The following is a 1,153,433-nucleotide window of genomic DNA, read 5'->3' as shown; positions in this document are numbered from 1 at the left end:
TGAATCATGCTGTGATGCATCATTTGGGGTTATTTCAGTGGTAAGGTATAGCCCATAATACAGCGTTTCTGAGTAGTTGGTGGTAAACTGTAGAATTGTTTTACTGAAGATAACAGACAGCAGCTGATAACATACTTATCCTAGATGGGATTTACTGAAGGAGAAAAATCTTGTAAATAAGAATCAATATTTCAAGCAATAAACTATAACTTTTAATAGACTACAAATAAAGCAGTAGTTAGGTGATCTCAACAGGATATTTCTGCTATAAAGTTATAATGAAGTTACATTTTAAGTTACAAACTGAGTTGGAGATAGAAGCCTTAAATGTTCAGGTTTTCTCCAGGAGGAATAACTAAGTTCTGCTTTTTCTTATTTCATTAAACTTTTGGTTTTCAGGAGATGGCAAGACATCGTGGATTGGAGCCAGAAAAGCTACATCTCAGTGTGAATCTGAAAAATAACTGGTACTGGATTTGTGTGACTGTTGTGGTTTAACCCCAGCTAGCAATTAAACATCATGCAGCACTCGCTCGCTATCCGTGGCCCCACTGCGAGATGAATTGCGGTAAGAATAGATAATAATTGGAATAAAGTAGAATATAATAATAATCATCACAATAATGAAATAGAGAGACATGTTACTCTCATTTCTCTGTATCCAGGACTGGCTCTGTGAATAGATGTAAATCATTCCTCTAGAGTATTGTTATATTTTGAGGGGTTACAGTCACACCCTCCTCCCCTCCACCAATGAAATGTTAATTTCCTATCTGAATCACATACCTGTCAGTTCTCATAAGCAGGCTGAATGCATTCTGCAATGTGCTTGCCAGTGATTTCATGCTACACAAAAAACATTGCAGCATGAGTTGAATATTAACACAGAAGTTCTTGGGTTTGAGGACTCTCTTCTCTTAAGCAAGATGATAGGCTTTCAAGGTTTGCTAACAAAGAAGTGAACTGTATGTTATTAACTTTTATCTGAGAATGTTTTAAATACAGTATTTCTTATTTATTAATTTTGATGCATAACGTAATTACCCACTATAAAAATAACGCTTCAAAAGTTCTTCAGAGTGAGCAGCAGCAGAGAGTTACTTTCTAAGGAAAAAATCTAATTTATTAAAATCTGTAGTTTTAGAACTATTCAGGAATTGTGTGATATCACAAATACTCTCTGCCCTCCTGAGAGTATTGTGTAAGAGAGATTCATTATAGTTTTTGGTGAAAAGGCCATCTGTTTATATTTTCTTCAAACAGTGTATGTCCTCATTCTGTATTTGGAGAGAGCAATTTTCTTCTTCCTGTCTTTTTAGTGCATAACGCTATTTCTAGCCTGGTATTTATCCTGGTAGACGGAAGGATGTGCATGAATGTAAGAAAAAGATAAAATGTCTTTTCTCACTCATATCCATTGGCTGATCACCTTCATACCCAATGCATCTCCATACCTGTGCAGCACGTGTTGGCACTGGATGAATAACTTGGCCAAAGAGGTTAATGCAGAGGTGGTTGTAACATGGAGCTGGAAGTTGCATAGTAGTTAGTCAAGTTAAATCAAATGCTTACTTTGGTCTAGACTGGTAATTATTTGAATCAGTGTGCTTTGTTTCTGACATCAGTCATTTGTATTATTTCACTAAACTGAACCAATAGGAATTCTTGAAAGGGAATGGGATTGATCTGAATGACAGGAAGAGAGCATTTACCATATTGTTTATCAGCCACTCGGATTCAATATTCAGAACCAAAATAAAGTCATGACGATTCAAGCTCCCCAAGCTTATCTATGAAGAGAAAATCAGGCCCTAGTTCTGCTCTTCATTTCAGCAGAGCTTTCTGGTACAGTTCTTGTATCGAGGACACCATCTTTCAGGGAATGCTGAGCCACCCTGTGACATCCTTTTGGCTTGTTAAGTACAGTGAATCAGAGATTGAACAGGAGTCCATAAAACTGCCTTGCACAGCATATTAAATGTAACCATTTTGCCAAACCCAAGGAGATGCTTTGGTTGATGCTTGGTCTGTTCATCAGCAGCTGCTGTGAAGTATGTCATAGGTTCAAGGTGTAGTGCAGACTGCATCTATCCTGTGTATTACTACAGTCTTAAAGCCGCTTTTAAACCCAATTTTTCTTCATGTTGGAATTGAAGTGAAAGCTTCAGCTAGGATTTCTTGAATGGGTGCATAAGCACATGCCTTCCCCAGCCGTGGAACACAGCTGGGGGGTTCCAGCTCTGTGTGCACATGCTCGAGGTATTTTTTGGTGGGTGGACTTTTGGTCTCTACTAGCTGTCTGGATATAGGTCGTGTCTATATACAAAATGAATATGTAGGGTGGGCTGAATGAGTATACTCAGAGGGTAGGTCACGTAATGTTGGTCAGAAACAGCCACTATAGAGAAGATTTTCATTAAAAATAATAAAATTATTGTATTTCAGTGATTGCTGCATTTAGCATTATTATAGTTGTATAAATATAGTTTTGATATCTTTCTTCCTCCTGTCAACCTGTGATATTTTCATTCTGGATAGTCTGGGATAACTGATCAGAGTAAGATTGTGTTCTCGCCTCCCATGAAAATGTAGTCTTAAAGGAGAAAGAAGGTTTTGATTTTAACTTCACTTGCTGGCTGTGGTCTTTGTTAGTGAAGTCGATCCTATTAGTGTTTTTCAGTCCAGCTTAAGCACAACAGAGAAGTGAGTAAAAGCAAATTGAGAATGTACAATGAATTTTTCCTATCATGCAGGATTTTTTGAGATTGAGTTGGCCGGTGATGTTTTGTCACCATAAAATCTAGGGACAAAAGAGGTAAAAGGCTATAAAAGTAATTCCTGGCCAAAGTGTGTTTTTGGTGATTGCCCAAATACATACTCTTCAGAGGGCATGGAGGTGAACGTGATTGAGTCACTCCACCAGCAATTCCTGTTGGACACTGGTAGAAGAAGCTGTTGTTGAAGATATCCTTTCTTACCCCTTCTTACCCCTTGAAGAAGTATTTTAGATGAGACGTGAAGATGTTCATAACAGTTCTAAATCAATACATGTTGCCTCCTGAATGGGATCATGCTTTACTCCTTACTGTTTACAACTCTAAATTTAGACTATGAATGAGTTCTTCAGGTGAAAACGCGAATTTTAAGGTGTAGACACAGGGTGGTTTTTTTGACATCAGTGAACAATTAAAAGGTTTTCAAAGCAGTAAATATATTGTTTTCTTTATAGTAAGAAGTAGAAAAGAGATAAGCAATTTCATTATAATTTCTAAGCATTACTTCATGTGGATGAACATGGCATGACTTCATTTGAATATCTGAATGTTAATTGCATTGACATTGTTTTTAAAGCAATTAACTTATCAGCTGTTTTTGACTAAGGCTGATCAACTGCAGTAGTGTGCCATGAAACTATAGAGCTATATTCACAGGATGATGGTCAGATTGCTCTCTATTAAAAAAGACAGTAGGCATTTATTGATGAATATTAATTTTAATTAGTACATATTTGTTGAGGATTAATTCAGCAATCATCCTTAATAATATTTGATATTGCCTATAAGCTGTTTGTATATATACACATCACTGTATGTTGGCAGAAGGTTTTAATAGGGAAATAAATTTATGGTTGAAGTATTGGTTTTAAAGAATAATCTACTATTTACCCATTAGGGAAAGTTGTTAGTTTATCTTAATACACTAAAAATCTAATTTTCTTTTTAAAAAATATTAATTATTCCTCCTAGCCAAAAAGACTACATCATTAACCCCAAAGGACTGGCAATAACCAAAAATAATGCAAAAGCTCTACTAAGTTCAATTAATTTGTTGTAGCAGCCTAATTTTGTCATGCTTTGCTAGACAGTGTATTGTAAGTAATTCTGATGATCTCCAATTGAGTTGGGCAAACAAGGCTGCACACTAAAGCAAAAATGGAATTGTCTTGATAATTACAAAAACCATTGGCCTGTTTGCGATTTGTGATAAATGGGTTAATTAGCTACTTTTTTATTACAACTTGACTTTCAGTGCAGTTGAACAATGGTAATTTATTTTGCTGTGTAAACAAATATAGTCCAATTCTATGGTTCCGATTTGTTCGAATAAAAATCTTTAGAGCTACTTGGTTTAGTATCAGGTAAGTATGGCTGTGGGTGTAGATTTTGTTATTTGTACTTGGTTTACATGATTTAAGGAACTTGGTTTAAAGTTAGTAATTTTTCAGTGTTTGTCTAACAGTAAAGCAAGGTTTGTCTCATTTCAAAGGGACCATCAAAATCATCCTTAAGAAAAAAGAGATGCTTGTTTGATGTCTTTTAAATAGATAGCATGGACATTGTGAGAAGGAGTTTCTAGGAACATGGTTTACTAGGATTTTTATTTCACCCACCACACTGTGGTGGGTGAAAAGTTTTAGCTGAGCAGTATTTATGACAAATGATCTAAAATGATAAGTCAGGTAAGCTCCTATGTTAATTTTGTTGTTGTTGAGCTTGAGCTGCTTTACATAGCTTTGAAGCAGATCCTACAATAAGAACGTAGTCATTTGAGCTCAGAGGAAGGTACTGCATTGATGCAGAGTGCTGCTGCACCATCAGCTGCTTCCCTCGGTTCTGCTTAGGGAAAATGTTTAGCTCTATCTTCGAGAAACAAAAAAGCTTTAGACTGCAAAACGTTTACAACAGATTTCTTCTTCCTTTTCCAGTTGTAACTGGACCATACTCTGAAGCATTTAGGAACATATGACACATCATCAGTGCAAAATCTAGGAAAATTATTGTAAATAAAATTAGTGTAATATTTCAATTTGGTGAAATCTCCATTGCTTAGCTGAGATAAAAAGTTGTACTAATTTTGCCATAATCAAATGATGTCTTTTTAATGTTTTCCTTTTCAGTTTTGACTGTTATCTTCCCGTTCACATTTCCTGCTCTGTTTTATCTGACTTACTGGTGTGATCCATTCCATTGTCTGTCATGTCTTTCTTCAACAAAATCATCCTAATCATTGTTTTCTCCTTTCACTCTTTTCCTGACTCTGAAATTCATTGGCATGTAACAATAGGCTTGATTGCTGTTTTGTTTCAGAGACAGGAAAATTGAAGATTGAATGTTTTTGAGTACACTTTAAAATGATAAAGTTGTAGTTACAGAACTTTTTTCCCTTGTTTTTGTGCTTGATCTGTCTTATGGTCATTTGTGCAAACTGCCAAAGTATTTTCAGCAGTCTTAGTATACAGCTCTTCCTCTGACTCAAATGATTTGATATATAAAATTGATTAATTCAAATTATCATTTATTAGGAGTCTAATAATTAATCATTCTGTTTATGTCATCTTGCATTTGCCAATACATGATTTTGATCAGTCATGTTGCTTAGTATTTGTTTAACTGTATCAGGCCATTACGAATGTCATATGAATTCTAACTTGTGCACTTGGAGTCATTGTAATCATTGTTCAGCAATGAATGGTGATCCCGGTCTTAGCAAAAGGGTTTGAAAGCTGAAATAATTGTGTCTTCTCTGCAACTTAATTTTGATGTGGAAACAAACAGTCTGACATAATTTTTCATGTTGGAAGTTTCGAATTGCTCACTCTAAGATTATGCTTTTGATGATTTTATCAGGGTTTTTTTTTTTTGTTTGATTTTGTTGCTGTTTTTTTAATAGTAGGTCACATCAATATGACAATCTAAAGTAACAGAAAATGGAAAGCAAAAAGAAAACATCAGCAGTGTCTGTTTGTTTTACAGGAAAGTCAAATCATTGTTTCTTCCCCAGATTCTTTTTGTCAGTGTGTGAGGTTATGTTTTCATATATTTGTTTTGATTCAGCACAGTTCCGTTGAACGACAGCCAGCATGGGAAATGGTCCTCCACAGCAGAAAGTGAATTTACTTTCTGTAACAATCTCTTGGCTCACATATAACCTGCTGGATGTGCACGGTTGTATTTTACTTCTGTATTGGACTGAGACAGTCCCTCGTATGAGCAGGTATTTTTATCATGGAAAAACTTCTTGAGCAAGTCAGAAAATCAAGATAAAGAGTCTGCCTGATAGATCCCCATCACAAGACTGGGGAATCAGGGATCAGAAGGGATGGCATAGCATATGTGGACCACCTGTTTTAGAAGTAATCTGATTAGGGCCTGTGCTCTTGGTATACATCATATATTGAGGAGCAATGGATGGGCTTCTTGGAGAACAGCTGCCTTTTAAATTAATCTGTTTGTTGTATACATATAAATAAGATGCTCACTTATTTGATGTGACCAGTCTTTCTTTCCTTGGGAAGCAGGCTTCTGAAACCAAGGAGAAACGGCATTTCAGGTATTTCTCCTCTTTCTATACAGTCACATACTTTTTTACAGTGATAATATTTTTAGAACATTTATAGGAGTCAGTGTAAAGTTTGTTATAAAGTTCAGAGTTGAAAGCATTTAATTTCCTCAAAGGTTAGCTTGTTTCAGTTTCGTATATATATATCTTGTAACATACGAGTATAGTATGTCTGAAATAAGTTTGCATGTATGTCTGTAAACAAATGATGTGCCTTTTAGGGCAGGAACAGACTAACATCCTTTCTCCTGTTTGAATATAAATATTGAAATGGATTTATTGGCTAATTTGGCCTGCTACCAAATACTATCTAAAAAACTTCTGTACTCGTTAGGAAGTAATTGGCATTTTGGATATATCGGATAAGGAGAAAATGTTAGAAGATACTCTCCAGTGTTGAACAGAGAATAGTTATAAATGCAAGTCTAGATAAATGAATTTTTAAATCTTCTGTATTCTAGGAAATGAGCAGGATTGGGACATTTTCTTCCTACTGTTTCTTGTCACTAGCGTTCTTTTATAAAAAAAGTCATAAAAACATCACTGAACTGTTTTGAAAGTTCCTTCTGTGCTCCTAATGAAATGTAGTCTTCTATACTTCGTCCCTCTTTCAGGTGGGGATCACCGGGCATACATTAATGAGGACTCAAATACTCCCATTTGTATATATCTGAAACCTCTCTTTAGTCATGGTAAAAGCAAAGTTCTCATCTTGATCATATGGAATCATAGAATGGTTTGGGTTGGAAAGGACCCTAAGATCATCTAGTTCCAGCTTCTTTGCCATAGGCAGGGACACCACACATTAAACCATGTCACCCAGGACTCCGTCCAGCCTGGCCTTGGACACTGCCAGGAATGGAGCATTCACAACGTCCTTGGGCAACCTGTTCCAGCGATTCACCACCCTCACAGTAAAGAACTTCTTCCTTATATCTAACCTAAACTTCCCCTGTTTAAGTTTGGACCTGTTACCCCTTGTCCTGTCACCGTAGTCCCTAATGAAGAGGCGTTTACAGTTGTGTCTGAAACAACAGTCCCAGCTTTTACATAGAATCATAGAATGGTTGGGGTTGGAAAGGACCTTAAGATTATTTTAAGCGCCCTGCCATGGGCAGGGACGCCTCACACTAGACCGTGTCTCCTAAGGCTCTGTCCAGCCTGGCCTTGAACACTGCCAGGGATGGAACATTTACCACTTCTTTAGGCAACCTATGCTGGTGCCTCACCACCCTAAAAGTAATAGTCTACATAGTAATATTTGGTTTAGAGAAAGCTTTACATTTAGAAGGAATTTATTAGCAAAGCAACATTTGAACAACAAAATTGAATACCTGGATTATTGCTTAAAATTTCAACCACAGCAGAATTCCAGAACAGAAAACTCAAATATATAGCACTGTTTGCGTATAAGCTAAAAACTTCCAGAGTATCTGCACAGGATTAGATAAAAGCTCTAGGCATTTAGTATCTTTTCTGCAGCAGTGGTCCACAGTAGGTGCTAGTGGAAGCCTGTAAGAACAGAGTAAGCATATTTCATACTACTTCTAGGTACTCCTCCAAGTATCAGGTATTTGTGGCTTAGGGAGTTCTGAACTTATATTTACTTAGCATCCTGGTGCTAAGACTGGCAATACTAGTAATCAGTCAGTAAACCAATAGACATATCTTCTCATGCAGAGAGAGGTTGGGTAAATCTCCATCCTTGGAGATACTCACAGGTCTGAACAAACGGAACTAACTTGAGAGCATGTGCATATCTCTCACCCTTGCACCGACTCATGTGTTTGTCAGAATGTCACAGAACTGATCCAGGACCAACATAGCCTTTTTTTATTCCATATTAGTTTTCCTGGATTAATGAATTGAATCAGCTCACAAAGGAAGAGCTGAAGGTCTGTTAGTAATGAGGGAAAAAAAAATTCCAGTGCAACCTGTTCTGATCCTTACCTTATTTCATTGAGCTGTACCTTAAGAAGTCAGGTAAGATTAAGTCTCTGTTTCTGATTCTTACTTGTAACTGACCTATTGAGCTTCCTCTCTCCGGCTTGTGATCCATTTGCCTTGGAAGAGGGACTGTTTCTCAGTGGATGTTAAGTGCGGTACAGTAGGGCCTGGAAGCATACAGCTAGTGTAAATTACTGATTTCAGCAGTAAGTGTAGAAAATGTAGCCTTATACTTGCAGTCAACATAAAATAAAATCACCATGCTATGTCTTTTTTTTTTTTTTTTGAGAATCGCATTTGAGATAATTAGAAAGAAATACATAACCTCTCCCCCCTTCCAAAACCTGTGTATTCATTAAGTTTAATAGCATTTTTGAAAGTGATAGTTTTTCCAGATACTCTGATTCAGTAAGAAATCTAATTACTTTTTTCTCCATTACAACTTGGGAAGGATTATTCAAATATTTTATAGTCCTAAATGCACAGAGCACTTTTTAATCCTATTGTTTGTAGATTGTCATTCTCCTGCCTTCTTTCTGCTTCCAGTTTCCCATTAGGCACTACAGGCACATTCTGGTAATCTCAAAATCCAGGAATGTGCTATCTGGCAATCAATGTCTGCCCCATCTATTTACTTTTCACTCCTTGCATATTTTAAAATAAAAGAAGTAGACTCACAATCTATCCTCTAGCACAGTACAAACTATGATTTAAAAACCTATATATAATTGGTATCTGTCCTTGTAGTCCTGAGCTTGTCAATGCCATCTCTTCTCTTGATCCTTTATCTGCCTTCTCATAACTCCCAAGGATTCACCTGTTTGCTTTCAGACAGACATGCCACCCTGAAGAAGGCATTAACTGAGTAAAATAAGATTCCAATCTCTTAGCTAAAAGGGAGAAGGGTATGAGCATATCAGGCATAACAGCCTAAATGACAGCTCTTAAAGTTCTGTGTAACATACTAAAGTGAAGGTGCCATGCATTTGCAAAAGCAGTAAGATTCCATTTACTGCTTACTCGCAGACCTTTCAAAGAAAGCTAAGGTTCCATTCAGAGCACTGGTCTTTGCAAGTTGAAAACTAGTTCTTACCATGTCTTGTGTAGCTCTGTAGCCTGTTTGTATGCAGTCATTTTGTTATGTGGCAGTAGCAGTGAATTCAGGACAGTCCTTTTGTCAAATGTCCGCAAGAATCATAAGACGAGTTCTGCTTCTCAGAATTTTCTTAACCTCTGTGCAATTGTTGCCTTTAATTTTTAATAGAAGACTTGAATTGTGTGGGTACATAAACATTTATGTTTATGCACTATGTACATAAATTACATGTAATGTGGTATATGAAAACATTGCAAGACTGTTATTTTTTTTCTTTAGAGAGAATGAGAAAGTGCTGTAGGCTGTCAATGGTACCAGTAGATCCTGCTCATGTGGCAGAATATCTTCCTCTGCAGTAAAATTCACTGGTTTGGGTTGTTACCAGTTCTACCAAATGACTCTTCTTACTGTCATTAGCACTGCTGAACTATACTTTGCAGAACATGCTTTGACTGGTATTTATGTGAAATAATAAGGAAGAAGAGGTTCCAGACAAATACTTTGCATTTTTCAAGCTTCTGTAAAGAAACAGGGAGGTGGGCTGTGTAATACCTACACTGCTCCATTTCTCATTAACTGGTTTGTGCTTGAGAAATCAGAAGTGTGTTTTTGCTGTTCGGAGTCATTTGCTGTCACCGTGGAACTAATTTTCAAGCAATAAGTGCCTTTCTTTGTTTGAAAGGGGCATTTGCTTTGCAGCACCATGTGACTACTTCTATTTGTCACACAATTGGGATTAACTGAAGCCTTTTTTTCACCATCGTATCCTACTATATCATTATATATAATTTCTGCTTCTGAGGTTTTCACATGTTCTGCTATAGAAGTTAAGCAAATCAAATTAAGGACATCAATCCTCATTTCCTAGCAGCCTTTGAAATTTGTTGGGAGTGGGCTAAATGCCACTTGAGCCATTCTGATTTGCTTCTGTATTTCTGAACTCCACTGTTCCTAAAGTGAAATGATCTGGGAGTTAATAGGGCTGCACTTTTTACATTTCCACCATACATCAGCTGCCCTTCCTAGCATGGCATGTCAGAAATTAACTGATTTCTATCTGTGCTTCTGAAAATAAGTGTTTTAAGCCCAGTGTGTAGTTCTGACTTTTTTCGTTGTATGTGAACTCCAGCCTCTCCTATTCCTTGACTAATAAACCAGCCTGGTTTTCTAGTTCAACAGATTGGTTTCACAAGTACATTGCCAGGTGAGAAGCATTCACAAGTAGCTTTGCTGACAGGTGAAAAGGCTGCCAGAGCAGATTTTAGAAATGGAGAGCTTTTGCCACCTGTATTATTGGAAACTGAAGAAGCTAACAGACTGGTTAGTTGACTTGTTACAAGGCCTTCTGATTGCCCTCTGCCACACACACTTTGCATGATGATTTATCTACCAACAGGGATGAGGTCTCCAAATAGACTTACACCTGGCATGTACCACTTACAAAAATTCACAACAGTTGCTGTCAAGTAAGCACCAGGAATGTTTTTGTTTATTTAATGTCTTGTTATGAGGCATGAATCAGTCAAACACCCATAGTTAAATGTATGGTAATAGTGTGACTTGTTTAATGTTCTGTGAACACTGCACATTCAAAGAAGAATCTTGTTTGCTGGGGAATTGATTCTTGAAAACAGGGATCACTTTTCCTGGGTCAGAAGAACTTTTGTTTGTCACAGTGTGGATGTATTAGTTCTAGCTTTTTTAGGGAATTCAGGTTAGTGGAACTCTTTTGCACTTTCTTTTGCACTTACTACAAAGATGGTATGTAAAGCAACTTTTGCCTAAGTGTTCCATGAGATTGTTGAAGCCCAGAAATTCATGAAAGCTTTTCATTTCAGTGGAGTTGAGTTTGGTAACAATACGGTATTTTATTTTCCCATCAGGTTAAGCAACTCTTACAGTTGTACTACTAAATATCCTGCACACAGTGGTAAAAGAAGGGATTAATGTTAGTCACTTATTCTGCTCTACTTAGCATAATTCATTATCTATCAGAAATACAATATTTGCAGTATTTTATGTTGTGACCAGGTGTCTGTTGCGCTTTTTCTCATTGCTTATGTGGGCTACAAAAAGATGGGGAGAAATGTATAATAAGACTGTGTTTAAATTACTCTATACCATAAGGGTAGGTAGTTTTATATGCTATAAAGTGTAGCTTGCTATCTTTCACAGAATTTCTGATGGGAAAATTAGGTTACCTCAATAAAACCATCAACTAAAATCATGCAGTGTGAATCAAATTCTTTGGTAGTTGTGAAGATGGCAATATGAGAAGGTTCCAGGGATGTCAGTGGCCTCATATTTGAGGTATATTGCTAGTATATTGGTGTCATGAAGAATAGAAAGAGCTAGGTTTTCTATTTTTTTCTCATTTTTCCATTTAAATGAGAAGTGCAAATAATGCTGTAATGCTGTCATACATTTTTCTATCTCAGTTGCTTTAAGGACATGTGTCTGACTATCAAAACCTGTCTACATCTTTCATTAAGAAAAGAAAAATTGGTTCATAGGAGGCAAGCATCTGGCCTAGAATTTCTTGCTATTAGGAAATAGTTAATAGATGGGATTACTGCTTTATTTCCTTCAGTGTCACTATTTTTTTAAAGCTAGTTAAACTCACCCATTTGTTGTTCTTTCTTCCCGAGCGTTTCTGTATGATCACAGAGTTTTGAAGCTGTCCCTGTTAGACTTTAATTTTTTATTTTCCAGTAGGCTGTAGGGCATTGTAGACTGGCGTGATATTAATGGGCCTAATTGAGATGAAGTTTAATGGTTTTTCTCACACACTTCATCATTAGGCCAGTGGCACATTTTATTGTCATCTTTTCTCTGTGGTTGTTGTGTTAGCTGGTCCTAATTATAATTAAATGTTTCAAGGCTAGGCAGAAAAAGCACTTAATTTTTTTTTTTCCTCCTGCCTCAGTCCTTTTTAGGGTTTGCTTGTTTTTAACTCCTCCTTTTTCCCCCACCGTTATATAAGGGGTTTATTCCCATCCTCCTTACCACAATCTGGAACAATATATTTCTATTTACAAACTGTTTTCATTCATCCAGTTCATGGCTAAGCCAATTTGCACATAGCTCATAAAATCTCTTTAATCATATTTGGCCAATGTTTAAAGCATACTTTCGGCAACCACATGAATGAGTGTCGTAAATATATCTCATGGACACTTCTAGCTTCTTAAACCCCCTTATATTAAGGAAGGAGTACTTCTTTCATTTCTGAAATGGTCAATCATATCTATAGTGATCTTTAAGACACGGTAACAAAAAATTTTCCTGATTTATCCCCATGCTACCACGATTACTTGTGTAATAATATAGCTCTACAAGTTCTACCTCCTGATGAGTAAATTTACTTTTTAAACCTGCAACTGAATGCATCTTGTGCAGTCAGTCCTCTTTTTCTTGCAATTATGTTGTTTTTGTAGTTGAATGGTTCAGTAAAAAAATGTGAGGTGTCTGTTTCACAGTAATGAAGTTAGTTTTCTGGTGATTATTGTAATATGAGAAAGGTGCCTTGAGAGAGCAGCTACTGAACACATGAGAAGTGATGGGTTTCTTGGGATCCGTACTTTTAAAGCATTACTGATGTATAGTCATTAGCAGTTCTTTAGTTTACTTCAGTTCTTATTTTAGTTCTGTTCTACAAACTGGACATTTATTGTGGACATAATGCAATTCTGCCTTTAAAGCAGATTACTTAAATGTATTAAAAAAGGAAAAAGTCCAGTGACAGATTATATATCATCATTTAATGAAAACATGAGTAAAGGCTTAGCTGTGCCAGTGAGGCATAATGGTTATACTTGGAGTAGTCTAGAAGAAATAAATAAAACTACCACTTTAACTTGCAGTGAGTATTAGTCAGGTCTGTCATTCTGCTCATCACTTGGACCTGCTGCAACAGCCAGACTTTGGAATGTAACAGAAAGTGTTAAAAGATGAAGAATACAGTCAGGAAAATGCTACTGTGTTTCAATACTACAATGTATTTTTGTGTATTTCCTGTATTTTATAGTTCTAAGACAAAATATGATGACAAAAATACTTCAATCAAATTCTTAAAGAGGCCACATGATCATACCCCTTTATATCCTCTAAGCACATTTATTGGTGCTACCCTGTGTACAAAGACAGTAAAAATACCTCCAAAGCAAAGCAGCTTTCTCCAGGTTCTAACTCAAGTACTGTTAGTTTACATTCTACAGTTTATTTGCTAATGCTTAAGTTTAGTTCCCCAGCTATACTGACCTTTGATAGATCCTTCCTCTGATGATAATAGTGATGATAGTGGCAATAATAATTTAGGTAAGGGTTTATGCTTAAGAGTATTTCAGTGGAGGCAAGGCTACGTGTGAATAGTATACAGCTATCAATACTTTTGCTGTTCCTCAAAGCGATTCTAAGTTCATTGTCTCTTTTCTTTATTCCTTTCTGTTTCTGTGTTAACAGCCTACATAGACGTGGCAAATTATGCTGCGTGAGCAAATGCGATAACGCAGTTCTCTTTCTTTTACCTGTTTTCCTGGCATCCAGATGGATTACTGAGAGTTTAATTTAGGCAATACAGTGAAAACTGGAAGTGAAAGTAGTATTGGAGAGCAAATCTCCTGAAACAGGAGGTGTCACTTCTGACGGGTGTTCTTAGCTCAGATCTACACTGTAAGCAATGATGCGGTTTTCTTGCACATTTCTTCAAAAGATCAGCAGGAATTTCTGGGAAACATGGCTGGAACACAATACTTTATTACAAATATGTTAAATGTAAAATAAATAGAAGTTAGCTTTCTGGAGTAAATTTTAACAATCAGATTAGATGGGGGCATCTTTAGAATATAAAGATGTCTTTTGAATTTGGGATTTTCCACAAATTTAACTTTGATTTTACCTCGCCTCTGTGCTTTGTTTGCAGTTGCTGTGTACATACTAAATCTGTATATGGTGCATTCCATATTTTGGAAATGCAGATACACTTGCCTTGGAACTTGGTTTCGCAGAGGAAGGTATTGAGGTCTCAGTATCTGTCATGGTTGGTCTTTTGCAGTGCCATCTGGTGTCAATTAGAGGAATATAAAATTCCTTGTATTCTAAGTGTTCAAGCTGAAAAAGAAACATAAGAGCATGAAAAAATACAACTGAAGTTCAGTGTAAAACCAGCCTAAATTTTATGTGTTAGACACACCTTTTTTTAAGAAAGGAGGATTTAAAAGTAGAATCATGGGAATTTATCATTTGTTACCCTTTTGAAGTCTTTGTGGTTAGTCCTGTTTTGTGTCACTCATTAGGAAATAATCTGGGATACGCAGTTTGTGGAAGTCAGAAGACATTTTGGATTTCATTGGTAACTTGGCCTGCAAATAGCTTCATGGCACTGTAGTAAGTAGCTTTGGTTTCTACCTTCCATAAAACAAAATATTCTACCTGAAAGACTGAGAAAAAAATTTATTACTTTCTATCTTTACTTTAAAATATTAATTAAAACCTAAAACATTATTTTGCCATCTTCGATATGTTGTGTATTTATGGACTTCAGCACTAATATCATCTAGGATTTCTACCTGGAGAGTCTCTTCCTATTTTTTTGTGCTCTCAGAGGAATTTCTTGTTTTGAAGTTAATAAAACCTCAACCAAACTACATAGTTTTTTTGCTGACAATGGAGGTTATGGTTTTGCTTTATTCTGAATCTAACAGATGGTATTTTAGAGGACAAAAAGGACTTGCTGCCTGTGCAAAAACTTGATCTCGGTACAACTTTCACTTGTGGTTACTGTTAAAACTTACTAAGCAGAGTATTCTAATTGAACTGATTGACCCAATCCTTTGTCTCTTTCAATTTATCTTTAATGCATCCATCAGCCTGTGCCTTAGAAAATGTCTAATTCAGAAATGCTAGCACTTGGAAGACATCTACCTGGATTCCTAATACTTTTAAGATTGTGATTGAGGTAATTGGATTAACTTAAAATGGTCATTCTTTTTGATCAGTCATAAACTTAAAAATAGCACCAAAGAGTAAGACCATTTTCAGGGGTTAAGCGTCAGTATTGACTGTTTCATTTTGCTTCTCTGGGTTCAATCAGAAGTTTATCCATCAAAGTCATCTTCCAGTCTTGCTTCTATGTAGAGTTCTTAACTGTGTGACTTGATTTGATGTAAAGGTGTAGGTGCTTGTTCATTTAGATTGGATTCAGAATTCATGAAAAGCAAGATGGAAAAAGGCTATGCTTCTGTCAGGCTCAGTGTAATAGTGATGATGATAATAAATTCACCTGCTGGGCTCCTAGCTAGAGTTTAGTTGGGCTTTGTGCTTTAAGTTCTGCAGTCTGCGCTTACAAAAACATAGACACCTTGAAAAGCAGGTAGGAACAGTTGCTTACTCCCATTGGAATAAATACAGGCTCACCATGAAAGTTCAGTAGGAATAAGAAAAAATGCTGTCTGTGTTTTCAGTCTCTTTAAAACTTGACCCTTCCCTTTATCTATTTTTTTTCTTCTGTATTGAGAAAAATCTCTTTAAGTATTATAAGATCTGGGAATTTGGGAAATGTTAACTTTCAGCCTATATCTCACCTTTTTTGTAATCTAAGGATGCAGCAAGAGGAAAAATACAGTAGAACCAGTTATCTAACTGTAATCACATGTAATTATGCATTTCGTGTAGTTAAACATTTCATTTTAGCTTTTATTGTTTCTTGTCAACAGATTGCTGCTTTTTGCCATCTGCGGGTTGCCAACAGATGGCAGCAAAGGATTGAAAAGGAACTTTGGTTTATTTTGTTTGAACAAATAATTATCTACCAAGGAGCAATCAAATATCACTGAAGGCATGTTTTCTTCATCTCAGCAATAAAAGATAAATTTTTAAAGATGCTTTTTAGTGATCAGACAACACAAGAAAAATAAAACTTGTGATTATTTTTCAAGGTTGTTTTTAAGCTCATCTATCTTAATGTGTGTGTTTCAGACTGAAATTCTTTCTAATATGATACATTAAGGAACACTGTCATTCTGTCATCAGCATGCACAAGCAATGAATCACACTCTTTGGGGTTTTTTTCACTAAAATCTGTATTTCAGATAAGCTTATGGCACATGACAGTTTCCATGGAATTTCCTCACACGAAGGCCCAGATTCACAATCACTCCGGCAGCTTGGCTTCCTGCAATGAAGATCCCACCATTATTTTCCCATTCTGCATGGATGCTCAGGAAAGGGATTTCCAGTATAGACTATGTTTTAGTGGAGAGCCACAGGAGTAGTTGAGAAGAAAAAAACAAAAGATATACATATGGAATCCTGTTGCTCTCCAGAACTTAGGTGCCTACCACCTGTCATAGAATTACCTTTACTGTCTGTCCAGCCTTTGGCAATAGACTTAAGGCAGCACAAGTAACCAGTGCCTGAAATTGTAGGTGGCTTCCAGTTCTGACAGCATTGCTTCAGGTCAGTTGAACTGTGTAACTCATAAACTTCCTAGCTTGGTGATAGTACCACGCTGGTTTGGTGGTACTCCTTCCAAATAAAAGCCACGGTTTATGTAAAATAATGTGTTGGTCCATGTGACAGTTTAAATTTAGATTAGGACTTTTGGACAGCCAGGGATAACCGCAACGCTGGGACATATTTTATGTTGTCCCATAGCCCATGGAAGGCTATGCTTTGCTTTCAGAATACAGGGTTAGGTGGTGGTGGTTTCAACTGGGTCTTATGTGATTGCCAACTTCAGTCTGTTTTGGGCTGGTGGATTTACTGCTTTGCTTTTTTTCTTTAATCATTCTCTTTCTTTTTTATCTTTTATTTATTTTTTATTTTTTAATCTCTCTGTTCCCAGTGCCTAACTGCTTTTTCAATCGCTGGTCTTTTCATGCTGCCTCTTTGCTTTCCCTCATCACATACTGCTGCTCTCCTGTTTCTGCTGTGTCTTTGTTGCACTTCCACTGGCAATATTAGAATAATGATGTAATTACATCTTTAGTTCCCTTTCACATCCTTACAGCTGCCAGCTCCCAAGAGCAGCAGGTCTTGCAAAGAACCAGCAAATCATGGTGCTTACTACCTTTTGCTCTGCCTTGGTGCGGTATACCAGTAAAACTGGTATTGGATCTGCTGAGGTACCAGTTAAAACAAATTCCCAGGAAGGGAGTGGTTCAATTTAAATTGGCTATGGGCACACATATTTAAATATTCTACTTCCTGGGAGAATGCCCAAGGCACAATTTTAAAGGCTACTCTCTCACTGGTAGAAGAAACGTATTCCTGAGGTGAGAAACGGGGTACAAAAGTACTGAGAATATATATATTTGTATGACAGAATTCAGTTCTTGTCTATTCCAGAGTTCATTTCTGTGTTTTATCAAGTAGTTGCTTCACTACCCCAATTGGCTATGATTTAGGAACCAAAGTGTAAGAGTTAGACATGTGATGTCACTGAGGAGCTGGGCATTAGAGCAGTGTATTACACAAACCTGACTGAAATACATATACGGTATAACATCTGTATTATAAGAAATCTTTTGCAGGTTTGCTTTATAGCTATGAGAATTTTAGCTTGTATGTCTTCCATGTGTAGATAGTTTTCTACTCAGTTCAATAGAGACCTGAAAGACTCTTGTATATTTTAATAATTTTCCTTGGTATGCATTTCCCAGTAGCCAGTATAGGACCAGGATAATTGGTTCTAATCTGAATGTTAACATTGACATTAGTATTCTGCTTGGCAGGAAATGAGGACTAATGACTAAAACCTTGATAAATAGAATAAATTGATAGAAGTCATATTTAATTTGCTTACTCGCTATGTACTATAGTGAAATATTTATTTCAGTCTGCATTTGTACCATTATGTCTGCAAATTGCTCTTTTTGTTTTGTTATACACCGCATCTTGCTTTGGAAGGGCGCATCATCTGAAAGTTTTGTTGATGTCTAAGCAGGTATGTTTTAAAATACTACGATTATTAACTGTGGTATTTCAGTCTTGCTACTTTGAACATGGTTCTTGTTCAGAACCGCAAGAGACGTTAAACAGAGCTGATACTGTAGAAGAGGGAGGGGGTGGGAACTTTCCAGTTGAGTTTGCAAAACAGTGAGTCAGTGAGAGTTGATATAATTCCATCATTTGTGAGAAAGACATGCCATAAATACACTTAGGAAAAAGTTCTGACTGTACTGGGCTAATGATTTGCCACTACACGAGGTCACTACCTAGACAGCTGCCAATAGTGCTGTCCTAGATGGAGGGTTCCAAGAGTAAGAAATAGGAGATATTGCACAAAATGTGTTTGAGAGGCCATATCTAATAGTGAACTACCAAAAATGATGGTGGTTCATCTTGAAAGTGTACTTCAACCTTCATCCTTTCTGCTTGAAAATACTATGTTGAATACTGATGTAAACTTTAATGAGTTCTAATGAAATGAGGGGGAGCAGGAGAAGGGAAAAGAAACAGGACAGCCTCGGTGTGCTGGGTGGGGGGGAAGCTGCATTTGAATTTCAAACATCCCCAATGGCTCTACTCAGCAGAAATGATCTGCATCTCCTTTGTGTAAGTAATATCTCAGCAAGCCTTGGAACAAATCCTCACACCCTACTGACTTTTAATACTTAGCAGAAAATGAGTTGCTGAATAAAAGATGCGACAAGTTAAAAGGGTCTTTTCATTGGGAGTCAAAATAAATGCTGCAGAGAGTTGGTGCTTTTGCTGTCAGGAGCAGGTGAATTACGTTTCCACTCTCATTCCCTCTCATGCAACTGCTTACAGCTTCTCTAACACATACCTGGGGATCTCTCTTCATGTGAAACTTAATCCGTTTATGTGGAGGACAGTTAAGAGACTCGTCTGCTGCTCATTAAGGAATGTAAAAGGAAGCCCAGGATAAAGATCCTGTTTTAAAACAGTGCCCAGGAGAGAGAAGAAGGGAGGCAGGGGATTGGATTGTGAGTATTAGAACAGGTTTAGCTGTCATTATTTTTTATTAAGCATTGAGAAGTCTGAGGAGACCTTCTAATAGTGAAGATTCAATTCTCTATATGGTTTAGGGGCCGAGAGACAGGATTAGTTTTAAAACGCTGAAGTGAAGAAGAGCTGCATCATATTTCAAAAAGGGTGGAAAAGATACAAAAAGGGAGGCTGTGAGAGACGGTGAAGTCTTGATTCCTGCCCTGTCCCTCCTCTAAGCAATCATTAACTGAAAGCACCAGAAAGGCTCTAATAATTTTATAAGGGTAGATCTAGACGCGAGTTGAGCTGTGCTCAACTGGCAGCGTGCGCAGAGCTCACCTCATCGGAAAAATGCTGGTAAGGGCTCTAGAAAATTCCTTGGAGAAAATGAGTTTGAGAAACCAGTATCTCACAGAAAACAGCTTGTAAACCTTGATGACAAGTTAGAAGAGTTTCCATGGCAGGTTGGCAGCCTTATGCCATTGAATTATTGCATGAAAAGAATGCATTCTTTCATTCCTGTAGTAACCTGCAAGCACTCCTTCTAAACAGGGGTTTTTTCTATTATGTCAAATTCTTATTTTCATAATCCTAAATGCCAATGTTAGAAGTCTCTTGTGACACATACGAAGGAAGCAAAAGAACTAACACTTTTAATACTAAAAATTACCTTGTGTCTGTGGTATGTTGCCATAATGCTCCAGCTCGCTCTATCGCTGGTGGTAAATGTGACTCTTACAGACAGCTTTTTGTCCCTGGAATCCAGAACAGCTCAGTCTTAGATTAGATAGCACTGGTAGCACTTTTCTGGCTAATGGAGAAAAAAAACCCACATCACCTCCACCAACCCCACCAGCCCCTCATGCTTTATTCAAATTGAATTTGGAAAAAATTTATACTAGTAGAAGAAAATGCAATAAAATCTTGTCTTCCCCAAAAATGTAATTCCTGCAGAACTATTGTTTCACTTTGCTTAAAGAAAAAGAAAGGAAAACCCCCTAAAAAGCAAAACTGAAAACAGAACAAAAAATCATCAATACATAAAAATAACCCCACAACAAACCCAAATAGTGACAAAAACCACCCCAGAGGCTGAAATCCAGATGTATGTTATGAAATACAGATCAGCGTTTATGTTCCATCCAGTAGACACTGGAACCTGTGGTACCCACACTGCATGGTTGATCAGTGAATGTATCTCTAGTATGTTAAAAAGGCTTTGGATATGCATGAGCTTAACCCTGTCATCACAGATTATCCTCTGTTATTTCACATGTGATTTCGTATCTTGTGGTTTACCTTGAACATTGGAGAAAGGAGAACATTCACAGAGAACCCAGAGTCAGAACTATTGTTGAGGCAAATTCACATCCTAATTGATTAGAAGAAGGATTTAGACCCGGTGTTTAACAGTAGAATTAGGAAGAGTCATGTCAACAGCAGAGGGTTTCAGCACACAACACCTGCAGGTTTCTTAACATTGCAGGCTCATCCTCAACGCCTTGCACTGTGACTTCCCTCCCCTGCCACAACCTGCTGCAGGTTAATGAACAACTTCATTTTTTGTTCCGTTCTTCTTTTCCCGGGGTCTTTCTCTTGAAATAATTGTCTGTAAAGTAACAAAGTTTGGTACCAGATAGCAACAATAGCAGAAACTTTCTAGGAAGTAATTAGCTCAGTAGATATTTTTTTTTTCCTTTTCTTCTTGAAAAGGCTGTTTCATTTTTAGAGGAGAATTCACAGATCCAGTTTTGTAGTGGGTAGCAATTCTGAAATAATGTAATAGTTCAGAGATATGTTTCAATTGACCCATGTACAAGAAAAACGAGTGTGAATTCTAGCATCTATTGAAAAGCCATGGACATACAAAGTAGAGAGAGATAATATGGTTGCCATAGACACAATTTCATAGTCTCTTTTCTGTTTACTGCACTGATAACTCCCTTATTGAAACCCAGGGAGAAAAAAACCCCTGTGGATGTTCTCAGCAGCCTGTTGTCCTTGCTATCATAACAGGACTGTTTTCAGAGATCTTCAAACCACTAATTACCACAAAGAGATTGTCCCACAGAGCTCCAGTTAAATATTGCATATACAAGAATATGTTCAAGATCAATGTGTAATTATGATATGCCTAGAAAGATTTCATAGTCAAATTTAGTAAAAACAGATGGACTTGCTACGTACGGCTAGTAGAGAATTAAAGTTAGTAGGAAAATTTCTCTAGATACTCAACAAGAACATAAGATCCCGTATTCTTCCTATCAGGAAGACAGCATGCTAATTCGTCTGAAGTCTGCTGCTTTCTTCTTTTGTACATAATACCTAAAATGTCAGTAAGTGTTGATACATATGTGCATGTAGGATAGAGAAATCTAGAGAAGCTTTTCTCACAGTTTTACATGTTATTCTCTAGAAAAATTCTCCATCAAATCACTTGAAAGATATCATCTGTTCTTATGCTATTTGGATGTCATCACAATACCCACTAAGCCCTTGAAAATTCTGTTTATTCAGATAGATAAAGAGATTTTTATATTATCAAAGCGAAGACTTTGTTTTGTCTAATATAAAAGAAAAAAAAAAGACCATTTGTTTTAAACCTTTGGTAACTGGGAGATTGTAAGGATATTGCTTGAGAAAATCTTGACAACCCAACATGTAGGGATTTAATAGGTAACTCCATTAACACCAGCAGGAGTAGTTCAGCTAATCTCTGACATTGCAACTAGACTGCTGACAAGCTCAGCTGTTCCTTTGGATCAGGGAATTGTGGCAACTGAAAATGTGATACTCACGTAGTTGAAAGATGGTGTCTGAAGAACAGAGTCAGACAGGATTTCTTCATTAACCTTAAAGAGCTCTTGCTATTCATTAGGCAACTTGCTCTCAAGACCATGAGAGAATTGTCACTTGTATCTTTTAATCAAAAGTGTACGTATCATATGGAATTGCGTTTTTTCTGTTTCCTTATGGAGTTTCTGTACAAAAGCAAAATACAGGCAGTTTGGATTCTTTGTTAAGAATATATTTTATCCTACATTTTAAAGAGATTGACTAGAATCAATAGGCTTTTTATTGTTCTAATCAATTTAGCATACCGTGTCCTGAGCAGTAGTGGTGGCAACATTTGTATATAAGATGAGACACTCATCTCAGCTGTTCAGTTAATTACTGCACAGGACTACAGGCCGCCTGCTTTTTGTTCTGACCTCTAAAAGGCTGTTGTAGAATAGAGGTGGTCAAAGCAGGAAACTCTCATAATATAGAAATCAAATGTGAATGCTTCAAAATAAGGACATAGAAATTGATTGGGTTCCAGTCCCTCTCTGAACTATGGTTAAAATAATTACCCAATTAAAAATGCATAATAGATATATGATACAAGATAGCAAGTAGATAAAAGGAAGATATTAAGTGGTTATGAATTTAAGCCATCGGTCTTTGCCATGACTTCAGTAGCAGGACTCCATTGTGTGCCTGGATCATCAGTACTAGTCTTGTGGTCGCTTTTTCTATGTACCTTGAATAAAGAATCTGAATGAAGAAATGACACTGGAAGAGCACCTTGTGTGGCCAAGGGAAGGTGTGTGTCTTGAGTGGACGACCAAGAATACCCAGGTATAAAAAAGATAAACCAAAGCTAGATACAGACTACTTTAGCTCAGAAGCCTGTTCAGTAAACTACTGTATGGACAAGTGAGTGTATGCCATATTTGCTCAGGAATACATGGCATCGCAGATATGCAGTTTGTGCGAGAATTACAGAGCACAGAAGAGTTTTTTCTGCTCCTGCTGTTTGAAGTCTATCTTGAAGTGCATCAAACTTTCTGCCTGTCTGAAATGTTCTTCCATAGTAGCAAAATGAAAAATACTACTTTTGAACTTCATCTGTATATTTTATAATTTTGGAGAAGTCTGTAAGATTGTTTTGCTTACAAACAACTGTGACCTTTTTATTCTTTTGAAAGTGTTCCTGGCTAATGAGAGGCATTTGTTGTTACCAGTCTCATCTCCTATGCAAACTAGATTGTTCTGATGGGATTCTGTTGGGTTTATGCTTTTAAGGAATGAGCTTGGAGGAACAGACAAGAGAAATGAAACTAAGAATTAGTTGGTTTTTAGAGATACATTCAGGACAGTGTTTCTTCTGCAAGGCCCAATTAAAATAAGAAATGGTTTTTGCCCCTGTTGCTTTCTTCCTTTTGTTCCTTAATCACATTCTTTCTTTTAAGGTGGCAGTTATAATTATAGGGATGTCAATATAGAAACCTCTACAAAAATGGAGTCCTGGAATTGGAGGGAATGCAGAAAATGTCATATTACAGGTTGTCTGTGCCAATTTTAGTATATTTTCATTTTCTTTCCGATATTATTTTGGGTAAGTTGCTTGAAGGTTATAAAACCATTAAATCTTTAATCTAAAATTGTGATTATCTAGGAGTATAATAGTAGGAAATTATTCTCTCTCAGTAGAACTAAATGAATATGTGAATTGCTATTTAAGTAAAAAATGTGTCAAAGATATGCTGTAATGTATAAGGTAGTACTTTTGGTGTTTAGGATAAGTATGTACACTGTGTATGTCTTTTTATGTCTACTCTTTATGAGGCAATAATAAACCTTTATCTAAGTACAGATTAGTACCCTCCTCCATTAGTCATATCTAAGCTTTTACTTTATTTTTTTCTTCTGTTGTCTTTACCACTGCAATTAAATGTGGAGCTGTACTGTGATGTTCCATTTGGGTTTTAATTGGTTTTATTATCTATTGTGCAGGACTTAATCAATTCTATTGGATGTTATCTGCAGGTGCCTACGTTAAGGGCATATTAGATTGATTTTTCATTTTTCACATCAAACCAACTGCATACATATAGTTGTCGCTGTGTTTGCTATTGACAGCAGGGTTATTTACAGGCACTCAGTCAAAATGTAACATATATCAGGACAATTACAAACTCCATGGTATAGATTTATTACACACCAAATAAGAAAATAGTAACTTGAGGAAGCTGACTACCCAAGATGAAGGATTCTGAGGGGGTGAAGAGCTTGGGAAAAGCATTCTGCATTGATGTAAGAGTTCTCTGATTGCGGGTGAATGGCTGCCAAGATACTGTGGTGTTGAGTGAGGTACAATGCTGCCTCCCTGTTAGGAGTATTATTATGCATGTGGGTATTTGATTGTGTCAAACTGCAGGTCAACATATTATCCTTTGTGTTGAAAATTTTATAAACCCTGTAAAACCAGGTTTTATAAATTCCAAAGGTAGGGGACTTGGGAGGTAGATGAAGAAAAAGTATATGCATACTAATAATAATTTCAAATTCACTAGGGCATTTTCACTGCCTACCAAAAAACAAATAATCAGGCAATTCATCTTAATTGTGTGGAAAGACAGAAGAGGTAAACCTGAAAAGGCAGACATATCTGTAGACAATCCTAACATCAAATGTAATCCTGTCATCATTCCCTGTATTTTGTCCTCTAGAGCACTGTCTCACAGTTCTGTATACCTATATTTTCGCTTCAGGAACTGCTGATTCAGGTGCAGTAGTCTGTCTGAATAGAGTTTTTTGGGGAGACAGGGTTTTGCTTACATTTTGGAAGTGGCCAGACTTGAAAACTACTCTTGTGTCTGGTTTTAGTATAACAAGTTTTAAAGGGTCTATTTTAAATCTTGCTGCCTAGTTGCTCTTCCCCAAGAGAGCAGTATTCTGTGCAACATGGATAATTTTTTCTTTCATGGTAATTGTTTATTAAGGCTTCCAAGGTAATCACAGAAATCAGAGATTCTTTCTGCAGTCTTTTTCTGATGCTGTGATCTACACAGGGAGTTAGGTATCATCAGGTCTGATTTTTTCTTTCCCCCTGTCGTATAGTAGAGGTTAATAAAAATCTACAGCCCAATTCTGCACCCATTTTTTTTTCTTTTTTTTTTTTTTCTAGTTGGTGAACACAGTGGATTGATTAGAGTCACACAACCATTTCGGAGTGTAGCTGTGTTCTGACTGAAGAAAGAGGCTGTAATCAAGCAGCCTGTCAGTGGACACTGAAACAAAGTGCTGCAAACAATCCTGTATTTGTGTCACATCTTCTTTCTAGGTCTAGCGCTGCTCTTTTAAACCATGAAATCTTCTTTTCTCTTGCTTTAAGTTCTTACCAATCTGTGGAGAGGTTTAGAATGGAGACCCTCACTATGTGTCACCTGTCCCTGCCCTTACTTTAATTCTGACCCATAAGGTCTCAGTCACTCCTCATCCATCTCCAGGCAGAGCTCTGTGCACCTCAGGTGGTCATTGACATAGAGGGTGACACCCTCCTCATCTCCCTGTCTGTCCGTCCTAAAAAGCCTGTATCCTTCCATTCCAACACTCCAGTCATAGGAGCCATGCCACCACATCTCTGTGATGCCAACAAGATCCTAGCTCTGCAGGTGTGTGTACATGTCTAACTCCTCACTTATTCTTCACGCTACGTGTGTTTGCGTAGAGGCATTTAAGTTGGGTGCCTGATGAAGCCAACTTGCTGGCTGAAGTGGCTGGAATTCCTTTGTGCTACTCTTCAGGTGTTGACTTGTGATCCCTCTCCAGGCTCTGGGCATCTCCTGTTGGCACTGGCATCAAACTGGTAGGACTGGGATGGATTGAGGTTCCCCTTTCCCGGCAGGTATACTTTAGGAGTCCAGCAAGGGTTTTTAGTTCTTTGTGATATTTTGGACGCCAGAGACTTTCCTTAGGAGATAGTCACTATTGCCTATGAATCTATGAAAGTAATTTTCCTTTGTCTTTGAAAACACATCTGCACAGTCTGGCCCATGTACTGAATTGCTGGCACACTATAAATAGGTTTTACCTTGCATCTTTTAGAGATGCACTATTTCTACCCCGTCTCTTTGTAAAAGTGCTGAAAAGAAATCTGTTTTAAGCTCCACTCAGTTAGAAAGATCGATGTTGGAGACATTTTCCTGTCATAGAGAAGCCACTAGTCTCTGCTTGCTGTATACCCTTGAATAGTGTTAAGTATTGGGTTGCATCAGTATAATGCATTACTCTTTCTGATAAAAAAAGCAGTTCATTTCATTGCTTAAACTGAATTTGAATAACATGGTTGAAATCAATAGTAGCTTCTTATCCATGTAAAGATAATTTATCTTTTTGAAGCTCTTTAAATGCAATGAGGATTTGATTGTGTTTCCTTCCATTGTTCAGCTTAATACATTAACATAGTAAAATTAAATGTTGCTTGGAAAATGACTGTAACATCCAGTGGTTTTCACTTTTACAACACTTCTTTGTGGTCTGTTTTAGCAGATTAGATGTAAATGAAGATAAGAGCTGCTGCTTTGAAATGGGCAATATAGCAAGCACATTTCTTTGTGATATACAGAAATCAGCCACTTCTGTGGTCTCTGGTCATCCTACAGTATGCACCTCACATTCCAGCATTATTGTTCTTCTTACTCTCAAATGCTAGTCAGATACATCTGTGTCTGTCTTATCTGAAACTTCAAGTGCGGGACTGGAGATGCAGATTATCTTCTATATTTCAAAAATAGATGTATACGTACATATGTACACACCCCCCTTAATTTAGCATTGACCCAGAAATACACAGTTCACTGCATAAGTGTGTTAAAAGCATGAAGCAGAAGTAACCTGGGAGATAGGTGAGAGAACGGGTTTTCAGATTGTCTTTTCTCTATGATGATATGGTAAAAAACAGCTTCAGCTTGCGTGTGATGTGTGCCATCCTCTTCCCACTGACATTAGTTCCTGATAAGATGTAATGAAGTACAGAACAAGGATCTGCCTTGTAACATTGCTGAGAGGCAGCTTTTCTTTTATCCTGTTTCTTTTAGTATTCAAGTTGTTCTACAGATTTTTAACTGTTAAAGAAAATCCCACATCTTCTTTTGTTTTAAGGTTTGAATTTTCATTTAATTTCTGTGTGTGTATACTAAACAGCAACGTTTGGTGTTGTCTATTAGTCAGACCAGAGGGTAAAGATCTTTGAATTTTGCAGGGGATCATCTCCAATAGACAGCTGCCAATGTTAATCCATTAGCAATTTCCCAAAAGAGTGCTATTTATTTCAATTTACTGTGATCTGTTAACTGTCACCTCAAACATTTTCATTTGCTTTTGCTCTCCATTTATCTCAATCAGTCAGTTGGTCATTAAACTTAAATAAAACCTCCTGTGATCAGATGTAGAGCCCTGTCTATCTGCACTACAACTACTCTGTATTGTGTATCACTTCATGTTTGAAAAATTATACAGTCTTCATAATAAGAGGGTGAAAATGTTGTTTTAACATATTGTTAAATATGTTTTAGTCTGGAATTGAAGGGGAGAGCAAGTCTTTTCTATGCCATACACACTGAAACTTTTATCCAAAGATTTTCTATTTTTATCTACTACTAATAAATTTTACATTACCTTTCATCCTGCTGCAGGTGACAAAATTTATCACATACACTCTGACGGAGCCTATGGCTGATAAAGTGGTCTTGTTACTGAAATGATGATAGCTGATCACCATTACCTTGCATGAGTTCTGTCAGGTGAGTCATACAATTACCGGCTGGCCTGTGAAAATACTGCCCTGTTCCATTGCAGAACAAACATTTGGAACCAGCATAGCAGGACATAATTTATGCATAGAAGACAGAACTTCAGAACTTCCTGTAAAATATATTTGTTTAAGTGCAGAAAGTGTTAGTGAACAAGTAAATAGGAAAAAAGAACCTGAAATTACTTGCTCACTGGGTACTGTTCAAGGATATGGCAACTCGATGGAGATGAGGTGGGCCCAGCTCTCTGTTCCCAAGTGCAGCCAGTAGCAAGGCTGGACACGTATTTGCAGTAGGTGCACACACACATGGCTTTCCAAACAGCTTCACAGAGAAGATACAAATAGTATCAAAAGCCTCATCTTGTTCCCTTCTCTGGCTGATCAGACTGAAAGGCTGTTAGTAGGAATATGATATTTTATTTTTTTATATATATATATATGTGTGTATGTATCTATGTGGTGTGCATCTCTGCAGTTGCTGGCATTAGTTAGGACAGCTTTGGCCAGCGTCAGTATCCCTGGTCTCCCCAGCTGCTGGCATCTGGGCATATGAGCCCCCAAGGCTCACAACCCCGCTCCAGTTGCTAGTACAGAGCCAACTGGTCATTAGGGAAAAATTCCTGTACAACTGAGCAAGCTAAAACTGAGCTTTCAAGCTGGCCAAGAGGAGTTTAAATGAAGGCTGACAAGCCTGATGCCTGCGGCCTTAGAAAGTTGGCACAAAGCCTGTGGCCAGTAACTAGCAATAGCAATACTATACTTAGTGGGCTGCAGGACTGCACAGTATAATATGTACAGGCAAGGTAAGTTGAGCATTACGTCTCAAGATTATAAAATAAAGCCTGTTCTGTTCGAAGTGGAAGATTTGGCCCAGAAGCATACAATTCAGTTTAGTAGTTTGGGTTAAGCATATTCAAACATGTATTGAATTTGGCACCATAATTTGACGACAGATGTCACTAAAAACATATGCCATGCAACGTATTGCAAACGTGCTCGATAAGGTAGCATATTTGTAATAGTGTGGTTTAGCAGTATGGCTTATTTGGTCTTTAGAAGCAACCAGAAATCAGCCGGTCCCATTGCAGCTCCTTTTTTAAGCTTACATTGCGAATCCAGTGTGACCTACACAAAACAGTTTGCTGGATAATGATGATGATGAGCTTTGCTATAAACAGGAAAAAGCAGTAGTTCTGAGGGTTTTTATAATGTTTATCAGTAGGAAAACAGAAGTAGCAATCGCTTTTGATTGCCCAATAATTTTATTATTCAAAAGATGGAATTTACAGGAAGCAGCTGCAGTTGTAACTGAACCAGCTCTTTTAATGTGTTCCTGGGGTTTTTTTTTTTTTTTGTTTTTTTGGTTTTTTTTTTTTCCTGTATTATATTATCTAATGGCAATAAGCTGCCGGCTTCAATCAAATTTTCAAGTACAGTAAGAGTTAGATTTATTAAGCCCTGTAATGAATACTCCAGTACTCTCACTGAAAAAGACCTTTGTGTATTTGATGATTCTGAATTGTCTATAGAAATCCCATTCCTTACATTAAATCAACTTTCATTCTTTGTTCTCCCAGTGCACAAGAATGTTAAGATTCATAATGTATTTCTGTTTGGTTTTTCTCCCTTTGTAGTTTTTCCACCCGTCTGTATTTTACTTGGTGTGTAAGAAAATGCAGCCCCACAATGAGCATGCACACTGAATTAATTACCTGCTTTCCATAAATACAAATAAATGACAGCAATAGCAAAATGAAAAGCAGAAAGGGGAGGAATAGCTACTGTCACACCTATAGTGTTAATGTTCCTAGTATTAAGAAATGTTTTAAGAGATACTATAGTTCCTGTACTGCTGAAAGATGTCCACTGTCAGTGATGCTACTCTTCATGTGACAAGGTCCCACACTTCAGGCTTGTCCCTAAGGGTCACACTGAACCTAAATCAGATGAAAGGTTTCCTTTAAGCAACAGATCATCTTTGAAAGACTGCGAACAGCTGTTTAGCTAACACGACTAATAGAATATAACTAACTCATCACAAGTGACCATAGTTGTCGGTACACCACAAATTCCCCTCAGCACTTCTGAGATTGTGTTGAATGTAACTTGGCCTGTTCAACAGTGAAGAAACAAGGTGCCAGTTAATGTGCATGTTCATAATTCTTTGCCAATATGACAGTTCTTGTCCAACATTGGGCAACAGCAAGTGCTGCTGTGATCAGGGATGACTTTGTTAGAGAAGCAGAATGTGGTGGAGCTGTCTTGTTTATTGCAGAATAAGACAGAGTTTACTGTTATTGCTACCATGCATTTCAGAGATTTTTGGTAACAGTCCTGATTTGCTGGCCTTGTCTTGGTGAAAATCCCACTTGAAACAATCTTAATTCACAGCTGGCAATAAATTATGGAAAACTGCAATGGAACCTGTTGGAGACCAAGCATATACTAAATTTGCAGCTTAAATATAACAGATGGGAAGACAAATATATTAATTTGCTTATCTTGAGATAGTTGTGTGTTTGTTTAAAAATAAGGGTTTATAGTTTACAGAGCTTAAAATCTTTTGTGATGGTATTTTTGTGGAATGTGAGGAAGGTAACAGCATCATGTTGTTCTTCAACCATCATATCTACGTTCCCCATTAATACTGAATAGGACTCCAGAGAGATATATCTGTGCTTTTTGTTAATCCGGACAGGCAGTTATAAAACACTGTTGTAATTAAATTTCTCTTTTCATTTGAACAGTGGTATTAAACAAATATTTTCCTTTGGAGAAAAGTAACAATTTGATGGTAATTGCTTCTACCTATTCCTCAGCATTGTCAAATAACCTATTGTAAAAGCTACTTAATATTTCCAGGGGAATGCCATATATTGCATAACTTATTTCCTTTGCTGGTTATTTTATTTGATGGTTAAATGGTAATTGGAACGAAAGGAATAAAGAAGCACTCGTGGGTTGGGAACCACTCGAGGGATTGAGAATCTAAAACAGAACAATGATTTAACACTTTTTCTTTTGTTAGGCTTTTTCTTTTCATCTGCGAATTACATGCAAGTAGGAGAGATTATCGGCAGAAAAATAAAGGGAGAATGCAGAACTCATTTAGATCAAACTCACTGTGCCTAATAAGCACACAGAAAAGCTACAAACTGTCTAATCTTTACAGTTTGTTCTTAGACTTCATAGATATTGTAGAATTCACAAAGTCATTCTGAGAAAGGAAATCGGCCTGATAAAAATGAGAAAACACAAAGCCAAAGCTTCAGCATCATACCCAGAGATATGTGGCTTTTAGTTACTGTGGAGGGGGCATTCAGTAGAAAAAGCAGGAAAGGAGAGAAAGAGCCATCCACAGCAGAGATTTCCTGGAATGAAAAATGTGCTTGGGTTGTTACTTTATTGAATTTTGCTACTGTAGGACATATTAAAGGACAAATCTCTCAAGCATCCATCCAAAATGTAGAAGGTATTTGCATGTGAAAAACGGCTATAAATATATGTTCATATTCAAATTCCCAGTATCAGGAGAGCTTATGAGCTATGTAAAAGTCAGTAGAGCTGATTACTTACAAACATTTCTCTATGTATATGTGTATATAATTTTGTAATGTGTGGCTGGGCAGTAGGCAGGAAGGTCTTGTTTATCTTGTCCTGCCTGCTAGGTTTTGAGTCAAGGAAGGTGTGTTCAGGGGAGAAACTAGTTCTTTCCTGAAAACAGCCAACCATATTCAGCTTGAAGTATTTTTCTGGAGTACAGGATATAATTAGCAGGGAGACACAGAGTAAGTTGTATTTAGGAATTCAAGACCCCTGTGAGGATTAGGCAGTTCCACCTCAAGACTCTGGGCATCCTGGAACCTGTAGAGAGCCTCTGAGCCACGAGTTACAGAATTATGAATCAAATGTGTGTGGAGAGATGCTCAGCTGTGCATGTGCCTGTCTTTGAAGGGAAGATGAAGTTGTCAATGCCATGTTAATCTGTCTGATTGTTAGCACAAGCTGTGAAGCAACCAATGCCACTAGGCTTTTTTGAGGTGCAAAGTGGGATTTTTGCCTATATTTCTGTCACAAATTGAGTCTGTCCTCCTTGCTGAATAAATGCTTGTTTGTGAAACCAAACCAGCTGTGCTGAAGAAATAGACTACTGAACTTCCAATTTATCATAAACCCTAATGCATTAACCACGTATTTCGCTTATGAAAAAAACCCCACATTTCCAGATACTTAGTGGTTAATTATTTTATTTATTATTTTTGCCTAAAAGATACAGGTAACATTCATAAAAACATACTGTTTCACAGTAAAAAGTGTAGATATTGTACTCTATAACATATTTGAAGTGTATTCTATCTTTATTTCAGTGTTGTGGAAAAGAATAACCCTGCCTTTTTTTGTGTGAGTGTGATTTTTCTATTAACTGATTTCTGTCAATTTGACAAATGAGTGAAATTTTGTTGGGCTAGTTTTGCATCTTTCTGACCAATGAAAGATGTGACTGGTTTGCTTTGTCCACCTTTTCTTCTAGTCAATATGGATTTGCGCAGTACCTGATTTCTGTTCTTATTTCTGACTGTCATATAAATATTCCCAGAGGCAGGCACTCTTCTAGGGTAGTTGGTTCTTCAGACAAAGTGTTTCAAGAACTGGAGCTATTCCCAGGGCTGGTTTTTGGGGTTGTTTTTTTGGGGTGTGTGGGTTTATGGAGAGCAGTCATCATTCTTTCTTTATAAAGCTCTGCTTTATAAAAATAAAAAGCAAAGCAAAACAATCCCTCCCCTTTTCCATTTAAAAAAACAGAGGAAGAAACAGCTCTAACTGGCCTGTTTTATTTGATATGATGAACTGAAGGAGCTGTAGGCTGCCTCACTCCGCGATCTTGTAGGACCAGCTTCATTTCTGGACAGATTAATCTTCAGTTTCTATAGAACCTACCTCTGTGTGGGAAATAGCCAACTCTGGTGATCCGCAGTGGCTTTGTCACAGATCTTCTGGCATCATCTTTCCAAAGTGTCAGCTTCTGTCCTGGCACATGACCAGACTAATTCACAGTGTGTACGTAAGAATCCCACTGCTGCTCAGAATGGGAAGTCAGAGTTTCTGAAATGCAATAGTATTCACAAAACACAGGAGCCCACATTTTGATATGCAAATATGTCTAGTAAGCCAGGATTCCGTTTTATTTCTTCTTTGATATGGAAAGTTGCTTTTAGCTTAAACGATACTACTTATTTATTCCTCCTTCCCTCCCCCCCCCCACCCTCCAATTTCTGAATGCTTGAGTGCATCACAGAGAAGACGTTTTCGCTTCAGTGTAATAGGAGACATAGTTCAAACTGGGCTGTTACTGGCCTGCACGCAAATCTCCAAGTTATTCTTTGCACTTTTTTTGTGCAAAGAAAAATTATATCTGTTGGAGCATTTTTTCTCTTCCATTAAAAAAGTACATGTGCAAATACTTTTAAGGATTTCAATGAAGTATAGTTAGACTTAAATTGAAATGTTGCTATTGTATTTTGCCTTCTCTATTCACCTTTTAATTAGATAGAAGTGTGTACACATTTAATCATACCTTATTTCAGGAAGAGCGTTTTCCAGAGATTTTTTTCTTATCATTTCTGTCACTTTAAAGCCTGTAAGTCCATCACGTATTTAGAATACTTAACTTACTTTTCTGTCTTTTAGCGTCCTAGTAATGTAACTAAATATCCAGCAGATGTGGATTTGCACCTTAAGGTGAATAAGAATACAGAGCCAGAAGGTTAAGAGCCAGGAACATTATCCTGTGTGCTTGGATTTCACTTGCTCATGCAGTGAACTCATATAGCTTTCATCGCCTGCTTGTACTTTTCAGTCTCATAGTTGTGACTTCATTAGCAAGGTTTTTTTCCTTTAGAGCTTTACCGTGCTGTGTGGTTTTTACCAATGATTATATAGACTGCTGTACCTCGTACAAATAAATACCGAAGTCCTAAGAATATAGGTTAGCAATTAAAGAATTAAAAGTGTGGTTTACAGTTTTCTTTTAAGTCTTTCTCCCAGAATCTCTGAAAGCTTTTTTGTACTACAGCCAAATTTGGAATGGCTCAATCACTCGTTATAAGTAACAAGTACGAAATTTGAAAATGGAAAAACTCTGAATAAACTGCAGTAGGTCAGACTGGTTGTACCTAGAACCATAATGCAGATAACTGTGTGACCACGACTTCCTCATCCTGGAGCAAACAAAGATTTGGTCAGACCTTCTTTCTGAAGCAGGAGGGAGGATGAGGAGAAGATTTACAGAAGTTGGTATATGAAGTTCTGTGCCCTTGGAAATTAATAGCTTGGGGTTTTTTTCCAATATTTTTCAAAGTAATTGTAATTGGTGTTTGGAACAGTATTTTGTCTGTCCAATAGATTAGGTCATTCTTGGTCTCTTTTACAGTGTTAGCCATACCCTCACAGCTGGTAATATGGTCCAAAAAAGGATCAGGTTATTAGGTAGAAGTTGTAGATACTGAAACCTCTACAGCAACTCTAAATGCAGTTTGCGTTTTCACTTTGTTCCCTTGGTGCAACAGCCCCATCATGCATGTGTTAGGAATCACATCAGTTACTGATGTGATGCGTATGCTCCCACAGAGCCCATGAATGGGGGAGTTCAGCTTCCTTTGCATCGCAGTTCACATGCACCAAACCTGCCGTGTGACCTGACCTAACGTATCAGGAGTCAGAACAATCAAGGAATTTCTGAAAAACTGCTGTACTACTCTCAGCCAATATAATAGTATAGATGCAGTCATATCCTTGTGGATGTCTTGTATAACAATGCGCGTGGTCAGGGGAGACTGAATTTATATGCGACACAATATTCTCTTTCTATCCCAGCAAACTCTGCAAACTTTACCTAAAAGCTGCCTGCTTCTTGTTTGGTGAGAGGGGGGTCCATCTGGGTTCACACCCTTCTTTAGATGAGGCCAAGCCTTTTATATTTCATGAATTTTTCTAGATTTTGGAAACTTTTTAGTGGATGTGGGTGAATTTCCAGGGGAGGGTTGTGGAAAGAGTTTGGTTTGTGAAATAATCAGTTCTTTTCTGCAATGATATTTTATTTGCCTAGGTGGGATGGGATGTGTTCTTGTTTTGAAGTTTTACAACTCATTCATTAAGAAATGATTAAAAATCTGTAAAACTGGAAGATTCTCTGCTCTAGAAATAGGTATTGTGCCCTAACAGAATTAAAGATTTTCATATAACTACTTATAAATGTGTTGCAAATATTTTTTAGCCTTCGTAAATACAGCATCTAAAAGTTGGATTATATTAAATTACCCTCCATTTTCCAATAAAGCTGTTGTAGTCGTGCAGCTGAAATTTTCTTTTTAGGCTTGTTTTTTTCTGCAGATATTTCTTCAGCTGTTCTATCTATTCATTAAAGGATAGCGTGAGCAAGAATTTTGGCTGCTGTACCTGGAGGCAGGAGCAAGAACTGGGATTCAGAATTGACCAGACAGGAAGGAAGACGGGAATTGTCTTTGATGGAAGCAGAAATCAAGATAGGCAGTGGTTCAGACTGGAGCTAAAGCAACAATACAACACTGAATACTGCTTGGCCTCAGGGCCCGTACCTACTACAAAGGTTCCCCTGCAGGAGACCTGACTCACCCTCTGAACACAAGTCTATGCTGTTCACTGCACGTCATTGAAGGTAATAGTACATATATATGTAAAACCTTTCAGTGGTAAGGAATTATGTGTCTACCACAGCAGGAAATCTTTGCATTGGAAGGAGAAAGCTCTTTTAAAAAATAAATACTTAAGAAATTGTGTTGCTTCAAAATTAGGATACTTACTTGTGTACTTCAGAAGTAGGATAATGGCAGCATTGGACATGGCTTTGAGTCTGATCCTGAGGGAAGGCAGGCACCAAGTGTACAGGAGTTGTCAGGAGTCAGCACAGGTCAAAATACAGAGACTTGATTTATCTTGATTTACCTGGTTTTTTAAACACACTTGAGTGGTGATCCCACCTATTGCTAACTAGGTTAAATAAGGCTAGAGGACAGTAATAGGAATGTGACCTTACCCACTTAATCAAAGGAGAAGGTAAACTAGCATATCCTTCCAAAATGTAACACATTTAAGTTTAAGGTGCTGAAAGATGTCCAGCAGCAGAGGGGGATTCTCAGTCTGTTGCAACTCATGTAATTATATGCCCAGAGGGCATATGTGCTGCAGGCACTAATAGAAGAGGTTCATTCTCTGGAGGAGAGAGTGGCTGAGGCAGAACAGCTAGGAAATAAAAAAAACCTCTTTACCGGTATGTCGTGGATATGAAGATACAGTGTGTGAAGAATTTGTATCTTCTAATAAAAAATCCTCAATTGTCAATTTTATGTTTCTCCTGGCCCAGGACTCTTCTAGGCAGAGATGGCAGTTCTCTTCACTGTCTTATAACATTCAGTTGTCTGAACTGAGCTGGTGTTTCCCTCTTTTGCAGGGTTCACAAGAACTGAGTTTGTGCCCTCCTTTGCATTAAGAGATTAGCAGAAAGATTTGGGTACAGATTCTGAATTAGGTGATTAAATTAGCAGTGTGAGAATGAACTGAAATTAAAGAACAAGAGTAGCTCCTGAAATCTAATAGTTTTGCCAGGCTTGAGCTGGAAACTGAATTTTGACTTTGTAGCTGAAGTTGCTTTGAGATAAAAGTCTTCCAATCTTCTGTTAAGTAAATTGGCCCACTGAAATCTTGCTGTCAAAGTCCTTCCCCTCCTCTACCAAGAATGTGTGATAAATGTTTTAAGTAAAGGGTTTCAAATGATTTTTGCAAAGTCTCATAAATGTTCCATATGTCACTTTCTCTAAAATTATAATCTATTATCTCACTCAAGTGGAATAATAATGCATTGAAAAAACTAAATTTATCCCAGGTGCTCCAGCAGGTTGATTCTTCATTATGTGTTAATCATTAATGGCAATTTTCCATGGAGCATCTGTCAGTTCTAGTGAGCAGAGCTTCCAGAAATTGTATCTTAATTTTAAGCATAGACACTAACAGAAGATAGAGGTTTGGTTGGGGGGTTTTGTTGGGGTTTTGTGGTTTTGGGTTTTTTTTTTTTTTTTTTTTTTTTTGTTTTGGTTTTTTTGGGTTTTTTTTGTTTCTTGGTGTTTTTTTCTTTGGTTTTTTTTGTTTTTTAAATCAGTACTTCCTGTATATAAAGTAGCTGGGCATAGATACTATTGCAAGCAACAGCACAAAATATTTTTATTTATACAACAGCAAAAGAATAATTTTTAAGGTCTAACTTAGTGGAATGTTTTCATTTCTGAAGTACTGAGTCTTCACTACAGTATGGGTAAGGCAATGACAATTATCAGCTGAGATACTGATATATCTCAGTATATATGATGATACACATCATATATATGTTGTATGTTGATATATATACGCACATATGTATATGTATCAACGTATATGCTGATACACATTAGTAATAATACTATAGAGTATTAAGGTCTAGGATTAGAATGAAGTTCAATTAGTGTTGTGGAATTTCACTGTGCCACTTTGCTATGACGTGGTAGAAGTCTGTATTTCAGTTCTGTGTCAAGGAAAAAGAACTGGTGAAAAAAAATCAAAGTAGGATAAAAGTTAAAATTGTCTTCAGTTTTTTGGAGGTGGGCTATTCAGCACCATCCACGCTGTAGGTTCAAGTGAACCTGGTTAAGGTGACTGCATGTATGTCTTTACTTTGTTCCGTGAATTTAAATTGACAGTTACATTTTATTTCATAAATACACAAATGGATAATAGTAAGTTACAACAGTTTTGAGAACATAAAAATAATTGAGGTTTGCTATGTTTCTGAGTCCCTTTGGGTTCTGTATTGGGCTATATCTAAATTGTGACCCATTCAAGTTCCTTTTTCTCTCACAGATGAGTGTGTCTTTGGCTGTGTCTTAATTCCACCTCATTTAAGAAGATTTGAGTGTGCAAGGTAGGAGGAAACAGTCACTCAGTTTGCCCTGATCCCTATAGTTCTGTATAGTTGTGTGGCCAAAATCAAAGCTGGTCAAGGAATAATCTTTGTGAGTGTGTCAGCACGCCCTCTGCTTTCCTTGGGATGAAAGTTCATGCTACAGGATTAGTATGTATCTGAATGTTTTTTCTGTAGTGAAAAAGTATAATCCAAGAATGTGTTAGCAAAAAAATATATCTTATTTTCATTATATTATTAAAAATGCTATACCTGTATTAAACAATGACAATATAATAGATAGATGTATGCCTATTAAAGCTGTGTTTTAAATTATATCCAACCCAATTATCCAGGTAAGGAACAAAAGGAATTCAGGATTATAATTTCAATGTTGTGTTAACTGCTTTCCAAATATGTGGAAACAAACACATTTTCCTGATGGTCTTCAATGGGCAAAGCAAGTAGCAGATTGGAATTACAGATCTAAGAGAGGTGGGGAGCAATGTGGTATGACCAGTTGTATTGATAGGAAACATCAAGTCAGTGGTTACTGTCTACAAGTGAAGCTTAGTTGGTTTTTCTTTTTTTCCCACCTTTCAAAGCTGAGTCATTGAATAGACAAAGGTGAGGGCACCCGTAGATGAGCAGTTAAAGTGGTAGCACTGACGAGAGCTCACATCTGTCAGAGATTTAAGGAAGAGAGAATAAGCAGTTATAGGCAGTAGCATTTCTGTCTCAGTTCTTTTGCAGAATAAATTATAAGTGAAGAACAATAAAACAATTGAAAAATTAAAATACATCCAAAAATTATAAAAATATGTGTCAAGTTTTTTTTCCTGGGGAATCTAGCACATATTTTTATAAAAACGTGCATAAAAGAAAATAAAAAAGGTTTTAGAAGTGACTTGAAGAGGCTCCTGATGAAAAGAGTATAATGATGTTACTTGACAAAAATTAGCATTCAGTTCTTAATTGTGTCACTGAATCATGTTTTATTTTCCAGTACTACATTTCTTACACTTCTTTCATGTTCAATATCAGCTTCTGCTGAGAACTGTTTATATTGTAGAATTTATAAGCAAGCTTTGCTGCTTAAATGGCCCAAATAATCAAGAAAGTGATTATATAAAACACGTTAAAGATGATGGGGAGAAAAAGCAGAATATAATGTTCTCTGTTTGTAAACTTCTATGTGTTCATTTTAATGATAAATGTGTATTTGGGTTGAAATGTGATTCAACCTGTGACAAATGTCAGCATTTTCTTCATACATGACCAATTTCTCTTGAAAGTCAGTAAAGCAGTGTAATTTAATACTTTTGTCTTGTGAAATCTTTTTTTCACATGAATGCAATCCAGACTAGAGAATTAGAGATAGAAAAGAAAATGGGCATCCGGATTACACGTGTTCAGTTTTCATAGTGTCTGAATAGAGGAATAAGGTCTTTGCATTACCAGATTAAAAAAAACCTTACGATATTCAAATATATGTTGTGAAACCCAACACAAAATTTTCTGAAGGCATCCGTGACAAAAAGATCAGTTCTCTTTTTCCTATTTGCAATGTTATTAAATGTGTATCATTTTATCCTGTTGAGAAGACAGAAGCCAGTTTGTTCCTAAGTTCTGAGGGTTTGTATTTGATACTCACATTAATCATTGGTTTTGAGTTTTCACAGTCTGGTTGAAAAGAATTTGTTAGCTATCTAGAGTGTGTATTTATACAAAGAAAAGATTCTGTTTCTAGTTCTTGCAGTTTTGTGATGCTTCCTGGGAACTGGGCAAAGAAGCCATATAACCAAAGAGAATGGACTGTAGGAATATAGAAATTACCAAGATGAGCTGTTTGGGACAGATCACAGAACAATCATAACTCAGATAATGAAGCTATGTTTTAATTCAGATTTCCAAGAGTGGCTATGGGGATTTCTAGCATAGCGTCTGATTGTGGGGAGTACTATGCAATCGGGCTTCTGATTCCTGTTTTAGTAAGCTTTTACAGGAAAAATGCTGGGAGATCTTACAATTTGTACCTCAGCTTGGTGGTTAAGGTGGAAATGCTGAATATAATGTTAGGATTAATAGGAGAGGCTATAATGGTAAGAATTATGCATGTGCATGTGGCAGCGGTGGGGAGTCTGGAAGAAATTGTTTTTGCTGTCAAATCCTAGTTCAGAATTTAGTACCTCACAGGACTTGAGAGCTTTAGGAAGAGTTCTGCTTATAATGTGAAACTAATGGTCTCTGATGGCTTGATAGGTTTTTTTATTATTTTGTCAGCAATTTTAAAAACATTGTAGTAAAGTCTTATGTCCAGCATTAAAACTACAAAGGTCCAGTAGTAAGAAGGGCATGGTACGATTGTGATAGTGGTTGCTTGGTCTTAAGCTTTCTTTTAAAGCAAAGTTCAAGCTTGTGACATTATTGTATTTATAAATTAAGAAATACACTGTACAGGTGCAAATAACAGCCTTGCTTAAGAACTGGACAGGTATTTAAAGAACACTTAGGCTGATTCTCTGTTGAGGAGAAGGTGCTTATATAGAGAGAAAACTTAGTATTTCTGAGATAGCAGACAGTAGCTTATACAGTTACTCTGAAATGTTGACAAACTTTCAAGGCAGTGTTTGTATTTATCTGTAGACTGGAAACTAATTAAAAGTAAGAAAAATAAACATGGAAAAAGTTAACCCTTTGAACTAAAAATGGTGTTGTCACAGTTACTATGAATTTACTGCTTTACAAACGGTACAGTAGAAAAATGCACTGCAGTGTTTCCTGTAAGCTCTACTGCTGTGTGCTCATGGAGGGGGAATGCTGCAATGGTAATGGGCTTTGTGCAGGGACTCCAAATGTGTCAACAAACTTGCAACTAGTCATGTTGCTTTGCTTAGCTATGCTGGCTGAGTTACAATTTTTTAATCCTAAGTTCTAAAATGCTTAATAATGTATGGTTTTATTTGCATAAGTGTACCTGACTAGAAAATGTCATCAGCTCTTTTGCATTCTGAAGTCATTAGATCTGTAATGCAGAATAAAGTAAACCATTTTTTAATCGCGTGCTAAAGAACAAAAGGAATAAGACTCATGTTAAAAAAAACCTAAACCAAGCTAACAAAAACCCTAACAACCAAATACCAAAGTCAGAAATGTTTTTGGCTATGTCTTTGTGCAGAATACATGAATCTTGAGAAAGGAGCCTGCCATCTTCCATTGACGTCATGCCCTAAAGCAGTGTATGTTCAAAATACTTTATATTACAGGAGTTTTATGTATACACAGTTCTTTCTTAGATTAAGCAGCTTAATGGTATATTACCTGAGAATGTTTCTCAGGTTTGAGACACACAACGTGTTTATGTATGTTTCAGTATTTCAAAGATCTTTTGGGTTCTCATATGAACTATATACTTTTGAAGTGTTTTCCCATATACTTTTTGGTATTTCAACAATGGCCATTTCTTAAGAAATTTCCTGTCAAAATTTGAAGATGTCAGATATTTGTTTAAATAATCAAACTAAGAGGAAACCTAAGTATGGTGGGTTGACCCTGTCTGGACACCAAAGCTTCTCTATCACTACCCATCCTCAGCTGGACAGGAGAGAAAAAGAATAATAGAAAGCTTGTGGGTCGAGATAAGAACAGGGTCCCTGTTCTTCACCAATTGCTGCATGGGCAAAAGACACTTGACTTGTGGAAAACTAATTTACTACCAATCAAATCAGGGCAGGATAATCAGAAATAAAAACTAAATCTTAGAACGCCTTCCCCCAACCTCTCCCTTCTTCCCGGGCTTGGCTTCACTCCCAAATTCTACATCCTCTGGGCAAGTGGTGCAGGGGGATGAGGAATAGGGTTGTGGTCACTTCATCACATGCTGTCTCTGCCACTCCTTCCTCCTCAAGGGATGATTCTTCACATTCTTCCCCTGTTCCAGCTCAAGCATGTGGTCCCTCCCACTGGAGAAAGTTCTCCATGAACTTCTCCAACATGAGTCCTTCCCACAGGTTGCAGTTCTACATGAACTGATCCAGCGTGGGTCCCTTACTGTTCCTTCAGGAACAGTCTCCTCCAGCATGGATCCCCCATGGGGTCACCAGTCCTGTATCGAACCTGCTGCAGCATGGGCTCCTCTCTCCACAGGGCAACTTTTCTGCCTTCTTAAATACATTATCCCAGAGGTATTGCCATCGTCACTGATGGCCTTGGCCTTGGCCAGCGGTGGGTCCATCCTGGAGCCAGCTGGCATTGGCTCTATCAGATACAGGGGAAGCTTCTAGCAGTTTCTCACAGAAGCCACCCCTGTAGCCCCCCCTGCTACTAAACCCTTGCCACGCAAACCCAACGCACAAAGGAAGGGGACTATCTCTCATGAAAGACATTTTCTTTTGCCAGTGCTGTTTTTAGCCCAATTTGAGAGCTTCTATTCCATTTCTGTCTTTACTGATGAAGTAATTTTATTTTACAATGTTGTGGACAGTAGTGTTTGAGTCTATAGATGCGTACTCTCTTGAGTTCTTGTTTAGAAAAACCTGATTCCTTTGAGAATGTGGTCTAAAATAGAATTAATAGGCTGAAGTCTTGTTGAAACTGCTGTGTTCTTCTTCCATGAGGATTTGCAGGGAAGCTGCAATGACTTTAGAAGCAGCAGTGCTTTTTTTTTCTCCATTTACCATATAGTATCTAGATACAGTTGCTAATGATTTTGTGTGTGTCAAAGACTCTATTTCAGGGTTTCTTTTAATGTTTAACCTTGCTTTTTGAAAAGTACATGATTATCCTTGGCTCATTTTCAACCCGACTGTATTACTCTTGCATAATAATTAATTATTTCCATTCTGACATTTGGTTGGTGTTTGCAGGTTGCCGTTTGATAGTCTTTAGTGTATATACCCATTTTAAGTATCATATAATGTGACAGTGATAATGGGTTCTGAACAGGAGTAAGTGGTGGCAATCCATTTTGAAAGATTTATAGCACAATGGGAGATGATCTCTTCTAATCATGGAGTACCACACTCCAAATAATTTTGTTCACCAGGGGTGACTATTTATTTTCAGTCTTGCAGTGTCTGGAGCTATTTATCATTGTTAAAATGTTTCCATCATAGCATTGGTCTCCTGCTGTTGATCCGACAGGCCAGATTGAAGACCCCCTGTATTTTTTGCATTTAAAGTAAATTCAATAGGAAAGCTTGAGAGAGGATTTTGTAGTCTTCTATGAAAAATTGTATGTAAGTAGACCATATCCTTGTAAAAAGTAATCTTCAAAATTAAAGATACTTGAGCCTTTAAGACCTATAAAAGCAGTTTTAAAGCTATAGAATTGCAGAATGTGTGTACCTCCTTGATGTACTTGAAATCACTCTTTGATGTTTTTAAAATAAAACCATCAAAATCTCAGCCTCTGTTATAGAGCATTATCTGCTATCTCAGCAGTTTGTTATATAGTGTAAATCAATGTATTTTTACCCATCAGTAGATCATTCTGCACTCAGTGCTCCGAGGTTTCTGAGACCATCTCTTGTCAGTGCTCATGGGAATTGGAGGAAGTTCAAAATACAAAGAGTAGTTCTTAATACAGATGTATCTTCTCCAGGTTGCAAATACATTACCCTTTCTGCATGCAGGAACTTCACCAGGCTGCCCTATGCAGATAGCAAGATACAATATTTTCACATCAGGTTAATGAAATGTGTTTGTCCCAAATACCATGTCATTTGTTCAATCCGACTTTGTAAGGAGACATTTGTATTGCCTGTGTTTCAGAGAAGAACCACCCTCTGTAAAGGTTTGTGTATATAGACACATTACACAACATTGAATTTTACTAGTAGTATAATTTTTTCATGGCGAAACCACTGGTCTGCGTAGTAAGTAATATGTTGAGAATAGGTAATGCAACATTTACTTAGCCACTTGAAATTTTAAAAGGGAAGTCTCTCTTTTTGTAATTAGTAATGTAGTAATCTCAAATTTACACTTCATTGCTAGGGGCGACAGTGTTTTCTTTCACTGCACTGCAGTTGTCCACACACCACTAAGTCTACAAAAGTATTAGTTTTCAAGGAGTTACATGTTGCTTGGCATTTTCTGAAAAACCTCCATTTAGCTCAAATACATTTTATGAATACCTCACTGTAATTTAATGAGCACTTTTTTACACTCAACTTCACTTAATTTAATACTCAATGTCCAATTTAATACTCAAGGCTTTTTAATTCTTCTTTTGTTATTTCTGCCAATAAAGTAAGTAATGTTACCTTTTCATAACACCATTGTCATCCTGTTGCTGAGATGTCGATACTGATTTTCAGGGTCTGCTAGGTTAACTTATCACTGAGAGAAGTCGAATGATGTACTAGCTGACTTGTACGGTATTCAGTGTACCTGAGACTTGGAACAGACTTGGCAAGCAAAGTCCTATTTCAAGCCCTCATCACTATTCAGTTCTGAGGAAGGTATTCTTTCTGAAATGTTGCGAGTAGTTGAACAGATCTTTTAAAAAGGAAGAATTAAAGTAAAAAGCCACCCTCCCTGTTGCTCAGCAGAACTTTGCTCTTTAGTTTCATAATTTAACAATACATTCCAGCATTGTAAGCTTAAAAATTACTTATCTGTCAGCTTAAAAGACTAGATACAACAGTGTTTCTTGCTGTGATCTCTGAAGTCAGCATCCCCTACACTTTTCCTCCACCATCTAACCTAGGAAGCTTGGAGATTCTCATTCCCCATCTGTTCAGACACTGTTTCAGAGGGTTTTATCCATTTTTTCAGTTTCCTTTCTTGCACAATGCATTGGTTCTGTATCATTTCTGAGCCATTTCTATGGTCCTTCATCCAGTCTTTTCACCTAGTCTTAGTTTCCCTCTTAGAAATCACATCCTTTTTACAATGTTACTCTTAGCTCACATTGTAAAATTTTAATAAGTATTTCTAGATTCATTCATTCATGTATTAGTTGAAGCCAGATCCACAGGATATTTTGTGATTGGGAAGCAGGAATAGAAAACAGTCTGCTGGACAGTAATCAAACACTTGCTTTCTTCCCTGTCTGTTCAAATAGGGAGCAAAAAGCAACATACTGCATTTGTCTACTGATCAAATTGTACAATAGTTCCAGCCTGTGAAGCCTCACAATGGTTTGCTCTTAAAAGAGAACCCCTATACCTGTGTCGCAGAATATAGTTTCTGTCATCAGATAGGAATTCATGATCCCTGCCAAGAATACAGGCTATTTTATTTAAGAAAGAGAAACCCAATAAAGAATGAAAACATCCAGAAGTCACAACCATGTTACAACTCTAAAGCAAGAAAGACTTCATATATTTTATATGCTTTTGAATAAAATGTAGTATAGATGATAATACAGTAAACTTGTTTCTGAGCATAGGAAAAAAATTGTAAGGTATTTCCAATAAACATTTAAGTTCCTGAGGTATAAAGCAATATGTTGGACAAGTAGAAGGCTTTTTTATACATCATAAATACAAAATTTAAATGTGATCTACACTTGCAAGCTAGTGTAGCAAGTAGGGCAGGTGGTCAGTAGAGAGAAATAAGTACTGAAGTTTTATTCCTTTAAATAATTAGCTTGTTGGATTAGTTAACTGGATAATAAGTTATAAAATAAGTTCTATATAATAAAATACCTTTAACACTCTCAGCTTTTTATAAAGTAGACCTTGTGAATCCTCAGGAAAACTTCAGGATGTGTCTGGGGACAGAGCCTGGATGCTTATGGTTTTGTCTGTCCTCACTCCACTTCCAGGAGTGAGTTGACACCCTCTGTCCATACAGCTGCCCTTTGGGTCAGACCTTCCCTTGATACTGTTTTACTTCCTCATTCCTAATCCTCCCCCGCACTCCTCCCCATATCTTGTAAAGTTGTGGTTCGTTTCTAAACATTTAAATAACCTCATGCTGTAAGAGCTGACTGATCCAAAGGGAATCAGATCAATAAAGAAAGAATCTTTGAAACAGAAGGAGAACAGAAAAGGCCAGAAAGAAAAATGACTTTAGAAATTACTACCTAACCCAGAATTTGTAAGTCTGGAAAGAGATGCCTAAGAGGGATGTAGAGACAATGATAACAGTAAGGTTGGTATAAAGTAGTGATTAGTGAATTATCCTCTACATCCTCTAATCCAATAGAGGAATCCACTATTGGCCCCACAGGAAGCAGGATAATGTGCTAGATTGATCTTGGTCTCACACAGTGTGATTCTTCTAATGATTTGTTCATTACTTGCTCATTCTCACTCTGTTCATTTGTCTCTGTTTAAAAGTGACAAATGACAACAAAAGATGTAACAACAAACAAATCTTGGAGTGGTATAGGTACAATCAGGGTGTTGGGTTGAGGTTTCTGCAGAAGGAACCTTTTGAAAAGCCACTTTGATGATATCTTCAGAATTGAGAACAGATTATGTCTCAAGATATTTCACTGTAAAGGCTTTCCAAATGGTTATAGCTCATTTCTAATGAATCTTTGGGAGGTTTATTCATGTTAGGACTCTGCTAGAGAGAAGTCCGGCACTTGTAGTTTCTTTGAGAGAAAGAGTGCTTTGCTATCTATCTGTGACATGTTCAGTGCAACAGCCTGTTATCCTAACCACGCTTTCTTCCACTTCAGGCACTGGAATTTCTTCTTTTCGCTGTGACTGCGTTGCACACCCACCTCAACATGCCAGGTGAGTGCTTGCAATGCCATAGAATATCTGTGGAAGGAAGATGATTGTTTGTCTTGGTAATACCATCAGACATATCTTATATCCTTTCTTCAGATTTAGAACTGTGAATTGCTGAGGGATCTAAATGGTACCTCAGCTCTGCTCTTGGCACAGGACAGAGGATATTCAAAATGTACGTGCAGACCTGGTGGTCAGGATCTAGATCTTAGGTTCATGGGATATGTGGGTAGAGAGAGAAGACTGTCCATATGTATAAAGATGTGTAAAATAGTAGTAAAAAAATGTAATGAGTAATAATTCCATTTCCTCTCCATCACATCACAACGTTATAAGCAAGCTACTGTGTGTAGATCATAGTACTGTGCTAGTGTTAGCCATGGATAACCAAGGAAATAACAAATGTGCTTTGTGGCATCCAAGCATAGAAAACAGTGCCATGCAGCAAGAAGCATGTTGCTTAGGGTTGCCTAGCAATAATTCATTATGGCTACTAATAGAATGATAGGTTTGCTCTGAAGAGCATTTAAGAAAGTGAGGTGGGTAGGTGAAGCGGTGTAGAATAACATGGGGAAATCAGGAAGAAAACTAATTTTTATTGAAAGCGACAGGACTAAGCAGAGAAAGCCTGTTGCAGTGGGATGCTGTATAGATAATATGATCACAAGTTTAGCACAGGAGTTTGCCTCAGGGCAATTACTATTCAGTCTAGTTGCGTAGGAATAACTAGCTTTAACCCTAGAATTTAACCTGCTTTACAATGAAAAGTAAAAATGGCTCATTATTCATATTAGCTTAAAAGTAAAGCATTTTGAATGAAGCAATTTTCATCTGTATTATCTAGCTTAAGTGCCCAGTTTACACACAGAAGAGAAATTAGCAATGTATGAACAATTGCTAATTAAGCGTACCTTGTGTATCACCTGAAGTTGGAATAAAGGCTGCATGTACATATGTTCTTACAGAAAATAAAGTGTATGTATAAGCTCACGGAGGTCCTATTCCATCATTCTGTCACAGTTTCATGTTCAACTACATTTATGCCTTGCTTTATGCAACGTGGAGTGCTTGCTGGTTTAAATTGTTTTTATTAAATACCTTCTGTGTTTCTCTGCTGAAGTGATACTGGTACAGGTAAAGTGCTTTGGTATCCTTTGGAATAAAGTATGTTTTATAAACATCAAATGGTAATTAAAGACCATTGGTAATGTAATGGTGACCAATAGCCTTATGGGAGTCTTTTATGTTTGCCTCATTTAAGTTTTTGATTTGTGTTTTTGTTTTGTGTGTTAGAGTCTGAGAACAGGCCTCTGCTGGGGGACTAGTCTGGAACCATACTGGTGGTGGCCACTCTAGAAGTAATGAAAACATACACAGAGTTACAGGCTTCATGGTCGGTTAATTATTGCTTCTGCAGTGTGGCGCTTTTGGTCGGTTTTGTTTGGTTTCTTTGTTTTTCTTACACAAAGGTCACAACAGGATTTTCATTTGATACTGAGAATACTTTAGGAGGGAAATCATAGATAAATGTGGACTGAAGATCCTAAAGTGCTTCAAGAGGTGTTAAAAGAGCTTTGAGTGGTCTTTGCTACATCCAGTAGTTTTTTTAAATCTTCCAAGCTTTTTGTTGTTTCTCTTACCTTTTTTTTCAGTGTATGAGCTAATACAAGTATTTTAAGTTCCTTATCAGTCTAGAGTATAAACTATAATATATATGTAAAATACAATATAATAGTATCTTAAAATTTCCCTCAAATATCTTTATATGTGAATATATTATATATTTATATACAGTGCATGTATTGAAATTCATATATTTGTATAATGGACCATGTATGGAGTGCTACCGTCTACTGGAGAATTTCGGGGTGGATGTAGGCTCTGGCACTTGAAATCTATGTGAACTCTTCAAGAGTTTCTAAAAGACGTAACTTGTAATCATTCCATGTTATCAACACAGGCAGTGCTGTCATTTTAAATTGTGCGTTCAGAGAACACCTTTGTCTGCTGAAACCAAAATAATATTCCATGGATTTTTGGACTGTCCACAGAAAAAAGATCATCTGGCTGTTCAGATTAGCTTTAGTTTACACAATATCATGTAAATGGAGGTCCACAAACAGTCATAGCCAGCCATTTGCATGTTTCTCTTCATCTGCAACTAAATGTCTTGATCTGAACGTGTTAAATTGCTACCTATCTGTTTCAGTTTGCTGGAAGGGAGTGGTGATAGTGTTTGCTGTTTAAGATGGATGGTTCACTTGTTCACAGGAGGAGAAAAAATTTCCAATCATTCTGCACCACTGGAGTCTGGCATGAGCTGCTGAGAGAAAGGAGGATAAATATCATCAGAAAAGAAGGCAGATGTGAGGGTGCTTTCCAGGGTAGAAACATAGTCTTAAAACAGGTGGCTAAAATGCACAAAATGCCAACCTCAAAGTGGTACAACTTAGAGAGTTTACCTTGTTTTAAATAACCATTATAAATATTTTAACACAACTAACAAGTATTTTTTTTTCCAGACCTTTACATACTGAAGGAATTCAGTCATAGCAATCTCAATGTATGCAATTGTTTATTTTCTTCAATCTAGCCATGACTTTTTGACTTGTGGAAAGCTGCATCTGTTTTCTGTGGCTGAAGTTGTTTACTGCAGAAGAGGAAGAAGGAAGCAATAATTTTTATTCTTTTATTAGAGTGCTTAGTACTCTGCTCCTGATAATACATTATCATGAATATTATTGTATAATTCACAAGTTCAGTCCAGGGATTAAATCTTGATCGAAATGGACTGTATTGACATGTATGCAGGAGAAGCATTTTAATTACTTTCTAATACAACTAGAAGCTTCAGGGTTGCCGTTTCCTTTTTCACTATGGGACAGTGCTTTTTTAATCATCTTCCTCCTCCTTCCCCTCGGCTATTTGGAGTTGCCGTTCCACACCCTGACTTAAAATGAAATATTTTACACAGGGTACTGTGTCTCAGCCAAAAGAGGAAAGGCTTACATATGGCATTACTGGCTTCCCAAATAGAACTGATAACATGTGTCTGTCTGGGAGAGAGACAGTCAAACTAACTAAATCTGATTCTGCTGTTTCTTTCCAGTTGTCATTGTTCTAGTGAACGTAGTGTTTGTTGCTTCTTGTATGTCTAAGCCTTCTAGCACATGCTGTTGCTAAGAAACAGTGCTGTTGTAAGTGATCCAGATAAAAGAACAAATTCCTAATAAATTCACTATCAAAAAAAGAGGTGTTATCTGCATGATATCAGGAATTTTGTTTCATGAAATGCACAATCAGATAGCTAGCTTTCAATGTATATGTCCTCGATATAACAGTAGATGATGTCTCTAATGTTAAGTGTTTGGAAGAAGATCCCAACTCAGTGTATTTGAATGATCCTTCCAGTTGAAAACCCATGATACCCTTTAAAGAGCTTATAGCTGTCTGCTGGGGAAACGAAGCTTTGTGTGTAAGTTACAGAACAATAGAACTCTGAATAACTGATTCTTTTCGTTCCCTAGCAGAAGCAAAGTAAAAGAAAACAGGAATAGTCCAGTATGACCTGAACCTTGAAGAGGGTGAGGAAGTTGACATTTAAAAAAGTAAAAATATTTTGGCTCAGGTTTAATGTTTTGATTTTTTTTCTTCCCAAAATTAAAACAAAAACTTTGTGTCATAACAAAATATCGCAGAAAGAAATCAGCACATCATGAAAATACAGGAAATACATCTTCCCAGGTTAATCTCTTTGACAGATTTGTCATTACTTTAAAAAAAAAAAAAGTTATTTGGCATGAAATTAATTTCTAATTAAGCAAGTTATACCTGGAAACATCTTCTGAATAAGGGAGAGGACCTAGTTCTTGGAGACCTTCGGAATGCTCACACTCAAATCTTCAGGTTGTGACTTAGTGTGTGAATGGCAGCAATGCTTTCGGAGCCAAAAATTATGTCAATGATTTCTCCAGAGAACTTGATGGCAGAATTCCATAGTATTTTTCAAAGCATGTATAATAAATTACAATATTCATATATTATGGGGCTTGGAAGTAGGTGATCTTAAGGTCCTTTCCAACCCTAACTGTTCTATGATTAATGGAATTTTGTAGCATTGCTATAAAGTATTTTTGAAAGCTTTTTCGCTTTAATTTCTGTTTGACTTGGAGTGAGCCTGTGCTGCCTGTACTGGAACGGAATAGAGTATGTACAGATGAAGCTAATTAAATACGAGCTGTCACTCTTCATTTTGAAGCCCTGATTTTTTTTTTAGCTTGCTGTCTCAACTTTGATTATTATAATACGTGTGGTAGTTCTTACCCCACGTTACCTGTGAGTGTTACTAATTAGGTGTCAGGATGTCAGTGATTAATGTAAAATCATGAATAAATTACAAATAAAAGCCATACATATGTACAGAGCCATTTAACTAATTAAAATGCTGTGCAGCACGAAGTACACTACTGATAACCACTTCTGACCTTTGAGTTGGAGCTTCATTTGCCTGGAATTTCACTGATTGATTAAGTAGATGATAATAGTCAAGTCAGAGTCACAGCTGTAAAACTCATTTGTCACAACAACACAAAAGACAATTTCTATCTGTCATTATCGAAGAGAGTTAAACAGATTTGATCAACTTTTTAGGCCCACGCCTCTTTGTCATTCAGCATTTACATAACAGGGGAAAATAAGATTAAGATTGTAGTCCAAAATAGTGATTAAGGCTTAATCATGACAAAACCAAACAGATATGAAACCAGAGATAGGTGTGGGGAAAATTGTGCGTTCTTGCCTAAATATGCCTACCTACTGTTTTAAAATTGCTTTTTCATAGGAAGGAGGCTACAGACATCAAATTAAATGTGATATGGACAACTCAACTATAATCATTCCTGATATACCTGAAGTAGAAGGAGAAGTAACTTAGGAAAGAAACTGTCAACAGCGCTTGGGTGGATGTATCTCTGGGCTTCCTTAATGTCCCACAGGGTTTTTGACTTGCACCCAAGTGCAGTGGCTGAAGCTTAGACAAACTGATGATTAATACCTGTGGGTCATAGAATCCAGAGATTCAAATTGCCGCACTACTGTTGCTGGGTAGTACCAGTATCATCTTGTCTACTTAGCTGTTCTGTAACTTTATGGAGCACAGATCTCATGTCTTATTTTTTTGAGGGCTTTTTCGTGAGCTAGTGACTGTTGTTTCACTTTGCCTCATCTATTCTATATCAGAACCATTATGATTTTTTCATCTTGTGAGTTATGTTTTGGATATTTGAAGAAAAGGGGAGATTTTGCTCAGGTGCCTACATAGAGCATTTTGATTTTTCTGTTTCTTTTTGAATGACAGATTAAAAATCGAAAAGGAAGCTAACAACAAAAACAACCCTATCTCCAAACTCGGGAATAAAAAGTGTAATGCTTCCAAACAATATGCACTCTCTCCATACCCCAGCTGCTCTGTAAAATTGGTTTTTGTGTGTTTCAGTTTCTCTGTTTCTACCCACATATCGATTTCCCTGAGCAGATGCAGGGCTCACAGGATCCGTGCCTTATGGCTGCTCTGCCATCCAGACTGCCTGAGCACTACAGTACCTGGGAACCCAGCCCAGAACTTCCAGGCTTCCAGCTCTGCAGCAGTGAAACCCCAAGAGTCCTGGAATCAACCCATAGTTTCAAGGTTTACAGGTTTTCTAATACCAACAGAGCAATGGATGGAGCAATGGCTCCCCAGGCTCTTGGCCTCCTGGTTCGAAAGTGGGAAACTTGGAGAACCACAACTAGTTCAAGGAAATGAAGCACAAGAGCACCTCAGATGGCTATAGCAGTGGGATACCTATCAGCCCTCCCAAGACTGATATTATTACATATCATTAGCGAAAGCCTTGGTAGCAGGAGAGAGTACTGAACATCTTTCCTGAATTCAGTTCCACTCTAGAAGCTTAACAGCTTCTGCAGACCTGTTCTTCAGTGGTTTGCATTTAGTCTCATGGCAGGGGTGCTGTGTAACAGACTGGTTACTGAAGTCCAGGTCCCTATATCGTCTTGGCCAGTCCTGTATCTGGTAGGTGCTACAGCTCCCTTGCAACCCAAATATGGGGAATTGAGGAGGTAGGAGAGGCCTGGTACAGGCTCAGTTAGGAGTCTGTACCTAATCTTGCCAGTATAATTTTATAGAGATGCTTTTTGTCAGATTCATGTGGGATCGACATCCCCTCAGCATACAATCTTTTGGAGAAGAATGGTTCTTTTTCTTAAAACACAGAGCTCTCTGCAACACAAAAACCTTTCCAGTTCCCAGATTCAGGGTTTTCCAAATGTGTGGTCATTCAGCAGAGCTATATAGAGAAATGAAATAAGTAATAGAAAGAAATTGAAATAAATTTTAATTACAGATCTGTCTGAAACTTTAAAGTCCAAGATGAATGGATTTAATTAGCTCAGGACACTTTGGTTTTCCTATAACTCAAATGTGCCAGCTTTACAACAGGCAAGCCCTTAGGCCATCATTTGAAGTGAGTCATCTTTATTTTACAGTGTTTAAACTGGGCATATATTCTGAGGTTTGTGATACTCTGTAAAATCTGACAGATTGTGACTGGAGGCTTTATTTTCATACCTGTAAATAAACAAAGAATTGTTTTACAATATTGCAATAAGTCTATTTTACGATCAGTCGTGAAAAAGCTCAGAGAACCATTTTTGGAACAGGCCGAGTCTCTGCATTATTATGCTTTCAGTTAAGGTAATGAGAATTCAATAGAGTCCTGTCTGAAAGAATATATCCTACCAATGGTGTAAGCGCAATAAGGATCAATTTGATAGGATTTAATTACTCCAGTGCTCGTCTGGTGAAATTATTTTCTTTTAATGTTTATTGTGAAATATGCGTTACAGATCTAGTACATAAGCACAAACCTAGACCTCTTTCAGACTTTTAAATAGAACTACAGCACAGAAGGTGCATCCAGCCCTGTAGAGTGTGGAAACAGACATTCGACGTTACTGGGAACTTTGAGTTCAAGTCATGACTGCTTTGGATCATTTACTTTTTCTTCCTCCAGGTTTATGTCACAGGCTCTTTCCTTTAAGAGGACAGGGCTTGCACCAGATCTTAGTGCTGATGTGAATCTGAAAAATGCATGAAATAAATGAAGACATCAGCCAGGAGCCCATTACATTGCACACTATCGAATGATTCTCAGAAAACTTGAGCTTCCCATTCAGAAATGGTTTTAAGTATCATACTTGTGAGAATACTTGATTTGCTTTATAAAAGGCTGTTCAGAAGAAGAAAAAGACAAGATAAATTGCTAGTTTTATATAGCTGCATAGGTATATTAAAGCAATAGATTCCAGGGTGGTGAAAAATTGTCCTTGCTCTTTGGCTTCTGTCTACATATATTCTTTGAGATCTTGTTTATACTAGGGATTTGCTTCCCTTTCAGTCAAGGACAAACTGCTGTCAGAATAGCTAATCTGTTGTAAATGCCAGCATGTGTAGGGTGGCTGTCTTCTAACATACTGTGGTTTCAGGGAGAAAATACTTGTGCCAGTGCAAGTAGCAAACTTCACCTGCACTAAGACTGGGGTCAGCATGAGGTTCTGAGCTGGGGGAAAATACTGCTGCTTACAGCTGTTTGTCACTGCTCTGTCTCTGCTCTAGAAATGATCCCCTCTGTCCTCCCGCTGAGCTCTGTGGAGTCACAGCACATGTGGTTGTTCCTGGCTGGGACATGCACAGCTGGGACACGGGGGGAAATTCAGAGGAGTGGCAATTCTCCCATGGGAGAGGAGGGAGGGCAGTGAGACACTTGGAGTGGCTTCTAGCCTCAGCTGCAAGTAGGACTGCTTATTTAACCCAGTCTAAAACTGTGTCATACGCATAACCCACCAGCTGATGGCTGCTAGTATGGAGTCCAGCAATATTCTTGCTAATAAATGCTTTTGGACGCAGCAAACCTGTTGTTACTGCTTCCATCAGTATTTTAAAGGAGTCAGAATGAACAACTGAGCAACTAATCTTGGATGATACCACTTCTGTCTGTTTGCAGGGGAGAATGCCCGGCTTCTGAAATGGAGGCTTTCCACATCTCTATTAAGGAGTAACATATTCCAAATTATGAGCTTTCGTAAAAGCTTCCTGTAGAAGAATTCCGTTTGCTGTGTTCATTCTTTTTGGTGTTAATCTGATTCTTTCCTTATTGCCAAAAAATCATGACTAACAGCTTGAAATGCTGGAACCAAAGAACAGATAACTTTGAGGAGGTATAAAATGTTTTAATTCTTCTGGTTCAGATATATAAAACAAGCTTCCCTGGGGGTGTGTTTTTCCTCGTTACCTCATTTATAAGATAACTGAAACTACAGGTGTTCAGCTTTAATAAGGCATTAGTGAACAATTATAGAAGACACTAAAAATAAAGCTGAAGTCTTTGCTTGAAGGAAATGAACAGTGAGTGAAAAAATATGAAACAGCAGAACTGCACAGTCATATAAGGGAGAAGATTTGTTCGAAAGTCAAATTGTTGGATAAAATCTTTAATACATGTAGGAAGGATGTTGTTGAAAGCAGGAAGTTCTATATATTTTTATGTGCAAGATATGAGAAGACACCAATAATATATAAAGGAATAACTGGCGCTAACACTACTGATAAGATCATTTTCTGCTTGTATTAAAAAGTTCTTTAAAATAGTGTAGAGCCAGCTTTCTACTCACAGGTAATGTTGTGTGCCCTTGATTTATGAAATCTCATTTCACTTGCAAACCACTGGCTCTTCTCTGTTTGTACCTGAGCATGGTATAATTCTGCAGACAGCTCGACTAGCAGCATTGCTAAGAGAAAGCAAATGAGATGTATTAAACCTGAAGAATCTGTGACTTTCAAATAACAGTTTTGCTCTTCTATATTTCATTTGTTAGAAGGAGTTCCTCATAAAAATTCGAACATGTCTTAGTCTTGGAAACAATGATCTGTTTTACTAACCTGAACAGAAAAAAATTAGGACAGAGGTTCTAACACACTCTTAATTATAAGAAGATACCTGGTGAAGTGCTTGGCTCCTGTTTGTCTTCATCTGAACTTCCCTTTTACTCTTCACAATTACATCAGACTCCTTCTCGACGTCAATTTTAATGAGAAATGGTGAATTGGACCAATGCTCATCTCTCACATGGAATTCCTGTTAGAATTTGTTTTGTAGTAATATGGAGTTGAGACAGAGGGAAGTGGGAGCTTCAACAGTGTTTAGTGTCACGGGAGTGTAAGTCCTTCTACCTTCCGTGCAACTTGTGCTCTTAAGCCACTAAATATTTTTTAAAGTCATCCATAAATACCATACCTAAGATGCTATACCTCAGTAGGTTATTCATGGGGATATACATAGGTAACGAAGAGAGTTTGAAGTGGCATACTACTTACCTATTTGATGCTCTCAGGCAAAGTTAAGGAGCGTGTAACCAGGCATGAGTTGTGCAAGACGACTGAAACACTTCAGCATACGAACAAGGCTTTAAAAATGCAAGAACGAGTCACTGTGACAAGTCAGTGCACACCATTGTCCAGACTTGTGACTGCAGTCTGCAGCTGTGGAAATACCTCTGCACTGATGCTAACAAAAGGGTCTTTGTGATCATTTAATAATAGAAAGCATTGCAGTTTAGGATGAGCGAACAAGCGCAACAGTTGCTACATTTCTTAGTCATTCCCTAGCAAAATAGAGAAAAAAATGGTTGGTCTTTGTAGATCTGTGAGAACTGATATTAGACATAATACTTGTCTATTCTTACATTGTCCAAAGATTACAGTTACTGTTTAAATTGTAAATTTTGGTGTTGTACTTTCGTTTGTTAGTCTTGCCATGTGTTTTAATGCAGGTAGATGTTTATATCCCTTTACCTATATTTATGTGCATATAAGTAGATGTGTATGTATATAATATATATGTGTTTATACACACACACAGAAATTTCTTTTTCTGATTTTGCAGGAGATGAAAAGGAGGAGATCTTCTTATTACTACAGACTAAGTGGTAAATAAGGCTTTTCCCTTCTTAAAAAATGTTTAAGTCTGGAATTGGGCCACTGCTTTTTACATAAATCTCTTTCAGAGACAGTCAGACTTATAAATATTTGGTGGGTGTACTTGTCTGTTTTTGATAACATAGGAATAACATCGTTCTTTTAACATTGTTAATTCTGTGGAATGAAGTTTTGTATTCTATGGGTTTTGTTTCTTCATTAACATAGAATCTTGGCTATTTCTGTTGCGTGGGAGAAGGATCTTAAACTCATGGCTCTTCACTGAGAAACTGAAACTGTAATTGTGTCTGGCCAATTTATACCTGAATGTATTATTCCATGGGATGTTAATGCTTTAATATGTATTCCTTTCTGGTTTTCCATTCAGTTTTTTGTGAGGTTTGTATCAAATTATTCATATGGTAAAGTTTGCATTACGTATATGCAATTTGTAGTGTGACTACAGTAACAATTCTGACAGATCCCTAAATTCTGGGATTTCTTACTTCTGTGTCTCTGCTTGTTCCAATTAGACCTTACTGTAGCTAATAAAACATATGTGATTTGTTTGTTTATGCCCAAAGACTGAATTTGTTGCTGAATAATACAAAAACATACGCAAGGACAAGTACAGTAAATGGGATTAGGAATGGGTGCATAGCGGTTGTGGAGCAGAGTCAACTGAAAGAGATGTTAAAGCTTTAGCTCTGGCTTTGCCTGCTCAGTGCAGGTGGAAGCATGTTGATGTTAGTACTCTCATGAGTGGAAATTCTCCAGAGGCTGCACAAGAATGTCTCATGTTATTTGATAAAAAATTAGTAACTCACACAGATTTTTACCTTAAATGGAATTAAAAGCCGCAATCTGAACAGCTCACATGTTGATGGGCTCTTTGGCGAGATACAAACATTTGCTTTTCTGCCCTGTGTTCTGCTGGCAGATTCTGAGCAGAAGAGTCTCTGTACAGCTATCTAGAAAAGACAGCAAGTGAATATTCACTTTTCACTTTCAAGTTTGTTAGTCTATGAAAACAAGCTTACAGCACAAATATTTTGCTAGAATCTGTTGTGTGAGATTTCAAGGCAGCTTCTTATTTAGGAAATGGCAAATATAATTCTACCTAGGATCAACAATTTGGATTTCTTTCCCTGACACATTGAATCGTTATTAGTCCATGCGTAATAGCAGTAGTATTCTTTTTTAAAACCTGGCATTTTTCAAGCAGTACAGGTAAGATGAAGGGAAATCCAGATTGTTTAATTAAAAAGTATCAAAATGCTGTAGCCTTATGTTAGTGGATTAGATTTTCTCACAGAAATGTCTTCAGTGGAAATGAATTAATGTGGTCCAGCTCATCGTATAATTGTATTTTGAAAGGGTGTAGAAGTAGAGAAGAATGGAGTCTTGTATCTACCTTGTATAAAAAATTCTGCCTTTGATGTTTCTTTGAGAAACTGCTCTGATTTTTATAACAGCAGTGGGTGCAGAAGTTGCATTTCCTTCATCCCCAACACCTGCTTTTCTCTGGCATCTACAGCGATGTGCAGTGTCGACACAGTTTTGCTCATAAACTTTGACAGATCCAGTATGTAGTCTCTGCCCCTGCAGACAGTCTTCAGCCCTGCTGTCCATGTTGTAGAATTAATGCCACACAGCTCGAAAATTTGCCTTGAACATGTCCTTGTAATATTTGACTGGTCTCTCAGTCATTCACTGTACTTTAAGTGGCCGTAGCGATAGCTCTGAGCAGTATTTATCCACCATATGCATTGAATGCCCACACCAGGACAACTAAGCTTGAAGGATCACCGGTTCAACGCTTTTTATTTTACTGTGAGTTTAATTTTACAGTGGCTATAGTATCAGCCAGGTATCCTCCACGGGGATTGTATTGTTCAGCTGATCAACTAGCAGAAATTAATTGAAAGACTTTGTGCCTGGTTATGGATACAGAGTGATTTACTTGCAATAAGGAATTCAGCAAAGTTCTGGAGCAGCTTCTGCTAATTTAGAAAGGCACTCCGCTAAAGTACCCTCAAGTCTTCCTTCTTTTATACAGCACCTCGTTATACATTTTCACACACAAAAAATCAATGCCTCTGGTTTTAAAAATCCAAACTTATTCTCTGTACTTGAAGAAACTTCAGCTGTTGCATATTCTTTCCAAAACAGCCTAATGAAAAAAACCCCAAACTTTTATGAGATTATTAAGCAAATTATTCATATGAATACATATTAGTCCTGATGAGTGGATTGTTTCGCTAAGAAAACATGATTAAAAACAATGCATATGGGGGACTATCTATTTGTAAGCACTAACTTTAATGCGATATTAATGTTATCTGTAAAGAAAAGGTCAGTGGCTTTTTAGCACTAGTTTTCCTAGAGGAATAAAAGTCCTGCCTTGCACAGTTCAAATACTTAGTTTAAGAGTTTAATATGTAAGTTCTTATTAAGGAGGAAGGGTACCTTCTTAGAGTCTCTTTTCATCGTACTTGGAAAATGTAGTATTTAGGTACTAAAAATGTACCTAATTTAGGTACTAAAAATTTAGTACCTAAATGTAGTATTTAGGTACTAAAAATGGGTCCTTATTGCTAGTAAACTTCTTTGCTCAACAGATGAATTGTATGCTTGTGTATATTAATAATATAGATAATATGCACTAAAGGGGACAAAAAACATTTATGAGCTCCAGCTGTTACACGGAAAAACATAGTGGATACCCAACCCACTGACACCCACTAGATATCCTTTACCTTGTTTAAATAACAACCTGATATTTTTTCTTCCGATACAGGTGACCATGAGGGGAAGGCCTTTTCCTAATAGGTAGCAGATAAACCTAATAGAAATTGCTATTGAATTGCTTTGAGAAACTTGCTTTTCTAACTTTTTTTCTGATATTCTGTAAAACTGATATTTCTCCTATATAATCTTTGTGTCAGTGACCTTACCTTAAACAAACAGAAGCAGCATGTGAAAATATCCATTACATCAAGGCAGCTTTCTACTGCTAGGATGTTTGAGGAATGAAATAAAATTATGATGGATACTTCTGTGTGTCGTGTTAAACTTCTCTACATCAATGAAAGTAAGTTAGGTGATACCTAGTGAAATGTCTATTTTGTTTAAAATAGCTAATTGTTAATTGCTGTTTTCACTGATGAGAAATGATACTTGTTTGAATAGTTCTAGTGTTTTGTGCCAGGAGTGTCTTCTGCTGGTGACTACTTTAATGAAAAGATTTGCCTTCCTTCCTGCCTTTTTTTCTATTGTTTTCTCTGAGAGAAAAAGAAAGAAAACAATCAAAAGGCTGGGGATTTTTTTTAAGGAAGTCCACAGATAGACATTTCACAGTAAAGCAATTTATCCAGGTTATTTTATTATTTGCATATAAGATTGCACTGGTGAGTATGTGTATATGTTTATGCATCTATGTAGGTTTGTATTGTAACATGGATTATAAAGCACTGTGTATAAAGTAGTGGTTGGTGTATCATTGTCAGGGAAGGGAGTTACCCAGAGTAGGTATCCCCTAAGCCATGAAGTTGTATCTGCACTGGTTTAGCCAGTTAAGCCCAAGTGTCTGAGACCTTCTCAAAAGAAAAGTGTTTACTGTGTTGGTTTTGTAACTGGGACTATTTTATGCTTTATTATTTTAGGGGGCAAGCATGCCTCTGATCACATGCCTTGTCTCCCTTCCTGGCTGATTTCCCTTGTCTGTGTTTTGCCTGAGGCTATCCTACCTGAGGTGAGCGTCAGATGTTGAGGTTGCCTTTGAATTTCACCACTGCCATGCATCAGATCACAGAATGCTGATCTACCATGACATGGAAGGCAATTGCTTTCTATCCTGAGTTAAGACAGCTTGTGTATGCTTTGAGCTTTAATTATTTGAGTCATATTGAAGACATTAAGAAGATGAAGCCTGAAGTTTTGTATGCACATGTGGGCAAATGTTTGCAGAATTAGACTCTAATTTCACAAATGAGTTTTGCGGTGAGACTTATGAGACATGCAGAGTTTTATAGACTGAGGGGAAGGTGGAAAAAAGGACAGGTTTTCAAGAACACAAAAGATTAATAGAAACCATATGCAGGACTCCAAGTGATTCAGTGGGGTCTAGACAGTTGCCCTTTCTTTCTGTTTTAATGTCATGTGCAACAATGGCAGAAGCCAAATGTGAGCAGCAAATAAACCCATCTTAACTCATGTCTTCTCTATTTAAAATTTAATCAGTGTTACACCTGAAAGAAGATGGATGTAGAAGAGTGAAAATGTCAAAACCCCCAGCATATCAGCATACTAAACCACGAAGTATGGTATGAAACTCAAATATTTTGTGTATTTTAATTCCTTGATGAAACTGAGTGAAAAGAGTAATGCCAAAATCTCTAGCTATACTATGATGAATACATTTCAGTATTATTTATTCTGTATTCTAGCCTGTCCCTGTATGCTGATATTTTTTACTCCTTATATATATATTTTTTTTTTAACTCAAACATTTCCTCATTTTGTTTCTTTTTATCATTTAACCCCAGGGCCCGACTCCAAAATTGCAAACATCCAGGCCCTGCTCTCACACCTAAGGTACCAGGACAGAAAGCTGGTGCTGGGCATCACCTACGCATGGAAAACACTGGAACATTGCTTTACTGAGCTTATTACTTCCTAAAAGTATCTGCCATTGCTGCTATCTGGCACCAGACTTCGTTACTTTAAGACAATTATTTTAAGAGGAAGACCCAGGGAAAAGAAGGATGGAACAAAGAATGAAGTTGTTTGCTGAACTGCAGCAACTCTAGGTTGTGGCAGGGGAGGGAAGTCACAGTGCAAGGCATTGAGGATGAGCCTGCAATGTTAAGAAACCTGCAGTGAAGTAGTTTGGTGGTGAGTGCTGAAAGCCTCTGCTGTTGATATGACTGTTCTGAATTCTGCTGTTAAGCACTAGGGCTTCCAAGTCCTTCTTCTAAGCAATTAAGGTGTGAATTTGCCTCAACAATAGTCCTCAGACTCTGGGTTCTCTATGATGTTCTCCTTCCTCCCATATTCAAGGTTAACTACAAGACATGAAACCACACATGAAACACAGAGGACAATCTGTGCCTACAAGGCTGAGCTCATGCAAATCCAAAGCACTTTCAACATACCAGACTTAGGTTCACACATCAACCGTGCAGCGTGGGTACCACAGGTTCCAGCGTCTACTGGATGGAACATAAACTCTGACATGCATTTCATAACATACATCTGGATTTCAGCCTCTGGAGAGGTTTTTCTTGATTTTTTTGGATTTCTTGTAGGGTTTTGGGTTTTTTGGGGGGGATTGAGGGATTTTATGTTTGTTTTGGGGGAGGTGTTTGTTTTGGGGGGAATTAAGCAAAATGAAACAGTAGTTCTGTAGGAATTATTTTTTTTTGAGAAGACAAGATTTCATTGTCAGTATTTTCTTCTACTAGTATAGTTTTTTCCTAAATTCAATTTGAATAAAGCATGAGGGGCTGGTTGGGTTGGTGGAGGTGATGTGGGGCTTTTTCCCCATTAGCCAGAAAAGTGCTACTAGTGCTATCTAATCTAAGACTGAGCTGTTCTGGATTCCAGGGACAAAAAGCTGTCTGTAAGAGTCACATTTACCACCAGCAATAGAGCGAGCTGGAGCATTATGGCAACATACCACAGACACAAGGTAATTTTTAGTATTAAAAGTGTTAGTTCTTTTGCTTCCTTCATATGTGTCACAAGAGACTTCTAACATTGGCATTTAGGATTATGAAAATAAGAATTTGACATAATAGAAAAAAACCCTCTTTAGAAGGAGTGCTTGCAGGTTACTACAGGAATGAAAGAATGCATTCTTTTCATGCAATAATTCAATGGCATAAGGCTGCCAACCTGCCATGGAAACTCTTCTAACTTGTCATTAAGGTTTACAAGCTGTTTTCTGTGAGATACTGGTTTCTCAAACTCATTTTCTCCAAGGAATTTTCTAGAGCCCTTACCAGCATTTTTCCCATGAGGTGAGCTCTGCGCACGCTGCCAGTTGAGCACAGCTCAACTCGCGTCTAGATCTACCCTTATAAAATTATTAGAGCCTTTCTGGTGCTTTCAGTTAATGATTGCTTAGAGGAGGGACAGGGCAGGAATCAAGACTTCACCGTCTCTCACAGCCTCCCTTTTTGTATCTTTTCCACCCTTTTTGAAATATGATGCAGCTCTTCTTCACTTCAGCGTTTTAAAACTAATCCTGTCTCTCGGCCCCTAAACCATATAGAGAATTGAATCTTCACTATTAGAAGGTCTCCTCAGACTTCTCAATGCTTAATAAAAAATAATGACAGCTAAACCTGTTCTAATACTCACAATCCAATCCCCTGCCTCCCTTCTTCTCTCTCCTGGGCACTGTTTTAAAACAGGATCTTTATCCTGGGCTTCCTTTTACATTCCTTAATGAGCAGCAGACGAGTCTCTTAACTGTCCTCCACATAAACGGATTAAGTTTCACATGAAGAGAGATCCCCAGGTATGTGTTAGAGAAGCTGTAAGCAGTTGCATGAGAGGGAATGAGAGTGGAAACGTAATTCACCTGCTCCTGACAGCAAAAGCACCAACTCTCTGCAGCATTTATTTTGACTCCCAATGAAAAGACCCTTTTAACTTGTCGCATCTTTTATTCAGCAACTCATTTTCTGCTAAGTATTAAAAGTCAGTAGGGTGTGAGGATTTGTTCCAAGGCTTGCTGAGATATTACTTACACAAAGGAGATGCAGATCATTTCTGCTGAGTAGAGCCATTGGGGATGTTTGAAATTCAAATGCAGCTTCCCCCCACCCAGCACACTGAGGCCATCCCTTTTCCCTTCTCATTGTTGCCTCTCCCATCCTACTGCACTAGCTATTTTTCTGCAACTTTTACTATTTCTAATTTAACATTTAAAAATAATAACTGTGAAAAACATTTGAGATCATTTATGTGAATTCCTGTCCTTCTCTCAAAGAAAATAATGTGTCATTAGAACTCGTTAAAGTTTACATCAGTATTCAACATAGTATTTTCAAACAGAAAGGATGAAGGCTGAAGTACACTTTCAAGATGAACCACCATCATTTTTGGTAGTTCACTATTAGATATGGCCTCTCAAGTACATTTTGTGCAATATCTCCTATTTCTTACTCTTGGAACCCTCCATCTAGGACAGCACTATTGGCAGCTGTCTAGGTAGTGACCTCGTGTAGTGGCAAATCATTAGCCCAGTACAGTCAGAACTTTTTCTAAGTGTATTTATGGCATCTCTTTCTCACAAATGATGGAATTATATCAACTCTCACTGACTCACTGTTTTGCAAACTTAACTGGAAAGTTCCCACCCCCTCCCTCTTCTACAGTATCAGCTCTGTTTAAGGTGAACAAACACCAATGTCTGATGTGGTTCTGAATAAGAACCATGTTCAAAGTAGCAAGATTGAAATACCGTATTTTTAATAATTGTAGTATTATAAAACATACCTGCTTAGACATCAACAAAACTTTCAAGATGTAATGAGGTGCCTTTCCAAAGCAAGATGCGGTGTATAACAAAACAAAAAGAGCAATTTGCAGACATAATGGTACAAATGCAGACTGAAATAAATATTTCACTATAGTACATAGCGAGTAAGCAAATTAAATATGACTTCTATCAATTTATTCTATTTATCAAGGTTTTAGTCATTAGTCCTCATTTCCTGCCAAGCAGAATACTAACGTCAGCATTAATATTCACATTAGAACCAATTATCCTGGTCCTATACTAGTACTGGAAAATGTGTACTAAGGAAAATGATTAAAATCTATGAGTCTTTGTTCTTGAATACTTTATCTTGAAGTCCTGCTTTCACAGAAACTTTCTGGCATGGGTTTTTGTAGTTTCCTGTTGGTATCATGCCAATATCGTCACATGTTCATCAAATAGGGTAAGTGATATTTTCTGCAGACTGGAGAAGTAATATATTGCAATCATATCTCTTACTTTGATGTTTCCACACTATTACAATTATCTTAGCTAATTTAGACTTTTTTTAACAGTGGTGATGAAATGTAAGAGGTAAGGTGAGAAATATTGTTCTTAGTAGTGTCATGAAATTTAAGGTGCAGGAAATTGAAGTAATTATGCCACATTCAGGGAGAAAAATCTTTGAAATGACAGTGAGTTTTCTTTCTGAAAACCTGCATTATGGAGTGTTGGATGCTATCAGAAGGAAACTGTCTCCTTAATTAGCATCAGTTTTTGTATATCTTGCCAGGACTAACAGTTTGTCAGTTGGTAAATAAATATTTGACTCAAATGTAATCAGTGACTTTAGCATTTACCCATTCTATAGCTGTCATAATATTGGGAAATTAGATTTTTCCTAGGCCAGTGCAAGCCTTAATGTTCAATCTGTCACAAAGCTTAGGTAGGTCCTGACACACTTTTAAAGATTTATAGTGTAACAGTGCATTTAGTAATGGTAATAAACTGACTAAATATTATATTTCGCTGTAATGTGCGTTTCCAAGGAGTTAAGTTATTCAGTAACTATGTAAAGAAAACGCATATAGATAGCAAGACATGAGATCTCTGAATTGGTCTCACTTTTAAATCCAATTATGTGCTATATTAACAAATGGCAGTGTTAACTGAAGCAGAGTAGAATAATTCTGCCAAAGTAAATGCTCTAAAAGCTGAACTATTTTCCTTCATATGCTTACAACTTTTTGTATAACTGGTCTAAAGAGCAATGAGACTTTCTGCTCATTGGGTTTGGGAATATAGATTGGTTTTCTTAGGATTTGTAATTGATACAGCTTTTCACTGCAAAGTATTCAGAAATTCAGCTAATTGCAAACAAATATAAAATATTAATAAAATAAGTTTCTCAGTATTATTACTGAGATTTGGAGCTCAACTCTAAGGATGCACCACAAGACAAAGCACCGAACATCTGTGGTAGCTTAAGTATCTGTTGTCCTGCGCATTTGCACTATTACTGTGCTCACGCTGTAGCATGACATTCACTCATTTGGGCTGGAACAATTTCTGGAGGATTGTGGTCCAAACTGCATCAGGGATTTGCTGTGTTTTCTTTTAGAACCTGATCTGGCTCGCATCAAGGCCTAACAGTGTCAGCTAAAGGGGTTGTAACCCATGAAGAAGGCCAAAAATGGAAAGCAAATTATTAAATCACAGTTGTCACTAATCCTCCCTGTTGGGGAGCTCTTTCCTTAGTTAGTGGCAGAAGAATTCTGCCGCAGCCCGAGGAGGACTTTGACGTCTCTGCAATATTGTATGTGTCATGTTAGGTGTCTGTCATTACATAAACTGTCAGTAGTTTCCATAATAACTACTCTAGACTTTTAGGGAATAATCTTTTGGATTTATTTAAAGTCTGTCTTTCTTTAACTGAGATTAGTGATGAAATATACATTTTAAAAAACTTATGCAAGTGAACAGTACTGCTGAAACAAATTTTGCCAAAGGACTAAGTCTGTCAATTCAGAACAAATAAAAATGTCCGGGAAACTACAGAAGATGATCTTCTTTAACAGTCTAAAAGGGTTTTTATTATAATATGGAAAACATTCCTTTTCCCCAGAGCCAAAGTGCCTCTTTCATCTGGGGAAACTATACAAACTTTGTATATTTGTCTATACTTCCTATATCCTTCTTTCTCCTGATGAAATTTCTGGAAAGTTATGCATATTCTTATTAAATGTGTGATCAGACCCTAATAGTTATTTCAGGTAATGGAAAAAGTAGCTGGAAATTGGATTTCTGTATTTTGCAGAATACACAGAAAATGAATTATCCTCTAACTTTTTCTAATCTTGAAGCACTAACCTTTATATTATCTACAGTTCAGGAATGTTCCAAAAAATCTCATTTAGTGAATGAAATTATTTTTGAGATGCTTATTGTCAGTTGCCTTGCTGCTTGCTTGGGCAACTCATGTCAGCTCCACTTTCGATCTATAAAGGCTTCAAAACCACAACTTTGATTTTCCCAAAGGACTTCAGAAGTCTTTTAGAAAAGTTTATGTTTTCTGTTGAAAATAATAATCAGGTAGGTTCTATTAAAAAAAACCAAACCCTTTGAACATATTTGACTCTTCCTGTTTCCCCAGGACAGTATATGATAGGAACTGAAAAGGAGTCCATATATACATGCTGCCTAATGCTACTGAGAAGCCGAGCTTTGCCAATTAAGCTGTCAGTCCAGGAATAGTCCAGGGCCCTAGAATTCACTTCGAAATAAAATAAAATCCTCTTTATCTGTACCAAAAAACTTCAACTATAAATTTTGTCTTGGACATATGAATGAGTAATATTTCACTAATTTTGTTTCAAAGACTTGAAGACAACTGATTTTAAGCAGATCAATATTTTTCTATATAAACCTATAAACTAAGCTAGACTTTTGTTATCAGGAATGGGTACCTAGAGCCTTTGAAAAAATCTCAGATACACTGACAAGACTGGGACTGTCTATCTTACAGAAAGAAAGAATAAGAATGGACACAATAAATAGTTGTGTGCCTAGGTAGATTATTTGTTTAGAGCTTTATTCACCCTTTATAACAAAATAAGGCCTCCAATCAATTTGAAGTATATGGATGGAAGCAATTTTTTTTACCATTCCCACTTAACGTCATGAATTCACTGCTACCCGAAAAAAAACCAGGACTGTTTCTTAAGGTTCAGGAAGGGAAGTTGACACTTACAGGGTAACGATAACGTCTGCATTTCCAATCTTACAACGTGTTCTACGGTATGATTAATCCTGTTATAGAAAAGTATTTTAAAGGAAATTCATTTTCTCACTGCTTCAGTAATGAAAAACTGAGGCAAAGAAAAGTATAGAGACTTCTCTTTAGTGGTTCAGTTTTTCCCTGACTTGACAGTAGTCCCAGGCCCTGAGATGTAGTCTGGTATCTTCTCTATGGATTTGGGAGAAATATGGGCACTCGGCTTCAGAAAACAGCATCTCACCAGTCTTGGCTGGAAGGAACATGTAAGTGGAGCAGTTTAACTTGGAGCAATCTGAACACTGTGAACTTTCCTTGGAGACATCTCTGTTGCCTGGTTTCACAAAAGTAAAATGGATCATTGAGGACTGCTGCTGTGATTGAGCATGGTGGTACTCTGCTCTAAGCTTGGGAAAAAAACACCAAACAAAAAACCACCTTGTTATTACTGCAAATAACAGTAATATGTCCATTTCCACATGTTCTTTTGAGCCCAATATTTTTAAATATACTGTATGCCAGCTGGTCTAAAAGTGGGCGTTTTGTACCTCACTGATGTATTGTCTTTTCTTTTTTCCATCTGGTAAGAAATCATTGATTTTCTTTTTCCCCTTCTTTTATGTATCATTTTAGTTTTTATTTTTCAGTATAATAGCTTCAAAAAATTGAGACATTTTCTTCAGAGTTGTAGTTCACTTGTGTTGTTTTACCATGCTACTCTGTTTATTCAAGAAGTTCAGTAGTAGGGATCAAAATTGTGTAAGATGGAGTTGGAGACAAGAAAAGTAAAGTGCTAAGCAGCCAAGAAAGTCAGCTGAGAATAAGGCATAATAAACTGGGAAAACTTAAGAGTGAGGAAAAAGAAATAAAAAGGGAATTAGAAGAGTTAGTTATGATCAGAGATAACAGTGAGGAAGACAGAGAAGCAAACAAGAGGCAGTCAAACCCTGGCACGGGTAAAGAAAGTATTTAACATCCTTTGTCCAGCAAATATTTGCTGGTGTATTAAGAAGTCCAGAAGATAAAATGCCTAACAAATCTGAATTCTGAAAACATCACGAAGCCACAGAAAAGGAGAACGTGGTCTGGATCAGTGCTGGTAGATTTATACCAGGTTTTTCTGACAAAAAGTTAATCACGGGCTCACTCTTTATTCACTTTTCTCCCTTTTGTGTTAGGAATGGCTAGCAAGAATGTTTTATACTTAAAGATGTTTTTAGAAGGGAGCAAAACCAGTCTTATTTTCTGTTTTGTTTTGCTGATCACAAAGAGTATGTATTAGTGGCAATATTCTCTTCCTGTGAATGGTTACTGTGAACAATTATACACCTAATCATTAATTGTTGTCTTTAAACTGCACTTTAATTAGTATGTTTCACTGATAGTGTAGTTTCCTAGATTTGTTCCTTGATATCAGCAGTGACTGAGTCTTAAATGGCATCTGTAACTAGGACACTTAAACACACCAGGCTCCCACTCTGCTTCCCAAATTGAGCTCTTTGTTTCTCACTGTGCATTAGTACAGGTAGTGACTTATCTCATTTGTTAATGAAGGAGGCTGATAGAGCTTAAGATATTCTCAGCATTTCTCAAGATGATGCTGTAGTTCACTGGAAACAAATGCAGTAATCTGTCAGGAGACCAGACTATCTTGTTTTCATATGCCAGGATCACTATGAGTCATTGCACCTATACATTTATTTATCATTCCCTTTAACATTCCTTTTGTTAAAACAGAAATTAAAACGGATTAACACATGAAGTGCTGTAACTTGAAAGAACACAATCTGCAATGTAGATAGGATTGGAAAGAAATAAAAGGAAATTGGTGTTTGGTGTCTAAACATGCAAGACAAAAAGTTAAGCTGAGCTAGAAAGCTGAGCTTAAACAAACTCAGAACCATGCCCACGGTTACATTTTAAACACGGGATGCAAATTCAGGCTTCCTGTAAAAGAATGAAGTTATACCATTGTGTCTGGAAAGCAGCCAGCAGTATTCTGCACATGCTGAAAGAAGATGAAGTAATCCCTGACTAAGGATTGCAAGAGTTTCTATGAACATTGAACTCTATGTGGGGGGAAAACCAATCAAAACTGAAACTGAATTCAGAGTCAAGGCCACCCTGTCCTCTACTTGGTTTTATTCTATAAGTAGCAATGGATCTGAGAGAAAAAAAAAAGATTTTCATCTATGTTTGGAAGATATCCTGCCTTGAACACTAAAAAGACAGGAAAAAAAAATTGGAATGTACGAAAATGCCCTATACGCCTCTATGAGCTCAACCCCAGAGTGATCGCTATTTATGTGGGGTGTTTTTTAACTCAAATACAGTGTTAAAAACCAGGGAGACAAAACTTGTGGTCTGACTGCTGCTTTAACTACCTAAATCCAAAAATTGTATACCTCCACTGCCAGCAGTGAAGTCCCCTTGATCTCCAAATTGTCAGTCTTAAATCTTACCAATGTCAAAAGCTAGGTGACTCTCTCACTGAAACCTCCAGTTCCCTTTGTCTCTAATACAGAATAAAGTAGCAACATAGCAAATATATTGATAAGAAACTTTTAAAAAAGAATAAAGAACAAAAGGAAACTATTTTTGTCATAATTAAGGAAGAGTGCCAATTAAAACGTTATTCTAGCCAAGGTAAAGATAAATTTGTGCCTTGGGTGTCATATAGTGGCACACAGGAGGGATAGTCACTTGTAAGCATCCACATTGGGTTTTGCACTTTTTCTTTGATATATACATAAACAGGGTGGTTTTTTTCAGCAGTTTCAGGTCTGCAGCAGCAAAGTTTTTTGTATGAGAAAGAATAATGTAAACTTTCTGTTCAACTGTGATTCAGCATTATGATGTTGGGAGGCTGAAATGATGCCAGTTACTGAAAACATCAGTTATTTCAACATGTTTAGCATTTGCCATTGAGTAATTGTTAGCCTGGAATGCTGTTTTATTTACCATGTTTTTCATTTACAGTGCTTAACTTTTTTTTTTCCTATGACACCATGTAAGTGGCATTGATTTTAAGATAACCTGCATATCTACTAGTGAAGACTTCATATTTGCCTGTAACATACCGGTGATGTGAGGAAAATTTTAGTTAAGTTTCTACTACTACTTGCAATGAGAAAGGAAAATTCAGAAATCCAGATTATGCAATGTTACCTAGTCAAAACAAAGTAATAAGTAACAATAGTAAAGAAAATTTAAATATATTTTAGAGTAATTAGAGGAAGTTTGCTACCTCTGTTTGGAACACAGTGTGAACCAAAGTATCTGCACTGAATCATCCTGCAGTTTGTAGACAGTAGTTGAGACTTTAAGATCTGACAATGTTCGAAGCCAAGCGAGTTTTAACTGGTTAGCTACATGAACCTGTTAATCTAAGGTGTAGTTTTATAAAGCAAAAGCTAATCTGTACTAGTTGCCCTGATGTATGCTTTTACTTCACAGGAAACAGCAGAAAATCAATTACTCAAATTAGGTGGTGTATTTGCATATATCACATGAGAATAAAATGCATATTGGGAGTTACAACAGAGTAGTAAGTGCCCCATGTGTCTACATTTTGCATTTTGGCTATTTTTAATGGTTACTGGATATGTAACACTCCCAATTACACTAGGGAATGCCTGGATTATTCATCCTTATGCAGTTCTCTAGTTGTTGGTTCTGTTACATAGATACTTGTGGATTAAGTGATCTTGGTATAGGGTGATGCTCGCATGGGGAATAGGATCTCTTCAACAGAGTTGGTGGCAGCTGTCCTGGTGGTAACAGAAGTCTCTGTTGCAGGGGTACTTGCAATGACATGTTCAGCTCCGCAAACTGTTTCTGTGCTGAATCCTTTTATACAGTTGGCCGGTAGCCCTTCATGACCAATCCAGTACATGCATGAGCTGTAGCTATTGATTACCTTAAATTACAAAAAAACCCCATCTACCTGAGCTGTATACAAAAAGACTGTCTTACCATTTCTGCATCTGCAGAAACACTTTCTGCTGTTTACAGATATATCTAACCTGTGTACCACCTGATCAATTTTGCAGTGGGAAGTTTCTAGCAGGGCCAGAATCTCCACCAATGGTGTTAACTAGCACATCACAGCATGGAAATTTGTGTAGGCCTGGCAGAAGCTGCAGGGGGAAATCTTCATAACTGACAAATTCCCAAATGGAGAACTGCTGCACCTATTAGTCACCTGCTTGATGCTGGAGGTGGTTAGGCATTCAGTGAGCACCTAATTTGGAGGTAATCCACTATCTTACCTGTGCAGGCAACTGGCCCTGGGGATGCTGGGCCAAGAGAGGTATTAGCGGCTTAAGTGCTCTGGGTGTGCTCAGGGTGCAGCCCTTCTACCCACTTACACCGCAGTTACAAGTCTAGGGCAAACTCGAGTTTCATACTTAAATCTCACTGGCAGCTCTGGTTCCATAGCTCTGGGCACAGGTATGCTGAACTCTGGGAATGTGGAGATCATATATATCAATGCAGAAAGTAATTTACAAACTGCTGAACTGTTTTCATTCACTACCTGTGTATCTATTCTCTTCTAACCCATATCATATCAGCAATGCTGTCTTTGGGAAATGATTATATAGAGAAAAGTTGATTGTACTTACAGTAATTATGTGTCCAGTGTCTGTTGTTATTAATTAAAATCATTTTCATAACTCACTATGTATCGTACTGAAAATGTGCAGCTCGGTGTTATCTTAACAAATATCTGTGATAGTGTAAGGTTTTTCAATTCTGATGATGATGTTTGTTAAATTAAAGTTTGTATTTCAGCTTAAAGCTAGTTGGCTCATAGTGACACTGAAGACCAATTACTGTTGGAGTTCCTGTTGTGATGTTTTTAGTTTCTTAGCCGTTGAGAGAGTGAAAAGTAAAAAAGAAGTAATTAGTTTTTTAAGTGTCATAGTCCATTTCTGAGCTTGGTCAGAAACAAGAAAACAAATTAAGTAGGAAGAGATACTAAATTAGGGAGAAGGCACTATTGACATAGAAGTGGGCATAGAGTATTATCTTCTGTGTTTCCGTTGCTAGGCGGTTAGTGGTAGTACAGTACAGTATCACAGCTAGTAGGAGTTTGTGTTCTTTGGTTTTTTTTTATTTTCATTTATTGAATTAAGCCAGTTTGTTTCTACAATAAAAATGATCAATAATAACAGAACCTGATACTGCTATATAACTAGTCTTCACATGCTGTAAATACACAGACATTTCAATTATTACAATATGCTGGCCAAGCAAACATATATTACAGCTTGGAAGATTTCTTTCTTCTGTTATTTTCAAGCACATTTATCAGGCATCTTTAAGCAAGGTGTTATCACTTGTCTGTGGCTTACTGATGAGATTATAGTAATATTCCTGTTTGACAGTTGCTCTGTTGGCCTCGTACGTTATATCCAATTCTGAAGTCAGTTTGGCTTGCCATGCCCGGACCAAGATTGGGCATAGGTTAACTCAAAGTCTTAACTAGCCAACTTACTGCTGTAACGTTATTATCACTAGCATTTGTCTGTCTTTGATATAATAAATCTAGAAATGAATAGTATTCTGATTGTAAATATGGACATATCTGTATCTCTTTTCATGCCTGTAAAGGAAAATACCTCAGTTTCTTTCTTCCTGAAGCCCACACTGCTTTTATCTTATTTATTTCACTTATGGTAACACGTTGCTTGAAAAATTTCAGTGTTACTCATAGCTCTTCCACAAATCCAAAATAAATATTTCTTTCTTCTTTTAGAAGCAGTGGTTTACATCTTTGTTTTCAAAGATTAATAAAGCAGAAAACTTAGCAAGAATGTTTATAAAGCAAAACCACTAGAGCTTGTACGTGACTGAGAAAGGATAGAGTTACAGAGAAAGATTACTGCTTCACCACGGGAAGATAATGTGCTTAATCCTGTGCTCCTGGTCTGCTGCAGTGACTGAAGGTAGAGGTTTTGAACAGGCATACAGAGCCAAAGGCAAAGTGTGACCAAACATCAAACTGCGGAGGTTTAGTCATAGATATTTGTGACCTTTCCTGCAGGCAGCTTTTCTTCTCCTGAACCCGATATCAAGGCCTTAGAGTCTTTCTGCTGACTCTATGTAATAAGTCTTTGTTTTGATAAAGCAGAATCTTATTTCACAGCTTTTCCCTTAAAACCTTGGCTAAAATGATTCCTGGTCTTGTTTGGGGTTTTTTGATGCAACTTAAGGGGAAAGCTGGATGTTATCTGTGAAGCAGGTTTTCTTGTTTGGGCCAGAGTGACACCACCCTAGCTCTGAGAAAACCAGCATTGAGGAGATATTCAGAGCTTCGCTGAACTTCACTTTCTCTCATGTTTGATTCGTCCTGCAGTTTTGGCACTTATTGAGCTTCTAACTGAAAAACAGCTTCATGTGAATAAAATCCAATCTTGTATTCATTCACTGTACAGCTGAAAGTGCAAGCGATCAGCTCAGCCCATCAGTTGGCTTTGCCCTCTATATCTTGTCAGCATCACTGTCTGTCAGAGGGTCACCTCCTAGTCCCTGAGGAGCAAAGTGCCCTGTGTTGGCTCTGCTAGCCTGTCAGTTTTAGTCAGTGGACTCTTTGCAGTAAGTTAAAGAGAATTTGCATAGCTATTCTTGGTCAGGTACTTTTTTTTGTCTTGATTAGGTGAAATTAATGTTTGTTCCTGTGCTCTCACCTGGAGATGTTTTATTCTTCCCAGTGCAAAAGCCGCTGCATATCTCTAAGTGTTTGTAGTCCCTGTTAGTGTTTGAACATTTCTCATTCAGCTAATTTCTTTTGTCCCGTAAGAGACATTGTGCAGCCTCTTGGTACACATGTGGAAAATCAGGGAAATTTAAGAAATTGGTTAAAACCATGCAGGAGGCCATCATAAAGCACGTCTTCCAGATTTCTTGTTTTCATACTTGTGTTCTCAGTTGGTGAATGCTCCTCCCTCCCTTGAATATTTTCTAAGCAAACCTCCTCTAATTTTTTTTCCGCTATTTCTAAAATATCCTTTACTGCATATACAGGAACCCCTTCTGTAACTAAGCTGATGAAGTACATTCTTTTCTGGCTAACAGTTAAGGTCATTTGTATATTTGTTCTGTCCCAGTTGAAACTAATATCCTTTTCCCCCACTACTCTTCTCTCTGGCATCTGTCTTTCCTGGCTGCAATCCTTCTGGATTGTAATTAGGCTTCCAATGGCTTGGCTTAGGGTGTAACTGTAACCAATTTATCATTCTCTTCATCTCCCTCCGGGACGTTCATTGAAACAGTACCTGAATATTTTCCCCTTTATCTACACTTTCTAGTCTATATCAAACATGAAATCTTGACAGATGGAATCCAATCTGTTGCAGTGAGTTAGTGTATTTTTCTTCTTATTGAATTTATTTATTGTACAAAGAAATATGGAAAATTTGTAAAGCTGAATATTTAAAATTTGATATATAGAATGGTTGGGTCGGGCGTTTCTTTTGATTATTTGTTTTGTATCTGACTATCTAGCTTATGTGAGATGAATGAGAAAATGATGTGAGACTTGATTTTGTTGTGATAAGAGGAGGGACAGATCTGATCGTAACAAAAACAGAGGTAATGTGCAGAGCCATAAAGCAGTCACTCATGTTATCTACTAAACACTCTCGCACTGACCAGCAAAGAATGCAAGGAAACATTCTGCCTTCTGCTACTAGAGCCTCTGCCAGCAAATCAGTAAGGTAGTTCCTGAAATACATTCTGCCGTAGAAAAGCATGATAAAAAATTATTTTGCCAAAGTGCTGGGCCAATCAATCAAGTGTTAATGATGGATCACGAAGCCCATTTGTTGACAAATAAAACCTTGTGTGCTGTGCCAGTGAAACCGTGTCACCCGTCTTCCATTGACTGCCTGAAATATAATTTGCTGAAGCAGAAGTTACTGATGGCAGGGGCTAATACTATAGCTAGCCCATCCAATTGAATTTGCAGGTGCATTGTAGACTGAACTCTTAAGGTGCTTGGCCCCACAGAGGATATTAAGGTGTTCCCTAGACCAGAGGTTCTGTGGGGAGGAAAAGGACCAGGACCAAGGATAACACTGGCTCCTTCATTTAGACCTTGCAGCTGGTTTCAGTATTTTTGACCGTGTGATGCAGATACTATGGCTTCAGGCTTAAACAGGAACACTAAATGAAATGTTTTATTCTGGGAGTCAGCAGAGCTGAGCAATTATGTTTACAACCTCAGAGGTTCTCCAGTAGAGATCAGAGCTAGAATTCCTTCTATTGCCATGCCTACAAGCAGGGTTGGGAAGCTTTTGTGGAGAGACCGAGTCAGCTGGCTAGCAGTATGTTCATGTTCTTTGTTGCTCATGAGTAGTTTTTTCCTTTTCCCAGCGCCTAGCTGAAGGGAGCAAGGAATAACTGACTGTCCAAATAACTCTTGAGTGATGCTGTGTGAGATTGCCAGCATAGGAAAGAGAGGAATTGACCAAAGGTTACTGAGGTGTGTGTTCAAGGATCCCTGGCTCTCCACCTGCGTTTACTTGCTAAAGCAGTAATGCTTTATTCATAGAAGTTGAGGAAGGAAATTGTGGTATAAATCCTGTCACTATTTGTTACTTCATATTTTCAACTACTTTGACCCAGTCTACACAGAAGCAAAAGGCTAGGCTCTTGAGGAACTTGAATGTTAAATTGTAAATCACCAAAGAAATAAGCATGGTTACCTCTAGTATCATAGGTGATGACTGGGTGTTCTGGATTGTGGCACTTAGACGTCTGTATAATGACATTCATTTCTTTGTTTTATCACATGGTTTCTGCTGCTGATCTGTTTGTTTTCTGTGCTGTGTTTCACGTAAAAAGCATGGTAGCATAAGCCCTACCACTGAAAGAAATCATATTTCATATTGCCTTCCTGTTCAAAAGGACTGTTGGAATGAAATCTCTCCTGTGAGAGAGATTTCTCAGGAGAATTTTTGAGGTCTCGCATCCCTTAAGTGATGAGAAAACCCTTTGAGTAATGAACTGGAATTTGTTTTAGTGCCCTTGTGCACAAGAATCACAAAAATTATTCGTTAATACGCCCTACTGTTAGGAAAACTAAAAGAGCAATCTTATAGCCCTTGGTATTACTACAGATTTTGAATTCTCTAAGCAAAGAACAGAAGCTACCTTCTCATGGAGAGCTTAGGCGAACATTGAGAGTTTGAGGTTTATGTGCCATATTTTTTAGGTGGCATTTGCAATGTATTTTTGTAAAAGACGCACAACCTTTCTCCTCCACCTCTTTCCCCCTATCCCCTTCCTTAGCTTTGAGACTATTTTGTTAGTACCTATTATGCTATATGCTGTCTGGCTTTAAAATTATTAAGAAAATATGAAACTGAAATTTAAAAGTCCAAATTCTACCAGAAGTGGCAAGTAATTTTTCCTAAGTAATGCATGGCTTCTGCAGTCCAGAAAGCATTTGACTGATTTGTACTGGACTCCCATGAAATATTCTTTTCTTACTTGCAGTGAAGCATGAGAATTTCATTCCAAAAGGTTTGATTTATTCAGCATCGTGTTAGGTGATTGATGTCATATTCTGGCATAAACAAAAATATTGATTATAACTTAAATAGGAAGCCAAAAGCTACAGTTATGAAGATGAGATCCCTTTGTAATACTTTTCACAGGCAGATATAAGTGGTTGCAAGAAGTCCCTGTTGGAGGTACTGATGCTCACCATGCTGGATACTTCAGCATGCTGTTCGCTGTGAAGGACGTTGGGTAATATGTAAGAGTTCACTGACTAGCTGGCTTTTGGAAAAAAAAATCCATGCTTTGTTGTGCATTCAAATGATGCCTTGGGTTTTGGACACAGAAAGACCATCATATGCTGCAGCAGTCTGTGCTCTTCCTAGCAGAGCACAGCCCCTCTCTCTGTCTCTCTCATAATCTCTTATGTTAGAGCAACAGCTCCCCAATCATTTACAGGCTCATAAACACAATCCAGCAGCATCCGTCTGCCCAACAGACCAGGGAAACAGCTTAGAAAGGAAAGCCAAATACAACAATAACTCACAGCAAACAAACAGGCAACTACAACAATCAGATCATGCTGCAGGAGCTGTTCCAACTACCCAGACACTTCATTAGGCATGGAATAACAAAAGAAAATAGACTGGAGTAATCTCATTTAACTCTTAGGCAAATTACCTCTCAATTTTTTTTCCCTCAACTCTTATACAGCCATATTTTCTGCTTGGGGTAAGGAAATGCAACTTATGTCTGGAGACAATGAACTATGTTTTGCAGCCACAGGACTGGGGAGCGAAGAGTTCTTGAGTTCTAGGTTCACTCTTCCATTGATATTTGGGTAATTTTCAAGCTCTGTGTTTTGTTTCTTAATGTAAACTCTGCTCTACACTTTAAATCCATAGTAGAACTATGTGAAAAAGAGAGAATTGTCCTTCACTGTGTATCAGATGGACAAAATGGTTTCTGCCTCTCCTAATATTTTACCTGTGCTTTATGTGACTCATTTGAATAATGCACATCCTTATATTACAAGCCATTTGAAACCAGTCTTGAACCTTGTCCAGAGGGGAATATTACATGGTTGAATCAATTAATGGTTGTACTTTATTTTGCTGATAAGAATTTCAGTTGAAACTACTGAGGTTATTTCAACTGTTATTCTCAGATCTGCAGTGTCCTCTTTGTTTAGTGAAATTTTCCTATTTCATTTAATATATTGGTCTTTAATATTTTTCTTCATTCACTAATACTGTGTTTTGTGTCAGCCTCTTCTTTACAGTTCTGGTTTCAAGTCTTGAAGTCATTTATTGCTGCTGGCCCGAGAGGTCTGTGGCCTGTTCCCTTCTTCTTTCATCTTCCCGTGTACTCAGCTCACACTCATTCCCTGCAAACTTCTCAGACTAAGAGGCTGTTCGGCCCCAAGTTTGTGGTGAGATCTGCCTGGGAACATAAACAGATAATGTCTACAGTCTTGTCGTTATTAAAAAGGATTGCTACTGCTGAACTCAGGACAAGTCTGATCCTTGAAAACCCCTCCTCACATGCTACCTGAGTAGCAGAGGTGACCAAGCTGTTTAGGAGCCTTTTTTAGTTTGTTTTTTTAACTTAGAAGATAAGAGTTTCTTAAGTGAGCCAAACCTGACAAGCACGAGTGCTTAGGTGTACCTAGTACAATGTACCTTAAGAATGCCAAATGCTCAAAATGCCAATAGCTTAGCAGGGTAGAAGTATTTTAAGTCTCCTAAGGGAAAATAACTGATGAAACAAAGACATGAAGTGAGACTGCAATGCTGATGCTTGTACCTATACCATTATATATCATATGTGGAAAATCAAGTCATTATTGAATAGAAACATTGTAAACAACAGATATTCTGAACTTTGGAAAAGGTCACAAACATCTACCTATTTCCAGTAGTTTGTTGAACAGGTGCATGGAATAGTAAATCTGTGAGGTACTTAAAGCAGTACTAAGCCTGTGAGGTACTAAGAGTGATTTTCTTACCTCAGAGGTGGCTTCAGATCTGTGAAAAGCAATTTGGAGCCTAGGACTTTGAAATATCCACTGCTGCAGAGAGACAATCTTTATTAAAGAAAAAATAACAGATATAATATTTAGATCTTCACAGTCAGTAATTAGGATCTTTCTTGCTGGGTAACTGATCTAAACACACTTCCATCATTTAATCAAAGCTGACAAGCTTTATAAATACTGTTGATCAGAGACCACTTTTCCCCAGTATTATGTGAACTGGGATTTTTCCACAAGATATCCCTGTGACACTTTCTGTGTCTTGTTTGTGAAGAGGAACATTCTGCATGCCCTGGTTATTGAATTGACACTCATGGCATTTGATACTGCAAGCAATGGATGATAGTGATGGCACTTCTGGGGGGTTTTAAGGCAGTTTTGGCTGGCACATCACAGCTTCAGCTCTGAACGGTCGTCATGGAGCCAGGTCATTTCAGTGATGGGCATGTCATTAGATAAGTAGATGTTAAGGGAGAAATTGCGCAGCAGAAGGTAACTTCAGTCTCTTTCTGTAGTTCTTGAACATGTAGGAGGTAGGCTTTACAGCAAGTATTTCACATGTGGTGAAACAATAGTATGGTTAATGAATTGTCTAATTTAAACCAAAGTGAGCATCATTGGTACCCAACATTCAGCTGGTAACATCTCTCCATGTGTGGAAATGTAGGATAATTTTTATTAGTTTTGTGATTGGTTGCATTTAAATTAGTAAAATGCTAAAATTCTTCTATGCTGACATCAGTTGCATGTGCAAATGTGAGAGATGTGCTAGGACACTGGGGATTAGTGTGAGTTTTTCTGTTTCGTACCTGTTAATTTGTCAATGTACTGATTTTAAAGTAGGCAACAAAAGTGCATCATTTCAGCTTTAGAAAAAAAGCTATCTACTAAAATGCTCAGTGCTTGTATGTAATAGTTGATTCACTGATCTATCCCTTAAATATGTAGAAGTAGGAGATGTTCTGTACGTTAAGCATATTTATTTATTTGGACAATGTTAACTTACATTCTGTGTAACAGTTAATTGTTGACCTGAATCCTAGTATTCACATCTGGATCATTTCTTGTGAAGATCTCAAAAACTGTGTATGCCTAAGAAACATCCTGTATCAAGGTCATGGAACAGACCATATCAGTGCCAGAGACAAGGGTGCTGACTGATTAAACCATAGCATTTGCCAATACTATAAAAAATTCTTGCATATATGAAAAATTAAACAGATATCTACATTTCCTGAGTTTATTTGATGTATCAGGTGTGAAAGGAAAGGGTATTTTCGTATGAATTGAAGTACTGCGCTCTCCTTCCCTCTGCACACACACAGCTGGATGCCGATGAAGGTGCCCTACCTATGTCCTCTTTAGCATTTTGTCGCTGTGTTTTATTGAGACAGACCCACGTCAAAATGAAGCCCCTGATCAACACCTTTGAGGAGATAGAAGTACTGGTTTACACAAAATGGGAAACCCTCAGCTCAGGAGGAAATCCCATTGGAACCTATTTCCGAGTGCTTTAAGTATTTAGTTTAATTGTCAGAGAACCGATTAATCATTCCCTATTGTTCCCTGCCTAACTTCTGTATCCTATACGGAGCAAAGCTGCCTGTGTTGCTCAGTGTTCAGGTGCTCTGCTGACCGGGTTCTTCTTATCTCTCTCCACAGACCAGTCAAATTCTCTGCAATATAAAAAATGTTTTCTTCATCCTCTCTCCAGCCAGATTTCTGGCTATCATCATTCATGTGAATGAAAGCAATCTTTCTTTTAGTTTTTGGTCTGAAAGCCACTCTGTTCCACTTCAGAGACAAACAATCCCTTACTTTTATTTATCTTCCCAGGTGAAAATCCACTGGCTTTTGACACAGGCACTCTTGCATAAGGCTTTTTTACACCCACTTTTGCAGATGACATTGCGCCTTCCCAGTTTGCAGCACCAAAAACTGTCACACTAGCATGGTTCAGGGTTCCAGGACCCATTAGGGTGCTGCTGTTAAACTGTGATCTTTACAGCATATCCTGCTAATTGCATTTTAGCAGCTAGATGTCTCTCTTTCCTCCATTATTAAAAATAATAGTAGGTGAGCTGCTCTTGCCTTTGGAAAAGACTTGTTGCCCTCCATCATTTGTCCATTTTAGAGGCAAATTTAAGATCTGGATTTAGCTATAAATCTGTAACTCTGAGCACGTGGCTTGATTTTGCACATAGCTGTTTCAGATCGTTGATTGTTTTCCTCTATTAATCTGTTCTGGCCTGAGGCTGACCTATGTTTTCGCTTTTCATGTTCCTCTGTGCTTTCCAAGCAGGATTGCAGATCGAGATGCTTTCTGCCTGTGGCATTTGTCTTTTCTCTTAATCACAGCTGTTTTCCACCTCATGTAATAGTTTGCATTTTGTGATATTTTTTAAGTTAGAAATACTGTCCTGATGCAAGAACTAAAATCTTTGGTGTAAGCGGTGGATTGTGTGTGCGTGTTTCTGTAGAGCGGTTCCTTTGGCATGAACTGCTGCATGTACTGCAGGGCCATCGCTGCTGCTGGGATTAGTGACGTCGAGTGGAATATTTGAAGTCTGGGAAGGGCCTGGGTGTTTTTTGCCACACAGTGGAAATCTCAGGGTTTTTTATTTTAAGATCTTTCTTCTTGCTTATGCTTCTTTTTGCATTTCTTGTGTTACTGTTTTTTTATTCAGAGTGTCCTCAGATGGTTCCTTCAGGTGTGGAATCACTGACAGAAACCAAAGGAAAGGTTCCTGTTTCATTCTGTTCTGTAGCAAAAATGATATGTTTCCTCTCACGTCTTTCTCTAGGCTGTTAACTCTAAGGCCAAAATACCTCCAGCTATTCTAGCCCAGCCAGTCAATGAACACTTCTAATTAATAAAGTACGTGACTATTCTCCCAATCAGAAAATAACACACCACAGATATAAAACTTTTTTAAAAAGATCTCTATTTGTAATTTAAAGTTTTCTCATCAAAATCATTTTCTTCAGAGGGCATTTAAAGGTGGGGCAAGGAAAATTGTACATTGTTATTAAAAGAGAATGATTTTTCAGAGCACAGGAAAACTGAGTACACTGACGTTTGCTGCTGCAGAGACAGTGCTAGAAATAGTATTTTATAAATATCCTGGGGTTTGGCATTTAAAACAATTTTTCAAAAGTTTAGTATAATTAACATCATAATTTTCAAATTCTGAAGGTGTTATAAGGCAAAAATAACTCTAAGAATATATGCGTGCAGTGTAAAGTAGCATTGTAACACCAATGTAAGTAATAGATAAATCAATCAGTACACTTGTTTCATTATAGGTAGTGATATTGGTATGTAGTGTGTCTATATATTGTATTTATACTAGGTCTTTGCTAATAAATGCTATGAAACTTTTAGGATAATACACCCTTTTGATTGTAACATGGTTGTGGGTCTTTAATACCTGTATATAAAGCTACATCCTGAATCTCATTTATTTCATATTTGCATTTGATATTGGGTAGAACAAGCATATGAATTGCTTGTGTCAGGACCAAGACACAACTTCTTAATATAGTTGTATTTTAATTTTAAATATAATTCAGTAGCTGATTAGCTGCTTATGCTCTGAAAAGAAATATTTACACATATATATGACATATTTAATACACAGGAAATATATAAATAATATTTATTATGCAAAATGATTGTGATGCATTTATATGTTTATATTGTGTGTCGCATAAAATGTATTATAGAACATGTATTTATATGAAATATGTGACAGTATAATTTATTAACATATTATTGACGTGAGTACACATATATGCCCATATACTATGTATTGATGCATATATATGAACTTATAAATTTCTTATGCATGCAGTGAAATATTAATGAAAGTATATAGTACTATTGTACATGTTTGCAAATGAATTTCCATTATGCAGTTGAACATTGAGCTTTTCTGAGAATTTCTTCGTATCGTATACGCAGAAGTGGAGGATAAAAAAATAGATGTAGCGTTTCTCAATGTTGAATTATTAGTTTGTCCCAGGAGCTTAGATTTGTAGCTCTAGTTTTATGGTGTTTGAAGTTTGGAGATATATGGCTGTGTGGGCAGATACATGTAATATATTTTGTGTAAAGTCAGCTGTGCTTGTGTCACATTAATGTTCATTTTTGTAAGTGGTTTTCAGCCCTTCATTTGTGTTGTTTAGCAAATAATGTTTAAAAGTAGTCATTTGCTTAAATAACAGTGTTCTAAGTGCATTACGCATTCACAGAAGGAAATTAGCATGTGTTTGGTAAGAAGGTATCAGAATATATTAAGGTCTTACTCATTGTAAGTTTTAACAGTGTTTCTGTGAACACAGCTTTGGGGTCAGGAATGGGAGGGGAGTCAATTTCAACGACAGGGGCGAGTTCTCTGCCTGGACATCCACGGGGACTTGAGTTGCATGGTAACAGCTTATGTTTCTGAGAAGATAACCGCTCTGTCTATGAAGGTTAGGCTCCCAGCATATATGCTGGATGCATGCTGGGCAGCAAACCTTTCTACCTTTGAAAATTTCTTCTCAGTATCTTCTGCCTGCTCTATTGTAACCTACAATAATAACCCATTAATCAAGTGTCACCCTTTCTAATACAGAGAAGTTCTTTTTTATTGCCTTCATTTATAATAATTTAGTTTATACTTTACAATGTTATTGATTTTATGAAATGGCTCATTACATTTACACAAAGCTAAATCATTCAATTAGGTGCTTTAAATTAAGTCATATACATTTTTTTACTAGATTTATTGTTGGATAGAATTAGAAATCGAGCCCTAAGAAATAATTTCTTAAGATAATTCTTAGGAAGAAGAAGACATTCTTACTTATGTTATAGGCTAGCAAAATAATATAAATTGCTCAGTGATTTTTTTAAAAACAATTAAAACCTACATCCCCTCTTGTAAGCCCCTGGGTGTAGCATAAGCAGAGGGAAGTTCACTTGGCTTCCTCTTCATGAACTTGAAGGGGGAAAATCACCATCCAAGGGGGTTTTCTGTATGTTCAGGTAAGTGAAAAAAAGCAGTATTCTGGAAAATGGTCCATCAGTTGGCCCTTCATGTTAAGGCCTAGGCATAGACACTGAAAAGACAGGCAAGCTGGGTCTGTGTAAGACCTTGGCCTCCTTACACCTTCTGTGCTGTCCTGTGAAGGGGTGAAAGCTAGTTTGCTTATTTGAACAGTAACAAATTAGTCCACCCAATTAAAATCTCTATGAATATCAATGCCATTCACAGTTCAGTGTGTTTAAATTTGTAGGTTTTTTTCAGCTTTTCCCCTTTCCTCTCTGGTGGTGCTACTATGGAAGTTTTTATAATATGTGAATTTAAGAAAATGAAACATTTCTTTCACTCTTAAAACTGAAGTGAGGAGGAATACACATTGGAGGAAGACAGCCACATCAGAGGCAAGTGTTCAGAAATGCCTGCGTGAGTTTGGAGCACTGGTCTTGGCATCACTGATCTTAAATAACACAGTGCTTTTCAGCAAAGAAATCTTTGGTTTAGAAGTAGAGAAAAACACATTGTAGTTAAAATTTCAATAACTAAACCAATAATTTGTAATTTGAAAGGTATTTTCCTTTTATTCAGACTTGTCAAACTTTTTTGCAAGGGCAATTCACTTAAAAATTGTATTCATCCTAAATGATCTATGACCAAATCACAGTGATAGAATTTGAAGATGAGGTGACTCATTTTTAGTTAAGATACTACTTTTTCTCCATTAGCTTTTCCAAAACTTTTTTCTTATTCCAAATCTGTTAGCTTTACAATTTTCTTGGCAACAAGTTCCTTTTACACTGTCTGAAGAAAGCAAAAGGATGCAAGTGCTTTGCTTACGTTTGTTCCTAAAGGTGTGTTTTCATTCTCTTTCTCTCTTTGGGAGGGACTCCTTGAGACCATCTCTCTGTTTGTAAGCATTTCTCTGGTGGACAAAAGGAATTGTGAATCTGCAGAGTTAAAGTCTAGTAAAACAGCAGTTCTCCTGGTAATAACATAACAACAGTAACTAAAGATGGATACTGTTGTTAGGATAAACAGTGGGGAAACTGGGATGACTATCGCATGGCTGTGGCAAGAAATGTTTGCCACAGTGAAAGGCAGTGTATGTCCGTTCAAGCCCAGTGGTGGAGATTAGGGCCATTACTGAGTAGGTGTCCGGATTTATTGCACTGCCACCTCCTATTTGCTTTCTACTGCGTTAGCCCTACAAAATATGCATTTTGGTTATATTCCTGTGTAATCCTATTTCTTTTTAAGTTCTTTTTGTCTCATTTTTTCTGTGTTTCCTCTAGTTGCTTTGATTTTTCTTCATGCTAGCTGCAGTTTTAACAATTTGCCTTTTTATTCCCTTTGGAACAGTTTGTCTTGCTGATCTCCCCTCAGCTTCTCTTTGTCAAAGATGACAAGCTTACCATCCTTAATTTTTCTGAATAATTAAAGCCTTGAATCTGGTTACCCTCTGCTGGACTGTCAGGATTTGTAGCTTTAAAAAAATAATAATAATTAGGTGCTCTGAGCTCTTCAAAGTGTTCCAAAGGTTTCCTCTCTCTGGTAATAAAACTGGTTCTTTGTGTTAGCAGGGAATCTATCTATTCATCACATGAAATGGTATTTTTTGTGCACATGCAGTTTCTAGGGGAGATTGTTAATTCTTAAGACATATTAACTGCATGTTTTTTCACTTTGCCTTGATTTTTACTTGCTTCCGGTGTTGTACTTCATATGGCTACCGAAGAACTGCCTCTTTTCCTTCCATTGTCTTATGTTATAAATTATCATTATTTCTGTTTACTGTTCTCCTCTGTTTATTCAACATTACCTAGATGCTCTGGAAAATGTTTTCTTTCCTTTTTAACCTTTCCTTTGCTCTGTGTGTGTGTCTCTTGCCTAATCCTTAGCAAGCTTTTACACTGTGTCACCTTAGAAGCAACTGTTCAATTTCTAATCACATTACTGAATTAAAAAATGACACTTTTTTTTATGATGCTAAAGATTCTTCCCTTCGGTGCTTTTCTTCACAGTGTGATGTCCCGTCACCAGTGCTTGACCCATTTCTGCTACCTGTGGTGCAGTTCCCTTCAGCCTGTCAGCTACAAGAAGACCTTAAACTTGAAACAAGTCCTGCATCCCTGTCCTATTGTCAAATCAACTTTGGGATAGTCATATTGATGCACTTGCTAGGACAGAGCTCCTTGACTGAGAGATCAGCAGAAGTACCATGGACTGTATCCTCTCCTGCTGCTCTGTTTTGACTGAAAATGGCAACACCACATTAACTCCCATGTCACGGTGACACCTGTGGCATTGTGAAGGGCTCTTGGGTGTGTCTGAGGACTTGGTACAGGTGAGTTCGTGCTGCTTTGCTTAAATCTGAACAACATGGACAACACTAAAATAGTAGGCTGGGGACACACTGGGTGGAAATGGCATATAAACCACATCTGAATTAAAGGTATTCTAGTCAATGGAGAATGGGAATTGGATATAGGGATTAAGCAGAGAAGGAAAGAGATCAAAATCACCTTTCTGGCTTTGTTTGTTATTAGCTCACTTCATGCGTACTGTCTGGTTCAAGCAAGCATCTTATCCCATCCTACGCCAGAGGGAAAAGGATAAAGCTCTTTAAATTATTTTGCAGTTTTTCTGAGAAGGTTTTGATTATTTCAACCCCAAAGTCTCTGATATGAATTAGGTTAGAAGTCTCTCACATTGCAATTGCTAGCATCATGCTGTATTGCCACTCTGAAGTTGGATCTTTTCATACTTTTTTGTAGTTGTCATTCTGCTGTATATAAAGTAATTAAATATTTGTTGGTTTAAAGCCTTTAATCTGGGTCTCCCAAGATGCATCTTGAAAGTCTTTACCAGCAAGACAGCAACTTTTTCTCTGTATCCCCCAGTGAATTTGTAATTGTTTATTCAAAAAACAGTGGTTGGAAATCAAGAAACATCTACTAAGAATAACCAAGGAACTGATGATAAGAGTAATCACCTCAGAAATGACAACAGGCAGCCTAATTGAATTGACCATCGAGAGGGAGACTTCAGTCCCTTTGTTGTCCAGGTGAGCTCAGAGGAATCTGAGGAATTTGCAGTGGGTAAAATCCTCTTCTTCCTGCTCTCTACACATGCCCTTTCCTTGTCTGTGCAATTGGAAAAGATCTTTTGACACTGTGTAGTGCATAACATTTTTGTTTCTCAAAAAAAAAAAAAAAAAAAGGAAAAATCTATGGTGAATAGCTTGCTGAGAGGTAGAGAAGAATGGAAAACATTTATGTAGCAAATAAATCACATAGCAAATAAGTAGTTTTGGAACACTGCATTTTGTTTGCCTGTGGGGCATTAATGCCAATCCTAGAGGACAGAACAGAAAGAATAAAATTGAGTTAAATAAAACCAAACTGTTTAGCCTTACAAACTCACCAGCAGCCATCAGTGCCAAGCATTAATTCCTTTCCTGCTGGCAGCAGGAAGGTGGGTGAGACAATACTGTCAGTTACACAAATTAAGTCACTGTGGCAGAAACACAACACAAATAAATAGGAAAAACAATGCAAAGAAAAACAGACTGTTGTTGCTGCATAAACCTTCTTCCAAGCTGGAGGCACAAAAAAAGGAAATGTAATGACTTGGTGCATGTCATCTTGTAGCCTGACAAGCCCTTTCAGAATAGAAAAAGAGTGTAAGATGCCAGGAGAGGTCTCACAACACATTCTGATAGAGAAAACAGGCTTGTGGGTAGCAGAAGAATCCCCTTTCCAGCAGACTGAGAAATGAAAAAGCTGTGCTGAGCCCTGGGAAGCTAGCAGGAACTCTAATCAGGATTAAACTGAAAGAGAGGAAATACATATGATAAGAAAACGCAGGTTTTTTTCACTCACTGTCATTTAACTGCCATAATATTACAGGCCCAACTCCCAAGACCCCTCTTCACAAAGGAAAAATAAAAATCCTTTTTTAACAAAAAGATCTAGAAGTTCCCTCTCATGTAACAACATAGAATCTACTTTTTTTCTTCTATCAGCTTATAAATTTATGGGGGGAAAATATATTTTCCATCAATTTTATCTTTAATCATCACATTTCTATACATTCAAGTTACCTGTTAAATTTAAGTTTGTTTTTTTCAACAGTTTTAGCACTGTCTATCATGATCTCGTTTCTTTGTTATATTCCTAACTTGGCTGTTTTCAGAGAGTTCATTATACGGCTTGAAATAGAGGGTAGAAAGTGGAGGATAGAAATAATATCAAAGGGATTGAGTACATGTCCCACATGTCTCTTCCAACAAGGGACCGAGAAATTACTGTGGCTCAACTGTAATTCTTATAATAATTTAGAAGTCCACGCTTCTATGGTATTCATTATCTCTTCTATTCCTAACTAATTTAATCTAGCTACACTGATTTGAAAGTAATGCATAAAATCTAGTATCCAAAGCAGTCTGGTTGCTTGCTAACTAAAAACGTATGTCAGTAGTCCAAATCAATGTTTCTTCTGTAACCAGCACTCCAGACTGACAGGAGCACCGGGGACTGGGATGTTGCTATGTCCATTAGCTAGACATAGGACTTCGAGAAGAGAGAACATACTAAGAGAATACTGATGTGTGTATCCTCACTGGATAACACTGGGTTTAAGCTTTTTAGTTAGTAGATGTCAAAAAAATTCATGTCACAATAAACAAGTAGCTGATGATACAGACAACAACTTCCTTTGGATGTGTATATTCTGCCTTAATAGCTGCAATTGCACTTGGGCTTATGTGTGCTTGATCCTGTGTGCTTTTGTCTCTGCTCTCCACACAAGCTGTTTGCCTAGCTGGGTCTGAGCCATGTGGTTGGGGCAATCCTCAAACTTGTCAGCTCATCTCATCTCACACATATTTTGTCTTCCATCCACAGCAAACTCTGCACAAGACGGGAGTGATCACAGATTTACTGCATGAATCCCTGCTATGGCACTGCATTAAGGCCAGGATAGATAAGAGTGAGATCTGAGAATATTAACAAGATTGTCAAACTGAGTGGCTTAGAAGGAATGAGCCAGGCCAGTGACTATGTCCTTCTGGAGCAGCAGTAAGTTCACACCATTTCTTTTTTCCACTTACTGTGTTAAAGTTTCCTGAGCCAATGATCCCTTTGCCTGTTTCCCAACTTGTGCTGAACTTGAACAAGGGGGCTGTCAAAAATTCTATTTCCAGTGTGAGCTCAAACTGTGAGCCAAAGTAAGAGTACAGGTATCCCCTTTCGTCTTACTGAGTGCATACTGTAACAGCACTTGCTGTGAGGTGCTGGAGGTGATCACACTTTTTTGAATATGATTAAGTATATCATCTTGTGTCTGCTTCACTGTCATCTCTGAGGACCCTATCTACACAGCACACAGCCCCGAAGTCTAAGAGGTCATAAGGTCTTCCTAGCTGAAAAAGGTCATTATTTTATAATGCCAGTTGGTAGCTGACATCCAAAGTTTATATTTATAGCCGTGCTTTCTTATAAAGTGTTCTTGTCCTACATGTCTAGTTGAAGACAATGAAAGTTCTGGCTTTGAGGATTCCATATTTTAACTAATTAAATTGTTCAGGTCATTAATTTTATTTAAGACAGGCAAATCATTTTTCTAGGAGTTCAGAGGAAGATTTAATTCTTACACACTTAACAATTGGTTCTGGAGAACATTTTTCATGCCATCCCTAAGAAAAGCGTGTTGATATTGCCCTAAATGCAGCAAGAATGTAAGCTGCATAAGAGAAAGGCACAAAAGTATAGCTTTTAATCTGGGACCTAATGCTCCAGGAATTCCCAGACAAATATGTTTGGAATTACGGAGTTTCATCTCTCAATGAACTTTTGAGAATACTGTAGTCTTAGGCTTGCAATTCAATAGCTTCATAGTTACCACATTTCCTTTTAAGTTGACCTTATAGATAACCTTGAAAAAGAGAGATGGCTGTTGCAGAGGCTGATGAACAAGTGACTTGCACAAGCTGCATAGGCAGTTTTGAGAAGTTGAAAAATGAAAATGGGGAGGAGGGAACCTGCAGTGGGAATAGATATCACAAATGGGAGTGTGATACCTTTTGCTATCACATATACTAATCTTGTACAGATTTCTGGGATACCACTGTAGTATTTTAATCTTACTAAGTCGAAATATTCTGCACATTTATTTTTTTTTCCCCCAGACAGGAATTATTTTAGGAATTTACTTTAGTACTTTCCATCAACAACATGCTTATGGAACATGTTCTTTAACCACTATTAGCTTGAGCAGCTGTTTGATTTGCCAGTCCAAATCCTTTGACAGCAAATATTATTCTAACAAATGCTTTGTTTGAATTTTTAATTCTTTTTTATAACTCACTATCTTTGACTCCTGTTATCAAAGATATTAATGGAGTTTATTTAACCGTAGTTTGCCTCATTTACAGAAGAATCCTTTTTTAACTTGTCATACAGTAAACAAGTAAATGAGCATTTAATTTGTAAGCTGCCTGTTTTCATCTAGCTTATCTCATTTGAAGGTGAAGATTTATTATCTTCTGTCATTGTAAATGGATAGAAGGAACAAGTTTAACAATACTCATGAGAAAAATAGGTTCTTACTTGGTTGCATGTATTTAAAGTTACTTGAAGTATAAATCTAAACGGTTGATATTTATTTATGAGAACTGAAACTTAAGTCCATTCCAAGTGCCTTTGTGTTAGGTACCTATATTCTAAGTTTAAATTAGTTGTTAGTGATGCATGGACAAACAGGGACTTCATCAAATACGAAGAGAAGGAAAATTCTATAAATCAAATATTTATATGAATGTATATTTATTGTAAGGACATTTAGAATTCAGAAATTAACAAATAAATTTCTGATTACTTATTCGTATTGTACCAGCATGCAGAAAATAAGGCTATAAGATTCACTTAATATTTTTCTCATAATTTTTCATAAGCTGTCATGACAAATTTCAGGGAAAGCATCCAAATGTTTTAGTATATATTTAAATTGTGGACTATATTAACCTAGATGTGTATAAAATAAGTGGTCTGCTGGTAAGAAAGTTACCTTGTTTCTGTTAATACAAAATAATGACGAATTTCAACTGCAAGCAAATCTGTAATAATAATAATAATTCAATTAAGCTAGTTCCTAGCTTAATCTTTCCCTTAATAAATGCTTTTGGGTTAATAATTACCAATTAGGAAATTAATTAAAAAGCATTGTCTGATATTGAAATGGTCATGATATACTGAATGGAAAAAACCGACCCAAACATGAGAAAATGTATTCCAAATATCACATTTCATTTCACTTACAAAAAGAAAAAAAAAAAGGAATTGGTCTCTAAGAAACTACAAAAGGCTCATGAATACAAGGTTGAAACATGTACTAATATACTGGAACAGAAAAAGAGGCATTCCTTGCCAGTATGTGACAGCTCCGTGAACAAATTTGTGAAGAATGCAGACAGGACCACTGGGGTTTCCTTCCTCTCACATTCGTTTTGCAATGAGCTCTGCCAAAAATCTTGTTTGTTAACTACGAATTAGAAGCCCAGGCTTCTGATCAACATTTTTGTTGATAATTAGTAAATTTAAAGCCTGCAGGAAGTGAGTGGTTCTTTTCATATCAGGATATGATTTATTTGGGCATATTACTATCTCAGATAGCAGGTTACATCCCTGGAGTATGGCGGTACATAATCCCCTGTGAGAATATGCAAGGATTTGCTTTACTAAATAGAGGAGGAGGAAAAAAAGCAGCAGTGGGAGCATATTTCAGAAATGCTTTCTAACCACTGTGAAAAAGCAACAGCCAAACAAACTGCCCCACTGTTATCCAAGAGATGCAGATACCATGCAGTGACTGTAGAAACCAGTTTTCACAGCTGATGCACCTGAAAAATTCTTCAGCTTTATATCATCACATTCACTTGGAAATTTGGTGTTCATTCAAACCATTCTAAATGTTAAGTCATTCTTGGGGTGGCCTCTGATTTAATTTGTGGGCAGGGTGAAAGGGGGTATCCTCTGGTTCTGGAGACGCAAAGGAAATGAATTAATGTCACGGTTATCAAAACTGTGTTACTGTATTTCAGGGTGGGATATATGAATGGTAGCTCAATTTTCGTGGTTTTCTGCTCTTTCTTAAGAAAAAGGAGAATGAGTTTGTGCAGCTAGCTCGTTCTTATCTCTTTGAGGAGAAAGAGTGTGTGTGTATGCGCACACATGCCTGAAATCTGGACAATCAAGCAGTATTCCCTAGTTTTCTATCAGCATGAAGCAGCGCATTATTAGTCTTTTGCAGTTATTGCTGTGAACTTCCTCAAATCTTCCTCAAATTCATAAAATCTTGTTGTTTAGCATCTGCTTGTCAACTTAGTTTAAATGTCTTCCTCTGCTATTTATTTGTCTTACTAATATATATAAAACAGTATTACATGGCACTTTGCATGAAAATTATTTTCACTCAGTGTGGTCTGGTGGTAAGGTTGCAGGTTTTAACAGAGCTGTCTGAAGCAATATTCCCAGGTAGCTCTAAGAACTGCAGTTCCTGGGAATCTGAAATAATAAATGGCACTGTCTTTCCCAAGGGCATTTTAGGAATATTTAGCATGTGAACACATATGAAAAGTACAGTGGGCTGAAAAGAGTACTGAATTGTACTCAGCATTATTGAAAATGAAAGGCAGCAAAGAGGTGTAGAAATGAATGGGCTCCTAGAGGCTTTTTTATGGATTATAGGGGGAGGATGTGTTATAATAAAAGGTAATAAGAGCTTTCCTGCCTCCGATAGACTCTACCTTCAACTAACCTACAGCTCTCAGGAGTCAGTAATCCATGTTGGATAAAGAGACTTTGATGAGCAATTTTATTCTGTTCTGGAATGCACCAGTTTGCACAATGGATTTGCTCGCTTTTGCAGGCAGCCTTCCTGAGAGACAATATTTCTGAAGCTCCACAAAGTGCTTTTTCTGTTTTCATTCTGCAGTTCTTTAATTGGATGAATGGGCTGCAGGGGCCTAGAAGTTGGACTGAGTAAAAGTTGGACTCTGAAAATCCAGCCAAACAAAACATGTCAAGCAGTTTCACATGACACCAGGATACAATGAACATAAAAGGAAAGCCTATTTAAAGAATAGTGCATTAATGTTTTAGTGGTGTTCACTTCCGGCTGGAACATTTTACATGAGTCTTTTTCCCTTATGGGAAAAAGTAATATGCTCCAAGTTAACTAAGTGCAGATCCTTTTCGTAAGAGGTTGAAGGAATAGGCATTGGGAATGCAACAACAGTGGCATACTGAATGCAGAATAGGGGATAAAATGCCATGAGGCTAATTAACATCATGTACTCCCATTGTATTCTCGTAGGGGGAATAGTGGTTTTAAATGATAAATACATAGATTGAGATGTTCTTAACCTAGGCAAGTGGTGCAGTAAAACATTACAAAATTGAGTATGGGAGGTATATTCCAAATAAAGTGCAGAGTGTCCTTTTTCTCCTTTTCACTGGGTTTAGTAACACTGATTTATTCACTGAATAGAAGATGGAAGATGGACTACTTTAGACTTCAAGTATTGCACTTTGTTTTATTGCACGCTATAAAGAATTTTGACTTCTGATGGATTCGTCCTTTCGAATATTTTTCCTTTGGTGCAGTCTGGATGTTCAGCAGTGACAGGAAAAGTCATGCAGATTCTTTTTGAAGGGTCAGAAGAGATAAGTCCTTCAAAAAGCATTGATTTGCAGGATTTTCCCTCACATATGTTATTTGCTCCAGAACATCCTTTATAGGGTACTACCGTAGCAGACACAGTGTTGCAGCCAGTATCTCCCGCTACTTCTGGGAGTTCCTACTTTTCAGGTAGTAGTTAGAGAAATATTTGCAGAGGCATGGCATCTTTTCTTTCCCTATCTCTTATGTCTCAGCTGGCACCCAGAACTTTTCAAGGGGGTCAGGCTGAACCACTAACCTAGGATGAAGTTTTTTTGTAACCCATTATGACTCTTGAGTAATTTATCCTTTTTATTAGATTTTGACAGAGAAATTTTGCACAATGTAAAGAAACAAATAATGATTCTAGATGTATAAGTGCATGTGCTCCAATACAGTACCATCTTCTTTCGAGTTAACAATAGAGAAATATTTATAGAATCAGAAATATTTATACATGGATAAACCTTGTTACGGACAGCAGTATTTGCAACTTTTGCTGGCCACTAATATAATCCTCATAATTGAATCTACTTTTGCACGTCATCTGTGAGGAATTCTGTTCATTGACTGAATATATTCAAATATGTGGTGAAAGAAACTCCCCACTTATGCACAGCAAATGATTGGAAAGTCATGAATGAGGTGGGGAGCCATTCCTTCAGGAGGGCTTGTTAGTGAGCTGAGTCTTTAGAGGGATGCTGAATGTGGCTGCAAAGGGGAAGGAAGGTAGATTTTTTGGGGAGATGCAAGAGATTGTGATGGTGAAGAGACCCATTTTGTGCGCGTCTCAACAACTCAGCAGACAGAAGGACCTGATGGCAGCCGAGTGGCTGTTCTGGTGTGCAGGGCGCTGTCACTCTGGTGAAGGCCGTGTGGCAGAGCAGGGGTTGTGCTGCACGATGGCAGGGGACGTTTCCTGCGCTGTCTGCCCTGAGGCCGGAGATCCGCTGCCTCGGTACCATCCTGTCCCTGCGCCTGCCCCTCAGGACACACACTGGGGCTGGGGATCACCAGAGACCCGCCACTGCCTGGAACCTTCCAGAACATGGAAGCAAGTGCAGCGAGTGAGTGAGTCTGTGCCTGCAGGAGGGCTCTGGGAGAGCCTGACCCGACAGAATGGTGACCTGCTGCACCTGCATGTCACAGCCCTGCCCTGGGCCTTGGTGGGGTCAGTGAGTAACAGGAATAAAAGGGTTGTGATTGCAAGGTCTACAATTTAAAGGTCTGCACATTGCTGACCGAGACAATGTCACTGGACACACAGGGTAGTGATCCTATTTCTCTGTTTTCTCTCCTCCTTTTTTTCTCCTTTTCTCCCTCTACTTTGGATATTGAATAAGAACTTGCCAAGACTTTAGTTCCTCCTGACATAGTTTTAGGGAAGTTTACAATAAAATGAATTGTCGTTTTCAGCCTCTGGAGGACCTCTGGTTTCTCCATTCAGTCTTGTGAAAGATCACCTCCTGAGCGGGACGGGAGGACAGAGATCCATTCTGGAAAAAGGGGAGACCGCTTCAGGGTGAATCTGGGAGTCAGACTGGGAATAGGAACAAGAGAAAAGTCAGAGAACACCTTTAAGGGTAAAATATTTGACAGCTGCTTAGGTAAAACAAGCATGTATATGGGAAAGGCTTGGTAAATGAATCGGCACGGATGAGCTGTGCTGGTGTGAGGAGATGAGAAGACATTGCTGTTTGGATTGCTCATAGTGTTACGGCTGTGTAGGACTTATTTGCCTGGAAAGTTTTGTCCTATTTTGTAATTGGGCAGAGTCCATGTACCACCATGTACCACTAACAGAGCTGAATTTTGTGACACATCCAGGAATAGCAGCAACTGTAGGTCTGAATCCAGTGATACTGAGCTGTGGTTGAAACTTCAAGTGTAGTGCAGATCATGGTTTAAAATACCTGACAGGTTTTGATTTGTCTTCTGTCACTGAAGGAGGGAGAAAGTTAAATGGTCTGTAGTAAAAAGCAATTGAACAAATAAGAATATATTTCTTTTTCTGCTTGGATGCTCACAGTAGCTTTTGGGTATTTCCAAAAATTCATGTTTTGTAGCACAAAAAGTAGCACTATCTATTTAAAAAGCTGCTCATATTTTTATTTACATATGTATATGCCTGTGTATGTGTCTTGCTGATGTGTGAACACACACATGTATTCTAGGTGTAAGTAACCTTGGCTCACCGCTTCTAAAGAGCATGCAAAATATTTCCAACTTTTCCTTCATTTTCTCATTCTTTCAGAAGACTGAAAAAAGGAAGCTGCCATTTTCTGAAGAAGTGGATAAATACACAGAGCAAAAATTACTGAATCTCTTGATTCTTTTCTGTACAACAGCTCTTATCATATGGGGAAAACAATATGTTTAGGGTTGGTAACAGTATTATCCTTTGCATTCAAGAGCACATACCATCTGTCTCAGTCACAGAAAGGTGTATGGTTTGGAGATCATTTCTCAGGGCTTGTAAACAAAGCATATATGACAGAGACAAATGAAAACTTGTGTGTTTTATCGAGTGACGGGGATTTTTAGATTATATTTGACTGAAGGCTGAATACTTGCTTCTGGGGTGTCTGCTTCCTTTTAGCTTTTTTCTGAAAGAAACAGTTGTATGAAGGGTTTGTTTTATCTGTCAGGCTGGAGGTTTTGGTCATTCCTGCTACCACCCCCTTCTTTCCCCTTCTTTTTCTGTGCGGGATGTAATACTTGTTCTCTGAATCATGATAGAACATATTTTGGGAATTCATGGGATTATCACCAGGGCTACTGCTATCAGGCAGAACACATGTACATTTTATTATCTCATCCAACAGGTTTTCATTTTCTATGCATATTGAGTCAGCATAGAGGGGGGAAACACGCTGCCATTACAACTGGCAGAACTCGATAAATATTGTAGCGGTCTTTTCAGTGCAGCAGAAGCTCATTCTGTCATGGTAATTCAAAATCTAAAACTTTCTTATACTCATTATTTCCCGTCTCTTCCTTTCTCTCATCTACCCTTCCCAAATGGACAGTATCCTGACCCTGAGCAGCCTAAGAGGTAGTGCATATTACTAGGCTATGAATTGATTTGATTAGTCTCTGGAATGGAAACGTGCAGCTGCAACTGGTGTCCCCTTTCGGGAAATGTGATCTCCGACAGTCAGTTTGGAAGACAGGCACATTAAGTAAAAATAGCTCTTAAAGAAAGTAGTTACATTAGTTTTCTAATACCCTGAAGAATATCAGTCCCGTAGTTTCGCCATCTACTTGGATTAAATTATAATTTGTTGCCTATATACAGGCCTAGGGTGCGGATCTCTGTTTTGAGTTGCCAAGCACAGTAAAATCTAATGGGGTTTGTGAGAAAAATACAAGAGATGAGACAAGGTTAGCTCATCACAGAAACCATATCCACGTGAAGTTCACTGTGGGATAGTTGTGTGTGTGCTTCTCCTGTGGACATTGAGTGTGACCCCAATCTTCTGCTATGTACCAGCAGGCATCAGAGTTTACATCTTTTTCTCTTCATTTTGGCTTTTCCCTGTTCTCCCTTCCCCAGCAGGGAAAAAAAAAAACAAACCCAAAAGTCAAGTTTTTCTGGCAGAATTCTGTCAGTGGGAGGGCACGTACCCTAAATACAGCTGGTTGCTCACAGATGAGCTTCCTATGTGCTTCTGACCAGGTTGCATCTCCTGCACAACCTGAGGCAGTGTGATGGGCATGGGGCACCATGAGTGAGAACAAGTTGTGCTCTGGCAGGATTACCTACCTACCCATGAGCGTAATTTCCCCTCATGCAATCTGCCTCTGAGAATGTCTTTGGGAGTTTGTTGTATAGACATGGTTTAGTCTTTTAAACATTTCTTTCTGATGTATTTATTAGAGATAATGTAACTCAGTGTAATGATAAGCATGGCTCCTGTGATTATTAACGTATCTGCACATCTGAAATGTAAAGCTTAAAGCTCTTGGTGTGACATGTAGTGCAACTTGTCCAATTCACTTAGTGGTTTTATTCTGCAACAAAAGTGCCTTTTTTCCCCCCCTTTTCCTATTGCAATTTCTTTCCTTTTTAGGTGACTTCTGTGTCTTAGAAGAAATGGTCATACTTTTGTGAGTTTCCTTTGCTGCTTGTTTCCTCTGAATGTATTCCTACAACTATGTAGCCCACTCCTTTTTTGCACGAACTTTTCCTTTGTCTTCCCACTTAATACCTCTGTCACCCACCTCTCAGTCCATCATGTGCTGTTTTCAGCTCTGCTGTCTTTTGGGCTTTTTCCAAGTTAATTCACTTATGACCATTCTTTTTAACAAATCTTCACATTCAAACATCTGCACAAAGAATTTGGGAATTCTGCATGTTCTAGTTATGACAGGGCAGAAGTTAGGTTTGGAGTTTATGTCTCTCCTTGACAAAACTTGGGGAAGGTGTTCTGAAATCTTTCATTGGGTTAGCAGTAATAATTCTGTCTCTGTCTATTTCAAAAGGGAAAAAAGAGCATTTAACTAGTCTGATCATATTTTCACAGTCAGAAACCAGTCCATCTGCAGCAAAGTTAATTGGAAAGACTTTGCAATTTAGGGCAAAACCCCAAAGCAATCATTTCATTGTATTGGAAATGAAGCATTCAGGTGTAAGTTAAGTGGCAGTGGGAATGAGGCACATGGGTAGGGAAGAGCAACTGTGCTCATAATTCAAGGACATTATGGCAACAAGCTGAGAAATCTATTTTTCTAATTAAGCAGAATATTTTAAAAAATAAATAACATACACTTTCTCCTACAGCACCTACCTTTGATGGCTTAATCAATGACAGCACTGTGAGAGCAAGCCTTTATTATCCCTGTTCATGTCTTTCTTGGGCTTACAGTAACAAGACCCAAATTCTAGCTGTATATTCAGGCATTCTAATTGACTCTTCCTGAGCGTGTCCTTGACACATTCACCCTGTGCATTTCTACAAGGTAGGCCTTGAAATGAAATGCAGGGTTTTGAAGATCTAGTTTTTGCCTTGCTTTCCCCCGTGCTGGAACTATTTCTCTTGAATGTACAAGAAGAATTGATCTGATATGGGACAATCAGAAAGTACAAAGTGTTCCTTTTCAGCTGGTTGGACTAGTTCACAGCTCTCTGCCCAGCATACAGCTCTAAGTGTGCAAAGAATCCATTACCCTCCATAACCCTCTAGGTAGTGAAGAACCTGAATTTTTTGTTTTCCAGCTGTGCCATTCTCTGTTTATGTTTTTTCTTTTATGAGCCTCATCATAGGTCTTTAAATATGGGATGTTGTTTGCTAAGAAACCACTCCATTATTCCAGGAGCATATGTTCATGACAAGTACAAGTCATGAACATTTGAATAGTCTCCATCTGGCATGAATTAACATAGTATCATAATAAATGAGAAGTGTTAATACTAAGAAGCTTGTCTGGGAATTCTAGATTTAACCAATATTTATAGTTATATATATATGGAATTTGGTTTTGGTTTTGCTTTGAAGAGCATAGGTAAAAGTGTGATTTACCATACCAGAACTGACTGCGAGCCTTAGGAGGCTTCCAGTACTGTAATTCTTGAGATAACCCGATTATAAAGCAAGTTTCTGTAAAATCCCCAGGTGCTTTTTAGCTCTTAAAAATACTTCCAAGGAAAATAATAAATGAAAAAATAGAATATATTACTTCATGCTATAGTGAAGACAGCAATGCAGGGGTGCCAACTCAGCATTATTTTTTAACATATGTACTTTAAACCCTTCAATGCCCCTTGAGTATATAACATATATCTAGCATCCATACAGCCATATGGAGACACTGCACTCATTTAAATAACAAGTGCACAGTAAAATCATCTTGGCCCCAGAGTGCATGTTGTTTATAAAAGGCAGTTACTCTTACTTCCTAAATTAAACAAAGAAAAGTTTTTTCCTCCAGAACCTTAAGCTGAAACTATTAACCAGTAGAAATTTTGAGACAAAATGAATTCTTACCATAGTATAAGACACTGGTCTTTTCTCACTGCTGTTGTGTATTCTGTAGAGCAGCCAAATATAATTTAAAAAGTCAATGTTCCCACTGCAACTTTGTCTATTTTGAGTATATCTAAGCTTTTACTGTGCATTTCTGCAGTCTTCAGAAAGCTTCCTGTTCTGTTCTCAGTTTTCTTTGATAATCATGCAATATTTTGAATGCAGGGGAAAATAGGCAATATAACACTGTTAGGGAGACTGTACTTATTGCTGTGGTCTTTACTAATATTGATGGATTTAAGAACATTGCAGCCCTGCCATACTTCAGTTAGACAAGACCTTTTCTTCTAGCAAGCTTTCCTTTTCCAGTTATATTCCATTTAAAGTGGAATTCCCCCTGCGATTCAGACCGCACACATTGTTGTGCCATAGGTACACCTTACTGCCTGAAGTGGAATCATTTAAATAAAGAAAATTATTCTGTTTGTTTTAAATCTAAAAGGAAGTGAAAAGGCAAAATTATAACGTAATAATCTTACAATGTTCAGTGTAAAAATGTTCAGAAAAGTATATTAAGATCAGCTTAAGGAGCATTTGTAAGTGATAAAAATGTTGGGCAGGACTTCCAGAAGTGCCAGAAAGATGAAAGCCAAAGACAGAATAGTTTCATCCAGTAACTGGGGAAAAGTTTCCCAAAAATGCAATGAGCAAACAAAAATAACCTTCAGCCCCAAAAGAGCAAAACCAATGTAAGAGGGAAAAAGGGAGTTGGTTTTTTTTTTTTTTTTTTGCTTTTGTTTAACCTTTCTTACTCAGTTCTGCTTTACAACACTTGATAATATCTCAGCTGAAATGTATTCATTCTATATGGCATGGTATTGTCCAGCTGGTAGAAAAAAATTACGAAGTACATGAATTGATCCCAAAAATAGCATTTTGCAATTTCATGTGAATATGCAGATGGTTTATAGAGCAGTCCTGCAGTTCATTGGTGATTCAAGCTATTCACTTTTTTTGTTTTCCCCAGTCATTATCTTTAGTTTTGCTTAAAAAGACAGTTCCAAAATAATCCAAAATCTTTGGGGGTTTTATAATTCTTTGGCAATGAATGTATCCTGGAATAGTTCTGGAATCTAGAACATCTTGTTAGACACAGACAAGATTTACAGCATGTGACCAAAATTAAATGTTGGGTATCTTCACAGCACCAAGGCAGCCTCAGGTGGAGATCTCAGCTGTCAGGATTACTGGAACCCTTCACCAGTGCATTCTCCAGCCCATGTTTTTCTCATACTCTGCTGCAGTGATTTCCCTGAAGTACTCCATGGTGTAGTGCTTGTGAGGAGAGGCACCTTCATTAGGAAACATCACTTTGGATTCCTTTGCACTTGGCTAAATTGTTGTCTATAAAAATCAGAAAATGTGCTGGCATAAGGAGCTGAAGAAATAGAAATACATGGAGCCATGAATTTTCAGCAACTTGTATATTTTGGCTGAACCTCCTGTGAAAGCTAATGGAAGAGAAGTAGATTTTTTCCCTTCCTTTAGACACGAGTATGACACTGTGTTAGAGTCAGTAGCAGGAAAGGGGCAGAGTCTGGCAAATTGCATAATTCAAGTCCTGTTTTTAATAAAGGTCCTAGGAGTTGGCAGTGTGGGAGAAGCAGATGGGTAGTGAGATAGCAGTCTCGGCTGGCTGCCACCCACAAGTAACATACAGCCTCCTTGTTTAGTGTGCCTGGGCGTAATTTTCACTGATATACAAAGTAGTATTTTTAGGAGTGATGTCAGTTCATTGGCTGAACAGCATTGTTTGGCTTGCGGAAATGATTCCCAAAAGCGCTCACTGCTTTTGAGAATGGCATTTTCCTCTTTGCAGAATGTCATTATTCTGCATGGTAATGACTGTTTTGAACGGCAGGTCAGGTAGTCAAATAAATGTGTGGTTGGTGCTTTCTGATTGTTTCTAAAATAGGCAGGCCGATTTCTGCTGAAGGAGAGTGAGTCTGAAGTGTGCCAAGAATCATTCTGATTTGCTAGAGAAATTCCAGTAGCTGTAAGCACAGCCAGGGGAGCCGGGCTAATGTGTGCAGCAAAAATGATCATGTAACATTCACAATGTGGTCGTCTTATCTTTGTGCCTCTGTGCAGCCAGTACAACGAACACGGAGAAGAAGCAAAACTGGCTCCAAGTTGTGACGCAAAAACATAAGCGTAGAAATCGCAAATAATTGTGTTAGTGATGTGAATGCTGCTTCTGTAGGAATGTGTGCAGGGTTTAGTGATGCCAGACAAGAAGAATAGTTCATTTGAGTTATTTTCGCTTTATAGCAATAAGAAATGACAGAGATTTTGAATAAGGATGATTCCTGTTTTTGAAACTCTGTAGACTGAGAAGGCTGCATTACAAAAACCCCTACCCAAATGCTGGCAAGACTCTTTAAATTTCTGAACAATTGAGAAACAGGTTTGTCTGGATTTCCAGTGGAATTACTTTCATAAGTCACTAAAGCAATCTACAAAATTCCATCCATAATTACTGAACACGGTCGGAGTGAGGAGTGATAAGAGGAAAATATGCTGAAAGTTGTTGCGCTCTGACAGTGTATAATGGGCATGTCAGGTAATACAGCTATTCTGTATGGCAAAGTACAATCTTTCATCCTGTGTCAAAAAGCTTCTCTAAAGTGCTTTTCATATTAAAAATGTCAGATATATATCAAGGTTTTTTTCTCAATTTGATGAGGCAGAAAGTGAAGAATGAGTTAGTGATTTGCTAAGATCACTAAGAAATCAAAACCACAATGAGGAGCTCAATTCTACTTTCAGTCCCTTCCTTTACTCTCACGACATTTTAGAAATTTTCAGATAGTTTTAGAAATTGAGGAATGATGCATTTAAAGACACAGGATATTACATTCAAGCCAGTGGGGTTAATTCATTTCAGCATATGCCTGTCATTTTGTGCCACGAAATGCTAAGCCCTCAATTTACAATTCATCTAAATGGATTTGTTCCCAACTTCCCAGTAAATCTATTTTATAAAAAAGTTCTGAGCTCTCAGAAGTATTCTTAACAAGAATCAGGATGAAACCAAGGTATATGGCTTAGTGTGTGGTGTCCCTGCCTGTGACAGAGGGGTTGGAACTAGATGATCATAAGGTCCTTTCCAACCCTAACTAGTCTATGATTCTATATCGGGTTGCACTGTGAAAACTGAAAGCGAAAAAGCCAGTGGTTGAGCTGTCCCAGAGCAGTGCCAGTGATGAGCTCTCTCCCTTTTCTTTTGTTCTGGTTTTGTTTTCTTTTTTGGTGTTATTTTGAGAGTGGTGGTGGTGATAAGAGGCAGTACACTTAAGTGCACTTAAGTGCAAATTAGGTCATCCTCATATCTGGCACAGGGCTGGCACCCCTGAAGTGAGGCTGGGAAACACAATTCCGAATTTGGCAAGTAGAAGTTTTGCTTTCTGCAGTTTTGTAGAATGGCTTACTCATTTCTTACCTTCTTACCAGTCTTTAGTTTTCAAGACATGTTCACATATATCTGCTTCTTTTCATCTCGTAGAGGCTGGCAATTGTAACTAGTCATATTAATCTGTTCAACTGTTAAAAGATAAAAGCAGTTGGTACTTTAGAGCAATAAGGGGTATGATCAAGGGAATTGATACTGACCTTGGTCCTCTTGACAGTTGTTCCCAACCTGTATTTAAATGAAGTTCACTGCTTTTGTTTCATTTCCCTAGCAGTGCTTGTGTGCCTGAAATAATGAATTGTTCAAATAGCAATTTTAACCTAGGTCTTGAAGCGTGAAGTTTGATGACACCTTGGAGTTCATCTAACAGCTTGCTGCTTCCTAGTGGGCTTCCTCTCTCTCATCCTGTAGTCCAGGCACCACTCCTGCTACTGCTATGCCAGCTGCAATACTTGTCACTTTTTTCCTCCTGAATTGTTATTTTGCTGGCAAAAAGCTGAACCACTTTCCTGAGAGGTCAGATGAGCACGTGGCCAGTTCAAGAGAAGCTGGAACAGCAGGATTGTCCGCTTTTGACATCAGCAAGCCCTTTGATCTTCTCAAATGTCTCACAGGGTCCACCACAAGGTGTATTTTGGCCAATGTTGAAAGCTGTTGCCAACAGCAGTCCTGCTGCCTTCTGCCCCAGGTAGCTCATTCCTTCTCATGTGCCAGGCCTGGAGGCCCGGGTATGGTCCCTTCTGAACTGAATAGAGGAACTGATGTGGTTTAACTAATGAGTTTAAAAAAGTAGTTTTGCTGGAGTAGTTCTCCTATCTGTTTCACTGCAAGACTCAACAGTTACTCTGGTGTTCACAGCTCCTGTGTACTTGGAGTTTCTTGCTGACTGAGGGGCAATTACGTGAGATGTTTTCATTGCTACCAGCTTGGCTCTGCTGATGTAGATGTTTGTGGAAGTCTTCTGGAATGTCAAAGCAAAGAAGTGACATTTTTTAAAACTTCTGAGACAAATCTGACCCAGTCAGTTTCAGTTATCTGCCATAATGGTGGGAAGCAGTAAGCTGCAGCTTGGAGACAAGAAACTCTTAAGCAGTTTTGTAGCTGAAGAAAATAAATCATCAAACTACAGACTAAATTAAATTGACCCATTTTAATTTTAAACAGACCTGAGAAAATCTATTGAAAGCTACTGTATTCTGCACTATTAGAAAAATCAAGATCTCCATTTTCTGTTCACTCCTGCATACTCTGCCAGCTAACGAGAAAATTCCCAACTACTATTGCCTACTTATAGAACATACTTACTACTTTTATGCTTTTCTGACCAGTTCTACCAAGTGAATCAATAATACTAATGCAAGAAGTCTGGGATAGTAGAAATCTTGGAAGCTTTTCAGTAAATTAGAGGGTTGCAGTATTTGACTTATATCCAGTTTATTAGGATTTCTTCTATCCAACAGTTAGACACTTAATCTATTTAAGCAGCCCTTTGCTGAAAGCATGTATTTGTAGGAGACAGTAAGAGGTGTATGCGCCATAGTGGTGCCCGTGGCTTCACCTTTTCTCGCAGTAGTAGTAATGTTGTTACTAACTGGCAACCAAAAGAGCTGATGTTGGCAGAAGAGTTTGCAAACTTGACTAAATGGGATTTAACAAATTAGATTGAATTGGGTTACATTGCACTTAATTTTGTTTTGCATTTTAAAAGTTGTCCTGTAGTGATAGTGAGAGGCAATCCACTATTATATTAATGCATTATCATATTAGGATTTCTGAATGTATCTCTTAATTTTATAAAAGCAGGATAACAGCTTGATGGAGTGCAGATTCTGCAGTTGTTACTGATTCAAAAATGCATTTAACTGGCTTTTTTTCAATTCAAGAGGGTAAATTTCATTTATTTATTTTATATATTTAATGTAGAAAACGAAACTATGTGTGCTAAGGCTCTTCGAATCTGTTCAGAAAAAAGTTCAGCTGTATCACAGAAATTCTGTTTTTATAATAAGCCAAATAGTTTTACATTTTAGCAGTGCATTAATTTGTAATTTTACAGGTTTTTGATATAAATCTACTCTTCAGGTTTTCATTAGCTAACTTCTCCCCTCAGTATTCCTTTATTTTGCCCCCCCCCTTTTCCTAGTAAGACCTTATGATGTTCATACGAAAACTGTGTCGAATTGCTTGAACGAGTTGGTTCTGGTTTTATGTGTCAAGTGCAGAAGGTCTGCCCAACAATGTTCCTTCTGCATGGTTCTGTTCACAATGTCTGACAATCACAGTGACAAGTAACCTTCAACAAAAGCATAAAGAGGTTTTAGACTTTAAACAGGTTGTTCTGCTCATTTGCACTTCTATACAGCATTGAATTTGCTCTTTGTGTTACCCTTTGTTGACCTACATACAAATGAAATGAACCTCTATTTGTAAATACCTATTTGATATATTGTAGTTTTCATTGCAAAATGCATAACTGAATCCTTCTTGCAAAGTACAACTTTCACAAGTTGCACTGGAGCATTCCTGCCTCCTTGGTTATCTGTTACTGTGTCCTTTAATATGTGCATTTTGGGTGTGTTTTTCCGGAGAAGACAGAGACCTCTCCTCCCAAGTTGGTCACAGAACTCAGCTGTGTATGGTGCAAAGAAATTGTGCAGGAACTGGTTTGAGATGTAGGGAAAAAAATATTTGAGTTGTCAATAGAGATGTAATGAGCCACCTGAAGCCTTAATGCTCAAACTGCTTACTTTATCAGTCAGGCTTCTAACTGCCAGGAAAATGTTCTTTCAGCTATATTTATGTAGAGAATCCAGATGTCAGTTAGCTAAATCACAGTCATATATTCTCTAGAGAGATTTTAGGTCTTGTTTCTAGTTAAACGACACTGCAGGTGGTAATCAGAATTCAGATCAGATGTCATCTACACCAGAAGTTTTTGTCATCTCGCTCTCCCCCCCATTTTTGTGCATGTTTTTGCATGAGGTGGACAGAGGAAAACATAAAGCTGTGTGATAATACTTGGGTAGCTGCAGTAGAAGAAATTTTACAGTAAGGAAAAAGAAGGAAATGCCAATCACATTTCTTAGAAGTTTTTTTTTTATTTTCTTCATTTGAAGAACTGGCTCAATAACCTGTTTTAATAATTCATACTTTGTGAAATCTAAAGTGAAGAATTAGAAAAATGGTAAGGTATGTGTATAAAATATTTCACATTAGGTTAAATTGTGGAGATTAATTTGTAGTTCTGAATTCTACAGAGAAATAGCAAATTGAATTTTTTCTCTCTGTCCTTCACTGATAGAAGTGTATAGTTATGTACTTTACCTTTAATTTTTTTCTGAAGCCGCCATTACTTTTTGGAACAGATAATGTTTCATGTCATCATAACTAAATCTGAAGATCTCATATGTTTGAAGTCTTCAGGGTTATTCAAAATATGAGCCTGGCTTGATTGGCAATGTTTGGTGGTTTAACAGGTTATAGGTTTTTCATTTCATTAGGTTCTTGGTAGAAGCATCTTTCCTTGTAATTCTTAGTTCTCAATTAAATTTATTCATTAACCAACATTTTATATGAAAACTGATGACCACATGTAGGCAAGAGTAACTGATGAGTAGTTCAGTAAGCTGGAGTCTTGGTATTTGGAAAAAGAGAAAAAAAAAAAAGACAGAAAATTTGATGTACTTATTTCCAAACTTTTAGACCAGTTTTGTTTCTGGTGCACATGTCACATTGAGTGTGAGCCCCGAGCAACAAAAGAACACTTGATTTCAAAAGAAGGAGGCTAAGGGGTGTGCTCATTAGATGCAGTTCATGCATTCCTGGGGAAAAAAAAAAAACCCACAACTTTTTTTTTTTTAAAGGTAGTGCATAATTTAAGGCTGTCCCTTGATGGCAGTAACTTTTGAACTGAAAATTCATATACATTCCACGTGCTTATTTTTCTCTGCAGTTCATGAATAAATGAACTGGTAGCACAACAACAAAATTATAGCTCAGTGTACTGCAGTTTTTGTTGACTGTCAAGCAGATGGTTTATGCCATACTCGTGAGGTGTATAAGCTGTATCAGTGTCTTGGTCACCTGAAGATGAATATTGATAAGCCTCAAATGCTATAGTAGTCAATTTTGGATAATTTTTTTACCAGATCTATTAATTTTTAGGAGAAAGGAAAGATAAGGAACAGTACTGCTGTCTGATTCTGCTCTCTCCTGGATCCTGTTGACATCTTACTACTGTGGGTTATTTTCCATTAATGTAATAGTAGGGCCTCCAGCTGGAATATGTGCTGCTCGTCACAAAGCTTTGAGCCCAGCAGTTCAGCCAGTTTGCAATCCGCTTCACTGTCTACTGCTCTGGTTCACGCTGTGTCAGTTTATCTACAAGGATATTGTAGGAAACAGCATTGGAAGCCTTGCTGGAGTCAAGATATACATCATCACTGCTCTCCCAGCATGCACTGAGCCCATCTCAGGGGAGACAGCTATCGGATTCATTAAGCATGATTTGCCCTTTGTAAATCCATGCTGACTCCTCCCAGTCGTCATCATCATGTTTTTATTTCATTATTTCCACTACTGCAGTGAAAGTGAGTCTTTATTAGAAAAAGTTGAGGCTAGAAAACAAATTAGTTACATGTTGTCTTAATCCCTTAGAGAAGTCATACTTCACTGTAATATAACCTGTATGACTATAGATCTGTGATTTTCAAAATTGTAGGTGTAAGTAAATATGGTCATAAATCTTCACCTTCAAATGATATTTTTAACAAACTTTGTTGTCACATGAAGTATAAATACACGTATTTCCAATAGCTGAAACAAATTGTCACGGTTAGGTACTGTGTTTGTTTCCACAGGTCTAGTTCACGTGGAGATCCCCTTAAAGTATAAAACCACATTTCTGTTTGTGAAGCATCAGGGCTAAAGCAGCAGAGTTGTCAGGGTTTTTTTTCTGGTATTAAAGGAACAAAAAAAGTAGCATTTTCACTGTTGATAAAGGTCATTATTTAAGTACATTAATTGGCCATTTCCACTCTGTTTATTATTAACAGCTTGACAAGTTTAGAATAACTTTTCAGGCTCTGTAACAGTAATTGTTTCTGAGGTTTGCTAATTTATAGTGCCCAATGCATTCATTATTTATTTTCAAGCATGTTTAAAATGCCCCAAGTGGGATAATTCATGCTGCCCAAAATTAATGTGAAAATGTTACAAGACTGAAGATAGCCAGAAGCAAGCTCTTTGACAAGGCCTACAGATCTCGTGTGGGTGTGCAGAATTCAGTACTTCCAAATATTGCTTGGTGCTGCTGCCTTATTAATATAATTGTCTGTATTAAGGGAATCTGTATGCAGGGTTTTTTTCCCCCTCCTAAAGAAATGCTGATTAGTGGTTATTTCATGAGGTTTTGTACTTCTGTCAAATAAACAAAAAGCAATTGTAGTCATATTTCCATACATTGTGACTCAGAAATGCATGAAAATGTTTGTTGTAGTAGGTTGATTGGTAGAGGTAAAAACAAAGTTCTCTCAAAGCCTATGTCTTTTATCTAAAGCAGAAACTATATTTAGAATATACTTAGAGATGTGCTGAGAAAAATGCCTGTAGTAAGCTATGGTAAGGAAAAAAAGGATTTGAATATTTGTAAGTGATTAGTCTAAGCCAATATGCTGTCTAAAGATACAACCACAAGGAATATCAAAGATTGTATCAGGGCTGTGTCAGCAACAAATACTGGAAAAATTGTTGTCAAAACCTGATGATGGTTCTGTGCTAGCAAATGTCTTTTGAAGCCATTGGGGAGAGACTACTCTGTATGATGCAAGGGTGGCTTTTTTTCCACAGCAAAAGGGAGTGTATCCTGCCCTCCCTCATTTGGAGGGGAAAAGATTTCGCTTGTCATGCAGTGACAATAAAAAAGACAAACAGAACCAATGAGGAAAAATGTAATCTTAGGCAGGGTTTATTACTTGGGGGTTTTTTGTTTGTTTTTTCCCCTGCAAATGATTTCCTGTCTTTTGTTCTGCCTTCTTGTATACAGGGACTGTGAAAGGCTTTGCCTTTTCCCCAAGGTGTGTTTTTGGGAAGCAGTACTCATTTCCCATATATACAGTGGTATTCTAGCATCTTTGCTACCTTTTTTGTTTTCCTAATTACACACTTATTTTTTTTTTTAAAGAGTGTTTAATAATTTTTTCCCCACTTAACTTGAAAATTACCCTGAACAGCATTCCTTTCTTTTATGAATCCAACTTTCTTTTCCTTTATGATGTTGTTTATCCTCCTGCAAAGTCCAATTTTCTTCATGAAAAAATGTATTTCAAATTCCAGGTACATTGAAAACTGACATTGATACTTCTCAGCTCCATTATCTTTGTTGGAATAGTCTCTGTCCACATAGGTGGCACTGACAGCATTTTTAAATTTGCTTCTAGAAGTTGAACTATCTTTAGTGTGGCCTCTCAAAACCAGCTAAGATCTCTCCTATTTTCTGTTTCTTTCTGAGGCTGCTAAAATGTGCTTTAATACAAATGTTTTGGGGTTTCTGGTGCAGGCCAAAGTAAGGGACCTGAATGGAAACAGAACAGTGAGTCACTGTTGGTTCAGTTCTGCTGAATACGGAGCTGCTCTGTGTTCACTGCTCTTAGCCCTGGCTACAAAGTGTCTATCCTAGTCATGAATGATGCATTTACATTACTTCTAAGGAAATATGGATTTCTTAAGGAAATTTGATATCAGAATCCCCTACATTGATAACGAGAATAATTTTATATGGTTTTGTATAACCAGGTAAGGATGGCCTGAATCATTTTGCCATGACATTTATAGTTTGTTAATAGGTAACAATGCAAAGTGTTTCAAATTTGCCAATTCATAAATCTCAAATGGCTAATGGGGACAAAAAAAAAAGTGAGGGCTTGCACCAAAAGGGCAAGAAGAATTAATTATCATAATACATAAGATGTACCTATGCAATGACTCTTGTTATTCATAGTGGTTGGATGTTCAAACAGAGCATTCAATGATTGATGTATATACACTTATGTTTTCTTGCTTATTTTGTTACTACAGTCAAGTAGTTCTTTATTATTTCAATTCTGAATTAAGTATATGTATATATAAAACTCATAAGCATCATATTTAGACAGCAGGAGAAAATGACAATGTACCTTAGTTATGCTTTAGAAAGAGCCACTGATTTTCTCTGTTTCATTATATTTAAGTCACAGAGGTGTGTTTTTTTCCTGTGACTGCTGAAAAACAGAAACAGGAAAAAACACACTGTAGTTGTACCTGGACAGATAATGAAGTGTTGCACTGAATTTGAATATTGGCTTATGTTGACTTGTTAGGAGTGCATTAAACACTGTGATCTTGAACTGTAGCCCAGATTTTACTGGCACTTAATGAGGTTGATGGATTCTGGAGAAAACTCAGCTATCGGTCTAGTAATTCCAACTAGTAATAGTTGGAACGCAGGTGAAAATGTATTTTCTAACTAGACTTTAAACACTGTACTTCATCAGGAGATGCCTATATCTTAAGATACCTTAGGAATTTATTTGTCTTAAGATTTATGTTCAAAATTCTTTTGCAACTGTGAAGACATTCCAAAGAATGTAATACAAGCCCACTACAATGCAATACAGACCGTAATTTATCTGTTATCTGGCCTTGCATTGAGTTAAACTAGATGTCATTTGAAAATGGAATTCTTCTTTAAGATCTCAGCAAACCTGTAAAACAATAATGACCCCCAAATCCTCCTAATTCAGACAAACTCAGTTACACAATGGTGCAAAGTATTTATGTATGAAACAAAACACAATAGACATTTCAATCTTAATTGAGATGGTTTAGAAGATTATTTTTTAAAGTGGACCACTTTTTATGGAAAATCAAATGTGGATTTGCAGCACATTATTGTGTGTAAATATGTTTGTTTCAGGAGGTTCATATCATTTCTTCTCACAGGGTAAGAAGTTGCTGAGATAAAATGATATGGTCATGTATCTGATATGGGCACCTCCATATTTTTTTATTGGAAAACCAGAATTTTTAAACTGATAGAATTATGGTAGATGCTGAAGCTCATAAACTACAAATTTGCTTCTTACTTTAGGACTATAGAATATATACCCTGCTATCTGGGAATAGATCCTTGTGTTAAATTCATCAAGCATTCAGGTGTCAAGTCTGGCAACAGGAAAGAAATTCCACTTGGATTGCATATTTTGTCAGCTGCGACATCCTTTTCAAAACCCTAAGTCCAGTCAGAATACAGATGTATCAATGCTGTGCCCCATTCTCACAAACTAGTGTTCAAGAGACTTGCTTTTTTGTCCCTATGTAAACACTCAAAATTCTGTCCAATGTGCATGACTTGAAAACTCCTAAATTACCATAAAATTGAATTTCACCTTTTGCTTAGCTGTTAGTCAATTGATTCACATAGGTTTCAAAATGCAGATAATCAGTTTTCAGGGCTCTGAGAATGCTTCTAGTGCATTGTTTGTCAGTAAACCTGATCCATTTGCAGTATTTGCATAAATGTGTCTCCATTGCTATAATATTCTAAATTATTTTAAAATAATAATCACTTAAACTTTCTCTTAATGAGGTTCCAACAGAACGAGGATATAAAATCCTCTACAGAAATAAGATCTTTCTTCTTCTCTCTGCCTTAAACCTGCTTTTCAGAGGGTTTTAGAGATCTGTCAAGTATGTTTGTGAGGACATACGCATCAGTTTTACCCTGCTTTCTGGAGAGCAATCAGTGCAGATTTTTATCTTTTGATTGTTTCAAATACGTTTCTCTCTCTTTTTCTTTGGGGGAGAAAGGTGATGTACTATTTATTCAAACCTGTTTCATAAAAGTTTTGTGTTTAATATCATCCTAGTATTCCTCAAACACTTCTGTTTCTCTTAAAGCAGTTATCCTCCACCACGGGTATTCCATCTTTCAGATACTGCATTTGGAAACTAGTACCTACCTTCTTTATACGTGTTTGAATTACATGTGTCTAAACTTGCTCAATTCTTTTGTCCTTGAATATCGTTTTTATTAGTTCTTCAAACTCCCTCTGATGGCTTTAATTGCTGGTATTGAAGCAGAGCACAAGCCAAAAATTTACTCTCTAAAACTTGACAAACAAGTTAAACAGATTATGACTTTTGATGGATACTTCTGACATTGTAATTTGGTGATGCAGTCACTATATTTTTGTCTAGCCTCTCTTCCAAACCAGCCAGCCTGAATATTTTGAACTGCCTAAGGACTCATTTTGTCCTACAAATGTTTATGCAAATGTGTTCCGTACAAGTTAACATATTACATAAACTGAGTTTTATTCTCAAGCTTAGCATTTCATTTTATCAGTCTTGTCATTAAAAATAGCCAGTTGCAAATTAGCAGTGCTAGCTGACTCTCTTTAATCAATTTTCTTAGCAATTGTGAGGTTCAGAATTAGTTTCAGAAGCATTTAATAATACCACTGTTACATTTATATGGCATCTCAGGACAATGGAGTTAATCATGACACAGAATCTAAACTGCAGATTGACAGAAATAAATCAGATGAGGGAGAAGAATTCCCACCAATATTATTTCACAAATGGTGGCATCTAATTGCCTTCCGTGTGTTCACCAGGACTGCTCTGAATCTTGTTTCTGAATGATTGATTGCTCAGCTGAGCTGTTAAACTGGATTTGCAGTTTATCTAAGGCTGTTGTGAAGTGAGTAAAGCCTTGAAAATGAGTTGCACAGCATCATACATTACTGTTGGCTGCTGTGTTGGTTAATGCTGCACATCTAGCCCTTTAACGTTATCACAGACATTATAATCTTCTATTACTGCAGGGGAATGGCCTGCTATCAGTAATGTGTTCAGTCCTTGAAAGATTCAATATCAAAAGCCATTTACTTCTGTAGGATTGCAAGTTTGTTCTATGGATTCATATTGCCTTACAAAGGCATACACAAGCTGTTTGGCTGCTGCGTTCAGCTGGAGCACCTTGCGTAGCTACTAGTATACATACGTGTAGCATTTAGGTTTGACGTTCTAAATGCTGTTGGTCCTATATGTAATCTGTGTATGCTTTTGTAGAGTGACATACTGTATCATTTGCTTTTTCCTCTCTGCCTCTACAGCAGTAATAAGCCTGTCTCACCATTATCCAAAGGTCTCCAAGGGCAGGCAGTAAGCTCCTGTACAAGGAGGACAAGGCACATCCCTGGTCTCTGGTTGTATACTCATGCAAAAAAAATACTGGACAGTACTATGGAACCTCGGAGACAAACTAGAGTGATGGGGAAGATTGAAAAGTTTAAGGTTTGGCTCAGAGTGTGCCACTATTCAAACACTGGAGCAGGGACAAAATTTTTTGATGTTTCATGATTGTTCAAGCCAACCAAGAAATTAACTGTATGATATGGTATCTTGCTTTTCAGTCTAGGATTAGTTTGATGAAAAGTAATGCTGTGTTTCAAATGGCTTGGTTTATGCATTTCCCAAGTATGAATGTTTTTGAGTGAAATGTCAACTGAACACAACCCCAGCCAAAGCTCTGAGCTGACATATACAATATATTTGAGTTCAGCTGGTAGGACTAATAAAGAATACTTGTCACCATGTCTTATTTATTCAGAGAGGAAAAATATAAATTTTTTAATGTATCTGTATAATATATAAATATATATTCATGAAGAGAAAGTGTAGTTTTGCAGTAGGAGTCAAATGTTGTCCAGTCTCATGAATTTGCTGTGTCCAACATTTACCTGTTTCTTACAGCTGTTTCTGGCACTTGCTATAGGCTATTCAGAGATCTCCTACTATAGATAAAGTATTATTCAATGTCCTTTTAGGTCACTTTCACAGAACAGCAGCACAATCATGCAGTGTGGACTATATGCACTGGCAGCTTGCCCAGCAACAAAACATTAATTGGGAAGCAGAAATGCAGGTGGGGAATACTGTGGGCACTTATTCATTCTGCATATCAAATGGGAGGTTTTGATTTCAAGAAGGTTTCTTTTTTCCTTGACTGTCTCGGGAGTTTGCTTACTTTAGTTTGATGCCATCTTGTTAAAATATTTTCTGCATAATTCTACATTAAAATTTAAATGACTTTTCTTCCCATAGTCATTGCTTATGGGCATAATTTAAAGCAGCTGATTAATTTCACCGTCTTTTGTACATTAATCAATAATGGACACTAGCAAGATTAATGTTTGTAAAAGAAAAGATAATATAACACTAATAAATCTTTTGTGGGAGTCATGTCTCCCTCAGTTACCAGTACAGAAATGACCAAGTTAAATCTGGTGCATAATAAAGATTGCCTGTTGGTCATGGGGCATAACCCAGCAGTGGTGGGAAGGCAGGTGAGGTCTTTTTGCTGACATTGGGTGGCCCCAGTTCTGCGGCAGAGCTCTGGGCATTCTTTCGTCAGTGTTGTGTTCAGGACATGGTCTTGAAGAATTCACACAGGAATTTTAAAATCTCTGTAGAAATAAAATAACTTCCATTTTTCCATTGGCCTTTTTATTCCCCAAACCACACAAAATCAAATTAAACAAAAGAGAAAAAAGAAAAGCCTTTCTGAAGTAATGTTTTGAGGAACGTGTCCCTCTCCTGTTCCTTTGTCATAATTGACAGGCTGTAGAAACCCATCTCCCAAATGTTTCATGAAGAATGTTTTGCCAGGATGGCTGAGCAGGCTACACAGAAACCAAGTCCCAGCTGACATGTGAATAATGTCCACCCTGAAAAATTTGGAGCTGTAGTGAAAGTGTTGTCTGGTAACAGATGGGGGAGTCCATGCCACAGCAGCTGAGGGAGTTGCAAGAAATGCCATGTGGCTGGATTTTAGTTATTTATTTATTTTCCCAAAGCTTCTCTTTTCCTTCCTTGCCACAGAAACCTATTCCCTCAGCTTTCAAAGTGAGAAGGAAATTTTATTGTCTCCTTAATCTCAAAGTCCTTTTCTACCAGTAGTACCTAGAGAGCAAGGGGACAAGATCTATGCTGAGACACAGCAAAGCAGTTTTCCTTCACTCAAGAGGTTTCACTTGTGAAGTAAAACATCCATCATAAAGGTCATTTTTACTCCAGCGGTTCTGTCTCCCTCCTAAACAGGTAACAATGTCAGCTAAACCCAGCTGCACAGAGCAATTCAGATCCTTCTGGTGAGGTCCTACACTCGTATTGCTCTTTCAGGGGTCACAGAGATTGATCTTTGGCCAGAGATTTCCATATGTAAAAAATGCAGAGTCTGAGGACTATGAAGCTTGATTTTTATCCTTCAGTTTTCCCTTTGTAACATCCCTACAGGCTTTCTTTAGGGGTTATCCTGACAGACACTTAGATTACAAAAAAACAAAGCAAAAAAAGAAGTAAAAAATAGATACTCATGAGAGAATTATGTCTGTAGTGGGGACTCCCCATAGCATATCACAGATTCTCAACTAGCCGTCCTAAAATTAACACCAAAAGGAGATGGGTTTATTCCAAACTGAAACACCAGAAAAAGCCTTAGAAGGTTGAATTTCAGAATTCTAATTCTTCCTGAGCTGGTACATGAAAGTGGGATGAAGCCAGCATGGCAATTTATGAGCTAGAAGGTGAGCTCTTCAGTGTTCCTTGTCGCTTGCCGTAGGGAACTGGGGAAGTGAGTTTCTGGCAAGAAAACATGTTCACTAAAACCAGTATTGGATAGTTCAGGCTAATTCCTGAAAGATGTTTCTCATACGTCAGCAACTCCCGGATTGCTGTGAGGCTGCTCATAATTTGACATAAATAAAATCTCTGTTGTGTTTCTCTAGCAGATTTTTGGGGGGAGGGTAGGGTGGAGTGGGGGTGTTTCCCTAATCCGGGGGTCATTCTCCATTCATAGTCTTCCAAGGAGCTGCTACATGACATCAGGATTGAGCGCTGAACTCAGTGCTTATGAATGTAGGTGGGGGCAATACCAGGGTGGTATGGAAGCTGGTGAGTTTCAAGTGCTTCCTTTGAGTCAGGGTTTCCCGAGCCCGGCCATCTGCTGCTCTTGAGAGAGCTCTCAGAAGTGAGCATACCAAAAGAGACACATGTACCTCCTTGCATACTTTTCATTTACTTTTCATTTACATTAAATAGATGTGTTAACAACAGGTGATTATTTATTTCTGCACTCAGACATGACTGCACTGAAGTGCGTTGCTGGATGGAGACAAGTACAAACTGTAGATTGCCAGTTATATACCGCCAATACTTTTCTTGGGGTGAGAACAAAGTTTTAATTTCGAAGTGCGGCCTGCCAGCAAATGTGAGATTAACTGCTTGAAGTTTCCATTAAATTTAGCAATAAGATTAAGTTGGTTCAAATGAATTATCTAACATCAGTTAAACCACATTAATGCTGGTTTAAGGAAGAGCTTTTAAGCCTTTTGCAAATGGTATTTGGTTGAATTTGTGCGGTTTTATAATTCATTATACATTTTTGTCCACGTTTTTTTTTTTTTCCTTTTGTTGCATAACAAAAATCCTATTGAAATAATTAGTGAATATCCATCATCTGAAAGCTTGTGAACCTCTGGTGCCACTAGAGGCTCTCTCTTAACAGGACTGAAATGTCAGTACATGATTCCTTTTTCACTGATTCACAAAATCAGCAGTGCCTTTGTCTCATTCTGTGCTGTGTAGTAAGCAGCAGATCCTCACACTTCCAACCTGAAAAAGTACTATAACATTTTAGTATGAAGCACTAAGCAGTTGTAACCTTAATTATCGGGAATCTCAAGCTTCATAATGTTAGTCTTGAAATATAAATGAAAAAGAAGCATTAAAATTTATTTATTGGTATTATTTATAGAGTGCAACACAGATTTATGTGTCCAGGGATTTCTTTTCATTTTTAATATATACTTTTAAAACAGGATGAAATTAATAATTAAAAAATTCCTGTGATGTCTAAATTACAAACAATGATATAAAGATGCACCTTATAGCAGCTCATGAGAGAATACAGTTTGAGAATATTTTCGCCATAAATTTGTCTGATAAGGTCAAAGTAATGCTGCTGACAGTAGAATAAGGAAGATAAAGTATTTTGCTGCTTCCAGGCATCTTCATGTTAAGTCAAGTAAAGAATAAGAAGAACAACTCAAAATGTATAAGGAAAAGTAATCAAAAGAAAACCACAGAAAATGTTTTTGTATTATTCGTACATTTGTAATGCACTATGTTAATGAAGGGCTACAGCACATGTAGGTGGTTTGTCATATGAGCTGAGACTGAATTAGGCAGTAGATTTAGTTAAGTCTGGGTCAGGTAAATGCATCTTGTGCAACCTGAAATCACAGTTAGGGTAAAGGTTTAAGTCCTGAGAGTCAATCTTATGATTTATATTCACTTTCATATTTGCATTCAATTTTATTCACTGTGGACAAATCTTAATATTGTGTGTTTTTTTTCCTTAGCCTCCTCAGTAAGAATAGAATTTGGAAGTGAACCTTGTGCTTTTTGATGTGCAAATGCTGATCAGATCTAATGTTCGCTTGCCTCTTGTGAATTGTATATGAACAGGTTTTAAAACCTGCATAAAGATTATATAGACGTATGAATATGTAAAATAATTTACATGGCAGATCTGAATATTCACTCACGTATTCCTAGTTTCTGGACTAGTGTACGTGCTTCATAGCTTAAACGCTTTTCTTCTAGAAATGTAATTTGACATTTTTAGGAACATTCTGCAGAGCACTAACTGCTTTCTCATTGACGTTAATAGCATTGGTTAGCTCAGTATGGAGCTCTGCTGCTGCTTATATGTTTTAGGGCAGGATTGAGATTTCATTTCTTAATTCTTTACAAAGATGTAATGTCAGATTAACCTTAGTCTGTTCATCTGAAAGTACCCTACATACACAGGCTTTTTGGTTTTCTTTAAGCAAATTAATTCTGTCTTGCAGTCTTGTTTCTTGCTTCAGTGTAGCTGTGGCTCTAGGACCCACCAGCATGCCTTTTCTCCAGACAGTTTATGAAATTACTTTGGGAGAGAATGATCTTTTATGGACAGTGTCCTGGTGATCAGGGAGAGTCAGGTGCTGGGGAGTCACTGAGAGCAGAGCACAGGAAACCAAGGATAGTAGGGAGCACAGAACTACAGCCACTCTCGGACATATGGGAGGGGGCAATTAAAGGAGAAGGCAACCCAGATGTTAGGAGCACAGGAAGAAAAGTCCACTCAAAGCGAATTCCCCCAGAACAACAGTAAAACAAAGGATAGAAATAAGACCTTCCTCTTGTTTCTTTGATGGTTAATTGTGTTTTGGTCAATGAGGCTTAAGAAGAGTGTGGGGTTAATACTGTTTAATATGATACCAATAAAACCCAGAAAATGACAATGGTTATTTGTTATTTTGTGCAAAATATTTTTCAGTGTTGGTGGATAGTTTTGCATATTTATTTTTTTTTTAAGATTCAAGTTTGCTAAAAAAATCTACACAGAATTGAAGTTTAATCAGCATTTTAATTGCATTATTCTGTTTTGTTCAGGTAACAGTGAACTAAGGACAGTCTGAGAGAAGAAAAAGGTGGTAATTTGAATACTTTTGTTGCTGTTAAGAAAAGTTTTTGGTCCTCTAATACTATTTCCAAACTCTGATTTATTTACGTGTACCATTTAACACCCGTTTCTTTGACACGTTAGGGATTCCCATCCAGATGCCTCTAAACAAACCCCAAATCATCTGTCCTCTCTACTAGAAGGATGTAGTAGTTGGGGTAACTCCAAAGGCTTTGTGGATGCTCTACAACTCGCTCTTCAGTGAACTTCTGTCAAATGCTTTTATGAATGCCTCTCTAGCTACCAGCAGCTGCCTGGTTTAAATTTATTTTGCAAATTGTACAGAACTAGTTTAAGGAAGGGAATTAAAAAAAAAAAAAAAAAGAGAGAGAGAGAAAGATGGAAATCCGAGGGGAATACTGTCTAGGTCCCCATTGGCAATAATGATAAAAGTTAATGGGAAGAAACATGAAATTTCACTCAGGGATGAGCTCTCTTGTGAACATATCGCTGCCCTATTTCTGGTAGTTCCCATGTTGTATACAACTCCTTGTTTCTGGCTTTGTTCCTACTGTTGAAAAGACAGTGCCAGGAATTAGTCAAGTTTAACTTCCTTTTCTTTTTACCATCGCGCTTTCACTTTAAAATGAGAAATTTCTTTAAATCTTTCTTAGGTTTCTCATACTACCTATGTTAGAGATCCTTGCCCAGTAGCACTTCCAGGTTGTTTACCTGAGCAAGACCTTCTTCCTGCTCAAACACTGAGGAATTTTCATATCCCCTCTGTGTCTGTATGAATAGTTGTTTAGATTATTTTTGTCAAAGCTGCATCCCCTCCCTGATCATATGGACCTCAGATGATAGGTAATAAATCAGAACATTGTTTTTCTTTTTGAAAGTGGAGTGCAGTGTGAAGAAATAATAATTTCAAAGGCTACTGAATCTGTACAAAAGCCTTTTCTCTTATTTTTTAAGGGTGCTTGCAGGGGCATATAGCTCTCACCTGTTACAGAAAATTATTTAAAAGACTATAGAAAACTAATAATGAGAATGTCTCCTTTTGTTAACAATGCAAGATGTTCTCTTTTTACCTTTATAATTATTTGATATAATGTATAAATGAGGGATTTTGTCTCTTCCCTTCCCTCACTCTGTGTAGCCACGCTGCTGACTGTCTTTGGTTCCTGAGAAATAAGCTTCTCAAGCTTCTCTTTTGGCATGTTTTTCAGCAAATACAGCATTTCTGGAGGCATGAGTTGTAGACTGTAAAGAGACTTTTCTTCAAGTTTTTCCCACCACAGAGATTGCTTTTCTTATTGTTACAGTACATTAGATATTTTTCACTTTCAAAATCTATTCATATTTCATTATTTTTGTCTGCATTTCCTCCTGTTTTGTATATACTTTATGCATATTTCAGGGTGTTTTTCATAAGATATGTGAAAATACCTCTACTATTTCCTGCACCTAACTTCAGTATGGCATATCGATTATTGTTTTGGGTGCTTTCAGTTCCTGTTACAGGGACTTATATACAGGCAAGCTGAAGTTAATTTTGTAAGTGAGATTTATGAAAGAGCAGATCTGTTGGATTACTGTAATGGATTGTTAAGAGATTGGACAGATTTTTCTTTTACTGGGGATGATTAAATTCAGTTCTGTGCCTGACATCGTATGTTCACTGCAAGTTGTGGAGTCATTGACTGAAGCCTACTCTGTGTATTGTTACATAGGACTAAGTCTGGAAGATCACAATTGTTCCTTTCAGTCCCAAATATCAGTCAGCTGCTTCTTCAGCCAAAACTGTAACAGTCTTATTAAAAGCTTTTCTCTTTGAAGCTTAAAATTCTACAATAAAACAGTGGTCTCAAAAAATTAAACCATGAGAGAAGTGTAGGATCCAGTCTTTAATATTCAAGCAGTATTTTGTATATCTAAGAGTTACTTCAGGCTGAGTTTAGTTCTCTAGCAATCCCTATGCCAGGGATTGAAGCATGTGGAAGGATCCCAAGGAGTAATCCAGGACTAAAGTGACTTCAGAAGATTACACAGAACAGGTTTATGTAGTGAGAAACAGTTATTGTGAGGTGTGCTACAAAATAAGTACTAAACTGATTACTTATTCTCACTAGGTTCTCTGGAATGCATTTGAAGTTACTTAGTTTGTACTGCTCACTGGTGAAACCCGTGTGGCTGGATTATCAACATCCAGTAACATAAGGCATTAGTAGGGCTTCATTCATTTAAAATGTGTCTCCAGAGAGCAGTTGATGGTCTTAAACTTCCCTGATGTCAGTACTGCTCCGATCAATCTTCTAGGGGGCGGAGGGGAGAAAACTAGTTGCTACCTGGAGCAGGTGCCACTGCTCTCCACCCTTCTTCATTCACATAAAACTTCATTGTTCAGAAAACAATAATTATAATGCAGATTAAATACTCCATGTACATCCCTATCTCTGTTTAGCAGACAGATGTGCAAGCAATATCACAAAGCTTAGTGCAGTTTTTATCCATTTTACACTGCAGGTTTCATACATATCAAATCCTCTCCATTCTTGGCAAGAAACAGAGGGCAGCTTCCTGCCTAGATGTCACTGGAGAAAGATATATGCTGTTTTGCCCTTGACTTTAAAAAATTCTGCAAGCTTTAGGTGAAGTTTTGAGACTCTCAATGTAAAATACATGCAGAAAATTAACTAGTTGGGATTTTGGCTTTGGTGGTGTTGGTTGTTTGGTCTTAATAACCAAGAGTGGAGAGATCAGTTATTGTTTCCCGCAGCAGACTATAGGAGTAACTTGCAGATTGTTGAGAAACTAGTAATAGCTCAAGGTCTCTTAGGTAATAGAAGATTGAATGATACCCTTTTCATTTTGGATTACAGTAATTTATGTAGTGTCAGACCCGACAGCATAGGCTGTCAAACCTGCTATCTCAGGTATTTATCACTTTTTATTTAAGATATAGTCACTGAAGTTGAATGATAAGGTCTTTGTTCTCACATGACTCAGACTGTATGCTAGGATTCCAACTATTTGTCAATGTTTTTAAACTTCTGATTGAGACATTTGTATCTTCATTTAGGCTTATTTTTCCATGAACCATTTTTTCTCAGTTTGATTAAATAGGCTTACTTATGTTCATTAAAATGAGAAACTTTCTAGATGGTTCTCACGGTGATGGAAATAATGGATTAGTATCTTTAAAGACTCTGATATTTTCCCCATCAATTATTGTTTAGGAAAAAAAAAAAAATCTAATTTATTTTACTTGTCATCTTCAATGATTGACAGGCACAAAAAAAAAATCCAAAATATTTTACTTTGTTACGCTATTCCTAATATAGGTCATGTATTGACCAAATATTGTTTGGGGATTTTTTGGTGAGCTGAAATAAATTGTTATGAATATCTTTCATAACTATTTTGTTTAGAAAAATAATGAGCAAAAATTCAGCACAGTGATAGTCCTATGACTTTTCACATTGAGGTATGAATATTAACAGTGCTAAGAATGTGCTCAGCAAAAATAGATGTCTAAGATAGAGAAACTGAAGACCACATGCATGCATCATACTGTTACTGTATGCAGTACAGTTGCTTGTTCAGCCCAACATATCAGCATTTTAAATTTGTCATCTCTAGTACTTGTTTTGCTTATCTTTTTATTTGATATCACAATATAAAGTTCTATTTGCTGAAATAGTCATTACTTAAAAATAACTGCATCACTAAAATAATAGCAACTTTTTTATTCATGTGTGAAAAAGTAAACTCTGCAGTATTGAACTAAGAATGAAAAACGTATGTCATCTGTGTATTGCAATAGAAAATACATTGAAATACAATGAAGTTTGCAAGCAAAGGTTTGCTGCATGTTTTTAGTTAACCTTAGTGGGCAAAATTACATGGCTCTTAATTCTTTGTTTGTAGTAATCAGCAGTCTTACTGGAAGTGTTTGCGGTTCAATAGGGGACCAAACTCACATGAAACTATGTCTACAATGATGAAGTCATCACTGGAATATGTTCTATCAAGGGTGACCAAACTGCTTGTGAAACATCTACCCCATTGGTGGACAAGCTGATACATTTTATCTTCACTGAGAAAAATACCACCTTTAGTTGTAAAGTAAAGAGAATGGCAGTTGCAATATCACATAGAAATTTAAAACATATTTTCTGCTTCACTCACAGTTTAACATTTCAAATAATATTAACAAACCTTATTTAATAAACAAGTATTATCATTAGCACATACCATTTTCATTATGCTTCCATTTAAAAGAAGTCTCGAAGGTACTGGCGCTGTGTCCAACAGCGTGATGGTAGTAAGTAAGCACATTAGAAAACTGTTATTCAGCCTAGTACATTAAGTAATGATATCAGAAGGCAAGAGAGAGAGATTTTGTGTGTTTGTCAACCTCTGACAATTTGAAATCAATAAGAATTTGATAATGTTGAACTATACTCCCGTGTAATTTTCTAGCTGACTTTTCCCCAGCCATACTGCTGTACCCATACTTTCTTTTACTTCTTGGCTGAAAAAAGGCACGCATCATAGGGTATATTGGTACAATTAACAAAAGATAGAATACAGAGTGTGATGAATGTAATTAGAAACAAATTATCTTGTTTATAGCTCACACTGTCCAAACCCAAATATATTTTACTGTCCATCTGGCAAAGCTAGATTCCTTAACATTTCTCGGTGGAGCCTGCCTCATGTGAGGTATAAAATTAAGAGATGGCTTTTTTAAATTAAGGAAGGTCAGTAGTACTATTAAGGAAATAGATGTCATTTATCAGCTTTTGTGATACAAAATGCACCAATTTGTATGAAACAAATGGAAATTTGGATGAAGCAAACAGAAGTTACAGAACTCTATAGCTTCAGAGTTAAAATAGGTAGTAACACATATAAGGAACCATGTGCTGATTCGTATGTTAAACTGTCTTTCTCATGGTTATGTTATGTACCTAGGTGTTTACTTTTTATTATTAGGGGCGTGTTTTGTCAGTGGAGTCCTTTTGAGTGCTTTACATGCCAAGAGTCCTTAATAATGCATGAGACTAAAAAAATACACCACATTGCCACTTTTTGAGAAGAAAGCATCACACGAGACAGGGTGTGCACACTGTTATTTATGGTTATCTAACACTTACATAAAATGTTTTTAAAATATGTATTCAATTTGCATGTATTCCTGACAGAGAAAGAAAAAATAATACCACCTTAAGTACAAAAATAGATACTTTATATTATTATTTTTAGAGCAACTGTTTGTAATCTTTTCAATCTTTGTGCTTTTCTGCTACTCAGGTTAGTCATACAACTGACCTCAGCTAAGTGCAGTAGCACTTTTGAAGGAACTTGCTTAGAGAGTGAAAAGAGCAGAAGGATCTAAGGATATGAATTCCCCTGAAAAGGGAAAGATATTTTAACATTAGAAGTATTTCATAAGAAACATTCTTGCTCCTTCTGATTGTTTATAATTAAAAATTACTTGCTATTCTCACTCTGATGTTCAACTGAAGAGCGGGACACATTTCAAATCATGAGTGTTGCTGACTAGAATGATAAAGTTTGATGATGAGTCTATTTCATGGCAAGGTGATATTAAAAATAAGAGAGTTTGTGGAGGATTAGAGTTCATTCCTTAATTATGTTCCTTCTTGTAGTCCAGGCCAAGCCTTAGATGAAAGCGGACCTGTTACAGTTTATGGAAACTTCTGGCTTGCTCAGCAGTATCTGTGCCAGTCTTGATGAAATGCTAAAGCCATCAGTCTTTGTTTTAGACTGAAAAGGGAGATATAAGATTAAACTTCAGCCTCTTGATTAACAAAATTAATTATGGAAATGAGAATGCAGTGAGCCCATTAAAGGAAACCTTTGCTCTCTATGGAAGCGAGTGCAGTATATGCTCACTTTCTTTGTTGAAATAAAAAATGTTCCCATCTGTTTTGCTGATGTGAGGACAGCTGTAAAGTTCCCCAAAGGGAGAGAGCAGTTACAGAGAACTCAAGTCATGGATCTGTAGGTTTGGTGCCCAGCCGCACTGGTAACTCTGTGAACTTCTGCAAATCAGCCACTGGAAAATAGATTTTGATTATACAGCTTGTAAGATTGTAAGGTCACCGACCTACTTGAAAATTATGGCAATGGTATAGAACACAGTCTACTTTATAAAGAACAACTCTGTAAATCATGATTTTATTTTCTTTTTTAATGTGCTCATTTGTTTGGACTCACTAGTTGGCACACATGTTCTGCTAGGAACATGGAATTAGTTTTCTTCTTTCTTCGTTAGCTGGCAAGAGGGCGCTGAGGTTTGTTAAAACTTAAGAAGCACTGTCTAGTTGTTAAATGAAAGTTTCCAGAAACAAAGAAAAGAAACAAAACAGTTACCTCTGTCACTTACCCAGTAGTTCCTCAACAATCCGCCACATCAAAATTAGTCAGTGATAGTGTGAAGATAGTCACATCATTGTTCTTGTTCAGTCACAACACTGGTTTTGCTGGACGAGTGTCCTTTTCAAAGCTTTGATTAGGTATGTCATTGGTCTAGAAAAGGATTTATACTGCTGAGTTCTTGTGATGAAACTCTGGGATAAAAATATATCTGAAAACTAGTTCTTATTTTGCTATGGAAACTTTTGCTAATCTTTTAAATGTTCTATTACCACACCATTGAATAAATCTGTATTCCTTATATTAGGTATTTCACATAGTGAGGTTCTTAATTTTAGTATCGGTTACTACAGAAATGCAAAAATAATATTTGTTTGAAATTTTACAGCACAAACATGTTCTGTCAGGAGAACTGGCACTCCTAAATATCCTAGTTTGCTCATAGCAGTTTTAAAATTGTCTGTGGGTTCAGTTCAAGTTTATATTATTTATGTGCTTTTTCGTCTTTAGCATACTTTTGTGGACATGATACAGACTGTATTTTAGGAAAGGGCCATTTTCATAGCTACGTATATAAAATGGAGGAGTCATTTCTCATCCTTTCTGTCATGTGGGAACTTGCTACTTGTATACTTTCCAAATTGTATTGACCATTTATTTGTAAAACAGCCTTTTTTCAATGATTACTGATATCTAGTATCCAGTTATGTAAAGTATATATAGTTACCAGAGAAGCATTCAATGACAATTGAAAGTCATAGTACCACAGTGTTTTCTGATTACCTCATGGATCAAAACGAACAGATGACTATTAACTAGGGCATTTCTCTGTATTTTCCAATGAAATGATGCCACTTTGTCTAAGTAGTTGAAAGTTTATTGGAAGAGGGAATTTTTTCTCTCGTCATCCTTTTTGATTCAAAAATAAGGCTTTCTGGCACATCAGGTGGACTTTTTCTGAATATATGCTTTTTTTTTTTTCCTTTACTCTCAGTTGTATTTTGATTAAAATGCTAAATAGGTTATAGTTACATGCAAAGATAACATTTTTAAACCTTGATAATTTGTTTCCTATATGTTATAAGAAAGCAAGAGAGGGACAATTGTAACAGTTAAAGTATTGGGGTAAAACTTTCCTTTTTTTCTAGGGTTTCACTGCAACAACATTTGTTACTGCATATATTTTTCCCTTTTTTCTTCTAACACATAAATTAATATTAGAAACTCTGGCCACCTTTGAAAAATCACTTTTTTCCTCTATGTTTTCCTTGTTATTTGAGACACATGCTAATACCATCTGTTAATGAGTATGGCGATAAACTGCATCTTCTGCTCTTCTTATCGTGATCTGCTTTGAAGATGCTTTCAAGAACTCATTCCTTGATAAACGTTATCAGTCTCAGACCAATTTATTATGAAATTTTGATCAAGGTATATAAGAAAAAAGAAAAATGTCTTGAATAAGGTAGATCCTGTTTAAAATGTATTATTGTATACCCTATGTAAAACTTACATTTAGAAGAATCCTTTACAGCAAAAATGTGACTATTTAACTTGTACTCTAACTGAGGTCATTTCCCCCCCACAGAACTTACCCTTATGAACAGAATATGGGCAGGATAATATTTGTGTCGTCTGGTACGTCAGGACTCGTATATGACTTGTTTGTTAGGTATGTTGTTGGCACAGTGACATGTTGGCACAGTTAATTTTCTATTTGCAGTTAGCACAGAATAATTGGATTACAGAGTTAGCCAAACTCACCTTGGTTACCGCATGCTGATTAAAACTAATTCCGTGCAAGTGAATATTGTGTAAAGTGAACATGACAAAGAAAGTACACATTGTTATTTTTTGTAATCAGGAGTGTTCTTACCTATGCATGAACTTCAGACGTGTTCAACCAAAAGCTCATCCAACCTAAGTCCAAGCAGATGTTGGCCTGCATCTTGAATTTGTCTTATTCATTATGAAAACAGTCCTGCAGTAAGTGCTGCTACCTCTCTCTCCACAAAAATGAACCACTCATTCACAGAGTGGTTCTCTGAATGGCTAAGGTTGGAAGGGATGCCTGCAGGTCATCTTGATCCAATCTCTGCTCAAGATCCCCAAATCTGCCAAGTATGTGCTAAACTCATGTGAATTTAAAACTTGTAACCCACTCCATGGAATCTGTGTTCTTGCTGAAAACAATATATGATAAGAAACTCATTGTTTCTTGAAAGACACTTGACACACTATGAGATCAAGTCCTTAACTACTGTGGTATTCATTAATTTTTTTCTAAGTAGTTACTTTGAAAAGAACTATTTCAGAACAAATATGTCAAGCAAATAAGGTTCTTACTGAGGCCATAGTTTGATGTTTCAGTCATTCATTGTCACTGTTGAATGTCATTTGATATAAAGGCCTTTCTTTTATTGTTCTTTATAAATAAGCTACAATAACACATTTAAGTTAGTGCAGCCATGAAGTAATGCAAGTGAATTTCCATTCAATGCTCTGGGCCTATCAGAATTGGTAATTGTAAAATATGTTTCTGTTTGAGCAGTTCTTGAACGTCTCTGCCTATTATTACAAAAGTTGTTTAGAGAGAGGTCAGATCCTCAGATGGTCTATTCTGGCATATGATCACTCAAGTCAATAAAGATACAGTGATGTATTTGTTAAGGATATGGTTCTCTAAAATGGTAATTTCTGTAGCACTGAAGCAAACAGCATTGAATTTCTGCTGCATGATCTGATGGGAAAATAACATGCAAATAAAACCCAAAGTTCACTACTTAAGTGAATAAAAGGGCTCATTGTTGCCCAAGATTACAGTAATTGCATTGTTCGCAGCAAAATCTTGTATAAGCCAGCAGCAATACAGATGTTTCTGAAACATCATTTCTCTTTTTATTTGATTTTAAATCACTGTCCTAAATTGGTGACTAGCAGACATTTTCTTTCTTTTTTTTTTTTTTTTAAATTAAAAAAAAAAAAAAAAAAATGGTTCTTGGAGATTTCACCTCCTCTTTGGGGATGAAATTGTTTCCTTGACATTTGGCAAAGGCAAGAGATTCACAAGTCTCAGCAACTGTTTTCCTGCTGGAAAAATCTAAGTGAAATGATTAGAACATCTGGCAAACCTCTTAAATAAAACAGTACTTCGAAACAGAACGGATTCAGTGTATCCTAGGACGTTGCATCAGTGACATTAGAACAATTAATATTCAAGACATGCTTAATTATAATTATACTTCACAGATGTTCTACAGGAAAAAGTGGAACGCTCTGTTTTCAGGTTGAGCTCTCATGCAGGCAGATTAATGCAGTGACACTTCATTTTCTTCCTATAAAAAATATTAACAACGACTTTTAAACTATGCTTGAGAATATTAGCAGTAGCAGGCACCTAGCATTTGAAATTATATTAACAATAAATACTGTTTTATCAGCTGCTCTATCAACTGCATTAGACTGAAAAATTTTTCCCATGGTGACATGTTTCTGGCATCTCTTATTGTTCAGGTTTGTCTAATGTAAGGATAGTGGTAAACAAACCAAGGAACTCTATGGCTGAGGCAGGTATTCTGCCACCTTTAGCACAAGTCTGTGCCTTGCTTTTTGCAATCCTCTGTACTAGTCACTTGTCATCAACTAAAATTGAGGCAGTCTGCTGAGTGCTGCTGCTTCAGTGGGTGAATGGTTCCCCATTAATGTAGTCAGTGAAAAAAAAATGAGGTATTAGCATGCTATTAAAAATTAACAATACTTAATGGTGCCTAGAAGGTAAACCAAGGTTGAAAAGGAAACCTTGGGGACATTTCCTAGCCTTCAACACTTGAATTAGCAATTTTAGCAACACTTGACTGAAAAAAAAAATAAAATTGGTATGTATTAAGTGCTTATGAGCTAAGTATAATTTAGCTAAGAATGCAGGATGTATGTCAATTCAGATAGCAGTGAGAAGTCATGATGATTTACTGTAGATCAAACCATGGGTAGTTTCCTATATTATCAAAGACTGCTCAAGGCTTGGGGTCTAAAAGGATTCCCTTAGCTCCTCATTGCCCTGAATAGGCTGTGTGTGTGTTTTTAGAGGAAAGCAGTAGAAGGCAGATACAAAGGCAGAGCAAAAAACAAGTGTGGAGCACAATCTGAGCCGCCAGAGAACGCAGCATTAGGAAAAAAGCCTAATACAGTGGTGTGGTAAGAACCTTGCTGCACAGACCGTGTTGCTCTGAGCAAAGAAATCTTTAGTTTCATATCTCCTTAAGAAGTTACATTTTATGAAATAACAAAATTCTCAAATAACAGAATACTGAGCAATAGCCATTATCAGTTCCTATTTCTAAGAACAAGAAAAAGTCAGAGTCAGTATTTTTTGTTAGCTGCTGAGGTCAAAAGTACAGCTACCACTCTAGATGAAAAAAAACCTGCATGATTTCATGAAGTCACTGGGGAATATTCTGAGTGAGTTGAAATGCAACCTTATCTGAAAATAAAAAGTGTTTTTACAAGAGATCTGCATTTGAGATTTGATTAAGAAAAAAAGAATCATTTACTGCGAATCTATCAAGCTACCGTCTTCCAGCCATGAGCTGCAGTTAACACAATGCTAGCCCGATTTCACTCCTGTTCAACAACCTGTTAATTGTGAACAAACTGTTACGATAATTCATAGTTTATGGGAAAAACTTATGGGCATGTCCATTTCAAATCAAATAGTGAAAAATATTTCTGAGTTCCAAGAAAAGGAGATAAATTATTGAAAACTTCTGCTTCCAGACAACTTGAAAATATGTCCAGTACTACTAATTAAAATTACTCAACTGAGCATCTGAATTTAATTAATCGAATGAGGTTGTGATGGATGTTGTTATTTTGTTCGATATTTCATATCAAATGAAACGTCACATTTTTTTTCTCAACTTGAGAGAAAAATAAATGTTGGATATGTGTATTTAATTAGAAAACACTTGAAAAACACTTTAAATAAACAGGGTGGGGGTTTCCTAAAACTGAATTGTTCACTGCATACAATGCCTTAAATAAATCCTTTAGGTTTAAAAAGCCAAAGAATTAGGAAGGAGGTGTTTCTGCAGATCCGCATGTTCCTTGCTTCGATCCAAAACCTGCTTGCACTACTGTTTATTCTAAGTGGTAACTATTTTCATACAGTTGGTGCTTTGTGCTGCATTCAGCTTGGTTTTGAAATAAAGTAAAATTTACATCAGTACTCAAAGATTTCTTACCAACTTCTGTCTTCATAACTTTTTGTACCTAAGCAAGCCCTAAGATTTATTGGACAGCTGCATCTAATCCATCCCTGGTTGAATGGGGGAAAGAGCAAGTGAGAATGGAGAGAACTATTTCTTCCTTTTAACTTTTATTTCTCTTACCTAGCAGTTATTAAACTATTTTTATGTAGGAAATGTTGTATTATATTATTTAGTTCTGCTGACTCTAGTTTATAGAAAGGCAGTTAAAAGCAGCAGGAGTTTCCACATTCACCTCTCCTCATGCAGTCTTTTGGTGCTTCTCTTTGAATGAAACAGCATGAATTAGGATTTTGTGGCTTTTGGTATGTTTTTCAGATGTTTCTAGCTTCTGTCTCTAATGAATTTTAAGGTCAGAGAACAAAAAAATTGTCATTTTCAGAACTGCTTGGTTTTGAGATGAACTGTTATTAGTATTGCAGTTTTCCATAAGCTATTGTGTGGATTTCAGTCTCGTCAAGCAGATCTCTTCAAGTTACTGCTCAGACTGTCTTGGGAATCAATTTTATATGTGAATCCTGAAAAAGGCCATTCTAAGGAGTGGGTATAGGAGGCTGTGTCAGAGCTTCTATTTCATGTATTGCTGCCATCAAGTTGTGACATGTAAGACAATACTGTCTTAGACAGTAAGCTCTACTTAAGCCTGTGGTTGAGCACTTGGCAGGTGATTTTAGACTGGAGAATCTTAAATTTGATCCAAAAGCTTATCTGGCCTGCTCTTGAGTGATAACAGGAATCAAGGTTAGTGAGTTTTTCTGTGCTCCTGAACCCTTCACCTATAGGTGAAATCAGGGCAGAAACTTCCAAGACTTAATGGATTTTCATATGTGCTTTTTAATACTTATTTCAGTAGTATTTCAATAAAAACTTATTTGCAAAACAAGAAAATAAGACCCCAGACATGCCAAAATTCACATGTGGATTCCTTGTTAGCCATGTATGGTTGTTGACAACTTGTAAAATACAGTAGAGACAGGGTACTATTTATTCTGAAGTTTTCTCAGAACATAAAAGTAGTATTATTTGAGTTCACAATAAAAGGGGAAATAAGCTCTGTATTGTGTTCTGTTGTGAGGTAATTGCGACTAGAGACGTTTTAGCTCAAGGTTTCTATTATGCTTATTAGAAGTCATTTTATTACTTTGCAAGGTTGTAGCCTGTGTCTTTGAGATTCTGTTGCATCACATTCTACACCTCCCCTTATTGGACTATATGACAGGGACAGTAATTAGCACTAAACTCCAAGGCAATTTATTTTCATAAAATTAATAATAATGAAGATAATTTCATTTTTGAAAGCAGCTCTGTGAAAAGTCATCTCAGATCACTGCATGGAGATCTTGATTATACAGTGAAAAGGAGCTATTCACAGGAGGGAGTATTAGCATAGCCACATTCCACTGAAAACACTCTTACTCTTGCCAAGTTTCTCTGCATAAAATCATACGCATGCTGTGTTGATGTTATTAGCTTCCATCGTTCAAGCTGCTGCAGTCCCCTCTGTAAAAATCTATACTAAAGAATCTTTACATGCCAGGGAATATGATCCCTAAACACTTTAAAGTGTGATGCATTTAAAAGAATACAAAACAAAGTATGTCAAAATCCAGAAAAGAAGACTGGGTGAATGACTGTTTGAATTATTTCTGTTTCCTATCAGTGAAAATTGAATTGACTGATGGTAGAAAGAAACACTTAACTGGTTTTATTATATTAACTTTTATTTCAGTTGCTTGTCTTTAAATTCTGTGGTTCCATCATCAAAATCTTGAAATAAGTTAAAGCAGCTTGAGACATTATGGAATCAATGTATAAATTTAAACCCTATTTGACAAATGCTGCTTGTTTTCTTTCAAAACACAGTAATATGTGGCTCACAATGCCATTGCAACATGTAAGAATGAATTACTGTACTAAATTGGTGACTGACAGACCTTTTAGTTCATGAATTTGTGGTGCCTGAATGCCTTCCTGAACAGAACATGCTGGTTCACACATATTTTGTGAGTCTACTTAAAAGCCTGATCTCTGAAACAATCCTCTCATAAGGAAGCAGGGAAGAAGCTTGAGGCTTCTCCATTTATTATTCCTGTGCAGCTAAACTCTACCAGCATCCTCACAGTCCTCATGCTACTCATGTGTTAAAAGATCAAATCTTGGATTTTTTGAAATGTAAAAGAGGGAACTACATAGGGAAGAACAACTACTTACTGGAACCAAAACTGTTGGTTTTGAGAGCTGATTTTCTGAATACACAGTTACTCTCTGGCATGTGCTAAGCCTCTTCTCAGAGGCCTTGCTGTCTCAGTTCTCAGCCAGCTGAGCCAGGGTTTCACTGCACTGTGGTATTTCAAACTGCATCACTTTCCTTCATCCTCCTTCTGTTATATTTTCCTAAGTTTGGAAACCCATAAGTGGTGGAGATGCTAGGGGCCAAGGTACAGGATGTCAAGATTAAGTTACTGGGAATTTTTAGGTTTGCCTTTTGTTTAAGCATAGAGGATGCTATTCACACAAAACGCAGCCAAAGGAAACCAAGACTGCAAAATCAAACCCCAACTTTAGAATTGTTAAAACCGGGGAAGTCTTTTTTCCCTTAAAGGAATTGTGATATACTCTTCAACGTGAGACTTACCATCTTCAGCCCTTCTTGGGAAGCAGTGTCTGAGAGTGAAACAACCCAATGAATGTGCAAGTGGTTTTATACATTAAAAAAAAAATACTTTGATTGTCACAAAGGCTGCAGAATTGTCAATGCATGATGTAGTGGGAAATACTGAGTAGGAGAGGTTAGATTTCAGAACACAGTGTCTTGACTGAGGCTGTTCAGATTGAATTTTATCCAATTCAGAGGTTTGGGAATGATATTTAAATACACTGAAACAGATATTAATGCTGTTTTCCTCATTTTTTTGGCTTACAATTTAAGAATTTGACACTGACTTTCAGTTTGAAGTAAATTAAATCAGTGATTTTAATGTTCCCTGTGCTGTAAATGTAAGTACTTTGAAAAATGGATCCTATTTTAGATTGGGCGTCCTAATTTAAAGGAAGCTTAATTCTTTCTCTGTCTTCTCTCGATGTAGAAAATGAAGATAACAGTACTGCCTCATGATGTAGTTCCTCTTTGTTAAGTGTTTGGCTGCTGTAGTCAGAGGATTTAAAGTGCTGATCAAGAAATGAATTATTTCATATTCCACAAATTAGTTATACAGAGTGAAATGAATGCACATGCCGTAAATATCATCAATGGTATTGACATATTGATGAAAATGACAGGTCAGGTTGAAAGATTGTTGTTGGTCCTGAGTTTTTAATTAATAAAGGTACAAGTTCCGGCATAGAATATTTCCAAAATCCAGAATTTTACAGCCTTTTTTATTCTTTTAATAATTTTTAAAATCCATAATCCTTACAAAGATTAATGAAAGACTGGAAAGGAAAGTCATCATTAAAAATCTTCTAGTGTTTGAAATAGTTTCAGGATGATACAATAAACTTGTTTGTTATTAAATGTGTAAACTCAGTAATTTGCTATCATCTTATAGAAACTGTTTATATATGGCTTATTTTTAAAACTAAGAATTTTAAGAAATATTTTTGTTATTTTGTTTCCTTGACAAGAAAACATACTGAATGTGGTATAGTTACAGTCTTTATAAGAAAACTGTGCATTTTGAGGAATGACAGACTATAAATGTGTTCTGATTTTTTCTCCCCAGATACATTTGGAGAGAGTTTTCACCAGGTTGTTCATGTTATGCTGAATCTGGATGAACCCAATAATGAGAATTAAACTAGCCCTCAAGATATGGAACAAGTATGAGTCAAAGCAAGCAGAATAAAATGGCAAAAAATGCGCAAAAAATTACTCAAGTAAAGTGCTGCTGTAACATAGTTTCCTGTCAAATACAAATCAAACACAAGTTCTTCCTGTTGCTTTGTTTAATATGGCTGCTCACAATGATTACAGAATTACAAAAGGAAAACCATGCTGGAGAATCAAGAGGCTAGAGCAATTCTCTATACATCATCTCCCTCCAGCATTGCAGTGTCGGGGAGCATTTGCTATCAGAAGAGGAAAGAAAGTGTGGAATATTATTATTCTTAAATCTTCTTTCTTTCCTCTGCAGGATTGCCGGATGTCATTGGATCATTGTCTAGCACTTAGTGATATGAGGAAGCCTAGAGCAACTCCGGACTATCACATATGCAGGTGGGATATAATACCCTGCTACTGATGATGGTAGGTTGTGGGAAGATTGAAGCTGCAAGCAAAAAAAAAAAATTGCAAAGTCTATCCAGCTAAACATGTTAGCAGAGGACTGTTTAGCTCCCATTGCTCACATTTTATTCATGCATCCAGAAAAGCTAACGGTCAGGATATGTAGCTGCACATTTGACATGTTTCACATGTTTATTATAAATTTAATGCGACTAAACTTTGTTATATTCTACTTGAGAATGCCTTCAGTATATGTGATTCATTTTGATTACTTGGTACAAAAGTTTCCCGTAATACAACCCCCATTTTTCATTGTCCCAGATTCTCATTTATACAAATTTCTTGTATCATGAATTTTGTACAGATTCCTGACAAGGTCCCCTATGTCACTAAGCTTGTTAAGGTCTGTGCTGCTCCATGTGGTACATCTAAAATCAATTTCAGTCACATTTGACCACTGTGCAGATGGAACATTATTCATGCATTAGACTTTCTAAGTGGGATAGAGCAGAACCTTACATTTATTCATTACAATTGTATCTGCATTTTTGTATTATATATGGTTCGGTAACCTTCTGTAGAAGACCAGAAGATGCCTCTGGAGGCAACACAATGTGCATCAGAACTGATTTATACTGTAACATCTGTCAACTTTTCCCTAGGACCTAGTCGTGCCAGGATATACATGTCATTTTTTCTAATGACTTATCAAAAAGGTAGAGCCTGACTGTGGAAGGAAGTGTACCACGGGAATGAGTCTGATACTACCTTCTGCCATTTTCTAAGGAATCATGTTCAATGGGCATTACGAGCTCAAGGATTTGTAACTTGCACTTTAGTGTGCATTTTACCCATATGGTTAACTTTTTTCCTTAATGAATTTCTGAATATAAGGCATAGAAAGGCTGTTGTAGAATGTGTAAGTGTACATGCAGTGAATCACGAAAATTTTCAGGACTTCATTTTCCTGTCCTATGAATTTTGCTGAAATTTCAAAAATATCCTCAAACCAACACCCATCTCTCTTTCTCTCCCACCCTAGCAAACAGGAAAGCCGGCATAGGACGGCTTAGAATAGCCGAGGTATTTTATAGCACTGATTAGCAAGATGGCTTGAAAACAGATCTCCTGCATCTCATGTGAACGTTTTGCCTGCTTGTATATTGTATCTCGCTGACATTTTGTATAACTACTATTTAGTATGCCAGATGAGTGATAGTTAGATGCTCAGAGGAGTTACCTAAATTATGAAAGATGTAGAACCTCCAATTCCTCTTTCAGTTTTATATCCATTATTCCTTTATTCTATGGTTATTTTGTTTTCTTACTCTTAATTTAACCAGAATTTCCATCCTGACTTCAAAAACCTTTTGTAGCAAACTTCAAATAATAAAGCATCCTTTACTATAAAATGTTCACATTAATCAAAAGACAGGAAGCTGAAAAACAGGTCAGATCCATAACCGTTCCTCTACAAAGAAGCTGCATCTTCACTGTGTTAAAAACATAAACACTGATTTCTTTGTGAAAAGTGTATTTGTATTAAAATAATTAATATTTGCATTATTACGTATCCTTTTTAGAAAAAACAGTCTTTAATACTATATGTGGGGTTCATTGGCATAGACATCTCAGGTCCTTGAACTACTTCAGTCAGTCAGTTTTGTTGTCTGTTAGCATGATGTGAATCTGAGCTTTTTGCCACTGGAGGTCTGATTGTTTTCTGTGCTTGGGGAAATCACTAGCTGCACTGTAGTGGTTATGAATTAAGTGTGTAAATGAGCAGGTATTTTGCTTTTCCTTACAAGAGAGGTTGAAATTATAATTTAGCATACACTAGAGCACTCTTTGTCTGTCCCAAAGAGTCCTATTTGTAAGTAAAGTTACAAACTATAAAATACCATTTTATGATTTCTATTTGGAATTCAAATTACTTTGGTTAATATTAGTTAGACCAAATAACAAATTTCTAAGATTGCATGCATTACATGCATAAACACAAAAGTAAAAAGTAAAATTCAAGTATAACCTAAGTTGTATATAATGTCAGTTGTCTTTACAGATTTTAATTCTGCACCAAGTTTTGTGTCTTTTTGTGATAGTTGGTTTTACTGCTTTTATATTGACTCGGTTTAACAGACTGGCTTATATGTTAGACTGATTTAGGATGTTACATACTTTTTTATTTTTCTATTTAGGTCTCTCTTGTAAGTGAAAATACACTGTGTAATTTGTAGGACATATATTTGTGAGTTAACTACACAAAGCTGTATTTTAAAGATTGAACATAATGTTGAATTATAACATAGTTAAGTGTTTGTAACAGAATGTGAGGTGAAATTGCTGTTCACCTGAGCTATACTGGCTGTTCTGGGGACAGATCATCTTATTGCCTCCTGGCAGTTGGCCATATTCTAAATAATATTCATCAGCTCATGGGAAGAAGTCTGATATGCACCTAATTATCTTAATTAGTGGAGTTATCTAGAATGTGAGGCCTGGCTTCAAACTCTTGCAAAACAGAGCAAATCTAAAAGAAGGAACTGAAAGCTCCCCTTGCAATAGAGAGCATCCAGGACTTGGCACGATCACCTGAAATATGGCAGGGTGAGTGATGGGAACTTGGATAAGCCTTTTTCTCAGGAATTCTCAGTTTTCTGTGCAATTCAATACTGTGGTGCTTAAACACCACCATGGTATCAGTTAACCAACAGTACTGCAAGGAGGTGTATCAGTTTATATATGGTCCCATAGTCTCTGTGATGGAGTTTCCAAAAACACTTACGTAAGAAAATTTGAAGCAGACTTGATCGGATCAACCGAGCTTATTCTCATCCATTCTTTAATGCTTATTCATTTTGGAAAATGTAGCAACATAGGGACATGATGAGATCTCTTATATGATTGTCCTGGTTTCACACAAAATGAAAACCTACATATTACAAGCAAAAAGGAAAATTTAAATTTTGTTCTTTCTAGTATCTTCCATTTACGGTTTTACAAATAACTGACCTATGCAATCTAGTAGTAGATCATTTGGTGGAAACTAGTTTGCAGGCTTGGAGCCAGAGAGCCACAAGTTGCTCAAAGTCTGTGGAAAGAGCATCCATGAATGGTTTTCTAGCTGTGTGTGGGTTTTGTTGTGTTTTGTTTTTGTTTTTTTTGAAATCTATTTGCTATCTCCATTCCTACAAGCATTCAGTTCTTGTCCCTTCTTTTGTGTTGTAATGCACAAAAAAAAGAACATTTAAGAAAACTAAACATTTCAGTATTCTCTCTTGCTATGTCCACAATAGGGATGAATAATGGTGCCACGTTATCCTCAGGTCGGTAGGATCAGAATACTGCATGAAACTGTATCAGAATACACTGACTTACCATTAACTTTCTGTTCCAGTTGTATTGTATGTAAATCTTTGGACCAAAGCTTTGAGTATAATTTTTATTGTTTTGGTCAAAAGAAAAGATTTTTGACTGTAAACATTTCAAAAAACTTATATATGGCTGCAAAGCCAAGTATTCTGTCTGGCATTTGTGAGTTAATGGAAGAACTGCTGTAGCTTTGTAGCTGGATTTCAAAATACAGATTCTGGAAAAGTATATTGCAAATGTAATGTTACCCAAGCCTCTCTTAATGAGAATTTACATAAAGAATGACCCAGTGGAATTGCAGCAGTGTATAGTGTTGCTATTTAGGAGAATGGAATCATGTCTCAAGCTTAGAGCAACTTAAAAGTGAGGATTTGAAGCTTTTGGTCTCAGGGGACAAAGTAAGTGCTTTTCAGTTTCTCAAGCCATTCACTGTTGACTGAAGTAGCCTTCTACAGATAGCTGCTAATAGAAAGACTAAGATTGTTCAAATATGCGTAATATACTGAAAAAATGTAATGCGTTTTATTTTCACTGTGCTTTTCAGTCAGTGAAGAAATAATCAGAAGGTGAATGCATTTTTACAGGACAACTATACATGTGAAAAATAACAGAATATGAAAAGCAACATCTTACACCTGAAACATTCAGGGTTCCTAGGTCATGGCTAACTCAAGCACTAGGTAGGTCTGTTAGCACTTAACCTCCTGAGAGCTTCCTGTCCCTGATGTTAGTCATATTTAACCTGCTATGTCTGCGATCACATGTATAAGCAGACTGGAAGATACACTAGAGAGAACATTCTCCCAGCTATCCAAGGTGCCCGCATGAAGAGATATATTACCACAGAGTCTCTCTATAGACATTAAGGATTGATGCACACATCTGGAGAATGGTAGTGATTTTAGAGGCATCATATTCTGCAAGTCCTTCATGTTTTTGTTGACAGTACACAGAATCTGCAGTTCCTTTTAACTCCACACTTATGTGCTCGAAGTTTGATGCTTAGCTTTAGGTTTAATATTATTTCAACTACTATTACTATTTATTCTCAGCATATAAAACAATTGTTAATTTTTTTAGGAGAAAATAGAAAAATGAAGGGTAGTATAAGATCTAAAGCAATATCTCAGAGTTACTGCCTGGAATCTCTACATGTAAGTTTCCATCTATGTGTTTATATAATGCAAACCATGAAATAGAAATATATGTGTACCAAAAATAAGAAAAAAAAAAATCATTGACAAACTCATCTGGGAGAGAGAGAGTGAGAGATGGATATACACACACCAGACTTCCCAGTGTGGAATTACTTTACTCAGTTAGCAGATTTCACTGGTGCTAATTGCACTGGTCCTGCAATACATTACCATCATTCTTGCTGAGAAAATTCTCCCCAGGCACAGTGAGGGTCAATGTGTGATATTGAGACATTTAATTTATACTTTTGTAGGTTACTTTTATTTTTGTTTGGAAGTGTAATCAGAATTTAAGTTAGTTTTTCTAACTGTTTAAAGGTAGATTTATGAAAATTGCAAGTTCTGTAAAATACAAGACTTGAGCGAAAGGGAGATTTGTTACCTTAGAAAGCTTTGCAAGTCGTAAGTAATTGACCAGTACTCCTCTGAAACAGGTTTATAGGAAAATATACATCCTTCTCCTTATCTAAATGAAAAAAACAGATAGAAATGAAGTGATTTCCTCAGGGCCATAAGCTGCAATTGGAATCAAAATTATTACTGAGTAGTTTGTGATTCCAGCCCGATACCTGGCTGTAACAATACTTACTGGGTCTCCCATGCCTGTCTGTCACTTCTAGAATTACTGGCCCTGGGAGCTATTTCTCCGTGAATGACGACCGTAGTTTACAGCTTCAGCTTACTCAGAAACAAGTTTGGTGCACGAGTTCCCTTTTTTTAACCTGTCCGAAGTTTCACTTCTAAATATGAATTGTGATTGAATGATTTAGTTCAGATTGTTTCTAGTGAAAATGCCGCTACTATAACTCGTTCCATGAAATATTTCCATTTCCGTTGGCAAGTATCAAGTATTTTCTTGTACTTGAGGGAAAAAGAATTCTTCATTTCAATGAATATTACTGCTTCATGCAATTGCATGCTGTAATACCTTTTATTTAGCTGACTTGTAAAGGTTGAAGGGAGGATCAGACTTTCATTTCTTTCTGCTTCTGGTGAGGTTAAAAGTGATGCTTTTACCAAGGCTAAGGGAAAGAGGTTTTGATCCACAGAAATCAGGGTTCTACACCTGGTACCTTTCAATTTGTGGGAGTTCTGCTATCAGCTGAAATGTTAACAGGTTTTCCTGGGGTTCATTGATTCCTGTGACCTGTCTAATCAACCCTTTCCTGAGATGGTTAAGACATGCAAATAGTATGTGGGCCTCATGTCTTCCTCAAGGCTTTCATGCAGAGCCACTTGTGATGGTCAAGAGACCCATTCTGTGCGTGTCTCAACAGCTCAGCAGACAGAAGGACCTGATGGCAGCTGAGTGGCTGTTCTGGTGTGCAGGGCGCTGTCACTCTGGTGAAGGCCGTGTGGCAGAGCAGGGGTTGTGCTGCACGATGGCAGGGGATGTTTCCTGCGCTGTCTGCCCTGAGGCTGGAGATCTGCTGCCCCGGTACCATCCTGTGCCTGCACCTGCCCCTCAGGACACACACTGGGGCTGGGGATCACCAGAGACCCGCCACTGCCTGGAACCTTCCAGAACATGGAAGCAAGTGCAGCGAGTGAGTGAGTCTGTGCCTGCAGGAGGGCTCTGGGAGAGCCTGACCCGACAGAATGGTGACCTGCTGCACCTGCATGTCACAGCCCTGCCCTGGGCCTTGGTGGTGGTCAATGAGTAACAGGAATAAAAGGGCTGCGGCTGCAAGGACCACAGGTCACTGAGCGGGACGATGTCACTGGATCCACAGAGTGGTGATGCTATTTCTCTGTTTTCTCTCCTTTCTTTCCTTTCTCTTTTCCTCCCACTACTTTGGATATTGAATAAGAACTTGTTCCTCCTGACGGTTGTAGGGAAGTTTATAATAAAATGAATTGTTCTGTTTTCAACCTCCCAATGGGTTGTGGTTTCTCTGCCCAGTCTTATGAAAGATCACCTTTCCCTGCACCCACTGGGTGAGTTGGGACACCACTAGAAAGAGATCAAATAAACTGCTTTGGAAACTTAGAGCCTAATTCAGTGACTATTTTCTTTGGGCCATGCAAGAATTGAACTGCTTTGGTGCCTTAATTGTTGCTATATTTGAGAATGTAGAACTTAAAAAAGAGAGTCTGTGAAGATCTCTTGGCACAGCTGAGTTGGACTCACTAGAGCTTGCCTCTGGCAGGAGAAGGTTTATAGCTGCTTCTCAGCATATTTGAAAAAAGATTATTGCTGCTGACGCGCTGCAAAAAGGTAACATTTGTGTGCATCAGTGACTAAATTGCCCTCTATTATACCACATCCCATAAAATGACAAACTTCATCAATAAAAAAATGCAATAAAGAAGGTACTTTGGGATTTGTCTAGCTGTGGGGAACTAAAAGTACTTAATAATGTTGAATAGCTATATCCAGTGGCAGGTGGGAGGAGTTACTGCTTGTTACTGGAAAATTACTGACTGTGGATGACTTTTGGAAAGATTTTCTTGTTTTTAAATATCCCAGGTAAAGAAAGAGGTTCCAAGTGAAGGCTGGTGGTTGCCAGATGACCCTACAGGCTAAGATAGTTGGAAGAGCAAATATACTGAAGAGGTTAATATGGCTCTGAAGTAGCATCTCTCTAGTTCACTGGTAAGTAAATTGCCTTGGTGATCTTGATGAAAGATAACAACTTTAATTAATTTTATTTTTTCAATTTCTATAAAAAGAATGTTATTCTTTATCTTCAGCTGTGACAAAATTTTACCTTTATTTCAGCCTGAGGTAAGAAGGGCACGTAGCAATGTGTGTTCCCGTGACTTCTCTGTTGTCTTCCTTCTAGCAAGAACAAGCACAGGTACAGTTTTGTTTTTAAGTGGCATACCAACAGTACACACCAATACTTCTTTTTAAAGTGTAAATCATATTACAAAATGCAGAAAATGAAAAATACTAAGATTAAATTCTGGTCATCAGTTTCATTTAAAGAGCATCTATAGGTCTTAAGTCTCAATCTTACAAATTATTAGATGTACTCTTTTCACGATTGATTAGACTAATCCTGTTTATTAAAGCTTCTATTCTTATGCCTGTAAAGGTAGTACTATGTGCATAGTAACATCAGGAATTAAAGTTTTCTTAATGCTATATTTTAGCTTGCCACAGTGAAGTAATTTCTTAACTGTAGAATCTGTTTCTCTGAACAAGACCAAGTCCTTACACAATTTTGCTTTCATAGTAGTGTGGTACCCACCTATGGAAAATGACAGGTGTTTGGGAATTTCTTTTGCCTTGCCTTGACATAAAATGATATGAAGAGACATAAAATTAAGGACAAAATAGAGCATTTAAGTTATAGATTCATTTTTTAACAGACATCTTTACTTTAACAATTGACTAAAAGGACATGAACTTGAGAAGATGTAGCCTTGGAGAGGGTAGGCTTCAAGGTACATGTTTTGTACCTTTCGTCTTTATTAAAGCAAATTTAATCTTTTCTTTAATTTTAGCCAAGGTTTACCATCTGTACCAGAGCAGAAGTGTGATGTAAAGTAGAAAAGGCAACAAAAAGGGAAAATTTGGGAACTGAGCAAGATTGAAAAATGGGAAGAGTCCTACATGTATTTGATTTGCTTTTTAGCTCTGGAGGTGATCTGTTCCTTTGCATTTTATATAAGCTGTTTGTAATATTCTGGCCTCAATCAGTGGCCTCAATCTTTAAAACAGAGGTTTGCTTCTTCAGTCAAAGCTGAATTAGTGCTTACTCTGTCCATCATTTTAGGGTTACATTCTCCTCTTTTTTTGGCAGATGTTTCTTTGAACCAAGCAGGATCATCCTACTGTTACTTCTAGCTTTTCTCCTCTGATGTGGGTGTTTTGAAGTTAACAGTGAGTGAGTTACAAATTGACCTACACTTTCAATGAATTGCAAGAATTAGTAAAGTTACATTGTTATGGGGCAGGCATAAAAGCTACCGTTGGAATTAAGATTTGCAGCATTCAACGCTTTTGAGTGTTGAGAATTTTTTAGATGAATTCTGTTTATCTGATCAATGCCTTTGAATTTCAAAGGGAATTATATCTTCATCTAAGCTTGTTTGAAATACTGAAACTTCATGAATGTTAGAATAGATAATTAATAGGAAGAGTCGGCAAGACATTCATTGCTTTCTTACTAGTTGAAAGCTTTGCTTTACCAGTTTCTATTTTACCAGACTTCTACAGATATTAAAAGTTGGGGGTTTTTTTCTGGAAAACACATTTTTTTGATTACACTAATCTCTTGGTATGTTATCAAATCCTCTGCTACTTTCATGGTGATTATTAGCAGTAGGCTTTCTTTTGTATGTCAGATAGATAACTTTCAAATGTGTGACTTTTTAGGTAGCAGACAATGCTTTTCTGGCTGCCTCATGTTGCTTTGAATTAACTTCAAGTTTTAAATCAAGGACCTGAGGAAGGCTGCCCTTACATAAACTAATCACTGATGAAGCTACCATTGATTAACTGTTAGGCTTTCATTGATTGCACGGTTACAGTTCCACAGGAAGATTTCAAACTTTATTTGTGTAGTATTTCTAAATCATAAAAGAGCATTTTGTGTATTGTATGCATTATGGCATGATTGTCAGATGTAAATCAGGAAGAGGGAAGAACTTCTTTTTCTTAAAGTGCCAAGAACTTTTATACGCATTATTCTTGATCTGCTAAAATAAAGGTTTCTTAAGCTAGTCTCTTTAAAAATAAATTAATTAAATAAATAAATAAATAAAATGTAGGTTTATGTTTTCCAGCATTATAATGGGAAGTGATGTTCTCAAAACAGGTCTTCAAACACTTAAAACTTGCAAAGAGTAGAATGACCCACAGTGAGGTTTGGACACAGGAGGAGATGTTTTGCTGTGGAAATGGAAGAGCAGCCCACTTCCTGCACATGCTGGAAGCTGCCTCTGATGCATTTAGTACAGCTCCCAGTTGGGTGTTGCTCTCCTGTGCCATCTGGAAGGCAAGTAGGAGATGCAAATATGTGCAGAGGAGTATGAGAAGACGTGTCCTTTCTGGGTGAGGGTCTCTACAGTTCCTCCTATGAGAAGCAGTCTTTCTGAGTCTCTTACTGTCTATAATGATTTCTTTCATGGATGCCAGCTCACCTTTTTGAACACCTTAGTGTTGCAGAACTGCACTACTGCTGTGATGAGAAGAGCAAGAGGTGACCTTTCATACCATTATTTTTGCAATTATCTAGTCAAGGTTAAGCTAAGGAGAGTCCCCTACTGCTCATATCTCCCATATCTAGGGTACAACTGGCTTTATCTGCACTTTTGAGTGCTGGACGTTATTTTTCTTGGCTATTTAATCCAGTTAATTATTTTGCAGCCTCCCAGCTATATCCTTGACTCTTTGTGAACTTGTGTTCCAACTGAAGGCCAAGATTTTTCTTTTTAGGGGAGCAAAAAATGTTATGTCACTAATGCATGCAGAATGCGTACTAACTACTAACACATGCCCCCTAAAGAATAAGGTTACTATCCCATCTTGGATTTGCAAAACTGAACTTACTTAATGCCACTTCATTTGATTTTTTCTTCACTTTCATTTAAAAAATTCTATTGGCTTTTTGAGAAGGAGATTATTCCCATCCTTTGTCTTGTGGGAGTAAGCAGAGCTCTCCAGTATGTCTGTTCCTTGGAATTAGATGTTATAGATAGACTACCTCATTAGTACACCTTCCTAAGGGGACTCAAATATTTTAAGCTCTGTTCTGTTCTAAACACTGTTCTGTTCTGATCCTGTTCTGCTCTGACAAGTGAGCCTTAAAGCAAGCATAGCTGTGCTGACTGCTTGAATTCTAGCCCTTCACTTCTGCAGGCTTCAACACCATCTTCTTCAGTAGGAGTTGTGTCAGATCTTTCATGATGTAAACTGAACTACAAACTGCCCAGAGAATTGAAGCTGAGCCAGGCTGTAAGTAGTGTGATAGCAGCCTCCTGAAAAATATGGGGTGCTCTTTCCCCCTTCTCCAAATCCACATGTTCTTTCCTTTTTGTGTCATCTTATTCTTTTTCTAGTAATGTCTTGCCCTCATTGAAGTTCCGCCAATGAAGTCATATGTACCAGGAGCTACAAATACTACAATAACTTTTTTAATATTTTTTATTGGCGTCTGCTTTGCCTTCCTGCTTTTGCTTTTCAGAAGGTAGCCTGTTCTCAGAGTGCAGTGACATAGAGCCCTCAGCTGAACCCATACATGTTCCTGAATATAACGGAAAGGATTGTTTGGCAATCTGGATGTGGGGGATGCAGTTTGGATGTATTTCTGAAGTCACTTCAGAAAGAGTAGCTTTGATCAGTATTTGATCATGTTTCTGCTATTTGAGGAGACTGTATTCTACTGTGACTTGCTTTGAAGTATGGTTTTTGTTTTTCCTATGAGGCAGGGACGTACAACCAGTTGTCAGAAAAGCAGTAGAGCTATTTAACAAACGAAAAATCATGTAATTAACAGTATTGTGGTATGGATATCTGAGATCACATTGAGGTTATTTTGGATTTTCAGATTATTTTCGATGGTGATATGGATAGGGACATGCATTCAGTTAGACTGCTATATAATGATAATAAATGTTCATAAATGGTTCATAAATGGTAACGAAATAAGATGGTACAGGTGGATTCATACCAGACAATAATGCAACATTACAGGAGTGAGAAAATACAACCTACAGTTTTTCTTCTAGGAAAAGAAAGAAAAACAGTGAAGTTAGAAGGCAACAAATTCAGGTGTTGGTTTATGGAAGCTAAATAAATAATGAGCAACTCTCAGCTGCATGGATTTTATTATTGAAAGAACAGATTTAATATTATTGGGTTGACTTAAACCCTTTTATTTCATAATTTATGATAGAACTCAATAGTTAATACATATAAAGAAGAGAGTGGCAGAGGTTTATGACTTCTAAAAACACTTAACGTATTTTGGCAAATAGTGTGGAGCAACTATCATTTCAAATAATGAAGATACTTAAATAAGGTAATAGATTATTCCTGTTACCATTTTAATGCCTATATTTTGCTCAGTATAGTTGATACAAAATGACAATTTTATCGTAATCTTCTTCACAAAATTTTAGTGCTGTAATTTGTAGCATAGTTATAAACTTGTGACTGGGATAGAAAATAGATTATAGTATTTTTTGCCTGGAAGAAACTTTTAAAATCAAATAGAAGTGAGCCTGTTTATATGCATATAATTATGATCATATTTTACAATCTTTTCTTTATATGAACGTATTCACTTTGGCAGATTGTTAATTCTGCTTTTAGGGTATGCAATCAAATTTAAAGAAAATGTTTTTACTGAGGCTGTTATAATCTGAATCTGTTACTTGGGGCCAGTGGCTCACTTCTTTTCTTCTCAAAGTAGTTACACTCCAGATCTGAATTGTTAAATAGTACAAGAGATTTCTAAATAGATGAATAATTTTGTTATGAAGATACACGTGGGAGAAAGCTTAAAATTGAGAGACTGTTCTTTGCCATATGCACTTATGGAAGAGAGGCATTAATTTTCTCTCATAAACTGTCTTTGATTTCTTGGATCTAGCAGCTTTAAAACAAAAGTCTGACATAAGCAATAAATACTGCAGTAGTTAATTTTCAGGTTCATAAAATATGTGGGTGGGTAAAGGAAAAATTGGGCAAAAATAAAAAGAGACCTTTGTCTTGAATAACTGAATCCTTGGTTTCACTTAGTTCAAAGTATATTTATAGTACAGTTTACAGCCTTTAACAACAAATGTACTGTACAAGAAAGCATATGGAATTAAGGACTATTGTGTACTTCATATACATGAAGGAAAAGATTTGTGATTGGAAAGGAAATCATCAATGTTATATTCTAAACCATGAATGCTAAACCGAATAACCTGTTATATGTAACAATGCTGAAGTACTTAAGGTATATATTCTTACAGCTCTCAATCTACATAGAGTTCTCAAGCATTCTACAGTACTTTGTGAAGCCAGTTTCAAAGTGATGTCTATTAAAAATAAATGTTAATGTTTCAGGAAAGTGTAGATGTTTAAAGGTGATTCATGGTTTCTTTCTTTTAAATAATGAGAATTGTGTACTGCAGGACAAGTTCAGGAAGTATAAAAGCACTTTACAAAGAAAAGAGATTGAATATGGTGTAAAATATTAAAGCTTTATACTGACAGATCTGTTTTTATTTAAATTTTTATTGAATTTTTTTCTTTGAAGTAACAACAAGAGACACATACTGTTGGCAGATAAACGATGCGGTGCTGAAAGAGTGCTACTTAAGTGCTACTTAACCCTAGAACTGTCAGACGCCATTATTTTCAATGTCAAGGACCTGGAAAGCTTTATGCAATGTATTCTGTTCTTCAAATTAAAATGGTCAAATTTCTGTTCTTTTATACATTTCTATGCCATGGCTACATGTGATATCTAGACTAGCTCAGCAGGGAATGCTGAATTTGGCTCTAGACCTGCTTACAACATGAAGCCAAATTATGCTTCAGGTTATCTTGAAAGCTCAAGCAGCAGTGCCTGAAGCAATGTCGTTGTTCTTCTTTTGCTTCAAGTTTTAGAATATACTGATGTCTGAAGCAGACATTCTGTTGTCCTAATTTATAAATATAACAGTGTAAGAATCTCTCAAGAGCACAATGTGTTATTCTACAAAGGCAAGAATTTGCAATATGTTGAATTCTACTTCTGTAGTTTATATTTACCTGTTAATTAGTTTGAGGACATATTAGTATTTTAAATTAGGGATGATCATTATGTATGTCTCTGATGAACTTGCTATCACAAAAGGCTTGCGCATTGTTCTTTACTAGTATTTTCTTATTTGAATAAAGCATGTAAGTTCCCAGATACCCCAGAAAGACTGGATGGGCCAGTGCCTTTGAGTGATGATAGTGTATATTATCAAAGCAGGTCGCTTTCTTTTCTGCAATGTATAACCTTAAGCAGGAGAAACATTTCTTTACCTTCATACACTAGAAGGAATCTTTCATATATAACTTTTTTATAATTGAGATAAACCCAAGAATTGTTAGTGTCTTGAGGCTTTTAGGTATGAGGCAGGAAAATGTGAATTATGCATATATATCAGGGCTTTACTGTAGTAGTTTTATAGCAGGTAAATTCTAAGCTCCCGTGCTTAAGGGTATGATCTACTTTACTTGACTGCAAGTAAATGGGGAAAGGTTTCCATGTTGCTTGATACTTTGCAGGCCCACTCATCAGGATTTTGCTTGTAATAAAAATATTAGATCAGATCCCTGAATCTGATGCATTACAGCGAGTTTTAATTGGTTGGTAATAGAGAAGGGATTGCACAGCAGAGGCCACATCCCCAGTGTTCATTGCCATATATTCTCTGTTCCCTGTGATACTACGGCTTCATCCATCAATGTCAATCAAACTATGAAAATACAGGGGCTTGTTTTGTTTTGGGGTTGGTTTGGTTTTGGTTGTTTGTTTTTTTTTTCTTTTTAAGGTGGAATATGTATGGCCACATACTTAAAAATTCATTGCAAAAAGTCTGCTGTGGTGGGCTGCAGAGATAGGAGAGAGGCCACCAATATTCTGTTAGTATAAACAAATACTTCAGTACTAGTATTCGTAGGATCATAGAATGGTTTGGGTTGGAAAGGACCTTAAGATTATCTAGGTCCAACCCCCTGCCATGGGCAGGGATGCCTTACACTAGACCATGTCACCCAAGGCTCTGTCCAACCTGACCTTGAACACTGCCAGGGATGGGGCATTTATCACTTATTTGGACAACCTGTTCCAGAGCCTCACCACCCTCCCAGTAAAGAACTTCTTCCTTATATCTAACCTGAACTTCCCTTGTTTAAGTTTAAACCCATCACCCCTTGTCCTATCGCTACAGTCCTTGTTGAAGAGTCCCTCTCTGGCATCGTTGTAGACCTCCTTTCAGATACTGGAAGGCTGCCATGAGGTCTCCATGCTGCTTCTCTTCTCCAGGCTGAACAGCCCCAATTTTCAAGTATATATCATGGCAATATTCGTGAGGTTACTGATATTGAAGTCATTTAGTGTATTCTTGGATGACAGTTATAATTATTCATTGTAGTAATGATTCTCTGTCCCTCATTTCCTTTTCACTTGCAGTAGGCAGGTCTTCCTCTCATGTTTTGAAGGAAGGGGTAAACTCAAAAACAAACACAATGCATTAACCCTAAGTTCTATAATATCTTCTAATTTATCCTTAAATTTATTTGATCAAAATCTCTGCATGAATTCTTGTCAAAAATTCTAACGTGTTCCTTTTATTTGCTCACATCCTTCACTTACCTCACTGTAAGAAAACTCATAATATCAGTGAGATGACGAGAGTGAGTTTTAAGTTCTGCTAGGACTGTGAGAAATCAAGACAGAGCCATGGAAACTGGCACTGGAACAATCCCTGTCAGCTTCATCACCTACTTTAAGCGCAGTGACACGGAGTACTAGTGGCTGAATTCCTTGGTTGCAAACTTAATGGCCGTCAGTGGGCTGTGTTTAATCTGTAAACTATTTTGTAATGAAATATGCTCAGTTAACAAGTGGGATGGGTTGGCACAGAGCACCACCAGTGTATGTGAGCTGTGGAACTTGAGGGACAATGCCCACAAAGAAGTTTTGAATCTGGTGAAAAGAGGCTCCTGCACGAAGTTAATCCCTTCCCATTCTACATACCTGACTTGATGTTTTAAAATAACAAACTGGAAGGGGATATGGGGGGAAGGGGAGAAGTGGTTACTTCAGCCATTTTACTACTTTACTTGAGGTGGGGTCGGGATTTTGTTTGCTGTGTTTTCAAGAGATGGAGCTATCTGATTTGCTCTATGAAGTGGTGAAATGCTGTTGCAAATACTGCAGAGGCAGAGTTGTGGTAGTTGTGTGTTGTGCCTGAACAGCAGGAAGGGAGAAAACAGGTGCTAAACAGCAACGATTAGCATATGTATACCAACTGATGAGGTGTTAAACATTATCTCATGCAGAGGTGTCAAAACCTTGGCCAAAGGATCTGTTATAACCTGTTACATGAAACAATACAGATGATACAAACCACAAAGGGCTTCAAATACCAAATGACCTGGTCAAAATCAGTACAACTCATTTATCAAGATCTGTATTTTCGGGAGATTTGCAGTGTGTGCGTTCAGAACCAATGCATTTCTCAACATGGTTAATCATCAGATAATCTCATGATGGTTTCAAAACAAATGAATGCCTCATTGTGTGCTAGTCCACTGTGACCATAAAATTCGATTTCATATTCTCTTTTGTCACTTGTATCATTTACTGTGTGATATTTTTTTCTTTAAAGATTACTTGCAGTGGAAGCTGGAATGCAAGATTTAGTGATCTTACTTTAAATTGTTGTCATGGTCTGCTGCTTTTCACACACTGAAATTATCAGGTTCTATTAGAGACTGTGCTCTTCTCTTTCATTTTTATGCCATATATTCTTTATGATCATTTAATGAATGCACTTAACACTAATACATGTGAATATGATAGTCATGCATCTTTCATGAATTTTTCCTTTAACTTTTGCTCTCTATTTCATGCCCCAGGCATGGCTTGAACTTTTTTCCTTTCTATTGTCAATATAACCTTCATTGTCTCAATTTTCATTTTGTTGCCTTCATGATAACAGAGAGATTCAGTCCCCAGTAGAAGAGCTTGCTATTTTCAGCTATTAGTATTTACTTGTGTGTAATATCCAAGCTTTTTTTAATTACAATAGGACTAAAAAGTCTATTATTAAAATAAGATACTGCTTTCATTTTTTGTATCTCTTCCTTTCCTTTATTGTTTTGGTAGTTATATGAAAAGTGGTACTATTACCAATTGCCGGTTGCCTGGAAGATGTCTCTGGGCCTTATGATGAGAGCTGTTCTCACAGTTAAACACTATCCCACACTGTATTCAACTCTTCCTCTTCCCAGGACTCATCTGACAGTATACGCTTGGACAAAAGCCATTCTTCTCTCAATTACCCATTTTTTTTACTATTATTATATAGATAAATGTGTGTAAAAGAACCCCGTAATACTGGAATTAAGTTGTGACGGCCTCTTGAAAATAATCAAATGTCTGCATCTGAGGATCAATCTCTAGAATGGTCTTATCCCATCTGATCTTGCCTGGCCTTGCTTGTACCCAAGTACAACCTCCAGGTGTAGGTTCTGGTGTACCTGATGTCTTCTTGTACCATGGTGGCTATGTTGAGAGTTTGATTTCATAGTGTTTTGAAGATGTGGCTGAAGTAGTATAACTTGATGTAGGCTGAAAGATGGAAGAGTCCATGTGAACACTGTGGGATGCTAGCCAACATAACCTACTTTATTAATCAAATGCATTATCAAATGTATTATCAATTACACTCTAATATGATGATAAACTATTACAGTTATGACAGTAGTACGTAAGACTATAAAAAAGCTTAGAACTAGGAATGGTATACGCAGTTCTCTCCCACCCTTAATGGAAAGTACGCATTCTTTACGATTTTTTGTGTATTGTAATCAACACATTGTAAAGAGACTGATTCTGGTGGGTGCTGAGCATGTTCACATTTTGCTGATTTTTAGCACAATGACTGAGTCAATGAGACTTCAATTATTTTTCAGTGACTGATTATTCCTAGTTGGCAAGAGTTCAAGCAGATTTTAAGCATATGATTACCTTTTTCTATTTGGGTTAGCTAAACTGTAGCAAGAAAACATTTAAGGACATAGTCAGGTGTAGTTCTTCAGATCTTGCCAGTCAGTCTTGAGAGTCACAGCTAGTCATCTTAACCTGCACAGGAATTGCAAACGTTATTTGGCTTTACACTGAGTTACAGCCTCAATATGAAGCTCATATCTTAGAACAATGAGTGTATGTTTGGAGAGGAGGATGTGAACCGGTATATGTGTGAACTCCTATTTTTTAATTACTATTATTTTTTTAAAGACTTTGCATTGAACACAAGCCATTCACTGACATGAGATTGCCGCTTTCCTGGCAATCCTTCTCACCAGGTACTGAGAATAACTGAAAGCACGTTGAGTTACAGAACGTCTACTTTATCTAAATAAATTCTTAAAAAATTGTTTCAGAAAAAGACTGTCCTGCAGATTCAAAATTACTTGCCAGCTTCCAATTAATTACATTACATATGAAAATATGGTGAGGTGAGTGATTGTGCTGTACTATGTCATACAGAGGCTACGTGATTTAACTATTAAATCTCATGTGGAAAAGAAAACTGAAAAAAGCAGGGAAGTCATATGCTGCTTTTCTACAATAACTAATTTCCTTTATTTTAGAATAAATGAGTTGCTTGTTGATTCTTCCAGTCTTTGCAGCACTATAAGGGTTAGGATTTTTAAAAAGTAGACAATATTTTAATTGCGTGCTATGTTTCTCTTTTTGTCTAGATTGTTAGTAAATAATGTGGATATAGATCAGGGTTAGCACATTTCCAACCTGGTGTTGAAACCTTCCTTATGAGATGGCGCTGAGTTTTTGGAAAGGGAAAAAGCATGCGCCAGATGGCATTCATTAATGTCCACTCAGATAATATCAGAAGCACTCATTGCCAGTAGGCCTTGAGATATGAAATAATAAATCTTCCTTGTTACAGTGTAATAAAGTGTTAAAATGTTAAATGAGGTCTCAGTTTTAGATGAGATTTAGAATATAGGTAGAAGAGTTGATATGTTTTCTATTCTATGGAATCTTGACTAGTAGATGGTTGCACAAACAGCAGCAAAGTGAAGCTTTGCGGCATCGTACACAGAGTGTTGCAGAAGATTAAATAAAGGTAATTGGCCTTGGCTGTGCTACTAGTGTTTTGGGATCCTTTCCCACATAGTTCCACTCCATAGAGAAGGAGTCTGTAGTTGTGAAGCTCTTAATTCCACTCAAAAGCGGATCTATCAGTAAGAGCTTCTGTAGCACTATTACTGTATCAGTACAAGGTTTAGTATCTAATTTTTCCAATAGCAGGTCATTTTGATCCTACACGTGTTAACCACAAAGTTCATTTTCTCTTTCTAGATTGTGTTAGAGATGCCAGGCAAACTCCCCAACAAATGTAACTGACTAATGCTTAAAATCTGGTGTGAGGGAGTTGAATTTTCATAGCTTAATTAGTGTCAGCAGGTTGCCAATTAATTAATGAAATTCTTTTGTGCTATCTCCAGCTGTATTTAATTAGACTGGGCTTAGAGGAGAGAGCTATTGTCTACATGTAGGGAGATTTGCTCAAAAATTGTGCTTTGCACCTTGTTTTAAAGGCTTTTTTTTTCCTTTCAAATTCCTAATTCTTCACATTCTGCAAAAGAGAACAGTGTGTTCTGTCAGCAAATAAGTGGTTAGCAAGTTATTAGCTTTATGATATGACATGGAAGCATTTTTGGATTACAGTGTTTTAGATAAACCGTTGAAGTTCACCAGGAAAAAAAAAACCCAGTGTGAGTAATTAAAAATGTATTTGTTAAGATCCAAGTTAGATGCTGGCATAATCCAACCTAATGATACAGGATTTTCGAAGAGGAATGTATTAAATTACAACAGGCAAGACCAGATCTTCTATTATTTTGTTGATTTAAAAGACTTTAAAATGTATAATCTAAAACTAATGAGCCATGAGTTAAAATACTCTGCAAACTGAGTCTTGTCAGAAGCATCTGAACATGAAAGTTGTTGGATTTTTAGTGACAGAACTTGTGTCTCACGATCAAGTGAACTTCTGTTATCTCTCCATAGTTCATAGTTGGCTTTCCAGTTGCTCCCAGCACTCCCATATTAAAAGTAGTGATTTATTTTAATTTTGTTTAAAACAGAAAATGTATTTAAAAAGCAAACAAACAAAAACACACACACACAAAAAAATAATCAAACACCCCTCCGCCCCCCTCCAAAACCCATAAGAAAATAAAAGAAAGAAACTTTTAAATCTTGGTAACAAAAGTAACAGTTGTAGGTGATCAGATTCATCTTTCTTTTCCCAATTTTCTAACTCATTGACAAATACAAGCACCAATTATCTTAATTTCTCTCTTTCATACTTAAGTATCCTTTAAGGGTGTTCTAAATCACCATACATGGAAGGGCATTGATAACAGATGTGGAAGGTTTCAGAATGTCAATGGAGAAAAGATTTCAAATATTAGCAAATACCAATGAATCACTGTGTCAAAATTTAGTACTTGAGAGCCATTTTTAAGCAGAAAACTATTTAATTTCATTTTTATTGAAAAGCAATAAAGAAAACAGCTGTGAGTAAAAATACAACTCTATGTTTACAGGAAGTTAAATTTAAGGTGTAGCTTTAATTATTTCCTTTCCCAGACTTAACTGTGCATCACTCCCTCTAAACTGAACTGGAATGGAGGTATTTATCCAGCTGACTGCCTCCAGAAGCAAAACTCAGTTTTGTATTTGACAATCACAACATAAATAGTTTCAGACCAGGATTCAGAAATTACATACAGATTGTCTGGACACAAGTCTGCCTGTGCGTAGTTTATGTGTGCATGGAGAGATAGCAGATTTCTGTTTTCATGCAAACAGAATGTCTCGAAATGGTTTTGCTAAATTGTTTAATTTGTATTTAGGAGAAAATGCCATTCCATTGTAGAATATGCCTTTCCACATTTATGTATCAGTGTTAATCTTTTCAGGATTATGCCAAAACATTATTGTTTAAAAAGTATGCACACGGGTGGGAGAAGCTATTTACTTTCTGTGCTTTTTGTGATAATCTTGTCAGTTCATCATGGAGTTTCTTGGGCATCTCCATCCAGGTGCACTCAAGTTGCAGTCTTTGCAAATTATATACTTACCTTAGTAAAGCCTCTTTCCCTCTGTACCAGCATAATAGCTCCAGCTAACTAGAAAATTCACTCCAGTGATTTTTTAAATTAAAGAATACAAGCATTTAAGATATTATTTATATCTCTTTAGCAGAGAATAGTACTTGAAGGAACACCCTGCCTGACTGAATCCAGTTTCCTGGTAGTGCAGTCAGGCGTAGGAAAGGGATTGTAAAGTAAATTGATCAAGCTACATCTCAAAAGTACTTAGAATCTTTATGTTGACTTTGCTGCTGCAGAATGCTGCTCCAGAACATTACAGCCCAAGGAACTTTAATTTCATTTCAGTTTATACATATACCCATTGACTTTCATTTATCTTGCCACATTCAACAGGATCATTCCAGCTTATGATATCCCACATACCTGCTTCACACTTAGAAACTTAATTTTTAAGTCACATTAATATGCCAGTGAAGTTATTTCCTTCTGTGCTGGAAAGTGTGACAAAGCAATGTGCATAATGACTGAAAGTGATAGGCATGTTTAAATTCCTCCTATTGTAAACTAACACAATTGCTGTCAGAGTTACCTCTCAAGGACGTTAATATACATAGCCCTTAAAAGCTATGGTTTTCAATTAGGTAATAAAATCCTTACTTTTGGGCTTAATTCCAGAGCCATATGTACATACAGGAAAAAAAAATTTTCAGGTAATGTTCTTATTTATACAACATTGGCAGTTCTTCATTTGCAAATTGCGTGGTGATCACAGGTAGGCTGATGCATTTGTGCTGACTACAACTGAATTGATCTTGCTTAGTCCAGCATTTAATTTGGCTTTCTGCTGCAAAGGTATATGAACAGAGTAACGTGCTAATAATGTATCCACTAAATCTATTCTTTATAGTTCAGTGGGGAGGTAGTTGACTATTTTATTGTGGGAAAGACTTATACTTAAAAGTTAAAGGGGCAGTGATAGCTTTTAGGCCTAACATTTAAGGGACTTAGTAAAATCCACCTCTTGACATTTATTTGTTTTACGTTATAACTTTATGTGAACTAGAAATAAAGGATTTTTAACATCTATCTAGAACCACATATATATAGAAAGAACAAAGATCGACTAATCTAGGTACACATTTTCTTTCATTTTCAGATAAAGTCGAATCTGAAAAGCTGTATGGCTTTCTAGAAACCTTGGGTTTTTCTGCAAGTTTTAGAGCAGGATTACTCAGTGATATCTGTGCCTGGCTCTGCCTTTATTACAGTGACTGTGATGTTGCGTTTTCAATCTCAGTAAAGATTTTGGTGGTTGTTTTATCTTTATTATTATGTCATGGAGAGCTATTTAGGTTGCTGTGTCTGGGAATCATGAAAAAAACCTATGTGAATTGGAGGGGAGCCAAACGGGAGTTTTCTGGTTAAAACAGCTTTTTTCTAGACTGAGGTAAAGGCAAAAATCTGTAAAGGACTGGTGGTCATGTGGTGGTTGGAGGCTGTCTGGGATAAAATGATCATAGAATGATAGAATTTTCGGTTCTTGGAGAAGTCAGGAAGAGGGTAATCAAAACCACTACCTTAGACTTCCAGACAACTGACTTTGGCCTGTTTAGGATGCTGGTTGAGAGAGTCCCTCGGGAAAAAATACTGAAGGACAGAGAGGTCCAGGAAGGCTGGACGCTATCCATGAAATCTTCAAGGCACAGGAGCAGGCAGTTGCCATGTGCTGAAAATCAAACTGGCGGGGAAAGAGACCAGCCTGGCTGAACAGGGAGATATTGCTGGAACTTGAGAATCAAAACAGAATCTATCACCTTGGAAGAAGGGACTGTCAGCCTATGAAAGGATGTTGTTAGGTTGTGCTGGGAGGAAATTAGAAAGGAGAAGGCACAGCTGGAACTTAATCTGGCCACATACTGGTGACAACCATGTGCTAAATTGATTTTTTTTTGTGGTAAACTTGCTTCCTCTGCATGTCCTGGATACTTTATGTTCAAAAATATAGATCTGAAAAATTTCTAAGTGCTGCCGGATAACTACTTCTGATTTTTCTGCTTGATTATTAGTGGTTTTCTTCCTTCAAAATCTAAAATCCCCTTCCTAAATGTCACACAACCCAAGACTGTTCTGTCTTTCAGATCTAGACCTGTCACATTTCTATTTTCCTCTTGCTGATGAGATTCAAGCTGTCAGAGCTTGCAAACATACTTATCCAAATGAAAAAGAAACCATATAGAAAGATGGCCTATCGAAGAAAGATCATGAGAATAACACCTTTAATCTGACTAGAAGACCCATGCAAGAGGCATTTTAATTTAATATTAAGGAACTGAACTGTTTCAAACTACAAAAGGTTGCAGTTCTGTCATCTGCACTGGAATAGTATGAAAAAATAACAGTAAAAGTGCTCTACCCTATTTCTAAAATGCTTTTTGGCAAACACAGCAGTCCCGGCTAATGGGACTAAAGCTGTTGAGAGCTATTTGCTCATCGCCTTAGCCAAACCGATTCACCAATTTTCAGTCTACTGTTCAGTTTCTTAATGGAGAAGAAATGGGGGATGAAGTTTCTGTGATTCCCTGCAGACAGGAAGCATTGAACAAGAATGATGCCTTTTTGTTTGAGGCTGTTTCTGGTCAGGATGTTGCTCCACATCATCTAGTTTCTCATTGTCCCCTTGCTTCTCTGTGCTCTTCGGCATCCTACAGTTTTCCTCGCAAAGGTATTCATGTTCTTCATACATCCTTCCTCATTTGTACCTGCACTGCTTCAGTCCCCTGCAGAGATCAGCTTGTCAGCATTACTGTGGCATGGGGGGATTTTTAATGATGCATTTTCACGCGTGAGTGTTTGACGTGATAGTTCTGCTCTTTCAGTGGCTTGCGAATGGAGACGTAACTTTCAGTGGTGCCTTTAGCAAGTTTTGACTGGCAACAGTTTTATAAGATCGAAGAGCTTTAGTAAACAGGTACCTTTTATCTTTTTGGTGTCTGGTCCTCCAGCTTGGAGCAAAAGTGCTGCAGACCCATCTATCTGGAAAAAGGAAGTATGCATTGATGTTAATAGGAGAGTGTCAATCTAAGCATAAACTTTATTATCTTTATGCAGATGAGCACTAAATTGTGTTTAATGAGTCACTAATGTCTCAGTTCTGAAGACCTGCTCATGTGACTCTATATATGCACATATGTGCCTCTGAATCTTGTCAAGAAAAAGAGGGTCATACAATGTATATAACTTGTGATCATCAGAGATGACCCAGATATGTTCTTGTGCACAGACTCCACCTTGCAATGCTGGAGTAAAGGGGTGAAAAATTCAGGGGCTGCACCTTCATGAGCATTTACTTTTGGGGTTTTTTAAATAACCACTTTTGACTTACAAGACAGGTTGCAAAGGTTATTAAAAGAAAATAGTGGCCCTTATTTGTGGCTGCTGACTAAGTAGTTTTTTGTCTATGTATTGAAGTTTCCATTAGTGTCAGATTTTTAAATTTAAATTTTATAGCATGCATAATTTGCTCCTGGGAATTGCAGTCAGTTCATTGTAACAAATAAAATCACAGTGAAATAACTTTGCTTTTTTCGCAGATCACAGATTATTGAATTGATGCTTTAACATGGAAATTTAGCGTTTAAGATGTATGTTATTACTGTCATTTTTGCTCTAAAGAAGCTTCTATAAAAGTACTTTCACTTTAAAACTGCCTAAGTGCTTTACACTACACAGAGTAAGTCAAATCTAACTTTGCACTATTTAAGAGTAGGACAAAAGCTGCCCGTAAATAGACCAGAGAAATGATTTGAAGAAAAATGGAGTAGCTGAGTTTAGAGAAACTTGTGCTTTTGTCTTAATGAGCAGTTTAACTGCCAATTGATCAGTCATTCAGCATTACAGCAAGTGGCCAATGAAATATATAATGGTGCAAGACTGCGCTTTAACAAGACTGAATAAGGAATGCTTAAGGACAGAAAAATAAATACAGAGTAAATTTCTCTCTGTGCTTTCTTTTCAAAGTAATCCCAAAAAGCCATAACAAACATTGAGGCAGCTAATCGGTGGTGGGTTTTATTGTGTGTGGTGACACACTTGCTCATGAATTTCCATTTTGTGCTTTTGTCTTTTGTTTGTTTATTTACTGCTGCAGGATTTTTTACTGTTGGGTTTCAGTCAAATCTGACTGCTCGAGAGTGGTTGCATTTTGAAGGTCTTCAGCTCACAAATCTTTATGTGCTTGCTTAATTTCATACATGTGAGCTCGAGGCAGCTATCTAAATGAATGAAACTGAGAATATTGGTATGTGTTGCAGTATTAATTCCTACATTAACATAAGACTTAACACAGGGGAGAAATTCTATTTTTATCCATTTAAAAATATAAACATTTTAGTTTTCAGAATCTGAGATTCTAATCAAGTGAAAACCAGAGCACATCACTGTCTTGGTTCCCACCAAAAACATGGTATCAAACAGTCCTTTGACCAGTGACATTTGCGAATGAGAAATACTGCTAAAATAAACAGGGTTTTTTCTTCTTTTCTTTGCACGGGGTGTGAAATGTACCATTATGGGCAGCTGTCAGTGTGAACGGGTTAACATTTACCTAATTTATAATGTGTGAAAATAGACACCTAATAGGAGAACTGGAATGGAAAGAGAACAGCCTCAAAAGAGCACAGTTCACGTAATATTTATCCCTCTTCGCTGACTTGGGTCCTCTGGCACTGAATACACTGTTTGGAGGGTTGTTAAATATTTGACTTTTACACTGTGACCTCCTCTTTCAAGTGAGAAGGGAAATAGGAAGGCTCAGCTTGACATCTCTCTGGAGATTAGGTGGAGTAATGGGTAGCACTTACCTTTTTTGATCCCCAAGTTAAGAAAAAACTTCTTTTTCCCTAATAACTTGCAGTGAATGAAATTGCTGTTCTCCACAATGTGGCCTAACGATCCCAGGGAGGCTAAGAGAAAGTCATGGCATACATATAAAAGGAGCTTTTGACAGGAGACAGGTGAGTGACTCTGATGCATCTTCCATTGACAATTTTCATCTTCAGAGATGTTCCAATTTCTGGGTGCTATCTACTTGTTTCTGAGCAAACTATTCAATGGACTTGGAAAGATAAGAGAATCCCTGTATCTCTGTCGTCTTATGTACATTGTACTGTATATGAAGAGCCCAGTTTTCTTTTGCAGCAGGTGCAAATAATGAATTTAATATTCAAGTAGTCTGCAAAAGGTAAAGGGGAGTTTAGCAATTGCAGTTTTAAACAAACTAATTATGATACCATTAACAACTCTCTTCTGCATACACAGCTTTAAAATTAAACTTGATTTTGTACCTCACGGAGCTGTCTCTGGGCTTTGAAAAGAGTAGTAGTTCTGTTATTGATTAAGACTGAATGTGATTAACATTAATTATTGATTAAACTTCCCCATATCTTCATATAGCATCAAAGAGAGATTTATTGATGAGCTCTGAAAGGTCTAGGAACTGTAGTTATTATGCTGTTATTCCTTTTGACTTCAGCTTAAGTAGAGCATTCATGGGATATCTTTATGCATATGGAAATTGAGCATAAAGTCCATCTCCTAAACATTACCAGTTCAAGCACTTTAAATATTCTTGAAATACCTATTTTTATTGAAGCATAAGTTTGTGTTGGATGGGTTTGTTTGGAATTATTTTAGGGGTTGAGAAAGGAGGGAAAAAAAGGAATGTAGGCACTATAGAGATACAGGAGAGGCAGTTTGCCTCTGATTATATGTCTGGAATAGAAAATTCTACAGCATTTCAGGCAGTCTTGTGGCTCTCAGTAATTGGCCTTAACAATATTCTCGCTTGTTTTTTTTAACACCTTCCTCCAAGGATAAAGCACTGGAAAATGCTTTGTCTTTAACAAATCATCATATCACAGCAAAAAAGAACTTAAAATTACTGTATAAAAAAGTAATGCTTGAGTGAGGGCAATACTGTAACATTGATCTTCAGGACTTTTGGGAATCTGATTGTTACATTGGATTGTTAACTAATGAAAGTCTGTTGCAGAATTTGTCTTCAGATAGATTGTCATCACTAGTAGCTTTTCAGAGGAATCGAAACCTTTCCAGATTAATCGATCTACTTATTCATCAACCATCCAATGTGTTCAGTAAATATTCAAATAGTGTCTTCTGAATTAAACAAAGAACAGTAGTTGTGTTAAAACGAAGGTTGATGCAACACTGAGAGAAAGAGGATGTTGCTTTAGAAGGGTGACTGTTCAACCAGTGCTGCTTCAGGCACCTAGCTCCAGATGAGAGTTGCAAATCCACACAAGAGGGAAAGAAACATCCCTTTCCTTACTGTGTCCTGCTGGCTATACTGATTAGGTGAATTTGTGCTGGCATTCATGACTCTTCCCACACTTTGTATAGGAAACTCATTCCCAAATGGGAGCGAACCTACAAAAAGGGATTTTTGGTTGTCATCCAAGTGTGTTAATTTTCCATCTTTTAGATAGAGAAAAAAATCGTAGTTATTTTGAGGTTGGTTGGTTTGTTTTTCCTTCTGGAAAGCTATAGAGATAGAAAAGAAAGAAGGCTATGACTAGCATCAGATAAAGCAGGATGGTTATCATTTTTCAAAGTATCAAGGTGATGAAATACTACTTTGGGAACAAGTGTACCAGAACTGGCAAAACATTATGTACTTGTTAACACCATGAAAGGTCACCATACTCTTGCTACTGCTAAGTTGCAGTATTATTTTAATTGGGCTTTGCCCACTGATCTGCATGCTTGAGTTGCAAAGGGTGCCAGAGAACATGTGGCTTTGACATGAAAACAAACTACCTACAAAACTGGGGATAATCCCAGAGTAGATGCAGAATTTTGTAATAGCTCCTGGACAAACACATTTGGACACTTGACACTGAATATTTGCAATCAGTCATTCCTATGTTTAAAGTCTGTAGAAAACAATGAAAATGTAGGCATGTGTGATTTTGACAAACTAGGTCATTGTGTACGAAACTGAGGCATTCAGAAGGTGAATTATTTGTGTGCTGTATTTTCTCCTATTTTTTACCTCTGCCCCATATAAAGTGACTGATGAGTAGAACTGACATGAAGAAAAATGTTTGCCTTTACTTTGGATTCATCTTTTGGAAATTGAATAGCAACTGCACCTTCACTTCTCCATATCCACATCAGCCCAGGCTGCAGAGAATTCCTTCTTATGTGTGTCCTTCCTTTCTGTTGCACAAAGAAATGCCTTCTATTCCTGGTTTTCTGATCTTTAAGATCATACCGAGTTATTTCAGAAGTAGATGTTAAGCAGGTGTGTCATTGAGCTTGTAGGAACATTTCAAGTAAAAAGTTTGTTTATGAACCTGGTGTTTGTAACAAGAGCAAGGTTCTTTGCGTGACATTTCCAGGCAATTATTTGATAGTTCTGTGCCTGATTTTAACAATTCTCTAAGCAGAACTGTGAGGCAAAAAAAGGGGGCAGAGGGGAGAAGGTCGGGTGGCTTTGGTTTTTTTTTTTTACAGAATTTGGGTTTTTTGTTGTTTTGCAAGTTGCATATAAATAATAATGTTTAATTTCCCAGCCTTTATGACTTTATCCTCCATGTCAGCATTACAGCATGAGCCATATTACTGCACTTGAGTCATTCCCTAATATATTTAGTGAGCATTCTATAGACTGCAGAAATAGATCCTTTAATAGTACTAGCACCCATGTATGTATATATAAAGGGCTAAAAATGAATTATTTTTCCTGATGTGTTTTCATGTACATTTAAACAGAATTGTATACTCTGAAAGTGCCTTAACAGGAAAGAAATTATTGAATATACATCAATGCTGTTTCTGGTTTCTATGTTTCCTGCAGTTTTCCCAAGAAATTATTGAATATACATCAATGCTGTTTCTGGTTTCTATGTTTCCTGCAGTTTTCCCTTGTTAATGTGGGAGGTAGTTTTTGGTTATCTATGTAATTAATGAATAGATGATGTCAAGTAATTTCCTGAGCTGAGACACTCAGAGATACAAATGGAGGATTTCTTAATAATAGGAATTTCTTAAATTAAATAGCCACTGTTTATAAGTAGAAATAGAAGTGCAGATAAGTATGTACAAGATGAAGAGTTCTTTGTTAGGGAATAACTACAAATAATGAGATAACACTATCTGACTTGGCTTAAAGGATTACTGTGTTAGTCTGTGTCCCTCTGAGATACAATTTTTGAGTCTCCTGAGGTAAGCAGTGTTATATCTGATATGGACTCTTTGCAAGAATACCAGTGGTCTTCAGAGAAAACTACTGCATTCAGGAAATAGCATGTTCTGAGTTACAATGTGCAAAGAGTAAAAGCCCTGGCACTCTGGGTAGCTGGAAAAAGCACAAGATCAAATGTATGTGCAAGGTAAGGTAACGCATCGGTTCACTCTTCAAGAGCCTCTATCAGGTTTGTGAGCAGTGCTACGTGCCTACAGGTATTCCAGCAGGGAATGCTGGCATTCTGCAAATCTACAAGCAGTGTGACTGAGATTTAAACAGCAATGTAGAGTATTCTTTCCTAAAAAAACCTCAAGTTAGGTAGAAAGTATGAACATATCAAATATTTTAACTGTTAAAACCTCTAGGGAGTTGATGTTCATAGGCAAGCTTTTTGTGTATCAATGAATGATTATTCGATAAAGGAAAACCAGAATGGACAGGTTTAGCTTGGAGACTTGAAAAATAATTGTATTCCAACCAGTCTCAAGAAGGAACACACAGACTATATTAACAATGGATCATGACAGATTCTGGTACTTAGATGTAACTGTAATGTAAATTACCAGAAGCAGGTTTTGTGATCCTGTACATTTTGTATAGTCATTCACAGCTCATTAAACCTTCACCAGTGCTGTCATTCACTAAATACAAAGGTAGCATGACAGCAGCATAATTAAAGTGTCTAAGTCAGACTGCTGTAGCTAAATTTCTAAACAGTAACTGCTCTACCTGCAACTCATTGTGGTTTTGAGGAATAAGGGTTAGAGCGAATAATGAGTAAGATGTATCCTAGTGGACCCCAGAAGCCTTGGCCTTTTATTGAACTAGTAGTCCTTCCCTCTGTTTAAATCTTTGATGTTGAGGTACTCTAGTCACTAAACAAACTGTGGTCCTGCTGTTCTGCTAATCCTTAGATTAATGTCATAAGCTTAGTATCGTAATCTTGGGATTTTTTTTTTTGGTGGAGTGCTCATTTGGCATTAAATTTAAAAGCAGGTGAGTATAGGTAGACCACTTGGTAACATACAGATAACATTTCTGTGGGCCTGTGCTCAAAATCATGTTGAATTTATATTAAACAACAATTTGACTTATATACCATCTTACATGTCATAACAAGCAACTAATATTTAGATAACTTATTTCGTATCAAAATCTTAATTGAGAAAATGCCTTTATATGTGTAATTGTCTGCTCCTGTCTATGCTGCTTCTCAGCTGCCGACTGGTTTGCTCTGGGGACCCTCACACATTTGACACATACACTCTTCTCTTTCCTTGACCTAAATGAGCATCAGCACTCATGATTTCTTTCTTGGTATCCCTGGCACATTTTCTTGGGAAACAAGAATGAATGACAGGACATCGATCCCTAGTCTAGCTGAGAACTGACCATAGCTCCACATGCTGTAACTTAGAAGATTTAGAGCAGTATTAGCATGGCATTTTCCAAACTATGAGCTTGAGCTTAGTGTCACACTGACGAAACTACATGTATGTTTGACCTCAGAGGAGTCTAACCCAGCTAACTTGGAAAATTTTGGCCTGAATTCTTTTTCACCTGTCTGATAGAAAATACAGATTCATGGATTTAGTGAAACCAGGAGGGCAGCTGCCTGTATTGACTTACCAATGTTGCCTTACCTTCAGCACTCTGAGCACACTATGCTCCTTCACCTCACAGTTTTATACTTGCAATTCATTTTTCAACAAAAAGCAGATAAACAATTTAACTAAGCCAGGGTTTCTGAACATCAAGGCTGTAATAAAGAAATGTACCCAGACACCAAAGCTAGTCACTACAACTCTGATAAACGTAATAGGAACATCTATGCTGTCAATTAATTTACCTCCCCATTCAGTCCTATTTCCTGGTCCCTTGATTGTCTATGTTGCATAAATATTAATTCACCGATGAGCTCTCTTTTAAAACTAATTAGTTTTCTCTCTAAGTTCTCTCAGACACGTGCGGTTCTGGCAATCACTTGCTGCAGGGCCTTCTCCCATTGAGCACTCTGGAGGAGACTGACGTGAATTTGGCTATCCCTTCTTTTGGACAAGGTGGCAAACTTTATACTCTAAGGAAGCTTACATGCTCCAAAGCTATACCACCAGCTACATAAAGCTTACCTATTGTTTTGTTTCAGGTTATAGATACGTTTATTTAGGTGGGCTGCAACACACTTCTTACATCCGATCAATACTCATTAAAAAAATCCAAACCAAAAAAACCCACACACGAAAGGATGGGACCCCATGTTGTGGAGCTCAGAGGAACCCAGGGCCACTCTGCATGGTCAGGGCTGCAGTCTGCGGTTCATTCCCTCAATAGGGACATGATTAGAACTGCAGGTGTAACCAGTTTCTTACTTACAAAGTGAAGACTAAAAATACTTTTTCTATATATAGTTACTAACTTTGACCATTCTTTGGTCACAGCTGAAGTCATGAAGAAGACATGACTTTTGTTGGAAATGTATGTCTCTCTCTTTAGCTTTCTTCCAGTGACCTCCTCTTACTCTGCTTGCAGTAGGTTCTGTGTACGACTAATGTGCAGTGAGTTGTCTCCAGAGTGTCTTTATCTTCCAGGTGTGGCTTTCCTTGATTTTGCACACCATGTTTATCTAATTTAAGCCCCTATACTTGCAGTTTCACTGTCCTTTTCATTTGATCTGAGATAATGCTGCCTTTCAAAAGGACAGTTTTGTTCTCCCATCTAGCATCAGCTCCAGGGCTTCCACAGCCATAGGATAACCTGGAGTGGCTTGGTAGAAAACTAACAAAGCTGAATAAAAATAGTTGGCACCATGAATATTTGAGCTCAGTGGTTACACTAACACCAGAGGCAGCACAAGAGGAAGGGTGGGAGTGTGCACAGGGGTAGCAGTGCCAAATGCAATGTTACACCTTTCACTGGCAGTCCTTAGTATGATCAGCTTAAACTGGTTGTGCAGGCACAGGGTCAGGCTCTTGAAAATGGGACTTAGGTGCTTTTAAAAAAGAAATCCTTATCCCTAATGTATTCCACATCTACTGTGTATTCTTTAGCTCAGCATATGTTATTTGGGATATATGTATCCCAGTATACTTCATCATGTTTGTAACCATCATTTTAAAAAGTGTTTTCAATGCTTGAACAAAACCAGGTACACTGCAGTAGTGTTGCTCTGTGCTTTAGTTCTGCATTTTAGTGCTAATGATAAAACCCCTTTTTCCTAGCTCAAAGCATGTTTTTATACGTGAGAATGTTCTTGTTTTTCATTGCGACTCAATACAGTCTATTGTTTGTATAATTAATGTAATTATTGCTAATTATGTAATTATGGTAAATACATGTAATCAGTGATTCTAATTTGTAATTATAGAATTTTGATGTTTATTTGTGTAAAAGTACTTACAAAACTTGGTGAGGGGAAGAAAAATTGCTCATGTACAGCAGGTAATTTACAAAATTTGTAAGACAGAAATTACCCCATTTTTTTTCCCAGCTACCAAAAGGAAATTAGTTTTCATTAGTTACTAATTGGGTACACAGTTTTATTTTTTTTATAAAAGGTAATAATTACATTACAGAAACCTAAAACTCATTTTCTATCCTCTTATGTTATACCTAAAATGAGTTAGCAAAATATTAGATTAGTAGAGTGTAGGTGCCAAATTTAAGCTGTAATTACAGTAGCCACTTGAAGTGAATTACAGCACAAAAATTTTTGCAAACCCCCCTTCCCCCTGTCCCACTCTACAAAGTGGTTGCTTACAGAGAACTGGCTATTGCTTTCAAACAGACATAAAGCTTCTGCTAGGGAGGGTGTAATTACCCAGTGGAGAAAAAAAAGTCGAATGGAAATCAGCTTCTTACATCTGCATATCACAAAATAGTTCACCTATTACCATATCCTCAGTTCTCTTCCTTTCCCATCCATAGAAACTAGAGGAATTCTTGCAGTCTTAAACCTCTGCCTGGGTCTCTTGAAGTGGAGATCGATAGCTATGGGTTTCAGGCCAATTTTCATTTCTTTTGATTATAGCTTTTGGTTGCTGATATTTATAGCTTCTTATTTCAAGATAATCTATCCTTGTGCTAGGCAAATTGTTTTCATTATTTATTTGGCAACCAAACGGGAAGTTAAAGAAACCAAATCAAATCTATTCTATCTGTGACTTCCATTTCCAAGTAAAATGAACTTCTCCCTTTAGTTGTCTTTTGTGTTATGATTTGCTTTACACAAGAAAAACTGTGATCTTTTACACCTTTTATCTTCAAGAATATTTTATCTTGCAAGAAAAGAGAAGTAAATAAGGAGTTAGATGTAACTGTAAATTCATCATGGTGATGATGCTTGCTCCTAATATCCAAATGAGAAGAGCACCAAATAAGGATGGGGGAGGCACAAGCTCAGATTTCAAATATTAGTCTAACTGGTTAGGCTTTAAAAGAGAATATTCACAACTCTGTGTTGAAGATGTTTCATTTTGCATATTTATATCTTCAAAGAGAGGAAAAAAGCTTCAGCTGTAACTAATGATTAGGGCACTCTACAAAATCTGCACATCTACAGCATTTCTGTGTTTGCAGGGCAGCGTGGATTTGCGTTGGCAGTATCCATACCTTTGTACATACTCCTCATCTCCAATTCTCAACATGCAACTGTGATCTGAACTTAACCATTCATTCCAGAGCGCTTTTATTCTCAAAACAAGCCTTTATGTGGTTTCAGAACCCTCTAAAGATACTTCAGAAAAATCATTCATGCTAGAAAATAATACTTGTTTTCCTGTTTTACTCAAAGTTTTAGACTTGTTTTTATGATTAGATTGTCTTGCAATAAACCATGTCTGCATCAATGGCAGTTATTTTGCCTGATCTGTTTCAGTTAGGAAAATAGTCAAATGCTTTTGTTAAAACATACTTTTCAACATTTCTAAAATTCTGTTTGCATCCATTCCCATCAATTCATTATGTCCACGCCCTAAATATAGAAGAGCAAATGAAAGCATTTTGGGGGAGTATGATTTTACAGATGAGGTCAAAATGTCAGAGCAGCATGTATGCCTGGAGAAGTGGAAACTACTCTGTAACTGCATATTCTAATTGAGATGCAGCCCTTAAATCATAGACTGATTCTTAAAACGAAGTGTAGTTAAATGGAAATATCTGTGTATGGAAAAGGATCTTTCTTTTAAAAAGCAATCTTTTGTTTACTCTTGTGCTATGTATAGGTAAAGTATACATGGATTCCAGAAGAAGCTTGAAAGTTGCCTCGGAAAAAGTTTATGCTGGTCTGCCAGATAGATAAAAACCTCAGGATTTCAGGAAACCTTTTAGCTTCAAACTGTTGGATAATGGGAACATTTCCATGCAAGTATCACTCTAAAGTTGTTCTATTCCTAAATTTTTCCATAAGAGTCCACACAGAGACAGACAGGTCATTGCCATTGAGGGTTCTTTGATCTCATCTGTTTGAGTTCCTGTTACTGCTTTCTAAAGTGCCATATTTCAGATAGAAAAGTTGAGGTTTTATCAGTGGTGTTTCTAGGTCTTGACACATGAAGCCTATAATAATCTGCTTTCTGGAGTGAGCTATAATTTGTCATTTTGCTCCCTACCTTAAGTAGAAGTGGTTTTGATGTGTTTTTAAGTATTTTTAATGCAATGATAAATTACATAAGTGCATCTCTTCGTGACTTCTAGTGATACAGTGCACAGTAGCATATCCATGGTTTAATGAATTTTAAACTTGAAGTGTCTGCTTTGTTTTTTTGATTCTTGTCTTTTAAATTATATCCCTGGTCTTTACCTTGGAGCAGAGTATGCCTTCTGGATTATACATGAGATTTCTTATTACCCACGCAAAGCTTAAAAACCCTCAACCCCATAAACATCTTCATTAAATGATGCCTGGAAGCAATGAGTTCTATGTGTTAATTATGTATTATATTAAAAAATTGGTCTGTTTTAATAATTACTTCCCAGTTTTCATTAACTCTCAGATCATTTATGATCATTTATGATGAGATGGTGCATTTTGATTCATACCCCTCATTATCTTATATACCTCTATCATATCTTTCCTTAAATCAATACATGTAACATGATCTTTTAGAACTTCTTGTTGAAGAACTATGTCATTAGTTTCATTCATTAATTTAAGGTTCATTATTATAATCTAAAAAGTGCTACAAAGTACATAGTCTGAACCAGAGCAGCACTGGGGTAAGCATAGATGTGATTTCAAAATTCTTAGCATCTCAGTTTTTGATTTGACCAATATGGTGGAAAATTTAGTATCTCTAAATACCATAGATCGATCAAATGGCTTTATAATATACTCTCTGTAGATTTTTATAACAAAGTAGTGGAGTTAAGTTGAAAGTGCTGTTGCAACATCTTCAGTCACTGTTTTTCACGCAGATGGATAGTAGTGGTAGTCTTGTTGAAGATCATACCATAATGTTATATCCACATCAGCTGTTGGCAGTCAGTTTTCCTTGATAAACTAAGAACCTGCTTGCACTCAGTTCCATACAAATGTCAGTTTGGAAGAGGTCAAATCATAGAATCATAGAATGGTTAGGGTTGGAAAGGACCTTGAGATCATCTAGATCCAAGAATAAATATCATGAATGTGAAAAGAATTAATGTCTTTTTCTAGTGAGAAGTGATGTGGTTGCTCAAGTGGCATAATGACCTCCAGCCTAGAAGCTGGCTGCTTCTTGAAGATGCTAGCTTTAAACTGGCTCAATACATAGTAACATTCCTAAGAAGTAGTGTGAATACAATTTTTCACTGCTGTTTAAAAGTATAAAGCAAAAGCTTTAATGGTAATTTGTAAAAGCTGTAGATAAATGTCACGATTGATATATTTTAGTTTTTTTGTTTGTTTTTTTTTTAGCAATGATAGGTTATTATACAATATGTCTCCTAATCTGGGAAATTAAGCTTTGATTTAATCCTATAGGTGACCCTAAATCTTGATGCATACACTACCAATAGCATAATCTCACATTTTCCATAATTTGGAATAAAATCTCACAAAACCAATGTCCTCCCCAAACAAAATAAACAAATGTGATTATGTATTAGAGTTCTTGAAAATGGGCACCTCACTAGCAAACCACAAATTTTATGAAAGAAATATGGGTGATAGAAATTCTCTTGATGCAATTTTGAGCCAAAGTTGAACATGTTAGCTAGAAATGTGACATGTGCCCTTATTAGACCTGTGAGTTCTTCAGTATTTTATCAAGCTGCTAAATTCTAGATATCACACTAAACCTTCAAGTACCCAAAAAAATTAGAAAGCCTTGCATAAAGTTCCTGTGAGCATATGGTCCATTCTAAAATTTCAGTTTAAAAGAAGATAATAAAGCATTGTTTGTGTGCTGGATCTGTCCCTAATCAATGACTTGTACAAGGCAAAAGTATAACTTCCCTAGGATTCCCTCTAGAGCAGCCCTAGGTTACTGGTTTAAAGCAGTAGAGATTCTTTTGCTCATTTCTTTGCCCATGCCATACTGATGTGGTCGTGCTCTTTATGAGAACTGGATAAGAACAGCATTACAATCAGAGGGCTTGTATAAAAATCTCATTCTGTTGCATAATAAACACTACGTGCAAGTTGCACACTTTTAACAATTCAGTGGAGCCAGTGAATCATTTCCTGCTCTTACCCAGAATATTATCTCCAGTTCAGTTGTTGCTATGCATTAAGTTCTATATATCATAAAAAGATAATATTTCCTTATACATTCAAGTGAGACAAAAGAAAGAGATGTTCTCATGTTTCAAAACTGACAAAAAAAGGGAAAGGTGATTTTTTCCATCTCCAAAATGAAGGTAGGACATTATTTGACACGGCAAAACACATACTCTGCTGACAGACTGAGCCAGTTGTATACAAATCAGCTGTGGTCACCAACTGCGTTGCACTGGTGATTGCTTCAGGAGCAGTTGGTCATAAGGCCAGTTTTGAAACCACCCTTATTGTGCTCATGAAGCTGCAAGATTGTGAGACAATAAAGCTGCTGTTCTGGAGTTTGCTTTATTATGCCATACTGGGATATATGCTTGTGCACTTCAGCTAGAAGAGAGTTATTCTTAATATCTGGATTTTGTGCACAGAAATAGGATTATTGTTAACAAAATTTGTGTAGTGCTGTGCATTTACGTAACAGTTTACAAACATTGATATGCTGCCTGCCCTGACAAAATGAAGGGAGGAAAATAACTCTTGTTCTTTTCTTTAAAGTGGGTCAGTGCCTCCAGTGCACTAATTACAGAACAGCCTTTGGGTAGAACATTGCTGTAATATTTTGTAGAAATCTTAGTATCTCACATGTCTTATCTACCATCAATATATTGCAATTGTTTCAGGGTGAATGGTAAGTCAAAAAACATTTTTCTTGAACATTTTGCCTTCGTCCTGTTTGGCCCTATCACAAGTTATTGTCACTTACAGTTTTCTTGATGGTTCTGTTTGGATTTCCTTTCTCTGTTACTACGCTTCAGAAATACTCAGGAAATAATACATGGTTTTGAAAAAGATCAAAGCATATATTTTTTCTTTTGGTAATTTTGGATGGGAGCATGATTGTAGCACAATATCAGAGTATGGAGCGTAGTGTGTTAAAGGGTTAGAAACTGGCAAACACAGGCAATATACATCTGTGTTTAAGCCCAAAAGGACAAAATTTGCTAGAAGTTACATTTTTGAAAATATAAGGGATTCCTCTGCAGTCAGCAGAACTACGCTGTTGCAAATTCACAGCGAATGGAGAAGGATTTGTGAGGAAGTCTCTTCCGAGCTGCCGGACCAAACCCATAGAGCTTAGTTTTACCAGCTGTTTCAGCCAGGTTTTTGTGGACTGTCCTTGTGACACCCAAGATGTTTAAGTGTATAATTGCAATGAGGCAGGAAGTGTCTGCTATTTTCAGTATGTTTGTAAAACTAGTGAGAATGTTGTGTGAATAGATTGAAATCCGGCAAGATACGGCAGCTGCTGGGTATCCCTTAACCATGTAGAACCTACTTATCCATGGACAGCTAAATCCTGAACTGAAGGGACTGATGCATATATCCAGAGACTGTTAACCAAGTAAGCATGAAAAATACAATCAAAGGTAAACGGAAGTGAAAAACAGGACCTAGTGAAGCATGTGTTAATCTTGCTGGAGATTTTGCCTTCAGCAATAGCATATTACATGTTGCTTCTAAGGAGTATGAACTACATTGCTCTCAACCTACATATAAATGTGTTCAGAGAGTAATACAGTTACAACCTGGGCAAAAAGGCTGTTAACTTGAAAGCTTATGAACTGAGACCTGTGATTGCTCTCAGACTCCAAGAGACTTAGTCAAGTGGCATATTAGTAATTTATCAGACAGTATTTAATTCTACAGCTTTCAGACCAGAAAACAGTCTAGTGGAGGGAAGAGGAAGGTCAAGTCCAGCCTCTAAAGACAGCAAGAACTTCTGTTTTCCTCTATTCTTCTTTGTAATGGCAGATGAGCAAAAGTCGTTCTTATAAACTAAACGTGCAATGTCGTTTGTGTGGTCAGCAGGGAAAACTGGGAGGAAGAATTTAGTTTCCAGGAAAATATTCTTTTCTTTGTCTCAGACTGATAAAATTGCAAGAGGCTGGAAACAATAAAGAATGAGTGTGATACGCCATTATATTTATGTACTAGGAATAGTAAATTTGAGTTTGAAATGCTTAGTTGTTAGTGTGAAATTATGCAGCTATTAAATGTGTTAATTTGCATAGTTTTTCTCTCATATATGCTTAATTTTGAGCACTTCCTCATCTGTCCATTTACAGAAAATGTGGATTTTGATTACCCTTGAGTCTGAAGGGAGAGATAGTTCTCGTAACGTGTAAACTGCCTAACAAAATCTCTTCTTCCTTCACAAATATGTGAGCAAAACCACAGATGCATTTGTGGATATGGGCTGTGCCTGTCCAGGTGTCTGTGAAAGGCTAAACACCCACAAATCATACCATACATAGCAGGGTGGAAGTAAGACTCTGCATGTCAGGGTGGCATTTGGCAAGATGGAAAGACACTTAAATAAAGCCTGCAGCTTTCAGGTCAAAATGATAGTCTTCTGACAGCATTTTGGATGTGGTCTTACAGAGTGCAATCAAATACCGGTAATTCTGCTTGGTTTTTTTGTCTTACAGATAGGAAAGAAATGTTTCAACTCTGTAACTATTGGTATTATTTGTTCATCTCAAAGGTCACTCTTGCATCACAGCAGTAAAGTGTCTCCCAGACTGAGCCTTGTGGAGCAGATCCAGAGATGCCAGTCCACCTGCAGTATAGCTGTGCTCAGAGGGCAGAGTGCTCAAGCCAGTAAGTCCTAATAAACTCTGACTTTCTAAATGAATTCATTTATGGTACTGCATGAATGGGATGCTTGCTGCCACGTTGGCACAGTGCTGCACAGAGCCATGTCAATCTAAGAGTCCAGGGTAGCACCATTCAGGGAACCCCACAGAACACTTGCCCTGTGCAGCTATGTCCAATAGCACTTCTAGGAAAAATAAATAGAATAAACTTTCAGCTCTGGAAAGTAGAAAGTTTGCTTTTAAATTATATATATTAAGTGAGAGCAATCAGTAGTGCAAAGAAAACAGAGGGAAAGGAAGAAAGCGTTAGGCCCTCTGATACTTTTATTAGCTTCATGGCCTGGCAGTGTTTGGCATGGATGGGAACAGGCTTATCTCTCTGAAATAATCCAAATGCATGTATGCAAATCCTTTACCTGTTCATTGCTCTATACTATAACCAACTTAATGCTATTCTTTGAAACAGACCTTAAAAAAGTCTGTTTATGCATGGACATGATGAATAGTATCACTCGTGTTGTACATAATCAGATTCTTCCCTGGCTTCAGGAAATACCATAATGTATCAAAGTTTGATAGAAAAAAGATACATTTTCATTTTAGCTGAACTTAAATAAAGATTCTATTATGCCTGTCTTTAAACTACAAAAGCACATGTAACAGTACACAGAATCCTTGAAGATAGCTTTTGTCTAGTATTTATGAGTGTTAAAGCATCTCATACTGAGACCGTAACTTAAGAACTTGTACAAGTCAACAGCTGTGACCTCAGTCAAGCAGGCAACTGAGTTTTCAGATAGCAAGCTGTGCCTCATTCTTCTTTGGCCAGAGCTATGTATATTTAATTAGTATCCTCTCACCTTCACGCTATGTGTTTTCCCACTTGACAGTTCCTGGCATCAAAAGAATGTCCTTGAGAAAAAGTCAGGCCTATTGACTCCTAAGCATATTATTTGACTTGATGTTCAAGTAGTCTGAAGAAAGAGCTGGAAATAATGTAAGACACTGCAATGTGGAGCTGTCTTAACTGACAGTGTCAGGTGGGTCGAAGCTATTGAACAGTTCCTATTAAATTAGCTTACCTTCATCTCAGCTAGTTAAAGCTGGCATGCTGACAAATTAGTTGCATTCTGTATATAAAAGAGGAGAGGCAGGATGAGATTCCCATTTTGTAGCTTAGTGACAGTAGATATGTCACATCACAAGGTCAATAACAATCTGTCCATGGAAGAAATGTAAATGTTTGGCTGATGTCAATACATTCTGGATTAGATTGTGAAATATTCATTCCTAGAGCAGATGAGCTCATTTGTGCTAATAAAGACCACTTTATTCCAACCCAGTTAATTACAATGCTTTATATTGTCTGTTTCAAAATCTGATTACAGCTTTTCTTTAGCTTTTCCAATATTAGCTCTTGCGCATTCTATATGCTATTTCTATCCAAAGAGTGTTAATAGAGAAAGTTAACAGACATGCTTGGAATGCGAAAAGGGTTAGGGCTTTATTTATTTATTTTTGCTCATCAGAACAGATGGATTTTACAGTTTTCTTTAGAGGGAGACTCTGAAACTGTCATAAGTTGTGTTTGAAGCTCAAAAAGAAAATATTCAGGTTAGTTGCTTGCTGTAGGTATACATTATCTTGTATTGTGGTTGGTTGCTATAGATGTAGAATATCTCATACAACTAACTCAGATTTTAGGAATAAAAAAAAATGTAAGAGTGTTAAAATGTTTGATCACAGTGTTCTGCACATAACAAGTCTTCATAACTTTCATACCTTCTCAGCAGTATGGTAAATTTTGGGGATACTTTGTTGGTCCTCTCGATGCATTCAGTTCAAAGTCCTTCCTTGCTAGATTTTGATCCTAAATTACTTGCTGCCTAAAAGACTGCACTTCGTCTTTTGGGAGTAATCTCTGGTAAGGACATCATGACCTGTGTTTAAGCGCTTCTGAAGTACACTGCTAATTATGGTGGAGCTACCTAGTAATGTTCTCAGTTAAGTCATGGGTTTGTGCATACCAGAATGAATGTTTTAGATGTTTTGAAACTTAAGCATTTTGATATTTAATTATTGAAATCAGCATTTCAAACAAGTCCATAACTTTTGGAGGGCTGACAAGGTTAATTCTTTATAGTTACCTTTTCATATGATGTTCAATTTTGTGAACAATTTCTGTCTATTCCTCTTCATAATTTTTTTTTAATGAAAATATTTCGGGGCTGTAATTGTGTCCTGGAATATAATATTGAACTTCCTTCTACTGTTTTCAGAATGTCTGTAATCTGTGAAGTTTCATTATCACTGAATTTGTTCTTGCTAAGTCATTCAGGCACAAACCAAAGCTCCAAGGACACTACTTCTGGTCTGAAAAAATGCTATCCTGTACAGGGCTTGTCTGAGTATGGTTGAAGACATTTACTACCCAGTGCTACCACAGTGCTACCGAACTTAAAGCTTTGGTATGTAACTTTTAAAGTTAAAAAATTCTTTTTCAGTATATTTTGAGCATTTAAAAAGCTCCCAGAATTTAAAGCTCATTTTCGTGTGATCATATACATGCAAGCAAAGTCTCATGTGCAAAGGTGCCCTACAATAAGGCACATTCTCTAATTAACATCATGATTTCTCCTATCACATGGCTTAGTGTACTGGTATAACATCTGGCACTTCCACATGCATGTATTGTGCATCCTATTATGCCAGAGGACTAATTTATATGTTACGGTTTAATGAGTGGAGTTGACGTGTCTCTGCATTTCTGTAAACTTAAGCTCCAAATACGGCCTTTGTGCCCTTTCTTCAGGAACTAAGCCAAGTAAACAGCACTCTTTAACATATAAAAGGACTTCCAGGTAATTCTGAATAGGCTCATTAATATGGAAGTGAAATGTCTGAACTGCTGAGCAGTTCATACCTTAAATAGTGAGGAAATATTTCATTGGGTTGTAAATCAGATAATGTGTTATTTAGTTCCTAGGGTTCATCAATGAAAACTCTCATTGTATGACACATTTGCTCTCATGTAAGGAATGCAATATCAGTATTTGTATCCATTTAAAAATGAAAAGAAGCTGAAAAGGCAGTCATATTGCATCAACATCTTACTGGGAAAACGCATGATTCTCATCATAAATAAATTATCTGGAGTGATAAGGGAGCTGGTGTTATATGAACCAACCTATCAGCTTGATGCCTTGGTATATACCTGGAGGCAGAAAAGAAATAAAGTAACTGCTATTCCGTGCTTCAGATTCTGATGAACATATAATAGAATATGGAAATATAAAGATATTAAAATTATAAATTTTTCATCTGGTGTCCTCAGCAAGCTTGTTCTTTTTGCCTTATCCCATCTATCAAACCCATGAGTCTCTTTATTGAGGTTAGTGAGCTGCTGGAATGAGCAAACATAAATTATCCACAGGTAGTGAGGTCTCTAAATGAATGAGCTCTCAGAAAATATTCAGAATACTTGTGTCTTCTGACTTTCAGTTCTTGATGTCCTATTTGTATCTGTCTACCTATTTGTATCAGAAAATATGGAGGACGTTTTGGCAAATGCAGTGGAAATGTGTAGTTTGTGGAATTAGCTGTAGAAACTGATTTTAATCGTGCCTGAGAGAAATCTATTATTGGCATGCAATTTTAATCAGAAATTATATGACATCTGCTACAGAGGTATAAAAGTACATAAATATTTTTGTATTCTCAGTAGAAAAATAAACATTCCTGGAATATCTAGTCTGTATTTTTACTTCTAAAACATCTCCCTACTTTTATCAACAGTTATTATTGACAGATACCACCTATACTTTGTGGCGCTCTCTTGAATCCAATTAACTACACAATCAGGCCCTAAGGTATCTAAAATAACATAACAACCTACACAAATATCACTTTTATTGGTCTGAAAAAGTGTTCATTCTATTGATGTTGGCAAGGAGTTGATTCTTTTTCATGGTGTTCCATGTATTGTTTTATACTGAATCTCAGTTTTAGACTTGTCTCTAGAGAGGAAGCACAGAAACACATGGAAAGAAGCGTAGAACAAATTGCATACTTTCCAGTTGTGAAAATGTTGTTTCATTTGAATGCCTGTTGCAAAGAAGACAGTGTGAACTCTAGCTTCTCAGATGCTATTTGGTGGATTGGGTCCATTACTCCCAGCAAAATCATGTGGATTTTTTGCCTGGGTGCGGATTTTCTTGTCCCTTTCTTTTGTGCTTCATATTTTGTGTTAGTTTTCTCCTCCTGTGGAAAAGTAATTGGAAAGAACTAAGAAAGAGGAGACATCTTTTATGCCATGAGGAAGATGACTACTGTGTTCTTTTTAAAGAATGTTTTATTTGGTTTTGGGTATTTTTGAGACTTTAATCTAGAAATGTAGAAATAGAAGTATCAAATACATATGAAAGTCATGTTAAGAGCATTTTCCTGTGCCTCTGTTTTCAGTATAGCTAGGTAAAGTGAGAAAATAGTTCTATAATTTTTAATTGAAAATAATCCAAATTATTGTGTTACTGAAAGATATTTCTAGCTTAGGTTAGTCTGAAATTCCCTGTTGTGGAGCATAAAAAGAAACCACAAAGTAAGTTTACTGCTTAGCAAAACATTTGATCATATGGTAATTGATTTTGGTTTGTCATAGTTATTTCTGTGCTATTTGAAAAGTGTTATTAGTATTTTATTATTTTAAAAATAATATTTATATAGAAAACACTACTGCCGAGCTCTCTGAAGTTTCACTGGAAACAAATTAGGCTGCTTTCTCAGTTAAAGTTAAGCAGCTAACATGCCTCAGCTCAAAATGAGATGGCAGGTAGTTCAAAGGAGAGAATAAGGACTCTGCTTACTTTATAGTCTGTAATGAAGTTTGAAATCATACAGATATCTCTTGAGGGAATCAGTTTGTAAAGGTAGGGCAACAGTGATAAGAGACTGTCATATGAATGGCAGTTATGATATGACCAGCAGTGGCTGGTAAAATAGATTTTGCATGACATCCTATTTCTGTTGACAGAAGGTATATTGCAGTTGTGTTGTGTGACAGAGGATATGCTGGCCAGAAAACATTGGTTATCCCCATCTGTTTTCAAAATGTTTAGTGAAATCTGTAGCAATGAACCCAAATCTATAACATCTCATCCAAAGAATAGCACATAATAGATCACAATGTTAGTTTTGGCTGAGTCCCAAAAGCCTGGTATGGAGGACAGAACCACCACCTTCTGGCCCAGGAATGAGGGCTGCCAAAAGTCATCTTTATTGCCCCCTCCTTGCTCCGTAAAGTCCCAGTTAATAGTAGACCTGTTATTTCCCTACATTGACCTATACATATGAGGTGAAAAAAACCCCACAGCTTAAAAGTGTGACTTCTTCACTGCTGATTCAAATGAGTTCCTGGAGAGTCATAATCTGTTTGCAGGACTGGGACACTTACCCTGCTCCCAAACTGTCTTCGGCTATATTCATGCACTTCAGCAGCAACAACTCTTAAATCTAAGTTCCCTTGCTAAAGTGTGGATTACTCAGGTTGTAAAAGTTCGCAGTTATTGGACATTTAGTCCATTTAGTATTTAGACATTTAGTGAATGCACTGGGGTATGAGTGGGTACTACTAGGAAGTTGAGAGAGCTTGAAGTTTTGGTGATTACCTTGAGTCATGCAAAGTAAAAAATACCTTGTTCTTGGATGAACAAATTCTGAATATTTAAAACTTCTCTTTCACTTCTCTCCTGCTCTCAGTTTCATGCAGATTTTCTGGTCGCAAGTTTCACTATAACATTTTTATGTATTCAGATGGTGCTACTGCAGTGCTGCTGCTGAGCTTACAAGTTTTCTCAGAAAAGCCATAAAGTGGGGGTAAAATACTAATGGGATGCTTTGACACCGGTCGATCAAATATTTAACCTTTTTCATTTCTTCTTCACATGCTAGTTATTCCAGTAGCTCTATTTTAATTGTTTAGGGCTCAATTCTCACAAAGTGAAGTGGTATACTTGTGACCTACTTTTAGTGCCATCTTAACAGGCGACATGGGAACTGGTGTAACTGTAAGCTGTTTCCAGGTGCTTCTCACTGCTCAGAAGAAAAAATGCTATAATATTCCTTTGATGCATCTGAAGAATTCTTCCATTCATGTGGTTGAATTTTCACACAGCGGTTTCTAATTTTGTCATCAAATAGGTGGAAGGCAAAAGACTGAGAGGAATAGATACCCATTTAGTAAGAAAAAGACATCTCAGGCTTTAAATTGACCCAGAATTTTCAATGGACCAGATCAGCTTTGCATACAGTCTTTTGTAACTGCCCAAAGGCTCATACCCAAGCTAGTTTCCTCCATGATGTCTGCTGTGCTGGTCGTTTATTGTAAACTTACTGGTTGTATTAAGTGATAATAATTAAGGACTATCAATATGAATGCTTATTTAACACAGACAACAAGTAGCAATTCCTGTGGAGAGATGTTGCTGGACACTGCTGTGCCAAATACTTTAAGAAATTGAGTTACTTTTCATTGAGAACTAATTTAATGCATAGGAACACGATGTGCAACACTGGAATGTCTTAACTGTAGTTGTGGACCAACATGTAGTATAAAGGTTACTGGATAATGTAAGAGATTCTAAGCTTCTTCTAACCTAACTTTTGTATCCAACCTACTAGACCGTGTGGTTATTGACAGTGTGAGACTTCATTCTAAATCTAGATGGAAATCACTTGCACCATCTCTACTATGTGAAATGCAGCTGGTAATAAACTGCCAGCTTGCTCACATTTCCGAATGGCCTTATAAATTGCAGAAAATGCTTCATGTGAGGGAACAGTACCACTATATGCTTATCTGAATAGAACTGACAATTATAACAAAATCTGCTGCTCCTTTTTCTATTATATGCTCTTGCAAGACAGAGAAGTGCTTATGTATAGAGTTTTATCTGAGTCTGCTGATAGTACTAAAATCTTTTGGATTCTTGATGGAAATTCAATCTGCTTTTCTCAGAGTTTTCTCCTTAGCTTTATACATGTTCTTTCAGTGGTACTCTTGTAAACCTAGAGATATGGGAAGGTTTTCATTCAGAGTCTTTTCAGACTTCCCCATCTCCTAAGGATTACATAATTATCCTGGAGACAAGAATGGATTGCAAAGAAGGTATTCCTTTTTGTGCCAGTTCTGATATTTATTTTACGGTGTGCATTCATCTACTGATAACTATCCAATGGTGTATACTATAATAACGTATTCTTCTGAATATAAACAGTGGTGCAACTTCTAAAGGTATTAAACAATGGCAGCTTCTTTGAAATGAGTAGGAGTTGCAGGTATTCTATCTCTGCCTACATGATTATATGTGAATTTTATATTCTATTGTGCTGTCTGTGTGGTACCATTATGGTTCAGCAAAACTAAATCTGTAGGGAAAAGAACTAATCAGATAGGAAACTGAAACAGGATATAAATGAGTTCGCTGTGTAGTCAGAGGAGAAATATAAAAATCATTCATCAAGGAAAGGGAGAGAAGTGTGAAATGTATTGCAATTGTTTGTGTTCAAATTAAAGCTAGAACATGGGCCATTCATGAGCAAAACTATAGAACATGAATTCAGTAAAAATTATCTTGGCTAATCATACTTTGCAAATTATATAAAGTCTATTCTGCAGCTTAATTCTGCAGAATTAATCACACTAAATGTTAGGGCTAGAAATAGCAGCTGTCTTGGTTGGGAGTCTAGGCCTCTATCATTAGAAATTAAATTATAGAATCCTATTTGCAAGTGTTGCAAGCTTTATCTTACAATTAATTAGATTTTGCCCCTGACTATTGCTGTCAAACAGCTATCTAAATGCTCTAAAGCCTTACTCCCAGCTTAGGTATGACCAGGCAGAAACTCAGTTCAGAAACACTGAATAATGGCTTCTTAAGAATTTCGCATCCTTCTATTCTCATCTATCCATTTACCAAATATTGGCTTAATAAGACTTTTTTGCCATAAATTTAATGCTCTAAAATCTCTAAGTCGTGAGGTGAGTATAATGTGTCCACTGAAAAACTCAACACATTAAACAAATGAATTGAAGAAAAGAAAAAAGCACTAATTAGTTTTCTTGTATACTTCTACTGTGGACTGGGTGTCATAGTTACAGAACAGCTACAAGTAAGTTTAAATATTTTACTACCTCTAATTCATGATGTTTCATGTTTCATTAAAGTCACTTTTTCTGTCTTGGGAATATACTAAGAGTCATGGTCACTTTAAATTTCTATTCAGGTGGAAATACCTTTCATATATGTTTCATTCTGTAAGTGAACAAGATGCAATTTAATGGCAAGAAAATTCTGACAAGATATACAAAGGAATTTGAAATAATTGCCAAATGTTTCTCAATGAGGTTTCTTTGTATTACTACTTACGCAATAACTCCAAATTCACTTGATAGTTGCCTATTTGAAGATTATAAAATATTTAGCAGGAATATAGCATTCTTTGTCTTAAAAAAACATGATTTATGGAATGTGACAAGGATTTAAGTCTTGTATAAATGCAAACAGAGGTGGTAGTTTATGTTGGAAACTGATGCATCAATGAATGCACGGAATGGGACTGGACTTCAGTGTGCTCACATGTCACAGTTATGAGACTGGTATATTTATCTGGGTTGATCTTCAGTTATTGGAATATAATTGAACAGAATTGTCAGCAGTTTCCACTGCTGGTTACTTACAGCACTGTAATCAGTCAGTTGCACTAACAAGATCTGCATCTAAGAAAAGGGGTGCAGAGATAACAAATATTGAGTGTGTTTTCCAGAAGACAAAGAGTTACAGAATTCAGTGCTTTTCTTGTTGTTAGAAATGGAAGACTGGTATTAGTTTCACTAGGTAAAAGAATGCCATTTTCATCTATAGCTTTTACAGACTTTTTGTTTAAAGTAACATAATGTTTTTCATTCATGATCATCTTTGTTATCTGTCGGGCACAAAACCAAGAGACTGTTGTGTTGTCCAAACATAAATTTTTGAACAATAGTGTCTTCTTATGTACAGTCTCAGATTTACTCTGCTCGGTCCCAGAGGTTTAGCTCTGTTGTCTTTGAATTTGATGACAAAATTAATTATGGCTGCAATTAAAGAAATTCCTGTTGTTCCAATTCTTTCGGTCCTGTATGCTCAATACAATTTGTGTAAGCACTGTGTTTGATGTATTATTGAGGAAACATGGCTGTACTTCAATAAACCCATAGTTTCTAGGATCAACAAAGACTGTGAATGTAAAACAAATACATGCAGCTAAGGATTTGTCCTGTAAAACATCATTAGCATATGTTACAAGGAACATAATTTTTGAAGACCAATATAGATACTTGTGGGCAGGTATATGCAGCAGTCGATAGGAAGGAAAAATTAAACTAAACTGTGCATTAAAACAGTTTTCCAAGTAGTCTATCTGTTGATATAAAGCCAAAGGAATAATTTAATAATTTTTCTTCTAAATGCATTCTTGAATATCCCTAAGAAGGGGACTCTGGTTTTGATACTCACCTTTGATTGTCATCTGATTATCAAAATAGAAGCCAGTTAGACACTCCAGATAAACAGATATTCACCTACTCAGGGCACTAAAAATAAAGTTTTGAGCTTCTTAATTCGCATGGCCTAGGTTTGGGTCCTTTTAAAGAGCTCTTAAACTGATGTTCAGCCAGTCAGAACAATGAAGTAAATATCCTTTTTCATTCATCAGCTCAGATTTTCAAAAGTACTTCAAATTGTTGTTTTTTTTATAATGTATCCAGTTCTGTATGGCAGGCTATTTTCCAGATTCTTCATTTAATATGAAATTTCATGATGAATTTGTTTTGGTGAACCTTGAGAATGTATTTTAGGCAAATTTTATTATTTCAGAAATATTTCCCAATGGCGCATGAGCTTTTCATTGTTCTTGCTAGGGCAGCATGTATCCTGTCCCCACAGTCTCCTAAACACTTCCAGATTTAATCTATTTGTACTGCTACATATGTAGGATTTGCAATTCTTACTATAAAGATCCTGCTTCCAAGTTAGAGGGCTTAGGTTGGTTTTGTGGCAACACATTATCCTGTTAGACTTTGTCCAGTCCCAGTTAAGTTACATATTTTAGATGTTTGAATTAGTGCTTAAAAAGGATAATTTTTCTTCCAATTGCAGCTCTGTTAATAGGACCTTAGGAAATGTTCTTTGATTCCAGCCTTAGTGCTCTTGAAAAGTTCCACTTTTTTTCACTAGAAGCTACTTTCTTACCAGAAGTGAGGTCTTAACAGTTGAAGCCATAATTAAAGCTAGAATTGTGGTCCTATAGGAAGATTTGTTTCACTACCTCATTCATTTTCAGTAAAATGTAAAAGTTAGTAAAGTATTTTAAGTATATTACATGTTATGCCAATTTATATTCGTTTTGTGCCATACTAGTAATGTGATGAAAGGTAACCCAATTTATTATGACAAACTATACAGGGTAATTAAAACCCAGTTCAGATCAAACGTATTGCTACACTAAATCTCCATTTAAAAGTAGAAGTAAATGTTCATAGTGTGTTATTCATAGTGTACCACAGTTCAGAATATACAGTGTTGTGAAAGGAAACCATTTTGAATGGTCTTTCAAAAGATACTATATGATATGAAGCAGTTAAACAGTTAATACAGCAACTCTCAGAGAACTAAAAATTCTTATAAAACCAAAATTGCCAAAACAGTGGATTTTTTTTCTGAGTAGTCCTTTATTTGCTATCTGATTTTTAAAATCCAGCTATCTCCGCTTTGTCACTTTTTAGGGAATTCTGAGTTAGGCACAATCTATTTCCTTGGATGATCCTGTTTATGTACATGTAGAAATAGCTTTTCTCCTTTGCTGTTGTCTGTCACTAGTCTTGTAAGTGAGATGATTAATGCTGTGAAAGCATTCATACAAACTTTCAGTTTCCCAATTAAGAATTTATTTGTTACACTTGATATGTAACCAAAACTCAAATATCAGTTACATGTTGTCAAAATCTTTGTTCTGTAGTTTGTGTCATACAGATTCTGTTGAACTGTTGAACTCATACAGATTAGTTGAACTTCAACTAATGGCTATTATAAATTATTCTTAGTATTTTGGACACTAAGGTGTCAAAAGTGGTCAGGTACTCTAGAAAATTAAAATATTTTCCAGTTTTTCTTGATGATCAAGCTCTTCCCGAAGGACTTTTCTCCCTTAGCTAACTAGGCAAATCAAATGAATTCTGAGGCAGCACATCCCATTTTTCTTCTAACCTGCTGAGCTTCACAGGCTGGCCCAAAGTGTATCTGCAGTATGTAGATACAAGGGAAGGCAAAAATACCACCCTCCCTTTCTCTCCAGTATTAGTAATAAGACTTCTTCTCTTTTCCTCTTCTTAAAGTGACCCACTGAGTTTGAAAGCATATTTAATTTCTTGAATACTGACTGGATTCTAGCCAGACAGTTTATTTGAAGGTTTTGGGTAACCTTTTGCCCGGTCCTTGTTTGCCCCTCCCTATCGATTTGCTAAAAACCCCACTACAAGTGTCTGCATTAAGACAGAGATAAGGCATAAAGCAAGCATGAGAGAGGAAGGTCATATAGAAGACATTGCTCTGTGGAACTGTGATCTGTGAAAGCCAGGGATGTGTGAACTCAAATTTATAGGCTCTCTGCTGAGACATTTCCAGAATATTGCTCATAATAGCACCATACTCCATCAATCACCTTTCTAAGGGCTTGTTCTAACTCACTTTTTTTAAATGAAAAAAAAAATATTTACAACTTTTTATTTGTATTCTTATCATGAATTGAAGCTTCTAAGCACTACTTACAGGGTTTATCTTTTCTTGATTTATTATTTTGTTACTTTTTCTAGTCCAGCTATTGTTCTAAATATTGCTTAGTGTTGAGACATACAGATAGTATTGCAAACAAAAAGCTATATAAAAATACCAACTCCAATGTAACAAACAGCTGAGGGTTTCTTTAAATAGTGCTGTCTGTTCACTCTTAATCAGTCTGTTATTAATACAAATTACAATGTCTTTAAAGCAATCATGTTTTATTTCTGTAGAACTCTACCTTCTTTAAAACAAGATGGACAGTGTTTACATGCTCATTTTTGTTCCATTTCTTGTCCTAAAAAGTAAAATCACACTATTAAGATGGAATTAATGCCTATCTGGCTTTAGCACAGACTTGGAAAAGTCTGCTCTCAAAACAGAAAGATGAAAAATAAATTCTCAGCGTAACTAGGGAATTATAACTAGGGAATCAGGGCACAGAAAGAAGATAGAAATGCTCTCTTATACATGGTTCAGAACAGACTTTCCATCCCTGTCCTGACTGCCCATCTCAGTCTGGGTGATAAACATATGAGTGATACTTCATGTCTTCCCATTCTTTCAGAGTACTTTCTTCTACTCTTTCCATTGACTATCAGCATCCTGAATTCTAGAATAAAATTAATTTTTCTGCTGAATTCAGTGATGTGACTATATCAAGCCCTCTTCAGCTGCAACTCCATTATTGCATAAGTACAATAGGCCTGGGATGTATAAAATTTCCATACTGCAGACTAGATTGCCTTTACAATGATCCAAAAAATTATGGTCCTACCTGCAGCTAATATAAGCAAATAAATAGGTGATGTAAAAAGCTTAAAAGTGCTGTTTGGTACGCAGTTTCTCAAGATAATTAAGAATCGTATCAGCATAAGGGACGATTGGTAGTGCAGTAGGTCACAGTGGCTCTATGATTCCGGCTATAATACTTATTTCCCAGTTTTATTTACACACTGTAGTGACTCATAAAAATTCCCAAACACACATTTCTTCATTCATACCTGGATTTTATTTTTGCAGAGGCTCTTTTAAGGACTGCAGTGGCAGTCAGGTCGGGTGGGAGGGGGGCAGCCTGTGCTCGATGCCAGCCGTTGAAGGGAGCTGCTCCCCTCACATGGCCACTGTGCTTCAGCTCCTGCCCGGGCAACCTTGTGCCTCACTGGTGGCTTCCCAGTGTCCCAGCGAGCGGCTCTGGGGCGGCCCACTGGGAGTCTGGGCTTCTCGCCCTTCGGTGAGGGCATGGCTGCCCTGTGGACCAGTCCTGCTGCTCCCTCTGAGTGTCGCATTTTGAGATAAGGTAAATGTTTGCATTTAATGAGTTATAAATATTATTTTTGTTCGTTTCGAACCACCTCTCCAAGATGTGGTTCCCACATGGAGAATGACTGTGCCTGACTCTATGACGGGAGGTAGGAGCGAGCCCTCAGGGTTGAAAAGGCGGCGGGGATTTGCATGGGGCTAACTGGCCTGTGAAGAGTGAAGGAACAGCTTGTCTGCCCTCATCTCTGTCCACTGTTTATGAAATATAATAAATTTCAAGGGTGGTGAGCCATGGTTTCTACTAAATATGGAAACAAGGGAAAGCACAATTTCAGTGAAAAATACATCAATAAGTAATTCCCTAGGGACCTGCTGTGGTCTGGGGATTAGGTTTGGGATTACTTTCAGAACTCAGCAGAGACTTATTGTGTAATTTTTGGTAAACCATTTAAGCTTGGAATTTAAAATTTTCTATTGAGAAATAACGTTGATAGTTTTCTGTCACATACATTAGCATTTGCAAAGCATGCCGTGTTTTTTCTACATTAAACCTGCTTTACCTGTGGCTGGATTTTCTTCCTTTATATGTTTTTTAAAACCATATCATTTCTTCTCTCATGAAAAACGCTTTCTTATCTTTTAACCATGGAACAGAATTAACTCGTGTGTGTGTGTATTCAAACCAAAAAGATAGCTATATATCTTTTGATTGACTATATGGGAAATGAACCTGCAGAAATAATACAAATGGGTCTTCCAGGAAAAGGGAAGGAGAGGGGAGAAAAGAGGAATTCAGCCAGTTGGTCTTGATTTACCAGTTGCTGATATCACTTCTGTTTAGAAACATCTGGAATGTGTGCCATCAGACAGGACTTTCTGAATAGTGTGGGGGTTTTCTTCTCTCTTTTTTGGTGGCTGTTTCTTAATTCTTTGTTTCTTGGTCATACATTAGGTACGTACATGACCTTCCAGTCATCTTCATCTTCTTCTAACTCAAGAATAGGACATCCATACAAAGCTTGAGTTGTCTTGCCTTCATAGTTGTTCATTTTGAGTATAGTGGGAACCCTTCTGCTGTTACTCACCACTCTCAGTCTAGAATTATGTGCTATTGGATATCCGTTCAGAAACTTGTACCTATTGTGGAGATACCATTTGGTGTAGCTGTAAAACCTTTTGTAAAACCTCCACTAGGTGTGCAGCTTTCTGAGCTGTGCAGCCCTCTATATATATATAAAAAAAAAAAGGTACAGAAGCAGAGGCTGCTGTCAGAATACATTTGTCTGCATCAACTCAACAGACAGTGCTCTTAGGTGCAGAAAATGAAATGGTTTCTTGTTTACCTAAGCTATGTGAATAATTCATTACTATTTTACATATCTTGTCATTGTAAGTCTACAAACGTCGTGGTGGGTGAACTTAAACATGTTTGTGTTGTGCTACTTACTACTAAGTTAACTTCTATGTAACAAGTGCTAGTGTTCACTTTCTGTCTGGGTCTCACCTGTATAGCAGGAAAAGCTTTAATTTATTTCCTAAGCTGAGTGAATAATTCATCAGTATTTTTTGTATGTCTTCTCACTGTCGGTCCACAAACATCATGCTGGAGGAACTTAACATTTGTCTTATGCTATTTACTACTACATTACCCTCCACATATCAGATGTCACTGTTCACTTCTCTGTTGAGTATCAGCTGTCTACCAGGAAATACTTTCAATTTACTGTAGCAATATTGCTGAGCAGCTGGAAAATAATTTTTCTAACATGTGGCAGAACAAATTATTGCACAGGAGGGGGTTAATGGAATTGTCTGCCAGAGGAATAAATAATTGAAGGGACATGGATCTACTTATTAGCTTGAATAGAGGCTTGATGTCCTAAATTATACCTTGTTAGAGGTAGGAAGCCTATGCTTTCTTTCAACAGAAGCTGACTTACGGAAACAGTGTCAGTATACCTGATCTTTTTGTTTGTCACATATATCTTAAGAAGCTGAAAAACGGGATATTGTAGTAATTTTCGCATACAATTAAGATACTATTAATTTTCTCTATGAAAAATTTTCTCTCTTACAGTGACACAACAGTCAGAAGGAATGAGGGTAAGGTGCCGTCTTTCGAAAGCAAAGCTACAGGTTTTTTATGTTGGTCTAGGTAATACTGCTACTAATGACAGGACTCTGAAATTTAAACTTCTTGCTGGGTTCTTTTCGCTATTTTTTTCCATACATAATTTTTTTAATGAAGCTATTTAAGTGATATAGCACATCACGTTGCTGTTTTCACAGTAAACACTTAAAATAAACTACATCTTGCAGTATGAAGTTGTATCACTTTTTCTGGAGGCTTTTGTCAAAATGACAGGGTTACTTAAAATTTTATATCTACCTTTTTTTTTTAACATAAAACCAGATCTTAAGGCTGACCGCTTGGAAGAATACTTCTTAGTCTCTGAACTTGTTGTATGTATTTCATAGTAGTACTTACAAAGATATACTTACATGTTTTCAACTAGGAGGAAGGAAGTATTTTCTTAAAATTAAGGGGCTTTTTAAAAAGAAAAGGGAATGTATTATTTTGCAATCTAGAAGAGCAGATAAAAGGCAAGGTATAGAAATGGCTAAATGTACCTAGAGATTGATTAGGTTATGAAAGGATTATAGGCTAACATTTGGGCAAGAAGGCTGGATGTTCAAGAGTAAAACAAATAGCCCCCTGCAAATACTAGTATGTACCTCTATGCACTTTCAGGCACTAAGAGAATTTTGCCAATTTGCCTCTAAGTAAACTAAAATATAGGTTACAGACTTCCAAATCAGCTTATCTAAAACCCGATCTCAGCTACTGATGATTTTACTGAAGCCTTATGTTCTTCATTCAATCACCTTGGAGTGCTAGCCTAAAGTTAATCCTGGGATTCTGATGCAGGACTGCTCTACAGCAGAATTACCCGTAATTGCCTCAATTCCTGCTGACTGGTTATTTTTGCACCAGTGACTCAAATTAGGCACAGCTGGCCCTAGGAAGCTGGAGTTTAATAACAGCCAATTGTCAGAAACTAGCTGACGGTCAATGTTTTTGTCTCAGATGGGTGAAAGAAACAGTGACAGTTTTCCCCCCTCTCCCTCTCCTGCCTCCAAATAAGTAGGTATCTACTTTCTGAAGCTGAAGAAGCGATAAGTTGAGTAAGCTTCTTCCTGTGGGGAAATGTTCTTTTCCTGCTTTCGAACAGTTGCCATAATATTGAAATGTCTGTGCTAACCACATGAATATTTCATGGGTGTTATCAACAAAGCACTAAAAAGATCTTGTTCATTTTTGTGCATAGGCATTGTACATTGACCCAAGAAACTGAAAAATTAAAATTAGATTTATTCCCAGAGACTTCTTACTAGAGGGGTTGGTCAGCCGGACAGCAATGAAATCTTTGCTTTTGAAATAAGACTGACAGTGGTTGTTCAGGTACTATGCTAGCCCATTCATACAGCTGTTGGATGATTTTACCAAAAACTGGCACTGAAATCCAGAACAGTGAAATAGCAGTTCACAAATCAGCCAGGGAGTCTTACTGCTGAATGGTCAGCTGTCTGTCTGTGGATCTTGTCATCACTTCTCAACAAGCTATGACTTTCATTTTGCATAAAATGATATTTGATGCTCTTTTTCTTAGTAAAGGTGGGAATGTCTTTTGTGGCAAACTGGGCAAGACCACTTTTGTAACAACTTACAGTGAAGAGTACAGCTTTGTCAAAACCAGACTGAAAATATTTTGAGAACTCATCTGCTGAGTAAATCTATGGATTTATGTGTAGTTACAAGGCAGCACTTCATCCTTATTTGGTTCTAATAAAGTGTACAAGGTTTTGCAAAATTCCCTATTTAAATTGCCACTGATATATTGTAACAGAGTGTGCATACTTCTTCCTGCATATGAGAAGCCTAGATGTATTACTATATTGGCTTCAGTGCTCACCTGTCCCATTAATACGAAAGAATCCCTTGAAATTAATTAATGTTGCATTAAAAAAGATCACTGATAGCAAAAGCCAAATTAAAATACCAAAGTTAGCCAAAGTGAAAATGCTGATTTTCATTCAGTATTTTAAAACTATCTTGGAACAGTAACTGTGCATTCAAAAGCATTGTGCAATGCAAACAGGCATATTAAAAATAATGTTAAATATTTGCTACCAGAATATTTAGTGAATCCAATGCTGCTTATGTCTTTCTTCATTATTTTGTAAGAAAGACCTTTAAAAATCACAAATGCCAATGCAGAGACATAATATCAAGACATCCCCAAGGGTAAGTTGAATAAAAATTCCCTTGAGCCTATAAATCTATTTGAAGGTGATAACCTAATCAGTAGTATGCCTGTCAAATCTCAAGGAAAGCGATAAGTAAAACAGTAATTCTATGAAATATGGACTTTTACTTACCTGGTTTGACCTTTCCTCCTGCTCTTTCACCTTTCTGCCCTTCAAGTCTCAAAAAATGGTTGCGTACAAAGAATAATAGAATACAGACTTCTACTTGGTAAGCTGGAGATGTTGAGCACTTCAATACCGCATTGAATCTTTCACCTACTGAGGATCTGTTTGGAAGCCAACATAATAAAATGAGCATAATGTGGTTGTATTCAATTGACCATTTGTCCTTTTGTGAAAAGAAAGGTTCCATGGGACAACAGGCCCTATATGATACTTTGAAGCTAAATTTTGGAAGTAATGTGACCAAAAAGAAGTTAGCTATGGGTATACTGAGCTCTGTACTGCCCTAGTTAGCTACTTTCAACTTTGAAACTAGGTCATTCCTCTGTATTACTCAAGTATTTCTGTGTTGCAATTCAGACAGCAATACTGAGAAACCTGAAGAACTGAGCAATAAACAGTTGAATCAAGGTCAGAACAAGAAGTTAGTTTGTATCAATTCTTTAATCAGTGTTGGTCCAGAACCTCTGGTGACTTGAGTGTATACCAGCTGTCAATGTAAAAGCTTGACCAGTTCCCCTTAATGAGAACCCTTGTTTTTCACAGATATGCTTAATAAACATTCTGATTAAATTCAAAGGCCAATCAAGTGTCCTAAATGATGGAAGGGATGATTAAATTTTGAAATTGCCAAAGTGACTGAGGGATTAAAAAATACCTTCACTCTTGAATGATATGACAGTTTTATACAAAACTGACAAAGAAAATCAAGAAATCGCACACCAAATTAGACACAAACATACTAATCTGAAGGAAAAATGAAAGACTAGATTTTTTTGCATTAATTTGTACTTAGTCAATAAAATAACAAATATTAATGCTTGCATGAGCAGTATTTCACATATAGGAAACAATCATATTCACTTCATTTAAGCTCTCTAATAAATGTCATAGTTTGAACAATGGTACTACGAAGTTCTACAGATTCATTTCGCTATAATCATGCTATTCCTATTCAGCAGGTATAGTCATATAAAGATAAATATACACATAAGCTTTTAGTAACAGGGATGCAATATGAAAACTAAAAAATGGATTAAGAATTTTACTTTTAGCTGTTAGTCTTGATTACAATAAATCCAATATGCCATAAATTATGTCCATGTATGAGTATACGAAGTATTTCTTGAGCTATAAGTAATTAGAAGTCAGGGAAAAAACCAACCAACCGAATAGTTAAAAGTCCCTGAATTTGTTTTTGCATTACAAAATCACAGTGGAGCACGTAGCTCTCGTGAAATCCCATTTTCCCTTCCTGTTATGTATTTCCAGCTGAGCCACAGATTTTGTTTGATTCTTCCACTCCCAGACACAATTTGCCAATAACATATTTAAAACATATAAAGTATTTGGGGAGCAGGACAGGACTATAAACTTCTCAAGTTGTTCTGAAAATTGTAATTTACATTTTAGGTGACAGTTTAATTTGATTCCTTCACTGCATGAGGCTAAAATCCTGCAACTGATGTTCAGCAATCAGCTTTCTTCATATCATTTGTTTCTTCCCTTTTTGGCCGGCTCACAGTGTAATCAAATCCCTGCTAGATCTTGTATGCAAACCCCTTTGGCTATTTCATGTATGTTTTTGTACTGATGAATTTGCTTGCATAGGCTTTTGTCTAAAAACCCTCCCTTGTTTTACTTGCCTAAGTTACTGCTCATCATGCTTGCTTTATTCAAATATAAAGCGTGTAGTGGAAGCTGGCTTCAGATATCTTCCAAGAGACTTAAGAATGCCCTCAGGAGGATTCTGGGAAGTTTTCACAGATTTTTTTCTATGACCTTGTCCAGTGTCTCTTAGAAACTCTCAAGAAATATCTTGGTTTATCTGTGTTTTTCATTATTTGGCAAGGGAAGAGTGAAGAGGGATGTGTATGTATATGTGTTAGGGAATGATGAACGAAAATCTGTATTAGAACAGCACCTGAATTATTTAAAATGTATTTGTAGATGGCTTTCTGGTTTCTGCCTGGATTTTAATAAGGTGTGCTCTACAATGATTTGTTCTTGTTAGGCTTCCTGTTGGACTTTGAAGATACTGGAGAACAGAATAAGATGTTGCAGTGCATTTCAACTTCTAGATGCTTACCTAAACTTGAACTTCCAGTCATATATTTTAATATGTTACTATTTACATGCTTGTAGTGAATGACCTAACTGGTCTACAAAACCTGTTTCCTATTTTGTGCATTATATGAGGCAAGGCAGTCTGTACCTGTTAAAATGGGTCACCGAGGGAGATCACTGGGTGAAGTCTAGGGAAAAAAAATGTTTTTTAACCTTCATCTAGGCTTATTTTTCCCTCTGCATATAACTATTGTTTTTCTTGTTGTAGAGTGCCTCTAGGCCCTAAGACAGATTTCAATATTTAACTATTTTCATTTTTGGTAGGCTTCATTCTGTAAGTGGTGAAATAAACTCTGCTATTTCTATTACAATTTTATTATTGGTAGCTTTCAGTGCATTGGATACTCTGCTTAGTTTGTGGTACCAGTCTTTGGAATACTAAATCGAAATGTATTGTTCACTGGCAGCTCTTCTTTTGTCTGCTGATTTGGATTATTCTTTTTTCAATGCACATAATAATTAGAAAATTTAAGGCTAGAAGAGACCATCTATGTTTGTAGAGTCTGACTTCCTGCTCTGTCTGATTATAGAATTTCACCTATGTCAAATCCCAAACTTCCCTGACTAAGCCCAGCCAGCTCTTTGAAAGGCATCAAAAGTAAGCTTTAAGGTAAATCATAGCTGATAAGTTTTGTAGGAGACAAACATAATGGGTCCTTTAGAATTGCCAGCCTAGGTTGCAATCAGCTGGATACAAACCACATGTGAGGGAAGGAGGGTCCTCAGGGCAGATAAGCTGTTGTGTCTCTGTGTTGGCTTCCTGAGGGTCAGCCTTACTGACCTTTTCCTGACCAACTGAGGACTTACCTCTGTGTCTGACAGGTGTTTATTACTCTATTAGGTAAGAAAAGCAGTATCATCTCTGGCTTTTAGCTTCTCAGAGCACTTTGGCTATGGCTGCTTTCTGTTCACCAAATTACATATACTGCCCATTTACCCCAGCTGTAGCTCTGTATTATTCTTAGTGGAAAAAAATCCATGTATTAACTGATACAGGACTCTGTTGGAGGATCAGATTTTGTTGGAGTAAGGTACTGACTGCATCTTTAACTTTTTTAATTACTTCAGAGGTCTTTAATCAGAAGGCTGAAGTTAAGCTTTTGTTAAAATGTGTTTGTGGCCATGGGAATTCTTTATGTCCAATTTCTTCTATCACACTACATGCTTATTCAAAAATGTCTATTCTAGCCCTCTTTATTAATGTTGTTTACTCACACTCCATATAATTATAATTTAATAAATATGGACTTGTTTTATGTATTTTAACTCTTAGTAAAAAATCCCAGGAGACTAAGCTTAGTTGAGAGAAGTGGATCCCAATGTAGCTTTCAAGAGTTTCCAGACTTGTTTCAGAATTTCAGATGGTTTTCTGTTTCACAGAAAAAGAACAAACTTTTTTTTCTTTCTGACAAAGTGTAACTTGCTATTTTCTCTGAAAGGTACAGCAGGTGAATAGTGCAGCAGTTATGTTAAAAGACCTCATTAGGCAAGAGAATTAAATGTGGCTGGAGCAGAGAGTTCTTTATTTCTGGTGCAGAATTGGACTTCTAGTTGACATATCTTCAAGACGTGCCTTTTCATTTGTCACAAACTAGTCACCAAAAAAACTACAGTATCATTATGGAAGCATACCTATTTCAGAAGTGTGCTGGTTTGGTTTTAAAATGTTAATTTTATGGTTTTTCAAATCTTATTTTGTAGTTTTTCTTCTGCAGTCTTATTCAGCGCCATAATGCTTTTCAGCTTGATTTTCTCTATTTTGTTTCTGTATTTAGGCTGTACTAGAATGAAGCTAAGTTTGTACATGTTTCTAAGATAGCAGATCCACCTGTGATGATGCGTATTGCAAATAAATGGAATTTGGTTGATCTGCTATTATTGCTGTAAGCAGAAGTATCCATAGACACTCATAAAGAAATGACCTTTGGACAGTTCAGATACTTTAATCTAGCTTTAATCTAGCTATTCAACAAGAGACCTTTGTGAACTAAATTTATATATAGAACTCATATAGCTTAACTAACATTTCTAAGGAACTCTCCTGGATTTTATTAAGTTACAGAAAATCCAAATGACATGTGATTATTATACTCTTTGGAGTTATAGATTGGAAAATGCATTTATCAAGTACTTAAGGCCATCTAAGTTGTACACCCATCCAGATGGACGATATTCTTTGTTGCCAGAGGTATAACATAGTAATGGGATTATTGCACTAGCATATTTTGCTTTCTTAAATGCAAGCTCTCTTAGCTGTGATTTCTGATTACCAAAGCTTATTTCATCAGCAGAGGCATTTCCTTAACATTTTACTGCTTTATTTCTTTAATTGCATTTAGGTTTGTAAGGGCAAACCAGATTGTTATTAACTTCCAGGTATAAAAGATGCTTTATGATTTCTAGTAGCTGAATAAAAGCAGGCACTATCGTAGTACATGGTGCAAACAGGCAGCCTAGGTAATCCTTGAGCCCAGAGTTGCACCTCTGCTCTCTTGGAATAAGTAATGTCCTGGGGACTCCCTTTGCCTCCCCAGATAGCTGCATACCTCATGGGTTTGGAAACATAGCAATGAGGCAACCAGAGACTGTCAACAGCCGCCTACTTGAACCACAGTGTTCACTGGGGTAATGTCTCTGAGATTTTTATCTGTGTTTTGTAGGTGCTTAGGAAGAGGTAATCATATGTTATGCTTTTGTGGCATGTTGACTGTGCAACACATTTTGTGAAACCAATAAATTCCTCATTAAAATAATGCAATTGATGCAAAAATAAATGTTTCTGTTGCACAAGTTCATGCAAAACATCTGATTTATTTGTTCGTAGTTTTTGCCACAGACTAGATCTACTGCCTTTACAGTGTTTGGGATTTTCAGTTTTGAAAGTTTTGCAGACATTTTTGTAAAATTTCTAATCTGTTTTGTCTCTCCGTAAGTAGGTTTAGGATTTTGCAGTATCTGTGATATTGGCAGTGCAAAAACAAAATCAAGTGAAATTTAACCATTTCTTCAAATGTGGAACCAAAACCAAAACTGAAAGACTTATGAGAGGAAAATACTTCTGCAAGCTTTTAAGAGACCAAATTTCCAGAGTGCTTCCCAGTGCTTTTAAAATATTAGTTATTATTTTAAACTGGAAAATAAATAAAGCTGTATTATTTATATAAGTACTATCTTAGAAGGAATTTCCTCTGCTCTAGAGTTCCGTACTTCCAAACTCGAAGTCTGGCTTATATGACATATTCTAAAATAAGTGCAAATGGATTCGATATAAAAATAAAAGATTTCCATTTATTTGACATTATGGATTATTTCCACTTGTTTACAAAGCTGTTTGCATCCTGTAACTATGTCGAAAAGTTTTTCAAGACTTTAAAAACCGTAAAAGCACAACCTTTGATCATGTTAGTTTATGTGATTAGGATATTATTCTCTAGGATATTTTTGCACTTTTTTTTACCAGTGAAGGGATGTTAGGAATTCAAGATTTTGCTCAGTGCTTTACAGTTAACATTACCACATTAACATTAATATTCTGGATTTTGAAAGCATATTGAGGTCACTTATTGCCCTGGCTTTTTCTAGGATTTATTTGTCTGCCAGCATCGTGTGGGAGTTGTGCTGGAAGACTTTTGGAATAAGTCAAGCTTGGTTTTTATCACATCTGAAAGCAAAAATTTGAGTTGTTCCTGAAATTGATTGCAAACTAGTTTAATGCCATAATTTTTAGGATACAGGAGGACTTTTAAACTGTAATGTCCTTAATAGTAGGCAATTAATAAGTAGATAAATTGGGAAAGGAAAAATTAGTTCAGTTTTTAACTGATTCACTTTTAGTCATTTTCTATTGGTGTTCCAGAAAAAGCATTAAGAAGGTGAAACCATTTCCTGTAACGCAGGAGAGGATGGGAAGATTCTTAATAAAAATATAAGTGGTTATCAGTGTTTAATTTTTCAGCAAATTTATTAATACACTGAAGGTTTTTAAAGTGCTATTACCAGCATATCCATTGGCAGGATGAGCTGCAGGGTTTTTTAATATTTGTTACTATTGACCAATGCATGAAAAAAACCCAAAACCTATTTGGTTGGTTAGTCTGGATGAGTTAGTGTTCCTCCAGATCAACAAGCTCCTGAACTGCACTGCACAGTTACAGGCAATGAGATTTAACACAAGAAATATAAGTGGATGGCAAGAGGAGGGAGAGAAGGTGTCCATTTCTAGAAGGAGATGTCTCTTTCTAGCAATATTTAAAATTCTGTTTCTCCCAAAGTTTAATGAAAATTTGCTATGAATAGGCAAAAAGTTCATGATTAAATTAATGAAAGAGCTAATTCTGGATTAAGGGAGCAGTTAGTGTTAAGCTCTCACCGTACACTGAAGATTTACTGTTAAATGTCAGTGATGACTGTCAGATGCTGGGAGTCACTTTACGTTTGCTGAGGACCCTTTCACCATCTTTATTACCTTGCAATGGCCTTAATGGCTCATAATACAAATTGGTCCAAGCCCAGATTCTATTCTCATCTGGGAGCTCTAGGGAAAGTTTGTTACAACAAAGCAAGTTACTTTCCTTGTGTATTCCACATTACGACTTCCGTTCTTGTGCCTTCCTTGTACTTAATGAGTGATGAAATGTGATGATAATTGCTGGACTCAGACATTATTCCATGTGTTTGTGTAACTGTTTCCTGAAACCATATTGTCTTTTTACCTTAGTTTTTAAAAGATAATCACTATTAACAAAGGAGTCTTGCTGGAAGTTGATGTTTCTATGATACTCGTATAGTTCAGAGTAGAGTTTGAGCTTCTGTGTTTCTTGATAGTGTAACTTCATCAGGTTGTGAAGCATACCCACAAGATTATTTGTAGCTTAAGTGTTCTTGTGCTTGCAATGCAAAGATAATTTCATCCTTCTTAGTATGGTTTCTCCCTGGTTTCATAAAAGATGAACTTGTCATACTTGTATGTGCCCATTTGTATAATCAGATGGTGGTACCTTCCTTGTTCAGTTTTTCAGCAGCCTGTCTCATCTATGAGTTGTACATCTGTGCAAACGACATTGCACATCTTGCTTCTTGCAGCTTGATATTTCATTGTCAGTTTATAAATTTCACAACATCAAAACTGAAATTACATAGACTGTTTGTTCAGTTTGAGAGACAGTTTCTAAACGCAAGTTGTCAATCTCTTTGTTCAGGTAGGAACAGTCAGTGTAACCAGTCATTTAATTTAGAGATTCACTATACTTTTGAAGATGAGTGAAATTTCTAGGAAAAAATTATTTGAAATAAGAATATACAGCATTGAAAATATTAGCTATTAATGTTTTGATTTAGCCATTTCAGGTTAAGTGTATAGTGGTGTTGGTGATTATATCTTGGACTTTTAATTAAATGTATTTTTATTACAACTCCTCTTTTCAAAAAGGCACCTTGGGTTCAGCTGAAGAAATAGTTAGAAGCGCATTTGTTGAATTAATAGCTTATCTAGTAATTCAGCAGATTGTAGATGAGAGGATATTAACTTTGAGATGTTCGTATATGTCTGTGTAGCATTATACCCATTTCTAGTTCTCATCATCTCATTCATTCTGAATCCAGCTTTTGCTTCAGCCTTTCATCTTCTGTTTGGCTTGCCAAGTAATTGAGTGCAAACTGAATACATTCATCAGAATTATTTAGTTCCATATTGATAGCTTTTACAAAATGTCCAATATTGTGTAAGCCCAGGTCTTTGTGAAGTTGCACTAATACAGAGTATTTTACTTGAAAAAACCTCTGAAAATTATTTTGCATCTTTGTTAATTGAAATGATATTTTTTCCTGCATCACCCTTCTGTATTCAAGAAAAAAATAAGACAAAACATCAGATGTTTGCCACACAGTTGTTTAAAGAAAACAGTTTTGTTGAGGTTTTATCTTTTTGTAAATATAAACAATATGTAAAAATATGTACTTTCTTCTTAAAGTCCTCCTTCTTCAGTGAAGTTTTTGTCTTTAAAAGCTGTATCATCTTAAATAGTTTCCACAGGGAATTATGGATCACTTTCTGTCTTTACATACTGACTTTTGAAGTCTCATCCTCTCCAGAATTTGTAGACTAAAGACAGTTTGGAATCAAATAATCTTTTCCTCTTACCCAAGATTAGACCCTCCGTTAAGACTTTTGCTTGATTTCTTTTCAGTAGGAGCTGAACACTATACCAGTATTTTTCTTACTATTTGATTATTTTTTATTACTATCAATTTTATGCTTCCTGATAAAAACAAAGAGGGCCTGCAGTGCATTAGTGGGAATTTCTCAGGAATGTCTTACTTTGTCACCAAAGGAAATATATGTAGAAAAGTTCTCTGAATTGATGGTGGTTCTCCAGACATGAAAACTTGCTACTTCTGTACTTCTGCACCCCTGTGCCCACTTTTAACCACTTACGGGATTCAACATCCAAACTTCTGATAGCCCGGCCTTGCACCTGATTATCCATATGATCTCAAATTCCTGAACAGTTAGTCTTACTGAACAACATCTCTACTTGTCAAGAAACCTCATTTGTATTTATCAAGTCTTGTGAAGGATACCCATTTGTCATGAAATTTTATGACATTAGATACTCCTTAGAAAAATCTACTATTTTTCCATTTATAAGGATGCCTGTGATTTTGTGAGAGGGAGGAGAAGAAATACACAGAAATAATAGAGGTGATTAATGTTAATTTTCTACATCTATCATTGCATTTCCAGACAGTACTTATAAAATTATCTACTAAAGATGGAGTTATCCATATGCGACCTATTTCTATAACCCCACTGAATAGGAATGAGATTGTGTTCTTACACCCAACAGTGGAAAGTGTGTTTAAAAACCTGTGGGTTTTGATCAAGCTCCAGTTCTTTATTCAGAGATATCAGCTTTCTGTAGAGAAAGCAAACTCCAATATCAGGCCCCAGAAGTTATTCTTGAGTCACTCAAATACTCCTTTTGGTAAAGTTAAAGGTTGTATGTCCTTGGTAAAGCATCCGGTTTTTACAGTGCAAACAATGATAAAGCAAAAGCTGGAATAAATCCAACTACATAACATACAAAATGTCATGGTAGCAAAAAAAAAGTTCCAAACCTTCAGAAGCTCTAGTGCTAATTTGATCCTTTTGTGAAGAATACTTTAATAGGGAGCTTTAGACTGTGACAAATCAAGTGACTGTCTGTTAAACTTCTTTTTTTTTAAGTACTTCATCAAGTGTAACTTAGCATAGATATGGTATCTTTTGAACTGTCATTTATAGAAAAAGAATGAAAACACTTTGTTATTGTAAATTTCTACTCAAAATGCTGCTGATTCTTACCAAATACATGAGCACACAAGGCATCCACTTGGGATAGGGAAGTCTTACCCCCTTTTCTTGACAGAATAAACTGTATCTCAACTGAATCTCAATTGATCGCAGAATGCGGCCAGTTAGTTTAAACAGCAAAATGGTTTCCTCTCTTAGTTGTTTTTTCAGTGTTTCAGAACAAATACAAATACAATAGTGTACAAAGCAGAATAGTTTAAGCTGCTGGGTTTTTTCCAATATGTTTAATTTTGTTTTTTTCTTTAATGCAGCTGTATCTATGGGGGCTTCTCACAGAAGGGTGGTTTAGTTTTTGTTTCAAGCCTGGAAATTTTTTCTCAATAATACATTTTTTTTGATGTATTCATACTCTCTACAGCAAAAGTAAAAAAAGACAGTACCAGATTAAAGCAAACTGGATGTTTTCTATTTACAAACATAATTTACTGTTTGAAGAGTAAGCTGCTTGACTTTAGCTGAAATGAGAATATCCCTTGAACAGTTTTTAATAAAGGAATTTGGAACAAATATGATGTTGGTAGAACACTAATAAAAACAAGACAATGCAGACTGTCCATGATTGTTTCCAGATTCAACAGCAGTTAGCACTTACATGTATTCTGTCTTTAATTACATATCCCAGTAAGAGTGACATGTTTACCAAAGGCAAGTATTTATTTTAGTATGTTTTAGGGTATTCAGTGATTTAAAATGCTTTCTGGAAAAAGGTTTCATTGATGCTTCAGTCAATTCCAGAAAAACAACTGGGGGCTAATGAGAATTGGATACTAAAATACTTCTGAATGCTTAGTTCTTTACTTTATATGGTTATCATCAGAAGTTGCCTCACTAACAAAGTTGTCCACTTTTAACTTGAAACCAGAAGAAATTAGGAACTTGTAATCAAGGCATGCCTAATGGCATAGGTAGGATTGCTGATTTTACTTCAGTAAGCCTCAATAAAATGCCTCAGCTGGTTTTGAGATCCAAGGGAAAAAACAACCTCGTTTAGTAGTTGTAAAGAGAACAATAGATCCCTGAAAAGAGAGTCATTCACTAAGGAATAATCAAATGGGTGCACATTAGTCAAAGTATGGCAAGAATTTACAGCTACAAAACACAGAAGGTTCTTAAGAATTCTTCATGTTATAGTTTAGGACAAACACTGTTATTATCCATACCTCGATTATTTAAAATCTTTGGCTTAAGGCTGGTGTCTTTTACAGTGCACAGTACAGTGGGCATCATCAGAGCAAATCTGCATAATGATGCAAAAAGTAATGTTAGAAACTCAAAACCTGAGGAATGAACAAAGCTTCTTTCCTGAGATTACCACTGTGGGGAGCAAAGGGAGAAGAGGGGAGATATTAAAAAATAATAAAAAAAAACCCCAACAAAACCACCAAAACCAGAAAAGGCATATTTCATACTTCACACAAACAGCATTGGTTAAGTTTCATGAAAATTTCAGGGGCATTGTAAGTGGATTCTCTTTTCCCGCTTATACATATATACATATGTGAAAGCTTGGCTATTATACCACATTAGCTTTGATTTTATAAGCTCCAGAAAAGCTATAGTATTTGCCTCTGTGGTGGTGGCAATGTCTATTAATGTTATCTTTTGTGATTTCATCTTCTCATAATGTCTGAGAGCTCTGCTTTAAGCTAGCAGTCTGTGATTGTGACTGGTAAGATAAAAGTTTCAGTGAGATAGAGAAAGCTCACGCTACTGTGTGTGACAAATTGCAATGACAAGGCTGTGCTGATAGCAGCTTATGATGTGAAATGAAATCACAACCACAATACCATAAAGATGCGTGCTTAGCGCATCTTTACAGAGCTCAAAGTGAAAGAAGGTATGGTCAAAATGTCTAGTAGACACTGTGTTCTTTTTCCGCGCTTCTTTTTATTGCTGGAGATGGCCAGTACTGTTCAATAAAAATATCTCATGCATTTCAGATTTATTTCTTTCTCCTTTGCTGTGTATCTTTATCCCAGCTCCTGTGTGTGTAATGGATACAATCAGCATCAGAAAATTAGCTAAATTCACTACAGAAATATAACATTTGTTGGAGTGTGCAAGGTAGCCATTTGATTTGATTCCTTTGGTTGACTGAATGATCCATTTGAAGAATAGGCAACAGGAAGGAATAAATAACTGAGCAGGTACAGAATGCACTGAATGAAACTTCTGGGGTTTGCATGATTTTCTTTATTCATTACTTTATTTATTAGCTGGTTTTATGGCTGACAAAGTACAATCTGACGATAGAAGCAACTATTTTTGTGAATCTTTTCCAGATATTAAGTATAAAATTCAGTTGCCCAAATATTACAATCTAAAGTCTTTTTGTATTACAGGCATTTAAGACAACTTTGTAGGGCTAGCAAAGGTAGAAGCCACACCAGCATTGTTCTAGCACAGCAGCTGGAGGCTACGTGTGAGCATGCAAAATGGCACAAGGAACCGATAGTTAAGCAACTGAATTATTGAGCAGTGACCTTTATGGCAGCTGAAATCTGTGATTCTAGGAGGGGGAAAAAAAAAATGGTCTCCAGGAGTGACAGGAAACAGCCATTGCAAAACTGAAAATTAGCGGCATTCAAAATTTATTTCATTTTTAATAATCTTAAATATTCTTAAACCCCTAGGGGGAAAAAAGAGTGTCTCCAAATCAGGACACAATTTTGGAGGTGATATCCTTTCAGTACAGAGAGATATGCATTCAGAGAACAGTTGCAAAGACTCTTGAAATCATTTGCTTCCTGATAAGACCTGCTAAATAAATTGCTGTTGAAGAGCTGAGTTTTCACCTTTTGGAATAAATAATTGGATCCATAACCCAGCAGGGGAGAGAAAGAAAGCTAGAAAACTATTTCCAAATCAGTCCCATTCAGGAATAATTTTCATAATTATTATTTCATTAATTTTATTTTATTAATTTTGCTTTAGTGTAGTCTTTTTAGCATTACTGTTTTGGTTACTTACCATTCAAAAGGCAGTTATCAATTGTCTCTTCTGCAGCTGCTGTAGATGGCGGTTGGCTTGCTAAGATTCAGGCATGTTATGCTTCCATTTCAAACCTCTGAGTTTGTCATTGATTTCTTTCCCATCACACTGATTGAGTATACTGTGCAGGTGTTCTGAGTACAAACATAAATCAGTTAAGAAAGTTCTTAAACACTTCATTAAAAAAAGAAAGGGGGGGTGGGAGGAAATTATATGAATTAGAACAGTTTTTTCCCCATGTTATTCTCAGTACCAAATTATTGTAGGACAACTGAAACAATGGAAAATCTTTCCTAATGAAGTGGGGAGGGTGCAAACCAATAATTACTATAGGCAATATTTCTGTTCCTGATTAAAGAGTAATAACTGATAATGGAGCTCGCAAATATTATTTTCTACCAATAGGTGCCAGTATAAGCTAATTAAGCTGAAGTATTTAATGACAGGCTTAAAGCAGACATTAAGAAAATATACTAAGAAACTAAATGCATGTTATTTTAGTGTGTTGGGGTTTTTTATATATATCTATCAGCTTTATTTGTCCTTATCTTAGAAACAGAAAGGTAGTCTTAGAACATTCCAGGGGCAGAAGTGGAGGCGAATTGTTTTTTCAGTCATTTGCAAAGTGGTTTTTACCTTCTTCAAAGGGAATGCTGAAATCAGCTAGCATACGATATAGGCAATGTACTGCATCAGTCTACGTGCGGTCTCTGTGGCTTAAAAATCCTCCAGCACCTGCTGCAGTTGAGCCATTAACTAAGCAAAAAGAGCTGATCTGCATTGGACCTGTTCATGTTTGGCTTCCCAGAGACATGAAGAGTGAACTGAGCAATCCCGATGCTCATTGTATCTCTTCAGAATTTACTCTCTTTGGTACCACAAAACCTTTCTTGTGAGGATTTTGGGTGCTGATGGCAAAGCTTCTTTTTTGTCCCTTTCCTCCTTCTCCTCCCTTTTGTCCAGTACAGCTGAATACACACCTCCCTTGCTTCTCTGTCTAGCTTGTAGATTTTCTTGTAATTCTTGTAATTATTCTCCTCTTTTTTAAAAACAGAAATTAATTAAAGCTCTTGAATAGGAGAATTTGCAGGTGAGAAAAACAGCAGAGGGTGATCCACTACAGCTGAAACTTGCAATTGCAGGTTTCAGCACCTGGGCCTAATTTATAGAGAAGAAGGAAAGAAATATTTGCTTAAGAAAAGAGTGAAGAATGCTGCAGTGTTTCTTTAGCCAGTTTCAAACTCAGCCTCCCCAAAGTGTGGCTACCAGCCTCGTATGTTTCATGAGCAAAACCATGGACAATCACTCTGCGTTTCTTTTTATGCAACTCAGCTCCTAACTTTCTCTCTATTTGTAGATGTCTGTAGCCAGCCATGTAATTTAATCTCATTTCTATTCAGTCTTAATGGAAAGATGACCTTTCAACAGATTAGAATTGATTTGTTTATAAATCTGCTAGTCTTGTGAAAGCTTTGTTCTTACAGACAATGATTTTACTATCATCTGGCCAGCACTGATGCTTATCAGTGCATCAGAGCAGCTGTAAAGCCTTTTAATGTGAGATCTGCATGCTATGGCTTGGTGAGCACCTCCTCATCCATGTTCTCCAATGTCATTGTGAAGCATCCCTCCATCTACTGCATGAAATGCCACAGGGATAGCTCCCTCTCCTGTTATTCCTCTGCTCCCCTCTCATGGTAAGCAAACATGTATGTGCTGAACAAGGCCAGATCAACAGGACAACATCAAAAGGAAGAGCCCCTTGTCCACATCAGCAGTGCTTTTAATCCCAAACTCTAACTTCTTTTCAATTGTTTTATGCTAAACACAGCAGTAGCATGATTGCATTATCTGTATATAGACTTTGTTGCTATTGTAAAAGATTCAGATAGCGTTACTGCTACTTTTTATGGTGCTCACCAGATTGAACCCTTCTTCCATTTTACAGGCTGTCTTTGCTTTCTCAGTGTTGTTCAGGTGGGGATTCTTGTTTGGGGCTTTTTTTAGAGCAATTGACTTGAACCTGTGACAGTAGGCAGTTTTCTGTAGGCTGTTTTCATAAGGATGAAAAGTAATGCACTTCAGGTTTGCTTGGGAACATGGAATTATTTGCCATATGGCTTTTTCAGTGTTGATTGCGAATTTCATATCACATCAGGAGAATTTCATATCATGTCGGGAGCCTTACATCTGAATGCGAGCATACAGACGTTTGTATAGAAAGGCAAATTTTGAGAAATATTAAGACGAAATATACTGAGGAACATCCTGTTGGTGGCAGCAATAACTTACATTTAACTTATGGAAGTTGCAAAGACACACAGCTCCTAAGCAGTCTGTAGTGACTGCATGCAATGATGGGCTTGCTGTGTATTTGAATGCTCTACATTGATTCTTATCTCCTAATAGCTATTTAATCCAGACCTAAAATCACACATTGGTTGTAATACACAGTTAATATTTTGCATAAGCTTGTGAATCTGGACTAAAGAGCAGCGATATGCCATGGATGTTTAAATATCCTGGAAAATGACACTGGTTCTGGTGGTTGGGGGGGGTGTGTGGATGTTATTTTGGTGTTTTTCTTCCCCTAAATACCTTTTTATTTTTGTATTTTCATGTAAGAAGAACTATGATCCAATGCTTGTGTGTTCTTGGGAGTGCAATAACAGAACTTTTGTAGCTTCTTCACTCACAGTTAACGCATTTTTGATACTGATTTTACAGCTGTTTTTCCAGGAAAAAAATGATTTGAATAGTTCCTTGAAACAGTGTCTTTCATAGCGTAGATAGTTTATAATGATCTACGTTGCATGGTAATATACAATGAAATGCATGGGGACACATATTTTAACTGTAATTTGGGTTGCCAACAATAATTGATCACAGAGGCTGGTTTGGGCTGAATATGCACTAAACAATTATTTGAAGTTGAAACAAGATGGGTTTTTTAATGTTAAAACTTCCTTAGCTTTCAGGTTTTGTAATAAGGTATATGATTTTATAAAGCTCAATATGAAATATGTAAATGAAAAATTGAAATGTAAAGGGAAATTACGTCTCCTTATACAGGCATATTGGTTCTGAGTGTGTTTAAAAATGGATAAATCTAGGAGGATCTTCTGAATTCTTTTTTCTTTTAAATTCTTGTTTTCAGCTAAGAGAAATGGTTCCCTTTTTGCAAGGAAAAGAAACTTCATTACCAGCCAAGATGGCTTTTTCTGCATTTATAACATGAAAATATTTTTTCACATGTTGTACTCTGATAGCAAGCATTATGTCAACACCGAGGGCTGTATCTCCTGAAACATAACTGCCAGCTTTCACAGTAAATGCCACTAAATATAATTTGTGTATGTGGACCTGTTCTGGTCGCTCTCTTTGTTTTCCCCTTCCTGTCTTTCTAATGCAGCCCTTTGAGACTGTTTTTCTTGGATGGTGGATCTAGTGGTTTTCAGATGGCATACTATAATTTCTTATCTTAGGTGGCTCTGAGAGAAGGGACCTGGAAGGCTCCTTCCCTCTACAGATTGTGCAACTGTTATCTTTAAAAAATGCTGTCCTTTCTCAAGCAAAGCAAACAGGGGTTGTCTTACTCCATTATTTCATTAAAGTACTTGAAGAAGTCCTCAGAAATGTATACTATTGTATTACATACATATATATCATTGTATATTATACTATAGGGCCATGAGGATGATAAGAGGGCTGGAGCATCTCCCGTATGAAGACAGGCTGAGAAAGTTGGGGCTGTTCAGCCTGGAGAAGAGAAGGCTGCGTGGAGACCTCATAGCAGTCTTCCGGTATGTGAAGGGGGCCTATAAGGATGCTGGGAAGGGACTCTTCATTAGGGACTGTAGTGGTAGGACAAGGGGTAATGGGTTCAAACTTAAACAGAGGAAGTTTAGATTAGATATAAGGAAGAAGTTCTTTACAGTGAGGGTGGTGAAGCGCTGGAATGGGTTGCCCAAGGAAGCTGTGAATGCTCCATCCCTGGTGGTGTTCAAGGCCAGGTTGGACAGAGCCTTGGGGTACATGGTTTAGTGCGAGGTGTCTCTGCCCATGGCAGGGGCGTTGGAACTAAATGATCTTAAGGTCCTTTCCAACCCAAACCATTCTATGATTCTATGATTATACTGTGGTAGAGTAAAATTTCTGAAGTTGTTTGCTTAAGCACTTTGATACACATCTTTTGATGAACACATGGTTGGGGGGGGGGGTGGTGGTGACTGTTTCTGTGCTGCAGCTCTCAGTCTGAGCCAGGCAGTGTGGAGAGTGATGCATAACTTAGCAATGCATTGGTACATCAATGACTCCCAGCAGCAACTGGTTGCGAAGTGTATCTGTCAGGATTCTGTAAGGTACAGATCTGTACTTGGCATAGTACAAAATCAGTCCAGACAGAAAGGACAGACAGAAAGCAGCTGTCCCCAAAATGTTAATGAACTGTCACAGCTATTTTAATTTCAACCATCTGTCCTCAAAAGGAAGTCTTCAGGAGAACTTTGTCTGTGAGAGAAAATTTAGGTAAGTAACACCTGGGTTCTCACTGAGTGGCTTTATCACAATTATTACTTTTTTGGGTAGTAATCCAGAACGTTAACTTCACTATCATGTCATTGAGAAAACTGCAGCCATTCCTGTTGAGTACAGTGTGCTGTGCACAGTTGTATGTGTAGATGTAACTTTATTTCACTTATGGCCCTTCCATTTCTGGTCCTTCCACTTCCGCGAGCAGACCAGCCTCTTTTGTCTCTTTCCCTGCGCTGCCACAGATCATACCAGGTTACTTGTTACAGAGCTAAAGATAAACTTCACCAAAGACTGTGTTTTCATTGGTTCATTGGTTGCCTTGCTGGGGGTTTTGTTCATTTTTATTCCCTCTCTACCACCCCCAATCTCAGATTTAGAGATGACGTTAAGAAAAACACTTCAGTTGCAAGGATGGGGGTGGTTTTTCTTTCTAGTTGCAAAGAAAAAAAGCGTTTTACTGAGATATGCATTTCCAGCATCCCAAGGCTTTTAAAAATGAAGACATTTATTTTTAAAGAATTCCTATTTAATAGAGTAAGTGTGACATCAGTAAATCAAACCAGAAATTTGCCCTCACCCTGTTTTTTTTAAGCTACAGGATAAATATTATGTACACTTTATGCCATGTAAGTTTTGTACACAATCTCCTATATTATTACTTTCCTGAAACAATAAGCGTAGCTTGCAAGACTTTTTTGGACAGTTGCAGAATATATATCCATGATTATCAACTTTCAGGAAGTACTTCCAACACACTGTATGTTATTACTTCATAAATGCAAGTTACTTTGCATCCAGAGGTCCAATACAATGTAATGAATAACATAAACTAGTTTTTTTTATCTGAAGTCACTCTTCCAAGCTTGTAAATGTTTTCTTATCCTAGAATGAAATCTCAAGATGTGAATGCTTGTTACTTCTTTGTCTTTGGTATTCTTTGTTAAATATGAATTTCTGCCTCAGTGAGAAACCATTGTTAATTGTGGTGTTATACTACAGCATATTTTTAAGTGAAGATACTCACAGAGTTACTGTTCGTTTGGTCTGTTGTTTTTGTGTTACTGCACTTTGCAAAAGAGTTCCTTTGCAAAGTAAGTCTTCCACTGTTTTGCAATTGTAGAACTAGAAATTATTTTTTTGTCCTGAGTTAATGATTAAAGGACCTCCCCATCCAGTCTTCAGTTACTGTTTTTCCCTTGATGCTTATTTATAAGCATGAAAATTTAATATATTTGGCTGCACTGAGAAAGGCAAGTACAAAGCACATGCAGGCTGATTTTCTGCATTGTCTATATTCCCAGCCAATTACGTTAGCCAAGATTCATGCCTAAAATAAATAGTTATTTTTATTGTTCTGGATATCTTTTTCAATATATACACTCAATTGTGACAAAATGGTTTGGTTTTCTGTGAATGCGGATTCATAGCTTCCTCACAGCAGGGTAGGCAGGGACATTCTAATTTGCTGGGTTAAAAGCTTTTGCCATTTGAGGAACCAACTAAAATACAGTTGCTCTTTTCTGAGCATTAAGGTGGACGACATAGGCTCCATGATTTTATCTCTGTTTCTGAGCAGTCTTTAGCTAAAAAATATTCTAGAATATTCTCATTGATATGTGCCTAATAGTTTTTTCCTAGGAAGAATTCTTATCACTCATTCTGTTGAACGGAAGACTTGCGTGGTGTGCTGAGGCAACAGGCTTGTATTCATTCATCCTCAGGTCATGATGACATCTAGATTATTTAGCTTGCTTATTTTTCTGTCATGCTTGTTCAACTATAGAAAAGTTAAGGGAAAAGTACGTTTTATGAGGATGGATTTATTTAATGACCTTCAAAGAAGTTACAGGTGCTCATTCTCATAATTTTTTTTTTATGTTCTGCTTTGGATTGTGTCTACATCATCTGCAACATTTGAGACTGTTCTTTCTAGAAGAGAGCTGGTTGTTTTGAGTACCATGTTGCATTCCATAGCTGTGTTCTCCATACTGACTGATTTGAGGTTTCATAGATGAATGATAGTCAAGGTCATCACTAGCATTTAATTGAAATCTCTTAAGATGTTAAATATGTAGTTGGCTTGACAAAGTAGAAATTTTATGTGAAGTCGGATGGTGCTAAACAAGGTAGGAAGGAGGTGCAAGTGTTTGTTTCATGTTTTAAGCTGGAGTTTGGCCTAATTTAAATTCTTAGATTACTAAATGTGTCACAAGATGTTGTGGAAGAATTCTGTAAGAATTCACTGACACTTAATGTTAGAGAGTTTAAGTTGGTAGCTCTTCAGTGTCAGAGCTTTGAACTAATTTGGTTTTGTTCTTCAGCTTACAAAGCACTTTCTTAATTAGATTAGCCTGCCATGGGCTCTCAGCAATTTCAAATGTTAGTGGCAATAAGAACAAATACAAGTAATTAATCCATACATAAAAAAGGAAGGGATAAATGGTCCAGTTACCCTGGCAGGAAAATATCTGCTATAACCTCACAGTCTCACTGCAACTTGTTGCAGCTCATTTATGCAACTATGGGTTATACAAGAGTGTCTACTGAAGGCATGGAAAACTTACTATGGCATATACTTTGAAATCTAGTCTTATTTATAAAACTGCAATACAGTTGCTTATTTTGCACTTACAAGGGATACAAATTTTCTAATTCAGAAATATGAAACCGACCTCAGGAGAACCTTATGTCCTTATTACAAACATTTAAAGTTGGCATCAATATTTATTTCAGTAATGTTGCTTCAAAGTATGGTCTGATGTTTTAATTTTGCATGACATTTGAGAAGCAGCATAGCCCGAGTGATTTTCCATAAATATGTTGACTTTATAATATTTAAGACTTTATTCTTTGGTGAAAGTTAACAGCACTGTTACAGTGGAACATTTATTCCTTTAATTTCACGTAAATTTAAATTTTATGATGTTTGCTTCTCCAAGATTATATAATCCCTTTTTATTGAAAAGAATCACAATTATGCAAATGATGATATCCAAGGAGACAAGCAGCAATTAACTGCAAAATGCAGGCTGTTACTATAAGAGTTTACTCTCAATGAATATAACAGGACCTCCTTTAAAATAAACCTTTATTTAAAGAAATCAATTTGTCATAGTTTCTAAAAGAAAGCATTTCATTCAGACAGAAGTTTCTAGTCTTAGGAGTATGTTCTATAGTAGCTTTGGGTATTCCTTCTTTGTCTCCAAATGCATTATTTGTGTACATGGAGGATGGAAAGAAGAAAGCTTCAGCATCAGCATGGGCCCTACTGGCTTTGCTTCTAAGAAAGCTTGTAAAAGATTTGCCTTTCTACAGGAGGCTATTAATGGAATAAAATAATCAACAGTAAGCATGGAGTTATACAGTCTGATAGTCACCAGTCACGGTTCTGGAAAGGTAAAATAATGCTTAAAAGAAATGTGGGGATTGCTACTAACCTCCTTACAGAAGGTGTTTATTTGGGTCCAGCCATGTATGATGCATTTTGCTTACACTCCAAAGGATGCCATAGTCTCCCATGTGCTTTGGAACACACTTTAAAATATTCACAGATGGCTTGAGAACATACTTAAGAGCTATCTCTCCTTGGATGTCTTCCCTATGCTTGATGGGAGAGTAATGCTGCTCCAGATATGGGCAGGTTCTGAACTGAAAGCAGTTATGAGTATTAAACTTAATTTTGCTTTCCCAGTTTCCTGTATAGTGAACTAAGCAGTGTTGGAGGAGGAGGAAATAGCAGCTGGTTTCTGAGGGGAAAAGTTTTTTCCTCAGTAACTTTGGTACTGTGAACTGTTAAGAAGCCTCAAGGGAGATTATAGAAGGGAACATAGGAGCTGAATGTGGGATTTGAGCCAGTCAGAGAGCAATCAGTGTGTCAAATCACGGTGTAGCACAGCTACAAGAGGAGGCCTCGTACATGAGCTACCAAAATCCTCTCTGCCCCTGCATAAGAGGCAAAATGTGTAATTCCAAACATATTTTCCTTGGCCTTTTTACAGGTAAATGATAGATCTAAACAAAATTTGGGACTAGGACTACATCCTCGATGAAGAAAACCAGATGTACTTCTCCTCCTCCGCTTTTTCTTCCAGGGAATCAGCTGAGGGAGCAGCCTGGGCAAGGATCCATCTGACTTTAAGGAGAGATCTTGCTTCAAACACAGTTGTTACAGTTGTGCACAAGCTCAGAAAGGTCTGATGGCTGCCAAAAGTCTGAAGAGTGTCAATAGATTCTGTTTACTTTAAATCACAAGAACTGTCACGAAGCTTCATAGCTACAGATAATTGCATTTAGTGCCCTTGGGAAAATATTTTTCATTAGTTTTCATTTTTCCCTCAATAAAAGTCAAAGATTAAATAAAAAGCTTCCCCCACCTAAGAAAAGAAAACAGGTTTCAGAATTAGTTTGATAACTGTAAAATAGGGAGACCTTCTGCTCTTCTCAAAACATTTTATAAGTGTGTTAAATCATAGGTGTGGTAAACATTCAGCTATCATATTTTGAAGGTAGGTCAACACTAAGGATAGAGGTATCCTGTGAACTGTATGTTGAATTGCTCCTTGTACATGGCTTTTATCTGTAATAGTAGTCATACAGATATGAGATTGTGTACTGGACAGTTACCTTCCCTGAACATGTTGAACAGAGACAGTGTCAACTTAGAATAACGGAGTTCTATATTTCTGGTTTTATCAGTTAAAGGGGTTTGGGGTTTTTTTTTGTTTGTTTGTTTGTTTTCCCATGCTCTCGGATAACATTAGTGTCTGAAAGGGTTACTGTGCTTTTAGAGATGTCAGACATGTGCCAGTCACGCAGGTGATATGTTTTCCTGATACATGATGTTGTGGTTCAAGTGCAACTATGAGGGCCATACGCATGAATTTCAGAAAGTTGTTGATACTGGAAAAGCGTTGTAATACACTGTGCGCAGGAGCAGGGGAGCATTGGCATTCCAGTGCAGTGTGAATGTAAAGTCGTAGAAAGGTGTTGACCTCTAAGCATTAATTATATTTACGTTCCACCTCCACAATCCAGAACGCTTTGCCCCAGAATTGTTAATACCTGGTGTCTGGCATTAAAAGCATTGCAGCTCTGACAATCTCTGTTAAGTGAGGTGACTAAATGTTGTTGTGAGTATTGCGTATAAGGAGTGGGCTTGACCGTGTCTTAAAAAAGTTACTTTGGAGGTCATGATGACATATAGAGAGGTCAAGGTGGAACAGTTAACTGGACAGATGGTTCTTGCCCACCTAAATGTAGTTTGGAATTGCCTTTCTCAAAAAAAAAAAAAAGAATTTTTCCTGTGAAGTAAATAAACCTGGAAGGCAGGTTAAAAGCTGAATTTCAACAGGCTGGAGCTTACTCTCTTTATGCTTTATTAATAAAAAATCAAACCCCAGGCAGCAAGTGAGTGTTGATGATGCTCACTTTGTAATGCCTGTGCAGCAAAATGAGAAAATCAGCTATCGAGGTACAATATAGGCTGAGGGAACAAAAGCATCTACTTCTGTTATTGCATTGGCTCAAAGTATAATGTTTCAGTTTCTTATTTATTTATTTAAGAAAGAATACAGAGGGCTGAAACCACTTGTAAGTAAATAATAAACTTTGGAGAAATTGACACAATGCACAGAAAAACACTGTTAAAAATAGCTAGTTAAAAATAGAGTTTTTAATGGATATATTCACTTGTTAGGAGTTGTGGTGTAAGTTATCTGTGGACATATATTTTACGTGTTACAACTTCAATAAAAACAAAATGTAACTATAATTTTGATCTCTATACTGATGCAAAGGTACTAGGGAGCAAGAATCTTTAGATACAGTGAATTAGAGAAGAAAAGGTTAACGTTTGTGGAAAGGTTTTAAATTGCACAAGAAATATGTAATACTTGAAAAAGGTATTTATGATTGATGTGCATAGCATTTAGCTAAATACTGTATCAAGATCTTTTTCTAAGAACTCTTTGTACACTTCTCTAATTTCACTCTTTCAGTTTACAATGACATTTGCACTCTTTTTTTCTTATATTCGAGGTAGTACATGAAAAAATAACCCTCAAATGCATATACCCCTAAAACTGTAGCTTGATATACCTCAAAATTTTTGAGGCAGCAGTGAGTGAACTATATTCTATAAGTTGTAGTCACTGCAATAATTCAGTTACATATTGGCTGGTCTGTACTTGCTTCTGAAGTTTCTTCTCCAATATCGAAAAAACCTCTCTCACAGCAAGTTGGTTTTCCACCCAGGTTCAGAGGTTGGTTTCTTTTGAATTCTTCAGAAATAATTAACAGAATAAAAGGGAAAATACAAACTATATAGTAGGAGCCCATATGATTCTGCATCTTGTACAATTGGTGTCACATAACTGAACCGCATTTAATGTATTTAACTTCCTTTGGGTATTTCTGAATCTTTGAGATAGAATAATAATGAAATGGTCAGTGGACTTCTGAAGAGTTTTTTCCACCCACATCTCATGGGTCATTAAGCTAAAATACCATGAAAAAGGGCTGATTTTATTGAGCATCTGTACCAGCAAAACACTCCTCACCAGGAATCCCGAGTAAGAAACCTGTGAAATTTCAAGTCATTTTCTCTCTTCCTCCTTCCCCACTTTAGTATTTCTCAATTTAATGGGGATAAAAAGTAGTTATTGCCAATATTGCACCTCACTAGCTGACACCTGTCATATTTCTGGGAGAGCTTTAGCAGATTTAGTTTAACCTGCTATAGATTCTTATTGAAGTTTCTTCTAGATCTGACATTTCACAGACACTTTTTTCCTTCCAGAATTTCAGTAGTATATGAAACATAACTGGGCTGATTGATATGATAGAATAATCCAAATGGTTTCAAGGGACATGTGTCAAGAAAACCCAAACAAAGAAGAGGAAACAACAAAAAAGTCTCGGTTAAGTAAAAAGAACACTTCAACAATCAAATGAAGCAGGTTTTTCACAAGGGACACGATTTATGAGAAAAGAAAAGCTGAGGAAAAAATCCATATTTGAAGATGCAACATTGATAATAAGTAACTTTTTTTATCTTTGGTGCATTGGCTCCCCTAAAACTTACATGTTTCTGAATCCAAGGAATTTATATATATTGAATTCTATAAATTTGAAGTTCATCCAGCACTTCATATTCTTTTTGAATGTAAAATATTTGCTGGCAACACAGACTCTTGCTTTGAGACCAAGAATGATTTTTACATTTGTTTACAAAGCCTATAGGAAGTTTTTATACCAAAATCTTTATGAAAATATTAGTTTTAAAATAGTAAATTATCCTTGGTTAACTAAGTGAAATAGGTGGTGTTCATATGACACAGACTTTAATGAACAAAGCAGAAGAGAGAAGAGATATCCCTTAGGAAGACTTAGAAAGCACAGACAATCTTCTGAACTAACACAGCAGTATTTTCTGTTCTGTTTGTGCAACAGAAGATTGTGGGGGCTTAGTGGGAGAGACTGAGAAGATTGTACGGAGAGTTACTAGTGACCTTGCTCCAAAACATCTACAGATGATAAAAAGTCCAAAGCTTTGCACGTATGAGCTAAGATGAAATCTCTATTTGACAACTATTCTTTCTTGAAGTAAGAAGTTGTGTTTGGTTTTGGTTTTTTTCCTTTTAGAACTACTAACGCCAAGTTTTATCCCCTAAACCTAGAAGACAGGCACCAAAAACTACAGGAGTTAAATATATCCCTGTATTGAGAACACTCTTGATATTTACTGTAACAAATGTTTCAAGGAATGAGACTGTATAAACAAATAATAAAATGAAATTCCCCCTTTTCTGTATCCTCCCACCCCAAGTGCTGTTAGAGTTAGGCACAGTGAGCTACTTTTATTCTGTACAATAGTACACTCTGATTTGTTTACCAATAAGACAAAATTTACCCTTTTCAAAACACTATAGAACATATATTTGTTTCACTACGTGTGTTATCTAGACAATTATTTTATTTTTACTTTGAAACAACATTTGTTTCAAATATTATGATTATGTTCTCTTAAAAATTGGTTTTTAGAGTTTGAGGTACCAGACATTAACCATTCCCTCCATTTAGCTTATCTGACTCTCCTATTGGTGCAGCTGTGAGGGGGCACCAGACTGTTACTCGTGGCCAAACCCAGCTGCTCAAGATTTGAGAAATGGGAAATTTGAGGTGAAGCCAGTGAGGAGAGGTGCTGTCCTGGACCTTCTTCTCACTAACAAGGAAGGGCTGGAGGGGAACAAAGAAGCTGGAGAATGACTTTTTACAAAGACATGGACAAGGGGTAATGGTTTTAAATGGAAAAAGGGTTGATTAAGATTAGGTATTAGGAAGAAGCTCTTTACTGTGAAGATTGTGAGGCACTGGAACATGTTGCTCAGAGGAGTTGTGGCTGCCCCATCCCTGGCAGTGTTCAAGGCCAGTTTGAATGGGGCTTGAAGCAACCTGCTCTAGTGGAAGGTGTCCCTGCCTGTGGCACAGGGGTTGGAACAAGATGATCTTTAAGGTCCTTTCCAACCCAAACCATTCTGTGATTACATTAAACCCCTCCCTAAACCTGTCAGGCTGGGATTTCTTTCTGAAATCCAGTATTCTTAGATGCTTGTAATTCATTGTTTATAGAACACCCCTAATAAATTCAGCCAAGCAAAAACAAGCCCATGCTGAAGGTAATGGTGCAGATAAGTACTCTGGAAAGCTTAAGCAAAAAGCCTGAATTTAAGAATATATGGTAGATACAAAGTTTTATGAAATTATGAGCTAGGAAAGGGAAAGTCAAAGAGGAGTGCTGAAATAGGAAATAAATAAACCATGAGTATAACCTGAAAATGTTTCAAAGTAAAAAAAAAAAAAAAAGTCAAAGTAAAAGCTTGTATAAATGTAATTTAAAATATTAACTAAAAAATATAGATATAAAGGAATGCCAGTTTAAATCCATATAATTTCTTATTTTGTTCCAGAGAATCTTGGAGACACAGTATTACATCTATGATTCTTGTATCAGTGTCTGAAAGAGAAAATAGGAACTTTTAACATTCTCAGTCATTTCTTTCAGGCTTTTAATCATGGTATAGAAATATAGCTTGTACTGTCTTTGTAGGATCCCTTGTAGATGGCTGGCTGAGTTTCAAGTCCTTTTTCTCTTGGGAAGTCAAGTCTTTTCCAGCTTCCTAGTAATTAAAAAGAAAAAAAACAGACTCCCACTGTGAAGGTATGGCATATCAGCAGGATTTTTATAATGCTGCAACAGAACAATTTCGGAAGTGTTGGAAGGACCAAGAAAAATCAAGTTAGTGCTTTGGTTCTTCATTAAATCATATACTTTAGCTACTGATTGTGTTCTAGTGTGGCTGTCAGTTTGTAACTCTGGAGTTTGAGCCTTTGTATGAGAGTGTGTATGTTTGTGTTAAAGTCCACCTCTTGGAGAACAGCTCGCTTTCTGTATCTTAGCTGTATTTTACTTGAAAAGAAAAATGGTTTTAAGCTTCTCAGTTTTGTTATCTAGTTTATAAGTCAGTTCTCTGTTCTTCAGTCTTCCTTAAAAATATATAAACTAGTTATCCTGAATCTAATAATCAAGTATTTGAGGTATGGCTGTTCAATCTTGAGTTTTCATAATGTAATAGAAAAGGAGGCAAAAGGTCTCTCTGGACAGCAGAAAAACATTCATAATTATGATAACTCAAGAAATACATGCTATGGGTTAATCCTACTGTCACAAATTACTGTAGAGTTGTGAGCCTGAAAGAAAACACAGGCAGTCTTGTGTGTGACTGAAGTCTCCAAAGAGAATGTCACTGTAGTGCTATATACATCGTATTAGATCCGAACTACAGAGGTGGGTGTGAGTTAGAAATACAGCCAGAAAGATATTCAGCTAAGTCTCCACTGCAGTGCCAGTTTATACTGCTGTCTGTAGTAATCACAATTCACAATTTGGACCAGAGGAAAAAAAAAAAATGTTTTCAAAAGAAGCAATAAAAAATCCAGGAAGAATGAATATTCCATCAGGAGAATATAATGAGATGAAGTATTCTATTTAGATTTGTATTGAAATCCTGCTGTGAAAGGAATTGCTGTAAGTTTATGGCATCATGTAGATCTTCATGTTTCTTTAGCTGTGAAGGTGTTCAGGTGTTTAGGGAGGCTTTTGTTCCCAGTTTGCTTTGTTTCTGTGGCATTATTTAACTTCGTCTAAAGAAGTTGGCTGTGATTTGCCAAGGAGTACAACTTGCAGCTGCAGGAATAATTCAGACCACAGAAAATAATTTAAGAAACATGAAAACATTTCTGAAATGGATTTTAGTGTTTTTATATCACGTGTATCCTCCTCTCTCAAACGTTCTTTACTTCATGCCACAGTGCCCAGTGTAAGCTGCTGCTTAAAAGAAAGGAATTTTTCCCTGTCGCAGTTTTGACCCTTGAAACTATGGGACTTACAGATATCAGGTACTGTATATACTGTTTTTGAGACATGGTCTGAAATCAAATAATCTGATTATACAGTGCTCTTTTCCAAAGATTGCCTGAGAAACCCTGTTAACATCTAGTCCAGTATGTTGGGCTAGAAAAGCTTTCTGAAGTAACTCACTTATTTAAAAGTAAACTAAACTAAGAGATACATTTCTTTGGAATGAGAAAGCATAAAGAAACAGGCTAGAATGTCATATATAGTATAGGCAGCTACCTTACATGAAGAGCAAGAAAGATACAGATGGGATAAACAGAGCACAAACGAGTTCTGGTAATTTATTTCATGTTTCTGGCAGCAGGATTTGGACCTTAGTGTTTAAAACAACACCTCTAGTAGAACTCATTTAGAAACAAAAATAAGAAATGGATGAGCATGATAACTGTTAAAGCAATAGATATGTTGTATATGCTGACACATTCACATAAACACATTCAAAGCCCGTGATTGTCTTTTTGTTTTCGAAATTCTGTATGGTGTGTGACCTATTAAGAATTATCAAACAAAAATGAAAAATAAACATTCATTAAGGTAGGAAAATGTGTCTGTTTGGAGATGATGGAAATGCTGCAAGTGAAAAGATTCATAGTGTGAACTGCCTAAGGTCTACCTTTCCCAGTTAAAGTACTGCCTTCATTTTCTCTCCAGAAATAGAGACAGGTGCTTTCTTTTCCCTCTGTATATTTGTGTACAGGCATAATAGCAAAATTTAGAGATTTCAGGATGGTTTCTATTCTCTCTGTTCATTGGTACTTTTTTTCATGTAATAAGGTTTTTGAGACTTTCAAAGTAAGCTGGGAGAAAGTTAGATTCTCTTTTCTGTTTCAAACATACACAATTAATTCAGCAATATCCAAAAGGGGATTTGGATGTTACATGGTGTTTTGGTTTTGGGGTTTGTTGGTGTTGCCTGTGTTGTTCAGGATTTTAATTTTTAGAAGACATTTTCTTTTTATGCTCATAAAGTATTTTCCAAACATGGTGAGAAACAAAGCATTTTGTATTGTTTTCTGTTTCATTAAATCACTGTCCATTAGCCTTTGATAATTGGGCTTTTTCAGTACTGCTCCCGTTTTTTCATTTCAATGCACTTGTAAGAGCATATTGACTAAAAAGGATCATTGGAATGTCTAGACTAAAAAAAAAATCATAAACGCATAAATCATTACTAAGTTACTGATGAACTCCCTATCTTTGCCTGGGAACCTTCTAATGTCTTGGAAATTGCTGGTTTATATCTACTTGTTCTTCTTGCAACATCCTAATTCTTCTGATATTTACTTCTCTGGTGTCTGTCACCCTCCTGAACCTGTAGAAACCCCACCTTTGTGAAGCCTGTATTTTTCTGGGATGAACAAGACAAAGATTTCTAATCCTCACTAATTTAGCATACTGGTTTCCTGATCACCGTGTTCTAGAACAACTTCATTTGACTATATTTTGCAGTGGTATTAATATTTTCTTATTTGTACTCTTTCAGGTGTCTGTATCTTAAAATAGTCTTTTAAATATCCTCAGCTTCATTCCACTGTTCTTCTGGTTTTAAGTTACAAAAATAGAACCTTATCCTATCCAGTTATTCACTTATGGCTGAAATTAATTTTGTTATCCCTTAAGAGAATACATTGAAAATTTTCTAGATCCCCTGTGTTCATTTACCGATATGTGGTAATTGTATCTTCCACATATAGGCGCAGAAAGTTAAGAAATTTAAATTATTTTGAATGGTCATAAAATAATTTCTTGTAGGTCATAAAACATTTTCTTGTAGTATGAAGATGTGTAGTGTACATGATGCCATACAGAAAGTTTTACTGGCACTCGTTTAGGATGCTCACCAGAGCTGACTCGTAAGTTTTGCTGTTTGTGAGTAATGCTCCAATCTCATACACCTGCTACTAGTTTTTGTGCTGTTCCACATCATTGTGCATGCTTTATGGCAGTAGTCTGAGCACAAGATTATGTGCTTTAAACCACAGATTCCTGATGTATGTCATAGATCTAGCTCTGACTGGTTTGGATAAAAATCCACATACTTGGAGCCCTTCTGATAAAAGACCAGTACATACATTTTTTTAAAATAAGGAACAGATTTATTAGTTACTAAGCATTGAAAAACATATGCTAGCTATCATAAACGATAGCAAGAATTCGGTATCAGAATGTACAATGACAAACTCAATATGATAACCACATTATGAAAGATGTATAGTGCCAGCCATTCCATCTTCATTGGAAGAGCTGAGCCAGAAAAGGTCCAAAGATGGTTGGAGGTCAAATGAGAAGTGTGACTTTAATAAAGTCATGATATGAAAAACAAATTCTTGCTTGCTGAATAAAACATCTGCCTTTTATGTTGTGTCTGTGTGGCCGTAGAACATTGCTATTTAAAAATATCTAGCACTCTAAAAAAATTATGAATCCTTTTGTCCTTCCAGGACTTGAGAACTGACTTTCCCTAGGGAACACTTTTAGACCACTTAGGTTTTTGAGGTATTACTCAGTGACTGTGATTAGGTTTACTTTTATCCATTTATTTCAACTTAGTTTTTTACACCCTGGCACAAAAGGTTTGAGAATTCAAATATGAACAGTTATTAGCAACCAGCTGTATGTGCTTTTGCATACATCCATTCTGGAGCAACTAACAGTTAAAAAAATACAGTCATTTCATCCACCACCAAGTAATCCATGTTTAAAAATTTTAGTTAGGTCAGGTATCTTTATGCTCACCCAGCAGCAAAATTCTTGTGAGTTAAATGTGAATGACAATGTTGGTTTTGCTCAGTATCCTTGTGATCATGAAAGTCATCCTCCAGCAGTCTAAAGCTCATTCAGAAAGTCTTATACTGACAGAAATGACGTGGTTTTGCAGGACTCTCTGATTTTACCAAAACATTTTAGCATTTTAGGTTGACTGGCACCATCCGAGGAGCTTTGATGGAAATAGAAGCATCTACTCTTCTGTTCTTCTTTTTTTCTTTCTTTTTTTTTTTTTTTTTTTTTTTGAGAAATAATCTTTACAACTTCCTTGAATGACAGATATGAAAGGGCAAAATCCGATACTTCCTGGGAGGAGGATGGTAAAGGATAACAAAGCAAGAGCAAGAACAGAAAATAAGGGAAAGATGTGGATTTTCTTTCCTACCTATTATCTGACAATTTTTGGTTTACTGTCATACTACATTTGTCTTCTAATAAAACAAGGTACTTTTATGCACAACAGCTGCTGTTTCACAGCGTAAGGAAAAGGGGAATTTGCAGTTTTACATGCCTCAGTGAGAGAGAGAACAACACGGAGAGAGGCAGTCATCTAGTTTCTCTAAAGAGACCATTTATTTGTTGCCTTATAACGACAAACATTCATTTCTTTCTGTCCCTCCCTCTCTTTCTTCCTCCCTCTCCCCCCTTGTCCGTAAAGCTTTGGCATCTAATCCAATTACTTTGTAGTTTGTCTTTTCCATGCCTCAGTTTTTCTTAGAGAATGTTTGAAAGCGTTGGGTTGTGTATTCTCCCTTTGTGGACTGCCTAAAGAGTATCTGTGCCCTCCCTCTTGAGGAGAGTTTCGTGTCAGACACCCCCAATGAATAGCAAAAGTCTGTCTTTGACAGGAATACGTATACTGACCTTCAATTAAGCTGCAGGTTAAGACAATACTGGAAAATCGATAGCTCATTTTCTGTCTTTTGTGCTCAGATTTTGATGTTTACTAAGATAAAGAATGACAACGCTAAAGGCAGGAATCTTTGCGAACATCCATTGATGTTGCCACAGGCTCAAGGGCCGGGTATGGCCTAATCTTTGCAAAGCTTCCAAACACCAATATGTCAATAGATATCAACTGTAGCTTTATACAACATCCACTATCTCTGAATTTTCATCAAGCAGCATTTTCTGTTCTCCTTCAGTCTTCTGACCCAGAGATTCCCAGGGTCACAAGTAATCAAAACTCAGTTCATTGAAGGTTACAGTTACTGCAAGGAAAAACTGTAGCATGAAGACTTACACTGTTTGTATCTAATTTTTAGATTAATGCCCTAACGGATATTCTGCTTTGTCTCAGTTCTTTCAGCATCTATATGGACACACAGAATGGACATTGAACTCCACTTTTCAGCACATACCTATCTGGCACGATAACTGCTACCTCTAGCTAACATTTGCCTAGTTGTACGCACAACAGCAGTAAATTTATAAACCTGTGAGGCCAAAGGTTCAAGGCAGGACCTTTCTTAAAACGGCACAAGATATATAGTCATCCAAAAGATACATAATTTTGCATACAATAGAAGTAAATGTATCTTAATCAACTTCATTTCTTTTTCTTTTGCCAAATTTTGAAATGACAATACCTTTCTTTTAATCCAAATGTCTTTTTTTTCCAATGCAAAAGTATGAAGATTTTTGTGTTTACAAGAAATACTATTTAAATATTATAAGCATCAGTTAAAATGCTTGTAATGGTGAGAAGGGAAGGACATGACCCCAATGAGAACACATTCAGTGCTGAAGCTTCTCCCTGTGCCATGTCAGGAGAGCTCACATGGTGAGGCTGTCTGCCAGGGAGAGATGCAAGGGGGAGATCCAAGGGAGAAAACGATGCAAATCAGAAGGACAGAATAGGAGGGGAGAAAGGCTAATTATCTGTCTCCCTCCAACTCCCTTTCCCAATCTACTGCTGTAATGGCAAACTGACCTTAACTGTAGCTGGAAGTTAGTATAAGTGATACACTGGATTTAGCATAGATGCATTTATGTGGGTAAATAAATAGACAGAGCAAGTCAGGCTTCATTCATATGAAATTAACTATTTGCAAACTTTCAAAATGAAAATTGCTCCTTTTGCTAAATATATTTAAGTTTTGACTTGAAAGATATTGTCATCAGTTCTTACTAAACCTTCGCAAGTTGATAACTCTTAATAAATTATGTTCCAATAAAAAAATCAGACGTAAAATTTAAACTTGGGAGAACAGTTTGCTGTCTTATGCCATATTGTATTAGAAACATGTTTGGCTTTGCCCTGATGTCTGTGTTTGGCCTGCAAATTAAAGATTTGTTAGTATTCCATGTTGACCTGGCTGGATGGAGTGGTATTAACTAGCTTTGACTGGCAGTCTCCTGTCCTTGACGAAAGATCTGGTAATTGTGACGTTAAGACCCTGAAGCAGAGAAGTGTAAAGGTCAGAAAACTTATAATGTCCCTTACAAGCTTGTGGAAGGAGGATTCCTAGGAGATTGCCTGCCTGTTAAGTAAGAGTACAGGGAGAAGTGGAATAGTCATGTGTGAAGGAAGTGAAATGTAGCCATTTTCGTGTATATGAATAAGAAATCTGCTCATTCAGTGTTTTGTGCTGGCTCCCAGAGCACCTTTTATTTTCTTTCACGTTTTTACAGGTTAGCATCTCTTCTTTCTTCAGGTCTATTTTTTGTGAGCCCTGCACATCACGTTCTAAAAAGAATAAAAAAGGGTACAATTCTCCCCAGGCGAGGTTTCTGCCTACCCAATAATTCCACTGACATGCTGCTTTCTGAGGTACTTGCTGTGCATGAGTGCAAGATTTTACAGAGGCAGAATAGCACAGGAGTGCTGGAGGCGTTCTTCTAACAAGCTGTCCAGGTTACTTTCAGATTCTCTATTTTATATGCCTCCTTGATTCAGGAGAAGCCAAATACTGGGATTTCCCTACCACTTCTTTCCATGCAGATTTTAAAGAGAATTTTAAAGCCTAGTTCTTTCCTGAACTTTTTAATTCTTTAGTTTTTAGTAGTAGTAATAATAGCAACATATAATAATACATGGATTATTATATATTATATACCTCTAATATTTGGTGTGGTGATTTGATTCCAATGTACCCAAGTTAATTTCTTATGTGACTGTTTTATTATCTTTTCAAAAACTGAAAATACAGTCTGCTTTTCCATTGATCACAGAAAAGCAAGGAAGCAGAATTTATTATGCTGTTTCCTTCCTTTCCTACAAATCCCACAGTGATAAGTAAAGCAGAAGCATCTTCATGTAGGAATATGAAGCCTGGCTAAAACTTTGTTTTGAGCCTTCTAACTCAATTGCTTTATTTTTACTTTGCATGTTTTCTGACAGTGTCAACAGCTGGTAGAATCTAAATATATTTCTGAAGGGGAAATATAAGCAAGGATCTGTTTTCAATGTAGTTGAGCAACTGCAACTCAGAAAATAATAGTAAAGTCCTGTAAGGACAGCTGTTGAAGCTCTATTTCTTCTTCAGCTCAATGTGATTTTATGAGAAGTTCTACAAAATGTGATTACAGCATTATACAGTGAATTTTGTATGAAACTATCATTACTTCCCTTAGAAGATGATTGAATAGATTAATGCTTTAATTCATCTTTTATATTGAAAGTAGATGAGCAACACAACAGAAATGTGTACTTGAAAATGGAGAAAAATTTGTATGAATTTGAATTTTCTTACTGAGAAGTTTAATGAACCAGAGAAGCAATGATTCACTCAATAAATTGAATAAAACTGTATTTTCCAGAGCTATCACCTGTTATTTCCCTCTTCTGGAGGGGAAAAATTAATCTGGTTTTAAGGGGGTTGATATGGAAGGAAAGGAAAGATAAAGTGCATGCAAAGCTGGCATTGGAACTAACAGTGGATTTATAATGTTCCTATGCAAAAAGTAAACAGGAACCCCCCTGCTCAATAGACATCTACAAATATGATTTTCAATGGAAACCGTTATCTACAAAAATGATAATTTAAGTTCAGTGGAGTTAAGTAGCTAATATAAATCTAAGTCTCTTTTTCTGGTTGTTGTTTATGAGCAGATTTTTATTCTTATTTTTATTTAAACCCAAATGTTAATAGTTTAAAAAAATCAAAGAATTTTGAAAGAATTTTGAACTCCAGAGATCATGAGTTGTTGACTAGGTATTGACTGCTGGAGGTTGGGATTTTGTCGCAAATCAGATAAGTCCCACAGCAGTAAACCCTTCCAGCACAATTACTTTTGTGTGTGGATTTTACTTTCCTTTTGCAAATACTGGTGCATAGTACTTTGAAATTAACTTTGCACAAATGTGCATGCCAATAAGTTAGTCACTCGAATGTTCATGAAAATCAAATGCCCCAGAGGATATGAGCATGGTCTAGGAGAACTGATTTAATAAAATCAGCTGAATATTCAGATATACTGTTTTCCTCAAGAAAATTGTTATACCATGGACAGAACCGTAATACTGACGATTTTGATAAGTACCTCTAACTCTAAAGTGATGTCTATGCCTAAGGGTCTCATGCATTTAATCATAGCCAGCTTACGGCAAATTTTGCAAATTTGCCATTTGCAAAAAAAAAAAAGAGTGGTTGAGAACGGCATAGTTGACATGAAGTAAAACCATCTTAGATGCTCAGAGCTTGAGTGAATGCAGTTACACTCACTCCTCTGTCATCCCAATGCCTTTGGAGTCTGTCAAATGCATCTTTCTCTGTGGTTGAAGTAGCAGTGGTACAATTGCACATGTAGTCTCCAGCCCAGGTTCTGCACTGGATGAAGCTTTGAGAGTTTTTACTTGGTTCTGATCATATCGTCTTAGAAAAACTTACTTTCAAATAATAACCACTTCTGAAGTCCTGTTTCTTTACATTTATCTTCAGGAAGCAAGTGGCTGCCTTAGCTAAACTTTTTGTTGTTGTGCTCACACTTTTGCTCCAGCTGTGGTTTGCAATCCATGCATGTCATACATCTTTCAGCTGTGAGGCCTCCCAGAAAAATCTAACCCAAGTCCTTTTCCTTAAGGATGAAAAGAACTCGTCACTGAAGAGCACATACTTTATTCCCAGATTCTTCTGCTATTTTTTTATATGTAAGGCATTTAACAAAAATAATAAATTTTTGAAAGATTTAGAGAGAGAGAGATATATAGTTTCTCTTAAAAATTATTAGGTTTGTGATGTGAAATTAGTTTTGTGATGGTGAAATCTCAGAGTTAGTTCTGTTACTGGGATTCAAAGCACTAGTCTTTGGCCAGTTCCATGATCCCAGATTAAGCTTAAAATTTTTAGAAATCAGCTTAAGATATCCAGTAAAACATAAAGTTTATGTTTTAATGACACACTGATAGAATGTGGCAGCTGATCTGACAGATCTCAGCAACCCAATCTTGTTGAAGACATCCCTGCTCGTCGCAGGGGGATTGGACTAGATGACCTTTAAAGGTCCTTTCCAACCCAAACTGTTCTATGATTCTATCCCAGTAGTTTTCATTAAATAGGATCCCTTAATGTGCCCAAATAAGAGCTAACAATGACAAATACATGGGATTTGCCAGGACTACTCTGGATGTAAAAAATAATCCTTAGTTATGAACTAGCAGGACATAGAGAGTTATTGCTTATTCTAAAACTGCATTAGATTTTATTTTTCTTCATAGATGTCCCACATTTAAAAAAAGTTTAATTGGAAATCCAAAAGTGAAGAAAGAATCCAGATACCTGCTATATATCTCTCTCTATATATATATTTGGTCTTTAAATATAAGCATAGCTTTGCATTGTGGTTTAAGAAGATTTAGAAGTACAGTTTGAAGGATCCATTCAAATCCCTATATAATTAGTAAGTTTAAATTTAGATAAACATGCATTAAAATTTGGAATTATCATCAACAACTTTTTATTTATGGTCCAGATATTAAATGAGTTCTTCATCTCCACTGAAAGTAACCGTAAGAGCTCTAAATTATGCTGGTATAATATTTCACTGGACTCTATTTTGTCACCCAGCATCTGGAAATTCTTCCAAACCATTGCTATGTTTCCTGTATAGAGCTGAAAGGAAGGACAAAAATATGCAAGTGTTTAATTTATATCCCATTTTCTGTATCACCTTGTATTTGTCCCAAGCAGTTGTGTGGGGATGTAAATAAGGACAAAGGTATGAGCCCTCTATGCTGAACTTGGCCATTATTTTTTAAGGCTTCTGTGAGTTTTTAAATAGAAAGCTTGTAGAGAGCTTCAGTTGTTCAGCCCACATGCAAATGGCTTTTTAACATTGCTCTGAAATAGCAATTGCACAGATAAATGAAAACAGGGTTAAAATGAAATAAAATACATTGTGGATACAATTTGTTCAAAAAACTTTCTAAGTGATACTCAAGATCACGTCCTTTCACAGAAAAACTGTTCTTCAGTGTTTGCCATGCAGATTCACGCTAAACATTTTCAGAAGTGATCACCAGTTTGTCCTGGTACACAAGGTTTTATCTATGGTTTTGATTCATGTGTTGCCATCTAAACTGAGACCAAATTAATGCTGGTGTTCTCTGACCTCTTCAATTACAATGCCAATTATATGCTTTTCCCATTAGAGTGCAACTACCTTCCACGTCTGGAGCAATGAGGCTGTAAACACCTTGGGGTAATCTGGGCAGGGCATGATGTGCCACCATTCAAATACATTTTAACTATGGATTACACAAGACCACACCTTCTTTTATTGAATTCTTGAAAAAGAAAAGGTATTAATTTCTTGATTTTTGTCAAAGAAGCTTCTAAATTCTAGATGATGGGTTAATCTGGTACTGAGAACTGTTGGTTTTGCATTTTGTTATTTGGTGTCTGATACATGTATGGTGTAATAAGTTCAGACATGATAAGAAATGAACCACCTTTTTAAACAGCAGTTGTGTCATTACGGGATGCCTTATGGATTTCATAATCATGCATCATTCTGGACTAGATGATCATTGGTAGGTCTCTTCCAACTGAAATAGGCTATTCTATTCTATTCAAATAGAATACTCTAGATGGCTGGCCTGAATCATGGAAACATTCTTGCCACAATTAAATCTCTTTAAAAAAAGAAGAAAAAATTGGTCACTGCAATTCAAACGTGGTGTTTGCAATTTAGCACATTAAGTGAGAAATTAGTATTGACAAAGATGTATCTGAGAATAAATGGCAGATGTATAAATCATCTTCGAACAAGCACTGATGGCTCTTTTATTTCACTTCACGCTAGGTCATCCATTTAGATTTGATGGTTTTGTGTCTGAGGCATGTTAGCCAATATGGTAGCTGTTACTGTACTCTTTTTAAATCGTAAGCATGTTGTTCTGAGGCTCCTGCCAAAGCAGATTATGAATTCCATTCAGATTGTCTGGGCTTTGTGATTTAATTTTTTTATTTTTTTTTCTTTTAATGTCAACTACAGAAGTGCCAATAAGGCATGATAAATGGTGGCTCATACACGTTTATGGCTAGAAGCGTTTTTAGTGCTGAGCTTTTAACACATACCATCGAAGAGATAGATGAAATAAAAGCAAGTACAGTCTGTTTATCAGAGAGAGTCCAGACATGGGGACAGAAACAGTTACGATTATGAAACCTCTGTGTGAAGAGGGACTAAAAAGAATCCTTCATAACAAATGCAAGAGTAGGTTTAGCAAATATAAGAAACAGTATAGATGAGCTGATTTTGTCTGGATTTTACGCTGAGTGTATGTTTATGAATTACAAGACTTTAATTCTTACTTCTGTGGTTGAAACTATCCTCAATTCTCCTGGAAGAACTAAAACATTAGAAATCAGCCATGTGCTAAAAGGTATAAAGGAACAAACTAGTGCTAGAAATAAAGTATTCATCAGCTGTCCTGTAAGGTGGTTTTGTACATTTTCTGTAATATTTGAATAGTAAATTAACACTGTTTCTGTGAGGTGAAATAGTAATTTTTCTTTGCCTGTACTGTAGGGAAAGGGAGAGCCATAATTCTATGCAGTAGATAGAAAAGTATTGAAGCAATTGTGATCACTAATCTGCTTGCAGTGCTTGAAATTTGGTAGAACGACAGTTAAATGTAGTGCAGAAAGCCCTTCCTTCATGCCTGTAAGGAAATGAAAGTATCGTGGTATGAATTTTCATTGCGTGCCACATTTGCCAGGAGTTTTCCATTGTTTTAACTGTAATAAGGTGACCTGGATTTCCTAGATCTAAGATTTTAGTAGTTCTTTTTACTGAATTCTGATGATCACAGCAAACAGTATTTGCACACTGAGTCCTACCAACTTGCAAGCTTGTGGCCAGCTGACCCAGAACACAAAAGTGTTCCAAACAAAAAATTTTAGTCTGAATGACCTTCTCCTGTATAAAAAACATAAGGATACCTCACACTGAGTTAAAGGCAAATGAAATTATTAGAATTATGTTCTCTATGAATAGCTGTAAAGGGACTGCCTGTATCTAGCAAATGTAACATTTCAATGCAGATATATTTCAAAGCTAGTTACTAAATTCCCTCATGCAAAATAGAAATTAATAAATGGGCCTAAATATTACACTGCACACCTCATCAGAATTGTTCATATGTCTTTTCATCATATTTTATATGGAGGTTAAAAAAGTATCTGTTGAAATTGCAGCTATCAGAGCCTTTGTTTAGCATAATACCACAAGAGCTGTCTTATATTTTTGGTTACTATTACTGATTATAGCTTTGTTATGTATTGTGAAATTTTTCTAAAACGTAAAGGTCAGAAAAGATGAGAAATAGTAAGACTGATAATAAGAAACTTCTTGTCACTGTCAGGAACATCAATATGATTTTACTGATATGGTGACCTGGAAAACAGGGATCATCATGTTGATAAGTTTGCTGCAGATGAGTTTAGGAGGCCCTTATATAGAAAGAGATCTTCCTTAGTATTGCATCTAATTGTTGCAATATGTGTCCTTTAATAGCCCTTACGTCATGCTTTGTTGCTTCACAATGGCGTATGTAAGAACAGGGTAGGACATCATATTCCAGAACTGTTGCTTATAGTGTAACTGAAATTCAGGTGTTCTGGCATTTGTGTTCTCTTTGTGAGTACAGGTTCCTGGTACATACATGAAGTAAAATGATTTAAAATTCATGAGCAATTGTACTTCCAATGATGGCCAATTATTTCATTCACTGTTCACAGAAGATCACTTAGAAATTTCTGAAAAAGGAGAAACAGATTTGTACATTTTTTTCTTGAGCAAAATTTTGCCAGATATGAGAGCATATCTGGTCAAATCCTCACCTCTTAGAAACGTTTCCGAAGTGTCTTCAAAACTATATTTGTTGCTTTATAATAAATTAATTTTTCTTTATTAAAACAATTCTGATTCCTTTATTTTCTTTATCCATTTGTTGAGCTATCCACATATACGATTAGATATTTTAGTGTTTGGATGTTGGGTTACTTTGCTAATTTCCTGTGATAAACTCTCATTCCAGATGGATGAACAGCATCTTTTGAGAAATATAAGTGTATTCTACCAGTGTCACGTATTAGTTTAGTAGTTGTCCTTTAAAGCTTTGATTTTTCTTGGTTCCCTGGAAGGTAGTTGGTGTACTTTTTGAGGATAGTCTCACCATATTGAGCTTATCCTCCATATTTGAGGTTCCTTTCTGTTGTCTTTCTGAAAAGACAAATACAATAATTATTACTAAATTCAGCCTGTATGATGCGGTCTGTTAATCGGTTACTGACAGCAGTATTGCTTACTAGAAGAACTAGCTGTAAGATACCAGCATATTTTCAATGAGAAGACAAGTCATTGAATAGTAACTGAGTCACATTTCTATGAACAGCACATCTGCATGGATATAATGAACATATGCATCTTATTTTTTAGTTGTTTGACTAACGGATTAATCTCTATCCTACCACTTAGAACAAACAAACAAAAAGATCAAGACAAAGACTGCTTTACAAGATAGTGGAAAGCAGCTATCAAGATGTAAGATGTACATGAAATACAAGATGATGATTAAATTTTCTATTTCTTTCATCTCCAGAACATTTTGTACTTTAGGGAAAAACTACAACATAATTACTATATTTTATGTCACTAGGGTATGTTGCTGTACCTGATTTTCCTTAAATATACAATAATGATGTTTTTCTCTGTGTGTGTTTGGGTTTGCATCCAAAAGACAAAGTTGTCTGTAGAGATACCTTATCTGCTGATACAAACTATCTAGCACATGTTTATCCAAGAATTGCATGCAGTGGAAAACATACAGCCATGATATTTGGATGATCAGAAAAATTTCTGCAATTAAAACTGCATTTTTTTATATTCTCAGCAGAAGTAAATCACTGTTAATTATAAACTATATTTATTTCATTTAAGATCGTCTACTTTCAAGCTGAGAATCATTATATTTTTCAGAAAAGGACTTTTACCACTTCTTTAAAAATTAGATTCATATTTTAAACAATTATTTCCTTAGAACTGCTTAGACACGGTCCATTATTCTTGTTGCCAGGATAACCTTTAAGCCACTGATTCCCAAATTCATTGAATTATAGCCCATTATCTACCATCAACACTTCTCAGGCTATCATGGATCCTTATCATAAAACTTTTAATTGAAAATGTTCCAATAGGGATAAGATTTGGAGGCCACCTGTGGAATACTCGGTGAGGTATTAAAAACATAATCTGGTAACTACAGCCCTAAACTAAGAAACTTACAAATAAGAAGCTATTTGGCTAATAATGGGTTTACTTGTAGCTTTGGGGCATTTCTGAAGTGATATGCTAAACTGACTCTCTAAAGCAATTAAATTCACTTCTGAAAAAATTAAGACTCACTCTCCAGCTGTCATGGCATAACCAGAAGGAAATGGCTATCATGGGAAAACTAAACTCCTACTTCTCCTGGGCTTTTCTTCAGTTATACATTGGCATGTCACAAGAAAGACACTTACTGAAATTTATGAAGTTTAATTTATCTTGGTTTTTAATAACACTTTAAAAAAAAATTGCGATTTATTTGTGGAATTGGATTCCAAGCCCCACTGTAAATCATGTACCTGGTCTGTTTTTCTGTGTATGTGTGAATTTGTCAAGTTGTACTTTGACAGATGACATTTGGTTGAGTTCTTTGTCCTAAATTTGCATCTTATTTCTTTTATAAAGGAGTGATCAGGCAAGGTGACACTGTCCAGAGAGAGGGGAGACAGTGCCTTTCCTGGGCAATCAGTGAGCGTTGTCTGGGGAGGTTATGCCAGGCAGAAGAGAGAGACAGGGTCATAACAGCAAGCTGGGCACTCACAAAGGATCTGTAGACTAAGCAGTGCAGGGAACAGATTTCCAGGCCTTGACAGCCTTCTAAATAACCTTCCTTGATCAGCAGGGATTATTAAGTTTTTGCTACTATTCAGAAAGGTGCACAATAGTCTTAAACCAACCTGGAAACACGGATATATCTGGGCACTTGGTTTTAAGTTGCTTTTGTATTTGGACTTGGCTGGAGCTGGACTTCCTTAGCTATCTTGAATATTCTTTATAAAAACATATATTCAAATTTATTTTCTGATAAAATTTTGAGTTAATTGTCTTTTAGTCCTTGTAAGAAGAACAACATGAAACCAAAACTACCCTAGAGGACTGAGTACTTTAGAGTTTGATTTCATATTTTGTGAAGTCATTAACATAGAAGAATGAGTAAAACTGAAATTTTCAGTTATGTCTGTTTTTACGCCACATTCAGGATTTTGTTTAGTTTGTCGGTTTTGTTTGTTTAATGGTGGTAGCCTTCACAGTAGTTCATTGAAAAATATGGTGGTTCTGTGGTTCTTTTATTTTCATTCTGTTTGACTGGATCAATATAAATCATCAAGTTTCAAAATTTCCAGTCAGTGATATTCATACAGAAACAAGCTGAAGTTTTTTGTGTGTGGAGTGTAATCGATCTAAACTATCAATCTCACTTCTAAAATTGGGATCAAAAACTCAGATTAAGAATTCTTCAGTTGATCTACCTGTAATTTGATTAGTACTTCTGGTTCTCAGTTTTGCTCAATTTTTTCTTCAGTTTCCCTTTGCCACCATATATATAGAACAGCATTTTTATAGCCTTCTACAAAGATACTAGACATTGGTTTTATGTAGGTATACATCTGAACAGTGAGCTGCTTTTACATAAGATGATAAGAAAAAAAAAATTAATCTGGTGAGTGCTCACTCGTGTTCATCAGAGAGCATTGAATTTCATTCTTTTTTCTCAGCTTAGAGATGGAGATGGATGGGCTGTTAGCTTGACCATGCTTTGTTTTTGGAAGAGTCTCTTGAATTGCCATTGATCAAGAAAAGGATACTCATTTACTACATCAGAATTCTTTAATACATGGTTTGCTTGTTCTAATCTGTTTTGCTGTGTTATGTTTGTAACTAAGTCTGGGTGTGAAGAATTAGGAGCTCATGAAGCTCATTATGCTTCATTCGATTTGAAAATTAAATTTTGCAATTTGAGAGTTGTAAACACTTTTGGGAAGCGTTGCTTCCTGTAGTGGAAAACAACACATTCCTACTGCGTTGTTAGGAAATAAATTTGTATCATGAATCTTTAATAAGTCATTCAATATGTTGTGCCCTTGGGCTATTGATATACCAGGAATAGTACCTGTATTCTGGAAAAAAATGTGCAATTTAGAAATCTTTTCCTCTTTTCAAGACATGTAACAATTTGAATCTTATTAAGTTTGTAATAAGCCACAGCTATTTTCAGCCTTTTCTTCTTACAATAAAGCTTCTCAAAGACAGATAGCTCTCTGTCAACTAAACTTGGCACGTTTGTTTCAGCAGTATTGAAAAGAGCGCACAATTCTATTAAGTATCACACTTTCCAGTATACATTGCATATATTTTCAGTATCCTTTAGGGTCTTTGGTTGAGTTGTTGTTAAATCAAATCAGACTTTCAAAAGACTAGACACTGGATAGTCTCCTGCCCATGCACCTTCAAGCTATACATAAAGTATTTATTAGAGGAAAGCTGAAAAGAGAAGACCATGCTCTTTTTCCAGAGGTCTAATGTAGAACTTAATATGTTATCTGTGGACTACAATACAATTTCTGCATATCAATACAGTGTAAACTTACAGAGACTCTTCAAAATATGTCTTTTCCTTTGAGAAAAAGCTGTATATTGTGTCTGTTCACGTGCACTCCAACTATGTTATTTAGCAACTGGAATCAATAGATTTAAGAAAGTTAAAGTAAGTGAGGTACTAATTTTTTCAATATCTGGTATATAAACTCAGAGCTGCTATTTTTCCAGAAGTTTTTAAAATATTCATCCTTGGAAATTAGATAATTAAATCTTAGTAATTACTTACATGGAGCTAGAAGAAAAAAGTATGTCCTATTTAAGTAGCCTCTGGCTAAGCTGTCAGGAACCTGGAGTATTCTACTTCAGGAAGTCATTTCACCAGCCTCTTTCTGATTTTTGGTTTGGTTTTTTTTTTTTCCCCTTTTAATTTTAAAAATGGGGGTAGCAGCAATATTCTCCTTTGGTCTTTTCTGAGATTAAAATTCTGCAGATGATAGTAGTTACTGTTAAAATAACTGTAGTAGTTTTATTTATTCCACGGACACTGTTCTTTTCCTAATACTCTGTTAAGAAGAACAAGCAAAGCCATCTCAGCAAAAAGAACAAAACTATGACAGGCAGAAAGATAGGTATCAGTTTATTGTAAACCTTGCAATAATTGTATGGTCTGAAATTCACTGATGAAGGTGGGGCAATCAGCAGTTATTTCCCAGCTGTGGATCATGTATTTTGTCTCATCTATTTTTTTTTTTTTTTTTTTTTTACTTGACTGGCATTATGGAATTCCTCAAATATACTGAGTATATAATCCTAGAGCTGCTATGTGAATATTTCTGAACTCAGAGATAAGAAACATTTTTTATGTCTCATAGAAAAAGAAATGTCACGATTTTAAAATCTATTGAACATAGTTACTTTTCTTAATAAATACAGAGAGCAATTTTTAACTATCAAGGAATCCAGGATCACTTTAAGATAAAATTTTAGAAGTAAAAAAAAAATAAATAATCAAGTAAAGGACAATTTCCTTTGAAAGTAAGTGATTAGGGTGTCTTTGCAGATCTTCCACAGAGCAATAAGAATAGTACCCAGTTGGAACCTTCACTTAGCTTACAAACAACAAATCATTAACTGCAACTTTTCTTCTCTCTAATTTACACATTTTAACTTTAGCACTATGTTTTACTTCAGTTCATGGTCAATAACTCCCATTCGGTTGTAGGATCCTATCACTGATGTAAAGCTTGCTTCTGTTGATCCTCAAAAAGGTTTTTGTGAAGCCCAGTGTAAGAGCAGCAGAAGACTAATAGCTAAATCTCTATAATTATCATTATGATGATTAATTATTCCAGTCTGAAAAGCTGTGCTATAGGGAAAACCAGCCCAACTCTTTACCTGAATAATGAATGAAAGAACCTGAAATTAAATGAAAGAATATGCTTACTCACTATTGTGTGACTGACCAATATACTATCTTTGAATTGCAGTAAATTAATATAGTCAGTATAATTCAATATAATTCTGAGTAAAAATGATCCAAAATAATGTAGGAGAGGAAATGTCAATAGTAATTTCATGCTGTATGGGACAAATTATCTTAAGGAAATTAGTTTTTCAAACTTTTTCCTTGGGATCTTGCTTCTCCTCTCCCTACTTAAGGAATATTAAGGTCTCTGCGGTACAGTGAGTGAAAGTCATTTATGACTGTTCCAATGCTTACTTGAGTTATAAAAAAGAATCAAAATAAGCCGACTGGGAGAAAAATCTTCACTTTCCTTATCAGTACCATATTAATTTTTGGTGTACAAAATATAATGTGCTAACCTTGAGAGAATTTCAACAGAATTATCCTGTTGACTGTACTCTGTTGCTCATGGTAAAAGTTTATCTAACATAATCCGTAAGATCTCTACTGCTGAGGACCCTACAGTTGCTCAGGTTTTCTACAGCCTAGGGTTTCATCGTTATTGTGAGAAATGTTTCCCCCTTCCATCCCCGGTCTGACTGTACCTTTTCTCACTGCAATTTAAAATGCACAAATATGAAAACTAGATTATTTCCTTCCTCTTTACAAGGGCCTCTGAAATTCATAAAGAACTAGGTCTTTCAGCTAAATAGTACCTAACTCTTTTCTGCTACATATTTCTCTTGACCTCTCATCTGTCTCATTGCTCTCCTCCATGTGTCTGTTGGAACACCTCTGAAACGCCTGTTTAAACAGAAATTCTATCCATGCTGTGTAAATAGGGATCACCTCATATATCTTGCAAGTATTAACTCCTGTTTGTAGATCCCAGTATGATATTTGCCTTCAACAATATCATGACATTGACTCATGCTTTGGTCACAATCTAAAACAGTGCCCAGCTTTTGTTCTGAAGAACTTCTGTCTGATCTTTGATTCTTTATTGTGTATTTGCAAAACTGATTAGCCCTATTTTAGTAGCTCCTTCATACATTGAAATTTCATAGAATTGTAGAATGGTTTGGGTTGGAAGGGTCCTTAAAGATCACATGGTTCCAACCGCCTGCCGTGGGCAGTGACACCTTCCACTAGACCAAGTTGCTCCAAGCCCTGTCTAACCTGGCCTTGAACACTGCCAGGGATGGGGCAGCCACAACTTCTCTGCATAACCTGTACCAGTGTTTCACCACCTTCATAGTGAAGAAAATTCTCCTAGTATCTAGTCTAAATCTAATTCTTTCAGCTTAAAGCCACATTTAAGCTGAAAGTCCCTCTCCATATTTCTTGTAGGCCCCCTGAAGGTATAGAAAAACTGCAGTAAGGTCTTCCCAGAGCCTTCTCTTCTCCAGGCTGAACAAGCCCAGCTCTCTCAGCTTGTATCCATAGGAGTGGTGCTCCAGCCTTCTCATCATCTTTGTGGCCCTTCTCTGGACTCGCTCTAACAGGTCCACATTCTTTGTGTTGGGGGCCCATAGCTGACACAATAGTTAGGGTGGTATCTTAGGAGAGTGGAGAAGAAAGTGACAGTCACCTCCCTTGACCTGCTGGCCATGCTCCTTTGGATGCAGCCCAGCATACAGGTGGCTTTCTGGGCTGCGAGGATGCACTGCTGGGTCATGTTGAGCTTCTTGTCCACCAGCCCCCCCAAATCCTTCTCTAATTTGCTTTTAGAAATGTGTGTGTAGGAGTTTGTAAGATTACAAAAGTATATGCGGGATTAATGCATGTTAGTCATTAGTAGCTCTTGATTAAGGCTAAGCACAATGCTAATAAAATCTGGGAAGTTGTTGAGTTTGTGTCTTGCCCTTATTCCAAAAAGATTTTTAAAATGCTCTTTGAAGTAGGACTCTGAAGTTGCATTGTCAGGCTGAATTCAGCAATTAAGGACAGAAGCAGATCCAAGACTCCTTCACAGGAAACTGACTTTTGGTCTCTAATTCTGTGAAAGAAATTGTTGGGTTTGTTTGGGGGGTTTTTTTGTTTTTTGATTGGTTGGTTTTGGTTTTTTTGAACACAGCATGGGAGTTAAGTTTATATTTAATTGTGCAGGTTAGGTTCACATTACAAAGTCTTATTCCATTTGTGCAAGCCAGGTTTGAAGCTAGCAATTGACTATTGTGAGCAGAGAATATGTGCAAGGTATAAACTGCAAAGAAAGAACCCTTGTGAAAGGAAGATGGGCTTGAGTCATTTAAATGGCTATGCCTAGGCATTTCAGCTTCTGACTTCTACCTAGGAGTTCTGTCGGTCTTACGCTAACAAGCTGAAATCTTCGACTGGAAGTGAATGCTTATATTGAGTCATATTAACTTGTGCAGCTATTCAGTATGTAAATTGGGGCAAGTTGCTATGGTAACCTGCTGCATAAAACAGCTATCCTTGCAAGCTGAACAGGCCCGTCTGATGTTGAACCCCATGGTGTTCGGGATCTGCTTTGATCCCAAGGAGCCAGTGTCAGATATGTGGTGAAGAGGACAATACTGCACAGCCATCCTGTTCTGTGTGTAATCAGTCAGCCTTTTTTGTTTGTGCTATGAAACCCACAACCTGCTCTTCCTCTATATGAAAAACACCAGCCACACATTTATTTCTTAAGGATGTTTTTTCTCTTATGCTGAAATTAAGGCAAATGGTAATTTGCCACAATTAACTGTTATCTTCAGTGTTTTGTAATGAGAGAACTCTTCATAGGTTTTTTTTCTAGTGAAGAATAATTTTGTGATTACATTAACTTCTCCATTATTGTCCTTTCATGTTTGTTCAGAAGTTAGCCTACCAGTCATCTTTTTTTTGGATTTGCCTTAGTCTTTTACTGCAATAACAGAAGTCAGTTCCAACTACAGAACTGCGGTTCTATAAAAAATGCATTTTTTTACATATCTGAGGCAGATTGAGCAGACTGCATTAGTATTTGAACATTATACAGCAGGCTCTGGAATGGTTAAAAGCACAGCAATGCTGTTAAAGCACATCATTCACACCTTGCTCTTTAGGAGAAGCCGTGTTTATAGAAAGGCTTAAGGCTTAGATGGAGAGAAGTACCAAATATAAAGTAAGGCAAGCAACCAAACCACCTGATGAATTGGTACAGGGATTACCTTCATGATACTCATTTTTCTTTCCAGTCTGTATGCTTACAGCCTTTACTGTGGAGACAAAGCATTTCTGTGTTTTTCATTGAATTTGCAGTACAACCTGGGGGTTGTTTCCTTTTCAACCAGACAACAAAGTTTTCCTGTTAACTCACCTATAGACTAACCTGATGTCATTTGCAGAGTCCTCCCAACATCCATGTGCCTTTTCTGAAGTGTGTACATTCCTTAAAGTCTCACTGGACAGCACCTCAGTAGGCTTGAAGCGATTTCAATGATCCCTTTAATCTTACTGGGAATACAGGCTTAGAAAGGCCTTCCTCTGGTGAGGCTTTAAATTTATCAAGCCTCTTTTTAAAACAAATGTATTCTTTGCTTTGTTGTGTTTCCCTCCTCTCACTCTCTCCCTACCGCATGAGAAGGCTGCTTCAGAATCTCACCCTTCTGGGAGTAATAAACCAGTTTCTTGTTTGTAGCTTGAATTTCTTCCTTGCGTTAGTGCTGATGTGGCAACACTATCAGGAGCTTTAACAGCTGCTTTTTTTTTTTATCCCCGTGGTTGCTATCACTAATATATTGGTAAATAACAGTTGCTCAGTCAATAAATAAACTTTATTGTGTATTTAAATGGATGCTTAAAGTAATTCTGGAGCCCAGAATGCTAACAAATTTTAGCTTGATTTCCCACCAACGATTTAGCTGGAGTCCTGCAGCTCTGGTGAAAGTAAAATGTGCTTGGAGACTTATGTACAGGCCCATTTGCTTAAGACGGTAAGAGCTAAATTGCTCATTAGGTGTCCTGAACATAGCAGCACCATTTCTTCTTCGTTCCATTCCTACTTCTCCATCACAGGCCTAGTGTCAGTCTTTAGAAGCAATCCACGCCTCTATACAGCATCAAGACAGAGGACTAAAATGTGTAATATAAGAAACATGACAAGAAGATGCCTGTGAAGAACTGTGATTTGCACAAGACAAGGGTGGCTATCAGGGTTGACTGTAGATCTCAGTATTGATACTTTCCTTATTACATGTGTATAACTATCCTTCAAAACCAAAGCTATCTCACTGGACAAAAGTTGAGGACCTGGTATATAATACAATGTATTCTAACTACAGAAGTTTTGACATAAAATTCAAATCACATGACTGAAAGTTTCTATTTTTCCATTGAATTGATGCAAAAAGTGTTTAAAAAGAATTTACTCATTTAATTCATAATAAATTATGAATTAAATTTATAACAACTCTAGAATTAATAGATCTAAGAAGAATATCTTTCAGTTTATGTCTTCAGCAGCTTGAAGACAATGATATATTGTACATATTTCTGATCTTAAAAGGCTCTCTGAAAAATATTTTAGATTACACAGTTCAGTGTAACCATTAATAGAAAGTGATTGTTACCTTAGTTGCCATTGCATGTACTGTTTTTCTAATTTCTGGAAGGGATTATAATATTATGATTCACAGCACTAAGCTGAACATGGCTAAAGGCTGAATGAGTGACAAATGCCTCTGGAAACATTTAGAGTGCGCCATCTTTTTCACAATGACACTTCAAGAAAACAGCTTTGAAAAGAAAAAAGACAAACTTCAGAACATTCACTTTTTGTCAGAAGAAATGGATTACATCTAGTATGGAAAATTTCTCATGTAGTAAAAGAAAAATAAGTTTAATTGTTCTATGACGTTATGTTAGTTAATTAGTTTTATTTCACTGTGTATAACAGTTCATTTATACCTCATCATGTGGCTTTTTTTTACAGTTAATACATTTGATGTTCAAAGAGATGTATTTCTTGTTCAACAAGGGAAGATCTTATAGGTTCATCTAAAATAAGGGAAAATTTGTCAAACTTTTCAATCCCCAAAATTCAAAACTAGCCTGATTTCCCTTTAATTTCAATGAGATGTAATCTTCTGTAGTCATAAGTTAGCAAGTTAGCATCTTTCAGGGTCTAGATTTTAAATGATAACTGAGAATATGAGTCTTCAGGGGCCACAGATACATAGATGGATATAGACATATATAGATAACTGTAGCTATACAGTTTTGTAATCGGGTAAGTTTGGAGTTCAAACACATTTTAAAATACCTGATCCTTGGATTTTCATTATTTTTTCCAGACTGATTAGTGTATAAGTGACTCAGTATCTCAGTAGCATGTGTGAGTGCTGGTTTGCTGCTGATTAATTATTTTCATTTGAAAAGCACTTGCCTTAAGTCTCAACTTCAGGAAAATGGGGAAGGCCTGGTTTGTCAGTGAGGGATTGCAATAGCTTGGAAACCTGGCTAGAGAATTTTCTATGTTTCATTTTTCTAACTGTTCACCTTTATATTTTAGTAGTGAATAGCAATACTCTTTAATTGGATACATTCAAAAGGCAGAAATGAAACTTCAGACCTATATGTATCACCTTAAAGTTCAGTAACTAGTTTGCTTTTGGAAAAATATTTTATCACTTTAATTTAAAAAGAAAATATTCACATGACAGAAAGGGATTGATTAGTCTGATCCTTATAGTTATTAGTAATTAGCACATAACTCAGTAAGATATTTGATGCTATTGACATTAAAAGCTGAAGGATGGCTTCTTTAACTCAGCAATCCAGTCTTTCTCAGCAGATGAAGAGTTGTTTAGAGGGAATATTTCTACAGAGCCTCATAAATATTCAACTCATTTTTTCAGCTACATGTACAACAAGAGTTTTCTGAACTGCTGCATTCTGTAAGCAAGAATATTTTTGAATTAAACCCGAATTATGTTAGACACAGATCTGCCAGTTTTAGCAGGCATCATTCGTATTATGATAGTTACAGCAGGGAAGAAACACGAAAGGCCAGCGTTTCACCCTTATGGGATTGCCTTCATGAAGGACAGCAGAGAGATGAAAGCACACTGATATATTTGCATTAAAAATATATTTAACAATCTGTAGGAAAGAAGCAGGTAAAGAATATTTGAATACTTTTCCAACCTAATATTCATTATTTCCAACTTAAATCTCCAGCATCTGATTAAATAGCACCACTGATTCCATTAAATACGTGTGTGGAATGAACACACATTTTTAACATTAAGTTCCACAAGTAATTTTAATTAGAAAGAAAGCAAACTTTTGTATAGCATAGCAAATTTTATTTTTCTTCCTTTTGTTCTCAGTTGTAATTGCATATGGTTCTGGTAAAAGTTACTGGCTGTCATGTGGAATTTTGGACAAGGAAAATGTAAATAACCTATCTAAAAGCATGAGGCTTAATGTAACTTTTGAATGCAGTTCTTAAGAAAGATCCCGTTAGGGATCTCTTTCTCCCCTTTGTAAAAAGTACTGTGTATGATACTATTAATAACCTATTTTTATTATTGCTTTTTCACAATAGCAGAAAACAGCACTTAAATACTATTTGTTTGAATCAAATTCCACCTCAAAGTTGATGTTTTCTTACTTGTTATTTGTACATCTGAATTTGATTTATTAATAACAAAATAAGCATCTGAGACTTTTTTTTACTGTAAAATGTATACTATATATATATAAAAACCTGTGTATAGCAAACTTTACCTAAAACTTGAACAGTGAAGCATAAGGAGCTAGACTGCACAAAAATGGGAGTACGCTTTTGTCAGCTTATTTTCACCACTGGAATTTGCAGCTGAGCATCGAAGTGAGTATAAGGAGTGAAGCAGGGAGGCATAAGAGTGTTCAGGGATGAAAACTGAAAGAGAAAAAAATGAAATAGGTATAGGAGGTAAATGCTGTAATGTGTATTCTTTCCTTCTGTCCATGCTTAATTATCTTAACAGTAAGGTTTTAACTGTAATCTTTTCATTTTCCTTCATTAAAAAAATAATGGACTTTATTCTGTACTCTGCTACATTAGTTTTGTGTGGGGGTGACTTTAATACAGCTTTTGAAATCAAAAACCTCAATTCAGTATGGATATCACAAAGCACAGTCTGCATCCACCTTGCATGAAATCCTGACCCAGTAAAATCGATGGCAAAATTCCCGTTGACTTCAAAGACGGTTGGATTTCACACCCAATCTCCTCTTTCTTTTTTCTTCAGTCTCTCTGCTTTGGCTAAATGGGATCTCTTTTCCCAGATGGACTTCTTAATGCTACGCACAATGATCATTTCAACTTTCTTTCCTAAAATGGTGACAGCCTTCTAAGGAAAATTCTCTCTTTTCTTCTTTGGTTTCTTTTTATTACAGTACTGACTTCCTCCATTGGAAGGCCAGAGTGCCAGCCCCTGATCTCTTGTCTCAACAGTATTTTGTCTCTTTTTTTTTTGCTCACAGTTTAACAAGGCATGGTTTTCAGAAGGTCACTTTTTAACTACCATTTGGCTGTATATCAAGGGAGCACAAGTTTTAGATCAGAAATGTGTTCCACAATGAATGTTTCTATCCACATACAGTCAATTACACAAACAGCTAAACAGCAATGTATTTTAAACAAATTTCCACCTTACTCATAACCTTGACTCTGCTATGTTTTAATTACATGTAATGTTACCTTCTTTATACTCATTTGAGAAATAAACTAAAAATCTTTCTGTTCATTTACTTTGAAGCATCTGATCAGTAGTGTTGTTTTTGGCATTCCATTTAGAAGCTGAATTGCCCATTCTTGATTAATTATTTTTTTTTCCATGGATAACATCATATTTGCAGGCATGGTTGTTCCTTAATCAACACATAGGAGGATCTATTTACTGCCTATCTAATGTTTTATCTAAATGTTATGCCTTGTCCCTAAGCATTATAAGTGCATACATATTTCTTTAAGGATTACCCCTTTCCTTAAAATAGCTACTGAATAAAGCTAAGGCACTTATTAAGAAACATTGGACCCAATGTACAGACATTTTCTTTGCAGTGGTTGCCGAGTAGTTACAGCTTTTATGTTCTGTAAATCAAGTAAGATCTTTTTATAACTTGTAATATTATGAACTATACTTATGATTATAGTATTAATTGTAGAGAAATGAAGCCCTAAAGTGTTTGGGGGTTTTTAATGTCATCCAAAATAAGAGATTTTCCATAGTCTAAATGGCTCTTGCCAGTTCATCGAAGCTAGTAAGTCTAAAACTTTCACTTTTGTACTGAGCTTTTTTTCCTTCAGAAGTGCACTTATTTAATAGCTTAAGAAAATACATGGGTAACTCAGTAATTTGAATGCATTATGGAAGACTGACTTTAACTACAGTGGGAGTAGATGCTGAACCCTATTATGTAAAACATTCTGGCTACTGTATGGACATGAAGCTCTTAATCATGCTTCCGACGATAGTCACAAGCTCATCATTCTGAAATGCTTCCATTCTGCTAGCTTTTAAACCTCCTTGAGTTACAGAAAAAAAATCTCTTTTACCTCTAATAGCAGCATCTTGGTTTGTCTTTTGGCTCTGCTTGACCTCGATTTGTGGGGTTTTTCCTCATCAATTCGTCTCTTTTTTATTTTCCCCCATTTACTAGCTGTATAGGAAGTGTCTCATCTACTATTATTTTCTCCGTTCATTTTTCCCCTCCCTTCACTTATTTTCAGGCATCTGTATGTCCTTGCCTTCTCATTCATTTATTTCTCTTTTCTACTAATGCAATGAAAGCAATCTGCCAAATGTTTTTTAACATCAATCCTCAAAAATGTTAACCATCACAATTTATAGCCTTTGCAGCTACCCAGTATAAAAATCTGTGCCACAGGCATGATTGTTAAAAATTCAGATACTCTGATGAAATCCAAGTGTAGCCAGACTGTACATAAACCAGTAATGTTCTTAAAACATCACAGATAAGTCAGTATGGTTCTTTAAAGTCATAATTTACTTTTATATTTTAAGGTATAAATGTCCCTGCAGTTATAGTATTTAACTAATTCGCAATTATATTCTGTATGAGATGCCCTTACTGTCTAAATATGTAATTTGACTTTTCAAAAGTTATATCTGTGGTTCATGCCCTAAATACCTATTTTTTCCCATGACGTTGTTTTGTGTTCAACAACTTCGAATGATTAGTATGCTTTAAAAATCATACTTAGTTTTTCATTGACAGCCTACAACTGATGGGCATAGAGAAGAGGGCAGAAGGTTCTGCATCTTTTTTTTTTCTATCTTATTGTAAATAGTATCCTAGTTCAACCGCATCCCTTCAGATTCCCCAAGGCAGGAGTTTGTGTGCACTTCTATGCCAGGTTGTTAAAAAAGGGCTTGGATTGTCTGATATTAGTTGGATATTATAAAGCTGTGATGGAAAGACGGGTATTAATTTCCTACATTTTTTTTCTCTGCCATTATGGGAATACTTTCTGTCAAATCATTTGTAAAACGCAGCCTTCCTTTCGTAGGATTGTCTTCTGATCATAAGTTGTACTGGTGATATATGCTGTTTGGTCCCTCCCTTTGTCAACTATCACCCATTATAATGCCTTTACATCTGTCGCTGAGACATAGAGACATTCTGCAAATGCATGCTAGTTTCTATCAGTATTTGACTCTCTTCATGGTGAAAATGAAAAAGAGCTTTCCTTACACATACTTGGAATTATTTCCTGTATTGCAAATTGTGTCTATTGTCTCTCATCCTATCACTAGGCATCTCCAGAAGTCTGGCTTTATCTTTTCTTTGCCCACCACGCAGTTATAGATAGCAATAAAATCTCCCCTTCACCTTCTTGTCTGAAGGCTGAACATATTCAGCTTACCTGGTGCTCAGGCCCCCTGACGACCTGGTGGCGTATGTTAGACTTGCTCCAGTATGTCTATATCTGTCTTCTACTGGGGAGCCCAAAACAATATACACACACAGCTACCAAATAAGAGGCAGTAATAATGTCCCTCAACTTCCTGGTGGCGCTCTTGCTAAAATAGCCCAGGATGTCTTCAGTTGTCTCTGCCACAAAGACAGGATGCTGCCTCATATTTGACTTGTTCACCAGGACCTCCAGTCTTTTTCTGCAAAGCTGCTTTCTGTTCTGCTGGCCCCAACCAGTGCTGCTGTGTGGGCTTATTCTGCTCCAGATGCTGAACTTGTATTTGCCTTTGCTGAACTTCTTGGGATTTTTGTCAACCCGTTTCTCTAGCTTGTCACGATTATTCTGACGAGCAGCTCAGCCTTCCAGCATATCAGCTTTAGTATGGTATTGTGCACGTTTTCTTTGTATGCACTGTGTCCCCTCTTGCAGGTCATTAATCAACATATTTACCTCTACTGGCCACAGTATTTGATAGCTGAGGAATGACACTACTTACCAGCCACCAACTGGACTTCAGACTCCCAATATCAACCCAAGAGTTGAGCCAACTTTCCATACAATTTATCATCCACTTACCCAGTTCGTATCTTAACAATCTGGATATAAAAATAGTGTGAGTAACAGTGTCAAAGGCCTTGCTAAAATTGTGAGTGTTATTAATTTCAACTGATCTCCCCTTGTCTATAGAGCCTGTTATCTTTTTCATAGGAAGCAATCAAGTTGAGAGGTATAACCTGGTTTTGGGTAGGCTTCCAGAAGAATTTGCTCTATAGCCCTTCTAGGGGCAAAGGTAAAGCTCACCAGCTTGCAAAGAAAGCTGCATCTGTGTTGTCTTTTTGATCAGATGCCTACCACAGCATCAGCTGCGCTGATCCGTTATCTTCCCCCAGAAGCTCTCTCCTGGCCCATCAGCTGCCCTAGGATGAAGCTGTGTCTGTTCTTCCCACTCGTCTGCACAGAAGATGACCCTGTCTCCACACCTTCCTAGCTCTTTCCTGAAAAGCCTCCATCTATTTTTTCAAGTTTGACTTGCATAGGTAGGGTATGATTTTGACTGTTGCATAGGAAAAAACATGGTCTTTGTATTTCATGTTGAGTGTGAGAATGGGAAATACGGGAATCTGTTCTAATAACATTGTCTTGCACTGCATCTGTGTCATCAGCAACTACAAAGAACTGCTCCATAAGCAATACTTTCACTTACAATTTGGGTGCATATAGGAAATAGAAGCAATAAATCTAGGGCTTATAAACAGAGATGTTTTAGAAGATGCTTAGCCTGTGACAGATAAACAGTGTTTGAAGAATGCTTGAATTAGTACGAACTACCCGTACTTCTGTTTATGTTTTCTTTTTATCTTTGAAACCATATATTCTTCTGAACCTGTTGCAGACACATGCAGAATCATCGTTAGCAATGAGCTGAGGCTTCCTGACATTAGCCTCTTTTTTTTCATTTTAACAATTCTCTTAGATTAAAAAAATTGTATCCTCTGGTAAGGGAACAGTAAAGTGTGATGTATTCCTTCACCAGGATTTTCAGCTCTTTTTCTCGTTTTGATTTTTAAAGCTACCTAGTTTATGGGATAGGAGCTGCATACCTACCACAGTCTGAGTAGTAATTAGGATAACACCGTAACAATTTATTAAGTAATGAATGGAATAGCTTACAAGTTTTTACCATGTGATGTTAAGTTCCATATGAAAGTTGAATTCTAGGCAGTGGAAAGGGTTTGTGAGCATTTTGTCCAACGGCTTTTGTTTTTCTACCGCTATGAATAGTTGAATGCATTTGCCCATTTCTGCTTTACTTGTAACATCTGATCCTGTGCAAAGGGATGTGATCAAAAGAAGTTAAGTGGGACTCAAAGGCTGAATAGGACTGTTCAGAAGGATGATTGAGCTGTAGTTGGTAATAACAGTAGAAAGGGAATCTGATATATTCTGACTTAAATATGTTTTGACTGTCATTTAAAGCAAACTAAATTGAAATGATGCTACTTAATATTTACCCATACTTATCCTGGTATGTTTGGTGGTTTGTGAGGGGTGTGTTAGATATTTTAGACCTATTGGTGTGAAATTACTACTAATTGCATTAGAAGTATAAGGTTTATAAATACCTTCATAATAAATTCCATCAAAGTTTGCTTTCTAAAATCATTCTATATGCAGTTGATTGTAGTGTAATCACTGCAGTCTCTCTTTAAAACTAAATTACATTTTCTTAGCTGTAAGAAGTCCACACTAGAAAAATTCTTGGGTAAGAACAAAAATTTAGAGACTTACGATCTCAGAAGAAACACCTCTGAAGTGTATCCGGCACGATGATTAAAGATTTTGAACTCATAAAATTTCAGTATTAGACAATAAAATATTCTAAAATTAGAGAAAAGAGTTTCTAGGAATTCAGACTAGCTAGATTTAACTAGAATGCTGTTTACTTCTATTATGCATGTAGGGAAATATTAAAGAAGTTGACCTTCCGCTACCTAGCATGAAGGCATTTACAACTCTGTTAAATTGAGGATGTGTGTTTCAACTAGTCTGTGTCTTCCTCTGAGACATTTAATTTTGCCAGCAGTTATTTTAGTTGGAAATAAAATGAATTATATCAGTAAACTAGAAACACAAGTTAATGCGTCAGGATTATGAATCATCTTGTTTTCTAATTTTTGAATTTTTAATGGATGGGATCTGCCGTAGCTCTGAAGCATGGCACAGAGCAAGGATTGCAGATAAAAGTATCCTTATAAAAACTGTCCTTAGGCATTTGCCTTATAGATACGTGCATCCATTTTGAAAATTCTTATGCTTTTCTTTTTGAAGATTTACTAGCAATAAATGGAATTGGCCACTATTTTATCTGTTTACCAGTGTTCAGAATCTTTATTTTCTTGCTTTCATAACACATAAAATATGCCATTAAAAAACATTTACTCTTTGGGCTTATTACTAGTTTTTCAGTAGCAGAAAAAAAAAAAAAGTTGCAATTTACATGTATTGTGACTTAAGAATAATGGAACAAACAGAATGAAAAATATTAGCTCTAAGGAAAACTTTTTCTTCTTTTCCTGCAAACATAGTAAAGCATTGGGACAAATTAAGAATTAAACTGTATAATAAAATTCAGATTAGCTTCAGATACTGGTGCACTGCTGTTAGGTGAGAAAATAGTTTTTCCAGTTGTTTAAAGAATAGGATGATACAATTTAAAATCAAAGTACTGACAATCACATTTGGTTACTATCCGGCAGTGAAATTGCAGTTGCCACAATATTTTACAAAACTCTTTGATGTTTTGTGGAAAACTATTTTGATATTAAAATTTTGTATTGATTTCTCAAATTCATATTAGCATTTCAATTTAAAGTCTGTCATGGTGTGAAAATTATGCATAAAACCAACAATGGCTGGAAGGATTAGCAGAGTCAAGTGGAGAGTCTTTCAATGTGCTACATGGACGGGCTTGATAGTCTTCCCCAACATTTCCCTCTTGACCAAAACTATAATCCTCTTCCGGAGTTTGACTCAAGTGAAATGCAAGGAGCTTCAAGTCTCCATCTGGTCTCCTCAGGGAAGGTATTTTTTCTGTTTTATTGTTCCCTCAAAACAGAAAGATGAAGAGGAAGCGAGGAATGAAGAAAAAAATGAGGCAAAATGATTTCAAAGGTCAAACAGAAAAAGAAACTCAAGAATCCTCACGTCAAGCTTTTTGAAGTTAATTGGAAAGTTGGTATGACATCTGCAATAGTCACTCTGACATTTAGAGAAGTTTTTCACTTCTGTGTTAAGTGAGTAAGTTCTGGTTTATTCTTTAACATTCCATATGTCTGTAGTCTGAACGCATTTTGAACAGTGTCATTAATTACTTTTTCTCTTAGATGTTCAGCAGTTATTCAATAAAAGGGTTAAAAAATGGCTTAATACTGAAAATATAGTATCTACATAACGGGCTATATTAGATAGTTTTAAAAACTTTGATAAAACATAGGTGTTAAGCTTTTATACAAAATCAAGTACTTACATTTTTCATAGCTAAATAACATCAGTCAGTCGTGCTGGAGGCTATAGTGTGTGTAGAGTACAACATCAGCTAGATAAAATTTGTCTCTGTTATGTTTTTATCATTATGAAATACATCCTAACTTAGGCTTTTATTAATGTAGATTACCCTAGTGACTTTCATGAATGAAGAGATGTGTTCTGATAGTATTTTGTATCATTTAAGTGAAATATAGGACTTTCAGTGTTAGAGTGTGGAATACTGATTTCTTCTGAATGAAATGACCTTACTACGAAGCATGTGTGCTGCTAATGGAACCTTCCTGATATTAATTTCTGGCTGAAAAATGGGTATTGATTCATCCATTGACCATACTGTACAAAAAAAAGAGAGAGATAATATAGTTTATCCATAGCTTGAGTTCAAATTTCTACTCAGCAATCACATAAGTTCAAAAGTTCAAAAGTAAATTTTAAATTTAAAATATTTGCTACTTATTTTGTTCAATTTACTATTTCCTGTATTTGCAGTTAGGTAGTTGTGTAGACGAACAGAGATACGTTGGGTCAACTTGAAGTAGATCATGGTGCACTGAAAGACACAGATCCATGAGATTAAGGACAGCATTTTCTGCATTTTAACGAGTTCCTTAGGTTTGAATCTGGAATTTGCTAGGAAAGTTCAAAATTAAGAAGATGACATATAAAACATTGTTATGCAGGTAAAAATGAAGTCAGTGCTCTCAAACAGGAGACACTGGAGTGAAGCATGTACTTCCAGAGTAAGTATTTCTGATTTTTCTGATTACCTTTGATTTTGTGATTTTTGGTATCTCGGTTCCTCTGTAAGTTCCCAGGAATCTTGGATTTCTGAAAAGATACGTATTTTCTACTATTAGTTTAGTCTGGTTGTTTTTCATCTTTAGCTTCCAGGAGCTGATTATTAAATCTCTCAGAAGTTTTGTTTCAGAAAAGAAAAATGTATTCCAAGTTGTCTGGTGACAGCCTGGTGAAGATAACACATTATTCTTACATAAATTGACCTTTAGGTATTTCTTTATGTGCCTGGTCTTTTGCAAAAATGTTATTTTACTAAAACTTTTGATGTTTATTCTCTTAAATTGAGTTTAATTACCACATGAATTTTTCATTAAATAGAGGAAACTGTTTCCATTTATCTGTATACATTACCCTCTGTAGCCAATTAACATCCTGACTGTGGGGCTCTAGTTAAGCAAGGGCGTTCTACAGGATCATCCTCTCACATCACACCAAGGTCTTCTGCCTGGATACAACTTCAACAAAAACACACAACAACGTTGTTAAACAAAAGCTAATTATTGAAGGTGAACAATGAGTTGCCTACAGCACACTATGTGCTGAAGTAGTCATTTAGCAAAATGAAATTATGCAGATTTCCAGTGATTATGAAAATAAAATTTAACCAGCATTATGTGATCTCAGACCTCTGAAAATCTGATGCCAATGTAAATATGTGGTTGAACAATTAGGACATTTTCTGAGCGGCTCCTGTAGATCTCATACAGTATATGTTTCAGTTGATAAAATCTATGCATGATTGAATAATACAGTTCCAAACTAGGGAAAAGAAAATTAATTTGCATTTATGGTTTTTTTCCTTTCCCTGTCTCTTTTTGACGTGGGGCTGCCCAAATTCTTAATTTTATTATTTGCTCCACTCTGGCTTCCTCTCAGCAATATTTCTTAAGTGGAAGATAAAACAACATTTAAATAAACCCTTCAAAGTACATGATTCTGCAGATGCTTTTGAGCTGAACTTAATATAGTTATATGCCTTTAATTTTAAGATCACTTATCCCTCAAAGAAATATTTGTTCAAGCTGTGAACTGTTTCCCATCTTCTAATATGCAAACTACCAAAAAAACCATCAGTGGCTAAATCACAAACCTTCTCATGGGCCCCATGTGACTAAAAGCATTAAAGTTTCTTCTTTCTGTAAAAACATCATGAGTATAGTTGCTTGCAACATCTGGATACAAGAAAAGAGATGATATTCTTTTGTCATCTTTTGTCATTTTTGAATGTCTAACCAAAGGGTTTGGGTTTTTTTTACAACACAGCATATAACATTTCATTTTCAGGACTGTCCTGAAGGATAGATTTGTGACAGAGAAGAAGGACACATTGTTGTGAGTTAAAGTGATGTGTATCTGTAGCAGAAGCTAGTGGAAATCTCCAAGGTTTAAATTCTTCATGTATCCAGTTATGTGAGGGAACAATTTGGTTTACTCTATTGCAAGTTTCCACCCTTGAAAAAAGTAGAATAACTATTGCAAATGAGGGCAGAGCTTAGCTTAGTATAAAAGGCACAATCCTATGTAAATATCATAAGCTAATTTTTAGGAAGTTTTATTACTTGATACTGCAATTATAAATAGGTTTCTAAAAATGGCTTGAAGGATACTGTAGTTTTAATCATTTGAACACAGAAGGAAGTCTGCTGTAGTCACCTGGGGCACCAGGAGAAAAACCTCTACTACAAAGTTCTCTCTTTCTTTTGGTATTGTATATCTAATTGTCTATCTAAATTGCAGTACGGACCTCAAAGCTTAGGTTACATTTATTTCCAGTTAATAACATTTGAAGATAAGAGAACATTTTCTCCTCAGTGATCTACAAAAACAAAACTCAGACTGAAATTGTTCTTTTAAAATGAATGCAGTTAAATGAGATTTTGCAAAGGGTAAAGCAACGTATTTATGATAACATATGCAGAACAAATCACTTGCCTGTGATTTAATTGGTACATTCATGAAACGGTTTCCTTCCAACTATTTGTTACACCATTATTTTAGCCTTGTGTCTTAAGGAAACAGTATTTGTGTGATAGCATGCTCTGCCTGGTCTCCCTTGCTCCCTTCAGTAAATGTTGAATCTCTTGGCCAATTTCAACCAGATTTGACAAAGGGACAGAAGTCTCAAAGATAATTAAGTTCCTACAAATTTCATGGCAAGTAGTGTCTAGGGGGTGGAGGACAACTCGCATAAATACTCTACTGAAAAACACTACAATTTCTGGTTTTATCCACCCAGTGCCTTTAGCAGGCACACTGGTATGTAAAGACTATGTGATGTGCTGCAAATAAAATGAGGTGCTCTGTGGGATATAGGCAGAGCTGAATCAAAAGGGAAGGGCCACAGAAAATATTAGTGATGCAAAGATGGGCAATAACTGTTTTACAGTGCACATGAAGAGCAATCTAGGTTGTGTAAGGTCAGGGGGGAGGGTGGGGGAATAATCTACCAAATGGGCTATTTTAATTCTTCCAGTGACTTAAGGTTTGTTAATAATTTTCAGACAATTAGAGTTGGCGTATAAAAGAAAATAGAAAACCTTCTGTTTTCTGAAGGCAGGACTTAGTAGCAGACTGAATGTAATTTCACAGTGATGATGATAAAGCTGTGTTTGAGAAACACAGGAGGCAAAAAGTCCTCAAATATTTGTTTGAATTTAATAGGTTATTTCACTAGTGTGTATCCTTTTTATGCTCAATTAAGAAAAGGATTTTATTTTTTTTTAACATTCTGTAACCTAAACATTGAATGAAGGTAGAACTGAAAGTATAAATTGCAACAATTTGTACCGAAATCTTCATAGCCTGAAGTAGTCGCAACATTTTTAATGCAAATGTTATTAGTGACAAAAGGTAAATTTCAAGAACTCACAAGTCCAGCAGGAACGTGGCCATTTTCCTGAAATCTCATTTTGGAAAGAAACATTTAAATCCTTTAAAAATATTTTTATTCTTTTGTTTTTGAGAGACAATTAGGTAAATGCCATTTCTATAGTTAATACTGAACAGTAAAAATGGGGAATAAATCATTTCAACTGTGTCAAAGAACAGAATAAAATGCTATTCTAAAAGCAATGTTTTGAGAAATTTGAATATATTAATTATTTAATATAATCATAATGTCATTTATACAATCTATCATACATGATGTGTATTTTAATTACCAATGAAATGGTAATGCTAAGACTTGTGCAGTACTACTGTTGTATTAAATTTTATTCAGCAGCATTTATAAGCTTTGATGCATTTAATTTGCAGTATGATTAATAAGATACCAATGAAGAAATTAAAATGCAATGCATCAAAATTGATGTTTATGTTAGTAATCTAGGTTTGTGTTTCACATTTACCAGCAGCAATGAAATAAATATTTCTCAGATGTCCTAGTATAGAATGATTAATTACAAGTATGGAAATGATAAGTAAAGAACTATTATAATTCTAATAAGTCTAATTTGAAAGCAAAGGATTTTTTCTAATTACACTCCATTAAAAAAAATGTATTCTAAAATGTTACAATTTTTGTCCATTAAATGTGTCATTTGGAATTTATTATTAACAGTGTGTTTCTTGAGTGTGTTTTCTCCCAGAAAGAGATGTATGGTAATGATAAGTATATGTGTATTTTCATACTTAGAGAAGGCAAGTAAAACTATACAAAGTTATATTGTCCACTCCAAACAAACAAACAAAACTTTTCTTAAAATAGAAGTAGCTTCTGCAGTGTGTTCACCAAAATGAGTACATGAGAGATTTTTTAATGCAGTTTGAAGTTATATGAACTTTTACAAACAAAATAACTATTGAGACCTACAAGTAGAAGTCCCCAAGTTTTTTTACTTATGTATTAGAATTCATGCCTTGTGTCTCCCTTATTCCTTCCCTTCTATTTGTCAGTATTCAGTGCAGGAAGTGTAACAAAGTTGGATTTGAAATTACAAATGAAGCAAAACAAAACAAGAAAACCCAAGCCTCTGGCTAACTATAAAGAACCAGCTGGGATCGAGATTCAAGATAGAAGTGGCAAAAAAGTGAATAAAACTATTCTAAACCTCTAGGCATTGTGAAAGACAGAACATGAAATGTTTATATAGATAAGGGAGCCCTAATGATAGAACAGAAATTTGATCACTACTGAATTTTATCATGACATTGTCTGGAATAGGAACTGTGGATCAAGAAATACGATAGCCTTTCAGTAGATATGTAGCCTTGCAGAGCTGTCTCCTTCATTAATCAGCAAACAATACACTGCAAAGAGGCAAAAGTGAATTGTGGCATAGTAGCTGAACCTGATACGGTAAATTGCATAGAAGTCTGGGAGTGTCTTCAGAGAGATTCAACTAGGGAAAAAACAGGCAAACTCAGGAAATATATTTCAGTATATAAAACCATAAAAATAGTTCAACGTTGCAGATTTTTTGAACAAATATAAACTGGGCAGAAAGATGTTTGTTCTTTAAACACAGAATGGAGGTAATAGCAACATAGTGAGTGTTTAATGTAAAACAGTATCATTGGTCATAATAAAAGGCATAATAAGAGGATATAAACTGAGCCATAAGTTTCTCACTTCAGTGCTTGCATTGTATCTTTTGAATAGGACTTTCTTCATGTTGTGGTTGAGTCTCACTAAGAGCTAAAATAACAGATTTTTTTTTTTTTTTTTTTTTTTAAGTAAAATCCTGGAATCTGTTATTTGGATTCAAGAATCTGCAGGAAATTGCTTAGGATATCAGTAGAATACATCTGTACACTTCATAGGGCCAAGTCTTATAGATTAACAATTTTTATAATAACAGAGGTTCCTTCAAATGATTTAATGGAGACATCTTAATCATTGAAGCTGCAGTAACCGAATCATTTAAAGATCATGGTTATATTTGTAGCTGAAGAAATATTTATATTCTAGAGCAATGATGAGATGCAGAAATATGTGGGAGCCTATGAACTGTACAGTAATGACAAAAGTTTTGACTAGGGCACCTCTAACTGTTGGTTTCTCATATCCAGTATATATATTAAAAAAAATCATTCATTGCCAATTATCTTTTTTAAATTCTGTTTTAAATTAAAAGACTCACAAATAAACATTTTCTACTCTGGTATGTTATAGTCTATCTCTATCAAGAAAAGTGAATTTACCATGTAACATACTGTTCTGGATTTTGGCAAGATATTGATAAAAATATTTTAAACCTTCAAGGGAAAACATTGAAATCCATACTACAGTTTCAAAATAATTATTAGAATTGCATATATCCTCCCAATGTTCAAATTAAAAGCTTCTATTACAGTTATTACTGTATGTACCTCTTTTTTAATAATCTCAAACTAAAAGGGCAGCAGTCTTCATAAGACTTCTTGCTTTAGAATGCTACATTTGCTTTTCTTTGCTGCATTTTTTAACTTAATAAGGCAAATTGAGCTCCTCTAAGCTCTGAATTGCAAGAAAAAAAATATGCTGAAGTGTAATCTTAGCTGTATCCACGGAAACCAGTTGCTTCACCAGAGAATATTCTGTATTCCATTCAATAGACTTATGTTCCATAACAGAAAAAAAGAAAACTGGTTTGGACTGAATCATTATCCTCAAGAAAGAATAAAGTCTAAGGTTACTGTAAAGGTTTTTGTTGTTTAAAAAATATTCAGTCTAATAGTCCCTTTCATGTGTTTACTCTGGGTATCTAATCAAGGTGTCCCTTGGGCCATCTAGACTGAACATTTTTACTACAGGCGTAAACCAGCTTCTAATATGTAGTGGAGACCATGGAATTCCACATTTGTGCAGCTTTGAGGAAATTTTCTATGAGACTTCATCAGCGTGTTAGTTGGAAACTGCTGGATGGAAGCACTAGTCCTAATTCATAATTTGATAATATTAAGAATTCTTGCTGCTGTTGTTTGGGTGGGTGTCAATGCCTATATTTTAAAGGGTATGATTCAGCAAAAGAATTCACACATTTCTGCAGAGCCTTGATATATATCTGTCTTCTGTATATGGAACAGTGAGGAAAGTGAAAAATATTTTCCATAAATTACTTCCCACTCTGAAAAACTGAAATACCTTGTTAAAAACTGTCTAATATTGTTGTCCTCTTTTCCTGTCTATGTAAGAAAGCACTTGCAAAGTATAATGAAAACTTTCGGAAAGTGTGAAGTGTATTGGTGTCAAGAGGGTGGTAAAGAGGCTGTCTCTGAAGAACCTGAAACTGAAAGTTTCAGAAGGACTTGCTTGTAGGGGAGGGCAACAGTCTGTGTACCCACAGTGCCTGAACTGTTGAAGGGTTGCTTAACTAGCCAACTAAAATTGGCAAGCTCAGAACAGGGCTGAAAAAATTCACCCTTGAATTCATTCAGAATCTTTGGACTTACCCAGTTTTGCCTGACTTTCCCTGATATCTTTGTAAAATGAAAAGAAAAAAAAAAGAAAAAACTCTTCTCCGTACAACTGTAACAATTTCATTTAGCGGTTCCTCTTTTATGTCTTTGTGGAAAAGATAGCACTGAAGAAAAGCAATTACAATACTGAATCGTTTAGAATATTATAAAAACACAAGGCGCAGAGCAAGTAGGAGGACACTGTAGGACAGTTACCCTGACTACTCTGTTAAGATCATGCCCTTCTTTAATTAAATGGTGGTCCTTGCATAAGTGATAAATGGGGCCCAAAGGGTTTTGTGGGATGAAGTAAATTAGAAAATTAGGAGCTAAGAGACTGAGGTTAAGTTTTGGGTTGTTGTTTTTTAAGTGACAAAAAAATCCAGTATCATTTCTGCTGATGAAGTGTTACTTCACTGATATAACCTGATTCAGATTAGTGGGGACTAAAAATGGATGAAATTCAATCCTGTACTGTTTCATACCTTCCAAATATACTGCTATCAATTTAATACCTCGTTCATGCATAGTTCTAATAGCAAACTATATTTCTATAGTTTTCCTCCTCTAAATGTATCACTGAAATATAGACACCCATCTTAGTAAAGCCTTACAGTGCTCTACTACTTTGACTTTCTGAGGCAATCTCTGTGGACAGCTCTCAAAGGAGCCAATAACATTTTAAAGCGTTGCTTTTTGGTGCATGAGTTCAGAAAGACCTGACTGTACTGTGAAATGGGATTTTACAACCCTTTGATGAAGTCTGTTAGTGAATGTTAGTAAAACTCTTAGGATTCATTTTCAGAGGTTTAATAGTGAATAAGCTTGACTAGAGAAACCCTTTAATTTTCAGAACTAAAGAACTAAAAACTAAGGTTATACAACCTGCCTCATACTGAACATTTACAATCAACAGTCACTTCAGAAAACATAAATCCTGACTATGTCTCAATTTGTATTTATGTATGTCATTATACCATCTAGAATAAGGGATTTTTCTATGTTTTAACAGATCTAATGGTATTGCTATCATAGAAATCTAGTTTTTAGTGAATTTAATTAAAAAAATATATAATTAAAAAGTATTTCAAAATAAATTTAGAGAGAATGTTCCAATATTATTGATTGTGTGTTTCAAAAAGGAAATAATTTTAGCATGATTTTCTTTTGATACTTTTGGTCTACATTTGGTTTCAACAGATCAATGCCTCTATTTCAGGCCTCTGTTAATGTTCTCTCTCTGATGTAGTTTAACTTCTTAAGGTTTCTGATGTGGCCACATGTGATGTCTATGAAGGATTCCTTTTGAACATTCTTGTGTCCATTCATTTCAAAGAGAAACAGCAGTAGCATTTGTTTCATCAATTAGAGATTACTATTGACTGAAATCAAGAAAGGTGTTTTTTTAAAAATACATCAAGCATTTGACTTCTTTTAAAATAGTATTACAATTTTCACGCAACTCTTTAACCATGTTATCGTTCCAGTGGCTTTTGTCTGTTCTTATTAACTAAATACTTTTGATTAGTGCCTCTGTGATTTTATACTGAAATAAAATAATTGTTTGATCAGTGTATGAATTAAGCAACTAAAAAGGGCTATTTCTTATAAGAAATGGACAAAGCACTTAAATTTACGGTCTACTTTTCATGCAGTAATCAAACAATTTAGTCAGAATTCAAAGATATGTGTGTCCTGATTCATATCTGCAATCAAATAAGTCAATCTGTTAGCGGTGATATTCAGTATATTTCAGTATCTGAGTGCTATGTGACATCTCTACATTATCAAGGGATACTTACAACTCACAGAAGTTTTTTCCAGCAAATCAAAGTCCTTTAAAAACAATAAAACAAACCATAAATTATTCGAAGTGTCTATGTCAGGATTTGGAGTCAGGACTGGTTTCAGAAGATTTTCATAGTAAAAAGTAGGTGACAGCAGCTTCTTTTTAAGGATTAATGGATAGATTTGCAGGCATAGTAAACCTAAAATAGGGAGCAAACTGAAGTCAAACCTTTTTGATTGCATTTCTTATGTTCTTGAAGGAATGGAATGCACTGTCATGATTTCTTCTGTTTCATCATCATCATGCAGAATTCATTCTGCAGTTCAAGTCAGATAATGACCCCTGTGGATGGTAAGTTTGCATAAAGGAATACTACAGGTTTTCTATAATTACTAAAATGCAGCTTTGAATGTTAAAAAAAAAAAATATATTTCAGGACTTTTTCCAGTTAGGCATCTGTTTAATACCAGCAAAACCAGTCTTTCTTCTGAGAGTGTGTGGTAGCAATGCTTCTGTTACATTCCTGCCCCACAGAATCGAAGCAATCATCCAGCTCTTGCGATGCGATCTGTGACAACACTTGCTTCTTACATCTTTCCTCCTTTTGCGGCACTGAGCCAGCACAGTATTGGTAAGAGGGAGAATCACAAAAGGAAACTGTGTAATACTGTAAAGGGGCAAGTTATGCTTTATTACTTTGCACCTGACTCCAGGAGGGACGTATTCTGTCTTTATAGAAAGGCATGTGGAATGTTTACAGAAATAAAAAGAAGGATTGTGTATAGATTGAGAAAAGCAGAAATAGGAGCTTTGGTTCAGCCAGATACCTGGTAGTGCTACCGAACTGAGAGCTAAGCTGCAGGTGGCATTGCTTGCTGAATCAGTCAGCACTGGATCTCCAGCAAAAGGGATGATGCTTTAAAATCAAAGTTAAGAGTAACTGCAAAGTACTAATGTCACTGCAGTTGGGGATAGCTCCCTATGTTCATTTCACATACGTTTCTAACAACATATCTTGGACCAATAATGATTGTAGTTAGACCAGTATAGTCTAGAGACCGTTTTTGATTTTAAGAACTAAAATGAGAAATGGTTCCAAGTACCAGTTTAGTTGCTGCAATATGTTGTCATGGAAATTTCTTTTCTTGCTGTGTGTTTGCTTTATAAAATCAGTGTAGTTTACATGGGGAAAGAGATCCAATACCAAGGCTGAATGCACCATTCAGACTGTTCCTGAGATTGGCTAGGGTTGTAGTCAGGAGGGAAGGACAAGCAGAAGAGTTTACCTGCAGTGATGCTTCAGTCAGCTTACACCTCTGTGTGGTTTGTGCTGTCATTGTCAAGTTTCCCCACATTACTGCAGTAGGAAGGGGTGTGACCTTAAGAGAAATTCTCTTCAGCTGCAGATGCTTCTTCAGCACATTGCATGGGACAGTGACTTTTGGTAGTGGAGTGATGGAATGACCTCTGCAACTTTTTGCACTGACTGATTTTCATTCCCACTGCTCCAGCACTTTGCCTGAATGTACCAATTGATCTGTGACTGTACAGTGCTGAAGAGCATTTAATTTTCAAAGTTAATAAACTTGGCATTTAAAAAAAAAAAGGAAAAAAAAACCCTAAAATATTTCTGAAACAGGCATTAGTGGTGGTAGAAAGAAAATTGTTACTGCTATGTGGCTGACATTAATTTAATGTGTATTGATTTCAACATATTTTTTCTATTGAGGTATCTCAAGTAGTTTTGTCTATGTCTTTCCCTTTTAAATCATGACAGAGGCTTAATAAAAGCACTAAACTCTCTAAATCTTGGAGATACAGATTCTCAGGGCTGCAAGTACAGAATACAATACTTGATACAGTACTTTGGGAAAGGAGAAGGTTTTATTATTTCTATTTAGCTGAGTATCATAAAAGTGTATCTCACCATAAATCAGAACATGACACCCTCAAAAAATCTGGAAGAGTTAACTTGAAACTCTCAGACAAAGAGGGTATTTTTGTTGTTGCTGGTTTTGGTGGTTGGGTTTTGGTTTAGTATTTTATTTTAATTTTTTTGGAGGGGAGAGTTGATTAGTTTTGTGATTTTTTTATTGAGTAAAGCGGATTTCTCCTCATTGCCACTTGGCTCGTCCAAGGCAGGCTGACATCTGACAGCCAATCCTTCCTGTTACATCCTCTGTAAGTTTCTTTTATTTAGTAAATTATCTAAAAGAATGTGCACAGGTTTAAGCCAATAAAAATGTTTTCAATATGGAGGCAAATGGACATTTATAACAAAGACATACTGAGACAGTTAATAATCTGTAAATGAAATTCAATTTCTAAAAGCTGAAATATCCTTCATGTCACTTAAATTGCCATACTCAAAGGCAATTCGAGAAAGAGAAACATGCCTTTCCTTATGCTACCTTACTTCTGTATTCAGAAATGTTCACTTTTACTTCAAGTTTCCTTCATAACTTTATGCATGAATGTAGAAGTTGCCATTAAAGTTCTGAATTCCCACTCCCAAGGAAGAATTATTGAACACAATGAAGGATGTGTTCTTAAATTATACCCTGAAATATTGAAGGAGTCTGAGAGAGAAGTTAAATTTATTTTTTAATACCATTTCAAAAAACCCACTGTTTATCATGAGTCATTTTCTGGTAAGCCCTAAAGTATGGATATTATACTTTAATATCATTTTCCGTAACATTAAATTTGCAATGGAGAAAGGCACTAGGTCTGATTCATCATTTCATTACGCTGCGCAGATTCAACAGAGTCAATTGGAGTAAGATAAAGGAGAATCTGGTTTCTCTTTTACAATTTTTCCAGTTGGCTTTTTTTTTAAATTATTCCAGAATTTCTTATGTCCTAATTGGAGTGAAATTGTCAAAGCACCAGTTTAAAATGTTGGGGTTTTTCCATTAAAAGGCACCCCAAGTAATCTGGATTCAATGGAAGCGAACTGCAACTGAAAAGCTTCTGATATGGCTTTAGGAAAGATTTTAAAGAAATATGAGTTTGTGATAACTTAGTTGTGATTCAAGAAGCACTGAATGCTTAGATGAGAGAAAGAAAGCTCAAATAGCTCAAAAAAGATTTGCATAAATGCAAAGAATAAACACACATTTGCCTATTGTTGTCCAGTGATTTTATCAGACTGTTGTTTAGGTTTCCCTTCCAGGACATTCCTCTGACTTTGGAAGTCTGTGCTTTCCATGTAAATGAGGCTCAGCATTTTATATATGCTCTCATTTTCAAGTATATTTTGGGTGATGGTGGTTTAAGGACCACTCTCCTTAAAGATAAGTTGCCAATGCTCGGTGACTAGTGCCAACATTAACAGCCTATGCAAATGCTAAACACAAGCTTTTGCTGTCCTATTTATAATTCACTTCAGCAATAGCTGATGATAAAAAAAGTATATCAACTAAAGTTTTGAAGTGACTATTTTGGATCACTTAAGAAATGTGCTGATCTGAAACAAACAAAAAAACCAACACCCCAATAATTCTTTGCTATCTGCTGTCATCCTTTGTTATCCTTTGACTCTGGATAGAAAAACTTAAGTGTCCAGACTTTTATTCCTGAGGCTTACTCAGATCAAGAGTCCTGGGTCACTGCCAGCTTTGCAGCTCCTCAAATTTTATTGCTTGGTTTCCAGAATGGAATCCAACCCCAGTTCAGCTTCTGTCAACTCATGGAAAGATTACAAAATTCAGAGCAGCAACTTCTACATAGAAAATAGGGAGCTGCCTTATCTCAAGGATGTATTCGTAAATCTTGCTTTTGGGAACTTAAGCACAGTGGATTCAGCATCCTCCCCAGTCTGAAGTTCTTCCTGTCAACAAAGTATACTGAGTAGGATCATTCCCATTCTTTCCCCTCCGGAAAGGGATGGAACATTTGGAGAATATCAAACAGGAGGGGAAAAAAATACAACAAACCCAAACCAACAAAAAACCAACACACAAGAGAAGTCTTATTAAGGATTCTGTACTTAAGAATTATTTCTGTTCCCTGGTAAGAGCAGTTGTGCTCTGGCTGACTGATTTTAGTAAATGTTGAGAGACTGCTGTTTTCCAGTCCATCCCACGGTCATTTGTATAAGCAACATACAGTAGCAGTGCAGGAAAGACATAAGGCAGGAGATGGTTATTAAATCTGGAGTTCACATTACAGCTGTTGCTCATAAATTACATACAAACTCCCCAGATTATCACAGCTCGATCCTCAGAAAATAATACAAACCAGAGTTTTGGTGATACTTCATACCTTCCCCTAACTTGAAATCCGAATTACACTCTGAGTAAAGCATAAACAAAGATTACTGGAAGTACAACCTAAATTCTTACCATAGCGGTATGTCACTTTGAAGACTTTTAGAAGCCACTTTTTTTTTTTGTATTACATGAAAGATATAAATAAACAGAAAGTAAATACAGTTGTAAAAACACCAGCCAAAACTCAAAAATATTCTCAGAAAAGAACTCAGAAAAACTGATCATAGTGCTAAGAAACCTTCTTTGTTGGTGCAGTAAATTGGTGATTATATGAGCAGTTCTCATTATTCTTGCTCACTTGACACCTTTTACACTGAACAGTGACAGATGAGAACACCATGCTGAGAGAAGGTACTGGCAATACCGATCATTTATTATATACAATGCATTTACACAAAGAGTACCACACTTATGCATGCTATCTCAGGTGCCATTGAGAAAGACCTGAATACGCATTCTACTCATTACACTCAGTGTAGCTTCACTAAGAACTGCTCTAGAGGTTATTTAGAGAAGATGCCAAGACTAAAGGAAGATAGTATTTGCAATGAGAGATCTGTGGACAGGGAAATGTGAAGGTGGAAATATTGTCTATATTGATACTCAAGAGCATCAGAGAATATGCTGCAGGTCCAACATAAGCGCATGGCCTCAAGGCATGGTAGTCTATGATGTTTCACTGTTGTTTGCTGACTAGCATGTTTGGTTGTCAGGATTTTTTCTAAATGTATGACTTTGTAAAAATTGTTATTATTTTGTTTAACTTCTGTTTGTTGAGCATCTGGGACTATTTATGTGCGCTTTTTTTCATTATAGACTGTACTTTATAAATATCTTCATGTGAATATATTCAGAGCAGTGCCTTGAAACTGTGCTGTATATCGATATACAGATCTTTCTTATGAAATAACTGTGGAGACATTTAATTATGTGCAATAAATAGAAGGTATTTAATAGTCAAGGCTGGCATTGATGTATTGTTAGTGGTTGGTCAAAACTTTTAAACCAGCCTTGATACTAGTTCTGGTGTCCTCAACATAAAAAGGACATGGAGCTGTTGGAGCGAGTCCAGAGGAGGGCCACGAGGATGATAAGAGGGCTGGAGCACCTCCCATATGAAGACAGGCTGAGAAAGTTGGGGCTGTTCAGCCTGGAGAAGAGAAGGCTGCGTGGTGACCTCAGAGCAGCCTTCCAGTATCTGAAGGGGGTCTACAAGGATGCTGGGGAGGGATTCTTCCTTAGGGACTGTAGTGGTAGGACAAGGGGTAATGGGTTCAAACTTAAACAGAGGAAGTTTAGATTAGATATAAGGAAGAAGTTCTTTACAGTGAGGGTGGTGAAGCACTGGAATGGGTTGCCCAGGGAGGTTGTGGATGCTCCATCCCTGGCGGTGTTCAAGGCCAGGTTGGACAGAGCCTTGAGCCACATGGTTTAGGGCAAGGTGTCCCTTCCCATGGCAGGGGGGTTGGAACTAGATGATCTTAAGGTCCTTTCCAACCCTTACGATTCTATGATTCTATGATTCTATAGTACAGAAGAAATGTTGCTGCTTGAGACTATCCCTGGCTAACTTCTTTTTTCCTTTAACGGACTTATTTTATGTGTATATTTTAGACTCTCAAGCTGGAATCTTCCAGATTCCATATATTAAAAATGCTATACAATAATAGCTGCTATCATTTCTGTGCAAATACAACATTTTTTTGTTTCTGCTTACAGAAACTGCCACAGTTCTTTTTAGGCATTTAAAGGCAGAAACTATTTTTATTTAGAAAGACAACCTAATGGAGTCAGGCTGCTGTTCACGAACTGTGTGCTTGTCTCCTGGGGATGATTGCTTATTTTGAAGCAGCAATGGCTATTGTAGGACAGTAGCTGCAAAGTACTGCATGCCACAACCCATAATTTTATCAGCCGGTCAGCATATGCATCCCGCATTCCATTTTTTCCCCTTTTTCTCGTGGTGGAAGTTTAAGCAGTTAAAAGTTTTTAGGGGAGCAACCGAGATCCTAAACTCTGCTTGACAAATAGGCTGGTAATAGCCCGCATCTTAGAGAGGGAAAATTAATGCACCAAGGTCAAATGATATGGATAACAATGCAAAGAAAAATCAGAATAGATGGAAAATAACAATTTCTTGATCTTATTTCTCTTTTTTTGTCTGAGCGTTTAAGAATCTTTTTGTCACACGTACTTGATGCAAGAGAAGGCTGCCTTTTGCATTGCAGAACTTACTGTATTGGTTATTTTAAGAGCTGTGTTCCAAAGCTGCTGACTGCTCTATATGGGATGCAGTTCTGTGGAAACCATTTGGACAGGATAACGTTTTAAGCCAAACAGTCACTCAAAAAGTAAAGTAAGTATTCGTTGGATGTATGCGCATAATTATTCAAGCGCTTGAATAACAGAATGGTTTTAAAAGTTGATTTGGAGCCCAAAGATACATCCTAAGCATTTCTGAATATGAATGTATGACATTGTTGAAATCACCCAACGCAGCAAACAGTCAAAAGGTTACCCTGCGTACAGCCTTATTATAATTTTCTGAGGCTTCCTCATTACTCAACATCAACTGTGATTTTAAGATAGGAGCAAAGCATTGAATTAAATGAAGCTTAAGTACCTTAATTTTAATGCAATCTTCATGCATTTTTATTATTACTGAATTCAGCTCAGTAATCAGACCTGCAACAAAGTATGTGTACCTACTGTTTAAAAAGTGAACCAGAGAAACAAATAAATCAGTATCTCATGCTTTACCAGCAGAATTGTCCATAAGCAAAAGCTTTTTGAAACATTTCTGTAAGGCATCAGCAGAATATCTAATCGCATGCTGAAGGAGCATGTCAGTAGGCCTAGTTAAACCAGCCACCAGGTATCCATAACCAACCACATTCTTTTATTTTCTTCCCTCTTCCCTCTTTATTTTCTTCTCTTTTCCATTTTTGTCTTTTTGCTGTTGCTATTTTTTTTTGGGGGGGGGGGGGAGATCACAAATTCTCTTTCTTATTATTGTGGTAGATAAAAACTAAGCTTTTTAAGATCTTTCCATCTGATATCTTTCCTGTAACATGATGTTTAAAGAAGCTGTTTAAAAAAATTAAATAGGTAGGAAAACATGGCTAATGACATAGTTTGGAGGAGGGTGGTAGGAATATTTTTGCTCTTCTGTATGAGTAGGCATTTCAATTTTCAGTGGGCACTTCTGATCTTTAAAACACAGATCCTAGTTTTAAAGCTTTCCACTTATGATCTAAAATCTATGGGTAAATTAAGTGTGCCTGGTAGGCGCAGGTTTTCATTAGATGCATGCTAAATTTTCAATAATTATTTTGCATGTAACTAATAGTAACCAAAAATATGCATCTGATTCACTGTTACTAATTAAGTAAGATTTGTACTTTAGGATGAGTATTGGAGGAACTTACAACTCAAATTTTTCTTCTCACTTCAGTAAAAGTTAAATCAGACAAGGCAAAACTTCCGCATATCATCTGGAGGTAAGCAAATACTGAAACTCTTTGCACAGGTTTCACTGATTCAACATGTGCTCACTAGTTGCTATTCAAGCTCATCCTGCTGTGCTGATGAATTAACAAACCATAGGAGCTACAGTTATCCTAATTTTCTTCTCTTAGAAATTTAATTTCCTGCCAATGAATATGTGCTAATAGACCCACTTTTTCCCAAAGATGGGAATAACAGCCAACCGCTCTTAATGTATTAATTAATGACCATGTTTTTCAGCATTCAAGAATAGAATCGTGTTCTTTATTACTTTCACACATACAATTTTTACTGAAAATATCTGTCCAATGACAAATTCAACAAATTAATATTGCTCGTATTCTTGCAGTCCTGGAATCTAACCTATTCGAGTACAGGCAACACAACAGTGTATGGGACATTCACCCCTGAACAACACAATGTATAAATACACACTTTTTTCCCCCAGGCACATTAATTGAGCTCTAAAAAGTGAAATAAGTATATCAAATTGTAACTTTACTAAAGCAGTTCAGATGTCCTTAAGTGATTTTAAACATGTTTTCATTTCCTTTTCTGTCTACAGAGTAACTATGTGTGTTTTCTGTTGGAGTAAAAAAATAGATGTAAAACAGAGCTTCTTTTTAAATGCATTTACAAGTGGGTGGGGAGTAGTCTTGTGTTTGGCTTTCAGTTATGGTTTACAAGTCTTAGGTGACTATGGATAGCCTCCCTTTTAAACACATACTTCCACTCCCTTTAAATAGCATTTTTCTTTCAAAGCCACCCCATTAAAACTATTGGTGTTATTTCCTTGTATCTGTGCTCAGCAGAGTGAAAAAGGCTGGCAAAATTTGGCTAAACAGCAATGACATTAATGTTAATATTTGAGTCTTGAAATATTTAGTCTGTAGAACACCAAGTTTTGCCTAAAACTTAAGGGAGTAAACACAAGGGACTTAAAAACCTATAGAAGTCCTACAAATGCTAATGGATGTTTGGCATGCTGCAAGTCGCAGTGTAAACATGATCCTCCTGGCAATATTCTTTAACAGGTGTTGAACATCTGCACAGTTCTTTGGAGCTGCGGATGCTAAGGGACAGCTTTAAAATGGAGCTGTTAATCTCTTATTCTACACCTAGTTTTTCCCAGACTTAGAGCTACTCTGCTGAAGAACAATATTAGAAAACACTCTCAGACAAGGTAGAGATGAGAATCATGAAAAGGTGTTACTGTTCAAATTAGGAGTTTTAACTGTAAGTATACTTATATGATAAATGCATTCTCTGAACACTGACAGTTTAATCACGTGCTGGCATCTTTACATTTGGATAATTTGGGATTCTTAATAAAGATATTCAGGGCATTATCCAGAGATGTTGATGGTTTAAGTATCTTAAAAAAGTAATATTTTAAAAAAAATGGAACTGGGCTCTGATGTAGGATCAGCTAGCAGGAATCTTATACCCCAAAATGATGCTAGTCTGTCTGTAATTCCAACAGTTTTGTCCTAAGTCTGTCTTATAAATTTGGAGTTTGAATTCCCATTGTCATAAGGATGGGTCTTCTCATTCAGAGCTCTTTCCTGATGAGAATTTTTAAGTAGAGAAGTGAAAATTGTTGTTAGAAAAAATTGCTGTGCTCTTTAAAATAATACTTATCTTTTAAATAGTCTAGAGATGAAAAGATAAATTTTTCTTTTTTTATCAGAACACGTGCACCTGTTCAATGGAAAATAGAAGGTGGCAAACTGCTATATTCATCTCTCAAAGCATACTCATCAATATCTCTACTAGGAACATAATCTGAAAAGTAATTCTCTTATTGGGACATTTAGCACTCCCTATTTTATGCATCTCTCTGTCAAGTCTGATTGGAATCAAACCAGTCAAGCAAATTTACTAATTCTAACAAGCAATAGCCTCCGGTTATTCAGTTATCAGAACAGTGCCCTCACTGAGCCCGCTGCAAGGTGGATCAATGCAATTATCATCCACTGACATATGGCAAGGAGCTATGAGTATTTTCACATGAACTAAATTGAATAGGACACAAATCATTGACTTATGTCAAGGAAACCAGAGACAGCACCTGAAATACAGCAATCTTCAGAGGGGGCTGACAGGCGGTGAGTAAGGAAAACAGAACTGCATGTTGTTGATACTATTCTGGACAAAAATCTCTCAACCACAGTGCTTTGTCACCCAAAGCAAGTTAGTATTTGCTCTGCTCACCCAGAGCAAGTAAATACTGCAGTGAGATCTGCTTCATGTGTGTCTTCTTTATTGATGCAAGTATTTGCTTGCTCATTTTCATATTCTTTCCAGAGGGTAAATGCCCTTATTCTGTTTGACAAGTAAGTTGGTTAAATATAATCAGGAATGCTATAACTGCTGCTGGCAGTCTGTATGGAAAAATAGCAAGGATTTCAATAGTCAAAGTGCTTTCCACGCTCTTGCCAGCCTCAGCAATGAAGATAACAGTTTAAAAGGACTGGAAATGGCTCTTTTTCTTTTCTCTTCTTTCTTTCTTTTTTTTTTTTTTTTTTAATCCAAACTTAGACTGTCATTTTATGAAAAAAGTAATGGTGACTTAATTGAATTTGAATACTGGAAATTTATTACAGCTCATTAAGTCCGCATTTGTAGATGAAGAGAAAGTGGTGTTCAGTGGGTTCAGTTCAGACTATTTGGTGCATAAAGAGGTATTGCACCAGCTAACTTCAAGAGCTTTTGGTGCCTAAATCAGAAACTTATCTCCTTAGGCCTCCAATGAAATTCATGATGAGAGAGACAGATTTCTCCAGAGGGAAATTCAGAGTAAAAATTCAACTTAGGTGCTTCAATTTGGATTCCTCCAGAGAATATCCACCTTCCACTGTTAGGTATATTGTGTGTGACCAACTTTCTAACTTAGGCACTATAGGTAGGTGAATGAAAGACCATATGAGTATCTCCTGTATGTCCATGAGGATTTGGAATGGAACAAACATTTTCTTGCTAAATAGTGAATTCTTTGTAAAATACAACTTACCTGTCTTGAAACAGTTCATGGTTATGAATAAAATTCACAAAATTAATTCACAGGTATGCAACAATGATAGAATATATTTGGATGCTATGTTAAATGAATTTGTCACCTTTTTTAAGTAAAAGTTTGAAACAGATTTGTGAGTTACAGATTTGCTCAGATGCATGGTTGCTGAGTCTCATATGAGGTATTGTTTAATTTTTGCAGGACTTCAATAGCTAGTTTAATAAAGTTTAATCTGCAAGCCATTTTCTTTGACCAATATGCTTTTAAATGTAAACCATCGACTGTTCCAAGATGGACACTGAAATAGGGAAGTTAGCACCTGCAGAGCATACAGCAAGAGAAATTTCAGCTTGACAGATGGTTCAAATAAGCTTGATCCAGGTTTCAAGTAGTTGGAATCAGTGTACTGGGAAGAGTAGAGAGAAAAACACCCAATAAAGTAAAGCTCAGAGGTTCCTTTCTTAACTTTTAGCCTAGCAGAACCCTTACTTTCTGACAGTCCAGTTCTTCAGGAAAAATGGAAAACAACAACAAAAAGAAGCTGCCTAAGGATTCACTTTAGTGCTTTTTGAGTTTTCTCCCTTTTGCTTCCCTTGTGGTTGTCAAAACCACCTTGCTCTTTCAGTTACACCAAGCTTGGGCACTCTCTTTCCACAGACCATTTCCTTCTAAATGCCTTTTGGCTTTTACTCAGGTCTCCATCCATCACGGCCTCATTCTGAACACCTTTAAAGAGAGCAGCTCGGATGAAAACTCTGGAGAAACAAAATGGCTTTCAGGCCTTTCATATACTGACTGGACAAGCAAAGAATGGAGAAACAGGCTTAGGAGAGTACCTAATGAGTTTATATTCAACAGAAAACCTCAAATACTCAGCAACCATTCTTATCCAATCTGTCCTTCAGCTGACAGCAAAAAAGATGCCTCAAAACTGTTTCTGCTTCCATTTTTTATGTTTCAGAGGCCATTGTGACCTTAGTAAGAAAGCGCTCTCAAAGACTGCAGGCTCTAAGCTAAGCAATAACTAGCCAGAGTGATACACTCCCACCATGCTCCTGCCAGCTAGTTTGCAGAGTAGGGTTGGTTTAGTGTTTCTCTAACAGTTCTGTTCTAACCTGAAGAATAATTTTTCTGAGAGGCCATACTGAATGTATATTCATTAGCCATATAAAAAGATCTCTAGTGAAATGGAGATTATAGTAACAGAAAATTTGGGCAGCAAATACTTTCAAGAGTTATTAAGAATTAATGAAGTCCACCTATGCCCCTATGCATTTTGCCTCTTATTCCTCTCTGTGGATTTTTTTTGTTGTTGATTATGTTTCACTTGTTTTTTTTTCCTAAACGTGTCTTAAGAAACTTGTAGCACAAAAATTAAAGTATGTACCATATAAGAGATGCTTATTCTGTTTAGATGAATAATGAAATGTGTCTATGGATAGGTTTAACCATATCCACTTCTTATCAAGTCCTGACCTTGTTAGTGATAGCTAATACCTTAGCCAAGAGTTTTCTTTAATAATGGTTGACTTCTTTGTAATTACTTATGTCTTTGCTTCAAGTAAGCTTACAGTATCATAGTGGTGTTTTGCTATATCTTCTATACCTGAATATACCTGTTATTTTGTTTCTATCGATAACACGTTCTACCTTCTGTTTTTCTGCACCTTACTTGTCTTCTCCCATCAGAAAAAAAAAGATTACAGCTTCTGTCTGTTGCAAAGCCTGTGCATTTTTTGTGCTCTCAGGCATAGAACAAATTACTGAATTTAGTAAATTGTGAAATTTCTTGGTCACCCACTTTGAACTCAGAATGGACATCTTCCAATTCCACATCAACATGTACTTAATCAAATAAAAATTCAGTAGACCTCTGTAGATATTTTTTTAAGCGTGAAGGTTAAAAATAATGTTATTCAGAATATTTCTGTGATTTGTAAATCTGTACATACACCCCAAAAAAGAAAAAGAAATGTTAAATCAAGGTTATAGTATTTCTCATTTTTCAGAGTGGAAGAGCCTTTTCTGTGTTTAAGCCTGCTGTACACAGTTTTATCAGTAAGTATTGGGGTTAAAATGAATTTGGATATTGCTGTGTTGCACAGCAGTCGCTGGAGCGCAATTAACTCTCAGCAAGCTAATCTTAGAGAAACAGATTCTTTTTGCTGCCTTATATATAAGAAGCTGTTACCTAAGCATACTGTATAATTAATTTATTTCAAAACTTTTATCATTTTTAATTAGATTGAAAAGTAACAAGGCAAAGAGAGTATCAAGTAGCATCATACTCATACTCAGTATTCATATGTTGTATCAGATAATGATTAAAAAAAATTGTCTTCAAATTCAAATGATTTCAAAAATGACTTTAATAAAGCTTATCAACATTAAGTATTGTAAGAACAGACAAGGTATTCAGGTCAAATCCAAAGAAGAATTGGTAATGACTGATACTCTGATTTATGAAGAACTGAATTTCAGAGTACTTTTACAGTATGGAAGTCCCTGGCTTGGGATTCCATATAATAAGGACTTCTTTTACTGCATTTTTTTCTATCTCTTCCCAAGAAAAATTAATTGTAGGGATTGTGAAAATAATCTTTTAAACTGAATAAAGGAGGAGAGAGGTGTGCGCAAACTTAATATTGTCATACATGGTTTATCTTTATTTTGGGGGTGATCATTTTGGCTGAGCATGGGTGAAGATGTCTTAATGTCTTAAAGAGATTTGCAGTGAAGTATGAACAAGCCTATTTATTTATACGCACTTTCCCCAAGCCCCAGTTCAATGGAGGAGTTTGTCAGCACCACACAGGACGTGTAAAGCTGGTTAGTAAGTTACCTGTCATTGTATGTAATTGAACCTTGGATTCATTGAAAGGTTAATGCACTATAATGCACAGTGTAACCACATGACAAAACAAGGAAGGTTAAATTCTGCCCTTAAATAATATTTTGCAGGTTCCCCACATCCATTCATGTCTTAAATGGCAGAAAGTTACCACGACTCTCTTAAGTATCAGACTTCAAACTGGGTAAAGGTATTGTAAGGACAACAATAGGCCCAGAGAGAAGAAAAACAATTGGCCCAGAGAGCATTCAGCTAAAACCAAGCCTTATCTCTTCTGTTGTACAGAGAAAAACAATTTACAATTGTGAAGCTTCTCTTCCCTCAAGGATCTTTCAGCCTGCTCACTCTAGTCCTGCCCTCAGCTGCTGTTCTGCTATCCATTTATTCTCTCTAGCACCACTTAAAAACAGGTGAACATGGACCAGGAAGCAGAATGCACTGAGAATATGAACCTTTGCTAGAAACTGCAGCTGAGAAAGAAGAGAGGAAAGGGAGTTTAGGAATTCAAGAGTGCTGGAATGCTCTTGCAGCCTTTCCTTCCACTCATATATTTATTTTGCACAGAAGGGAATAGAAAGCAGATTAATGGACAGATTCTGTCCTAGTGATTTTTTCTTTTTGAAGAGACTGGTTCACCACTGGCAAAATATCCTTTCTCCCCCGCCTAGTATTTTTATCTCTACTGTTATTTATTTTTGCAGCATATTGACTTGTCACTTAAATGGAGTGCATTCATTTTTTCCATAAAAATCTCCTTTCCAATGTTTAATCTCTGTTACTGTATTAAGTAAACTATTTTTTAAGAATTAAATTAAAAAACTGAAGTCAAATATTATTTTCAAACCCATAGTTAAGCAAGTATCTACAGCAGGATTAAGCAAATCCATAGATACTACAAAGCAAGTCCTGCAGCTATGAAGCAGTATGTGGTATCCTATCATTTCACTCATATGGAAGAGCCTAAGTCTGGTTAGCCACCAAACAGGACATTCTTAACAAAGTTGTACTGTTTGTGTGCTGGCCTGGCTACTGAGGGCTGTGTTATCTTCATCAACAAAAGTATCAGTAATCCTGATTTTTAAAAGCAGCAGAAATGTTTCCTCCAACAGATGTAAAGGTATATAACTAACTATTATTTCTACATAGATAAGAAATAATTAAATTTGGCGTAGATGTTTTATTCCCTCCCAGTTGTTCTCTAAATAATGCTACAGTGTGCAACGCAGTTGTCTAGGTCAAAAGGAGACAGGAGAGCAGCAATAAAACAGGATAAGGGATATAAAACCAGGAAAAAGGTAGTAAATACAAATTACTATTTAAAAGGTTCATGCAATTTCTAGGGGGGAGAAAAAATGGATCAGGGATATAAATAGTGAATACAGTAAGTAAAAAGGAAATATTTTCAAAATAAGCATTTAGGTTAAAAAAAGCTTTGTAAAACCTGTGTAAAGAATAACAGCTATGCCAGGATTTGAAATAAAGAAGCTATCTCCAGTCCTTGGGTGGTTGTCAGCAATAACTGGGGAGGGTAAAAAGAAACATTACTAAAAGTGTACCGTGTGTAATCATCTAGACTAGGTGACATAAATCCTCGAGTCACAGAACTAACTGTGTAGTTCTGAACCACAGTTAATGTCAAAACTAACAAGAAAACAAGGGTTGAGTAAAAGATTGCAGATGTAAAATTGTCCAAGTACTGGATAAGGTGAAAATCATGACCTGGGAATTACATATTAACCAGATTGATATTGGTTCTATGTAAAATAAAAGAACAATAGAGTTGTGACCTTAAAGATAACTAGTTATTACAATGCTGATTCTTACATTGCATGCTTTGTGGAATTTATCTTTTCAAACTTTCTGTATTTCTCTGTTCTGACTGGATTGCAGACCTGGTCAAAACAGGCAGTCAGTATATTAGGGTCTGGATTTCTCCAGTTTCTTTGTGATTGAAAGCTCTCATTACATGGAACAACAGGATATCTTGCAGATTAAATTTAAAAGTGACTCCCTCATAGAAGGCAAATTTAAGTTGCTAATAGAAAGAAAAGAAAGTACTGGGCTGTTACTGAGCAATTAATATTTGCTGGAGACATACAGAGAATATGCGGAGGCATATCTGTGAAGTCTGCAAATGATGCAACATTTCTGTGGTAAGAAATTATAAGGATTGGATACTAATGCAGAGCAAGGTATGGATTCAGTTGATGACCTGACTGAAGAGGCTGCTCAATAGCAGCCACGCAAATGGAGTATATTCACTGCATCAACCCATTCTCCCTCAGGGAATTCCTCCTTTCTTCTAGTACATCTGGTCTTAAGAATGACCTAAAGCACTTAATTAAATGGTCACAATTGAATACTGATATGCATAATGATATACATTTCAAAATGAAGACCACACACTGTGCTTACAAAGTTGGAGCTCTTGTGTAGAAATACAGTAAGTTAAAAAGGGTTTTAATGGAAATTAATTTCAGAGTTAACATGAGAAACACACCCCAAAGATGAGCAATGTAAAAAAAAAAAAAAAAAAAAGAAAAATTTAGGGAATTAAAAGATTTTGCTTTTTTTCCTGCTGTGCTAAAACTACAGCAATCCAAAAGGAATATTAAAATAATCATTAAAATGAACAAGTGGGATAAAGGAGACTAACAAAATGTATCCAGAATTTGGCATATCAAGCCTTATGGCAAGAAGAGTGCATTATCCAAGAGGAAGTTGAGTTGCTCTGTCTTTAGAAGTGCTTGTGTATGGATGCATTTAAATAGTGTGAGGCACGAAGATCCTTCTGTCCGGACATTTAGCTGAGGTTAGGGAAATTCATTGCCTAATTAGGACACGATTTGCTTGCAGTCTGACACAATGCAAAGATGCAGCTTCCTATCATTCAGAATCTTTGGTGTGAATTGGAGCAGTTTTCCAAGATGTGCATGATTTAATTTGGCTTTTCAGAAGAAATCTTCAGCCTTTGTGAACTGAGGAATTGTTCTAAATCTTCCAGGTAATCTACTGCATCTTCCTGGGGCATTTGGCGACACATTCTTTTTGCTCTAAATACCATCATAACACAAAAATGTAACATTTATTAGTCTCATGCTTCAGACCCTCATTTAGTCATCTGACCAATTGTTTCCTATTGCATAGGAATATTACTTTACCATGACTTGTTGGATTTTTTCTCCTTTCCGAAACACCAGGGGTTTTTTCTTTTCCAAATGAAGATGGGATGACAACCCATGAGTGCTGCAGGGAGGTATTAGAATTGCTGCTCAGCTTGACTGATATACTTCTCCCTTCTGCTCAGGGTAGAGCAAGCCTTTCTTCAGTCTTCTCTTTGAAAAGATAAATATATAAAGCTCCTTAAACCCTGCAACACAAGGCTGATTTTCCAATTTTGGGTTTATTCTTTTCTTCTTCAGTGTGTGGTAGAGCTCACCAGCTGGATCATCTGTGTATCTCACTCAACAAATTTCCTGCCATTGGGGAAGTATTGAGTATCAATGGTCTGCTGGGCTTTTTTTCTATTTTGGCAGTGTGTTTTGGAGGATTTTCTGAGAACTCAGAATTTTTGAGTAATTAAAGTTGCTCTTTGTTAGAGGGAAGTCAAATGATACAGAAGAATATATGATATACAGGTGGTTGACTTCAAAAGCCTGAAAGCCTATCTGAGAACATTTAGCTAGAAGAACCATAGAATCATAGAATAGTTAGGGTTGGAAAGGACCTTAAGATCATCTAGTTCCAACCCCCCTGCCATGGGCAGGGACACCTCGCACTAAACCATGTACCCCAAGGCTCTGTCCAACCTGGCCTTGAACACCCCCAGGCATGGAGCATTCACAGCTTCCTTGGGCAACCCATTCCAGTGCTTCACCACCCTCACTGTAAAGAACTTCTTCCTTATATCTAATCTAAACTTCCTCTGTTTAAGTTTGAAGCCATTACCCCTTGTCCTACCATTACAGTCCCTAATGAAGAGTCCCTTCCCAGCATCCTAATAGGCCCCCTTCAGATACTGGAAGGCTGCTCTGAGGTCTCCACGCAGCCTTCTCTTCTCCAGGCTGAACAGCCCCAACTTCCTCAGCCTGTCTTCATACGGGAGGTGCTCCAGCCCCTTGATCATCCTTGTGGCCCTCCTCTGGACTTGCTCCAACAGCTCCATGTCTTTTTTATGTTGAGGACACCAGAACTGTACGCAGTACTCCAAGTGAGGTCTCACGAGAGCAGAGTAGAGGGGCAGGATCACCTCCTTTGACCTGCTGGTCACACTTACTTTGATGCAGCCCAGGATACGGTTGGCTTTCTGGGCTGCAAGCGCACACTGCCGGCTCATGTTAAGCTTCTCATCAACCAACACCTCCAAGTCCTTCTCCCCAGGGCTGCTCTGAATCTCTTCTCTGCCCAACCTGTAGCAGTGCCTGGGGTTGCCCCGACCCAGGTGTAGGACCTTGCACTTGGCTTGGTTAAACTTCATAAGGTTGGCATCGGCCCACCTCACAAGCGTGTCAAGGTCCCTCTGGATGGCATCCCTTCCCTCCAGCGTATCAACCGAACCACACAGCTTGGTGTCGTCAGCAAACTTGCTGAGGGCGCATCAATCCCACTGTCCATGTCGCCGACAAAGATGTTGAACAGGACCGGTCCCAACACTGATCCCTGAGGGACACCACTCGTTACTGGTTTCCAACTGGACATCGGGCCATTTACCACAACTCTTTGCGTGCGGCCATCGAGCCAGTTCTTTATCCACCGAGTGATCCATCTATCAAATTGATGTCTCCAATTTAGAGACAAGGATGTTGTGCAGGACAGTGTCAAATGGTTTGCGCAAGTCCAGGTAGATGACGTCAGCTGCTCTGCCACTGTCCATCAGTTCCGTGGCCCCATCATAGAGGGCCACCAAACTGTACCTGTGTTTCAGTTAGGTGCCTAATCTACAAAAATTGTCCCAAAGTGATCTGTGGTCAGTGAATGTGTTCTTCAGAGGACAGTCCAGCCCACATACTTCAAGAAGGAATTAATTATTTTCTGATAATTGATGGTGCAATAAACTAATATTTTAGAAGTAGACTATACTCCTTCCTTTCTGGTAACTCAAATGAGGTGAACTGAATGCTACCTACTGGGATATAAAAGCCTTACAACTTTTTTTTCCTAATTGAAATATTACTAACTTCATATTTGGCTACAGACAGGTGTGACAACAGCATTTTTTATTTAGATTCTCTGATTCACTTTTCAGGAACTGTAGAGTTACCATAGCTGTATCATTATATTAGCAATTGCCACATAATTTTGGCCACACATGTAACATAACCATTACAGTAGCTCTATAGTTATTAAATGGGAAAATGAAAATGGGTCTGTTGAGCAGCATCATTACTCATAAATGCTTCCTTTGTTATGTAGTATTATCTACTATATTTTTCTCTTAAAATGAATAACATTTAAATCAAAACAATTATGCCAAATGTAGAAAGTAATTGTACAATATCTATACTCAGATACAAGATTTATAATAGGTAATAAGCACACGATCAAAATACAATTACACATGCAATTTGTTTTGATGTAAATGTTTTTTTTGTGATAAAGATGCTTTAATTCAAGTCTTTTTTTTGATTGGTGGTTTTTTTCAGTTGTTGAGGGGTTTTTGTTTTACGTTTCTGGGGGAAGGTGGGGATTGCTTGTTTTGGTTTTTGATGTCCATTACTATAAGGATAGGCTAAATAGCATTTATGAATTTCAGTCCACCTTTGGTCAGAATTATTTTGTCTCCATAATAAATGAAGCATGAAGTGCTATGTGTCTGCTGCTACAAATTGGAAGACCTAAGCCTCGGTTTTGGCTAATACTCTCACTTATTTGGGGTTTTATTACAAGATACCCATACTGTGGAATCGAACCATCATTAATAGGGAATTGCCCTGCCAGAACTGTGTTAACACTATTCGTATTTGTAACTAATCTGTGCAAGTAGATTTGTCATTAAAACCTGGAGAGTTTCCTCATGTTTTATTTTAAAATACTAAAAAATGTTTTGATTAAATAATCTGATTGAAAGATACATATAAAAATCAATATTACAAAATGGATTTATGTAGTTTTTACTATCATAGCTTGCTTCCTTATAGTGGTGTACTTTCTGTGAACTAGTAGAGTATGAGGTAAGGTTTCTATCCAAGAAGCAGTTAACACCATCATCACACTATATAAGTGTCTGTGCATTCCAAAACATTATGATTTTGCTGCACCTGCGTAATAATTCATTAGCCTTTATTCTGAATTTTTTTACTAACCATTTACTGTTTCATTTTCACTGGGATATCACAAACAAGGGATAAACTGTATGTAACTCTATCAGCTTGTTTTCCTGCACAGCAGAGGTATAGGTTGAGTATGCACTAGTGCTTTTCCATTTTTTCAGGTCTCTCCTGCTATCAGAGTTAAAATAGCTGTACTCCAACTCTAAGCTTGAACTTCCTGTTAAAAAAGTGAAAGTAACTGCTAGGAAGGAAGAACTAACTTACTGGATGTCAGAGGTCCCTTGACAGTGCTAAACTTTAATGGAGGATGAGCTGCCTCTATTTTTCCATGCTGAGATGCCTACCTATTTTGTCTGCTCAGACTGACAGGTCTGAAAATGAATGATTTTTCCTCAGTCATGATGGATACCATTTCTAGACATATTGTAGCATAATGGACAAATAACTTCTCTTAAAGACTTGTCATATAATTTGAAGGAAAAAAAATTGTCCCTCTGAGACAGACATTTCTATCTATATCCTCCGGGAATAGTGAGACCTTAGAGCAGAGTCTAAGGCTAAGAGTTGGTTCAAAATACTATGATGTGATGTGCCCTTATCTTCTTTTACAGATAAGACAGGCAGACTCTTTCTTGTGCAGAAAATCAAAGAGCAGGCTGTAAAATCACAGGAAATAATAAAAAAACACACCCCCTCCCAACTGAAATCTCTCCTTTCCTTTGAAAAATATTTCTTCCAGAAATTCTTCTTTTTTCTCCCGCTATTCCTTGGTGACCCCACTTACCTAAACTGTAATGATCATAGCAGAATCCCAAATGATCCATCGCAATGTGAAAAATAAAACCCTCCATATTTAATTTCAGATATTTGTGTTGTTAGTAAGCTTCCTTGAAAAAAAACCAAAACAACCAACCACTTGCTGGTTAACAATGGCACAGAACTGGACATCACAAAGTCCCCTACACTCCAAAGCATAGCAGAGAGAGATTCAGGGCAAAGAGAGCTTTGTGGATTGGTATATTGATCTTCCACTTTCCCTGAAACCCTTATAATTCCCCAGAGGTTGTTTTGGAAGCAGCTAGTACAAATGTTGTGACACTTACTTAGCATGAAGAGCTTGCAAAGCAGAAGGTGGTGGGAGGTCTGGGGCTGCTGCAAGATGTGGTCAGACAGTGATTTACTTGTAAATTTATATCATCTCATTTGTACAATGTTTTTCTTGTCCCCTGGGGTGAAGGAGGCCACTGTTATCCACCACCTCTCTCCTTCCTTTGCGCACTCCTGGATCTGTCCTTTGTGGACCTTCTGAATAACATAGGTAGAGATGTGCATTCATATTGCAGTGACTCTACAGCCATACCTGCACAACCTCATACCTGCACAAAACATCATGCATGCACTATGACCCTGACAGACAAGCTGGGAGGCAGCTCATTTTGATGAAGAAGATGGCCTATAAACGTGTGATAATAGTTCAGGCTGTGGAGGAACCAGCTCCAGGGCATCAGGTGGGAACTGCACATCTGGGACAGAGAAGAGTTCTCCCAGGAGAAGATGTGGAGCTGAAGGGAATAACTATTCCATTCCATGTGTGGAATAACTAGGAGTAAAGTCATGATTGCATTTGAGAGATACGGTTACCTTAGCTCAGGGGACATCATCAGCAGCGTTTAAAGGAGCAGTACATTTAATCTCTGTTAGCCAGTGACTGATTAGTTTCCTATTATCAACACAAGAGGTCGGATGGCTGCTGTAGAACTTTGTTGGTATCAAAAGGTGGTTTTCCTCCTCAGGTCAATCAGTGCCCAAGAGGAAGAGCTGATTGATGAATATGCATATCTGTGGATTCAAATGCTAAAGGTGCTCATGATGGGCTCTGAGAAGCTGTTCTTTTCCCAGCGCTTCTCATCTACAGTAAAGGTTCTTTCATATGTTCTGAAAGTCCTGCTGTGGCAGGATGTCAGGGGCTGTTACTGTTAGATGACTAGGATGTGTCCAAAATGCCACAGCCCCTAACATTTTGATGCTTTCCATAGAGAAAATGACATCTTAGCAAATAGTTTGGAAAAAGCTAAAGTTAGGCTGAGGGAAGATGTGATACAGGAAGAAAATACTAAAAATTAAAGAAAAAAGATTGGCATCTGTCAAATATCATTAAGTACATCAGATATTAATCATAACAAAGGATGTAATTTATTTTAAATCTGCATAGTAATACACATGGAGAACATTATACTATAAAGCATGTAATCAGTATTTGGGTACACGATGCTTGTGCATGACAATCCATCACTCTACATATTTGCTTTACAAATTACTATGTGGAACTGATTCATTGTTTTTTTGTTCATTAACAAGAGAGTTCTGGTTTTTTCCAAGTCTCTTGAGATTTCAGAATTGCTTATTACTACAGCCTTATCTTTCTGAGAATACAGAAAGATTGCTGTTTGACATGCTTCATTCACTGGCAGTGAGTAGCAGTCACCTTCTGTGGGCGATGAAACAAAGAAGTATCTGCAGCTGGGTGAAATACCCAGGGTGACTTTGGTCTGCAGATCAGGATAGACTGGCATAAAGTTGTGATGAGGGTTTTCATTTGGCAAGTATATTGCATTATCCAACAAAGAAAGTCAACTAAAATTCCAGAAAGACATTTTAAAAGAAACGTGCTTAAAGTTTTTGGGAGTTTTTTATTTTGTTTTGGTCTTTTTTGGTTTGTTGCTTTTGTTTTTTTTTTTTTTTTCTTTTTTCTATGTGGGTTTGTTTTTGTTTTTTAGTTTTGTTTTTTTTTTTTTCTTGATTTTGAAATAACATTTCATCTAGAAAGCTGCCTCAAACGAGCAGAATTTAAGGTTAAAATATACAGCTAAAAACAAAGTTTCATGTGACTCAAAACAACATCTGTTGTTTGTTCTAAGCAAACTAGAAGATTGACCCAGAATTGATTAAAAATTGTAGTCTCTCACCAAGCCAAAAACTAATAACATTTTTTTCACAGATCTAGTGAAGCACTACTTAGCATTATGTATTAAAATATCTGAGTTGTATGTGAAATCGTATTACAAAATCCCTCTTGCCATTTATGAGGAAAAATACTGTTTGCAGCCCCTAAGCACTTAATATATGTCATTTCTCTGCAGGTGATGTGATTTTTCTTTACTGGAAAAGTATCTCTGATGAACAGACTGTAGTTAATCAAATATATTAGTCTAAGTATAGACCTGTTTCTAGTACAGAAGATGTGAGTGGTCCTATCACAGAATACTGTGTTCTGTGTTTGCTTTGACTCACAGGCTTTTACACCTTTTCACAACAAGAAGATAGGAAAGAAGTGATAAAATCATAGTTTTTGCTTCTCTCTCTCGCTATTTGGTCAAAATACCTCTTCATTTCAACGAACTTCTTGCCTAGGAAAAAGGATTTGCGAGCGGACTATACACAGCAGTTTCTAGCCAAGGACCATGATTTCCTAGGATGTATAAATCCTTGAACACTTAGATTTTCCTACAGTATATGTTTTCTACTATGTAAACAGGGATGCAGAAAAGGTGAGGCTAGAAGTTTCAAATTTTACTGAAAATTCAACTGCAGCTGAGTACCTGGAGTGTTGCAAGTGCATGGTAATAGTGGAATTCAAGTACTTCATTTAAATGCTATTTGAAGGCTTAGAAAACTTAGTACTAAATGTCTTTAGAAAGGGATACACTGAGAATTAAAGCTCCTAAATTTCAGTTTATTGTTGCTTCTTAAATTGCAGTGCAATCGCAGTCCACAAATTAAATCATTGACCACAACCCTCATAAAAAGTCAATATTTATGGAAATTACTGCATTCTGGGATCTGAGAAACTGAAGCATTTCTCTATACACAGAAAAGGCAATGACTATTTCTATGGCATACACATCAATATTTTAATAGCACCACTGAGGTAAAGTACCTCAATTATAACTTCAGTGTCTTACAATGAACTGTTAGTAAATCTCTGAAAAATATTTTCATTTTCTTCTTTTTTCATCATAATGCTGGAAAAGACATTCTTACAAATGTAAATGTAAGTACTAAGCTTAAATAAATGTGTTTGTACAATAAATTCTTTTGAGCTTCTAGTAGCTAAAATGAGTTAACAAAAATGCAAACCAATTCTGATGGAGGACAAAAAAACCAACTGACCGTGGTTGCTCTGGTAACAAATTGCCTTTCTCTGTGAGTGTGTGTAGGCATGCATGAATATGAGTTGGATATCTGTATACAGCTCATAGCTAGTTGCATATTTGTACATGTCCATTTACATGTGCATCATTCCCTCTCTGGAATTCCTTCACATGTTATATTAGCCATGGATCGATCTTATTTTTTTCCCCTTTAAATTTCATTAATCATCCTTGTAAATGGAATACTTCCCTTGAGTGACATTTTTATGTTAAAATTATATTGTATTTGATTTGAAAAGCAACCTAATTAAGGTAGGCTTCCTATAAGCTATTTAAGTCTCACCTCCCAGTGGAATCATGGAGCATTTAGAAAAATAATGAATTACATTTTATATAATCTTTATTGCTACTTTTTAAAATGAATAATATATTCAGTTTGGGTTGAAATAACATATCCCTAAGGTACAATTCGTTTCCACAAATTAGATTGGTCCCTCACATACAAGATTATTAAGCATGAAGAAGAAAGTTATTGGGTTCCATGTGCCCTGTAGGAATAGCATTTTTTCCTTCACATCTAAGCTTTAAATGTAGCCTGATTCAAGACAAATCTGGTAAATAGTTAAAAGAATGATGCAGTTGCTTGGTCTTACATATTAACCTTGGTTTTTTAAGTTTTTGTCCCTTTTTTATTTTGAATATATGATTGATATGTACAGCTTGAAGTGAAACACAAAGAGCAGAGATATTACTGTGATTCTCTGCTTTCATGGTTTCTGGGTGTACTTTGAGTTTTCTTTCTAGCTTTACCCATCATTTAATCGATTAAAAAACTCGTTGTGATTCACTCTGATTATCAAAGAGGGGTTGAGTTATAATTTCAAGGAAAAAAAATGTAATTATACCAGTAGTATGAAATGGGGTGAAACGTGTTCAACACAGAATTACTATTAAATAATTTATGAGTCTGATAGTTCCTCTGGAAAAGGCTTGAATAACGTTATGTGATGAATCATGGGAAATTATTTGCAAATGATAGAAGAAAAAGGTTTTTTAAAATCATTGCCTAAGACAGTCATGTGGTTCTCAGTGTGTTCTCTTTATAATTACATTAAATAATCATTTGGTCTTTTGCGTGAAGCTAGAGGTATACATTTGTTCCAAGTCACCTTAATAGATTAAGAAAAACAAATACTACTGCTCAGAGCTAAAAACTCCACTCCAAGTTACATTTTAGAAACACAGTTGTATTTAGTGTTTATACTTAATAAGGAAATTAGTAAAATCAAAATTAGGTCATGCAGTATTACCTGTCATATCTGGTGATTCTATAAAGCATATTAGTTAATGTAGTGAAGACAATAGAGTTATTTTTTTAAGTGGGCTGGTAACTATATCTAAAAGCCACCTTGAACTGGAACTTTAAGCAGACTTGAATGTAAAATGAATATGAAAGTAATGCTGCTTTAACTTTTTTCCCCTGAGAATTTTTCTACCTTTCTAATTATTAAATGTTTATTTAGACTAGTTTTCCCAAGTTATATTGGCCTGTGTTCCGCTAGTACCTGAACTGAATTCAGGTACTGAGTTGAACATCTATTCATCTAATCTTTTCAGTGCTACAAGTAGGTTCACCCTGTCTGTTTTTCACCAGTATAAAAAATGTATTTATTTTAGCTTTTAGATTTCTACTTTTATAGTTAAGATTATCCAAACGAGCACTTCATACAATATCATAATGATCAGAACAGCAGATGTCCCAGAATATTCCAACTGTTCTTGCCGCTGGTAACATTTTGACAAGCCTGATGCAGACAATGGCTAGAATTTTAAACCCAATTTTTATCTAGCCTTACTTAAACTTAGCTTAAATGACACAAATGGTAAGAGCTGGAAAGATTAAACATATGTAAGATCTTATATTGTTCGTGCCATCTAAGCTAGAAAGAAGAGACTTTAAGAGGTAAATGAGTTGTATGAATTAGTGCTATAAGCTCGTTAGAATTTTTAGCTGCTTTACAGATCAGTAGTAATAGATGCTCATATTAGTCTTGGATTTTGTTTAATTTTTTCTTGGAACAAATTATGTTCCTGTAAGGGAAGATATGAACTTGTTAAACTTTCTTCAAATAAAAGATATTCTGATGGTTAGAGAGCTAAAAATGAATTGGGAGGCTAAGGCTCAACTGCTTGCTCCTTTATCTGCACTGTAGACTTCAGAAGATTTAGCTTGGAGGTAGAGGTAGGGATTTCTTTCACAAAGATGGAGGTGTGAGGAGGTCAAACTCCCAGATCTGCCCAAAGAAAGAGATGGACTTCTCTAGTGTTTTGGAGAAGAAAACTTACAGTAGTATCACAGTTCTTCAAATGAAAAATAGTAGAACCAGACAGGGGAGACAAAAAAGGCGAGAAATAGAGTTTTGAGGAAAAGTATTTCACCTTGCGCTGTCCATGGACGCTATGACTTGCATATCAGGGAACCATGTATCTACTCCTTGATAGATAAAAGCATTTTTACCCAGTGGTCAGACCCTAGATATTTACCTATTTAATGCAGTAAAATATTAAACTCAGCCTACAGTATGTGTGCACACATATACTGTAGAACAACAGGATGAATTACACCTCTCTTCTTTCTCTTCTTGAACATGGATTTGCTTTTCCGTTACCTTTATTTAAGGAGAAAAGTAGATAACTTTTTACCATAACTGAGGGGCTGTTTTATTTGATGAGGAAGACCAGATTTTGATTTAAGGAACGGGTGGTTTGTTTTGAGAAAAACTCAATGTGTGAAACAGTGGATCACTCCCAGGAAATTGATGCTGTTCAAGCCAGCCACAGCTGGAGCTAATTTCAGGTATCTCAGGTGTGCAAGGGAAGTGGAGCATGGGAGGGAATTGCTGATGTCGGAGAGAGATGAGGCTGATTGTAGTTGTAGTGGCCTTTATATTTCCCTTTGGCCCAGGAACCTAAGGAAACTTCTCTAGGTGCAGTAGAACTGCAGCGTCAGAAGCCAGGTGTTTCTGCATGAAGCATGTTATGGCGTCTTATATATAGCAAGGCTGTTGTGAACTCTATACAGTTCTGACTCAGTGGGAAACAGAAAGTACTTTAGTGACAGAATATATGTATTTATTACTATGTTTCCAGCCAGATGTTTTTTCATGTGCTGTAGGTGGGTAAAATGTTAAAGCTTTGTGCATTTCTAACATAAATTTGTAATTTAAGAGAGAACATGAGGTCCTGGTACCTCTCCTCTAAATTCTTCCATTTCTGAGGCAGTTTGCTACAGCACTCCAACCCTAATGCTGCTGGAAATTTCTTGATTCCAGGTGAGACAGGTAAGATGTTCAGCCGTGTGGACCAACAGGGGGATAGGTCCATAACTCAGTGTCCAAAGCAGGGATCCTGAACGCCTGGTACTTGCTGGTTAACGTGCACAAGCTTACTTCTCTCTCTCTGTTTACTTGGATTGCTTTTGATAAGAAGGCTCGTTGGCATAACCTTACTGGTTTGTTTGAATTTCATTACTTCGACTTTGCTTCCATGTAGACTCTTTGTAAAGTCATCTTCTTTGGAATTGTTCTGGTTTAAATTATGGGCTATGACTTAAGCAAGGAGTGTTTTTACTAGGTTACTTGTGATATATTGTATAGAGTAATTTGCAAATTTTTTTTTGATGTTTAATTCCTTAGTCTTATAATGCTTTTCTTGTCCAAGATGGGTCATCTGTGGCAAGTGCCTGTTTTCCATTATCACCAACTGTGAATTCAACTTCTATGTTGCTATGTCATGCCAAAATCTCTTTGTACTTTAAAATTGTTAGTGGTGTCATCGCAGATAGGGGAAAGTGAGATGTGCAAAGACAAGACTCTAAGCACTGCTCAAGAAACACTATTGTGTTGAACATAAAATACCATTTATGTGTCAAAGAAGACTTAGCAAAAGAGGAGTGGGAAAATGCAATAATAATTTCCTAGGATAGCAGGAATGAAGGGGCCAAAGGGCCCAAACTTATTCTAGGTGAGAGGTAATAGAACAGTAGTAAAACCCAAAGTCCTAAGAAGGGACATGTTTAGAAATCTGAGACACCATTTCAAAGGAAATTATATACATATTAAGAAGGAAAACTTTATCTTGGAGAAAATCCTCTGCCACACACTTGTACGTGTAATACTTGAAAAAGCCTGGTTATTAAAAGGATGCATTGCATAAATGCAGTGTTGTTAGAGTGAAGGCACTTGAGCCCCTGTTTACCATCACTTAAAGCAATTTCCTGTACTTGATTCTCTGTAAAGTTTTAAATGTCACCCTTTCTCACTGCTTTTATTTCCATCCCTGTCCCTAATGATTCTTCAAGAAACCTGAGAGATGTCCTAGGCTTCTCTGTGTGATTCTTCATCCACACGTATCACATGCTCCTTTCCCACATTGTGTGAGCTCGCTACTGCAGTCCTAGAAGCTAAATAGCCCATTATACTCCAGGGATGTGTCTCATCTTAAAAACTCATTCTGTCCATTCAGTCCAGATTATTTATAATGTGCGAATGGTTGAAGTAGCATAGTAACTTCTTAAATAGTAGCCCTAATCTGTTCCAATTCCAGCATCTAGGTAATGTTCCCTGGCTTTATCACTAACCAAAATTCAGAATTCAGCCAAGCCATATGTTGTTGCTGCACTCAGTGTTTTGCATGAGATGCAATGTGTGAACCTACTCAATAACAATGTCTCACTATGAAGAATAAATGCCAAAGGATGGCTTTTCTTGCAGTCAGCGTGATAGCTGGGGTGATAGGTTGTTTTTCTTCTCTTCTGTAAGATGTCCATGATTCCAGTAGTTTTGTATTTTAATGACAGTGCCTAATGGCCTAATGTTTTTCTTTTAGTCAGTAAATATACTGTACCAATTGCATAAAGCAACAAGCGATATATTGGTTAAAATGTAACATCACCTCCAGAAAAGACGCAAATGGCAAAATATCTATCGCTGTGTCTGAGGCACTAGAAAGGGATTAATTTAGGTTTCCTTTTTGTGGGAAAAGATGTATGTGCTATTGATGGAGTTATGTGCTTACTAGTCTTTTTGTTTATTTGATCATTTTATATTTAAAATTGAGTAATAATGTTTGAAGCAGTGTGTAAAGCAAAAGCTTTATGTCGGAAGTACACAGTAGGAAAGTCTGTCTGCTTTGCAGGCAGTTTGTGTTTTCTTTGTTATCAAGCAGCAGGAATACTGCAAAGCAAAGACCAAGTGAACAATACTAACCCATAAAGACTTGCCTTTGTTATTATAAGGGCCATCATTGGACTAACAATTGTGCGATATTCACCTCATGTGGCAATAAACAGCCTCATTTATCATTATCTTTACAGTTTAAAAATTATGCTGACCAAATCGAAATATGCAAATTATGTTATAGCTAAATAAAGTTTGGCAAAAATCAGTTGGTTCTGAATGTTCATGTGATTTCTACAATTGTCACATGAATTATCACTCTGATATGCAATAATATAACCATTTAAATGAGTTCACCAAGATTTATAGCAAACCTAATCTGTGTTCTACTTGTAATTCATGAAGAGGAACAATCACTTTCACCCTGAGAACAGTGGAAATTTGCATCTGCAAAACTCTGCCTTTTCAAGTTTATTACTCCATTTCGTGTACTCTTTGTGCCTGTAATCTTAAACTGTAGGAGAATAAAATTTAGCAATAATAATATTTAAAATAGTTGTGCTATCTGTCTTGATAGCTATCTGTTTTGAGAGTGTTTCTGAATGAAAGAAAATTAAGAAAGAATATACAGGCTTTGAATTTAATGACTATACTTAACTATATTGGAAATCAGTATAGATTCCAACCCCAAATCTGTGTAATGCCTGTAGTTCCTACATGGCACATTATATAAAGACATAAAAGGCAGTCTGTACTCTCATTTTAGAAGCAAATTGTACCATATAAATTGCATAACAAGCTGTCTAGATGAATGTTCCAGTCTCTCTTAAGTCTGTAAATAAAATGGTGTGTTTCTAGAAGATATGCAAAATGCAGCTGTCACTTTTCTTACGCAATGTTTCTGAGTGGTGCAAGGAAATTTGTCCTAACAGAGTGCTTGAATACCTGAAGCAGAATCAGTGCTTGAAAACTATGTTACGTTCTAAAAGGTTGTTTCAAATGCTATCACCTGTAGAGGTCTCATGCTTGAGATAGAGCTTATGCCTGAATTTGTCAAGCTATACTTAATGTATACTCAGATTGTATCTAATTGATTTTTAATCCACTGGGAAAAGGTCTTGCAAGACCCTGGATGTTTTCTGCCACTTTGCAGAGAGGCAATAATCTCAGTTGGTGTCAATTTTAGTAAAAAATGAATTGGTAGTAAAGCGTTGGATAATTTCACAAGAGCTGAATAGCAATTGTAATTATTTGCCAAAAAAAATCTACTCTTGTGCTTTTACAGACTTTGGTTTGAAATCTGCAACATCACGGAATCCTGTAACAAAGCTGTTTTTGGAATTACTACTATTGTTGGAAAAAAACCTGCCATATTTTATGTCATGATCTGCTTGAGAGAACCTATATATAATTCAGAATCCAGAATAAGAATGTATCTACCTGTGTTCAAAAAGCCCATATCATTGTAGGACAGGTAGCTATATTTCCTATGCATGGAGATGTGAGAGAAGATACAGGGTTTGTTTTGTTTTGTGGTTTTTTTTTTTTTTTTTTTAAGTGGTGGAAAAGAATAATGTAGTGCTTATTACACTCAAAGCTTGAGATGTGGCCCTATCAGCTTTTTGAGAGACAAGACTATGGACCATCTGTCAAGGCAGATCTTCCTTTAATATGTCGTGTATGAGAAATAATATCCAGTGGTATTATAGCTGTTTTTTTAAACCACATATCTGAGATAGATAGAACTGCTACAATTAGTGTATGATTACTTAGAATCATAGAATCATAGAATAGTTAGCATTAGAAAGAACCTTAAGATCATCTAGTTCCAACCCACCTGCCATGGGCAGGGACATGTTACACTAAATCATGTTGCCCAAGGCTCTGTCCAACCTGACCTTGAACACTCTCCCATAGGACCTGACTTTTTGCTGCGTCCTGTCCCAAGTACATCTCTGCAGGCAACTTCCTAGCATGATATGGCCACACTCAGGTAGTTTCCACCTCTCCTCTGTGTTTTAGGTTTATTGAATACCCCTCTTTACCTCTTTGAAGTAAATGTTCAAAAGCAATGCACTGAGTATCAAGGCTAGGGGCTTATCTTGGATAAAGGCGTAGAGCATTGCAGATATCCAAGTATCAGTCCTGTTAATTGTGTCTGAGTATGCCTGGCTGCTGCTCAGCACAGTGCACAATAAAAAATGCAATCACGTGGAATCCATTTTGGTAGGTAATAATACTGCACAGGTTACAGGAATTGCATAACAGCAGACAGTCAACTGTGTGCTCAGGCATGAAGTAATCCTAGCATAGAAAAACATTTATAGTTTTGTGATCTGCACTTTTTTCAAGCAGCAATGTCAATTATCCTGAACATCTTTTCTTTTTTTTCTTTTATCATTTTCAGTGTAAAAATAATTTTGACCTTAACTTCTATTCTTTATGACATTTTATACTTACTGTGTTGTAGTTCAGCTTGCTTTTTGAAAAGCTGAATGTCTTATGAGTGGTTAGCCTCTGGTCTCAGATATTCAGGGGATTCGACATTGCAATACTTACCCTATATAAAATCTAGTTGTGTGTCTATGTATGAATCTCTTTGGCACCCATATAAACAGCTGTCATATAATGCCAGCCTTTTGCAGACCTTGGACAAAGATGAGGAATGTGTGTAGCCATGAGGAACCATGGAGGCTTGAAGCAGCCATCCATATATTTCAGACTGTTGATTGCATGCATGGCAAGTCTGATTTTTGAACAGTGTTTGTGAAGTAACACTCTAAGTTGTCATGATCATAGTTTCAGATACTCAGATGCAAACCTGTTCAGATCTCATTCAGAGGGAGGATAAAAGGTCCCCACTGATAGATAGCCCAGGGGAACTTGCTTTATGCATTTGTAATGACACAAATAAGCTCTGCCTCATCTAGCATGGCATATCATTCATTGAGGGAAGTGCTGGAAGTGATCTGTGACTGCCTTCTGTCGAGCAAAAATGAGTGGGATCCTGATTTATTTCTTCCTATGCTTATTAACAATGAAAGCTGTATATTGACCCTCATTAATCCTGATTGCGAGGTACCAGTGCAAGTCGCAGTATGCTAATGGCATTTCACCTGCCATTCTGCTGTGCATTCCCACTTTCTTTGTTCAAGTCTTTTAGAAAGATGGCATACTAACATACCTGGAAACACCGGTGTTTTTCTTACTGCAGCTCCTGCTTCTACTCACCATATTCATATGGTGAAATGGCTGTAGCTTGATGAACAGACGCAAGCAGGGAAAAGACTTGAGAGGGGGAAGGTGACATATAAAAAATGTCATTAAGAGCAGATTCTCTTGACTTTCTTAAGAAAAACAAACAAAAACCTACCACAGCACTATTGTGATGGTAAATTATTAAGATACTGTATTATCTTAATACATAGCAGCATAAGAGTAAGGCAGCGGAAGCATCAAAATCCAAACAACATAAAATGAAAATCAAAATGTTATTGTGAATCATGAGGCTGTGAAGGGAAAAAAATTACTAGAGAGTCAATGAACTCTGTTACTGTTTGTGCTGCAAGAGCTTTCTCTAATTTCTTGGGCCAACAAACCCTTCTAATTACAGAAGCATTCTTCAACCTTTGATTAGGGTTGGCTAGTCTTTGCTTGCATCTTACTGTATTTCATGAACAGATGAACTGAGAGTTCTTGATTGTGTGACAGTCTTGGACAACTGTTGCTACCAATTTGCATTTAAAAAAAAAAAAAAAAAAGAGAAATCTGAATACAGTTCAGCAACCTCTATTTGTACCCTTCCAGGGCATCAAATATCCTATCACATCCCTTTGGGGAAAGCCTTACATAGCAAAGAGGATAAAGAATGGTGTTTCCCACGTAGCGATCTCATTCCTCTCAGAACTCCACCAGCAGCTATCAGTCAGTCTTCAAAGCCTGGAGCATTGCTTTACTGTGCTGCGTGATCCAAACAGGGATGGCTGTCATCAGTTCTGGAGAGAAACTGAGTATTAGCCAAGAGGAGTCTTCCGGCCACACTGCAAAACTCCAGGTAGAAAGATACATTGACCGTGCACTTCAGCGACGGTTCAGGTAGCATTGCCTTTGTGTTATCTACAGAGAGCCTTACACATTAGTCAACCTTTTTTAACATCCTTTGAGTGCAATCTGTTGCATAAGTTGTAACTATAATGTAGTGATAAATGCATGGTGTGCTTATAACCTCCATCACGTGCAATGACAAGTGCTAAAATGCAGGCCTGATACCTAACGCAGTTACTTGGCAATTTCAGGTAACAAATAAAATCTAATATTCTTAAGCAACCAAGTTGAAGCTCTCAGTGTATATTTCCCAACTTCTGAAGAAAGATAAAGAAAAAAAGGTATGGTAAGGGATTCACTTCTGCTTTACTGTTGTGGTCTTTTACCTCTCTAAAAATGTCCCCTTAAAAAAACCAAAAAACCTGGTTGTCCTAAAGTCTAACATTCAAGCTATTGGAATATGCCAGTTTAATGACTTACCTGGCTCTTCTGCTTTCCTTTGAAAGTATAACAAAAAACATCTCCTCTTTAACTGAAAATCACTCAAAGGGAAAGTCTCAAAACAAGCTTTAGATTAACATGGAAGGAATAAAAGCCATCTCTTTGTTACATTAAAACTTGTTTTTTCACCTTACAAATAAAGAAACTAGTTTAACAGTTGTTGAGATCTAAACTGTGCCGTTGTGTTAGCTTAAATATTATTTTCTTCACACTAATGTGATAGTTGAACTGCATAAGAAAAAATACACTGGTAAAGAGAATCTTTTATAACTTACCTTGATTTTTAGTCTTATCTAGATGAGTTTTGCCATTACTTACACCAGAAAGTCTTAATGATTCATTTGTACAGAATGTTTCAAAAATGGTCTCCTTCATTCAATAAACCTTTTTTCTTCTATTCTTGCAAGGAATTTCAAGCCTGCTGTAAGTCTGAACATATTTAAAGAGTAAGACATTTTCAATTGGTCAATGACACTATATTGTATAGAAAAACAACAGTTTTTCTAAAGCTAGCACTGTTTAAGTAGAACTTGTTAGAAACTTTCCAGCTAAAAGTATTTTTTTTCTTTGGAAAAGTCAATGTATCTATGTGAAACCAATCAGTTGTGTTGTACTTTGATACTGAAAGACTGCTAGGCCCAACATATGCTGAAGGACCCAGAATAGACAAAGACATTTGGGATTTTAACCTGAATGAGGCTAAGTTGAGTCTCAGTGTTCACAGTGAAACTACAGATGACTTGGATCTGTAAAGCAGATCCTAATAGCATTGAGCAGTGCAATCCTGTCAGTAGGGTGTCATATCACCAGGAAAATAATAGTAGCTAATAGGCAACAGTAATTATTTTTTCCTAAATAAATGCCCCTTTTTCAAATTCAATAAAATTAATGTATATCCCTTTTGGAAAGTGTGGTAATAAAATTTTCGGAACTTTAAAATAAAAAGACATATCAAAAGATTATTTTCCAATTTCAGAAAACACATTCCTCGCAAAAATAACCTCAAAAAACATAGGCAAGAGCGCTGAAGAGGCATTCCATAAAGCAGGTGAACATTTCACCTGAAAATCCCAGTTGCTGTGATAATTGTGAGATATGATTACAGACAAAGGCAGGAAAGGAGTCATTTAATGTTATTTCAGTTTTCTAGCTCTGCTTATCAGGATTATCTTGAATTAAAGTAGTCCATCATTTATTGATAACTTTTCTCTTTTTTTCTGATTTAAAAAGAAAACATTTTATGAAAATAATTGGATTATTTTTCTGAGATATGTGGCAGTCTGAGCTCGATGTTTTATCAAAGGGACACCTGGAAACATTTCTAAATGAAGCTTCTATTAGTGTTTTTAGTTTTAAATTGCATTTTTAAGTTAAAATGATTTTTCCTCCATTGTCATTTCTGAGCTGTACTGCAGCATGTCAGACCATGTGAACTTCTGCAGCACAGAAAATAGGGCATCCGAACCTAAAAGCGCAAGTTGATGCCAAAATTATAAATTTCTTCTCAAATATGAAGATAAAATGGATATCAGCTTTGGATGAAATAAGCACCAATCTTTCTTATGTTATTCATGCTGCTTCCCATGGTAAGAGAAATCACCTAATGGAAAAGGCACAGCATTAATAGCCACATTATTTGATTTCAATTTTTAGTTCAGCTAACAACTTAAAGTATGGGTCCAGGTAAGTAACTGTCATGGTTTAAGCCCAGCTGGTAAATCAGGAGAAAAAAGAACTGCTACAGCTGAACCCAGGACAGTAACTGAGTCAGTTTTCCCAGGATAAAAATAGGTATGTCTCGTCTCATAGGAAGGACTGTGAAGACAGTACATTTGACTTCTGAGTCAAGATGACATAACAATTTTTATTCAACTTAGAAATGTAGCTGATAATAAAGAATGGGTAAAAATCTCTTATGCCACTGAAATATGCTATTTGCAGCATACTGCTGTTGGTGCAGAAGTTTGTATTTGTCAATAAGTTTCACTTAAGTACATGTACCTGGTATTAGATTTGTATATATATATGCACTGACATGCTATGTTTATTTTGATTTTTATATACTGTAATTTTACATATACAGGTTATGTACATATACCATTTTGTACTCTGAGTAATAATTTGTGTATGCCTAGATGAAATGACATCTTGTTGCATGATCATATTTCATGTCAGATTAGAAGTTGGTCTAAGTACTTGCTTCCTACTTTTAAACAGCATACTGAGGAGAAGTGCTTTAGGACGCAAATGCATCTGAACCCTTTTGAGAAATAGAAAATTACCAGTACTTGACTTTGCCAGAGCCTTCCCTCAAGAGACAATTCACTTAAATGTGTTGTTCCAGTACCATATTTAAACTTCCTAGATTTAGACCAACTTCCAGAACTCCCAGCACAGTCAGTGGGAAGGCATTTATATAAAAAAAAACCTAAAGCACACACAGGAAAAAAAACCTTCAGAACCACACAACCCCCCCCCACCCAAGCATGATCCAACATATCTACTTAGGAGCAGCCAGATTCCTTGTAATGTAGCTGATCCAAGTTTCCCTCTGGAAGCATTCACTCTCCACTGAGCATTTCAGGAGCCTACATTTCTGAGCTAGGTATTTTCCAGATACCGTTAAGGTTAAAGGTGTCTTTTTCCATTTAGTAAGAAAAGAAAAAGGAGGAAAAAAAATCACAGAAAGACAAAAAACTTAAGGGGGAAAAAAAAAAGACGAAGACACTGAAGACATCTCATAGGTTGTGACAAGATACTGAGTCAGCATGTGTCCTGAAGAGGAGCTGTCAGCAATAACTTTAAATTAAGAAAACAAAAAGGCTTTCAATCTCAATATAATTATATCTTAGAATACTAGTTACAAGAGAGTGGAGAACTTTACATTGATAATGCAGATTTGCTAGGTGAAAAATAATGCAATCTGAGTCAAAGTCCTTCTCCCTGTTGGATTGTATTTCCTGAAAACAGATAATAAAGAAATTCTTCTTAATATGAAAAGACTCAGTGCTATACTAGATTAAATGAAAGGAATCCTCTTGATTTTATGGTTCAGGCATTTGGCTCAGAGTGCAAAAATCTTAACATTTAAACATCTTGGTGAAAACCTGTTGGAAAGGTGCTGTTGGAGCTGCCTTCTCCCTTTTTCCCCCTCCCTGCCCCCCAAGTAAAAGCTTAATTTGCAAAAAAACCCCAACCTAACAACCAAGAACACTCCAGTTAGTTCCTTGCTTTACCTCATTGTTGTGGGGTGGGGTTTTTTTAATGTTCTCGGAGTTTCCTCCATGGACAAGTTATGGGGAGTTTACTTTGCTTGGCATAATTATTTATGAATAATTCAGTTTATAAAATATACGTAAAAGCCATGAGCAATCTCTCGTTTTGCATCTGTAGCAAACTCCCTCATGCTCCTTAAAGAATAAGGGTCCCAATTCATCCCAATGCAATTTTATTGGCTTGCACTTCACTTAGGCTTGATGCACTAGACAACAGCACAGATTTAGCCTGAGTCGTTTTTTATGATATTCCTGAAAAACATTCAGTAACTTCACTGAGGGCAATTATACAGCACCAAAAATGTGTTGCCTGGGAGAGAAAAACAAAATCAGGCAACTGAACTTAAATATCACTGGAAAACATGTTAGTGAAGCCCTCCTCTTTCCAAATGCCCATTTTTGTTGGCACTGAGATACTCTGCAAATGCCCATCATACAGCTCGTCATGACTCAGGATTATGATGTCCCTTCTTTCTTCTGGAAAAATCTGTTTCAATTTTACCTGAGTGTAGTGTAAGTTGATAGTAGTGATATCACACAGAAGTTGATCAATGTGAGTCAAGAGCTAGGCTAAACAGGTCAGTGAACTTCAGATACTGCTGAGAAGGGAACTGTTTAGAGCATTGCAGGTATCAATGGAGATGGTATTACTGCCTTGTAACCTTGGCAAATTAGCATTTGGATTTTGAATAGGTCAGTGCCTGCTATTAGTGCAACAGGGATTTACAGCCTTCAGATTTCATTCTGAAGTTTTCAGACTTCTGCTCTTAAAATCAACAGGCACGCTAAGAGGTGTATTGTAACAAGAATGAACATACGGACTATGTATTAACTTAGCACTTTTATTTCTGGTCTTGAACAGAAAAGAAAATGGTACTTGAGGCTATGGGGATTTGTGTCAGGTGGAATGCTAGTGTCTAGAAAAAGGAAAATATTTGGTTCCCTCAGTCATTTGAAAAAAAAAATCTGAAGAAAATGCCTGAAGGAAGGCTAAAACATCATCTTCTGTTCAGTCTCAAGCAAAGGAAAAATGGGAAATAGCAAGTAGTAAAGTGAAAGTTGGAATAGAAATTTTTTAATTTTAATTTAATTATTATTTTAAACTTATTTTAATCACAAATGTGTATTCTTCATGAAAGCTATAGAAAATACACACCACACTGAAATCCAAAAATGATACAGATGGGTTTTGCCATTATCTGTACAATGGCTGGATAATCAGATGTCTTCTACAAATATGCTTTTACAATATTTTTCTTTTAAATAACACTTATCCACCTCTGCCACAATATGAGAGTTTCTAGGTTACTTCTCCTGTATGCTGACCAAGATCTTGTCTTACTGATTTAATGTTAGGTGGCTATCACTAGATTTTTTTGCAGAAGACAAACCCAGGGAACAGTGATGCAGTAGGGCAGGCTCTTAACTGGCTAAAAGTGCCTTAGGTGGTTCTTAGGGACTACTGTTTATCATTTGCTAAGTATAGTAGGTTTTATATATTATTTATAACATTGTTATGTAGTATAATAGCCTTCTTTCTAAAAGTGCTTCCTCTTTATTAGTGATGACAGTGAGTTTTTAAGTACCTGGATTAACTTTTTAAGCAGGTGTAAAGTTCGGATGCTAATCGTACAATTTGATGTTTGCAAAGCAGGTTAGAGCTCAGGATAGCAAGCAAAACTAATACTTCAGTAATATATAAAGCAATAAGCACAGACACAAACATTCTTCCTAATAATCTTTGTGGATTTAAGGCAAGAAATAAGTTTTTGTTTCTCCATTTTCCAAGCAACTTGATACACGCAGCTAAAAATTATTTATCTATTCCCAAAGGTGAATTATTTTGGTGCTTTTGGTAATTTTATTGAGGCTTTTGATCTGAATCTGACTTCTATCTCTGGGCTTAGAATTCCAGCTTCACGTGGTTTTATACATGGGTTGGGGTTTTATTGCACTTACTAGTGTTACTGGTCAGGTAAGTACACAGATTCACTTAAAAGTGAAAGAAATCATATAATGGTTTGGGTTGGAAGGGACCTTAAAGCTCATCCAGTTCCAACCCCCTCACACAGGGAGGGACACCTTCCACTAGAGCAGTTTGCTCCAAGCCCCATCCAACCTGGCCTTTGAACACTGCCAGGGATGGGGCAGCCACAGCTTCTCTGGGCAACCTGTGCCATTGCCTCACCACTTTCATACATGATAATATGTTAATTCTCTTACTATATTTTACTGCTTCTTCATCTGTACAGCTGCAGTTATTTGGGGGAATCATGTAATTAGGGATAAGATCTCTGAAAAGAGAGACAGGATGATTTTAACATTTCTGCAAAGAGTCCAAACACTGATGATTTCTTTTAAAGCAAATAACCATGGCAATGCCAAAACAATATAAAAACATGCAGTATTTTCTAGTAGTCTATTTTTGCGTTTATTTTTATTTTCAGTAGTGATTACTGGTCCAATTTCATTCTCCTTTTTCAGTGCCTTCCGAGTTGGTACTTGTTTTCAGTCTGCCTGCTAACTATTGCTTCTGCAGAATGTCTTTCTGAATATTTTCAGTATAAATCTGTCTTGAACAAACACTAGAAGTGAAAATGTTCATTTTATCCCAGGATAGAAATTTTTCTCTGTTGGATGCTTTCATTTGACTTACTACCCCCTGAAGTTTTAACACATTTTGACGACTGTTCTAATTCGAATCTCTAAAAAAAAAAGAAACCTTATTTCATTGTGATTGACAGTGGAAACTTTGCATTTCAGAGCTGCAAGTAATTAGCCCATCATTACAGTGTGCTTCAGTTAGATGGCAGAACTTAGTACTGTTTCCTGAGCTACCCAGTCATAAGTGCATGACAACAGTGTGTCATTTGCCAAGGACTGCAAAATGAAAGCTTTCAGTTTAGCATGGTATAAGAAAAAATGAACCTTTACAATAAGCTCTATGTTTTAATGCTGGATCACCTCTGAAACTGCTATCAGACTGTGCTTTGACCACAGCAGGGGAGCATTTGATTAACTACCAACAAGAAAGAATGCAGCAAACAATGAGACATCAAAGATGACAGCTTTCTGACAGCATTTACTGAACAGTGATTAATGAATGACATAAATGAAGAATGTATAACCTCCAGTATATTTAAAGGGCTAATCAAGTATCATGAGGTGAAGTTTAAAAGAGTCATTAATTGGTAAAAATAAAGAGCAGCAACTTAATAATATGATTAAAATTTCACATTTGCTCTGGTTTTAAAAAGATTAGTTGTATAGGGTGACACAACTAATATTCACTAATATTCTTTCGTAATGAAAAGATCTTATTAGATTAGTTTAATTTGGGGGGAAGATTTATGTTTATTTCAATAAGCATTAAAATAACTCTTGAACTATTGGCCATCTTTAATAAAAAACAGTGCTTATTTACTGTCCTTATTTTTTATGGTAGCTACTTACTGTTGAGTTTTCGATGGCAAAACTGAAAAGTATAAGGAAGAGCAGAAATATCGGAAACATCAGTGATCCATAATAAGGTGAGAGGTAGTTAAATATTATTAGCACTTAAGCAGGGGGTTTTTTGTGCCCTTGGTTTATGTCACCTATAATGGTCCAAATATGTAACATATTTCATTGCAATTCGATGCAATGTTCAGACCAGCGGTAATCCTCAAGTTTGCTTATATTTATACTCCCATGCACTGCAAAATCCCATCTGTACTGGCCAAAATGTGATGTTGTGGTCATGATGTGGTCAGAAGCTCAAAGGTGTGGGAAAAGTAAAGCTTGCCAGTTTATGTGCTGCTTTCCTCCTGGCAGTTTCTTGATGCTAGTGCTCCCCTTCCAGCGTGTGTTCCTCACCACTCAACTATATGCTCTGCCATAGGTGAAAATGTGCTCCTCAGGTGGCTTGCTCCTTTCATATTTCATACTGCATAAGCTACATCCAGCTGGAGGGACCTGAGGTCAGTGTTGGAGAGCCTCACACACAGATGTGTGCCTAGAGGAATTCACACTTCTGAATTAGGTACACAAGTTTCTTTTTTTCCAGGGAGGAAGACCAGCTAACACGCTCAGATTGAAGCCGGCATGTTAAGCAGTAGGCTGTGCAATCTACATAAACAATAGGAACAGCTAGGCACTGAGGTTTGTCTCAGTCTTAACCAACTTCTTGGAATTGAACAAGGAGTGTCCACAGTTGGAGCGAGACACACGCAGTACTTCTCACAAAAAGCAGCCTCTAGAAGCCCTCTGCTCCCCTTTGCAATGGCACAAAAATGAGGACAGTTGTCAGGATTAGAAGAGATCAGATTCAGCTTCCTCCTATGCCTACAGGGATTGTTAAATATCTCAGAAGAGTCCTAATTAGTGTGCTATGAAGTATTCTATGGAAGAATGCTCTTAGTCATTCCTGATGTTATTGCACTTGGCATTAAATAATTAAATCTTTGCTGGAGAAAAGATGCAAGGGAAAGGCAGGAGATGGGAGGGGGAGGGAAAGAGAGAGCACATCAACATGACTTTTAAGCATACTGTCTGAGAAACTCAGACTTGTATTCTCATTCCTATAGATACACCAATATTTCACACTACACAGTCACTGAAGAAGGGAACATGGACCTCCTCATCCCAAGTAGCTGCCTATCTACTAGACAAATCAAGTTTTCATCTAGTTAAATGTTAAGGGATTTTTGGAAAACTCACAGAGTGTCACAGAATGTTGTTGCACATGCTCATAGCACTTCTTTCCTGCAGGGAGGGTCAGACACCTTCACTGAGCAGAAATGTGTTACTGTCCCTGAGTTGTTGGACTTGGAAATAAATCCTTTCAGCTAGGCTGCTGAAGAATGCAAGGCTTGTAGGAGGGAGAGATTTGTGTGTGTGATCTTGATGTTTCTGAAGTGAAAGTTTAACATGTGATAAGGCAGATGTATAGCTGAAGTATTTAATTTGATTAGGAAGCTGTAAGAGGTTTGTGTGAGTGCTCCTAAGTTGTTGCTATACAAAATCACTATGCTGGTTTTCTTATTTGGGACATGACAAGAGATGGAAAAGAGCTGCTCTATTTGATGTCAGTCACGTTTGTGACAGAATGACCTATTAGTTCTACTGATACAGCTACTTCAAGCTATACAATTGTAGTATTCGGGGGTGAGGTGTTCTGCTGTGAGGGAGAATTTAATCTGACTTCGATACTGGGTAGTAATATTTTGTGTATGTGCATCTACATCTAAAACATACTAGAAAGATATGTTTGGGAAATGACTTCTTTGGTGGCAATTGTTTAGTTATATCTGGTCTCTCTAGGTGATAGCCTAAGTATATATATTTTTCAGAAACTGCATACTGAGGCTCTGATGAACATGTTCAATAATTGTTTTTTCTGGGCTTTTTGTAATGCAGACAGAGTGTTACCTGAAGTTAATACATTTCTGTGGGGGATTTAATATATAATCTAGTATCATTCCAAGACAGTCAGCTTTCTGCATTTATCAAAAGTTTTGGGGGCTTGAGAAAAGAAGTCTCTTTTCTTGAGACTTTTAACATTGCCTCAGGCAGGAGGAAAACATTTCACTGCTTTTAAACACAGAAAAAGGTAGTTATAATTAGTAATGGTAACTGAAGGCTTTCAAAGACTCTGTTACACTCTGAGAAGGCTTCAAGGGTTAGGGAGAGTAAGGTCACAGTTTTCAGTGTTATGATCCTATTAATACAGAGCACTTAAGCTAATCGGTGCTGTGTTAAGACTAAGTTAACACCAGTGCTCAGAAATGGTGTTGAAGGTTCAATAGGCAGCACTTAAGCATTGATGCGACCTCAGAGCTTCTGCATGGCACGAAAAAGCCTCCTTGGCAGTGGCTGATACACGTGCCTTATTAGGTGCTCTGCCTGCAGGTGCACCATTATGTTCTTGCAGAGAACTTGCTGTACAGCAGCTCTAATAGTGCTGTTTATTGCTAGACATTCAAAGTACCAAATATGCTCTCTTCTACTGAGCTACCTGGCTTTAGTCTGTCTGGAAAGCGAAGTCCATGCTCCTTGCTACTCATACATACAGATCTATATTTGAACATAATAGTGTTCTCGATTTGGTGTACACTCTTCAATCCCTCATTATCTCAAAGGAGGATTCATTTCAGTGATGAAGGAAATTATCTCTTTATATAATTGTATTTTTTTGGTATTCCTGTGACTCAAAGGCACATTATTAGTGCAAAATAGAAAGTTTATGGTTTGATCTAAAGTGACAAAGAAAAGTTATTAAGCTCCTATTCATCTGAATTCTCCCAGAACCTCTGGTGTCTTATGATGATATTCTCTGTCTGCAGCTGTATTGTAGAAGCCAAATGGCACTGCAAAGCTTTCTATTTTGCCCACTCTTCATCTGTGATACTGTGTGAAATTTAGCTACAGTTACATTATGAAGACAGACTTTTCTGCATTGATCTGGAGTAGGTAAAATAGGTAGTTTCCAAACTTGGAGGAAAAAGAATTTAAATGCTCTAGCTCCAGAGGGTGATGCTGATACATTTCAGTCTCAATATTGCAACACTTCTTTAATTTCAGAAGTTTATATTGTGGTAAAAAGGTTATCTTTAACTGAAATTAGCATTTGCCACTCATTGTACTCATCAGTAACATGTTATTACATATCTTTGGGTTTTACTAGTTGTGAGTCTGTTTCATGTCAAGATGTGCGTACAGACACTAATAAGCAGCCTGCAGTGCTATCTGCTCATCAGACCAAGATCACCACCATTCTGCCTGTCTTAAAGGGCTGCTCTTTGACTTGGACATTTCTCCAGGCCCTCACATGTGTTACAGCTTTGTTCTATGTGGGTTGTCTAAGGAAACACCTGTCACAGTAAACATCTGCCATGTGCATGTTTCCTCTGGGAAAGTGGTCTTTTATGTATCCTAATGCTCATACCACCTCCGTTTTGGCACTGTTTTACTGCTGCCTTCTGGCCATGAGGTGAGCAAGAAACTGCATCCTATGCCCATCAGAACTGTGCTTTGCTGTCTGCCTCTTTCTAATTATTTATTGCTCTTTTTTAATTGAACTGCATGATCTTTACACCACTCATTATTCCTGTCACATCATACCTGGACCAATGAGTGAAAAAAATTATGGGAAAAAAGCTTAGAAGAGAATTTGGAAAACATTAAAAAAAAAAAAAGTACAGATTAAACCACTAAACTCAGTTAATAAGCCAGTCACAGACGTAAAGCTCAGCTATGCTGACGTTTGTTATAATCAGGAGATTATTAGAATACAGCAGATTTTAAATGCAATGTCAGTGACTCACTGAGCCATAAAATAGAGTATGTCAAGCCCTGGCCATGCTCTCTGCTTCCACTGCTCACCTCTGTAGTGTGTATGAATCCCAACAGTGGACTCTTGAGCTGGTGGATATAAATCTGCAATTTATACTAGTCCATGGCCTGACTGCTTGGGCCTCTCGGCTCTATTTTCATGTTTCGGTTCTGCAGTAATCTCAGTCCCTTTTTCTCTCCAGGATCTCCAAAATTACGATGCTAGTTTTTCTGCTGGATTTCAAGAGTATATTCCTCTTAGATTTTTCTTCTATGGCTGCACTTGTTCTACTGATGCTTATTTCTGGAAACTCTTTCTAAGAGTGTAGAAATTTAACCTCAGCTAAGAGCTTTTGCTAAAAGTGGCAGGGGTTTGCACAGAGGTGTCTATGTCTTTTCTCTCCTAAATTAGGTGCTATAATCTATGTCTATAAACATAAAGCCACCACATGAGAGAGAAATTAAGCTTGACACTGCATAGAAACTACCAGTTTGTCTTTATTTTATCTGTTTATCCTGCATTAGTAGTTTCATGATATCTTTCAAGAAGGACGATTTTTCTCAGCAAAAGCTATAGGTGTTTGCTAGATAAGTAGTAACACATAAATCACCTTTCCTCTCCTGCAACCACTTCTTTTTCACTGAAAGTTCAAGACTTTGCTTTTTCTACTTGCATAAGCATGAGGAGTTACACCAGCAGAAGTTGGTGTTTATTTACGAAATCTCTAAGTAAACTGATTTTATTTGTTATCTATCTCAAAAATTGCATTCATTCTCACCCCAAAATACTGAAGAACAGACACGTGTGTGCCCAAATAGGCTGTCCAGGATCACCTGTGCTCAATGCAGGACAAAAGACATCAACTATTGAATCGTGTCTCTGAGGTTCCTGCATGGCAACAACAAATTCATTTTTGGACTTCCAGACTCTTTGGAGCCCACAGTTGTTGTGGAGTGAGCCTTTGCTTCTGAATCTTGCTTGCATTAATCTTCATAAATCACAGGCAAGCTTGTTGTCTTGTTGTCTTTTTCCTGTTTAAGACAGACCCATCTATATGATAACAGACTGTTTTCCTGCTGGGCTAACTGGAAAAGGAGCAGGCTATGCGGCATGCTGTAACTCTGATGTGATTTCCCTGCTTGCAGAATGCAAGGTCTTCTGCCAACGCAGTATCTGTGGCCATGGTTGTATCAGAGCATAGGATTTGCGGTTTTGAAGCACATTCCTCATTTTATTGCTGAGTATAGCATCCTCTGTTATCAGTATAGAACATTCTTTTCTAGTCTTGTTCTGCTGCTTCATCTGGTGCGTACATACACCTGTTTCTATTCATACTTCATTCATACCAATCTTCATATTTCTATTACGAGTCTTTCAGAGGAAACTTAAGCAATGTGCTGAGGAGAGCACATTAAATTACATTAACATATTAGCATTGTTAAATGCACTATATGCCAGCCTGAGATACCACTAGTTTTATAGAAATTGCCCTCCAGAATACAGTAACAATGAGCTGTGCTAAATATGTAACTCTTCCTATTGTAGCCTGTAGCAGCTATGTTTCACTTTTCCTTCTGCAGTTGCTGTTTTCCCTCTAAAATCCCAGTTTTATTTTTTGTCTAATGTTTGTCACAATCTAGTGCTGAAGACTTCTGGAAGACATGGAGATGTTTGGGAAACACAGTTATCTAAATGGCAGTTAAAAGGTAATGCATGAGTTCAGCCTTCTGCATTGTTACTTCATTTACCTACAACAGTCTGAAGCTTGCTGTAGTATCTTTAAGGAGCTAAGCTAACTTAATTGCAAAGTCAATGTTAAATGAATTTATAAGTCATGATCACTTTGCACAAGTATCTTCTTCCATGAACTTGAATTATCATGTTAATTCAGCTTCCTCCTAAAGGGTTTTGAGAGTGATAATCTGATTTTGTCATCTAGTTTCACATGTTACAGAGAAACAGAGATGATGAACTGCTGGCCTGGAGGATAAAATCCTTCAAATGCATAACAGTGTTTGAGGAGTGTTAAAATATAGTGAGCTCAATGTTTTCTTTTTTAAAATACGTTCATAATACCTGAAAAATATGCTGAATAGTGAAAAGAGATATGAAGTGATTGCCTTGAGAATAACTTGTAAAGATGACTTGTACTCTTCAATTCATGCTCTATACTGAGCATTCCAAGTTGATTTTGGTGTCAATAAATAATAAGTCTTTGAAATGACTAGAAGTAAAGAAAGTTCTAATCCAAGGAATAAAGAACACTTTTTTACAGAATTCCCTGCACCCCACAGACTTATTCTGGAAGCAGTGTGCAACTACAGTGGATAACCCACTCAAATTCAAATGGGCAATCAGTTGTAAGCTTTTCTGAAAGTCTAAGGGGGCCGATATGCTTCTTAGTTACATGAAGAAGAGAGTATTAAACATTAAAATTCCAGAAGCTTTTCAGTTAACATGGCTGTGATAATAACAGGAGTAAAGTGTCCAGTTCTGCTAGCTGTACACTTCGTAATGTGCACATACAAAGTGACAGAAATTCCAGGAATTTGTGCAACACACTTGGGTGTGTTTTCTGCTGCACTCCTCAGTCATTTCACAGTCTGGGAAGACATAGGAGCCTGGTGTAGTGTCAGACCTCAAGAGAAGCAGATCTGAATGTTTCCTGGGGAATGTCAGGAAGTGGCAGAGAGAAGGTGCATGTAAGAAGGAGTTATCCTATCAAACAGGTTTCTCTTCCAGTGGCACTTGCCCATTTCAGAGCTACCTATTGCTGGAGTGACACCTTTGAAACTCAGAAAAGCCACTGTATGGCTGGGAAGGCTTCCAAATTCAGTCTGAGCATGAGCTCTACTGGAAACTAAGATGATCTCACACAGCATGTGGAAACTGAGCTTTCCAATACTGGCATTCTGAGAGAGGTTACAACACTATGTAGAGTGTCCTCAAGAATATTTGATAGCACAGTGCAGAAATAAGCGTGTCTTCAAACACCAGGTGAGATCTTACAGCATGTGGTGTGTCCGAATTCATATTCTTGGCTGTAAGACGATGGTATGGGGTCAGTGAAACTTCCTTGCATTGTGCAGAGTAGGTTCTTCATGGCATCTTTATTCCATTCTACATGCTGAATAAGCCACCACTGAACAATTTTCTAAAAATTTTGGTAAATTCTCCATCAGCAGTAACTGTGAAATGATCTGATTTTGGTTTTCTTTGATGTCCTAGTCAAGCATGATTTAATTAAAGAAAATCCCTTGGTTTGAGTTGAGCAGGAGGCTCTTAGATACCATAATCATGGTCTTCTCTGGATTTAAAAACTTTGAATCCTGACTCTTAAGCATTCTTAAACATGTTGCCCTTCCATGTCAGTTACCATACAGGTGTTTGTAGGGTTCCAATTTGAAGGGGAGTATATTGTCATCTGGCCAGAGCTTTATGCTAGAAGAAAGCTTGCATTGTGTGGCATGAAGGAAGTTCTCTGTTTCTGGCCTCCTGGACCAGAAACTAAAATGGTTCCTTTTTAAATGTTGTGTTAAGAAAGATTTCCTTCCCTGGTGTTTTAATCTGGTTATACAACAGGGGAGACGGTTGTGCAGATTTTCTCTTCTTTTGTGATGAGGAACACTTTTCTGCATTAATAGTAGAGGAACATGATTCTCTAAGCTTCTATGGGTCAGCCTTATGTTTCTTTTTTCATTTTGATGTTTAAATAAGAATGCCATTTATGTGCAGAATTCTTCTTAGCGATGCCAAAGACTTGCCTACAAAGACCCAGTATCTATTTTCAGATATGTGTATTTTAGATGCCATGCTCTTAATTCTAACTGAGATTCTGTTGCTTTAAAAAAAATGAATAATTCAGTCTACTGCCCTTGTATCTGTCTCTCTCCAAGCCTTTTCTTCATAGTAAAGAGTACTATAAATGATAGCTGAATCTGGTAATTAGACAAGACTTCCCTTTTCTGTCCTGCTTTTTTTGCTGTAATGCATTTTGTCTGTTTACTGGCTTGAGGTCCCTTCCCCCTGTGAGACTTATCTTTTTAATGGCAGTCATTTTTAACGTGCACAATTTTTCTGTAAGCATGACATTCACTATCTCTATAATAACAATCATTTGGCTTATGATTTAAACCATTACAGCAGTGTACCATGCTGTGAGACTCAAATGCTGGCTTCACTTTTATATTGTTTACTTTCCTATCAGCATGTTGACAGTTCATAACTCTTGGCTACTTCCACGTTGACTGCAATTTCTGTAAAGCTTTAGTGGAAATAAAGAACTCCATCAGACAATTGTTTTTCTGGATTACTTGCGTAAGTGTGCTGTAGACCTGGTAAACTCCTAGTAAGATAATGAACTAGATAGAGAGTCATTCTAACATGGCATGAATTTTCTAGTAAAGTGTGGAAAAAGGTGTAGCATCATTTTTTAGAACATATCTTAAGTGAAATGGACAAACATCAATGAAAACCTTTTAACAGCATTAATATGAGCTGGGATATATTAAGTACTAAACTACTATTCCAGCTGTTACCTGACTGATTTTTTTTTATCCTTGCTCCACCCCTCCCCTCTCCCCCATGCGAGGGATGCTTCTTTACTTCAACATTTAGCTGTGATGTTCTTTGAGAGTGAACAAAACAGAAGGACGTGGTTTTTTTTAGACTAGTGGCATTTATTTTGATTATCTAATGAGTTCTACAGACACCTTTCTTCCCTTCCATCATTTTACCTATTTGTCCTGCTCTTTAGTTTTCCCAACTAAATCTCTGTAGCCAGCTCAGCCAGGAACGTGAGAGTGCACTGCAAGGAAAACTCATATTAGTGCAAATGGATTCTGGAAATTTAGCATGAAGAGCTCTTCAATATGAGCAAATTACTAAGGTTTTGTTTTTTAAGAGGTTTATAACTTGGATAAATTGAGTGGAGGTTTTTACAGCTGTTTCTCAAGTCGTATCTCTGCCAAAAGATTCTCAGCCACATTCTGAGTCCCACCCGATTTCAAAGAAAAGATCTAAGGAATTTTTTACATGGAAAGGAATTATTTTTTAAAGATAGCCAACCTGTGGTGTACATACATTTAACTTGTGCAATGTTTTATGAGGCAGACAGCTTCTGGTCTGCATATTTTAATCTTAATGAGACCTGTAAAATACACACTAGTATTCTGGTCTCCTATACATGCAAGTGTAAGTGTTGATGCAGATCAAAAATATGTATTAAAGCTGAAAATTTTTATTGTGCTTATACTAATTTTACTATTCTTTTTTTTTTTCTGTTTGTAATTAGTTTGTTTCTTTTGTAGCAACTGTTTGCAATTAAAATGGAAAATAGAATGAAGGAGAATGTTTTGTCCTAAAGCCGTTCGAAGCTGTCGTAAGCAGTGCAACATCAGAATTTGGTTTAGTGAAAGATAAATTTATTTAGTAAAATCTCATTTTCCAGGCTTTAACACTAATGAGCTGAGGAGTTTTACTTTCAGATACTACTAATGACTTATGAGTATGTTATATGTATAACATACATATGTATACATATGTATGTCATACATATATGTATATGTATATATACATACATGTATATGTGCAATATACATATGCAATATGTATATTGCAAGTAATTGTGCAATTATTATCTAGTTGCAGAATTATACCATGCTTATATTTAAATATATAAATATATTTTTACAAATAATATACATATACATATAAATATATATATATAAAAGCCTTGCTTATATTTAAGCTTCAGGAATTGTGTGATTATACCTTTTCAAGAAAATGTTTTCAGTGTGCTTAGTTGTGCATAAAAAGCTTGAAATGGTGTTTTGAGTATTTATTTAAAGGCTTAAAACCTGGAGAAGTTAGAAATATTTCAAAATGCTTTTTAATAAATTGGTTGGGTAACTAACTGAAAATGTCTGAGTGGGCATGTACCTGTACCGTTTTAGGATAGTATTGCTGGGGCAATGTGGGTGGACTTCATTTGAGTCTGCTTTTTGTTAGATGATCTCTTGTATACCTTGAGGACACCATACCCACTCTTGATGTCTGGAGGTGAAAATGTTTGTTTTCCTTTCTTAACTTACTTATTAGCATTTCAGTGAAGTGGTACAATATAAACTGATGACATCTTTTAAATAATATTTTATACGATTTTACAATTTGGATCATGCTAGTGTAGAAATATTTCTAAACTCTATCTTCCAGTTATCTTGTATTCTAGCATCTGAATTCATATTCCTGTCAAAGTAAGTGGGTGGGAGGAGGATAGGAGAGAAACTATTATTGAAGCATGCTTCTACTTTGAGTTTACCTTTGCTTTTCATCTTGAAATAAGAATTGATGGGCAGAGAATAATTTGTGTTAATGCAGCTGTTAATCAGTTTGAAAGATGACTAACAAGAAGATAGTGCTCTTAGCTGGGGAACAAAGTGTTACAAATATCATTCTGCACATCAAGTTTTCCCAACCCAGCCCCTGAAGCAGACAGTACACTTAGAAGAAAAAAAAAAAAAAGACAGAAAGAAAGAGCATTTGAACCAGTACAGTGTCAATATGCTGGAACAGTCTCCTAAACCTCTTGTCATCTGTGATAAGGACATCAATAATAGTCATTGTCAACCTTCATTAAGCTCAGATCTTCCATTTTTGTGTCCCTCAGGATGTTTTTCATTGATATTTTCCCTGGAAAGAGAAAAGGTCTTATATCAAGTTAATGTATAAAGTCTGATGCCTTTCCTCAAGGCTCTTAGAACAAGAGAAACAAATTATTTTAATTACTTTTTTTCTGTTTTGTGTGGGGTTTTAATTTGTTGGTTTGGTTTTTCTTTTGGGTTTCTCTCAAGTATTTAACCTGTTTCTAGATGCACAAGAGCCCTTGCTTATTAATCTACATAATAAAGCCTAAGAAAATGAGCACTTGCAAACAAATAAAAAGGAAGATGTCAAGACAATTAGATCCATGCTTCGCCCTCTCCAGGAATTTGTCTAAACATCATTGCTGATATTCCTTAGTTTACCTTAGTAGCAGGTTGAGCTACTCGTGACCAGCACCACTTGACTTCTTTATATTTTTTCAGAAAAGACCTCCAGAAATATCAAATTCCTGACTCTGGATTGAGTTTGCAGTATTTCAAGAGTGGGAGATAGGTGGTTTGGAGAATGGATGTCATTGTGTTCAAAAACAACTGACTTAGCTCACTCTTTGTCCTTTATTTAAGAAAGGAAAAGAAATTACTTCTGAATTCATTCAGTCTTGCGCTCTTTTCAGCACTCTCAGCAGTTTTTTTTCAACGTGAGGAGAAATACCATGTCAGAGGAGGCAGGCTCACACATTCAACACTGCTACAGTTAACAAGGAATTGTACCTGAAGTTTGGTTGGTTTTGGTTGGTTTTGGGTTTGTTTAAATGAATTTTGATCAACAGATACGACTTGAAGTTTCGTTAGTGCAGCATTTGCAGAGCTTAGGAAATTTCTTTCTCTGGTATTGCTTGTAAGAGACTCTTCAGGTGATGAATGTACTCATCATCCTTCTTTTGTCAGTGTTACAGGACTTCATTACAGTGTGCAAGCACTTAAAAGGGCAACACCTACTGTGTGAAAGACCTGTGCAGCTTATGAAAGAAGACATCCTATAGTGTCATTATGAGCTGCCAGTGCAATTGTACCTTCAGGCCATTCCCACAACATATCTAATTCTGTTCCCCTCTGACCCCTTTCATGCCAGAAAATGGTAGAATTGTGCAGTTGTGACTTTGAAAAGTGGCAGAGAGCCTGGCACAATAGATACCTTATAATATCATACAACATATTGAGCTAGACCTGTGGAGATTCTGAAAGAGATGAAATTATGCTGATCATCATATGGGAGAGTTAAGTCTTATCTGCAGTCTTAAATCATGGGCGTACATTATTTTTTTTTTCTACTGAAAGCCTCTCTATAAAATGACACGTGAAATGATCATGAAAGCCAGTGCTGGCCCAAAAATGCACCATATTTTAAAAATAGTTCAAGTCCAAGGATTCTGTGTGAGCCTTTCTAACACTGGAGTCTGACCCAAATCCACCAAAGGCACTGCACTCTGTGAAGCAACTTAAATGTCTCTGGCACCTGAAGTAGTGTAATGCTCTAAGAGCTTCTTGCATGTGTGAAGAAATTGGAAAGACAAAATTGTTTTCCAATATGCTTATAATTAACATACAACTTGTGTTTTTCTCTTAGAGTGGACTGCAATTCATGTACGTGACACAGCCCTTCCTAATCCCCAGCATGGATACAGAATCTAAATTCTGAACCATGTGTTGGTGGGAAGGTAGTCACTGCGGCACCCGGTCACATCTTCCAGGTATTGCAGAGAAGGGATGGATTCAAAGGTTTCTGAGAGAAGGAAAAAGCACTGCAGGATCCTGCAAGGTGTATTTTAGGGATGACAACAATGCATGTGAATCTTGAATTTATATGCAGGTAAGCATTTCTTTTCTTCACTACACTCTTACACTTTTCTAAATCCAGATTTAATGCCAGATTTTCTCTTATACAGTTGTGAGGGCATGTAGTCTAGAAAGTCTTGAATTGTCTTACTCCTTTTTCCTCTATCTTCCCCAATTTAAAGCTATAGTTCCTGGAAGAAGGCACAGGAATCCGAAGCAGAATTATGTTCACCTCTTGGCTTTCTGATGTAAGCATAATATTCGGAGTGTTTCCACCATATTAATGTGTAGCTCATAATTGTTAATATTGCCAGTGATTTACTGATGAGCCTCTTAACTTTAAGCAATGCAGTGACTCAATCCCTTTCCCTTTAGCATTAAGAACTAATTTGACAGTTGCTACAGGCAAAGCTGCAAGATGACTCAGATTGTCAAATGTCCTTTGTCCTCACAAACACAAAATCCTCCAGCCAAGTTTCAAATGCAATTCCATTTTATTCTAATTTATTGTTCATTTCTCTTCTTGACATAGCAGCTCCCTAACAAGTCTGAACATCATTATTTAAATGCTTGCTCACAAAGGACTGTTGTCAATCACTGGCACAGAACATCAAGCAGGAAGAATGTCTGATCAAACACATTTTGAAAGGTCTGCCACAACAATAGGGAAAAGCTGAATCAAACTGGGGGGAAGGGAAGGGCTAAACAAGACTTATTCGTATCAAGCAGATGAGATTATTTTAAATAGGCCTAAGACTCTGAAAATCATGTGGAATTAATTCATTTCTAGATACTTTTTAGAGTGCATATTTTTTTAGGCATTAATGATAATGCAAGTGGTGGATAAAATACTGATACCAATGAGCGCAGCAAAAATTAACCATCAGACCATTCAGACCTTCCTGGGGCTGCAAAGAATCTTGGAGACAGCCTGAAAATTACTAAAAATAAAATGAGAAATGATTGCTGTGAGGGTGAATCTTTCCTGGGTCATCTGTAGTAACAGTAATAAGAACATTTTAAATAATCATTTTTTTTTTTCATGCATCCTCTTGAGTCATGATCTTGATTTTATTTATTCTAAAATGCCTACAATAAGAGACCATCTGTGGTTCAGTTTTACAAACAATATGTTTGCTTTTAATTTATTCTAAGATATAATTGTTTTTTACATAATGGATCAAAGCCTCCATCAGTTCAAGTAGTAAACTACACAAAGGAATTGATCAATTTTAAATTCAAAATACCAAATAGATTTTTCATTTTGTGTACCTCAATGAAAGTAATTAGATTCCACCCCCCCCCAATCTGAGTGGAATTTAACAACAGTGTATAGCCTTGAACTTCCCCTGATCTCTGCACTGTAGCTGCATACAAATCAATAACGCACTTCACTTACAAGAGTTTCTGTCCTTGTCAGCTCAAAATTCTGATCACTGAGGGCTGTCATGCTGAAGGTGAGCTTTGCACATCTCTTTGGGTTTGCTTATCTCTCCTGGTGGAGCAGGGAATGGGAGTGGGAGAAAAATAGCAACAGTTATATGATTCTCTGCCAACCCTACTTCACCCCAAATCTTCAGAATAACAGTCTTTCACAAACGGGAAAATGTTGCAATCCCTGAGGAATTTCTGGTGTGATGTTCCTCTGAGGAGCTCTGAGTTGAAGGGTTGGGCAGCAAGAGCAGCTGTCTTTGTGTTTCAGTTGTACTGAACAGGGTTGCTGCTCTGGGCAACAAGCAGGAGGCCAGAAGGAAAAATGGTATACAGTAACCTAATATAGCAATAACTCACATGCATAAAGAGACAATGAAATATGGATAGCATTATTTTTTTCTTTAACTTTTACATATCTCACTGTGAAATTGCCTTTTATGTTACTTTAGTGTAATTAATTCCCTATGTTGGGGTTTTTTGAAGTAAACCAAAAAATCCACCACCTCCATTGTATGAAACTGCAATATTCCTATACAATTGAGATGAGATCCACTATTTGAAACAAGCCCTCTACTCTCCCCTCCTTCAGGATATCCTGAGGCTTGTTGTTTTGGGTTTTTTTCACCATTTGCTTGTTCATTCCCACCCAGTGATCTGGAGCACCCTGTTTTCTGGTAGAAAATGGACATATTGTACAATCCCAGCCATAACAGTTTAATAATAACAACAATCATCATCATCATCATCATCATCGTATTCTGAGAAGCGACCACTAGAGAAAAAGCTTCTGCTAAAAGTGAATTCTTCCTGAGCATGAGAAAAGCTGGGACCCTGAGTCCTGGATTCAGTGGCAGTGTCTGGAACATCCTGCTGTGATTGGAGTTGGAACCAACGCTATAATAAGGCTATTCATGGAGTAAATTACAACATAAATGTGCTACAACCTTTTTAAAGAGTTGGTGGAACATTTGGGGTAGCTTTATCTAGAAACTGGTAGCAGAGTTAACAGCATAGTTAACAGCAAAGAAAGAGATTTGCTGCTTTAGCGGCATTGGAATTCATCCATGATAGAGTTTAGAATAATGAAAGATAATTTTGGGATAGTACTGGGAAAGGTAATGAAGAAATAAACTGCATTCATGCAAGAGTTGAACTCAAACAACTGAATTTACTTCATGGAGGGGGAAAAGCTACCATAGCATCCTCTATAATTTCATTAAGCAGATTAGGTCTTGCTTTTTCTCAGAGTAAGAAAAAAATAAAGTGATTATTCAAAGATACAATCAAAAAAATGAATGCTCTCCAGAATCAAGGGGAGATCTTTGATAAACGTGCAACACAATCGTAGCCTTATAGCATCAACTAAATTTGGGAACAATCTAATCTCATCATCTCAAAGCTGGAACACATTTCATTAGTTTACCTATTACAAAATTTTAGGAAAAAACTTCTATGAAAATATCAATAAAATTAATGGAAGTATAAAATCTGTTCAGGGATAGCTTCAAATTTACACTTCTAGAAAGAGAAAAAATACTAACTGTAGGTTTCTTGTTGCTTTTGTTGATGACTGTTGGTTAACTTTGTAATTCCTTGGAATACTGTAGATCCAATGGTACAAGCATTAAAACGTTTTAAATAAGTTGCATAACTTAACCTGTGCTTGTACTTTACCCATGGAGTATGTTGATTTAATAGCTAGGGTTGTTGGTAGCTTAGGTTCTGTTTTGAAGTGTCTTTTCTCGCCATGTAGAATTGAGTCCTGGCTTCAGAGAACAGAAGCTAAAAAAACAGCAATAAGTACTGTTTGGATTGAATAGAAAATGTAATATATATTAACAGTGGGTAAAATTGAGCAGCATCAGCTGGAAAAGGAACAAAAGAAAATGCCAGTGTTAAGCGATATATTGGTTTGATTTATATTACATGAGAAAATTGCTGATAGATTTATTTTACTGAAAAATTAAGTAACAATCAGTAGAGTTTTTTAAAAAGTTTGGATTGCTTTGGAGTTAACAGGCCATAAAACTGATTCAGTGCTACAAAAGTGGATAACCATTGTTTTATTCTCTTCTCAGTTTTCTTTTGGTGATCACATGAATCGCTACTGTGTCATAAACTAAGGTCTTAAAAGTGAGCTTGAGACAATAAAAAGAAAAGCCTTAAAGTATTTTCCCAGGATTAAAAGATTGTTTGATTTACTTTTAGCTCATCTGAACTTGGTTGTATTGACAAGGTCAATATTTAAGTCATTTTTTCATACCATTATAATAACTGGCTGGGGAGAAATTTCTTTCATTACACCTTGAGCAGAGAATGGATTGAGACGTAAAAGTGAACCTTTTTGTAAAGCAATCATCTCTAAACAGTCATAGATAGCTTCCAGGCTCGGGAAATCCATACAGAAGAACAATTAATGATTCATAACACCACCAAACACATATTTATTGCTGGGGTATTCGTTGTCTGTATTTTTATTTAAATGGGAATCAAAGAGTTCATAAAACTCTTTATAAGCAAAAAAACCTTTAAATGGTGGCTGAAAAAGCTTCTGCACTAGATAAGGTTGTTGAATGGCCTTACAAACTGTGTACTCATATCCTGTAAGTCCAGAATGCTTAGAAAGCATCAAAAATACTGTATGTTCAGTCAAAAGCTTTCTGCAGTAAGTCTAGCCCTTCTTAATAGTAGTAGCTTACCGAAGTGAACACATATTTGTACTGGAAATCCTGTGAAAGTTTAAATATAGAAAAATTATCCAGTATCGTTGACAGTACCCAAGCTGCTATTCCTCCCATTTATCATTCCAATACCCTTTGAAACTCCTGCTGTAGTATGAAAACTAAAAATGGTTTCACTCAGGAGGTTGGGGGCTGCTCTCTGTGTTACCAAGAAACAGAGTCCCATCAAGAGCTAAACCCCTCCAATAATTTCAAAGTAAAAGATTCGGCAAAAGGGTTAATTCTGCTAAAAAACAAGACTCAGCAAATCGTCAGAATAAAATGTAACTGTTAGCATCAAGCACTAAGTGTACTGTTTGCAGAATAAACGGGTTTACTTAGCATATACCCCTCACCTCTTAGAAACTAAGAAGAAAACCCAACAATTCAGTTAAAACCCAACTCTTCCCCTGTCTTGATTCCAGGTACTCAAAAAAAAAAGAAAAACATTCTCTAAACTGACTGACTTTCATCAAGAGCTCTTTCAATGTCACAGAAATAGATTTCATTGGTTTTGACAGCCTGGCTTGATTGTTAAGCTTGTATCAAAAACCTACCAACAGGAAAAAGACTGCTGAGTTGAACATAATGGTCATATTAGGTGTTTTTACTGTGCCTGTCTCTGTGGTGGATGTGATTTCCTACATTTTGACCCCAAGAAGCTTGTACAGCAGCTCATTTAAAGTTTGTATCTCCAAAAGGAAAATAGTGGCAATATGAAAAGCCAAATGATCAACTGCACTTTTATTCTGAGTAGCCCTCTCACAGTCTGAGAGCTCTGTGGGGGAGCAGGAGATGGGAAAGCAGTGTTGCCCTTAAAGCAGAAGTGTTTTTCTAACATAATACACAGGAAGTAGTTCAGTATTCCCACTCTTTGTAAATGACTGGAAGATAATAGGTGCAAAATCTAATGATGTGGGCAGCTCTTCTATATCTCTTTGCTCTTCAAGCTTCCTATGCTTTTGTAGTCTTTTCCTATACACTTAGCATTATGTGGCCTCCTGAGGATCTGTGAATACTACTTCTATAGCAACTTTCATGTCTTCTGAAAATCTTCCCATTTTCTAAAGCAGTTTGGATCTAGAAATACCTGTACTCATTTTATCTTTTTATGGAAATCTGTTAGTTAAGGACTTTGGAATGTGTGTTTAGTCTTTCCAGTTAACTGCATATTCTTGTTTGGTCTAATTTACGACCCTGAGAGGCTCTTCAAGTTGTTTTCTTTCACAGCCATTTACGTATTTCTCAGGTCTTAGCAACAGGAGGAAGGCCTATATTGGTTTGAGAGAAGACACCTGGTTCTCTTGTTGCGTGCCTTCCTTATCTCCACATCCTCTATGCACAGTCTCTATCTCTGTAGCCTCTATACACAGTAGAATTTCAGTTTAAAAATCATTGTAGCAGTGTCTATGTCTAAGCCTCTATATTCAATGAAATACTAATGTAATTTTCTATCAATTATATAGTGAAATACTAATTTAATTCAGTAGCCACTGAGCTAGGATTTTTATACTGGCCACTCTGAAAGTCTGATCCCAGATGGAATGAGCCATTACATATTTCTGTATAATTTTAATTTTCTATGCAGTCATTGAAAAACCCCATAGAAATAGTCTAACACCTCATCTGATGCCATCATCATTTTCCACACTCATATTTTCCAATTCGTAGTCAATCAGCAGTATCTAGGAGAACAAACTTGGGGAAAGAAATATGCCGTCTCCTTCATGTACTTAAAACATTTCCTATTTAAAGCTGAAGAAGGGCACTAGTCCATTCTGTTCCTTCTTCCAGAAAGTCTGGTCAATAGCAAGTTCATAGCTATAGTTAATAAATGTACATAGCCTCTCTGTGCTTGTGGTTCATTTGGTGGTGATGTCCCCATAGTGTGTGATACTGAGAGGTATCTCCGTGGTGGACAGGGAGCACTGGGAACACAGTAACTAACAGACAAAATCCACTTTCGCCTCCTGCTTTTCCCACCCTCATTAAACAATCCTGGTTTGGAAACACAGCAACAAAAACAAAACTATAGCCTCTATGAAATCATATTAACATCTTAAACCTTCACGATATATGCATGTCTGCTGGGTAATGTTTTTACTCGAATGTGCTCAAATTTTTGCCAAGGAAGCAGAACTAAGTTATACTTTTATCCTTAGCCATGACTTTTTGAGAGTGTGACTCAGGCATGGAAGGGAGCTTATGTTTAATATTCCAGTTTGGTAATGATGTGTGCAAATCTGTTCCCTTAGCACCTTTTTAGATTTCTTTTTAAACTTCTCCCCCCCTGGTTCATACAGATTTTAAACTTCTCATGTGGGATGTGGTTCAATTAGTGCAAAGAAATACAGTTAATTATTTAAAAATACTTTTAAAATGCTGATATTTGTTACAAATAACTTGAATTATAAACAGCAAAATTAAGCTTGGTACTAATTTCTCTTGTGTTCCTCCCAGTTGGCAAAAATAGAAAATGGCTAGTCAGCTTTCCCATTGTTTACATAGTTTTGAGTTTTTAATTAACATAATCTGCTTATTGCAATGTAGCTGCTAATTGCAGCCAGTTGAAGGAGAGGGGTACAAATTGCTGTGTTTATGTGGCAGAAGAAGGAGCCAAATAATTAGGGAAACTGTTTCCCATATAGAAAATGATAATATTTTCTTTCTTTACACGGAAACATAAATAAATCTGTGACCAACTGTTTAGACACCATTTAAAAAGCACTGTAGCAAAGCAAAGAACTTCAATACATTCAAATTGGTTCATTTCTCCATCAACTTGCCTGAACACATTTTTCTTTTAATGAAAAGGAAGCTTGTGTTAAAAAGAACTCCGTGCTCAGTTTCTGAGGATTGAGGGGGATGTCTGCAGAGTCCTGCTGATCTTTCTGAAGACCACTCTGCAGTACAGCTCTAACGGTGCAGCAATGCCAAGTCTGGACTTTCAATATCTAAGACTGTTGCTGAGTTTCTGAGTCTTTATAAGCATGAACGTAAGTGTACGTGAGCATTCCAGGGCTATTTTAATGTCTTAATTATTCTCAAATGATGACTGTTCAGTCACGGAGTATTTCTATTTTTTTCCTCCAAACTGGAATGTTTTTAGGAAGGGAAAAAAGTATCAGTGGTTCTGGCAAATATTCAAATGATAGGCCTAGCTCTAACCATGCTTTACTCTTACATATAACTGCGAAAAGAAGCACTCATTTTGAATTTTTCTGCAAACCTAAACAACAGAACCAAACCTAATTACAGAACTGAGTCTTGTCCTGGCCATAAAATCCACTGGGCAAATTTTACTCCTCTTCATGCTTCCACTGCAGCCAGATATGGTAAAGATCATTAAGTATTCTAATTAAGTAAATTAAAAAGGAACAGGAATGGATGCTGACTGGGTTCTCTTCAAACACAGCAAGATTTACTGTATGCTAGAATGAACAATGATTAAACAGGTTTGACTGTATTATTAGGAATCTTTAATTGCAAAAGGAGAAGCAGCTATGTATTTTGTAAAATGTAATCGAAATCATTCTCAGTAGCAAATTAAATATATTCATGAGTAAAAGTTCCAAATATTTTGTCTGTTGACCTTTACCATACACTGTAAAATTTTAGTATTGGTGCTATTGTATAGCTTTAGAAACAACAGTACTGAAATGTGTGGGCCTGATTCTGATTTCCTTATACATAATGTAATTCTTTTGAACTCTGGAAGCAACTCTCGATTGGCAGTGTTGACGGCTAATTGGATTCATGCCTTATGGATCACAGATTGCCCTTGTGCCCTAAATAATACTAATTTCCGAAATTAATAAAAAGGACAATGGTTATTGATCTATTTCAAATTACTCTATGTGCTTTTCTAGGCTTGGCATCTCAGTCATGGAAATGGGTGATCAATTGATGGTGGGATTAAATGGCTCCTTGTAAGTAAGATCTTTTCTTTGAATATTCCAAATCATGGTTACCAATGAAATCTCTGTTCCTTTTATTTTTCTCTAAACTAGTGCCAGATATGTTTCTCATGTTTCCCTAACAGGTACAATTGAAAACATGTTAATTGTCCTAAGGTAGATCTAAACACATTTAGTACATATATAGGGTCACAGTATTATTGTTCTCTCTCCTCTCCCGGTTTCAGAAAAACAAAAACCAAAGAAATCTGAATTTTTAATGTATTTAAGAAGTTAGAATCACATAGATTCAGTGTTCCCAGCACAGACGTTGAAGCTGAGATCAAAATCCAAATTTGTATGTACTGAAGAAGTTAGATCCTACATCTGAGATTGGTGAATAGTATAAACTGTTTGCTAAAAGATGTCCATGATACATTAATAAGAAAGACTGTATCCATGAAATCCTTAAATAGTCTTTTCTAATATCTGATATATCCTAAGACTGTATCCTTGAAATCCTTAAATAGTCTTTTCTAATATCTGATATATCCTTTCTTCAAATGAATTTCACAGACTCAACAAAGCAATATATCAAGTGTGCATGCATGAGCACCAGTTGCGTAGAACAGTCTCCATCTGTGTTTGAGCTGACAAAGGGAATGTCTGCATGATTGGTATGAGCCAACAAATTCATGAGAGGGAAATCAATTAAAGGTTATTAAATACAAAGGCAACTCCTCTAGGTCTGGAAGTCTGATGTGCAAAGTATTGGTGGCTCTGAGAATAATAATTTCATGTTTGGCCTGTTTGTATCTCTGTGACGAGGTCGGCACATGTTAAGGAGTAGCTGAAGTTGTCACACATGAATAAGAGTATACAATTTTAATATGTACTGTCTATTCTTCAGCATGCAATAGGAAGTTGTTGCAAATACTCTCCCACCAAAAAAAGAAGCTTTGAGTTTAGAGTTCTGTTCCATAACCACATATTTAAACTTATTTTCCTTATTTATCCCGGTTTTCTAAAAATAAATTTGGACAGGTGCCACAAAGAAAATATTTAATCAGGACATGGTTTTATACCTTCATAATTCATTCTTTAATTTAAATTCTGGGATGGAAGCAATCTCAAATGAAGCCATATGAGCAACCCAAAATCTGGACTTTTATGTGGTTTTAATATTAGCTATTTTCTCAATGATTTTCCATCTTTTCTTCCCACAGGTTTTTATACCAAGCTTATTAGTCCATCACACTGAAACAAATTCAACACTTCCTTCCTTTTTTGTGTTCAGGTAGTAGCAGTACCAAGAAAAGACTGCAGTGCAAGGTGTAATCTGGGTTCTCTGGCTGCGTTTTCAGAGCTGGCTCCTGCCTGGCATTGTAGCAGCAGAATGATGACATCGCACACAGGATGTAAATGAAGAAAAATAGTTACTGCAGACTTTGGCATTTCTATTCTGCCACACTGAGCCCAAGTGATGTCTACTTTCAGAAAACTTTTCTGCTGTTGTTGGCTACATAGTGGTTGGCATGGTGAAGTTAATAAAGCAGCTGTCATCTGTGACAGAACACTGGTGTTTATAGTAAGATTTAACTCAGTCTGATGCTACAGAAGAATGTCCAGATGAATTGTGTTCAGTAGTTTAGCAGAGGATAATAGATTCGGGGGGGGGGGGGGGGGGGGACGACATAAAAAAAGATCCCAAAATGACCACTAATGCTGTTTTTCAGAAGAGGCCGTTCTCCTATGTACAGGATATGAAGAGAGCTGATAGAGTGCTTTTAGACAGACAATGAAACAACTCTTCAAACATCCTAATGACCTCAGAATACTATCTTGCCCCCCTCTTTCTGGTTCTTTATGATTCTAATCTCTTTTGAGTGAAAATGCTACAATGAAATATATTATCCCTTTTATCGAAATGAGAGAGATAGAACACTTACAAAGCAATTTAAGAAACGCAAGTGAACCTAATCACTCCTAACATCAAAAGAAGTAAAGGGAAAATTCTTTTTTCTCTCCTTTTCCCTGGTAATGAATGTGAATTCTTAGTTTTGGACTCCTTTCACCATTCTGCCTCAATAAATGAGCATAGGCAGGGAATAGATCTTCACATCGCTACACTGCTCCCAGCTTAGTGCTGCCGCTCCTTTATCCTCTGCTCCATTTCTCTAGTGCGTCACCAACTTTTTAAGTGGGTTTGCAACAGTGGTTATCAATTGGTTCAGTTTTTCAGAATAGTTCTTCTGTAACTATGCTGATGAAAAAGTACATGTGAGGAGAAAAAAGAGCTTTCAAGAGCTTGTGTTGTGAGTTGACTCTTGATATACTACCGAATCCCTTAAATTCTGTATCATTTTTTAATGTGTGCATAAATGGGTCATTCAGCTCTTTGCACAATGAATTCTTGGGACCATGACTGCTGTTATGCCCACAGGGTAATTAGTAGCTTAACTATCAACTAGTTAGAGACAGGATAATTTAAGCAGGTCGAAATTTGGACCATGTTGTAAATCAACATGGTTGAATGCCTTATTTAAGCAAAGATAAGGAATGCATAAGATTTTGCTGAAGCAGGCATGGGCTCTGTTTGTTAGTACTGCTAGTGCTAGAACCCTGCTGACTGGTACCCATAAGCAGAAATGGAAAACAAACCCACTGCAGAAGTACAATAATGTGACATCTTCTCCTGGACCTTGTTCCTGTAGAAGGGCTTTTGTTTGCTTTGGTGAGCAAGTGATGGCCACGAGCAGCACCAAACTGCAGATGGTAAGCAGATAAGGTGTTGTATCAATCAGTTTACATTATTTTGCATATATCAGTAACCTGTGGAAATTGGTGCAAAGCACAGTACTGACAATTTAGGGCAGATTAAGCAACACTTTTATAACAGACTATGAACAATCTTTTAGCAGTTTGCTGGCGGGAAGGAAGCTATTTGGAGGGGATGTGCACAACGCATTGTATTTGATTAATTTAAATTGCAAAGGAATCAGCAAATGGAACATCTTTTCCTTTCTTTTTTTTACATCCCAAATCAAGGGAACAATTGAGATGCTGTAATAAGATTTTCTCAAAGCCCAAGGGATAAAGGAAGTGGCTGCTTGATACAGTGACATTTTTGCAATTCAGATGACTTCCAATGATGAATTGGAACATCCAGAAGCACTTATTTTGTTTTATTTTCACTTTTAATATGTCTCTGTAATAAACAAGCTCTGTGAATAAATATTCCTGATGAAACAAACAATGAAATACAGTATGTGCTATTGAGAATGTTCCTCCCCCTGTAGTACAGTAGCTGGGAAATTATGTTACAACCACAGTGACATAGTTCCCCCCGCCATGGAGCATTTTTGCAGTGAGACAAGTTAAAAGTAAGAATAAGATAAAATGTTATTGTAAGGCCATTGATCTTCTGCTACCTATAAGGAGTGAATAGAGGTGTCACAGCTGACAAAGTGCTAAGCTACCCCAGCCTATGCAAAGCTCAGTACAAAACAGTGAAAAGCAGCTGTAGCAGATCTTTTCCCAGCTTAAGGGGGGAGGGAGGAAAGGTGTCCTATAGGACCAATAGGACTATAAAAGCTATCAGGTTCCTAAAAGAAACAAAGTTTGGATGACAGTTGCATGTGCATGCTCTATGAAAATGAAGAAAAATAAAATGAAGTTGCTTTCAAGCATCAGGTCTACTTACCAGTTAATACCAAGGACCCACATTTTATTATCTAGTTACAAAGTCCTAATACTGAGGTTCTGGCATAGAAGCATGCACACTGAAATATCTATAGAGACTCCAGCAATGATGCTGGAATGGTGGAATTCAGAGCTGAGAGATAGGCTGTTGCAGGACCTTCCTACAGAACACTGGTACCAGCATGCCTTGGTGATACTGGACTCTGCTGTTCATCCTACCATCTTCTAACAGACTGGCATATATGAGCCTAATGCTCCTGTGTTAGTACTTAGCGTGATTTGCAGTGCAATTTTGTTTCTATGCTCCTTACTGATAATAATAATAATTGATTCTTTCCTAGTGCAGTTTGTGTTGTTCCTTCTTTATATCCCTTTACCCTTTGTTTTCCTTCCTCTCCCAGACCCCTATAGTGTGAAGATCTTTCTACCATGTGTCTTTGACTGCTGAAGTACAGCATGTCTGTACAGCATCTCAGGGTTCTTTTTCTTTCCTTAACTGCCAAATCATGTGGTAAGTCTATTTGAATCGGTGTTCTTTCTGTTTTGAATAAAGTTTTAAAAGATTTAGTCTGAAGCTTATGTGCAATGCTTGTGCCACATTCAGCATTGACAGCCTTACCAGAGCTAGAAGTAGAGCAATCCACTGATGTAAATAATTTGGAAGTAAACTGACAAATTCTATCTATTTCGATTGCTTTTGTTTTCCTACCCATAAATTGTTCAGGAACTGACTGAATGTTCTCAGAACATGCTTTATTTTCTCTCAGACAGGACTTCTTTGCAAACTCCTCTTTTGACACCTGGTCAAACGACTTGGTACCTTTAGGTATGATTTCAATCAAAAAGTGGAAACTGTTGACTCAACTCTCCACTTCTCTCTTCCAGAGCTATGCTTATGAAGGAGATTCTTGTTGAAGAAAAATGCTGTAAGGCTATCCGTGTGTACTCTCTGTGGAACAAATTCTGCTTTAGGAAGAAGCATTGCAGTGTAATATCATAGAGCATAAAAAGAAATCCTGAAATGTGAAGAGCTTGTTTAGGCCACCCACGCTACCCATTGGAGGCAGAATTAGCCTCCTGCATCATTCTGACACCTTTGTCCAACGCAGGCATCCTTGACATGCGCACCTGGCAGTCTGCTGTGCCATGAGAGCACAGAAGTGTGGTGACAAACCCAAGTGCCTGGCCAGAGCATATAGTGATGGGCACCGAGGCGTTAGATGTATCCTATGAAAGGCTCAGCGAGCAGCCATGGGACTACTGCCCAGGGTGGGATTACCGGCAGTGGCTGTCAGTGATTTTGATTCTGTTATCAAGAGACTGGTCTAATCTAGTCTTAAAACTCTCCAGTGAGAGGGATTTTATATTGCCGCATCAGGCAGTCTATGACAGTACTAAGATCTCTTTTTTGTTACAGAGGTTTTTCTACTGTTCCTCAGTGTATAAACCCCTCAGAGGAATGGTCCCAGCTGCTAGGATTTAGCTGCAGTCCAAGGAAAGTGGACTCTGGCCGAGTGACCACCAAGTAAAATGCTACCTCTGGCACTGGTATTACTAAAGTTTGCCTAAGTTTGTTTTGGTTTATTTTTTTAAAAAACATAGAATATGAGGAAACTGTACACAAGTGTTTATTGTGAGCACAAAATCTATGTATTTCCTTCTACTGTATGTGATCAAATTGTGGGTGAAGGAAAGATAAGCTAGCATCCAATATGCAGAAACACCCTACCCTCTATTTATTAATCTATATGCCAACTAAAGTAAATGGCACTGGCATGTAAAGAGCTTGGAAAAGAAATGTCTCTCCAGAGGTGGCAGTGAGGCCAGCCGAGTGGTTGTTCTCTAGGAAAGGCTTTCTACCAACAGTCCTTCTAACACCTGCTGTGGGGGCTGTGCCACTCACTGGTGGTTCTGTTTTGTATTGAGGAGATTCCCAAGAAAACAAACAGCCAGTGGATTCTGACAACAAGCCAAACATTTTTCCCTCTAATTTCATAGCACTGTTGTGTCTCTATGTAGTTGTTGTGTTTTCTTTGCCTTAGAGAAAATACCTCAAGCTAATGCAGGTGTTTGTTAAAGTTGCCAAGAGATGACTTTTATATATCTTTATTATTATTTATAGGTTACAATTTACCTGATGCATAGAAGCACAATGGTCACATTTCCATTTGCAGCAATATTACTTAAACACAGATGTTAATGTTGGGCTCTTTGGACAGCATCCATTAGAAGGTTCCATCTGAAAGAGAAATACCTGATAAAGATTCTGTGGCTGAGTAGCCATACATGAGGACCTAATAAGGATGTGTTAACTCCTCAGCTGCTTACAAACAGCTTAAATAGAAGGGGTTTACAAACTTTAAGTCTTAGGCTAACAGAATATTTTGTTTAATTTCAATATTTATCCTAGCAGAAAACCTATCATATTGTAATTATACAACATAGTGTTTTTTCTTGTCACGAATATTATAAATATACAAGGAGAACTGTTATTTGTGGGCATGACTCTGGGAAGAACTGATGCTCAAAATCCATATTAGGTTGTTACATCTCTTTGGCAGCTCATTTGAGAAAAACTATTTAGATGTAATTTTTAGGCCATTTTAGGATCCAGAATTTTGTTTCCACGTAAGCCCTTATTTTGTTGGGTGATGAACATATGTAGCCTCTCCCATGAGAAAATGAGGTTTTTTTCTTGTGCCTGTCCTTATTATTAGATGTTAGGTAGGAAACACAGAAGGTACCAGCCAGAGACTGTGCTGAAGTGAAATCCAGTGTGAAACCACCCCCATCATTTTAAAGTATTCAGGATAATTCAAGCCTAAATGTTGCAGTGGAGCAGTAATATCTGTATTATGTTCAGCTTGGGCAGAAGATGTGTTCATAGACTTTTAACTCCAGCAATCCAAGTTTTGCATTTGTGTCCTCTATGTGCTGTTCAGATGCTATGGCTGGGGTTTTTTGGGTTGTTTTTTTGTTTGTTTGTGTGGGGTGTTTTTACCCACATGCTTTCTGGTCAGTGAGATTAAGCAAATTGACACAAATAACAACTAATTAAACAATGTGATTGTAAATTGTTTATCCTTAGATAATAGATTATAAAAAATGAAAATAAATTATGTCAACATGCAGTCTGAATAATAATAAATTATTGTAGCTTTTGGCTGCCAGTAGCCAGCTACCAGCTGAGTCAAGATGCACCTTCATCTCCTGCTTGCTGCCTTTGAACAGCAGTTATGGATTAAGTCTGACAGTGTGAAAATAAATGGGAAAGTGTAGCTGAAGCCAAGCATTTATCAAGTGTGGTTGTACTCTATGCAAGGCAAGTCTGATACAATTTAATAAGATAAAAGAAAACTTAACACTCTCTTCAGGATGTCAAAATATGGATTTATGCCCTGTGCCAGTGCTACTACTGCTAACTTGATGAATTTTAAACTATTTCAGTTTTGGGTTTAGCATCCATAAGCCAGTGGTGCAACACAAATAATTTTCAGATACAGAACTGAATACCCATGCAAATGTATGGCAGAAGTATTCAAAAGTGTCAGTTATCATAAAGTGGAGGGAAGAACCAGAGAAAGCATCAGGATAACAGGTCTTCTCTCTCATTATATTGTGCTTTGTATTCTTCAAATGCTTTGTTTCAAGAAGTTTAGAAATTAAACCTGTGAAAGCAGGGAGAGAGAGACCAACTGAAGAATATTTCCTTTTTTTGTTGCCCTTTTGAAATTGGAGATGTCTGTCTTAGACATTCTCTGTTCTTCACTACATTTAAAATGAGCAAACATCGTATGCCTTCATCAAGAACAAGGTCATTTTTCTGTCAGTCATTTAATAAATATCCTTACTGGTTACCAAAACTGCAACCAAAGTAACATCCTACTTTGTGGGTTTGGTGTCTTTTTGTTGAAGAACCCTGTGAACTTCCACAGCAAAGCACATACGGGCCTGGCTGTTGCCAGCAGCATTTCTCTCCAATGAGAGAAAAATAAAGAATTGCAGGTGGGTTTTGTCCCTCTGTGTAATAAATACGATCAAGATATCAATCATGAGTTAAGGTAACCTTTTGGATTACACAGAAAGAATCCCCATAGTCTTGGAATGGCTATTTATCATTCTTTTCAAAAGTGATTTTGACCCAAATGGATTGTTTTCTTGTGCTACTCTGTCTTTATGCCCTAGTCCATCTTTAACATAGACTAGAGCACTATCTGTTCTTGAGAGTGCATGGACTTTGATAAATGTACTCCAGTCATCACTGCTTTTTCATACTAGCTATCTATTGATTCTTATAATATCAACATTCATGACTTGCATCATTTGTTAGGATTCCTCTGTTTAGTTTTAAAGGCTGTCTACATTGATACACAAACAATTCAGTTCTTTCTCACTAGTTCCTTTCAGCATAACACATGGCACCTTTTATCAATCATACCTGGCGCAGTTCAGGAAGGACATGCCCCAGTTGCTCTGGCTATTCAATGAAGTACCACAGGACTGGGTCCAAAGCTCTTCCAGGGTCAGACCTTTATACTGAGCAGAGTGAAATGGAGTAAGTAGGTAACATTCCTGAACCCAATTTCTAGAATAGGAGGCTATGTTTAATACAGGGAAGTCAGTAAGTACTTTTTGTCAGAGAGGAAAGGAATGGCTTTGCCTTGATCTATTTCAGAGATGATCAAAGAACAGATTAAAAGGCCTGAAAGATCGGTTCAGCCATCGTTCATCTGTGTGCTGTATAACAATGCTGTCATGCTTCCCTCCTGCCTTGCTGTCAAAGAAATGGACAGGTAGCTTAACTTAGACCATCTTTTTTCCCTTGTCTTGATACTTCTTTCCCCACCATCCACATGTTTTCATAACTCCATGCATAAAAGCTAATTGAATTTATCTGGTAGCAAGTGGGTATACACTTGAGGTTAAATCAAATAGATGTTCAAAAATAGATGCAGAACTTCCATTAAATATAAGGTCTGCTTTCTTGATGGGGTGAAGGCTGTTCTTCACACCTACACTGGGATGGAAGTAAGGAGGCAAAGGAACAGGGGAGATTCTTAGTGGAGCAAAATGGACACAGTTTTACTGCATAACTTTTCCTGTAGTCAAAAAACAGCAGTTCAAATCTTATGCAGCAATGAGCAGTCTACTGCTTGGAGATCATCAGAAGCTAGCATTACAGTATTAGAAGGAATAACATTTAGTTGAGGGGATGCACAGCAGTCATACTGTTAATCTGTTTAAGAACAGGGCAACTGAGTAGCTATTCTACATTCAGGCACTGCATCTTCCATTTATTTAATCTGTACTTTGGTTGACTTACTGGCTTATTGGCCTGCTAAAATGCTAGCCCCTTATTAAAATTAATAGAAGATGATTTTTCTGTACTATTTCATATAATAAATTGCCCATTATAAAAGAGTTTTTTTAACACCAACTATTGTGATGATTGCTTCTCTGGAGTTTGATGTATGAGGCATAAGACTATTGCTAAAAACTATTTTAATTAAAGGAAATGAAAATTTTACTACTGTTAAATGCAATTTTTTTTTTTAACTTATAGAAATAGTCCGAATTATTAAGAAATTCGGCCAGGTCTTCCACTTTAGTAAAAGTGCCAATGCATCTTGCTGATGTAAGAACTGATAATCCTCTTTTCTTTGTTATACTTATGCAGATTCTAGACGCATTTATCGTTTCTTCAAACATCTGATTTTAAAAACAAGTTACAAAGGAATGTCATAGGTACTAATTCAGTTGCATTGCAATGAGAGAAAGAAAAATAAACCCGAGGTCTACAATAGAAACTATTTCATGATTTCAACACTCTTTCCCTTTGCATTTATTATTCAGTGGGTTGGGAAAACTCTTCTCCAAAACAGATGCTGATCTTGTTTTCACTTTTGGTGAAGAAATTCCTCCAAACGAAAAACATCTGTAAAAGCCATAAGGATACTAAAGTTGACAAAAAAGTTGAGGTATTAAGTAGTGAATAATGGCACTTCTCCAGAAGAAAAGTGAAGCAAACTAAAATGCTTGACTTGATCAGCGCAGTGTGATAATTTGCCACTAAAGAACAAGCTGAAATGAGGCCTTTATTCCCCCGAATGGAGATGTCCATAGCCGTCATGGTCAGAAGGAAGAAAACCAAAATATGTTCTATTAAAACAGGTTTTTCTTTCCTGTTTGTAACCACATTAAAGGAGTCAAATCTTTCTAATCCAGTTTGGGCTAATCTTTATGAGCTTCATTTTAGTTTAAAGGAGACCCAAGTTTGGTTCACTGTGATTGTAGGCTAAGCACAAAGCTGCGTATGGAGGCAGGCCACAATTTTAAAGAGTAATAGGTTAATTACATATTTTTCTGTCTCAAATTCCTATTTTAAAAGCATATTTCTTTATTGTGTGGGAGTACTATCTATGCTGCCCAAATTTCTTTCTTCTTTCTACACAAGGGTAGAAAAGGCAAAAGTGACTGGGTCTAATACCTCACTTGATCTCTTAATGAAAAATGGATGTCATCAAACTTACACCTCTTCTCATAAAAATATGACAAAAGCTTTTGGTGGGGAACAAGTAAGTTAAAAAGCAGGAAGACCCAGGGGAAAAGTATGAGTTTATGGGGGTCCAGTGACATGTTCACTTGTTAACTTGTGTGAAATAGAGCTGGCACTGTGTTTTCAGGTCACAGATCAGAAACCTGTAACCACCTTAGACAAGCAAGAAAAGTCTTGGACGAGAAAAAGAATTTGATGAACGATGTTGCAATGACTGTGTGTTATGTCCAAGACAGCGAAGGAATGAATGCAGTATGATGTGTAATTCAGAGTAATAGTCAACATTACAGAAGGTGAATGATAAATTGGAACTGCACAGTATGGAGCAGAGAACAGTAGCCAACACTGAACATCATTGTGAAGGCATCAAATATTGTATAAGATAATTACCTGAGCGATTTTCAGGTGAATAGGATGCACTGTTCAACTTATTGGGAAGTAAGTCAGACTGGCAGTTAGACTTTTCTTTTTATTTCAACAATACATGGCTGAACTAGCTCCTCACCATTTTACCGAGTAGTGGGCTATTGTAAGTAAGTCACAGATTACAGCTCAGAAAAGAAAAATACAAATAGTAGGATTTATTTTAAAAAAAAAAAAAGGCAAATAGTCATTTTGCCTATTAAGCAAGAGTCAAACTCTCTGCAATGTAAGGGTAAAATCAATATGTTGTGACTCATAGATGTACAGGCAAAATAAGGGATGATTTGAAGGTGAACTCACTACAAAGATCACTTTATTTTGAACACAGTAAGTAGTCTGGTGGTTTCAGCAACAAAGATGAGAAGTTTATAAAATAGAATAAAGCCCTCAAAAGCCAGAGCTTTTTGTTGGGTCACAACACAAAATTTTTTGAATGAAAAAATGTCAGCCACATATTGGATTTTTCACTGTTCTGGATTTCAGTGCTCTTCCCCATCTCAAACTTGTGTCCTCTGTCAGGAAGAACTGGACTATTAATATTTCCCTTCTGTTTAACTAATAATTAAAGTTATTGTGGTTTCTATTGTCCACTTCACAGGATTCCATGCAAATGAAGGTATGTAACCTGCCTTCTCATGATTAACAAACTGATATTCTGTCTGATTTTTTATTTTTTAAACCACAAAATTCAAACCCAACAACCACATTATGCACAGTTGAGGGAATTTTACTTCAGATTGACTTTAATCTGGTCGCTGGGACTTAAATCCCGTTAACACCTGGTGCTCCACCACATGAAGAAAAGCACAGTAAGCGGGGAAAGTAAGTTCTTATATATAGGGTTTTTAATATTGAAGTACTTCTTAAAATAATAAAGATCTCAAGATAAAGTAGACCAAGTAATGAAGTAAAGATCTTGAGATCCTGAGCTACTCAAAATCATTGAGTTCCATGCTTATTCTTTATTTGAAAGTACTGTCTTCTGTCTATTCCTTTAGGAAGCTCTAGGTCTGAACAATCTGCTTTTAAAGGTAACATTCTAAATTATAATACCAGTTTTATATTTATTTTAAATTATTTCAGCACAGACAAACTGTAACTCCTTGGTCTTGCTTTTGAATGTCTTTGTTAATGAGAATAATATTATTTTAGTAGTGTAGCATACAGGGGCCCTACCCACAGGAATGAGTTGTGCTAGCCAGTCACTGCAATAACCAGAAAGAAAAAGTTGTCTCGAGTTGCATACCAAATACAAGCTAGTTATTGACATGTGCAGAATTTGAAGATGATAAACACCTAAATTCCCCTAATGGGTATACTCTATACACCCACAGTCTTACCTTTGTTAAATTTAGTGTGGGGATAGCAACAATCTTGTAAAATGAGACTAACAGGAAAATTACAAAAGCTACATCTGTTTGGAGTTTGAGTTGGTTTTGTGGGTTTTTTCTGAGGAGATAAAATCTTCTCAAGTGTGTTTGTTCAGCCAAGCGGAAGCCATAAAGAGGGAATGAGCAGCATACAAGCAAAAGTTACTTATTTCTCCCTGAAAAACACTGCAGGGAAAACCCTGAAATGGCCTTGTATATGTTTTTGTAGGTAGGACCTCTAGACTGTGAGGAACAGAACAAGACAAAGAACAAATATGTTTGTCCCTAATTCCAGTAAATAGCTGAACGAGCTAAGATCAGAAGCTAATCAGTGGTGGCACTTGATGTATCAGTAGCTCATGTGAAATGATGAGTTGGAGGAAAGGCCATAAAGGCACGTGACAGGCAGGTTATCTGTGAAGTGACAGAAATGGGTAAAAAAATCAAAAGAAAAGGATACAAAGAGAGGAAAAGAGAAATGCTGTTTGCGAAAGCCTTTCAGATGGCTGTCTGTCAGTAAGGCAAGTCTGTGCTTGCAAAATCTGCAGAAAGATGTTGCAGATATAAGATGAAAGCTGGACTAAACTGTGCAGATGAAATATGGCCCACATGACTACAGAGCTGAGAGGTCCAAGCCCATTTGTTATGCAAGTAAGGAATCCCAGCAAGGAGAATGCAAGTACAGTTCTCCTGGGTCTGCTTAGCTCATGGTCCTGTCTCCAAGAAAGACAAGTTGTAGATTCCTCTGGAAGAAAAGCAATATATTAACAGAAAAAGCAAGGATGGCAATACTGACCACAGAAATAACTTGGGGAGATGCTAGGACATTTGAGGACAGGGAGGGCTGATTAAGAAAGCACAGCTAAGCCAGACTCCTGCTGAATGCCTCTTGCCACCTTGAGTTTGTCACAAGTAAGACTGAAGCTTGAATAAAAAGTCAATAGCTCTTTCTCCCTTATCCCTTTACCAGATCTTCCGAGAGGAAACTGCTACTCTGCTGTTCCCTAAAGAATTGCCTAACAAAGTCAAGAAATGCTAAACTTAGCAAAGATAATGTGTCTGAAAGCTAACGGAAGGGGTGGTGAGGAAATAAATAAATAAATAAACCCGAGAACAACAAGCAAGAGTTTTTCACACACACTGTAAAGAAAGACAGAGAAACCTATTTCCTATCATTGTGGGTCATTCTTCACTGCTTCATCTTGATATGAATAGGTCCCTCAATAGTTAACTTAGCCAAGGGAGGATTCAGATCAATCCTCCTCACTCCAGTCATGCCTTCTTCTAAATCAATAATGGCTGATGAATACCTCTGCCAAGCTCACAACACAGACACAATGGAAATCCTGCTCTTTTAGAAAGTGCCTTTGCAAGCCCTTTGGATAAGGAGTGCTTTACTGCTCCTCTGCTAAATCTCAGCAATGAAGCTGAATTCCTGATGATGCTGCCATTCTGCAGAAGCAGCACTGCACTTGTAACCTGCACCTTTCTGCTCTTTGAGGATTTAGCAAGAGCTGTTTGAATTCATTTGGAAACGAATTCTAACACAAGTTCTGTATAGCTTTCATCTTTAATAAAGTCGGGAGGTTTTTTGAGATACACTCTGCTTTCACAATGCATGGAACTTTTTGTTTTTCAAAATATCTCTGATAATTGAAGACTTTTTTTCTTTTTTTTTTTTTTTAAAGTTTAAAATACTGTAAGCAACACAAGTTATCTGAATTAAAATTGAGTTAGGGGGTTCCTCTGCAAAAACTAGGAAAAACTGAAAAGTTGGAAAGATCAGCTGGAGCTTGCAGTTCACATTCATAAATCAAATCCCTTCATTGCACCAAAGCACTAAAAGGAGAATCACTTTGTTCACTTGAAAGGATGCACTTTTTTGGCAATTCAATGCTTTTTGATGTATATATTCCCAATAAAAACGATACCTGATAATAATCTACAGTAGCATTATCCACAATAAAAGGAAGATATTTACAGGATGCTCTTTCAAAAACTGGCAATAATTAATAATAAATATCTCCTTTCAACAGTACATGAATCTACAACATTAAAATAAAATTGAAGTTACATGTGTATCACTCTAGACTATGCAAACAGACTTGGCAGTTGTAAGTACAGATTTATGGCTGGAAGGATGCATTCTCCTTCAAGCTGTTTGTGCAACGTACTTATCAGAAGAAAGAGATTTCCTGGAGATTTCCTTTAATTAGCTGGAACAAGCCATTAGTAAAACAAGCAACTAAAACCATAAGTATATAAGCTATTAGGCTTCTAGCATAGTTTATAAAAAAAAAAAAAAAAAAATCCTAAAATTCAATAAGGGAGTGAGTGGCCAGGTTCACTAAAGTCTGTGTCTAGAAAGGGAAAAGTTAGCGGTCTGACAGTAAAGATAACGAGAGGAGAGGAAAGACATGATCCATGTTAATGTGGTTTGTGTCCCTCCCTTTTTAAGCTTCTGAAAGACTCCACTTACTCCTGGGGCAATTAGGAGCAATCATCACTGCCAATGATGTATTTGTAGTAAGTCATCAATTTAAGACAATGACATTTCCAAAAATTCAGAATCAGATTAATGTTAAAGTTTGAAATGTAGCTATTCAACTTTGTTTACTGGAGTAGCCACTGCCCAGTGTGATCTGAATATGAATTGAGAGGTGCACTTCCAGGGAATTACATGAGGCAATAGATGTATTTCTTCTATTAACCGTAATGAGAATTGCATGACTCATTCCTCTCACACCAGGCTACAACGTACCCTGCAGTTCTGTACTATGTATATTGACTTGAATAAAGCTTTGTGTAATAAGATTTAAATTGTAATGAGTCATTATGTCAACCTTTTTTGTTGGTATTTTACATAGTAAGTCTACTGCATAGCATGCAGTATGTTACTGCAGAAAATCCTTGCAAGTATGGTAAGTTGGCAGTGGGTAGGTGTAAAAAAATCTTTGCGTGACCATAGTTTCAAAAGGAAGAATTTTGCATGTGTGCTTATTGCAGCCATTATCATCAGTCCGAGATAGATACACTCCTGAATCTGTCACATGTAGATATATGTCCTCATTTGCTTTTAGCAATTTGCTCATTTGCTCAACCCTCATTGAGTTGAGACAGTCTTGTTCATATGGGCTTGTTCATATGGGCTTGAGGTGAACATTGTCAAAGTAATATTTTTCAAGACTGTTTAAACGTTCAGACATGCACACATGCATGCACACACAGAGAGCTGTTTTCTAATAATCCTTTTATCAGCCTGAAGCTGAAATAACTTTCTTTCTTGCAAGGATCTGTTATTGAGAGTTTCTTATTAGTAACTAGATGCTGACATTGATTTCATTAAAAAATAAGCACAGTCCCAAAGAGCTTTTGATTTATTTTTTTTAATTGCACAACATGTAGAGTGTAAACACAGCCTTCTTTGCTCAGAACTGTACTTCTTTAATTGCTTGAATTAAAAGGATTTCTGAATCACCATTTTCTCTCATTTTTCGCTATATACAGGTGGCACGTTATCAAGTTACCTCTGAAACCTCTAAAGCTCACTGAAAGTGATGTGGAAAAATTATTTGTGTTCATTGTAAAGCGTATTCAAAACACACTAAAAAAAACTTTAGTAATGGCTGTTTTCTGCAAAATCAATTGTAGATAAAGTATCTTTTCTTCTGATAATGATTAATTATACAGGACTTTTAAAGAATTAACTATGTCTTGAGGTACTATTTTTTGTCCAGTTACTTTAATAGGCAAACCTTGTTAATCTACACCAAAAGATAAGCCTAGATTATAGTGTCAGGTTTTTAATGACAGGTTGAGAAAACTCTTCATGGAACAAACATGCAGGCTCACAAACACCTTTCTCTACATGATTCTGTATTAATCTACAAAGCACTATTCTCCAACCAGTTTCTAAATTCTGGTGTTTCCTATTTAAATATCTACAGCAACTAAAAGCATGCTTCTCTTGCTCTGCTCACTTCTTGTCTGAGAATTTAGTATCAACAATTAAATGATTTAATACTAAAAGGAAGCAGGATGGGGAAGTGAGAGAAGGACCAGAAGACTGACAAAGAAATGGGAATGATACCTGAAGCTTAAAGCTTCTTGCAGTCCACCGCAGTAGCTCACATTACACTTACTTACACTTGCACTCTTGCTTCTTTCAACTGCTTACAAGGTAGACATCAAAGGCTGTAATTGAAAGCTACAGGACAGGCAAATATCAGCATCTAATAGCTGGTGTCCTTCCCCGCTTTCTCCCCTATTACATATTGCCTGTAAAATGGTGTCAGTGAACAAAAGATCACAGAGCTGGCTTTTTATTTCCCCAACTCATCGTTAGACGTAGCTTTTCTCACCCTCCCAGAAAACTGTTAGGTATTTTAGGATTGGTTTGATTGATAGTCTTTTTTGCTGGCAGCCCCTTCCTGCCCTCGTTAGTACGTGAAAGTCTAATTGTGATGGGCAGCTCTGTCTTGGCAAGCAACTTATGAATTATACGTGAAATGGGACAGCAATCATGGAAAAGCCTAGCACTAGACATCATTAATTCTACTCTTAGTAGGTAAAATTTCTCAGGTGAATGATGTGCTCTGCTTCTTACCTAAAAAGACTCTATTTTTTCCCTAAGCTTTCTGATTGTGGTATCAAGTAAGGTATATAAAAAGTTACTTACAATGAATTAGAAATCAGTGAGAAAAACCAGTGTGAGATTTAGAGAATAATACAGTAGAAAACCAAACAATTAATTTATGCTCAAATCTAGTGACTTAATATCCAACTTGTTAGCTCTGTTGATTTTTTTTTATTGGTATCATAATTCAGGAGTAGGCAGGGAATATATCCATATGTTTTACTTCTCTTGTAGAATTAGCCTAAAGAACTGAACCAAAACATAGGATTGCAGACTCAACTTTTTTTTTCCCCCTGGGAGGATCATAAATTATTTAAAGTTTCTTCATCTTGAGAATGCCCAGATGAATGCACTGAGATATTCAGAGACTAGAACCTAAAAGATTTTACAGATGACTCAGTAATTCTTGCCAAGAACTGAAATAAAAAATCATGCTTTTTTCTTTATGTTCTCTATATAAGTATGAGGAATTAATTTGTCTGTCTTAATTTTCCCCTTTATCAACATATCATTTAAGATAATCACTATTAAACAAAAGGATACAAACATATCCTGAAATGCAAATGTATGTTAGCAGTCCATTTTATTTTCCTTGGAAATACTTTTTCACTTTTTCCACTTGGTTCTCTATACTTTGAAAAAGCACTATTACTTCATGTCTACACTGCTAATTAAGTCTGGCACTCACATTTTTTTCTATTACTACTTTTCTTGATGCTTATTTAAGAACTTTGCAAAGTTGAATACACAAGGTTCCTTTTCAATACTTGTATCGATTTTTCTTTTGTTTTTAACAAAAACAGACAGCAACCTGTACACAACATGGAAAAAAATAACAAGCAGCCAGTGCTCCAACAGCAAAATCAACATTTTTATTCTTTTCCTAATGATCACTATGAGCAAGGCAAGACCCAGCAGTACCCCAGTAGAAAAGGAGCGTTCTTTATTTCTCAAGTATCAATGATATGGTAAAAAATAAAATAAAATGAAAGTAAGTGGGGCTTTTTCCCCCTCTTGAACCTAAAAATGAAGAAATAAATTCAAATGGAACATTTTCAGCTTTTTTATTCTCCTTACTAGGCTTCTCAGCTTACCTGGGTTACTTGAATTCAGGTACCTGACCAGAAATGGGCTGCAAATATGTTAATCCAGCAGAGAATGGAAAATTAATCTTGATTATACATTACCATTGTTGCTATAGTACGGATAGATAGTCAAGATATGGATATGCATCTCAACCCTCTGTGCACAACCTGGCAGGAATACAAAAGAGTGTATCATAGCATTTTGTGTACACACTTCTGAAAGTTCAGTCATGTGTCACACCCTTCTGTGTGAAATCATGTGAAATGGGTCTGGAGGTACCAATATATTTGGATGGAGAGGAAGTAACCAGAAAATAGCTGAAGAGAGGGTAAGTATGTCTGGAGAGATAGTGTTTAAAAGCTTTCCAAGGTCTGGTAAGCTCTGGAGACTGACAGTCTGGCTGAACCTGCAAAAATGGATAAAACACCTGGAGTCTGCTGAATTTGTCCAAAGCCACAAGTACACAGTAGCATCAACAACTGGTCGTATCACTCAGACTACATCCAAGAAGGTAGTGGCTGCTGTGTTCAAAGACAACAATGTTATACGTACAGCCTTGCTCGTCTTCCACACCTACCTAGAAGCTGCTGGTGTCACTGTGGCTCTCCATGTGGCTGTCCTCGCAACTGTGTTCCATCCACCTAGCCATGACTCACCACATGTGATGTATGTATATGAATGAACTGTTTGGGGAATAAGTGGATGTATAGTAATTGATAATAAAAACTGACTTCTACTAACAATACCAACTTGATTCGTAAAAGGTTTTAATAAATATTAGTTTTTATCTATGTTTTCCCCACCTCTATCCCCCTATATAATCCTTGACCATTTTTTCTAGTTGGGAAAGACAAGGAATGAACCACTCTTTGCAAGGTTTGCTATGTGGTTGCAGAGAAGACCCATCTCATTGAAGTAACTTAATTTCCTGAACATATCCATCCATTATTGTCTACCAGCAGTAAACACCTTACTATTTCTTTTTAGTAAGATCTTTATGAGCCTTCAGTTCATATTAAGTTTAAAAGGGTCATATTCTTTGGTGTTTTGACAATGCAAAGGATTCTGATTTGTTGGGGTTTTTTTTATCTTTTTAAATCTTAACTGGAATAAGAAGGCTATACCATCAGTAGATATAATGCATTATCATTAACTTCATGAAGCAATTTCTCTTGTACAATTTTGCTAGTGCAGGCATTCTGGCTTTTAGTTTAATTGAATTTGTTGATAAATCTGTCATGACATGCTTTCTATATATGATCTTTCTACAAAAAAATATTTCTACAGAATAAAATTCACTCCTTGAATAGGATTAGAACAAGGCTTGTACATTGTTTAATCATGTATTGAATTGGTTTCTAATAAGCAGTAGGAATGATTAGATTGGCCCTTTGTTCATTTGACTGTCCCATTAACATTTGCAGAATAGGGGATGAGAAAAACCATGTTGAAGCCACATATTTTAGCAAATGTTTTCATTAAACATTACCAACTTTTTTCATTATTTAAAAAGAATATTCTCATTTAATCAATAAGTGCAGTAAACAAATGCACTATTGCCTGCAGTGTCTTTTGTATTAAAATTTCAGTTTCTACACTTGTCTCCAAGGCCAAGAATGAGCACGACTTTATGTTGCCAATGTGCCGTGTTTCATCAGGTTGTGTCTTAGTATATACATGTTACTTTAGATCTAAGGAAATGTGACAGAAGGCAACAGACTATACTGTGGTGCTGCGATGTCAGCCTGTGCACCAGAAAGATTAGAAAATGCAGTGTTGTAAGCACGTTGACTGGAAAGCAGAAAACCAACATAGTAACATCTAATTTTCTGACAGGAAGTCAAATAATTGGAGCGCACACACTCCTCCATTGCAAAAACACCCTGTTACTACCATGTGAATAATAACGGTTTGCTTTTCCCCTTTGGTTTGGCAGCAAGTGATTATCACCTTCCACAGAACTGAAGCAGACAGTGGGTGCATTGTATATGCAGTGAAAAGGAAATAGTGACTAGGCGCTACTGGATTCAACACATTTTATTACTGCATGTAGCTTTATGGATTTAAAAAGTGGAATCAGTTTTCCCTTTCTGAATTCTGATTGCAGTAATTTTTTTATTTTTTTACTTTTTTAATGAGAATGCTATCGTCTTCCTTTGGCATATTTCTTGATAATAAGACTGCCTTGATTATTACAGTGCTACATTTCATATCTCTTTGACGACAATATAAGATGTTCCCTTTACTTCAGGCTTTCTTGATGTTATCGGACTGAGAAAATTTACTTCAGTAGCCCTAAAAGCCATTCCAGGAATAAGACTTGATCCTGCACTCAATTATCTGTCCACATTCCATCAAACATCTGTAAAGTGGTTAAACAAAATGTAAGGACACCCACACCTTAGATTAGCCAGGAAATGGTATCTGGGAATCGACTTTTTTCTTTCCCCCTAATATAACAAAAAATAAAGCCAGCAAGTCTCTGCATGTATCAAAACCAGGCTCACCTTCATGATCGTCAAACTCTTTTACAAAATTAATCAGCAGTCATTTTGATTTCACTATATTTCACAAAAAATGCAGAGGAGGACTCATCATGGAAGAGGATGCGATACCAGTGTGGTCATGCAGAACAGCGTTGTCCTTCAAAGTTATGAAAGCCAGTCAGTGGGAGAAGGGAAATAAAATTAGGTCATCTTAATTCAAAGCCCTATTTTATTTTCATTGCCATTTCACTTTTGGTAATCATCAGCCTTATCCAACCATCGTACTTGCATCGTATCTTACTTGATAATTATGTTTTTGTAAACAAGCAGAAGTTTACTTTTGGATGTTTTTAACTAGCCAGCTTATCAAACTTTTCAAGTGCACTTTTTTTAATGAAGTATCCATTTGACATTGATTAATTTGGAGAAATACATAATGAGTTACCATAACTTCTTATGTTATCAAATGAAGACCTAAATGTTAAAAAAATGAAAGATGAGACATCTAGCTATGAATTTGGTGACTGTGGCTACTTCATGTATTTATGACGACTTCTAAGAAAGTTTTATCATAGCCTAAAATTAAAATAGAAGACCATCATTTGACAGTAATAGTTCAGCTAGGTATGCCCACTTGCACCTATAAGCACATTAATGCGTATGACAGCACAAGAGGCAGAGAGAGAGAGCATAAGTGCCTAAGTGGAAATAGAGTGAATAACCTTAAGGATTAAAGTGCGTAAAGATCCTTATAGCAAGTGACACAGGCCTGCTGTCAGTTACGGGAAAAATACCTCTGTTCCTTTCATGAAGTAGCTCTCTCTGTGAGGTTTCAAGGACAAAATTAAGAGACAAAATTTGTTAGATTTCTTTTCCATCTAGTTTTTAATATACTGGCATGAAGAAAATCCAGGTTGCAGGGATTTCTGACCTGCAAGCATCTTGCTGGAATCATCTGGTGCATGGTAAACTCCAACACTCCAATCCCTGTTTGGGGTACATATTAATAGGTGATAGACCTGAAATAAAGGCACATGTTAGGAAAGGAGTTCATAAGTTTGTTGGTTTAGCATAGCTTTGGGGGAAGCAAAAAAAAAGCAAACAAGACGATCTAAGCAATATGAACAAATTATTAGCTAGTAGAAGGAAAAATAATATGAGAGAAGAATTTAAAAGAGAAAAAAAGACTGATATTAACCAACTCCTGATGTTTCCTTCACCAGGAGAGGAATTTATGTGGTTGTTCATAAATATTACCAAGGAAACAACTAACATAATAATGGCATTTCTTCCTAGTAGAAGGAATTTGTGGCATGCTTTGCCCCATCCTTGCAAAAACAGACAACTCTTTCTGGACATAAAGAGTAAAACTGTAATATCTGCATTCCAGGAAACTTCAAAAATGATTGTGTGTAGGAGAGGATGGAAACTATTTGATTATTGCCAAAGAGAAGTAACTGCTTGGCTGGAGAAAAAAGAGTTAAAGAAGAAGCAAAGTACACTGTGTGATTAATCAGAGCCACCCAGCTGGACAGGAGCAGGAGAAGAGAAAGATAAGGAACTGGTTATTTTGGGACTGTTTGTGAAACGACGAAGAAAGTTGGAAAAAACAAAACGGTAAACCAGGAACTAAACATGATGTGCTAAAACTAGCTTGGTATAAAAGGTAGAGCAATAGGCTAAAAATATCTTTTGCTGGAATGGTATAAAAGCTAGAGCAATAGGCAATAAGGTGATTTGCTGCATGAAGATGCTCTGAGTCTGTGCTGTTCATATGCCACAATTGTGTTTTAGTAATAGTTTACGTTCTGCTATGGAAAAGTCAATTCTGACTTTGGGACATGAAGCAAATCTTTATCTAAAATCTGGGCTTCTATGTAAGTGCAATGTTACCTCTTTAGAATAGATAACTTCTTTAAATTAGACATCTCAGGAAATGTATTTTATAATAATAATAAAAAAAACTTTAACCATCTTAACCTCTACATTGATGCAGAGCTTATTCTAATCTACCTTTATCTGAAGTGTTAAAATGATAAAAAATGACTCAAAACCTAAAATGAGTTTTTGAGACGCTGCACTACTCCTCCCCACCCCTGCCATCTCCCCAACCATGGATACTAGCGTCCACTAGATCTTTTTGCTTTTAAGACAGAAAGCCAAAACACATAGGAAAAAATGTTTTTCTTTTTCCTACAAATCTAGCCTTTCATTTAATTACAAAAAGACAAACAGCTAAGTTCATGGACTATTCCTACACAAAACTAACCTTTATTGCTATTTACAAACTAAAACTGAATATGATTTAAGTTCTGGATGTTTAACTTACCTGAACATGAGACAAACCTTCAAATTTCAGGTGTGTTACACTGTTTAAGCTACCTTTTGGGACTGCTAGCCAAGGTTTTCAGAAGACGCTTACAGGTCAGAAACTTTATTTTGATGGAAGAAGTAAATGGTTTCATATCCAGTGAGCTGAAATCCAGGAGAGAACAGCAGATGACTTGTATGTCGAGTGTTGGCTCAGGCTCTTCTCATTTATATGCCTATATTTACCAATCTTGACCAGTCTGCATGCTAGACACCAACTTAAATCCAGAGTCTAGAACTCCAAATTTGCAAGCATATGTTTCTCAGTAGTGTTGGCAAGTTGGATGGGAGAGAGTTGAAATATGTTGCCTTCTTGAATGTTCAGGACATGCCTAAGGTGCTGCTGAAGAGTAGCAGGGGGCTAAGTAGGGAAATTCTGGTTGACTTCTAGTTTGATGACACGAAGTTCTTGGGGAGAGTTGCTTTCTATATTTGGCTTGCTATGAAAAATTTTTGGTTGAAGATGCAGCTATATATTTCTGTGAGCTTAGGAAGGGCCAGGGGGAAAGGCATGTGTCCAAAGACAGCTATTTACCACTTCAAGATAAAATATTATTTAACACCACTGTAGCTCTTAAATTTAGTGCAGCTATTGCAATACAATTATTGTAAGTACAAGGAGCTTTATCCAAAAGGATACCTTTGTACACCTTTATCCAAGGCTCTTCAGCCTGGAGAAGAGAAGGCTGCGTGGTGACCTCATAGCAGCCTTCCAGTATCTGAAGGGGGTCTACAAGGATGCTGGGGAGGGACTCTTCATTAGGGACTGTAGTGGTAGGACAAGGGGTAATGGGTTCAAACTTAAACAGAGGAAGTTTAGATTAGATATAAGGAAGAAGTTCTTTACAGTGAGGGTGGTGAAGCACTGGAATGGGTTGCCCAGGGAGGTTGTGGATGCTCCATCCCTGGCGGTGTTCAAGGCCAGGTTGGACAGAGCCTTGAGCCACATGGTTTAGGGCAAGGTGTCCCTGCCCATGGCAGGGGGGTTGGAACTAGATGATCTTAAGGTCCTTCCCAACCCTTACGATTCTATGATTCTAAGAAATTCCATGTAATGCAAAGACAATATGAGGAACAGATTATGAGTTTATAGCAAATTAATCATCTGCTTGCGAATCTGATCTAACCTGAACTGAAAACATACTCCACTGAAACACTTCTTAGCAAATAACCTTCTGAATACTGTTCAAAAAAATGCTTTCCATCATTTTTAATTTTTGTAAAAAAAGATCTTTGTGGCTTGCCCTTCCCTCACACAGATTACAATGAAAACAAGCAAACAAAATACATATATAAATCATGGAGGTCTGCCTGGTTGTTGTTTGCCATGTGATCTCCCTCCTCCCCTTCTTTCATACAGTCTTGGACTGTAGTAAGACTCTTACTCACTTGTTGTATACAAAGATAACTGCAAGAAGGACAGTATGTTTGTTCCCATGATGCCAAATGACTTCATCTACACGACATGGAGACCCAGAATCTCTCAGAGGGCTGCCCTACCTCTTCCATTTAGTCATGGGAACTTAAAATGTAGAATCAGGATTTTAGTTAGGTTATTTTTCAATTTCACTGCACTGAATTGAAGTCTCCTCTATGAGAAGTCTTATGCAGTTCTAAGCATTGCAAGGACTCTGGGATTTTTGCTTTTTTAACATATGTGTCCATCCACAGGAGCTTGTTTTGCCTTTCTTCAGCAGCTGTACAATGGCTTGGTTTCATTTTTGAAAAAGTATAAGATATTATCCAGGCCTCAAGACAAAAGTGTTCAAAGCTGAGGTTTTGATCATCTAAACATCAATACCACTGGCTGCACACAAACTATTCAGAATTCTTTCACAGGATTGGCAGAAAGTGAAGAAAAATATTTTTCATAGTACTGCTGTCAATTAAGCCTCTGGCCTCCCCAAGGCAAGCTCATGCCTTTGGACTTGTCCTCTCTCAAACAAATTTGGTCACTCTCAGTCTGAAACACAAACCAAGAATGTCTTCCATGTGTTGACCTCAGTGATGTGGTTGCACAAATTACGGTTAACATTCTTAACGTAAGATGGTAGGCTGTACTGGAGAAAGCAAAACTTCATGGCAGAGAAATAACTGATTTTTTCCCCCTAGATATAAGGTCCACTTGTCTTGGTTGCTTGTTCTAGCCCTTAAAACAGGGTAAGCATTTTGCCCAGGACAAAGTTAGTAACTGACTCCATTTACTGTCTGGGTAGGCAACAGTCAGGTCTGAGAATGTGCAAGGCCAATCCTAATAATATTTTTTCCAGAACTTCTTCATTAAGTGCAGCATCTCTGCACTTAATGAAAAAATCTGAGAGCTTCAGTGAGTATGATAGATAATAGTCTTAAAGAGATTGTCTTCCTTGTTACTTGATTTCACTTAGCAAAGACAGAGAAATAGGAGCAGAAACATTCCACCTAGCATTTCTTTCTCTCATGTAAGTGGTTCCAATTTCTCAGTTTCTGAAGTAAGGAGATACAAAGTGGAACAAGCTCTGCGAATTTATTATCTAATGTTTCATGCTTGTCCACAGAATGTCACTGTACATCCATTCTTGTTTCCTCCATTAATTTAATGATGTCCATGACACCTTCAGTGCACCAGGTAGCAGAAGCATAATGAAAGCTCTTCTGAACAATTTCACTCACTTATTGTCTCCTGACACATTCGAACAGCCTTATAGCCCAACTAGAGCTCATACTGGTCTTTAAAGTTAATAAGCAAGTAGTCACTGGCATTTTAGTATTCCTATAGAGATATATATTTAGTATCTTATATATATGTATGTATGTGTATATATTTTATACAAATACTGACATTCTTATTAAAAATATTAACACAGTAAGTGCCTGATTGTCGCTGTAGTACCAGCATTAAATTAGGTAGCAAAACCAGAAACTGGAATCTGGTTAATAGCTTCCAAAGCTGACCTTAATTGGCTTATTAGTTGGAGATCAAGAAAACAATTTTATCAGGCATCAGTTTAAGTGAACACTGAATAAGTGAGTTCAAATAACTTTGAGATTCAAATAGTTAGACAAATAACACACAGTCAATAATGTGTGATCATCAACAAATGACAAATACATGAACAATGGAGCAGTATTGCAGTATTATTCTTATAGCTCTACTTAGCTGCAGAGACTTCCTGTGTATCCATCAGATTAATTGTTTATTCCAGTTATTACATTCATTCAAATGTAGAAGAAAGCAAACCATTGATTTACTGCCGTCAAGGAGTACTTAGTGCAGCAGTTTAAACAAAGCATGGCTGTCTCCATATATAATTCATGTTTATTGTAAATTGTAAAGGAGAAGGAAAATGCTACAAGAGTATGTGTAGGCTCATCTATGTAAATTTCTGTTGTTTCCTGAATGTAATAAATACAATGTTTACCTGTAGAAATAATCAAACAGAAATTTCCTGCACTGACTAGTTAATTTCCAGAAGGAGAGACAGTGTTATTAAAAGCATTCTCCAAACACTGATTGCTTCATTCTAAACTAAAGCACATCATTTGGTATTTAAAAGCTGTCTGGATTTGCTTCTTTGTTCTTAATATGCTTGACACATATGCCTCACAAATCTTCAAATGGATCTAAAATGTGTCCTGGATTATTTTTGCTGGGATAGCACTGATTTAGAGAATGCACAATGGTGCAATCTTCCCACCCCGCTTCAGAACCCCGCTTTTCCCTCACTGAGCTTGTTGTAATTCAAATAGTGTTCAGATATAAAAAGGGCATTCAGATCCTGTCACTCTCACAGACCTGACTGCAAAGCTGAGTTACATTTTGGATTTAGGCTAGTAATATACCAGTGGTTATGTCAAGTCTTCTTTAGAATTTTGAACTTGTGGTTCACTCCGTTTCATTAGCTGGTGTTTTCTCCTTTCCCAGCTGTGAGCACCATGTTATAGCAATGAACTCTCTCTCCTTCCTGGAGTCTGTAAAATCTTCACTGGATAGCCCCCGCTTCTTTCTTATCCTAATAAAATGTAGAAAATCACTTGGGCTTTGTTCCTCAATTACGTTTTCACCATGTAACTCTGAATAGGAAAAGTAAAGTTCTAAGTGTACATTTCTAATTAAAATACCATTCCAATTGCTAACCTGAATTCAGAATCCTACTGTGCAGTGGTATATTATGAAATGTATCTGAAGAAAGCAACACAGGGCAATGCAATAGCCCCTTTTTTTCACTGACTTCAGCAAAATAATAGGCCCACAACACCAAGCTACTCAGATCTAGTGTATCAGAGTGAATGAGAGTGTGTCTAAGTCCCTTGAAGGTGTAATAATGATAGTGCTTGTTAAGGTCACCATTTTCATTTCAAACTACAGCTATAAATATATAAATTTGCAACCAAGAAGAACTTGCAATTAGAACAGTGTGGCGGCATGTTTACAGATGCTGTTGTAACAGCTATCTGTATTAAAAATAAAAAACAACAAACGACTCCTGAAGTAAATAACTTCAACTGCCTAAAACACAGAAACCCATTTAAACCATAGAGAACCAGAAATCCTAAATATTATGGATAATGGAAGTGACCATCATCATCCAACCACCAGTGTAGGTAGGCTGTGCGCTTTCAGAGAAATAGTTGCTGTGTTAATTCTTGTCTGTTTCTTTGCCTGCAAGGTCTTTGAAAAATAATAAATCTGATCTTGAAATAAATAAGGTTTGAACTTCTCTTATACTGTATTATAATTCTTAGCAGATTAGACTTGGTAAGACTCTTAGCATTTTAAATCTTAAAATACAGTCTTTAAATAAGCTTGTCTCTGCTGACCTGTCACCTTTAAGTTATTTGCAGAGAACTTTGATTAAGTAGCATTAACTAAGTCTTTTCCTTAAATGATTTGAAAAATGTAACTTTAAATAGGTCATTTTTTTAAAAAAACTTTCTAGAGCTACTTTCCTCAAGTCTCTCCCCTATGGATTGCCTTAATAGGTAAAGGTCTGCATTTGCTAGAGGTTGCAGCCTGGCAACTGGCAACAAAGTCAGGGTGTTCAGTTAGATTCCTACAGAGACCTCAGAGCTTTCATGTGGGACCTCTGTCTCTTCGAAATGATGTTGTATTTTACACGGAAAGCACCTTCCTCACTCCTGCTCCTACAATCACTGAAAATTTTTGAGTTCTGCAGAGCACACTCAAAACTCTCTGCTATCTATCTTATTTAACCAGCAAATGAGGTAGCCCTCCTCAGGTATGGATTGTGCTGAGAGATTTCACATTACTTTTATCATTCTTACCTGCTGCTGAGAACTTCCTGTTTTATCAAAATACATTTATGATTTGCGCTTGGAAAATATTTCTTTTTCTGTATGAACAACCTGAAGCTCCATTTTTGTGTTTTCCACTCATGGTTGGTGTGAATAGCTAGTTGCAGTCTAATAATTACCACAATAATGGTTTTACATGGCTTGTGTTTCCAAAGTTCTTTGACAATCTACAAACACAAAGCATCATATTTACACCCACTATGTGAACTTAAGTAAGTCTGCAAAACTGGCCTGGTCAGCTTGTGAAGCACATCTCTTTTGAGTGTTGTTTTCCAGCATGCCAGAAAAAGCTCAGGAGCAAAGTATCATCTTGCTGTTCTCATATTCTCATTTATGACAGAAGCATTCAAGAAGAAATTTCTCACATTATTTTTGGTTTTTTTTTGTTTTTTTTTTTAATTGCAGAGAAAGCCTGGCTAAGGACTTAAGCTGTTATTTTCAATAGTCAGTTGCTACTGACAGACTTCAGTCACTACTAAGGAGAGCAAATACTTACGGATGTTTTTAAAGTAGTATCTAAAATCAGGCCCCTGCTCCTACAAGAGGTGACCTAGAACTGAAAGGCTTTTGTGGTATTGGTAACTCTCTTAGTCCCAAGATCTCCCGAGAACTACCTGTTAGCAAGGCAAGACTGACTGATACACTATTTGATTTCTCTTACCTTTGAGAACTGTGTGTGTAGCTAGAATTTGCCATTTCAGTTTAAGTGGCTTGTATATGACACTTCATTCTGTTGGATCATGCACTGCGAATTAACCTACAGTAAAAGCAAAGCAACTAGATATATTTATTTACCAATAAAAGCACCCCCCTTCTTGGAATGTTTTCAGCTGACCCTTTTGGTCTTGTTAACTCAAGAAGGGAATGCTACTGAGATTGTTTTAGATGCAATCACTGCTTAAACATGACATTTAGGACTTGCTTAGAGATGAGATGCAGTAAGGCACCTTTTCCAATCAGTGAGCAGTGTCTTACTTTTCTTCCCATGCTTCTTATCCACAGCTTTTCCTAAACACAAGAACCTCTGTAGAGGATACAGCAAATGTTCAGCCTGTAGGAAGTTTGAGCTGTTAAGAAGACTAGCATAGCACTAATAAAATCTAAACACTTATAGTCAAATCTTATTCCTGATGCTGCTAAATGGGAACTTACAGCTTAACATAATAGGCAATTTAGCATACAAATGTGCCCCATAAAAGCAGGATGTTGGCAGTGCAAAACTATAAATGTTAACCTTTGGGCAAGCTGTTACAAATGTGCTACAGGCTCTTGCAATTTTAATGAACTTGTTTGCAGATATGAGGTTTATTTTGCACTAAACACTAGGATACACGCGCACAGTAAGAGGAACACCTTCAGAAATTCGGTCCTGTGGGAGTTAATCATGAAGGTGTGGCCTAACAAATTTGTTAGCTAGCATTTAATTTTTTTTTTTTAATTCTTCCCATTCTGAAGCGATGTCCTACTCACCTGTTATCAGAGATTTATACCAGCAGGCAAGGACAATGGCATTTTTACCCGTAGAAGTGTGACTGAGAAACAATACATAACTCTCCTAACAATGTTAGAGACGATAGGAAGTATTTCATAACTACAAGGGTTTGTGGTCAAGACTTATATCCTGGGAAAGTGCAGATATTCATGACCTTCCAGAGTTTTTATTTCATTATTTTTTGTAAGTTGCTGGAACGGCAGAGGATGTTGGAAATGTGAGAAATCTGTAGCAACTTCAAATTTAAACCAAGGCTAATAGTTATGAAGTAGTAGACACCTATGACTTTTCATTGAAAATAACTTGGGTTGATGAATCAATACCTAAGCATCCTCAAAATCAGACAATCCTGCAGAGCAAAGAAAGAAAGTTGCTCCATTTCAGGAACGTGCTTGCAAACCCGCACATTTTCAGGCAGCTTTGCTTGTCATGAACACAATACTCAGAATCTAGCCTTTATGGCGAGCATGTTTTCAGTCCGTCTCTCACATTGTTTGGCTTTAGTAGGCCACTTCATTCCAATGCAGAATTATTCAGAGCTACTTTTTCAAGCTAAATGTGTGAAAGATGACTCATTAAAAAGATGATATTTCACTCCTATCTGACTTCACTGCCAAATTTTCTTCACCTTACACCCTATGACTACCTCAGCAAAATATCAAGTTTTCAGTTTGCATTCACACTGTTTAATAACGTGATGTCTGCTGAAATACACATAACTAAGCACCTTTTTACTTGCTTATTCCTTCATGTAAAGATAAGGAACTCAGAGAATTTTCCTTTCATTTGGCTATGAGGTTCTTTCTTTTTCCTTGGTTAACAACCTTAACTGCCAACAAAGCATAGATCTGGGTTATAAAGATAATTCATGCAGAGATGAAAAAAGTATTTGTCAGGTATTTCTCTTCTCTCTAACAACTCATTTTATTCCTCATTCTGAATATATGTATCTGGACACACATACCTAACAATCTGAAGACTCATTAAGAAGAAAATGAGTTTTATAATAACTTATATTGTTATAAAGCCTAAAAAAATATACATACGTGTTAAATGGAAAGTTAAAACATGAAAGACAGAGAGAGAAAATGTAGGGATTGTAAAGTCACTGGAAGTTCTCATTTTTAGAGGCACAGCCAGTGAGAAAGGTTTCTCTTATGTTATCCTTCAACATACAGTGTAGTGTACTCAATTCAGATCCAAAAATATCAAAGTATTCTGCTTCACATTTACCTAAATACAAGAGCAGAATAAGTCTTTCATGTAGAGGTCCCCATGAGGACAAGACAACCTGTCTTTATACATCTCTTTCCCAAAACAAATCTATTGAAAATTTGCTGAAGCTCTCATAAGTTTTGTGTTATGATTTTTGCATTTCACAACAAGAAATATGTCATGTTTCCTAATACAAGCAAGCAAACAGTCGGGAGTCATCTTCCATCCCCACCCAAGCAAAACAAAATAATACCCCTCAGAAATGAAACTTCACATTGCTTTAAAAGCATGACTATCTTACAGCAGTTCTGCTTCTAGAGTTCCATTGTTTTGCAGCACTGTTGCCCTCCAAATGAGAAAGGTTGCTTCTTTTGGGGAAAGAACTCATCTGCTAAGACTCTCAGTTGTCCATCTGAGCTTGGGTAATGGGTTAGGAGACCTACACTGGAGGTGGGGAGGTAGAAGTATCTGCTGTGGATATAATTTTTTTTTCCCTCACTTAAAAACACAAGCAAATATAAGTTATTATGCAAATCCTCCTAGTAGTAGAAACAAGCATTGTAATTGTGAGGATTGCAGTATGTCCCATACTGTGATCCTTGCTTTTTACTGCTGGTCTCAATGACAGCACACAAAGCTGAAGTATAGCACAAATAAGAATAAACATCAGTAAACTGAAAATATAGCAATTTCATATTCCTTATCTAGTTATAAAAGAACCTGCTGGCCTATTAATTAGCTAAGAATTAACTTCATTGACTAGCTTTCCTGGAAGCAAGATCAAATAGATTTTAGTGGATCAGTTTGGGTTGATTGGTGTGCACAGACTTATTTTACTAAAAAAAATATTTTTTCTTTTGGGTATAAGTACAGTACAATCAGGAGATAAGAGTGCTTTTCATGTATCTATTCTAAAGGTAGCTTTTGTCAAGCACATTCAGGTAGCAGTAATTTTATCATCTTGGCAGCAAAAGATCTGCAGAGATCCTAAGTACATGCTCAGAGTGTTGCTTTTATAACCACCCTGAGTGTGTCTTTGTGACTGACTTGCTGTCACACTCTCTGGTTACATGTTGGTTATTTCATCTGGAAAGTAGCACAGAAAGTTACTTAAATTGTGAAAATATTCCATTACCTTTAAACAGCCCATTTATTTAAACTAATTATTTTGTATAAAGTAAGACTGCAGAAGACACAGTATTTGTATTATCTTCCTTCCACCTGAGTTATCTGAAAGAAATTTAATAATTAAAAACCAAAAAAAAAATGTGTCTGAAAACTGAAAACCAGAGGTTCATTCATTTAAAAAAATAATTTTAATTAATTTAAAAATTATTTCATAGAAATACGATTAAATTGGATTAATGGAATTACTATTATCATACCCTACTTTGTATGAGTAGCACTTACTTAACCCACACAAGTCTAAAAGATGGAAGATTTTTTGTTTGAATTTTAACAACAGAACTTTGCATGGTCAGTTGCTTCTGTAGCTCTGTCTTATGCCAGCTTACATGCTGTTAAATATATCCTTAACATTAATTTTCTGTAGAAAACAACTAGGAAAATTATTTATATAACGGTAAAAACAAAACCCCTTCAAGTCATTAGTATTGAAAAATATTCATGTTCATTTAAACTTGGCATATGAAATGTACAGTTCAGTGCTTTCCAGTTAGAATTTCTTAGTTAAACTTAATCAAATCTAATGGTCCAAAGGTGATTATCTGTTTTCTTCTAAGTTCAAAAATGTAACAACACTGGTTAAATTAGGAAGAATATTTATTATCTATACAATGGCAGAAAAAGGTAAAGAAAAAGCAATTTATGGTGGAGCCTTCCATGCTGCTTGTATTAGTTTCAGTGAAGGTTAAAACTTTCATCTTAAGCTTCCAGAACTGAGAAAGCTTGTGAATACATGAGACAGAACATGTATGATAACATAGAACTTACACTTCTGGCATTTGATTACCTATATTTATTTAGCAGATGGAGATTCATTTTTTTGTGTTATTCCAGTAATATTATGTTTTATGGCATGAAGAGTTACCCTGAAGTACAGAAGGAAAATCCTTGGGGTTGCATTCTCTTTTTCAAGTTGTTGTCTATTATGCTGTCTTGGGAAAAACTGCTCAGTTGCATTGTGGCTTCACTTACAGCAAAAGACAGAACTAGGACAGGAATATATTTCTCATTGCTCCTATTAGTCTTGCAGAAGATACTCAGTGTCAATAGGGCTTCAAGATAAAACGGAGCATACAGACCCTTGGATGAATGGCATAAGAAGCACAGCTTCTTCAAGCCTTAGTGCCTCTACCTTTTCTGAGTATGATTTGTATGTCAAATAAAACAAACAAAAACAGGTATTTTGCAGACATTTTTTGAAAACATCCCAGTAATAATGGGAAAAAAACATTCCTTTTCATTTTCTGGTTTAGGAAATCCAGCACTTTCTTGTCATATTATAACTGTTACCAATTGAACCACACTTGCCTAAAATGTCAGGAAAATGTGAACCTGAAATACAGCAGCCTATCCTTTGCTCATGTCACTGTAATATTTATGGTTTTGTCCATTTCTCTGTATGTGCCAAAGTTTATTTCTGCCTTTGGCCCCCAGCTTCTCTCATCTTTCTTATCCATTAAACTTGTACATTAAGATTCACAGGGAGATTGAGGATGATGCTTGACTGATCTGTCATTCAGATTTTAAAATTTACAAAATTTTGTTGATCATCTGCAGAGATTTTTTTAAATTTTTGCTCCCTTAGCAGAACAAATTTGGAAAAGCCTTCAAAATATAAAGTGGTTGTCAACTATGTGAGTTCTCCTCATTTACCCCAAACTTCTCCATTCTGCCTCTCACCAAACATAGCCATTTTTTTTTTGCTATTAAAGCAGATTTTGTATTTTTACACCCAAACATAGCAGCTCTTTCACCATCTGATTTTTCTGTTCCACTGGAGTAATCTCTCTTTGTTTTCAGATCATGTTAATGATAAAATTCAGACAGAAAAATCAACTATCATACTGTATACATGCGTGATTTCATACTGAAGTGCAGGAAAAAAGTCCATGCGGCAGACTATAAATGATGTTATCCATTAAATTTGTGATGCCACTTCCTGTATCTTATGTAACATTCAGTGAATTGGCCACTGCCACTGCTGCATAAGATGTAGTTTTCACAGCACCCAGCACCTCACTTTAATCAAGATGCATCACCTTTCAAACCAGAAACATCACCTGATCGAATTAGATACATTAAGAATTGAATCTAATACATGGTATATTAAATCACTTGATGAAATCAATTTGTGATTATAGAATAATGCAATGACATGCTTGTCTGGATTGCCTGCATTTTTAAGGAAGCTTGCTTGTGTGTAGCTTCCTTACTGGAATCTTATATTTAAGAAGGTTTATATCCTTCAGTGAGACTGGCGTAACTGTGTGCCTTTTTAGATCCATGAGAGCATATTCATCTAGATAGGTTCAGGAATACTGGCTAAAAAAAGTAAATTATTTTTTACTGTGTGCCAAAAAACCTCAGTGACTCCTTTTCTAGCGTAACAAGATTTTTTTCCCCAACGTGTTGATAATCTGTTGCCAAGCTTTCCTATCTACTGTTTGGTACCATGCAATCAAGTACATTCATTTTACTCATGCAAAAACCTCTGTGAGATTGCGCTTATCAGAAAAAGTGTTTCTGAATGAGTTTGGCTTCACTTTTATGGTCCTGTTTCAAGACTAGCATCACAGTAGTGATAAATAGAGCCAAGGGTTGTTTGTTACAAACGTTTGCTATCTTGAATGTGTTGCCATCTCATTACAATGTTCCCTCTTCTGCGTGGTCAGGTCCCTTCTTTACACTCTACTGCATTTATGCAGGGAACACTGATATGTCAGGTGGAAGAAAGCAGAGTAAAAGCACACCATTTCTAATACTTTTAAATATTCTCTTTACATTATTTTGAAGAGCAGAAACTGACGTCTTGTATCAAAAATTTAAAACTGTCTGATTTTAGGATTCTCAGGCAAAAATGGTTACGGTGAAAGCCTAGAACTGAGGTAAAAGTTTATGATAGTCTGGGCCATCTGAGCTTTGGGGAGCTGTCAGCCAGCCATCACATACAGACAGTGAAAAGTATGGATTGCCTCAGACTTCCAAAGCAAGTTTGAGGGCACTACAGTACTGTAAGGACTGCCAGACCTAGAAATTTCATATGAAATTTCATAGAAATTTTCATATGAAAAGGTAAAACATGTCTTTTTATTTGTGATATAAATGAACACAACAAATGCTACCTATATAGCTCTATACAGCCTCAATGGAATATTAACAGGTAGATAATCAGGACATACTCTGTATGCAACACTTATTTTAGCTGTACTCTCGATGAGCTATGTGAAGAACTAAAATTATTATCATATATAACAAGTAATGAAATTATAGTTAATTTCTGGAATTCCTTAAATAGATGAAGAAATTACTCTAAAAATAAAGTAAGAGCAAAATTCAGACCTGAAGTGCATCAGCTGTTTGAAGTCTGCCTGGCAGCTGATTAAAAAGTGATGTTACTTAGAGGCAGTTACCACAGCCCCTCATGTTTCATATCACTGACTCCCGGGGTGGTGGGCAGGAGGCACTCTGTGCAAGTTTACAGATGAATGTGAACTGGCTTGACTGCACGGCCTCCATGGCTGCTCTCCCTGCCATCGAGAGGGATCCAAAAGACTGGAAAAAATGAACCGAGAGAAACCTATAAACAACATTCAAGAAGGGCAAATGCAAAGACACATCTTTGGGATGCCATGCAACAGCATTGGGAGAGCATCAACTGGCCAGTAAGCAGCTGTGCAGAAAAGGATCTGGGGGTCCGGGTGGAAAAGCTGAAAATGCTACAGCAGCATGTCCTTGTGACAATGAACACTACCTTCGTACTATGCTGTATTTTTGCAAAATGCTGCATTATGCTGCATATTTGCAAAAACATAAACAGCAGGTCAAGAGAACTGATTATTCTCTTTTACATTTCAATAAGAGATCTAATGTCTGTTTTGTTACCTAGTGAGTGTTTCACAGGGAAGATGGAGCCAGACTTTTCTAAGAGATGCACAAGACTAGTGGCAATGGACATAAACTATAGCAAAAGAAGGTTTTTATTAGAGCTAAGCAAAAGTTTCTTCATGCTGAAGGTGGTCAAACATTGGAACAAGGGCCCAGAGAGACTGTGAAAAATCCGTTATTAGAGATATCTAAAACTTGAAAGAAAGAAGTGCTAAGCAACCTCACCAAAATAAGCCTCACTTTTAAAGGGGTAGACCAGATAATGCCCAAAGGTTCTTTCCAACCTAAAATATTCTATATTTCTGTGGTTCTAGAATCGTGCATCTATAGAGTTAATTTGTTTGCTTGTATCTCCAGCCAGGATTGTCCTACCAGTTAAAGATTTTCCCTGTGTTGTTTGGTTTGTTACGTTGTTTTGTTTGGGTTTTTTTCGGGGGGGGGGGGGGGGGGGGGGGGGGGAGGAGGGGCGGGGTGCTGAGTTTTACTGATGAAACTACCCTTAACATCTATTTCTCAGTTTAAGAATCTTATGCCAGAAACATTCCTCAAAAGACACTGACTGACTGAAATTATTCCATATTACAGATTTCCAAGGAGGGTAATTCATGGCAAATATAACATTTTCCTCATAGTTCCTATAACCCATTTCTTTGAGATCCAAATAAATGCTGTCAGAACAACGAATAAACTGTTCTTCCAGAATGTGAGAAATGCAATCTTTCCACATTATACTATCTCACTCTCTAAGGAGCAAAAAAGGATTTGCTTCAGTAAAGAAAGCACTCTGTTATATGACTTTCTTTTTTGTAGTCTCATATCTTATTTTTCAATGGGTAAACTTTGCAAGTCAGATTTATATTCAAGTCTAAAGTTATGTTTTGTTGCAGTAAAATCAAATGCAGCAATGACAGATTGATCTACAGAAGAACAGGTAGGAATTGAACAGACTTTGTTAATCTTTTTCTCTACTTGATGGCACTCATGTGCCTTTGATACATGAAGAGAACTTTATCTGTGGCATCTAAAGTTAACCTTGAATGGGACTTAGATTTCTAAGCACCAGATACAATTGTTTCTGAGTTAATGGCTTGCACTTTTTTGATAAATTGGAGATTTTGGTAACATCTCCTTGTCATCAGTGCTCTCTGCCCAGCTGAGGAACATTTAATGTGGATCCCCTTCCGAGACATCTCTTCTCACGTTCTATATCTGAGGCAGTGGGATGAACTCCTTTGTGGAAGCGAGGCCTCTAGAACTAAACTTCCAGGCATCTCAGTCCACTATCTAACACATTTTAACAATTTTACCATGCATGGTAAAGAATTTCATCTTCCTGTTGAAATGACTTTATTTCAGTTTAAGGCATAAAAATTAATTGAGCTAAATATAGGGTAGTTTAAGCATGGCATTGAAGTCTAATGATTACAAAAGAAATGGGAGGACCCCATGTTCAAGCAGCCACTGCTCTGTGTATTTTCTATTAAATCGTTTTCTGTAAAATACAAGCTATAGAGCACAGACTGACATGCCTCTGCTACCTCTCTTTAGCTGCCCATCGGAGACCCAAGTATAAAGCTAATCTGAAACTGAGGTCAGAAACTACAAAGTTGACATTACAGGTGTGCCGTAAATATTACTTAACTGTCATCATGCGTACTTATAACTACATAAATTTAGCTAAGTTCAGAATACTATCAAGCACTATCGTCACTACATTTATTGCCTTCTGATTAAAAGGATGTTGTATCTGTTATCTACTTAGGCACTGAAAAATGCAAGTTACATTTTGCTGTCTTACACACAAAGCATACAGCCATGTACATTATTGTGATGGTTGACCAGCCTTTGTCCTGAGAGAAAGTGAATCAAGGTGAAAGAGATGCTATGGGGATGCGGTGGCTAGGAGGGGATATCATCTCCACACCATAGCACTGGTTTGTTTTTTATACTAGATCTGCTTCTTGAAATGCTTAGTCCTGCATGAAAATGCTCAGGAGCAGAACAGAAACGGAAGATGTAAGTCACTGGCTGTTGTCTTTCAGACAGAGTTTTGAAAAAAGCATCTACTGGCTTTAATGCCATTAAAAGAATTTAACAAGTTAATGCAATAAAATTTAATTATCTTGATTTGAGTGTGTCTCTAGTTGTTGCATTTACATGATGAAAGTGCTATAAGGCTCATTATCTTAAATAAACTCCTAATTTTCTACTCACAGTTGCTAAAAGTGTTGTTCCAGAATCAGCAGCACAAAAATGAACATTTCATTCATTTCCGCATGGTTACAAGCCTTCAAGCTTAAAAGCTGTAACCTTCATGCCGTGACTGAAAAGAAATTGTATTTTTGTAAGAGTACAAAACTGCCATTGCTGATAATAGGCCACAGGCTTTGTCCCGAGTTTGCAAGGTGTCAGGACCGAGGCAGGTCAGGCTCTGTCCAAGTTTTACGTGAACTGACCAGAGGTTTGTTTTTTCTTGATTTTGCTGCAATAACAACTTTTCTAAAGATCCAGTGCCTATGCCTAATTTCTACTGGTGCTCGTTGTATGGTACAGCCTTTCTTTTTATATAGATCATAGTAACAGGTAGTTTAGTTATTGTGTACTATGAAATATTTATGACTGCAGCCTAATGATTTTGTGTAGAGGAACATAGGCCTTGTGTGATAGCAGAGGCATTAAAAAGTGAGGACAGCATGCTGTGTAGAAGTGCGTAGGCTTGGGATGACAACCAATAGGCAATTGTTGGCCCTGGACACTCTGTAACATTGTTATATGCAAGCTTCTAAGTTTCTACCCGTTTTTCAGGGGTTACACTCACCCTTCCACTTCTCTTTGTGTGTCCTAATGATAACTTCAGTCTGGTTGGAGGGAGCTGGAGGAGTGGAGTATGGCATTTCATCAGCATTCTAAGTCCTTTGCCCTGAGGAGTATGATGCTGATGTTGAGGGTCTCTTTTTCTTTCTATTATCTTTCTATTCATCTGCTGCCATTTTTAGGTTTTCTAACATGCTTTCACATCTTGCTCTATTTTCATTGACCTGCAGCTGCAAATTACATACAAATTTATCAAATATGGAGTTCTAGCACACATACATATGTTTGTTCTTTTCTACCCTTGAAAACAGTTCTGCCCAGCTCTAGATCTGCCTTTCGCTAACCAACCACCTGATTATACGCATGTTTCCTAACTGCAAAAATCAAGATGAGATTCTTGAACTAGCTAACAGCAGAAAAAATGGATTATCCTCAACTCGCAAAAAAAAACAACCCTAAAACCAAAAAAAACCCCAAGTAATTAGAAATTCTGTTTTACAAACCACAGGATGAAAAAATGTAACAATAAAAAAAAAGAAGTCTGAGTCCTTCAAAGCGTAAGACTGACAGGATAGATGAGAAACCAGATTTTTCTGCTCTCAGATTCCATTGGTGAAACATCGATGTGAGGGTGTTTCATTGTAGCAATTGTAGTCAGTCACTCAGCAGTAAGAAATTGGTCTGAATATCTGACAAAACAAACTTACTATTTTCTAGCCATCCCTAATAGCTTAGGAGATGGCTCTGTGGTTTGCATCAACATTACAGTTCATAAGTCTCTTTCAATAACATGTCTTTTCAGGATGAGGGGTACATATTTGTTTTTTTCTAAACTACCATCACTTACGAATAGTCCTTCCCATGGGACCTGACTGATGGTAAATATTAGTCAAGTGAGTGTCATTTAGTTTATTTTGTCAGAAGGTAGACACATTATTATCTTTGGTGACAGTAGCAAAGTTAAATTTAGTCCATGTTACATTTTTCAACTTCTGTAGGAGGACTGTTAGTCTAAATAAAAACAAGTCTATTTTAAAAGGCAATTGGTTTCTTGTTTTTTTCTCTGTATAGTTCCTTCTTAGTATGCTGAATTATTTCAATTTAAAATTCATGTCATTAACTATTGCACATATTTACCCCACAAATATCACAGAACATGAAGCAGGTCACTGATTAAAAAAAAAAAAAAAAAAAAGAACGTGTGTGTCTGTCAACCAATAAACAAAATAGATTAAATTATACTTACAGAGAATAGATTTTTTTACCATAGTCAGAACTACATTTGATCTTATTCTCCACTCTTTTAACAATCATATGAACCTATAACTTTACTAGAATAAAGGCAGACAAAAAACAGTCTTAAGGCCATAACAATTTAATTTAACATGTTAGACAGTAGCCAGATATCCTCATGCTGTTAACAAAATCATTAATATGCTACATGAACACATGAACAACAAAAATTCCTCATTTATTCTCACTGCACACCAGGAGGATTAATGTCAAATACTTTCCAGCTTCCTGAATAAAAGGTTTCTTGTTTTTGATGTGACAAATGAGAAAAAAATCTCAGCCTAAACTTTTTCATGAGCTGATTATTTTATATTGTGATTTGTATTTTTTTGACAGGCCCAGGTTCCAGGTGCACCAGAGGTAATACCAGTCACCCATCCGTGTTGGCAGAAAGGCAGCAGCAGACTACAAAACTGTACAAAATGCTAATTCTCAATATTCTGTTCCAATCCTCATAAAATTCAGGCTTTCCTTGTTGTAACCTATGAGTTACAATTGTGGCCTGATTCCACTGAAATAAAACTAGGATGAGTGCTAAAAGTTTTTCTGACATGCTTTAGGATATTTCTTTTCTGGTGCAGAGACCTGTGGAAACAACCACTCTTATTGTGGGCTACCAAGTACATGAATGCACATTATCAGGGACTGTGTGATAAAGCATCTGCATCTTGGAGAAGTAAACAGTAATTCTGTTTGCTCTTTCTGTATAAGATAAAATCAGGCCCTCCCTGTCTGGTCTTCAGAAATGTGCAAAGGCAAAGGTACTATTAACATGGTTCTCTTGATTCATCTGGGGGTTTATTAAAAAGCTATTTTCTTAAATTATGCCCAGAGTCTCTAATTTTGTGGAACTGCCTAGGCCTAAGCATGGCATGAGCAATGAAATCTGGAAGAAACAAATTGTGATACAAATTCAAATCATTAGCTCAGGATCAAAACCCATCATTAACTGGTGTATAAGAACTTCCCTCAGCCAGAACTAAATAGCACAGATAGGAAACCCAAAGGAAACCACTGCATATTAAACAAGAGAGCAAATACTTCGATCTTCCAGCCTTACAAACTGTACTCCACAAGAACATTTTTATGCAGAAAGAATCCACATCTAGAGTAAAGGAAATCAATTATTTATGCAGAGGTTTTTTTCAGATCATTTTGCTGTTCTTCAGAAATTGGACTAGAATGGGAAAGGGGAATAATTTTAAGCTAAGGTGTCTTAAGGCTTCTCTGCTAGGAATTCTCAACTTTATTCATTTTGTCTTGCATGCAATACAATTTTGCTTTGTAATAAATCCCCTTTCAGTGTCATCTTCCTTCTTTGGGGAGCCTTTAAGGCAGTTCTAAGGGTCAAATTCTGCATATTCCGAAGGAGGAAAAAAATTATCTAACTGTGAACTTACTAATACCAGGAATAACACCTCTAAAATGAAAAAAAGCTTGCTTTTTTTCTTACTATTGCCAGAGACAAGACTACAACTTTCAATTCAGCTACTGTAGGTAAAATGCTATTTATGAGCTGTGTGCAACCATTTGGAATAATCTTAGCAGTTACAAACAGACGAAAGGACTAGAAGAAAACCGGAAATTTCTTCCTTTCATCCTACCATTCTGAGTTCCAAGTTGACACATGCTAGATTTTTGATGCCTAAATACAGTCATCATACAGCCCAAAGCTGCCTTTAATATTAAGGAATCTAAAAAGCTAACCATAGTGATAATGAAGTCAGCAGCATAGGTGTGACTGATGTAGTGTTCAGGACCTTCAGTAAAGATTTCCAAGACAAATCTTTCTAGGCAATTCCACAAAACATTTGACATGACCTGACCTAATGCTTTGCTTAGGATTTCATCTGCCCACAATCAGTGCAGCTACATTAAGCCCAGACCTTTTGAGTAATCTTAGCTGTTTTTCATTCAGTCAACATCCTATGCTACAGACTGTGTACCGTACAGGCAATCTTGTGTGATTTTACATTCATGCTCTATCCATTATACTGTGATTCTGGATTGTTATGTTTCCCCTGAGCAGCAGTACTGACAGATTTATGAAGCCACCTTTGTTGTCTTTCCCAGTTCAGGAATCAAATTTTAACCAGCACCACAGAAGGAAAATAGAAACACATGCACAAACCAACCTATTTTCCTACCTTCCTGCTGGATTTAAATAGATCATTGGACCAAACTGCTGTGAAGAGCCTTGCTTTTCTTCTAATTATTTTTTCTTGAAGTTATTTAGTGCTTCTGGAAATGCTTTACCTTTCCCAAAGATACCTAGATTCTGGTTTTTAAACCACTAGTACCATAGTGGATGAATCTAATTCTTTCCTCCTTCGCATTTCTGAATAAGACTTTCTGCAGTCACCCTGGTGCTAGTTTGACCATGTGTTCAAGTTAATTTTAGAGCTAAGTCTTTGTATCCTGAAGTTGTAGTTCTAGCTAGCGTGTTTTATGCAGATTTGGAGATGATTTCCTATAAAAAGAAGTACTGCAGAAGGACTGATAGGAAAAGGACTTCAATGGTATTCATGGTACCTTCTCCCATACGAAGTTACTTGATTTATCAAACAAACCTTAAATAGCTTGTACTTTGAAGTATTATTTTCATTATATTATTTCTATTGTATAATATGCTGTTTTCTATCCTCAAATATATTGGCCTGTCAATTAAATAATGGTCTACTTAAATTAGTAATTTGAAATAGATCAGTTACATTTACTAGAGTGTCTATGACAGCTAATTGGATTGTACATGAAATTTATTGACTTGTAGTTAGAATATATTGGTTTGTGTGTAGCAAACTGTTTACACTACGTGTGCCGTCTGCCATGATCAGTAATCATCACATTTAAAACAGATGGGATTGTATATAGAGCATATTGGGTTTTGTATACATGATAATATATTGTAGCAGTTTACATGTTGAAATATATATAATATATATATGAAGTTACAGAACCCTATTAAATAAATGTTCTTTCTATGTCCTCCAGCAACAGATCCTATATGCTTCAAGAAATAATTAAGCTATTAGAAATGTTTATTTATGATTCTATTTATTCTGTTCTCATAGTGTGTCCAAATGAAAGAACTACATCCTACCAGCTGTTAGTGAAATGAAGATACTCATTAGGCTGTATGAATATAACATGAGCACATTTTGCCTTTGACATGTGTATTTACTCATATTAGTATGTCCAAGACAATCTGATCATAGTCACCTAGAAAAGTTGTGAAAGTGTAAGCAATTATTCAGTATGCAATATAGTGGAGAATCAAGGTACTTAATTCAAGACAGGTTTTCAGTTTTCTTTAGTCACAGTAAACGAAATCCATGAAATAAGATCCCATAGGTTTAAATGTGGGATTGCAACAGACCATTGTCCATGGAGGTCCAACTACTCCACAGATCACACTGTGCAAGGTCCTAAACCAGAGGAAGGGAATGAGACTGCAGTAAAAGGGTCAAAAGTTGGAAACCTAGCTTCAGGGAAACATGCAGAGGAGTCATTTGTGGGAAATTTGAGCAGTGCATGGCATAACCCACTTTAAACTACGCTTCAGTATGAGCTAGCTTGAAGAACAAAGGAATTACATCACTTTGGATGCATATTGTATAATGTCTTATTTTAATAACAACTTTAACAACATAAGTAGTTTTATAATAAAACATGAGAAAAAACAAAGCTGAGATTGTCTGAGAAAAAAGTAAATATGTTTTTGATTTTTTTCTATATGTTTAGAGCCATCACAGTAAACTTTGGACAATTTCCGCCCTCAGACCTGTTAATAAAGTGGTCCTCAGTATTGACACATCAATTATTAAAAGTATACTAATCATTACATAGTATGCACTTTTTTTTTATGCTATTCTATATATACTGATGCATGTAAGTTTCAGTTGATTACTTCTGAAAAGCTAGGTATTTATTTGAGTACAAGGGTTATATGTGGCTGATTTCAATTAAGTACTGAGTGCCTTCAAATTTTATGGGGAGCACTGGTGTCCCATTACAACAAATTGATTGAGCCTATATATATATATATATATATACACGTGCTATAACAAGCTCTTAATGAGGAAGTGCCTGCTCATCAGTGCTGCTTGGGACTCTGTACTTTAATACTTTCTCTGGTCTTTATTCTGATGATCTGTTATTCAATACCAAAAACCTTATAAACATCTTCATGCCTCTTCCTTGGATGGGAAAACCTCTTCTCTTCTTGTCGTCTTACTGTTACTATTCTCAGAATCTTGCAAAAAAAAAGAAGTCATTCAGATATTGATATCCAAAGAATGGCTTTCCTGAACAGGTAAGGTGTAAATTGAGTTCTACTCCCCTTATATGTACTCACATGAAGCCTGAGTTAGACCTACTGTATCTAATATCTTCTCAAATGCTAGTATGAGTCATGAAGTGATCGTAGTTATATAAGTTTCACTATTATAATTAAGATGAATATGCACTATACAACATACCTGTTCAATGGGTCAATAACTCTTTATTACATCAAATGATTTATATTATTTTGATAGATTTTTGACTTTGAGGAAGAATATTTTACAATAATATTGCAATGATTGCAAATGTACAAACTACTTCATTTCTCCAGCAGCACGCACTGTACCCTAAAAGTTATCATCTAATTTAGACTGAAGTTAATGGGAACATTATAATTTTATCATAAATAAAATGGGGATCATATCTTAGAAAGATATTTCCAGTATTTTTTATTAGACAGCACTGCTTTCTCATTATTTTACTTTCCATAAAATCAGGCAAAATTTTGAAAGATTTTTTTTGAGGGAAAAAGTCCTTGCTGAGTTTGGCAAACTATCCAGAGATTTTTATGGAAGGGGTGGGGGGTTATGAAAAACTCATGAAAAACCTCAGGGTTCAGTATCTTAACAAGTTAGAAAGACCAAAGACTGTTATATGAAGAAGACTTCATGGTTCACCAACTACATTGGGAATCTCACAGTAAACATCTTCCTCTGTTCTTTATAAATAAACTGTTCAGAAGTATCTCTGGTTATTCTGTTTAATAGCAATAAGCAATGAAGCTGCAAGCTGTTACTTTGACAAAACCATGTTTACCACCCTCTATGGATGAGCAATGTTATAATTAGTACATAAAGATATGCCACAGGTATATATGGAAAAGGTGAGTAAAATTGGATGCATTTGAAGACTTGGATATTCAGTGTCTCTGATTTTGATTGTTTTTTCACTGCTTTCCTGAACACTAGGAATTTTACTAAAGACCTCATCTTTTTAGAAGTTTCAGACAACTTTGTATTACCTCCAAATTCATACTAATTTCCTGTAGAGGGTAGTATGTTAAAGAACCTTCTGAAGACAACAGAGTTTCAAGTCATACAAATGGATTTCCACATTTCAAAAGGTCACTGAACTTAAGAACAGAAAATTGTAAGGGACCAGAGACCAAAGGAGCTTCTACAGCCAATTGTCTTTATAAGAATTCAAGCAAGTTGTAATAGGATACAGGATGGAGGATTTGATTTGAATTTGTTTACTAACAACAATTTCTATAAAATTGTTTTTAACTAATGTTAAATATATTTACATTTAATACACTAAAATAATTTAATCCTGACCTAATAATTTAATTTAGGTCATCAACCTGAAAGCTTAAGATATAGTGCTTCCCCCCGCTCCTTCCTCCCCAGTGTGTGAATATACTTTAGAATAGGTTTATGAACAGAGTAGTAGTGGCTAGCAGAAAAGTAGAAAGCTTTTATCTCACCTAAAATACTTTGAAAAGTTAAGAAGAACATTTTTAAAACAATTCTTAGCATAATTTTGTCTCGTTTTCCACAGAAGTGCTATTTAAGTGTAATTATTTCCATGTTTCCAGAAGCAAAAAGAGGCGGTGGACATTGATGTAAATCCTGCAATTTCTCCCTGGGAGAGTAGCGGGGAGATGACGAGTCTTCAAAGGACAATTTTTGTTTGTGTACGTCCGTTTGCAGAATCCTGGAGCTTTGGAGAGGTGATGATTCCAGGTCAGTAGGAAGCATCTGATACTTAGTATGTAACTAGGTAAATTGAGCTCAAATGCTTCAGCTGGAGCTATTAATTGACAAGTCTACTTGTGAAAATCAAGGGCAATGATAAGCAAACAGAGGATGTCCTGCAGCAGTAGGTCATTCTCTAGGCTATAGACATGACAGTTCTCAAGAAAACAGGAAAATGAAGCAGTGAAGTACACATTCTCCTAGCAGAAACTTTAGGAGATATTGATATTAAACAGAACAGAGATGGAAGGGATCAGCTAGTTCATCCTGCTGACAACTCTGTAATGTTCCTGTTAGGATTAGCATATTGTTTTGCATGGTGTTAAATATTCTCTGCTAGGAGCTGCTTTTTTTTTTTTTCTCTCTCCCCCCCCACCCCCTTCTTTTCTTCTTGTCTTTAAGAGACCACTTAAACTAGAACAGGTCTTAGAATCAGGAAATAGTCTTGTCTGCAGCCTAAATATTCATGTTTCTTAATTTCATCCTATTATGTCTGCTTAGATTATGACACATACTGCTCTGTCAAATAACATGTGTCTTGTTTAACTCCTTCAGATACTGAATACTGCTCTGGTGTCTACCACTGATTGTTTAGTCAGAAATCATTCCTGTTAAGAGTTCTTTTCATACTTAACCTCTTCTCTCACCATTGAATTATTCTGCTGCTGTTGCCTTCTATTACCATCATATCAAATACTCACATGTTCTAAGTGAAATAGAATATCTGAAATTTATCCTTGAAAAAGCAACAGTGGGAGAACAAACTCCTGTGTGAGTTATTTTATGTCAACTGTCTTTTGCTTTAAAAGTTCTCATCAGTCTGCTACAATAAAGCATGAAATAGAAGACATACGTTCCTCTGAAAACATCCCCAAAGGTTCAAACTTAAAGATTCCTACTGTGCCAAATATCAGGCAGTCTGCCAATAAGCTCAATTAGAATTTTTGACTAAATTAAGTAGCGTACAATCAAAGCATATGAATGGAAAAAGCACCCTCCAAAAGAATAGCTTTCCTGTTGGTGTAACAAAATCTTTTCTTCACTGCTCAAAATAAGTCTCAAATTATAGTGATGTTATTTGACTTCAGGAATGCACAGATGTGTTAAGTATTTCATTGGGAATACACTATGGTTAGTTGGACAAGCATAAAGCATACATAATTAATTTCACTCTTGCAGTGCTGCTGCTCTTTAACATGGTATTTGTTACTGTAGCAAAAGCAGCTTACTAGGCACCATGTTTAGCTGACAACATTGAAGGGAATTGTTAGAAAAAGAAAAATCTGTTTTCGTTCCACTCTCAAATTTGCACCTACTTTCAGACCGTATGTCTGCACTTAGTGTTTTAAAGCAGGCACAAGAAGAATGGCAGGTTCCTGCAGAGAAATATGTCACTGGCGATAAACAGCCCCAAAGTCAGTAGAGCAGATAATGCATTGCAGGTCAGAAACTACACCCCTGACAATACTGCACATGCAGGTAATACACCAAATGTCACATCTGAAAGGGGTAATGCTTTTTCTACTGCTACATCCTCAACAAATTGTACTACTTAGCTGAGTTACTTGCTGACATGGAAGCATGAAGGAGTTTTAGGAGGTAGAAAATACAATGAGTGACTGAACAAAATAGACCACCAAATCAAAAAAAATCCAGCAAAATTAACAGCCCAACTCTCATCAGCAATAGAAGCAGAATAGTAAATCATCTTATATTGTAATCGCACCCTATAAAAAAGTAATTGTTCTTTATAGCTCTGTATTAAAAGTTTAAGCCCTCTATACAGAAAGGCATCACACCTAAATAAGGTTAAAAATTGCTTGCTTGTTTCTTTTTAGTCTTGACACATTTTATCCTTATGTGCAGGTTTTTTAACAGCACATTTCTCTTTAATGGATGGAGTTGAATTCATCTATGATGTTGTTCATAATTCTCTACTTACATACATCTTGTCTTGTATCTTTACAGCACTGACATTAACTCATTCTTACCGTACAAAGATGAGCTGGAAATAGTACTGGAAAACCTGCTTAAAATCATACTGGCATTGCTTCTGGCATGAAGTGTTCCTGCATTTTGCTCACATGCTCATTCTTCCAGCCCATGCTTCCTCTTGCTTAGCATCCTCCTGGAGTACTGAGGAAGACCCAGACTATAGTATTAATTCATGGACTTTAATACAAAGCTGCAAAAACCAGTGATGAGCAGAAGTAGCCAATGAAGTTTCTCATCTGGACCAAGTTTTCCCTTATCTTGGGTGAACATATCAGAGATCAAGACCTGAATGCACAAGCATGCATACATACATGAAGCTAACGCAGCAGTCTCTAACCCAGAACAGGGTGGGATGGAAAGAAGCACTGCCAATTAAATAGACCCCCTAAAGTCCCAGGACAGCCTAAGGAATGAATTCTAAATGGTTTTCTTTTGTTGTGCACTCTATGCAGCTTCCAGATTAGCTTCATATAAAGCTGTTAAAATCAGCTGACCATTTTCAAGCGTGAGTATGTTAGAATGTTGAAATATTTTCAGTAGTGGAGGATGGCAGGTCTATTTTCTGTAATGAGTCACTTCTGGATGATCTGAGAGTTTTCCTTTCAGGTCTAGAGCCAAGGAAAAAACTGGTATATTTTTGAATCATCACTTTTCTTAGCCAGCGGGTAATTCTACTGGTGGATTATTGTGCTGAGAGTTTTAAAGATCAGAAAACTTGCCTAACAGAGCAACATGGCAAATGGTCTTCTGTAGCACAATGGAACACAGTTACCGTTGCTTTTTCCTATCCCATAATCAAATGAGCATGAACTCTTGATTTCTCAGCCAAGAAGGGTAACAATTTCAGTAGATTTTGCCAAAAAGTCATGCTATCTATCACAGACAGTTTGAGTGCTGACAGGGATGAATCAGATATGATGACGGCCCAGCAATCCACTATTTTTGGTGGGTTTTCCATTTTTCAAAGTTATCTTTGCAGCACGTTCTAATCAAGATTTGTGAGGATGGTACCAGGAGCTACAGAATGGATAATGATGGACAAGCATGATGAAAGTTGGCAGCAAACCCTTAACTTTGGTTCCTTCTATGGTATGCAACATCATGCTCAATTCTGTAGCCTTGTGGACAATTCTGTAACACCTTCTTGTCCTAGATCTTTAATTTGCAGAACACATAGGAAGGAAATGTCTTCCAAAAGGGAAAGGCACCACATGAACTTCCTGGAACTACTACAATTCTGTATTTTTTTTTTTAATATCTTGAGTAGATGCTCACAGCCGTGATTCAGTCTGTACTGCTGTATCTCCCAGTCTAGCTGGATGCCAGGGTAAGAGACCTATCTTTGGGATAGTGAGTAAATGGAAAGTTTGTTGAAAGAAATAAGAAGCTTCATTTTTCCAAGCTAAGTGAAAAACAATGTTTTATTAAAACCATATTAATGGACTAATAATATTCAGGGACCTCAGGTTTGTCTTTGGTGAGGAACTGAGGAACAACTGAGATACGGCACCATAGATACAAAATCTTAACATGTACCAGAGGAAGAAATAAGCTACATTTCTTACTACAGAGATGTACTCTCAGTGGAAAATGAGGGTTTTATGTTGGGGTGGGTTGACCCTGGTTGGATGCCAGGGGCCCATCAGAGCTGCTCCCCTTCCTCAGGTGGTGTGTCTCGGAGCCAGCTGGCGTTGGCCCTACTGGACATGGGGAGCTTCTCACAGAAGCCACTCCTGTAACACCGTTCGTCTCCCCCTTTCCCCAAAAAATAAAGGACAACCTTGCTACACAAACTGAATATATATGTGCATAAACAACCTACGTTTACCTACAAGACCGTAATGAGGAGGCAAATTTGATCTGGTATATGGAAGGGCTGATTTGTACAGCCAGTAGGTCATTAGTGGAGAGCTGTTGTTTATGCATTCCACTTTAATTACATTAATATTTATTAAGAAATCTGCTACAGTTTAAGGTCATCAGTTATTGTTAAGAAGTCCTTTCACATAGGCAGGACAACTCAATGCAACATGCTACTTGGGCTATCCCTTTTTACCTTTCAGTGTTCATGCATTTTCCACTACCAATAAAGAAATCCTCACATGCCTGTGCAACGACTTATTTAAAGTTACAGAAAACTTGCAAAGCCTGGCATGTCAAGCTCAAATATAAAATACGTGATCTGACAATCCAGATCAAAGTGGCAAACTGTATATATGACAGCTGTCTGTAATAATAGTCTTGTCAAGTGCTGAAATGATGGTTAAATATTGATGCATAGAGCGAGTAAGGACTCACGCTTCCTGACAGACAATGACTTTAAATATTTCCCCTTGTAAGTCCAATTCTGCCTTAATTTACACAGGTTCAGCTCATGTCGACCTTTGAGAAAATATCTGAAATCCTATTTTTCTTGCTCTTAAAAATAGAAATGATAAATATAACCTATAGTAATAGCGTGAAATTTTCCAAAGGAGAAAGGGAATTTTCTGTACGTGGAGCGTGCCCACACTACAGTCTCAGAGCAGCCAAGAATCCAGACAGAACTGGCTCATTACCATCCTTCCAATGCCTTAATCATGCAGCTGTTTCTGACAGAGTAACTCAAAACAGCTAGTTGGATTTCTCTATAGTGCTTAGCAGCCACTGCAGTGAACTGATATCCACTGATCCCTAAATCAAAGAATCTTAAATCCTAATCTATTTCATAGTTTCCAATAGGACATTTCCAGGGTGGGCAATAGCACTTTCTTCCTCTTCCAAAGCATTACAATTGTGAAAATATGCTGTAAGTCAACAGAAACAATGGGTTGATTTGACATGAAATAACATATAGGAGCCCAACTCTTACAAAGCTTGTTCTCCTTTTCTACTTTCATAGGTAAGTATCTGCTACTGCCTACAGTGGGGCCCTCTTTTCTCTAAGCATCTCACGGAGTCTAAAGCATCCTATTAGGACAGTAAGAATTGCAAACCAGATGACAAAACTAAACCCATGTCATCTTAAAGGAAGATTTGTGTCCCTTTCAAAGGAAAATGGATCTCTAAGTTTAACACCACTGCAGCTGACAAGCCTGGAAGCTGAAAAACCACTTGTCAATGACAAAACTGTCTCACATTGTGATATGACACTATTAAATAAATAGAAACTTTTCAATTAAAACTATTAATTTACTGAAAAAAGGAAACACGATACCAGTAATCACTGCCCTGACTAATCATTTCTACCTCAGTTTCAGGTGAACTAAGATGATATCTTCTCCTGTACAGGTTCCAAAACTACTGAGCACCTTATCCTGTCCTATGGCTCCTTTCCAGGTGTCAGGAAATTATTTAGCCAGAGAAAGTGTCCAGCTGTCTGAACTGTTTGTAGCATGATGTGAAACCTGTGAAATGCCTTTCTTTGTTCAGATACAGACTAGGTGATTTCTTTGATAGCAACAGTTCATACTGCTACAAAGAAAAACTTAAGAGGATGAGAAAGATTTGAAACATTCCTGAGTGAGATCTGAAGGGTTTTAGGAGGATAACGACTTCTTTTTCTCGCTGAGGGGAGGCTGTAAGGAAATCTTGCAGGAAGAGATTTGTCATGTATCAGGAAAGGGGATGAAACAGCCAGCTTTTTCCTCTGAAAAAAACTTAGAATGTTTTCTGTCTATAACCCCTCTTGATGATTTTTCCTCCAATACATTGATTCGTACTCTTTTTTCCCCTCCCTGCACAGCTCAAGATGCAAACTTCCTTCACTGAAACAGCCCAGGACTCTGTGTTTGGACCTTATGTGCTGGAACTGCATCCAATCAGATCTCCCTTATGCTGACCAGCACTGTCATTTGTAACTTTTGGACATGCTTCTTGAGCACAACCTGTGTTTCCCTGTCTCAGAAATGGGATATCACCGTTGGATCATCCTCAGCTGTGTGAATGCAGCTGACTTGTCTCAGGTTCCCTACTGGCATTATAACAGTATTTCCCAGAATTCTAAACTTTTGGGCAGTCCTACTTCTAGTCTGTCTCTGAACAGAAACAGTGGGCTGATGCACACTCACGCTTTCCACAGACTTTGCAGGTGGGCTTGGAAAAACAAACAGTCTTCACTTCAGAATTACAACAAATACATCAAGATGAAAAATTTCTTGTCTTATTCCTTCACCCTGCTGTGCTATCTGGAAATATTCTTTGTGTCGCAGTTGATGAGTTAGAGGTTAGTGAGTTTGGAGATAAGGATCCTCCCTTTTTTTTAGTTTTATGTTCTGTTTCTGATTTCTTCCACTTTAAATATCTGGAAAGATGCTTTACGAAAGCAAGACCATATTGCTATGAGAGTCTGATAAGATTCACCAGGTGTCCAAAATCAGATGTCCAGGAGGTGTGTAGTCTTGCATGGTTATTAGCCTATCAGATGCTATTCCTAAAAGGGCAGCAGTGTGCTAAATGCAAGATGTTTTCCAAAGTATCCTAAGTATTTTGACCGAGTACAAAGGTGTGCCTAAGATAATTCAGAACTATTTTGCGCTAAGATATGACCTCAAAATTTTTTTCTTAATTTTTCTATTAGTATTTGTAAAGAGAATACAAATATAAGTACTCTCTTCTGTCCACTGAATCACATGTGATGCAGCTGTAAGTAAACTGCTCTGTAAAAGCAGAATTAAGCTGGATTTGAAGAAAGTGTTGCCTTTGTCCAGATTATTTACTTATTAAACTGTCCTACTGAGAACAAAGTTGTGTCAGTGCACTGTTAATGTTAGTACACCCTCAAAGTTACAAAGAAAACAAGATAGTTGTTTTAAAGCCAGGAAAGTAGGACAGGAATGAACCAGGCAACTCCAATTCAATAGTACATCTTGGATATAGACTTTCACTTGCTTGTACAAAACTTTTTCTTCTAGCCTTCATTTTCTCAGGAGTAGAGATATCACAGAGGATGTATTTGGATGGGTCACTGCTCAGAATGCAGTCTGGCAGACTCATTTGTTCCACTTGGCCTTGCAGCACCATCATGTGGTTACTGTCGGGGAAATAAGATAGCCTATCGCCAAATACCACCTGCCTGCCTTAAGTACAGACGGAATTTGTAAGCAGTCTAGTATTAGATGGAGGAAAGCCTATGTAGAGCAGAGATGGCAATAACAAAGTACTCAGAACGAGGAACACTGTGTGCTTTCTCAAGGTCATTTGGTTTTTTCTCCCTCATTATTAAGTTTAATAATTAATACTATTTGAGCTATTTCTGCTTTCTTTGTGTATATCTCATTTAAGAATGAGATTTAGGTCTTTGTTTAGGCTTTCTGAATGTAAAACCATGGCTGATCTTGACTCCTATATTCTACCTGACTTTAATGCATTAGAACTCTTCTGCTCAATATTCTGACCGTGGAAAAAAAGTGTAACAGCTTGAATTCATGCAGTCCCTCTTCGGGTTTTTTTGGGGGGGAGAAGGGAAGATCTTCCACTGGGGAGAAAAGATGTGGTTTATACATGCTGATTCTCTAAAAATTCTTCAAGTGAATGATTAAGAAGTATGTTTCCAACAGTACTGTTACGCTTATTTTGGTCCCCAAACTAAAATGCTTTAGGCTTCCTAATAAAACTGAAAAGTATGTGATCACTGTATGACTTAAAATATGTAGACATGCTAACTCATGGATTTAGAAAGCCCTTAGAAATGTTAAATTCGATAGGAAAAAAAAAAAGCTAGAATACAAGAGTCTTTTTCTATCAATCAGAGCTGTAGCATTTCCTAAACTATAGCCCCAATTCTGGCAATGGACAATAAACCTTAATTTATCGATTGTGAAGCAAAGCAGTTTCTAGCCTTGAACTTACAGATGCTTCTGTGGGATTGTTTACTCTATCTGGCCTAAATCAGGGAGAATTCCTTCATTTCTAGCAATTTTAATCTAGCTGAGGGAGAGAAGAGTATGCCTGTGCCAGAAGAAGCCTTTGGGCTTATCACATGGCAATTTCTGACAACGACATTGAAGTGAGGTAACTGACCAGTTCAGTATTTACAAGGTATCACACGTACAGCTGTCTTGTATGGGAGGTAGAGAGGGGAAAGCAACTTAGTTTTGTGCCAAAGCACACTACCTCCCTAGAAGCAGCAATGAGAAAGAGACAATGTCAGAATCTGCATATAAAGTCGTGAAGTATGAAATCTGTTAAGCTTTCTAAAAGGCTTTTCATCTAGAAGTACAAATCTCAGCAATCCAGCCAATTTTATTACATGTCTAGATACAAAAAAAACTATGGTCTTGTCAAAGAAGTAATAAAAAAAAATCAGTGGTTAACTTCTGCAGATAATGGTAACATACATTCTTTAGGTCACAGATGTCACAGTGTGGAATTTTAGAGTATATTATCCAAAGTAGCAGTGGCCTATTTTACCTAATAAGCAAGCCTTTTCTTCCTCCTAAGTTAAGAAATTTATTGAAGACATGGTCCAGAATGTATTTCCTCACCCCGTTTCTTTCCAGCTTTTGGGTGCTAAATAGGCTTTATTCCCTATTCCTCTTCCCAAGCTACTATAAAAACTCCTATGTGTAGGCTAACAGTTAAATCAAAATTGGGGGACCGGCAGAACAGGAGGAAAGACATTTAATACAACTTTTATACTTTCTCACTATTAAAAACTCTTGTTCATCTGTCTCTACTTTTTTTTCACATAAAATAAAACTGAACATCCACTTTCCTGCAGAAATAAAATTCTATTTGCAGCAGAGTGCACTCTTCAAAATGCATAGGCTAAAATTTGTTAATATCTGATAATGCAGTAAAATAAAGGAACAGCAAAGTACATTGCTATAGCAGGGTGGTCAACATAATGCAACATTATCGTTCTTTGTGATTCTCAAAACCTGGCTACATTACTTTTGGTATTCCTGGGACAGTTAAATCTTTTTAGGTATCCAGCTTGTCATGCCGCAAAGACTCTGAAGCTGGCTCCTGAATTGTTTTGGTGTTTTACAGACCTTAGAGTTCAGTGAAGCCCTTAAACTAGATGGGATTAATGGCACCATCATTGTGCTATGAAAGAAATTTTTTTCTGTAGTGCTTAAATGCTTGTTGTCCTTTTCCATACTATTTACCCAACTACTGTTCGCTAACAGCAATTTATATGTCCTAACCATGTCTTCGTTTATGCCTACTATGTAGCTAATTGTTTTCAAAGAGCATCCCTACAGCATCATTTTCACCAGACTTCCCCCCTCTCAGGAAGTGTTTTATCCAGAACATTATAACTTGAACTTTAAGGATTTACTGCAGCTCTGGGATATATTCAAGATATTACACCTCCTATGTTAAGAGATACTACAATATGCCTGGATTACCCACAGTCTGATTTGGGAATAAATTATTCTGTGATAAATTCACAGGACTACTCAGTATTCAGTATGACTCCCTGAGGAAAATCTCATAAGTTTTCACGCAGAACGAAGCAATTTTATTTGATTAGGGAACATCAACATTAACACTCAACTTGTCAAAAATTCTGTTATAACAGCTAGTCTGTGGGAGCCTGTATAGTTCAGCTAGAAGTGCCTTAAGTGTTAAGGATATGAATATTACTTAGTAAGAAGGAGATAACAGGTCTCTACCCCTGTGAGTCTGAGTACTTGTTCCTTTTCTAAGAAGATAGACTGAAAGATTGAGTTGAGCAAAAGTCATAGCGGTGCAGGTGGTATAAAACGCTATTGCAAAGAGGAAGATCATGCTTACCCTGTTCACAAGAGTACAATAAACAGCAGTGGATTACTTCATCTTGCAGCAAGACAGACATTACAAAAAGCTTTGTAACAATTCAGATAAGTAATTTTTGGAACACGCTGCCTAGACACAGAGTTGATAACAGCTTACAGGAAAGGGATGGTCCTACTGACTTTTCAAGCTCTTTCAGACAGATTTCTCCATCATTATGTTACTGGTTTTCTGTATTTTTGGTATTTAATGCCAAAAAGTGCCCAAGGTAAGAGGATATTGGAAAATAATTTATATTTATTTCAAATCTTCAGATATCCTTTTCTTTTTCACTTCTTTCATATTTGTCTCCAGACAAAGAATTCAACCATTTTAATAGATAAACAAGGGACCTAACTTCAGTTATGTTTTATGGCTTTGAATTCCACAGATAGTCTTCAGCACAGTCACTGGAATAACACTACTAAACACTTCAGTGATTTTGACAGCTTCCCAGCTATCACTTGCTGTTGCTTTCACAACTGAAAATTAAAGTTGTTATCCATAAAATATGAATGATAAACACAAACCGTAGCCTTCCACAAGTCCTCAGGCTTTTATGGCTTTCTTAGACAACACATGGCACAGTGTACCAATGAGGTGATCAAATTGCTAATTGTCTTTGTTGCTGCTTTACCATTTATCTTTGAACTGCGGAAACAAACCACTGCTGAACAGTACAGGGCTGCTGTCCCAGGGTGAAGGTGCAAGCAGCAGACTGAGAAATCATTATGACCAAATAGGCAAACACTACTTCTCTCTTCTTGATCTCATTGTCTTTCTTTTGCAATTAAGAGTCAGTTGCATTACTTGCAGGATTTTGGCTTGATAAACAAGCAGAACTCAGAATACATGGCAGAACTAATGCTAAAGACAGACTGATGTGATATTTCATGACAGTCAAGTGAAAATTAACCTTACAGGAATGCTGCCATATCTTGCCATTCTTCGTTTAAAGATAACCTTGAAATATTGATTGCCAAATTTTAAATGGAAGAAAAATAGCCACATTTATTTTACTAGGCACCACGCATAATGGATTACAAAACAATCTCTGACTTTATGCAAGACCTTTAAAACATAGAAAATTGGAATACAGATATTTCCTAAAATTCCTAACAACTTATCAGTATTTTTAGTTTCAAATTCAGACTCTCTCTTGGTTTGCTTCTGATAGTACACAAAGTACATCCCTTTCTTAACCATGTTAATGACACATTAGTCCTGTAGACTTTAGTTAAAAGACATGAGTAGCTTCTTGACTGGAAGAGTTGGGGGATGGGGTGGCAGAAATAAAGTTTTTTAGTAAAAAAAATTATGAAAATACAGAACATTTATTTAGAATAGAATGCTTCAACCCTCCACACGTAATCTTTATATAAATAAATAAATATATATAAATACAGATTTGTAGATGGATTTCGTACCCATTAAGATTTCTGCAAGTACTTACACAGATCTGTGTATACCTTTAACCACAGGGCTGTGGTTACACAGGTCTATGTGAAAAAAAGAAAAAAAGAAAAAAAAAAAGAAAAAATTGCAGATACCATTATTTCTACTGGTAAGAGAAAGTACTTTAAATTCATGCTATGCACCACCAAGCTACTCCAAGAAGGAAAGGTGTAACATGAAGCAGGATCCTGAAAGATGGAGAAAGTGTTTGCCTGACTGATGATCTTCTGTTAACTTCCTGAGAGATGAAAGGTTTATTAGTTATTTTGATGCTGCTGAGAATTTGTACTCAGATTTTGTGTCACTGTGAAGACTGAGCTGATATGCCTAAGTGCTATTTCAGGGCACTGTTGCATAAGTTTGATGTTACATTCAATCATGTTTTGGCCACTGCTAACAAGAAAAATCAATAGAAATTCCAAAATATGATTAAAGAATGTCTACCCAGGAAAATGTATTGGTATACTCAAACCAATATAATTATACCACTCTGTGTTAGTACAGGTCTCTAACTTTGGAATTTAGTGGGTTTTCTTTTTCTTTTTTTTTTTTTTTTTCCATATTTTTGGTGGTTTTGGAAAACTGGACCACTTCCAAGGAGACACAAATAACACTCTAAAACGATGCTGTAAATCCTGAAACAATGTGCTTGTACTGAGAGTTATATCACTGCAACCATATCACTAGATTTCCTCATTTCAACATTCCTCATGCTATGCTTAAGCTTATTTAATATCTTATAGTCTACTGTTTTGTTCATAAAGAAGTGGTATAGAGAACAGAGCTGCAGAATCACGTTAGAGAAGATGACTGCAATTGCTATCATGATGAAATACTAGACTAGATCACTGAAGACACTGTAATGTAATGCACTGAAATGCATGTGTGCAGCATATTGCTCTTATATTCCAAAGCACATTTATAGAACTCCACCCCCATATCTTGTATTAATCAATAAATTACAACTTTGCTGAACTATTCTGTCGGCTGTTTGATAATGCTGGATTTCATAGTGTGATGATAATACAATATGTATAAGAAAACACATTTAAACATGCAATCAAACACATTTTAAAAGGCAAATTGTTTAATCTTCTCAGGACTCCAGATGGCACCATCAATTTTTTTATTTTAAAGACTGTAGGGAAGTTACTGTACATGACTGCCAGTTTACTGCAGCTCTTAACATCTTTTGTAAAACTGTTGGAAGAGCAAAGGCTTTCCTGACAGGAATAATATACATATGAAGAAAGAGCAGAAATAAAAGTGAAGAGTTCAGGAAGTTCAGGTTAATTCTCTAGTTGAGACTTTTAGTACCGATCAAATTTATATGAATTGCATTCAGCTGTCATTGAGTTGTCATTGATTTCTTACCAATTTTTTCTCTCATTAATTTTATTACCTTAGATTTTTCTTACTCATTATATAGAGAATATCTCTACAAATGAGAGTGACTAACCTCATATTGGAACTATTAAAGCTTGGAGACATGAAGCAATGCCTTCTATTTGATGGAAAACCATGAAACCCCAGTACTGGTGGGTGCAAACAAACTCAAATCTCACTTATTTTTTCTTTAAAAGGCAAATATTTATTTATTTATCTATCTATCTTTGCCTGCATCTCAAATTATCCTGACTCTAAGAAAGCAATTAAAACAAAAGAAGCAAGTAGAGTCAATGCATTATCTGAATTTAAGATGAAAAGGAATGAAACATATTAGTTAAATGCTTTTAAAACTTCTAAAAGTACTTTTTTTAAGCTGACAGCTACTCAGAGGACAGGTTAGCAATTTCTGGTGTGGGAGACAGTCTATTCATCTCTATTTGGCAGCCTATAGTAAGACTGCCACAGAACAGGGAGACAATTTGTGAGAAGCATCTCCTTCTAGTTTTTGGCTTACACCCTATTCCAAACCCATCTGAGGGGTGTTATTGGCACTACTACCTCTGCATTAAGGAAGAAATCAGTAGCATCTTGCTTCTTGAAAAGGAAACTCAGCAGGAGTCAGGAGATGATGAGAACACATAACCTCTAATTTGGAAATGAAAATCAAATTTAGCACTTAAATGAGGTTGCCAAAGCCTAGTCTGCAGGCTAAACTCTCCAACTGTTTTGATCAGTGTTGTATGGGAAATGAACACATAGTCTGGGATGGGGAAATGAACTGGCAATGGGATGATGCTGAAAATTTTGACAGGCTCAAGGATATTACATTTGATAAGCAGCTGACTGCAATTATTTATTTGTAAGGAAGAGACTGGCACATGTATGTTTGTATGCACACAAAGTACAAAGATAAAGTGACATTTAGAGAAGTTCAAGAACGTTGAACGATTCCCACCAACCTGAAGCCAATGCTGGTCCTCCAAGGCCCATAAGATCTATCTATTAAATGGCGCTTGTCCACCTTTCTATGGAAGGGGCATTAGGACTGTTACTAAAATTAAGAAGATTCAGTAACACACTATTAATGTAGTCTTAATGCCTTCAAAATAATCGTGAAGCCATTTCCAGCATCAAAAAGCATTAGCCATCACTATATTTACTTTTTATATCAGCTACTGGTCTTGACAACAGTAGGCTTTCCTCTAGCCTCTCCAGGCTACAAGAGCCAGATATCTCCCAAGGTTTTTTCTTTTACTATAGAAGTAATCCAAACTACAGGGCCAGCCTAGACAGTACGTGGGAGATCAGGCCTTTATATCCCTTTTAAAATCTGTTTGCCCTTAAGAGGAATAAAAAGTTAGCAATGTAAGAAATTTCTACAAAGCAGAACAGAATTTGAACTCTTCAGGGTGATGATAAATTCCTTTCTTTGAGTGCCTATACCAGCATATCACATGAGTTTTACTTCAGTGCTGTAGAATCAAAGGTCATACATATGTCCCCATCATTCATACCTTAGGGACACCTCCTGGTATCAAGAAGGTCCTTTCAACCCTAACTATTCTAGGATTCTATGACAATTACTTTTCCCAAACTTGTTGTGTAGCTAGCAAGTCAAAGCTGTAAACATTAAACTATTATTTCTATCTAGGTTGCAAGGTTTGAGATTAAAACTGTATGCCTGAAGAACTATTTTGGAGATAGTCTGTCTAGAGATGTGGACTATATGTTAGAAAGCCTTGGTAAATTATGACAAGTAGAAAACACAAGAAAATAGCTGTAAAGTAAGCTGTTTATATTCCAAGTTCATTTAATCTTTAAAGAAAGCAAGTTGAATAAATACAGGCTTGAATTTTTTCTTTCTACAAAAAAGAATTTCTTTATGAAAAAGATCCTGAACTGGCATTTTTGCTTCAACTTGTAATAGGAAAGCAGATCTTTCGTGGCTTTAATCAGAAACATTAGTGCTTGAAGTCTGAACAGCTGTTTACTATTCCACTATCTGATAAAACTTCAGAACCCTAGGGAAACTAATTTAAAAGAAAGACCCAAGATTTAGATAAGCTACTGCAAATCTAAAATTAATCATCCGAAATGGAAACAAGAGAAAATTTCAGTTTACCTGATAAATCACTGTCAGAACAGTAGTGTTATAATTAATGGACAACAATGAATAGAAGACCATAATCCCTTCAAGTCCTTCATAGAATCATGAAATCAACTAGGTTGGGAAAGGCCTTTAAGACCCTCAGGTCCAACCATTACCCCAGGACTGCCAAGTCCACCACTAAACCATGGTACTAAGGGCCTTGTCTACACATTCATAACTTTGATTCATAACTCACTAACAATGGAAGGAAAACAGGTTTCGGGGTAGTTTTATTGAATCATAGAATGGTTTGGATTGGAAGGGACTTTAAAGATCATCTGGTTCCAACCATCCTGCCCCTAGACCAGGTTGCTCCAAGCCCCATCCAACCTGGCCTTGGACACTGCCAGGGATGGAGCAGCCACAGCTTCTCTGGGCAACCCGTGCCAGTGTCTCATCACGCCTGCAGAGAAGAATTTCTTTGTAAAATCTAATCTCAATCTCCCATCTGTCAGGTTAAAGCCATTTCCCCTTGTTCTGTCACTATGTGCCCTTGTAAAAAGTCTCTCTTCAAATTTCTTTTAGGCCCCCTTTAAGTACTGGAAGAGACTGCTATAAGTTCTCCCTGGAGTCTTCTCTTCTCCAGACTGAACAAGCCCAACTTTCTCAGTCTGTATTAAAAGGAGAGGTGCTCCAGACCATTATGTTGTAATGTATGCTACACTAGCAAAAATAGGAACTTTGAAAAATAACCTTTTAAGGGAATCAAATTAAATAGCAAAGAGGAAATAAACATATGTTACCATATTAAAACATGTTTCTATTTCCTTAAAGATCTTAAAAATGTTTTAGCACTCCCTAAAGCTTATTTGACAGAATAAGGCATCCTGTTAAAAATGAAGTGATGATAAAACTTTGGTAGATTAAACATACGCAGTAAGTCAACCAAAGAATTCAAGAAAAAACAAGCAAAAAGAATCAAAGCTAACCATCTTTTTTTTTCCCTGTATATATATATACACACACACATCAAAAGCTGAAAACCTTTCAAAGAGCCTATAATGGCAATACATATACTCTGAGAGAAGCATTCAGAGAAGCCAACACTATTTCAGAGAAGCCAAATTCTTTGCATATGGTCCCTGTGGCAGAAAGACACAATTCTTATTCCAGAACCCTTCTCTTTGGAGGAATCAAATCATAAGCACTAAATGGCATTCATCTAAGACTTCTAAGGCAAGTCAAATAACCAAATTACACTCCACAGTGAATAACCATTCACTTAAAATCACCTTGGCAGCATCTGAGCATTGGGGAGGGGAAAAATATGGTACCAAATTGTAGAAGGATGCCAGGACACATGTGAGAAATAACAAGTTTAGAAATCTGACATCTATAGAAATTGTAAGAAAAAAAATTAATGGACACCTTGACAAAAATAATGTACTTTGAGAGTCAACCCGGCTTCTGTTAAAGGAAATTGCCCCTCACAAACCTAAAAGAATTATCCCAAAAGGTCACCTTTGTGCAGTTAAAGTGATCCAGTTGATAAAATTCTACATGTATTTCTAAATGGCTTTCGACAAATTTCTCCATCAAGGCTTTGAAAGAATCTAAGAAGCTATGGCATAAGAGGGAACGTCATGGATAAATGATGGCTTAAAAGACAGGAAACAAAATGTAGGAATAAATGAACTGCCCTCATGAAGAAGGGAGGTCACTAATGGCATTCTGCAGGGATGTGTACTGTGACTGTTGAACATTCACAAGGTGGAAAAGAGATTGAGCAGTTAGGTAGTTAGGTGATAGAAGTTCAACAAAACAAAGTCATTTGAAGGAGTAATGACAAAAAGCAATTGTAAAGAACTGCAGAAGGATTTTAAGTTAAAGCAGCTAGGCACTAAACCCAGTCAAAACTAAATGAAGAAAAACATGAAGTGATATATGTTTGGAAAGCAGGGAAATCCTAATTTCATATATAAAACAACAGGCTCTGAGCAAGCCAAGTGCAAGGTCCTACACCTGGGTTGGGGCAATCCCAGGCACAGCTACAGGCTGGGCAGAGAAGAGATTCAGAGCAGCACTGCAGAGAAGGACGTGGGGGTGTTGGTTGATGAGAAGCTTAACATGAGCCATTAGTGTGCGCTCGCAGCCCAGAAAGCCAACTGTATCCTGGGCTGCATCAAAAGAAGCGTGACCAGCAGGTCAAAGGAGGTGATCCTGCCCCTCTACTCTGCTCTTGTGAGACCTCACTTGGAGTACTGTGTACAGTTCTGGTGTCCTCAACATAAAAAGGACATGGAGCTGTTGGAGCGAGTCCAGAGGAGGGCCACGAGGATGATAAGAGGGCTGGAGCACCGCCCGTATGAAGACAGGCTGAAAAAGTTGGGGCTGTTCAGCCTGGAGAAGAGAAGGCTGCGTGGAGACCTCATAGCAGCCTTCCAGTATTTGAAGGGGGCCTGTAAGCATGCTGGGGAGGGACTCTTTGTCAGACACTGTAGTGGTAGGACAAGGGGTAATGGGTTCAAACTTACACAGAGGAAGTTTAGATTAAATGTAAGGAAGAAGTTCTTTACAGTGAGAGTGGTGAAGCACTGGAATGGGTTGCCCAAGGAAGCTGTGAATGCTCCATCCCTGGTGGTGTCCAAGGCCAGGCTGGACAGAGCCTTGGGCAACATGGTTTAGCGCGACATGTCCCTGTCCATGGCAGGGGGGTTGGAACTAAATGACCTTAAGGTCCTTTCCAACCCTAACTATTCTATGATTCTATGACTATGATCATTCAGGACCAAGACATTGGGGGTTAATGCATCCAGTTCTGATCCTCTCACCTCAAAGAATATACTAGACCTTGAAAAGCTTCTGGGGAAGGCAGCAAGCATGATGAAAGCTATGAAAAGGCTTCCTTATGAGAAATGATCAAGTAAGTGAAGACTCCTCTGCATCCCTCAGATACAACAGAAATCTGTGAGTGCCATAGAGGAGGTCACTCTGGATCAGTTGGTTTATCACCAGCCCTTCATGTATAAGAACTAGATGGCATGAAATAATCTACCAGGATGCAGGTTCCAACCTACATTAGTCCACCATTAATGTAACGTCATTAGGATGTGAAACTCCTTGCCAAAGAACTGATGCCAAAAGTTTACATGGATTCAGTAAGTCTAGATGAGCTCACGGAAGAGGAATCCTTTTGAATTATGTATTAGCTACATAGAAACTACATCAGGTTTAGTAAGGAGCCAACTAAAAATAGTTGAAACTAGGGAAAGTATTGGTGTCAAACTCAGCTGTTAGAAGAGCCTGTCTTTCTCCAAGCACCCATTTACAGCCACTCTGGAACGTGGAATCCAGGGCTTTATGAACTTCTGACACAATTCAGAACCATCAGTCATATATTGCAGCAAAATAGAGCTCGTGAGATGGTCCCAGAATGGATTTGTCCTTAAAGCAGGACCTAGAAACATTTCTTATCTCCATGGATATACACCCAAGAACACCTGGACATCTTCTCAGACAGACTCCTATGTTGACTGTGCAACACCTTCTGGTTTCTACTGGATGCAATCTTAGTAACTACTGCATCTTAGTTACCTACTTACCTATCCTGGAAGGCTGGGAATCAGGCTGGGAGGGCACATGGCTCATGGCATCTGTCCCTATCTACCCACACTGCCTTTGGGACTAATCTGTAACAGGAATCCTAAATAGAGCCTTAGACCTGACACCAACATAAGAAGATGTAGGAACAAAGGAAACACACACAACAAAATACCAGAGATGCTGTCATCTCCTTTTTGTCTACTAACCACATCATAAAATTCATTATACTTTTACAATAGATATCTCTATTCTATTGTTTTTCTATTGTGTACAGAGATATTATGGGGACTAGCACATGGTAAAAAGAGAATTTCTCTATATTTTAGGGCCTGATAGCAAAGGCTAATGAAAAAGACACATTGTAACAGCCATATCTATTTTTTTTTTTAGCAACAACCTCTTTGCAGAAAGACTGAAAAAGAATGTTAGCAAGTAAGTAAAAGTGCCCTGTAAGTTTTTAGCAACACCTACATGTTGAGTGGGTAGCCTCTTCTGTGAGACTATTTACACTATTTCGAGATCTTTCCTCAGACATATATTGAATAAAATTCATCTTAGGGAAAATATGGCATCTCAGAAGACCCATACTGATCTGAGGCTATAATTTGTCTTTCAAAAGCTCCTCCATCGAGTTTTTCAGCGAAAGGTCTTTCTCATGTGATTTTGAGATTTTATACGACACAGCTCAGCCAAAGTGTTGAGGAAGCTCATAGAACAAAGATATACAATTTGTAACTACTCTACTTCTAGATTATGTATGGTCTATTTACCATTTCAGCTGCTCCGTCAGAAACAATGCAGAATTGCAATGATACACAGCCCCAAGCATGCTGTTCTTGATACTCTGGCTTTCACAGAAGATAACTAAGAAAGGGCATCAGATTGGTATTTCCCTTCCCCCCCCCCATCATTTTTCCAGAAGCTAAAAGAGACATAGCAATGCAGGTTAAGCATTACAATCAGAACAGGACTGGGAAGTGACGAAAGCTCTTTGGTTTTTGTTTTTTTCCCCGAAAAGCAAAGTGACAGGAGTACATGAGGATAGTTTATATTTAAATAATAAAAAGCTAGGAGAGGGCTATTAAGAAAAAATATTTCAGAAAGAAGCCTAATAAAGAAGGCATGGCAGCCTATATAAGAGTAAGATTTTAGCTCTTAGTGCAGCTGTACCCATAACATACTCTTGATTAATTTCCTGTTTTACTGGTTGGCTTACCTTTCCAAGGATGTGACCAAAATATGTTAATTCTTGTTGTGAAATAGTTAAAAACTGAAGACTTTAACAAAATAAAATTCTTAATCATTTTGGGTCATGTTTCTAGTACTTCTACAAATTATTCTTTCATTCTCGCCTGACCTCAAACACCAGAACAATGCCTCTCACTAATGTCTTCTATTTGCAGTGTGAATGTGGAACCCTGAACACTGGTCATGAAAATAACAACTAAATTAAAAACCACTATTGGTAAACTTAGAATTTCAAAACAAGTTTGGTGGGATTTTGTTGTGTTCTTTTTGCTTGGGTGTTTTTTTGAGGGGGTGGTGGTTGTTGTTTTTCCTGCCAGGAATGTTATTCAGAAATTATTGCAGGGAAGTATTTCAAGCTTTCGTCTTCAGAAAAGGAAATCATGATCAGGAAAAACATGAAGAAATAAGGAAATGCTAAGTAGGACATTAAAATTTCACATAGACTATCTCTGTTCATACTTTTATTCAAATCTACTGCATGTGTCGTAATGAAGAGATGTATAAAAGGCTTACCATTAGGATTCATAACATCATAGAATGATTTAGGTTGGAAGGGACCTCTAGAGTGCATCTGGTTCACTCATCTAGCTCACAGCAGGGCTAAGCAGACCAGGTCGCCTGGAGCTGCCCAGCCGAGTCTCAAGTGCCTCTAAGGACAGAGGTTCCAGAACCTCTGTGATCCCCTGTTCCAGAGTCCGGCCACTTACAGGGTAAAATAATTCTTGTATCTAACTGGGATATCCCTTGCTTCCACTTTTGTCCATTGTGCCTCAGCCTATTCCCTGTGCATTCCCAGAAAGGGTCTGGCTCTGCCTCCTCTAGATCTTCCCATCAGATAGCTGCAGACAGCAATAAGACCAGCCCTTTGGCTTCTCTTCCAAATGCTGAAGAAGCTGATAGTTCTGACCCTTCAGAAGACAGAAAAAAGGCCATGATGGCCAAAGAACAATCCATAGGCAGTGTTAAGTGTCACTCCTTCAGGATGATCATGCTATTTACACAGACTGGAATCCTTAATAAGGCTTCGTAACAGAGTCACAGCTTAGCCCAGCTTATAGGGGACAGAATGAAGTCAAAATCGGAAAACAAAGAATTCCTCCAAAGTATCATAGCTACTGTTCACTGTAAATGAACTTTGTGCCTGGAGGATACATCTGTACTCACACACTTGGCCAGAACATGTAACTCAGTTCTAGTGTCCCAGGGGACCCCAAACAGGATGGCGGCTGCCGGGCGGAGCACTGAGCCCAGAGCAGGGCATCCCAGAACACTGCAGAGCTCTCTCAGAGTCTCCCGGACAGCCCTGCTTGCCCCATAGGCACCACTCACCAGCCAGGCAGGTCCCACCACAGGCAGCCACAGACTGACCAACCACAGCTGGCCCTGCAAGCCTTTTATTCCAGGAGCCAGTCAATCAGGAGCTGGCTGGCAACCACCAACCTGCCAATCACAGCCCATGGAAGCTGAGGGCTGTGGAATCTTCTAGAGTCTCTCAGAAGCAACAGAAAGCAGCCGTCTGGTGCTCAGAGAAGAGCAGTGCACCGTGAGCACGGGACGGTGAGCAAATGAGTGAGTAAACAAGTTCAAACTAGATTTAAGTGAAAGGTGATTTACAGGGAGGGTGATCAGGAGCTGGAATAGAGGCTGAGCAAGGCAAGCCCCCAGTAAACTAACCTAATCTGAGCGCTGCTTTACACAGTGGGGTGGACCAGATGGCCTCCAAGTGTCCCTTCTGACTGATCTATACCAGCGTGCATGCATAGATTAAACAATGTCATGTTAATTGGCAGTCTGTACCTGAGCTCAGTGTCCTGGCTGGATGGCTGTGAATAAGGCACAGAGGAGAGGTGGTTGGGATCCAAGCCAAAAGTCTGACCAGCACAGTGCAGGTGTACCTTGATGGGATGATAACAAAATGCTAAAGCAGGTACAACACTTCTTCCTGCTGCTCCTTCAGGTTCAGCATTGCCTGAGCTGACATTGCTGCCACGCATTTAATAACTAACACAGGGGATTTCTCCGAGGATTTGCTATGTCTCCTCGTGAGCCTATTAAGCTCTAAGCAGTGACAGGACCCTTTGACCAGGAATGGCAGATGTGAACTGCAACCACCTGAAGAGCCACCTCTTTTTGTGTGCTCTGAACTCTTGCTAGTTTTGTTCTAGTTCTTTGATAAGGCAATTAATTCCTCTTCACCTGTCAGACACCACTCATCATTTTCTAATATACTTCTAATCACTCCACTTTTGAGTTTATTGCCACTTTATATGTGCCATTACAGAGTGACAGGACCCAGTGAAACTGTGACTGGCGGGTAGATGTAGGCTTTGAAGAGATTTCAGGCTTAGCTACAAAAACCTGCACTGCAGCTACATGAGGAAAGGTTAGAGTATTAGAGTATCAGCTTCTCTGAAAGTCCCAAGACAACTGCTTCTCACCTGTGCATACGCTCCAGTCACTCAAGGACCTGGTTGGTGCTGTGTTTGTTCCTGATAGATGAGCTGTATCGTCAGGTGTCATTGGCTTTTGAGTCTGGAACATCTCATGTTACCCGCTGCTGATCTGACAGATGTTGAATAAGATAGAGGACAGCGTTAGTTCACGTGGGACCTGGCATATGAGAGCTCCCAGTATTAAAAATAGCTGCCCCTCTCAGATCTGAGAGATATAGCAGAAAAGAAATGAGTGAAGACAGGATAATGTCATCCTTATGATTCATGCCATGTTGTGCAGCTGCGACAATTATACTTTATGACTGACTGATAAGGCAAGAAACTGAGATATTTTTCCCCAACAGTGTCAGTGCTTTGTGTTCCTTATATTATACTTAAAAGCAAAACATTTTTAACAAATTTACAAATTATTTCTATTGGGTTTTGAATCCTTCCCAAAACTTTACACAATCAGGATACACCAAACTCATCCTAGAAAGTGGTCCTCTGCCAGGCAGCCATTCCTTCATCCAGACAGAGCTCCTGTGTAGCTCCCAAGTTCAGCCTACACCAGAGATTAGATCAACATTTGCCAAATACAGATCTCAAAATCAAAGCACACAAGGATAGCATACCACTTTAAAACACTCAGTACCTTTGTAATTATTTGTCTAGATGTGTTCTTATAATAAAATACATCACAGATAAAGAAATTATTTATTTTAATGTTCAGCATAAGGCCTGAATATTCTGAAAGGAAAAAGGTCGTGTATAGGGTACTAATAGCAGGGCAACTAACATACTCAAAATACTGCAGACAGGAATAAAGAAGGCTAATCTTCAAAGAAAATATTAATATAAAAAAGCTTTTACTAACTAATACTAAATAGGTTACCTCTTTGACAGGTAGTGAGAGATATGTCAAGTCTCCCTAAAATAATCATAATTTTTAAAAAAGATACATTTTTTCACTGCTGTAAAAGAAGTCTTATTCATTTAGTCGATGATTCGAGACTCATCAAGAGCTAATGAAAATCTTTAGGTCGACTTTACTGGGTTCTGATATCTCGGCTCCTGGAAATGCCAGCCCCCCAGCAAAGCAAAGATAAGGATTTAAGATGTAAATGGGATAATCTATATTTCACTCCAAGGTATGTAAAAAAAGTATGCTGGATAAAGAATGTTCCTAACCTTTTATCTGTAGCATTCTGCCAACTCAATCATTCATCTTTCTGCTACATTTAAAACAAGGAAATGTTTTGTCAGGTAACTCTCAAACTGCAGCAGAAGTTTTATCACAGGTTTGAAATGGAAAGTAATGCTGCTGTTAAAAACTAGTGTTGCTAATGCATAAATCTACTGACATTATTGAGGTTGCCCTTCCAGTGCATTTCAGCATGTTTTACAAGATTTATGATGAATACATATAGATGGAAAAACAGATGAGATTGAATAGAAGATGTGACAAATACATTCTCTCTGCCTCTGCTTTGACCTGTTCACATTAGAATGAAAAAGTACTTGTTTACATATATAGGTATAGATTATATGGTATATCACTTACCATTCACTGAAAATATTTTTAATGAAATCTTTTTTTACATATAATCATGCTCAGAGTTGAGTAGAAAAATATTAATACTTAAGTTACTCTTTCATACACTTTAATTAAATAATATTTTTCAATGTTTTTGGAAAACAGCCAGATAAAATATCTTTATTCCAGAGACACAGCACATAAAGCTAATGGGAATATAGGCAAGTGGAGACATTTTGTTCCTTCAGGACTAAACAAAAGGGGTTCGTAAATCTCATAGCTTGAGCTTGTGGCTTTCCTCTAGGGAAAACACTATTAGAGATGAAAAAAAATCTCTTGCTCTTTACTCTTTTTGTTTCAAAATACAAAGCACATTCAGTTTGAACAGACAGCCACTGAATTCAGTGGAAACAACCCATTCGTTTCAGTAGGAATTGGATCAGGTTTGAGGTCTCAAACTTGCTACTTGATTTAAGCATTAATTTGATATCTCTGGTAATAGGATCATGGGTGAAGGTATGTCTGCCAAATCTAAGATTCCCAAATGGAAGCTCCAATTTCAAATCATGTTTGGAAGCGTACTACTTCCAGGTTTTTGATGTTTAAAAATAGCTGTATGATATATATTGCAGCACACAGGTTACATTAATATAAAAATGTATAAAATATGTTCCTTCAGCATTGGCTTTCAGGTTTACGGAAGCAAAATTCTCCTGTCATAAAGGCTGTTCAAAACTGTTCTAGCAGCTCTTTAGCTTACCAGCCCCAATGCCATCTCAGCCACTGTGAGCAACATGAAGCAACATGCTATTCCTTTTCAGACATTGAGAGACAATATGTATGTTTTCTTGAAGATATCTTCCTCCCCTCCCACCCTGTCTGCCCCCTGAGAAATTTTCATTGATAGTGAAATACTAGTAAACCACTCATGTGTTGAATGGGCAAACTGAAACCAAGAAGGAAGAATTGATTATCTGAAGGATTTAAGACTGGATCACAGACCCAGCAACGAACAGAATCACAAACTCCATTCTCCTAAAGCAGTTCGTTACTTACGTCTTTCTGATGACTACCACTACTTTTACCAATTTGACATTTCTAATAGTTCCTGGGCAGGTCTGTTTGAATACAGGATAATTTAGTGAATAAAATAATCTAAATAAATTGTCAATCTGAACATGTCATACTGCTGCACAGGATTTAGAAGGCTTCTATTTATAAGAACAAGATTTTGCATATGCATTTAGAAATGCAGCACAGCTGCTTTGTTGTTTGTTTTTTTTTTTTCCAAAGAAAACTCTTACTGGTGAATGCAAATATCTTTGGGGAATATGGTATAAATACCACTGTATGAAAAAGAGGGTGCTGGAGTGAAAAATTCCTGAAGCAGTGCCAGAAAACTCATTGACATAAATGGATTGTAATAGGGAGGAAACAAACCCTGGCTGCAGGAGCTGTTTTTAATTAAATGCCTAAGAGCTTCTCATTGCTGTCTTGCCCTTGATGCTGTCACTCACTGGTTCAAAATTTGTCAACTCAGCAATGCTCACTTTCTCACAACCAATGGTAGCATTTTTCACATGTTCTTTGCACAGCTGTTTATTGACCACCGACCTGCAGCTCACCATTAACTGACACATAGTTTGTTTGCACAGGAATAGAGTTTTACCTGCTTCCTTTGAAACATAGGGCACCTGCCCTAACAACTGCTCTTAACATAATCTTTACTTTAGAAGTCTGGTTAAAGGTAACAAAGTGCAGAAACCTAACCTGGATCTTTTTGCCCTTGGTAAGGTGGGTAAAATATTTACATTGATTAAAAATAATAATAAAAATCCCATTTCCTGTTATGAAAATGGAGTAGTTAATATGACTAGAGATTCTTTTTATTACATTGCAAATATTCTATTCACAATATTCAATTTCAGTACAAGTTGCACTATTTGAGGTTCTCTGAATAATTCAGATGCATTCATTTACTCTTGATTAGTGGATCAGGTTCTTCAAAAAGTGAGTATTTATTTTATTTTATGACAAGTAACATTAATAATGTATTACCTTTCTCACAAGCTGCTTTTTAAAGAAAGCAATAAAAGTATGCAGGGAGACAAGACTTCTGAATAGATATTAAGGAACCATGGAGCCACTTAAGCTGTCATTTTGAAAATAGTCTATTATAACTGCTATTTCTCTGGGAGGAAAAATACAATCTTGATAATGCAAAAGGGTGAGTAACCTGGGTTGAACAGATGATGCAATGCCAGAGAATTACAGCACTGCTTACTGCACAGTAAGTGACAGGGAGGAAATCATATTCCATGCCTTCTCTGTGATGAGTATGTGTTTGGAGAACAGCTTTGAGTATTTTTATGAAGTAGTACATGGAATTTCTTTGGATTATCAAATACTGTTTGAAAATTGCAATGGGGAAAAGAAAATAAAATTAATAGGACCAGTAGTAATATTAGTTAGGGCAAATGACAAACCACAGTTGTAAAGTCTGACTGATTTTAAAGCTTACGTTCAAGGGAGAGGAAAAGTTTTTTAAAAATTTGCTTTTGAAGAAACTCTTCTAAAGAGGGGCCATTTCTGCAGACATAGTAAAGAAGAGGTTCCTGGGAGACACGATTAATCTCAGTGAGCTGTGAGCACTGTTAATTGTCCAGATGTCCTTGACAGGCTGCACAAGCACATGAGAAGTGCCCTGCTCAGTGAGACCAGAAGTGCGTCCAGCTCTGTGTTCTCGCTCTGATAGGGACAGCTGGACATGCTGCTTAGAAGGAGCAAGTGAACTTAGTCTATCTCTGGCTGTGCAGGCTCCCCACAAAACTCCGGTGCTCACACTTTTTGTTTTAGCAATATTAGATGTACCAATGTCCATACCTTTTAGTATCTGCTTCTACATCTGTTTTCCATGAATTTGTGTAATCCTCTCTTGACCATGCTGTTGCTATCTCCTTGTACATCCTCCTGTGACAGATATGTAGGTATGTAAGTTAATTGCAACTGATTAAAATGTTGCTATCCCTTGTGTGTAAAATCTTCATGTGTGCTTAACTTTTTTGAAACTAAGATTTTCATTCTAGCCTAAAATATGAAGATGTGTAAAGGACAAGTTTAAAACTCATGATAGAATAATATTTACATCTCTTTAAGGATACAGCTTTTTAGATAGCCCAAAGGGGAGTGTCTGGCAGCATAAGAAGTTGATGTAAAAGTTACCATGTGTATACAAATTTTAGTGCTAATTTCATTCCCTTATGGCATTCAATTCCTAAAACTTCATGATAGCTTTAGAAACCAGGATGCCCTTTGTTGACAATTTCCATATTGACTGCCTGCCTTGAACAGTAAGCATAACTGTTTTGCTTCATTTCACTTGTTGATAATTACATTAAGATTAGGAAGGCATTAAGTTCTTTTGCTAGCTTCATTTCTAGCATCACAGTTAAATTACTCTAGAATGCAAGGTCCCTTAAACAGAAATTGAGAGGTAAATTTGTTTTTATTTTTGCTAAAATCTTCTGTGGCTGAAAGTTTGGTAGTTGTACAGAAAGGAACAAGCTGCTGTAGTATCCAAAGATATTACCCAGACCTTTTCTTACTTTCCAGCTTTTCTTAACTGCACTGGTAAAAACCAAAAGTATGTGATGTAATACTGATTTGTACAAATCATCTTTGTTGCTTCAATGTATACGATTTTCCACAGTAATAGTACTACTTTAACACTTTTTAGGAGTAAAAAGTAATTCTAATACACCATCTACTGCAATAAATAGATGGTTCTCTTTTTTTTAATTTTTAATAAACAAGGTTACAATCACCTTGATTAATTCAGCTTTTTTTTTTATTGAGCAATATAGTTACATTCTACTTATGTCAAACTTCTTAGATCTATGCTGAACAGCTAAAGTCTCTTGAGAGGGTCAGAACTCAATTGAGCACTTCATTTTAAACCCTTTATGCAAACTATCAGTTATAGAATTAATAGTCACAAGCTCTGGCTTTTTAAATTAGTGTTCATAAACTGAGCAAAAATGGGCACATTCCTCTGCAGAAAAATCTGTAAGCCCTTTAGTTAGTACGGCTGCTATAAACTCCATTTAAGAAAATGGCAAATTGAGTTTATAAAGTCTGTATAAAATACAATATATAAATATGTAACTTTATCTTGTGCCTGTACTTCAAGTCAAGAATTGTAATGTAGCTGTATAAAAGAATAATTTTCATACTCCGGATATGAACTTTCTGCACTGAAATCACAAGCAGAACTTTGAATTTACATTTTTTATTATTATATTTTTATGTCACATCTGGTCTGTGAAGGTAACTATGTCTAGCCAACTAAGTTGTAAGAATTTGGGGGAAAATGGAGAAAAAGGTGAATAAGAGGAGTTATTATTTAACTATTTTTTGAGTAGTTAAAAAGGTTTATAATACAAAGACTAAAGTTCAGGAGAAGATGGAGGTGAAATTACTTAAAAATATAAGGAAATACAGAGTACATATTTACATAACAGTTGTCGTGGTTTGAGCCCAGCCGGTAACTCAGAACCACACAGCCGCTCGCTCACTCCCCCCCCCCCTTCTTCCTCCCCCCGCTCCTGGAGGGATGGGGAGGAGAATGGGAAGAATGTAACTCCCACGGGTTGAGATAAGAGCAGTCCCGCAACTAAGGTATAACACAAAACCACTACTGCTACCACCAATGATAATAACAATTAGTGAAATAACAAGGGGAGAGGATACAATTGCTCACCACCCGCCGACCGATACCCAGCCCGACCCGAGCAGTGATCAGGGCCTTCCGGGTAACTCCCCCCGGTTTATATACTGGGCATGACGTGCTGTGGTATGGAATATCCCTTTGGCTAGTTTGGGTCAGGTGTCCTGTCTCTGCTTCCTCCCGGCTTCCCCTCCTCCCTGGCAAAGCATGAGACTGAGAAAGTCCTTGGTTGGAATAAACATTACTTAGCAACAACTAAAAACATCGGTGTTATCAGCGTTGTTCCCAGGCTGAAAGTTAAAAAACACAGCACTGCACCAGCTACTAAGCAGGAGAAAAATGACTGCTATAGCTGAACCCAGGACAACAGTGCATATTTATGCCCAGCTGAACTGAGAACCAAGTAAATGTAACTCTTCTATTACTAATAGTTTCCTTCATACACATCCACATTTTTACTGCCTGTGCACATTCCTCATGTTAAACTTGCATCTCCGGTAATTTATTGTGTAAGAATTGCCTTGGAGAATACTAATAAAGATGCTTTTCAATCAGCCTGAAATCACCATTGCTTGTGCCACAAACTTTCTACCTACCGCTGGCGTTACTACAGCTGGTGTTACTTTAAGTAAGTTGTTTCCAACTACAGGTAACTGTGACCTTCTATAATAGGTGTTTCTGGAAAGTTGAGAGCCTTCCTGGAAAGAAGAAAGTTGCCAAACAAGTCCTAATTCTAGTGCCAGATGCTCTAGCATGTAAGGCAGATGTGATGGGTAAGACAGCTGCTATTAAGTTATAGGGTTTTGGCGGCTCATTCTTGAGCATGTGGAGAACATGCAGTGTTGAAACAGTCCTGCAAGTAATCAATTAATAATTAGTAATAAATTGTCAAAACCAGTGGTGCAGGCTGGAGTAAATTTGTGAAACTTAAGTGAGAAGTGTTTGAAATGTGCGTAGAAGGAGCTGCTATACATTAAATCAATTTACTGGAAAACTAGATTTTAGTATTTTCCCTGTTAGAAATGGCACTGACAGATTTGTGTGACTGTACAATGTGGATAACAGCATTCCAAGAGATTTCCAAGTAAAGGAGACCTGGGGATATCACCTCAATTAGCCCAATATGACCTCCTCACTGAAGTGCTATTTCCATGCATGTGACCTTCCTTTAGCTGTTAAACTGAAGCTGACGGGAAGAAATTTCATTGACATAATTCTTTTCTTGGTTTGTTGCAGCCACAGGTTGTTCAGATGTAAGCAATTGGCAAACAGGTAAACTCATAAAAATAAGACACTGCTTCCCTGTTCAGCAGAATTTTCTCTTTTTATGAAGAGCCAAGACTATTTACCAATTTCTCTGCATAATGGCAATGCTTCTTGCAGAAATTTTTTGTTCTTAATGTTTCTCCTGCACAAAGGAAAACATTATTTAATGTTTTCACTTGGTTCCTCTGTGGTACAGGTGCACATGCCTAAGCACAGTTGGCTCCCTGTTAGCTTTCCAAAAGACTTGTCACAGAAAAGAAAATGATGTGCCAGTGCAGCATTTAGCAAGGGAGTGAAGAAAGGGAAGGGGAAACCCAGCAACTGTACTTACCTTCTTAAATAGATTCAGTCTTACACTATAGGAGCACATTTCTCTGCACGGCTGGCTCTTGTGCTAGTTGAGTGAAACTAGTCACAGGAAACAAAACTATTTGCCAATTTGGCTTTAATGCAAAACCTATTCTTTGTTCTTTTGCATACATCAAATGTCAGCCTCTCTATACACCTCTGGCAGGAAGCTGGCATGAAAGACAAACACAATGCACTGCCAGGTGCATCCTGGCAGGCAAACCATTCTGAAGAGGTTCTGAAGGGCTTGGTGGGAAAAGAGGGGTTGGGCTTGTTTTATTTGATATCTATACTTAGAATATAGAATATATGTAAAAACTAGGTTTGGATTAATTTGATTTTAGCCATCTAAAAGGCAGACATGTAATCCCAATACCCAGCTTAGAGATGCTTTAGACAACTAACTTTGACAAAACACCTCTCTAAAATTAAGGGCAATGTGTCTGTCCTTGGCTACTCTAATTAGAAGTACACAGAATTATTTTTTCCAATATGAAATAGGCAAATATGTATATGTATTTATGTGTTTTTTTCTATTCAGCCTACTGGCTAGATTTACTTTCATTGTAATTGGATTCAAGTCCTCACTTTACTTCAGATGTTCTGTGTAAAGAAAACATTAACATTCCTGAATTTTCATTACATTTCATATATCCCATGAAACATTTATATGCAAATTCACTCAAATTATACAGCATAAATCTTCAATATTAGTGTTTTCTTGGTCCTTTTGCATATTTTAGTAGCATATTTTGAGGGAATTTCAGACAAGCATTTCCAAAACAGTAATAGGCTTCAATAACTGCCTTTTGTAGACTGAAGTGACAGCTTTTGGGTTGCAAAATCTGATCTTTTCTTTAATATTCAGTAGTATTACACTGATAGAAATACATTTATGATTCAATAGGCTGAAATCTGATAAAAAGCATTTAAAAATCCAAGTAGATTGATTGTGTGTAATCATTGCAAGAGAGTGAATTCAGCTAACAAAAGGGCTATCTTACCATGCTTCACTATGAAAATTTTACTTTTATATGGATATAGCTGTGCAGCACATTATTTGCAGCACATAAGCTGCAAATATGACCCTTTAGATTATTTTTCTGCATTTAAAATACTTGTTTAGAATTTCAGAGACTTGTTCTCTTTACCAATTTCCTCAGCATCATTTTTATGAGCCAGTCAGCTCAGACAGTCTAATCTTTTTAGATGTCAAGGTCTTGTATTACATTTCCTATGTTACCAGGCAGGCACAGTGCTAAATGTCTCCACTGCAATTAAATCAAACAAACAAACAAACAGCATCTTGTATCTGCCAAGACAGGCAGCTTTGACTTTGTGCACACCTACATAACACAATGAATATTTTTAGATTGTACATAGTAATTGGTGTGATGCTCAGTGATGACATTTGTCTAGTGTACATAACTTGAGAACAAAATTAAATTGAGAGTGTGTATATTACTATGTAGATTGATTACAGATCTTTATTTTCTGGCTGAACTTTAGTTTATAAACCATTATGGTCCATTCTGGTGTCTCTAGTTGCAATCACTCAAAAGCATTGGCTCTTGCACAGCAAGAATCCCTTTATATTCACTAGAAATTAGCCTATTAGCCTACCTGGTACAGGGGCCTTTTTAAATAGGCCTAAAAGTATTCCACCTATGTCTTCTTTTTCATTACAGGTCTTGATTATGTTGGTTTTAACAGATATTTTTCTGCAAAATAATTTTTTTTTCGCATTTACAAAATGTTATCTAACAAAATTGGCATTGCATTGCAAGTCTGCAGACAACCCAGTGTGTCTCTTAGTGTATCTGTTAGCTGGCAGTCATCCATCTTACCTGCTTGCCTGTGTCTTTATAGTACTTTTCCTAAAGCATTCAAAGTATTAACCTCTCCCCCCACCCGCCCACCCCACTTATAATCACTTCGTTTTTGAGACTGATTTTAGCTTTCCTCTGTTCAATTAGTCTCATGAGAACTATACAGTGGCTTATTGTACTTCCATATACCTGTAAATTGAAGCTAGATCTACATAGCAGAGAAGCAAAGATACATCTTTTATAGAACAGCTGACATTTGGAAAGTTTAGACAAGCTTTTGGGTACAGTCTTTTATCATCTCTGATAACTAAACAACAACTCAAGCTAAGTACAGTTTAAAAGCAATTTCTCTTAGTTTAATCTCATTATGTTAATCAACTCTTTTACTACATATATAACAGCTGCAGTAGCAATGAATAACTTCATTTCAGTGCCTCAGAAAATGTCTTGTTCTTTGCACATCCTACTCATCTGCTCTAGAACACATCACAGCTGGTAGCTTAAATCTATGGGTTGAAGTCTAGTACAGTGCTTCCAGGCACTTTATTTATCTGTCTCTTCGATAGGTGTACAAACTAACTTTCTTTTTTATAAAAACAGACTTCTTAATTCTAGTAGAGAAAAAGCGTAAGAAGAGGTAGCATCAATTCCATAGTTAAAAGCTATCCAGAAAGCCTGGATCTACAGATTTAAGTTCCTGTTTTGAGTTGCTTTGAAATAAATATAAAGACACAGCTTTCAGATCATAAGAGCATTTACTGTGAGAGTTTTAGTTTTAAGCATTAAGTTAGCACCATCAAAAGACCTCTAAATCACTAAAATAATAAAAATAAAAAAGGAAATATATCATTAGTCTTACTGTAGTTATCAGACATGATATATTTTCCTACTGGATCATGATTGCAAGAACCAGGGCAAAAAGACCACATCTTGGAAAAAAAAAATGTGTTATTTGCAAGGGGAGTCCATATGTACCTTCTTAAAACATGATTTTCACCATCACACAAGGGAGGACAACTGTCTTCTAGTCATTGCAGAAAGTGCGTTCTTGCTCATTTCCTTCTTGTACTTGAAACATAGCACTTCCAAGGAGGAGGAGACTAGCTGCTGTTTGATCAAAGTATAGCTCAGTCCTAAGGCCACACCTGCAAGAAACCTGAAGAAAAGGCAAAAATGCCAAATGATCATATGGGCAGCATAGCTCCAAAATTGCCTGCTATTGGTAAACACCTGTTCTTCCTTGAATAAATACATATGTATGTTCTAACAAGCCATTACCTCACCACAAATTACGTAGCAGGAGGGCTCAACATCCATCTTATAGGTAAGAGATGCTTTTTGAACACTGCACCAGCTTTCTCGTAGTGCTGCAGGCCCTTTGGTGAAAGTATTGCACTCTCTAGAGCAACATAGCAAATACCTGGGATTCAAGTATTTTCAGCATAGCTAGAGAAGTGCTCCAGGTATTTCTTGTGCCTGCTGGGAGGAAAGCAAAAATATGACTCCCAGGAAACATTACTTCTACAATCCCTCTGCAGTTTTCACAGTGCCACCAATGCTAAAATTACGCACATCTTCAGATAGTACATATTTCTGCCTTTCTCTATTAGTCTGCTTTATCAGATCTCTGTGAAATTCCAGTTTCATTGCCTCTTGAGGTTGCCCTTCAAAATATTACTGATCCCAGCTTAAGAAGTTACCATCCAAACCAGGGAAATCCATTTTTGATTTTTAATTTGTAGGCTGAATACATTCTTTAGCATAACAACTAATATTTCAACAGTTACTGTCAGTGAAGGAATATACTTTTTCACAGTTTTGATGCCAAAATAAATATTATTTTCCTGCTTGAAAAGGTCCTGCAGATAAGCAAGCTATGCCTGCAAAGCCCTAACTGCATCAAAGAATAAGATATTACTGCCTCAGTGTCAGGACAACGATCAAGAGACTTGCTTTTTAAATATGGACATAAATAATGTAGAAAAGGGTGTAAAATACTGTGTCATTAGTTCCTCATTTGACAGTTATTTCATTATATCACATTCATGGTGAGAGGATAATCCCTTTAGCTCAACAACAACTTATTAACCATGTTCCATCAATGAGAAATAGCTTATTTTCTAACAAAACAAAACCCATAAACACTCCTGCCTCCAGCTCATAATGATTTTCTATAAGTGTATCAGAGGCATTGTAGACAAAGGGAGCTCGGTAGGAAAAGAAGTAACACAGAAATGGAAGATATTTCTGCAAATATAAAGCTAGATTGCTATACACGTTGTGTTTGAATATTTCTGCTGTTTACTAAAAGCCTGCTACTCAGTTGCATGAAGCAACTGCAAATGAATTTAAATTTTCTTGACTTTCTGGCAGTTTGGGGCTTCACAAAGAAAGGAGTATTGGAAAGCTGGAAATGTGAGAATGTAGCTGGTGGAATACTCTTAAATCCCGTATATTTCAGAAACACAAAGAAAACAGGGCAAAGGAGAAAACTGCTTTTGTGGATCTAGTTTATTAATCAGCATTGTAATTAACAAGACCACATGCTGTACAGAAACCTGAAATAGAACTACTGCAGATTTACTGGACTTTAAATGCTGCTGGACTGTAGTATATGATGTCCAACTGCACGATTTTTAAAGTGTGGTTAGGGCTGTTTCAATACACAGACATACATTGCTCACTCTCAGATCCTGTAGTATGCCATAGAGCAGGGAAATTTCCCAGAAATACAAACTCAAATATTTACAAGAAATCATCAATCTCTTTCTTCACTAGGGATAACATAAGTTATACACATTTTTTCTATGTATACCACATAAAATCTTTGCCTTCAACTTTACTTTGTGTCTGCACAAACCAATCTCTTTTATTTATCCCATTAAATTCTGGTAGTAAACTGCATTGCAATCACTTACTTGATAATCATTCATTAAGGATTGGTATTCAAGCTGCAAAAGCAAAACTTGAGCAATCACAGTCAAGGGTTTTCAAGCTTTAAAAACTCCAACTTTAGAAGCTTGAATCAAACAATCTTGAGCTAATCAACTGTTACTGACCAGAAACTATTTAGGACTACTGTCTTTGGCTTGACCATGCTGGAAGCAGGGTGATAATGGTAGCTCAGGGCTGATGGGGTTGCACACTGGATTACAGCTTGCTCAGCAGAGCAAACTCCACTTCTCTTGCAAAAAAACCCAAACAGATCTATACACATTGGGGTCATAGATGTCCAATACAAAGTGGCTGCTCTCCTCCAGCCCTACACCAAGCAAAAAGACCTGGCTGGATTCAAAATCAGATAACTAATGTTATGTCAAGTTAGCTGTTATGCTAACATTCATAAGCCCTCAGGTCCTATTAGCATGGGCTCACTGCCATGATAATTAGCTAAATGACCTGCGTCCCGCCAGCTCACAGCCCAGAGAGAGCAGGTGCTCAGTAGTCTCTGTCTGGCCAAGCAGACATGCCTAATGATTCTTTCTTTAGAATTAAGTTACACTTTATAATACAACAGAGTTCAGGAAAACAGAAACAGCATATTTTACTTCAGACAGTTTGACCTCACTCCTTTCTTTATTTTTATTTTTTAAAATAATTGACTGCTTTCCAGTATGAATGAAGTTCCTTCCTTTCTGCCACCACTACCCGTAACTTTGATGCAATACTCGGAAGTGCAACAAGCATGTGCTGAGTTTGGCGGGGGGGACAGGGAAGGAGAGGAGCGTGGGAATAATCTAGGCTAGACTGTGTGACACATTCCTTTGAAGGCAAAGGTTTTCCTTTATTGTTACACTGTATGAAACAAATCTAATCATGTAACTACCATTTTACTGTATACTGTATATAGGATTGTTTTCTCCACAAATTCACACAAGTAAGATAAAATAAGTTAAATGGCTAAAAAAAAAATTACACAAAAATATACAGTCTATGTACTAGATAAATTATTTATATATATGACAAGATGTGTAAAGAGTCTCTAGTAACGTTATTCCTCTGGATACTGACAAGCCACTCAGAGAAAAATGTTGCTTCAAATGCATGGTTTTATATATTAGATAGGCAATATATAAAAATGAGGGAACCATTTATCTCCTGGTACAACACTTATTTATAATTAATTGTTCTGTATCTCGCTGACACAATTTTAGAATATCACAACACAATTCAATGGATATAACACTTAATACTTCCTACAATCAGATTTATCTTTACAATTCTTTTTGTTTAAGCAAGTTTTTGTGCTGTTTGGTTTTGGTGTTTTGGTTTTTGTTGTTTTGTTTTAAAGAGAAAGGGGGATGGTTAATTGCTACTGTACCTTAGGCAACCTCCCCGCCCCCAACCCCTAAGTATTCAAATGTGAAGTTTGTTGAGGTTTTTTTCCTACCTATTAAAAAAACACTAGTTCTGGTTCCTTCACCTTTTCCTATGAAAATCCTAAGATTTTAGAAATTATATTTTTTGCCAGGAAATTTCAGTTACAACTTTCAGTCAGAACAGAAATGTTACAGGCCAAAAAAATGAGCGTTTTCCAATTCAGCAACCACCTCTGTAAACATTTGCTGTGGCAGCCTTCTGTAATAAAACCTGAAGTCCTCTGCTTACAATACAAAGCATTAGCTGTCAGCATTATTCTAAATTTGCACAATTAATATGGTTGGTAAATCTGTGTAAACTACAGATAAGCTTTTTTCGCGTATCCCTGAAAAGGACTGCCGAATTTCCTCATCGTGATGTCTCCAAAGGAAACAACAAACAGCTTTGTATATATTAGGTATGAATTAATCTGTCACATTTTTAATTGTCCTGGAATCAGAAATGAGTTGTCAGCTATTGTGTGTCAGTACCCAAAGGATTATTATTTTTTTCCAGGATCTACATGCAACTGGAAGCCAGTGTGCCACATCTTTTCTAAATGTTACTGAAAACTACATTAAAAAAAAAAAAAAAAAAAAGGAAAGGAAAAGAAGTACATCATTAGATAATCTGATGTCCATTAATTAAATTCTATCAGTAGGTTAAAAGTGAAGCTTCTTTTGTTTTGCACATAAAATCTAAATGTGGTTTGAAGAGATTTACAGTGGGGACAGCAATATATAAAGCTACTTATACCTGCTGGGCACATAAGAGAAGCTCTTTTAGCATTCATTGGAAACCCTCAACAACTTGAACTTCTGTAAATTTTACAAGCAGCTAATATTACAGCATTTTTACACACAGTTTGTTTATAAATTACAGATTTAAGTTACAATATGAAGCCTACATAGAATTCTATCCATAGGAAATATTCACACACTGTTTTTTCCCCTTCCATACAACTTCGATTGTCTCACTTAATGTGGCAATAAAACTAAAAAGTTACACAGTTTTTTAAAGAAAAAATTTCTTTGTAGGTACATAGTGTAAATGATGGAATGGCTGAACAGCAACAAAATACTAAAAGGTAAAAGTGTTTTTTCACCTAAGAAAGGAACCTACTTTTCATCCACTGTAGATTTTACCAGCTTTTTTCTGCCAGTATTAAATACCCTCAAGTACACAAAACACTGAAAAAAAATCCCTCATCTTTAACAAAACTCATCTTGAGACTTGATCAAATAACCTGATTGGGGTGTGCTTATGATTACATTTATCCAGCTTTCAGTACCTAGACTCTGTCAGTCATTCTCTAATAAGCTAAGCCACAACGACGAGCACTCCTTCATCTACTAGGTTGTGGTGAGGTAACTAATATTCTAGCTAACCTTTCACTGAATACTTACAATAGGTGAATATAGCTAGAAAAAAAACGCCTTATGCATCACAATCTTTTAAACACCAGTAGCTTGCAGCCACGACATCACATCAGCCAAAAAAACTACCCCATTTTCCTACTGTTTTCAGCAGTGCCCAAGTAAATTTCAACTAACAGGAACAGTAGCCAAAGCAAGCTCTGCAAGATGAAAAAAAGAACCCAAAACAAAACAAAATAGAGAGTAATGGCTTGAAAAGCATAATATGTATCATATTGTTGCTTGTATTACTGTAGAAAGGAAAATCTTGGAAATTAAAAAGTTACTTGCATCTTTTTTTTCCAGTTTTAATCTTGCATATCCTATCATTGTCATGTTATTTCACACAGAAAATCCTAGTTGAGAGCTTTCTATTTAATCTATTGCCTTCTTTCAAAGAATAAATACCTGTAGACTGATCCAATAAAAATTAAAATCAAAACCAGTTGTCATGTCTTTAAGTATATTTTCCCTCTTAGTTACATAAAAGATAAATTTTGGTGGAAAGATATACTATCCTTCTTAAGAATTAGATTTTAGGATCTTATTCATTCTATTATGTAAGGTAATCGAATGAGAAATTGGTCACTTGATCTCTATTTCTAAAGCGAATGGAAGATGAAATCTATGAATACACTATAAATTATAACAACAAAGAAAAGCTGAATAAGCTATATTTAGACTATAATATTCCCCAAACTGTACTAAGAAATTGCTTTCAACAGGGAGGAAGAACTACTCACAGATATTTGTACTATATGGCCCATAGAAGAAAACAAACAGAGTTTTGTCTTGTTCTTTTGATAGTTTTGGGGTTGTGGGTTTTCTTCCCCATTTTGTGGATTTTACCAAAAACTATGGTAAATTTCTTTTAACTAAGTCCAAAGGATTTAGCTTTTCAATTTCAAATTTAGGATTCTATATACATAAATATTCACAAGCCTAACAAGTTTGTATGCGCACTAAGAACAGTGTTAGGCTGTGACTACATACAGTCACACTTAAAGCCTGAAATAACAGATTTGCCAGATATGCATTTATAGCTGGTGCTCATGTATAAACGTAGTGCTGCTCCCAGACACCGGTGCCTGGTGGGATGCAGCGAAGTTTGCCAGAGGAATGACTTTGACAGGATCTTCGCTGGCACAAAGTCTTTCGCAGGTGTTGTAGAACTGGGGCCTGGGCCCACCCTGGCCTTTGTCAGTGTCATCCTTTGGAAGGGGCCTCCCAAGAGTGTGTCGTCCCTCGGGCCTGGCTCCTCGGCCCCAGCCTTGCTGGAAGCCAAACGATGGCAAAGAGGTGTTGGACTGCTGATACTGTGTCAACGAAGGTGGCATCCAGCAGTTGTCAGAATGGCCTAGGATGAGACACTCCTGTGTGCAGGTTTCAGAAGCTTCAGCCAGGGCTTTCTGGAGATTTATTTCAATAGCTGGGAGGATGGAAGAAGACAAGACATTATCAGAGTTTCAAAGACTGATGTGCACAGAGAATCAAGGTTAACAAAGCAATCCCTGTTCTACAACAATGGCCATGGTTTGGGAAGAAAACACCTCCAGGTGTACAACTCAAGTAAAGGTTCAGATATTTGCAATCTATTAGTGTTGTCATTTGCTATCATCAGAAAAAAAGTTAATCTTTAATGAACAAACCTTATAACATTCAACTTACAATGACCTTTTCACTTTTAGAAATTTTGTGTAATAAAGCTAAAAGCTTTACAATGATCTAATACCATAATTCTGTATATTTGCATACAACTACTTGAAAAATATAACTATTAAAATTAGTTGGTTTTTTTTTTTTTTATAATGTTCTCTTAAAACTGGAGTTTTTTCATTGCTTTTGTTTGCTTTACGCAAAACAAAATTAATCTGGACACATAGCCAAAGATAATACATTGGCTTCAAAGATGCACTCAAGAGCTTCAAGAATGAAAGACAGCGTAACAGCTATTTTAAAGAGAATTGATTTCTCCATGCATTTGATACTGGAAACCTTGAAAAATCAAAGGGTAATAGCCAAAGATGCTGTAACCTCTGTAGTTTACTAGTAATCGATCCAGACTTCAACAGATGCAAGGTTTGTGCCCTTGAAAAAGGATTATAGAAATTATAATTTGTTCAAAGGCAAAGTAAACCACTAAATCTGAAAGACATAATTTGCAATACATAAACACTCTTGATCATTTTCATTTAAACTGTGGCTTTACAATGTTCATAAATCCAAACTAATAGAATTAAGCTTTTACAAATCATTCCATTAAATAGTTTTCACATTATATGTGTTAATTTTATATTCTCTTGCTGTGTACATAATTTCAATACATCAGGAGTGAAGAAGAGTATCTGTAATGTTTATGTATCATATTTTGTTATGTTATTTTCACAAAACTTTCCAATGAACGATATGTAGGTATTTTTAATATCTGTCTTCATGAAAATAACATTTAAAATTGGATTCTGGCTCATAATCACTGGAGAAGGTATACTGCTAGGAATTACTTATAGCAATACAAGTTCTGAATAGGAATCTCTTCCCCTTTGAGCTTTATGTTTAAACACATGCTGCATTTCTATTTTAATAAATATTTTTCATGTTGAAATCTGTGTAAATCTACAAAGCACAAATACATATTTCCATGTTACATCTCAAATGTATGAAGTTTTTCTTTCAGGCATTGTATTATATAATGCTTCAGTCCAAAACACAGAAAACCTCTTTTTTAAATCTACCACGTTTAAGTAGACAACTGCTTGCTTGTTGTATCATCAATGCTATATTCTTGATTATTTCTCCTTACTGCGTTTTATGAGTATGTGCCAGTTAGAGAAATGATTGTTTATAAGTGCTATTTTGCCCTATTACTGGCATTTTAACATGTCTTCAGTCATGTTGTCTCGGTATTTTCCAGTGTAATCTTGACAAAGATTGGCACCTTGCTGTTGAAATACTAATCCAGTTTTGATGGGCAGCAGGAGACATAAATATGGAAATAATTCAGCAAAAGCAATAGTTCCTGAAAAAAAAAAAGTTACTACTGGTAGATTAGTCAAATCTTTTTGTGTCCTACTATCTGCTATTAGAGACATAAATTTGAGTATATACAAGTCTTGTTAAGCTCTTTAATTATCGATGTTTGCTTCTCTTCTGATCAAGGCAATTCACTGAAATCAGACACAACCTTGACAGAGTGTTGAGGTATCCCCATTTTATACAGAAACTGATCTTTTTTGTATTTATTAAAAAACCATTTTTGATACCCAATACCTCAGTGTTTCTTTTTATCTTGAGGCTTTCTAATCACTCTTAAAATGCTATTAATTCAGTTAAACTGAAAACCATGCAATTATTTATTTGGATACACTTATGCATTTCTAGCTCTTCTCAGTTACAATACTTATATTGTACTATCTCTCTCAGACTTTAGTAAGAGTAAACAAAGCTAAGTCATCAAAAGAAGCATTTGGCAATAGAACCTTAGCATTCAAGCTTTAGACAAGGCAATTGCAGAAACAAAAGGTCACTTATAAAACATTCTCTACACCATCTCGACAGATCAGTGGGACAGTAATTTTGTGCCATGACTACCTGTGGACTTGGAATATGTTACCATGCTAAGAATAAGAACATTGTCAGAATGACAGTCTTGTTTATTCTGTTAATAAAAAGGTTTTTATCTGAGATATAGTTGGGGGGGGGAGGGGGACCCAAACAAAAACCCCCACAAACTTTACAAAAATCCTGCACATAATCATAATTTATGAATGAAAATTACGTTGGTTTTGAGTTAGGGTTTTGTTATATCACAGTCTGCCAACGCAGGATTGTTTAGAAGGTATACCTTCTGCAGCAGTTGCAATCTTTCTTTCAATGTTGGTATTTGGTACATGTAATCTTGATTGTCAGAGTATGTTTTTCATCATTAATAACACGTAAAATATACAGTTCAATGAACATAGTGTGAGGCAGGCACGGTCCCCCATACCTGCATTTAAAGGAACTTTGAAAAATCTCATTGACTGATCTGCTGCAATAAATTGTACCGGCAAGGATAATTGGGATGCTAAACAGTCTGTGTTTGGTATAAAGTAAGAATAAATAAAACCAGCAGTACAAAATACTATGTTTTTAGCACAATGAAGTAAAAATTACTCTTAGAGCATCATTCATCTGTTTTTGAATGAACTTAGAACAAAACGTAGGAAATTTTCTGCATGAATATTCATGAAGCATTATCTTTTTTGCCTGTTCTTCCAGGCCATGAAATGCAGCTTCTTCCTATTGGTCTAATTCATTCTCTATTTTCCTAATGTATTGTAACTCTCCTTCCTCTTCAGTACCTGAAATCCTTCCAAATAGCTACTTGACACTTGCATTGTACTGTCATCTAAACAACATTTATTAAAAATACATTTTTAACAATACCCTGTTTTATCAGAGAAGAAAGCTATATGTCAGCAATGTATTATACTAATGGTGCCAATTTACGATAGAATGCAGCTAATTTCCAAATATTCTGTTACAGACTTAACACATGAAGAGGTCACTGCAATTCAGCACTGTCTGACTTCCCTCCACCACTTGCTGCCCACTCTAAACAAAGGATTCTCCGACCGACTCAGCCAAGCATCCCACAGGACCATCTGAGGAGGAATTCATGTCACACACTGGTGAGTGTGAAGTTCAGTGGTCAAGTGGCCATTTATCAGAGGCTGTGTAAATTGGCCATGGCATTTCCTAGCTGCTACTCTTTAAGCTTCCTTCTATTTTGCATCTTCGCAAGTCATTGCTAACTGTGGGAGAAAATAAAATTTTCTGAGACCTTCTTTCTCATTTGAAAGTAGTAACGTAGGCGATTATTCTGCATAGTCTGGTAAGTACTCAGTGGTAGGGATCATCTATGACTGCCGCTACTAATCAAGTAAAAGAAGGTTCCTTCTTCTGCATATTTTCAGCAGAAATTATGGTTTTCACGACTTTAGTCCAGTGTCTAGTAACATCTTCTCACGTAAGATATAACTTGTTTATAAATGGAAATAGAAGGGTGCATATCCCCCATGTATTATGAATAAACAATACATGCCATCAAACTCTTACCAGTCTACTTTATTTCTTACTTCACTCAGTAATAACCCCTTAATTTTATGTATTATTTTCATACTACATGGAGACTCCTCAACCATGACATACAAGTAATATGAAAGAGAATTTTTAATCCATAGAATAGATCACACTCATGCACATGTGAGTTTACGACTTTGATTCAAACTTCAGATTGTTTTAGGGATGAAACTATTTTTTAAATTGTCTATCTCAGACCTGAGAACATTTTTAAAGAACGTGTCTGTCAGCTCTTATGAAATGTTTAGATCAGAACTGTCAAATATAACTAAAAGCACAATAGTTAAAAGTCTTTCTTCATTGTTCCACAGTCTTTATCATTTATAGTTCAAAGCAGTTTTCAGTAAGAATATTTGCTTTCACTCAAGAAAACGTGGAATTCCAACCTTCCCAGGTAGCTATCCTTCAGTGAAAACAATTATAAAAAAAGAAAAACCATTTGTTATTTTTTCCCTTTTTGTTTTGGTTAGAGACTTTGTGTGGTTATAAAGTCGGCATAGTGTTTTATAGATAGGAAATAAAAATAGCTGTCATCATCTTTGCTTTTGGGGAATGAAAGCTGAAGGACTCTACAATCCTATTCTCCCTCTCAGTCTATAAGGTATGTGGCACAATGCTGCCTACTTTGGCATTTCCAGCTTAAAATTGTTACATTTTTAAAACTATTTCTCAGAAAGAATTCTCAAAGGAAGACAGGCTGCTAGTACGGCTCTGTTATCAGCAGTCTCAGAATGCTGAAAAGTTAGGATCATAGAACCACACTATCATTTAGGTTGGAAAAGACCTTTAAGACCATTGAAGCATATACTTGGTGTATACACAATACACTTTCTTCTATACCCCTATGCCCTCCCCTCCACCCTCAAAAGGGAGACATACTACTAAGACAATATCAAGAGGGCTGGTTCCTTTCTCAGTCTGCATAAAGTCAGCACCTGCATCACAGAATTGCAAAAAGAATTAGGCTGGAAAGGACTTCTTGAAGATGCCTGGTTCAACCTTCTGCTCAAAGCAGGATTATCTTGGTCAAAACAGACAAGGATAGTTTTTCCAAAAGTTTAGGCCAAACTGTCAGAATTGCACATATCCCTTTAAAAATAATCTGAATGCATGTGTTAATGCATTTTTGAGTTGAACAATCAAGAACATGAGCTCCTGAAGAAGCCTTAAAACATCTCCACCTTTATCCACACGTGTAATAATGATCAAAAGACATTTGTAAATGTACTCATTAGCAAAGTACTCAGATTTATTAGAAGTTCAAAAACTGTCAGGCTGTGCTATACTGATGCAAGCTTAGGGGCTTATAAATTGTGCAAAGAAAGTTTCAAAAACAATTTAAAAAAAATATAAGGAAACAACTTAAAATGCAGAATAGAGTGCTTGAATTTTAAAGCCATGTAGTGAAGTCTTAATGAAAAGCCAGTATTGAATTTGACACATTTTGGATGCAAACCATCCAGTGTTACATTTAGAGCACTCTTGTTTCATAATAAAGCAAGCAACAATTAGCAAGCAATTAAGCAAATTGCCCATAATTATGCCATTGCTGAGCTATTTTTCATATTTTCACAACACAGCACATATATGAATACATGGCTTGCAGTGCCAATGCTATTCTGTCAGCATCCAGAAGTGCCTCTCATTTACTGAAGCGTTTCATATTAAACAGCTCCCATCGCACTTTCAGTGCTCTCTGCTCAGCAGGAACCCACCAGAGTGATGAAGACGACAACCTTCTACTACTCATCTCAGCCAACAGTTCCTAAGGAATGGGTCGTGTCCCCCCCATTTTTTGCCCATGTGTATTTACTAAATGTGGTACTAAATCTAAGCAGGAATTCAAGCATAATACAGGGAAATTATAGTCCAGAATTACCCTGGTGACCAAAAGTGGCCACTTGGGTAACATCATTTAGTAGTCTCCACTGTATGAGTAGAACAGAAATTACATTACCAATAAAAAAGGGAAGGGAGAATAGTTGTTAGTGTAAACTGGGTTATTTTAATAAGGTCAGGAGGAAGAAGCTTGAATGTAGACACCCTAAATAACTGCTGCTATAATATACTCAACTTTTTTTGGTTTAATAATAAAATGCCTTTGGGAGAAGTTCCTATGAATATTTTATTTCCTGTATATGTCTCAATAAATTAAAAACCTAAAAGATTTACTTAAGTTCTAGCCTAAGAACCTTTTTATTTCAAGGACAAGTATGACACATCACTTCCTTTAGGTTTCAGCTGTGTGAACAGAGCTTGCCTTGCTTGTGAGAAATCATACTCAGAGGAAGATTGATCCTCCAGAGGTTCTAACTGAGGAATCAACAGGCATGCAGGAACGCACATTTTCATGTGCTACCTAGCCTTGCTAGATTGTACTGTGTATCTTGCAAGAATAAGTTCTGTTTCCGTTCCAGTAAACACAGTTTATATCCTAACAAACAGCCATGTTTTTAATTTGAATTTAATCCTAAAAACTGCCATGAGTAAGGCTTCTTATTATAAAACCCCAGTGGCATGAGGCGTGATTATTTTGCACCTGGCTTCAATTAGTCAAGCAAATGTTATCAAAGACGGCCGGAGAAAGCTGGTGAGGAAGAAGACAGGGAATGGAGGAAGTATCAGGGCAAGAGAGAGCATATGGCAATTCCTGTATAATTAACTATGCTTGTGAAGTGAATCTTTCCTTCACAAATAATAAAATAAACAAAGCACATTAATCTTTCATTAAGTCATCTCTTATTGTTATTCTGACTAGAATTTCAATCTTGTATTAATCAAAACTAAGAAATGGTCTAAAAGCAATGCTCCCATAAAAAGTTCAGTTTCAATAATTGTTGATTTCCACAGGAAGATAATAAAAAACAAAAACAAAACCACAAAACCACCACAAGCTCCCAAACCTCTTTCAACCTCTTCTGTTTCAGCCTAATGAACACATGACAGTGTTGTAGATACGTGGCACTGACCCTTATTGCTTCAACAGTCCAGTTGTATTCATGTTTAATGTCCATGGTTTTTGCTTATTATTGGTAAAAACAAATACGGTAATTGTCAAAGGATACATGTTTCTTGGCCTATGAAGTATATATTGAGTTATGAGTGAGAATTTTAACCATAACTTGTAAAGTATAATGACCATCCAAAACAAGTAGCCTAAAATCTAGTATACTGATTACTATACTGGGTAGTACAACGTGCTTTATTTAATATTTAATTAACTGCTTCACATTTGTACCAAAACTTCTTAATTATTAATACATAGTTCATTATTTAACACAGAATATAAATTCAAATTCAAATCAATTAAACAAGGTGAAACTACATAATGAAAAATGGTTTATCCTCCAGCAATAACCTTTGACCTGGAAACACAGTAAGGAATAAAATTTGCATTTCTCCCCCCATACCCAAGAAGACTATGCATTTTAGGTGACATATAGTAAGCTTTTCTATTGATGTAAAGTTTCTGTAATAAACCAAACATCCTACAAAAATATGCTGGATGAAAAACAGCTTCAACTGTCACTTTCAGCACTTCTCAGAGAGAAGGTGCCTGGAACAGGAAATATTTTCAATATGAGTTTTCAGAAGAACACTGTTAATGCAGCAAACTTCCTCTACTGATGTGTAAAACTTCATTTTAAGCCTCTCAAGATCCAACTCTTATTTGCAGTCAGGGAAACAAGAGTCTATAGCAAGTTGTAGATACCCGGCAATTATCACCCTGGAATGTCTGCTTCTTCAAGTAACGTCTTCATCATACAGCGGCAGGCTCGCTGCAGCCAGCGTCTAAGCACCAAGCAGCTGCTTGCACCGACCCCCTCAGCAGAATTGAGAGCACTGACAACATTTTAGCTTCTCTGGAAAACAAGCTGTTCTTATCAATGCTATCTGTCATAGTGACCAGGAAAACAAGAAGATGTAGTAATGTTAGTGTATCTGCAAGCATTATTAGAGAGTCTGAAGCAGTAAGTAGAACACTGCTTTAATTAAATACTCCAATATGATGATATTTCTAAAGCTTTATTGCTCACACTACTTTTGTGCTTTCTTAAATATCCTTAAACATCACTTGAATTGCGAGATACAGATCCGTGAAGAATAGTATATCTCATACGAACTTCTAGAGATCATTTTTCACTAAGCATTTGAAATTTACTCTTAAACAAGCAAGTGGAAGTCATCCCTTCACATTAGACAAACTACTTTTCTGTGCTTGTAGCTTTTTTGGGAATTAACACCCTTTGGCTATTTCCACCTAAAAAGTTCCTTTTACTCTTTAACTGTCTACACTAAGTGTTACTAGAAAAAAGTTAAAAAAATACCACAACATACAATCAACAAGATAAAAACTGGAATAAAAATAACAGATTATGTATTTTCTTATTATCATAATGAAGGCATATTTTTTTAACTTAAAAAAGTGATCTAGTCAAATGTGTTAAAACAGAATGGGGGCTAATTGACAGAAAAATCATTTAACCAACACAAGGTAACTCTGTAAACTCTGAAATACCATTCATATCTCCTTTTAGGGATCAAATCATTATTCAAATATCTCATTAGGAATATATGTGAGGATCCATTACCACCAATTAAACAGATGTGTATTTGCTTAATTTAATTCCTTTATTTAAACTGGAGTCAGTTCAACATAGTATGGTCTTTCATTTAATTCTGCATGTGGTTTTGCTGAGGAATTTAGGAGCATATTAACACTATTTTAAGAGGCACTGAACATATTAAAAGGATAAAACAAAGTGAGAAAATACATCATAGAAATATGGACATTACTATACTTCCCCATAAAAGCAGGAATAAAAAAAAAACCTATGAAAAAATACATTGAAAGAGCTTGAGGTTTTTGTCTGTACAGAAGGGTTGTTTGTGTGAAACTATAAAATGAGCAGTCTTCAAAATGCAGCTTTGTATAGCAAGTCCATAGAAAAATAAATTAACTTAGTGGTAATTTCTACTGATAATTCGTAACATCTGTTCTCTCTCTTCTTCAAACCTAGCTAAAGTGATTGCTCAGCTTCATTCATATTTGCATTCAAATATCTATTAAGTTTTAAAATGATGAAAATTCTTGCTTACAATATCTACAATGTAAGTATACAGAATACATTATACTCAGTTTTTAACCTTTAAGTTTTAAATAAATTTGAGTGTGTGTGAAGGAGAGGTAGTCTACTGATTTTACTACAAATCACTAAATACCTCGAAAAGGTGAAAATACATAAAAAGAACTAAGAATCACTGAATCTAAATAAATTCATTTGGCTTGGAAACTGCAGAAAATACATTTCTTAAGAATAGGCAGTGCACAGTGTAATCAAAAAATCTTTTGTGGCTCTCTGGCGAGAGAACAAAGATCTGGACTTTGAGATAGGAAAAGGGATGAGCTTCAAAAAGATAAGATAAGAAGGGAACAGAATTTCTAGGTTGAGTAAGGTCAGCAGCATTTACTCTTGATAACACACCTACATGAAAATATTAGTAAACGCTCGTACTACTCTAATAATGAATTCTAACACTTGTGACAATAAGCAGATCAGGCAAGTGATGCTCAGCAGAATGCAGAATACAGACAGGGTGATGCAGGGGACAAGCAGAAGTTCATTTTCAGTTGCTGTGTGTGAGGTATCTCAAACGTAACTCCTTCAAGGAATAGGTGTGGGACAAAAGACAGACAGTTCTGCTTCAAACATCTCTATTTATTCCCTTATTCACTACCACAAGAGTTTCTTGACGTATCCACATGGATACGCCCCAGATGGGGCTCTGTTTTCTTTTTATTGACTTTACAGTAAAAATAAACAAAAGATTGATCTAAAGTAGAGAATTAAGAAATTCTTTTAAATTAAGTAATTGAACAACTGTGGACAATTGTCCGTGGTTCAGACACTTTAACAAAACATTAATTTTCAAAAAGAAACCATAAAAAAGTAAAACACTAAATAAGCTTGTAAACATATCTTTCCCATGATAACTTAAGAATTAGACAATAAAAGATGTTTTGAAATTGTGTTTTCATCAGACATACGCAAGCAGAAATTTAAAGTCAAAGGCCTCTAGAGCAGCAGAGAAAATAAACCCACAACATTCTAAAAATATTCTATGCTTTTTATGCTGTGACTACAATTGCATTTCAAGGGAAAAATAAAAGCATTTTTCTTTATTAGAATATAAACAAAGAATTATTTGGTTTTATTATGAATACCCTGACTTTATTTTGTGAATACTTCTAAATATTCACCTATGCTGATATCTAAGTAACACACTGCTTATTTGAGTGCTGATAGATATTACATTTGATTGGACCATCAACAACATTGTATCTGTTTATTTCAGTTGAATATATAAGCAAAGCTTGCTAAAGTTTTTTCAACAACAAAAAAAAAAAAAAATCCATCAAAAATGTAGTTTTGAAGTTCAACTGTTTTGTGACAGTGTTGATTCAAATGACATTTTGGGGTATGGAAACTAATAGTTTGCATTTCCTCTATTCGTCTTATATTTTTAAAATATAAGAATCCTTAATATTTCAGCATAATGCAGAAATGATATTATGGAAAGGAAATGTCCTCTTTTCTCCAAAGCTTTTCCTCATATTTTCTACTTCACAGTAGATTTCAAGTTCAGATTATGATTCTGAAAACCAGCACTGCTCACATTTCATGTGAGCATCTGCAGCATGGCCTAACACAATCCACAATCATTTCCCTTTTCTAAACTTCCTGCAACTCCCTTACCATTAATACAGAAGAACAAGCCTTTTGCTCCACTTAAAAACTTGAAAATCCAGAACTACGAGTAATTAGGATAACTATTGCAGGGCAAGAGGGCACACTTCTAAATGCCCCTAAAGTGTCCAGTAGCCTGTCAGTTCTGTTGTATTTTTTAGATTCCTTAATGACAACCTACAACCTTGTGGCAGGACAGACGGGAGGAATACAAATTTTACATTTCATCTCTCCACAGGACAAAAACATTCCCTTCCTGCAGCTTTTGTCCTCCCCAAGAGGACACTCTCCTCCATATGGCTGCACCTCAGGCAGGTTTTTCTCTTGGAAAACCCTCTGAACCAGACTCCTTGATGACTAGACAACATTCTCTAACCAATTTTTCACAGCAGTTTTCTGTCTTTACCACTTTGTCAATCTGTCATGGACTACACTCAGTGGAACCACATAGCTACTCATCCCTTTGACAAAGACCCCAAAAAGTGTGAATACATGGAAAAGGCCATGTTTGATTAACAACTTTGTGATTGCTGTAAAAATGAAATTTGAAAGGTAATAATTACATTTGTAATTACTTAGGTCTAAATCTCTTATGTTTCCTACTCCCTCTATTTCTGGGCAGCTGGAGCAATGACTCATTAATAATAATAAAGTCATTTAACCCTGCAGGCACATTACAAGGAGAAAGATGTCATTTGTCACCAATGCAAATAGAACAATCACTGAAGGATACAGGAAGACCACTATTTCATATTTATTGCAAATGATAAAAGGGACATTTTGCAGTCATTCTCACCATGACATCCCAATCTGCTTTTTAATTATCAGCAAACATAAGGGGACAGCATACAACATATGAGGGACTGACTACTAATAATGTATTGTCCTGTGGTGACATTTCCATAATCACTTTAAATCTACCCTATACATATGTACTAGTTAGAGCTTTCAGCTCATGAAATCATACCCCCTAGTAAGGAATGAATTATCCTTTGCAGATTGAGCACACAAAAGAAGCTCTTTCCTAGAGTTTGAGGGTCTGATAGCTTACATAGGTATTGCTATTACTTTAAGTGATAAGGTTTGGCATTCTGTTGCACTTATGGTCGAATATGGTATGACTTAAAATAAGTACATTTGTATTTTTAGGCCAGGAACTTTACAGTTGTAGTTCTCACTGGCAATAATTTAGCCATGGACTTCTCACTATTGTTCTGTACTTTGCCACTACAACAATTCTGTAAGAAGCACTATGCATTAGAGGAAACAAATACCCTTATTCACACAGAACTGAAGTAAGTAATTCAGAATTTACTGGATTTAAAAAAAGAATTACTGATATAACTGCCTGTCTATGAAATAAACTTCAGGGGAAGAGAAAAACTATTCTTTCCTGAAATGATTTATTCAGGAGACATGAAACCTTGAGGAAAAAATATAGACAAAAATTTCTACTATGGTATTAGCATGAAAACAAATGAAAGGAAGTTTCATGTAAAGAAAAGTCACCATAATCTGAGTTTCAACTCTAACAAGATAGAACTTCAAATTCTAATTTGCTTTGCTTTATCATTAGGCATGCAGAAAGACCAGACAATAAATTTAAAAATATGAAATTATAAACTGTTATTGTGCAGGGTAGAAAGGAGGTAAGCAAACCTCCTAAGTCTGTTTATATTTTCCACAGATACTACAATAGACTACATAAAGACATGCTTTAAAAAAAAGTTAAATAAGTAGTGTTAAGAAATAAGACACATCAGGAAAGAGTAAAATGCACAGAGTAAAATGCATATTTTCACTCTTAAGATAGTGACAACACAGAAAAGCTTATACATGGAGTGAAATGTTTTGTCAAATTGAAAAATGGAAATAATATGAACACTACAATTTTCACATCAATTTGAGGTAAAATGTTTTGAATTACAGTCATTTTAATCTTGTTTTATAAAGAAAATTACTTCAAATGGGTGATAATTTAAAACAGCATAATCCAAACTTCATTGTGCTCCAGTCAGGCTTAGAAGTGTGGCTCTGAGTGATTTGGAGCAATCTTTGCACATTAGCTCAGAGCCTCATTCAGAATAGACATTTGAAAGAAGAAAGAGGATATCTGACTAGAGTTTCCATCATTTACCTATGAGTTCAAAACTGCTTATCGTGATGGCTACAATTTCCTAATTTGGCATTTATAGGCATTGCTAGCACCTCTGGAAATTTTGCCACCATTCTGATGAGAAAACAGTTTCATAGTTACTACCTCTTTAAATGTTCAGTTGTGACCAGTTTCTCCACTGAAGTTCTGCTGTTTAACTGGAAGTTTCTCGTATCACTTCACATAACCCTTTTCATACTATTAAGATGGTTTTGGCATCAAGGAGTTTTGCTGACAGGAAATAGATACATATATTACAAACCTTCCCCTTTTCCTTTGCTTAGAGAAAATAAATTCTCTCTCAGAAAATACTCTATTTAGTTTTAGTCCTCAGACTCCCTTGAACAACCTCCAACAAAGACTTTCACATTGGCTTCAATACTCTTTTCTGTTCTCCTAAGTAATTTTCAATTAAAATATAAAAATATTCATATTTAGCTGGTAGCATTAGTAAACTTGTAGTTTCCTGCTGTAAACCAGATGATTCTCTCAGCACTTGGAAAACTGACACATGATAAGAATAATTTAGGTTAGATCAATATTTGACACAACTCTTTACAGAACAGGATTTCTCATAGTATACATAATTTTTAAAAGACGGTTCCCTAAGGAACAGTCATAGCTGTGATTATTCTGGAAGATTTTAAGGTCAATAATATCAGCCAAGAGAATGGGAGTAAGCAACTACTGACAGTAATCTTTACAGGCCATTTCAATAGCTGTCAGGACAGGTTCTGTGACTGCAACAATGAGGGTTATGATGACACTTGAAAACAGGGTATTGTATTAGTATTACAATTATTATTATTACTCATCTATTTTAAGAAACTATTTTGAGCACAGGAAATGTAAAACTGTGGGGGTATAAAGTTAAACTTCATGAAGTATCCAATTGTTCAGGAAATTAAATTTCCTTACTTCAAAAGACAGACATGTTTTAAAATATGAATAAAAAAATGGGTTGATCTTTAAAGTATACTTTTACAAACTTAATTATCTAAACCTCATCTTCTCATAACTGCACTATATGTGTCTATATTAAGGATTCTGAAGAGAGATATATTTGTCAAGCTTCAAATTTCAGAGAGTAGACGTTAAGTTTTGACTCAGCCCTATTTGAATAACAAGATGTCCTGGCATAAAACAATAATTTGTGGTTTTATACATTTAACAGACCATAACTGTCTTTGCGAAAAAAAGTAACGTTTGCTCCTGTTTGATAAGCTTTGGCATGAGCATATCAAGCTAATGAAAACCTAAAATACATTAGTAAATGAGGTTAAATACTAGCACTCAGATTTGTCAAGGAACTTAGCACTTTCTATAATATGTGAGCCTCAATCAGCCATTTATCTATTGTATATGACAGAGGATCCCTTAGAAACAGATTTAAGAAACACTCAGTTTTTAAAAAGTCGCTGAAGCTTAGCATCCAGCTCTTCTGAAAGTCTGTTTCAAACTAGTTAGGAAATCCTGGACATAGCAGGCACACTTTAGAGTTAAGCATATCAGATAAAATCACATCAGTTCTTATTAGGAATGGGAGTTCATACACTACCCTAATCTCTAGTTTATAAGAGCAAATCCACAAAAGCCCATAATTTATGTTTATTTTTTCATAAGCTCTACAGAAAGGATATTTTATGTCTGGGGTAGGTGCTGTTCTGGCAGATATATATAGAAAGCTCTTGCCATGTTTGGCACACAATTTTCTTTTTAAGAAGGTACAAACCTGAGTTTCTGAAGCTGATGGAGTACATTTGACAACCTCCTTTTCTACAGCTGATGTGGACTGAAGGAGGAGTGCATACTTAGTCTGTATTCCAAAAGGTTGCTTTCAAATCTTTCTAGGGTTTTTAAGGGACCATAGGATATAAAAGAACCTAAATGAAAAACTACCAGTCAATTGCTGACTAAGTGTTCACCAGCCTGTTATTGAACCTATTTCATCTATTTATTCCTTAATTCATCCATAGTCTCCTAGAGATGTCATTAATATGCTCAAAGTTAATTTATTAGCCTCTATTGCTTCTATTCAAGCTCATGTTAACAGAATAAATTCATCAAAAATGATCAGACTTGAAAAGGCAGATTTGGATTCTGACAGAGAATAATTTATCATGGCTGGGAAAAAGCCTCCCACCAACTGGGCTGTTGGAATGCTGGAAGATGAAATTGTAATGACTGCAGAACTGCTGCAGAAAAGGACATTGAAGTCTCAAAGGGAAAACAAACAAACAAACAACCCACCCAACCCTAGAGTCTAATTCCCAAAATTTGCAGGTTCCTGACACTGTGTTGTTTTTTTTTTTACTTTCACACTGACAGGTCCTTTCTCTCACCCTCTGTGCTGCCCCGAGGCAGAAGTAATCAGTAAGGCTCTGCTCACCACCATTTGCATACCACAGGGCCTAGAGACACGGAGGGGCATCAACACACAAGCACAAAGAGTGACAGTGGCAAAGCTGTACAAAAACAGTACTGATACTCAGACAGTCACAAACTGTTAACCGACAGATCCAGGCAGCAAAGAGCTTCATTGTAATGCTGCATAATGTTAACACTGATTTATTTTATTTACAACTTGTTGTAATTATCCCTTCTATAACAGTAATTAATAGTTTTTAGGTAATCCACTACTCTAAGTACTATACCACACTTTCTGCATATCTACAGATCATCTGAATTCCAGGAACAGCTGGATGTAACAGCATTTATAATATATTTGAGATGATGTTACAATGTGGAAAAAGTAAATATTTTTTTCTTTTGCCATTATAACTCCATTATATAGTAGAATTGGAAAGCATTGTGATCCTGTCATGAATGTGGTACCACTGTAATTGTAATATGGGTTGTGAAGATTTTAAAGCCTGAAAACACTTGATTAATCACAGCATGATAGTCAATATTCTAGCTGTTATTGTTTCACCCAGTTATTATTTTATCCCAGCTGCAGCATAGGGAGAATTTCCCTTCCCCTATGCTAGAAGCTGCTGTGTACTGGACGAGGCCACTTCCCTAAGAGACTGTTACTCCATTTATTTATCACTTCATGTACTCTTATTCTAACTCTGTATACACCAGAGCCAGTTACCTGCTCCTAGTCTTGTTACACTGAGTAATTACAGAGCCCCAAGACTTCAGTAACTAAATTCTCCCAGGATAGGGGAATGAAAAAACCACCCAACTGGGAGAACTCCAGACCTGCCCAAAAAATACAGAATTCATCAAGCTCTGCCGGGATCTTTTACAGAGGATCTTAAATACAAGGAGAATCATAAATATCAGTGCTCAAATATGTATAAATACGTAGGCTTATCTGGCTGACTCAATCAGAACATACATCCTAGCCCCTTTCCCCTCTTCCTTCTATCATATTTCAGAACCCAGTAGAATTGTGTTTCCAACTTCACTGCTGTCAATATTTCGTATTTCTGATTCAATCTATACGTACTTTATTATATTAATGCCTTGAATCTTAGAAATTCACTAAGGTGAGTATGCCAAGTATCTGATTTGTACATTATGTCACACTTAAGAACCACTACATTGGAAAAAAAAAAATAAAAATCACATTTCCCAGTGAAACACTGAAAAGTTAGGAAGTGCAAATTTTGCAATATTAATTCAGCTCCCTTGTGTAAATGTGTTTTGATGCAAATTTTAATTAAATTATCATATACTATTTTTCTCATAGGACCCTTGGGCCCAATTCAGACAGTAAGTAGTTATTCGATATTTCTCTTTATCAACTCTAATCAGCATGTGGCCATACACCTTTTTAATTAATACTTTCAAAGCCTTGTGCTGAATGCAGATTTATTCATTTCCCTGTGTACTTTTTTGTTGTTTTCACAGCACAATCAAAAACTTCATGAACATGAATACTACCACACTTGCATTATTTTCTTTATTGAGTCCATTTGCATCTGGGAAACTGAGGCATAAAGACATTAAGCAAAATTATGCAGTCTTCATTATTTCTGGGTGGGCAACTTGAGATAGCTTTAACCAGATTTTTGCATGCTTGAGCATTTGATATTATACTAAGCTTTCCAAGCATATCTGCTAGAGTAGTGAATGATGCCCTTGACACTCAAAGATACCTGAAGGGCACAACATACTAGCAAAAATTCAGTTTTCTCTCTCCACTAAAGAGCTGTGTTGTAAGTTTCAAAATGTACAAGAAAAATAGATATATTAATGACTTATCTTGCACTAGTAAATCTAACCAAATACAACATCAGAAAACTAGATACACTTTAAATAGTGATGAAGAGCTCCTTATTTTAATAAACCACTAAAAATCCCAAGATTATATGTGCTTTCATGATTTTATATGGTATCGAAACTTTCCAAAAGATATATCTTAAAATCTATCATTAACTCTAATGTAATAAAATTTAACGATTTCATAAAATTTTACATAGTAAACGAATTTCTAGAAATTCCTCAAAGTGCTTCTCGGAATTAAACTTTAATTCTTTTGTAAAATAGATTGGACTATAGTTACAACTATTCCCACTGTAAAATCTTTATGATTTTGTACATAAATTAAATCTAGATTGGGCCATATGTAATTAAAAATAGACACATACATCAGTATTTCTCAGAACTACTGAGCTATTTTCTTTAACTGATGAGTATGTTGTTTTGAAGATTATTTTTTTCCTGTATGTTTCTGACATGGGTTGTAAGCTTTCCTACTTAAACACTATAGACAGGCTACAGTTTCTATACAGCAAAGTTAAATACTTATTTCCTTAGGGAACGAGCCAAGTAGAAAGACAGCTAATGCAGAAGTAAGTATAAAATACTTTTGATACCAGGAAATCTGCTCTCTTTTTCTAGTTCCAATACAATCATCATCTACGGAAATGTAAATCTTAACAAATTATTATCATACAAATGGCAGAAAGTTCAGAATTAATTCAGAAGGGCTATGTACAGCTATGTACAGTAACACAGAGGTCTATTCTGCAGTCAGCACAATATGCTCAGCTCAATTTGTTATACCCAAGTCAGCTCAGGCATAACTACCATTATGGCTATAGCAACAGGGAGCTCAGGGTAGCAACTCTGCAGCTTTTCTGTGGCTGTGGAGAAGCATTTAAGCTGCATCCATATTACTGCAATTCAACACTCGAATTTCCTTGGATAAACTTACACCCCTTTTCTCTAGAAAGTCTATGTTGCAGATACAGAGGAACTAAGCAGCATACAAAAAATGGGTTAGCGCTTGCCATTTCATGTTAGTATAGATTATATCAATATGATTATGTAACAGAGAGTGTAAATGGGCTTGAGGACAGCTACAAAGGAGGGGAGGAGAGGCAGGGGTATCTAACTCTTATCACATAACAAAAGAGTTTCACAGTTGGCCCCTATTCTTATGTCAACTTGAAGAATCAAAGTTCTGAAGTGTCATATCCTTGTAATGCAGAGAAAAGCAGAAAAATAGCAGATATTACTATCTTTCCTTTCATGAAAAGGGTGGGGGGGAAAGCGGGGAAGCAAGACGTACTCTAAAAGAGTTCTGGTTTATCAGGTTTTAGTGCCAGACTTTTCATTACAAGGTTTCATCTTCACAAGCAACAATTTGCTGGCTACCCCAGAGGTCTGTTCAGAAAACTGTATTTTCTAATCTGAGCCCCAAGTACCCACTAGAAAGGCCATTTGTCCAAAGATTTTTAGATACAATTGGGCTTCAGAAATTCCACAGCCTCACAGTAAGCCTCCTAGATGTAAGCTTCTCTCTTCCTCCCACAAAGAAACCTGTTTCAAAATCTTAACAACTTAAACACAGCTGAAGTTAGAGCTCATAACTTTTGCTGGTCCTGCCAACTAGCCTGAAATGGTAGTGCACACATGTAGACATGCCAAAAAGAGAAAATAAGTATTAAGAAATTGCCTGAAGCACATAGTTTCTAGTACATATTCAAATCAAAGCTAATAATTGCTGTATTCCAATCAAATAATAGAATGTTACAAGAAACTATTGAAAAAGAATATAAATATCTGATGTAGCCTAAGAGCACAAGCAACTGTGAAATGATATATTAAAGGAAAAATAAGCTGTTCTAATAACTGCCTTTCAGTTTGTCCACTGACCCTGTTTGATAGCAGAATCCAACATGTTCATTCACTGCTAACCATGTGATTCATTACTTCTCTGAAATATATACCATCTTCTGTCACCAGTCATGCATGGTTCATTACAGATCCATTTTTCTGACTTATTTTATGGAGAGCTCATCATATTAACAAAAATGGATGAAGGCAAACATTTGGCTTGCTGAAGAGGAGGCACAGAAAAGTTTTGCTTAAATTCAGATTTTAAAATGGTCCCAAAATCTTGAATGGGATTGTGTGAGCTCTTAAGAATGTTACTTTCTGTAAATTATTGGCCTAGGGTTCTTTATCTCCTGAATAATCATCATCTTATATTAGTTATAGCTTTAGCTTTTCCATTAAAAAGAAATAAAGGAACAAAAAAAGACAGGGCACCTAAAATGTATCTAGTATGAGGCAAAAAGTTTCATCAACCGCCTTTAAGGAAAGGCTTGATCTTTTATTTCTTCATACCAAAGTTACGTAGTACACTGAGAAATCTTCATTATATTCTCAACTGACAAGCTTTTATGAACCTGATAATACTAAAATATTATCTTGCTAAATGGTATGCCATTACCATAACATCACATTAAATCCATTGCATTTGCATGTTATTTCCATGCTAAATGATCAATACAAAATTACTGATCATGCTAAATGGCTAGTGAAGTAGATCTTAGCGAACATATCTGATTCCCAGCCAGCCAAATGTGGCCTTTTTCTCATATATTAGACAAAACCCAACAAAAGTCAACTTTTATATCCAAAGACCTCAAACTACTCTTACTTTTCTAAAATCAGGTCAAAATCTTGGATCCTGAAACATATTTGAATTCAAGTGCTTCTGTCCATGAATCCTAGTGACAGTTCATGCCAATCATTGTGTGGAACTTCTGTCACAGAACATGGCGAATAACCCGCAAATTATGTTGGGGTAGAAGCAAAAGGTAAAACAAAAACCCCCCTTGAAAACAGTGTTTTGATTTTGGCATTGTTTTTGGGTTTTTGGGGGTTTTTTTGTTCCAGGTTTATTTTTTGGGGGGTGTTTAGTTGAGAGAGCCAAGATGATTAGCAAAAAGTTGTTTTGCATGTTATCATAATTCTGAGAAGATCAGTAAGGATCACTGGAGATGCTGGTGGCAATGCAAGCAGAATGGATAAAGGAAGAAAAATAAACCCATGGGAAGTGATTGGGATGTTTCCCTTAGCTATATTTTATTGATGCTGTTATGGTAAGTAAGCCTGCAATATGCAGGAGAAAAATTTTTGAGTATTTGGTATTTTATTTAAAGTTAAGCCTTTTCAGACTACTTTCCATAAACCCAGCAGAATTGATAAAGAATTATTTTAAATTCATTTTTATTTCTAAGAAAGGTGAAATGTTATTTGAAGAGGTGATTGATTACAGCATGTATAGCAATACAAAAAGGTTAAGTTCTATGCAGAATGAAAATACTTCTGTTCACAAAAAAAAAAAAAAAATCAATATTTGTCTAATTTATTGCTTGTTTCTTATTATTTCCTTTTCTTTCCCCTGCCTTTGCCCTGCCTCCCTCCCTCCCAAACACCCTATGCGGAGCTGGGGCCTTCTGTTTAGTCAGCAGCCAATTACAACTTCTCAGGCGCAGTTTTTCATCCCAAGGCAATTTGGTAATCTTACACTGATTAATTAAACTGAGGTCTCTAAACAAACTGTTAAAACTCCTATATCCACAGCTTGCATATCTAATCCAGATAACAGGATAAGCAACGTGATTGTCAAAGTTCATGAAGAAATGAAAACAAGAACACTCTGTATTCATTCGTCTTTGTAGAGTTTCTAAACAAAGAATAAGTTGTACTTCTAGGTAGAAAATCTAATCTGCATTTAAATAGAATTTCTCCAAATAATAAACAAAAGCCTGAAGCTACATTTTTACAGCAAGTCTTGCTGCTAGTTCACAGCCTAATCCTCCTATCTCTATTTGTAATCCCTTCTACCCTTGTATATTCATTTCCTTACCAGTTTATCAAGGCATCTTTGCAGCCTGCGCTTACAGTGACAACAGTAACTTTGCACTTCCTCAAGTTTCTTCAAAGCTGAGCCTAAAACTACTAGACCTTTGGGCAGTCAGCAACTCAAGGCAAACTCAGAATCACCTTCCTTAAAACAAGGGAAGTTATTAACCCAAAAAGTGAGAAGAATGACTGATTGAATGGCTGTAATTTGCACATGAAATGGTAAATACAAGCTTCCAGGTTATGGCTATAGCATACGACATGACGTTACCAAAAAGCTCTAATGTATCTGAAGTCCGTGTTCTCAGAGGCCTAAACAGCTGCCCACGCAGATCCTATGGAGAGCCACATATCTCCCATGTGATCCAAAATAACCAGAATGCCACATATCTAATCTAAATCTACCCTCTGTCAGTTTAAAGCCATTACCTTTGTCCTGTCACTACATGCCCCTGTAAAGAGTCCCTCTTCAGATTTTTTGTAGACCCTCTTTAAGTAATGGAAGGTTGCTACAAGGTCTGCCCAGAGCCTTCTCTTCTTCAGGATGAACAAGCCCAACTCTCTCAGCTTCTCTTCATAGGAGAGAAGCTTCCTACAGAAGCCTGCATCCTTGTGTTCAAACACTCCAGTCGTAGGAGCCATCCCACCACATCTCTGTGATGCCAATGAGATCACAGTCCTGCAGGTGTGGGTACATCTCTAATTCCCCATTTATTCCCCATGTTACGTGTGTTTGCATTGAAGCATTTAAGCTGGGCCCCTGATGAAGTCAACTTACTGGCGGGAGTGGCTGGAATTCATTTCTGCTGCTATTTAGGAGCTCTCCTGCTGAGCTGCAACACTTTTCCAGGCTCTGGAATCTCTCACTGGCGCTGGCATAAACTGGTAGGAGTGCGCTGCACTGAGGTTCCCCCTTCCCCAGCAACTTTAGTTTAAAGCCCTTTTCACTGGCTTGGCAAGCCTAGATGTTAAATGCATTACTTCTAAAAACCTTCTGAAATAGAGAAAAGTTCAATTTTCTGATGCTACCTTGCTACTCGAGCAGAGTACTTTATTCTTCTGTTTGAAGGCAATGGATCTGATTCTACCTAAAGCACTCACTTCTCCTACTGCTTTCTCTCTGAAAGTAGTATTTACATATTTCAGTGCAGAAATTAAAAGATAACCCCGCAAAAAGAGGGCTCTGTCCTAAATTTAAAAACAATTTTAAAAGTCATTATTAAATGCAAATGTCTCAGAGGAAAAGGTGGAAGGATAGAATTAGCATTCTAGATGAGATTTACCAAATTCTCAGACATAAAGAAAGCTATTACCAGATGACCAATAACTAATTTAATTCAAAGAGCTCTGTTTTAATAAAGGTCACGTCTGATTAAACAAATGGCCACTTGATTTTGTCTACCTGATTCTCACTTTAGTCCCAAATACTGACAGATCATCAGCACATCATTCTTCAAAATACTTTCTCATTCTACAGCCCAATCAATTTGACCTATAACTCTACTGCATAATTAAATGTTGGTCTAAGCTGGTCTTTTTATTCCTAAAAGAGCCAAGGAGACTTGCCTGCCTTTGAACCAATATAGTTTTCAAGCACAGTGATCATCTTGTTCACAGCACTCAACAAATACAGAATATCTTTAAGTGAAAACAGAGTTATAACTCACAATTCGTGAGACTTTTTTTGGATTTCAAGAAAGAGAGAGATAACTTACGAGTCAGTTCTCCTCCAGACTGTAGCATTTATTTACATTCGGGGAAGAAAAACAACGTTAAGGATTCTCTAAAAGGACTCGATAAGCTCCTTTGGTAAGCAGGGAAAAAAAACAACAACCAATTACTCTCTCAAGGAAACATTCTCTTTATGAAACAAAGCTGTGTGCCAGTAAATGTTTCTTATATTTTAAGTAGGAGACTCTTGCTCTTCAAGGAAGGAGATGGTCACTGCATAAATTGAGTAAGTTTTAAACTGAAGGAGAAAATGGTTCTTGGCAGGAAAGAAACTGAAAAAAACCCCCAACTTTCTACTTTACAACTAATGATTGTAAGTTAAAGAAAGAAAAAGATATGCATAAATCATTCATTATTGATGGATGAATAATATATTTGAGACAAAATAGTAAACTTTGCATCACTAGAATGCCATGTATCCAGAGATAAGAATTGTTTTGCAAATTATATAAAGAATATTCTAGCTATAGAGAGTCTTAATATTTCACCAATCCACTAAAATACATATAGGGATCCAGAGGGAAGACAAAATCCGATGTTAAAGACAATCAAACCACAGCAAGAATAATCAAAACACTATTTTATGTTACTCATACAGTCAAATATTACAAAAAGTGGTATTACAAAAGGTCAGGATTCCTTGTCTAGCTGGCAGATATGGGGATATTACACAGAACTTACTCAAACCTTCTTGTACAATCAGTTTAAAAGCTAGGTACAGGACAAACTTTGGCTCCCCTCACGGGCAACAAGGCACGATGAAATGAAAGAGAAGAAAAACTTCAGGTGTTCCCTCATTTCTTATCTGGTCAAGATTAAACTAGACAGAGAAGTAGCAACCTGCATCTCAACATCCTTAGAGAAGAATATGTAGGGTTAGCATGAGAGCCTGACATCTGCCTCTCTTTCATTATTGTGGAAAATGCCTTTTTACACTACATTTGCTATGTTTTGGCACCAAAGACATCCAATGACACACAAGAATGGTCAGGTCTCTTAAACCTAAGCAACCAGATGACTCTCAGAAAACCAAAACGCCACATTTAGAGAACACTTTATAGAGTTGCATTCACCTGTACCTTTATGGTTTTTGCATATTCAGGATTCATGTTTTTTAGCTTTCTACCTCAATGCACACAGGTAGAAGCTTCTTTCAAACAGGAACTCTTTCCAAATTTTCAGAAAGCTGAGATCCTCATCAACTAGCATTAAAACAATATAGGGAAACTACTAAATAGAACCGAGAACCAGCAATTCAGAGAAATGATGAAACTGTGAGTACAAAAGAGTTTGTCCTATATGTAAAAATGTTTAATTTCTCCAAATTATAACCTCTTAGAAAACAAATTTACCCACGTAATACTCTATTTGAACAATGTTTCTTATAGGTATTTTGTTATTTTTACTGAAAAAAACATAATAGTATCAGTTTCTCCTTAAGGAGTCATACAATACAAATAATGGCATTCATAAAGTCAACTAGAAGTCAAAAGTAAATAAGTGCTGAACTGAAGTAATTAAACCACACAATATAAATGATTAATCCATTAGAGTTCATGGCAAAGGTAAGACACTGATCTTGCATGTACAGTAGAGAATAGATCAAAACCCCCTCTAATTAGATAGAATTAAGTGGTCACCTCTCAGCTGGAAGGAATACAGAATTCAAACTTAGAGGAAAAGCTCATGTTTAAAACAGGAATGAAGCTCTCCCTTCCCTGTGGCTCTGCCACTTTCCCATCCAGTCCCATGCACCGCGATTTGCTCTCTTCCTGTTGCCACATGCCCAGCTGGCCCAGCCACGCTTTGTCCAGCAGAGAACAGCCCCCGAGCCCCTCCTTCAGCTGGAGGAAGGGATTACTACTGAAGATGTAGTGGCAGCTCTCCCCATCCTTACTTCAAGGAACTGAACATGCTGATTTCATACTAAAGTATTGACAGTTCGGCCAGAAGTATGAGATGGAAATAAAAAGATGTAATCTGCAACTACTGGGCCAGTGGCCATTCCAATAAAACAAGTATTTTGCTGTATTGCTTAGAATAGGTATTAGCAAACCTGCATCTCCCCTTCATGCAGTTAAGTTTGTTATAGATTCAAAGATCGGAAGAGAGCATTCTGGAGCCAGGTAACAGAAAAAAGAGCAGGCTATATGAAACAGTACCACTCTGAGACCCATGCCCAAATTATTAGCATATCTCCATGTTAGCATTTTCTTGGCAGAGGGGAATCAGACTTTTAGCTTTACACCATATTTCTGAGCAACACAGCTAAAAATTTACCAGTCACCTCCGATCCCTTCTATTTTTTTTTTTTTTAATTCAGTTTGTTGTTAACACAAATCACACTTCCCCTACAATCTTCCTGGTACACATGTGGATACCATAGCAACTATCGCAATGTACAAATCCTATGCTCATAAAACACACAACTGAGTAATGAAAGGATTGCTATCTGTAAATCCACAGATCTACAATCACCCCTTAACCATGGCTTAATAGTATAAGTAATCGTAGTATGGCTTTTTCTACATAGAAACCTAGCAATAACAACAGAAAAATCAAATATTGCTTTTCCATTTGGGCTGTATCAAGATCTCCAGCATTAAAACTCTCTTAAGAAACTGAGTAATTAATTTCATTACCTCCGATTTTAGTGAATAACTGTCAGGAAGCAGACTTAAAACTTCGATTCTGTTTTAATTTATGTTATTTATGGGCACAAGTGTGGCTTTTAGGTCACTTAAAAGAAAATAAACTGGACTGTGAATGCTAAAAGAAAAGTAGATTTAAAATAGAGGTAGATTTAAGTAGAACAGATACTTAAAAAGTATTTGTTGAAAGCAAACCAATGAACCTGGCAATCAGAGTAAATGCAAGAATGGGAGGAGGAACACAAGGCCAAGGTGGAGAAGAGAGAAGTACTACTCTAATCCCTGGCAGCCCACAACCATCCGTATGCTTGAGTTAGCTGGGATAAACAAGAGCTTACAGTCCTAAAATATCTCTCTGTAGTAACTTATCAGACTCACCTCACATCCTCTTGGTACAGTCTTAGAAAGAGCATACTTAAAAGATTGTGTAATGAATACAAGCTCATTCTTAAAAACATGTACTTCTGGTTTAAGCCAGGTGAAAGAAAATATATAGCAACAAGTTACATTCAGAACTATTCTTGTTTTGCCTGAATTGCCTTTTTACCTCCTTCCAAACTAATTAAAAAATGTTCAGAAGAATGAGATTACCTCAGCTTTCTTACCATGGGCAGGGATTTGTTTCTGGGTTACAGGATTGCAGTGATATTCTTCAGATAATAAAAAAGAAGGCCAGAGATTTGTAAACAATGGAAGAACAGCTTAACCATTTGATCTGTGCTTTCCTAATGGTGGCTATTACAGAGCCTATTTCATAGGTATATTCTGCTTTTCCAGAAATATCAGGGGAGGGGGGGGGGAAAAGAAGTTGTTTGAAAAACATTTCATTTTAACAAAACTTAAGAGTTTCTGAGCATTTATATGCTTAGATCTGTATTCCATAGGCTTCAACAATTCCTGAACAGCTGAAGCCCTGAAGAAGAATCCCTTGGCCATATATTCCCTTTATAAATTCCCAGATGACGCAGTTTACAATACTCCACCAAACTCCTGACTTCCATTTACAAAGCTCAGAAGAGAACTCATAGCCAATACTATGCTATTAAGTTCACCAAAGTATACCTATTTGATTAAGGCTAGTCCTTTATTCTGCATATTTGAACAAATAGAGTAGGAGTAGCTTTCCTTTCTCTTTCTCCTTAGTTCTGCAGTTTTGGGTCTTCAGTGCAAGCTACTGTCATACAATATTTAGCATTAAATGTAACTAAAAAAATTAAGAATATCTTCATAGTAGGAACATATAGAAGTAGATGGAAAAGTACAGAATTAATTTTCAAAGGGCTGGTAAAACTGCATCTGAAATTCCTGAAAGCACAGAACTGCAAAGTGTTCAAATATTCATTTAATTAGTGCTTTCAGAAAATAGAAAAGCCCCTTAAAATTATCTTTTCCTGTTTGAAGTTTTTTAATTTTTTTGCACGTGTTACAGGTTTACTTGTTCAACTTAGCTCATATAAAAACCAGTTGCTGCTTGCAAACATGTATGTATTATACTTTAGCAGAAAATCTACTATGCATTCACTCATAGGCAACAGGCAATTAAAGAAGCAACAACTAAGTGATAGTATTTTATTACTGCAGGGCCAGACTTATGAAAATGATCAAGAATCAATTAATGGTTTTGCTATCATGACAACTGACATTCACTAAAACAGTGATATATAAGTACAAGATAGAACCCAAGTGATAAGAAGTTTAAGATGAACCTGTCTGGACCTGAGCTGTTGCCAAATAGATCTGCCATGCCCTAACCCACTCCTTGACCAACCAGCATGTTCAGCTACATAGGGTACAGCAGCCACAATAAAACAGTCTGCCTTCCTGTTTGCTGCCCATCACACAAAAAATAGCACAAAGCACCAATACAGTGAGCAGTGAGCAAACAAATCAGGTAGCATCCATCATAAAGAGTTACAGGGGATTCACGTGGCACATCAGAGGGACTGCATCAACCAGCAACTGCATGAGTTGTGATTATGATTGCACTGTAGGGAATCACAGTTGTGTTCTCTTGCTAGTGTAGCACTCAGGCATGGACTAAACTGAAATTGGTATAGGGAATGCTGACTCAGAGGTATCCGGCATGAAGTAGCCATGCAAAAGCAGAAAAGCATATTCCTTATGGGATAACGGCAAACCCATCTGTGCTCATTATCTTGAAAACTCTCTTCAATCCTTCCACTTGATCAAAGCATAATAGATCTTTGCAGCATTTTACTTGCTCTATGTTTCTGGGAACTTTGATACCAAAAGTAAAAGGCAAACTTGCACGCACTGTTGTAGACTGAAGAGAATCAAATTGTTTTAAGCAGACTTGAGAACTACCATTAACGAGATGTTGAGATGTTAGTAACAACTTGTTCAGAAAGGATTACATGAACATGTGCACAGCTACATATTCTTTTGCTACTATGTAACTTGTATTTTCAGGGATCCTGAGAAATTCAGAAAGCACTACAGTAACAATACTTGGATGACCAAAAACATATAAAGGTGACCTTGAACTGTGCTTGGCAAAAAATGTGTAAGACACAGTTCAAAATAATGTTAATCTGTTACTGAAGAAAAACATATTGTGATGGATAGTTCACAGATAACCAAGTTATGAGAAAATATATGGTCCACAAGATGAACAGGTTATCAGAGAAAATATAATTTCATGGATATGTCCAGGGAATGGATACATTAGCACATAAAAATTCAAATTACTTAAAAAAAATATAACCAAACAAAAAAATCCCAAACCCCACAAACCAAAATGAAACAAAAGCTCTTTGTGGGAATTAACCCAGTATGGGAATCACACAAATGAAACATAGAGAATCAAAGTTGACCATAACTAATAGCACAAGTGAAACTACATCTCAATTGCATGACTAATACTGCAACAAACCTTTGTGAGCTGTACACATTCTCCTTTTTTCAGAGTTGGGTGAAACAGAATTAATCATGCTGATAGCCTGTACTGCACTGCTTCTTTATATATAAATTATTGTCTTATTACTATTAAAAGGAATTGTACCTTAGGATCTTGTTTAACATTACTTGCATGATATTTGATTGGTCTAGTTATCTTTGAGGACTGGCTGCTAAGACCGGCCGCAACACTACATAATGAGAACACTGGTGAAAATAAGAGCTGTTTTCATTCAAATCATAATACCTTATTATATATTAAAATACATTTGGCAGTGTCAGAGTCTGCCAAACGTAATAATTAGGTGCCATGCTCCTATAAAAACGTAAGCAATATGACAACCATTGATGAAGAAAGAATTGAAGGCTAAGTGAAAAATAATGAATCAATGGAACAGCTAGAGATTCAACAGAGGAATCCCAATTTCCACTCTAAATACACTTCTGATGAAATTTGTTTAAGGTCTCAGATCACTCGTAGATGAGACTTCCCATTTTCTGAATTGCAGAGTTTGGACATTTTGAAAAGATCTAAGTTAGTTCTAATTAATACTATAGCACGGACAGCAAATTCACATGTTTGGCCTGAACTTTAAGACACTCATTGCAATCTCCTTGGAGACATGACATTATGAGAACCCCTCACAGATTAGCTTACATAACAGAAAATAAAACTGAGTTTACCCTTTAGTAAGACAGAGTTCACGGTCTTCAGGTTCTGAAAGTAGAAAGTGGAGCTGAAAAGAGGTCAAATTGCTTTAACATTTAACCAATTTGGATCAGACAGACTGAAGACTATGGTCACAATGAACTAAGTGAAATATAAAGGAAACTTAATTCTCCCATTTTCTTCTATTGAAGAATGGGTTTCTTCTAAAGCACAGTTAATCACAGTGAGGAAATGACATATCATAGTCATGGCACAATTGTGACAGCAGTGCAGTTGCTAATTTATGAACTCTCTGACCACTTGTGATTCTCTTCTGCATGTACCAAATCAAAGCTTGATAGCCAGAGTATTCCAGGTTTGTATATGATTTTGCTTTGATGGCCAGCTTGTGGAGCATATCCTTGTAAGGTATCTATTCTACTTACCATTTTGACACTTCGGGAACCAACATGTTAGGACAACTGAACTAGGTATTATTACATGTCTAATGTTTGGTGGGGTGCCTTTTTGCCTCCTTTTCTGTTTCTTTTCTTTTCTTTGCGTAATTTCAAAACTAATAATAATTGCCTTTCCTAGCAAAAAAAGGCATCAAGAAATACTACCTACAGGAAAAGAATATTTTTTGATTGATTCAGGCCACGCTTTACCTCAATAATGTTTTTATTTTACATCTGCTGTCTAGGAAGCTGCTTACTGAAGAATGGAAAGGGAAGCTGCTTACTGAAGAATGGAAAGGGATGCTGCTGAACACAAGACTTTCTTGAAAAGTTATTTCACACAGATGGATCTATGCAATGGAGGTCTGTTTGCTACTTCATGTACTGGCTAATAAGAAAAGATGTCCCAACTCTTAAACCCAATTCCACTTCAGCTGACCTACAGTTCTACTCACACTCAGGTGGGAAAATGTTCCCACCTGACCCAAAGATTCAAGACAGCATTCCATAAATTCCAAAGCATTATTAATGTGTAGTAATTAGAGTACTTCTGAGAAACTGAACAATAAATGTATTACTGCTGATCTATCCACTCCAATCTGATGAAAATAGGTAGAGGAATTCACACCGTCAAAGAACGTTGTGGCCTGGGAACAACAGTTACATGATCCAAAAGGCTGAATTTCATTGTTAATGAGTATGAGCAGGCAAGTTTCCCACTCAGTAACTTATGTTCCAAGCAGAAGCATCCCAGTTTCTACCTAAGGAAAACAAAAACCATTCTTCAACATGGTGGCAAGCACTTGAAAAAAATTCACTCCAACACAAAAGGTGTAACAATGATCACAAAATTACATCTGGCCTATAGTGAACATGCTGTGAGTTAGATGTCACCTTAATAACCAGGAGGAAGAATAATCATGTTTGTTGAAGATGTAAAATAATTTTGAAGAAACTGAAACTGTTGTGTCTGTATGTGATGGGCTTAAACAATATTTAAGTGGCTATTACTCCACTTTGGAAATCTGTTCTGCTGTGTGTTCTACTGAATTACATCAAGAATAAATTTGGATGAAGTTAAAAGTCCCAGATCCATCAGTTAGAGTGGAACAGAGATCACACTCAAGTCAGAGGAATAAAAAGAATGATTAAATGAGGTCTGTATGCCTTTTGTAAGATGTACGGCTGGAGGTTCTTATGTGAGTCGAGTTCAAAGCCACCTTGTAAGAGCACATTAAAAATAAAATACCACCCAGAAAAGATATGAGAGGGCAGAATTTTTACCCTGAAAGTTTCTGCTTTTCATGGTAAATTACAGATAACGCTCATCAGCAGTACTTAAGCCCACTTCTCGTCTAAGAGCTCGACAGCCAGGAGTGTGGTGACAGTCCAACTTCTTTAAGTGGTAAAGAGTCAGCTTAGAAACACCCAAATGACAGGAAGATAGTCTTAAAGGTACAATGACTGTAGGGACAAATCTCTACATGCAGAAGTCATCTACTGTATATACTGTAATAAAGACAACCCTTCAACACAGAAAAGAAAGTAAATTGTACTTTCTAATCAGACATTGACTTTAGAGATTGATATTTGTAAATTTACACACACCACTACTTACTGCCACTGCATCCAACCCATTATTATATATGTGCACTGATAGAAGAGAAGGTATTCTACCTTTATTAAATACATTTGGTTTGCAATCTTTATTTTTTTTATAGGGGCCTATTTTCTCCTGGTGCCTGCACATCTACGAAGCAAGACCCTCAGACATGGAGTTAGGTTTTATACTTGCAGTGGCAGTACTTGCTGAGATTCTTTAGCAAATACAGTGTCTTTAACAGACATTTAATATTAATTTCATGCCAATATATTTGCTACATAACATACCTGTGAACCACTTGAATGTTTCAAATCTCTCTCCCTCTTTCCACTAACTTGCTTTCTCATTATGGACCTGTAACCTCTTCAAGGATGTAGTATCCTCCTCCCTAACCCACTCCTGTGTCAGCCTCCCATCCACCATATACATGGAGTTCCTCTGCTCTGTGCCCCACTGATGGGAAGAGGAAGGTGTTTGAAGGTGCTGGGGAAAGGAAACAGGATACAGCCAGCCCCAGATCTCCTCAATTTCCATGCCAGGTGTGTTGGGAATTAGGCCAGATTCTGCACCCTGGTATAAAGGAGGCACGAAAACACTGCTGCTACACCTGTGCCTACCACCTCCAGTACAGTTTGGTATCACGTACGTATGGTTGAGCACTCTGAAAGTATCACACACATAAGAACAGCAAACAGAGGATGTTTAAAATTGTGATATAGTGACAGCACTGATATATTATTACCTATCATCATTAGACATTAGAGACAAACTTCAGCCTACTGACTTCCACATGGAAAATCGTGATTTGGCTAATAGTTGGGAAACTCACATCTCTGACTTCTGGTGAAGCAGTGAAATAAAGAGTTTGCTGGCTGAACAGATGCATAATACCATGCATGTCTGTACCCTTATTTTTAGTCAGATGTTAGTATCTGCTGATATACAGTCAACATAATACTAAATCCAAGAATTCTGTACAAATTTATGCAGTATATACTGGTTTATATTTTTAAGGGAAAAATAATTTAAAAATCACTTATTTACACTTTTTCCATCTTCCCCTGAGAAACAGTATGTATTAGCAAACTGCATAGACTTGGGCTTATAGTGAATAGGTATATTTCTAGAAATAAAGAAACCCTGATGATGGGTGACAGATGGTTTCAAGAGCTAGTGCGTATTACTTAGTATGTTTTACTGACAAATGCACAGTCTGAGTGTTTATAACTGAAATTACTGTATCACCTAGCACAGTGACAACTTCATTCTTACTAGTGTGAAATTTTGGGAGTCTATTTAGAATTCAAGTTAAATTGAAATTAATGAAAGATTCCATGTAATTGTAAAGTGGTCAAAACTATCTTATGGATCACAGCATTTAAAACTTCTGATGTCTTTTCAGGGAAAAAAAAGAAACCCCACAACAAACCCAAACCCTGTGTGTTATTACCTTACAGAGATTTGGTGCTTTATCTAAAAATGAAGGTAAAGGGTTTTAAATCACTAGCAACCTGAATTTTTATGATCACAATTCAGAATTTTCAGTGTCCAAGCCATTTCAAACTCAAAAGCAATTTTACTCCTACATTTACCTTCAAAAGAAATTCTACAAAAGTAACTTCAATTTGTAAGCCAGTGTGAAACCTTTATGACTTATGAAGCATGACAGCATTTTAACCCTTCAGTGTGCTAAAGAACTGGTAACTTCTAATACATTATCTGTTTTTGAACCTAAGGTAGGATGTCACCATAACTCCATTTTGGAGAACTAGACCTGTGGAAATAGCATCCTGACTTCTGTTGCTGGGTCCAGGGATCACTTACTTAGTATTTTGCAGAGAAAAGGACAGCAGTATCAAATGAGGATTTGTTTTTCCATTTGCTGTGGACTGACAGCACACACCACCAGCTGTGAAACTGGGGTACGAACTTGATGCAACTAGCATGGAGAAATCTTTCCATATACAGAGAAAGAAGAAAGCTGTACCACTTACCACTCCCTGCCAATCCTAACTTTAACCATGCTCCTTCCCATGCAGCAACCATGCAGCAACTGGTTTTTATAGGAGAAAAACGTAAGAGACGTCATTATTTTATACTTCCCTCATCTTAATTTTGTTTGTGAAAGACTGCACAGAGGTTCAGCACTTCTCGAATTTTTTTTCCACCTCCTGATCCCCTACATATCCCCTCCTGATCCTGATATGTAGGGGGAAAAGACTGTGCAAAAGACTCCCATGTATGGAAATTAAGCTTGTGATCTAGATCTTTTGATGCATTGTTGTGGCACCTAAGTAAGAATGCATACAATATAAATACAGAAGATATGCCCCAATATTAAGCTATTCACTCTTCAACAATAATAAAACATCAAATTATTCATCTGCTATGTTTTTAGATTACTTCACTGTCATTTATAATTTATCGCTAAGTATGAATTGGGGGGGAGTGGAGAGCATAGAGGCTGCAAGTGGAGTACTTTCAAAACAGTTCAATTTGTCACCTTTTTTAAATTCCACGAACTTGAAGGCAATTTCCAAAAGAATTTTCTCCCTTACAAGTTAAATCCTTTTTCTCCTCCTCCTGTTCCACTGCTGTTAACAAAAAGCAGCTCATAAATCAAACTTTAATCAAGCTGAAAATCCCAATTTTATTTCTTTGCTTCCCTAGGGGGTCAGAGCATTTTGCAGAATCTTTTATTTTCTGAACTTCTCCACTTCAGAACTTCTGTTTGCTGCTTGCTTTCTCTCCTAATAAAATTACTTTCATTTAGGATTACCACCCTCCTCTCCTTCCTGACATTGCACTTGCTTCTTCAGCCTCCTGTGATTGAAAGTATTTAAAGCCCTGCAACTTAATTGGAAGAAACATGATTGTAAGGGATTAGCACCCCCTCAATTCAATATACAGAATTATGTTTACACAGCCATGGAGAGATTAATCTGCTATTTCTCTAATTTTTCTGGTGTTTTCCTAGCTTTAGACTTCAAATCTTTATAAACTAACACTAAGACCATATTGAAGCAGGACAAATGACAGAACTACAGGACACTGTCACTAACTATTCATTCTGTGAACAGTGATTATGCTGAATTCACTTCCTAAGCATTCCAGTAATATATGCAATTCTTTTCTCTTTAAAATTCCATGCTATACATTTGGAAAAACAACAGCCTGATGTAATGTTTAACTGACACAGCTGATTTAATGAATCTTGAAATAATTCCTGGATTACTTTCTCTTGGAATGAGACGTGACTTTTCCTTTTAATCCACAGTTAACAGAAAACAAAACATTGATTTTGGACAGATAGGGTCTGCTTTAAAATTTTGACTAGATTATAAACTTTTTACCCCCCATTCTGTATTATTATTTTAAAATACAGTTTACAATGTTAGATTTGAGGTACCACGAAGCCTCTTTAAGGCTTTTTTTACGACTAGAACAGGGGCAAGAATGAATAAAACTTAAGCAAGCTGGCTTTGGATAGCATGATAAGAGAAACTCAACCAGAGTAAGCAAATGAAAGGAATGTTTCCTGTGAGACTACCTTATGAGATTTCCAGAATGACTAAGATTGTCTTTAAGGTGATAAGCCAAGTTTTATACTGCAGTTTAGGGAATCACTTCCCAAGAATGAATAGAATTATGCCTATGGCATTTAGTAGAAATCAATGTTGAAGGACAAGAAAGCCCCACAGCTAACACTTACAAAAATCTTCCTCTTTTGCTTCATTCTGTTACCTAGTTGTTTTCTTTTATTATATGATGGAGATACCTCTGAGCTGCAAGATGTGAATAAAGGAGAAAACTTCAAACAGTGAAACTTCCCAATTCAATCTGCGGTAAACCCGGACATCCCAGATACAGAACTGAATTTATTTTAAACTGAAACTTACTTCACTACCCAACAAAAAAGATGAAAGCCCTACAAGCAAGTAAAGAGAAAGTTTTAGACAGGAGGCACCTTCCTTATTTCTTTTAAACAGGGAGCTATTTTCTTCCAAAATAAAAGTTCTGAGTAAAGCAATCGAACTGATATATCTACAAAAATCTTCCTTAAATCAAAGTCCCATTCCAAGTACATATTTTAATAGCACACAATCCGCAATACAAAGCTGAGGATTGGATTTCATGTCACATGGAATGGCTGGATCTTCAGGACCACATGAAGAAATGAATACTTTTGGAATGGTTTGATTTAAATGCTAGAACTGTATAGAATACTCAAGTGAATATCAAAGTAGAATATAAGCAATACATGTAAACCAAAGCTAAAATCTATGGAAGTGCTACTTGGACCATATGCAGAGCTTTAGATGTGATGTACAGCAGACTGCCTGCCATTCTGTTTCTAAAGGTGTAAAGTCTCTCCAGGTAGCTCCTGTGTTCTACTGAACATGACAAACAGTTGAATATTTTTGGATTTTGCTGACTACCACTTTTCTATTGACGATTAAAAAACTGTGGGTTTTTTGAGCACCACATTAAAAGAAATAAACATTGATAATCAAGAAATCTTCCATGTGATAGCTTTTTTAAGCTGAGATCATCTTGCTAGTATAAGACAAGTAAAAGCCTACAGCAAGGTCACAATCTACATATGTTAACATACCACTAGATTGTGTCACCAGAAACATTTCTTCCGGTGTACAAAAGTCATTGTCATCTATTTGGATGAAAAGTCTTTACACCTGATTTAAGTGGACAAAATGACTTGGTTCAGCCAGTAATATGAATGAAAAACACTGAACTCATTATTAATGCACTTTCTTTTCTTTGTTTTTTTTCCTCACTGTTCAAATAGACTTTCAATAAAGTAACTTCAACTGTGACAAATAATGGATTAATTCTTTGAGGAACTGCTGTTAATCCAGCACTGAATGTCAGGAGTTTACCCTTCTCCAGAAGTTTTAACAGCTTTTATAAAATTTTGTTATACCCTTAATGGGACTTTGGATAAAATTAATTCTCCGAGTAATTATCCATATTAAGTAGTTGACTACCTCTGCTGCAAGTGAAAATGTTGAATACATGTGAGTGTGCTGCATTTTAGGTGTTATCTAGCTATCGAGTCTTCCCGTGAACAAGACTGCACAGTTCAAATGTGATTCAATGAACTGTGTAGATAGTACACTCCATCACTTTCAAAAGTACAGGTAAGAGAATAGGGATTTGCATGAATGTGCTGATGCTTTGGAGAAATGGGGACTACTTTCATGTGTCCTTCACACAGCAGATGGTACGTGAAATCTGTTTCATGGTTGGCAAGCCTTGTAAAGGCTTGTAAAGATTTGTTGCCCACTGCTTTAGCCACAAAATGAAGATAAATACTGACACCAAAAGCACCAAAGAATCAATTGTAATAGCACTACCTCACTTTTTTTTTCTTTCTTAAATTAATACTTGGTGTCCGTTAAATCATGGGCTTTGACATGAGAGAGAGAAATTTTGCACCCAAAGAATGAAACTATGTTTATATTCCTCCGAAGCCATACTTTCCAATAAGAAAGAAAACATAAAAAGTAGAAACATTTACTTACAATATTCAGTGGGATTTAAAACACATACTGCCACAAAACTCTATAGAATGCACAGGTATAAACAATGAAAATACCAGTTATCATAAACCAGTGAATCCAAAGTTTCTCAGCTGAGATCAAATCTTTCAACACCCTTGAACCTCTGACATTCACTAATCTATTTTCTCATGTGCCATCAGTCAGTTTGCAACTTCTTTTTGAAGTCTTTATTTTAGCAGAGTAGAACCTTGAGGCAACACAGTTCTAAACTGTTTACTTATTCTTACCCTCTTTCTAGTGTCTTACAAGTTTCTAATACAAAGCAATAATTTAACTGACAATTCATGACAACTTCTTTGCTATTAATTTGTCAGAGACTTTAATCTTTTAGTATTGCAAGAAATTATTCCAACAGGTCCTAGTGTATCTGTTATTCAGTCAACAAACTGAGGAAATCCTAGAGAAGCAGAATGGAAAAACGTCCTATTACAGAAGCTATGCAGCATAATTTAGTTTTCCAGAATTCTTTTCACATTGGTGGGAGGTTTTAAATCTTTTGGAACATTTTCTCAACATGTTTTCTCATTTTGAAATGGTCCGAAGATCATTTCTAGCATTATGTAAAAACCAGATACAGCAGCTGCTACCTTCTTCCTTCCACCACTGTTTATTTAGATGCAAACTACACACTTTTGTTAACAGTTTGCTCATGTTAGTACTTTCCTTCAAAAATTCATAGATCAGTATAGTCTAGGCTTGATGATTTTTTTACACTTCTTTGACATGCTCTGGCACCTCCATTTTTGGCTCAGTTTCTAATGGCACTAGAATAATGCAAGCAAATAATCTTGATTTTTCACATCTCATGATTCTCAACTATGCTTTCTGTTTCCCAGTATTCTGTCAGACTTGCTGATTCTTTTACAGTCCTCATATTTCTGATGATGTGTTTTCCATTGGCTTCCAGTACTCTGTTGTCTTGATCCACACTTTCTTATTTGGCTCATACAATTTTTTATTGATTTCATTAGATTAAATTTCCTTTTTCTGGTGGAAAGAAACTTTTTTCAGACTCTACTACCAAGACCTTTGAACTGATATAAAAATACACGTTCAGATATATGACAATTCCTTTTAGCCAAGAAAAAAGATCTAAATAACACACACACATTTTGCAGCCTTATCTAATAATAGAAATATTATACATACCAAATACTTCATACAGTACCTGGAGGTGTAAATCCTTGTTCTAGTTCACAAGTTGAACATTGCACATGAAATGGCTTGCAAAGACTCACAAAAGGAGAGCTGAAGGTAGTGAACAGGTTTTTGCATTCTCTTCTGCCGTACACATTTGATTAATTGTCTGAACATTCCCAAGCTCTCTGAAACGACTCAGAAGTGAGTTTTTACACAACTAACTACTGCTGCAGCTGACCAGAACACAGAGGAAAAGGTGAATGGCCAGTTAATGGTCATAATGAAGCAGAAGAACAAAGCTGACAACCTTAATGGCTTCTACATTTACACACTTATCATTTCAACCCCTTATGGTATTTCCATCTATTCAGAGTAGCTGTCAATTAAGAACTCGTTGTTTTAAATATTAAAAATATTTCAGAAAACTCTAATACTGTGCAAGATCCCTGAAGTCTCAGCCAGGATTGAAGGATGCTGGCCATGCAAAATGTTTCAGGTTTGTTGACTACAACAGTTGGTTTATGATTCAGCTAAGGCTTTAAAAGTGGGTAGCAATACCCTATTATTACACATATTATATACAGACATGTATATTAGTCATCAATAATTCTGCTGAAAAAGTTCTTCTTCTGAGAACTTACAACCTTTTGAAAGAGTATTTTTAGCTACTGGTCATACCATCACCAGATATTATCAGCTGCTTTCCAAAAACATCACAGACACTCTAAACCAGATCATATAAACCTCACAAAGTATTTCCGTATGTAATAACGTATTTTCCATACCCTGACCCACACATAAGCAATGATCATCAGACCCAGCTATTAGAGACCAATATTCTGATACTAAAATTCTATAAAAGTTAACTTCAAATAAAAATACTGCAGAATCAAGACAGACATGTCTGCATTCCTCATCATTTTCTCTGATGAAGAAAAAAGCCTCACAAATATCTGAACCCACATATTTTATTGGTTTGTCTCTCATTTGTAACTTTTTTTCCTCCTTGACCTTATTTTCCCAGAGAAGAGACAGAATTTCTTTTGTAACCATCTCTGCTTTTATCATACAAGATTTCCAAGAGTTACATTTTGGAAATTGGGTTTGTGCATCATGGCAGCTCTGGCATGCAAGGAAATCAGCTACATGCTGGATTTTTCCCCCCATTCCTGTCCAAAAGTACACAGCACAATTTCCATCCCATCATTTCAGCTAAGAAGAAAATCTGACAATTTATTACAGTCCTCCTGTGCCAGATAATAGTCCAATTGATGGTATGTGACAGAGCAGCTTAACTTCAAGAGCCAGCGCTTCTTCATATAACTGCTGTCACTTTTGCTTTTTTCAACTTCACCTCAGTAACTGATTTTTTTTCTGTTGCTGCTTTAATTTTGATATGTCTTGTTTCCTCAGGAGGTTGCCAAGAAAGTGAATAAAAAATAGGTTGATAGAAAATACTCTGTATAAGGTGCGTCATCCTCCAGCTAATGCAGCCACAGAGAAGAATAGTGTGCAGAGATTTGCCATGGGTCTGGTGTATACAAACAAATGCTTACAATGCTGAGTTGGAAAACTGATGATCTGTTACACATCTACACTGAGAAATAGATGTTAATCTTGTCCTGTTAATTAGAGCGAGGTCTATATTGCTAGGGTCAGCCTGCTACTGTACCTAGATTTGCCCATGAAAAACTAGTTTGGCTGAGTTACTCTGCAGCCACAACTAAGCATTTACTATGAAGAAATATATTACTATAAATGAGGTAGAAATGAAGAACAGAAGACTAAAGTTTTGAAAGCCTGGGGCCAGTTTAGCACAAGGTACGCACTCCGTTAGAGGTAAAGTGTCTGTACACTCTGCCCTGTCGGTTCAAGATCTTTTATAAATTTTCCAAATTATAAAAAGTATTTATTATTCCTAATACACATATATCTCAGTGTCAAAGAATTCTCCCTCAGAGACTCGCCTTAACCTCAGTATGTAAGAACACTTACACAGGGTCATGCCAAAAGGCCGTTTGCCCCAGCATTACAACTCTGCAAAGACCAGGCCAATAGCTATACTATCCCAGCTTGCCATCATTTGCAGCTCAGGAACTGTCTGAACCAGTGGAGAAGTGATGCTCCTGAGAATTGGAAATGCGCTGCAAATGAGTGTTCATGTTCATTATTATTCTCAAAGAAATCTACATATATACCCATCCCCACACAGTGTTTTAAATGCATAATCACTAATACCTACAGGTTTTTTCCTCTAGCAAAAACTCTCCTTTAGGGATGCCTGCCTCAATTGTAAAAGAAATCAGTGAGAACACCACAACTGATGTAATTATACTTCATAAGTAATGTAGTATTTTTAATTTATCCATTTGTAAAATAAATAATGGCAATAATAATAACAACTAATTGTAGAACACAAAGCACCTCAATCCTTGCCATATCAAGACTGTATTTAACTGGAGACTCTACAGGCATGGCATGAACTGAAAAACTGAGTTACAAGTTAATGCATATACTTGGGCTTTTAACATGCTTAAAGGTATTTACCTTTACAACGGCTTAAGAAGAAAACCGTAGTGATACTCATACATCAGATATTAAGAGTATCTTAGATGTGAACAAAAGTTAATTAACTTCTTTCAAGGTTATACAGGGAGTCATTGCCAGAAACTGAAATGAAGATTTTGAACTATTGGCTGTTTCTTCAAAGGTTGTACAGAATTTTATTTTTACAGCTTGGTTTTTTTTTTAAGAAGCTCTTTTTTAAGGAGAAAACAAGATCTAAAATTCTTCACTGATGCTTGTGTCTTCTTACAAAGTATCAGAATGGCCAGAATGTTTGAATCTCGTGTTATTGAATCATACGGAAATCTATTATTACGCTAGAGCCTTTAATGGCTAACTGCTTTTGAAGAGATCCATGAACCATGCCACGTTCATGCATATTTGAAAGTAGTAACAAGAGCACTTCTTTGCACTACTTAATTTTTTTTTTTTTTTTTTTTGGAACAATAGAAAGGATTTTTATTTTAGATTTATGTATTTTCTTATAATGCTCCCTTGCTACAAGTCTTCTCAAACAAAAATGCATTTAAAGAATCAAACCGTGATTTGCTAACGGTAACACAGAATAAAATGACAATCTGATTGTACTTCAGAGATAATGCTTGCACCTCATCTGCCTTTCCACTTCTCTCTCTTCTCTGCCACTGACAAAGAATAGTTTGGGATAGCTGCTAGGCTACACAAAACTAGTCAATACTTAGTAGCTATTCAGACACTGGAAAATAAAAGGTGAATGTTATGCATTCTAATTATCTGTCCATTATAAGCATCTTCAATCAAAGTTTCTTTTTTTAATTATGTATTTATACACCACTTAACATGGGAATTAAGCTTCACTGTTAAACATACATAAGTGTGAATCATCTTTCAATAGAGCATTTATTAATGCATAATTTTATGCAGTATAGAGAAGAATAACAAAATTCAAAAGCATTATTATTTTTATTGAATCTGAGCCCCTAAGTGTTTGCAAAGTACTCTAAAATTAAAAGCTTTTCAGCCTTAGCTCCTTTAGTAGTCAGTTATTTCACTGGGTTTGCCTGAGAGTTCAACCCAGAAACTACTGAAAGTCAGTGGAAGGGCTTTTGTTGCATTAAATGAACAAAGGGAAAAGCACCAAGCTTACTGGATCAATGAAGTCACATTGCAATCTGTATACACTCGAACAAGAGAAAAGTAGCTAATTCTGTCAACGTGGGTCACTCTTGGATCTTGCTCTGAGGTTCCTGTTCACACTATGCACATGTTAACTCATTCCAAAATCTTTTTTGGACTGGAAATAATAGATCTCCCACCTGGCAAAACCTGGGACAACTCTATGAGCTATTACGGCAGAGGTTGAATCAGGCATCGCTCCTCCCAGCTCAGTCTTCCAAATGATCTTTCAGAACGACCCTCAAACTCCATCTGCATGCTTCATACACCCTAGTGTCCTACTATAAAAACACAGACACAGTTCTCCATGAATCATGAGCATATTACTTAAAAAAGTAATTCCCAAATGATCCATGTAAAAATTGAATGTTTCAGAATTACAACACTGAGCCAGGCTGATGACCTTAAGACGGTGTGCTTCCTAGTATCCCAGCCTTACCAGCGCTACATGTACTCCTGTGAAAATCTCCTTGCCACTTTCCGGAATGTAACAACTTTGTGCTTCTGACTTATGAGTCCTGGAAAATCCTGGTCAGAGTAAGCAAGCTCCCAAGCCTTCATTAAGGTTCTACAATGAGAGCTGAAAAGGTCCTGAGACTCTGGGGGTGTAAGCACTGATGGGGGAAATGCCCCAAGCAAGGCACAGCTGCGAGAGCCTTGTGGACTGCATGCACCAGACTGCAGACTGCCCTACAAAATGGGGGCCATATGGATGTGATTATATCCCCAGTTAAGCAGGCAGAAGATCACTCCCAAAATTGGATTAAAGCAAAGAAAAAACTTCAAAATAAAAACCAACCAACCAAGCACCAATGTAGGCATCGCCACTGATGCACACATAAGAACAGAGCACTGTGGGATTTCTTGCATGCAACCATGTAAACAAAGAAACAACTTTCTCTACTCAATTTTTAAAATTTGAAGACATTGACTTCATCAATCCCCCCTCCCCAGTAAAAATCTTCACCTGTCATTGATAATGGGAAAAGACACTTTTAGCAGTCATAGACACTTTTACACCCAGAGCTTTTTAGCACTAACGAGAGTTTTAGAAACAAGAGTTTCTGGATCAACATCTGTTGTGTCCTGAAAGAGGGGACTAGGTAGTGTTTTGAGGTTTGATCATTCTCTTACAAAGAAGAGATGTAGGACAGAAGGGAGACAGTGCGCATGTGTACAAGCATGCACCACCAGTAGTATTTCCTCCAGTTAATCAAAGTAAAATCATGTTGCTTCCAGACAAGAAAACATAATCCTATTGTTTCATTGCTTACATAACCATTATTCTTCACTTCTCCAAGGATGTACTCATTAAAACATAGTACTTCCACCAAAATTGATAGCCCACTTTCTGACATTATCTAATTGTCAAAGGCATAGTGACCTTCATTAAGAATAACAACATTTCTGAATAGATGGAAAATGCTGGTATTTGAGGAATAATTTCAGACATCTGCTTATTCCTCTCTCAAACATTTCACAGTCTAAACAAGGGTGGGGGTTTTGCTGTCACTATTAAAGATGTGAAACAAAGAAAAAAGGAAATCTTTAGTATATTATAAAATAATCTTTTGTAGATTTTCGATACCCTCTTAATTACAGAAGCACAGGTTACTCAGAGTTAATGGCTCCTTGGCATTTTCATTACTATCAACTACTTCTGAGTAGGCGATAATTTCCCAGTAAATGCTCACTGCTGCCTAAAGCTTGACTGAAAACCTCAACCCATCACAGCACTCTGTCAGATCATGGAGCAACTCTCTATCTCCCAAGGCAACCAGATGATCAATAATCTTCAAGGAGAAAAGTTTTACTCCTAGAACTCCTTGACTGGAGTGTCAAGAGGAATGGCCGGCACAGATCAAAGCAGTCACCCATCTAATCCCAAATCCTGTCTTGAACAGTGACATCTTATAGGAAAAAACCCAAACCTCTTCATTTAGGAGACAAATCTACCCTGTGAAAAGTGTCCCTTTTACCACATGTGCCACAAGACCATTTATGCAAGGAAGCATGAAGATCTGTAATCCTTTCAATAGGCTGACATATTTTTAAATACTAATCATTTCAAGTAGAGTGTTATTTTACTCTTATTAATGTTCAGGATACCATATGGCAATGAGTGATGCAGATTAATCATTAGTCCCAAGAGAAGAACAATCTCCCTGTGCTGGTTTTGAACAGGCCAGCTTTCCAATTCTGTGCCCTTCCTCCTTGGAGAATTTAGAAAATATAAATCTACCCTCTCCACATCTTCCACGATCCCATGTCACAGCTTTACCGCATCTCCTCTCCAAAATTAATTCTCTCCTTTCTATTAGGAGAGCTCAATGAACAAAAATGAGGACTTGACTAAGTTGCTGAAAAATAAACTGGGGATTGTTTCCTTCGGATGTGTACTAGGTTAAACGTTAGGTGAGAACTGGTACTTAGTAGATTTAAGCTGTAGCAGGAAGGAGAAAGAACATGGCAAGCAGTAGGTGGGAGAATAGACCACCAAATAGCTGGAGAGCTGTCCAACCCTTGGAGACCCCTTCCTTAACTGGAGTTATATTTGTACCTTCTGCATGACCTTACCATTTGTTTCTATCAGTTCTCCCCTATAATAAATTTTGACTTCAGAATTGTTTTATGAGGTTCAGAAGGATTCTGCAGTACTCAAATACAACATTTATGGGGAACATGTAAGTATAAAAATAAGGATAAACATATTAGGCCTGTAGTGAGTGAGAGCTATACTGTAAAAATAAAGTTAGAAAAAATTTGAAAGAAGTATGGGCAACGATTTTTATTTGTTTTTAATGGGGGAAAATTAGGGTGATTGAAAAGAAAAACTACAGGTTTCTAGTCACATCCTTGCTCCTTATCTGTCTGAATTTTTGTGTAAGCCCTTTGGCATCACAGCCAATGCTATGTTTTTGTACAGTGCCTGATATGTCTTGGAGGCTATTATTAATAATATATACTCCAGCTAGACTGGCAAACTATTTTTTTTTTTTCACAGTTATAATAACATCTCAGACAAGTTTGATAGACTAAAATATTCACTTAAATGATGCCTCAATTTACCAGAATATATTGCAGGCCAGTGTATGCCATAACTTACATTAATACTTCAAGTTAAGCTTCCTAAAGTAGGAAAGGTATTTAATTAAAACACCAAATCTCACTTACTTCAAGATAACTTGTAAACACTCATTAGGAAGTTTATATCTAAACTAATGTCAGGTGTGGGATTTGCCTCTTGGCTATTATATGCCTCATTAAATACCTGTTCTTCCTCTTGTTGGTGCCAGGTGATTTGGGCCATGTCATAATTAAGGACAATGTTAACAGCTTTACAGGAGACAATTTCAGTGAAGACCCATCATGCTAGACCTGAATAAAGGTGTTCTGTGAACTCAGTAGATACTGTTCTTTACTAAAGATGACAAAATAAACACCCACAGACTGTAATATTATTACAGTATATAGGTATACACTGGCCTTGCTAGATATAGCCAGTTAGCCAACAACATACTGGCCATTTTAGATTTTGAGTATTTTTGTGAGAAAGGAATCATTCTTTAGCATATACCTATACTCCTGAAACCATGGCTTGGACGTGCACAAATTTGTACTACTAAATGGAGTCCTATAAATCACACAGAACTGCATTATTTGCAAATGTAGTTGTTAAACATACGTGATAAAGTGATCCTCATACATGATGCTTTCTGTATGAACATGAGAGAATGTATATGTACATTGATTAACCTAGGAGGGGCTACCCAATGGGAAAATACAGAGATAGAGACAATCCAAAATACAACAGGTAGGGCCAAACCCCAACCTTGGTAGAAATTAATACACGTGTTATGTCCAGAGGAATTAACAAGAAAAAAACAAAGGACACAAAAAGTACTAACTCGAATTAGTTAGAAAGGTTTATGCCTAATGGCACAGGCTGATGTGCCATATGCAGGTTTGGAAAATCACCTGAAGAAACACTGCTCTCAAGGTGTGAATTTGTTCCATAATGACAGTGTAAGATCGGTCACGTTTGTGCACATTTTCGCTGCATGCCAAGCCATTTACTAGGAATGTCATTCCTTTCACAGTGCCTATAGTTTCAACTGGTTAGAATAACCATTACTGTTATTTTAGGAGAAAGCATAGAAAAAACTCATAAACAATAAAATTCCAAAATGAACAAACTAAGGCATTTGGTTTTCCCACGTCCTCATGGGCTTAGGAACAACAGGCAGTCTCACTGACATAGGTGTTAAGCGCATAGATCTTTTGCCATAGAAGCATACCGGTATGAAAGCCAGATGGAGACTGTCACAATGGACTTTTCTTACCCCAAAGTAGAATCCTCTAGAAAAAGGGAATAGCTTTTAGGTCCTTCACTGCTCCTCAGTACTCTGCAGCCTGATTGGAATGATGGTCCTAAGAGAGTTCTCATTAGTAATTGTTCACTAAGTGGTCAGTGTTACCCTTTTGTCACAATGAAAGGAACAGCCTGAGAGATCTATAATAAATGCTTAGGGGTAAATAGTTACAGATCAGTCCTCAAAACTACTTGACCATGAATTTTTGCTGTAGGTAAGAACAAACATGCTGTTGTATACAACTGTTTCCAACCAGTATTTCCAGCTACACTGATCCAGATAGAGTAAATCCGATTGCATAGCACGTAACTATACTATCTACACTCTTTCTTTAGATTATTACATATTTATGCATACTGAAAGTTATCTGAGTAAAGAAAGCATACATTGCTACAGTTTTACTCTGCAAAAAACACTGTAGAAAAAAAAATCTGTCTACATATCAAGCCATTTTTTTTTCTTTACAGCAAAAAGTGATAGGTGCACTGCTTATACAAGTATCATGACAACCACATCAAATAAACTTGATTTTTCATGGAGTAAACTGACAGTGACATTTAATATGGGGAACAGGGGACAGATTTTCAAATCTATGGAAATCTTTGACAGCTTGGATACAGGCTAGGATACCATAGACACGTCAGAGCAGAATAAAATCTAACTTTTTCATAGACAATAGAGAGGATTTTACAACTTACATAGTGATAGGCTTATTCAATTACTTTACTGCAAATATAATCACTGTATTTTCTCAAATCAATCAATAATTCACATTCATCATACCTACCTGCTCTGCTTTAATAGGGGCATTGAACATCCTAGCAGTTCAGCTGCAAGACTTCTCATAGTTTGCCTTTAGAATATGCAAGTCATATGTCTAATGAATTAAGGACAAATATATTGATTTGAATATTATTTAATTTTTTAATTTTTGAGACAAAGAGAGGAGAGCTTTATAAAGCCCCTAAGGGCAATTTCTGCAAGATAATATTAGTTTCTTTACCTCAATCCCTGTAACATAATGGGAGAAATACAGATATTCATACACTGTGATTTCTATTGTGCTGTATGGGAACCAAATTACTCTGAAATCCTAAATGCAAATTAATGCAAATAGTACTGTTTCCCTATGGCACAACATTATTTTGGTGGTATAAAACAAAAAGAAAATCAGCTTTTCATGGAAATCCAATTCAGAAGTGAAACAGAAAGAGAAGCTTATGAATTTCAGAACTTCCTACAGGTTATGCTTTATTCAGGAAGATTTTGAACATTTTAACTAAACATTTCTAGTTCTTCTGTTTCCAAAGATAGGCTCGCTCCTGCATAAGAATCCATGGCTGTCTTGTTTGTTCACAACCAAATTGAAACAGTAAGGCACTTACTAAGGCGTGAACAGCCCCCATTTATCTGAATAAAACATAAACATCCAAATGCAATTTTCACAGATGAAATGTTAATAGGTGAATGGATAGTTTGTTCAAAACAAAAATTAGCTACTGCTATATTACATAACACTGCTAATTGAAGATACATCATCACTGAAAACACCACTATGTTAAAATCTGCCTAACTATAGTTTCAAAGTAACTGCAAAAGGCATGTATGAGGCAGTATAGATTTCAGTTTTGTGACACACAGCTTGTCCCTCAAAAGCTGACACAGGATGTAATTACACAATACATTATCTTCAGAAGTGGTTTAACACACTCAGCGCAGCCCATCGCTCTTGTCGCTCATTTTGCTGGCCCTCCATAGTGCACCAGCACAGGTATTTGCAGGTCTTGGTTAAGCCAAATTAAAACCAACAAACAGCTGAAAAAAATTGGTGGTTTTGTTTGGGGGTTTTGTTTTGTTTTTGTGTGTATGTAGAGTTCATCTGGACCATTTCCAGGGTTCACAAGGAGATGTATCACTACATATGGGGTATGGGAGGCAGGAGGACAGGAGATGGCAGCAAACCTCATGTACAAGTGAGAAGGGCACACAGAAGCAGGGGAACCTTCTCGAACCAGATGTTCTGCTGAAGAAATATGTTGTCTAACTATTCTGAAGCAAATATCTCTGGATTTTGTAGCATAAAATTGTATGAGCAATGATTCTAAGCAATGATAATGATTGTTGATAAGAAAACGGTATAAATAAAGAAACATCCTGAAAACTACGGCAAGATTTTGAAAAAAACCCCACACATTTTTGTGTTCAACATAACACATGTAATAACCCACCATCTTACAGTATCTTCGTCATATTATTATGTTAATTTTTTTGTGGCAATAATGTCAAGAAATATGGTAGACCTTCATACTGAAAACAAAAACAGGTATCTAGATAAGATTCTATATGTCGTTCCAAAATGTTATTAGGATTTGTTTGCATACAGACCCAGAGTTCAAGGTAGGAGATGTAAGTACTGTTAGCATTTTTGCTCCGAGTATTTTACCACACCATTTTTTTCTTTTTTGCGTGTGAAATACCTGGATCCAAAGGAGCTGCAGGAACTTAGGAGCAAGACTTCAGTTTCACTAAAAGCATGGTGGAATAAACCAAGTTTGTAGTCACTGAGTTTCAGAGTGGCAGGATACTGCCAAGGAGCTGACGAGATGGACCCTGCCTCTGAGTAATGACTTTTGACTCCTATAACCTGGTGAGCCAGGTCAAACAGGAAATAAAAAATTCCTTTAGATTAAATATATATATCTAGGACTTGAATTTATTCCTATATGAAATGAATGAAATGCCTATCATTCTTCCAAAATCACAAATAACAAAGTGGATACGATTTTCCTGCTCTATGCAGGAAATTCCACTGTAGATACTTGGACTGTTCTCATGAATCAGGTAATCAAAATGTTCCCATACCATACTCCTAGGCACAGTGCAATATTCTATTTTATTGCATTTGCATGCTCATGTCAGAGGTTTGGCTTTTTCCCAAGGAAAGTAACTCAGATATAGTTTGAATTATTCAGAGAAACAAGTCAGAAAGGCAGCACTCAGTATAGTGCATAAAACCATGGGTATTATAGTTCCACAAAAAGAGAAAGCACTTGAATTACTTGTGTCTAAAATAAGCTCTGAACATACAGAAATAAACTAGCTTTTATTGTTCAACTCTTTCTGTGATGAGTTTCTTTTCCACACAGAGGGAACAAACCTCTAAGAAATTACTTTCCTTGTAAAGACACAGAGGTATATGATAAATGGGCTGCCACAGAACATAAGTTTACCCACGACGTCGGATGTCAGAATGATAACTGATTTTATAGCTAAAGGAAAAGTGGTAGAACTAACCTATCTGAACTATAGTATTAAGTATTTGACACATATAGAAAACTATTAGTTAATCTGCAGAAAGTGGTAGTAAAAGAATTGTAAAGATAGATAAGGAACTGCTTAAAGGGTAGGTAGCAAAGACATTGCAAAAGAAAAAGGAATAAATAGGCTAGAGGCTTCTTATCTAATGTTAATGGCTTCCATAAAAAAGCAGGAGGTTCTGATGGGATTTTCTGGTGGCAGGACGTTGGAAGCCATCAACTCAAAGGGCACTACAATATCAAACATGAAGAACTAGATGACCTTGAGAATGATGGTAGAATGAAATTTAATGCTATTAAGTGTACTAATAACATGAAATGGTAGCCCAGGGGGTAGTTCATAGGAAAAGTTACAAGATGAAAATATCTTTTGAATGTTAATTAACAGGATGACTGTGTCCCAAAATTCCTCCACCCTAGTAACGCCCATACTTCAATTTCCCCACCTCTGTTTTGAAGTATCCCCTTCTTCATTACATTACATTACATAGGTTTGAATAATTACTGAGACATTTCTGACTGGGGGAGAATGGGTCTCTATACAGCTGCCCCAGCTGCTCCTCTCTCTAAGCATTGCTGGTTAACATGACCATGTACTTTGCTTTTCTATCTAAGCATTTCTGGTATTTTTCTATAGATAGTGGGAGGCACTCATGTTCTAGTTTAATGCATGAGGGTCTTATCCATAGGGTTTTCTACAATTCTTGTAAACAGCAATAAAAAAAATAAAAAGAAGTGAAATTACCATGGGTGTAGAGAAGAACTACTAAGGCTGATTGGTGAATGGCGAACTCTAAAACAAAGTAGACTAAAGGATGCTTGCTCCTTTGCCTAGTAAAACAAATTCCAAAATACAAGCACAATTTATTTTAAAAAAGAAATGGATCAGAAGAATAAAAATCATCAAATTAAAAGAATAACGTTGGTACAAAACAAATGCCATGAATAAACTGGCATGTAAATTAGAAAACTTAAGAACTATTAAAGGAATTTGATAGCTCCAAGCAGTCATAAGAATCATTTTTAAGACAGAGCCTGACATAAAAGACATTATGCGATATGGTTGCCAGAAACAGAGGCTGAATTTGTTTACTCAGAAGCGTTCTGTGATCATAACTTTGAATTTGGTGAACTGCTTGTGCCCAAGATATGTGACATACTTTAATCGCAGGGATCTTTCTTGGTGTATATAGCAATATTCATATAAGACATTTACATTAAAATATTTATGTATTCAAGACAGGGTTTAGCCAGAAAGAAACACATTAGATCCTTGCATGAATAATTTTACATAAAAAGCATTTGTCAGTCGCTATTGTTTTATGAAAAAGAAGCATGACCATTTCAATTATACATATATACGCACATACATGTGCCATGTTTGTACACAAAACTGTATTTGAAAAATGTATATACTTGGAAAATGACCACAGACATTTTTTGGTTTTATTCTGGATAATAAAAAAATAAAAGTATTTTTTATTATAACTATGAACACAAACAGTAAAACTTCAATATGCACTAGAAAAGGATGCAAGGCAAACCCTGTATTTTTGGTCAGTGGTTCTTTTTAGAGGCCTTTTCCCCCTCATTTTACATGCATGGTCTCTCTGTTTTAATACTACTAATCACGTTTTTTACTTTTTTCTGTCCAAAGGACAGCTACTGCATATTTCAGAACAGCCTCAGCCTCCAAGGCACTTGTATAACCAGAATGTAATTCTGTATGTACAAAATCAGAACTACAATATTAGGAGTTTTAACTCATACTAAAAACGGAAACAGGAGCAATGTAACATAAATCTCCCTAAAACTCTTTATGCTCTACACCAGCTTAAACCCCACTGCTAAACAGACATACATAGCAAAAAATAATCGGGTTTTACTCTCTGACTAAAAGTTGTGCTAAGCAATAGCTACTTTAAGTCACAAAAACTTTGGAACTATCTCTTAGTGGTGATCCCCATATCTTTTTGCACAAATATCCTTAAGTTACCATATATTATGAGCACATAACATCTCTGCTCTCAAAGCAGTCTTCTGACTTGCTGTTTTGAAAACACCCCAGACATTACAAATTGCATTAATTTTGTGAATGCATCAGTTTAAATCCTCCCAAGTAACAAAGAAGTGCCCCAACGCATACATAAGCAACCCAAACCCCATGTTTTTACTCACAGACTGACTTCCGTGGGTTCAGCCCTTGCAGGATCACAGCTCACCACCCTGTCCCCATTGTGCACAAAGCAGAGACCCTGCCTCACAGGTGAAAACACTCAATACTTCACACCACCTGCTCAAAGGATAGTGACTTTAAACCTTGATTCCTCCCATCAGATTTTACTAGCATGTTGCTAAAAGCCAGATAGAAAGGCAGTGGTGTAACAAACAAAGCCCCTCTCTCCCTGGGGAAGGCAGGCTGCAGGGGAGGCACAATCCCACTGTATTGCCTGATGTGGGATTTGCTTTGATTGTGCTCCTTCGGTCATGTCCTCTTCCTGTAAGAAGCAACTAGCTGAGGAAGAACCCTCAGGATTGAGGGAAAGCCGGCCAGAGCCTCAACGACAGGAGGACATGGGCCCAGCCCAGGGGCTGCTTGCCATGTCTAACACAGCAAGACCTGACCGTGCTCCCGCAACTCACTCAGGCTCATGTATGTGGGTTTTGTTTTAAATTTTTCTAAAAAGCCCCTTGGGAACTCTAAAAGAAGATTTGATGTTTGATGCAACTAATACACATGGATCTGAAATCTAAGAATGTCATGTGTTTTCCTAAGTGGCTGTTCCTGTGAGCTCATTACCCCGAGAACAGATCTCTCAGTGCTATAAGATCAACATAGGAAAGAAAAATAAAAAAGGGAGCTAAATATGTATCGTTCCATACAGAAAATGTTTTAAACAAAGATTCTTAAAAAGATGGCCTCATACTGTTCATGCATAGTTCAAGTATTCCCTTATTATAAGCAAATAATAAATGTTTATTTCTTTGGATGGCTTGTCAGTATATGTGAGTTTGTGATGTTGATGATAAAATAGCAACATAAAGCTTCAGTATATCAGGCCCCTTGTGTTTTAACCCATTTAGTGCTTACAGTTCTATCTCTGTAACTGTAGGCATGAAAAAACGCATAATATTTTTTCCACTTGGTAAGACTACACTGAAAGGATCCTGGTTATGCATGCCCCTCAGGTTACTTTTTTTTCGTCCCCCTCCTCATTTATTTTTGTTTTTAGCAGAATTTAAAATTAAGATTTTTTTTTTAGAGTAGATAAAACAGCCAAGTGCTCACTGATGCTTTTAGGAAAATCCCTCTTTTGAATGCAAAAGCTGTTGCGTTCACGCTATCCATAACAGATCACACAGAAAAGTCTAACAAGCTTCTGTTGAAGCAGTGAGCTTTATTATTATTATTATTCTAGTCAGTCAACTGACAACAGCTCCAACCCAGTTAGAAATCCTTTAAACTGCACTTCAGAAATCACCATCACAATTGCAACTAATTGGCACTTTTGCTGGCAGCCTCAGGAAAAGAAAGAAGCCAGTGACTGAATGGGCTATGGAGAATGAACTCCCCATACTGCCTGTCAGAATCCTCTCCCCAGAACAGGGCTGAAACACCTTCCTAGAGCAGTGGTTTTAGAAAACAAAACAAAACTGGCCCTATCCCTCTCCATCTAGGCTGTACCTGTTTGTAACCGGGAAACATCACTTTCGGGACTGGCAATCAAAAGTGGTTCAGGGAACTTAAGAATCATTTAGGAATGGTTGTTCAAATGTTTTTTAAATGGTTGCTCTTTAAGCATGCCATTGCAGGTTGTCTTCTGTTAGTTTTCTAGCTCCCTATTTAAAAGTAACCAATTGCCTGAGGCTGGATGAAAGAAAGCTGAGTTAGGCCTTGCGCTGTGAAATCAGAGCTGAGAGAAGATTAAAAACCAGAAGGGATGTATTAAAAAAATTTAGAAACGTTTTTCTCATTTTTAATGAAACTATTAAGTCTGTGTGCTGTGCTCTGATTGCATATACATACTTAACCAACTTCCTAGCCCACCTTCTCTGGCACCCGCTTTACAGAGATAACGTGTGCTAAGGCTCCTAACTGAAATTCCACAACTTTTCATAAACTAGTAATTCCATTACTTGTTTTTACTTCTTTTTGATACCTAGTTGTTGTTTAGGACCATAAAAACAACACCTAGGTTTTGTTAGGAGCTTTTTGAGAACTATTTAAGGCAGACCAAGCCTTAACTCCATGTTGAGGCAAAAGCTTGTTCAGGTGTGTGTAACCTGCAGAAATTATGTAAATTACCTAAGAGATTACCCTATTGATTCTTTGATAAAATGGCTTTCCTACTGTGTGGCAATTAAAGGATTGTGGCATTCCTTTCTTGAAAGGCTCGTTATTGCAAGTCAGCCAAATACAAAGATTTAGGTTTGTTCTTCAAGTCCCATTGCACAGCTGGATATACACAATATTCTCCTGTAACTATTGAATTGCTGACATTGTTAGACTTGCTAAGCATATAATTAGCATAAATAAAATCATTCTGCCCAGTAAGTTCAAGGGACACAGACGAAATTGCTACACTTACCTCACATATTAATGGACAAACACCATTTTCCCACTTCGAGCGTGTCTCTTTTTTGCTGAAAGCCTCTCAATGTCAGATGTGCAATAGCTAGAGGATGTCCATGCAGTAAGACTAGGACTTGGGCCTACTGCTTAGAATTCCTTACTATTTCTCCAAATGATGGTTTAATAAGACTAAAGTCTATACACTGAAAAGTTCACCTTATGCTGAACAGGTGGAGAATTGTAGATCAAACACACCATCAGTTCATTGCTTGTGCGCCATTTAAAAAGACATCTTTAGTCTCTATGAAGCAGCTGGCTTTGTCAGACTACTGATCCTAGGCTGTGTTACTGCACAGAAGAGGAGACAATCTGTGCCTGCAAGCTCCCCTCAGGACCAGGACAATAGGTCTGCTGTGCAGTATAGAACAACTTGGATGGTTCCTTGGATCCACCCTACTTGGGGTAGGCAAATGAAATATCTAATTTACTTCTGCAATGAAGATAGTGAAATAGTGAAAGTGAAGTTTGGATATAAAATGCAGTACTTCAGCTGCTGAAAAACTACATTATAATAGCCCAATCTAAAAATGCACTCATTGTTAATGGAGACACCAGAACCGTTAAAAAAACCCCACAACCAAACAACAAAAAACCCCAACAGAGCAATACAAACAAAAAAAAACCCAACCCCAAATGCCTACAATCAACCCAAAACCTTTTGGCATTTCAGGTTACTTATGTAACAGTTGAACTCTTCTGGTTGTTACAGGTTAAAATATTCTTGTCAAGATACAATACACATTGGGTAAATATTATGAGACATATCAGGTTTACGCCAGTTTAGTGTAAACCAGCAAACAATTGATTTTAGGTATTGGGAAAACAAACTTTAAATCATTTTGTTTTTTCCTGACAAAGGAAGCAGTTGCAGCGTTAAATATTTTTTTCTATTTACTGATTTATTGTTCTGCCAAGCTAAGAACATTTGAAGTACTTCTGTACTAAATATATTCAGCTTATCAAAAATCATGTACAGAATGAGAAGTGCCAGAATAAAATTAGCAAGATTTTTTTTTCAATGCAAGTCATAACAAACAGAGCTTTATATTTGGTGCAATGTAATTTTTGCTTTAGAGTCAAAGTATGACCTTTAAAATAAATTGCAGAATTAAAAATTGGAATCCTGTTTTTCTGAGGAAGAATTTAGAAACAATATGTTGTTATGCATATAATTTTAATTAATGGAAGTTACGCCACAACAGTAATTATGTGGCCTACATTTGATTGACACCTGATATTCAAGTGGAAAACAAGTAATTATGTGGGTTTTGGAAAAGAAAGGGGCATAATGGTTTTTTTCAACATGTTAGTCAACTGCAGTAAGGATGTGGAGTATGAGAATTAACACCCACAAGCTTTTTATTTAATAAATCTCTACTATTTCAACTGCCAAATGAAGAAGAGGAAATTACTTAACTACAAAATATTAACATAAATTTTCACCAAATTGACTTCCTAAGGGAAGGTGACGTAATCAGTCTGCAATGGTCTTCATAGCATGACTTTTAGTATACTAGTTAAGACTCCTATGACTAAAATGGTAAAACTGACAGACACGTAACGGAGGCAGGTGATTAAAACATACCATTTTCACTCTCTTGGAGTTATCAGTCAACTAGAGAGAGCTAAACTATACCTGATATCCAGTATATCTGATTTCCACAAATTTCCAGCTATTACAAAAAGCCTTTTGAGATTCTCATTTGCTACAGATTACCTGGAGTAAAAAGTAGTCATAGTTGTAAATTTAGTTTTAGTAGCAGTTGTTTGTAGCTAGTGCTGGGAAGAATTATAGATCCTCTTACAGATTTTTCCAGAAACTTGCTATAGTCATGTCAGATGAGCAAGAAACAAATATTGCTTCATTGTTACTGTTAAAACTCTGGAGTGGAAAGTATAAGACTTTTGTTATATTGAATGACTGAAGCTGAAATTCAGATTATATCATACCATTATGATAGACTAACTTTCATGGGCATTAGCCCTTATGCCAGACAGATATGACAGTCATAATAGTGTACATAGCGACCACGGAATAACCTAACACTGAAATCTTTCAGTCTATAGGACTTGGTTAATTCTCCTACTTTGATTAAACTACCAGCAAAATGTTTGGGGATGCTTGTTTTTCTGTTCTCTCTATATAAGAAGTGCTGATTCCTTAACTCTATCCTTAACTCTAAGATTACTTTTATATTTATTAGAAAATTGGACTGACTCGATCCAGCACTGACTCCATTTCAATTATGAGTGAAACCATAATACTCAAGTATTCCATGGATCGAGCGATACTTGTCCATTTAAAGCCTAAGCCCAGAAAAATACGGAAGTGGAAAACTCACTAGAATATATCTTTCAGCTGGTAGAGTAACCCCCTTTTTGGAAATAAATGTGATCTAACAGACACTTAAAAATGCATTTTAAAAAGGAAGACACTGTACTTGATTTGTATGCCTAATTTGCAGTGCAAAGATAAGAAATCAGCTACTTGTTCTTGACTCATATTTTCAATGAGCTTGTTATTTGCTCTGCTCAGTGTTTGTGCAAGAAAAATTGCTCATTGGAAAGTAAAGTAGAAAAGAACAAAGAAAAACATTTTTAGCTTAATTTTAATTTGTGCATGCTGGGTAAACAGCATGCATTTTCTTGTAAAAATTGTGTTGAAATTGAAGCCATTGAACTAGGGAGTGTTCAGTCTCAGTTTTGCTTGTTTAACCAGTTCTTGATTTCTATGCAAGTGAATCTAATGCAGTATGCTTGGGGATGTTTCTTACTGTATTTCATTACAGCTGCTGAGAATTTAAAACAATTAGCTTTTTATATTTCTCTCTGTTTCTTTTTGTGTAGTGTTCCCTATCATGGGACTGCTTTTAGTATCTTGTAAGTTAAAGCTCATCAAATTTGTATCCTTGTTTGTCAGGCAAAAATTAGCTATGAACTATATGAGCTGAGCTTGAGTTATGTTAGGTACATGTTTCCTGATTTTACAATATGCTTCTGTTCAAAGATCAGCTCACAGATTACCAGTATGCTCTAGAGCTTGAGCAGACACTCGGTTCTGGTTAGTTCATACAAATTTGGACATCAAACACTTCTTACTGTAGGTGTCCTTCTTGTTGCCAAAGTTACTTGAAGAAACTGCCACACTGCATAGTAGGACATGGGTGCTAACTGGTGAGTTATGGTTCTGAAAGAGAAACTGTACAGTGTTCAGTTTATTTGGCACAAATAGAGCGATTTTTAAAATTTTTATAATGCCATTGTAAATCCTGATTGTCTCTGTATTTTGTGACCTTTTTCAATAATTGTTCAGATTTAAACTTACCCCAAAGTGCATGCAACTCCCAGAGACAGGAATTTAATTAGCTTAAAACAAACTCCCCAAATCTCTAGCAAAGTTTCCTCAGCATGTATGAGATTTTTAAACTGTTTTTCAAGCGCAAGGTAGAGTAGGAAAATCTATTTAAAATCCTAAAAGTGGTAAAAAACTGCTGTTTCATTACTCCCAGGAGTGCTACCAGTGTGCTGCAATCATTTCTCAACAAAGCAGTGCTTATTTCAATGTTTTAAGCTTGAGATGATGCAAGACTCCAGTCAGGCATTGAGAGCCTGGATCCATGTAGATTTTCTATTTATAATGAGGACCATAAACAAAAGGACTTTCAAATGCAAAAGTCAAGGTTGGTTGGAACATACCTGGAGCTATTAACTTCTTCAGTAGTTCAAATCAGGATGAGACAATAAATCCAAAAGATTTATAAACAGGTCACCCTCTCTGTCATAGTGTCTTTACAGGATATTGAAAGGGCCTTTGTTTCAGCCTTGCTCTTAGTCTAGCAACTCTGACATTGTTACAAGCTCTATTCGTTCTGCTCTAAGTCCCTAAGATGTTTGTCTGCTGCCTCTCAGGCCTCCACATCTGTCTGCACGTCAGCTCCCTGCTGGTTGTCTCTCATTCTCAATCCTTTCTCCCTTTCCCACCTTATGCCAAAGCAACTTAAGAGTTGGATTAGTTGCCCTCTTAAATTAAGAGGAGATACAGAAGAATTATACACTCTACCCTTCCCAGCAGGTGACCCAGTTTGTAGCCAGCAGCCTAAGACGAACAGTGAGTCTATATCCACACTTTTAGCAAAGAAAATGCAAACAAATAAAACACTTTGAAAAATAAATCAGGCTTGGGCATAATGGGAAAATGATCACAAAATCTCTGGCAGAAAAACTAACACGTGTGAAGATCACACAGAAGAGGAGAAAGGGGGGAAATCCCCAGACAACTAAGACTCTAAAATTTTGATTAAAGTCACTGAAAGCTTATTCTGAGAATTTAAATGTGGCTTAAAAATAGCCAAATTAACCTTTCTCCAGAATGGACTATAGCCCCATTCAGACTCCCGTCTGGCACTCCAACACTGTGCACTTGGCATCACACACACCTGGGACACAAACACAGTATCATAATCTCTGGATAGGAACATGACAGTCTACACAGATACGTTTCATAGAGATATATCTTTCCAGACACTTCAATAGTTCACAGCCTTGGTGCTGATGAGCAGTAAGCTTGTACTTGAATGTCATTCTTGTTTTCTACCGCTTTCTGGATGCACAAAAATATATAGGCAATAAAAATAGCATTTGATGAAAAAGTACGAGTTCTCCAGTTGTAAGCACTTCCTATTTAACTTATGTTAAAGATGTGACAAGACCAGCCTGAGGAATGTTTTTAAAATTGAAAACTCTGTTTCTATCTTATTCAATTTTTGCTCTATCTGCAACAGTTAACAATAAGCAAGTTAACTATGGTGCTCTTTTTGTTACAACCTTTCTTCCTGTAGAAATAAGTTAACTCCCCTTTAATCAGAATGTGCAGTAGACAAATGAAGCCTACAGAATAATACAAGTACTACTTCAAGCCTTCTGAATGTAAAAGAAACTCAAGCTTGCCTGCCAAATAAAAAACCTGTAACCAGTCCTAGGCGGTTTTTTTCCTGCAAAATATAGTGTGTGGGAATGGGGACCTTTCTGACTGCAGAGGCTGCCTTAACGCTAACTCTGCCTTACTGATGGAGAATTGTAGTAGGCACAGCTCTCTGAAGCTCTGGCATAAACACGTTAGTGTAGCCACATCTGCTCCTTTCCTTGATTTGTTAGTTACTAGAGTTGATCCTGCTCTCTGCACAATTCTTTCTTGAAGACCCAAGTGTCCCTCCCCCATAAAAGTTGAAGAGACTATCTAGGACATCTTACATCTTTTATATTTTGCTTCATGTTCTATTTCTTTTAGCTTGGGGGTGGGTTTTAGGTCCTTTTCTTAAAACTGTCATATGGTTAAAATGGAAAGCGTTTTTTTGGAATATAGTTAGTACTTTGCATCTAAACCTCTGTTCTGCATTTTGACAGTAAGCTTGAATCTGGTAATCTAACAGAAGGAAAAAGCAGTCTCAGCAGACATGCTCCAACCTTGTGTTCAACCATATTAAGAATTAATACTTAGTCTTGCCATACAACCCAGCTTTAATAAAGCTACCTAAATCCTCTTGGCTGCTTCTTTGACAGGGCAGCATCAATCAGAGTGCTCAACTTTTGTATTTGCTAATTCAATAGGCAGCCTGACAAGGCTTTCAGATCTGTGTTTATGGGATAATGAGGCTTTTTACATAGTTTCAATTTTTGCTATGTTGACAGAAAAAAAGCATTTTTGAGAATGATGGATTTAAAAATATTTTCATAATAAATGCTTCCTTCATATTGAATGCTTCTGACAGGGCTAACTGTTTGAACTTTCTTTTTAAATGTTTAGTACATCTCCAGGAACCTGGGGTATGGGATATGCCTCCTTTTTGTAACTTCACTAGCCATTCTGGCAGAGGAGAAGGCTTAAACCATCATTAGTTTAGAGTGAATATAAGTCTAAGATTTCAAATGGGAGAACAGGCTTCCTGTGTCTGTCTTCTTGCATTTAATGTAACTTCTACTTCTCTAGACTAACACTGCTACCTTTTTTGGCAGTTTCAATTACATTTTAGTATTGTAAAAGCACAAGCATACATGTTTAGCTGAAGATTTGTGCATCTGAGTGGAAATCTAGTAGATGGTTTAGTGCTGATCTGGTTAAACACACCATCGCCCAAAAGAATTTTGTCTTCAATGTGCCTGCCTACAGCTCTTTGTTAAACCTCGCAGCGCAGCAGAGCAGCTCATCTGTATGTTGCCATGCTTTGGCTCATTGGAAAGGGAGAACTGTACATATGTTAATTTACTGATCTTTTTGAGACATGTTATGAGAGTGAAAGGACTCCGTTATGCTTTGAGCAATTCCAAAGTAGATTTATAAACTGACACATAGAAAGCTAAATGTTGGCAGCAACAAGGCACCGTGGCAGATTCAGACAAGATTCACAGATTCTGACTTGACTACCTTATCCTGTCTTTAATTGATATAATAAAATTTAAGTAAGTAGAACTGGCTCAAATGAATTTGGAATGTGGATTTTGGCAGATAAAATCCAGACTCAAAGTGTCAAGGACAAAATTTGCACTAATTTGACAATGCCAAAATTTTATTTATGACTGGGGAAGATAATTTTCCAAAGAGAGTTCTTTAAATAAGCTTTTTTCCCCACTCTGGAGACTCTACTCTGAGGCCTCTACTTCTGCATCTTTGGAAGCTTTTGTACTATTCTATTTGATTTTTTTGTCTATGGAGTTCTTCTGTTCACTTCTTTTTCAGTACATATTTAATTATGATTGGATCTTGATTGGGAATTTTGACCTCTGAAGTGTTTCAGTTTTAAAAATACCTGTAGTGATCAAAATAGTTCTGATTTAAAACTCATTACCAATTAGTATTTAAAATCAAGAGTCTTTCAAGCCTAACTTCAATCAGCAGTTAGGGACTATGGTAAAACTGTTGACTTTGGGTATCTGTCCCTTATATGAGCACAGATCTACCCATATGTGCATATTGTCCTGAATGCTATTGTACGTTGCTGATGTACAACATCAGCATTGGTCCTAGGATTAGACGATAAGTAAGTATAACATATATGCAGATAATGGACAAATAAGCCATGTTACTAAAATTTGCTTACTTAGCTGTTCTGACTTAATCAAAACTACTCATCTAACAGGTCATATTATGTATCAGCACCACCACCTTTTGACGTATTAGTAATTCTCTAGCAACAGGTATTTTTAACATGCTGTATGAATATGAGTTCAGCTTCATATCTGTCTAGTATCCTCAAGGTAAGCTTCCAACTATAAACTATGCATACTTCAACTGTTTTGTTCACAAAGATGGTTCCCCTGTGACTCTGTACTTTGACACTTAATCCCTAGTAAATATTGTTCTATATAATTTTTTGATGAAACATCATTTCAGAGGCTTTACCCTTTTGTCATCCCTGCAATCAGTTGATGTTTGGGACTGCACAGAACAGCATTTATTAAAAAAAAACAACCACCAAACAAGCAACAGAGTTAGGAATTCTTAAATGACAATGGAAATTGAGTGTGTATGAATATACAGCCTCCTCTCTCATTCTTGATTTTTTTCCCTCACCCCACTGTCAGAGACCTTGTCTCTGCAAACTGATAATTCAGTTGTTTCAAGCTCTGCATCTTTTGACATTTACTAAAGTCCTTTATTGATTCATCTTAGTTAAGTACATTCCTATGTTGACAGCTCTTGATAGTTTATTCTTACCTGTCCAATTGTGGCTGTACAACCCAATCTCTCTCAGTCTTCAAGGAAAGAAATTACCACAAATCAAAGCCCTTAGGTAACAAAACAGAAAACTTGGTGGACAAACTTTGCAAACGGAATCACCTGTTACCTTTCTAAAACAGGTTTTCCTTACTTCCTCAGTTTTGGAACCAACCTGAAAAGCACCCTGAATGGATTTACTATATAATAAGGTTCAGTTGTGTCACTAGCTCTATTTATAAGCTTCACTTGTGGAAGAACTTAAATAAACAGAATAATTTGACACCTTGTTGTTTAAGAGCCATCCTTACTACTTGATCACGTCCTGAATGGTAGTGCTGATGTTGTTAGGGAGTTAGTCTCCTATAATATCCAGGTGAATGTAGATGCCTGTTCACATTAAAAAACATTTTTCATGCAATATAGTGTTGCTCAAAATGTGAGTTTGTCCCCTGCTGCTGCTGAGCCATCCCTTCACATGCTTCTTTTGCCCAGGGGCATGCTGGTTTCTATTCATAAAGGCTTCACATCAGTGTCCCACTGCTGCCTAATTGCAGCTAGGAACTCAAAAGAGCAGTACTGTGGCTTTTTCTAATGGGTTGTGGTTAGAAATTCCCATGCATAATATACTGTGGCAGGATATCAGATTCCCGTCACACACAGAATTCTAGTCAGCCATTTCAGTTGTAATTGTGTTAACAGCAAATTGGCTGCTGCTGAATTCTTTTTGCCCAGTAACAATTTGTAAAACTATCACAGAGTTTTCAAAGTAAAAGAATAATCATATTTTCAATAAATGTGTCTATATTTTTCCCTGCCCTGGAAGTACTGTATGCATTGCCATTTCCAAGCCTCATAATTGATCGAGTTACTGACTCCTGCACTCTCGCCATGACTGTAGGTCAGAGATGGTGACAGTTTTGCAGTCTCGAAAAACCTCAGTGATCTCTGAAGCCCTGTAATGGCAGTAGATTTAGACAAATATTTGCGTTTTTAGCTCCAGTCACTATAGATTTTGTGACTCAGTCATAAAAATAATCATGCAATGCTGAAACCTGACATATGAGCTCTAACTTGTAGAGCTATTAATATTGGGTTATGCATTGTAAAAGAAAGTCAACAAAACATTTTTCACATCGTAAGTATATGACAAAGAACAAATCAGCGTGGAAGCTATTATTATCACACCATTTTGTTGTCAGATCTCTTTCCAAAGAAGGTATTGTCCACCTTATTGACAGAGGGAAGCAATATTGATGACTGCTGGTTATTTAATGCAGTATTGTTAGTTTGTTATGTACGTACACCTCCAAGCACAATAAAGCTTTGATTGTCCTTGAATTACATACAATTGTTAAGTAATCCAAAAAATAGACTACAATAGATGCACAATATTGCTTTATACCAGTCTAACTAGTGTCTTAATACACAGGAGAGATGATGGAAGCAATGAAGATTACATAAATTATTGGAAGTATTTTACATTTGTAAAATTACATGTATTGTAATAACAACACAATATCTTGTTATAACTGAATAAATTAACACTAACAAAGAGCTACACGTTTTTTGTAGTATCAATAAGTAGAGGCTATACCAACATTGTCCTTTTTAAAGAGGCTACCATCATTACATAAAAAACCAGAGCTACAGATAGGTTAATTACAGGCTGTTATGTTAAAAGTTTGTTTAAAGTTTAAAATTTAGAGGATAATCAGACTTAGTAACAATTTTAATATAATCCTAGAGGATCTCCTAAAAATATACATGACCACCAAAGGCATATTTTTCATGTGCTGGAAAGCTTCTGCTTTAAGATAGTTTTCTCTTCTAAGTCCAACAGTTGTTTGCTTATGGCCAAAAAGCATTAGACACACCATATATAGCAGGCAGATCTGATATAATTAACATCCATATAAAATTCACTTAGATAATATTCTTGATATGGCCAGAGCACATCTTGATATGGCCAGATACCAAATCACACCTTAGAAATGCTAAACTCAAAACTTTTTATGATAGTTTACATTGATCTTCTGAAGTTTAACTAGAAAAAGTGTTTGTTCTCAAATTCCATTCCCGAATTTAGATTTGGAAAAGGACTACTTGTAATATTAAGATTCATGTGTGACCTCATTTCCTGTCTTTTAAAGTGAACATGGACTAGAAAACAAGTTTTACTGATTAACTGACTGCTAGGTATGCAGAGAAACTTTATTATGGTTACCTCTGAGATCTACAAATGAAAATATTTAGACTGCACTACGCATATGATAAAACACTGTTAATCGCACAGACAGATCTGGCATTAAAAAAGGAAGGTAGAAGGGCAAAATAAAGCAACTAGAGAGGCTTCTTTAAATCTCCAAGTGCCAGATTTATGGTATATGCAGCATTATTCACTTTTATGCCTATTTTCACATTTCAGTGTCTGAATTTGAATGTACATATGTATCTGTTCTGTGTCCACATCCACTTGTAGTGCCAATAGTCTTCATCTGATACTAAAAGTCCAGAATCTTACCTAGTACAATCGATTTCTAAAAAAAAAGACCTTACTGTTTTAAAAATAATTTTCCTTTTCTACATTTTAACTGCTGAATTCAATATAAACCAACACATTCACAGCCATTTCAAAGGAAGTACTTCTCCATAAAAATTCAGGGTTAAGTGGGACCAGTGGGACCAATCAATAGAAAATATACAGCAGGGATAAAAAAAAAGTTCAGGTCAGATACTTTAAGAGATATAAAATGTCATAGTTAATTTTTCATTCATCTAGACTAGAGAGGGACTACTGAACTATCTACAAATTGAACTAACTTTGATAATGTGACATCAATGCTGCACAACATTATACAAAAGAGTATAGCCACTCCATTATTTACTATCTTACACACAATATCTACTAACTAATATATACATATATACACAGAATCATTAAGCCTTCCAAATTACAATATTGTAGCAGAATAATAACTTTGGGAAATAGAGAAGAAAACGTAAATGGTGGAACCAAAGGATGTATGTGCACATATGCTGTCTGTCTCTCTCACTCTATCATGCCATGTATGTAATGATCCCACAAGCCATGCAAAATTATTTCTATGCTCAGACCAGGTTTCGCCCATTGCAAATCAAATCATTGTTTTCTACAATGTTAAACTTAATCAACTTATTGAAATGAACTTCTGCAAACAGCACTTCCTCTGAACTTTATTCTGCCTACTCAATTGTCAATCTGTTTTCCTCATCTTCAGTTTTCCAAATGACTGTTCTTTAAAAAACAAACAAAAAAGCCCCTTACTTGTTAAAAATCCTTTGAAAGATTTTCTTCTGGTATTGTTTGTCTCAAATATTCACCTTCAGGCTTTTTAAACCCAAATAAAAACAATTTCTAGCCCTTGGTAATGGCTACTCTCACAGTGAAACTGCAAAATCACAGATTTCATGTCCATCAATTTTAAATAAGACATGTCTGTAACAACCTCACAATGCAAAAAATCTGAATACTGCCTACCATTTCTAACTATTAGACAATCTTGTGCCATCTCAGACCCCACGCCAGTGATATTTTCTCCTTTGTTTTTACTGAGACGTTTTTCTAACTTGTCTTGGTGGTAACTATGGTGACAGTGATGTCAACAAAAGAACAGATCAAAATAGATCAGATAAAATAGAAATGATGAGACTCAGAGATGTATGGAGATTTTTGTGATTCTTGGTATGTTAATTTGTATCTAATAATCAATCAATATAGGATTTCACATATAGATATACAAAAATACTGGTACCTAACTGGCAGCCATCAACTTTCTGCAGCCTTGAAAATGAATTCAGGATTGGATTACACACACACACAAAAGCATCAGTCATACTAAGCGCCCATCTGGAAATTAAATGTCAAAGATAAATGCAAGAGAGGGGAAAAAATCAAATGAGAAAGTCAGTGTGCTTACAGGAAGACACAGTCTGTTCTGAACAAAATTACCAAAGAAATGAGATATTTGCTGAATGCCAAATACTTGCTTTGATTTTTTTTTCATAGTATGACCACCCAAGTATCTTTAAAAAATATGATTTTTTTTTGTAAACTCTTATAAAAAAGTTATTTCTGTGACACCTTTCAGAAGAATTCAGTTCAGGAAAACAGTACTCTTTCTTACACTTCCACTTTTACAGTTTACAGATAGCAATTTACTGATACAGAAGGCGAAATATTAATCATTATATCTGTACATGAATATGTTCTTTCCCTTCTGTTTCTTGAGTGGATTCATCCCCTACACATGTGTCTTGTAAGTGATTACCATTAGATGACCAATCGAAAGGGCCACATTATAAAATGCAAAACTTCCATGTGCTTTCATGGTATGTAGCAAATTACCAGATTTATATGTGAAATACTAGCAAGCCCATAGATAAATAGATCTGAAGAGATGGGCAGGAAGATCTATAGCTCCATTTCCTTTAAACTTCAAGGATAAGTAAGGATTCTTTGCTGTATAAGTTATTCTAATGGTTTTCTTCAAATAGACATTTTAAATCTGTGTCTCAACTATTGACAAGCTTCACAATTACATATGTGGAGATATTCAAACTTCTGTTGGAAGAAATCACTAGAGCCAGCACATGGGCGGTTGCACAGAACCTGAGCATTAAGAAGGCTGTTGAAAGAGAAGTTCTGGCAGGTCTTCCCGTGATAATCGAAGGAGTTACCAGCTGCTCCTGCAATGCTTCTCCTGGAAGTTATCACACACAAAGGAGTCGGCGGAAGAACAGTGAGAACAGCTGGTGGCTCCATAGATTCTCACACCCACAGCAGTCGACAAAAGGAAATGTCTGCGTGCATCTTCAGCACTTGAATACAAAGTCTGAAAACTAAACTTAAATCAACCTAGCAGTGAGATTTATGAAAGCTGACTTATTAATACCCTCTGTCACCTGCCGGTATTTTGGTAATGTGAGATCACCTTTCTTACTGAGCTGTTATGAGGAAAGCAACAGTTTGCCTGAGAAACAGGGCTAAAATCAGCTCTCTCAAACACACTTTGTTGCACAGCGTGCACAGACATATGCCTTTATTTTGATGGAGTTCATCAGTTGTTAGGCCACTTCTCATTTGTCTCAAAAGTGAAGCTGTGAAATCTTGAAATATTCACATCAAATTTACTTTTGGGATCTTAATCACATATGTTGCTGGATGCAGGTGGCTGAGTCTACTTTTTTGTATCAGAAGCAGACATGCATGAAACCAAAGTATTAAGAAATATATAGTTATGAAATGATGAATATGCCCTAAACCATTTGTTTATTAGTGTAATCCTTACTTCATCATACAGGAGGTTTTGACAGGATGAACGGTGCTGCTAACAGCACTGCACTAACTTTCATAGTACCTTCCTAAATCTGCAAATCTAAACAAGGTGAAAGTATCACTGAATTTTATCACACACAAACATCAGAGGATACAGCACAATGACTAACCTCAACACTCCCGTATTTAGATTAGGTGCTCATTAATGAGTGATTCAGACACTGTATGCCAGATTTGAAGTTTTGGGAAATAATCCTTTAATCTGCAAAAAGTTCTAGTATTTGACACAAAATCAAGCATTTTGTACCTTATTGATTTGCCCCTCTGCACAGAGCTAAGCCACCTCCTTTTCGTCTTGAGAATTTTTCTCACTTGAGAGAAGATTACTGCAATATTGAACACAGTTCATTCTTTATTTCCTGATGGTAGCTGTGAATCAAATGAAGTTAGCCTTGACCCAGTCTGGCCCTTTTTTTTCCTTAGAGCAGAAACCATTCTTACTATTATGCTTTTTGAACTAGATTTTTGGTAATTCAGTTAATTTCTTGAGGGGGAAGGGTAGAGGGGGGAGAAGGATGACCTGATTTTGAAGAAGAAATACTAAAAAACATAGAAAAGGTATGCAATTTCTCTGAAACTTTTAAGAAGACACTTATAGGTGTTATTGCATACAGGTGAAGTTCAGATTGTTTTTACTTCTAGTGACAACGTAGGAAAGAAATTTGCTAATTAATTAGCAGGAAATATCCTGAGATAGCCATTAGGGAGTAATCTCTATGAAAGCACTACCATAATCAATTAGCAGAGATGCATTGTTAATTAAGTTCAAGCAATGGGAATGGTATATGCTGCAATGCTAGTACTGAATTAATAATTTGTAAATAAGTCTGTGGGTAGAAACTGCAATGTACAATTCAAAGAAGAATCTGCTCTAAAAGCAATTATACAACATATTTACTTTAAATTTGGCATTTAATGACCTTTAACCTAAACTAATTAAACTCAATAATAAGATTAGAAAACACAGTGTCTGCCCAGTATAGAAGCACTTAAAAAATTACCTTTAGAAGTGACCACCCAAAATCATTAATCTGAAGAACATGACCTCTCAGTAGAATGAAATATTTATTCGGTTTCTTCTGCAGAAATGAAAGCACTTTTTAAATTATTTTTACCACATACAGAGAAGTAGTAGAAGTATAAACTTCTCCTTGAAGCACGCAATTCCAGCTTTCGGAAGCATCCCTCTGACTGGTCTATGTTCACTAGGAGTACCCTTTCATAAAAAAAACATTACTGGGGTGGATATTTTATTAAAGTTGCACTGCTCTCAAAGTCTTTCTCCAGGAAAATATAATTTCTAATCTAAGAATTAGATTCTTTCTATGATTCTTTCTTACAGGTACAATAAAGCAGCTAAGAGCAAGGACTGACCTATCACTCCTATAGACATTGGCTTCAATAGCAATATTGCTGGACATCTACTACTTTGGCTTCTCCACAAAGCACTTGCGTAGCTTGCCCTTTCCAGGCTGTAGTTAACACAGCCTTTCCTGTGGCATATAAAAGTACTTATTACTTCTCTTATTCTGCTGGGAAGAACAAGATTTGTCTTGGATTTCTGATGTAAATAAAGATCAAGAATAAAATCTTTTACTTACAAACAGTGTTGTGCTGCTTTTTTAGTGGCATTTCAATTTTCACTATAGATGACCTCCAGAGGTTCTATCCAAGCTGAATGTTTCTGTGGTTCTAGTATCATATTTGCAATATTTCTTCCAGTATTGGAGGATTTTAACATGCTGGTCATAAACTATAATACAGTGATGTGAGAGTAGAGCTATTGGAAAAGGTGCTAGTTTGTTAGTGTGTAAGCATAAAGGAAACCATAAAAAGAATTTTCTGCAACTCTGACTAGTTTTATCTAGAGCCATGTCATCATGGAGAACTTGTAGCTATTATAACATATCCAACGACAGAAATGTAGGTGAATTTTCATATACTGGGTGACTGGTGTGTAAGGAAGCCTGTCATGGTTTAAACCCAGCTGGTAACTCAGTACCATGCAGCTGTTCACTCACCTGCCCCACCCTGCTTTTACCAGTGCATTTTAAAATTAAAGGATAAGTCCTGCCTCAGGGTTTATTTACACTATAGTATGACTGAAATAAATAATCACACATTACTGTCAAGAAAGTTATTATTTAGCCAAATCAAGCTATATAAAAATAAGATTTTCTTACTCTGTAATACTCATGTCTTTTGGGATCACAGAGTAATAATGTGATAAAGCACATCAGTAAGCCAATCTCAAGAGTCAAGACCTACTCTTGGGCCTACACCCAGTTACTCTCCTTGGCTCATGCTTGAGACTTCATGTTTGCTCAGTGAGAACTTCTCAACATCGTTTTCTCTGACTCTGCGAGAAAAAGCTCTTAAAATATGTATTGGTCTCTAGTTCTGTCAGTATGGCACAACTCTCAAACATTTTCTGCATACAAATTTGTAGCTGTCACCACAGTTTTGGCACTGCAGTGTTTGGGTGTCTCCATGTCCCAGTTAGATTTGTAGTGTATGTGACATGCAAACATTCTGTGCAAACACAATAAATCTGATGTGCCCAACATCAGGTTTGCTTTGCATACACAACTTGTCTGTAAGGAAAATGTGCACTTGCTCTGAAAAGCTGATGCTGGGGTGGTGGGTCTTGGCAACTCCTTTGCTCCAGAGGCTTCAGGCCCTGAGCAGAGACCATAGGAACCCAGAATATAAATAAGTTAAATTTTATCTGTGTTTTTATTAATAATCTTGGATTCCTTCAAATTAACCATGAATTAAGTAGGGAAAGAGATTGTCCTAAGGCACTTGCAATTTTTGGCTGACCATCACAGTTTAGCTACCAATATATATAATAATGTGCATTTCCTGAACAGGAACGTAATTATCAATTCACTTATTTCTGGAAGTGGAAGAACCTTCAGCAGTAAATATTAGCCACTACACTACAACTCCACTCATTGCTGAGTGCCTTAGAGGGATGCCAGAATAGGTGGATCCCAGGCTGGATGCTTTTGGCAAGATACTTTTTTCTTCACTTAGTTCATGAGGAGGCAGATGAGCAATTTGACAGGATTAGAACCTAATTTCATTTTAGCTTCTAGTCATCTACTCATTCATTAGTATCTGTCTTCTATCTAATCAGCTGGGTAATATGACAAGTTACAAAATATAACCCAAAATGTGTAGAAATTTTTTAACTAAATTCAGCCTGAGATCCGTTCTCTCTTACATTGCTTTTCAGTATATTCTACATTACGAAGGATATTTAATAGTGGCCCTCAATAGTGAAGAAATGCATACTTACATGTTAATTTTGAAGTTACTTATTCATTTTCATGAAAAATTGTACATACAATATTAGCTATACCTTAGCCAAAGGCATCTATCCTTAGAATACGCCTTATTAACTTCCCAAGGAAATGGGATCCAAAGATATTACCAGAGATGAAGCATCTAGTGATGGAGTCATTTTTCGAAATGCCTGTGATTGAACTGCATTGCTACAGCAGGTATGCAAGAGTGCACGCTGAATGCATCTTCAAAGTGACCCTGTCAAACTCATAGTGGCTGTATCTTCTCTCTCTGAACTTTTGATAAAATGCTTATGATTACACGCTGATTTTGTCAGAAACTCTATCCAGGCATGAACAGTGTATCTACTGGCAGCAAGGTCACAATATAGCAAGTTTCCACCCCACAAAATAACCTACCATTAAGAACTCATTTTTACCAATTTATTGCCAAAGCTCGTGTGGAATGTATCTATAGGTGCTTTCCTTCTATAAACAGCTTAGCAGATGATCTGGTATCCAGTGAATTCTAATGACTCAGAGAAGCTCAAACAAACACTGCATGTATACAGCCTGTGTTCAAAAAGTATCCGGATAGCACACATGGCACTGAAACAGGAAGCGTTTTCATGCATTGTTGGTAGTTCAGTATCTCATGCCTTTAGCATTTTAACTATCCACATTACCACTAACTGCATTTATCTCATAAAAATCACAATGGTGACACACTAACTTCCACATATTTTTATGTCTTCTGCCCACTGATTTGTTGGAATGCAAATACCTGCCATTAACAGGGCATCATCTTGTATTCAAATTTGATACTCCCTGTTAAGCCTAGTTGTTCTTTGGGGTTTGGTTTGTTTTTATTACCTCTTCTGTTTTGTTTTTATTCCGGTTCAAATAGAATAGGAGGAATGGGATAATTTCTTTGTATTAAATAGACTTAGGACAGTGAGAGATATTTTTGAGAGATACTGTATTTTGCTTTGCTTTTGTTCTTGCTCAGAATCTAAGTGCTTATTCTTTCTCCACTTGACTACTTTCCTTTAGCTTCTGTTTCTCTTCTCTTTGGAAAAAAAAAAAAAAAAGAAAAGAAAAAAGTAAAACCAGACTTCTGTCTTATTCTGGTAGTGCTTCAAATTCATCAACAGAAACTACAAGAAAACTGATCACTGCTTGTGAAAGATACAACAATTTCTAAATCACAATAGATTTTCTCTGACCAGATTTTAAGATGATCCCCACCAAAATTCCAATAACTGTATTCTCTAGAATAAGGTTTGTTTCATTTTTCGGTTTGTGTTTGGGTCCCATCATCTGTGTTGCCCCTCACTCCCCAGTTGTATGTCTTCCCCTCTTTTTCTTCATAGTACTTTCCTGATCCATTACCCTATTCATAGTTCTTCATAAAAGTGTAATTACATAAGTGGAATTGTTTGATACGGTTGTCAGGAAATGTATAACGTACTTTTGACAGAACATACTGTAGTCCTGAACTGCTTAAAGCCAGCAAAAAATGCAAGAAAGGATGACAAATAGCTCATTTATTTGTCTGTTGATGGATTTATGGATTTGAATCACACCACAACCATAAGCGTTTACAATCTACAGTAGAAACTAGCCTTTACTTATTGAGGCACAGATGAAAACTCTTACTTGCATTATTTCAAAACTGCACAGTCTATTTTTTTTTTAATGTGCTAAAACAACTGGCAGTTTCTATGAGCCTACTGAATGCTCAAATCTAGAGCTTGCACTTGAACCGTCTACCTTTAAGCTCTGCATCACAGAGCTCTTCAGGCGCAGTTTCACTATTTCTCCACGTGAAGTCAGAAGATTTCATATGAAAAAGGTTGCACAGAACATTATAAGAAACTAGTAAAGAGCGAAGGGAAACACTTAAAGTTGTCATCACATTTTCTATAAACTGCACTTTTCAACCTCTTTTACTTTTTGTCTCTCACTTCTGTTTCCTGAATTTACTATCATTTTAGCAGTGTTTTATTTTCTACAGTCTAAATAGCTATTTCTCCTTGACACAGGCAGTTTTACCTGGCAGGACGTTAGGGGGAAAATCTTTTTAATGAACTCCTTCACCTGTGCTGTATATTATTTAAACTTCTCTCTCCCCAGGGGGGAAAGAGTTGAGTACACTACAGGGTGTCTTTTGGTTTACTACTGAGTTTCTTTTGCATAACAACAGGCAACCAAATACAGTAAGAAAAAAATACTTATGCCATTACTGAGATTTAACAGTGCATTTATGAACAGTCCTATTGCTATTTTAGGAAGAAGGTACAAAGATTTTGTTAAAAATAGAAATCAAAATCATTAGGTAGTAAAGGCAGTGGCACTATCCTTTGACCATTTCAGAGTCCCTCACATCCCAAAGGGGTTGTTGATAAAGTAGCCTAGTGCAACTATTGAACAGAACTGCTACAGCATTTAGCTGTGTAAAGCGAGTAAACTTCTGACAGATGAGTTTCCTTGAGACAACTTTTATGAAATACTTAAGAAACCAATTCTGACTGAGTCACTGCGACCTGAGGAAATATTTAATAAATACTGAGCTTTTTTAAAGTCTTCCCCTTTGGCTCTCCTGTCTTCTCAGAGGAAAATAATTGCTTAAAATTATTTACTTCATAACTTCACAATCCTGCCACAATATACAGTGTAATCACATCAATTGTTTCCTTGTACACTGACTTTGCTACACTACATAAGAGAAAACTTTTCTGTATATTCTGAGTATTACAGATTAACAAAACTATGTTATAATGGTATCTGTCAAGACAGGCCAGATTTGATATAAACATGAATCCTTGCACAGTAATTGACTTGAAGACCTGTTACTGAATTAAAAATCTATTTTATATAACATAGTGTCTGATGTACTAAAATATGACATGGGTGACAGCATCACTAGTGGAACCAACCAAAGTATGTTAAAATAGCTACTTTGTCATTTCAGAAATGTGCCCTGACATATGTCTTGTAGTATTGCCAAGGAATCTTTCTGCCATTTCTTAGCCACCTCCAGCACTGACTTTAAGTGGGAAAGCTTTAATACTGCTGCAGCTGTCAGCCTCATATTTCTGCAATAAGGTCATTCTTGAGTTTTCTCAACCTTGAGACTTTTCAAGGGAAAAGCACCTGATCTGTAAATCTCTAGTGACCTCTTGCTTATCACAGATTTGAGAGTAACACATACCTTTGTTTTAAAATTGAGATTCCCCTAATCATAACAATTGCGAAACATCGCAGTTTGGTTTATAGATTCTGCAAAGAGCTGTTCTCTTTTCATCCCTTGGTTGGAATTACTACTACTTTCGTTCCTTCAAATGGTATGCATTAACTCTGTGTGATCTTTTAGCCTAGTGGTATAGACAATGACAAATACAAGAAACCATACTTCTGTATTGGTCAGAGCTGACCTATCTCTGACCTAAACCAAACAGCAGGCTTCTTATCAGTATGACAGTAACACCATCAGTCTTAATTGATCCTTGGTGTGCCTGCTAAAGAGGGCTTTATAATGCTGCTTTATGCTATGAATTATAGGAACTGCACGGCATCCTTAGTTTACAAAACCCAACCCAACAGCTCTTACCGTTGTGCAAATGGCTGAACCTGCTTAAAGGCTATGTGAGTCAAGTCCAGTGTTCAACTACAAAGCACAAGGATTTTACAGATTCTGCTAACAATCCTGAATATTGTTAGAATTTGCTACATAACTAAGCTTATTAAAAATATTATCAAGGTTGATATTTCAGAGGAGATGTTAGTACTCCATATATATATATATCAGTGTGTGTAATGTGATAGATATTATTTTGTGTAGCTATTACTTTAGTAATATCCTTTCTCATTCTAAAAAACTCATTTAAAGTCTGCCCTGTACGAATTTTTTTGTAGCATTTTGCCTTTTTTAGCTCCTGTCTCCAATTCCATCTGGAGAAGATATGTGACAGTGTTATTAATTAGTAGCCGTACTTTGTGGTATGCTTTTATATTGAATGAAAGATTTGATTTTATTTCTATCTATTCAACTTTCATATTTTGCAGAATATATTTTTTTTTCATTTTAAGCAAACTTGAGTAGAATTTTTCATGCAACTAAATAAAACTTTGGTAACAATCTTAGAATGAACTTTTGCTTATGTAAGTGTTGGTGCCTCTTAAATAGTGGTGTTATAATGGTACGAATCTGATAAACAATAAAATGAACAGAAAATGTCTCAGGTTTTCATGCCACTGACAGTGATAAGTTCATTACTTGAATGTAGTGGTTCAGCTGCCATTTGCCACTTTCCCAACAATATATGTTATTCTGCAGTAGTATCTCAGAAAGCAGTATCCACTGTAATTGCCCTACCCCTGTGTTCGTTTTTTGAAGTGTTATGCTAACTGTGAGAATATTCACAGCTTCTACGGGTTACAGGAGAATATTACTGCATACAAGTATGTTTTAAAGTATTCCACATACTCATCAAATATGACCATTTAAATATCATTATATAAAAAGCATAAGTAAAAACATAGTGCTGACACATTTAGTAACACACAGATAACAGAATACAAAAGAACAGGTATAAGAAAAAATAAAAATAAGCTGAGCTTTCTTCCTATTCTTATGAATATTTTTATATTTCAGAAAACATTTCAGTAATAAAATACCTGAAAGAATGAGGATTTATTAATTTACTTCCCTCCCCCCCCCCCATTTTCTGCCTCAGCTGACACCAGATGTATCTGACTCGGCTTTATATTGATTTTTTGCTTTATGGTAAATTTAATCACACTGAACAAATTGAAAAGCATTTCAACAACCAAGAATTTGTCTGAACGAGAAACATTAAAACTGTTTTCCTGACAAACATTGTCAAGACTCATGGAACTTCCATTTCAGGCTTCAGAACATCCTCCTGTGCATACTTCTAGTATTAACAACAGAGTGTAGCCTTTGATGTAATACTGCACAGGAATTGCAGGATGTTTTTCGTGAGAAGCTTCCAGCAGTCACCCAGCATGCTAGATTTGAGCAGGAGTTAGAAGTCTGCCAGAATTACAACCACGTGAAAAAAGTTTTATAATAAGCAGAACACAGAACAATGTTAATGAGGAGAGAGCACTATCATATGGACTTGAATAATAAATATGAAACCATTTTCCCTTTTACAAGACCTTTTCTCATGCAGGAATTGATAGAGTAATTTCCTCTTGTCATTATCGGAATATAGGGCAAACATGCAAGAATAAAATTTAGAGAAATTATTTGAAAACACAGAATATGAACAAAAAATGTTGATCTGCTGTTCTTTAAATTATTTTTTTGTTTTCAGTGACAATTTTTAAACACTCCAAAACTGACACTTTAAGTTGTACTGAATTTAGAATATATGCCAAAGTAAAGGAGTTTTTTGTATATTTGCATAGTTCAAAAGCAAATTTCTTTTGGTCACGTTTTTCCAGTGCTTATTTTTTGGCTGCCTCTTACCCATAAAAACTTTCAAATTAAAGAGGTGCTTGTTTGACACATTGTCTGCAATAGTGCCTCTGAACACAGTGATTTGCTCATTATTGACTTAGAGTGCAATTTATTCAATGAAGAGACTCTAAGGAAAACTAGGATGCTTCAGGAATAGCATGAAGTATTGACCTTAGACAAACTGGCAATATCAGAATTGAAATAGTACATCTGGAGGCAAGAAGAAAAAAGTCTGGTGCCTCTACGATTTACATATTCTTCCATGTAGCAGTATAAAATAAAGCCTGAATTGCTTCTGCAAAGCAAACCTTCTGGCTATGTGTAAATTTCTGCATAAAATTCTGGTAGCAGATCCTGAGCTGACACAGCCTTCAGACAGAGTAATTTACATCAGCACATGATCTAGCTCTGCTTGGGTTTTTATGCTGCAGTGTGATAGAAAGATCTGGAAGCACATTTCAAGCTACCAGCTTATGAAAACCATTTCCCACACAGCTCGCTGACCACAGGAACATCACTGCATGGTCTGAAATTACTGAGACACATGTTTTGGTGCACAGTGCAAATTTTCACAAGCACAAAAAGACAGGTGAAAGGTAGTACTTTACAAATGATTCCTGAATCCGAAGTAGCAATCTGTGCTGAACAGCAAATCAAATGCCACCACTGCAGGTAAGCAGATGTGGCATCCTTAACAGCAGAGATAGAGCTGGTGCCTGGCATTTCTTTCTGTTTTGTCACTGTGTGCTTTGTAAGGACTGCACATCTTTAGTGCACCCTTTTTATCTTCTTTTCACCATAAGATATTTAAAACGTTTCACATGTGTAAATGTTGTTATGCCCCAAACCAGTTCACTCATGTTCACAGTTGCACTTTTTCAGTGAATAGGAATTGGCCATTTGTGATCTGCATTTATGCATTTGGGATCTCCAGTATCACCACATGCTTATTCTTTCCATGTGTCTGCTCTGTCACTTGTGTCCTTTGGGACACTTGCTCTATAGTTAACCACAACACCATTGCTTTTTCAAAATGTGACTTTTTGGATGTTGTTCTTGCTCTTTATGCTACATTTTCATGTAAACCATCACTGTTTTTTAAAAGCTGATTCAGCAGCAGTTTGGGTTTTGTATAAGCCAAGGAAATAAAAGTAGAATTGCATCACAAAGCCTGAACTCCCCCCCATCCCACACAGAAAACTTTTATCCCATAGTCTACAACTGTCCCTAACCGCTGTGTAGGGCTGGGAAATGCATTGGACCAGAAGGTGCCTTGCTGTGGGAAGAGTCACTTCACACATGCCTTGTTGCCTTGAGCTCCTTTTCCAGCCTTAGAGCTCCTACTGCACATTCCTGCCATAGCAGAGAATTTCTGGAAAAAGAAATAGTGAAATAATATTCTTTAATGAAGTTCTGAAGAAACAAAATGTTGAAAAGTCTGCCTAGTCTGATTGCATTTGTAATAAAATAGGGTTTTGTTCATTGTTCTTGTTACTCCCCTAGATCAGAGTGCATCTTTTTTTCCTGGGGGATGGGCTTTTCTTTCTGTTTTCATTTCTGCATCGGTATTAGTTCTGAAAGAAGATGATTGGTTAGTTTCTATCTAAGGTTAAATGAAAAGTAAATTATTGACTATTTTCTACCTTCGGTCACATGAAAAACACAAGATTTGAGATTACAGATTCATGAGTTTAATTTTAGACTCCAAGTAAGATATTACCAAATCATGTATGGACGATAATAATCAAGATTGCAGAAATTATTATTTGATGTTTAAGGGCATTTTCATTGAAAAGTTGAATTACTTTAATGCAATAATGCTACACTTTAGAGTGAGCTTTATGGATCCAGCTTTATGAATATGTATTACATAGCTGTTTTTCTTTTCTAACTTTATATAAAGTCTCATATGCTAATTCCCACTGCAGAGAATCTCTGATGAGCCCTGAACTTACTTATAAATTATATTCTCATTTATTATGGACTAACCTTAGAACACTTTTCTCAATGATCAAGAAGAAAATTTACTGTATTAAAGGTCGAATCATGTAGAAAAATCCAAATAAAAAGCAGGACACTTGGAATATGCATTGCCATAATGATCCAGAATATGTTTTTCCTGTAAACAATATTAATTTTAATAATGTTCTAACACTAAGATTAGGTGCAAAAATAGTCTAAATAGCCTTTCCTTATGTATATTTTGGGTCATTCTGCTTACAATATTCATATGCAGCAGTTACCTTGTACTCATGTTGGTTTCAATTAAAACTTATAAAGACTAGATCAAATTTCCAGTGGTACGTTTGGGAAATATTAGGTTCAAAATCTGATTGTAAACTGGGATGTTTTGAAGACTGGGGTCACCTAAAAGTTTAATTTGCATATGGTAAAAATGAGATGGATACCGATCTACTCTTACTGCAGTGCCAGCAGATTTTAAGGTAACCTCTCTGATTAGCTAGAAATTGCAACTCTGCCAGCTCTAATGCTATTTCACTGAAAACCACAGAATTGCAGCATGTTGGTCTCACTAAAACAACTTAATCTACTTAACAGCAGAAGTTGATGTTTTACAAGCCGTTTCATTCCTCTCATGTCATGAAGTGTTTTAGAAACATTTTGTTTACACAAAGAGATTCTGTTGTGTACAGATGGTATGATATTCCATGGTAGTTTTTCAAACATGTATGCTGGATTTCATTGAACAGTTCTCAAAGGTATTGGTGAAAAATATCCAGACACTTGATGCAACTTTGAAAAGCTTGAATTTCTACCTATGGACTTTGACATAAGTGAATGCAATGGGATTTTATACAAAGTCATCACAAAACCTGACATAATTATTTGAAATTACTTGCTATAGAATACAATGTAAGATGAAGTACTGTGTTTTGGTTTATTTTTCCTCTCCCATTTTTGTTTATGTGATGAAACTAGAGTGAAAAGAAGATAACACAGCATTGTAATTACTGAATAAAATACTTACACTGCCTACAGGTAGGTGTGATTATTACCCTATAGCTAGCCATAATTTACAGTACTCTATATGCTACTGACTGCTTGGAAAGTTGCTTAGCTTTACACTTTTAGATAATGTCCTAAAGTTGTTAATGGTAGTGCCATGTTTCATTACAACCATTTTCGTTCTATAAGCCATTTCTGTATATGTTCTAGAATTTCTTTTCTTATTTAAACTTTACTAGCTTCTTTGAATGAAACAATGATTTAAGAAAAAGCTAAGCTCATTTAAAAGTATATGCTTTGTATTATTACAAAAATAGAAGCCCTAATTATGAAATAAAAAGGTGAGTGCTCTTAAAGAACAAAATACAGTAAGACAAAAATTCCATAATCGGATGGAAGAAGAAAACACAAGGAATGACAAGATATATATAAAAAAAATAAAAATAGCATGGCTGACTGGTAAAAGCATCTGATGGCTCAGGTAAGATGAGAATGACCTTCAACTAAAAATGTGTGATTAAAAAGTTTGGTGACAATAGTTTTAACTGAGTACAGAAGCTGGAGCAGGGTCAGATTGAGAGGAAAAGAGCTCCAGACAGCCTTAATTAGAATACTGCATAAAACAAAAGAAAACGAAGAGTGGAAGCAGTGTTTCAGGTGTTTGGGTTTTTTAAAGGTTGAGAGGCTTAAGGCTTAATCACATCCTTATTGTCAAGGGAAATAAAAGGAAAGATAAAACAGTGCAAGAAATATAAGGAAATATGATGGGACAAGCAGAACAGTTAGAATAGGAAGTAGATGAGAAACTTGTGCTGCTTTGTAAAGAAGGATGTTTGTGATGGAGAAAAGAATGTCAAACTAACAGGAAGGCATAGATAAACACCTCGTCAGTTTTTTTCCAGAAGAAAGTGACAAGATATTATGCAGTGATATAAAAATAAATGGAAGCAAGGGAAGAATAAAAAGGGAGCACAGATTTGAGAGAATTTTAAAACAAGTCCAAAAAATGTAGGGTGCTACATGCAGGAAAAAGCTGATGGCAGTATTGAATAAGACATCCAATGGAAAAGGAGAAGCAACAATATGCCTCAAAGAATGATGAGTGTTCAATAAAATAGTAAAGAAAAGCTATTTTGGTGCAGAGAAGCACTATAGTAGGGGCGTAGATTAAATGAAAACGTGAGCAAGGAGATACACAGCTCAAAAGAAACTGGTCATTAGCCTGTAAGCTGAAGCATCCAGAAGGAGTGTAGGATATTGCAAGGAGGAAAACAGAGAACCAGGTGGAAATCTGCTGCTGCTAATGGGAAGTGTTGATTGAAGAGTAAATGTCAGTAAGTCAGAACAAGAAAAGGACAGAGAAGCTGTTTGCAATATTGCTCTGGGGAAGAGAAAGCATGTGAAGAGAGCAAACTTGTTGGAAAATAAAGTAAAATTTATTTCAGGTGAAGTGTGTGAACATAACCTGTCCAATACCATGTGATGACTTTTAAACTTTAAAAAAACTAGATCATTGGTTATTTTATTTTTAGAGACCATTCTTACATTTAATATGTTTGGGCAGATAGTAGTACTGAAAAAGATTCTGAAGCCTTGAATTTAAAGGTCTTGAAGAAAGTTCCTTATAAACTTGAAATTTATTGCTTTTTGAAAAAGTAGTCTTTAAAAGTTTTTAGAGAAAAAGAGCTGAAGATTAACTCCTATTTTTTCATGTACTTCTGCCTTACCTATCAGAGTTGCTATAGTACTAAGCAATTAAATATTAGGTGCAGTGTAATGAAAACACTGTGCAATTAAATTGATCCAGTTTGAAAGGAATGTATGACAAAATGACTTTCTACTTCATTCAAATGTATCTTCTTACTAGACACTATGTGATCTCCATGATCTATTCCCTCTGCACGAACAAAGTGTGCACACTGTAAGTAGTAGGGAACAGTTAACTTTTAATCTGTATACAGCATAAAGGATAAAAGACGAGGATAAAATTCTGAATCTGACAAGATCAGAAAACATAAATAGTAAGTAGGGCTGAGCAGGACTAACTGACTGCAATTCTGTTACAAAATCTGAATGCAAAGCCAGATATTTCAGAGGGTTTCCTTATATGATTTGCAAAACACTTACAAATTCATTTAGATTATGTCAGTGTTGCAGATTGACCTGAGGTCTACATCACAACACATCTACCTCCAAACCTCTTACCTGCACTGAAAGTGATTTAAAACCTGACAGGCTCTAACAGTATTTGTACAGGCCCTGCTTCCATCTAAATTAGAAACCATTCTCTTTGCAATGATTTACGGTGAGTCATGAAGGCTAACATTCTTCCAAAGGTAATGGTCTCACTCAATTAACACAGTTGACTAGAAAACGATGAGACAGACTCTCACTATTAGAAAAACAAACACACACATACAGAAACAAAACCCCAACACCCTAAACCCCAAAATGGGATGTATCTGTACACATGATAAAGGAGTGTGACTCCAATGATGATGCTGTGAAGCGATGCGAGAAATATATATTTGTATGAATACAAATGCTTAGAAGTCTATAAAAAGTGGGATTCTTGATATTTGGGATAATACTGAAGTGACAGTCATTTGTACTGCACGTTCTGTTATCTAAACATAGCAGTGTTTGAGGCACTTCCTGCTTCCTTAGAAAAGTAAAAACCCCGTAAATCCAGCAATATGCCTCAGAAGGTGACCCCAGTTAGACAAAGCAGAGTAACATATCACAGTAGAACAAAACATCTTCAAGAAAGTTATTCTCTGCTCTCATTCTGGAGAGAGATGCCAGAAGCACTCCTGTTCATCTATGTTAGCACATTAGAGATAGGTTATTTGTAGGAATTTACTAACATGACAATGCTCAAGAAGGTTAATTGGAATTAACTTAAATGTATGAACTTTGAAGTGGATTAATTACATTATCCTAAAGTCCTTGTGTAGATATTCTTATTTAAAATTAAAATTATCTTAATTTAGTTTCTCTTATTTCACTCCTAAACTAAAGATAAAATGAATTAAGATAATTTCAGAACTCATTTGCATTAATTTTCCTGTGTACACATGTGTAAACAAGCACCGAGATCCTAAAACCTCACTGGATTTTATTAAGCATATCAATAATGCATCGGAACTGTAAGATTGGTTTTCAGACAAAAGCTCTTCATGATGACATTGTTTAGGATGCTCACAGTATCCAGAATAATGGAGACCACAAATGTACTAGCTTTGTAAAGTTTTAAAATCCTTTAGAAACAGAAATTCCTTTAACTGAAAATCCATTTTATGCAATTGTACTAAAAACTGTGTCAGAGCAATAGGAAAATTTTACAAACACCCTGATTTATACATATTTCATCTTTGATATAACAGCATTCTAAAGACAGAAGAAGTTTGCAAAGTACTTCACAGAAAACAACGTATGCTGTGATGGCCATGCTTCTTTAAAGGCCAATGAGCATAAAACACATGAGAGAACATACAATTAAGATCAAATGAATTTTTCAGCAGTCCTGCTGAATGAAGGCAGACTATTTATGGAGGTTGTTCAGCAAATGGATGAAAAAGGAGTTCTAATGAAATCTAAGGATATAACTTGGATATTCTAAATAAAATGCTAGAAACAAGTCTGAATCCAGTGCCACAGGCAGTTTATGTCACATTACTGGCAAAAAGCACAATTGTCTTACAATTGTAATAAAAAGCTCTAAAAAAGCTAAAAAGCTCTAGAAAAAACAAACACATTTAAGGCTATTCAAGCAATAGCCTTAAAATTCTAAGGCTATTGCTTATACCCTTAAAATTCTAAGGCTATTGCTTCCAGTGAAAATTTCTTCTATTTCTTTATTAAATGTGAGGAATACATAGACTGACAAAAGAATATTGACATGAGGGAATTGTTGGAATGTTTGTTGTGGGACAAAATGTTCCAGTGAAAACAACCAGAGACTTTTATAATGCAATAGGTAAATTAAATCTTACTTACTGAATAATGCTACTAACAGAGCAGTGCACTGAATGCCCAGAATCACTATGCAGTAATTAGGAGGCTTTCCACCAATAAAATAATTACAAATTGCATTGTATCTGCCTAATGGCTGAATCTTACTAATTATGGATACATAAATTGAAAGAGATTACTGTATATTTAGTACTATTGTTAGACTGATTAAGAATAATATTTCTTAAATATAAAACCTTTGCTCTGTTAGTTTTTCCTAGAGGAAAGCTGTGACAAATGTGCTTTAAAGATGTCCTTTTTGAATGGAGTTCTTTTATCCTGTGCGAAGAGAAACCTTACTGAATGCTATTCTGAAGAAGGGGTATAAAATACTCTACCAATCCAAACAACAGGTAAGAAACAGGAATCAGGAGAAGCATTTGCTATTTCTAAATATACAACTGGTATCTTGTGATACCTCAGGTAACTAAAAACTTTCTATCTCAGTTTCTCCATTTTCCAACTGAAAATAGTTTTTGTTTGTATATCTTTATGATACATAAAGCTAAAAAGAGAGATAAGAAAATATCATTCAGCTGAATAAGAATGTTATTGCTGTTCGGCTAATTAAAAGTAATGCCTTCAAAACTGGTGTGCTTACCATAGCACTCAGTTCTCTCAAGAAATGGGAGTATGCCTGAAAAAATCAGCAGTCCTTATTGAAAAATGAACTTGTAAAAACGGGTGGAGGTAGATTACCCTGAATTAAATCAGTTTTGAAAAGCATCAGAATGTAATACTTTCCTTTAGATCTCTGTCAGACTAGATGTTCCTTCTGCTATGTTTTGCATCTTCTAACCACACACAATTTGTACTGTAGTTTTGAACTACCATTATTCTTCCTCATCTCAAGCACAGTGCTTTGGCAGAGTATTTGCTGCCTTTTCACCACAATCGGAGCACTTAGAGAATAAAGAATAACATTAGTTCAGATTGCTGCTGGTCTGACTGCAATTATAAAACAGAAGCATGCCTAGTTTGTGTTCATTAAATAGGAAGGTCACAGATATCTTTGAACTGACACTCATTCTTCGAGCGCAAACACATTCTCTTTCATGTCCTTACCCCACTGCTTTCATACTATCCAATGTGAATTTTTTGACACTTCTTAAAATATTATAAAGAGACCTTACTTAAAAATTGGAAAAGTCAACTCATTAAATAACGTATTTGTAGTAAGAACCTTTTATCTTCTACTGAAGGCAAAAACAACAATCTCTCTGAAAATTTTCAATAGACAAACAAACAACCTCTTTGAGTTTAGTGCTTTATGAAGTGACTGATCCTGACTTTCTCAGAAAGGTATTTTCCATATGTCTATATATATATAGAAACACTGCAAAAAAGGAAAGCATTCTAAATCGCGCTTACTAGAAGTTATACCATTTTACATCTTCAGATTTATTACAAATATAAAAAGTATTTTTGCAAGTCATATGGCTTTCTTATTCTTTCCTTTGTTTGTGATGGCTTAATTAAAACCTAAATCCATTTCTGGACAAACCATACACTAACTGATTGTGAACCAGCAGGACCTCTACTAAAGAAAACATGTAATCTGCATATTCAGGTGATGCACTTAATAGACATCTCTGTTAAAAGGTATTAAGTAAATTCCAACTCAGATTATAATTGAGTGGAACCTACCTTTGCTTAAAAAAAGCCCCATTATTCACAGTAAGATCTATCCAACATTAACTGATCATTACATTACTCAGCAGTAAGTACGTGCTATTGGTTCTACCCTGCATGTGCACAGAACAATGCAAAAAACTTGAGATTCCACGATGTAAGCACCAAAAAGTAATCACTAACCTGCAAGTCAAGAGTTCAACAAGAAGGTGAGTTAGGAGCTGTATGATAAGTGAAAATTCTTTCCTTTACAATCCTATCTAAGATATAGCTGTGGCATACCTGCTGCACTCAAAGATATGTATGTGATGTTTGTACATTATCTGAAGTACCTCACACGTCAGAAAGAATACAAAGTTTATCTGCCATTTAAAGCAGAGTATTTGGGCATATCCAGATTGCCTGTAAGTCCTCCACATTCTTTTTAAGTTTACTTTTAGTTTACGGGGTTTTTTTTCCTATTAGTAATGTTTACCTTTTACAGAATAACTAAATCTCAATTCTTTCTTTCATTCCTTTCCATTTAGGTGGAGAATAGACAGACATGTTGAGCTTGTTCTTATTTGAACTTCCTAGTTCAGAACTGCTCAGCCAGGAATGCAAATTACAGCTCCACAGTGATCCTGTAAATTACATCACTCTAATGCTCCTCACACCTGAGTAGTCTCAAAATTTTTGATATCATGATATGCAGAGCCAGAGAAGCACTTTAAATACACTCAGTTCTAATTCAGTAAAGTAAGAAAAGGAAGAAATGTTTCTTGTAAGTGTCTTTTTTGTATCTCACACTGAAACTATTTCTAAAAAGAGCAGAGATTTTTGCTCATTTAAAAATGAGTTATGTGATGATTACCTCAAGGAATATTAAGAGAAACATGAGGATAATTCCATCAAGGCTTTTAAAAATCCTGTATGCAATTTGTCTTTCTTTTCTGAGGGTTAAGAATCTAAACTGCAATGGCAGAAACAACCATTTATCTGCCATTGTTCATTCCCAAGAGTTATTCATAAGCACTGCATTAGTTTTCAGAGAGGGCTAACTACCTCAACTCTTATTCAGAACATGTACTGTCTGCACTGTTCACTGGTTGGGTCATACACAATTTACTCTTTTATGCATTCTCATCTCATTTTTGCTTTCTTATTTAAATGCAGTATTATTTATTGTGATGTAAAAAGAAAACAGCCTCAATCCAAGGTGATTGCTAAGACAAAATAAGTGATAAGTAGCTTTTGTCATTACTGCCTATATACTGTCATTTTCTACATGCTTGTGCCTTGAGTCGAGACACTGAGAGGCTGTTGGGGGTTTTTCCAGGTCTTTATTTCTGAGATAATTCTCAAACTTTGTTTAATTATAGAGATGTCAGTAACACAAAGAAATCTAGGAAATTAAGGACTAGAGTCATAAGCACACTGCAACAGTGTATGAAGTTGGCAGAATGGATTTTAATTGTGATTGTTGTCACTTCTTGCTATTTTTATTTCTCACAAGTGTCCTGGGTTCAGCTATAGCAGTCATTTTTCTCCTTCTTGGTAGCTGGTGCAGTGCTGTGTTTTTGACTTTCAGCCTGGGAACAACACTGGTAACACCGATGTTTTTAGCTGTTGCTAAGTAATGTTGACTGCGATCAAGGACTTTTTCAGCCTCATGCTCTGCCAGGGAGGAGGGGAAGTCGGGAGGAAGCAGAGACAGCACACCTGACCCAAACTGGCCAAAGGGGTATTCCATACCACAGCACGTCATGCCCTCTATATAAACTGGGAGGAGTTACCTGGAAGGCCCAGATCGCTGCTTAGGCCAGGCTGGGTATCGGTCGGTGGGTGGTGAGCAATTGTATTCTCTCCCCTTGTTATTTCCCTTATCATTCTTATTGGTGGTAGCAGTAGTGGTTTTGTATTATACCTAAGTTACTGGACTGTTCTTATCTCAACCTGTGGGAGTTACATTCTTTCGATTCTCCTCCCCATCCCTCTGGGAGCGGGGGGAGGAAGAAGAGGGGGAATGAGCAAGTGGCTGCGTGGTTCCGAGTTACTGGCTGGGCTTAAACCACGACAACAAGTTTCAAAAAAACCCCACTATAAAATTATGAATTATGGTATGTACAGTTTCCCACATGCTGTAGAAATATATCACCTCTGACCAATCAGTAGGAATCATGTGTGCATGCATATATTCCCTCACACTTGAATTTTAGACAGAATACTGTTGAGATTGAAAAAGTCAAGTACCTGAAGAGACAATATGACTGAATTAAGCTTGTGCTCACAACCTCTGAGGCCTCTGTATGTGTGCAATTTATACAGTTCTTCGATTATATGGTTTTGGATGCAGAGTAACTCATAGTTCCTTTTGTTGATGTGTCTTCACTAGTGTGTGGTTTTTTATTTTTATTGCACACTTCAAACTCAGCTCTCGGGACAGATCTGTTCACCTCTTGATAGGAGAATTATTCATCTCTTTACTACCACTTTGTAACATTCATCACTGGGGTATTTACTTTCATGGAGTCTTTGTGACAGGAAATGTGTGACAGACAAGAACTAAAAGAATTAAGGTGGAGAGAAATTAAGATTGAAGGTACTCACAAATTTTTGATGAGCAGTCCGAGGCAGTTAGGACCCAGTAGTTCAGAGTACTTAGAGCACTTTACAACAAAGCTTGTCAGAAAAATTCAACAGGAAAGATTTAGTCTGGAATTTATCGATTAAACAAAATTGTAACATCTACTGAGAAATATACCATTTCAATTATGCAATTAGACCTGGCCAAGGCTTCATGTGTAATTAAAAGAAATAATCAAAAATTAAATTGCAACCTGCTCTCTATCCACTCTTATGAAAGATTATGTAAATCTTCTTTATATTCAAATGCTTTTAATCCTACCTGAGAGAAGTATTCCAGTCTGCACCTTCATGCCACTGATGGTCCATATTGTGCTAACATAACATTGCACTCTACGTCTATGCATTAGAAGAATTCGGTAGCCCTAGCCTCCATGTTGTTAAAGCAGAAACTCAGCAATCATGAAACATATAAATAAATCCAACTCTTTGCTAAACAGAAAGAAAAATAAGTGCAGCATTGGTATGAAGAAAATATTATTAGAATAAGGCAAGGGAAAAAACAATTGTGATTAATGTGTATTCATGTCATCTGCTTTGCGCAATATATTTAAACTCTTAAAAGCAAAGGTATAGAAGAACATGGTTACACTCAGGCAGACTTTAAGAAGGTTTCCAGAATAGATGCTAGTCATTCTATCAAGGTCTGCTTTCTCATTACATACTTCACTTTTGCATTTCTACATGCATGGCAGCCATTCTACTGATTTCTGAAAAGCCTTACTTTTATTCTACTTCATTCAGGGAAGCACTGTATATTATCTGTTAAGGAGGATGATACATAACCTAAGGTATACTGTGTTCACATTGGCCTTAAAGGAGGCATTGCTATAGATATTCCATCCAGTTATGAGAAGGTATGGGGCAAGACAGTCCCTTTCTGGGTCTAGAATTATTTCCCATTAAGCTGCCTAATGACCCTAGGATATTGGTGAGTCCTAATCATTTCTTAATAATGGATATTATGACTCATCCACCCATCCTGCCTTACTTCTCAATGCACCATTGAAAAGGTAGGAAGCCATTTTAGTAACATACCCTAATATATCATAGCAATTTAACTTCTAATAGATTTTATTATTGCTTTTAATTCTTTTTTCTTTCAAGGATATTGATTTTGAAAGTACACTATTCTTGCAATTAGATACAACCGGTTTTTCAGTATGTAATCATTTTTGCTTTGTAACTTTTACAGGAGACAAACTGCCTTAATATAACCTCTGATCTCTCCGAGTCATATACAGATGTTAAAATAACAAGGACATAAATACGATACACAAGTTAGTGAATACAAAACAAGACTATACCTATAATACATTGAAGAATGTAATATGTTATAAAGGCTCTATTTTCTAACTTGTCACCACACTAAAACCTAAAACTGCTACATGCTTGCACACACACAGCACTTACAAAGCACTTAGGTAAAGCAGCCTGAGCTGGGTAACACAAAATGCTTGTGCTTTTTAACTTTTATTTTTTTTTTTATGTTCTCACTAATAGTCTACCCAGAAATGCAGCAGGCATCTCCACTGCAGTCTCAGACATCCATTTCCCCGCAAGCACCTACTCTATCCTCTGTAGAAGTATTCTATAGAGAACATATTTCATGGTCTGCTTCCCTGTGAAAATTTACATAAACCCAGCAAGCTTCTTCAGTTAGAAGGTGGTGCTTTACAAGGCTAGATCACTGTTTGTTCTATCAATAGTACTTGTTTAAGCATTACACTGTGAGCTGCTTCTCCTCCATTAACAATTTTGCTGCTGTTCTGCACATATTAAGCAGCTTCCCTAGTGATGCAGAAACGAGGCATTAAACCATGACAAGAAACATTATTCTAATATTATCACAAAAAATATATTATATTTACTGTTCACAGGGGGAGAATCAGTATTGAGGTTTAGTTCTTTTGGACTAATAAAGTGTTAAAAAGCACATGGAATTTTGTAAGTACCTTTTTCCATAATTCATGCTGATTGCTATACATATAACCTAGTTTAAATTTCTGCTTTATTGTCATAATGTGTGTCACCCCGTCATAGCTCTTTTATTTTTAATTCCAAATTATCTTTTATTTTTGGTGTACTTAGAGCAAGAAATTGATATTTCCTTTAGATAGCAGTAGGGTGCTACCACTCTTTTTTTTTATGATCTACATGAAAACACGGTCATTTTTGTAGTATGGAGTTAGGGTTTAATACACACAGAATTCCCCCTGCGGTGTCCTTCAAACTGTAACTTGTAATTGTCAATGCCAGAGTAAATAGCAACTTCCTGCAAGAGAATATATGAAACTAAGCACAGCTTCTGCTTAGTGCTCCAGAAAAAGTATAGCCATTTCTCACAATTCCATCAAAATTAAGTAGGACTTTAATGACAGAAAGATGTCAGGCATAATTCAGGACCAAGCTGTCTTGTTTGAGACACCTTCAATGTGCACACTAACTCTGTGGTCAACACTGCCCCAAAACCTTTTTTCAACCAACAGTAGAAACTACCATAAAAACTTCCATATTTTGAAGTAATCATGGTCTTTTCCTCTCTGTGATTTAGATTAGCACCTTTTTTGAGAAAGCACAAGAGAAGCCAAGTCACAAAGAGCTATTCAAACCAACCCCAAACACCTTTAGAACAACACAGAAATCACTGTAATTCTAGTCACCAAAAGCTGCCATGAAACAAAGCACCTGCTCCTATGAGTGACCTAAAACCTAATAAGAACAAATTCAGTAATGAGCCATTTGTTCCTCTCTTTAGCCACAGGAACATAGGGACATTAATTTTTCTGTACATATCTTTTTGTGCTTCTAAGAGAAATAATAACTTGTAGTGTATATAGCATTTAAGACACCAAATGCATACCTGCTTTCCTCAGAAACAACAAGCTTCTTCACCAGCACAGGTATATGAAATATTTAAAACTATGAAAGTGTCTTAGACCATTATTGATTTTACCATGTGTAAAGTAGCTGAAGCATTAGACGGCAGACATTCCTAGTCATAAACATTACACGGTATCTCTGTATCTTCAGCAAATACATAATGGTGGTGTTAATGCAGCAGATTATTCACTTTGGAATCAGAGTCCTGGAAGCGTCCTTGCTGTCTGCTTCTACATACTTCAGCTGCAATGACAATCAGAAGGGCAAGGGTACTGCTACTTATTATGATGTAATGCCATGTTAAGCACATACCTGAATAGTCATCTTGATGGAGACATATCCTTGTAATTGGAGTTGCAAATCTGTCCTGTCTGGAACTTTTTGTAGCCCTATTAGACATGAGAGCACCAAGCAAGCTCAGTGGCACTGTGCTCATGAAAAGCAGCCCAAAACAACTTAACTGACCGTATTGCCTGTTTTACACTTAAGCCTTTCCTAATTCTAATGGAAAAAAAAAAAAAAACCACCAAAAACCAAAACCACAACAACAAACAAGAAAACTCACTTAAAAGTGTAATGGCCTTATTTTAAATCACACACTGTATTGGGATTAGAAAATAATTATTATTCCTCGTTTAGGTAAACAGATTATCATGCCACTAATTATTCTCAACAGAATAGAAGAGATGAGAAAATAATCTAAAACTTTTCCTGATGGAACTAAACTCATGACTAGGCTTAATAGGCTCATTATGATTATCAACAACTTTTGCTTCACTAGTTCCAGAAAGAATTGTTGCTAGGATAACATTTGAAACTGACTTTCCATATACAGAAATTCTACAGGCTGCCTACACTATTGCACAAAGATGGAATAATCTACCTGTAGTACTATGGAAAGAAAGTTAATCTAAAAAAAAAAAACCAACCTTATAATTTAATGGTTGCATATACACAATTTGAGACAGGTTAGAGCCATGTGACCTAGGCAAAGACATATCTGGGCAAATCTGAGTAATGGAGAAGGGAAGGGTAACAACGTTCTGAATGCCCCAGCTGGCATGGCAGCTTCATGCAGCTCAACGCTGTTCCACTGAAGGTATCCTTTGCAGCTGGTGTTTCAGCAGCACAAAGCTTTACATCTGCTATGCTATCATTGAAAGGATAAGAAAAAAGGGAGGAAGATTAGATTTTCCATGTGCTCTGTGGGAATTGTGAACTAATTGGCACTTGACTATCCAAATTCTAGGTTTTAATTAGAACTGCACTTGAAACCTGAGGATATTTATAAGTGTTGTCTCACTATAGTGGACTGGATCACCACCAGCAGTAATGTAATATTTGTACTTTTATAGATTTCATTACATGGGAATGTCAGGAGTCAGAAATTATTTATGGACTGCATGACAATTTACAGCTCAGAAAAACTGATATAGATAGCACATAGCTGTGTAAACACGGACTCCATCTATCCTTTTCTGATTGTAAAGTCCTCTTTAGTCTACCTCTGCGGTTTCTTGAACAGAAATTGGAACTTGGTCATATAAATTAATGAAGTACAAGTTCTTACTCACCAGGCGGGTTTTGTTTTCCCAAGAAGCCTACAATACTAATCACAAAACCTAATTAATAACATTGTAATTTCTTGTGGTTTATCATAGTTTTATGTTTATACTTTGCTATTAGGTGTTTTTTTTTAATTATTTGTATTTTCAGAAATTACATTTTAATCTACATTTAAGAGACAAACGAAAAGAAAACAATAGTTTAGGTCCCATTAAGATTTTAATCTTGCAAATAGAATATTGAAATCTATGTAGTTTGTTTATATAAACTATTATTCCATGATGGATCACAACAAAAAGTACAAACTATTAGAGAACTATTTTTTCAGGGTTTGTCCATACACTTTAGTTTAGAATTTATTCTATGTACTGTAAAGTGCTCTGAAAACATTACCACTCTGGTTTTCACTTTTTGCCTAGAAAAAAGGAAATAGTATTTCCCCAGATCCTTGGTTTGCTAAATTGTCCAGTCTATCTTCAAATAAACAAAGGGAAAAGTACTCATTTCTAAAGCCATATAAGTTATTCATATGAAAACAAGGCAATTAAATCAGAGCCTGGAACTAGATAATAATATTCTCAATTAATCCCAATTTCATATTGAAAGTCATCATTTTCGGTAGCATTGATTGCAAAGCTTGTACTTAGGTTTATGACTAGAATACCAGTAATAAAGATGAGCTGTTAAAAGAAATAAAGAGAAAGTAGTAGATATAAGTAACTAAAAGAGCTTTTGGTTAAAGAATAAATATGAATCAAAGCAAAAGAAGAAATTTTAAATGAAGTGAAACTGCCTATTAACAGATGATTTAAATAGTTTGTTTAACTATGGAGTTACCATAGTCATTACATTACATTAGCGTTTCAGTCAAAACCCGTCAGAACAGAATGAATAGTCTGGTCATTGAAGAACTGGACTATAGTAAGGACAATTCCCTGTCCATCATAGAGTTTCTAGATGATAAAGGTCTTTTATTAAGTCTTCTGCACGTGCTTCCAGTTTTAAAATGGAATCTGATCACAACCCACACAAGAAGCTTTATGGAGATAAACTGAATAGTGTTGATCAAGTACTAGGATAAGGTAGGGAAAAAGGTTATGAAGAAAATTGATCAAGCCTTTTCTTGAATAAGTATTTCTTTGAACAATCTAATTCACTGCACTGTGATTACAATAAGGAAAAACACCAATATGACGTTACAAAGATTTCTGCCTTCTCACTGGCTCTGAAATCTGCACATTTGTTTTCCTAAAGATAGAAGCTAAACATATACATCTCAAAACTGTAGAATAGTATATTTAAATTGAGACAGGATAAGCAAGATCAGAGAAAATTTCCCAGTTACTGTTCCCAGTGGACATGACACAGAGAAGCAAATTCAGGAATTGATGATTTTTTACTATTTGATGTTATTTGACCTACAACAGTAACTGTGAAAACTCCTAACAGAAGTTTAGTATTTTTCCCCACACATTCCAGAGCAAACAGTAGCTACTGAACCATAACTCCTTGAAGTCACATATCCAAATCTCATTAGCTAGTCAGCATCAGGCTGTCAATCCTAGAATTGACAGCCTGATACTAACTGCAAATGAGAAGGTTTTATAAGGTACATTATATGTAGTCAAGTGCTGAAAATAGTATGTATTTTCAGCAAAATATGCCAAAATTCACAATGATTATTTCGTTCATTCTGTGGCTTACATTCTGCACCAGAAATGAACTTGAAAGTACAGAACACAAAAGCATCGATTTCCCTAGCATATTAATAGAAAAAGTACTTGTAGAGAGGTTTGTATATGGAGGACAATGAAATGTGAATTATTCAATTCAGTTTTGTAATTTAAGAGTAACCAAAGGTGATTCTAATCCACATTTATATATGCCATAGCATGAATTAACCAGCAGTCTTCCTCATGAGTGGGCAGAACAAGTTAAAGCAACCGGAAACATCATCTGAGTTATGCTTTCTCCAGTAGCCATACTGCCATGCATTTGGCTAGGATCCTTGCCATGTGTCCTGTCTGAGAATAGACTATATGATGTAAAAAAACCAACAAAACCAATCATGCTTGTTCTTTTCCTTTTAATTTAGAAGAACATTGATACTTTTTTAGCTGGAATTATATTTACTCAAATTATAAAAAATAACAGCCGTTTCATTGAATGTATGGGGTTGTTTATGAAAACCAAAACACCCCAAGAAGATCAAAGATTTTGATATTTAAATAACAAACCATTTATTTGAAATAACTTCAAAATGTATCTTCATTCTGGTTTTGAGATTGAAAATTTTCATTTGAAAATGCAACAGCAAAATCCAAAAGTAGTATTTTAATTTAATTTTACAGAGCCAAATTTCCAATGTTTTTAAAAACAGATTTTTAGAAGTTTTATTTAACTAAATAGAAGCTATTTGAACACCTCAAGTCATTTTCTGGCAGGTCTTAACTGGATGAGAAAAATATGAGTTACTGTGACAAATGAACAGCTCATTAGAGTAGCTGACAGCACATGAATAAGGACTGATGCATGTTTCACTTTGTACTATTAATTAAAAAAAGAACTTCCAGGAGTTTTCAATACTGGCTTTGGTGAGGATAATTTTAAAGTAATGTTTAGTATATTAAAATGTGTCAAACATTTAAAAAATATAAATACTTACCACTAGTTGTCTGTCATTAGTTAAGAATAATAAAAAGTAATAAACTGCTTTAGAATAAAAGCCTAACTGATGATTAGACCTCCTTAAAAACAGTCAAGTTGCAAAGAATCCCCTTACTTATCTTCTGTAAAATCCAAGTGAAACCTTTGTGACTGGCAGCTCTAATTACACAGGCCAAATTTATCTTTCTGAACAACCACATGCATTCACGTCTTGCATGCACACATTTTATTAATGAAATACATGTTTAGATCTCTTTTTCCACTGTAAGTCCATTGCTTATTTCCCTGCATAAGAAGCAAACCAACACTGCAGTCTGTGACACGGCAGGAAAGCTGCAGTGAATCCTCAGTCAACAGAGCTCATTTGCCAAGGTCTTAAGAACAGTCTAGTTTGCGGCTAGCTACTTTGTTCCTGTATTATTTTGTTTTGGAGGAATTCTTTTCTGGCTTGTGGCAGGCTTTTATGATAAATCAGATAAGCAAGGCAGAAGTTGGATACATTTACCCCCAAAACTGGGTCAAAAGATAACTCTTAAGAAATGATTAAAAAACCCTACCCCTATGCAAATGCACAATGCATTATCCAGGGCAGGGGGAAATACGGAGTGGCTCTTATCTTGTGTTAAATAAACTAAGCTGGTTAGAGCAGCAACACTGGAATTATTTATTAGGTGGAAATTATTGCCCAGTTGAAAAATAATGTATATTTTAAGTGTTGTGGAGTTTCTCAGAGAGAAGAAAACAGATAAACTCAAAGATATAATGTTTCTGTTTATGTGAATCTGATTACACTGCTCTCAAAATATATCTCACATGCAGGATGGATCATATATGAAGTAAAGTTTTTACCTTCCTATTAAGTAGTATAAAAAGGTCAGGTTGAATTCCCCTGACAACATTCTAAAAATTGCGGCAAGGACTGTGACTTGGACATGCTGGCCAGAAACTGAAAAAGGCTCATTTCAAAATCACTGGGAGATTCGCAGCTATTTATATTAAAAGGTGACTCCAAGGCATGAGCAAATAAGGAAATGCAAGCACATTTCTACTATACATGCTGTAAGCAGATGGGAGAGAATTAATTATCAAAAAGAGTTAAGTGTAAGATAGATTTTTGTTCCTGCAAAGGAACATCACATAAATTACCAGGGCAACACATGAAGATTTCTAGGGTAACATGAAGTTAAAAAAGTGCACTGTTTGGATAAAATTAGGCAGTCTCAGAGTTTAAAATGGTATTTTTCCAAGGTTTATGAGCAATCAGTTGAAGAATGTTGGTGAGCCCGCTTGCCTCCAGTTTCTTCTTAGCCTCTATGGATCACTGCACCTGAGACTTTATCTCCCTTGGGAACTTATTATGCAGTAAATAAGGCTGTAAATTTATAAGGGACTCTGCACCTACTCCACTTGTAGACAGTGTTAATGTGCCATAAAAAACCTCTGTGAGAGTTCACTCTCCCTTTTCAAAAGGGAACAACACTGAGCATAGGGAATCTACATGGGGAACAAGTATGGACCACTGAATGGGATGTAATTTCCCATCTACACTTACTTCCTTGCAAATACAAACTTTTCTATGTAGAAAGAACAGCAGACTTCAATCTATATGTGCCACCGCCCTTCCTGCAGACACTCCTTACCTGTGCTTGGGTTTCCTAAAGACAAAAGCCTCCACTAACCACTGCCACATGTAGCATGATTAGCTTTCACTCTACTGTAGACATCAGAATTGTCCCTCCTTATTAAAGAACCAAAGCAAACATAAATCATTATTGAATATAAGCATAAATAATAAGAATAATTGCAGTGAGGCGCTGGCACAGGTTGCCCAGAAAAGCTGTGGCTGCCCCATCCCACAAAATGTTCAAGGCCAGATTGGAGGGGGCTTGGAGCAACCGGGTCTAGAGGAAGGTGTCCTTGCCCGTGGCAGTGGGTTGGAACTAGATGAGCTTTAAGGTCCCTTCCAACTCAAACCATTCTATGGTTCAGTGACTCTGATTCAAAATAGAAAATATTGCCGTCAGAGCTATATTAAGTTCTGTTTCATTGCCTCGGAAAACACTGTGAATAAACTGCAGTGCCACTCCCAGCAACCTTACATATATTACTGAATATTAATGGCAATAATGATAAATGCACAGATGATTTAAGAGCTAAAGCGCGGAACGGGAACTTAACTGGAGAACTGTCTTTGCTAAGGTTTCTAAGTTCTACTGGTGCTTGAAGCCTATAACAGAAGATTTTAATTCTTTCAAGTAGCAAGTTGAACATTTGCAAGTGTTACAACTTAGCAGACTTCTGTGGTCTTAACCAAAAGCAAATGATTAAGCTAGAAACTGAAAGTAGATATTTAATAGTTAAATTGATTAAAAAAATTAACAAAAACTAATAACTGCTTTTCTTGTGTTGCAGTGAATGGAAAAGGAAAATTTGACTTCGTGGTCGTATCAGAAATTCATAGCCCACAGTATAGCCTGAATAAGTCTTTGAATCTTGCATTCCTTACTCCTGTACAATTCATTTTTTATTAAAGCATCAGCTTGCAAATGCATTATGGAATTCCATTTTCTGTGGTGAGAAAAACAAAAACAAAGCAGCAGTGAGTTCCAAAACCAACAGTGCTTCTATCATTTATGGCTGCAGAGAAATACACACACCACACCCTCCTCCCCCCACCAAAAATATAACAAGTTCAACAAGAACGACTGGAAAAGTATCTAAAGAAAGCCATTCTCAAAATGCAATACTAATACAAAAAAAGAGCCTTGTGATTCTTTCTAGAGTGCCCTTCACTAAATTTCAATACATGGGAACGACAGAAGCTTATAGAGAAAACCAAAAAGGCACAGAAATAAAAAAATAAGGCAGTACCATGTTAGCACTACTCAATCTATACGATTTTATGACTTTAATAGTGATACTTGACATTAAAGGATTTTTTTCCAATATTTCAATATGCTGTACCACTATGAAAACAGAAAATGATAACCCTCTGCACAGTGAAATAGGTACACACACATCTACATGAGCTGAATTATCTGAGGATAATTCAACTCATCACATTATTTGTAGCATTTCTTAAAGCAGGATGTGAATATATTCAGCTGAAGGCTTTCCAATACAATTTGCAAGGAGTTATGAGAATTGGATGTATTTTTCCTTTTATAATATACACTCCATCACTTCTCCAAAGCTATTGCCACTCTGTAATGAATATTTCTGATTATTTATAACAGAGTAAGGGTCAGGGAGCATTAGAAATTGAACTCCGGCAGAACAGAGCTGCATCCCAAGATACAGTGCTACCAGGCAAATCTGAGATTTCTTTCACTCTGTTGTTCATGACCTCAGTCCTGACCCATCTGTAAATGTGAGAGGTAAATATATCTGCTTCCAGCACAGTCCAAGGTCTTTGACAACCAAATATCAAGTAGCTGTATGAGACTGAGTATGTCCATCTGCTGAGCCTGCTTTAAAGCACAATCCATACACCTGTCATCCTGAATTTGAAGAATATTATTCCCCCTCTCCACCAGCCCCAGAATTGATGGAATTTATTTCATCTTTGTTATTTTATGTTAATCATGCCTGTTACTCATCAAAAAATATCAACTAAACTACAGAATTGGTTAAAACGTGTAATAAATTCTGTCAATTGAGGAATCAATTCCAGCAGTAGCTAATAACACATACAACCTACAGTAACATATACTATAATAAATGACCTTACTCCAACATAATGGGATAAGTGCAGTAGTTATATATTTCTCAATATGATGTGGTATCTGTGAGTATTTGCAATAAATTTTTACCTCAGGACCACTTGCAAAAGAAAATTAAGTAGATATTGTTTTGTTTGGGATTGGAAAAAGTACTAAGCCAAAGACCAACAGAAAAACCCTAAGGAAAACCTTGTTGGTGCACTTACACATTTCCTGTGACTTCTGCTTTGCAACTGAGCATTCATAATCTCAGTGGGAACATACAGTCTAACAAAATAATATAGGAGACATTAATAAGAAGAAAATTTGCTATTAAATGATTGGATTCTGTAAAAGCAAAAGAGCAGACAGTTACAGATTATTTTGTAAGAGCTATTTCCCACGGTATTCTGTACAATAGTACAGTGATTTACAATTAGCAAATCCTGATTGTTTTCACTGTCTTGGCTTAAGATAAACATCTGAACTACTTATTTTTTTTCATCAGTACTATTGTGATTAAAGTTAAAAAACCTCTGTGTTTGAGATTTTAAAGAGGTATATTTTAAATTGCTATATTTTCATTCACTTCAGATGGCACTGAAGTTTTCATTCTATGCTACTGGATTTGTGTCTAAAAATATGGTAAATATTTTTTCCAAAATATATTCTTAAAATTTTGAGAAAGTTTTTTGATATAGTATGAATCACAGAAAATACTTGAGAGATCTCTAATGAATATACTATCAACATATATTTCTCATTCCCTATTCTAGTTAACATTTCCCCTTCCTTTTTTTAAAAAAGTCTTTGACAAATGACAAACAGCAGAGTTAATAAAAAGAATTGATATGATAAATGGTAAATATATGTACATCGAAACACACACAGATATACTATTATATATAATATAGTACACATGTATATGCAGCCTATTCTAACAAGCTCCATTTGAAAGAAATTCTTACCCGGTCTGGAAACAAAGACAAAAGCACTAAGATGATGTATCACTCTGTAAAGCGTGTTTGGTGGGGGGAAGCCTAATAATTTCTTCAAATTCATGTAGTCTGCAAAGTTCTATTCTAGTATTAAATGGATTAATGAAAAGCTACTACTATAATCAAAGCTGTAAAACAAACAAAAAGGCTGTTTTGCTCTATAGTCCTGTTCCTTTCTATTCCTGACCACCTCTGTAAGTCCCAATGTACTAATTCTTCACCTGCAATTCTTCTGCTACAGTGACAATGTTCAGAATATCACCCCTACGTAGTTAGATAAAGGGTACCCGGAGTGCCCTACTCAACTGAGATACAAAAACCCCCAACCAAACCACTACAGACTTAAAAAAATAATTTCTGCAGATGTCTTTTGCTATTCAGAGAAAAAGAAAAACTACTTTTTCCCATTCTCAAACATTTGTAAGATAAGCACAATCTGTATTGGAAAAAAGTTTAAGTCAGATAAACATAGTTTTATTTAAATCATTATGAAGACTAGTTTTCTTTGTAGAAATACACAACTGCCAGATATCATATTGAGCCTTCCATATTCCAGATTACGTGATTTTAAAATTACAAGTTCTGAAATCAGTCAGAAGATGTTCCAAGAAACACTGAGTAGTCAAAACACAAGACTGAAATTAGGTCTACAAATAAAAGCCAAATAAAAAGTATTTTGTAACGGTAGACTTGATAAATGCTTTATGAGGAACCTGTAAAATAACCCACAGGACACTCCAGTTGGCTGCAAAAACATACAAACTGAGGCCACACTGTGGCATAGATTCAAGTTTAATATTTACAATTTCTTTTTGTTATCATACATAATAATCTCAGACACCAGGATGTGCAGCAGTCCCAACATCTTCTTGCTAGTCTAGACCTTGACTGGAGAACTTCTAACTCTTTTGATTGAAAGTCTCTTGGCAAAGCTTAGAACTGAGGCAAACTGCTATCTATCCAACTCATTTTGATATTTCTGTAGCCAGGAAAACTTTTCAGCGCTTGGACGTTCAGGTGGTAAACAGCTTTCCATGAGAATTTTGATTTGAAATTATTTGTCTATTTCAAAATTAGTGAAGGCATTCTCATATATATATGAAAATCATGATTCATGCTACAAGCATAGTACACAAGGAAAAGATGAGACTCAGATCATGGGAGTCTTTAGAGATTTATCATCATTCTCAGATCTTGTGAGTTACAAAGTATTAGGAACTAAATCCATAAAATACATGGGTTTTGCCCTGAGCATTTTTAATGGGTTAAAAGACATTTCACAGACAAAAGCAATTAGTGACTAAGTTCAGAAATGGGTAATACCATCTTGATATGGAGCTGAAGATGCCAGAGGGTTCAATTTGAATCTTTTTGATGCTCTGAATTTTAGTTAATGATAAATCTCTTTCTGTGGGAGTTTTGCATCTATCTATGTTCAGACAGCAAAATGATGTCTGCTTCCTCTTCAAACACCCCCTCTCACCCTTCTTTCTAAGCATTACGGATAGTTACTAAGATTAGGAAATATAGTTTTTAAAATGTTAATGATAAGCATGAGAGAAAAGTATATTAATTCTGTGTTAAGGTGCAGAGAATGAACAGCCCCTAGAGAAAGTGAAAAGTCTAAGTATTTGTATATAGACATATATTTAAGCTATGGAATGAAGCATGCAATTTTGTGTTCAAACCTTATCTCTTCATATGTTAAGCCTACCCAGGTAGCCTTTCTAGATTATAAAAAGCAGTCTATTGAAAGAAGATAAACAGTGTAATATTTGCCCTTGTTCTTTCCTACAGTCTCTGAATATTGATGACATTCTTAATGTTATTTTAAAAATAGAAATGTGTATATGTATGCATATAATACACCCTTTTTTTATATACAGTATGTCTTAAAAACATTAAGCTATTAAGAAAAATAATCTGCACACCTTTGAAGAATGTGCATTCAGTTGGTATAAAATTGAGCTATTTGAAACCACTCTTGCCAGCACAAGGCAGCTGTGAGGGAGGAAGGAAGGAAGCTGCTGCATTTGCAGGCATTCCCATTTTGTCCTCAGTTCAGGCTGCATAGCATGCCAAGACTCTTGGCGAACAGGCCTGGAAGGCTACAACTCCAGAACTTACAAAGTAGAAGCCTTCAGAGGTGTCAATGAGGTAAAGCCAGCCCATGCCCTGCATTAAAACAGATGGGTCACTGCCATAGGAGACTCCCTTCTGAAGGGAACAGAAGACTGGAGACAAGCAGACTGGACCCACTTCTTAGGGAAGTCTGCTGCCTTTCTGGGGGCTGGTTAAAGGTGTGAAGAGAAAACTTCCTACCCTGGTATTGCCCACAGATTATTATCCATTACTGACTTTTCAGGTAGGCAGGCACTGAAGTTGCAGCAAGAAGTCCATGGGCAATCAAGAGAGATTTCAGGGCCTTGCGATGACTGGTTAAAGGATCAGGAGCACAGGCAGTGTTCTCTTCTATCCTTCCAGTTGCAATAAATGATGAGGGAAGAAGAAAGAAGAGCCAATACATGGATACCTGGCTCCGAGCCTGGTGTCACCAGCAGAATTTGGGTTTTTTTGATCGTATGCTCTCTATATGCTTCATAATTAGGTATATGTACCTAAGTAGACTGCTAAACTGGGACTTGAGAACGGGAGGAGAAAAGCAGAAAATATTTGTGAGGAGCATATGTCTGAAGACCTCAGAAAAATAATTTGAAGATACTAAACTTTGTTATTGTCAACGAAAATGCCAGTGCCAGTCTCAATCAAGCTTTTAAAATAGTCACTTTCCTTCCAGAATTGCATAGTGAAAGGCAAATAACATTTTGGTTTCCATCTGTAAAAAAATACAAGTACAATAGAGAAAAAGGCAACTTCATACTTCAGGAGCTGGACCTAACTCCAGAAACCAAAATGAACAGTTTCTTTGTAAAAAGGTTAGTGCTTGCAGTGATTATATCCTCTATTGCTGCTATATGAATCTTTGAATATTAAATTATTTTTGCCTATCAGGCCACCCCTTGCAAACAAATTATTAATGAATTATGACTGCAAGTGGATTAGGAAATGACATGCAGGACCTTGCTTCTGCATGGATTATATAGGTATATTCACCAATGCCTTTCATACTACTGTGTTTAGTTTAATGTTCAGATATACAAATATAGTTCACCAAACTATCATTTTTTGGTAAACTGCACTTTGCAGACAGTGCAGAGCAATTTGATGTCTCTCAAGGTGGATAATATCATGAATAATTCATTAAGCTCACTGGAGTTAATGTTGTTGTACTCAAGGTTAAGTATTCCCCCATCTCCATATAAGGAATTACTTGATTGCTTACCTTAAAAATGAACTTTCTTAAAATAAGCCATTGTATAAATAATAGGATATGGCTGACTGCCATAATTTGTAAACTAATCCATCAAGGTACCAGCAAATAACTACATACTGAATAAGCTTATTTTTTTTAAATGTTATAACTCTTTATAACAAACACACCCATGAAATAAAAATATCTTTGTTCTGAAACACTTTTTACTCCTTACAGTACTTCTGCCAATGATAATGTTGATTTTATTTATTAAAGACTATAATAAAAACCAAAAGCGAAATCAAAGAACTATGTCCAGATTGGTCATGAGCTTAATAAAGATTAATAAAACTACCGAGAGTAAAGCAATGTGCTATTTAGTCAAAATCACAAATAAGCTGTAGCATTCAGATTATCCTTAGACAAACTGGGGGGAGAAAAACCCTCTGAGAAACAAGGCCATGGAAACAAGCCAAGTTATTTGGCTGGTGGTCGATTTAATTAAAAGCAGCAGCCAGACAGCTAGCTACATTCAACTGCAGCTAAGTGGTTTCACTGTGTCCTCTACGAGCAAGTCCATCTGCATGGCAAGATCAAATCCTGCAGAACAAAAAGTGCTTTCTGACAAGTGCAGCCTTCACCTTTAGCTAGTAACTCACTGCTCAAACTCCAATTGAACCCATTAGGAAACAAGGGCTATACTGAACCACTTTGAAGGCACCCAGCATCTTAGAGAGAGATATCCTGGCCTCTGCAAGTGATAACACAATGAAGATTATTTGGAAGAAGACATTTCCACTGGACGTTGAAAGAAAATTACTTCAGTATTCAATGGACACTAGTTACTTCACACACTCAGACTCTTCAGAAACTCCCAGTCTGAAGCACATATTAAAAGATCATTTATGGATGTGTTTAATTACTTGACTGGCTATAGAGGCTTGTTCAGACACACAGTTAAGTGGATGATGAAACTCCTGCTTCTCCTGCTGAGAAGAGGCTTTATACGCATGCCTGCACTACAGTATGCTCCATTTCAGAATACTGATGCTCTCCCTAATCACACGGATGGAACAAACATAACTTGATAGCACCACTGAATGTTTATCTATTATTAATGCACTGAAGGTGGTAAACAACTGTAAGAAACTATTTCAGTTTTATTGGATTCTATCAGTATATTTTGAGGGTTGACTCAGTGGTATTTACTTGGTTTCTACCACTACAGTGGCCCTGCCTATTTAGCTGACTTCCAGCTCTCTTATCCCTTGCTTCAAGAAGTGACAACAAATTATTAATTTGTCTGCAGATGACATTTACTGCAGAAAGCAGAAAGCTACACCAAAGAAAATGGTAATATAATAGCTTAAACAAGCCTAAGTGCCAGCTACCAGGTCCTGTCATCAGTAAAATAAATTAGTGAGATTTCTGTTCTCCTGATGAAATAATAGTCCGTGCTATGAAAACTGTACTCATAAAGCAACACTGAACTTCACAAGCCTAGGGAGCTGAAAACATAACCAATCACCAATTATCCTTTATTCACATTTAACAAAGAGTAAATTCCTTGTGGAGAATTGGAGAGAGAATGATTTCCTAATGTTAACAAAGGCACAGGACACATCTCTAACTGGGGAGTTCACAGCATTCAGGAGAAAAAGAAAAGCTATGTAAAAATTTGTTATCATAGGAGATGGAGAATGAATTCTCTAAAAACTGTTAAGCAGCAAAGTCGGGAACTCTTGTGTGTGCTCAGATTCTTTTTTTCTCACAAAACATGCACAGAGCCTGAATGCCATAGAAAGTCTGGAAGAATCTAACTTGAAATTACAGACAGCAGTTCCAGAATTCCAGCAGGCAGACTTAAAAATAGCTAGATACATTTTTTAATCTTAAATCACAAATATAAAGTAATAAACACATATTAATTTAAATCCTTATGTTTGCACCTAACACACAACTGTTGCATGGACACAAAACCCATTAAAAGAGACAACAGGTTTGAATCTCTTGACTTCCATTCAGAGACCTTAACTAGAATTTCTTACAACTAAAACTAATCATCAATGCTGAATGAACAACAGCATTTTCTCATATTAAATAACATGTACATATGTATCTGTGATTTCTACATTATTTCAGGACCATTTTAATTGCAAATATAAGGAGATCGAGTACAGGATCATGTGCTGATCTCTGTGAGCATACGGAAGAAAATTTCACAGCAATTTCACAAGGTACTTGCATGCTGCAGTAAAACTGCACCAACACCAAACCAAGCAAATTAAGATTTACAGGACAAGAGTGGCTATGGGTCCCTGGCAAGCCATATAGCTCTCAACTCCAATTTCCATTGTCACCTTTCCTACTCAGATTGCACAGTAAATGATTTTATAATGCTGACAGTAATGTTGTGTCTAGCTAACATTTGCAGTTGGACACCAAGTTCAGTCAATCACTATTGTCTCTTGCCAAAACCCAGGAAAACATTCTCCATGGCTGTTATTCCAGAAAATTTCTGAACCATTTCAGATGAGCAGGCTTGATGATTTTATTTTTTTTTTTTTAAATTTTCATGAAATGCATCTTTTCCACTTATAAATCTTACATATATAACTTTTTCTTAAAGTTATTTTGGTCTCAGACATCAGTGACAGCATACAGCAATCACACCAGGAAGTTTATGAAGGCAGAGGTGCCATTGCTGGATTAATGTTTCAGAATAATGAGAGTGAGTGATGTCAAACAACAGATTGGCAAAATGAAAAATGTCACCATAGCTTTGAAAAATACATGTGAAGAATTATTTCTTTATTCATTTCTGTTTGTAGGAGTATTCTTAGCTTTTCCTTTTGTTCTACTATTGGTATTGCAGGTTTAATCTTACTTCAAATCTCCATCTCTTCCATAATTTCATCTGAAAATTAATTATTGAGTGTAGACTGGCAGAAAGAGGGGTTTTTTTAAATTAAGGAATTACTTAATATTTGCTTCTAAAACGTCTCTTAAAAATTATTTTTTCACAGCAGCTAGGAAAATTCCAACTCAAATATGTCACCAATCGAAACTGAATAAAGCTCCTTAAAATCTAATAAACTTTTATACTACCTTGATGTAAACATCATTTGAAGTTTGCTAAGAAATTGCTTAGTTACAATAAACAGTTATGACGAATGTTTAAAACTATGAACATGAACAAAATATTTGAGAAAAACATACCTGTTGACCTCTCAAATTCATTTCTGAAAATCCCTGTCATTTTCACTGCTTGACAGCCCTTCCATAAATAACTACCTGACAACTTTCCCATGATGTAACACCATTTTCATACTTTCATAACTCATTTATCAGACTTCAACTTAGTATTACCAGGTTTTACTACATTTGAGATTTTATTAGTGTCTCATAAAGAGAAATGAAAACATATTAAACTGCTTTTAACTTCCCAAGCAAAACCAGTGATTTTTCTCATTTGAGACAGTATGGATAGAGATCTGAAACAGCACCAAGGACAAAACAGCAATGCTATTTTTTTCTTACCTGCCCCATCTTGAAAAAGAAATTTTGTCTTAAGTTATCTTTCATATTGATGAATACCTTATGGGAGGCTATGTATCCTGCCTACAGACTGAGAAGGCAGGAAAGTGTCTAGTCTATTTTCTACTAGAAAAGCCAAGCTATCTCTGTATTACATCAAAAAGCACAGCTAAATGGGCATTTACATTAAAGTAAAAACATAGTACCAAATGTCATTTACTGGAAAAACTTTCATATATCCTTCCATAATACCCTTATTTGTAAATATAGATCAGATATGAAGGACATTGGCTAAATAAAGTTCTTAGAGATGCTGTCAGGATATCATCTGGCCCATTCTTGCAGTCTAGTTTAATTTCTGGAAAATAATTTTGCACTTCCTTGCCTAATCCTGCTGAAAACCATTTCATTTTCACATTATGCAGGATTTATAACTGTTTCTAATATGGCAATACTACACATTCTTTCATTACTGCTTTTTAGCTATCTGGAAGGCTTGTCACAGTCCTGCCTGGTTTTCAGGTACTGTTCTTCATTTAGCATGCGTAGCCCGTTTATCATATTTGTTAGCCACAATGTTGCTATTTCTCTATTAGGTGAAAGAGCTCTCAGATAATACATATGTACTTTCACTACTTTGAATGGAGAATGGAAGTATTTCACTTTTATCAGTACATCTCATTTCTATCAACACATTAATATTTCCTTTAATATAGACTATTAGCTGTATCTAATACCTATCTGTATATAATATCTAATACAGTTTGTGCAGAGACAAAAACTGTGCAGACAGTTTTTAAATTTCTAGTTCTCACAAGATCAAGTTATTCGGTCTGCTTCATGCTGAAATATCCTTTTTAATACCACCTCTCATTTGGCTTAGTATTCCCTGATCGTTAAAGGAAAACAAAACACCCGCCTGAAGAACCTCCAATAACTTAAATCTTCTAAAAGCATTTTGTATTTTCAGAGAAAACACACTGAAAATGCAAAAAGCACAGACTAGAAGGTGATCACTTTCCCCTCCACGTATGAGACATACACATGGTATCTATTGCACTTGCTGCATATTAATACCTCCATATGAATAAATGAAATCTTTGCAATGATGATGCGTTATTCATAAGCACATAATTTATAATATTCTGCAGAGATACTGTGAAAGTTTTTCACGTTGAGGGTCTCTAATCATAGTCTCCCCTTTTCTTCTAATTTCATGGATCTTACAGAACCAGAAGAGGCAGCTTGGGAAATCATCTTTCTCCATGGAGTTTGTGCTGTTTTTTCAAAGTCAGACAATTCCAAGCCTGTCTGTGCCAAAAGCAGCAGAGACCTGAGACTGAGACTCTCAGACTGCTACTGGAGTAAGCCAGGCTGAGAGAAACAGCTGGTATGATCTATCGCTTGGAACAACTATGACTACTGTTAAGTGCTGTTAGAGTATATGCACTATGAAACATTCTGAATGTCTTGATATATTATGCAGTTCTGTAAAATACATTTTTTTCAAGACAATTCAACCTCTGTATGTTCCTTAAAATACATATGCATATACATAAAATTAAGTTTATGTAGAGAAAATTATTTTAATCTGTTAAGTTTAATTTAAATTTATGAAACATATTCTACAGAGATTGAGAAACTATTATACGTTACTAATGCAACAAATTGAAAAGTTGAATAAAGATCAGTTGGAAGAGATGAAAAGTGTTTGGTTTTTCTTATCTTTAATCCATCTGTTATTCTTCAGAAGACAAAATATATTTAATCAAAGATAATGAGACTATTATGGTTTGTTGCAGAGAGAAACTAAACTCAGTAGCTCCACATTGAAATATCCTATTCTGAACTGGCAAAATAGTTACTGAGCTTATATATTAGTGGGGGGTGGGGGAGGAGAGGGGAAAGGGAGGGAAGAGTTCTTTAAAAACAAAAATTAACTTTATTTTAACCTAATATTTTCCTCTTAATTTTGTTACTGGTGTTGTTATTAGAGAGTTGTTACATTGTTAACAAACGTCTCTAACACAAACTTCCTTTTTGTTGCTTTGCACTTGTTACTTTGTGATGTTTCCATTGAGAATGGCAGTTTCAAACATCAACACTTCCTGTGCAAATTTACTGGACAGATTGAATGCAGTGGGGTCAAAAGATTCATCTTCAACACAATTTTTCTACTTTTTTCATCAGTTACTGAACCTGTTTCTCTTCATCTTACGCTGAAAATATAACACTGCATGATTAGATTGGCAAATGAAAAAATATATAATGGATGTTTACAATTTACTACTTTTCAGCTCTTCTATCTTGAAAGCAGTACAGTCTCAAGTGAATCACAACTATCTTATGAGGCAAGCACTGCAAATACATTTCTGATTAACCAACTTTTCCTTCAGGTTTTCAGTATTTTTATTAGGCGTTGCAATGCTTGATTGTTAGTTTATGACTAGACTTACAAATTGCATGATTCAAATTGTTGTCTTGTATTTGTAAATACAGCAAAGGCTGACTCTTTTTCATCTGAAGTTGTTTATGCATTGGCAAGGGTGATTGACAGCAAGATCAAAAAGTAAGGGGTGATGGATCATGCCCTGTTAACCCTGCACAGGAAAAGTTATCTTCATCCCGCATAACCCCATGCAGAAGCCTCCCCTCATTAAGTCTCAGAATATCCAAAAAGGTGTTTTCTTCCCTGTTTTGAAAGAAGTAATGCAAAAAATATCTGCTCCTGAGGTGCATAAATTTTTCATCATTACAGTGTGTGCCAGTATCAGTACTGCATCTGGGACAGAGAGCCCAGCCAGTCTGGATGAGCAGTCTTCATTCATTAGGAAGAGAAAAGGGATTCCAGCTCTTGGCATTTGATGAAAAAAACACTGGGTGACTCTTAGCCTTCCTTGCTGGAAGTGCTCGCCAAGATATTTGAACTAAAGAATCCATTCACTGAATGATGGAGGGTATAAGAGTGCTTTAAAAACTAGAATCTTTGTAACAGATATGTCTCAAATGTTTTGTCATAAAGATTAACAGCTTGCTTACTATTCTCTGGGCTATCTTTTTCCCTCGAGGAAAATGAAAAGAAATTATGAGAGGAATAATATGAAGAAAAATTCACCTAATTCTTAGAAATAAAACCCCAAATTAATGATTTGATTTATGAAAGACTGTTGGGAATCATTGCAGACCTGGAACTGTTGTCACAGAACTGCTAATGTTTGGGCTCCTTAACAGTATGTGATATAATGAAAGGAGGGAGAACATGTACCATGGTATCAGCCTTCCTTCTATGATAATTAAGCCAAAGACAGTATTATGAATATATTCTACCTAGTCTAACCAGATTTACTGCAAAACAGTGTGTAATCTATTAATAGAACTGGGATGTGCTCAGCTTTTGAGCTACAATGCCAACTTTAGGTTCAGCACATTTTTTGAGGGTAAATATTTTAATGGTTTTTACACAAGGGAGGGTAGAGGGGGAATAAAAGATTTATGGAATGGTTTGCGTTGGAAGGGACCTTAAAGCCCATCCAGTTCCAACCCCCTGCCACGGGCAGGGACACCTTCCACTAGAGCAGGTTGCTCCAAGCCCCTGTGTCCAACCTGGCCTTGAACACTGCCAGGGATGGGGCAGCCACAGCTTCTCTGGGCACCCTGTGCCAGTGTTTCACCACCCTCATCAGACAAAAAGGCATAGACAACTTGGCTTTATAACACGTATTTATATCTATACTATTCAGAACAGGCTGTGAAACTATATTGCTAAGTATTAAAATTTTCAGTGACTTTTTGCTATAAATAAACAATATACTGGTTTCAGGAAATACACTTTTAAAATTCCACTAATAAATGGGGAGAGAACTTTTTGGGGCAGTTAGTTCCAAGGATCACCAAAATAAGCAGATGCTGCAACTTGAGATCATCTGAAAGGCGCTGGCCGCAGCCTGTGCTGCCACGCAGCTCCTGCAGACACAGCAGCTCGATGGCACCGTCTCACTCCTGTCTCCTGCTCTCTGCTGCAAAGTGAAATCATGGTGCAAACTTCACATAGCCTTTACATGCGTGTCAGGCTGCCATTACAGATAGCTTTTCTGAGTATACACTCTATACATTATGCAAAGTATTGTAATTATATTTTTATAGCTGCTGGATAGGCATGGATAAGAGTTTCTGCAAGACTGCTTTCCTGTTTGCATAAAGAAAAATATTGTCAAAACTGTATTGTTAAAAATAGTTCAATTATAAAGATCTAGCAAACCAAAGTTCTTGGCTAAACACATATAAACAGGCATTACAATTCAGTACCATAGAGGTTGTTTACAGAATTTATTTTAAAAAGCTGTTAGGGAATTGGGCTTTGAGGTCAGTAAAAAAGCAATGAGCATAACTATAATGAAATGTCTTCCATTTCTTAATTTTTTTTTTCAGACTGGATTTCAATCATCATTTCAATGAAATTCAGTGGCTAAACCTTGTGCAACCACACATTTCTATTTACCCCTTTTTATGGCTGTTTATACTGGGAAAATTATGTCTCACAAAAGAAGCTTGAAAACGTGACTCTGGTGTTTGTTCTGTTAGATATTATCTGTGGACAAAGCTTTGCTTATCTACAGGTCTCCTCTACTCTTCTGATTGCAATCTCATTTCACTTGTCCTCAGGATCTCATGTCTGCTATGACCTCCAGCTTGTTAAATATTCAGCAGAAAGTTTATGGACTTTCCCATAACCTTGATTAAAAGCCTATGGGGAACCTGAATGCTGAAAAATAAGCCCCTTATTTGAAAAGAAACTTGAGTACACTGTACTGATTTCTGATTCACTAATAGTATTTATAATCAGCAGTCACTGGCACAGAGTCAAGGCCAGAAGAAAAAACAATGAATCAAACTTACCTGTTTCATAATTATTGTATTATCATGCCAAATAGGGATTTTATAGTAGAGCTTAATTTAACTAAGTGGAATTTGCAGGAGCAATGCTGAAAGGGAGTGAAATTACACACTGTGAAGAAACTGGCCTTTCAAAGAAAATGGAGAAATAGTATTTACAGAACTACAGAGTTTTATATCTGTCCCCCTTCGAGAAGGAACTCTATCACTATTTTGAAGATTTGAGTTTCTGTGGGTTTGGGTAACTCTGTCCCTTGACCCAAAGGATTGCTGCCATTCTGCTCTCCAGCATGCCAGGCCAGTCTTCAGGCTGGTGGCTTGCCAGTGACTGGGGTATGTTTCCACACCTCAGACCCTGCAGGCACTCAGAAAACACTACAGGAAAACAAGCAGACACCCAAATTGTCCAGGGGCTTTTCAGTATTTTCTTTCTGTTAGAACGATTATAGCACAAAGCCAGATTAAAAGAAGCTCAAAGAAATGTTTGAGTTTCTGCTTTATGTTGAGCATCTTTAGACAGTGATTTTTTAGATAGTACAGGAGACCTCCACCCCCTCAATAATTTAGTTTGTCACCATCTCTATTTCTATTCTTGGTCTTTTGTTCCTCTTTCAATAACGGACAGAGATTGTTTCTTTTATAATTGTCGGGCGATTAAAGACCCATCAGGTAATCTTGTAATATATCCTCCCTGCTTTAGGCTTCAAGAGAATTCGTTCTAAGTGATAGTCCTATTTCTGATCAAGACACGCTTGCTAAATGGAAGACGTCAAATTTTATTGTGCCTTTACAGCTATATCAGTACAAGATGCAGTAATTTTCTTTGTCAGCATTTGGAAATTATCTCAATATGAGAAGAAAAGATAGCATAAAAAGTAAGTAATGTAAAAAATTAAAACTGTGGTTAAGCCTTAAGTAGAGCTACTGCAGGGGGTCCTATACTGTCAAACATAATTCTCCATCATACATCAAAAGATTTGCCACATGATACTAAGATGGTTTCATGAAGACAGAAGACTGTATTATATAATACGCACAGTGGAACAAAAAAAACCCCAAACTAAAACAGCCTTTCACAATAAATCAGATATTTGATATTTTAATAACACCATATTTAATATTACTGTAAGTCTTTTTGATCATAAAAGAATTTTACAGCCATTAATCAGTGCTTTATTTTTAATACTCCCTCAATTATGTAATAACAGGAGGATGAGTAAGATACAAATTCTAACTCTGGCCCAAGGCTAAAGAAGGAAATAAGAGAAATACTAGTACCCTCAGGAAATCCTACTTCTTCATCATATTTGATTGCCATAGATCACAACACTTTCAAAAAATCTATAATAAGCCAGAAAACATATGCTGCCTTTCATTCTTACTATCTTTTATTTAATTATCCTTGAACTGAAGTGACTTTGTACAAAGTTATGTTTGTTATATACAATTGCAAAGATGCATACAGATTATATTAAACTATAATCACACCAACACAGCATCACTTTCTGAGTGGATTATTCATGTGTTGCATTGATTGGGATCCTTGAATAAGATGCAAACCACTAGAGAGGTTTAAACAGCTATATTCTTTCTAAAGTACTCTTTAATTAATGTTGTCTAGAGCACTAATTATGAAAGCTTGTAAAGCCTAAAGCCTGAAAACACTTATGCACCTACTTAACTTTCCTCATTCAGGGTAGACCCACTGAATGCACTGGAACTGCTCAGAGTATGTAATCTAACTCAAGAATGCACATCAGTTGTGGCAGGTTAAAAGCTAAACAGTGAGCACAGCTTTGCACACTTATATCCATGGTGGACTTTAAAGCATTTTGCTCTTTGCTATTTCCAATTACAAGTCTGTCTTCAATGGGCATATCTGTCTTTCCCCAACAAAGCATGGAACTTCTCCCTGATAGTCTCTTTGATAAAGTGTAGAATTAAGCAGAACTGAGCCATGAGTCAGTGGGATATGAGATGCACGCATCAGTATATACGTACGTTTAGATACACACATAATTTGTTCACATTATGAAGGCAGATAAATATTCATATATGTGCATATACACAAGCACATCTCCTACACAGTGAAAAATATTGAAATTACAAGCCAAATTATTGTCTACTGTCAATGGGAAACTCCTAAATCTCTTTAAAAATAGAATACTCACATTTCTAGTTCATTCATTTTAAGACTATAAATCATTTTTATTTTCTTAAACAGCTTTCTATTTGTTTAATTAACATTGCAAACAGAGAAAAGTTTTAAAAGGATTACCAAGCTTCTCATTTCCAAGCAGCCATTCAAGCTTTTATTATTTCCCTCCTCCACTTTGGCTATAAACATTTCCATGTCATTGGAGAGTTCTGACACATACATGCTTTGAAACTGGGACTAACAGCTGCTAATGAAATCTCACTAACATTGCCGTTCTTTTAGAAAAGATTTTTCCTAAATTTCCACACCTTATTTAAAAGAAGAGACCCCGACTCCAGAAAGGAAGTGGGACACTACATGCCTCAATAATATTTCAGTTATATATTCCAGCTTCCTCATATTCTCATCAATCCTTTCTAATTTTTGGTCTGGTTGTACAACCTCTGGAGCACATGTGCCAGTTGGTCAGCCAGTTGGCAAAGATCAAACATGCTTTCTTGTCTCTTCTGCTGGCAGCTCCAACAGCGGCTTTGGAGGCAGTGTTTGGCCAAGTGGACATAAAGGTCCTCTCTGTAGACTTGTTGGAAATATGCAGCTAAGTTCATGGAATCATAGAACTGTTTAGGTTGGAAAAGACCTTAAAGATCATTGAGTCCAACCGTTAACTTAGCACTGCCAAGTCTGCCACTAAACCATGTCCCTACATGCCACATCTACATGTTTCAAATGCCTTCAGGGATGGTGACTCAACCACTTCCCCAGGCAGCCTGTGCCAATGTTTTCCATCATCACATCTCAGTCCCATTCCTCTGACCAGCAAAACTAGATTGTCTGTGTTATCCCAAAGATCACTCACTGACAACCATGCTAGCACCAGCCAGAGGCATTTATCTCTAGAAATATCTCCACTGTGCTCCGCAGTTCTCTTTGTTAGAACCAGGGAAGTGTTGAGGAGCAAGAGGGACACTAGTCTTTAAATAAGGTTCAATAATTGCGGTATCTATTAAAGACTTCAAATGAAAATTGAGAGGCTTCTTATTCAAACCACACTGTGCATCCTATGACTAAATAAGCAAAATATTTTGTAGAAAAATATGATTTGACCTAAAGATCAACTGAATATCATGCAGCATATGCAAAAGACACCAAATTAGGACAACGTAAGAAGTCTTGATTCTGATTTTACTCTCTTTTACATGTTTGGCTTTAAAACCTTAAGAGACTCAAAATGTAAATCATAGGCATACTGATAATAATCATATAAGTCAGGCTTAATATACAACCCCTGTAAACCCTTCCATCTTTGTGAAATGAACTATACCATGAAACTACACCAAACAACTTTAATATGTCAAAAAATAACATTTTTCACATTTAAAAGCACACTGGAAGAATGGCATCTGACTCAGAGAACTGATCTGCAATTCACTAAACACACTGTGTTGTTTATGGAACTATGCTATTAACTAAATAACAGCATACAAAGCAAAGGCATCATTGGTTCAGACTCATACATTCTCCCCTCCCCTGCATCACATTACTTACGCCTATTGCATTAATGCAAGACATCAAGTTCTTTAATGGGAATGTTGTATATGCTCATAGATTTAAGCTACCATAAGATACCATGGTGTAGTAAGTTATACACAGATTTGACTGTTCCCACAGTAAGGTACACTTCTGCCTCCACTTTGGCTTTAGTTAAAGAGGGTTCTCATAGGCAAGCAACCCTGAAACCCACAGAACAGCAGTACAAAGTCCAAGAAGTAACATAATTATATACACTTTATATTATATAAGCCATATAATTGCTAGATCATCTGGGTTGGGGTTTTTTTTGGGGGGAGGGTTCACATAGCTTTTGGGAAATGCTAGGGAATAAAGCCACTCTGTCAGCAGCTGCTGTCAGGTATCACAGTGACAGATCCCTAGTATAAACCTGCAGATGTAGAGAAATACTCTTCACGCTAACGGAAAGACATCAAAAAGTAGTTGCCGCAAGACTTTGAACTTAAATACCTGATTGTACTAAATATGTGCAACTCCTGGAACAGAGTGTAACATTAGGAAATGTTTTTCCTTCCGCTACAGACTTCCTTATCCACATGATCCAAAAGGCACAGAATTTGAGCCTCCAGGACAAACATATGGGTTTTGTAGTTTTAACATGCACCCATGACTTAGCCATAGTGTGTTTTTCTCAATGTATAGCGTGATGATCACTCCCAGTGATATTCTGGCTGTATAGTATATTCTTTAATCCATCTCGCACATTCTGGTTTTCTATAACAAAGGAGTCATTATTAAACATATGATAACATAAGAACTTGTGCTGCTGTTACAACAGTATCAAATCGAAGCCCTTCAACGTTCTTAACAGTTCTAGACAGGATTGCAAACATGTATCATACAATGTGTGATTTGCTTGGAACAGTATCGTGATCCTGTAAGGTGTGTGAAAGGGATTATTGGTGCTATTTAAGGATCATTGAGCCTTTTCTCATCTCACACAGAAATGTTGCATATTTGCAATCCATTTCTGTAGTTGCTTCATGAAGTGCAATAGTAACTAGGAACTGAGAGAATACAAATGAGACATTATCATTTGATCTGCAGCATTTCCTTATAATTCCAAATCTTGCTACAGGAGCTCCCATGCATGCTGAACACTATCATCATTAGATAATTGCTCATTATAAACGAGCACAGGCTAAAGCCAGACATACTGTTCAGCTTTCTGAGCGCATACAAGTTTCAATGTTAAAATGAAAATATAGTATAATTCGAAACAACTTTTAATGATCAAAAGTGCTGGATTTACATCGAGGAGTAGTTTGTTTTTCTGGTGACTGGAAAACATCTGTCTCTGTGGTACTCAGTGACTTGCAGAATCTCAATGTAAAAGGTTATTTGAAACCAATACATTTTTTCCTGAGTTCCAGAACACAGAACTTCAGAGAAACTGGTCTACAGAACACTGCATATTAACTAGATCTTGGGTTGGTAACCTGCTTGTAAGTGATGTGCACTGCATTGCCAGCATGTGGTATCTGCTGGAAGCTTTAAAAACAACCTTGATATTTTCACTTCAGTTTCCAATGGGAAACTGTAGATGCCCATCTTTCAAGACCCCACAAGAGTAAGTTTGTAACACATTCAAAGGTCTGAAGTCAAAGTATGGTATGTCCCTTGGGTGTAGAATCAGTGTTGAGCTACTATTGTTTTGTGTGTCATGGATGAACAATTCAGTCTTCACATTTGTCAGTAAGTCACAGCCCTAACATCTCCCATTAATATAGCCAAGTTTTAGATGTGCTTGTGTGTTAGCAATGGGCTTTTGTCTATTTGCTTTACTGCTGAAAAACTAATATCCTCCACTACCCCAACCACCCTTCATGTCCAACTTCTATGCATTTATTCATAGAAGATGTCATTTCTGCAGATCTATCACTTTATTTATTCATTGCAGTTCACAGTGAAGTTTGGCCATGGTTGTGCCTATTACACTGGTTCCCAGAGTTTCCTAATTTATGTCTTAGCATTCATAATTGCAAATAGTAATTGTAATGATTTACGGATTCATATTTCTTGTTTTTAACCACTCCACAGTTTCACTGTATTTGGAGGCAGAGAGCATCTGTCCCACAAACCTGTGTCATGTATAACTTCTATCCCAATGCCACTATATGGACCCCAAAGTTAGACTAGAAAATGTAGCCATCACCAGCTAGATCAGGACTAACCAAAACCCACTAATCCCGGAGGCCCACTCAGTGGTAGATAAATTATTAGATAAGATCCTGGGTAGGAAACAGGCCCTTGCTGAAAGTTAGTGCTAAGCTTAGTATGTTTGGGGAAAAGTATATCACAACTCTGTCATTTTAATGCTAAATAGGCGACCAAGGTGAAGCACATGAAAAGAATAAAGAAGAGAAAAGCTGCACTGCCTGAGTGAACTGCTCTGTCCATAGTTTCAGAGCTCTTTTTTCTTCTCAGTCATTCATCTGGCTGCTCTATTTAATCAAGGCTGCAAATTGCCTAGTTCAGTCAGGGTTAGTGATTTTTTTTCCAGACAAACCTCGTACAATCAATGCAACATTATTGTTACAGATTATATATCTTACGCATGAAACTAGAATTATTTTCACATCAAATAAACCAGGTCTTTAAGTTCAAGATTCTAAACCAGTAATTTACAAATACATTTTACAACTGAGACTTCTTCTGACATTAGCGGGAGTTACATAAATTTCTGACACACTGGAAATAAAAATGCAAGTTCCATCAAGGACTCCAGAGAAAGCTCTCTTATTCTTACAAACCTTGAAAGAAAAGTGCCATCACACTTCTAGACTGAAGTTCTCTTCTGGAAAAAGGAATTTGTTGAAATAGAACTACATAGTTTGGTTTTTATCTTACTGATTTTACAGTGAGGTCTGCTCAACACAGGGCTGTGCTTTTTTACTGATAGCTTAACACACCTATCCTCTCAGACTGGCTTTATTTTTGTTTTTCTCTCTGCAGTACACGAAATTCTTCCCCGTACACTAAGAGTCAGAGAGACTGTGCATAACCCAAAGGCAAGCTTTGAGCAGATGGATGGCATGCACAGTCCTCAGTGAGAGTTAGGGAGATATTTGAGGAGTTTAGATTTTGCCAGATTTTTCCAGTTGTATCAGTAATCTACCAAATTATATTACTTCTCTTTACAAAATGAAAAAGTCACCCACAGAATCCAACTGAATGCTTGAGATTTTTTTCTTTTTATATCTATGCAGATATATAATCCCTTTCTTGCAGTCCACCTCATGTCATCAGTTAATAGTTTTTAATTTCCCTCCAGGAGAACTCAGACACATGCTGAGCAGGAAAGAAGTGTGTTTATGAGAAAGGATTGTTTCGGAGCAGAATCGTAACAGAAGCTCAGACATGTGTAATGTTCAAATATGTTCTGGAAATACCACTGACAAATGAGTAAAAATAAGCCACTTGTCTTCAAAGGGATTTCTGTTGAGAAAAAAGCTTGTTTATGTTCCTCTATTTGATACTATTGACATCTGAATTAAGATTTTTACTGGAACCACCTTCTACTGCTGAGGGGAAAGAAATTTGCCATATGCATTAAAGCACATCCCTCTACAAGGTGTTATACATGCAACAAAGACAATGATAATTTGAATGAAGTACATATGGAGCAAGCACCTGAGAAAGATTTTGCCTCCATACAAGTATTTTAACAATGGAAGACAACTATGTCTTAGTTAGAGATATACATACTGACACCAGCTTTAAAAAATCTTTTTGTCGTGTATTTCAAAGTATTCACAGCTTCTTTTTTTTTTTTTTTTAATCTCTTTCTTCCTTTACAGAAGCTTAGGTTGAAGGAGGAATGCCATCTTTAACCTTGAGATCCCTGTTCTTGCTGGTTAGTGTCATAAGCTTATTATTTAAAAGCAATTCTTTGTATTTAACATCTCACCTCAGCATGCAAAATGGTTATGGATTAAAGTACATTTCCTAGGGGGAAAGGGATAGAGTGACTGTGAATTAGAAATGCTGGCTGCCTGGCTGGGTCACAGTTTCAATTCCACTCCTGCACCAGAAAAATCTTTCTCTGACCCCCCCATCTACTCTGTTTATGTGCTTATTTCAAAATTGTGCAGTACTAGTCAAAGACTGTTTAGTGCAGAATGTTAGATCCAGTTTCAGTCGCTGTAAATAGTAAGATACAGTTACTTATAGTAACATAAGTATACGCTTAGAGTGTAATAAATTTTTAAAGCATAAATGCAACATAGTACTGTACTACACATCCTGGAGCTTCATCAGTGCTGCAGGTGAGAAACTATCCTCTTTCCTTCCAGTATAGGCAGCTGTCTGGATCTGATTCCTAAGTTCATAGATTGGACTATCTGTAATTCAGCTTGCTAATCATTTGGCTAAAAAGCCAGGATCTTTTCTGACGTACAGTCTATACTAACCAAATAACCTAGAAATCTACTGAGGTAATGCCAGGTCCAGTTGAATAGTACAGTAGGTAACCGGTGTCTGCACATCAGAGGTAATCACACGCACTATCTGCAGTGCTGCCTAGTGTAGGAAGCACTCCACTAGGGCACACAAACTCCCTGGGCTGCAACTCCTGGTGCTTCCACTGGTCAATGACTGTAAGATCACCTTGGAAAAAAAGAAGTAAAAATAACTGACAGAAAGAGCATTAAAACACTATTATTATTTTGTGTCAGCATTTCTTTGAAAGATTCTCAGGGAACATTAAGATGATTGCTGTGGTGGCAGCATTAAAAATACACTGCAACCACAGTATGATGCTACAGAGCATTGTGCTGTGAGAAAAATAGCAGCTCCATCAGAGAGTTAATCATTTCTTTTTTTCATGGCCATGAAACAAGACCAAACCCCCCATTTCACAGAGTTGTTAACCTTCTATCTTGATGAAAATTAGCAGCTACAGTTTCTTTTAAATAAATTCCGAAATTTCTACTGGATAAAACATTCCTCTGTTAGTGTCGAAGAGTTGTGCAGCACAGCTGTTTTTAACAAATTCCTATTTTTACTCTCTGACTTTTGACTATCATTATGTATATGAGTTTCTTCAGCCTGCAAAGCATGTTTTAACAAGAAATATTAATGTCCCTCTACGTATATCATCTTTTCTCCTTATTCAGCAAGAATGGGTATTATACAAAATAGAAAACATCTGCTTACTTGTATGATAATTTCTCTTGAACTCATTAGATTAGAAATACAAAGTTGATAGCAGAGGTTAATGACGAATGTACAAAGCAGAACCACAGTTCTTTGTAAATACGTTTCAAAGGGAAAACAAATGCTAAAATTCAGTATTTGTAAAAAGCACAAAGAATTATGAGGGAGCATTTTATTATGATATTTTTAGTGGCTATATTAACATCTAAAGTTTTTTATTCCTTATAATGATTCACTCCTAACCCAGAGCCAGAATAAGGTCAGGACTTTTCCTTCTTTTCCGTGCTCCTAAATATTTTGCCTCTCTTGGGATCTGTGGTAGTATTGTCTATCAGAGTGTTTAATTTTTATGTCATTGTGTTGACTTATCACAATGTGGACAGTGGTCTCCTTGGCAATTTTCATCATGCGATGTGAATCCTTCTCTTCCTCTCTTTGCTTTCATCTGCTGGGGCTGTGAGTGAAGAGCTCTGATTTGCAAGATGCCTGTCACAGCACGGGCTCTGCCAGAAACAAACACTCCAAGGAAATGCTCCTTAAAGGCCTCACTATACACCCCTTGTCTCTGCTCAAAGACAGAAAATCTCCTACTGCATTAAGATGTAGTGAGTCAGCTTTCTTGTTACAGAGGCAGGCAGTTTCAAATAAACCAAGTGTACTCATTAGATTTATTGAGCAGTTAAGTTAATGTTAGAGCCCTACTAACTATTGTATTAGCTGATATCAATAGCAAAGGAAGTCCTACTAATGTCATGGCTCTTTCCTTGGTGCTTTCTTCCATTGTGCCAGTTAGAGGATGACAGAGAATAACATTTCTAAAGCTGTGACATGTATTTGACAATCTGCTGCATTCTGACACAAATTTAGGGCCAGGAGTCATACAATGATCCAGACACAAACTTCCCCCACAGAAATAGCCCTGCTGTATCAAAAAACTCAGAAGATTTCAGGGGGAAGAAAGCAAAGAAAAAAGAATTGTCCTTTTCCAACTCCAGAATAATTCACAGCATTGCACTCCTGAAATCTTTCTATAGCTTAGCAGATGTAAACAAAATTACAAAGTAAAATTGAGAAGGAAGCACCCTATCATTTTCCCAAAAGTTAAACCTCTTTTAATTCAGAATCTGCCAACAGAAAACTGCACTGTTCAATATCCAAGCTGATTATTTAACTGTTAATATTCTTTAAAACATACAAATCATAATTTAATCATCTAAACTCCTATTTAGCATACAACTCAGACTCCACATACAGACATAATCAAATGCCATTCCCTTCACAGGACATAGCAACGGAAGGTAAAGGACCACCTTTATTTACGGATTTGCTCTGGCATTTTTTTCACAGTGCTGTGAATACTTTCTGGTATTGGAGTGGATCAGAGCAATGCTGATTGATAATGGGGCTGATGAAAAGAAAGATTCTTGTGATCTTCACAAAAAAAGAGAAATAAGGAGCTAATTTTAGAGAGAGATGTACAAGAGCTCCACCCCAGCAGAACCTGTAATCAGTGATATTTGACCCCTAGTGAAAAAAATGAGCATGTGTATAAAGAAAAGCTTTAATATCAGTTCTAATAAGATAGAAACAATTTTTGCTTTTATAGTTTTCTAAGTGCTTTCTCTCACACTCCTATTTCCCTTTATTGCCACTGTTTTTCTTTATATGTACTACTACCGAGGAGGACAGGCAGAGGTTGTCTTTCTTTTTCTAAATAGTTCTTTGGTGTATGATTAGTATGTGACATGAGTAAAGCCTTTCTTGGTAGAGAAACGTTTGCTTTCTTTTAAAGTATTAGGTGAGGGATAGACTTTATAACATCTCATCCTATAGAGGACACATCTTCTGGGACACTGGTTTTGAAACATCAGTCAAGATAAGCAGATAAAAGAACAACTATTGAAATAGTGTTATTGTTCTTCCTGATATTTCAAAGAAACAGTTATTTCGGTTGAGAGGAATTTCAGTACAGTAGACTGTACAGAATCAGCTAGCCATGTCCATATCCTGGAAACAGCATTTGAGCTAGATCGGTGGTTGCTTCCTATTATTATTTAGAGAGAATTAATTTGATGCACCAAGGCTTTAAGTAGAGCTTTAAGCATTGCAGGGACAAGCATCGCAACAGTGCTGCTTGACAGCAAGGCATGTCAGAAAGCAATGCATTTTCAAAGCACAAAGGAGGCAAAAGGGAAGATGCTGTTAATTCCTGCTCCATCTCACTATCCCATCCTATTACCCCATCTAAGCGAAGCTATGCGGGACACAGCAGCGTTATGCACCCTGACAGAAGTAACACAAAAGCATTTGTTAAATACAATCAGCAAGTTCAAGGTACTAACATGCACAGATAGGTGAATATTTGCCAGACAGTACAGGTTAAACTAACTTCTTATTGTGGGAACCTCCATGAGGCTGTTGATCAGTTGGGCGAATCTGCAGACTAAACCAGCATGATGCTGCCCCCGTCCCCATGTTGCCCAGCAGTGTTAGCACCCCTGCTCGTCCACGCATGGCTTCTGCCTTTTCGCCTCATGACGAGTTACCCAATTCACATCATCATTAACAGTGTGACTGAACTTCAGGAATCCAATACAAGACAAGGTGTCTATTTTTATAGGATGAAATGAAAACAAAAAGACCTCACAGGCACTCAGAAGCATTGCTAGTACCGCATGTTATTTGTATAGATCTGCAGTACTTTTATGCAAGTATTACTGATGATTTTTACTGCAATTATACTGTGAGCATTAAATGAGCATAACAGCCACATTGTACTCAGACTCTCACAAACACATAGCAAAATTTCTGTCTGTAATCCAGGGATTTTACCATTTAATTCAAATGGAAACATGGGAATGGATATGTACAAATAACCAAGATAGCATAAGAGCAGGATGAAAATTGTGAGAGGATACATGAGATAGGAGCTATGGGCATTGCTGAAACTAGCAATGTACAGAGTCAGAGTTAACTCTGAAAATGCTTAAGAACAATTAGATTGTCACTTCATTTCAGAACAGAAGTACTGAATCACACAACATTCTGAATAAAACACAAACCATACAAAATCCTGCCACTAACTAGAAAGCAGCAACATTATTTATTGGCATCTAACACAAAGGTGAGAATCTCAACCTCTGATGTAATATAAATCCAACATATCATCATAAATATTTTGCCTTGGCCTCTCCAGCTCAACCCAGACGAATCTATTTTATTTTTCAGAATGTGTCTATAATATCAATGACCAGTAGGTTTCAAGAAAAACTGGTGTTAGGATCAACAGCATGTACCAAGGACACCAGCCCTGCATTCCCCTGAGGCAGAGCCTGTGCAAGGGTTTCTGAGCCTTCCCTTGACCTTACTGCTGCAAAGCCGAGCTTTGAAAAGTAACCAGAAAATAAAAGAATCACAGTGCAGACTATACAACCTCAAAAACCACAGAAAGTGCAGCTTATTAAAAACATGCTGCTTTTCCAAAAGACTAAAAGATATTCAAAGAGTAAAAGCAAAAATATGTCTCTTTTTCAAGAATACATGGATACACACAAGATTTTCAGAACAAAAATTCTAGTTGCTCCTAATGCATACCTCAAGATTGAATCCTATTTCCCTACCAAAAGTCCAGTTAAAAAGGAAAACAGAAGTATGACCATATCTCTACACAAACAAGGACAACGATCACTAGATTTATTGCGTTGATCAGATTTGACTCAGCAAATGTGACTTTGTGTGCACCGTCTACTGGGAATCTTCTTCATTCAATAAATAAAATTCTTCTGTTTAATTTCTAAAACAGATTGGTAGCTGCAGACAGTCATTAAATATATTTCCTGATATATTTTTCATTAATCACAGTGAAATCAAATAATAAATTATGATGCTTCAACTGAAATTATAATCACACAATTTTCCACATGGTTTAAATTGCATAAAACACATAAAAAACTTTTCTTCTTTTCTTCCATATTTCTGTTTTTAAAACAGAAATAGAAGCTAACAAGCAGCTTAATATTTCATGTTGCTGAGATCTCCTCCCAGTGCCACTGATTAGCCTGACTTGAAAAAAAAAAAATAGCATCATCTGCAGTTTCCTATTCTTAAAATAAGAAAAAGTGAGACAAAATAAGAGAGTCTGAGAGAAGAACATAAAATGAATGCATGGCTTGTAAGTAACAGAAATGTCATATGAACTTTATCTTATTGTGTAGGTGGCCTAATAAAAATCAGAAGCAAAGAAAGGCTCATTGTCAAGAACCGGCCACCGCTCCCTGCGATGGGAGTGGAGCGGGGTGACTTTGCCACCCCAGGCTCCCGCTGCTGCCCAGCACTCGTGTCCGGGTCTTCACACTTGTCATGTGCAAACCCGGTGGACAAGATAAGGGATTGCTTTGCTCGCAGAGGTCTGCTTCCCCGTGATAAACTTCTATCTCATCCATAACTAGATTTAAGATAGGTAGGATACACTCATCTTCAAAGCTGTCACCAGAAGGGAACTCTATCAATGACTTCAGCTTTCATATACTCCAGATAAACTTTTCGTTTTAATCTGTGCCCTTTGTGACTTTTCAAGGTATCATAACCATCAAAGTCCTAATACACTCCCGGATACAGGGTGCTCCAAATTAGATTCCATTCACCCAGCTAAACTTCAGGCCCGATTTACTGCAAATATGACAGCTAGTCAGATCTAAAAGGAGTTTGAAAAGGTAGGGGGAAGAAATTTGTGCTCTATCCACCTCTGTCCCACCAGGCTGCTTGCTATAGCAATATATTTTAAAACTTTCATAAACCTCAAACAGAAAAAAATAGGATTATCCATTACCATGTCAGCTTAAGTGATAACATAAATATATATCACAGAACATCTGCCACTAAATCACTGTTTATAGATGTCAGATCTCATTTATTATTAAAAAAAACCCCAAAACAAACACTTTAAAGTCTTCCTTATTATTTCACAAGAGATGACTGATTTCTAAACTGCAAGGTGGAGCTATTCTTTCTAATCTTTTTAGGCAGAGAAACTTCCATTATAAACCTCAGTCAAGAAGAACATTAGATGACATTCACAAACATGTTATTATCGCCTGAATTACTTCATCCCAGTATGTAGTCTAGAAAATCCAAAAGAGATTCCCCATTGATTTTCCCCATCAATTCCCAATGATTTTGCATGAAATTATATAGCGCATTTTAGAAAACTTGCTTTTATCTTACTTGTCTTTGAACAGTAGAAAATACACATTAAGGCATCATATTCTGGTATCAACAACAAATCATAGAATCACAGAATCGCAGAGTACCAACCAGGCTGGAAGGGACCTCAAGGATCATCTGGTCCAACATTTCTTGGCAAAAGCACAGTCTAGACAAGGTGGGCCAGCACCCTGTCCAGCTGAAGCTTGAAAGTATCCAATGTAGGAGAATCCGTGACTTCCCTGGGGAGATTACTCCAATGACTGCTTGTTCTCATTGTGAAACATTTTCCCCTTGTGTCCAAACAAAATCTCCCCAGGAGTAACTTGTGCCCATTATTGCCCCTTGCCTTTTCCTTGTAAAAAGGGAGTCTCTGTCTTCTTTGTAGGTACCTTTTAAATACCAGGACATGGTGATAAGGTCTCCCCTATCTAAAATTTACTTTTAGAAGAAATTCTAGAGAGTGCTCCTTATTCACAGAAAGTATAGGATTTTCAAACGCAGAGTCTGCGTTTGCAGTGCTGTTTGACTGATAGGGTCCAAGCGGTACAATCTTTTTGCTTTTGCACTTTTTCATGTAATTCGCTTTGTCCAGTTTTGCCCCCGTGTGTCAGCTGCCTTAATAACTCTTAAGTCAGGCACTCAGGGATCAAATTACCAAGTCATGGAATTATTTCTGAATATGCAATCTGTATCCTCTTAGGTACAAGTAAAAATCCGCTTGCAAAAGCCACTCATTTGTATCATTGTAAATTCACCTCTCCAGTCTGACCTCTTCCCCCCTCTCCAATCTCCAGTCATCAACAAATCAAGAATATCATAATGTTTTGTTTTATAGCAGTGTCTGTTGGCTTGCTTCACTCTATCTGCTTATGAGTAGAAAGTTATTTTATTTTAGAAACAAATAGCTAAAACATCTGGAAAATCCACACAATTGTCAGCCCTGTGACATTCAATGCCCTCAAACATATGCCATGCAGATATAACGTTGCACTTCTAAAGGAGATGTACTTTAAAATGTGAATGTTGAGCACATCCTGATTTTGATCTCTGCCAGTTCCCCCATCTTTTAAATCAAACAGCCACTTAATGATTGCTGCGGTGGTTTATATATCTGTGATTCATGGGCACGCTCTCAGGAGGTCATCAGAAAGGCTGGCATTTCACAAAGTGGTACAGTACCGTAGTCAGCCATTACACTCTCCCACCTACGTACAAGCTAATTTGATTAAAGGTAGAAGATCAATCAAACTCTATTGCTTCAGAAAGATTAATTACCTCAGCACTTTCTGAATTAATTATTAGTGTTCAGCTGTGGGGATAGAAAAACCCAATACAGTAGAAGTAAAAGGACCCAGTGGGCAGATGTGGTAGACTGGGATGTATTTTAGCCCAAGATTTATTATCTTTAACTAATGACAGTGTCTTCCTTTTTTTACTTAAATTAGACCTAAGTGCTATAGTGTGTTTATAACTCAGCAACAACAGAACTAAAATATTACTGTTACATTTCAACCTTAGTGTGGAACTGAAAGCACACAAGGAATTCAGAAATGAAATGGCCATTTAAAAAAAAAGCCTCCCTATGTGCTGGCAAACACTCCTAGCCCCAGTTTCCAGACAAGGAACAAGATGCATAAAACTTCATAGTTTTACTTTTTCTTGTGCCCCAGCATGAGGGCTGAAGTCCGGCAGCTAGAGCTGTCTTACTGAAGATGTTTAAAGAGTGTATTTCAGCAACTGCAGAGTTTCAGATTATCAGACAAGTCAGCATGGCAAAAACTGCAGCCATTTTCCCCAGGGAGAGCAAGCTCCCTATCTTCAGCTGTCTGCCGTCAGTGTGCAGCACTGACCCTTTCTTCTTCACAACATCAATGAGATTTACAGGACCCTGCAAGCCATCATTAGGGAAAGCCTCTCGTTGTGCCTGTGACAGGCCGGGCTGCCAGCGTGGCTCCCCGCCAGCGCCGGTGATCAGCAGCAGCAGGGCGAAGCTCCCGGTGGGGTGATGCAGCCAGCCTGGTATCCAGCCTGAGACTGGAACTGGAAGCCAAGGGCTAACGCAGCACTGAGACTCAGCAAACACCCTCACTGACAGCTTTTATATTACCAACACAGAAAAGGGACCTCTTGGATTACATACTAGATTTGCTTCTATTACAGAGGGCAATTTATTTACCCTCTCGTAAATTTATCAAGCTTCTTTTTCAAATCAGATAGTAGTCTCATTCCCTGCTTATGTGCTTCCTCACTGATATTGTTTGAAATCCCCAAATTTCTGGCCTTGGCTCATTTATAGACAGCACCAGTTCATTCGCCTGTGAAGCAACCCAGTGTTTCATGCTGGCCCCCATTCTCTGCTCTTACTTGAGAGCAGTCCTAATCCCCAGCCAGCATTTACCTTGCAGTTTAAACAAGCCAATATTAATTCCTTATTCTGTATATATAGGCATTCCATTCCCTTGTTATTAATAATATTTCTTTATGCCTGCTTCTCTCATGAGTTCACCTTCCTTTAATGTGGGAAGCCAACACTATTTGTAATAGGCCAGTTGTGGTATCGTCAGTGTCTTGGGGTTTTTTCCTCTTCCCCCCCCGCCCCCCCCTAGGAGTAACCTAGGATTTTTTCACAATCACATTAGGTACTGGTGATTTATAGTTTATCTTTGTAATACTCAGTTGTTTTTTTTCTTTATGTCATCTTCAGCTGGTGATTTATATACTAGTTACAACCGTTCCTATGAGAAAGACTCTCAACTATTAGATTTCACCCCACTGCTATTACTCCAAATCCTTAACAAAATCCAATTCTTCTGTCATACACACCTCCTCCTCTATTTTCAGTGATGCTTGGCTTTGAGATAGCAGAATATTTCATTGACACATTCCTGCTTTTAATGCCAAAATCATTAATGAAGATAATGATGAAGATATTTCCATTCTTGTATTAATCTGTGTCTTTTCCTTCTTAATTACTCATGCTCCACCTTAATGTCATAATAATAGTTATTAGTTCTTAAATCTATATAGACTAACTATGCATGTATTACCCAATATTAAAAATACATGTCATTGAAGTGAGATAATAGAGCTAATCTAGTACTATTCTTGTGAAGCCCATGATACATTTATAGTTTTATCTTTACATGTATCTATCTTTCTGGTAAATGTTCTCCAGTGGCAAAGCCTGACTGAGTACTTCTTTTTCCTTGACACCTCATCTCTTAGAATTACAGAAAAATAAGGAAAACACTATGAGTTTTGATATCCTGGTAGGAAGATTATCTCCTCTCCTCCACATGAATGCACTGAACTTGCTCTGACTTTTACTTCCATTATCATCATTCTTCATCAGCCTGTCTTTGCTCTCATCAACATCATCCTTATCAAAAATTAAGGCAAGGTGAAAGTGTTCTTTTAATTTTGGAGAAGAAACATACTATCTTTAATCATGAACAGATGTCATCCTTGCTGCAAACCTCCTTCTTATGTGGCCAAATACCATAGATTACAGTCTTAATTCTTCTTAAGACTAATTCTCTTGAAGTCTGATGATCACTTAAAGCCCGCATAAGCTTTGCACCAGCTACTCAGTCCCTTACTTGCTGTCCATAACTAGTGCACCATGTAACAAATAGAACTGGGGAACCGATCTGTTTAAAAATAACTTTTCCCCCCCTTAGATCAGGTTGAACACATCTGAATTCTTCTATCCAGTTCACCCAAGCAGCTCTACAATTGCTTGTGCTGCCACAAAAGAAGGAGTGATTAGGAGATCCAAACAAGCAGCCACAGAAGTCTGTACCAACACCAGCTCAAAGCAACCATGAAACTACAGTGCCTATCAGCTCATCTTTTGGCATTCCTTCCTTAGCTCTACACCTTCTGATGTTCAAGACAACTTTCTTGGCTTATTAGTCACTAATTCATGTTAAATATCCTTATGGACACCCCCTCTCCTTAAGACGCCAGCTTTCTCCTCTTCAAACCCCTGACATCTCAGTGTGATTTGTCTCGTTAACCGGTCCTTTAAGTTTCAACCAGCTTTGTTTATACTTTCATTTTATTTATACAACATAATTACAATTATTTAATTGCAGATTACTTCCAGGGTTTCTGTTTGGTATTTTGATTGATTGATTGGGATTTTTTGTTGTTGTTGGTTTTGCTTCCCCCCAAAGTTGCAATCATATTCCTCTTACTCTGCCCAATTTCTCAGTTGAACTGGGCATATTCCACCTTCTCCAAACAAGTAAGAAAAATAGTTTTATTCTCTAGAGGGGAAAAAAAAAGCCAGATTATTTTGATAAGGCTATAAAACCAAGTGAAGCATGAACATTTGTCATTAATATGTCACATGTATTAAATAACCAAGCATAACATTTACCTTTCAACCCCCTTTGGTCAACATTACTGCTTACAGCCACTACGAATCCTTAGCATAGGGAATTATTGGAGCATCCTTGTTAGCTTGAGCAATTTATGAGCAGAAAATATATGAATACCACATACATTAGTGCTGTTACTTAAGGATAATGTTTCTACAAACCTACATACATTATTATATTAGTATTTACTTAGTGTGACAGTTTATTGGCATCTCTTCCTTATGATGCACCTAACACACTGCACATTATGCTTTTTTTGAGGAGGTAACTAAAGTAAGAGAAGACAAATCATTTTAAATAGCCTATTTCTAATTTTAATTAGTACAGTCAATTAATTTAAAGGTGTGCATAGAAATTGCTCATATTTTTCTAGCCACTATTTTTTTACTGTTATTCTTTCCCCCTTGCTTCAGTTCTATATTGGATATGAATTTGCAAGGCTTCCTCTCACCAATATTTCTCAGCTTTTTTTATTTTCAGTTGTGGTCATCTTTTGCAGTGTTGTGTAATATATGCTTCGCTATTGCTAATAAATGGTACGTTTCCAAAATACAATAATTTCCATTATTAGAGAACCAAAGGAAACCAAAGAACTGTATTCAGGAAAAACAAGAGGGAGACAACACTTGAATATATCCCTGAGTGATGTGGCATCCTGTCGTCAGCTTTCACAAGCTACTTAACATCTCAGTAGGCTCTAGACTTTATTGAAGTTGTTTCATCCCAACTCTATGTCTCCTTGGTAGGCAAAGTTGAACTAAATTACCATCAGATGATTAATCAGGCTTAATGACAATGTTTCAGATTAAGACAGGTCGGATATTAAAGATCTTGAGAGAGAATGAAGGCCATGCTTATTCCGTTATATGAATTCTACTCAGATTATCTGACCACATATTTCTTTCTCTTTTCACATTAACAACATTTTGGTCCATGAAACAACAACAGAAATACTTTGAATATATCATGCCACTCCAAATTAGATGAAAAAAGCAACAATCAAAGATCTTGTGTGACATGGTTTAGTGTGTGGTGTCCCTGCCCATGGCAGGGGGGTTGGAACTAGATGATCTTAAGGTCCTTCCCAACCCTAACTATTCTATGATTCTATAACTAGCAGCACCTTTGTAGAGAAAACTACCAATTCAGAATGGTTTTCACTATTTCACTATTAACTGTGTCATGCATGCACAAGTGAACAAAACGAAGCTCAGGCTGAGTGATCTCATGTATCAGCACGCAAGATATTTTGGTGCCTTACCTACAGAAAGTCACTTTCCAGCAGTATACTGAATAAAAATATGGTGTGGGTCTTCCCCCTCATTTTTTACTTACATGTATAAGAGCATATACCAACATCTATTTATATCTGCTTTTTTTTCTGCCACCAGCTGCTGCCGTTAATATAAGCATAAAACACCAAAAAGGACTGCAAACTGCGCTTTCCACACTGTAAGCATCACGCTGTATTGTGTCAATTAAACTGTTTCAATAAGATACGAGTTAGAACAGCAAAAAATCTTCACATAACATAAATGCTAATTAAACTGTGATGTCGGGTTTAAAACTGAACTGTCAGGTAATTAAGACAGGTGATGAAAGTTTTTTCAACTTCACACTTGAAAAGACATCAGACATCTGCTTATTCTCCAGTGTTATGTGCCAATGATATTCAGATGTCAAAGCTGTATTACTTTTAGGGCAACATTCTAGAAGAGTCATGATCCATAGTTCTTCCGAAATTGCAAAAATTGAGCTCAAAAAGCACTGAGCCTATTTGTAAAAGGCAAGACGGGATCCACACACCTGTTTTAACAACTCCTCATATACCAGGTCCTGTCCCATGCTTTCTGCATGAGAGGACCCAAATGCTGATTTCACATACATCGTGCTCACCTCAGCAAAGCATAAATATCAGAGTTACAGATAACAAAAGAGATCTGGCAAACAAGTTCAGATCATGAGTATGCATAGCAAAAGCAGCAAACGATACATATATAACTTGATATTTTCTTTGTTTGGGGGTATGTCTGTAGCCCTTTAGAGCCTCATTCTGTGAAGAATTCAGTTTGACTGCCTACACTATTCTTAAGGGTATAATACAGCCTTGAATATATAAATACAAACAAAAGCAAACAATGAATAATGTTTTCAATCCAACATGCAAAACCTCTGATGGTTCTTGTCAGCTGTCTATCAACTCAGAAAAAAACCCCCAAAATTCTGGCATTATTTCAGAAACCATAAAATTTTTAAAAGTCTGAAACTGAGGTTCCCCAGTTAATAGCTTATGAACTTAAAGAAAAAGAGAGAATGGACCTCATCCCTGCAGACAAGCCCCTCAAGACTCCAGACTCAGGCAGCACAAGGCAAAGGCAGCAAGGTGATTTTCAATAGCCAGGCTGAATGTGTCAACCAGCTCTGAGTCAGAGGTAATGCTCTCTGTTGGATGCTGTGTTTGTCAGTGCAAAGATGTAACTACCTTCTCACACAGAGCTATTTCAAGTGCATAGGACTTACTAATTCATTCATCATGATACACTAAGGCAGCTGAAATACACCTTTCGGGCCAAGTTTTGCCCAGAACAGATGTATTTTCAAATCACTTATTAAGCTGCTAACAAGCCCTTAGAGGCTTACACACATTCAGGTGTCTCTTTATCAATGGCACAGTTCAATTTAATCCAGATAAAGAGCCCCTGGATAATTAACAGTTAACTAAAGTACAGTGGGGTCTCCAACTGGCTATCACATCATGGTAGAGAAAGCAAAAACCAGCCAGTATCCATAGCTTTAGCATGGTCCTGAGCTCATATTGATTTTGCTTAACTGTTTTCAGTATCATGAGAAGCCAGTGATAACTGCAGAAACAAGATGACAAACTTTTTGGAGATTATTATTACTACATGCCATAGCTGCTCTCAAAAGAGAAATTAAGAAACCCTTGTTTCTGGAGACTGCAGTGTCTTTACAGATCTACTCATCATCCAGAAGTCCTTCCTGTTAAAAGTAACTACAACGCGCAGTAGCGTTGGATAGGGAAACATTAAAAAGCGTAAAGTCCCTCAGCACAGTATTTATGACTGTAAGGGCAACAGTGTTAACCTCATCAGAAAACTCCTGTGTATAGCACAGCAGATCTATAAAAATACCAGGTCATCCATAAACTCTGTACAGCTCCAGAGTGTTTAATTTCCAGCGGTCAGACTTCACATTTTTAGAAATATGGGGCGCCCTTGGCCATATTAAAATCAATGTTTGGTTTTAATAATTGCTGGAAAGAGAAGCCCACTTTTGATACTCCAATGATTTAACAACTGAGATGACCAGAGCTCATCACTTACTGGACTCCGGGTCTGAGTTGCCATCTCCTTCTGTCCGGCTGTTGGGTGAAGCTTGTTCATAGTACTCCTCCTGAGGGAAGCCGAGGGGCAGAGGGTGCGATGTGCTAGCACCGCTCGTGGGTTCGTGGTCTCCAAGCCCACTGTCACTGCAGCTTTCCTGGGAGCCATCTGGTAGGTGAAACGTGACACGGCGCTGAGGCTACAAGGAAGGAAGAAAATTATATGGTTTCCACTACAGTATCAGTAATTGCTTAATGCAACCAATTTAGGAAATGTATTATTTCAGTTATCTGCTGAAGACACATTATCTGGAGTTGTGCACAATTTCAGGCTTTCATGAACAGCAGCCTGCTTTCAAACCCGCTCCACCTGACAGCACTGCTTTCTTCTGGTTTTTAAAAATGTAAGCCCTGATGCAAAATGAAAGACACCTCAAACTAAAGAGATTCTGTCAGACTTCATAAGTCTTTGGATGCCTTTTGTATACTGACTTGGAGATTTCAATCACTTTTTGAGGCTCAATTTATTTCACTGCTCAGTTTACTAGTTTTCAAAAAACATTTTCTTTCCCATTAAAAGCTGCTCCACACTTTTGGGCCTAAAAAATGTGACACACTCCTAATGTTGCTGGATTCTTCTAAGGCAGAAGAAAGAACAAACAATAACAAACCTTATGTACTGAAAACAATTTTAATAAATTTTGCACAGCCATGAAACTAATGACTTAAAAGTAGATTCCACTACTCTCCTTCAGATATCGCATTACGACCCCTTTGATTTCTGTTATACCACAGACCTGTATCTCAACTATAAAAGGCTGGAAGCTGGAAAACAGAGAGCTGAGGAGAGAAAGTGTCACAGCACTGCTGTGGAAGGAAGGGCCAGGTGAAAGGAAGAACCTGATGCCTCAGGGATAGGACAGCATTTTCATCGCCTAAGTGACTCTGTGTGATTTAGGAGTTGAATAACAGAAATGTAAATCTGTTCCAGTATTAAAAGAAAATAGGAAAAAAAAAAAAATAAAAATAAGCAGCTCTCCTGCTCATTTCCATGTGTCTTATTTCTATGTGTTTTGGAAGCATGAAAATTCAAAAAAACCTAAAATAACAATTCAAAATGTTCTTAGCTTGATGTTATTCAAAATTCCATTTGAAAGGCAACACAAAACTTTCCAGTTCCAGAACTCCTGGGATTAGTAAAAACTGGAGATCAGATTTTTTTATGCAATTGTGCAAAAGTAAATATATACTGTGTTTATAATAGAGCAGATGTTGTCAGAGGTCCCTAGATATTTGGTTCCTAAAGGTGATGTATATAACCATCAGTTATATTACATTTTTGCTAAGAAGTGAAGTTCCTCTACTTTTCAAAATCCCTTTTCATCATTGTGACGTTATTACATATGCCCACAGACAGCTGCTGTACAGTGTGGTACAGCCAAGAAAATGGCAAGATCAACTTTACATATGCAATTCCTGACAGATGTGAGTGAAAACCCTTAAAAGCTAGCAGTAAGAAATTCATGGCTTTCCTAGAAAATCTGTTCTAGTGCTTCACCATTGCTAATGGAGAGGTTTTCTCCTAATGTCTAACCTGCCTCTTTCTTGTTACAAAATAAATCACTTCTTCAGTCCCATCCATCATGGTCTGGTTATTCCCACTCATCTTTTTGGCATTTGGCACTTTAGCCTACTTCAGAATAAACAGACCTTATTATTTCAATCTGTTGTGTGCCTTCTGATATCTCTTACTGCTCCCCCCTGCACACACGCTCACACATGCCTGCCTGTGCATGGCTCAAAACTCATTACAGAGCTTCAGCTGAGATCTTTAAAGAGTGGAGTAGAGCAGAAGGATCATTTTACATCTCCTGCAGGCTCCACTACTGCTTTGCCTTTTTCATGGCAGCATAACGCATTTTCCTTGCCAACCACCATAATGCCCAGCTCCTTTTCTAATGGTCTTTAGCTAGTTGTCCCCTTTCTGGTTATTGCCACTGATTGCTGGATTTGAAGTGCAGCACTTTGCATTCATTCTTCCTGCCATTCTGTTTTTCCAGATGATTTCATCTGTTTATCATCAAGTACATTTGCCTTGAAGTTCCTGGTTTCCTGTTTACCAAATCTGCAGATTTTAGACCCTCTCTCATTTGGCACATCTTTAAGAAAAATTGGAATAGATCAAGCCAAGACATCAGCTGAGCTCTGAAAACCTGAATACAGAATGACTTCCCATCCCACAGGATGGAATGGGATAAGACATCCCTCCTATGACTGCAGGAGAAGCCTTACAGCCCACTGGAGAAAAATTCAGATGGTGAAAGATTCCCAGTGAACACCCCCACATCCCTCCATGCATTTGCGATGTCACCAGAAGAATGTTATCTGTCTGTGGCTGCTCCCAGGGCAACCTGGAAGGCTGGCTGGGGCAGTGGCCCTGCTCCTCCATCACCTCTCTGATCCTTTTCCCACCACAAAGATACAAGGAGTGCCTCTGCACAGCCCAAAGAACAGAAGGATCCACAGAAATTACTAGTATGACTTATCCTATTCTACCTTTTCACTGCCAGTTGCCTCTCAGAGCCCTATTCTTATCATCGGTCTCAGTTGACTTTTATGTGAAAAACTAAATAACTAAAGTTTTGTGGAGTTGATCCAGTGAAAATATTCCTGCAATGTTACTGATTTGCTCCCTGCACATAGAACTGCACCAAGCTTGCACAGATGTGTAGCTACAGCATGTAGAAATGGAATATATTACTACTTTGGTCTTTAAATGAGTCTGCTATTCACAGTATCTATGAAAAATCAACTTTCATTGCATGAACTGTTTGTAAAACCTCTGTGTATTTTGTGAGGTTTACATTGCCTTCATGCTGTCTCGTGTTGTGCATGTGCTGTTTGGTACTCATGCTGGGTTGGATTTTCTCATCTCCAAGCTACTAGTGAACCTTAAGAATAAAAAATTCTTAAAATGTTATTAATCCAAGTTTTAGTTTCAGATACCAGTATCAGCTTTTGCAAATGGCTGGGAATACAATGGTTACTATTATGTATGACTGGGATGCACCAAGTGTAAATAAGTGAATGTTTCTTCTCACATTTTGTCATCAAAATACAGCAAAAGTTCTTAACCAGATGACAGTAAAGGAGACCAGAAAGACATCAATCCTTTTTTTAGACTGCCTGGCCCAGTGAGAAAAGCCAAAAAGCCACCTTCCAGAAAACATTCCCAAATTTTAACTAACTCTCACATTCAGTAAAAAAATGCAAATATTTAGTTACATAAATAGAGATGTTATTAGTCCAAAAGATAAAAACCAGACAACGTAAAATAAACCAGCATCAGGTAAAGGCTCATGATTTTAATTTGATAGTGTTCCTGAATATGTCACACCTGATACTGCTGATGACAGAGCTCTTACAGAAGAATTCATCAAGATGAAAAAGCCCCAGCTATTTCTCTGCATGGCAGTGCTGCCATTTTCTTAATTCATGCAGCATCAGACAATAATCTGGAACAAGTAATTCTAATAAAATTTTGCTAAAAGCTGGGACTTATCTTCTGTCACAATTCTTTTGGAAATTTCCTCCTTGAGGCATTTAAATTTCAATTTATAAGATTACAAAATATCCCCAGACTCCAGCTGCTTTCTCTTTATCTCCAAAGGGAGTTTGCACCGATAGTAACAGAATAACAAGGATTATGGTCTGTTTTATTTATTTGACAGACAGTAAGTATATTTTTTCAAAAAGAGAGAAGTCCAAGCAAGCCCATTATGGATTCGTAGTGGATTCTGAAAATGCTGATGTAGGAATTTGTAATACAGACAATTAGACTGATAGGGGAAAATGAAGTGAAAATGTAAGGAAAGACGTACAGTAGTATATAGTTTCTCTGACAAATTCAACAATATTAAATTACTCTTTATTGGTATGAAAAAAAGAATTTTGCTCCCAGAGATGTCACGAGCCCAGACACAAATCCTGTCAGAGGTCTCGTACGGCATCCATTGCATTTTGCAAAGGCAGTCTGTGTCTGGAGGGATCAAATTATCTCAGAAAGCCGCAAACCTTTTACTCTCATTATTGAAATTTATATGAAGACTGATCAAAGCCCCAAACTATTCTGTGTTCAATCTTTCACTACAATAATTAGACTGTGGCAGTGGGAATAATAAAAGATGAGTCTAAGTAAATAGCTTTGGATACACTGAAGGGATGATTTCTGGAATTATACACCAGGGGTTAGCCAATTTATAATCAAAAACGAAAAAAAGGTAATAGAAAAAGCAGCAGATATCAACTGAGGAACATTAAACTATTAACCTTATTATCTTCATTCACTGAAGCAAATTAATATCCTTTTAAAAGGAGATCATAAAGAAAAAACATTACTGTTTAATTTATGTTGAATTAATTATATTATTTAGATGATAATTCTGATTTAAAACAGACCTTATTTAGGATATGCTGTAAGACAGCACAGAAGTAGAAGAACAGGACTACTCCAACAGTTTTTTCTCCACTATTAACAGTCAGTGAATGAAGGAGTAGTAAAAAATATTTTCTTAAGTTGCTATTAATATTTATATCTTAGTTGCTTATTTCTCTCAAATGCCAGGAAAGTATGAAATGCATGCTTTAAATAACCAGACAACTATCTCCAGTAACGATCAGTACTTTCAGTTGTTAAAGAAAATCCTTAATCAAACTATGATTTCCAGTTCAAATCTTTTCATACTCAACTATCACCTTTTGTTCCAAAACAACAATCTTGTGTTCCATATGCTTCACTTGAGACACACAGGACCCAGCTACTATCAATGTAAAGTTCTCAGAATAACACGAAAACAAATTGCCTGAATTTGGAGGATCCAACTACAAATCCAATGGGAAACACTTTGAAACTCAGGAAAGACAAGCCAGCATTTCCATTTTCCCTTTCCCTAGGCTTAGTTATGTACAGCACAGCTATTATGGTCCAAACAGGTTCTACCAATTGTTTCATAAGTCTGTATTTCACATACTTATTGCAGCTCTGTCCCGGAACCAATCAATTTAGGCTAAATGAAATGTATTGCTCAAACTCAATTAAAGCTCCACCAACACTTAACTCCAGATTTGGGATGCCACATGGATTCACCACTGCACTGCTGATTCTGAAGCTTTATAGCCAACGATCCAAAGCGCACAATCACTCACTAATCACTATCTATTTCACCTGAAAAGGGAGGGCTCTCAACCTCGAGGAGTTCCCTTGGACAATGTCCTGGCCCGAGGGGGTTGTCCCCGGCTGCACATTGCTGCTCCAAGGAGGACCGACTCCAGATGGCTGCCCGAGGGGATCCTTTTATACCCAGGTCAGATCTGAGCTGTGGTCAAATGTGGTCACATAGCCCTCCATCGGCTCAGGACTCACCTTCCTGCCCCTGCACCCGCCAGCGCCCCCTGTGTGGGGGGACAAGAGCTGCACATGTGGGAGCTCTCCCAGGCTTCTGCCTGTGGGGGGAAGCTTTGGTGGGCTTTGGTCAGGGCGGCTGTAGCTTCCATAAGCTCAGAACACTAAATATAAAATGTTATTATGCCATCTTGACTACTTTGTATTGAACAAAATACATAAATGTAGCTAATTACCCTTTTCCACTCAAATTTCAGAAGGCCAAGCTCAGTGGACATTAAAATCAGTATTTTCCCTATCTCACGTGAAAAAGAAAGATCCCCAACTACTGCCAATATAGCAACTGCCATCTCATACAGATCAAGCTTGTTGAGCAAGTCCTTCTATTTGCTGAACAAGTTCAGCAGTATCACCTACTGTCTCATCTTTACTGATTGCATCCCTTTCAGCTTCTGATTTGCTATGCTTGTTAAATCAAACAGACCTACTAGTTTTCCAGTTTACCATATTTACCCTTTTAAATATTGACAAAACATTACATTTTCAGCTATATAAAACTTCAGCAAGCCAATGCAATCCTTTTACATTCTTGTTAGAAATTTATCTAGTCCTACTGACTTAATAAGACTAACGTTAATAACTGGTATCTTGCATCCTCACTAATTACTAATGGAAAATACATGACGAGAAAGCTTTGATAACTAACTTTACTTTTCCTCACTGTAATTAACAATCTAACTGTTCCATAGTAGTATGAGATATGCAAGTAGTTCTAGGCTTTCATTTACTACTGATTTAAATAACTCCTCCCACTTCAATTTATTTAGATGCAGGAAGCGTAATCGATTAATTTCAAAAAGGCAAGTAAAAGCTTGGTTGACTGTCCAGACAACTGCAAATTCAATGTGGATGATTATCCTGGACCTATTTGTAGTTTTTCAATGAAAGAAGTACTACCTCCACAACAAAAGAGGGAATAGACAGTGCCTCTTTACCTGCTCAAATGGAAATTACTTAAAATTGACAGATCTTGTAGTTGGATTCACTCACACAAAGAGTTGGCTCTAGTGATGAGAAACAATCTTGCAAGGCTATCTTGTAATTCTACCATGCTCACTTACTCAGGGTGCCTTTTTAGAATTACACTTACATGGCCCCAACAGGCATTTCTTGCAAGCATGTAAAGAAACTGCACCTAACTGATAAGCAAAAAAGTAATCTATTTCAGCTATTGGCTATTACAAAAAAGTAATTCTGTGAAACCCTTTTTCAGGTGGGTAAGCAAATGAAAATTGTTTTAACACCACCTGCTTTAAGAAGCAACTTTTCACTGATGCCATTTTTCACTAAAGTTACTAGAAGCAAAGCCGATACTCCCATCTTTCTCCTGTGGCCCAGTGGTCATGGAACAAACTCACTAGCCAAATCATCGCTGAACAAAAACATTATAAACCTGGAACTTCACAAATTTCTGATTAACAACCTCAATGGGTATTTATTTCCAGACTCTAATCCTCGTACCAAAGCGTATATCTCATATGACATTTCCCAGCAACATTTAACAATTAAATTGTATTTTCTGAGCTTCTTGAAATAACAACAAAGAACTGAAATAAAAAGCAAATAAACCTGCAAATAACATTTAAAGCATGTCAAACATTTTATTTCGCTTTTGAAAGGCAGTTATTGTATGCTAGATGTCAAAATGAAAGCTGAAAGCATGCTTTTTAAAGTTTAATTCATGTTAAGTCTTCAATTTGACATGTGATTAAATAAAAATTACACACGAAAGTTGCACTATGGCTGTGCTGTTGCTAAGGCTGAGAAATAAGAAAGTATCAATTCTGATTTTTTTTAATATGTTCTTCACTTTCCAGGTTATCATCTTTGATGTTATTATCTCGAATGCCTGATTTCTGATAGCAAAGCCATTTTAGTTAAAAGAACATAATCACAAACAATAATAGAGAAACATTTTAGTAATATTTGACATCACTTCTGACTGCTGGCCCAACAGCATGGATCCTTTTTAGCGGAAATATTGATTGGGTATTATTACCATTGCGAATGTTTCTTTTAAAAGCAACACTATTGCTTACCTAGTGTTTTTGTGTCAATACTGAAATAGAGCAGAATTTATACTTCCATACATGTAACATAGCACCCTAGGTCTAATTCCATTCTGTTAATTTACACATTTCACTCGTGTAAATTTACACATAAAACAGATTTCATAGATAAATAGATTTCATCTTTCTTCATGAGTAAGGTATAGATTTATGGAATAATAAATGTTGTTCCAATGAATAACTCTCTGACCTCCAGCCCCTACTTTAGCATCACAGCAGTCAAGGCTAAGCCATTAAGTCCAAGCATGATGAAGTTGTTATAGCTATAGAGACCTGGAAGAAATCTCAAGAACCTGATTCAATTTCCATTTGTGATTTTTTTCTACTCAGTTTTTCATGTAAAGGTCAAATCTTTCTGAAGCAATACACATGCGTATAACTTCACAAGCCATCACAAGTATTCACTTGAAGAAGCTTCAAAATGTGCCTTCATCATTTCTAACTAATAAATGGAGCTATTCTTATCAGCGCTTCCCAGAAAAAGAGTCTTTCATCTAATTTTGGTTCCTTGGGTTGAAAGTGTACTGAAGTCAGAAGAAAAACACAGACACATACTTTTAATAAGACGTACTCAAGGAGTATTCTTAAATACTATGGCACAAGTAGTTGTGTATCACTTCAGCTTTATTTCACCCTGTAAAATAAACCTTGTCTCCACAGAACTTTTTCCTGCAGATGTGGATAGCATATCAGAGTGGAATGACATGGAATAACCTTATGTTTGAAATTGATATATGTAGCTGTTGAATGTGAATTCGTGTTGTTATGGTTAAAAATAAGGTTCGCGAATTAGGGCTGAGAGGAAGTCTGCAGTGTAAGCTTAGAACCTGAAGAGGTTGAGGTAGCTCTTGAATAAAGAGAAATAAATAAATGCAGATTTCCTCAATTTCTTCTAGAAAAAAAAAACAAAACACCACAATATTTTTGGATCCAAAGGTTTCTAAGCTACATTTTCGCCAATTTTTATATCATTCACAGTAGCCCTCAAAAACTGTGGAGACCACTCTTTGCTCCTGCCCCCCGGGGAGCAGCCAGCCCTTGCTACACCATGACATAGTAGAGCAGCAGGTTTCTTGCAATATTTCCCTAAGAAGAAATCACTGTTTCCATAGCTTATACTAGCAGGGTGATAATGAGTAAGTTTTTAGCTGTTATTTACAGTAGAACACATGACATATTCAAAATTACTAAAGTGAGTTGAGCTACATGCTACTAACACATTCTTAAATGGATATCTGAAATATTTATTTGCAAATGGGAAAAATTCTACAAATTGAAGTGCTGTATTGTATCACTGATACTATCCTTCACTCCTACAGAGTGATGTCTCTGCAATTGTCCTTTCAGATAATCAGAATATATAACTGTCTTTCAGAATTCACCACTTGTGTAATTTCAGTAAGGCAAAATATAGAGTCATTAGCCTTCCCTTGTTCCTTAAATCTTTCTGGCTTATTTCCATATTCAGTGCAGCCATTCTTTAGGACTATTAAGATTACTTACTCATCTTTCTTTACAGAGCAAAATATACAATACAAATTACTTAATTAATGCAGCATATGTTAGTTTGCATAAGGAAATCATGCAGTTCTGGGCAAGGGGAACCAAGGGACTCCAGCTGATGCTGGAGGAAAGTTGCTCCCTCTCACAGCAAGCTGAGAGCTGCTGTGTAACACCAAGAGCCCGTGACTGGTGTGCAGCCACCCCCATGCGCCTGCAGCTATCCCGATCCCAATCCAGCCACGACCCACAGCAGCAGGGTTTGTGCTCTGAAAGCACAATGAGAGTGCCACTGTAAGTCAAGGTCTGCTTCTGTGAGGTTCAGGTGTCTGTCACCAGGGACCTGACTTTATAAAGCACAGCCCTGTGACCTTGGGTTGCTTGCCTGACGAAGTTACTGTGGTGAGTGAGAAAACAGGTGAAATCTAGCCATGCACAGTAAGTAGAAACTGAGACAGAAGTTGTTTACTTAGTAACTCAAGGAGTCAAGAGAAAGGTACTAATGCAAAAATACATAAAGCACCAAGGGGAAATAGTAGAGAAGTCAGCAAAAGCGAGGACTAGGCATTTGGAGGGAGCCCCGAAGGCAAGCTCTTCTTCATGGGACTTCCGCTGCATAGCCCACACAGACCACCAAGCGCTTCTGCCAGCAGCATGCGCATACCAGCGTTTTGATTAAAAGCAACTTAGTCCCAGCCACTTATTGTATAAAATCAAAAATAACATTATTGCATTCTCATAAATCATAGAATTATAGAATCAACCAGGTTAGAAAAGACCTTTAAGGTCACCAAGTTCAACTGTTACCCCAGGACTGCCAAGTCCACCACTAAACCGTGTCAATCCCGAGCCCAAGTCCCCGTATCCTTGGAAAGATGCCTGAGTAGAAGTGGCCCAAAGAGCTATCAAATAAAAGGGGCTGGGGTAGGAAGGCCAAAGGCACAGTGAAGGCCAGTTCTGCAACTCCCTGAGTGCATTCAGTGGCCACCTCCATTCGCTCACCTGACACACAGATTAACACTGCTACCATCTTTACTTCAGGTTTATTCAAATTCATGTAAATCTCAGTTAAATCAGAAGTAAATATTATTCTCCATGAGAGCCACGCCAAACTTGCAGCCTCTAAAACTGCAGTACTTCTACAATTCTACATCCAGGAGATCATCAGGAAAGGCAACTACTTGCTTTAGTTGATCGAGAAAAGCATGACAGTGCAGAAACCCCCTGTAACATACAGTCAGACAAGAACAAATGCAAGGCTTTAGGTCTACACTGTATTCTTACTGCTCAGGAGAAGGCAAATTGCTGTAGATATCTGAAAAACAGGGAGGATCTTTGAAATAAACCAGCAGGAAAAATGTGTGTGTGGAAGGGTAATAACATTAATGTCAGAAGAGCTGGCATATATCATGTGGGCAACAGGGAGACACAATGGGCACAGGTATCTTCTGCAGAGGGCTACAGGCACATACACAGACTTGTATTCCTGTATCAGTTACACTATCGAATACCCACGGCAACTTCTCTGGTTGCTCACCCCAAAATCATCGTTATGCATAAAATTTCCTGACTAAAGACTTCAATTTAATCGTACTCCTTAAGATATTTCTTAGTGTTTTTTTTTTTTTTTATTTTCATTGGCATACAGCATCTGTGCTTTGCACAAAACAAAATGCACTTCACACATTTTCCAGGCAAAATGTATAAATATAAACCTGCAGCATTAATTATGTTCTTTCTCCTACTGCTTTTAATTAATTTGACCTTTGGTCCTATTTTTGTCAATTCAGAAGGCATACTGCAATCAGAAGAAAGCTACGGTGTAAGTATTCTATTTTGCAAGTCACCAACTAAATGAGTAAGCAACAGAGGAAAATCTATAGCATGCAATTAGCATTATTCTTTTCATTTATTTTTGTTTTACTTCACAGAAATCATTAATAAATTTTAGTAGGTAAAATTGAAGCTCGGAACCCTCCTTCACCAGGTGGACTATATTCTACCTTGGCACAAAAGAAATTCTTTTGATGCACTGGAAATCTTATTAATAGATTCACCAGAAAACAAGCATGTAAGCTGGCAGAGGCAATTGCAAGAGGTAAAATGAATGTAAATGACAGATGAAAGAAAATTTCCATGCCGTTCAGATCAATATAAACAAAAGTGCTGCTGCAACCACAGCACTGAGATGAAGGGAATTCATCAAACTTGTATTTCAGATTATTCGTCCTGTTCCAAATGCACCCTCTGTGTTCCTGAGCTATGTTCTTCCTTTACCAATTAATACTACATTAAGATGCACTCCTGCAGGGGCTTTTTCCTTATTTTGCCGAAATGAAGTTTTTCAGTGCACTCAAATATGGGAGGGGGGGAGCACAGAGAATAGCTTCTTGCTTCTAAATACTGCCATTTGGAAAGCCTGTAATTGCAGCACTTAATAAATTTCTAAATACTTAAGCCAGAATTAATTATCCCTGCTATTATTGCAGGAGCATGGATCATATATTGGGTATGATGAAGAGAATGTGTGATAGAACATTTTATTGTACTCAGTGCATGCAGTGGGTGTGCAAGGCACTTAAACCATTAGAAGCAACAGGCTTCTCTACTTCAATTATATCTCAGTATGATCAGATATCTACAGAATCAGCTTTGTTCATTTTGTGATTTTTGTTGTTGCCTAATTAAACACTTTCAGGACCCTTCTTTACACCAGGGACTAATCACCACCTAAAAAAGAATCCTGCTTTATTTAAAATTATACTGATTCTTGGTGAAGAATTAGAGGAAGGTAAATGCTTATCGTTAAACAGCTTCCATTTCAACAGACTGAAATGCATTTTCGTTAGTAGCCGGAAACCAAGGCACGTCATGAACTTCAGCAACTGCCTTTAATGGAGTGAATTCTACACTCTCCTGGCAGTTTTATATGGTGCTGAGGAATCAAAAATATATGCAGCTACTCTTACAGCTAATTGCGCACCCTGTTTAAAATTCCCTTTATGCAGAAGCTGGGTAGCCATAGAAATGCTAACTGTAATGTATAAGACATTTAAAGATTTTGAGACACATAACAAAGAAAACACATAAACAGGGTATTTGCAAGGGGGAAATCAAAGCCACAAGGAGATGAAGCTTTACTTCCAGAACACTGGATTCAGACCTTTGTGCAGAACACAAACTAAAGTGACTTTGATCTCATTCTGGTGTGTTGAAAACAAAATAATTTCTTACCAAAAACAATCACTCCCTCTCTGAAAAACCACTGCTTGTCTGAGATTCACTGTAATAATATTAAACTGTTGAGGCAGGCTCACTGTTTGAAAGAAGGCTGGCAGCGCTACTTTGGTTTCTAAGTAGTTTACTGGGAAACCAGAAGGGAAGCAGCAGACTGAAGCACACCAGCTGACTCTTCCCAGAAGTTCAAAAGACTGGGGCTGTGGCGCTGTAGGTAGCTGAAGCACAGACAGAGATATATTTACTAGAGAAATGTACTGTCACATCTCAAATGAACACAATCAGAATCAGCACAGATTTCAGTCAGTGCTCGTGGAGCAAGATGGCAAAATACTAAATGCCATCACGAGCAGCGAAACAAAAGGGATCCAGAGCAACACCTTGTCCCTCTCACCTACATCTCTAGAATTGCCTTTGAGACTCAGAACCATGATACATTCATTTATTTCATAACAGAAACAATGACTAATGCTGAGTCTCTGATGAAAGAGATCAGGCGGCTGTGGAAGTAATTTCCCTAGTTGGGAGGAAATAATTTCGTCTTGTGTTACCTGCCCTTGTGCTGGCTCACCGTAACTCTAGCCAACAAATTCCCTTTCTGTAATTGTTTACATCCCTGCCTCAAAAGATAGACCCCATTTTTTTTCCCCACAGTCAAGGACTATAAATCCACTCTTGGTACAGACTACAGTCGAATTCCCAACTGACTCCCCAGGGACTCTCAGAAGAAAGAGAAGACAAACAACAACTACAAGAAGATGACTCTCCAGCTCCAATCAATAATTTGCCTGTCACTCCACACGCGCATCACCCTTTCGCCATAACTCTGTGAAGTTCCTTATCAGTGATGTACTCTTACACTTGCTAGGTAGACATTAAGCATTTTTGCATCCCGTGGGTTTTGTATTTCAGTAAATCGCCTTTTCCCAGCAACACAAATATACAATAACTGCCACAGACTGACAATACATGTTAGAAAATTTGAAAAACAGCCTATAGCGTAATAGTACTTTGCACATATATATCATTCTTTACTTGAATGGGCTTTAGAAAGATGAATTCCATTTCAGAATAACAGAATAGAAAAGGCAGTTATTAAAATAGTTTACAAATCAACAAACTAAAGCACAAATGGCTATGCCCTCTTGATTCCTGTGACTGAAGGTTAGGCTAAGTCAATGACAGAAACCAAAAATGAAATCAGGAGTCCTAGACTGAGAAAAGGTATTTACATTTGAATAAACTATTACAGACTGCCTGAAATAGGGAATTATGCATGTGCATTTTAAAAGAATAATGCACATAACTACAAGCACATACAGCATCACTTAAAACCATATCGAAGCCAGAAAATACACCACAAACCCAAAAGAAAGTGACTCAATAAAAACTGTTTTCTGACTATTTTGGCCAATACTAGTGGGTATTCATTGAAGTGAGTGCTAATGCAGTCTGTTTCGATGGAGCCATATGGATTAAAAAATGCCATTAGCAACATCATCTAACACTAAACCTCTGTGAGCAAGTGAGAGAACAATAATGATCTTATCTGCTCTAACAAGACTGAAAAACTGGTGACTGCAGAAGATTCATTCTGCCAGATATTCCATCTGTGAGTAACAGACAAGTTCATTAATGGAAATCTTCAAATTAGAGCTGAGAAACCCACGGCTAAGAAAGGACCGCCTTGACAAGCAAAGTTCCTGCTTAAAAGCTCTACAGGTTCATGAGGCTTAAGATTGAGTCATTACCATTATCTGCTTTCACTTTCAAATACGTCTTTTTCTCATTCTGAAGTTGCATTGACAGCAGTGCTCCTGCCAGCATTTGCCACTCGTTCCACAAAAATAGTTTGGGAGGAGCTCTGAGCACAGAGCCTGAAATCTGTCACGTCAACAACTTACCAGCTCTGCAAAACAATGCAGAATTTAGATTAGAAGCATGGGTGTTTCTTTTAGCATTTAAGTCAATCTTGCAATCTGCTCAAACTTTTAAAATGCTTGAAGATAATACCACCATACTCCCAACAGATGCATTACCTACTTCTGGCAGGCTTGATCCAAAGCTCCCTGAAGGACTTTTCCCCCAGCCTTACCTCCCTCCAAATAACTGTTGGGTGAAGTGAATGACAAAAGCTCCAATAACACCCAGATTCATAATCTAAGACATGGTAATAGTGATCAGTTTGAAGATACACAAAGCATTGCTAAATCTTGAGTCCCATTGGCAAAAGCAGACATATCCAGAGAAAAAGGAGACATTATTTAAAATGTAGTTTCCCTTCAAAAAGGAAACATCAGTAGAGCAGTATTCAGTGATTTTCCTACATCAATCTTGTAATTCAACATCAGCACAAGTTGTATCCAAATATCAGAAAAAATAACATATACCTAAAACAACTGTATTTTTCCAGAAGACTCTCTTTAACCAAAGCCCTGCTATAAAACACCATTAGAGAGCTTCTTCAGGAAAGCTAGGAGAGAATTTTCATGAAGCTTCATCATATTAAATGAATGCTGAATTGTTTTATTGTTATTAATTTTTGAAACTCGAACAGAACACCAGAGCTCTGTGTAGCTCCAGGCCCACTCCAAATATTTGTTTCCTTTTAATTTGCAAATTCCAAACCCAGGCAGGAAAGGAGCTGCACTCAGCAGAGGCCAGAGGAGAAGTGAGTAGTATATATCAATAGGGCACCTCGGTAAAAGCCTAATGGGGATCAAACAGAAAAAGCCCACATTTCTAATACCAGCCTAGAGGTAATCAAACAGAAACACAGGCAAATCGAATCAAATCAAAACCAGTCAAAAGGCATTATATCACAAACTAACACATCCATCAGTAAAGGTTTGATTTTGTCCAAGCTTACATCTCTTACAAGCACACTGCTACAGCTCCAGTCACAAATACTCTCAAATAAGCAACTGAAGTATTAAAACATAGCAACACTGAAAGTGGTAACAGCGAAATTACCTTAATAGGCTGTATATTTCGGTTGAATTATTGTATATGCACCCAAACATGCTTCATTTTAAACACCAACCTGTGCACCTTTCTCTTAGCAACAGGCCAGCCAAGAGTACTTGCTGCCTCCCATCTAGGAGTATGGTGGCAAAGAACTAATTCACCCCGCAGCACGTGCATGAAGCTGCTGTGGAGTCATGCTGATGGGTATGATTTACTGAACAGGCTGTTGGAAACTGCATTACCTCTCACACCAGCATTTTCTCATTTACACCGTGTGCTTTTTCCTCTCACCACAAGCAGCACACGCGTTAACCAGTTCTGCATCCAGTTTAAAGCTTCAAGAAACAAAAATACCACCCCCCCTGCCCCAAGAAAGCAAACAGGAAAAAAAAGTTTGATTTGTTTAAAACTTGCTTGTTCTGGGGTAACTTCTGGAAAAATTTACTGACATTGTGGTTAAGTCCAAAACAATAACCAGAATGATCCAGCTAATTTCCAGACAGCTGAAGACATCATGCCCTCAGATTTTTACTGTTTTGTTTATGCAAAATAATTATGTTTTTTCATGTAGTTTGACTTCTAAACTATTTTGAGGAGACTCTTGATAATTCCTGTGAGAAAAAGTAATTAATTTGGTTTTCGGTGACTGAAAAATATTGAAAACCAAACTGATTGTAGACATATTTTCAATCACAGTTGGCAGAGATCTTGTACCTTAATGCAAACATGCAAATGCATTTTCCTTTTTCTCTTTTAAAAGGATCTCCGAACAGGTGAAAGGTCATTTGCGAGAGTTATTTCCCTTTAAACTGCAAAATGCTCAACTCATTAAAAATAGTAAGAATAAAAATCTCACATTCTGCTGTAAATGATGGCTGACCATCACCTCCAAGCTATTGCTTTCTCATAGTCAGAATGCTGCACTACCCAGAGAGGGACGAGGTGCATTCACCTCCCTGCTTCAGCGGTCTTCACGCAAAGGGATGCCATTGTATCAGAAGACTCCAACTAAAATACCTGTGATATTTGTTGCTTGGTAAGAAAGCATTAGGTAAATTTTCTCTCAACTGAGTCTGTTTTGCAGCTGGGAAATCCAGCACAGACTCTACAACGTGCTGCCTTACCTTCCGCCAGTGCTGTGAGTGTTTGCAGAAAAAGCTGAAAACCTCATTGATTTACAGAGGGGAGAGAGGAGCAGACAATTAACTTCAGAAATGGAAAGTTAAAACAGTCATCGTCTCCTCAGTGCAAGTTAACGTCTGACAAAGGTTCCCACTGAGATGCCCGTACCAAAGGCAGAGGGTTCAATTATTGCAGCTTATATTTTAAAGTGTAATGATTTGCATTATCCCAGCTAGCTTAAAACTAGAGTAAAACAATCAATGGTTGTTTTCCCATCCATGAAAATGAAGCATTGGACACGTAGGTTTCTTTGGGTGGTTGGTTGTTTCTCGAGGCTTTCTGTGGGTTTGATTGTTTGTTTGTTTGTTTGTTTTTAATTCTGGAAATTCAGGCAAAATCCAATTTTCTGACCCTAGGAAAATACTAAACAACTGGTCCAAAGCCACTGAATAACAATATTGAGCTTTTGCATGATGCTGAAACAAAACTCTGGAACAGAAGAAATCCTGAAAATCAAAATTCAAAACATGCTGTACCTTGGCTTTACCTCATTCCATTTAAATGATTAAAAAACAAAACAAAAGCAAAAACCAACAACCCAAAACAACAACAAACAAACACCACCCAAACCACTCTTTCCCTACATTTATTCTACACTACTACAACTGTATTGTATTATTCTGTCATCAGAATAAATACAAAGCTTGTTATACTTCAGGTCAATACTCACCTCCCTCTGAAGAGGTGTTCCAGCTGTTGACAGTTAAACACAGATCCAGTGCTTTTAGTCACTACTTTGCCAGTAATATTGTCATAGAATCATAGAATGGTTTGGGTTGGAAGGGACCTCAAAGCTCACCCAGTTCCAAGCCCTTGCCATGGACAGGGACACCTTCCATTAGAGCAGGTTGATCCAAGCCTCTGTGTCCAACCTGGCCTTGAACACTGCCAGGGATGGGGCAGCCACAGCTTCTCTGGCCAACCTGTGCCAGTGTCTCACCACCCTCATAGTGAAGAATTTCTTCCCAATAGCTAAAATCTACCATCTTTCAGTTTAAAGTCATTACCCCTTGTCCTATCACTACATGCCCTTGTAAAAAGTCATATATAAACCCAGTAAATTCCTCCAGACAGATCACACAAAAACCTCCAGTGCTGAAATTGTGGCTATAATCTGGCATATATAGCATATTTGCCACTCAAGCACACTCCCTCACCCTCGGGTTTTTTGCAACAAAGATTGATTCCTTTGTGCACAATAAAAATCCTTCAATGCAGCAGCAGTGCTGCCATAAAACAGAAGGCATGAGGCTTCAGCAGTGCATCAAGAGGGTACTAAGCCCCTCATGGGTCACACAGGAGACCCCAAGTTCCCTCGTTTACAAGACCTGGGTTACAACTGCACATATTTTTAAGTTGTCCATTAAAACCAAGCATATTACCCTGCCTTTTCCTGGAGGAGAAAGGGTGTGAAAGAAGGTGAGTGCATGCCAAGAATGACTGTAGCAGAAAGGAAAAATATGTCAGTCTTAAACAACATGTACATATTTACCTTTTACCAATTAGATTTTTATTAAGAAACCAAATGAGGTTCAGAAATGGGGGTGGGACACAACACATCCTTAATTTATACCTATATATTGTTTAAGTTCAAAGAGACATTTATCTTCCCTGATGAGATAACACAATGGTCCATATCCATGAACAAAATGTATTTTAGACATCCTGTTTCTCTAATGTGTTTTTACTGTGTTTATACTTTTGACACCCCTATAGAATTTTCTGTCAAAACCACAAAGCTGGAAGCAGCCTATATATGCCTGTGTGGATGGAATTACAGTGGGCTTTACAATAGGTGATGAAAACGTAATACTGAATTGTGAAATAGAATGTAGCAGTATTATGCAAAATCCTGCTTTTAAAAATACCATATAACAAAATATCTTTTCTTTAAAGAAGAAAGGAAAGCTTTTAAAGAAGATTGAAAGCATGAGTTACCTCCTAATACAAAGAGTAGACAAATCCGAAAAATAATGACTCCAAAAGTTGTTCAAAGTAGTTAGCTGCTTCTCCTTTTCATTCCTCTGTTACACAAAGGTTGCTTACACTCTGATCCTAAGATCAATGTAATGACCAGTATATTGGCCAGCCATACATCTTAATAAATGAATCTTCATTAAGCAATCTCCTGAATCCTTAAAAAGCTGGTCTGGCACTTGTAAGTGCTAATGAGAGGTCAGCAGTAATTCCACAAATAATAATTTGTGACTGAACTGCAACCTCTCTTTTGCATTCAGTATTTATTATACGCTATGACACAGACCATTGTGAACAAAAGACAACTCATTTCAGACAGTGTTTAAATGGATGATTTGCCTCTGTACAGCATCAAACATTAGACTCCAAAGTTAAGCAGAAATCTTCACATACTGACCTTTGGCAAAGCACAGGAGCTACAGACAGGGGAACAAGCCAGCTGGTGCGACATCTCTACTTGCACAGTAAGAGCATAAAAATAGCACCTGGTGATTCTCAAGAGCTACAGCTAACTCAATAAGACAGACAGAGGAATATTTTAGGGAGAGGCTGACAGCTTAACTTGCTTGAAAAAAGGCTTATTACTCATTTGGGTCCATTACTGCAATCACAGGCATTATTGGCAGCGTACAGGCATGGCAATGCAATAACAGCCTGCTTTCATCCCCTATCCTGTTCACATGCACATTCTCATTATTCCCTCAAATCCTGCTTTTTCAGAATCACTGATCCAGTCTAATCTAGCAAACAAATTTCTTGAGAACTTGGACAAATACATAAAAACCTACAACACATCAAAAAAGCAAAACGCTTCAGAAGTAGAGCAAGAATTATTTTCTCCTCCTTTCTCTCATCTGGTTTTTTTCCCAGTTAAAAAAAAAACCGCAAAAAAAACCAAAAAAAAAAACCACACAACGTTTTTTGTAAAAAGTTACAAAATTACAAGCAAAATTACAAAACCCCACAATAACGTTCCCAAACATGAAGATCAATACAGAGAAGCCTTAGACAGCACACAGTTTATGAAACGGGATACTGTGGTTATTTAAATTGTGCTCAAATCTGTATCAAATCAGCACTCCATTTATTTCTTAAGACTTTAGGGACAAGTCCACTTAAAAGTCTTCTGGAATATTTAACCTTTTGATACAGAGGGAGAATCTTTTATGCTTCTGACAAGATGAGTTCTATTATATAGGCATACAGTGATGAAATTACATGTTTTGGTAGTGAAGTACACATGAGAGACTGCCCATAGATTGAGTGAGATTCAGCAGAAAGCATAACTATATGCGATTTGATTAGCAATCAGGGAAGAGGACATAAAAATGGGTGCTGAAAATCACAGGGAGAGTGAGCACTGTTACAATTAATATTAGAATTGCTTACAAGTGTTTATTGCATGTTACTTGGAGTCCAGACTTTTTGTGTGTTCAGTGCTCAACATCTGCATCAGGCACAGCCCTCTTACCTCTCCCCAAAACTCAACATTTAAGAATGCAGGGAAGGTACAGAGACATACATTTCATCTCCATTATTCGTTATTAAGAGGGATCAACTAGCATTTTCCAGCACTCAGGTATCTCAGTTTGGTATCTTTCAGGAGTCATCCACAGGTAAATCAGGCATTGGAACAGGCTGCCCAGGGAAGTGGTGGAATCACCGTCTCCAGAAGTGTTAAAAAAACATTTAGATGAGGCCCTTAGTGACATGGTTTAGTGGTGGCCCTGGCAGTCCTGGGTTAATAGTTGGACTTGGTGATCTTAAAGGTCTTTTCCAACCTAGTTGATTCTATGATTCTAAAGAAAATTATTACAGGCAGAGGGCAGGAACGAAATAAGCGGAGCAGATGTAGGTACCAGCCTAGGGAAGAAGGACTCAGTGTAACAAGGTTAAGTTTGCAAAAGGAGAGTGTGAAAAAAGCAGCTAAGGGTTTTAGCTTACTGCGGTGAAAGAGAAAAGAGAAAAGAGAAAGGTTTAGTTTGTGATATGCTTGTAGAGAATAAACCTGTAACTAACTCAGGCTTTGTCTTTGCTATGTAGCCTAGTAGCCCAATAAATACACATTGGCATTGCTTGGAACAGGCTGGAGGCTTTGTGCTAAGCTGCAGCGGGTCTCGTCAGGCTTTACCCGGACTTGCTGTGGCCAGGCTAAGGCGTGCTTTGCTTTGCTTGTTTGTTTGCTTATAACAGCACTTCTCAAAGGTGCAATTCTTCCTGTGCTTCTGGTGCAGGGAAGTAGCTATTGTTTTATATATACACATATAATACATGAAACTAATAAATAGCAATACATGCAGCTATTCTAGGCAAAATGAAGTGTCTATGACTGGAGATAAAATGCAACATAGAGGAATAACAGGCATGGGATGACAGAAGGGGCCTTGAAAGTACAGGCATAGGATGATACTAGAGGCCCAAGAGCTATAAAAATCACCTCATTAGTGGTGAATGCACCTCTGGTAGCTGTGTAAAACTAGCTTTAGGGTTAATAAAGAGAACAAAGAACAAGTATTAAACATTGGTAAAAGACACTGTGTATTGTAAATGTGGGCCTAAGCCATCCTATGAAGAAAGAACAGGGTGCAGGACACTTGGCAAGCACATAAAGATGAACTGAAGGGCCAGGAAGAAGAACGCATCAACATCGGCATCACATTTCTGGCAAAGGACTTGAATACTTATGATTGGGGTATTCTCATCTCCCTCCGGAATGAAGCTATTGAGCAGTGAGAGAGTGGAAATGTATTGTAACACCTGAGAAAGGGGCAGATAATAGCAAGGTTGCATATCTTAAATTTAACTGTATATAATTTGAATTGTAAGTGTAAGTACCATTGTAACTTGACTATTAATAGTTCTTTAGAACACTAAGATTTCAATTAGGCTAACAGAAATTCCTGGTTTTGCACAAAACCTGTTTTCTTTTGCCCACAGTAGGATGGTTTTGGCAGGGGTAGGGTTAATTTTCTTCATAGTAGCTGGTATGGGCTAGGTTTTGGGTTTGTGCTGAAAACAGTGTAGACAATACAGGGATGTTTTAGTTACTGCTGAGCAGCGCTTACACAGAGTCAAGGCCTTTCCTGCTTCTCACACCCCACCAGCAAGGAGGCTGGGGTGTACAAGAAGTTGGAAGGGGACACAGCTGGGACAGCTGACCCCCGCTGAGCCCAGGGATATCCCATACCATAGGACATGATGCTCAGCATATGAAGACGAGGAAAGAAGGAAGGGGGCAACATTTGGCGCAATGGCATTTGTCTTCCCATGTAACTGTTACACCATGGAGCCCTGTCTTCCTGGACCTGCCTGACCATGGGAAGTGATTAATGAATTCCTTGCTTTGCTTTGTTTGCATCACAGCTTGTGCTTCACCTGTTAAACTGTTCTTATCTCAACCCATGAGTTTTCTCACTTTTACTCTTCTGATTCTCTCCCCCTGCCCACTGTGGGGCTCAGCTGCCGGCTGGGGTTAAACCACAACAGCCTGCTTCCCAGATTAACTAAAATATTGTGCAATTTGAGATGATAAAATGCAATTTTAAATACTTGTTTAGCATGCAATAACAACAAAACTTCAGCACCTTACTACAATGAATACTCCATAGGCATGTAAACATATTAAAAAAAAAGCAAAAAGCAAATGTCATTGTTCTGATGCTTGTATAAATGTAATTGTATTGAATTAGTACACCAGGACCTTTGACCCTGGTTAATTCTTCATCTCTCATTTTCAAGGTGTACTCTTAACATCTCTCTTAGAAATGCAATGGCTCCCTCACAGCCAATTTGTGCGGTTTATTGTTCAGGACCCGTTCTCCTTCCTCCCTCCCCCCAATTTTGAGAAGCAGCAGTGTGAGTTAGGAAAGATGAAAAGCAGCATGTACTCACTACAAAGATAAGGTCTGAATTCTTAACAGATATTTCAGAAAACTGGAAAATTTTCCTTTTCAAACTGTTCATGAATACTAATTTTCGCAGCTGATAGTCAGAACTCGTAGTGAACAGTTCACTGAAGTTCTAATCATCCCTCCATTTATTCGTTAGAGACTGCTCCAAAACCAATGTCTTGAAATGTAGCACCTGGCCAAAAAAATATAATTAGCTGTGATAAAAAGTGAGTTAAGCCCTTAATCAATAGCCTTTCAAGTTGTCCTGAAAGACTACAGCAAAAGAGGTAGTATAACTAATGAGGTGAAACTACAGCACTGAGGGAGTTCCATCACCAAAGCATTATGTAGCCATCAAGGGGGAATCATTTCAACCTTTTGAGCTATAGGTAAAACCACTTCAGAGCAATCCTGAGTTCATTACTTTTGTTTCTGCAGTAAGTAAATAAGCATTGGTGTCTAGGGTTTTCATTACTTCACATTCTATAATGCTTAACCCCAATACCAAAAAAGTTGAAAATCTACTTGAAAACTTAATTTGCTTTGTGAACAATAGTAGTGTTTGTAGAAAACAGCGGGAGGGTGTGGAGATAACGACAGGGTATAGGATATGGAAAGAACAAAAATCTGCTTCTTTCCCAGCCCATACCCTAATAACTGGCACTCCAGTTCAGCAGGCCCTCATCAGGTCACATCCTCCTCACGCTACTTAAAAATGGACTGGGATGTGATCCACATTTTTGGCTGACACAAGTCTGAACTTGCAGCATGTGCTAATACCCAGTACAGGACAGTTATCTTTCCAAACCCACAAACTTTCTTTTTATTTTAGCTCAAAAATAATCTTCCCACGCTGTTTCTAAATGGTCACTGCAAGAAAATACATGCTATTGGACCTGTCATAAACTATAATGAAAGGGCTGATAGTAAGCTGGAGACAGAAATACAATTAGATATCCATTCTTGACCTGTTATTTCTTTTAATAGCAAAACAAACAAACGAGCATCATCAGAGACACTACTTTTCTGGCATTGTAGCCAGGACTCACCAGGACAACTGTCTGCACATGTGTCCATTCTTTTTTTAGTTCTAATGAATGACCTTCATAAGAGGAAGTGAGGAGAAATTGATCCCCTGTAAATTTCCCCTGTAAATACCAGGAGTGAAATACCACTAAAAGGTGTAACATCCTATCATGCCAGGACCAGTGCCCTAATACTAGTTATATTCCTAGGGGAAATTCAGTAATAATGTGAAACATCTGCGGATCTTCTGTAGCATTATATGAATATGAACATGAATCTAAGCGTAACATCAAGTAAGGACCAACCTGATGAGGGAACCACTGTGCCATCACTTCCTTAATTCCTTTACTCAGTAGTAAACCTGAATGCACACATTTTGGGCACGGACTTTTTATTTCTGTATGCAAACAGAAGATTCTGGATACAAACTTCATTCTAGTATGGGGTCTTTACCTCTTCGCTGCTGTACTTTGCCTGGGGGGTAAGAAACTTGGAGTATTTAACTAAGTGGGTAATCAGACAGAGTAATGAGAAAACTGAGCATCTGAGTAATTCACAAGCTGACATCTGTCTGCAGGAAATAAAGAACAGGTAACTCAGAATAGGAAATTTATAATGATGAAAGCTTGCAGATGAGCAGAAAGGGAGGTGAGATTTGTCAAGTCGATTTGCTCATTAAGCCTAGTCCTGCTAGGTGTGCTCTGGAATGTTCTTTTCCTCAATGTATGCCAAAGCACAACCACCCGCCTTTGCAGGTGCTCAGCACTGTTTGCTTTTCTTTTTGGCAGTTTGTTGTGTGACTAATTTCGGTTTATTTATTGTTTGTGTGAGGGTGGTGGCAAAGTAATAAACTGACTCTTGGGAAATGGTCTGACACAGGCTGAAAGATGCCTACGTGACCCAGCAGGCTCTGTGCCGCAGCAATGCTCACTTGCACATTTCCTCTCTCATCCCCACCCACGTGCACTGGCTGCGACAGTGACAAAGACAGACAGAAAATCAGTCCAAGTACCACTAGCAAAACACACGGATCTCAAAGGGGACATAGTTTGGAAAGAGAAAGCGTTATGACATTAGTTAGGCAAAAATTAAAACACATATGCAGTTTCTGTAGGACTTGATCCAGAGGTTTGATGACCTCAGCCAGCTCTGATCATAGGGATAGAAAACAACACAAACATGGTCCTAGGGATTGCTCATTACAAGTCAGGGGTCTTCCTTCCTTTCTAGAACAGTATCTAAATCTTTTTCTTAAATGATGGCAGCAAATACCCTGTTAAAGTACTCTGGAATAGGAAAACTCTACTTTGTTGCAGCTACTTGGTATGCAATATAAAAAAGGATAAAATCAACTTGGAGCATTCAATTCTGCCTCCAAATAATTGCCAGAATCTATGGGATGCTAATTTGAAAAAAGTTTAGGTAATATTTAGTAGAAATTGTAGATTTTTCTAAAAAATGTAATACCCGAGATGCAAAAATATATTACTATTACTTTCTTTATCATATGTTACTGTGGGGATTTTTTTTTTTTCACTGCCTAAATTTTATACTCTCTTAAAAGCAATTTTCTTTCAGGATTAATTTCAAAAAACTTCACCAACTTTAAAGAATAAATCTTCAGACTGTTCCTTCCTGAAGAGAAATTAGTATTATCCTCATTCAATCTGAAGTATAGCAAGAAGATGACTTAAAACCAAGATGGAAAGCCTCTGGAGGCTTCTACAAACCCAGCTCCTTAAGACAGCAATAGGCAAATATTAAAACCTTTCTGAAGAATACCATTTTTTATGGATTTTGAATTCTGTGATAATGAAGAGGAATATCATTCCTCTTCTGATCAATATTGGGGTGGGTGTTCATCCAAGAAAGAAAATGATGTTTTTGTGATTGTGCTTGTTAACAAAGGGCTCAGAATGGTGGTCACATATGGCTGGTCAAGAGGTCCTTTATTCTTCCAGAGCTGCTCATTCTCATACATGTCACAGAGCTCTCTAGCTGCCACATAACTTTTAAAATTTAGGAATGGATACCGTCAGCCTGCCTTTTTTTTTTTTCTATATATATATCTTCTATATCTTCCACTGAAATATCTGAAATACAGGCAGGTCAAATATTGCTATTCATTAAGCCATTTTCTTCAAGGATGCAGATGTGCAGGATAGAAATATCTATGGGTTCAGCTGAGCAGCAGAAGACAGAATGCAATCCATGCCAACTGTTATTCAAGAAAACACCTGGGCTATGACATAAAAGGTAAATTGTTTAAAAGAAAAAGGGAGATTCATAGAGCCTCTCCTCTAAGAAAGGTGATCACAACACTGAGAACTCAAAACACCACCAATTACTGTTCCGTTTTCAGCAGTCTCCAAGTGCATTTATTCTTGTCACTGCGGCTCGTTAGTGTCCCTGTTAAACAGGAAATTAATTTGAACTATGACAACAGCACCTATAATGGTAATTTCAGTCAAAGAGAAGTGTTGAATCCTGAGCAGACAATACTCAGAATGAGGGGCATCAAATATATTCAGTGCATAACCTCGCATGAATAGTCAGATAATTTTGCTTGAATGAGAAATGAACACTGAAAAACAATATGGGATCTACACAGTGATTGAATTAAAAAGCACAATCAAAGCACTGGAAACATTCATTTCTTCAATGACCCAAGTCCCTCACAGTCATAGGTAATCAGATTATACATGGGCATTATAGACAGATCTGCAGAACAACTGTTCCACAAGCCACCGCACAAAGAGGCCACGGAATACATCCTGATGTCCAATAACCAACTCCACTGCTGCAATTAGAAAAATAAAAAGATAAAATAATGCCCCAAAAGTGTCAAACTATGGTGTGTTGGAGGAAGGTGGAGAAGAGATCAGACATCAAGCCAAAAAGTGAGCCCTGCGATACTCTGAGCTTACACTTCAGCAAACACAAGCTCTTATTCTGGGAGTGATACTGGTATTACCACAGATGGGTGGAAGTTGGCTTTCCAAAGTATTGACCACAAGCTTTTGACAAATCAGACTGGTGTGTGACTACAAAGAGTTCTTTGCACTAAATTCATTACTACTTCTTCATTAATTAATGATTTCTTAGACATTAAATCACATCTAATAGTTTAGCAATGTTAGAGACCAATCGCTAGCACAATGATTATAGCAATAAATTTGCACGCATAAAAGCCTCAAGTACATTGTGAAACGAAGGCAGGAAGACAAACAGTATCAACATTGGCCACCGAAAGGGGAATTTGTTCCTGGGAAAATAAAGCAATATCTCCCAACAAGATAGGGAGACATAAACCCATGTTGTAAGCACTAAGATCAGTGGGTTGTCATCATGGACATAGAGAAGACTGGCTGTTCTGGTCAGTGCTTTGCTCTTACAAATTTTGGCTTTGCCAATTACCTGAATCTTAGAAACTCAGAAAAGACTATGGCCAATAGTAATCTGAACTATTCCTGACTCCAACATCAGATGAAGTGTATGCTAAAGGAGAGTATTTTAACATTGCTTACAACCTATTGAAAGCACAGACATCTGAGTTAACAGAAATCATGGAAAAAGTAAATAGTCCATCTCACTTGAAAATATAGAGAAATCCTAATAAATTACATGCGTTCAAGGTCAAGGATGCTTGAATTGTCTGAGATCTGAAATTTTCAGAGGCACTGCAGAAAACCACTGATGGTTTGTTTTAATACTTTGAATGTTAGCATTTCCTAGACTGTCAGAATGACAGCTGTAGCAAAGGCAATGTATTTGTGTCTGCAGTCCCAGAAGAGTTAGAGTGATAAGGGTAAAGGCACACAGCAGTAAATTTCATGTGTACTCTAAGTATTCGGCTGACTCATCACAGTATGTTCTCCCTTATTACAGGCGAAACCACCACAAAGCAAACAAAACAGTTGAAATACACATCTTGGGACACGCTTAATAAAAGCTACACCTCTCTTAAAGCAGAAGGATGTCTCTAGGCTTGCACAAGACAGAACTGGTAGAAAGGGAACGTTTTAAAGCCAATTAATGTAAGAACTTCAGATTGGGAACTGAAGATTCAGCTTTAAGATACGTAAATGGATATTAGCTAAAGAGATGACTGCGGTGTTTGTGTGTGTATGTGTGTATATACAAATCGTTAGTGGAGTCTGTTTAACATGTGAATCTCACAGTATTATTAAAACTCCAACAGCTAAGTCTTCTTTTTAATGATGAAAAATGAAATAACCCAATTAATCACAGTACCTCTGAATGCAAATATATACTGAGATCAGATTTGCCCAAGACACTCCAGCCTTCCGACATATCTTGGCATACCTTGGCAAAAACAAACAAATGCAACTTTACAGTGCGGTCCAAGTGAAAAATACATAGTTCAGGGTGGTTTGTTACTGTGGGTTTTGCTTCTCTGCAAATCTACAAACAAATCTGGTGGATATAGTCTGGAAAAGGTAAGCTATTATAAAAGAGCAAATGAAATGAAGAGAAAAATAGTATTTCTTGCCCTAGGCATGAAGCAGTGCCCTTGAATTATGTGTTACAATCAATTTTTAAGCTTACACTATAGATAACATCTTTCAGTGATGTCTCATCAAACAAATTAGATCTGACCAGTGAAATACTGAAAGTTAGCTGGAATTGATGAAAATATTCATGCACTTGCTTTACCGAGCCCCCACTGTCTGAAGTATTAACTCCTTTTGAGACCAATTGCTACTTTACTCTAAGCCATGACCCACAGACAACAGAATTTAGCAAAATCTATGTGGATTAGATTACAGTTAAGAAAGAAGTTAAGAAAGAATAGCATTCTGCATTAAGCAAATGCTCTAATTAAAATTTGGAGTGGTAGAACTTGGCTTCTGCTTAGTAGACAACAGTATTTCGGAAAAAGAAAACAATCCCGGCAGAGACACGAGCCAGCATTCGGCAGAGTGAAACCTTAATGGACAGCTGCTGTTGGGCATCCTGTAATTCTGTCAGGTATCACAGAACCAAAAATTCATATAAACCTACAGCAGTTAACCTGAAAAGTTCGATTCGAACATAGTTTATAGGTTAGTATAACGTCTGTTTCAGAATTAAACCCTCACTATTAATCTGACTTGTCAGACTTATAAATACGTTTTAATAAAAGTGTGTTCAATATATAGCGAATCAGAACATCAGAGATTCAAGCTTAGTTCCAGGACTTAAATTGTTTATCTTGTTTCTTTTTCAGAAGAAGGTGTTTAAAGCTACATTCCCACTTATATTTTTAGAAAACCAAAATCTGTCCTGGTGAGGCAGCTGGGAATAGCAAGTGACAGACATTTAGAAAAATTAGGTCAAAACTTACTTAGGAACCTAAATCTTGCCATTTAATTTGTACATCTAATTTGATGTATCTGATTGTATATACCCTGGCTTTCATTTACTTGGAAGTCAGAGTTCCCACTGATAAATCACAGATACATCACTGCTACTCGAACCATTTGTGATACCTCAAAGGTGTAACAAAATGGGATTTTATACTAAGCTGCACTCTTCTTTAGACATGCTTATTGTGTATCTGCCATGTAAACACAGGAGAACATTAACATCCACCTGCAGAATGGGATAAGCCGTATTTATATTAGAAAAGTATTTGAAAGAATAACTTGATATAAAAAGAGTCTGCAGTCAATAACTGTTAATGGTTAATTTGGTGAATCCAAACTAAACAAGTTATAGAAGCCCATGTTTCAAACTGATGGGATAACGGTAATCTACGGTAAGGATAATGAGTAATCTATAGCTTATGTTTTTAAAGGCATGAAACACTCTGATACTGATAATGGGATTTCTCAAAAAGAAAAAAAAAAAAAGGCAATCTAAATTGCACCTTGCCTCCAGGTAAAGTTAAAGCAGTTCTATGCATAAAGTAAATTAAGTTCCAGTGCATCAAAGATGCACAGAAAGAGCAGTTTGATTTTTGCTTTGCTTTGCTATTCAGATTATCTCCCAGGGACTGTTCCCCCATGGATCAAAGGGCGACTGTTTGCTAGCAGCACTGACACGGAAAAATATCTCAGGATATATTTACACCAGAGAGAGCCCAGGTGCAGGCTCTGTGCTCTTCTGAATCTATGCCATTGACCCAGAGAGACGCTGCTCATGCCCAGAGCACAACACCATCTATACCACCAACCATCTGAGACAGCAGAACTTTTCATAATGCTCTGCTAGGATACTTGAAAAGAAGGGCAGCAAAACCAGTGGTGCTTTGGTTTCTTTCCAGACAAGCTGAATGCAAGAGTCTGAGACTTAGGCTGTCCTGAGAACTGAGCAGAGTATAACATTAATGGGTTGGATTTGCACAGACATGGGGTATTTGAAATTACTGCACTGGAGATATCTGTCAGAAACCCAATGTCTCAGCACAAAGACTCCAATCGCCATAATGGTACAGCCACAGTCTGTTTTAATTTCTCACTGAAAGTAATAAACAGACCACATATATACTATCACGTGATATACACCACTAAGCGGTAGCACTAATTGTTTATGTTACAACTAGCGCCGATTAAAAGCGTGCCACAATCTCTTCCCTGCAAAACTCCATCTGACAGAGGCTTTAGTGCAGAACAACGCAATTCCTTTTGATGGAGTGCATTGGCAGTGCCCCAGACCTAGTCAAGCACGGAGCAAACAAGCAGCCTGTAATTTGCTGATGCAGTAATGAAGGCAACCAGAAAGATCCTTACAGATTAACAGGCAATCAGGGAGAGTTTCACTGTATGCTAACTGCTTCTCTGCTGGCAAATGTGGAACACACTTAAGAGTGCTAATAAGGAAAAAAATAGCAAACGTGATGGTTCATGCTTTCCTCACTCAAGTAAGCTTTTCAATCAAACTGAAGAAACATGTTGTATACAATGCTGAAACACAGGATGACATTTTAAAAGGCCTCAATCCCAACTAGCAAATTGAACACTGCATCTGTTAACAAGCACATAGCAGACATTCAGTTGCATACCTAAATGCAGATTAATAGCACATACAGCTGCTAGAAAATATAAGCACAAAGAGGGAGAGACAGAGAAAAGAGAAGCGAATGATTTGTGATGTCTGTGCTTTATTTATGAGGCTGGATTGGCTATGGGACAGGCTTGTTTTCCTGTCAGTGATCATGCAAAATTCACCACCGTTCCTGCATTTTAATATCCAAACTTTCTTCATTTTATCTCCCTGGATATATGTTTTCAGGGATAATCTTGCAGAAAATTTTGGACCATATGCATTTGAATAGAATTATTCAAATGCTAAATGAGGAAGTTGTTTTGTTGCGTGACAGCAAGTAAATAAGGTAGGAAAAACTACTACATCATGCTTTTAACTTTCAGTAATCAGGTTTGTGACACTGATCTTTACATTATCAGCCCAAATGTCAGTCAGACAATTCTTTCCATTGCTTTCCCTAAAAACGAAATATCAAATCCCAAAGACAACAAGTACTCAGAGAAGCCAAACCTGTGTTGTTATTCCATCTGACCTCGGGGAGCCAGAGAATTTTATATATGGGATTTGTCTGAGCTCAACATAAACAGCTTTCAAAGCCCAAAACAATGGAAGGACTCAAACTGAGAGAGGCGTTTATGACCTGACGTGTACAAACATGTCAAGAAATGGCACTTTATCTCCAGTTACCCAATACAAACCACAGAAAGAGGTTTCAGAGATCAGTGGAACTAGTGAAGAATCAGAAAACTGTATCCCAAAATATCTTTATTTTTTCCAAATCAAATAAATATTTCTGTGAATCTAGTTTTTAAAAGAATTTTGCATAAGCAAAATGAGGACAAAATGAAGGTATATAACAATTAAGTTAAAACATTTCAGTTTTCTAACTGAAAAAGTTAATTAATTCACTACATTTTCAATATATTTCCACAACAAAAAGAGGAAACTTTGACCTCTTCAATTTAAAAGTTCTCAAATGTTTGAAAAAACCCCAACAGCTTAAAACATTTATTCAATCTTGATATAATCCTGTGGGAAAACCCGATGGAAATTTATTCCCTGAAATTTCCACATCATAAGACTTTATCAGATATACTAGATAAACCACGGGTCCACCAGTTTCAAACCACCAAACCTCCAAGGCACAGCCAGGAGACGCTCAGCAATCTGGATAGGCTGACAGCCTGTTGGATTGCCTGTGAAAGCAAAGATTACTGCCCAGCACGTACAAGCTGCTCCAATCATTTGTATCGGTCACTGCTAAAAGAACTGGGGTTTCTGAGCATGTCTGGGCTGCTATCAGGGGCTGCCACATGTCAGGCAGCCCCGTCAGATAATTTATTCAGAGACAAATAAATCTGGCATGCCCATGGAAAAAGGAGAGCATACAATAATTGAAGGCTGCTTGTAAAAACATTATTACATGACATGACCTGAAACACAAAAACCAGTTGTTAGTATTAGCTGATTATTACTTGCATGGCCATCTAATTTTTTTATACAAAAGGGTTCATTTCTGATGCTTACATTTAGATATGCAAAAATTTAAAGAAAGACAAGACAAACACTCTTTCCCCAGTTCCCCAGCTGAACTGTTGACCATAATCAGTATTGTCTAGAATGTGGAAATGGTCGAATAATTTGTAATTAGCAGATGAATTTTAAAAGACCGAAAGATTATATTATTGACTTAAAAAATAAAAATCAATTAAATAACAGCATTAAGAATTCAATAAGAAGTGTTTGGGGATTTTCCAGTAACAGCCAGCCCTGATCTTATTCTTATTCACCTTTAACAAATCACCTTGACTTGGGACACTACATTTCAAAATATGAAAATGGTAGGCTAAAAATAGTGATCCAGATTCCATCTAAGACAATATCTGTTGCTTAATGAATGTAAGCATATGCTGAGCTAAACTCACAATCAGACACTATCGAGGTTCATGGGAATACATTGCTGCCAAACCTACATGTCCTTACGAGACTTTCATAGTATGAGACTCAACACACCTGATAAATTTCCTAGTTCAACAAAACTTTTACAGTAGTAATAGTAAAATATTTTCAGTATACCTTTCTGTAGTAGTAGTAGATTTATCTAGAGAATGGACAGGTTTCAAGGGGCCTGTAGTCAGTTTTTACACAATAAAGATGTTCCCCTGCCACCACTTACTCTTCCCTGGCAGACAGTAGCATACAGAGCTCCCCCAAGCCTCTCTGTCCTCAGTGGTATTCACATGGCACTTCACACCATGAACTTAATTCATACTCATGCTTTCCTAGGCAGATAAAAAATGTGATTATTCATAATAAATATAAAAAACAAGACTGATAGTCTCACTGAAACTGTATTTCTATCACTTTTGAAATTTTCAGTGAATGATTTTGTAATCTTATTTCCTTTCCTGGGCAATTTCCTAGTTTTCAAAGCAACTTTCACCTCACTCATACCACCAAAACAATTACAAACAACACCTATATTTTTTTGCCCCATTACACTTATGTTCATTGACCTGACAAAATAACTGACAGTAGAACTAGGTTCCTGTCCCCTATAAGGACCAGAAGTGAATTGAAATAAAATACACATGTCACATCTATTTCTTTATAGTTAGGAATGATGGGACTCAACATCCTCTGAGTAAATCACTGATCTTACTTCTTTCCTAGATTCAATTCCCGTCCCCTCAAGCCAAGTGTCTTTTAGATCAAAAGATCATTAAAATACCCTATAACGTGCATGTACAGTTGCTTCAGGAATAAATTGTCTTTACTCAAAACCACTGAGGATGCTACACAGCTAGAAGAGACTGAGATGCATTCCAGCTCCATCTAACATTATCCCACATGCTATCCCACAACAGACACTGCTACAGGGGCTGCTTTTTCTTGTAAATCCCCTTAAGTTCCTGCATTAAGGAAAGCATAGCAGATGGCTCCAGAATAATGTTAGATTCATGTGAAAAAATGAACTTTTTTATAAATATTGTTAATATCTAGCATGGAGTTTGACATATAATTCATTAACTTGAGCCAGACAGATTGACAACAAAACCTTCCATGCTGAAGTCAGAAAAATGCAGAAGTCTTTATTTTTCCTGCCGTTAAAAATCTGAGGAAAACAGGAGAAAGAAAATTTTAAGAAAAAGGTTAAAGCCAATCTTGCAGAAGTCAAGATAATTTTAGGTTCTGAATTGCAGAAGTATCTGATTAGGCATTATTGTCTCCCATAGTCTGGAGAACAATAGAACTGTGATCACTGTAAATAAATATTTTCCTTTGTATGTTGGTTAAAAGCTGGAAATCAACTGCCAGGCTTACTTTTCCCCTCTGAATTGTGAAATGTTGTGTATGGGTTCAAAGCTCCTAACAATCAAAGGCAGCAATGCAGAGATGACTGCCAATTTCCTGCGTTTGTTACAAAGCAAATATTTTATGACAAAACAGAAAATAATCAAGGCAGTTGTAGGGGAGAAGGAAACATGTTTAATAACATGGGAAAAGCATAGAATATAAAGTGTATCAGAAAATTCATGCACCTACATACATTCTGAGTTTCCCAATGGAAGTCTCTACAAGATTATTTTATTGTAACTGCATTAAGTAAGAGACAGTCACATTTGGTTTCTTTATATGGAGCAACACAAAGCTGATGGGATAACCAGGCACAGTCTAAGGGTGGCTAGATACTTGACCTATGACTCAGCTTGGCTCTAGGTGACTACTGATCCTGAAATTAAGTAGTTTTGTCAGTCAAAATGTAGCACACATTCCCCATTCCCATTGGAAATGTCTTAATATTTCAATATCTCTCCCCAATTGCTGAAGAACTACAGCTCTTCCAATACCTTCTGCTTTCCAGCACAGAACAAGGTAATGTACCATTGTCACTTCCCCCCTTTAAATAAAGAATGAAAGAAGTTGAAAAGAATGTTTGAACATCAACTTTGGTAGCCAAACTGAAGTACATTAAAAGATTTAAAAGATTTCTGTCCAAATTAAAACAAAAAAACAACCAACCACAACCAAAAAAAAAAGGCTTATTCCAGTGCATCACGAGCTTTAGGAGGAAAACCAAAGAATTAAAACCTGTGGATTTCAAAGACTGTAACTCAGACAACCAAAGCTCAGAGTCTAAAGCTCTCCATTTGCAAGCAATACTGTATACTAACAGCAGTGCGAGTGCATCCCTCCCAGGAGAAGGGCAGTAAGCCTCTGCACTATATCTGAATTTAAAAACCAAACTAAACCAAGTCAACACTAGTATTAACCAATCTAAGCTTTCTCCTTCTTCTTTTTAGTGAAAAACCTTGGTCATAAAACAGATAAAATCTCATTCAAGAATAGCTTTCACTATCTACTCAATGCTTGCCTGTCACTGGCAAACTCTTAGGTAAGTTAAATGATATTTAAGTATAATACTAGAAGTAACTTTCTCATGAACACATTTTTAGAATATTAAATAAAAAATGAAAAGTAACAGAGCAGATCTGATTGTTAGGAGAAGAGCACAAAATTCCAAACCAGAATTCACTGAAAGAAAGAGCACAAGGATGGAGTTCAATATTCCACAGCTTGAGAGACAGATGCAAAAGGATTTGGTAGTTGAAAAGTACTTGGTTAATTATTATGGGAGTAAAACTCTTGTTTGTTTGTTTGCAAGTTGCCTAAGCTTTTAATGAATATACATTTACAGGACCCTGTTATTGTCTGCTTTGCCCTTATTTCCACTACCTGAGGCATTTCTGAAAGAAATCTGTGCTGTAAGCAAGCCTTTAATGGACATGTTAATAAAAATTATACAGATGGGTGAGCTAAGGATTTATAAGGAACTCCAACTGCTAAATTTCCTTTGAAGTGTTTGGATTCAGCACATCCGCACTATAAACCCAGAGGTGAAGTGATAAATTTTGTAAATTGAAAACATAGACACACTAAGCTCCCAGTTATTTAAATGGTTGCTCAAGGGACTTCAGGCAGAAATTGATTAGTTTGTGAAAGAAAGTTAGATGACATGGTTACCAAGGATAAGAGGGAATCCGACCATGCTCCACTCCTGGGTTTCTCATCTGCCACAGCGGAAACACACCTTGTGTAACTGCTACAGAGACACAACTGGTCCTGTAGCAGAGCGCTGTTCAGAACCATCCTTCCTCTTAAAACTCTACTCTTTCTTTCCAGTATAAACTGAACTTGCTTTCAATTGCTGTTACAGCTTTGACACTACCAACATTTTGATTTCTCCTTGAACTTCAGAATCAGATGCTTTGTTGATTGTAAATAGCAAACATGAAAGAATAATTATTAATGTAATTATCAAACTTATCATGAATGTCAGAAAACAACAACTCTTCAATACAACATACTTTATAAGATTAAAGCTTCCCAAGAGACCCAGAGACATTTACATGTTTTGATTTGGAAAGGAATATAATACAAATGACAGCAAATCACACCATATATGAACAACTCATTGCTCCTAATGAGAAGGTATTGAAAGAAAGCAAAATTCCAGAATAATAGAGAGAAGGAAGTAGACAAAGCCCTGTCCATCAAAGGTAACTCCTGAAATCCAGGACAAAACACTGTAAAGGTACCTGTCTACACATAATTGACTTTGCTGCTGTAACCTGTGTTCAAAAGACACGACTGTTTTGCTTTGTGGCTTATGAGGACTATGAGTTGATGCATGCCCTTTGTTTCTATCAAAAAAGCCTCCAAGGGGTTACGAGGTATGAAAAAATCAGGAAAAATGATGTTTTGAGGATGAAAAATGAAACCCAAGTGCAGAAGGGAGAGGGAAGGGAATAAGAGGAAGATTTGTCCTGAAAAAGAAAGGAAAAAAAGAAAAATACTGGAGAAAAGTAGAAGAAATAGAAAAAGTGGAAGGGGAATGTAGGAGAAAGGGGCAGGAGGAGAAAAATTGAAGGTAGTAACATATAACATAAACTAATTACTCATGTTTATTTTTCCTAGAATCTCACCACCAAACCAATGACCTCACTTGCTTTATGATATTGGGCTCCAGAAGACCTGTAATTAAGTCCCATTTGACTAAATAACCAAAACTTCCTTTTTTACAAATGGGTACTGCTTTGCCAACATACCTAAGATTAACAGAGACATTGACTGATTACAGTGTATTGCCAGGTCATTATTTCTGCTAGTACAGCATTTTTTAAAATTGCATCTAGATTCGAAGAAACTATTTATAAGCAATTAATGTCCTATTTTACATTAAATATTGTATTAATTCAAGCTGCATGAATATGCAAGGCAATATAATTTGCCATCACTTCTGAAATTCCTTAATAGATAATTTCTGCGAAAGAGGTATTTCAATCATTACTTATTAAATAATATTCACCAATTATTGCCAGAAATAACGTGAAAGCGCTGGCTATTAAAAAATGTATCTTTCTTTGAAGGATATTCCTTATATAGAAGGGCACAGTGAGAAAAAGCTATGCAGCTGATTAAAAAACCACCACATGTGCACACACAGAGAAACACACAAAAAATACACTCATTTGCTAAAATGATTTTTGTTTCTGGTATATCAAAACTTCCTTCAAGCATATTAATTTACAGGTGGTCTAATTTTACCCAGTTTTATGCCAAACCCTCATGTGTATAACCCATTCAAATGCATGTACACACATTTAACCTCAAGGTAGATTGCACTTAAAGCCCTTTTATTTTAAGGTAGGGAAAAGTAACAGTTCAGAAACATAACTCTACAGAGTAATGAAGTAAAAGCTATTGCTCGTATTACTATAATTAAACTACCTTGACTGCCAAAAGTATTTTTTTCCATTTTTATATAGCTTGTAAAGGTTAAAACCAAGAAATACACAATCTTATTTTATTAGTAAAGCTCTAAAGCAATAATTTTTTGAAATAAATCATTTAAGTAAATATATACATGCTAGAAATAGATTTTGTAAGACAGAGAAAAGAGATGGAATACAAGAAAAGGCAGTACAGAAATGAAGTTGTTCCTTATTTAGAGCTCAAAGGAATTACGAAGTCAACCTTTCTGGAGGTAATATGCTTTTATTTACCATTCCTTCCTTTGTGCCTTATAACCACTGTAGCAGCACTCCTCTTAATCACTTTGGTCAATGATTTCCTTGGCTTCTCTGGCTGTACGCTCAGCCAAGAAGAAAAAAGGACTTGCAAAATCCACTCCCAGCAAAAACCGTGAAGCATTTTAATGTAGTAACATGAGTCTGAGCTTGCAGAGTCTTTCATGCTGTAGATACTTGATACAAGGATTATTTTGTCAGGAATGCAGAGAAGCTGATTTTGGAGAAGAGGAAAAAGGTGGACAGTGTGTGAGTGGAGACACATGGTGTAACGGTAGAGGAATCCCATCTGAAAATGACTTAGGATTCTGTTATCACAAGGTTTAAGTACTATAAACTTTGAGGTATAAGATAAAGTATAGATGTTTTGCTCCAACATGAATCTCCATCTGGGCTGTTCACTGACATTAAACAGACATTTCTATTTTACAGGAGACTATGACTGCCTGACAAGAGAGACATGACCTTTCCTTTTCCTCTCTCTTTTCCTCAACAAAAATGGTCTACTTCAAAATGTCATGGAAGTGTAAGAACTTAATCTCAAATCTGTCACAGAACCAATAGATTCATTGCCAATGCAGTATCTTTTTTTTTTCATTCTTAACGTGTGGCAAATAGCAATTCAGCCTTTGCTTTCCTAATTACATCTGCTCTTGAGCTTACTCTCCATAGAAGTACAGAATGAAAATGACAATGAGTTAGATGAACTGTAGATTCCCTTTTTAATTATTTAGGTTATTAAAATAAATTCAACTGTCCACAACAATCCCTCACCTGCATGCAATGAACTATTTTCTATCAAGAAGTATGTGAGGTCATGTTTTGGATGAGACGATTTAATTCATAAAATACCAATTTTTTGCTTTAGAACACACCAAAAAGTAGCACATGCTTCTTGAGAGTGATGCTGAAACCCTTCAGAATCTAGTAGCGTAGTATACAGTCATACTAATACTGAACATAGTAATACATCAGAAATAATACAACACCCAGTTTCCTGCAGGCAGGTATTTGCTGCTGCCCTGGAATAGTGGCATACAGAGTGATTATACATCTGAGCAGAGTTTTCAGACTGGAAGAGGGAGGAAAAAGAATATAGTGCATTCAAGCCTATCCCGCAGTTCTGTATACGAGAGCTTTTCTTCCATATCCTACTTTACAATGAAATACATTCCCCCTAATTCAAATCTTGTGAGTAGATGTGACTGGAAGATAGTGAGTGTAGTTGTCCACTTACCACTCTCAATGACAACCTGTATTTTGCCATGTTTTTAGTTATAGAGCAAAGTTTAATGAATTATACTTGAATTCTCCATGTAAGTGCTCTGGAAAGATCCATCTACTTTTTCTCATGGTTTTGAAATACCTTCTCCTGTAGGATAGAAGCAATTTAAATTCATTTGGGGAAGAAAGTAGACGTATAAAGGATGTATAAAGAACAGATTATTAATTTCATTTTTCCATTCAGCTTTTCTTTTTGCAAATGGTACAATTAAGAAAAGCAGAACTCTTCACTTCCATTTCCCAGAAAGTCTTGATTAAAATATAGCTATAATACATGCTTTTTAATTGACTTTGGAGGATGTAGAAATGTGGTATTATTACAGATATTACCTGTTCAAAAGAGATCAATGGATTATCTAAAATGTTAAGAGTGTAAGTTACAGTGAAGACTCAATCTTACAATGAGCTCGATGTCCTCTGCTTCAACCCAGGTAGCCTTGGTTTCCACTTACTTTAAAAAAGTCAGTACTCCATAAGATTCCATCTCAAATGCATGTAATCTGTTGATTTCTGAGGTAGCATTGAGTTCAAGGACATGACTGTTCAAGCTTGATGTCATTACAGCAACTTTTTTACACCTTTTTACTCAGTAACTTGCAAAATCTGCTTATTTATGAAAGGCAAGTAATTCAATAAAATCAGAAAAAGATATAAGGAATCTTATGTACTTCTTTACATAATTCAATACTATTCTGTTGGAATTTCTTTTCAGGAAAACTCTTCAAAGCTCAGGCTTGGAATCAAACCTCTTCAGAATTGCTCTGACTTTTAGTGGGAGCGAAAAACAAAGATCTTCAAAAAGCCTTTAAGGGAAGAGTTTTGCACTTCATTTTAGGATATAGCCCAGCAGGGACCATATGGCTGGGCATGCTACAGCAAATTGTAAACTAATCACTTATATCCAGCAGGCTGTCAATTATTTGTCAAAAGTCAACCAAGATGCATGGCTGAAGCTTCCCTGATGCAACACTGCGTAGGCTGCATCATGGCTGAAGTTTTCAGGCATGCAGCACTGAAACGTAATTGCACAGGATGTGGGAAAATACATGCGAAAGCATTACAAGGCAGTAAAACATTATTATGCAGTGCAAAACATCCACCTTTTCAAAAAGCCTAGCTTTATTTATGTGCTACCCTGCAAATTCAATTACAGGATTGAAAATTAGCTACAGGTTTTCTGCTTAAAAGTGCTTGTACTCATTTTAGCATAGACTTCTTTCTGTCTCTGTGCCTAAATTATTCCATTAAACACAGGAACACAGTGACAATCTTCTGCAGCTGCAAATTCTGCTCAGTGCTCTCCTAATGTGGACTGGTCAGATTAATACAGCACGTAACTCATGTTCTCTGAAACATCAGTATTTCATTTACCACTAACTTTATGAAAAGATGTCAAAGAAAGAAGAGGCAGCTAACCATAGATATATGCCTGAAAGGGTTAGACAGTGCAGTGGTACTATGTAAGAAGGAAGGGTATCTAGGTTGTCTGGAGAGTGCCTAAAGAAACACCTACAGGTATTATCTCTGAGTACAGTTTTACTTGCATATTTCCATTTAAAAGTTCAAAATCAATGCTTACAGGTGGAATCATTAATCTATTTCTTCTTTCTCCTTCCCAGTATGCTTTGAATATCTTTAGGACTATAGGACTGTTATAATTTCATTTAAACGGTAATGTAAAAGTAGCAAAAGAGGGTTTTTATAATTGTATTACATCAAACTCCAGTTTGTAAAAGAAAATAAGGCAACATCCAGTAAGTTGGATAAAAGTCATATTTCTGTAACTCGCAAGTGGCAATTTACAGCTAAGAATCACCATACTTTGGGAAACCTATGGTGTCACATTTCTATGAGCTCAGATAACGAGATCTCAAACTCTGCAGCCAGTTTCCTCAACCAGATTTATACACTTTCCCTGGTCTGACTGCCCTGTACTACCCAGGAACAGATTTTGCTGCAAAGACCTATTAAACAAGAAAGAGATAACTGTGCTAACGAAGCTGTCATTGTATGTATTATAAACTAAGCTTGTAATGGGATTATTCTTCGGAAAATTTGTTAAAGAAATGAAGTTCGTGGCGCAGCAAGCTTGGAGAAAAATTAATGAATTCACAGATGTTCACCTTAATGAACAACAGATTGAGAATATATTATTAAACTCAAAAGGAAAAGTTTGCATATGTTGTCAAAATTAGATTTTGATCTTTACAAGCATTGTGCTCATGTGAATAATCAATTAATAATTGATTAAAGGCTTCCTCCAAATTTATCGTGTCAGTACAATTTATTATTTATTTAATTCCCCCTGAGAACCCAATAGATCAATGTGCAAACAGGTTCCTCCTGGGTACCTTAATATATAATATCTATCTCTAATAGAAAAAGTCCCATTAAAGTGATTAAGAAGTTGCCATTTTGTTACAGCTAAGCAATAACAAGCTTTGTAGCACAAGAATTCTGTTTCGGAAAGATTTTTTTCACCTTCCCCATGTTTGTGTAAAGTAGCATTTGCATTAGGAATCTTATCTTTCTCTCAGCATGGAAGGAAAGATGTATTTGATCTGCATTAGCCTTGTATCAGTTGCAGTAACCACTTGTCCCACACAGAATGAGAAGGTGGGAAGGCAGGAAGGGAATCATGGTCAGCTCCCAACCCTTAAATAAAAGCCAGGCATCAATCCCCTTGCTCCTGGGAAAAGGCCATCCAATACACAAGGCATTTAGAAAATGTTAAAGTAGTGTCACATAGAACTGCAATTTATGGCATTCTACTTTAAGGAATGAAAGCTAACTACAAATCTATTCCTATAGAGCTACTTTGCATTTAATCCTCAAATAACTTGAAATTCAGGGCTACAAGAAAACCTCTACCAAATGAGGAAAGAATTTGATCATTTCATTGCTTTTCCCTAAACTGCATTCTGGACTTTGGGCCAGTCCTGTATGCAATGCCAGTTTAAATTAACAGCAACAAACATCATGGAGCTTAACGAGCTCCCTGTGGATGGTGGGGAGGCACTTGCTGGATCCCGCCTGCTGACAACGAGCAGTGCCTCAGACAGTAGAAACTGCTGTTATTTCAGTGGATTAACTATTCATATCAGCATCCTGAGTGTTCAACCATTCAGGACAGCAAGACACGGTGAGAAAACATTTTACTATAAATAATTGCATCTTTGTTATTACAAGAAATTGTATCCCTTCTACAACTTTTGCCCTGGCCTATAAAATGAAGGGAGTCTACGACTGACCATGAATCAGGGAAGAAACCACAGAACAAAATCAATACATCAACAACTGGGCAGTGAAATGATGGTGAAAAAGAGTAATGACAATTCAGGCCATTAAAAAGGAGCACAAACTATTTTGCACCTACAGGTTAATGTTACTCCTCTCAGGTTTGTTTCACCTTGGTTACAACATATATCAGATCCTTAAAAATAAACCTTATTGTACTGGGTCCGGTTTAGCAGCCTACCAGGGGGTTAATCCACAACACTTACATTTAATAAACACATTGACAGTTGCTTCAGTAAACTTTTTATCTGTAAAGTCCAGTCATTTAGAGAAAGCATGAAGTAAATACATTAAAATTTTTATTTTTTTTAAGTCTATACAAAAATAACTTACATGCCTTTACCTTACTGCATAAAACTCAACACACAAAACAACCAAGAATACAGCCTAAATACTGTTTTATAACTGAATCAGATTACAGAAGTTGTTTTATGGGAAAAGGCAAGCAAACAAAAAATCCTTACAGACAGATAAGACTGTCTGTAGACAATAGACTACACCAAAGAGATTTCTACCAAATGTAGGCAAATTACAAAGCAAACTGCGCATTCAAAGCTATGAAAAGTCATAAGAAAACTCCCTTTGAAATATTCTTCCACTACCAGCTCCTTTTGGCAGTCACAATATGTAATATTCCTCATTTACTCACAAGAGTTCAAGCCCTGAACTTTAGCATGGAGCACGGAGCAAAGTGCAAAGGAGAGAGCAGTGGAGTCAGTATGATGCTTGGGGTCCCACTCACTTTCTGAGCAGGTGGTCACCCTCTGCAATATAGTAGAAGTTGCAATTTCCAGACAAACACCACCTGCAGCATTTCAGCACATTTAACTCACTATTAGAGGCTTAAATCAAACTGGCAGCAAATTGTACTGGGACAACTAGGGAAATGATCTCCTTAGCAGCCTGCACAAACCCTCTCCTGGAGGATGCTACTCTGCAACCTCACCACAAGATTGACGAACAACCTCTCCTAATGCAGCTCACAGGCCAGCAGGTTAAGAGAAGCAGTTTCTGTTTTCCTCACCCAGTTTGAAGAGAGATGTTTGAGGAGTGCCTGTATCCCACTGCAGCCATCCCCCTCTGCAGGATGTCACCCTCTGCAAGGCAGGTGAACAACTCTGTTATAACAGTTTACTGCAGAGCTTCTCATAAACCGACACTCAAAGAGTTCAGCACTCCTGTTGGGCAAAGGGTTTCTTAACAGCCTTTCTTCTAGTGCTATCTAAATGGTTTTAAAATTTCTTGGTTGGAAAAAAAAAAAAAAAAAAAGAGAGAGAACCAGAAAGTGAAATAAATTTCATGTAGACACTTGCAAATACATGGAATACACAAATAAAATTAGAATATATTGGGTAGGAACTGATTGGCTCTTCAATGTAAATGCAGCCTGTCCCCACAAGAATCTTCATACAATGTAAATGGTATTTTGGGATAAGTTACGTCATCACTGTCACCTCAATAGCTCTCAGGAGTTGTGAAAGATGTTTTCAATTTATAGCACTGTATGTATTAGCAAGCTATAACATAAAGTGAATTTACGCCACCATAAAACCAGCCAAAAGTCTCCACACAAAATCAACACCATCTTGCCAGGACTTAAGTAGCAGAGCTTATTTTCCAAGGGATACAGGAAATAAGGATTTATTTCTATACCAGTTATCTTTCATTTGAATTTCAAATTTTTCAAATTATAATATAAGCCTAAAATAATTTCCAGGTTAACTTTAGATGAGCTGGTTTCTTATACCAGTCATTTAACTGGGAGCTATAGAGGCTTACCCAGACCATTTCACAAAACCATTCCTCATGTATCTCTTCATTTTAAAAAACTCCAGGTAAGGGCATAATTTTACAAACTTTTCATCTTCAAAATAATAATTTCAAACTTGGTAAAAAAAAGCTGTCTTGTTCAGATGCAGAATATTCCAAAACCCAGACAAAAAGAAAATGAGGTAATGTACTTTGAGAGGCTGATAACAGAGCTTGTAACAAAGCATTATATTCCACCTGGCTTTTGCAGACCCTAGAAAATACATTTGGCAAATTCCAATGCATATTAGCTCAGAATGGAAAATACCCAGATACTCTTCAAGATTCAGCAAAACAACTGAAAGATAAGCCCTTCTCAACCATCTGCATTTGGAAATGGTTTAGAATAATTGCAATACATACGGAAACTGGTCATCAGAGAGATTTAATAGCTTTATTAATCCTGTTTGTTTATTGAAAGTCCTTAACCAAATCGAACATTAATGTTATTTTATGCACGACAACCCAACAAACCTAATCCTCAGATGTGCAGCAACTAATTAAAAAGTTGCATGGATGAGAATTGGGTTACCCTTCACTTTGTCAGCAGACTTGCACATCGAAGCATAGATTTCCTGTACTTAGACTGGAAACGATTTAATTACGAAACAGAATGTAATTGCCATGTAAATGCAATTTATTGAAACAAAAGATGCAATTGTAACTATGTAAAAGTGTAAATTTACAGACTACGTAAATATAATCTTTTACTATGAAATTATATGTTTTTGAAATACCATTAAAACAGCAGTGAAATGCTGAAGACATGCAGTAAAACTAAGTAAAAGAAAATTAAAGCTTTCTAACAAAAGCAGTTCCTTTTCTGCAGAATTGGTCATATTTGCCAGAGATACTGCTCTCATACAACTATTCCTATTATCTTTCCTCATTTTAAAATTACTTTGAGGCATAAGAATAAAAAGAATAAAGATGATGAGTATTGAACAGTTGTGTCTAGACAATAGACTCAAGCTGGCCTTTATCTCCTCTTGAGAGACCTCCTGAGATTACGTGATGCAGTGCCTTCTGGTTTTTTCTTTCTGAGAAATGGATGACTGAAGTCAGCAAATAATTTAGACAAACCCCAGCTTCCACAAGCCACGTTAGAAGATTATTTCTCTGATGTTTTATTTTCTTTCTAAGAATGGCTCTACTCATTTTAGGCATTTAAATATAAATAAAATGGGCACTAAGATGAGGGAGGTCATCCCTTTTGCTCCCACGAACTTCAAAGGAAGTTCTATTACCTAAAACTATTAAATAAAATCAAATCAGATTATATTTTCTGGTTTAGAATACTAGGCTTTGTCTTAAACCAGAAGAACAGATGAATTATGGCTGTTCATACCATCATTTACATGAATTAGTACTTCTTTGCTACCTGGAGTATTACTCCTAGATGCCAAAGATGAACGTAGAGATACAGAGACCTGAAAGTGGTTTATGTATTTGCCAAGATTATAATTTCTTTTATTCTCAACATTCAAGAGCAGAAATGTAATGTGCTTGCAAATATTGTTATTCTTTAAAAAATTATGGCTGATATTCATATCCCTAGAAGACAGCTTTCACTTGCTTACAAATAATCTATCTGAAAATACCAAACTAGAGCAGAGTGGGACAAGCGGACTGTTAATAACAAAGGAATTTCTTTATATTCTTTTTCCATTTCTCGTGTTAAAGATTTAAAAACCCACTAAATGTAAATAATAGACAGTTTTGAATTTGCAGTGAAATAGTAATTTAGTAGTGACTAGGAAGTTCCACTCTTTAACAGACACTGAGTGAGGCAGTCTGACCTTGGCATTGTCCACCTGAATCTCAGGTTAGTAATGTAGGACTGCATCATTCCTGGCAGTGGCTTGTGTGCTGCTAAAGGAGGTATTCCCTTGCTACAGCAACTCAGAAATGAACCGCTGCTCCAGCAAGATGTTAGTACAAGGACATAATTAAAGGTCCTACTAACTAGAAGAAAAATCAAAGTCTCCTTACCTGATTAAGTCTCTCTTGCCCTGATTTTTAAGACAAGGCATCCAACTTCTCCAAATTAGAGGCAAGATAAGATTGTCTTGTAAACTTACAGCATAAAATTGTAAGGTGAGCCAAACCAATATTTCTATTAAATCTGCAATTTTGGACTCATCAACACACTTTCTGCCACATCTAATTTGAATGCAAAGTTCTCATTTTCCTAGACACACCTTCCTTGGCCAGTGCTTCTGTCAATCCCACCAGGCCTTTATAATTATATCATTAGTCTAATGCCTGACAGCATCCACAGGCAATAACCAATGTCTTGCAACACAGTAAGGAGCAATCAAGACAGTTCTAGATGTATTCTGGAGAGATCTTTAAATGTCACCTATCCTTTGTTCCAAAACAGGCATTTGTTTCTCCCACGCTTTAAAGGCTGATATGCATAGGCTTTTATAAGAAATCAGACAATATAGTAAATTAAAGGACATAAAAACCATATTAAACGTCTGGTATAAACGCCCCTTTTTAAAATTGAGGAAAAAACCCCAAGAACACAAAACCCAAACCCCAGTAAATCTTGTTTCCAACGAGATGTCAACCCCCACTCCCAATCATTTTATAATTCAACTTCTTGCCATACATGCCAAAACAAAGTTATTTATGCCACTGGAATTTATTTTTTTTCTCCTAAATTAAAAAAATTGAAACGATGTGAGAGCAGTTTTGATTTCTCTGAATCAAAGGGATGATTAAAAATTAAAGCCAAAGTTCCATTTTCCACATTCCTGCGTTAGATACACATGATATGTGACATACGCAAGACTTTGTTTCCTTGTGCGTGCATGCCTCAACAGAAACTAACTCCAAGAAGCCCTTTCCCATCTTTGAAAGTCTTACAGTCACAAGCCCTAGACACAGATCTATTCAGTTACTAAGTAACAATGGAAGGCTCACAAGCAGCATGAAGTACTTCGGGCACTCTGAAGCTGGGTGCCTACACACTTTGTACAGCAGTCCGGTGTGCAGTCAGCAGACTGCAACATCACAGATGAGAAATGAGAAATTTTGAGGGCAATTGAGCACAATGAATTTTCACAGTGGATCAACACAAAGTCATTTAGAATGGGTATTTCTGAAGCACTGATACAATGAACACATTTACAGTGTTCAATGGCCCTGAAAATTCACCCTTTCACCTGTGGCATAGCTACTGCTGTGAGTGAATTCTTAGGCAGGTTTTTTAATGTGTATTTATATGCAGTGTGCATAGATAGATGTGTAGATACACACACATGCATACCTCCGATGTACCAATCCGCTTGTTGGCACATTATGAAAGAAAATACCTATTAGAAAAGCTTCACCAAGCTTTAAAAACCCTGATGATTCTTGAGTCTTTCCAGCTGCAAAGTAAACTCCATGGTAATCGCAAACTTGGCTTAAAGAATACAAAACCCCATAAAACTATGAGCTGCAGAAATCTGATTAGCTTAAAGAGAATGAATGGGATACTGTTATCCTCTTCAGTTTGCTGCACACTTGTGACAAGAATCACAGAATGGTTTGGGTTTGAAAGGACGTTAAAGCTTAACCCATTCCGACCCGCCTGCCATGGACAGGGATACCTTCCACTAGACCATGTTGCTCAAAGCCTCATCCAATCCCAGCTATGGCGAGAGAGAGTTACTGAACACTGTCTTCCAGCTTCCTACAATTTTCCTATCATAGTTTATAGGATAACATACATACTCACTAACAGATTTTTATTTTCCTTTGGGATTTTTATCTTAATCTGGGTTATTAAATAACAAACATCAGATCTGCACTTTTTACTGTACCGCTACTTCAGCTGACTCAGTAACTCATTTGTCAGTGCTGGATATTTTGAAGCAAGCCTGTCTCCGCATTAAAGCCTTGCTTTGGTCAGTAGCTACTTATACATGTAGGCATGGCAGCTAGCAACAGGCGACAGTGTTCCAGCTTTATTCTGCACCATCTCCATGCTTCTCTTCTCAGAGAGTAAGTACTTTAAAGGAACCAACTTGTTTCTACTTCTTGACCAATGCTGGTTATTTCTGAAATAACAATACATGCTTCAGTAATAACAAGTTATTTCCCCTTCCTTTGACTGTTGAATGGATTTGCCAGATACTTCTATGTTAGTACTTCCAGACCAGTCAAATTAACCTCTTGCCTGTTTAAGAGCCTACTGTCAGTACTCTGTGCCTTTAGCACAGCCTGACAAGACAGCTGAGTACAGCAGAACTGGGAGACCCCAAGCCACCATTTAGAGAACACAGAATTTTGGCACGTCTCTTCTGCTGTTTGGAGGAAAGAACTTACTACTTTTTTCTTACACAGAGGCTACACACCAACCACAGGAGTTTCTTTTCACAAGCGAAGCATTGATGAATGCACCACAGTGTCAGTAAAGCTGTTCCAAGAACAGAATAGGTCTATACATTATTACTAAACTATAAGGTTGTAAATGATCATCGTGTCATCATTTTAAGAGTAGGTGAATCCTCATTACCCTACTGTCCTTTCCCTTTTGACTTCACGAGCCATCAGAAGGCTGCTGATGTGTCAAGCAGTAATGACATGAATCTGTGACATCAAAAGGTAACATCTACTAACAAGAAAAGACACCTTACAAAATAGGGACCTAGAAGAAGGATACTTAGCTTGATAGCTACGAGCTTCCAATGCCACTCCTTACTTTTTGTTATACATCTCTAGGTTTACAATACAAACTCTAAGGTATTAACAAAAAATCCTGGTTTTCACATGTTTGGAAAGAGTATCGTGATCCCAGCGGCATGAACGGTGACAGAAAATATTACTTTAATGACCACTAATTCTCTGCAGTTATTTTCAGGAATGGTGGTATTAACCTTTCCTATTACAGAGATTTTCCTTCACTTAGTAGAACCAGGAACAAAGCAGTAAGTAACCCTCCTAAACCTTGTTTCAATTCATAAGGTTGTTGCAGTACCTGCCAAAGGTGGTTTACTGAGGCATCTCCTTATCTGCACAAGCCAGTACATAAAGACCCAAAGGCTCTCAAGAACCAAAGTGTCTTCAGGATATTGATAGGTATTCGCACACTGTGCCCTTGTACAATTAATAGCCTGATGCAAATCCTCAGTGCCAAGATGGAAATTAATCTGGGTGAGACAGGCAAACACAGGCTGTCAGAAGCAATTGCAGTTAGGAATGGGGAGGCAGAACTTCATCTGCAAAGCTGTTAGCTTTTTGACTTTAGAGTTCAACAGCTGAAATACAATAGGGAAGACAGTTGAGGAAATAACAAAGCGCATAGATTTAGATGCTATCATTTGTAGCAAACGCAGCATTCCCTTCCACTGCCACCTCATTCCTGGGAGGATAATTTAAGACAGTTTATTTTTTGAGATTCTTTGAGAGAGTTCTGAGATCTAGACAACCTTCATCAGGGGGTTTCGGGGGTCTTTTTCTCTCATCTTACCCATTGTTTTTTTTCCACAATGGCAAGTATCTGTTAATTTGTACTAGTTTCTGTGCTTGAATAAACAGCGAAATGAATCCTCAAATTAAAAAAGTCTTTTTCTTTTCTTAACTGATTTTGTAGATGATGAATGTATTTTTGACAAGGTTGATGGGATGAAAAAAAACAAAACAGAGAGGAAGCGAATAATTTTGGTTGAAAGCAACCTTTGGAGCCTGCCTAGTCCAACCTCCTGCTCGGAGCATGTCCACCTAGATGTTGCCCTGAGCCATGTCCAACTGGGTCCTCAAAGTCTCCAAGGATGGAGATTCCAGAGCATTTCTGGGAAATTGCTTCCAGTGTTTACCAACCCTCAGAGCGCCTTCATGTTTTCTCTGCTCTAAGACACCTGCAAATTGCAAAAAGATCTCCCCTTCACTTCCTCTTCTCCAAGCTGAAAACACCCAATTCCCTCAGTCTCTCCTTACAAGGCATGTGCACCAGCTATCTTGGTGGCCTCTGCTTAACTTGTTTCAGTAAGGCAATGTCTGTCTTGGAACAGGGAGCTCAAGCCCAGACAGCATTCCAGACATGGTCTCAATAGAGCTGAATAGAGAGCACAATGATTTCCTTGGATCTATGGCTTGCACTCCTGCTAATGCAGCACACTATGTGCTTGGATTATTATACATTCAGTGTTTTGCAATTGAAAGTCTCTTTCCTATTTACAGTACGAAGAAAAAAACATTCAAGTCCAAAATATACTAAGGTCCCAGAGGTCAGGCTTTGGAAACTTCTGTTGTAAAGGTTATTATGTTACAGTGACCTCCCAGGAAGGGCTGACTGAGGAAGAAAATATCAGAATACGACAGAACATACTGTGCAATGCTTTTCAAAGCTCACTCCAATCAGCAACCAAGGACACAACTTCAATAAGTTCTTATAAGTTTACAAATGCTTAAACTACAGATGCTCACAGACCATTAATATCTAGCTTCCAGAATATTGCATTTGGTAGTACATGAACTTTGCAGACTCAAACAGAATTTCTTAACTATATTCAACACAAACAGTAGAAGCAAGTATTTCAGACACTATCATAAAATCAGTAAAAATACAGATTAGTTTAGCTGTCAAGATTCTAACAATCTAGACTGCACTCACTTTAATATTTAATTATGTTCTGAAACTACTACAGAGATGCTGTGCTAAAACTGATACTATCATCTACTAAATTATTGCCCTAATTCTGAACTTATGAATTCACTTTGTTGCAGTTGCCCAGACAAAAAGATGTGAGAAGCTCTGTAAACCCTTTCCCCATACAGTGAGAAACTGGGGTAAAATAGCAGATCCTATATCATCCCTGTCAGCGTAATGAATGTAATCAAGGGACTTGAAGATACAGTTCGTGCTTTTCTGCAGAAACATCTCTTATTCCAAAGAGTGACCCATCAAAGAGACTGGATAAAAAAGTGCTTTTGATTAAGATCATCCTTAGGATGTTTTCTGTACTTCTCAACCAGAGCTCAGAAACTCCAGAATTGTCCTTACAATTTGACAGTTAACTTGTATTTTCATCAGATAATGACAACTTGAAAAGAATTGTTATAATTTTCACTGAGTTTATAAAGGTTGTTTACAAGCAAGCACAAGCACCCATTCTGCTTTGGCATTCTATAGCATATCTGCTTATTACTTGTTCAGGTATTTCTGGCTTGAACTGCTCTTTAGTGGCTTTCCTAATAAACTCGTTTAAAAAAAATACAGGGTATGACTTACTAAGGTTAAATCACCTGAAGAAATTAAACTGAAAAAGAAAGTTGTACCACAGCATACTATATCGTAAGCCTCTCTTAGTCTGATATGGTTAGCCTTCTCCATAGCAAATCTAGTCAAACCTCATGTTGGTCATCTAAACCACTGTGACTGTGATTTCAGTTGCTCAATTGATTTGAATCTTCACATTAAAGGTATCTACAAAATCTTTAGCTACAAACAACACGTGGCACAAGGCTTTATAATGGACTGATGTCCCTGGAAACAAATAGATGCAAGGAGAAAAACCCACTTTAGTCTTTAATTGCAGTTAGCAATTTCTATTTATTAATGCAGCACTCCTTTCCTCTTTCAGACAGCATAGCAGAAATAGTGCCCTGTCCTCTCCAACCATTACGGCTTACGTCACAGTGAGGGGAAATGGGAAAGTTCAGAGAGGGAGCAACAGACAAAAAATTATCCATATTTATATTGCTATAAAAACAGAAGACTATATAAATGCAGTGCAATGCCAGCTAAACTGGTGCAGTTGACAGGTATATGGATTGAAAATATGCTGGCAATTAGAAGCCTTGGCTAAAAAAAAGCAAACACATACAACTTCAAAGCTATGCTACTACTGTCTACACATTTCAGCCATCTCAAAGCTTTGGCATTAGTTCACAGCTGGCAAGTAAGGAGGACCTGCCCTGGCAGGGGATCCTGTGTGGTTTCTCTCCAGCCTAACAACCCCCTTTCTCAGTACTGAAAGGGATCAAATGCCTTTTACTTCAAGGACATGATCTTCAGCAGCAGGCCCAAAGGAAAGGATTAAGCACTCCTATAACAAAGGCAGCAAGTCTGAACAACTCTGGCACCAAAGCAGCTTTCATGGGAAAGGTGCTCTGCATGGGTGAAGCACTCCAGAATCATCTGCTACCTCCTGCTGTTCCTGCTGGATCTGTCCCAATGAGCGAAAGACCTGGCAGAGGCCTGACTGCCTGGTCCCACGCAGAAACCTGAAGGAGCTGCAGCTTCCTATCAGTTGATGTCCTCAACATCTGCAGATTGGAGCCCTGATGGAGAATACTGATATTTATTTTCAGAAGTTCTTACATTTTCTTATTTTTTGAAATAGGCAGGCAGAGGATTGAATGAGGCTTGAGGCTTCCGAGGGCAAGCAAGCAGGTGATTTTGGCAGGACTCGGGGGCATGCTGTACACTGCAAGGTTGAGGTTTTATTTCCTCCTCTGGTAATTTGTCAAACAGATTGCTATAAAGAGTTACAGAATCAAGAAATGTCAGATAAATACAGAAAAGCTTTGAAATCTTTTGTGATAAAGCAAAATTAACAAGTATAGTTACAACAGCTGCATGCACAACTGTGTTTCCAAGGCAACAACTCACAACCCTTACAGCTATAAAAAATCCTATACACCACAGGGGAGTTGTGAAATTAGGGAGACTCCAGCTAAAATAGAATATAGAAAACTGGACTAATGCAGAGAAACAGCAGGAACATTGAAATTATGAAACTCACACTGCTTTTAACAGCTGCAGCCTGAGAGCACCTCGGCCACGTTTTGGCAAAGTCATGGCCTCCAGGTCTGTCACCCTGCTTTCCCTTTGTCTCCAGATCACCCACTCACCACTGCCATGGGAAAAAACCTATTAGCCTAAAATTGGCAGTGCAGTTACTGTCACTCTGGTTATTTGCAGGGTAATGGCATAACCCTGCCCATGGTTTTTGCTGGCTTAAGCAAGTGTCTAGGCTATTAGCAAACCAGTGCACTGGGATAAACTCATACTTCAGAATTGTTTAATGGAAGAAAGAAGAAAGCTCACTGTTCTCCTTTTAATATTACTGTTGTGCTAATGAGACTATAAAATGTAACACTTTAGGATTTAAAAAGCAACATTTGTCTTGCATGAACTCATCTATAAACATATTAAAGTCCTCAAAGCCAACTAGAAGGTTTGCATACAGAAGCTCTCCCAATTTTGAAGGCCTTCAGCTGCCCAATTCTCAGCACCTGGGCAGCCAGAGGGAAGCTGGGCCACGCAGCAACACTGCCTGCCTGCATGGTTCTTGGAATGCTCTGAAAACTTTCTAGTTACAGACGTACCTGCAACTGCAGTAAAAGCTCACTTTGTAGTAGGGGCTCATTTGTAAGCAACACACGTGCCTCTTGGATGCACTGGACTGTGTGTCATGCAACTAGATATGTGTGTGTGAACATCATAAACAGAGAAAAGTAACTTTAGGGAGTTAAAAACACGTAATGAAATGCCATGTATAGGCATTCGGTGCAAATTGCTAATTAAAAAAGACGACAGGCATATATCTTTCCTCCAAAGCATTAGAATTTGCAGTGTGAAGATGAGGAAGGTGCAAAATCAAGTTATGGAACTTGAGAGATATGTAATTACTAGCACCGGTAGTTGGTACACAGATGAAAATATTATGGATAGGTAAATAGGCACTGAACAGCTTTACATACCGGTAAACAGGAATCTCCTTTCCAGTTGTGTGACTCCAAGTCAATAGGACTGAAATCAATAGTTATTTTGTATTTAAAGACAAATAAAAGTACACATTTATTCAATGCTCCTGCAGAACCATTGGCCATGTTTCTACGCCACTGGATCAGCTCTACATTCAATCCCTTCAATTCTTTCCTCTAAATTCAAGACAAGCTCTGTCATGCCTTACTGAGAATTGCAGGATTACAAATATTTGATTTGCATTTTTTTGCACATAGTGAAGTTTCGCGTTTAATCCTAACACTCCCTCCCCTCCACACTGACATATCCCACTGCTCGGTGGTACTCAGGACACACAAACAGTACAACTTCATCCTGGAGCACGTTTCTCCTGTCTTAGTAACATCTCCTGTATAGGTGCTGATCAAAGACTATGTGACAAACTCTATATCCTGATCCTACTTCCTTCTTTCATCAAATGAGTATAAATAAGAGATGACTACAAACACCTCAGCAGACATACCTGGGGAATTTTTAGATCAAGACCATTGTGGGGGTTTTTTCCTTTGTTATTTCTGTGAGTAAAAACAGATTCTGATTGCAAGGGAACACTTTACAAAGGCGGTTTTTGATTGACTAATGTGAGCTGTGACCTCTTCCACAGCTGCTTTCTCTTCACATCCATTTTCATTTTAACAGTGGTATCTGAGCCACATGGAATGATTCATGACTTCAGGAATCATGTCAGTTGCAGAACTCAGGCCAGTGCTTCCAGCCTGCTCAAGCACTCGTGTTTTGATGGTTAAAAGACTTCAGGGGTATATTCACCACTGTATATATGATATATACTTATTCTAGAGCAAAGGCAGGAAAGCAGGACAATGTATATATGTGCTGTGAAAAGAGCTAATTTTTACAGGCTAATGAAGTGACTAGTGAATCTTAATGCTTTATGAAGTATTAATCACTCAGTTCTATTAAAATATTGAAGGTATTACATACTATATCATAACCCCTACACATCAGTGATAAAAAAGCCTATAAAAAGAAATATGAATATAGACTTAATGGAACGTGTGATTTTTTTCCACAGTCTTCACTGTACCCTTTTTTTATGTTTGTTAAAAACGGGACTGAGTTGTGGTTTTGGGGTTGAGTCTGTTGTCCAGTCCTCAGTGTGGCCTCGTCCCCAGACACACTTGGGCCAGCACTCCTGTATTTCCACAGAACCCAGAGCTCAGTCTGATCATACTGAAGCTAAAAAAAAAAAGATCCTTTAATCCTGTGGCAAAGGGCTTGGACCCACTCTTTCCAGGAAATACTGGTGTTCAAGAAAATACAAATGGACTATGAAGCCCCACCTCTCTGCTGTGAGAACAGATTTTGCCTTTCCTACTGAAGGTATTGTTAGCAGCTCAACACAAGGGGAAATATCAATAGGTTCTTGGAGAATCAAAGCAGCCTGTATATAACACTGCTTTGTCTTTGATGATAAAGCTAATTGTTCTCTACTTTCTACAATGCCTCTGGGTCTCCTATAGATTTTCAATACATTATTTTTCAGCCACTTCTACTGGACAATGTAAAGCTTTCTTAGCATTGCAGTCAATAAATGAAAATATAAAAGTCTTTATTTACACTACCAGACAGGGGCTCTAATGCAGCCCTTGTAGTGCAATACATCAACATGTCTATAGCTTTCCTTAGGGTTTATTCTCTCTCTGCCATAACTACAAATGCATCTAAATCAAACCAAACACCTGGAGACTTTCCAGTCATGTTTTCCTATCCCAAATGAGTAGATGTCGCTCTACTTGTCACATACCCAATCTATAGAACACTGAGTAACAGTTTCAAAGTATTAGGGAGAAAAGGAAACAGTCACACTGACATATCCTCCCATTTGTGTGATACAATAATTTGTGCTGTCATTTGTTCTTTTGTATTTACCAAGAAGAAAAGAAAGAACACATTTGTAATTGCCTGTATCCTTCAAATGGAAAGAACCCAACTGGTTCTAAATAAATAGATACAAGCAACAGTAACTACTTGCAAAAATTTTAGAATGAAATAGCCCTGAGCTTTTCCAGCAGCATCTGCACAGATTGAACTAGATTAGATGCTAAATCATTTTCACAATTCAGATACTTGATATTTTATCTGTTTAATAGGCTCCCAATTTCTTCCCTCTTTGCAACCGCAACAGCAATTACAAGTGCAATGAATATTGATATGACATAAAAACAAGCCATTTTTTTCCTCACACTGCTTTTAAATATGTAATAGATATTTAGACACTACTAGTGTTGTGAATAGCACAATTCACAAACACAAATGACTGTGGACAAGAGGTGGCTGAAATGTCAAGCATAACAAGTCACAGACAATAAGGACAGATTCTTAGGATAGAAAAAGACAGACACATGAAAGAGAGGGAGAGATATTACAGGGAAAATTGTTCTCTCAGCATCTGAAAACAAACAACTTCATATCTACCTATGTACCCGATTTCTTTAGGAAAAATCCTGACATACGCAAAAGTGGCAAACAAACATGAGGTTATTTTCAGAGATGGGGACACTGCAATATGCACCACACACCAGCTGTGAATGCAGTTCTCATCTGAAACTCGTAAGGAAAACTTAAGCTGCAAGGACTGTGAAGGTGCTTCCTTTGCTTGTCTACATGGTACATTAATACGTACCTAGAAGTGTGTAGCTTTTCTTAATTTCAGCTAATAATTAGTGTTCTGAGATACATTAGGGATGAAATCAGTTGGGAGACTTGATTTATGTATGTTGTTTCAGGGTAATGAATATAGCCTAGCAGGTACACGCTATAAAATTAAGAAAGAGGGGAACATTAAAAAATACAGTGAAATTGGGGCGAATTTCATGAACATATAGGAGAAACAAACCTTTGTATTTACAAAAACCTGAGTATATTCTCAATTTCAGCTTGTGTTGACCAGTAATTTGACATCCCCAGTAGAATGTCAAATTTTGATGCATGCTTTCAGATAGAATATTTACAACCTGCAGAAATTTCCAGACCATTTTGTGTTTTAAATTGTGTTTCACTTGTAATGTACTTTAATTCAACCTTATCATTGCTACTACTAAGTCATACACATACTTTTATTTATTTATTATGACTGGACATGAAACCAGAAAACAAGAGCCTGAACACTGAGTTACTTTACCACGCCTTTGCAAAGTAAATGTGTTCCATCTGTTTTGGTTTTCTCTACATTGAAAATGTACTTAGTTGTACTCTAAACAGGTGCTGATTATTTCACAGACAAATTAATTAAGTCATCAGAAAAATATCAAAACAAGAATAGGGAAAAGTATCAGATAAAGGAGATGTTCGCTTAGCAACTTATTTACACATCCTCAACAGTTACAAGCAAAAAAAGTACTTTAATTTAGTAATTAAAAAAAAGGTAATTTAATAGACAGACCAACACTTAGGAGATCTCCTAATGGAAACAGAAAAGCTATATAGGAAATTTTCTCAAACATTGTATGGCTCTCTTCTGTTTGGAGTTCTGTCATGCAAAGTGAGTTTGTACTCAAATGGGAGGCATGTCATGGTAGATCAGCATGAATAACTCACTGAGAAAGAAGATGGCCTTGACCATAAGGAAATGGTTACTATCAGTCATGCAGGGTCATCCTTATAGAAAAATTAATGTACTTTTCAAAGCTTTATGGTAACATATATTCATCAGAAGTTGTTTTTTTAAAATCAAAATCACAGTTTTAAAAGCAGACTCATGTGTAATATCTGCGCAGCTTAGCATCCATTAACCTTACAACTGTTTCATTTGTAAAACGTGGAGGAGGATCAATTCCTCTTCCAGAAGTAGCATAATGACATTATCAGATTTATAGTGTTAAAATAAACATGGATGAAAGCAAAACAGCTAAAAAATGTAACTCATTTCTAGCCTACGTCCAACAAAGTGTTTAGAAATTCTCAGGCGACTGATGGCTTTGAGCACCAGGATCCAACCTCCCAGCATATCTTCTATCCATGTGACCACGGCTGCCTTCTATTACCACAACTTTCCAGCATTGCTTTCATATAATTATATCTGTAATATTATGATCATTCTGAGGGCTGTCATGCTCAGATACATTTGCTGTAACCTATTTTGGACAGAAGTCCCTGCAGTTAATTTTTCTAATGTAAGCCTTTGTCTACTTTCCTGAAATTTTGCCAGCCCTGCACCTCAAGATTTCAATTTTCTCCCTGTCAGCAGCACTTCGTTCTCATGATTCACATTCTGGTTAGTGCAATATAAAAGGCACTTCTTACCAGTCATACCTTGTACAATTCAAGTTTTCAAATTGTTTTACTTGGGAATTTTAAGAACTACCAACAATTAATGCATTTGCTGACAAGCAGCACCAGCTAGTAAATAGTGCAGAAAAGCTGAGGTTGGGTCCTAAATAACTGTATTATTTTACTCTCTCTACTGTTTGATGACTGTGATGTCTTGCATCTCATTTTGATTACTGAAATCTAGATTTTCGACATATTCACAAACAGTCCTTATTCTTCACAATATTTTGTTGCTTCCAAATCAGTGGTTGTAGAAAGACACTGTTTTATTGTTACAGCTGAAATCTGTTCAAGGATTTTAATGAATGGTAAATCAGTTTCTTTCCCGTTTTACTTCCCCTGCCACACAAAGGAAGAGCTGCAAACATGCTTGTCTCATACCTTCCCACAGCCCATTTGCTTGCTGCGAGGACAGAAATTGTCCATGATGTCATATATATGCATGCACATATATTTTTAGACACACACCATCTACATATACACATGAATGAAATAATAAAGATAATGTTTCTAAGTAGTCACTGAAGTGATCTCCAGTTGCTCATCCAATAATTTGTTGGGGCAATATCCTGATACATAAAACCATGATTTGTAATGGCTAAAGACAATTTCCTCTCATTAATCTGCTGCAGTTTTTAGCCTATAAGTACTGTCACCTTGTGCCACTTGTGGATCATCTTGTCTTTGATACTTTGACAAAAATCATAATTACTCTCTCCCTGCTGCATTCCCTCCTGTTTGTAGCTGCTGGTGGTTGAATACTCCATGCAAATTCCACATTCTAAAGGCACTTGCTCCATTGGTACTCCATGCCATCCCAGGATTAAAGCCAGTCACAGCTATGTGCCACTTCAAAAGGTTTGAGACATTTCAGAACTACAACTCAGCTCTGGCTGTCAGTCAGTTACAAATGCAATTGCTGAATATGATTCTGCAGCGGGACTCAATTAGGCCTGGAAGATTTACCTGAGAGTTTAAAATTCTGAATTTGTGTTAAAAGTGTGTTCCCATTATCCAAATCAGTTTGTCTGGACACCTCACAAAGTGTACCTTGGGCAGAGTTGTGACATGGATTTTCTAATTGTTTTACAGATGAGAATAAAAAGAAAAAAGTGTTCTGGAAAAAAATTCCTGGATATATACCAATTGCTTCAGCGAAACCATCACTCATCTTTGCATCTCCAAGGATCAACAACATAAAGCTTCTGAATCTCCTCCAGCCACTCAAATGAATCTTGTTGGCAATTCTCCTGCATCCTCCACACCATTCTCTGTGCCTCGAAGTCTACACATTTACATTAAGTTGATTATTTTAGTTTCAGCAGTGCTTTAGCTCTGGGACTATCCTTACATTCAACCCAAAGACTGAGCTTCAGTATTTTGTTTCTCAAAGAATTATGTCTGAATGTTCTTTGTTTTGGGGTTTTCTTTTCTTTTTTTCATCACCTCTACCCGTACTGTGTCTCTCTGATTTACCTCCAGTCATTGTGCAAAGGAGGCTACCTGTACCTTCTCTTCGTCACTCCCATTCTAAATTACAGGCACAAGTATACTCCAGTTCTTAAACACTGATCTATAATCTACATCTTTCCATGCAGTTAAAAAAATTCTGAGTTCTGTTCCTTCAGGAACATGATTTCAAATCCCTGTTCTTTAGAAGCAAACCAATTTCATGTTAGCTTCAATATTGCTTTCAATAATCTCATGGAGCACATATTTACCTTCCTTTAGCACTAACTCTATTCTTCCTGTAATCAAATTGATCCTGTATTTTGAGATACAATTTTTCCACCACTGTTTTCTTTTTACTCTGTTATTGTCAGTAACTTCACTGTATAAATAAAATCATGCCTTGTGCAATGAGATCTGGAAACTCATTGCTAATTGATGCATTATTAATTGCTAAGTCAACTAGTGGCAACAGGGAATCCACCTGCTGTCTCTGGAGGGCCAAAAGGGTTATCAGAGAAGTAGTTTTTTTATCAGCTGCTCTGCTTTCTTTCTGGGAATGCAGTCTACGTTGCTTTCCTGAAAACATGCAAGTGGTGATAGAATACAAAGAGACCCTATGCAATGGCCTCCGTATGCTCTAAGAGAAGCATACTTTAATTAGATTATGTCACTAGAGTTGCTTAGTAATGACTATTGAAGGCACAGAAGAATGCTACAACTATAATTATAGTACCTGACAAACCACCACATTAAGTACCAGATACCTCCGAATTTACCAAGCTTTTCCTTTCCTGTCTTTCTACTGATGCAATATTTAAAATGCTTCACACAGATTCATGCATGTGCAGCATGACAATTGATTGGCACCAAGTGATTTGTTTTCCTGAGTGATGCCAGTATGATCCTCACTCAGTCTCCTATTGATCCTTGAAACAAATATCATCCTGCACTGGTTTCATTAGACAGGCTCCCTCGTTAATTACCGCTCACTCAAATCTTTTGGTGTTTCATTAAGGTGAACAAATTGGAAGAATTAAATAAACAATCCATGTCAGCTGCCACGGTGGTATTCTCATTCCCAGTCTTTAATTCCCCAGAATGCCAATAAGGAAAGGTTGGGTATTTTCCTCGTTTCTTTTTTTTTTTTTTTCAGTATTTCTGATATCAAGTCACAACAAAGTGGTGCAGTGCACAATAGGAATTGACTAAATCAGGTTGGAAAATAGTCTGAAAGACTTGGCTGGCTACATCCCAAATCCTTTTGGACTTTAGGGAGAGTTCTTCTACCTCGCTGCAGACACGTGCAGTTTCACCAGCTCTCTGCAACAAAAGAGAATCCTTTTCCTGGATCAAAAGGAGTTGTTTTTCTCAATTCACAAGGAAAAGAGTGAGGGACTAAACAGCAAAAACAATTTGTATGGAGATTTCCAAAATGAGTGGTATTAAATTGCTCTGATAAAAACATTTCAAAATTGGTTCTGCAGAAAAAAAAAAAGAAAATTACTTTCAAATTTCCTTTACAAATAAATAAGCATTTTTCCTCCTGTGGGGTAAAATCTGGAAACCCGAATAAAAGGAAATAGCAAATTATTTACTTATTCCCTACACTGGGTATAACTGCTTTTGGAAGGCTGCAGAACACTAGACATTGGAATAAGATAACATTCCCTATAGTGAGGAATACCTAATATAAGCTCAAGATTCAAGATGATTAAGAATAGCCAGGGCACTTTTTACTAATGAGTCTTTCACTCTGTGTGTTCTCAGACTTTGAGAAGCATCTAAATCTCCCCAAGCATATTTAGCAGCTTTATCAGGAATAATGTGATGATTCCCACACCTCTTTCCATTTCACTGTCATCCAGTCACAAACAGATGTCCTTACGACCTGCAGTGAACCACTAGAAAACCAGAAAGCAGCAGAATTTAAAGCTGCTAGTTTTTAGAATTTTCCTAAAACCAGAAATATCAGAAAATAATGCAGCTGCTGCTTAAATACCTTTCTTCCTGTTCTTTTCACTTCCTTACCAGCCTGCCCTCCCCAGGACACAACCTTTGCTGAAAGAAAGCCCAAGACCATCCAAAGCTAAGCTGCAATAAATAATGGACCAGGAGGGGATCTGGGCAAAAGTCCACTTTCTTTTTTCAAGATAACCACACTCCATGTAATATTTACACTCAAGAAAGGGAGAGACAATAAACGTAAGATGTAAGCCAGATAGATTTTTGATATTTTACGTGACTATTTTGAACTTATACTTTTGAGGGATGTGGGGCTACTATTTAAAAAAACCCCATCTGTTCATTTTCAGAAGGATACAGCACAAACACCAAGAACTAATGAACACCACTATCATTTGAAAGCTGCAAGAATTAACAGCAATATTAACAAACATTGAAATGAACCAGAGGCCAAAGGAGCCCAACTACAAAATGAGGTTGAAAATACTGATTTGTCATCTTCCCTTCCTCCTCTATCCCCCTTTCACTCTCCTTTCTCTTCAGTTTTCTATCTTCTACTCGTCTTTATCTGAAAGGGACCTATCAGCTATTATGTGGCTGACTGGTAGTGATGAGACTGCCAAAATGTGACAGCCTTATCTACAGCACAGCCCTGCAAATTGCCAACCATTGATCCAGCAGCCTGTGCCAGCTGATCAGTGCAAAGCTGTTTTGATTTCTTTTCTTCTGGGAAAGAAATGAACTTCTCTGCCAGCAGCCACCATCCTGCCAGTGCTATTCCCCAGCCAAACAAAGGGCCTGAAAATTAGAATTTAGTTAGATGAATTAACATGACATCCCTTTCTCCTCATTTCATTTTTGCTGTATTATGGATGTTGCATTCCGTTCTGAAATGCAAGGAAAAACAATACAATTGATTATAATAATTTCCCTTCAGGCTTTATGTACATAAATGTCTTCCAGGTACATAGTTTAGCATTGCCAGATCCCCATAACCTTATATCACAGGAGCTTTTCAAAGCAGTCTTCTTCTATTACTACAATCAAATTTCACTACTGAAGAAATTTCAGCTAGTTATGTCCCATTGTGAGAAGGAATAATATTTTGCTTAGTTTCTTCTCCCCAAATGATGTCCTTGTGGGATCATTAGAAAACCTCTATTTATTTACCTCTTGAAAAAAGAAAAATATGGCTCCTAAAAAGGCAATCTCATGGTTTTGCTTTTACATCTACACTCTATAGCTTATGTACATTTGTCCCACAGACTGGAACAGCTTTCCAGAAATAAAGAACTTGTGTATGCTTCAACATACAGAACAGGGTAGATATACCCAAGAAAGATCAACAATATCACTTTCTTGGCTAATTTACGCAATATGGGGCATTTCATAGCTTCTCTCTGTTTAAGTCTGAAATCTAAATATTCTCTTCATAGGCAGAGGTCCATGGATAGGTTTTTATTTCCTTTTTTAAGTTAATCAGTGACTTTGCTGAATGAAATAATAGCCCACAGGTTGGCAAAGCAGAACTTGCTGACACTGGCATCAGATAAGATTTGTAACTGAGAAGATAGAGTGTCAGTCCTGAAGCTTTGACTCTTGCTTTAATATACAGCAGGATTAAGTGGAAAAAAATCAAATTTAAATGATTTTGTCTCTCTTTACACCAAATTGCCTATCTAAACTGAAAGATTTGTTTTTCTTCTCCTTTTTTTTCCCCTGAAGCATTTCTGTTTCATCCTTCAAAAGTTTTTCATTTTATATCATCATTTCCTTTCTAAAGTATTTCTCAGTTTAGCTAAACTTTCCACAGAGGCATGCTTTTATTGGATTTGATTTTACCTCTGCAGACACTTTCAGATAATTTTCTGTTTTATTCTGAATTCCTGAAATATTTTCTGGAACTTTTGATTGACTCCATTACAACATTTTGTTAAGTCAGAATATTTATCAGCCTACACAGTATGGTGCAATATTAGCAGGGCATTCATTAAGCCCTTCCTGTCTTCACAAATTAGGGTTGAGTGTATCAGGAAACCCACCCCTTCTTTCCATTTGCAAAAGATTTGTTGCCCCTTCACTCAAAATAAAACATTTCATAGTGATGGACATCTTCTGGCTCCAGGCAAGTCTAAATCTGTATAGCCAGTTCAAAAATGTAAGATCAGAAAGGAACTCACACCTCTCATTACATCAGAGAAAGATGTAAAATATGCATCATGGCAGCTGAACTCTTCAGAGGAAACTGGGTTTGTCACACTTTATAACACTTCTTTCCAACTGCTGTGTTACCTTTACTGAACTTCAGTGTATGGCATAAATCAAAGGGGACACAGGCAGTCAGCGGACCACAGGCAACCATTAAGTAACATTAGAACAGCCTTCTGCAAATACAAAGAACTAGGTGAGCCCTGAAGAATATTAAAATGCTTTTTATCTGGATTCCTCTATGTAGATTTGAGTGAGATCTCATCCCTGTCCTTCTGGGAAGAATATATTTAGCATTACTGCACCACAGGTTTTTAATTCCTCTTTTAGATGTTATTCATGCTTCCCCCCTCCTGCCACCCCTTTGAGTTTGAGGTCTTCATTGCACTTGGAAAAACACGTAAAAAGACAAAGATGCTCTACCAATTAAAAACACTTGAAGAATTAAAAAAACATGCAGAAAAAGAATTAATTGCTATAAGATTAGTGCAGTAATTAGCAAGCATAAGTTAATTCATACTGGTAACACGCGAAGGAAATAACTCTATTTCCCCCCAGTTCCCTTCAAAGAGAAGTACAGATTGTAAAATCTGCTGCAACTGTGGAAGTTATATTCCATATTCTTCTTGACCGCTATGTAATGCTAGATGGAAAAAACATCATCCACATCTCAATAAAGCACTTACAAAGGACTTAACTGAAAGCACATGAGTAGCTGAAATTAGAGTGCCTAGTTAACCAAAATTAAGTGGGCATTTAAGTGCTAACTTAGATTAACATAAATTTACAAATTTTCATCTTGGTATCTTCTTCTGCATATTGGAGAAGCATTAGTTTATAGTTCTATGGGAATACCAAGTTTGGAATCACTGCAAACAGTTTTAATTTCTCATTAAGATTTTATTTGCTGACTGCAAATGTGGTGGGGTTTAACTGCAGCCTGTGCTTGAGGGCTCAGGAAGCAGGATAAATTGCAATTATAACAATTTTCTTCCACTTTCTTTCCACTACTTTTTGCACTCATCTCAACCGTGCCAACAAATTTTAACCAGCCAGAAAACTCTTACCAAAATAAAAAGTCACTGAGTGACTACAAGCGATTTGAAAAGCAAAGACTCTGTCAGAACCAGCGGCAGAAAGAAGAGCAACAGAATGCAAGCCAACATTTCCCAAGCTGAAGGTCTAACAGCCTATTGACAAAAGCAGGCAATGCCAATTAACAGCAAATTACATAAACAGATGAATGTGCAGCTCTGAATTCAAGACCGTGTTCATCCACTGCCTACTTACAAAATTAAGATGTGTTGAAAGCCTGGGTCAGGGACTCTCAAAAATCATACATCAAATATGCCATTCTAGGCTGCTGCTTTATTTGGAAAGCCTTGCAAAGCCTTATTATACCAATTATTTAACAAACAACAAGACAATTAGAAAAATAAATTAAAATAATGGTGAGCAAGTTTCAGACATGAGCGAGAATATCATCAATCCATGACTTCAACACAAAGAATTAGAAAAATTATTCCCTTAGTGTGATTTTTAATGCTCTTACACTTCAGAAAAAAATTAATGAGATGAACTAGAAAAAAAAAGGGCTAAGAGAATAGTGCTATAAAATGGAGATGCAACCTGCCATCTTTCTACTTGTTTCAATATCACTCCTGTGATCTCTTGAAGCCTAACAACTCTCATTCTGCATAGTGTATCATAGGAAGCTACTCTAATTTTATGCTACCTCACAGTGTACTTGCAACCTTTATACTCATCACAACTCTAGTTAGGTAAGAAGTCACCAACAAGCTATATAACAGATCATCATACTGTACACTACACCACCATATTATTTGATGTCTCAGAATACTTGACTAAGGCAGAAATGAGATTATTCTCCTGCTATCATACTGAGTCCGGAGCTGGTGCAAAATCCTGAAACTGCTTCTGTTTGGAGCACCAATCCCAACCAGTTCTGTAGCCAGAAAGAGGCAGCAGTCATTAAACTTCATGAACTGTGTTTCCCCAGTAGCACAGGATCAGAAAAACAGAAGCAGAGAAATGATATTTGAGTCATGTGGGCAGAAAAAATGTTTTGGTTCTCCAAAGGTTTCACATCCTGTCCCATTTTAAGAACATACTCGATGTGGAGAAGGACTCCACAGGTCCTTCTTTACACTGGCCTTGACTGTAAACAAAGGGGAAGTCAACTCCTACCTTGTTTTTATTATCTTTAACCATAATATTATTCAGCCTGCAGACACAAGCAACTTCGTGGTTTTCTGTTTCTGCAGTGTCTGTTTTCCTCTTCAGCATCAATACATGTACACGCTCCCTCTGAACACACACACACATACACCCACACAAACACACACACAAATACACAGAAGCCTGCTGGCATTGTGAATTCAATAACAAAAAGAAATTATGAATATCAGATTTTTAACTACTTTAACATTGGCATATCTTTCTCTTTGCTTTCATTGCATCTATGAGCTCCTAGTGAAGCTCTGGGAATAGAGATAACTACAGAGGCTCTCCAATGGGCTCCCAGTGCAGCTCGGTGAAAGCTCAGTGTCCTTGCCTGTGAACCGGACAGAGAAGATAAGTGCACTGAGGTCACGAGCCTGGACTCTTCCTGAAACTGCTGGTGATTCCTTCAGGCTTCAGACGAGCAAGGGCAGGGATCGACAGCAGCTAAATGAAGCACAGGGTTCTGTGTGGGAAAGCCTGTGAGAAACGCATCCTGCTCAAAGTGGTAGCACTGTGCTGCTAAATAAAATGGTGGTTTATTTTCCTTTTACAAGCTTGTAGGAAGGTGAATTGTTACAGGGATCTGACCTCTGCTAGCTGCTGCCCATTCCTAACCCTCATTATCCACTGGAGCACAAAGCCTGCCAAAGCGCTCCCGGGCCACAAGATAACAGCCCTGCCACAGACAGAGACAGCCCTGATTTAACCACACCGTTGGAGAAAGTTCTTGTAAGTCATTATTCTACTGACTGAAAAATGAAGAAAGATGTTCACATTTCAGAAAGATGAATGCACCACCTGTGCTTAAAACACTCACGGTGTGGTCTCTGCTGAGAAAGGTCTGTTTAAGGTACACATCTAATTATCACCCATTCTTACAGATACTATTTTTAGAGAAAAGTTGAATTGGGTATTTCAAGTTTTCCTTCCCCTCGACAGGCTGCTGCCATCCCCACTTCAGTTCTCCAGTTGCTTAGGATTATTTCTCCCAGCACTCTGCATGTACAACCTCCCATCAAGAGCCACTGATGTCTATACTGGTCTATTAATATCACATGGCAGCTTTCACTTTGTTCATCCAGTTTTTCCATGAACTCTTATCACAACATGATGCAATTTTTCAACACTGCCTACTAATTAGTTTACACCCTGAAGCAGGAGCATTAAGAATCTTAGTAAACAATATCTTATGTAATTAATAATTTTATTTACATGCTGTAAATATCTAATCCTTGCCAAATCTAAGCTATTTAATTGATGAGGTTATGTTGTGTTAAATTCACATTTCTTAATGTAGTTTTCCTTCTTCTTCCCGTCTAATACTTGCGATATGAACAAAGGGCACTAACAAGAAATGAGTCAGAAACACTTTTCTAAGAGAAAAACTATGTACGCTCCTTGAAATCAGAACTCAACCTGGACAAGTTCTAGTAACGACATCGTGGGCCGCAGTGTGTGGATTTCAAGCTGTCCAGTGTTTGTATAGTCTCTATTGTAAAGCTGGATCAACTTTATTAGCTAGAACAAGATTATCCACTGGTAAAAGCAGCCTCTTACAAAAATGTTAAATCATGTACCAAACAGCACCTGATAAAACCAGCAGTGACCAAGCTTTACCACAGGAAGATCCTGCAAATAAATCTATTGTCACGGAGAAACAACACCGCACAACACACAAATGAAATGCTGAAATTTTATTTCAATTGCCATATATTTGTTAGACCTGTGCAAAGTCTGCAATTATTCTCTGTATCATTTATTTGTATATGAAGCCCTAGATCAATCCATTATTTAAAAAACACTTAGCTCCAGACTTCTTTATATATTCAACACCTTTCAAATTTTGATGGAGGGAGAGAAAAGGCAAAAAATAAACAGGGTTTGACTCAACTCAGGGGAAGTGTGACACAAATCAATAATGGGGAGGCAAATTAATCTTAAAATTACTGGATTTGACAGTATAATATACACATAAGATTTATTTCCATCTTTTCCTCTGGAATATATTAAGCTTGCAATACTTCTACTTACACTTACCCACGTGGTTGCATTTGTTCCTCTCCAGAGTGAACTACGATTCCCTTTTAGCTAGAAACTGTCTGCAAAGAGGCATGTTTGCTGATTTCCATGAACAATCCTGAAAGATTGTTCAGATGAACATGATAGAAAATTCACCTTTTTGAAGAGGCTGGTATCAAGCACTTACATCAGTAATATCATCTTGGCTGTAATTCAGAATGTCATTTAGACAGATACCCAAATCCCTTTGATATTAAAAGGTAATACCCTACTGAGGTGAACCAAAGTTAGACAAGCCTGGAGTCTGAAGCAGCATAGGACTAATTTATGAGAAGGTTTCTTAACACCAACAGATGAGAAGGAGAGAAAGTTGAAGTACAAATGAAGAACATTCTTAAAACTAGAAGTACAAGAACCAGGATTACAAAGTACATACAGGTATATTCTGTATCCAAAATCAAGCTGCCTTCTCGCAGACCTGTTAGTGTTCCAGAGGTACACAATTCAAAAAGCTCTGAAGTCAGACAATTAAGAAAAAGTAATCTAGACCTGGTATTAAATATATTGCACAGAGAAATAGCATTTTGCATTTTAGCAACTACATTTGCCCTGCTACTCAATGGTTTCATAAGTTACCATTAAATAATGGTAATTATTTGCCATAGCAACTATAACAATATGTAATTTACATATAGTTTTGGGCTGTAACGATAGGTCCATTTCATTAAGCAGCGCAGCTAACATACAATGAAAATGTCTGTACTTTCAATCAAAGAAAAATAATGTGTTTGACAACAGGGAGAGATGGCTATCTGTCCTCATTTTGCAAAAACACTGGTTTTCTCCAAATCAGAGTGTATTTCTGTTATTGATTATATTAAAGCACATCAAAGCATTTAGTTCAGTAGGAAAATACAAAGTTGGTAATTTTGATGGTGGCTTAGAAACAACCAAAACTGAAGGTAGTTTATATAGGAATATTTCAAGACATATGTTCAAAAAAAGCCTTCAGGGTTTTCCAGCCATGTCCATTAGCATGTAGGAAAACTTACACTTATCTATTAATTTCACCACTAGTGGCAAACCTAGAAAAAAAATAGAAAAAACACAACTGGAAAATAAAACAGCCCTGACATTTCACTCTGATCTTTTCCACTTAGCTTCATATATGTCTGATTTTATTCTCCCTGCTCCAGAGAAGCCTCTTAAGAAAAAGGAAAACTATTTTACAATTAACAAACCAGAAAACCTCATCCTGACATTTGCAGGTTTTTTTCCATAGTTACACAAATCTAAGCCTGTCACTACTGGTGGGAGGGCTGGGGGAAAGGGGGGTATGGAAAGCTGCTATCATAGTGCCAGAGCACATCATATGCACTGAGTATTGCAAACTTGAGACAAACCTTTGGATCCACCACAGGTATCCCTTGATGGAAAATGAACAAAAAGAGCAGAAGACATTCAAAAGCCTTAGAGTTAATGAAAACGAAATGAACGATCAAAAGAAGATAAAAGATCTTGAGAGAATGCAGGCAGATTTGATGGAAATAAACAAACAGGTTGGAAAAAGAGAAAGCAAAAAGCCAAAGAAACTCAGCAGTTCAACCTTGGAGATACACGCAGGAAGAGAAACAGCCAGAGTCCTGTGCCCATTTTGGGGACTGACAGCAAAGAAGTGAAATAGCAACCCAAAGACAAAAAGGTGCAACAGATTTACTGAGTATCTTTGATAAATTACTGCAGCTCTCCATGTATTTCAAATTGTTCCATGGTGCTGCTGAGGAAGGACTCACTGGTGTTGCAGAGGAGAAACAATGTGCTCATCCTAGTATTTGCTATTCCTACTGTGAGCCTGCAAACAGGCCTCTTTAGTGTGAACAAAAAAAAAAAGGAAGAACACTTTGCCACCAATGTACCTTTTCATGATGTTAGAAGCTTCTCTGGTGCCACATTCTGTGACAAAGATACAGCATTTTATGCTCCAAACTTGTGGTAGACATTTCACAGTAAAAAAAAAACAAAAACAAAAGAGCAAACCCCATAAGAAACTCAACAGAAGACTGAAAACCAGCTTTCAAGTGTTTGTACAAATTCAAAGCAAAACGAGATGAATTTCAGCAGTTAGAAAGCTATGCTACCCTTTACACATCCAACATAAGTCCATCAGTAAACATACACCAAAAAAGTCTACTGTGTGTACTCTACTGTCTTTTCCAGCTACATGTGAACACAGTCCTACTGAAGACCAAGAAATCTTGCTGCCATCCAAGAATTTAGCTGGGCATTGCATTATTCTAGAATAATGACTGTATTTCACTGGATGACTTCAGCCACTCCTCACTTGCAACCCTTTTCGCCACATTTTGGTAAAAGCTACCTATGATCTGCAAAATACAACTAGTCACGCTCTTAAGGCTATCTGACACAGAACCCAAATCTTATGAGTTATCAGATAGCTCATTGCAAAAATAGTCTCAAAAATGAGTTTATTTATTAATGTCTTCCATCGCACTCAGAACAGTTTTATTTTTGCATATCAATAGTTAACCAGCATTAATAATAGCAGCATTTTCTGAAGTCCTTAGATCAATCTGAAGGGAAATGTCTTCCTAAAGAACCATGCATTTCCACCAGACATTGTAGTATAATGGAGTTAAATTATTTAAATGTAATTACAAATACAAGCAAGGCACTGAAGCCATGTACCAATATTACAAGCTGACGTGGTAACAATATATAATGCATTTCTATGAGGCATGCTATGAATGCTAAGATATTTTTTTTTCTTGTATTTGGAAGAGCTTTTAAACTACTTGGGCCCAGAGAACTTTCATTTTTTAATTCCTTTTTGTAATACTTCAACAGATCTCTTGTACAAATCCAGTTGCAGTGTGCCAACTAGAATACCAGGCTTGATTTAAAGCAAAGAACCAAACAAGAACAGCTACAACAGAAGCCTCAGAAAGAACAAAACCAACAGCAAAACCTACTGCAGAGGAAGCTGAATGACAGACAACTGACAGAGAATCACAGAAATACTTTCACACTCCCCCACTCGGAAACAAGTAAATTATATTTCACATACAAAAGCACCACGATGACATAGTGCAATTGCTTGCAAAGTGAAACTGTAATCCTAATATATCCATTTGACTTCAAATCTATGCTATTATATCCTGTTGAGAACATTTTTCCTTTTAGTACACAGTTTCATACAGGAAAAGTAGGTTGACAAAAACATTTGAAGTATGGTTAGAAAAAAGCAACAGAAAAAGCAAACAAAAAACCAGCAGGCTGACTTTTAGTAGTTATCAGCTAGTAAGTCAAACTCTGGAGCTTGAGGGTAAGTGGCAGAAGGCAAGAAACAGGCTATAATAAAGATGAACACAAAATGGACAACACAGACTAAATAATAAGTACTTTGAGTCTCCTGCCTGTATTGTAATCAACTTTTCCCTTTGTACGGAGTCTGAGTGATCAAATCAAAAGCCACACAGACATTTGGACATTATTTAACTGCAGCCAAACTGTTTTAACATCTCTCTCTCTCTCTAACTCCCTATTCAAGGGAAGCATTAAGACCCACTGCAGTCACAGACCAGCTGGAAGCCTACGCTTTATTTCTGGTATTTTCATTTGGCTCTTGGGCCCCTGAGGAAATCTTTGAAACAAATAGTGCCTCCGTTTCCTCCAGGTGCCTACTGTGCTACAAAGGCTTCCAAATGCCAAAAACCTCAAGTTTAAATTCAAAACCCCCACTGTTTAATATTTTCCTTAGAAATCTGCTTCAAGAAGTGATAACATGACACTCAGAGATTTAAGAGATTGCAGAAGGATTTAGTATATGAATCTTAATCAAAGCTGTAAAGCAAATGCAGGAAAATCTTCCTAAAATATCCAATGCAAATGTTGTGATTTTCAATCCAGTCTTATGATCCCCAAACAAATGAGACTGGTAATATTGGATAAGAAGTTCCCAACTGGAAAAAAGGATAGGTACAATTTATTCATTTGGTTTTTAAAGATTTCTGACATCGCCAGATGGAAGATGCTATACACCTCGCGTAGCACAGTGGCTACTTAAGAATTCCAACAGAAATGTCTGAGAGGGGATCCATCCTGTCACCCCAAAGAAGGAATAAAACAAAATAATCTGTCATCTTTTATCTTAAATGCTGGGTTTCTAGAACAGTATCTTGCTTGAAGGTCAGTTAGCCGTGATTGTTCTTATCCAAATCAAGAAGTAAGCAAACCAAAAGTGTGTCTCCAGAAGTTTTTCGAGGGCCCCCACAGGGAAGCAGCTCCTGCCATTGAGCTGCTGGTCAGGTCCTTCCTTCTCCCTGGAACACCCTCCTATACAGGTGAGCTCTGATCCAGCAGAAGCCAGCAGCCACTCTCCTTCCCAAGGTGCCTGGTGTTCCTCACGGCAGGAGTCTGTCCACGTACCCCTTCTCACATTATCTTATAGGTTCACAGCTTCATGGAAAATTCAAAATGAAGGACTGCTTAGAAGCAAAGTCTTTGCTTCATCAGGATATGCTGGTTTGATGTCTTCTCTTTCCAAAGCCAGCAGATGTCATTGTCTCCTAATCTTGTTTTTCTTATCAGAAGTGATACATTTAAGTCAAAAGCTCTCATTCATAAGCAGAGACAAATTTAGCTTAGCTAGAAATGAGGGAAATTGGCTGATTTGCCACTTCAGTTCTTTCCAGAGGATTCCAGCATGTCTAGGAAGTCTCAGTTCATGCAGACTGCTCTGCAGGCTACCTGCACACATGGCAGTGTTAAAGCTCTCCTTACTTGATTGTCATTCTGTACCTCCTGGCTTCTGGTCCTCACTTGTGTGGGTAGTGCAGGGATGTGTTCCCCAGTGGGGAGCGGTCCCCTTCCGTGCAGCAGCAGCAAAGCATCAGCACTTCAAATGGCAAACAGCCCTTATGCTTTGTAAGTATTGCACTGACTTGATTTCAAAAAGGGAGCTGCAAGATAAATGGTCTGTGTGTGGCAGCTCTTAGCAGAGTCTTCCTCGAGTGATAATGAGATCAAAGCAATTAAGGTTGGGGGGGGGGGGAGGGGGAGTGTGTTCGTGTTTTTAAATCTTTTCTGGTAAGGTAAGAACTTTCTATCCACCTCACAGGTTCAATGAATAAGAATATGGGGCTGCAGAGTCTCTTGTTACAAGAAGAAATGAAACAGAAACGAAAATAGTCATAAATACAGAAAAATCTTTTCTAAAAGTACCAAGTTTTACGTGTCAAACAGGGAGCAAACCTGAGATTTTGCACCCATTCAGTCTGACTTGTCTCCTTATGCAGAGTATGGATTTTTACATGCCAATTTTTCAAACTATTTATGCTTTCAGTCCCACAGAACTCAGCTCACAAAAGCGGTGCCTTTGCTTTTCATCATTAACATGTTCCTACTTCATTTTCTGCAAGAGCATCCATGTTGGTTTTATTTCCTGATTTGAAATACACTTATATTCTCACTCAACAACAAGCACAAAAATACAATACCACATTGCTAAGGGTGCTACAACAGAAAAAGTCAGTCGCAATCATTTACCAGTAACAATACAGTTTTGATTGGAAGTCAAAAAGCTGCAATACCTTGAACGGTGATTCATATACCTGCTTTATACATAATTTTGTCATATTTAACACAAATGAACATTTAGACTTCAATCACACTATGAGCTGCTGCTACAGAAACCAGTTCCATAGTAAAAATATACTCTTCTGCAACTAATGAACAGAAAAGAGGTTTTCTCATTACCACTATACTCATTGTCATTATTTTAAGGAGTTCATTAACATTGTTACATCCTACTGCCTTCCTAGGAGTTCACAATCCAGCAGTTGTTATTAACAGTGCTGCAGTAGGCAGAATTAATATTTTGGAAGTGGTATCATTGTTAAAAATACTCTCCAGAGGACACCTCCATGGAACACGGAGAGCAAAGCATAATGCTACTGGTCTATGCATGGAACTGTAGGATCTGGAGCCTTCCTTGTGAAATTAATATTAGCATGATTTTACTATGAATAAAATCAAACCCCAGAAACCTCGGTTTGGTTTTGTGATTGAGGCACAAAAGTAAGCATAAGGATTTCTAGATTTTAATTCCAAGTTTCTCACTAAATAGATGCTTCTGGATATAGTCAACAGCATTTCACACCAGACAAGATGGAGATTTCACATGTATTTATATTTCACTACAATATCTCAGTGTGAAATTTGTCTCTGTACAGGGAAGCCATGCAGCTTGCTGAGCACCTCAAACTGCACTTTTTCCTAATGTGTCTTTTAAAATGGGTTGCAGATGGTATGCATGAGTGAATTGCCAAATGTTGATATTACAAAATTGTTCACTGAGATTCCTGCTTTACTGTTCTTACATGGTTTTCATACAGAATGTACACATCTTAGGTGGACTTTGCTGCAATTTTGAGAAGAGTCTACCAAAAAGCCTATACAAAATAACATAAAAAATAAGGTTGGAATTGATAATTCCAGCAGATATGCAAACACGGACAAGAGTTCATGAGGTTAAATGATTACATATTCTTTCCATTATTTGGGATAGCACTTACAGGTTCTTAACCTATTGCTATTACAGCGTATTCAAGTAATTTTTCTCTAATAAGTCATCCCCTTAATTTGTCTCCAGTAAAGCAGCAGTGCTGAGAGAAATGCTTCTTCATGAAGTGAGTGTGATTTTTCTCAGAGACATTTATTAATTTTGAGATTTCTATTGTAGTATCTTTTCAGCAAGCGTGTGCATACCATTCTCTCCTATATACAATAGCAACACTGAAGTAAGAATAGCCATAGGATTTGCCTTGAAACACTAGCTTTTATTTCAATTGCAAATTTACCCAGTCAACACAACACCTAAAATGGGCCAACTCACTGGGCTGGCTGGCTGGCTGGCCCACGTTCAGCCTTAGATACCTTCAACGCTAGTTGCAATTAGGTTGCCACATTCTATTCATTGATATCAGAAATTCTATGATAAATGATACAATATCATATTTAATTCTTATATATCTTTCAACACCTGCTTCCATTATCTGAATCTAACACCGACTGTGTGTGTTCCTATTTATTATTGAATGAGATAAAAGACGGAAGCTCTAAACTACTGAAATTAAGAAGTTTAAATTTACATAAGACTGAGATTAGCTGTAGTTTAAGCATTTTAAATGCATACTTGGGAAAAAGATCCTTAACTAAATACAAAGCCTGGTGGAAAAGCTGGAAGAAATGGTATCAGATGCAGAAGGATTCCAAAGGGTTACCTGAAAACAGATCTAGCTATGGGCTTTGATATCTAAGGAAGTAGTTTGTGCTGTGGACCAAAAGCAATATCCTTCCCTTCTCGCTATGAAGACCTGTAATTGTTCAGAAATCATGTAGTACTTTCATCTTTGAGCCTCCCTCAGCTGATCAGATACAATCAAATGCACTAAAGAAAACTAGTCCACAAATGGAGCAAACACCTCTACATCAGAAACCAATCAGTTACCATTAATGCAATTATTCTTCTCATCTATACAAATACTAAGTTATGGATGTTTATAGACATGTAGACTAAAACCTCAAGTTTATGTTAAGTGACTTCATAATGTGGGTGTATGAAAAACCTGAAGTTAATTAGAAGCACCACCTTTCCCTACGCTGCAATTTCATTCAAGTTTGAGATATAGAGAATTAAAACATTTCTAATCTAGTTAAATAGGAGGTTCTTTAGATGTGACACCGTATTTTTGAAAGACCTTAGGTAAAAAGCTAAAACCCCCATCTCTTACACTATCTATGGTCTTGCTATTGTACTTCACCAGCTTCCCAAATGGTTTTCAGCACTTCAGTATATCTATAGGGAATTCAAATTAAATGTGAAATACAGTACCTGATATGGAAGGCTAGTATTTTATACACAAACCCACCAAGCAATAGGTCTCTTGTTGCACAGCATTTTGGAGAAGTTACAATGTGTTAGTAACAGGCAATCGGAAAGAAAAGTATAAAATTGATAGTCTAGAAAATATCCCATGTAAAATATCAAACTATATTTGTAAAAAAGAAAAGTTTCCATATAAAACAATGTCCTATAAACTTCTAGATGAAGGTGAACCTTCACCCGAAGAAAAACTGTTCTGTCAATAATATGCTAGTGTTTGCTGCAGTCAAACAAGCACTTAGAAAGCAACCCTAGTTTACTGCCAATATAGCCCTGGGTTTTTTATCCTAACATTTTATGAAGACAAAAACACCATTTGAATGTCAAAGCTTTTGATTCGGGGAAAGACGATCAAAGGCTCTGGAAACAAATGTGAGTACAATTATTTTTAAATTTGCTTATGCATATCAGTGTGTTTGTGTGTGTATGCATGCATCTCCTCATTCCCAAAATGCAGAATGTCTCTGCCCCTAAAATGTCCCATTCGTATCGCAGGTTTTTTCTCTCCATCATGATCTAAATTCTCCACAACACTGCAATGGGACTCAATAACTCCATCAACAAATGGAGATTATGATGTTCCTTTAGAATTATAATGGATGGGAAAGATAAAATAATTCATATTTTATGATGTGCTCGAAGGCATTCAACTGAGAGGCCTTACAGAAAGTTGAGGTGTTCTTATTTCTCTAATCTTTAAATAGGTAAAGAAAAAATTATGGCTAGGTTAGTTCTTCTTTCACTGGAGAGCTGGAATATTCACATCAGCAGAGATGCCAGAAGCTAACCTTCACTCTTGCTCAAAACACAGAAACAGTTTGTAAGGCCTAAAACTCCCAAATATACTGTTTCCCATTGAAAGAATTACAAAAACACGGAAGGAGCGATATGTACATAGTCTTAAAAAAACCTGAAGACATCAATACTAGCAGACTTGCAGGTTTTGTAGCTGGTTTTCCTTCACTCTGTCAAGGCCACTGGAGTAGAGTACCAGCTCACAGGTACTTCCCTGCTGCTACCGGCCCCACGTACTCAGTGAAATTTGTCTCCCAGGAGCAATAAATTCCAAAGAGCCCATGACGTATACTGATGTGGATTCACCTCAAAGTAAAACAATTCCCTGTACTGCTCTCTTGCTAACTGAAGAGTGGACAAGTGGGCAGATTTTATTCGAAATATGGGATAAACCTTGCTGCTGTGAAGCATTTATTTTGGTACCTCCACAAAACCATTTGTCACAGCAGGAGAGGTGCTAAACCCATTGTGTTAGAAAATAATTTGATTCATGGCGCTTGATATGGAATCATCCTGAGGTGACAAATCAAGCTTTAGGCACTGCATCAAAAGCTGTAAATGGTGAAAAATGTAGTTGGAAGCATGGATTCCATCTTGCTGGGCAGTAATATGAAACAAGTCTCATATTAAGGATATAGTATTGTAGGCGAGAGGCAAGTGTGTTAACTGAGTGACTCCATGCTTTTGACACCAGTCTTTCAACTTAGACATCTTTATTTGAGGAAAGGCAGATAAAAATCACCTCAACATTAAGACTGAAGCAAGCTATGGTTACTGGAAGTCACAGGACACCACCACCTGCTTGCTGTGACTCACATCTGCCATTAGCAACTTCTCTCTCCTTCAGAGAATTCCCTTCACACACCACCACTGACATTCAAGCCAGAATCAACTAACTAGCTCAATTATCCCAATCATTTTAAGCTACTAATGCAATTATGGAAATGTTACTTCTTACTCCAGATCACATCTCAATGTACAAACACAAACTTTCTCTCAGGTTCTTCCACATCCCCACTTGTTCCTTTTCAGAAGCTTCACAAGACTTTTAAAGGAAGCCACTCTTCACAGACCTCCTTTGACTGCATAGCACGTTTCAACTCACACCTGGAATCACTAGGCATGTTTCACCTTTGTCAGCAAGGTTCTTATGAGGGAGTATGAAAATATTTTTCCAAGATGATGATGGGCAGGGTAATTTTTTTTCTACAGTTGCATCAGTTCTATTATGTTTTTTGCTGAAACAGATGTTTTATGACTTTTAATGAATATGATGATCGATTCAAAACTGTATCTGAGGTCATTATTTTACAAGAGGCTGCATACACGAACAATCAGCAGCCATGCATATTCAAGTGTACCTTCACGGATCTCTGAAATCTATTCAATTAATATGGACATGAAAGCTAAACTGATCCTGGAAAACGCTACTGAAACCTTGTGTCAATAGGAACTTGTTCATGGACACACACCATTCAAAAATATGTTTGCTCCTACGTTAACCTTACAATCAGCAACCAGCTAAGGAGAAAGAAATGGAACCAATATTATGCCTATGGACTATCCAATTCCTCTGGAGAAAAGTAAAATTTAAAGATAACAAAAAGTGGCTCTGTGTTTAAAGCAAAATATTAAGCTAAACATCCTTTGCAACAGAGCAGTTTTCCATCATTTTGTTCTTTTCCTTAGATTTTCAATACCAAAACTCTGCTTCAATTTGCTAGAAATTAATTTCTCCTTTAAATACCTGACAGAGCAAGTTACCATAGAAAAGGGTTCCTGGGATTCAATTGTTCTTGAAGACAAAACTCAGCTGACTCCATGCAGAATTCTCTTGACAATGAGGGTACACACAATGCCTTGTCCTCAAGAACAGGACAATTTTCTGGATGACCAAAGCACTACAACAGACTCTGTGCTAAACACAGATTCATTGATCTGGATTCAGGTGGTAAAACCATTTCAACATCTAAGTTGAGCACTTGGTTCAGACTCTAATAGATTCTTTCATACTCTGCCTTCTTTGATCCCAAGTATCCTCCAGCTACTAACCTTGAAGGTAGCACACAGATTAAATTCAGAATGATATACTTAAATAAGTTGCTGTTAGCAATGTGTTATCGTGTGACACTCGAGTCTATGAATTCTTTCAGTTGCCAATGACAGCTCAGTGATAAACTTCCCTCTCAGCCATAACATCCCCCTGATGCACCTTATTTTCTCATTTGCTTTTATGTTTAACAAAGTGTCATACAGATACAAACAAATAAGAATATACTGCATTAAATATTACTCACACTAGCATTTTCTTAACAGACAATGACACACACAAGAGATATATTTGTTTCTTTGAAAAATACAAGGAAATCTCAATGAACCGTCTTGTTCATCTTCAAGCTCAGACCCCTAGAACAGACTGCATACTGAGATACCTTTTCTCCCTGTGTCTCCAGCTCTATAATAATGTATATTTTTTAGAATATAAAGGGGTTTTAAACCCATTTTGCCTGCCTTTCATTTTAAGCAGTCGTTTTCCTCCAGTAACACCCTTATGATCAGAAAGGTTAAAGAATCTGGGGCTTTTTTAAAGCTGGTACAGAGGACCTCACAGAAAGCATGCAAAAGCCCTATTAATTAAAGTAACTACTGCAGAAAAGTGTGTTCTGCTGTCTCAGCATCATCTAGCTGACCCAAAAAAAAAGTTGTTTGTTAAGCCATCTAAGCTCCGTGTAAATTATAACAATAAAAGACTAAGCTGAATTGAATTTAAAACAGAAGTTTAAGCACATTTTTCTTCCCTCTGAAGAAGTCGTGGAAGGAAAAAAAGGATATACAGTTTTGGGAGTAAAGAGAATATCAATATTCGGTAGCTCTTAGCACAGACACATCTAACACACCTAGTACTGTGTGAAGCACTGCAATGAAGGTGCACAGCTCCTAGTTCTTTACTGTTAAGAATAATGCCAGGAATTCTTAAAAAAAAAAAAAAAAAAAAAAAAAAAGAGAGAGAGAGAAAGGAAAAAGGCAATAATAGCATTCTCTGCCAGCAAAAACAAGAAACATCAATAATCAAGACATGTTACATAGTTCAGGGTACAATAAATACTTTCTTTGAACAAATCTGTCAAGCCCACATCAGAGAATTTTATGTAGCACAGAAGAAATACTATATGCACGTAAATGATTTCTTTCAACAGACCATTTATTAAAGCGGGTCAATAATCCCATTTATTGCTTACTGTTCCTCAACCTCTCTAAAGAATTTAAGTGGTTGTCTTAGTGTTCAACACACACATACTGATGCACACCAGATACCTACAAGCACATCAGAAAAAATCAAAATCCACATTCCCTGATAACTCAATTGCCTTAACCAGGAGTTCTCTTTCTCTGTGCTCTGTTTAAATGTAAGCACTCAGAAAAGGCTACATTTTGGTAACAACACAGAATAAGCAGGAATGTACATGCCCCATTTCCAGATGAACCTTAAGGAAGTCGGCTATGCTTCATTTGCCACGCTGTCCAGCCTATGAGATCAAAGTAATATCACACCTTCTCAAAGGTTCTAAGAATATGAGCCTATTACAGCACGGAAAAAATTAGGTATTATAGAGGAAAGTACAACAGAAAAACTCCTGACAAATAAAGCAACTTATAAATGAATCATTCAGCAGTATTCATACTCTGATACCTTCTCCCGGAGACAGCCTTCCCTCCGGAATACTGACAGACACACAATTGCATGAAAAGACAGAGCTTCATAATTTCAAACAGCTCTTATTAAAAGCACGAATAAAAGTAATAAACCTACATAATTTGTAATTTTAATGTTTCCAAAACACATCTATATTTCAATCCTGCCATATTATTACTGCTATGAAATGAATAAGCTATGAGAGGATAGGAGCAGGAGGGATGTTTTCCAGCTGGTACTCCAATAACTCAATAGATATTCCAATATTTTATCTAAGAGCAATAATATTCATCACAGAAACACAGGGTCTAACAGCAAGTTGAGTTTGCAGACCTGGAGAAGCCTTGCCCACTTTACTGCTGGCTACTGCAGATCTACCTTTACCTTCGTGTATCTCAAGCTACACACTGCTGCCCATCTCCTGTGCTAGTTCTGATCATCCAACCCTTTCTTAAGCCTTTTCAACACACTGGGCTAGTAGAAAGGCCCACTAGCTTTAACTCAGTCAGTTAAATATCAGTACATAGGACAGCATTGTAATGAACCCCATTACCCATGTTCTTCTCTCACTGGAAAAAAACATAAAAGCAGCAACGACGTCTTGAACCAGTATTTAAATACTAGAACTAGAGAAGTGAAACTAAAGAGGTTTTACTCTTCAAGCAGCAGCTTAGGCAGGTTCCAAACTAGGTATTTGTTCCTGGAAGCCCTCAGTATTGTGGGGAATCCCATAGTCCAAAAAATAACAAAAATTGAGTATTCTAATTTTAAGTAAATGCACACACTCAGAACCCGATTAAAAAAGAAAAGGGCTTTGCTTCACACACAGGAAATGTGTATGAATCTGAAAATCAAACTCATGCCAAAAAAAATTGGTACCCCAAGAGCTACAAGAAATTATTTAACAAAAAGAAATGAAGTTAATGAATGGCCTGAAAGGACTGACAAGATTTATTTATTTATTTGGCATCAATGCCCAAAGAGCAGCCAAAAAAGGTGGCTGGAAGAAGAGATACATATGTTCTCTTTGACACTGGTTCCAGCCTATTAACAGTACTGAAAACATATGCTGCTGCTCACTCATGCTTATCAAAACACTCTCGTTACACAGTTGCAGTCCTGCAAAAGAAAGAAATCCACAAAGATCTGATTTTACATTAAAAGCCTAATTATGTGGACAAAACTACTTTTGGCAAGTCCTCTGGGCTTCCAGCACTTAAAGAACTGGAACAAACTGACAGCTTCAGAATTCACTATTCCACTCCGAAATATATTACATCCTTCTTCAGCAATAAATACTTTGGGTTTGGTGTTGAGGGTGGGGTAGGTCTTGGGCTTATGTGTCTTCTGGGGGGAGAGGATTTTTTCCGTATTATTTCTCAAAGTATCCTGTTCACTGCCCATTCTATCCACCGTGCTTCATATTACATTTTTCTCTGTCCCCCTCTCCAAGCTAAACTTGGTGATAGAGTACCACACTTACAATTTTTCTACTATTAAATCGATGACTGCCTACAAGTAAGGTGAGAGGACGCTAACCATTGGCTCCTCTCCACCACCATCTTCCTAGTAAATGTGTTACTAAATCAAAAGCCACCCTTAGTCCTCTGAAGCTCTGTGGTAAACTCCTTCACAGTGAATTGCTCCCTTTACTGTGCAGATGTGTATGTATTTACATGTAGCCATGCAGCTATATAGCAATTCAACCTGAATTATCTCACAGAGACAGGAACAAGCTCTTCTTCATACAATCATAGAATCGACTCAGTTGGAAAAGACCTTTAAAATCATCAAGTCCAACCATTACCCCAGCGTTGCCAAGACCACCACTAAAACAATGCACTGAGGGCCTCATCTACACGGTTTTTGAACGCTTCCAGGGACAGTGATTCCATCACTTACCTGGGCAGCCTGTTTCAATGCCTGATCACCTTTCAGTGAAGAAATTTTTCCTACTACCCAATCTAAACCTCCCTTGGAGCAGCTTGAGGCTGATACGTTGTCACTAGGGATGAAATGCATACTTCCTGAGACGAATCTGAAGCTAAATCTTCAGCTGTTAAAAGATTTGTGAATTCAATGGAACTTGCACACAGGATATTCTGAGCTGGAAGCAGAGTGAAACTTATCAAGTCCTAAATAAGCTATGCAGATACAAGCCACATGGAGGAACAAATTTTAGTGCCTAGTCAGGATCTATAGTTTTCCAAATACAGCAAAAAACGTTTAAACATTAACAGCCAGAAATCTGAAACAAATGGCGTTGGATAAACCTCCCTCAACTGTAAATATCTGAACTATTTCCAGATAGGGAACACACTCATTTAATCACTTTAGAAGTACAGATCCCAGTTGCTCCACAACATGTAAGTCCCACCGCAACCTGTGGTTTTGAGGTCAAGTCTTTTGAGTTGGACTTTGCCTCAAGTTCAACAGGACTACTTGGAAGGAGACTGGTGCTCAGCATGAGTAAAAGTAATAGTTCAGACAACATCATTCATTTCACTGGTCAAGATGGAGAAGTTACTTTAACTGCATTAAAATCCAAGGATGGCTTAATTTTCATCCTATCTTTAAATATATATATAATATATACAGCACACTTTTATCAATACTTTGTTATTTACATGACATAATAAAATTAAGCCAATGATATGGACTTTTTCCTAAGACAGCACAATATACCGGGTCAGAATTAAACCACTGCAGTAGCCTAAATATTGTGTAACTGAAACATTTTAACAGGGTCTTGAACAAGATGCTTCTTAAAAAGTTGATGTGTCCTAACTGAAATTTAAGGCCGTAATTACAGTCCCTCTTTCAGCAGGTAGATGGTGACAGACAATACTTCATCCTTTTGACTTGCTATTTTACACAAGATTTCAACATTTAAATGACAGCTGGTGCCCAGCCTCAGGTAGCTAGCTTTCAGTAAAGCATTAAGGCTGCTACTGTCAACGCAGTCACCATCATATAAAATATATTACAGCATTATACACCTAACAAGTTATGCTGGAGCATGCTTTCATGCATTGAAACTGGAATTTTGGCTATTTGATGTTTCAGTAGAAACCAATTCATAAATGTCTAGTTCCATGAAAAAAATGTAAAGGATCTCAATTATTTGCTGTTAAAAAATGTGCTAGAAAGTGTCCAAACTACAAAGAGAAATATTACTGTAAGATTAATATATGACACCCAAATCCATAATATACACCTAGATGAGACAGTCTAGCAGCACTTCATCAGCCAAAGAATTTGCATGTTCTAAATTGCTAAGGCAGGCAGAATGTAATGCCTGATGAGAGCTGACAGGCAAGGGATTAACAAGAATAGAGACAAGTGATCCCACCGTAGGTTTTACCTGCGACTGACACAGGTAGAAGTATTTAATGACTTATTCCAAAGAGATGAGGAGAGTGACAGAGTCCTCCACCTGTCTCACATCAGCTCAGGCACTGTTTGATAGCTCTTGGCACCTGGTAGCATCCTGAATAAATCCTGGATGGGATTGCTGTATTACTCCCACAGAAGCAGGAATTAGTTTTAAGCAGGTGAAATGCGAACTGACTTTACGTTCCCTCACGATGGGATCTTGATAATGAATACGGATGTAAACCCATATACTAACAATACTTTGTATTACATCATTACAGTTCTTTCTCAGGACAATGGAGAAACAATTAAGCAACCTGTTCACAAATATATAACAATCCCTTCACAAGGAGTCCAAGCACTCTGACTTCCTGGTATTATGCTTTCCTTGGAGGATCACCCTCTCATTCCCTTGGCATTCTGTGTGCGTTACTGAATATTCGTTTTGTGATTCATGGGACTACAGCGGTTTTTAGTTTGCCTCTGGATCAGAGATAAAATTTCTGAATAGAGCTTTGTAGCTTGGAGTGTTTAGTTTTCCTGTAACATCATTACTGAGCTAGCTACACACATCCTAGGACATCAATTCCAGATATCCTGCCAAAGATCAGATGAGATCCAAAGGACTGCATTCATTAGCTGCCAAAAAAATGCTGGGGGGAAGGGATAGAAAATTGTCTACATCTGTGGCAGTGGAAAAAAGGAATATAATGTAGTTAAATATGAAAATACAAGCAAATATTTACCCAAGTTAAAAATGAACCTAGCAAACCAAATTTTATTTTCCAAACACAAATAAGCTTCCTGAATATTAGAGAGAACAGAGTTTTGAACAAACTCTTCCAAAAGCACTAAAAGAATATTGTCACTTGATATTTAGGTAACATTTTCATTTGCTTACTTTTGTACTGTGTTCTCGCAGTAGTCTCCCAGGAAGAATGTGAACTGCTTTTCTTGATTGTTCCATTATAGTGCCTGCATATTCTGTATTCTCTACAGATGGAGCTGTATATTAAGAGTTGGGTTTGTACAAACAGCTCAATCAATGTAAGACAAGGATTAATCATCAGATGCCTGATTTCCCATAAATGCTGGGGAGAAAAACAGGGGCTTGCAAGAAGACCCCTGTCAGCCCTCACAGGAGCTGGGTTTTTTTCAGCCTCTTAAGATACTCGGGCCTTCAATAGAGTAGAAAACATTTCATCTTTTTACTGGTCGGCATCAACCTAAGTATCCTGGAAGCAGTATGAAAGGAGCTGGGGCATTAACCTGCTTCCTGGCATTGATTTTACTTACGTTCATTGTGCACGTTATAAACACATACTCCCCTTTTCAAAGCACTCTTATTCTAAAGATGCTTTATTTTACAGCTTCCCGCTCAAAGGAGGCATTTGATTACTGCGTGCATGTCTCTGCTGCTCCTGCAGCTGCTCAATCCATACCGCTCACTGAACGGCAACGGAGATGGATCTGTGCTGTTAGTGCTTCAGAAGGAATTGGGATTACATGAATAGCTGTATATTAAAACAACACACATTAAGATCTTTATCTGTCTGAAGTGTGAATTATTAAAAATACACAAATAGAATGGTTCCCCCCTCCTCACTCCATGTACCTTTGTAAGGTTAATCAGAGACAAGTACCTTCATCAATAACACAATTCCTGGAATTGGAAAGAGAAGCACAACAATGCCGATAAATGCAAAGCAAAGAAGTCAGCTCCTTTTTCTATACTATGTTGCTAGCACATGGTTAACTAATACAATATTATCCTCTTAAAATAATACTTTTGATTTTAAATGCACATATAAAGTTTGAGTGTAAGGTATTTCCAGTAAGAAGAGGCCAGTCTTATTCACTGCTCTTTAGACCATACTTACAATTTGAATTTTTCTCCCAAGTTATTTCAACTTTGTATAAACTCTTCAGAAGTGGCTTTGAAAGTCATTTGTAATAGTGAGAGGGGTACATGAATATAGAAGCTTTAAGTTGTTACTTACTACAACTTTAATGCATAGAGTAGGTCCATCAATACCTTAAACAGTAAATAACAAAACTGGTTTAAAAGAGAACATAAAAGAGCACAGACACAGAATTCATGTTTGTTTGCCTAATGGTTTTCATGCTAGTTAAATAACTGCTTAACATTATGTTTGAAAACTAACAGATACTTTATTTTGATTACAAATTAATCTGTTAAATTTGTTTTATTTAGTACTAAACTCTTAAAACATATAAAAGCATTTGTAAGACGGGCATTATATTAGAAGCAAGAGAGGACTTTCTCTATGAAAAGAAACTGAAATAATACAAAAGATGATGTAGCATTATTTCAATATCAACCAAGTCACAGGAACCTGCTCACCCTTGGAACAGTTTCATGGCTCCCTGTTACTCCTTGCAAGCCCTTTCTGTGCCCTACGTTGACAGAAGTTTACTCCCTCTCCTACAGACCATCAGCTCTGACCAGACAAGCAAGCAAGTACAAAGAGACAGCAATTTCTTTCCCTATTCATTGTAATCCCAGACATCAGTAAGGGTAACTCCAGTGCAGGGCTGCATACTGATACAGGAGTGCCATAAAGCATCACAGGCTTACTTCAAAGCTCATTCTGAGCAACTGGAAGACAATTTAAGGACAGAAAAAATGAGAGGGATCTTTCAGCTATCACAACCATGAGCTAAAATACAAAGGGACTCTGCAAACTGTATATAAGGTTCTCAAAAGCCAGCCAATGCTACCCAAACACAGGGTAGTTTAGACTACATTTCAAAAGAAACTCTGTAGAGCAGAACATCCATCTGAATGACCCTTCACCATGGCTGTATTTCCTCCCGCTCTCCCTCACAGCCAGGTACTTCACTTTGGTCTATGAGCTCAATAAATTTCCTGCTTCAGAAAAAGGATGTAACCGGGAGCTCTGCTAACCACAGAAGGCTACATAATTAAGCTTTAGCTTCCTATTTTACAAATCATCTTTGACAATCCTTAATAGCTACTTAGCAGAATAACAGCATAAATATTACTTTTATAAATAGGAATGATCTATTTAATACCTTTTTCTTTATTAAGGCATTTAATATAATTATAGAGGAAATAAAATTTCCCTAGTTTGAAGCTGTACATGCAGCTTGCACTCTTGAAAAGTTTTCTTCACTTAGACTATGAAATACAGAAGAGACCTGAAGGATCTGCCCTCTGATACCTACAAGCTATGCTCCAGCCACTTGACTTGAGCTGAGCCTTACAGTTTCACAAGGAAGTTTGGACTCCAAAAAAGAAAATCTATGAAGCATTGTCCAAAGCACAAACTCAAGGTGAGATGGAGTCAAAATTGGAAGAAAATGGAAGGAAGTATTTTCCTAGCATGTTGTAAAGCCATAAAAGGGTTAGTGGGATACCTGGGCATGAAAAGGTGCAGTCTGACTCTGGCAGGAGAACAGGGAAGTTTCATTCCCACAAATGTTTCCCTAGGCCTTCAGAGTGTTCTGCACACCTTCATGTCAGCACGAGTACACCAGCTGCCCTGCTGACAGCTGCTCTGAGGATGAGCGGCCACGGGCATGCAGCGACTTTTACATCCCGGCTCCTGAGCTCCTATTTCAGTTACCTGCTCACCGCGATGGACAGGAACCACTTTGTAACTTCACCTGAGGCAAATACGGAGTGGTACATACAGTGCTCCTCCGAGAATCCCCCTCCATTCGGCTCCTGCCACCTCTCGTTTAGCACTTAGGTGAGCAAACTCTTTTACAAGGCTGGCCATTTGCTCAAGGCCTCAGGGCGATTTAGTTTTAGACATTAGTGAAGGAAAAAAGCCTCCTCACTGAGCGGGAACCTTTCCACCTTAGGATCTATAGGCCAATTTAACTAAAAGAATGATGGAAATCTCATAGGAATTACACCTCTGTGAAATAGCTACACAAAAAAAAAGAGTCTCAGGGGGAAAAAAACTCAACTCTACCTATAAAAATACTCTGCAGAGTCCTGAAATATCTATGCATGTTTACATACACATGCACAGATTCACTCCTTAAGTGTCTTGTATAAAGGCAGCAAAATAACTCAATCCTCTATGTATTTTTATGTGGTGAATATGCATTTATTTGTATGATATTCACTGCTCTCAAATGCCCTTGCTCTGAGAAAATTGAAACTTGTATTAATTAAGAAAAGTTCATTAGTTCAACAGATTCATTAACCTTTTTTGGGAAATGTACACTGAGCACCAAATTAATCAGCATCCCAAAATCAAGTCACAATTCATCTCCCAGTATACTATTTTTAAAACATATTTTTCAATATAGATGTGCATAAACCCAGCATACATCATTTTGGGAATACTTATTTCCTACTATAATTCCTCAATGGGCAGCTCTCACATCAAAATACAGTTTTTACCTTACTTAAACAAGCAACCAATTTAAGAAACCACCTGGGATTTCCAATCTGTTTTCAGACATTATTAATTTAGAAGTATTAGGCTGTGCCCTCCTCTGACTCCAGCAGTGCCCACTGAAGAAGTTGTCTTTCCACCAAATTAGCCCAATCCCCACTGATAAACCCCCTCCAGATCCATGTGATTCTTAATCACTTTCAGCCAAATTAGTTCATTTATTTTAAGCTCAGTTTTTACCTATCAGGTCTTCATCAAACAACTTCATTTTACTTGGAAGAGCACACCTGTGGCTGTGACTATGTAAGGCCCATTTTGGTCCAGTTCTTTTTAGCTGTAGATACCTACACCACAGCTATAGCACGTCAAGATGGTCAGGCTGATGATTACTGAGATTGCCCACAAAATCCCTCAGGTATCTTATTTACATTTGTTTATAAAAACTTCAGCAGATGTTAATAGTTCCAACTGACCTTTTTTTATGGCCATTTCAATCTAGCGCATTACTCAAAAGAAAAAGTGAGTAGATTATTTTGACTGAATTCAAATCTCACACGATATTTTACTTGAAATTTTCTCCCAGTCCCCTAGTTAAGGACACAGAGCTTGTGCCAATGATCTGTAATTTGTCATGCATGTGAAGGGCTGACTACACCGTAAAACCTTTGTTCTTCATAAAAAATAAGGCTAACAGCCTGTGGACCTAGACAAGACAAGCCTAATTTAGGATCGATCAAGTCCTTTCAGCGGCAGCATGAACACAGATCTGCCAGGTGCCCTTGCAGCAAAGGCCAAACACATCATCATTTTATCACCACATTCGCTTTAGAGCCCCTCTCATTACTTTACAACTCCTAGTCACTAATTCTTGGCATGATTAAACTAAGAATTAACATCAGTGTAGTTCCCTTTATCACTGCACGCTATATTTTAATACCAGAATATTTCAAAGTGATGTTGCCAGCTGCATGTAGTTTCCAAACAACAGGAAATATATTATCAGTGGGAAAATAAAGTCAGATCGAAAACCACTCACAAGATGAGTATCAGAGAGTTGGCAGCTTGAAATACTTGTTTCACAGAAATCAGCACATTGATATCAAACAAAAGGATCTCAGGAAAAAATTCTCGTCTTGAATCACATGTAACTAACATTTAATTTTCTGTTTCAAATGAGTTTAATTCTGAAGAGATTCTACAAACTTCGGCAAGACTGCATTTTCAGAAGAAACACTAAGTCAAAGTGGTAATTGTAACTGCCTGATCAGCACAAAAAATAACTGACACTTAATGGTATTAGGTTTTAACAGTTAAGAGGTAGACAAGTAAGTAACCGATGCTGTTACATTAGGATGTTTTGTTTGTTTCCTTTTATAATTAGTTTATAAATATCTCTAAATTAGCACCATCATGGTTTCCTTACTCTGGTAGGACTAGACTGGGACAGTCAGAGGTGAATGTCTGTGTCTGGCTTTTTCTTTCTGGAGGACACAAAGACCCAATGGTCCCCAAAAGCCAGAAATACTCCCCAAATGGCCATCTTGATTATTATCACAGCTAACCATTACCTAATTCAGACTTGATTAAAAGGCACTGCACATGCCTCAAAGCTTACATAAAATGTGTGTTAAATACTAGGGATGAATATTCTTAAAGTGGTAAATATTCTCCATAATTTCACAAAGAAACTCGCTATGAGCTGTTTAATCATAATTAAGATTTTCTCGGGTATGGTCATGTCTTGGATCAGAACACAAATCAAACCCAGACCACGTCACTGTCAGTTATTATTGGTACGTGAAGCTGGAAACAGATTTTGCCCAAGTTCACAGATACAGTAATGATGCTCACAGATACACCGACTTCATTAGCACACGAGACATCATTCTATACTTGCCCTGCCACATAAATCTCCTTAGCACAAGCCACATTTGCATTGCTTTCCTGTTCCTCATTTTTGCACAGTTTTTACCCGGTGTTAAACACAGTACACTTTCCAGTGTCATTTGGGTTCTGTTACCCACCACAGATCAAACCACCAAGATGATAATGATAATATGGGGGGTGGGAGGGATTATACATAAAAATATGTGTAATCTTGCCTTTTAAATATCCCTACAGTCTAATCTAACTAGCTCTTCAGAACACAGAGTCTAGGAAACCTCCACTTAATATTCAGAAACTATCATACCTGCAAGAACAAGTATTCCACTCTGAAATTAATCCAGGCTTTCATTTATCCATTAATGTTTACTAACTTCTTTCAGCATATCACTAAATCCTAACTGTCTGGCAAACACTACTAGCTGCATTGGTTAAATTCCATAATCTCATCTATTCCATTAACTACTAGAAAATAATTAGCAATAGTAAAGCCAGTTTAGACTGCTAAAAATAATTCTCTTATCTGCTAGTGAAGAAGGGATTTGGTGAGCAAATTTCATGTAAATACACATTGCTTATTCCCATCTAAAAGCTGGAAAATTAATGGAGATACTATCTAAGAAACTTCAACTATCAAATCTTACTTCATCACATCCATGATAAATTCTGATGCAATACAAAGATACACAGTCGCTTAAAATTTATTATTTTATATTGATTATTGGCTTTTAATCATAAGGTTTGTCTTTATGAGTCTCAAATTTTACAGTGTTAAATTTAACAGCTGTACCAATATGGAGCATAACTCAGAGGCATTTATCTGCCAAACAACTGCCTCAGGGACAAAGAACAGTGTCCTAACTACACACACAGAAATTCAGTGTGGTTAAGAGAAACTAGATGCTTTGCAAGAGTACAAAGAAGTGCACCAGCCAAAGCGTAGTCATAAAGTTCCCAGTCTCTGCAGGCTGGAAATCCAACGACCTGCATGACTCGTTATTGTTACAAACTGCGAAATCGTTCACCTCCACAGATGACCTTCCTAAGACTAGTGACACCATGTTGAAGGTCACCAATGTGACCAAGTTTTTCTGCTAACTGAACATAAATCTCACATCTTCCTCTCTTGCCCCTTTTGCTTATGAGCCTATAGAGTAATGTGTGCAAACTTCCTTCTGTTTTCCTTGGGGAAGTCAAACTCTATTGCATGCACTCTCTTTTAATAGAAATATTGGATACTACATCTCCAGAGAGTCTTGAAAATTTGCAGTTAAATGGAAAGAATACGCTTGACCATAGATCTCAGACTGATGGAGATATACTTCAGGCAAGTAATATAAATAAAATATTAATTCTAAGGTAAGGGGAAAAGTGCCTCCCTAACTCTTCCCTCAATTTTAAAAAACTCAAGATTTTCTTAGCTCAAGAGAAAAATTCCTGCAAGTTTTGATTTTTCATATTAGCAATGGAAGATTTTTAGCAAAAAGAAAAAATATTCTTGTACTGTCAAATTTCTTTAGACATTTACCTCTCTGTCAAAATCTTACAAAATTAGGAGTCACACAATTTTGAAAACACCTCTGAAATGAGGATTCTTACCAATGTAAATGAGGACTGCACACACCCTTACAAAACTAGATAAAAAGCTTAAAGTTTCACTAATGCAAATATACTAAACATAAAACTATAAAACAGCTCATGTGGATGGCTAGATATACCCATCTCCATGCAAATTTTAATTACTAGTCAACATTTAGGAGTGATTTGGTGAGACACATGATTTATATTAGTGCTGTTACAGACCTAAAGCTGATTTCATTGAGGTCATGCTCCAAGGCAAAATTGCACCACATAGCAGTAAGCCAGTATAACAGACAGAGTATTAAATCAATACGGTCTCTCACATCAGCTAATAAATTACAAGTGTGCTATCAGACCATCTGCTGGGAGCAACGCATGATGAGTCGCACTGATCATGCTGATTGACATTCTGGTTTGAACATCTAGTCAGAATTAGTTCACCTTCTTGGCTTCGATAACTACTTCATTCATAACACATATTTACAATGTTGTTCACAGGGCTAGTGGGCAAGAGGAAAGTTCATCCTCATCGTCCCATAATCCTTCGCACTTTGCCTAGGAGAGCCTCCAGTGAATGGAAAAGGTAAGAGCGGCTTTATCTGCAACTGATTACATTAAGCTAACAATTTTATCAAATTGAGTTCATGGCTTGATATTCTTCACACAGTTTCTACAACAAAGAACTAAGCTATCACATCAATGGTAAGTCATGTTGAAACCACAGAACTACGGGGTTTAATGTTTTGTAAGAGGATAGAACTGAAACCTGAAGGAGAGGAGCTATATCCCAGACAGGTTTTATGCTGTGAGAGAAAAAACACAATCCTTAGGACCTCCCCAAAGTCCCACCCATTCACACCAAAACTGTTTGCCAGCCCTTTGCCTTTGTACACCATTGAGTCACACAGTTCTCTGCTCATGGCATATAGGATTATAGACCACTTTGGGCCACACTTCGGGATCTTTTGCACTGCCTATTGTGCACTGATGTTCCTGACATATGCTGTTTATTGTTCTCATTGTAACACTTTGCATTTAACTTTTCACCTAAGCATGGCATAGGACTTAAAAACAGCAGCTGGCTAAGCCTCACAAGAAAACACCCATACAGCAACTAATTATCAACTGATTTTTAATATATACTTTATATACTTAATATTATGTACATGTCACGTATAAGATCACTCTCTCCTTCACTGAACTGCAGCCATTCCCAAAAGGAAGGAAAATGAAGATTGAAGCATGGACAATACTTTTTAACTCAACAAATTACCATTTTCTGATGGAATAAAGGAACAAAACCTGGCATATTGCCAGGACGGTTTCTTTGGGTGCCACAGTCACAGTGAGCTTAGTCACGAGAGCTAGTGATTTAAAAGACAAACTGTAACACAAAAATGTTGTGTTATGGTTAGTCTGATTCATCAAAACCAGCAGAGTTTTGAGAGTATTTTGCATGGGCACCGTTGGAAAGGTTTGCTCATTCACCAGTTTGACCTCAGTTACAACAGGAAGAGTGACCAGCAGAAAAATCTGAAAGTCATGCCTCTCAATCCCAACTATCACATTATTAGGTACATCTACAGTATGAGCTCATTCGAAGCATAAGCATTACAAAGATTAGGGGACAATAACAGTTTTACAGACTTTATATTTAAAATATAATCTTATACTTACTACATGAGTCCTGTGAATCTGTTCACTGAGCTAATTTGACAAATCAAGACACAAATAAATAATTTTCCAAAAACTCAGAGGCAATGTGTTAACAATTCAGAGATTAAATATTTCTGTTTATGATAGCATTGTTCAGTAGAACAGCTACACACAATTCATATGGAATATCATCTGAGCACTCTAACTGAAAGTACATTTCTAAAACCTTTGCTCTTATAAGATTTACAATGTTGATCAACAACCAGGAGATGAAAATACTTGACCATCGACAGAGAAGCACTGCAAGTGACACTGTCGCATCAATGCAAGCAACTCAAGGCATCAAGTTTGTCATTCACATTTACTGTCAGTCAGCAAAAGATTAAAGGTGCAAATCTGGCAGATCTTTGTGCTGTTGTCTATATAAAGCTACTTGAACTTAGTGACAGAAAATAGATTTCTATCACCTGGGTAAGCCTGAGGCAGCTGAAGAGTTCCCTGTGCTGTGGAGGTCACCTAACCATCATTTCACAGCCTAATGCAGATGAAGTGCCACACTACACCAATAAAGCATTAACATCTGTCCACATCTTTCCACAGCCTCTAGGACATAACAGAGAATGCACGAGCATCTAAGGAAATAAAATACTAAAAGTGAACAATATACCATTGAACCTCAGGTGCTTCAAGTGTGGCTCCAATGCTGTAGCCCTACACTGCGCTTGAAGTGCGCTGCTGTAATCAAAGTCTGCATACAAAAGCAGGAAAATGTGAGTGAAAGAGCCTGCCCTTGCTGGGTGACTGCTGGATGGAGATGTAAATGCCGCCCAAGTCCACCTCTGTGGGAACAGAGGCAGTCAAAACTCCTGTCTATGAATTAATTATACCTCTTCACTCTCAGCTTCATAGGTCCAGGACAAACACTTTTGCCCATAGGAACATGTTGGTATGAGACACTCAGATTCAGATATATAATTGTGCTGATCTATAAAGACCTTCCATTTCACAACAGTTAGAGGTCCCATGAAAGTCCTGTCGAGTTTCATGCACAAGGCAGGAAACAGAGAAATCATCTCTTCCACAGGATGTGCCCCACTGGTGAGATCAGAGCCATGCTACGCAGCCCCCCTTGTGCCCCAAGATGTATCTCTGCCAGACCCGAACAGCAAAATGAGCTTTAACAGTAAAGCTGTGACCCAGTGTTGCAGCTCCATCACCTTTATCTTATGGGAGCTTCTTCACTGGGATTGGGGAAGGCAGAGATCGACAAATCTTGTTATGAAAACTTCAGTACTGGAACGGTTCTCACACATAGCATAGGGCAGGGGCCCCCGGCTGCCACTGCATTCATGACCAAATAAATAAAACCACTCTATATAATAATAGTCTTCAGGTAAGCAATGACAGTAACTGGGCAAAAGAGCTCCCCTCAGATACCTGAATTGTACTACACATTAAAAAGAATGCTAATGAGATTAATAAGATACTCCATTTACAAGGCAATGACACCTTTGTTACACAGTGTGCAAAAACACTGCAGAGTGAAAAAAAAAAAACATATGAAGGAAAAGATAACGAGAATGTTTTTTTCCAATACTGAAATGATGTCCTTAACTTTTTAAAGAATAACGATGACAGCATTTTGCTCTACAGAGGGTTGCACAAGGCAGCAAGTAAAATCGGGCAGAAATTGGCAGTAAAATCAAAATTTACAATCCATAACATGCCCATGTCTTGACATAAGAATTGCTTTTAGTGAAAATGTTGTATATTCTCCAACATAGTTTGAAGCCAAGTTGTCCCACAGATGGCATCTACAATGAAAACAAACTCTAGCAAACAGAAGACAACTTCCACATTAGAGCAGAGCACCAGCAGGAAAAAACGAACAAGCAAACATTTCTTGCTAAAAATCATCATAAGAAAACACTGTATGCAAATGCTGCAGAGCTGGTATTATATACGAGGACACTATACCTACCTGCAAATACACCTTCTGCCAAAAATGAAAACAAAGAAAGGGAAAGCTTTCCTCAGTTGGTATGCAGCTCTAGTTCAAGGTGAACTTGAAATCCTAAATTACAGGAACCAAAAAGAGTCACCAAAATTTACTGAGCAAATTAAATATGCTGAAACAATGATACAGCTCTAGAATCTAAAAAGTTAATCTAAGTGTAAGACGCAGGATAGAAAACTGGATTCTCCCGTTTGTCTGAACAAAATCTCCATGTAACTAGTAATTGTTATCCTCCTGCCCCTTGCTAAGGTTTTGGGATCTGAAGGACTTACGTAAATGAGAAGAAAGCTTCATCGCACCATTTAGAAGAAAAACTGCACCACAGAAGTTCTGGGACTGCCTTTATTGAATCAAACTAAAGCATCCAAAACTCTCTTCAGGGCACAGGTTTTAAAGTAAAATACTCTCACAGAACTTAAAAAAAAATTGGAGAACAACCTGTAAGACTCTTGATTACCACAGATCTATCACATAAATTGTACAGCATGTCTTTTTTCTAAGCTGAGGTTCCTATGACTGGAAGATATAGTGAAAAAAACAATCATAATGGATAGAAAAGGATCCTATGCAAAGGTTTACGAATATTGGCTGTTCCTAATATTCATCTGTATGGTGACTTTATATAACTTCTCTTTATTGCATATTCATTTTATCAGTGCAAGTGAAAACTACTGTCTTCAACTGCTGGTAGAGGCTCTTCCTTTTTGCCTCTCCTCCTTCTTAAAATCCATTTTATTCTTGTCTTTCCTATATTGTAAAACTTCAGGCTGCAGTAGTTACATTCTGTGGCATATATGTGGTACTAATGAATCACAGCCTTTCACAACCCAGGTGAAATGAGTCACTGTAATGACACCTTTTTGCTACACTATATTTATTTGCCAGCAGGATCCCAAATGGCAATACTTGCCATAACACAGCTGCTACTGCTGCTATTCTCAGCCCTTACAAGAAAGGGACAAATAAGGGAATTTTATTATTTGTAGTACTCATAGAAGAAAGAACAAGTAGTCTTTCATGACCCAAAGAGTACTAGAAACTGGCTGCCCTGAGAAGGCCAATCTCAAATGCACAGCAATAAAAACACTTACACATGCGTTCACCACAATATACAGCATTGCTCACAGAAAAACTTCATTCCTGAGTAATTCTTAAGTAGGCTGATCTGCAGTCCCCTTATTTGAAGCTGTAATACCGTACTGATTTATTTTTTATACAGCATATATAATAGTCTGTGCGAGTATGAAAGAAAATAAGAATATCCTTGTATTACTGCCTATACAGCATAGTGTAACACAGTGGAAAGATCTGAAATGTCTCCTCTTAAACAAAGGAGGAAAAGGGGTGGAGTAAGAACAATTGAGTTTTGAATTTATGATCTTTGAATTATTTCTATTCTTACATATCATAACATGCCTGCATTAAAGAGGACAGCAGTCACCTGTTCTTCCTGTAATAATAGTCATATAACTTCATCCCTGAATGTTAAACCTTGGAAGCTCAGTCCACATGCTGTTAAAACACGTTGGTACTATTTTCCCCTCTAATTTCAACAGTTTGTATGGAACAATGAGTGTTGCCCAGAAACACGAAAAAATACCGTAAAAGTTGAGTGAATGTCCCATAAAATGCAATTCACATGAATTCAGAAGATCGCTACTCCATCCTTCACACCAGTTCCCCTCCACGCTGGCAAGCAGCAATGTTTGTGTATACAAACTCTCACGGGCAAGTCTCCAAATTCTCCCATCAGCACAAGCATAATTCACAGAAGAGGCACCTGCTTACATGTAGGAAAAAGGCAAAAGTCTTAAAACTCACTCAAGAGAACCAAGGATTTAACTGAGCCTCACAAAGAGGCATAGCTGCTTGCAGCTCCACTGAACCTAGTTACTAAAGATATAGTTTCTGTTTCTTTAGCCTAAGCACCTAAAAGCTTCAGAAGCTGTATCAAGTCCCCTCTTCAAGATGCACGCTTCGCCAAGCAGCACAAACAGCAACACCGACTGAGCTGAATGGCTCAGATTTGATTGTGGTGAAGCAAGCTACCAAAGCAAACAGTTCAGTGCCTCAGAGTTAAACAGAAAACAATAATAGCAAATACCATGGAGGAAACAAAAACTCACTTTCAAACAGCCTCTGAATTGAAAAGGAAGCTAAATTCACTGCCTGAATTATTTACAATTAAATTATTCACAAAGCTCAATTTCTATAACAACATATTTGATCGTGCTGGCTTCACCTCAAATCATTACTTGAAACTACTCAGACTCACCTCAATCAGATGCAATTCACCTCATCACTGGGTGAAGATTTTAATTCAACTTTTCAATAGTGTGTATTCAGCTCAGGGACACGTTGCAAAGCAGTTTTCCCATTTGCTTCTACTATTCATCAGGAGCTGCCTGACATGCGACAGGACTCAACGCCCTTGTTTAGGATGGCTATGCGGGAACAGCAAGCTGCCCACTCTTCTGAATGAAGGTGTCATACAGAAAGAGCACAGCTCTAGTACTATTCCTTCAAATCAACAATTATGAAATAATGGTCCAGGCAGTACTTTCCGTATATATATAAAATAATGACATTGTTCTACAAAATTAATTATCCCATGTATGATTAGCCTGCTTCAAACATCAGATCAACATCCAAAATGTATTTGATTTTAGTTGTCTCCACAGCTTTAGCACATTCAGTTCAATAATTTTCTTTCGGAACAGGTCTTAGCTGAGTTTTTCCTACATGTGCTTTATACCTTGACACCCAAAAGGGCTAAGCAATATCCTATGAATACAACACAGCATGACTTCTAAAATCACGCACAGTTCTTGGCTTTGAAGGTTTAATATGGAAACCTTTAAAACGCTCTATTTGTTTTGAGAAGATTACTTATAATCTTCTATTCAAAACCAAAAACCTTTGCAGAGATTTACTGTAAACATTAAGCATTGATAACATCAACAAGTTTTCATGTTTCTGACAAGTTTCACTTCTGCTGAGAAGAATTTAAATAAACCTCTGGAAAATGTATACAACTGCCTGGAATTCCATTTATACCAGCTTCCTTCTGATGTCAAATTATTATTCCAGTTGCCTTAGCTACATCATGTCAGTATCTCAAACATGGACACCCGTGCGTTATCTCCACATGTAGATTCTAGAAAACTCATTATTTCTCTGTGCATGGAGTATTTATTTTCAGAATGTTGCTCATGCATTGGTGGTGGCTTCACTTATTTCTGTACTTACGGCAGACAGGAGACAGTGAACTCAAATAATTTCTTTGGAAGATGTATACGAAATTGCTCCTACCAGCTGGACGTCTGAAATAGCAGCTTAAGACACATTTCCCTGGTTTTGGCATAGCTGGACAGAGGGGCTGTTAATGGTGTTTCAAAGTTGTCCATTGGTTACACAAAACCAGGCACAGCACTCTTGCCTAATTTACCATTTAAACACACATCTGCTCAAACCTTATCAAGAAGCTGAGGCACAATGAGCGAATTGCAACCAGATGTTTTTCCATGCACAAATTAATAAACAGATGATCTCCTTAATGTCAACATCTTTCTTTTCCGGCTGGGGAAGCGCACCACCCAGCAACTGGAAAGCCAAACCACCACAGAGAGATCCGACTGCAACAAACCATCCAGCTTTGAATAGATTCCCCAAGTCAGGTTAAGTTTATTAAAAGCTTTCAACATTTATCAATCTCCAGGGAAGCAGGACTTTAACACACTGCATTTAAAGGTAAATCACTGGTGTAATAGAGAGGCTTCTTCCTGCAACCTCCCGGGACCAGAAGGCTGGCTCAGACGATGGGCTCCTTTATCATCCTCATGCTAATTGTAGCGCATCTTGAAATGATTAGATCTATTGTTAGAACAGGCCTTGTCAGCAGCTGGGACTTGATGATTAATAGAAATTTCTCTTTAATTCTTTAGGATGTAGAAGCCTAAAGCCACAGTTGAGCCCTGGACCCCAATTATTAGGTGATTAATGAAATTATAATTGCCAGCCTTTGGTTCACATTCATCACTAGTTTTACTATTAATCATTAGAGGTAAAGCATGGGAAAAAGAAAATATGCTACAGATACATGGGAGAAGCATAAATGGGTCAGAAAAATATTCTCCAATGCACCAGGCTGGAGCAAATGTCTATCATTACCAACAACTTAACTGTACTGATGGTTCAAGTGAAGGTCAACCTTGCTAGTAGGAATCATTCTCTGCCTGATAACAACTACCACCTTATCCAGCACTTGAGAAACACACACAGACCACTTGGCCATCAAGATAGAAAAAACAGTTTTTAGCACCCCTGTCAGTTAATGGAACGATCAACCCCAATAACAGGGTTCTCTCCTGATTTTTAAGAATGTTCCTTTTAAAATAATGCAATACAGAGATCACACATAGATTGTGGGTGCCTGTCTCTGTGCATAGGCAGTCCTGCACCACTGGGCATGCTCTGGACATCATCTACCTACACTGTACTGTCAATCAGTTGATAAAGCAGCCAGGTCACTGCTAACGTTTCCCTCTGTTACTGCTCCCCACTGGTGCCTCTGCAATCTTATGGGACACATTTTCCAAGCTTGATTATTTCCCAAAGACAACTCAAAGTGGCCAACACTGTTCCAGCAGTTAGGAATTAAGTTAATAATTCTGTTGTCTATAAAATATACATCTGAAAAAAACATCTAGAACTGCTTTAGCCCCGTAGCACTAACGTCAGGAAAGGTCAGATCCAAGTTTTTCTCTTCCCTTCTCAACTGATCAGATTTTACAAAGAGAATAATTAGTTTTTCACAGATCAAAAAACTGTGCAGGGGAAGGAAATGGAATGCAACTGAAGAGAAAGACTGAGGCCTCTTTAACTCCTTGGGTATGAAATGTTCTTTTCAGATTTAAGGGCCCAAGAGCCATTACCTCCCAAGAGAGGTATGCATGAGGAGGAAGGAAAGCTTCCTCTGCTGCCACAGATCTCTCTGCACCCTCAAGCAGAAAATGGACAGGGAAAGGGACAGGACTTTGTTGTCCTTTCCCGCCATACAGCCTCTGCTCTTGAACGCTGCAATCCATTTGCAAACACTTGCAGTTACATGGTGTAACGTAAATGACTATTTACTTTGCACTGATCTGTATCAGGTGAAAAATCACTGTAATTTAGATCTCGTTTGTTTATATAATAAATGATTTGTTTATACTGAACTTGATGCTTTGCCTCAGCTCCCTGAAAATTCATTAAATAACAAATCACTTGTAAAAACATGCCTAGGTAAGTCAGAAACAGTGGGTCTGCCACATATGCCCTCTCAGTATTAATATCCAAAGCGCACAACCACTTTACTGTGTTTACCAGCACAAAGAATGATTTTTGTGATGACCCATTTTTTAATATATCTGAAGCTCTGATTGTAGGTGCTTTATTTTCAGTTCAAATTTAAGCAAACATTGTTCGACTTGCATCTTGCGAGTTTTAAACCAGGAGGTAGGTAGGGACAGTGATGCCGGTTAATTTTCATAATGCTGAATTTCAGTCTCCTGGGGAAAACGAAAGACCTCACTAATCTTTGATGTAATTTATATGAGCATATGCCAAAGTGTACTAAATTGTGTAAGCAAGGATAATAAATAACTACAGTGCATGACAGAGAAGAAATAAAGCACAGTGGAATTCTAGTGCACTGTTCAATCAGATGGTTGGGTCAGCTAATGCATGAGCTCAAGGCTGAACATCAATCTTGGCAGCTGGTGTGACACCCAGCAACGTGGACAGCAAGCAACTCACAGCTCCTGGGGGGGGGGGGGGGGGGGGCATGAAAACAAAAACATCACTGAAATTTACAGAAATAAGCAACGTTATCAATCACTTTACCCCATTCATGTCCTATAAATCACTAAATATTGTTATGAAATCTCATTGTGAAACTGGATACTAGTATTTCCAGTTTCTATCCGGAAGCTAACAGAAACGTGTAATGTGGGTTACAAATTTGGCAGAAGACTATGCCTATGCCAGACTTCTCCTACTGCAAATTACAACAAAGTTGCTGTTCAATCATTTCTTAATCTGAGAACTACATAGTGGATACAAGAAAGGTTTTGACTTTCTAAACCTGGAATACTGCTAAAAACCAAGTACAGTTTTGTATTTTTTCATTCGGACTTCCATCGGAGAATAAAATATTCTTTTTCTCTCTCCAGTTGTGGTTTAATAATAATTTCACAATGAAGAAACAAAACATCGCCTAAATGCTAGGAAAGATTTTAAAGTTATATTAAGGTTCTGATAATTCATTTCTAGTGGTGAGATGACGTTCTTTGTGCTAATATTTAGTTTAATGATGCGGCATTTTAATGAAGTTCTTTGCTATTAAAGCTCACATATTTTCATACTTTGGAAAAGGTACTGTGTTTCATGTGCTGGCAAACATATTGCAGAAGACTCTCTCAAAAGACTGTGTATATACTCCAGTCTCACAAAAATACACAGCACTCCTTATTTCTTCTACACACACAGCAATTTTACTTATTTTTTATGGAGAGAAATCATACTGATTTTGTTCACAAGAATAGCTGAGCTGGTTTACAGATATCAAAAAATACACTTTACTCTTCAGAAGTAGAAATTACATTGCAGAGGTTAATCATAGATATAAAAATATGATTCTCCATATACTCCTCTCTGGATTCCTTAGCAAATTGGTAAGTGGCTGAATCATTAACCATTTGAGGGCTCTATACACAACATGAGAAATTCCTAGTTGGATAAATTATTTGTGGCTGCTGGTTCATAGTCCAGATCTAACACAGTGTAGTAGGTGCAGGTAGATAAATAGGTGTTTTCATAGAATAAGGTATCAGCTAACTAGGCATGTATTTGGACATACCATAGAAAAATGTACTTGAAAAGAAACCCAAATTCAGTAACTTATGGAATATATTAACTCTAGGGAAACAGTAGCTTTATAATATGTACTGTATTATTTAGAAAGGGTCACATTTATACCGGCTTTAACAAACCCAGGAGGGAAGCTACAGTAGTTGTCTTTGATCTATTGGCCTATATTAAACAGTGATGTGCTGGAGCATTGGGAAATGTCCTAATTTATTCCTGGAAAATATGTATTCATATTGTCAGACAGAACATCCTTTGTACTAGGGTGGTCTATTACATGGGAAGGATAAAATAAGTAAAAGGAAGCAGAGAAGTATGTCATTCATCCACAATTGAACAGAATGGCTGGGTAAATTGCTGAGAAGCAATTCTGGTTGAACTTCTTTGCATCAAGGTATTCATCTCATTTTATCCAACAAAATGCTCTTTCTTCAGCTCAGAAGCAAAGTTAAAAAAAAAAAGGGTGCATAATAAGTAGCTAACTTCAGATCACAGATATTACAAGGGAAAAGAAGATTTCCCAATAGATATTAAAGTCTACACAGGCACAAAGAACAGAACATGAGCTGTCACTCCCGAATCAGCACTCAAGCTTGCACGGCTCCTCCAACAGACTCTTGCGTTTGGGGTCCAAAGGTGCAACAGCAGGAACACCACAGCACAAACATCATATGAATTTCACTGAGGTCTGAGCACATCTGCCTTATATCTAGTGATAGTGTTCTCAACCTTCTTGAATTTTATAGTGCCTCTCCTATACCAGAACTACTCAACCAACGCTATGAAATCCACACTCATTCCAACACATTTAAGAGTTTTGTTAAGAAGTGCTAATTAAAAAAAAAGAAGCCAAACAACCCTGCTCCAAGACTGGCAAAGAGATACACCTCTGTCTCAACCACCACATATGACATCCTTGGCCACTTTTTTCAGAGCACAAATAGCAAATAGAAGAAAATAATCCTTTTCCTTTGCATTTCCTAAAATTGAATTTTCCTTTTCCTCATATGCTCACATTGCATTGCAGCATTACAGTCTGACAATACTTTCTGTAACTGGAATTGTTGCACATCTGTTTCTAATCAGAAGAATTTAATAATATTCCATCAATGGAGGCAGTTTGCATTTATACCATCACATTCATTTTTTTTATAAGAAAGGAGTGTGAATATTCGTTGCTGGCCAGAGTAGCTGTGGACATGAATAGCATCTAACAGCCTCCCTCTGCATACAAAAAGCGTACCTCTTGGTACCAGCTGAAATTCTAATCAGTTCCCTCACAACACAGATATTGTAGGTGTGCTGTGCTAGTCATTTCTGTTATTATAAATGACATTTCAGGAATTGAAAAAATTGTAGCTTGTCAGTTGAGACTTGTAATCGTTATCCATTCAGCTAAAGGATTTAACAGGTCTGCTTGTAAAGGGAGAAAAAATAGATTCTGTCTCGCTAATCTCAGAAAGACACAAGTGGTCCAAATTAACAATTACCTTAGACATTGAGGGAGATTTCTAATAACACTCTATGAGAATGAAAGTTAGTATATTCTGATGAGAATTTAATAACCACCATCAGCCACAGCCTGACCAGAATACGTGCAGCAGTTCAATTACCAAAGAAGCAGCCATGATTCTGGTCCCTCCCCAAAGCACTGTCCTCAAAGTGCCCAGTGACTCCCTTCTCTTCGGGTGTCACACGCATTGGTTGTGCATTTAGTTGAGGCCATTTGACCATGCTGAAGGTTTAAGGGGCACATGAAATCACACAAAAAGATACATATCCTGCAGCAAGTAGAAGCCACATGATAAATTTCCTATAGAAACAAAAGCTGTTTAATGTCCTGTGTAACCCCAGAGGAGTTCCAGCACCTCCTATTGTTATTGCAGTCTTAAATGTAAAGTTATTTTAATATAATCCCTCATAATAACTTCAAATTGCTCCTCAAAATGTAATAAATGAGAAAGATGGTGTAAACTTTCTGATCTTTAACTGTGTACTTATACATGTAATCTGTATAACACGCTTAGAGTGCCATCTCGCACGAAAAGGGAAATTATATTCATAATCTCAAGTACAAGTTACATTATTAAGACTTCAAAATATTTAACAGCCTTTCTAGATGATAGCCTATATTAAAAATAAACATTCAGGAATAGTTCATATAGTACAAGCAAATACCTGAGATAAGCAGTGAAAAAAGATAATAAGGAACATGGTTAATATTAAAGCTGCTGTACTGGCCTGTTGGGGGGGTGGAAAGGGAGGTAACCGCTGTTAACCATAGATCTGAAACAGTAAGTCATCTTCAAAACAAACCAGAGAAGCATAAAGCATTTGCAAGTACCTCCATTCTTAACAATATTACTGAATTATCAAATCCTATCATTCTCTGAGGAGGGTTTCAGCCATTAGAGACAAGCAGAGCATTCTTTCTTCCCCGTGCTCTCCAGTGTTACTCACGCTGCTACAGCCCAGCACTGCAGTCAAAGCAAGTTGAAATCATGCTGTCCACTTAGTCGTAAAATCAGAGCTACCTTTCCTTCACACAAAGCACTTCATACTCTAGTAAGCATTACAAAAAGTATGAAGTGCTCTAGGAAGAATGGCTGTGTAATAAAAGTATAATTGAAATGACTATACTGCTGCCTCATTTCATTACTCACACTGGCCTCTGCTTGTTAAATTTTAAGATCTCTGGGGAAACCAGTGCATAATATAACTACACTCCAGAGTGTCAAAACAACCACTGCTATGATTTTTCTCATGCATGACATCAAGGATCTATTTTAAAGTAAAGATTTTACCATTAAAACAAGCCCTTAAACTTTCACACTTCCCTTTAAATAAAGAACGTAGGCTAGTGATTTTGGAGGAAATTCAGGAATTTTCAGACTTCCAGTTGTCTTTGCCTTTCAGGAATATTCAAGTCTTTTTAGTCTCTTCCATATCCGAACTCATTATAAAAGGAAAAGTTCATCTGGGTTTCTTGAACAAGGATTAGCACAAGAAAACAAAATTTCATCACGAAAGCGACTAACATAAAAAGACTTCAAACAAACACAAGGAGAAAAAAAAAGGGAAGAAAGTTCTAAACCAAAGAATTTCTAAATAATCCTGTAAATTACCTTGGGCTTCATTCAACACTCAGGGACTGCAAATATTTCTGGGTAGCGCACACTAATATCTTCAGGAAATGATACCTGAATACCTCACAGATATACTCCTGCCATGAGGTGCTCTCTTGGGCCACTTCCCAGCTCTTCCCACTCAGTGCCTTGAAGTTGCCTTTTAACTACAGTTTTACTAAAATGCTGAAGATAAGGTTTTTACAGTGTATGATTCTCAATGTTATTATCTTTTCATGTCAAAAAATCAACTTGTCATTGCCCTGACTAGATCTTTCTTATGCCACTGAGGAATTTGTCAACAACCTCCAAAACACCTAAGGATTGGCATATTTGCTCTGCGAGCATTTAAAACTCTCTTCGGACAAAACCATTTTGTATCTAATACACTTTATTCCGTTCTCATATATCTTCTGTAGGGATAATGTGACATTAAAAGGACTGTTGCCACTCTCATAGGTGACAAAGGCTAAATATATCCACATTGTGCCTCCTTGCTAACTTTACCAGCATCCACAGTTAAAATGGAAAGTCCTCAAAACCACAACTAGGATTTGAAATTCCTGCTACCTCATACCCCATTGCAGCAGGTAAGGTCACAACATAATATTTCCTGTGATTTGTTTCTAAGGAAAACTACCACATACACAGCACCGGTGTCGTTTCTTCATTTGGCCTTAGTGTCTCCTTAAAGTTTGCCACAGCCATATGATGTTACCGACAGGAAACACACCATAACACTGATTTTTTCTGAGCTTAATTAGCAGTTATACATTTAGTTCCTTCCACTGCACAGAGAAGCCTTGACTGCTCTGTAGTAATGCCTAGAGGTCAGCAACAGGCCATATAACATACAATATTAATTTTTGCTTTCTGTTCCACTAGCTGACTGCAGCCATGGAAGACTGATCATTTCCAGTATGCTTTTATTTAGAGGCAATTTCTTCTTTTCGTTAGGAAACCGTCACTAACCCTAAAGCAAGCACCACCACAAAGGAACATTTAGAAGAATACTAAAGCAATGATTTAAGCAAATACTTTTTATATCCACCTGCCCTAACCTCATAAAAGCTGACCAAAAGATCAGAACAGGCTTAGAAGTGACAAAATGTGGTTTCCCTTCAGGGTCCTAGACCTGCTATTTTGTTCAGTACAATCCAGCCCCAAGAGTGTGTCTTGAAAGCTCAGCTATTGTCTGCATCATAATAGCCCAACACTGTATCTCAGAGGAAAAAGAGAAAGAGGACACAGATTACAAGGGAGAAGAAACCATCTCTTTGAAAAATTCACCAAGGAGTAGACATGTCTCTTCTTTTGCTCTTTGTTTTACTGTTTCTTCCTTGTAGACATAGAAAGTGAAACATTAAGTTACGACAACTGTTCATCACTTAGTACCCCTCAGTTTATTCTATTATTGACTGGCATAAAAAGAAGTGCATTTTTTAGGCACTGATAAGAGAAGAGGACAGCAGGCTGTCACAGTTAAATTTGGTTACCAGCTCCCTTTCATTCTGTCAGCGAGCGCTGATCATTAGTCCTCGGCCCTCAAAGTGGCAGAACCACCAAATAACAATCAGATCAATGCATAAGGAAATGTGCAATAGATGCCCTGTGTCTCTACACTATGGACAAACCCTGCCTATTCTCCCTATTTTCCCTATAAATTTTAACAATTTAAACCTTGTAGTCTAAAACATATTGGGGAAGTAGAAATCAACAGAACTTTATTACTCTAAGAAAGCAATTCCAAAGAGCCTGAAATATTGTCTCTTTAAGACTTTAGTCTGCATTTTGATGCAATTGTGTAGTGAATTCCTTGGCTGCAGAAGAAAAACAAATGAAGGAGCAATGTGGACTTTCTGTGCACCATTTCCTATAGAATGAAATGAATCCGTTACCTGACTTCCACTTTGCATAAACAGTATTGCTCATTATTTAAGTAAAAAGATTGAGATTTTTATTGTTACCGAATGTAAACTCTTTCTGAACTCTGCAGTTCTGGCAGGTGGATAGACTGTAATGATCAAGATCTCAAGGTCAGAAATATAAAGAACCGAGTAAACCAGTAATTTCACACTGTGTAACAGTCTCCGAGAATACTGGCCCCTGACATCTAATGCCATGAAGGAAAACAACGAACTTTCATTTTTGATTTAAAGAGTGTAAGTTTACTCAAAGGTGCTTTGCTATCCCCCAAAGTTTTAGAGCAGTATAACCAGCCTTTACCACTTGTCAACATTTAATAGCCTACACCCCAATGATTGATTTTGTTCAATTGGATTTTTTTTTCCTCTCCAACTCATGTATTTAGCTTTTAGCCGCAGCAGGTTGACAACGCATCTATCATAGCTAAACAATCTTATTCAGAAGCATTTCTTTTCTGCAGCTATATTTGTTTGGTCTTCTGCTACATACATAGTTTCATATGTTCTCACATACCAACACAGGTTTCCTTTGTGTCTGCTTACGACATCTCATCAGCTGTTTTATACCTCCTCTTCATTCTGCATCTCTCATTACCATGACTGCCACCCATGTCTTCTAAGGGAGCTTAGTTTATTTGGAGAATGAAGATCACTCAATAAAGACCAGTATAAGTGTTTTGGTAGCTATAAAAAAAAACATTAAAAATATTCTTTCGCTCATCTCATTTAAAAATATCATCTCTCAAGACACTGCTTTAGTGGAATAGGAATTTTCCTATCCAAAAAGGTAGCCATTATACTGACAATTTAAATGATGCCCCCAATAATTCTGCTGAGTCTGGTACACACAATTTTAAATGTACAGCATCAGTCACATCCCTAGGCTTCTAAAGCAAAGCGATAGCAGCGAAAAAGAGTTAATGAGAGCAACTTCTGCCAAGTTCTTTCAGTGAAGCACAGCTATAGGTAAAACTTATCCCTGAAGACCTAAAATATGCTGCCATGAGGTGTGAAGTAATTCAGCAAAATATACAGTACGAGTTACCTGAAATCCTTTAAACTAACACATATGTCACAGGGCTTCAGAAAGCCATGGGACTGACTTAAAAAATACATTATTAATTCTAGGGTCTATTCTGAGCTTCAGCTATTTCTTGAGTGGGGAGATACAAAAGAGGGAGTTAAAGCCCACAGAGGAATAGCGCAGAAGCAGGGGAAAATCTTCCAGCAGCAATCTTTCTGCTTCGAGAAAACTGTACTAGGCAATGTTCTTAAGATGGTTTTTGAAAGTGAAGCCCCACCTCCTCTTTAGGAAGATAATGAGAACTGCCTTTCATCTCACTGTTGTTTGGTAGTTTGGATAGGAGCAATACACAAATGACTTTAGAACCAGCTGACTTAAATCATGTCTGTTTGTAAAAACTGGAATCTGTCAGGGTCTGAATACTCTTTTGTAAAGTATCATTAATGGATTTGTAGCCCACAGAATAAATGTCACTCACAAATAAACTAACGTTTGAGGAATGCATGAGAGGCAACTATTACATACATAGGAAAAGACTTCTTAAACAATTGCCCGCCTGCAGCTCTCCCAGGTATTTCCCAGCTCCTCCTATCAGCTCTCTCTTGGTAATTCCAGCATGCAGATTTATTCCTTACAAATATTGGCTTATGTTCCAAGGGCCAAAAATCAGTTTTTCTCATTCAAGAAAAATGCTATAAAAAAACTTGATAGAGAAGTTGCCTGAGGAGAGGGGAGTTGTCAGGCACGACTGGCTTACTTTACAGTAGCTAGCAAGAGAGATTCATTCCTTCTGAGGGGAAAACAGCATTTTTCCATTAAGTGAACTCTTGTATAATACAGCAGCATATCTCTGCTTCTTACAGTCTACGCAACACTTGCTATCCATGTTCCCAACCGAGTTGTTTACTTTCTTTCAAATCTCCAACTTGGCAGAGCTTGTGAACAGGCTGCCACTCTGCCGAGCACAGTTCCACAAATATGAAAGAAAGAAGCAATTCTGAAAGAAGCACATCTGAAAGAAGTAAGATAAAATAGTGCTGGCACGATTATTTTTATTTTCTCAGGTTGCTGTAAAACTGCCAAGCCCAGAAGCCTGCCATTTTAGCTGTGTTCTGAAAAAGAAATAAAGAAAGCTAGTCCCTTTCACTGCTCCTTCTTAAAAAAAGTTCAGATGTTTCTGAGTCACATTACTTGTAAATCCTCAAATAGAGCGAATGAAACAGATCATAAAGCATCATTACTTTTACTTAAACAGACAAAGATCTGTGTGTTAGACATATTTACGAAAGCAGTTAAAGACCGCTTTTCAGAAGTCAATAGCACCAAAAGCCTTGTTCTCGCTGAGATCTGCCTGCCTTGTCCCATCACCTCACAGGCAGGCTGCTGAACAGGAAAATAAAATCAGCAGATACAAATAATAAGAATCCACTTCACATAGCAAAGGTTTTACTGATCTTGAGAAATGATCTTTAATGTTCAAAACCAAAATCTGGAAGGACAAAATCGTAACATGCACGTGACAAAGGATCACTGTAAAGTCCAGATTTCCTCTAGGGAAAAGCGAAAGAGCAAGAAAAAGACAATGAAATACATGAGAATGGACAGAAAAAAAAAAAAAGCCTGTATAATCTATCCTTGATTATAGAAAGTGAACTTCTCCGAAAAGAAAAACACACCACAAACTTTCCTAAAGGCCTTAAGCAACAGCATTTGCAAAACAAGCCATGAGGTTTAAACTACAGGCTTTTTCCACAACACAATGAGATACAAAATCACAAATAATCCTTCCATACTTCGATTTTTATAAAGTTAACAAACAGAAAAAACCCCAGGTTTGCTCTACACATTTCTGTCAGTATGCTTACACTGATTAGGGGCATGGCCCACCACTGACATACTTGCTAACACAACCCTTTCATTTGTGGAAGACTGGCTAGGCAATGACATGTGTGAGAAGCGTGAGACAGCAAAATACATGAAAAGGCTGAATCCATATTAAAAGCATTCTGTACTGTCATGTTGATCCATCAGTACTAGCTACTACCCTGATGAAAAGCCACCACAAACCAACAGAAGTGTAAGATGTACATCTCAGCTGCAGGGCAGACAACGTGCTCCTCACACTTCCCAACTCTCTACCTGGTCAGTGCTGCTAAAGGTTCAACCAGTCCTGGGTCCTTCCCACTAAAGCCAGGGGCTGGATGCTCAGACTCCACAGTTGTGTTGCACAGATATACCTGGAAAGCTGTGCAAGATCTTCCAGCAAATACATGTTCTGTATCAAACATACAGAATAAAGATGATGCTATTTTATCATATTATGTGAACCACAGACCCAAAAACTACAGCAATTTGGAGAGTAAAAATATAAGTATACAGTACTACCAGATGAACAATCCAGTACTAAAATTGTCCCCATATTGTAAATACTTCAGGAATTGTTAGTACTTCAGATTAGGATGATACTGCTGTAAACATCTTGAACTGTAAAAATGAGCACCTCAGTAAAACTGAGAACTAATCTTGGCCATTGCAAGAACTGATTGTGGGCATCTTGGCAGAGGAAGTTCCCACAAGTGGCAGCAACTTGACTATTTAATCTGAATCTTCGCCCAAGAGTAGAAAGGAATTTAGAATAAAACCCTGAGGGAGAACAGCAGCAAAAGAGAGGGTATGACAAATAAAACAAAGTGCAATTTCTCCCTCAGATCACAGTTTACTCCATCCATATAGTGAAATTCATCACATTACAAAGTACTGTGCTACTGGTGAAAATTTATGGATTTAAAAACAAAGCAATAGAATATGCATCTTTTCAGGAATGATAAATTCTACTACAAACACCAACCACTGTCACAGTGTTTGCAACATTAATTCCTTTCTGGGTCTGAGCTACTTCTAGTATCTATTAAAGTCAGAAAAACAGCATAATGCACACCAAATATTTTTACTACACTTGCATGGTATTTGGGAAAGCATAAAGGCATTTCAAAACAGAGACAAAATGTAAAGTTTTGGGCATCATTCTCCAATTGGTCTGCAGCACCAATATCTATCTGAAACCTGGCATGCATTTCTAATAGCATTTCCCCTAATTTAACTTCCTAAATTTTACAAACTGGTTATAACTGATTTATTGATTTGTGTTCATGACAGCATGAAGAATGTTGTAGGAACTTTCCAAATAAAAAAGTTTATACATAGGAAAACTGATATATACGAAAAAACTACCATCATCAGAGTTAGTTGCTAAAAAATATTTTCGTTTCCGAGAGAAGACAAATACTTTATTACACAAATCTCTTTTAAGCATCTTCAGAGTTAGCACATTCACTGTGTTGTCCGTCTGTGTCCTTCAATTACAAGCAGGCAGACTGCAGGCTGGAGATATCATTTCAGCATCAAACGATTCCATGCCACCATCTTTTTGAGACCCCCCCATAATTTGCCTCCAACTGTTAAAAAAACACTTGTGCTGCTGGAAGATGACAGAGGCAGGCTGAGTCAGATGGGCAGATATGGTTTGAAAATCAGTAACTGCTCCTGCTTTGCAGGAATATGAGATGGGAGAACATGCGACAGAGGGAAGAGATCTGGAAGAAGGTCTTATTTGTTGAACTAATTATGAGAGGACACACTTGCTTCCCTACACTTGGCACGGACACTTGGCTGTAGATCAAGGGGCACATGCAGGGGAGCCATGTGGCCGGGCTGGACTCTGACGCTCCCAACTCAGCATCAGAATCTGCAATCAAAAGCTATAAGAATACGCAAAACCTCCACAAGACCTTGCCCTCCTCTCCCTCCCCCCCATTTTGCATTCCCTTTTAGATGAAGCTAACCAATGAAAATCTTAACAAGAAGCACCATGCAGCTTTGTTTGCCAGTGAGCCCATGAGGCACAGCCCAAGGAGTGAGAAGATTCTGCCTTCAAGGCCAGTGATGCTCTGGGTTAAAAGAGCTCAACACAGGCACAGCAGTGCCTGCGCTGAGTGGGCGCCTGTCTCTCTGCAATTATTAATACACACAATGTAAATGTGGAATATAATGTGATAATCTTCCCGAATATGCCTCGTTATTTATTGGATTCTTTCTCAAAGGCAGATGGAGAGAACAGTGGTGTTAATCTCATTTGGGCTTTGAATGGATGCATAATAACCATTACCATGTAGCCACTGGGGCACCAAGTTGGAGCATATCTACTTTATATGCAATAATTTGCAGCCAAAAAAATTAATCAGACCATAAAATATCCTTGAAGAAAAACAAGGGATTTCATAGCTGATAAACTGACTGAGAGGGTAAGTGGCCTGACGACAGCAACCCAGAGCCACCATCCCCGCTACGGCTACACAACAATAATCATATAACTTAACGGACTGGTGAAATACCTCCTTTCATTAACTAAACTCAGACTAAAACTATTTTCAACATTGAAGATATATGAACTATAGCTTGGTCAGTGTGCACTGGGGCCCTAACAGCATTTGTGACTAATTGGTCCCTCTTACCCGAAAGCTAACACTGGATTTCAGCCTTCTTCCATCATGATCAATAGTAAAACATTCAGCACTACAGAACCACGACCATGACGGACATCTCCAGATGAACAGCTCATATGATGCATCTAGTGTGTACTTCTGTTATTCCCTGTGACAAGACTTTATGGCAGTGACTGTGTTTGCTATCCAGGAAGATAAAATTTGCATTGCTAATTCATGAGGAGGGAAGACACAATGTTCTTAATGAAACATTGTAAAAGTCTCAAGTAACTCTCCTTCCCTGCTTTCCCCCACCAAAAAAGAAAAAAGGGGGAAAGAAAAACCTCAGGAGAAACAGACAGTTGAAAGTCCAACGCTTCCTAAAGCTTTCCCTCAGACACTCACTCACTCTTCATGCAAAGGTTCAAACTGAAGCCAATGCAATTTTTAAGGTTTAAAACACAAGACCAGAAAGCTTTTATTATGTTCCTGTTTACCAAAAGCTTTCCAGACCACTCCTCTTACTCTAAGATTCATAAATACATCTGCTGACTGCAGTGGTGAAGAGGAGGGATCTGTTCCCAACCCCAGCTCCTGCCCTACATTACAGCCAACTGCTCCACAAGTGACAGTCAACTGGACACCGGAGAAATGGACACCTCAGTGAATCACACCTCTTTTATGTTTTCTGCTTTAAGATTTATGCATGTTGAGCATAGCTCTGAGCAAGTAAGTTACAGTCCAATGCAACTTAATGATTTTGCTACTTGGTGCTTTCTCCTAAATAATGGGAATGTCTCTGCTTTCTTGCCAAATGGGGGTGATGGCAGCAGAAACACCGTGGGGAGGAAAGCCGTTCTGAGCCTGCCCATAGGTAGCTAAGCACCTCAAATATCTCATCTACATTTTCTGAAAGCAGGTCTGCGGTGATTTACTTAGACACTGACAGGGCTTTCCACATTTCAAGATGAAGGAGTAGCTGTCTACCTGCCCTTTTTAAACAATGTCATTGGATATTTCACTGCTGAGTACCCCATCTCCTTCAATGCAGTGTATGTAATGGAGAATAAATCAATCGCCTGCGTTGAGCAGTACAGCTCCCTCCTGTAGCTCCAGTACAATGTACACTGATAGGAAGCTTTCTGGGGTTACCTGTTTTCATGCACACTGGGCTGAATTTCCGGGTGATGCTCTATAGCTGAGCTCCCTGCTCCTGTTACCAATTCTTTCCTCATTTACACTGCTGTGCAAGTCTGTGATAACAACTCTGACATTTTGGAAGCAAGAGGAAGGAAAAGATTTAACAGTGTGAGCCAAAGAAATTAGGCAGACAATATTGCTGTCATCATGGACAAAAAAGGAAAAGATACTCTTCAAAGTCTCAATGAATGACTTAAAAAATGTTTAAATATTTTAAGGTATCTCAAACCTTTACTATTCCCCAATTTTCCACCCAGCAGCTTTGACATTTGGGTTGTGAAAATACATGGAACAATCTGACAGAGAAGAACACACAAGTGCCTGTCCTCAGAGATACAACCCCCAAAGCAACTGGCTTTCTGCTTCTGTACAGATAAATGCTGGAAAATATATTGAGTAAACTGCATAGAAGCTGCCTGTAGACTTCTCATTTATTTTAATTAACTCATAAGAGAACTGTAGCTTTGCTCAAATTCAGAGTGTTTAATCATAGAATCATGAGCTGGTCTGGAAAACAGACAGATAAATTTAAAATGGGAATTTTTTCTGCCTTTGTAATGGTCTCCCCTGCTGAAATCAATAGTAAATTCAGTGCTCACAACTCTGATATCCTGACTTGGCTTTTTCATTTTCTCTGAGTGACTTTCAGCTACATCAGCTACTAAAGCCTACTGCTCATATGCTATGGCAAAACTAGATCTTGGAAAAAAAGGTAATATCCAAAGCCTGTCAAATGACCCAAAATATTACTTGATTAAAAAAATAAATTCTTGCTGTTGGCCAGGTTTTATCTTAGCAACTCTATTCCACTGCAAATCAAGTCTTTATTTCATTATATTTAAGTTTTTATTTGCAAACATCTTGTAACTAAACTTCACTTTTTTCATTTGCAGTTGAATACTTGCAGTGGCCTAAACCAGGCTGATATCCTGTTTTATATATAGCATATCGGTATTCTTCTATTCCATATTAACTGGAAAAATGAGGGGAAAGGATTGCTAGACTGGAAACTGTTAATGCCTATTTCCACTTATTAAATGGCCTTTCTATTAAGTTACCTTCCAGAACTGTGCCCTCAATTCTGGATATGTTGTTTGCTTAGCACGTCAGGAATACCATAGAGATTATAACCTGGAAACACAGCTAAAATGAAACAGCGTTGCTATCTGTGAGAAGCCAGGTGTGTACCTTTTGGCAGGAAGGTACTGCAACTAGCTGCTGCTGGAAAGACTACATGTTTATGAGGGTATCCACTATCATTGTTTTCAAAGTGCAACAATTAGTGTGTTTTCCTCTTATTTCTTAATAAAATACTACTTCATTCCTGCTGGTACCCAACTCAGACCAGAACAAGTGTCTGCTTCCAGTTGCCTTCTAGCTTATGAGGCCTCCATTTTAAAAGAAAAGAAAAAAAAAATCATGTTTCAAGATTGGACTGTTCAAAACCAGTTCAGATATTTCTGTAGGCAATTCTAATTGCATTTATAATCCCCACGCCTTCTACTCTCATCTGGAATTATTTTCTTTTTTTTTCAATTTATGAAGTCTTTTGTGGTCAGAATTACAATTGAAGTTCTGTTGAATAAGAACTATACTTGAGTCCTATGTAAATTTATTAAGGGACCAAATAAAATGTGAATATTTTGAGCACATAGATTCTAAATACTAAATATAACTAGAGCGTATAAATCTATTTAGGTGACTGGTTTGTATCTAAGCTGACAATACTGAATCAGAAATAAAGCTTTGCTTTCATTCTGACTTTCACTGATTTTGAATCCTAAAGGCTGAAGCTGTGAGCTAAGTAAACAGAGCACACCAGGGCTTCATGAAAAATACTTCACTTCCCATGAACTGTGGGAACAAAATATACACAGAATTCTTATTAGTTGCTTCTCTTCAAATATTTAACCATGGTTGTTAATATTTCTTCCTAATGTAAAACACTGTTTATAATTTAAAACAAGAAAGCTATTTTACTTCTGACAGTTTTTTAAAACAAGCCATATTGCAATATATGTCACCAGTCAGTCAAACTGGGGTCTAAACTAATTGGCTTAAACCATATGTGTCAAATACATAGCAGCAAATAGGATTGGATTATATTTCTTATTGGCAGCCCTTTGCCTGTGCGCAGAACATGGACTCACTCCATCCCTTCCCAACACAACAGGCGAGGGGAACAAAGTGAACTGTCAGCTCACCTAATAGACATCTCTGTCAGAAGACGTTTGGAGACTTTACTCTCCGAAAGTCTCTTCCTTGCATATTGGAGTGGAAAGCGTGGCTGAGGATTAGGGTACAATCTGATGAACAAAAAGCACTGCACATGGTTCTGCCTGCAATTGCCGGGCATTTAGAGGGAATGAGAATTACATGACTTGATTTACTTTACAAAAACTGATTAGTAAAACCCCCTGTGGATTTCTTAACTATACTGTGGAGGGATATAAGATTAGTGTAGCAATTCCCGTCATCAAACGTATTTACTGTTAACATATTGGATTAGTGATGTTGTTATCCACTGTTCCGAGATTATAAAGTGATTCTTTAAAATTGAGCAGAAAAATACTACACTCTATCATTTGTTATTAGATTTCAGTCTGAGCATTTTTGCCTTTCTACAAAAAGTAATTCTGCTTTAAAAAAAAATAGAAAAGAGAGAGAAAAGGGCTGTGCTCTGCACACAGACAGAGAAAATCAAACTACAGATGCAAAAGAGGAAACACTTTTTTCCTCGTCTGCTTTTGAGAGACAAATGGTTGCACTTGGTCCGTATCTTATTGCTCCTGCTTGTCATGCTTATTGCTGTAGCAATGCACCAGCATTACACCAGGTGGTAATAAAGCCATGTTGGTGCGAGATGTTGCTCATTTGCTAGACACACATGAGTGTGCACTACCTGAGCCTGACAAATCACAGTCCTTGGATATTTAAACCTCACAGAGAACTTTGAAGAGAGCTATAAACCTTGAGGGTCATCACTGTCTGGGGTTCCAGTGACAGCAACGACTGTGAAGCAGGAAGAGCATGCGGAAAGAGGATAAATTAAATGTGTTCATTAAAGTAATTATGCTACATTTGAGACAGGAAAATGAATGCAACTGTACCCTGGCTTTTTAGTCATTATCTTCAGTGAGTGAAAGCACTTGGAGTTCTTACAATTAATAAACAAATAAAAAGCTACAGCACTACCACCACCACCTTCTCACATTCTATCCTGTTGAGCACCTCTAGGAGAGGAATCACTTTTAACCAGTATTTCAGATACACATATAATAGATAGTGATGTAAGAGTTTAAACCTTTAAAAACCTTTAAAAAAAGGTTTAAACCAGAAATACTCTGCAGCTAAGGAGTGGGAGTTCTGCTCTATCTGCCATGCTGGCAAACCTCACCATTTGCCTCACTATTTGCTATAGAACCTTAATGCTTGTTCTTTTTCCTTATTTTGGTAAATCCTTATTCTCTCTTTCTAGATTTATGCCCCTAGTAATTTGGAAGAATAAAGCACTTTGTTTCTGAATCTGAATCATCATAACCAATGTTATGTCATGCTGTTACACACAAAACTTCAGGTTGTTAAAATAGTGTCAGCAACTTCAAAAATTTAAACCATCACAGATCGCTTTGATTTTAAACTGTCCTGCTTCTAACTGACCACAAATGTAGAGGCTGTAAATATGTAATCTTAACTGCAGTAGCTTTGAACAGCCTTGACAGGGTTTATCAGCTAAATGTTTAATCAGGCAAAGCAGCATAAAAACATAACCACAGGAATACATGGTATTTAGCATTTAAATAAAGCTTGTAAGCCAATGACAAGCCTATTTGGGCAACTACTACCACACATGTTCCTTATCTGCAAAGGTCTTGTCCCGAATTTATTGGAACGAGTCTCTCATACTTTATTTTCCGAGGCAGTAACATCAGTTTCCATTCACTGGTTTCACAGAAAAAGATACAGAAAACTGCAAGTTAAAAGGCATGGCCATGAAAAAGAATTCCCACGTTCTCAATGTCACAGCACTCCTGGAACTTATTAAATCACAGCCAAAAAAACCCTATAACAAACCATATAACCAAGAACATAATCCCCAACACAGAATAAGGAATGAGCCTGACAAAGCACTACAATATGAAGTTCTTCATTTTTTGTCTAATTGAACCAGTTGAGTTTCAAAATTTTCAGCCACCTGGCTGCTTCTAAGATGAACAAAGGTGGCAAATGAGAGCCATGACAGTACAGGCAAGATAAAGCCTTCCCTCCCCATGCACAGAAAGCACTGTTCCTTGTTCCCCCCAGATGACAACCTCTGTGTGAAATTGCCCAACCACTAATAGGTACCAGCTTCTCACCTCATGATATTAGGGGCCAGATGTGGTACTTTCTGCTTCACTGCCTGTTTGGCCCTGCACACTGAAACTGCTCTCAGCTATTTTGTTCACTCTCTGTTGATAAAACACATCCCACAGCAGCTCTCAACACTGATCAGCAGCAGTAAGCAGCCCAGGAAAATGTAATGATTTTTTTATCATTGTTATTAGTAAGTAGACAAAAGTAGTGAGTCTCTCCCTTTGGGGTGGGGGGATCAAAATACTTTCATGTAAATAACACCTTTTTGTAACTAGGAGGTGATTTTATTCATGGTTCATTCTAGCAGCTTTTAAATATATTTCTCCTCCTCCCAGAGTTGGGAACCATTTGCTTTATGAGCACCATTTGGATCATTTGCCTGTTGCTCATAAAATAGACAAAGCTTTTATCCATGCCATGAATTTTTACTCACTTTATACAAAATATCTAAGGAGGGATTTGCAGGGTCCAGAATTACATCCATGAAAGAATTAACAACTAATTTAATTTTCAGCTACAGTAATGGTTCCAGCAGTTCTTTATTTTGTTGATTACCTTTCTTCTCTCCTCGAAATCAAGCAGCATATTGGTGATAGGTTCTCTGTACGTCTTTTTTTTTTTTTTAAGGCAGGAGTATTTTTTTCCAAAAATGAATAGGAATGACAAAAACCATTTAACACGTTTTAGTCTGCGCAGTTACTAAGTAAAGCAGTGGCAAACGCAGCTTTCAGGACTGCTCAGGTAACATGGTGATGGCCTATTTACTCAGGAAGAACAATGATTCTCATCAGCACTGGGACAGTGCAACAGAATATTTCTTTGACAACACTGCTGGCAACAGTCACACAAGCCATCAGAGAGAAGTGGTTGCAAACGCTCACCTCTGTCAACCTCATTCATGCACCAGAGAACCCCTAAAGAATGATCACGGCATCAAGCTGCTTCAACTCCTCCTCTCTCAACTCAGAAGCCAAAATTTTCTCTTCTGTGCCGACAAACCAAAGCCCAGCCCTAACTCCAAGCTCTCTGCCCGCCTGCTCTGCAGCATATACTGTAGGCAAGGGACCAGGAAGAGCCTGTTCACCCTCCCTAAACAATTCATCAGCTTTTTAGCAGTAACTGCTGTAATGAAACCTTTTCCTCAACACTTTTGTTCCTGCACAGAAAGAGTTACTATCTATTAGTAACTATGCACCATAGCAAGCGCCTGTGGTCCTGCACATAAACATTATTGACTGCAGACACAGATCAATGCACACTTAATTATTGTGATTAGCAGCTGCCTGGATAGAGGCATTTGGAGGTTTGACCGTGCAGTAACTGGAAGTAGCCAGGGCACATGCTGCACCTTTTTCTTAGGAAGCAGGAAAGATCCTGTGTTTTGAAGAATAACAGTTGAGGGATTTCCCTACAATACAAGGCTTGCATGTTTACAGACAACTATTTTCTTTGTGTATGTAGAGGTGCACAAACACAAATACCATCTATCTGTGACAACAGTGAAGAATTTACCATTTAAGAGCTACTACATTTTAATCAGCTGTATAGATTGTACCATGAAAGCCTACACAGTTAGCACTGCAACTAATAAAAATGCACTCAAGCATGAACAAAGGTAGCAGTCACAGAGATGTTGGTGTTTATTTCATTTCTATGCTGTGTTTGCCGCATGCTTTTGGATTAAACATGCCTCTAGAACAAGCCTAAGTTCTAGAATTTCATATATGTAGTTTGTAAAAACTAGTGACTAAATAGCAGAATATTTGTTTGGGCAGAATGCTTACAGCCTGAACATACAAGGCAGAGCTTGCTTAGAGTGCAGTCTCACTGTAATTATGGATCAGGGGTTGCTATCTCTGCCTGATTCTCTCCATCTTTGCCAGGAAACTCTCAAGTTGGGCATTACAGCTTTAGATTCACTGCTGCCTCTAGCAACAGGTGAACCCTACAAAGCAGAAGTACGTGTTTCTGTCAGGAAGAGGCACAGTACCACATGAATTACAGATGTAGCAGCTGCTGAAGGAAAAAGGCCCCCACATCCATAAAAAGCAGCAATCTTCCCCATGGGAATTTGCAGAAGCAGCCTGACTCTCCAGCACCCTACTTCATCTCCACCCCACTCCAGCACCTTCTTTGTACAGCCCCAATCCCTATCCTTGGAACAGCAACATCCAGCTTTCACCTACACTACAAACTGGCTCTTTCTCCCCTCCCATCACCTCCAAAGCCACATATTTCAGTGTGCAGCACAGTACACTGACACACAGGGAACAAATAGCAAAAATGTCTCTGAACTCCTGCCTGTAAGAAATTTATAATACACAATTTGCCCAAGTAAGTTCGCAACTGCAAGGCAAAAGCATCCAAACCCACTTTCAGAAGATTACATATTAATATCCCCATTTCTTTATCTGTTTTTGCATTAGTAACTGTTGCTTCATTTTTGGTTAAATCCTTTTGACTCAACAGGTCGATGTTTCAAACCTTCCTCTCAAAATACCAAATTTGCACAAACCTCATTTCTATACCAGGAGAGGCTCCCAATTGATCGACACACCCTTCAGAAAGGAGTTTTGTTTCGTAAAGTCCTGCAAAATTTTTTAAGCACAGAAGGAACACAAACTGAAGGCAAAATAATCCTGGCACTTCTCCCTTAGAAAAAAATTGAGACTTCAACTAATAGGACATTACCAATAATCTGGGCAGCAAACCAAACCATTTTGACATCCAATGCCAAGAACCACAGAGCTACCTGATGCAGCATTTCTTTACAGCCCAGGATTAATTCTATTAAGGTTTACAGAAACCACCATTACAGAAAACACATTATCAGAAAAGTTGTTCCAAGCCTACCTGTGGCTGAGTCCACGGCTCCAGGGTTGCTTCTTTCAAAGGAGTTTGCGGCCTTCCAATTTCTTTTGTGTGCTTTTAAGAAAGAAAAGTATGTATCAGATACATGTTCAACCACCCTGTCAGCATTCCCTCAGCCTTGAGGGAATAGAAGTCAGGTACAAAATCCATACAAAATAATAGTAAAGTACCACAACTGCACACACTTGGAGTAGATGCTAAGTCTGATGTTTTTGCAGCTAAGTAACCTAATTTTTATAGAGATTTTTTTAACTTTCAAGGGGTGGGGGTACACACCTTCATCTGCGTGTACAGCTGAAAAAACTCAAAAACCATGAAACTATTTGCCAACAGAATAAGGTTCAGCAGAAGAATTTCAAAGGGAACTCAATCCTGGTTTCTCTACCCTTTCCTCCCAGGAAATGGACATAATTCCCCATGTTCAATGGACATAGACTGCACTGGATCTACCTTAAACAGGTGAATTAAAAGAAGTATTATGGAGAACTTTTTCCAAGTCTTCCTTAATGGGGCAGGAGAGCTATGTTTCCAGACGAGAGCCCTTGCCTTTCCTTAATGCTCTTTGGGGCTGGAGCCAGATGTCTGAGCAGTTAACAGCTTCTTGTCCCAAGAAGCTCAAGGTAACTTTCCGTTACCTTGCAGTATTTCAAGATTGACTCCCCCATACCAAAAGTCTCTATAGCCAAATAGATCAAAGTAGTCTTCAAAGAAGTAGACTTGCTGACCCTGCACACTTCCTTTTTTTTGAATACTACCAAAACATCCCACAATTACTTATTAATGTATGTTATTGCTCTGCTTCAATAATAAATATGTAAGATTTTTAAGCACTGAGACTGAGCATTGAACAGGATGTTGGCTCCTTTTAATTTTCTCCATATAAATTTCCCAGGGAAGGGACTTCACATACTGCTGCAAAAATACCCAAAAGTACTCTCATATTTTCTTTGTCCTTAAATTCTTTCTATCATAAAATGGAAACAATGACATTCACAAAAAAGGTCCTCTGCTGAACTGTAAGTAATGACATTACTGTAAGTAAAGTCATTACTGTAAGTGATGACAGGATTTCCCTCCTCCTGAAATACATCTCTCATGTACTATCCTCTGGATATGGCCTTGGATGTATCCAAATATGTAATACAAATAGCATCCTCTCCAGGTCTCACATCAAAGTGATCTAAATGCCCACGGAGACTGCAAGGAGTGACAAAGAGAGAGAGATATGCCATTGGATTTTCTGTCATATATAGTAAAATATGGACACTTAAAAGGAAACTTTTTTTTTTTTAAATACAGAATTTGTGGGCAATTTCAGTTAGCATGAAGCATTCATTTCAAAAACCACCTTATTAAATGGCAATTTTGTTTTGGCAGGTTGGATTGCCTGTAATAAAAGATTACAGGCAATCATTTTTACTATTTTTGTTATATTTTGGGGTAGCAATGGAACATGATTCATTCTTGAAATAGAACAATAAATGCATTTCAAAAGAAAAAAGGAATAACCACAGATTTAGCGAATGCTAAACAGACTTAAAATGAATGCATCTGGAAAGGGAAGGTTGTGTTTTTCACATGTTCAAAAGCAAATATATTCTACATTATAATCTTTCTTTAAATGTAATAATCAAACATCAAAGGGACACAAACACATAATGAAAATGATTAAATGTATCAATTGTGGTGCTAAGATACCATAATAATTCCATATGGGATAACCTGCCAGGAACTGACAGTAAAAATCACACTGTTTCTTGAGAAATAGTTTTCCTTGAAATTGCACATCATTTCTTAGACAGCATTTGTCCAGTTAGTTCAGAGCAGAGAAAAAGGAAAAAGCAAGTGTATGAGTACATGACAAAAAGGGATGCAAAAGTACATTTAGGCAAGACAATACTTAAAATGTTTGAGTAACACTTGAAAGCCATGCTCTAAATCTTACGTATGACTCAATGAAGACTCAAACACCTCTAAGTGCTGAATTTCTCGCTGACTAGCACCTTGTGTTCGTAAATTACTTCTTATTGTTTCCACTACCCAGCACCCAAAGAGACCCTTTAACCCCTCCAAAGACAAGCGTCAGAAAGCAGTGACAAAACACTGTGAGAGTGAAAATAGAGCAGATCTGGGGGCAACTGCCAGTCTATCAGCTGCCTGCATCCTGGAGCATTCAGAAGAAAGAAAAAACCAAGCAAGAACCACTTTCAGCCCCTACAGGCTTTCCACGCACAGTACACATCATCTTTCTAGCTCTCTGTGTTTACAACCCTGTTTCAGAACTAACGGTATTGAGCTCTAGAAATTAAAGGCCCTAACACACAGCACTGATCTGGTTTGCCATGGAGAACCTGCAAGTGTATTTGCATTGCCCCTTGTCAGTGCAGAAAAGGATCTTATATGTGTGCTGTGACTACACGCAAGGCAGCTTACACTGACCCAGCACTTGTACCGCTACCAAGCGGCACATCTCCTGCAGCTTCCAACTAACTCAGCATGCTGCAGAACTCAAATTGTGCAAATACCTGCTCTGAACTACCTGCTACTACAGCAACTGTGCTTCTAGTGTACAAGCTCCCTACTTACTGCTCGCTGAGAGATACACACATTCTTAATGGATCACATAAGCAGCACTTATTCACAAGTTCTCTTTTCTAAAGAAGAAGAATGTGCTAATGATGGACAATCCTCCCGGGAACTTCTTTCTTCCAGCACAGATAAAGAAGCTCTTACTAGAAGTGGGAAGTTTTTGGAAGCCTTTATTCCCCAATTTTGCTTGGAGCATCTTCCCACAGCCTTCTGCAGCTTCTACAATCCCTCTAAAGAAACAATAGAATATGCCCACGGTCTTTTGTTTATGTTCCCTCCACTTCCTCAATTTGACATTTAAGTTTCACACATAGAAGAAAATTGTACTCATAATGAGATAAAGATGGAATGATTTCAACCTGGATATTACATTATGGTTTCAGCAGTGCCATTAAAGCTCCCTTAGCTCTTGTACACGCTCCGATTACAATTTCTCTAGCAGGCAGGCTTGACTTCTGGAATAAATTAGGTTCTTTTCATGTTTGATGAACCACCTGTCAGTTCTGTTACAGCCAGCTACTGTTCCATAAGCGCAGGGTGTACCCGGACAACTGATTCAGTTCCTACCATTCGTCCAACACCTTTCTAGTTCTCCCTCCTCCACCAGAACTGAGGGAGACCCATTTTGCTCTCAGTCATTATCTGACACCCCGTATCGCTGCCCTGGCACAGGCATTGGGGAAAGCAAAAAGAGACAAGAAACCACATAAGGTCTTTCTGGCTGTAAGTTTCCTTTATCTCAGTAATTCCTTTTACCCAGTGGGAAACGCAATACTGTCAACTGTTCCCCAAGGCCAGGCAATCCTGTCCATCCACAGAAAGTCCAATTTTCAGTATGAAAGAGGTTTTAGTTTGCTGAGTCATCAAACAGCCACTCACATCATTTCCACCTGACCACCTAGAAATTACCCTGATCAATTATGTTAGCAATCGATAAAGTCCAGCATAATGACCAGGTAGTAAAAACATTGTGCAAAGATATTTTGCTGATATTCAGGATTTTCCGTCTAGTTGTAACAGCAAAAGAAAGCTTTAATATTTAATCAAAGGACTTATTAAATATTTTTTATGGAAAAAATGAAATTCATCATGAATATTTCCTGTTGTTTATTAGGAAGAAGTTAACAAACATATAATTACTTATGACGGCTTGACAGGTAATATCCAGGTTTCCAAAATCTACCAGAAAATAAATCGTAGCATAGATTTTAAAGGTTATGAAAGCCAGCATTTTAAATCAGACTTCATTTTTATCTCTAAGATGCCATACTGGTGGTCCCCACTCTGAAATATGAGGGGGAAATCTCTTGTGCACCTGAGCTATTTAAACTAATCTTAAAAGAGCTGCTCGTCCACAGAGCTCCCTTATGATGGCATCCTCCCCCTACGCTACTCAGCTCTTGGTGTCTGTACGGGTTAGGCTGATCCATAACAAGACACTGCTAATTTGCTCAACTTAATTTCTCCATCAGACTCAACCCCATTCTCTCTCTGCCTGAAGGTACTAGTCCAGCTCACTCTGTCTGGGATTCTGCCCTGTCAATCCCCAATGTAGGTCAGGAAGGTGAGATGCAGGTGGCTGAGGAACAGGGATGCCCATTCCTGGCAATCCTGTCTGACAGCCACCCACTGAGTTCTCCCTTTTGCCTTTTCCCAGTGCATCACACCAGCAGCAACCAGAGGAAGGCACCAGGCCCAGCCACACATGCTAACAGCACCCTGCTCCTCAGGAGCCAACAGAGGCAGGCAGCTGCCTGCTCCCTGCCCCTGCCAAACCCTGCTCAAGCTGCACTCCTGGCCACACGGCCTGCTGTATCCCTTCGCTTCCTACCGCCAGGGCTCCTGAGCTGCCAGGCAGCCACCTCTAACACAAAATACATACTGTGAAATTGCGGGAAAGTCCTTCCCTTTTTGCTGCAGAGAAGATAAACTATATTCAATTGGTTGGCCTCAGCTTTGTGGCCTGGGGTTTTAACGTAATCATAGAATTTCTAGTAACTTGATCCATGGACAGAACTAATTTTTCAATGACTATCACTTTTCCAGGCTGCAAAGGAGATTGGTTCTGGCCCTCAAACTTTTTATTCTAATACTAACTACTGGATCTGTTCAGCTAGGCGTCATCTCCTTTTCATCCCACTTCCTTATTGACAGGTTTTTCCTTTTCTTCGAAGTAATTCTGGATTTACTACCATTAAAAAGGAAGGAAAAAGTTACAACACGACAATTTTAGATTATGTATTTTGATTTCTGGAAAAGCCCTAGAATTATCCAGACAGATACTACCACCAATAATTCTAATAGTTATTGATTGCTGTGGGAAGCAAAAGCAGACTGAAATTCAAAGATAATATGATGCATTTTTCTCTGGTGCCTTACAAAATTGCTATGGCAGCATAAAGATTGTCTGACTCAAAGTGTTCCACTCCTTCACTTTATAGGAAAGGAAAAAAAGTGCTTTATGAAATTGTCTTGCAAGCTGAAATCCTGTATGGCTTGAAGTAAAATTTAGGTAACAAACAGCAAAAGACATTTTTAAGTAGCATATTAGCTATGTTACATTATCGAAGTCTGGTTGGGATTACACGTGTTTATTTGGGGCAGCTTTTGTCTTTTTCTAGTTATGTTTAAAGTATACAGCCAAAAGCTACATTTTTAGACAGGAACTGCAGACTTCACTGTTTATTTTTCTGTCCCACATTACAATCAGGAAATCACATACACTAATTTCACTGTCCAGGCAGAACATCTTTATTATCACACTGAGACAGAGAAATGCTGTAAGCCTGAGAAGCAGATTATCTCCACCAACAATGCCTCCTTCTTGCCCATAAGTTGATTTGGGGTAATTGGATTCCTGCAGTCCTCTCCCTCAGCCTTCTAAGATCCTTCATGTGAAAGGTGAACAGAAGAGTTAATTTAACTGAAGAAAGTCTAATTTTATGTAATAGATTGCTAGAACAAATTATTTCGTTCCACGTTTCTAAGCTTTATATAAATACGAAAATAAATCTTTATGACACAAGTATATGGGAAAACCACAGCTGAATCAAGATGTTAATATGGATTCATATGGGAAGGTTTTCACTCTGTGGTCAAGAAATGCTTTAGGTCTGTTTTTTGCCAAAGAACAAAACCACAATTTGAAATTAACTGATAAAAATCCCTTTGTAGAGGTATCTGTGAGGAACTCACAGCCCAGAGCCCTGAAATGTGATTTAAGAACAATGGGAACAACTGGCTTTCCACAGCAAACAGCAACCTGGACTCACCACTGAGACAACATCTACTCTGTTTTTGTTGCAACAGCTGCAGCCCCATTTCTGAAAGTATCAAAATGCCTTGTGAAACATCCTCCCAGTGATTCCCTGGCCTCAAAATCCACAATTTAACCCAGCAAGTCTGTAATGGTTCTGCCAACAGGCAGCTTTTATCCTGCAAGTACCTCTTCAAAGATGCAATAAATCACCTAATGCATGATTTCCTGAGGTACAGCACACCCACAACCTCCAGCATTTACAACTGTTGTACTATTCCTGTAGAAAAAACATCCATTCGCTTACTTATTTCCTTCTTTTGTTCCAACATACCTATGAGGAAAGCAGTTGCCTGGCAGGAGACAGAGGAATGGGAGCTAAAGGCAGGGTGTGGGGTGGGGGTTGAATGATTGCAGCATACCAGGAAAGCTCAGAGGTTTAGCAAAGCCTGACATGAGATTTGCCAGATGGTTCTGTACAGGATTGTAAAACTTTAAACTAATCTTCATTTAAGAGTTTTAAGGGCTGTATCCCTCTTATAAAGCCTCTTGCTCTTTTGCCTGGTTGATTCTGGTAAATTATAGATCAGACTTTAGAAAACTGCTTCCACGAACAGCGGCTCCTTAAATCTCAGCTAAACTGAGCAAGAAGATTACATGTTATTATGATGTAGCACAGCAGGATTTTTGTACAGCAAACATAATGATGTAGAGAGGGATAAAACTATCATTCTGTGCAAGGAGGTCATCCACAGAAGAACAATGCTTCTTATACAGCTAGCAAATCCATACATACATGGTGCATCTTCACGCAGCAAATTCTTTTTCTTAGTGGTTCTGTAAAGAAACCCAACCATAAGCAAAACCCAAATCCGTATTTCAGGATTCAGTGATCAAGCATCTTACAAGAAACGAGATGTCATTTGGGAAAAATTATTCCAAGTATTACTAGAAAGTTATCTATTTTAAGGGAAATTTTAGGGCAAATGAATCCTTTTGGTTTTATGCAAGGAGAAAGGATTTCCTCTGAATCCCCAGTGAAATGTCAAATACTGTGTGTAGTATTAAAAATTAAATGTTCACTAATCTTACAAGTGCATATATATACTTTTAATTGTAAATCAAATACAGTTCACATGGAAAAGCGCAAAGCAAAGTCAGTATACTAAGGTGTGGAAATTCTTTCCACCTGCTGTTACTATTTGTAATCTTACACAGTAGATTCACAGTTGAAATTACAGTAGAGGGGAATTTATAGATTTAAGACAGTAAATCATGAGAAAGTTGAAGTGGAAACAACAGAGCGTAAAACCAAGTGGCTGGCAACAATGGAGAGTAAAACCAACAGTAGCAAAATTTCAGAAAATCAAAACACTGAGACCACCAAGTTCTGAGACTTGATACATCTGTTTGATACTAATATTTTGGCCAATCAATCTGTTGAACAGGTGATACAGACATTTAAGTCTGTTCAGCTCTGAGTCAGCAGCCCTTTGAATATGCTCTAATTTTCTTTTGCTGTACATGATTTTGAACGCAATGGAGTACTGACAAATGACCTCCCCCTTCCCTCACTTTTTTAATTGAAACATTATTTCCTGCACATGAAAGCTTTTGACTTAAAAGCAACCAGGTGTGATATTCACAGCTCCGGTCTTTTCAAAATGTCATGCACAGGAATTACACAGATTTATCCTAAAGCGCTCGGTAAGAGTATCAGCATTTTAGAATGCCTCAGAAAATGCCTACCTATGAGAATACGCTATTGAAGACATTGTTCAACTGATTACATTTAAGTAATAATCAGATACTGTGTTACACTTCTGTTGTATCTTGCACATCGTTGCTAACACAGTTAAACAAGTTTCCCAAATTTCAGAAATGATAAAAATTTCTTAATCAATGCACAGTTGAGTTCTTTCTGATGTAAGAACAGAGGCATTCCCCCAAATCCAGATAATCCTAAAGGAGCAAAATTACTTTAAATTTTGGTAAACATAGAACTCTTTTTCAGTTCGTATATGTAAAAATCCTAGTGGTAATAGCTGATAAAATATGCTCACACTGCGTGTTCTGACTTGAAAGTATTTACATATATAAAACTAATGTGACATTATATGCTAAGGTATTCTTACATCAAGTGAAGGGGGGGGGGGGGGAGAACATAATATCAAACAGCTTGTTTTAGTTGCCTGAGCTCTACTTAGCTTTTAAAGAATGAATATAAATGTACACAAATCCGTTTTGTGACTCGGATATAAAGCATCATGTTAAAAATGTAGAACATGGTAGCAAAACTATGAATTTTTATATTCCTGCATACTTTCTCCAGAGTTGTTAAAATTCACATTTCTTGTTACATCCCTTCATAAAAATAGTCTCCCTGTACGTTGTTTAGAAAAAACAGCAATAGCCTCTGCCACTATCCACCTTGTCCAAATGGTTTTTTTTCTGGGGCTTGTCATCATCTTTCTCTATGGTGTGACAAAGTTATACTTTATAGAAATCCAGCTTCTTATAATGAACATTTGCAATTTAAATTGCTCTTTTTCTCTGAACATTAAGTCTATACTGGATAAAGTTGTTAAAAGCTAAAGCTTCATAGTTTTTTGTCTTTATTAATCAAGCAAACTAAAATTACATTATTGGTGTCAGCCAGGAATAGCCCAGACCTGGCTGGTAGAGAAAAAGTGACCAAGAATCTCACACACCAATTATAGCCAGAAGAGAATGGCTGACAAACCTCTATACTTAAAGCTTTGAAGTGTGGCAGAACTAAGGAAAATGTGCCACCTTAAATTAGATTTTTCCAGAAAGTTGATAAATAGGCTTATTTATAAAGAGCAGCAAGACTAATCTGTAATTCTCCTGACACTAGAGACAACATGATCTATAGAAGCCTTGTTGGATCATCAGCTCTTTTCATTTGATGTCATCCTATTTATATTCCTTATCCCCAGCTGTGACTATTTGTCTTATGAAGTATGTTTGATTTTTCTAGTGCATATTGTATACTTTTATAGTATATGAAGTAAAATAAAAAGATTGTTCTTCAGGTGGCAAGAGTATGTTCAGAACAGTTACTTGTACCATAAATAATCCGTGAAGAGATAAAGAAGTATGAACTTGAAAATAACTTTTTTTCTTATCAAGTCTCAGAGTAAATTATTCAGCATGTATCCTAGCCTATGGCACAGAATTCAGACAACGCAAACAGTGTAACTTGTAAAATAGAGAAGAACAGGGAAACACATGTAGGAGTCACCAAGGGTAAGTATAAGTACGATTACCTCCATCTACTCCAAGGCAGGTCAATGCAAGGGAGATCCATCACTCTGCTTAAGCCAAGAATTTCTCTGGGCTGTATCAGCAGAACTTGTAAAACCAGTATAAGACTCTTTTTATAAGCACAGATGTATGTAAGCACATACTCCTATCATTTGTTACTCTACATGTGGTCGGGATAGAGTCTGAAATCTATTATATTAAAATCCATTTCAAGTTGTACTGCATTCTTGCTAACCAAAAGAAACTGGTGCCTGTCTGCCTCTCTGCAAGTTCTTCCCTTGGACAGCTAAGCACGTCAACTTTCCACCAACAATATGAAAATACTTATTTACTTGTTCCAATGAGAATTTGCTATCCACAGGTGTCCACGAAGTCCCATCACATTTCCCCTAATACTTGTACGTTATACCAACTCCATCTTCATTCCATGTCAGGAATCCCTTGCCAAGTTACAGGAAAAAGACTACCTTGATATCACATATTTAGCTGTGCTAACAAGGTTCGCTGTCAAGAGAATACTAACTATTTTAAGAAGAAATCTAAAATTCTAACCTTTATTTTTTTCACCTAAACATAACAAATAACAACATTATGAAATTACTTCTTTTGCTGACCTACCTAAAACTGTCTGCTATGCTGCCTTTCTGGAAGAGGGAATCTACAACTCACCAGAAGCCTCAGTGGGCTGGGGACGTCACCTAGGGAGGCTGCACTGAAGGAAAAAGTTTTGGACTTCCCGAGTGACTAAGGCCAAGGTACACCAGTGCCAGAATTTCACAGATACTTAACTGCCTCCATACTTAGAGTAGATTTCTATGCTTGTGACATGCTGGCAGGAGTGAAAACCAGGCCAGCCTACAAGTATTCTCAATGGGTTTTGAGGCTTTGTATTTTGAAGCAATTTTTGGGTTTGGGGTTTTGGGTTTGTTGGGTGGTTTTTGTTTGTTTTTTTACATACACAGGTACAAGTAATGGGCCAACCCAGGAGATTCAAGAAAGTTATCATAATACCTACGTGTTCTCATTATTGTCTAGATATCATTACAAAATTTCTTGGCCAAGATATTGGGATGGCATTAAAACTTACTTACTTAATACAGGTATTACCTATGGCGCATCTGTTAACTTCTCTCTACTCTGATCAGAAATACACTCAGAGCACAGGCATGCAGCAGAGGCAGAGTTCGCCTACTCCTGTTGTACGCAGCACCCAGTCTGGCAACAGCACAGTAGAGTGTGACCGGTGCAGAATAGCTATTATTGCTATCATAACTGAAGACACTTAAAGTTTAGAATGTAAAACAGTGAACACAGAAGAAATGAACCCCATGCTCTCCATAGGTTTTATGAATGAGGTGACAATTAAGAATGCAAAGGGATCAGGGGAGATTCGAGTCTTTTAAATAACAGGTGAGGCAGGAGTATTTCCCAAGTACTGAAGAATGTAGACAAGAGGGTGTTACAGTGGTGTTAAGGATGTCTAAACTTAATCCCGAAGTGTGTCTTTGCTTAAGATAAATCAGTTTCTGTCTTCTACCAACTGTATTGTTCCTATGTCCAAGTGCACTCTCACCTTCTAATTTAAAGTTTATTTTAATCCTGACATAGTTTCTCCAATATGTTTCCTGACACTTTCCACGTTCTTTATTTTCTGTTATTAATGAATTATTGAATGAGAGATTGTTTTTTCCCCCTTGGGGCAGGGCAGAAAAAAGAGAAAGAAAACCAGAACATAGCATCTGAAATCTAATCTGCCATAATTATATGATTAAATTGGTTTATGCAGGTCCAGTTCCACTAGTAATGCCTGCAGTGGAAAACTTTTCAAGCAAAGTCCTTCTGTTTTATAAAAACAATAATAAACTGATATTAGTATCACTCCTCTGGAAGCATCATTTTCCTCATTTTAAAAACAGCAAACTAAAGAGCACAGTCACACATACAGTAATTTTTAAAACAGCTGAATATTTATTCCTAATGCCAAGATGAGACACAAACTGCCCTCTCTGTGATAAGATTGGGAAGAAAACTGCTGTAATAAATACACTAGAACATAGGAAGTAGATTTCATAATGTATAAGATTAGAATTCGGAAGACACCTTTCAAACAGATGCATATTCACACACATGCTTTCTCGCTCTCTGATCTCCAGAGCCTCTCCAGATTCCAAATATTTCAGATGTGCTACATGAAATTGTATTTGATTTTGTTATGCATTTTTATAAACCAGACTCTGTTACATCGTAGAGGATACTCTTATTAAGCAATGCACTGCCTAAGTCAATCTTTTTCTCAATTACTGCGAGTAATTCTTTTTCTGCATCAGACTTCCCAGCAGAATGCTATGGACACAAGGCGCATGAAACCTGAGGCAATAAGGTGATCTCATATACCAGTTACAAGCTCTGGCCCTAAGCAGATGAATATGGAACTTTTGGAATTTCAGCAAAAACATTAGCAAAGGATTTTTAATGCTGAATCCAAAATATGATTAATGTGTACATTTACCTGGTCTGGTTTAATTCTAGTTAGTTTGAACATCAGAAATAGTAAAGACATGTTAGCAGAGGCTTCAATTTGAGACAGCTTACAAAGAAATACAGGAAGCTTTGCAATACTTAGATCTTCATTTTTTCCACTAAAATTCTACACATTGTTAGAAAGAAGTTGAAAACCTGGAATTTCGGGTAGAGAAGAACATAGATATGGACTTATAAAAACAAAAATCACTTTAAAACCACCCTCTTTTGTCTATTTTGTAGAACAAAATACATCCTCGTAGACTAAGGAAAATAATATCAAAGGAGCTACTATTTCGTACACAGAGCTCTTATATGCATTAAGGAAACCAGCAGGTTGTTTATTACAGGGAATTGCTTTAATTCTTCCACACGATGCACTTCAGGAATAACTTGAGCTTTTAGAAACAGTTAACCAGATAAAATTCCTTGAAGCATCATTCTGATGAAAGATGAGGGTTTTGCATATCTGACTTAATATAAGAGATGTGCAAATAAACATTTGGAACATGTGAAAAGCAATGGCAAAACCACAGAAAATAGCCATCACTGGATTTCTAAACTATTTACACTGAATTGCTACTTGTCTTGGATTAAGCACGCTTTTAGTGAAATAACATATGGCAGTGAAATCGTATACAGCCACTTTTATTAATTTATTAGGAAGTGCATTATTATGTCCATATGCAGTAGAATAGGAATAATTTCACTTAAAAAGATTGCCATAATTTTCTAAATGGTTATGCAAGTCTTGTATGATCTTCTCTAATACCTATGATATATGTATTCCCTAAAAAAAAGCCCAAAACATTCTGTTATGTCAGGATTATTGCACCAAACCTCCTGGTGTAAATTCAATATCTTCAGGAATATGAAACACTCACAGTTTAAATGATGGTGGCCCTTAGACATTTATGTTCTCTAAGTTTTTGTTATTCCGCTTCCTACACCTGATGAGGTACTAGTGAAATAAGAGATCTGAACTTACTCCATATGATTTTTATAGGGGCAATACTGGCCCAAGGCTCACTGCAACCCCCACCCCCCCACCCTCCCACAGATTAACCAAAATTATTCTGGGTCAGTATTCTTTATTTTTACAGATTATTCTTTTTTAAATATGCGAGTATAGCTTAATATTATGTGTGAATTGAAACATTATCAAAAAGAGAAATCAAAATTTATTTAAATGATCTCTTTCTGAAGTAGGGAATGGAAAACGCTTTGTCCTACAAGCCTTTGAATATTCTTGTCAGTCCCACTGTAACACAAATAAATAAAAATAAAAATCCATTATTATGAGAATGCAAAGCTGTTATGATCTATCTATACATGTATAAAGCCTCAGCAGTGAAAAGTAAAAATACTGTTTTTTCTTTCTTTACTATTCCAGACTTATCTCAAAGGGAACCACTGCAAAGAATGAAGAGGCTGCATAAATTGTTGACTGAACCAAACGGAATTTTCTAGGCAATCACAAGCAGCACAGATAGGCTGGCTACACAAATGCACCAGCTCCTCTTCCCTTTCCTCCTTTGTGGTTGAGCACATACACTGCTCTTCACTATTAGTGAAGTGGAACTCTAAAAGCAAACATCAAACTTTTCATGTCCTTCAAAATTTCTACGCTCAATTCTGATGCAGCAGCGTACCTGGCACAAGTACACTCGGCAAGAATTCTATCAGCCAGCCCATGGAACCTGTACTGACAACATCCCAAACCAATCATCCCATTCTGTTTCTTCAGCAAACAATGAGTTGAAATAAAAATGAAAAAGAGAAGAATAAAAATGTCACTGCTGCTCAGCCACTGGGTGCTAAGAGACACTGCTGATTAAGATATTAACTGAAAAGCACAAAAAGACAAACTTTTGAAACAGGGAATGAAAATACATTTGTTCTCCTTTGTAGACATACACTGACTATGCTAAGAAAATTTAACCACTGCAAATATAAAAATCACAGCTAAAATAATTAATGAAAATGGTAAATGACATACAAAGAAAATGACATAAAAGAGTTCCCTCAAAACCAGCTGCTTTTGATATATAGCAAAGTGAGCATATGTCACATGACTGATGTTAGACAAAAGATCTATCAACAGGGATGGAGGAAGACTTCTGGAAAGCTGAAGATCAAATAAAAAATGCAAAACTATTTTCTGCATTAAATATGTATGATAACTATAAACATCCAGACAACAGACCTAATCCAGCATTGTCCTGAATCCTGCGAGTGAGCAATTGTATATAAACTCACATCTTTGTTTCCTGGAAATTTTTAAAGAACCATGCTACAAGTACTGAGTTTTTAGATTCTTTCTAACCTCAGAAAGGTTAAAAGCAGTGAATAGAAAAATAGCAAAGTATCATGACACATTATACTTCTATTCTTAACACATCAATGAAACACAATAAAGACACAAATTGTATGTTCTTCCCCTATTACCCAATTCATCATTCAGAGAATCTAGAATCACTCTTTGCTAGATGAAATGTCAATAACACAGAATTCATATTTAAAATTCCCTTCAGATTATACCTCTAAATGCATGAACTATTACAGAAATAACAAAAACAACAAGATCTATAGAAAAAGAATCCACTGTGGATATAATTTTTCTCTTTATTTACAATTTTTTTCCTACATTTAGCTCTTACTTTAGAAAAATACTCTACTGTAGCATAAGATACCAGTGAGTCACTTTAGGGAAACCAGTTTGTTTCAGCAAAAATTAGCATGGAAGTATCATATCATAAAAGGCTAAAATGGCTATAAAGGAAATTACACAGCTCCAAGTAAAGACTTAAATAGTTATCTCCTTACAAAAGTTTAAAATTAACCAGAAATCAGATTCACTTTAAAAAATTGTAACATTTCTCTCCCAGAAACATATTGGAATTTGCTTTTCTTTAACTTTCTTTCTCAGTCCTTATGAAGCTATCAACAGTTCATAAAATTTCTTCAAGCAATTTTCTGCCAACAACTGGCTTCTTTAATTTATTCTTTAATTTACCTCTATCATAAATTCCCAAGCACAAGAGTAAGTCCTTGCTGCTTTGAGATCTGCATTTATTTCTACATTCCTTCCTTTCATTTCAGAAACATTCGCCTTTACCTACATCATTTTACTTTGGGGCATCATTTAACTTAGTCCTCCCTACCCACAAGTCCTAGCAGACCCTCCCACAAAACTCTCACTTCAGTAAATTGATTTGCTGTCTCCTCTAACTATCCTTCCCAACAAATCAATCCTTTGACTCCTTCAACTTTTCTGAAGGATTACCTCTTGCCTGCAAGAGGAAAGCTGTAATCATCCTCCTCCTTTTTTTGTATTTATCTCTGGCAGTGGAGAAAGATTCATTTTATATTAAGCATTTGCCATCACAGCTGGGTTCAGACAGAGCCAATGGACCTGTCAGTGCTCCGAGTCTCACTGCCATCACTGCCCACGGAGATGGCAGGAACACTGTGTACACTCTGCCCCACACAAAGGGGTTACTTAAACCAGCAGAGGTCCCCGACTTACACACACTGACATACACCACAGTGAGAACTTCTTTCAGGATATGCCTTTCCATCTTACAGTTTGGGAATACTTCTTCCACTTCTTTCCATTTGCCTCACTGCTACAGAGTGTACCAGAAAAAAGTATCAGGAGAAAAAAAAGAAACACGGTTAGGAAGCTCTACTGAGAGTAACTGTTGTACTCAGCAGTCTGGACCATAATTAAAGATCGAGCTGTTGAGAGATTCTGGAGCAAGTCAGTAACTTCACACGAGACAGTTTTGTACCTCAGCAACACCACCACATCATTAGATAGATCGAAGAGGCAGAAAGAAAATGGATACAGATAAGGTAAGCATACCTCTCATACAGAAATATTAAGATTAATGTTCATCTTAGAAGAAAATGAAAAGCATGAAATAAGAGGATACATACACTGACACATGGGTGTATTTGTAGGTCATGTAAATTAAATGGTGGCTGCTCACAAAATTCTAGTTCAAGAGGTGGGGGGGAATCAATTAAATTACTAAGCTGGTTTTTAAGGAGATAAAAAAGATATCTTGTGTGCTGTGTGGTTGGAGTGCTGAGCACATCATGGGTTTCTCAACATGGCATTAAAGAGTAACAATATTCAGAGCTATAATAATTAAGACAAAATAGACACGATCTCCAGAGAGCTGTGCAGAACCTTATTTTCCAGCACCTTTAAGCTATTCTAAGCTGTGGGAGCGAGATCTTTATAAGTGATAATTCCACCCTATGGCACTTCTAACACATTTTTCATAAACAACTCACATTTGTCCGTGTTAGTTCTGGTGTACTTTACAGTTTTAGCAACACAGCATTTCTTGTTTCTGCACATTTGCATTTGTCCACACACGTTTGATGTAAGCTGGCAAACCATCGCTTGTCTCCAGAGTGAAACAACCCCCTGAACAACACAAGATCTCCTGCTGACATGCAGGCTATGCCAAGATGTCACTACATGTGTGCTCCAGTGACTTAATTTCAGTAACTGAAAGTCAGAGCTCTGAGGACATGACTTTCCTGGTGTAGGCAGGGCACAACATAGCATTTCATGGTTCTCATCACAACCCACATGCAAACCACTATAGATTGCATGACCACAGCACCAGCACAACCTGCAGAATCACTGAATCATTCAACAGTTACCATTTCAGTAAGTTACACCGTGTGGTAAGCTGTGTTTCAGCAACAATAAAAACAGAAGAAACCATTAGGTGGTAACAGGAGATCTGTTGCCCTGCATTTGCTAGAGCATATTGTGATAGTTGGCTTCCAGACCCATGTGTTAATATAAGAAAATCAGTTTCTGACTCAGAGAAATCAATGAATTATAAGTTTTATCAGAAAGAGCTGTAGGCTGTAATACTTTTATCATGGTGAAGTAAAAAATAATAAAATAAGAAAAAATTATTTCAGGGAATTTAAAGAAAAAAAATATAAATGTGTTGGGTCATAAAGGTCAGCTCCCTAATGCACGGTACACATTCACTAACACAAAAAGCTTTTATGGTTTCCCGAGGCTCAATGTGCTCTTTTCTGCTTTCAGATGTCAACAGGTTCATCCTAACCATGCCCTTAGCATTCATAAATTATCCACTTCATCATCAGCCAGTGCTGATCAGCCGTGTGAGTAAACCTAGAGAAGTTAACTACCAAACAAAACATCCCTAGTGCAGCACACTGTACTGAACTTCAAACTTATATTTTTGAATTTGCCCTCAGTGCCAAACGTGTGGAGGAGATCATCTCGCTAAGAGATGCAACACATACAAGTTGTTATGAATGCAGCACTGACAAATAAACCCCAAGCATCTTGGCCTTGCCAACCCCAATGTTAAAAGTTATAGACAAGCTCTTCATCAGATTCATTACCTGCTACAAAAGCAACGCAGTGAAAAGGCTTGCCACGGAGCATTGCCTGCTAGCTGTCCTCCACAGCTGCCTCCATGCAGGGCCAATGGAAAACCACAATTCATGTATTCATACTCTAATAATAACCACGCCAATCCCTGCTACTGGGGATGAAACCAGATTGATTACAGGTCTCCAAAGATTCTTACAAAGCTGAAAGCTTTTCTCTTTACTACTGTATAGGACTTTGTGAAAATGAGATAACACGTTCGACTGCAGCTCGTATTAATGCTCATTTCCAGAAGAGGTTTCTACAGCACGAGAAGTCTATGGCTGCATTCATCCTTCCATTTCTCCTTTGGTCCTTTCTTCCTAGTCTGGAGTTTTGTTGGCATTTGTAGGTTGCATACATACAGAGATGTATGTGTTTAGGTTTCCTTCATGTAAAGATGACTAGGCATTTCAAGTTATCAGCCCATGACAAATAGTAAAGTGTGAGGGAAATATTCTTCTGGAATCTGGTTTTTACACCCTTTTTATTAAGGCTGTATAAAGGGCTTTTTGTTTCTTTGTAAGATTCCTACCACTATAAAACAATACTATGAAATCCCATACCTGTAAATATCCTGGTTTTACAGAAAACCAGGAATACATGCCTATTTATATGGAGCTTGCACTGTGGTATCTTGGCAGCATGACAACTGCATTTTGTAGGAGTTGCCACCAACAGACTTGCTTTGGCCAGCATAAATTTGCTTACCACAAACTGGTGCATGCAGGAACATTACACCAGTATGAAACGGCATGGTTTGTCCATACTCCATTAACAATTGTGGTCAGACAGTAAGAACACTTTCAACTTAACTGAAATTCTTCACAATTCCCTAGTCCACTGTTTTGTTTATGTTGGAATAAAACCAAAGCTCTCAGCTCAGATCTGCTTTCCCAAGGAACTCTCAAAGCTCGTCTTTTGTGCCCAGTATCTTTATGAAGAACAAAAAAAAAACCCAGAGATGCCTGTGCTACTGTTTATTTATATTACATTTGTGGTTACTGGGTTTCAGCATACCATAAAACATTAACAACAATTAAAAGAGTATGCTTTTTTCCTACAGGGCATACTAGAGACTGCATATCAATTTACAAGTATTTTATCAACTTTTATAGTTAGTTTTAGTATATGAATAAAAATGCTAAGTATAATTAATATTTATCCCTATTTTGTACTCTTTAGCTATATATGTGTGTACTTAGGTAACAAACAGTACAGTATCTTTTAAAGGCAAATAAGCCAATTAAAAGAATTTACTACAGTACTTGCATACAATACTAATTTCGTTTTTCAATTATGCAACTCTTGTGAATTTTAACACCTCAAAGTGTGTATTTTTGATAGTTTTTTCTCTCTTTTCTTTCCAGTCAAGTAACCTTCTCCAGTTTGTCAAAAATATTTTTAAACATCATAGGTACAACATAATTGCAGAACTTTAGAGCTCCATTATGGCTGACATGGCACTAATAGTCCTTGTGGGTGTACCTGTATTTTAAGGAAGGGTGAAAACTTTGTTTTCTGTCTGTCTGTCAGAAATTGCATTGTTGTGGATTTCTTTTTAAAAAACATGTTCCAGCACTTTCCTCACAGCTTTTCTTCCCCTTTTCTAAGCTGAAGAACTTCTTCAGCATTTCACATACGATAAGGCAAGTTCGCCTTCTACTGAACTGCCAGTGTTTAAATTACTAAACTAACCCTTCTTGCAGCAAGAGGTGAACTTCAAATGTTTATTTAATTTCACTTACTCTTCTATCCTTTTAGTTATCCATTACTAGCCATCTGCATTACCACCATCAATAAAAATTGGTTTGTGCTGTTAGACAGGGGTCAGCATCTTGAAAAGACTCTCCATCTAATTATATAGATTTACAATTACAACAGTGTAAACCACTTAACATTCACATGTTAAAGCTATAACTTATAGCCTATACTGAAATAATTACCACAGCAAATACTGTCACGTCCTCTGTTCGTTTGAGACGAGCAGTGTATGATCCATGCGCCATCACAGGCGTGACCCCTGTGGAGATGCTCATCCCACACCCAAGACTAACCCACAAAATGGCACCCATCGGCGGGCAGCTAACGCACGGTAGGTAAAGCAGAGGCACAGGCACAACTCCTCACCCATTCACACAAGGGCTGCCACCTTGCCTGGCGCCCAGGCACCCCTGTTCGGCACCTCAGAGCTCCTCCCGCCATCGCTGCTTCTCCACAGTCATTTTCAGCCTGTGTGGCAGATTTAATGCCAGGTTTCACCCCCAGAGAGGTAGGGCTGCACTTCAGCCACTCCACAAATCAAACGCTGAAGAGTATTCACCACACAGATGAATTATAAAGCAACGAGATCCTGGATTTTCAGATAAAGTAACCAGTGAGAAACTTCTGGAACCCCGCTGGTAAGAAGAACACAACACGATTATTAAGCTAATACAACATATCTACCCTGAACACTTCGATGGCAACTGGAAATCTTCAGAAAGTGCTTTTAGGGACTGCCAGGATGAACAGCTCCAGTAAATACACTTTAGAAGCTGGAAGATAAAGATCTGAATTCCTCTTTTGTCTGGAAAGCTTTGTCTTACATCCTCTTCCCCCTCTCTCTACTGATGCCTCCAAATACAAAGACTGCACAGACTCAAAGCACAGAACTGTGGAAGTCACAGACTTGGCTTGGTTTCCTTACAGGTCTGCTTTTATGTGAAATCTCTTTTCTCATCTTTGCTTTCTCTTTACACACTTTAGCCAGAGAGCTAATTCATCCTTATAGACAAATAATGCCTGCCTTTCTTTTACACAGAAAACGCTTTGTTTGGAAAAGATACAGAGAGATCAAATTAGGACAAAATATGCACGTCCATGTTACCATTTTAATTTAAATAGGCTGTTAAGCAGAATAAGGCAGCAATCTTTTCACTTCATTTCTCCCAACAGACACTAATAAGAGAAAGATATGAGTATTTTAAACTAGAGAGGTCAACAGGTATTCTAAAGGTGAAGTAGAAATATTTCTGTTAACGTCTTTATGCAAGCATTGCCATGGGAAAAGGCAAGCCCTACATTATGCATGATGCATCACATTACAGAAGCCAGCCCCATTTTGAGTCTTGTTATTTCTTGAAACAAAATAATCATCTCAAATCTCTTCATAAGTGCTATGAACAGTATTTAATAATGTATTCAAATTATTAAACTTGAGCTTTACTTACAGATATATTATCCTGAACTGTAGGCTTGGTTAGAACGAAAACATGGCATCTGCAGTATTAACTGGCCAGTCCTACAACAGGTAAATCCTGTCTATCTATTAATTTTAATGATTTTTAAGATTAAACGTTTGGCAATATTATATAGCTCTTCCAAATGCAACTAAGTAATTTTTCAAAGCACAAAGACTACAAAGATACCAATGAATGAAACAATTTTCACCTTACGCAAGCACTATTATCCTGTGTGGTTTTTTCAGTAACAGGAAGATAAATTGAAAGATTAAGTGAATTGTCCAAGGTGGTATGTTAAGAAATTCACAGAAACGGAAGTAGCATCTCCTAACACCAAAATACTTAGTTTTGCAGACTACTAATGGACAACATGAAATATATGATAGCCCTTCTGCACAACATCATGTGCACATTTTATTTCAGACATCAGGTAACACTGCAGCCAGTGCTAATGACTGCGCTTAAGTGCACAAAGCCAGATATTGCACAATGGAGTTGTAGGATGAAACCATGCTGTTCATTCCCATGAATTACTTTATTCAGACAGGAATATCTATTTCCAGAGCAGATGCTTTACCATTTGGGTCTTAGATTAAATTCTTGAAGAGACACATCTGAAATACTTAGAGTAACAAGGCAAGTTCAGACTATATAAAAATTAGTCACAACTGTTACATGAATTTCTATGCCAGTTCTAGATACAACACAGACTACAGCAAAAGTTAAATATGTATGTTATATCTCAGTTTCTGTATCTCTAATTTATGTCACAGATCTTGCAAATTAGCTCATTCGATAGCAAACACACAGTTTTAACAATGGCAACTCTATTAATTTGACAGTTATTCAGCCTGTTAAAGATTACTCAATTTCACCAAAGTAGTAAGAAATCAGACAAAAAGAACCAAACCAACAAACCAAACCAAACAAAAAATCAACTTTTCTCCACTCAAAGTACAAAACACAGACCAAACTAGAGGGAAGAAACAAATAGGATGGAGCATAGGAAATGTAAGGAGGTATTCATCTTGGAAGTATCGATCCAAACAGAAAAACTGTTAAAATCTCTGAAGGAGAAAGTTCACTCCAAATTACATGTTTAGAAAGCCTCTGACAAAAGAAGACATTTTTAAACTTAGAATAATTATTATTATTATTAAACCTAGAAGAATTATAATCCCCATGGCAGGGCGGTTGGAACTAGATGATCTTAAGGTCCTTTCCAACCCTAACCATTCTACTACTCTATGATTTTCCACTCTGTTGAAGATCTCTTGCATAGCATACACAGTTTCAGAACAGGCATCTTCTCTTTTGAAGACTGTTTTTAACAGTAAGTTGCTGAAGTTTTTTTGATCCTTCTACACAAGACCTCCTAAATTGCCAATCTCACAATAATTTGTCATGACAGTGCAAAAAAAAAAAAAAATGCTGCAGGTGTCTATAGTGAGACACCTGTTTCTTTTGCTTAGAATCAAGAGAAGTGTAAGAACAATACTTCATTAATGCCTCCTTTCGTAATGCTGAAGTTATTTTTGAAAGTGTACTTCCTCTTACGGAATAGATGACTTCTTTGTCTCTGTGACTTTCTTCCCAAACTGCACGTACTTCATATGAAACACAGCTCCGAGGCTGTCAATTGAGCTTGAAAGTTAATGTTCCTGTAAATCACCAACTGCCAAAATGAGTTACACCATTTACCTTGTGACTGTTTTCTGAAAGTTATCATTGAAGTATTTAGCTAATCACACTTCAGACCCAGTTTGCCTCTCAAGCCTGCATGGCCAGCAGCCATTCACATATACAAGACCCAACAACAGAACTGCATGCTTGCTGGATAAGTGATGTTATGATAAGTCATTAGTGTGCTGTACCAGTGATGGATTTCAGAACTGAAACTGCCACGAATCATGTCATTAACTTAAGATTCTCTCTCTACGCTAACATGTCTTGCAGCAGAGGCTGAGCAAGACATGTTAGGCATCAGAGCCACAGCAACAGCACAAGATTTCAAAGTGCTCCCCTCAGAACTCAAGAAGTGGAATGAAGGTATCTCTTTCTTTAAATACACAGTTTAGACAAACAGGTTTGCAAACAGCAATCCTTTTTTTCTTTGTAGGATTTTCCTAGATTATCTGTTGGCTTATTTTTACACTCTTCCTGTAACCTACCTAAAAAAAACCAACCAAACAAAACAAACAACAACTATGGCACAGCCTTAACACTATACAGGGGGAGCAATTGCCTGGCGTTCAATAAGCATTAGGGGAGGCAACCACTGCTCTGACCCAACTCAATGGCCAAAGACAGACATTATGCTACATCCATGGCTCATTCTTATTACTTCACAGTTTCAACTGCGCATAGTATTTCAAATTAATGATTGGAAGAGACAAAGTTTAAGCCACAGTATCAACACAGAGGAGAACGCTCAAATCCCAGGAGAGACTGGAGTCTGTGAAATGGTCTGTGATTGAAGGACAGTGAAATGGATGGTGATCAACACAGGTGTTTGCCCTGTATGTGTTTCAGGAGTTTCAGTCCAGCTTCAGATTTGCCCCGTCATTAACAAGCACTTCAATGAAGCACAGGAAGTGCCCTCCTGAAATCCACCCTTCACTTTATTTTACATAAAAACAAATCCAGTTTGCATACTCCCAAACCATTTCACAAAATGAACTGACATATACAAAGCAGAGATCACTTTATCTGTACTAAAATGCAGACACACTTTCTGTATCCAACCGGCAAATTCAGGATCGTTCTCCAAGTGTTCAATAAAGCTACACAAAATTCCAATTGACAATTTATTTTATCCTGTCTAATATCTCCTAATTTACAGTCAACAGGTTTTGAATTTAAGATCAGTTTAAAAAGATCTGATTGCTATTTTCTAATTACTGTTTTCAGTTAGGCAATCACAGAGAAGAAAGTAGAACAAGGAGCAAAACCAGTCTCAGGTTGGGTACATGTAGTAAATAGCATGTTGCCAGGATGCCATTTATGAAAAGACTGTGCCAGGCCTGAACTGTTGTGGACAGTTGAAGAAAAGTAAGAAAAAATCTGCTGCATTTCCATTTCAGCAGAAAATAAATTTTTACTAAAAATGTTTTTGAGTTATATCCTCTTTGTTTTCTTCCTTAAATCAGTCAAGGACCCCTATGTCACTGCAAAGCTATAAACACCACTTCAGCAATGATTATATTCCAGCATTGACATTTCTTCCTCATGCTTGTTATGGGTCATATTTCTACCTAGATTGAAAGATTATTGTAATGTTTCAGGCCAGCAAGGATTAGTAAAAACAGTACATAAATAATATGGCATGCAACTGAAATCAGGGTATTTGAGGAAAGGAAGAAGTAGGTACGGATTTTAAGTGACAGGGAACTGATTACTTTAATGTTCATAATAATAAGACCTGCCAACAGAATAAGGAATACAGTAATCAGTTTACTAGCAGTGGTGACATTTCTCCTTGTCATTCAGCAAACTAATTGCCTCTTTCGTCAGGTATGAGTTCTTTTTAACAGAGATGTTAAAGGTAATGGTGCCTGGCCAAGAAGTCTTATTCTTAAAGGCTTCTTCTGTTTACTAAAGTTCCTTTTCAACTTTGTTTATCATTTATGCTGATGTCTGAGGAGTTATTGGGTTCTTGCTTTTCAGAGCAAAGAATAGAAATAAGACAGAAAGCATTATGAAGCAATTTGCCAGCCTGTATATAATAACCTAAAGCACGTATCTATTTCTTTTTTAGAGAACAGGAAGCATTTAATCATTTCTGAAAGACCTACTTATCAAACTGAATTACTTTAAGCATCTTCCTATAAATCACAAAGAAAAAGTGTTTTATCTTTCCAGAAATGAAGCTCCTATTGCAGTGAGTGGAAATGTTAGCAAGCAAACACATCCTATTACTATGCTAAATTTTGCAAACTCCTCTAACTTTGCAATGCCTACCTTATGAATAACATTTTTGCTGAGCAGCATTACTCAGTTCAAAACAAGTGATAAATAATTAACATGTCACCCTCTTAACTCTAGCATCCCACCTTGAGAAGATAATTATTCAGTTCTGGGGAAGCCTGTTTCTATCTTCCAGAATTTTTGCTCTCCTCTTTGTGGGAACATGCCAAAGCACTTTCTGCTGTCAATTCCGAGTGATTAAGCTCAATAAAATTATTTATATTGATCAGGATTTACTTCTTTTGCATTATCAGGCTATGCACCAAATGAACAGCCTGTAAACAAGAATCATATCAGACCAAAGAGTTTTTACTTACAATAACCAATGCACTCATGTCAAACAGAGCTCCTAACATTAAATTGCAATTTCCATTTGCCAAAAAAAACCCCATTTTCTCAAGAATTTAACATTTATCTCAATAAAGTACTTGTCTGCATGGTAATAAGCAGGCAGCCATTTTTCTTCTCTCGTGCTAAAATCAATAATTTGTCATTCTCCCAAAACAGCAGCAGAGATCTAGGACTCTACATAGCTACTGCACACATTCTATTGGAAAAAAACACACGAGCAAATATCTGTCTTATGCACAAAATGCCTTTCTATTAATTTGAACATGCGTAACATCACATACATACTGGTTCTCGCCCAAGAGAAAGTTTTAAGCACAATTTTCATGTCATGTATCTTCTGAGAAAAAGAGAGACAAAAAGCAAAGCTGCTGAGCACATTAGCGGTTATCCCTTCTATTCACAAAGCTTATGCACCATTACCTGTAATGACAGTTAATTGGAAGATCAGAACCATGATCTGAGGCACTATGCACGTCTCTCAAAAGCAGTGAAGGAGATGGGTCCTATCAAATAATATTCTGTGATAACACTACAGCAGCGCACACGAACACAACTGTACAGAGTATGCAGTGCCAATCACTGTGCCAAAAAAGCACAAGTGTCTTAAAGTATCTCTCACATAGCCCAAGTGCAAAATTGGACACCACAAATGGGCAAACAACAAATGTAATAATTTTAATTATCTCAGATCCTACTAAAACATAAGATGTTTCTTATGGTTCTAATATATAAACAGGTTTTGCCTCCCTACTCATGTACCTTAAAGGACTGAGCATCCTAACATCCCTGTGATTTCAGATGGATTGTTTGCACATTTAATGTTAGAAACACAACCTAGCACCATACCAATGCAAAGTGACTGGTCTAAGTGAGCTATCCTACAGACGTGTAGTTATGCTGCATATGCATAACTACATATATTTCATATATTTCTAAATATATTTTCATATATTTCTGCACCCTTGAAATCAAGGAATAGCCTGCATGAGGGAGGCACACATATCTGACACTTCACTATATTCTTCTCAGTACATTATATTATATTTCAACAGGGGACTACTTTAGCATTCTGATAATATGAATAAAATATGTATAAATGTCTATGACATTCCAGTCACCAAAGTGACTGAAAGTCTTTTCCTTCCTTCACCATAATTAATCATCATTATCACTATCCCACCAGGACAGAGACACATTTTTATCATTAAAAATTTGGTATTTTAAGACAGGGGGAAAGAGACAAATTGGTTGTGATGAAAATACAGGAACTGGTATGACTGAAGCAGTTTATAAGAGGAACACTGATTAAGCTCCTGAATAGGTACTGATTATGATCAAACAAAGTGCTAAAAACAGTTTCTCAGCAGATATACTAGGTGGTACAAAAATCCCTACTTCACTAATGGAGCTACCTTGAAAAGTTCTAAAATATTTACAGAAGTCAAATATTTATTGACTCTGATCAGTAAGATATTTGTTACTGATACTAAAGCTTCCAGAAATAATAGTTATGAGGATACACAAATATAAGCCAGAAAGGAGTTTGAAAGCTCAGCAAGAATGTTGCGTTTAGTATAAGACATAATACTGGTATAGCCTAAATATCATACATAAGCATACAACTGAATGTAAATCTACAAATGATTGCAATAGTAAAATAATATCAGTAGGATAAAATATTAAAAACCTTGAGAAAGACTTTAAAATTGATACAGTTTACAAATAGCTGTGAACTCGATAGCTCAGGTGATAGAAAGGATACTTCTCTATTTCACTGAAGGAGGCATCTGTCAATTGTTTTGTTCACAAACTGCGGTGGTTAAGTACAATATTCTTAGGGTTTAGTGGTGTTAAACAGCTTGACTTATTAATGTTAAGGAATGTTGAATATAAGCTTCACTATTTCTATAGTACAAGCATATAATACTCAATATAGTAATCTATTTAAGTATTAGTTTTGCATGACTTTAAAAGGAAGATCTAATTAAAACGCATGTATTTAATAGACCTATTTTTATCTCTATCTAAATCAAGATTTAATTAATAACATTTTTAAGCCAGCACTTAAATTTTGCTACTGTTCTTCAAGGTGCAAGGAACTCCACTTTATGAGATTCCATACTCTGCACCTCCTCAAAGATAATTACATTTGCATTGTACAGCCATAACAAGAGGAAAATCTGTACTTATTTACATAATATGGATACTGTAATAAATATCACATTGATCAAATTCTCCAAAGAAATAGATAAAATCTGACTCATAAAAAACACTGAAGGCATACTTCATCAGCTCTGAAAACTAGTCACTTCTACTTGGGAAGTCTTTAGTTCTTGTGGCAAGAGCTGTGGGATTTAAGGTGCGAGTGAACTGTATGTATCAAAGTCCAGTTTGTCCTTGAGTTACAAGTGGGGTGGGTATCAGGGCTGTGTGCCTAAGCACACCCAGAGCACTCAACCCATGGATTCCCTGGTGACCCAAGAGCTCCCAGGCTCATTCTCAAGAGAGAAGACTCCCATTAGCAACCCTCAAACATCATTTCATGCTGTTATCAAATGTATAGTTAGTTCTCACTGCACACATTTTCTATGCACCCAAACAAATGAAAACAGCTGCTGAAAAAAACCACAAGGACAACTGCTGCTGAAAAGACAACCGTGACTTAGAAGTCTACTTTGTAGGCTTGAATTAGAACAACTTCTAAACACAAACAAAACTATCAAAACACGTCTAGAGCATTTTGGTCCTCTATTTAGGCAGTGCATGTTGAGACTGATAAATAACAATTGCAAGATTCAGAGCTGTGACAGATTTATTTTAGGGAAGTGAACAATCCGAAACAAAAGTGTGCAGGTTAAGAAGAAAAAAGGGGGGAAGGGAGAAGAAGAAAGAAAAACCCAACAAAGCCAAAACACTAGAGATTGTGTTTTTAGCTTTCTCCAAGTTGACAGATACATTTTCAGCATTCAAAGCATTCATGAAGTGTTCATGAAGCGTAACAGAAGCTACATAAGCAAACATAAATCTGCTATATCATTTAACAACCTTAGGGAAAAATCAGTTCTTCTGCTTGAAACTCTTCAGGTACAATATTTGAAAAAGCCAAAGAGCACTTCACACAAAACTAAGTAGTATTAGTTCCTGTCGTTGTACTCCTACCAAAGTATTAAAAAAACCAAAACCAAACCAAAACCTTCTATTCAGTTTATTAATATAGGTTTTTGGGGGGACAATGTTTACTAGCTGCGCCTGTGGGTGCCTGTTTATCCCTCTTTCTTCATGCGGTGTCATGGCCAATAGATACCTTCCCCAGTATCCTGTACAACAACCTCACTGCTGGCTGCACCTGCCTTTGGAGATTCCTGGCTTTTCCTGGTTGCAAACACCCTGTAAGCATATCCACTGAAGTACTTTGTCTTGAAAAGGAATATGTGCTGGGCTCGCTAGAGTTTTCAGAAATCAATCTTACCAACAGTCAAGTCGGAAGCAAAAACCCCTTCCCAGACCTGAGTTTGTTTTCACCAAGTGCATGAGTGATTTTAAAATTATAAAAATGGGAAACAATCAAGAACACAAAGTGAAATAAAACAAGTCTAGATAGCACGTAACAATCAGACTCCATGCTGACCGCAGTTGTCGCAGTATAAAAACAAACACAGCCCCCTTCTCACCTTGCACAGAGCATCTTCCTTGTTTCTGACTGTGCATCTTTTTCCTTTAGGTTTAGAAACTCAGTGCAGCCTTTCTAGTTTAAATAGCCTTCCTTCTACTCACCAAATCATGAGAACTCCTCAATGTACAGACACATAAAGAAATACAATCTCTGTACCACTCACTATTTATTCTTCACAGAGAACGCTAACTCCACCTTAATAATGCAGGTAACTTATGACACTCACCTTTCCCATCTCTCACCAAGCCTCTTTTCCCTCAATTGCACACCTTCTGGCAGTCTATCAAACTGGGTAAGATAGGGTACCCTGTCTGGTAACTGATAAATGAAGCACTGAGAAAAGCCCTAGAGTTCTCCCCATCTTCTGAGATGATTAAGTTGGCAATTTAGTAGATGTCTTTAGCACTCAAAGTCAATGTCAACTGAGAGTTCTGCAGTTGAGATGAAGTAGAAGACGACACTATCTCTTGAAAAGGGGCAACTAAGGGGACATTTGCAATCTGCTTTGGAGCATTTATATTTCTGACACAGAAATGAAGCTTTCAAAATAACATGTATTATGACTGAGAAGCATTTGGTGCTTGGAGCCTGAGAGAAGATCAATGCTTATGTTCACCATGCAGCATTGGGAACAATAACAGGTGCAATGAGACTAAGGATTTGCTTATTTATGCTGGGTGCAAAACCACAGAAATCACAGGAAAAGCCCACCACAAGATACAGCCTAAGAAATAACGATTGGACATTCTCTTGCAAAAGTTGTGCAGTGAAACCTCTCAGGGCACCTGAGGCCTCTGGAATGGTCAACACGCTACTTAACATGTTGTGAAGGGGACACACCACTCTTCACACCTGCTAGGGTAAATTTGCCAAATGCAGACTGCATAGTTACCTACAGCATTTTCCAGAATGAGTCTGGATGTGAAGGCCTGGCAGACAGTATCACCACAGCAAAACAGGTGCAATATTCAGATTTAGACAGCTACAACTGCTTTTGTCTGAGCTAGTGTCATACTGACATTGGTGTCCCTGCAATAGATAGGGTATGGATACTATGCCTAGGAACACAGCACAATATAGAGGACATGAAGCCCAACCACATGCAGCATTATGTCTGCGGAAGGAGTGCATGTCATTTCGTATTAAACGTGAATGACTGTGGCAAGGACAAAATAAAAATACATTTGCTCAAGTAAGTAGGATTTGTCATAACAAAGATATTTTCAAGTCCTTAAAACCAGAAACCTTCTGACCTTCCAGTCAACTACAGATGGGGACATTCTGTTTCTGAACTATGCAAATGGTAATACAAAAACTCAAGAATTTTTATTATCCTTTTCCATATGCATAAACCACATATACCCATTTTAAAATTACATTATACTGTGGCCTCCTAACTCTGAGTGACTCTTGCGAGCTAAGTTTCATCATTTAATATGTAGCACCTGCACTTGGCATAATAAAATTAAGCATTCCCTTGGAAATCAGATAGCTAGAATGTTTCTGTTTCTTTTTTAGACAAGGAGAAGACCTGCTTCCAAATTAATATCTTTGATGTTGACTTTTCATCAGTAATAGAGAACCTGGTTTAAAAATTAAAATCCCAAACATCAAAATGCCTGAAAAAGCTGTTAGAACTATGCAGTGAGGCAACAGTGCAGTCACTGGATTCAAAGGCTCCTTCTGCTCTTTAGGAGCTGATATAAAACCCAGACATGTTTGGGAATGAAAGCAGAATAATCTCCATGAACTTTCTGCCGATATAGCTAAAACTGGCTACTATCAAAGAAAGTAAGTCTGGATTCAAAGGCAGGCTTAGTTCCTTTAGTTCTAATTAAGGCTTCCTTAAGAAGACTATACTATGCTAGTTGCCAAGTCAATGGGAAAACTCCTTGGTTTTGACAGTTTCCTAAATATTTTCAATTGCCAGCAACCCAAGGGGTGGGCTGCCCAGAACTGCACTGAGGCACAAGGAAAGGAGAAGGGCTGCTGTGGAGTGTCTGGTAAAACAGCAAGGGCTGTGCCTCCTGCTGACAAGACAAACAGCATCACAAAGCTTGCCCTGAAATGGAATATTATCAGAAACTCATTTAAACTTGTGTGCCTATCCTGGAAAGAGATTTACGTAAGGGAGGTTGAGTGCAGCTCACAAGTACTTTTTCAGCTCCACTCAGGCCAACACCTCTGTTCAGAATGCTGTTATGTACAGTGTACACGTGTGGGAAACAAATCCTTCATTCACCTTCTTTTTTCTTTGACAAGTATATGAATGCAAGTTGTGATCATAACATGACAGGTTGGTCTATTTAAAACAGTTATACTCCAAAGAGAGATGGAAGCTGCATCAAAGAAAAAAGAATGGGCAAAAGAGGAGTAGACGTATTTGAGTCAGCACTTGACCAGGCTTAGCATCGAGATAAGTCCTTAAATGTGTGCAGAAAATGAATGTTATGTTAAAATCATTGGGTTTGGACAAGCTTCTTTCCTACTGCATACTACTGGTAACAGACTGCTGAAAGAAAGAAGATTAAAAAAAAAAAAAAAAATACAACAAACCCACGGTGGTTAGGAAAGCGAAACACACAATCAAGTAGCCACAAATCCAGTGGGGAAAATGTGGAGTGACACTTGAGATAGGCGAGATGCATAGAAAATGCTCAGAAAGAATGGGGGCAAAAAAGCCCAAAGGCTTTGCTAACCCAGTGAGCATTTCAAAAGTGGTGGCTGAGTGCCCTGTTTAAGGTACAGAGAGCATTTAACAAGCTAATTCTAAACTCCCTGTAGTGAAGAAATGCATGAGAGCAGAGACACAGCAACTACAGCAGGGCAAAGCAAGAGAAGAGTGGAATAGTGCTCTAGGTTTGTCCTTCTGCAAAACATCAACAGAACCATCAGACATTTAGGATACTACAGATCTACAGATACACGGCATACAAAGGACATTTCTTCCTCTTCCCACCAATAACCACTAGCTCCAAACAGCATTATTGGCTTTCTTTGAAATCTGCAATAGATATTCTGCAATTACCAGGGATTGCCACGATGTGTGGGGGACAGGGGCAGGGAGAGAGAAAGATATGCAGTAGATGAATCCTCTCTCTGGTTTCCTCTGTCCCTTGCAGCTCCAAGTCTCCCTCCATCTCCTCAGAGTACCTACCTCCTCTACTATATATCCCCAGTCGTGGTGTTTCTGGAATGCTTTTCACCATCTGCAATTTTATGATAAAATGATTTTATGATCCTATCATAGTTATGAATCACTTCACACACTTCTGGGGTGAAACACAAACTATTTAACATTGCACAGCAAGCTACATAATTGTTCACAAAATGAAATCAAGGAGGCTGTATCTAATTAAAAGTACATGGGGAATCTACTGTAAGCAGAAGGTATTGTAATTATCTTGTTTTGATGCAAATGTACCCAGTAATGAGAACAGCATAAGCAAAGTATCTAGCCTTTACCTTCAGGGACACACAGGTGAAGCTAGAAACACTTCTGATGATACTACACATGTAAACACAAAAAACCCTTGTCAAACAAAATTCATACTACAAAACTCACAGATGTTTGACTTTTAAAAGGAAAAGTCAGCCCAAACTCCAAACCTCAGCAAGTTAATGCATTAAATATATACATGCAGGGCTTTTCCACTATAGCAAACTAAAAAGCAGTTGCAAAATGCCAAACTAAGAAATAATCAATAAAAAAAAACTTTCCTTATAACATATTATCAAATTTCACTTTCTGTCTTTGAGAAAGCGTGCATGTGATTAAGTGGGTAGAAACTCAACATTAAAGATTATATTCCGGGTTTTGTTATTCTGTAGTACAGAACTGTAAGGTATGTTTTATTCTTTCACTCTACCTAAACATAACTGAGCATAATTTCATGAAGTTTAGGTGAAGAAATGCTCTTGTATAACAGCCTACTAGCTCCACAAACCTAACGGGATATTTAACAAGACCCCAGCTTTTCCATCTCAGTCAGTGTGTGGTTAGTACTTGGCCTGTTTTCTTCTTGTTTGACATTGGAGACCTGGCAGGACTTTATGCAAGGTCTCCCGAGAATAATCTCCTGCAGTGTCAGGCTCGCTCAGGGAGTGCTGCTTTCTGACTTTTAGCTCCTTGCTCAAACAACACAGAAACTCAGATAAGAGCTAAAATCCCAAACAACAAAACAAATATAGTTGTAGATAGGTCAGGCTCAAGAGCATCTGCTAAGTAATTCTAGAAGCTTAATACGAGCATAGAAAAATCCCCACCAAGTTTAAACACATTTTCCTAAAGAAATCCTTCATTGTCTTTCGCTGTCTTTTGCTCTACTCACCATTTACCTAAAATATCAGGACTTAGGTTTATTAAGCTATGTCATGACATTATCAATGTTTAATTTCTGTTTGATTTGAGTGGCATTTATATACATGTCAACTACTGCAATATGAACAAAGTACAGAGAAAAAAACATAGGAGGAAATGAAGATAGATTTATTCAGAGATTCAAATCACACTGACTTGCCAAGCCACACAAGTGGGGGAGGAGGAAGTAAAAAAAATCAAGCAAAAAAATAAACAGACTTTTGAAAAAACAAGGAAAATCAACATATTATCCATAATTCATTTAATTCGAAAGTAAATTTCTCTCCCATATATCTCTATCCAAGTATAAACAAAATTATACTATGATAAGGAAATAAACCAACATGAGGCATTAAAAAAATAGTGGTTATGTCCAGCATGACAAAAATATGTCACCTTCAGATTTCTCAAGATATCAGTGTAAATAAATCCATAAATAAGGGGTGATTCGGTCAGCATGCATCTTTGCTGAAACTTCTTTCGTGCTGTATATGTATCTGTGGTGAACCCTATATGGAGCTGACGGGAAAAGCTACAGATGTGGTTAGGCTGGGATGTGTTCTTTAAAATTAAAAACCACAACTTAACAGCACTTTGCTATTTAGGAAAGCATTTTATCAACAGAACAGAGAATACGAACTTTGAAGAAAGTTAAACACTTTCCTACAAGGAGAACAAAAAAATTAAATGGAGGGCAAGCAAATAAATCTATAGAACCAGTGCAGACCTAGCACTGAATGTTTGTTCCATGTTATTTGGTTCTCACTTCTGCACTGAGACCTCAAAAGCAAGTGCCTGCAAGCACTTCTTTCTGAATGCATGTAATCTGTCCCCAGTCACTAGGTAAGCTTGACTGCAAGATTTGGACTTCCCATAGATGTGCTACAGCTCAGAGAATGTCCATTAAACGGTGGCTTGCTGGATCTGATCACAAGTAAGAAGAAAGGCTGCAAGCACTAGTCTGCATACATTAGAAGCAAGAAGATACTACTTCTACACCCAGAAACTATAAGTTATGAGATGTGAAAGGATTAAGTAGATAAAAATCAGTATCTAGAGGATAAAGATACAAGATTTCATCAAAACATTAGCATTTTCCAATTTGCAATATTTAAGCAAAGCAGATAAATGATCTGGAAATTCTGTTATCAAGCCTGCTGACAGCTGGACACAGCAGCTGTGTAAACTGTTCTAGAGCATGTGACTGTAAATGCCAACTTCACTTCTGAAGTTTAGTGCAAAAATAAGAATAAATCTAGATAATTTAATTAGTTCAGAGTAAAGATTTGTCTTTGAATACGGCTGACAGACTCATTTTACTCAATTAAAATACCATCCGCCAGCTCAAATGAGGTCTTGATAGTATCTTGCCTTATAAGAAGGGGGAAGAAAAGTTCAGGGAGGAAAAGCTAGAGTACCTTGTCTAATTTTGTGGACACAGGATGATCCAGCATTCTGTCAAACCAGAGCTCATACAAAAAAAAAAAAAAAGAGAACATTCTCTTTTTCTTTTTTTCCAGTGTCACTGCTTTAAATGCAATACATTTCACATAAGAAAGAAAAATGACTTGGAAACGCTGCTGTTGCATACAACAGCGGCATGAATAACACCAGAGAACATGCCAGGGCTCCCATCCATATATTCCCCAGCAACTGCATGACCAGAGGTGCGAGCAAGAACCACTGCATTTTCTACCAGTCAATAAGGACTGACAGTGATTTCAATCTGCCTGGTTGTTTCATGCTTGTATAACCACCCATTTGGCCTTAAGCCAACAGCCTCCATTCAGCAAACCGCTCCCTTCAAATTAATACTGGTGTTTTGTCCATTTGAATGTAATGGTGGCTTTTCATTCTGTGCAGGGTTTCTTCATTTATTTAGGCTTAAAGTGCACATAGATAAAACAGAAAAATGAAAAAGCACCTCACTGAAATAGTCAACTAATTCCACCAACACAGCAGTAAGATCATCACCACCAATAATAAGAAAACACGTATGTAAAAATAAACACAATTTGCTCTTGTCAATGTACAGGTTAATTAATTAAGAGAATTAATTACCATAGTAAAATCAACCTTAGCATTTTGATCACTGGCCCTCCAGTAAGTTCACTGGTAGGACAGAAATTAATAGGCATTGAGGTCTGCGCTACACAGACATACCAAGATGCTCTAAGTTAGTTTCTCATTTCAGCTATAAAGTTATGCAAGGCAGGTCTACTTGAGCACAACCAAAAACCTCTCTTGGTGCTGTATCCTGACTGGACAACCTATACGATCTGTTGCGAAAGACAAGGGGAAAAGAGTCTGCACCACTACTGTATTCCAGTAGCTTTCTTGAATAACAATGAGAATTCTCTAGTAAAAGAAAATTCTTCTTTTTCCAATTCCTTGTGCCAATTATTTAATAATGTGATTATTTTATTGATGATGTACAGACACATGCTTATTCCCATAGATAATCTGGAAAATAGACTAGCCACCTCTAGTTTTTTCAGCTCACACTGATGACCTGTCAGTGGAAAAAGAATGACTGATGAGCTCTTTGTCCTATGGAATGATGAGCTGTTTAGCATCTTTATCCAAGACAAGTTCTTCTAAGTGGATAACTTTTGGAAACTAAATCTAACTTTGAAAATTAAGTCTAACTTAATTTGTGATAATATACTTGGCAAAACAACGCACAAAAAAGAAAAGAAACAAGGGAGATGTACGTGTCTATTGTGATTATATCAAACACTGCAAATACAATGACATCACACTGAGGTTAATTGGGAAAAAGGAAATTATTCTAAAAATTTCATATCGATGAAAAAATAACTTCTATCCATTTAAATTAAGTGTTCCAGACCAGATGAAAGAAGCTGATGAAAAGCACATTGTTTGATAAGATCACCTATTTGTGAGCCAGGTGATCAGCATTCATTAAAAAGAAAAGAGAAAACAAGGCAAAGAAATGAAAAAAAGTAAAAGTTGTGCTATCCACAGAAGCACAATGACAGTTTTAACTAGCTTGTACTGAAAGGTTTCCTTTGCATTTCCCTCTGCAACAAACCAAACAATCTTGTAACAAACTCTAATGAACCTTCTAACAAACAAACTAAACCTTCGACAACTTCTCTGCCAGACCCTGATGTGCTGCAGGTCAAGAAAAGTCCAGTATTTTTATTTTTTTTCCTCTAGATGATCTACTTCTTAATCATAGAATCACAGAATGGTTTGGCTTGGAAAGGACCTTAAGATCATCTAGTTCCAATCCCCTGCCATGGGCAGGGATGCGTCACACTAGACCATGTCACCCAAGGCTCCGTCCAGCCTGGCCTTGAACACTGCCAGGGATGGAGCATTTACCACTTCTTTGGGCAGCCTGTTCCAGTGTCTCGCCACCCTCACAGTAAAGAACTTCCTCCTTACATCTAATCTAAACTTCCCCTGTTTAAGTTTGAACCCATTACCCCTTGTCCTATGGCTACAGTCCCTGATGAACAGTCCCTTTCCAGCATCCTTGTAGGCCCCCTTCAGATATTGGAAGGCTAAATGAGCAGCCGTCTTTTTCAAAATCCAGAGTTTGCCAAGAATTACCATGCCTTGGATTCTGAAATGCTTCAGCATAATCTTAAACTGGTTTTATACATATCAATAGTACCACTAGTCTTTCTAAGACCCTTTATCACCTCTTGTAGGCCAGCAATACTGTGTGCATTCATCCTCCCACTGCAGCTTTCGTCCATTTCTTACCAATTAATCTTTAATTGGCTGGAGCCCTTAGAACAAATAACTCAGTTCACTGTGTCTCCTCAGACAAACCTCCTAGACTTGTTAGGGAAGGCAAGAAGTCCACTTTGCCGGGCAGAAAGGTCAGCAAGAAAGACCCAGGAGAAGGACTGCCCCGTAATAAGCAGAGGAGGGAAAAAAGTAAAAGAAAGGACTGTTGAGGTAAAACTAAAAAGCAGAACTCACTCTGAAAGAGCAATATAAGGTCTCTCACCAGTTGGCTGCTTCATCCATCCTTACAGGAGTAAGAAAGACACTGAGAGCACAAGATCACAACGAAGCTGAGTAAGGACAATAGTCTTCCTTGAATTCAGCGAAGTATAAAAAAGCTTTGTTCTGACGTTTTCCCCTTATCTCACTCTACTCCCAGTACATATTCAGGATGCATCCAGGATTGTGGTTTTCTTCCTGGATAATGCAAATCCCACCCCCAGATAGAAAAGATGCACATACCTGCCTATAGACAACTAATTAGGAAGTAGAATAATAAAAGCTGGATAAAGAGCTCAGATCTGACAAGGTTTGCTTCCATTTAAGAAGTGTTTAATACAGGTACCTAGCACTTGCTTTAATATCTCAGTGTTGAGAAATTTCACGTGTTAGTGTTAGCAGAATTGGTTAGGAAATCTCCAACAAATAAAATATTGACAAAATGAGGTTCTGAAACCAGAAAATACTACTAAAAACATCTTTCCCATGATCAATAGCAAAAACCCAGCAGAGATCAGGAAAAAAAAAAAAAAAAAAAAGGAAAAAATCCATCTGTTGTATTCCTATAGCACAAATTTGGCTCTAATATAATAGATGCCTTGTCAATAGTTTAAAACAAAACCAAACAAAATAACTCCATACTTCACTGGTAATTCCTATAGGTACTACTTAGAAGCCAGCCTTTGACTTTCTGCTTCAAAAATCCCTATGTATAATTTTGCCAGTGGTGCTTTGTCACATTGTAACTCAAACAGTTGAACACAGCTAATGCTCCTGTAACAATAGCCTCATTTTTCTGCAGAATCCATCAACCACACACTAAACAAAGTACTTTAAACCTCAATCTTGCAACAGCTCTTAAGCACTGCAGAAGCAGCAATTCTAACAAACTAATGCCATATACAATACTTGTTTGCACATTAGGTTTATACAAAGAGCTCTTAGAAAGTAACTCTGCAGGTGTTGCATCATGGCAGTGCTTATAAACTATCAGAAAAGCTCTTCTGAAGTGTCTCTCCTGGCTGCAGAGAACTGGCTTACTGCTGAATTTCTACGTGGTTCCAAGACTAAGTTTAAAAACAGCAAACCAAGAATGAATGATTGAAATTTTCACCTGAGCCAAGCACAGCTGAGCTCACCAGTAAGCTTCTGGGCCATCAGTAATTTGATTTGTAAAGGTTCCTCCTGGTAGAAGAGTATCTACAGTATGGATTTCATCCATGCATGAGAAACTACCTGTCTGCAGTAGTAAATGTCCATGTTATAGAACACCACCACTTAAATCCTGTCACTTGAATTGTATGCTAAAGGTAAGGCCAGTAGCACTTACGAAAACCCATGGAAGTTAATACAAAACACTCAAGTCTGCAACACAGTGCATTTTTCATTAGAGCTGTTGTGCTATTCCTGATATAAATCATTCAGGACTGCAGAGAAAATATGTTGTTTCCCTATTCTTACCACATGGCAACAAAGCATTGCATTACCTACCATGGGCAGGTAAAAGACAGAAAACCAAAGGACCTGCCGGTGGTGAGCTGTAGGCTATGGCTGGAAGAATTCTTTTGTGAAGTGCTCACAATTTTAAAAAGCATTTTTATTTCTTTTCATAGTGACCCCCAAAGCCGCAAGTAATGTTGCAATCTGAAACATTCTTATTGAATTCATCTATAGGGTCATTTTGCATTATATCTGAATTCTAAATCATTGGTCATATGGGAAAGATTCAGGAAATACCTGTAGGAGCAGTTCTAACTCAGGCAGAAGAAGAGACTTTGCTTTTAGTTCTTGTGTATCAAATTCTATCCATGTATTAAAATAATTTCTTCTTTGCACATAGGAACATACATATGTTTCTCATCTATTCTTTTATTAGTAGGGGATGATACTCCCCCCTTGATATAAAAACATATGAGAACTCCTTTCTATCAAAGAGGATTTCCTGCAGTACTTAGTTGTAAATGAGCAATAATCAACCCTACCAGAAATAAATGGCTGAGATTTACAGGGCATCCAGGAAACAGCCTGAAAAACTGGGCTTCTAAAACTGTAGAATAATGAAAAGAAAAAGCTTAACCGCTTACGTTTTAACATAGCAATCTATACCATAATCTGCTGTTGTGACACCCAATGTGTTCATTTCCAATGTCATGCTTAAGAGAGTCCTCAAAAATTCCTCTCAAGAAGACAAGTTCCATACATAATTTCAATTATTCAGCTTCAACTGAAAAAAAAAATAGACAAAACATCATGAAACTCCTTTAAATGTTCAGGATCACAGTTCTGCATATCTTTATTGTCTTCTCTTCAGGCAAGTACTGCAGCTTACTGGAAGAAGAAAAACTTCAAAGGAATCTCAAATTGTGTCACGGAAAGAACTGTGCAGCAACTGAAGAGGAAGCAGTCCTCTGTCATTCACATCTGCAACAGGACATTACAGCCAGGGATTTATGAAGCATCACAGGGTCTAGCTACAAAAATGGGTAACTCACTGGGAAGCATTACAATTCACTTCATACGCAGTGGAAACTAGAACACGTCATCTGCTGTGCTTTTGTGGTAGGATGAGTAAATGGCCATCTCACCAGAATAGTGTCAAGTAGGTGATGTCATGAGCTCAGATATAAACCAGCATAACCAGAAACAGCACTGACACTTCATCAGAGAATATGAGAACAAGAATAAGGGCAGTTATGTGAATACAATACACAAATGTCACATTTGCTGTATGTAGAAAAGAAGAGCTCTTGTTTGCAACTGCCAAAGTCCATTTCAGTTCACTTCCTGGAGTAAGCCCCAAAAGCATGTTTTGTTTAGGTTTTTAGAGTGATTTTTTTGTTCTTGTTTTTTTAGCATTTGTAAAACTCCACCATGTCTCCCCAGTTGCTGTGCACATCACTTTGTTGATAGTATGGGTCTCCTTCCTTTACTCTTTGACGGTAATATCCCTTCTGCAAGGAAATTTTTTGGTAGGTGTCCTCTCAATTGTAATTTTTAAAATAAAATACATCTTAATTTACAGATCAGCTCTGAGTAAACATTTGTTTTCCCAGTGTTTCCTTTAGAACACGCTTCATAGCTTTCTGTTAACATTTGCATTTGCTTCTCCTGCTTGGATGGTCTAGGAAAGGGGATGGGCAGAGGGAAAAGAGAGTGCCTTTTTACACAGTGCTTCTGCCTCCTAGAACTACTGAAGTGTGCCTTCAGACATAACTAGATTAATATCAAGACACATCACAGCATAAAAATTGTTGCCAAAGTTCACCCATTTAAATAGGATCATAGTAATCAGATCTCATTAAGCAGATGTTTACACATTCTGGAATATCATCTAAACTCTAACTCCAGCAAATGAGATCAGTTTGCAAGTGTACAAAATCCCAACATGTACTAGAGGAAACAATGCATCCTACAAAGTGATGCAAAATTCCTTTTAACGTATTACATTTAAACACATCATGATTTTTGGAAGCTACCATTGGAAAATGGCATTTTCTTAGCTTAAAGTTATCTCATAGGCACATATGCTTCATCTACTGCTAGAGGTAACAAGACCATTGTGTGAGGCAGCCAGCAGGGCTATTCAAGCCCCTGAATCTGATCTTTGGGAGAAACCAGATATCTGCCAGCCTGAATAACAAGGTGTTCCAAGCTGATTATTTTCACATACATACTCACTCTCTTTTTATTTTACCAGATGCTGTATTTAACAAACATAGGTTGACACAAGATGACACCATTCCTCTGTTATGTACAACCCAGGCAAGGTTAATCAGCGATCTCACCAGCATATGGGCAAGCTCCAATTGCTTATCTGTCCCAGCAGCTCACTGGAAAGGCCAACAGTGTGGAACACATGCACTTGAGCCTCCACATTTGCAACTTAATAAAGGGACAAATCACATGATATTTAAGTGACTATATAAAGATCAGCTCACGTAAGCATTCTTATCTTCACTGTGTCCTGGGCTCTATTTCAATTACAGTAAAAATAAATAAATATATTTCTTCTGTGATATCAGCTGTCTAGATAAGTAATGAATTTCCCAATAAATCTATTGCTTTAAGCCTTTATTCAACAGGACTACTCATCTGATTAATTGTTTATCAATACGAGCAGTTTTATAAGACTGATTTTTAACTGGTTAGGATAAGAAACTTAATTTAATATATATTCAACCTGTAAACATGTGACAGTCCTTGCAGATTCCTTGTTACAATGCTATTGAGGGTAAACCTGCAGGAAGAGACTGTGCAGCTCTTCCTAGAAACCTAATCTCACTAATTTCTATAGGTACAGCTGACACTTCAATTTGTAACAATAGGGAATAATTACCACACATCCAACAGTCCCCCACAACTTTTAATGTTTTTTGCACTGTGGTTATCAGTTTAACAGAGTTTATCTTCTTACACGAGCTAATTAATATGCCAGCAAAATATACTCATGTTCACATGCCCTAGCTGCACCATACAGGCGTTTGCATCTTGTGCTCTTAATAAATAAATGGAAGACACCCACCGGCTGGATGCCATTTGGAACACCTTGAAGCCTAAGTTCAGGGATTGCTTTCAGAGCGAGACATCCATACTTTCTAAGAAACTAGCAACAAGCTACTTCCCCACTCCCAGTTTCTTCATCGTATATTTGGACATTTTGGATCAAGAGCCTAACTTAGGTTAACAATTACTAGTCCATGACATCTTTCACATGCTTCAACTGTTTCAATCTCCTAGTTGATGTTACGCAGCTGCCAGCCCAGAGAACCTTGCTACAGGCAGACATAATAGAGGACAGTCAGGAACCGACACTACATTTCTTAAAAACTACATAAATTAAATTAAAAAGATTGATATAGCTGCCTAAAAATTAAGTTATGATTATCTACAACACAGAGGCTCAAAACTACCAATTCTTTTTTGGAAAGACAGACCATGACTTCACTCAGCTCCAGTGAGGCCTCAGGAGAAGCCTAAGACAGAGCAGAGACCAACGACATGGTCTAAAGTTTAGGGAAGGTACTGGGGGGTGGAGGAGAAGAGTTAAGAGGGCAGCTACCCTTCAGAAAAGGCTAAGACGGAGCACTAGACATGGTAAAATATTTGTCTTTAGGTAACAGTGATGTGTCAGGAGTGTGTATGTGTTTAACCAAAAGCTGATGAACTGTTTGGTCTTTTGCCTTTTACGATGAACTGCATCAGTTCAGCATTACCTACAATAGTCTTGGCAGTAGTGTTTATCTTCACTGAACTTCACAAGATCCCAGAGGACTACTCGTGTCAGGTTAAAGCAAACATTCAAAATTTGCTTCAAGTACTGCAGGATAATACTTTTTGCCAAGTCTTGTAGTAGAAAAACTTTGCAAAGCCTTTGCTTTGTCTTTATGCCAAGCCCTGTGGTAGAAAACATGATTATAGAGATTAGTGAAGGTTTTAGTAATTGTTACACCGCACAATTTTTGCAGGTGACGCAGTGCAAGCCACTCTCTGAAATGAAACAGGCATGCTGAACGCTGAGAAAAATGTGTCAGTACCTCTTCTCAGGGGAGAACTCTTGGTTTTGGAGAGCAAAAGAAGCAACACCTGCATCCAGTAGCGCAGAAGTGTCTCAGTTGCGAAGATGTGCCACACTGCTCTGCGACTCCTTTCAGCTCCTTCAAGATGATCCTTAACTCAGCAAGGAACTTTATGGACCAGCCTTCTCAGGTGCATAACCCTTTCCTTACCGTATGGGAGAGTTAAACTGCAGGTTTAGGATTCCATGATAGTGGCAGATGTTAGATGCTCACAAGTTGAGTTCTGCAGTGCTTAAGGCATTAATGGCATTTAGTTCTTCAAAATTGTTACATCCTCAAAGCCATTCCTCATTTAAAAAAAATACGTATCTAAGGCAATTGAAGTATCCAATCGTTTTTAATAGGAAGAACTTCTTGTTTTCCCATGGCCACAAAAAGCTCAGTTATCTATCTCATGCCAACACAGGAGAGCCTTTAAACTACAAGAAAGATTAGCATCACTCTCCTGAGATAGATGGCCTCATCACAATCAATTTGTCACATGATAGTCTAATTAAATGCATTATTCTTCTTCAGCAAAGAAGTGAACACTTGACATGTTTGAGTTAGACATACAAGTCTTCCCCTCTTCTTCAATCTGTACCTTTCTTTGTAATGGCAGGCCCACAGGGAAGGCTCTGGGCCTTCATTTACAATGAAATCAGTGCATGTAAGAGGAATTTTTTTAAAACCATTTTCTGTAATGGTTGGATGAATAAATCTCATGTGTTCACAGGGATCATGCTTCAGGGTAAACACTGAAGTTAGGTTCGGCTGGTCCTTTTAATCAAAAACATTTCTGTTATTCTAAATCAAGCAAAATGAAAGCACCAGTGCCTCAAGGAAAAAGTGTAATAAAGCCCCGAGATGTCAAGTTGGCCTGAAAGGTAGAAGCAGCTAGCTGGCTATTGTCTTCAGCAAATACAAGGTCGAATGTCTGATTTTTTCCTCAATGTTATAAAAAGGACAGTACTTCTCCCTAAATCATAAATCAGGCTGCAATTCAGAAAAATTTCAGCCATTTTTCAACAGCCTAGGAGGATTCAATTGCAGGCTTGTGAAAATTGCATGTGATGCTCGGCAAACTAACAGAAAATCAAGATGTTATAATGGGAAAGTCCAGGCTTATTGACTAACTCTTTCTGTGACAAAGTTAGAACTGGATTGTCTTTTCCAGCACTTTGCTGTTCTGACCTCACAGTAAGAGGTGACCTTTAATTGCTTTACATTTGGTTGGAGGTTACTTTTTGGGTACTGAGGCTAGTTGTACTACATAGGATTTTTGATATCATCAGAAATCCATTGCCATTTCCAACAGCAGCTAAACATAAAACTTCAGACCTATTTATTCTACTTTGGAATTAGCATTGAGATAATTCTTAAGAAGAATTCACAGAGTTACCTCTACAGCTAATCTCAGTGCTATTCCCTCTGTTATACTTTTGCTGTCCCTTGATCAAAGTATTCCTAGATGCACTATAGTTACTACAGATATATCAGTCACCAATTCTAGGTACCCAATTTACAACACAGTGAACAAACCTGCTTTCTCAGTGTTTACAGCACTTGAGTTACAACATCTTATTGGTGATGGTGTATGATTATGTGCTTTGTTAAAATCATGTGCTATCTCAGTTCCCTCAAAGGGGAAACAGAGAAATATTCCTTCTGCTGAAAGGAGACACTGGGGAACCTAAATACAAGAAAAGCTGAAGAGTTGATCTCCCAGAATTGGTCGTCATTACTTTTTAAAAGCAGCCATTATATATTTGAATACTGCTCATGCAATGATCACATGAACAACAGAGTACGAGAAGCAGCAACCTGACCTACCAACACCATCAAATTTTTCAATTCTTATACTCATTTGACCAAATTTGTTCAATTTATGTAAGAAAGGATTACAAGATCATCATGCATCCTATTAGACTACTGATAAGCCTGTGCCACCTTAGAGAAATTTAAACAAAAACTAAAAAAGGCTAATGAGAAATGGGTTAACCCGGCATAAAAGCACTTTAAGTATTCATTAGATGAGCCATGCTCATTCTACATCCAACAGCAATGACTTCTGCAGGTAGAATATCAAAACTACATCAACAGTAACAAATAAATAGATTCTTAATAAGAGCTTATCCCTAGAAGGTGCTACATGGTTTTTCTCTCAAACCCAGAAAGAAATCAAGCATACAGTTAAATGGAAATCCCCACTGCAACCAATCACATCTGTAACTGTAAGCATGCACTTACGTGCTTTATTGCACTGGGTTTGGAGCGCTCAGCACTTTGCTGGATTGAGCCCTATAGTCATATCACTACAGAGCAGCTGAGGACCTTCAATATTACACACATTGTCAATTTGAAAGAAAATAGAAAATGCAAAGGTAAGGAATGAGAGGAGAAGAAAAGAAAAAGAAGAAACATTTTTTCTATTTTGTTCTTGGCTTCCAAACCGCGTATACAGGCCCAAATTTGCTCAAGCTGTACACTCATTCCCCAACACACACACAAAATAAAAATCACATTTTGGCATCTGGGCTAAGACACAAAGAAGAATCCCACCAGCCAACCATGTCTTTTCTTAACAGGCTAGTCTGTAGTTAATGGCCAAGGCTTTAAGCGAATATTCTTCAGCATACTATATTTGTAACATCTGCCTGCCAAGTCAGTGTACTATCAGCATTTAACTCATTATTTTGTCAGTTCCAGGAGAAATAAAGAGCCTTTCTTACTCAGTCTAAACCAGATTCTTTTCTCTAGCAATTTAAAGACTCAGACTTTTCACACCAAATGTGGGTACGGCCTTTTACTACAGATGCAACACAAAAAAGGAACAGGCAACTCTGTGTCTCTTGATGGCACGTCTTCCTTGCATGTACCATAACAAGTACATCTCATCTTCAACAGAAACACTCTTCACACAGTGTTTCATGATTATTAAAAAACAGTTCGTAATAAAACTGGATGCATTGTAGCATTTATTTAGAAGGGCAGAAATCTTAACAATTCTCATGCCTGAGGAGCTTAATCTATGTTAATGGGTAAAGGAAAATAATCAGCATGAATTCCTGGTTAAAACTCAGAGCTAGAATGTATAAGCAAGCCCAGATCAGAAGGGGGGTGGGAGAACAGTAGGCATCTTCATAAACCAATCATCACAATTTATAAAACATGTCAATTTTACTTGATGGGATTACATCCCTTCATTACATGACGTTGTTCACTGATGTGTAAATGTAGGATCTTGAGCGGCTTTACAAGGAGGCAAAACACATTAAAATGAAGCCAAATAAAAGTTTTTCCTGAGCATCACCTCAGCAAACCCAGAAGCCATGTGCAGTTTTCCAACTTAGTTCATCACAGAACTGCTCATTTGTACAAATTTAGATGGAAGCAGTGAACTCGCCGTGATAATCTAAGAGACAAGTCACAGCACAGTAGTTCTGGGCTTCCACAAACATTTTTATGGTCAGCACATATTAGAATACTGTAGATTACTGAAATACTTAAAGAATGATTAAATATTGCTGATATTCACTTAATTAAAACTAAAAGCATTGCCATATCTTAACATTTTTTCTTCTTCACTGATTGTTTCTTTAGATTACAGTGAAAAAGGCAATTTTAAGGTACGTTCTCTCTTACTTCTCTGTTATTTCACTTCATCACTGTAGCAGTTCATGAACAGAAATAATGAAGAATTTGAGTCTGGTGTTTTAATTAACTTCATTTATTTTAATTTAACTTGTTACCTTGTATATTTAAAACATGATTTAAGCTTTTCTTGAGCCAGTGTTAGTCTGCAGGGAAGCCTAGTTCAAACAAACAAACAAAAACTCCCCTTGGACCTGTATCAGGAGAGAAACATGAAAATTGCCTCTCCTTGTAAATTCTGATTAATGTCTCACCACATCAGGTAACTTTATTGTAGGTTTCTATCCTCCATGCTGATTTGTTTCAGTCATTCCCTCTGTTCTAAAGTAATTATTGGATTCTATTACAAACAGGTGAAAAAGGGAAATGGCACAGTATTTTCCTATCCCTCACTTACAGATTTCCAATGGTTACCTCAGCACGTAGGTATCATCTTACATTGTGAAGGACCCCAGAACTTTGAGAAATGCTTTCATTTCATTAAGATTGCTTGACGTATCATATACCTGGACTGGTGCAGCAACTTAGGAATTCAGTTCATCATATGCACATGGATTGTAAACAACATAGAGAAGGAAATGCTGTACAACAGGTTCGGCATCCAGAGTAAACTGGTGTGTGTTCCTGCAGTGCAAGGACAGATCACACAAACTGAAACTGAGGACTAAGGTCTAGGAAACTTTTAGCTCGGTAGAACAAAACTTAATGGGACTGGAGCACTCACTGTTCTTGCAGATATAGTGTGGGTCTTTAAACGCCCCAAAAGCACAAAACTTGACTCCTACAACTCTTCCAACGATACTGGCTATCAGGGATAAATAAAAGTAGTTGGCTAACAGTGCTACCTATACCCACTCCAGAACACACTGAGGGATATTTTAGGCGATTAGTTTGCTCTCTCTACTAGAAAAAGTAGTATTCTTTGGTGTGCACAGCATTATTTCCTCAATTAAAGACATTCCTGCCTGCAACAGACATGCCACATTAAGAAAGGTTAAAGTCAAAAGGACCCCATTCTGTTAGATTACAGCAGAATTAATTGATGTGTTTAATCAAAGAGATGCTACTTGGCAATGGCATAAAGCTTCTCTTCTCCGGGGATGGTACCAACCTCACTGGCAGACTGGCGGCTTTTAAATAAATACAAAACAATAGCAGTAAGTGTATGCTTCTGTCAGAGCCCATAGTTTAGAAGAGTCACTTTCAGACTCAAACTTCATACAGTACCTCTTTTTTTCTTACATATACAATTAACCTTCTCTGAGCATGACAAAGCAGCAAGAACTATATGGACACTAACTGTAAAATCAAAAGCATGCTAAAAGCACACAAATAGAAGCAAAACACATGCACAATTTATTTACTTGGTAATGACAAAATCAGAGTTTACAATATTGTGCACTCTCTCACGCCTGCCCTACAGGGAAAAAAAGGGGGAGGGAGGGCGCAGAGAGAAATATGCTTATGAGGACAAGTTTTGGCCAAATCTCATCCTTTGCTTTCATTTCTTCTTACAGAAAGCTTATGTCTTGAGTTATTTCTGCCAAGTGCTTTTTTTGAAATCGTAGTTTGTGTACTTGCTATGTCTATTTCTAAACTAATCCATCATTCACCAGCAAATAAAAGTGATGACAACTAAAAAGATTCTTTATGCAATATGTGCATATGTCACCATTTTTTATTAGTGTCTTCTGTTAAAAATCTGTTCAAAAAAGATCATGCACTGACCAAAAAAATAAAATAGAAAAGCTAAACTCTTCATATTCTTTGGCAGTACCTCACCAAGCAGAATTACCTGCTTAAAACCAAACTTCACGCTTCCCCCCCTTGCTTTACATAAGAGTTTAAATGGGCTAAAGTATTTGGGGAACTGGGCATAAAAAAACCTACAACAGAATCTAAGAAAGATGTGATTTTTTTTTTTTTTTTTTTTAAGAGAACAGTAGAACATAGTGCAAAGCATTTCATTACAAATGGACTATTTGCCAAATAAGCAGTCAAGTTCATCGAGCAACAATTCCCATAATTATCTTGCTAATTTCCCATGATGCTTATTGCATTTACACTGGAAAAGCAGCTACTGATATTCTAATTAGGCTAATTTTTGGAGACTAAGGTTTCTCTCATCCTTATGCTTTTCTAGAATTGATGGAAATGTTCAGACCATACGTATCTTCAGAAAGATATTCTGGTTCCTGAACCATAACTAAAAGCTCGTATTGATAAAATGGCTAATAACCACACAGCAGAGCAGATTAGCCTAAAGCAGCAAGCTTTATTTAGAAAACACCTCTGCATGCCAATCCAGTGTACTGGCCATTTAACTCCAAACAGCTCCCTCAGTTGTTAGGAACCCATTGTTGCTTCCCCCCCCCCCCCCTTTTTTTTTTTTCTTCTTTTTTGTTTTGGCAAGCTCTCTCCTTTTTCAGATTCCTCTTAAGCTGAAGGAAACAAGTGTTCTTCATCTCTTCATGCTTTCACAAGCTTTTCCTGCATGGAAATTGCACATGCCGCCAATGCCAGGGCCCACCTAGGAAACACTCCCACATGTTCATCTTTTCCAGCATTATTTCTGTAAAGACAGATGGACTCACAGGTATTCTATCCTTGAGGGGGCTTTATAGCAGGGGCTAGAAAGGAGGTTTCTTTTTAGAAATATCCACATGATCATTCTAGATCCAACTCCAAAAGCTGCCTTCATACGGAAAAAATATATATAAATTTAGATTCCTGTGTTCTCAGAAGACCTCAATACAGAACATCAACTAAGAAATAATACTCTTTAAAAAAGTCTCCTCTGTTAAGCTACTTTCTGCAAAAGCTATGAATTGGAAATTTGGGAAAACCGTATCTGATCTTTTGTCCATTACAGCAATGTGTTTCTTTAATCAGGTAGCATTATTTTAAAGAAAAAAGATACAATATTGTTTCCTACAATGTAAAATATATACAGCAGAAAAAAACCCTGCATATTTGTTCATTAACAGCAGTCTTGCAGTGTCGCCTAAGACAGCGTACAACCCCCTTATCTGACATACATCGCACAATTATATTCCATCTGAGATGAAAAAAATGCTCTCATTTCACAAAAATCTCAAACTTGTATAACTTCAGAGTAGCAATTTTATGCTTTATCAACACATAATTCTGATCCTAAAAATAATGTAAAAGAACCTTTTTCCTCATGTTTCCCTCCCAGCACATGGAACTTCAGTGAGCTAGATGTTGCACAGCAGTATCTTCCAATTTTCAGGATAAAATTTCTAATGGCACCCGTTAATTTCTACAAGAATGATAACTCAGCTTGTATGACAAACTACAGCTATCCCAGTAGGAACAGAATGATGTAACATTTTTTAAAGGTAGAGGAATACATGATAGTACTGTTTGGCTGTTACCCTGTCCTGGAACTTGTCGAGCTGAGAATGTAACTCAAGCCCCTGAAAACCACTGATCTCCAGAGAACCATTACAACAACTTGTAGAAGAGCTCATAAGATACAGCAATGCCCCAGGTAGTGTTCTTCCACCTAGGCACAGCTTTGCTAGATACCAAAATTAGCACGCCAGTTCTGCTGGAGCTTGGCTTCTTCCTGTTCCATATGGATTGAGAAGGATGGGGAGAGAGGGGTAAGGCTGCCACTGCTGATGATTCCATATGGCCCAGCTGGATCAAGCTGGCTCTGAAGTTGGCTGATTTATGGAAATCACTTGCCAGAGATTCCCTTTTCAGAAGCATAATGTGTATCAGAACTGGCATACAGCTGCCAGAGTGGTTTCCAAGCGAAACTCTACCAAATTCTTCAGCTGCTAATGGGGACTCATTCTTTCTAGCTAATTATCAGTTGGTTTCCAGTCTTCCTCTTTTCCGAAAGACATCATAAAACTTCTGTGGTTTCTGTGAACTATAAAAATACTTCCAGAACTTCAGTGACTCATAAGAGAGCCAGAGTACTTTGAGGATATAGAAACATAGCAAGTAACCACAATACTCTCAACTATTGAAGAACTTGACAGTACCATGGGAGAGAGTCCTTGGGATTCAGCATAAATTCTGACACTAGCATATCTTGTGATAGTGTGTATTTAATTCCCCCCCAACCTCCCCACCTACCTTTGCTAATGTTGTTTATAAAGTTGCCAGCAACTAATAAGATGAATTTCCAGTCAGGATATTAGCCTTTTGAGTCATTTCAAGTTCAAATAAATTTAAGCTTCAGGAGGCATTACAACAAATGCACCAAATATGAATGCTTCATCCAACTAATTCTGTGTAGTGTTACACAAACTGAACAATTTGCTAACACGATTTAAATTAGCTATTTAATTTACTCCTAATGGCAGTACAGCAGATTAGAACCTTAAAACATGGACCATTCCCTTTAACTGGGAAAATAATGAGACTTAAGAACTTTATTCAATCTGACACAAGTCTACCAGCAGATGCAGACTTCAACATACTGACACAGGGACTAAAAAAAGCCTACAAGAAGCCAGTTGCTAACACTTTTCTCCACCCTCTGGACATACATACTTCTTTTAAAAACAGCTTAATTTTGAATTTAAAACAAAACCAAGACTTTCTTTTTCCTACCTGAGCCTCTTTCCTCGGCACTGCCCTTGCTGCAGCACTCACTGGCTAAACCAACTTTGGTTGTGTCACAAACAAGTTACTACCCACATAGAAGTTACCTCTGTAAAAGCAGCTAATCTTGGAAGCAAAAAAAAAAAAAAAAAGAGAAATCAAAAGACATGCTTCTCCATTATGTGATTAAGTTACCTACTGTGCTGTGAAATCCTAATGGAGTTAAGTATTGCTACTTCATGATGAGACAAATGAGGTAGGGTCAGCCTTCAGGTCAGGAAGAACTGCCAATTTAGCTTTTCAAGACAAGTCTTGTCCTTTGTTTCTCTTAGGGTTTAAAGCAAGATAAAAATCATGGGTCAGTGATCTCCCTGTAGTAGTTCCAAGACTTATGAGAGACATTCACACCGTAGGAGCAGAGGAATAAGGAACTAACTGATGAAGATAGACAATTTAGTTGCATCAGTTACCTGTATTTTATTCTTTTAACAGTAGGAAAATACGTCTTTTCTTCAAGTATTTCATCAAGCCTCTGGGCTGAGGTAGACAGAAATATTACTGCTGTGAGTAACAGACACTGATGAAGAGTGTTCTGTTCTTGCAGTATTTATTGATGTATATTAATTTTCTTTTTTTCTTTCCATTCTTCATCCACCCTTTTCTGATTGCCTCTTTCATAGGAGCAATCTTTCAGGCAGGGAAAGTTCTTAAAACACATCCAAACATTTTGGTATGCTTTTTGGTATCAATTCCAGCATGTCAAGACTATGCTTTTGAGATGGTTATTTAAATTTGTGCCACCAATTAAAGAATCGCAGCTCCTTAACTTACCTGTACAACGAGCTTTGTCCTGTCACACTACCAAACACTGTAATTCTATGCTGTATTTAATGTATTTGAAAGTATATGTATTAAACATACAGAAATCATGTCGTTCTGATTAATTTATAATTTAAAGAGCTGTGCAAGTCTTCTGCCTGCCAATCAGGTTATCTGCAAGAATGGAGTGACCTGGACATATATTATAGGAAAAGCATTCCTTCTTGACATTCATTCTGACTTGGAGCCTTTACTATAGGCACCCCCTACAAGCAATAAGCTTGAGGAAATACTTGCTTTTTAAAGTCACAAAATGTTGTGTCCGTAAAGTTACAATTCTTGATCTACTGAATGCAGTGCTGAACTGATCAGGCATAGTCTGCGTACTTTTTCAGAAATAAAACACTAAGTGGATTTTCTTTGTTAACAGTATGAACTGACCAATTCTATTCTTTGGGAAGAAAAAAGGAGCAGCTCAACCACCCTGCCTTAGAAAGCTCTCTCCTCATCAACCAGAGGAGAGCTCTGATTTAAAGGCAGTCTTTTGATGGTGTCAGGCTCTTTAGCAGGAGTCTGGGGAGAGTATCACTGCTCATTATGGAGTATAAGTGTCAGAAGCACACCTGGGTTGAACTCACAAAACAAAGAGAAACAGCACATACAAAACTGATATACAGAAATTCTGATCATGAAACTTATCAGCAAGCTTAGAGTAAGAAGTTTAAAAAAAGAAAATTGCCTAGAGGGAACAAACTGCACAAGGAGAACTCAGGCTTACTTTGTTATCAGAAATCAATGTTATTTTTCAGTGAGGCACCTTCCACATTTGCAATGCAAGCCTGAAATAATCTTCATCAGTGAGTTATGGGGTTCCATACGAATCAGTGTTAAACTTATTTATTAAGGAACACAAACCCAGCAGGAATTATTTCAGATAATCACACTGGCTGAACACACACACACCATAGGCTCATTTATACCCACACATTTGCACAGAAACATTTCCATACACAGAGCAGAGTTTACTAAACCCAACAGATGTCTGGTGGTTTATATTTGAACATATGTTTCCCTGCAGACAAAAAATGACCTTTGGTAATTACTTGGGAACTAAAGTAACGTACTACTTCAGCCAATAAATGAGGGGTACAACTGTGAAGTTATCGTTAGAATGAGTCTGAATTTATATTGCAAACTTACATAATTATCCACGTAACAGTAGCCAGTTTTGATTTTTTCTACTGGAATACAGATGACTCACTTAAAAGGACTCTTCTTACTCACTGGTGAATTTCAGGAAGTTCTCAACTGAACTGGTTTATTGTTAAATTAATAAACACATTCCATACTGAATGAATCCATCTCCAATAAATATTACAGAAATCTTACAAAGTATTTCCCTTGATGTGCAAGCGATTTATGGGAAATTAATCAGGAAGACTAGGAGATCTTTTAATAACGCTCTTTATAAAGATCTCAATAACTGAGTGCTGAGCAGAATTTTAGTTTTGGCCACAGATTTACTTTGCCAAGACTTTGTGGTCATTACAATTAAATAAAATTTGGCTAGCGTTTAAAACATTTGGGTTTAACCTGGAAAAGCTGGAGGACTATATCCATTACATATACCACAAATTTAACCTATGTCCTACTTAACGTATTGAATAAATAAAATCATTCAATTTAAAGTTAGAAAAAAAACTTCAAATTCAGAATATTAACTCATGCAAGGTTAAAAAGAATGAAATACCAAAGTCTTGTTTAAAACCGCATTCCATCTTTCACATCCTTCAAATTCTTTCTTAGTCTTCCCTTGCAATGAACACCAAATCAGTGCCTATGAAACACATGAAACAGAGGGGTTTTACTCCAAATAATTCTCTGTGTGTATATACATATGATTTGTATAACTACAATACCTAAATGTGTCCTGAGTATTCGATCTATTAAAACTGTCAGAAAAAAAGTATTACTATCCCCATTAACAAAATAGAGACTTGAGGCAAAGAGAAAATTCAGTTATTTGCTTATGCTCCCAAAAAAGGATTTGTGGTAGTGCCAGACATTTAGGCCAGCTCTTTTAAGTGCCAGTCCAGAACTAACTGTTCTGGTCAAAAGTTATTTTAAAAGTAATGTTTCATTTTTTTTACCAAAGCCATAGTAAATTACCATTCTGCTTAAAATACATAACTTATGTGATTGCTGAACCAATCACTTATGAGGAAGATTCTCTTTGTAAAGAGATATAATGATGTTGTAGGCACAGAGGTAGAAAATAAAAAAATGCGTCTTCCTAAGAAGGAAGAAGAGAGACAAAGATGAGAGACACTTTGATGAAAACTCATCCATAGAAAATGCAGTGGTAATCAGGCCTGAGAACATAAAAATACTGAAAATGTTCTTTTGCAGAAGTTAGCTGAGAACTATAAATAAATATGGTCCAAGAAATGAAGAGTAAAAGCTTTGGAAGAGACACTTGAATTTAATTTGTGTGGCTTTGATGAGAAATTTATCAGCAGAGAAGGTAATGATTCTATTGCTCTCTAAAGGTATTTGTTTGCAAACTGCCAGATAAAGGTGGACTTCAGCTATGAATATGGTTTTGATGGTTTATTTTATTGGTATTTCTCTCTGAGAGATAGCCTTCTGTGCTGGGGAAAGGCTGCTAACTTCAGCAGTTTGAGAAAAAATTAATTAAAAGAAAATTAATCTATTAAGAAAATTAATCTTTCAAAACCAATTCAGATTGTTTGCAGGTTTGTACTGGGAACTGAAGTATCACATGGTCTAAATCTGTGGAGACTCATTTGTATCTAAACTAGACTTGAAAGAGGAGGGGAATGGTACCAGGCTTGGCTGTGACAAGCTGTGGGATGACACCCCAAGGGACAGTGTTAGAGGGATGAAGTGCTAGCAACAGCCCTCAGCCTGTAGCTCAGAGATGGCTGGCTACACTGCAGCATAGGGGAAGTCTTATGGAGATAAGCCAGGAGCTCCTGAGTTAACAAGAGTTAATAGGAGCCAAGAGGGAAACATGAGTGAAATAATACTTCAGTGGAATTAGGGGGTGTTCCTGTAAGAAGGTGACATGACCAACAGCCCAGCTAAAGCGCCTCTCATGAGACCCTCCCCTGGAGCGCTGTGTTCAGCTCTGGAGCCCTCAGCACAGGAAAGACATGGACCTGTTTGAGCTAATCCATAGGAGGCCACAGAAATGATTAGAAGGCTGGAGCATCTCTCCTTTGAGGAAAGGCTGACAGAGTGGGGTTGCCCAGCCTGGAGAAGAGAAGGCTTCAGGAAGACCTTATTGAAGCCTTTCAGTACTTAAAGAGGACTTAGAAGAAAGAGACAAGCTTTTTGCTGGCAAGAATCACTCACGGCCCCTGTAACAAAAGCTTTGAAGGCAAGCATTTCTCTAGCACGTACTTTCCTCTTTAGTATGAGTATCCCTGTCCTATAACATCTTTCGTCCAATGAATTTTCAGCTCACGTTACTGCTGATTAAGCTCCAAACTTCTGTATTTCTCTTTGAGGATTATTAGAGCTAGTGTTCCTATCAGTTGTGATTTTATACCTAGACATATACAGTTAATATACAGAGATGCATGCAGATGTATATCCATATGGTCATAACGACAGTACTTTGATTGGATTCCTTTTTAAAATGCATGATTTTGATTTAGTTTGATTATTTAAAGTCTTCAATCAAATTAGCTGAATGCTTGAGCTTGTTAGATTTTGGTAGACTGTATTGCAAGGATGAATTCAGTGATCTATTAATTCTTTCCATCTCCTCTTTATAGAGAGATATAAATGTAGCCAGTGACAACTCTTACACCCCAGCTCTCCTGAACTCTGGGTTCATGGTAAACCAGTATATGCTATCCTTTCATAAATATTAATGGCTGTAGTTACGCTGCAAGTCAGTCAATTTGCCTCTTAGTCTCCATACATGCCAAAGGGCAAGTGGCTGCCTCTACACAGTTACCTGATGTGAGGACTTTGATTATCTTACCCGTCAGCACAGATTAAGGAGCAACTTTCTGCCAAGCATGAATGGGAACTCATTGGTTTAGATTTTAGTCCCCTATTAACGCTCTGCTGCAGAACTAATCTGAATATTACAGAAGCTGTTCAAGAACCTATGATGGATTTACCTGCAGAACTCTGCCCAGATACTAGATTTTGGGAAAAACACCCTACTGATTCTCTTTCAAGCATAATGGCAGTATGACCACCCTTTATAGAAAGTGATAAGCAATTTCTTGAGAACCCACTTTTGACAGTTAGAAGGAAGTTTGGTTTTCATCAATGGTAAGACCTTGATAGTTACCAAGCACAAGGCCCTGTAAAGCTTCACTTGTACACACAACTTCCTCCCTGCCACAAGCCAGCAATTATTTCTTTAAAAATCTTTCCTACAGTGGTCAGAAAAGTTAACACACATAATGTGAATTTGAAAAAAAGGATGAATTCCAAGATCGAGTACTTCCGCCAAATTCTTCTAAAGTGAGGATAGAAAATACTTCTTATGGCCACTTTTAAAGATATTATGATGTTCAGACCCTGTAAGCTACTGAAGCTACACAATCAAGTAGTAACTCCAATAGCAAGGAGCTTGTGCACAATGCAAAGGCTACACCTTTTGATTTCAGTCTGTTAAAAAGTGTATGTTCCTGATTTAATGTTTTAAAAAAGAACTAAACTGATGGATAAATAAAATAAAAAAAAAACTTTAAAAAAAAAATCATCAGAAGAGTTTGCATTCACCTTCAGAAAATGGAATTGGACCTGAAATTAGTTTAATGATCAGTTGTTAAAAATCACGTTCTAAAACACTTTCAGTTTTAGAATTCTTTTCAAATGCAAGTGCTAAGAATAATTTGGTTCTGATAGACCTTGACAGACAATTCATATAATTTACTCTTTTAAAATACTTGGGTAAAGTAAAAATCTTTGATAAGAGATTAACCTACCTAAAAAAGTTTCATAGAATGGGGTACCTAAGATCTCAAGTAAACAAGTAACAAAAATATCATTCTTCAGCAAGTCCTTTTGAGCCTCCTAATCAATCAACATTTGGCAGCATTTCTTAGCTGTTCCTATGAAAAGCCATGCACAGATTGCTAAAGTGTCACTTGCTCTGATAAATCTTGTTATGTTAATGAGGTTGATTATTTCCTCTCTACAGATGAGCTGAATATTGGCATATAGGCAGTAATCTGTTATTAGCACATTCCGAATAACTGTTTTTATTTTCTGACTCATCTGACAGAACTCATCTATAAATCTCGGAAGATTTACACAGACATAAAGAAATCAGTAACTTCCTTTTGCTAAGTGTCTGTCAGTCTAAAGCGTATTCATACAAAGTGTGTAGAAATTAACCTGTTGTGAGGAAGCTGCTTACTTTACAGAGTAAAATCCATAGGCATTTAACTCTTCTTCATTCTGACCATGTATTTGCACTTCCAGATAGAACACAAGAGTCCTCCAATTAACCTATTTAAAAGAAAGTGCAGTGTATTTGTGTTGCAGACATCTAACTACATGTTATTAGACCAAAATCTAAATAAATGCTTATATGAGCACATACATAAATACCAAATCTAACTGGGAAGGTTGAGTTCTGCACAATGTAGTTTGGTTTGTAGAGGAAAAAAAATTGCATGAAAAAGGCTTTGGCCATTAATTTTTTTAATTACATATAGCTCTCTCCTTTTGTTCGCATCAAATTTACCCATTCTCAGTTCAGAAGTGTGTCAAGAATGCAGTGGAAAAAGATAGGTAACAGAAGCTAAACAACAACTGCTACAATGAAATGACTCTGGCTTAGCTTCTTTAGAACTCAAGTAAGAAAAATACCGAAGTGAATTGTATTTGCAGTTGAAGTGTTTCAGCAGATTTGAAAACAATAGAAGCAGTAATTCAACCTTTCACCCCAAATCAAAATAAATTAATTACTTAAATCAGTGTTATTAACCTGTGTCATGATATAGTCTAATATATTCAGAGCAGTAAATATTAGGCAGAAGTATGAACTACACAATATTACAATACACAATGCTGGATAATGATAAATAGAGCTTCTAGGCTGAAAAAAAAAAAAAAAGTAACTTGTAGATAGAATAATTTGATGCCAGACAGATAAGTAAGAGATCGTACCTTAGAGGAAAAGGATATTATAGAGAAATATAACTGCTATTTCATTATTTGGAACAGAAAATTCTCAGTTTTGTGTTACAATGGAAGTTTAATGCCTGAAACTCTCGTCCAACATGGATCATTATCTGTGCAAGCACTAACTATAGAAGCATTCATACATGTATGTTTAAATTCCTCAGTATAGCAAGCCAATTCAACCACTGTAGCAGTTTCTCCTGAGTAGACACTCACACAACTGCCTCCTTAGGAATGCCACTTCCTGATTTGAGATTGAATTCACTGCTACACACGCCTTTTGCATAGTCATTAGCCTTGGTATACAATGAGTGTGAAAAACTTTCATATGCATATCCAACTGTCAAGCAGCTCTCAAAGTTCACCTATAGTATAGTTACAGTACATAGCAGTTACTGTACAGCAATCCATAGTTAAGAGCATCCCTACCTCAGCATCTCAAGTTTACCAGTGCCTGCCACTCCCTTCTGTGGCAGACAACCGTCTTCTCACAGCTGCACCACCACCTAAGGAACTCTCTCCTGAGACATCTTATAATTAGCAACCTTCTGCTGCTGCTTATAAGACGGCTTGTAGCCAGCAAGCCCAGCTGAAGTCTACAAGCAATCAGGTCCTGACCAGTACCTCAAGGTTTTTTAGCCCAGAAGTGTGTTGACACTGTTGGGGGTTAATGACTTGTGGTAATTTCTCAAATGGTTATAAGTTCTTGTAGGTGACCTACAAAGAGCAGAACAGTAAGAATATAGTTTAAAAGGGAGAGCAGAGAACATCCCTGACAAGCTCAGGGACTTTAAGATCCCTTTTTTTAGTACCCAGATAATTACAGATAAACAACCAAGCTGAAACTGAAGCTTCTGAAGCTCTAAACTAAGGATAGTGAAGACTAATGGTTCTGTTTATGTGGCTTCTTTGGACAAATCTTAAGCCCTGAAGGGGCATTATTTGTTTCTCTATTAGCTCTGGAGCACAAAGTAAAAGAAGTAGCTTCCAGACTTACATTTTTTCTCCAGGTCATGTGCTTTGCTCTTGGCCAAGATGACAGCTTGAATTTACACATACTGTAAGTGAACATTAACTTCAGAAAGCCCAGAAAAGAAGTACAGATACCAGCTCATCTCACAGAGCCATGAGGGAGGTTTTGTGCATCCAGAAATCAGTATCTCACTACTCATTATCCTACTTCTGGAGTGTCTGTGTGTAAACAGAAGAATGAAAGATATTTAACAACCAAAAAATACTTAGGAACTGATTGAGAAAAGAACTACAGTGATAAGCAAACAACAATTAAAACATCAAACTCCTTGATCTGATACCACATATCATCTTCTGTCAAATATGCTCACAGATTTAATGCCTTTAAAATCCTAGCTTTTTTTTCATGCAAAAGTTTAAATTTGAATTATGTGCAAATGACAGTACATACGTGTGCCACAGTTCCACTTATCTGTGAGATACTCATCTTGCTAATTTTATCAAAAATTAGCTTCAGCATCATCAGTGTGCAGACAAAGGAGCAGACACAAAAGCTGGGGTTTTGCTGCCTGGCATACATCTATGATTCCTATGCTCCTGTGACTGTAGGTATCCAAGCATCACCTGAAACAGCTGAGGCTATGTTTGACAAGGAAGAAGGGATTCAGAACTGTCAGAGATGCTGAACAATTAAGGCTCTAGGAGTCAGTCTTGGAAAAGGTTCTTTTTGATGTTTTCTGCCTGTCTAATAGGGAAACTACCTTTGATAATCTGGACGACTGGCTCAGAACATTATAAAATCAAAGTTAGTTCCCACAGCATCAAACTTTAATTTAGACAGAAATGCCTCCCTCAGAGTTGAAATGCTCTTAATACATGGTTAGCCTTAATCTTGCATGTTCCCCTGATTCAACATAATATTTCAACCTGACCTTTTGCTGAGAGTTAAAAATAAATGCCGACAATTATAATTATGTGCAACTGAAGATAAAAGTAGACTCCATCAGTCTACTTTATATCAGAAACATTCCACCCATTTTGGCCAGTTTGCTTTCTGCAACTGGAAAGGTGAAAGGAAGGAAAGATGTAATGTTAATGTGGCAAATGGGAAACATCTTCAATGACAAACTATTAGCGTTTTAAAAATATCACCTGTGCATGCACACGTTTTTATAAAGAAAAGGACAACATGCTTCTAAAACATGCTTTCATTGTTTCTTCTCAAAAGAAGGCAAATGTATTTAAAGTACTGCTTTGCCAGGTGCTAAAGGGGAAAAGAAATTAAAAATATATCTTGTATATATACAATTATATATAATGTATATACTTAGGGGGAGAGAGGGAAATGTAATGACATATAGACCTGACAATGGAAGACAAGACGTCTAAGAACTAATCTATAGTGGAACCTGAATATTGAAGTTAAAATGGATGCATCTGCAATCAGAAGGATGCTGCTTCAAATACTGCTCCGCCTTTGTTAAAGAGCTTTCTTGCTATGTGGGCTTTTTTTTAAATTGACTTTCAGTTTCAAAGAAGCAGAAATCCCTAAGCCACTTGATATACCATGGGAGGGTGAAGAGGATCACTAAAGCCTTGCTGTTTATGCTAATAAGATAGTAACTCAATTTACTTGAGTACTGATCAATGCTAAACAATCAGAGAAGTTCATGTATTATGTATTTCAGAAGAACCTGTGCTTTTTAGTGGAATGTCGCAAGGTTAAACTACTGGTAGACACTGTTTCCCTTGAGCCCAATTTCTGCTACAGTGCTTCCTATCCACATAATGAAGAAACAATAGCAAAATAAAGCATTGTTTGGAACACATAATGAACTGCTCTCATAAACTTCAGCCTTCAAAAGTCATTATATTTTACAGTTTGATGCAGCAGACAATTATTAGGCCTCCATTAGGCTGGCTATGTCAAGCAATGTACACTATTTTTTATCATGTCTCAGTAATTATTGATAAAACAATTGTCACGGCTTGCACTGTTAACATCACTGCATTAGCAATGGAAACAGTTTGTTACATACTTCCTGGCAGGTATACTGCAGTGCCATAAAATCTGCCTCTACTTATCATAGTTAACAATTACCTTAGGAAATATCTAAAATATAAAACTTTCAAGTTATCTCTTCTTCCTGTCACTGACTGTTTTCTCTGGTTTATTTAATCCTTTTACACTAAATTGTACTACAAGTTCCACTGGTTTTTCAGTTCACAGCAATTCACAATAAAGTTTTGTTTGATTTTCAAATCAAATGAGGCCATTTAATATAAAAGACAAAATACTTCTGCATTCCTATGCAGCATTCTGCTGGTCGGTACCTGTGAGGGCTGTTACTCTTAAATGATAACTCAAAGATGATCACAAAGCAATAATAATTAATAATAAAATTCAATCAGTAAAAACAGAGACAAGATTTATTTATTTAATGTTATCATGTTACATGAAGGATCTTATTAATCAATGCTCTCATGATACATGGAGGATCTCATTCATTAACAGCTCCTCTTGAAGTTACAGGGCAAATATGTTGTGTTAATCATAATCCTTCAAAGCCATTTTTATTTGGTTTTGACCCTGTAACATTCACAAATACAGTTTGGAATAAGTTGCCCAGAGTTTGTGGAACCACCATTCCTGGAAATATTAACAAATAACTGGAAAAGGCCCTGGTAACCTAATGCAACACCAAAGTTTGCCCAGCTTCGATTGGAGTTTGGACAAGAAGACATCCAGAGATCCTGCATGGCCTAGATTATTCCATGATTCCTTGAATATAACTGGCAAAACTTTGTTCCTAAACTCCCCAAACAAAGTCCTACATTCTATGTGAGAAAAATGAATGGCAAACAGGTTAAGTTGTAGGTCAGCTCTATACGGGATAGGCTCTGAGAATTCACTAAGAAAATTACATATGCTAACAATGGCTTTTGGAACCGAGGACGATGGAGAATGTATGATACCATGAAACCCTTATCGAAATGTTCAGATGCATTAATGCCACTATTTATATATCAACATACATTGCAACGGTTACTTAACATCTCCTTAGATTAGTATGTTCTTCAGAATCAAATTAAAATTTATGACTGGAATTTTGAATAATTTATAGATATCACATGCTAGGGGTACTTCAGAGTTTCAATTCAGGGGAATGAATATGTACATCAAGATCAAATACATAATATATAGATATGAAATTAATTGCAAACAGAAGGAAAGACAAGGAAGAGAGCCAGATGAAAAGGAAAAGTGGGTGCATGTTCTGCTGAACACAGACACTTTTTTGTGAGGTAAGGAGAAAGCACTGCAAGAAATGGGTCACAAAGAATAACAACATCATCATAAAATACATCATCCTTCTATTCCCAAGTCTGTAAGAGTGGAAAACATGATGAGAAGTGCAAAGGGCAGGAGAATGGTCCTGTCCTGACAGAGAACATTCTCAATGCTGCAAGTCACTTAAAATCTCCCTATCTGCAATCAACATTTTAATACAGTCAGACCCTTTTCACCAGTCTCTGCCTGACTTAGTCACTTAAACTGTAGTTTGAAGTTCCTTTTTAAACTAATCTGCTAGAATGCAAGCTGACTCGTTATCTTTATTAGAGATCATTAATTAAAAGCAGTATTAAGAAGGCATTATGATGTTAGTATCCCAGAGTAATTTTTCAAGGTAAGTTAGATCTGACACAATGAAAAGAGAGCCCTTTTAACAGTCAATTTTCAAGATAAGACTGTGAGCCCTTAGGAAAGGCAGTATCATCTGCTGTGCACTTTAACATTACAAAGAGTGCAACTTACCATAGCCTTTAGGTCTTTTAGGTATGCCATTACACATTTTTACTAATAAGCATTAGCGTATATTTACTGTAACTGTATTCTTGATTTGGTTTATCAGTAACGATCTGTGTTGGTAACTTGACAAAGTCAGCACAATTACAAATGTTTGTAAAAAGATGGTATGTGTGCTCGCACAGACAAGATCCAGGGAAAAATTATTGATTTGTAGGATAGCAGTCTCAATAATCTTCATAGTAATTAAAATCTTCTTATACTCGTGGGTAATCAGATGAGTTGGATCTCCCTTCAGGACTTGCTTGCATATCCCTTGGAACTGTTGTTAAAAGAATCAGAACCCCTTATCTTTCTATTTTACCGATTTACAGGATTGCTATTTAAATCAAAGCTGAAATATGCAGACACTAGGTTTTCTCTTTTTTACTTTCACTAGACCAGGTTAACATATTTCCAAGGAGTTATTCCTTCTGCAGATGGCTTGAATTAAAAAACTGCTGTAGTTATCATTATGCAGCTATTCAAACAGAAAATTTTTAGAACTTGGCAAAAAGGGGAAAAATAATCTGTCTCATATACACTGTCCAGACTCCACGCAAGCAGGCGGGAAAATGAGAACATGTAAAAATCAAAACACTACAAATAATCAACCAGAAGAATGCTTGAAAAATTGAAAATTATAAGTATGCCTATCTTTAAGGTATGAAATTAATATATCCAAGGTAGAGAAGAAAAGCATAGCGGTAGGATTATTTACACACAGAAAGAATGTGAAGTCTGAACGACTCACTGGAAAGAAGTAACACTATGTAAAATTTAAGATCTAGAGATGCAAAAAAAGTAGGTTTTTTTTCTTTGTCCTTTTTTTTCTGCATTTTTTTACCGTGCTGAAGATGGATCTGTATGCACAATCAGACACACACATCAAACCGTACCAAGTGTGAGGATTTGATTTCCAAGTGTTTATGGATGCAACCACAAAAACTGGAAGACAAATGCCACTGAAATAACTAATGATTACAGAAATCCGATTTATCCCCTATTGAATTTTATTGTGAGAATTAACATAACTTCATGAACTGAGACACTAACTTGTGCGGTCAGGGGACCTTGACTCTAATTCTTTTTTGGGAGTTAACTAGCAGTGAAAAGGTCTTTAAAAGTCTGCATCTAGCCCATACAAATAATTGACAACATCAAAAAAGCAGTCTATGATCAGAACTGGAAAAAAAAAAAGGTGTCAGGCACCACAGAAATGAGATTAATTTACAGATATAAAAGTATAAAATCATAGAATCATAAAATCACTGAAAATGGCCAGATCCAATGAGAGCAGAGTTAGGTCAAACCTCGTCTGTTTTAAAAATCATAGCAATGTGCAAGACTCAAATGAAATGGTCTATTTTTAATATACCAATGCCTTGTCTGCAGAATATGATAATACAGGATAGACCTGAAACTAATCTGAGGATACTCACTGATTCTTCCATAAAAAGTAACTGTAACAATTAGCAATTTAATACATTTTCATTTATGAGCAATGAAGAAAGGTCTTGTTCATATTTGATAAGAGTATAAAGCAGATCTGAGGCAATGTAATTAACCAGTTATACTTTTTATTAGATAAAAGTTCTTTTCAGTCATAACTGATAGTTTTAACTTGCCATCTGAAATAACAGTTTATCTGTTTTCACCACATTGCTGTATTTATTATAAACTCACTACAATGCTGAGTTTATTGTGGTTTTGTTAGAAAAACATCAAACTAAAATAAATTATCACACAAAGGCACCCTGTTCTCAAACTTCCTGCTACAGAATCCTATATACACATAATATATATATACACAACTCTATGTGGCTATATGAACATACATGCTGAAGTCTGGACACTAACATTATACATATGTGGCTAACAGTATTTTCTAGAACTCTCTGTGGGACTACTCTTTATAAAGGCTGACAAAAAAAATCAAAATATGAAGTTGCACCAAACTTCTAGTAAAGAACGTCTATTCTACAGGAGAAAAATATCACAAATAGCTTAATTACAATCTCAGGTCCCTTTTCATATGGTTTTTATTACATAGGTATGGCAAGACAATCATTTAAAATCCAGCCCTGAAGACAACAAAAGACTGCCAAAACATACAGATAAATGCATCCTCCTATGAGTTCTAAGAATTAGCGTCTCCACAGATGTAAATGTGATAAAACAAAAAGTGATTTACCTTGACCTTTCTAAATGGTTTACCGGAGATTTTGTTTTGTCATGGGCTATTTTAAAGTTTAAAGGCATTAGAACTAACAGTGGAACAGGAATGATACTCAAAATACTAAGAACTGGCAATTTTCTCCTTGCATCATTTTTGCTATCAGATATTTTTAAAAACCAAAAATTGCTGCCTTTTTCATTCTGAAGCTGAGCTATCCAAGATTTGATAGCTTAGTTGCTTTTGTTGTTATATAGTATTGATTTCAGGCCTCAAATGCCAATACAAACAAATTTGCACCCCAATTAGCTTTCATGAATCAGTTTATCTGCTGGGGCTCTACACTTTCACACAGCAGACAGCCGCTAAACTATGAACTGAAAGCAGCAATATGCAACTGTAACCAATCAACCTGAAGGGGTGAAAAGGAATGGAGGTGGGGAGGAAGCAATGTTATAACCTTAGCGTTCCACTGATTTCTCTTGTGTGCCAAACAGAACCTGGTTCTGATTTTTAAGTTGACAATTTTCCTATTAAAGAGATCAATATGGAGAACAAAACAAAAAAGACAGTAAAACAGAGACAACTGCAGGAAAATTGAGGCACTTTACCTGAGAAAACATTTTGACTACAGGAGAATACAACACAACATACTTTTTAATGGATGAAAGTATCTGTTCTTGATCATTTTGATTACTAGTTAGAAGGAGGAAGGGCAGATATGACTGCAAATCTAATTGTGAGAAGCCATAGCGGAGACCATGTGGCAATGGGGAGATCTTAGGCAGCCAGAGATGCCTGATCTAGCTTTGAAAGTAGCACAAGGCAGGGCCAGCTGCTCCTAAATCTCAGGTAATTATCTTAAGACCTTCTTCTTTTTCCCCCTTCCCTTCTCTTCCCTTGAGCTACAATGATAAAAACTTTTAAATGCATATGCAAATAAATAATTTAACTAAATCACTTTGATCACTAGAAACTGTTAGTTACCATTAGAATGTTTCAGCTGAGAGAGATTCAGAGAGATTAATTTGTCTTCCACTGTGCACAACAGCTATTCAAAATCCTCTAAAGACCAGGCTGTGTTGTAATGAAGCATATTTACAGCTTTCTTTATATTTTATTTAGCAAGTAAACACTCTGGCATTTTCAAACTGAAAGAATCTTATTTGTTTTCATGGAACACATCTTTCCAAACACCAGTGTGTGCAGAGAACACCATTTAAAATGTACTCTGTCCACAAGCCAAAAACCGCTTCGGAAATTCTTGTCATGGGTCTCCAGACTTTTGTATCGTATTTTAGTGTTCATGGATATTAAATTTCCTACCCAACCATACCCTTAGATTTGGAAGAACATCATGATACCTTGCGGACTGCAGCTATTAGTAACTTTTTGCTTTCCAGAGACCCATCTTAGTTAAAACTGCTCACTAGACGGCATTTCTTCCACACCTCAAAACCATAGCACTAAATGGCCTATAAAATTTCTAGGGGGCTACACACCGTTACTCTTTAAATATCATAGAGGGAAGCATTAATGAGAGCTGAATATTTATTCAGATTTCATTATCCTGACTTACAGAGGACACCCTTCAGCGGACAGTGTGATGATGACCAGGAAAACCTCATACTTAACTTTAACACAAACTTGCTTAAAAGTAAATTGAAAAGAGAAGCACTTTATGCACCATCCAAAACAGACATTCCTGTTTCGTATAGCTACAAGAAGACATGACAGAGTAATCACACTTAACCTATCAAACTAGGATTACATTTTAAAGGCCCCTCTCCTCCTGTATCCAGCTGACTTGCTTTAGATGCTTTCCTGACAAAACCTCCTCAGGGACTCTGTCTTCCTCAGGTTTCTTTAGTCAGAGAAGCCCATTTGAAAACGGAGCCTGCTAGCTTTTAGAGCTAATCTTCAGTTTAAGTTTTTCAAGGAGTTGAGCAGATTTAACACCTTCCTCTCCCCTGCCTTGTTTTCACATCCCAAACATTTATTTTTAATTGCTGTAAGAAGTAGTTAGAAAATGTATCCACATAAATTAAATACATTGATTATTTTATTCCTTCTTTGAGATGCAAATGTTGTTTTCCCCGATGAGGCACGCTCTCTTTCTCTGACTGAGCAGTGAGTTAGTGATCTGCTGGCCCTGTGAGAAGTTACGCTTTCAAGCTCTTCTCCCTTACTCATCTGGTAATCAAAGACCTGCAGGTAGACACATTCTGCAACAAATTGATAGTGAAAATGTTTGTATCCACCGAACTTTTATTTTTCATCAACCTGTGCATATTGTCCTTTAGATAACCTCCAAATAAGATTAAGTATATGTTATGCCATGTGTCTTTTCACTGGAACTAGATATAGAGATAATAAGTCACTTTCAAGTGACAGTAGTTTTGGAAATTAAATCTGTTCAAGGAATATTGTAATATCATCAAAAAGTCTTCTGTGCAGATGCACTCTTTCATGTCTAAAGACATCAAACAGAGATGTAACACCCTGCATCCCTTCCAGAATCTAAACCTTCCACAACACAGCACAAGAAGCTTTCAATGGATTTAGGCTAACTACATACACTCACGTTATCCCAGTCTTTCATATGAATTTGTAGTGCAGATTCTTTTTATTAAACAGTGGATTAATTATGTGACATTTAGATTATTAGTAGGTAAGTGCAGAATTACACATTTTATACATGTTTACCAGAAGCAGGTTTTTAAAATGCCTTGTGAAGATCGTTGTATGCAGCTGAATATCTGGACTAATGTACGACGGATGAAGCATTTTAGCACAATTCTTATGAAGCATTTCAGTTGCATAAGCTTAAAAATGATGACTTGTCTGTGACAATGACTAGCAGCCTCATGGACCAAGCGGAAGGTGGTGCACCACTGCTAGCAGTCAAGTATTAATCGAGAAAGAAGAGAGTATTTTACAAACTTCCAGCTTTCTATTTCAGTCTTAAAGAAACTAGCAAGTTTTTATTCCCCCGGGCTGTAATTACTAGTAAGTGGAAGAAGCTCATGAATTGAAGATATAACAATTGTGATTTTCACAATTAAGGATAAAATTTTAAACATGGTTCAGATTTAAAGGAAGAAGAAAATTAAGGTTAGACTAAAAAGATTTCAGAGCTAAGACTTTCATACTTATTATATACCAATGTTGTATTGAAGCTTTGCCGTTCACTTTAGGGGATAAAAAACACAGTTTAAGAGCTATAACATTTAAAAATTAAAGAGGTAAGAAAAGCCAAGTTGAAAAGATATTTTCTCACACAATTCTAGTCAGTAAACCTAGCAAGTATGCTTTTGTATACAGGATGTCATCAGAAGAGGTGCACGATTTGGAAAATTGTTTAAAAAGACTGCCGTTTGAAAACTGAGGGGTATAAATCATGCTCATAATATGATCTGAAGGAAAGAAAATCCCCAACGTGCCCATCTTTGTTCTCAGGAGATGAACCGGATTGCAACTCTGCTTTTCCTTATCTTGTCACAGAACAGCAAGATGAAGAGTGCCTGTAAGCATCTGTGACAGCATCAGGTACTGGGAAGGCTGTAGGAAAGTTTTTAAGCATGAAAATTCCAAACTCAGACTGCTAAGTTCTTACCTGGTTCAAACTGGATATAGTTTTATCGAGATGAGCAAAGATAGTGTTTCATGCTACCTACAGGTTTGGCCAGAAGAGTGGGAGCAATTGCCTTGCTGAATGGACACCTTTGTCAGTGTGTGGAACACAATGCTGCTAACAGTGCAAGCTAGTGAACACTAGGAGAGACCCCCCAGGGGAAGGCAGGTACAGGGTCACCACTGAGGATGATCATTGTCTGCAGCAACTACTGTTGAAGGAGTGATCCTGCATCTTTCCCTTGCATTAGAACTATGATGGTTAAACTGCAGAGTCGCTTCAGCGACGTGAGACAAGGGAAACTGCATTTCTCACTTGGCTGGTTTCATCTTCCTTTTTTGATCCTAAACAGAATCACCCCGATCACTAACAGTGATCTAGCTGCATTCAGCTCAAGTGTGCAGATAGATCCAGAGAAAAGAGGGTTGCCTCGCTTCCCCCAGCACTTCACTGTGTCATCAAGCAGGTGAAATCATGAGAGTCTGAGCCTAAAAACAATCCACCAGGTACGTAACATCATCATAACCTTAAACAAAACCTATTTTTATTCTTACTTTAAGCTCTTTTTCTGGATTTCATATTCATAAAAGTATATAAAGGAATGTAACATACCCCATAATTCTTAACTTCTACTAAGTGGAGGGATACTTGACTACCAGCAAGAAAACCTACTAGAGGTATCTGGGGTGAACATTTTTCTAAATAGTACTTTTTGTTTAAATGGTAGCATTTATATTTCATTATCAGAATAAATTTTGAGGAAAGCAAATACACAAGTTCCAAGAGACTTCTTATTCCCATGCAATACCTGATTAATCTTTTCTTTATAATTTTGTGACACAGTTATTAATTTCATTAGTTAGGACAGGACACGTGATTTAAAATGTCACTTAGCTATATACTAGTATTATACACTAGTATAATACTGTCAAACACAGCTGTCAAACACTAACATAAAATAAAAAAGGAAACATTTTGGAGGCTTTTGACACTTGCAGAAAAGACAAAGAAGTCACTGGACAACATTATCTGGTGGGATACCTTCACAGACAAAGTTAGGTAAAAGGCAGAATTGGAAAGGTTATCCTAAAAGTAATTTAGGTTTAAAATTTATTTAAATTTTTATAATATATTATATATATTTTAAATATATTTATATCTATTTTAAATATATTTATAAAATAAATATATTTTAAAATATAGGTAAAAAAGGTTACCCTATACCATCATGTTAAAATGCTTTATTAGCCAAATACTGCATTCAGGTTTCATTACAGATTTAACACTGAAGCATAGTAACTGAACGGAGCACAGGCAGCCATAAGGTGTATTATTATTAATATTATGAAGGTTTGAATAAGGAATTATATTTATCATTCACTCATTAAAATGTGCTTTCTTCACACAGTTTATCTAATTAGTAGCAAAAAACTTGTTTAAGACCTGTTGTTACCACTATTACACAAATAGTTTTTAAAAATGTAATAAACACAATGGGCACCATCACTTTTTGAAGTGTTAAAAGCCAAACGGAAAACAAAAACTTGACAACACGTGTTCACAAAATAGCACTTGAATGGAATTACCTAAGAATACAATATGAAAAATTCGGGCTATGCTGCATACTCAAAAGTTCAAATAGCTTTATGCTTCTATGAGAAATATGCTGAAAAATGGTTTTCACTGCATATTGTGAGCTGAGATCTAGGCAGCTTCTCTCTGCTACCCTAAACTACAAACACTGCTGCAGTGGATGACTTCATTTCTTTAGGCTGTATGTTGAGAAACCATGCATGGTGAAAAAGAACCTCAAAATAAAATTTATAGATTGTAATTTTACTTGTAAAGAATTTCAATTTCATAAACTAAGTAAAGGAAATCTTTTCGCTGACTTCATATGGGTACCAGAGAGATGTCTATAAGGGCACATATAAACCATGAGCACCCACATTTGGCTGGACTAACAGCTTTGGAGAAGATCATTTCTCCTTCCCAGCGGAGCACTGACGTGTGCTGCCGTGTCCTGCTGAGAGGAAGGACCAGAACCAGCCCATGGTGCTTGAAACCCAAAGGCAGCAACAGTGGAACCCCTGTGTGTTTTCAATAAGGAAAAGATGAGGAGTTTCAACAGATGGAGGCCACAGTGCTCCTGCTCCTACAAAAAAAGTCAGAAGCTAGTAAAATATATCAAGATTAATTTATGTTGGGAAAATGTAAGTAGAGGAAATTGGATGAATCTCCTTCCTCAAAAGACCAAACTTTGATCCTTAAAACCTTTCAGTAAGTTTAAATTAACTACAAGTAATCGCTATTCACCACTGCAGCTTTTTCTTTACCCTCGGAACCTCACTTAAGGCTTTGATCTCATTCTTACCCAGCTAATTTCATTCTGCTTAAATATTACAGATTGCTTGGATAAAGTCTTCCTGTGCTTCTCTATTTTACAGGTTTGACTTCAATAGTACCACTCAATACAGCTGCTAACTCAAAACCACATTTGTAAAATAGAATCTATAGGTCACTGTCTTTGTGAAGATACTATATTGCTAAAAACTATGAAGCTTTCCTGATCAGTTTATTACATCTGTAATTATCCAAAGCCAAGCCAATTATGTCAAAAAAAAAAGACAAATTGCCTAGACTGACATTAAATAGCTCCAACCAGAAAGTCTTAATTTACGCACTGACTGGACTGCAAAAATTCACCTTTATATTTTTATGATCCTATATTTAACCAAGTATGAACAAACCTTTAGGTAAGCAGCCATTAAAATGCAATTATATATTTGTCCATTTGTTCTATTGTCCAGCCTCTCTCCAAAGCAACTACAAATGTTTAACATAGAGACAGAGAGAACCAAAAGCTGACAGAGACACTCAAGTGCTTTCCAAGCTGGAAGCTTGCTGCTCCACGGAGTATGGAGACAATGCCGCATCAGGAAAAAGGACTTACATGTTAAAGTGATTTTGTCAATGCTCATTTTGTTATTGTTATCATCCCAGTGTGCTGTCAAACAGTGATCACAAACTGGAAGCAGGATAAAATTATGATATAAACCTGCTACTCTTATGAAGCCAACACTTGATTATGGCAGCGGTTTTCACAGAACAAGGACTGTGAAAATATGTAAACCACATTTACTGCCAAAAATTAAAAAAAAGTTTACTTTATTCCAAACCTGTATATGCATCTTTCACCAGCCCAGTTAAGTGCCTTTTTTATGTCAGAGCTACAGCTGACAACAGTCATAATAAATCCAATAAGCCGGACTCTGTTCCTTCAGCCAGTGTATGTGACAGTAATTGTCTTTCTGAAGAGGGACTTCCATGACAAACAGAACTCCTAACTTGTAAAACAAATGAAGAACAAGATTACACATTATTGAATCCAATGACAAAATAACAGTTGGCTTCAGTAAGCATAAGCAAGTTCCTAAAGGAAAAAGACCAAGGCTACAAACTAAAAAATCTGGTCCAATCTCTTTGCAATAAAGTGATTCTTTCAAAAGGAGGACAAAGTTCTATCACACCACCACCAAAAAAAGCAAATTAAAATTAAACACACACTTACAGAGTAGCTGCTCTGCTGACCTGTTAAACATTAACACAGTGAAGTTATTTTAAAAAAACCCACTACATTTATCTAGAGAGTATTAATAAACATCTAATATACAGAATTGTATCTGAACTGTGTGCTCCCTCTCACTTCTTTTTGAGGGTGTAAAGTTTGTCATAAGCTATTAGTAGTATTTTATTTTCTGCAAGTCTCAACCTTACAAAACTGAGAGCGTGCAGAAACAGCCTATGAAAATGTCATTCCCCTACAGAGAACGAAAGAATTCTGCATATAACTGAAGAGCACCTTGATTATTTCACAAATTGCTACTGTCCCTGGAAATTTTACTCTGCTGAATGCAGTACAGGAGTCTACAGGACTGAGATTTTGATAATAAATGTTCATAAAATAACTTCCAACTTCTCACCTTATATTTAATCAGGTATTTTTCCAGAAAAATCTTTTGGAACATCATACATGAGGACAGTGTTTCTAGCATCTCTTCAAAAGTAATTTAAAGATGGAATATATATTCAAAGCAGTACCTGAAGGTATTCTTGGAAATTCCAATCATGTGTTTAATTTTTTCTGTTTCATTTCTTGAGTGTGGTAACAGATACTGCAACTATAAAAATAATGTATTCTTGAGCACTGAGAAGTGTTTTTTCTTTGCACATAATGCATTCCGTTGGTGGGCTTATGTCATAGAGATGCCAGTGTGAACAAGGAATAAAGCACCCAATAAATTAGGTGGCCTGAGCATTCTAGCAGAAAGAATCATAGTAAAAATCTCAACATTACCACCCTTAAAGAACATTATAAAGATATTATTTCCTTCCTCAAACATGTGATCCAAACACAAAAGAAGTAAAATCCCTCCTTTTGATTGCACAAACACATATCTATACCAGATTATTCTAATTTGTATTTGGATTCAGGCTTTTATTTAATCACAGTGCCCCAGATTGTAAAAGTTCTATGTGATATTTCAAGTAAGTTTATTTCTATATAAAATATAGAATGCACATGTTGTCAATGCTGAAAGAAATAGCTTTTTTTCTCTTCAGTCAGCTTGTGAAGTATCATCAACTACACCCATTTGACAATCCTCTAGTGAAGGGAAAAAGGCAAAATAGTAATCAGAGAGATGTGATATTATAATCTCATACTGGATATTTGGCTACTATGAAAAGAAACAATTTTCAACTACTTGTGGAAGCTGTAATGTTGAAAATATGAAGTATGTTGAAAAACACTCAGAATGAAAAAAACATTTTGCATTGCATAAACTGCACTGTGCTGCTACTTTGCTAAGTGCAAACAGTGACATCCAGCCTCTTTGTGTTGCCAGTATATTCAAACTCAATTCAATAGTAAAGTCAAATCTTGGTGCTGTACTAAAAGATATCCTCAGGTATCTGCAAAATCTTCTTCCAACTGCCACAGTAAATTTGGATTAATTACTATCTGTCTAGCAAGCAGATTTCGCAATACTAACATGTGTTAAAGACCCTGTATGTTTAACATGTTGGCAAGACTGTTGAAGGACACAAAGGATAGAGAGTATAAATGTCTCAGGCTCTTGGAAATGCTGGATGTATAGAGCACCTTCCTACTGCAGCAAGCCACTCCCATGCCGAATCCAGGCGATAGATAGATCTGCAGCTGATTAGGCTTATCACAAAAGTATCAGCTACTCATGAACTGCACTCTGCATGTGCAATGGGCATCTGCTCTCTCCAAGCATTCAATGGGAGCCGGGAAGACGCCACTACTTGGCCAAGTCATCTACAGCCTGTTCCTGGCTGCCCACAGAACCAACTGTGAAGAGGATGAATATATCTGGAACCATGGTTTTTCAAGGTCACCACTGGTCTTGTGACCACAGAAAACTCATCACATTATGAGAGAAGGGATAAAAAGCAAAGAGAACTGGCTGGCATTTTAGAATTAGACATTTGAATAATATTCAAGGTTGTTGGGAAAGGAGAAGGTTACAGATAAGATTGTATCCATGGCCCTGACACAGCCTGTATATCACAAGGTAGGAAAAACTCCTCAGAGACTGGACCTGTCTTCAGGGCTCCTGTTTAACCAGGAGAGGTGCACACATACATGCAATAGCTCAAAACCAGACTTCATATTCCTCCACATCTCCATGTGTCATGCCCTGTGATTGATGTTTTCATGCCCATATTTACAATGTCTGAATGCAGGATCTCAGTCTCCCCAGCTTTATTCCTTACATGTGAGTAACAAATAAATACACTCCTATTTGCATGTAAGAACAGTGGGGAAATCTTATTTCAGTGACACTTTCAGAAGACATGCACTTGGAGCCAAACTGGCATAAGGCAAATGGATTTTCTTCAGTACTCTGAAGTGGCTCCTTTGCTTACTCACCCCACATATATTTCCCCACCCCCAGCTCTCACTACTATCTCACTGTTACCTGCTTCACTTTCAATATTGAGTTCCTTTAAAATAAGCTAAATTGGGAACTATTTGATGCCTCCCAAATTAGCTATTTCTAACAGGAACATCATCCTGAAAGAAGCCTTTCAGGCCACCCGGGAAACTCTGTCAAATGCAGCAGACATCAAAGAGAGAACGCTGCCTGCCATCCTCTGCTCAGCTCAGCAAGAAGTGCTCACCCACCCAGGCTTCACTTTTCTACAGCTCTGGCTATTCTAGCATTAGCAATGGACAAGAAAAGCAAATGCAGAAGGTTTTCCTCCATTCTGCACATCTCTTCAAAAAGCCAGCAGCTCCTGGGCTACTAGGGAGCAGTGCTGGAGTCAACCCGCACCTCAGACATGCAGCAGCTCTTCTAGCAATGGCCCTGATTGCACCACAGAGATTCTTTATGCAGTATTTTCTCTTCTGTGTTACTTTGGCACGCATGTGAATATCTACCCACGTATTATTATCCAACACACAGAGAAGTAAGCACTGCTGTGGACACGAGGGACTTTTTAACTTGTCTTCACAATACAAATGTATATTGAGGTGAACACACACAGCCAAGGCAGCTGAAATAAATACAGGTATCACGGTTCCCTCCCACCTCCCAACATGTGCACTGAGCACATTTTCACGTACACTGTTTTGCCATTTGCGTTCTCTACTTTCAGGCAATAAATAGGCTATCTTGACATCCCTCTGATTAGTACTCACACCTCCGTATTGCTTGCAGTTTCGCCACTCTAGACTATCTTCATTATCTGAAGCAGCAGTGGCCTCTACTAATCCTGTCAAGAAGTTTGTACAGACTCATGGTAATCTTGGAGCAATAATCTTGCAGCAGTTTGTGGCTGACATGAGCAAAACCCATGACTTTAACAAATAAGAACATTGAACAAACCAAAGTGTTTCTTAGGAGCTGCAGGAAGAACATGAGATAAGGAGGGTAGACATCAGTGTACAGGAAAGATAAAGTGATTAAAGGAAGGGTACTCAGGGGTAATAAGACATATTTCAGTTTTTCATTCAGTAGTAATTCCAGGTGGTCTCTGAGATTTCTTGGCATGACAAACCTCACACTGCTACTTACAAATGCCATTTGGTTATTTACCAGTTTAACTGTCAAAAGACATACAAAAATTGCTTTAGCAAAAACAGATGGTCTCAGCCCCTATGCATGAAATAACAGGTCTTCCTTCCATTTCAGCATCTGAAATACTTGTAAAGTTGCAGTGGCTGCAAAGAGGGTTTAAATGGTTAAAAGGTAGAATTATCCAACTATTCCTTCTCCTGTAATAATCTCAATATGTATATGTAAAACAAAGGAATGTCATTCTTTTGAATAAAACAACTAAAAATCCTTTACTATTTAATTGTAATAGTGTCTGAATATGCAAGGAAAACACAAAACCAAGTTTTCTTCCTGTAACACATAATCAATCTGTCAAGAATAGCATTTGATGTCAGGATTCTGAAGTGTGGACGAAATGACAGACCAGCAGAAGGAACCTGATAACAGATTAATGAGACGTGCTCCACACAGTCATAAAAGTGCTTGAAATAAGAAACAAGGAAGTCAAAAAAAGGAGGGAGAACCAGTGGAGAGAAAGGAGCTGCTTTCTGAGCCTTCTGTTGTGATCCCATGAAAAATTAGTGATAGAGAATTTTATAGAGAAATTTCAGAAACTATGTGCATCAAGAGCCAATGGAGTGAACTGGAATACAGTCTGCATTTGTATATTTGCCTTTGCATAGTCATGAGCTACAACATTTGTTATATGGTATTTGGGGCACTCACTGGATTTGTTTGGACTGACACTAATTAAAGGCAGCTAGATATCTATCATTTTAAAAACTATCAGGATGTGCACTTTTACAGAAAGCAACAGTCCAAATATGCAATCAATTGTGCATTTTCCTGTATTTGCCAAACAGCTGAAGAGAATCCCCATCTGGCAGGTAATACAACTGTAAGCGAGATTTGTTTATCTTCTACAAGCCCATTCTGTCTCAGAACAACAATAATGATTCTGTGACTATGTCCTTCTTTTAGTATTCACCTCTGGTTTCTCATTAACACCCATTCACATGGCATTCCACACCGTGTGCAGTAATGCGCTGAGCAGCACCTAAGACCAATGATAACCTTTACTTGCCCAGTATACATTTAAGCTGCCCATTTACCTGCTGGCATACAATTCTCAGCATAAGGATTACTCAGGAAGGGAAGAGGGTGAATGTTGGCCTTTCCACAGGAATGAGCACCTCCTTACAACTCTATTATTGTGGTGAACAGCAGTGAGCAGGTCCATGGGATATCCTTGTGTCTTGTCTCATTTCAAAGTTCCTGCTATATATATATACACCAATGAATACGCTTCAGGATTCTCCAGATTTGCTGCTAAAGATCTATATACTAGGAAATCTATTCTTCCCTAAACTTATTTGTTTGAAATAGTGTGCATATGGTATTTCTGTATCTGCCTGAACAGTTTGGAAACTTCATCTATTCCTCCCCTGCAATAATTCTAGGAATATTTTCATTGTTGACAACTCAGGAGAGAACACAGCATTAATTGGCTCATAAACCTCACTGATCACAGTGCCAAATGGAGACTTTGCAACACTTGATGCTTAACAAAAGCTGGGTTGTCATTTTTCAGAGATTACCCCATTCTCTGATGATAACAAAATGGACCAGAACAGAGACTCGGGCAAATACAACCTACTGCATCAATAGTGGAGCACTAGTAACACAGGTTGGAGGAGCCAGGGTGAGGACAGCAGTAAGGAACAATCCAGGATTACTGTCCACGTGGCAGTACTGAAGTGTAGATAAAGCATAATGCAATGTGTTACGTGTTCTTCAACACCTCAGAAAATCAGCAGCTCTTCAGGCACATCTCACTGATAAAAAACAGGCATATGGATCACAGCAGCAGTAGCACTACTATTTATAGAAAGGCAGCCTCAGGTGAAAGAGGTTCTCATTAGCTTCAAGGTATTTGAGGAGATGTCTTAGTAGCCAGTTAACATGGATCTCACACATACACCACTACGTCACCTTTAGCCCTGCAGTACAAGCAAAGTCTAGCTTAACTAACTAGCAGCATATGCCCTGTCATATTTGGCTGTTATGATGAAACCCAAAATGTGAATCTTATGTCTTGAATATTACACCTTGTGTCTATGAAGATACTAAGATATAATATAATGATCTGAGTGTATCCTGAATTTATGGATACTAAAATTAAAAAAAAAAAAGCCCAGTAAATTCTAATATTTCCCTACTTAATAAAAATAATCCATTTTAATTTATATTTAGGCTAAGTATTATTTTTTGTGTAGAAAATGGCAAGAATTCTGACAAAATTATGTAAGTTAGAACAACTCATTTGACTTTTTAAGGTATTTAAATCAAGAACTTCGAGTCTTTTTCTTGAGATCTCAGTCACAGAATTTTTGTCACTTCTAAAGAATTACTTCAGTATTTGTCAATTCAGCCTAAATGTGGAAATGAAAAGGGATAAATTTATACAAGTCACAGTATACAGCCACAAGAAACCATAGTGAAATGGAGTCTGGTGTGAGGTTTAGAATAGTCACTGGTTAGACAGTCTAAATGGTACCAGACTGTGGAAATGCAAGGATTAAAGTATTAGAAGCAAGAGGGATCATATTCAGAAGTCCTTACTTCTTCTTGCTATTTTTAGGTATTTTTAACAGTAGTCTTCCTGGTCAAGAGTCTTAATTTGAAAACTAATAATACCAGTTCTGATCAATGAAGTAACTAAAATCAGCTTTACAGAGGCACAGTGAAGGGAACTGAAATGTTGTTGCATTTCAAGTTCAAGTACAGGAAATAAAATACACCTACATAACAAGACTCCTGGTAGATTCTTATTTGTTACCATTGCTTTTCTCCACATAAAAATGGCCTTGGTTGCAAATTCAAACTTAAATTTACAAAGAAATAGCACATTTACTTCTCTCTTGCATTTCATACTGTTTTATTTATGGATTATTTTTTTTACCTCACAAGTTTAATGGAATTTTTACTGTGACTTTATAACTGTGTGATGTATAATACATCAAACAAGTCAAATCAATCAGCAAAGGCTTAAAAATCAGCACAGGTTGATATGGCTCCTTTAAAACAAATCATTATAGCTATTAGAACTCAAACACACATAACGAGGATTGACCACTAATGTGAGTTATTTTAAAATCTCATTTTCTTGGTAAGAAATGCTGCCCTTTGTATATAACTTCTTAATGATCTAATAAAACCATCTGCAGAAATACAACACATACCGTCGTTCTTCCTTCTAAAGCTTGTTAAATATTCTATACCATTCTTTTAAAGGAAACTTATCCATATTCTCATTAATATGGAAAGTTAAATCTCTTTAAATCTCTATACTATTCTTTAAATACATTATACTATTCTTTTAAAGGAAACCTATCCATATTGTCATTGCTATGGAAAATTAAATCAGCTTTTTAATTGGCACACCTCTGTCATTAAGCTTTAGAAGTAGTTATTCCTATTACGCTATAAATATAATCCCGTATATTAAACATTCTTTTTAAAATGTCTTTTCCATTATTTAAGTATCTGAATTATAGACAGCGGAAGGCAGCATTAACTGTGACCAAAAAACAATTTGAGCTCAGACTTTAAAGATAAAGCTTACAGGAGTCACATAAAGTATTTTAGAACGGATATTTTAAAACTCCAGCTGATGTATGCCAGACAAACAAGCCCACTGATGCTCCTTCCCATATTTTGCAACCCCTTTCTACCAGGGGTTTCCATGAAACTGGGCACCAGGAACATTACAAACACTTATACGCTGTTCAAGCTTGGAACAAGCAGCTGCACAAAAAGTGGGGGATGTGCACTTGGCCTGTTTGAGATAGACTGGCTGAGACTTTTTGATCAGCTTCTAGAAAAGCTGGAAAGTCTGAGCTCTGGAAGCAGCAAGTGTTCAGTGCAGTTTGGCAGACAGAACCCAGGGCAGTAACTTACACTGTAAATCTAGAACAGAGAGATGTTTTGTCACACTTGAGTTTGATGGGTGTTCATTGGTACTCCCTACAGCTACAGCAGAACCGTTTACAGAGGCTCTGGATCTGCAGCCAGGACAGAGATTTTCCTTTTAGCATTGTTTTGTATAATTGCAGGTAATTTGGTTTTCTTGTCTTTTACTTTCACTGTAACTGATGTGGGGTTTGTTCATTATTTCCCCCCTCAGAGACAATGTTTTGGCAGCATTTGTGCTGATTATTTAGTTCCTGACAGATTTTTACTTTCTGTCTTCCCAAAGATGAGCATCTACCCTGTTCATGCGTGTTTACCCAGAGGTTTTGTTTGTTTCTGGAAACAGAAAGTGCTAATGAATAACAGAATGTATGTGGAAAGAGAACAGCATACTTCTGAAATCACTACCAAAATGTGTGGTGGTGTCATTAGGTAATTAAAGAGAGCAGCACTTGAACTTCCTCTGAAATTCAGACCCCCCTTCTTCCTACACTGTCAGACACAGGCAGTGCATTGCTGCCTGACCATTCCCCTAAAATTCATGTCAACTTTATTATTTTCTCGCAAGCAGAAGCCAGAAGCCATATATACAGAAAATGATCCTCCTATTCTTGCAATGTCACTAGAAACTACAAAGTACCGTAATTCATCAGTTCACAAAATGAGCATGAGATGAGACATGATGCAATTATGAAACAGCCACCACCTCAACATCCAGTTTTAGTCACTTCTTTCCAACACATACTGAGTTATTCCAGTCTACTCAGATTCATCTCATTGATTTTTTACAAGATGCTATTAAATTTTGCTATTGACATGAATTTTAAAAACTTCACTAGGGAATATAGAAAGGCTTTTTTGTTTGTTTTTAAGGAAGCTCTTTTCAGAAGTACTTTTAATCCAGATAGATGCAAAAAACCCCCACAGAACATGCACATTGCCTCCAGATTCAGGTTTCAGCCATCATACTCTCCATTTAGCATGGATTTTATTTAAAATAACTTTGCATTTGATTCCCAAACGTGGTTGTTACAATCCCACTCTTACTGAAATTTATCCTTTGAATTCTTTACTAGGAATAAAATTCAATGAGTGCAACACACAGATTAATCAATGATTTCTTAGAAGTATAAGATAGGAAGATGAAGAAATAAATTACTGATGACTATAAGAAGAGAAAATGGAATGGTACTCAGATGAGTATTGCTGGCATCATATTTTGGCACACAGAATTTAATCATGATTACCTAACTCATTTTTGGCATCTGGTCACATCTGAAGGAGCTCATGGAAATGAGAGCACTTATGTGACTCTCAACATTGAGCTATTAGAGATACTATTTTCTTATGATACACTGCTTATCAGTGAAACAGTGCCAAAATAATAACCAAGTTCTTGTATTCAATTTTTAAATATTTTTAACTCCTGTTTCATAAAATTAATATACCTCCAAAATACAGTAAACACAGAAGCAGCAGAATTTTGTAGGAAATAAAGGGAGTGTGCATGCATCAGTTATTTCTGGAAGTAATAATACTGCTAAAAAGTTAGGCATTTAAGACTCTGGTAGTGAAAGGTGTTAAGTGGTGAAAGTCATCATCAGCTTTTCTGATCCAGATCTCAGTGTAGGTCTGTGTAAGAAACAAAACTGATTTGGCTATTTTTAGCATTTTATATACTTCGATTCTCAACTCACTTGTAAAAGAGCAAGTGGATAAAATTCTCCTTTATTATTCCTTTCTAGGAAGTTTTCACTACATAATTACTTTATAAGTGCTCATGAATGAGCCAAACTATGATGGAAGCAAAGTGAATAGACTGAAGGAAGGATTAGCAGCTAGTTATATGAATGCAAATGAAAGTAAAGAACTCATGAATTTATTCCACACTAAAAAAATAAAGTCAGAAAAAAACCACACAAAGCAAAAAACCCCTCTGTAATTCTAAGTACATTGTGTATCTTTTCTCTTTGCTTTTTTTCTCCCTTTTCACCTGAAATAATTTACCTTTTTAATGAAATTGTGGGGATTAATTTACTAATTTTTAAGAGCTTTGCGAATAACACATTTTTTACTAAGCACAAGGGTCTGCTAAAATCACACTATTCACTATGTCACATTTCTTTTTATATGTTTAATCTCCTGTAAGTATTGCTGTTGCACACCTACTCACACCTCCATTTTCAGAGACACTTCTCACTACTTCTGAATCCATTAATATTCTCAATGCCTCTTCTCACCCCTGATAGCCATGGTAAGGCACTGTCACGTTCACTGCTGCTCTTAGCTTTTCATTTTTAGATGATGCATCATTTCTGAATACCCTTGTTAAGGCATCTATGCTTTTAATGCTTTGAGTCTATTATCTCAGCAAGCATACACACAGATTGGAAAAAAAGTATACAAACATAAGAGAAGATTTATTAATAGTTTGCTTTGCCACATTTTCTCCAAATATTGTTCTTTTCTATGGATTTTAAGATTGGGCGATAAGAGAAAAATAAGAAAGAAGAAATATAACATAAACTCTAAATCCATTTAGCTCATTTTCTAAGAGCAGGGGGTTTTCACTTAGTGGGGTGAAGTCAAACACTGAGTTAAATGGTGGCTAATAATTAAGAGTCTACTAATTCAATTAAACAAGACCCAAAGTATTAAGAATGTATTGAATTCTTCTCTAGAAATGGCGCCTAGTGTTTTCTGCTGTGTGCTTAGCTTCTTTCTTGAGACACTCATTACTAAAAGATAAGCATATAGAATCTTTCGTTATGCTGAGGGTCCTAAGGGCAGCTGTGTAACTGGGCAGAGTGAATTCTACTCTGAGTGAAGCTTTGGTCATGGAATGCTAAATAACTCAGAACTGAAGACATTCTTCCTGAGTTGGCTGTGATAATGCAGTAGAGGTACTAAATAGAAACAAAAAATGAAAATATTCTGCTGGAAAGAGCCAAAAGGTCTAATAGACAGAGAAAAGTAGGAAAGTCTTTTTCAGACTATTTCAAATCTATTTCAGACACCTATGCGTCATGTAAGTGAATACATACATATACACAGACACACACATGCCCAGATTTCCTCAAGAAAATATGAGTTAGCCTTGTGAGACATAAGTCTGTCAAAAATCTTCAAATACAAACAAGTATTTTTTGCTCCCTCAGAAAAATCCTAAAATTCCCTTAGGAAGATGATACTTGTGAAGTCACCAGAGGGAGTTTTACATATGGCTTTCTCCTGAAAGAAGTCCTTTCCTTGTGGTTTTATTCCTTTAATTCATCCTCATCACTTTTCTTCATGGCAATCTATGATACAGATCACAAGTATCTGTCCAGCTCGTTAGGCAAAATCTCCTTGGTAAGATTTAATGCTTGGTTTTCATCACCTTGCTATTTTATTTTGTAAATCTCTGTAATTATTTTCACATTTGGTCCTTTAAAAGAGTCTCAGAAATACAACCTCCCTGAATGCAGTCCTACACTGGTGATTCCTATTTAGGATTCTATCACAAAGATATTTTCAAAGTCCTGACTGAACATGTCAAAATCCTTAGGAAGAGGGTCTTATGAGCCTAAAACCTCTGCTATAAACTTTGCCTTGGTTATATCCTTAAACCATAAAAACCGCAAAGCATAAGTGTCCATCTTCCGTGTGCACTTTATCCTGTGATGAAGCCAACTGGCCAGGAAGCGCAGAGCCCACTGCAGCTGCACGACAGGGTACATGGACTTGCCTGGACCTGCCTGAGTCCGAAAGGCTGCCAGTGGGAGAACTGGCAAGTAGGTACAAGCAGACACTGCCAGATCATCTCATCTCATCTCAGCTGCAGTCTGCACTCTGCCCATGCCTGAGATCCCTTCAAAACGGAGGATGGGTAGGGAAAAATAAGATGAGATGCCTTGGAGTAATATACAGCTGTAGATCCCATAGACTTGACTGGTGTTTAGATAAATAGTCCATATTATCTCACTAGGGAGGATAAGGAAATGCACATCTTTTTTTTTCATCAGTTATATTTTCTTTTATACTAAATCTGGAAGCTCCTGGGCCTGTCTTGCTTTGTTTTCTCCTAGAGGACATAGGGCTCTGGTGCCCTGAATCTAAAGATGATTTACACATAGTGAGGATAATGTTATAACAACACCACAACTCTCAGAATCTCACGTTTCCTTCTTTCAGGTCCTAATGCAGGTAATAAAACCTGCTTTATGGCTCTGATCAAAAGCTCATAGAGTTCCACAGTAAAACCCAGTGACTGCAGGTGAGCTTGACATTTCAAGAATATGTCAGGTTAAATTTGTCTGTCTTTGTTTAGGTTAAAGAAGCAGCAACTCTCCAACCGGAAATACATGCATTAGTAAAATTGGGCCAAAAAATGATACTTAAAATAAAATGTATATATCATTGTGCCATTTTAAATTCAAGCAATTGAATTATTCATGCCCATCAGAAAAATATCTCAATTCAACACCTGCAGTCTCTGTTTCTTAACACTCAGTTTACTAGTGACAGAGAGAGAAAATACCCATTCTTGTGAAATATTCAGATACTGCAGATGCCTAATAAAAATGCAGGTATATTATCTCCATGTTACTTATCTTGAAAGGAGGATGATGTTGAGACAATAAACTGTTTAAAAATAAATCCCTTTCTGACAATCCACAAAACAATGGGGAATGTATTCATCTCTATTTGCCTTACTTACTGGCAGTAAAAACTAATAGACAACACAGTCACCGGAATTACTTTGTCACAATTCCACAGAGGTTTAGCTAATTCTTTTCAAGTCCACTTTATTAGTCAGAAAAAAAAAAAATTAAGTCAAATCCTGATTTAATAAGTGGTGGATTTGAATAAATTACTCAGTTGTGTGTTCATTGAACTTTAAATGAATTGTTCCACAATCCATTGCCAAGCAACTAGAACATATCCTTAGGAAGTTCAACAACATACTTTTATTAAATTGGTAGGGTGAACAAACAGTTTACTGGGAACTTCCAAAATGAAGACTTACAAAAGCAGAGTTTTCCTCATCAATTCTATTAATCACCATTAGATAGAAGCTTATAACGAAGAAATTGAGAGAATCGCATTAGGTCTGAATATATTTGTATTTCTGAGACTATATTTGCCCAGGATGCAGATGACATTTCAAGACTGGCGAAATATTACAACCCTATCTTTCACCTGAGATCACTACACAAATTAAAGTCAACCTTTCTTATAAATGTATCCTGAAAAACTGTTAACATAATAGATAATAGAGACTTGTATCAAAAAAAATTACATTTGAGGACAGAAAAAAGTCACGACTTCTTTTTAGAAATGTATTAGCATGTCTCTGGTTTATTATTTTGGGTCTTTGACCCACTGTAGCATGAATGAGAGAAGTCTTTGCACCCTGAGAATATCTGCATGAAATCAGGATAACAAAATTTCCAACAATTTTAAGTATTTCTCTACAGAGAAATGAGATTTAGGAGCCTTCCAGTTCTACATGTATTAAATGACTACAGGCTGATTTACTGAAAGATTTCATATATTGGCTCACAGTTTGGATACTATGAAAATTTTATCCTAGTATGGAAGTTTAAAATCCCCATTTCCTACTGCTTTACATTATGATCTTTACTACTCATAAAACAGTTTCTGGGTTTGATTGCCAGGCTTGCAGTGGAGGACATCGGGAAATAACAATCCTTCAGCTCTTTACAGTAACAAATTCCTACATATAGGAATACTATGAAAATTCAAGTCGAATCAGTTCTCTTACCTCTGGATTTTAAAAAGCTAAACAGCTAATGTCATTCTGCATTACTTTTGGTAACTACAGGATTACAGTGGGGTAAAAAGTTCAAGCTCAATCCACTGGACCCACTCCAGTCTGTGAAAATAGCCAATTTAGAGCTATTATGAGAAAATAACTTTCATTAAGCTTTCATCATTTGTAGTCTACTACATACCATTTCAGCTTTCTAAAATGTCAACATCTAAAAGTATCATCATTCTTCATTATGCTGGAGGGAAAAAAATAGATCAAATGGAAATGAAGAACTATCACTTTCCTTTTGGATAACCAGAGAAAGCCAAGTATAATTCCACAGCAAAAATGACCAGCTAGTGCTTTAGTGCTTACACTTACTCTAAGTATTTATAATAATAGAAGCAAGAACACGCTTGCATGTAAAAACAGTATATATTTGATTGCATCTCTCTCCTGCCATCATTCATTTGAACCTTATTAGGTTATCATTTTGTTCTGGTCAAGGACTGTATCATCATATATCATCCAGGACTAGCCATAATGTTTACGGAAGAGCTTTAGATATCACTGTATGATACCCCATTTGACAACATACCCGTATGACAACATACCCCATTTGCAGCCTTAGTTGGACCCTCATTTACAAATATCAATGGCTAAACCTGTGACTTCCATAAGAGCTCCATGTTGCTGGCTCTAATGCTCACATAATATTCACCAAATCACTGAAAGTTACAAGGAAATGTATTAATGAAAGGAAAAATCAATGACTGCTTAATATGGATAAATCATAGCAGTTAAACTGCTGATTCACTGAGATGGGAATCCTAAATTAAACAACTGAGAAAAGTAGACTACTTTTAACAGAAGCAACAGCAGTGAAGTAAAGCACTCCTGCTTGTGAGTCAGTCCTTACTGCCAGCTTTCTGCAGTCACTGACTTCAATGAAATCACTCGGAGGTGCAGGGACTCACTCAATCAGACTGAGAAAACCCTACTCCCTTAAGAATCTTCCAGCAACTTTTAAAATGAACTCTGACAACTTTGTGCAATGCACAGGAATCTAGAGAGAAGTCAATCCCCACTGTTTTACCCAATTTTCTAAATTTTACCTCCAAACATTCAAAACATAATATTTTCCTAATTAGAGGGAACAACAAAAAAGATAAGAATGGAGTTTTTATTTTCATTAGCTCTGATATCATTGAAATATCTCCAAAGATCTTATAGGATCTAAGATTTGGGCATATGTGAAATTTTATTTGATTTAAGTACATCCATTGAGAATTATTCAAATGCAGGATGTTTGGTTGTTACTTTGTGTGATATACACAAGCTTTAGAAGTATTCAATATTACTGTAATGTATCGCCCTGGAAAATATGTCTTTTGGAAAATTTTCAACAAGAAATATGCTTCTAAGCTTTAATGCTGTTTGGTGCAAGATGACTTATTTAGGGTATTAAAGATCTCTCTGTTGGCGAGATAATTTAGAATTTCAAACTTTAAATATTCTTCAAACTCTATAAATAATACCTCTGTTTAGGAAAACTTCAAGTTTATGCCAATTCTATGTCTATTTTGTAAAGCCAAAGGAAATGTTTAAATATTCACTGAAGTGCCAATCACGAATCCAGGCTGATCTGTCCAGGAAATGTATTTCCTAAACCTGTTGCACTTCAGTTATCCTTGAGATGTAGCTCTCAACCCAGGGGTTCAGCTGTCTGTGATCCAAGATTTAGCTTTGATGCAACATAGCCAGGTGACCTTGGCTCAGGTTACTGAGAAAATTGGTAAGTTGTTAGAAAGTGTGAGAAAATAAGCTAGAGACAAGAAAAAAAAAGTAAAACCAAGAGTGAGATGGTTATAGCTACTGGTTCAAGTGTATAATAGGAAAAATACTGACATGAAAAAGTATAAAATCTGAAGGGCCGGGGGTGGGGATAGGGGAACAAAGGGGTAACGAACTTGAAAGATGGCAGCTCTTTAGCTTGTCCCAAGGAGCAAAGGTGGCAGCCTTCCCCCATCTGACTGACAACTGCCTGGCCAGTAAAGCCTCTCTGCATGTGGCTTTGCCCTAGTGACCATATTAACACTTAACCTAGTAGCTTGTTATCTCTAGCTCCGTTGTGTGTGTATTAACCAATAAATAGGTACTTGTATGTTGAGAATACTCTGCTTCTAGAGTCTCTTTTTATGGAAGTTGCCTAGACAAAACTAACCCAAAGTGGGAGGGTTGCAGACAATCAAGATGTATTTTTTCATCCTTCACAGAATCACAGAATGGTTTGGGTTGGAAGAGAGCCTAAAGCTCGTGCAGTTCCAACCCCCTGCCATGGATAGGGACATCTTCCACTAGACCAGGTTGCTCCAAGCCCTGTCCAACCTGGCCTTGAACACTGCCAGGGATGGGGCAGCCACAGCTTCTCTGGGCACCCTGTGCCAGCGCCTCAGCACCCTCACAGGGAAGAATTTCTTTCTAAGAGCTCACCTCAATCTCTCCTCTGTCAGGTTAAAGCCATTCCCCCTTGTCCTGTCACTACATGCCCTTGTAAAAAGTCCCTTTCCAGCTTTCTTATCAGCCCCTTTAGGTATCAGAAGGGTGCTCTAAAGTCTCTCCAGAGCCTTCTCCAGGATGCATTTAGACATTTTTTCAAAGAACATAACTCTAGGTTAAGGATATATAGATGTAACATGCAAAGTAAAAAAAGGAATAAGCACTATGTTTTTTATCACCTGCATATATAAGATGTTTTGCAGCAGTGCCTATAAGGAATGCAGCAGTACACAGCTGCACAGATAAACATTAGTCCTGTCCTCTAAATGCAACTCCCATTTTCTTCTACATAATTAATTGCTGAGAAGTTGATCACATCAAAGTATCAAAGTCTCTAGCACTGAACCACACTGGACGCCAGGAAAGGGTTTGGTCACAGGGTGCATACCAAAAAGAAATCAAAAATGATACTTGAGAAGATACACTCTTCCAGCAAGCATGGGCCAGGGATACTGATCATCACATGCTAAAGACTATGCTATCAAGAAGAGATTGGAGAATGGAGATATACGATGACTGAAATGCTGACAAAGCTGCCTTCACAGAGGGGCTGAGATTCCACCTAGGGATGACAGAAGCTGTCTCACTTACTGTATAAATAATTCCTGTTTTATTGCATTTTACTGATATCTTTAACAAAGATCTACAAGTACTCTTAAGAATAACCCCAGCTGACAAGGAATTTTTATAAACCTCAACTACCTACCAGCCAAACATTTATTTACAGGAGATCACATTTATTTACAAGGGATCATCACTGAGATGCTTAGATAGATACAGAACTATGAGCATTAGGTGGCTGCACAAAAGCGCTGCATCTCAAGAAGAGGTGCACAGACCAGGATTATTGCTAAGGTCAGTGATTCAAGTTCTCTCAAACCTCTGTTGCATGAAAACACAAATAATCCAGCACATGGACAGACCTGTATAAATGGTGTATAAGACTTAGGTTGCAATACGTACTTCTGGTGACACTAGATAATAGATTCATAGTTAAAAATTGATATTGATATTGAAAATATCAAAATGCATAGATTACACATAAATAACACATATTTGTACCTAAAAATTACCTGCACTTGTCTCCAGCAGCTAGAGTTCTGAATCTTACCTGTTCCAATTTATCAGTCCCTCTGTATCAGCATAATCTCCCTGTTCCCTGTTCACTTACAGGTTCTTATGTCAATGAGACATGTTTTAATCACTAGTTACAGGAATAGCTACCAAGCATACGCAGCCACCAAACCCGTGCTTTGATCTGATTTCCTAGATCACAATTAATTCTTTACTCAGTGTTTCTCAGCATAACCAAACTCCCTGTGAGCATTTGTGTAGCATGAGGGACCATTGTTACAATCTTTAAAGGTACTTTGAAGTCTAGTGAACTCCACAAATGATATGGCTAGAGCTAATGAGAAGTTTCCAGGTGTAGCACTAATACTTAAAGAAAGAATATTTTTGAGATTCACAAATGTCTCTGAAAACTGCTACTTACAGATAAAAAATGTAGAAAAACAAGCCAACTCTTAGCAATTTATCCTATAAAATTCAGAATAAGAAGTAGCTTTCTGAGAGTACTTTATATTTCAACTTTAATAGGCTAAAGACAGTGTCCTCAAAAGCTTTTTCAATAGGAAATGACAAAAGGGAATACTTGTTAAGTGAATCCAAAGAACTCCTCTGCTTCTGGTAAATAGACAAACTCATTTTCTTTTAAATGAGAAGAAACACAAAATGAGAAACAGAATTGGATAAACAAAAGATCTGTACCGAACTTGCTGTTAAAGTAATCCTTAATGATAATTTAAGAGATAGTAAGCAGAATGAAAAAGATGTTAGAAAATTGTAGTCTTGAAGTAAGGTAATCACTCATCTGTTTACATTGATATGGATTAAACTTACATACTGCTGGGAGCTCTGAATGTAGCACAGCGTTAAACTGGTATTAGTTACACACATACCAGGGAGAAAAAAATGTTTGTAGCAGGAATGGAAAAGCTCTTATTGCACTGGAACAGGCACTGGCATAGATTGCCCAGAGAAGCTGTGGCTGCCCCATCCCTGGCAGTGTTCAAGGCCAGGCTGGACACAGGGGCTTGGAGCAACCTGGTCTAGTGGAAGATGTCCCTATCCATGGCAGGAGGTTGGAACTTCCAACCTTTAAGGTGCCTTCCAATCCAAACCACTCTGTGATTCTATGCCTTTATGATTCTACGATTGCTTATTCCAGTTTATAGCAAATCATAATCTCTCTTGAAACCTTGCATACAATTCATAATCTGTGCAGATGATTTGCCAAGAAAAATTTAAAAAATTGTACATTTTGAGCATTTTTTAGGCTAAGGAATGCACAAAGTAAACTTTATCTTTGCTTGCTTTTGTAACCTTCTCCAACTTTGGAGGCTGCGCAGGAAGGTAAAAATTAGAAGTAAAGAAAAAATACATTAAGTAGAATTGCAAACGGAAAAGCAAGGATAGTGGCAGCCAACTTGGGAGCAATTACATCAGTGATCAGTTACAGAAGCAGCCCTTGCAGGCTGGCGCAGCAACAGCTACAGCACTGGAATCAGAAGCCTCCTGTGCCGCCCTGGGACCAGGGGGGACACGTTTCTTTCATGAAAAACCAGCTGAGCTTCATTATGTCTATGAGATATCTACATGCTCATTTGGGGCAAACTTAACCTTACATGGTTATATACTAGATTCCCTGTTCTATCCTTTCTTAAAGCTGTTTGGTGACCCCCCAAAATATCTTCATCTTTTTAAAAAACCAGGCCCCAAAAGGGTTTGATCCTATCCCTGAAAGAAGTGTAACCTCTTCAGCACCACTTGTCACCTGCTGACACAATCTGTTTGTATAGAAGTTAAGGGCATAATAAAACTTTCACCAACAGTCCTAAAGGTCTTCTTTTTTCCTTCTTCCCCCCCCCCACTTCAGCATTCCTACCATACGCCTAAAACGGTAAAGAAGTTCTCCTGCCATGTAATTATTGCAATGTAATTTTTGTAATACAGTCCAGCTTACCAAAGTATTGCAGGTAATGTGGTATGTCCTTCAAAATTCTTTACAGAACATTATTGGGGGGGAAGGGGTGGGAATACACATGTATTTACATAACATTTTCTTTGCTCTTCAATACATTTTAGGAAGTTTTTGTCCTATGATTCTGCTTCCTGCTCTTGAATTTTACTAGCACACATCTGAGTTCTATCCCCAACAGCTGCTGCTGTGCAGTGATCTTGTGGCTGTGTGCTACGCTTGTGAAAAGGTACTTTATCAGTCTCTAACCTTGCAATCTAAAATCTAGCTTTCTTTACTATTTCAAAATATACTTAGTTTTAGCTTTTAAAACCTACATATTAAAGACCAGCCATACAGAGAAAAGATTCACCAAACTCTCTCCCTAACAGTGATCAACAGGCGATGGACCCCACATACTGTCCAAGATTTTTCTCTCAGCTTCTGACTCAACTGCCTCCTGACCAAGAGACAGCATTTTGTACTGAAGATACCAGTGGAATTTATTATCACTTCAACTCATACAAAATATGTAATGAACAATGCTGTTTGGCAAAGAAATTCCAGAACTTAACAATAACTGGGAATTTTTATTATTCTGAACTTTCCAGATGCTAACTTAACCTCATGCATTCCAATTCTTGTTTTGGAAAACAGTGATTAGCTGCTCCCTTGCCTCTTCTTCCATTGTACATGTGGGTTTAGACTTCTGTCACATCACATCTCCATTCAGGTGCCCTTTCTTCAGTTTGAAGAGTTCTGTTTCGTGCAGTCACCCCTCAGACAGAAGCAGCTCCACGCCTCTGGTCTTTCTTTCTACTTGCCTGCGACTTCTCATTCTACTGCCTTTCTCAAGTCCACAGTAAAAGCAGAAACAAGCACCTCAGGCAGCACCATTTTTTAAGTTAGCACTGTTGTAGAATGATTTGTAATGTGCAGAGCAGCAGTTTCATGTAGTCTAGCCTTGCTGGGAGGAGTAAGTGTAAATTTCTGGGAAGTTATTCCTGCAGAAATAGCATATCCTGATGCACACAACACTGCCTGTCATTTTCTCAGTCTTTCATTCTTACTCTGTATTTAGGGATCCTTCTTCACTCTACACCTGGATCTGATTCTCTTTGGTCACGGATATAATTGAGTGGTTCCAAGACCAGTACAAGATGCCTCCTTTGTCCACAGAAACTTTCTTTAGGGGAAGCAGAGCTAGCCCTTCAGCAGTGCTCTGCAATAGCTGCTCCTGATTCAACTACAGTGATGACAGAACTTGCTGTTTTGTTGGGGTTTTGCTCACATTTCTTTGAACTGTACAGCATGCACAAAGCTGACATCTTATAGACATATTATTTAATGTGTGGCATATTAATGAAGGTGTTCACTTTTTTCCCGACTTGCATTCTTGTGTCATGAGGACGAGTTCTTTTTAATTTACTTCCTTCCTCTCTCCAAGACAGAGCTGACATGAATGTTACATAGGCAATTATTTTCCCATACAGTGCGGCCAAAGAGAAACAAAAGAATACCACTGACACAGGATGTCCTTATTTTATAAGTTGGATATGAAGGGAGATTCTTTATTAACAGCATTTAAAATTTTTCTAAATGTTTTCTGAACTAATTTTGAGACAAACTGTTACAAAAAATATTTTCAGGGTGCTTGGTTTTATGCATCACACGGATTATATAAAACATCCACTGTGGGAATACTCTATGATATGGTCTGTGGATTTTCTCTTGTTACTGTTGAAAAACTCCAGTGATTAGGTGAAACAAGCCTGAAAACTGATGCACTGAGCTCTGTAAACCCCTTCAAGACTTTTGTTCTGAGTAAAATTTAAGTTTTCTTTGCATATAAGTGCTAATGATTATTTTGGTATGTATTCATAGTAATTTTTTACTTCAGCTTTATATTACTCTCTGCTGGCTAGATGAGTAATCAGCAGTGCTGCAAACATATTATTCTTCTAATACTCTGGAGGGGAGGAGGAAATCATATAAGACTGCTTATCTGATAGACAAGACAGTACCAAAAGCAAGATCTAACAACTGTCTGTGAATTGATATTCTCAGGAAAGAATAGGCGAGTAACAGAAAGAAGGCAAGAATTTCTGTGAAGCTTGCAGGCTCAAGATCCTGGGTGCCATGCTGCCACTCTGCTTTTCCATTGCAAATCCTGGCATTCAGTGTGCATGACCATTTGTCAGCAAGGGTAGAGCATATGCACTTGTTTAGTTCTTTGTATTTTAATGAAGAACATTAATTACTAAAATCTCTAACCAATTAATTTAATCAAATGCAATCTGAACTCCGAGCACTTGAACACATAATCAGCCTCACGATTCTTCCTACTTCAGAATTATTGATTTTGTCTATCAACCCAAAGAGAGGTCCAGGTGATGCATATAATAATTACACAGCTAATGCGATTACTGCATGTGAACTGATTACTGTAATTAGGAAGTGTTTGTTTGTATTAAAAGGAAAAGTAAAGTAAATTGCCTTGTAGGTTTTAAGGAAAAACAACAACAAAAAAGACAAAAAAAGAATCTGTAGTTGTAATTATACAGTCCTGTATCAAAATATGTCAAGAAATCTATTCTCTGTACAAAGCTAAAATATTCTTCTTTAAAGAAATAATATCCAGTAACATATTGTTAGCAATAAAATATCAAAGAAATAGAAGACAATTCTGTATGTATAACTTTCCTATAAATGATATTGAATAAGATATCTTTCTAAAATACTGACATAAATAACTTTCCTCTTCTATTCCAATAGATTCTATTCCTTAAATCACTCCTCCTGTGTACTCTGTTTTAGTGCCTTGGATAAACCCCAAACATCTTCAGTTGTGCTACACTTTGCTTTTTATAAAGAACCGTTTGGGTCTTTTTTAGATGTTATTACTGAGGAATCAGCACCAAGAATCTGATTTCTAAAGTTTTACACACCACATTTCACTAAGAACAGAACTGGCCGTAAAACAGATTTCCTTGGGACACACTCCCACATATGGCCAGAAGATACACCAGTGTCCCATAAGCATTTTATATACAGTATTTTATAATTCCATGAAATCCATCAAACAACAAGCTTAGTAGAGAATTGTGAAAGATGGCAATAGTAACAGAGATTTTATTACACTATGCATTGGTCATTCCTCAGGCAGGCACACCTCCACAGTCAGGGTGTTAAAAACTGTCCTCAATCACTAACAACTTGACTTGGCAAAATGACAGATAGCTCCATAGGCCTGAAAGATTTGCTCATTACTTGTATGCATTCTGTAACATCCCTTAGGTTTATAGTAAGCAATCCAATTTTGGCACCCAGGAAGAAATTCTACTGTTATATGAAGCTGGTTGTGTATGTGTTCAAGATATTTTAAATGAGAGAGACAATGAGGGGGAGAGAGAGAGGCACAGAAAAAAAAAAGAAAACTCAATCTGTGTTAGAGTCTGATCTGCAAAGCGATGACAAAGCAGCTTCCTTTCTCCTGCTGTACCTTTATCCTGTAAGATCACAACTTAGCTGGAGAATAGCCTTTCTTTTGCTTGCCTTGCATGTCTGTAGTGTCTGATATAACTAAACACTTATTCAGAGCTTCTCAATGCTTCTGTAATACCGATAATATGCAATCGTAAATAAATCATAACAAATAAAACAAAATTACATCCAAACAGGTATGAAATGTTCATGGTCTTTTTCCAACTGTGCTACTAACCATGTTTTCAAGTACAGCAACAATGATACAACAGCATACTTCCAAAACAACTGGTGCTGATCCATTCCCTGAATTTTTAATGGCCATTTCTATAAGTGATTAGCAGGAAGCCTTAGGAAAAAACAATGAAATATTAACATACTTCTCATATTATTAGAGAATCACTAAATGTTTCCAAATAACTAAAGATATTGACTGAATAATATAGCAAGGACATCAATCTCCTAGGAGCTTAGACTTCTTGTTTGACTTCACAGCCTAAGAAGTTCTACATTTAGAGGACAGAGGACTTCAACCAAAGAAACTTTTTTTCCCAGAAAACTTGCCTTTACTATCTGGACATTTTCCTCCTTTCTTTACTCTTACTCTCCATTTATCAGAATCAAAACAAGGATGAAAATGTATCTAGCAGAAAAGTATCCTAACAAGCGTGAAGACTTCCACCCAAGTTTAGGTGCTGTTTTCCACCCTTAGCACAGCAACTTTATTTCCAATGCGATTTCTTTAAAGAATACAGAGGTAATTCTGAAAGAAGGATGATTGTTAGTCTTCTCACCCATAGCACTGAAGTTTCACTGCTGCTTTGGATAAAGTTATATTACTGTTTCCATTCTAGTCCTTCATTTTTAAATCAATATACAATAAAGGAAAAACATTTCCTCCTCTTCTTCCTTTTTTAGCTATTCCTCTGTACAAAAGGCAAGATGTGATCTTACAGGAAGACCTGTTTTATGTAAATGTGAAGGTCATTAACCTAAAGGAGGAAGGGAAACATGGAGAAAACAAAGAAAGCAAAAAAAAGTCCAGATATTAAATGCAAGTTTTCTGGGGAAAAAGAAGTTTTCTAAGACACTGTATTTGCTGTGTGTCTTTTTAATACACTTGATACTGGCAGCAGAGAAAGAAGGGACTAAAGCAGAAAGCTCATTCTTATTTCAGAAACTAAATACTAGAAACTAAAATGTACATATTAAAACTTAACACTGCACTCCAAGGGGAATTACGAACACATGCCACAGCCCTCCTGTCAAAGGAATATAAACAAAACTAATTAGCTGAACTATGTTTTCATTGTAAATTTTGTCAGGAAGTCATTAAAGCTGTTTTCACAATAATACATTCAGATCTACGGAAAACTCAGTTCTCCTGATTCAGGATTATTGGAATTGACAGGGCTGCATGTTTGGGATACTCATTACCTTTAATGAATGCATAGATGTCAAACACTGAACTACATGACCTATACTGCAAGGTATTCCTTCTCTTTCCAGTGGCAACGTTCATCTACATTCATGAGCTTGACAATGTAGAAGTAACAGCCACTGCAATTTCAAATACATGTCCAGATAATGCAAAGAAAAACTATTTCTAAGCTTAGCTCCATTTTATAATATTTTTATTTGCAGAAGCATATAAAGCATGTACCTGACTGTAATCCAACTCAAAAACTTATCTAACAAACCATAGAAAGGATAAATCTTAAGAAAGACAAGATAATACTTGCACAAAAAGTTCAGGATAATTAGCCTCATCTCAGTCTCAGTGGCAATTATGGAGCAAGTCTGCTCAGAAGTCACATCTAAACACAAAAAGCACAAGAAGAGGGAGCCATAATGGCACTAACACTAGGAAAACCATACCTCACCAACCCCATCGAGCCTTTTACCAAGAAATAGATGGCTCTGTGGATAATGGAGAGCAGTGCATATCATATATCTTGGGTTTAGGAAGGCTTTTCAGAGTTTATCATACCATACTGGTAAATTGAGATGCTATGGATTGGACCAGCAGAATACAAGGTGGACAAAAAAAGATGCCTGTACTACTGGGCTCAAAAGCTTGGCCAAAGATTCAAACTGTACTTGGTAGCCCATAATTATATAGTTATAGTTACATGTGGTGTTACTCAGTGGTTAATACATGGGCTATACCATTTACCATTTGACATCTTCATCAACAACCTGAATGAAGGGATGGAGTGCGCCTTTAGTGAGTTTGCAGGTGACACAAAAGTGGAGGCAGCAGCTCACAGGCTGAAGGAACAGCAGAGCTGGCTACCCACCTTTGTTCAGGACCTGCTGCCTTCTAAGGGAACTGCAGCATGGGAAGATACGTGAATAAGAATTTTCTAGATGGCATCATTGTTTAGTGAAAGCTAAAAAAAAAAAAAAAAATCACACCAAGTGTTTTGTAGTTCTTCATATATTTTAGATTGCAGTCCTATAGCTAAATTTAACAGAAAAATCAAATCCAAGCATAAGTCCATTTTTCTGTTTCCTCCTTAAGCAGAATACTTCATTGGAGTATGTGAATGGTATGTGAAGTGATACACATAACATTGTAATCCTCTAACTGTGGCCATATCCCTCCCCCTGGTTGGGTATTTAAGTAAAACGTGAAAAGGAATCACTTCTTAAAGGAAGAAGATGCATTTTTTCTAGCTGCCACATACCTAAAAGTTGGTTTTGCAGAAGTAAAGAACGATCTCCTTAAGGCTATCCATTTATTTACATAACACATTCACGTCTCGCAGCCTTTTTAAAGGCAGTCTCCTAAAGGTTTCTTTCCCAAAGTAATATGCACTAAGCTATGCTGATTCAGTGACTGTTGGCATTTCACAGACAAGCAAATATTTCTCTCTTTCCCAAATGCCAAAATTTCTTCCACAGGTGGGACAAAACTCAATTCCCTTTTCTACTGTCATAAGCCCAGCACTACGCGTACTCCCTATTTTAGCACTTGCAGCTGTCCAGTCATGCCTCCAGTTCTTACATTTGCCAACAAAGGGATAAGTGCTATTTGTTACAGCCCTTTAACTGAAGGAAATCTCACAGAGGCATTTTTCACTATGTTCTTCTTTCATTTACCTGTTTGAAATGTTTCAATTCACATTTTTACAGTCTTTTCCTTTTATTGAAATTTAACATGTTAAAAATATTAACACGTTAATAAAAATGCAGATTTTGGACCTAAAGAAAGATATTCAAAAGTAGAGAAGATCAAATAACTTCAACATTTTCTGAACTAAGAAATGTTTGTTTCTCTATTCTTGGATTATCATGTTAGAAACAATTTCTTACAAATGCATATGGTCCCTACTAGTACAGAATATGTCATTACAAGAAGTTCTGAAATTTATGCTTGCAACTCTATACAGAAGGAAAATACAATGCAAATAGGCACTAACATACTAAATATAATGGGTTTGAGCTGTCTTTTGAATTTTCTGGATCACTTCAAGATTGTTTTCTTCATCTGTTTTTTCCCATCATAGTTTTAAATCCTCTTTGGTTTCTTTCCAGATTAAATATTTTTATAAAAATCTCACCATCTGCAACTCTGATTTCCAAAAAGGAAGCTAAATATGTTTGTAAAAGCAGGATTACTTATGAGGATTTGGAAAGGAATTGAATACATAGAAATTTAGGGAGAGATGTACTCACCTGTCCCAGAAAAAAAAAGATAAAAATTGATTTCATCTTCTTGTTTATTGAACTCAAATCTGTTTTTAACTGGGGAGATTAAAAACTGATTTTCAGAACCATGGGAACTGCTGGATGCAAAAAAAGGAAAACCAGGAGCACTTTTGTCTGTTTGTGCTTTGGAAAGGTTGAGCTATAACAGCAGGGGCACCGAGTGTGAAAGACCAAATGAAATATTATGGAAAGACGGGGAAAATATTTTTTTCATTGACATTTATTTTTATGTAAAAGTTGAGGGACAACTTGTCTCAAGCCTACCCACATTGTTAGCCTGAAAATTAGGGAAGACTGGAAGGTGATCCAAAGATCAGCTGATGTTCCTCCTCCTCTGAAGTCAAAGTAGCAGAGCAGAACATTTGAGGGGATGGGAGCTTAAAACTTCACTTTTCAAAAGATATGTAAGCTTAGTCCTATAGAGGTGATGCTTTTAAATAGAGTGGGAGTGGAGATCTCCAGTGAGGTCAGGAGGGCTGGGCAAAGAAGGCAGAAGTAACTGTCCACTTGTACAAGCATCCTACGGAGTACTATACACACATAAATCCTAGTCTAAGTGTTCACACTTAAGCCCAGGCCTACATAAGCTTTCTTCCCTTTTCAGGGAAGCACCCCCAGGAGGAATGTGTAGTACATGGTGTAGAGGGCTGCCAACACACTTTCTCTATGAATACAAACCCATGAGGAAGAATATAAGTAACATGCACTATATTTGCATAGACATGTGATGTATATTCCCTAAGTAGGGTTCAGGTTTCCATCTATTGACTGTCTTTTCCCCTGTAAGAGAGAAAAAAAAAATTACAATGGCAGATGAGGAAACCCAGGTCAGGCTGATGAGACTGGGCTGCCAAAAAATGAAATTCTGGATATGTATTTTGAACCATTTTACAATGGGATGCTGACTAGAAGCAGATGGCAGAAATGGCTGCACTTATTTTGACTAGAGAGGCCTTGGAAGTGCAATGCAGGTCACAGAAACATGGGAGAGAGCAGAAGACAAGTTTTTGCTGATGCAAACTCATGCTGAAATGACAAGCTCTCGTACAAGCTGCTTGGACTGACTAGTACAGCGTAAATTCATCCATCAGGAAAAGACTCCCCATTAGGCCTTTACAAGTTACGTAGCCACAAAGTATCTTGACTTGAGATGCTAAAATCACATTCTTTACACAGCTCAACTTAGACTACATTTGATTAGCTATCACAATTGGTTTGACACATTCCCTAACAACAGGCAAGCTGCTTTACAAGTTAAAGGTACAGTAACGGGATTTAATCCAGATGGGTACAAACCTGGTTTACTACAAAATCCACCAGCAGGTTTTGGTTTTAATAAAAATCTACCAAATTTCCATGTATTTTAAAAAAGTCTCCCTAAATAATTTACAAGCTCATGTATAACATTGTGTAGGTCAGAAAGCTTGAGCCACTGAGTTCAGGAATACGATACGACTTACACCAACACATTTAACCATATTAAGGCCTTAAGTATCTCCACTACAACACACAAAAAAATCCCAGAAATAATAAAGGCTTGTCTGACATCTGTTCACTTTCGAAATTCAGCAAATGAAATCTCAGAGTAGCAGAAAAAGTCACTTATAAGGGTAATGTATCAAGTCTTGAAGACAAATTACTCACTTAAGGTTAGGGACCTTGCTTTAGAGAAGAAACAGCTGTGTTATCATTAGGACAAAGTTCTCATGATCATATGGCCACCAGTATAAAATATTCAGCTGTCTCAACTTCTATGAACATTTTATCTTCTAGACTAAATTCATTATCCTTAGAACTGACAGGTCCTCTTGGTCTGACCCTGTTCACCTGGGGAAGAAGTGAAAGCTGAGTGACTTCTTATAGTCCAAGTGCTCCCTTTTCAATCTTCCTTCTTTCCAAAAGTCTGAGAAAACCCAGACCTTCTTTTCTTTCCAGTTTACAGACTACCTTCTTCAAAAACAGAAGTTATGTGTCCTTCCCAACTTCACAAGTGTCTAAGAACAACCAAGTGAGTTAGTTTAATTGAATTATTTTGGTTTTTTCTGAAGTATGTTAAGTTGCAAGCCTTTGTTTTGTTATCATAACCTCAGGCTACAGTAAATGAATTCTCTGCTACCTTTGAAGGGAGAAATGATGTAAAATTCCCCAAGTGCAAAATCAAACAGAAAAGAAAGCCTCTTCTGGTTTGCTTGAAATATACATCTTGTCCTGCTGTTCCTTTAATGTTTTCTTTTATGATAAGAATCAGTGAAGGGCAGGTAGAGGGTTTTTTCTCCCCCTCCTATGAGTACCTGTTTATTACAAAAATATATTGATGAATGCAAACCATTGTAACTCAGATTAATCCACTTGTTTACATCAGATCAATCCACTTATTTATGTGTCAGATCAGAGCAGAGTAGGATTTCTTCTTTGGCTTTCCACACTCTACTAATATTTTAACACATTTCTGAGCATCACTAGGAAGCAAGAGCCTCCTGTGGTTAGTTTGTTGATACTGGATTCTTTTCTTTTTTTAAGCTCTCTGCAGTGTGGCTGGCATTCAGTTGAAACTAATGAAGAATGATTTTTAAATTGCCAATGCGTCATTATCATAGACGAACACTTAAAACCAAACCAGGTCTCTGCACGTAGTCACTCATTTCTCAGCTCAAAACTGTTCCACCACTTAAACCGCCTTGACATGTGGAAACACTTGCAGATGCCCACAGGCTCCAAAGAGTTCTTCCCCAGATCAAACCAAATCTCAGGAAATGAAACAGCTCTTTTTTAATAGTAACCACTTTCTAATCAACTCTAAACACACACACACCCCCAAGCCCCTCTCAATTCCCTTTTCCCAATCTGGGAAAAATAAGAACATTATTCCTTTAGGTTATAATGAGAGATCTGATAATTTACAAGCTAAGAGGTGAAGTTCACTAATTAAGAAATACATACCTGAAAACTCAGGACCAGATCTCTTTTTTTTTTTTTTTTAAGTAAGAAGAATCCCTTCATGCTTCTCTTCAGAAAGCCAGCAATGGAGATTACATGTAAGAATACAACGCACCTGAAGTTGGCAGCAATGTTACCTACACCACAGGGACTCTAAGTCCAATTTCATCATTGTTAGAAAATTCACCTGTACACAAAGTAGGAAACGGTTGCCTAAACATCAGTCTGTAACACCATTATAGACATACTAAGTTGCCTTGGCTGGACACCAAATACCAAACAAGAAGGGCAGAGATCTTCCATAGATCCCATGTGAGACCCGTTATTCCCATGCTCATATTTTGGATATCTTGAGGCAGCAAAACCAGCACTATGTAGTATTTACCAGAAATTTAAGTAAAATAATGATTCTAATGACACACACAACTCCCTCCCCATCCCCACGCCTTCCTTCCGCTCTCCTGAGTCTTCCTTCACTGTTCTCTGAAACTGTGAGTGTACTTCTACGTCACAATGAGGACAGAAGTTCTTAGATGAAAGGCTTCTTGAAGAAAACACTGGGGACAAAAATACCACCTCCCTAGAAGAGGCTAGAAAATTACAGTTTACTATACTGATGTCCTGTACCTCCCAGCAAACTTGTCAGATTAGCCTGAGAACAGTGAGCAAGGCAAGGAAAGCCTCTGCAGTACAGACAATGGTAAATATTTAAATTTGAATGTTAATGCTGATTTTCATGTTTCAATTGTTGGGGGGGGAGGTAGAGAAGGGAAAACATGCAATGTTTAAATCCTTAGCAAAGGCTTTTACAACTGTATGATTATAAGAGAAAGAACTGTGGGCTGTTGTGAGATGTATTTGAACTACTTCAAAACAACTGAGAGTCTGTGTGGATAATAGGCAACCACCTCTTATACGTTTTAACTTTTTAAAACATGAAGTTTTCCACTCCCAGAAGAATGACACAAAGGTGCTGTGCTAGTGATCATTAATTAGAGAAACACTAAAAATTCCACCTATATAAATCCAAGTGGGGCTTTGCATGACATGAGAAAGACTCACATGCGGTTAAACTGAAGGTCTACAGTATCTCAGCCACATTCCCCAGATGCTAGGGACCACCTAAGAGAAGGCCAGAGCAAGAATGCAGAGGTATTTCCTTACCTTTTAATGGGTAAGAGGGTCAAGATACCCACCACAGAGGTTTGCAACTCAGACTTTGAGAGACAGGAGGTTGTGTATTAAACTCCAGCTATCCGTAAAAATTGTGAACAGTACTTTTACTTCTTAACTCATTACATGCTAAAATAAAAATTGTATCTATCACAAGGAACAGCTTGTGACTTTACAGTCCTTCCAAGATTCAGAATCTCGCTATATTGCTTTTTAAATCAGATGTGAGAGCTTTGAGTTACTATACCTAGAAATAAATTCAACTAAATGCTCTTTTTTGCATATCTTGAAGAAAAGCTCAGAAAATTCCCGTTCTATTTTGAGCTCAGCATCTGACAGTATATTCAAAAACCTGCAGGAAACAATGAAGCTTGCTGTAAGAGTCAATTTAATGAGCCATAAAATACAGCAGTATTCAGCACTATTTAAACTTTATTTTAGTAGTTTGTATAAATTCTGGGTTTTAGCTATTTGCATGGTTTGACACCTGTAGAATGGGACTGGTAATAAAAAAGGATTTCTATATATTCTTTTAATTGGTGTTGGTGCAACCATCTAAAGCTTTCTAATAAAAAGAAAAATAAATTATGCTGGTTAATATAGCTTGATATACCCTAATTAATATGATTTGCCATACTAATTTTGCTTGACTAAAGCTTTTAGTAAGATCTTGACATTTCTATAAATAAATAGGCTGTTTGCAGGAACTTTGATGACTTTATGCCAATCCACAAATAACGGAGCCAATCTGTCAGCTACTTCTTGCAATTACAGTTATTCAATTTTATGTGTCTGGACATCAAAGAATGTACATGTTCACTTAGGAAGAATGTCTGCTTTGTACAGTGACAGAAAGTATCAATAATCTATAAATATTTATTGAGTTTATCACTTTAGACCAGTGCATTATGAGCACTGTCATATTTTAGAGCTTATACCAGTCTGCACCGTAATAAATATATTCACATTTAAATCAGTAGTAAAATTGCTATTCACAGTTGGTTGGGTTTTTTTAATTAACAATTTCCAGGCAAAACCCTTCCCCTCTGTACCTATGAGCAGCAATATCTCACTTCTACCAGCAGCCAAGTTGATGGGACACTCACAACAGACCTCAAAACGTGAAAGAGTCAACCTTCAGGCTTTTAGCCCCTTGTATATTTGTTTCGAGACAACTTTCAGGCTTTCAACACCCTGAAACAATTTTCTTATTGTCTTCAAAACAAATCTGTCGCAATAGGAAGTATGTTTGTAATATATTTGTATATAAATACAATATCTAGCATAAAATCTTGGATTAGGTTTTTATGCTAAAAAAAAAGAAATTAGTATCTTTTTAGTAGTACTAAGTTTGTAGTAGTAAGTAGTAAGTTTGGTAGAGATGCACAGTTCTTTGGAGAGGTTCCTTACCAGAGATAAAGCAGAGTTTAAAGTAGATCTCCAGTCCTACGTACAACAATACCCTGTTCGTGTTTCTTCCCAAACACCACTTCTCTTTTCCTCAGTTCAGGCTGCTCAACCAACACAAGCTCTTGTTTCACCCTTCTTGTTAGCAACAAGTCAGGAGGACATAAGTTGTGCTGGAGGCAAGTAGTGGTGGTTAGCTGTTCCCAGCCTTTAGAGAGCTACACAGGAGAATTATTTATTCTGGGAAAGGAGGGAGAAGATAGATATGCTTTTTATAGGAAGCAGTGCTCAAGTATTCCTCGGAATTTAAATATTCAGATAAAAGCAACTTGCAGTGTACAACTAGATGCCAAAATCCATCTTGGGTTGCCTGTTCCCAGATTTCTTGCTCTTTCAGACAAGTATGCGTTTCACCTGATATGTTCGCAGAAAGCTTTTTTTTCCATTATCCATACATAGTTTTATTTGGGAAAGTGTGTAGTGTTGACACAAAGCAACATTCTTGCATGCTTCATGCACTCCAGGATAAAAAGCAATTACAATTTATTTTCCAGGTTTTTTCATTAGTCAGTGTTAAGCATAACCACACATGCACAAAATCACGGAACTACAAAGATCTGTGTACTGTCAGTCTCCATCCCATCTCATCAGTGCATACTGTGATTTCATTCTATGTTAATTATGAGAAAAGAATTTATTTGTATTTTATGTTCATTCAATTTTTCAGATCTCTATCAGGGCCATGACCAAAAGCATAGTTCTGAAGACAAACACAACTTGCACTTATCTTTCTGTTGATGTAAAAACACTTCAAGGTGAATGAAAGCTAACATGCCTTCTGGCAAAATCAACAACCTTCAAACTTCAGAAAGAAAATTGTGCCTGTGTGTTTGAACAGTTTGAGGGAAGGAAAAGTGATTAAAAATAAATAAAGCAGAAAGATTTTTCCCCTGCCTTTGAGTATTGTGCAAGACCCCTGCAGGTGGCTGACATGATGTGCTTTCAATTGATCACTCTCCGCAAATTCAGATCTCAATACAGTATGTCTACTTACAGTATATAAGTAGAAAATTTGATCACAGGTACTTGGGATTTTCTCCTCCAGCATAAATAATTAAAGAAATATTTGCATGAAAGCATCATTTAGAAGAAAGAAGTTCAAAACAGGACATGCAAAACACATCAAGCAAACTAAAAACAGACTTTCCTTTATCGGACGTTGGCTTGCAAAAAAGTATTAAAACTCCCTCACAACCTCAGTCACTGTCGGCTCAGTAACTGTAAGACCAGCAGGGCTAGATTACAGATTGCAAAACTCAAGTCTCACTATCTGGAAGCATTCAACCCATCCTGCTTTAATTAGTCTTAATCTGTTTCTTGGTTAGTCATGTTGCCCTCTGGACAAAACTGGATGTGGGTACATTTCCATGTATGGATAGCCCACGCATCTGATTCCCCACTTTTTTTTTCTGAAATACAGAAGTTGCTTAAAGTAATAGGTTGTCACCAGTGGCCACCTTTCTGGTCCCAAAAGAATGAAGAGCTGGAAAAAATAGAAAATCCACTTGACCACCCATCCATGAAGGGAGAGGTTAATATTGATCTGTTCAAGGCAAATAAGTTACAGATATCCAACCATGGATTAAAAAGAAAGGTGTTCATAAATTTGAGGTCATTTCCTCAGAACACTTACTGTTTTTCATTACCCTCCATTGGTCAACTTCAACTGTATTTAGTGGTGAAACAAGGAACACTACCTGTAAAACTTGGAAATTTTGAGATGCGTCAATTCCATGCAGGAAAATTTCAGATGATCAGCCATAATACCAATAGAAACCTTCTAAATATATTAATAAACGTAAGAGTATTGACAATCAGATATTTGAACTTTTTTATTGTCTTAAAAATCACCTTGTCTAAGATATCAAAAACGTTTTCATCTCGGAGATGGGTATATACTAAAAATGAAACTACAAAGACTTCCTCTCCATGCCTGGGGAAAAATAATACCGACAGATATTGGTACTATCGGTACAACTGCTGCCCTGCTGTTTTAATCTGTTTGCAACAGGATTGTTGCACAGTAGTCCATGGAAAATAGCTGCTGCAGTTTGCTGACTTTCAAATGCTTTTTGTTCTAGGTGTTTTTGCTGTCAGTTTTTTGTTCCTCTGTTTTAAAGCTGGAGGGTCAGTTACAGCAAATTCAGCAGACATAAAAAACAGAAATCATAGATGACTAGTCCCTGTGCCTGCCTGGACAGTAAGTAAGATGTATTCTGACTACAAAATTGGCCACATTGAAACAAACATCTTCAAAAGTTATAGAAACTTAAAGAGTGTCATCATTTATCTTCTGTTATGCCTATACAAGTCATTCTATGGCTGTATAAAAGAAGCACATAAGTAACTCACTCTCTCATTAAATTCTCTCCAGTCAACATTAAGTCCTCTTCTTATACCATGGACCTCTCTATAATACTCACTAGTATATGTCACATTAAAGACATTTATTTAATCAATGTAAGAGATATTACAATCCTTAATTGTCCTATTGACATTCCGACTTCAAATCTGAGATGTAAATACTTTACAGCAAGAACGAATCCAGCTCTTTCACACTTCCAGTCTGATATTCAAAAAACCTGCCAAATGACAACCAAATATTCACCTCAGATTCATCTAGTTGTCAGGTAGTATCAATTTCAATATTAAAGATACCTTTACTCCTCAACCACAGTCTGTAGCTATAATTTTCTGGCAGTTAAGCATGAAACACCATCTAAAGAAGTAACAGGTATTTCAATAGTGTGTTAAGCTTGGTTCCACTTATCAAAAATATATAAGATACTTCAAAAAGCCCAGAGACAGCATAATCAAAGATACGGGATGCTTCCTGTACCAAGGACAGCCAACAAACAACTCTTCTTCCGTCAGAAGAGTTGACTTTGCGGTGTGTGACATAAAACCTTTAAACTGAGTGGCATAGAGAAGGCAGAGATTGCCTGTTTACTATGTTTTCTTTGTATTGGAATAAAGGGGCATCAAGAGAAACTACCAAGTAACAAGTGAAAAACAAAACGAGTTGCTTGTTCAGACGCCCTGCAGTTAAAGTGAGGAATTCACTAATGAAAAATGCTATGGATGCTGTGGCTTGATAAAAAGCTGGATTAATTTGTGAACATAAAATACATTAAATGCTATAAGAATCAAAGGCGTAACCAAGACACATACTATAATAAGTTGAGTAGAATTATTTCTACCTTTTCCCCTTCTTTGTCTTCTCTAGAAGGAGGATGCTGGTCTAGACAAACATGAGAAAAACCATACTAGTTCAGACTAGAAGTTTTTAACTTCTAGTTTGCAATACCTGAAATGCATCAGCCATAGCTTTCTTTTACGTTTTGCTTTTACTATTATTCATTAGTCTAGTTTTCAGACCCAAATAGTTGGTGACAAATGTGTGGTGGGGTGGATGGGGTGTGGGGTGAGAAATACAGTTATCCAAAGGATCATTAATGGTGGCTAACAAAATCAGTTCAATGACTAGAAAGTTCATTACCAAAGTCCTGGTTTTCTGACCTAATTGTGTATCAGGGTACCATACAATTAAAAATAAATAAAATACATAAAATAAAATAAAATAAAATAATTGTACAGTATAAGAATTCTAAGAATTTCTTTTTCCTTATCCACTGCCTACCACTCCACAAGGGCATTGGGGTTTCTTTGTCCTCTGTCAACAGCTATTCCTCATCTAGCTACACTCTAGAGAAAATGAAGTTCCATGACATATTTTCTAGCTACAAGAAGTTTATAGGTGCTAAATTTACATTAACGTATAGTCCAAAATGCCACTTTGTGAGTGAGGACAAACTTTTATTCTTCATTCAAGGATGTTTCCCTGATTTAAAGCACTGAGTAAATTCTATATTCTCTTGTTCAGACACAAGTAAAACAATCATGCCACAGGCAATCAGCTTTGGAAAACAAATGGTTGAAGGAGGCAGCTCCTTTCATCAAAGAGCATCTTCAGTTCTCAAACAGTATTTCAGGGATGATCACATATTGAAAATATCTCCTCTTCTGAAAGCTCAGAATGACATGTCTTTGCAGACAGTTAAAAGAACAAAGCTATTCCTTGAGAGACCAGCAGCACACTCACATGCAGAGCTGAAATGGGCAAGGAGGTTTGGATGGGTAAAAGCATATAATAGTCCCGAATTATAACATACAAGGAAAATGCATTTGGGTTTGTCTTCACTACCTGCCAATCTTCCCCTGCAGCTTTTAATATGTATGTGTCAGTTCTCTGAAGCTAAAACTGCAGTAAAGTTAAAATACAAGTGAAGTTCAGGGCTGACCTACCAACAACTTTTGTGCTTTCTTCAGTGTGTTTTTTTAATACTAGATTGCTAAAGTCTTAGCTACCTTGTGGCAAAAAAAACCCTTTTATTTCCCCTTTTTCTTTCCCCTACCCCCAGTAAGAACAAACCCTTGGAAGCAAATTAACGAAGAACCAAATGGCAAAGCAGATTGTATTGTCACTACCAAATGGTGTTTCAAACACAATCTAATTAGGTGATAAAATGGACCAACATACACTGAAACTAAATAAGCAATTAACTGCTGTGTATCAAAGAGTGGGAGAGGCATCAGTTATACAGGACTGTAGTGCGAGACATTTGGCATTTAGCTCTCTAGCAACTTATCTATCTCAAGGGAAGAATAAAATGAATCAGAGTAGAGGATAGCATCTTCAAACTGAAGCATCTTTGTTTTCATCCTGATTTTATGACTAGTCAAAAAAACCTCTACTGTATTGACACTAACTCTTGGTAAAATAGTTAGCTTCTGTACAATAGATGATTGCACTGATTTTTGACATTTTCAGCTCTTCTCCATTTACCACAAAATGTGGTTTTGAGGCTTGGATATCTCCTACACAAAATAACAAAAACTAGCAGGGGGGTGTGTGTATGTTTATTTATTTATTTATTAGGACTATTTGTATAACAAATTTAACTTCAGATATCAAGACAGAAGCAGCATAATGTGTTTGATTTAGCAGGAAGCACCTCAAAACATGAATCTATCAGCCATTTACTCTTTTTCAACTTCCTCAAATTTCAAATCAAATCATATCTCACACAGAATTATTCACAGACAGAAACATACACAATGCATACTCACAAATGAAGGGCGCTGAAAGCCACCCCTGCATGAAGGTACACCATGAGATACCTATGCTATTATATCTTCAGAGTGCTTTCATGATACTTCCTGAGTATACCTGCTCCCTTAATTGTGCATGTTTGATTCCAAATGGATAATATCTAAGCAAATTAATTAAACTCATGGTTGATCATTTTTAACACCAACAATCCAGCCCTAGACATGGAGTAACTTGGTCCTAGAGAGGTATTCTTAGAAAAGGCAAATCTCACAGCTGTATGGCCACATGCATTCATAATTCAGGTGACACTGTACATGGCAGCAAAGTGGGAACAAAATTCCCGACACTCTTGAAAAAAGTTTTGTTTCCTTGAGTGACAGTCCTTCTCCTGTATTACTATCAGTGTACCTATTAATCCAGTCATTGAAGCACAATATGCCAACACACGCACCACATTAGCTCTCTTTATGCATTTTCAACATGAGAAACAGGTTTTATAATCAGGCTTCTATGTTTATATCTTGATTACTGCATATACCAACATTAACTTTTACTCAATAATACTAACAAAGATGAGCATTTGCATACATGTAAGCTTTTACATAGCACAAATGCTGGCAAATAACAGGCTTCTTAAATCTGCGCAGTTCAGCTTGTCAAAATAGCAAGTGTTGAGAGTAACCCACACTGTATCACTGTAATTCAGATAGATGAGTTAAACGTGTACCCGCATGCTATTCTTTCAAACATACTTTAAAAACTGTTTTCAGATGTTATATGAATATTCTATGAGATTCTCTCAATAAATATTATTTAAAAGCTCTGCTAACTTTGCAAAGTACTTAATTGCTGTTAAAGCCTGCTAAATGCTTAGCCCTAGTGAATAAGGCTGATAATTATTTAAGAGATTTATGTGATTAACATGGTAAAGTTAACTTTGAAGACATCTCCTAATAAAAGTAAGTACCCTCATGATAGTTTTTCAGCATTAACCATTTCATTTAAATGACTTCTATTTAATAAACTTTACCAGGATTCTCCACAACATGTCATTTAAGAAAGATGCAGAATTTCTAACATTACAGAGACCCAGCAGATATTGATGTAAAAAACAATTGTGAAAGTGCTCTCAAATTCTTCTGTAATTGATTATGCTGTACTGACATTCAACACCCACAAATACTAATAAGTTGTTATTTGATGCATGAATGTACTGCTTTTTTGGTTTTTTGCTTTGAGAAGCCATATGATTCTGATCTATTGCTGAATTATAAAATTCAGAGAATTATGCAGAAGTATGTACTGCATAATTCTAAAACAATCTCCAATATTTCTGTTACTACTCTATGGGGAAAATGCAACCTATATAGAGACTCTCAGCAAGGAAACACATTCAAATACTACAGGAGAAATTGTGTGCTTGAAAAAAAGCTTAACATCCTATACTCATGTGGCAGGCATGACAACTGATGTACATCCTTTGTTAAACCTTTCATCATGAAGGTTAACATTATTTTTTTTCTACAGTATTGCAACACAAGAGTAAGGAAAGGAAATATTTTTTGCTTTCAAAAAGCCTTCAGTGTTTGCATCACAGCTTTGGGAAAGAACTACTGAATTCATGGGAAGTTTTGTGGAAAACTAACACCACAGAGAAGGTATATGACCACTTCTCTGAAAGCTGCCTAATTTAGTACAGGTAGCTAATACTCTGACTTCCACAAACATAACGATATATTTACCAAACGTTTATGAAAATCAGAAGTTTCTCTTCACACAACTTTTAATATTTAACTTCACCACATGATTTAATGTTTCCTCAGCTTTTCACTGACGTAGATTAGTCACAAAATATTTTAAACCTTTTCAGTAAACCACTGAATATTTCTTATTTTTTACCACAAGAAATAAATCATCTGAGGAGATTCACACCTTACTCAAACCCATTTCAGATTTCCAAACATCTAATTTTATTCATTGACGTACCTACAAGGTATGTATGCACTTCTGCTCCTATTCAGTTGAACATTCAATGAGAAATACTCAGCAATCACTAACTGATGTATCACTTAAGTGAATACAGTGCCAAATATCTAGTAACATTTAAACATTTTAGGGTTTATCATCACTTGATGTTGTTGCAGAAATTGGGGGGATTATTTTTTTGCTTGGTTGGTTTCATTTTTAAGATACAGCTGTCTTCAGGCTCAGGTCTCTGTCTCATGTGATACGTTGGAGTACAACAGGCTTTGCCTCAAAGCTGATTCTCCATCGGAAAAAGGGAAAAAAAACCAACAACAAACCCCAAACACACCTCAGTTAAATAACATAGGGCTTACACTGAATTCAAAAGACCAGTTACCCAGTCTGCTCTAGCCCTTCATTTGACCCACATCAGAGTCAAGTCTCCTGGATACAGGTGATGGCTGTGGCCAGGGAAAGAATTACTGTTTTCTCACTCCCAGAAATTATCTACAGGAATATCGACTACCTCAGAACAATACACTGGTACCACTCCTGCAAAGAAACTACACCTTTGTCTCATAAATTTTAAGTAGCACTTGGTTAACGTGTTACCTAGTAGTGTCAGCAGGTGGTGCCCTTCACTGGGAATGAACAGCACCATGAACTGTTCCAGGGTGGCAAAGTGCCTTTAAGTGATTCAAGGGATGCATTGGCCAAAAAGTTGAAAGACACCCATCTAACATAATTGCCATTTCTTTAGGGTTTCACTTCTTCCCCAAGACTGATCTTCTGGATCACTACACAGTATTCAATGTAACATTTATTCATTCATTCTCTCTGTCTCTCTCTAACTCTGGCATCCTTTAACACCTTCCTGTGTTTCTACATAAAGCAGGTAAGGAAAAATACAGTAGATGTAGCAGTAGATGACTAAACATTAAAAAAGCACCAGTATTTTATCCTAACTGAAAATAAAAGACTACAAATATAACATTACTATTAAAAAAAGCTAGCTGATAGAGGGTATAAAAAAAAAGGCTGATACTTTATTAGGTGTACGTGAAACAGGAGGATGAGCAGCAGTTGAAAGGTACACCTTAAGATTTTGTACACTATCTAAAACGTCAATATATTCTAAAGTTTCAAGTGTTAAGTATCTGTTTATCTACTGTAAGTTTATAAATGCACTCCTCGAAAGGAAGAACCTATGTTTTCTTACTGCTGTGGCACCGCTTTATGAAGCTCACTCCTGAGAATCACAGTAGCTCAAGCTGCAATCCATGGGAGATGCCGGTGCTAAAAACAATACAAACCATCATAGCAAAGAAGCCTTACAAGTCTGTAAAGTTGGCTGGGATTTTTTTTAAGATTTCCAAATGAAAGTCACAGCTAAACTTTTTAATTTAAACCTAATCCTGACTGATGCAAACACCTTTTTTGTTTCTATAAAAATAAGATTTCTCTGCAAATGTGTGCTTGCTTTCAGGTTTCATTCCAAAAGGATGCCAGATGAGCAGAGATATCTGCTAGTAGTTCAGAAATGAAATCAAATTTTCAAGGTCAAAATAAAAGCCTTCTTAGCAAGTAATAATCCAAGTGAGCTATTTATGGAAGATGTATAAAATGTTCTACACAAAAGGAAAAACAAGACTTACAGGAAAGCACAAAGAAAGAAACCATTTATCAAAGTTCTTGAGTTTTGTAATCCAAGAAAATTTAATTTTCTTTTGACTAGGTAGTAGGAATTTCATGGAAGGTGAAAAATTAAGAAGGGCTAAGAACAAGCTAGCACAGCCATCAGGCAAATTGTGAGGGAAGCAGGCAAACTATAAAAACAATTTAAAATAATTTTAGGGTTTTTTTTAAATCCAGCATTCACCACAGCCACCAATATCCACTAATAAAGTAGTGCCTTAAAAGAACTGGTAAAGCAGCTTCCTGCCAGACTGTCTCACAGAAAAATGTGTTCATTTAACTTAGACCTCAGTTCTTTTGATTCTTTTTCGAGCAGGCACTTTAGCATGCATTATTTTCATCAAGTACATGTTATTGTTTGGCCAAATGGCACATTTCGTATGTCATTTCTTGTATTTATTATCACACCCTACCAATCTCATCTTCTACATTTTATTTCTCATTTGTAAGGGGTGGGTGAGGGGAGATGTAAAAATTACTTCAAACCTTGAGTAGTAATGGTTATATCTAGGAATCCATAATAACAGAGTCCCGCAGTTTGAAAGGACAAATAAAAACCCTGTTACTTTGCAGAAGCATGTGTTTCTGTTAGAGGTGCCCTTCCTAGGGAAATCTGTGTAACAAAGATTTTGTATACCTATTTATAAATCAAACAACCCAGTCTAGGCAGAGGTTCCAAACTGGTGAACCTCCGTGTTTTGCAGTATCTCTAGTCTCCTGCTGTGATGCATTTTTGTAGTTGTGGGAAGATCAAAGAACCAGGAGAAAGAACCTGGGAGCTAGTCAACATTTGCTAGAATTACCATTTGCAGGAGAAATGGAACTACTTTCTCAAAACTGTTAACTAATGCTGGCTTCCAGCTGCGTCCTCAAGATCTAAATCCAGACTGAAAGTTTGAAAACAATAGTCTAATTTCCACTAAACACTAAAGCTCTTCTTTCATATTATTTTATGTCCTCTGTGCTAATTACAGCCTTACAAATTAATTCTAAATGCATGCACATGGCAGAGTAAATCAGCTGATGCTATACTTCAGTTTAGAATTTTGTCACTATACTTATTCAGATCAGGTTTGGGACTTTAAAAGCTCCACTCCTTGAGGATTAAGAAATGAAATTGAAATTAATCACAATTTGTAAAATAAAACAGGGAATATTATTTTCCTTTACCACCTGCACAGGTTTTTTTCTTCAACCACCTGCCAAAGTTAATTTTCTTTGGGGCAGCATAACTTGAAAACGGCTACTGCAACAGCAGAGCAGTACACTGCAGAAAGACACAATGTGCACACTCCAGCCTTATGTCAGAACAGTGATATATGGTGTACTTGCAATGTAAAGAATGGAAAGTGAAAACCACTTCTCTAACAAATAGCATTTCAACAGCTTTAATAGCAAGAGTGATAGGAAAGCTTGGCAAAAGAGGCGTAGCTTTTGGTACATCAAACTGCTGCCATTTTAGGCTCCACTGTTGCTTCACTGATTTCTAAACTGAATTTTTTACAATTTCTAAATACTGATGCTCAAAATAGTGAGCCACATTTTTTTCTTCTGCAGCCATTTTAAAAGGTATCAGTGCAAAGAAACTGGAAGACTACTTGTGTAATAAAGATGAGCTACTGAAAATCTGCCCCATGAACTGCCAGTACATACAGTCAAAATAAAATATGGTGCATCCCTTTACATGCAGAGTGGATGAGAAAAGAGAGATTGGATTGTAGTAACTTCATTTTATTAAAGCAAGTCTAGATAGCTGTTCCTACTGCCCTCGAAGTGACTGCAGCAATGACATACTAAAAGAGGTGGAGCTCTCATTGTGGGTTTTTTTAACTGTGTTTCTGTTTGAGCAAGGGCTTGAGCATAGCTTTTAGCAATATTCTGTACACAGTAAAATAAATAGGCTTTAGAAAAGGCAGATGAACTTGCACTTCCTTTTCACCAGTATCGGGACAACATGAACAGTTTCAAGAAACTTAGCAAAGAATCAGGTTTTAATAGATTCCACATGTTATATGTTGGAAATTAGGACTCTACTTCATCCAATTATTGCTACTTGTTATTTCTACTAATAGCCTCATCATAAATAAAATGAATCTGAACTCAACAAGCAAAGGAACAACACTCAACATTCCCTTCCTCCTCTCGGTTATAAGCACTCTAGTGTCTAGCTGTGAACTGCTGCTCGGCCATGCACGTTGGATGCTGTATGAGTCACAACAACAGGGGGAAATAACTCTTGTGGACTTGAGAGACAGAGCCATCTAACTACGCTCAGGTGAATAAAGCAGTCTAGTCAGAAATACTTGTGTTAACATTTTCAGAATACCTTATGTGCTGAAGTTTAACCTTTTCTGAACACACACACACACACACACACACACAAAGAAAAAAATAATTTAGCATGTTTTCTCAGAGACATATGCTCTGAACATATTTCCACAGAGATACTTCTATTTATGTCTTCCTATTCAAAAGTCACAGAGACATAAATGAAGGTCCTTTTTAGGCTTGTTTCTTGACAGAGGATAGTGACAGGTTTACAAAGCGAATTAACACAACACCTACAATAAAAAGGATAAAAATATCACTACTTGTTAATCTGCAAAGGAGCTTGCACAATTACTTTAAACACGTCTGTATACGTAATACAGAACTGGACAACCATAGCCACTGCAAGAAGCAGAAAGACCCACTAGAAGGATCAGTGCCAAATTCCAAACTGCACAGTCAAAACACATAAGCAATTGGGATGCTTGCAGAGTGATACACAAATGCATTGAATTTTGTGAATTATGCATGCACTAATCTAAACTGTCTACTTCAAAAATAAGGAGAACAAAAAACCAAAGGAACATCCACACTAGAAAACATCAGCCAAAGCTTTGTGCCTCCACGTATTAAATCAGATTAGTAAAACATTAATATTAAATTAAGATAAATGATGAAACTGCAACACATTATCAGAGGTACTTTTTAAATCTTTCTAAAGTGTGTATCAGCATGAACAGATAGTCACTAAAGTGAATCAAGCATGGAAAACAACGCCTAGTAGAAACAGAGCTTCCTTTCTCTCCACTGCACCTCATTAGGGGAATTGATAAGCCATCTTGTAAAGTATGACACAGTCACAGTTTCAGCTAGATATGATAAATATTGGACATCAGTGACTTAGAGCTCCATCCTGGTACACAGCAACTTCAAGGATAAAAGTAGAAATTTGCCTCCACCTCTACACCTGTGAGTGTGCAACATGAGAGGGTTTCACTGTGAACCAGGGTTTCTGGGATCACACGTGTTTAGTGGCAACAATGAACACAGGCCATGAAAACCCCTCTACTTTCAGATCCTCTACAATCCATTAAAGAATCCAATATTTAAACTTTTCAGTTCTTACTTTTCAGAAATTACAAAGTCTATTCTTAGTTTTCAATCCAACCATGAATAGACTTGTATTAATTCATTTTGAGTGACTTGAACTTCTGTGATTTATCTAGCTTTGGAACAAAAAAAAAAAGTGATGGATAAAGCCAACAGCTTTGATCTTTATTTTAAAAGTAAGGAGCTTAAAAAAAAAAAAAATCATAGTAATATAATCCAAAATGATGGCACCAAATAAAAGAGAAATCATATCAGGCTTCATCATATCAGGCATCATCACACAGATATATAACCTTGCATCAAAAGAAAAAATAAAGGAAAGGAAAACAAAAAAACCTTTGGGCACTACAATTACAAGGACTTATTCAACAGCCCTTCCTTTAATAATAGCACTCATTAGCATCAATGTTATTATTAATGACTTGTTCTGTCTTCTATGGTAACTGAGGAATAAAAAAATATCATGTAAAGTATCATTTATTATGTAAAACACAGTAAACTTCTGCTTGTTCTCTTTTTGTTATTTCTGCTCCTGTCTGCTTCAATTGCATGCTTTGTCATTATTTTCACCTTTATTTCAATTTATTTATTATACTGTCAACAGTGGTCATGCTACATGACAAAACATGTTGCCAGTGAGAGAGTGTTGAGGGGGAAAAGCAGTATCATTGTCATTCTTTTATTAACAGTCTGCAGTGCGTTACTCCCAGAGTGTCTATTAGTCCTTCTTGAAAATGTATTGAATTATAACCAAAAAATCTAGGAAGCAAGCCTAGTCTTTTAGAAACACAAGACACTGAAAATTGACTGCAAGCCCTAGACTGGTTAAAGGTACGTTTACAACCTACATTTGGACATTAGTGGTCTACCATCCTAAAAATGAAGAGATGAGAAATTAATAAGAAAAAAAAAATGTTGTTTTCCCCAAAAAGTCAAGTTAACAACAGTGGAAGACTCCACAGGTCCACTTCTCCTCAGATAAACTTTTCACCTCTCCTGAAGCACTTGCAAAGCCAGATAAGATCATAATTTAATTTAATTCCATGAAATGAAAGATCATATTTGCATGAGAAAATAGAGATAGGTGAGATGAGCCCTCAGAAGAAATAAACTACATTTGCACCCTAAACCTACAGGTAGAACAGTAAATGGAATCTTCTCTTCAAAAAACTGCCACAAACAGCAGTGAAAAATACTTCAAATACAATTACTTTTTTGAAGTGTACTCTTTCAGAGTAACTGTGTCAAATGTTGTCTGTCACAGTTCACATTAGAAACAAGATTGTGTTTTCCTACACACATCATTATCGTTTCTAAACAAGGTTTGGGGTTTTTTTTCCATTTTCCTTTTAGAAGTCCTTGGAATACAGATGCAAAACAAAATTAGTAAAAATTCCATAAGCAGCCTGTTTGCCAACCTCTCAAACTGAACCACATTAATCAGAAGTAAATGATTTCACATCTAGCTTATAACAAATTCACTTTGCACATTTAACAAATCCCTCCATGACCATATTAACATTAGTACTTATGCACTGATCCAGTGGACAAATTACTCTTTACCCTGGACACATTCATGTCTCAAATTGCACAGGAAAATTAGGCTGCACATGATAAAGTCCTGCCAATTATTTTTTTAATTTACTCACTAACAATGAGAAAAATCCTGTCATACTAATGAGAAGAATTCTAAACCAGAAATATACGTCTCCCCATGTCGTGGTTTAGACCTGTCTGGAAACTAAGCACCACAGAGCTGCTCACTCACCCCCCTGTGGGATGAGAAGAGCTGGGAAAGGTGAAACCCCCGGACTGAGATAAGAACAGTTTAATGATTGAAATAAAATAAACATTATAATAATAATAATGACAATAAGGAAAAGGGAAAAGAGAGGAATAAAACTCAATAAAACCAAATAAACACAAGCGATGCCCAATACAATTGCTCACTAGCCACTGACTGATAACCAGCCCGACCCGAGCAAAGATCCGCCTTCTGGGTGACTCATTCCAGTTTATATACTGGGCATGACGTGCTGTGGTATGGAATATCCCTTGGCTAGTTTGGGTCAGGTGTCTTGTCTCTGCTTCCTCCCAGCTTCTTGTGCTCCTCCCCACTGGCAGAGCACAAGACTGAAAAGTCCTTGGTCAGGGTAAACACTATTGAACAACAACTAAAACATCGGTGTGTTATCAGCGTTGTTCTCAGGCTAAAGCCGAAAACACAGCACTGCACCAGCTACTAGGAAGGAGAAAAATAATTGCTACAGTTGAACCCGGGACACCCCATTCAAATAAAGAAGAACGGGGGTGGGGGAGTAAACCCCATAGAGTTTGACAGATATTAGAGCCATTTATGTGATCCTCTTATCTCTTACCCTGCAGATGGGTGGACCATTTAATGAAAAACAATGGTCCTCCTCATATTAAAGCCACAAAGAAAGACCAAGTTCTTAACAGCTGAAATACTTCCAAAGTGTTCTGATCATCTCACATGTTGTTTCCAACTGCAGCCTTAGAAAATGCCTCAATTTTACTCAAACAGGCTTTCCATTTCTTAAATGTATTTCTTCATTAATTAATTTGTCAAAATTTAGTCACTAGTTAACATTCATAAAATCGTGGCTATATTAGCATAATTCATAACTATAGTACTGAAAGAGACTGTGCTATTCACCATTTTGTAATTCTTCTTAGGAACACCAGCACAAGCTCACAAAGACAGCATGTTGGCTATTTCTCCTTTCCTGCATTCCCAGAAGCTTGTAACTATGCATGACAAAAATTAGAGACGACTGCCTGGTTTGGATCTTTTGTCATTTGGATATTTTTCAGAGTGCCAAACTCTGACCAGATTCCCACTATTAGGAGAGGACAAAGCAAGACACAGAATTTTAATTGTTTTACAGGGATTAATACACAAGTCCCAGGTTCCATGGACATTTCTGATGATGTTTCTGGCAGCTTCTTAGATTTAAACTATTTCTCTTCTCACCATTTTTCAAATTAGCACCAACTCTTTGCATGAAGTGAAATTCTCATTTGCTGAAATTAATTCACAATGTGTAGTGGTCACATAATTCCCTTAACTAATTCTTCTTGTTCTCTCTGTAGCTTCATCATCTAATCTGCTTCTGCACCTTAACATATCTTCTAACTCAACAGTAACTATGATTTCTCACATCTCCTTCTCCTCTATAGGCTCTCCTGTTGATTCAGCTCATTAGATTCTACACAATGCTTCAGTCTTCTGCTTTTGTCGTTTACTCTCACTCTTATTAAGACCCAAACTTGTTGTTCAATATTTCTTCCCTCCATACACCATATATTCTATTTCCACACACACTTCAATGCCATCAGTTCTGAGTGCTTCTGATGTTAAGAATCACATGTTCCTTTTGGATGACACACACAACATTCCTATTTGATTTTTGCTCTTGAAAATTTTTTCATTTCTGTCCCAGAGTTGAAACGAAAATAGTCAAGATCCAAGAATTTTAAATTACTTTTATTTGACTGTTTTCTTCACATTTGGAGTTTTGGACATAATAGGCATTTTTAATTATGCACCACAAAAAACAAACAAACAAACAAAAAAAGCTTTCTCCTGCAATTGATACATACTCCAAAATACCATTTCCCTCTCTTTTGAGTCTCTTGCATTCCATTAATCTAGGACTTGGTGAGCTGTATCTGATAGCAATATTTCAAATAGTGGGATTCTTTTCAAAATCACTGACAAATACAGGGACAACATCATTATTCCAGCTGCAACACCTTAAAGCGTTTTACTAATCCAAGAGACACATGTGTTTACCAAGTCTCTATGATACGTTGGTTGTTCAATCTTTTTTACCAAAAAATATAGTTATGCAATACTTTCATGACCTACAGATTGAGAGGCAGAATGAGACCTTAATACTTACAATAACTAAGCTCGAAAAGGAGACAGATTAGACTGACTGGTATTGTGGTTGCTACTTGTTGCTCTTGGAATCCCAAACACCAGAAATGCCATAGAGGACATGAATTCACTTTCTGGAGAAGTAACGTAGCTGGTCAAGTAAAGCATTTCAATTTCCAACTGCTCCCAGCAACATTATATTGAAGATAGAATAACAATAATGTGATAGATTAATGATACAAGGAGTGAGTCACATTGGCATTATAGGGAAGATTTACACTGCATTATATTATATATAACTGCAATATATTATATTTCCAAGAAAATGATGCAACTTTAAGGAGAGGAAAGAGCGTCACATTACTGCAAGCTAAATATATCCATAGTACCACAAAAAAAAATTAGCCTCACTGTGAAAACACATTATGGAGTTGCAGTGTTGAGGACATGACACTTACAATGAAGAATTTCAGAGCGCTCATTCTACATTATTTTCTATTAATGCTCAAGATTATTCAAAAGAGAAAGGTCACACTGATGATAATTCTTTTCACATCACAAGAAGATGATAAATGTGTGATGAGCGCTAGGCTACTGGGTCACTATGACTCAAAAAAGAGGAATAAAATAGAGCCTTCTCAAAACTAGACCAAGAAATTAAATATTGGGAAAAATGTGGGTGAAAGTCATCAAACATTTGACATTCTATAAACTGAAAAACCACTTATTGGGACATTTAAACGTATCTAAGTTTCTTAATAATTTAGAGTCACAATTTGATTTTCTTACTGCATGCCTGGATTCATGATACCCATTAGGCTTCTGTGTCATGAAGTCAGTGGACATAAAAATATGAAGATTACACATTAAGTCAGCTTAAGTATGCCTACGTGCTGGAGCAATGGTGGGTCGTGGCATTTCGGATTAACTGGCAGTACCGAATCAGACTTAATACAGACAACCATGAACCATGTGACACATTGCAAAGTAATTCTTCTAAAACCTCTAGGCTTCCTAACTAGGAATTCCTTCATTCCTGCACATAGTGAGCAGGTGTAATTGGACTTAACACTTGAACAAATGAACAAACAAAACTACCCAGGCCACACACAGCATTTACGAGATGTGAATGAAGCTTCTTCTTAAGACACTATGCATTCTTAGATATGTTGCAAAATGTTTTTCCAGTTCAGAGATTTTAGAAAAGTGTATTTTCTAACATCTCTAAGGATGTCATGAATTACTTTTTTTTCCTGACATGACTGTTATACCAAGGACCCTAGCATTAACAGCTCACCTGTAACATGTATGGCTATAAAACTCAGCCTGGTGGAAACCTGCTTAGCTCATGGAAGCATTTTCTCCTTTGCGGGTTCACAGTGCAAGCAGAAGGCATTCACATTTTTAAGCTTTTAGGCATTGATCTGAGACACAAAAGTAACCAAGTCAAGCAGTTAAACATATGCTTAAGGTTAAGTATCAAAAAGGTTCTAGAAATGAGAACTGACAATTGCAGTACTGTGACAGCTCATTGTGCTATATGTAGTTACACAGGTAGCACGAAAACCTCTTATTATATACAAGCCACTTCAAGTATTTTCTAGTTGTAAGTATTAGCCCACTTTAAAGTCAAAATTCTTATTTTCTTTGAATATTGCAACAAGGTCTCCACTGTCAGGCTAATAATCACAGTTTATCCATTAAGTCTTCCCAGCCTCTGTCTGTCTCTGCTTTCTGATTGCTGTCTGGTCAGTTAATTTCTACAGCTTTTCAGCTGGCACTAATCAGGAATTAAAAGCTGCCATCAGCTTTCCTAGATACAAATTTCTACCCCCAGTTGGAAAGGATTTTCAAAATAGGCAATTCTTGGCCTTTTCTGATTATCCACAGACAAGCTCATAATCCAGCCGCCAGTATTTAGGAAGCCAAGCAGCAAAATAAACAATGTTGATTATAATCTACTGTTCTTTTTTTAAAATCAAGAAATAAAGCAAAAAAAATCTTCAGCATTCTAATCCTGAGACATCTGGTTTAGGGTTGGGGTTTTTTTATTTTTAATTCAACAAGAGAATGAATTTGGGTGAAGATGACAAGGAAGTGCAGAAATCCAATAAAATTGCCCTTTTTAGGTGATACATTTAGTATCACCTATTTGAAGTATTTGAAGTCAAACAGTTTCTTTTGTGGCAAGTAAACGAAGACATTTCAGTCAAGTTTACTATGATTAAGATAGTGATTAAAGAGATTTTGCAGTTTAAATGGGTAGATTTCAGAGTAAGGGAGGGAAAGAAACCTACTAGACAGACTGGATAGGAAAAAATCTCATTTTTAGTTGTTTTTCCAGGTGTGCAAGCTCAGAATAAGTCTTCTGACTAGCCTACGACCACCAGAGGAAAGATCACAAAGTAACAGAAATTCTATAATGACATCAATAATAGTGTAGTTGCAAGCTTGGATACTTATCATCTTACAATTCACCTACATATTCCTCTTGAAACTTTCATCAACGTTGCTGGTTCTCAAATTTCACTTGGATAACCGCTTTGTCAAATTGCTAATTGTGGCTACAATCATGAATCAAGTGGGTTCACATAGCTCTTTTCAATATTCTATCAACCAGCAGAGCTACTGAATATCCACAATCTTCTCACTGCATTGCCTCTGAATCTATCTGAATTGTTTTTTTCTGTTGTCAGGAACATTGCCCTGTCAAATCACGCAGACAGGACTTGGAACAAGAACTATGACAAACCACAGGGAGGGATCACTGAGGGTAGACATGCCAGGGATGCTAAATTGTATTATCAGGCAATGAGTGGCATTTCTTGTTCAAACGCACAGAGGCCGGTCCTATTTCTATGGCTAGAAATAATATATCAATTTTAAAAAGCTCTACAAATTTTGTAAGATAAAATATAAAGTATGCTTGTATATCAATAAAGTTGAGGTTTTTTTACAAATACTGTATCTTCATTTTCTTGTAAAGCTGTTAATACCATCTATATGCTCACACTGCTGTCACTGACGTTTGGACAGCGTCTATGTTGCATGCTTTTACTTTGAGCCTCTGCCTTTATAAAGTCAGAATATTATTCCATAGATTCAATGAATACTAAACAAGAAGGTAGCTTAAAAAAAAACCCAAAAACCCTAAACAGACAAACCAACCAACCACCTGGCTGCAAAGGGAGCAAGAATCTGAGGACCTACGGTGTTGTACACCACAAAGAAACTTCTGGGAATAAAATAAACTGGTAAAATGTCTATGTACTATCCCACATTCACAGTGAGGAAAGAAATGGAAATTCCTTTGGCTATACATACATAGTAGATTACAGCACTGAACATGAAGGAGATGCACAGAAGAAATCAACCACTTCCAGTCAAGCAACGGTGTGTAGATCCATTGTCTAAATGTGACAACGCAGAATAAAAACCACAGAGGTTTGTGGTTCAGTAACAAACTAAAAAACTTTCACTGTTCTACACAGAAGCAAAATAAAGAGGAGGTTAGCATTACTTCTGGACTTTATGTTTTATTAACAACCTCACATTTTGAGAATTTGTCTGAAAGTAAGACAATGCAAAATGTTTCTTGTATTTTACATGTAGTTACTCACTAATTCTTTTTTTTTTTTCTGTTACCTACTAATTCTTTTTTTTTTTCCAATTTGAATAATTTGAGGAAAAAGTGAGAACAACTTTAAAAGACATGGGAAAATTCTGTTGTCTTCATTTTCCCGGGTGTCCAAGTTGATATGCACAAAAAGAATCAAATTTTATCAAACTCATACTACCGATTAATGTGCCTTTAAAATGCCGTATCTGCTGCACGGTAAATTCTAATAATTCCCCATATCAAAAGTGAAAGATCATTTCTCCCTTTCAATACATTCTGCAGTTTGAACCAAAGGGACAAGCATAATAGCCAAGATGGAGCAAAATCTAAGATAACCACCTACTCTTCAGCAAATACAGGGGCATTAAAGTATACTAGGAACAGTCTAGTACAAAATGCTTCTGAATGGAGTATCAGGTGGGAAGCAGTTTGGTTCTAGGTGCTTAAGCCTGAAGAAAATTTAAAAAATAAAAAGAAAACACATTTGAAGACTACCAGTAACATTGCCATAATTAGAGATCACCAATATAATTGCTGAAAAAAGATTACATACATACAAAGATATATGCTTTTAAGAAACCACTATTTTGAAAAGCGAACTGTCAATGACATAAACAATATTGCATATGAAGTGAATCCCAGGCTCAGAGTAGAAGCCTTAAATATGCAGCCACAGGATGAAACCAGAAGCCACAGAAATATAAATATAGATGACCGCTTATGGATAAACACGGAACACAACCTGGAAAGAAACTTGCTTCAGGGCATAACAAAAGCAATGACAAAACCAAGGTTGCATGCACAGCTTAATTGTGTTAATGAAGCCATTAGTTATGCTATCAGAAAACTGTATCTTAGAGTATTGGTAAAAACAAAAACCTCTTGTTGGAGGAATTTCTCATCTCGAAGGATGTCAAGGAAAAACGAACCTGTTGCAAAGCACTGACTAGCTGTAGTGTAGGGGTCACACACTCAACTCTTCATGTAACTACTAGAGAACAAGGGTAACCTTGCCTTAGAAGTTTGCATGCAAATCTGAAACAAAAACTCCACTAGTTGTGCTTCCTTATTTCACATGAAGATACGAAGAACTGATCTCTCTAGCAGCCTGTGATGCCACATATGCAAGAATTTTGTTTACTTTAGAGGGAAAGCATTAGCTTGTGTTTGGGTCAGTACTCCACCGTCTGAAAGCCAGAAGCAGTCAAGGCTAGAAAAAAAACACCTGAAGCATGATTCTGATACATTTCAGTTACACTTCAGTTCAGTGTCTACAGGAGATAGCTGATGAAGAGTACTGATGTAGAACTGTGAAACATTAGGGCTATGATGGCCTTTAAACTCATCACATTCAGATATATTATCTAGAGGGAGACAGAAAAGGAAATAACCACACAAAAATGATAAAAACGGACTGAAAGAGTAGCAGAGGATAGAAGAGATTATATTCTGTTGGATAAAATAATAAAGAAATGATCAGAGAACCAGGAGGAGGTTGAGTGGGTAACCTAGTGAGGAAAGTCATGACACTCCTGCAAAGGTTTTGAAGCTGTGTTTTCAAATCCGTAAAATAGTAGTTGTAACTGCAGATAATTCAGTGAAGTAAATTAAGAGTTTCAGTCAATTTTGTATTTTTTTTATTAACTAATTTTTATTAACATTTTAATCTGCAAATTTATATGGCAGGATAGTTCCTTCCTGTCTGAAAACAATCTGCATTATTGTTAGTTCTTATCTGTGTAATGTTAGTTTTGAGAATTAGACTAGATAGAGCAATCATTAAAATCAGTAGTCTTGAATGTTTGTTATTTTTGTTTTGTTCCCATTATTAGACCTAGCACTTAAAACACATAGCACATAGTTATAAATTCTTATCAACATTAGCAAATCTCCTGCAAATAGCAAGTAGATACTATACAACATCATGGTTGTGCAAGACCTGCCCTAAAATGAGTATGAGCACAATGTAATTCAGAATATTAATGCAAAACTTTACCCATCCAGCACAGCCATACAACTTCACTGGCTGATGAAAAGGGAAAAATGCTTCTAGTAGCCTGAAAGAGAATAAGACCGGCTTATATTAAATAAAATGATAGCCTGAAAAGTTTTACTGACAATCATAAATGCTTCAACAAAGGAGTATGAACTGTTCCCAGAACTACAAGTGGTTTTAAAATGATGATCACTGATAACTGAGAGAAAGGAACAGAAAGCAGTAAAGAAATAAAAGGATAACAAGAAATATTTGAAATCACTGCTCGTATTTCCTTTTGTTCCTATGTGCTCTCAGACCTCAAAAGGTGAATGTGATGTTGAACCCAAATGTATTGCTTTCTGTTTGGCCTCTGCTATGCACTCATTATTGGAGGAAGCTTCACTTCACAGTAGAATACCAATGCTTTTCTACTGTCATCCCTTACTTTTTAGCGTTTCATGAGGGTGCAATTCTCCTCTTCCTTAACCTAATTTTACACCAGTAAAATGCTCTTGATTTCAGTAGAAGTTGTTTTGATTTTCAGCAGCAGAAACACAAGAATCAAACTATCTTTTCTAGGTTTGCATACAAAAAAATAAAAATCACTTTTTAAATTGACATTCTCATGTTACCACTACACTACATAAAGTATACTACTTAGTAAAAGGGAAAATATAAGTCTGTATTATTTAGTGTATCACACTTGGCTGGAGTTCTAGAGAAAGTGCCTCAAGTGCAATGCAGTGCATCCCTATTTTATACACCATTGAACAGAACATCTACAAATTGCCCTGGAACCCACATACTGCCATAGGGCTAACTGATATTATTCCTTGGCTGTGGTTACTTCTAATGCTCTGCTAATCGTTCTGTGCTCTAACATGCTCTGGAGGAAAATATGTATGTTCCCACAAAGTCAGAGAAGTCCCACTAATGAAATTAAGTGAAAGGAATATGATGTATTTTTGTCAATGTGAGTCCCTTAAGCTAAACTTTGGAGGGTGAAGCACATGTATTATTCAATAGAAAAGCTTAATTAGTGCTTCTTTAAAATTACTCTGAGAAAGGACTAAAAGAATCAAAGCAGTCCATCAAGAATATTGAAAGTGTGGCTAAGCAAATCTACAATACGCTAGCATCACCGTACCAATGCACTTGAAATCTACCTGAAAGCTAAGTAAAGACAAGTGACAGTAAATCAAATTCATTTCACAGAAGTTCTTTCACATGGTGTACATGACAGTAATTTTAAACAAAGTCTGGCATTCATTTTTTCCTAGACTATTTTTAATAATATTACCTGATTCTAAAAATCCTGAAAGTACAATATAAAGTGCATTTTAAACAGCCCTGAAAATGATTAGTTTATTTCAAAAAGGTTTGTGCAGGAAAAAAAATGGAAATATCTCACATTTGCAGACATTGATTTCCAACCCAGCCTGATGTGTGACTCTAATTGCTTTAACAGACCATTGTCTACAGCTTGTAAACTTGAATCAACATACATCCCTCTTCTACTAGAAGATCCAAAAGCGTATTGATTCAAACGCCATCTCTTAAATTGAGATAACCGTTTTGAGATTTCAAACTTAATTTTTTTATTGCCTCTAAGTGACACGGGTTCAAAAGTGTCATCAGATGAGTCAAACTGTCCTTGACAGTTCTGACACTTTAAATAGTTGGTTTTGCACTGACTGTTTCACTGGCAATGGACTCGTTATCTGTAGTGCTATGTGGAACTTAGACGCCTTGATTCCAACCTACGTAGTTTTCATCTGCTTCTGAGCAGTGGATTGCTGTGCACCCCTGCTGAGCTTCAAAGTAATTTTCACTTTTGTATTTCCTAATTGTATGCTTTTTACTTCCTATCAGTCTCCTTGTGGGGCTTCCTTTGTGCTGCAGCCAGCAGGTGACACCCTGTACATGATTCCCCATAGAGAATCATTGTCACTCCTGACTACTTATCCAGTGGCTGCCTAGTGCTGAGTTCCACTCCTAACTGCTATTTAATGTCCCCCATCTCATGTGCCACAGAGAAAACCAATTATCATACAAACAACAGAAAAGAATTAGGTGTCTGATTTAGGTTTATAAACCTGACCGTGTGCTCCAGCGTAGGATGTATAGCTAAAGCTAGGCTGCCGAGTGGTGCACCAAACCACGTACTTCAGCCTTCCTCCTACCAGCTTAACTCTTTACAAAAGCCATAAGCACTGAGCTCACCTACTTGGAGCTAGGTAATTAATGCAATGGCAATATTGGTCTTTTATAATCTGTTCTATTACCATGCTTCAGCAAGCCATAATTCTGCACTTTTTCAACTATTTGAGCTCTGCAGGTGACAGGCACAGCAAAACCCTGAATTATTCAATGTCTGTGTGCAAGATGGCCCCATTTGACCTTTTACTTGTTTGTAACATTGCTAGCTTTTTAATCTTTAATGCATTATATTTCCTGTGAATTCTCAGAAGACTTCATCCTACATTACACTGACAAAAAAGCTTCTTGTAGAAGTTTTCATTTAGTTTTGAACAATGTATTTTACACTTTTTGGAGCATGACAGAAGTAGACAAGAAAGTGCCTTCAGGAAAACTCCAAGAGAACATACTTCTTATTATCCGTTTTGCTCTTTTAGAAGACCCCAAATCTCATTGGTCTTTCTTAAATATAAAATAAAATAGCAATACTGCAACTGTGCAGTTCATCATTCCTAAAGCTTTGTCAAAATACGTGCCTAATCACAATGGGTCCTCTTCAGCACTCTTTACTTGTGACTTTCATCAAAGTCACACTTCCATGGGAACTTAGCCTGAGGAGGGAACACAGGGTAAGCCAAGGTGATTATTGCAATCTGTTACTCTGAAATACAAGAAAACCTAACACTTTTTTGTCTTCACATTTAAAGAAAGTTTTAAATGCAGATTATGCTAAGGCTATATTCTTAAGAAGAGTCTTCTGACAAGTTAGGGACAAAACATTTAAGAAGTCTGAGCCAGATTTTTAACTGAAGCGCAGCACTACAGTTGTACTGAGAGAGACATTTTTCAGCTATATTTAGAGTGTAGTCCACTGTTCTAAAGAGTGCTAGAAATACATATCATTATGCCATACTGCAGTTTATAACTCAGCCCTGTTACAGTCAATGCTTACAGATAAAAAACTTATTTTTACAAGCAACATAATATTCTACATGCTTGACTGAAAATGCGCTTTATTTCTATAAACAAAAGCTCCACTCTAATTCACCTTCTCTATCACTCTTGCACTTGGTCATGTCATTTCCATTTTTTTAATGCATCTAATTTGAATTAGGTCACTGTAATGTGTGTTTGCCACATCTAAAATATGAAACCACGCTGCACACAAGTTTCATTTCTGGCCATGAAGACAATGTGCAGGGGGAAATCTGATTCCTGCTTCTGAAACAAACAGCACCACACAAGCATTTTGAATCTTCTTCATGTTGTGAACTGAGCTCCGTTCATTGTCTAAACAGTGGCAACAGCCAGTGGTAGTAAGAAAGCAGAAGGACAATTTACAGCAGAATACACAATGTCAGTATCTTTGAGCATATTGATTTAAGGTGCCAAAAAACCTTCCTCCCTTCCTTCCTTCCTTGGCTGCTGTATGACATACACGTTACACTTCCATGCTTAATTAAGGATGCCTCAAAAATCATTAAGGGAAAATGTGTTCACAAAACTCAGATAGCTAAACAAAATGCAAAATAAAACTGATATATAAACTAGTTTCAAAGTCAGAAAATACATGGTTAATTCTTTTGCCCAATCAAGTTTTGGTTAAATGACCCACTTTGACAGAAAAACTAACAGTTGCTTTCCGGTTTTAGCAAGATCATTAAAACTCCATTAGGTTATTTTTAACCTTGGTACAGAATACAATCACTTCACTTCTCATTTTCTTGCCATCAGGGGCTAATTCCCAAGTATATTTTCTAGACTATAGATAGCATGACCAAGTATGTTACTCATTTCTGAATGTAGCTAAATCACACTGTTACATTGGTATCTCATGCCAAGTTAGTCTCTGTTTATGTAAGCTATATGTACATGAGCATTTTGAAACCCATCAGATGATCTCTGTGGAAGTAAATATATATAATAGAATATATTTCTGTATATAAATGACAATATTAGATGATGTTAGCTACCACGCTTCATCTTTAAGATGTCGTATGAAAATCCACAAAGCCTCAAAAATTCACAGGAATCTGGGCAAGGACCATTGGTCCAGTCACAGACATGGATCACATATCCCTAGAGAGCATCCTTATATCTGATGTACTCAGAGAATGAGTGTAGCTCCTGTTTTGAAGACCATATGGTGGTAAAGAATTTACTGGGTTTCCTAACCCAGCAACATTCCTGCAAGTACTGTAAGGCCTCAGCGACACTGTCCACTGAAAGACAGAAATCAGTACCTTTGAACAACTCCAGTGTATGTCTGCATCATCTGAATGTGAGTCCTGGAGGAGGGAGAGGAGAATTTGCTCATTATATACAGCTGAACTGCTCTTTTCTTTGCAGCCAAAATAAAAACTGAACTAAAGATTTCTCACTTGAGTGGTTGAGACATGTTTTCCTGGGTTGGCAGAATACAAGGCCAGTTTAAGAGATGTTCCCACTTTTGTAATCACCGTGTAATGTCACTACACTGCTACTTACTTTGAATTAAAATAACTGTTCAGCTATGTTAATTTATGCTGGTGGATCTTTTCTGTCCGTCATTCCAATCATGTATTCCCTGCGTTCCGCTGAATGCAGAGGAGGAAGTTTGCAGTAACCATTGTATGAGTAGATCAGACATAAAGTGATCTTTTTCACCTGTCTTTAGGAACGGCTGCAATTTTGTTGCCTGTTCCAAATGCTCTGAAAAAATGGTTGTGCATTTACATTTCTTTTTTAATACCTTAAACATGTTTTAAGGTACAGAATAACAATAAAACTCCTTACCTATAAGTGTAGAGAATATAAAAGCCAGGACCCTGAAGCATCTTAACATACCTGCTAGAATGGCAAATCACCCAAAGCATAACAGTAGGCCTTCGCTTCAGGTATCAAGCTAGGCAGAAGTCTAGGATCATGAGAGGCGATGAAAGCAGAGTATGTCTTCTGGTGAAACTCCATGTTTTCTGGGATTATAGTATGTCTCTGGAGTTCATGACGCAAGGGTCACAGACAGCCTTCTGTCACGCTGTAACATTCACAGTGTGCTCACAGCAATCAGTGTACCTGACATCACTGAGATGCAATCTTGAAAGATCTCTCTGACATGCTTGATTTTGTGTGACTATTTGTACATAAATGCACAAAGGCTTTTTTTTCCCCCCTACTTTTAATTAAGGGTTTTAATTCTGTCTATAGCTGCCGTTTTCCTAGATTATAAAACCTCAAACTGAACTGCATAAATATTATTCATGCTACCCAAAAAGGAGGGGATAAACTTCATGAAATATAGACAAAGATAGTTCTACCCAGCTGCCATGGTGTACATCTTATAAGTATGTGAATGGTATCTATTCATCATCCTTATTTTCTAAGCAGGTAGAGAAAAACAGACCTTAGAGAACATCACTCAGCTGAGACTGAACCCTTAGATTTATTTTAATCATGAAAATTTGACAGACACTATCTGACAGTAAGTACAAGTCAAATTGGAAATGGAAGCGACGCACTTTTCTGAATGAAGATTCAGACTTTTATCTGGCATCTTTCAGATTCAAATGGCCAAATTTTGCATTACTGCTTCACACGCACTTCTATTATCTTTAGGAATATGAAATATTTAGAAAATGGGAAGGCAAATTCATATTCTGTTCTTTTTCATTGCTATTTCATTCTAAAGAATGGCAGATTTTAATAAATATGAAGCCTAAACTTTTATGGGAATAAGTAAATTTTATTTCACATATTAACCAGAAATTTTGCATGATTTATTATTATCACATTTCAAAATTCTGTCCCCTTGTTTTGGAATGGAGTTTATCATAAGTTCTTCAAGCTATAAGATTAAAACTCATCCTTACTTTCTCTGTCTGATGATTGTTTTCACCACACTGTTCCCCAAAGAAGCCCCAGCTGCCTCTGCCAAGTGCAGAAGGTTCTTACATAGCAAATATCTTTCACAGCTCCTTGCTCTTTGTTCTCACATTAGTAATAAGTATCATATACAAATTTTTTATACTTCAGTTATATTTCACATACTAAATAACTTGCTACATTCATATTTTCACATCATTGTCTACAGTTTGAAAATGAAAAATGGTCTTTAACGTCTATAAGTTGTCAAATCAGCACCGGAGTATTTTAGAAAAGTATCAGAAATATTTGCAGAAACTGCTTTTGCATTTTACTAAACTTAGGCTACTCGATAACCTATAAAATATTGAATTAGATTTATTTCTTACAGTTTTATATTTTGACTGATGTAAATGGAAAACTATACGACAAATTCCTTATAAGCATGAATGAGAATTTAGAGAAATAGAAGAGTTAAGGAGCTTCTTGCCAGATTTTAAGAAGTTCGTACATTTGACCCTGTTAGGAAGGTGAGAAAAATGCATATAATTAAGCATTACTGAACTTAAAAATTTCAGAAAATATCTGTTTGATTGGAATCTTCTATTGATCAATGAAACCAAGTAAAGTATTTAGCAAAATCCGCTTCCTGATGATAAATTGGAGTAATCACGAAACGAAGGTATATTTTTAAAGTAATGTCATTGCTTAAAAAAAAGTTATTACTGCTGAGTAGTTAATTAGCATGAGAAATTCCAGCTTTAAGGAAAAAACAACATGGCATAACAAAAAAGGAACACAGATGAGATGCTGATACTCTTCTATAGTATTGTGATATAAATTAGGCATAGTTAGCACCATGCCTCAGCACATGGCTGACCTCGCCTAGCTTTCACTGTGGTGAAACTAATACGCCCTTTTACTCCGCTTTTACCTCATGACAGCTTCTGTATGTAAGTTAAATCAAGGAAGAAATATTTATCAACAAAGAGAAGCCTTTGATTTGGTTTCTAGATGGTTGTGTCAAAGGGCTTGTACTCAGAAACAGGTTTGCATTCTCTAGCTTATCCCTTATCAGGACTCATTTGTATGGCATTTAAGAATAGTACAATTTTAAACTGTGTCCTTGCTATGGAAACATAGCTAATGGAGACTGAAGATCACTAAGTCACAACATCTGTTCTAAATATAGTCCAACTAACACCAACGGTTTTCAAATGGTGAGTTCTTACGCCATCCAAACTAAGAAAATCTATGAATGCATTTAACAGACTGTAGGGGTTCACAATGTTCCACATAAACTGTTGCTAGGTTCTACAGTGAATAGCTTGGTTAACATTCTTTCAACAACTTTTGGGATGAGACTTACCAGATCGTGCTACAAGTGAACGTTGCTCCATGTTTACCTACCACACTGCAGATAAACACATTAGCAGGCCACTACAAGTTTCTCCTTACATCCCAGTGTCAGATTCAAGCATGTCCTTACACTTAGGCCTCCAAAGTGAAAACGGACATGGGCCAGTGTACAGCAACATACTTTTTCAGGAATGCCACACAGCAGTTCTCTTCAAAACCAGATGAAGAATTCTTGTACTTAAAATTCTATCATCATCCACAGTATCTAAATCTTGCTCTCACATCTTCCAAGTATATATAATAATGGGAAATGTCTTGAGTGAATCCTTGCTCTTTTTGTTTGCTTGAGCAACACTTTATTTTAGCTCAATTTAAGATTTCCACAAAATGTTCATTAGATCCTATTTGTCCTTTGTTGGGATGACTGGTGAGGGTGACCAGCAGAATTTAGCAACACACTAATCAGCTATCTTTATCCTTCAATTGTATATACATTTAATTTCCACTGCTAAAATGGAAGGCAACTTTTTTTTCCCTTCCCTTCCTCCGCTTCCTAGTAATCTCCCTTTCATGAAAAGAGGGTTCAGATTGTCATTCCTATGCTGGTAATTCCCTCCCTCTCCAAGTAGCAAGGTAATTGATCCATTACAACTCCCTTGGATCAATCCACTGTCCTAGTCCCACCAAACCAGAGAGGTCTTCTCTAAACTTAGATTTATTCAGTCCTAATTTAACCTGTCAGTAAGAAAGAAACCCCAGTAAATAGATGTAAAAGGGGATTAACAAAGAGAAGCCTTGCCTTTAATGGATGTAAGCATAGGCCTTCTTCATTCTTGAATGCTTAAATTCTTCAAATTTAAGCTTTTCTTTCCTGTAGACATCTATAAACAACCAGTGAAATAAAGGTATGTGTAAACACACATCTCTGATTATTTAAAAACAAAGTAATTTCTGCTTCAAATTTGAGAATGAAACTTCTATCTACAGTAATACTAAGTTGAGCTTAATGTAATGCTTCTTTACAAACCCACACAGAACTATCTGATTTGATGTAATATCATAAATGGTATAATTCTCAGTGTACTCCATACCGGTTTGGCATGTGGCTAAAAAGATGTATCTCAGAACTGTACAGAACACTGAAAAATTAAGTACTTTAAAATAAATCAATATGTTATTAGATAAAAGAGTGACAGTAATGGAGTCATCTGTAACTGCAGCCATTTCCATGACACTTGCATTCACAGTTAACCTCCATCTCATATTGCCTACCTTCTTAATGATAAGCTGGAATGGAAGTCAGATAAATGGAGTTTTGCAAAGCTTTATGCATTGACCTTACTCTGCTTCTCCAGAAGTCAATGGTTATGCAAGTGAAAGTGGAGTTAGTGTGCACAGTTTTGAAAAGCCTGTCTTAAGCACGTACAGAAGAAAGAATTTCTGAAGAACCGACATGACCTCATGCTGCTCCACCAGTGACACTCAGCAGCTTCAACTCCTGAGCGACTCCAGTCTCCTCTGATTTCACTGTAAAATATGAGTACTCATTCACTATGATAATTGAGTTCCATTGCTTTAGTGACTAAAAGTAAGTAATACAGCAAGTTAAAAGCAGATAATGAGCCTTCATCTGGAACTTCAACAATTTACTAAAATACTTCCATTACTGTCTACTTTTTGCTTGTTGTTCAGTACTTGCGATCGCGCAAAGGCTCTTGGTTTCATATAAAACTCCAAACAAATCATCTCCTATAAAGCAATAGTAACCTTTTGACACTGAACAAAGAAATAAAATATGAGATGTCAAAGAACACTGAAGGACAGATGATTCTAAAATTTTAACCTATAAAATTTTGTAGCTAAAATTAATACAGCAAGATAAGACGGAAGAAATGAGTAGCAGGGACTACCACACTGATTTCAAGGCACATGCATGAAGACATGCAAGAAAGTAATCTAGAGAAGGGCACTGGAGGAGGAAAAAAAAGAGATATCCTTAGAACTATCCAATAATGAAAGAAAACTGGACATAATGAAAATGAACCTCCATTATTATGATTTTCCAAAATATCTTTTCTTTTTACATTAAATTACAACTCATACATCAAAGTGAGAACATAACTGATTGGTTTGCTGCTAAAGAGCTGCAGATTGCTTTTGAATGAAGAAAATCATGTGGGACTGCACTGCACTTGTAAAGGTTAGCAACACCCTTTATGCTCTGATATTGTTCGTTCTCATTTCCTACGGCTTTTTCTTTTTCCCTTGTAGTTTTCCTACAGTGCAAAGCTGTGAACAAATATAATGCAATACAATGTATAGTATCGCAAAGATGTCTATAGAGTATCATTCTACTTCTTTGTTATTATACTTTTTCCTTGGCCTGTTATTCAGACAATAAAAGCATGCTATTTCTCTAAACTAGAAGAAAGCAAATGAGATGAAGCATCAAAAAATAACCGTACCTTACAATAAATTCAAGATGTGGCCTTGAAGAAATAATAATTAGCCAAAAAATGAACAGTAATAATATAAGTTCTTCTTTAAGGTTTAACAGAACACAAATAATCAGAAGTAATTTTTTGTTAAATTATCTTAATAGAAACTAGATTACAATATAGTTTGGGGTTTGGTTTTTTCTACTCCTTAAATCTCACATGTATCACAACTACTCTAGAAGGTTCATGTTTGAAACCTCTCTCGTATCACAGTATAAGAGCAGCTTCACCAAATCGCTCGAACACAGGTAAACCCTGACATGAGAGGTGCTGCTATTATGCTGAAAATAAAGTTCAGCTGTCAGATGCTAATTAGAATCGCATTACAGTGGAATTTAATTTGTTTTCCTGCATCATTCTTGTGCTGCACAGGAAGTAAAAACTACTTAGCACACATCAAAATATCTGGACTTTACCTAAAGTGGTGCAAGCCAACAAGTTTCGTCTGCTTTTCTCTGACATTTTAGGAGTTTCTAGATTTAATTTGGATAAAAACCTCCCCCTCAAATTGTCCATTTCCCATCTTCCTATTACTACGCTTCCAAACTCTACCCCTACATTTTGCATAAGGATGCAACTGTGCTGCTCAGTCTTCCAAAGTTTTCCAGGAACTGAAATAGGCAACTGAATGCGATATTCTCCATTTACATCCAATCTTGGAATTAGTGTACTGACAAATTATTATTCTTAGTCCAGTTTTTCCAAAAGCAGTCCTGGTGGCATAATCCAAAAGGAACACAAACTCTTTAAAACCAGTAACTCAATTTAGACTTTGACAGTACTTATATGGCAAAATATCTAGCGTTCTCTGAAACTAAGTTACTATTGGACTGCTTCTTCCAAACTGTTTTGCTGCAAGTTATAAGTAGCAGTACAAGGAATACAGCTCACAACTACACTGACTCAGACTTCTCTTACATGAACTTTGTCTTGTAATGGAGTGTTGCCAAAGAGACTCCCTAAACTGACAAATGTTTATCTGGCTGAGCTCAACAGTGACTACAGTCATAATGCAAGGTTAGATGCTCTCAAAGGAAACAAAAACATGCATGTTGCCACCTGTGAACTTTGCAAACAATAAAGTGATTATACTATCCATGCTGCCTGAAGAGAACGTTTCTCACTTTCTCCTCAAGCGTGGTTTTTGGAGCCCTGGAATGTACCAGGATCCACTGCAGGTTGTCTGCTGGCATGTGGAGCATGTGCTGATATAGTAAACACATGTTCTCAAAAATCCTTGTTCTTTTCTTCTTTGTAAATACACTGGTAACAAATTATACGCCCAAATAAGCAAGCAGAATGAATGCACCTGAATCTTTATCAGCTTATGGCAAAGAGTAAAGGAGATGAATCAGACTGATGGAAATACACATATAAAAATGACGTAATGATGAGAAAGTACTTCAAAAGTAAGAAATACGTTCACTACAACATAGCATATAAAATGTTTGTTCTACAAAAATACGGGAAAATATCAGAGAATTTAAATTTTTTTTTACACAGTAAAATTTACTAATATTTCAACCAACTTCTAACAACCTACATGGAATAAGCACCCAAAAATTAGAGTCGATGGAGGTGAAAATATCCAAGTACAATACTTCTACTCACTCTGAAAACTCCTCTCTACGTTATCTATCATCTAATTACCTCAGTTCTTTCTGACAGAGTACATATGCCTGTAGTACTGAAGGTCAAAATCTCAGCTTTGTGAGCCCTAGTATTTAAAATTATTTTTGCATTAGATATCAGAAACCATCTTACTCAGCTATCTGAAAGCTTAGTGTTCATATAGTTTCCTCCTACAGTACATAGAGGAAAGATGGTTACAGAGCGACTCCTTCCAGCTTATGCTTTGTATTTGAGACAGCTATAGCAGATGATTCTCTACATGCGTCTCTTCCTTCACCTGCTACAGAAGAAATGAATTCCTACCTAAATCCTTCATAAAAAGATGGTATTTCTGCTACCTTTACAAGCATTCAAAATGGAAACTATAATCACTTGGAAGAAATCACTCTGAGAGCCTAATGTCTGTCTTCAACACCAAGCATTACATAACCTGACGTGAATAATAAGGCTGTGTGTGCTCGGCTTATTCCCCCTCCCCAAGCTTGTGTTTCAGCTCACTGACAGTTGAGGCCTGATACAACACATTTACTGATCTAGCATGTCAGCCAATCTGTTCTGAATTTGCAAAAAAGGATTAAGTAACCCAAAGATAGTAAAAAGAAAAGGAAAACATTACCTCACCCCTTTTCAGCATTTCTGCTAATAAAATATGTACGAAACGTTGACTTGTATCAGTGTGAGGAATCAGGTAGGATCACTGCCTTGGTGAGATCACACCTATACCTGAAGATGGTCCATGCGCTTCACAAACACATCACGGTGTACAACCAAGGCAGTCCTGAACTAGAACTCTGCCTTTCAGTAAGAAAACCCCATTCATCCTCAACAAGACTCCAAAATGAAGGGCTATGAAATTCAGTTTTGCTTGATTTTCTCTGTCATTTACTTAATGAAGTAGTGTTACATTTTCACCCATCTGGTTTTGGATGTCCTCTCAAAATTTTACTCCTTCTCACTATCCTCTTCTGGAGGTTACAGCTGGTGTAGCTCTCTGTAATTCAGTGGTTGTTGGTTGATCCAGCTGTAACCATTTAAAGCTGGAACAATCAGCCTCCATTTCAAAACCAAAATTGCTATTCAGCTTTTCTGACCTTTTATCTTTTTCTTCCAATCTCCAGCCACAGCATGGCTAAGGCAAAAAACAGTTACAAAAAAGAAAATCCATACAAAGCCTACAACCACACACAAGTCATGGAACTGAAGCAGCTTCCACAATTCCTGTGGAAGACGATAGTACATTCAGTTGTGAATTCCCATCACACAATATTGTTTTGACGAGTAATGGAACATCCTGCTCAAGCTCCTCACTCCCTGTCCTGAGTAACATCCCTACCAAGGTCAGGATCAGATGTGTTGTACTGCCAGATAAAACGAGAAATAAACAGAAACCAATTAAACAGTGAACAGACTAATAACTCTCTTCCATCTTAAAAAAAAAGACAAATCATGAACTATTACATGAAATCAGCTTACGGCAACTTTCGGTTCATTGTACCCAACTTGATTCCTTCAATCATGGAACCCAGTAGTTCAGAAGTGAATAAATTGAAAGTGATTAGTCAGAAACTTTTTCCTCGGAAAATAATTCACAAAATAGTTACATTGAAACCAGTCCAAATACCACAGAACTCCTTTGTAATAACAGGTTATAGAGATTTACCCATAAGGTTGTGACATCCACCGGTAAATTCTGATTCATTAATAGACTATTCTGTATTTGAATATGAAAGAACTGAGCCTAAGTTTTAAATTATTTTTTGGATCAGATGAGAAACAACTGAATTCAAGGTTCACATTTCAGCACACAGAGTACTAAACTAAATACCTCCATTAAATACATATCTACATTCTTGACTTGCAGTCTTTAAACTTGCCCGATGGAAAATAAAGAATAAGTGGCATTTTTCATCAGGATTTTATCTTGATAAAAAGTCCTTTCTGCAAATATATTTGTTATTCATTATGTTCCTGTAACAGCTTCTGCATCTCAAATGTTATCAAACCCTGGCAGAATCTTTTCATCTTAATAATATAAAAGTAGACTTTGTGTTCTCAACTCTATTCTGTCCAGATTATCAATAGGAAAAGTTTGATTGACATAGGGAAGGGGAAACCAGTTCAGATTAAATCTGAGAGGTTTTATTTGGGCTGGTTTCACAAGGAGAAAAGGTTATCTACCTGTTCTGACAAATGTCAGACATTTCTGGACATTATTTTTATATAGACTACTGGACTATTATTTTCAGGAAAAAGCATAGGTTGCCTTCAAGTAAGTTCTGCATTTCTGGCTTTGATGAATACCTTCAGTTTATCAAGCAGCCACCTTCTGCCTTCCACTTTTTTTCAAAGGGGACAACAGTGAACAAGTTACTCAGGGCTCACTCCACCTTGAACAAACAAAACTGACATGTTTGACATTACCCAAACCAACTACAAGGGATTTCATCAAAGCACTTAAAACAGCAGTTGCTTTCTACTGGTTTTGATTTCATTTCCATGTGATGTCAACTCTAATAGTACCTCACTTTTGGAAGTTAATGATTCATCCATTCCTGTATTTCCCATACTCTTTCAACATTCTTTTTCCTATTACAGAACAGATAAATGCCAGTTGCACCTATTGAAAAATTTATAACTATTGTACTACAGCACAGCCCTATACTATTGCAAACTGTTCTCTGAGTTTTTATATTACTCAAAAATAACTTTAGTATAAATACATACAATATACAGTAAAGACAAGTATCACTCATAAGTAATAAACAATGAACAATCAGATAAAGTTTCTGTTACAGCTACATTTTGGACTTTAAACAGCTTACTGCTCTCTCCATACAGTTTTCCCTTTCTTTATTCCAAAATGTTCATTTTCATTTATTTCAATGCAGAACTGTAACCCAGGGAACTAAGTCTTAAAGACAAGATCAAAAGATGTCACCAGTCTAATCTTTTTCAATTGACTTACGAGGCACAGAACAGGATACAAGTACCTGTCATATAAAATACTTTTTGTTACCAAAAATTCTAGTACCTATAACATGTATTTGCACTGGTTCTGCACCCAGCACTGAATCATTTTGAAACATTAAAGAGAATTTGAGGATCTAGCTTATTTCACACCTTCCATCAAATGGACAAAGAGTTGTAAAAAAACCCCAAAAACCTATTACTCAAAAAACCAAACCAACCCAACTACCCAAGTTGTCGTATCAGAGCTGCCTTTTAGGCTATCGCAATGCTTCAAAATCTTCTTGACCTTTCAAACAGACACTTTTACAAAAATCCATTTGCAAGCAAGAACTATGTCCTTTCCCATGTTTGTGTATTTCTCCTTAAAGGGAATTTCATTTCACCTCTTCTCCTGATCCAGGTAGTAAGTCCACTGAGAGAGAATGAATTACTTTACATGAGCCATCAGTGTAAATACCAAGATTTGCAGGACTTGATAAATTACATGCTTTGAGCAGCCTGGTCTAGTGGAAGGCGTCCCTGCCCTTAGCAAGGAGGTTGGAACTAGATGGGCTTCAAGGTCCCTTCTAATCCAAACCATTCTGTGCTTCTGTAATTTTAAAACCTAATGCTTTTCCCCCCCTTTTTAAATACAAATATGCTTATTCCTAAAGAGATTTTATATGACACAGGAAACAGTTTTAACTTTGAACATAGTAACCATTCTCTATTTGGTCAGTGAGAAAGAACAAACCCTTAGAACTTTTGATATGTACAAATGGATTGTGCATGCTGATTCTGTTTGTGGTACAAGTACATATTTCACTCAAGTATTGAATGCCCTCTGAAAATAAAACTCCAAAGGGACTTTGTTTTTTCCATGATAATATTTTAGATTCTCCAATCTATCTCAAGAAGAATTATGTTCTTCATGAGTAATATTATTGCAGTTCATTCTGTGAAACGCCACAGTTATCATATCCTCATGTGAATTTAATAAAGCTTAGCCTTAGCTGCTCTTGAATAGCAGCCAAGCATTTGATTTGTTCTATTTCATTTTATTCATTTATATGCATCTTGCTACCATCTGGAATCATAAAAACAAACAGTTCAAGCAGTTAATGTGTTAAAAAGGGGCAATGAAATAATGAAATATTTTCTTCCAAACCCCTTCCCCCCCTTTACTCTGTTTCTTTCATATCCATTTCAGAACTCATGTTGCCATTTCCTAATTCCAAAAAGACTTTCTGTAAGAGGATTGTCAGGACAGATGTTGGAACCCTTACACAACTGAGCACATGCTGTCTTATCCATGTTCAGTGTTTCAAAGCCAAAATACTGTAACTACTAAATCATGCTTGGTAGCTGAAAGCGAACAGATAATTGCACCATTGTATATCTTGCATACAGAAAACATGAGAAGATTTTTTCCCTCCAACCGCGTTTTCCTTTTTTATTTGCTATTGACAGAATTATTCTGTCATTTATATCTGCTTTTAATATCTAACCTTCATGATAAGTTTCTGAAAAGGTTTGATTCACGCATTACTTTGTGAGTGAAACAATCATGACTATGTCAACTTATCAGTGTTTTCACTAGCAGAACCAGATGGAAACCAATTGAAAACTCACAACATATTTATAAAATAAAGACAAATACAAAAGTTGATGAGCCATACAAATGAGCAGAAAACAGTGTTCTTTTGGGCTTTGCCCTAAAAATCCATATGGATACATTTAAAGTATTTACACCTATAAGTAAATTGAATTCTTTTGGATATTTATGCTTAAATAGTGGATCCATAAAAACAATTAATATTCTGATTTCCACTGAGACACTTACATACTTGAGGATCCAGAATTATTAAACATTTGTACTGACACAGAATCACAGAATGGTTTGGGTTGGAAAGGACCTTAAGATCACCTAGTTCCAACCCCCCTTCCGTAGGCACAGGAATGTATTAATCACAGAGAATTCCAAGAGGATCCCAGAAGTAGGCTAAATAGGAAAAAGTATTTTATTGAAAGTATTGACATGGCAGAATCAAATTTTCCTATATATGTTTGGTTTTCAGCATTAGTTTAAAATTCACTTACAATTAGCAATAATATGGAGCCACACAAAGGAAACAGACTTAGGACGCAACATACTACTGTATGCATTTAAACGGAAAGAGTGCAAAAGACATGAAAACTGAACAAGATGAAGCCATGTTTAGTGAAGCATGATGAGACAGCTGAAGACTGTTCAATATCTAGAACTGAAGAGGAAGATGGAGATACAGACAGAAGTGAGACTGAATAAGTAAAGACTTATCCTACAGCTTCCTTGTGTGAAGCAGTTCAGTTTTCTCACTCAAAACAAAGCAATTTTCAAGAAAGGAAGGCAGGACGGATGACCAACCACCTGAACATGGGAGGGTCTCACTAGAGCTGACTATAAATTTTCACATTACCCCATCATAACTTTTTCAACTGGGATGCCAGGAAACAACCTTCTTGTTTGAAAGCTCACAATACAATCACTTGAAGTACGACCGGGCATATATGCTGTCTGAGATACAATGCACGCTTTTGTCAAAGAAACAGAGAGATGACTGAAAGAAAATGAATGACTTATCTACTTTGATGACTTCCATTCAAAACAGACTTTGTTGAATTTTCTCTAAGGCCCCAGAAAAGGTTTGACTGGTGTCGTGAAAATGAAAAATGACTGCTATAGCTGAACCCAGGAGAAGTAGTTCATATCAATCCTTAAAGTATGTACATGCTCTTTCAACAGAAATTAAACACAACATAGGAAATGCCAAGAAAGACAAGGTAAAACTTTTCATCATGGGGGTAGTCAAATTGGAACTAGTGTTTCAGAAAGGTTTTGGCATCTCCACCCTTAGAGATACTCTGAAGTCAACTGAAGGAGGTCTAGAGCAAACCATACAACAGCCAAAGAATTTAGAAATTATATTTTGAGTTAATAAGTTTGAAGGAAGCCTCAAGCCTAATGTGTTCAAAATTAGTAGGTTTGATGATTGTCCCATGTGTGAGTAAACACCAATCTGTTTATCCATGTTTTTAATTACACGCAATGTCATTTTGCTAGATTAAAATAAAAATCTACTTTGGGCCTTTCAAAAAGGCATTCAGCCATGCTACTGAACAGCAAGAAATATCTTCAAATACTCCCTTATAGACAAAATAAGAATTCCAAATGTATTAGAAAATTACCTTCTTTTTGTGTGCATATCTATGCATGATAGAGCCCTATGATATATAAAGTAAGAGTTAAAAAACTAAATATTTAGTGTGAAGAACAAAGAACCACATAGAACCTATGATTTTACTTCAGCGTCTCTAATGGGACATACTTCTGAAAAGTATTAGATATCCTTATCCTCAAGAGTAGCTTACTGCTATTTGGAGGGAGGAAAAAAGGATTTTCTTGCAGGATTTTTGGTAAATCCATTGTTCCCACCAGTTCTAAAAAATATAGATCAAGCTGACTCAGCATGGACTATATAACAGCAAATAATAACAATGCTGATCACTGCTGCTAATAACAATATCAGATATACCTTTACAAGTGGCAGCAGCTTTCACCGAGTTCTGAGTTTAACAGGAGTTGGGAGAAACATTTCTTCTACAAATTGTAGTGGGTTTGGCTTCTAACTTTGAAATCAATAGCAATCAAAATCTCAGCAGGCTCTAGAAGTTACTGCCTCCTTTCTGCTAAGCTTGAGAACATAATCCAATGTTTTCCTCCCCTCTTGAAGTTTTGTTTACAAATATACTTATTCAAAATAGAAATGCACTTTCCCAGCTTCAGTTTGACTCGTTGGTATGTTTGCTACAAAGAGTTTCATGTTAACACCCCCAAAACCAGATGCTTTTCAAAACAGAAGATAGATGGTAAAAAACACTTATGCTTTCATAGAGTGCAATTCTAAACACCTATACCTGTATGTTATAATAACTGCATACTTGGAAAAGAAAAAAAAAAAGAGTACTTGCTGTTTTATGTTTTATATATTTCAAGAAATAAAAATGCAACAAAGCTACAAGACAGTTTATTGTTATACAAGAACTATAATTTTACCTCAGGCAAGTTTAAAAACGGAAAAAAAGTTAAATCATATGGGTAACTTTTCGTACCACCCTTAAGAACTGAAATAGTTTCATCCAGCTAAAATAGCAAAGAAAACTGTACCATATGCTTTTCAAGTCAAAGTTGCATTTCTTTTTCACTTCCAGTTCAAAATGCATTAGTTTTCAAAGTGAAAGAAACACATTTTCTAACAAACAATAAAAATCAGTCAACAATACAATCAAGACATCTTACCTTACAGTCACAATAAACTTGATATGAATCAGACTTTTCAATGCAGATATGAACACAGACCCATGCACTTGCATACGTTCTAAGTTAGTAGGCAACATTCTGCTACTTTTAGCCATAATAATAAATCCACACTAATCCAATGAGGAAATTATGTCAGAATATGACTGAAAACTACATCTGCAAAGGCCTCTGACGTGGCACTTGAGATTTTGATAGAGCTATCTCACAACATGAAAAATTATACACCAACAAGATCTTCCTTATCTCATGTCTTTCTATCCCAATACAGCCTAGGTCCTACCCATGATCATGACCTTGCTCATGCAGACCCTGGCACCTTTTGATAGATAATCACAAAAGATATACAGCACTGAATAGCCAAGGTATAGGTATTTTTCATTTACCTGGAGGGCAAGAATGAATACTACTATTGTACTCCATTAGTTTCTTTTAAATACTTAAAAGATGCTTTCTTGTATTTCAGCAATTAAGATCATACGCATCACTTCATCGAAAGATCGACTTGAAAATATAGAGCAATTTGAGTGTCCAACCCCCAAAAAATAAACCACCATACCACATGTAAACCAAAGTGTCCTCTTAACTTCATGCCAGATCTTCCAGTACAATTCCAGCAATGGCACGCTCCCAAATAAGATGGAAATTTTGGTATACCATAAAATGATATAAAATTAAACAAAATATTCAGATTTATTCTTATAAGAGGCTATTTCAGTTCTATCAGAAAATGAGCTATTATTTTGTATTTAATTGTAATCAGTTCATTTTTTAAATTTTTAAATATTTGAAGTGTTATTTAATACAAAATAACAGTTAAAGAGTTCATGATAGTATCTGGTTAGAAGAAGAGCATTTTTTCTCCCCCTGAATCGCTTCTCCCTATGAAGTATGTCTAAGTCATGGAAGACATATTTTCATCAGTATTTCCAATTACCCCAATACTCTAAAAGGTCAAAGGAAAGAAGGTTCCAAATTCCATTCACCTGTTTGAAGTACTGTGTCTTTAGGTCAATTGTTTATCTGAAACACACACGCACTAGTGTCCGGGTAAGACCAGAATTTGTCCCCAGTTGTTGCTTTTTAATAGAAGAGGAAGAGAGAAAGAAAGAATCCACCCATCAATGGTTTGATACGAATGTAGGATAAGTATTTTTATGGGGGAAAGTTTATGACTGAAGTCTTTCAGATCCATATTCGTGTCAATGTGTCTGTATTCCTGCAACTTGTTTGCTACTGATGCACACAGATAAAAGGGAAGTTTTTGTACAGCCTAGACAATAAAAAGGAAGAAATTCTTTTGAGGAAAGGTCTTAGATTCAAATTTCATGTCAGACTCTGGTGATCATATCAAGAACAAAGTCAAACAACATCACAGCCCAGAAGGAAACAGAGAGCATAAGTAGAGGGTAGTTCATCCACCTGACAGTCATGGACATCTTCTCTTGGCAGAAAAAGGATGAAAACTGTACTGAGAAAACAGACTGAAATTCTGCACATAATTCTTGGTTGCCATTCAGTGGTGGGAAATCAAACCTCCTATCTTTGATATCATTGTTCAGTTTTTACTGGAAGTTATTTGGCTTTAATGAACACCTTCTATGGAAACAAAAAACATACAAAATACAAACGAATAAAACCTATTTAAAAGATTACAGAAAGTCAATAGTATACCTGATAACACAGTTACTTAATATCCATCTGTATGAATACAAATAACTGAACTTTATTTACATATGTATTTATGAAATAAGCAGAAGCTCACAATTTGGAGGAAATATAAAAATGTCATTTTCATGACATTTTCAGTGGCAAGATTTAAGAGAACAAGTCCATGTAATAGAAAAAATAGTATTTTAGAATAGTGGGAGACAATATAGGAACGAGTAAAGCTGAAATAGTGAAAAGAACTGCAATTCAAAACTGTACTTATCATATTGCATCTTAACCTCCAAGTTATCAAGAGCGACTTTCTAGTACAGTGAGAAACCTAATACATTCTCAGAAGGGAAGACCGACCTTTCCAAATCTCAAACTAATGGGGTCAAGTGAAAACCTTAGTGTTTGGCTATCTTTCATAGCAGATATATATTAGGTACTAAGATAGGGTACCTATCTTACAGTTAACCTACAGTTATACTCTATGTAATACATATTGCCTATAAACTTTGCTAATTGAATATGTGCATATTCAATTGAATTGCATATAATTGAATATATAATGCAATATAATTGAATAAATGCATATATACACCCTCATGCTCTTTCTTTGTATATACATGCACACAAAATACACACACACACGATATACACATTTAAAAGCACTATCTCCCTTTAGCTCTAAACACTGTAGAAATAGCCACACACACATGTAAACATTGTCAGAAGTGCAACTTCTGGATTTCCTGCTTAGACCGGATTTCTTTGAAGACTACCTAGACAAAAGAAAGGTACTGCTAAGGAGCATGAGGTTTCAAAAGCAGCATACTTCTATTGATAGATTATTGGTAAGCTTTACAGTATTTTGTGTGGTGAAGTTATGTTAATAATCATAGCTCCTAATCAATGTAAAACATATCAGTATATGTATAGCTTTGATATTGTGCATACATTAAGCAAACAGATCAGAGGTGTGTTTAAAAACAGTGCTTCTCCAGAGGGTATACAAATATAATCTTCAAACAAAATTTATTTTAGAAATAAGACATAAAAGGAACAGTGCTCCATAATTCAATATGAAAGGAAAAATATATATTAAAAATATTTGTTAAAAAGATTTTACAAATAATACTTAAGACCAGGAATTACCATAAATCTATGTTTTATGGTAAAATGGGAAATCACTGAAAATGTGTAACCAAAAACCCCCGCAGCATTACAGTTTATGTTAAAAAAATAATTCTATTTACATCACAAACCAGCTCTGTTTCTGACAGCACCTACTGCCCTTCAACTGTCCTTCACTCATATTCAGAAGGATTTAAAGCTTCCAAAGTCCAATATATTTTCTGATATGACAGGCAGCTTTCATACAAACTGCAGATTGTGTGCCATAGCTTTTCCTTGGAGTGACTCACTTGATATCAGGGCATATCTGAGATCAAGTGGCATTGAGCTTTGGTAGACACACATCCATAGGAAATCCAGGTATTGACAGTATGACACAGGATGCAGAACAGCAAACCTGAGATCAGTCTTTGGCTGCTGGCACTGTAGGGCTAAAAGCAGCGATGTGATTAATTTACTCTGTAAAACTGGCAACAAATAAAGTACTATTCTTTTTGCTGAGCCACACATAGCACTGTAACTAACCAAAACCAGGCTCTAGGACTTGACTGATAGACACAGACCTGTTTAGACAGGGGTGGCAACGTGCACTGGATAGAAGGAAGAATCTCTTCAGAAGTTTACTGAGATGATAGTGAGTAATAATAATTGCAGTCTAAAGTATAATAAAAAAACCTTAGAAAGTATGACTGATATTCCAAAGACAATAATCGTGAGTTGACAATTTCAAAAGCACCATTTGCTCAACTCAGTGATTTTTGCTATTCATTTACTCTGACTTGTATGCAGAGAACAGTATTTCTGTAGGTGAAAACATCTGAGAAACAGAGTTGGTTTTGACACATGTACACCTAGCTTTGACTTAGGATGTTAATATTCATTTAAAAAACCCGAAACTGAATATGGAATGTTTTTGACTGGTCTGCATTTAGCCTTCACATCATTGAAAAGTGTAGAAATATACATTCAGCACATATACAAATTTGGTCACTATGCATTAGGCTTTCCTGACACTTTTATGAACCCATTTAACCATCAGAAGGAACTGAGCTCTCTCAGCAAGTCATATGCCAGTCTATGAAAGAATTGACTTTTTTTAAAGTGATACTTACATGTAAAGGAAAAAACCCAAACAATCCAAACAGAGGAAAAACATGAAACTGAACCACTTAACAGGTCGCTGGCTTTTCCCTTAGTGCATTTGGAGAGTTATTATATTTGGTTGTGCTAACTCAGGAAAGAACTAAAAGAGATTATCAATTTGGACCAATAAACTGCTTGATATACTTCCTATTTCATGCATGTAACTTTTTTTTTTTAAGCTTTCAAACCATCCTAGATTCTTTTAGAATTATTGATTGATAGACTAGGATGATGTGACCAGTGAAATATTAGGAAAAATGTAGACCTTCAGCTCGGTTAAAAGCAAAACAACCAGCAATCTCACAAAAAATACTTTTCTCTGCAAGCACATAACTGGCATGTTTAAATTAAAAGGTATTTATAAAAGGTTCTCTTCATACTCAGTGTAAGAATGTAGGCACTTCTAGAGGGCATGCTGTCCTAACATCAGAATAACCTGCTATAATATGCCTTTTCACTACCAGAGTGAAAACTGAGGGCAAATATATGTCCTCTTGAGATGACTAAGTTACATGCTTAAGGTTAGATTAGATTAACTTAGTTCAGTATCTCAACTCAGTATCCCTTGATCCAAAAAAAGAAAAAAAAAGGGGGGGGGGGTGAAGGAAAAAAGAGTAAAATGCAATATAAGCATTGAAATTATTTGGTGCCTTTCTTGTTCAAACATTGATTTTATGTATGAGTCTTCTCACCAAGGAAATCCAACCGAATTATCACAAAAACCAGAAATCTAAAGATTCAAACACCAAAGAAAAAATTAGAACCTGAAGGTCTATGAAATCCTACTACCTTCCTGACAAACAACTCTTCTAGGCTAAAGGGTTATTATACTTAACCAATACCTTTGAATGCTTCTTATCGCCCGTTTAAGCAAACAACTTTAACAGCAACAAGTAGGACCAATCTTTGTTACACTAAAAACTTCTTGAATAAATTCTTACTATGTTAGGAATGTACTTTCAACCCAAGGCAACTGGCTGAATCGTGGTATTGAGTCAATAAATATCACTACTGTATGTCTAACCACTGAAAGTGTTGGGTTTTTAGTTGAAACATAAATGCTGCAAGGGTATGATAAATAGGAATAGCAAAATTGTCTTATAGATACATAAACTTCCTCCCAAGAAAATGATTTCATTAACAGAAATGAAAAATCTTCTGTAACAGTCATAGCTATAATTATGCAATACAATATGCTGAATTACAATACGTACTTCATTATTAATAGAATTTATTTTACAGATCAAATAGCCAAATACACATTTTTAAAAGAGCCAGATAGCAAATGTGGAGCAAACTATAGGCAACAGTCATGGTAGACATTCTGCAGTCCAAGAACTGAGGCAACGTGATTATTAAGTACAAGCCTATAAATATCTTTACATCAAACATATAGTAATGTGTAAGAATTCCACGTTGTAGTCTAATTCATGAATCATTAATAACTTTTTCTTTAAAAGAAAGTTATATATACTGTATACATCCCAGTTAAAAGCAGTGTCTGTATTTCATTTTATTCTAGCAAACTAATATTACATGTCTTCATATAAGTGCAGAAAACAGGGTTCTTTATACTCCTTTGCTTCCTAAGAGATTTTGCATTGCATATGAAATTCTAATATTATAGATGATACATATTAAGCATTACTCCCTAAAATGTGAGGCAATACACAAGAACTTGCAACCAACCTGCAAACGAAGCTACAAGACTCAAATTTTATTTTTTAGATGAGTCGTGCTAAATAACAAATTATCATGTAGAAAATTTTAATTTTTAAAAAGTTAACTACACAGAGAAATAACTGGGGGGGGAAGTGGAAGGGGGTATCAACATTAGGCCATTTTCTCCCCCATGTGCTGGCTAACAGTGAAAAAATGGTGTATGCTATTTCCTACTTTATCACACTGAAAACCAAGTCACTGGACTTAGGACTCTTTCGTTTTAAATAAAAGTACTTCAAAAGGTTAAATGTATGGCAGTTTTACACAGACATTAGCCAGACTTCAGCAAGCAAAATGAAAATTAGATTTTATTTTTAAAAGTTACGTGAATACTTTCCAGTTATTTAAAAGGTGATCATTTATTTATTACAAAATGTTGTGGATAAGAAAGCAGGAAGTACTCATTTTTCACTACTACTACTGTGCCTATAAAATGAGAAAGCAGTGATTTGATCAATTCTATTTATGATCCATAGCAGCAATATCATCATTAAAAATATTATGGTATAGATATAAATAACACTTAATTCTTAACATGGATAATGGTGCTATAAGTGACAACAATTCATTTGTTTTTATTTTAAATGCAGGGAGTATAAAGAACTTTACATTCTCTTTTTAATGTATGAATAAAATTTATTGCTCCCTTTTAATATATTTATAGAAACAAAGTTCCTAATTGTTTCAACTAAAATAAATAAAGAAAAAAGAAATCTGGGACAAGAAGATGATTACAAGCAAAATAGATTTACCATAATCACCAACTGTGCAGAAGGATGGGTCACATTACTTTTTTCTTAGCAAAACTACATTATAGAACACTATAGCACAACGTACTAAAATCTGTCTTTGCTTTTTAAAAAATTCTTGCCCTTGATACCTTTCAGTAGGGCAGCTTGAACAGTTCATCGTCACTTCCAAACCCCTCTGGAGATCAGACGATAAATTTCTTCGGCAATCAGAGACAGGACAAAGGGCTTTCTCGTGCTATTTCCTTGTTTTCATGTTTGCTGGCTTAACATCATTGTGTACACGTACGACTTCAGTATATAACATCAGATGCGATGGCGTTCAGAGCTGGCAAACAGAGAAACAGCATGAGAAAAGCCCTTTCCTGAATAATTTTCCCCACATATTGTAAAGTTTGTCTCCAAATTTCTACCCTGTCAGTCACTGCATGGATTTGAGAAGTACTGAGCTACTGCGGTTCTAACCAACCTTTTTTGATGTGTGTTGTGGTTTTAGGTTTCTATACACAGGCAAAGATCTGCACACATCTATATACCCATAGCAAAAATGCTGAAAAAGAAACTGCTTTTAGGTATTTTTTTTTTCTTTGTTAGCTTGAAACCCCAAGTGCTGTTGCAAGATTACAGCTATTCAAAGACTACCAGACCACTTAGAACATGTTCTACAGGGGTTTAGCAGACTTTGTTCAAAAGCATTAATCCTAAGAGCATAAAATCTTTTGATTTGAAGAGATATTTTGCATCCTTGATCTCTATTTATCATCAACAGAGTTAGAGTCCTAAAAATTCACATAAATTAATCCATTCCAATCAATTAGTTCACAGAAAAGAAAGCACCATCAATACCACCATCACCAAGACGCTAGCCACTCCCTGGTCAGGTAATTGCTATCAACTGCAAATTATTGAGTGCAATATATGCTGACAGAAAACAGGAAAAGAAAGAAGTGTGAAAATTAGGCCACAGCTAAATCAGACTTCATTGTTGGCAAAGGCTTATAGCTCTAAGTCATTTAAGAAAAAAAAAAAAAAACCACAAAGTTGGGTCATGAGGAGAAGAGTAAACTTTTCAGTTATCCCACTGAAAAATGAAGGCAAAATGCACTTAACGTTTAAGAAAATTTATGCTGCTACTACTCTAAAGCAAGCTGCTGTTGAAGAGAGAGTTGTATATTATTCTAGCTTGCATAAAGATCACCCAGTTATTAATGCTGGTACTTCATCTTCCAACTTCAGTATAAACTCAGCAAGTCTTAATGGGGTAGGGGGAAGCCTCGGATTTCTCCAAATTAGTTTTTACTTGAGTGTCGTATTAAAAATATTTCAGTTTTTTCCTCGCAAGTAGCATGAATTGCTTTATTTACTTCCCATTTGTGCCATTTTTGTCTTCTACTATGAGGCAAGAGGAGCACATTCTAGGTATCTTCGCCCATGCTTTTCCAATGAAAGACGTGGTACAAGAACAATTTTAAAGTCTTTCTTCAAAGTATTCCACAGAGGAAAAGCATTTTTTGACCAGTTTTACTTCAGTAGTACTGCACAATTCAGTACTGCTCAGTAACTTCCATGTTGCAGACTTTCACTTATCCTCGAGTTAGAAATTGTCCAGATGGGAAAGTCAGTTTTTTTCCTGAAATGTGTACACATGGCAGTGCATCAGAGCTACCAGAATATTAAGAGAAAATAACAAGACTATTTAGAATCATAGTAATCAATTTTGAAATGGCGTTTAGGAAGGGCTTATACCAACAGCTATTTAACTGATATTTAGAAGAAAGTGTTCTTTGAGTATAATTTACTCTGTATCTGCCAATGCAAAGTACCAGTGTTATTTCTCAGCCCTTTTACATACCAGAAGCACCAAGCACCAGCTACTGATGAACACTATACTAGGTTAAACTCACTAGTCTCACTGTTATTAAATGAAACGATAAATCCTGCAGCTAAAGATTTACATAACAGGTGACTTTTTAGAGCTATTAGTTTCAAGAACAGTGTAATATTCTTTCAATTCACATCCTAAGCACACTGTTCTCATAGCGAGTGGGAAGCTATAATGACTCTTCACTACATTTCAAATCAGAAAACCAAATATACCATGACTGTAAGCAGGTCTAAGCAGTTACTAATAGAATCAGAATTGAGACTGTAGGGCCCCAAAATATAATGTATTTTAAATGTCTACTTCCCATTCACATTTCTAAGGAATATAATGTCCCTCTCCAACCAGTTTCTAACAAGTGCAGCAGAGATCACTGTGTCACCTGAAATTTCTGTTCATAAGTATGGGTATGTGTACAGATGATAGAATCTTGGCAATTAAAATTAACTAATGAAGATCTGCATTAGTAAATAAAACCAGTGTGCATGCTTGTTCACTCCCTCAGCAACTTCCCAAACATGGTATAGTGTGCTAGCAGTGAAGCTAAATGAACATACAGAGCAGAGCTCCTTGTGAAGCATGGAGAACCACCAAAAAGCATGTAATGGTAGATTCAGAGCATGACTGCACTTCCCAGCTCTATCAGCAGAAGAGGTGCTGCTTTCATGAACACTCACGCTTCTTCAATTACACGAAGTCAGAAAACACTTGCTCTCAAGTTAAAGTTGTGAATGACCATACAAAAGGTTACAAGACTCTCCCTGAGTGACTGGGTGTTTATTTTCAGATTTCAACTGTTTCTATAGTATGCATTATACTATTCTGAAATGAAAAGAATGTCTGAAAAAGCATTAATGAAAAGAAAGGGACAAGAAGGCAGCAAATGCATGGCAAGTTCTAATGAACCTTTGTGGCAGGAGCTTCTTTGAACCGAACTGCCACAGACAGTATTATACATGGTTTGAATTGACAGGTCAATCCCTAGACAGGTATTTCAATTGTCTGAACATTGTTTAAAGTACTTGAGCAAAGAATTTATATTTTAAATTTGTGTCTACATGAAAATAGTAGACTACATGAAAACTAGACTGGAAAAACCCCTGCTTTCTTTTCATCATTCCAATGCAAATGCAAAAACAATTAGAAGATTTGTGTCAGTATGGAATACTTCATATAGTCTGCTCTCACTGAGGTAAATGTCAAAAGCAATTGAGCTTTTACAAAGCTGGCAGACAGATAAACTTCAAAGGTGCTGTATGCTTTCTACCAAAGAAATGCATCTTTCTACGAGGCCCATAACTACCAAAACAATGAAAATCTGATGACACTGAAAGTGAGTTTAATTTTATAAGCCTCCAAATACACTAGTTGGAAAAATTTTATTATGAATAAGAAGCCCCTTCACAATTTAGCACTTGGTAAAACATCTTTAAAAGCATTCTCTTACTACATCCCAAAAGAAAGCACGCTATTCTGCAGCTCTGCTATCACTGGTATTTATTAATGCCTACTGTGTAACTTCAGAATAGCATTAACATCTTTCCTTCCTTTCCCCCTTCTCAGATACATAGGGGGCATTACATTAGGACCATACTTTTCTCTCTTCAGCTTCCTGTTTTTCCTGATTCAACGTGTCCTCAGCTTGCTTCAGGAGTCTCCGATTCCTTCTCCATAAAAATTTCAGCTGTTGCACTGCTGTATTTATTTTCCCACATGACCACTAAAGAGATATTTTGGGGGTTTTAGTAGAAAAACCTTTCCATCTTGTCTTGCATTCTTTTTGAGCACAACTGTTGTAATGACTTTCTGTCATTTTATAGATCACTTAGACAAATTTAGCAGTAAAGCAAAGACATAATTTCCTTTCTTTAAAGACCTGAATCAATACCATTCGGACATACACAAAATTTAGAGCTTCAAAAGAAAACATATATTTTTAGCTCTAACTCAATATTACTTCAAATACCTGAGTAGAAAGCCTTGGATGGACAAAACTAAGAACAGTTGAGATGTGCTACCTTTTAATAGCAGCACCCAGTAGAAACTGAAGAGTTAGCTTCACAGTGAATGTAATCTTCCTTAGCCTCCTTCAGAAAGCTTTTGGTTTGTAAAAGGGAGGCATTACAGTAATTCTTAGTGGTAAAGTAAAATATTTTTACTCACATTAGACATCTTACGTTCATTTTTCAAACTAGCACATTTCCCTTGTCAACTGCCATTCCTATCTTCCAATTCTCCAGCCTGGCCTTCAGTTTTCTGGTAATTCAGAGCGCACACAATACAAATGCATCATTAAGCACAAACACTCTGTTAGTCTCTGAGGCTTGAGGGTGGTGGGACAGCTGAACCATTGTGGCAGAAGTTCATTTTTGTTTGCTTTGTCTTTTTATTGGCTAACAGTGACAAGTCACCCTGAGCCGCCTTCTACAGCACCACAGAAGATAAAACTATGCAGACTACCATATACAAAACCAGGTTAGAAGAAAGACTGACTTACAAGATCCGCTGATGTTTAAGAAATGCTATGCTTGGTTTTACTTATGAAATACAATTCTGCCTTTGTGATCGTGGTCCAACACAAAGGATATTTAAATCTAATAGCCTTTCATGCCCAATTTATGTAAGTAAATTCAGTAACGAAATTACTTTTAAATAAGGAATAAGAATGTGACTTCAAGTGTTTACAGGTAAATGTTGTTTTCGGATTTATGTAAAGAGCCATTGACAGTGAGCAGTTATACTTTCTCCAACAATGTCATCACTTTCATACATAAAAATACATGTAAAAGAAGGATAGCTATAGATTTAACAAAATCAACAGAAATAGAATCATAGTAACCTTAATCTCTTTTTGATATATTCAGTGCACCATACTCACACAATTTCAGGTACAGCTGTATGAAGATAAGCTAATATCAGGTAATGAGCATTTAAAGGGGGAAAAAAAAAAAACCCCACAACTCTATTCTGCTCTTCTAGATAGGAAGCCCCTGTCATTGACCTTTAAGGTACAGATAAAAGAAAATGCTCTTTTCCCCAACCAACTTCTGCAGAAGAGAATTGCTTCCATTCTACTTTAAAAGCCCCTTTGGATGGAAGAACTATGTTAGTGAAAACCTAGAGACTCACAAGCTAGCTTTGTTTGCAGCATTACTGCTTGACAGCGTGTTTGAGCAGACAATGGAAGAACCTTTTTGGCTCAGAGGAACTATACCAGAATCAATTGAAAAATCACTTAAATGAGACCTACAGAAATGCTGTAGCACCAGTCTCCTTAGAGTTATGAGAGTTCAAACAGATGAACAAATTGGCAAGAAGCTTTTCTAACGTGCAATTTAAATTTACACATTCAAATACCTTTAATAGAAAATACTCAAATCTCAAAAAGCTTCATTTTTCAGTGCTGTCATGTCTTAGAAATAAGAAATTCTCCCCTCCCCCCTTCAATTTTTCTGTCAGTGCACCTCAGAAAAAAGATGGAAGTTATCTAAAGCATAGTGATATAGAATATAGCACAGATTCGGGTTGGTAAGGAAAAGAGAATAAAATAAACAACCCAGTCTGCAATTTTCAAAAATGCAATGGCTATTTGGAATGAGCAGCTTTTTTCAGGCACATGTTATCACTTACCACACCATTATCACATTTTTTTGTCATGATAATAAAACAAAGCTCACAGAAAGAAGATTCAAAACATAGCTGGAGCAAAAAGTCTAACAGGCTCAGTCATGCTGAGGATTTACTCCCGAGCAATAGTACTGAAATATATTATCAATAATATATTAAATCTCATGCCATTTTTTCTTTCATGATTAATTCCTTGACCAATTAAAGTTTAACTAGAAAACTATTTTCACTGAAAACTTTGTGATATGTGAAGAAGGAAGGAAACACAAACAGCAAAGCTTTATTATTCATAAAACTGTCCAGAATAAGGACAGTCATTAGATTCCATTTCCAGTGACTTAAAGCCTTTCTGTGGTGTCTAGAAGAATAAAATGTGCTTTGCTTCTCAATTTATTTTTAATTTTAAGATTAGGATTCTTTAGACATTTCCTTTGCTGTACTGAATTTCTGAGAAGCTACTATCTGGTTTATCAGGCAGAGCAGCACAGAAGTCAGAGCAATTATACTGATGCTTCTCATTTTCCCCTAACTTTGCCTGCCGACTGTGTTATTCCACCAGATTTAAGTAGTCCAGTATGCTTATAGTCTGAAAATGGCACTGAAACTCTCAGAGGAAAATCCTTGCCTGCTTTTGAGAGACCTTGAAGTAAAGCTATGCCCAAATGAAGGCTGCAATTCCAGACTCCATTAATATTAAGAACCACTTATCAGATCCTGTAAGGCTTTATTGCTTTCCACCTGGCCTAGATTACCTCAATTCTTGAGCACACAATACTACAGAGGACAGCACCATAACCCCTCTGCGCCTTGCAGGGCTGCACGAGGTACTGCAGTGACGCAGGCAGTGCCATGCTGCCATCTGCAGTCAGCAATACCCACCGATGGCATAATTCTCTGCTCGGCGTCCCTATAGCCAACAGACATTTCATTTTTCTCCCTTAACACTGATGACTCTCAAATTGCTTACTTTTCGGTGCCTCGGTCTAACATGCACTTTCAGACTTCTAATCCTTGCAGAAAAGGCTATTTTGCAGTGCTTATATCTAGAGTTACAGGAATGGCAAAGTAAGAAGGGAAGGAGAAAGGGAGCACCTTAAAACTTCCATTACCTGTCTGGTGTGTATGGGTCCTGGGGTCTTGAAGCCTCCTTGACAGCTGCATTCAGAAACACTGTAAGGGTCCGAGCTGCTTGATGAGCACTTGGAAAGTGAGTCACAGCCCACCACAAAGGTGTTATCTAGAGGCAGTTCCTGAATGACATGGTGCTTCTTGGGGGGTACAGGAGTCTCAGGTTTAATTTGAAAGGTAGGCTGCGGAGAAGCAGACTTGTAGTGCTTTGCTAAATCTGGGCTATCAGGCTTAAATGTGGTTGGTGTGGTGGCCCAGTTATACTTTCCCATAGTCTGTTCTTCTAGCTCTACAGGAATGTCTAAAGTGCCATTTATGTGCTCGTGGCCAGGATCATCAGGCTTAGATTCTTCAATAGTCACAAAGTTGAGGAGGAGACTTTTTGGAGAGCGCTTCTTCTTCTTCTTCTTTTTCTTTATCTGCCTATTCTCTTGGTTTGGGGAAACCCATTCACCACTCTGCTTGTTTTTTTGGACAACCTTGTGCCGAGGTGTCTGCCGGCACCGCACTAAAGCAGTAACAAAAATTACCAGAATAACTGTCATAGTGCCTGCAATAATAGCAATGATGATCTTGACATAATCATTGGTTTGTGGGGTTATCTCCCCATCCCCAACATTCTGGCCAACTGGAGTTTCCATATTCCTGCGCACTAGCTCTTGTACGTAGGAACTGTTGGTGACTGTCTCGTTGACAAATAAATGCACAAGAGCTATAGTGTAAAGAGACTCAGGCTGTCCTAGGTCATTGACTTTTATCACCAGTCTGTGCAAGCCATGATCTGATGTAATTATTTTCTCTTTCAAAGTTATATTGCCTGTTAACTGGTCAATTGTGAACAAGCCCCGTGAGTTCCCACCTATGATGCTATAGCGGAGCTCTGCGTTCATTCCTGTGTCATTATCAACTGCAAAGACTTTAGTAACTACAGACCCTGGACTGGCTGACGTTGGAACCAACTCATAGGAATAATTAGATGAAGGAATAACAAAAACAGGCCTGTTGTCATTTACATCAACAACATTGATGGTCACTTTGGCAGTTGAGGAACGTTGCACTCTTCCTCCATCCACGGCTTTCACCTGGAAAGTATATGACCCCTGCTGTTCCCTATCAAAGGTAATATTAGGTCTTATTACACCAGTAAGTGGATCTATAATGAAATTATCTCTGCCATTTAATATGGAGAGAGTAACTGCAGCATTCTCTCCTGAATCAGCATCTGTAACTGTGATAAGCCCCACTGTGCCATACATGGGTAAATTTTCCGGCACATAGAAATTGTATTCATTGTGTGTGAAAGCAGGGCTGTTATCATTCTGGTCCAGGACAGACACTGTCACAGTAGCATTGGTCTGCAAGGGTGGTATCCCATTATCCTTAGCCAGCACAGTGAAGGAGTACCTGTCTTGCTTTTCTCTATCCAGCTTTCTCACTGCTGTCAGAATACCTGTACGGCGGTCAAGGTTGAATATAGGGGGTGCATCAGAAGCCAGGATATAGCTGATCTCAGCATTGCGCCCACTGTCAGCATCTGTAGCACTTATCTTGGTTAGCTGAGTACCAGGAGCATTGTTTTCAGGGATGGAAAGACCTATGATAGGCTGTGTAAAAACTGGGGCATTGTCATTTTCATCTTTAATCTTGATCAGGAGCATTGCAGACTGGTTTAAGGGAGGTTTCCCTGAATCTGAAGCCACTATTTTAATGGCATATTCCCGTGTGGCTTCATAATCTAGAAATGTAGCTGTCTCCAGGAGAAACTGATTATCAAACACAGGCTTTAGCCTAAAAGGGACATCATGATCTGTAAAACAAGTAACTTTTCCATTCAGATCAGCATCTTTGTCCATTACTGTTATCAATGCAATTTTTGTATTAAGGGGAGCCTTCTCAGACAACAGCACTGTCCCGTTCACTGGATTGATGATGTATCTCGTGTCTATTGATGGGACATTGTCGTTAATATCTGTAACATTAACAGTCACTGTTGCTCTTGATGGAGTTGAACTGCCATCACTTGCCAAAACAGTTAATTTGTGTACAGGAGATTCCTCCCTATCTAATGGTTCTCTTATAGTGATGAGACCAGTAGTGTTATCAATGGCAAACAGCCTTTTGGCCAGACTGGAGATCTGATTGCTGAAATAGAAGTGGATTTGTGCATTTGAGCCCAGGTCTGCATCAGTGGCATGGAGCTGAGAAACAGAGGTGCCCACTGGAGCGTTTTCTGGAACACTGACTTCAATGTCATTCTCTTTGAAGACTGGGCGATTATCATTCACATCGGTCACCGTGACTTGCAGGATGGCAGTGCTAGATCTTGGAGGGCTTCCACCATCTTCAACTTTAATTTTCATCACATAGGTATCCTTCTGTTCCCTATCCAGGATCTGTTGGACAATCAGTTGAGGCCACTTATCTCCCTCAGGTGTCTCAGTTATATCAAGACCAAACACATTTTGACCCTACAAGACACAGAAAGAACGTACTTTAGCATGACAGTATATTTAAATAGAGAAACATCTCAGTGTTCTGAAATTTTCACTTGAATATTTTTATACATACTGTATACAGGAATATACATTTATATATTTACCTTTATTTTGCAATATCTGATTTTGCTTTAAGCTCCAGGGCCTTAAGAAAGCTTCAGAGCAAACACGGGGAAGAAACAGACACTTTAGAAAAATGGTGGGGGAAGGGGGGAAAGGGGAGAAAGGGAGATGGAGGCCATGGTGGTGTGTTTTGGTTTGGTTTTTTTTTAATCAGTTTCTCTGTTTCTACAGAAAAGCTATTAAATTCCTGGACAGATGGTTCCTTTATTGTATGAGTGTGGAAAAGAAGAATGAAGCCAAAGTTCAGCCACATGCAAAGCAAGACAGCATGTAAACAGTGGAGGACCTAAACCAATACTCAATTTCAAGGAAAACAAGAAAGAGAGAGTTTCTGTTTGTGGAGCAACTCTGGACATCATCTGAAACCATTAGCATAAGAAACCACCACCATCACGGAAAAGAGGCTTACTACCTAATTCAGGCGTTAGATGGTACAGACAAAACTAAGTCATAAGTTTATTATGAATACATTCTGAAACCTCATCAAAGCTATTCCTTTCTTCATCATTACGTATTTTGTATTTGTAGTGAAAATTACAATCCTAGGAAGGAAATATGATCTATTTTCATTTCAAAAAAACATCACAGAACTATGAGATCAATTTTTTTCATGGGGTTTGTTGAACACCCAAGAAATGTCGGAAGACCCCTGGAAGAAATGCTACATATATTGCACAAACAGCTTCTTTTAAAACATAGCATTAACAAAAGTAGTCTGCTAAAATAAAGATTGGAATCTAGAACTAGATCCCCTCTTCTGCTGTCTCTTCAGACAAGCAGGGCTTAAGAATATCACAATTATTCTCTCTTCTCATATCTCTCACCCTTCAGAGGAAGAAGGGATTTAAAGGCAGTTTTCCAGCCATATTTTCCCTTCCACAAGAGCAGAGCTAGAATGCAGATCATTAAAGCTGAATGTATAGGATGACCGGAAAAAAAAGGCATCAATAAAGATGCTGACTAATTAGCATTTCGGTTTTATGTGCCATACCTGTAATAACGAACAACAGCATCCAGCCTGGTTCTCTGTTTATTGTGTTTGTCTTTGTAATTATGCATGTTCAAAACTGATTTAAGACGCTTCAGACCAAAGGGAAAGAAAGTGTTGCCAGTGTGCAAAGCTCTTTATTTCTCATTACTTGCAAAAAAGATTTGTATTCACTGTACCTTGCTACCCATCATTAAGTGAATGCATTTATAGGTCTACTTCGGTGTAAGGCTGTACTCTTTCATTGATTTGTTTTCTCAAAGCCAGAATTTGACCCTACCTAAGTAATCATTTATTTCATGGAAAAGAACTATTCATCCACATTTCAAAAATTACTGTGCCACTTGCACAGTATTTGTGACATTAAGTTGCAACTAGGGACACTCTAAAGCAAACTGGAACATAATTTGAAACAATAAATACAGCTTTGGCTTCTTTAGCAGAAGGCATACGAAAATATAAGCCTTGCAAATTGTTTCTAAATCAAGATATAAATTTTGAAGCAATTAGGTTAAATTTTAGAGTAGTAATTCTCTGCTGATCTCTTCAGGAAGGCAGAGTTTCCTCTTCATCTTCAATCTGGCTAGTAGTTAATTGCAATACATTTCAGAATTACTGGGAAATGACAAATTCTATATTCTATCCTTTAACATAGATTTCCAGAAAAAAAGCAACAGAAGCTAGAGGGGAGAAAAAAAAAAACCCTGTCACCTATCTTTTACTTCTTTGTTTGTACATAAGTTGACAGATGGGCACTGATTATTCTGTCATTAGATCCCACAACTACAACAAACACTTCATATAGACTTTGAATACATGCAGCTATACATATGCATACCCATTTCTGCTTTTCTCTAACTATAAACTATGAGAAAGATATTTTTCATTATGGCATACAATTTTGACATAAAATAACAGAGCTCCAGTTCCCCATCACCAGCAGTAAACTCCTAGAAAAACAGAAAAGGCAGCAAAGATCTCTTCCAAGTTAATTATTAACAGTTGAGTAATTTTCTATGGTAAAATATTATCCAAGAGTATTTCTTGCTATTCATTACAGCTTTATATATCTTTTTAAACCATAAAAAAAAAGAAAAAAGTTATAGAATTACAGAAAATTTGATTTCTCCTAGTTCAAGCAAGCCTATTTCATGTTGCTTAAGGGATAAGGTTGGTGTGACATTATGCTGCATTTTAACAGAGACATTTTCTAAGAATTAAGAGTTCTTCCATTCTAAACACTCCAAAAAATAATGAAACCTTCAAGAAACATATTTTTAAGATTATAAATACCTAATTCTCTCCCTTATGAGCAAATAAATTGAGAAGTAAAATTCCTGAGAGAAACATGAAGAAAAACTTTCAGGATTAAATTCTTGATGTTGAAGTAAATGGCTCTATCACCATTAAAACCTCAGTGCAGTGAAATTTCCAATAGGGTAACATTGTTATTTGGACTGAACTGTATCTCTATCACTATATTATCCCAGTGACCTGAAGGTTTAGGTCACAGTAGAAAGGATATGAATACATAGGAAAAGCATAATAGATAATTAACATTTATATAGTACCTTTTTCCATTAAAATGACTGACTAGTAAAAATAATCTGCTACATTATCTCCACAACTACAGAAGACTGGGAGTGGGAAATAAAAAAGGCTGAGTTTTTTTAATCTAAAAAAGACAGTTTAGGCAATGTAGCCTACCTATTTGAGGCAAAACAAGGTTATGCCCATCTCGGAGCCAGAATTAGCTTTACGAGGCTCTGGCCCTGATGACAAGATTCGTCATCAGGGCAATATGCAAATCCATTACCTTCTTCAATTTTCATAACATACTTTTCAGCGGACTCATGCCCAAAGTAGTTACTGAATTAATAAAACTGGTTTTCATGGTGAACACTCCCTACTGTGTATTTACCTGATCATTTGTAATGGATCCAAAAGTCCTTTTCGGAGCTGTTTTGGGCTGTCATGTAAATAAAAAAATAAAGAGCTTTTTAAAAATTGAAACATTTAGGTAGATTAATAAATACATCATCAATAACACACGGATACTTCATGTGATAAGCTATGAGAGCTTCTAGTACTATGAACAGGACTGCATGTGACAAAGTGCACCTAAAGTCTATACATAACTCTTCTCTAGATATACATATTGCAGTATCACAGTATTTCATCAAACTCATGGGGTATTGACTACCTGGAGATTGTCAAGAAGAATGGGGAAAAAAAACACAGCTTCTGGTTAATGCTCACAACAGTGCACTTGTCCACCAGTAACTTCATAGAAGTAGTAATTTCTCAAAGAGATAGGGAAGGGAAAAATATTGTGCTAAATAACCATATAAAAATGACTGCTTGTGATACAAAGCACTCTGAAATTAGACAGTCTATCAGTGATTATTACTTTCAACATTATAAATTATGTAATTGTATATAATAACTATACATCTTTAACTGACAAAGTAGATCAACACTGTGCTCAATCTTCATACAAGAAGAGCATTATGAAACTTTCAAGACAGACACAGGAGCAAAGACAGCTCATTGTTTCGAATCTACAACTTCATGCTAAACACATTATAGGATGTATGTATGTCTTCAACTGAATCTTAAAACAAAAGTCAAGGGCTAGACAACATGCACTTAAAAAACAATTTACTTATGTTCTATAGTAACTCACTTTAACTCATTTCAATGAACATTCCAACAAGCTGGAAGCAGTAAGTGTGCACGTCAACAAGCCTCTTAAAGTCAGTTTCATTATTTCTAAAAATCTTACTCTCCCTAAGATCTAAAATAAACAGGTTTAGAGTAACTAAATTCCAGCTAACCAAGTATAGCAATATGGGGAAATAAAAGAGATAAAATGTTAAAAAAAGAGATAAAAAGAAAAAAAGCAGGGGAAAAAAAGATCAAATATCAGCTTCCCATTAGAAAGTAATTCAATAATTCAATTAAAGTAATTAATAACAAAAAATTTGGCTGAAATTCAATCTTGTGTCCAAAGGACCCTAAAATCCTTTCAGAAAATACAGAAAATAATGCCTGTTTGCTAACTGCTAGGTATTTATTATGTAGGTATTTATGATGTAGCAACGCAGAAAACCTTTGCAGGTCTCCTGCAAAATTACAAGATAGGTTCCAGCCACTGTTTCCTTGCCTGTTTTTGTCAAGACATATGGAACTGCTCCATATCTGTAGTGTTATGTCAGCAAAGAGTACAGTAGCACGATTTTAGCTCCTAACAGAGCTACATGTAGAGCTTCTCTATATGTAAAGCACTGTCAAAGATTTCCTCTCAATGTATACAACCACACACAAAACCTTACTTGTCCTATGAAGCAGACAGAAAGCAAAATGCTGTAGAAGGAATCAATAGAACATAAAAATAATAATAAACCATTTCATGAATAATGAACCATTTCATGCTGGCAAGGATTGGTAAAAAGTATAATATGGAATGAAGCAGCAGACAACCAATGCATTTAATACTGATTTTCTGAAGAAGGCAAAAAGGGCAAGGAGGTATACCTAAACACAAAATTACCTCCTTGGAAATACAAATTTAAAGTTACTACAGAAAGACTGAAACAGTTTTAACAATTACTTCACTTGAGCCTCCTTAATCCTTTTGGATTATTTGTTCCTTTCTGGAAAGAGTTCTTTTCAATCTTATCATATTCTGAACACTGTCAACTGCATTTTCTAAAATAGAAAAAGATATATATCTAAGACAGACTATTTTTGCATCAAGTCTTGGCATCCAATTCTCAGAAGTTATTTTTTCGAGCACATTCATCTCCATTAAGGAAAGACAATTAGAGACAGTGAGTATTACATTTGTAACACATTTACTTTTTTGCTGCCCTAATTTCTCCAAGCTACACCTAAAGCAAGCCTGACACTCCATACCTAAACTGTATTAATATTAGTAATCTACAAGCTTTACAAGGAAGAGAACATGGAGAGCTGGAAAGTAGCCATACATACACTTCACATTTTCAAAACTGCACCAGGTTTCAAGAGTAACTCTCTTCCCATATTACATCTTTGGTCTGTGAAATGCTGTTTCAACTTTGGGGGTTGCTAATGGAATCTAACTTCTCTCTTGAATGATGGACTATGATTAAAAGAACAAAAAAAAAAAAAACCACCACCCAAAACTTTTCTTTTAATAAAAATTCTCTTCCCATACCTGAGGGTAGGAGTAATGGTGTATCCACATTACTGCATTAATACGATATAAAAATTACCAAGATAATTGCTTGCAAAAAAGTGGCAGCAGGAACTGGGCTGTCACTTGAATAATCTTCTGCAGTGTATCACAGACATGCAATTATACATTTGAGCAAAATATGCAGCTGCACCATAAAACTTTAAGGAATTTATCTTGACAATACTCCTGCTACATAAATAGTTGTGCCACTATCTGAAGATGGGAAACTGAAGTACAGAGACATGTTATCAACGCTTGTAGCTTGTTTGAAAAAGCCAGACACTTCTGAATTACTAATCACGTTTTAAACTAAACTTGAGAAAGTAAACTTTAGAATTATAAACTTTGAACAAGTGCTCTTTCATTTAGAGACACTTTCCAAATCAAGAAAGGTCAATAGCTGCAGGTAAGGCAATTACAGAAGTAACCTCCCCTCTTAATCTCCACCATTATAGCTGTTCAGAAATATTCGGACAACCTTATGAACAAGAAGTTATATTTTTACCACACCTGAAGGTGTTCAGATTAAGATATTAAATACATTTAAACTTTGCTCTGAACTCCCATGTTTCCACAGCTAGATAAAGCTCCAGATACCTGACTTGTCCTTCAGTATGTTCTCTTTGTAGTCAGACTGTAGATATATCATTAAGAAAAAGAGGATTTATATTAGGCAACATTATATTCAACCAGTGAATTTTGGTGTTTGCATTATATATGTGTGACAATTACATGTTTGCTCATTTCTTAGTTGAGAACATCGACATAACAGAACCAAGTATCTCTAAAAAGAGAGAAATAAATGAGCCTCTGCTTTAGTAATTCTCTAATGCATCACTGTGCTTTCAGAGGTAAAAGCTAGCAGTACTGTACTGCTGTTCAGAACTGCTCCTAAATCACCACCTCATTTTGCTTCGACTGCCAAACAAGTTATCTTTGGCTCCTAATCGTACATTTTCAAGCTCTCAGATGAATGCTGACTGGGTGTTTGAGCAGTGTGAACCTCTAATGCCCTCCTATTCACTACTTACTCTATAACCAGATCCATACTTTCAGGCAGGAGATTAAAACTGACAGTGACTTGTGTAACAAGAATAGAATTTATATACAAGGATATAGATGTTTCTGAAAATTCCTTTACCCTAAAGGAGAGACCATCCAGTATCCTCAGCTTCCAATAATTTCTGTGGAAAATTAGGGTGACCGATACATATGGATTTGGCTTGTGAAAAATGGAGAAACAAAAAAAACCAACCAAACAAACCAACTGAAAACCTCTGTCCTTTGTTAAAAAGGAGTACAAGCATTTGCAAACCATTGTTCTTTAAACTAAGATATTGTTATTATATCTTACTCCCTCTTATACACACGCACCCTTAAGGTGCATGATTTCTTTAAATACATGGCATCTTCATTAAGACAAATCCATATGCTAACTTCTGGTGCTGTAGTCTTTCCAAGAAGTTATTTAGCAAGATCATCTTATATGATCTGAGGCCCTTTTGAACTAAAGTTCAGCTGTGAGCAAAACAACTGTATCTTCCCTTTATGTTTACACTTTCAGGAAAAAAATGTTGACAGAACTTTCATCTGAATGGCAAGAGTACCTCACACGCACACGTGCTTCTCTTCAGGGATCCTAGCATCCAGAAACACAAAGACAATAAATGAGTAAGACAACATGTTCTCTGGATTTACATCACAAGCACATTTTCACATGCAGAGACCATACTTTAATGTCTGTGTATCACTGCTTTATGAATTTTGACATTAAAAAAATACACAGCTTTAATGCAGAAAATTCACAATTCATGTGGGAAAAAAATAAAACAAAATGAGAAAAAAACCTACTGTAAGAGTTCACTTCTTTCATTTTGAGTAGACATCCCCAGCTTTCACAAACCAGCTTTAGGAATCCTAGGCCTGCTGCCAATAGTGCTGAAATGAACATGACACGAAGCCTTACTAAAGACCTCCACTCCTTGCAGGATTTTGTAAGACTCAAAGAGAAAGTTTGTGTGGGACATTTAAGTACCACAGCATCATTTTTGCTTCTGAAAGAAATGAAGCTATGCTTTTCCAAATAATAAAAACTGATCCTTTTTATATTATTGCCAGAGAAAAAAAAAGTGGAACTACCATATTAAACTGTAAAAGTATGTGATGTATGTAAGTGCAAGGTGCCACTTCACTACACACTGGAAGATAATAAATAATACTGCAATTTCAAAGTAATAAATCAGGGACGGTTGCTGAGAAGACATACAGAGTGACAGGAAGTACTAAAAACAGTTCCAGAGAGACTGAATTCTAAAACTCATTAAATAAAAGTCTTTTCGCCACGTTGCTCACAGAATATAGTGGATAAACCAAAAATGTATTTTCTGGTGCTGGATTTATCAGGAAGACAACTTGTCTTCTTCCTCCTCCAGTGTTACTGACTCCTATTTATCTGAATCAGCAAGATAAAAAAGAGGTACTGTAAGGCAGTACCTCAACTCAAAATCACTTCGGAAAAAACCCTCATGCTACCTGTGTGTATTGAAAGTTCTAGTACATAAACTGTCATGACTTGCTAGTTGACAAGTTATATTTCAAAACCAGGTTCCCTATGAGTTGTTCGAGGACGAAAATCTTAAAAGTGTAATTGATATATACTTGTATAAGTAGTTATACTCAAGAATATATTCCTTTCTAAAAACAAGAACAAATTTCCAATTTTACTCTAGCTGAATACACTTGTGCTATTTCTCAGACTTAAAATCAGCGAGGAAGTTGATACAATTGATTTGCAAGAAAGAAAATCAAATTACTAATATTAGAATGGCATGTTTACAGAGGAAACACCAAACACTCCTCATTCCGTTCCAGCTTTTCTGCTCAGTTTTTATTCACTGTTTATATTCTCCAGTAGCAGTTCAGTCTTGAGTATTCACTATAAATTCTGGCTAATGGGAAGTGATTTTTCCTCCAAGAATAAAAAAATGTAAAAGAAAACACAGAATCATAGAACAAAAGAAGCCAATACTTAAGCAAGAAGAGCACCAGCTTCAGAATGTAAGTATAATATCCATCTCCTGTTGCAGAGATCTAGATTAGTCCCACTAGGGAACATATAACCTCCAATAAATTATGAACTATCTATCCTCTGAGGCTGAAACAAGGTCGCTCACAAAAACTGCATAGAGCAGTTAATCTCAACAGCTAAGTGAATGATGGGGTGTATGTTCACAGGAAAGCTAACACCAGAATAAACAGAATAGCTGAAGTGTTACTTAGCAATATGACTGACCTCACAAAACCATACTATTCCAGAAAAAGCAAGTAGACAAAGGTGGTTACAGGGCAGAAATTATTTCAACCATTTGTGTAATCCAAATCAGAGGAAAAAGCAAGCTTTCCCAGGTCTGCATCCACTCAAAGGTCTTCCAAGGTTAATTCAATCAGTGTCATAAACCAGATGTTGCCAAATAATAGTACGCATGCTGTTTGTGGTACAATAAGACTTTATAATACACACACAGAAATTGGACCTATAGCCTTGTACTTAGTGGAAAATATCAACAGCTTTTGGGCAACCAATGTGATTTCAACCACCAAGGTGTCAGTGTGGCAAACAAGAACTGAGACCTTTCCCTTCATAACTACTCCACTATGACAATAACCTCAGGTTAAAGAACCATCACAACACCCACAGAATTAATCTTGTTCTGAGACACTTGCTAACAAAGACAGCATCTCTCAGCTACATACAGGTTGGAAACAGGAAAATGGCTGTAAGAAAGCACCCTCTGGAGATAACATGTTCTCAATAATTCAATGAGATGCTTAGCCTTTACATTCTAAAGGCATGATATAAACAACTGAATGAACCAAACCAAATCTGTTTAAAGAAATCAACCTAAAATCCAGCATAAACATGTTAACTCATGTCCACCAGCTGGGAAACTGACCATCAGCAAGGAAAATAAACACACCCCAAACCATTTAACTTAAATATTCCCTAAACTATTTTAACATAGACACAAGATGTAGCCTAAAACCTTGATTTTTACATTTAATTTCTATTTGTTTACTTTCATGGCTTTAATGTTAATTTTAATGTGTTTAATGTATTGTTAGGATTCTTGCATATTACTTAAGGGATTATGCTATGAACAATAATTCAATTTCTTATGTTAAAGTGAGTTAAATGAACAGTTGATTCTGAATTAAAGATTTTTACTAGGCACATTACTATTCTTAAAACATGCCTAAGACATTCTACCAACAGCTACATCTGTGATTAGACATCAAATTCAGAGATACAAAACAAGTACTCTCCAAGAAACGATTGAGTCATTTTGCTCATAGAAATGTGCAGTACTGATCACTATAGCAAAGTAGTTTCCCTTCGCTACATAGATTCACAATTTCGAGCACTATCTCAAAAACCTGAAGTGACACTATAAAACAAGTTGCTAAATTGATGAAGCATTCTACCTACACAGTCAAAACTCTACTTCCACCCTCAATTAACTTTACTGTTACTGTAAGAGGCGGCCTACTGTGAATGTATGTGGAATAATCCATTGTAAAATCAAATTAAATCTGGTTTGAGATTCAGCATTATGGCTTGTAACAGAACAGCAAACCTAGACTAAATTAGTGAAAGCAAGTAAGGCAGCTGAAACGACAGAGCTTCCAAGAGGGCTGAGCATTATTGAAGTTTTTCCTTATTAGGCACAATCTGATTAGTTCCAACAGCTGCCCAGCAGGAAAAGCCAACCAGTCATTCCAAAGTAATACGCATATTAACATATCTCTTTTGTTTTCAGTGATTTCAGAGCCAGGTAGCACACAGCATTATAGCATGAGTTTGTATATTTTGATTTATATGATATTGAGTATTTCAGATGCAAACCATGTCAGAAATTCCTGATCATCACAAAGCAAGTTACTAGCTTAAAACTTTTTCTGATGGATAAACTTGTTCCACCCACTAGAACACACGAAAAAAACAAAAACTAGGAGGGGGAAAAAAAAAATCCACTGTGCATAACTTAAATTAGATGGGTCTTTGTTAGCGGCAGTGAGTAACAAAAAGCAATTTTCTTTGTTACCTAGCTCAGGAAACTCAGTAGCTGGTAGTGTATGCTACGCTGCGCTGAACTGCAAACTGATGCTCAGAACAGCTTCTGAAAGACTTCACTCCTCTTTGTAAGAACTCTTCTGATATTATCTGACATTACAAAAGCAGTAAGAAGGGTGGTTTTACCATTTTGTCTAGCACTATGTTAGATACCGATTTTGACACACACACAACCCACACGCACACACTACATATTGTGAAAGGTTTCAAGTCTGGAAGTGAAATTTTCAACCAAATACTGAATTATAGTCTCACACATCAAATTATTTAAAAGTCATTATCAAAGGTTAATAAGGAAGCATCTAAACCCCCTAAGTCTTAATTCCACAATGGTAAATTCACTTCTTACACAGCCTTGGCTATTCTTCCAGTTCCTTAACATAGGAAAGCTTTGAAGAAAACCTTATTCCTCGAGTAGTACAAAGGTTTTTGCCACTGGATAGAATAAATTCTGCTTCTGTCTCTGACCTTAACTTTTTATCTTTGCTCAAGCATATAGGTATTTCAAATACAAAGCAAATTAATTTTATTTCTACTTAATCAATACAATAGGCATACTTATTTCTGAAAAAAAGTATTTGCACAGTTTCTGATCTCCTCCATCAGCCTATCAAAAACTATACACATTCTAAGTAAAATAATAAAGCTAAATTCCTTCATCGCTGTATCCAAAACACATTTCAAAGACAAGGCTGTCTGAATATCACCACTGAATTGATGTAAACAGAAGCTAAAATAAGTGCTTATCTCATGATGTAGTTTTTAAAACTTTATCTAAATTCCAAATGCTCAAATTTGATAATTTACAATTTTTACAAAATAGGTTCAAAACCCAAATTCAGAAACTGCACATACTAAAAAAAAAACCCAAATAAAGATATGAATATCGGAACCACTACTTTTGGACAAGAAACCTGTGAGCCTCAAACTGGTGGAACCTCAGGAATAGCTTGGGAAAACACCCTTGTCCTGTTCTTACAATCTCTCCTACACGTCTGATATCGAGTGTTAGAGACAGGATACATGATCAGATGAAACTCATTTTCATCCAGCAAGGCCATCTGCAGGCCAAGTCAGTATCATTCACATCACTCAGCTGAAAGGAAACTGAGGCACAGAAAGCAGAAGTCACTCATTCACAACTACTCTGGAGACCAGAAACCAAACCACAATGAGCCAAATCTCACAGTTCAGTGGCCCTCAAAGATCACATCACCAACTGTACAGAATATATGCATTACAGAAAATAACACTAAAGCACAAACAATACCAGTTTAGATAGCCTTACAAAGTGAGAACAGGATTTCAAGCCAACATACCCTTTTAGAAAATTGCCCAGGCCGTTCGAAAGAAGACACCACTCTCTCTCATACAGCATTACTCTAAATAACAAAAAACTGTTATTCAGATTGCTCATTTATTTCCTCCAAAAGTTAATAGAAAGATGATACAACTCATCTTTTATAGAGTCATTAATACTGTAAATAGTCATCCTTCAATCCATATACAGAAGTAGCAGAAGAGAAACCATTGGAATGGTTTGTGTCCTTTCTATTTTTTTTTTATTTACACTCTTTGAACAATTTTTTCCCCTTCATTATGATTAAAATGCACACTTTTGCCTTCTAGGCGCCCACCCTCACGAGCAACCTTGAAAGCAAAAACCACGATAGAAATAAAATAGATTCTTTTGCTGTCCATGCTGTCCACTGCTGCCATTGTTTAGTACTTGGCAGAAATAACCAGGCTTGGCAGAGGTAACTATTTGAGACTCTGAAATCAGACACATGGAAAAACTGGAAATACAGAAGTCTAGCTAAGCATCATATGTAAAGGTGTAGCAAAGGGCAAAGTCTTAAAACAATGCACTTTAGTGCAACACTGCTGGGAAGCAGTAAAGTTCAATCTTTCATAGTCTATTTGTAAGACCGGCTTTCCAATTATGCTATTCACGCTTTGTGTTGGCTTTCCATTGACAAAGGTCAATTCACCGATGGAAAATACTAGTATGTAACTGCCAGAATACTATTTTTGAGGTTACATGGGAAATAGGGATGGGGAACAAAACAGAAGTTACTACTTTGTTTATACCTTTAAATGTGCTACAACAAATAGGGACTTTGAAAAGTCCCTACTGGAAATGAGGGTGAAAATTATACGATGGGAGTTAAAACGAAGAGGAAAAAGTAATCTCAAAGTGAAAAAGACATATAATATCCCATTCTGAAAAAGCAGTGAGGAAGATCCTGACTCAAAAGAAAAAGGAAAGTAAAAAAGTCAATTTGCTTGATAAAGCAAAGAAAAAACACTACAATTATTTGACTTTGGAACATCAGCAATAACCAAAGCAGTAACACACATCACATTAATAGAGCCAGCAATTATTGCACAATGTGAGAAAAATGTATTTCAATACTGACAGCTGATGACTCAGAATTCATTCCTTTTAACAATGTTTCTTTTTGTTTCTTTAAAATTGTCTGAAATGCTCTTTGCTACATCTCTCAGCTTCAAAAGCTCTACGGGACTTCAGTGTTCAGAGCAATTATATTTCTGGGCTAGAGAATATAAATCACTTTGTAATAAACTTTGGAATAAAAATAACCATACTAATGCAGTCAAGTGCCACAATCCATGGCTGACACTCAATTTACATGTATTCCTTGATAGCTCAAGGAGTATCATTTTGGACTTGCCTTTTTCTCCTCCCTGTACCTCCTCCTCTTGAAAGGAAGAAAAATACCACATACAGTGTATTTGTGGTAAAAACAACTACAATTACTTAAATCTCTATCACTAAAATCCAATATTAGAAAGCTAAAAGTAAAATTAAATTCAGAACACGTTATCATTATAAAAACTTATTTAATATTGTGTGCTTTATGAAAAATAAAACCAAACTGCATCTCCTATATGCAAAACATAGCTTAAAAATTGGAAATCTTCATCCCTTCCAAAAATAGAGGTCATAGAAAAGTGAACTGGACAGAAGAAAAATCTGAAAGTTTTGTGAATATTATCATTCACATTTTTTTTCTTCATTGAACATTTTTAAATATCAGTATTATTTTACTGTCCCAAATGTATGCGAAAAAGAATTATTCATGAATAACTTGGAATTTTTAATAATAATTATCAGAATAATTTTAGGATTTGCAGGCAGTCTGGTGGAAACCTAATTCAAGGTTTTTTGTGATAGTCATCCAAATTACAAGTAAAATATGTATTCCTTCATCTATTACCATAACTAAAAGACGCAGAAAAAAAAATCCTCACAAAATGATTGTGCAACTAGAATTACTATGGAGCAAAAAACTTTTATATTCCATGCAGCAATAATTTGGGCAAAAAAATAATGGTCTTTAAATGTAATACGTTTTATGCTTGGCTGGTGATAGCTCTTGCTGCCTTTAGTAATAATGGTCTTATTTAGTTATAAATGAGTTTAGTTACAAACTTTCTAACTGTGAAAATTACCAAAACAATAAAAACCTGTTGGAAACATTGGTGATGATCAAGCAGAAAACCAAAGGCAGTTTCACTAGCATAATTCATAAATAAATGGTCTGAAAGTCAGAAACGTATGTCAGGTCATTTTTTAAAGAATAAAAATAAACAAATAAAAATAAAATAGGGGCCAAAGAGAAGCATCTTTATTTATAGATCCTGACAGTGAATATATGAAAATAATGTACTAGCACAGTGGCAGTAAACTCTCAGGTTATTTTGAAAAGGCTCCCACCTCTTTCCTCTCTAACATACCAAATATTAAGTCTTTAAAATATTGTATATTTTGAGACACTAAAGATTACGGGTGCAGTATAATTTGACCTAAGTGCACTGTTAGCAACGTGCCAGAATAAAAGATGCTCCATATATAAAACTGCTAAATACATGTAAATATATAACCTAAGCTACAATTGTTTCTCCTACTACAGCTGAGAAAAAGTTGCAGAAGAGGTAATTTGTTAGCACTGTTCTCATCTATCAGATCTGGGGAAAAATAAGAGCCAGAAACCTGAAGGCCATATTTGACCCCTAAGTATGGGGGCAGGAAGGCCTGATCCATGCAAAGCAGTCAGGACAGATGAATTCTCACCACCACAGGAGAGAAACACAAAGAAATCCAGTGATTTGTCTCAGAGTCAAGAACAGGCTTTTACACCACTCGTTGGACAGCAGCAAGTTCAGTGCGAGTCCCGCTGTATTTGGGAGCAAACAACGGCTACCTTGGTAGAATGACACACAGGTGAGGGAAGTGTAATAACGATGGCAAACAGGAATATGCGATGAAATCTGAGGCCCCCAAAATTCTTCCAAGTTGTCTCCAAATCATCATCAAGTGATGAAAACCTGGAGAGCTGAATTCCTTGCTCTTCATCTTTGCACTTTTCATTACACTGTAAGGCATTAAGGGTGTCTCAATACATTAGGAAGGTGCAGTGATGTCCTCTTCACCCGAGTACTTCAATGGCAAATTTGCAGTTCATTTCTATATACAGATTCAAAATGGTTCTGACTTTAAAAACTGTATCTATGGGTTAAACACTGAACAGGAGCTGCTTTATATTGATAAAAGCATTTACTCCTCAAAAATGCTAATAAATTTATTTAGTTTCAGTACTGTGAAAGTACTGATTTTCCAAAAACTGAATTTCAAAGTTAGATTGTCCCGAGGAAAGCTAATGAGAACTGCAAAAATTAAGATTTCCATTTAGAATTCTTTTACTTACACATATTTATAGATATAGCCCCCAGAAGGAGCGTGAAATATGTGGAGACAGCGCACATTTCTGCTTTCCTAACTCAAATTAGTTTTCAGAGTAGAGACATACACAAGAAATCTCCATGCAATTGTAACAGCAGCAAACTCTGTAGTGATATCCCATTAAAACTGTTGTCTTCCTGCTTGCATCTTGTAGAAAGGAGAAAGTAGAAGAAGTCAAATTAAATACAAATAATAGTTTCTTACCCTCTGAAAGTGAGGAGGATTTTATGGCAAGCATAACACAAGGAAAAGTTCAAGACTCAAGGCAGCTGCTACAGAAATGAAATGAAGCCTTGATAAAGTGACCAGTAAAACTCAATCGCAGCTTCAGTTTTAACATGGAGAGAGATCTTCCTAGAGAATTTTACTGTTTGTCTGCACTCATAAAATGTTTAGCCAATAATTTCTGCAATTAACTGGTGGGGGAAAAAAAAATAAATCTCATCTTCAATGATCCTTCAGCATTTTTTGAAGTATTTTTAACTGTCTACATTCACATGCTTCATAAACCCTCATCAGTCTCTAATTCTCTTAAGCCAGACTTCAGCTCGTAACACTGATTTGTTTCTTTCCTCCAAGCAGCTCACACAGCTATCTGAAACCAAATAAGCACATTGAAAAAAACCCCATGCTCCAGGTAACCATGACCAGCATCTAAACCTACACAAAAGGGCAAAAAGAATCTTTCAGTCTACTGAGGCTTACGTGAAAGATTGATGACCTTGAAAGACCTTCAAAAGTTCAGTTACTGAGTGAGCTTACTCTAAAACTTGTAACACAGAAATGACAAAAGGAAAACACTATTTCTGCCATACATTTTACACCTGTACAGAACTCATATTGCTAACATTAGAAATGTTGGCAACCTGTGAAGCTTTTAAAAGCATTCATATGTTCACTGCTTTTGAACGTGACATTTAATGTTTTTCTATACATTTGCCTCAGGTGTGTTACATTGCCATTCTATAGTAAACATAAAACATCACCATTCGCATGAGGATACTTCAGTGTCACTCCTTAAAAACACAACACACTTTTTGCAACTTTGCTTGACATCGCATATTTGCAGTTCCAGTATCATGTACACACGCAAAACAAACTACAATTCATTTATTGAGATGGGGGGGTTTTGTTACTGCTTTTATTGTAGTTTACTGTTATCTCTTGTGTAATTGACCATTTCTTTCCATATAAATGACACTAAAGTTTTTACTCAATGTATTTTGAGAAGATATTAATTTCTAAGTGTTGTCTACACACTTGGTTTCCAGAGGACTGGTAAACAAATCCTTAGTCTACTATGCTCAGAAAGCATCACCACATCTGTGTTAACTAGCATGCTGATCTGTCTGGACATCAGCAAAAGATAATATTCATATAAAATAGACAAAGCGAAGACCTCCATATGACAGATTTGTGCCTTCCAGCTTGAGTCTATCATCCTTCTCACACAGAGACATGCTAAGTTGTATATTGTTGTTTCATGACAGCTAGTGTGAAAATCAGAGCCTTGAATGCAAAAAGATACACCGACTTGTCCCTCACCCTAACTCACTGAACTTACCATGCCTAGAAGCAAGACTCTCCTCCAGTCTTCAGTCAATCCCGCAAAGCAATGTCAGGATAACGGGACCTGACAGTTTTTACAGTAATAATGCCATAAACCACCCTAAAGGAGCCTTGTATCAACCAGCAAGAAGCAATTACCTTGACTCTTGACTCACTACCACCAGCCAGCAGTAGAGTTTTATCTACTTAGAGACACTAACTCACAGCTGTAAGAATGCAAATCAGACAGTTTCCCTTTAAAAATCAGCCCCAGTGACTTTTTCAAGACACTGCTCACAGATGCCCACTTATCTGTACAGATGTCCCTAAACAAATTACTACTGAGCAGTATTTTAATTCTACTACAAAACATTCACATAAGGAGCATATACTTTGATATTTCAGAGAGTAAAAAAAAAGGGTGAATGGAAGGGGCTTTGTAAGAAGGTGCGTGTTAAACTACATCATCAAAAAATGAAAATAGTCTTATACGAAGATGATGTAAATAAGATTTTTGAGGTAAGAGAGCTATAAAAAGGAAACAGGGTTACAATCATAGAACCGTTAGGGGCAGGACAGGACCTGAAGATCATTTAGTTCCAACCCCCCTACCATACGCAGGGACACCTCGTACTAAACCAGGTTGCCCAAGGCTCTGTCCAACCTGGCCTTGAACACCGCCAGGGATGGAGCATTCACAGCCTCCCTGGGCAACCCATTCCAGCGCTTCACCACCCTCACTGTAAAGAACTTCTTCCTTTTATCTAATCTAAACTTCCTCTGTTTAAGTCTGAACCCATTACCCCTTGTCCTATCACTGCAGTCCCTAAGGAAGAGTCCCTCCCCAGCATCCTTACAGGCCCACTTCAGATACTGGAAGGCTGCTATGAAGTTGCCACGCAGCCTTCCCTTCTCCAGGCTGAACAGCCCCAACTTTCTCAGCCTGTCTTCATACGGGAGGTGCTCCAGCCCCCTGATCATCCTTGTGGCCCTCCTCTGGACTTGCTCCAACAGCTCCATGTCCTCCTTATGTTGAGGACACCAGAACTCTACACAATACTCCAAGTGAGGTCTCACAGGAGCAGAGTAGAGGGGCAGGATCACCTCCTTCGACCTGCTGGTCACACTTCCTTTGATGCAGCCCAGGATATGGTTGGCTTTCTGGGCTGCGAGCACATACTGCCGGCTCATGTTAAGCTTCTCATCAACCAACATCCCCAAGTCCTTCTCCGCAGGGCTGCTCTGAATCTCTTCTCTGCCCAACCTATAGCTGTGAATTTGATAAGGCTGGCATAGGCCCAGCTCACAAGCGTGTCAAGGTCCCTCTGGATCCGATGCCTTCCCTCCAGCGTATCAACCGAACCACACAGCTTGGTGTCGTCGGCAAACTTGCTGAGGGCGCATCAATCCCACTGTCCATGTCACTGACAAAGATGTTGAACAAGACAGGTCCCAACACCGATCCCTGAGGGACACCACTCGTGACTGCTTTCCAACTGGACATTGAGCCGTTTACCACAACTCTTTGCATGCGGCCATCGAGCCAGTTCTTTATCCACTGAGTGGTCCATCTATCAAATTGATGTCTCTCCAATTTAGAGACAAGGATGTCGTGCAGGACAGTGTCGAACACTTTGCACAAGTCCAGGCAGATGACGTCAACTGCTCTGCCCCTGCCCATCAGTTCCATAACTTTGGGTTTGGGTTGGGCATTTTTAATTCCTTATGTTCCTGAAGTTAAGTAATGGTTAAACAGTGAGAAGCAAATATATTTCACTAGATGTCCAAGGATAATGTCAAATGTAAAGGATAAGAATTCTACCTACAAATATTTATAGTTTCTCCCTCAGTCCACCTTTCAACTTTTCCTGTAATTGTTAATTGAAAATAAGATCAAAATGAAAGTTATTTGTCCCTTTAATATATTTGCAGGGAAGCTTTTCAAGATTTTAGAATGTCTCTTAGCCTTCCTAAGCAGTCCTCAAATTTCTGTATCTCATTTTCGGCTTATTTCAGCTCATATCATAGTTTCCATAACCCCAAAACTACCTGACCTAGACAAGAGAAATGGTAGTAGGGAGCCAATTACTTTTCACCTAAACTGAAAGCTGGGTTAACTCTCTATTCCATTCTATTTGAACTATTCCTCATTACTTCAATATATCTTTCATATCATAAGGAAACTGATAATGAGAAAATTCTGCACATCTTTGATATTAGGATTTACTCAACTATAAGAACTTTTACAATTTGCAATACTAACAGATTTTTCTCTCTCTTCTTTCAAGGAGAACATAAGGAGTTACCTAAATATATCCTGTCCTAAGTCATTGTATGTGTTCATTAAAGCATTAACTTCTGAAAATATATTTACTTTTCAAGAATTGATTTCAAGACTAAGTGACACCTACTTCTGAATTTAATACTGTTGTTTCAAAGTTATCACTTCACCTGAAACCAACTGATCTCAGGTTTCTGGAACAAAAATATTATTCCACCAGTCAGCTTTGCAGAGTCAGCATCTGAAGCTCTACATAACAGTACAAAGGACAACATTAACTAAACTACATAATCAGTGGGAAGTGTTACGTATCTGTCAATAGTTTTAGACTCTGTGAGGCTCAATCTTTCAAATACTTGAGACTTTTTACTAATACCTGAACTGCCCTATAGCTGGAGACTAAGTTTTAAACGCCCTGTTGTGCAGCACATTACCATCTTCATAAGAGAATAAAAAAGCCCCTAAATTACTTGAAAGGTAGGTGCATCAAGATTTAACAGAAATCTGCAATGGAACTTAAGCCTCTACAATCCTATATTCAAGTAAATAAGTTTTACGAACAACATCTACCTGTGAAGTTGGCCATCTCAGCAAGTGGTATTTGTACATCTTCACAGGACTGCTGAAATAAGTCTTGACACTTCAGATAGTAATTATCCACATCTTGGTGGAAAAGACAAAGAGAGGGAACCACCCGTGTGAAAAAACTGAAGCTATGTTATAACATTAAAAAAATACACTGATCTTGTAGTAGTAACAGAGAAAGGAAAAGATGTTTCAGTTCTGACCTCTTCCCCGCTGCCACTGTGGACTTGGGGGAAGCGCAGGAGAAAGTACTGAGCATCATTCAAAAGACAGCCTGTCTATCCTAGAAAACCTCTCTCTTCTAAAGGGCAGCTAAAAGTTACCTTAGAAAGGCAACATGTCCAACTCTCCATATTTATTAAATTACAAGCACTAGAGGGTGACCTTAGAGCTTGACTGGAGCACAACTCCAGAGCAAAAAAAATATCCTAAATCTATTTTTGAACTCCCTAAATCTATTACCTTGCCCATCTATGCTGGCACATGAAATGGGAAAGAAGACACAGTACTGTTCCACAAATATATGAAGTATAATCCATATAAGCCATTATAATGAAGATGGAAGTTAACCTGTCCCACAAAGTTATGCTGAATGAAATCCCAATGCTAATTCAATTAAGGGACTGTGATGTAAGAGAAACAAGCCATTCCCCCTACCCAAGCAAACACTCAAAATCTCAATCTAAGCTACATGTCCATGGAAGGAAAAGCAAGAAGAGCCCAACACTCAAATGCTTTTTAAAATGCACCTTATTTTCACCTTGTATATAAGTTACTGTTGTTGTCTTATCAGGAAATCAAGGAATTTCCTATCCGAATCGTGTATTTTCCTGAGTATAGACAAGTCCGTAAAATTAAAATTCTTGGGATCTTGAACAGCCACCTTTTACAATTCAGCCATGTGTCCCTTACACAATTAACAGAAAGGGTTGCTGATAAAAATTAGTGCAAAAGTACTTTGCTACTAGCGGGTTACCATAAATTTACGAAGTATTTTTGATAACAGCAGAGTGATGAAGTTGGAATTTACCTCATCTTATTAGTGTCTAACTGCAATATTCAGTAAGACCTGACAATACTAATAAATGTCTGTTTAGATGTAGAAAATGCTCTATCTTGGCAGTTCTTTTCACAGAAGGCAGATGTTGATAACAACAACCCCAGGCTTTTTCTGACCTACTTATAGGGCCAATATACCACTTCGTTGTCCTCCCATGCTGCTGAAGCCTAAGCAGACAAATCATCCACAGTAATTTCAGTATGACTGACTGTGGGATGCTCCCTCATTCAAACACGGTTTGAGAGTAAAAGTGAGGGTGGATGCTTCACCTTCCATTTAAAGGCATGAAAGCATAAAAAAACCCCAACAGAAACGTGAGGTTCAAGCAGCTAATGCTCGGGACAGTGAAAATGATCTGGTGAACACCTGTGTTAAGAAAACAGGTCTGTGTCTCTGTGTGCCAAGTCTGCATGGACATTAACTATGCTTTCTTCCTTTCTATGTACTGAACCACTCAGCATTGGTGCAACACTAAAACACAAACAGGCCATAAAAACCTTGTTTGTCATCCTCCATTGTTAGTGGTTTCAACTATCATATTTGTACCACTGTTTACAATATTATTATCAACAACAATTTCACTACTCTGACTTCTGGTTCCGATTTAACTACAAAACTAGTCTCACTCTATAATTTTTATTTAACTACATTCATAGCTTTCATTTTATATAAATTATATTTCCTTCCATTCTTGATTTTCTCAAACAGTTCTATTAGTTACTTGATCCAGAACTACTGTGAGGCTCAGAAATAAACTATTTGCAGAAGCAGGCTTGAAACATGATGACTTGTTTCTCCATCTTCCACGGGTCATGGAATTGATAGACTGTAGCAGAAAGAAGGGGAAAGCTTCTATTGAAAGACATCACAAGTGATGATCTATAGTAGCAAGAAGTAACTCTCCCCCTCAGAGGCAAGACTGACGTGTTGTGAGACTGAGTAAGAATCTATTTTGTCAGATTACAGAGGTATGAACTGACAGCTACAAAAGGATTATTATATTATCCTAGAAGGAATGCACCAACTGCTTCTGATAAGTAAATACACGAAAATTACTGTAATAGGTAATAGAACTATAACAGTAACACCAATCTAATTTCCCCCCAAACTGCAACAGATTAAACCAATAACCTAGTAGTACACGGGATAAGCTCACAGAAGAAACTACTCTGCTCCTGTAAGCACAGAGTTATGCTTTCACTCAAGTCCACTGCTAATTGGGTACTGTTGCACCTATGCAAGATCTTGTGTATATGGTATACCTAGTTGACACGCAACTCTAAGTAATCAATAAAAAGAATTTACATGAAATCTTTTGAAAGTACGCATGTGACTCCCCATTACAGTGCTCCGAGCTGGAATTCTATTCAAAACTTGCACTGAGACAGCTCCTCCTTTTCATATCTAAGAGACCAAAGAGATGCTTCATGCTAAAATCTTCGTAGTCAAAGCAGAGACCTGCGAGACTTGTAAATTCTAAGTGCATTAATGAAGTTGTACTAAATATTAGCTTGGCTTGAAGTCAGATGTAAGTGTACCAAAATGGTGTAATTAACAGCAGTATCTTTAACACTGTGGTGGTATTGCCAGACACAAGGTCCATTTTACATCAATATGTAAACAACATGAACACCCTGAAGAGGTGAACAAAGACCTGTAAGCTTAGCTACCACCAGCGTTAAAGCAGAACATTAGTATTTGTAGATACATATGAAAACACTGCTTTCCTTAGCACGCTTCTTGGAGCTTGCTCTTCACATAACTTGTAAATAAGTCTTACAAGAAGAAATGTAGATGTTAGATAAAACTGTAGTCTTCTTAGGGTTCATGCATTTCAAACAGCGTATAGCTGAATCACAGACAACTGGAAAGTTTGGAAGTTGCAGTACCATGAACCAGTTACAGATAAAGAAGTTACTTTCTACTGAGGTACACTTTGAGAAAATGAAGGCAGACAAAAAATATCTGGATGCTGATTTGTGCGGTAATTAAAAGTGCTCTCTTATAGTAAAAAAATCAAAGCCGGTGTTACGAAACTTCCAAGTAATACTGAACCCAAAACACAAAAATACCTTTTTTATGATGTTTTGCTTTGGTTTTTTCTATTTAAAAAAGATTTTTGGAAAGAGGCAGGGGATTAGAGCAACATGGAAGTCTGTTGTGTAGCTAAAAGGCGTTATCATTATCGACTTTGCAACAGAAACTGAACACAACAATTGTATGCAACCTTTTCCGATACTTTGAGAGCGGCAGTAACGTAAGTGTAACAAAGCGAGGAAATACTGTAAACACATCAATGTTACCTTCCCAATGAGATACAGAGTTGCTGAGAATGTGTTAAAAACCTATAAGGTATTCAGCTGAGTTTGTAGTGAGTTTATTTTTTTTTAGAAATTGTTATAGCAAAAAAAAAAATCTCTTCATCTTCTGACAAAATAGGTCTGGCTCCACACAGACAATAAGCACATTTTATATTTCACTTAAAAAAAAAAGTCTAGCTAACTGAAGAACTCTCCTTTCATTGCACAGCTTCTCAATTCGCTATTACTGTCTCTAAAATATAGAGCAATACATTTTCCTCTGTTGCTGCACACATGCTAAAGCATCAGCCTTTGTGCATCTACAAAGTGACTTGCATATCTCATCTCCCACTCCTTTGCCATCCTTCAAGGATGCTGCCTTGCCCATCATCTTCTTATCTGGTGCTTCCCAAAATTCCCTACAACACTGTCATATCAGCCCTGCTAGACTCACCCTGTTCAGAAGGCATAATAGTTTAATGTGCTGCAGTTTCCCCACTTTCCTATCTGCTGGTTATAAAAGGAAGGAAAAGGTCAACACATATCAGAAGCCAGAAGACATTAGCATCTTCAGAGCATACCCTAAAAAATAGCATAGGATAATGCACAAGAGCAGCATTTTGGGAGAAAAGACAAGCAATGCAACGCTCGTGTGCCTGTCACCCTTCTTCTTAGTTGTTTTGGTATTAGCCAGGAAACAACTGCCAGGCACCAGCACTCTTAGCTTCCTTTTTCATCTCCCTATCCTTCCCCAGTGATGGATGAATCTTTGTATATGCCACATTCCCTGCCTGCTCACCAGAATTTACAACTTCTCTCTCCCTCTCCTTGTATGATCGCTTCTGGTATTAATATTGTAAAAACTACCAATGGAATAACAACTGGACATTACGATTCCAAACGGTGCCTGGCTGTCATAAACTGCTTCTTGGTTTTACAGATACTTTCCAAGGCATGTGAAATTGCTGGCTTATTTAAAGGCAGTGGATCCATAACTCAAAAAGTGCCTGACCAACAGGCAAGCAAGAGAAAAATGCGATTAATTCATTTAGAAGAAGTCTATAGGGCTGGGACTTTACACGTTATTTTGGTTGCAGCACATCTAGCACAAGAACTCATAACTTTCAGTCATAGCAGAGCGTGTTCATTCTCATCACCTTTCCCTCCCTTACACAGCAAAAGCATTTTTTCAAAGACACTTGAATAAACATGTAACTGTTTTTCTTATTTCTTTCTTTTCCCCTAATTCAAAAACCAATTTTAAAGTTATTTGCACACCTCTTGGTGAAAGCTGCTGCTCTGGCAGACCACCTCATCTCACATGAGATCCTCAGACAAGGCCTTACACCCTACACCACTTCTGGTACAGAGCCGTAGCCTGCATTTTACATGTGCTCCCACTTGTGCAGTACAAATATGCTATCATTCTGCTGATCTGTTACATTCTGTTTCTGAACACACAGTCCAAAAATAAACTCACTGATACTGTGGTGATCTGAACTGTTGCTCACTCAATCCCAGGAACTCCTGATTTTGCTGGTTTATATTTTATCTTTTCCTAGAATAGCAGCACATTTCTCTCATATATTAACTAACATATCTCTATTCAGACCATGTATTATTTTGCCAGATTTTGCCTGTAGCCCTAGCTTTTTTATTATTTTCTACTCCTCCTGTTATTTAATAAGATGTTATTCCTTCCCAGATTCTCAATTAAATGCTGAATAAGGGAGACTGCCTCCTACTGGAAGCTTCTGGTTAGCTACCTAACAAAAACCAAAACAAACCACCACAACACACATGTAGATCTGTCTGCACTAAGTGTACTCTAGAAATTTAAAAGTATTAAATATCTTACTACAAAGCCCTCAAAATGTATAGTAAGTTCTTGAAGAGTTTTCAATTCCTCAACTACCCTGAGAGCAGACAGATGTACATGGGGATTTTTATTTTTTTTGATAGCTAACCAGAAGTGTCCTGTGGGATGCAGTTTAATGAGAGAGACTTTTATGTCTCTGTCACTAGTTAGAACCCACACTGTCACAACTACTTTAGGTTGCAAGCAATAAAATAAGGCAGTGTTTTATTTTTATTAAATTGCTAGTAAGTACTGGTATCAGTGAATAGTAGCTGTCAAGTCAGTCAAGCAATATATTGTCCTATAGAGTCTATGTTCTTCCAGTCAGTAACAAGGGTGTCAGATTGGTAGCTGAGCAGCCAAACTACCCAATAGTTCCCCATTTCAAACCAAGGGAAGTGAAGATTTCAGCTTTCCACATAATAACCCAACACTTTCAGAGTAAGTTCCTTTCTTGTTCTAAACTCTCTACTCAAGTAAACTCAAAAGAAAGTAATCTTTATTTAGCAATCACACACTTACACACCTCAGGTTCACACATTACTCTTCTGTTCCCTAATTGCGGTTCTCCTGTTATTTGCTAGGAAGAGCAAAAGAAACACGAATATAAAAGACCTGCTCTTGCAAGACCAGTGGCATTGCTATCCTTGCGTTCATGGATATCTTGGACTTTCTCCGGACCAGATATTTTGCCTGCCCAAACACTACAAAGCTGCTTAGACACATGGACTCTTCTTCATTCTGGAATGGCTCATCACTACACAGATAAGCATCACATCTCATAAGCTTCTTCGCTAAGTTTTACTGCTCAAATCTAGAAGTCATGGAAGAGGGAAACACAAACCCAAAGCAAAACATTGTCACACTTGCCACTGCCAAGTTGTGGCAATAAGAACACATTTTTAATGGTCTAAGATGACTATTAGCCCAAGCTCACAACACTCTGAATGCTGGTGGAGAGTTCATGAAGACATGCACGTTTCATGATACTGTCACACAGACAGACACACACATAAACAGCTTTCCATTACGTGAAGATATGATGCACTAGAACGGACTCAAGGGTATAGATTAACACTTTGAGACTGGTATCTGCAGCGTACCACTACTGCGGTACACAGCTTTGTGTTTCTAAAGGTTGATGAGACTTGCAACATTTGGGGGAAGGCAGTAATGCAGAAAGTAACATAGAAGAATGGAAGAAACCCACCTTAAGTAGTTCATAATGTTGAATACCATTCACACCAATGTCAGGATCGATGGCAGATGGGACAGAATAGCGAGAATTAATTGCTGTGTTTTCAGGGATAGAGATGTTAATAACTGTTGAGGGAAAGAGAGGGGCATTGTCATTTATATCCTCTATTAGGAATCTGATCTTGACCAGTCTGAAGACTTCATCAGGCAAAACAGCAACCTCCACCTCATAAAAGCAGCGATTCTCACTAAAGATGCCAGAGCACAGCTTCTCTCTGTCTATGCGGTTCGCAGCTGTGAAAATCTCACCGGTGTTCTCCTCCACCCGTACCAATGGTACATCCCCAGTCTTATACACAAGCTTGAACTGCAGCGGTGAGGACAGGGGCACATCTGGGTCCAGCGTTAGGTTAAGATCCTTGAGCAAATTGCCAATGAGGACATTTTCAGGCAGTTCTTCCCGCACGGTATAATTCTTCTCCTGTGCGCCAGATTGCAATACAATACAGGCTAATAAGACTGCCAAGAGGTAGGTTCCAGACAGCAAGTCCATCTCCAGAATGAGTAATGAGTATTCGTGTAGAACACCAAGAGCAGCTGGAAAAAGGAAAAAAAAGAAAAATTCTTTAAAATTTACAGAATATTGTGTTCACGTGGTGAAGACATGAAAGGGGTACTTCCCCAATGGCAAATAACCCTACCTGTTTGAAACCCTTTTAGTAAAGTATTATTTAACAATCATTCATAAAATGTACAAAATTTCTTGCACAATTTTTTATTTAAAACAGGTTACTAAGAATCTCAGGACTGGATCAGCGTGAATGAACAAATAACTATAAAAATCCCCATTTCCAGCACGACATTTTCCTTTGCTCCTTAAGAAAACCTCTTCCCTTGTGCCATCTGCCACATGGTCCTCAATTTTTTGTTTCCAAAGAAAAAAGTAGGTAAGAAGTTTGCAAACAACCATCTGCTGAAAACCTGATCTTTTTATACCTCTTGCTCAGAGACAGGAAACCAAAAACACTTTCACTCAAGTTTGGCACTGACAAAATTATGTAATGTTTGTTAACAGCAAAGAAATCTGGCTATTTTTAATACAAGAACTTCAAATGGCAAGAAAAAGTTATCTAGATGGAGTCTGAAGAACTTCAGTCAACAATGGGTGGAAAACCTAACACAGGGAGACTAATCCAGCAATCCCTTTCTTTCAGATGACAAGATCCCATTTGATCTTCAGAAGTAAACATAAATACTAGTGCTCGATTCACTGAAATTTGGATTATTCATCTAAAGTGCACAAATTCCAGAACAAAAGGAGAACAACAAAACATCAAAAGTCTTTGCTATAGAACTGAAAGATTTTTCTCAGCAGGAAGGGTAAACTTGTAACCCTTCTTCCCCCACTGCCCACCATACTGACAATTTCTATTTGAAAACTTGTCACTAATTTCCAAAACAGAAGATTTCCTTCCTTCCAATTTGGGGGGGAGAGGAGGGAGGAGAAAAAAGACTATGCAGCAATAATTTCCCTAAGTGCTCTGAGACACAGATACCTTTAAAGTAAGAGATGCATTTGTTCTGGGCTGAAGAAAATTCTGTACTTTTCAACCTAGTTTCTGAATCACAGTATATTTTCCTCTCAAGATTGTTAACAGCCTCAAGATTCACAGAATCAGCTAGGTTGGAATAGACCTTTAAGGTCAAGTCCAACCACTCCCCAGCACTGCAAAGTCCACCACTAAACCATGTCACCAAGGGCCTCATCTACATGGGTTCTGAACACTTCCAGGGACAGTGATTCCACCACAGCCTTGGGCAGCCTGTTCTAATGCCTGACTATGCTTTCAGTGAAGAAACTTTTCCTAACATTCAAACTAAATCTCCTCTGGCACAGCTTGAGGCCATTACCTCTTGTTCTATCACTTGTTACTTGGGAGACCAGCCAAGAAAGAAGGAAGTAGATTGGGATGACTTAGAGGTACATGCATCTATGTAACTATAGCCTTCAGATGAGAACTTGTAGAGAAAAAGCACACTATTGAACTCCATGTATAGAACATGCTGCCTTGCCTAATCTTTGCATAATTCTACCCTCCCAGGATTTCAGATGATCCAGGATAGCACTTCTGCAAGGTAGATGCTCAAGAGTTCCAGCGAAAATTAAACTTTTAGTTAACGAAATTTTAGCTCCTACCAGTTTAGCATCTGTTTCAAATCTACTTGTACGAACTGATCCACATTCTCTTCATTGTGCAGGTAAAAATGTAATTCTTTGCCTGTCTTTTCTGATTTTATTCTCCCTGTCACAGCACAGATTGATTTACTCCTGCAGATCAAGTTGCAGTGGTTGAAGAAATCACTGAAGCCAGTAATTATCCTCACCTGTTAGTTACTGCCTTCCAGCACTAGTATTTTCAGGGTAATTTTAATTTAAACATTCGACTTTGCAGTGAAATACATTAGGAACAATTAATGTTGCTATTCCTTTTAAACTCTGCAACCTGCTTTTGATTGGGAATAAGTACCAGATAAAGAACATTCCAAATAGATCTCCAAAGGTGTATCTTTCCACGTCAGCATGATTTAACTGTAAAGCATTTTCTGGTTTTATGATTATACAAGAGTAGCAACATGAAATAAAAATCCAATCCTGCAAGTCTTCGCTTATGAAAAAAGGCATTGCTCACTGAAGTAATTAAATTAACCTGAATGAGATTGCTGACATGGGTGAGAAGGGAATATACAGTTTATGTGGCAAAGTTACTGCATCACGTGAAGTATTTCAGTAATTCACTGACTTATTTGCAGTACTTTAGTAATTCAGTATAAGACACAATTCAACACTATACGGACACTCAGAAGTGAAGAAAGAGTGTACTATAAACCTGTTTTATAAATACATTATAATATTAACCTCTAAATATGTGATTAAGGAAGTCACAAGCAGATACTGATTACCATTAATGGTGACACTACGATAGCACAAATTTAATGAAAGAACTGTGGTGATATTGTACAAATAGATTGACTATGCCTACAAAGATGTTGGAGAGGGACTCTTCATTAGGGACTGCAGTGATAGGACAAGGGGTAGTGGGTTCAAACTGAAACAAGGGAAGTTCAGGTTAGATGTAAGGAAGAAGTTCTTTACTGTGAGGGTGGTGAGGCACTGGAACAGGTTGCCCAAAGAAGTTGTGAATGCTCCATCCCTGGCAGTGTTCAAGGTCAGACTGGACGGAGTCTTGGGTGACGTGGTTTGCCCATGGCAGGAGGGTTGGACGTAGATGATCTTGAGGTCCTTTCCAACCCTAACTACTCTATGATTCTATGATTAAATGTCATATTTCTGTAAGTGCATCGCCAGCAATTGTCACTCCACTGAAGTAAGTGTCCCTGTACACCAAACCTGCAGAAAGCTCCTCTTTCAGCAAAGTACCTCTTTGTATTCACTATTATTAGAATAAATGTTTACACTGTTTCCATGCAAAACACCAATAATAATGAAGAATTAATATTTTTATGTTCCCCTCAAAATAAGAGTTTCAGAATGATAGCATGTTCCATGTATACTGGAAAGCACTATTATGCCACTTTTTCTTCTCTACCAGAAGTTAAAACTGAGAAACAACAAAACAGGGGAAAACCCACCAACCAACCAACAAGCAAATACACAAAAACCCCTTCACATCCTGATGTTTACAGAGTATTATTTTAGACTTACAGTTCATTTCTGAGGGGAAGGAAATGCAAAAGATAAAATATATAAACCAAATTCCAGTCCAGATCCCAAATTCTTCTGTGACACTATTGACAAAAGTATTCCCTATAAAGTATAATATAAAAAAATATTGTATAGTCCTGTATATACATCTTCCAAATAAATAATCATACAATATTAAAAAAGCCTTTTTATTTCTAACCAGGTTATTAGTGCTATACTGCTTCTCTCTCTAGCTTTTAAGATACAGGGAATTTTAGTCACACAAAACAAATGGATTTTTTATCTATCAAGTTTTACAAAGCAATTTGAGGATTAGTATAGAAACTGAACAGTCAAAAGAGTTCATGACAAACTTTTCTGAATCAATTCTGAAAGTTGTGATGGTACCTGTAGATTATTCATATTACAAATAACTTAGAAGAATTCCTATACCCCATTTTAACTGCAGTGGAGTTTCTAAGGATTTAAAATAACAACAGCAGGACTCTTAAGAGGTTTCTCAGGGAAAGTGCAGGGTGGAACTTCTTAGCATTACATTACCATGCATATTTTTATTTCTTTTTTTAATGACAAATGTTTGAACTATTATATTAAAACTTTCTGTGTAATATTAAGTACATTAAAACATAGAAATAATAGAACACCATTGTTATAAACCGTGTTAGATAAATACTAACATGATTACTTTTTGTAATGTCTTTTACTGCCATAGATTTCCCTGAACTTCAAAAGTGTATAGACACATAACATATAGTGTTAAGAGTTTTAACAGAAAACTGGTCTCAAAGTAGAAAAAACAACCACAATGACTTACAACTCTTGAACTTCTGCAGAACCCCCTATTTTAAAATGATCTTTACTGGTCTTTCTCAACAATCCTAGGAACAGTTCTGAACCTCCAAAAACCTGTTCTAGAGCTTCAGACCTTGAAGAAAAAAACCCCAACATGACTCAAATTTTCTGATTACATACACAGTGGAATACATTATCCCATGGGGAAAGTGTTGTCCTTAAAGCAACCAATTCATATAGTCATCACTGTATGTTACCTGTCACTTGTGGCCACAGCACAGGAATACTACGGCAAAAGCAATATAAAGAAAAAGAGCATGAGGCACTTTCTCTTAACCAAGCATTATCATGAAAGACACTTAAAGAAATCAGAGTATTTCTAATGACATAACTATTTGTGTCTCATATTTGTCTAATTGTTACAGATACACATACCTCAAAAAGGGAAAGCAATACAAATACAAATCCAAAACCAAAAGGCAAAGCAAATGGAAACTGGAAATGGAAATGGCAGAGTCAGACAAAAGTGGACATCAAGAGAAATTGTCAGAAGAGAGCATGTGAATGGTAACAGATGGTGGAACTATGCAGAGATTAAGTCAGACAAAATAAAAATACAAGAAGGAAAAAAGAACGGAACTGGGCAGACAGGCAGTCACAGCACAGTGTGTGCAAACAGGCTTTCTTGATGTCTGGGGAAGAGTTAAAAAAAAAGTACACAAGGCTAAAGAGAGTAGTCTAACTCTAACGGACCTTTCATCAGCTCCAGCACTCACTAACACTTAGAAGGCGGTAAAAATTAATAAATTAAGAATAAACAAAATTGTTTAACAGAAGGTAACATGAAGCTTGCCAAGCCATTTTCCCAGCTTTCAAAAGAATGCCTTGATACGTGTACTGCTGACTTCTACAACTAGTCAGGCAAATGGTCCAGATGGACAGGATGAAGGGTAGGTGGAAAAAAAAACAATTTGACATTTGCTCCCTTTTGTCTGTCTATGCACTTAAATATACCTGCTTTTCTGTCCAATATACTAAATATTAATGGCATAATTTAAATATTATCATTGTTCATTATTATCTTCATTTAGCAGCTGTCAAATCATACCTTGAACAGTAGACAGAATATTAAAGTTTTAACTACCTAATGGAGTATGATGTGAAGGTAGACTAAATCTGTTCCTTACACACAAGGCTTCATTTGGTCCCACCTGTGTCAGAATTCCTGTAGCTTATTACAGGGCGCAACGGCTATTTCTTACTTAAAAGGATCACAGAAAAGCAGTACATATGGTAAAGAGCTCAGGTACACACCTCAGATGAAAAAGCAACACTGTTTCTTGATACCAGGGTTCAGATTTCACCGACAGTAAGAATAACTAACACATACCATGATTCATTTAAGGAAGTGGCTCGTTTTGATGGTGGTTCAGTTTTTATCAAAAAGGTAGAGACTTCACTGGTACTTCTTAGCATTTTTGATGACAACAAGAAACATACAGAGTTGCTGCCTGACACGGTTTCCCTCCCTCTCCCCACCTTGCCCCCCTTTTTGAGGCCAGGCACAAATGATAACAACAAACCTGAACTCATTTTCACACTCCATAATGTTTCAAACATAAGTTATTTTGCAGTCATCAGTACTTATCCACAGTATCCACTCCCTACATGGTATATTTCATGATCATATCCAAAGAGAAAGACCTACCTCAAAGAGAAACAATTTGCTATATTATCAAGGCTTTCAAACTCGTTCCCTTATATGATTTTACTCTAAATCTACTAAGGGACTGATTTATTCTTTGATCTATTTTTTATTAGCATGATGGTACTCACTTTAATGACGTTTCTTTAATTTGATTTTTTTTTCCAGTGATGAACAAAATGAAACTGGTAACTCTTATCATGAGGACAAAACATCACTTCACATCCATTTAAGTCAACAAAAGAATAAAATAAGTGTGAGTCACAACTTGCTTACAGTTGCATGCTCTCCTGATTCAGAGTCTTTGCTTCTTTAGAAATAGAGTATTTTTATGGTTGGGGTTTTTTTTATTTTCCATCACAGGGGGCAAGAAATACTTTTCAATACTTTTCACTTGAGGAAATAAGAAGTTAATGACCAAAAGGCAGATTCTTGCAGTCACAGGAAACAGCAGCCAAGGTGTGAGAAACAAGCAATTGATAAATTCTTATTGAAACATAATGCCATGTTTCTGATATTAATCCGCAACTACCAGGCAGAGTGTTCATTAAAACTTGTATCGAGATGCTGGAAACAGTGAACAGAACTATAAATACACAACAGGCAATGAGCATGCTGAATGGACAAATTGAACTCAATCACATTGATACATGGCATAAAGAGTAATTTCTTTTAATTGTTTCAAATGAATCCCTATGAAGCTGAAGTCTCATTTTTACTAAAATAGTAAGTACAGCCCATGTTTGGAAAAATGCATCTAGCAACCACTCGGCAAATATTTTAAAAATATCTGGTGACTTATTTCAGAAATCTGTGAGAATATGCAGGATCAGATTTATTAACATACCAGTAACGCTAGGAAATAGTCCTGCTATTGGCAGTGAAACAGTTCTGCACTAGAGCTGCACAGAAAGCTAAAGGTTGAGAACAGAAATCTTGGAAAAGAGGCAAAGATCTCTCCCTGAAAAGCATGGCTATTTCCATTTTCTTAGAAAGAAACACCTGCATACCTCAGAAACAAAACAAACAGGCAAACAAAACAAACAACAAACCCCCCATAAAGCTGCTTAAATTTACAACTCCAAAGCCACTGCAACACTGCTTTACAAATTCAAATATATATTTACTACAATTCAATAACTGACTTTCAAAAGCACTAAGAAAAAGTCAAGTTTTTAATGATATGATTCATAATGTCATTTTCCTACCATTTTATTTGTGTGTTTGCACATGTGAATACATTTTACAAATCAAGTGAGAATTGCTCTAGTTTTGGTCCCTGAAAATCTGTTCATGCCTCAAATCTGAAAATTAAATCTCTGCTAAAGCAAACAAAAGAAAAGTCAGCCATGAACCTGGCAGGAGAACACATTATCATAATAGGAAATTATGTGAAACCACATATGTGATCTTTGGATGTATTTCAACTTAAAACATATTTATTTCTTTATTTAAAAAGTAAATCTGAAGCAAATCTGATTTGAGTCAGTTGGGTCAAATCCTTGGAAATGGAAATTGTCAGGGTTACCTGTTTCATACATAATGCATTTTGCTTTACTGCCTCACTGCCGGTTAATAACTTCCATTATTGAATAGTAGAAAAATACAGTGTCCAGTAAACAATTCAAGTATTTGTGAATTAGGATAGAAATACTGTCCACAGCTGAATGCTATACTGTCTATTACTAAATACAGTTCTGACTAGAGTCCAGTCACATGCATAACATTCGACAGTAGCAGAAATTAGCTGTCATCTATCCAACCCTTCAAAGCACAGAGATAACTACACTTATACTTCTCACTTAATCAAAACTTTCATTTGTGAGAACATTGTTTCCAAAACTTACAGAAAACAATCAATCAAACCAATACCATATATTGCCTTTTTTCTTTTCAAAAAGTCTTGAGTTTTAAAAAAGAAAATAAAATCTTATATTTTGTAATTCTTGCTAAACCCAGGAGATCAGGATTCATATATCCTATATATCAGGATTCACATAGTTTAAATGATACCAGAAGCTTACTTCTTTCTATACATTTCTCTTTCAATCATGTAAACTTTTATATTTCTATCAGTCAGTTTCTCTCTGCCTCAGCATAACATACCCAGAGAAGGCCGAGTGTCCTGTGAAATTACTTTCACAGGTTTTTGTTACAAGTTCTTACAGTATTCCAAGTCTGAAAGGAAAAGAGTAGACGAACTTAACGATAATTCTTGCTTAGTGAACTATCAGCATGCCTATATAAGACAGGACCAGAAGATTACAGCACCAATGTTTAAAAATGTATATGTATAAAATACGTTTTTGTGTTTGTTTATTCTGACCTCCCATCAGACTGTCTGGAACTAGACATTCCATTTCTGGTGTTCTAAAATTCATGCAGGATCATGTCAAACCACACAGAATTCATACACTTACATGGTCCTTAATGACAATAATCAGTAATAGAATAGATTAGTGAACCAGCTAAGCATCAAATAACTTATTTCCTTCTTCCTTGGTAAGATGAGAAGAATATAATTCAGACAATTTTACATTCATCCTCGAGACCACTTCACAGAAGCAAAATGTCTCCTATTCAATCTATTTCTTTCAAAAGTTCATACAGCACAGCAAAAATGAAATCTTAACAGCAGAGTCTCCATGTCTTCAGATAAGTAACAGTATGTTTTTCATCCAGTGGCAGCACAGCTACTCATTTTCACATGGGATTTTTTGCTCTTCTTAAAGTTAGTTTAAATGTAAATGAGATTCAAACTAGAAGTTACTGGTCGAGAGCTTAAAATATAAAGTACATTGTAAATGAGGTTTTCCATACTTATAGCATGTGTCTCACTAATTAACAGCGCCATCACCGTGTTTGTCCAAAGTTGTCACATGTAGCATATGGATGCAACATATAAGAATATGTATTTATAAACCATAAACTTGACTCTGGAATCTCTAAGAATAACCTGAACACGAGAACTAACTGCACATGTTGAAAGGCACTTTCTCCTCATTTATGTTTGGGTCCAAATGGCAGGGAAGCAATCAACGCATTTTTTAGCTAACTGACCCTATCTAAACACACTGTATAAATAAAACATCACAGTATGTAATATAAGACTCTTCTAAGAGATGATGATTTGAGAGCAAGGCCTTCCCAAGGGCAGAACAAAGCCACTTAAAGATAACTTATATCAGGATATGAACTAAAACCACAGTCCTTTCACAGGAAAGGAAAAAAACTCCAACCAAACAAAAACATAAAACAACCAACCAGGCTTACCCTAACCCCAGCCAGCTTGAGGGCTCGGCGCTCCCTCCACAGACCCCCTGCCAGTTCCTAGAAAACCCCTTTTTTCCTTACCTGCACGCAGGACAAAGCCGCCACCTTCAGCTCTGTGGGGTCCCGTAGCACAAACTACACGAAACCCGAGCAAACACCGCAGCTCACCGGCCATATTCCCGCTCCCTCGCGGCTGCACTCACCCAGGCGAGCCCGCAGACCGCAGCGCGCCACTCAGCGCGCACCGCCGCCTTCTTCTGGAAGGTTCTGGGGAGCGGGCGGGGGGGCGGCTTCTTCTTCCCTCAGGGGCTTCCCGCCGCCATGTGGCGCCCCACGGCTCCCCGCGCTGCCGGCGGACAGAGAGACACCCATCCAGGTACTATTGCCCAGCGAGCGTGAACGGGTGAGAGTGAACCTGTCTGGTGGAAACTATGGCAAAGGGGTGCATGTTCCCTTGTGCATGAGGTGTGCCCGTGAAGAAAGCTGGGACAAAGGCTGTAATTTGTTGTAAACTTTTACATGAATAAGCACTACCAATTCTCTACCAATTCTGGTCTACAAAAATGGCAGTTTCCTGGATTCAGGTGGACAGGTTGTTCCATGCTCCCTTTCCCAAAGCTACATCAGTGCAACACTATACAAACTATGAGGAAAAAAGTCCCTATATTTAGAGTCTGTGAAGCCCTTAGGGATTGGTGCAAGTGAAAGATGCTGTATACATAAAACGTGTTAGCAGAATGGCATGGCTTTGCAAAAATTTCCTCTGAGGAAGAAGTAAACCTCACTTTTCCCCTACTAACTATGGGAAATAAATGTGTGTAAAAGAAAATGAAAAGTGGTTTGATAAAAGATTTCTTGTGATTTGTTAAGTGGGAGACCAAAGCATCTGAGTTGAATCCCAGCTGGTTACAGTTAAAAGGATTAAGATCAAGCCTTACTAATTCACATCTTACATTATTAAGGGCATGAATTTCTCTTATGATATTAAAATCTAGAGTAAATATATATTCAAAATTCAGTCAAGCTCCGTAATATCATTTGATTATTTCTTTGTGACACAACTCTGTCTTTCATTACCTTTTCTTCTTCCAATCCTCCTAAGGAGAAATTATCTTCTTACCACATTTATAGCACGAAATGACCTTTGCTTCAATATACTGATACAGGGCCAGTAATGAAAGAAAGTAGTGACAATAAAAAATTTTCATACTATGCTTTCTGCAATTCTTTTTTTTCACATTATTTAATGTAACTTTCAAACAAAAGACGTATAGCAAATTACGCATTAATTGCAACAAAATTTTACTTAGTCTTTTATATGCTAATGGAGTACGACTGAACTTTCAATAACTCAATATTAGCATATGCGTGACTTGAAGATATACCATCTTCTGAAAGGTGAAATCATGTACATTTGTAAGAAATTGCTCTTAATGGTAAAAAGTATCATGCCTTACTGATACGTAAGAAAAATATTTAATTCTGTAGTTCATATAGACAAAAATGATAAATATTTTTCTCTGTTATTTTAAAAAACAACACAAAATGATGCTGGAATCATCTGTTCTGGTAAAACGCTTTCTAGCGCATAGCATCTCCCATCCTGACAGATCCCCAAACTGCTGTAGGGATTGCAAACATATGGATTGCTTCTTAAAGCACTGAAATTCTGTGCCAGGAGCACTGCACTGAAGTGATTCTGGAAAGGGGATTGGAAACTAAATTATCCAGTGGAAATGATGGAGCATAGCTGTTTAGTACTGGGAGAAAGCAGCTACCAAAGTCAGTCGGCTACTTGTACAAAAATGCTCAGTAAAAAGAGCCAAAGAATTGGATGAAACAGAACTATAAGGATACTTTAAAATGTGTTATAGCATTCTGATGTCAGCAGGGCCCGATTCTGTACTTTACATTTTGTTTTACCTGTGTAGTAAATGGATCTTTTCTATTAAATTGAGTCAAAGCCCACTGAAATCAGTGGCATCTTCTGTAGGGTTTACAAAGTTTGCCAGAGCTAAAGCTCTGGAAATCAAATGCCAAAACTTAAGCATAAAGTGAGAGAGCCGACATACCTCAACAACAGCACTTCATATTAAATAATGGCATAGGCTGCTATATGTCTGCCCTGAATACTTCATTTTAGATGTTATTACAAATGTTAAGGCCAGATCAAAAGAAGCCATGCTCTTGACTGAAGCCTGCCATGGTAAAGCTGATGCTTAAGAGAATCTGACGAAACTTGATTTTTAAAGTTTTGCCTAGACCCATGAACTTGATAAAGATACTGTATCTCCTTCATAGAATGTACTCAAATATTGGAAAATGTGGTGTTTGCATTTCTTCACTGCCTCCTCATTGAAACCTGTCAACCACTGGGATGAAATAAAAAGATTTTTGTAATGTGGAGAAAACATTCCTAGCTAGAAATCTGCATGTCTGTTGACTCAGTGTGGCCAGCCTCCTGTCAGTGGTGCCCAGACACAAGTGATGTGGCATAGTCTCATGCTTGTAATGTAGAACAAAAAGTATTATTTCCCATCCATTGTTCTTCTGACATAGTACAAGAGGATGAACAGCTTAAAAAGGTTTGTAAGGGGGGGTAGTCATAACTATATTAATGAGAACAGTGTACATCTGTATATTAGAGTCTTGTAGGTCATTGATGTTCATAAAAAAGCTTTTAAAAGTCATATTGAAGTGTATTTTCTCACATAACATCATGGGCCAATCATTGCTGGTACACTGCACAGAACATTTTTGAACAAAATGGAATATTAGTACTTGAAGGTAGGAATTAAATGAGAAAAAATCTTACAGGAATAATGTGAGCAATGGTTAAAGTTTCAAACAAAGGAGCATTCCTTCTCTGTTTTGTATAAATGTGATGTCCCTACCCAAGTGAAAAAGCTAATTTTGCCTATAAATGGAGTGGCTTCACCTCTTGATAACAGGTTATTATTTAAATGTAAGAAAGAGAGAAAAGAGCACAAAAAAAACCCCACAAAACACATACCAGCATATTAGCTGAAGTAATTACAACACAGAGAATCATTGAATAACATAGGTTTGTATTAAATACTGTATCATTTGTAAGTTTTATAATGCTTTTAATTTTGATGGCTTAGCCTGTTTCAGACAACTAGAAATGACCGAAGGCTTTTTGGTTATTTCTGGGAATCAGACATTTGTATTAAGGTTGTAATAGAAATGTCATGAAAACGCATCAGATAGATAGACTGTTCCTTTGCATCAGCTAATCATGCTTCCAAATGTGAGACCTATGAAGAAAATGGATGTTTTTCTTTATATGCAGAAGTTGCTTTGACTTGTTTGAGCAAGATCAATGCAAGTGACACAAGGACATAATTATATGTTGCTTCACAAGATAGAAAAACAACAGTGATAAGATTAACTGTTCCATCAGTAACTGGTATAAGAAGTAGAAATATTGATTTATGATTAAATTAATAAAGAAAATAATAACATTTCAAATCTTTAACCTCTGACACTGTAACTGTCAGTCAGAACTCCTGATAATTTCCAGTAAAGTAGATGCTCAGAACTTACAAAATTCAAACCCCAAGTGTTTAGTCAAGAAAACTTGGTGTTCTGTTACTAACATCTATCAGAATTCCAGCGTTGCATTATATGCAATATGTATTAAATGTAATAGAGCAAATTTCCCAAAGAAAATGTCTGTTCTGGGATAGGAGCTGGAAGAATTAACGTACCATGGTGTTGAAAAGTAGCCACAACATAATCATTAGGAACAAAAAATCAGGAGGTTTAGCAGGATTACTGGAACACTTTCCTAGAACTTAATGATGTTAGTCTCATGTATACTTTAAACTACTATGAGATATTCTGAATGTTTTCAAACATGCCAGTATGTAAAACCAGTATGATATGGTGTCTTAAGTTTGCAGGTCTATTTGCCTAATAAAAATCCACTATATTTTATGTGATGCAGTACATTACACCTATTTTCTGATATCCAGAGATGATGAATTCCTAGAGGCAGCCTAATGTCTCGCAGTGATGTTTCTTTATGCATCAGTAGAAGCGCGTACATCATCAGTAGTTCGTTCCTACTGCTACCACCAGAGTTCTTAGGATGGGATTTTTTTTGTGTGTGCCACATATCACAGATTTTTTTCCTTTTTCTGACAGGGTTTGAGAGGCACATTATTCCTCAGTACACACTGTGGATGGATGCTGCATTGTTTTAAATGGAGAATCGTTCTCTGTAACCTGAGGGATACTGCCAGGTCTGATTTCTTTAAAATCAATTCAAGAGATTCATGCTCAGGTTTGGCTGGAATACAGATGTATACACTTTTTGGTCAAATCACAAAAATACAAGTTCCTATAGTTCCTTTTCTATGGGGATGCAATATTTTCTTATAGGAAAAAAATAAATAATCAGATGTTTTAATGAAATGCACTGTATTCTGCTATATATTTGCTGGTGTGTTCTACTCAGATTAAAGCACTCAAATATCAGGTTGAAATATCTTTCCTGTCCCAGAAAAATATGATCAGTCATCTGAATCCATTGCTTAAATTTATATGATTTCAGGACAAAATGAAACAAGTAATGGCACTAGCCACACAATGCCCTTTCTTATACAATTAGAAATCAGTGCACTGGGGCTTTCTGTTCTTTGTTCATTTATTTGTTTAATAACAGAGACATTAGGGGAATTCAGCTGAAAAATATCTGCAAGATGAATTTCCAAGCTGATGACCAAAATAGTGTTGCCTGGAATGCAGATTATGTTCCATTCCTTGGTTCGGATAAATGTTTCTCGCATGGTCTCTGCAGAACAGTAAAAGCTTTGCACTCTCCTTGACCGCTAATATTTTAGAATTCTATCAATGACAGATAAAATAATCATTAGGTTTTCAGCCATCTCATTAGTCTTGCATTTGACCTGAAATTAAGAAGGTGAATAATTATATTCAAATAAAGCTGTGGTTAATTATTTAGCCATTCAATCGGACAGTAAAACTATTTTTAATGAAGGCTTGTTACTGAAATTATCATTTCATTACATTTTAAGTAAATCAAATCGATACTTTTTTAAAAAAAAATCTGTGTTCCAAAGGTCAAACTGAACCCCACCTCAAGTCACCATCTATCTCCTTCTACTAACAAGAGTCACAGACCAATAAAAGAAAACAGCAAAACTGTTGAAAAATATAGTTTACTGTGATTTGTTACTAACACAGGACTCAGGTTACAGTACTCAAAGACCACATTCAGCCTTCAGTTACTAAAAATCAAAACAAAAAACCTAGCCAGGTGTTGCTTTGCTTACTATTCTTAATCGCTGTTTTCTCTAGTTTGTTATCTGAGACCAGATTGAGTGCATGTGTATAACTCCTAGCTGTTACATTTGCTCTTTAGAAACAATAAATAACACTGACCCCTTTCATGTTTCTGAGCATAATACAATAACCCATCAGGTTTCTAAGCCAAATGCTACTACCACATTGTACTTGCCAGTCTTTAACTTCCCTCAGGAGAAGTAAGAGTTTACAATTTAGAGAATATAGAGGTTTGTATCCCATCTTTCAGTGGGACACTTTGATCTTTTATGATAGTGGGAAGGAAAAAAGATGCACATATAGCTAGAGAGTTTTTGGCTGTTAAGACATTGCTGGGTGAGAGAAGAATGTTTTTGCTGTAAGTATGAATGAGTTACTGGTCTTCCTGAAGCAAAGATAGAGAGAGGAATTAAACATTGTCTGCTAGACAAGGACAAAAGAAGTGTGTGCTAAGTTGCTTTTAGGTAGGTTATACGATCTGCAGGCTTCCATGCATGTGTTACTCTGCATTAGATAGTTTAAATGCATAGTTCTCTATCAGAAATTAAAGATGCATTTTCACTCACTTACTCTTCACTCGTTGCTTTTGCAAATATCTTTGTGTAAGTGTTCATTACTATGTCTTAGCAAGCAGGCCACCTAGTGCCTAGCAATAACAAGTACTCTATAATGACCTGAAGTGTTCTGCAAGAAGCAAGAGTACACTTAGCCAATTGGCTATCAAAATCATGTTGCCATGTTACAACTCTGCTAAAATAATAGAGGATTCAGTTTCCCCCACCTACCCCAGAGTAGGATTGTGACAGTTTCCTGTGAAAATTTTAAATGTGGAATAGATATGCACCTTTTTCTTGTTAAGAAAGATAAAATTATTTTCTTTAAAAGCTAATTTTATAAGTAATCAAGCTGCTTGAAGACTTCCATTACTTCACTCTCTTGCTGAAAAAATAAATGCCAATCTTTTTCTACAAGTAAGATTTCCCATTATTCTTGGACACATGTGATTTCTAATTCAATCTAATAAGAAGAAGAATAGTGCAGTATTTTAATAGTGTGAATGACACATGTGGTTGTACTGTTGCAAAGGATATTTCCTCCTAATTTCATTTGTGTCAGTATTTTAGAGGCCAATTCAGCTTCTTTAAAGATTGTTGGCAAAGTTTCCATAAGCATCAAGAGATACAGTGGCTATTAAGCTTTCTGTTTCATCTTGGCGATATACTGTTTTCCTGTACACTGGAATGAAAATTGAAAAATCTCCAGAAGCATCCAATAGTCCCTCAAAGTAAAAAAGACTACTTCTTTCTTTACTCAATTTTAAATTACCCTTAGTGATTTCCTTGGAATAGTGAGATTTTAAGCCTGCGGAAAGGCTATGTTCAAAGGTATCAGAAGATACTGAATGTATTTTCTTATTCAGATTCTACAGACCAATTTTTAAATATCCTAATTTGACATGTCCCATTAAAGTCAGTCAGATCACAGATGGTTTACTTAGAACCAGTGCTTTAGTCCTCCTGAACGTCAGTGGAACTTAGATTCCAGGAGCGCTGGGAAATGTATATCCAGTGCTGGGTATCTCATCCACTGCTCTTATAGTCCAAGCTAAATATTTCTTTCAAAAACCAATTTAGTCTGGAAAATATAATACCCTGAATCTTCTGGTTCAATTTATAAACTTGTGTAGGACTTATGTGTATATATATATGTGTGTGTATATATACACTGCTTATATGGAAAAGAAATAATGAAAAGCATTTATTTCAGTGAAATAAACTTCTTTAGAGCATTAAAGCAAAATTAAAGAGAAATGCCCACTACTTACAAATCTACTTCAAGAGAACAGTTAAGAGATTTTCTTCCCCTAAGATAGTGAATATTCTGCAGGTGGCTATGACCATATAACTGTCCAATACTATCCAACACCATTTAGATGCACTGCATTTACTACTAATTTATATACTGATGGGCATTTATATTTAAAAAAATTAAAATCAAATAAAAGAACAAGAAGCAGAATACTCCCAGGTGTTAGACCTGCCTAGAACAGGAAGTAAATTCTGAATGTGTTTTGGGGGAGAAAAAGAATCTTTCCTTCTGAGGTAAATGAAACCTATTTTTTCCCGGATTTCTGATCTAAAATCTAAATTCACAGCAGTGAAATTCCCCTTTTTGGAGTTTCACAGGGAGAAGAACCTATTCTTTCTGAAACTTTGTAGTCTTATTACCCATCTCTTGATATATACTGGTCATGTATTAGAAGGATAAAAGATGCCCATCCATATGGGCTGGATTGATTACATCTGCTTTCGTGATTTGAAAGGTATCATACCTACTTAAACATTAATAACAGGAAAAAAAAGAAACACCAAACCACCGAGCCATTATTTAAGCTTGTTCCAGAGAATCTGGGGACTGTATGATAGAGCCAGTAATGTCTGGGATAATTAAAAACAGAGTACATGACCATGAATCTCTACCATTATGGATTTTTAGTTGGATATGAACATTACAATCTAATACCAACATGCTGGGATGAGATAGCATTCCCAGAACTAAAAATCATGGGCTAAATTGGTCTCTAGTAGGGATACAGTGGACAACATCATAATACAAGGATTAATTTTCAAGTTTGTTGGGGCTCCTGAAGCTGAAGGAATTTTCACTTTTTCCAGTCTTGAGGAATTAATTATGAAGCAGGATCCAAAAAGTGAAAACAGCAATACAGGCTGCAAGGATAGCTGCACTACCAATGCTGCTTGTCCTTCACTGCCTAGCAGTTTTCCTTCTTTCAGAGTGACAACTGTAAAAGAACATAGTCTAACTACATGTTATAGCAGAGGACCTGTGACTGGCTGTTGTCATCAATGTGTAACATCCCTTGGGTGACAGGTTCTCTCATTCATCTGGGTGCTCATGCATATTGACAAGGATGCTGCCTGCCAAAAATGACAATACTGTACAGTATTTCTTTAGTTGTGTCTCGCTTTCTAGACTGCTGCATGCCACAGGATAGCCTGCTAACCCAGGCTCTTTTTCACAAGTAGATCCTACACCAAGTGCATTCTTCCAGGTCCTTAAGAACCAGAATCCTTCCCTGGAAAACTGATTTCACCCCTTCTGATAGGAGTGAAGGGGCTTCAAGGGAGTGAAATCATGCATAACAAGGCTATTATAAAGCTAATCTGTACAGCTCTGACTTTATTCTTTCTATCCTCGGCATAAGACCAGATTAGAAATAGCAACAAAAGATTTTGGTTTCCTGATGGGCTATAGTAGGCTGAGGGGACAATGGAATTGGCCATTGCAATTTCAGCACTGGCGTCTGTTCTAAGCTCAAGTACCGTAGATTGCTGCAAGCACAGCGTAAAAATGACAGCATATCTATGTACCAAATCTAGCCCTGCAGTAGAAACACTGGTATTATTTGCAAAATGGTTAATCATGTATAATTCTTCTATTTGAGGAAATGGCCAATAGTATTAGCCATGCAAGCCTCTGTGGGCTAATGTAATCAGTCTTACGCATTTTAAGACCAGATAGAATGGTATTAGAGAGAATGGAGGACTGTTTTAATTGGATGATGGCAAAATCCCTCTAAGCACTATGGCTGTCTCCTGTGTTCAAAATCCTTTAAAAAGTTCACAGATTCCAATTGTTTTCTGCAGTAACAGTATTTCTATCTAAATTATATTAAACATGTCAGCTCATTTCCAGAGTAAAAATGATAAAAGCACATTCAACTTCTGCAAAGCTGATCACTTTAAAGAAAAATATAAGATAATTAAAAGCTGTTACAACTGACAATACAACACTGCAGCTTCAAAATTCTCCCCTAATTACAGCTGCTAACTTTTAATAGCAACTGTAACAGTGAGTCACATTTGACATTACAATAGCATCCCAACCTCCTATTTGGGAGAAAGGCTCTTGGGAAAATACAATTACAAGGTGAGCATATCCAGCCAAGACCATTGCACGTTTTGAAAAGCCTGTGATTGCTTTCATTTTTATTCTTGTTGAGAAATCTAGATTAGTTCCCCTTTGTTTTAATGCAGTATTTTTAACAAGGTCAAATGTAACAAGCTGGACCTGACTTCCTGAAAACATTAAAGGGCCTTAAAGGGAATGGGCAGTGCTCCTTGAATAGACCTTCTTTTATGGGTAATTTCTGAGGCAAGCACTGGGCTGATATAAATAGCTCTATACCATTCCTGTTCTTGTTAAGTATTTGCATGAAAAGATAGAGGAAGGGCATCCTGAAGCATACTGTGCTTCTTGGTTTGGTATTAATTAACCTTTTCTTAGATATTAATGTGTGATAGAAGGCAGAGAAATTCTGAAACTGCTATAGTTTAAAAACTGTGGCTCCATTGTCTTTAACACAGATTAAGGGAGGGCTTCAAATGAAAATCAGACTGGTTAGGCTTTTTCTCAGCTGTACAACAGGAGCTGTTCACCCCTGTCTGCCAGTCAGCCTGACTGAAGATGGGCCAGCATGTGTCTCCTTTAAGCTTGTGCAGTTGGCTTTCCTGTCTACTAAAGGAGGGTACAAAGTGGAAAGATCTGAACTCCTTATCAGCATAAACTAAGAAAATTCCCATGATGGACATTTTTTCCAGAACCTGGGAAGACTTTATAGGTCCTGTGTTTTATATGTTACCGCAGGTTTAAAGTCTTAAAGGTACACATCTCTATCCTCTAAGGACACTTACTAACCCTCATGTGAATTCAGATGTAGATACTGTATCTGACAAGCTTTAAACCAGAGTACTTTTTAAACCAAATCACTTTCAATAATATGTATCCATCACTGAGAATTTGCTTATATGAGGAAGTAGTTCCATCAGATTGTATTGGTGATGCAGTGTACAGAGAAATTACAAAATATCTTATGAAAAGGAAAGCACACAAAATTTAATCACTGGTCTACTGCACCAAAATGATGCTACAATCATTGTAAGATCAATACAGTATTAGAATAACAACTGAATCAAATTCATTTATCAGATTGTCAGTGGTTTACGTTTGTCAAATTCATGGGCAATTCTTTGTAGACTTCATGGCTTATCCTGTCAGTTTCTCACATTAAGCAAAATTACGATTAAATAATTCTTTCTGAGGAAATCTTTCAGCTTAAAGTTAATGCCAACATTCAGGTATGGAAGATAAATTTCTGTAGGTTTTGACCTGCAACACATCTAAGCAAAAGGAAGAGTAGAGGAACGTAACACTGGGGTTTTCAGTCTAATGTATCTTGCAGTTTGTGGTACTGCATAATTCCCAAAGAGTGATACACAGTCTATTTTGAGAAGGAGCAGAACAGAACAGTGAGAAAATATGAAGCGTTGACCATCCCTTAACAAAAAATCTTAAGATCCAGCTACTTGCAAAATTCATTTCTCTGTCACTGAAGAGCGCCTAAGAGCTGACCCCAGAATTTCGAAGGGAAACATCAGTTGGATACCCTGTATCACAAGGGTCTGATTCAAGGGTCCAGAACAGGGCAGTTTCTGTGCAGCTAACCCACTACCGTTCTGGTTACATTATAATTACTTTAACATATGTGGCCATCATGGAGTGAACCAGGGAAAGCAATTAATAGGGACCCTTACATTTTGCCATCTGCTATGAATTTTTCAGAGGACTTGAACGTGAACCATGTGAAACCATTTCAAGACTGCCCTTGGTCTGAGTATACCCTATGTAGACCTCACTTACCTCCCTGTCTCCTCTAGTAGTAATCACCTATCCTGAACCTATGACATTAACTCCCAAGCGATCGTAGGGCGGAAAAACACTGTCAGCGTTGTTTCAGATTTCACCAGGTTTTAAAAATAAAGAGGAACATTTCATTCCCTTTAAAGTATCCCAAGAGTAGAAGTTAGTGGAAAAGAACTTCGAAGAGCAAATGAGGAAGGTTCTAAAAGAAAAATACCCGAGGGATCAGATCTCAGACACAAATATTTTTTTAAATTGCAGGTGCTTATAATTACTTGTAAGGGAGAAAACTAATTATGGCAGCCTTCAGGGAGCTTAACCGTGGTAAATACTGAGAGAAAGCAGCTGGGCTTTGGAAAGTTATTTGTATACATTGCTTACACTTGCAGTCATTGCTGGTACATGTGTCTCTCTCTTTCCACCTCTCCTCCTCCTCCTCCTCTCCTCCCCTCACTCTCCCCATTTTGTTGTCAGACATAAGTATTTTTATTTATGTCAAATAATGAGAAATAAACTCAGTTCTTTCTGAATTTCCCATTTTTAAAAGTTTATAAAGATTTTCTTTTTATAAACAGAGAAATATTTTTAATATATTACTGTATAAAATTGTTCTTGTACTAGAACACACCACATGATAACAGATACAGATGTGGCTTAAAAGATCAAATTAAAACATTTAGAATAGCTAAATGGGTTTGGATTAAGGCTTTTTCATATGTCCTAGCTATTGGTATCTTCTATATATTATGTATTTATTTGTTGTTCAGACTCAAATTAACACAAGCCAAAGGAAAATATGTACAAGCTGCAAGCCGTATGACCATTTCTACATGTCAATGATGTTGGGGAAAGTAAAGAGCAGAGAAGAAAAAACTCAGTTTCACTGTATATTTCTTAGCCAGTAGATTCCTATAGTGTGTCTGGACTCATCAGCCAGTTCTAGGATTAGCCACAAGAAATTAGAATTCAATATGCTTTTTACACAATTAACTCTGACTCCTCGGCACTGTGCTTTAGCATATACGGTTTCCTGTGTGTGTCATTCAGACAGGATTCTATGAGCTTTAAAGCTGTTCCACTGACTTCAGTAAAACAAAGGATGGAAAAACTGAGTGAAAGAAAATAAACCTTTTTTTCCACTAGAAAAAAAAATAGGACTCCCCTTCTTCCAATCTTCTTCCTGGTTTTTATACAAAAATATTTTAAATAAACAAATCAGAGCCTACCTCAGTATAATCCCAATAAAGCCAACGGCATTGAGATATAATTAATTTTAAAGGGTAGTACAGCCACGTACTATATTATTTTGGTTTGTATTGACATTCCATTTACTTGGACAAGGCTTCCATTGCCCTCAGTCAATTGGAGTCAGTGCTAATTTTGACATTGTGAGAGTGTCATTGTTACGGTATTTCTGATCTTGTACCAAAATATACAGTCCGAAATATTTGCATAGCAAAAATTCTGTGGCCTAAGAGGCATAAAGTATCTCTAATATTATGCATTACAAATTTTGTCCCCCAGATGCTAAATTTGATGACAATGAGTAACTCTATTTGCTGTAAGGACTAGTCGTGGACCCGTATAACACTCATGTGTTAAGTTGCTTTAAAATGCAGCACCTTGGAAGTGAGGTACTGTGAGTGAACAGTTAAAGATCTTTTTCATTATCAGCTTTTTACTTGGCACAGCTAATTAAGTGATCGGTTAGGTCTAAGTTTGATATCTTTTGCTGTATACTTTCCACTTAGATCTGGATTCGTTTGAATTTGTAACAAGCAGTCTCATTAGCCATTGCATCTTGGTCCCAGTGACAAATTCCTAAATGATCAATCCCTAATTAATTACCATGAAATAGCTACACCTCACTGAATGTAGTAAAATGTGTCTAGTTATACAAGTGTGTTAATTAAGAGATTCCCATACCCTATTTGATGAGTTAGAGCGGTCTAGAAGTCTACTTATAGATAAAAATGTAATGATAAACATGGTTAATCAGCTATGATATTCTTGATTTCTTTGAAAAACTTCTTATTTTTTTTTTCTTAAGTTTTTTTTTAAATCTAACTTTTTAAGAACTTCTTTAGTAATGGTGATTAAACAAAGTCATTGCAGAAAGTCCATTTCCAGGTGTTTCTACAGTGTGGACGAGTGAACTTCTTACAACTAGATTCATTAGATATATAGGTTGCTCTTTGAATAGCTGGATGGATAATGAAGCTCTGAGATTAGCCCTTAAAGAAATAGTTTAAGAAAAGCATCCTTCTGGCTCCCAAGCCAACAGAACCAAACAACCTGTCGTACAGGAGTACCAAACACTGAATCTGCTGGCCAGACTAGGGATAGTCAGTCAAGATCCTGAGACAAAGGAAGGCAAATAGCAGAGTACAGACCCTGGACTTTCAGAGGCCGGACTTCAGCTTAGGCAGGGATTTCTTTTGGTGGGTGAGATCCTGTGTGAGGCAGCTCTGACAGGGAAGGGAGCTCAAGAAAGCTAGCAAACCCCTCTGCAAGCACAGCTCTCCATTCCAATCACCCAGAAAACCAGCAGACATGCCAGGAGACCTGCTTAGTTTCACAGGGAACTCATGACTGAGCTCCAGTACAAACAGACATACACAGGACATGAAAGTGAAGACAGGCAACAGAAACTTTGCCTCTCTGTATTTAGGGAAAAGGTCTTTGCCTAAAGACACAAGGTTCAAGGAAGAAAGGAACTTCCAGCATGGGAAAAATCCCAGGAGGGCAAAGCCAGACCGCTTAGTGAGGCGCACAGTGAGAGAACAAGAGGCAGGCTCATAAACTGAAACGAGGAAGGTTCTGCCTAGATATTATGGCAAAAAACATCACTTGGGATAATTAAGCATTGGAGCAGGTTGCCCAGGGAGGCTGTGGAATCTCTCTGTGCAGGTTAAGGTCTGACTGGACAAAGCCTAAAGCAACCATATCTGAATTCAGTGCTGACATTGCTCTGAGCAGCAGGTTGGACTAGAAACTCCCAAGGTTCCTTCCTATGTGAATTATTCTATGAGTCTATAAAAATTTAATCTCAAGGATAAGATACAGGTGTAAGTATAAGCTTGATTTGTGGAATGCAGTACTTTCATTTCTTTAATCTTGTGCCAGGATAAAGGTACAAAAAAACCTTCACAGCTATTACATTTGTGTCAGGTCAAGAAGTCTGTGTCAGTTTTTTAATATCAGCCAAAGATTACTAAAGACAAAAACTTGATGAGCATTTGCATAATTGAAAAGGCAAAAATTGCTCCTCAGAATGAGTTTAAATAATTCTTTGCAGTACCAGGCTTATTGGGCATGTTTTTTTCCTTTCTGCTAATGAAAATGATTTGAACCATGAAAAGAGGTTCACCTTTAATCCCAAATACTGATTCAAGGGAGGAAGAAAGTATTTTGTATGTATTATAGATTCATTAAACTAGTCAGCGCTCCTTGAAAACTGGAAAATTTCCTAGCAAATGGGGGGAAAAGTATCTCTCACATGATATAAATAGTACTTAAAAGCATCGTGAGGCACACCATTTTATGTTGAGGAGCAATGCTGCAATGTTTGTAGCAAGAGTATGTGTTTTCACAGAGAATAGTCAGAGAAACTATCAATCCTCACCATCAAGTAAGTTAAAGTAATGTCTGCATAAAACAAATACTTTCCACGTCTTCCAGATTTAAAAGTGACTGATGCAATGCCAGAATCCACAGAATTCTTTTGTATGAATTTTTGCTTTCTGTGATGCAAACGTATCAATTCCCCAGCCTTGTTACTAGTGCTTTGAGGAATATTTATAGGAACCCTCAAACACAATGAAAATTTCCAGCTGTTACAGCTGTGTAGCTTGCATGCTGCAGTGCTTGTAGATATAAAGGACTCTGTTCTGTCCACCTGATTACTGTCACTGCTGTTCCAGAATGAGCACCTTAGGAAATGATATTTGTGCTCCATGTATCTGAAAAACTCAAAGAAAGCTTTTCCACTGAGGAATGACAAAATCATTGTACAAAAAAACTGTAGCACAGTGGAATAAGAATACTGCCTTTGAAGAAGGAATTAAACATGGATCAGGCGCAAGTATCTCGATTCCAAAGAAACCTCTCAAATCATGAGCAATGTTCTAAGCAGTGATAAATTCCTATTTATTTTTAAAGTTGCATTTCTGTAGAATCAGGAACATTTTATATAGTTTCCCCTGATAAATGGATTGCCATCCCACAATTTCTTATAAACAAGTATATTTATTTAGTTTGGTAATAGATTCAATGTGGTAGGGAAATGAAATTGATACTTGTTTTGTCCAAAGTAATTCCAAACAAAACAAAGAATTTTTTCTGCATTTCACATTTATAGCTACAAACTTTTAAAATGGATGGAATATATAAGGGGTGCCATATCTCTAGTCAGAAGTTAGAAGTACCTCAGAAAATTTCCTTATGCTACAGAATGAAAAAAGGAAACCAAAAATACACTTTTCCCCCAAACTTCTCAGAAATTATAGCCAGTAGGCGGTCGGGCTTTAACTTTAAAAAACATGCCCGAACTTTATGACTTTGTGCCTTTACCTTCCAGCAAGGTTTATTTTTGGTTCCTTTCCAACTGAAAAATGGACTACAAGATTCTCTTCAGGTTTAAAGTAATTAGTAAACCCTTAGAATACTCATTATAAATAGATCAAAGCTTCAACCCAACTTCAGTACAAAGGCAAGCCTTTTAAATCAAACTTGAACTACCACCCACCCCACATACGTCCTGCTGATATCTTACTTTGGGTTCTGTTAAATTATTAACACCAAAATACTGAATAATTCATTATTTAAAGAAAAATAATAAGAAACTTCGTTTATACAACTTTTATACCAATTACATTTTCTCTTTTCTTGTTTCCTTTTTAATCTGGAGTGCTTTTTTGCTGTAAATTTAATGGCTCAGTCCCTCATTTCTAGGTGAAACAAAACTAAAGATAATGAGGAAGTCAAGAAAAATGCAAGCAGGAGGCATTAGGCATTAATTGAAAAGGTAAAAAAGATGATGTTTGTAATGAATGATCAAACTCTTTTACTCTGCCAACAAGTACCTGCAATTCTTGACATTCCCAGCTGTCTGGTTGCCAGAGCAATTCAGAATTAATGTAACCAGATATACTAACGTGCTACATAGGAGCAACAGACAAAAGTGCCCCTCGATGTTACTGTCATCTGCAATATCCAGCTGCATCTGAACAATCATACAATAGAAGTTACACTAGGAATCTGAATTCTGGAAAGAACTACATAGCTTTTTATATATCAGAAAGTTCTCTTCTGTGAAGAGCCTGTAGTTTGTCTGAATGGAAAACAGTCATAACAACTGTAGGTAAAATATTTTGCCAAAGAATTTCAAAAATACATCAAAGCTGAATATAGCACAAAGAATGCAAAAGTAGTAAAACATTTGAATCTCCGTGCCTTTGAAAGCTATGAAAAATACATGATATCAGAAGCATGATATGTAATGAAAACCAGCTTCAATTTATAAAAATAGCAGCAAAGAGGTAGTTTATCAGTCAGATGGCAACTGTATGGCACATTCCTTCAGGATCTCTTTACCATAAACATGTCAGTATTCACACAGGTACACCCACCCTGCCTTATGTTTGGCTTGGGTGCTTGGCACTTACAGATCGGAGCAACCCCTTTGATATCAAAGTAGCAAATGCATTTAACAAGTTCATAAAAGAAAATGCCCTTTCACAAGGCATTTGTTCAAGTTATCAGTATATGTCAAAAAATAGGATCACTGCATAAAAATGAACGTACTGCAAGTGCCTCATCCCTTATCAACAAAAATACTATTCTGAAACACCGGTACTGCAAGGTGAAACTGAAATTCACACATTTTCTAAGAATTTCTGTGGTAGGTTTCAGGCAGTTTCTGACTTGTGTATTGACAATGTGCAAGTAGTCAATAAAATCAAAACCCTGCTTTGCCAGTATTTTCTTTGGAGATACCTATAGAAAGGGCAGAATTTGCATTTAAACGTAATATCATTTTCTAGATTATTTTTTATTTTTGTTAGTTTTTTCCTTTCCAAATTGCTAACGATGTAATAATACAGAATTATGAAACCTACAGTAATTCTTTTCATGTCAGGACCAGAAAAAGCACAGGAGGCACGTGTCTGCTTTCACTTCATACCTGTTATCCAGGAATAAAGTTATTCACTGCACTCACTTCCTAGACTCTTCAGGCCAGAACCGTGTATTTATTTTTGAACATCACCTTTAGCAATCAATCCTGATGAGAACTTTTTAATTATCTATAAATTCTGAACATCGAATAACTTTCATTTCCAAACTTCTGATTTTACTCCAGTATTATTTATGTCAGAGAGAATATTTGCTGTGCTGAGGCATCGCTATCAGAAATAAGCTAATTTAAATAATTTAAAAACAAAATACAGGTTATAGAATTGATCCAAAAAAAGACAATTTAGGAAATATTTATTTCCTCCTTATTTATTGTTTTTGGTCCTTCCTAAAGAAATGTTTACAGTGACTCTACAGGATTCAAAACTTAGAAATAATATAAAGAAAAAAACATGCAGTGAACAACAAAGATTCTTCTAAGTCTCTCAGATAAAAAATACAGCCATTCATGCTCCAGGACTGCAATCTCAATAGCTGTTTCTCAGTATTCTTCTCAGTTTTATTCCTCCTACACTTGCTTGGATTCACCATATACATTCAAACAGCTGCAGAGTGTACAGTGCACAGTGCACAGTATATTACTGTATAGCAGCTCAGAATAAATAAGCAGATCTTTCTTTGGGCTTTTCATCACCACCACACTAAGATGCCTCTATTAATTCAAGTCCTCTGGTATAACTTATCTGGCAAAATGATGCACCAAATCTTTGCCACAAGTTAGAGAGTGGTGGTGAAACTTGAAGTAAATCATTCTGTGCTGCTACACTAGAAGCAGAAAATGAAGCAATATTCTGGGACATTCTGCAGCTGGGTGGGTTGCTTGCAATGTATTTTAATTTAAATAGGAGTAGGAACTTTTGCTACATCACACTTATGCAACTGAGTCCATATTCAGATTAACCAGTAGTTCCAACAGAAGGTATAATTCTTTATATTGAAGAGTAGCCTTAAAAAACGAAGTCTTGTTATCCAAATGGTGTTAGGAAACGTGAGACTTATTTTAGTTGATACCATGCAATTAATCTACTTTACACACATTCACATGGATTCACATTCTCGTTAAAGGTGTTTTTCTGCAGGAAAATAAAATGTAAAAATCATTCAGCAGCTGAAGCAGAAGTCAAACCAAAAAGTATTTCCTCTGAGACATGAATAACTCATGGATTCTTATCCAACTCTAGCTTTCAAATCAGCTTCACATGGACCTTTCGGTCAATTTAAACATACAAGAGTGTAGTTACACGTGCTTCTCATTAGCATTACCTGACAAGTGAAAAGCAAGATACAGTTTTCTTGTTTCTCATAAAACTTTGGGAATTTAATCACTCTTCCAGGATGGAAGATTTGTAGGTAAATCTTCCAGTAATCTTAACGGGAATTCTATGTATAAAAATGAGCCTGAATATCAAGTTCTAAGAATATAGATTTTGGTTTAAAAGTTTCTCATTTCCTTTTCTATGTGCATGCAAATCAGCATGGTTAAGCATAAATTGAAAAGGAATTTAGCAAGATTACTTTGTTAGTGGCATATAAAAGGATATTCACATGATAACACAGAATCAGGCGGCACTATGGAAGCAAGAGCTTTCCGAGGTCTGTTAAACTAGCAAATGCGATTTCTCCTCTCTTTGATTTGCTTTGTGAAGAATACAAGATCATAACTTAGCTTATTGGCTTCCGTGCTCACTGAAACTGGATTGGACGCTGGCTGCCAATTCTACTGCATAGAAATGGTCCGTCACATGCTGCACTTTCAGGATCTCAGTACTCAGTGCTGAGTACTCAGTATTCTTGGGTTTTCTGTACATAATTTTCACAGCAAAGTGTTACAATTCACTGCAGTCACACGTTCAAGGAACGACTCATTCTAAACCTCTGGTAATGGGTTTCTGGAAGTTAATATTACATAAAGTAACATTAAAGACGGTTTACTTTTATATTTCATCAGGATGTAATTTCATTTTAGTCAGTGTAAGTGCACTGGTATAAAAAGAGAATAAATGGCAGGACAAGCGGACTATGTGTGTGTTCATATCAATATTTTCAGAGTACCAATATGTGTGTAAAATTATGTTACTTCTCCACAAAAGCTCTTTTTGGGGTGCCAGGCAAGTCAATATACAAATACTTTTATGAAGCTTTCCTTTTTTTCAAATGTGCTGTCCTTTATTTGGTAATTGCCATTGCTGAGTTCTTGGGCTTATGTTGGTTTGGGTAGTTCAGTTACTGATGCCTGTAACTGGCATGTTTCTCTTAGGCAGCAGCAAAAGCAGTACTTTGTACAAGCCCTTGTAGATAATTTTGGATAATTTCCTTCCTCTTTTCTATTTCTGGAAACACTTTTAGGTGATAGGAACAAACACTGAGAAATGGATAAACAAAAAATGAATGTTTGTTATGCAAAAGGAATCTATACCATTTTCTCCATCAATTGCAAGTTCTAGTAGCAATGAAGACTTCATTGCAGGTATTCCTGGCAATTAATAGCCAGATGAGTTCTCCTGATGACTGCAAGCTAGCAGTTTCTTTCAGTCTGTCATTAATTCCTGAAATACCTTACATTCAATCACTGGTACTCAAACAATATTCATTTTGATTGAATGCTGTACTGGGTCCACATGTACTGATGCGTGACTTAAGACGCTGGCTTTTTGCAGTTTTCCTTATCTCCAATTTAGCTTTATCAATTGCTGACTTTTGTTACTGTCTTTCTTTTAAACAAACTTCTTTTTTATTTCGGTTTGAAGTGCCTAGAGAGGGAAATTTCACTCTCACGATTGAAAATAAAATTGGTTTCAAAAAGAAACCTCTCTCATATATCTGTATGTATGCAGCTATAGATCAAAGACGGTTGGAATCCATGAACACGTTTACAACAAGCTATAGTCTCAGTTTTAACTAAAATGGCAACAATATAGAGATTAAAAAGAATGAAACTAATGCAGGTGCATTTTCATATAGCATCACAAACAATACCAAATCTCTCTGTGAATAATTCACATTGTCACTGCCTGTGAGAGTCTGTTCACCTCACAAGAACTGCCTAGTGTAGCTAACCTCAAATACTTCAGTGCTAAATATTTGCATCTAAGAGTTTCAAGTTGAAAGAACAAAGTGATGTATCACTATGGGAATCTGCTGGAGTTTTGAAATCTTCAGTCGTTTATCAAGTCTTTGCTGGCAAGAGGAATTTTTATATTTATCTACTTGGGAAGGGAAAAATAAACAATGGGATTTTTGAGGTTTGCGTGAACATTATTATTTGCAACAAAATCTTATCCCTTTCCCACACTTTATAAGGTTTGAATAGTTTGTTAAGTACATATACAAACAGGACTATATAGTGAGGTATGTTTTGTAGTGATTTTGCAGTAACATGCTTCAAGATTGTTAAGCCCTACAAGGTCTCTTCCAATCTTCACATACTCATTTTAGGAGTAAGACTAGATGTGATAAATAATCCTCTTAATAAGAATTTAAACAGTCTCAGAATTATTACTAAGTCATATTCAATCTAGACATACTTTAGTGCACATTCTGGTTTATGCAGCAGGCAGAGAAGCATCTGCCCAAGCATGGAAGAGAACTATTTGAACCTGATCAGCTGAATTTTAGCAAGATGGCTGCATGTTCAGTTTTGCACATTTGTACATTTATTCTTAGAATTAGTATTTGACATTGTGCTGTAAAGCTATTTAGAGCTCAAGCTAAGATCTTTGCAATTTGTGAAAGATATACACTACTATTTCCAAAATAGTAGTGTCCTACTATTTCCAAAATATATGTCCTATATTATTAGGACATAGATAAGAGTCATGCTCCAAGCTACTAAGGATTTCATAGCCTAAATCCTTGGATATATTTAACTTTGGTGGCAAATTCTTGAATAAGGTTCTCAAAGCTTTAATCATCAGATGAGTAAAATTATGAAAACATAACAGATAACTGGTAGCATTCTGCTTAGTTCCCCACCTCAGAGGAAGTCCCCAAATTGTTGATGTTGGAAGGGTCTTTCAAATGGCTGTAGTCCAATCTCCTGCCCAAATATGTGTCAGTGCTAAATTCAGACCAGATTGCTTCAGGCTTTGGCCAGTTGGATCTTAAAAACCTCTACGGGCAGAGATTTTACTGGGTTTCCCAGCAACCTGCTTCACTGTCTGTGTTATGACAGTGGTAAAGATATGTTCCAGAAGTGAAGAGAAACAAGCAATGAATGACTTACATTAAAACTTGAGCATTGTTTTAAGGAATTTGTTGGGGATCTTCCCCTTTGAGGGGTCAAAGCCTCATTTACTCTATTGCAGATACCTGTTTCAGAACCACACTGTCATGCCAGTAACTAGAAGTTGAGAACAATGATCACCCAAAATACTCACTAGTGATTACACACGGGTGACACTTAAGCAGTCATTATACTGGTCTCAGGTTGAACAACAATCTGTATGTATATTTAATATGCAGACACCTTATAAATAGCTAATAAATGATTAAATGAAATTGCTGTTTTCATAATGAATTAGTACAAGATCTGTTGTACATAATGTTTGCAATATTTAAATGGTTTAACATACTCCAGTTATAAGTACTCTGCAGCTGGCTGTTACAACACAGATTCATCACTTAAGTATTTTTAAATTGTTTATATGTGTCATTACAATTTTCCAGAACTTGTATAATTTTGGGGGTTTTTTAATCATTCGTAATTCCTGGGGTCAAACCACAGGCCAGTTCTCTGGAAAATAAAAAAACAACAACCGTTCCCTCGTTGGGCAGAATGGAACAGAGCAGAAATGGGAGCTTGATTTGCATCACACTTGAATAAACTGCAACAGCTGCTGCATTTGATCAAGACAAAATTTCTTTACCCAGATCTCATTCTGGGAAGCAAAATGTCATTTTTCCTAAATCAACTGTGAAGCTGAGCCTGGTTACACAATGCACACTCTTCCTAAGTTTCCAGCATGCTGTATTTGCCCAAGAGAGACTTGGATCATGGACAAATTTTGTTCTGAATCTCCAGTAATTCTACAAATTTCCAGTGCCTATGGAGTTACAATGTGTTCAGTGCTACAGACCAATGTTGCAGACACTTAAAGGGTAAAAGGAAAATTTTGGCTGCTCCAGGATCATTCTTTTCCAAGCTGGTGGATCCTTCTGTTCACATCTGTGTGATTTAGCTTCTGAACGTTTTTAAACCTTGCACTAGGCGTCACTCCTGTTATTCTAGGAAGAGGCCGTTATGGAAGATGGTAATCAAAATATATTTTCCATATTTCATATTGAATGTGCAAGCAAAATGCATTCGTCTATGTTCTGTTGCAATCAATCTGTCAGAACCTGCAGAGAACACAAGATGCTGTATACTCTGGAAGCAGATGTCATTTGCTATCTGAACAAACAGATGAAGTGAAACAACACTGGTCTTATCAGGTGAGGTCATATTTGTGTCATATGATAATGGACACACTAATCAGAACTGTAAAACCCCTTACACTAAAAAAGAAAAACCTGTCTCTTAGCATCGTACTAAAAATCTTATCTTTATGGAAAAGCTCTGCAATGATCAAGAAAGGATCGCTGGCAGTCCTAGCCAGTCCCTACCTACAGCAATAGTTTATACAACTGAGAGCAGAGCAATCTCTAATGAACAGAAACGCAGAGTTAAATGGCATCTTACCAACTCCATGGACAACAACATGCGTATAGTATACACCATATTCTCTTTCAAGGTGCACTGAACCATGATAAACATAAATTATTTTACATAGATACAATTTCACACACAGATTGTCATCACTCTGGTTCTTCAACCATTATTAGAGTGAGACAAGTTTACTTCAGGTTGAGTTGAGTCTGCAATTTTATACCCATTTCCCCCTTTCTACAGTTTCATCTCGTTTTGCCTGAAAATAAGCTAGAAGGGCAGTGTCTTCTGCTCTGCTAAAACTTGCATCTCATTTCCCTTCAGCAAATCTCCACACCCAGTCACAGGACACCATCTACCTTACCGTACCCTTGCTACTTCTAAAATAAACACATACTGACAAAAAAGACATGACTAGCAAGTGAGCTGAATATTGAAGAAACTGTACACTTACTCTATATTAAACCCAAGTACCTTTTATTGAAGCACCACGCACTCCCTTTGCAGAAGTGAAATTGGATGGGTGTTAGACTAACCTTTCCTGGAGATCTTCAGCAGTAGGATTCATATCCTATAAATCTGCCAACATGTCACAGAGCTATTAAACAAACCTTTGATCTTCAGGCATGTTAGTGTCATTGGGTAGCATTTTGTAGATTTCAAGCCTCCAAATGAGCATTTTTACTCAAGTAATTTCCCTCTTTGCATTTTATACACAGCAACATTGTGAGAGGTGCACTTCTGCATCCCTTACATAACTTTTCTCTATACTAAAAACCCAATAGTCTTCTGTGTTAGAATAACTATTGCTTTCTTATGCTTTCCAAAAACTATCCTATTTGTCCCAAAACACCAATAAATCCTTTGGTGTTGCCATAAGCAGACTACCAATCAAACCCAGCCTGAATCATAACATCAGCTTCCCAAAAAACTTAGTTTAAAAGAAACGAACTAATTTGACTGCTGCCGTGGTTCCTCTGTTCAGCCATTCAGTTTGAAGCTACTCAACTCTCACTTTTGCTTTTCCCTGTTAAGCATTCTGCATTAGAACCATCAATTTTATCTGAACATTTTAGCATTTCCTTCAGCACTTGGGTGCTTCTCCATGAGAATTTAATGTACGCCTTGGTTCTTGTTCTCTGCTAACTTGGCAAAATGTCTCAGGCTTTTTGCTATTTTGCTCAGTACTTCAATGTCTTGCCTCAAAGCTTCTCTTTATTGCGAGGCTCCAATGCCATCGTATCTTTGAACACTTTCCCTTCATCCTGGCACTTTGCCTTGGTGTTGCAGCATATTCATCTCAGTACTTTGGTGTTTCGACCATGTACTTCTACAACCATGTCTTCACGGCTACGAAATTTTCCTCTAGGACTCTGTCTAATTCTTCCCTACATAGGTGATTCTTTTCAGCTCCATTGTAAATTTACTGGGCTTAAGTCAGGGTCTGACACCTTAGGCAGCAGCATGACACAGCACTCCTAGGTAACACAAGGTACTCTCCTCCATCTCTTCTTCCTACCCAAAATAAAATGAGCAAAAACTAATTGATAAATGATCATCAGCTCCTGACACAGAAAGTCAACATGCTGAGGTTTGCCTCATTTGTTTTCTTTTTCTTATTCTGATACATTAGAAACTCCTGGAAAAAAATTCTCATGAGAATCTTGTTGCTCCTGGTTGGGTAGTCTGTTCAAGTGGTACTGCCACCAATACTACTGGTGTAATACTGCTGTTACTACTGTTGTTATTTTATGTCTACTTGGAACACTTCTCACTCTTCTTCAAATCAAATCATATGAGGTTTTTCTGCATTTTCAGCCAGAAAACACTAGTAGGTAAATGACATCAAGCTTCAGTTCTTTCCCAGTATATCTGAGTCTGATGTTTCTTTAGTGATCATGTGTTGGTGCTTCCTTTTGGAAAGAAATTATCATGTAGCATTATAAATTTCAATATACTAAGTATTCCTGGATCAGTGTCAAATTCACACTGATGTTTCATGACAAAAATATACTAATAAGGATTCATTTACCAACCTTTTTCCAAAGGTGGCTGCTTGACTGAGCATACATGCCTAAGTTAATACATTAGACATTCTCAAAGCAAAGCAAGCAGCTCTCAAGCACTGAAAATATTTTGTTCCATTAAATACACCAAGCTGAATTTTTATATATGTCTGAAAAACAGAGATACTGTAACTTGGAGTGACATGATAGATACAATCCATGTATTTTTATAAGTCAGCACAGCTCAACAGACATCAATCAAGATGTGCACATTTATATAGCTGTAAAAAACTCTTATACATATATGAATGTTTACATTAGATACTGTAAATATATTCATCTCTCTTAACACTGTATTCAGTTTTGTAGGGAAAAAATCCAAAATTACAGATTCCTTCATATAAATAGTTCAGAAAAATGGTGGCAGGTTTGGGTTTGCTTTTTTCTCCTCATCTAAGTTATCTATTTGTTAGCGTTCTATCAGTAACATACTGGTCACTAAGATGAAAGGATTGCATCAAGACCCCATCACAAGCCATCCAACTTTTAAATCTTACTCTTCAGGAAGTGCTGTGCAAGAGAAGGGGGAAAAAAAACCAAACGAGCCATGAACAACATTCTTATTAGAGTCCTCATCATGTCCTGAAAACAGCAAGGGTTTGAGATAATGGCAACATGAAGTTATTTACAACTTGTTAACCTTAACACTGGGCTCAGAGATCCAAACTGTCTGTGCACTGGCTGGCATTTTTCCTAAAACCTCGCAAGTCTTTGTGAAGGAAATAGTCACGGGATGTCAAATCATCTTTTGGAACCTATTGCTTTCATAACAAGACATGTTGCTTTTAGGGTCTGCATCTGTGGGAAAAGTAGAAGTCATGGGAGACAAAGAGATACAGAAAGGTAGCAGTGGATAGTGGATACATGAAAACTGGCAAAATGCTCTCCAGTCATCTAGAGAAACTGCAGACCAAGCATACATTCATGTAAAAAAGGAAATGTAAAGAACATAAGATCTAACATGCTTCAACACTAATATTTAAGACATACCCAAACACAATGCCACTAGAAAACATGTCACAAGACCCTTCTGTTAATCTTCCACCAATAGGCTACATTGCAAAAAAAGATTCTGCATGAATGAGTACATTCCTTTATGTTTTGTGATATTTAAGTATTAAGCTTCAAGACTTAATGTCTTTATTCCTGTCTTGATTTACCTTCATTGTCATTTGCAGCGTTAAAAATGCCATGACTGAACTCTGCTCAAGAGAATTCTGCACATGGGTATTTCCAGTCAGAGACTAATTTTACTGGCACTGCTTCCTGAAGAAGCTTGTTCAAAACCTGTAAGCCCAATGTTTATTCAGACCAAGGACATAAGTTATGACTTCTATGACCACAGCATGTTCATGCATATATGTATGAAACCCACCCATACACATACATTGAAAAAAATACTCAGTGGCAGGCTTCTTGACAAAATACTAAGAAAATTAAGAAAATTCAGCAGAAGTACCAATACTCTTGGTATCACTGTGATTTTATGTTGGAGTCCTGAATATTTCCAGTGTGACAGTAACACCAGATTCACAGTTATGTACTGAACTGGTAGAATCCTGCTGTGAATGGCAGTGTCAGCTGAAATTCATGCTATTCATAATGATGAGGCTCTGTGAATACAGCAGTTTGCTATGCATATTATTTGCAAAGGGTGTGACCTCTTGGAAAGCTGAATGAATGTGAAACTACTGTTGTTATGTTCAACAGATGCAGTTAGGACACAGTTCACGTTCCGTTGTTATCCAAGTTTTCAGTGCATTTATGCTTCATTGAAGAGCTACACCAACAAAACAAAACTAATGCCAAAATTCCCCCAAACAACAAACAAACTGTCTTCTTCATGGCAGATCTAGAGCTTTCTGAAGCAGCAGGAGATACTAACCACAAAAAGATGTTCAGAGGAATCTTAGATGACTGATTTAGAAGTTTGAAGAAACCATTTTTGATTCATTAGTTTATAAATAGGTATCTGCATTTTCTCTTTTATCAGTATATTCAAAACTGTTCCCTTCACTGCATCTGTAATACTTCAGATGAAAAAAAAAAACCCCAAGGATTAAACAAATTGTTTCATCACAAGTGATGAGTTTTTACTAGCATGCTGCTGGTGCAGTCAAGCTTGAGTGAGCAATCGAGGGTATGAAGTGCCTCGTGGAAAGGCAAGCCTTTTAGCAGTCCTCTGCTGGCACTTCTTGATTTACCAAAAAAGTAACTCTCCAGAGGATTGAGCTGAGTTTTTAGGAATTTATTCTTTTAATCTACAGACCTTTTATTAATTAATTTTTATTTAATTTTCATAAGGTCTCTAAGTTGTTTAACTGTGAAGTAAGGGTTTGGGGTTTTTTCTTCTGCTGCAATGCTTTTTCTAATCTAGAAATTAAGGAAATACTAGTCTCAGGCTTCTTCCCTTCAAATTCAGATCAATGCTGTCTTACCTGTAAAAGTCTCCAGACAAAATAGTGAAACAGCTTCTCATCTTGCAAACAAACTTACTTCTAATCGTACTTTGCATTTCATTACATAATGCAGCAGTACAGACCATTTAAAGAGAAACAGCTTTTTGGTTCGTAAATCATCTTCAGGGTTTCTGTTTCAAAAGAAATGTACAGATAACTCACATTCATCTTCTCTTTAATGACTACTCCCAGCAGAATGTTTACAGCTTTTTTAACCTGTAAATCTGATGAATCTCTCAAGAGATTCATTAAAAACTTGAACAGGATTTTCTTCTCTTACAACAAACAATACTCTGGTAATACCTTCTAATAATGAACACATTCCAAGGGAAATTGAAAATCTGAGGTTTCCCAATGGTTCTACAACCCATACACATTACTTATGATGGCAACTGTATGTTTAAATTACACTATCTTGCCTACCTATGATTGCATGCAAGTATCCTTTGAGAATTTTTATGGTGATTCAAATAAGGGAAGGACCAGAACAACTGACTGAGTTTGTGGACACCACCTTATATTTGGGTAACACTATTTTCTTGTAGTTGCACTGACGCAGAAACAGAACTTGTTCATATATATGTGCCTTATTCAGAATATTTAATGTGAAGTTTCTACCATGAACACTTGTATAGCTTACTAGAGACAGCCGGGATCAGCACTAGAATAGCCTAGATAGCTCACTTTATATCTTAACCATGTATGACTCTGTGTCCTGTTCCTGAGTGTCACTCAAGGAACAGCTTTTTCTGAACTATCACTGGTTCACACTGGCTCATCGAGGCATTTCTTTGGTTAAGATCTGTCTTATAAAATAGCTCATCCCTGAATACAAGATGGAAAAAAAGTCACTGGTAAATGTTCCCAGTCAAAGGCAAAATTAGAAAACCTAAATGATAGAGAGCAACTGAAAACCAGTTCATCCCCTCCTCCACACAGCAAAAATAAAATGGCAAAAACCATTTTCTGCTGGAGATGACTAATTATACTGACATTTTTATATTCAGCACCATCAGGATTGATCATCTCAAAGTAAGCCTAAGCCCCTTGTCTAAAGTACGTGCTAACAAGCATAGAGTGCACATTGCAGATCTTGCTCTACAGCATACACTTTTTCTATAGAATATTCTGCATATTTAGGACATTCTACAACATGCTGTAGATCAGCATTTTATTATGAAGTTTCCTAGTGATGGAAAATCAGTCCCTGCGTAGGGCTCGTTCTGGAACTCGGGAAACTTTGATGTAACTTCTTGGCCTACCAAAGGTTCCCCTGTATGCCATCTGCGCTTTTCATTAATTTAAAATCCACTTCTGCAGGGTTCTGAAAATGCCACACTGAGACCATCTAATGGTACAAGTGCAATACAGCCTTTTACACACAGTCATGAAGATAAACAAGTAATTAGGATATGAAGCTTTTCCTGATGTCATCTGAAGGAAACAGTCTATCACTGTGGAACAACTATGTTTAATGGCCAAGCAACTACAAATCAACTGCAAACAGCAGACTTAGTGAAATATTTTAATAACACCAGAGTATTTTTCAAGGGAAAGTGTTCTGGTTCGGAGAGCAGCAGCGGAATGGGTAGTGAAATGGTACAGCAAGAGGCAGGGATGGAAAATAGTGAATGAGTACACTCAGTATTCTGCTGAGCTTTCAGTTAAAATTGGCCCACATAAATCGACGCAAGACTATGGAAGTAATTTTAAACCTAAATTTCAGTTAAATTTAGCATATGCAGTTATTATGATCCTTTTAGACCTTTAAAAAACGTACCAATGACATCACGTTATACAGACAGCATGGAAATAAGTGAAAGTACCCAAAACAAAGAAATAGTTTAACTCTAACATCAGCAAATCATGAATCCTAGTTCAGACTCAGGCACCTTCATCACTGCTTTCCAGTCCACAAGTTTTGTTTGAGTGCCTGCTTTGACAAATAATCCACGATGAAACAAAGTATAAATTAGAGCTTCTGTAAAGATCTTTCTTTATTTTAGAGATTTTTTAAGAACCTTGGTTTCATTTAGCATGGTCTTCTCTTCTGATTAGCGAAAGTACTTAAATTTCTGCCCATAACAATATTGTCTATTCTCAGCCTTATCTTATTCTCTTATCCACCAGTCCATACATGGGTAAGACCCTCCCTAGAAACTGCATTTCTAGTGTTTTTGTAGGGAACCTGTCAATCAGCCTCCAGACACTCTTGCAGTAAAGAGCACTAAACCATCAACACGAAGCATCAATAGAACACTCTTCACAAATACAAACAAAATTGCACTCCACCTAATGTGTCCACTCCAGGAAACCCTCAGGAAAAAACTGAATTAATGTGTTTGTCTTACAGCTCGGAATGTCAACTTAGGTCTTGCAGGACTAAGGGAAAAGAATTGGTCTCAGGTTTCCCTACCCTCAGCTCGGTTTATAAAGCTGAGGCTCCTGCTTTCGTGTTGTTTTTTACAGAAGAACAAAACCGTACAGCAGGTCTTCCTCAGAAGGAGAAAGAAAACTAAAAAGCATTTCATAGATCAAAAGCAGAACTTTAAACTGTATTCAAAACAGCGCTGCAGAAAGACCGTGAATAGGTGACTCGTTGAAGTGGCAGCCTGTCTATATAACCTCAGTTCAAGGTTACCCCAGTTCAAAATTACCCCAGCTAGCACACACTGAGACAGGAATAGCAACCCGTGTTAAGTAACTACACCTAGGGCTCCCATTTACAGGGTCCTTCAGAAAACTGAGTAGGATTTCCAAAATCTGAGAAAGAAATGAGCTGTTGCCAGCCCACAGGGGATTTCGCATGTGCCTCCCTCCAAAACAGTTACGGCTGAGGTTATAAGAACTACATCAGTCAGAGCTGTATGTAGGAAAAGAGGAAAATCTGCCAAAACGGTAGCTCACAAAATGATGGATGGCATTCCTAATCTGTTCTTATGGATCACAAAATAGTCTATTAAAGATGATCATTCCCTCAGTGATCAGACTTAATATCTGAGCATGTCTAACTTTTGTGAAGCTCCTCAAGAGGTATTTAACTTACTGCAGCAGCTTCCAGGAGTATTAAGGATTTTGGAATTTCATCATGCCAACTTCACTGTGCCTTAGAGGTTCCCTACGCTTTACTGTCTTCCCCATCAGACATATCTGCAATGTCACAGTGTTACGTACTCATTATATATACATATAACCACCTACACAGCAGTTAAAGAGATGTCCTGACCAAGTTGTCACTTTAATCACTGAAGCATCCCAAATTTTTCAGCAAGCAAGTTTCTGTTGGTTCACTCCTATATCCATCAGCCACTGTCTCACAGTTCAGCAGGTCAGTGAAGTGATGACTTTTCCTTCAGCAATGACTAAATCAAGACATAGATCCAATACTCTGAAGTGACTGAATTTTGGGAATTTAGTTAATCCTGCAATAGCCACACTGTACCACCTGCCAGCCTCATCTAAATCACTTACTCTAAACCTTTTTCCAATGATTTCTTTCAAGCTTTTTTGCCGTTTATAATACAATAAAACCTAAAAGTACTGTACCTGCCAAAATGAATTACACGTAAGGCACTGAGACCACACACTCTTTCCAGACTGATGTTGCACTATTTTTGATTCAGACATTATTTTTTAAATACTCTTTTTTGTGAAGTGCAGTACAACAAAAACACAAACGTTGATATTAAGGGGACTCATAGCAAATGGCACTTCCATGAAGCCAGATTAAGCTTTTATCAAACTTAACAGGAAATTATTCTGAGTTTTTCTATTTTCCTATTGATGTTAAACAATAAAAAACATCTGAAACCTGCTTTAAGTTATCAAGATGAAAAAATGTCCAAAGAAAGCAGCTACCGAACAAAGTGTATAATACAGTGCAGCTAAGCAGTCCCAAATAGCAATAATATTTTGTTAATTAAGATTTTTTGGTAATTTACAAATACCCTACACAGTGATTCCAAAGAGCACTACTCAAATACAGTATCAGACCAAATTCCATTCATATTGCTAGAAACTTCTTACCAATTTTGAGCAATGTAATGCAATACAATCAAAAAGCAACTGTCCTATTGCACCAAATGTACCAGCACATTTACCTTTTTCTCCAACTTAATGGATAATACACTGGGTTTCAGGTTTAGTCCACCATTCCATAATGAATGAAAATAAACTATTTTAATCATAATTTCAGGCAAATTTCAGTCAGTTCTTTCCCTTTCTATAAACTCTTCCTTTAGTCTTTTAACTTCTGTTTATTGCCTCTATTTTTCTGGCTGAATTTTAAAGTTTAGATGAACAGAAAGTAAAAAGGATTTCTTTCTGACCAGAATTCATGCTTAGTGTGATTGTCTTAAAATATAACCAGGTCTTTTTCCAGCGCTGAAGGTAACAGTTAACTGCACAGGCTGGTTGATGCTTAACCATGTCTGTATGATGAGCCACAAAATACAGAATGTTAAATAAGAAGTAACAGGCCTCAAACTCAACCCACACCATGATACTGTACAGCCTTACTATAATAGAGTCATTTCTATGACAGCTTTTCTAATTCTTCTGCTCCTCCTAAGTATTTTAAATCTGCTCGAATAACATAAAGTTCATAAAAGGACATAATTCCTTTTTTTAAAAAAAAAAAAAGTTTATTCTGTACAACTCCGGTAGAGACTGCAAGTTTTTAGTAGAAGTTCAGAGTTTGCTTTTAGGTTTTTGTTGGAATAACCATCCTTGAGTTCTACCATATTTTGAATGGTGGATGTGACTAGCTTTAATGTCTCTAATACTCAAAGAAACGTAAGAAAACATGGATGGGGTACAAACTGTTACTGTAATCAGTCTTTAACAGAAATAGTACTGTTTTCAGAAACACTCAGAAGATTCCTGAAAGCAGACAAGCTTTAAGCTCTTTTGGAGTCCAGCTCACTTGGAAAATGGGACTTGTACATCCAAACTACAGAAATCCTTTTGAAAATATTAGTCCTGCTTCAGTTCCATGGCAAAAATTATTCATTTCCTGCTTTTCAACTTCAATTAACAAAGTTAATTCAAAGACACATTGTTTTCAAACAACCAAAAAAAACTCAGTTTCTCTATCGTTGAAGAGGAACCTGAATTCTTTATTACTTGTTTCCTCCTTGTTGTAAAAAGAAGGCAGGGGCTATTAACAAGTTTGAATGTACCTGTTAAAATGACACTTCTATTAGAACATATCCTTCTACTCTGTAATGTTATGCTCTAATAAACGTTTCAATCAAATTTAAAGGTGAGAAAGAGTGGGCAAAATTTTCTTTATTGTCGGGGACAGGAGAAGAAAGCAGGAATTTGTAGGCACTTTCATTAAAACGTTCAGAAGTGATGCAGGCAACACCAAAACTCTTTAGAGAGCCATTGGCATTTGGTCACCAGGGATATCTCTTCCTTTAGCACCCAAGCTTTGTGTCTTCAGTGATGCTCAGAGCCCAGCACTGGCATGGTACCACAGCCACAACATTTACTGGTTCACTCCTCATTGCAAGGCTGCCAAGACTCAACACCAGCTGACCTTACTCCTCAACTCAGAGAAAACAGCTTCTGACCACACGCACACACGACGCATTTCTATCAGACAGCCTATTAATGTCTTTGCTTTCTGACTCACATTCACTGTTTTTCAAGTGGTCAACTTTTTTTTCTGATATGCCAAATACCTTTTCCCTCCTTCCCCATAGCTTGAAACACCATGAGCTGATGTTCTGTGAACTCCTTCCAAACATGCCTTCTGTTATGCTGCACAGTACCTTCAGAGCAGGTCTCGGAAACAGTTTTCTTTGTATACGTAGCTAAAGCTAAACTGTGAAAGATACAAACTAACTGATATTGGACTGAACATACAAAAAAATAAATAAATAGAACTGGTGGCCCACAAGTCTGAAGCCTTTTGAAGAGGTATTTTAGATAGTTCTTTTGGTTAAGAAAGCACAGTTTAGAGGGTTCTCCTAGAGGTATTGTCTTTTTAAAGAGCTTATATATGAAAAAAAAGAGGGTGGGGGAAGAATATGTGGATACCGAAATGTTCTATTTTGTAGTCATCATTGTTCCAGACTGATCATATACATTTAAAATACACTTATTTTCCAGTATCTAAGAACCTCTCTATAATTTTCATTCCTCAGATTTAACTAATGCCATAAACTATTACATATGTACACATCCGTGACTGTTTTCCTCAAGTTTATGGCAGAACCATGGAAGGTGAAGCAGTAATACCTGCTACTTCAGCTGCTGCTTGGCCAGAGGAAAAGGCCATTCTCAGTTATCTTAGAAAACTGTAACAAAGGAACTAGGACAACAAAACCCTTGACTTATTTGATACCCAGTTTTCTCTAGTAAGTCAAAAAACTACAGATCTCCTGAACATGTATTTTAAAAAGAACCCTCTTATAACTGGACATGATATACACTTATCTGACACACACTTGGCTGATCTCCTGTAGTAGAGTCCCGATTACAGGAAACCATTATGAAACCCTGCGCAGGATCCATTCATCCTGGTGAAGTCTCACATGTGGACAAGGCAGAGAGATGAACAGAAAACTAATTTTATGCATTTCATTCCCAATTTTCATCCCCAAAACTATTGCTGTGTTGCTGTGTATTTTAGATCTTAATTTACAACACATTGCCATGTACGTTTTCCAAGGGTCAATTAAATGACTGACAAAGTAAAGCCATCACTCCATTTAATGATAGCTTTAGTTTCATGCCTTCTATCTTGCATGTATTTATAAATTACTGGCAGCAACTGTAATCTGAACAAACTACTACAGTGAGGTCCCAAATTATCCAAGTCCAGAGCTATATAGTCACATTACAGTTCCTATTAAGTCACCATTTAATGAAGTTTCAAAACACTGGAGTTGCTCTGGACTTTTCTTTAGGGAATGCTATGGTACACTCTTCAGCTATCTAACATTGACAAGTCAAGTCTAGGTCTTTCATCTTAAACATTACACAAGGCCCAGGCAAATCTCTTCCTTCCCAATTTATGAAACTAGCCTGCACCTTGACATAATGCCTCCTGCGGAAGCTATGCTCCATTTCAGGAAGAAAGCTGCCAGCATACCTAAGGAAAACCAACGATCCAGGTAACCATGTGCCTGCCAGGACACAGTTTCGTACCCGTTTGTCAAAAGACAAGGAGATCCATATTTTTATAATTACAAAAGCAACCACAAAACCTGCATAAATGACTATAAACTGTGACTTCCAGTAGCAGAGATAAAACCCGGTTCCACCCCAAAGGCATGAAACGTCCTTTCTCACGAGGCTTATCACGAAACGTGACCTTCTAATGAAATCGGCGTTACAGCTAAAGGCAGGCAGCTTATGGCTGGTTTCTAATTGCTCCCTACACTACATTTTAATGACACCTTCAGTTCTGTCATCCTCTAAATACTTTTTCCTTTTCTTTTGGTGGACATGTGTGCATCGTATGTGCCAGGAACTAGAGCTGGAGGCAAGACTGTACATGGCTTTAGTGGGCCCATTTATGTGATCACAGATCCAATAGGTCACAGATTTCCATACATACACATTTATTTCTCTAGCAAGATAGCACAGAGCCATAACAATGACGGTGTAAGTAGTTGGCTAAATGGAACATGCTGTGCCTAAAGCACTCCAAACTTTTACTTCAATTTTTTCCCCTTTAGCATGTATTTCCTGCTACTTCAGTAGACAGCGTAAAACACACATAATTACTAATTAAGTTCCTACAAAAATAATACAACCATGTCCATAAGGCTATAAGAGGTAAACACTGATATACAAACAGAGCCCATCACCAGTGACATCTTATTTCTAGACCAGCTTGGAGGAAGAAAATCATCCCCAAAATAACCAGATCAAATCAAAGTAGTACGCAATGCAGGATGTTCCCCCGGCAGGAGGATGAGGCAGGCAAAATCTCTCAGCACAGTGCGCTGCCATATTAAACCCCACAGTGATGGGTTTCAAATACCACCTTTGTTTGTAATTTCACTATTGAGTTTGGAAGTCTCCAATAACTTCAACGTTCATCTGTCTCTCTGAGAACATATTTGGCCCGCTGCTGACCTGGTGATGTAGGTTCCCCTGAAATTCTATAATCCTTGCAGAGTCTGTTGCAGCTTAACCGAAGGAAAACAACAGGCATTTCAAAAGAACTTCCCTGCAAAGTTAGTGCCATTAAAGGGGCAAAGTTCTGCCATCCTTGCAAGCAAAACTCCTCTACAGCAACACCTTCTATCCCACATTGATGTGCTGAGCTCCTTAACAAGTAGTAGTATTTTATGTAATGCAAGATGCGATTATGGAAGACCCCGTTCTGATAGGAATTTTTCCACAGACTGCAGGATGCTTTGGCTTCAGCTACATTGGATCAAGAAGGCTGAATCTTACATAATCTGTGACAAAACATGGGTTTTCTAAGTGTATCTGAAGTAATTTTCAACAGGATATTTATTAAAGACAATGACAAAAGACTTCAAATGAAAAGAATGCTTCATTATGATACAGGTACAGAAAAACTTTTACAGTTCCTTATTTACTGTCAAAACTGCTGGGAATTGGTTGTATCTACAGCCTAAGTTCCACAGTCATTTTTATCTGTATTCTAATTTTCACGTTAACTTTCCTTGGCCCTCATGAAACCTCCCATGCAAGTGAGGTGGCTTTGGTGGGGTTTCATTCATGGGATGGTGAATTTTTATCTAAAAAGAAAAGTAACAATTATATCTTTATTCATCTGTGCCAGCGGTAGGAAATACTGTTATTATCACTCCCAATGTATTTTCCACTAATCCCACTTTTATTCACAATATAACACCTTAAAGACAAATTTAAGGGCAGTTTAAACTCCTTTCAGTGGAGCTTTTACATGTGCAAAAACTATAGAAGCTTTTATGCTTCCTGGCAAGTCACTACTAATTCAGAGACCGTAATTGAAAAAGACTGTTTTAAACCTATTTTCCTTTCTTTACCGTTGGATAATGAGAATGGGAGTCTCCCCACAGATCTTAAGGGATAATCAAATTCCCATTTCCACCCAAAATTTCCTGCTTCATATTGCTTGCCTCTATATTTGCAGGAAGCATGAATGTTCCGAAGACCCAAGAAAGGCACAGTCACCACGGCACTGAAGACAGACAAGTGTTACAAATGTCCTCCCAGTGACCTCATTGCAGAAAGAGGGAATTGGGACAGAAGCCTATTATCTCCCTTATGAATTTTTATTCCAATGACAAAACTTTCACTCAGACAATACTCATTTATTTCATCCCATCCAAAATACTTGGAATATAGCAAGCTGTATCTTGAACCCACTTCATGAACATAGGTACCAGATAGCACGTGCAACTGGAACATTGAATCCACATGTATTTTTGTTTCCAGTCTTTTAAATTCTAACCTGAAATATGCAAAAAGCTACTGTAAGCATTCACATACTTTGCCTGCACAGATGAAGCAACTTCCTCACTGGTAGGAGACGGCTGTCTAACTGAGACAGGCACTTGTCAAAGATGTGGGGATGCTGTAGAAGAGAAGATGGTGTTTAAGTGCAAACTTAGGTTTAGGTTGCGTTAAGTGGCAAGTATGATTATCACAATGGCTGCTCTCAGGTGGGCTCTCTGGCCCTCTTCAGCCACAGCAGCCCCCAAATGCTTTGAACACCCCACTCACCCCATTGATATGATTCAAAAATGTGTAGCTCTTCTTCACTTAGCGGAAGGAGAGCTTCACTGGTTAAGCTATAGGGCTTGGGGCTTTCTTGTTCTCATAACTTAACCCCCAAAGGAACTAACTGGAATAGTGCCAAGGGCATTGGATCTAATGCAATCCAAAACTGAACCATTGAACTGAGATCTGACTAATCCCTACTTGGAGCCAGTGCCGTTCTCCTTTAAGAAAAGCCCTACTGCCTGCTCAAGAATCTCAGGCCCCTTTACAAACCAGGTATAAGCACTCACCTGGATCCACAAGGGGCTTCCTAAATCTGAAAGGATTTTTCCCCCCCCTTTTCATCTCTAAATATTTCAGGCAGGCATTATTTTCTACTGAGCTTTCTATAAATTCCACTTAACAGTGCTCTATTAGCAAATGCCAAATGTTATTATACTCCATTGCTTAGGATAGTTTTTTTTTTTTTTACTATATGAATGTGTTTAACTTAAGCTTAGAGCCTATCTTTAAAACTAGCTGTTAAATCACTAAGCAAATGGGTGTTTTAATGGGATGACTGACATATCCTTAACTATGGGAGTGTGAATGGCTCCAGTATAGGATTACTCAAGTCCATGTAGAATACAAATGCAACACAGGACCACAGGTTCAGATCTTTGATCTCCTTTTTTGCAGAGGCTGTGATGTATAAAGCCAATTCCACTGAGCAGACCCTACTACACTGAATATAAATTATCCTTTAACTATAGCAAGGCTCGCATTTAAAGAAATGCTGCAAGGATGAACAATGCAGCCATGAAGCAGAATTTTCCTGTAGCAAAATACAGACCAAGATCTGCACGGATAACCATGGTTTCAAAAGACAAATTTTCCTCAGCTGCTATTTGATAAAAAATACAGACAAATCTGGAACATTTGCACTTGCAGAAGTACAATTAAAGCACACTGCTTGCTCCTGCTATAAAAAAAGTGAGCTAGGAATACTCGCTTTATTTTCCAGATTAAGCATCATTCCCCTAAGAAGCATAACAAATTATATTAAAATGTGGAAACCAACAGTCTCAACTGAATATGGCTTGAAATTTAAACACATCTTTTCCAGCTATCTCTTTAGAGGAAGAACCTTCTGCCTACTGAGCTAACACTAAGCTCCCTGGAGTTTAGCCATGAATATTCTAAACCCATCTCTTACAATTCACTAGAAGTCGTCTTTTGCCAAAATAAAATGCTTCAGAGGAACTCAATGCGCTTACGCTGCTCTTCTTCATTTTATGTAAAAGAAGTGTTTCCATCTCAACTTCATGCCAAACATGCGGCAAGAGAGAGGCTGAACTGTGGAGCTCTCACTTCACATTTTGTACACAACTCAAATGGGAGAACAAATTACTTTGAGAACGTCAGATCTTTGGGTTTGGTTTACTCTCTGTAATTTGGGATTTAACCAGCTCTTTTGCAGTTACAGATAAATGCTGCTGAGTATTCCCACAGGAATTTCTCTGCTGCTCACATTAGTTAGGACTTAGGGGGTTCTAAGACATGGTGCTTTCCCACTCTGTGATGTTTCTTAGCATGCCAACTTGGGGGGGGGGGGGGGAGAGGAATGTTAGTAAATAAACAAGTAACTTTATTCCTACCTTACATCTTTTGACCTGTGTGATCTAACAGGTCAATGCCACTTCCACTGCTGACAAGCAAAAAGTTAAAATTTGTCTTTGGCTTAATCTTTCTGTTCTCATCAGGTTTCCTTTCAGCAAAGCTTGAAGAAGATGCTCTTTGTGGCTCAGTTCTCCATGCCAGAATAAAAATTAGCACAAAAAGAATGCAAGGGTGAATTGATAATATCTACCTCAGCTCTGCTTTGCTTCAATCAAGTTCAACATCTTCTCCCCTCCTTTGCCAACTGAGATAAGCAGCAACAATGACTCAAAATGTATTATCGACTCAAGCTCAAACAGACGGGATCAGGAGGGTCAAGTCCCTCTCTCTCAAGCTCACGGCTCCTTTCGCTGTCCGAGAGGGGCAGGTGAGTCCCTGGTTGCCTCTTGATGCACACCTGGCAGCTACTTCTTGCAGGCAGCTATGCCAGGGTTGCAAAAGGCAAGTGAGATAAATCCTCTGCTTCCCAGATCGCCTACAAGGCTTCTGCAGGCTGTGAGCTTTGTGCCACTACGGCACAAGTCACAAAGGAACCATCCTTCTCTTCCCAAATGGTAACATTCTCTCCTTGCCTTGCTGTGTTCTCCTCCCTCTTTGCCTTGCTGTGGTCTCCATAGCTGAAACCAAGAATTCATTGGCCATCACTGCAATGCCTATAACCAATTCTAACTGTATCCAGAGCCTGAGTATAAGACAATCTATTTCAGCTTGATCTGGTTTCTATCCCATTCTGGTACTCCACATACACAGCAACTTTAAGCTTACAGACATCCATTCATGGTTCAAGAAAATCCTTCAATCAAAGAACTTCATTTACAATCCAGCACAGTTTCTGCTTCCCAGTCTCTCCACAGCAGCTAGGCGTTAGGATGCAATCCTCATTTAACGCAATCTCCATTACAGGATTATGATCACATCAATAAAATGTTCCATATGGGTTTTTCCCCATCCCTTTCCCTCGCTCGTTAATACTAGGCACTGTATCTGCAACCCCCAGCAACTGGAGTAGGGCGCTGGATGGTCTGGGGCGGCGGTGGGGGTACGCACACGTTCAACCAGATACAGCAGCCAATGCAAGCTGCCCAGCAGAGACCGCGACCGCGGGTCCCCAGCTCCCGAGCCGGAGGCAGCTCCTGGCCGCTCTGGGAGCACGGACCGCGGCCGCGCTGCCGTATCGGACTTAAAACACATCTATCTCCTGCAGTCACTTGCGAGCTCCGTGTACTTTTCACAGGAGCAGACTTGCATTTTATTTGCCTATCTATACTGCTGATGCTCTGCTGAAAGGGGGATGCTGGACAAAAAATACCATATAAAATAACATAAAAATCCCTCTTTTCCCCAAGCCCCTTCTTACCTTCAGCGCCTTCTCTGCACAAGATGCCAATCTGCGCGGGCTCCTTAGCACACCATCAAGGCGGTTAGAGTAGTGAAGGCTGCCCCGCTGCATGGAAGTTAGACCGCTTTGCAACAGCAAATCCTCGATCCAAAACACAAGCCGCTTCTTCCCATGCAGCGTGCCAAGCACGATTCATAAGCGACTTCCACACAGGGACCGAAATTGTAAAAGAAATGGGGTGGGAGGGGAGAGGTATCCTAACTTTTAGGTGAGCCTGAGTTTGTTTTATTTCTGTTGGGTTTAGTTAATCGTCTGCCTTTGCAGCCGCAAAAGGATGGAAACGCAGTCGCGCCCGGGAAGCCCCACGCCAGTCCTCAGAGGTCCTGCCGCGGAACCCGACTTGCGCGGGGGGCTCTGAGCCCGGCGCGGCTCCGCGGGCAGCGCTGCCCTGGCCGGCGGCTGCGGGGCGCCAGGTCCCCAGTGGGGAAGCCGCCGGGCGCTCGCCCGCCTCCCGGCGCGGGTGGCCGCTGGCCCGGCGCGGCCGCTCCGGGGCCCTGGGGGCGCGGGCTCGCTGCCGGCGGCGCCCCGGAGCCCGCGCTGTCCCGGCGGCGGCAGCTCCTCCGGCTCCGGCTCAGCTCTGCCGCGGCCGCCCGCGCCCCGCACTACCGCCGCCAACCGGCCCTCCCCGCGGCTGACATCAGCACCAGGAGGCGGAGCGACGCCGGGGACGCGAACACCCGAGCCGAGGGGGGTTCCCCCTCGCGGAGCCGCCCTGCCTTTTCCTCTCGGAGAATCCCCCGAAAGCGGCGGTGTGACCGCTCCGCTATTCCGCCGGGGGGGGCAGCCCCGGCCCTCACCGGCACCCCCAGCCCCGCAGCACAGGCTCAGAGGGGCAGGCGGTGCCGCGGCAGGCGGCTCCTCGTGCTCCGCCGCCTGGGGCGGGGAGGACCTCGGAGCCCGGAGCGGGGCGCAGCGCTCCCAGCTCGGGGCGGCTGGGCAGCCCTGCGCTGGCGGCTCGCCCCTGCCTCCCTCTGCTCGGTCCTCGCCTGCTCCAGCCCCGCGGCGGTGCCGGTGCCGGGGGAGAGGAAGCCTCTCGGGCTCCTGGCCCCGGCTGGCAGAGCGCCCGTGCCCGCGGAGGCGGCCGCCGACATCGACAGCACGCGGGTGCCTCCGCGACCCCCCAGCGGAGCCCGAGATGGGGCCGGAGGAGCTGCCGACCGATAGCGCAGCCCCGCTCCGCTGCGGAGCCGCCAACGCGCGACGGCTCCGCAGGGCCGGGCGGGGGGCGCCGTGCGGCGGCGCCGAGTTGGGACCCGCTCCCTGCGCTCGGCGCCCGCGGCGGGGGAGAGACCTGGCCAGGGCCGGCGGCGGGAGTCGGCCGCCCGGGGCGCGGGGAGGCGGGAGTCCCGCATCGCTCGTCGGGCGCTGCTCGGGGCCTGGGTCTCGGGGCGGCCGGGGGAACCGAGGCGCGGGGTCAGCCGCAGCCTCAGGCGGGGAACAGCTGCTGGGGGCGCAGCGCAGTCCCCGGGTGGCCGGGATGTCCCTCCGGGCCGGACCCCGCTCAGCGGCAGCGGCGGACGGGGGGCCGAGCCTGGCCCAGCCCGTGCGTTCTGAGTGCAGGGTCAGGGGCTGCAGAGCGGGATTGTGTTGGTAAGCTCAGCTGTCCATGGGTGCTTGCGTGAAGATACAGTTTAGTTAATGGTTAATCTGTGGTGTTGGTTTTAATAATTTGAGTATCTTTAATTATTTGCAGTACTTTGCCAGATGCTTGCGGTAGGCACTTCTCAGTGAACACAATAATTATTAGTAAATAATACAGCATTTTTTCTGTACTTTGCTGTTGGGTGAGGAGGCAGTTTGAAACTCTTTTCTGATGATCAAGAAAAAACACTGCACTTCCCTTAACAGCACATTTTGCACATGTCTGTCTTTAAAAATAGTATGAAAATGTATGTAAAAGCCTTGTTTTACCTTCTTTACTGTAGCAAGATGTAGGTGATGTCTCACTTTTATCGCTAAATTTAGTTGAAACACCAGAATTTCTCTGAAATAAAGGTATAGAAGAGAGAGGATCAGAGCATTCTAAAAACAGCTTCTAAAAATCCCCAGTCATTGCGTGACTTGTCTCCATGTTACCTGTTAACTCATCTATTCAGAGAGATTCTTTGAATACGGACCTGGAGTGAACAGTTGCATGGCCATTAACCAGGCTGAAACACTCCACACAGATGTAATTCCTGTTCTTCCAGGTCCTATTTCCATCTTGTATTTCAGTCACCTGATTTTGCCCAAATGCCCATTGTATATTACTACACTGGTTGATAAATTCTATGAGCTTAGTGAAGTTTTGACATCATTATTTTGTCCTATATATATTCAGAGGCATCTCATATGTATAGACAGAACATTACCCACAGATTAGAGTTCACGTCCCAGCTGCTATGGCAGCACAATGCTGAGAGTGATGCCTGCCCTTCAGTTATACCCATTTATTAGTATTTTTGCAGATTTTGTAATGAAATGTGAAATAAAGCATATATAAACACCAAAAGGACACAAAATAAAAGCAGTGCACAGCTATGTGTGTTTGGTGATCACCACATCACCATTAGGACCAGCTGGCAAACCTGTTAATACCTGTTTCATTCAGCTCTCATTACGATAGATAGAAGGCATCTCCTAACAGATGACTATTTTACACCTAAGGGCAGTTGATGGAGGAATTTCTGTGTTGTGTGGGCACTGTCGCATTCTTGTCCTCCCTGCTTCAGTCAAAATGATAATAAAGATTATTACTTGGGAAAAAAAAAATGCTGAAAGGAGTTAGAATATTACTGAGAGAGGAAATGACCTACAGGATGGTTTGTCCTGTGCAAGAGCGATCAACTGCGATAGCATCAGCCATTCCGAAAGGAAAGCAAGCGGCATGTCTGGGGGGGATGACCCGTCCTGCTTTTCAAAGTGGCGTCTGAGGATAAGCTACAATGGATCCAGCAGTTCAGCCTCAACTGTGTTTGAAATACACAGCCAGAAGTCAACGCTAGGGAAAACTGTTATTTCATTAAAAGGAAACCCCCCAAGGTGGAAGGAGTAGATGGCTTATTTAATCGATATTGGAGGCAAAGTGGTACCCTTGAAAAGGGCAAAACCCCTTTACAAACCAAAGCAGTTACATCATGAATATGAAGAGTCAAAGACAGAGAAGATTAACTCTGTCCGTGCAGCAAACACACTGCTTTGCTATGAACAAACATATTTCTGTATCTCGGAAGGAGTTGCTGCTACCCTTGATTCAGATCAAGGTCTAAGTCCTGAAATTGTTTGTTACTCTAAGCACATGAAGAGGCCCCACAGGAACCATTCACATGTGAAAAGAGCTAGGCCCAGAGCCAAAGTGTTGCATACTGTGAAGGTCAAGCCTGCTTCCTTTCTAAAACTTGCACTTAACAGGAAAACTCTCAGAAATATGGTTTCCATAGAGCACCTTTGGCTCATTCTTCAGGATGCTGGATGAAGTCTGCGCACTAGCAGGTCCCTGTGACTGTGGTGCTGGGTGCCGTGGAGGCAGGCTGCGGCCTTGCAGAACAGGGGGTGGCCCTGCCTTTCCCTGATTGCAATTCCTGTGGTTCCTCTTCCCACAGACACTGATTTTTTTTATAAACTTCTCAAAATGTAAGGAGAAAAGTCTCATAGATACTATACAACTATTGGCTCTACAGTCATAAAAATGCACTGCCTGTAGGACGAATTCTCAGCATTTTTGCAAAGGTCACTTGAAATATATTGCAAGAGTGGCCTTCCTTTGGTCACCCAGATAAGTCATGGAGAGGCCACTGTAGATGACAGTCTCAAAGAAAGATCATAATTCACTTTTATGTCTCTATGCAAGAAAATAAGAGACACAAGCCTTCCCTTCCCTACTGGGAATGGGGCATGTGTGGAAGCCGGTGCAGGGAACAAAAAAGAGCTACTTTCACCCGCCTGACAGATAAGGTTGGAGGTCTGTCCCTCCTGAAGGCCTCACATAGTGCTGCTTTATTTCTTTTTTCCTGTCAGAGCAATAGAAAAACTCAGAAAACAAATTGCAACTGCATTGTACCACATCTTTTACCAGGATTTTGCCTCAATCCCAAGTAAGAGTTTTATTCTCCATATACTTATGTGAACAGTAGTTTCTTTCTCTTCCTTTTTGCTCCTTCCCATTTACGGGAAATGTAAAATAAATCCCATTTGGGATCTTTGAGCTCTAGCACTGTTTTTACTCCTGCTTCTCAATAATGGAAATTCCCAAGTTTCACCTTCTGTAGGAGCAACGTTTATCTATGTCGCACCGTGCTTCATAAATGCCAATTGACACTGCATCTGGGCTTGGTAATGAACAGGAACACAATCAGTGGGGCTCAGAGTCTCCCATTTTGCAGTGGTCTACATATCTACTATATAGCTACTGATAATACATAGGAAGTTCAGACTGTGTTACTTTTAGAAGGGTCATGATTTCTAAATACACACATTTTGGAAGGAGAGCCAAGCACAGAGGCATTTATAGTCTAGCAGGGCTATTGCAAGAACAATTACAATATGGAGCTTTGGAGGTCCAGTACCTAACAGCGGGGGGTAGAACATACTAATTTTATTATCATCTCGGCTGTCAAGTGACAATGGTTTTTAAATGTCATGAATTATGTATAAAATACATTATTTTTTCTACTGCACATTTGGTGAGTTCACACACATGTACTGAAAGGGCATGGCTTCGGCTCGGGTGCGCAAGACGAGATGTCAGAAAGACTCAAAATGGAACTTAGAGCACAAGCAGGAGCTTATGCACCCCATTCCATGCTTGATTACATGTGTCAGGAGCTATGATATCAATGACAATGCAGGTGATATTGTAAGACGACCTAAGTAAGATAAAAATCAGGCCGAGTCTTTAACCTAGGAATTAATGAAATACCTTTTGTCAACTGTCCTTGATAACAGGAAATTACTTCATAAAAATCCACAGAAACTGTTCACTTACTTAAATTAATTTTGCAAACTTAACAAGTGTTATGCTGTGCTGTTCTCTGCATCTTTTAAGAGTGTTTGGGAATTTATGTCTTGCAAAATAGAAACAAACTAAGAAAGCTGAAATATATTGTGTCTTTTGCTGTACTTTACAGCACAGCTTGTGTTTAAGAATCAGTCTAGACATGCAAAAATGCTAGAATAAACAATATTTTTTTCATTATTTTAAATTAGCTTGTACTGGAAAGCTAGAAATTTCAGAATGATGCACACTAACAGCATTGCATATCTCGTCAAATATTCAAAACAAAAGAGACTGAAAGACTATTCTGTTACCTGCCATTATAAATACAAATTTCCTTCCAAGTTAATGCAGTTACAAGCGATCTCCTATAAAAGAAAAAATACACATAAACCTTCAGGATATTTTACAGGATATTCCACTGAGTAGTATGAAAAGTCATATCCTCCCTTACTTTAGTGACTTGTTTAACCCATTTTAACATATAAACATTATTAAATGTTATTTAATATTCATTATGGGGCTTCAAATATTGGTTGGTCTTCAATAAATATTTTTCTTTATTCTCCTTTCAGTTGCATTGTGTGTGCAATTAAAGAATAATCAGCTGGAGCCAGGATTGAGGTTTTGAATGCAGAAGTGAGCTGGTTATTCTGGAGAGCAATGATGGAAGTGGTCATGCTAAGGTAAGCGTTTTTTCTCCCTGTAGCCATGTAGGGTAATAATAAGGCAGGTAGATACCTCTCCTGACAACTAGTCCTCTGGTTTCTGGACAGAGAAACAATTCCATGACACAACAACTATACACCAAGAGACACAGTTTTCAGGATGCTGCTGTGACAAACCTTGCACATGAACTGAAGATTTGAATTGAACTTTTGAAAAAGTAGCCTTGATTCAGCTGTGTATCGTATCCATTATAAAGCATCGGTTAATTATCCTTGGGTGGTAACAAAGGTGTTGAAGGAAAACCCCACCTCATCACAGGTGCTTTGTAAGATTGTAAATGAACAGTTTTTAAGAGTATTTCAATTGTAAAACTGGCAATTTCTGTCTGTCAGTGCAGTTCCTTGCTCCTCTTAGAGCTTAGGATGCCTTTTTGTACCACCTGTAGCTGGAGAAAAACAGGAGGGCAATAAATCAGGTACTGATCTGGATCTCAGAAGACCCATCTTTCTTTCTCACCAGGGTACTCTCTTCAGTCTGGCTTGTGGCAAGTCATTTAATTTCTGTGCCTGTGAGATCCTTATTAAATATGAAAAGTAATACTGCAATAATATAAATATCTTAAATATTGCTCAAATTATGCTTGAGTAAAGAGATATACACATATTGTTTGATCTATTTTTTCATATAGCTTAAATTTTTCACATTCAAAAATGTAATTGATTTAATGAGCATTTTACATGCTGAGATTTATTTGTGTGGTCTTGCTGGGAGAGCAAAGTTAAACTAAATTAAAATAAAGTGCTTTTAAATCTTCATCAGACCTGGATTACCTAAGCTAATAAGTATATTGTACTTTGCAAAAGAGAAAAACATTGCTCTTTAGTAATGGGATTTTTTTAGGCATCCTTTTTGGCATCTCTTTAATATTAACGGTATTTGGTGGCCATATAATACTGAAGAGAGTTCCTTTCAAAAAAATTAGATTTCTAAGGTTTCCTTGAAGTGTATGTATTGAGGAGCCTCAGGACCTCATCTAAACCAAATTGGAATCTGCATTAAGCTCAGAGTGCACTGGCCTGTGTTGTTGCTAGTTTGGTTTTCCTTATTTTGCTCATGGAAATTAGCATGTGTGGAATACCAATAATATGAGAAATACTGTGAGAGTAAACTCGTCAGGGAACAGAGTCATGGGACATGTACAGCGCTGTGGTATATCTGCAGACTTTCCCACATATTTCCTTCTACACGATAGACTGTGATGGTGCCAAGAACTTCCAAAGAACCAAAATAAGCTATAATGTTTCCATAGGTTGGACTCACTAGTTCTGTTTCACAGTAAGGGTAAAAGTGGGAAACAAAGAACACAGCACTTCTTGGAATCAGAAACCAGCCGTAGCTGTATTGTTTCTCAAAAGATACATTCTGTATTAGGTGACTAAGTTCCCAGTAGATTCAGTAAGGCATGTCCAGACCATACCTAAGTGAAATTATTACTTGGCAATCATTATCACAAAAGAAGTCTAGCACCAGCAATATAACATCAGCATAACAGAATCAGCCTACTTTCAAATTAATATCCAGAGAAATTTAAGAAAAGGAGCTCTTCCAATACACAGATGTGCTTAGAGTGTTTCAGTAGTTCGGGAAAGTCAGGGAGAGAGTGGTTTGGTGAAGAATCACCGAAAAAAAGATTCCTGAAGTTCTGATTTCTGCAAGCAGAGGAGAGGTGTGCAAACCAGGTTACTTTGCTCTCTGACGCATGATTTGCAGGGAATGAGGTTCTCTGGCTTTTCAGCTCTGTAATTTGAGTACCTAAAGTGCTCATCAATATCAGATTTTATAATAGGAGCTGGGGAAAACAACACATGAACTTGTGTCCGTAGCCTCAAAATCCTTTCAACCTAACTGTGAAGCACTTACCCTCGTGTGCTGGAGAATGGAGGAAATGCTTTGCAAAACAGAGTTTCCAGGTCAGAACACTAACCTGGACAAGAACTTTACTCATTCAAAGTAAATAATTCCAAGATAGGTCTTTCTGAATAAACATCTGCTGCAGGGTCAAAATAATAATGGGGAATAGGTATGAATGCTTCTAGCTGTGTAATGCTACCCAGTGCTCAGTAATGCCCATTCCAAAGATTGCTGTATTTCAATGGCGAGTAAAGCCGTTCATTTGAAAAATGCTTGGGATTGTTTTGGAAGAACTAAAGCATGCCACTGGGTATGGATGCCTTTCCTTCAATTTATATAACACAATCCTTATTATGCAGTTTTTCAGAGGATTACATAACGTACTAGACTTCCCTTTCACAACAGGAACATGAAGTGGTTTACTGACAAGAAAACTAAGGATTCAGCACAGCCTTCGGTGTCAGTCTTACCTTGGGTTTAGGGTTAGCATCCTAGGACATGATGTTCACTCATTTCAATGTTGGCTATGCGGTGTGGACTCTGCATCTACTCGCTGAAAGGGTATTTTTGCCAATCAAAATGTGGAACTGAATTTAGGTGGGGGTTTTTCCATCAAAACTACATCTGTTGTTAATGCTTCAATGAACTACCTATAAACATTAAACCATGAGATACCTCCATGCCGAAAATACCAATCCGACCCCCAAATCATTACTGAATTATAGCAAATCACTTTTCAATAGTAACTTCCTCTCATTTCTGGGATATTTTTATGAACAAATACATTCTTCCACTTTTTTAGTAAAGAGCAAACCAGGATATCATTTGCTATGGATAGATGTTCTGAGCTCTCTTTGAGACCTTATGCCAAACTGGATGTAGGCCCTCGTTTATAAAAAACTGGTGATTAGACTTCAAAACCTGGCCACAAATACAATACACAATGATGGCAAGCAGAAATGCTTTTCCTGATGGCAGAAATTATCCATATGTGGACCAAATAGAATGTTTGCCATTAACAAAACTCATGTTTTTACAATGCTTGTGAAAATTGAACACATGCTTGTAAAAGTTTCTGGACATAGTGTGAGGATATCAGTCACTGATGGTAATGGTTTGTATTACAGGTATTTGAAATGGAGAGAAGACTCTGAGATGCTATTGTTAGTGAAAATGAAAATGACAGTTGCACACAATGAAGTGGTTGTACCTGGATCACCTTGTGACATTCTGTCTCACTGCATCACGAACAGGTGAAAAAGTGATATACAGTGACGCATTAAGCGCATTAGAGTCATTTTTGTGTTGGAGTCTCACAATTATCCCAAGAAGAGTGCTCAGCATGTTTTGAAAATGCCATGCCTTCAACAACACCAAGCTAGCAATGCACTAGTACTATTCGCTTTTACCATATAACTGTAATTCAGTTGCCCTATCAGGGCTCTCCATTAAATAGAAGGAAGAAAGGCTCCTTGCATCAGAAAATATTTATTGCTGCAGAACACCAGGTTCCCAAACCAGTGTATGTTCTGCAGTACTTTATCCCACTGCTTATAAAACCTGTTTAATTTATGGAGAATTCAATTGCCATTATGAAAAACCTTTTTTTCAGACATGAAGAATTTATTTCGGGACGGATTCGGGTGATTTCGTACAGCAAGCATCTGTATGTAGTCGGCTGCATTTCCCATAGCAGAATCACTAGAGGGAGTTCTAGGCAACGTTACTCCTTCACGATCTCCAATTGCTCTGCAACGACAAAATTAGGAAAGGTTTCTGATAATATTTACCAGGAAAAATACACGATAATTTTCATCACTATAATTTTATTTCACTGCCTAGTTACTGATTATTTATGAAGCTGGTTTAACCTCACAAGTTACCTGTCGCAAATCATCATCTTGCTTAACAACCACAACAAACCAGCAAGAAAAACATCCCACACAAGGCTTTACATTAACATATTTCTCAATTAGGATTAAGAAGCACAGATGCAATGTTGATAACATACTCACAGGAATTTTAGAGCAAACAGCAAAAGAAAAATAAGATAAAAGTAAATATTAGTTAAAAATATACTGATCAGTCATGTTTAAGTAAGACTTAGGCACCTTTGTCTAGTTCAGCCTAGCCTAGGACTTCTTTCCTCTTGGATTTAAAATGTAGATTTCAGTGCAGTAGAAGAAAACCAGTTTTATTCAAGTTTTATAGCACTGTTGTTGTTGCCAAAGGAAGAAAATGCTTGATGGGGAAAAATAAAACAGAGTGTTTGTTGTCCTAGACCATTCCCATGTTGAAACCAAGTTGTCAGCTCCATCATTTCTCAAAACTGAGGAATTTGAGGGGAGAACCAAAAGAGATTAAAAATTGTTCTTATCCTTACTCCTAGTAATCTTGGAATAAACCAAAATAATATGCAGAACTCTACAGTGACAGATTGCAGATAATGCATTGATTTATAGTAAGACAACTGACAGAAACAATTGTTTGTTTTTCTTAACACATGGTTATTATTTTTCATAACTAGTAGCTGCCAATATAGCCTAAAGGTCTTAAATTCCCATTTATCCAGTGAAATGACTGTGTACTCCATTCCAGAGTGTCATAATAAACATAATTTAAATAAACAAGCGACTTTGTACTTAGGGTACATTATAGTGAAGCCCAGCTTGCTCTCAAAAGCTGGCTACTTATGCCTATGATTTGAAAAGCACATGAGACAAGAACACAGAAGTGCCATTTTCTTAGGTGGCTTTCATGTGTATGATTAAAATATATACGTGTGATTAGCTGTACCACTATGGCAGTTATGGCTGTGTTTTCTTTTATACAGACATAATGATGTAATAAAAGGTCTAGCAGTTGATCAGGTGCAGAAAGGATTTATGTAAGATTTTACCCTCCTGAACTCTTATAACTATTTTTAAACTGATTTTAGTCAATGAGTTTTAGGTTTTGCCACTTCAACTGTATCAGTATAAATTGCAAACCTTGAGCATGGAAGCACCCTAAGTTTCATGAAGTCTCTCTGAAAAGTAACTGAAAAATAAAGCCAGGACCACAGGGTGCCAGAATCAATCATCACTGATGTTCAAAATTGTTTGACAAAGAAATTAGACATCAAGAGACTGAAAAAAACCCCAACCTATTAAACCCATAGATGATACAAGAGCAATAAATCTTTACACATGTAAAGCATACATCCCTAGAGGACATACTTCTGCAAACATTGTGCTTGTAACGAGCATTACATGCTGCTAAGTTTTTGCTAATATTCTTAGCTGCGTTCTTTGGAAACATTTTGATGTCTTTAAGTATTCTTGATGAAATGGATGTAGGAATGAATGAGTTTTCAAGACCACATCTTTGAGGTTATTACTACATATGATCTCATTAATATTTCTCTAGAGATTTTGATTTTTCTTTTACAAAGTAAATCATGAACCAAAATAATCCTTAGTGTTATACTGTGAAGTTTGATTAATCTAAGTGCCCCAGAACATTTGTAATTGTATTTATGTTTATATTGGCTATGTATTTGTAACGGAACATAATGTGATCTAATGTGATAAAATAATATCTAATAATACATGTCCAATGACATATATATACTATAATGAATTATAATTTGAGGGGAAGGATAATTTAGTTGGCTGAAAAGGCATAAGCAGGGCTCTGTTTCCAGCCCAACAACGGATCTTGGGCACAACCTTGAAAAAAATGCCTCTGCTTCAGTTCCAAATCTTATCTTTATGAATAAAATTTTAAAATAATCCATAAATATTCATCATCATCTTCATTGTTATCATCATTATCAATAACTCCAACTACAGAACTCAACAGGACAACCTCTGACTACTCCAGGTAGCTGCAAGTTGTATTACTGTAATCATTCAGAGCACCCATATTTAAGTTACTTAACTTTTGCTATCATGAATACATACTTCGGATTTTTTTGGCAGGAATAAAAGTTGATATTTGTATTCTTCAATTCTGTAGAGAAGACAGCTACTGAAAAAAAACCCCAAATCAGCATCATGGCTGTGATAGTTTTAGTTGTGTGTCTTGAATAAATGTAAAGGCAGGCTAAGACAAACTGGAAAAAAGCTGCTCTTTCTTCATAACATTACCACAGAGTGACCAAAATTGCTGTAACTACACGAAGAGGGAACTCAGACTCGCTCTCAAGTTATTGAAGCTTAACAAGATAATCCATCATCTGACCTAAGTAGATGACCAAGTCAGTGCTCTCTGCCCATGGCAAGGGCCTGGTAAACTACTTTAGCTTGAACTTTGTAATGCACTCCCATCCTGCATTTACAACAGTTTAGACCACACAGGTAGTAGTTGCCATGGATAAGCTGATATTATGCTTTAATGCATTACTGCTGTAGTCACTTGTGTGCCTGAATCCCTGCTTATAGCAATATATTTCTGCTCATAAAATTCCCTGCACAGACAAGACCAGCTTTTGCTTTTATCATTATTTCAATCGCTTTAGTGTAGATCCAGTTACACAGGTATAAAATGTTTCTACTGGCATACCCTGGCATCAGTACAACAGCAGTTAAACAGATAACTCTAGAATCGGGATAGATGTGTGAATAACAACAGCTGATCAACAACTATGCTGATAAAATTTAAATGAGATCAAGCCTAAATCTTATCCTACACTGATAATAGGAATGTCTGTTATATGTCAGACTTACTGGACGTGAGAGGAGTAAGACCAGAAGCTGATCTCAGTAAAACCTTCCTCAAGTTCTTGTGGGCTATCCTTTAATGCAAGTTAAAGCTACCCAGGTTTCTTGCTTGCTGTGGGCAGCTGTGTCCTAATCAAAAAACACCCAGCCATGGCAGCAGTAAATGCCAGATTGATGATTACCACTTAAGCATATACATTATGGCATTGTCTAACTATACTTTAACTACATATCACCATGTTTTACAATTCCCAATGTGCTTGCACTGTTTCAGTATGTGGAACAGAGAAATAGACTATAGATGTCTCCAGAGAATACTGCTTTCTCCTGACCACAGCCGTGGGTCAGCATATGAAAAGGCAAAGGAGAAGGATTGCATTCTTCCTGCACTTCTGCTTCTACTCATTTGCTTGCAACATGTTGTAAATTAAGAGCAGAGGCTGTGATCTGTGTTAGACCTGAACTAAAAATGTCTCACATAGCTTTGTAAAGGTAAAAAAGCTCAACCTGTAATCTGTACTGCCATGTAATTCAGGGCATATTCTAGCCATAGTTAAACAAAATGGTTTATCTGAACTGAAAATAAAGTATCTGTTGCAGTCAATATGTCTGCCAAATTTAAAACATGATATAAACTAAAGTCGACGGCATAAGCCACTCAAACAAGGCCTCAGGGATTCCAAAATGTGCCTTATTATTTATTTTTCATACTTGATTGTAGGTTATGCGCAGGTAAGTGTAGTGCTACCCTGAGGGTTTTAAGTGTAATGTAGTCAACCATGATAATACCTTCAGTATCTAGGAAGACAGTTCTCACAATGACTAATATGAAGTGAAAGCAAAGCTGAGTGTTTTTCAGGCTAGTGTTAAGTTTCCTCTAGAGTTATTCAGTAGATTTCTGAAATGTTTTCAGTATTTCCCTACTAGTAAGACAACAAGTATTGCCCCATTTGTGACACTGTATGTTCCAGCACTCAAAGAAACCTAACATTAACTTGCTTTTATAACCCTGTAATACATGAGAAATTGCTATCCTTCTGTCTATCCACTACTTCCTGCAGTAATTTGGGCTGGTATTTACCAGTCATTTCCTCAAAAATGAATCACTAACCACTGACACATATACATGTAGTAACGACAAAAACAAATTACCCAGAATTACTCTGCTTCAGGCGCTCCCATCCATTTTAACCTATCTCTCAGTGGTGAAACATGTAAGAGCTAGTCATACAAATACCGTGTCCTTACAGATATTTTTCTTAGCCTTAATTACCTTAAAATAAAAATGCAATCTCAGGAGGAATTTGAAGATGTTTGTACATATTACACAGACGTGCAAAAGCAGAGTTGTGCCTCAGAAGAAAACAGTATTCACATTAGACCCGCTGGCTCTAGCTGCTTTATGTTGTTCAACTGATACAAACAGATCTACACCTGGCTTAACAGTGAGCAAATTTCAAGCAGCTTTGTGTTGTTAGAATAGCACAGGACACCAAAAAGTACTACTGAACTTGATTTTATCTCTGATAAAGGGAAAAAAATGGTAAAGGGTAAAGTTAAGCCTTGGCTTCTTACACAATCTTTTGCTGGAAGTTATACTTGCAGAATGGGATCAACAAAAATTAGCATGTTAAGTGAAGAAACACAGAACATAATATTGTATCTTGAATTTCTGCCCCTCTTTGAGGCTTAATGTTGCCATGAATTTTTCCCTTGTTTTGGTCTTTATAGCACAGAAACCTCTCTGCAAATAGACAGCTTAAGAAGCAAGAAGGCATATACAAGAAAAGAGGGATGATGTCCTCTTGCCCTTTTGCTGTAGGCAGCTCTGCTGTTACAGTGTATTCACAGGAGACCAGATTCTGTTCCCCCCCGCCTGCTACTGGGTAGACTAGTTCCTTTTTGTGTGGAATCTTTTTCCATTGTCACTTCAACTTAAAACTGGCTGCTACCAAAAACGTTCCTTCTGTCTCATTTGTTTTAATACCCATGTTTGTAGGGAAAGCCAAGTTCTACTTGAAAATATGGGATAATCATAATTCTAATGACTGTGGCTATGATCTCTGCATTGTGGTTAGCTTCCTGGCTGTAACATGATGCTTTATCATAATTCAGTGTTAATTTTGCCTTGTGACAATGGGGAGCAATTCCTTTCCCCTTATCATCATCATACTCATATCAATGGATTAATTATTAAAGCATAACAAATACAGATCTTAATCTCTTGTAGTGTTTCAAGACTCCTGTTGGATTCATTAGTTATGAAAAATCCAAAATCTTACTCCTGCTTTTCTTGCTTTCTAAAAGCAGAATGCATGCATGCATAACCCAAGAATGAGTGTTGGAGCTTTCTGTGGATTATAAAGTTATTCACCTCAAGAGACAGCAGTGACATTGCACTAAACTGAAAAAACAGACCTAAAGTGGTTTGTTTTGTCACCAGGGCCCCTGAAAGGTACCTAAAGCCTTTTTCACAGTGTAGTATTAACAGTTTTAATTTATGTTGCACAAGAAGAAAGTTAAAATTTTACTTCCTTTACTTTTTCCTCCACCTCTTCCTTCTTTGTCATCTTTGAGACCAACCACCCATGGTATTTCTTTCTATTTTCTTAAAACTATTTGCAAGAAGATTTTCATATGCTTCGTCTTCATTTTGAGCCTATGTTATTTTGTAAACCTGTAGTGGGGTTTAAACTGCACCCCTCTATATGTAAGGTTATTTAAGTGGTTATTCAGAGTTTACGGCTTCTTTCTTCTCTTTGAGTGTGGTTAATGAGAACTTTGGTTCTCATTGTACCTTTGTCCATTATCTTGAAGCATTATGTGGTAGTAGTTAAAGCTCTTACAGACCTGAAATGAGCTTCTTGTATTTCTTATTTTAAACCTCAAATTGTTCTGGCTTATCCCTCAATAATCTCCAATTTTAAAAATGCTTTCCTGACTCAGCCTGTAATTTTGCTGCTGCTGAGGATGATGCCAGTACCCTAACCCCACTTATTTCACCTTCATCTGGCAGATCACATACTTATCTGCATAGACTTGTGCAGTAGAGTGCAGAGATGCCTGAAGCAGTATGGCTTCATCAAAACAATTTGCAGCTGGGCAGATTAGCTTTGCCTTTCAAACTGGGCTAATACGATTATATTCAGCCACACTAACATGATTATATTGCTTCTAGGCTCTATTCCTGCACTTCTGCACACTGCTGTCATTGTGGCATACAGACCTACCTACTCACTTGGTGACCGCTGCATAGTCTTAGTTTTCTAGGCTGTGATAATTCCTTTACTACATTCCAATGTTAAATTTGTAGTGACCATGTTTTGTGACAGTGAGAATGCTCTGCTACAGTACAAGTCCCTTCCTGTTCCCTCCTCCCTGCCACCATGGCTGCATCAGCCTTGCACTATCTCCCCTTCACGTTTTCTTAAAGTTATTAAAGATGTTCTTTTTGCGCTGTGAGAATGACAGTGAAATCAAGCCCGCCAGAGTGGTGCACACAAATGTTTCCCAGAATAAAAGGGATAATCGCTAGTGAGTTGCAAGTCTCAATTTTAAGTAATAAATAGTGATTCTTATTCCATGTCCTAAGCAGTCAATCCCTATCATATGCTGACTGCATGCACCAGTGACAAATGTTTGCAAATAAATCTCAGAATAGAGCACCTTTTACTCTGTACCAACCCCAGAATGCATTACTGCACTGGCTATTTAAACACTGGAAAGTAAAAAGCATTTCACAGAATTAATTTCCTCTCTTTCATGAGAGAGATATAGCACATTAACTGATCTGAAACCAGAGCAAGTTTCTTTTATAACGTGGTCACTCACTAGGCAGGCTTTCCACAGAGCACAGGAGCTGAAGTAAACAATCACTTAAACCGAGGGAAGCTCTCCAGTGCCCTGCCATGCTGATGATTCTAGAAAAAGGGAAAAAAACCCCACCCAACTAACACTTCATTGCATGTTGAAAAGAAAGGGTAAGCACTCTGTTTAGAAAGCTTTAAAGCATAATTGGAATTCAACATGCAGATTTCTGTATTATTACAATGCTGTGTGCACTAGATGATTTGCTGAGCAGCCAGCATTTTAAACAACACATTGCAAGAACTTTGTGCTTGTACAATAACAATGTAGAAAAATTAGGATGACAGCACAAGTATAAACATTCTTCAGCTGAAATGGGAGCTACATTGCAGTGCTAGCCTATGTATTATGAGAACGGAACATTTCTGCTTCCATGGAGCACAGATGGAGCACAGATCACTAGTATGCTGGCAAGCTGAACTCAAAACAGAGGTAAGCTACATATGTACTGGCAGGTAAGCTCACTGATCTTTTTAACCCAATGAACATCTGATGTGATGTGAGATTCACTAAATCGTATATTGCAACTCAAGGTCAGAATGAAGGGTGACTTACTGTTTGGTGACATTCTCCCTGCTTCACTGACTGAAATCAGTTATGAATTCCAGAGTACCTTCCCTATGCTAATCTGATAGCAATTTGAAAATGTATTTGACTATAGAACTAAGTGTATCTGGACTCAAATCTGCAAAAAGTGGTAGGAAAAATAATTTTAAAAAAGTAAATTTATACTCGTTCTTATACTACCACGATGCTGATGCTGCTGTGCATAAAGGCCAGTGTCTGTATGGAATTAAGGTACCATGTTCACTGCGAAGAGGGCCAGAAGGTTGAGCTGGCACTGCAGTATCCTAGGCTAACCCTTCCTTTTGCTGACTACAGTCACAGGAAAGAGTTGCATTGGTATGAGAATGTGTGTGACTGGAGCCTCCTCTTTGCTTTGTGAGATGGATGACGCTGGCAGAGCACTCCAAAGCCACAGTGCACAGGAGAATCTGGGTCATTGTGCAATGTGTTAGCTGTGCCAAATCATAATGTCAGTGAAACTATCAGACCACTAACCTAAAAAAACGAGTTCCTGATTGTGAAATACAATCTTAAATACACAATACAGACCAACTTTTATTGAGATTGTGAGGTGGTTTTGGTTTTGTTCTCAGAATAAGTCATAGAAAAGAAAAGTACGTACAGAGGAACAGTGTGTGAAAAAAGAGTACGTATACACACGGATGTGTATTTACGCTCATTGAGGGTTTTACCATTCATGGCATACTGCAGGATTCACGGTCACTAGTAGGACTCAATGAAATGCCTGTTCTCCGAATCAGTCTCCCATTTATCTACTAAATCTTTCTATTTCACCCAATCTAAAGAACTATTTGTAAGTGGAAAACATAAACTATACATTGAGAAGAGGTATACATTAGCTCTTTAATAAGAACGTGAAAGAAAATGTGATCTTGGATTATAGCTGTATTTGCCTGTAACTGTAGATCATTAGCAAGGCAGACTGAGTGAAAATAAAAGATTCCCTGGCAACCCTCCCCCCTCTTCCAATGCCTGCTCAAGCAGAAAAAAACAACCGCCCTGCATACATATTCCAATGAGCCACTGTGGGGCAGTAACAACAAAAACATTCCTAAGCAAAACAAGGGCCTTTGAACAGCCAGTTTGCCTTTTCTGAGCAAAGGCTACAAAGAAACAGTTCTTCGAAGAAAAAATGAACATTAGGATTTTTGTTCTATTATAAAATGTTATTAGGCTTTTTGGGAAACGTTTTATAGATATGCTTAGCTTCAACTCCTTCCACAGAGATGCTTGCATACAGCTATTTTGAAGCTGTTACTCATTTTTAGAGCAGAGAATGGAGGTTGCATGTGAGATATACAAGACTGTTTAAGACACTATCTGGATTTTCTGTGTGTGCATAAACTCTTCTACCTGAGGGCTAAGTAAATAAGTTCTTCTCAAGTGATTATCCTCTGAGCAGTTTTTCCTTGTAAAGTATAGAAACCTCTGAAGATTAGATATTTTTGTGCAGTCTTTGTTCCTCTCAGGGCAAAATTTTGAGTTAACAGAAGTTATTACAAAAAATGATTCTGTATCTTAAGGGTAAAAGAATATACTTTGTTCAGTTTTGGGTGTAACCTGAACCAGAATTACCGAGCTGCTTTGGATCCAACAATTCACAGCTATAGGTTCCAAATTAGATTAATAGCTTTGACTTCCTTTCTTCTAACCCAGCCATTTTGTAGTTTTCATAATATCAATGAAATCTGAAGGAATCAACTGTTGTTTCTTTTTACATAGTACCAAAAGGGAAAAAATGCCTGTTTAAAGATCGCTAATTCCAATCTGAATTCTGTACGAATACAAAACTTCCTGTAACATTCATTCTAAATAGACATTGCCCTGTAGTGCTGCAAAATTTTTTACCAGATGAGCAGTGTATGCTGAATTACAGAATCTGTAAAAAGTCAAAGTATCATACTTCAATTGAAGTGTTAGAAAAAGAGGATTAAGACATCCAGAGAGCTGAATTACAGCCATGGCTCTTCAGTTACACTTTGAAGATCATTTCCATTTCCATTTTGATCTTACATCTTACTCACAAGTAATTAACATTTGGGGATGCATGACAGATGGTATGTACCACCTTGTCTTTTGGGGCAGTCTTCTCTTGTCTTGGCTTTTCCAGGTATATACCAGACCTAAAATAATTTTTTGGGGGGAAAAAGAAGAAGAAAGAGATAAGTGAACTTACTTTGGCTTGCAGACAGCAATGTGAAAAAGCTGAAAGTTTCTTCTAATATTTAAACATTCTTCCAATATTATTTTTAGACATTTATTTATATTTAAATATATTTAAAATATTTATTAGATCTGTAGGTTTTCAGATGTAGAATACCACTCGATTTTTACAAAGATTAGGCTATTAATTTAATGCAAATAGGACCAAAAGCATTATTCCAAGTACTTCTCTTCAAATATCCCAGCTAATGAATCTTGCAGCTGATCCTACTGATACTTCAGGATATGAAAGATGATGCTGTCATATCATCTGCAAACTGGAGATCCCTTACTGATGTTCCCTGGGTTTACAGCATTTGTGATTCTCATCTTTATCTCCACAGTTTGCTTGGCTTTACTTTTTCATCATATACAAACTTAATGAAAAATTACAAAAAAGAAGTATTTGGAAGTTTTATTAATTTAAAGCTATCTCAGGGACTAGGCAGCCAGCTGAATTTTCAGTCGAGACCTGTGAGTGCTCACTACTAAGCCTGCAAGGCAGCATTAAGCATCATCTTCAAATTGTAGAGTTTCCCATCAGTTCTTTAAAAGAATTGCAGTGAGATTCTTGGGTTTATTCTTAAAGTGGAAAATGTTCTGAAGATGATTACATCCAACAGTTTTGCCTCACAGGAAAAGGGAAATAAACAGCAAAAAAGTTAGAAAGTTGATAATACCTATTTGCCCTTATTTACCCTGCAGAATCAAGACAGTCAGAAGAAGACATTGTATTTAACCCATATGTTAGCAGAACAGTTGCAGTAGTAGAATATTTAGTTTGAGGTATGTAGAAATAGTAACTACAGTCACATTTTTAGCTATGCTTCATGAGACATCTTGGCTGTGCTGGTATTAGAGATAACACAGGCAACCCAAAAAAAAAGCTCATTGGGATTTTCACATTCCAAGATCAGTTTAAAGAGTTGCAGTTATAAAACAATCTTTCTGCCTGGATGATACCTAACAATTTATCCACATAGTAGCATGGTAACTTTATAAAACATAGATTCAAATTGTAAGCAGACATTTGGAGATGAGGAAATTAGTCAATCAGAAATCCATAAAATGAAAAATAGGAGACAGTAGAGCCTACAGTAACCTGACTTACAAGTTGATGTTTTTAATAGATCCTTGTTTAAGATCTTGCTAAACTCTGAGGCAGCCTTTCTATGACAGGCAATTCTACAACACCCCACAGCCACTGCCACAGTCAATCAAGAATCATATTTTAGAGCCCTAAGTGTTACAAAATTAAGAGAACACGACTTGGATCGTTCTGATTTGAGATTTCAGCGTTCAGTTTTTCAATCTTTTCTCTCCAAACATAGATGCACTTACTGAAAAACAAGCCTTGAAACACTCCCATAATTATCTGCTTGTGAAATAAGAGGGAAAAGAAAAAAGAAATCAAGAAGAATACCTTCCTTAGAAAAACTAAGCACATTACATCTCAATTTCACTTGAGTTCACCTTGCACTGCTGGTCCCAGGGCTTGAGTCTCGTTTGGTAATTTCACCCTACCATTTATTTGGTGGTTTCTTTGGTTACCTCCTGTTTGGATCAAACTTTGTGCCTAAACTGGCTGGCTATGGATAGCGAAAGAGGTTAGTGTGTAGATTCTGTTTTTATAAGATGTGACCTGTCACTTCACTGACTTTTTTCAATGTCTTTTACAAGTGTCATGTAACTGATGCTGTTATGTAATGATATTGGTGCTGGCTTGTGTTTCTAGGCTAAATTAATTAGTTACCCAGAACTAGCTAGGAACATGATTTTAAACAAGACCAGGGGGAGTTTTAAAATAACCCATAATATCAAAATTCAGTGTTTGTGCACAAGTTCTGTATGTTTGACACCAAACCCACAGGATTGGCTATAATTGTGGCTGGAGCTGGTGGAGGTGGGGAGGAGGGAGCAGGGGTTAGGCTCATACTGGAACCGTCTTGAATCCCCATTTTCATTGATTATCTTCCACTAACCGGCTTCTGCCAGAAAATGTGGGAATCAGATAAGATCGGTAAAAGATTGTCAGAATTCAGAATCTTAGTTGCTAGTTTTCCTTCTTTCATGATCTGTTCCTCCTAAGCACTTATGTTTAGAACTAGGGACAAGTGGTCCAAATGTACATTTTACTGTATGGACCACTGTGAAAATTCTAGGAAATGCTGAAGAATATAGTCTTTCCTGAACTGTCTGACACGCATTCTAGAAACAAATCTGTGCTGAAAACACTGATTACATATACCAGGTATAAAAGCATAACTGGCAGGTAAAACCTTGTTGAACAATGCAACAATACTATATTTCTTAACTTGGAAGGCTGTTCATCCAGCCTGCTCAGCCAGGATGTTCATCCAGCCCATGTACCATTTATAAGACATTGTGTTAGTATTGAATTAGCTTATAGATTGTTTTAATATGACTTGAAGCAGTAGGGTGTATAATTGTCTGACTGTTTCTTCCCACTGGTTGCACAGCATTACTTCTTTCTGCACCTGAGAAGGCTTTTTCCTCCACTTGAACACTTAACAAGCAAATTTCCAGATATTCAGAAGCAAATGCAAACAATTTAGAACAAATCTCATTCCTGCGATTAGGGCCTAAAATGAAACTCTGACAAACAGAGCCAATACAGCTAAGTTTTATAACATTTTGTTTTCAGTGGGTTTTGTTATTATTTGCTTCAGCAAAGTATTGCAGTGCGACACCCTTCCTCATCCTAATTCCTGTTTTCTGGAGAGAAAAGTAGTTTTAAATCCTCTATACGGTACAGTCTGTACATACAAAGGGTATGAAGACTCAATGGGATGAGTAGTCTTTGGGATCATTTAGCACTTGTCAGACTGCTATTTACTTTTTGCTACAATTTTCTGGGTACCATGTCATGTTATTGATGTTCTGAGTTAAATTTCCCACTAATTACTAAGTGGACTTCACCAATGAAACTCAGGCTTGGGAATTCCTATGAGACTGTGCTTTGAATTGCCTACACATATACAGTCTACAAAGTACGTGCACCAATCACAGTAGTGTGTGATAAGTGCCATGATGTGACTTAATTAACGCCTGCAGAGCATTGTCAGATTCCTAAGCAGTCAAAAACATTACCATGATGGTTTTTACATCTGCTAGGTTTTTTTTTATAAGCCAGAAATAAAACCCAGAGCAAAGGTGGTCAGACGGATTGGCAATTAATTGGAAAATCACCAAAGACTACATGGTGAGGAAAGCAATTACTGCCAAATGCAGCAATGAGAAAATGCAGCCATCAGGGATATCTGGTATTAAACCTTCAAAGGAAGGTAAATATTTAATTTTTTTTAAATTATTTTTGTATAATGCATTAGCTTGCAATGAATGTGGCATGTAAATGCATGGGCAGCATGGGAGGTAGCAAAATGCCTAACATACTAAAGCTTGTGTGTGAAAAGTATATTTACACTTATTTGACTGGTGAGAAGACAGCACATTTATGTTATTTTAAATATAAAATACTGTACACTTTTGCTTATATGCTCTTCTTTAGAAAGCCATGTAATTTACTAAGGCATGCGTTTGTGTCAATTTAACAGAAGTGCCACAAGTGGACTACATGAGGGGCATTAGAAGTACAAATAAAGTACTTAAGCAATAATGACAATTACAGATACTTTTTATTTAAATTTTATGATATGATGAGGCTTCCAAGACTCCTGTATGAGGCATAATATGGTAGGTGTTTCATATACAGGTAGATAAAGAAGGTTGAAGCAACCTTATCAAGGGCTCTATGTATGATCCTTATACTTGGGGTATACTTCCATGTATGATACCACACATGATAAAGTGTTGAAACCAAGCAAATCCTATTAGAAGTTAAAGAATCTCTCACTGTAACCTTCTCCTTCCAAAGTCAGGGGGGAAAACTCTACCAAATTCAAAAGAACATAAGGTAATTGTTTAAGTTCTATGATCATTAGCAATATATGATGGTAAATGTTTGTCATAGTGGCAAATGTCAAAGTGCCACCAAAATTGCAACCCTTTGGGCAGATGGTAAGCTTTGGAATGAAGATGTCAGGGACTCTGCATTAAAAGTTGGTGGTTGGCCAACTGTAAGTTTTATTTTGTACTATTTGCTAAGTAGAAATCATATGTTGTACACAAAGCACGGAATTATCTATTTCTTATCCACTTAGTAATACTGTACTATACAGTTCTCAAATAATAATGATGCCTCACTTTGGTAAGATACATTTTGTCCTCTGAAGAACTTGCAAGCAAAGCAGGTGAGGAACAGGACAGGAAACAGGCCCAGAGTAACATACTTGGGCCACATATGAGAGAGGAAGAGCAACAGCTGAGAACACAACTCAGGTCCCCATGCTCCAGCTGTTGCCTCTAATACTATGACACGTTACTTAGCCAAGACAGTACTGGGAGTTTTGTTACTACAAGCATACTATACAGTTATGAGTGCTTGCAGGTGCATGACAGCATTTGGGATCCATTGTGTCGGGTACCTACCACCGAAAACCAGCCTAGGAGAATTTTTTGGTTTTGCTTTTTCAGAAACCTATCACTGACACAAAGGAATAAATACCAAAAGAGGCTTGAAAATGATTTGTTGAAAAATGTAGTTCTTGCCAACTGAACTAGACAGCTGAATGTAGAAGTAGCTACACTTTTATTAGACTAACATAAAATAAGAGGTGTACATAGTTCTGGAGTCCCTCAAAGGTCCCTTCATCAGTTATCATTTTCCATTCTTGTGAAAGGAGCACTGAGATCTCCAAATCATGTGTATCAATGAAATTTTCTCTTTCCTCCAATCTAATAAAGATCTCTTTACAGCAAAAATGCTTTTATATCTCTCTCTCTGAAAAAAAAAAATCCTGCTACAACTCCATTATGGAGAAGGATCTTAAAAGATAAACAGCACTAAGGAGAGCTGTTTGTCTTTACCAGTTGCTTTTGTGAACGAGACGTTTACGGGTGTTTATCTCTGTAGGTACAAACTAAAAACAACAGTGGGTGACTTGTCATTGCATCAAAAGCTGTATTTCTATTTGATTCCTTATACTGTGGTATTTATTAAATAGAATTATGAAAAAATGTAAATGACAGGCCAGAAAAGAAAGACTTTTCTCAATAAATATGCCTCACTTCAGAGAAAAAAGATTGATGCTCAAGAGTGATTTAGACATGCTTGGGGTCTAGCTCTCTTGCTAAGAGGAGGAGGTAGTGCTAGGACTTAACCAAATGCATGCAAAAACAGCATAAGGAGAATGAAAAGACAGACTAAGGACAAATAGGACTAGTAAGATAGATAGATAGTAAATGCAATCGAGTAGGAACTAGGGTACATGACAGAAGTGGAATTTCAAGAAAGATGATGATACAGATGGCAAGACAAAATAAATAGAGCCAGAGGAAAAAAGTAATAATTTGATCATAGTATCTTGCAGTAAAGAAAACTCTAGGATACACTGCCAAGGTACAGATTTTACAAAGAATTGTGCTTCAATTCTGATTACACAGATAACCTCGTTTGTACTGTAAGACTGCAGGGCTAATACTTAAAAAAACTTCACTAAATACTACTGCATTTTAATAATTACATGTTATGTAAAAATAACAACTTATTACCACTTTAAAATGACAATAAAATCTTGTGGTAAACCACTAACTTCCACTTCATCTTTCTGCACAAAAGTATGTCTGAAATACAGTGCTTTGTATGAAATGGGAACAGGAATGCTTTGCTTTTTGATATCATCTGAGGCCTGAATCTCAGGATCCTGAATCTCATTTCCCTGTGTGAGAAATGAGAAGGCTGCAGTAGGCTGTGCAGCAGAATGACAGGTTTGTGCTGTAAAACAAAGGGAGAATTTTGGCGCATCATATTGGTGTGAAGAAGCACTGCCGTGGGACTGCGTGAAAGGTGTGCAGGGAGTGGAAGAATAAAGAAAACAGAAACAGAGAGAGAAGCCAGCTGTGAACAGCACTGTTCGGGTTTTTGACTGAACAAGCTACTCTAGAAAATGTGAAAAACCATCATCATTTAAAACCGTTTTTAAATGATTACTAATAAGACCTCAATTATGTTTTCTTTACCTGTACCCACGTGTTTACAATCTGAAAGAAAACAGTGAGAATGGCTGCTAAAGATGCCTGATAGTGCGTTATTTTCTTGGAAGTGTATTTTCATATTAAGGAAATGTCAGTATGAACACCTGCAACTCATACTGCTTGGAACAGTGAGAAACAAATGTAAGTTGGCTCACCACCACTTTCTTCAAATAAGGTGACTGTTACTTTGTGGCCATTACTGTGTGTAATTTTGCACTTCAAAATGTAAAGAAAAGCATGTTGATTATTAAAAACATTTCTCCTTCTTTACAAAAATGAAGTAAATACTAATGTACGGCCTTCAGAGAAGAACAAACTGTCAATTACAATGGATTTCAAAGGGAATATTCTACCAAAATTCACTGTTTCTTCATAAGTGATTTGGTTAACACTTGATTTCAAGGTAAGCACAGAAACAAACTGAAATATGATGCTGTGAGAAAGACAACTGACATCAATTTACAAATTACTGCATGTACCATGACAATGAAGAACAAGCTGTAAGACATTGTACTTTTAATTTCTTCTTTCTCTATTTTACACAGCTGAGCACCCTAAGGTCAGTGTGTATCAGTGAGCAGAAGAGAACAAGAACATTAAATTTGTATTCATTCCCTTGTCTGTTGGCTGACACATATGGATAGGAAACAAAATCTTCACATCTCTCTGCTCTGCGCCTGAGAAATGTAGAAAAGACACTAGTTGCCCAACCTTTGCTCCACTCTTTGTGCCTGCAGTGAACAATTGAAGGGCCTACACAGAGGTATGCTTTTGTCTCCTGGTATCTTCATGTCGCAGTTTGTCCCTGTAAATGAAAAACCAAATGGTTTTGAGCAGGTAACAGGTCTGATCCTTCAGGCTTTCTGGGCATTAAGAAAAATCTGCTCCTGTCAGTGAAAATCTGCAAAGTGGTTTCTGAGGGGAAGTGGTTGAAAAAACAGCCTGTAGGGCACTTGCAGATGCTAGGCTCCACATCTGTATACAAGCTAGAATTAATTTAGCAGCTACTTCAGAACTGGAAGTTGCAATATTTGTTGTGGGCTTTTTTGTTGTTAACTTCAGTTATATTATATTGCTTGCTTTTTCATTTTTGAGTAACAAAAAGAAAAACCCAAAACCCCAAACCAAAACCCAACCAAACCAAAACCCCAAAACATTCAAAAAGTGGTTCATTCCAAAAGAAAAAAAACAACGCATGTATTATTGCACTTAACTGATGTCATGTTACAGACACAGTCTGTTTAACCACTTGCACATTACCTATCTTATTGAAGGAACAGAAATATAATCAAAGGACTGTAAGTGTGTGGATGTACCTTACCAACTTCTGAGATTAACCTGTATTGTTTTAGTTCCTGCTCTTGCTGTTCAAACAATTGCACAGGATCCACATACCATCATTGTGGAAGACACAGATTGTGTCAGTCCATCAGGGTGTTCTGCATAGTACTTTTTTTTGTTAAAATGAATTACACATGTGACAGAAATTAGGATTAGACTTTCATGCATTTTCTCTAGAAAGTAATTTCATTTTTCTAAATACCTGGTTATTCTGATTGTAAAAACTATATAAATTTTTAACATACTGAAAAGAAAAATGTATTTGAAGTTATTTATATGGTGTGGCTGGATCAGAAAAAAAGGGGGAAAAAAAAAATCAGTAGTTTTTGCAACTCCCCATAAAAGAAAAGCATAAATAAAGGTATTTTAGTGTTGATGTAGAGCAGCATTGTCAGGAAAACACCATTAAATCAACTAAAGTTAAATTCAAAAAGTAGGTAAAAAAAGTAACTCATACTAAGAACAAGCACAGCCAAATAATCAAGAACCTATTCCTTAAGCACAGTAAGAAAAGTTTTCTCAGCCTGAAGGATTGCTACGCTAAAGATTAGGAAATAACTGGATAGTTAGTAAAGAAGGAGTAGCACTATGACCTGACGTTCTCAGGTTTTAAGGCAATTTCTTAAGGCAAAGACTAACTGGTATACTGTTTGTTTACGGAACAGTCCCTAATACCTGACTCATTGATAAATGATTCACACATGTATAATTTGTATGTGTATGTACAGTGTTGGCTGTGTAACTTTTGCTTGAAGGCATCAGAGAGCTACTGGCCAGGACAACTGTGTGAACTGGGACACGTGGTACAAGCGTCTCAGTCTCTAAGCACCTTACTCCTAACCTGGCAAAAACCCTTCAGGATTCATGTGAAAATCTACATTGGTTCCAGTAAGAAAACACAATCGGTCTTTACAAAATCCATGAGAAACTATAAGGGCAGCTGTAATCCTTATTTATTTCCCCACTATTCTAATGTGAAGCTATTTGGTAGGCTTGTGATCATCCCTTTTTCCTGCCTGATATTTCCTATGTGCTCTTTTCTACATCTCTGTTTCTTTTTAGAAGATCTTGGGTTGATCATGGCCTTTTTTATAGAAAACACTGGTAGACTCTTCCAGGGAAGGTAAAACTATTATCTTGGAAATAACCCTTAAACAATGAATTTGATGGTATTTTTATTGAAGTCCAACATCAGGGCAAGTGCATTGCTTAGGTCAGCACTATGGCCCACCTTGTTGCCCAATTTTATTTAAACTAAAGCCCTTGGTCCATAACACAGAACTGGCTATTAACTGCATATTCCCTCATTCTTTGGAAAGCGTATTGTATCACACTAACTTCAGAGAAAATAAAAGCATTAAAGTCCAAATTAAAATAATTATTTACTTACAGGAAATAATGTTTTTAATTTACTTTTTCTTTCTACAAAGTCTTGGAAATTTCTTCCCTTGCATAGTTGGGCTTCTGTTAGTAACTGATGCAAACTCTACATAGTGTAACACTCATTTTCTGTTATAACTCAGTAGCAGACAGTAACCTTCAACTATGTAGCAGGAATCACAAGCTTCTCATAATTAGTAAGAAATTCACGATCAATTTGAAACAAGCTATAAAAAAGAAAATATAAGAAACAGTAACTGAGTTTTTCACCTCTCAGTATTATGGGATTGGCTTAAAAATCAGAATGCTTTTAGTAAATTCTTAAACGCAAATTACTTTTCTAGTATTTAATGAATATTAAAAATGTATTAATGAATATTTAATTAAGAGAAAAATACTCTAACGGGAGTCCTGGTATTCTGGGTGGTGATGTATTAAGAAATTAAAACAATGCATTTAAGGGATTAATAACTGAGAAGTCAGAGGGAAATTGTCATCCAGCTGAAGTCTTTCTGATAGGATCCTAATGTAATCGGTTCTTTGTCCTTCACTGCTTGACATTTTATCAATGAGCTAGAAGAAAACATCAAATCATCCAAGATAATTACTGTGGATTACACAAAGATAGATAATTAAGAGGCCAGGCCACTGATCCTGATCGCTGAGGTGAATTCAAGCAAATATTATGTATTATAATTCAGCCAGGTAAAAGACCAAAAAAAAACCCCCAAAAAACCAAACAACAAACCAAAACCCCCACCATATATCTAGGCCCCCCAAAGGAAGGTAGTACTTACAGGATAAATAAAACATGAGGTTGTTGGAATCATGGTGGGTGAACCTGAGCTCACATCACCACGCAGGGCAGCAGGAGGAGGTCAGGCTTTGCCCTGCAGCTTGACTATCACAAGGCACCAAGGCAGGGCGATGTGGGGAGCAGCAGTGGAGCGGGGGGCACTGGGAGCCTGAGGTCTCTCACCACAAGCTGCAGCCCCAGAGGAGCCAGACAAGGTGAGCAGACCAGGCCCGGGACAGGGGACACATAGGTCACGGGCTGGTGAAGGCGCTGAGGAGGAGGCTGGACCAGGGAAGCCAGGAGACGAGGTCTTCAAGGCAAGGTCAAGGCCAGCACAGCTCAAACCCTGTGGATTGCTTTCACTGTTCTGCGGGTGCACTGAATTATGCTGTATATCCACAACCTGGCGGGAACCACAGCTCAGAGCCCTGAACCTCATTAACAGCTGGGTTAGTTAGCTCATCTCTACTTGATAAATAACTGAAAAATGTAAGTCTACCACTAGAAAAATGGTCACATGCAATTGGCAGGAAACTTACTGATCCTAAACACACACATTTAATCATTTGCTGTCATCCTATGCAGGGAAGATGACTTTCCTGGGTGATCACTAGGAGCAGCTCAGCTGTGCGGGGCAGCAGGAGCTCACTGCGCTGGTACCTCAGGGCGTCTCAGGCCGCCGCTCCCGGCGCTGCGGGACACCCGCACCCCTCGTTCGTGTCAACAGCCCCAAGCTCCCACCCGCACCCGCTACCGCGTCAGGAGGCCTCTGAGGCGAGGCCACGCCCCCGCTCGCGTTCCAGAACCTTCTGCCGCCTGCGCGTGCGGCTGCTTCCCGCCGCCGTTGCGGGGGTGAGCGTCACAGACGCGGCTCCGCGCTGGTGCTGAGGTGAATCGAACCCGGTCACCAGCCGCTGCCCTTTGAGGAGAGGTCTCAGCGCGCAGAAGGACGGCCGGTGCTCCTCGCCTCACGGAAAGGTGAGGGCAGCGCGGCGGCCGTATCCAGCCCTCCCGTGGGCCTTGGACGCCTTCGCCCGTCGAGTCGGAGCAGCGTCTGGTTGCGCTAAGCGGGGTCTGTCCGCCCGCCCTCCGGCCGGGGCCTCCGGCGGCGGCTGCCTGCGGGTGGGTTCGGCGGTGCCTCCCTTTGTCTTTCCCTCAAATGAAGCAATAGAGAGCGTCGAAGTCCGGGCAGCCAGCTTTTACCTTCGCTTTTAAAGCAGTTCTCACCTACTTGAGCAAGCCTGTGTGTGGCATGACGATGTACTTAGTGGGCTCACAGTTAAATTGCGTGTTTGCTCAAACAGGAGCTAATTTAGAGAGGTGAAGGGGCTTCTGTTTAATTCATCATTCTCAGTGCACTAATTGAAAACGTGACGCTTCGTACGAGGGAAAAGAAAAACAAACTGAACATGCGTTTTTGTGATCACCAGCGTGTTGTGGAATTATTGCCGTTTTCCATGGATGTTAATTGGAAATGGAAATACTTGCAATTTGCAACTCCTTTACAAAATCACTGCGGTAATTACAGCTTTCTCAAGCATAGGTGTCATTTGTGGCTGATAGCAGTGTTTGAAAGGTTGACAAATAAAGGCATTAGATTGGTTGAAATGGGTGTTAGTAATTTTTAATTAGAATTTTTAGTCTTCTTTTCTGAAACATTGCTCAGGTAATGATTGGGTGGGATTTTTCTTTTCTTTTTTTTTTCCGCGTTCCCCACAATCAAAATGTCAAAATTATTGTATTTTCGCATTTGTGCTGTGTCAGGCGTATAAATGATTCCTTTAGTTTGTAAGTTGTTAAGTTGGGGGTTTTTTTATGTCTACATGTTTTAGTACTGATGAATTTGGTAGACTTTAAACAGGTGCCTAAAGGTAGGTGTGTGTGCTGGGCTTGTCTCAATGAGGACTAGTGGTTCAATGAAACTTAATGGTAAAGCTGAAGATCTTGGCCACCGATGTTCTAGTTGGAAGGAAGAGAAGCTAAAATGGACTTACTGACTAGTAAATAGGGCTTAAAAGTTGAGATTTTTCGTGTTGCTGGTGAATTTTACAAATCTGATTTTAGCCACCTGCTTTGGGTGGAGCTGATAGTGTTGTTTTATGCTGAACAGGTGAGATTAGTTAACATTAGGAGTGAGAAGTGTTGAGGGTGAAAGAAAATGTGTGATGGTGGAAGATGAGGTGTATGTACTGGTGGGAGAGCTCAGGTAACTAAGTAACAGATCCTGTTCTAGAAGATAAGGATTTACTTTATTCACTCTGTATCATAAAGTGTATGTTAAATATGTAGTTAAGTCTTTATACGGATCCCTCAGTTTAGAGGGCAACATGGCCATGAATTCATGCTTGCAGAAGCTGTGAATATGAAGCAAAATCCTGTCCAGCATGACAATGATAATCAACCACTTATTAAATCTAAGGTATAATGTTCAGGCAGGACATGTGGCATTGTCTGTGTGTTCTGTTTTCTCAGCATGATTCATAAATAAATCACATCCTCACTAAGAATGCTCATTCTTAGTACCTTTCATTAGGGATCTTTGGTACTGTCCTATGAAATTGATCTACTTGTTATTCTGGTATTTCACTCTTCTGACTTCTTACCTATTCATTTTAAACAAAGAAACTAGTTCCATAAATTCAAGTTCACAAACGTATCGCACAATGCTCCTTCCCTGTGGTAATAATTGTACCAACTATTCAAGTTGAAAGAAGAGTACAGTTGTTTCTGAGAATAGATCTTTCTCCTGCACATCTCTGTAAGATATAATTCATTAAAATCTTATGTTCATTTTTGTTTGTTATAATTGTCCCCTTCATAGTAACGTGAACCCTCTATTCATGTGAATTGTATAACCTTGCTTAATGCTGGCTGTCCCTGCTTTGTAATTTAAGTGAATATTAGCACTACGCTCTGTGGGGCATTGTATAAATCATAAGAGATAGTGAAAAGAATAGTATTCATCTTAATATCAATTCTTGTGGCACTCCTGTACTTGCCACGCTCCTTCAAAACTATTCCCACCTGCAAGTTTCCTTTGATTTGAAATCTGCTTTTATTAATCTACTTCAGTAACTTAAATACTTGAATTTGCTCTTCATGTTGCACAGCCTCTAAAGCTTTGCAAAAGTGTAGATAGACTATATTGATTCTCTTGCATCTTTCTTATAAAGTGTCTTTTTCCCTCATGTCTCCAAAATATTTGTTAATATAATTTGATAATAACTGAAGCAATTGAATGATTTGTGAGGGAAGGCTGTTGTTTTCTAATGTCCATAAAGTATACTGTAAAGGTAAGTAAACCAAAGGGAGGTGTGGGAAGAGCTTTGGTTGGCGAGTTGGACTTCAGTTAGGAAGCTTCTGCTTCAGCAAGCTCAGAGCTTAGTTTGTGTGAAAATGGGGGATTACAGTGTAAACAGAACAGCAAGTGTCTGTAGCAAAGGAATCTGGTTGGGAACTGCTGTATTAAAGTGCTCTTTTGTTTCTTGTTTTGACATTTGTGCTGTGACTTCAGGCTCTGTTAGTCACCACCTTCTCTGCTGAGAAGACACACTAGTCAGCCACAATTGTGAATGAATATAATGCACTTTCCTTTATATACACTCTTAGTTTTCTGTAGCCAGAAGTCTTCTTGACAGCCTTTCTTTTACAGCCACTCTGTTTTTGTCTTAGTACAATAATTGTGTTTTTAAATGGTCATCATAGATTCATGCACCTTTTCTGCTTGAGGAGAGAAACTGATTTGCATATCTCATGGAGTATTTTAACAAGATACAAACCTATGCTACTTTATCTCATTCTCATTCCTTGTTGCAGATAATTAGTTAACTAAAAATACTGTGCAAAAGCCAATACTGCATGTGTGCAAGCAATATAATGGCTAGTCAACTGCAGTTGATACTTTATCATTTCAAAATAGCATGTCTGCTTAAAATTTCAGACTGACTCTGCATCCTCAGAGATTCTTTAGACTAAATGCTTGCTTCAGATGTTATCAGTGGAGAGTGAATCATGCTTTCCTCTTCCCCTTAGCACATGATGAAGAGTGTGTTTATTCAAGATCCTTTTCAGGTTAAATTGCAATGTTTGGAATTTGTTTTCCTGACTAGTTCTGTTATTTATTTTAATTTCCTGATTGATCAAGTGTCTGTTCTTAGAAGTATGCTAAGAGTTTCCTTATGCTCTTTTTGAGCCCTACCAGAGGGCTCCAAGTTAAAACTTTTTTAATGGAAACTGATACAGGCTTAAACTGAAACAGATGTTTGTGTGAGAACCAGTGAAATAGGCAACAGTCCCTGCTATACCTAATAGTGCCCTAGAGGCTAGAGCATAGACTGGTTTGTCAGGGCCATATTTGCAGTAATGGGCCTTAATTGCCCTGATGGGACTTACCTGAGGCCTCCTCTCCCCTACATGTCCTGCACAGTCTGCCTGTTGATGCAGGCTCCTTGCCTGGGCTGTGTCACAGGTATACCTGTACCCAGCTGTATCTCCTGCTGTCTTGGCTTACTGACAGTTTTTCTTGGATGGACCTTGGAGCTGTGCTGTGGGTAGCTTGGCTCCAGTCACATCTCTGGTTCTGTCGCCAGGAGGAAGGTTTAATTTGTGTCAGAGCCTACATTCCAGCTCTGTCTCTGGCCCTGCCTTCTGCTGCATGTGACTGGCCTCCCTGGAGACACCCTGGACCTTGTCTTGTCTGGACCCTGTGGAAGCTGTCCCTCTCCCTCTTTGGACCTGTGGGACTGTGTCCCCTGTTTGGTGAGGCTGCCCTTGCTTGGCTTATCTCTGCTCTTGGAGCAGCCCATCTTCTTGCTCTTCCCTGACAATTTATTTGTAATCTCATGCTTGTAATTTTTTGGAAAGTTGTTCAAAACCGTTGTAAAGATTCTGTTATCAAGCAAAAGCTCTTATTGCATACTTTACACAAAGGATCTTGTGTAAAAGAAGCCCACTGTTTATTCGAAGGAGTAACTTTTACTGCCAGTGGAGTTCCCAGGTGGCATCCAGATCAGCAGTACTGTGAAGACTTAATGGGCAAAGCAAATGGAATCTGATTAAAGAATGTTTCCCTTAAAGGTAATCCTACAAGCATAAGCAAAATTGACAGTTGCCATCTGTGATCTGGGACTTCTCTACATTTCATTTGATTTCTCAAACCCTGTGAATTTAGTATAAAGAGAAGAATCTCTGTGGTTCACGTAATATATTTAGAGACGTGAAATGGCTGGACAAAAAGCAGGAAAGGAGAAGGGGGTAGAAAAAATCAATCATAATGATATTTCTGCATGCAAGACTGCTAAGACCTGGTAGAAAACTCTAGCATGGGAACAGAATCTCTTGAACTGTATTTGCATGCATATTCAGAACTTGCTTTTGAAGAAATTAGGGTGGTGAATGAGAATATTTCTCCTTAAATTCAATAAAAACAACAGATAAGCATTATTCTGTAAAATCTGATTAATTTTTAGTGAAGGAACTATAATAATTTTAGGGTTTTTGATTCCTTAACATGAAATTAAATCAGTTTTAAGCTGTCTGAAAAGCAGGAGTCATCTTGTAGAATAGGACCCATGGAGCTGTTTGGTATGTTCGGTGTTTTGCACTATTTTTGTGTATTAGTGCTCTTGTATTTGTGTCCAGTGCACGCCTGTTGCTTCCTTCTGCTGCCTGCATTGGTGTGGAGAGCAGCAGTTCAGGGCAGCGTGCTCATCCTTGGGGGTGAGGGAGGCAGAGATATCAGCCTGGTGGTACTGGTGTCTAAAAAGAGCCGGGAAAAAGGGGGTGTTACTTACACTGTTTCTGAGGAGATACAAAATAGCTCAAAATGGTAGGACATGAGGAGAGAACATGCTTTCGAAAGCCCTGAAGCGACTGAATGTTTTGTAACAGTAAGTTGGTTTGTTAAAATCCACTGTTACGTGGAGGATGTGCAAGATGGTAAAGCCTTTCTTCAGAAGTGTGAGTTTTCATTCTGCTTTTATGGTAGAATACTTCTATTCAAGTAGTCTGATCTCTGCCTAGGAAACAATAGTGTCCAGTATAAGAAAGATAATTAAATTAAAACCTGAAAAAATACAATACAGTGGAAATTAAGTATGTGATGAGTGAAAGACAGGTAGGTGTAGATTTGTATTCCTTTCTTGCTTTCATTTAAACTGCTAAATAAATGATGATCAGTATTTCATTAATGGAGACATGACTTTATTCACTGAACATTTAATAAAACAACAATTCACTGCTATATTGTGAGTTTACTTGTATGGAAGATGAACTGCAGGAAGAATCCATTGGTAAAGGGGCAGTCTGGCAATCCTTGAGGTTTCTGTCATGTATGCGTAGCTTCTATAACACACACCATATTTCATCTTTTATGTTTCTGTTTCACAAAGGTAACTATGGGAGCTCTCTGCAGGTGTTCAGCAGTTAGGAAAAAGTTGGAAAAGATTAGGACTTGAAGAGTGTTTAGCTGATTAGGCTACAGTAGAATATTTTAGACAGTACACAACAGGGTGCTACTACAAAGACTGTTACAGTATCAAAGTAAGTAACGTTAAGAGGAACAAGATGATTTAAATGTGTAATTTTTTTTTTTAGCTCACGTAGGGGTTTTTGTTACGTGTAACTGTGGTACCAAGTAAATCTGCATAGCAGAATTTCTAGTGACTCCTGCAATATTTTTGGCTGTTTTCTTTTCAAACTTATTTTGCAGTTACACACAAAGTATAATGCTATTGTAGACATTGTATATTTCCAGCCTGTTTGTAGTGGTAACACAAAACTGAAAGACAGGGTGTTTATAAACTGGGAGTAATGACGTTTGTACACTTTGCAAGAATTGGTGATAAAATATGGTCCTCATGAGAATTTTTCCTGTGAGATAAGGCCAAATAAATGCTAAATAGTTTTCATTGTGTTATGTAGCCTGAAATAAATTTCAGTGGAATTGTATATTGTATGTTTGTTTAGCTACTTCCTGATTCATCTGTTAAGTCAGGCTGCCTTCTGTGTAGAGTTGGGTTCATGAGCAGTGTGTTCCTGTGATCTGAAGTAGCCAAAATATTACAATGTAATATTTTCTGCAACATTGATTTGGTTAGTTTAAAGATGTTACCTGCAGAGCAGCATCCCTTAGCTGGATGCGAAGGGCAACCAGTTAGACTTTGTGGATCAGTAACGTGTGAAAAATGAAAGGGGAGGAAGGGAAAGCACTCTTAAGTTTCTGATTAAGTCAAGAAAGAAAACATTTAGCATGGCAGACTGATTTCCACCATACTTGAAGGAGGACTGAGGTGTTCGATGTTGTTTTTGTTTTGACATTACTGTTTGTTGACTGTCATTTTTAAACTGACAACTTAAACTTTTAGTGAAGACTGTGCTAGAGGCAAACACTCCAGTTGTCAAGAGCATGACTGGTTCCCACTGGAAAGCAGCAGACAGAAGCTGTATTAGTTGCACACATTCTATATTCTATGCGATGAATGTGCATTTGAAGAGTCTCATGTTTGTGGTGAAGAGCAGTTTTTTACTTTTCTGGATGGATTTCTTGGCTTTCTTTTCCCTTGCTTCTGTAGCGAGATGTGCATAATATTCTCATATGATGGGTTACGTTTGTCATATTGCATATAATACCATGTCTATTTATAAAGATTGGCCTCCTTATTACAGATAAAAATTACATGTCAAGAATTAATCTCCTTTTGTTTATTTTCATTCTGCCACCTATTGGTTTGCCTTCCCCTCAAGATCTTACTAGGGAGGAGTTTGTGCGTAGTCATTGCAGTTTCATGTTCTCTGTTCTACTCGAATAGTAGTTAAATCTGTCTTAAGCTCTCTAGTTCTCTTTTTGAGCCCAAAGGATTCTAGTATATCAGTCATGTTTAATAGTAAACTCAAGTATCTAATACTTTGCAGAATGTTTCAAAATACTGTGTGCTGCAGTGCTAGTTCACAGAAGTAACAAGATGCTTTCATTTGACAGCATAGTATACTCTTTGATTAGGACTCAATGTAAACTCTGCTATTGTAAATGGATTCCTTAAGGAGTCTTTTGCACATCTCTGAAAATGATTGGCCAAATCTGAGACAATAGAGAGCATGTGGTTGTGCTCTGCTTCATCCATGTGGGAGCTGGGAACGTCAGTTATAGGGAAGTCATAGTGTAGGAAACTTCTGAGTGAGGATCCTGGGTGCTTTAGTGACTCGACCCAGGTCCTGTGACCCAACTCCTGTGAGAGATTAGGGCAAGATCTAGGTGTGTGTAGTGTGCTGAAGACAAGATTTGAAGTATACTGCGTACCTTGCCTTTTATCTTTCCACGAGAAGAAAAACTAGATTCAGAGCATCTGTGTAGTTGAAATTCTAGAAGGAAATATGTTTAAGCACCCCTGAAGCCTAAGAAGTGCTACACCTGAGATCTTGTGTACTTGCTACATTTTCACAGGAGTTTAAAATGTAGTTGTTGTTCCCAAAATGTGCCAAAAACGTGCTTGGTTTATTGGTGCAAGAGAGTGCAGCAGTCCTTTTGTTACAAGTATACTACTAGAGCTAAAGCACTGTTAGTGCAGAGACGGAGCCGCTTTCTGACTTACATCTTTAAAATATAGCACAACATAGTGACTTTTGGATTGCACCTCTGGATGTACTGATCTCTGCCTTGACTTCCAGTGTCAGAGTGTCAAGATAGGAAGTCACATCTAGCTTCCCTTGAGAATGACAGAGTTAAAGAGGTGTGATGTAAAGTTTTAATGAAATTGGCTTGGATAAAGTTTTTCTGTTCATTCCAGCCAAAGTTATTTCTAGTGTAAGAGGTTTTGTTTATGCATGGACTAAGTAACTCTCTCGGTTGCTTGCTTCCCCCTTTTGTTTCTGTTCTTAATTTATACTAATTGGATGTATAGAACTTTGAATCAAGAGAAAAAGGGCCTGAGTACTTCAAGTTATTTCTTCCATTTCTTTTCAGGTCCCTCTCAAAAAAGCATATAATTTCTTAAATGGAACAAAAAGCATCCTTTTTCTGTAGTGGTAAAAGGAAAATTCCTTTCTGTTTCAGTGGGATAAGAGACCTTTATCATATCTTTTAAAATGGTTTAAAGTGGAGTATTTCTTGTCATCTGTCAGCTTGAAAGGTCATGGTTTAGGCAGACATTCCTAAGCCCCTTGGATAATGTTTACAGTGCTCTCAAATGACTTAAAATGGACTAAATTGTTTTCAGCCGACAGTAGTAAAGGTCATGGAGGAAATCTGTTTAGTCAGCCTTACTTGCTTCCTAAGTACACATAGTAAAAATGTGCCATAAACTGCAGCAAGAAAGAAGTTTTAACTTAGACACTGGAGGCTAAGGGAATGGAATGTATCTCTTGTGGATATAAATTGCTTGGCAGAGAATTTGCTAAGTAGGGGTTGTTGCAGGAAACTTTTGTCCAGTTGCTGCTAGCTTCTACCTTTTCCTTTTGTTGTCCTCTTTCACATTATAGTTCATTACTGGGGCATAGAGGCATATTCTAATCTCAGTGTAGGTGCTCATAATTCTTAGGCACTCTAATAAGAGTCAGGCTTGTGCTTAAGGGGGTGCAGGCGGGGTGAGGGCAGCAGACAAAAAAGGCTGTACCTCAGTGATGGATTTCCTGAAACTCCTCTTCAGCCCTCACTTACAACTTGACTCTGGTGCTGTGGGCTGCTGAGCAGTACCTCACCAAGAATGTCATCCTGTTGGGCAGTGACAGTTCTTGCTGAGTAAGCTGTTGCCAAATACAATAATCAAATAGTCTTGCCATTAGAGAAAAAATAAACGTCTGTCTCCAGTTTGGCATGATATCATGTAGCAATGAGTAAGTTTAGAAACTCCAGCTACAAACTAATGCTGCTGAGCTGATTCCAGGCAGCTTCGGCTGCATTTGCCAAGTCTTAGAAAATGGGACTCTCAAATGGTGGTTGTGGCCTGTTTGTTGGTACGTAGTGGTAGTGCCATAGATTTTCTCCCAGGCATCTCTCATCAAAACAGTTGAAACTTAGCCTCAATTATATATAGAACAATAAACAGAATATACTTGTAATTGTTCAAATAGATTCTCATCATACTCTTGTTTTGATTTAGGTAATCACAGGGACAGATATTTAAGACCGAAGTTCATTCAGTGTAGGACCAGTGAAAGAAAGGGGGAAGTGGCCACATTGATAAGTCCTCTCATTATAGGGGTGGTTAAAACTTGCTGGAACTGCAATTCCAGGGGTTGTCCACTGAGCTTTTCTTATGTATTTCTTGGGGATTTTTGTGTGTGGTTTTTTTTCTTCTCAGCCTACTGTTTGTGTTACATAAAGGGAATGTAAATGCAATTAAGTAATACTGAATTGCAGCATTTGCCTTATGCCTTCCAAGGACTGCTGTACAGTGCAAAAACACTCAGAAATAACTCACATGTTACAGCTGAGGAAGAGAAAATCTTTGGGGGTTTGCCATCACGTAATGCTACTTTTTTAAATAGGCATGGATTACTCATAGGCTTTACAAATTATTTTGTTTCATAAACTGAATACAGCCAAACCTTTCATAAGAATCAAGTGGTTTGCTTCGATATGCAAAGAAAAACTGAAAAGATGAGATTGCTCAGTATAGTCAACACTTGTTTTATTGCATTTAAAAAGGGCTTTATCCAAGGTGGAATATTCTTTGAATCAGTTGAAACCTTAATATAGATCGGGGCTGTTTGTACATGAAAAATTTCGCCTGTGCACCTACATTTAAAATCACAGAATAGTTGGGGTTGAAAAGGACCTTAAGATCATCCCGTTCCAACCCCCGTGCCAAGTGAAGTTCCAGCATTATTTCAAGTACAGTAACATGGAGGTAGCAGTTTGGCTCTTTTCAGAGGTTGGAACTGTTCTCAGAAGGTGTCTGACTCTCTGGTCTTAATACTGCATTAGGGAATTTCATTGGTCCTAATGTTGCCAGGCCCACAGGCCTTTTTCCGGACTTTGGGCTGGATACTTCCACACCACCCCTAGCTCAAATTCCACTGTCTTTGTTCATCCCTGCCCCCATCATATATACCTGGTAAAGCTGGATTTTGTTCTTGCATAGTGCCAAGTCACCTAAAGAAATGCAGATTTAAATGAAGAACAAGACTTAGCATGGATTGAAAAATCAATTGGGCTATTAGTGAAAAATATTGGTGGATTTGTTCTTAGTCTTGATTCTTCTGTAATCCAGATGACCAGGATTTGCTAATTTGTTATGGCAAAAAATTATGTGCCTGGATGTATTTGACATTGAATTTCCTTTTGCAAAGGGTAACATCTTTATTCAGGCACGGATTCAGACAACTGTGCTGGGATTCCATAGATGGTTGATGATGACTCAGAGGAACCCTCTCCCTCCCTTCTGCACTCACATCCTTCGCAGGCACAAAATATGCTAGTGCCAGATTGAGAGCACCAGGAGCACTATGCAAAGGCAGGGGTCTGCTCAGGCCATTCCACAGAAATCCCTGCCATCGGGTCTGCAGCAGCTTTGTGTGTGCAGAAGGGGCACATTCAGCCATATCCAGGATAGAGCAATTATTGGTTTTAATTATTTTTTTGCCAGTGTGACTTTGTTTTCTTTCCCAGTGCAATCTTCCTTCAAAGCACCAGCAAGAATGTTGTGATTCTGTGTGCTTAAATCTTTGTGTAGCTGATCAGGAGTCTGAGGAACTGGGGTCTGCCATTTAATGTGATGTCCTCTGATACTGAACCAAGACTTCTTTTTGTGCATGTGGACCCTACATGTCAAGAATTCTTCCGTTAGGAGAGCATTTACTTCCTTAAACAAGACATTCTCCCCCCCGTCAGAACCCTGGTGCTGTAGGTCTTAATGGCCCTGACCAGCCAGGTTTGAATTTTCACCTAATTTTCTAGCCTTGCGGTGCTGATGACAGTGGAATAGTTTGTGTGGATAGGCTGGTGTAAAAACTTCCCTGTGACAGGAAAGCAAACCCTCAAAGTTTCTTTTCTTTTTGTTTAAAAATCAGTGTATTTTAGGTGTAGCTCCTATCCCTTTTTTTAAGATGGATTCTAATTCTACCATTGTGGATTAGGTTTCTAATAGCATTCACCTGTGAATTTTTCTTGTTTTTAATGTCAGTCCAACCTTCCCAGATATGTATTTTCTAAGTTCTAACAAATGTGTAGCAATGGGTTTCTCCTAGTAACTGGTGTTGTATACAAATACTACTTTTCTTCTGCAATTTCTGGAAACCCCAAAGTGGTCAGACTTTTGCATTGGAAGCCTCTGAGGAACCTCTTTTCACATTATAACATATCACTTCCAATTCAAAAACCAAATGCATGATATACAATTACGTGTTAACTAAAGTTTTATTTGAATTTTAAACCTGTAATGTAGGCTTGTTGACATCTAGCTTCCTGAAATACCATACACTGTCTCCCATTCCTTTAACCTAATGCCAGCTAGGATGTTCTTGGATGCATCTGAATATTAAGGATCATTCAGTCAAAATTAAACTTCAAAGAAGCAGTTACCAAAAAAGAAAAAGTCCTAATGAAGTCCACCCAAGGTAAAGGTGCAGGATCAGTATTTATTTTATTCTGATCATTTCATTGCTGAGTTTGTATCAAGTGTCAATGTAAAAATCATGTCGAGCTTAAGGGAGTGCTGAGTATTACAAGTATAGAATAATCTCTTGTAGATAAAGGTAGTTTTAAATAGAAAAAGCACCTCACCACAGTAAGGCAGACGTGACCATTTAATGGCACCATTAACAATAGGAGAGGGGAAAAAAATGGTTGGGAATTCGAATAGGGAAGGTTTATTTGCTCTATTCTGTATGTCTAATGCTTACACTCACAAGCCCTGATGATGTTTTACCAATAACAAATACACAGAATAAGTACTTTTACTGTGGCTTCAAAGCAGTAAGTATATGATTTTGGTAGCGTATTTCTCAGGTTTCTGCAACTTTGTGGCAGACCAAATGAAGTTCCATGGTACCCAGGTAGGCTTATCTTTTTCAAGCAAGAAAAGACCCCCAAAAGCCCTGATGCACTACAGTTTGTAATACCCATGAAACACCCTAATGTGGCAGTTCAGCACATGCCAAGTGAGTTAGTCTGGAAAGTAAACCTCAAGTGTCTTGTATGACTGGTTTCTTTGGGTTTCTCTAAACCAGCATCTGAGTTAGTCCTGTATTCTTGCTGGTACATTAGCCAGCCTGGGGTTTTCAGCGTCTGGTAAGTGACTCAGGCAGCAAAAGTTGTCATGAATTTTTTCCAGGAGTAGACATGAGCTGATTTAGGGAAACCAAGTGAAAGGATTGTCTTCCTGTCTCAGATGGCGTCAGAAATGGTGCTGCAGTCTCCAAAGTGATGACAGCAGGGCAGCAAAGAGTGCAGTTGCATAATGATGTTTTTCCACAAAGATGTGGTAGCAGAATGGAAGAGTGAAAGTCTGTGCTTACAATGCGCAAAGTGCTTGCACAATATACAATTACAGAAAACACAAGGTTCCATTATGGTAATTCTGTTATTTCCCAACTAAGTGGTTAATTCGGGCAACATAAGTGATAAAGCATCATGAAAGATTGTCTGGATTTCATCTCATGCTTTTGAACTACATAGAGTCTGCGGAGTCAAATAGACACTGAGTAAGGTCCTGTGACAAAGATGCCATGGAAATATGTATTAGCCTATTTTCAGTGTTGAATAAATGTTAATTTAAATGTGTAAACATCATGAATGTGTAGTGATATGATTTTTCTTACATTATGTTATAGACAAATTTGTGTAGAGTTTAGAGGAAAGTGAAAAATCTTTCTTTGAATACCAACAGACAGTATGTAAAAAGTAATGGTGAAATAGAGAAGGAGCTGTTATTTATACTCCTATAAACAGCAAATTAAAAGTGGGAAGGAATGAGCCATAAAGGCTAATTTCTAAATTAGGCCCTAAAAAATCTCTAAGGTCCAAAAGATTGATTGATTGATTATTTAATACCACTGAAGTTACTCTGTTTAAAAGGTCCCTTCTGGTTCTCCAGTCTGGAAATGAAGTAAGAAAGTTTGACTGCATTTAGCTGAAGTTGAGTTTAGGCAGAACATCTGCCATGAATAAAAAATACTATGTTTTGATAATAGCTGTTAAGAATTTATTTTTCTTATAGTAATAAAAGGAAAAAATAATCTTCCTTAATGCCTATAGTTCTCTTCTGATTTTGATTTTTCTTACTGATACTATGCTGAAAGCTCAAAGATTTTAATTATTATTTGTCCTTGAGCACATAACCTTCATATTTGTTTTGAATCTCTTTATGGCTCTAAGTGTGGTAGTTTTCAAAGAAATAATCCACAGCCGTCACGTCCATGTTCATGAGTAACTTTAAGTTCAATGGGTGTGCGTGGACACTAGAGGAAAAGTTTTGCAGAAAACGTACTCTTGAAACAACCTTTTTAAGTGATTCTTATGGGAAGTAGCACATTTACTGTAGATTTAAAATCCTACCGCTCCCAAAGGAGAGAGCCAATGAGCAGATCCTCTCAAAAAGTGCCTGTCTGCTCCGGAAGGTCAGAACCATTCCCTATGTAAAACAAACAAAAAACCCCTGTGAAGTCCATTGAGGTCTATTGCTCTAGAAATGCCAAGTGACATTCTTAATTTCACATAATTGTGGGAAATGCCCCTTTTATGTGTGTGAGCTGAATTAGAGTATGTGTTTTTCACTTGATACTTAATTTCACATAATTGTGGGAAATGCCCCTTTTATGTGTGTGAGCTGAATTAGAGTATGTGTTTTTCACTTGATACTTAGGCACAGCCTTAGAACTTACACACTTGGTAGTTGAATTTTTAACAGTGTTCTCATTTAAATGTTTGAGAACACTTGCACTTCACAGAACTCATTTTGAAGTTGTGACATGCCTATAGAAAACAATGTATTTGTGTTCTTCAATGTGTTGGGGGCATTTGAAAGTAAACGTATGTTCTTAAATGTTGATGTAGAAATTTAAGTTGAAATATTTTGTGCTTTACCAAACTTCAAAATTTATGAAAGAAAAAGCTTCTGCTTTTCAGTAGCCACAAAAAATGAGACACATAGAGTTTGCTTGTCCCCCCTCCCACCCTCTGTGGCATAGGATTGATTGTTGGTGGTGGTTTTTTGTTGCTGTTGGGTTTTTGTTGTTGTTGCTTAGATTGCTTGTTTTTTTCCCCTGTTGTTTGGCTTTCTGTGGTGGTTTGGTTTTTGTATTGTTATTGGTAGTTTGGGGTGATTCAGTGTGATTTCAGTTCTTTGTCATCTCTGAATCAGGCTAAGCTGAGTGAAGCACTTTTCCTTTCCACTGATGACCCTCATCTTGCAGTTTCCATAACAGTTTGTCATCATGGCTGGGAAAGAGCTAAGTTAAAAGAGTAGGAAGACCTCGCACTTCTGTCATGTTTTCAACCATAGATATTAGTGTCAGTCAGATACGTGTCATTTTGCTGCACGTCACACATGGCAGACTGAAGGACAACAAAAACTGGCTTGTCCAAGCCTATGTAGGAAAGTTCCTCATAGTCTGTGTGGCTGTAGTTTTTGACCATTGACTCTAGACCAGTTTGACAGTTCATATACAGTAAAATCTATGTATGTTTGCGTTCCATTAAATCGTTGTTCTGGAATAGTTGAGCTCCTGGCAGTGGCTTATAGGTCACACAAGGCCTGTTGCCAGTGGGCAGAGCTGTGATGTGTAACTAAATTTGTAGATTTTTTTGTGACAAAATAACATATTAGATAATTACACATCCCAGAAAGGTTGACAAGTTTGATTAGAGCCTGTTACTACTATAAGCTTAACTTAGTAATTTTAGTTTTATATTACTTAGAAAGTCTTTTGGATTTATGTTTACTTTACATGTGTATGGAGAATTTTCACCCTGTGCATGTGTGTGAAGGTCAAAGCTGTGTGTTTCCCTGCCCTATCGCCTTGCGTTGTAAGTGTGAAGGTGCCAGACAGTCGTTCCACCAGCCAGTGGAACTGCAGCCTGTCCAGGAAGGGAGGGGGCCGTGAGCTGGGTTAAAAAGCTAAAGCTAAAAAAGCTTGGCTTTTAGTGCTTCACAAAACCAGTAATGCAGAACTGAAACGTGCATCTAACTCCTAATGTTTCTGTTACTGTGATTAAATTTACTTCAGGCAATCAAGTATCATTTTTATATCTGCATCTGCACTGACCTTTTTGTAGTACCATAAGCTGCTTTTAGAGCAATCTGAAATTCCCTCCCTCCCACCCCCCAACAACGTATTTTATTGAAGAAACAAATATTAATAGATTATTTATTTGATTTATTGATGGTCTAATTGAGCAGTTCAATTCTGACACTATTAAATGCTGAGGTAAAATGCAAGCTCTGCTAGCAAATGGAAAAGATAGTTATTGACTGGGTAGGTGTTGTGTCACTAGGACCAGACATTCAGGCTCCGTGAAGTTGTCATTTTTGATCTAATTTTTTGATAATGTGGCACAGTTATAACTATATGTTTGAGGCAAGGAGAAAATGACAAGCTGAGCCATTAGGGAGCCTGTATCCATTTACTGTTCCCCTCCACCCCACCTGAATCCTGGCTTTCCCCAAGTAATGAACATATGAGATAGAACCATTATCTGACAGCAGGACAGGGACTGTCAAAATTAAACAAAACAGCATTTTAAAGCTTAAATTGCATGACGCTAACAGATACTCACATATGTTTAGTAAAAAAATACGTGGTTATAGCCAGTTCCCAAATGTTGCATGTTTGTACATGTGTAGATCTGGTGCTCAGGCTGAGTCAGACTTTAATTGGTTTCTTATAAATCCTATGGAAAAACACTTGTATTTGGGGCTTGTTCAAAGATCTTCCACACTCTTGGAATAGGTGCAGCCCTATTTATTTTAATGTGATAAAAACTTCTATGAACATCTCTGAGAAGTTAAAGCAGAAGTATTGGCTAATGGTTGGCAGGAGTAGAGGTCCCAGGGTCAAGACAAGACACCTCCAAGTCCTATGAGTTTTTGTTAGAAATCATGCAATTACCAGACAGACAGTGAACAGGACTTGGTAAAGGCAAGGATATGTTAATGAGTTCTAAAGTGGATTTACAAGCTTTTCTCAAATCCAGACTCTGAAACTACCTTTTAGTAGCTGATAAATTTATATGGTAATGTGCGACAGCTTCCAATGCAAATAGCGTGAGCTCTGGAAGCAGTTTAGCCTCAGTTATAATCAAGCTTCAGGCAACATGATGTCTTCATGAGCCCCTCCTCTCCCACTGCAGCCGCAGCACTTTGGTTCTGTCATTACATTAGCAATGTTGATCAATTGGTTGTTTCTGCAGCGTGAAGAATAGTTTAGATCAGGTCTATGCAGTGTATAGTTACTGTTCCTGTTTTTCTCAGTAGGCTTATTACAGAACTCCTGTCATCAAAAAACCTGACTTTTGATGCTCTGTTAAATGCAGTTTCAGTGAGGTGCTTCATGTCAGAGTAGGAAATTCACCGTCTCCCTATACCAGAACATGATATTTTGGGCAACAGAGGATGTTAGGCTGGTGGCGTGTTGAAATAGGTGTAATCTGGGGAACTATAATCTTAATGGCTTTCAGTAGTGCTCAGATTGCTTTTTTGAAACTTTTGAAAACAGGGTTTAGGTTATGTCACTTCAGACACCCCGTTATTATTTCTTAGTCATCTTTGTCATATCCATTACTTTGCTTTTTTGTTCTTGTAAGTGCTGGAGTATCTTACCTAGATGGAAAAAGGAATGTTAGGAAAAAAGATCATGTTACTTTGGAAAAATTAGTAATAATTTACCTGTATTACATTGTGATGGTTCTTTTTAAAAAAAAAACCCCAAACGTCAAGATGACAGAAACACTTGCTAGGCTTAAACACTGCTAACCTAAAAATGAAACTAATTCTAAGAGCTGTTTCATCTTCTGGTATCTCTTAAGGAAGTTGTGGTAATTCTCTTCTTGAACACTTGGTTTCAGGTTCTCTTTGATAACATAAATTGCTCTACATGATGGACACAGGAAAGCAGTCTGAGCAAGCGCTGTAATTCTGATCAGCTTTCTGTGTATCTACCCATTGGAAACTACTTACATAGCTGAAGTCAAACAGTATTTTCTGTTTTTCCTTTCCAGTTGCCAACAGATTTGTACCTGTGTGAAATAATTAACTGCGGGTGCTACAGCATTTTAGAGCATAATAGCAAGAATACCTCTGTTTTCTATGAAGAATGTAACACCATTCACTGTTTCTGACAAGACAAATTTGTCTTCTTGCGTTCACTGAGACTTCAGCCTTAGGAAGATGTACAAAGGCAGTACAGGATCTAGCCTGCTGATAGTCTCATTAATTTCATTTTATCCAACTACTTCTTGGTCTCTTGTTAAATTTTCAGATTGCTGGCATAGTGCGGTTTATTTCCAGTCTTTATTTATTTGGTGATGTTTTGTATCTTTAGTTAGTTTATTGGGAAGGTTGATTAAAAACACAGAAGAGACATACTGAGTGTTGATGCTGGGTGTGCTTGTTGATAAACAAGCACATTTGTGTTGGCAAATCTGTATGCGAACAAATGAGAGAAAGCAAGCCTGTTGAGCAAGAGAGTCTGAATTTTAACCTCTAAACTTCTCAGTTATCAGGGAGAAAACTTGCTGTGTGAATTTCCTGCTCATAGTTCCAAGGGTGGTGAATTTTTGTTCTTAAAATTCTCTTACTCATCCCGTGTCTCTTATAGGCAAGTTCAAAACTTGCTTTTTAAAGAAATTGTCATGTTGATATTAAATATGGAGGCTGCTGTTTAGTAGGTAGAGTGGAAAGCTAGTCTGGGTCAGTGTTAACTTTCCCCTCACTTGTCCATAAAGTGGAGTGCTTCTTTTTGTGGGGCACAATCTGACACAGAATCACATGTTCCTTTTGAGTACTCATGAAGAGCTCACTGTTCCTATTAAAAGCTGAGATAATTGCTGTTACACAAATACACTAATCTGTAGGTTCAGATTATTTGCAACTAAAAGGCACGTGCTTCAGCAAAAGAAAGAAAAATAAAAGATCCCAGTAGGGTGTTTGCACCTTCCTTAGGAATAGTAGCTGAGAGGCCACAGTTGTTAAGTAGTGACAAACACTGGTTTTGGTAACTTCAGATATTAATTCATGGCAATGGTGATATTTTCATGCTGCCATAGCAACAGAAGAATGTAAGATGATAAATACATGGAAGATAAAAGACTGGGAGGCAAGGATGGGGGATGAAAAGGCTGGAAATAGTAGTATAGATAGCCAGATCTGGTGTCAGCTTGACACAACCTGACTAAATCTATAGGTATTTGTGGTGTAAAGAGGGTGGACAGCAAACAGTTCAGCTGTGTTGATATTGCTTACTTAAGCTGAACTGTCTCCTCGTGATCCTGAGAGTGCCATATGAGGCTATTTCTACAAATGAATCAGTATTTAGAGGTGTTTATTACTTTTTTTTTCCCTCTCCCCCATAAGGAAATACTAAGCTATTTCTGATGGAATTGAGGTTGCGAAGGAAAATGAAACCTCCATTTCAGGAGACCCAGCCATTACAAAACTGCATTTCTCCTGGTCTTTAAAATAGAAAAAAAAAATTAGCAAATTGGCTTATCTAAAGTTGTGAGAGCGAAGCCATCTTAGAATCAGAATTTGAGAGCAGAAGGGGAATTAATATTTAAAGATTTAATATTACTTATGTATGTTTTAGAGCTGATATTCTCTGATGCCCTTCACCTCTGCTTTTTCCACAATGAGATGCCACTCAGAGAATGGCTCTGTAAGGTCCTTGGAATCAGTTCAGTCATCTATAACAACTAGGCGTAGAAAGTAATAATAGCAGCTGATCAGTTAATTACCTGATAGAGATTAAAGGAGTCATGCAATACCAAATTCAATTAAAGGGGTGGTTGCTTAATATGTTGATAACTCTCCACAGGCAACCAAGATTACAATGCTATGTAGCTAACAGTATTGTTTCCTTGTGTATTACGTATTGACTTCCCTCCAATTTTTTTATAGTCCTAAATGTTACCTAAGTCCCCTGAAGTTATTTAATGGTAGTACTGAGGCTTCTGGACTTTGAAGTGAATGATTAGAAATGCATAGCCTAAAAAAAGAGAAATTCACAAATTCCTTAAGGATAATTACTGAAATTTAAGAGGATGATCTGCTGCCCACAAAGTGACAGGATAGGTTTACCCTTGACTTTGAGCACAAGAATATGAAAAACATTGGACATGTCTTTTCATTTGAAATGAAAAGACAAGAAATTATTTTCTTTGTGTTTATGGATGCGGAAGTGATTATAAGACTATTTTAACCTGCAAAATCTAATCTACTAAGGGTATGTCTAACTTGTAACAATGATGCAAGAGCTTTCAGTACAGCTTTTATCTTTTGGCAGCTCCCATGCAAAAGTAAAAGTGGGACTTCTGCCTTAAATGCACTGACTCCTGCCAGGCCTCGGAATCTGTAAGTCTGAGATGCACCTGCTCTCTCTGTGCTTCAAGTACAGACTCTGCAAGTAAGAGAGTTACTTTGAGCTACCATGTTAAATATCTTGGTATAATAAGAGCAGTATCATAAATGTTTCTTTGAAAAGAAAACCATTTGCATGTAAATTTAAAAAACTTAGTTCCTGAGCGCAAATCAAAAGGAAAGAGTTAGATTCCCAAAATAAGTAATTCTGATGTACTGGCTCTGGTTCAAGGGTTGAATATTTCTCCTATTTTTAAATCATCATAAACTATTGGGTTCCCTCCTTTGTAATCTCCCAGGACAGTATTACCAAGTCTCTTGGTTTTAGATGTTCTAACAAATCTTCTTTTGAAAATGTCTTGGTCACTTAAACAACGGTACATCTTAGGCTAACAACTAAATCCCCTTGTACATCAGGTGGAACATCAGGGCATCTGTCCCTCCTTTAGAAATCCTTTGTTTATAGGAACTGCCAGAGAACCAGATTAGAAATCCTCAGTCCAGTCCCATTAGAGACAGTGCTGCCTCAAGTGATGAGAAAATGCGGTAGAGATGAAGTCAAATGAGAATGAGCAGGTTTCCTTTTAGATCTCACTTACCTGCAGCCTTCAGCGGGATGTAGTAATAGCGGTATATGTATATAGTTGTAACCTGTGCATACTTTATGACTGTATATTGTACTATCTACTGACTTCTAAACCTCATTTTAGTGGTAAAAAATGTACTGGTTGGATTAAGGGATTCCTATGTGAAACTCTAGCACAGTTTATTATAAAACACTGCAAATTTAAATTATAAATATTTTGGTTTAAATGATTAATTTTTTCATCTTATACCTTAATTACATCCATCTATTCACTCTCTACCTTACTTTCTTGTGTTGATTTTGCAGTCTGTATTGCACAGGAATGCAAAAATAGATGGTGTGGGGGGTTCTGCCTAAGAAAAGTATCTATTCTTGAACACCTTAAAAAGCAGAGCAAAAGCATAAAGCGAAGCAGTAGCAGAATATTTGGTCATACCACCATCTCATCAGCTTCCATGAACATATGTGTATTTCACTGAAAGAAATTTTCTCATGCTGAGTCCATTTGGACTACCTTTTTCGGTTTTCTGGATTGAAATTTAAAGAGGCAAAATAATCTAAAATGGACTTCTTTAAAAGCTGTAAAAGTTCTTTGAGCTTGCCTTTGAAAAAGCCAGTTTTATTGTTGTAGAAGTTAAGGAATAGAGAGGTTATTTCCATCAATTTTAGTGGGATTCACATTCCGGGATCAGTTGGGTGCTTTAGAAGATCTCACTGGGTGGGCTGTTTCTTCCCCCTGTTTTTTAATCTCTATCTTTCTCTCCAGAAGTCTGCCTTCCCCTGAGCGGTCTGTCTGACCTTTCGGCTCTGCCTGTCATAACTAATTACAATAGCATCCATCTGCAGTGTGCAAAACACAAATTCCTGGAGCTAATAAACTCTGGAAGATCTGGGAGAAAACCCATTGTTTCCTTTGACAGGTACAGCTGAGTCAATCCTTTGATAGCTGTGCAGAACTAAATGAGTTTATAGTTTTCCTTTTCAGAGAGAGATGTCCATGAGCATTATATGAAGAGCAGTCTTTCTGTTCTGTCATGGGCACTGATTGTTCCAGGATCTTGTGCAGTCCAGCAGAAGTTGTTTTACTTGTACAGCTGTAATGCTGCTTTTGGGAGTGGAGGAAGAGTCTTGCAGTAGGTTCTGGAAACTGTAATTATGGTTTATTTTCTTCTGTAACCTTTTGTGTCCAGCTTTAGTTAAGCTGCAGTGAATCTGGTTTTAAAGTTATTCTGGGAGATCAAAGTGTCCAAGGAACTGATAATGGGGAGTTTTAGTTAAAAACTGGAAAGAAAGGATCTGGAGCTCATGTTGACATAGCCAAGCTACGATTAAACACAAACTACAATAAAACTAGAATAATGGATTAATGCTCCCATTCTACAAGAAATATCCTTCCTCTGTTCTTTTGATAAGCAAAAATGTTTATAGTTGCTGCTGTGCTGTTGGAGGGAGATGTTCATAAAATAAGTGTGGTGTGTGCCAGTATGGGAATAATAATAGTTGTTTGGAAGCTCTGTTTCTGTAATTATTGCACACTTAAAATACAAGATTTTTATACAGATTTAACATACTTAGAGTTGCTTTCTTAGCAGTAAGAGTACTTGGGAGATGACAACTGTGGCATATATTGAATGTATCATTGTTCATTAACAAAGTCTTAAACTTAGTCATAGTTCAGTAGGTGATTGTTTCAATCTAAGTTGTGTAGGTAACTTTTGGCTAGCTTGCTTTTGTTAGTTTGTAAACTGTCAGTGAAAACACAGTAACAACTGTTACATGTTAAACAGTCTTTGCTTCTGCCTTTGTAGGTGATGGTTTGTTACATTTGTCACGAGTTAACAATAGCTTTTTCTGATCAGAGGTCCTGGTGACAGGCTGGTACACTGACATTCCTTCCCAGGATGAGCATAACTCCTATCATCAGGCTTCTGGTGCAGATGCAAATTACAAATTTTCTTTTTAGGAACATGTGCTAGTAATTCAAGACTCCATTGAATGTTCTTGCCAGTAAGCGAAGTGTTAGAAACTCAGCAAAGCGTATGTAATGCTGTGAACACACTTGAGTCCTGAAAACCCCAATTGCGTGATATAGCATGCGTGATTAATATAACTTCAAGGAAGGAATTCAGTCTGTCAAACTTCACTGCCAATTGCATTGATGACAACCTGGTGCCTTTTTGCAGAACAGTTTCCCTTACATAACACTGCAGGCACTTGCTGTCTGTGAAGCAGAAAAACTTGATAACAGGATGGCTTTCAAACAAAACAAACCCTGAAGGCTTGCTTTGATTTGCTAATAGTTTGATTAATGGGATATTTGTTTTGATTTTTCTTTTAACTAAAGTAAATGTTAGATGTATCATTCCAGGTTGAACCCTCATCTTTCCTCTGGTGGGTTCCTGACATCTTGTACCTGAAGCAAATCATCTTAGAAAACTCAGCAGTAGTTTACTGGTTCTGTATCACTTTGTCCTAATATTGAGTGTTTTTCAGAAGTGAAGACTGAACTGTAGGGAGCACAGGCTATATTTCAGAACAGTAAACATTATCATGCCACTCAAGCATAAAATATTAAAGCATTTGTCGTAAAAGCAGATGTGTTCTTAGGTATTTCTGTACACTACTTATGAAACTCACTGACTTGTCACTCCCCGACTAACAAATACTGTTTCTAGTAGAGACACTACTGATGTGGTCAACTGAAAATCCTGGGTAGTGTCTCCCCAGGAAGAGATTTCTACTGGGGTTATGTTACTGAGTGTTCTTGTGGAAAAAAAAAACATTTTAGCTACACAAAGATGAGCACTTGAAGTGTTGTTTTGAGTCAGTCAGAAAGGAAGGTATGTTTCTCTGTTCATGGGAACTCGTATTAAGTACAGGACAAAGCTTTACTTTACGTAATGTGTGGAATCCAGTAACTTCTTGCATGCATTTTGACAGTAAAAACCTTCCATCTCTTCAAGTGCTAACAGTAGAAATACAAGCAAGGAATTGTGGTATAATTTTGAATTCAGAATGGGTTGTGGAAAGTTACAAACACTGTCAGTGTGCATGAAAAGGAGAAAAGAATTGCTGTAGGCTGTGAATAACATCCTTAAGTAGGGTACATGAAGCAACGAATTAAGGGCATAACCTTATGCTATGATAAATGATTTTATATACAGTAGATAAAAATTTTCTAATAACAATAGTAAGTAAAAGGAAATACAACATAGAGGCAGGTACTAGGGAATAAGTAATATTTTGGTCTAATAGTATGCTGTAGCTTGCAAAAGACTCCACTGAGAGAGGTAATACCACAGTTGTTAGCAGCATGACTATAAACAGGATCAGCTTTTTATTCTGGCCAAACTCCAAACTCAAGTCTTTGTAGAAGGAAAACTTTAATGGGGATCCAGGCCTCTGGCTGGTGGATTGAACTGTTCAAGTCCCTGCCTTGGTAGGAAATCATGAGTTAGAACTGTCATGGTAGCTTGAAACAAAACTTGTCAAACTTGTCAAGGCAGGTACTTGGACAGAGGGAATCTGTACTGTGTTCCTAAGCATTGAAATGATTTGCCCAAGGACAGGATAAGACCAATGAGATCCAGATTTCTTGAGCTGGAAAGGTACGAAAAAGCAAAGTAAGTAGTTTAGTAAATATTTATTAGATCACAAAGGGCAAAGGCAAAAATAGCATTCCTCCTTACAGGGGAGGAAGGGAAGGAAGATACATAAGCAAAACTAAAGTGTGTATACAAAAGTTGGTTAGAGGTTTCATTTTAAATTTGTAAAACATTATTCCTGCTCATAAATGCCTAAATCTTGGGGGAAAACCCCAGTATAGCTGGTATACTACCTGTATTGCTGATGCAGTAGCTTGTAGAACATGTGGATTTATAGATTCATACATCTTAGTTGGTGGCTGGTGATTATTTTAAGGTTGCGGTGGTCCTTGAATTTGTTGGACACTTCTGGAGTATGTTAGTAAGCAAAACAGGCACTTATGACCTAGTAAAAGGCATAATATAGATTGGATTTGTTGAATCATCTCTTGAAATGTGTATGTCCAACTTCACCTTGTGGTTTTGGTAAACTCATGTCTTAAAATAGTCTGAATATTTGAATGTGATGTACTTCTTACCTGCTGCTGAGGAAAGAGCGTTGGGTACAATCTAATTGTGTTTTCTATTTTGTAATTGCAATCCCAAGTTCAGTCCTGTTCTTTGCTGAACTGATAACCTTCCCATGAGGAAGAGTGGCTTGAGGGAATGGGCTGGAAGACCTGCTGCCACTGATATACCCTTCTAACTGGCCACCATAATCAGTTAAGGTACGTGACAGAATGTCATCACTTGACCAAGTGCTGTGTTCTACCATTGCCTTATGGGCTGAGTTATTGTCATTTTTATTTGTCAGAGCTTAGAGATAAAGGAAGATCCTTTGCTTGTCACTATGACAGCAGCATAAAGCCCTTCCTCATCAGAAAGTCCAGGAATCTTAAGTAGGCATGGAGGAAAAGTAAAACAAAAAGACAAATAATAATCAAATGGAATGTAGAATGTTACAAGTCTCAGTAGGAGGGGACTACTTATACATGATACATAGCTCACAATACAGAGATCAAATGTTGGAAATAAAGCAGGAGGATGGAGAGGTACAGCGGAGCAGGGGAGTGGGACATGTATGCCAGTAGACTGAAACAATTGAACAGATTGTAGGGCAGAAAGCGTTGTTCAGCTTCTCAGTACAAGATAAAAATGTCACAGTAAACATTCCAAAACCAGCATTAAAAACCCAACCAAACAAAACCCAGTCCCAAATGTTGCATCTTTGCATCTGAGCTGGTTCTTGAAACAAAAGAGCAAATTTTTCCCAGGTGTAATAATCTCTGCTGTGTTGCCCCTCTCTTCCCAGAGGAGTTCAACATTGGTAGCTGTTATGTTCCTTTTGTTTGTATTTAGCTTTATATCCATAAGCGATCAAATGTAATGAAAGAAATCCCCAAACACCAGTAGAAGTTGGTCTCTAATGTTAATTGCTTCTTATTCCTCAAGTAATTTAAAGATGCAACCCTAAGTAGTAAAGTAAAAATGCATTTTACATACCAACACTTTCAGCAGGCTAATGGTGGCACTTATAAAAATAGCAACAGCAGTCCATGCAAAACTGCTAAAAATACCACATGGCTATTAAAGCTTAAGTGTGGAGCACAAGGGGACTAAAATAACAAAGTGAAGGTCTGGCCTTGCTTCTGCCCTTTTGTGTGTGAATTGTAATCATTTTGACAAAAGTAAGCATTTCTATAGCAGTGCGTCTTCTATGAGCTGCTATTTCTCGTTCTCTACTCATGTTACTAATTCTGTAACATGGGGTGTATTTTTCTGAAGCTTGCGTGCTTGCACGGCTTTTGTGGTCATGATAGTTCAGTACATCCCTATTGACTTCAGGCTTTTTATATTACAAGTTTCTCCAAGTTACTCATCTCTACTTCCCTCAGCAGCTGTGTGCTAGAAATGTTCTTGTCAGCCAGCAGCACAGTGTTCTGAAGGTGTGCAGCTTATCGGATGAGGCAAACAGTGAAAGCTACAAAAGCTGTAATTTTATGTTGGGTGTCCTAGAGCATTACATGTGCACTGGTGTTCTGGGCCTCAAGACTGGTAAGGTCTTGAGAAAGAATGATTCACTGTATTTACTGTGCTGGTGATTTTAATGGACTTTTCATAAATTAGAATGCCTGTTAGATTTTAATCATACTTCCAGAAGAAATCAAAGGGGAAAAGCCCTAAATTCAACTACTTGGGCTGTTCTGTCAGACGTAAGTGCGAATAGTCTAGCTATGACTGTATCAACTTCAACCTGGTTGTGTCTTCATTTCTGATGCTTTCATGTTCAGTGATGACATCTTAAACTAAATTCTTTCAATGAAATTTGATATCCCTTGAAGAGATGAGAAGGAATATTTTTATTTGTATCCTTCCGCCAATACCTCATTGTTGGTACCTATAGAAGTAATTTAACTTTTATTGGGAAAAGCAATACATATTTTCACATGCACAGTTTTTAAATCTAATGCAAAATCTCTTGAAGATAACAAAAACTATGCAATTATCTGGTGGAGACCACTGTCAAAAATGTAGGGGAAATCAAGTAGTGTGATTGCAGTAAAGTGTCACAGAGTAACCCAGTGGATAGTCCCTTCTCAGCAAGCCTGTTCAGTGAATGTAGAATTCTGCCCGTCTTAAGTGATAACTGTATTATGTTTTGAAATAGATGTATTATTTTGAAAGTGTTATTGAAAATAATCTTAAAATAATCTTAAATTACACACAATGAAACATCTTTCCATGTTTTGAATTCCAAGTAAGTAGACTGGTTTGTCCAAAACTTCCAGGAATGTGTCTTGAATTGAAAAACAAAGCTAAGATGATTCTGGTACAAAAGGTTGAGACTAGTTAATAAGATAAACTGAAACTAGTTAAATTTGACTGGAAATATTTCTGCAGCCTTAAATGTAGTAGGAACTACCTATTAAAATGAGTGTTCAGAATAACTCACGACTCCCCCACTTTCCGCATTTGGCAGAGCTGTTTTGCTGCTTATTTGTTTAATTTTATAAAGGTTACAAGATCTCTGGACTGCCAAAATACATGTTCATTCATCTTGTCCATCTGAAGATCGTTAAAAGATGGCAAATAAAGCATATAAGTTCATTCCTAACCTTTGTTTAGTGATAGTTCAGAGTTCAGTTCCAAAGTCTGCACTGCTTTTTTGGCAGAAGTGTGCCGAGCACCGCTGTCATCTGCCTCAACTGGGGGAACTGTGGTCCAAGTGAAGGACAGCTTTTATTGAGTAGCTGACCAAACAAGCAGAGATGCCAGCGTTTGCATCTTTAATAAAAGAACAGCGTGCATCTTTCCCCTTTGACTAAACAATCCTGCAACCACAGTCAATGCAAGCCCTTCCATTTTAATTATCACGCATCTGCCCATCTTTAAGTGATTGTCTTGAATAACAGAGGAGGAATCTGTCTGGAACAAAATGAGTTGTATTCCAGTGGCATGTAAGCCTCTGGGCAGCTGACTCAGCAGTTAGTGCTCAAGTCCATTGTCAAGCTTGGAAAAGCAGTAAGCAAAAGCTAATTAAAACCAAACCAAACAACCAACCTAAAACAAACAAAAAACCCAAACAAACAAAAACCCCAACAAACCCACAAACTAAAAAACAAACAGGAAAAAAACCCCAAACCAATGCTGGAAAACACTTCCTGCCCCTAAATTTACAAACAATTGTTTTTAAATTGTTATTAATGTACATGTGACTGTAGGAGAATCAAGTTACAAAGTACTGGATTAAAAATACTGTTAAATTGGTGGGGATGGCATGCACTTCACTAGCTCGTGAATAATTAAATAGCTAAAGGAAAGGCTGGAATCTTTCCTCAATGCTCACAGCCATTGTTTTAACAGGTCACTGGGAGCTGGGCCTGCTGCAAGCCGAGGCAAAACAGATGCCATGGCAGACATGTGCTGCTCATCTTCGGGCAGGCATGGAGTAGCAGTGTTTTGTGGCTGGCATGAAGCAGGTGATATTTGCAAATTATTTAATGGAGCTATGCGCCAGGAATGTAAAGGAAATAGATGGAAGCAGCTGAAGGGAAAATAGCTGTGCATACTTTGTCAGCAATAGTTAGGTCAGGACAGCCTGAAAGGAAAAGGTAGTGCTGTAGAGGACTTGTGAATAGCCTGACTTACAAATATCCCATTGTAGATAAGCTTCTGCAGTGATGGTTTCTAGATAAAGAAGCTTAGTGGGTTGTTAATGTCTTGATCTTTATGCCCAAGGCTGTAATACTTAATTCTCATCCCACAATTAGACTTTAGATCCTTTTGCTTTTATTGCAGTTTTCTATTTTAAAAACCAGGTTTCCTAAATCCCTTTGTCCTGCTTGTTCCTGAAGTTATATTCTGGTGCTCTGTGGGTCACATGCTTTGGCTGCAGATATGTTCATACTGTGCTTTCTCAAGAGGAGATTTAGGGGCACCGATGAGATTTTGGTAATGATCAGAAAACCAGAATGAAGTATTCTAAGCACAAGTGCCTCTTCACAGGAAAGAAATATGGATTCACTTTTTCTAAATATAATATGATTAAGGTAATATGCTTAAGTTTAAGGATAGCTGTCGTTCTGAGGAAAAGAACTTGCGCTTCATTTTCTAGTCCTGTGAAAAAGGACTAGGCTTACAGAGGAGCAGCAGAGAGGTATTGCCACTGCGCTCCTAGTAAACCTGGAACGTCTGGATGTCCCAGTGAACATTATTTTTCCAGAACTTCTGACACCGAGATAGCATCAACCATTGTCCTTTGCCACCTGGTGAAGCAAACCTGCTGTAGACACTCTGGCTACAGTTACTGGCACAGTATAAATTGAGGATGTGCATAGGAGCAGGTTTAAGAGTAGCTTTTCTGTCTCTTGGTAGATATCACAAAGCATCTATTACTGAGTAGAGGAGGGAGATAAATAGACTAGGATACTTCAGGACATTTTCTGCATTGCAGTCTAATCCAAGTGAAGGAATGTCACAACAATACTCAGTGTTATTTGGGTATATTAAGATGGTCAGAGGTGCTTTAATGCTTGATGTGATGTGTACCTCACCTGTCTAGATCTGCCATAGAGTTCATCCTTTTGCAATATCTAAGAGACTGTTCCTCTTATTAAGCAATACCCATATTTATTTACAGCAATCCTCGTGACTTCCAAAGCAGAGTCCATGTTAAAGGACACTCAAACTTTGCAATGGTTTGGGTTGGGTCACTGCAAAGACAGTTGCTGAGACAGTGCAGCTTCCTGCAATGCTGAGTCAACAGATAGTTGTTAATTAGTTGGTAGCAGGTGTTTTATAAATATCTTTTTATGCTAATGACTTCCCAAAATGAGAAGTTTTTCAAGATCAGTGAAGCTGTTAAAGGTTATGAGGGGCAGATTGCCGCAGAGCTGAAACTATTCAGTGCTAGCAAAGATCAGAACAACTATTTTAACCATTTATTTGATTTCATAATGATGAAAGGACAGTTTATTTGGCTGAGTTAAGGAAAAGATGCCAAAAAAGGCATAGAGAGAATGTAAATTGGGGAAGAAGAAACGGTGTGGGGTGTGTGCTTATGTTGGGGTGTTTTTTGTGGCTTGAAATGGGTACTGTTGCTGTGACAGTTTTGTTCCACTGGTGGTAATTCATGAAACCTGTGACTTTGGTCCTTACCTTCTTTCCATACCCTGAATGGAAAGTCACTTCATTCTTTGACTGTAGGTAATTCTCAAAATATTTAAAGCTTTACTTCTCTTCTGTAGCTTTGATTATACACATCTATAGAGAACAAAACACAGTAACTATAAGAACCTCACACCACAAACTCAGTTCTTTGATAGTGTAGATATTTTCTTATTCACTGACATAGCAGCATCTCTTGAACTATGACTTCTGTGATTCAAAAGATCTTAATTGACTTTACTAGCTATAGTTCACTGTACTATTTCTAGCTAAACCACAGAGAAGTTGCTTAAATCACTTGGAAAAATAGGTTTTAGGGGCAATTTTCCACTAGAAAAACAAGTTTGGCTGTTGACTTTTACCTAATCTTTGGTCTGTTAATATCTCTTTATAGGACAGGTATAGCATAAACTACACAGCCATCTTCTTGAAGTGGTAATAGGATATATTGTTCATTGACTGACTGGTTTGGCTATTATGTAATTTGAGCTTTCCAAGGAGATGTGATGCCATTATAGTTTTGATAAGAGTTGGAGCAGGCTGTGAGGGTTGGGGTTTTTTTGTCTCTAGAAAATCTAATGTGAAGTATAGGTATACCTGATGTTATTTCACAGTAGTGTAGTATAAAAGGAAAAACCTTGTCTTGCCACAGGCAGCTGAAAACCATCCTTACTTTCAATAAGGAAAGGTGATCATTAGTTTTTAATATAACAGTAAATGATGAAAGGTGAGGAACAGGAAAATGTGGTTACACTACATTTATCTAAATAGATATTTAATTTGGATAGATTTAGGCATTTCTATATAGGTAGAATTATAATAGATTTTGCAGGTTAAGCCAATGAAATTATTTCTCAAAATATCTCCTAGGAAATTTCAATTACAAAATTACTTTTGTAAGTAATTTCCTGTGCAAGACTGCCCTAGAAATGTGCACTAAAACCAAACAGAATGTTCACATTTTCTCAGACTCCCTTTTAGAAACATAATGGCTTAGCATTGTGGGGCTTTCTTGACCTTTCATACTGTTCTTAAAACATCTGGAAAAAATTGGAATTGCTGGAAGATTGATTTCTATTATTATAACTATAGTACTTCTATGTTTCTTGGAGTTGCTTATAATTTGAAGCCAACAGTTCCATTGTGATCTGAGTACTGGTGTAATGTAAACTGTCACCAGTGACATCTTTATGCCCTGACAGCTTTGTTTCTAGTGTGTGGGTAATTGTAAATTAGGCTAATAGACTTTTTAGCTGGAAGAAGAGGCCTCTTGTTCACCTTGTTCTCAAATGTGTGTTAAATAGATGCATACAGCAATTACTCATTTTGTTTGAATATGTAATATTTTACCCTTACTGTTGCACTTGTCGCTGTCAATAAAGAAAGATGTAATTTCATATAGATTGCTGTGCTGCCTAACTTGCCTTTTTATTTTCTTGGGGTTTTCTTAAGGGAAAGCTTTCTTATATGGGCGAATAGTATGTATCCCTTTTTGGAAACCTTCTCAACGGTGACTTCTACAACCTCTCTGAAAGCATTTTTGATCTATAATTATCGGGCAGCATGACTCACTATTCTAGATCTTTTACTACTCTATACTTTGTAAAAGCAAGTGATCTTCAATTGCATTAACATGGTAGATGTTCCCAAACTAAAAGTAGTTTAACAATAATTTTATAATCGGGATTTTCTCATTTTGCCCCGTGTGATCTTTGTCGTGCTTTATGAGACAGTTTTGTTCACAATTTTCACTATTAAAGCTTCATAATAGACCTTGAATTAAGGTTTCCTCCTAAGTATATAAGTGAAAAGTGAATTGGAAATGACTTGATAATTTAGAAGATGCCTCCTTGGAATTTGTGCTTACATAAAATATGTCAGACTCTTTTGAGGAAAGAAAGAATTGTTTCAGCTAACAAGTTTAGCTGAATAGTTTCCTGATAGAGGGGGAGTTATTTGCCTTTATATTCAGTTTATCCAAGGCAAACTATTTTTTTTCCTATCAGAAGCATCCAGGAGTATGTTTCCTGTTAATGTACCTGGATAAGGTGAGAGAGATTTTATTAACCAAAACTACAGAAATTGAGTCAGCTAGGGATGTTTCTGTGCTGGTCTTCAGACAGTAGACCTCCACCCCACTATTAAAAATATCTAGAGATATCTGGTTGTGTAATAGTCTTAAGCATCTCATAAGTCTTGTGTTTTTATCATGGTCGAGAATTACTTGCTTTTAATCTTCTTTCAGAAGTTGACTATCTGAAGAGTAAAATACAGCATCACCCAAGAAAGAATAATTACCATTTAAAGATTTAAATTGTCCTATGGAATAAAAAGGAAATGCCTTTTTGGACTGTGTAGTAAAAATAGAGTTGAAACATATTTAGGAAGAGTTAGTCCTAAAAGATGACTCACATTGTGACTATCCTCATTATAATAGTTTTCTCTAATTATGGGAGTTCAGCTTTCCCAGATAAGAACCCACTGAATAATTTCATGGTAAGAAGGGATCAGTTATGCAAAGTAACCAGCTGTATTCTCTGTATCTATGATTGGGAGAGTTATAAGAGTCTCGTGGTTTTTGTGGAAGTAATACTTACGTGTTAATAGACTCTTAAAAATCTTTCTTTATGCTCTTTTTGGTGCATAACAATAGCATGGCTATTAAAATAGATTAAAGTAGTAAAGCAAGTGAAGGTTAGAACGTCTTGTTAGGGTGTTCTGTAGATATTTGAGCTATGTACCAGTATTGTGGGTTCAGCTTTAGAAGCTCTGCTTTCAAAGCAGGAGAGGGAGATGAAGGCTATTGATGTTAATCCTTTGTATATAAAAATGCTGTAATAGAGTAACTCCTTTACTGTATGTGCTGTCAAATGGTTCAAGTACTGTATTTTTCAATCACTCAGTTTGTAAATACAGTATTCCTCTTTGATCTGGCAGTGTAAAATAAAAACATGGATTCTGAAGTGCCTGATTGGAGTTCCATGCAGCAGAAATTTGATGTAAGATTACTATATTCACAAACACTTTCATTTCTTGTTATAAAGTAATCCATTACAAGGCAGCTGGGCAGGTGGAGAGATGGACTTCAAACAGTACTAGGGTGAAGGTGAATTTCATTCCCTTGCTTTCCACCTCGATTCTTTATATGTGTATCTGCAATGGCTATTTTAAATACTCGAAATATTTTGATTCCAGATTAATTTTTAAATTCAGGGTGATTAAAGGTTAATAATAATGCCAAGGATGCAGAGAATGTGAAACTCAAACCTTTTATAGTGCTCTTGATAGTCTTATTGTTTTATGCCTGTATCTTCATAGTTCCTTACATAGGTAGAAAGTATTTTAATGTCTTTATTGTAGAGGTGATGATTAAACCTTATCCCTGAAGGGGTAAGGCCTGTGTCCGGGTTTTAGCCCTTTAGAATCTGTTCCTGCTTAAATCTTAGGCTGTTCATCAGAAGAGATGGGGTAATTGCATATCATAATTGCTTTTCCTCTCTTTTTCTATGTAGTGCTTCATGCTTCACTCCTTTTATCAACATTTGGAGAACTTCAGTGGTGTGGGACTCTTATCAGGAATTTCTAATTGCCATTGCCTACTGTAGAAGATGTTCTCTCCCTGAATTGTTCACCCCCTGAACTGCTTGCTGCATGTATCATCTCTTGCACAGCAGAATTGGCAATAGGCCCTGCCACGAAGGCCACATGCATTTTCTGCAGCTGTAGAAGCAGTTTGCTTCAGGGTATTTCAGTTTGCTCCATGGCTGTTTGAGGGTTAGTATGAGTGCTTAGGATTCTAAAAATAGTATTTAGATTTCAAACCTCCCTCTCACCAGCCTTTTAGAATTTAAGGAATTCGAGTTATTCCTAGACAGAGCAGAATTCTTCACTGACAAAAACACTGATGCATTTGTTAGCAACAGTGGAAAACAAGAATAAAAGCAGCACAACACCAGGGTCACAAAGTATAAGTCACTCTTATTTGCCTTGAGAAGATTGGAGATGTGATTCTGAAGGGAGATAAAGAGTAATATTTTGTTTGAACAGTAAAAGACAAATATACTCTGACAATAAAAATGAGATTATTCTGAAACAGAAAGAAAAGTAGCTCCCAGATGGAATCTTCTTAGTTTGTGATGGACCTGGCTTGTTGGCTCAAACTAAGAAAGATGGAAAAGCGTTTTTGTATTGACATGAATATGATGGATGGTAAGCACAATCAGCAGTTTTGACTAAGATCTACCATCAGGCAGTGTAGTATTAGAGCTTTCTGTGTAGTTCTGGAATCGGTGTCAGTGTTGTTGGGCACATGCGGTCTCCGGTGTGTCCTGCAGTTGTGTTGCCTGAGTCATGAAGGCCTAGGGAAGCTCGTGGAATGTGTGGCAGGTCCCTTCAATTACCTTGTCCTCGCTGAAAAGTGGGTTGATTTGCATGCATGGCTTTTTTCCTAGGTGTGGTGGAGACACAAACCTAAAGCCATGACTGTAGAATGGACCTTTCATTCAGGGCAAGCCAAGCACAAAGAATGTAAAGCATTAAAGCTCATTAACTCCAATCTTAATGTGAAAGACAGCTATTGCTTCTTCAAATAGAAGTGACTGTGCTCAAAAGCACTAACTAGAAGCCTGGTTTTCTTCAGTGAGTAGCTGAATGGTTTGCTATTTTTCCAGTCTTACCATGACTTCTAGTTCTAGCAGGCTTGAATTCCAAGATGATTCTGTGATTGCTCAGTGTTGTGCTGAGCTGAAGTCACCTGTTTAGGAGAATATTTCTTTGCCATGAAAGAAAAGTCTTGACAGCAAGAAATGTCTTGAAAACTGTGCTGTCTTTATTCACTTGCCTTTTAAAAACTTCAGCTAACAGAGGACAAATAATTAACATGAGTTGCCTTAATTTTGTTGAATAGAGCAGTAGATTTATCTTGGTAAGCTGCTGAGATCCCATCTCTGTTTTGAGTACCTTATTTGAACAATGGCATTTACAGTTTCCAGCAGCACCTTTGTCTGTGGACTCAGTACATTGCAGGAAATAGGCTGCCACATAGATAGACCATGGCATGCTGTGTCCATTGGGAAATTATAAAGTGGTAAATATGGTTTCTTTGGTTTTCCTTGTTCTAACTTTCAGAAAATATGAGATAAGTAATGGAGAAATTCAGCTTTTTAGTTGCAGATTTGTGTAGCCAGCACCTGGAGTCCAATATAGGGATGAGATAAACTGAGGACATAATAAACTAAATATTTTAAAAGGCAGTGTTTAGTATTATCTGAAAATGGTCTGCATTAGCCAAGGGCCTCAGAGTGACAAGTACTGTAGTCTACAGTGGCAGTTACCATCTGTGCAAGATTCAGCACTCAGTTTTGTCTTATTCCTAAGACATACAAGTTCAGATCTACTTGTGGAAGTTAAGTTCTGCTGAACTGAAAGTGGTTCAGTGGAAATGAAATCAATGAATGGTAGTGTAAGGATCTTGGCATTTAATTTCTCTGCTCACAAAGTAAATGTGGATGTTTAAGGCATTAGGACAGTTGTCTGGGATGAGTTCTGCATGAGTTGTTTTGGTCCATTTTCTCATTCACACTCTGGTTCCCATAAAGATGATCTATCTTACAGGGAGGGTCTTAAATTCCAGAATAAAACTCTAGTCTGGAATTGTAGCATAATAAGACATATTCTAGCTCCCAAACATTAATGTAGCTTTACTCAAAAGTACATGGAGTAGCCCTGATTTTTGTTTTCGATACAGGCAGTCTCTTAGCCAGCAGAAGTGAAAGTGGTAGATTTGAGTTTGTTAAATTAGTTGAGGTATTTTAAGATACCCAGCAATGTGAGGTGAGTATCCTTGGCTTTAATCCTACTTAGCACAAAACTTTCCCTTACTGATGTGGGGATTACCTCATCACCATGAGGAACTTCAATATCAATGACATTAACTGTGGACTGATCAGAGCACTATTTAAGGTGGTTTCAGATTTGACACGCAAGTGCAATGTGCTGATTGGGATGTTCTGTCACTGCTCTTCAGATGCCTTTCATCAAAGTCTATTCAGAGAGGCAGGATTTCTGAGGTCTCCAGTTTTTGCTGTACACTCAGTATTGTTCAGCAACTCAATAAATCTTATAGTTGCATACATGGTGATTATCTCTCTACTCTAGCTTACTGCAATCTTCTTACTCTGTTTCTGTTTTCCAAGACTCGGTGATACAGAGTTGGTCTCGGATCACAGGCAGGGGGTTAATATCTTGCAATGATCTGGCAGGACACAATGTTAGTAATTGTCATTGATGGATTGACCAGCTCCATCACTTTTTCTTTCTTGGTGTGCCAGAACTGTTCTCAAAGCTTGCTTCCTCTATCTGTTTTGTGAACTACCTGTCTTGAGGAAAACCAGACAACTTAATCACCAGGGACAAACTACGATGCACTTTTCAGAAGCACTGATGTACTGTAATGTTTGTTCGGGGTTTTTGAAATCATTGCTAACACCAGGAGTTTGTTGATATACAATACTTCTGAATGGACTGCAGTCCCCAAACATTTTGTCATCCTAACTCAGTAAAAGGTATTCTCTATACTGTTTCTCTTAATTTGTTGAATACTATCTTTGATTTGCAAATCTAGGAAAATATAATACAGTGGTAACTGTGCAGTTGTTAGAGTCTTCAGATTTTCTAGGTGTAGTTGCAACTGTGTCATTGCCACTTGTTTTGGCAAGTGGTTTTAGGACTGAGACAGTGTTGAGAAACGTCCATGTTTGCCAGAAGTGGTCACACAAGGCTGCTAGTCCAGAAGAGTTATATTAGCAAGAAGACATAGCATGTCTTGAGAATGAGTGGAGTTTATAAGAACAACAGCTTGAAGGAATTCAGTAGTTCCCTTACTACAGGGGTCCCAACTGAAACGATTTCCTGTAAGATCTGGTGAGCCACTACTCTGAAATTGTTCTTTAATACTAGATGAGGTGCAGTAAACTTGAATATTGCTCTGGCTTTGCTATTTAGATTTCACTGTTTGCAAAGATGAAATATCTTCCAAATGTCCATCATAAATTCTTATAATAGAGTTGCAGAAAGAAGACAAAATCCGTGCCAAGCAGCCTCGAACAGCATACTACTAATACACTTAAGATATTTCTCCTAGGAAATTTGAGCTCTGTAATAGAAAGCATGTTTCGGATTAATCTGAATGACTGCATTATTAGTGCACTGGGATACTCTCAGCCAATCAAGAAGATATGTTTCCCCAATCAGTCCATGGGGTGAAAAGCAGATGTTTTATCTGGTTCCAGTTGATGGGAACCAGGAGGAGAATAATCAGCCAAGAGTTATCCAGTAAGTGTTTGGATGATACACAGATAAGGATGGTAAAGAGTGCAGCGTTTTCCCCTCATTTATACTCATTGCCATCTGAGTTGCTTGTATGAGTCCTGATGAATGGCAGTACTACATGATATGCAAATCATAGTAGTATAGTCTGGGGATGGAATAGCAGTCCAACCGTGAAGGCCCACTGAGAAAACATTTTTGGTACAATGCTGCTTGTGTCTAAATTTAATCTGAATGAATTAAGCATTAGAATAGTGACAATAGGACAAATATTAGGTAATGACATTGAGAAAGATAAAAAGTGTTTTTCCAAGAAAAGGTTGAGTTACAGTTTTTGCTCACGTCCTTTCCTCCCCACCCTTGCATTCTGGAAACCAAAAGGTATTTCAAAGGGAGAAAAAGTAAAGACTTGCTTCCCCAAACTTGCTTTACAAGGAGAAGTCATTTGGCCAGTTGTGAGCTGCGTAGATTTCTTCGTACACAGACATGTGTGACTGTTGGGAACCATCATGACTTTAGAGTGAAGAAAAGCAGCACTCTGCTGTGTTGTAAACTGCAGTTACTGTCCTACCAACTCACAAAGGGTAAACTGGCATCTTGGTGCAGGTGATCTCGCTGTGCTGTGAGAGCTCATTGAGGAAGGGTGGCTACTGTTGGTGTACATATTGTTTCTACAGCATCTGTTGGTACTTGTCTGATTTTTAGGCAGGTTATCTATGCCTTGTGTAACTTTGCAGTAGGCTTGATGTAGTCAGGGAAGAAAAGTCCTGTAGAACAGACATACTACACACGATTAAGACTTCTTGAAAAATGTTAGCTGTTCATAGGACACAACATGTATTTTGTCTCCTACATAATTCAGACATGCACCTGCCTTTCTATGGTGCTTATGAATTGTGCAGCCATAAAGTTAAATATAGTCCTTTTGGGCAGGGAGGAAGAATAGTCTAGAGAGGGAGAAGAATATTTATATCATGAATAAAGGCTGAAACATGCTGCAGGCTTTAATTAAGCCTCTAGAAACATTGTGTCAGAAGAAAGTAGATACCAACATGAACCGAGTACTGATCTACTATTCAGAGATCATAACCTTGGTCTAATTACATTATTAGTATATAAATTATTGCATGAATTATTTAAAATTAATATTATAGATATTAGTTGTCATTAGTAACTTGGAGGTGCCTTTTTGTCACAGAAGAACAGATTAACATTATAATTACTGCATGAAAAGTAGATATTGATGAAAAATTGCTGTTTGAGACATATCATTGTCATTACATTATGTATTTTTTTTCCTATTCACTTTTCTCTGTTCATTATTCTGCATTTCTAATTATTGTCTTTGAGAAGAGCTGTTAACTTTGTGATTTATGGGCAGATATGTTGATATGGGATATATTAACACCTAGAAGGATACAGATGATTTGTTGCTTGTGGAAGGTAAAACAGATAGAAGAAATTGTGCAACAGCTTAATAAACTAATTTGTGGGTATTGCGGTTATAGTTGTGTGCATCTGTGCTGACTGTGAAATCCTGGTCCCAATTAAATTACTTGCCATTTGTTTTCTTCCTTTGAGTTTTTTCCCCTTCATCTTCTCGAAGGTGAGAAGAATCAGTAGTGTAATTAAAGCCATGATACACATTGCAAGAAATTAGAGGTGCTGACATTTTACTGTAATTGTTTGGTGCCAACTGTTGGGGAATACTGGCTAGACAAGATTTCAACACGGAAAAGGCTTCTCAGTTTGAGATCTTCAAAACAAATGTTGTGCCTGTGTGTAGTATTTGTGCAGAAATCTTAAACCCCCCTGTTTGTTAGTGACCTGAAACTGCTCAGAGATAAATAATAGCTGTAGTCAAAAGCTCGCTGAGTGTACCCATAGACTGACTTTTGGAGTAGAAAGTTCTTTTGTGCTTGAATCAAAGAATCCTGGTTTATCTTTGATTAGATAAACATTTGAGCTCTAATGGCAAATACATATGAACAATCATATTTCATAAAATTAGTGAAAGAAACTGAGACTTTTTTTGCGAGTGGTTTATTCACAAATTGTACTTTCGTTTACTGCCTGCTACTTTACTGTATTCCATGTGTGGATGTCCTTTCAGATGTCCTCTGTCCAGGAGAACCTTAGACTTAGACTAAATTTTCCTGCTGTGTAATTATATGCTTTCCTTATCCTTCATGCAGGATGTACAGCGCTTCAAGGTTTTGGGAGGTGTGTGTGTTGTGGTGGGGTTTCTTGTTGTGGGCTTTGGTTGTTCTTGTTTTGTTTGGATTTTTTTCCCTGCCATCAAGCAGTGATGTTTCTTTTAATTCTGGGTCATCTGTGAATGGCCTGAATTAATTATTTTCCAGCTTTACACCAGAGGAACGGGAAGGTAACAGGGGAAGCTATTCTGCCTTTCGTGGGAGCTGCTGTTAGCACAACTGTTCTATGAAACTAATAAACTGCTGCTTACTGTTAAGCAGCTGATTCTCTCATTAAAGATGCTTTTGTGGCTGATTCCTGAGGAAACAAGGGTGTTGTGCTTGTCCTAGGTTTTAATCTTAATAGAGGTATGAGAGTTTTATCAATTCTTGACAGGTTTCTTTCTGTCACTGCAAGTCTGGTGTCTGATGATGCTAATGAAGTTTGTAAGTACATAACAAGTAGCTACTGGATTCAAATGGCTGTTTTCAGCCATTCACACACTTAATATGTTTATTAAATGCTCAAGAAGGGACGTTGTGTTTTTTCTGGTACGATGATTCATTGTCTTATGTAGGACTATAGAAAGTTACTTTCCTGGCTGGCAGAGCTTCTGTTAAATTAACGCTTAATGTGAAAAATGTCACTGAAATTAGTAGAGTATTTTGCTGTAAAAAAAAAAAATAGATGAGCAAATCCCATAATGTTTATTTTTTCTTTTATTCCCCAGTGATATTTAAAGGAAAACTCTGACTTAAGAATTTTTCTGCTGCATATACTACGTACAATAGGCGGTATGAAATCTACAGTAGCAGATGAGTTCTTGTTGAATTGCAGTGTATTTTCACTTCATGTAATGTGCACTTAGCTTTAAGACTGCAGGATAGTTTTCTTGCATACAGGGATGCAAGCATAATGTCTTGGGGTTTTCTGTTTATACAAAATGTGGAAAGCGGGAACTGTGTGTTTCTGGCTGTCGTCAGGAGTTGTGTGGTGTTCAGTCACTTGATCAGCTTTTGATCACAATCATGTTGTGATTTGGACTCTCTTTTTTAGGTGGCTGAGGAGTATGAGTATGAATTGTCTTAATCTGAAGGTTTAATAAGTCTTTGATACTTTGGTTAAGTTACCTGGAAAAGAATAACCTCTCATTTTCTGTAAGAGCTGTCACTGCTATTTTACTGCTGAGCCTGTTATGATAGGTGTATGTTTCACAGATCAAGAAGGAGGATTACTTTGTTTACTGATCCCAGCAGGGGATACATGTTAAGTGTTATAAATACTGACAAAAAGAGGTTGCTTCTGAGTGTGTGCAAAATGAAAAATACAGCTACTTTGGATATTTACTGATGAAAATCATCTTCAGGCACTATACCTAGTTGACTTAGAATTAGGTATTGTGAATTACTCTATAAAAGGTTTCGAGACTCCCTAAGGACTATTCTTATTTTTATTTGTGGACTGATTTCTGTTTCCTGTGATATGGATGTTATCTTAGGCTCTAGGAAAAGTTACTCCTTGGACTTTTACTAGATTTATAGGCCAGATCCCAGACTGTGGGGAAAAAGAGGAGAACTCCTTTTCTGAGTAAGGCGTTACAGATGGCGCATACTACTTTTAAACACAAGCTGAAGTGGTAACACTTGCACGCTCATTTCCATTTCCAGAACTTTCAAGATGAGCCCACTCTGCAAAGGTGAATATAGAAAGTCATTTGGTAGTGTAGTGCGTTGTGGCTGTGTAATCATGTATACGTTCTATGTGCATGTAGTTGGACTGTGTAACTTCTCTGGGTTTGTTTATAAAAAGTGGAAAAACTTATTTGTTCAGTATTTAAGAATAGATAGACATAAACTCTGTAAACACAAAATCATAATTTGTCAACTACATGCTTGAAGAGCTTATCTCTCCAAAATATTCTTGAGTCATTGGATTCATATGGACATTTATATGTTGATAATCTTTACTAGGAAAGCCTTTCATACGTTTAGAATACAAGTGAGAGCACTCTTGTGCAGTATGCCCTATACATTACCATACTATATTCTGACTGACATCTTCTGAAGAGTTTTAATCACTCAGAAAACCTCAGCTTCCCTAATGATGAATAAAAACTTGCAAGTTGTGACCCTCACCTGGAAATGAAAACAGAAGATGTGATTACTACTTCAAGGACAGCAGCTTCTACTGATTTTGGAATAACTAGTGAAGTCAAGCTGCTCTCTACCTTCTTGTCAAGTGCCTCTGAACTATTTAGGTGTATCTGGGAAGTCAGTAGACCTGCAAAAGCAGGTACGCTGGATCGCAGCTTGTAGGACTGTCACTGCTTTTCCCTTGTTTTTCTCTATAAGCAATATGTGAATTTGTCTATTCCCTAGGAAATTACTAGACTCACTGGTGTTGGCCTAAGGGGATTATTTCTCTTATCACTCATGGGTTCGGGCAGTCCTTTAAAACATGAGAACCATAGATCATTTCGTTTTCTGCCTGAACAATTTTGAGCTGTTAATCTCTTCTGTTCATGACACTTCTGTGTGACCTCCATGCTAGATGGTGTTCTATTCATTCCTGTTGATTCTTTTCTGCTTGGGATAAACACTTATTGACAACCACAGTCCACTGCTACCCAGATGCATGTCCAAATCATCAGAAAATCCTACCTGGTTTTATTATTCCATGGGTATGTACCTATTTTAATACAAAGTCGAGCAGTGGGTTTCTGTTATGGACAGGAGTCTCCCATCAGCACACCCAGAGCATGACACTGAGGTCAGTTCAGCATAATTCAGAGCCTGATTGCCTGTGTGAGAAACGTTGATTGAAATCTTTGCAATTAAGCAGGCAAAGGAAGAAAAGCCCGATTTAGCTCACAGCTGCTAACAGTGTTCTAACTCGGGAGGTTGATCTCCTGGAAGGAAACTGAGCTATTCCACCCATTCTCTGCTGCAGCATTCATCTGTATTTACTTCCACATTTTCACTGTTTGTAAGTGCTGAAACTGAATTATTCCATTTCAGATGGAGTATTTTGATTCTCATGACTATTGTTTGCTTTGGCAAAATGAGCCAGAATAAGGTTTCTGTTAAATGTTATCATTTTTATATGCTGTTGGCAACTCAAGCAGAAAATCAGTAATTGGACACAATTTGTTATCAACCAAAAAGGCATATCTTTAAGGTCTGGCTTTGTGTTGTGTTGGGAGGAGGAAAAAGTGCCAGATACGTGGTTGTTGGAGGATTTTCCTTTTTCATGCTATTAAGCATCAGTTGTACTGATTTCTAGGGTGTGCTGGGTTGGGCTTTTTGTTGGTTTACTTGCCTCATTGTTTAAAACAGTGAGTTCTTTAGAAAACACTAAAGCACTATTATACAAAGTAGTTTACAGACTTGAGTAAAACTTTTCTTTAGAGTTAACAGAACATGAACAAAATTTTTCACCAGTAACTTTTTCTACAGTTAATGAAATAGCTGTGTGCAACTTCTTAGCAGTTACTAGTTGGATCATTGCTTTCTTGTACAGTGGTGCTCTCTGCTATAATCATTGTCCATTGAGATTGCATTTGCACCACTAATAGAACGGTTTCTATAGAAAGATCTACAGAAGGAAGAAACCCTGTTGAGAAGAACTTAGCTGACACTTGAGCGTCTTCAACCGTGCAGCACTGTGTCACACCAAAATCCATCATGGTCTGCTACAGCTGAGTCTTTACAGTTTGCCAGAGGGCAAATAAAGAGTCCTAGTGCTAATGTACATCTGTTAGGAGCTGTAAGAGCAGTATTGACTGTGAAACTCAGTGACTGAAATACTAAATGATGATTATTCCTGTAATGTGTTTTGTGACTCTTTGAAAGCTGTCAGAAAAACATGAATGATGCAGCATGTTCATCTTCTGAAAAAATGTAGGAAAAGGCAGCTCCCTTTTTGTTGTGTGCAACCTAATGTGTGTGTGTGTGTGTGTGAAAGAGAACTGAGAAAACGTGTGTAAACGTTTAAGAGGGAGGAGGACCCACAGAAAGAGAAGGAACTGAGGAGGAAAAACTGAGGGGAAGAACTAGGTGGGAGGGCAGTTCAGGACTGGATTGTCAACGAACAGGCAGCAGGTCAGAACTGATCAAAGGAGTGAAAAATGGAAACAGAAGAAAATAAGAGAAAGATATTGGGATCGTGCTGCCAATCTTTACTTTTCCCTTTCATGCAATTTTGATGATTATGTATTAGCAGTACCTTGAAATGCATCTAATTTTGTGTGTCCAATTCTAACAGCCCAAATGCAGAAAGAGCAGCACTTCAGGAATTTTCTGTGTGTGCAAAAGATGCTGATGCTTTCCTGCAGGAATGTACTGAAGTTAGCAGAAAACAGTTACTTGGAAAGCTGGCTAGAGAGAGCTTTGCAATATTTCTGTGGGGATTTCTTAGGTGTGAGCTACATGTTAGCGAGGAATAAAATCTTGTCAAGGGGCATTTTTAGCACCAGATGCTCTGCAAAACAGGCACTGATATTTTACTTTTACTTTTGAGCCTGCTTCTTTGTAAATGCATTTTTCATTTTCAGTATGGAGAAGAAATTATTTAGTGGTTTTAGTTATTTTTTTGGAGGTGTGTGTAATAATCACACACACCCCCCCACATCCCCCAGTCACAGAAGTGACCTGCAAACATGCCTGTGATAACTGCAATATTTTAGGGTGTGGAAGACCTCCAGGATTACAAGCCATAATTACTGAGGAAAATCTGCTCTTTTTCTGTGATCTATTGTGCCAGTTTTTCTGGAAGTTAATTTCTTCTGTAGGCAATCAAGAATATTTAATTTTGAGAAAGTATATGACTCCAGCTGTAAAATGTGCTGTTTTCACTGCACACTGGTTCAAGAGAAAATGATGTTTCATTTGGTTCATTCTTTTTATCACAATAGTGTTTAATGTGCACAAGTGTAGAATACTTGATAGCTGAACAGCCATAGAGTGCTGGGTTCACCCAGATCAATCGCTAATGCTTTTCAGCCTGTTAATCCAGGAATAGTGCTGGGTTCACTGTAAATGTTCGTGGAGAAATGATCTTCCTTCCACGGTGTCTGAAGTTAGGTAACATTTCAATTTTCACTTGGCACAGCTTCTGAGTTAATGAGGATTGCGAACACATTCCAGCTTTACTGTGCTTTGCTATAATTAGGGCAGTTCCCATTTTAAGACTTGTATCTGTATTGAAACGGTCTCCAGATTTTTGGATTTCCTAGAGTTAAAGCAAATGCATATGCAGGTAAAATGTGTTCAAGATGAGCAGGCAGCCTGGAGAAGCATGCAAAGATTAATGTGAGATATTAAAGATGATTTTGTACTACTTGTTTGGCCAGTTTTCAGTGGTAGCTTAAGGAATTTAAAGGATCCTTTTTGACTCTGAATGTGTGGCAGTGACACCTTGGTTGAGGAGAGGGAGGACACATAACTGAAACCCTCTGAAGATGCTGTACTCTTGCATACTGCTGACTTGACTGCTCACTCTGCTGACTCCTCCCTAGCTTCTTGAATTCCTGTTCCCTGCTGAATTGCATAATGAATGCTCTCTGAACTCCTCCACTATCCACATGCCTTCCCACACAGCCTCTTTCCATTGCTAAAAATGGATGGAAGAATTCTAACTCACTTGTTGAAAAGCTTCACACAATGCTGCTGAATCACATCTCAAAATAGGGACAAAGCTTTCAAATTCTCTTTAAAAACAAACAAACAAAAAAATCCTCAAAAAACCAAGACCCCGAACCCAGCACAAAATCCAACAAAGCAAAACCCCCACAAAACAAAAAACCCTGACCCACCTCCAAGAAACCTGTCATGAGATTATAGAAGGGCAACAACTAGGAATCAACTTTGAATTCTTACAGCATCAGTCTAAAATAAAGCTTGTAGCCTAGCTGCCATTTCGAGAACAAGAATCTGTGCTGTAGTTCACATAGCTCCCGGATGGCAGGAGCTAGTGGTGGACAAGTAGCACAGATACTTGCTAGTCAGAGAAGTGTGTAAAAATTCACTTTACAGTAAATCTAATGGTGGAAGCAGGAAAATTTCAGTGGACTTTGGTGTGTTTATCTCTTGGTGTGGTTTGCAGCTAGATCCGAAGGGAAGGAGGCAAAGCCCATTAGCAAGACCTTTTACTGGCCAAATTCCAGTAGCTTTAATTTTGAAATTTGCCTTGATATTCTGAGGACATCAGAATCTTTACGTTGCTGGGAATCGAGGCCTAGCAGTCTGACGAGAACATACTGTATAGCCAATTCTAAATATACTTAGAAAACCAGTGCAAATTCACATATTGAGTTGACTCAAAGTGTGAAAGCTTATCAGAGCACATTGAAAGTGTTAACAAGGACTAAAGTTGGAGTATGTAACCTTTATTTGATGGATATTAATTTGCCAGGTGATATCAAAGTCTTCCAGTGTCCTAAGCATAGTTTTCTTTTTTTCCCAGTAATAGAAACTGCATAAATAGTGAGAACATAGGTATTTTAGGGATGTTCTAGGGGAAAACTGGTGTGTGAGAGACATTGGAAGCAGTCAACCTGTGTTCTTGCAGATTCTAGCAGCCTTCTCTTCTAGTCTTGCCTTTTAGGCCAAGAACTTTCAGTGGTTTCTTCTGATGAAATAAACTGGCCATAGTCTCTTTGCTTATTTTTTTATTTTTTATTTCATTTTCTCACTGTGATGGGTTTACTCATTGTGTCTTCAAGGTCCCTATCCTTGGGTCTGTCAATCTGTACTTATACCACAACTTTCATGCTTAACGGATCTTTCCCTACCCTGTATTTTGCTTTCATGGAGTTTCATAGATGAGTGTATTTTGCTTTTTCTCTAGGAGAGGCAACAGTATTTTGAAGAGCTTCAGGTAGGTCTGTTCTACTGCTTGTGACTTTCCACATGTGCACCCCACCCTGCCTGAGTTTCTTATTAAAGTTGTCATGAGGTCTTGTTTGTCAACTGCGTGCGGTTGAAATGCACCTTTAAATTGCCCAAGACATCTTTTTTTAACTTGTTTTTTTTTTTTTTTTCTAGCTAGATGCTATGTGTGAAAAATAGTTGCAACATCTTATACCTCACTTGTCGCATTGGCAGACAAGGATCTCTATGATTCTCTTGGAAGTGATTACTTAAAGGAAGAATTGTTCTTCACGATACTTGAATTATTTTCTTGGTCATCTTTAAATTCTCATTAGTTACTGAGGTTCCTTTTCAGTACTTTAAGGATTTTGCTTATTTTCTCCAATATGTCCTACTTTTTCGTTGATAGTTGAGAAGATGCTTTTTGTCATTTAAAACAGTGTAAGGAGTTAAAAGCACTGTGACTGACTCACCCACTGGCTACATCTTAATGAGTTTACACAAAATCAGAGTCCAATTATACAGTGTGTTTGTTATCAACTACAATAAGAAGAATGGCCCAGAAGGTGGGGACCGCAAGTGTGTCATGGCTTAATCACAGCCTGCAACAAAGCCCTACGCAGCAGGTTACTCACTCCCCCCTGCAGTGAGATGGGGAGAGAATCACAAGAGTAAAAGTGAGAACTCATGGGTTGAGATAAATACAGGTTAATAGGTAGAGCAAAAGCTGTGTGAGCAAGCAAAGTGAGATAAGGAATTGATTCACTACTCATCATGGGCAGGCAGGTGTTCAGTCACCTCCAGGGAAGCAGTGCTCCATCCCATGTAACAGCTACATGGGAAAACAAATGGCAGCACTCTGAATGTCCTGAAGTTTTTCCTTCTTCTCCCAACTTTATATGCTGAGCATGATGCCATATGGTATGGAATGTTCCTTGGGTCAGTTGGGGTCAGCTGTCCTGGCTTCTTGTGCAGCCCCAGACTACTGAGGAGCAGGAAAGGCCTTGACTCTGTGTAAGCAGTGCTCAGCAGTAATGAAAACATCTCTGCCTTACCAACACTGTTTCCAGCACAAATCCTACCGCAGCCCTATACCAGCTATACTGGTATACTATGGGAAGAATGAACTCCACTGCAGTTGAAATCAGTACAATATGCTATCATGGCTGATGGTAAAAACATCAAAAGCATTTGAGTGTTGTTTTTAAGTTTAAACTTATAGGGTTTGTTTGGAGTTTTTTTTCTAATATTCAAATCCAAATCCCTACTGTTGTGTAAGGCTATCAGACATTTCTGCTGATAAATTGCAGAAGTCTCTGTGGAAGGGCTACCCCAGTGTGCCATTGATCAGATGTGCTAACTGCCTGATCATTTTGTGGGTCATAGGGAAGCACTGACCTGTGAATTCCAAACTGGTGTAATGCATGCTTTGCTTCGCTGGTGTAGCATGTGTAGACATTTCTTATTTAATAAAAATCAGTGGAAAATTTACTTTGGCCTTGGGTATTTATATTTGTAACTTCTCCATTGGTTTTGGATCTCAGGAATATGTTTTGTACCATTTGACAGAGTTTGATACTTCCTTTTGAGTGGGATAAAAAGTGATTATATTCTTGAATTCTGGTTCCTTCTAACTCATTGACAGTGGAAGTCCTCTCATTGTCAGTACAATTAGCTGCTTAATGCAGGATTCAAAGAAAGATCTCCTATGTAAGCCTTCATCTAGGAAACAAAACTAGTAAAACAAATAGGAATCTGTTTGCCTCTCATCTCTGATATTGATTACTAAGTCTGACTGCATCTGGCAGTAACTTTGGACTACTACTGAGGAGTGATCAGTGTAGTAAGGTGGCCATTGGCAGGGTGTTTAAGAGCCTTGAATGGCTTATTATTTACTATTTTACATCTGAAAAAGGAGGAAAAGAAAAATCATTGCCTTTACCATTGAAGCACTCCCCATATTAGAGAGACAAACTTTAATAGTGAGATTTGTGTACATGAATAGCAGAAAAAAAGACAATTGGAGATGGCTACAAACCCTTTTCTGTCTTTCATGTTGCTGGCCTATAGTATTCTGGGCATCCTTGTCACCTACCTACTTGGTGGCACAAGGTAGTTCTAGAATGTAGATGTTGAATCCTAATTGTTTGTGTCAGGTGACTCCAGTAGACCTCATAGTCTGTGTTCTGAATTTTGTCTGTGGTGAGCAAGAGAAGTGTGGCAAGACTAGTGCTGCAGTGTTGCAGCAGTACCTGGGTGAAGAGTCATCAGGGTTTGTAATGAGTTGTTGTGGATCAGAGCAGTACTGAGAACTGTGATGATCCTGAGAACTGAGATGTGCAGGAACTCCATTCTCAGATCTGATCAGGGAGGGAGGACACAGACCAAACCAAAAAACGTTGAATGATGTAGTTGGTTTTCTGGAGCATGATGAACACAAAGCTTCCAGCTCCTCTGAGGTCCTTTTTTTTTTTTGGTGCAAGATACTAGTTTGTCCAGAGGGCTTAAGCTGAGGTTTGAGCCAAATAAAATTCTGTGTGATTGGTCAGGTAAAATAGATCAGAATCAGCTTTACATTTTAATAGAAAGGAAGCAAAAATATCTTTTAGAAACATCTTTTATCCTTCCAAATGAATCTCAAACTGTGAAGTGATTTGTTCTGTTAAGTAGAGGCTTACTTCGTCTACACACATGCTGTGGGTGGAAGATGCATCTGATGGTTAATTCGTTATTTCTAAAACAAAGAAGTAAGTTACAGTGAGTGGGAGAGCCATGACATGCTGGATCAAGTCTCATCCTTTTCTTAGAAAGTTCCTTATAGCTTAATATAGAAATATGAAAAAGCCCTCCTCTTCCCCTCCTTCACTCTAACCTTAGAAAAATCCCAAGGTCCAAATCAAATGAAAGGCATAGACTTTTTAATTAAAAACACAGAAGGATAACTGGAATGTAATTGTTTGGTTTTTTACTCATTTTTAACATGTAAAATGTATTTGTAAAATTCATTATTTGATTTAGAGGGTGAAAGGACTTGAACTTGCAATTTATTTTTGGTGTTCTCGGGAGGAAATTCTGTTTAAGCTTAGTAGCTATGGTTCATGCATTTGGAGTTAGGTCCTCAGCTTAAATTAGTCTATCACTGATGTTTGTATCTTGTGAGTTTCCTATCCTCCATGGTTTGCATTCTGCTTAATTAAGACTGGAGATGTAATAGCATACACACCCCCACACCCCCCCCCCCGAAAACCCCAAACTAAAACCCACTACCACGAAAGACAAACCCACAAACAAAGAGGCTTGGAACCCGAGGATAACCACATTATTGTAATTCAAGGGCTGAACTAGAGGAATCATTTGACTGCAGTTACTTGGCCTGAGGTTTTGCATGTGACTGCTTCTTCAAAGAAATTTTTAGTTGGTGTACAGGACTTGAAGCACTGGGAGTTGATTTGTGGGGTTTTGTGCTTAGTTAAAATCATATGTGATAGCCATGTTTTAACTTCTGATACTTTTTGCAGGAAAATTAGTCTGCAATTTATAAGCATGTCTCAAGTTGCAAATATATTAATCTAATAGATATTTCAGGTATATCCAATGCAATTCTGCTATGCTCTTAGAACATAGAAAGTAATGTGTGGTTTAAAATATGTATTTTAAATCCAGGTGGCAAATTATAAGAATAAAAATAGTGAATAGTGTACTTGTGATGGTCACAGAAGAAGAAGGAAATATACTGGAGTTCTGTTTACTACAAATGCATTCTGGTACCTGATAAGGGCTTTCTAACAACCATCCTTTATTAACCTTCAGCAGGTTGCATAGGCTAAAATTTGTAACTTGCTGATTTAGGGCATCACGATTTTTCAGAACAAAATTTTTGTATGGTTCAAGTCCAAGGTATTAGTCTTTTCACCATTTGTTATTTTATATTTATATACATTTTTGAAGAATACAACCTTAATACAGACTTCATTTAAGTCCATAATGAACACCAAAGACTTTGCTAGAATATAGCACCATGAGTTGTTCTTGTTACCAGCACTAATGATGTGAGAGCAAAAAAAGGCAAAAGAGTCTAAAACTCTCTAAAAAGCCTAAAGCAGGGTGTAGAGAATTTGCATTTTGAAAATTCATTGTTCTGTTAAATTATTTCATTCCTAATTCACAGATGATTCCAAAGCTTATTCCTAGTAATATGGAGAATTCGCTAGTCTTTTTCTTGCTAGGTGCTTACTTCCTTAGCCTTGCAATTGATTTCCTTTGAACGTGAAGGACTTCTCTATTGCTTCTGGGCACTCTCTGCCCAAAGAAATCACTAGCTTTTTGGCAGGCTGAATTATGACTGCAGACTCCTGCGGGTAGAAACGCCTCCCATCAATGACCAGTAATCCAGTAACAGACGTTCCTTCTCTAGGATGTCTTCTGAGCTGCGTTCTGCAGTTTTGCACACAAAATGGAGAAAGCTGCAGTAAGTAATAGGCAATTCCTAAACTTGTTAGCAGTGCCGGAAATCAAATTTCAGTCTATCATTTATAGCAGGCACAACTTTCTCTTCCAGCTTTGTGTTCTGTTGTATGGCTTTCTTCAGTTTCTAAGGGCATCTGGAATTGCTGATCAGGTTATGCTGTTCTCTTGCAGTATTGTTACTTGTGCTACCAGAAGTTCTTGTATTCAGCTTAGACAAATTGCCCCATTATCTTACCAATAGTGTAGTAAGTAGACTTGGTGAATACAGTGGGCGCTGATTATCTGTTCAGGTTAAACCCCACATAGGGAGGACTGAGCAACGATGATCTATAGCTTTATCAGCTCATGCTTTCAGAAGTAATTTTGGCATTACTGTGGGTCAGGATTGCCTGTGACTGAAATTTGAAAGGTGTAGCCTCTGCAGGAGCTGAAACCACAGCCAGAGAGTAGCACAGCATTCGTGACTGTGTCTGCCTTCCTCTGCTAAATGAGATATTTTGGTCACTTACGTTGTCTCATTATCTTGTAAGACTCCTTGTACTGAATGATACAACCTATCTGGACTAAACATAGAATCATAGAATCGTATGGTGCTGGTATCTTGCTCCATAGCAGCAATCCTATGTCTGAAGTCTTGGAGAGCAGCAGTCTCTCATTCCCGTTACTTTAGTGAGTAGCTCCAATTCTGTACATGTTGAAAATTGTTCAAAAGGGGGAAGACAACATGGTCATTTTTGTTGCAATAAAAGGGATTTGAGAACATACTTGCAGTTGCAAGTGCTGACAATTTTGTTGCAATGAAATCTGGAGTGGTATTAAGTAATAAATTTTGAAGAGTGGAAGGCAGGACAAGTAAATACCATCTCTATGAATTCGATAGCTCACTTTGAAAGGAAAAAATAGCTAAAACACAGATAAGTTAGAAGCGCTCAGTGTTGCAAATGCATAAGGGCCCTAAGACCGTTACCTACACATAAACTTGTGGAGTTTTGCAAGAGTGAAAATTGTCCATTTGAGAATGTGCTGCTCTCCCTCTGTCTCCAGGTGTATGTTATCCAGCTGTTACAAGTTCCTCATACAGTTCTTTGACTGGTATTGTTTCCCATATGTAACATACTGCATTAGATGTAAAACAAATGTATGTATTTTTAATTCTTTGTTTCAATGTTCTTGAATCTTTCCAATTGTGGTACCTTATGGACCGTGTATGACTGAAGGTTACAGAAATGCTGCCTCTTTTCATACTTTTCTCTTGTGTCAGTCAAAACTACAGAATGGATAGTACTGTGATGTTGTGGCAAAATAGCCCGTGCAAGCTTATGCGTTGTAGAATAAAGCAGTCAGTATAAGGGCTTTCATCTCTGTGCTTAACCAACCCATTTCATGGTGAGAAGTAGTTCTTCCTTAGTCCATGAGCCCTTCATGAAGTTTTTAACCTACTTTCAAAAACTATGTCAGGTGGAGAGCAGGTTTAGCTTGCTTGTTTTTCTGTGGAAAGAAAAGGTGGTAGTTGTGCTCTGCTCCTGTGCTAAATGATCACAAGGTCAGGTAAAACAGAAAACCATATTGCACTTGGCCTCTTTGCCCACTCCAGTGTAGAGGCAGCAACGTCCCCAGGTATAGCAGGTGAGGAGTCTTGTTCTCTGCCCTACTGATACTCATGTTAATGACTGCAAAGCCAAAAAGTAATGCTTATGGTATTTAATGTTGCAAAGCTTTGAATTTGTTATGCTTCCTCCCTATCAGAGTTGCAAACCTCTGTCTTACAAAGACAAAAGGTGTAAAATCAATGCAAAATATATAATTAATATCTTGACAAATACTTAAAACTACACACAGTCTGCAGAACTAATCTTAAATTGCAATCTGAACTACTATATCAAGAAAACCCAGGCCATTTCTTTAACTCTTGGCTTGCTGTAATCATTAATGGGCATCTTTTGTGAAACTTTTCTTTTCTTTTTTTTATCTGCCTTACAAAGATTTAACAAATAAGAAAATCCCAGAACATAGTGGTGTTGAATTTGATACTTGGAGAACAGAAGCTGAAACAAAACTGAAATATTGCTTATATGCTTAAGGTTGAAATCCTGCTTGTTCTGTCATGTCTGTAAACTTGCTGGTGAATGTGCAGGTGAAATTTTGTTCCTGGTATAAGCTGCTCAGGGAGCAGAGGAATGTTAACTGTGTGCTTGCTGTGGTGACAGAAAAGTAATCTGAAGTGTCTGCAATGAAGTGTGCTGTGTATGCTTTTATACTGAAGCAGATGCCATGCACGAGAGTTACCCAATACAGAGGGGCTGGGGGGTCATGGGATGCTAGCATAGATTAGAATCTCTTTTGGGCTGTTCCTTAGTGCCCTGGATAGCTTTATTACTTATCTTGCATCGTTGGTTAGAGAAGCACAGAGTAGTAGCTACTCCATGTGTATGTAGATATCGTCTTCTCAAAGGAGCTGAGGATTCAGATCATATCGGATAATTCTTCGCTTACGTGAGCAAAGTGCAGAGCACAGCTCCTTTTCAGTGAGGAGAAAGAAAAGAATAATATTAATAATGTATTTTGAGCAGATGATTCAAACCAGCAGGTTGTAATTTACCCTTATAGCTTCAGGATTAATGTGTGAAGAATCCTCGGAAAACAGATTTGATCTGCCTTTTTATACGTTATTTTTCCCTCTGTACTGCATTCTGTTCAGTGCTTACTGTGTTCTGTCTAAAGCAAACTTTTTTATTTCCAGTTCCTTGTCAGTTAATGTTCGTCTTGATCTGTGTCATCACCGTTGTTGCTGGGAAAGCAGATTATGATTTCTGCCATTAATAATGATAGCACTATTCTGGTTGCCAGAGCAGGAGGAATTGCTGAATAGGACTTGTGCTGTGGCTTGATTATCTTCAGTTTAAGGAACAAAAATACTAAGGCGATTATGTAGTCGAACACTACAGAGAAGACTTTAAGCTGTAGTTCAGATTGTAGCATTGACTTTTATTTTCATTTTTACCTCCGAAGTATACTTAAAATAGAAAGACTCAGTTTCTGAAAGACCTCTGGGGGAGTTTCATTTTTTCCTTTTCTTTTTGTTTAAAAACCCCCCACCATCACTGCAACTACACCCCAAAACCTCAGCCACCCCCAATCCAATTGTGTGCTTTCTAAAATACCAGGTCTCCTTGGTATTTTAAAAAGCCACCTGCTATTGGGCCTCAGTCATTTTTTAACGAGAAGTAGATTCAAAGTGAGAAGCAGGAGGTGAAAAGCCTACACTGCTTTATGAAGAAAACACAGCAAACAAAAGAAATCCCCAGCCTCTCCTGTGGGATCTCCACTGTTGCATCTGACAGGTAACATTAATCAGTTGGCTTAGGGTTAAAGGTGTGGCAGAGTTCTGATGCCTGTTTGCTAACCAACAGCCTTTTTAGTGTGGTGGATGCCATTTGAATTTCATCTTTACTTGTGGGACTGATCTCCATGAAGATGTTGAAGGCCTGAGAAAGGCTGGTGCAATGGTAGGAGAGTTTTTGCTCCCATGTGTTCTGTTGAACTGGGAAGTGTGTAGAGGTCTTCCTTTTTCCCCCATTTTCTCTTCTTCCTTCACCCTTTTCTCTCTGGACAATGTAAATTCAGGAAACCAATAGATTATCCTTCCGGGTCTAACACAGGCAAGAAATTGTAGAACTGGGCAGATAACTGTCATAAACGGGCTAGTTGGTTTATTATGTCTGAATCTTACTGTAACATCCTCATACAGAACCTCAGAGAAACAGTTCTGAAAGCTGGAGTAGTAACACGTTCATACTTATAAGAATACTTACTAGGTGAGAGATCTAATCCCTCTGAGCCGCCTTCTGTGTTGGTGGTGGTATGGGTTGCCCTGAACTAAACTGTAAGCTTTCTAATGTTCGCTTTCTTCTCAGATTTGGGTAGGTATCTCACAGTTGTAAATTAAGATGTTTTCCCTAATTGCTATACTTAAAAATTAAGAGACTATGTCTGCCTACTGAAGGTTTCAGTGCTGTTTACTTCTTAGACTGAAATCTATCTCCTGTTATCTTGGTAGTCAAACAGCACATCAATATGCCACATCTGAATTTGAGATGGGGAATTAGTCAAGTCCAGTATCTTCCATTGATGCTCCCAAAATAGATTAGAGGCTGGGAGTCTCATTAAAGTATTTGCTGAAAATGTAATGATATTTGGTCTTCTACACTGAAAGGAAGCAAAATTCCACTCAGTGTTTTCCTTTTGTCATAAGCAGTCTGATTGACTAGGAAGATCTGTGACACAATGACAAGCCTGGCACAAATACAGACTCCTCTGAATCTTTGGAGTTTTCAGGATCAAGTAATTTTGTATTGTGTGTCTACATATACATGGCTCATTGCTGCTGTATCAAAAAACCCAGATGTGCTCTTAAGTGATGTGACTAATAGCACTGGGCGAAGTTATCCTTATTCCAGTAAGTATCACACTATGAGCTCCAGTGCTCATGTGAGAGATGTAGGAACTAGGAACCAAATAGACTCAGTGTCAGTGGTTGCTTTCAACTAAAGGAGGACTGCACTGTGCTTGCAACAGTGGAAAATTTATTTCTCTGTATCCTGATAAATGTTCCAATATCCTCTAGTTTGCCTTTCAAAGCTGAAAGCAGAGCACAAAGAATCCCTACTGATAACCATGGAAATGGGCAGTGTCTGTGTTGAAAACCCATGGCTAGTAAACGGAAGGAGACCATGTAATCAGGACAGAAAATATGAATTATAATTACTGTGTTTCCTTCACAGGGAAGAGCCATCTGTAGGACAACCTTTTTGATCTACAATAGGGAGAGGGGGGCCGTATCTTTTCAACTGTGGCAATGTTTAAGTGCAAACAAAGTCTGTGATGGAAGAGAATAGTATACATCCAAGTGTTCATGCTTTGCAGATGGGCTAAAACAATAAACAGAATGCTGAAGTGAGGATAATAGCCCCTGAAAGCATACTGAGATTATAGCTATTGGCTGAACTGTGCTGACTGTATCTACCAACCCAATTTTATTCTTAATGTATTCCCTGTTGCTTTACTTGTTTTGTTCTATTGAAACATCTACGTTATGGAGAAAGGTTTAAAAATGCAATGCAGTCTGTATGGTTCCAGCTGCTTACCTACTCTCAAAAATTATTTTAAGTTGAATACATTTGCTTCTGAATATCATTTGACATTTTAAAGTGCAAAATAAACTTGTTTATTGTGATTCCAGAGCCAAGTACTCTTAATCAAGGCTCTCCATCTGATACAACTTTGATCTCTTTAAAGAAGTGTACTATTTGACATGAATAGTAGAATTTAATATTTTGCCAAGTCGAACTGTTAGCTGGGCTCAGGGTTATGAATCTCCTGTCGATGTATAGAAGATGCAAAGCCACATTCTCTGAATGGGCTTTCTTGCAAGCATAGAAGGCAGTTTTCATTTACCTGTCCAACTCTTGTAGTTGAGGATTTGCCAATTTTTTGATATTTTTTCTGTTACTGTAGTTTTTGCGTGGTGTGTTTGTTTTTTAGCAAGTAAATTTGATAAGTTGTATTTGGAAGTGAAGTATCGCTTAAATTTTTTAGTGTTTTTCCAAGAGGGCATGACAAACAATCAATGAGCACAAATGTTTTTCCTGGGACAAACAATGCCTCTTGTTTCGGGCAACGCAAGGTCTGTTTACTGATGACATTACAGGAATTCACAGCACTCTCCCTCAGAAAGTTTGAGTCAAGGATTGTAACTATTATTATGGTGATGGTTGAAAAAAACCCCAAACATATTTTTAAAGCTAATAAACTCATTGACAATGTGCATATTTAAGGTCGAAGTGGATTTTGTTGCCGAGAGCTGTTCTATCAAATTTGATGTGACATGTGTCCATCTTCCTGTGGTTCACTAATAATTGGAGGGAACCTTGGGCAACCCTTTATGCAAGTATTTTAGGCTCTACAGGTAGTTTTAATTTACACAGAACTCATCTGACTTTCTTATTTTATATCTGTTAAGATCATTTTAGATGATGTATTGCCTAAATAACGAGACTGTGTATCTTCATGCTTTTAAGTCTTCAACTATCCACTTTTGGTCAGTTTCATTTAAAATGTAAAAGATATTCATGGTTACCTCTGTGGTATCTCATTTGTGGTGAATGGTGAAGTTGCGTGTAAACCACAGTTAGCAAGGTAACCCCTGCAGTTCTATGAGTGTTGCTGCATAATGCATTTACAGGAGGGGTATTGAATGTTCTCATAAGGGAAACAATGCAGTTACATTTGTAAAGGCTTTTAAATATTTTGTGTTCTAAATTCATATCTTGAATGAACACTTCAGATCTTTCAATTTGTTTTTTTTTTTTTTTTAATTTGGGACCAAATTTGTACTAAATCGTGTCGTATTTAGTTTCCTTCCAAAAAGCTTCTAACTTCCTCAATACTTGTACTTCTAAGCTGGGTGCCTTGAGCTACCAAGAAGCAGCGATTTGCAAAACAAGATTGAAGCTTCAGGCATCAAACTACGTGAAGTGGTAGCCTCAATGTCTTCTTTTGAGGATGGAGTCAGGAATGTAAACCAACAATAGGGACTGAACTGCTTCCCTATGTCAAAGGAATAGTTTTGAGTTTGTTTTTTTTCGCTACAGACTGTAATGCCTGTTAAACTGCCTTCCCTAAAGAATCCCACAAGTATCCCATGGTCACAGTGAGCTGTGGCACAGCGTATGGTCACGTTTGCTGCCCTCTGGTTACTTGTTGCTATACTTCAAGTTAAATAGCAGTTTCATCAAACTTTATTACTATCTGTAAGATGGAATATGAGATTTATGATGTTCTGCACAGGTAGGGCATAGTCAGCTGTTACCTGCTTGAAAGCTCAAACTAATTTCCTCTTACTGACAACACTTTCTTCATCTTCACATGTACTGTTTGAGTTATGTCAGCAATAATAAAGTACCGTCATAGCAGTTGGCTTGGGTTTGAGTGCTAGACTTCAATAAATAAAGCGAAGAAGATTTTGGATTAATACTTCAGGAGAGGTTGTGATGTTTGTTAGTAATCTTTAGTATGTTGAAGTTACTAGTTTTAGAATTATCACACTATTCTAGTCAAACACTTCAAAAATGAAGACCACTTTACTCACCAGGCTATGAAATTTTTACAGTCCTTGCAAGATCTTCTTGTGTGCTGACATTAATCCCATAAGAATTCATCCTCTTCTTTTCCCCAACACTTCTTACAGCAAATTTTATGAAATACCTGAAAAAACCCAAGATGTTTTGACTGAATTTTACAAAACCTTGTAAGAATATGCATTTCATTTATTCTTGCCTATACTCATTCAATAGTGTGCTATCAGTTAGAAAAAGCTTTGCAGAAACAATGGTATTGGCTATTATCAATACCTTACACAAACCTCTTGCAAGAAGTGCAGGTAACAGCTGGGGTAACCCTTTTCTTAATTTAGTTATGCCTGAAGTTCTTCTGTATTTGGAAGTACTTTTGAATTTGGAGGATTCCATATGGATCACTGTCTGGTTATTGTTTTCAGAGTTGATCAGAGTCTGCTTGAGATCAAAAGTGTACTTCCTTCAAGTGATGCTTGAAATTTCATTAATTGTCATTCATACAGAAGTTAGGAAGTCATTCAGCAACTAATTAATTAAGGAAATGTCAGGTTTTACATGCATTGAGTCAGCTGATGTTAGATGTACCAGCAATATCTATCAAAATACTATAAGGAAAAGGTGTTTTGTCACAAAACAGTGTTTTGTGGTGAGAGGATGTACTGCTAAAATTTCACTAAGTGTTTTAGACTTCATAGACTTAAATTGCCATAATCAGTTAGAACAGAGCTAACCTTCATTTGTATTTCTGTATTCTGATTATTCACATAAAGGAATGCCTATTCTAATCCAGCAAGTCTTTTGATAACTAACTTACCTTCAAAGAAAATCTGAAAAATAGCAGCAAATAAAGAAGCTTCCCTTGAATAAAAATATCACCTACCAAAGTCCTTATCGCATGCAAACGAAAATGTTAAACCACTGCATTTGGGTCTTAATACAGTCTTTGATCTGAGATGCTTCTTTCAAGGCCTGTGGTTTATACCATTAGTACCATTAAAGAGACTAAACTCCAAAAACTCTATAGTGGGTATTTTTAAGGGTCTGTTACTGACTACTGCTTAATGGGTTTTGGTTTGTTCATGCTCTGAATCCACGTAAACATGAGAACTCCAGATTATGAAACTCCTCGCTGCAGATGTTGTCAATATGAAAGGTCTGCATGGGTTCAGTAAGAGACTGAAAAGGTTAATGAAGCAAGAGCTAATACACAGCCTGTTTCTGGCTCAGACTCTATGAATATAAACCATCTGATGAGAAAAATTATTATATTCTTTGCCTTGTCCTAAGACTCTTCTGTAGGCATCTGCTTTATGCCACAGTGGGAAGTAAAGGCAGAGCTACAGTGCTACAAACTCTGGTGCTACAATGAACTTTGATTCAACAAAGTACAGCTATTACTACTTTGTTATGGCTAGGCAGAAAAAAATAGGAACGGTTCCTTTGCACAGCATAATGGTCTGCTGCTGATTTTATTTTATTTTATTGTTTGGTTTGTTGTTTTTTTTTTTTTTTTTTTAATTTTAATGTGGATCTTGGAATAAGCAAAGCTGGTTTTTGTCTCCAGTAGCTATCTGAGCAATTGCAGGAAAACATATCTTGTAGTAATACATAAGCATTATTTTAAAAACTACATTAGCCTTACAAGGGAAAATAGCATTTGTAATTGTTATCTCTTACAAAGCACATGGGGAAATAGAAAATGCGTCTTGGTGGATTAATGTGCTACATAACATATAAATGTGAATTTCTTTGTGATCTTTTGAACACTGAATTTCACAGAAGTGTCAAAGGTGCTGCTGCTTGATAGCTTTTGCCAGGAGATAAATGCATCCTGATTCTATTTAAGCCTAAGCAGTAACTAATAGCTCTGTGCATCTGTGTATGTACGTATAATTCATCCACACCAGGTGCAGGTACTGGTGCACTCTTTCCCTGCCATCTTAGAAGTGGTGGCAGCTGAATGGTGGCAGCGTGACAGAGTATCAGTTTCTAGCCAAGATTGTCATGGGGTTTACATCTGGAACTTGAAGCGGAGCTCTCGAAGTCTGTTAAGATTTATGAACCGCCTTCGCAGACCTGTGAAGTTTCTCTTGGCTAACATGTGTTTTCTCCCATGTGAGAGATCAGGAGATTGTCTCCTCTTCTTATTTTTTTCTCTTACATCATATGCTACTGAAGAACTAAGTAAATGACAGGTTTCAAAGTGATTTTTAAATAGCTTATTTCTTGAGATGTAGCCATTTTGGGTTTCGTGGGGAGATAGCGCTCTCAACTTTGCAGTGCCTATGTTAGTGTGCTACTTTACAAGAATTTTGTATCAACAGTCTGAAGAAGCCTCAATGGAGTAATTGGGTGAAAGCCCATTTTGGAGACCGTAATGTAGAAGAGAGTATGATTTTTTCTTTTTTTTTTTTTTTTTTTTTCACAAACATTTTCAATTTTGGCTGATATTTTAATGAAGAAGTATCGGGGAAGAGATGAAAATTAGACACAAACTTGAATACCCAAGTATTTAATAGCAGAAACCTGTGAGGATCTAAATCTCTGCTTAAGGAGGACCTCATCAAAACCATTTTATTAAAGTCAGGTTTCATAATCGCTTCCTCCCTCAATCCACCCAGTAAAGTGCTTTGGGAATGCAAATATGTGAAAGCTTATGGAAAGAAGTTTTTTGAATGTTTCTGCTGTTTAACAACGTCTGTCTTTAACTGAAATCAGAAAGTTTCCTTGAAATGTCTATTATGTGGTGTTTCTTACAAATGTTAGAAAAAGTGAGAAGTGCAGAATAAACCGAGAGCATGGAGGGGTTGTTTCTTCACCGAATTGCTTCATTAGAAGCTTTAGTGTTTCCTGGGTATATTGTGTGTGCTTTTCCAAATAAGCTTCAAAGTCATAATGCACCCCACTTCCCGTTTTGGTGATGATTTGAGTTTGCATTTTTAAATCCCTTTTCTCCTTGTCTGCTCTAAAACTCTGTGTGTTTAAAGTGCAATGTGTTTCCATATAGGATATTTTAGCTTGAAATTTCATTTAACAATTAGCATTTTCTAATGTTATTTCCTAACTGCAGGAGCCAGGCAGTCAGCCTGTCTGACTTGCAGCGACAATTTTCAAGACTAATGAAGCCAATTATAACGTCAGTGTAAAACAAATTTAAAGTAAAAGTCTCTAGATCCTATATGAAAGTTAATAAGCATTGATTACATTTTACCTTTTCTGGATTAGTTATCCATATGCATTTCTCTCTCCGAACTCTGATTTCTTCTTTTTATGTTTTTGTTTGTATCCTACTGTGGAAGCAGCCTAAAGATTGCTTAGTTAAAAAGGAACATTGCCCCAAATGTATCTTCTGTCTAAATGAACAGAACATGTTGGCTGCAGAGACACATTATATAAAGGAATATTAGAATTTTAAAAGGAAATTTTAGAAGGAAATAATATACAGCAATAGGAGTGGGAACTGGCTTGTTTAACAACTGAATTATGAGGCAGAATAAGTAGCTGGGTAGGAAGTAAGTTTGGTTATACAGTATGAAATTTTAAAAGCTTGTACAACAGAGAGCATTTTAGAACTAACAAACAACACTGATTCATACCAGCTCAGGGAAAGAAGAGGACAAATTTCTGGAGTATTTCAAAGGGAGAGTTTTCAAGTAGGAATAGATTAAGCGTGATGTTAGAAATCAGTGCAAATGTATATGTGTTGCCACTAGTGCTCTGTGAGTTTTACTCACAGTCGTAAGGTGCCCTTTGCTCTCCTCTGCTGTGGGGATATTGAAATGCCAGATGCAATGGAAAAGGATTAGATGGTCAAGTCAGTACTCAAGTTCATTACAGTTCTGCTTGATTTTATTTTGCTTGGTCACTGTGGGACTTAGAACTGATAGATTGAAGAAGCAGCTGTGGTGTAAATGCTTCTCTCAAAAACCCTGCCTGTTTATTTTTGGAGATGCTTTTGTAACTGCTTTTCATGTGCCTTACTTAATGCCAGTTAACTGAAGTCAAAATAAATGCTTCCAAAAAGTCCATAACGCTTATAGCAGCAATTCCACAATGATAACTGTCAACATTCCCACAGTTGCTAAAATGTTGCCACAGTGTATATCTGATGCGCTGTTACAGTCTCCATATCTAGAATAGCAAAAGCTGAAGTGCGGTGATTTTTGCTGTAGAGTAGCTGTAGAAAGTTCTGACTTGTGGTTACTGACAAGTAATGTTAAATTACTTGTTAAATGCCCCAAATCCTCAGTTCTGTTTTGGTGCTGAATACATTAATACCAATGCATTTTCTTTTTTTGTCATAACATTCCTGTCTTGAAGAATTTTTCATTTGCTAACCTTTCTGTAAATTAACATTGCTGGAGTGTGATATACTTATCTAAAGACTTTATGAGGAGGATATATTGAAAACCAAAGTTATTCAGTACAAGGTGCATGGACCATAAATGCTACTCATTCTGAAGCAATTAACTTGTTTGTTATTAATTCCTAAACACGGTCTTCTCTGGTTCTGTCACTGTCTCAAGTAATTGTTTTGAATGATTCTTGAAATTGGACATCAACCTAATGGTTTGGGAGAATTTTGGTATTTGGTATTGGATGTAGGCACTGAAATCTCATCATACTGAAATATTCAGAGATAGTATATACTTGGTCTGAAATCACAGGCGAAGAAACCTGATTAATTTTCTTCCTTATTTTAATTATTAAAAGTGGCAGTGCAGCACAGGTACTCTCCCAAATAAATCATAACTCTCAATCCAACTGCGTATTAAAGAATGTGTGCAGTATTCTTTTTATCTTTATAGAAACAGTGTAGCTGGAATTAAAATATCTACAGAAGGGTGACTGAAGTGGCTTAGCAGACCCAGCACTTATAAACCAAGGAAGTGGTCTTCAGTCTTAACTTTCTTTCCCATGCATAGCAGCAAAGAAACTGCAAATGTACAATAGAAACATGGTTGGTATAGGAGCCTTGTAAAAGTTAAACCCGCTTGAACAGGAAGGCAAAATGGGTTTGTTGAGGGGATATTCTATAAGATAGGGAGGTTACAAAAAATTACAGTGCTCTGTGTCTGAACACCCCAGAGTGCATAAACAATATAAAATGTTTATACTTGAGTATAAGTAGATAGTGGAAGATCAGATTTCCCATAGTGAATTTGGGTGCTGTCATTGACATGATTTTGACTGCTTTTTATGGATGGCCCTGTCAGTTCTCATCGCTGGCTTGCACTCAGACTGTGGGCTTTCTGCCATTCCAGACTGATGCTTGTAGCATAAAAGCTCTTCTGCAGGTCTCTCTGTGCTTCTGCTTTATACAAAAGAAAGACCAGGAGCAGGTTTGATGGGAACTCTTTTTTCCCTCGGAATCTCTTGACATCTTTTCTTGACATCCTGTTGTGCTGTTGCTGTACTACATACACATCTGCACCTATGTATAGATGGATGGGATTTGGAGAGAGAGGTTTTTCAGGGCAAAATTATCTCTCTGTGTGCTTTCTCTGCTACTTCAGAGTAGTAGTGTTGAGATATGTAGTTCTAGGATGGGAGAATTGGATGGCTTTCACTTGGGGAGAAGTACTTTCAAGTTTATTTTAATCTAACATCTTTATGGAGAGGAGAATTTGGGATTCCAGTCCATCTATTGACATGCAGTTACAGGAACAAAACCAGTCTTATAGTTAACTCGTTACAATAATATAAAACTGAGTTACATGAAGTAGGACTTTTTCATGCTAGGTAACAAATACTATTAAAAGACAGAAGGGAAGAGGGAAGTTGACAGCACTGCAGAGGCAAATCCCTCTTTCTGTATTTATTCCTTAAACAACAGCTAAAAAGAGAACAAGGCCATCTAGCAAGACAGCACCTTCCCATCTGTGTTGAAAATGTAAAAGGAAAATAATCCCAAAGTTGCTTCCTGTGGTTTTTTTTGAGCTTGCTTTTGTCTCTGAAGTCCCAATGTATTATTAGCTTGTCATGTTTTCCACCTCCAACAGTAAGGCTCTCGGTACAGAAAGCACTTGGGTCTTTAAAATTTCAAAAGCAACTCTGGAAAAAGTATCTTCCCTCCAACACAGGTGTGTTAGAAAATTCATTTGGTCCGAGAAAGAGAAAAGATATTGGTGAAAATACTGGTAAATATCTATTATGTTGCTGAATTGACTGTGGAAGGATTGAAAACAGTGGGGTTAAAACCTAAACACAGACCCAATAGTGTTACTTGGTTGTGTGGCTGATCTTTGGGGTGTGGTTTCTTGAATATCTTTTTTTTTTTTTTTTTAATCTTTTAATGCATCACAAATCTGTTTATATTAACCTGCAAACAGCGTGAAAAACATCAATGTCAGGTTTGGAGCTAAAACCAGCACAGGCTGATGAAGCGAGGCAGTAGTATAGCAAAGGGAAGATTCCATTTGTTACATCCAAATTTTTGGTCTCACCTCTCTCACAGGGAAGTAATTCTTCCTTATATCTAATCTAAATCTCTCTGTCAGGTTAAAGCCATTCCCCCTTGTCCTGTCACTACATGCCCTTGTAAAAAGTCCCTCTCCAGATTTCTTGTAGGCCCTCTTAAGATACTGGGAGACTTATAAGGTCTGCCCAGAGCCTTTCTCTGTCTAGGCTGAACAAGCCAGCTTCTTCAGCCTGTCTTCGTAGGAGGAGTGCTCCAGCCCTCCGATCATCTTCATGGCCTCTTCTGGACTCCCTCCAGCAGATCACTATCCTCCTTATGTTGGGGGCCCCAGAGCTGGACACAGTACTCCAGGTAGGGTCTCATGAGAGCTGAGTAGAGGGCAAGAATCCCCCCTCTCAACCTGCTGGTCATGCTCCTTTTGATGTAGCCCAGGACATGGTTGGTTTCTGGGCTGCGAGAGCACACTGCTGGCTCATCTTGAGCTGCTTGTCAATCAACATCCCCACTTCGTCCTCCTCAGGGCTGTGTAAGTAATGTAAGTAATATTGGAATTACGGCTATATGTGGCCAGGTATTCTGCAAAGGAAGATAATTTTACCAAGATACCTGGGATCGTATTAGTTGTTACTTCAGCCAATGGGATTTTTTTTTTTTCTATATTTTTATTTTGCATATACAACTTGAGCAGTTATATCTGAAAATTTGCATCAGGTCCATGGAAATGTTGATCCTTTTGTGTGTGTGTGTGCTAAATGCAGGTTTAGGAGCCCCACAGAGATTAGAGCCCCATTTTGCTGAACAGAAGAGACTTGTGATTTAAGTGTTTGTCCAGACAGGATGTGACAGAGGCAAGAAACTGAAGTCTTCGAGTGGTTGTCTGGCAATGCCAGTTGCCCTAGCATTTGGTATGTATTTGTAATAAAAACATACACTTTAAAACTCTCAGTTTAATTACCTGTGTTGCTGAAGAAAAGACGTTTAACAGCAGAAGTAAGCAAATCCAAACTAACTCCATTTTAGCTAGAATTAGTAAAAATGGTGTAACTGAGCAACAGGAACTACAGTTACCCATGCACAGCTCCAGAGTCCTTGATGTGTTGTACAGGCTATGGTGAAATTTGCACTGTTGTGTCCTCACTGCACATGTTGCTTGTGCTGAAATTATAGTTTTAGAACATTACTATTTCAGAGGAAATAAAAATAAGGTCTGTTGTGCAAGAAAAAAAGGATCATTAAAGAGAATTCTGGGATAATAGTTTGTAGAGGTGTAAGAGGGGTAAAACATCTAACTAGTTTTAAAGCGTAGTTTGATCAGCTTAGGGAAATTCTAAGTAATACAACAGCTTTTACTAACAGTCCTGGACTGTTGGTACAGGGAGTCCCTTTTACTACTAATATTTTTGTCCTATAAGCCACTGCAGGAATGTTGCTGAGGGGAAAAATTGCTGTTCAGTACTGTGCTTTTGAGCTGTGCTGGAGTTATTCAGGAATAAGACCTGACTTGAAGTTCAATACAGATGTTTCAAGAAGCTTTCAGATGGGAACAGGGAAGAAATGTTTTCATTAACAGGACCTGTCATGAAGAAATTATACTACGACACAGGACTGAAAGTGGTAACCCATGAAATTGTAACTACAGGCTATCATTGATCTTACTGAATCCAGTTCTGTAGAACTTAGCTTTGCATAATAGGCCTGTGCTGAGGCTTAAAGCTGCAACTCCCCCACTCCTTGTGCCTGGCATGCTACACTGAGATTCCAAGCACGGGGTGATTAGGTAATGCAGCAAGCACAGCTTATGAAATCATCACCCACATCATGTAGCGGGTGGGTAAATTACAAAGCATTTAGACTAATTTCTTTGGCATTTATAGTTGAAGAAGGAGAGTAATGTTAACAGAGGGATTTTGTGAGCAGTAGTGGATCTTTTTATTGTCTTATGTGAAACAAAGATCATTCTAAAGGTATTAAGGACATCCAAAACCCATCTCTAAAAGTAATATGTGCTAATTAACAGTGCCTTTCATTAGTGGATGAACTTGCTTGTGTGCAAGAGTTCTGTTGTGGTCCAACACCAAAAGACTGCAGCCTAAGCTGATTAAAGGCTGGGTTGTTTTTCCCTGTGTGTTTTATACTGCCTGTAAATGTGCTTTTGATTGTTTCCTTACACTGTAATAACCTGTATGGAAATGCAATATAATTTGCACAACTTTTCTGAATACTCTAAATCTCTTCCGTGATTTGTACCAATAGTCTTAAACAGATCTTACTGTTCTGCATTATGTGGGAAGTAACTCTCCTTCTGGAGCTCATAATCAAATAATTTGGGGAAAAAAACCCAAACCCTCTTCTTTGTATTTCTGTTTTATAACATTCATATTGGACATCAAGTCTCGCTCTGGAGATGAAAGCAATGCACTCATAATTCAGGTAAGAAAAATAAGTACGTTGGATTTCACTGCCAGTCTCCAGAGTAACTTAAACATGCCATTTGCAGTAAAGCTCAGTTTTTTTAATGGGTTTTCTTTTGGTTGGAAGGCCACAATGCACTGTGTTGCTTCTGAAATTGCTTTTTAGAACAAGACAAAATACAGTTATGTTGGTAATTAATTTAAAGTGGATTTTGTGTGCTTTATATTTAAAATGTTTAAAAAGTGCCCTTAGAGTCTGCAAAAGTATCCTCCTTTGCAATGACAAAGTCTCACTGGACAGAACTGAGGTCTGATCAGAACTCAGTTACCTCAAAATAGCTGCCAAGTTCTCGTACCTTATTAGTCTGAAATATGGTGTGGTGATTGGTTTGGAGAACATGGATGTCATTTTACTGTGAGGATGGCACCAGCTGTAACCTGGAATTCACTTCCATACTGAAAACATTGATGATGAGCAGTATTCTAAACACACGCAAACACCAAAATTAAAGGGAAAGGAGAGAAAGATCATTGAGGTTATTCTACAAGGCATCCAGAGCTGCTTTAAGTTCTTCAATAGCATATCCGTTACAATTAAGTTGAACTTCTTTGAAGTTTTAAATGGGCTGCGGGTCATTAAGTTATCAATGTCACCGTGTTCTTGCTATCTCATTTACCTGAATTAGAGTGCACTTTTATGAACGATGGTAACACTGTGTAACAAGCTGGGTTTGATAGCCACCGCCAAATGCTGGTTTTAAGACAGTTTTATTTTGCTGGCAGTATACTTGCAGAATAATAGTCTATGTCAAGTTATTCTTATAACAAGCTCATCATTGGTCTGGGATTTCTTCTGAGACATGCACTACATAAATGTTTATATAGGAAAGAAATGAATGGATTGGGGTACCTGAAGAGTGTAGAGCGATGGTGAGAATGAAGCTGGTACTGTGGTGGATGTCTAAATTTTTTCCTTTGGGAGAAATTTTGCTTTCTTTCTAAGGAAAATTTTTGTTAAATTAAATATATTATGAGTAGGAACCACTCAAAAATTACAGTACTTTGTTGTTCTCACTGTTCTCATGGTTAGAGTGGATACATGTGTGTGAGGTCCAGGCAAGGTGCATATTTTATTCTTCATGTCTCTGCAGAAGATGTGAAGAATAACTGTCTTCTGCAGAGACAGTTATTCTCTGCTTGGAATAACTGTCTCTGCAGAAGATGGAAAACATATTCTGAAGTATCACAGTTTATTTTTTTTTCACTTGTGGGTGTGTATGTTTATTAAAGATAGAGCACAGTTCCATGCTGTAGCTGATACAACTTTCATAGAAATGCTACTTCTTTTCCTAAACCTATCCTTCTGTTTCTTTGGGGACTTTTTCCAGACAGCTGCTATTTGGATTTGGGATAGCTTTTCTGAAAGCTTATCTAAATGAAATAGTTCAATTCACTGATGTCAGTTACATATTAAAGAAGCAGGAATTACCAGTTCTTTGATTTCTTATGTTTTGAGTGCCTGGGCTGATGCCCCAGTGATAAAGTTACTTTTGATCTGTCTCTACAAACATAGTTTACATTAGTTATCTCCCCAGTTGTGGTTCCTGTTAGAAAAGTTAATTTGTTCAAAGACCTTGAGTTCAAACTTTCCCTAAAGAGAGGAAGTCCAGAAGATGGAGGGAGCCTTGGATCCAGTGTGATTTTTAGATACTGTCTTAATCAGGCTGTGCTGATAGACAGCATTGCTGTTCTGAATGTCCATTGTTCAAAGAGCTTTGAGGGGGTTGAAACATCCCCCCTCCATTGATTTTTCTTTTAAAAAATAAAATACCACCAGAGTGCTGGTCTGCGGCTAGAGATAACTGCAAAGAATTAACCAATGCTTAACATAAAGGCACAAAGAAAGATCATGTCCTTGAAGGATCAGAAAATACAATTCCTTTATGCTGGTATTTGTGTTAGTACACTTATGTGATGGGCTGTTGTCTGGTAAGAGCTCATAGTGAATAGGGTGATGCTGCTTCTCAGCCTGTGCTGTGTCTGAAAAGAACACTGTCAGAGGGGAAAGGAACAGGAAGGGAATGAAGTAGACAACCTTTACAATAGTTGCTAAATTGTGATGCTGTGTAAGTAGTATAAAGCAGGATGTGAATACACAAGTATTGCATACTAAAACCATAGTGCAAGCATGCTTTAACTACCTAGAACGTAGAAACCAATGGTGATGACTTATGACTGAACAGAGATGACTAAATTAAAAATAAATAAAACTTGCTTGTCAAGCATTGACCAATACTTGGTTTATAATCCAAAAGCCCTTCTCTCCAGCTGGAATATACCCTCAATGCTGGCAGCGCATTTCGTAACACTTCTAATTAACTGTACAGGTTGCAAAGCATGAATACCAGTGTCAAACAACTATTTATATGCAGTAAGCTCCAAGGCTTTGCCTACATGGTGCTTTCAGTTTCATCCCTGGAGGATGTTCATCAGTGGTAGAAGATGTTAGTGCTGTTCAGCATGGTACCAAACACGATGCACGTTGCCCATCGGTGTGCTTGGGATTTTGTCAGGACTGGGTGGTACATGGGCTTTTGGATGTGTACTCTGCCAGGCAGTGTAATTTCTTTACCTGGTCTTCTAGTAGTCCTGTCCCACTATCAGTGCCTTTTACATGCAAGCACTAGAAATGCGATGTCTATTTGAAGTCGTGAGTTTTACTGTGTAATGGTTGAGACTGTCTTTAAAGTGTTGCTCACTGTTGCTTGGAAAACTGCTTTGTAATAGTTAACATTATGTAAGTTTACTTTGTTGCATGAAATCCACAAAGCAAGGTTTCAAACCAAAACAAACAGGAAAAAAACCCCAGCAGCTGTATCTCTCTGAAGTGGCAGATGGTAATTATGTGGCAATGCTGCTTTGTACATTCAAAGCAAACACACACATCTATACATATGGGAAACAAATTTAAGCTCTTACCTGTGACAAAGCAAGGAAAAGAATGCCTTGGTCTTGAGTATGTATCTCTCACCTTGTCTGGTGCTAACCCTTTGCTGAATGTACTGCAAGAGGTCATCGGTTGTGGTGGGAAATGAGATGTGAATGCTGATCCATTGCTCCCTCACATTTCTGCTGAAATAATCATACATACCATCAATAAATCTGTGTAATAGTTATTCTACTATGCTGAAGAGGAAAAAAACAGCAAGGCAAAGTGTGTTTTCTTTGTTCTATTAATAGTATTCTCAGGATTATCAAATCCCTCTTGTGTTCTGAACCATACTGTAGCTTATATATCTGGAGGAAAAGCATGTTTGCTAAAACTGACACCTGAAACTGGAATTAAGCCAATCTTTAAAATCCTGTAGTGTTGGAAGTCACATAAGTATATACTTATAGATATGAGAAATTCAAAATTGTAGAGGAAGGGGTGAAATACAGTATTTCTTTTTCCAACTCATGAGCCTCTTTCTGGTTGGCATTTACCCTTCCCTACCCTTGATTAGAGACAGAACAACAATGCAACAAAAATAGTTTTGTCTTTGAGTTTGAGGTATCTAGGAGATCTATAATCTCACTTTTGACATATTTGGACTGTTCCATGTCACTTGAATGAGATCTTGTCAAGTCGAGCACTTAAGTCCAGCGGGCATTCTGTAACATGCACGCTGTTCTTGCTTGGCCTTCAAACTGATCGGCTCAGCCTTCTTCGCGTCTAGCAACTGTAAAATAGGAGGCAGTGCTTATCTAATTGGGTGTGAGTGTTCCAAGATGTACTGCATTCTGCAATTAAATTGATGCTATTTAATGGAAAATACTGCCATAGGGCTAAACAGTGTGTGTATCTGCACATGTATGTAGTTATCTAAGAGATGATGGGTTTCTCTGGAACATCATGTTTTACTTAATGTTTTTGTATTCATTCTTAGCTACTTAGATTTAGGTTTAATTTTCATGGTTCTCTAATGGATGAATGATGAGAAGACAGACCTTGGAAGCAAGGTCATTTGAACTCAATTCTCTAAGAACAGGTAGCTTTACGTGTAATGTATTAACAGATTGAGCTCTTATACAGGCATGGAATATCATGTTAGTTGTACATTTACTGGCATACAACGTGGAAGATAAAATTACACACCATGCAACTTTTAGACAAATAAGGTTAGATGTCTGCAAATTACCCTCTAGAGTAAATCAGATTACTAGCACTGTCTGGCCAAAAACCCAGGAGAGAAGACTGCTGAAACCAAACATGTCAGTGGTACATAATAATGCAGAGCCAGACAGAATCTTAGATCCCATACTTTGCCCGTAGTGTGGAGAGAGAACTTAGTCAAAATGTGCCAATATATATATATGCTTTTAATTGGATGAATAAGGAAATTCTGGTACCTTTCTGATTATCATTTCCATTTCTTTCCCATATTTTCTTTTTCCCTTGTGACTTCCTGAGTGTGAATGTGGCTTCACACAAGCTTTGGAAAAAGCTTTGTACCATGAAGGCCACTTCAAGCAAAGCAGGGAAATGGAAGCATGTTCCATCCTTTTAGGATTGGTGCAGACTTTCCATGAAATATCAGTCTATTTTTATACTAGCGGAGGAGAGGACATGGTACATAGTTTTTAACCTAACTGAGAGCAGCTGTTTGCCAGTGAATAAAGACATAAGTTCTTTTCAAATCAGAAATGATTTTTAAAATTAAAGTCATGCTGTTTGTGGAAAAAGTGTTTCCCTATTTGCTATACATCATGTCCGCTTTGCTAGCATTCAAACTATTAGTGAACCATTTAGTAGCTCTCTCAAAACTGTTCTTTGGCTTGGCTATCCTCTTGTGTATGCTTAAGCAAATCAACTCTAAGTAGGAACTATAATATGCAATCCTAATGAAACGAAAGTCCAAATTAGCTCTTCAGAAAAAATCTGTATTGCTGGGAGCTCAGATGTTGCTGCTGTTCCTGTATGCTAGGTGTCTTCTTTCCAGCAGTGGTATTCTAGAATATTTCCCATCAAAGATAATGAATGCTTTGTGTATTTCTACTTTAATTACATCTAATTTATTATATTTAGTAATGTATTTCTTTAGATTCACCTATCTAGGAATTAAGTAGTAGACAGAATGACTTTGAAGACTACTGAGAAAAGTAGAATTGGCTTGTGTCAGGGGTTGTCAGGATATCTCACAAAACCAGGAAGGCTTCCTCGTCGTGTGTAAGGAAAAGCCAAATGCAAGCAGACATTAAATTCAGACTTAGAATTCTTCAGGTGGAAGAAACACTGGTTTAGGTTTTAAATTGCCCTGGCTATAGGAATCACCACAAGAGAGAGGAATGGGTTGGGTCTGGAAGTTCTCTACTAAGTTAGTTTCATACCTGGTGAATATTCTTTTTTTTTCCCCTAGTACTGTTACATGTTACATTATGAATTTTAATCGAAAGTACAGTCAAATTGGTTGAGATCACTTTCGCTTTTACTGGTCTGGAATTTAGCATGTTATAAGATCCTATTTAAGGCATATAACTGGCAGTTTTCAGAAGTTAATAATATAGAAAAACAACCTAACTAAAAGGAGAAAAATAAATGGAAACCTCACTTTGGATGAATTCACTGGTAGGGTGAGAGGAGAGTCTGGTTTTGAAAATAGTGACTCCTCAAGACCTATTTTACAGAACAAGATGAGACAGTTTGAACAAGCTGTTACTGTGCAAACAACGTTAGATTAAGGTATGTAGACTGGATTGAGAAATTTAGCAATTACCAATGAGATGTATTAATTGTAGCACTGAGAATTTTTTTCACTTGTCAAGTTAGTAACAACTGTAACCCTGGCCTGCTGTTTTGTCCTCTGCCGTTGGGATCTAAATTCTAACCTACAATGTGCAATGAAAGCGGTGATACACTAATGAAAATAATATCCCCATATGTGCAAGATTCTGTAAAATGTATCACAGTTGTGATATTCCTGCTGTTTCTGAATGGTAACCTGTGGCAACACCAGCATTAATCTTCTGAAAGTTGTTTTCATTGCAGTTGAGGTTCTACAGTTGCTCTTTATTGAAATGAGGAACGTGTCAGCATTGTCCTCTTTATTTTTCTTTCTGGTAATGGTCAAAAGTTGATGGGGACGTTCCGGAAGCCTAAATTAGAATATAAAGAAAATGAGAATGTATCACTGTTTGTGCTGACATGGACCTTCAGTACTACGTAATGACCTTAGTCTTTACAAGCTCCTTTAATGTCTCCATAGAGAGCATTTTACTGATTCCTGTATGCTTTTAATTGCAATCTAATTTATCCTTTGCTGAAGGCCTTGCAATCATTTCATCACACTCTGGCAAGGAATGGTTTCTACTTTAGATGAGATCTACGGGCAGCTGAACTGCTGACTTAAGACCTGATGCCAGGGAGTTTGAGGGGTTTTAAGATGATAGCTTCAGGGGCTCTGGTGTGTTAAATGTTAACACCCTGTTGTTAAATGTTCCTCAGGGTCAGCTGCTTCTGCAGAAGGCCAGTGATCACTGTTGCTCCTTAAAAAAAGATCCTGCCTGCATAACCAGTGCTGTAGAAGACAGGGATAAACATTTTCACAACCTTTTTTTGTTGATAAAATGCCACTTTTTGTACTGATAGTGACAATAGCCATATTAGAGAATGTCCAAATTTCCTGAACGCATGCAGTGTAACAGCTGTATTGTGAGTGATGGCAGTCCTTGCGCTCCAGGGAATACCAGCTGGTTAAGCAGTGGCAAGCTGTGGGATGATTGTGTAGTTCACCAGGGCATCTTCTCTTTTTCTCATGTTGGTTTTGATTAGTAAACTTCAGACTAGAGCTGTTCAGACAACAGAAATTCTGGAAATTGAAGCATGTTTTGTCAAAAATTTTCCATCAGTTTATACTTGAAGGATTATTCTGGTTGAATATTTGCTTCTTGTTAGGACATTTTGAAAAGATATTTCTTCTCTTATCCGACATTCAGATATTTTTCATTATTTTTCACAAATAAAGCTTTGCCTGAGACACTGATGTTAATGATTTAGTCTGAGAGTAAGGGGTTGAGGTCACAACATTTTTTGACTTGGAGTAAGTGGCTTCCATACTAAGAAACATTGCTCAATCAATAAACTGGTTCTGTATGCAAAGAGTAAAATTCTAGCTAGGTTGTCTGTTTCTGTAACGTATGGAAAAGACTAAGGGAAAGGTTGCCTGATTAAAGTGTGTTCCCTTGAAGAGGTCTGAGTTGTTCTTGTAAATTCACTTTCATCAAGTTCAATGACAAACCAATAATTCATAATAAACATATTTTGAAATGGAAATGGAATATGTTTCATTGAAAGGGCTGTGGGAACTCTGGTCATCAATCACATCTCCCACAATTCCAATTTTAAGCTGTCTGCCTAACAAGAAACGTAATAGTGCAGTTGCATATTAAACAGTGCTCAGGAAGGGAAGGGGAGTGTGCTCTTGTAAAGTCCACTGAAGCTGTTCAGTTTTTGTTTGCATTGCTTAGTCACTACGAGTGGCCTATAGAAGTCAGTATGAACTCCTACTATTCTGTGCCTTGTTCACAAATAAGATTAATTCCCAAACAACAATACTAGTGTTTTTCTTCTTCAATTTTTGAATGGATTTGGTGGAAGTCAGCTTATGTTACAGCAGAGTTGCTTTGGCTTTTGAAATAATCACTGCACAAGAGAGAGATCACAGTTGGACTGTCTGGCTTATGAATGAGTGTTGTAAAACTAATTCTGTGTAGCATTTGGTCCCAGCATGGGAAGCAAGAGTGACACGTGATATATGCAGAGGCTGTACCTTTTTTACATTTTAAGAAGAACTTCAGTATTATGATATCATTAACTTCTAAGTTCAAGTTTAGAAGAGTCTTTGCTTAGCCTCTGCTTTGCAACATGTTAAATAGCTCTCCCTACTATTTGTGGTACCATTTTAGCAATAGGTTGGTTTTAGTTAATTTTTTTTTCTTCCCTTCTTTTTTTTTTTTCCTGTTAATAGTCTAATTCTTAATTTCAGGTAAGACCGTGTTTTCCTCTTAGGGAGGGAGAACATTCATTAAAACTAACTTTATCTTGAGAGAAACTACCCTTCTATCTCTGTCCTCACAATCAAAAGATTTTGTGTGCTGATTCTGAAGGGATTAAATTAGCCTCTGAATGATATTATGAAGTCAACTTCATACCCTCCTCCTTGTGTGTTTTTCTCCCAAGTACAATTATATTCCTTTGAAGCAAACCCTTCACTTTTCTGTTTTTCTCCAATCATGGGGAGTCTTGTGTTGTCACACTATAGCACCACAGAAGGGAAGACAGCTGGAGAGAATATGTGCTTTACAAAGGAAATGTGCATTTTCTTCCTCTCATTGGGTTTTCTGCAGTCGTCCTTTTCCTGTCCCCTGCCTGACTTTAATAATGAGATTTAATAAGGATGCAAAATCTGTGGTAACAAAGATGGGCATTAATCATGGCTCTTCTGTCTTCAAGTAGCCTCTAAATTAGGTCTGGATAGCTATCTAGACCTAATTAATTGTCTTGTGGCTATCTGGTCCGTGATGCTGTTGGTACTCTTCGACTTCTGCACAGTGATACCATGTTATTAGACCAGCTTTGATCCTAGGGCACAGACTCTGCTTGTGACATCCCTGAGCCATGACCCATATGCTGCACTCTACCAACACTGTTACTGGAAAATAACTGCAAACGCTATTAAACACTCCTAAGGTGTATATGTATGAACTAATCGTCACAAAAAATGTCAATTTGATAAACATAAATATGCACCATCAGATGTAATGTGTATGTATCAAACTTTGAATGTGTCTTCCAAAGGAAAATTTTTGCTTCTGCTTTTTAACTTCTTGGAGTGTAAAGCAGTTCCTCTCTGCTTAGGTACAGTACAAAGCAAGGTGCTGCTGAGTTCCTTTTGGAGGGTAAAATGCAAGCATCGAGCCAAGAGAGATAATGGCACATGGCTCTACTGCCTTCACACTGCAACTGCTGATACTTCTGGGTGCTGCATTGCACTTTGTAGGCTGCCAAGCTTGACATTGGTCTCCCTGACTGCCTAAGGGTTGTTTTCCCTGCCTATATTAAAAGCTCCTGCTGTTGAACATGTAATTTTCATTTTAATACAAATAAAACACTTTCATGTACTTTCCTTTTTATAGATCACCAAATGAATAGAAACTCTGTATGAGTTATTTTCTTTGCCTTTCTTTGCATTTGGAGGAAATTTTTTTTTCCCTCCAAAGTCAGTCAGCCCATCACTGCAACTCATTTACACTTCTAATAAAGCTGACCGTAAAATCCTACCCAAGAAGCAATCGATGTTGGATACAGTGAACATTTCTTAAAGATGAAATGTCACCTTCCATAGTAAGATCTGAAGGGTTTATATGAAACTTTATAGCTTTGTAAATGATATTTTCTTGCTTTATTTTGATCATTAACTTCTTTAATTTGTATTGTGTACTCCTGTCATTAATGTGAAGTTATAAACAAAAGTGAAAAAGATCAAAAAGGTCGTGTCTAGTTCAAAGTCTAATTAAAAATGATAGAAAAATTTACAAGAGGAAAAGCATTTAACCACGGTTGGAGGCATAGCACTGCAAGTTCTGTTTTATCTGCTTATCACTTCTTTTTGGTGCTAATCAAGCCTTAAGGTTTGAAAAAACCCATTGCAGTCCAGCCAAAACAAAAGGCCTATTTTTTTCAGTGCCTGAAGGGCCATTTCTCTAAAGCAGCATAGGAAGCTTTTCTTCTGGTTCTGCAGCAGAGTAGTCTTTGTATACTTTGCCTGGCATTTCATCTTGACAATGAGATGAAGGTATGCATAAAAGCAATTTGAAAAATATTATCCAGTTCACATTGAAGGGATTCAATCTAAGGGAACCTCTTAGATTGAAACTGTAGCTTGCTTAAGTCTTAAAATGCTTTTGAACTATCAACTGTATTATGTTACTTGAGAGATGCTTGAAAACATTTTAGAGCAACTTGCTGCTCATGGCTTGGACAGGCTGGGTAAAAAAACTGGCTGGATGGCCATGGCCAGAGAGTGGTGGTGAATGGAGTTTAAATCCAATTGACGGCTGTTCACAAGTGGTGTTCCCCAGGGGAGACTTTATTGCTCTCTGCAACTACTTGAAAGGAGGTTGTAACATGGTGGGGGTCAGTCTTTGCTCCCAAGTAGTAAGTGATAGGAGCAGGGGAAATGGCCTCAACTTGCAGAAGGAGAGGTTTATACTGGATATTAGGGAAAATTTCTTCACTGAAACGGTTGTCAAGCATTGGCACAGGCTGCCCGGGGATGTGATGGAGTCGCTATCCATGGAGGGATTTGAAAGATATGTAGATGCGGTGCTTAGGGACAAGGTTTAGTGGTGGACTTGGCAGTGCTGTGAAAACAGTTGGACTCAGTGATCTTAAAGCTCTTTTACAACCGAAAGGATTCTACAACTGCCAGTTTGTAGTGGTGGCAAAAAAAGGGTTTAATAAGTTACTTTTGTAATGTAAACACTAGAACAAAATTAGGTGATGACTGGTACTCCTTTTTTTTGCTGATTTGTCATTTGAAGTTGTGCTTGTAGTAGTGTGCAGGACCACAGAGATCATTGTGCCATGTCCTTTGCAAGAACCTCCAAGGGCAGTGCTCTCTTCCACAGAGCGCTTATGATCTTAGATGTAAGTAAGGGCTTCATCATTAAATAGAACATAAAATTGGAAGCAGAGGTTACAGAAAGATCTGATGTAGCAAGTATCAGCCTTACAGTTAAGTCAGTATTAATTTGAATTGGCTGTGGCAAAGGTGTGTTCCTCCCTTCCTTCTTCCCAGCAGTGTATCAGTGGAGCTGACAGGATACATAGCTTCAGGTGACCGTTTATAGCAGTGACAACTTCATATAGCTGGTTCAAGTGTCATGCCATAAGCAATAGTTGAGGGATGGCTATAAATACCAGGCTGTCTTCTGAGTTGTCTGCAGTTATCTTGACTATAATTCTCTACCAGTTGTCTCAACTATAGTTGGAAACATTCTGATGAATAAATAACGAAGTCTTTGCAACCAACTATGTCTTTTCCCATCAGTAGGGAGTCTTAAAGCTTAGTTTATAAGGTGAGATTTAAATAAATTCTCTTCATTTCTAGAACTTTGCTTAAAAATGAAGAGTCTTACTATAGAATTTTTGAAGCAGCACTTCAAGATAGACTTAGTATTGCGGTGTCCACCTACACTGCAATTCAGCCCTGAGCCAAAATGTAATTCACTGGTTTAGCACATTAGATTCTGGGTAAAGAAATGTAATTTCAGCATTCTAAAATAAATGTTTCCTATGAGAATAGTTCTTCTTGCCCACCTGATGTGGTTAATAAACATTTTATAAAAGTATTAGCTTACTCTTGTTGATTTTATAGTTTTAAGTCTGTTGACTAAAGTTTGACTAGTTCTGGGTCTGGGGGAGGTAGATGAAACCATTTTGACGGAACATGCAATTCTGTGGAAACTATTTATTGTACTGTTTGGGGGAGTGGGGCAGAAGGTATTGCTTTTTTGCATTTCTACTTCAGAAGTAACCTTTTCTGTGTAATTATAAAAAAGTATATGGGATTCTAAAAGAAAAATATTCTAATCGATCTGAAAAGTGTTTACTCCCCCCCCTCCCCCCCCCGCCCTGGTTCAGTGTAAAGACCAGTTTTTAAATCTTAGAATCCTCTTCTTTCTGCATTCTGGTGTGGTGGTTTTTGCATAGCATTCATGCTTCTGCATATGATTCTGCTATCATTTGCAGAGAAGAATAGATGATGAATATACATTACATTGCACTAGGGTTTTTTTCAGCTATTGCTTCACTTGCATTTTTCAGTGGTTTTAAGCATTGCTCAAAGTATACTAATTCAGCTATTTGTACTTAGTGGTGCTCTGTAGGCATTCCAGAAGGTAATGGTCGCAGAGGGAAGGGTTTTTTAGTCAATTTTATTTCATTATTGAAATGTATTTTATTACATTAAATGTGCTGCCAGCAAGCTTAAGAAAGTGATCCTTACTCTGCTCTTGTGAGATCCCACTTGGAGTACTGTGTGGGGTTCTGGTGTCCTCAACATAAGAAGGACATGGAGCTGTTGGAGCAAGTCCAGAGGCGGGCCACGAGGATGATAAGAGGGCTGGAGCACCTCCCGTATGAAGACAGGCTGAGAAAGTTGGGGCTGTTCAGCCTGGAGAAGAGAAGCTGCGTGGAGACCTCAGAGCAGCCTTCCAGTATCTGAAGGGGACTACAAGGATGCCAGAGAGGGACTCTTCATCAGGGGCTGCTGTGATAGGGCAAGGGATGATGAGTTTAAACCTGAACAGGGGAGATTTAGGTTAGATACAAGGAAGAAGTTCTTTACTGTGAGGGTGGTGAGGCACTGGAACAGGTTGCCCAAAGAAGTGGTGAATGCTCCATCCTTGGCAGTATTCAAGGCCAGGGTGGACAGAGCCTTGAGTGACAAGGTCTAGGGTGAGGTGTCCTTGCCCATGGCAGGGGGGTTGGAACTAGGTGATCTTAAGGTCCTTTCCAACCCAAACCATTCTATGATTCTATGATTCCTGTAACAACTTCACAATTGATACTGATCTCAATGATTTAGGCAGCACATCAGCCTAGTACCTGGTTACATGGGTAATTCTAAAGGCTTCGCTAAGATTTCCTATGACTTTGGCCCTGCTTTATAGTGGGACTTGGGAAGAATTTTCTCCTCCTCTTGCTGCTGAGTGCCATTCTGCCAGTGCTGATTGTTTGCTGAAGTAGTACTGCCTTATGCACTTCTAGTGTATATTTCTAGTGTAGGGTGGAAATGTATAATTATATGAAACTAATCAGCTGTGTAGAAACATAACTTTTACTGTCTGCTGGTTTGCTTTCTGGAGGCAGCTGCCCACTGTAAATTGTAATTTTTTTATTTCTTTTTTAAGTCCTAAGGCACAGACATGTATATAGCATTCTGTCTGCATTGTAGTGATATAGAGCTGTTACCTTTATTTGAATGTAGGCATGCATGCTTCTATTTATTTTTCTTCATTAGTAGTAACCCAGCTGGGTTAGTGAATTGAAGGATGATTACCTTCTATTAAAAAACCAACACAGAATGCAAACATCAGATGTAATCTTTCATACAGGTAGCTTGAGAGATTTGCCTTTTTTAGCAGCAGATAAGCCTCATTTCTGGTAGAAAACAACAAGGAGATGTGATCCTGTCTTCAGTAATGATCACTGGTTGGTTCTGCAGTCACAGACAACAAAGCTGTACCACATGAATGAATCACTGCTAAAGTCTGAAGGCTTTAGGGCATTTTGCTCTACACAGGAGAGGTTTACAGCATCCAAAGGATGAAAAATAACCTGCTGAGGATCTGTGGTATGCTGAAATGGTAAAGAGGTTTATTGCTGCTTTGTGTCTCAAAGAGTTGTTCCAAGTGCACAAGTGTTTTTGCTACCTTCCTGTGATTAGGTAAAGCCTTGTTGAGAATTTGCAGAAGGAAGGTTGGGGATGTGCATGTGTTCTTCTGAGACACACATACTGTGCTACACTTATTCATCAGGATTTTAATGTAAAGGAGTTAAAAGTCACCTAGCATTATTACTGAACTTTGATCACCAGGAACATTATATAATTAGGTTTTGCTGCTCTTGACACAGCATCTAGTTATTGTTATCAGGGTGTCTGCTCTGTCGTTCACTGTGCACTTGTTTACTTGGAGTCCAAAGGAAACAACGTGACTGTATTCCCAATTCTGCAGTGATCATAAGAGTAAAGGCATTTGTGCATCCAGGGAGTTGAGTCCCTTCTGTGAAGGGGACCACTTAATTAGGTTTTGAGTAGTTGCATCTTTGTGCTGGATTGCAACATCAACCACTGATGACAGTTGATGTCTGGGGAGCTACAGTCTTCACTGTAATGCTTGTCTTTGTTGGCTGAACAAAGTTAGTGAAAAATTTTGAAGTATTAAGTATCAGAATGACTCAATGTGATTAATAAACTCTCCTCCTCCTCAAAAAACTACAAACAAAAAGTACAATCAGGAGCTCTTTGACAATCAGAGCATAGAGAGGAGAAGATGGGAGTGAAATTGTTGGGATTTAGTTACCTAATTCAACAAGTATGTATGTGTGTATTTACCTTCTCCAGTCTTGAATCTAGCTATTATAAAGGTTTATAAATATCCAGAAAACAGCAACCAAAATTGTACCTTAAAAATTATGTGCTGACATACCTCGACTGATTCCTCATTGGAGAGGTTTGGATAGCTGCAATGAGCTTTATATACTCAGCAAAATAATTAGATTGTGCCTTCACCCAACTTCATATATTTTTGAGGCCTCGCTATAACTGGAATAATTCAGGCACAGAATGCCTCTGGGAAAAGTCATACGCATGGTCACTTCATTACTCTTCATAGTCTGAGGCTCAAACTAAGAGCTAGGAGATGTTTTCTAAAATATTCTGGTTATCTGCAGCGCTTAATGTTAGCTAATAGCAAGTTACGGTCAGTTTTAGTAGCCTAAATACCAGGCAGATAACTCAAATGTTATTTGCAATCCAGATCTATTCTAATCCATAGGCATAATTGTGGAAAATGTTGAAGAGTCTTCAGTGGGCATCTTTGAAAAAGATTAGTAGGAAAATAGACTGTGAATTGCAAGGCTGAAAATTAAATACTGGTGATTTTTGTATGCAGTGGAGTCTCCAAGGCTGCAGATGAACAGCTCTTTGGGCAGTCTAAAGCTGTGCCAGGGAGACTACACAAAATGTAATGAACGAGCAAAAGAAGTGGCACATGAGTTTCTGCATAGATAAATTTAATGTAATGAACCTGGAGAATAATCTTATCTAAACCTGATAAGATGCTGACAGATTTCAGAAAGCATCTGAACTTAGAGTCACTGCTAACAGTTTTTGAAATTGCCAGCTTAGTGAATACCTCTTCCCAAAAAACCCCCTCAATATCTTTGGCATTATCAGAAAAGGTATTGAGAAGGAGATAAATGTTACTTAGAACCTCATGCCTGTATCTTGGGTACCCTTAGAAGGACACAGGAGAGTGAGGGTATGGAAGATCACAGATAAAATAATCAAGAGGATGAAGAAAGGTACCTTGTAAGTAGAGGCTAAAAAGGCTGAAATTACTCAGTTTGGAGTGTAGAAGGCTGAAATGAAGGGTGAAATTTGAGGATTACAGGATCATAAAGGCAGTGAGTTAAGTAAATACAGTGAGTAAATTGTTGTTACACGACATATCTTGCTACTAGAACTGGGAGTCACTGATTAAAACTAGTAAGAGATCAATTTAAAATAGGTGCTGTCAAGTGCTTTTACACAGAAAACTTCGGGAATCTGTTGGTATAGGAGGTTTTGGATATGGATAGTTTCAGTGGGTTCACAAAGGGATTGCAGAAGTTCCTGGACAGGTAGCCCATGAACAGATACTGAAGAAAAAGAATGGACATGGGTGACCCTAATCCAGTGACTGCTGATCTGTAGGGAGTGTATGAGGGAAACAAACTGCAGGTAGCTTGCCAATGCTCTCCTGAAATGCCTCTGTGGAGCTCTGTTGGGTTAGGTGAATTGAGGGCATTTCTGTCTGTGGAGTATTTGTGTGGCAGGGTTCTCTCCCCATCCTGCAGTCCATGTCATAAACACTGCGGAGATTCCAGATGAAGCAGCTGGGTGTCTGTTTCTGTCATCAGCTTGTCCTCACAGCATTACAAAGGTCCGTGAATTCAATGGATTCAGCCATGTGTGTTTATAATTGCTTACTGTAACAAATGGCTGTGTACCAGCAAGTACAGAAATACCAATTTAATTTGACTTAATGTGGTTATAGGAGACTGTTGGTTTTACCTTTAATATTAGATGCTGGTTTTGTATAGAGCAGTCTAGGACCAAAATCAGATATCAGAAATGTAGAAGATATTAAATTAAACTTTGATTCTTATGATTAATGTTTATGGACTTGTAGGATTTTTTACATCTAACCTCTTGTTTCCACTTGTTTACTGTTAAAGATTATCTTATGGTTTGCTAAGCTTGAGTGTCACATCTTTAGGTTTTTTCATATCCGTGTGTGTCCGAATGTAGCATTGAAATACCATATTAATAACTGATGTCAAATCATCCATATCTATTGTATCTGGTGGGTTGCAGGAAAGCCAGGCCATAATTTAAAGTACTTCTAAGAATTGAAAGAAATATAAAGGAAATGGCTATGTTCTGTGTAGTTATATCAGCTGATTCCAGATGCTGATATTGCTCACCGCTCTTTGCTATTTTTCTCTTCTGACCTTTTCTCTTTACCCTGTTTTTCACTTATAGTTGCATTTATTTATGTTGGCTTATCCTGTGGCCCATTTTCTTGCTTTCCTTTTTGATCAAGTGTATTGCTGTTAACCTGGAGCACTTGCACAGATACCAACTGCAGAGATGGATGCTGTCAGCACCTGCATGAAGAGGATTGAGGTAGAGAATAGACAAATGCTCTTCCCTGTTATGTTAAAAATTCTAGTAATCTTTATGGATGCTTTTTATATATGCCTTATTCCAGCAATTTAAAGAACACAAAGAAGTTGGTAATGCAATGAAATGGAATTTCTCAAGGAAGTCTGGGGAGGATTTCATTGGATATTTATAAAGAAGTTTCTTAGGATTTTGATAATATTGAACTGAATGGCAATGGATGTATCCTCTGGCTTTTTGAGATTCTGAAAGTCCATATGCTATTTCATATGTATACATATATGCATTTTGGCAGTTAAATAGTGATTTGATTACCAGTATTTTGTGATGTTCAGGTGGAACATTTAATTTACAATTGTAGTTGAATATTTTTATCACTCAATAGAGTTTCTCCCCAGTCCCTGCAGTATGTCTACACTGAAGTCTTAACAAACCATGGTTATCTAAGAAAAGAGCTTCACTGACATGGTTTAGTTAAAATATTACTTTGTTCAGTAGCCAAAGGTCAAAGCTTCATAGTAAAGTGGCTGTTGATAGTATCTTTTAATAGCCATTTTAAATCACTATATATTAGCAATACTAAATCATATAGTTGCTAATAGTCTATATTCTGAAGGATTATGGTTAGCTGCTTCTTGAGGCTGCAAGTTGTTTTATGTGATCAATGTGATTGCTGCTAATGGTTTGTGATTTAAGTGATTACTGGGCATGAAGAACAGTTTTGTAATTTGTTCTCCCCAGTGAATAATCTTTGGTTTCCTGGATACATTTTTTCCTGTTTATCAGTTGGTTAACTTCGGGTAAATGAGAGAGAGAGAGAAGTGCATAAAACTACATCAAAGTACAGCTCAGGCTGTACTAGGCAGTCCTGATTTCCTCTCTGCACAGGGAAGTATACTTGCCTTTTGGAGGTTTGCTCTGTAGTGCAGGGTTGCTTTGAAATACTGTATTTGACACAAATGGTGGGAAACGTCTGAATTTATTAAAGAAACCCAGTACACTAAAATTGTGAGATTTGTAGGCTATTTATGGCATAGTTCCTGTGGAATTTGGCCCAGTGTGATTGTTATCTTCATAGACATGTAATGGGGGAAAAGGCATTGTTACCTTTACTAAGCTGTAGTTATTATCTACTAACTGGACTTATTAAAGAGGTAGTCTATCCAAAATGCATGGTAGTGCTGTATGATATAAAGGGTTTTAAGAAACTGAGGGAATAGGTGTGCTGCTTAGTGCTGACAAGGCTGTGGCGAGCTATTCAGGTCATTTGAAATAAGCACTGACAAAAGCTTTACAGTATCTTTACTCTGGATTCTGTCTATTTAGAAAAACCTCCCCTATTTTTAAAAGAAACAGTGACTGCTTCAATGGGAGTGGTTTTTTCTACCTATCCTTTTACTAAGTGTGTGTTTAGGTCCCACTGTTTCATCGCCTTTAAGACAGAAAAAAGGAATGTTCTTGTGTGTTTTTAAAAGCTTTCAGGAAAACTGACTCTTTAGCGTAATATTCTGGTTTTCTGTTTCAGGTATAAGAAGTGGGATTTTATTACTTGTTGAAGTTCTTGTTTACAGTGGTTTTAAGCCTTCCAAAGTTTTGATTTACTTTACTCTTTGAAATATGATTTTTGATCGTGATAAGCAGCTCCTGAACAAGAAGCACCAGGTCAGAGGTAGCCGGTTGTCTCTCACATCAAGAAAACCATCAGTTAACAACTGTCCATTAGGAAATTTTGATTCTGAAATTGTGACTAAGTTCTCATGTACTTAGCATAGTCAGATGTGCACATATGCCCGTGTATGCATTTTTCTAGTCATAACACTGATAGTCAGCTGTATTATGCTAGAAGAGGAGTAAAAAATAACTTTGATACTGCAGGAAGGCAGTATATTTTAGCCATTTTTAAAGCCAGTATGAGACTTATTCTAGCATGTGGAGAACGCAGCCCAGCCTTCAGTGCCTCTAGAATACACTGTATGAAATTAAGATCCCAAGTCACTACACAGATCTCTTTTTGACAGAAATTTCAGTTCCAAGGTAGATCACAGAAAATCTTATGGATGGCATCAGCTGCAACAAAATACTATGTTTGGGAGTGGTTTATACCTGTTGGATTCTCACTTCTGCATAAAACTGGAGAAAAGAAACAAAAAACCCCTTGCCACCTTTGACACTACTAATTAGATTTTGAAATTCCAGCTATGCAACATTCCTACATTCCCTTTCCATTACTTTTAAGAGCAGTGTTTTATTCTTACAAGAATCTTTAATAAAATAGGTTTAGGTAAGCTTTGTCCTTCTCACAATCTAACTCATCCAGTCTTTGAACATCACTAGTGTCAATAGCTTCTCTTGTTTAGAAGAGATCTTTTTTGGCTGTGGCACATGAGGATAGGCATTGCTCTCAGTTCTTGCTTGCCCTTCTAATTAGGACTTTGTAATCAGCCACACATTATGCAAGGAAGAGAATGATTATAGTATTGCCTCAAATACGATGCCAGAGTAAGTTGATTTGCCGGTCTGGGAAACTTTCTTCAGTGGCTGAACATACCTTTGTAGCTTAAGGCTGAATCCAGAGATGCTCAAGAAAAAAAAAGCTTCATTTCAAATTGGTGAAATTACTTGAAATTGTAGGTTGGTAGATTTATTTCTGCTGTATGGTTATCTGAGGGCATGGGTACCGCATGTACCTTGGCATTTAATATGGAACACTCTGGGCTGACCATTATCAAGCCCAGGATGATACCAGAGGCCCCAGGGCTATAAACGACTCATGTTTATAGTCAATGACTGGTTGTTTAGTGAAAGCAACCTGGAGAGCAGGGTATAACCAGTTTTAGAGATAACAAAGTGAACCAGGGGAGTATCCAGCAGGGAAAAATCAGATGTTACATGGAACTGCAGACCAATGAAGAGAGAATGAATAACTTGTCATTCACCAGTTTCCCAGTCACTGCCCAGCCTGTGCTTCTGCATGGGGCCATTCCATCTGAGATGTGAGGCTTTGCACTCACCTGTGCTGAGCATCATGAGCTTCCCCATAGCCTGATCTCCAGCCTGTTCAAATCAATCTGAATAAGCTGTGCCCTCTATTTACCACTTTCCCCAACTAGGTACCACCCGCCAGTTGTGGATTGATGTATTGCAGTGAGTGATTTGAACAAATACCTGTAGATGGGCACACTGATTTTGTTTTTTTACTTTTGTATGAGAGTTACTACTTTTTGTGCAGGTAAATCTTTTTTTGTAGGCTACTCCCAATGAAATCTGAAGATATTTTGGTCTTATTCTGCTAGTTTTGCTGTAGCAGTTTGGAGTTGCATATTGAATTATTCCAATTCAGTGTTTGTATATAAACATGCCCTGAGGGGTTCTGCTTCATTGCAGGAGGATCTTACTGTTCCTTGGCTAACTTCCGTAATGCGCAAGTGCCACATAACCAAAGGAAGGGGTATAAAGATTACTTGTAACAGTAGGAGAGTTAGACTGACAGGGATGCCTAACAAGGAGCAATCAGAAAGAAGGATGTCAGACAGCTGGTTGCAGTCTGAACAGGTATGTGGCCATGGGGGAAGAAATTTGAAGGAAAAATGTCTCTGTGCAGGAGTTCTGCACAAGTGACTTCTAACAAAGTCTTCCAGTTTTGATTTCTACTTTAAATAGGAGTAGGCTTGCCTCACTGCCTTACAGAGTGACTGGAAGGACTTCTTGAAAGTCTAGCATGTCTTTTTTTTTTTTTCCCTGAGTTCCTCTCAAATTCTAAGGTTAATACCATTTCTTACGATGCAGTTCACTATAAACTAATGCACAGTGTTTGATTTTAACACATTTAAGGCCACATCATATTTGCATAGTTAAGGTGTAAAGCTTATGTAGGTACACTAAGCTTAAAATGTCAAAGCAGTGTATATAATTTCAGGAAAAAAATGTTAATCATTTATATGACATTCATAAAAGATGGATTTTCTGGTTTCCACTGGCAGTGGACACTAATGCATGTAAAGGTTATTGCCATTCAAACTTTGTGCTGTACAGCACGTAGTGGTACCAGCCTGTCCTGTGAGACATGGGCTGCGCTTGCTTCATAGCTCATACAGGGCAAGGTGAACCAGAACTGGATGGGATCACTTGAAATGTTTGAGCAAAGGGAATATAGTCTAGGAGTCTAGGTGGACCTAATAGTATGTGTTACTTGCTGGAGTAATGAATATTTGTTTTCAAAGTTAAGTTGAGAAGACTTTGATGTTCTCTCCAAATACAGCATTGTGTAATTCAGCTGTTATTCAGAAGTAAGTTTTTGACAGTGTTTTGTCTGTGGTTCCCCCCCCTTCCCTTGGCTGCAGGATGTGTCTATTGACTTCAGTGAAATAAATGCAGAGCCTTGAAGTGAAACAAGGGGCTGGATCAAGTTGTTTTGTAAACTTTCACTTAAATGCTTTTATTCATGTGAGTAAATGATCAGGAAAAATAAATCTAGGTTAAAAAAAAAATAATCTTTGAACCTGCATTTACATTACAATGTAGTAACTATTGATTATGCAGTATAAAAATTCATCAATGTTAAATGGTATTATTTTGTAAGCTTAAGATTTATAGGTAGTTAATTACAGGCCTGTAAAAACAGATGCTAAAAACCATTGATAGTCAGCTAGGTAAAATGTTGCACTGAGATCCTGGTATTCACTTACATTTTTCTCTTGGTTCGACACTACCAAAAATTACTGTCTTAGGCATCTCTTAATGAATTTCACACTGGGGAGTAATGTAGGGATTGAAAATGGCTAAAAATTGACTATTCTCTGTATGCCCTGTTAAATAAATATCTAGAACTGATAGTCCTGTTTACATAAATCTGCAGAAATAATAATAAATACAATTTTATTATTAATTATGTATATATTTGTTATCCACCTCTAATTATTATGAAAATTACTCAATTTTGGAAAATTACCAATTTATGACCAGAAACCTATTTTGGGTTAAAAGCATTTTGGTAGTGGTATGTGAAGCAATTATTATATTTCATCTGTGACCTAACAAAATGAAGTATGAATTTAGGGCAGCAGGGAAGAAGCACTATTATAAGTCTTAGTCTTTCTATAGTGCTCTGTGTTTCCAATTAAGTGCAAGTTACTTAAGATATATTCTCAAACCATTCTTTTCCAATCTTTTTATATATTTCTTATTTACACGTTTTCCTCACCCTTCTACTATTAGCTGTTACTACCATATGCCTGTATTGTCTACTAACTTACATGCATATTAGTCTTTCAGTAAGATTTTAGCAAATCTCTTGGCAGGAAATGTTTTGCTAATGCACTGTGTAGGAAAGCACGTGACAGCCAAGGCTGAGCAGCGGATCTAGGCAGAAGTGTAAAACAAATTTGCTTTTCTTTGTGAAAGAAAGCAAGATGTTTGAGCACCAGCAACTCGGAATAAATTCTGAAGATTATCACTCATGAGATCTACATGCTTACTAGATTTGTGTTTTCTAAATTTATATAGAATTTATCTTACTATCTAATAATTTTAGGAATTTATATAAAGAAAATAAGGATCTTAAACTCAGTGTTCATACAATAGAAATTAATTTCTTGACTTTACAAGTACACAGCCAATTTATCAGTAACTACTTTGTTGAAATAATGAATAAATCACTAAACACATAAATCAATAGAGAAAATAGGACGGGAAAAATACATTACAAAACGTTCTTCCTGTTGATATATGGATTTATTTTTTTCTTTTGCTACACTTAACGTATCAAAGAAAATATCTGCTATTGGAAAATAGAACCAAAATTAAATAGTGTGAAAGAAGTGGAGAAGGTGTGATTAACATGATCAACACAGAAGCTTCAAACATGAGAGGAAAAATTATTTTAACATATGCTTAAAATTGTTAGTTAAAGGACATTTGTGGAAGACAGAATGCATTTTTTCTTCCAATAGAAAAGAAATTAATATCAGAATTTCCGCTGGTGGTAATGTTACTCCTTGTACTGTTGTGAGATACCTAGAATGCAGATGTTTAAAGCTACCATCCACAAAATTGAAAAGGCTTATCTGAACTGTTAACAAGTATCTTTTGACATAAACATTGATATTAATGTTTGACACAACATAAGCCAGCAGTGTGCACTTGTAGCCCAGAAAGCCAACTGTATCCTGGGCTGCAGCAAAAGGAGTGTGGCCAGCGGGTCAGAGGAGGTGATCCTGCACCTCTACTCTGCTCTTGTGAGACCCCACTTGGAGTACTGTGTGCAGTTGGTGTCCTCAACGTAAGAAGGACATGGAGCTGTTGGAGCAAGTCCAGAGGAGGGATGATAAGGGGGCTGGAGCACCTCGCGTATGAAGATAGTCTGAGGAAGTTGAGGCTGTTCAGCCTGGAGAAGAGAAGCTTCATGGAGACCTCGTAGCAGCCTTCCAGAATCTGAAGGGGGCCTACAAGGATGCCAGAGAGGGGACTCTTCATCAGGGACTGTAGTGATAGGACAAGGGGTAATGGTTTTAAACCTAAACAGGTGAGATTCAGGTTAGATATAAGGAAGAAGTTCTTTACTGTGAGGGTGCTGAGGCGCTGGCACAGGGTGCCCAGAGAAGCTGTGGCTGCCCCATCCCTGGCAGTATTCAAGGCCAGGTTGAATGGGACTTGGAGCAACCTGGTCTAGTTGAAGGTGTCCCTGCCCATGGCAGGAGGGTTGGAACTATATTATCTGAAGGTCCTTTCCAACTCTAACCATTCTGTGGTTCTATAAGGGCTTTGAGCAATTAAGAGCCTGATTAGGATGCTCATACTCAAAACTCAGGAGTTTTGATTTCTGATTTCAGTATAGTAAATGGTCACTAAATTGAGTAAGTCTAGATTTATTTGTATCAATCTCTTCTTATCATATACTATTTATATATGTATATTTACTCTGCATGTGTGTAGCAAAATTGTTATGGACTTGGTTGTGCAAAATGGACAGGCTCTTATAAGGGAGTACACACCAGTGCACTCAACAGTCAGGGTCGTGTGTCCTGTGAAATTAACCTTCAGAACTTACAATAGAAAAGCAGGAAGTGAGGCTTCCAGATGTTCTGATCCAGCATCCATTCATTAGAAAAGAACTTGACAAATATTTTGGAGTATGTTATTTTGGACTATTCAATTTGTATTTATGCTTTTGTAGCAGGAGAAGATCAGTGTCTGAATTTTTGTATTTGGAATATATTTATCTTTTCAGAGTTACATTGGTGATATTTTTGTAAAGTGGTCAACCAACCGATATGCCTCTTACTGCATGAGGAAGCAGTGACATGTGTGTGGCTGTTGTCTTAATACATTAAATAAAGGGATTTCAGTTATCATACTAGATTACTCTTCTGGATTTTATCACCACGTTACTCTACCATAATCCAAAAATCAGATCTGCTTTGGCCAATTACAGGTGCTCTGTTTTCCCCATCTCAGCTCACTTCCCGAGTAGTGACATAGAAGTTTGATTCAAAGTGCAAAATTATCATTCTCTCAAGATTTCCACTAAAACACATTGAAAAAGATGTTTTCCTTTAGAGTCTGTCCTTTCCAGGGCTGTATGACACCTAAATCTATAAAGAGACATGCTAAACTGTTCTTCAGACAGAACAAGAGCGATATGAATCTCTGCAAAATAAGAAACACTTCTGTGGAATGGCAAGAGAAAACCTGCATGTAGGGTATTTTGTACTTCAGTTTCTTAACTCCAGTGCTAGAATTCAGACAGTGTTCGGTCCTGGGTTTTTCACTTTTATTCCTGAAGCATAGGTTTCTCTTCTATGTCATTATCTGCTCTTTGACTCAAGCAGCCAGCTTTCTTCAGTCTGGCATATATTAGATATATTAGGATGCAATATCGTTCACTTGGTGTTGTTTCGGAACAGTGTCATGTAAAATGAATTAACTGTCCACAAAGGGGATTATTCAAGACATGAGCAAGTCTTTGTGGATAACAAATGACTTCAGTTGGATTTGGGCTCTGCTTGAAATTTTAAAAAGATAAAAACTTTGTTGACCAGCAAAATCACAGAATTAGGGTTTCTTAAAGTAACAAGTGAAAGAATCTTTTGAGGAAGGAGAAATAGGGTGCTATGTGTTTGGTTCAGCTGTGACCAACGAGTCAATACATGTTACTACTTCGTTATGGCAGGGTTTAGAAGTGTATTGTTCTGAGGCTCTGTCATTTTTCCTTTCTCTAATCTACTTCTAGGTTTAGCTGTGATGTAGTCTAAAAGCCAGCACCATCAGCTGATCTTCAGTGTCAGAGCACTGCTGCTAGGAAGTTTAGACTGTTGGGGGCTGATTGTAGTAATTGTGTAGGGCATGGTAGTCTCTGAGAACCTGGGCTAGGCACTGGCTGTCTAGGTAAACATGGGGCTCTATGAGAAATCCCTGCCCAGTATGGTCTGTCAGGTATGTAGCTTTGCTGGTCTTCAAGCTCATTTGGTGCTTCATTAGGCTCAACTGTGGCAAACCCCCACTATTGGGATTTTGAATGTATTTGATCAGTGTTTACCTCTTTAATTTCTAGTTTTGTCTTCTGAGCACAGATCTGGTTCGCAGCTGGTGTCAGTAAGTTCCTCATTGGGCAGCACTTTTGTATTCTGAGCATTTGTCATCTAAACAGATGGACTGTTGAGATCCACATGAAGATATGGGTGCATAACACCACAGCTCAGACTTACACTGAATTAACTCCAATTTTTGCTTAATGAATAAGATGCAGGCAATGGGCAGCACATCCCCAAATATGATACCACACTATATTTTGCAAAAAACCCCCTTCATTTACATATAGATTTTATTCTTTATGTAAATGCATAAACATTCATCTAATTAAGATAGAGGGTTGATGTAAAGAATGTTTTTGCCTTTTTATATGATTTAAAAACACTTCCTCTGACCGTAGGTGGTTGCTTGGCTTTATGACTTCAGGCCAAAATCCAGAGAAGTTTGACTCACCTTTACACTTATGAATTCATTATGTCAGTGCAACTTTTCAGTGAAAAAACTCACTGAGATAATATAACAATGTTTATCAGCTGGAATTTTTAAAACAATCTTTTATGAAACCTGTAAATCAAAACCATTGCATCAGAATATTCATCAGTATAATATTTATTGCTCATTTAATTCACTTGATTTTATATGTGAAAAGGTTTTTTCATTTATTGAATATATTTTTTTTTAATAAGGCATAGGATGAGAGAGAGTTAAAAGCAGAACTTCCATGTGTGGGGGGTTTTTTTCTTTTCCCTTGAAAATAGAAACAGTTTCATGATTCCATCTGTCCTACTGATAATATTTGGAAAAGCATTCTGCTTAAGCTCATTCACCTGCCAAAAATGCTGTGTTCTTGGTGCACTTCACTGATGTATTGTAACAGTCATTTTTACTGATACCTTGAGAGCTTTGGATTCAGCCTTTTAAGTGTAAATAATAATTGGGGGTTTGTTCATAAAGAACCACATTTAAAACACTTTTTTTCGGGAAATCAAGGTGAGGAGGTTACCAGGGTTCAGGAAAGTGGAACATAAATATATATATACACACATATATTCCTTACTGATACTGAGAGGGTTTCTGTCACCATGTTTTAGATTACTGTGATGATAGTGCAGAGAGGCTCCAGCGGAGATCAGAGCCCCATTGTGCCAGACATTGTACAATTAGAGAGTAAAAAATGAGCAACTGAGAAGAAACATCAGCAGAGGTGCTTTGTAATTGGTAGCACAGTACACATATTTATTATTAGCAAAATATCCTATTGGTTTTAAAGTAGTTTTCTTAATGCCTATTTCAGTGGTTTATATCTATGCACGTTATTTAGTATCCCCATTCCTTGAAATTCCTTTTATTCTTAATGCAGTTGGGTAAGGTTTTAGCTCCCGTGCCTCTCACTGGCAGGGCAGATGGGAAGTTCCTTACAACAATCCCTGCAAAAGAGACAAAAGGAGTGTGACAGAGTCAATCTGCCAGCCCCAACAGTTGGTGTGTCAGTACTGTGCTGGCCTTCCCTGGCCCTGCAGTGGGGGACTCATGCTCCTAACATCTGGCCTGTATCAGAAATAGCATGGCCAGCAGGGCCAGGGAAGTGATTGTCCCCCTGTGCTTGGCACTGGTGAGGCTGCACCTCAAATCCTGTGTTCAGTTCTGGGCCCCTCACTACAAGAGAGACATTGGGGTGGAGTCAGAGAAAGCCAATGGAGCTGGTGAAAGGTCTGGAGCACAAGTGTGATGAGGAATGGCTGAAGGACCTGGATGGGGTTTAGTCTGGAGAAGAGAAGGCTCAGCAGGGACCTTATCGTCCCCTACAATTGCCTGAAAGGAGGATGTAGTGAGGTGGGAGTGGGTCTCTTCTCCCACATAACAAGTGATAGGACAAGAGGAAATGGCCTCAAGCTGTGCCAGGGGCAGTTTAGGTTGGATATTAGGAACAATTTCTTAACAGAGAAGGTGGTCAGGCTTTGGAACAGGCTGCCCAGGGCAGTGGTGGAGTCACTGTCCCCGCAAGTGTTCAGAAAAATATATAGATAAGGCCCTTAGTGATGTGGTTTAGTGGTGGACTTGGCAGTTCTGGGTTAACAGTTGGACTTTGTGATCTTAAAGGTCCTTTCCAATCTAATTGATTCTGTGATTCTAAGGTCATGCAGGTGGTGGACTGCACTTCTCTGGTGTGGCAAAGAGCAGGATAATACTACTGTGATTTTTGTTTTCCTTCAGAGTAATAAGGCCCTTTCAACAACTGTCAACAGAAATTCAAAATATTTATCTTAAATGATATTTATGTGTGGACAAATTACTTCTCGATTCCTGTCTGGTTTCAGGCCTCCCCACCCCCATCATACTATATTCTCAGAAGAGATTTAGTTGCTCATTTAGCCTGTTGTGTACCAGCTTCCAGTTAGGCCCCTTACGCATGAGTAAACAACCAGCTGTGTATTTCCAGAGTTCTGCATTTTGCTGTATTTTTGCACTTCACACCTGGTTAGGGAAAGCAGAAGTTGCTACTCCACAGGCTCTGGAGATCTGAATATAGAGAATGGCCTCAGTTAAGGTCAGCATGTTCATTTTCAGGGTGTGCTGTGAGGTTGAGAGGGTCTGCCAATTTTCAGATACAACTTTCCCAATCATTTCAGCTGACCTGGCAGTGTGAGAACATTGACACTGTGAGCAGTGGCTCTGCTGCACTGTTAGCTTGAGAGGACATGGAACAAAACTGGAGTTCACATGTTTGAGACATGTCAGTGGCTGCAACAAAGTTGTACAAAGAATGAACTACAGTGTTGGTCCATTTTTGTCATAAGGTTTAGAGCTCCTCTTTTTAGTACCTGTGAATGTTTTCTTGAGATCTGTTGCTTTGTTTTGGGTTGTTTTTTTTTTTTTGTTGTGGGGTTTTTTTGTTATTTTGGTTTGGTTTGGTTTGGTTTCAGTCTGGGTAGTGCAGAAGTGATAGCTGTAGGTAAACTTCTGTCCTTTATAGTGAGCAAGTTTAAATGAGAAGGTAAATGCATATTTGCACTCAAAATATTGTAGTTGATTATCCAGTGTCATAGCTGTTATGAGTGGAGGAATTAGAAATTAGAGTGTGTTGAGATCAAGAGTTTATGTGTTTCCAGCTCCCTCAAGATGCCAAAAGGTTTTTGCTTTCAAGGCCTGATGTTTATGAAGATGCAAACATGAACCATAAATTCTATAGTGTCAAAATAGCCATAAAAGGTTGAGGGAAGAAAAATATTTTTGTTTTTAAACATCTCCCTACTTGTTTGATTTTCCAGGCTTGCAGTGTTCAGTGCCGGTGTGAATTGCGTATGCTCTTAGGCCTAAAGAAAATTTCTTTCCATCACTTTTGAGGTCTGCCTGTGCATCTGCTCCAGGTTCCTTTCCACAGTGTCTCTTTAGTATCTCTACTGTGTTGCAGATCTGTCTTTGCCCAGCTGGCTTTGCCCTTGCTGTGTCTGTCTCGCATGCACCCTGGAGAGGGGATGTGTAATCGCGGCTCCTTTCAAGAGGTTCCTCTGTTTTGTTGCTGGCATTATTGGGATTAAAGAAGTAAAAAAGGGTAGTGGCAACAGTAAATGCTTTTCAGTCTACTTTCTTCACAAGTACAGTGATCTGATGGGCAGAGAGTATCATTACTCTTAAATGTTTCTATTGCAAGGTTAAAAAGTGTTGTGTGTAGTTCTCAAGCAGCCCACAGCTGGAGTCTATTATGAAAAAACACTGAAGGTACTTCAAAGGCATTTCTACAGGATGGTTTCTTTGACTACTGCTTTGAGTGCTTTTAGCTGTTTCAGATGTCTCAGTTTTAAGGAAACTGAAACATCATCTTGCTCTTCATTTCTAATATGGAGATTAGCAATAAATATTAAACTTAATGTTTTGCACTTAAATGTGTAAACAAAAATTAAAGTTCCAGCCAATGAATGAATTTACTAAAAATTTCTGCTTTGTAAAATTTCACTTAGAACTAAGTGTGTTAGAGGTTCTGACATATTTCAGTAAAGCCAAACACCCACTGACAAGTAGGTACTTGTTTGGTGGACACTTTTTAGTATGTGTGCCTTGAAACTAAAGGGATGCCTTGGTCTCAAAACATACCTAACATTTACCTGGTTTCTGTTAAAGGAAATCTGTTTCCACATACTTGTTCAGGACATAGCTACTTAAATTAATATTGGTTGTAAGCATCTGGAGTAATAGATGGTGTAAAGTGATACAGCTAAAATTCAGCTATTATTGCAGAGCCACACCAGGTTTTAATGACAAATGTTTGATAATGATGATTGTATAACAGAATTTTCTAGGGCATGTATTCTTTAAAGGTATTAATAGCATTGCAAGAAAAAATTAAGCATGACATTACAATGAAGAATGCATCTATGCTGAGCTTAATCTAATAGTTTTGAGATATACTAAACATTTGCTTGGTTTGTAGTACCTTGAGGACTTGTAACTAACAGTGCTTGCTTGCTTGTTTATTGGAGTGTTTGAATTTGAATGAATTTCTTCTACTAAAAACCCTGGAGAAAAGAAAGTTTGAGCCTTCTAGTATTTCCCTGGAATCCTGAAAGAGACTCTGGAGACCTGAGTGGCTGTTTCATAACAATACCCTGAAACAGTAGATATGTTTCCTATTTCCCATAGGTGGGAGCCTGTCAACAGCTATTTCCATTCCAGCGCTTTTCTTATATCATATTCAAACTATTCACGCTTGAAATCAAGCAACTACATAATTGGAACAGCTTGGAATAAACTGATTGTCAGTCTGCTTTTTCTTTACTAGCTAGAATAACTAGATCCTATAAATAAGAGAGTAAAGGAGTTGAGACGATGAATCCCAGTTTCTGCTTATAAAAATAGGTATTTGGATAATATTAGACAGTAATTACATAGACATATAGTGAACACAGACAAAACTGCTACTGTCAGCAGATCTTTCCTGTTTATATCAACAGCTAACTCTGCTGTTAGCTTTCAGGCAACACCAAAGTAAAGTTTTCTGTCTGACTCATCTCTACCTCCGCAGTATTTTAATTCTTACATGTTCAAAAAGAACAAATTTGATATATATTAACTTATCAATTCGTTTGCTAGTACTGCCTTAAGACTTGAAATACTGACATCTAATTGTCATTATGTAGACTACCTAAAATACAGGGCTTCTGTTTTTTACAAGGCTAGGGATCACTTGATTTTGTACATTTGACTGTTTTCAAATCCAAGTCTTGAACCTCTTCTACAGTTACATATAGTATTTATTTTATGGATACAGGCAAACTTCTGTGTGTTGTAAATAAAATACAGTGAACGAAATCCTAACTTCAGTCAAGAAAGAAGATTTTGGGTTTTTTTCCCCCTCCTCTTAATGTTCTTGAGGGGCAAAATGGCTATTTTGAATTGGAGCTTAAAGTTCAGAAGAACTGGATTATGTTACTGTCTTTGTTACTGACTAGTGATGTGAAATTTTCTGGGTCAGATAACATCCTTCCTATCAGCAACCTTTGTTGTAAAATGAAGCTAATCCTGCTTTGAAAACTACTGGAAGAAAAGTTCTCTCCTTTACAGAATATATATGGAGTTCTACTAACATTGGAAGTAGTCATTAAAAAAATACTTTTGCTCCTAAAAGCAGTACTTGCTATTTATGCTGTCAGATCTTCAGATACTAACCATTAATTTTTGGAGCTCTGGTGTGATTATCCTTTTAGCAAATTATTCTGTGAATTTAACTGTGTTCGGCATATTAAATAAATACATATACACAATTGATGCTATTTTGAGCAAACGTGTTTGTGTCCAAGTGCTGAGTGCAGTATAGATCGTGAAAAGTGCACCTGTATTAGGAAACAGATATGATTAAGTATCATTTTTAAATTTAAAAAAAGCATTTAAATTGGGGTTGGTGTAATTTAATAAGACTGAAAAGCAAGACTAATAGAAGTAGGGGAAGTGAAGTTTTTTTTCTCAGATACATTTAATATATTTTTAAGGTACTTCTGTTACTACAAACAGCAGGAAAAGGCTTAGAGGTTTAAAATGGGCTTGATACCTGTACAACCTATTACTTTTAAAAGCATGGTCACGCAGCCTGTAATTGTAAGGGACTCATTCTTTAGACTTTCCAAATGAAAGCAGCACCTCAGGCATTCCCTCTTTTATGAATTGAGGCTTTAGCCTTTCTTAAAATTTGTTCTTTCTGAAAATGGCCAAAATATTGGTGTGTTTTGAGGACTGAAGTGTATGTAACTGTAATTTTTAAGGGTATGAGGATCTGACTGCAGCTTCTGGACTCGGGAAGCTGGACATCTACTTTTGCAGTTCTTAAAAGTGTTAAGAATCTCGCCATTAGCAACTCAGTGGTTTGCACATTAAACAAATAATTTGCAGTGCTCTGACTGAATCCTACAAGAACAGTGACCTTGCACATGTTCATGCTGCCCTGGTGTTGCATTTTATCTTCACATGAGCAGATTTTTCTTGTTAAAGTGTTAAAATACACTCTCTGTAAAGAAACTGCATAAATGTTCTTGGGATGAGGACGATTTCAGTTTCACATAGTTTCATCTCTTCCTTATAAGTGAGTAAATTTAATTGGAAGAAAAGACAAACCTAACAGTTTAACTAGAAGCGCTTATAAAATTATTACTTTTTAAAAGGCACTGCTATAATGAAGTGGCTTTAAATTACTAAGTTGACTAGGTTGGGAAGCTTGTTTGTTTTAATGGCTGAATAGCAGTATGCTGTTTCTTCAGCTTTCTAGAATGTACTGCAGTGTTTGACTGAATGGTGCAAAGGAAAACCTTTCATATTTCGTGTGACATGGGCCCCTAAGTAGCCAGCCCATACTGCCTGGCACTTGCAACACCTAAGTTTTGAATCACAGACAAGATATCTGAATTTAACTGAAGAAAAAAAGATGTGACTATCTGGTTTTTTGATGATGTTCCTTTCTCTTTCCCTCCCCTTCCTGTGGAGTCTCTTAGAAACATGGGAATTTAGTTGAATCATGAGCCCTAGTGTCAAGTCAAGTGGAGGGTGCGTTTTTGCTACAGTGGATGTGTTCAGCACATTTATTACTTGCACTCACCATGCTCTTGCTTATGTTTTTCAATAGTGATCTGCAAAATCATAAATGAAACAACCTCCTATTCTATATGCAAAATTGTGATTTATCAAATTGAGAGTTGCTCATTGGTAGCCGGATGCTTTTATGCACATCTCTAGTGAGAAAATCTAATAGGTAATTTCTCATTATTGATGGGAAAACATTTACCTCAAATATTACTGTTACAAAACGACTACCTAGTTTTTAATCTGTGTATTCAAGTTGACCTTTTTAATCAGACTCACTATGTATTTCTCAAATTTCTTTGCTAATTTCCCCATTAGAAATTAAAGTTGGTGTAAGGTCTTTGAAGAGGGTTTTCTCACCTGTACATAGCCTGATGATTAAATTGAACATTCACCAAGAGATGGGTTAGCTAGATTGCAGTATGTCTGCTGCTTGATTCAGGTAAGGAATATGAATCAGGGTCTGAATAAGTCTTCTATAACGAAAATTTTCTTAAAACCCCATCTTTCTGAGCTGATTGCTATTGTGTGGCTCAACTTGTGTGACCCGTGTGAAGATAGGCATAGTGCTGCCATAATCCGTCACTGGTTTTTAAACATCTTCGGGTGTTAGGAAGAAGGAAAGATTGACAAGCAGACTTTTTGAGGCCAAAAAGAAACTTACCTAGTAAATCATGTGGCTGCAAGTTGGTGTGGTGTATTTTGTGTTGGTTTTACTGATTTAGGTAGCCTAAAATTGCCTGCAATGCATGTGTCCACAACTTCTTAGGAAGAGCCTCAAACTGCTCTGTTGAGACACAGCAGGTTGTCTTCTCAAAGGGCATGTTTCAGCTTCATAATCAATGAACCTTATTCCCGAGATTAACTACAGTCAGTGGACTATTAGATCATGTTCAGACAGGCTTTGCCATGATGGGTCCATTTATTGCTCCTCATATGGCAGTGTTTGGGGAAGTTAGTGGGAATCTTGCTTAAGTAAGAATCATCCTTGCTGTGCTAGGTAAAACTACAGAGATCTTGGATCTTTCACAGATTCAATTTATGGGATGGCCAGAAGGGTTGCAGAAAACTGTAAATTGCATATATGACCATGACTCATGACTAAAGTAATTTTGCACAAACAGCATTGGCATGTTACATACTAATACACCCCCAAAATGTTATTTGCCACCTTTCTGTATTGGTGTAATAGAATAGATACTATGTATACTGTTCTTGGTGTGTAGAGAGTTAGTGCTGATTAAATAAGGATACATTGCTTCTTATTAGCTATTATGTGTAAACAGGCTGCAGCCATACACAGGATAAAATAAGTCCTTAAAATAATTTTTCCTAACATAGCATGATTTTTCCTGCAACTCTGCAATATGTACACCTTTACTTGCTAGATCTCCACAGGTACAAGACATAGTCAGTGTATCCATATACAAATCGTAGGGAGAGAAAAACATTAAACAGAACTTTAGAGGCAGGTTCCAATGTTAATTCTTATGAAAACCTCCTTTTGTTGTTTTCTCCCTTGAGCTTTCATCCCTGGAGAAATCAGGCTAAAATTGTGTGCTGTAAGATACAGCATCATCCTTCCTGTCAGGGCTGGTTACATAGTACAGGGCTTGCTGATTTGCCTACGACATCACCAGTTTTCCGGGAGAAAGTTATTTAGAGCAATGAGTGTTTTCCTCATTGAAAAGGTAGGGTTATACAGACTGACCCATGCTCAAACGCTGCTGTGCATCGCTAGAGCTTTGTCAGAGAGGTGAAACACTAGAGGTAAGACCACAAACAAGTAGGCAGAGTTTATTACCAATATTCATAACATTTCCAACACTTCTAAAATGCCATTTGTCCAACATACACATGGACAGTGGAACATTCATGTGTACACTAAAGCAATACATTGGATGGCAGGAGGACTTTCTAATTTTGCTGCTCCCCCCTTCACTTGAATCACATTTAACCTTAATTATTCGACTCAGTAAATGAATGCAGAACATGAGTGCTGCAGTCAAAGATCCCTAAAAGAAGAAAAGATGATTTAAAGAGATAACGATAAGCCTTGTTATTCCTCAGGAGCCATTCAGTTAAGCCAGTTGAGTGCAGGCCTGTTAGAGCAGAAAGGAGGTGTGTATATGCCAAATGTACAGGTGGATGAACTGACTGACAGTTTTCAACATTAGTTATGGTTCTTCTGATCCATTCTAATGTCATTCATTTACAAGCAAGGAAAAACTTTTAACTTGCTCTCCTAGTGAAAACTTTTTGCATCTAGTAGGGTGACTTTCACACCAGTGAGGCGTTAGGTATCAGTCTCCTTTTACTCTTAAGAAATTGGAATGTTTGAAGATCATTGGCTTGTGTGTGAAATTAAATTGTTTTATTATTTTCCCCAAAGAATAATATGTTAAACTCACAGCAGCATAGCTAGACTGTAGCCTGTGGGTCCTAACCTACATTTTTTACTCTACAGAGCATGAAATACGTTGCTATATATGATGCGAAGTCACTGTATGATTAGAAATTATATTAAATTTTATGGTTCTGGTATTCTGAATTAAAAAGTGACTTAAAGTTAGATACAGCTAATCATTATAGTAAGTAAAGATTTGATATATTGTAAAACGAACTTAATGTTTCTTTTGAGTTTCTGTTCTACTTCAATGCTTTCCCTTTATTTTATTTTACATCGATAGGTGTTTTTTTTAATACCTCAGTATGTAAACTATCATAAATATGTGGAAAACCCTAATTCTTCCTGTGATCCAGTGATGATAATGATGGGTGTTTCAAACCCAACTTGAACAAAAATAAATGATGCCCAAAGTTTCAGCGTCTTGGAGAATCAAAACTCTTGCTCGTTTTTTCCACTACTGTATTTAAATAGTTCTATTCCCACAACTCAGTGTATAGAAATCATTTTGGTTGCATGGTAAATGAGACTCTTAACCCCCTGGCAGTGTTTTTTGGCTTAGAAATGGCTTCAGTCTCTGACCAGTGAGATCACCTCCTGTATGTTGGGTTAACATGTTCTGGACATGAAGTCTGAAATTGTAAACCCAATGATATTTCTTTGAGATACGCTTACAGCTTTTGAACTCTGACAGAACCCTTGAAGCTGTTTCCGTTAGTGTGAGTTCTCCACAGGAATAGAGAGGTTACTTTTTCTTGCCCTTCTCTGCATCCCAGAACTGAGGGAAAAATAAGCTTCAAGCAATTCAAGAAATAAGAGAAATCTTGACTGGTATTTTGTGAATCTGTTACTGAAAGGCATGTCATTTTTGATCCCTTATCTTTAAATTGAAGCCATTTGTAGGTGTGAGTGTAAATTCTCATGAGTGTAGTCCTTGGTCTGTGAAGGAGGTGTCACAGTTATAAATGTGGCTGTGCAAGAAGAGACTTGCAGCAGAGCCATGGCACTAAATTTACTGAATATTGCAAATTACGTTATGTCTGACAATACATTATTAACGTAGTTAATAGCTGAAATAGAGGGAAAAGAGGCAGAGCAAAGAATTCTAAGCCTGAATAAAATAAAAATTATTTTTAATATCTTCTTGGAGAATGTTTTGATGAATTGGCTGAAGAGATGAAAACTGCAAGATGCCGTTGACCAAAGAATTCTAGATTTGTTACATTTAAAGAGGTGAAGAAGTTTCCTAAGGAATCTTGAAATAAAAAGATAAAGGTGGAAGAAACTTCACTGTTTCTGGTTTTGTTACCTTGAGCCTCTAATATTATAGGTGCTATTAGAACAGTCATTGAGCTTCTCGGAAGTAGGCTGGAAGCAGAGGATGGTTTAAGTGGTTTAAGACTTTTATCTTTGGCCACAATCCCACCGTAGATGGATTTCCCATGTATTATTTTCTTCTCTTTCTAAGGCTTGATGAGAATAAAGAGGACAGCACAACTGTCTTCTGTGGAACATTTATTTTTCCACTCTTTTGCCTTGCAGGCAGAACCTAAAAGTGAATGGGCTTTTTGTGAAGGGGTGTGTGTATTTCTCGTCTAAGCCTTAACATCATCTGCTGAAGATATGTGTGTAGAGCCATATTGGGGATGGAGGGATTTGATAAAGCCCTGAAGAAAACTTCTGAATTGCGTGAGATATCTTTATTTCGTGAAACTAGGAGAATATAGATTGTCCTTCTGAATTCTGCCTGAAGGGTCAAACTAGCAATATCTCATGATCAATAGACTTATCCTTTTTTTTTCCAGTGAAAACATGTCCTGCGCTATGCTGAGATATAGCTAAATTAAGTGCACAGATGGGCTGATCTTAAAATTATATTATTACGATGTGTAAGAAACAACAAAAAATGCCTTTAAAAACAAAAGCTGAGCATTTAGAAAAACAAAAACCAAACCAAAACACCATTAAGCTTTTTGTTTAGTAATAGGATGTATAGAGTCCGTGTTGTACACAGGTATAGAGACAAGATGCCCTTGATTGAAGTTTCTTTTTCATTCCTTGTACATGGCTTTGGAATTTGAGAATTATTTGATAATCTAGACTCTGTGGTGGTAAGCACATGGTGCTCTGCTATTGTGTATATGCACACAGGCGTATGTGACTTCATCATACAGCGTAGAAGGGCCTTTTGTTCTTAAACAGGAAAAATAATACCTGGCAATGAGAAGTGACCACACATCTTTAATTCAAGAGTTTAATTGCTATTGGAGGGTAATTGTATTGTCCTTTCAGGGCCAGAATTAAGCCGTATCTGCTATACTTGAAGCTAAAGAAGGAACAGTAAAAAAACAGCGGAGCATTCAGCTGTAACTCACTGAACAATAATTTTAGAAACTATGTAAGGTACATGTGTATCCTATGTTTGTGCCAAAAAAAAAAAAAGTGCTGTAGACATAAATAAAGTTAAAAAAGAACCTTGGAGCCCTTGCAAATGCGAGGTTTTCAATGCACAGTGCAATCAATATTCATATTTATATTTCCTTCAAAATTAGCTCCTTTACCATAAAAAAAAAAAGAAATTGAGAAGAGTCGCTGAATGAGAGTGTCTTGAGCAGGCACCATAGCTGTGCATAAGCAGGTGTGGATTTACTTCATTTTTCAGACTCTTCCCCTGTAGGAAATTTACCAGCTCCAATAATACAATCAGGCTTTGTGAAATGACTGTAACATTGATCTCAGCCATCATTTTCTATCTTAAATATGAATTCCTGATTCAGAAATGAAAGTCAAAATGAAAAAAATATCATTTCCACCAAATATACTGCAAGTGCATTTCTGAAAAATTATTTTATCATAGTAAAATGCCAAAGAATTGCTGCTTTGCCCAAAGCTAATTCTCTTGAACAGCAATTTGCTAGGGAAGCTAAAGGATGCCTATGAAATATTACAGGAATGCTGAGTTCTTACAAAATTCAGGATAGATAAAATTATCTTATTTGTAAATCTGGCTTTATATTTTAATGCCACCGATAAATAACTAGACTCTATTTTGTCTGATAAACCCTTTTCTAGGTTATATAGTAATAAAAGTTAGAAATGCTGGAGACAGGCTAAGAGACAGTGCATGACAGAGCAAATTGTAATGCATGCGATGGCTTGGAATATAAATCTGCAGAACACACAACTTCCCTCACATTCGTGCCTTCAGAGGGAGTTGAAGGTGTTTACAAAGACATTCAGCACTTGGGGAGATAAGGCTCTTGAACTATATACACCTTAAAATTATGAATTAATTTTCAAGAAAAAAATTATTCTTTCGCAAATTGCATCTGCAGAAAAGATCTGGAAGTAGCCAGGGATGTTCTGTTGACAGAATGGTTTGAATCATTTGACAGAACTTGTTTTTATCAACAGAATCAAATTAGAGATTCAGCCAAATTACTTTTGTTTTGTATGTAAGTCCTGCCTGACAGGATATATTCAAAGAAAGAGAAAAACATTCTGGATATGAAATAAAGTGTCAATTAGAAGACAGGAGCATGAAGTCTCCATAACAAATTGTTCACTAAAGGGTAAGAAGTGAGTTTCCAGTGTAGATAGCGCCATTAAAGATACTTTTTGTTTTGGCAAAATTATTTCCTTTCATAGTTTTAATTGAGAAATCTTGACAGTTATGTCAAAAACAAAAAATTCTTTTCTGTTCTGCTAGTAGTTTCAAGTACTTTTTCCCAATGCATATGAAGGCAGGGCAGAATTCTGGGGAGAACGCTGAGGGAAGGAGTAGATGTTTTAGTATTTCTTTTCGGTTGCAAGCAGAGCCATTTGTTTTTGGGCTTCTTTTCACTTTGAGATTAAATACCGAGGAAAAAATAGCACAACTCTGTAGATGGTAGTTAGTTTGTAGGCAAAAAACCAACTGGTTATTATAAAGTATTTTATCCAACTGGTTTAAGTATTTCAGGAAGAAACTGAAATTGCCAAGCAATTTATACTAGAGCGACCTAGCAAGTCATTTGGTGGCCTTGCAGAATGAAGCACTCGGATATAACAGAGAACAGTGAAGACATTAAACAATCCTTGCGAACACACAGAGTCTGGTTTTTGGTAAACTGCATTTGTGTTATGCCAAATAAAAATGTTGGAGTTACAGCAGTATCTCCAGATTCAGAATTGGATCTACAGCATTCAATTAAGCAAAATCTCTAAGGAAGCTTAGAGAAGTGCTATTGTTGTTACTACTACTACTCCTAATTCATTATGTAATAGCCAGTCTCTTCCTGCCTATCCTCCAGAGAATCAGTTGTCCCAGCTCCTTTCCAAATCCCATAGATTGCTTCTGTGGGATTGAGTCTGTGGGATGCAAATAGGCAATTCTGCCAGCCCTGCTGATGTGACTGGGACTTGGGAGTAGAGGTCAAGCTAGAACTGATACTTTTGTAACTTTCTGATTTAGTAGTGTTTTTCTTTTGTATTTTTTTAATTGGCTGTATCTTGTGTATTTTGGAAAGTTGACATTCATACAGCCTTGCATTTAGTTAATGAATCATAGTCTATGTTGAATTTGCTCTCTGTGGAAATAAATCAGCATTTACAGCACTGCAGCATTAAAGTTTACATTGTTGTAGTATTTTATAGATTCTGCTGTTTGTTTCTAAGGCTTTAAATACCTAGTATTGTGATGGATGGGTGTTGTCCATCACTGGCTCACAGAAGTGATTTTTTTATGAGCAAATTTGTTCACCCCACCACCCCTGGAAATGAGCATGTAGATTACATCAGTGAAACTAATTGGAGTCTTGATCCTGCACGATATCAAAATCAGTCTTTATTTTCTTACCAGAGATCATTAAAAACAAGTCTTCCTCATGCAGTGCACAGGGGTGAACAGTTGTTCCTACATTTGTTCAACAGTGACAGAGTAAAATAGTAATTTATTCACCTTGTATATTCAAATATATAATGCCAAGTTCTGAAATAAATTCAAATTCTGGATCCACTTGTCTACTGGGGAAAAAAGCTGAAACAAATGAGTTGGATCTGCAGTGGCCACAGCATCAGTATGTGTGACAAGCCAGAGCAGTAGGAGAGAGTTTAGAAATATTGCCTTGAAGTAGTAAGAGAAACTGCAGCTATGTGCAGCCATCCCATACATAACATAAGCCACTCTCACTTGATTACACTTCTAATTTTAAACTTGATATCATTGATGCTCTTCATTCTAAATTCAGTAACTCGGCACTGGTTTCTGATACTTATGTGTGTCTCAGTGGAACAAGAGATTGTTCACTGTATATCCATGTATTTTGTCTTTGTACCACTAATTACTAGCATTTACTTTGTGTTACTAGTGTTTTTTTCTCTTCCTAATACATTCTGGTGATTAGTATTTTGACCCCTGATAATGATAATGAACTATTAGATGAATGCATCAACAAGCAAATTTTTCTCATTACTCTTTCATACATTGATGCATGAGAAGCAACCCAGGAGGGTACTGTAAGAGTCGTCATATACTGTGAGGCTGAATAGCAAAACCAGATTCAGATCTTCTAAAGTTTAAAGCATCTTTCACCTGAAGGAAACCCAGATTTCTTCTTCTGAAATTAGGACTGTGGACCATATGCTCAAAGAATTGCATTTTTGAGTGGAGACAGTTGCCAAAACTGCAGTATTTCATAATTGCCCAATACTTTAATTCAGTGTTTGTTTTACAGGTTATGGTGTTATATTGCTGTTTTGGAGTCTTTGGTTAAAGAGGAGTGTGAGAAGTTTGTGTAATCAGATCACCACTATTTCAAAGAAGTGTGGTTTCTGTTACAGTGTTTTTTTGAGCTGGGTAACAGTAGCGGAAAGATATGTAAATGATAACTTCCATTGGGGAAAAAATATCAACCGTTACCCACAGCTTCAAAACTAAACTAAACTATTCTGGCTTTTATGTGCAAATCAGCTGTGACAATTGTTTATGCAGTTGGGCTGATAAAGCCTGTTAAAGTCAAAGTTCCTTCTCAGAGGAGGGTGTGCTAGAGGTTCCTGTCTGAACGTCAGGCAAACATTGTGTTAGTTGTCATGAATGCTGGCCCTGGCAGCCTTTTTTCTTCAAATGAACAAGCATAGTAATGCCAGTTCTGAGTAACATTTCCATTTGGTTTTAAAGTTAATTTTAGAAATTAAACTGTGACAAAAAAATAATAGGTATATTGTGTTGAGGAGTTTTGTTTCAGGTTTGGTGAGGTCTTGTGTTGTTCTCTTCTTTACCATTTATGTTGTTAGCCCTTTTGTCATTCGCCTGCCACGCTGGGGGAGATTGCCCAAGATTTTAATTGTTGATTCACACTTTCCAGCTTAAAATACCATTTTACTCAAAATTGTTATTCTTTGTTTTATGTATTTCCTGGCATATTCCACTGCTTATAATTGCTTATGAGGTGTTTAACTTTACTTGTAATAAGGTATGAAACTTAATCCCTTGACATTAAATTAAATCCCTTTAATCTCCTGATATCAGGCCATACTTGTGATTGGTGAAGAATCAAGATAATCTTTGCAGCATTTCTGGCCCCCGATTTGTCTGGTCTGCTGAACTATTGACTGTATTCGTTTTAACATGTTATGTGCATTAGAAAAATCAATGTGGCAGAGTAGATGGAAGCTTTTAAACCGGTATGACCTCTGTGACCAAAATGTTTAGTTTTGGGATCGTCTGTACTGAACTCAAAAGCAATGTGGGAATAGTGGACAAGCTGGCTTTATGCAAATACTTCTTTTTATGTATTATTTTTTTTAATATTTACTTTTCAATAAGAAATATACCTTTATGTTGTATTAGCTATTGGTAAAGTCTTAATTTTGTTTGACTAAGGTTTTGGGAAGAAAATGACGTGTCCATCACTGACAGAAGTAGCTTGTTACATACTAGTTTGACTATGAATAACCTTATTGCTAACCTTCTGGGTTTTGAACCATATCAATAGGTTTGACTTCAAAATTTTGTCAGTATTGATTTTTCTAATGCATAGGCTGCATTAGATAGATCAGTATTTAGCAGATCAGATGAGGTCAAGTGCAGAGAACATGATGCAGCTTCTCCATGCAGAGTTGGCTAGGGATTAGATATGCAAAGAAAAGCAGATGAAGTGGTGATAGAATATGTTAATACTAACAGGGGGAAAAATGGGAGGAATCAGAGGTGGTAATTAACAGTGCCAAGGTACAGAGGCCTCTTCAGGATTTATATTGTATAGCTTGCAGTGAATACGACTCTCTGCGTGTTCTTTCTTGTGATCTCAGTATTAGGCTCCGGCTCAAGAGTGTTCAGATGAGGCTGAAAGCCCCCTTACTAGGTAATGCAGTTGGTTGTGGTGATGCTTAGTTCCTGAAAATGGTGTGTTTACATGGGTCACTTTATAATGCTGCTTTGTACACTGTTGGTGGTACACAGGACACATTGAGGACCCCTGGGGTTAAATGCAGAAGCCCTGGAGCTGCAGAATTAGCAAACTGTGCAGAAGCTTACATAGTGGTTTTATGCTAGACAGCTGTGTCCAGATTTTAGACAAGGGTGTTGTGAATTTGTCACTGAAACCTTATATATTAGATTTTCTGTGTTTTGAGAATTATGTCATGGAAGAAATTTGAACTACCACAGTTTATTATGAAGAAAACTTTCAATTTTGGAACAGTATTAAAACCAGCTGTATAGTTTTGAATCAATTATGACTTTAAATCATAATGGAAATATTGTCTATTTGTAAAAGCTGAAAGAAAGTAAGTATCCAACTGAACAGGTGACCAACTGAAATGCAGATCTTTCTCCTGTTCATGGCAATAGCTATAAACAATCACAAATGTTCTAACTGCAGACCAAGCGACTGATCCGTGTAAAAGAAGAATACATAGTTTTGAATAGTAGTCTGTGAAATTGGTGAAAACCTTAACTATAATGTAAAGTTTAAAGTGGCAGCACGCTGGCAGCCTAAGGAAAGAAATAGGCCGTTGTCCCTTTTTAAATGGATTGAGAAATGTTATTTAATAATATAAATTAGGTCAATTGCTACTCTGCTTAGTAACATAATAAAAATAAACATGGTAAGACATTTTGAAATTGAACTAGTTAATAATATCATCTTATTAGAATTTGCGTTATAACCAAATTAAATTAGTTTAATGGGGAAGTGTAATAGTACTTTCTAGATTTTTCCTGTTAACTTTGTATACTTTAATGAATACCTTAATTAGGCATCTTTATTGATGTAGACATTTCAGAAATAAAATTTGGTTCTATATTCTCCTTCACACACCAGCATCTATTAAAATAAAAATAATCTTGTAATGACTAAAGGGCAATTACTTTCAAAACTTCCTGTGCCTGCTGAAAGGACTTCAATGCAATGGTCGGCCTGTCTGTATGCAGGGATGTTACGATTTCCGTGGGCATATCACTTCACTGTTTATTATTAATTAATATGATTGAAAGTTCTTCAAGTATATTGCTAATGGTCTGTTACACTGTATATGTAGCAAATGTGTGTATTCTTAGAATAAGATTTAAATCTTTCAGAGTTGGTTGTTTTAATCAGCAGTTAAGGAATATTAGATGTAGAATATGAGGCTATCGAATGATTACAATCTGTGCACCAAGAAGGAAGAGTTGATTGAGTGACTGAATAGATGAGGACACATTCTGTCAAAAAAAGTAACCATATGCCATGAATGTAGTCATTTATGTTGTGGGGTTTGTGGACTTGTTGGCTTATGCTTTGGCAGAAGTAAATGGGAGTTGGTTTCTTTAAATATCCCTTAATGCTACGGGAGCTATACAGTCAGGCAGCCTAAAGCAGTTAACTGCGTCATGTCTTTCCTCAGTTGAGATTCAGTAATGAGGTGTGTATATATATAATTAAGCACATGTGTCGTGTGCCTTTAATCCTCAAGCAGATATGAGAATGCTAAGGTCCAATGGAACATGCCAAACAGTAACAAATTGGTTAGGGGGAGGGAGAAAGGAGCAACATCATACATATTATTGAGATAAGGGGTGAATTGTTGTAGCTGAGTCTTAGTCTAACAAGGACACACCTACATAATTAAGTCAGTGAAACTACTTTTTTCCTTTTCACCAGGAGATTGCCTGGTAATCTCTTGAAGGAGAGAATGGAATGCTTCTTGGAGGAGCAGGGGAGGTTAAAGCTGTCTGGATATTTCCAGAAACTTCAAAGAGAAGACTAGTTGTAAAAGTCAATACTGTCCAAGCTGGCAAGGGAAAAGGGGTAAGTGCATATCCAAATCTACAGCAGAACAGAGATCATGGTGTGCTTCAAATTGTATTCCCTGATGGGAATTTTCCAGCAGGAGCACTTTCCTGTGGGTGATTTTCTTGATGGTTTTCTGAATAAGCATAATTTGAAGCATAAGGAATACGCAAAGACTGAAACTGTCTTTTTTCTTCCATAATCTCCATAAGGGATCACAGTTCTCCATCTCTAAAGCTCAGTCTTAGTTGTCTTGTAGCCTACTGTGAGGATGATTTTTCTTTGGAGGGTATATGTTCAAAATGAGATGGTGCTCATTTCCAGGCATTTTGTTCAATTTGAAAACTTTTTACATTTGCGGAAAGTCAACACTCAAAGTATTTCACATGGCTTATGAAGAGTTTTCATTCTTCAAATTTGAAGTAGCTGCAAAGAATCATGTGTTGGCCACATGTGGTTTCTATTTCTGAAACAGTCACTTAAAAAGGGCCTCAAAAGTAGCACCTTTACATACCTGCAGTGAATGAGGTTCCCTTTCTCTGTCATACTTGTGATTTACCGATTCCAGCTGTGGCTTAGATAAGCTAGGTGAAGCGAGCTGTCTTGTAGTAATGATGAAAGAAAGAAAGAAAGAAATAGAACTAAGTCCTACAAAACCTTGAAAAATGCAGCAGTATATTGCAGTAAGAGTCTCAAATGCCATGGTGATGCTACGTCTAGAGTGTTAGTAGAGAGTACTGTGCTATTGCTGTAAAAATACTTTATAATTGTAGATTTCAGGACAATGCTGCAAAAATATTTCATTTGCCTTAATTATCTGTAGTTGTGAAATTTTTAAATATGAGATACTATAATCCTTTTACATAATTTTTAATTTACAGTATTGCTTCTTGACATTAAGCTGTTAAACCCATGTATTAAAAGTTCAGAATAACTTTTATGTTCTAGCACTAAGCTAGAGTTCTTGCCTTGTCTACTAATGTTGAATAATGGAAAATAATTAACTTTTAATTAAAAGTGTTGCTTTTTATTATGTGACAGTATTAGTTAAAAATGTCTTTTGAAATCCATATTATAAGTGCAGACACAAATCAATTATAAACAAAGAATAAATTATCTCTACTGTAGTAGTTGTTAGATGAAAAGCTTGTTCATAAAGTGGAGTGTCATTACTGTTGTAGACTTGTATGTTGTCTGTATGTATTGGAAATGAAGATACACCAGAGAGTTGTGGTGCTGTTCAGAGTCATCTCAGAGGCAGGAGAAATGGGCAAACAAGGATGTTATGAAGTTTACCAAAAGGGATTGTGAGGTCCTGTAGCTGGGGAGGAGGAAGAATCCCATGTGCTGGTGCGGGCTGGGGGTGCCTGGCCGGCAAGCAGCTTTGCAGAAAAATACCTGGAGGTGTCTTGGTGGGCCAGTGGTCCATGGGCCAGCAATCTGCCCTTGCAGCTGAGGCAGCCGACAGCTTCCTTGGCTGTGTTAGGAAGGGCATTGCCGGCAGGTCAAGGGAAGTGGTTCTTCCCCTCTACTAGGCAGCAGTGAGACATGTCTGGTGTGCTTTGTCTGGCTCTGTCGTATGAAGAGAGGCTGAGAAAGCTGGGACTGTTCAGCCTTTAAACGACAAGGCTCTGGGGGCAATCTTGTCAGTATGTGTAAATACTAGATTGGATAAAGGTGGGCATGGCAAGAGGCAGTGGGACTAAAACAAAATACATGGAATTCCTTATAAACATAAGACAGAACTTTTTTAGAGTGAGAATGGTCAAGGATGGAACAAGTTGCCTAGAGAGTTTATGGTCTTTTTGTCTTTGGCAGTAGTCAGAACCTGACAGTACATGGTGTATTTAGGGTTCTTAGCCCTAAGGTCTAGGGAGACCATGAACAACAAATGAAGAGAATCTATCTGCTTTTGGCTGAGTATAGTGATACGTGGAGGATGCTTGCCCTTATACTCTCTTCCCTATGAGGCCTTAGAGAAGAGCTAGTAGATGCCATTTGTGAATTCTAATGGTTTTTGCAAGGATTGTGAGTTAAATACACACAAAATGGAATGTTTTTGATGCCTTTTGTTTCATTTATGGCTTTTTCTTTGTGATTATGTTGATAATTTTAAATGCACAAGCATGTGATTTTTAAGCAATATTTTTTGTAGAAACAGAAATCCCTAGTGACAGTTCACTATAACTTTGATGTTTCTAACTGCCGTTTATGAGTGTCATTGTTAAACTGTAACTCACAATTATTGATGGGTTTGAATGGGAAATCTCATTATCAAATAGAAGATAATTTATGAACAACTAAAGAAGTATAATTTCCTTCATTGTCTTTGTTTTCCAGGACAGATAACAAAAAGGTCAAATTACTTGTCTTTGATTCTGTTTTTACTTTGCCTTTTTCTTCCTTTTCTCCTCTCCTATGTATGTGTTTGATGCACCAAGTTTCTGTGCTTACTTGTGAGAGGATCTTGTATGAAGATCGGTGCCTTTTCTTTTGTGTAATAGTTACCATAGTGAACACATCATACGCATTTAGATCAGTACAGAACGTTAATAACCTCTAAATTTCAAGAGCATTTTGTCATGCAAATAGAATGTCCATAAAATGTAATGTTATTCCACATTACATAAGAGGGTTTATGTAAGAATAATGCAGAGTACATCTGAAATGTGTTTTTTCCCCTACAGCAATCAATATTGTGTCTGCAGTGTTGCTTTTCTCTGCAGATCTGTTGACAATAAATTCTTTTGTGGTGTCTTCCATTGTTACCACCACTGAAACAGCTCACCTGGTGGCTTTTTAGAATAGGGAAGGGCAGTGATTTAACAGCAACATTTTGACTCCCTGTGAATACTGTTAGATGAACCATGATTAGACTGTCAGGAACCATGTCCCACTGTTGTTTCTACACTGTTGTTGCGATGGTATTTTAGGGGGGAAAAAAGATGAATGTAGCTCTAACCAAAGATAATTTCATCTTTGACTTCTGTAATAACTCTAACAACTGTACCAAACTATTTTTGCACCACAGTAGCTTTTTTTCTATGCAGCAACAATAGTTAATATTTATTCTTACTTAGTATTAAGATATAATAGTTACTCTGTGTGTATCTTCAATATTTCTCAAACTTTGTGTGGTCTTTATAGGAAATGCAGAAATTAAAAAGGCCCAAAATATGAGAATAGGAATAATTTTGGAAGTTTATTAGTCTGTATTAAGTATTTGCATATTTGGCACTTCAAATATAAAGAATTGTATATGTTTTGCTCCACAGATAAAATACAGAAAACTGTAGTCAGTGACATTTATTCATTACAAAACTGTACCTTTCTTGGGATTGATGCTTGATAATGAGGATGGGTTCCACAGAGGGAATGCTGGATGTGAACCCGCTAGAAAAATGAAGGGCTAGATTGCAAATCACAAATCTGTGAGCTGTACCAGCCCACAGGACTGTCAGGAGGGGACGATGCTCAAGCTTCATTCCTTTTCCAACACATAGGAAATACAAACCAGTTCTTTTCAGCTTTCTTTACTGTATTTTCAGGGATATTCCCAGGAGGAAGTAGCTAAGTTCCTTTTGGCACTGGTGACAATCATGTATCAACTGTAGTAAGTGTAAAAAGTTGTGGCTCTTCATGCAGTCATGCAAAAAGTCTTCACGCTGTGGCTCAAAAGTAATTTCTTTTGTGAAACAAGGGATTCCCCCTTCTCCCAAAATAATAAAATTCAAATAAGGAAAAGAATCCCTGGCCCCTGATTTTCTGCTGCAGCATACTCTGAAACCATTTAAACTTAGACACTCCAAGGTCAAACTTGTTATTAAATGCTATCAGAGCAAAAGCTTTTGCTTGGGTGGAAAAAACTGAAAAATAAAAATCCAAGCAATGAAAAATTGGACCCAACAGTATTCTCTGGTAGGAAAGTGTTTTGTTCTGTTGTCCAATGTGCTATTTCACGTTACATTTTCAGCAGAGAGGCACTGTGTTTTGAGCAAAGACTGAAAACAGAAGGTAAAGTTGTATGCAGCTGCTCCCCAGACCTGTACTTGAATCACTCATAACTTCTAGTTGTTCCTAGAGGTGTTCCATTATTGGTAATATGTGACATAATGTTAAAATTTTCACTACACTGAACAAATCCATCTATTTTCAGAGGAAAGTATGACACATGTTTAATAATTCTTGGTGTATAGACAATTCTTGGGGGGTGAAAATGTCAGGGCTTTCAGGTGAGGGGTTCTCTGTGTGCTTAAAAGAGATGAGGAATACAGAATCACACCTAATTTCAGGCACCACTGATGCCAGTAACATCAGAATCCTCTCCATGGCCATTTGTGTAGTGAATAGTTGTACGGTGACTCAGCTTCTCTCTGGGAACCACAGTGGCCTATCTAGTGTGTTAGTGGAGGTGGTGAAACCATGGGATTCATGACAATTGGTCTTTCTTCTGTCTTCTGAAATGGCATTCAGTCTTCCTTAGAGATTTTGCATTTTATTTATTGTTGTTTATTTGTGTGCTCCTGCCAGAGTTCAAGGTTATCCGGATTGGGATTTTATTTTTGAAATTTAAATTCCAAATTAAATCGCTTTATTCTGGTGGCAGCTGGGAGGCATTTCTCCTGTGCTGTGTAGCTGCCTATTCCAGGAAGAAGGAATGATGGAAAGAAGTCTACCAAATAATGAGGAAACAAAACCTGGTTTTGTGGGGAGCTGTGAAGGTGTTAGTAAGTTCAGTAGAGGCAGTCATTTAAGGAGAGAGAAGTCATGTGCCAAAAAACATGAGGACAGATGGAAAATTCTATGGGGAGAACGGAAGGAAAGAAGGACAAAAAGGAAAACGTGTGTGGCACTGGGGCAGGGGAAAGCATGGGCTGATGATGAGGAGCCACTTAGCATTTGGCAGACACATTTATCCCAAAGATACTGTGATCACTTCTCTAGCTGAATCCTGTTTATGCTTGTTCATATTTCCTGAGATTTGCAATCCTCTACCAGAACCTTTCCAAAAAAGTGATTGTGGAGGTTGATGAAAGCTTTGGAAGGTGATGAAAGCTTTTTAATTGTTGTTTTTGGGTTCTCGAGCATTAGATGAATTACAGCTTCTCAATTCAGAGGAGAGAAAAGACTTCAGAGTTACTCAGAATATTACACAAGAGTGCCTGTGCATCGTCCTGGGGAGTTAGTGGAGTTGTCTAGAATAGCAGATCAAACCTGTGAAATGCAGCTTCATTCTCTGCATAACACAGAGGTCGCTGAGATTTGAACCATTTGTACTGAACTGGTAATAACTCTAAAAGAGTTAAAGTAGGAGTTTTCATCATCTGCAAATCGCCATAATATACACTGAATGCCACAGACTGGAAGCAGAGTGGCTGTAATCTCTTGACCAAGTTTAAAAATTGATCCTGAAAAATTAGTCATAAAAACTACAGAAGTGCAAGTGCTAATTTTTGAACAACTTTTTCCTCTTCCTTCCCTATCATTAGATCAATATTTACAGCATGTACAACTTAAGTAATATATGCAAATTATTCCCTTTTAGCTTCCTTTTCAGAATGTGTGAAATATCCTGAGACATCATGTAAGACTAAAAAATTATAGTGGAGCTCAGTAAAATGAGTACCTGTTAAAGCAATACATCCTATACGTGATATGTTTGCTTGTGGAAGATGTCAAAAACTTGCACATGAGATCAAACGAGTGGATGTGTGAAGAAGTATTAAGCTCCTTATAATAGCAGTAAGATATTTTTACCATACAGAAATAGAAAATACTGAGTCTGCTTTAGAGGATATTTCTTCGTCCTTGGATGACAAAGCATCACCCAAACTTCAAAGTATCTCAATCTTTATTTTAGAGGTTGTCATTTGAAATATGCTTCTCAAGCCTTTTGTTTTACATAAAGGCTGAAAAACTTTGTATTTCTGTATGTTCCCTGGTGCTTGGGATATTTAGAGATCTGATGCTACCACACTGCACAGCACTGTTACAGATTTAGTTCCTTCTCTCACAGTGTTAACACTGTTGGCTGCAGTGAGCACAGGCACCAGAATAGAGTAAGAATGCAGTAAATGAAGATAAGCAGGAATGTCTGAAAATTAAGATTCATGTCTCTTTTAATGCTGCTGACTTGAATTAGAACTAAAGATGAGAAGTAAGTCCCAATGTGTTCAAAATACTTAAACCCCAAACTGTAAAGTGAAGGCTTTCTTTACCCAAAGTATTTTCCTCTCCTGAAAACTTTGTAACAGTAGCTGTAGAAAATAGAGGAAATAGTTATGTGTTAATAGAAATCAGAAATCTCAGGTTAGGTTACTCATTAATTCTTGTGAAGGTTTTAGCTTAGATTTTTGTATGTTTATGGAAGGATTTTTTTTTTGTCTGCATTTGCACCCTATTCTGGCTACTGTAAAATCTTTTGAGTTGTTAGCGTATGGTCTTAAGCATCTCTTTTTGGGTAGCTGGGGTGTGATCAAAACCATTCATCAGCTTATAAAGTTGTATTATTTCAAAATGTGTTAGCTAACAAATCATGACTCATAAATCATGATGCAGAATATGTTTTTTAGAATGGATGTTTGGTATAATCAGCTAATGTGTTTTTAATTATGATTATCCTTGCCCCAAAATGAAAATTGCATTCTACTTTGCTGGCTAAAGCATATAAATTAGAACACTTGCTGACATGATTTAATCAACATAAAGTAAAAGCAAGTATTTTTCCTTGGATCTGAGATAAATACACTGGAAATAAAACTAAGTAGCAATAGCTATTCTCAGAAGAATCCTCTGCAGTTAGTGTGAAGTTGCTTTCATTTTCAAATAAAATGGAGTCAGGGAGTAGTGATGGTATCTCATGAGGAAATTGCGCTAGTCATCTGAATTCACATATCCTAGTAGTTTTATAGGGGTATTAAACTCTGTCCTGACCATTTCCAGAAGAAAGGTCAGATTTTAATTGGATTCAAAGATTCAGATTGCAATGTCTCAATATTTGCTACAGGTTGTTTGTTAGATAGTAAGTTTCCTAATGGCACATGATTACAATGTGCCCATCCATAAAGTGCCTTATCACAGTGAATTTGAGTAATTTAACATTTTCCTGTTTTCCCCAAGGGTCTGATCTTTAAATTAGTAAAGAAAATGCATAGAAGGAAAAACTGACAGCCTTATGTATTGCTTTTTTAGGACATGTTTTAATTCACAGTGAAGTGTTTTTACTTCTTAGAGTAGCTAGCAAGGTAAGGGATCGCTACACTGAGTATTCAAGTTTCTGCTGCATATGTCCCTCCTCCCAGCTCACAAGCAAGCAGCCTCACTGTGTATCTGTCTGGCTGTATCAGCACAGCTTTGTCACCATATACACTTTTGCTGAAATTCTGGCTTCACAATAGCAAGGATCAGCCATCCACCAGATCATTCTGATTTTTTGTAATAGGATTATTTACCAGACATCATTTTCTGTTAATTTTTAGTGTGCCTGCAAAGTTCAACCACCACCCCCAATAGCACTTAAAAATGTTTCATTTAGAGTATGTATTTTACTCATCGGTGAGCATATGCCTACGTTTGTTGTTGGCTCCATGTCTTTGTGGAGTGAGGTGAGGTTTTGTTTTTAAGTTGTCAGCAAACAGCTCTGAGATAGCAATGGTATAAACTTTACAACAGCAATCAAAATTCTTGTGAAACTGCCCAGAAATGGTTCTGAAGAAGGGGAGAAAAAAAGGAAAAAGGTCATATGAGCAGCAGTGTTGGAAAAGCAGCAGCTGTGTCAGCAGAAAGAATAGTGCATGGGGTATGAATGGTTTGAGCAGTAAGACAATGCAGAAAGAATATGCTTTTTGATAACATTGAAATGAGCCTTTCCTTGCACCTCCAGTGTAGACAGTAGGTCCTGTCTTGGTTATGAGAACTTACTGTTAAAATAGTGAAAAGTCTTATTATTATGCCATATAGGATATGTGCTGCTATAACCGTGTTTGCTTACAATCCTCCTTTCAATTAATGCAGAAATTTCTTCCAGTATCTGAATAGATAGAAGCCTTCAAAGGAACAATAAAGAAAATGGAATAAAAATAATAATAGCAGATAGACACAGTCTTTAGTATTAGTATGTAGTTCTCAGCAGCAAATTAATTCATGATATGTTATTAAACCAGAAAGCATTGATGGTATTTGAAAAGTGACTGTTCTCTGGCTAGGTTTACTTTGTTCTCATTCACAGGTCTACATCATACATTGTAGTGCTACCATCGGAGAAAGCCTTTTTCCTATTGTGTGTTTCTGGCTATTGTAAATGTGATATTATGTTGCTAAAGTTATGGAGGAGGGAGGCAGTGGAAAAAGGTGATCTGTTCTAACTGTACCGAGGGTGCCCTCTGCAGAGTGTTGCTTTGTGTTAGTTTCCAAGGAAGACTGCTGACTTTTTTTTAGTAGAAATAGTATAAAATAACATATTACATTGTTTAAAAGCTAAATGTTTATATTGGAAAGGAGAAAGAGGAAGCCATGAAACTAATAATGGGTAAAATATTAAGCTTACACAAAAGATAACCTGTTTCTGGTATGGTACTTTACTGATGCCTATGCAATAGATAATTATGATCATGGACATAATTTCTTATCTTTTCTTACCTGATGTCCATCAGACACATTCAAATTGGTACAAGCTGGGTTTAAATATATAAACTGCTTGGCAGTATTTTCGATAAAAAGTAAATTGGTTCAAAGTACTTTTCCTTCTCCCTCTCTTATAACAATATGAAGAGTTACTTGGTCCTGCAATTAGTAACATGCTGTTATGTTACTGAATATGTGTTAAGAGAGACAGGATAAGTTAACGTACAAAATTGTCTTTTTTCCTTTGACCCAGTGGGTTTTCAAAATCATTCCCTCCACTTTTGTCTCTGAGATAGCAGGACAGGGAGAAAACTTTGATTTGTGTTTCTTTACATCTGGAAGGGGAGATAGTGTGATTCCATACGCAGATGTTCAGGCATCAGGTAAACATATCACCATCAGTGACCTGTAAATAATTAATTTCTGAACAGGATTTTTCCCCCTGTTATTTGCAATGAACTACTAGAACTTTTTAGGTCTCATGTAATGAAATTTGACAACTTTGCTTGGCCTCAGATTTTTAATAGAACCCAAGAATGCAACTTAAGAGTTTTTTAAAGCATTCACTCTGTGTCCACTGGCAGGTCGAAGGAGGTGATCCTGCCCCTCTACTCTGCTCTCGTGAGACCTCACTTGGAGTATTGTGTACAGTTCCTGTATCCTCAACATAAGAAGGACATGGAGCTGTTGGAGCAAGTCCAGCAGAGGGCCACGAGGATGATCAGGGTGCTGGAGCACCTCCTGTATGAAGACAGGCTGTGAAAGTTGGGGCTGTTCAGCCTGGAGAAGAGAAGCTGTGTGGAGACCTCAGAGCAGCCTTCCAGAACCTGAAGGGGGCCTACAAGGATGCTGGGCAGGGACTTTTCATTAGGGACTGTAGTGGTAGGACAAGGGAGAATGGGTTCAAACTTAAATAGGGAAAGTTTCGATTAGATATAAGGAAGAAGTTCTTTACTGTGAGGGTGGTGAGGCACTGGAATGGGCTGCCCAAGGAAGTTGTGAATGCTCCATCCCTGGCGGTGTTCAAGGCCAGGTTGGACAGAGCCTTGGGCAACTTGGTTTAGTGAGAGGTGTCCCTGCCGATGGCAGGGGGGTTGGAACTAGACTATCTTAAGGTCCTTTCCAACCCTAACTATTCTATGATTCTATGTTAAGTAAATGTCTGTTAAGGTGCACAGGAGTTTTAGTGCTGTGTTTAAACCAATTTTATTGAAAGCTGAGAAGAACAACCTGGCCATTGACACAGATGACATTATATGGATTTGAATGGGTTGCACCTTGTTTAAGTGTATGCCATCATAGTGCTGGAGCTAGTGTAGAAATAGTCCTTGTATGGTATTTACACTGCTTAAGCTCTATATAGTATTTGGAGTATAATTGCAGATTGCATGTGCTAAAAATGAAGTGGCAAAAATTGTACTTAAGTTAGAGAACTAATTTATGCAAATATATTTGCAGTAAACCTGGGAATAGCAATGTCACTGTAGGCCATCTAGTTCAGTATCCTGTCTCTGAAAATGGCCATAAATAAAATCTAGGGACAAGGGAGGACAGGGCAAGCACACACGATATGTCCACTTGATAACAACCAGCTTACATCTGATTTCACTTCACCAACTTTGAATTTCAGTTCATTTCTGTGTATTTAGTTAATTGTTAAGAGAGTTGTTTTTTGAACATGTGTAGACCTGTAGCATATGCAGCATCCTTGGCAGAAGTACCAGAGGTCAAATATGCACCTGTGTGAAGTCCTTCTTTTTTTTTTCCCCCTTTTCTTTTTCTTTTCTCCACTCCCCTATCCTCTCCCTTCTTTAAAATTGTGTTCTGAACCCAGCAGGTGCTGCTGCCTTCTGAAGCTTATTTGATTCTGGGGAAAAGAGAACAGCCAGTTCCTACCCACCTCCTCCATGCTCCAAATGATTCTTAGTCCCCAGCTCACGTACCACCAACTCCACATGTCCTCCCTTCATTCTGAAAACTCCTAGTTTCCCTTTCCTGCCTTTACCAGTTGCTTTCTATGCAGGGACCATTCTTCCTACATCTGCATAATTGCCTTGACAGCCTTTAGTGAAGGACTTCATCTAAGGGATATGGCTTAAAGGTAGGCAATGTCACTGCTGGCCCCTGCAGACAACATCAGTATCTTTGTAAGGCAGAACTCTACAGAATGCTTCCCCTTGGCAAGCAACATGTTACATTCTTCCAATCTGGGTTTGGAATTTCAATCTCATACAGATTTTATTTGGTTCATTTGTTAAATTGATTTCAGCCTAAGCTCTAATATCTGGCACACATCACGACGGTCACGCCATAGTTTATATTTACAATAGTATCTGCAGAGGAGTCAAGAAGAAAATAAGTGTATGAAAAAAACCTCTCAAATCTAGGAATGATCTTATAATTTCGTGTGTAGCTGAACATAGATAGTAGGACTTAGAGGTACTTCAGTGGTATGTTTAATCTGTTCAGGAGGTCTAAATCAGGTTCAGTTATTACTTATTTCTAGCAGAGGTAATTTTTCTAGTTTTTTGCTAGCATTTCTTTGCTGTCTTTTACATGACTGTTTCCTCTACTGCTCCACTGGTTGTGTGGTATTGTTTAAAATTTGTCATTTTACCTACGTATGTCTTCATCAGCACTTGAAGAACTCTCACTGCTGTTTGCTTTAAATCTCAGTTCATTATAATAAAAACCTTGAATTTTGCATCTTATTAAAAAAAAAGTACAGACACCACCATCTAATGGTTAGTTATGCAAGAGGTGTTTCTGTGTGCTTCTCTGGTGGACAACATTACCAACATTAAGCGTGTCTGGTAATTAGAGTTGTTTATAGATATTTTCAGAGGGTTAAATAGAGCTTGTAAAAGTATTTTAGAAGCAGTTCCATTAAAACTCCGCTGTAAAATTGGCATCAATAAACCTTTCCTGTATTCAGCAAGAATTGCCCTTTCTCAAAATGCTGCATTATGATAAAATAATTTAAAAGAACAAAGGCTTATCAAAGATTCCCTTTAATGCTTACCCAAGCCTCCCTTAAACAAATTCTTCAGGAATATAAACCTAGATTATCTGCACTACCTCAGGGGCATTTCTGGTGGACTTCTATAATTAAAAAGTAGAATTAAACAAAGAGAAGACAATGAATAACAGGACAATCACATACAACATAAATCATTTTAGCTTCTAATTAAAAAGGATAGGTATGAACCATACATAGGATTTTAGCAACACCTTGTACTGAGAAGGATGGGATGACCCCTGCTCATGACAGCTGAGATTTCCATCTGGCCTTGGCAGGTTTCCCATGTCAAAATCTTAGAACTTAACCGCTTCATTTCACAAGGAGTAAATGTGGAGTAAAGCTAAACATTACCTTGTTCTTACAGTATTCACTTGGTTTAAGTGCCCACAAGTACCAGTATTTTCCCTGTCTTTCTGAATACTTTAAAAAGGATCCTTGAGAAGGTGGGGTTTTTTGTAATACAAATATAAGCTGCCAAAGTGATCACAAATACCAGCTTATCTGTATTGCTTTTAGGCTGGTGTCTTACTCCGTCATGTAAAGTGCTTATATCAACAGTAGGCCTTCTGGTTTGGTGGAGAGTATATGATGAAGCTTTGTGTTCAGTCAGGGATTCTCAAAGATGAGGTATAATTCTCAAAGCAAAGGAGCAATAGAATACCAATTATTTTTTCTCTTAATCACTTAAGATGCTGTTATTTGACTTGCAGTATTTATTCTAGTTGCTGACTAGTGAGACCATTTGAAATATTCTCATCTATTCTTTTCTTCAATTATATCTCAGTGCTTTCCAGACTGTTTCACTGTCTCAGTTCTCTAGCTGGTGATTTTTCAATTAAGATGTGAAACATTCCTTTTTTGTTATATAGATTTAATTAAAATTCTTTGCAATAGAATTCTTGGGTGTTGGGTGTGTGTCTGTTTCAGGGAAATTAAACTACTGCTGCTTGTTCTGTCATTTGGATAAAATTGAGTTAATTATTTTGAAGATGTGGGCAGAATCTTTGGAAACTCATACAAAAACCTCTCGTTATTTATTATTCCTAACAGTCTCCTAGTTATTGAATAATAAAAATTATTATATATACATTTTAAAGCCCACCAATGAGAATGTAGTTTTGCAGGATTTTAATTTCCTTTCTATACTGGGCTATACAAGTGTCTTCTATGCTAACATTTTGATAATTAGTTTTCTTATAATTCAATATTTAATATAAAAATTACATGACAGGTGAGCAAGATACAGAACACTCTTTTTACCTTTGGGTTTCCCTGGTCTTCCAGAAGTGTTGCTTTAAAAGCTGCAAGATCCAAAATACCTTTAATACTAATACCTATTATTACTTTCAGTCTCTGCTTCTCAACCAGACTAATACCATTTTTAAGTTTATCCTAAGATATAGGAAATGCAAAATGGAAAAAAATACTGTATTTATTCACTTAGTCCATCCAGATTCATAGCAAAGTATGAAGATTAATAATTGTTCCTAAAATTCTTTGAGACAGAAAGCCATACTGAGTATTGGAATTATTTTATTATAATGGAATATTGGGCCTTCACCTTGGGGTGACCTATTTCTATCCACTGCTATATGGGCAGAAGAATTTGCCGTATGTCAGATTTTGTTGTGTAGTGAATGATTCAGCCCCTTGATTCCTGAAGAGGTTTGCTTTTATAAGATAAAAAGTATCCAGAGAATAATAAAGCTGATATTTTAAAAAGCACTCAGAAGTCAAGTCAGTTAAGCAGGCGGAACAAGCACTACCTATATCTCTTGAACTATTCTTGAGCTTGGTTGTGTGAGTGATCAATATGCAAGTTAAACATCTGTTATGATCATATTTATGCTTTTCCTTTACTATGCATTTCTGGGAAATAGTAACTGTGTAACCCTCAATTTGCTTTTAATTGAGTCATTACACGGTAATGGATTAATGCCATGATGGAATAGTTGTTTAATGCACATCTTACAGTGAAGAATCATAGAATCAACTAGGTTGGAAATGACCTTTAAGATCATCAAGTCCAACCATTACCCCAGGACTTCCAAGACCACCACTAAATGATATCACTGAGGGCCTCATCTATATAGCTTTTTAAGACTTACAGGGATGGTGACTTCACTGCTTCCTTGGGCAGCCTGTTCCAATGCCTGACTATGCTTGGTGACCAGTCGCCAACTAGATGTGATAGCATTTACTAGCACTCTTTGGGCTCAGCCATCCAGCTGGTTTCCAACCCAGTGAAGAATCCACCTATCCAGACCATGGGCAAACAATTTCTCCAGGAGAATGCTGTGGGAGACAGTGTCAAATGCTTTACCTAAGTCCAAACAGACAATGTCCACAGCCTTTCCCTCATCAACCAGGCGGGTCACCATATCATAGAAGCAGATCAGGATGGTCAAGCAGGTATGATTATTGAAGAATGAGGCCAAGGCAACTTCCTCATTCTCAGTCACTGGGTTTCCTCTAGTATCCAGTAGAGGATGGAGGTTCTCCTTGGCCCTCCTTTCATTGCTAATATATTTGTAAAAGCACTTTATCTTATCAAAAGACAGCTGAAAACTTTAATTTCAGGAGCTATATACTATATATATACACACACACTATACTTATATATATGTGTGTATACACACATATACTTAAATATAGGAGCTATATACTATATATTTACTATAGGTAAATCTGAATGTGTGTTTTCAGAAACAGCTCCAATGATTAAGGATTTTAATAGAAAATATAACATCTGATACCAGTGTAACTCTCTCAAACTGAACCATGTGGTCACAGAGAGCTATGTACCACTCAAATCAGAACAGCTAAACTTCTTAATGATTTCTTTTTCATGCACTTTCAGAGGGAAAAATATATCCCACCAAAATTTAAGTATTGAGCAGTTTCACAGGTGTATCTTGGGATGAATAGATTATGAGTGTGAATAATAGAATGAATGTGTGAGAGAGTGATTAAAAAATTAAATTGATCTGAGCCTTGTAGCAGACTCCTCTGCTTTGTGTTTCCAACACATCAGGTTTTTTTAATTTCCTGCTGACACCCCAGGTTAATTTTTTTCTGGTAATTAACTTGAAAGCTAAATGTCCAACCTAAATAAGTATGTGTAATTACTGGGTTGGTTACTTGTTCTGAGCAGATAATTTTTTTAATGTCTAAATATAACCGTAACTATGTATTAGTTCTTCTGCATGCCACGTGCATGTTATGTCAGTTCCACATACTGAAATGTCTTCAAATTTTTTTCTCATAGCTTTAAGTGATAAAGTATCTCCTGAAAGAATATCTTTCTTAGATGTAAGAGACATAATTGGAGACTATTTATTGTTTTTCCACTATTAATATGAAGCCACATAGATTTTGTTGAATTTTACTGCACTCTGAGGAGTGACGGATGCACTCAGCACTTAAGGGAGAGATACAGCTTTGAAATGTGAGCTGTATTTCTGCCTGAGAGGTGAAACTTGCCCTGTCTACATTCAGTGCTTTCTAAAATATTGGAACAGTTGCTGTGGAAATAGCAGAAAGAGTACTTTTTCAGCTAGTAAAGCCACAACATTACCACAAAATTACAGATGAATTTTCAGATACTGTTTTCCTAGGGTCCACTTGTTAGTGGAGTGCTTGGAACAAGAAAAGAAGAGAAAGAAAATAAGTCAGAGACAGAGAAGCACTGTATTATTGTCTTTATTTGCAAGACCTTGTTTCCACTGATAAATCAGTCTGGCTAGTAGAGGTGTATTTCCACCTTTGTGTGCTGAATACAGCAGCTTCTAATCTTAACAAAGAATTTGCAAGTGTCTTAACCTTAGTAACTTGGAACAGGCACAGTAAGTTAACAGTCTCAGTAAGAGTTTTTTATTTGGTTGCTCTTGGTTAGAAATACAAATAGTATTTAGTAGTATAAAATAACTAAAATGGATGTAAAGTGCTCTAAGTTGACAAAGGATCTGGCCCTTAGAATGTGAAGGTCTTTTAGACTTGGCTTGTATTGAAGAGACGAGATATGCAAGGGCTGTTGTTTTTTAGGTTAAACAACATTTCTGTCCTGGGGAATAATGGAGTTTTAGTCTCCCACATAGAATTTTATTGCTCATCAGCATAACTGTTTAATTTCCGTTCTACCCTTTCTTATGTTATTCTGTCCTGCAGGCTCTTCAGAATAATGAAATAAACAATGTATATCAAAACCAACATAATAACAATGATAAGAATTTCCTGTGCATTATTTTGTTCATGTTGCTTCTGCTTTAAAAATATGAAATGTTTGTGTGTGTTTGAGAGCATGTTCTTCTAAACTAAATGATTCAGGACATAATTAAATAAATTCCCCAAATTCTTTGAGTACTGTTCTGGTAATAACAGCATTAATAAAGACACTCCCCTACTGCTTTCTTAGTGCCTTTACTACTTGTTTTCCATTAAATAAACATGATTTCCTGTTTTGCTGAAGATGCCAGTCTTACAGAACATCATTTGTAAAACAGGAGTATAGAGACATGATCTCTTGGAAGACTTGCCTTAATTTCCACTAAGCTGTCTAACATACACATGTGGTACCTGCTAAAGTACCAGTGTTTTAAGAATCAAAACCATTAATAGACAGTCAGTACTTAATGAATGGTAAAATCAATTTTCTGTCACAGGACATGGATAAACATTATAATGCTGCAGCAGTTGAAAGCCTCTGTCGATATCTAACTCTAATGAGTAACTTCTATGGATTTCTCTGTTGCATTTTCACCTGCAGTGTTGCAGAACTGTGTGCAGTTAGCACAGTAAGGAGAAGAATCACAGGAGCTAGTTCAATGCTCTTGTCAGCATTCGAGGGGTTTTGGACCTGGAATCTGTAGTTCTTTCAAACCTGAACGTCTTAATTAAACTTGGTGCTATGGCACCTATGCTTGTTTGTTATTTAGCTACTGAAAATAGCTTTCAATTTTCTATAACAGGGGCCTATCATAAGCATTTTGGTCTCATGAGTATCACAGAATAGCACTGAGCACTGTTGGCAGCTTGATAAATTTTGACTGCATGTTTAGTGGCTGATCATACGAGGAGTCGACCCGAAGAGATCCTGAACAAAACAGACTGAGCAGGTTGTGAGATGTGATTGAGCAAAATACTTTGATAAGTAACCAGAGTGTTCGGCTCATTGCCACATGTACTAAGAGACTCTTTGTCCTTTGATTGGAAGTCCTGGGACTGGCAGACAACTATTGTTAAAATGGAAAGTTGACAAAGGAAAAAGAAAAAAGTTGCATTTGCCAATGAGGCCAGGAACTCCCAGATAAATTGATCTTGTTTGTTGTGTAAAACGTCTATAAGAAGACAACAAACCTTGGGACTTCATATGAGCAAACTAGAACTGTTCACTTACATATTTTCATTGCTAAGTGTGTGTGATTACATATGTATCTTTCTCCCTATGTAAATATACATAGAAAGATATAAACACTCATGCTAGGGTTAGTTGCTTTTAAAATTCATTAACTTAGTGACTTTTACTTCTGGCTTGCTGTGTTTTCTGAACTGTAAGGTCCCATGAGTTAAACTGACTAGCAAAGCAAAGTTACCAAAATTCATAACTGCTAAACTGAGCACTGTGTCTCTTTTGATTTGAGGCAGGTAGATAGGCAGATTTGTAAGACTGGTTTAGCACCTTCCTTTTACTGACTCTCTCTATTTTGTCAGTTCATCTTTTCAGTCCATGCCAAGAGATTGTAACTGCTGATGAAATTTATTGACTTACTGCAGCCTCCAAGTAGGCTAAGCCCCTTCCAGAAATAAATCAAAATGAATAGGTGTTCTTTTAGATGAATTAACATCAATGTTTTGCAATAACTTAAAGCTAACTGCATGACTTTGGGCTACTATCTAGAGTAGAAAGGCTATCATGACCTTGACAGAACCAAGAAAAGAATGCTGTCTTCCCTGCTGCTTCTAAGCTTCTAAACACAGATGTGTATTAAATAACATTGCCGTACAGCAATCAGGTAAATCTTGTTTATTGGTTACCACTTCCCTCCCTCCCCGCTTTAAATCTTCTAGATGTGTTAGACATGGAGTTAGTCTTTGCATTCATATTTTTGTGAGCTACAGTTGATTAGAAGAGTATAAAGCACTTTAACTCTGTGAAGTGGAACATTATTTTTATTTGTTGTTTGCCTTGATTTATGGTGGCACAGGAAGGCACCCATTATTTACTCTGAACCTCCTTGGCAGTATTTAAAATAGCAAGGCACTCCAAACTGGATTGACAGCATACCTCTGAAAAGAAACTCTGGTAAGACTGCATGCCTCATATAACCCACTAAGGCTTTTGCCAATAAAATTCTGCTCAAAGAGAACATCTAGTTCTTTCCAAATGCTGTTTGAAACCTTGTGAACTTGTGTGCTCAGCCAACAAGTCTGGCTTTGATTCCTGGGGTCCAGGATTCCTACTGTGGCATGGGGGAGAGGTGTGCAGGCACAAGGGAGACAAAACCCCACGTAGGCTTGGAAAGTGGCAAATAGCAACCTCATGCAGTACTAACCAAGTGGCCTGTCCCTTTAATGTGATCTTACTTTTCTAGAGTGAGCAAGAGAGTGTAGAACGGAATATGAGGAAGCACTCATATTTCTAGACTAATAACTGACAATATTTGAGTCAAACATTGAAATGATGGTACAAGAGCCTTTTTATTTCCCAAGTGCTCCCTTCCCTCTTGAGTACTTATCTATTTGCTAAGACCAAGTTTTAAGAAATTTAAGAGTGGGTGTTACTGGCATGTTAGGGTGGCTATACAGGAAACACTGAAGAAAAAATCCTTCAGCCAGACATTACTGCTCCAGTTGGAGGCTCAGACTTTGTTTTTTAGCCCTGGGTTACATGTAACACCTGGGAATTTTGTCAAGGCTTCTTGATAGTGTTCATGATTTGAGGGATCATTTCAAGAGTAACGAGCAACACCTGCTTGAACTTTGTACCTGTGAAGAAGTAATTGAGCTGTTGTTGCTGTCCTGTTTCTGCTGAGCTCTATTTCTCTTTCTGCCCCCTTCTCCTTTGCTTGAATACTGCATCATTAGTGAGAGGAGTGAAAAGGGACCAGAATAAGGTCAAAGCTTAATTCTTTTGTACCAAAAAAAGAGAGAGGAAGGACATGAGGCCTGCAAGATAGAAGAAAGGCAGAAAGGATGAGCTTTTTGCTCATTTTGTGTATGCCCATACCAAACATCTCACAGTGGCAGTGGTGGCAACAGCAGAGAGGTATGGATTAGGAATAAGGGAGGATGTTCAACCTATATCCTCAGCCATCAGAAGTACAAGGTGCTGCCCAGCACCTTGTGTACTCGACAGCTGAGAGCCCTTCTGCCCCAGAGCAGGATGTTAAGCTCAGCAATAAAAGCTATTTCTGTTACTCTCAGATGGTGTCTTAGTTGAAGACTGTATTGCTTCATTACTTAATAGTAAGGTGTAACAAATTTGTGAAGATATTTGCATGTTTCAAAAGCAATGCATTTTACTGAACTAGAAGTATGTTAAAATGTCCTGATCAACACCTTGGGAGGGGAGAAATGATTATGTTTTGCTGCCATCTGTAAAATCTTGAGAAATGCTAGCTATGACCCGCTGCTACTGCACAAGAGAAAATGTCCTGATGAAATGATTGGTTAACCATTAAACAGGAGTAAATAAATGCACTGGCTTCCAATTTTCAAACACATTACTCTGCACAGCATATTAACATTTGTAGTCTTTTTCATCACACTACATTTATCACATTTGAGGTGTGGTTTTAAAAACCCCTCTGGAGAAAATGTAATTTGTTCTCTGTTGCCTGCACATTCCACTAAATGCTCATTATTTATAAAATTCTGTGGGGTCTTTGTACAAAAACACTATTGATATTTGATTACAGAGTGCCAGCACTTTGATTTATGATCTGAGGTATAAATGTCTCTAACTAGCATGTGATCCCACCCATTAAAACTTGCCATCTGTACAAGGTGGCAGACTAGAGGATCATCAAAGGAGGAAAGTTTTTAAACTTGTAAAGACCATTTCTTGAGAACATTTTAATCAGCAACAGCATAGGATGTTTCTTGCGTTGTTGTTAGTGTTAACGTGTGAGAACTGGCAAAGGTTATTTTTTGGAAGTTTTAAAGGAAATAAGTTATCAGCCTTCACCGAAGTTGTTCCATTTGTGTTCTGACTTAGTTACAGATATAACTTGCTTAAAATTTGTCACTGAAATGTTTTGAAGGAAACCAAGCACTGAGCAAAACTGCATTTTTAGTGGAAAATGTCTGATTATCCTGAAGTTTTTCTTTTTTTCTTTTGAGAAACCAGAAGCTGATATTTTGGGATGTGGATGCAGGAACAGTAGATCAGTCTGAACTGAATTTTTTTCAGTCTAATTAAAAAAAACCCTACAAAACTGAAGCGAGGCTGTGGACTGGCAGTGGTAATGCAAAAGTAGAGCTTTATAATTGCTGTGGTCATTTCAATTATGTTTTCATTTGATTATGGTACTGTCTAGAGAATGTCTTTGCATAGGGAACTGCATACACAGACAACAAGGTTCTTGGCCTAAGGGTCACAAAATGGCACTATCCAAGAGTATGCTGCAGTCCCTTTCCTAAAGAGGGCTGGGATCCACACCCCCCCCACCGCACCCCACCCTCTGCTGGTGATCACAGTGTTGCTTAACAGGTTTTAATTTTAATTTGTAGTTCTTCTCCAGTGTTTGGAACTAGCTTGGGAGAATCAGATCCGCTTGGTTGTAGGCATTTGTTTGGGTTTGGGGGTTTTTGGCTACATTGTAGGGCAGGACTACCTGCCTGTACTGTATTTTTATGTGCTTTCGTGCATTCTTATGATTTTTTTTTCCTTGTATTACCGAAGAAAGATAAAATAATAAAAATTGCCCCTTCCTGCTATTTAATCAAAAGAAAGGAAAAATGAGAGAATGTGCAGATCTTTGGAAAGGTCAGTGATCCCTCTGTGTAAATGTTCTATTTCTGCTGTACCTTAGCTTCTCTATGGAGCAGTGGGTTAAAGATAATTCAGTCCTCCTCAATAGTCCCCATTTTAATGGGCTTCTTAGTGTTAGAGAATGATTCCTACCCTGGAAGACTTTAAGTGAAGATGGATTTGTATTTGGTGCTATGGAAGAAAAGTCAATAGGGCCCTGCAAATAGTGAGAGAATGGAGTTGTAAAAATAATGTGTTCATGCTACAGGTCTGTGGCACAAGAGCTGTGATAGAAACCACAGTGACCACCAAAGGTTAAATATTTGGAGAAGCTTTGGGGAACAGTGAATGCACAGGCCTGGAAAAGCCAACGTTGAAGTTGGTTCTTTGACAGGGCATCCTCAAATTTTCATTAGAGAGCTTGATCTTTTTGAAGTAAAGACAATATTGCATGTAACTAAATGTGATGCAGAGATGATGGGATTTGAGCCGATATTACTACACAGGAGTGAGATTTGGGGGCTACATAGTCATATAAAGGACAGAATTGATTTTAGAGATTACTCTGAGGCAGGGTACATATTTAAAGTGGGGATGAAATACAGAGTTGTATTCGTGGCCCTCAGGAAACTGGTGTGGGAATGCTTAAAGAATAAAATAGAAACTCAGAAGTTAATGATGATATCATGAAAAAGGAAGGGGCTGCTGGGTGTCAGAAGTGACTGACAGGTCAGGTAGGATGAAACAAGTATCGATTCTGAGGCATAACCAGTGAGATGCAATTAGAGACTTGGTTTAAAGCTGTGTCAGTGCAGTGCAGGGAGCAGAGGCAGAGTTGGAGGTTGTCTGGGATGGAGTCAGGGAGTTTGTTTTCCAGAGAGCAACAGTAAATAGTTCATTCAGTGAGTGCAGGGGTTGGAAAGAGGAGAAAAACAGGATGGTATTTGGACAGAGGAGTGGGAAAGACAAATTACTCAAGAGTGGGTTTCATATAAGATGGGAACAACTAAAACCTGACTTGTTAATAATAAAACCTGAGATTCCTTGAACCAGTGCAGGAATTCAGATTTTACAGGTCGGAGGCCTCAAATAACAGATTTTGCGCCAACACTACGACAGGTTGCAATGCTGTGCTGCTTTTCTTTTGCTCAATAAGCTCAGAGAAGTTCACACCACTCTTCCTAAGCACAGGTGTCTTAGCTTCTGCCTTTCATTTTGCTTGATGTATCTTTTATGCCTTCATTAATGCCTCAAACAGAATTCCAGCTAATGGTCATTACAGCTGTTAATAATTAATATAGTTCATTGTCATCTACTGTAGTTAATTTTATACAGCTTTGTTATAAAACTCAGTTCTAGTTTTCAATACGTAAGATTTATCTGTTCCATAAAGAATTTTTACTACAAAGTTAACTTGATATTCTTTTCAGCATTATATAGACTTACGATGATGGTAATCTTAAAATTATTTAATGCCAAGATATTTGTGTTTCTTCTGTGTATTTTTGCATTATGTTATATATTTACTTTCCATTATAAATAACAAAGAACAGACACGTAATCAGTATTACTAATACCTTTTGATAGCTGCGTACTAAATCTGTAGAACCAAAAAACCTTAGCCACTTACTTAGTTAATAAAATTATAGAAAAAGAAAAGAAAAAAGTTTTGGATTCATCGTATGTTGTCACTGTGGTGGGCTAAGTTTGCTTTCCCACCTCTTTGTTTGGTTAAGAATGGAAGTTCCTTGTTGAAATACACAATTGAAGGCCAAGTATTATGTCTCTATTGTCTTGTTATCTGCCATTACTATCAGGTTTTATACAGCTTTGAGTGAAATCACGCATAGAATAGCCGTGAGACTCAGACACATGTGCTGCTGTATTCACATGCTGCTTGTAAAGGAGCTCTAACTCCATTTGCTGTGAAGATTTCCTGACACCCTCTGTGGTGGGTTTACGTCTTTGGTGCTGGCTTTAAAATTCACACTGAAGGTTTTTAATGGCAAGGAGCGGCCATAGAGGGATATTTTTAAATTCTCTGGCAGGAAGTTTTTTATTTTTCCATTGTAAGAAAAACCTCTCTCAGAATATGAGGGGGAAAACTTAATTGCTGTATTCTGTTTAGGTTCCATGGAAGTTGAGAAATCGCCCCTTTTTGAGCCTTTTCTTTAGTCTCACATTTTAAAGGATGGTAGGATATGTGATTCTGAGAACTTGAATACTCCACCATTTTCAGGTATTTTGTGGTGTTGTGTTGCTATGATACTGAGATCCTTGGAGAGAAAATGTCAGGGTTTGCAGAACAACCTTGAAACTTAATCATAAGTTTATTTGAGTGTAGGGACATGCCCTTCGCTGCTCCTGTAAGAAGTCATGCAGATTTGCTAGCATATCTTTGGACATTTCATATCACGTGTTCTGTAAGGGTGAGTGAGAAGTAAATATATTAAAAGTCAGTGTGTGTTAAGCATCTTCTAGCCCTCCAAAGCCCTTGCTTGCTAACCTGTCTGTTGTCTTCTGAGGCCATTAAACATGAAAGACTATTAGGGTTTCAAGTGTGAGAACTAAAGGGAAGGAATTTATACTCCTTCTGCTGGAGGGAATGGTTTGACTTAAATGTAGAAGAGTAAAGAAGTGGTGCAGGAATAGAAACTTGGGAAGTAATAGGAGGTGGAAGGCAATGAAGATCTGAAGCAGCTCTGCTCTCGTGGGCTACATATAAAACACATTTTGTGTGTCTGAACAGTCTATTCCCATCACCCTTTAAAGAAGGAACATTTAAAGGCGATGATGACCTTCACTGGGAGGCTTCTCCAGTCATTTGTATGGAGGTGGGCTCTTTGGCAGTGCAAGGCAGTGGGAACTGAGGTTTGAAGATAACACGTGGCAGTACTATGCAGTTAGATACCACAATCACAGCACAGAAAATGAGTGAAGATTTGTAACTGTAGTACCTTTATATTTCATTTTTTTATTTCTAAAAAGGACTGTGAGTGCTATGGAGATGAATTAACTAATTATTTGTAAACCATTCAGATAAGTACATTGATGAGTATTACAGATAACCTTGTGAGGGAACCGTTTCTTGTGTTTAAGTGGAGTTGTTGGATAGAAAGCAATTCATTAGAAATGAGAGCATGAATTGTGTGGTGAGCTAAAAGTAAATGTTAAATAACTCCATATTCAGTGAGGCAGGAATCCGGTGGGGAAAAGTGATGTGTGATCATGAAATTGGACTTTATTATAATTTGTACTTTTAAGTTTATGGTAACAATGTAAATCTGTAAAGCTGATTTTGAGTGCTTGAACAAATTTAATTAGTTAACATATTTTGGAAGGTGTTTGGAAGGTGTATATAAAACATTTATACACAGAATTCTGTATGTGGAATATACTGTCAGAAGTTATGGCAGTAGAACTGAGCCTGTTAGATTAGCTGCATAATGTGAATGAAGTGGCAAGTGGTGCAAAGAAGTGGCAGTGAACTAGTAGTTAGTATTCACTGAAGATACCCATTACAGATTGCTTTGAATGTTTTAAATTAAATGTTAACTTTTTAAATTAGGAAAACTCATGGAGAATTTTTGTAATGGCAACTGTGTGAAAAGTGTTTTCTCTTTATGTCAGTATTTCCATAAAAGCAGAACATTTTAGATCCATGTATGTTGCAAATGCCTGAATGCTTTTTGAATGCTTCAGTTAGATTCCCTGTCCTCCCCCTCATCTGTTTTTGCTTTTGCTTTCTTTGCTGAAATTTGGATTTTACAGACAGACTGAAGAACAAAGACAACAAGTCAGTATAAAACAAAGGGTTGAAGTCCATTAAATCTATTTTACATAACATTCTTCTGCTTATTTACATATAGAGATTTGATTACTGCATCATCTATCTGGTAGGAAGCACTGCTGAAACTCATACGGGCCAAATGTCTCTTTTCTCCTGCTGACATCAATACAGTCACATATTCCTTTGATGAGATACTTAGATTAATCTATTGACCTCTTCTGGTTTTGAATGAAATGTTCTGTGTTGGTCACTGAAACAGCATTGTTTTTTCACTTTAACAAATTGCTGGTAACTCAAGGGAAAGGATAAGTTAAGTCAAAATGATTGTAGTATAAAGTCAATAGAGTTTGGATTGGATTCAGAATGTACATGTTGAATTAAAGAGAGTGCGTCCATCCTGTCTACTGAAAAACAGAGAGACTGACCTTAATGGTATGGATTTCCAATAACTCAGGGTTTCTCTTCACCTTTTCTGTTTTCTGTACAAAGATATTATAATACTGGAGTAGTTCATTAAATTGTGAAATGAAATCAGAGACCCTTTTCTCACCCTGGGTGATTGTATATATGAAGTCTATCTTATTTTGGAAATATGTCATCCTTATTATCTGTATTACAGTCCTTGTATCTCTGACTGGATTTAAGGGAAAAGTTTCTTATGGTGAGGGCAATCAAACATTGGAAGTTTGCCCAAGAGAGGTTGTGCCATTTCCAAGATTTCTTGGAGGTTTCAAAACCAGATTAGATAGAACAACCTGACCTGATGACGAGTTGGCCCTGCTTTGAGCAGGAGGTCGCACTAGATAATTTCCTGAGGTCCCTTCCATCCTGAATTATCCCGTGGTCCTGGTTTTGTTCCAGTGTTCTTACTTCAAAAGAATGGCTAATTGAAATCTGGTGGTGTTTTGAGCTTCTGTGAATGAAGTTGTTTTTCATTTGTCTTTATTTTAATATATTTGAGATCTCACTGAAATCACTGTAGGTCATATGGTGAGGAAGATAGATCTGCATACTGTTATCACACGTACAAATTAAAAGGAAAAGATTAATTTTGTATGGTATCTCTGGTGGATTATGTGTGTTATTTTAGCTACGTAGCCTTCTTTTTAAAAATGTTTTGTTCAAATACAGCTAATAGGCTCAAAATGTTTAGTATCAATTGGATTATCCCTAGTTCCCTATCTTCCTCCTTGCTTTTGCAATGAAGTAGTGCATAAGTCTAAATTAGCCATGGTTGTTATTAATTCTCTCTTTAAATCCCTTGGCATCCTCTCTGGCCCCATTTAATAAAAGCTGCAATACTTGAACAGTAAATATTATGTAAAAGTTTCATATTTGAGATGAATTTCCTTCAGGCAAATAACAGAAGTAAGATGGTATTTTGCAGTGTTGTATATTAAAATAAATATACAGCTAGTTAGAATGGGAGTATTTCATTGGAAGTAGAGCCAAAGAATGTGAAACAGAGCTTTAATTCGATTAAACTTTGTGTGTTTTGAAATACATAACATTTCCCAATGTCTACCTATCCCACTTTACATTCAGAGAACGAGGTGAGTTGTATCTGCCTCAGATTTTTATTTATAATTTAATATTGGACTTCCAGAATGAATCCCACCAATTCTTATCTTTTTACATCAATTGTATTTCAGAAGCCTAATGTATCCTACACAATAAAGCTATAGAGAGAGGGGGGGGAAAAAGTGAATATCTGATTTCCAGAAAACGGTAGTCTCTCCATCATTTGTTTTGCTTTCCTCTCTAAGCTGTATTTAATTTCTTTAATCCACTGGAGGAATAACTCAGCAAAAATAATCACCTGTGCGAGAAAAAAAGATGAGCTTAGCACCTTAGTGACAGTGAGCTTACTTCTCCTTTGTTATCCTTGTTACCGTCTCCTTCGGAGACATGAAAACTTTGGTTCTTTTAGCTACTATATTCAAAAAAGACACCTCTGGAGTGTCAAAAGGAAGTATACCCTGGAGCAATCTAACCTTTGGTAGAGAAATAAACTTGTAAAAGGAGCTGTCTTGCCTGTTCACAGTTACATGCATTTAACAGTTTTCAGTTGTACTTCAAAACCAGTTTTATAATCTTTTCAATTACTAGAGATTGGTCAAGAATCCTGGAGAGATTCTTTGGAAATACCTTTGTGGCAGAAATATTTTATCTACATTATATCATGCTATTAGAATCCTTCACAAGTCTGGACATAATTCTTTACAAATAACTATCAAATACTTTCAATTTCCTTTGCACAGTTAGAAATTCCCTTTGGAATCAGAGGTTATTCTTCAAAATTCTTTTTTTACAGTTTGTCAGACTGTGTGAATCTTTAAAATGCATTGCTTGGCAGAGATTTTAATAGCATTTCAAAATACTTTGAAGTGATTCAAAGACAAAACCGCAACTGCTAATGTATCATAAAGTTTTATGTGAACCTGAGCTATGTATGTTTGCTATAGGGCTTGATTCTCTTCCACATCCCTCATCTCCATGTTCCATAAAACAACATGCACCAGGAAGGAGTTCCAGGAAAATCAGAGATTATGTTTCTCAGCAATTCATAGGGAGCACCACCTGTTAGATCACAAACTTTGTGATTGAACTTTTGAACTGTGAAGGCACACTATAGATACTCCTTAAGTACTTTGTTACAGCATGGCAAGCTTCATCCTCAATGCGCTTAATATGTTCCATTAAAACTCCCTTTTTTGCAGTTATTTGTGAGGATAGAATCATTCAAACATAGGCAATCTGTGTAATGGTAAGAATGTTCTTGCAAACACGTCAGAAATACTAGAACCTCAACCACATCTCTGAAAATTGCTAGAGAAAAAAGAAAGGCTTTTTTTTTTTTTGACTGAACAGATTAGACTGGTTTGCTACTGAAAAATCTAATATGAAGTTACTGTTTAACTAGGGACTTCTTATCAGTCTTGCTATCTGAACTTGTAATTACATAAGCATTCTACATGATATTCTAGTTAATTTATCTTTATCTATTTTGTGTATTAATTTTCTGGATAAGGCAGTTTTGCAATTCATAGTCCATAATCTCACAGCATTATTTTTCTCCTGCCTCCAGAGCATGAACCTACACTGATTTGGGGGAGGGAGCTGTAATATACTGTCTAAATTCTTCATTTCTGATAACTGCTGTGAAATATTATGCCCGGTATGTGCTTGTACAGGAGGCCTACAAAGAAGATGTTGGAGCAAAAGGAATATATCAGGCCTTTGCAATTGTTGGTTGGCTGCACAAGACCATGTTATTGAGATTAATGTCTCCACAGAATCCCTGTGCCCTTTATTTGCTCATTTAGTTATATCTGCAGTACCCTGGGACAGGCAGTGGCGGGCCTGTTTGGAGCATGCTCTTCAAGGGCACACATTTTGTCATTCTTGGAATCCCACTCTGCATGTACAGAGGTCCTGGGAGATCTGGAGGTGTGTTTTTAATGGCATTAATTTGTTTTCTCATTTTAGCCACCAGAATTGCAAGTAGATGGAGAGAAGGTGAGTTGTGTTTGTAACTTAGTTCCACTATGAAGTCAATTCCTTTAAACTGAAGGAACACCAGTGTTAAGAAGAGAAACTATATTCTTCTGGTGCATTGTTTCCTATAGTGGTAACAGCTGTGGCTTTTGGAAGATACATATTTCCACAGGAGAAATCTCCACCTCACATCCACATAAACTATAGAATTAGGTGTAGCTTAGGAAGGCAAGCAAAGTTAGTCTAACTCTCAGTGATTGCACTGGTTTATATTAGGGGCAATATATAATTCTAGTAAGGAGAGAAACTTCATTCTGCATTGTTATTTATCGATGCAAAATTTTCAGCAACGATTCAAAATTCAGTAGTAGATAACAAGTAACTTTTCCCTCATTTTCCATGTGTATCAAAGGCTGAAGGGAAGAAAAGTGAAGCTTGAACCCTGATGACCCTTCCTGAGTTCAATAAACACAGAACATTATTAAAATGTTCTAAATGAACATGTGCATGTGTGTATCCACTGATTGCACTGAAGAGATAAACAGCTTTCACTTAGAAATACACATCACATTAAACGTGTGCTGGGAAGAAGTGTTTTCTAGAAAGTGCCATCCTCCCTGTAGTAGAAAAGGTTTTACAAGTCGGAAATTCACTTTCACAGGGTTTTTTCTGTGGTGTTTTTTTTTTAATTATTATTATTTATTGTTTTTTAAATTTGTTTTTAAGAAAACCACTGGCAAATTTACACAGGCAGACCAGAAAATAGAGACTACTTCTTGTATTCATACTGTTTTCTTCCTTTGAAGGCAAAACTTCTGATATGTCCTTGAAAATTGTACTTGTTAATGAAAAGTTAGGATTACAAGAGCTGCAGCATTAAGCTGGGTAGTTGGATAGTAACTAATGAGCCAAAACCAGTAACAGCATTTTTCTGTCTTTCAGGCTCATTACCCCATTACATGCATTTCCCTATACATCTCATGCCTGTTGTTGTACCTGTCTACCTTATTATTTTTTGGAACCAGCGATTACTGACACTGTGTATGTATCCCCTGTTCCTGCTCAGACAGTAGTTGTGGTGGGAATATGGTTGCATGGGGTTCAGCTGTTTAGCAGGAACACTGGATTTTGAAGTAGGCATGTAGAGTGTGCAGGAACCTGGGGCGTTAATCAACTTTCAGATGTCTGTTAGAAATACTAACTGCTATTGTGGCACTAATATTAGTAACAGAAACATCTTTCCAAAACATCCCCCTGGACTAACAAAGAGTTATGCTGAACAGTCAGAGCTATCTCATGCTGTGGAGAGGCAGCTGCATTCCTGGGTCTGCACTACAGCAGCTACGCCAGGCGCATGCAGGGGACTCACAAGGAGAATCCCTTAAATACAACTTTAAACAATTTTTAAGTGAACCGACACAAGGGAATATCTTCGCCAAATGTGATTTACTGCCAAAATATTATTCCTAGTGTTGATCAGTATTGCTGATTTATGAACAAGTGCTGGGATTTACATTCCAAATTTCTGATTTATAGAACGTGACTTACAGGACAAGCGACTGATTTATCATAGTGAAGCTGTATTACAGTTATGTCAGTGTTGCTGTTATAAACTCCCGAGATTTACAACTTGCCTATAAAAATTGCTCTGATTGAAACTGTTTTCTCTCAATTGCCTGGCCATATTTAAAGGCCTAAGAAAGGCAGAAGAGTGACTTCATTGTGGGTCTGATTCTACACATGGGATTGAGAATAGTTTGAGTTTTAAAGATACTTAATACACGACATTCCAGAAGATTTCATTCTTCTATTGTAGTTATCTCTCCAGAAACCCACTGGTTACCCTAGGCCAGCAAGTGTTTTTTATTTATGAGTGTCTTTATGAATTCTCTGCAAATGCACCCTTACAAGTTCTTAATTTGCATGAAAAGCTCTGCAAACTTTGTCTTCAACTGCCAAACACTGTCTTCTGCATTAAGCTGTTCCATGTGTGCTTCCATGTCTCTGCAGAATTCCACCAGTGCTCCAAAAGTTTTGTGAGGCAGCTCTGAGGTGGTGGCACGGGGCAGTCACGGAAGTGGGTACTCCTCCAAAGCAAGCCCTTTGCAAAAATCCGGACAGCAGACAGCAGTGAATGGGATCCCATATATAATTTTTAAGAGAACATCTGGCTTTACTTTTTATGTCAGTGTGGTTGTAATTCTGGCAATTAATTATCATACTTGAAATGTGATCCTGGATACTAGTGAGTAGAGACCAGACTGTCTGGCCAAACTGGTGAAAAAAAGTTCGCAGTGCTGTTTGTAGAGACAAAATCCAGCCCTGCCTTCTGCTCCTGTCTTATCCCCAAGAGTAATTGTGAGCGGGCGGTAAAAGTCTTGCACAGGGCAAAGATGAGGATATATTAAACTGTCTCCTAGAAAGTGTGTCCCTCCCTCTTTAATTTATCTCAGTGATTTGGCAAGGGTGCAGGTAGGGGGCTAAGTCATTTGGGGGATGTAGAAGAAAGTTAAATGGCCTGCAAATAAAAGAGGTTTAATAAAGTTTTTTGTCTGCTCATGTATTTGTGAATGTAGAGAATATTGTACTGAAAAGGTTGAGAAAGAACAGCATGAATTTGTCATCTTTTTATTGCCTTTTTGAAATAGTATTCAGCAAGTGATCAGCTAGTGATTGAGTTAAATTAATTTCTCAGATTTTGAGAGGGCAGTGGTTACTGAAATGAAGATCCAAACAAGACAGAGACATTAAAACAATTACTACTCTTGTGAATTTGGCATGCCCATTTGCTGGAAGCAGTAAGGCCAGCAGATTGCTTCAGGTAACATTAATTAACCCAACAACACATTTGTTCTTGGCAGTGCAGGCAGAGAATAGGTGCCATGTTGCCATAGGAGGTTCAGGAGGATGACATTTGTGGTGTTGAAATCATTAACCCAGTAAAATGAATTAACTGATTGAAGCGTGTTGGGAAAACCTTAGCTGAGTTCTTAAAAGATGTCCCCAAAGAATCTCAAATGTTAGGATTTAGCAGAGAAGGAATAAAAAAAATAAACCAGAGAACATTATTAAGCTCTTGTAAATCTGTGGTCTACTTGCATTTTGAATACTCCAAATACTGATGTTTCTTGCTGTTTAGAAAGGAACATAATATAATGGAGGTTGCAGAGAAAGCTGAAATTGATGTTCAAGTATGGGGAAAGGCTTCTATATGAGCACTAATGATACACACCAGGAACTTCAGCCAGGACGAAGGAGGGCTCTAGGTCATGCCTCGCACAGACAAGAACTTTTAGGAATGACATTGGTTGTTAGACAAGAAGTAGGGCATGTCACTGAAATTTAGAGGTGCCAGGCTCAGGAGGAAAAGAGTATGCTCAAAAGGAGTAACTGCCAAGGGAAAGTTTATATGCGTCAAAAAAGGTGTACACAAACACGTGAGAATTAGCTTTGGCTCAAAACCTCCTTGTCCTGCAGTTCCCTGAAGTTGGGAGACTTGTTTCAGAGAAATGCCATTGCATACTCTCCTTGTTGTGCATCTGCAGTGTCAACTAATGGCATGTATCCACAGTTTGCCACTGCTGGGGACACAACAGGAGAACCTGCAGGTCTGACTCAGTGGTTATGTACTTACATTGGTATGCTTTGGTGAGATCAACACATGCAGTAGGGAGGCAATGAAAGGTTGAATTGGGCAGCAGATATGTTTGTTACTTTTGTATTGTTTTCAGTGGTTGAATATCTATTTTGCATGGTCTTACAGGGCTTCCTTTTTCCATAGAGATGAATGTCTAGGATTAAAAGCTTGCTGCAGTATCAGGGATTTCTTTTTTGTTGTTGTTTAAATCCCAATTTTGCTTTCTCAGAAAGCTTTTTCGAAACTTACTGGCTCTCCTTTCAAACCCCCAAATGGAAACTGTCTCACATTGTGTGATTCAGGAACTCCTACTGAAAGATAGTTATTGACACTTGACTTGGCTGATTTCTTGTGTGTAGGAGTGATTGAGGTTGCTTTTGCATCCAATGACAAGCCATGCTCATGTGGTTTTGGCATCCAGAGCACTTAAAGCAATTAGGAAAAAAGGCAAAACTTTCAAATTGTTTGCACTAAAATTCTTTCAGTTTGGGGAATATTGAAACTAAACTCACCATTCTCTGCTGCTGCTGCCATTGTCTGAAAAAGCATGCTTAGGTCTCTTTACCTGTTTCTTCCATCTGCGGAGCACATATGGTTACAGTTAGCTTACAGTGATGGTTTTGGTAGTTAATTACTTGGTAAATAATGAACTGTTGGTGCACTATAAGTCCTAATAGAAAGAAATTAATGCTATTTCTTTCTAAGTTTACAAGATACTGCCAAGAGTGAGTACCAGGGCTCTGTGTGCATCTGGCAGGCCAATTCAGTCAAGTCAACGTCAAGCCAAGGTACAATAGCAGATTCTTCCTTTTATCCTTATAAACCAGTGTAATTTCCTCAGAATTCCTCATTCTGTGTGGGGGATGGTTTGCTTGTTTATTTGTTACTATTTTCTGTCATCCAGACAGAACCCGAATATGTTTAATCTGGTCTTTTTTAATGAGGGTTTAATGTCATGTTTTAAAGGATACTTAATAACAAGTACTTTGTGCCAGAACTCATTTGATGGTATAGATGTGTCGCTCTGAAAAATGTGTGCTGTAATTTTAAGTATCAATCAAGGAGGCTGGAATGATTATTACAAGATGTAGTGAAATCAGTGCAGAGAAACATTTTATGTTTCATTTGGAGGGATCACAGTGTGCTTCACGGAATCCTGTTCTTTGCCATAGAATTGTCTTTCACCATAACTTGCCAACTAGGCAGACAAATCACTTGGAAATGTGAGGATTTGGGAATCTTTTTTCATTTAAAGTTCTGCATAGAAATCATTGGGAATGACTCTACTGAGCTTTGCAAAGTGGGTAAGGTTTTCAGCAATCTTTCCCAGAGTATCCTAGGCAGAGTAGAATGCAACTGTCACTTCCTAAAGGCACTTTCTGAAAGACTGATCACTGGACTCAAAGCAATACCAGTCATGAATTGAACCTCTGGATAAAGCTCACCAATTCAGAGTTTTCCCATTCAATTTTAGTCATGAAAAATACTGTTCTTTAACGTTTATAGTGGAGGTCAGAAGAATAACAGATGTAATGAAGTCTATTAATAAAGAATCAAGTAGGTAGCAACTCTCTGACATCTCTTTTATTTTTGATTTGATGTCCATATTGTAATAAAGTACCAGCTTGGGTTATGGCAACCAATTAAAACTGAGATTCTGACTGACTTTGAATCCATTTGTTAGTGACATCAAAATTCCTTTTTTTTAATCAAAAGAAAGTCACATCTATGGAAAGGTGAGTTAGAAGAATACTCTATAACCATATAAAAGTTAATCATTATTCTAGATGCTTGACTTTCTGCTTCACTTCGAACAGGTTATAACTCCCCTTTTTTTGATTCCTTTTGTAGTTCTCTCAGCCACTGAACATGCATACAGCAGTGTTACTGAAGAAGGATAGTACTACTTTATTAGAAGTTCAAGTTAATTGTCAAAGGATACCTAATTTAAGTACTGTCATAATTTTACTGTGGGCTTCAAGAGTTTGTTACTAACAGGGTAGGTGGAATAGTACTGGAAATACATTTTCTTTCTTTTTTTATTCCCATCCAACTGTTAATAAAAAAGCCCTCTTAAAGCACACAGTAATCCATTGTAAATGGATTATAGATTGTAAGTGGTTATTTGCAAATCCACTATAAATCAAATTTAGTTTTTGGTTTCTAATACTCTGATGATATTTACTCCACTAATTGCACTATGCCACTAATCTGAGTGATTTTAGATTTGATAATAAATTGATAATCCCATAGCAAACCGTGTTTGATAAGGCATCTCTGCCAGTATAGTAATGGGATTATTTTCCTTAACCACAAATCATTGGATTCACAAGATGAGCTGTCTTCAGGAGAAACAATGAAGTTGAATTTCTCAGCTGTTAATGGTGAGACAAATACCCAGGGGAAAACCACAGGGGAACTATAGAATAATACTTGTTTTAATTGTGTAGCTGTCCATCTAGGCCAAAACAGCCCCTCCTCTGCTTGATGGAAATAAGTAATGGTTTGAAATTCCTGGGCTATAGGTTTTGCATCTACTTGGTAATCTACAATAGCTAAACCTTCAGTTTATTAAAATAGAGAAGAAACGATAGATTTTCTGTCCCTAACTAATATGAAAAGTTCCTGAAAGAAATGTAAATCTGGAAAACTTGAACATGTTTTTCTTGTGAGCATGCATTACGTACCTAAGTTTGTATGATGTACTGTGTTACATGAACCAATTTTTCCTGTAAAACCCTTTCTTTGTAAGTAAATTTGGTTCAGTTTTGTAACATTTGAGACTAGTTGTCATGGAAACACAAAGCTCTGTGATGTTTTTCAATAGTGCTGATTGGTTAGAAAAAATATTTTGACACCATGTTATTTTCATCTTGAAAACTTGGTTAAAAAACATCTTAACATTGTTGTGTAAAGTCAAGAGCATAACACAGGAAAGGCACTCATTTACCGCAGCTGTCATGATAATATATTACCTTCTTACTACAATTTTTAAAATGGATTATTGTTGCTATGGCATCAGGTAACAGGAATACCCACCATGACTCTTGGAGTACTTTCAGCAAAACAGCATAGCTTTCTTATTTTGATTGAAGATCTATTTTACATATGCCCCACTTCTTATACATAGCATTTCACGCTGTGTTCATCTTCCATGCGCCATGTTAGAATAGAGGTAATGGAAAGGGACTCTTTCAATTTACTTTTTTTATCCAACAGTTTCTACTGTGTTACTTGCTTAGTAGAGACCTGGTAAGTATATTAAAATGACTGAACTGAGCATTTTTCTTGTCAACATGCAGTGAGGCCATGTAATGGTGTGCCTTGCTGTGTCTGTGTACTTATTGAAGGTCCTTGCAGCTCTTTACCGGTTCTGTCCCTCAGCGTTTCATACTTGATATAAATGACTGGAATTCCACTGACCTAATAAAATAATTTTGAATTAAAGTAGGTAGAAATTGTGCTTGGATTCAGAGAGCTTGAAATTGGACTGTGGCCATTGAAGGCCAAGTGCTTATTATGTGCATTTTTTTAAAGTAATTATTTTTAGTAAATATCTTGAAATTAGTTAAGAGCATGGCTAAGGCTCACTGTTGTTTCTAGAGAAGTGAGCTAAAACAATTCCCATTCTAACCCTGCAGTCTTTAATCACCATGTTAAAGGCAGTAATGCAGAAGCTAGCTATGAGATTAGTTTTATTTGCTTTTGAGATTTTGATGTAATCATTTGGTAATGTGGCATTTTATATAGTATATTAGCCTTATTTCCATTCTCCAGATGGGGGAGGGCTGCAGCATAGAAAAATGAGTTTTCAGGTGATGGTTGTGTGGCAGGGCTTGGACAAGAGGTGAGGTATCTGGTCTCCTGTGCTTGCCTTACCCACAGTCGTGGAAGAACTGGCACCTGAAGAGCGCTGAGACTATACAAGGGTCGCAGAAGTCCGGTTCTTCAAAACCTTGTCTTTGTCAGCAGAAGTATCATCACACTGGAAAGAAAACCTGCCCCCGTGTTGTACTGAAACCAGTTGCTGTATCTGGAGGGTGCCCCTTTTTTGCCTATTTTACAATAATCACATTGCAAAATGTTTTCAGACCTCCTCTGGATTCTTTGAAAGATGTAGCACTGGGCAGATTCTATTTTTCCTGATCACTTGTAGTCCAAAGAGATATGTATTTAGATATAAAAGCCTTTACTTGGATGTTAATATATTAGCTATGAGAAAAGAGAAGGTGAAATATTTGGTACAACTTTGTATTTTCAGAATATCCCAGTTAGCCATGAGAAATACCTCATCCTTTCACTTCTGAATTTCTCATGTAGAGGAAGAAAGAGCCATGTTTGGGGTGTGCTTCATTATTTGCAAAAGCTAGGTTAATGTCTTTGAAACTTTTAAGCATTCAGCTTAAGCTTAAATTTGCACAATGAAGAAGCAAAGAAAATGCGGAAGATGAAATAAAAGCTCAAAGTAGATCCAAATCCTAAAAATAATATATTTTTTATTATTATACATTATTCTTAAGAGCCAAAAGTGAAAAAAAAAAAAAAAAAAGGAGCTAGTTGGGTTAGAAATAGTGTGTCAGGAAAGTTATCTAGGAAAGAATAAAAAGAAGCCATTTGATGATTTTGTCCAGCAAACCTTCTTTAGCTGCACTTTAGGACACCTGGATTTCAATTCATCCCTCATATAAGCAGCTGAAAATAGATTTCATTTTAGGGTTGTGTACCAGCTTACATCAAGACTGCAGGTCTGTCTCATGAGTAAACTTTAAGCATTAGGAAAGATTTTATACAATAGATTGCACTGTCTGTTGGAGACAGAAGGCTTCAGCATCAGTGACTTTTTCAGAGTGAAATAGTTACAATGAATATATGTATGGAAAATGCAGTAAGGAAGACTAAAGTATTCAAGATATATGCAATAAACTCTAGTGAGCAGCAGGCCAGATCAAGATTTGCAACACAGGCTTCACCAGCAAGTACTGTTGTCTCATCTCTGACCTCTCAGGTTGTCCCTGTGTTTTTTTCATGTATAGAATGTTTGGCAGGGTAAGAAAGTAATCAATAATTCTTCTATTACCATACTTTAAGATGATAAAAAGAAATTCTGTGAAAAAATCAGTTTTTTCTATAGTATTTTAGAGGGATACATCAACTAAAAAACGCAACATACCTTTTTGTCTTTATAGTAAAGAATATTTGGAAGCATAAGTCATATTTTCTTATTTAATAGTATAAAATTAGAAAAAAAAAATCAACGCAGAATGATAGAATAGTTGGGTTGGAAGGATCCTTCACAGGTCGTCTAGTACGACCCCTTCCATGGGCAGGGACAATCCAGGCCTTTTGTGAAACAATTAACTGAAAGAATTCCTTAAGCAATTTTTGTCCTGGATATTGTGGTTATAATACTAACACTTCTTTGCAAATTCTTAGGAGGTTTATGTCAGGATGTTTAGGCAATTAATCACCTCTTACCTATAAAATGTATTAGAGAAATAAAGTATACTGCAATAGCAAGAATATCTGTGTCTACAAATTCAGGTCATTAAAAGAAAAAAACAGTTCATGCAATAAAGGTTTGAATGAGTACTAAGGAAATAGTTTATTTCTAGTGAGACTTATGAGGCTTGACAACATGTTTGATGAGTCAGTAAATGGTTGGAAGTTATGAGGGTAATGTGCTGCATGGAAGGAGAATGCAAGCAAGCGTGAGGGAGGGAGGACCAATTAGGGATGTCTCCTAAGCTGGGAGCACTGCTCATGGAGCAATGCTCTTGGGAAACAGGCGTTGCAGATACAGGGGGGAACAGTGGATTTCTTTTCTTGAAGCATAAAGTACATGTAAATAGTAGTGTATTGCCTTCAGTACTAAACCATCTGGAGAACATATCTCTCATAGGAACTATAGTAATTTCTGTAATGCTTGGCTTTATACCTTTTGGGCTCCATTTTTATTGTTTCCTCCTTGTCTTTACTATAGTGTGTTTTTTTCTTTCTGTAATTTTTTTTCTCTTTTTTTCTTCTTTGAAGTTTGTGATCTGCTCTGAATTACAGAGAGTTCTCTGGAAACAGGAAATGCTCAACAGTACCAAGGAGATTGCTCCTTAAAAACATCCTTGTGAGAAAAGTAAATGGTACCGTTTGCAGGAAATGGACTTTGGATTGAATTGTCTCCAGCATTTTTAGAAGATGTGAAAAAATGAAATTAAATTACTGTTGTCAGCTGTTAAGGTTTTAAAATGTTGTTAAAAAAATGTGCATAGTCCTAAAGCTGATTTTTGCTTTAGTTCAGTATATAACAGGGAAAAATATAAAGTGACATGCTGCATAGGAGCAGTGGGAGCAGACTTGTATTTCAGTAGCTACAATTAAATTCAGGTTGTGGTGTTCACAGAAAGCAGCTCACCATATGAAAAACAGAAAAATCAACATGCTTCTTAAAAACATTATCAAATTAATTAAAACTCTTGCAACCGGAACCATTTCTTGTATAAATGTGTTTTCTTCTAGGAATACCATAGTGTCTGAGTTACTTCTCATTTTGAATCTTAAATTTAGGCCAACATTCTCTGGTAAAACCCATGTTTAATAATTGGGACTGAATCTTTACTTACTTGGATTATCCATTGAAGTCAGTGGAGTGGGGACTCTTGTCAGCTGAAGTTCTAACCTGGTTTGAGGGGGGTTATTTTGTCTTGCAAAATCCTATTGCCAAGGATTTGATATTGAGAATTGGGAGTGGAGAAAATTTGTTAAACTTAGCTCAAGTTTAGAACATACATATTTTTTCAAAGTTTGATCCTCTAGAGTCTCAACTGCCAGTTTTGACAGTCCCAGATGTCATTATGGCAAACTGCAGAGATACAAGGAATTTTTTCTGCTATACTGTATTTGGCTAATTCCCTTTCTCACTATGGTTTGTGATTAAGGCTCAGCAATTAAAATTCAAACCATGCTTTTCTGTGTGGCTTCGTGTTCTCTTGAACTAGCAAAAAAAAAAAAAAAGAGGTGAAATTCTCGTAATAAAAAATAACAATCACAGTGTAATTAGAGCTCAGTGTCATAATTGCAAGGCATATTAGAACTGCACTTGATGGCATTGTATTATTACTCTGTACACATAAAAGCTAAAAGACCAAGCCAATAAGCGTAAGTAATGATTCAGCTGAAGCTTCAGCCTGTGTCATCAAAGTTTTCATATTGCCAAAGAAATAATGGTTGCATGAGATACCCATACTGATTAGTTCGTGTGTGCAAAGGACAGAACTCATGCAGAAGAACTGTCTAATTGTAATTGTTAGGCTTGGACTCAGCAAATTTGAGTGCAGTTGGGATCTTTGGGTACAGAACATTGCAGGTGCCGTTAAGCAAGCTGCTTTGGGTATTTTTAGCATGGAATGCTGATATCCCTGAGCTTGCATAGAGAGCTTTGGGAGGTATAGTTTATCAGCTTGGGTACAGTGATACACTGCTTCCTCTACTGTTTTTGTGGCAGGAGCTAATGTGGTGTTCTCTCCCACACACTTTTTGTGTGCTTTATTTCAACACCTGTGAACTGGGGAATATTGGAATATTTCAAGTATTAGAAGTACCATCATTTAATCTGTATGCCACATCACACATGTAAGTGGTCCCCGACTGAGCACTGGCTAGTATATGGTGTGAGGTCCCTGTCACTTGAAAAAACTGATTACCAGCTGGTAATGTTGCACAGCATTAACAATCCAAGGTAGAGAGGCTTTCATTTCACAAATTAAAGTCTTATTTAGGTACATACAAAAATGAATACTGGACACAGTGGTGAATGAGTTATTGGGTGATAAAAATGGACAAATACAATCATTGGGTGTATTAGGAGTAGTGAAAAGTCTACTGTTGTTTCGTGTAGTTGCTCTTTTACTGAGACGCTAAGTAAGAAAAAAAATACATAAAAAAGACGTATCTCTCATAAAGCTTTTATCATTTTTATGTTTTTTCATATCCGCATAAAAATGTGTGTGGCTTTTCAGAAGCCGTTACCTAAAATGAAAGACGCAGAGTGTTGTTGGCCTGCCACTTTGGCCTCTCAGATTGACTCTTCTGTCTCCAGTGCTCAGCAAAAGCCCCTGACATTTGGAAATTATCTTCTAGGGAGGAAAAAACTGATTTGAAGGTTTTAGGGGTTCTTTCGTTGCTGATTTTATTATATCTACACATTTTTCTCCCATAATGATTTTAGTATTTTAATTTCTATAGGTTATGCTTGTGACAAAATTTTCCTTTAACTGGAAAACACCGAAGCAAGAGCAACCAGTATTCCAGTGAGGAGAGCACTCACTTGTGGGTGTGTGTGGGTATCATCAACTTTAAGTCCCCAGTAGAAATCAAGCACTGTAGCAACTCCCACCAGTATTTCTCCTCCATTGCAGAGGAGTCTTCTGATTTCTAGTGTCTTTATTTACCTGCATATTTTACACCACTATATGCAAAGAAAACTCATTGGAAAATTTTGCATCTGGCGGTATTTATGATTGTGGATATTTAAACACTGATGTCCGCATATTTAGAGCATTAGTGAACAGTTCTTAAGTTCAATCAACATGGGAAAGTAATTATATGGATCACTGATTAGGGAGTCTCCCTGGCAGAGTGGAAAATTGTCCTGAAAGAGGTGATTTAATCACCAAGCCTTTGCATTCAACATAATGCCCTTATACACAGTCTTCCCTCGAGTTGAAAGCTCACTCCTGAGCAAACTGTAGTCCAGATCTAAGCAAATCGAAATCTCTGCTGTCTTATCCAGGATGATTAGACTTGACCAAGTCAGTCACCCACGGATGTTTTAGAGTACTGCCTGGGTGGAACTTTGGGAAGGGTTCTTCTACTGAAGAAGATTTGTGAGCTGATGATAATTAGAAAATTATGCTCTTGGTAGTTGGAACATGAAATGCCAGTTTCCACAAAGAATTATGAGACTATGGGCTGACAACAGCAAAATAAGTACTGCTACTTCACCTCTGCTGCAGTTCTAGAAAGTGTGGTGGGCAGCTAGTGGTGTGAAGGGAAAGACAGGTCTCTACAAAAGCTACAGCTACTTCTAGAAGGTATGGCAGTTATCATAGTGGCAATATTCTCTATTCCCCCCTTTCCCGTTCCCCAAGTGAAGAGGCAAGGAAGCTTTCCAGAACTTCCTTCTGTGGCTTTTTGAATTCAGTACATCTTTCACCATGCATGAATAACGCATATTTTTTGAACATAGTCATTCTATTTTGCATTTTATCCTGTTGAGAGACTTAAAAAAGTGCCTGGAAACAGACAGCGTGATTCTCACCTCTGCCTGCCTCTTAAATTTCATTGCAAATTTTCAGTGATCTGCAGTGTCAGTGATGAATCTTCCTGACTCCACAAATACCACAAAATACCATCAAGGCTCTCAGAATACTTACACCTCAGACATACAGATGATAAGGAGTGCTCTAGGAATATCTTGCAGCAAAAGATGATGATTGTTTAAACAACCTGCTATTCCATGGAGCTGAGCATTGCGTGTCTTGTTAGGATCCACAGCTAAGGACCCACATCTCTGCTAAGATGCCTCTTTACACAGAACTCCATTTCCTGAGCAGCCCCCCTTGCTGTCACAGCTTTTTCACCTCTTACTCAAGAGAATGGAAGCAACCCTGGAATATCTCATGAATAATGTATCTCTCTCATGTGTGAGTCATACACTGCGTTCTGGAACTGTGCAGATGGCTGCCAGATCCCTCCCTGGTAAAACAGGAGAGTCTGTATCGCTTTGCTTCCTGGAGAGTAAAACAAAGCATAACTACAGTGACAAGGCAATCCTCAAGTACTGTAAAATTCATACCGCTCTTTTAACAGAGATGGGCAAATTTCTGCCCGCTTTAAGCCATTTCGTTCTGGCAAGTTAGAAAAAAGGGTTTAGTGGATCTTGATTCAAGCCCTAGCAATCTGAAACCAAAAATTCTATTCTGATTCCCAGACACAAAGATTCATCTTTCCTAGGATAAAATGGTTATGGTGGTGCGACTGATACAAGCAGCTTTATTGTGCTGATGGCAGCTTACAGATTGCACAGGAAGCCTCACAATACTCTGACGTATATGCAATTAAATGGAATGTACAATCTAAATTGATTTGTGCCTCCTTATCACAACAGTCCATCTGAACACAGCAAATGCATTGGAATAACGGAAAATCCACTTGCCCTTTTCTGTGCCATCTCTTTCAGCTAATGTCTGTGAAATACCTGAGGAATGCTTTTACAGTACAGTTGTTTAGTTGGCTTTAGGCAAGCAATTTGCAGAGTTCTTTTCAGATATCCACCTACTAAACAGAACCTTTCTGGAAGTGGAGCTAAAAGGAAAACTGTAAAAAAAACCCTTTTTAATGTATGAGTTTTGAATGTTCTGCATCTTAAGTCTGTAGAAAATAGGTGGATTTCTTCTTTTATTTTTTTCCCCTTCTTGTTTCTCCCCTAAAATGTTTTCAGCTCTCAAAGAACAGTGACATCCAGAGGCAGGTTGATTGATCACGTGTATCAATTTTGGTGTTTAAACATTACATAATGCTATTTTCCCTTATATTGAGATTTAAAAAGAATGTGGTCTTCTGTATTGTTTCAGGTTACAGTAGTCATTCATCTACCTGTATTTTTAAGGGCCAAAGAGGCCAATTATGCAAAAATGACTATTGCTGGAGGATAATCTCCACCCCTGGTGCGACTAGTGTTCTTATCTGGATTAAATTACAGATATGTACTAAACAATTGGGCCTTTTTGTTCAGCTGCAGTTAGTTCACATGATCTAGTGGAACATTGTTAGTTTTAGTAAAATCATCTTAAGCAATAGTGTTATGCTATGAGTTTTTCTGCAGGTTACTGGCATCTTCAGAATCTCATTTAGTGGATCAATTCTGTTAAAAAGTTGAATATGTTGGTGATCGTATGAAACTTCTTATGCCACTTCTTGTTAGGAAGGCTGTATACTGAGGACCTGCAGGTACAATCTGATCTGCAGATGCTGTCTGCACTTCTCTGTACTTGGCCCATATCACCTGAAGGCAATATAAGTAATGAATAATCCTTGTTACCTCTTAGTTTTGTTCTGCTGCTTTCCTCATAGCATTGTCTTCCAGTCTTGCATCCTTCGCTATTATTCACTTCTCCTTTTCTTTTACCCATTCCACTGCCCTCTTCCTTTTTCTACTTCCCCACTTCCATTTTTCTTTAACCTATGTATGCTTCTGTAATGAAATTGGAGCAAGTACACAGAAATGTGAGCCAACCTTCATACTTCTGAAATTTCATTTGTGGTCTGCATCTTCTCCCGCACATTCTTTTGTTCAGTCTAGTTGGAGTGGAAGATGTACCAAACCAAGGGATCCGAACCATTCTGCTGTGGTCTGACTGATGTTAGCATAGAATCACAGAATGGGTTGAGTTGTAAGGGACCTTAAAGATCATCTCGTTCCAACCCCTCTGCCACAGGCAGGAACACCTTCCACTAGATCATCATTAATAACGATAATGTTTCTACTTTATGAACTTGTACTTTGTTTTATAGATGTGAATAAATTGTCACAGAGAAGTTAACCACACTTTAATACACAGGATTTTATTTTTAATGCTTATGTTGAAGCACATCAGATCTGCTTTGTAGGTGGTCAGGGTACCCATAAATCCAAAGAAATGAAGAAATACATGGGTGCTTTATGGTCAAGTGGCTAGAATCTCAAGGAATTAAAAAATAACGAATTTTCAGACAAAACAAGTTGTTTAACTATACTGTGGCCAGTAGTTAATTACGCTGTTTGCCAATGATGATAGCAGGTAGTCATTCTTAGTCTGGTGAACAATGAAAGATAGCAGCTCTCAGGAAGAAGTGAAAGGCAGTCTGCTTCAGAAGATTGCTCAAACCTTGTGTATTGATAGAATTGAGATTTGCACCGTTCCCCTTAGAACTGAGAAGAATGTCTTCTGTGCTGAATATAGATTACCATTTCTTGCTGGCTTTGGATTTATAGGTATGTGACACAGAGACAAGTCTTGCTGGCTTCATGATTATTTACTGAATTATTCTGATTATAGCAGTTGTGATCCAAACCCAATCCCTACCTGCTGTCTCCCTCCCAGGTTATCCTACCTCTGTCTCCATGCTGTGTCTGTTACTGTATCAATATTCCATAATATGGATAACTTATGCGGGAAGATAGGCGGACTGCTGTAGTTCAGGTGAAATACTGCTGCCGTTTCCCTTTATTATTGACTCGCCCGCAGTCACTTGTTCAGAATGTGCCCAGTTGTGCTGACTGAACGTCGGGGAAGGTGTGCCGAGTATTGACTGGGACTCCCAGGAGAGCAGCTCTTCGTTCTTGATGGGGTGTTTTTTTGAAGATGGATTTAGACCAAGTCCATCTGTTCATGACAGACTGTCCATCATGTTACAGCATCTGCTATGAAAAAAAACTGTAGTTGATTGGCTTAAAACAAGTGAAAGTAAGAAAACTCTCAACACACAAAAACTTATTTGATGGGAGAGTGTCAGAAGTAATTATACTGAGTGAAAGTTAAAAAACCTCAACCAAATAAACTTGTAGAGCTAATGTAGCTATTAGAATGAATGTGTTTATGCCCAGATGAACATCTGTCCAAAACATTCAGTTAGATTTATGAACAGCACATGAATTTAGTGACAGCTGGTAATTCTGTTAAGCATAGAAAACCTACAGGCAAAGGATATCACAACCATGTTTTTAAGGAAAGATTAAATAAATCCCATTTTTATAGACCAAAAAAAAAGGTGCATGTCCACGTGTATGTGTGTGTCCACGTGTATGAGATGAGTCAGTGAGAGCAAAGTTTGCAGACATACTCTCAAAATAACTGAAGCGTTTTCAGAGCAGGAGGAAGACTGATGTAGGTAAGACACAACACAAAAAGCTTCTCCTAATGAATGAACAAAAAGTAGACCAGAAGTAGGATGGTCTGCAGTAGTTGTTCGCCTCCGGCAAGCTCAAGGCATATTTAAGACACTTAAGGCCACATCAACTTAGGAAATAACATTACTTTGTTCTGTGGTCTTATGAGCTAACTTGGCTTCTTGCAGAACTTCCATAGCTTTTGATCTTTTTTTCTTCTCCTCATGTTCTTCTGCCAAAGTAGAAAAAGGGGCAGAATCGAAATGCATAAATGCATGGCTTTTATGTGAACTGCATCTTTAATGACTTCCCTTCGTACTTGTATAAATTTAAGCTACTCTGACCAAGTTGTTCTTATTAAATCTAGCCTTCTGAGCCTGTATAATGCCTGGAGTGAGTTCAAGAGGACTGCCTTGCCAAATCTAAATGCAGTGGGAGGTTTCCACTTGCAGTGGAATAATTTAAAGAGTCCATGAGGTTGCTATCGCGCAGTTTTTGCCATTGACTCCTTGCTGCTCGTTTCCTGGAAGACATGCTACAAAAGGGAGGATAGCATCTACATAGCTGCATACTTAAATTGGGTAGGGGAAATTGTGCTTCAGGTCTACCAGAAAAAGCAATAAATATACAGATGAATGTATTCATCCTCTAAAGAAAAATGAAGAGGCAGTTTGTTTGACTACAGATGTAAATCATCTGATAAACTGACCAAATGAGGACTTTCTGTTAGACATTATTTAAATTAGAAGAGGGTCAGTATAGCACATAGAACTGCTGTAATATCAGGAACCATTGTGTTTAGCAGAGTTGCTAGATATTGAAAGATAACAGTCACTGAATTTAATCACAGCTCTGCCTGCTTTGGCAGTCTGCATATAAAAGAAACCAGGGTTGGTTTTTTTTTTTTGCAGATATTTGAAAAGAAGTTAAAGCCTGACCAGTGACCTGACTCAGTGTTAAAATTACAGATTATTTTGTCACCTAATTTTGAGTATGTTATTTCAAATAATTTCTGGTTTAGCTGTTGCTGATAATTGGTTAGGAAAAACAGAAGAGAGAATTTCACACTGTTACAGTTTTACTGCCTCATAGGAGGTGAATAATATACCTGTCTTTAAAATGGGAAGGGTATAGTTTGAGAAGATGCAACCTTATAGTGCTTCAACTTCTACAGTTCTTTTACTTAAAGCAGAATTCATCTGAAGGGAAAAATACTTAATTCTCTACTTCCAGTAAGTGCGTGGTACTTGGATTATGTGTTTTTGTGGAATATAAGATGGCAAGTCAAAGGCCTACACATAGATAAGGGCTATTTCTCACTTAGTGTCAAGGTAGTGGTGTTTGACATTTCTTGGCTGCTGTGGCATTACTGCGATTCATCTCAGCATATTAACATAATAGAACATGACTGATGTAACAGGGTGTGACATATCAAAACAACAATATCAGAGGCCAAGAAATTCCATTTTTAATCCTGCTGCAAAGAGGCTATTAATTTTTGGGGAGTTTGTTTTCTCTTTCAGGCATGCTAAGTTTTTGTTATTTTTTGATCTGAATCCAAGCAAACTTCTGAGATGTTATGAGCAGAGTCTTTATTTTAAAAGTCAGAAAGTCCAGCGACAAGGCCCTGAAACAGAATCTGAATATTCATTTATAATGGACAAAGTAAAACTCAAAACCCACCAGTATTTAAATTATGGGCTTTTCCAAAATGTCTTTGTTTTGCATCTGCATAGTTTAGAGGTTTGCTTAACCACAAACCTTAAATCAGAGTCTGCTTTCAGGGCTTTTGCTCATTACAAACACATGAAGACATTGTAATCTTCAAATGTTATTTTTCACCTACTAGCTATTGATTGTTACAGAGTTAGAATTTCACTGTGTACAGCCTTTTATCACTTGGCTTGCAGATGTCATCCATTTTGGACTTGAAAATAATATCGCCACCACATTGTTTTGGTTGCTCCAGAGTTTCTTAAGCTTTCCAGCAGTGTATCCAAGAATGACTGCCCCTTGGAAAAGGGAGGGCTTGGAGGAAGGATTGCAGTTACTTAGAGGGCCAGCTCAGGTCCAAATGAGACCTCATCCACTATAAACTTTCCTTGAACTCTGAAGTTTGCATTGTTGATTGATCTCTTTTGAAGAAGGTTTTACATGGTTTTGTATGGTTTCCTTTTTCCTTGGTTGGATAGTCACAAAATAGTTTTCTGACCCTGTTATTTTAGATACATTTAGAGAAGCGGTGTCAAGCGGTGTGTGCATTGCTGCAGCGGAGTGCTGTGCAAATGCGTTCTCCCCTGGGAGAGGATCCAAACCTGACAGGTTATAGTTAATAGCTGGGCAAGCCTTGGATGTCAAGCTTGAGAAACTGAGCAGCAATGACCACTTCAGTTAAAAATAGCCAGGCCTGTTAAATCTGATGAATATGTTAAAGCCTCAGCCACCTTGCGGAAGATACCACTGTTGACCAAAAGGCTGGGAGGCCAGAGAGCAGCAATAATTTTCTTCCATAGTTACAGAAAAAAGTGAAAATGTCAAGAAACTTCTGGGATCTTTTGTGTTCAAAGATGAAGGTGAACCGATGTGATTCTTTTTTCTGATCTGTGTGTACTTTCTCTAGAAATATAAGTACTCTTCAAAGAATTTGTACAAAATTTCTTCAGCAATGGAATAGAAAACTAAAGGAGTTTAAGAAAACTTTTTATTAGAAAGAGTTTGAATATTTCTTTTTTCACCATTGTTGGAAAAAATGTGGCTTTTGTTATTGTGATGTGATTTTTGCTATTGGTGGTTATTCCAGAAATAGAATAAGTACCATCCTGGGGATTGGACTTTTTTTTCTGTCTCTGAAATACTGTATCTTAGAATTTTAGCATATAAAATAGCAATCAGTGAGTATTGTGCTTTGTTTATTTATTTATAGCTATGATGAACATAATAAAACCAGAAAACAGAAGCGCAGCAAAAGAAAGAGCTAAAAAAAAATGCAAGCAGGAAAGGGAAAGAAACCGTTCAAGAACAGAAAGATGACGTGTGTGGTGCTCTGCTCAACTATCTGACAGATACTGGTTACAGAATACGTTGGAGCAACGAAGATCTCACTATGTTAAATTAACCCCAAATCAGCACAATTCTGAACTCTTACATTAATTAAGAGCAGTCATTTTAAACCGTATGACGCTTTCTTCTCTTCAATACAGATTTCTAGCTAATGCCTTTATTTTGCTAATAGACACATCTGCCAAATTTTCAAATACTGATAACTCGTTGGATCTAGGTGGATCCTTTCCCTGTTTGTATGAGGCTCTTCTGTTTTGGTTGTTAGCTTTTCAGAGTATTGGTTCAGAAAATGATCACGGAGTTATGAGATCTGCTTGGATTGTAAGTAGCAAAGAAAACAGATTACTTCCATTTCAGAATAACTTGAAACTTTGAAGAGCCTTCTATGCAGCTGTCTTCTGCCAAATACCTGATACATAGTTTATAACAACTATATGGGAGGTGGGGGAGCACGAATATAAAATTTTGGGAGAACTTTGTCATTTGTGTCTAATCTCCCTTAGGTTTACTACATCTTGATTGCCAAGATCAACATACATAATAGGGATTCCTGAAATCTTCTGGCCATCAAATTCAGTCTTAGGTATTGCAGACACCTTCACCATGTAATTTCTTCCTTAAACTCTAGCATCATTCTTTTAGGTCTTCGCCCTGCCATCCATCTTGGAAATTCATTCCGGAAAAGATACTCACTTTCTTTTTGTTGGGAGTCTTTCTCCAGTCTCTAGCATGTTCCCAAACCTGTGACATGTCAGTTACTCTTCTACTTAAAATTGTTTGAAGATACATTTATTTATAAGAACTTACTTTTGCCAATCAGTCAGTGGTAACCAATTACATGGCATGAATATGAGCATTCAGGTAGCTGTATTCGTAAAAGACAAATAATAGAGGTTATTATTACTGAAAAGTATTCTGTAATGCCTGTTACAACTGAAATAGCTGAATTATCTAGATATCTGACTTGAGCCCCCAAATGTAAGTACTTCTCTTTTTCCTATTATCCTTTCAGCAGCTTCTTCTTCAACTTAAGTAGAGGGTTTTGATAACCCATCACTCTTCTATCATATATAGTTAAAAAGTGAATCTCTTTTTGAAACACAAGAAAAAACCATCTTTGGAGTGCTAATCAGCTGCAGCTAATGGTTCCTTTTCTTCTGAGTAGTGAAGGTGACAGTCATATTAGTTCTTGCAGAAATAGAGGAAAAGTTGGGAAGGGAGTATGAGAGTTTGTCTTGTCCTCCTCTGACCCACATTAGCATTAGTTACTGTCAGATAATTATGGAGTTCTTTCATGCTGAGATTGAGACTTGTATAAAGAGATACACGAGCCACTGAATTCATAACAGTACCATATACTTGCTAATATATATAAAAATAGTATTATTTGTGAGAGAAAAATTATGTCTTTAAGATAACACTTTCAGACACAAATCAAATAATTTAATGTGAATGGAATAGTCTTCATTTTGTTCAAACAGTAGTGATGGGTTAGGTAATGAAGACACTCCGTTTTGCTGAGTGTGCCAAATTTCTGACTTAAGTAGAACATACACGTTGTGTGTGGCGTGGCATCTTCAGTATATGTTCTTTAGAAATCAGGGCCCTGCTTAGTGTTTGCACATAATTTTACTTTACAATTTTTTTCTCCCTGTATCTTTGAAACAATGATATAGGAAAATAAAAACTCTAAAATAGATGGAAATATACTAAAAACTATTTATTGTGTTTTTTACAGCTAATGAGATTGCCTGGGAAATATGTGCAACTAGTCTGTGGTGTTAAATAATGTGTTTGTGCCTACTCAGTTACATGCATTATCCTCATCTACCTGAAAACAGTGAAGGAAAATAGGAATCTGAAATCTGTCGATGGCACACACATATCCAGAAGAGACTGTTGTCATTCTTCCATTCTACCGCATATTGGGGCATAGAGTATTGCAATATCTGCAGTATGAAGCCCAGTATTTGTCCATAGCTTCTGTTTTATCTCCAGTATAACTATTCGGAAATATGCATCTATCTTTTAGTGATTTCCATAGAATTTTAATTACTCCAGTGTGTAAATATTTGCTTTTTAATGATCATGGAAACTCTGAGAAACCCCTCTTATTGGGGATGTCAGCATAAGCCCTTCTCTTATATGTAGTCCTGAGAGTAGGATACAAGTAGTAGAAGAAGGATTTATTTGAATAGTTTTGGTACGTGAACCAAGTTACATGACCTGTTGCAGGTATCTCTTTCAAGAGTAGTAATTAATGATGTATAAGTAATAAAATATTTCCACTGTTACTTCCCTATGGGGCTATTAATTGCTTCCTCCAGGCTTATCTGTGAAACACTTTTTGATTCTTAAGTAAATAGAATTTGCATTTCATTTGTAGAATTTATTTACTTTTTTTTTTATCATCCAGATTTCTCATTTATTCTGTCATTGCCAGAGAATCATTAGCAACTGCTGCAAGATTTATATTCTTGGAAATGTCTATAGTAGATCATAGTCTTTAACTACTGAGGATGATGCAGGGAAGAGAGAATGTGTGTTTAGACAAGATGAATTGTGTTTGTCTTTCCACTTAGTTTTGAAATATTTATGTATATTCTTGTAACATTACATTAGGGAATTTGCATGTTATCCACATGCCACATCACATTAAAGATGATTTGACCTTAAACTATATTAAAACAAATGTGTGACTGGCAGTAGGAGTACTTTACATGTAATACTTCCTACTCACAGGTGCAATTAACTTTCAGTTATTTCCTAACTGCATTCCTGTGACAACCTTTGTACTTTACCATAATTCACTGCACTATACAAATATAAAGTCTAAATGAATTTCTGTGCCAGATGAGCTGAGGAATCAGCCTCATGCAGTATTCCATTTGGTAATAACCAGTGCTTGAGATTTTAAAGAAAAGGGTGAGAAATTTTGAGTAAATAATACTAGGAGAATTTCTTCCTCAATTATATTGCTGATTGATGATATCCTGTATAATCATATACTTTATTTACAAATATTTTATCAGGGGGAAAAACATTCTTGAAAAACTCCATGCTACTGGAAGTCCAGATATTTTTGGTTTTTGTTGTTCTACTGTGTTGTGGTTTTCAGTGCTGCTGGGTTCTAGTAGTAAAAACAATTCCAGTGCTTAATTTTGTACACTATAAAACAAAGATCTCTTTTCATATTTAAAATACATTTCTTTTTAGGAATTGCCTCAGCAGTTTGTCCATAAAGATAATTCAGATGCAGGGAGTAATGAGACTGGGGCGATTAAGGTGTTTGGCAGTAGAAGTACAGAAGAGAGTCATGTTGAAAATCCAAGACCTCATATACTTGGAGTAAATTTGAAATACTCTGTGGTTTATTTAATTTGAACACTCCTGAGACGTGCTGAAGGAACACAGCCTGTAGGTTTCTGGCATAAAGGCCACCACTAGCACTGAACGGCAACTGCTTTTGATTCCCAGTTCTTCCAGGAGCTCCGATTATTTTCCACACTGCCCACATGAGTGAGGGTCAGCTCCACAGGGGTTAGGAGGATTGCAACAAGCAAGCCTGCCCAATGTCCAAGCCAAAAACATTCATGATGGAATGCCATAGAGAAAATAATGGCAGTAAAAATCTTTGTTACCTTCATTGTGGCTCTGTTGCTGCACTGAATACTAGACCAGCTGAGCCCACTGTTTAGTGATTCCTGGTAATGTAAAAGAGGCTAAAAAGGTCACTGCTCATCCCCTCTGGTTTTTGTAGACTGAGACATTTAAAAAAACCCAGAAACAAAGCTGCAGTATTTCTCATTTGTCCCGCCTGTATTTATTCATTAGTCAGAGCTACCACTGATTGTCCTACCAGCTCAGCCTCTCATTCCCCAGGTTAGAGTGTGCCTCACACAGCTCTCAAGTAGCAACATTCATTTATCTCAGAGTGGTATAACTGATATTTAAAGGTCAATATTGGCTGAAATCATCTGTGGGTTTGAGTGCTTAAAAACAACGGCAGCAATGTACACACACACACGCACACACACAAAGAAAATCTCTGGTCAGCTACTTTAAGTCTAAATGATGGCAGTTACCAAAAGTGAAGACATGCCTTTTGGGAGCTGGTATTTCCTTTTCTCTATAGGCAGAAAGCATTAACGTGTGAGAAACATTCATAATCTGTTTTTTGGGGTTTTTTTTAACCCTGGTTTTTTTTTATTGATAAACTTTCTTACATTTGATCACAATTAATGTGTCAAAAATTTCAGTTTTTTCTAGATAGAGGTTTTTAATATGAAGCACCATAAGTTTGAGATGGAAACCAAAATGTCCAAGAAAAAACAGTCTTCAATTTAAAAAAAAGCCCAATATTTATGTTTTAAAATATTTCAATTATAATAGGAGAGGTTGTCAAAGGGCAATATCATTTGACCAAGTAAACATTATCATACATCATAAGCTACAGCAAAACTTTCATGAGTATATTCAGTGTAGGGCATCTGGAAAGATGGCGTATTCCCTGGCCTAGCCATCACAGTTCTTAAGGTGTAGACTTCTCCTTTCCATTATTTCTGTATATGGAGCTATGCACCTACATTTCAAGTCCTTTCCTTGCAAATTCAGTTGCCAAAAGACAAGACTTAAATGTTATCTTCATTACTTCTTCTAATTTCAATAAAATGATTTGTTTTTGCAGGTGGGAAGACAAGGCTTATAATGTAGCTCTAAATTCCTACGCCAATTCTCTCTACTGAGGAGAAAATCCAATAGGTAGATGTGTTTGTGTGGTTGTTCACCTCAGTGTACAGCTGTGCATGGTCCGGTGAGTTTCTGCAGCACGAAGCCTGCAACCTGCTGATCAATAGCTAATTAATGAAATGTTTAGAGTATAGTGGCTTTCCTGCAGAAATAAATTCTTAAACCCCTCCATTTGCAACCACACCACAGGAGCAGGTTTGGTGTTCCTGGACTGGTACAGGTGAAGCGATATGTGTCCAAGGTCAAACAGATTTAAATGTATCAGAAGGAAGATGGCTTCTGCTCTGTTTCCTTGCTGGTACAAGTATTCAGCTGCTACCAGCAGAAGGAATATTTTCTGAGCTCTTTTCTTTTTTTATAGTGATGGGAAATGATTTTTCACAAAGCCCTTTTGTTATGCAATCTGTAAAACAGATTTCATCAGTTTTCTTTGTGGCATTTGAGTGTCTTCGTCATCCCTTCTGTATTCTACAGCTGAAGTCAATTAGAACCTTCCACTGACTTTGCCCCATAACATGACAGGGCTCAGGACAAGAATTTCTGAAATTTAGCCTAAAAAGGAGGGATTAAAGGTTTTTCAATCCCATGACTTCCAGTAACTGCTTCAGACCTTTGAAATGTAAATTCAGTTCCTTTTTTTTTTTTTCCTTTCAGTTTTTGCACCTTATTTATCACAGGCATCTAGAATAGGGCCTTCACCGTATGAGCAAGGCAATCGTGTCACCTAGGCTGCAGAATTATCAGTGATTGTAGTATATGTTCTGCTGGCTTGTATGTGCGTGTGTATCTCTGACCTGATAAACTAATCTGGATGACCATGAGACTTCCTTTGGGACACAGGCTTTGGGGCTCCATGGGGCCTGGAGTTCTTGATGTTATGCTTGACATAGCAACTATTTCAAATTACCTGTCAATTATCTGTTAAATGTGTTATTCTGATACTGAGAAGTGCTGGTTTTCTTCATGTTGTCAAACTGAAACTATCTTAGGGAGTTCAGTAATGGTCGACTGTGTAAATCGGGGTACAACTGTGACGATACTACAGTGAAGAGGAAAGGTTCAGTTCCTGGTCTTGGATTGAACTTTCACTTTTCTTATGGATGCATGCCTGAGTCTGCATGGCTCTAGATGGAGAACTCCTTTACCAGATTAAGGGATAAAACATTATTCAAATAGGACAGCTGCTCAGCTGGTATGCATTAACATAGCTCTGTGGGAGTTGACAGACATATGAAGGATTAAGATCCACTCAGGGCCTGGCCTATCATCATTCTAAACATCATTTCTTATATAAGCCTTAAAAACCTGTCTTTGACATAATGGCAGGGAAAATACTAGGTGACAGCACAACTCTGGCAAAACTTGCTGCCCATTAGGAAAATATCTTACCATAAGGAATGAACTTTATAAGCTTCTCCAAACAGAATGATAAATAACACTGGGGAAGCTGACACTGCACCAGGGATCAGTGTTGTGGATACTTGTGTTTTATGCATTGAGCATTTGTCTGGCAAAAGGAATTGGGTTTTCTTCCATTGAGTTTGATATTGACAGGGTTGCAAACTGGTATTGTTAACATTACTGTGATGTAGTCTGATCTGCTTAACGGAGCTGGTTAGTAGCCATGAGCGTGTGGCATCTTAGACTTCTTACAGTCTTCAAAAGGCCTTATTCTGTCCAGCATCTCATCTTCGTAAGTCCTGACTTCAGTTTGGACAGAACATGAGCTTTCTGGGCCTCTGAGACTCAACATTCAAGTCTAAGTTTTCATTTTCCACATTGTTCCAGGTTTCAGAAAACCCCGAAAGGTAGATGGAGCTCAGGCAGTGACAGGAACATCTCTTGTACGTGGGAAACTACATTCATGCAGATAGCAAGTGCCACTCCATTTTTCACAAGCAATGAGTCAAGCTGCTTACAAAAAGCACAGTTGGTCACCACATGAATCCATATTATACTGAAGTGTAGGGTTATCTCTTTTTTTTCTTTCTGTGAAATTGTGTTTTTAAACTACCTTGTAGATATTTGTATATTTTTGAAATGCCATCATGATGATTTGTCAGCCTTTAGTGATTTACAGAGATACAGAAAGAGGAAGCACATTGCACGCTCAAGTGTTACTTGCCATTTGGACAGGTTTAGTGCATGATAAAATATAAGTTCTGGTGCTTCTGCCAAGAGTTCAAGATTAATTAATTAAAGATGTAACATAAATAATGGCCATTACCTATAATCTAATACTTGCATTAACCTCTATAAGGAAAATGACTGGGATGATTTGAGCTGGGGAAAGGTCAATTTTTATGTTACAGGCTTCAGTAATACTGAAATTTTACATCAAAAGCTATATTGTGGTGCATCCAGAGTCCAGCATCCTTCCTCTGACATGATTAGTGTAGCTACCTTGGTACGAAGTACCTAGAAATCCACACAACTTTCATCAATTCAAATGCCTCTGTTTCTAAGAGCTTGTATTGAGTTTGTGTGGCAAGGTTCTGGTAGTGGAAGGGATACAGGGTGGCTTCTGTGAGAACCTTCCCCTGTGTCCGATAGTGACAATGCCAGATGGCTATCAGATGGACCCACTGCTTTCCAAGGCTATCAGTGACAGTGGTAGTGCCTCTGGGATAATACATTTTAGGGGATTGATGTGGGGAAAGCACCTTCAGCCAGAGAGAGGAGTGGAGATAGGTGAGAAAGAGCCCTGCAGACACCAAGGTCAGTGGAGGAGGAGGAATGGAGGTGCTCCAGGTGCTGGAGCAGAGATTTCTCTGCAGCCTGTGGCACAGCCCATGGAGGTCCACGGTGGAGCAGATATCCATGTGTAGTCCATGGAGGACACCGCGCTGGAGAAGGGGGAGGCCTGAAAGAGGCTGTGACCCTGTGGGAAGCCACACTGGAGCAGGCTCCTGGCAGGACTCGTAGCCCCATAGAGAGAGAAGTCCACGTTAGAGCAGATCTGGTGGCAGGACTTGTGACCTCCTGTGGGGGGACCCATACTGCAGCAGTCTATTGAACTGACCACAAGCCCCATTCCCCATTCTCCTGTGCTGCTGGGGGAAGGAGCTAGAGAATTTAGGAGTAAAGTTAAGTCTGGGGAGAAGGGAGGGGTGAGGGAAAGGTGTTTTAAGATTTAGTTTTTATTTTCCATTATCCTATTCCGATTTGATTGGTAATAAGATAAACTAAGTTCCCCAGGTTGAGTCTGTTTTGCCTGTGACAGTCATTGGTGAGTGATCTCTCCCTGCTCTTGTCTTGACCCAAGACCCTTTCATGCTGTTTTCTCTCCCCTGTCCAGCTGCGGATGGGTAGTGATGGAGCTGCTTTGGTAGGCACCTGGCTTCCAGCGAGGGTCAACCCACTGCAGAGCTCTATTCTGAAAATGAAAGGGTAAAACATGGGCTAATGATGACACTGATCACTTGAGATCATTTATTCAATCTAAGCAATACCTAATTTTTTGCAGTTAAATGGGGCTGTTTATGAAGTGAAAAAATACATAATGCGAAAGCAACAGAATATTTCCCTCTGCAAGTGTGTATATATATCTTTTTTTAATATACCTTTATATTTTGTTTAAATCATCTTGCCTAAACCATCTCTTTCTCTGTACTTACGAAGCATTGAACACATTTTGAGTATTACGAAGGTATAAGGAGTGACCTCTATTTTATGTGAGAGTAAAATCTTGTGCATAATCCAAGTCAAAGGAGAATGTTCCCAGAATGTCATGCTTTTCCCCTTCTTCCTGCTTTTAAATTATAATAGATCAATTCCTGTTTTATCTCTGCAGCAGGGGAAGCAAGTGAAGGGAGCAGTTTCCTTTCTTGTGTCAGTTTTCCTCAGTTTATTTGGGTTTGGTCGCTAATATGTAATTTGCTCTCTCTGACGATGTAATTGATGATTACAGTGTCTGCCTCCCTTGCTTTGCTGGAGGATCAGAGTTCTCTACTTCAAAAAGACACACAGGAGAATCAGGTGCTGTTATATTCACTATTTAGTAAAAATAGGCTCTGTTAATAAAGGAATAACTTTGTTCTTCTGACTTCAGCAGTTTGGAAAATAACTTGCATTTGGCATGACCAGAGGGCAGTATGTTGGCTTCAGATTCCAGTAATATTATTGAGTTGCACTGTAGAAATATGATAGTAATTATTAATCAGGATACCTCTGAAAATTATGATATAACATTACTCTTCTGTAATTTAAGAGTTACCCTGTTTTGTTTATTTGTTGATTATTGTATTTTCATTTGCATGTATGCAAGGAGAGGCACAGGTAAAACTGGGTGAAAATGTCTTTGATCATTGGCCTTTTTCCTTCGAAATTATATGATGAAAAAGTGGTTATTTTTATTTTTAAAGTGTCTGCTAAACATAACCAAACAGACCAAACAGGGATTTGTGTAATTTTTCTGTTACACATAAACAGCGGTTTGGGATCTGACATGTTTTGAGGTCAGATACTCATCTGGTGTAAATCTGGCTCACTCACTCTCTTTGTAATAGGTACTTGCATAGAAGAGTTTTGCATCACCTCAAATTGCAAGACTAATTTAAGTAATTGGGGTAGAAATTGGAGAGCTGATAGCAGGAGGTTTCAGCCATGTATTGGAAGTGTAGAGTTTGTTTTACTGCAGAAGAGGCCAAGAACCCTCCGCTGTGTTGAAGAAACCCAGCGTATGAACACTGCTACTATTTAATCGGTGGAAGTTGGAAACAGGTCACCAGTTAGGTAAGTGAATGAAGGGCTCTCCAGTGTTAACTAATGAGCAGGTTTTCAGGAAAGGGAAGTTGCCTTCTAATTTTTGTATCCACAGTGGAAAAGAAGCCTTAGCACATCTGGGATGTCTTCATATGTTCCTTTTGAAAACAAAAAGCAGCTTTTGTATTATGTACAGAAGAGTTCCAGCGTCAAAGATTCTTCATCGTTTTTTCTTTTGCATGTTTCGGAGAAGAAAGCGAGTGCAGATAATAATGTGATAATTCCTGAAACTCAAGCAGATGATCCCAGGACGATCCACAACAATGTCAACTTCTGAGGTTTAGAGATTTGCTTCTGGTTTGCTCTGGCTGTACAGCTTAAGTTGTAACAACAGAAACCTTCAGAAGGTTTGCTTTAGGAGAAGATCAGTGTATGCTGAAATAACCTGGTGATTAGTGTGAAGGAGGAGTCTGGGAGTGGGAACTGGGCTTGATCTGAACTGGATTCTGTTTGGTCTAATTCTAGATGCTTTATTAAAGTGTCCTGAATTTAAAGCTGAAGTCTTAAAGATAAACATGTCAAAAAAAGAGAGGGTCTTTTCTCTCTCCAGGAGTGACTTTTGTGAACTGTTTTGACTGTAAAGAAACAACAATTTGGTAAAATTTTATTTAGCATAAACTGGATAGGGCTATTGGCTGTTTATTGTTTCCTCAGAACCACAGCTCATTTAATATTCTTCCTGATCCTCCAGGCTTTCCTTGCATTTTTAGTAATTGTGTGATTGCCATTTGGAATCAAGGCTTAGATGAATGGTATTTGGTACTCTGTCTTGTTTAATGTTTCTTAGGAAATTTTAATAAAGTTTAAAGGTTTCAGGCCTTTACTGCTGAAAGTATGTATTGGTGTGATTCCCCCAGATGTGAATTCACAGTGGTCCCAGTTATGTGTACAAACTGATACCACTTTCTGACTTCTTAAACCTTAACTAGAAGTCTGACCTGGCACAGACCAGAGCTTTAGTGTATATTTGGATTTGTTGTGTACACAATTGGATAAATACACTTTAAAGATGTATTTGCAAGTATTGTCTGACATTATAAAATATAGCGTAGGCTTTGAAAGAACTTACAACCCAGGTTTTGCTTCTTATGCAGAGTTCCCATCCCAGCAGTTTAAAATATTGTGACTTTTCATAGCAGAAACCAGTTCATGATTTCTTAACATTATCTAGAGCTTAATTTGACAATGAAAATTCTGTATTTAGGTGAAGGACATTAACATGTGATAAAAACTTTTGGTATATTCTCAGAAATGGAATAGAAAGTACAGTCCTCTGATAAGAAACTCTGCACATGATACAGTAATAATTCAAAAGGCCAGTGGACAGGATCTAGTAGATAAAGTTTCTTCCTGCCTGCCATTTCTAAAATTTTTTCATTGATCACAGATGGTGTCATTTAAAGTCACTTAAAAATCTGGTACTACATCAGGTATATCATTTATCAGACTAGAAAGCATATGTAAAGACAGCTTTATTAGCTGCTATTCTGTCTTAACGCTTCAGCATTGGTTCTACCTTATACTCTACATTAATCAAACCCTCTGATACTTGTGAATTTTGCAATGGAGGTGGCAGATAAATGTCCATCGAGGAACTTGATTCTGTTTGGGTTCCATGTGTTCAATGGGAAGACACATGGTGTTCCTTGAAGAAAGCTTACACGTACTCATCCTAGTTAGGCCATAAGAAGGCCCTTATCTGACTAGCAAAAAATCACTGTAGTTATAGTGGTTTCAAAGGGAAAACTCACCACCTCAGTTTTGTAACAGCTATTGATGAATTCACTTCTTCCTGGAAAGTATCCTGTGTAAGAAGTTAGGCATCTTGTTAACATTAATTTGAATAGAGAAAGGAATTAAAGCAGACTAGGACAAAAATACAGTTACCATGAGTAAAGAGATTCTTCCTGTGTTTCCACCATATCACAAAGAGGCAGTGATTAATCTGCTTTAACTGCTTTTCCCAGATGTCCAGTACATGCTGTGGGGTTTTGCATTCAAGAATATGAGGAGTTGCTAATGAGTTTATGGCTCTTGGCAAACAAAGGAAAAATGTTTCTATGAGCCAGGAACATCTATCATTTACAGTCCACCAGAAAACAGTGGAATTGCCCCATCCCATTTGCAGTGCTAATTTACTGTAGTTTCCTAGAGAGAAGAGCTATCATTAGATGACATACAGTTTCTGCAATTAGCTGGTTAAGCAGCATTTCTTTTTTGAAGGAGCATAAAAATGACATGTTCAGGCACAGCACATTAGATTTTCTTCTAAGTGGCTACTCCGGGGAATAGTATTTGTCCTAGAACATAAAGGTCAATGCTAATTGAAGAATGTCAATAATGGCCAGAGCCACTACAAAAATTCATATAAATCTGTTAGACCATTTTATATGTTCTTTCTTCAGTAATATCACAGGAGGTGATAGTCCCATAAGTCAAATTCTGTAAGTAGGCAAGTGCTCGACATATTCTTCAAATACTGGGCTCGTTGAATGTTAAATTTCTACATTTATCCTGCAGCATATTTCTTTTTAGTTAGTATTTTTAATGGGTGGAGTCAGGTGACAACCAAAAAGCTATCATGAGGCACTTATTTGTGATCAGGGGAACAGTACAAATGAACAATACATTGAAGTATGGCTTTAGGGGAGTATAATTTTGATACATATAAACTTCGTCTTCTGACCTGCATTGTCTATAACTACTCATTGAGTAGAAGGGTATGACGGGAAAAATGAAAAAGTGAATGAAGAAGATGAGATTCTTCCTTGTATGCGGTGGAAAGACATAATAGTTGTCTTGAATCCAAACAAAGAAAAAGCATCTGGGACGTGGAAGCCCAGGAGACAGGATCTACTTGAATTCTGACAAGTGTATCTTCCATGTGCAAAAAAATGAAGGAGGCAAATGGCTTTTGTCACCCCGGCTCCTCCTGCTGCAAGCGTCTTGTCTGTCCAGTGTGGCAGCGTCTGTCGCATTCATTGCCTGGAATCTGGCATGTAAAATACATGAGTGTAGGAGCATTGGAATGCACATTTCTAGTTTTAAAGCTTTAGTGAAATTTTAAAAAATAATGAGAAAATTTCAGAGTTCCTCTAAATAAAAATTGAACTGAGAATATAATATTCAATTTCTCAGTTTTAAATGCAGCAGTTAATTGCAACAGTAGTCACAGATTGCTGTTACATGGCTTGCCTCTACAAACTGGTTTTCGTTCATGTTTCCTGGAGATGGTGAACTCATTTCTCCACTCTTAAAGAATAATCACAAAAAGTACTTTTTCCCAGAGAAGAAATTTTCCAGGATTAGAGTAGGGTAGAGCAGGATTTGGTGACCTGTGAGACTAGGTTTCATTGGAGAAGAAGGTAGAAGTGGAGAACAGACTAAAAGCAGCTAATAGGTGTTTTTCTTCAAGTCTTGTAGACTTGAAGTCATGTTTTGGTTTAGTATTGGAAGTCAAATGCAGAGACTCTTTGTTTCTGTTTTACTGCATTTATTTTACTTTCTGTGTACGTATTTGAATGTGTCTACCCATTTCTATGTCACATCGTACCACGTGCAGATTCATATCTGTCAGTGCTATGTGTTGATGCATGATGCGTCTTCTGCTTATAGATGTTCTTTGTTAATTGGATTCATAAACATAATACTGTCTTGCATCCAATTTCTTCTTAGTTTTGCTTTTCAAAAACCAACATACCAATATATTGACTTTTTAATTCATTGTAGGTGGGCTGAATAGATTCAAAAACATTCAGGTACAAGCTGCTGGTACAGTTTGTGTTTCTTTCCGAGAAGCTGTTTACCAAATCTAAGTAGGAAGTGTTTTTAAGTACTGTGGAGATTTGGCTCTCCTGACTACTAGCTGTGGTGGTACTCTCCTGAAGTACCTTGGGAATGACATGATCCTGTTTGTTACACCAGGAGGCATTTGTGATGGAGCATTGCTAATTAATTTGATTGTGGCTTTCCGTGGTATTAAAGCACAGCATAGCAGAGGTGCAAGTGGATTAGTGTAGGATTCAAATGCTTTGCTTCTTTTTTTTTCTCAAAAAACCAGGTGTCACTTCAGGTTTAGAGCAACCACTGGTTTGATCCTTAGATGTACAATTCATCCAAGAGCACTTGTCCTGTTGATAAATTAACTGATGGGCGTAGAGTTTGCTGGTGGTATTAGAAGTCTGCACAACATGACACAGCACAAGATAGAGCCGATGTAAATTGATACCTCCACAGTGGAAATAGTAACTCAAGAGAGAAGGAAATTATTGTCTTCCTACTGAAAGTGCAGCAAAGGAAAACGTAATTAGCTTGTGTTACATCATTTAGAAAGCAGTCTTTGAATGTTCCACAATGCAAGGATGTAAAGCTATGTCAGTGTGGTGCCAAGCAGAAATAACTGAGCTAGCTCTGAACAAGGCAGTGCCTCTACCTGCAGCAATACACGCTTAAGAATCAAAGTGGAATGCTACTGTGGCATTGTGAGGTGTTTAACAGCTCAAAAATAGCTCAGATATTTCTTGATTTCTGAGCTATGCTTCTGAGGCTACGTAGGATTTGATGTTCAAGCATTCACAATATCTTTCAGCAATACACATCCATATACCTGGTTTGTGTCAGAAGGTGTTATGGTTGTCAGCACAAATCAGACTTGTGTTTGTACAACTAACACATTTTATTCTGGAATTCCTGGGACAAAAATTTGTATAAATGGCCTGTGGCACCCATGTGGCATTGTCCTGGCACTTGTGCATGTGTTGTACTTTCTGCAGGAGTGAAAGTCGCTTGGATAGCTTCTAAGAAATGTTAAACTCCCTCCCTGTGCACGAATAAGCAGTATAAAGTATGCTTGGTAGATGTGTTCAACACTTCCTGCTTTGGTCAGTCCTGTGAGGTTGGGTTCGTGCCAGTTCAGACATTTACATCGGGCTCTGCTTCCTGACACAGCAACAGCTTGTTAAAGGTTTCTATGCCCATCAGTTAGACACAGTGATAAAATAAGTTGCGTTAAAGGAATTCTACATTTTATCCGTACACAGGCAGTAAATACATCCAGGTTTTGCACAGATACAACAGCTTGGGTATGTGCAGAGGGATCCATCAACATGTAAGATATTCAGAAACCTGTGGTAACAGTGGAAATCGTGTACTTGTGGTAACTTTATTTAGCCTATTAATTCAAATTCCAATAGTAAGCATTTAAGTAGTGTATTTTCATTCAGGTGTGCTGCAAGATTTCACAGGTGATTCACCACTATTAACCAAAATGCTTAGATGCGGGTCAGACCTTTTCCATAAAAAAATGAAGTTTGGGGGTTTTTTTAATCCAACTATGGATTTTTAAGACTACTGGAAAGACTACTACATCCTGCCCATCTGAAATGGAATAACTGAATTTTAAGGTAGGACTGAAAATAATCATGTATGTATGAATGTTGGGAGTGTTCAAGTTACCAGCCATTATATTAGGCACTGGATAATGCAAGAAAAGTATTGAATCAGAACTTCAGAATCTGTTGGCACATTATAAATAGGTTAGACACAGTGGCAGAAGTATGAAAATACTGGGGTTGTACAAGGTGCAAGTAGAAGTGCTACAAAGAAAACAAACAAACAAAAAGTAATAACCAAACAGCCAACACCTCAAAACACCCAAAGCAGTAGACATGGGAGAATCCTAACAGCAAGAGCTGCAAGAATTCAGTCTTCCTCAGTTTTACTGCTCACAAAAGTACTGGTTTTTGAAGGTCTCTATTGGTAGGTATTTGTCAGAAGTCGGCACAAGAAAGCCTTTTTTTTCCCCCACTTAGTTTTGACTCTGCGTTACTATAGACAGAGATAATCAAAGGTACCAAAAATGACAAAAGAAGAGATTCATTGTAAAAGTTCTTGTATTTCTCTTACGGCTTGAGTGGTAGCGAAACTAGCATACGAAGAACGCTGTGCTGGACCAGTTCATTTTGGCAGCTACATCTGGAATGATTCCAGAGCAGCTCATCTTTTATTCAAAGAAAAGTTGAAAAGGGATTTCACTTGGCATCGTGTCTCATCTATAGAACAATGAAAGCAAAAAAGTAAATAAAAATAAATGCAACAATAAAGGCATGTCAAAACACTAAGCCACACTGAAAAAACCTGCTTAAAATTGACAAACAGAAAGGGAGATGAAATAATAGAAAAAATAATGAAAAAACAAAGAAGTAGAATATAAGTGAAATAAAAGCAAGTAGGAAATTACATGTCAGAAAAAGAAGCGCAATGGAAAGAGGAAACAGAAGAAACCTTGTGGAGAGAGCAAATAAAGCAAAACAATATTGAAAATTAATTTAACGGTGAAAAATATATGATTTGTGGGGGGGGTGCTTTCCTTGAAAGAATTTAAAACATTAAATTATATCTTGCTTGAGGTGTAAACTGAAACGGTTTAGCTTTATTCACTGACATATGGATTATTTTTGCATAGACAGTAAGGGAAATACAAAGATAATCTGACCACTTACTAACTAAATCCAATTAAAACTGAGATGGTTAAAATATCTAGTGAAGTCTTAGCTGATTTTAACAAAGTTTATGCCTTTGAAATAATGGAAATTAAACATTAAAACCAGAGATGCATATTTTTTATACTCTTAAGCTAATGCAAACTGTTAGTCTCTTTCATGTTGATTATTAACATATTGTAAATGAGATGAAAATGAATGAATGAACAAACGAGCAAAATACAAAGATGCACCTGGGCATCGTAAATGTGAAATCTTATTGTCCAAATTCCAGACTTTTAACCTCTGTCTTTTGCTACTTAATTGCTCTTTGTGGTTCCTCTCTTTCAGTGAAGTTAGACTTTGCTAGCTGCAGCAGTAAATGCAGCTTAGCATGGACTAGGAACATTTTTCGTTTGGTGCCAAGAGGAATATTGGCCATGGGAGCATAAAACTAAGCACAGGTAATTTAGCTTGCATCTAGATGGATTTTGCAGCTTATTCTGAACTCCTAGTATCCTGGCCGGTCACTGAGTCAGTGGGATACAGTACAAGACCACTGAACTGGCACTGTTTGCTCCAGAACTGAACTTGGAGCTGGGTGCTTTGAGCAAAATTTGGGAAATTATGGTGACTTGTGAAGCAGAGAGGTAACGAAGTCTGTTATCATGGATTTTCAATGCTTTGCTGTTCTAACCTAAGAACTCTAAAGTAGTGCATTCCAATTGACTAAAGTAGTGTGTTCCAATGCCAACTCACTTGGAAAAGGCTGTTCTTTGTCTCTGCAAACACCTGCTCTTTTATGGGTCCAATAGGGATAAACTCTTTATCAGACATGTAAGCTCATTTAGACTTGCAGGGAAAGCCTCATTAGAAAAGGTTGCTCAAACCACAGAAACTCATCCCGGAATAGTAGAAGTGCAGGATCAGAAAACACTTGCTTAGGGCTTGGAACTGTAGCATGTTTTTTATAAAAATCATCAATAGAAGTGGTGAAAACTTTCGGACTGGGTCTAAGAAATTTGCCTGAACTGGGCAGCTAATTTGAGGGAAGAGAAGTAAGTTTCTACTGGGGACTGAAGTTACTGTGTTTAAAAACCAGAACATGAGAAGAGAGAGAAATGGATTATACTTTTTTGTACTACTTCTTACGTGCTTCACTGCAGATGTTTTCACACTTAAAGTGTATGTTACATCCCACGTTCCTGTTACCTTTTTGTAAATCATGTTGTAAATTATGCTGCCATTTATAGTTAGGGACTTGACATTCTTGATGTTTCAAGTGGGTTTATAACTCCAGTAGGTCATTGTAACTGAGCTGAGAATCTAAGTACAGCTGAATTGGCCTTTTCATAGACATTAGAAATACTTGTACAGTTCTGCAGATGCTGTTGTCTCTTAAATTTGGCTTATACCCTTTCCACCGAAATCTCTAGGAGTTGTGCATGTATATGTAAGATATGGCAGATATCTGAGGTAGGATTTCTGCTAGTGAGTCATGGCTAGAAGTGTGTTTGGTAGTGCATTGAGTTTCCTTTTTGAGGACCAGCAAGGAATGATCCTACTCACACCCTCTTGAGTGCTGCGTACAGTTTCTGTGATAGTCAAAGCAAGGAGCTCTTCGTGTTCCACTTGTTACAGAATCTTTTGCATTTTCACTATCAGAGTTAGACAGTTTAAGTTTTATAACAGGTTAAAGCTTTATTGTCATAATCCAAATTGGTTTACTTCTCTTGAAGATATATTATGGCTTGACAATATTCTTTCCTAACTTTGGTTTCTGTCCCCGTGGTGGAGTTTAAATTTGGATTACCTTTCAGCTATAGGTGAAGCTGCAGCTTCCCTTTATTCTGGATCAAACACTTGTCACAGGCAAGCAGAAAAATGCTGTGCTTTCCTGGAGGTGGAAGAGAAGCCCTCATTGAATGATCTCATGAGCTAAACGTGAGTTCCCATCACATCCAGAGCCATCAGTTTCTGTGCCATGCTGCAACAGAGTGCTCCCTCACTTACACTAATACAACTCTTTATGGAGTCACATTGTGGATTAGATCAGCAAAATCATCTGGGTTAAGCCAAAGCAAATAAAACACCTGCAAAATTGGTAGAAGGGGAGCACTTATAATTTGTGCTGCTCTGAAGTCTTGTGTCTTTCATGTTTATCTTGGGCTTACTAGTTCTTTGAGCTCTGGGATGATATCCATCATCATTCTTTCTGACAACATATTGTTCAAATCTTAGGACCCTTGCAAGATTCCTAATTTTCACCTATGGCTTCATGTGGTGTCCCAGGTGTGCATTCCTCTGCTTTCTTTAGCAACTGCATAGTGCAGCTTCTCTCGCCCACATAAACGTCCCATTGTTGTATTCTGTATCCCACTACTGCTGAAAAGATTAACTGTTTCTACTCTTAAGAATGTTAATTTAGTCATACAATCAATAGCTATTTTTGTGGAAAATATAGTATTGAAAGCAGTTAATATATATTACGTTTCTGACCACTAAACACTACGTGGAAGAAGTAATGGGTATATATAAAAAAAAAAGAAAAAATGCACCCATCTTCAAGTCATTGTTTCTGTTTTGTAGCACTGTAGAACATATTTTGAATCATAAGAGCTCAAATATCACACATATAGCCATACTGCATTTAAAAATTATAATCAGTTAGAGTTTGGCGGAATCCATAAGATTCACTCACAGTTCAGTTGTCTTGCCAGAGAGTCTCTTTTTTCATACTAAACCTATTTTCCAAATGCTGACAGCCATAAATAACTCTCATTCACAGGTGGTCACTAAGGTATAAGTCTTAAACTTTTGGACAGAAACATATGAAGGATTTATGAAGTCAGATAGAAGTACATAAGAGACTTACAGTCTGTCAAATCACCTGAGATTTGTAGGTTGGACTCTGCTGAATTAAAAGTAAAATTCAAAAAACTGCTGAAACTATATTCTGGTCTCTTTGATCCCTTCCCGCTATTCAAATTAGACTAATGGTTTGTCTTAAATTCTGCTGAATGTTCAATATAGGCATTTATAGGCTGCACAGACAATGTGAACAATAAACAACTTCATTAATAATTACGTAAAAAATTATTCCCATGTAAGCAGATTCTGCCCCGTCCACACTCATTCCGGTTATTTGGAACAATGTAGTGTTCAATTTGCTAAACAAAAATAGCTACTTATTATGGCGGGAACAGGATGCAGATTGCATTAGGATGGCATTTCATCTTATCTCTTAGAGCTTCTGGGATTATTCTTTCCTTCTCTTATTTCAAAAGGAATTCATTATGCTGTGATGTACAGCAGGAGTATGGCTCCCTTTATAAAATTATTAAGCTGCTTTACAATTACAATTGCCATCTTTTGCTGTTGTTTATAAGTGAGAAGAAAAACTGAATACTAAATAGTATTGTTGTAAAGTACATGCTTATTCTCCAGGAGTGTATTTTCCATTTCCTTATGAAGTACTGATGTTGCTGTAGTGTGTATTATTAATCACATATTTTATTTATCTAGGGGTAGTAGAAGCCCCCAGTTGGGACTGGGAGTCCTACTGTGTGATTACTGCACACACATGTAGTAGCAATAAAAGAATGAAAGAAATCCTGCTTCAATCTGTATAGAAGGTTACTGCCAGCGCAGCTAAATACCTCCTTTCTGCAGGCCTTGCGGGGCAACATCTTCATTCAGATTTTAACAACATTCTTCCACAGTCACAAAGTCCATGTGAAGCTATTGCTACATCCAGTTAAATCACAATAACTAAATGGCAATGGATTTTGTTTAAAAAAAATAAAAAAAGTAGAAGGGAGAATTCCTGGCCATTTGCAGCCTGCTTTACAGGTGGCGTTACTCTTGTGTTAATTCTTGATGGCATTATAACCCAGGAGAGCTTAATTTATTGGATAGTATCAGAGGAGATCCAAGCGGGGAGTTTAGTAATTGCTTTCTGCCTGATGAAGTTTCCGTAAGTGGGACTCTACTAGGTTGCACAGTTTACACATAGAGCAGCTGAAGGTGGCTGGAAGGAGACATTGATTGAGATAGTTACAATATCTTGATGGTATTTAGCCCTCTTGTTTTCATTCATCTTATCCAAAAGGGACAGCAGTGTACATCCTAATGCCTGGGATGTGAAAGAAAGCTTCCTGAGGCTGAATCTGGGGGAATCTGAGATGATATTGGTAGCTACACAGCATCAGCAGGGTTAAATGGTTAAATTGTTTTGCTTTTTCCTTCAGAATAGAGTAGTGATTATGAAAATATCGGGTAACTGATGGAAAAGTCTGAATAAATAATGAAAAAATTGGGGATCAGTAATTATCTAAAAAGTTTCCAGTCTGAAAACCTCTGGAATACTTGACAGACTGTGTATCAAGGTTTAATTAATGGAGTTCAGTTGCTCAGTCCTGTCTTCTGTTCAATGTTTCATTTTGGCTGTTGGCAAGAAAGACAATAACAATACCTCGGATGCATAGCAGAAAAAAAATGCATATACTAAATTCTTCGTCTTGGGCACTCTGGATGATGGATACATGCCACACACTGGTGATAGGCAACAGATGCTACATTTTAATTCAGCATTAAGTGATGAGATTGAGGCGATTAAAACTACATGATATTCTGATGACCCTTTCTTAAAAAAACAAACAAATAAAATCTCCCAGAGGTCAAAAAGAAAACTTCAGAGGCTGGTAACGAGTTAACCAACTATTTCAGTCAAGGGTTATTTTTTGGTTTTATAACAAGAGTGTATAGTAATAGCAATAAATGCGTGCAGTCTGTATTAGTAACATGTAAAGAGTAAATACATCATCAAGTTTGGAAATGTGCTTCATTAATCTTAAACTTAAAAGTGATGAAGGATAAAATCTGTCACACCTCTCTAAGATTAATTTTAACTGCATGTGAATATTATTGACTGCTACACTTGAGCACAAAGTCCTCTCTGCAGGAAACAAAAACACCAAGGACAATAACTACATAATTTTTATGTACTGTTTTGTCAATGTGTCTGACCTGTAATCAGACAAAGACCACTTCTAGGAACAAAAGTGCAGCTAGTTTCTAGCCTCATTAATCCTCAGCCTACCAAAGGAGATGTCCAGCGTGGCTTTGAACTGATTTTTTTCTGATACACATTTTCAGTCTGTCAGAGCTAGACTGGATTCAGTTTACTCACTTCCCCAGCTAAGTGATTTGCTGCTAAATGGCAATGATTTTAAATGAGTTTTATACTGAGAAATATTTGCAGGTGTAGCCTAGGAGAAGAAATCCTCACACCTTTTCAATACTCTATCTTCTCCACAGCATTTAAAAAAGCAAATAGATTAAATTATTTTAGCATAAGCACATCATTGCTGTGTTGGAACGTTATTGTCTGTGTCAAAGAAGAGTTGGTACCACCTGGGTCTTGATTTACCCTGCAGAAATGATTTGCTTGTATTGACATGTTCATTCAGTGTTGTATGTCGCCTTTTACAACATTCACTTTTTGGTTTTATTTGGTTTTGTTGGGTATGTTTTGGACAAACAAAGACAAATATTGGCTAATAAAGTTGAAGTATAGTTCAACAAAGGAATTTCTCTGGATTAGACACACTAAGTTGTTACCAACAGCTGTTAATTTCTTATGCAGTAAGTATGTTCTGTTTTATTTCCTGCTGATACTGTTCTTTGTTCCTTCATTAGACAGATAACTTGCAGTATGAGATAGATGGCTATCCTGCAATGGCTAAATCACACCTATGCATGCAGATGTATATTACACACCTGACATACGTGGTTTTTTCCATACATTATTATAATCTCAGGTAATTCTTTTGGTAGCTCTGCTATTATATTTTTTGTTTTGTCATTGAGAAATGGTAAGAATAAAATAAGTTGTAAATTCTCATTGAGCATTGTATCCTACAGCAGTTAGTGTTTTTAAATATTAAAATGACTTCAGCTGACTATGCTAGGCTTTTAGCAGAATAGTGGTCTATATGGTGTGTATTTCTGAGTAATAATATTTACAGTAAATGATATTTTAGCTTTGATGCTACTGACATACTAGTTTGACTGTTAAAATATAACTTGCACTATGACTTGGAAAGACATGATTGTCTATTCATCCTTATACCATTGATTACATGAAGAATTATGTAAGATTATAGCTGAGTTTTTGACCAAAGCATATGAAAGTATTATCACAGTGATCTGTTAAGGATTAGATTTTTTAGATCTGATGAGAAGAAGAAAAAAAAACAAAGTGAAGGCCATCTGCTCCTACAAAATGAATAGAGTGCTGTTGTCTTGAGAGTGTTCAAGTTTATTTCAGTTCAGGAAGGATGGGATCTGGAATCTGTCATTACAGCTGGGTTTGCACAATTTTCTTGAGAAGGAATTTGAATAGGATGCGTACAATTACCAGATTTGTGAGAAAGGCAGCAGAGACTCTTTAAGGCAGTAGCGTTAGTGCATAGTAGGATTTGAATCAATGCAAGAGCTATCTTTGGAGGAAGGGCATTGCAATACTGAAATCAGGCCCCAGAAACGGTTTCTGTATAACCGTGAGGGCTGCATCATCTTTCTATGCATTCCCAAATGCAACTTTCCTGCCACTTCTATATTTCTCAGCAGAATAGAAACATTTTAGAGTGTCTTTTCAAGCATGTTTATTAACCTGAATTTTACAGAATCATATAATCATATGAAGTGCAGGGTAACAAACATGCTTGAATATTTGAATATTCCATTGTGAGTTCTTGCTTTTTGAAAGTTTAGGCAGTTACCTAGTTTTGTGGAGCAATAGATTTATAGCTGTAGCATTTCTAACGATATATGTCAAGGCTGCAGAGTAAAAAAGAAATGGGAAAGATTTAACAAACTCATATGATTGTTTGTGACTTCTAAGTCAAAGTCTTGTCATGAGATGCAAAAGGAGGAAATGTCACTTGCATGGTAATTTTACCTCAAGTGAAATGTGGGCTCTTAGTATTTTTAGCACATAATTGTCAGAGCAGAAACACTTAAGAGATTATTATGGACTATCTTGTTGTCAATATTTGATTTTCAGGATTTGGTTACGGAGCTTCAGTACTTTAATTTTCTGCAGAGTCTAATCTGATCAGAGTTTCTTTTCTTTTCCCCGCAGATCCTAAGCCTTACGTGTACATAGCTTAATGCTCCTGGACATAACACTACTGATGGAAACAAATACATACAGTGTAAAAAAGGAGCCAACTTGGTGTTTTTTTGATTTACAGTTCAACCTGTGTTTTGGGGCAGGAGGCAGACATTGGCTCAGTGTGCATCATGTAATAGATTACCTGTCAAGAGAGGTCCCTGTAAGCCCACCATGTTTCTGGTGGCACCCTTCTGACAGACTGCAAAGGCAGGATGCGCACAGTTTTTCTCTGAAGCAGAACTGTAGGGCAAAATAGAGTGCACTTGCCAACAACAAATATGAAGGCAAAGTAGCATCAGAATAATTAAGGAATATTTAGGACTGTCATTCTGTTTATAGCTTGGCAGACTGATGTTGTATCTTACATGTCTCAAATGCAGCTTTCACCTTTGGTCCTGTTCAGCTGGGGTATTTCTCAGACAAAACAGATTAGCAGTGACACTGTTCTTTCTCTTGCAAAGAATATTTCACACCACTGCAGGCTCTGGTGGCATGGAAATGTGCAAATCTATGAGGAGATGGTCACATTCGCACTTTGGGCTTTCACAAGCTATGCAGAGAGATGGTTCCCTGGAAATGTGAGCAGTGTGCTACAACACAGTAGCTGCTCCATGCACTCTCTTTTATTTCACAGTTGTATGGGATGTAACATCCAGAATTCGTAAAATTCTGAGGAAAAAAATCTAATGCTTAAATGTCTGGGTTTCTGTTTTGAAACATCACCATAAAATGAGGTAGTAGTATCTTAGTAATATCTTTTCTTGAGGGGAAAGAAAATCCATGTTTGCCAAAAAGCTATACATCTTTCAGAAATATTTTGTGCTTAAAATGTGTCTTGGGCAGCTCTAGCAGCAAACCTACCCCAAGTGCTGTTGAAGAGTAAGATTTGTTTTTACTACAAACATAGCCACATAGTTAAATGCAAAGATCCAGTCAGGATTAGAATGGGTTGATAACCAAACTGTGAATCACTGAGATGCCTGAAAACCCTTTGTCCTAATCTGCATATGAGACAAACATAAGTAAATGCCTTTATGGATGAGTTAGTTGTAAATTCTATGTAGTTTTATAGAGCCTTTGTAGACTAGGGAATTTTCTAACACTTCTTGAATACACTTGACTGAGGAGAATACTATACTTCTGCCCAAGCATCTTTGCGGGATACATAAGTCACAGGTTTTTGTAAGAGAAGATGCACAGGAAAGGCCATCATCTGGAAAGGAAAAATCCCTCATTGCAGCCTGGGAAAATTATGGCCTCTTCACTTCTTTGGCACAGAGACATTGCTATTGAAAATCATGTACCTTCCTGAGATCAGCAATGTAATTTTCAGATTATAATTTAGGGAAGAGAAAGAAAATGTGACTTAAACCTAAGCACAGGAGCTGGGAGACATTATGAGCACTGTAGCTATTAATTCTCTACACAGAAGGATAAATAAGACAAAGACTTTAATTACCTCTCTTTGGGGTGCATTTGACATTCCCCCTCTGTCACGGCATGATGTTGCTTGTTTTCTGGGCAAGAGTCAGACCACCTCTGCTTTCAGCAGTGCAATTCCCAGTGATGCTGACTGAGAAGAGCCACTGTGGCTTTAAAATTAGTGTCGTCTTATTTGTCTTTTCAAGTTCATTTATGTCAGTTGCCACCAGAGCCAGAGCGCAATCTCTTTTTAATCATTTCTTCATTCCCCCTTGAATGGTCACAGTATAGCTGGCTAGAAACTGAGATGAAAAGCTCCATTTAATTTGGTTGCCTTTCATCAGGAACTTCACTTACTACAGAGCTACTCTATTAGACCACCAATGTCAAGGCAGCTGAAGACATTAGCTGTCAAAGTAACTCTCCATAACCACCTGCTATTTACATGCAAAACATGCCTCCCTATTGAGACTAAAACTGTAAACACGTTTCTAGGAGAAAACTAGTGGCTTAAGCTATGACAGAAACTTTGCCTTTTTTGCTTTTATGTGCTCTGGAAAAAAATTCCCTTGCTGTCACAAGGAAGGCAAGAAGCCCCATTTGGGAAGAACTTTTATTGCTTTAAATGCTTCCACAAAACTACTTTGATTTTACTTTTGCAAAAAGGTTACAATTTTTTTGTCTCTCTTCACTCCTGTCTACCCCATAGCAACTGTGATTACATGCAAATAATAAAATCTGATTGTCTTGCCTTGCAGTATGACAGAATCGCTGCTTCTGCTGCAGCACTAGTAGATGGTTATTTATACCTTTATGCTAATTCAGCTCTGCTGAACACTGCTTTGGAAGGTCAACTTCTCATCCATCTGTGACTATTTGTTACTCAGCGGAAGACGTGAGGTGTCTGTTTTCTCCAGATCCACCGAACAGCTACTGAATGAAAGATAAGCCTTCTAGTTCCTTCACCCTCAGTTCATTCCTTCGTCCTCAAGGCACATTAAAAAATGAGAGCTAGGCCACTGGTAGCATGAGGCTGTGGCCTGAAACTATTGGCAGTATTAATACCTTTAGGTGATCTGTGGTCTAGAGATGTTTGCTAACACCATATGGATGTGGGTAGATAATTCTGTTACAACTTCTGCTGGTGAAACTGCTTGAATAATGTAACTTGATTAAACAGATGCCCAGTTCAGAAGCTATTTAATGTTTTAAGTTCCTGCTTATGACAGTAGCACAAATAAGGTTGTGGGGTAAGTGAAAAGTTGCAGAACTAAGCACAGAGCAAATATAGACCTATTAGCTTTCACAAGCAGATCATTATATTTTCTGAGAGGAACTGCTAAAGTGTATTGTTAGGCATGGGTAATCATCTAACTGTGTAAGAAAGTTCATTATTCAGGAATTTTGCAATATTATCCTCTTGCTATGAGAGTTAGAGAGGTGTATTAGAAAGGCAGTATTCACTGCACTGGCATCAGATGGAATTTCATCAAGATTAAATTTATTCCAGCACATTTAGAAAGTAATTATTGCCACAGAAATGTTATGCCAGTCTAATACTTTTTCCAGTTAATACAGAGCCCAAAACTCTGGGTTATGTCAGGCTAAGTTGGTGGTATTAAGGTAACAACTCTGTGAGCTTCTTGTCTTTTATTCCGTATATATTCTGAATTTTGATTCCTTCTTGAGGTTGAAAGAGGACATGGGGAAGAGCGTATGGCTGTATTACTGGAAAGAAATCTGCCTATGGAATCCCAAGCAGGCAACTTCTTAACAAAAGAGAGGATATTTCAGCTATGCAGAACTCAGTTTATGCAGAAAGATAGATTAGGTGACCTATTAGGAGTTTTTCTGTTTCTGATTTTATGCTTCTGAGAATACAATGCTTGCCACCAATGCCTGAAAGTCATTATTCCAATGTTCCTTTTCTGCTGATGAGAGAAATGCCCCTCAGAGATTTCTACATGTTCTCGGCATCTAAGAGATGGCAAATTAGGAAGGGAAAATGGGAGTAAGTTAAAGGATATTGTAGTGCCTAAATGGAAAAATAATGGATTCCCATATCAGAATATCCCATCTACCTATGAAAAACCTGAAAGGTTATTTTGATATGAGTTTTTTTGACTCATTTTCCTCCTGTGTATATTATGAGTAGAAAATGAAAACGATAAAACAAATTCGAAGGTGCGTGAATAAAACAGCAACCAGTAAATGAAATCGATCCGTTCTGGAAGTGCTGCTGCTGTAGATGCATTTCCTGCTAGCTGCTGGTGCCCCAGTCCACAGAAGCAAGTTGTCCTTGCTGGGAGTGGGAAGGCAGTGCCCAGGGTGCGTGCAGCACAGCTACTCTCCTCTTCCGTCTAAATCACCGGAGCACCTGCAAATGACTGCAGTAGAAGAGACTGCAAATTTGGGACTGTCCCCAGCAAATTATAAAGAGGGCTTCATGCCTAAGGAAGTGGTAAAGAATACAAACTTAGTCAAGGCTAAATGAGAATGTAAGGACTGTGCACTCCAATTAATAGTCTGAATACAAAAAGATGGTTATTGCAAACATAACCGTTTGTTCCCAGTTATAACTTTCAGGCAAATGGCAGGGGCTGGGGATTTTTTCCGATTTCATGAAAATAAGACAGAGAAGCAAATGCATCTTGTAGCTCTGAGGCTGCATATATTAAATTTTGTAGCATCTTTTAGTAAGGAGAAAGTTAGATGCAGAAAAAAACCCTAAAGCTAGAGATGCTGAAGGTTCCTTAAAGTAAGACGTGAAAAGAAGTGTTCTTTGGGGGGAAAACCTTTCAGGTCTATTTCTGAACAGCTTTTGGACTTGTACTGAAACTAGCTATGGAGAGACTGTAACTGTATGTACTGCACACATACAGCATGGAAATACTGATTGGTTTCATCACTATAATTGAGATACTTTAGTCATATCATTCTATTAATATAATTACTGAGAAGAAATTTCAAGGACAGAAACTTGGAGTAGCAGAGTAGAGGCTCAGTTCCATTGTATGTAGCCTATCTGTTTAATAATAAGGATTTGAAGTGATATTCTCAGCTGTTCTAATGGAGTGGTGCTGCTCTGCACCACCTGATTCCTCCCCTGAATTTTTTCAGCCTATTACTAACTGAAGGTATAAAGCTGTAGCGAGTGACTGTCATGAGTTTAACCTGTGAACTCCTAGAACAGAAAACAGGCCACACAGTTGCCACTGAGATTGTCTCTCTGACAAGGCTGGGACTTCAGGAAGCTCTACACAGCAGGACTTTTAAAAATTGTTAATTAAATATTTCTTTAAAGAGGCAGACACTTGGACATTTACCTAAAATTCAATTCTGCATTCTCCAAAATAATTAGTGACATGAAGTGAGGACTCTTTTCATGTCCTCTTTACCAGAAGGCAGTCCAGAGAGAATTAGTTCAATGTTTTGGGCTTCCTGCAATCTCGTTTCCAAATAATTGGTTCATTTAGAACACAAATTTATCTTTTAACTCAAGTTTCTTATGTTAGAGGGCTTGTGTGTCATAGCTTCACTGCTGTTCATAATTTTTATAACAGATAGCTTCAGAGCTATTTATTGTACAACATAAAAGAACAACAATGGCTTTTGATTACTAGCCTTTGATAAAGACTAGATAAGTTGGCAAGCAGATGGATTGGGAGATGATAAAAGAGATCAACCTTAGATATGGCTTGCCACAATGGGAAAACAAAGCTTAGGCAAATACATCCTAATTAAGTGTCTGTATCTGGAGTAGAAATGAGCTGAATTGAAGATTTCTAGGTAAAACTATTGACCTTACTAGTTAAAAAGACACAGCTTCTGTATTACAATGACTGGGATTGGTTCTTCTGTGTTTGGCTCGTATCAGCATCATACATTGATTTTTATACAAAAGCCCAGGACCGTTGTTCTTGGAGCTGCGGAGAATCCTGGAAGGTGCCAGCATGTGGGTGGCTTTCCTGAGTTGCAGTTTGGAGACGGGAAGGAGCCTCAGGGGCGCAGGCTTCTAGACTAGCTCCAGCAGAAGTGTGCGTTAAGGATGGCTCAGTACACGGAAGTATAGCACAGACGCCAATATTAGAATCGTTACTGGAAAAAATGATCTTGAGTAACACCAGTTTTAGTATGATACTAACATTGATGCACATATACTGACCTGTGTTGTTGTGGCATAACTGTTGTTTTTTCTATCGTGCTGTGAATTTACACTACCAAAGAGTAAATAAGGATTTATATCACATCCCCCCCGCACCTCACCACTTACCTCTATTGCAAACCTGGAATACTGCATTGAAGTGATGTGAGCTACAGTGTGAGAATGGGGCCAAAGATCAATATTTTCATGACCTCCTTTGCCTCTAGAATGCTTACAGTACTTCCAGAACAGTAGCATTTTCTTTGAATTATTAATTTAACCACATTTTAGATCTGAGTTCTCTGAAGAACCTCTCCTTCATGGGAGTGGTTGGCTCGTAATGAACTTTTTTGTCTCCTTCCTAAGCAACACCGCTGAGGGATGATGATGTGAAATGTAGAGCACACCTTTTTAATGAAGGGAGGTAATACTGCAGTAGAATTGCTGCTCCTTATCTGGACATTATTTTCCTCCTGTGCTATTTTCATCCTGAAGGTCGGAGTTACTCAGCAAACAGGTGCTTTTAAAAGCATCATTATTTCTGTGTGCAATTAAGCCAAAGGATTACTTCTAGCTATACATTCTAGCTCTGAAGTTAAAAGCCAGAGGTTTTGTGCACATTCATATTCTATGCATTTGGGCTTCAACTTTCATAAAAGTTAGGTTGTCTCCCTTCATGAACACTTAATTCAACATAAAGAAGAAAACTAAATTAGGAGATGAGTGGTTTAAGTGAACTGTTAAATTTCAATCCTGACTTTAATTAACTGGCAATTATGTTTCTAAGTACCTGAAAATTTAGCTTCTATACATTAAATACATATTAAAGGATAATTCTTAAGAATTACTAGTTAAGCTTTTTAGAATAAAATATAATATACATGCTTATATTAATATTTTTGGTATTTGATTAGAATTCATCAGTAAAACTAGCTTCTAATGATCCTTTTTGAACATTTTTCTTACATTGATGCTGTCCTTTGTAATACTGTATAATGAATACATTTAGAAGCGTCTGTGAGCTTTTGTTTCATGTACTTGATGTGATTCTGGCCTTTTAACTTCTAAAACATTTTTCCAATTAAGCTGTTCAAGCCCTTAAGGCTGTCCACAGCTGCTGCAAATTGATTGTTCCCATGATGATATTTAGAATCCCTTAATGAAACACGAGAGGGCAAAACCCAAGCATTTTTTTGATATCTCTTTTTTTATTCTTTTGGACTTCCAGTGCATTTTTAAAGGTAATCTGAAAGTTGCATTTTTCTTCTTCATTATCTCCCCCTATACTGATCATCTTGAAAATGTTTATTTCTAAAGGCCATCTTATCCAGGGTTAATCCTTAAAAATGTCCTGCATAGTACCTTTGGTTAGAAGAAATCTGAAGTGTAAATGAGAAGGTCTGAAAAATTATTGAGAGTTCTAGGTGTAGACATGCAGTAGTGTAAAATGATGAGGTTGGTTGTATTCAAGTGTTTGCCCATTTTTGCAGTTGAGGTGTTAGCTGGCAGTAACTTGTATGGAATCACTCATTACCGGTGAAGTTGAGCTGAGCACCACGTAAGTCCTGGAATTCATGTGGGATTTAACTGATGGAGAGGCCCAGTACTGGTCTTCCAGATGGGAGTCAGCTCTTCACCTCATCAGAAAAAATATTTCTTGCTACTGTAGCCTTACTTCTAATGGTTTACTATAGAGTTCTTTTGCATTTGAACCGAAGACTTGTGAAAACGTGTGGAGGGCACTTGTTAGGCTTTTGGACAGCACAACACGCCAGCATGCCTGATCTAGCTTTTATCCAGGTAGCTTGTGTAACATAAGATGAAGACATTGTGGGCATAGATTTCAGCATTAAATTCACTATTGTAGGTCTCTGTGGGCCCATAAAATTAAAGCCTTGTGTCTTCACAACAGGTTTGTTTGGTTAAAGATAATAATATATATATAGATACACACGTATGTACATGACATGCATGTGCTACCATTGTGGCGGTGTCCGTAGCACAATGGACACAGAACAACTGAAATTTTTAGTTTTGCTAGTTCCATGTTATTACTTGGGTGCTGTGTTGGCTTAGCTAGGTCACTGCATGCTGTTTCTGGTTTTATTGGATGCCTCGAGTGTCTTTTGGGGTTTTTTTAAATGGAAAATCAAAACATGGCAAGCAGGTCCCTATTACAAAAATCCCATCCTGAGTGTTTGGAAGGATGGTCAAATCTCCAAAAATTACTGATGTTCTGAAGTTAACAAATGGCCAAAAATATGAATGAATTGTGCTGCTTTACAAATAAAGAAAACTAAATACTCAAGCTAGATATGTCCAATTCCTAAAATGGTTGTAAGTTTCCGTATTTTTTATGAACATTGATCCAGGTGCAGATTTCCACTGAGGGGAAAGTTTAGGAAAAAGTCACAGTTATAACCAGGCAGACAGGGTAACTCATGCTAGTCATCATTTAACTATTTCAATTTATGTCACACTACAGAAAGAAGGTTGATGGATTTCTGCAGTCATTAATGTATTTGGTTTTATATTTCAAGCCTTTCAAAATATTCCTTGTAAGTTCCATTTGAACCTGATACTAATTATGAATTTAGGAATTTGGTTTTCCTCAGACCACTTTGTAATTGTTTTGTAATTAAGTATTTCACTAAGCTTTTTTGGTATGCTGGGATTTCAGATTAGTGTCTGAACATTGATAAATGAGGTTTTACTATTGCTGGAAGTCCAAATTTGGCCAGCAAACCTGTTACAACAGGGTAAATGAAAACAGTGAGTCTGAATTGGCAAGCATCAGAAATAAAGATTTTATTATATTATTTAGTTTGACATTTAGTGTTGATCCTCTCATTAACGACTGAAATCTCCTACTCCAGTAAATTCAGGGAAGCCCCCTCCCCTCTAAGCCCTTTATTTGATAAAGGCTAAAATATAATTCCTTAAGCAGAGTTTCCAATCTCATTAGGTTGACATTACATCAGTTTGCTTACATAATTTGTATTTGCACACTGTTATTGATGGACATGTAATACTAAATTTCAACCTGCAGTGAAGTAAATTCCAGACAGGCAGCCTATTAGATAACACAATGATTAAGTCTCTGTTATCAGGAGCACCATTGCTCTTTTAAAGAGTGTGCATGGTTTAATTTCATCTCATCTAATTGTTATCAGCGAGCTGCCATTGGTTCATTAAAAACCTTGCCCATCGAAATAGCAACAGTCTAATGACTTTATATAAAGGTCTGCTTCCAAGGGATTTTGTTGTCCAAGTTAGACACAAATTAGAATGAATTACTCTGAGATTTTTTTTCAGGTACAACATTTTATCATAATTTTAAAAGCTATGAGTTGGAATCTAATTTGCTTCCTAACTAATTTTTAACATTTAAATGAGGAAGAAAGGAAACAAATTTTGTTAGTTAGTCTGACTCTTTAGTGTCTCGTTTACGCTTTTTTAAGTTAATTGCTTCTTCTCCAAATGAACATTTTGCCAGTTAAGCTCATTGTCATATTTAGCTTTAGTTTAAATGGTAATTTTCTGACGGTTTTCTGTAGCATCAATTTTGAGAGAATTTGGCATTATTTTCAGAGTTTGTGAGCTTTTCTGAATGCAGAATGGAAAACTAAGGTGATTTTGATATGGATATTTATAAAAGAAAGAGAATAGTAGTTCATGCGTACCTTGTATTAAATAACAGAACAGTTGAGCAGATTTTGGGCTCTGAAAATGTAATATCTTAATTCACTTTCAGACAGTATTAGAGGTTATTGCTGTTGCTATTGCATCCTCACTGATTTGCTGCCTACAAAGGAAATTTTCCTGTATGGTTTAAGCTGACCAAAAGATAAGATATAAAAATCATATCACACATTTTTAATATCATTTTAAGCATGGTCTGGACAAGTTAATATTGAACAACAAAGCATAAGAGGGTGTCTCTCCAACTTCTGCTTTAAAATGCAACCTGCAGCAAGAGAAAAATAACTAAATATATTAACAATATTTACATAAAGTCTCTTGGCACAAATAGCAGTGATGTCTAATTATCTCCTTGTTACGCTCTGCTCACTGATTAGCATTGAAGGGGAGGTACTAGGGTAGAATAGGCAGAGCAGGAAGGCAGCCAGCACATTAGCTGCCACTTGTGTATACATAACTCTTAATAAATCAAATTGGCGAAGTATCAGCTGGCACTTTGCTAATGTATGTGTTGTGGAGTAGTCTTATACAAAATGTAATTTTTTTGACATAATCAATAATTATTATTGGAGACATCACAATTAAACAGTTAAAAGCAAGTTATTAAACTCTGTTGATGATGTTTTCTGTGAGAGGTAATGAGCTGTGCATAGTAGAATTAATCTTACCGGTTACCACAGAATTTGACTCCAAAGCCACTCGAAGCAAGACATCAACTGACAGAAAGGTTAGAAGCTTTTATCATTATGACAGACTAACTGTCAAGCTATGCCCTGAAGGCACAATATTTTTTCTTTCTAGCTTTTGTGTGTATCTTAGCGAATACTCAAACATGCCACACAGTGCTTATTTATCTTAGTAAGCAATTAGTTTTGCACTGTCTTAAGAAACTTACTATATGAAAACAAATAGCAAAGAGTATTTCCATTATAACTAAGTTTTTACATCTTTGAACTTTTTCCTGTTCTAATGAGAAACTCTGTTTAGTCCCAGTTGTTCAGATTTTCATTTTTTCACCACTGAAATTTCTTTTGAAGCTTGACATTGATAACCAGAACTCATTGGTATTACTCCTTTGTTATAGCCTTGTTTACCCTGTCTATCTCAGTGCTGCACAAGTTATACTTGCAAATACCATAAATCCATGCAGGAGCAAAGGCCATTACTGATTCTGATAATCCTTCTGAATAAGAGCACCTTGCTTGGGAGTGGGCAACAGAGACTAGTGTTAACAATTCAAGGTCATTCTCTGGGCCAGCAGAAATTGGGATGCCGTGAACCTACATTTATTTTGCAGTGTGAGGTGGAATAATTGCTGTAGTCAAAAAGAAGCTCTGTATATGTGTATCATAGAGAAGAATTTGCGTTGAGACCTGTGGAGATTACCCAGTCTAATACCGTGCTCAAAGCCAGGCTAACTTCTAAGTGAGTTCAGACTGATGAATGTTGTTTTGGGGTTTTTATTCCTGTAAAAGTCAGTTTTAGAAGGTGTGAATGAAATGGGTTGAACAAAAGGAATGATGGTAAAAATAAAAAAATATGTAAAAAGGTGGAGAAGTCTGAGGAAGGTTGTTTTTCCAAAAATTGGAAGGGAAAATAAAAAGAAGGGAGGAAAGAGAAAAATCAGCAAAGTAGGAATGAGAAAAATCTCTCTCCCATAATTCAGTGTAAAGACTTTTCTGGCAGCAGCATCTTCATCAGGCAGTGGAGAAGAAGTGATGGTTGCTGAGAAGAGTGATGTGTAACTGCCAGCAGGTTTTGACCAAAAAATAGCGGATGAGATGTGAGTTTTTGTTCCAGAAGATGCCATGAGAGAGCAGAAGTGTGTGTGTGGGTGGGTGGGGTTTGTTGGGTTTTTTTTTTTTTTTGTTTATTTGTTTGGTTGGTTTTATTTATTTATGTTAGTTTTGTTGTTTTTCTGTGGTGGATTGCCGGTGGCTGGCTGCCAGATGCCCATCCAGCCACTCTCTCAATCCCCTTTCTCAAGAGGACTGGGAAGAAGGTGAGATTCAGAAGCTTGTGAGTTGAGATAAAGACAAGGAGATCAGTGACCATCATGGGCAAAATAGACTAAACTTGCAGGAAATTAATGTTATTTATTGCCAATTAAAAATGGATCATGAGAAACAAAGACAAAAACTAAACCTCCTTTTCCCCCAGGCCACCAGCTTCCCTGCCCCGCTCAGCGGTGCCCTCTGGTGCGACCGTTACAGAACCGGCTCTAACCGGCTTCTCCTCACAGAGCCGCCGTTGCAGCCCCTGCTGCTCTCAGAACCTCAGCACGTACACGCAGCACGGTAAAAGCTTTTCCGTTAATTTATACTGCTGTGTTTAACAATAAGTATTAATTGGGCTTGCAGAAAACTGTTCTGAGTCCAAGATTTTTAAAATCGATGTTAAAGTTTTCATTTGATGGTAGTTCCAGTACAGGAGTTGTCGAGTAGAAAGCTTCACTGCCACAGGGGCCGTGTTGCCTCTTCAGGGTGTGGAGATGAGTGTGGAGATTCGTTCATGTTCTCTCGTAGTTCTTGAAAGATGAGAATATTTATCAGTGGAAGGTGTTGCAGATGCAACAAAATTTGTGCCTTTAGAAGGAGGAGTGAGGGAATCAGTTCTGATAATTGGGGTTTTTTTGTCAGCTGCTGCCCCCCAGGACAAAAGATAAAGTTGTGTTAGAAAGTGTCATCCCTGTCTCCCCTGAATGAATACAGTACTTCTAAAAATATATCACAGCCCAATGGCCAGATACTCATTTGGAAGACATGAGAAAGCTCAGAATTGCATGTAGTGCTTTTAAATGTTTGTAGATAATGTTTGTAGAGATAAAAAGCTTTTCAATATTAAGAAAGCATGTTCATCATGAGAAAAACAAATATATGGACTAATCTGTTTCAAAGTCTTGCTGAGGCTAGTGTTTCTGAGCGGAAAGGGAAGTTGGTTGGAATGTTCAGTCTGTACACCCAATTAGGGCTTCCAGAGGCAATTAAGGCTGTAACTGTACTAACAGGGAAGCAGCAGAGTTTTTCTAGCATGGCACTCCACTTGAATTAGTATCTTGCACTTCTGTGCAAGGTTAATTAGTGCCAGTTGTGATGGGGATACTAGATGAGTACATGTTAGGTTGAAATTGCTGACTCATTTCATGTTTTAAGCCGAGCAGATGTATGATGGCAGAAATGGATTTTTGGATACTCTTAACTATTGCAATATATAAGCCCCTAGCCCAAAGGTAGGTAGATTTTTGTTCCTATTATTTTGTTTCTTCCTTCTGTTCACATTTTTCAATTAGCGTTAGTCTCAAATGAAATGCCAGATTATTTTCTATAGATATGAGCCAACACTATGTTGGCTTAAAAATTGAAGATTTTATTTACTCTCTACTTCCCCTGTAACAATGTTAACAGCTTGCTACATAAAATAATTAAAAACTGAGCTTTACTGTTTCTCTTTTGAAAGAGATCCTGTCATTTTTAAACCCCTTCTAAACATCTGGCCTGTCATTGCTCGCTCTCAGGGCATTTAGACAATTTGTGATGTGTTTTTCCTACTATTGACAATGCAGGCAAACCCAAATGAACACCTATTGGGTTGTATGCTGCTTCTGCAGTGCCAATTATCTGAGGATAACATGGTAATTACGTGACAAATGCCCTTGTACCTTTTGAGGGGGAGATCTGTTATTCTTCAGTGATACAGTTGAATGCACCTCAGTATAATTTTAGTTCCTTATGAAAACATCATCTTCTAAACAAAAATTAATGTGCTGCTACATGGTAACTTATTATTGGATTTGTAATTTATGGTAATTTTAGGTAGCATACACTGACTGTCTTTCGGTCTTTGTTTCTTGAAGGAATGCCAAGCTCCCAGATTTCCCATCCAAATCCTTTTGCAAATTTGATGTCATATTTTGCAACATCTCAGTAAAATAAGGAAAGTAGCCTATGACCTATAAATGAATTACTGAGGTTTGAATCTCAAGAGAGGGCCTTAGCTAGGTAAGGGGAAAAGAAGAATAAATAGGAATAAAAAAATGATAGAATGAACTTAGACCTCTACTGAGAAATTAAATAATCAACAACATTAAAACTATACCTCTCATGTACCATTCTTTGGAGAATTTTTTTTTTTTTTTTTTTTTTAAGTATTGGCTGGACAGTGTGTGTGGAAGGTCCATGGACCCATCTATTGACCTGTAGCTAATTTTGAAATAGCCAAGATTAAAATCTTCTTTTGTATTATGCAGGTATGCAGGGTCCCTGTATCATCAGGCATGTTCAGGTTCATAGGCTTATAAGTTGCTGTTCATTCCAAATAATTTGTTTAGTGCTAAAAAAGTGCAAAATTGCATTTTTAACCCCTTCATCTTACTTGTTGCAAAACAAAATGCACCTTAGGTTTGCTAGTTGCTTTTTCTGAAAGTTGTGCAAGGTACCCTTTATTTCTTGTTCCCTTGAATGATTTGATCAGAAGTACCTGTTTCATTCTAGAAAGACTGAACCACTAAGTCCTATCTTCTCTAGATTTTGCTCGTTCCTACTAAATAACTTTGTAACACTAGTGACCAAGAGAGACCCTCTCCTAAACCCCCATTTTTTTTATTTGCTTTGTTGTTTTTTGGATATGAAAACTTTATAGCATCTTTGAAGATGAAGAGATCTTTGGGGATGAGAGGAAGTTGTCTCAGTATGGCTGAGCTGCATTGCAGAACGGCCACATTCCACAGTTTGTTCATGTCTTGCCACATTTTATGTACTTCTTATGGTTGAAGTTCCCGCAGTCAGCTGATGCAAGGTTACTTTTTTAAACAGACAAACTTTCTAGACTCTTCTACTAGCTTTTAAGAGTTTAAACTATGACTACCACTCTCACTAAATTGAAGAGTATTAGGATACTTGTAATATTTTTTTTGGCTGCCTAAATGATGATAGCTGGTCTTATTGAGATTTAGGTTTTCTTTTCTCTGTGGTTTCACTTAGTAAACCTCTGCTTCCTTTGAATCCCCAAAAGATGTTGTCCTTTTACTTCACTCCTCTTTTCTGAGGAAGCTAACAGCTCCACAGTTGACTTGAATCTGCAATCAATCAGAAATTGAATTTTAGAAAAACTATCTGTTCTATTCTTGGAGGCATTACTATTAGTTCTGTTCATCCAATCAACTGGTGTAGTACAGCACTGAGTAGCCTAACTAATAAATAAGTATAATGGAAAATTTGTCAGATCTTGAAAAGAAATAAAGGAGCATTCCACTTCTTGGATGGAAAGAGCAAAAAGATTCAATTGGGTAAAATGGGGTCAATGAGTGCAGCAGAGAAAAACAATGAAAGAAATGTTCGTTGTGGGCTGCAAAATAAAATTTTGGCAATATTTTAAATAAAGCATGATTTTTGTTTTGTTTTACTTTATTTTTACTTATTTTAATTTTTAAAATTTTGTGGCGTTGTTATCCAGCAGCTATTCCCTACAACACAGGAAATAGTTTGGTTAAATTCAGGGGCTCATCAGGCTTGACAATATTTATTTAAACACCTGTAGCTACAATGCTCCGGAGTCACCCCTAGAACTTACCCTAACACACATGCCTACCTGCCTGCATATATTAAGACGCACACATACATATAGATGTTTAAACGTGTTATATCTCAGTTTGTGTATGTTGGTGCATGGTGTATACACACTATGTGTTTGTCTCGTGTCTGACAGACATGTTAGCTTAAAATAAAATACAAGACTGCGTTTGTTATTTACTTCAATAGTGTGTCTTTCAATGAACTGGTCTTTTAACTGAAAAAGCAGGTAACCATGCATATTCTCTCCAGCTGTACTAACCTACCACTGAGCTTGGGGAGAGTGGGTGGTTACTGTGTTGTTTGTGTTTTTAAGTAGAAGGATATTAATCTTCCTCCTTGTAGAATTTATACTATGATTTACTTCAGGAATATTTGTTCTTCACAGGATTTTTACAGTACTCAAACATACATTTCGGAGAGTGAATGCTTTCATTTGTACTGGACATTGGAAAAAGTAACTGCATGTGGCCAGCTGTTACACTACAAAAATCATGCAGGACAGATGTTTGTTAAAATGACTAGGATTAGAATAGATATAGTGCAACCTTCTCATTTTCTCAATAGAATTAGGTTGCAGAAAAAGAACTCACACTGATTAAATATTTTAAAAGTAGATACTTGCACATTAAAAGCAATAGCAAAGGACAGCAAAATTGTCTGATAATCTTTAGTGCCTTAGCAAGGATTAATGCTGCTCCAGTCAAAAAGAGGAAAAAAAAGGTATAATAATAGTGACATGTGCTTACATGACCCTGGTGCAGATTTTCTGGAGGTTGCACTGTATTTGATTTTGTTCCTTCTGCTCTGTGTGGAAAGCATAGCTGTGTGTTTATTCCTCAAATACTACCTTATTTTAAAAAATGATTGTCAGTAACATGACTGCAACGGAAGAGCCCTCTAAATTACTGTCTGAAAAATGTCATCATCGATGTGTTGTTCACTTAAAAGTGTGCTTTTGTGTTGCAAATGTGCTACAGTAATTTTCTTTTATTTCAGCTATTATAGCAGTATAAGTCATCTCAGTTATAAGCTTAGTTCCATTGACTATGGTTTTGTAGTAAAAAAACTCTCTTCTATTGTAAGAGGAATTCAGCAACTTGTATAACCATATAGCCAGCATTTACCCCAACTGACCTTGATTGACATTGTGGCTAAAGAAAAAATAATAATAAGATAAAATTGGTGCCTCAGATTTTTTTTTTTTTCCCCATGGGATCAGAATTCATGTTGAAAGAGACCAGCACATGTTCAAATGATATGCAAGAGAACGCCTTTGAAGAATCAAAAACATACTGAAATTTAATTTCTACAATCTCGCTTTTTATGTTAAAACCCTTTAACATTTTTGTAATAGTCTTCTGTAGAATTTGAATAGGAATCTATAAAACTTTAAAAACCCATGTACTTTAACAGAAAATTCTATCTCTGTTGTAAAATTCTTTAGACTGCTTTAAAATTTCTAGATATAAGTTATAGTTTGCAAATTAAGTTTTATAGGCATCTTCAATAAGAATAGATTTCAGATTAAAATCAAATAAAACCCACTACTCTTGCATTTTACCACAGTGTGTTGTGGGGGTTTTGTTGTTTTTAAAATAGATATAGCAGTACAGGGAGGGTGGGTCTCGGTGTAGAATTTAATATAGCCAAAATGAATTTTGCCAAGGAAATCATTCTAAGATAAATTTTGATAAGAACATCCATAGATCTGACTTTTGTCTTCACAGGTTCAGGGCAGGCTGTTATTTGTGACAGAAATATTAATCTGCAAACAAGCTCTTTCTGGAGACCAATATGAAGAAAGGTTCTCTGTGAAGAGGGAGCTGGTGAGTAAATTATAGCGAATCACTTTTGATTTACCGCTTTAGCCAAAGGTTTGTAGCATGTACAATTTTTCAGGAGAACACTAATCAGTAGATGCCTGCCACAATATTTCAGTGTGAAGTTTGTGAATTAAAAGTATGAAGTAAAACATACAGTTGGAAAGCCATTATAAATAATTTTAGTTTTTGAACTGTGATCCCAGTCTGACAGATGAAATTGAATGTGTGATATCTATTTTGGTTATTTTATTCCTCTGTATAAAATTATACCAATAACTGAACATGTAGGACTCTACAATGAATTTGGAGTTTAACTCTTGAAAATGTGAAGTGCTATATGGGTATAGAAGGGTATAATTTGTTGTTTTATGCAAATGACTTAGATGCTGTGGCCACTTCAGCTCTTAAAATGGTATCCTTAGAATTGGATAGTGACATTGACATTACAATTCTAAAATCAGTGATCAAGCTCTGTGGAGATGATGGATGCTCTGTTTGCCACTATTTGTGAACACATTAATTTGGCCAAATTGCTTTTTTTGTTTGTGTGTTTAACTGCAATGCCAAGTACGATGACCCTGCATTTGGATAAGTTTTCACATAGCACCTCAGCCATAGAAAGTAGGAGATATGTGAAGTAAATGGCAATAGGAGTGTCACCAGAAGGAGTGTCCCAGTGTCACTGGGAGATAAACTGGGAATAAGGGGGGAGGAAAACTGGATGCAGCTGTGCATAGCCTAACAAGCAGCCTGGGCCAGGAAGCTTCTGTAGGCATTAGTAGCTCTTGGGTTTGGGGATGTGCAGCCCTGACACTGCTTATTGCCAGTCTGCAGCAAAGAACAATTTTTGACATGCAGGCCTTGTTGAGCCCATGGGAAAGTTTTCAGAAAGGGAAAAAGACATTTGTGAGAGGATTTTCCAAGTGAGTTGAGCTCTAGTTGTGGGTAAAATTCTTTCTTTACTTTAATAACATTTTCTTTGGTGTCCCCAGTAACACACCACAAGAAACTAGCCCGCTGTTAAAACTGCAATGCAGTGTGCTTTCCTTCTGACCACTAAGGCCTTCATCTACTGCTATTACTCATTAAAGTGTTGTCCTACATGTGTCTGTTTCTGATGGGATAGGGCTGTGGCTGATTTAATTCACTGCTGTTAATAAAGTGTGCTTTCTTTTTTTTCCCTCTTATGCTATCTCTTACTGTCGTGGTTTAAGGATGCTTAGTGGTGAAAATCAGGACTCCATTGTCTAATTAATAATTAAAACAAGCACTATCAAATGCATTTGATTACAGCTGTTTTAGTGATTCTCGTGAAAAGCCATCTGCACATCATTTTTGATGCTTTTCTTACAAAACACTATGACAGTTAATTCAGCAAATATGTTTTGACAAGACTTTTGTAACCTTTTTGTGAGTGCCAGTTTTGTTAAGAAGCCTACATTTTCAAATATAAAAATACCGGGTAACTCAAAGTGGAAACTGATGAAGTGCTCTTCATTTCAGTGTATGTAAAAGCAGAAAATACTGTACAGATTCATACAGAGCAAAAGAACCATATAAGTATAGATCCTGTCCTCTCTGAGGGATCTATATGCAGAATTTGCATTAACTGTAGATTAAGTATGTGAGTAACAGAAGCTTGCAATGTTTCCTGGTCCGCCTGTGGAAGTCATTGTGTTTCTGAAATACGCGGTGTCATTTTGCGGGAGAATGCATGCAATTAGAACTCCTTCCTACAGAATGGTTTTATGCGAGTGGCATGCATGAAGTCCAGGAAATTAATAGTCAGGTCACAAAGTGTTCCAGCCTTCAGGCTCTAGTAATCGATGGCAGCTCCTGTGCAGGGTGCTGCGGACATATGGTCATTGACAGCATTCAGTCAATAGTGTTTCCACTCCTGCTTTTGCTGCAGCCTTTTCTCTTACTGGTACAGAGATGAGACTCTAGTTGCATCCAGTGCTGTCTTGCAGTCTTCTGAGCTGAGGCATGCAGTAAAACAAGGATATCATACCAGAAAATGTAGCCACTTCAAAGATTCTTTTTGTTCAGCATGGAGAGAGAGGTGACATTACCTGATGACAGATAAAACAGGACTTCCTCACATCACTGACACATTTCATTCTGGACTGAATGGTTTCTTGGTGTTTGTCATAAGCAAACACTCCTCATGTAATTTCAAGCTAATTTGTTGTTTATCAATGAACAGTTACACTAATATATGCTATCATAGTTGTACATAATCTATATACACTATATTATACATTGTAATACTTGGATGAAGTACAATCTCTTTGATTAAGCTAGTATAAGATGGAAAGACTTGAACCATGATCATCTTGTTAAACATTGGTCTAGGCCACAAAAAGTAACGAATCATAAGAATTGAGAGCCATGTTACATAGCCTGTGAAGAATTTGGCTACACTGTCTTGTGTCACTGTTGCGGTTTTATTCCTTATTCTGGTGTTGTTATTCTCCTGCAGGACAAAGAGCATGTGATGAACAGTAGTTTAGTTAGCCAAAGGTATGCTTGTACACAGACTGTTGCATTAGCATTTCCCAGTCTGGACCATAAAGCTTAGTAAAACAGCACCCTCCTAGCCTTGGAGGAATCTTGATCTGTGTTGCAGTGAAATGTGCTGTGAGAGTTTAAGAATCATTAACGATAAATCACATTAAAAGCCATTTTGATTCTCCAAAAATTGGGAGTCAGTTTTAACCATAGGTAATATTTAATGATAAAACACTACCACTTTATGTAAAAGTGAAAAAGCCAAGCTGTGTCGATTTTACTGAGAAAAGGTGCCATTGTCTTCTCCCACATTTTCTCATGAGAGTCCATGCCTTGTCTTCTGTAGTGGAAAATTGCTTTTTCTGTTTAATTTTAACAAAAGGCAGAATCAAACAAAGAAGCTAACTGATCTGTTTACAACTACAGCTTACTGTATTTAAAGGTTGGTTTGAATTCCACTGAAAGTGTTTTCTGAATAACATAATAGTTGTCTTAAAAGATTAGGGATAGCAGACTTGTATTTACTGTAATCCCTGGATTTTGTCATTACAGCCAAAGAAATTTTGTTTTCGAATAAAAGCGAGTGCACCCAAAGTCACATATTCTCACTCACGGTGCCTGTTTTAAAGAAGCACCTGGGCAGTAGCCATTCCTGTGCCAGGGGCTCTGCAAGAGCACTTGCTGTCATGGCTAAACCTGCTAATCCCAGGGCTGTTGTACTGGATCTGATAACTATTTGTTTCCTAGCGCATTGCGAGGCAGTAAGATATTCATAATGTGCCTTGAACCTTTAGATTGTCTCTCAAATGACCCGGTCAGTTAGTGAAGGGGATACATAAATGTGGGTGGTGCAGTCTGGACAGAAAAAACAGTATGGATTTCTAGTAACAAGTAACTTCCACACATCTTGGAAGTAACTTTTTAAAAGTGTGTCTACTGAAATCCTAGGGGATGTGCCAGAGAGACCTTAATTAAGTATAAATTGATTATTAGAAGACTTTTCAAGGGTTAATAATTATGGCTGGGAAAAAAAAAATCAATGTACAGTGTAATTAATTTGAAAGTCCTTAACAGATACTTTAAACTGATACAGCAAACAAAACATGGTAATTTTCACTTCAGCAGTAAAGTATGCAAAATGATCTGAATACGTTAGGACATCCAAGCTACTGCACACGTTCTCCTTCGTAGCACATGATTATCCCTGAAAACAATGTAAAAGAAGGGTTTAAAGTTCCTTTTCTCATTCTAGTCCATGGCACAAAACAAATAGAAAGGCTTGGATCATTCATTTCCTGGGTCTGTTGCTTAACTCTAAGACTTGTGGATTGTTGAAAGCATTGCTAACTGCGTATTTGGTTATATAAAAACCATAAAGGGTCAGTGCACAAATTTCTGATCTGGGCTTTCTACCCCCCTCCCAAGATGGTGCATGAATAAAAATGCAAGATTTGTATTTCCAGGTGGCTTGCTGGAATACTAATGTATCACTTCCCCCACCCCCCCTTGTCCTTTTTCTTAGTAATACAGCATAGCAATGTGGGTAAATTCACAGTCCCTTGTTGCAGGGAACTACAAACTCCTGGCATCCTCAGCCTTAGCCAATATACCTTTGCTGTGCCACTACTGGCTATTTATAGCCTGGGATAAAAGCTAGTTGATTTGAATTAGAACAGATTTTCCTTGGAAAACCTGCTTTTAATAATAGTGAGTATTTGAAGAATCAAGATTTTGCAAGAGCAGTTTTGACTTTTCATTGAGACAGCAGTTTTCAAGAAAACAACTTGTCCGAATAGTGCTGACCAGCTCTTGTTTAAAGCTCTATTCTATCTGATTGAGACCAAGCATTTGGAAGCATCCCAAGGTTTTAATCTCTGCTTTACTGTCTACTGCTTGTGTCTTACTTTAAGATAAGTTTTAATACATTTTAAGTGCATTCCTAGTAGGAAGCAGTATGTGAAATGGAGAACACTGAAAGATTGAAAATTCTTTTCAGCCCAGCCCTTAATGTATGTGATTTGGGGCAATTTACTGCAAAACTTTTCTCGTCTCTCACAAACCTTACTGATAGAATCATACAGAAGAAACAGCAGTTAAGAGTTAACAAAAAGGAAAAAACCCCCGTCTTTTGCAAATATTGATCTTAATTTTAAATGAAGTCTTAATTAAGCACCCTCTGTGCAGAGTTGAATCAGATCATATATTGCTTTTGGTGAGAATCTGGTAACAAGTTTTTTCCATGTGGCAAATTTGTCAGCTGCTCTAAACCCAGGGAAATACCTTCCCACTGTTTGTTTCCCCTTCCTTTCTGTAGCATGTAGCAGTTTTCACAGCTGACAGGAGATGACCCAGTTCTTGGCTCTCAGACTGGCTTACTTTGTACATGCCCTACCACATGTTGCTGATCTTTCCTTTGATTCCAGAAGTCAGTGACTAAGTGCAGCCTAAAAGAAAGAAAGAAAAGCACAGTTCCCATGTTCTTTGCAACAGCTTATCTCCATTTTGCTATACTCACCGAAAGGCTTTAGTAGAAACTATATTGATATCAATGGACATTTTACATGTTTAGGGCTGTGAATACAAATACACAGTCACCAAGGGTGGGAAAACCACTTTCTCCCATGTTATTTGTATATAATACACTATTCAGCTAAATTTTTAATTGCTTTTTTCTTTTGCGGGGTGGAAGGGGGGAACATTTAGACATTTGGGACCATTTTTGTACTGTTGCTTGAACCTGCATTTTTTCTTTTCTTGGCTGTTGAGAGATTTCGTGCACATGACCATATAATAATCTGTCAGCAGAGAAAATAGGTTTGGTTTTTTGTTGGAAGTCGTGCCCAATCTAAGCTAGTAATACTCAAAACTATAAAGATTCATTTTCACATTTTGGTAGTGATTAGTGTTGACTTTTTTACTGTCTCTTTTACAAGGATTTCTAAGTAAGGTGAGATAAAAGATTATGTAAAGCTTGCAAAACTGCTTAAAATTTATGCTGCCAAAATTTTATGAATATACCAGAAAATTCATTTTCCAAAAATTATTTCTATTCTGTTTTTTAAAAATACAATTTTCTAAAGGCTATAATTTCTATTTGTGTACTAACTTGAGTTGATGGCATTTCAGTAATGTTTGTTTGGTTTGGGTTTTGAGATTTAGTAGAGAATTTGGTGTGCAGTATCATGTTGCCATTTTGGGTATTCAGTTTGCTTGAAAATCCCATCTCACCAAAGTAGTATGTTTTGGGGCTCAGTTACTGTGAAATGTGAAGTGTTTCTGGCAGTCAAGAAGTGTTTGCTGCTGCTGTTGTTCTCAGTGATAGGATTCCTCATAGTCGATGTTGAGTATGCTTGGTATCTCACAAGGCTGTGCTCGAGTTATAGATTTGTGTTCTGAATTTTTGGAGTTCCTTTGAATTCCATAACAAACAATTGCTGTGAAGTTTTTACATACATGGGAAGAAATGCAAGGATCTTGCTTGGATCAAAAAGAACTGAAAGAATAACACTTTTTTCACTGCTGTTAGAATAATCACTTGTTTTCACAATTCTGCTTTTTCTGTTGTGCTGAATTCACCATATGTTTAGATTAAGGCAGTGACTATTTATTACTGTCAGCAGTGCACCAAGTTGTTTGATTTCCAAAGTAGAGCTAGGCAAAGCCAGTTCTGTTCTGTTGTTTTTTTTAAAGCAATGATAATTTATTAAAAACCTAGAATTTGTTTCAGGAAAAGAACATATTAGAATTCCAGCAAATTGTAAGGAAAATGTTTTATTTGAAAAAGAGATTAAATGTTTCCAATCCATAAACTTCTTATGAAACATTTTTCATTTCTATTCTGAAATCATTAGCTGAAATTATTTATCACAGAATTCTAGGAAGGTTTGGGGAAAATATCTCAAAGTGTAGAAGAGGACTACAAATTTGAAATAGATATATATTTAAATGTCAATAAAATCAACATATATGACATGCTTCAGCTTCCTATCTTGACTATGTCACTGAAAGTATTTTTTTCCTGCCTAGAGTATCTATAGGCAAGTGAGGAGTAGCAGTGTCCGTATTTAGCCGCCAAAGACAGAAGGTGCAAAACTAGTGCATATTGGCTCTTCATATAATTTGCAGAGTAAATTAGAATTAATTAGAGAGATTTATAATTTAAAAGTAAATTAGAATTAATTAGATTCTCAAAAATACTGTTTTTCATTGACTGTGCAGCTGTCTTCCTCACTTCATGCAGGTGATGCTTTACTTATGTGTTTGATGTGTCCAACATACTAAATTAACTCACGTAATAAGCAAAATCTTGCAGGGAGCTTGAAACACTGCACCCTGCCATGTGTTCATGTGCCTAATAAAGGTCTGAAAGAAAATCTTTGTCAGCTTTCTATTGAAATATGTGATAGGTACGTGAAGACAAAGTGACCCTGTTTATACCTGCTGACTATATTCCTGAAAACTTGAGAGTGTGCAAAACAGAAGTATGTTGGAGTTTCTGTACAACAGCACACTCTATGGATGATGAAAGAATAGAAAAAATAAGGCAAAGCTTCATGTATAGTATTAACATGGTACTTTTGTATATAGGAGGCATGAGCATTGTAAGCACCGCAGATTTCATATTAACCTGTGAAAGCATCATGCAAGCAAGACATCCTTAACTTGCAGACTCTATTATCAATTCATATGGTAAAAATAGGAAATTATGGTCTTTCTCCTGTGTTTTTGTTTGACATTTGGTTTGCAAGAGACTATTTCTGGATAAATTGGGATTTTAACATGTGAGTCTTATGTAGGTCTGACTATACTGTGGAGTGCCCTTAAATTGTGGCACAATATTTTTCTCTTAAAGTGTTACTACTAGGAAAAACTAGGAAAATATGCAGCCCTCATTCTCTGTTCTGCTGATTATTAATGGTATTGCTTTAAATGAAAGCTGGCCTAACATTCAAGTGTTTGTTGGTTTAAGTTAATATCCATTAATATGCATCATCTTTAAAACAAGTGTTCATGTTTTCGGCCCTTCAAGCACCAGATAAATGCAAAGAAATTTTAAATACATTTCCAAGCTGACAGCCAAAGAAGAAAGAGAACTTTGATTGGAATTTTAATTTTAGAAAAGCTGCTTCTGAATAATAATTACTGATACTTAATAATGTCGGTTGTGTCGGTTTTTCAACGTGTACTAGTAGATTTATTTCATCTGTGGCTGCCTGAATGTTCTTAATAAATCAGTTTTAAAAGTATTACAGTTCTTCTAGTACAGTCTTGTACTTTGAATGGGAGATGAATTTCTTGTGTTTGCTGAAACGGGTGAAATATGTTGCACAAACTGGTGCCTATCTCTGCGCCATCATATCTCTGCCTCCTTTCTTTTGTTCTGTTAAAAGATCAGAAGCATCTAATATGGTAGTATTCATAGAAATAGTTCAGAAAATAACTTCATAGACTTTCCTCTGGTCTTAGAAAATGGGTAGAGCTAAAACTGAGTACAGTTGCTTTTTAGCGCATCCCCCTTGGGTAGTCTAGTGCTTGGAACAACACTGACCTTTTACACAGCTGTGGAAGAGGGAGAGAAAAGTCCTTTTCTGTCTCTACCACTGTCAAAGTTGGGCACAGTCCCTCTCCAGGTGTGTGGTGTTCTAGTTTGTAAACTCATTTTGCTGCAGTATTAGGGTAGTTCTGTTTGTATAAGTACATTTTATTGCTTATGTATATTACAGTATTTTTTAAATCAGTAAATGCTAGTCTTTATAACTTAAATTACACACAGTCATTTACCAAAAAATGGTTGTAATTTTGTACCTATCTCTGCAAGTGAAGTATACTATCTTAGTTACTTGGAAAGGTCACCTTTCTCTTTTATACCTGACTTCCTGTATGTGAAGAGAATAAATACAGACTAGTTTGGAGCCAAGCATTTAACTGGCAAAGTTTGTTGTCTTAAACCAATATTGTACTTACATTGTATTAGGCCTCTTCTTGTTAGAAGTGGCTGAGACAATCTGGTTTTAAATATTAAAAATAAGATTAAAAATTAAGTAGTTTTGCATGTTTCCCTTCCTCAGGGAAATGATTTTTGTTCCACAGAAGTTCTAGGTAACTGTCAGTTCCCTGGAGGCTTTCATCATCTCTATTTCTGTTCCATTTCTACTTCACAGTGGTCCTTATTCAAGCTCATTAAAAATACCATTTACCCTGATAAATCTAAAGGTACAGTTTTTAAAAATCTCACTGATATTGCAGAATCTTTGTCCGTTTTCCACCCAATTAATGCTGTTTACATATTAAAACATGTCTTAATCTAAACACAAAAGATGATATTGACCTGGAAAAAAGTCTGAGTAAGGAGAAAGAAATTGTCTTGTTTAGAAATGCGATGATACCCATCTTCAGAGACAAAAAGAAGCAGGTTGGAGGAGGAAACTCAGGCAGTCAAAAAAGGATCTTGAAAGATTGAGTAAATGCCTGGGGATTTTCCCCGATACATTGTGCCTTCAGCTGTTTCACCTGTTACTTTCTAGAATAAAACTATTTTTTTCCTGGAAAGAAGACACTTTTATAAAATTCACTGGCTTAATTTATTAGCTTTGACCCGCGCTAGGAGGGAAGGAAGAAAGGAAAGGAGAGGCTTTGCAAAGAAAGGAAGGAGAGACACAGAAAGGAAGAGAATCAACATGATCTTAACCTTGTATTTGTTGCCCTTAAAGAAAGCTTTTTATTCCTTGTGGTTTCTCCCTCTAGATATCATAATAGCAAAGGTAATTATTTCATTTCTGCCTTAATAGACAAAAAGTTATAATAAATAATTAAAAAGTAAAAAAAGTTAATAAAAACGTTTCTCTTGTCATGCATATATGCATAGTGTGGTACTGTTTACTCAACAGGTTAGTTTGGGGTTTTTTTCTGAAGTTATATTACCAAATACAACTCTATTTACACTTTTTAGAAGGCTCATGACCTATCCAATATTCAGGTGATAAACATGCATATCTAGTGCTGCATGTTAATGTATTTTAGTCACTTCAAGATTCAGCCTTAAAGTTTTAAAATGCTAATATGTGGAATTTGATGTGCTAACTCGTGATAGGTTTGATTTTAATAAGAATAAAGTCTATATATTAAAAGTTTTGCATAATAAGTGCCAACAGTTATTCTTTGCAGCTAAGTGGAACTTTCCGTTGCTAATCAGTGGAGATGAAATAATGGGATAATAAAGGCATAGCACTGGTGTGTAAATGATGGATTAACAAAAAAAGAATAAAATACAGACTTAAAAGGTATTTACAAAAGTTGAATTCTGAATTTTAGTGGAATGGTATTTGACAGAAAGATGTGGATGAATTTTGCCATTGATTTTAGAAAGGGAGGGGAATTATAAGCGTGAATGTTTATATGTAATGAATCTTGTTTCTGTTTTAATGGTGCTGTTGCATCGTTTTACCAAATAGAATTACCCCAGTGCAAAATGGAAGTCAGGCACCAGTCAGTCATACCTATCAATTCTTCAGGTTGTACTGGAATAGAACTGGCGTAAAGTATGTGAGTACACTGGTAAATCAAGTCTTTTGACTGCAGTTGGCTGCTTTAGGCAGTGTCTTGGGCGCTGTGGTAAACTTAGTAGCTCAGGTTAGTGAGATGTAGTTTAGCCAGAACTAAGAATTGTTTTGTTTGCTTGCCCTAAGACATTTATGTACAGCAATTTATTCTGATTGTTGTAGGTCCTCCTACTTTTCTTTCCACAGTAAGTTCCCATAGCTCAGCTGCTCTTTCTCTCCCTCTTTTTAAGAAATTGTGAGATACAGCCTTTTGGACAGGGCTTGCATTCCCATGAATAGGGAATTGTTATTGAATAATTATTGATTTCCACTTTTAAGTGACAAGCCATTGTAATTTTTAATGCCCTTGCACGTTTGCAGCTCCATCATTTGAAAATTCTTTTTAATTCTGTTATTTGAATATGTAGAATATGCCCCCTTGGCGTCCCTGCCAATGTTGATTATATAGCACATGTAACCAAAACTGTGAAGAAGACAGTTGCTTTATACAGCATTAGAAGTGATGATCATAATGAGCTGCCCAAATTGAGGATGATCTTTAAATTCATTCTGTGAAATAGTGTAACTTTTTCATATTCAGTACTGATTATATTCCTGTTCTGATGAACAGAGTCTATGTGTGTGCTGGTGTGTAATTTTTTGTTTTCTTTTTTTCCACCCTGTATCTGAAATTGCGCAATTGAACTACCTCGAAACAGCGGAATCTGCACCCTCTCTGCCCTGAAACTGACGTTTTTCTGTCATGGTCCTCAGGCAAATAGGAGACTGACTTTTTTCAGTATTCTGCAAATGTATTGATTGTTTTCTGTTTCAACTTAAATACTTCTACAGTAAGTTTAAAAATATTTTTAAAAATGAGTTTTCACTTCACAATCTGATGGGAAATAATTTTATCAGATTTTGTTATAAATGGAAATGTAAACTGATCTAAATCTGGTGTGCAGTGTCCAGTCTTCCCATCTGCCACCAGCCGGGGGTTCCAACCTTGTGCTGCACTGGCATTTATGACATTGAGTGGGAAGAGGGCTCAGGAAACTGATTATCTAAAAACTCACCCTATGGAAAAAGATATAATTTTGGGGCTAATTTAACTTCATAAAATGCTATATCTGGACTTGTACAAATATGAGTAAGGCACAAGCAAAGACTTGGAAATGCCAAAGGGCAAGGGACTTGTCGGTAGTGAACCTGCCTTAGTGACTATGGAACAGCACTTGAAAGACTTACAGACTTCTGTTGCCTCTGTAAAATGTCCAGAAATATCCACAAAATGTCCACTGAGTTCATTTAGTCCATGACTTCGGGCTCTATATATGATGGTGGTCACTCAGGACAGGAGAGGGTGGTGTGTGGCGTGGGGTTATTTGGCGCCAAAGCCAGCTTAGGTCAGGTCAGCACTGGGCTTGCATTGCTCCTTGTAAGGTGTGTCCTCCATTGGCTCAGGTGGACTGTGGAACAGCACTCGAAAGGCTTCTCGACCTTAGTTCTGAAAACTGATGACTGAATAACTCCCTAGCTGGCTGTTTATCTGAATAAAATCAGGACTGTGAATTTGTAACTCCTCTTGAGTTACATGCCAAAGCAAGCAAATCTTCTGGAAAGCAATGTAATATAAACAGAATGTAATTAAAATTCATCCCCAGGGATATTGTTATTGAAACAGCTCATTTAAAACACAGCTGTATTTGTAAAGGGTTAATATTTATGACCAGAAAACCACGGCCTACTTGTGATGTAATATAATGCCTTGAATTTTCATGTTTTTCTTCATTTAGAAGTGGCAGTTTATAACGTTTATCTATTTCATTATAGATTTAGAGACTTATGAAGTAAGGTTTTAAAAACCTGAAGAAAACTTTTTAAAAAGTTGTACCTGAAATACAACCTATTCAAAGCTATCTTTGCAAGTCTTTCTTGTAAAATATGAAAGCTAAATGCTATCTGTTCTAAAGGAACACTGAGCAAGACAAAGTATTTGATGTGACACATTCATGCTTTCCTTGTCAGGCAAAACAGTTTTCACTATTATTCACTGCCCTCTGTATATTGAAGAACATATCTAAAGTAAGCTGAACGGTCTTGTGTTTTCTGATAGTGTGTTACTGGGAAAATAAAACAGCTACAATTATCTGCTCAACAAATAGAGCTTGTCAGCTGGCAAGCATGCAGAAGTAATGCAGATGGCCAGCTCAGAAAGGCTGTCAAACAGAAAGACTGAAATAAAATATATTTTCTTCATATTCTGTAGACTTTCTAAACTATTTTTTTTAAGTCAGTTCAGAGAATTTTAGTGCTCTTTCTTAGCCCAGAAGTTCTCCCAGCTTCTGGAAAATTAAATTTCTAGAGGAAGAGGTATGACCAAAATAGTGACAGGTATCTTTGGATGTCACATTGAGACTGTGGAGAGGATCTTCGTATGCAAGTGTTCATCTCCTTGGAATAAAAGAGTTGGATTTATGTCTGTTATATGTGGAGATTTGGGAAGTGTAAAGTTAGAGATTTTGTATAATCCAGGGCAGGTAACTGTTTTCCTTTTTTGAATGAACGTCCTATTTTCCTCTGCTTTGAGTTGCATGTTGGTAGCATCTCAGAGAAACACTTTTTTATTGGAAACCATGTTTATTATTTACTGTTCTGTCAGTTATTTTATTCCTTACAGGTAACGAAAATACTCTTTTGGATCTACTCGTCCTCTCTAGGTATTACCTCTGTGCAGCACAGGCATGCAACAAATACTACAAAATGTTGGACTAAAGTAAAAAGTACATTAAAGTTACTGCTAGCACAGGGAGTGGTGTACATATTGGAGAAATTGTACCTTATTTATTAATATGTGCTTTTGCCTGCCCTCAGGGCAATGGTATGAAGAGAATGCTTTATGTAAAATTATTCTGTCCATCTGGAGTGTGTCTGTTCAGCTATTTGGTATTATGACATCAGATTGCCAATTACTCTGGGGTTTGCCTTTTTTTTAATTGATAATATCGAGAGAGGTTTTTTGTTCTGGTTTTGTTTGTTGTTTGTTTGGGGTTTTTTTTAATGGGTACTGTGCCAGGGGACAATTTTTGTCCTGTAGTTTGAAAACAAAGGGACGTGCTAGGACTACAAAAGGAAATAAATTGAAAACAACTAGAAAGAGATTGTGAAGTGCCACGCTGTATATTCAGCCTGTGGAATGTATAGCTGGAAATGTTCAGTCAGTTACAATGGACTTTTCAAAGGGCTTCTGTGCAAAAGCCCACAATTGGTTAGATGTATATGATATGGCGATGTCAGCCTCTTAGGGAGGGTCACATGCACACTGATGGGCTGATCCAGTGAGGCACATCCTTTGATCTGAGTGCTAAGAAGCCACCCATGTGCCTGTATAAACTTATTTGATTGCACTAGCTCTTGTTATTTCCCTTTGCTCTGTGGCATACCCTAGTACAAAGCTAAATGGGAAGATTAATATTCACTTTTGTGTCTGTATCCTTTGTTGTTCCCTCTTAAGGAGAAAAATGTTGAGAAGCCCTTATTTATTTTTAATAGAAATCCTAATGTGCGCTGTAGCTTGCTGTAGTTCAAACCACTCTACATCCCAGACTGGTATGTGGCAGGTTGTACACTGTTCTTTGCTTAACTTCTTACAATAAAAGTAGCTCGAGGCTGTGTCAAAGATTAACCTGCTCATGGGATTCACAAGATACATAGATGGATAGGGTGAGAAGCAGCTAGGTTTTTGGTGTTTTGTTATATTTTTATAATGTCTCCAACATCTTATATTTTAAAAGCTTCTAGCACCTACTGTTCTTTAAAAGATCTTTTGATCTTAAATTCTAGGATCCTGGGGGTTTTAAGAACATAAGCTGACAAAGTGCCACTTATAGGGCCTCAAGGGAAATATACAAGCACAGAAAAGTGGCACAGGAGTCTAGTGTTCCACTATGGCATTTATTTCTTTAATATTTTAACAAGCTTCAAAATATTTCTGTAAGAAGTTATAAACATTCTTAAAAATCTTTTAATTTTTGTTCAGATGTAATATTCTGTATGCAAGAATAGTATATATCATGCTTTTACTGAATTTGCAATTCATCAGATCTTTTTCCTTTAAGTAAGTGGATGCATAATGCTAAACTTCAAGAAGAATTATAAAGTTATGAAAAGGACCTTTCTTGGATATACAGCTATCTATACATGTTCTTTCAGAGAGACAAATACCTGCTTGCTTTAGGGGGCTCTGTCTCTGTGGGTGTGTATATATATATAGATGCCCATACACACTCAAACAAATATTCCATACATACACTTATTTCGTATGTAGGTTGGTGAGTGTATGTGTGTATATTTGCATACATTTTCAATTCAGATTTCTGTTTAACTGGGAGTAATGATTTGTCTCACACTGAAAAGCTGAATTGGATTTCTTTTGAGCAGTGCAGACTGAAGGATCTTTTTTGATCTGTAGAGCAGAAATTGGATCAAAAACATTGTCTTCAGAAAAGAGCAGTTGTTTCCTGGTTTCTAATTTGTTGGTGGCTTCACACCACCCCCATAACCCTCCAGTCTTTTTCCTATGCTTAACTACATGAGGCTTTCAAGTTTCTCAAAAAATAGCATGGTGAACTGTTAAAGTTTTCCCTCACTGATTTCTTTGGCTATATTATTTTGGCTGTGTTTTTCTTGCATTTTAAACATTTCAGTAATTCAGTGCTGACAATGTACCTTTGCTCACATTCCATTTGTGTTGAAATGAGGGTACTAGAGGTGCTTGACTTATGTTCTTTCAGATGCAAGAGCAGAATTTTCAGTATGCCATATGGGAACACAGACACATGAGACATAAAGGTTTATTAGCCTTTCAACAGACAATGCAAGTTATTATTGAACACTTTGTCATAAAAGCTGCAACATTTTGTTACAAGAAAGTCCAGTATAGAAGAAGTAATGCCAGGAATTCGTTCACATTTTAATTTATTTCATATGATGACCGTGACTTTTTACCTCTATGAGCACTGGTGCTACATTCTTTCTTAAGCATTGGGTTTTGTCCAATTACTCCAGCAGAATGAAGGAAAACACAAAGCAGAACAAAAAAAGGACCTCTTGTGTAGAGATTCTCACGAGTAACCCTGAAAACCATGAAACTCACATGTGCACACACGTGCCATTTCCATGTCACACTGTAAGAAAGAGGAAAACCAAGAAAAAGCAAACTGATTTTAGTATATAGAATACATTCATTGTTTAATTCCTCCACAGCAGTAGTTACTGCACGGTCCCTAGTGCTTCATATAGCCAAGCATTCAAGTTGCACATATTGAATTTACTCCAGTGTGTCGTATATGCAATTATAAAAATACAGCTTGACACATCTTACATCGGTTTCCCAGTATTACAATGTTGTCGGGCCGCCTTTTACTGCTATGAACATTTTTTCTGCTGCATTGGAGAATTCGTAAGTCTAGTGTGGATTTGCTCCAAAAAGAGAGACTTCTAAGTTCATTGTAGTCAGCTGTTACGCTTGAGACTTATGTCTTATGCCAGTGCCTGACTTGGAAAATGGTGTCCCAGTACTTATTTTATTAAGCTAAGATTGCTGAAAGCAAAACTTAATATCAAGACTATGTCCCGAGTGGTAGAACATGCTGTACCTTGATTTTGATGCCACATGTTCCTGTCATCATTTTATTATTTGATCCAGTTATTTCAGCAGAACAAAGGCCATGAAAAATACACTGACAACTCCATAAATGGGCCTTGCACCACAGCCAGATCATCTCTGGAAAGACATACTTCGTTTTGGTTTTGACAGTTTCATTAGTAAGTACAGAACGTGCCAAAAAAGGTCAGACCTTAAACAAAATCTAAAGCCAGGTTTACATGTGCCCAATAGAAAATGCACAGTTAACATCAAACCAAAGGCAGAAGTGAAGAAATCAATAATCTTTGACAAGTAAATGGTATTGGAGAGAGAGGCGCTTAAATATGTTGTTGGTCATTGTAGCACCACAAGTAAACATGAAGAACTTCCACATTAAGTATCAAAATTATTTGGGTAATTGAATCATGAAAAGTAATTTCCTGGAAAGTTGTTTATAAAGATAGTAGGAAAACGGAGAATATCCTGCTTACAGCTGACAATTGTAATGCCTGCTTTCTGGGTTTTGTTATTTATTCTTTTCCTCCCCTCACTGGAACTCATGGGGAAATACATTATATCCAGCAGCACAAATCCCAGAGAAAAACGCTGATGGTAGCTGCATTCCAGTGCAGGCAAAGCATATTGAAAATAATGTTCTTCCTTTTTTTCCCTACCTCTTTGTTAGCTTCTCTCCAGTGTTGACTCTTATCAGTGCACTTTTATATCGGTATCTATAAATTATCAGCATCCACTATTGATCCAATGGTGGGATAAGAAGTACTTAAATCTCAGCTTTGATTTAAAAGTTTGTGTTGAGTGCTTTTACTGCCAGAATTCCTGGACTGAGAAGCTGAATCCACTAAAATCCAGTAAGACTAGAAACCCTATGCTTGGAGTCTCCCCCTTTCTTCCTCTTCCTCCATAGCTTTTCCATGTATTTTCATAAAAGGCAATTCAGCTTTAGCAGAAATGTTATGACTGATGTGAGAGCTTACCAGCTGCTTGCAGGAGCAGGGCTTCTGGTACAGAACACAGAGTTATGGAAAAGACAAGAGTGCTGCTAACTCCAGACAATTTTTTAGGAGTAATTTTTCTGGTTTTTTTCAGTTTGGTTTGTTTTTTTGTTGTTTTGGGTTTGGTGGTTTTTTTTTTTTAATATCTACTATTGTTGCTGTCCTTTGGTTTTGCTGCTTAATTCTTGGCTAATTGTTTGGCTTAGAAAGGACTTTCTCCAAGGGTCTTGAGGTCAGTATCTGTAAATGGCATTAGTTTCTAGCCATAGCTCATTATATGAAGACATTAGAGAGATTGCCAGGCGTTGTCTTTGACTTTGACACCTGAGGAGAAAACATGCATATAATGTCAAAAGAGTTATTTTTGACGTTGCACACATACACACACACACAACCTCTCATTGTTATGCTTGAGAAGAAAACTCAAAACACTCCAGTGGTTCAGACATATTGTCAAGTCCTTACTCTGTCTTGTTGACAGAATACATTTTCTCAAAAGCTGAAATCATTCTGTCAAGGAAACTTATTTTGTTCAATAATCCTGCTTGTTGACAAATGTTCAAAAGGGAAAAAAATCTTCAATTATTCTGGGAATGTTCTGCCTGGTATCTCCAGGTTTATTTATTTTGCCATGGGAAAGAATGGTTATTAGTTTGTAGGTGAACTAACCAGGTCTTGATGTAATGAAAGAAAAACATTATCTTCCTCATACTTAGGTGAGTGTGCTTTAGGGGAGGCTTTTTTCAAAGAAGGTTGTTCAATTTTAGGTCACATTCCAAATGACTGATCAGCAGTGGAGGAAAGGCAGCGTTTGTATCAAGTGAGTGGAGGAAGGATGAGCAGAAAACAGACATATCTGTCACTTGTGTCAAGCGACCATGGCAATGGAATGAAGACACATTTTCAAGTGGATTCGTCTTAATAATTGCATAAAGAAATAGAAAAATGTGAGAATGATAAAAAATATTTGCACTTGGCTATTTTTGCATGTCTTCCCCATCCACAAAGTTTTTCATTCTTTAATGGTGCACTCACTTTTTTTATTGTGTTTTGGTAATTGTATTCTGTTCTTCCCTACTGTATTGTCTGTTACATTTGTTTAAGCAGAATGGTGGGTATTTTTTCTCCTTTTCATACATTTCATTCATCCTTTTGATTTACCAGTCCTTTGTAGTCTTGCTGTTGGTCGTCTTCATCTCTTTAATTCCTAATATACAGCATTTTTGCCATACAATAAAAAAAGATATCATTCTATCTGATTTTCTATTTGAAGGAAATTCAGATTTTTGAAATAATAAGCAGTAGGTTATAACGGATGCTTCTTTGACACCTTTAGATCAAAGAGAAAAGCAACAGGGTTTTTAATAGGTACTCTTAGATGTAAATCATATTGAAAGACTGAGTCAAAAGTAGAACAGTCCCTACTTCTCCTTCCAGACAGGCAGCCTTTTTCTATTTATTAGTTTCATCTCCCATCACAGTACTAGTTTCACGCTTGAACATGTTCAGCAGAGTGTCCGAACAATATCATGAAGTTTCTGCATCTCTGATGTTCTCAACAACAAACACAAAGTTGGAAGAATGTATTTTTGTAGAACTCATCAAGTATGATACCTTTTGACTTCTTTGACTTTTCTGTGGACTTCTTTGCCGGTCACGTTTTGGGTGTATCTGGAGATGGCTGCTTGACCCCTAGTGCTGCTGCAGATATGAAGTGTTTATGTGGTTAAGAGCTGCCTGGCCTCTCAGTGGAAGAGCCCAGAGCTGGTTCATGCAAGCATGACTGCTGCACCAGGAGTCAACAGGGCAAACTGTACATTTTTAGCAGAAGATAGTGGGCCTAAGCAAAACAATATCTAATGTACTGGCAGGGCCAGGTGGTGAGTTATTTTTAAAAGTCCTCATTTTGCTAATGTCATTGTTCTGTTATTTGTCACTGAGAGAAGTGGGTGATATTTTACCAAAACCGGGGTCATGAGTGCTACTGACTCACAATTATGGATTTTCAGTCTCAGATAAGCTTCATTGTAATTAGCCAGTAGATGCAAGACATTTCCATGGTGGAAGTTTTGAATATACTATATTTTCTGGTGAGATAAACGTCCTCTGGAGTTTTCTAGTACCAACAAGGTTTTGATACATTTGTACTTTGGCATCTCTTTTCCAATTATGCCATTCTTAAAGTTCAGATCTGGTCTGAATTTTCAGTTACTATGTTCCTTTTAACTCACCACTTTTTAGTCTTGATTTCTTCATGTTTCTCTGATGAGATGAGGTGCTGATTCTTTGTCACAAAATGCTCATGGTAGAGAAAACTGCTTTATTGCCGGTGGCATTATTTCATGTTGTGTGTCATTTAGAGGATCATTGTAAGTTGAATCTTCTATTTCTGCTTTGTTCTCCAAAGTAATGAAAGATTAAAGCCAAATGAATGATTTTAAATAGTTGCTGATAAGTTCATTTGGCCAATTGAGTGTCCACAGAGAAACCAAGGCAACTTTTTGGTATTTGAACTCAAGATAAATGTGAACACACCTAAATAATTATAGAGGATCATAATAAATCATTCTAAAATACCATTATAATTCAAGATAATGATTCATAAATGTTGTCAATTTCCATTATTTTAAACATCTTTAGAAATTATTGTCATCTTTCATAAGGTCACTAAAGTACAGAGTCATGGTTCTATTGTAGTGCTGTGCAACCTGTAAATGAACATTTCTCAGCATAATGGTTATAAAGTTGCTGTAGTCCTATTGCATTATGCTACATTCATTCCATTTATTTCTGTCACTTCATTCTTCAGGAACAGACATTAGTATTTTATTCTATTTTTCTGCTCAGTCTTATAAATTAATTTGATATTATATTGCTTCTTAGGAGATGTGTTTTTTTCTTAACAGCTATTAAATCATAAAATCATAAGATTGAAAGAGATCTCTAAATGTCCTCTAGTCCAACCTCCTGCTCAGAGGAGGCTCAGCTAACAGTAACTGTTCAGGAATTCTAAATATTGTGGTGTTTGGGGTTTTTTTGTTGTTTGGTTTTGTTTGGTTTTTTTTGTTGTTTGATTTTTAATTGAGTGACCATTCGATGAAATACAGGGCATTCACCAAAAATACCAAATTGTTACTGCGTATTTGCTCATGCATTGCCAGATTTAGTTGCAGTACTATTTTCATACCATTTTTTTGCAGTATAGGAAACTAAACAATATGAATAATAGTTAATAATCAGATTTGTCAGTCACAAAACCATGCTATTTTATTATTTTAAGCAACTGTTGGAAATGAACAGCACTGTCAAGTGTTTGTTTCAGTAAAGCAGGATGAAGGATACTTTTTTACCTCCTCTGCACTCATGTGTTTTAAGTGCTGAGGTAAAGAAATTCATCCCTTTACTCTGTAATAATTTTGCTTCTACTAGTTGTTTTGCAAAACCAGGTAGAATAGTTAAACGAGGAAGTATATAATACAGTTGGATTACTGCCCCTTGACTGGAGCACTGCATTTTTCATTAGCTAAATAATATGCAGTCAGTGACAGATAATTATCATTTACTCATGCAATTGCTCTAAATGCAACAGATGATCATATCAATAATGGATATTCCTATAGAAATTAAAAGGATATAAAATCCTGTGAGATCTTATACTGTCTTGAAGAAGGATTCTTTCTCCAAGTTCTTAGATGATGTAAAATGATGCATCTTTATGGGGCTCAGTACCTAGTAGCTAAGAATCTGGTCTAGAATTTTCAAATTAGCATATTGGGAATGCAGAAGTACTCAGTAATGTATTTACTGTCATACAAGTAAGACACTGCTTAAATAATTCACATGTTGTGAATTGTTTTTAATCACATTGAAATTATAGTAATTTTTTTTTCACGTGGTGACAAAAAAAGCAGCAAGCAAATTTTGCATATCTTTCTTGGGAGACACCGAGCAGTTAGTTCTCAGTGCTGTAGCTTTAAAATATGCACCTACATGTACAGTGACTAGCAAGGTGAAGAGATGTAGATCTTGAAGAACAAAATATGAGTGTTTAAATATAAACTCTCTCAAAACTTTAGTGTTAAAACTGCAAACTTGGAATCTACCATCTCTAGCTTTCCAAACACCTTTTAGCTAAATAATTACCAATGGGTCCCCAATAAGGAGAGCCCAGAGCACCTTTAGGTTTTTCTGAGACCTTGGAGCTCATGTCTCCCCAGCCTGGTACCTGCCTCTGTTGTAGAAATCTCCTAGTTAGAGAAGGAAGTGTCAAGAAGTGCAAGTAAAGTAGGTGTGTTTTCGCTATGGTCACTGGGGATAAAGAATGTGGTAGAGTGCTTTGTTATGTTTGAAGTTTACTTTGTAGAAAGACCGAAGGCATAATGCCTAGAACAGAGCACTCTCTGGAGTTCCTTACGCTGAACTACTCTTCTGATTTTCCAAAGTAGCCAGATGATAACCTAGGCTTAACTTAGATAATTCAGTAGATGTTTGGGAAGACACAGGGAATATTCAGGGAAGTAGCAGTGTTCCACAAACATGTCCTGTTTTGGCTATTGACAGGGACAGGACCTTGGGCTGGGTAGGACCACTGCTCTGATGCAATGTGCTTATGTTCTTAAGTTCTTACATTCTTCATTGCAGTTATTAAGATTTCAATTTACGTGTTCTTGAACATCATGATGTATGATTATCCTGAAGATTAAGGAAAGAAAATTAATTAACCTAAGATTCCACTATCTGTACAGATATCTATAAGGCCCTTATCAGGTAACAGTTGTGAATGTACCTGCATTGGCTAATCAAGCAAACAATAATACAATAAACACTGTGAGGGTCTAACTGAACAGATAACTATAAATTCCCATACAGAAGACTTCCTGAAAGAATGCTCTGTCATGCTTAGGGATTTAATGGATGGACATTGATTTATTAAAGAATGTATTAGGTAGAATTGTTACGGAGTTTTAGTTTATAATAGCAAATCTACCTCTGTTTTCATCCCCCTGTTGTCTCATCTTATCTGCTGTACATCAAATGCTTTTCAGTGATTTAAGAACAAAGGAAAAAATCCAAGATTATAATAGTCCTTTAGTTGTAGGAAATTAATTTTCTTGTCATTGTTTGCTGTAGGAGTATCCATTTAAAAACTCCTACTCTTTATTATATGCCAGGATGATTTTGAAAAAGTTTTTAAAAAGACCAATACAGTTTACTAGTATGGTCTTTAATATGCTGTTTTGAATAGGCTGTCAGAAAAAGCCATTATATATTAAAAATAGATTTTAATTTTTTTAAAAGTACTTTTTCTGTAAAATCTGCATTATTCTTTTGCTAATGCTTTTTTTTGCCATTTTCCACTTGTATTTCAGATAAAAAGGTCCATGAAAAATGTGTAACATTTTCTTTCTTAGGTTTTATCTTGTTTCAATGCTTTTTTTTATTTCAGTGATACTGTTGCATCTTGAAAGCAGAAGATCTTTATACAGAAACAAATCATATGTCTAGTCACTTGTGTATGGATTTTTTGGGAATAATACAGGTTCTGCATCCTCTGAGATCTGTGAATATCTTCTGAGTGCAGAGCCAGAAGCCAACAAAGCAGAATTGGTTTGTAGTATTATAAAAACAAATAATTCATCAACTGTAATTGACTGTAGCATCATTAACAGAGATAGAAAGCAGTTTTCTGTCCCTTTTTTTAACTTAAAGGCATTTTTTTTTATGTATTTTTGTTACATTCTGTATGAGATATTAGAAACGAGATAAACCTGATCAAATAAGGTATTGGCTCCGACAATTTGATAAACCATTTTTTTCTCTTCGCGCATTAAGACACTTCGCACATCAGAAGAATACATTAAAATTGTTTTAAAGATTTAAGACTAGTAGTAGAGCAAGAAAATTATCTACTAGGGATTGCATCCTTCTACTAATCCACAGCAGTTCAGAGTGGTGTGTTAGTATGCTGCCACTTTTTCTTGACCTTGCAGTGGGGTCTTCACTCTCCTCATAGTTAGCTGTGAAGCGTCATGTTTTGTGTAACTTCTGTCTTCGTTATTGTATTGCTGTATTTAGGTGTAAATGTTTAAGATTTTTTTCTGTTGATGTTTTGCTTTCTAGTTAGTTGTTGATAGGTGTTGTGCAGAGTTGAAAAGATGTTAAAACAAGACAAGAAAGGTCCTAGTTCAGTGATTGACTTCTGGTGCACGCTATGGCTGTGTGTTCACACCAGCAAATTCCTGTAGACCTGATGTCTTTAAGAGTGATCTTTGATTCATCAAGAAATAATGAAGAAAAGCTACAGGTTATTCTCTGTTTTTATCAACTTTTCAATTGTGGAACTGAATCTGCAAGAATACAGCGAATGTTCACAACAAGAAGAAATTGTTACCTGAAGTTGCCTGAGCTATCGCACTGTAGGCCCTACATCTGTTGTTTGCAAAAGAAGCTATAGCACTTCAGGCCTCTAACTGCTTCATCACATACTATTCTTGAATTCTTTTACTCTAATCCTCACTGTCTGTATCTGAGCTCCACCACAAAGCTGTTAAAGAGCTAACAAAAGCCAAGCAGTTCCTGTAATTAAGGGAGCTTGAGTATTATGGGTAATTTAACCAAGGGACCCAGTGTTTTCTTTCTCTTAGCCAGACTCAGTTCAATCGTGCAAAACACATGGCTGTATTTCCTTAGCTTCTCCATAACTGATTAATGTTCATTACAATAGTTCTGAGGTATATCACGTGCTTATAATATTGCATAGAAGTCATAAACTTTAATTTTAGACAAAACATTTCTGGATTCAGGCTAAGAGCTAGGTGTGTACTCCCAGAAGACCATTGCAGACAGACGCAGCATCGTATCACCCAGGATGCACCAGGAACTACTCTGCCACTTTGAAAAGTTGCAAACCTCAGTTCCTAGGTTAATTTAAAGGTATATTTCACTTTATGTATCATTTTCTCGTGCCTTGATTCTAAATAGTCACTTCAACTATTTTATAGTATTTCTTCCAATATAAGGAAAATGCATGTCATTTACCATCATTTCAGTTCTGAATTTGTGAAAACACATTTGAAAAAGGTGATACAAACTCATTTGGGAGGGAAGCTGACCTGTGTCTTAAGAACCTGTTTTCCAAATTACCCAATATTTTGGCCACCACCTTCAAGCATAGTAATTTTAAAGCATTTGAGTCAGCAGATGGAGAGTTTAGAATAGTTCTATATCAAATAGTAAGCAATTTTCAACCATAACTATAGTGAACTGCTATTCAGCTGTAATATATGGAAAATAAGTAAAATAATTCACTTGTTTAATACCTGCATTGCATTTTCAAGTTTAACATCTCAGCAGTTTTTTTTTTCTATGTATTAATGTGACAGATCATATACTCTATGATAATGACAAGATGTGCTTAACTCCAGCATTATATCAGCTTTCTTCTTTAGAAACCTCCTACTCCAAATTTTTATATTGGGTGGAAAAAATTAAGGTCTGTTCAGATGTCAGTGACAGAAGGATCCTATGAATCTTGCTGGGAAGATCTTCACAAAAGCAGACGGCAGTCATCAGATACAGTCTTGGTGGAAATAGTCCCTCTTATGTTACAGTGAAAAATAAGCCTATAAGGCAGCCATTGTGCAAAGGAAGGACTGAACATTTCAGAGCTCCATCACTCACACTAGAAATGTCACTTGGTAAAAGCAGGACCCTGCTTTTACCTTTTTTTTTCTTTCCTTTTTTACTGTAGCATCTACTTGTAGCAATCATGATTCTTATTTATTTATTTATTTTTAATCAGAGCCTTCATCAATCTGTGTCTGGGCCATTTCCTTTCTTCTAATGTCCATTTACTTGGAGCATAAGCTCTTTGCAGCTGCAGTCATGTTTATTACTGTCTGCAGTGGTCATGGTTTTAATTGCAATGTGTAGAAGATGTAATAAAAATAATTGTTTAAAAGCATAATACAATCATAGAAAGATTTATTAGAGCCAGATTTTACTGTACTTTCTGTACATGGTAGTTCACTTGACTGCTAGGTATGGTTTTGACTAATCATTACTGAGCCTGGTATTTTCTCTTCTCCTCCTCCTTCTCAAGCCTTAATCATAGGATCATAGAATGGTTCGGGTGTGAAGGGACCTTAAAGATCACCTGGTTCCAACCCCCGTGCCAGGGGCAGGGACACCTTCGGCTAGACTAGGTTGCTCCAAGCCCCTGTGTCCAACCTGGCCTTGAACACTGCCAGGGATGGGGCAGCCACAGCTTCTCTGGGCACCCTGTGCCAGCGCCTCAGCACCCTCACAGGGAAGAAAAACTGAAGATTGAAAATTGTAAAACATCACTGGAAAAGTTCACCTGAAATAAGACAGATTTTGGTAGCAAAAAGAGGACTCATCAGTAGATTCTCAGAATTGCACTGTCAGATTTAATAGAGAATTAGATTTCTATTGCAGGACTTTATACAATGATAACATGATTCTGAAGAGGCCAGTCCATCTATGTTGTAGATGACCATAAGTGATACTGAACTTAATTATTGAAGCAGACTATCCAGCCCTGTGGCTCTACCTCGTATAGTTTCTTCTAAACTCCCAGAGATGAAAATTAAATGTATGTAAAACAATCTGTGAATTTCTTATTCAAAAAGCTTCCTCAGCAATTTTCTCCCCTCAATCTAACTATAGATGCTGTAAAAACGTCAATAAATTAGGCCTATTTATTCTATACAGCTTGGTGATTTCCAGAGAAAGTTGTACAAAGTGAGACATGTTCAAATTAATTTAATGGTATCTGGATTTCCCTGATGCTTAGCTGCTACAGATGTCATTCCAATGCATATGGAAAGCAGGTTTCTAGACAGGTGTGCTTTTTTCTCTCACATAGCAAGAAAATGCACATTAGCAAATTAGACCATCCTTGTTTGAAACATCAGATGCAATTTGGGGGTTTCTGAGGATGATGAACTTCTTTTTGGTCTAACATCTGGATTCTTTTATTTCAATAGCTTTTCCTCAGTGGTGGAAACATTGTCTAATGTGCACCTTCTGTCATGCTGATTGGTTTAAATGTTTATTTGGGAGAAGAAAGAAAACCTTTATAGTACTATACTTCTACAGCATGACTCTTTTGCAGCATTGCGTAGACAGGAAACATAAGTGTTTTTAAATTCTGGGGAGCAGATGGTTCTCAAAACCTTTAGGCAATATACTTTTCCACCAATTTTAGGCCAAGGGCAAGTATTTAATCCTGTTATGGTAAAAATAACTCAATTTTTTAAAAAAAGTAGCTACATGATCGCTTTTTATCATGTGACTATTGCAGTGTTAGTTTTGGTGAAAGGTTTTCCTTTGTCTTTTTAGCTAGCTTTAAATTTAGTTTTTTGGATGTGAAGCCCTATCCTCACAATTAGGATGGATTCCCTTTGAACTTTGTGTCTGTTGGATCCTTAGTTTTCTTTTTTTCCCCAAGGAATTTTGTATCACCTGCTTCTGTACGGTTGGTTAAAATATGATTTTATGTATGATCAGCCATTACTTGTGTTGTAAATACTACCATGAGAAAATTGGCTTCATTTTTGATTGCCAGTTTTGTTGCTTGGAGTTATTAGAAAAGCTAAAGGGATGATTGTGCAGATGCTGCAGGAAAGCCGTCGAGTCTAAGTGCCAAGTAGCAACATGTTCATGAGTCACGTTTTTAAAAGCAACTTTTGAAAATATGGTAGTTTCAAATACAGAATTTCTGCAGGACATAAACTAATGAATAATATCTTGCTGCAATTAGATTATAGTCCTGTTGGTTTTATTGATTGATTTAACACTTCTGGAAGCTTCCAACGTACTTAACAGAGTTACGAGCTCCATGTCTGGCTTCTGGTTAACTTCTTAACACCATTGCAGCATTGGCACTGTAGGACTGGCATCCAAAGCCATAACTTCACAGTGGAGCTACAAACATTTATTTTAGTGGGAGAATGAAACAAATGAAAACGCTCTGGTCATTTAAAGCAGAAGGGGTGTTTAGGGTGAGGGTGATGGTTCATTAGCATTTTTTTATTGGTATGAATTGGAAAGACACCGAACAGTAAATCTGGCTGACAGTAGCATCTCCCTCATCTCACAAACAAGCAATGCAGCTCTGCAAAAGTGGAGGAATGTCACTGCATGGCGTTTAGTCAGAAAAAGTGAAATATATTTTTAGTCATGCAGAAACTCCATTGCTTTTAAAATAGATGGAATAGCTAGGATTTAACATTTACAGAGCTGAAAATGACGCTATGGTCCTCCTCACTGCGGGTGCTGTATGTGCATATGTATGCTTCAGTCCTCCATGAAGATAATGTAGCTATGTCAGTTCATCTTATACTTACAGAGAAGCTAATCCTGTGTTGAATCACAGTCTTTTTAAAAGATACTACTATTCTTTAAAAATCTATAAATGTAATTTCATATCTGACCAAAATCTTGTGATATGTAAGATGACAGCAGGCTGAAGTTTACATTCCAAAACAGTATTCAAGCACATGTTTGATGTCACACTTGTGAAATGAATAGGACTACTTATATCTACCATTTTAAATATAATTACAGGATACTGAATTGAGCTGTTTCAGAGAATAGCTAAACCCAAGTGTTAATAAATACTCTATCTAGCAAAGGTGTATGTAGATTTACTATTTAGATAGAAGGGATTTCCAATTTGGAATATAATTCAGTCTTCAATAGATACCTGAATAGTTATTTCCTAGTCGTCTAATCTTTAAACATCTTCTAGTAAAAGACATTTGATAGTTAAATATTAATAGCAGCACATAAAAATGGAGAGGATAAGGCAGTGAAAGTGACATGGAAGAACAGTGTGTAATTAAGTCTAAGAATGTTATGATCAGAGTAATAATGCTGCCTGAAATATTCGTACTATATCATTTTTATTTAATTTTTAATAATTTATTTTTCATTTCAATAAAATAAAAATTGGATCACAAAAAGAAATTGTGTTTGCGAATGAGTGCTTGTATTGCTGATATTTTAAAAGTCGTATCAAAAATGATAGGTGATATTTTGATGAAAAATGTAAGCATGAAAAGATGACTTTAGCAGTAAAAATAAATTTAGAAAGTATTACATTCATAATAGTAGCTTTCATTTAATTTTGTAAGCTGAAACAAAACAAATATGTAAGAAGAAAATTTTCAAGTAAGTTACAACTCAGACAAAAATTCTTTTTTATTAAAGGAAAAACGATTATTCAAAGCTGCTTTTCCAAAGCTAACTCTCAGGTTTAAAAATATCATTCAATGAAAGATGTGTTTATGTAAGATGCCAAGACTGATGGCCGTGAGCATCCAGGTAATAGATTATGCAGAAGGGAGTATCACTGTCATCTGCTCTGACTTCATGAAGTAATTTCTGTTTGTACTGGTGCAGATCTTATAGGGAAAAAAAAACAACCCGCCTCATCTTTAAGATGGTTAGTGTTGACAAATCTTCTATTTGCCCCTATGCTGGCTCTGTTACAAAAATGAATCTTATTTCTGGTTGTTTCTAATTTATCTTCCAGCCCTTTAATCTCATATTTCTGTCTGGTAGACTGAGCCAATTGCCAGATTTTTCATCTCAGAGCAATAGCTGATATCAAAGGCTTGACCTTCAGCTTTCTGATAAATAAAGGATAGTGAGCTACTACATTCTCCTATGCATATTTTCCCAGCATTTAACCATTCTCATGGAATATCTGAACCCTCTTGTGTTTAAGGTTTTGGGTGGTTTTTAATGGTTGGTCAAAACTTAGATGTCACATTCTGATTATCTTTGTTCACTTTAGATTTTTTCTTTTTATTTGTATTAGACCTTTTGGATTCTGCTGAAATTTTACATGCTGGCTGATTATCTACTGGAATTTCAGTAGCTTTTTCGAGAACCATTGCTTTTCAGGACAATATCTATTGTGGTATAATCATCATTCTTTTGATACTAAACATGTGACTTTATTTGGCTCAATCAAAATGAACATTAAGTGATTGTACGCACCTTATCAAACTACACGGATTGCTTTAGTTTCAGGGACTATCTATCCACTTTATACTTCAGTGCTTTTTGATGTTGTGGATTGGTGACATTTGCCAGAGAGCAGATTAGGTGGTGTTTTTCCTGATAATCAAATAAAAGTAAAACAAGGTAAAGCCAAGAATACATCCTTTTGGGCGCTGACTAGAAGGACATATTGATGAGATTTCTACAGCTGTAGCTAAAGACCCTTCATTTAGTTACTTTTATTCAGTTTCGTTTGTGCTTTTTTTATTTTGTATTAATTCTTTCTAGTTTCTTGAAGTATGCAGGATTAATTGTATTTCCCTGAATGTAATAATCCATTGGGTTGCATATCAGCTATTCTATAGTTTTGTTTGGGATTAGATCTTATTAGACCTGGATCTGTCATGCATGATGTCTCCCTAAAATCTGTCTTGTACCAAGATATCTATTGTGGTCTCACATAATGTAAGTAAATGTAAACTGTTATCCAAGGATAGGATTATATGTTCCTGTAGCCATGCTTTTTAGCTAGCTCAGCTTAGCATCTTTCTGTGCTTAAATTAATTGAAACTGACAGGCAATCATCACGGATGAGACACAGTCATAGAGAAACACCTTTATTCAGGAAAGAACTAGTTTGTATTTTCTGTATGCCACAAATAATACAGATTGAACAATCAGTGTGTCTTCAGTTTGCTTTTAACTGGTGTTCTTCGATTCATTCAATTTGATTAGTCATTTTTTTCATCCTATTTTGGATTTGCTATAATCAGATACCATCTACTAACTTTTTAGCATTATACCTTGCAATCTGCTACCAGATCTTTTCAGGTTTACAACTTAAAATAAAATTAGAATAACTCCCTAAGATTCAGTTCTTAGTAATTTTTAATGGCCTTTTAGATGATTTGTATATTTCTGGCCATTTCTTTTCTCTTCTTGAGACTTCACTAGAATATATTCAGAAGATACCTTCTATTTTAACTAAAAAACTACTAGACTTATTTGTGGTTCAATTTCTGTACGTCACTAAAATGTTTCCTTTGATCAGAATCACTCAGTAGTTTGGGTTTTAATAATCGGAATATATCTTTCAGTGTTCTGCCTTACGTATCATGCCTAAGTCTTATGGGAGTTGATAGCTTTTGTAATGGGTCCCTAATTCTTGGATTCAGACATATTTTTTACTCATTCTTTGATTTGTTTTCTGTATTCAACTTCATTCTGAGCTGAATTCCCATGATGTGCTGCTGATTTTGTTGCCGTTGTTGTTGAACCAAATGATACCCTGAGAGAGTCAAAGGATCACCACAGTTCATTATCAAAGGCCAAAGAACCCATTTCATGCAGAAGAATAAGGCAAATAAATTACAGGTCTTACAAGGCACTGTGACTGCTTGTCAAGAGAGGTTAATGCTAAATTGAATTGTAATGAAGTGGTTTGATTTGGGAATGGTTAAACTTTTCATTTGGATTTAAAAAGTCAAAGTAGTATTACAGAAGTTATGAATAGCCCTTTCTTTATTCAGAGCAATGTATTTTGCAAATTGCTTTTGAATAGCCATATTGGAAATACCTCAATATAAAATCTTGATCATCCTATTTCACTTGAAAACAACTTCCTGTTTAAAAAAATAATTAAATTGAGAGACTCTTTTTACTGATTAAGTTCTTACTCGATTAGCTTATTTGTACAGTATGATATGTGGAATAATACATTTGTATACATTAGTGAAATATAGATGGTGGTTCTAGCTCTGAAGTAGCATAATTTTAATTATATCTGACACAGGACCCCTTTGATGCTTTTCCATTGATTTACTTTTTGAAGTTGATATCAATCCAGATTATATACTGCAAATGTATTCCAGAAGAAAGCAATACTGCTTATCTGTGCATTGGAGCTCAGAGAGGACACCAAAGCTGTGATATCTTGTTTAAAGCAGTATTAGTACAACCTTGAAGATGACAACGATAACAAAAAAAAAATTAACCTACATGGAATGACCAGACATTTGGATATTGGACTATAATTGAGCCATGCCTGGGGAGCACCACAGAGGAGCTGAGGATTTTGTTAATAAGAGCAGAACCCCATAGTTGTACTGCTACTTTACTGTTCTTGTGAACCACTGATAATTTCATGTATTTTTCTTATACCTACAAAGTAGGAATATTCTATCAACAGAGGGATAGAAAGAAAATTGAAATACATAGGGGTAGGCTGTTTTATATATAAAAAATAGATACGTAACAGTTTTTTCTTAAAAGCGATTTATGGACGTACTGTTTAGTAGCTTTCATTTTACTACTCTGGTCATGTAGTTTAGAATAATTACAAAAGGTATATCAATGAATAAAGGAAGTTGGAAAGAACCTTAAACATGTTGAAAAATAGTGATAACTAGTCACTGTTCTGTAACTTTTCTCTGCATCTAATTATTGTACATAAACCCAGTGGAATTTTACACCGAGCATTGAAAGCTCATTTTTTAAGTGCTACGACATTGTCTTTAAAAAGTTCTGCAGTGCAAATTGGCACATTTCTAAACTTTCAAATGTAAATCCTTCTAACAGAGAGTCCAGATCCACTTTCTATTCCCAGGTAGGGTATATTGCAGCAAAGAGCTGCAGACAGATCCACATTCTGCTCACCTCATGCTCTGAGTTAATACAGTCCAGAAACTGTGAAGCAGTATGAATATGACTCTGTGCTTGAGCTTATGTGCCCTGATGAGAGATGTAGAACAACCATATCACTCCTATGGCCATTTTCTGTCTGATTTCAGATGTTGGTATTCAGGATAAGTCTATCATTAGTATCACTATTTTTTGTTATTATGGTGCCTCTACGTACAACATATTTGCTGTGATTTTACTTTGTAGAGTTCTTTAGTTATATGAGGTGCATACAGAATGCTGCAGACCTATGTATATGCTGTGTTAGTAAGCAAACTGAAACACTATTCAAGTAAAATCTTTATGGTCCTGACCCCTTGGCTTCTATTCAGTCCTCATATTACACTTTTGCTTTACCAGAAAAGCCAGTAGGATACTTTCTATGAAGTTTACTTGATCTCTTGAACTGACCTGAGTGGCAAAGTAATGTTTTAATATTTAATAGTTGGAAGAGTTGCACTACTGGGAAAAAATAAAATATGTATTTGACGATAGAAACTGCTCTGAAGCTTCTTGAGAAGTGTATTTATGGTTGGTTGCTATAATAGAATTTTAAATATACTAGGAATTCAGCGTGCTCTTCTGGGTAGTAGATAGTTTCCAATGAGAAAGAAAAACCTTTGCAGGGCTTTCTCACTTGCTGCAGCTGATTTGCAGCAAAATGTTAAAGATTTTACTTTGCATTGAAATGGGAATCTGTTGCATTCTTCAGCTAGCATTTAAAAAATATGCAAGATGTGAAGATGGTTATTAGACTGAGGGTGGATTGCTGCAGCCTTCCACAATCACAAAGTGGTTCCCCAAAACAGTTGGTATTTCTGTTAGTAATCAGGGAAGCACTTATTAAATTATCACTGATAGGCTTTAGAGCAATGTGCCGTAGCAATGGGAGGCAGCAGCTTTGGCCTCTCTTGACACCTCTTGTTCTACAGGCAAGCTGCAGCCTCGGGGAGATAAACCTCTCGCAGCCAAGAGGGACAGCAGCATAACCACATTCTGGGTCATGAAAAGCTATCAGCTCTTTCCCTCTTATACAAAAATATCTTACTGGAATTAAGGTTGACCTGATAATTATACTGCTAATACATGAGACAGCACATAATTTCACTCCTCTCTGAGAGCTCCTGTATGGTGCCAAGTGGTTGCAAAATGGAAGAATTTTGTACTTGTGTTCTTTGCATAAACACAGCTGAAACAAAGGGGAAAAAAATGTCGTTTTCACCAGAAAATTATCTGACCACCACTGCAGTTCAGCTTATTATAAATACCTTGCATTTATTAAGTGATGTTGCATTGCGCACAAGATACAGGAGATATTTCTTCTTTTCTTTTTAATACTCTACAAGCAATAATATCTATGTACAAATGTGTTGTTGTGGGGGAGCTAATGGTTTTGTGAGTATACTGATCAGAAGGTTTTCCTTTCACTATTTTCTAAAGTCTGAGAATGATTTCTTTTTGTAAGACTGTCTTCAATGAATTCTTCCATCACTTTACCCAAATGGATTGTGGATATAATATAGAGTTATATGAGAAAGAGTTAGTGACAACTGATATGTCTCATAATTTACAATGAGGTCTCTGCATTGAGACAGGGCATTCAGGCAAGCTCTCCTACAAGCTTAGAGAGCCGTCCTGGTCATCACCAGTCACAGAAGGACCTGTCCACTGACATCTGTGCTACCAACCCTAAACTTATGCACCCTTCATCAGAATGTGCTTTAGAGAATGTGCTGGACAGTCAGGGACTTCCTAATTTCTAAGCTTTTTCTAAGCTTTTTTAACACCGACAGTGACAAATCCAGTCCCAAGAGGCAACATTCCTCCAATCTGGCTTCAGGTGACCATAGAGGGCAATTCCAGACTGCTAAAATAGTTTGAAATGACTGTCAGTTGTGCCTTCTAGTGACTGCATTAACTTCTGCTAAAGGTTTTAAAATACTGAAATGATTGTCATAAGCCAGAGTTATGCTTCTATTACTATATATTAAGCATTGATTTTGGTCGCTTACTGTTTAAACTTCCTCATATAGTATGTGAAAAAGATCAGCAAAAAGGAATGATGTTTTTAGACTTGCACAACTGTTTGAACAAATCTAAGCAGTTCCAATGACACTAACATTTAACATTAGTCTTTTCCAACTGCATTTCACTTGTAAATATTTCCCCAGTGGAAGCACCATATGATTGTCTGTGAGAAATACCAGTCTCCTGAGGTTTTGCTCATTTAAATTCAGAATCATCTGGCATCAGGCAGAAAATAAGTCATCCTCTTATCCTATTCTTATTCTGACATTTTGGAAAAGGAACTTTCTTCTAGGGTGTAGCCTTGTATGGGCTTAAATAAAAAGCACAGCCTAAGGTAACATCCACTTTTCACATTACATAAAACAGAAATTTGCTTGTGGAAGATGATATTGCTGTTGAAGGCTCCTATTTAAAATGCTAGTGTTTTAAATGTTTCATAACCTTAAAAGAAGACTGTAAATAAGCTTTCCAGTTGCTATCCCTGGAAAACTTTAGGTCAGGGTTTAACCAAGTCTGGATGTGACTTTGAACTTGTGGATTGGATGAAATTGAAACATCTGAAAATCGAAACTTCAACTAATAAAAATGTCTCAAATTTTGTAATGCCAGTCAGTTAACTGACTACAAAATTGCAAAGGAAGTCCCCAGAGAGATGCCTGAATATACTAAATGCCCTGTGAGGTCTTTGTTACCTGTTGTAGGTAGTGTAGGGAGAAAGGCAGACCCTGATAGATCCACCACTCCCAAAAGTATTGTCCATCTTGTTCTGTTGCAAATGTCCACGCGGATCTTTCATGACAAGCATTTAATTGGTATAGCTTTCTCTATTACCTGATTTCTTTCAAGTACCAAAGGATGGCAACAAGTAAAAAAGTGTCATAGATAACAGTAG

At 37.1% G+C, this 1,153,433-nt stretch overlaps 1 protein-coding gene and 1 long non-coding RNA gene across 5 annotated transcripts; one reads left to right on the top strand and one right to left on the bottom strand.

Annotated features, from left to right (window-relative positions):
- Positions 1 to 399,679: 399,679 nt before the first annotated feature.
- PCDH11X (protocadherin 11 X-linked) lies at positions 399,680 to 892,940 on the bottom strand. Of its 4 annotated transcripts, XM_030497709.1 has the most exons (8): positions 892,247 to 892,697; positions 890,868 to 891,019; positions 842,638 to 843,221; positions 819,596 to 819,643; positions 814,050 to 816,536; positions 657,288 to 657,359; positions 536,357 to 536,555; positions 399,680 to 404,389 (listed from the first exon to the last, which is right to left on the bottom strand). In XM_030497709.1, the coding sequence occupies exons 3-8, from the start codon at positions 843,175 to 843,177 to the stop codon at positions 403,998 to 404,000; spliced, it is 3,738 nt and encodes a 1,245-aa protein (XP_030353569.1). In that variant the 5' UTR covers positions 843,178 to 843,221; positions 890,868 to 891,019; positions 892,247 to 892,697; the 3' UTR covers positions 399,680 to 403,997. The 4 variants fall into 4 exon arrangements, with proteins under 4 accessions (XP_030353569.1, XP_030353568.1, XP_030353570.1 ...); XM_030497708.1 differs by lacking the exon at positions 890,868 to 891,019 and having other exon boundaries at positions 892,247 to 892,940; XM_030497710.1 differs by lacking the exons at positions 819,596 to 819,643; positions 890,868 to 891,019 and having other exon boundaries at positions 892,247 to 892,866.
- Positions 892,941 to 893,752: 812 nt separating this feature from the next.
- LOC115613222 lies at positions 893,753 to 903,058 on the top strand. The gene is made up of 3 exons (XR_003993314.1): positions 893,753 to 897,946; positions 900,968 to 901,093; positions 901,453 to 903,058. It is a non-coding gene; the product is annotated as an uncharacterized LOC115613222 (long non-coding RNA).
- Positions 903,059 to 1,153,433: the final 250,375 nt, after the last annotated feature.

Source organism: Strigops habroptila, chromosome 9 (assembly GCF_004027225.2).
Source record: "Strigops habroptila isolate Jane chromosome 9, bStrHab1.2.pri, whole genome shotgun sequence".
Classification (NCBI taxonomy): Eukaryota; Metazoa; Chordata; class Aves; order Psittaciformes; family Psittacidae; genus Strigops; species Strigops habroptila.
This window is presented reverse-complemented; position numbering and strand designations above follow the sequence as displayed.

Excerpts from the sequence above, each read along its gene's own strand:
- PCDH11X (XM_030497708.1), bottom strand. The coding sequence starts at position 843,177 with ATGGACTTGCTGTCTGGAACCTACCTCTTGGCAGTCTTATTAGCCTGT. Across the intron at positions 819,644-842,637 it reads AACATTATGAACTACTTAAG|CCCAAAACAGCTCCGAAAAG; the intron begins GTGGGTTTCTTC and ends TTTACATGACAG. Across the intron at positions 816,537-819,595 it reads GATCCATTACAAATGATCAG|GGTCAAAATGTGTTTGGTCT; the intron begins GTAAATACACAG and ends TGTGTCTTGTAG.